Genomic DNA, 1027815 nt, shown 5'->3' on the forward strand with positions numbered 1-1027815 from the left:
ATATTCTAAAGTTCCAGGGGGAAGCATAACCCAAATTGACACCTTCTTGAATTCTCTAGAGTTACCCACTTTAAGCGAAGAACAAAATAGAAGGACGACTGCTGACATAACTGAAGTTGAATTAACAGCTGCAATTAGCAGGCTTAAATTAAGCAAGTCACCAGGATCAGATGGGTATACGGCAGAGTGGTACAAAGAACTTAAAAAATAAGTTAATTTCTGTTTTACTCCCCACACTGAACTGGGCTCTAAAAAAGACACAAAGGCCACCCAGTTGGAAGGAAGCGATAATCTCAGCTATACCGAAAGAAGGCAAGGATAAAATGGAATGCGGGTCATTTAGACCAACATCTGTTCTTAATGTAGATTGTAGGTTATTTACCTCCATCATGGCCAAACGATTAGAGGAGTTTCTACCCATACTGATACGTAATAATCAGACAGGTTTTATACGACAGTGCCAGACTCAAGACAATATACGAAGGATACTTCACATTATGGATCATATACAAAAAAATAAAATCGAAGCAATAGTGATAAGCACAGATGCTGAAAAAGCATTTGATTCGGTTAATTGGAATTTTCTTTACAGAGTTTTACATAGATTTGGTTTCCAAGACACAATTATTAAAACTATACACACACTATATGACAATCCTACTGCTAGGATTAAAATCAATGGATATTTATCAAATAGTCACCCTAGAAAGGGGCACAAGACAGGGTTGTGCATGGTCACCACTACTCTTCGGACTATATTTGGAACCATTAGCTCAATACATCAGACAAAATGAAGATATCAGGGGAATTACTATTAAAGGGACAGAACATAAATTGGCTTGTTATGCGGATGACATTTTGATCTATCTAGGGCAACCAACATACTCTTTACCTAGTTTGATGCAATCCTTTGAACAATATGGTCAATTATCAGGATACAAGATCAACATAGGTAAAACCCAATTACTTTCATATTACTATAGCCCACCAAGAGAAATTGAAAGTCAATACCCCTGGGCATGGCACACAGAGTCTTTCAAATATTTGGGCATCATTATGCCAAAAGATTTGGCAAAATTATCAGAATGTAATTATCAGCCTCTATATAAAAAAATTAAGGAAGATGTGGCAAGATGGAACCTGATTCCTTTTCTCAGTCTCAGTTCAAGGATTGAGTCTATTAAAATGGAATACTGCCCAGACTGTTATATCTCTTTCAGACCCTACCAATAGAGATCAAAATCAATTCAATGAATTGTTACGAACCCCGTAACCGGGTTACTTACCAGCAAAGATAGAGACGTCTGTTGAAGTCTGTTGGTACTATTTTTAACAGTATTTATTAGCAAAATTTCACAAAAATAATATCAATGCAAATATACAGATACTATATGTCGTCAATACTAAACCTAAAAGTGCGGGTATAATAATAATCAATAAGAAATAAGCTCTATCATTGTCTAGGGGATAATGAATTGTCCGATGGAAATATAAAGTTCACTCAGTTCACACAAGCTGCCATCGTTTGGTTGCCGCTGTGTTGCAATTGTTGGAGAGAGAGAGAGAGAGAGAAAGAGAAAGAGAATGGGAACATTTACTGCTACGGGTTTTGCCAACCTTCCTTTATGATTTTGGACCGTCGGTGTCTCGTTGTCGTGGCTGTTCAAGTATGACCTCTCCTTTAGCTAAACCGTTCTTCCGTGGTGAACCCGCCACCCAGGCAAGGGAAGACACACACGAGCCCCCACCGGCTGTCGCTATAAAACGCTGTCACGGGATTTCTAGCATTTCTCCTGGTGCATCTAAAGGGGTTGTTCCCCAGACCCCTCTTTTATCCTTACTCACGGGGTCTCAGATGTCAATCAGGTTGGGATGATGCAATCCCTCAACCAGACCACTCTGGTTGCCCCGAGGGGTTTCAATGAATAGTATGTAAAGAGGGTTTCTTCTTTTGTTAACTAGCAGGAATGCTAATTTACTGATAACGAGAATGGTATTCCTTTGTAAACCAAATGGGGATTAATGTTCTTTCTTCTGAGTCTGTAAGCTTTTGTTGACGGGCTTTTGGGAGATCGGCGTGAGGGGGTCGAGAGAGAGGACGCAATGCTGTAAGCTGGGCGAGGATCGGACCCCAAAGGGGGGTCCGAGGCCGGGAGATTCCCCGAGGAGGGGGGGGATGAAGCTAGATGTGCTTGGTTGACCACTCGGAGGGTCCTGAGCTGTTTGGAGAGTCGAGGAGTTCGGAGGGTCCTGAGCTGTGAGTCGAGGAGTTCGGAGGGGATCGAATGGTGGCCAGAAGACTTCAGTAATTGAGCTCCAACGGTTGTGCACTAAGTGGTTTGGACTTTGATAAGTTTGGCGCCTTTTCTTTAATTTTCTCTTCATATATACTGTATCGTTATTAATCACTTAGTTATAGTAACCTTTATAAATTGTACTCATTTAATTGCATATGGTGTACTGTCTGTTTTTGGGCGAGGCGGGGACATCACACAGCATCCACACCAGCTGATTACCCAGTTTGGCGGGGCCGAAGGCTGCTCCCCCTAGACGAAACGAGCTGAGCGAGCCTGAGGCGACCCAGGGGGTTATATTATGGGGGCTCGTCCGGGATTGATTTCTGTGGAAGCTGTGTGATCACCCTCTTTAAATTGTGTCTGCGGCGAAGAGCTGGTGTGCCTTTGTGGGTGTGCGATTGCTGGTTATCGCTGTGTGTGTGTTGGGTGGGGTGGTTGCTGTTGGCTGACGAAATGGTGATGGGACCATGGGTTGTCTGTACTGTTTGGAGATTGAGGAGTGACAGGTTGGGATGTTTCAGCAGTGGTGAGCTCCGCCCGGTTATTGGAATAATGTCCAGCCCTAAAGGGGTGGAGGCATGGGCGGAGCGGACCTCTCAGTTGTTGGGTGAGTGGCAGTGCTTGGCTGAGGAAAAGCGACAGGGACGGGTTGAAAGTTTGAGTAGGCGGGCTGGTGACTTTGTTAGAACTGTCAGGCGCAATTACCTCGAAGTGACCGCTGCCAGTTCTGGGAAAGTGTGGGAAAATGCGTGTGGTTCGACTGGAAGTCAAATGCCGCAGCTGGGGGGCTTATCATATCCGTGGCAGGAGATTGGTGGAAAGTTTTTAGGGTATCCCTTTTTGCCTAGGGGGGCAGATAAATTGCTTGTGGTGCCAAGGGGATCTGTCAAGGGGATCAGTTGTTCCGTTGATTCGAGAGGTGTCGGGAAACTTAGAGGAGGCCCAGTGGGGGAACGGCTTGGGGTCTCTGGGGGAGCACGTTCCCAGCAATGTACCAAGGAACTCCCGAAAGGAGCAGACCCTATTCCTGAAGGCTTAGAGGGGCCATGCGCACAGGTGTTGTTACGGATGGCTGGAAGTCAAGTTAAAGCCATCCTCGGCACCGGGGCGCCGGTGAAGTTGTTGTACAGTTTGTTTCATAACCGTTATTGGAAGCATTTACCCTTGACAACATTGAGGACACTGGAGATTCGGGGTACCAGTGTCGGTGATTATCCAGACAACGGTTGTTGGTCAGTGAAAATGGAGTTCTTAGAGGCAAATGTGGAGGAGACTGAGGTTCATGAATCGTTAATGCTGATGTGTCCGGACCCTGTTGAGACGGGCAGCGTTTCTGTTCTAGAGAGAACCAATATCCTGCTGGTGCGCTTGGGGGCCTGCCCGGAGGAGGTGGGTGAGCGCTGTTTGGAGACATTGTCGATGCACCCAGGGTTTCGAGCTGCTTGTGCGGACGTGTGTAGCAGCATTGGGCTGATAACGAATTCAAACAAGAGCCAGTGGTGGTACGGCCTGGGGGAAGTATCTGATGGTGAGACCCTCTTCGTGGACGCTGCGAAATACCACAAGGGAGGGGAGTTGACTGCTGAAGACACCTCGGAGAGAGAGAGGTTGCGGCGACTGGCCCCTACAGCCGTGGAAGATGTAGGCAGCGTGTGTATGGATTATATTGTGTTGAAGAGGCGCACTGTCAGTGACCAGAATATGGCCCTGAGGGCCAGAGAGGCGATGGCCTGTCTGAGTGGTGTGAAGTGGTTTAAGGTGCTGGATCTGAGGAGTGGATGTTGCCAGATCCCGATGATTGGGGCCAACAAGGAGAAGACGGCCGTTATAAATTCCCTAGGAGACTTCGGGTCCGAAAAGATGCCACAGGGCATATCTGGAGCCCTTGCAACCTTCCTGCGGGGCAGGTGGAAGACCATAGGGGATGTGGAGGCGTTTGGAGTTTTGGTGTATGTGGATGATCTATTGGTATTTGGATTTGCCTCAGGAGAATATGAAGTGAGGTCGTTGCAGGAGCAGCTGAGAACTACCGAGTTAAAGTGTTTTCGGGACACGTGCCAGGGCTGGCGAAGGTCGCAGCTCGTGAGTGACTGTCTCTACGGAATCAAGTTTGAAATGAAGACGGAGAGACTGGAGAAAGTGATCTGGAACCATTCGGAAGACTTACAAGTTGGAGAGAATGAAGAAAGTTGTCTGACTGAGGGTAATAGCAAACTGAGAACCCGGAGAGGGGAGTTTGCGGAGGTGAAGAAATTACAGACGAATCTCAGAAGAGAGAAGCGGAAGCTTGAAGGGAACCTGAAGATGACCATCGACAGTTCAAATGAAGTGCAAAACCTGAAAGTTGATCTGGAAGAAGTCATGAGGAAGAAAAAGCTGGAGAGAAGTGCAGTGAATACTGAACAGGAGGCTGAAGAGACTGCGGGAGCAGTGCAGGCCACGTGTTTCCATTTGGAGAAGATCAAACAGCAGCTACCGATCACAGGAATGAGGAAGAATACAGATTCGATGGATGATGTGCTGGATGTGTGGTACATGCTGCCTTTTGCTGACTTTCCCTCGATTGAGGAAGAGACCTTTGGCCCTTCTCCCATTGAGTCAGGTGTAGCGGGGAGGGTTAGCTGTGTGCAGTGTGGGGCATGAGTGAGAGGTTGAGAGAGGAATTGGTAGTGGGCCCAAGGTATCCCCAGTTGTGTCCGAGCCTGAAGGGTTTAGGTGAGGGGCTACGGAGGTCTCAGAAGGGGTAGGGAATTCCCCGATAGTTGGCCTAAGTAGCGCCTGAAAAACAGGGCGTGAGGGTTACTGTGTGGGGAGAAGATGTCACTGTTTGTGCTTGGGTTACAGTGTGTTGGCAGGAAAGGTGGCGAGTTATTTAGTTGTCATGAGGACATGACTTTTATTTGGTGGAGGGAGAGTGTAAAGAGGGTTTCTTCTTTTTGTTAACTAGCAGGAATGCTAATTTACTGATAACGAGAATGGTATTCCTTTGTAAACCAAATGGGGATTAATGTTCTTTCTTCTGAGTCTGTAAGCTTTTGTTGACGGGCTTTTGGGAGATCGGCGCGAGGGGGTCGAGAGAGAGGACGCAATGCTGTAAGCTGGGCGAGGATCGGACCCCAAAGGGGGGTCCGAGGCCGGGAGATTCCCCGAGGAGGGGGGGGATGAAGCTAGATGTGCTTGGTTGACCACTCGGAGGGTCCTGAGCTGTTTGGAGAGTCGAGGAGTTCGGAGGGTCCTGAGCTGTGAGTCGAGGAGTTCGGAGGGGATCGAATGGTGGCCAGAAGACTTCAGTAATTGAGCTCCAACGGTTGTGCACTAAGTGGTTTGGACTTTGATAAGTTTGGCGCCTTTTCTTTAATTTTCTCTTCATATATACTGTATCGTTATTAATCACTTAGTTATAGTAACCTTTATAAATTGTACTCATTTAATCGCATATGGTGTACTGTCTGTTTTTGGGCGAGGCGGGGACATCACACAGCATCCACACCAGCTGATTACCCAGTTTGGCGGGGCCGAAGGCTGCTTCCCCTAGACGAAACGAGCTGAGCGAGCCTGAGGCGACCCAGGGGGTTACAAGTACATTACTCAATACACAATTCCTTCTCCAAGAGACAATAGCAGTGATCAGTGGTTCCATTTCGCTTATGTCAGGAGACATTCCAAACCTTATGTATTCTGTGTCTCTCTCTCTCATTATTGACATGATGTGTATCTCTCTCATTTCCTGGGTCTCAGACCCGAAATAATAGCGATCTTGCGATTCTCAAAAAGGAGGGGGGGTGGGCATTGGCGATTCGGGACCCTACTGCCCATCAGATTTGCTCCACATTCGTAACAGAATGGAACAAGATGCTTTCAAGGTATATTTGGCAGGGTAAAAGGCCTAGAGTTCGTCTCAAAACTTTGCAATTAGCAAAGGAAAAGGGGGGATGGGGTCTACCTTCTCTTAGAGATTATTATTTTGCAGCACAGTTGAGAGCTGTGATATGTTGGTGCAACCCATCATATGACGCTCAATGGAAAAACATTGAGGAGCGGGTACTTCCCATCCCCATACAAGCAATTTTGGCTGATAACAACCTGCAAAGGTACATAAATACTATTGATAACCCTTGGATGAAATTCTTAAAATATGGAAAAGCACTATAAAAGAATATAATCTAGAGGGACATATTGCAATTCTTAAATGGTGTGCATATGACTCTGATTTTACACCAAATAAATTGGATGCTAGATTTAATGACTGGACAGCTAAAGGAATAACAGTTCTTTGCAACATAATAAAAGAAGGAACACTGTTCAGTTTTGAAATGCTTAAAGAGAAACACATTAGAAAAACAAGATTTTTATCGGTATTTACAGATGCGACAATATGTCAATAAGATGCTTAAAAATGTAACCAAGGCAAATACATGCTTGATAGAGCTCTTTAGAAAAGCATATAATTCAGATAATGGTAGTAGAATCATTTCAAGCATGTATAAGGGGTTGTCAAATCTTAAAACACATTTGACTTCATACATTAAAACAAAATGGGAGAAGGAAGGAGGGATAATTATATCTGAGGAAGAATGGATAACAATATGGAAATATCAATGGAAGTGTACCAGTTCACAGAAATGGAGGGAGTTTGGATGGAAATACTTGATAAGATTTTATTACACCCTCTCAGAAATCCCATTATGATAGCAACCTCCCTGTTTGCTGGAGAAATTGTGGAAATCAAAATGCAAATCATTATCGTATTTTTTGGGACTGCCCTGTTATCAAAGACTATTGGAGGGGGATACACAATGCCCTACAAGACATCTTTAAATGTGAAATACCATTGGAGAGTAAGACCATATATTTTGGATATGTACCTCAAGAATGGTTGAAAAGAGATAAATATTTAATGAATATACGGTTGGTGGGTGGTAAAAAGACTCTTACTAGGAAATGGTTATCACAGGAGAGCCCAACTTTAAATGCATGGATGGAAATTACAAAGGACATTTACAAAATGGAGAAGATAACAGCATCTGTTAATCATAAGCTGGAACAATTTGATTCCTACTGGGAAAAATGGTTTAACTACATAATGCCTCATAGGCCTGATTTTATTCTCACAAATCAATGAATCTGTTGTAAAATTTAAAAAAGATCACTCCCTACTTGTACATAGTTCTTTCCTTTTGCTTGTTTTTTTCTTTCCACTCTTTTCTATGAGTGTATACCTCAGATAAATACTTTGTGGAGATGTTGTGATATATATGATTATATGATATATATGTACAATGTCTGAAATACATCTTATGGAAATGTTTATTTGATGAACTTCAATAAAAAAAATAAGTTACAAATCTACATTCCAGAATGTTGCTCATGATCCTCATTTCCCAGGTCTAGAATCTGTCTCAGCCTTCAATTTACAATCATTCCACACCCAGCACTCTGGGAAGAATATTAGTCATTACTGAAGAAATCCCTCATCATTTTTTCCACAACCATCTGAGACCACGTACATTGGTTTAGGCTCCTCCATCAGTGGAAACACCCTCTCAGCATCTGTTCTGCAACCTCCATAGACTCTGTATAGGTAAAGCAGCCTACATGATCAAAGATCTCACCACATCAAAGATTCTCCCTTCTAGCCCCTCCCAAGTGTGTGCTGGCATTGGAGTCCAGAGGAGGTTAATGAGAATGATCCGAGGAATGAAAGTGTTAACATACCATGAAGGGTCTGTACTGATTGGAGTTTAGAAGGATTAAAGGTGGGGGGGGGGAAAGGGGGATCTCATTAAATGCCCAGATAGAGGGGATGTTTCTAATAGTGGGAGAGTCTTGGACCAGAAACCAGAGCAACTCCTAGTAGCAAATTCCAGATACCCACCACTCTATTAAAAGCTTGGCCTGCTCACCTTCTTTGAACCTTAGAACTTTCCCCCTTTTACCTTAAAAAGCATGGCCTCTAGTATTAGGCATTTCTACCATGGGAAAAATATACTGGCTGTCTACTCAAGGCCTGTCGTAGAAGAATGAACTTCTGTCAAGTCTCCACCACACCAAAGAATGCAACCAAGGTTAATCCATGTCTCCTCACAGCATAAGTGACCCAGGTACAACCCTGACCTCTGATTCTGCTTGTGTGAATACTTGTACAAGTCCATGGATTTCCACAGGAAAGCCCAAAAAGGTGTATAATTTGGTAGGTTAATGTAGCACTCCAAGTTTGTAGGAAAGTGGTAAACATAAAATTATGAACAGTATGGACAAAGTACTACTCTCTACTGGGGCATTGGCCACTGACAGCAGCTCACCAGCGTCTTCTGTGCTGGACTAGTCTTTCCAGTTAACCCAGGTGTAGTCATCTTCTTCCTCTCCCAGGGATATGGTCTTGGAGCTTCTGATGGCATTTCTGTAGCTCTGTTTTACAGGATGGGATTGCTAGCCACATGCCCAACCCTCCTCCTTTTGCAACCAGGCTTGGGACCGTCCATGGCAGAGTTATGTCAGGGTATACAGCATGCAAGTTTTCCCAGTGTCAGACATAGGTCTAAATTTAAAGGGGATTATTCCCCTCCATAGTTGCTATCCAGCCTGCTTAGTTCCTCCAACATGTTGTGTGCATTGCTCAAGATTTCCAGCACCTGCAGAAGACCCAACACAGATTGGGGGCTACTTTGTCCAAGCTCTGTCTGCAGAAAAGGCAGGGTCTCCTAGTGGATGCCCTTTTCGATTCAAATTCCCATTTATATTCTGATATATCTCTACTGCCACAATGATGCCAAACTCAGGATGAAGGTCCTCATATTGCATTTGGATAACCTCCAACCTGATAGCATGAACATCGATTTCTCCAACTTGGTAATTTCTTAACCTCCCTTCTCTCTCTCTCTTTTGCCATTCCCCATTCTGGGTCCCCTCTCACCCCTTCTTTTCCCTCACCTGCCCATCACCTCCCTCTGGTCCCGCTCATCCTCCATTTTCTCCCATGGTCCAGTCTCCTCTCCAGATTCCTCCTCCTCCACCCATCACTCACTCACTCACCTACCTACCTACCTACCCACCCCCTCACCTTGTACACCTCCTGCTCCCCACACCATTCTTTCCCGTCTCGGCCCGAAACGCCGACCGTTCATACCCATCCACAGTTGCTCCCTGACCTGTTTAAGTTCCTCCAGCGTTTTGTATCTGCAGAATCTCGTGCCGTTGTCACGGCAACTGCTCCGCCCGTAATTACAAGAAACCGCAGCGTCAACAGGTTTTGTTAATTTGTTTTGGATTGCAGCCACTGTGGTTTATTGCGGAAATAATCAAGGTCTTCGCAGGTGCGGTACGTACCGTAGTGACGCCATCCCGTTACGTGACGTCCGACGCCCGTTTCCCCGCCCCCTCGTCGATTGGCGAAAGCTCCCAAAATGCAGCATGGTCCAGGCGGAGTGTATTCTTCAGCGCCATGAATTGTGGGAGAGCTCTGCCGCCATGGTTTTGGAGGCAGAAACACGTCACACACCCGGTAAAAACGGGCAGCGAAGATAACTGAATGGGTTTCAGCATCGGACACAGACCCGAGAACGACCGCTCCTGCCTCAAGTTCCGAAGTCGGTTGATCTGGATTGCAGCAGTATCCAGGCTTCACCGCAAGGGCAGATGTAGTCAGCTAGCTGGTCGCAGGCATCACCACACTGACTTTTTGCATAGAAGAAAGCAGGTTCCACCATCAATGTCTTCAGCCTGAGCCTGAGTCTTCAGAGGGTTCCTGTGCTGTGGAAGACGTCCTGCCTCGTCCCTGAACCGAAGACGCCGCGCTCCAGTGACTCCAATGACTACAGACCTCCACATGAAGACCCTGGAGAGACTTGTTTTAGGGCAGCTCTGGCCTATGGTTAGGCCACACTTAGACCCCCTCCAGTTTGCCTACCAGCCCTGACTGGGAGTTGAGGATGCCATCGTCTACCTGCTGATAACACACACAAAATGCTGGTGGGACACAGCAGGCCAGGCAGCTTCTATAAGGAGAAGCACTGGCGACATTTCGAGCCGAGACCCTTCATCTACCTGCTGAACCGTGTCTACTGCCACCTGGACAAGCCGGCGAGCACTGTGAGGGTCATGTTTTTTGACTTCTCCAGTGTGTTCAACACCATCCGCCCTGCTTTGCTGGGTGAGAATCTGACAGTGATGCAAGTGGATGCTTCCCTGGTGTTATGGATTATTGATTACCTGACTGGCAGACCTCAGTACGTGTGCTTGCAACACTGTGTGTCAGACAGAGTGATCAGCAGCACTGGGGCTCCACAGGGGACTGTCCTGTCTCCCTTTCTCTTCACCATCTACATCTACACCATCAACTACAACACAGAGTCTTGCCATCTTCAGAAGTTTTCTGATGACTCGGCCATAGTTGGATGCATCAGCAAGGGAGATGAGGCTGAGTACAGGGCTACGGTGGGAAACTTTGTCACATGGTGTGAGCAGAATCATCTTCAGTTTAATGTGAAAAAGACTAAGGAGCTGGTGGTGGACCTGAGGAGGGCTAAGGCACCGGTGACCCCTGTTTCCATCCAAGGGGTCAGTGTGGATATGGTGGAGGATTACAAATACCTGGGGATACAAATTGACAATAAACTGGACTGGTCAAAGAACACTGAGGCTGTCTATAAGAAGGGTCAGAGCCGTCTCTATTTCCTGAGGAGACTGAGGTCCATTAATGTCTGCCGGACGATGCTGAGGATGTTCTATGAGGCTGTGGTGGCCAGTGCTATCATGTTTGCTGTTGTGTGCTGGGGCAGCAGGCTGAGGGTAGCAGACACCAACAGAATCAACAAACTCATTCATAAGGTCAGTGATGTTGTGGGGGTGGAACTGGACTCTCCTACAGTGGTATCTGAAAAGAGGATGCTGTCCAAGTTGCATGCCATCTTGGACAATGACTCCCATCCACTCCATAATGTGCTGGTTAGGCACAGGTCAGCCAGAGACTCATTCCACCGAGATGTAACACTGAGCATCATAGGAAGTCATTCCTGCCTGTGGCCATCAAACTTTACAACTCCTCCCTCGGAGTGTCAGACACCCTGAGCCAATAGGCTGGTCCTGGACTAATTTCCACTTAGCATTATTTACTTATTATTATTTAATTATTTATGGTTTTATATTGCTATAGTTCTTCACTATTCTTGGTTGGTGCGACGATAACGAAACCCAATTTCCCTCGGGATCAATAAAGTATGTCTGTCTGTCTGTCTGTCAAGGACCTACGCTGTTCTCCCTTCTCACTACTACTATTGGGTAGAAAGCACAGCAACATTATGTCCCATTCTGATATGTCTGTCCATCATGTCCCATTCCTATTCTGATATGTCTCTCCATGGCCTCCTCTACTGTCAAGATGAAGCCACACTCAGGTTGGAGGAACAACACCTTATATTCCATCTGGGTAGCCTCCAACCTGATGGCATGAACATTGACTTCTCTAACTTCCGTTAATGCCCCTCCTCCCCTTCTTACCCCATTCATTATTTATTTGTTTGTTATTTATTTATTAATTATCCCCCTCCGCCTTTTTTTCCTCTCTTTTTTCTCTCTCTGTCCCTCTCACAATCACTCCTTGCCTGCTCTCCTCCCCCTTTCTTTCTCTCTAGGCCTCCCGTGCCATGATCCTTTCCCTTCTTCAGCTCTGTATCTCTTTTGCCAATCACCTTTCCAGCTCTTGGCTTCATCGCTCCCCCTCCGTCTTCTTCTCTCATTTTGGATCTCCCCCTCCCCCCCACTTTCAAATCTCTTCGTATCTCTCCTTTCAGTTAGTCCTGATGAAGGATCTCGGCCTGAAACGTTGACAGTGCTTCTCCTTATAGATGCTGCCTGGCCTGCTGTGTTCCACCAGCATTTTGTGTTGCTTGAATTTCCAGCATCTGCAGATTTCCTCGTGTTGAGGTCCTATACCAGCAGGTTCAGGGACGGTTATTAACCTACAACGAACAGGCTGCTGAACTAGTGTAGATAACTTCACTCATCACAACTCTGAACTGATTCGACAACCGACAGACTCACTTTCAACGACTTTGTACAACTGATGTTCTGAATACTGTGTAATTATATTTTGCAAAATTAGTCTTTTGCACATTGATTTTTTCTTATAAATTCAATTGTATTTCTTTATTTTCCTGTAAATGCCTGCAATAAAATTAATCTTATGATAGTACAGTACTGTTTAGTAACATGCATACTTTGATAATATATTTTACTTTGACTTGCTCTAGACATCCTGCCAGTTTCGTCTTGCCCACAAAACAGAAGGAACAGTGGACAAGACTGGAGATTGATGTGAAGGAGCTGGCAGGCTCTTGATCAATGTGTCCTCTACTCTTGGCCACTGACTGTGTTTATTGTGAGAGTTGCACTGTTAACAGAGAGAGATGTGACTCTCTAGTTAAACTGTGATTGACCTGCACGCAGTGACTCTCCACTGCTGTTGAGGTGTCCATAAATACACGAGATTCTGCAGACGCTGGAAACCCAGACCAACACACACAAAATGCTGGAGAAACTCAGCAGGTCAGGCAGCGTCTAAGGAGGGGTACCCATATGAAATGTGAACTGTTACTTGTCCATCCTGACTTTGACATTATCACGGCAGTAGAGGAAGCCATGGACAGACATGTTGGAATGGGAATGGAAGTTGAATTGAAATGGGTGACCATCAGAAGACCTTGTCTTTTGTGGATGACAGAGTGATGAGTTGGTCCCCAAGTCTGTGTCGGATCTCCCCAATGTAGAGGAGGCCAGCTCACCGAGATCGCTGGATAGAGAAGCTGACTCCGTCTGATTGGCAAGTGAAATGCCACCTCACCTGGAAGGACTGTTAGCGGTTCTGAGTGATGGTGAGGGAGGAGGCGAAGGGGCAGGTGCAGCACATGGAAACATACTGTGAAATGCGTCATTTGCGTTAACAACAAACACACTTAAGCATGTGGTGAGTGTGGCAGTAATTGATGTCACACATTCTGATGTCACCCAGGGATGCCCACAATGCTCAGCAGCACAATGCAGGCAATGCCAACAACACAGAACACGAAAGAACAGAATGCATCGAACAACAACAAAGAAACAGCAAAAAAAGCCTTTTTCTTCCTTTCCACCTGCCCACACGGACAGAACGGCAATCCCAGAACAGGACACGGAGTGTCCACTCCAGGCTTCAGCCATTGGGCTTTGACTTCCGGAGTTCCAATCTTTAAGCCTTCATGAGGGGGATAAATGGAGAGGGACAGGTGGACAGGGGAATCGCAGAGAGAGTGATCCCTGTGAAGAGCAAAGTTCAAAGTACACATTATCAAAGTATGTATACATTGTACAGCATTGAAATTCACTTTCTTACAGGCAGCCACAAAACAAAACAGAGATTGTGTCGATAGGGATAGGGTTCCTCTTGTCCCAACCAGCAATATTCGAGTCTCTGTATTCAGTGCATCATTCTCCATAACTTCTGCCGTCTACTACGTGATCCTACCACTAAGCCCATCTTGCCCTCTCCTTGCCTCTCGATTTATCTGCCCTACCTGTGCTCACCATCACCTTTCTCCAGCTCTCCTGTTGGTGTCTTTCGCTGACTTGCTCCATTAGTATCCCTATCGTTCGTTGTAATCTCACAACCCACTGCTTTTCTCAAAGTCCAGTCAGCTGCACCTTCTCTGTCTCCCTCTACTGGTGTCTCAGTTGCAACATCAAATGCAGCGGTGAACACTGGCTCAGTTTCCTGAGACTCTTACTAAAGACATCACTGCCTTCTCCATTTCTCTACCCGACTCATGACTTTTCTCACAGTCCAAAGGTCTTCCTCTGTCAGTTTTGACCGACTGAATCGCCACACTGCTAGAGGCAGCGAATTCCAAAGATTCATAAAGTTCTGAATAAGCTGCCACCCAGCTTAGAAGTCTATCTCCATAGGTGTCCCCTGACTTCTGTGCTCGGCAGGTGTAAGGAACAAACTCTCCCTGTGCACCCTTGCCTGCCCTCCTGGAACCTAATGCCTGGAGACTGATGTCAAAACCGTCCTGTTAAAGTTTTGACCATGCTGACAGCAACTTCTAAATGCAGAAAGTTACTGAGAGTAGTATGCAGACTGTCAGTGCGGAAACTCAAGAGGGGTGCTGATGGAGTGAATGCACTCACTTTTTTCACACAGTTGGGGAATCAAGAACTAGAGTTATTGAGTATCCCTGCAAGAAATTGAATTTCGGGGTTGTATGTGGTAACATGTGTACTTTGATAAATTTACTTCGAACTTTGAGTTTTGAGTGCATAGTTTAAGGTAAGGGGGAGAGATTTAATAGGAAACCGAGGCACAAGTTTTTTTGTAAAGAATGGCATGATTTATCAGAATGCTGCCTGGATTAGACAGCATGCCTTTTGAGGATAGGTTGAACTAGGGCCTTTCTCTTTCGGGAGAAGGAAGCTGAGAGATGACTTGATAGAGGAGCACAAGATGATAAAAGGCATAGATTGTGTGGAGACCCAGAGACTTCACCCGGGGTGGAAATGCTAATACCAGGTGGTGTAACTTTAATATGATTGGAGAGAAGTATAGGGGGATGTCAGAGATAACTTCTTTATACAGAGAATGGTGGGTGTGTGGGATGCTCTGCCAGGGGCAGTGGTAGCGGCAGATACATTAGGACATTTAAGAAACTCTTAGATAGGCACATGGATGATAGAGAAATGAAGGGCTATGTGGGAGGGAAGGGTTAGATTGATCTGAGAGTAGGTTAGGTCACCACAACATTGTGGACTGAAGGGCCTGTACTGAGCTGTAATGTTCATTCTTGTATAATGAATGAGTTGCCAGAGTAATGGAATAGGACACTTTCTATGGTGCATTAGTTTTGGTCCATATTCCCCGAAAATGTTCTCGTCCAGATACCTGTCCAAGTTTTTCAATATTGTTATTGTAACCGCCTTGAGCAGTTCTTCCAGCCATTGGTTTCACATACCCACCGTCCTCTGTGTACAAACAGTTAACTGACAGGACCTTCTAAAATCTTTCTCCTCTCACTAGAAACCTACGCCCTCTACTTCAGAATCAGGTTTAATATCACTGGCATATATCGCGAAATTTGTTTTGTAGCAGCAGTGCACCATAGTACATGATAATTTTTAAAAGACTATAAAATATGAAATGCCTGTATACATAAACAATATATATTTGTTAAGATGATGAGAGGCATTGATCGTGTGGATAGTCAGAGGCTTTTTCCCAGGGCGGAAACGGCTAACACGAGAGGGCACAGTTTTAAGGTGCTTGGAAGGAGGTACAGAGGAGATGTCAGGGTTAAGTTTTTTTACGCAGAGAGTGGTAAGTGTGTGGAATGGGCTGCAGGCAACGGTGGAAGTGGATACTGTAGGGTCTTTTAAGAGACTCCTGGACAGGTACGTGGAGCTCAGAAAAATAGAGGGCTATGGGTAACCCCAGGTAATTTCTAAGGTAAGGACATGTGTGGCACAGCTTTGTGGGCCGAAGGGCCTGTATTATGCCGTCGGTTTTTTATGTTTCTAGTTAATAAGTAGTGCAAAAAGAGCACAAAAGTAGTGTGGTAGCAGTCCTGCCAAAGGGTTTCAGCCTGGACTTTTCTCCATTGATGCTGCCCGGCCTGCTGAGTTCCTCCAGCATTTTGTGTGTGTTGCTCAGATTTCCAGCACCTGTAGATTTTCTCTTGAGTGCGGTAGTGTTCATGGGTTCATTGTCCATTCAGAAATCTGATGTTGGTGGAGATCTGAAACATTGAGCTGGTGTCTTTAGGCTCCTGTACCACCTCCCTGATGGTGGCATTGAGAAGGGGACGTGTCTTGGGTGATTGGGTCCTTAATGACGGATGCCGCCTTCTCGAGGCATTGCCTTTGGATGATGTCCTCGATGGTGGGGAGCCTGGTGTCCATGACAGAGCTGGCTGAGTTCTGCACCTGATTCTGAGCCACAGAACCTCCATACCAGAAGGTAATACAACCATTTAGAATGCTTAACCTGTAGAAATAACCCATACCCTGGGTAAAGAATATAGCTATTCACCATATCTGTGATTTCATAAACTTCTTTAATTGCACCAAACCTGTCCAATCTGCCTTTGACTCAATCCCTCCAGTCCCTGTAACATCCTTATAAATACTTCCCATTCTATTTCGGGTTTAATGGCATCCTTCCTGTAACAGGACATCCATAACCTAACGCAATACTCTACCTGTGACCTCACCAACATCTTGCACAGCTATAACTTAACTTACTAACTCTTGTACTCGGCACCCTGCTTGCCAAACGTCTTCTCCACCACCCTGTCTACCTCTGTCGCCATTTTCACGAAGGTATGGCAGTGTAGTGGCAAGCATAATGGCTTATGGTGCCAGTGATCGGGATTCAATTCCCACCTCTCTGTAAGGAGTCTGTACATCCTCCGGGCGACAGTGTGGGTTTTCTCTGGGTGCTCTGGTTTCCTCGCAGATTACAAAGTCGTACTGGTTAGTAAATTGTGTGGACGCTATGTTAGTGTCGAAAGCGTGGTGACATTTGCAGGAGGCCCCCAGTACAAAATTCAACCAGATTTGACATAATATCTCCTGCGATGGAGTTAGACTGTATTAGTCATTGAGACAAGTGAAACATTTCACTGTAAATTTCAATGTTTTGAATACATATAACAAATGAAACTAATCTTTTAAAAAGGAACTTTTAAAAGGAACTACACTCCATACCATCTATACCTAATAAAGTAGCTACTGATTTTAAGTTTGTGGTCTTCTGCTGCTGCAGTCCATCTACTTCAAGGTTTGACACGTTGTGCATACAGAGGTGCTCTTCTGCACACCACTGTTGTAACGTGTGGTTGTATGAGTTGCCTTCCTGTCAGTTTGAACCAGTCTGGCCATTCTCCTCTCATTAACAAGGTGTTTTACAGTACTGCTGCTCTCTGGATGTTTTTTTTTGTTTCTCTGTAAACTCTACAGACTGTTGTGAGTGAATATCCCAAAAGATCAGTTTTTCTGAGATACTCAAACCACCCCATCTGGCACCAACTATCATTCCATGGTCAAAGATACAGAGATCACATTCCTTTTCCATTCTGATGTTTGGTTTGAACAACAACTGAATCTCTTGACTGTGTCTCCATGTTTTTATGCACTGTTGCTGTCACATGATTGATTGATTAGATATCTGCATTAATGAGCAGTTGTACAGATGTACCTAATAAAGTGGCCACTAAGTGTCTGTACTTGAGATTCATTTTCTTGAAGGCATTCACAGGAAAATAATAACTCTACAGCCTAATCCAACCTCACTGGACTGGATAGGCCTCCAAACAATGGCAGGCATTGTGGGCGATTCCTTACATTAGATACTTGTATTAAAGAGCAGGTGTACCTAATAAAGTGGCTACTCTGTGTACATGCCTGCACCCTTGGGTCTCTCTCCATTGTTTAAATAATGAGAAAAACAATGATATCGCATTGTGAGCTTGTAGACTGACAGAGACTGCTGCAAGGTATAGTGTTTCAGCTCCAGGTCGTTTCTTGTATCCTGGAACTGTTCTTCCTGTGAGGATGCCACGTTAGTGTAGCAGTATAGTGCGATGAGCATTTGATCACGGAGTTCAATTCCAGCTCCGGTTTCCTTTCACACTCCAAAGATGTACCAGGTTGTAGGTTAATTGGTCATTGTAAATTGTCCCATGATTAGGCCAAGATTAAATCAGTGGGTTGCTGGTTAGCACAGCTCGTTGGGCTAGAAGGGCCTGTTCCATGTTGTATCCCTAAATAAATAGGTAGAAATAAACTGAGATGTAGTAACGTGGATCACAAATGGAAACACCCGCTCACAAGAGGGTTAATTTCGTCCAGAAATAGCTGTTAGTGTAAATCAACTTTGGATCGCATAGTTCTTTAAGAAAAAGTGATGTGATCCTAAACACAAGGGATTCTACAGATGCTGGAAATCCAGAGGAACACACACAAAAGGCTCGAGGAACTCAGCAGGTCAGACATGAAGATGAACAAACAGTCGACATTTTGGGCCGAGTCTCTTCAGCAGGACTGGAAGGGAAGGGGCAAGATGCCAGAATGAAAAGGTGGTGGGAGGGGAAGGAGGACAAGCTGGAGAATGATAGGTGAAGCCAGGTGGGTGGAAAGGTCAAGGGCTGTAGAGGAAGGAATCTGATGGAGAAGAGAGTGGACCATAGCAGAAAGGGAAGGGGGGGGGCAGTAGGGGGAGATGATGGGCAGCTGAGAAGAGTCAAAAGTCTAGACAAGGGAAGAGGGGGAATACATTTCAACCAGAAGGAGAAATCAGTATTCAGGTTGGAGGCTACCCAGATGAAATATAAGTTGTTGCCCCTCCGCTCTGAGGGTAGCCTCGTTGTGGCACAAGAGGAGGCTATGGACCGCATGTCAGAATGGGAATTGGAATTAAAACGTTTGGCCACTGAGAAGTTCGTTTTGGCAGATGGAGTGTAGGTGCTCAGTGGGTCCATGAAGAGAAACCCACAGGTTGGACCAGTGCAGCCCAATAGGTCTGCTTGACCTGTAGTCACCAAAAACAATGAACACATTGATCTGCAATATATTAGTAGGTCAGATGTTAATTGATGGATGGACAAGCCCACAAAATCGACCAATCCAGTGATGTCACATAACAGACCTATAACCAGTCACCTGGTGGAGAGGATATGTAAATGTTTAGGCGAAACCAGTTTGATAATATTCCACCAGTTTTCTGGTCCATTCGGACTGACACAATCTGGAAACTCCAGGATTGAGTGTTGGTCCGGATTCTCTATTTTCAATTGAGGAGTATGCTTTGATAAGTTGTGGTGCTAACCTGTCTTGTTCACCAGCTTGTTCTGCTCCAGATGTCAGCTTCATACATTATCACCCTCAATTGCTAAACTAACTTGCTGGCCCTCTTTCATCAAAACTACTTTCATCCACCTTCAGCTCTCAGGGTTCAGGGTGAACAAAAACTGATCTCCCACCTCAACATTCTGATGTTCCGTGTTTGAATTGTACTGCACCGTCATTGTCTGTCATCAGTCTCTTACTTGGCTTTCTGGCTCTGGGCACAATAAATTGAATTGGGGATGCAACCTGAGGCCTATCAATAGCTCAGATGGACAGAAACCATCTTTGTTCTTTGTGTGATTATCTGGATCTTGACCAAACATTGGTTGATCTGTTAAGTATGTCACCATGCAACTTCTGTATCCCCTGCTTGATGGCCTGAACAGCTCTTTCAGCCATACCTTTTGCTGATGCATGATAAGGCGACGTATGGTGCAATTGAACTTCATTGTCTTGCAAAAATAGTTTGAATTTTTCACTTGTAAATGCACTCCATTATCACAGACCACAGGATCAAGGAATCCATGTGTACAAAGTAGTGTTCGTAAAATGTTTATCGTCATCTGGCTGGTCGAAGTCTTCACCACTTTGGCCTCAATCCATTTAGAATGCACATCAATGACTAGCAATAGCTTATGACCATATAATGGACCTTCATAGTGTGCGTAAATGTCTCCATGGTTTGGTGGGCCAATTCCATGGAACCGTAAGTGTGGGAGCATTTAAAGGTTGAGTGGCATGGTTCTCCCCATTATAGATGCTAAGCTCGTTTTGATGCATGGCATAGGGTGGCACAGTTTAGCGCACACTAGTTGGCCATTCATCTTTCATATACCTTTTTAATTGTGCCAATTTTACATCACACTCAGTTTCTTTTTAACCTGAGAAGCGGTGATCAGAAATCTGTTGACCCAGCCTAACAGTAGTACCAGTTTGCTTGGAAGTTCTGAGTCGCGAGGATATTCATGTAATGGAAGATGTCTTATGGCATCTGCAGTGTTATTGTTTCACGTACTGACGAGTGGATGGGTGCAGGACCTGCTATTGCATCATTGGTGACGCCATCTGCGGTATGGTCTTGATCCCACCAAGCAATCCCACTGATGGCTTGTGTTCCACGTGAATTTTCAAACATCAGCCGTACAGGTAACGCTGAAAACATATCAGCCCCAAAACAACTGCCGATGCTACCTTGTCCAACTATTCTTTCGTTCGGCTGGGCTAAGAGTGCATCATGCAAAAATGACAGGCTTTTCATCGCTGTCCCTATCCTTCAGAGTTAGCACTGCACCAACACCATACAGGGAGGCATTGCAGTACAAAGCTAATGGCCTCCCAGGTCTGATGTGCAGTTTGATTGGCGTGATTGGCATCCCAGGGCTGGTACTCAGGATGAGCGCAGCACAACTGGCAGGTATGTTTACAGACATTTTTAATCTCTCCCTCTCCCAGTGTAGAGTGCCCTCCTGCTTCAAAATATCCACCATTGTCCTGTTCCTAAAAAGACCAAGGTTACGTGTCAGAATGGCTGGCATCCTGTCACACTCACCTCAATAATAAGCAAATGCTTTGAGAGGCTGGTCAAGAATTACATCTGCCACCCAAACTGGACCCCCTACAATTCACCTACCGACACAACTGATCAACAGATGACAGAATAACCACAGCTCTATGCATTGTCCTTGCACACTTGGAGAAGAGGGATGCTTATGTGAGAATGCTGTTCTTGGACCACAGTTCAGCATTCAACACCATAATTCCATCCAGGCTTGACAAGAAGCTCAGGGACCTCGGCCTTCACCCTGCCTTGTGCAGCTGGATCCTGGACTTCCTGTCAGATCACCAGCAGGTGGTAAGAGTGGGCTCCCTCACCTCCAACCTTCTGACTCTCAACACAGGATCCCCTCAGGGCTGTGTCCTAAATCGCTTCCTTTACTTCCTGTATACCATGACTCTGTCACCACCCACAGCTCTAATCCGCTAATTACATTTGCCGATGACACTACATTGATTGGTCTTGTCTCAAATAATAACGAGGAGGCCTACAGGGAAGGAGTCATCTCTCTGACGTAGTGGTGTCAAGAAAACAACTTCTCTCTCAATGTCACAAAAACAGAGGAGCTGGTTGTGGATTACAGGAGGAGTGGAGACGGGCTGACCCCTATTGACATCAGTGGATCTGGGGTTGAGAACTTTCAGTTCCTTGGCACTCACATTGCCAAGGATCTCACGTCTATACACACCGGCTGTGTGGTGAAAAAAAGCATAACAGCGTCTCTTTCACCTCAGATGGTTGAAAAGGTTTGTTATGGGCCCCCAAATCCTAAGAAATTTCTACAGGGGTACAATTGAGAGCATCCTGACTGGCTGTATCACTGCCTGGTCTGGGAACGGTACCTCCCTTAATCACAGGACTCTGCAGAGAGTGGTGCGGACAGCCCAGCGCGTCTGTAGTTGTGAACTTCCCATGATTCAGGACATTTATAGTGACAGGTGTGTAAAAAGGGCCTGAAGGATCATTGGGGACCCGAGTCACTCCAACCACAAACTGTTCCAGCTGCTACCATCCGGTAAACGGTACCGCAGCATAAAAGCCAGGATCAACTGGCTCTGAGACAGCTTCTTCCACAGGCCATCAGACTGACTAATTCATGCTGATACAATTGTATTTCTATATTATATAGTACATACTATTTATTATAAATTACTATAAATTGCACATTTAGACAGAGATGTAATGTTAAGATTTTTTTTCCTCATGTATATGAAGGATGTAAGTAATAAAGTCAACTCATAATTCATATTGAATTCATTTGGTACGCTGTCTGAAAAGCAGATTCCTTTGCCTGTTCCAACGCCACCTCATAACTTTCTGCAATAGATTGTTAAGTGAAGCAAGAAGCATGGTTGTGTGAGGCAAAAATATGGCATAATGAGTGAACATGCCCCAAAAGGAGCAAAGTTCATGTATATACCCTGGCGCTGGGGCTTCAAGAATGGGACAAAGCTTTTCTTTGATAGGATGTATAAACTTGGATTCAAAGCAAAAACCCAGGTTTTCTACATAATTTGCCAGATGGATGCATTTCTTGTGCTTTAATGTAGACCAAGTTTTATCAGTTGGAGAAGTTTTATCAAGATTATTCAGGTACTCTCCTAGGGTCTTCACAGTAGCCAGAATATCATCTAAGTCAGCGATTGTATTGGGCAGGTCTTTAACTCAGGATTTGATCATAGATTGGAATATAAATGGGAGCCTTGTTGGAACAAACCTTTGTGCGTTGCAATAGGAGAAAGGCTCTTGGGATGTTCTTCCAGCCCAAGCTGTTGGTCTACATGTTCAAGGTCAAGTTTACTGAATAATTTTCTGCCTTTTAGTGTTGCCTTCTATCTTTGGAGTCGGGTATCTTGTGGGTAGGCTTGAATTCACCGTGACCTTGTGAGCTCCACATATTCTTACGCTCTTGACTACTGGCACGATTGGGGTTGCCCAATGTGAAAATCCCACAGGTTCATTGATCCTGTTTTCCTGTAATCGCGAAAGCTCTGCCTCAACTTTGGGGTGAAGCATATATGGCAGGGAATGTGACCGGAAGAGCTTTGGTTTGGCTGTGCCTGACTCTGGAAGATGTGGTTTGGTACCCTTAAGCTTAACTTTATCGGGATAGGTGAAAAGTTAATATCGCTTGAGTAAGCTCTTGACTGATATGTCTGTCTTCATCACCTTGGACAGGCACTTTCTGTAGCCAGTTGTGCTCGAACAAGTTCCTTCTCCCTTAGTAATATGCACAGCTAATTGATGCAATTGATTTTTATGCTCAGGAAGATCCCTGGCCCAAGCAAGCAGCTGTACCTGCTCCCCTGTGTAAGTCTTCAGTCTGTAATGCAGTGGCATAAGTGTCTTCAAAGAGTCAGAACCAAACATATCTACCCACATTCCTTCACTGCATTTCATAATGGCACAACCAGTGTTGAGTTCAAACAGAATGGGTCTGCCATTAATCTTTAAAAACCATCCATAGTAGGGGGAACTGGCCAAGTGCCCTTCCTTTATAACAGGTGGAATTTCTGTGTTGACAGTCGGTAAGTTTCCAGTGAAATTCACCACAATGGTAACATCGGAAACCCAAAGTATAATTCCCTTTTTTCTTAGCTGGGATCACTTTGTTAATCTCTGGCACTTTTAGGTGATAGGGACATCACCCCTCCTTGTACTTTGCACTGTTGCAACAAAATTGTATTCTTATCAGTCTGGGTCCTGCTGAAGGATCTTGTCCCGAAACGTTGACTATATGATGCACCATCAATAACTCACACTGAGACGTAAGGCGAGATATCGGCTTTTATTGACTGGAAGAAGGAACCAGGAGTGAGTGTCCATCATACTATGTCTTGGAGACTGAGGCCGAGCGTCAGGCCGCAGATCTCCTTTATACAGGGGCCTGTGGGAGGAGCCACAGGAGCAGTCAGCAGGGGCGTGTCCCGACAGGCACATAGTTCACCACACTATACAATTTGCCATTGATGCTGCCTGGACTGCTGAGTTCCTCCAGCATTTTGTGTGTGTTGCTCGGATTCCCAGCATCTGCAGATTTTCTCGTGTTTGCGTTCTTTTCTGCTGTTTCCGTGGTGTTTGTAAGATTAAAGGCTGACTTAAGTGTTAGCTCTGACTCTGGCGATAGGCAATGTTGAATGCGGACTTCACGCATACTGATGACCAAGCAGTCACATATCATATCTTCTTGAACAGCATCAAAATCACAAAATTCAGTCAGTTTTCTTAATTCAGCAACAATCATTGCTACTGATTCATTTTCTAATTGAATACAAGTACAGGATCGAAAGTGTTGCACAGTAACTGATGCTTTGGGATTGTAATGAGAACTAATTAACCTCACAAGTTCCTCATAAGATTTGGAAGAGGGCAAATAGAGACTGAGCAAACCTCGGACAATGTTGTATGTTCTTTGGATTGCACACATTGAGCAGGATGCTGGCTGTTTTATTGCGCTCAGTGATGTCGTTTGCCATGTCGTTGTCCAAATGTTTGACGTAAATATTCCAGGGCGTTGTGAATTGCCGCATTGCTCAACTTTTCAACTTGTGCTCATTGTTCAAATGTGAACATGTACAGTATTCCAAGAGAGTGTCACAGATCCCATCCTTGCCATCACTGTTACAATGAAGGAAAAACCCAGCAGCTAGAACAGAACATTTATTGTGTCCAGTGCAGTCGAATAGGTCGCACAGAAACAATGAACACACTCACACGCACAGAATTAGTAGGTCAAATGTTAGGTGATAGATGGACAAGCCTGCATGATGTCACAGGATAATGGAGGCTCATGCAGTGGTACGTAAGGATGCACTGGTGGGAAGGTGGGGTGAGCGTGGATGTTTGGGAAATGGAGGAGATACTGGTGAAGGCAGCATCAATAGTGGAGGAAGAGAAACCCCATTCTTTGAAAATGGAAGACAACCCTGATCTCTAAGTGATCCCGTTTCTTGGCTGGTATTGTATGTCAATAGTCTTTTTTGTGGATTTGATGCAGCCTTGCAGTTTTAACTTAGCATTCAGTACTAAACTGTTTGCATCTGCTCTGCAAGTTTTGACATGATGTATGATTTTGTAGATCATCGCGTTACTGCCACATGTCTGAACACAAACACAGTGGATAGATAGCCTATGACTGTACAGTGAACCTACTACAACTATTACTTGTTTATTGTGTGATGGTCTCTTAAGGTTGCCATAGTGGGGACAAGCTCCCACTATCTATTAAATGCTCCCAGTGATGTGCATCTCAAATACCCTCTGATATCCAAGACCAGCTCCTGGCCTTCATGTGTGATTCAGCTACTAAGCCTGGCAGAACTGTTTCCATTGATACAAGGAGGATCAAAGACAGGTTACTGGTGCCTTAAAACCAGTCGCTCTGGGTTGATGAGGCTTGTCAGCTGTGTTAAGCAGCTCCTACACAGAAACATAGAAACCCTACAGCACAATACAGGCCCTTTGGCCCACAATGCTGTGCCGAACATGTCCTTACCTAAGAACTACCTAGGCTTACCCATAGCCCTCTATTTTTCTAAGCTCCATCTACCTATTCAGTAATCTCCTAAACGGCCTTATCATCTCTGCCTCCACCACCGCCGCTGGCAGCCCATTCCACGCACTCACCACACTCTGCGCAAAAAACTTACCCCTGACTTCTCCTCTGTACCTACTCTCAAGCACCTTAAAACTATGCCCTCTCGTGCTAGCCATTTCAACCCTGGGAAAAAGCCTCTGACTATCCACACGATCAATGTCTCTCATCATCTTATACACCTCTATCAGGTCATCTCTCATCCTCTGTCGCTCCAAGGAGAAAAGGCTGAGTTCACTCAATCTATTCTCATAAGGCACGCTCCCCAATCCAGGCAACATCCTTGTAAATCTCCTCTGCACCCTTTCTATGGTTTTCATATCCTTCCTGTAGTGAGGTGACTGGAATTGAACACAGTACTCCAAGTGGGGTCTGACCAAGGTCCTATATAGCTGCAACATTACCTCTTGGCTCCTAAACTCAATCCCACGGTTGATGAAGGCCAATGCGCCATATGTGAAGGAATATGGTGCTCCTCTAGAAGGAGAAAATCTCAAAGCTCTGCTGCCTTGCAGCCTTACCCACTCAAGGGGAGGGCTTTAGCAGTAAACCCCCAGGAAAAACCCAGAGCTGGAGTCTCTAAGGCAGTTCAATGCTGACTGGCAACTCCTGTGACGCCACAGGCACTAAACTGTATCAGTCTCTGCCGTTCCCTTGGATTCATCAGCTACACGCAGAGGGAGTATGCACTCATGGGCAACAGCTTGCTCTCCATATCATAATGTCCTTGTCTTAGACAGTGGCCAGAGACAGCTAGGAAGCAGCATCCATGCTCGACCGTGACCAGTGGAAGGCCCATCGTGTATCTGAGTAGCCGTCACTTGGCTTACTCTTGTCGGCTAGTTGGTGACTCAGCGTAAACAGCAACCCCTTTAAACATCACCCACATTTGCTTTTAGAAATGGGGACCAGATGTTAAGACATCTGATTCCACTACTCATTCATAAAACATGTTATTCTCCATGAGAAAGCTGTCTTCACTACATCTGGGCAGCACAAAGTGCTTTATAGCTAATTAAATTCTTTTGAAGTATACTCAGAGAAATGCCACAAATAGCAATGTTGTAATGAACAGAAAATCTGCTTTTGGTGTTGTTGATTGAGGACTAAACTTTGGCTTCAGGACCCTGGTGAGAAAGAAACATATACAGTCAGAAAAAGCCACTCATTCCAGCAGATCCACGCTGATCATTGGCCACTCATTTACCCCATCACAGTCATCCAGTGCTTCTGCCCACTGAATACATGCAACGGCCCAGTCTGTCACGGGTAAAGCTTCCACTCCGCTGAGCACATCTACATGGAGCGCTGTCGCAGGAAGGCAGCACCCATCCTCAGGGACCCCACCAGCCAGGCCGCGCCTGTCATCAGGAGGGACGTTCAGGAGCCTTAGGACTCACACCACCAGGTACAGAAGCAGATATTACCCCTTAACCATCAGGTTCCTGAACCAGTGGGGATAACTTCATTCAACTTCTCTTGCCCCATCACTGAACAGTTCCCAGAAAAGATCCCCTTTATTCTCAGTCTGCTTCCTGCCAGTCAGCTGATATATCAACATAGACACAAGCTTTCCTGTAATTCCATCGGTCTTATCTTGTTATGCAACCTCATGTGCACGCCTTGTCAAAATTCAACATCCACTAATGCGCTTTTGTCTATCCTGCCTGTTATTTCTTCGAAGAATTCCAACAGAGTTGTCAGGCAAGATTTCCCCCTTAATAAAACCATGGTGACCCATCCCACACAGTCACAGAGAGGAGGGAGAAGCTCCTTCACACAGAGCCCAGCCTCTGATCACTGCACCGTAAAGTGTTATGCAAACTGCTACACTACCACGCCATGGGCCAAAGGGCCTGTTACTGTGCAACACACAAGATGCTGGTGGAACACAGCAGGCCAGGCAGCATCTATAGGAAGAAGCACTGTCCATGTTTCGGGCTGAGACCTTTCGTCAGGACTAACCGAAAGGAAAGATAGTAAGAGATTTGAAAGTAGGAGGGGGGAGGGGGAAATGCAAAATGATAGGAGAAGACCGGAGGGGGTGGGGTGAAGCTAAGAGCTGGAAAGTTGATTGGCAAAAGGGATACAGAGCTGGAGAAGGGAAAGGATCATGGGACGGGAGGCCTCAGGAGAAAAAAAGGGGGAGGGGAGCACCAGAGGGAGATGGAGAACGGGCAGAGTGATGGGCAGAGAGAGAAAGAAAAACAAAGGGGGGGGAAACTAAATATATCAGGGATTGGGTAAGAAGGGGAGGAGGAAGTTAATGAAATCAATGTTCATGCCATCAGGTTGGAGGCTACCCAGCCGGTATACAAGGTGTTGTTCCTCCAACCTGAGTTTGGATTCATTTTGACAGTAGAGGAGGTCATGGATAGACATATCAGAATGGGAAGGGGACGTGGAATTAAAATGTGTGGCCACTGGGAGATCCTGCTTTCTCTGGTGGACAGAACGTAGGTGTTCAGCGAAACGGTCTCCCAGTCTGCCATGGGTCTCACCAATATATAAAAGGCCACACTGGGAGCACCAGACACAGTATACCACACCAGCCGACTCACAGGTGAAGTGTCGCCTCACCTGGAAGGACTGTCTGGGGCCCTGAATGGTGGTGAGGGAGGAAGTGTAAGGGCAGGTGTAGCACTTGTTCCGTTTACAAGGATAAGTGCCAGGAGGGAGATTGGTGGGAAGGGATGGGGGAGACGAATAGACAAATGAGTCGAGTAGGGAGCGATCCCTACGGAAAGCAGAAAGATGTGCTTGGTAGTGGGATCCCGTTGGAGGTGGCGGAAGTTACGGGGAATTATACGTTGGACCCGGAGGCTGGTGGGGTGGTAGGTGAGGACAAGGGGAACCTTATCCTGAGTGGGGTGGCGGGCAGATGGGGTGAGGGCGGATGTGCGGGAAATGGGAGAGATGCGTTTGAGAGCAGAGTTGATGGTGGAAGAAGGGAAGCCCCTTTGTTTAAAAAAGGAAGACATCTCCTTCGTCCTGGAATGAAAAGCCTCATCCTGAGAGCAGATGCGGCGGAGACGGAGGAATTGTGAGAAGGGGATAGCCTTTTTGCAAGAGACAGGGTGGGAAGAGGAATAGTCCAGATAGCTGTGAGAGTCTGTAGGCTTATAGTAGATATCAGTAGATAAGCCGTCTCCAGAGATGGAGACAGAAAGATCAAGAAAGGGGAGGGAGGTGTTGGAAATAGACCAGGTAAATTTGAGGGCAGGGTGGAAGTTAGAGGCAAAGTTAATGAAGTCAACGAGCTCAGCATGCGTGTAGGAGGCAGCGCCAATGCAGTCGTCGATATAGTGAAGGAAAAGAGGGGGACGGATACCTGTATAGACTTGGAACATGGACTGTTCCACAAAGCCAACAAAAAGGCAGGCATAACTGGGACCCATATGGGTGCCCATGGCTATACCCTTGGTTTGGAGGAAGTGGGAGGAGCCAAAGGAGAAGTTATTGAGAGTAAGAATTAATTCCTCTAGATGGAGGAGAGTGGTGGTAGAGGGGAACTGGTTAGGTCTGGAATCCAAAAAGAAGCAAAGAGCTTTGAGACCGTCCTGGTGGGAGATGGAGATATATAGGGACTGGACGTCCATGGTGAAAATAAGGCAGTGGGGGCCAGGGAACTTAAAATCATTGGAAAAATTCAAAGCATGAAAAGCGTCACGAACATAGGTGGGAAGGGATTGAACAAGGGGGGATAAAACAGTGTCAAGGTATGGAGAAATGAGTTCAGTGGGGCAGGAGCAAGCTGAGATAATGGGTCTACCTGGACAGGCAGGTTTGTGGATCTTGGGTAGGAGGTAGAAACGGGAAGTGTGGGGTGTGGGAACTATGAGGTTGGTGGCAGTGGATGGGAGATCCCCAGAGCTGATAAGGTTGGTGATGGTATAGGAGACAATGGCCTGGTGCTTCTTAGTGGGGTCATGATCAAGGGGTAAATAAGAGGAGGTATCAGAGAGTTGTCGCTGTGCCTCGGCCAGGTAGAGGTCAGTACGCCAGACAACAACAGCTCCCCCCTTATCAGCAGGTTTTATAGTGGGGTTGGGATTGGTGTGGAGGGAGTGGAGAGCAGAGCGTTCGGAAGGAGTGAGGTTGGAATTGGAACAGGGTGTGGTGAAGTCAAGACGGTTGATGTCCTGTTGGCAATTAGCAATAAAGAGATCCAGAGCAGGCAGAAGACCAGAGCGGGGTGTCCATGAAGAGGAGGAGGGTTGAAGATGGGAGAAGGGGTCGTCGCTGGGGGTAGGAGAGTCCTTGTCAAAGAAGTAAGCTCGGAGACAGAGCCAGCGGAAGAAGAGTTCAGCGTCATGGTGTACGTGGAACTCACTGAGGTGTAGGCGAAGGGGGACAAAGCTGAGGCCCTTACTGAGGACAGAGCGCTCTGCCTCAGAGAGTTGAAGTTTGGAGGGAATGGTAAAGACCTGGCACGGATGAGAGATGGGATTAGAGGGGGGAGGGAGGCTGGTGGTGTCGGTGGAGAGGGAAGGGTTGGGTGAGAGGAAGATGGAGCCTCTGAGGGCCCAGGAGCTGACGATGGGATCTGAGGGAGAGGGGATGGCAGAGTGGTGGTGGGGGAAGGGGAGACGGGAGTCACAATTTCCAGCATCTGCAGATTTCCTCGTGTTACTCTGCTGTACTGTTTTTGTCCCCTTGTTCGGCATATTCCATTAGTAGAAATATCTCACCATTGACCCCACCAAGTCCCCTCAGCAGCTTCTGTTTCAGTAAGATTACTCATTGGTCTACAGAACTCAGAAGAGTGTCGATCCAAATCCAGAGGGTCCAGAGGAGGCTTAGAAGAATGATCCTGTGAATGAAAAGGTTAACATATGAGGCATGTTTGATGGCTTAGGGCGTGTTTTCACTGGAGCTTAGAAGAATGAGGAGGTTGGATCTCACTGAAACCTATCAAATATTAAAAGACCTAAATAGAGTGGACGGGGAGAGGATGTTTCCTCTGGTGGGAAGTCCAGGAACAGAGGGCAGAGCCTCAGAATAGAGGGATGTCTGTTCAGAACAGGCATGAGGAGGAATTTCTTTAGCCAGAGAGTGGTGAATCTGTGGAATTTGTTGCCAGATAGATGTGGAGGCCAATTCATTAGGTACAATATATTTAAAGCAGAAGTTGATAGGTTCTTGGTTAGTCAGGGTGTCAAAGGTTACCGGGAGAAGACAGGAGAATGGAGTTGAGAGGGATAATAAATCAGCCATGATGGAGTGGAAAAGCAGTGTCGATTGGCCAAATGGCCTAATTCTGATCCTATGACTTATAGTCTTATTACATTTTTGAAGCTATGAGTTGGATAGTACAGGCCATTTGGCCCATCATATTCTTGATGACCTTCAAGCAATCACTGATTGCCATCCTATTTACCAATTTCTTGCTCTTTAGGCCCCTGCGCCTTGTCAATTCCCAAACCTGTCCAGTTGCTTTCTAGATGAGAGAGTCTTGCACCAACTTTTTCCAGACAATATATTCCAGATTGCAAACGTCCTTTGGGTGAGAATGTTGGTCTTCTGACCCCCTCCAATCAACTCCAATCAAGTTCAAGTTTATCGTCATTTGACAGTACATATATACAACCAAACAAAACAACTTTCCTCCAGACCACGGTACAGCCTCAAAACTTGTATCACTTGCATCACTTAAACCAAAATATTCCCACAAGTGAGTTGACAAAATACAATTCAAAATGCACATAGTGTGAAGCACGAGTAGCCAGTAAGCAGCTCACTATTCTAGTGACGTGACCTTGGTGGTGGTCTCACTATTGATTTGTCTCACAGCCAGGGCGAAGAATCTGTTTCCCGACCTGGCAGTCCTAGTTCTGATGCTCCTGTACCTCCTTCCTGGATCAAAAAGATTGAGGGATGGATGGTCGGGATCCTCAACAGTGTCTCGGACCCTTGGTATATAACATCCCAGTAAATGTCAGGACCGGGGGAGAGGGAGGCCCTCTGATCCTCTGGACAGTCATGAGGTCAGATGTTTTGCCACATGATGATGCAGCCAGACAGCAGGGGTAAAGAGCAAACAGTACAGTGATACTTCACCTGCAGTCTCTCTCCTTTGTTCCACGTACCTCCGCTAAGGGGATTTAACTCATTGTTTGGAAGAAATGGCAGATGTTCCATTTCACTCTTTAATGCCAGTTTTTTTGTATGAAGTCTGGACATTATTTTGCCTTGTACTTGTTTTAAAGTCTGAGACTGGGTTTCTGAGAACTGGGATGAACTTCCATTAGCTTCTTGGCTTTAAGTTTTGTGGTGGGAAATTACGTGGATTCATTGTACTGCTGCTCCCACTGCCAACGTTGAATAACTTTTGATTCAATGTCGCAGTAACCCCTGAATAATCGGTCGCACTTGGGCGGAGTAAGTCATCTTTCGATGAAGCAAGGTCCCTGATGCCCTCTTGCTCTGAGGTCTTCAGTTTCATTTTTCAGAAACTGTACGTTTGCCAGCAGAATAGTTGGGAGTGGGAGCAGCAGTAAAATGCGATACATGATACAGAAAAAGAACTGAATTACAGTAAGTATATTAAATAATTAATTTAAGATAAGCAGAGCAAAAACAGAAATTTTAAAAAAGTAGTAAGGTAGCATTCATGGATTCAATGTCCATTTAGGAATCGGATGGTGGAGGGGAAGAAGCTGTTCCTGAATTGCTGAGTGTGTGTGCCTTCAGGCTTCTGCACCTCCTTCCTGATTGTAACAATGAGAATGTAGAATGTAGAAGTGGGCGTGGTCGGGGTCCTTGATGATGGAAGCTGCTTTTCTGAGGCACTACTCCTTGAAGATGTCTTGGATTATACAGAGGCAAAGACCTGTGATAGAGCTGACTGGTCGTATAACTTCTATCCAGTGCAGTAGCCCCCACCACACATATGCAGCCAGTCAGAATGCTGTCAATGGTACATCTGTAGAAGTTTTCTATTGTTTTAGATGACAAACCAAAATTTCTCAAACTCCTAATGAAATATAGCCAGTATTTTGCCTTCTTTATAATTGCATCAGTATGTTGGGACCAGGTTAGATCCTCAGATATTGACACACAGGAACTTGAAATTTCTCACTCTTTCCACTTCTGATCCCTCTATAAAGTTTGGTTTGTGTTCCATTTTCTTAAGCTCTCTGTCTTATTGATGCTAAGTACGTTGTCGTTGTGACACAACATATCTCGCTCCTTTACAGCCTTTCATCACCATCTGAGATTCTGTCAACGATGATTGTATCATCAGTACATTTTATGGTGGTATTTGAGCTGTGCCTAGACACACAGTCATGGGTATAAGAGGGTAGAGCAGTGGACTAAGCACACACCCCTGAGGTGTGCTAGTGTTGATCGTCAGCGAGGAGGATATGTTATTACCAACCCGCACAGATTGTGGTCTTCCGGTTAGGAAATTGAGGATCAGTTGCAGAGGAATGATGGTGTTTAACGCTAAGCTAAGGTCAACGAACAACATCCTACATACTGTAGGTATATGTATTGTCCAGGTGATCCAAGGTCGCACAAAGAGCCATTGAGATCGTGTCCACTGTAGACCTATTGTGGCGATAGGCAAACTCAGCAGATCCAGGCCCCTGCTGAGGCAGGAGTTGCTTCTAGCCATGATCAATTTCTCAAAGCATTTCATTACCACAGATGTGAGTGCTACTGGTCTACAGCCATTAAGGTAGCTCACACTACTGCACCATTTTGTGCGTGTTCCTTGGATTTCCAGCATCTGCAGATTACGTCTTGTTTGTGATCACACTGCTGTTCTTGGGCACTGGTATAATTGTTGTCCATTTGAAGCAGCTGGGTACCAAATGAGAAGTTGAAAATGTCTTTGAATACCCCACCAGTTGGTTGGCATGTTTTCAGACCCTTACCAGGTAGTCTATCAGGGTCTGCTGCCTTGTGAGAATTCATCCTCCTTAAGCTCTGCTCCACCATTCCATCATGGCTGATCCTGGATCCCACTCAACCCCATTCACCTGTCTTCTTGCCATATCCTTCAAGGCCCTGACAATCAGGAAACTATCAAATTCCGCTTTAAATATACCCACAGGTATGGCCTCCACCACAGACTGTGGCAGAGCATTCCACAGATTCACTACTCTCGAGCTAAAAAAATTCCTCCTTACCTCTGTTCTGAAAGGAAACCAGTAAATTTTGAGCCTGTGCTGGATACCCCCACCACAGGAAACATCCTCTCCACATCCACCCTGTCTAGTCCATAGAACATCACAGCACAGAAACAGGCCTTTTGGCCCTTCTTGGCTGTGCCGAACCATTTTCCTGCCTAGTCCCACTGACCTGCACCTGGACCATATCCCTCCATACACCTCTCATCCATGTACCTGTCCACGTTTTTCTTAAATGTCAAAAGTGAGCCTGCATTTACCACTTCATCTGGCAGCTCATTCTACACTCCCACCACTCTGTGTGTGAAGCAGCCCCCACTAATGTTTTACATGAATAGTATAAATCTTTACGTTACATCTCCGTCTAAATGAGCAAAGTGCAATTTATAATAATTTGTAATAAATAGTATGTATAACAGGATAGTCAATATAGCATAGAAATACAATTTTATCAGTGTGAATTAATCAGTCTGATGGCCTGGTGGAAGAAGTTGTCCCAGAGCCTGTTGGTCCTGGCTTTAATCCTGCAGTCCCATTTCCCAGATGATAGCAGCTGGAACAGTTCGTGGTTGGGGTGACTCAGCCCCCCAATGATCCTTTGGGGCCTTTTTATGCACCCACCTCTGTAAATGTCCTGAATAGTGGGAAGTTCCCACCTACAGATGCGCTGGGCTGTCCACACCACTCTCTGCAGAGTCCTGTGGTTGAGGGAATTGCTGTTCCCAGACCAGGCAGTGATGCAGCCAGTCAGGTTGCTCTCAATTGTGTCCCTTTGCAAAGTTGTTAGGATTTAGGGATTCATGCCAAACTTCTTCAACTGTCTGAGGTGAAAGAGGTGCCGTTGTGCTTTTGTCACCACCACAGTCGGTGTGTACAGACCACGTGAGGTCCTCAGTGATGTGGATGCTGAGGAACTTTAAGCTGTTTACCCTCTCAACCCCAGATCCATTGATGTCAATAGGGGTTAGCCCATCTCCAGTCCTCCTGTAATCCACACCCAGCTCCTTTGTTTTTACGACGTTGAGGGAGAGGTTGTTTTCCTTTGAACATTTGGTAAGTTTCAATGAAATCCCCCTGCATTCTTTTAAATTCCAGTGAGTATAGGCGCAAAGCTGTCAGACACTCCTCATAGGTTAATCCCTTTTTTCCTGGAATCATCCTCATGACCCTCCTCTGGACTCTCTACTGACAACACATCTTTTCTGAGATATGGGGCCCAAATTTGTTTATATTCCAAGTACAGACTGACTAGTGTCTTATAATGCTTCAGCATAATCCCATTGATTTTATATTCTATTCCACTTGAAATAAAAGCCAATATCACATTTAAGAACATAAGAACACAAGAAATAGGAGCAGGAGTCGGCCATCTGGCCCTTCGAGCCTGCTCCACCATTCCATTTGATTTGTTCATGGACTCATTCCACCTATCGTAATGGAATAAAAGGGATTACAGTGGCATGAGAGAGGAGTTTGCCCAGGTGGATTGGAGGATGTTACTGGTGGGGGTGAGGACAGAACAGAGATGGCTGAAGTTTCTGGGAATAGTTCACAAAGTGCAGGATAGACATGTCCCACAGAGGAAGAAGTTCTCAAATGACAGGGGTAGGCAACTGTGGCTGACAAGGGAAGATAAGGGCTGCATAAAGCCAAGGAAAGGGCATATAAGGTAGCAAAAGTGAGTGGGAAGTTGGGTGATTGGAAAGTTTTTACAATCCAACAAAAGGCAACTAAAAAAGCTATAAGAAGGGAAAAGATGAAATATAATGGCACACTAGCCAAAAATATAAAGCAGTTTTTTTCAGTTATAGAGATAGTTATAGAGTTAGTATTAATAATTATCTGGATAGACAGGATCTGATTAGGAGTAGCCAGCATGGATTTGTGCGTGGAAGGTCATGTTTGACAAACCTTATTGAACTTTTTGAAGAAGTTACGAGGAATGTTGACGAGGGTAAGGCAGTGGATGTAGTCTATATGGACTTCAGCAAAGCCTTTGACAAAGTTCCACATGGAAGGTTAGTTAAGAAGGTTCAGTCGTTAGGTATTAATGCTGGAGTAATAAAATGGATTCAACAGTGGCTAGATGGGAGATGCCAGAGAGTAGTGGTGGATAATTGTTTATCGGGATGGAGGCTGGTGACTAGTGGGGTGCCTCAGGGATCTGTTTTGGGCCCAATGTTGTTTGTAATATACATAAATGATCTGGATGATGGGGTGGTAAATTGGATTAGTAAGTATGCCGATGATACTAAGGTAGGAGGTGTTGTGGATAATGAGGTGGGTTTTCAAAGCTTGCAGGGAGATTTATGCTGGTTAGAAGAATGGGCTGAACGTTGGCAGATGGAGTTTAATGCTGAGAATTGTGAGGTTCTACATTTTGGCAGGAATAATCCAAATAGAACATACAGGGTAAATGGTAGGGCATTGAGGAATGCAGAGGAACAGAGAGATCTAGGAATAACAGTGCATAGTTCCCTGAAGGTGGAGTCTCATGTAGATAGGGAGGTGAAGAAGGCTTTTGGAACGCTGGCCTTTATAAATCAAAGCATTGAGTACAGAAGTTGGGATGCAATGTTAAAATTGTACAAGGCACTGGTAAGGCCAAATTTAGAATATTGTGTGCAGTTCTGGTCAGCGAATTATAGGAAAGATATCAATAAATTAGAGAGAGTGCAGAGACGATTTACTAGGATGTTACCTGGGTTTCAGCACTTAAGTTACAGAGAAAGGTTGAACAAGTTAGGTCTCTATTCATTGGAGCATAGAAGGTTGAGGGGGGATTTGATCGAGGTATTTAAAATTTTGAGAGGGATAGATAGAGTTGACGTGAATAGGCTGTTTCCATTGAGAGTAGGGGAGATTCAAACTAGAGGACATGATTTGAGAGTTAGGGGGCAGAAGTTTAAGGGAAACACGAGGGGGTATTTCTTTACTCAGAGAGTGATAGCTGTGTGGAATGAGCTTCCTGTAGAAGTAGTAGAAGCCAGTTCAGTTGTGTCATTTAAGGTAAAATTGGATAGGTATATGGACAGGAAAGGAGTGGAGGGTTATGGGCTGAGTGCGGGTAGGTGGGACTAGGTGAGATTAAGAGTTTGGCACGGACTAGGAGGGCCGAGATGGCCTGTTTCCGTGCTGTGATTGTTATATGGTTATATAAAGAGTAAAAGGGAGGTAAGAGTGGATATTGGGCCACTGGAAAATGATGCTGGTGAGGTAGTAATAGGAAACGAAAAAATGGCAGATGAAGTTAATGGGTACTTTGCATCTGTTTTCACTGTGGAAGATACTAGCTGTGTGTGAGAGGTCCATGAGAGTCATTCCTATTACTAAGGAAAAAGTGCTAGGCAGACTCAATGATCTGAATGTAGGTAAGTCACCTGGACCAGATTGACTACATCCCAGAGTCCTGAGAGAGGTTGCTGAAGAGAGGATGGATGCATTGACCTGGCCTGGTCCCAGAGGACTGGAAAACTGCGAATGTCACTCCACTCTTTAAGAAGGGAGGAAGGCAAACAAAAGGAAATTATACAAAGGAAATGAAGTTAGCCTAACCTCAATGGTTGGGAAAGTGTTGAAGTCCATTATTAAGGACAAGGTTTCAGGGTACTTGGAAACTAATGATAAAAATTCAAGTCAGCATGGTTTTTGCAAAGGGAAATCTTGCCTGACAAATCTGTTAGAATTCTTCTGGGAAATAACAAGCAGGATGGACAAAGGAAAGGCAGTGGGTGCCATTTACTTAGATTTTCAGAACGTATTTGATAAGCTGCCTCACATGAGGCTGCTTAACAGGAAGAAATCCTATGGCATTACAGGAAAGATTCTGGCATGGCTGGTGGAATGGCTGACAGGCAGGAGGCAGTGGGTGGGAATAAAGAGGGACCTTTTCTGGTTGGCTGTCAGTGACTCGTGGTGTTCCTCAGGGATCAGTATTGGGACCACTACTTCTCTCATTCTTTGTCAATGATTTCGATAGTGGAATTGATGACTTTCTGACAGGTGGAGGGGTAGGCAGTGCTGAGGAAGCAATGCAATTGCAGCTGGACTTAGAGAAATAGGAAGAATGGGCAAAAAAGTGGCAGATGGAATAGTGTTGGGAAATGTATGATAATGCATTTTGGTAAAAGGAATGATAGCGCAGACTATTATCTACATGGGGAGAAGGTTCAACTATCAGAGGTGCAAACGGACTTGGGAATCCTCATGCTAGACTCGCAGAAGGTTAATTTACAGTTTGAGTCTGTGCTAAAGAAGGTAAATGCAATGCTGGCATTTATTTCAGAGGGAATAGAATATAAAAACAAGGAGATAATGCTGAAGCTTTATAAGACAAAGTCAGGCCACACTTGGAGTATTGTCAACAGTTATGGGCCCCTTATCTTCGAAAGGATGTGTTGTCATTGGAGAGAGTCCAGAGGAGTTTCACGAGGATGATTCCAGGAATGAAGGGGTTAACATATGAGGAGTGTTTGGTGATTCATCACCACTTTTGACTTGGCCAAATACAGTGGGGTCATGAGTAAATGTCAATATGGTGTAGTAGCTGTACGTAGCTACATGGTAGAGCAGGGGACTGAGCACTGGTGCACCGTGGAGGAGATGTTGCCAATCCTTACCGACTGTGGCCTACAAGGGATGAGATTGAGGATCTACTTGCATTGGGAGGTACTGAGGCAAAAGTCTTGGAGCTGGGTCTTGCCTTCATTACCAGGAGCTTCGACCATAAGAGCAGGAAGTCAGAATTCAGCATCTTTGGAAATGAATAAACAAGTGATGTTTCAGTTTGAGACCCTTCATCAGGACTCATCATCATGAAAAGTACTTCTTTTCAATGCTGTGAATGCCATTGTTGTTTTACGATCAAAATCTGAGTTTTTAAATCAAATGTTCAATTATAAAGAGTGTTATACTTTTGAATATGAAGTGTTTGAATGAAGTATTCAAACTCTTTATAAATGAACAACATTTGATTTAAAAGCTGAGATTTTGATCACACATTTACAAAACCAGAGTGTCATTTGCATTTTCATATTTGCACATATGCCGATAAAAAGCTGGAAACCAGCTGGATGCTGCCCTTTCCATGAGCTGATGATCACCAGCACATTTATGGAAATCAGGAGAAAGATCATGCTGAACAAATAATGGTCATGATAATTGGCCATAAAACACACACACACGCACAAGCATACACAAACACATGCGCACACAGACAAGCATACACAAACACACGTGCACAAACACACATGCACACACATACACATATACACACAGGCACATACACATACACAATCTCTCTCTCTCTCCCCCGCTCTCACTCCTTCTCCCTGTCCCTCTCTCATTCAGTTGTTACTGTCAGCAGAGAGTTGGTGCTTCATACACTAGATGGCACCCTGAGCTGAGATCTTCACTGACTTACCATATCCTTGAGCTTCCCTTCCCATGTTCAGAGTTTTCACTGCTTTTTCCTAATGCTGGGATGATCTTACAGCAGCTTCATTGGACAGGTGCCAGAAGATGGGGTTAGTCCTTGATGATTAGCCTCCTGCAGGGAGTTGGGCCATTGTGCAGGTCAGGCTTGTCCCCCTGAGTGCAATTCTTCTGGTCCCAAACCTCTAAACTCCCATCACCCCTGAGCAGGATATCCTGGGTGTTTCCCCTTCAGTCTGATGCACCATCAATAACTCACTCTGAGACGTAGGCGAGATATCGGCTTTTATTGACTGGAAGAAGGAACAAGCAGTGAGTGACCACCATACTACATCCTGGAGACTGAGAGGCCGGGCTCAGGCCTTGATCACCTTTATACAGGGGTCTGTGGGAGGAGCCACAGGAGCAGTCAGCAGGGGGCGTGTCCAGACAGGTATATGTAGTTCACCACACGGGGTCTGTGGGAGGAGCCACAGGAGCAGTCAGCAGGGGGCCTGTCCACACAGGTATATGTAGTTCACCACACAGTCTCTGCTGAATGGCTCTCTAACACTTTGCACTTTGATAGTGGAAATAAATGTGTGGACTATTTTCTAACCAGGGAGAAAATCCAGAATCTGTGATGCAGAGGGTGTTGGGAGTCCTTGTACAGAACACCCTGAAGGCTAACTTGCAGGTGTAGTCAGTGGTGAGGAAGGCAAGTGCAATGTTAGCATTCATTACAAGAGGTCTAGAATACAAGAGCAAGGATGTGTTGCTGAAGCTTTATAAGGCCTCACCTTGAGTATTGTGAATGATTTTGGGCCCCTCATCTTAGAAAAGATGTGCTGGCATTGGAGAGGGTCCAGAGGAGGTTCACAGTGATGATTCCAGGAATGAGAGGGGCTGTCTTACAAGGAACATTTGATGGCTCTGTGTCTGTATTTGCTGGAATTCAGAAAGATGAGGGGGAATCTCACTGAAACCTGTTGAATGTCCTAGACAGAGTGGATGTGGAAAGGATGTTTCCCATGGTGGGAGAGTCGAGGACAAGACAACACAGCCTCAGGATAGAGGGGCGCCCTTTCAAAACAGAGATGTGGAGAAATTTCTTCAACCAAAGGCTGGTGAATTTGTGGAATTTGTTCCCACATGCAGCTGTGGAGGCCAGGTTGCTGGGTGTATTTAAGGCAGAGATTGATAGGTTCTTGATTGGACACAGCAGCAAAGGTTACGGGGAGAAGGTTAGGATACGGTTGAGGAGGAGGTAGGTAAATGGATCAGCCATGATTGAATGTTGGAGCAGACTCGATGGGCCAAATGGCCTAATTCTGCTCCTATGTCTTATGGTCTAACAATAAATTGTTCTCGCTGGTTATCACGGGAACTGCAGCAGTTTTAGAGTCATAGAGCACTGCAGCACAGAAACAGACCCTTCAGCCCATCTAGAACTACTATTCTGTCTAGTCCCATCAACCTGAACTCAGACCATAGGTGTTCATATTCCTTCCATCCATGTACCTGTCCAAACTTCTGTTAAACATTGAATTATAACCCATATCCACCACTTCATCTGGCAACTCGTTCCACATTCTCACCACCCTGTGAGTGAAAAAATTCTCCCTCATTTTCCCCTTAAACATTTCACCTTTCACCCTTGACCCATGACTCTGTTTCCACTCTCACCCAACCTCGGTGGGAAATGCCTGCTTAAATTTAGCCTCCTATACCCCTTTGAAGACAGTTTACATATAGCAATGTTTCAAATGTTGCCCTGGGATCTTTATCGTTATTTCTTGGTGGGGAGGGGGTGGGACACGGTGAATGAATGAATTCTGTACTAGGTATAGTGTGTTATACTCCACTGCAGCATTCCCTCATTCTGGTCACCTGACAGTGCAGCACTCGCTCAGTTAGCCCCTCCCACAGTCTGACCCTCCCTCAGTACTGCCCCTCCCACAGTGTGACCCTCCCTCAGTACCACCCCTCCCACAGTGTGACCCTCCCTCAGTACCGCCCCTCCCACAGTGTGACCCTCCCTCAGTACCACCCCTCCCACAGTGTGACCCTCCCTCAGTACCGCCCCTCCCACAGTCTGACCCTCCCTCAGTACCGCCCCTCCCACAGTGTGACCCTCCCTCAGTACCGCCCCTCCCACAGTGTGACCCTCCCTCAGTACCACCCCTCCCACAGTGTGACCCTCCCTCAGTACATCCCCTCCCACAGTGTGACCCTCCCTCACTACCGCCCCTCCCACAGTGTGACCCTCCCTCAGTACCACCCCTCCCACAGTGTGACCCTCCCTCGGTACCCCTCCCTCAGTGTGACCCTCCCTCAGTACCACCCCTCCCACAGTGTGACCCTCCCTCGGTACCCCTCCCTCAGTGTGACCCTCCCTCAGTACCACCCCTCCCACAGTGTGACCCTCCCTCAGTACCGCCCCTCCCACAGTGTGACCCTCCCTCAGTACCACCCCTCCCACAGTGTGACCCTCCCTCAGTACCGCCCCTCCCACAGTGTGACCCTCCCAGTACCACCCCTCCCACAATGTGACCCTCCCAGTACCACCCCTCCCACAGTGTGACTTTTCCTCAGTACCGCCCCTCCCACAGTGTGACCCTCTCTCAATACCACCCCTCCCACAGTGTGACCCTCTCTCAGTACCACCCCTCCCACAGTGTGACCCTCCCTCAGTACCACCCCTCCTACAGTGTGACCCTCCCTCAGTACCACCCCTCCCACAGTCTGACCCTCCCTCAGTACCACCCCTCCTACAGTGTAACCCTCTCTCAATACCACCCCTCCCACAGTGTGACTCTCTCAGTCCCACCCCTCCCACAGTGTGACTCTCCCTCAGTACCACCCCTCCCACAGTCTGACCCTCCCTCAGTACCACCCCTTCCACAGTGTGACCCTCTCTCAATACCACCCCTCCCACAGTGTGACCTTCCCTCAGTACCACCCCTCCCACGGTGTGACCCTCCCTCAGTACCGCCCCTCCCACAGTGTGACCTTCCCTCAGTACCGCCCCTCCCACAGTGTGACCCTCTCTCAATACCACCCCTCCCACAGTGTGACTCTCTCTCAGAACCACTCCTCCCACAGACTGACCCTTCCCCAGTACCACCCCTCCTACAGTGTGACCCTCCCTCAGTACCACCCCTCCCACAGTCTGACCCTCCCTCAGTACCACCCCTCCTACAGTGTGACCCTCCCTCAGTACCACCCCTCCCACAGTCTGACCCTCCCTCAGTACCACCCCTCCTACAGTGTAACCCTCTCTCAATACCACCCCTCCCACAGTGTGACTCTCTCAGTCCCACCCCTCCCACAGTGTGACTCTCCCTCAGTACCACCGCTCCCACAGTCTGACCCTCCCTCAGTACCACCCCTTCCACAGTCTGACCCTCCCTCAGTACCACCCCTCCTACAGTGTAACCCTCTCTCAATACCACCCCTCCCACAGTGTGACTCTCTCAGTTCCACCCCTCCCACAGTGTGACTCTCCCTCAGTACCACCCCTCCCACAGTCTGACCCTCCCTCAGTACCACCCCTCCCACAGTGTGACTTTCCCTCAGTACCACCCCTCCCACAGTGTGACCCTCTCTCAGTACCACCCCTCCCACAGTGTGACTTTCCCTCAGTACCACCCCTCCCACAGTGTGACTCTCACTCAGTACCACCCCTCCCACAGTGTGACCCTCCCTCAGTACCACCCCTCCCACAATGTGACCCTCTCTCAGTACCACCCCTCCCACAGTGTGACTTTCCCTCAGTACCACCCCTCCCACAGTGTGACCCTCTCTCAGTACCACCCCTCCCACAGTGTGACCCTCCCACAGTGTGACTCTCTCAGTACCACCCCTCCCACAGTGTGACTCTCCCTCAGTACCACCCCTCCCACAGTCTGACCCTCCCTCAGTACCACCCCTTCCACAGTCTGACCCTCCCTCAGTACCACCCCTCCCACAGTGTGATCCTTCCTCAGTACCACCCCTCCCACAATGTGACCCTCCCTCAGTACCACCCCTCCCACAGTGTGACCCCCCCCTCAGTACCACCCCTCCCACAGTGTAACCCTCTCTCAGTATCGCCCCTCCCACAATGTGACCCTCCCTCAGTACCACCCCTCCCACAGTGTGACCCTCCCTCAGTACCACCCCTCCCACAGTGTGACCCTCTCTCAGTACCACCCCTCCCACAGTGTGTCCCTCCCTCAGTACCACCCCTCCCACAGTCTGACCCTCTCTCAGTACCACCCCTCCCACAGGGTGATCATCAGTACCACCCCTTTCACAGTGTGATCCTCCCTCAGTACCACCCCTCCCACAGTGTGACCCTCCCTCAGTACCTCCCATCCCACAGTGTGACCCTCCTCAGTACCACCCCTCCCTCAGTACCACCCCTCCCACAGTGTGATCCTTCCTCAGTACCACCCCTCCCACAGTGTGACCCTCCCTCAGTACCGCCCCTCCCACAATGTGACCCTCCCTCAGTACCACCCCTCCCACAGTGTGACCCTCTCTCAGTACCACCCCTCCCACAGGGTGATCATCAGTACCACCCCTCCCACAGTGTGATCCTCCCTCAGTACTGCTTCCTTCATTGCTTGGTAAGTTTTGGCCTGGCCTCTGATGTGTGCCTTGTAACTCAAAATGTCTGAATTAAGTCTGCATTGTACTCTGCTAGAGTTGATAAGCTTTAACATATATAAAACAATATGAGTTCTCTCATTCATCTCTAAGGAAAAGTTTCCTCTCTGTTTCCGTTTGCCTGTCTTGTGCCCCATAAATAATTATTTTGAAAAGCAGGGATGGATGGTATCACTGACGAGGATCAAGTTTGCATTCCGTTTGTTACAGGGATGATAACAATTATAAAGCAGTGGGTTTGAAGGTGAAGATCGGATTACAGACAGACATATTGTAGCCAGAGACAGTTACTGAATCAGAGTAGCACATATGGACCTGGGTTTGGTGGGGCACAACCAAGCTGTAATCACCTCAATCTGTCATACCAACCAGCAGAATTCTATTAAAAGTTAGCCGCACGATATTTTTACAAGCATTGTTTTGAAAGTGCTCAGAGAAAGAATATTTGAAACGTTAGTCTGTACAGATGTATTAGCATTATGGAATTTCAGAATGCTCGATGTTCCACTGATTATGGGCAATTGGCCTTTGAAACACAATCTGTTAGCATCATGGAGTTATAATGATGAGGCAGGTATCCCTGAAGGCTTTTGTTGGAGGAAGCACGACGACTATCTGTGAGGGTATGAATGGGCTTCACTGACACAACTGAATAGAGACCACAGAACAGTTCATCACCGTACAGGCCCCTCAGCCCCTGATGCACTCTAATATCAGTCAAGCCCTCAACTCACGCATAGCCCTCCATTTTTGTGTCATCAGTGTGTCTTTCTAAGAGTTTCTTAAATGTCCCTAATGTATCTGTCTCTACCCCTCCACCAGCACGGCATTCCACACACCCACCACTCTCTGTGTAAACAAAACATCCCCCCTATACTTTCCTCCAATCACCTTAAAATTAGGCCTCCTCATGTTAGCCATTGTGCCCTGAGAAAGTGTCTCTGGCTATCCACTTGATCTATGCTTCTTATTAAGATTTTTTATAAAGATCAGCTTTATTTGTCACATGTACATCAAAGCCTACAGTGAAATGTGTGGTTTTGCAACAACTACCACTGTGCAAGATGTCCTGTGGGCATCTGCAGGTGTCACTACACTTCCAGCATCAACATAGCATGCCCACAGCTTAGGAACCCTAACCCAAATGTCTTTGGACTATGGGAGGAAACCTGGGTGCCCGGAGGAAACCCACACGGTCACGGGGAGAACATACAAACTCCTTACAGACAGTGGTGGGAGTTGAATCTGGATCACTGGCACTGTAGAGCACTTCGCTAAGCAAATGCTGCCATGTTGCCCTTATTCCAATCATGTATGTGAAATGTGAAGTTGTCCCTCAGGTTCGTATCAGATCTCTCTTCTCTCACCTTCACCCTATGCCTTCTAGTTGGTGTTCATTGGCTACAGAGGATCTCGAGTTAGTATTCATTAAGTCTGTCACAGAAGCATAGAGTGATACATTGGGAAGCAGGCCCTTCGGCCCCCTTATTCATGATGGCTTTGCTGGTCAGCGAGCCAATCCCATCTGTCTGTACCTAATAAAGTGGCCACTGAGTGTATGTTCCTGGTCTTCTGTTGCTGCTGTAGCCCATCCACTTCAAGGTTCAACGTGTTGTGTGTTCAGAGATGCTCTTCTGCACACCACTGTTGTAACATGTGTTATCTGAGTTACTGTCGCTTGAACCAGTCTGGCCGTTCTCCTCTCACCTCTCTCGTTAATAAATAAGGAGCTTGCACCCACAGAACTGCTGCTCACCGGATATTTCTTTTTGATTTTTGTACCATTCTCTGTAAACTCTAGAGGCCATTGTGTGTGAAAATCCCAGGAGATTCAGCAGTTTCTGAGATGGTCATAGCCTGTCTGGCACCAGCATTCATTCCACGGTCAATATCACGTGGATCACGTTATTTCTTCATTCTCATGTTTGGTCTGAACAACAACGGAACCTCTTGTCCATGTCTGCATACTTTTATGCATCAAAGTTGCTGCCACGTGATTGGCTAATTAGATATTTGCTGTAGTGTACAGGAGTACCTATTAAAATGGCCACTGATTGTAGGTCGTGAAATCAGTTGTTTTGTGGCAGCAGAAGGTTGAAATGTGTCGATACTCACACATTAGGGATCTGCAGGTAGGTGGGAAGACCAAAGACTCACCTTGGCTATTAAAGAAGTACAGAGTTATGTCCATAACCAAAGCGCTGGAAACTGCCAAGTAACGTTTAACAGCGCTGGCTACCAGGCTGCAGAGGCACACTAAGGATGCAGAGGTCAAACAAATAAATGCTCTCTTCTCCAGGGAAGCAGGAAAAGTATTCACACAATTCTAGAGCAACAACATGCCAGTACCGGAACCAACCAAAGCAGCAACTGAGGAGTACTGGAAGAAAGAAGCATCACATAACACCAGAGCCCAGTGGCTGAAAAACCCAAAAGCAAGCGTCTGTAATCTCCTGGAGGAAGAACCAGTTACCAGCACAGCAACGGGTAGCAAGTGTGAAGAACTAGCCACCAGGGCCTGGCGTGATCCACGCCTATTGGCTGCAGAAACTAACAGCATGGCTGGATGTGTTCAGTCAGTGGAAGGCCTTCAAAGGCGAAATCTTGAGAGTGCAGAGTTTGCATGTTCCTGCCAGGGTTAAAGGCAAAGTTAACAGGCATAGGGAACCTTGGTTTTCAAGAGATATTGGTAATCTGGTTAAGAAAAAGAGAGAGAGATGTATAGTAAGCATGTGCAACAAGGAACAAATGAGGTACCTGAAGAGTATAGAAAATGTAAGAAAATACTAAAGAAGGAAATCAGGAAGGCAAAAAGAAGACATGAGGTTGCTCTGTCAGATAATGTGAAGGTAAACCCAAAGGGTTTCTACAAGTATATTAAGAGTAAAAGGATAGTAAGGGACAAAATTAGTCCTCTAGAAGATCAGAGTGGTTGTCTATGTGTGGAGCCTCACGAGACGGGGCAGATCTTAAACAGGTCTCTTTTGCATCAGTATTTACTCAGGAAACTGGCATAACATATATGGAAGGAAGGGAAACAAGCAGTATTGTCATGGAACATGTAGAGATCAAAGAGGAGGAGGTGCTTGCTGCCTTACAGTGAATAAAGGTAGATAAAGCCCTCCAGGCCTGACATGATATTTCCTCGTACCTTGAGAGGGACTAATGTAGAAATTGCAGGGGCCCTGGCAGAAATATTTAAAATGTCCCTGGCCACGGGTGCGGTGCCAAAGGATTGGAGGGTAGCTCATGTTGTTCCGTTGTTTAAAAAAGGCTTCAATAGTAAACCAGGTAATTACAGGCCAGTGAGCCTGACATCAGTAGTAGGTAAATTATTGGAAGATGTTCTGAGAGATTGGATATACAAGTATTTGGACGGCCAAGGGCTGATTAAGGATAGTCAGCATGGCTTTGTGCGTCGAAGATCGTGTTTAACGAATCTTGTAGAGTTTTTCGAGGAGGTTACCAAGGAAGCAGATGAAGGAAAGGCTGTGGATGTTGTCTACATGGACTTTAGTAAGGCCTTTGACAAGATCCCACATGGGAGGTTAGTTCAGAAGGTTCAGACACTAGGTATCCATGGAGAGGTTGTAAAATGGATTTGAAATTGGCTGTGTGGGAGAAGACAGAGAGTGGTAGTGGATGATTGCTTCTCAGACTGGAGGCCTGTGACTAGTGGTGTGCCTCAGGGATCTGTGCTGGGACCATTGTTGTTTGTTCTCTATATCAATGATATAGATGATAATGTGGTAAATTGGATCAGCAAGTTTGCTGATGACGCTAAGATTGGAGGTGTTGTGGACAGCGAGGAAGGCTTTCAAAGCTTGCAGAGGGATATGGACCAACTGGAAAAATGGGTCAGAAAATGGCAGATGGAATTTAATGCAGACAAGTGTGAGGTGTTGCATTTTGTAAGGACAAATCAAGGTAGAACATATTCAGTAAATGGTAGGGCACTGAGGAGTGTGGAGGAACAAAGGGATCTGGGAGTTCAGATACATAATTCCCTGAAAGTGGTGTCACAGGTAGACAGGGTTGTAAAGAAGGCTTTTGGCATCCTGGCATTCATAAATCAGAGTATTGAGTATAGGAGTTGGGATGTTATGGTGAGGTTGTATGACATTGGTGAGGCCAAATTTGGAGTATTGTTTGCAGTTCTGGTCACCTAACTACAGGAAGGATATCAGTAAGATTGAAAGAGTGCAGAGAAGATTTACTAGGATGTTGCCGGGTCTTCAGGAGTTGAGTTACAGGGAAAGATTGAACAGGTTAGGACTTTATTCCTTGGAGCGTTGAAGAATGAGGGGGGATTTGATAGAGGTTTACAAAATTATGAGGGGTATAGACAGAGTAAATGCGAGTAGGCTCTTTCCACTTAGATTAGGAGAGATAAATAGGAGAGGACATGGCTTTCGAGTGAAAGGGGAAAGGTTTAGGGGGAACATTAGGGGGAACTTCTTCACTCAGAGTGGTGGGAGTGTGGAACGAGCTGCCATCTGACATGGAGCAAATATGGTCTGACTCTTGAGTTTTAAGAACAAATTGGATAGTACATGGATGGGAGAGGTCTGGAGGGTTATGGACTGGGTGCAGGTCAATGGGACTAGCGAAATAAAGTTTTGGCACAGACTAGAAGGCCCGAATGGCCTGTTTTCTGTGCTGTATGGTTCTAGCTGGTAGCTCAAATGAACGAGCTGCTTGAAGCAGGCTTGCACCCTGACTAGCTAATGCAAGCAAGGACAGTACTCAACCTGAAGGAGCAACACCGTCAAACTACCGGCCTATACCTGCTGTCAACAACATGGAAGCTCCTATCAGGCATCATAGCCACCAAGCTGAAGGAACATGTGTGTAAATTCCTGAACCACACTCAGAGGGGCATTGGTAATGGAACCAGAGGCTCCAAGCACCAAGTACTGGTAAACCAAGTATTCATGTGAGGCTCCAAGACCAGGCAAACCAACCTAAGCACAGCCTGGATCGACAACCAGAAAGCTCACCACTCAATGCCCCACACAAGACAAGTCAAGTCGAGTTGCTTTTACTGTCATTTCAACCATAACTGCTGGTACAATACACAGTAAAAAGGAAACAACGTTCCTCCAGGACCCTGGTGCTACATGAAACAACACAAAACTACACTAGACTATGTCAGACAGCACAAAACTACATTAGACCTCAGACCTACACAGGACTACATAAAGTGCACAAAACAGTGCAAGACAGTTCAATAATTAATAAACAAGACAATAGGCACAGTAAAGGGCAAATTACAATATAATAGATATAATTGTAAACAATGTTTTAGCAGGAATTGAGAAAAATTAGCAAAAATTGAAAAGGGAGTGGAGTGGAGTGTGTGTGTGTGTGTATTGAGGAGTCTGATAGCTTGGGGGAAGAAACTGTTACATAGTCTGGTCATGAGAGCCCGAATGCTTCAGTGCCTTTTCCCAGATGGCAGGAGGGAGAGGAGTTTGTATGAGGGGTGCGTGGGGTCCTTCACGATGCTGTTTGCTTTGTGGATGCAGCATGGATCTACACATGGATTCTGGAATGCCTGCCTCTGTACAACATGACACTAAAGACCTTCGTCAAGAACTCAGTGGGCCATTGAGAACAATGCTAGAAGTGAACTCAAAACCAACAGCACAAGTGACTATCGATGTGGAATATACCAGGGTGGTGCACTCTCCCCACTGCTGTTCTGCATGGACCTGACCCCCCTCAGCCACACAAACTGAGACCCTCAGTGTGGACATGGGTACAGGTTCTAGAGCGGAGAGACCACCAGCCTCCTCCTGCACATGGATGACATCAAGCTGTGTGCCAGAAATGAAAGAGACTTTGACTCACTAATCCACCTGATACAGCAGAGACATTGGGATGTCACTTGGACTGGAAAAGTGCAGCCAAATGGTAGTGAAAAGAGGCAAACTCATCAAGACTGGAAGAGTCCAGTTATCCGAAGGCCACATATCAGATGTACTGGACAGCTACAAATACCTGGGGATCCTGCAGGTGCATGGAAGGCACAATGAGGACACAAGGAAGGCTGCAACATTCAAATACCTCCAAAGAGTGAGACGGGTCCTGAAAGCTGCTGAGTGGGAAGAACAAGGTGAGAGTCATCAACACATTCACTCTACCAGTCATCAAATACCCAGGCACAAAAGCATGCTGGCTAAGGAATGAACTGGAAGCCATTGACATCAAGATCTAGAAACTACTAACAATACATAGAAGATTCTATCCAATGACAAACGTCGAGCGACTGTAAACCCACCAGAATAAAGGAGGATGGTGACTTGGAAGTGTCAAGGTCACTGTCCTGAAGGAAGTGTAAAACGTCCATGAGTATGCCAGGAAGATGGCTCTTAAGGGTGATCTGCTAGGAGAATACCTCAGACAGCAGGCTGGGGATGTGGAAATGGAAGTGGGTAAGCAGAGCCAGAGGGCCAAAGGCTATGGCAGGACAAGCCATTGCATGGGATGTACCTTCACCAGATATCAGAGGTGGCTGACATAAGAAAGTCTTACTGATGGCTGGAAATGGCAGGGCTGAAGGACTGCACAAGATCAGGCACTGAGCATGAGCAATAGAAGCAGGGGTCTATCACCCCAGCCAAGACTCAAGGAGCAGACTGTGCAAGGAACCCACTGGAACCATCCAGCACAAAGTAGCAGGGTGCAAGATGCAGGCAGGGGCAGCGTACACTGAACGGCAGGACCAAGTCACAGGAATTGTGTACAAGAACATTTGTGACACTCCGAAGTCCAAATGGGAAACACCCAAGAAAGTAGTGGAGAATGATGGAACTAAGATCCCATGGAACTTCCAAATACAGACTGATAAGCAGGTATCAGTCTGGTTATAGTCAGCATTACTCAAAATGCTGGAGGGACTCAGTAGACCAGGCAGTCAACTATATATCGACTATATGCTATTCCACAGGTGCTGCCTGGCCTGCTGAGCTCCTCCAGCATTCTATCTGTGCTGCTTGGATTTCCAGCATCTGCAGATTTTCTTTTTCTTTGGATAAGCAGGTACTGGCCAAGCAACCAGACCTGGTAATACTGGACGAGGAGCAGAAGGAAGCAGTGGGGATAGACGTCGCAATCCAAAATGACAGTAAGAAAGAGTCTGAGAAACTGGAGAAATACCGGGGCTTGAAAGAGCAGATAGCAAGGATGTGGAAGGTTAAAGCAAGAGTAATCCTGGTGGTGATAGGAGCATTTGGAGCTGTGACGTCCAGACTGGGAGAGTACCTCCAGCAAATCCCGGGAACAACATTGGAGATTTTAGCCCAGAAGAGTGCATTATTAGGATCAGCAAGGATACTGCATTGAACCCTCAATCTCACAGACCTCTGATAAAGGACATGAGACTGAAGGAAAAATACACATACACACCACCCATAAGGGGTGAGAAAAAAAGAAAGAAATATACATTAAATGTGTGTTTTTCCTTCAGTCACATGTCTTTTACCAGAGGCCTGAGAGCTTGAGGATTCATGGGTTCATTGTCCATTCAGAAATCTGATGGTGGATGCGAAGAAGCTGTTCCTGAATTGTTGAATGTGTGTCTCTGTTCCAATCAACAAAGTTCAAGCTGGCTCAATTTCTGCTTATCATTCAGGCAACAGCCTGGTATCTCTTCTCTGCGCTCTTTCGAGTTTAATGACAGCATTGGGAGTTAGTGTGCGATCAGGCCATTCACCCTTTCCCCTTTCATAGGGTCTGAATCTCAAGTTCTGTGTCAGTCAGACCCACCATAGATTAGAGGTCTGCTTCAGCGAGCATCTTCTGTCCATCCACCAGAAGAAGCAAGTTTGTCCCATTTTGATTCTACTTCCCATTCCCATTCCGACAAATGGCCTCCTTTACTGCCACGACGAGGCCATGCTCAGGTTGGAGGAGGAGTACTTCGTATTCTGTCTGGGTAGCCTCCAGACTGATGGCGTGTGCATCAATTTCTCTTCTGGTAATTGTTCATCCTTCGGCTTTCTTTTTCCATTCCCTCTCACCCCTTACCTGCTCATCACCTCTCTTTGGTTCCCTCCTCCTCCCCTTTCTCCCATGGCCCACTCTCCTCTCCTATCATGTTCCTTCTTCAGCCTTTCACTTCTTCCACCTATACACCATCCCAGATTCTTACTTCTTGCACCGTCCCCTGCCTACCCACCTCCCCTCCACCTGGTCTCATCCATCATCTGCCAGCTTCTACTCCTTCCCCATACCCATCCCCACCTTCTGTCCCTTCCATTCCAGTCCTGATGAAGGGTCTCGGCCTGAAATGTCAACTGTTTATTCCTCTCTATAGGTGTGACCTGACCTGCTGAGTTCACTTAGCTGCCAGCATTTTGTTTGTGTTGCTCTGGATTTCCAGCATCTGCAGAATCTCCCGTGTTTAACAGTTTCCAGCTTTGAATGTTTCATTGCACCTCATCCTGTGCAACTTTTCTTTGGAGGAGAGAGTTGAAGATCCCAAATGCCCCATCTCCTTCTGACTTCACTCCTCTAACCTGCTCTCATTCCAACATCATGTTCCCCTCTAATATATCTCCTACACATCAACCCTTCTGATTGTCTTAAACACCCCTTTATTAGTTCAACCCTTAATCTTCTCAACTTGAGAATACAAACCTCACCTGTTCTTTTAATCTAACGCTGTCAGTGCCTGGCACTTTGGCATTAGCCCCTGCCTCTGTGGGCAGGCTACGTTTGTGTTAGGAGCCCCAGCACATCTTCAGACTGTGTTGTCTTTGATGCAAATGATGCATTTCACAGTATGTTTTGATGCTTCAATGTACATGTGACAAATCAGGAACAGAATCACCTGCATATGCTGAAAATTTGTTGTCTTTGCGGCAGCAGTACATTGCAATACATAATAATAGAATAAAAGAAACAAACAGACTGTGATACAGTAAGTATATATATATAGATAGATAGATATAAAATAGTTAAATTAAATAAGTAGTGCGAATATAAAAATTAAGAAATAGTGAGGTAACTCGTCTTTATAAAAGCCTTTATAAGAGGCATAGATCAATTAGGTGTGTGCATATGAGAAAGATTGCTAATCCTATTTACTGTGATAAACTGAAAGGGGAAAGGTTTTTCAGGGGGGTGGAGTACAGAACCTTGCAGTGTATAATAGTTGTACATGATCTGGTGTTGGGAAATGAACCTGGTCAGGTGTCAGGTCTGTCAGTGGGAAAGCATTTCGGAGATAGTGATCATAATTTTATCTCCTTTACAATGGCATTAGAGAGAGATAGGAACAGACAAGTTAGAAAAGCATTTATTTGGAGTAAGAGGAATTATGAGGCTATCAGGCAGGAAATTGGAGGCTTAAATTGGAAACAGATGTTCTCGGAAAAGTATGGAAGAAATGTGGGCAAATGTTCAGGGGATATTTGTGTGGAGTTCTGCATTGGTACATTCCAATCAGACAGGGAAGTTATAGCAGGGGACAGGAACCATGGTGTACAAAGGCTGTAATAAATCTAGTCAAGAAGAAAAGCAAAGCTTACAAAAAGTTCAAAGAGCTAGGTAATGTTGGAGATCTAGAAGACTATAAGGCTAACAGGAAGGAGCTTAAGGAGGAAATTAGGAGAGCCAGAAGGGGCCATGAGAAGGCCTTGGCAAGCAGGATTAAGGAAAACCCCAAGGCATTCTACAAGTATTGAAGAGAAGGAGGATAAGATGTGAAAGAATAGGACCTATCAAGTGTGACAGTGGGAAAGTGTGTATGGAACTGGAGGTAGCAGAGGTACTTAATAAATACTTTATTTCAGTATTCACTATGGAAAAGGATCTTGGTGATTGTAGTGATGACTTGCAGACTGAAAAGCTTGAGTATGTAGATATTAAGAAAGAGGATATGCTGGAGGTTTTGGAAAGCATCAAGTTGGATAAGTCGCCGGACCGGACAAAATGTACCCCAGGCTACTGTGGAAGGCGAGGGAGGAGATTGCTGAGCCTCTGGCGATGATCTTTGCGTCATCAAAGGGGACGGGAGAGGTTCCGGAGGATTGGAGGGTTGTGGATGTTGTTCTTTTATTCAAGAAAGGGAGTAAAGATAGCCCAGGAAATTATAGACCAGTGAGTCTTACTTCAGTGGTTGGTAAGTTGATGGAGAAGATCCTGAGAGGCAGGATTTATGAACATTTGGAGAAGTATAATACGATTAGGTACAGTCAGTATGGCTTTGTCAAGGGCATGTTGTGCCTTATGAGCCTGATTGAATTTCTTGAGGATGTGACTAAACATATTGATGAATGAAGAGCAGTAGATGTAGTGTATATGGATTTCAGCAAGGCATTTGATAAGGTACCCCATGTGAGGCTTATTGAGAAAGTAAGGAGGCATGGGATCCAAGGGGACATTGCTTTGTGGATACAGAATCAGCTTGCCCACAGAAGGCAAAGAGTGGTTGTAGATGGATCATATTCTGCATGGAGGTCGGTGACCAGTGGTGTGCCTCAGGGATCTGTTCTGGGACCCCTACTCTTTGTGATTTTTATAAATGACCTGGATGAAGAAGTGGAGGGATGGGTTAGTAAGTTTGCTGATGACACAAAGGTTGGAGGTATTGTGGATAGTGTGGAGGGCTGTCAGATGTTACAACAGGACATTGATAGGATGCAAAACTGGGCTGAGAAGTGGCAGTTGGAGTTCAACACAGACAAATGTGAGGTGGTTCATTTTGGTAGGTCAAGTATGATGGCAGAATATAATATTAATGGTAAGACTCTTGGCAGTGTGGAGGATCAGAAGGATCTTGGGGTCCGAGGCCATAGGACACTCAAAGCAGCTGTGTAGGTTGACTCTGTGGTTAAGAAGGCATATGGTGTATTGGCCTTCATCAATCATGGAATTGAGTTTAGGAGCCGAGAGATTATGTTGCAGCTAAACGGACCCTGGTCAGACCCCACTTGGAGTACTATGCTCAGTTCTGGTCGCCTCACTACGGGAAGGATGTGGAAGTCACAGAAAGGGTGCAGAGGAGATTTACAAGGATGTTGCCTGGATTGGGGAGCATGCCTTATGAGAATGAGTTGAGTGAACTCTACCTTTTCTCCTTGGAGCAACAGAGGATGAGAGTTGACCTGATAGAGGTTTATAAGATGATGAGAGGCATTGATTCCGTGGATAGCCAGCAGCTTTTTCCCAGGGCTGAAATGGTTGTTACAAGAGGACACAGGTTTAAGGTGCTGGGGAGTAGATATAGAGGAGATGTCAGGGGTAAGTTTTTTACTCAGAGTGGTGAATGTGTGGAATGGGCTGCTGGTGGTGGTGACGAAGGCGGATACAATAGGTTCTTTTAAGAGACTTTTAGATAGGCACATGGAGCTTAGGAAAATAGAGGGCTATAGGTAAGCCTAGTCATTTCTAAGATAGGGACATGTTCGGCACAACTTTGTAGAGTGATAGGCCTGTATTGTGCTGTAGGTTTTCTATGTTTCTGTGTTTCTATATTGGTAAATTGGTTCATTATTGTTACATGTGCCAAGGTACAGTGAAAATCTTTGTTGCATGCCATCCATACAGATCAAATCATTACACAAGGCATTGATGCAAAGATATAGATTAGCTTTATTAGTCACATGTACATTGAAATACACAGTGAAATGTGGTGTAGGTGTCAAATCAAACCAAGGGGATTGTGCTGGACCATGTTGCTACACTTCCAGTGCCACCATAACTTGTTCCAAAGGTTTCAAAGGTACATTTAATATCAGAGAAATGTATACAATATACATCCTGAAATTCTTTTTCTTCACAAACTGCCACGAGAAGAGAGGAGTGCCCCAAAGAATGAATACCCCACAAGGAGACCATACAGAGATTCCTTGCAGAATGACCCTGGAATTGATCTCCGAACTCCGTAACACCCCAAGCTGTAATATTGCCATGCTAATACACCTCTTCCCACCCTGTTACTTGTAAGAATGCTATCCCCTTCTCTCAATTCCTCCATCTCTGCCACATCTGCTCTCAGGATGAGACCCCTCCCCGTTCAAGATCTCTCTGTCTCTGTCTCTAGAGACAGCTTATCTACTGATGTCTATGCTAAACCCACAGACTTTTACAGCTACCTGGACAATACCTCTTCCCACCTTGTTACTTGTCAAAACGCCATCCCCTTCTCTCAATTCCTTAGTCTCCACAGCAACTGAATGAATGAATTGAATGATCTTTATTGCCATTATACATAGACACAATGAAAATCTGTTTGGCTTCCTCTCAGGCAATTAAACAAAGCGGTAGATAAAAACAAGACAGTAGTAGAAAAACAGTATTAAATAGATAAGTAGCAGAAAATAAGCTACAGCAGCACCAGAATGTCACAGTAATGCACAAAGTGCCGTTAGTGCAAGTATTTGAGTCCTTGTGTGTGCTCACAGTTTCAGTCATTTTTCTGTGGGAGTGGTGTGATGGAGGCCACAGCTCTGGGGTAGAAACTGTTCCTCAGTCTGTTTGTTCTGGGTTTTAGTGTCCTGAACGTTTTGCTGGACGGCAGCGGGTCAGACAGGGAGTGGCCGGGGTGTGTGGTGTCTCTGGTTATGCTGATTGCTTTCCTCCTGAGTCTGCTGGAGTAGATGGTGTCCAGTACTGGGAGCTCCATCCTGACAATTCACTGGGCCGCCTTCACCACACGATGCAGGTCTTGTTGCTCAGCGGCTGTGCAGCTGGCACACCACACTGTGTCACTGTTGGTCAGGGTGGTTTCAATTCTGCTTCTGTAGAAGTTAAGCATTACTGCTATTTTCGGTATACCAAATGAAGATGGCAATCAGCTTTCCCCTTCAATCAGACGAATGATTGCCTTTGTAACATTAATTGCCAGAAGGTCTATATTACAAAACTGGAAAGAAGTAAATCCTCCTACTACATTTCAGTGGTTCTCCCAAACCATTTCTTATTTGAGTTTGGAAAAAATCAGAAGCACTATCTTTGATTCTTCAATTAAATTTGAAGAAACCTGGGGACCATTTATTCGACACTTTCATATGAATTAATTTGGCCTATTTCAGATCCTTTTCTCTACTTATCCTTGTTCAGGTATGGAGTTCCGGAGTTCTTTTCTTGACACCTTTATATATTTATAAAGTGCTATTATTGCCCATGTTAGTTTAGTTTAGTATTTTTTTTCAATATATATTTTTTCTCATATATAATTTCAATTTTTTTTTTCTTTTTTCGATGATTATTTTTGTTTTTTTTTCATATATATTTATATAGACTTGATTGATTTATGTACCTTTTGTCGATTGATGTTTAATAGGATATTATTATCCTATTACTAATGTAATTTCAAGTTTATTGAATTTGTAATCTGTTCATTATTATGTGTTGTTTTTTTTATATATGAAATTTAATAAAAAGATTGAAAAAGAAGAAGAAAAAAGAAGTTAAGCAACAGCTTTCAACGGATGCTGCCCAACCTGCTGAGTTCATCCAGCTTGTTTGTACGTCTTGATTTGACCACAGCATCTGCAGTGTACTTTGTGTTTAGCTTTTGTGGGAGTTTGGCCCGTTTCAGCTTCCTGAGGAAGAGGAGTCTTTGTTCTGCCTTTTACACAAGCGAGGTGTTGGTGGTCCATGTCAGCGAGGTGTTGGTGGTCCATGTCAGCGAGATGTTGGTGGTCCATGTCAGCAAGGTGGTGGTGGTCCATGTCAGCGAGGTGGTGGTGGTCCACGTCAGCAAGGTGTTGGTGGTCCACGTCAGCGAGGTGTTGGTGGTCCACGTCAGCGAGGTGTTGGTGGTCCACGTCAGAGAGGTGAGGTGTTGGTGGTCCATGTCAGCGAGGTGTTGGTGGTCCACGTCAGCGAGGTGTTGGTGGTCCATGTCAGCGAGGTGTTGGTGGTCCATGTCAGAGAGGTGAGGTGTTGGTGGTCCATGTCAGCGAGGTGTTGGTGGTCCACGTCAGCGAGGTGTTGGTGGTCCACGTCAGCGAGGTGTTGGTGGTCCATGTCAGAGAGGTGTTGGTGGTCCATGTCAGCTGTTTTGACAACATAACTCCAAGGAACTTTAGGTTTTCCACACTTTCCACTACCTCTCCATGTACATGGGGGTGGGGGGTGTACTCTGTCTTATGATCTCGTGAAGTCAATGAAATGATCATCCCTTTTGTTTTAGAAGTGTTAAGAACCAGGTCATTGTCTTTACACCACTCCGTCAGATGATCCACCTCCAGCCTGTAGGCTGTTTCATCTTCGTCCGAGATCAGGCCAACCACTGTGGTATCGTCTGCAAATTTAATTATGGAGTTGGAGGTGTAGATGGGGGTGCAGTCATGTGTGAAGAGTGTGTGGAGCATAGGGCTCAGCACACAGCCCTGTGGGGTGCCTGTTTTTAAGATGTGGGTGGTGGAGGTGTGCTTACCAACTCTGACTTGCTGTGGTCGGTCTGTGAGAAAGTCCATGACCCATGAGCACAGGGAGGAACCAAGGCCAAGAGAGTTCAGTTTGCTGACCTGTTAATGGGGGATAACTGTTCTCAGGGTGAGGCTTTTCATTCCAAACTGAAGCGGATGTCCTTTTCTTCAAAGAGGGGCTTCCCTTCCTCCACCATCAATGCTGTCCTCAACCACATCTCTTGTATTTCGCACACGTCAGCCCTCACACCATCCTCCTGCCACCCCTCCAGTGATAGGGTTCCTCTTGTCCTCACCTGCCACCCAGCAGCGTCCAGCACATAATTATCTGCAACTTCCACCATCTCCAATGGGATCCCACCGCCAAGGACATCTTTTCCTTTTCCCTCTTTCACCGTACCTCCTAATCTGCCCATCACCTCCCTCAGGTACTCCTCTCCCTTTTCTTTCTTCTATGACCTTCTGTCCTCTCTTATTAGAGGGAGCCCTTCTCCAGCCCTGTATCTCTTTCACCAGTCGATTTCCCAGTTCTTTACCTCACCTCTCCCCCTCCCACTTTCACCCATCACTTTGTGTTTCTTCCTCCCCTCCCCCCACCTTCTAACTCTAATTCCTCATCCTTTTTTCTCCAGTCCTGATGAAGAGTCTCGACACAAAATGTCAACCATATACTTTTCCATAGATGCTGCCTGGCCTGCTGAGTTCCTCCAGCACTTTGTGCATGTTGCTTGGATTTCCAACATCTGCAAATTTTCTTTCCCTTGCTAAGGTAATTCACAGTTTTTATTATTATGCATTGTAATGTACTGCTGCTGCATAACGACAAATTTCATGACATATACCAGTGACATTTAACCTGATTCTGACGTTGAGGCTTTATAAGGCATTGGTCAGACCACATGGAGTATTGTGAGCAGTTTTGGGCCCCTTATCTGTGGAAAGATGTGCTGGCATTGGAGAGGGTCCAGAGGAGGTTCACACGAATGAATCCTGGAATGGTATGAGAAGTGTTTGATGGCTTTGGGCCTGTACTTGCTGGAGTTTAGAAGAATGAGGGGAGGATCTCATTGAAACCTATTGAATATTGAAAAGGATGGACATAAAGGATGTGGAGAGGATGGTTCCTATAATGGGTGAGTCTAGGACCAGAGGGCACAGCCTCAGAACTGAGGGACATCCATTTAGAATAGAGATGAGGAAATATTTCTTAAGCAGAGGGTGGTGAATCTGTGGAACTTGTTGCTACAGTTGGCTGTGGAGGCCATTATTGGGTATATTTAAAGTGGAGGTTGATAATTTCTTGTTTAGTCGGGGTACTAAAGGCAGGATAAATGATAATAATAAATAAATAAGCAATAAGTATAGAGAACATGAGATGAAGAGTTCTTGAAAGCGAGTCTATAGGTTGCAGAATCAGTTCAATGTTGAGGTGAGTGAAGTTATCCCCTCTAGTTCAGGAACCTGATGATTGAGGGGTAATAACTGTTTCTGAACCTGGTGGTGTGAGTCCTGAGGCTCCTGTACCTCCTTCCTGACAGCAGCAATGGGAAAAGAGCGTGGTCTGGATTGTGGGGTTCCTGATGATGGATGCTGTTTTCCTGTGACAGTGCTCAATGTAGATGTGCTCAAAAGGACCATTTCTGAGCTGCATTTCTCTCTGAATATTTGCGCAGTATCTTCAACAGTTTAACATGGAACCTTAAAGGCTGTAGCACTTTGTCAAGTCTCTGTCAAAGTCTGTGGTCATTAATGCAGTCTGCAAGCTCAATTCACGATCCAATCCTAAAATCCCACTTGAAAGCCTTTCTGAAACAGCATCTAATTGAAAGGGGGCTTGATTGGAATCATTGGGAGATAATTACTGGTTTCCATCACTTTAAAAGCTAGGGTGTTACAAAATCCAGCTTCAAAGATAGCACAACCTTTCTCCTTTATTTTTAAAAGTGTTCCTTCAAATAAAGTGAAAAAGACAGCTGACAGTTCCAAAAAAGAATTATGTTAAAATTAGCATGCAGGTTTCACAGTCTTAAATAAAACAGTGAGGCAACTCATAAGCAGTTTCTTCACTTAATTACTGGAAAGGACAGAATCTTTTCCCCTTATTTAGCATTTAATTTGTGGTTCTGTCTAGCACAGAAAAACACAACACAGTGGTTCACAGAGGTAACACTGAACACATGAGAAACACATAAACAGAGCTGCAGGAGGAACTCAGCAGGTCAGGCAGCATCTATGGAGAGAAATGAACAGTCCGTGTTTCAGGCTCAGTCCCTTCATCAGGACTGGAAAGGAAGGGGGAAGATGCCAGAATAAGGTCAGGTGTGTGGGGGAAGGGGGGATGAAGTAAGAAACCGGGAGGTGATAGGTGGAAAAGGTAAACAGCAGGAGAAGGGGGAAACTGATAGGAGAGCAGAGTGGACCATGGGAGAAAGGGAAGAAGGAGGGCACTACAGGAAGGTGAAGGGTAGGTAAGGAGGTGAGGTAAGAGGCCAGAGCGGGGAATAGGAGGGGACAGAAGAAAGTTACTGGAAGTTGGAGAAATCGATGTTTATTCCATCAGATTGGCATTAGATGGAGTATGAGGTGCCGCTCCTCCAACCTGAGAGTGGCCTCGTCATGGCAAAAGAGGAGGCCTTCGACAGACATGTCGGAATGGGGATAGGAATTAAAATGATTGGCCGCCAGGAAATTTCACTTTTTATGGATGAAGTGGAGGTTCTCGACAAGATGATCCCCCAATCTACAATCGGTCTCACCAATGCAGAAGGGACCGCACTGGGAGCACTAGATACAATAGAGGACCCCAGGAGTTTTGCAGGTGAAGCGCCACCTCACCTGGAAGGACTGTTTAGGGCCCTGAATGGAGGTGAGGGAGGAGGTGACTGGGCAGACGTAGCACTTATACTGCTTGCAGGGATAAGAGTCAGGAAGGTGATTAGCACGTTTGGACAAACGGACAAGGAAATCACGATCCCTGCAGAAAGCAGAGAGTGGGATGTATGTTCAGTAGTATGATTGTCACGGTCCGGTCCGTTGAAATGTAGAAACATAGAAAACCTACAGCACAATACAGGCCCTTCGGCCCACAAAGTTGTGCTGAACATGTTCCTACCTCAGAAATTACTAGGCTTACCCATAGCCCTCTATTTTACTAAGCTCCATGTGCCTATCTAAAACTCTCTTAAAAGACCCTATTGTATCCGCCTCCACCACCATTGCCGGCAACCCATTCCACACACTCACCACTCTCTGTGTAAAAAAACTTACCCCTGACATCTCCTCTGTACCTACTCCCCAGCACCTTAAACCTGTCTCCTCTTGTGCCAACCATTTCAGTTAATTTCCTTTTCCGCGTGTTCCACCGGGCTCCTTGATTGGGGCATCTGATCCTCATTTGAACTGGCAGCATAAAAACTCCAGCTTTCATCTACTCACTGCTGGTTCGTCACTGTAGCCAGTACGGCTCTGCTCGTCCAAGAGCCACCGAGAATCGTGGGCTCTAAGTTGCTTTGGTGCCTGTTGCTGCTTAGTGACTTCAATCATTTTCGTTTGCAGCTGAGCAGGTCCGGCCATTTGCCGCTACTCCAAGTTGGGAATTCTGTCTCTTTGTGTCCAGCTAAGTGATTGATGGCCGTTTGCCACTTCATGAGCTACTCCGTGTCAAGATGTCGATTGTCTGTTGTTGTTGGTTTGGTCGCCTTATTTCCAGCTGAGTAGGTCTGGCTGTTGGCCACTACTCTGAGTTGGGTATTCTGTCTCGCCGTGTCCAAGTCAAGTCCAGGTCAAATTCCAGTCCAGGCTTCATGTCCAAGTCAAGTCCAAACCCAGGCTCCACGTCCGAGTCCAGGTCCAGGCTCCACTTCCGAGTCCAGGTCCAGGTTCCAAGTCCGAGTCCAGGCGCTGTGTCCGAGCTCCTCCTGTTTGTTGTTCCACATCCTCGTCCACGTAAGCATTTAATCCTCACTCCCCGGCTTTTCTGGCAACTATTAATAAACACACTTCTGTTAATGTTACCTCTGTGTTTGTGTCCTGCTCTTGGCTCCGCTTCCTAGTCGCCCATTGCAACTATAATCCTGTTGAAGATGCCAAAAATTGCAGAGAATGATGAGTGGATGAGGCGGCCAATGGGCTGGATGTTAGGGGAGCTCAGTGAGAAGGGAGAGGGTCCATAGCTCAGCAAGAGACCCTTTGGCCCATCTCATCTGTGCTAACTGTTATTCTATCTAGTCCCATTGAGCTGCACCTGGACCATTGTCTTCCATATCCCTCCCAACCATTTACTTCCCTGTTGAAAGTGAACTTGTATCCAACAAATGAGGAGATATGTTAGAGGTATATGAAGGGTATAACCAGGGTAGGTGCCCTGAGGTTTGGGTAGAGAATGAGGTGTCATGGGTTAAGGAGAACCTGAGAGGGAACTTCTTCACTCAGAGGGTGGTGAGAGTGTGGAACGAGCTGCCAATGGAAGAGCTGGATGTGGGTTTGATTGTAACATTTAAGCGAAGTTTAGATAGCTACATGGTTGGGAGCCATTCCTTGGTGCATGTGACAGTATGAAACCTATTTATCAGTTTACACTGGGGCAGCTTACAGTGGCCACACAACCCACCAGCTTAGCAGAATCTCCCTCATCACATCACTTTTGACTCCTTTGCCAATGCCCTCACTCTCTGAGCTGGGCAGTGTCCCTCCACCAGTGGGAAAGTTCTACCTGTTCTGTCAGGATCCTTCATTTGTTTAAATGTGTATATTTAAATCCCCTGAACTATACACAGGAGAACATAGAGGAGGATGAATCCACCATGTATGAACTAACCCTGACATCATAAGGACTATGAGCAACACACAGAAAATGCTGGAGGAACTCAGCAGGTCAGGCCGGATCTACGGAGTAAATTTTGGGCCTAGACCCTTCCTCAAGACGAGGAGCAGAAGTCGGCCATTGGACCCATGGAGCCTGCTCCACCATTCAATAAGATCATGGCTGATCTGGCCGTGGACTCATCTCCACCTGCCTGCCTTTTCATCATAACCTTTAATTCCCCTGCTATGCAAAGCCTATCTTACTGCTTTTTAAATCTGTTTAATAAGGCTGCCTCAACTGCCTCACTGGGCAGAGAATTCTTCAGATTTACCACTCTATGGGAAAAGCAATTTTTTCCCATCACTGTCTAAATCTCACTCATCGTTTTAGGAAGAGCTTCTTCCCTGATGAGCCGAGCTACGATCACTGCCTCACTATTAGTGCTATCCTTTTGAGCTACTTATTGAACTGTTATACAGTGATGCTAGTAAGTTTGTGAACCCTGTAGAATTTCTCCATTTCTGCATAAATATGACCTAAAATATGATCAGATCTTCACAAGTCCTAAAACTAGATAGAGAGCCAATAATAAATAACACAAAACATTATACTTGTTCATTTATTTATTGAGAAAAATGATCCAATATTACATGTATTTGTTGGAAAAGGTATGTGAACCTTTGCTTTCAGTAACTGTACAACAATAACTTCAACCAAACGTTTCTGGTAATTGGTGATCAGTCCTGCACATTGGCTTGGAGGAATTTTAGGCCATTCCTCCTTTCAAAATTGCTTCAACTCTACAATGTTGGTGGGCTTCCTTGCATGAACTGCTTGCTTCAGGTCCTTCCACAACATTTCTATAGGATTAAGTTCAGGAGTTTGATTCAGCCATTCCAAAACACTAATATTCTTCTTTTTAAACCATTCTATTGTTGATTTACTCTTGTCTTTTGGATCATTGTCTTGTTCCGTTATCTAACTTCTTTTAAGCTTCAGGTGACAGACAGCTATCCTGACGTTCTGCTGCGAAATGTCACGATACAATTTTGAACTCATTGTTCCCTCAATGATTGCATGCTGACCAGGCCCTGAGGCAGCAAAGCAGTTTGATGCTCCTTCCATCGTGCTTCACAGTTGGGATGAGGTTTTGGTGTTGGTGTGCAGTGCCCTTCTTCCTCCAAACGTAGCAATGTGCTTTTCTGCCAAAAAGTTCAACTTTTGACTCATCTGTCCATAGAACTTTATCCCAGAAGCATTGGGTTCTTTTGCACCTCCTTCAGCATTGCACATTGTGCTCTTGGTGTGATCTTTGCATGACGTCCACTCCTAGGGAGAGTAGCAACAGTTCTGAATTTCCTCCATTTGTAGATAATTTTCTTACTCTGGACTGATGAACACTCAGGTCTTTAGAAATGCTTTTGAAAAACTATTGGAGGGGGAATACGCAATGCCCTACAAGTCATCTTTAAATGTGAAATACCCTTAGAGAGTAAGACCATATATTTTGGATATATACGTTAAGAATGGTTGAAAAGAGATAAATATTTAATGAATATACTGTTAGTGGCTGGTAAAAAGACTCTTACTAGGAAATGGTTATCACAGGAGAGCCCAACTTTAAATACATGGATGGAAATTACAATGGACATTTACAAAATGGAGAAGATAACAGCATCTGTTAATCATAAGCTGGAACAATTTGATTCATACTGGGAAAAATGGTTTAACTACATAATGCCTCATAGGCCTGATTTTATTCTCACAAATCAATGAATCTGTTGTAAAAAAAAGATCACTCCCTACTTGTACATAGTTCTTTCCTTTTGCTTGTTGTTTCTTTCCACTCTTTTCTATAAGTGTATACCTCAGGTAAATACTTTGTGGAGATTTGTGATATATATGATTATATGATATATATGTACAATGTCTGAAATACATCTTATGGAAATGTTTGTTTGATGATGAACTTCAATTAAAAAAATAAATTACAAAAAAAAATGCTTTTGTAGCCTTTTCCAACTTTATGTACCTCTACAATTCTTCCTTTGAGGTGCTCTGAAAGTTGTTTTGATTGCGGCATGGTGCACATAAACAGATCTTTCTTGAAAAGTCAGTAACCTGACTTTGTGTGTGTCTTCTTTTATAGGGCAGGGCACTTCTACAATCCAATCTTATCTCATTGATTGGAACACCTGACTTCAAATAGATTTTGTAGAAGGCATTATCTCAGAGGTTCCCATACTGTTCTCAATAAATAAATGAACCACTATAATGTTTTTTGTGTTATTTATTTAATTGGGTTCTCTTTAACTAGTTTTAGGACTTGTGAAGACCTGATAACATGTTAGGTCATATTTATTCAGAAATAGAGAAAATTTTACAGAGGTCGCAAACTTTCTAGCACCATTGTATACATACTTATAGTAACTTATAGTATATTTTATGTACTGCACTGTACTGCTGCCACAAAACAACAAATTTCACGACAAACAGTATGTCGATTGTAATAAACCTGAAAACGAGAGAAAGTCTGCAGATGCTGGAGATCCAGAGCAACACACACAAATGCTGGAGGAACTCAGCAGGCCAGGAAAAAAGTAGAGTCGACGTTTTGGGCCAAAACCCTTCGGCAAGACTGGAGAGAAAAAGCTGAGGAGTAGATTTGAAAGGTGGGGGCAGGAGAGAGAGGAATACCAGGTGATAGATGAAACTTGGAGGGGGAGGGATGAAGCAAAGAGCTAGGAAGTTGATTGGTGCAAGAAACAGAAGGCCGTGGAAGAAAGAAGAAAGGGGAATGGGGAAGCACCAGAGGGAAGCGATGGACGGGCAAGGAGATAACATGAGAGATGGACAAGGGGAAGGGAAATGGTGGGGGGGGGGAGTGGTGGAAGTATTACTGGAAGTTCGAGAAATCGATGTTCATGCCATCAGGTTGGAGGCTACCCAAATGGAATATAAGGTGTTGTTCCTCTAACCTAAGTGTGGCCTTATCCCGACAGTGGAGGACACCATGGATGGACATCTCGGAATGGGAATGGGAAGTGGAATTAAAATGGGTGGCCACTGGGAATCCTGCTTGTCCTGGCAGGTGGAGCATAGATACTCGGTGAAGTGGTCTCCCAATCTATGTAGGGTCTCATTGATATACCAGGGGCCACACCAGGAGCACCGAACATCGAGTATATGACACCAACAGACTCACAGGTGAAGTGTTGCCTCAGCTGGAAGGACTGCTTAGGGCCCTGAATGGTGGTAAGGGGAGAGGTGTAGGGGCATGTGAAGCATTTGCAAGGATAAGTGCCAGGAAGGAGATGAGTGGGGAGGGACGAATAGACAAGGAAGTCGCATAGGGAGAAAGCGGATGTGGTGTGGGGGGTGGAAGGAAAGATGTGTTTGGTGGTAAGGATACCATTGGAGATAGTGGAAGTTTTGGAGAATTATGTGCTGGGCGCAGAGGCTGGTGGGGTGATAGGTGAGGACAAGAGGAACCCTATCCCTGGTAGGGTGCTGGGAGGATGGGGTGGCAGAAGACGTGCATGAAATGGAAGAGATGCAGTTGAGGGCAGCATTGATGGTGGAGGAAGGGAAGCCCCTTTCTTTGAAAAAGGTGGACACCTCCTTCATTCCAGAATGAAAAGCCTCATCCTGAGCGCAGATGTGGTGGAGGCAGAGGAATTGAGAGAAGGGGGTTGGTGTTTTTACAATTGGCAGGGTGGGATGAGGTGTAGTTCAGGTAGCTGCAAGAGTTTGTTGGTTTGTAATAGACATTGGTGGAAAAGCTGTCTCCAGAGATAGAGACAGTGAGATCGAGAAAGGGATGGGAGGTGTCGGAAACGGACCAGGTAAATTTGAGGGCTGGGTGAAAGTTGGAGGCAAAATGGATGAATTTGATGAGTTCAGCATGGATGCAGGAAGCGGCATCAATGTAGTCGTCAATGTAGCATAGGAAAAGTGCGGGATGGTCACCGGTGTAGGCCTGGAACATAGACTGCTCCACATAGCCACAAAACAGGCAAGCATAACTGGGACCCATGCATGTGCCCATGGCTACACCTTTTATTTGAAGGAAGTGGGAGGACCCAAAGGATAAATTATTTAGACTGAGGACAAGTTCCAGCTAGGCAGAGGAGAGTGGTAACCTGATTCTGATTCTGCTTCTGATAATAAACCTGATTCTGATTCTGAAATCTACTCTTCTCATCTTGTGGCTGAATCCCCAGTTCTACCACCAATCAAGAGTAATCCTGTCAGTTCCACACATGATCAGCCAATATCCTGGTTTAATTTCAGATTTCTAGCATTGCTGTATTTTGTTATAGTTTTACAAACAGATCACCAAGTTTGGTGACAGTCTATGTATATTTAATGTGTTATTGGAATCCCATAGCTATTTCCCCTCCCATCCCTCTCTCTATGGGAAATTCTAACATTAGCCTGGTTATACTTACTGTGACAAGTTGTACTAAAATATCAAGTTGACAGTTGAGACATCACAACTATGTACTCAGTTTAAGCAACCACTCATGGCACTAACAGTAGATATGGAATAATCCCTCTCCCCCTCCCCCTCCCCCTCCCTCTTCCCACTCCCTCTCCCCTTCCCTCTGCCTCCTCTCTCTCCTTCTCCTCTGCCCTATCTCCACTTTTTCTCCCACCTCTCTCGACCCTCTCGGCTCCCTTTCCCCCTCCCCCTCCCCCTCCCTCTTCCCACTCCCTCTCCCCTTCCCTCTGCCTCCTCTCTCTCCTTCTCCTCTGCCCTATCTCCACTTTTTCTCCCACCTCTCTCGACCCTCTCGGCTCCCTTTCCCCCTGCCCCTCCAGTAAAGGCCTGAAAGCACATACCACTTGCCCTTCTTCTTTGTGGTTCTAGGTCGAGCTCCCAGCTCGAGTTTGCAGGACATGGGGCTGGTATCTCCCTTGAGCCTCGGCACACACTCAACAATAAAACTAGGGTGCCTCTTTGACATAGGTTGAGACTGTTTCCCTTGGAATGCAGGAAGCTGAGGGATGAGCTCACAGAGGAGAATAGGTAGGGTAATAGTCACAGTCTGCTTTTCCAGTTTAGGGGAGTCTAAGGTTTAAAGTGAGAGGTGTTCGTTACCTGTCGTATCCAATGATGACAAGAGACCTGTGTGGGAGAGTTTTAAAGTGGGAAACCCATCGCACTGGGTCAGATCCACTCTCTCAACCTCGCAAATCCGGATCCTGTGGTAGGAGGAGTACAAATGGAGTCTTCCCTGGTTGCAGTGGATAGCTATGACTTTTTCACAGTAGATCTCTGGATCCATGGCAGTTTACATATCACCACAATTGGTCTATGGCAGACGCAATCTCAGTGACTCTTCACTCAACCTTAGATCACCTGGACAATACAAACAGGATGCTGTTCATCGACTATAGCTCAGCATTTAACACCATCATTCCACAGTCCTGGTTGATAAGCTACCAAACCTGGGCCTCTGTACCTCCCTCTGCAATTGGATCCTCGACTTCCTAACCGGAAGACCGCAATCTGTGCAGATTGGTAATAATATTTCCTCCTCACCGATTATCAACTTTGGTGCCCCTTGGGAGTGTGCTTAGCCCACTATTCTACTCTCTCTATACCCATGACTGTGTGGCTAGGCAGAGCTCAAATACCATCTATAAATTTACAACCATTGATGCTAGAATGTCAGATGGAGACGAGAGGGCTTACAGGAGGGAGATATACCAGCTAGTTGAGTGGTGTCTTAGCAACAACTCAACGTCAGTAAGACAAAAGAAGGGTAAAACGAGGGAACACAAAACAATCCTCATAGAGGGGTCAGAAGTGGAGAGTGAACAATTTCAAGTTCCTTAGTGTCAAGATCTCCAAGGATCTAACCTGGTCCCAGCATTCTGATGTAGTTGTAAAGAAGGCATGACAGCAGCTATATTTCAATATGAGTTTGAAGAGATTTGGTTTGTCACCTAAAACACTCAAAATCTTTTATAGATGTACCATAAAGAGTATTCGAACAGGCTGCATCACTATCTGATATGGTGGAGTGGGGAAGGGGGACTACTGCACAGGACCAAAAGAAGCTATAGAAAGTTGTAAAATTAATCAGCTCCATACTTATTCTTATATTATTTCTGTTTTGCATTATTCTAACTATTTTATATATCTATATATACACATACACTCACTGTAATTGATTCACTTCATTTTTTTCTGTATCTATATTATTTATTGCTTTGAACTGCTGCTACTAAGTTAACAAATTTCACGACACACGCTGTTGATAATAAGCCTGATTCTGGTTCTGATTCTCATCCACCCAGTTTGCCAAAGCTGACTTTGCATGGTAGGACAGGCCTGTGTCTGTCTCACTGGGGTATGAGGCTCGCCAGCTGCCCTCACCTGCTTTAGCCCGCATGTCGAAGCGGTGTACCGGGGTGTGACACTGTCCGTGTAATCAGCTACTTGGCTCCACAGGCGAGAGCTGAGTGTCCAGTGGGGCCCACAGGCGAGAGCTGAGTGTCCAGTGGGGCCCACAGCTGAGAGCTAAGTGTCCAGTGGGGCCCAGAGCTGAGAGCTGAGTGTCCAGTGGGGCCCACAGCTGAGAGCTGAGTGTCCAGTGGGGCCCACAGCTGAGAGCTGAGTGTCCAGTGGGACCCACAGCTGAGAGCTGAGTGTCCAGTGGGGCCCACAGCTGAGAGCTGAGTGTCCAGTGGGGCCCACAGCTGAGAGCTGAGTGTCCAGTGGGGCCCACAGCTGAGAGCTGAGTGTCCAGTGGGGCCCACAGGTGAGAGCTGAGTGTCCAGTGGGGCCCACAGGTGAGAGCTGAGTGTCCAGTGGGGCCCACAGGTGAGAGCTGAGTGTCCAGTGGGGCCCACAGGTGAATGAGCTGCCCCAGAATGGACACAAGCCCCTTCATCAGAGGTGCTGCCTCTCCCTGGACACCCCAAGGTGAGAGGAGAAAGATTTAATAGGGATGAGGGACGAGGCGTAACTTTTCAGCAGAGGATAGTGAATGTATGGAATGAGCTGCCAGAAGCAGGTGTGGTAGTAAAATTTAAGAAGAACTTGGACAGGTACGTGGAGGGGTGGGACCCATGGAGAGATATGGGCTAAACACTGGAAATTGGGACTAGCTGAATGGGCACCATTGAGTCTGGTTAGTTTGCAATTGAAAGGTTCTTTGAAGTCAAGAATGAGGCATGAGGTTTGTTGTTTACCAACAACGAAGCAAGAAAGAGAAGCCAAGAGCAAAGAAAGTACAAAGGGAAAGGCAGCATGGTCATCTCCTACTCTGACATGAAAGAACAGCATTACAGTGATAACTGACACTAGAAAATAAACAGAAAAGTACATGAACACTGATTTCTCAAACTTCTAGTAATTACCTGCCTTCTGTCTTTTTCCATTCCTCATTCTGGATCTCCTCTTACACCTTCTTTACTCTTCACCTGCCCAGGACCTTCCTCTTGTGCCCCTCCTACCAGATTCCTTCTTCCGCTTTTTACCTGTTCTGCCTATCACTTCACAGTTCATTCCCCCTGCCCTACCCACCCACCTTCACCTGTCACCTGCCGAATTGTCCTCCTTCCCTGCCCCCCACCTTGTTCTGGTTTCTGTCCTGTTCCTTTCCAGTTCTGATGAAGGGTCTCGGCCCGAAGTGTTGGCTGTTTATTCCTTTCCATAGATGCTGCCTGACCTGCTGAGGTCCTCCAGCATTTTGTGTGTTGCTCTGGACTTACAGCATCCGCAGAATCTCTTGTGATTAATCTTTTCCCTTATTCTTTCCTACCAAGGTTCTTCAACCATCTCTTTGTAAACAAAACTGACTTCCATTATGTCTTTAGTTATTGTCGCAAGCTTGTTTATCTTCATTTATGCCTCGTCAGCCTCCAGAAGACATTATTTTCCATTCATGACACACCATCAGTACACAGATAGTTTTGTTTTATCTTGGCATTACGGAATTAAGCACGGAACACACTGTTTCCCCTGTAGTTTTACATGTTCCTACTGGACAGCAGATATGTAGTGTTCCTGCTTCTTATATAACAGTTTCATAGACATTCAGTCTGCCAGCAAGTTTTAAACTCACAGTATATCAATAATCAGAGCTGTTTATTATAAACACTGTAAATCCCTCTCACTTTAGAATATGTGTTAAAACCCATACATGGTTAGCTCTGATGTTCGTTGGTTGCTGGGTTGACTCAGTCATAGAACACGACAAAACAGAAATGTGCTCTTTGGCCCATCTGGTCTATGTCGATTTGTTATTCTGCCTCATCCCATTGACCTGTACCTGGACCAGAGCCCTCCACAGCCTCCCATCCATGTACTTATCCAAACTTCTCTAAAATGTTGCAGTCAAACCCACAGTCTCCAATACTGCTGGCAGCACATTACATAAACTTAGTCAGTGTGTTGGCCTCCATTAGTCTCGATAGACCATGGATTTGCGCCTTGGAAAGTTTCCAGGGCACAAGCCTGGGCAGGGATTTTTTTATGGAAGACCGGCAGTTGCCCAAGCTGCAAGTCTCCCCTTTCCACACCACCAATGTTGTCCAAGGGAAGGGCATTAGGACCCATACAGCTTGGAACCAGTGTCGTCGCTATGTGTGGTTAAGTGCCTTGCTCAAGGACACACACGCAGCCTCAGCCAAGGCTCGAATTTAACCACTTGGCCATGCGCCAACACAAACCTGTCAGTGCCTCCAGTTGAACTGTCTTTCTGTGTTTCCCCCTCGCTGTCAGTCTGTGGTTTTGTGTTGACATGTGCTCCTGTCCCCGCTCCTGCTTTACTCCAGCTCCTGTATTACTGAGTACTCTGTCTCTCACCTGCTTCTCATTATTACCTGTATTGCTGCCACCTCTGTCTCATTGTGCTCCACCTATCATCTGCCTCTCTGTTTATTGCTCAGTGTATTTCAGTCCTGTGTTTTCAACTGTTTTTTTGTCAGATTGGGTCAGTGAGTTTTCCTGAGCCTGTCTAGGATTTGTATCTGAAATCTGTCTGTCTGAATATAGACTCTGCCTGTTTCCTGATTCTGGTTTTTGGATTTCTCTGGAATTTTTGATCTCTGCCTGAACTTTGATGCTGACTTTGGTGCCCCTCTGGACTTGCTACTCAGTAAATATCACTGTGTGAACAGTACATGGTCTGCAATTGAGTCCCTGCTCCAGTGCCCTGACACCACCTTCTGAGTGAAGAAGTTCCCCCTCACTTTCCCCTTAAATATTTCACCTTTCACCCTTAACCTATGACCTCTAGTTTTAGTCTCACCCAACCTCAGTGGAAAAAGCCTGCTTGCATTTACTCTATCTTTACCCCTCATAATTTTGTATAGCTTGATCAAATCTCCCCTCGGTCTCCTACACTCCAGGGAATAAACTCCAAACATATTCAACCTTTCCCTATAATCAGGTCCTCAAAGTCCTAGCAACATCCTTATAAATATTCCCTGTATTATTTCTGTCTTATTGATATATGTCCTGTAGGTAGAATTGCACACAATAGTCCAAATTAGGCATCACCAGTGTCTTAAACAACTTCAAAGTAACATCCTAGCTCCTGTACTCAATACTTTCATCTTTGGAGTGTTACGTACTCGTGACACATGACAGTGGAGCCCTTGTCATGTGACTGGGGTTGAAGCTGTACTGGACTTGAGGTGATGGTCTTGTGATGGTGGAATGACGTCATTTTCCCGCCAGTAGAGATCATGTGATGGGTTTTTTACAGGTTATAAAAGGTAGACCCCACCCTGTGAGGAGGGGCAGTTCGTGGCTGGATTTGCCAAGTTGACTTCATGCCACTGCGTGTTTGAAGTGATGACGCAGTTTAGTTGAAGGATGAAGTTTTTATTTAATGCCTAAAGTTTAAAAGGTTAATGCCAACAGGTTCTTTATGATTCTGTTAGTTTGAGAATTAAAGGAGAGTGAAGATTCAAGGTTGGAAGTTAAAGATCGAGGAGAATCGCTTTCTACGGTGAAACGGGGGCGACCTTTGTTTGATCCTTATTTGGAAGGATTTCGTTGACTATCTTCGTGCTAATCCCTAGGTTTACCTAGAAAGGATTGAAGGTAGTGGAGAAGGAAAGGTCAGTGCCTTTAAGCCGTTCTGTTTCGTAAATTCTTCGTGGGAATTTCGACGTCGGGAATCGAAGCAAACGACGTGAAAGAGAACTTAAATCGTCCTGTAAAGTCTCTCCTTTTAAATGGACTGTGAGCATATCGAACTTTTGGAATATCACTTTAAGAACTGTTTTGGAATATCACTTTACGAACTGTTTGAACAGCCGCCCAGCAGCTGTTTCCGGTTACGGTAGTGTTTGTTTACTTTTGGGGGGTTTGTTTTCTGTGTTTAATAAACGTGTTGTTTGTTATAAGAAACCCTTGCCGAACTCATATATTTATTGTTGCCTGAATACGTAACAGGAGGTCAACATGCCAAAAGCTTGCTTTACAATCCAATGGATTTGATATAGTCTGCATGGATTTGAAGGGCTTCATTGCTGATTATCCCTCAATACGTTTTAGGTGAGTTTGTTGTACAGAAACGGATTATCTTCTGCAGCGTCTTCTCTCTGACAGAGTGCATGAGATCTCATCTGGATACCTCTCTGAATCAGAATCAGGTCTACTGTCACTGATATATGTTGTGAAATTTATTGTTTTACATGTTAAAGTACAGTAAAATATAAATAGGTAGTCCAAAAAGAGAGCAGAATGATGAGGAGGTGTTTGTGGATCCATGGACCATTTAGAAATCTGATGGCAGAGGGGAAGAAGCTGTTCCTGAAATATTAACTATAATTATTTATTTGTTTGAAGATACTGCCAGGATCAGGCCCTTCTGGCCCTTTGTATTCCGCCACCCAGCAACCCACCTAACCACAGGACAATTCACAATGACCAATTAACCTGCTAACCGGTACGTCTTTGGACTGTGAAGGAAGCCACAGCACCCAGAGAAAACGTACACATTCCACAGGGAGGACTTACAGACTTCTTAAAGCTTTTGGCATACTGACCTTCAAAAATTAAAGTATTGAACTCCAAGCTCCAATCCCCCGAGTCGTAATAACATTGCGCTAGACGTTATGCTACAGTGACGAAGGGGAAGCAACTGTTCTTCATCTCCCAAAAAGATAGAACAGCAGAGAGATCCATAACGTTCTCTCACACCCTGTGATGTTGAGTAGAAATGAAGCCGGCTGTATGCCGGAGCAAGAAGCAAACGGCAGGAAGAACTCAGCCGATCGAGATTGGGAGGCCCCATGTTGTATGCTGTGCTGGATCCTAACTATCCACGACACAGCCTCTTCTCATTGCTACCATCTGGGAAGAGGCACAGGAGCCTGGACCTTACATTCAATGCTTTAGGAACAGCTTCTTACCGTCCATCATTAGATTTCTGAACGGTCCATGAACCCTACCGCACTCTAGCCTGAGGTATTCCCCAAATGAAGAAATATGCAAATGGAAAATAGTACAACCGTGGCTGATAAGGGAAGTTAAAGCCAATGTAGAGGCAAAAGAAAGGGCACACAACAAAGCAGGAATTAGTGGAAAAATAGAGGATTTGGAAGTTTTTGAAAATCTACAGAGAGCAACTAAAAGAAAATTAGGAGGAAAAAGATGAAATATGAAAGCCAGCTGGCAAACAATATCAAAGCAGATAGTGAAAGCATTTTCTTGTATGTAAAATGAGAGATGAGTATGGATACAGGACCGCTAGAAAATGAGGCTGGAGAAATAATAATGTGGGGCCAAGGAGATGGCAAATGAACTAAATGAGTATTTTGTGTCAGTCTTCACTGTGGGAGACACTAGCAATGTCCCAGATGTTGAAGGGTGTGAGGGAAGAGAAGTGAGTGCAGTTACTATTACAAGGGAGAAGGTGCTCAAAAAGTTGAAAGACCTAAGGGTGGATAAGACACCCAGACCAGAGGAACTGCACCCTAGGGTTCTGAAAGAGGTAGTGGTAGAGATTATGGAGGCATTAGAAATGATCTTTCAAAAATCATTGGACTCTGCCCTGGTGCCAGAGGACTGGAAAATTGCAAATGTCACTCCACTCTTTAAGGAAGGAGGAAGGCAGCAGAAAGGAAATTATAGACCAGTTAGCCTGACATCAGTGATTGGGAAGATGTAGGAGTTAATTATTAAAGATGAGGTTATGGAGTATTTGATGACACAAGACAAGATCGAACAAAAGGGAAAATCCTGCCTGACGAACCTGTTGGAATTCTTTGAGATTACAAGTAGGTTTGATAAAGGAGATGCAGTGGATATGTCATATATTTGGATTTTCAGAAGGCCTTTTGACAAGGTGCTTAACAAGTTAAGAGCCCATGGTATTACAGGGAAGTTACTGGCATGGTTAGAGCATTGGCTGATTGGTAGGAGGCAGCAAGTGGGAATAAAAGGATCTTTTTCTGGTTGGCTGCCAGTGAGTGGTGGTGTTCCGCAGGGATTGGTGTTGGGACCACTTCTTTTTATTCATTTAGATGATGGAATAGATGGCTTTGTTGCCAAGTTTGCAGATGATACGAAAGTTTGTGGAGGGGCAGGTAATGTTGAGGAAACAGGTAGGGATGCAGAAGGATTTAGACAGATTAGGAAAATAGGCAAGAAAGTGTCAAATGAAATATTATGTTGGAAAATTCACAATCCAAGAATCTAATATGCAAAGGGACTTGGGAGTCCTTGTGCAGAACAACCTAAAGGTTAACTTGCAGGTTGAGTTGGTGGTAAAGAAGGAAAGTGCAATGTTAGCATTCATTTCAAGAGGTCAAGAGCAGGGATGTGATGCTGAAGACACTGGTGAAGCCTCACCTTGCATATTGAGAACAGTTTTGGTCTCCTCATCTAAGATGTGCTGGCATTGGAGAGAGTTCAGAGGAGGTTCACAAGGATGATTCTGGGAATGTAAGGGTTATATGAGGAATAGTTGATAGCTTTGGGTCTGAACTCACTGGAATTTAGAAGGGTGAAGGGGGTTCTCATTGAAACCCTTCAAATGTTGAAAGGCCTGGTCGGAGTAAATGTGGAAAGAATGTTTCCCATGGTGGGAGAGTCTAGGACAAGAGGGTACAGCCTCAGGATAGAAGGGTATCCAGTTAATTTCTTTAGTCAGATGGTGGTGAATTTATTACCACAAGCAGCTGTGGAGGCCAGATCATTGGTTGTATTTAAGGGAGAGCTTGATTGGTCCTTGATTAGACATGGCATCGAAGGTTACAGGAAAAAGGCTGGAGAGTGGGGCTGAGGAGAAAAAAATGGATCAGCCATGATTGAATGGTGGAGAAGATTTGTTGGGCCAAATGGCCTAATTCTGCTCCTATGTCTTATGGTTTTTAGAAACATAGACTTTGGAGATGTTAGGCAGGATAGTGAAATGCTCATCTGTAGGACAAGAGAAGGCAGAGACCTCCAATATCCCTGACCACTACAACTGCGAGAAGGACATCCAGCTGTAGCTCCACTTTAAGGAGTTGGATCTGGAACTGGATGAACTCTGGATCATTCGGGAGGCTGAAGGGGTGATACATCAGACATATAGAGGGGTAGTTACACCCAAGGAAGAGGACACAGGAAACTGGGTGACAGTCAGGAAGGGGAAAGGAGTTGATGAGCCAGTGGAGAGTACCCCTCTGGCCATCCCCTCAACAAAAGCTATATCACTTTGGATACTGTCGGGGAGGGCGGAAATGAGGAAAGGCACAGTGGTTGGATCTCTGGCACTGAGTCTAGATAGGGGAATGGACAGGAGGTTCTGCGAGTGAGAATGAGATCCCCGTCTGGTATGTTGCCTCCTAGGTGCCGGGGTCTGAGACAGCTGACCCAGTTAAGGAATTGGTGTAGGAGGGGGAAAGGCATAAGATCTTCCAGGTTCTCTTCCAGGGAAGGTGGGTCCTGTTTAGAAGGGACAGTTTGCACCTTTACTGGAGGGGGACTAATCTTTATAGGAAGATTTGTTAATGGTGCACAGTGGGGTTTAAACTAGAGTTGCAGGGGAATGGGAACCAGAGTGCCAGAACGGTTAGTGGAGAGGTTGTGGAGGCAGATGTTGGTAAGACCTCAAAGTTAGGAAACAAAAGGTTGAGCGTGGTGCGCTGAGCTGCCTGTATCCCAATGCAACAGGTATCGTAAGAAAGGTGAATAATAGTGCTGTGGATGAGGGAGCTGGTTTACAGAGGAAATGTGTAGCGGGGAGAGGCTGTTGATCAGGCAAAATTGCAGTCAACAGGATGAGTTGCAATGTAAAAGTTGTACAAAATCAAAAAGCATGAATACAGGTCTGAAGTGTTGTATTTGAATGCACGCAGTATACAGAATAAGGTAGATGAACTTGCAGCACAGTTACAGATTGGCAGGTATGATGCAGGCATCACTGAATCATGGCCGAAAGAAGGTTACAGCTCGGAGCTTAATATCCAAAGACACACATTTTATCGAAAGGACAGGCAGGAAGGCAGAGGGGGCAGCATTGCTCTGTTAGTAAATAATGAAATCAGACCATTAGAAAGAGGTGACATAGCGTCGGAAGGCATTGAAACAATATGGATAGTACTAAGGAAATGCAAGGGTAAAAAGTCCCTGATGGAAGTTGTATAGAGACCCCTAAACAGTAGTAAGGATGTGGCCAGCAAATTACAAACAGAGCTGGAAAATGCCAAAAGGGCAACGTTACAATAGTCATGGAGGACTTGAATATTCAGGTAGACTGAGAAAACCAGGTTGGTGCTGGATTTCAGGAGGGGGAGTTTCTAGAGTGCCTGCGAGATGGCTTTTTAGAGCAGCTCGTGATTGAGCCGACTAGGTGATCAGCTATTTTGGATTGAGTGTTGTGTAATGAACCAGAATTGGTTAGAGAGCTTAAGGTAAAAGAACCTTTAGGGGGTTTTACCATGATATGATCAAATTCACCCTGAAATTTGAGAAAGAGAAGGTAAAGTAAGACTTATCAGTACTATGTGGAGTAAAGGGAACTACAGAGTTATGAGAGAGGTGTTGGCCAGAACTGATTGGAAGAGACCACTGGCAGGGATGACAGAAACAGTGGTAGAGGATTGAGAAACTTTTAGAAACCAACAGAAAGTAAATGAAAAAGTCATTAAGAAGGTAAAGATGGAATACAAAAGAAAGCTGGACAAAAATATTAAAGAGGATACCAAAAGTTTCTTCAGATGCATAAAGTGTAAAAGAAAAGCAAGAGTGGATATTGGATGGGTGGAAAATGATGCTGGAGAGGTGGTAATGGGGGACAAAGAAATGGCAGAAGAACTAGATGAGTATTTTGCATCAGTCTACACTGGAAGACACCAGCTGTATGGGGGAAGTTCCAGGTGTCAGGGGTCTTGAAGTGTGTGAAGAGATCATGGAGGCATCAGTAACGATCTTTCAATAATCATGAGAATTTAGAACGGCTTTGGAAGAATGGAAAATTGCAAATGTCACTCCACTCTTCAAGAAGGGAGAGAGGCAGATGAAAGGAAGCTATAGGCCAGTTACTCTGACCTCAGTGGTTGGGTAGATGTTGGAGTCGGATATTAAGGATGAGCTGCCTTCTTGAACCACTACAGTCCCTGAGGTGTAGGTACACCCACAGTGCTGTTAGGGAGGGAGTTCTATGATTTTGACCCAGTGACAATGAAGGAACAGCAATATGGTTTCCAAGTCAGGGTGGTGTGTGACTTGGAGGGGGATTTCCAAGTGGTGGTGTTCCCAGGTACCTGCTATTCTCATCCTTCTAGATGGTAGTGGTCGTGGGTCTGGAAGGTTCTGCCTTAGGAGCTTTGGTGTGTTGTTGCAGTGCATCGTGTAGATAGTACACACACTGCAACTGTTCATCGAATGGATGCTTGTGGAAGTGGTACCAAACAAGTGGGCTGCCTTGTACTGATGGTGTCGAGCTTCTCGAGTGTTGATGGAGCTGCTGTCATCCGGGTGAGCGGTGAGTATTCCATTACACTCCTGACCTGAGCCTTGTAGATGGTGGACTGGCTTTGGGGAGTCAGGAGGTGAGTGTCACAAGGCGCAGGATTCTTAGCCATTGACCTGCTCTGGTAGCCATGGTGTTTATATGACTAGACCAGTTCAGTTTCCTGTCAATGGTGACCCCCCAGGATGTTGATAATAGGGGATTCAGTGAGGATGATGGTTAGAGCCTGTCTTGTTGGAGATGGTCATTGTCTGGCACCTGAGTGCTTGAAATGTTACTTGCCTAATAAAGTGGCCACTAAGTATATTTGACATTTTTACTTTGGGAAGAAGATTCTGACTTTTACCCTCTCTTTCCCTCACATATCAACTTCTATCAGATCTTCTGGTCTTCCCTCATCACAGAGGTCAATCCAATTGAAATATCTCCGATATGGATTTGCCTTTGTTAAGATTTTCTCTCTCCAACCTGTCTAACAAACCATTTCAAAAATTGGCTGTTGACCATCGATCAGTTCAGCACAGTAGAGGCCCTTCAGCCCATGATCGTGTAGTGCGGAAAGTGCTATGTATAACTGCAAAAGAGGGAGATTCAAATTGAATCAGAGAATTACATTGGATAATATACAGGTCTGTGGGGACAGGGCAGGGATGTGGGACTACTTACAGACTTTTAAAGAGGCATCATAGACAGGGTGGACTAAATGACCATTTTGCAAAGATTTTATGTTGTGTTTGCTGTCTTGCTTTTGTTTAATTCTTCTGCCAAGGTGCATAAGCTAAATGTTGGAGCCTTTCTGTTCATGTCCAAACTTAATGGAGGCTACATTTAACCTTCAGAAGGCTTCCTCTCAGGTGACTAGAGAATGTGACTGGCGGTGAGGTATCATTTGAAGTGCCAATCATTTGAAATATAAAGGAGTATTTTGGATATTGAGATTTTATGCTGTATTAGCTTGGTATAGTAACTAAAAAGCTCCACTCCATACATGGGAAGATGTAATTAAGCTGCATCGAGAGTGTCCTGACCAGCTGCATCACCATCTGGTACGGGAATTGCGTGGCAACCGACCCCAAATCCCTATAGAGGATTGTGAGGGCTGCTGAGAGGATCTTTGGGAACTCTCTTCCACCAATGAGAGATATTTATTAGGAGCACTGTATATACAGGGCCTTTAGCATCGTCAATAATCCCTTTCAATCATCCAACAATCTCTTTGCTCCCCCCTCCCAGACAGGAGGTACCACAGCATTAGGACAAGAGCTGTTAGCATGGGAAACAGCCACGTCCCCCTGGCTGTGAGAAACTCCCTGTCACTACCGATGTCTCATCACGGATGAAGCACCAGTCGTGTCACACTGTTTACATGCATCTTATTATTTGTGGTAATATCACTTTGTGTTATGTGTTTGAGTTATATGTACTGTGTTGTGCACCTTGGTCCGGAGGAATATTGTTTTTGTCTGTGGTATGCATGTGTTTGGTTGAATGACAAAAAAATGAATTTGAACAGGAAAGAAGTCTTTAACCATGCAACGTAACAAAATTGTCGCTTAAAGGTTTGAACAAAGTGCCCGATGTTTTCAAGAGATGCTGTTATCCTTCTGCTTTCCCTCCTTTACCTCTTTCTGTTCTTTCTTCTTCCCTTCTTTCTCTCCCTTTATCTGTTCATCCATTTTTACTTCTTTATTGCTAAAATGGTTTATTATTGTCACACGTAGAGATAAAGTGAAAACTTAGTTTTACATGCCATCCTTACAGATTATTTCATTTTAAGCAGATTGAGGTAGAACAAGGTTAAACAATAACAGAATGCAGAATGAAGTGTCACAGTTATAGAGAAAGTGCAGTGCAGGTAGACAATAAGGTTCAAGGTCATAACGAGGTAGATTGTGAGGTCAAGAGTCCATTCAGTCGTCTGATAGCAGCGGGGTAGAAGCTGTCCTTGAGCCTGGTGGTACGTGCTTTCAGGCTTTTGTATCTTCTGTCTGATGGGAGAGGGGAGATGAGGGAATGTCCAATGTGGGAGGGTCTTTGATTATACTGGCTGCTTTTCCAAGGTCTCCTCCACTGCCAGGCTAAGGCCAAACACCAACCAAGAGGAACAACACCTCAGGTTCTCCCTGAGTAAGCTACAACTCAATGAACACAATTCTCAAATTCCTCCCCTTCTGACATGCCCATTTTCTCCTCCCTACACCCACACCCCATCTCTCAGGTCTTTACACTGCCTCCACCCACTCCATCTAGCCATCACCTACACACCCCTCCCAAAAGGTGCCTTGCCCTTTCGCACTCACCAATTTATACTGATGCACCATAGAAAGCATCCTGTCTGGATGCATCACGGTTGGCACGGCAACTGCTCTGCCCATGACCATGTGGAACTTCGGTGAGCTGTGAACATAGCACAGGACAACACAGAAACCAGCCTCCTCTCTATGGAGACCGAGCTCTGACAGGGTAGTCTGGGAACGGGGTTGTGTTTGGTGTTAGCCTGGGAGTGGAGGAGGCCGAGCACTGACAGGGTAGTCTGGGAACGGGGTTGTGTTTGGTGTTAGCCTGGCAGTGGAGGAGGCCGAGCACTGACAGGGTAGTCTGGGAACGGGGTTGTGTTTGGTGTTAGCCTGGGAGTGGAGGAGGCCGAGCACTGACAGGGTAGTCTGGGAACGGGGTTGTGTTTGGTGTTAGCCTGGGAGTGGAGGAGGCCGAGCACTGACAGGGTAGTCTGGGAACGGGGTTGTGTTTGGTGTTAGCCTGGCAGTGGAGGAGGCCGAGCACTGACAGGGTAGTCTGGGAACGGGGTTGTGTTTGGTGTTAGCCTGGGAGTGGAGGAGGCCGAGCACTGACAGGGTAGTCTGGGAACGGGGTTGTGTTTGGTGTTAGCCTGGGAGTGGAGGAGGCCGAGCACTGACAGGGTAGTCTGGGAATGGGGTTGTGTTTGGTGTTAGCCTGGGAGTGGAGGAGACCGAGCACTGACTGGGTAGTCTGGGAACGGGGTTGTGTTTGGTGTTAGCCTGGGAGTGGAGGAGGCCGAGCACTGACTGGGTAGTCTGGAAACGGGGTTGTGTTTGGTGTTAGCCTGGGAGTGGAGGAGGCCGAGCACTGACAGGGTAGTCTGGAAACGGGGTTGTGTTTGGTGTTAGCCTGGGAGTGGAGGAGGCCGAGCACTGACAGGGTAGTCTGGGAACGGGGTTGTGTTTGGTGTTAGCCTGGGAGTGGAGGAGGCCGAGCACTGACAGGGTAGTCTGGGAACGGGGTTGTGTTTGGTGTTAGCCTGGGAGTGGAGGAGGCCGAGCACTGACAGGGTAGTCTGGGAACGGGGTTGTGTTTGGTGTTAGCCTGGGAGTGGAGGAGACCGAGCACTGACAGGGTAGTCTGGGAACGGGGTTGTGTTTGGTGTTAGCCTGGGAGTGGAGGAGGCCGAGCACTGACAGGGTAGTCTGGGAACGGGGTTGTGTTTGGTGTTAGCCTGGGAGTGGAGGAGGCCGAGCACTGACAGGGTAGTCTGGGAACGGGGTTGTGTTTGGTGTTAGCCTGGGAGTGGAGGAGACCGAGCACTGACAGGGTAGTCTGGGAACAGTGGCTTAAGGTTCATCTGTATCCGAATTACATTTACAGATATTAGGAATTTGCTGTGGCTGTGATATGCAACAAAAACAATATTCAACAATTGTAATGAGTGTAGTATGATATACAAAATAAAGTTAGATGTTAAAGAGTGGATAAGGAATAAAATGTGTGTAAATATATAAATACCAGTTGGCATTTACAGTGTGAATAGCATGATAAAAAGTGTTGGTAGCGTGGTGACATGACTCTTGGCCTTCTCTGCAGACAGAAAGGTCGGGATCAAGCGGGGGTCACTGGAACAACACCAACAGCATCACCACTTTGTACTTCACTGAACTGTTCTTTACACAAACCACTGAAAGTTAATGTGCAGGTACAGTGAACATTCGGGAAGGCAAATAGTATGTTGGTCTTATTGTCAGACAACTGGAGTAAGAGAGTTTAGCCACCATGCTGAAATTATACAAGGCCCAGCTGAACAGGCCGGATCTCGCAACCTATAATTGTATCCGGAGGTTCACCAGGCTGGTTGAAGCACTGCTGAGGCGTGCCCTTAGTGTAGGCACGACAGCCTCTTGAGGCAACACATTCCGTAGATGCTCCCAATGGTGGGGAGGGACTTGTGTGACTACAGTGCAATGAGCTGAGTCTACTACTCTCTGCAGCCTCTTATGTTCCAGCGCATTCGAATTCCCTGCTGGAACGTGATGCAACCAGTCAGGATACATTTAACAGTGTATCTGTAGAAGTTTGTTGAAGTGTTCAGTGACAAGTTGAACCTCCTTAACTCCCCAAGAAAGTAGGAATCATAACCCACAGGAGCAGAATTAGGCAACTCGGCCCATCGAGTCTGCTCTACCACTCCATCATGGCTGATTTATTATCCCTCTCAACCTCATTCTCCTGCCCTCTCCCCATAACCTTTGATGCCCTGACTAATCAACAACTTGTCAGACTCTGCTTTAAATATACTCGGTGGCCTGGCCTCTACAGCTGTCTGTGGCGATGAAGTTCACAGATTCATCACTCTCTGGCTAAAGAAGTTCCTCCTTATTTCTGTTGTAAAGGGATGTCCTTGTATTCTGAAGCTGTACCCTCTGTTCCTACACCCTCCCACTAGAGCAAACATCCTCTCCCCATCCGCCCTATCTAGGCCTTTCAATATCTAATACAAGTCAGTGAGACCCCCCAACATTTGTCTAACTCCAACGAGTACAGTCTCAGAGTGCGAGTGCTGACCTACCTTCCTTGTGATTAGATTAGACCATCAGAGATGATCTCATTGAACAAAATTCTAATACTTCCTCTAAATTATGACCTCTGATTCTAGTCTCACCCTGCCTCAGTGGAAAAAAAATCTGCTTGCATTTACCCTATTGATACCCCTCCTAATTTTGTTTACCTCTATTAAATCTCCCATCCTTCTCCTCAGAGTCATAGAGGTGAAGGAGTGGTCCCTGAATTATTGAGTGTATGCTTTTAGGCTCTTGTACCTCCTTTAACGAGAGGAGGGCAAGTCCCAGACCCGAGGGTCCCAGGTGGTGGCAGACCAGCTGATTTTCCACACTATTCCTCTTATTACCCGAAGATGCTTTCACCTTCAGTTCTCAAAGTTCAAAGTAAACAACCTGAGAGCCATTTACATGTGGGCATTCACAGTAAAACAAAGAAACACGCACAACAGATACAGACAGACAATGTACAAAAGACAACAAAATGAAATACAAAAAATAGAAAAAAAGTTAATAATAGTAAAAAGTCAATAAGCAATAAGTATTGAGAACATGAGTTGTAGAGTCCTTATAAGTGAGTCTACTGTACAGGTTGTGAAATCAGTTCAGTGTTGAGCTGAGTGAAGTTATCCCCTCCAGTTCAGGAGCCTGATGGTTGAGGGGTGATAACTGTTCCTGAACCTGGTGGTGTGGGTCCTGAGGCTCCTGATGGCAGCAGTGAGAAGAGAGCCTGGTCTGGATGGGGGTCTCTGATGATGGGATGCTGCTTTCCTATGTCAGTGCTCCTTGCTCCTTCTGGTCCCGAACCTCCTCGTATACCTGATGCTTCCAACTTCTACCCCAGCCCCCACACTCTGGGGCTCCAGCCAGCACTTCGTACTAGCCAGTGAACCAAATGTCAAATCATCAGGAATGCCAAACAATCAGATTCCAAATTTTACTCTGCTAAAACTTTAAATATTTTCCTCTTTACACACGCGTCACAAAACCTTTATTTTAAATTTAGTTTTAAAGGCTCCACCACAAAACCCTCAAATAATTGACAACGTTCAGGGTTTCATGTTGCTGCGCTGTTCACCGGCTGCTCCAAAGGAAGGCAGTAATTAAGAAATTAAGGAATCTCTAAAATTAGAACTATAATGTTGACAGATAGGGTGAGTGACCCACCCTCGACTGCGGCAAAAATGTTTCAGGCCAAAAATAAAATCGCCGAGAAAGTTACAACATGAAAGGGATTGGCTTCATCTGAAGCAGGGTATATGTAAGGTCGTTTAGTCCAAATTATCAATTCAGGATCACAATTAGAATCAGGTTTATCATCACTGACTTGTGTCATGAAATTTGTTGTTTTGAGTCAGCAGCAGTACAATACATAAAATATACTATAAATTATACTATACTAATTTACTTTTGTAGATATACTATAAATATATATCAAAATTAAGTCAGTATTGCAAAAGAGTGCAAAAATAGTGAAGCAAATAGTCAATCGATACTCATTCTAAGATTCTATCGCCATTCCTGGTGACCTGATATAGCCACGAGAGGTATGTATAATGTGGGCTTGTGTCAGGGTTGGAGAGTCCAAACTACAGGTACAGATACAAGATAAGAGGGGAGAATTAAAAGAAACCTGATGGGGAACTTTTCCACAGACAATAGTGAGTATCTGGAAGAGCTGCCAGAGGAAGTGATTAAGGTAAATACAATTGCAACGTTTATGAGTTATTTGGATAGGTACAAGGAGGAGAGGGGCTTGGAGGGATATGGGGTGAATGCGGACAAACTGGGATAAGCAGCAGATTTGCAGTGGTTAGCATGGGCCGATAGGGCCAAAGGGCCTGTTTCCCTGCTGCACTACTCTAAGTCTATGACTTTCATAGTATTCAGGAGGTAACTCGACAGGCTCTCAGCCAGAGAAGTGTGTGGGCCAAGCCTGTTCCCTGACTATCTTTTACCATCACTGACCTCATCCACTCTGGAGTGCTCCCAGCCACTGATACCAAACTCATAATTCCCTTGTGCTCCACTGTTTGCTTCTACCTCCTACTCAAGTACCACAAACCAGACTGTCCAGGTAGGCCCATTGTCCCGGCCTACTCCTGTCCCCACGAACTCGCGTCCTCATACCTCAACTTCATTCTATCCCCTTGGTTCAGTCACTTCCCACCTACATCTGTGGCACTTCTCATACCCTCGATCTTCTTAGTAACTTTCAATTCCCTAGCCCTGACAGTCTCACCTTCACCATGGATGTTCAGTCCCTATACACTTCAATCACTCATCAGGAAGGCCTTAACTCTCTCTGCTTCTTTCTCAATAAAAGAACTAACCAGTTCCCCTCCACCACCACCACCACCTCCGTCTGTCAGAACTGGTCCTCACCCTCCTCAATTTTTCCTTTGGATCCCAGACTCGAGGGGTTCCCATGGGCCCCAGTTAAGCCTACTATTTCATTGGCCACATAGAACAGTCCATGTTCCAAACCTTCCTCAAAAGTGCTCCCCAATTCTTCCTCCGCTACATCGATGACTGCATTGGTGCTTTTTCATGCTCATCAATTTCATCAACTTTGCCTCCACTTTTCCTGCCCTTGAATTCACTTGATCCAGTTCTGACACCTCTCTTCACCACAGACTCTGTCTCCATATCTGCAAACAAACTGTCAACCAACATCTTGCATCAACCTACTGATTCCCACCATCATCTTGACTATTCTTCTTTTCATCCTATCTCCTGTAAAATCATATTCCCTTTTCTCAGTTTCTTTGCCTCTGCCGCAGTTGTTCCCAAAGCGGCTTTCCTGTTCACAACATCAGAGATGTCCTTCTTCAAAGAACAGGGTTTCCCTCCCTCCACTGTCGGATTCTTCCCCCACCTGCATCTTCTCCATTTCACAAATGTCCGTGCTCACCCTATCTTCCGCTGCCTTACCTACCACTATATCAGTCTCAGCATCCAACACAGTCTCCACCATCTCCAAAGGGACCCCACCTCTAAACGTATCGTTACCTCTACGCAGACACTGCACTCTCTGCAAGAGTCGCACTTCCTGTCATTCCCTGTCCTGCAAGCAGCGAAAATGCTACATGACTGAAAGTAGTTGTGAGCTTAAGATCAAAGGATATACTTTGTGTTGAATTGACAGGTGGGAAGGCATAGGAGGTGGTGTGATAAGAGATGGGAACGACATCTCTAGGTGAAAGATGGAATTACATCCTTAGGAAAGGTGATAGAGGGTAAGAGAAGGTTGAATCTTTGTGGGTGGGGTTAAGAAACTGCAAGGGTAAGAAAACCATTATGGGAATCATATATGGGCCTCCAAATAGTGGCCAAGATGTGGGTTTGAGATTGCAAAGGGAGCTAGAAAAGGCATGTAATAAGGGTAATGACACAATTGTAATGGGGGGGCGGACTTCATATGCAATGGGATTGGGAAAATCGGGTTGGTGTCGAATTGCAAGAGAGGGAATTTGTTAAATGCCTACACCAGGGGTCGGCAACGTTTACCACTAAAAGAGCCAATATGGACCCATTTCCCACAGAAAAGAAAACACTGGGAGCCACAAAATGAAATAACACTACGTACAACGGGTTTTTTTTTGCCTTTATGCTATGTATAAACAAACTATAATGTGTTGCATTTTTGAAATTGATGAACTCCTGCAGAGAAAACGAAATTACATTTCTGCATGCAACAAAAACATTTTGAACTCCGAAAAAAAGACATTGGGTTGAAGGTTACTCCATAGTTAGCCTACCTTGGATCGAAGAATTAAAAGAAAGCGCGCACTGGCGGGTGTCAGGCATTGGCAGTGGTGATGTATATTAATAGCGATAAAAAACACGTTGTAGCGGTGTGCTACACGCAGCGCTAAAATAAAGACTGCAGTCAAAGGTAACTTTATTCGAACTAAACAGCCTTGATTTAAAGCCTCCCTCAACCCGCCCCCCCTCCCGTGGGCGCGAATGCTCCAAAAGGCACGTACTCACAAACCCCCGTAGGCTATCTCCCTTAGCCGGAACGGTGGCTAATTGTGAGCCGGTTCGGATGTGCCAGGAAACGGTGTCTCCGCAAAGTTTTCATATTGTACAAGATCACCATAATCTTCAAATTTCGAATTACATTTCAAAAGCTAACAAACCACGGGGAGCCGCATCACAGAGATCAAAGAGCCGCATGTGGCTCCGGAGCCGCAGGTTGCCGACCTCTGGCCTACACGATGACTTTTTAGAGCAGTTTGTGCTTGAGCCTCCTTGGAGAAAGGCCATCTTAGATTTATTGTTCTGTAGTAACCCAGATTTTATTAGGGAGCTTAAGGTAAAGGAACCTTTTGGAGGCAGTGATCATAATATGATTGAATTCCAACTGTAATTTGAGAGGGAGAAGCACAAGTCACATGTGTCAGTATCACAATGGAATAAAGGGAATTACAGAGGCATGAGAGAGGAGCTTGCCCAGGTGGATTGGAGGAGGATTCTGGGGGAATGACGGTGGAACAAAGATGGCTGAAGTTTCTGGGAATAGTTCACTAGGCGTAGGATAGATGTCTCACAGAAGAAGTTGTTCCCAAATGGCAGGGGTAGGCAACCTTGGCTGACGAGGAAAGTTAGGGACTGCATAAAGCCAAGGAAAGGGCATATAAGGTAGCAAAAGTGAGTGGGAAGTTGGATGATTGGGAAGCTTTTAAAATCCAAAAAAAGGCAACTAACAAAGCTATAAGAAGGGAAAACATGAAGTATGAGGGCAAACAAGCCAATAATATAAAGCATAGAAACATAGAAATATTCGGCCTGCAATGTTCTGCTGACCATGTGACCTACTCTAGAAACTGCTTAGAATTTTCCTAGTGTATAGCCCTCTATATTTCTAAGCTCCGTGTATCTACCTAAGAGCCTCTTAAAAGACCCTATTGTATCCACCTCCACCACCGCCGCCAGCAGTGCGTTCCACGCACCCACCGCTCTCTGTGTGAAAAACGTGTTCCTGACATCCCCTCAGTAACTTCTTCCAAGCACCTTAAAACTATGCCCCCTCATGTTAGACATTTCAGCCCTGGGGAAAAGCCTCTGACTATCCACATGATCAATGCCTCTCATCATCTTATACTATCTATCAGGTCACCTCTCATCCTCCGTCGCTCCAACAAGAAAAGGCCAAGTTCATTCAAGCCATTCTCATAAGGCACACTCTCCAATCCAGGCATCATCCTTGTAAATCTCCTCTGCACTCTCTCTTTAGTATCCACATCTTTCCTGTAGTGAGGTGACCAGAGCTGAACACAGTACTCCAAGTGCAGTCTAACTAAGGTCTTATATAGCTGTAACAGGATACTAAAAGTTTTTCAGTTATATAAGGAGTAAGAGGGAGGTGAGAGTTGATATTGGACCACTGGAAAATGATGCTGGTGAGGTAGTGAAGGGAGATGAAGAAATGACAGATGAAATTAATGTATATTTTGCATCTGTCTTCACTGTAGAAGACACTAGCAATGTGCCAGAGGTCTGTGAGTGTCAGGGAGCAGGAGTGAGTGACATTGCTATTACAAAGGAAAGAGTGCCAGGCAAACTCAAAGGTCTTAAGGTGGACAAGTCACCTGGACCAGATGGACTACAGCCAAGAATCTAGAGAGAGGTTCCTGAAGAGATACTGGATGCATTGGTCATGATCTTTCAAGAATCACTTGATTCTGGCATGGTCCCAGAGGACTGGAAGATTGCTAATGTCATTTCACTCTTTAAGAAGGGAGGATGACAAAAAGAAAGGAAATTATAGGCCAGTTAGTTGGGGAAGTGTGGAGTCCACTATTAAGGATGAGGTTTCAGGGCACTTGGAGACTAATGACAAAATAAGTCAAAATCAGCATGGTTTTCATAAATGTTTATCTTGCCTGACAAATCTGTTAGATTTCTTCAAGAAAGCATCCAGCAGGTGGACAAAGGGGAGGGTAGATGTCATTTACTTGGATTTTCAGAAGGCATTTGGTAAGATGCCACAGATGAGGCTGCTTAACTAGATAAACTCTTGTGGCATGACAGGAAAGATACTGACATGGATAGAGGAATGGCTGACAGGCAGGAGGCAGTGAGTGGGAATAAAGAGGACCTTTTCTGGTTGGTTGCTGGTGACTACTGGTGTTCCTCAGAGGTCAGTATTGGGACCACTACTTTTCACATTGTTTGTCAATGATTCAGAAAATGGAATGATGGCTTTGTAGTGAAGTTTGTGGATGATATGAGGATAGATAGAAGAGTAGGTAGTGCTGAGAAAGCAATGTGATTGCAGCAGGCCTTAGACAAACTGGAGGAATGGGTAAAAAAGTGGCAGATGGAATACAGTGTTGGGAAATGTACAATGATGCATTTTGGTAAAAGGAACAATAGTGTGGAGTGTTATCTAAATGGGGAGAAGCTTCAAACATCAGAGCCTCAGAAGGACTTAGGAGTCCTCATTCAAGACTCCCAGGAGGTTAATTGACAGGTTGAGTCTGTGGTAAAGAAGGCAAATGCAATGTTGGCATTTATTTCAAGGGGACCAGAATATAAAAGCAAGGAGATAATGCTGAAGCTTTATAAGACACCAGTCAGGCCATACTTGGAGTATTGTCAACAGTTTTGAGCCCCATATCTCAGAAAGGATGTGTTGTCATTGGAGAGAGTCCAGAGGAGGTTCACGAGGACGATTCTGGGAATGGAGTTAACATATAAGGAGTGTTTGGCAGCTTTGGGACTGTACTACTGGAATTTAGAGAATGTGCTGGGGGGGGATCTCATTGAAACCTACTGAATGTTGAAAGGATTAGATAGGGTGGATCTGGAGAGCATGTTTCCTGTGGTGGGGGGTATCCAGAAATAGAGGGTACAGCCTGAAATTTGAGGAGTGACCTTTTAGAACTGAGGGAAGGAGGGTTTATTTTTTTAGCCAGAGTAGTGAATCTGTGGAATGATCTGCCATAGGCCGTGGTGGAGGCCAAATCCACGGGTATATTTAAAGTGGAAGTTAATAGTTTCCTCATTGGTCGGGGCATCAAAGGATATGGTGAGAAGGCAGGTGTATGGTGTTGAGTGGGATACAGGATCAGCTGTAATGGAATGACGGAGCAGACTGGTCCTATGTCTTATGATCAGATTCCTTCCTCTCCACTTAGTTTGACCTATCGCCTTCTAGCTTGTCCTCCTTCTCCTCACTCACCTTTTTATTCTGGCATCTTCTCCCTTCCTTTCCAGTCCTAGTGTCGGGTCATGGCCAAAAACGGCAGCAGTTGCTGCCAGACCTGCTGAGTTCCTCCAGTATTCAGTGTGTTGCTCTGAATTTCCAGCATAGGCAGAATCTCTCATGTTTACATTTTACTGCCTCAGCTGGTCAAGGTTTCAGTTATGTCAATCACTGTCTCTGGCTGAGAGAACGAGAGAAGTCCACACATTGAGAGAGTCAAAGAATCACCCAGAACAGAAACAGAGCTCGTAGCCCTTCACACTCTGCCTACTGTACTGTACACTAATCCCATTCACACCCTGCCTACTGTACTGTACACTAATCCCATTCACACCCTGCCTACTGTACTGTACACTAATCCCATTCACACCCTGCCTACTGTACTGTACACTAATCCCATTCACACCCTGCCTACTGTACTGTACACTAATCTCATTCACACCCCTGCCTACTGTACACTAATCTCATTCACTAATCCCATTCACACCCTGCCTACTGTACACTAATCCCATTCACACCCCTGCCTACTGTACACTAATCCCATTCACACCCCTGCCTACTGTACACTAATCCCATTCACACCCCTGCCTACTGTACACTAATCTCATTCACTAATCCCATTCACACCCTGCCTACTGTACACTAATCCCATTCACACCCCTGCCTACTGTACACTAATCCCATTCACACCCCTGCCTACTGTACACTAATCTCATTCACTAATCCCATTCACACCCTGCCTACTGTACACTAATCCCATTCACACCCCTGCCTACTGTACACTAATCCCATTCACACCCCTGCCTACTGTACACTAATCTCATTCACTAATCCCATTCACACCCTGCCTACTGTACACTAATCCCATTAACACCCTGCCTACTGTACACTAATCCCCTTCACACCACTGCCTACTGTACACTAATCCCCTTCACACCCCTGCCTTCTGTACACTAATCTCATTCACTAATCCCATTAACACCCTGCCTACTGTACACTAATCTCATTCACACCCCTGCCTACTGTACACTAATCCCCTTCACTAATCCCATTCACACCACTGCCTACTGTACACTAATCTCATTCACTAATCCCATTAACACCCTGCCTACTGTACACTAATCTCATTCACACCCCTGCCTACTGTACACTAATCCCCTTCACACCCCTGCCTTCTGTACACTAATCTCATTCACTAATCCCATTAACACCCTGCCTACTGTACACTAATCTCATTCACACCCCTGCCTACTGTACACTAATCTCATTCACTAATCCCATTAACACCCTGCCTACTGTACACTAATCCCATTCACACCCCTGCCTACTGTACACTAATCTCATTCACTAATCCCATTAACACCCTGCCTACTGTACACTAATCCCATTCACACCCCTGCCTACTGTACACTAATCTCATTCACTAATCCCATTAACACCCTGCCTACTGTACACTAATCTCATTCACACCCCTGCCTACTGTACACTAATCCCCTTCACACCCCTGCCTTCTGTACACTAATCCCCTTCACAGTCCTGCCTACTGTTCACTAATCCCATTCACACCCCTGCCTACTGTACACTAATCCCATTCACACCCCTGCCTACTGTTCACTAATCCCATTCACACCCCTGCCTACTGTACATAAATCCCATTCACTAATCCCATTCACACCCTGCCTACTGTACACTAATCCCATTCACACCCCTGCCTACTGTACACTAATCCCATTCACACCCCTGCCTACTGTACACTAATCTCATTCACTAATCCCATTCACACCCTGCCTACTGTACACTAATCCCATTAACACCCTGCCTACTGTACACTAATCCCCTTCACACCCCTGCCTACTGTACACTAATCCCCTTCACACCCCTGCCTTCTGTACACTAATCTCATTCACTAATCCCATTAACACCCTGCCTACTGTACACTAATCTCATTCACACCCCTGCCTACTGTACACTAATCCCCTTCACACCCCTGCCTTCTGTACACTAATCTCATTCACTAATCCCATTAACACCCTGCCTACTGTACACTAATCTCATTCACACCCCTGCCTACTGTACACTAATCTCATTCACTAATCCCATTAACACCCTGCCTACTGTACACTAATCCCATTCACACCCCTGCCTACTGTACACTAATCTCATTCACTAATCCCATTAACACCCTGCCTACTGTACACTAATCCCATTCACACCCCTGCCTACTGTACACTAATCTCATTCACTAATCCCATTAACACCCTGCCTACTGTACACTAATCTCATTCACACCCCTGCCTACTGTACACTAATCCCCTTCACACCCCTGCCTTCTGTACACTAATCCCCTTCACAGTCCTGCCTACTGTTCACTAATCCCATTCACACCCCTGCCTACTGTACACTAATCCCATTCACACCCTGCCTACTGTACACTAATCCCATTCACACCCCTGCCTACTGTACATAAATCCCATTCACACCTCTGCCTACTGTACACTAATCCCCTTCACTAATCCCATTCACACCCCTGCCTACTGTACACTAATCCCATTCACACCCCTGCCTACTGTACACTAATCCTATTCACTAATCCCATTCACACCCTTTCCTTCTGTACACTAATCCCCTTCACTAATCCCATTCACACCCCTGCCTACTGTACACTAATCCCCTTCACTAATCCCATTCACACCCCTGCCTACTGTACACTAATCCCATTCTCACCCCTGCCTACTGTACACTAATCCCATTCACACCCTTTCCTTCTGTACACTAATCCCCTTCACTAATCCCATTCACACCCCTGCCTACTGTACACTAATCCCCTTCACACCCTTGCCTACTGTACACTAATCCCCTTCACACCCTTGCCTACTGTACACTAATCCCATTCACACCCTTTCCTTCTGTACACTAATCCCTTTCACTAATCCCATTCACACCCCTGCCTACTGTACACTAATCCCATTCACTAATCCCATTCTCACCCCTGCCTACTGTACACTAATCCCATTCACACCCCTGCCTACTGTACACTAATCCCATTCACACCCTTGCCTACTGTACACTAATCCCCTTCACTAATCCCATTCACACCCCTGCCTACTGTACACTAATCCCATTCACACCCTGTCTACTGTACACTAATCCCTTTCACACCTCTGCCTACTATTCTCTAATCCTATTCACACCCCTGCCTACTGTACACTAATCCCATTCACACCTCTGCCTACTATTCACTAATCCCATTCACACCTCTGCCTACTATTCATTAATCCCATTCACACCCCTGCCTACTATTCACTAATCCCATTCACACCCCTGCCTACTGTACACTAATCCCATTCACACCTCTGCCTACTATTCACTAATCCCATTCACACCCCTGCCTACTATTCACTAATCCCATTCACACCCCTGCCTACTATTCACTAATCCCATTCACACCTCTGCCTACTATTCACTAATCCCATTCACACCTCTGCCTACTATTCATTAATCCCATTCACACCCCTGCCTACTATTCACTAATCCCATTCACACCCCTGCCTACTGTACACTAATCCCATTCACACCTCTGCCTACTATTCATTAATCCCATTCATACCCCTGCCTACTATTCACTAATCCCATTCACACCCCTGCCTACTATTCACTAATCCCATTCACACCCCTGCCTACTATTCATTAATCCCATTCATACCCCTGCCTACTATTCACTAATCCCATTCACACCCCTGCCTACTATTCACTAATCCCATTCACACCCCTGCCTACTATTCACTAATCCCATTCACACCTCTGCCTACTATTCACTAATCCCATTCACACCCCTGCCTACTATTCACTGATCCCATTCCCACCCCTGCCTACTGTTCACTAATCCCATTGCCCACATTGGGTTCACACCCATAGGCCCCTTAGTTAATGTTAGGTGTCCATGGCATAAAAAAGTTTGGGAACCCCTGCTCTAACTCTTTATTATTCATGTACCTGTTCAAACGACTAAAATGTTGTAACTATACCTGCCTCTACCACATCCTCCAGCTGCCCGTTCCATTGTCTCACATTCCAACTCTATAGTGTGCCCTTCAACAAGGTACCTCTTGCTTGCTTGATTGAATCCTGATTCGAAAGCACCTGTGGGTAAGGCCTTTACCGGGTTTATTGTGGACACCCATTCCACTGGAATCCAAGTCAGAAGAAAGGTATTTGTTATTATTGCTCTGGGCCTGTACTTGCTGGAGTTCAGAAGAATTGGTGGGGGTGGGGGCGTGGGATCTTATTGAAGCCTACCAAATAATGAAAGGCCCAGGCAGGGTGGATATGGAGAGGATGTTTCTTTGGTGGGTGAGTCTGGGACCTGAAGGCAGAGCCTCAGAATAGAGAGGCATCCCTTTAGAACAGAGATGAAGAAGAACGTTAGCCAGAGGGTAATGAATTTGTTGCCACAGACAATCGTGTAGGCCAAGTCATTGGGTATATTTAAAGCACAGGTTGATAGGTTCTTGATTTGTCAGGGCATCAAAGGTTAAGAGGAGGTACAGGAGAAAGGGGTTGAGAAGGATAATAAATCAGCCTTGATTGAGTGGTGGAGTTGATTTGATGTGCTTAATGGCCTAATTCTGCTCCTGTGTCTTAATCTCTGCCGTCTAATGGATTTGAGTCCCAAATCCCAAAACCAGATTTAGAGGCAGACACTGTGGGCAATGGCCTGCAATCCACTGGGTTTAAATACAGGCTGATTGGAGCCAGATTGGTTTGCTGCGTGTATCATTTTGCCTCTGTGGCAGATAATAGTGTGTTTATTTTATTTTATTTTATTTTATTTTTTGTTACGCCTAAAACTTGGACCATTCCCAACCACAGAGCAGAAAATTAGCTCTCAAATTCCGATTACATTTTGGCAATTTTTAACAGATAAGGAAGTGTCCAATCACTTCCACAGGGAACACGCACTCAGTCACAGCACTGCGAACTTGGTCACACCTCAATGTTCTCCTTCTGTGATACACATTCACTTGAGGTTTCATTCAACAGCTAACCTCCATTAGCAATTTGAGGCGATTTGTTAGGTCACCAGACTGCAGCAAATGTCTGCAGGTGTACAGTGGAGAGCATTCTAACTGGTTGCATCACCGTCTGGTATGGAGAGGCCAAAGCACAGGATGGAAAGAGGCTACAGAGGGTTGTAGGTTCAACCGGATTCATCATGGACGTAACTATCACTACCGTTTTGAAGAGGTGGAGTCCCAAAGAGGCAACGTCCACCATGAAGGGCACTTCCTATCCAGATCTGTCCTCCTCTTCTTGTTACCATCAGGGAAAAGGTATAGGAGCCTCAAAATACACACTTAGTGTTTTAGGAACAGCCTCATACCCTCCGCCATCAGAAACCATGGTGGCATAGCGGTTAGCACGATGCTGTTACTGCCTGGGATGTCGGAGTCCAGAGTTCAATTAGGCTGCTGTCTATAAGGAGTTTGCACGTTCTCCCAGTGACTGTGTGAGTTTCCTCCCACAGTCCAAAGGTCCAAAGGCCTACTGGTTAGATGGTGAATTGGTGATTGTGAATTGTCCTGGATTAGGCTTGGGTTAAATCGATGGCTTGTTGGGTGGTGTGGCTCGTTTGGCCAGAAGGGTCTGTTCCATATGCTATCTCTAAATAAAAACATAACTAAAAAAATCCTGAACAGCACATGAACCTATTAGACGCTCAGTTTTCGTTTTCTTTTGACTATTTGTTATTTTGTAGTTTTAAGTAATTTTATTTCTAGCTGCTGCACAACAAACTTCATGGCATGTCAGATAAACCTCCTAATCCTGTGGTTTGAAGTGGATGCCGTTCAGGAGAAATACTCGACAGTTGTGGAGCAGTCAATGTTTCAGGTCAGTGAACTTGCATCAAAATCATTCTTGGTGCTAAACAGTGGGGCTGTGTGGGAATGAGACCCAGGGCAAGGGCTTGACCATTCAGGACCGAGAGGAGGAGAATTTTCTTCACCCGAAGCATTGCAAATCTTTATTTACTTTCAAGATACAGTTTGGTAACAGGCTCTTCTAGCACAATGAGCCACACTGCTTAATTATACCCATGAGACCAATTGATTAATAATTATTAAGGCTGTTGATATATTGTAAATTAATTAGTCAAGGTATCAAAGGTTATGGGGAGAAGGCAGGAGAATGGGGTTGAGAGGAACAATAAATCAGCCACAGTGGAGCAGTCTAGATGGGCTGAATGGCCTAATTTGCTTCTATGTCTTATGATCTTATAGTTTTAACATACTAACCCTAACCTGTACATCTTTGGAATGTGGGAGGAAACCGCAGCACTTGGAAGAAATCCATACTGTCATGGAGAGAACATACAAACTCCTTCCAGACAACGATGGAAATTGATGGCACTGGAATAGCACTACACGAATCACTACACTACCACGCTCCACAATCATTTGGAATTACTTACCAATGGGAGTAGTGGAATCTCAGTCGCTCAAGATATTGGACATACCTGAGAAGAGTTCTGAATCAAAGTTCAAAGTTTGAAGTACATTTATACACCCTGTGATGCACCATCAATAACTCTGAGACGTGGGTTAAGGTAGGCTTTTATTGGCTGGAAGAAAGCACCGTCAGCAGCAAGTGACCATCACACGACATCCTGGAGACTGAGGGAGGAGCAATGCCTCCAACTACCTTTATACAGGGGTCTGTGGGAGGAGCCACAGGAGCAGTCAGCGGGGGGAGGGGGGGGCATGTCCAGACAGGTATATGTAGTTCACCACACCCTGAGATTCATTTTCTTGTGGGCATTCACAGTAAATACAAAGAAACACAATAGAATCAATAAAACATGACGGATAAACAACCAGCGTGCAGGAGACTTCAAACTGCAAAAGAAAAAGGGAAAAGATAATAACAAATATTGAGAACATGAGGTGAAAAGTCCTTGAAACTGAATCCATAGGTCATAGGGAAATTTCAGTGTTGGGATGAATGAAGTTATTCCCTCTGGTTAATGAGCCTGATGGACGAGGGGTAATCACTGTTCCTGAACCTGATGCTGTGGGTCCTGAGGTTTCTGTACTGTCTCCCTGATGTCAGAATGAAAAGATAGTATGGTTTAGGTGATGGCTGCTGTTTTCCTGTGACAGTGCTCAGTAGTGGGGAGGGCCTTACCCGTGGTAGACTAGGGCGTATCCATTACTTTTTGTAGGGTTTTCCGTTCAAGGGCATTGGTGTTTTGGTGCTCTTGAACAGAAAAGCCTACAAAAAGTAGTGTCTCTAAGGTTTGGGAGCTGGTGTAAGATTAGGATAAGGTAAAGGATTGTGTGGCAGATCAGGCATGGTATATTATTGTCATATATACCAAGATACAGTGAAAACATAAACCATGGAACATTACAGCTCAGTAAAGCCCTTCAGCCCTGATGCTATGACGACACAAACTTGCTCCCAAGACCAGTCTAGTCCTTCCCTCCAACATAATCCTCCATTTCTCTATCATCCATGTGGCCATCTAAGCATCTATTAAATGGCCCTAATTTATTTACCTCTGCCACCACCCCAGCAGCATATTCCATGCAATCACCTCTTTTTGTGTAAAATGTCTCCTCTGACATCCCTCGAAACCTTTGTCCTCACCTTAAAATTATACCCCCTTATATTAGCCATACCCACTCTGGAAAAAGTCTCTGGCTGTTCCTTTTCTCAAGGTGATTTATAAATACTCACTCAAACCCAAGCAGTAATTAAAGAGGATCATCTCCTTACCATGTAACATTATTAGGTTATTGATTCTGAGATGTAATTGGAGCATGTTTGCCTGATATCACCAGCAGAATGTGTTTCTGGTGTCACGTTGAGAAAATTGGAAGGGATCACACTCCTACAATAATTTTTATTTGGAAGAAGCTTATTCAGAACACATGCTTAACAAATGGGGAATTTGGACATGGTGTTGTTTTAAGGCTTGGTCACTTAAAATACTATTTTGAAAAGATTGATAGAATTTTTGCTGAGTATGGACACAACAGTTTTCAGACTGCACAAAGTGCTGAAAGAACTCAGCAAGTCGGGTTGCATCTCTGGAAAAGGGTCATGGGAGAAAGCGGAGGAGGAGGAGAACCAGAGGGATGAGGAGAAAAGAAGAGGTGAGATTGTAGCCAGAATGGGGAATGGAATAAAGGAAGGAGGGGGAGTGATTACCGGAAGTTGGAGGATGTTCATTCCGTCAGATTGGAGACTACCTAGATGTAATATGAGGTGTTGCTCCCTACAACTTTAGAGTGGCCCTGTTGTGGCAGTAGAGGCCATAGGCTCTCATGTCAGAATGGGAATGGAGATTCGAATTAAAATGATTGGCCACCATGAAGATTTGCTTGTCATGGGCAGAATCCTTGCCAGTCCTGATAAAAGATCCTGGCCCGAAATGTCGACTGTTTACTCCCCTCTTTAGATGCTGCCTGACCTGCTGAGTTCCTCCAGCAATTTGCTCTGTGTGTTACTCTGGATTTCCAGCATCTGCAGAATCTCTTGTGTTTATGGTTCTCAGACTTTGCCTTGATATTGAGTATGAGTTTAGAAAATATTCCCTCATTTTTTTTAGGTATCTCCAAATTGGACACTTTATTGTTCCTTTAATTCCTAACTTCCCTGAAATGCCTGAGAAAAATGTTATGGACTTTTTTCTTTCCTTCCTCCTAACTAAGGTTTATTTTTCGGTCCCTTGCTTTCAGCTCCTTTTTCTTTTTGGTAGTAGGCATTGATATCTTCTGTTGCTAAGTGTATTCACAATTTGGGGGTTTGATTGTCCTGATTTATATTCTCTGTATTGTGTTGTGGTTGGTCTGGAGCTTCCTTTTTTTGTTTTGTGTTGTGGGGCTTGGGGAGGACACTAATTTTACTTGTCTTCAATTTGGGTGCTTTTTCAATTATCTTTCTCTGTATCGGATTGTTATTGTAAGCTTATTTTTGCACTGTATCAATGTCCTTCATTCTGATCTGGGTTTTTTTTAACCTGTAGTTATGTAGAAAATGTATAAAAAAACTAATTAAAAAAAAAAGAAAAGAAAATATTCCAAGAGGTAAATTTGCTTTGTCACATGTATGTGGAAACATTGGAACATGTAGTGAAATGTGCTGTTTGCATTGATAACCAACACAGTCCAAGTATGCGCTGGGGGTAGCCTGCGAGTGTCTCCACTCTTCCAGCGGCAATATAGCATGCCCACAACTTACTAACCCTTACCTGCACACCTTTGGAACGAAGGAGGAACCAGAGCACCCGGGGGATACCCGCAGAGTCATGGGGAGAAAGTACAAACTCCTTACAGAACACTGATTGCAATTGATGTTGTCAGAGCAGAATCAGAATCAGGTTTAATGTCACCGGCATGCGATGAGAAATTTGTTAACTTAGCAGCAGCAGTTCAATGCAATACATAATCTAGCTCAGAGATAGAAAAAAATAATTATATAAAATAAAATAAATAATAATAATAATAAATCAATCAACTATGTATATTGAATAGATTTTAAAAAGTGCAAAAACAGAAAGACTGTATATTAAAAAAAGTGAGGTAATGTCCAAAGATTCAATGTCCATTTAGGAATCGGATGGCAGAGGGGAAGAAGCTGTTCCTGAATCGCTGAGTGTGTGCCTTCAGGCTCCTGTACCTCCTACCTGATGGTAACAGTGAGAAAAGGGCATGCCCTGGGTGCTGGAGTTCCTTAATAATGGAAACTGCCTCTCTGAGACACCGCTCCCTGAAGATGTCCTGAGTACTTTGTAGGTTAGTGCCCAAGATGGAGCTGACTAGATTTACAACCTTCTGTAACTTCTTTCGGTCCTGTGCAGTAGCCCCTCCATACCAGACAGTGATGCAGCCTGTCAGAATGTTCTCCATGGTACAACTATAGAAGATTTTGAGTGTATTTGTTGACATACCAAATCTCTTCAACCTCCTAATAAAGTACAGCCACTGTCTTGGCTTCTTTATAGCTGTATCGATATGTTGGGACAAGGTTAGATCCTCAGAGATCATGACACCCAGGAACTTGAAACTTCTCACTTTCTTCACTTCTGATCCCTCTATGAGGATTGGTGTGTGTTCATTCATCTTACCCTTCCTGAAGTCCACAATCAGCTCTTTCATCTTACTAACATTGAGTGCCAGGTTGTTGCTGTGGTACCATTCCACTAGTTGGCATGTTTCACTCCTGTACGTCCTCTCGTCACCACCTGAGATTCTACCAACAATGGTTGTAACCTGCAGATTTATAGATGGTATTTGAGCTCTGCCTAGCTACACAGTCATGTGTATATAGAGAGTAGAGCAGTGGGCTAAGCACACACCCCCGAGGTGCACCAGTGTTAATCGTCAGTGAGGAGGTTATCACCAATCTGCACAGATTGTGGTCTTCTGGTTAGGAAATCGAGGATCCAATTGCAAAGTGAGGTACAGAGGCCCAGGTTCTACAACTTCTCAGTCAGGATTGCGGGAATGGTGGTATTAAATGCTGAGCTATAGTTGATGAACAGCATCCTGACGTAGGTGTTGGTGTTGTCCCGGTGGTCTAAAGCTGTGTGGAGAGCCATTGAGATTGCATCTGCTGTTGAGCTATTGTGGTGAAAGGTAAATTGCAATGGGTCCATGTCCTTGCTGAGGCAGGAGTTCAGTCCAGTCATGACCAACCTCTCAAAGCATTTCATCACTGTCGATGTGAGTGCTACCAGGTGATAGTCATTAAGGCAGCTGACATTATTCTTCTTAGGCACTGGTATAATTGTTACCTTTTTGAAGCAAGTGGGAACTTCCACCCATAGCAGTGAGAGGTTGAAAATGTCCTTGAATACTCCCACCAGTTGGTTGGCACAGGTTTTCAGATCCTTACTGTGGTGAACTACATATACCTGTCTGGACACGCCACTGGGACTTTCCGCCTTGTGAGGGTTCACTCTCTTTAAAGCATTACACTAACTGCTACACTACTGTGCCGCCTAGGGTGTGTAGGAATTTCTTCTCACAGAGGGAGGGGAATCTCTGGAAATCTTGAGGAATGTTTGACAGATCAAGAGACTGAGGGCAGTAGGGAACTTGCACAGAAGAGGAGATGAGACCTGGGGCAGATCAAAGGAGTTTATTATCAAATATGTACACAATATACAGCTTCTTGCAGCAGCCACAAAAGAAAGAAACACAATAGAATCCACGAAAACTCCCTCACACAACAAAGACCATAAAATATCCGGTATGGGGAGAAAAGGAACCAATTGTGCAAACAATGAAAAGTAAATAAATAAGACACACAACGAACTGCAGACTGACCGGAAATGAGTCGACAGTTATGGAGCTTCCATACTGAGGTGAGGGCCCATGTCTGCAAATCCGCTGACGACTGCTGAGTCAGTTCACCGCTGAGGCAAGTAAACACTCGCAGTCTAGTGAACTGAGCAGCAGTTTGCCCTCTGCCCTCGGCCACCATGCCTTAATCGGGCAAATATCAGCTCATTATCTGCTGTCAGCCATGAGCACGTTGATTGGTGGGATAGGAGCGAGGGTCCGTGCAGCTTATTCCTGTTTCCTGATGCTATGTGTGCAAACAGTAATACAGACTTCCCTTTTCTACTTTCCGAGGCATACTTGTGATAACTGATGGTTAAATGATTATTGTCCTGCTGTGGATGTGAGAATTCCAGAAGCGGGAGCTGGTGACTGCAGAGCAGAGCAGGCTGTGCTGCCGTCTGCTGAAGTACTTAACCTGCTGAGACCACGTTCCTCACTGCAGCATCAGGTTACTTACTTCCATCTCTCGACCGCTGATTCCTTCGGGAAGTATTTATTGTTCCATTAGACTAGAAGAATGCAAGTTCTGTTAGTTCTGCCAGTATAAGTTTAGTTAGCTTACAGCACTTGTCGTCAGCTGGATCATTGAGTCATAGAGAACCACACAAAGAAACAGGCCCTTTGGCACATCTAATCCATGCCTCGTCCCCTTGACCAGCACCCAGACCAGAGCCCTCCATACCCTTCCCAAAGTAATAATAAGCAAATGCTCTGACAGGCTGGTCAAAGATTACATCTGCAGCCTGCTACACCCACACTGGACTCCCTACAATTTGCCTTCTGACACAACCGATCGACAGATGACACAATAGTGCAGCTCTACACACCGTCCTTGCACACTTGGAGAAGAAGGATGTTTATGTGAGAATGCTGATCATGGACTACAGTTCAGCATTCAACACCACAGTTCCATCCAGGCTCGACAAGAAGCTCAGAGACCTCGGCCTTCACCCTGTCTTGTGCAGCTGGATCCTGAACTTCCTGTCAGATCTCCGGCTGGTGGTAAGAGTGGGCTCCCTCACCTCCACCCCTCTGACTCTCAATACAGGAGCCCCTCAGGGCTATGTACTGAGTACCCTCCTTTACTCCCTGTATTGCCACCCACAGCTCCATTCTGCTAATTAAATTTGCTGACAACACTACAGTGATTGGCCTTATCTGAAACAATAATGAGGCAGTCTACAGAGAAGAAGTCATCACCCTGACACAGTGGCGTCAAGAAAACAACCTCTCCCTCAGTGTCGCAGAAACAAAGGAGCTGGTTGTGGATTACAGGAGGACTGGAGATGGGCTAACCCCTATTGACATCAGTGGATCTGGGGTTGAGAGGGTGAACAGCTTTAAGTTCCTTGGCATCCACATCACCGAGGATCTCACGTGGTCTGTACACACCGACTGTGTGGTGAAAAAGGCACAACAGCACCTCTTTCACCTCAGACAGCTGAGGAGGTTTGGTATGAGCCCTTAAATCCTAAAAACTTTCTATAGAAGCACAATTGAGAGCATCCTGACTGGCTGCATCACTGCCTGGTATGGGAACTGTACCTCCCTCAATCACAGGACTCTGCAGAAAGTGGTGCGGACAGCCCAGCGCATCTGTAGTTGTGAACTTCCCATGATACAGGACATTTACAAGGACAGGTATATAAAAAAGGGTCTGTAGGATCATTGGGGACCAGAGTCACCCAACCACAATCTATTCCAGCTGCTACCATCTGGGAAATGGTACTGCAGCATAAAAGCCAGGACCAACAGGCTCCGGGACAGCTTCTTCCACCAGGCTGATGAACTCACACTGATTTGAGTGTACTCAGTGTTACATTGACTGTTCTATTTATTATATGATGAAGATGATGATATTGACACAGGCCTGAGAGGCCAGCGTCGAGCATTTTCATGCTTTACAAGGCGCAGAATGAAAGGCTGTGTGGCACGCCACTCCCCACACAGAAATTTTGCAGTATTTTGCTTTATTTTATGAGGTCAACGCTCAACCTGGCACGGATGGAGAGCGTACTCGGGAACGGCCCAACTGGATTCGAACCCAGGAACCTCCGTTCCGGAGTCCGGTGCTGATGTCACTGCGCCATCAGCCGACCTAAATTACTATGTTTACACATTATGTGTTCAGATGGAGATGTAATATAAAGATTTTTACTCCTCATATATGTGAAGGATGTAACAAATAAAGTCAATTCAAGTTCAATGTAAATTTATTATCGGTGCATATATGTCACCATATACAACCCTGAGATTCATTTTCCTGCAGCCCACAGAAAGTCATCGATGATCGCTGGCAGCATTTTACATCCCATCCATGTACCTTTTCAAATATGTTCAAATCAAACCCTCATCCATCACTTACATTGGCAGTTCATTCCACAGTCACACCACCTTCTGAGTGAAAAAAATCCCCTCTCATGTCCCCTCACCTTTCACCCTTATCAAACGACCTCTAGTCCTAGTCTCGCCCAACCTCAGTGAAAAATGCCTGTTTGCATTTACCCTACCTAGAGCCCTCATAATTTAGTATATCTCTATCAAATCTCCCCTCATTCTCCTATACTCCAGGGTAAAAAGTCCTAACACCGAAACTCTCTGTTGGTTGAGGTCAACCATGTATATTGTATCCTAGCTGCCAGCCAGTACACAAGCCAGGGCGTACAATATGAAGAACGAACTCTTACCCATAGAGCAGGTCCTCCCGCCCCACACACCTGATGAATCCAAGGGAACAGCAGAGTTTGTCTCCAGTGGTGTCACAGGAGTGGTCAGTCAGCGTTGAACTCAACAGGGGATTGCCTTAAGGACAGTAGCTCTGGATTTTGCCTTGGGGTTTACTCCTGCACCCTTCCCTGTGAGTGGGTACAGCCACAAGGCAGTGGGTTGGAGTTTTCTTCTCCTGCATGAGCTGCCATCTGGCTGCTGAACTCAGTCTGTCCAGAGCGACTGGTTTTAGGGCACCAGTAATCCTCCTTTGCCCCTTCTGTCAGTCAAAATGGTTCCGCTGGGCTTAGTAGCCAAGCCACAGGTGAAGGCCGGGAGCTGGACTCGGTTGTCAGAAGCTATCTGATGCATGCCATTCAATAGGTAGTGGGGGCTTGTCCCCAGTTCCTCTCCTGGTCACGACAACCTCGTCAGGCAAGTCTTGTTGGGAGTGAGTTGCTATTTGAAGTAGCAAGTGAGGCTTTTGACAAGGTCCCGCATGGGAGGTTAGTTATGAAGATTCAGTCGCTAGGTATGCATGGTGAGGTAGTAAATCGGATTGGACATTGGCTCAGTGGGAGAAGTCAGAGAGTGGTAGTGGAGGATTGCTTCTCTGAGTGGAGGCCTGTGACTAGTGGTGTGCCACAGGGATCAGTGCTGGGTCCATTGTTATTTGTCATCTATATCAATGATCTGGATGATAATGTGGTAAATTGGATCAGCAAATTTGCTGATGATATGGTGGTAAACTATGTGTATACCTGTCTGGACACGCCCCTCTGCTGACTGCTCCTGTGGCTCCTCCCACAGACCCCTGTATAAAGGTGATTGGAGGCACTGCTCCTCCCTCAGTCTCCAGGATGTTGTGGTCACTTTTGCTGCTAATAAAATCCTATTGTTCGCCTCCCGTCTCCGAGAGTTATTAATGGTGCATCAGATACAAAGATTGGAGGTGTCGTGGACAGTGAAGAAGGTTTTCAAAGCTTGCAGAGGGATCTGGACTAGCTGGAAAAATGGGCTGAAAAATGGCAGATGGATTTTAATACAGACAAGTGCAAGGTATTGCACTTTGGAAGGAAAAACCAAGGTAGAACATACAAGGTAAATGGTAGGGCACTGAGGAGTGCAGTGTAACAGAGGGATCTAGGAATACAGATACAAAATTCCCTAGAAGTGGTGTCACAGGTAGATAAGGTTGTAAAGAGAACTTTTGGTACATTGGCCTTTATAAATCAAAGTATTGAGTATAAGAGTTGGATTGTTATGGTGAGATTGTATAAGGCATTGGTGAGTGTGAATTTGGAGTATTGTGTGCAGATTTGGTCACCAAATTACAGGAAGGATATTAATAAGGTTGAAAGAGTGCAGAGAAGGTTTACAAGGATGTTGCCGGGACTTGAGAAACTGAGTTACAGAGAAAGGTTGAATAGATTAGGACTTCATTCCCTGGAGCGTAGAAGAATGAGGGGAGATTTGATAGAGGTGTATAAAATTATGATGGGTATAGATAGAGTGAATGCAAGCAGGCTTTTTCCACTGAGGCTAAGGGAGGAAAAAACCAGAGGACATGGATTCAGGGTGAAGGGGGAAAAGTTTAAAGGGAACATTAGGGGGTCTTCTTCACACGCAGAGTGGTGGGAGTGTGGAATGAGCTACCAGATGAAGTGCTAAATGTGGGCTCACTTTTAACATTTAAGAAAAACTTGGAAAGGTACATGGATGAGAGGTATATGGAGGGATTTGGTTCAGGTGCAGGTCAGTGGGACGAGGCAGAAAAATGGTTCGGCACAGCCAAGAAGGGCCAAAAGGTCTGTTTCTGTGCTGTAATGTTCTATGGTTCTATGGTGAGAGAGTGACATGTTACAGGGTGAGGTATGGAGGGTTAGTGGGTTGGAGGTGTTCATCAGCCTCACTGCTTGGGGAAATTACTGTTTTTGAGTCTGGTGGTCCTGGCGTGGATGCTGAATAGCAGGCAAAATGGAGAGGGATGAGAAGCTGTTGCCATTCCGAGGCACCTGGGTATTCTTCTTTATGAATCTCTGAAAGTCAATGGCACGATCAACAAGCAATCAGGAAAGCAAATAGTATGTTGGTCTTCAGTGCAGAAGGAATTAGTTACAAGATGAAGGACACCTTTCTCCAATTATATTGAATGTTGGTGACACTGCACTTGGAATCCTTAAGAAACTGCTTGGGTGAAAAGACCGTGATGGCAGGAATAGAAAGGTCAACATATGAGGAGCATTTGACACCTCTGGGCCTGTATTTGCTGGAGTTTTAGAAGGATGTTGGGTGATCTTACTGAAGCCTGTCAAATATTGTAGGGCCTAGACAGAGTGGATGTGGGGAGGATGTATTAAGTAGTGGGGGAATCTACAATCAGAATGCACAACGTCAGAAAATAAGTACATCTTCTATTTATTGGAAGAATAGGCAAAAAAGTGGCAGATGGAATACAATGTTGGGAAATATATAATAATGCATTTTGGTAAAAGGAACAGCAGTGGGGACTATTGTCTAAATGGGGAGAAGCTTCAAGCGTCAGAGGTGCAGAGGGACTTAGGAGTCCTCGTGCAAGACTCCCAGACGGTTAATTTACAGGTTGAGTCTGTGGTAAAGAAGGCAAATGCAATGTTGGCATTTATTTCAAGGGGAATAGAATTTAAAAGCAAGGAGATGATGCTGAGCCTTTATAAGGCACTAGTCAGGCCACACTTTTGTCAACAGTTTTATGCCTATTATCTTAGAAAGTTTGTGTTATCATTGGAGAGAGTCCAGAGGAGGTTGATGAGGATGTTTCTGGGAATGAAGGGGTTAACATATGAGGAGTGTTTGGCAGATTTGGGCCTGTACTCACTGGAACTTAGAAGAATGCAGAAGAAACTCATTGAAACCTACCGAATGTTTAAAGGATTAGATAGAGTGGATGTGAAGAGAATGTTTCCTAAGGTGGGGGTATCCAGTACCAGAGAGCACAGCCTCAAAACTGAGGGGTAACCTTTCAGAAAAAAGGTAAGGAGGAATTGTTTTAGCCAGAGAGTAGTGAATCTGTGGAATGCTCTGCCACAGACTGCAGTGGAGGCCAAGTCTGTGGGTATATTTAAGACGGAAGTTGATCGTTTCCTTATTGGTCAGGGCATCGAAGGATATGGCAAGAGGCAGGTGAATGAAATCGAATGATCTGTGATTGGCCATGATGAAATGGTGGAGTGGCTTGATGGGCTGAATGGCCAAATTCTACTCCTTTGTCTTACGGCCTTATGCTCTAAGGGGTCCCCACAGACCCTAAGGGAGGCAAGTGCAGAAATTGCCGGGCCATAGCAAAGATATTTAACTCATCCTTAGTGACATGAGAGGTACTGGAGGATTGGAGCAAATGTTGTTCTGCAGTTTAAAGAGGGCTCTAAACATAAGACAGTAAATTACAGGCTGGTGAGTGGTGGGAAAGTTTTTGGATGGTATTCTAAGGGACTGGATATGTAAGTGTTTGGGTAGACATGGACTGATCAAGTATAGACAGTATGGCTTCATGCATGGTAGGTCATGTCTGACTAATCCTATAAAGTACTTTGAGGGAGTTGCCAGGAAACTGGATGAAGGCAAAGCAGTAGACGTTAACAACATGGACTTTAGCAAGGCATTTGACAAGGCCCTACATGGGAGGTTGGTCAAGAAGGTTCAGTCACTTGGCATTCAAGATGAGGTAGTCATAGTAACATAGAAAACCTACAGCACAATACAGGCCCTTTGGCCCACAATGCTGTGCCGAATATGTACTTACTTTAGAAATTACCTCGGGTTTCCCATAGCCCTCTATTTTTCTAAGCTCCATGTACCTATCCAAAAGTCTCTTAAAAGACCCTATTGTATCTGCCTCCACCACCATTGCTGACAGTCTATTCCACACACTCACCACTCTCTGCATAAAAAAACTTACCCCTGACATCTCCTCTGTACCTACTTCCAATCGCCTTAAAACTGTGCCCTCTTGTGCTAGCCATTTCAGTCCTGTGAAAATGCCTCTCACTATCCACATGATCAATGCTTCTCATCATCTTATACACTTATATCAGGTCACCTCTCATCCTCCGCTGCTCCAAGGAGAAAAGGTAGAGTTCACTCAACCTATTCTCATAAGGCATGCTCCCCAATCCAGGCAACATCCTTGTAGATCTCCTCTGCAACCTTTCTATGGTTTCCACATCCTTCCTTTAGTGAGGCAACCAGAACTGAGCACAGTACTCCAAGTGGGGTCTGACCAGGGTCCTATATAGCTGCAACGTTACCTCTCGGCTCTTAAACTCAATTCCATGGTTGATGAAGGCCAATGCACCGTGTGCCTTCTTAATCACAGAGTTAACCTGCACAAGAGCTTTAAGTGTCCAATGGACTAGGACCCCAGGATCCCTCTGATCCTCCACACTGCCAAGAGTCTTACCATTAATACTATATTCTGCCATCATACTTGACCTACCAAAATGAACCACCTCACATTTGTCTGTGTTGAACTCCAACTGCCACTTCTCAGCCCAGTTTTGTATCCTATCAATGTCCCGCTGTAACCTCTGACAGCCCTCCACACTATCCACAACACCTCCAACCTTTGTGTCATCAGCAAATTTACTAACCCATCCCTCCACTTCCTCATCCAGGTCATTTATAAAAATCACAAAGAGAAGAGCTCATAAGGCACAATCTGCCTTTGACAAAGCCATGCTGACTATTCATAATCATATTATGTTCATAAATCTTGCCTCTCAGGATCTTCTCCATCAACTTACCAACCACTGAAGTAAGACTCACTGGTCTATAATTTCCTGGGCTGTCTACTCCCTTTCTTGAATAAGGGCACAACATCTGAAACTCTCCAATCCTCCGGAACCTCTCCCGTCCTCATTGATGATGCAAAGATCATTGCCAGAAGCTCAGCAATCTCCTCCCTCACCCTCCACAGTAGCCTGGGGTACACCTCATCCGGTCCCGGGGACTTATCCAACTTGATGCTTTCCAAAAGCTCCAGCACATCCTCTTTCTTAATGTCTGTATGCTCCAGCTGTACAATCCGCTGTAAGTCATCCCTACAATCACCAAGATCCTTTCCCATAGTGAATACTGAAGGAAAGTATTCATTAAGTATCTCTGCTATCTCCTCCGGTTCCGTACACACTTTTCCACTACCATACTCCTATTCTCTCATGTCTTATCCTCTTGCTCTTCACATACTTGTAGAATGCCTTGGGGTTTTCCTTAATCCTGCTCACCCAGACCTTCTCCTGGCCCCTTCTGGCTCTCCTAATTTCATTCTTAAGCTCCTTCCTGCTAAATGTATAATCTTCTAAATCTCTATTATTACCTAGTTTTTAGAACCTTAGGAAGATTTTCTTTTCTTCTTGACTCGATTTTCAACTGCCTTTGTACATCACGGTTCCTGTACCCTACCATCCACGAGGTTAATTCCTGGGATGTCCGCTGTCTTACGCAGAGAGGTTAGAGAGACTGGGCATGTACACGCTGGAATTGAGAGGGGATCTGATTGCAACATATAAGATTATTAAGGGATTGGACAAGATAGAGGCAGGAAATATGTTCCAGATGCTGGGGGAGTCCAGTACCAGAGGGCATGGTTTGAGAATAAGGGGCATGTCATTTAGGACAAGAGTTAAGGAAAAACTTCTTCTCCCAGAGAGTTGTGGGGGTCTGGAATGCACTGCCTTGGAAGGCAGTGGAGGCCAATTCTCTGGATGCTTTCAAGAAGGAGCTAGATAGGTATCTTCTGGATAGGGGAATCAAGGGATATGGGGACAAGGCAGGAACCGGGTATTGATAGTAGATGATCAGCCATGATCTCAGAATGGCGGTGCAGGCTCGAAGGGCCGAATGGTCTACTTCTGCACCTATTGTCTATCCTTTCCCTGTCTCATTAGAACGTACCTATGCAGAGTGCACCCTGAACATTTGCCACATTTCTGCCTTACATTTCCCCGAGAACATCTGTTCCCAATTTATGCTTCAAAGTTCCTGCCTGATAGCTTCATATTTCCCCTTACTCCAATTAAATGCTTTCCTAACCTGACTGTTCCTATCCCTCTCCAATGCAATGATAAGGGAGATAGAATTATTATCACTATTTCCAAAATGCTCTCCCACTGAGAGATCTGACATCTGACCAGGTTAATTTCCGAATACCAGATCAAGTACAGCCTCTCCTCTTGTAGACTTATCTACAGATTGTGTCAGGAAACCTTCCTGAACACACCTAACGAACTCCACCCCATCTAAACCCCTTGCTCTAGGGTAGTGGTCACCAACCTTTTTAAGCCCAAGATCCCCTACCTCGGCCTTAGTGAAAGGCAAGATCGACCCCAGATCGATTAGCTACACGCGTCCGCACTGGGTCAGAAAAGACTGGAAGTAAAACCCCACAACCCGGAAGTAGAAATAATGTATAAACGCCAGGGGTACCCACCCTTTTCTTGCACTGTGGACTGGTTTAATATCGACAATATTCTTGAGGACCAGCCGACTGGGGGCGGGGGGGGGGGGGTGTTAAACACGACGGGAATACAGCGATACTCGAAGCAGGTTCCTTATATCCAGTCTATTCTGCAATTTAGTTTTCATGGCTCTTGACACTTGGCCGCTGTCCCTCGCTGCTCACGTATTTTCTGTTGAAAAAGCTCAGTGGGTTCGTCTTTAAGTGCGGGGTGCTTGGACTTAAGGTGCTGAAGCAGTTTTGAGGGCTTCATTGCCTCATTAGACAGCCTCCCGGCCTGAACTCCAGCCTCTGCCCGCCCGCCGCCAGATGCCCTGGCCAGGTGCAGCTGGTTGTTGGTGGGGTGAGAGGACAAGGTCAGGGCCAGAGGTCCCCGTACAGGGAATGAGGAAAGGTACAGCTAACTCATATCGTTTCCTCGCAGCCCGGTGGTGGGGAATCACTGAATTACACTGTGTAGTGTGGGGCGGGGGAGGTACAGGCATGCGCACTAGGCAGAAAGAATGGAATTAAAACCCTGCAACCCGGAAACAATCTCTCAACAGTATTTGTGTATTTATTTTTCTTTTTTTTTTCAGGATCTACTGGAAACTCTCAAAGATCCACCAGTCGATTGCGATTGACAGGTTGGCGACCACTACTCTAGGGAGATGCCAATCAATATTTGGGAAATTAAAATCTCCCACCACGCCAACCCTGTTGTTATTATTGCACCTTTCCAGAATCTGTCTCCCTATCTGCTCCTCAGTGTCCCTGTTGCTAATGGGTGGCCTATAAAAAATATCTAGTACAGTTATTGACCCCTTCCTGTTTCTCACTTCCACCCACAGAGACTCCGTAGACAATCCCTCCATGACTTCCTCCTTTTCTGCACCCGTGACACTATCTCTGATCAACAGTGCCACTCCCCCACCTCTTTTGCCTCCCTCCCTGTCCTTTCTGAAACATCTAAAGCCTGGCACTCAAAGTAACCATTCCTGCCCCTGAGCCATCCAAGACTCTGTAATGGCCACAACATCATAGCTCCAAGCGCTGATCCACGCTCTAAGCTCATCTGCTTCTTGCATTAAAATAGACACATCTCAAACCATCAGTCTGAGCACATCCCTTCTTTATCACCTGCCTGTCCTCCCTCTCGCACTGTCTCCAAGCTTTCTCTATTTGTGAACCAACCGCCCCTTCCTCCATCCCTTAAGTTTGGTTCCCAACCCCCTAGCAATTCTAGTTTAAACTCTCCCCAGTAGCCCTAGCAAACCTCCCTGCCAGCATATTGATCCCCCTTAGATTCAAGTGCAACCTGTACTTTTTGTAAAGGTCACGCCTGCCCCAAAAGGGGTCCCAATGGTCCAGAAATCTGAATCCTTGCTCCTGCTCCAATCCCTCAGCCACACATTTATCCTCCACCTCCCTCTAATCCTAGACTCACTGTCGTGTGGCACAGTGGATTAGGCATTGGTTTTGTTGAGGAGCAAGGGAGTGGTGGTAGATGGTTGCCTCTCTGACTGGAGTCCTGTGGGACAAGTCATAAACAAGAGAAAATCCAAGGAACACACACACAATGCTGGAGGAATTCAGCAGGCCAGGCAGCATCTATAGAAAAAAAGTACAGTCGACGTTTCAGGCGGAAACCTTGCCAAAGGGCTCTGCCTGAAATGTTGACTACTGTTTTCCACAGATGCTGCCTGGCCTGCTGAGTTCCCCCAGCACTGTGTGTGTGTTCCTGTTACAAGTGTTGTGCTGCAGAAATCAGTGTTGGGTCCATTGATGTTTCTCATCTGTATCAGTTTTCTGGATGATAATGTTAACTGGAGCAGCAAATTTGCAGACGACACTAAGATCTGGAGTGTAGTGGACAGCGAGAAAGCCTATCGTGGCTTGGAGAGGGATCTGCATCGGTTGGGAAAGAGGGCTGACAAATGGCAGATGGAACTTATTGCAGACAAGTGCAAGGTTGTGGTGAACTACATATACCTGTCTGGACACGCCCCCCCTGCTGACTGCTCCTGTGGCTCCTCCCACAGACCCCGTGTGGTGAACTACATATACCTGTCTGGACACCCCCCCCCCCCCCCCCCCCGCTGACTGCTCCTGTGGCTCCTCCCACAGACCCCGTGTGGTGAACTACATATACCTGTGTGGACAGGCCCCCTGCTGACTGCTCCTGTGGCTCCTCCCACATACCCCGTGTGGTGAACTACATATACCTGTCTGGACACCCCCCCCCCCCCCGCTGACTGCTCCTGTGGCTCCTCCCACAGACCCCGTGTGGTGAACTACATATACCTGTGTGGACAGGCCCCCTGCTGACTGCTCCTGTGGCTCCTCCCACAGACCCCGTGTGGTGAACTACATATACCTGTCTGGACACGCCCCCCCGCTGACTGCTCCTGTGGCTCCTCCCACATACCCCGTGTGGTGAACTACATATACCTGTCTGGACACGCCCCCCCTGCTGACTGCTCCTGTGGCTCCTCCCACAGACCCCTGTATAAATGCGATTGGAGGCACTGCTCCTCCCTCAGTCTCCAGGATGTTGTGTGGTGGTCACTCGCTGCTGACTGCTCTCTTCCAGCTAATAAAAGCCTATCTCGCCTCTCGTCTCCGAGAGTTATTGATGGTGCATCAAAGGTATTGCACTTTGGTAGGATCAATCAGGGTAGGTCTTACACTGTGAATGAAAGGGCACTGAGGAGTGTGGGAGAACAATAATTTGTTGAATGTGGTGCCTCAGGTAGACAGGGTCATAATGAAAGCTTTTGGCATATTTGTCTTCATAAATCAAAGTACTGAGTATAAGAAATGGGATGCTATGTTTAATTTGGTGAGGCCTAATTTGGAGTATTGTTTTGGTCACCAACCTACAGGAAAGATGTAAATAAAATGGAAGGAGTGCAGAGAAAATTTACAAGGATGTTGAAGGACCTCAGTTATAAGAAGAGACTGGATTGGTTCGAACTTTATTTCTTAGAATGTAGAAGATGGAGGAGAGATTTGATAGAGGTAAACAACATTATGAGGGGTAAAGACAGGGTAAATGCATGCAGGCTTTTTCCACTGAGGTTGGGTGTGACTACAACTAGAGGTCATGGGTTAAGGGTGAAAGGTGAAAAGTTTAAAAGAAGCATGAGCGGAAACTTCTTCATTCAGAGGGTTGTGAGAGTGTGGAATGAGTTGCCAGCACAAGTGATACATGTGAGCTCAATTTCATCATTTAAGAGAAGTTTGGATAGGTACATAGATTGTAGGGGTATGGAGGGCTGTGGTCCTGGTGCAGGTTGATGGGAGTTGGCAGTTTAAATGGTTTTGGCATGGACTAGATGGGCTGAAGGGCCTGTTTCTGTTCTGTATTTCTCTATGAATCTATGATTTCACGTCTCAATGTTCTGATCTCTAGCGAGTACAAACCCTGTCTGTCTAATCAACTCCTTAGGGTAACTCCCTGATCCTACTAATCAACCTGCTGAACACTCCCTGTTTGATGAGAACATCCTCCCTCAGGATTGGGTGTCCAGCTCTGGATTTCCAGCATCTCCCGTGTTTACAGTATTCCAGATGAGGTCTCCAGCGAGCTCCACCGGACATCTTTCTTCTTGTACTCAAACCTTCTTGCAACTGAACGTCTAATATCCAATCCCAGAGAGCCAGTTTTTAATGTGAGAGGGGGTAAGTTCAAGGGGCAAGTTTGTTACACAGAGAGTGATGGGTGCCTGAATCCACTGCCTGGGGTGGTGGTGGAGGTGGATGTGCTGGGGTATTTTAAGCGATGTTCAGATAGGCACATAAACATGAGGAGCATGGAAAGATTTGGACGTTGTGTAGGCAGAAAAGATTCGCTGGCCATTTGATTTCTATTTATTTGGTTAGGCATAACATTGTAGGCCGAAAGGCCTGTTCCCCCTTTGCAGTACTGTCCTGTTCTAAAAATCCAGTTTATTATTTGCCTTCCTAATTGCCTGCTGTATCTGCATATTAACCACACTAATTAATGAAGAAATGCACCCAAGTTCTTTAGAATACCAACAGAAACAGAAATCTGGGAAGAACTCAGCCTGGCAGGAGAAACCAGTCAACATTTCATGACATCTTGCTGTCACCAAAGATTCTTACTACTTTCTATAGATATACAGTGGAGAGCATTCTAAAGGTAAGGATTAAGATGATCTTTATTTGTCACATGTACATTGAAACATCAAAACATACTGTGAAATGCGTCAACACAGTCTGAAGATGTGCTGGGGACAGCCCACGAGTGCCATTGTGACTGATGCAATCTACCTTCTTAGTGTGATTGAAGATCCAAGCTTCAAGGTAAAAGATTCAAGATTTAAGATTGTTTATTGGCATTCTTCAATATGTGAGTGTAAAGGAGAGCAAAATAATTGTTACTCCAGATGCAATGCAGCTTAAAAAAACATGTATGTTTATGCATTATGTGCTGTGTCGTATGACGTGGGTGATCAAGGTCTTTCCACGACCATGATTGTTCTTGGCAAATTTTTCTACAAAAGTGACTTGCCATTTCTTTCTTCTGGACAGTGTCTTTACAAGACGGGTGACCCCAGCCATTATCAATACTCTTCAGATGGCTGTTGTCAGTGGTTGCATAACTGGGACTTGTGATGTGCACCAGCTGCTCGTATGACCACCCACCAGCTACCCCCATGGCTTCATGTGACCCTGATTGGGGGAGGGGTGGCTAATCAAGTTCTACACCTTGTCCAAGGGTGACCTGCTGGCTAGCGGAGCGAAGGAGAGCCTTACACCTCCTTTGGTAAAGACGTAATGTATCTCCACTCTGCTACCCTTAAAAAAACAGTAAGATAAACACGAGGAAATCTGCAGATGCTGGAAATTCAAGCAACACACACAAAATGCTGGTGGAACACAGCAGGCCAGGCAGCATCTATAGGGAGAAGTACTGTCGACGTTTCAGGCCAAGACCCAAAATGTCGACAGCACTTCTCCCTATAGATGTTGCCTGGCCTGCTGCGTTCCACCAGCATGTTGTGTGTATTACAGTAAGATAAAGAACAGAATAAAGAATAAATATAAAAGACACTATGTACAAGTGACTTTTACTGTTATATCTGATTTTGATGGATTGATGGATGAATTACAGGGACTGTCAGTTGACCGACCGTTGTGTAATATTTCATGTGGCATTGACATCAAAACTGTCATCAGAACTGAACTATTAATCATTTCTTCACCTCCAAGCCCAGCATGGAATATTGCCAGCAGGGAGAAAGAGCATTTATCAAAGTGAGGTATGCATAGTTACCTCCGACTCCCTTTGTCACCCTTCCCTTTCTACTTTCAACTCGGGTGAAGGTGCCGTTGGCAAGGGAGTTGCAGGATTCAGTTGTGGTGAAGCAACGTTGAAAATTTTCCAGGTCCGGTTGGTGTGTGACTTAGAGGAGAACCCGTGTTTCTCTCTACCTGCATTCTGAGAGGGAGGGGGTGTTTCAGAATCAGAGTCAGGTTTATTATCACAGTCTGTTATGATGTGAAACTTGTTGTATGGTGGCGGTACAATGCAAAGGCATAAAATTACAATAAAGTATTAAATACTTAGTGTAAAAAAAGGGAATAATGAATGGATAGCTGATAAGCTTTTCCCAGGGCAGAAGGGAGCATAATTTAAAGGTGATTGGAGGAATGTGTAGAATAGGGTGGGTGCGTGGAATGTGCTGCTGAGGGTGGTTGAAGCAGATGTATCTGGAACATTTAAAAGATGCTAGATAGGCATATGGATGATGGAAAATTGGGGTCTATGTAGCAGGGAAGGTTACAGTAGGTTAAAAGGTAGGCCTGTACTGTGTTTTAATATTCTATGTTCCAAAGAGGTTCATAGAATATTCAGATATGTAAGTTTTTCCTGAATTGTTGAGTAGGGTATCTCCTCCCTGATGGTAGTAATGAGAAGAGGGCATGTCGTTAGTCATGGATACTACCTTCCTGAGGCATTGCCTTTTGAAGAGGGCCTCAGTGGTGGGGAGAGTTGTACCTCTGATGGAGCTGACTAAGTCCACAAAACGTTGTGCTTCTTCTGCTCCTGTTCATTGGACCATTCTGATTCTGATCACCGCAGCTGCTGACTGACCTGCTCAGTGTTTCCGCCTTGGACTGTTTTCACTTACAGATTTCCAGCATCTGTGGTTTTTTTCAATGATGATGCTCTTTATTCTTTAGACTTAGAGACCAGGCTGAATCCCAACCTCTGGCACTGCCTTTGTGGAGTCTCCCTGTGACCGGATGCTCCAGTTCCCTCCCACATCCCAAAGTTGTGCGGGATGGTGGGTTAATTGGCAGCTGTATATTGTCCCCGGAATCTGGGGAGAGTTGATGGGAATGAGGGGGTAAGGGGGATGAAATGGGATCAGTGTAGGATTGGTGTCAAAGGATGGTTGATGGTCAAAATGGACTCGATGGGCTGAAGGGCAGCATGGTAGTGTAGCAGTTAACATAACACTTATACAGCATCAGCTATAAGATCAGGATATGATTCCCACTGCTGCCTATACGGAGTTTTACGTGACCCTGCTGTTTTCATCCACGAGCTCCAGCCTCCTCTCACATTCCCAAGACATACGGGTTAGGGTTAGTGAATTGTGGGCAGGTTATGTTGGTACCAGAAACACGGTGACACTTGCAGGCTGTCCCCAGCACATCCTTGGACTATCGACACAAATGACGCCCTTCACTGTGTGTTTCAATGTACATGTGACAAAGTGAATCTTTATAATCCTGTGCTGAGTGTCTCTATGACTACTAAACAGTTACTGCCCTTTCACTAAACATCGTGCTACTTGATATTCTGCGGTCGTGTTTCTTCAGATGCTCCTTTCCGTGATGTCTTCAGACAGAACCTGAAATTTGAGCGAGACTGTCTGAGAAGTAATCCCCACAAAATGACTAGGAACAGACAGATACCCTTTGCTGTCTGCAGGACACAGACGGATAGGATTGAGCTAATCCACAAGGTGTCTGCATCTGACAGGAATAACTTTTCCCCTTCTGGAAGCACTTGCAAAGATGAAAAACGCTACCTGTTTCAAAGATGTATGAATTAAACCAGGACCTGTTTCTTTCTTTCCTGTTTATAAGCTCTTGTGCACCATAAATGTGCCCCCTTTGTCAAAACGCCTTCAGAAAATTCAGTAACCATGTGCGGATGTTTGGCAGGGTATGCAATCTTGCAAAGTCCCCGTCTGTTTCCTCTCCATTATGTATAAAAATCCCAAATGTCCTGGCTCACTGCCGTCTCTTACCCTGAGAAAGTTTAGTCTCTACCTTGTTGAAGAATATTAGTACATGACCGAGGGAGGAAGCTATGGGTTTATAGCTATTTATTTATTTAGATGTACAGTGTGGAACAGGTCCTTCTGCACCAACGAGCAGCATCGTCCAGCAACCCACTTACTTCACCCGCGCCCAATCAGCGGACAACTTACAATGATCAATGAGCCTACTAACCAGTACAGCTTTGGATTTTGGGAGGAAACCGGAGCAGCAGGAAGAAATCCACACATTCATGGGCAAAGAACATACAAACTCTTTACAGATGGCACTGGAATTGGAGTACAAACTCTAACGTCCCGACTGTAATGGTGTTGTGCTGACCACTATGCTACTGTAGCTCCCTTGCTCGATGTTGTTGTGAGTTTCTGACTGTCGGGAGCACGTAACCAGAACAGCTCACGAGGCAGAGAACTGCAAACGCAAATGTGCACGTCATCTCCTCCAACAAGAGTCGAGAGGTAATGTTGCAGCTCTATAAAACCCTGGCCGGACCACACTTGGAGTATTGTGTTTAGTTCTGGTCACCTCATTAGAGGAAGGATGTAGAAGCTCTAGAGAGGGTGCAGAGGAGACTTAACAGGGTGCTGTCTGGATTAGAGAGGGTGCAGAGGAGACTTACCAGGGTGCTGTCTGGATTAGAGAGGGTGCAGAGGAGACTCACCAGGGTGCTGTCTGGATTAGAGAGGGTGCAGAGGAGACTCACCAGGGTGCTGTCTGGATTAGAGAGGGTGCAGAGGAGACTCACCAGGGTGCTGTCTGGATTAGAGAGGGTGTAGAGGAGACTCACCAGGGTGCTGTCTGGATTAGAGAGGGTGCAGAGGAGACTCACCAGGGTGCTGTCTGGATTAGAGAGTGTGCAGAGGAGATTCACCAGGGTGCTGTCTGGATTGGAGAGGGTGCAGAGGAGACTCACCAGGGTGCTGTCTGGATTAGAGAGGGTGCAGAGGAGACTCACCAGGATGCTGCCTGGATTAGAGAGGGTGCAGAGGAGATTCACCAGGGTGCTGTCTGGATTAGAGAGGGTGCAGAGGAGACTCACCAGGGTGCTGTCTGGATTAGAGAGGGTACAGAGGAGATTTACCAGGATGCTGTCTGGATTAGAGAGGGTGCAGAGGAGACTTACCAGGGTGCTGTCTGGATTAGAGAGGGTGCAGAGGAGATTCACCAGGGTGCTGCCTGGATTAGAGAGGGTGCAGAGGAGACTCACCAGGGTGCTGTCTGGATTAGAGAGGGTGCAGAGGAGACTCACCAGGGTGCTGTCTGGATTAGAGAGGGTGCAGAGGAGACTCACCAGGGTGCTGTCTGGATTAGAGAGGGTGCAGAGGAGATTCACCAGGGTGCTGTCTGGATTAGAGAGGGTGCAGAGGAGGTTTACCAGGGTGCTGTCTGGATTAGAGAGGGTGCAGAGGAGATTCACCAGGGTGCTGTCTGTATTAGAGAGGGTGCAGAGGAGATTCACCAGGGTGCTGTCTGGATTAGAGAGGGTGCAGAGGAGATTCACCAGGGTGCTGTCTGGATTAGAGAGGGTGCAGAGGAGACTCACCAGGGTGCTGTCTGGATTAGAGAGGGTGCAGAGGAGACTCACCAGGGTGCTGTCTGGATTAGAGAGGGTGCAGAGGAGACTCACCAGGGTGCTGTCTGGATTAGAGAGGGTGCAGAGGAGATTCACCAGGATGCTGTCTGGATTAGAGAGGGTGCAGAGGAGACTCACCAGGGTGCTGTCTGGATTAGAGAGGGTGCAGAGGAGACTCACCAGGGTGCTGTCTGGATTAGAGAGGGTGCAGAGGAGATTCACCAGGGTGCTGCCTGGATTAGAGAGGGTGCAGAGGAGATTCACCAGGGTGCTGCCTGGATTAGAGAGGGTGCAGAGGAGATTTACCAGGATGCTGTCTGGATTAGAGAGGGTGCAGAGGAGATTTACCAGGATGCTGTCTGGATTAGAGAGGGTGCAGAGGAGATTCACCAGGATGCTGCCTGGATTAGAGAGGGTGCAGAGGAGACTCACCAGGGTGCTGTCTGGATTAGAGAGGGTGCAGAGGAGACTCACCAGGGTGCTGTCTGGATTAGAGAGGGTGCAGAGGAGACTCACCAGGGTGCTGTCTGGATTAGAGAGGGTGCAGAGGAGATTCACCAGGATGCTGTCTGGATTAGAGAGGGTGCAGAGGAAACTCACCAGGGTGCTGTCTGGATTAGAGAGGGTGCAGAGGAGACTCACCAGGGTGCTGTCTGGATTAGAGAGGGTGCAGAGGAGATTCACCAGGGTGCTGCCTGGATTAGAGAGGGTGCAGAGGAGATTCACCAGGGTGCTGCCTGGATTAGAGAGGGTGCAGAGGAGATTTACCAGGATGCTGTCTGGATTAGAGAGGGTGCAGAGGAGATTCACCAGGATGCTGTCTGGATTAGAGAGGGTGCAGAGGAGATTCACCAGGGCGCTGTCTGGGTTAGAGAGGGTGCAGAGGAGATTTTCCAGGATGCTGCCTGGATTAGAGAGGATGCAGAGGAGATTGACCAGGGTGCTGCCTGGATTAGAGAGGGTGCAGAGGAGACTTACCAGGGTGCTGTCTGGATTAGAGAGGGTGCAGAGGAGACTCACCAGGGTGCTGTCTGGATTAGAGAGGGTGTAGAGGAGACTCACCAGGGTGCTGCCTGGATTAGAGAGGGTGCAGAGGAGACTCACCAGGGTGCTGTCTGGATTAGAGAGGGTGCAGAGGAGATTCACCAGGGTGCTGCCTGGATTAGAGAGGGTGCAGAGGAGACTCACCAGGGTGCTGTCTGGATTAGAGAGGGTGCGGAGGAGACTCACCAGGGTGCTGCCTGGATTAGAGAGGGTGCAGAGGAGACTCACCAGGGTGCTGTCTGGATTAGAGAGGGTGCAGAGGAGATTCACCAGGGTGCTGCCTGGATTAGAGAGGGTGCAGAGGAGACTCACCAGGGTGCTGTCTGGATTAGAGAGGGTGCGGAGGAGACTCACCAGGGTGCTGCCTGGATTAGAGAGGGTGCAGAGGAGACTCACCAGGGTGCTGTCTGGATTAGAGAGGGTGCAGAGGAGACTCACCAGGGTGCTGTCTGGATTAGAGAGGGTGCAGAGGAGACTCACCAGGGTGCTGCCTGGATTAGAGAGGGTGCAGAGGAGACTCACCAGGGTGCTGTCTGGATTAGAGAGGGTGCAGAGGAGACTCACCAGGATGCTGTCTGGATTAGAGAGGGTGCAGAGGAGACTCACCAGGGTGCTGTCTGGATTAGAGAGGGTGCAGAGGAGACTCACCAGGATGCTGTCTGGATTAGAGAGGGTGCAGAGGAGACTCACCAGGGTGCTGTCTGGATTAGAGAGGGTGCAGAGGAGACTCACCAGGGTGCTGTCTGGATTAGAGAGGGTGCAGAGGAGACTCACCAGGGTGCTGTCTGGATTAGAGAGGGTGCAGAGGAGACTCACCAGGGTGCTGCCTGGATTAGAGAGGGTGCAGAGGAGACTCACCAGGATGCTGCCTGGATTAGAGAGGGTGCAGAGGAGACTCACCAGGATGCTGCCTGGATTAGAGAGGGTGCAGAGGAGGTTTACCAGGATGCTGCCTGGATTAGAGAGGGTGCAGAGGAGGTTTACCAGGATGCTGCCTGGATTAGAGAGGGTGTATTATGAGGATAAGCTGGGCAAGCGGGGCTTTTCTCTTTGGAGTGAAGGAGATTGAGAGGTGACTTGATAGAAGTGTACAAGATGATGAGGTATAGATTGAGTGGAGAATCAGAGATGTTTTCCCAGGGCAGAAATGGATAATAGAAGACAATAGACAATAGACAATAGGTGCAGAAGTAGACCATTCGGCCCCTCGAGTCTGCACCGCCATTCTGAGATCATGGCTGATCATTCACTATCAATACCCAGTCCCTGCCTTGTCCCCATATCCCTTGATTCCCCTATCCATCAGATATCTATCTAGCTCCTTCTTGAAAGCATCCAGAGAATTGGCCTCCACCGTCTTCCGAGGCAGTGCATTCCACACCTCCACAACTCTCTGGGAGAAGAAGCTCTTCCTCAACTCTGTTTTAAATAACTGACCTCTTATTCTCAATCTATGCCCTCTGGTACTGGACTGTCCCAACATCTGGAACATATTTCCTGCCTCAATCCTATCAAATCCTTTAATTATCTTAAACGTTTCAATCAGATCCCCTCTCAATCTCCTCAATTCCAGCGTGTACAAGCCCAATCTCTCCAATCTCTCTGCATAAGACAGCCCTGCCATCCCAGGAATCAACCTAGTGAATCTACGCTGCACTTCCTCAATTGCCAGAATGTCCTTCCTTAAACCTGGAGACCAAAATTGTACACAATATTCCAGGTATGGTCGCACCAGGGCCCTGTACAAATGCAAAAGAACATCCTTGCTCTTGTATTCAATTCCCCTTGTAACAAAGGCCAACATTCCATTTGCCCTCTTCACTGCCTGTTGCACTTGCTCATTCACCTTCATTGACTGGTGAACTAGGACTCCTAGGTCTCTTTGCATTTCTCCCTTACCTAACTCTACACCGTTCAGACAATACTCTGCCCTCTTGTTCCAGCTTCCAAAGTGGATAACTTCACATTTATTCACATTGAATGACATCTGCCAAGTGTCTGCCCACTCACTCAGCCTATCCAAGTCTCCCTGTATTCTCCTAACGTCCTCTTCGCATGTCACACTGCCACCCAGTTTAGTATCGTCAGCAAACTTGCTGATATAGTTTTCAATGCCCTCATCTAAATCATTGACATAAATCGTAAAGAGCTGTGGTCCCAATACAGAGCCCTGTGGTACCCCACTAGTCACCTCCAGCCAGTCTGAGAAACATCCATTCACTGCTACCCTTTGCTTTCTATCTGCCAACCAGTTTTCTATCCATGTTGAAACCCTGCCCCCAATGCCAAGAGCTCTGATTTTACTCACCAATCTCTTATGTGGCACCTTATCGAATGCCTTCTGAAAATCTAGGTACACAACGTCTACTGGCTTACCCTCATCTAACATCCTTGTTACACCCTCAAAAAACTCCAACAGATTAGTCAAGCATGATTTGCCCTTGGTAAATCCATGCTGGCTCGGCCTAATCCTATTTCTGCCATCTAGATGTGCCACTATTTCGTCCTTAATAATGGACTCAAGCATCTTCCCCACGACTGACGTTAGGCTAACAGGGCAATAGTTCTCCGTTTTCTCCTTCCCTCCCTTCTTGAAAAGTGGGACAACATTAGCCACTCTCCAATCTTCAGGAACTGATCCTGAATCTAAGGAACATTGGAAAATGATTACCAATGCATCCGCAATTTCCTGAGCCACCTCTTTTAGAACCCTCGGATACAGACCATCTGGACCCGGGGATTTATTAGCCTTCAGTCCTACCAGTCTACTCATCACAGTTTCTTTCCTAATGTCAATCTGTCTCAATTCCTCTGATATCTTATGACCCTGGCCCATCCATACATCTGGGAGATTGCTTGTGTCCTCCCTGGTGAAGACAGATCTAAAGTATGCATTAAATTCTGTTGCCATTTCCCTGTTTCCCATAACAATTTCTCCCAATTCATTCTTCAAGGGGCCAACATTGTTCTTAACTATCTTCTTTCTCTTCACATAGCTAAAAAAGCTTTTGCTATCCCCTTTTATATTCCTGGCTAGACTGAGCTCATACCTGATTTTTTCTCTCCATATTGCTTTTTTAGTTAAGATCTGCTGTTCCTTAAAACTTTCCCAATCATCTGTATTCCCACTCATCTTAGCCCTGTCATACTTCTTTTTCTTTAATACTATACAATCTCTGACTTCCTTTGTCAACCACTGTGGCCCCTTCTCCCTCTTTGAATCCTTCCTTCTCATTGGAATGAACTGCATTTGCATCTTTTGTATTATGCCCAAGAATATCTGCCACTGCTGATCCACTGTCTTTCCTGCCAGGGCATCCGTCCATTTAACTTTGGCCAGCTCTTCCCTCATGGCTCCGTAGTCTCCTTTATTTAATTGCAACACTGACACCTCTGATCTGCCCCTATCCCTCTCAAATTGTAGATAAAAACTTATCATGTTATGATCACTACTTCCTAATGGCTCCTTTACTTCAAGATCACTTATCAATTCCTGTTCATTACACATCACCAGGTCCAAAATAGCCTCGTTCCTGGTTGGCTCAAGCACAAGCTGTTCCAAAAATACATTCCTTAGACACTCCACAAACTCCCTATCCTGGGGTCCAGCACCTACCTGATTCTCCCAGTCCACCTGCATGTTGAAATCTCCCATAACGACTGCATTACCTTTAGCACATGTCAATGTTAACTCCCTAATCAACTTGTACCCAATATCCACGCTACTGTTTGGGGGCCTGTACACAACACCCATTAGGGTCTTTTTACCCTTACTGTTCCTCAGCTCAATCCACACAGACTCTACTTCCCCTGTTCCCAAGTCACCTCTTGCTAAGGACTGAATCTCATTCCTCACCAACAGGGCCACCCCACCCCCTCTTCCCATATTTCTGTCTCTACGATAGCACGTATACCCTGGTACACTCAATTCCCAGGCCTGATCCCCTTGCAGCCATGTCTCCGTTATCCCAAGGGGGAATAATTTTATGGTGACTGGTGGATGGTATAGGGGGGGTGTCAGAGATAGGTTTTTACACAGAGAGTGGTGGGTGCATGGAACGCCCTGCCAGGAATGGTGATTGAGGCAGAAACATTAGGGACATTGAAGTACATGGATGATAGAAAAATGGAGGGTTGATTAAGAGGGAAGGGTTAAATTGACCTTAGAGTAGGTTAAAAATAAGTGGAAGCAATGTTGTGGGTGGAAGGAACTGCACTGTGTTGTACTGTTCCGTGTTATATGTTCTGTTTCTCTCCTGAAAGGAGAGAGACAATGATTATTCCATCTCACTACCTCTCCAGCCCACTTCTGCATTGAAGTGTTAATAACATTTATGCACTTGATGAGTTTCCCAGCTCCTTATCTCTGGGAAAACAATAAAATCCAGCTCTTTAAATGGGGAGCCAGGTCGTTTTACAACAGTTGTTACTCTTCCATCACTGAACTAAAAAACCAGCCCAACCACCAAAAACCAGGGGGAGCTCAAAGTTTTCAAACTCGGCTGCTAAATTCTTAGGGCTTCCCAGGCACCCACTGTTCTGGGTGTAAAAAAATACTTCCCTGCTCCTCCCACCTTAAGCCTGTGCCCACTGGAAAACTGATTCAGTCTACCCTAAGTACGCCTCTCTAATTGTGTTTACTTCTGTCACGTCACCCCCTCATTCTCTGACACTCCAGAGAAAACCTGCCAAGTTTGTCCAAACTCTCCTTACAGCTAAAAACAGTCCAATGGGACAAATGTTTAAGGGGGCGGAAGATGGATTGTAATATTTAGATTTAGATTTATTTATCACATATACATCAAAACATATAGTGAAATGTGACCAAGAGATTCTGCAGATGCTGGAGCCCCAAAGCAACATGTATGAAACGCTGGAGGGACTCAGCGTCTGTGGAGATGAACAAACAGCTGATCTTTCAGGCTGAGACCCTTCTTTCTTTTTAGACCTGCTGAAGGATCTCAGCCCAAAACATTGACTGCTTATTTCTCTCCGTAGATGATGCCTGACCTGCTGAGTTCCTCCAGCATTTTGATCATTCAGTACAGTGAAATGTGCTATTTGCATTAACAGCCTAAGCAAGTGCCTCTTTCAGAAACTTGGGGTGTAGTTCACCTGGTCCAGGTGATTTCCCTACCTTCACACCTTCCAGCTCCTCCTGAGTAAAAGATTAGATTACATTAGATTAGATTTAACTTTAGTGTCATTGTGCCGGGTACGGATACAAAGCCAATGAAATGGAGTTAGCATCTAGCCAGAAATGCAAAAGAATAGTGTTATTTACAAAATAACTGTGAATAAAAAGTAAGTGCTACAGCAGACAAATACTGAGACAATACAATATGGGTGCAATACTGCTCAGCGCTGTGATGTGAGGCTCAGCAGGGTCACAGCCAGGGAAGAAGCTCTTCCTGTGCCTGCTGGTGCGGGAGCGGAGGCTCCTGTAGCGCCTACTGGATGGGAGGAGAGTAAAAAGTCCATGGTTAGGGTGAGATGCATCCTTGATAATGCTTTTCACCCTGCCCAGGCAGTGTTTATGGTAGATATTCTCAATGGTGGGCAATTGCGTGCCGATAATCCGCTGGGCAGTTTTCACCACCTGCTGGAGTGCTTTGCGGTCTGATACGGGACAATTGCCATACCGCACTGAGATGCAGTTGGTGAGTATGCTCTCAATGGTACAGCGGTAAAAGTCCATCAATACCTGGGACAGAGCTGAGCTTACTTGATGTTCCCCAGGAAATAAAGGCGCTGTTGCACCTTTGTGAGCAAGATGGAGGAGTTCAGGGACCAGGTGAGATCATCAGAAATGTGGACACGCACAAATTTCTGGCATAGTGCTGGTGTGGCAAGTGTTGACATACATTGCAGTGCCAACATAGCATGCCCATGATGTTCAGGAGAACACAGGCAGCAAGGACAAAAGCAAAAGCAACCCTTTACCCACCCACACACTCACTCACACACAGACAGGCCTCCAACTCCAGGATAGGGTCTCCGATCGCCAGTCCTGGGCCCTGAACTCATGCTGACCCTGTTGCTTCAACGTTTGAGGGATGTGAGGTATGTAATTTGGGGTGGAAAATAGAAAAGACACTATGACTGGGGCAGAAGGAAGGCTATCCAAGCTTGCGGCAGGATCTGCACCAGCTGGAAAAATGGGCTAAAAAGTGGCAGATGGAATTTAATGCAGACAAGTGTTGCACTTTAGGAGGACAAAGCAGGGTAGGATTTAATTAGTGAACAGTAGGGCCCTGAGGAGTGTGGTAGAACAGAGGGATCTGGATTTACAGATCCATAAGTTCTTGAAAGTGGCATTACAGATAGATAGGGTGGTAAAGAGAGAACATGGCACACTTTGGCCTTCATAAATCAAAGTATTGAGTACAGGAGATGAGATGCTATGTTGAAGTTGTAATGGACTTTGATGAGGCCTAATTTGGAGTATTGTGTGCAGATGGAGGAGAATTTCTGGAATTACTGGATCACTGGGGGGGGAGGTTTAAAGAAGAGGAGGAGAAGTGTTTGACAGATCAGGGGACTGAGGGCGATGGGAAACTGACACAGAGGGTGAGATGAGACCCAGGGCAGATCAGCTATGGTCACACTGAATGGTGGGCTAGGACTTAGGAGTGGAGTAGTCTACTCCCATTCTGGTTTCCTTGTGTTCCTGTGTTTATGGCTGTATGGATCAATGTTTCAGGATTTCCCTGGTAATGAGTTTGAACGAGCTTGGAGTGAAGAGATCACTTGGTGTACAAGATGAAGAGAGACATAGATCAAGAGGACTTTTCTGCTTTGAAATTGGAATTAGTTTATCATTGTCACATTTATTGAGATGCCATGAAAAGCCTTTGTTGTCATGGCATCCAGACAGGTCTTCAGTACGTCAATGCGTTAGGGTTGCCGGCAGACAATGAGGTGAAAGGCCGTAATGAGTTAGATTGTGAGGTCCGGAGTCCACTCTTGGCAGCGAGAGGTCACAACAGCAGGGTAGAAGCTATCCTAGATGCCAATACAAATAGTCAAGGTACATTTATATAGTACGTGTTCTCAATGCATTTTACTGTCTGCCCAACAGGAGGGGGGAGAAAAGGGCATGGCCATTTCTTCCTGCAGTCTAAAGACATATGAGCGAAGGAGGATAAGAGGAGACTTGATAGATGTGTACGAGGTGATGAGACATAGATCGAGTGGACAGTCAGAGACCTTACCCAGGACAGAAATGGCTGATGCTGGGGGTATCATTTTAAGGTAATTGGTGGAAAGTATAGTGGGGATGTCAAAGGCAGATATTTTTTACACAGAGAATAGTGGGTGTGCAGGGGTGGTGGTAGAGGCAGATACATTAGGGGCATAGATGATAGAAAAATGAAGGGCTATGTAGGAGTAAAGGGTTAGTCTGATCTTAGAGCAGGTTAGAAGGTCAGCACTGCATTGTGGGCTGAAGGGTCTGTTTCTTGGCTGTACCTGTCTGTGAGTGTATCTGGGACTCGGCTCCAAACATTGCTTCAGTAAAGGCAGTGGAAGGCATCACACTGTGTCTGTGTATTGCCAGAAATCCTGGAATTTGGTGGTAAACTTATCTATCGTTACTGTAGACAAAAACAATCACATATGGGAATGTAGACACGCTCATTAAAATAATTCAAAGATGAGTCTGTTCAGTGTTGCGTCGTTTTGCATGTCTCAGCTTCATGTTCGGGGAATTGCCTTCTCCGTCTCGGCACTGAGGCAGCACCATTAACAATATCCACACCATTCACGATAATCGCTTGTCCACAAGCTGAACAAAAGTGGTCAGTGACTTACTGAGAAAACAATTATACTCTTTGACCCCTGCAGTGTACTTTGTGTTAATTATACACAATGTTTATGCTACAGTTTGGTTGAACTTTCAGAATCAGGAACAGTTTCTTCCCCTCTGCCATCAGATTTCTGCATGGGTATTGAACCCGTGAACATGACATTACTACTTTTGTCCTCTCTTTTTGCACTGCTTATTTAATTTAATTTTGATAGACACTTCTGATTGTAATTTACAGTTTCTATTATTGTGTATTGCACTGTACTGCTGCTGCAAAACAACAATTAAACCTGATTGTGTTTGGGTTTAATATCAACGGCATATATCATGATATACTATATGCTGTTTTGTTGCAGCACTACATTGCAATACATAATAAATAATTGTAAATTGCAATAATATATATAAATTAAATTAATGCTGCAAAAAATAGAGCAAAGAAAAGAAAAATAGTGAGGTGGTGTACATGGGTTCATTGTTCATTCAGTGGAGTGGAAAAAGCTGTGTATTTTGTGTTGAGTGTCTTCAGCCTCCAGTACCTTTGGAACACACTTTGGAGTGTGTTGGCTCACTTCAGAGACAATGGGAAACACTTTTAGCTTAGGGGAAAATCAGTCAGTTGAGCAATTATTTAATCTTCAGCCATGCTCATAAAACCATGGATTAAGTTCAGATCAGACTAACTCCTGGACTTGTTATTACACCTGATTTTCCTTTAAAATATAAAGGTTCTAAAAGGGTTTGCTTGTAATGTGACATGGTGCTTGGACTAGATTGAAGACAAGGTCCTAGTCTTCAAATAATGTGACCCAGTATTCCGTGTTTCTGTGTGGGCTCCCTGGCTGCAAACTCTCCCTGATGTCAGAAGGTTAGTGTTCTTGGAAAGGTGGCCCAATACTGAAGGAATGCTGACCTTCTGGGAGGTGTGGGAGTTAGGCCTTAGGATGGATTGTATGGGCCTTTTGGCCCATCAAGTCTGAGCTGACCATCACCCACCCATAGACACCATCCTACACAGATCCCATTTCATTCCCCCACATTCTCATCAGCACCCCCAAATTCCACCCATCACTCAAGCACTGGGGATAATTTATAGCCATTGATTAAACCACACTTTTGGGTTACTGGGGGGGAGAACATACAGACTCAGTGCCAGAGGCTGGGATTTAGCTCGGGTATTTGGACAACCCTATCAAGTAACCTCACATTTTCCTTCATTCCAGAGAGAAAAGCCCTACCTCACTCAACCTATCCTCATAAGGCAGGCAGCTCTCTAATCCCGGCAGCATCCTGGTAGATCTCCTCTGCACCCTCTCTATGATCCTCGACTGATGAACACAGGTACGTCAGAAGTTTTTTATACCACCCTGTCTCCTTGTGTCTTCACTTTCAGGGAATAGCCAGTGAGGTCGCGGAGCGCTCCGGATCCAACCAAAGGTGTAATTGTTCATCCTTTGTGTCTCTTTTCACAATCGCAAGACACTGCTGCATATTAAGGACATCACGTCCACCCCGCTAGCGAGCTGCTGAATATTTGTGGAGCTGGATTTGCTGCGCGCCATGTTGCAGGCTGCTTCACCCACCCAGGGACAGAAGCATCAGAGCAGGTACGTGATCCAATAATCACTCGTGTTTGAGTGATTGTCTTGGATCTTTTTCTTGTGATTGCTGTTGGACATTGGTAATGTGGAGTACTACACGTTTAGCTCACTGGTCCATTGGTGAAACCAACGGCAGGGGAGTTGCGTGGCCTCGGTCGTAGCATGGATCAGGCCTCATGCCGTGGAGTCGCCTGTGCAGCTGCCCAGGGGAGGAGATGCTGCTGGGGTCTGGCCCCTCCCTTTGGTGCTGTCCTCTAGTGTTCGTGTGGTGGAAGACAAGCTGGACTGTGTTTCTCTGTGGCTGCAAGTTTTTTCAGCGTGTGATGATCGGATTGATGCGGGCTTGTCCTTGCCAACAATATTCATGCACCGTCGATCTGCAGGACCTGACTCTCAGGCACTTGTGCTGTGGTATTTTTTTGTGTGACAGTATATTTACTGGTATCATAACTATATGTGCCTCGCACTGTGTGTGACTGTTGGTTCTGTGTTTTGCACCTCGGCACCGGAGTAACGCTGCTTTGTGTGGCTGTATTCGTGGGCTTTCAAGTATGCTTGAGTAACAAATGAACTTGACCTTGAACATGAACTCTTCCAGAGTTTGGGGCCTGGACTTCAGGGTCCTCATCCAGGGTACTTTCTCATCATCATTGCTGAGTCTTGGGGTCCAAGCCCAAAGGTTGATCGGAAGTGTGGAATTCAAGATTTGAGAGCCAGAGCCTCAAGGGGAAATTGAAGGCCAAAGGCCTGCAAATCCATGAGTCTAGTGGAGACTGGAGCGACACATTTCACATGTGATAAACACGTCTGATTCTGAACCGGAGTCTCGAAAGAGAATACAAAAACCTTTGTTGAAACCCAATAATCCTTTCTTCTCTCCAAAATAAAAATAATAAGCGTTGGAAAATCTCGGCAGGTCAGGCAGTAGCCATGGAGAGAGGAAACTTGTTTAGATTCCATTACCGTAGGAACACAGGTGAGAACACTCACCCCTTGGTGACATTACACCATTTGTGAAAGACTCATCAATTTCGATGCCTTACTGGCATGGAAAAGGGCTGAACCAGCCTGTCTGCACAGCAGACCAGCAGGGCACCGAGTGCAACTGCTTTTCTATTTCATTAAAAATTCAAAAATTCAAGAGTGTTCAATGTCATTTCCTGTGAAATGTGAAGGAGAACAAAATCATTGTTACTCTGGATCTGGCGCAGCACAAAAAACACAGCAAGTTAAAGAACACAATAATAAAAACACAATAAATATAAGCACATAAACTAGCTTATATACATTGGTTATATGTCAATAAAGTGACGCTGGGCACAGGAGTGTCTCAGGTTTCAGGAAACTGGAGCAACCACTGAGTTTATTGGCTGCGGAAATATGATAGTAAACAAAACTAAAATTCCATGTTTACTATTGACTTTGTTAGGAACGTTTTAATTTGCTCTCCTTTGCGGCGTTTATTGTGACCATGAATTAAAATAGATGAGAATTTGCTAATTACATGTTTTGTGTTCGTTCGCAGTATATTTTGAACTGTTTGACACACTTTAAGCTAACAGCTGGAGTACTCTGTTGTATACCCCATTTCCTATTTATACCAGATTCTCTTTCATGTGAAGCATGTTGAATCTTTAAAATGTGTCTGAACCTGCATACAAGCACACCTCCATTATGAATCTCCCATCATCCCTAGTACTTTGATTCTAAAATTTGCTTGTCTACATTAAAATGAGGACACCAGTCCATATCAAAGGATCAGCAATGGAAAGGGTGAGCAGTTCCAAGTTTCTGACTGTCAACATCATGCAAGATCTATCCTGGGCCCAACACATTGATGTAATCATGAAGAAGGCATGCCAGAGGCTCTATTTCATTAGGAGTTTAAGGAGATTTGGTGTGTTGCTGGAGACTCCTGCATATTTCTGCAGATGATCAATGGAAAGCATTCTGACTGCTGCATCACAGTTTAGTATGCGGGGGGGGGGGGCACTGCGCAGGATCAGGTAAAGCTTCAGAGGGTTGTAAACTCAGCCAGCTCCATCATGGGTACAGGCCTCCCTGACCCTCACCATTCAGGGCATACCCTCTTCTCATTACTACCATCAGGAGATTCAGGAGCCTGAAGTCAAATACTAATTTGTTTTAGAAACAGCTTTTTCCCCTCTGCCATCCGATTTCAGAACATTCTCTTTGAGCATTCTCTCATTATTAGTTATGGTCTCATTAGAGGTGTAGCCATGGGTACTCACATGGGTCCTAGCTGTGCCTGCCTTTTTGTTGGCTGAATGGAACAGTCTATGGTCCAAGCCTACACTGGTGTCACTCTCCAACTTTTCCTACGCTACATTGATGACTACATCAGTGCTGCTTCCTGCACCCATGAGGAGCTTGTTGACTTCATCAACTTTGCCTCCAACTTCCACTCTGCCCTCAAATTTACCTGCTCCATTTCTGACAGCTCCCTCCCCATCCTCGATCTCTCTGTCTCTGTCGCTAGAGACAGCTTATCCACTGCTGTCTATTATAAACCTGCTGACTCTCACAGCTACCTGGACTATACTCTTCCTACCCTGTCACTTATAAAAACGCCATCCCCTTCTCTCAATTCCTCCTTCTCCACTGCATCTGCTCTCAGGATGAGGCTTTTCATTCCAGAACAAAGGAGGTGTTTTCCTTCTTCAAAGAAAGGGGCTTCCCTTCCTCCACCATCAATGCTCCCCTCAACTATATCTCTTCCATTTCAGCATTTCTGTCCTCAACCCATCCACCGGCCACCCTACCAGGGATAGGGTTCCTCTTGTCCTCACCTACTTCTGCATTCAGCACGTAATTCTTCATAATTTCTGCCACCTCCAGCAGGGTCTCATCCCCAAGCACGTCTTTTCCTCCCACTCACTCTCTGCATTCCACAGGATCACTCCCAGTGTGACTCCCTTATCCATTCGTCCCTCCCCACTGATCTCTCTCCTGGCACTTGCAAGTGGAACAAGTGCTACACCTGCCCCTACACCTCCTCCCTCACCACCATTCAGGGCCCCAGACAGTCCTTCCAGGTGAGGTGACACTTCACCTGTGAGTCGGCTGGTGTGGTATACTGCGTCTGGTGCTCCTGGTGTAGCCCCCTGTATATCGGTGAGACCCGACATAGATTGGGAGAGCACTTTGCTGAGCATCTGGCAGAACAAGCAGGATCTCCCAGTGGCCACCCATTTTAATTCCACTTCCCAATCCCATTCCGAAATGTCCATCCATGGCTTCCTCCACTGTCGGGATGAGGCCACACTCAGGTTGGAGGAACAACAGCTTCTGTCTAGGTAGCCTCCAACCTGATGGCATGAACATTGATTCTCTAACTTCTGGTAATGCCCTCCCCCCCCTCACTCTCCTTCATCATTCCCCATTCCCTTTTCCCTCTCTCACCTTATCTCCTTACCTGCCCGTCACCACCCTCTGGTGCTCCTCCCCCTTTTCTTCCTTCCACGGCCTTCTGTCCTCTCCTATCAGACTGTCCCTTCTCCAGCCCTGTATCCCTTTCACCAATCAACATCCCAGCTCTTTACTTCGCCCCTCCCCTTCCCAGTTTCACCCATCACTTTGTGTTTCTTCCTCCCCTCTTCCACCTTCTAACTCTGACTCCTCATCCTTTTTTTTCTCCAGTCCTGCCGAAGGGTCTCGGCCTGAAATGTCGACTGTACTCTTTTCCATGATGCTGCCTGGCCTGCTGGGTTCTCCCAGCACTTTGTGTGCATTGCTTGGATCTCCAGCGTCTGCAAATGTTCCCTTGTTTGTGATTTTCTCATTATTATTTTTGCACTACTTATTAATTTTGTAATTTACAGTAATTTTATGTATTTGCAAAGCAAGTAATTTCATGACATATTGAACAGTGTGAGTAACTCTAATCATGATTCAAGTTCAAACCAGGCCCCAGCCTCACCCCTCTGTAATCCCCTCTACCCCGTCACCCACCAGGCTCTGATCTTTCCACATCATTGCCTTTCTCTTACAAACATCTCCATCTTAAATGCCATGGTGGTGTGGCGGGTGGAGCCTCTGCCTCACAGCTCCACAGGCCCAGATTTTATCCCTTCCTCTGGGGTTGTCTGTGTGGAGTTTGCATGTTCTCCCTGTGACCGTGTGGGCTTTCCCCGGATGCTCCCCACATCCCCAAGATGTCCGGGCCATTGGATTAGTTGGCAGCCATTGATTATCCCCAATGTGTGGGTGAGGGTTCTGAGTTGAGAAGCCCAGTTGTTGGGTTCAAGGTTCATGTTGTTTGCCATCCATATCAACGATCTGGATGATAATGGAGCAAACTGGATTAGTAAATTTACAGACGATTAGGGGTGTAGTAACAGCAAGGAACACTATCAAAGCTTGCAGTGGGATCTAAACCAGATGGAAAAATGAGCCGATAAATGGAAGGTGGAATTTAATGCAGACAAGTTTGAGATGTTGCACTTCAGTAGGACCAGTCAGGGTAGATCTTACACAATGCGTGGTAGGGCACTGAGGAATGCAGGTCCATAATTCCTTGCAAGTGACATCACAGGTAGATAGGGTTGTAAAGAAAGCTTTTGTAAGTCAAAGTATTAAGTACAAGAGTTGCAATGTTAAGTAGACATTATTTAAGATGTTGGTAGGTTGCCACAATCTTTTTATGAAGCATCTATTTCACTTATTCTTAAAAAGAATAAGGATCCAACTGAATGTTCTTCTTATAGACAAATTTCCTTACTTAATGTTGATACTAAAATTTTATCTAAAATTTTGGCTTGTAGGATTGAAAATATTTTGCCGTCTATTATTTCTGATGATCAGACTGGATTTATCAAAAATTGATACCTCCACTTTAATATTCATCGTTTATTGAATGTTATTTATTCTCCTTCTAAAGAGATATTGGAATGTGTGATATCCTTAGATGCTGAGAAAGCCTTTGATTGGGTTGAGTGGAATTATTTATTTAAAACTTTAAAAAAGTTTAACTTTGGGCCCGATTTTATTCAATGGATTAAATTATTTTATCTATCTCCCTCCACTCAGGTTCTTAATAACTCTCAAAATCCTAAACCATTTAAACTTCAACGTGGAACTAGACAAGGTTGTCCTTTGAGTCCTTTGCTTTTTGATGTGTTCTTAGAACCTTTAACTATTGCTTTCCAGGAACCTAATGATATCACTGGTATTTTAAGGAGGGGTATTACACACAAGGTTTCGCTTTATACCGAAGACCTTTTGCTCTACATTTCTAATGTGGAGTCTTCTTTACCTTCCGTACTTTCTTTACTCTCCTGCTTTAGTCAGTTTTCTGGATATAAACTTAACTTTCATAAGAGTAAACTTTTTCCTTTGAGTAATGGAATTAATCTTCCTTTTAAAATTGTAAGGAAATCAATTTAATTATATGGGTGTAGCAATTACTAGGAATTATAAATTCCTTTTTAAAGGAAATTTTTTTACACTTCTGAATTATGTAAAGAAGGCACTATCAAATTGGTTACCCCTCTCTTCATCATTGATTGGCCGAATTAATTCTATTAAAATGAATATTTTGCCTAAATTTTGATATTTATTTCAGGCTGTACCTGTTTTTATTCCTAAATCCTTTTTTGATTCTCTGGATTCTATTATATTTTCTTATATATGGAAAAATAAAATTTCTTGATTAAATAAAGTTCATCTTCAAAAAGCTAAATAGAGTGGAGGTTTAGCCTTACCCAATTTTAGGTTTTATTACTGGGCAGTCAATATATGGGATCTTACATTTTGGTTACATTATATTAATTGAGAGGTCTGTCCAGTCTGGGTTTCTTTAGAAGCTAGTTCTTTTAATACATTTTCTATCATTTCTCTTCTCAGATCCTCAGTTCCTTTATCTTTAAGTAATTTAACTGATAATTTTGTCATTAAAAACACCGAGGATTTGGGTACAATTTAGAAAATATTTTGGTTTAATAAGTTTTTCACTTTCAAGTCCCATTTTTTTCTAACTGTTTTTAAACCTTCTATGACTGATGTAGTTTTTAAAGAGATGGAATAGATTGGGTATGAAATGTTTTCAGGATTTGTTTGTTAGAGATAGTCTCTCTTCATTTGAACAACTGCCAGCTAAATATAGCCGACACAAAACCCACTTTTATCAATATTTACAAATTAAATACTTTTTGTTTTCTCAAGTACATACATTTCCTCAAAGTCCAGATAAAAATTTACTTGATACAATTTTTAATTTGAAACCCTTCCATAATGGATTTGTATCTACGTTTGTAATATTTATGGTATGTTGTTGGGAGTGAGAAATATTCCTTTAGACAAAATTAAAAATCTTTGGGAACAAGATACTTGAAATGAAATTTTTAAATTGGTTAATACCTCATCAATATGTGCCCGTCATTCCCTTCTACAACTTAAAGTGGTTCATAGGGCTCACACCACTAAAGATAAGCTGTCTCATTTTTATTCTGATATATCTCCCTATTGTGATAGATGTAACAATGGAGAAGCTTCACTAATTCATGTGTTTTGGACTTGTCTGAGTTTTTAAGAATACTGGAAAGAAGTATTCCAAACTTTTTCAGTGCTTTTTTAATGTAAATTTTAAACCTAATTCTTTGACTGCCTCATTTGGTATTGTTGGAGGAAATTATATTATTTTGGAGACACATGATTTACACATTTTGGCCTTTATTTTTCTTATGGCCAGAAGGGCATTGTTGCTCAAGTGGAAGGATGCCACTCTGCCTAATCATACTCATTGGTTACATGATGTTATGTCTTGCTTACATTCAGAGAAGATTTGTTATTCAATTTCTGAGCCTAGACAAGATTTTTTAACATTGTGGTGACCTTTGTTGAATTATTTTCAAAATCTTTGATTTGCTATTAAGCACAGATGTCGGCTAATAATATGTTTTACTAAATGTTAAGGATTTTTTCCTTTTCTTTTTTTTAACCAAACAGCTGTTTTTTTCTGGTAGTGGGTTTAGATTTTTTTGTATAATAAAATTATCTCTTTTCAATATTATGATTAAATTTAATTTTTATGAATATGAGGTAATGAGACTATATTTGTGATTCCAATATATTGTAATCTGTATATTATATATCCTACTGTACTCTGTATTCTTTTATGTAAGAAATCAATAAAAATATTGAAAGAGAAAAGAAAGATGTTGGTGAGGCTTAATTTGGAGTATTGTGTGCGGTTTTAGTCACCTATCTAACAGAAAGGTATCAATAGAATTGAAGGAGTGCAGCGAAAATTTACAAGGATGTTGCCAGAACTTGAGGACCACAGTTATTGGGAAAGGTTGAAAAGGTTAGGTCAAAATTATGAAGGTTATAGATAGAGAGCAGGTGGCAGGGTGGAGATATGTCTCTACCGAAGAAGGTGTGAGATATTCATCCTCTCCAGTAGTCTGCAGGTCACCCTTGAGCAAGGTGTAGCACCTGCTTAGCCCCCTAAAGGGGGTCTGGTGAAGCCAATGGAGCTGGTGGTGGATGGTCGCAGGAGCAGTTTGTACATATCACGGTCCTGGTTATGTGACCACTGACACCAGGCAGACAATCTCTGAAGAGTATTGACAATGGCTGGGGTCACCCGTCTTGTAAAGACACTGCCCAAAAGAAGGAAATGGCAAACCACTTCTGCAGAAAAATTTGCCAAGAACAATCATGGTCATGGGCCATAATCAGCCATGTCTTACGACACGGTACATAATGAGGGTGATAGTAAAAGTAAGCAGGCATTTTCCACTGAGGATGGCAGAGACAAGAGCTAGAAGTTCGAGGTTAAGTGAGATATTTAATTTAGTCATACAGCACCATAACTGCCCCTTCTGGCCCAATGAACCTGCAATGCCAAATTTCAACTTACTCCTATGTAAACAGTTAACCTACTACCTGTACATTTTTGGAATGTGGAAGGAATGTTTTCCGCTGAACATCGACGGCTCCTCCGTAGAGATCATTAAGAGCACAAAATTTCTTGGTGTTCATCTGACAGAGAATCTCACCTGGTTCCTCAATACCAGCCCCATAGCAAAGAAGGCCCAGCAGTATCTCTACTTTCTACAAAGGCTGAGGAAAGTCCATCTCCCACCCCCCATCCTCATCACATTCTACAGAGGTTGTATTGAGAGTATCCTGAGCAGCTGCATCACTGCCTGGTTCTGAAATTGCACCATCTCGGATCGCAAGACCCTGCAGTGGATAGTGAGGTCAGCTGAGAAGATCATTGGGGTCTCTCTTCCCGCCATTACAGACATTTACACTACACGCTGCATCCGCAAAGCAAATGGCATTATGAAGGACCTCACGCACCCCTCATACAAACTCTTCTCCCTCCAGCCATCTGGGAAAAGGCTCCGAAGCATTCGGGCTCTCACGACCAGACTGTGTAACAGTTTCTTCCCCCAAGCTATCAGACTCCTCAATACCCTGAGCCTAGACTGACACCAACCTTCTGCCCTCGACGGTGCCTATTGTCTTTATTGTACTGCCTATTATTTATTGTACTGCTGCACTGTTTTGTGCACTTTATGCAGTCCTGTGTAGGTCTGTAGTCTAATGTAGTTTTTCTATTGTTTCATGTAGCATCATGGTCTTGTTTTTACTGTGTACTGTACACAGTACTCACAGGGGTCTGTGTTGGGACTGATTCTTTTTACGTTATATGTCAATGATTTGGATGATGGAATTGATGGCTTTGTTGCAAAGTTTGCAGACAATATGAAGATATGTGGAGGGGCAGGTAGTTTTGAGAAAGTAGAGAGGCTACAGAAGGACTTAGATTACGAGAATGGGTAAAGAAATGGTAGATGGAATACAGTGTTGGGAAGCATAAGGTCCTGCATTTTGGTAGAGAAAATGCAAAAAACGGAGGTGCAACGGAACTTGGAAGTTCTTGTGCAGGATTCCCTAAAGGTTAATTTGCAGGTTGAGTCTGTTTTCAGGAAGACAAATGTAATGTTAGCATTCATTTCAAGAGGACTAGAATATATAAGCAAGGAAATACAGGTGACACTTTTTAAAGCACTGGTGAGGCCTCATTTGGAGTATTGTGAACAGGTTTGGGCTGAAACTGGAGAGGGTTCAAAGGACGTTCATGAAAATGATTCCAGGATTGAATGGCTCATCACGTGAAGAGCATTTGATGTCTCTGGGCCTGTATTCACTAGAATTCAGAAGAATGAAGAGTTACCGCATTGAAACCTATCAAATAATGAAAAGTCTTGATAGAGTGGAAGTGGAGAGGCTGTTTCCTGTGTTGGGAGAGTCTGAGACCAGAGGACACAGCCTCAGAATAGAGGGGTGTCCTTTTAGAACAGAGATGAGGAGGAATTTCTTTAGCCAGAGAGTGATGAATCTGTGGAAGGCTTTGCCACAGGCAGCTGGTTATTTTGTATATTTGAGGCAGAGACTGATAGATTCTTGATTGGTCAGGGTGTGAAGGGATACTGGGAGAAGGCAGGAGATTGGGGCTGAGAGGGAAATTGGATAAACTGTGATGAAATTGTGGAGCAGACTTGATGGGCCAAATGGCCCAATTCTGCTCCTATATCTTATGGTACAAACTTTTTACAAACAGTGGTGGAATTGAACCCGGGTTGCCAGCACTGTGATAGTGTTTCACTAACCCCTCTATGCTGCCATGCTGTTCCAGAGGGATCTTCCTTATTCAGAGGGTGGTGAGATTGTGGATTGGGCTGTCAGATAAGTGGTTGGTGAGGGTTCAATTTCAACATTTCAGAGAAGTTTGGATAAGTATTGCACATGGATGGGAGGGGTTTGGAGGACTATGGTCTGGGTGCAGGTTGATGGGACTAGGCAGAATAGAAATTCACCAAGTACTAGATGGGCTGAAGGGCCTATTTCTGAGCTATAGTGTTGTTTGATATGCATGCACACACACACCATGCAGATAACTGGAGCAAACGACAGCATTTTAAACCAGATTGAGTCCTTAGGTCTCGAAACAGCCAGCGTAACCCAAGCCTCTGTCTAGTCCATCATATTAGCGTGGCAATAGTACCCTGAAACTCACATTGCTAATAGCAGCTGGAGTTTGCAGCCTTGGCGCCACGGAGAGAGGATGAATCTTGTGGGAGAGTGAGTGAAATCAGTCCGATCTTGCCACGGTTACTGACACTTGGGCTTTCCGGTCTACCTGGGCCAGCATTTAAATTGTCCACGCATCAGCTGGAGCTTCGCTCTGGGACCCGATCCCAGCACAGTAACATGCTTGGTCCACACAGCCTGAAGCCATTACTGACCTCATCAGATCAGCTCACACTTGGAGTGATCCAACCTCACACCTGGGTTAGGTCGACAGGCATAGAAATCCTTCTGTGTTGACTCCTCTCCGAATCATTCACTCCAGCAGTGGCAGTGATGCCAACTCTGTCTGCGACCATGTCTTGAACACGCTGCCTTTCGGCTTTGCATGGTTGATGCTTCAAAACAACTTCACCCCACTTGCTTCTTCATTGTTTGCAGTGATAGTTGACCACAATTCACTTCAGAAAAGCTGATATCAGTAATAGTTTTAGTCATATTTCTTGCCTTCTGATCTACCAGCAAGCTGCCACACAAGTTCAGTAAGGCCATCTTAAACCGGAACTTCTTAGGAGTCCGCAGAGATTCGGCATGACATCTAAAACTTTGACAAACTTTTATAGATGTGTGGTGGAGAGTGTATTGGCTGGCTGCATCACAGCCTGGTATGAAAGCACCAATGCCTTTGAGCAGAAAATCCTACACAGGGTAGTGGATTTGGCCCAGTAAATTGCGGGTAAAGCCCTCACAACCATTAAGCACATGTACTTCAAATGCTGTAGTGGGAAAGCAGCATCCATCATCAGAGATCCCCTCCACCCAGGCCACGCTCTTTTCTCACTGCTGCCATTAGGTAGAAGGTACAGGAGCCTCAGGATTTGCACCACTAGGCTCAGGAACAGTTACTACCTGACAACCATCAGGCTCTTGGACTAAAGAGGATAACGACACTCACTTGTCCCACAACAAGTGAGTTCACTTCGAGGACTCGTTATCTAATTATCTCATGTTCTTGTACTTTATTGCTATTTATTTATATTTGTATTTGCACAGTTTGTTGTCTTCTGGTTGATCTTTCATTGATCCTGTTATGGTTACGATTCTATAGATTGGCTGAGTATGCCCGCAGGAAAATGGATCTCCGGTTTGGGTATGGTGACTTGGATAATAGATTTACTTGGACTTTGAGAATGTATAAAAAATAACTTGTGTAAAAAGAGAGGAAAGTAGTGAGGTAGTGTTCATGGGTTCATTGTCCATTCAGAAATCTGATGGTGGTGGAGAAGAAGCTGTTCCTGAAATTTAATTCTGCATCTTCAGCCTTCTGTATCTGCTCTGTGATGGTAGCAATGAGAAGAGGGCATTTCTGGATGGTGGGTGTCTTTAATGATGGACATCTTTTGAAAGTGTCCTCGTTGCTGGAGAGGTTTGTACCCGTGATGAAGTTTACAACTTTCTGCAGCTTTTTCCGATCCTGTGCAGTGGCCCCTCCCTACCAGATGGTGATGTCACCAGCTAGAGCGCTCTCCACGGAACATCTGTAGAAATTTGCTGGAGTCTTTGGTGATAATAAGGATGGTTCTGACTCAATGAATGCCGAGCCCTGGAGCCGTGAATGATTTGTATGTGTAAATCCAGGCCGCTTGACATGTATCTGCTGCTCCATAGTTTCTCAATTCATCAAAGGATTGGGGTTTACAACTCGTTGCCAGACCCTTGATGTCAGCCCCTGCCTTTCAGGATGTCTCGTCACGGGTTAATCTACATTTTTCACGCATTGCTGCATTAATCGCAGTTTACATCACCTATAAATAAACCTGACTAGCGATTATTTCCTGTGGTGACCTCTGATCTGCCAACCTCTTGTTCAATCTCCATTTTCAGTGTTTTGCTTTTGGACTTATTCCCCAGCCTAATCACAGGACAATTTACAATGACCAATTTAACCTACTAACCCGCATGTCTTTGAAGTGTGGGGGAACTCCCAAACCCCGAGGCCCTGACCGCTAACCGTTACTCTTTTGCAGTTCTCGTTCCTCTTTGTCAACGCAGTCCAAATGATTAACTGGTCCAAGTAATGGGTTTGATGCCTGGACACAAAGAATAACTATGTTCACCTAAACTTCAGAAAAAGCAGAGCAACATTACAGAAACACTGTTTACTTAAATGGGTGTTTACCTGCTTCCTGTTCAGGCCTCCCCAACCCCACCCCTCCCTGACTCCCTGGGGGAATACATTTAACTATTCCCATTGCACTTTTTTAAAATCAGTGTCACAGAGAGTTATAGAGCACAGGCCATTTGGCCTATCAAGTGCATGTTGACCATCAACCACCTGAGGACACCAGTCCTACACTGATCCTATTTCGTTTTCCCCACATTCCCATCAGCTCTCCTTACCCTGACGCTGGGGACAATTTACAGTGACCATGTGGGATGTAGGAGGAAACCGGAGCAGCTGCACAAAACTCGCACGTCCTCAGAAAGAACTTGTATCTCCACATGGAAAGCACTGGAGGTGAGGTTCAGACTTGGGTCTGCTGAACTGTGAGGCAGTTGCTTGTATCCGCTGTGCCACCCTGGACCATCCATAAGGCTGAAGTTAGAGAGGTATCAGAGCATCTGCTAGTTACCTATCGAGTTTGTGGTGCAGAGTATGAACCCATTTGAGTCTGGTGATATGTGGAGCATAGATCACTACAGGACAGTGCAGGTGTTGTGGCCTGCGATGTTGTGCTGACCTTTTAACCTACTCTAAGATCAATCTAACCTCTCCCTCCCACATTGCTATCATCCATATGCCTTTCCAAGTCTCTTCAATGTTCCTAACGTAACTGACAGGGCATTCCACACACCCAACACCCTATGTAAATTGAACTTAATTCTGACATTCCTCCCCACCCCCCATACTTTCCTCCTTTCAAAGTAATGTTCTCTTATATTAACTGTTTCCATCCTGGGGGGTCTCTGGCTGTCCGCTGTGTTCCATCTCCAGGCAGGAGATACAACAGCTTGAACGCCCGTGCTGCCAGGCTCAAGGACAGTGTCCACCCCGCTGTTATCAGACTCTGATACTGACCTTTTGTACAGTAACATGGAGTGTTCAATCCCCAATCTTTATGATCTTGCACTTTATTGTTCACCTGCACTGCACCTTCTTGGTAACTTTGTTCTGCATTCTGCTTTATTCTGCAACACTTTACTCTGCATCATTATTGTTCTTCCTCAATGCACTGTGTAATGAACTGTACGCAAGACAAGCTTTTCGCTCTATCTCAGTACATGTGACAATATTAAATCAATTCAATACCAACACAGGGAGAGGTGAGAGGTAAGTTCTTACACAGAGAGCGGTGGGTAATTGGAGCCTAATTTTAAGATGATTGGAGGAAAGTGTAGGGGGTTGCGTGGAACGTGGTGGTAGAGGCAGAAACATTAGGGACGTTTAAGAAACTCTTAGAAAGGCACATGGATGATAGAAAAATGCAGGGCTATATGGGAGGGAAGAGTTAGATTGATCTTGGAGTAGGTTAAAAGTAGGTTAATATAACACTGTGGGCCGACGTACCAGTACTGTGCTCCAATGTTCTATGTTTAAAATGTCCAATTTGGGGCTAAGTCACCACTTCTAGAGCAAACGACAGGTGATTTGCACTTTCTATGGTAAAGCCACAAAGTAGTAAGTTGCAAAGACCACACACAAAATGCTGGAGGAATGCAGCAGGCCAGGCAGCATCTGTGGAAAAGAGTACAGTGAACATTTTGGGCTGAGACCCTTCATCAGAACTTGCTTCAAAGGACTTTTTATGATGTAGAACACAAGACATAAGAAACAGGAGCAGAAAAGGGCCATTTGGCCCATCGAGTCTGCCTCATCATTCTATCATGGCTGGTTTACTGTAACAAATCAAAATCAAAATTAAATCAGGTTTAATTATTATTAAACCATAATAGATAGTGAACAAACATGAGGAAATCTGCAGATGCTGGAAATTCAAACAACAACACACACAAAATGCTGGTGGAACACAGCAGGCTAGGTAGCATCTATAGGGAGAAGCGCTGTCAATGTTTCGGGCCGAGACCCTTCGTCAGGACTAACTGAAAGGAAAGATAGTAAGAGATTTGAAAGTAGTGGGGGGAGAGGAAAATGCAAAATGATAGGAGAAGACCGGAGGGGGTGGGGTGAAGCTAAGAGCTGGAAAGGTGATTGGCGAAAGTGATACAGAGCTGGAGAAGGGAAAGGATCATGGGACAGGAGGCCTCAGGAGAAAGAAAGGAGGAGGGGAGCACCAGAGTGAGATGGAGAACAGGCAAACAACTAAATATGTCAGGGATGGGGTAAGAAGGGGAGGAGGGGCATTTATGGAAGTTAGAGAAGTCAATGTTGATGCCATCAGGTCCCAGACGGTATTTAAGGTGTTCCTCCAACCTGAGTTTGGATTCATTTTGACAGTAGAGGAGGCCGTGGATAGACATATCAGAATGGGAAGGGGACGTGGAATTAAAATGTGTGGCCACTGGGAGATCCTGCTTTCTCTGGCAGACCGAGCGTAGGTGTTCAGCGAAACGGTCTCCCAGTCTGCCACGGGTCTCACCAATATATAAAAGGCCACACCGGGAGCACCGGACACAGTATACCACACCAGCCGACTCACAGGTGAAGTGCCGTCTCACCTGGAAGGACTGTCCGGGACCCTGAATGGTGGTGAGGGAGGAAGTGTAAGGGCAGGTGTAGCACTTGTTCCATTTATAGTGAACAAAACAGTTTTCCTCTGGGGCCAAGGTGCAAAACAAACAAAATAGCTCATTCAAAATAGCGAGTAAAGAAGCATATTCACTTGGAAGCATATCCTCAGCAACACGTCCCACAATTTTGATGCAGATGCACGTATACTGCCTGTCATAATCCAGGCTGTTACTCCACTGCCAGACACAGGGGGCAGCACTGAGGGGAGAGGCCATAACCCTGCTGAGCATGGCGTCACACTCCACTGCCTCTAAAGTTTCTTTTCCTGATCTGCAGCAGTCGGCAAGCCTGTGGCTGGAGGTCTAATCCTTGCTACAGTCGAGATTACACAGCTTCCATAAGACATAGGTGCAGAATTAGGCGATTCAGCCCATTGAGTCTGCTCTGCTAGTCCATCATAGCCGATCCCAGATCCTACTCAAACCCATACACCTGCCTTCTCTCCATATCCTTTGATGCCCTGACCAGACAGAAAACATTAGCTTCCGCCTTCAGTATACGCACAGGTTTGGCCTCCACCACAGTCTGTGGCAGAGCATTCCACAGATTCACTACTCTCTGGCTAAAAAAAAATCCCTCCTTACTTCTGTTCTAAAAGGTCACCCCTCAATTTTGAGGCTGTGCCCCCTAGTTCTGGATACCCCCACCATAGGAAACATCCTCTCCTCATCCACCCTGTCTAGTCCTTTCAGCAATCGGTAGGTTTCAATGAGATCCCCCCCGCACTCTTCTAAATTCCAGTAAGTACAGGCCCAAAGCTGCCAAACGCTCCTCATATGTTAACCCCTTCATTCCCGGAATCATCCTCATGAACCTCCTCTGGACTCTCTCCAATGACAACACATCCTTTCTGAGATATGGGGCCAAAACTGTTCACAATACTCCTACAGCCTGACTAGTGCCTTATAAAGGATCAGCATTCTCTCCTTGCTTTTATATTATATTCCTCTTGAAATAAATGCCAACGTTGCATTTGGCCTCTTCACCCCAGACTCAACCTGTAAATTAATCTTCTGGGAGTCTTGCACGAGGACTCCCAAGTCCCTCTGTGGCTCTGATGTTTGAATCTTCTTCCCATTCAGATAATATTCCCCACTGTTGTTTCTTTTACCAAACTGCATTGTCATACATTTCCTAACACTGTATTCCATCTACCACTTTGTTGCCCATTCTTCCAATTTGTCTAAGTCCTGCTGCAATCACATTGGTTCCTATTTGGATATTTGGAGGTGGATGTGGTAGGAAAGGTTTCGAGGAATATTTAGAGGTGGATGTGATAGGAAAGACTTAGAGGAATATTTAGAGGTGACATTATAGAAAAGGTTTAGAGGGATATTAGGAAGTGGACATAGGAAAGGTTTCAAGGGATATTTAGATGTAGATATTATAGGAAAGGTCCCATCAGCCATTACCTTCTACCTTCTACGGGTAATCCAATTCACTGTTTATCCCATGTATCAATCTTCTGGATGAGCCTCCCATAAGGGATCTTTCAAATGTCTTGCTGAAATGCATGTAGACAACATCCACAACTCTACTTTCATTGACCACTAGTTTTGTGAAGGATCATAGATGGGCCACACACTGTGGTTACTAGTATTTCAACCCTGTTTTTAAAGAGTTAAAATATTAGCTTTATTCATCACATCTACATCGAAACCTCAGTGGCGTGTGTCATTTGCATCAGTGACCATCACAGTCTGAGGGCAGCCAGCAAGTGTCACCGTGCTTTTGGCACCAACATAGCATACGCAAAATTTACTAACCCTAACCTGTACGTGAGGTGGGATGAAACCGGAGCATCCGGAGGAAACCCATGTGGTTATGGGGAGATTGTACAAATTCCGTAAAGTGATTAGAAGATTATATAAAGGCAATGTCAGAAGCAGGATTTTTACACAGGGTGGTGGGTGTATAAAATGTTCTGCCAGATACATTTAAGAAACCCTTAGATAGGCACGTGGATGGTAGAAAAATTGACAGAATATTTAGAAGGGAAGGGTTAGATTGATCTTAGAATAGGTTAAAAGATCGGCATAACATTGTGCACCAAGTCCCTGTACTGTGCTGTAGCGTTCTGTGTTCCATATTCCTTAGAAAATGGTATGTAATGAACCCCATTCTCTGATCATTGATGCTGTAAAGTATTAGCTAAGTACTACGTCACTGTGTCGTCCTACACTATGGAGGCTGTGAAATATTGTTGAAATGTCCTTCTCTCCTGTTAGTGACTTAATTATCCATCTCCATTACTGATTGGCTGTGGGAGGAGAGCCGAGCTGTGTTCCGACCCATTGGTTGTGAGGTTGTCTTGCTCTGTCTGTTACACGCTGTTTCACTAGGTCATAATTAAAATCAGTTATAAAAGTCTAATGTTTAAAAGGCAAGCATTTAAAATCCATGATTAGCACTCAAACAACAAAGTAGTTTGAAATGCCACAGTTTATTCTCGAAGGTGAAAGGATAATCTTTCAAATGTCAGATCAAGAAACACAGGTTACATCAGGAGTGTCAACAACGAAGGCAATAGGTAGTGAACTAGTTAGCATGACACTTTCCAGCACCAGTGACACAGTCCCACCACAGTCTGGAAGCAGTATGTATGTTCTCCCCGTAACCGCATGTGTTTCAGTTTCCTCACACAGGACGAGCGGGTAAGTAGGTTACACGGTCACCAGGGTGGAATTGGGCAGCCTGGCCTCATTGGGACAGAAGGGCTGTTACCCTGCTGTATCTGGAGATAAATAAAATGAAGAAGGGATGATGCTGTGATTTAAAAATGTGCAATGGAGTTTCCAAGACATTTAATTTAGAAAATGTGTTGCAAGGACTGGGATGGACTCTGTACCACTGAACTTCTCGTACCCACTATGAGAATTGACGTTACCTGTCATCAGGAAGCAGTGCTGATCAGACAGAACTCTCAGAAATGAACTGGGATGACAGCCATGGCTACTGTGTGACACGCAGCCAGAAATAACAAACTTGAAGTTGAATTAATGGCTGAAATCCATCCCAACTGGACTTTTGTCTTGATAGAAGTGTAAGAGATGATAACAGGCGTAGATAAAGTGGACAGCCAGAGACTTTTCCTCAGGGCAGAAAGACAGAGAGTGGTAGATGCGTGGAACAGCCTGGGGTGGTGGTGCAGAACCATCAGGGACATTTGAAAAGCTCTTAGATCAGCACACAGATGATAGAAAAAGGGATGCTATTTGGAGACTAAGATTGATCTTGGAGAATGTTAGAAGATGGGCTCCACATCATGGGCCAAATGACCTGTACAGTGCTCTCGTGTTCTATATTCTATGTTCTGATAAGGTTCGTGATAGAGTCAGAAGTCTGATAGGGGGAGGAAGAGGTAGGTTTTTAATGGAGGCTAGTGCGTGTGTGGAATGCTCTGCCAGGGTGGAGGTAGACACAGATACAGTATATTAGGGACATTTAAGAAACTCTTAGATAGGTACATGGGTGTTAGAAAAATGGAAACTATGTGGGAAGGAAGGATTAATTTGATCTTAGAGTAGGTTAAATGGTCAGTATAACATTGAGCTGAAGGGCCCATACTGTGCTGAAATGTTCTATGTTTTTGACATGCATATGTGGTCAGCAACAAACAAATAGATGAAAGAATTTGATGGTTAGGAAGCATTTGTGGGGAGAAATTAACCCTCATCACCCAGGATGTGCCCTCTTCTCATTGCTACCATTAAGGAGGACGCACAGGAGTCTGAAGACACACTCAATGTTTCAGAAAGAGCTTCTTCCCCTCCACCATCAAACTTCTCAATGCACAATGAACACTCCCTGGTTATTTCCTTTTTTGGACTACTTATGCTGTCTATTTTGTAATTTATAGCATATTTTATCTCTTTGCACTGTACTGTGGCTGCAGAACAACCAATTTCGGATTGTATCAGACAGTGGTAATGAACCAGATTCTGTACCTAGCAATTGCCAAGAGACTTGACCCCAAATATCAGCTGTCCACAGATGCTGCTCAACCCACTGAGCTCCCCCACCAGTCTGGCTGTTGGTTCAGATTCCAGTATCTGCTGAGTGGTGCCACAATAACAACCTCTGTTTCTGATTGTTGTGGATGCTCATTCGAAGTGGCTGGAGGTTACACCAATGAAGTCAACTACCTCAGCAAAGATGGTCTCTACCCTGAGGACTATCTTTGCCAGAAATGGCTTACCAGCACAAATTATGAGTGACTATGGACCACAATACGCATCAGAAGAATTCTAACTGTTCATGAAGAAAACTGTCATCAGACATTTCAAGTCAGCTCCTCATCACCCAGCAAAGAATGGGTATTTGCTGGAAGGTTTATCCAAACATTCAAGAAGTCCATTGATGCTATGAACTAGGAGGACATTTCTCTGCAGCATAAGGTGGACAATGTCCTTTTTGTATATTGGAACTCTGTTCATTGATGACAAATCGAACACCTGCAATGCTGTTCATGAACAGGAATCTGAGATCTCACATAGACCTCCTGAAACCAGATCTACAGAGGGAAGTACAGAAAAAAACAATTCAACCAGTTCATCTGCAAGGAGCTTTGAGGTTGGACAGAAAGTCCTAGCGAACGGTTAGCACTTCCTGGGGGCAGAGCATTGGGATCTCTTCTGAGGGAGGTATGACATGTACAAAAGTGACAGGTTGCACCTGAACCTCAGAGGAACCAATATTCTTGTGGACAGATTTGTTAGAGCTGCTGGGGAGGGCTTAAAATAACTTGGCAAGAAGATAGGAACTGGAGTTGGACAGATTGGACTCAGGATTGGACAGATGGTAAAAAAGCAAAGATAGCATGCAGTCAGAATGTCAGGAAGGACAGGCAGATGATAAGACAAAATTGCAGCCTGCAGGGTGAGTATCAATGAATTAGGGTAGCAAATACAGTACTCAGTGGTGTATCTCAATGCACAGAGTATAAGAAATAAGATGGATGATCTCCTTTGCATTATTAGAGATTATCAGGTATGATGTTGTGGCCATCACTGAAGGATAGTTGTATTTGGGAGCTGAATGTTCAAGGCTACAGGTTATATTGGAGGGATAGGAAAGTAGGCAGAGGGGGTGGTGTAGCTCTACTGGTAAAGAATGGCATCAAATCGGTAGAAAGATGTGACATAGGATTGGAAGATGTTGAATCCTTGTGGGTTGAGTTAAGAAACTGCAAAGGTAAAAGGACCCTGATGGCAGTTATATACAGGCCTCCCAACAGCAGCTGGGATGTGGATCACAGATTACAATGGGAAATAGAAAAGGCATGTAAAAAGGGCGATGTTATGATAGTCATGGGAGATTTTAACATTTACGTCGACTGGGAAAATCAGACTGGTAATGGATCTCAAGAGAATGAATTTGTTGAATGCCTCTAAGATGGCCTTTTAGAGCAGTTTGTCATTGAGCCTGCTAGGGGATCAGCTACACTGGATTGGGTGTTATGTAATGAACCAGATGTGATTATGGAGCTCAAGGTAAAAGAACCCTTAGGAACCAGTGATCACAATATGATTGTGTTCAACTTGAAATTTGATAGGGAAAAAGTAAAGTCTAACATAAAAGTATTTCAGTGGAGTAAGGGAAATTACAGTGGTATGAGAGAGGAGCTGGCCAAAGTAAATTGGAAGGAGTTACTGGCAGGGATGACGGCAGAGCAGCAATGGTGTGAGTTTCTAGGAAAAATGAGGAAGGTGCAGGTAGATGTACAAAGACAAAGAAATACTCAAACGGCAAAATATTAGACTTGTGATTGACAAGGGAAGTCAAAGCTAATATAAAAACAAGAGAGAGCAAACAACAAAGCAAAAATTAGTGGGAAGATAAAGGATTGGGAAGCTTTTAAAAACCTCTAAGGAGCAACTAAAAGGATCATTAGGAGGGAAAAGGTGAAATATGAAAGCTAATGCAATCAGATGTTCAGATCCATCTTTTGTTATGACTTATGAAAGCCATGTTTGTCAATGACATGTCCACAATATGAGATCTCATTCTTGAAAAACACATTTGCCTCCCTTTGGGCACAGACCATACTCACTCAGCATGGTAAGCACTTTTCCAAGGCTCTGGATGTGCTCTTCATCATTCTTGCCAGTCTCAATATTGTGATCAAGTGTTGTGATCTCAATATTGTGATCTTGTGTTCCTGGGATATCTTCGAGCACTTGGTCCATTGCTCTTTGCCAAATAGCTGGAGCTGATGCCACGCCAGAGACAAGACGATTAATCTGGATTAATCCAGTCCCTTGTGAGTGTTGATAGTGAGGAACTTCCTGCTTGACTCCTCACTCTACATTTGCAACAAGTCAATTGGTAAGCCTGTGTGATTGCTCGCTGAGGGGAAGAAAGTAAGGTCGCTCGGTGCTTTTTAGACTTATTCTATTAATCCAGTTCAGGTATGCGGGAGACAGTCAGAGCAGTGGTGTGCTCCGTATGCAGTATGTGGGAGGTCAGGGTCAACACAGTTGTCCCTGATGACCACACCTGCAAAAGGTACGTCCAGCTGCAGCTCCTATCAGACCGAGTTAGGGAGTTGGAGCAGGAGCTGGATGAACTACGGATCATTCGGGAGGTGGAGGCAGAGATAGATAGGAGTTATCAGGAGGTAGTCACACCAAAAATCCAAGAAGTAGGCAGATGGGTGACGGTCCAGAGAGGCAGGGGGAGCAGGCAGAGAGAGCAGAGCACCCCTGCGGCCATTCCCATTAACAATAAGTATACCGTACTGGATACTGTTGATGGGGGTGACCTACCAGGAATGAGTTGTAGTGGTCCTGCCTCTGGCACAGAGGTTGAACCCTCAACTAGAAAGGGGAGGAGGGAAGAGAAGAGAGCGATAGTTTTAGGGGATTCTATAGTTGGGGGGGGGGCAGATAGGAGATTTTGTGGGGCAGATCGGGAGTCTCGGATGGTATGTTGCCTCCCTGGTGCCAGGGTCCGGGACATCTCAGATCGGGTGCAGGCTATTCTTGAGAACGAGGGCATGAACCCAGATGTAGTGGTCCATGTAGGGACCAACAATGTAGGTAAGGTGAGTGAGGGGGTCCTGCTTAGAGAGTTTAGGGAGTTAGGAGTGAAGCTGAAAGGCAGGACCTCCAGGGTGACAATCTCGGGATTGCTACCTGTGCCATGTGCGAGTGAGGCGAAGAATAGAATGATTATGCACATTAATACGAGGCTGAGAGCATGGTGCAGGAAGGAAGGGTTCAGGTTTTTGGATAATTGGTCTTTGTTCCAGGGACATTGGGATCTGTTTCGAAGGGATGGTCAACATCTGAACCGGAGGGGTACTAACATTCTTGCAGGAGTGTTTGCCAGTGCTGCTCGGGGGGGTTTAAACTAGATGTGCAGGGGGCAGGGATCCAGATCCAGAGGGTTGGTCAGAAGGAGCATGGGGTTAAATGTGTAGAAGGTTTGGGTGATCTTGAGAAGGTCATCAAAATTCAGGGTGCAATTAGCCCGATGGAAGTTCAAGGAGCTGGGTTAGGTGCAGTAGACAGTGTTTTAAGCAAAGAGAGGAGGAATGGGCTAAGAATTCTATACTTGAATGCGTGTAGTGTCAGAAATAAGACAGATGAGCTTGAAGCTCAGATGAAAATGGGGAACTACGATATTGTTGGGATAACGGAGACATGGCTGCAAGGGGATCAGGCCTGGGAATTGAGTGTACCAGGGTATACGTGCTATCGTAGAGACAGAAATATGGGAAGAGGGGGTGGGGTGGCCCTGTTGGTGAGGAATGAGATTCAGTCCTTAGCAAGAGGTGACTTGGGAACAGGGGAAGTAGAGTCTGTGTGGATTGAGCTGAGGAACAGTAAGGGTAAAAAGACCCTAATGGGTGTTGTGTACAGGCCCCCAAACAGTAGCGTGGATATTGGGTACAAGTTGATTAGGGAGTTAACATTGGCATGTGCTAAAGGTAATGCAGTCGTTATGGGAGATTTCAACATGCAGGTGAACTGGGAGAATCAGGTAGGTGCTGGACCCCAGGATAGGGAGTTTGTGGGGTGTCTAAGGGATGTATTTTTGGAACAGCTTGTGCTTGAGCCAACAAGGAACGAGGCTATTTTGGAATTGGTGATGTGTAATGAACAGGAATTGATAAGTGATCTTGAAGTAAAGGAGCCATTAGGAAGTAGTGATCATAACATGATAAGTTTTTATCTACAATTTGAGAGGGATAGGGGCAGATCAGAGGTGTCAGTGTTGCAATTAAATAAAGGAGACTACGGAGCCATGAGGGAAGAGCTGGCCAAAGTTAAATGGGCGGATGCCCTGGCAGGAAAGACAGTGGATCAGCAGTGGCAGATATTCTTGGGGATAACACAAAAGATGCAAAAGCAGTTCATTCCAATGAGAAGGAAGGATTCAAAGAGGGAGAAGGGGCCACAGTGGTTGACAAAGGAAGTCAGAGATTGTATAGCATTGAAGAAAAAGAAGTATGACAGGGCTAAGATGAATGGGAATACAGATGATTGGGAAAGTTTTAAGGAACAGTAGATCTTAACTAAAAAAGCAATACAGAGAGAAAAAATCAGGTATGAGCTCAGTCTAGCCAGGAATATAAAAGGGGATAGCAAAAGCTTTTTTAGCTATGTGAAGAGAAAGAAGATAGTTAAGAACAATGTTGGCCCCTTGAAGAATGAATTGGGAGAAATTGTTATGGGAAACAGGGAAATGGCAACAGAATTTAATGCGTACTTTAGATCTGTCTTCACCAGGGAGGACACAAGCAATCTCCCAGATGTATGGATGGGCCAGGGTCATCAGGGTCATAAGATATCAGACGAATTGAGACAGATTGACATTAGGAAAGAAACTGTGATGAGTAGACTGGTAGGACTGAAGGCTAATAAATCCCCGGGTCCAGATGGTCTGCATCCAAGGGTTCTAAAAGAGGTGGCTCAGGAAATTGCGGATGCATTGGTAATCATTTTCCAATGTTCCTTAGATTCAGGATCAGTTCCCGAAGATTGGAGAGTGGCTAATGTTATCCCACTTTTCAAGAAGGGAGGGAAGGAGAAAACGGAGAACTATCGCCCTGTTAGCCTAACGTCTGTCGTGGGGAAGATGCTTGAGTCCATTATTAAGGACGAAATAGTGGCACATCTTGATGGCAGTAATAGGATTAGGCCGAGCCAGCATGGATTTACCAAGGGCAAATCATGCTTGACTAATCTGTTGGAGTTTTTTGAGGGTGTAACAAGGATGTTAGACGAGGGTAAGCCAGTGGATGTAGTGTACCTAGATTTTCAGAAGGCATTCCATAAGGTGCCACATAGGAGATTGGTGAGTAAAATCAGAGCTCATGGCATTGGGGGCAGGGTTTCAACATGGATAGAAAACTGGTTGGCAGATAGAAAGCAAAGGGTAGCAGTGAATGGGTGTTTCTTGGACTGGCTGGAGGTGACTAGTGGGGCACCACAGGGCTCTGTATTGGGACCACAGCTCTTTACGATTTATGTCAACGATTTAGATGAGGGCATTGAAAACTATATCAGCAAGTTTGCTGACGATACTTAACTGGATGGCAGTGTGACATGCGAAGAGGACGTTAGGAGAATACAGGGAGACTTGGATAGGCTGGGTGAGTGGGCAGATATGTGGCAGATGTCATTCAATGTGAATAAATGTGAAGTTATCCACTTTGGAAGCAGGAACAAGAGGGCAGAGTATTGTCTGAACGGTGTCGAGTTAGGTAAGGGAGAAATGCAGAGACCTAGGAGTCCTAGTTCGCCAGTCAATGAAGGTGAATGAGCAAGTGCAACAGGCAGTGAAGAGGGCAAATGGAATGTTGGCCTTTGTTACAAGGGGAATTGAGTACAAGAGCAAGGATGTTCTTTTGCATTTGTACAGGGCCCTGGTGAGACCACACCTGGAATATTGTGTACAGTTTTGGTCTCCAGGTTTAAGGAAGGACATTCTGGCAATTGAGGAAGTGCAGCGTAGATTCACTAGGTTGATTCCTGGGATGGCAGGGCTGTCTTACGCAGAGAGATTGGAGAGATTGGGCTTGTACACGCTGGAATTGAGGAGATTGAGAGGGGATCTGATTGAAACGTTTAAGATAATTAAAGGATTTGATAGGATTGAGGCAGGAAATATGTTCCAGATGTTGGGAGAGTCCAGTACCAGAGGGCATGGATTGAGAATAAGAGGTCAGTTATTTAAAACAGAGTTGAGGAAGAGCTTCTTCTCCCAGAGAGTTGTGGAGGTGTGGAATGCACTGCCTTGGAAGATGGTGGAGGCCAATTCTCTGGATGCTTTCAAGAAGATATCTGATGGATAGGGGAATCAAGGGATATGGGGACAAGGCAGGGACTGGGTATTGATAGTGAATGATCAGCCATGATCTCAGAATGGCGGTGCAGACTCGAGGGGCCGAATGGTCTACTTCTGCACCTATTGTCTATTGTCTAATCTTTGAAAACCTCTCCCTGCCTGCCAAAGATGCAAAAATTTATGACAATGGATTCTGCACCATACACAGCACTGGGTTCATGTTCTTTTGAAATCCCCGGTGAATGGCTCCATCCTTCTCTTTCTTGGTTATGGGCATGGCCCAGTCACTCCATTCAGTCTTGGAAAGAATTCCAGACACCTCCAGGTTCTGAAGTTCAGCATTCACTTTAGGATGTAGTGCATAAGGCACTGGACGCGTTTTACGGAATCTTGGTGTTGCTGCTTCATCCAGTTCAATTATAACTGTCATGCCTTTGAGTTTACCAATCTGCTTCTCAAACACCTTCTCATTAGCATCAAGCAACTGTGCCAGTTAGTGTTACCATTTGTTCTGCCATTGCCTATTGATGCCACACTGCCAGCTTTGACTGAGTGCTGGTGTAGTTGGATTTTTCTCAACCATTCACGCTGGCCTTCCACTTTCCAATACATAAAGCTGCTGTGTTTGGCTTCCACACGTCACATTCAGTTTCAGTCTGCCTTTGGGAGACATTTTCTCACCTGTGTGGGTCTTTAGCAGCACCAAGGTCCATTCCAATTGGTGGCTTAGAAAACAACCTGTCGTAGTCGGCCTCTGAAACTATAGACAATGTTGACCTTGTATCCAGCTCCATTTTCATCTGTTGTGATCCAGATGAATTTGTGATCTGCTTCTGTAATACCATGCGGTTCTAAGCATAACAGTTCACCCTGTCAGACTCTGTTGTCTGTCTCACATTTGGTCACTATGCATTTGCCTGGTGTGAAACTTTTCACCGGGTGTGGTTGAGCTTTTTGTCCAGCTTGTCCACTCTCCTGACATGATCTTGTCTGTGAGACTTTCTGTAAACGTTTTCTTTGAATCAACAGTCATTTGCATCATGGGAGGATTTGCTAAATCGATAACATCTTCGACTTTTTGCACCATTTTGTGCATTTCACAATCTAACCTCTTTTTCTGTAACAATACTGCAATGGTCAATGCCCGTTCTAAGGTTCTGACAGTAGACTTTTAGAATTGAATTGAATTGACTTTATTTCTTACATCTTTCATATACATGAGGAGTAAAAATCTTTATGTTACGTCTCCATCAAAAGGGGTAAAAAACTGACTAGTATGTCCCTCAAGTTTTTACCCCTTTTGAGTGTATTGACTATGCATGCCACAGACAAGCATGTCCCTTAATGCATCAGAAAGTCCATCTTTAAGGTCACCGTACTGGGAAAGTTTGTGCAGTTCTGCAATGTATTCAGAAAGGCTTTCATTCCTTGGTTTCTTTTGTAAAATCTAAATCTTTCACCTATCACCAGCAGTTTTGGGCTCAAGTGATTTTGTAAGACTGTAACAGTTTCATCAACCGTTGTTTGCTGGCTTTGCAGGGGTTACTAAGTTGCGTAAGAGGATGCACATTAAACTAAGACGTGTAGGGGCTTTCTTTTGCTCCTCCACATTGTCCACCCTCTCGATATACGACTCCAAACCTTCATTATTGCTATCAAATTTGTCAACTTCCCCGACTGAAGTCATTGCTATTTTCACTTTAACTTTGTTAGCTGCATATCTTTCACTGCGCATTATACAGTGTATCTCACATGTCCCTGCATTTACGTTCGTATTCGTCACCAATCTGTTGTGCCTGTGCACAACTACATATTGATTAAGTAAAAGGACGAACGTGGGAGATGGCTTTATACAGGTGTATTCACATTGCGGTGACAGAGAAACTAATGTATGTGACAACAGATCAATACGCAGTGCCTAAGGTGGGGGTCATGGCTCTAAAAGAAATAGATCTTCAGCAACCTCTTTCAGAATTCTGGGGTGTACACCACCTGGTCCAGGTGACTTATCTACCCTCAATTTCCCAAGAACCTTCTCTCTAGTAATGGTAACTTCACACACTTCATGACCCTTGACACCTGGAATTTCTACTGTTAGTGTCTTCCATTGTGAAGATGGATGCAAAATATTTACTCAATTTGTCCTCCATTTCCTTGTCTCCCATCACAACCTCTCCAGCAGAGTTTTCCAATAGTTTGATAGCCACTCTCACCTCTCTTTTACACTTTGAAGAAACTTTTGGTATCCTCTTTATTATTATTGGCTAGCATACTTTCGTATTGTACCTTTACCATCTTAATGACATTTTTAGTTGATTGGTTTTTAAAAGCTTCCCAATACTCTAACCTCCCACTAATTTTTGCTCTATTATATGCCCTCTCTTTGGCTTCATGTTGGTTTAGCTTCTCTTGTTAGCCACGGTTGTGTCATCTTTCCTTTAGAATACTTCTTCCTCTTTGTGCTTGTGTATCTCCTATCCATGTAATTGTCCCATCCACTTCCTCTGGCAGCTCGAAATCGTGGGCTGAGTGTCTGCACTACTTTGCAGTGTTCTATGTGTTATACTGCATATGATGAGTGGGATGTATGGAGTGTCCAGGGAGGGGTAGTACCTCTAGTGAAGGGGCTTTTTGTGTTCATTCTGGGACAGCTCACTCACCTTTGGTCCCCACTCAGCTCTCACCTGTCGCTCCAGGAACCTGATGGCATGTGACAATGGCCACGCCCCGGTACTCCACTTTGATAGGCAGGCTATATCGGGTCAGGGCACGCTTCTTACCCCAGTGAGGTAGTCTTTGCATGTGAAGTCAGCCCTGGCAAACTGAGCAGAGGAGATCTACTGTGAGATCCAACAGCCGGGAGGGCAGAACTGCAAAGAGGAAAGTGCACGACAAGGCCATCCACTGCGACAAAGGAAGTCCCCAGTTGTGATGCTTGTTCATTCCACTGGACTCGGACTTCCGAGGCCGAACGAGTGGAGCTGCCTCTGTGCAATGGCTCCTGACATTGTTATATGAAGGATGACGTAGAGAGGCTACAGGAGGACTGAGACAGATTAGGAGAATGGACAAAGAAATGGCAGATGGAATACAGTGTTTAGAAGAATATGATCATGCACTTTGGAAAACAAAATGAAAGAGTTGACTATTTTCTAAATTTGCAAGTTGAGACTGTGGTGAGGATGTGTGTGATGTTACCGTTCATTTCAAGTGGACTAGAATATAAAAGCAAGGATGTAATATTGAAACATTTTAAAGCACTGGTGGATCCTCACTTGGAGTATTGTAAACAGGTTTGGGTCCCTTTTCTTAGAAAAGATGTGCTGAAACCGGAGAGGGTGCAAAGGAGATTCATGGAAACGATTCCAGGATTGAATGGCTTGTCACATGAGGAGTGTCTGATGGATCTGGGCCTTCATTCACTAGAATTCAGAAGAATGAGGGGTGACGTAATTGAAGCCTATCAAATGGTGAATGGACTTGATAGAGTGGATGTGGAGATAATATTTCCTCTGCTGGGAAGTCCAAGACCAGAGGATGGAATAGAAGATCATCCTTTTAGAATGGAGATGAAGAGGGATTTCTTTAGCCAGAGGGTGGTGAATCTGAGGAATTCTTTGCCACAGGTCCATATCACCTAATACTGCTCCTATGTCTTATGGTCTGTTGGTTTTTAAATGCTTCCCAATCTTCTTACTTCTGCTAATTTTTTTGCTCTACTATATGTACTTTCTTTTGCTTTTATATTGTTTTTAACTTCCCTTTTCAGCCACAATTGCATCACCCTCTCTTTAGAATACTTCATTTTTTGCCTTCTGAATTGCTCCCAGAATCTCCAGCCATTGCTGGTAGTGTCCCCTTCCAGTCAGCTTTGGCCATCTCCCTCTCAAGCCTCTGTAATTCCCTTTGCTCCACTGTAATAGTGATACATCTGACTTCTCTCTCTCTCTCAAACTGCAGTGTGTAGTCTATCATATTATGATCACTGCCTCCCAAGAGTTCCTTTATCATAAGACCATAAGACATAGGAGCAGAATTAGGATATTTGGCCCATCAAGTCTGCTCCGCCATTCAATCATGGCTGATCCTTTTCTCCCCTCCTCAGCTGAATTCGCCGGACTTCTCCCTGTAACCTTTGCTGCCATGGCCAATCAAGAACCGATCAATCTCTGCCTTATATACACCCAACGACCTGGCCTCCAAAGCCACCTGCTGAAAGAAATTCCACAAATTCACCACCCTCTGTCTAAAGAAGCTTCTTCGCATCTCTCTTTTGAATGGATGCCCCTCTATTCTGAGGCTGTTCCCCCTTGTCCTAGACTCCCCCACCATGGGAAACATCCTTTCCACATCTACTCTGTCGAGGCCTTTCAACATTTGAAATGATTCCAATACAATTCCCCCTCAGCCATCTAAATTCCAGTGAGGACAGACCCACAGTCATCAAACATTCCTCATATGATAACCTTTTCATTCCCAGAATCCCAAGTCCCTCTGCTTCTCAGATTTTTGGATTTTCTGCCTATTTAGAAAATAGTCTGCACTTTTATTTCTACTACCAAAATGCATGATCGTGCATTTTCCAACATTGTATTTCATTTGCCACTTTCTTGCCCATTCTCCTAATCTGTCTAAGTCCTCCTGCAGCCTACCTGTTTCCTCAACACTACCTGTCCCTCCACCAATCTTTGTATCATCTGCAAACTTGGCAACAAAGTCATCTATTCCAGCATCTAAATCATTGATATACAGCATAAAAAGAAGAGGTCCCAACACTTCACTGCCTCCAACCTATCAGCCAATGCTCTAACCCAGGCATGGGCAAACTACAGCCCGCGGGCCATATGCGGCCCGTTAAGCTTTTTAATCCGGCCCGCAGAACTTGATGAAATTATATTAATAAACCTTGTTAACGTTTTCTCCCCACAATTCTGGCATTTTCCCAATAGATGACGCACTCTATATACATTGACCTTTGTTGAGGTGCAGTGTATTACTCCACATTTGCGCTTTACTTTGTGACCTTGTGGCGACCCATTTCCTGGCACATCTGAATTAGCCAGCGTTCCGGCTAAGAGAGATAGCCTGCGGGGATTTGCGAGCACAGAGCTCCGCATACCGGCACGCTCTCCCTGCTTTGTCATTGTGTGGGTCGTTGTTGAGTTTTGGCACAGGGGACAATTGAATAAGAAGGAGCAGGACAAGTAGACCTGCATCTCCTACCGATTTTGAAATAAAGACAGTCAGGAGGAGAGTGATGATGATAATATCTTGAAGGATAACAGAATTTTCAGTGCTTTAAAATAATAACTGTTACTATTAAAAAAGCTGTATGTTATTCATTTAATTTTCAGTGTTTTAAAAGTCATTTCAATAAATAGCTAAATACCATGGGACTTCAAAGACAGATATTTTGTTATAATGCATTTGTTCATTTTCAATTGAAATTAAAGCACATGTTTTCTACATATCCCATGATATTTTATTTTCTCTTATGAGGTGTATTACCAAAACACTCCGTCCATCTGCTCCTGGTCCGGCCCCCCTGTCAAATTTTAGAACACTTTGTGGCCCTCAAGTCAAAAAGTTTGCCCACCCCTGCTCTAACCACACCAGTAACTTTCCTGTAATACCATTGGCTCTTAATTTAGTAAGCAGCCTCATGTGTGGGATCTTGTCAAAGGTCTTCTGAAATACAAACATACAATTTCCACTGAATCCTCTTTATCTACTCTATTTGTCATCTCTTCAAAGAATTCCAACAGATTAATCAGGCAAGATCTTCCCTTAAAAAAACCATGCTGACTTTGTCCTATCTTGCCCTGTGTCACCAAGTACTCTATAACCTCACCCTTAACAATTGACTCACCCTTAACATCTTCCCAACCACTGAGATCAGGCTAACTGGTCTATAATTTCCTCTCTGTTGTCTTCCTCCTTTCTTAAAGAATGTAGCAAAATTTGCAAATTTCCAGTCCTCTGGCACCATGCCACTGTGGTCCAATAATTTTTGAGAGATCATTACTATTGCCTCCACAATCTCTACCTCTTTCGGAACCCAAGGATGCAGTTCATCTGGCCCGGGTGACTTATGTACCCTTAGGTCTTTCAGCTTTTTGAGCACCTTCTTCCTTGTAATAGTAACTGCACTCACTTCTCTTCCCTCACACCCTTCAACATCTGACACACTGCTAGAGTCTTCCACGGTGAAGACTGACACAAAATACTCATTTCGTTCATCTGCCATCTCGTTGCTTCCTAAACCTTAAATAAGTTTCCTTCCTCCTCTTGACAAGATGTGCCACATCTCTAGTTACCCCATAGTTCCTTTACCCATCTGTCCTCTCCCTGCCTCAGTTGGACAATCCAGAGCCCCTAGTAAGTGTTATCTAAACAACACCCATATTTCTGTGTTCATTTCCCTGAGTACATAGAATATAGAACATAGAAAACCTACAGCACATTACAGGCCCTTCGGCCCACAAAGCTGTGCTGAACATGTCCTTACCTTAGAAATTACCTAGGGTTACCCATAGCCCTCTATTTTTCTGAGCTCCATGTACCTATCCAGCAGTCTCTTAAAAGAGCCTATCGTATCTGCCTCCACCACCGTCACTGGCAGCCCATTCCACACACTCACCACTCCCTGTGTAAAAAAAAAACTTATCTCTGACATCTCCTCTGTACCTACTTCCAAGCACCTTAAAACTATGCCCTCTTGTGCTAGCCATTTCAACCCTGGGAAAAAGCCTCTGACTATCCACACAATCAATGCCTCTCACCATCTTATACACCTCTATCAGGTCACCTCTCATCCTCTGTCGCTCCAAGGAGAAAAGGCCGAGTTCACTCAACCTATTCTCATAAGACATGCTCCCAATTCCAGGCAACATCCTTGTAAATCTTCTCTGCACCCTTTCTATGGCTTCCACATCCTTCCTGTAGTGAGACGACCAGTAATGAGCACAGTACTCCAAGTGGGGCCTGACCAGGGTCCTATATAGCTGCAACATTACATATTGGCTCCTAAACTCAATTCCACGATTGATGAAGGCCAATGCACCGTATGCCTTCTTAACCAGAGTCAACCTGTGCAGCTGCTTTGAGTGTCCTTTGGACTTGGACCCCTACATTGTTCCTAATTTATGCTCCAATGCTTCTGCCTTATAACATCATAAGTCTCCTTCTTTCAAGTAAGTACTTTCCCATTCCATCTCCAGGCTATGGTAAAGGACAAGGAGGTGTGGTCACTGTCTGAAAGCTGATCTGGTTCATTGCCTACCACCAGGTACAATATGGCCTCTCCTCTCATTGGCCTGAAGCAGAATCAGAATCTGAGTTAAGTTTAGTATCAATGACATAACTTTGTTCCATGAAATTTGTACAATACATACAAAATAACAAGAAGAAAAAAATGTTATAAAATATTAAATCAAATAAGTAGTGCAAAAATAGTGAGATAGTATTCACACAGAAGCATCACACAATACTCCCAGCATACGGGGCCCAAGTGGCACATGGACAGGAAAAGCATTTGGACAAGTACACTGATAGGAAAGAATTAAAGGGATGTGGACACAGTGTGGAACATAATTACCCTACAACCATCGGACTACTGAACCAGTGTAATAACTTCACTCACCTCAATTCTGAACAGATCCCACAACCTATAGGTTTACTTTCAAGGACTCTACAGCTTGTGTTCTCAGTAACCCTTTGGGTTCTGAAGGAAGTAGTTGGAGAGTTTGTGGAGGCATTAACAATGATCTTTCAAGAATCGATAGACTCTGGCATTGTACCGGATGACTGGAAAATTGCAGATGTTGCTCTGCTTTTTCACAAGGGTGGGAGGCAGCAGAAAGGTAACTATAGACCTGTTAGCCTGACATCAGTGGTTGGAAAGGTGTTGGAATCCATTATTAGGGATGAGATTATGTAGTACTTGGAGGCAAGTGACAAGATAGGCCAAATCCAGCATGGTTTCCTGAAAAGAAAATTCTGCCTGACTAACCTACTGCAATTTTTTGAGGAAATTACAAGCAGGGTAGACAAAGGAGATGCAGTAGATGTGGTGTACTTGGATTTTCAGAAGACCTTTGACAAGGTGCCGCACATGAGGCTGCTTAGCAAGATAAGAGCCCATGGAATTACAGAGAAATTACTAGCATGGGTAGAGCATTGGCTGATTGGCAGAAAGGGATCCTATTCTGCTTGGCTGCCCATTACCAGTGGAGTTCCACAGGGGTCAGTGTTGGGACCGCTGCTTTTTATGATGTATGTCAATGATTTGGACTATGGGATGAATGGATTTGTGGCTAAGTTTACCAATGGTACAAAGATAGGTGGAGGAGCAGGTAGTGTTGAGGAAACAGAGAGCCTGCAGAGAGACTTAGATAGTTTAGGGAAAGGGGCAAAGAAGTGGCAAATGAAGTACAATGTTGGAAAGTGTATGGTCATGCATTTTGGTGGAAGAAATAAACAGGCAGACTATTATTTAGATGGAGAGAGAATTCAAAATGGAGAGATGCAAAGAGACTTGTGCAGTAGGTTAAAGGTTAACCTCCAGGTTGAGCTGGTGGTGAAGAGGGCAAATGTAATGTTGGCATTCATTTCTAGAGGCTCCTTATTTTGGAAAGGATATACTGACAGTGGAGAGGGTTCAGAAAAGATTCACAAGAATGATTCCAGGAATGAAAGGGTTACCGTATGAGGAACGTCTGGCTGTTCTTGGGCTGTATTCCCTGGAGTTCAGGAGATTGAGGGGGGGATCTCATAGAAACATTCTGAACGTTAAAAGGCCTGAACAGGTTAGATATGGCAAAGTTATTTCCCATAGTAGGGGATTCTAGGACTAGAGGGCATGACTTCAGGATTGAAGGATGTCCATTTAGAACAGATGCAGATAAATTACTTTAGTCAGAGGGTGGTAAATCTGTGGAATTTGTTGCCACAAGTGGCTGTGGAGGTCAAGTCATTGGGTGCATTTAAGGCAGAGTTAGATAGGTTCTTGATTATCCAGGGCATCAAAGGGTCTGGGGAGAAGGCAGGGGAGTGGGGATGACTGGAAGAATTGGATTAGCCCATGATCAAATGGTGGAGCAGACTCAATGGGTCAAATGGCCTGCTTCTGCTCCAATATCTTATGGTCTTATATTTATTTTTTATTTGCACCATTTTTCTTATTTCACACATTAGTTGTTTGTCAGTCTTGGTTTATGTCTATTTTTCCATAAATTCTATTGTACTTTCCTGTGTATGTCATCATATACAATCTCAGGGTTATACATGGTGACATATATGTACTTTGATAATAAATTTACTTGGACGTCGGACTTTGAAGGGAGGCAAAGCTTTGAAGTGAGCTTGCTCAGATGGCCATCTTGCTGGCATGGATGAGCTGGGCTGAAGGGCCTTTTCCATGCTGTATTACTCTGTGACTGATTGCCCTATGATGGGATTTTTTTCTGAACTCCAGCTTCGTTACCACACCACTCCACCTCTCATCCACCCTCCTTTTGTGCGTTTATCCAAATTTAACCCAAAACTCATCTGTGATCTTCATGCACTCCCCTCCCCCTGCCCGTGTGAGAGATCCCAACATTCCCACCATCAAGGACATCTTCAAAACATGGTGCCTCAAGAAGGTGGTATCCATCATGAAGGGCCTTCACCATCCTTTTAATATTTATTGAGAGACAGCATGGAATAGGCCATGCTATTGGAACCATGCCTGCCAGCAACCCCCAAATTAACCATGATCTATTTACACAACAGTTAACAATGACCAATTAACCTACTAAATGGTACGTCTTTAGAATATGGGAGGAAAGTGGAGGAAGTCCATGCAGTCATGGGGAGAACGTACAAACTCCTTACAGACAGTTGTGGGAATTGAACCTGGATTTCTGGTACTGTAAAGGGTTGTGCTAACCATGATTCAACTGTGCCAGTCTGTCTTGCAATGCTGCCTTCAAGGAGGAGGTACACACACACTCAACATTTCAGGAACAGCTTCTTCCTCTCCACCATCAAATTTCAGAATGGACAATGAACCCATGAACACTGCCTCACTGCTTTGCTCTCTGTTTGCAATGCTTACTTTTGTAACTTTATATTTATATTGTAACTTACAGTAATTTTATTGCACTGTATTGCTCTGTACTGCTGTTGCAAAACAACGAATATATCAGTGATAATAAACTGGATTTTGATTCCCATCACCCTGGCTTCTCCAAGTCCCCAGCTTCTTTGATCGAGTCACCTCCTGAACAACTATGGAGAGATCTGTATCCCTCTGCATTCACCCAGTTCTCTGTCTCTTACCAATGCAGCATAGGAGGTTATTCAGCTCATTCGTCCTGTGCTGGTTCTTTGGAGGAGATCTCAATGTTCAAAGTTCAAAGTACATTGATTATCAAAGTATGTCTATATCAATATATACTGCACAGTCTGATTCATTTTCGTGCAGTGCAAAAATATAAAAAGAATCAGGGTTGTATATGGTGACATATATGTACCTTGACAATAAATTTACTTCGAACTTTAAAAACACAAAAGAATTTATGAAAAGCTATAAATGAAAAGTCTGACAAACAACTAATGTACAGAAGAAAATAAATTGTGCATCTAAAAAATAATACTGAGAACATGAGTTGCAGCATTATTGAAAGTCAGTCCACAGGTTGTGGAATTAGTTCAGAGTTGAGGTGGGTGAGGTTATCCATGCCAGTTCATGGGCCTGATGTTTGAGGGGTAATAACTGTTCCTGAACCTGGTGGTGTGGGGCCTAAGGTTCATGTAGCAAGAGCATGACCTGGATGGTGGGGTCCTTGATGATCAATGCTGCTTTCTTGTGGCAGTGCTCGGTGTGAATATGCTCGTGGGGAGGGTTTTTCCTCTGATGGATGGGGTTTATCTACCACTTTATGTAAACTTTTCCATTCCTGGGCATCCCCAGTCTCCTGCCATTTCCTCTTTCCAAGTACCTGCTCACTCCACTCTGCAGGGAACGATCTCCTACTCGATCCAGCCTTAACATGTTGACTGTTCCTTTCTGCAGCGAAAGAGAGGTGGAGGGAGGAAGCAAGCATCTGTGTGTGTTTGTAAAATTTTGGTGGGGAGTGAGAGTGCATTTGTGGGGAGCACAGGTGTGAATGAGAGAGAGGAGAGTAAGACATTGAGTGAGTGGGAGTGAGACAGGAAGAGACAAAGGAGCATGAGGGAGAGAGAATGAGGGGGCAGTGAGAGAGGGAATGGAAGACCATAAGGCAGGAGCAGAATTAGGCTATTCAGCCCATCGAGTGTGATCCGTCATTCCATCATGGCTGATCCCAGATCCCACTCAATCCCATACACCTGCCTTCTTGCCATATCTTTTGATGCCCTGACCGATCAGGAAACTATCAACTTCCTCCTCAAAGGTACTCACGGATTTGGCTTCCACCGCAGTCTGTGGCAGAGCATTCCACAGATTCACTCTCTGGCAAAAAAGACAATTCCCCCTTACCTTTGTTCTAAATGGTTGCCCCTCAATTTTGACACTGTGCCCTCTAGTTCTGGATACCCCCACCACAGGAAACATCTTCTCCACATCCATGTTATCTAGTTCTTTCAACATTCGGTAGGTTTCAATGAGATCCCCCATGCATTCTTCTAAATTCTAGTGAGTACAGGCCCAAAGCTGCCAAACGCTCCTCATATGTTAACCCCTTCATTCCCAGAATCATCCTCATGAACCTCCTCTGGACTCTCTCCAATGACAACACATCCTTTCTGAGATATGGGGCCCAAAACTGTTGACAATACTCCAAGTGCAGCCTGACTAGTGTCTTATAAAGGCTCAGCATATCTCCTTGTTTTATATTCTATTCCCCTTGAAATAAATGTCAACATTGCAATCTTCTTCTTTATCACAGACTCAACCTGTAAATTAACCTTCTGGGAGTCTTGCACAAGGACTCCTAAGTCCCTCTGCACCTCTGATCTTTCCCCATTCAGATAATAGTCTGCAAGATTGTTCCTTTTATCAAAATGCATTGTCATACATTTCCCAACACTGTGTTCCATCTGCCACTTTTTTGCCCATTCTTCCAATTTGTCTAACTCCTGCCTCAATTACATTGCTTTCTCAGCACTACCTCCCCCTCCATCTATCTTCGTATCATCCACAAACTTTGCCACAAAGCCATCAATACCATTATCTAAATCATTAACAAACAATGTGAAAAGCAGTGGTCCCAATCCTGTCCCCTGAGAAACATCACTAGACACTGGCCGCCAACCAGAAAAAGTCCCTTTTATTCCTACGCGCTGCCTCCTGCCTGTCACCCATTCCTCTATCCATGCCGGTATCTTTCCTGTAACACCACAGGATTTTATCTTGTTAAGCAGTCTCATATGTGGCACCTTATCAAATGCCTTCTGAAAATCTATCTACTGCCTCTCCTTTGTCCACCCTGCTTGTTACTTCCTTGAAGAATTCTAACAGATTTGTCAGGCAAATTTTTAAAGAAACCACGCTGACTTTGACTTATTTTACCATTAGTCTCCAAGTACCTTGAAACTTCATCCTTAATGAGGTGAAATATGATGGCAGAATATAGCATCAATGGTAAGGCTCTTGGCAGTGTGGAGGATTAGAAGGATCTTGGGGTCTGAGTCCATAGGACACTCAGAGCTGCTAGAAAGGTTGACTCTGTGGTTAAGAAGGTATACAGTGCATTGGCCTTTATCAACCGTGGGATTGAGTTTAAGAGCCGAGAGGTAATGTTGCAGCTATATAGGACCCTGGTCAGACCCCACTTGGAGTACTGTGCTCAGGTCTGATTGCCTCACTACAGGAAGGATGTGGAAGCCATAGAAAGGGTGCAGAGAAGATTTACAAGAATGTTGCCTGGATCGGGAAGCATGCTTATGAGAATAGGGTGAGTGAACTCGGCCTTTATTCCTTGGAGCAACAGAGGATGAGAGGTGACCTGATAGAGGTGTACAAGATAATAAGGGGCATTATGTGATCATGTGATTAGTCAGTGGCTTTTTCCCAGGGCTAAAATGGCTAGCACGTGAGGGCACAGTTTTAAGGTGCTTGGAAGTAGGTACAGAGGAGATGTCAGAGGTAAGTTTTTAATGCAGAGAGTGGTGAGTGTGTGGAATGGGCTGCCAACTGTGGTGGTGGAGGCAGAAACGATAGGGTCTTTTAAGAGACTCCAGGATAGGTACATGGACATTAGAAAAATAGAGGGCTATAGGTAAGCTGAAGTATTTCTAAGGTAAGGACATGTTTGGTACAGCTTTGTGGGCCAAAGGGCCTGTATTGTGCTGTAGGTTTTCTATATTTCTGTGTTAATAACAGACTCCAACACTTTCCCAACCACTGAGGTTAGGCTAACTGGTCTATAATTTCCTTTCTTGCCTTCCTTCCATCTTAAAGAGTGGAGTGACATTTCCAAACTTCCAGTCCTCTGGGACCATGCCAGAATCAAGTGATTCTTGAAAGATCATGACCAATGCATCCATTATCTCATCAGCAACCTCTCTCAGGACTCTGGGATGTAGTCCATCTGGTTCAAGTGACTTGTCCACCTTAAGATCTTAGAGTTTGCCTTACAAATTTCCCTTTGTAACAGCAATGTCACTCACTCCTGCTCCCTGACACTCACAGACCTCTGGCACACTGCTAGTGTCTTCCACAGCGAAGGCAGATGTAAAGTACCCATTAAGTTGATCTGCCATTTCTTTGTCCTCCATTTCTACCCCACCAGCATCATTTCCCACTGGTCCAATATCTTCTCTCATCTCCTTTTTACTCTTTATATAACTGAAAAAACTTCTGGTATCCTGCTTTATATTATTGGCTCGTCTGCCCTCATATTTCATCTTCTCCCTCCTTGTAGTTTTTTTAGTTGCCCTTTGGTTGGATTTTAAAAGCTTCCCAATCATCCAACTTCCCACTCACTTTTGCTACCTTATCAGCCCTTTCCTTGGCTTTTATGCAGTCCTTAACTTCTCTTGTCAGCCACGGTTGCCTACCGCTGTGATCTGAGAACTTCTTCTGTGGGACATAGAATAGTATAGCACAGTACAGGCCCTTCAGCCCACAATGTTGTGCTGACCCTTAAACCCTGCCTATAGAATCTAGAATAGTACAGCACAGTACGTATCTACACTGCACCTTGTGAACTACTCCCAGAAACTTCAGCCATCTCTGTTCTCATCATTCCCACCAGTATCCTCCTCCAAACCACCTGGACAAGCTCCTCTCTCATGCCTCTGTAATTCCCTCTATTCCATTGTGATACTGAAACATGTGAGTTATGCTTCTCCCTCTCAAATTGCAGTACAAATTCAATCATATTATGATCACTGTCTCCTAAGGGTTGGTACTGAAGAGAGAGTAAGATGGGGGAGTGAGGTAGTGAGGTAAAGGAGTGAAAGGGAGAGAGGGAGTGAAAGAGAGATAATAAAATGGGGGAGTGAGAGAGAGGGTGGGAGAGGGGGAGATGGGGAAAAGAGAGAGAGAGATGAGATGGAGTGAGGGGTGTGAGAGAGTGGAGTGAATGGGGAGTGAGCGGGGAGAGACTGAGAAATTAGTCCTTTAGAGAGCCCGGGACCCTGGGAGCAGAGTGTCAGAGAGGCAATGAGGAGGTGGGTGGGTGGACAGAGACAATGTGCTTAGTTTTGAGAGTATGTCGCAGGGAGACGAACGCTGTCTGTGTGAGTGTTTGAGTGTGTCAGAGGGATTGTGTCCACAGAGCGACGTAAGAGACTGAAAGTGTGTTACAGAGAGACACTCTGGCGTGTATGTGTACGAGAGAGAATCAAAGAGACGGGCGAGACTGGATTATCACAGAGAGCCGGTGTGTGGTGTTCAGGGGGAGGCAGGGTGAGAGAGGGAGGAGGGCAGGGGAGTGTGGGAGACTGGGTCAGTGATGCCGGCCGACACGTGAGTGCGGACAGCCCCCCACACACATACAGACACACACAGAGACAGAAACACGGGCGAGCTGCGGACCTGCCCTCTGCCTCGCCCGGGACGGTCTTCGAAGAATCAGCATCGCTGGCGATTTCTGATTTCGCTTCGGAGTTTCGCTGGCTGGACAGATGCAGACAAATGCATTTAGGAACCCAAAGGCCGGGGGTTAGATCCGTCTCTCCGCCCGCGAGAAGGTGAGTTCAGTCACGGCGCTTAAGCGCCGCCGAACCACTGCCGGACTCATTTCCCTAGGCTTTCCAAGTCGCCTGTTTTGTGTTTGGTTTTTAAGTAAGTTTAACCCTTACGGCGGCGGGTAGGTGCTTGACCCAGGCTCTGCCTAACGTGCCGGGATTCCCCTACACTTTCTGCCTGTGGTTGGGATTCCGTCTCGGACACAGAGCTCGCTCTCCCCGGAGAGAGTCGCAGCCGACAGGGAAATGCTCTGCTCCGGGACTGGCCCGATTCCAACCGACTGCGCTGTAACTTTGAGCGTGTGTGAAAGTGGCAAAGCCGGCTTGTCTGTATGACACTGTGTGTGAAAGAGAGTCTGTGCCTATGTCTTTGTTTATGAAAAAACATTGTGCATGAAGCTGTGTGTGTGTGTGAGAGAGGGTCAGTGTGTCTATATGTGTGTATGAAAAGCATTGTGTCTGAAACCGTCTATGTATGTGCACGCGAATGTGGACTGTGTGTGAGGGAGAGAAAGAGAGTGTAAGAATCTGTGAGAGAGAGAGAGACTGTGTGTGTGAGGGAGAGAGAGAGTGTAAGAGTGTCTGTGAGAGAGAGAGAGAGACTAAAAAACTGTGTGAGGGAGAGAGAGAGTGTAAGAGACTGTGAGAGAAAGAGAGAGAGAGAGACTAAGAGACTGTGTGAGGGAGAGAGAGTGTAAGAGACTGTGTGTGAGAGAGAGAGTGAGAGAGAGACTAAGAGACTGTGTGAGGGAGAGAGAGAGTGTGTAAGAGACTGTCTGTGAGAGAGAGAGAGAGAGAGACTAAGAGACTGTGAGAGAGACTAAGAGACTGTGTGAGGGGGAGAGAGAGACTGTAAGAGACTGTGAGGGGGAGAGAGAGAGACTGAGAGACTGTGTGTGAGGGAGAGAGAGAGTGTGTAAGAGACTGTGAGAGAAAGAGAGAGAGAGAGACTAAGAGACTGTGTGAGGGGGAGAGAGAGACTAAGAGACTGTGTGAGGGGGAGAGAGAGAGACTGTGTGTGAGGGAGAGAGAGAGTGTGTAAGAGACTGTGAGAGAAAGAGAGAGAGAGACTAAGAGACTGTGTGAGGGGGAGAGAGAGACTAAGAGACTGTGTGAGGGGGAGAGAGAGAGACTGAGAGACTGTGTGTGAGGGAGAGGGAGAGTGTAAGAATCTGTGAGAGAGAGAGACTGTGTGTGTGAGGGAGAGAGAGAGTGTAAGAGTGTCTGTGAGAGAGAGAGAGACTAAAAAACTGTGTGAGGGAGAGAGAGAGTGTAAGAGACTGTGTGTGAGGGAGAGAGAGAGTGTGTAAGAGACTGTCTGTAAGAGAAAGAAAGAGAGAGAGACTAAGAGTGTGTGAGGGAGAGAGAGTGTAAGAGACTGTGTGTGAGAGAGAGAGTGAGAGAGAGACTAAGAGACTGCGTGAGGGAGAGAGAGAGTGTGTAAGAGACTGTCTGTGAGAGAGAGAGAGAGAGAGAGACTAAGAGACTGTGTGAGGGGGAGAGAGAGACTGTAAGAGACTGTGTGTGTGAGGGGGAGAGAGAGACTAAGAGACTGTGTGTGAGGGAGAGACTGAGACTGTGTATGAGGGAGAGAGAGAGAGTATAAGAGACTGTCTGTGAGAGAGAGACTAAGAGTGTGTGTGAGGGAGAGAGAGACTGTAAGAGACTGTGTGTGTGTGAGGGGGAGAGAGAGAGACTGAGAGACTGTGTGTGAGGGAGAGAGAGAGTGTAAGAGACTGTGAGAGAGAGAGAGACTCAGAGACTGTATGTGAGGGGGAGAGAGAAAAGAGACTGTGAGAGAGATTGACTGCATGTTGTAGAGAAAATGTGTGTGTGTGAGAGAGGCTATGTGTGTGAGTGAGAGGGAGACTGTGTATGTGGTAGAGAGGGGGAGACTGTGAGAGACAGAGAGAGAAGAGGAAGATTGTGTGTATGTGTGTGAGAGAGACTGTGTATATGTGTGTTTGTGTGTGTGTGAGAGAGAGAGGAGGGGAGACTGTGTGTGTGTGACAGGGAGACTGTGTGTGTGAGACAGAAACTGTGTGTGTGACAGAGACTGTGTGTGTGAAGGAGCAACTGTGTGTGTGACAGGGAGACTGTGTGAGACAGAAACTGTGTGTGTGACAGAGAGACTGTGTGTGACAGAGACTGTGTGTGTGACAGGGAGACTGTGTGTGAGACAGAAACTGTGTGTTACAGAGACTGTGTGTGACAGAGACTGTGTGTGACAGGGAGACTGTGAGACAGAAACTGTGTGTGTGACAGAGAGACTGTGTGTGACAGAGACTGTGTGTGTGACAGAGAGACTGTGTGTGACAGAGACTGTGTGTGACAGGGAGACTGTGTGAGACAGAAACTGTGTGTGTGACAGAGACTGTGTGTGTGATAGAGCGACTGTGTGTGTGACAGGGAGACTGTGTGTGACAGAGACTGTGTGTGTGACAGGGAGACTGTGTGAGACAGAAACTGTGTGTGTGACAGACTGTGTGTGTGACAGGGAGACTGTGTGTGAGACAGAAACTGTGTGTGTGACAGGGAGACTGTGTGTGACAGAGACTGTGTGTGTGACAGGGAGACTGTGTGTGTGATAGAGCGACTGTGTATGTGACAGGGAGACTGTGTGTGAGACAGAAACTGTGTGTGTGACAGAGACTGTGTGTGTGACAGGGAGACTGTGTGTGAGACAGAAACTGTGTGTGTGACAGAGACTGTGTGTGTGACAGGGAGACTGTGTGTGACAGAGACTGTGTGTGTGACAGGGAGACTGTGTGAGACAGAAACTGTGTGTGTGACAGAGACTGTGTGTGTGACAAAGACTGTGTGTGTGACAGGGAGACTGCATGTGAGACAGAAACTGTGTGTGTGACAGAGACTGTGTGTGTGAAGGAGCAACTGTGTGTGTGACAGGGAGACTGTGTGTGACAGAGACTGTGTGTGTGACAGGGAGACTGTGTGTGAGACAGAAACTGTGTGTGTGACAGAGAGACTGTGTGTGACAGAGACTGCATGTGAGACAGAAACTGTGTGTGTGACAGAGACTGTGTGTGTGACAAAGACTGTGTGTGTGACAGGGAGACTGTGTGTGAGACAGAAACTGTGTGTGTGACAGGGAGACTGTGTGTGAGACAGAAACTGTGTGTGTGACAGAGACTGTGTGTGTGACAAAGACTGTGTTTGTGACAGGGAGACTGCGCGTGAGACAGAGAGACTGTGTGTTTGTGTAGAGGAGCGAGTCAGTGTAATCAACAGCAGCGGGTAGAGGGAGAGAATCTTAAATGTGAGATTCTACAGATGCTGGAAATCCAGAGCAACACCCCACACACAAATTGTTGGAGGAACTCAGCAGGCAGCATCTATGGAAAAAAGTCCAGTCCTGACGAAAGGTTTCCGCCCAACGCATTGACTGTTTACTCTTTTCCATAGATGTTGCCTGGCCTGCTGAGTTCCTCCAACATTTTGTGTCTGTTGCAGAAGGAAAGAATGTTTTGCAGGTAGGCTCACAAACAGGAACTGGATGAAGGGCTGAGTGGTCACCAACCAACAGTTGACCAGGCAATGGGTCTCAGAGGGGAATAAGAGATTTTAGAAATCTGGAAACAAGCAGCGGGTCGTGCAGCGTCTGCAGAGAGAGAAGGGCACGGCTGAAGTTCCAGGTCTGGCACACCTTGCTGTTGGCCTCTCCCTTCACTCTCCGAACACCGTGTGCTCTTGCTCCGAAGACGCGGGTTCGCTCGTCACGTCCGCTGCTGTCTGTGCCGTGTTGGATGTTCCTCTGTGACCACGTGTGTCTCCCACATCCTGATGAAGGGTCTCTGCCTGAAACGTCCAATGTTTATTCATTTCCATAGCTGCTGCGTTCCTCCAGCATTTTGTGTGAGTTAATCTAGATTTCCGGCACCCCTTGTGATTTTTATTAGACTCTAGGTGAAACCGGTCCTTGAGCTGACAAATCACATCCCTGCTGGTAACTAGGTGGCAGTTTGTTCCACACTGGCCCTGGATTGACCGGGTCAGCTCGGATCCTCGGGAAATGTAACTGCCAGGGGCGGAGGGATTCAACCCAGAGTGCAGGGTGAGCAGCTAGCAGATGGGGGAGAGGTATGACCTGTAGGGGCTTGGCGAAGGTTAGAGTGAGAGGGAGAGGTGTAGCAGCCGTAGTGGGCTGCTGGAGAGGCAGTGGATTACAGAGACGGGGGGGGGGGGGCTGGAGGGGTTTGCAGAGGCTGGGAGGGATGTAAGGCCCAAAGGAGTTTACTGATCAGTGTGTGTGTGCGCGGACCGCGCTTGTGAGAGCGAGAGAGGGAGAGCGGTTTACTCTAAATAAATGCATTTTAACAGAGGTAAGGAGAGACGTCGGAGAACGGGGGGGTTACAGAAACAGGTAGGGGCAGGAGAGAGTTATAGACATGTGTGCGTGCGCGCGCACGCGTGTGTGTGTGAGAGAGTTATTGTAAAAAGTGGATGTTTATTGTGTAAACAGGAACCCTGTGAAAGATACACTTCCCATTCCACATGGCCAGTGTCACCTCTCAGTCATCTTTAATACTTTCAATCCCAACGCCTTCACTTTCGAATCCTTTATAAAATCCACTCTGAAATGTGGTTATTGAAAGGAATCCCCAGTCCTCGCGTGCAAGTATATAAATACCCCGCAATGCTGGTGTTGACCCGATGGCTCCTGAAGGGTTAACGAGTGAGTTGGATTTGGGATATCAGGACTGAGTTATCTCCAGGAGATGCGGATTCCTTTGGGAAATGGGAATTAATTGTCACCGGCTCGTTTATTGTGTTTGTGGGTGGCGGTCTGGAAGGAGGGAGATCTCACCGACAGCGGTGGCGATCGGGAGGGAGATCTCACCGACAGCTTACACCGGAGGATCCCGCTGAGAGAGGGTGGTGCTGGGGTTATTGCTATCATCAGCCTCCGGAATTCAGAAGTGTATATAAATAACAGCGTTGCCTTTGTTTGTACATCTGTTGAGCGCCGGCTCTCGCTGTCATTCAGTAAACTTAAATAGTCCGCGCTCATAAACAGATTTATTTACCCTGTTCCATTCCCCACGTTTAATTGCCCGCGAACTCGTCCCTCTGGTTCCACGGGATGTTGGTGGTGGAGACAGAAACGTTAGCGACATTTAAGAGATTAAGATAAGTGGAGGGAGGGAAGGGTTATAAGGTCAGCACAACATCGTTGGCCGAAGGGCTGTAATGCTCTGTGCTCAGCCGCCGGCTGTGCCCTCTCCAGCTACTGAACATGTGTGGAAATGGGCGAAGAGCTTCGGACATGCCCGAGGCGACTTTTTCCCTCGCACGTAATTGACCGCAGATGCAGCCGGCAGTTACCTCTCCCGCTGCCCCCGACCGCTGGCCAGCCAGGCCATTCCGCCCCTCCCGCCCGCTCCTCGTCTGATTTGTCGAGCGATGCTCTGCCGCGCTTTGTTGGCGCGATGTACACGTGATAAATAAATGCGAGGCCGGTGCCTCGGACCGAGCGAGGTTAGTGAACGCTCCAACCGGCTAGTGGTACTCGGCCAGGTACCCCGTCTGGGTTGGGTGTTTTCCGTGGGTTCGCCCCCCTGAAGGACGGTCCCACATCGGCCTCACAGACTGAAATCATAGGGTTCCTCCTTGTTTTGGTGCTCGAAGCGGACAATGAAAGACATTGTAGCAGCACGGTCGCACAACGCTTTACAGCGCTAATGACAGGAGTTCGATTCCTGCCGCCGTCTATATGGAGTTTGTATATTTTCTCCGTGAGAGCGAGAGCTTCCTCCCACAGCCCGAAGACCTACAGGTTAGGGTTAGTAATCTGTGGGTATGCTGCACTGGCCCCAGAACACTTGCTGGCTGCCCAGTACAATCCTAGCTGATTTGATTTGAGGGGACAATGCATTTCTCCCTATGTTTCAATGTACATATGACAAAGTTAATCTTTATTTTTATAAACTTTAACTGCTTTTAAATATGCACAATATATACAGAAAGGTGCAGGAAAAGGGCCAGTAACATTATGAAGGATCCCACCCACCCTGCTCATGAGGTTATCCACTTTGGTGGCAAGAACAGAAAGGCAGATTACTAACTAAATGGAGTCAAGTTAGGAAAAGGGGAAGTACAACGAGATCTAGGTGTCCCTGTTCATCAGTCACTGAAAGTAAGCATGTAGGTATAGCAGGCAGTGAAGAAAGCTAATGGCATGCTGGCCTTTATAACAAGAGGAATTGAGTATAGGAGTAAAGAGGTCCTTCTGTAGCTGTACAGGGCCCTGGTGAGACCCCACCTGGAGTATTGTGTTCAGTTTTGGTCTCCAAATTTGAGGAAGGACATTCTTGCTATGGAGGGAGTGCAGCGTAGGTTCACAAGGTTAATTCCCAGAATGGCGGGACTGTCATATGTTGAAAGATTGGATCGACTGGGCTTGTATACACTGGAATTTAGAAGGATGAGAGGGGATCTGATTGAAACATATAAGATTATTAAGGGATTGGACATGCTAGAGGCAGGAAGCATGTTCCCGCTGATGGGTGAGTCCAGAACTAGAGGCCACAATTTAAGAATAAGCAGTAGGCCATTTAGAACAGAGATGAGGAAAAACTTTTTCACCCAGAGAGTAGTGGATATGTGGAATGCTCTGCCCCAGAAGGCAGTGGAGACCAAGTCTCTGGATGCATTCAAGGGAGAGTTAGATAGAGCTCCTATAGATAGCGGGGTCAAGGGATATGGGGAGAGGGCAGGAACGGGGTACTGATTGTGTATGATCAGCCATGATCACAGTGAATGGTGGTGCTGGCTAGAACCATATAAACCATGTACCATATAACAATCACAGCACGGAAACAGGCCATCTCGGCCCTCCTAGTCCGTGCTAAACTCTTAATCTCACCTAGTCCCACCTACCCGCACTCAGCCCATAACCCTCCACTCCTTTCCTGTCCATATACCTATCCAATTTTACCTTAAATGACACAACTGAACTGGCCTCTACTACTTCTACAGGAAGCTCATTCCACACAGCTATCACTCTCTGAGTAAAGAAATACCCCCTCGTGTTTCCCTTAAACTTTTGCCCCCTAACTCTCAAATCATGTCCTCTCATTTGAATCTCCCCTACTCTCAATGGAAACAGCCTATTCACGTCAACTCTATCTATCCCTCTCAAAATTTTAAATACCTCGATCAAATCCCCCCTCAACCTTCTATGCTCCAATGAATAGAGACCTAACTTGTTCAACCTTTCTCTGTAACTTAAGTGCTGAAACCCAGGTAACATCCTAGTAAATCGTCTCTGCACTCTCTCTAATTTATTGATATCATTCCTATATTTTGGTGACCAGAAGGGCCGAATGGCCTACTCCTGCACCTACTGTCTATTGTCATGGACTGTTTGCCCCACTCCCATCAGGGAGGAGGCTACATAGGACCATCAGGCTCAAAAACAGTTACTTTCCCCAAGCAGTGAGGCTGATCACCACCTCCACCCACTTACCCACCCCTCCACACCCCAACCACCACTACTTTATATTTCCTGTCAGTCACCGTATGTACAGACACTCCTGTGCCGAGTTTCACTTTATGGACATACAATCAATCTATAGAGATAAGCTATTTTATGTATTTCACACAAAATGCTGGTGGAACGCAGCAGGCCAGGCAGCATCTATGGGGAGAAGCGCTGTTGATGTTTCGGGCCAAGGAAGGCCTTTTGTCAGGACTAACTGAAAGGAAAGATCCAGTTAGTCCTGACGAAGGGTCTCAGCCCGAAATATCGCCAGTGCTTCTCCCCATAGATGCTGCCTGGCCTGCTGTGTTCCACCGGCATTTTGTGTGTGTTGCTTGAATTTCCAGCATCTGCAGATTTCCTAGTATTTTATGTATTTATAGTTATTTTGGTTTTTATTATTGTAATCCTTATCAGATCGGGAGTAACAGTTGTTTTGTTCTCCTTTACGCTTTGTATACTGGAAACACATTAAATAATCTAGGAGGAATCTTGAATCTTGCTCTCTGCATCTCAATGCTAATGAAATCACTTTGCACTTCAAAAGCTGTGCTGGGAATACATTTGAGGTGTTTGGTTCAATGCAAATATTTGCGTCATTTTTCACTCCAAGTCATCACATTTGACGGCTTAAGCCAAGTCTGTAACAAATTGAGAGTTCACTGTAAATATGTCCCAGAGTGTTGGTATCCAAATGGTCAAATGCAGTTTTGGCCCCTTATCTAAGGAAAGATATGCTGGCATTGGAGAGGATCCACAGGTGGTTCACAAGAATGATTCCGGGAATGAAAAGGGTTAATACTGGAGGAGCATTTTTTTTCTCTGGGCCTGTACTTGCTTGAGTTTAGAAGAATGGGCTGGGGGGGGGGGGGGGTCTCATTGAAATCTATCAAACCTTGAAAGGCTTGGTTAGAGTGGCTGTGGAGAGAATGTTTCCTATAATGGGGGAATCTTGGACCAGAGGGCAGAATCTCAGAATAGAGGGATGCCCATTTAGAACAGAGATGTGTAGAAAATCCTTTAGCAAGTGGATGGCGAATTTGTGGAATTTTTTGCCATGGATGGCTGTGGAGGCCAAGTCATTGGGTATATTTAAAGCAGAGTCTGATACCCCCTTGATTAGTCAGGGCATCAAAGGTTACAGGAAAAAGGCAGGAGAATGGGGTTGAGAGGGATAATAAATCACCCATGATGGAATGGTGGCAGCAGACTAGATGGCCCAATGGCCTAATTCTGCTACTAGTCATATAGTCCTATGTCAGCCTCCAAATGGCCACATTGTTTGGAGAAGCTAAAGGCAGTTTCCTTAAGTTTATTAAGAAGTTTATTTGAAAGTATCTAAAGATTTGCCGAATCCACTCAATTCCATCTGGAATATGGTTCCAACTTCTGATGAAAGTTTGCTTCTTTTCAGCAAACCAGGTGTAGTGAGTCACCTGAAGGTGTTCTGAACAATGTCACAGCTCCGGAGCCACGGGTGTGATCCCAACCACCAACACTGTCTGTGAGGAGTTTGCATGTTCCCCATGTGACTGCATGGGTTTGTCCTCCTACTCTCTCCTGGATGTCCCGTAGATGTGAGGGTCAGTGGGTTAATTGACCACTGTAAATTGTTCCCAGTGAGTGTGTGAGGGGTGGAATCTGGGTGGAGCTGATGGGAATAGGGGGAATGAAATGGGATCATTGTAGGACAGTGTGGTTGATGACAGTATGAATTCAAAGGGCCGAAGGGCATGCTTTTGCACTGCAAATAACATAGAAACTTAGAAAATAGGTGCAGGAGTAGGCCATTTGGCCCTTCGAGCCTGCACCGCCATTCAGTATGATCATGGCTGATCATCCAACTCAGAACCCTGTACCTGCTTTCTCTCCATACCCCCGATCCCTTTAGCCACAAGGGCCATATCTAACTTCCTCTTAAATATAGCCAATGAACCGGACTCAACTGTTTCCTGTGGCACTCTCTGTGTGAAGAAGTTTTTCCTCATCGCGGTCCTAAAAGGCTTCCCCTTTATCCTTAAACTGTGACCCCTCATTCTGGACTTCCCCAACATCAGGAACAATCTTCCTGCATCTAGCCTGTCCAATTCCTTTAGAATTTTGTATGTTTCAATAAGATCCCCCCTCAATCTTCTAAATTCCAGTGAGTATAAGCCTAGTCGATCCAGTCTTTCTTCATATGAAAGTTCTGCCATCCCAGGAATCAATCTGGTGAACCTTCTTTGTACTTCCTCTATGGCAAGAATGTCTCTCCTCAGATTAGGGGACCAAAACCGCACACAATACTCCAGGTGTGGTCTCACCAAGGCCTTGTACAACTGCAGTAGAACCTCCCTGCTCCTGTACTCAAATCCTCTTGCTATGAATGCCAACATACCATTCGCCTTTTTCACCTCCTGCTGTACCTGCATACCCACTTTCAATGACTGGTGTACAATGACACCCAGGTCTCGTTGCACCTCCCCTTTTCCTAATCGGACATTCCTAATTCTTCATGACTTTCTGTGACCCATAGAAACAGGCCATTTGGCCCACAAAATTTGTGATGACCATCAAGCACCCATTTAATCCCAAACCTCAGTGTGTTCTAAGAACTAACCAGCAATGGAATTCTGGGAAATTGTCACTTTTTTGCTCTTGCTATGCACCATACTTGGGTATTGAGTTTTCTAGTGCAATTCTTGGTGACATCCTGAAGTCAGCAATGTTTCAGTGGAGATCTCTGAGGATCTAACCTGGTCCCAACATATCGATGCAGTTATAAAGAAGGCAAGACAGTGGCTGTACTTTTTTAGAAGTTTGTTGAGATTTGGTATGTCAGCAAATACACTCAAAAACTTCTATAGATGTACCGTGGAGAGCATTCTGACAGGCTGCATCACTGTCTGGTATGGGGGCTATTGCACTAGACTGAAAGAAGCTGCAGAGGGCCATAAATTTAGATGCCTTCATCTTGGGTACTAGCCTACAAAGTACCCAGGACATCTTCAAGGAGCGGTGTCTCAGAAAGGCAGCATCCATTATCGAGGACCTCCAGCACCCAGGGCATGTCCTTTTCTCACTGTTACCATCTGGTAGGAGGTACAGAAGCCTGAAGGCACACACTCAGCGATTCAGGAACAGCTTCTTCTCCTCTGCCATCCGATTCCTAAATGGACATTGAATCCTTGAAAACTACTTCACTTTTTAAATATATATTATTTCTGTTTTTTGCATGATTTTTAATCTATTCAATATACATATACTGTAGTTGATTTATTTATTTTTATTATTATTATTATTATTATTTTATTTTGCTTTTTTTTCCTTCTATATTACGTATTGCATTGAACTGCTGCTGCTAAGTTAACAAATTTCACAACACATGCCAGTGATAATAAACCTGATTCTGATTCAGAGACATGGTCACCTACCTACAGGAAAGGTGTCAATAAGATTTAAAAGAGTACAGAGAAAATTGACAAGGATATTGCCAGCATTTGAGGACCTGAGTTGTATGGAAAGGTTGAATAGGTCAGGACTTTATTCCCTGGGACATAGGAGAATGAGGGGAGTTTTGATAATGGTACACAAAATGATGTAGGATATATATAGCGTAAATGCAAGCAGGCTTTTTCCACTAAGGTTGACTAGAGGGCATGGTGTAAGTGTGAAAGGTGAAATATTTAAGGGGAACATGAGGGGGGACTTCACTCAGTAGGTGGTGAGAGTGTGGAACAAGCTGCTAACGGAACTGGTGGACGTGGGTTTGATTGCAACTTTTGAGAAGTTTGGATAAATACATGGCTGTTGTCCAGGTGTGGGTCGATGGGGCTAGGCAGAACAACAGATAGCAAGGAATAGATGGGTCGATGGGTCTGCTGCTGTGCTGTAGCGATCTATGACTCCATTGAGTAGAGGAGTTGGAATGTTACGTTGAAGTTGTATAAGATGCTTGTATGGCCTGATTTGGAGTATTGTGTGCAATTAGGGTCACCTACCTACAGGAAAGGTATCAGTAAGATTGAAGAGTGCAGAGAAAATTTACAAGGATGTGGCCAGGACTTTAATGTGCAGGGTGATTTGGGTGAGGATGATCATTCTGGCATGTGAATCTCCACAAGGATTTCTTGATGTAACCCTGTCAGCAGTGTGAAGTGGAGATCCTGACAGATGAGATATCTATTCTTAGTGAGCCAGTGGAGCATGAAGTCCTTTGCCAAAGGGAACGTCAATATGTAGGAAGAACTCTGGGTGAACATTGACAATGTTTTGCAGATTATTCACAGTTCAGAAACAGTTCCTCTGCTCCCTGGTCCAAACCTGACCTCCCCTTCCCACCCCTCCTCAACCAATCAGTACAACATCCGCCTACATCTCCCCCTCAGCTCTTAAACCCACTGGTTCACTATAGTACTTCCCTGTTAGGGGTAATTCTACAATTCCACAACTCTCTGCACATCAGGTTGGTCCTGAACACCTGATCAATCATAGAGCACAAAACACAGAATGGAACAATCCTGGACCAGGCCATTCGGCCCACAATCACTCTGCTGACTATGAGAGAAGATTAAAGTAAACCTATCTTTAAGATGTTATTTCCTGGAACGAAGAAGATTGATAAAGGTATACAAAATTAGGAGGGGTACAGATAGGGTAAATACAAGCAGGCTTTTCCCACTGGGGTTGGGTGGCACTAGAACTAGAGATCATGGGTTAAAGGTGAAAGGTGACATGTTGAAGGAGAGCCTGAGGGGAAACGTCATTCAATGGAAGATGTGAGTGTGGAACGAGGTCCCTGCTTAGATGTTGGCTCAATTACAATATTTAAGAGAATTTTTGATACAGTACTGTGTAAAAATCTTAGGCACACACACACACACACACATATATAGCTAGGGTGCCTAAGACTTTTACACAGTGCTGAATTTGTCAATGTGAAGTGGAGAGCGAGTCCGTAAATCAGCCAGGAGCAAAGGATGTTGGGAATGGTGATGGTGAGGTACCATGGGGTGGGGGGGGGGTGAGACAGGTGGCAGAGGAGGAGAGCCAGGGGTGGGGATGGCATGGGTACAGACATACCCAACCCTGAACCACCAGGTAAGGTCATTTGATTCCAAACAATTGGTTTATGGATCATTACAGACTGTCTCTCAGGTGCTTCCTGCTCCCTCCCCCCTCCCTTCCCCTTTTCCAAATCATGATTCCCCTCTCCCTGCCCCCTTCCCACTTTCATTCCACAATAGAGACCCGTATCAGAATCAGGTTTATCATCACTCACATATGTCCTGAAATTTGTTTCTTGTTTTGTGACAGCAGTACAGTGCAAAACATAAAGTTACTGCAGTACTGTGCAAAAATCTTAAGCACCCTAGCTATATATATGCGTCCAAAAGTTTTGCACAATACTGTAGGTACATGAGAGGGATATGGAGGGCTATGGTCCAGGTGTGGGCTGATGGGACTAGGCAGATTAGTGGTTCGCCATACACTAGATGGGCTGAAGTGTAGTGTATTTTTTGTGCTGTAGTGTATTAGGTGCCTGCAGATGGTCTAAATCCTTCTACTCCACTGATCTGTGCAAAAGTTTCTTAAACACCACTTTCATAATTACCTCTACCACCAACCCCAAGCAACACATTTTAGGCACCCACGATTTTATGTACAAAAACTTTGCCTACACATCTCCTTTAAAATTTCCCCCTCTCACCTTAAACCCACACCCTTTAGTGTTTGGGGAAAGAATACTATCTGCCCTATCTGCATCATGATGTTGTACTTCTATCAGCTCTCTTCTCAGTCTCTGACCCTCCAGAGGAAACATGAACCATAGAAGAGAATCAGGTTTAATGTCACTAGTGTACGTCATGATGGGTGGCGGGTAGAGACGTGTCTACCGAAGGAAGTGTGAGATATTCCTTCCCTCCAGTAGTCTGCAGGTCACCCTTGGGCAAGGTGTAGCATCTGCTTAACCCCCCCACCCCCCGACCCCCGGATCAGGGTCAGCTGAAGCCATGGGAGCAGGTGGTGGATGGTCACGTTGAGCAGCCAGTGCAGATCACAAGTCCTGGTTATGTGACCACTGACACCAGGCAGACAATCTCTGAAGAGTGTTGAATATGGCTGGGGTTACCTGTCTTGTAAAGACACTGCCCAGAAGAAGGCAATGGCAAACTTCTTCTGTAGAAAAATCTGCCAAGAACATTCATGGTCATGGAGACCATGATGGCCCACGTCACACGGCATGGCACATGACGATGATATGTCATGAGATTTGTTGCAATTTGTACATTGCAATAAATAATAATTTAAAGAAACAATTTTAAATACAATAAGAAATATATAAAAATTAAATTAAGAAGAGCAAAAAGAGAGCAATAAAAGTAGAAAGGTAATGTTCATGGGTTCACTGTCCATTTAGGAATCTGTTGGTGGAGGGGAAGAAGCTGTTCCTGAAAAGTTGAGTGTGTGCTGTCAGGCTCTTGTACCTCCTCCCTGGTGGTGGCAATAAGAAGGAGGCATGTCCTGGGTGATGGGGTTCCTGAATGATGGATGCTGCCTTCTTGAGGAATTGCTTTTTGAAAACGTCCTCAATGCTGGGGAAGCTAGTGCCCAGCACAGCACAGTATCACTTTTGGCACACGATGTTGTGCTAACTTATATAAACCTTCTCCTGCAACAATCTAACCAACTGCGCCTCGCCCCTCCTACACAGCTTGTAACTCTCCATTTCTTTCATCAATGTACCTAAGAGTCTCTTATAAGTGGCCCTAATGACTCTATCACTGCCCCTAGTTGGACGTTCACACATACCCACCACTCCCTGTGTAAAAATTCTACCTCTGGCATCCCTCCTATACTTTCCTCCAATCACCTTGCAATTATATTGTCTCTTATTGGCCGTTGCCACTCTGTGAAAAGTCTCTGGCTGTCCTTAATCTATACCTCTTATCATCTTGTATATCTCTGTTGTCACCTCTCATCCTCCTTTACCCTAGAGAGCACTTTCTGTAAAGAGTTTTTATGTTCTACCTGTAAGTGTGAGTGTTTCCTCCGACAATCTAAAGATGCAAGTTGTTGTAAGTTGTCCTGTGACTAGGATGGGGTTAAATCGGGGTTTGCTGGGCAATGTGGCATGAAGGCCTATTCCGCACTGTCTCTCAGTTATTACCAATAACTAGATCACTCAACCTATCATCATAAGTCACAGCCCCTAGTCCAGGCAGCATCCTGGTAAATCTCCGTTCAAGTTCAACTTTAATTGTCATTCAACCTTCGGTATGAATTTAGCCAGACAAAATTGTGTTCCTCCAGAGGCAAGGTGCCAAACACAGTACCAACAGTTACACACGGCACAAGACACAGGTAGCACACATAACTACAATAGCAGAAAAACATACAGTCACATAAAACAAAGTACAATGACCCAAGTGTCTGAGTGTCATGTCCTGTCAATTGATGGTGCATGGATGTTATTGGTGAGAACAAGCCCACAGCAATCCGATCATCACGGGCCAGTGCAGCCTCACAAGCAACTCACCAGTCGAGTAGACCTGAAGTACTTGATGTTCTTAATATTCAGGAGTGTCTTGTGATCATAACAAAGGTGTAAAAGACAACCAGTTACACCTTTGTTTGGACCCAGGGAGGCTGCTGCGAACACAATTGTCAAGTGTAGTCACTGTGGTTCCAAAGAGTGGACAGGCAACTGTAAGGGCTATGACTGAGGAGGAGTCACACGGGACTACAATGGTCAGATAATTCCACGGCAGGTTAAAGGAACAAGCCTCCATTGACTTGAAGTGGAAAATTGGACGAGACATTTGAACACATGTAGTGATGAGCAAACGGTCTTCTAGCTTTAACCTTACCTCCTTTTCTCTCTCCTTGGTGCTGCCTGACCTGCTGGGTGATTGGAGTATTTTCTGTTCCAGGGCTAACAGTATACATCAGCTTATTCATTCCAGGGCTGAAAAGTCTAATACCAGAGATTATGCATCTAAGGTGAGAGGGCGTAAATTCAAAGGACATGTAAAGGGCTAGTTTTTTACACAGAGTGGTGGATGCCTGAATATGCTGCTTAGGGTGGTGGTAGAGGCAGAAACTAGAGGGACATTCAAGAGATGTTTAGCTAGGCACATGAATTTGAGGAAAATGGAATTTGTGGAATTCATTGCCACAGATGGCTGTGGAGGCCAAGTCATTGGGTATATTTAAAGCAGAGGTTGATAGATTCTTGATTAGTCAGGGCATCAAAGGTTAGCAAGTCAGAGCAGCAAGGCACTTGCTAAGGTAGCTTATGCAAGGCTTATTGAGAAAGTAAGGAGGCATGGGATCCAAGGGGACATTGCTTAGTGGATCCTGAACTGGCTTGCCCACAGAAGGCAAAGAGTGGTTGTAGACGGGTCATATTCTGCATGGAGGTCGGTGACCAGTGGAGTGCCTCAGGGATCTGTTCTAGGATCCCTTCTCTTTGTCATTTTTATAAATGGCCTGGATGAGGAAGTGGAGGGATGGATTAGTAAATTTGATGATGGCACAAAGGTTGGGGGTTTTGTGGATAGTGTGGAGGGCTGTCAGAGGTTACAGTGGGACATTGATAGGATGCAAAACTGGGCTGAGAAGTGGCAGATGGAGTTCAACCCAGATAAGTGTGAGGCGGTTCATTTTGGTAGGTCAAATATGATGGCAGAATATAATATTAATGGTAAGACTCTTGGCAGCGTGGAGGATCAGAGGAATCTTGGGGTTTGAGTCCATAGGACGCTCAAAGCTGCTGTGCAGGTTGACTGTGTGATTAAGAAGGCATACGGTGTATTGGCCTTCATCAACCATGGGATTGAGTTTAATAGCTGAATGTTGCAGCTACATAGGACCCTGGTCAGACCCCGCTTGGAGTACTGTGCTCAGTTCTGGTCACCTCACTGCAGGAAGGATGTGGAAACTATAGAAAGGGTGCAGAGGAGATTTACAAGGATGTTGCCTCGTCTGTGGAGCATGCCTTATGAAAATAGAGTGAGTGAACTTTGCCCTTTCTCCTTGGAGCGACGGAGGATGAGGGGTGACCTGATAGAGTTGTAAAAGATGATGAGAGGCATTGATCATGTGGATAGTCAGAGGCCTTTTCCCAGGGCTGAAATGACTAACTCGAGATGGCATTGTTTGAAGGTGCTGGGGAGTAGGTACAGAGGAGATGTCAGGGTTAAGTTTTTTACACAGGGAGTGGTGAGTGTGTGGAATGGGCTGCTGGTGATGGTGGTGGAGGCAGATACGATAGGGTCTTTTAAGAGACTCCTGGACGGGTACATGGAGCTTAGAAAAATAGAGGGCTATGGGTAAACCTAGGTAATTTCTAAAGTAAGGACGTGTTCAGCACAGCGTCCTGGGCCAAAGGGACCGTATTGTACTGTAGGTTTTCTATGTTGCTAGGTTATGGGGAGAATACTTGGGATTTCAGGATGATAAATCAGCCATGATGGAATGGTGGAGCAGACTCGATGGGCTGAATGGCCTAACTTTGCTCCCATGTCTTATGATCTTATAGTTCGTGATATCGGCATCTAGGTAGGATGGTCAAGAAGTCTGTGTTTGTGTGTGTTGTGGGGTGGGGTGGATGTTACTGGGTGGGTTAGGAAGGAAATATGTTTGTTTTGTTGTTGTTTTGTTGCTTTTTGTGATCTGGGTTGCTCTGCTGAGCATTGTGGGTACTCTACATTGGCCCCTGAATGTGTGGTGATAAATGTGGGTTACCCCCAGCACATTGCTGGTTGTTGACATAACACACACTTCACTGTGTGTTTCAATGTAAATGAGTGTGAATTTGGCATGTTGGCCTTCATCAGTCAGGGCACTGAATATTGGAGTTTGTGAAGTTATGTTACAGTTATATAAGACCTTTGTGAGGCCAGCTTGGAGCATTGTGTACAGTTTTTCATTCACGAAGATGTCATTAAACTAGAAAGAGTTCCAAGGAGGGATTTGTACACTCGGGCTTTATGTCTGGAATGTAGGATGATCTGGCTAAAGGAATTTTTCCTCATCTCTGTTCTAACTGGACGTCCCTCTATTCCGAGCTGTGCACTCTGGTCCTAGACTCCCCAAATCCATTCTATCTAGGCCTTTCAAAATTCGATAGAGTCCCCTCATTCTTCTAAAATCCAGCGTGTATAGGCCCAGAGGCATCAAACGCTCCTCATATGTTAACCATTTCATTCCTGGGATCACTCTCTGGACTCTCTCCGAGGCCAGCGCATTATTTCTTAGATAGGGGTCCCAAAACGGCTCACAATGCTCCATATGGTCAGACCAATGTCTCATGAATCCTCAGCATAACATCTTTACTTTTATATTCTAGTCCTCTTGAAAGGAATACTAAGATTACATTTGCTTCCCTCCCACTGACTCAATCTGTAAGTTACTTTCAGGGAATTCTGCACAAAGACTCCCAAAACCCTTAGCAACTCTGATAGGTAAAATGTCTCCCTGTTTAGAAAATAACCTACACCTTTATTCCTTCTGCCAAAGTGTATGCCAATACACTTCCCTACTCTATTTTTCATCTGCCACTTCTCACAATCTGTCCAAGTCCTTCAGCAGATTCCTTGCTTGCTCGGTACTACCTGGCCCTCCACCTACCTTCATATCATTCCACAAACTTGGCCACAAAGTCATCAATTCCATCATCCACATCATTGACATTTAGCATAAAATGAAGTGGTCCCAACATGGACCCCTGCTAAACACCACCAGTCACACAAGCCAATCAGAAAAGACTTCCTTTATTCCCACTCTTTGCCTCCTGCCAATCAGCCAATGCTCTATCCATTTTAGTATCTTTCCTGTGATACCATGGGCTCTTAACTTGTCTCATGCGCGGCACCCTGTTAAAGGCCTTCTGAAAATCCAAGTTCCACTTGCACCCTCAGTCCCTAAACTAGATCATTGCTGGGATTCTCCAGTTGAGGGAATGTGAAGATCTGGTGGGTAGGGGTTGTGGAGTTGGAGGAAGAACAGTGAAGGGGGTGGGTGGAGAGACCTCGGAGAGGTTTAATATTGCCAGTGCAGGATGTAAAGTCAGGCCCAAGTGTCAGTTGCCCCATCTGGCTGTTGCTCTAATTCATGACCTGTAACCGCTAATTACCGCACTTCCCGATGGCAAACCAGGCCTCAGAACTGGAAGCCCACTGACCTGTAAAATGGCAGGGTGATTCTTTGCAATCATCGACAGTTACAGATCAGAGAGAAAAGAAATGGTGTGACCAGACTCAGGAGTTCCGGAAACATCTACAGGGCACAACAGTTAATTAGAGTAGCTTTTGAAAAACCCCTTTGAAGGTAATGGGACTGCCCACGGAGCCTTCTCAGCTAATGGGTGCAGCCAGCAATCTAACAGGAACACATCATATGGGTGTAGGTCATTTGGTGTTTCTTCTCCTGTAACCCTTTCATAGCTGAAGGAAAAATTCTCAGACAGCCCGATAACGTAGCAGTTAGTGTGACGCTCTTCTGTGCCAGTGACCGGGGTTCACTTCTCACCATTGTCTGCTCTCCCGTGACCACGTGGGTTTACTCTGGTTTCCCCCCACATTCCAAAAGCTTACAGATTAGGGCTAGTAAGTTGTGGGAATGCTGTGTTGTGAATCAGAATTCAAATCTGGCTTAATATTACTGGCATATATCGCGAAATTTGTTGTTCTGCTGCAGCAGTGCGTAATATTAAAAAACTACAACTTACTATAAGAAATATCTATCGATATATAAATGAATAAATTACAATGCATAATAAAAAAACTATAAATTACACTAAGTATATATATATAAAACAAGTAAGTTGTGCAAAAAGAGAAGAAAAGTAGAGAGGTGGTGTTCATGGTGACAGTAGCAATGAGAAGAGGGCATGCTGTGGGTGATGGGGGTCTTTAATGGTGAAGCATTTGTACACTCTCCCTGTGGAAGTGTGGGTTTCCTCCGGGTGCTCCGGTTTCCTACCACATTCCAAAGACATACAGGTTACTAGGTTAATTAGTCACATGGGTGTAATTGGGTGGTGGGGGCTCATCAGGTTAGAAGGGCTGTATCTCTAAAAAATTTATGTAAGTTTTTGAGTGTGTGAAACGTGGAATGTGCAGCCGCAGAAACCAAGGCTTGAAGCCAACCCTTGTGCTGTCTGTGCGGAGCTTGCACGTTCTTCCTGAGACTGCGTGAGTTTTGCTGCGGTGCTCTGAACCCCTCTCACATCCCAAAGATGTGTGAGTTGTTAAGTTAATTGCCCCCAGTGTGTGGGTGAGGGGCAGAGTCGGGGGGGAGAATGGGTTACAGAGATAGAATGGACCAATGAGATTCTTTGAGAATGAACATAGGACCTGTGACTAAATTGTGTCTCATGTTGTGTGAGAGATCAGAATCAGGTTTATTATCACTGATATATGAGATGAAATTCATTGTTTAGCATCAGCAGTACTGTACAAAAACATCACATTACTGTAAATTACAAGATAAATAAATAGCACAAAAATAGGCATAATGTGGTAGTGTTCATGGGTTCATTGTCCATTCAGAAATCTGATGGCAGAAGGGAAGATGCTGTTCCTAAAATGTTGAGAGTGTGTCTTCAGGCTCTTGTACCTCCTCCCTGATGGTAGTAATGAGAAGTGGGCATGTCCTGAGAGATTGGGTCCTGAATGATGGATGCTACCTTTTTGAGGCATTGCCTTTTGAAGAGTTCCTAGGTGATGGGGAGGGGTGTGTCCATGGTGGAGCTGGCCGAGTCTCTCCCTGCAGCCTTTTATGACCCTGTGTTTGGAGCCTCCATACCAGACGGTGATGCAACCAGTCTCAGTGCTCTCCACACTACACCTGTGAAATATATCTGTAAGGGTCTTTGGTGATATTCCAAATTCCTTATGAAGAAGTGTCACCAGTGTACCTTCTTCATGACTCCATCAATATACTAGGCTCAGGATAGATGCTCTGAGATGTTGACCCCAGGAACTTGAAGCTTCACCCTTTGAACTGATGTGAGTGGAGTAACTACCAGATGGTACATGGGGCAGCAGACATCTGGAACCCTTTTCCACACTTCTATCCTGGGAAATAGATTCTGATCATCTTACAATATCAATTCTTCTCATAATAGAAACGTAAAACCCTTCTGCACCCTCTCCAAGGCCTCCATATCCTTCCTGTGATCAGAACTGCACATGATACCCCAAATGTTGCTGAAGCCAAGTTTTATACAACTTTAGTGATAGAGTGTGGAGTAAACCCTTCAGCCCTTCGAACCATGCCACCTCCAGGACCCCAATTTAGCCCTAACCGAATCACAGGACAATTTACATTGACCAGTTCACCTACCTGGTACGTCTTTGGACCATGGGAGGAAACCGGAGCACCCGGAGGAAACCCACACATTCCATGGGGAGGATGTACAGACTCCTTACTGAATGGTACAAAGATTGAACTCTGAACCCTGGAATGCCTCAATCTGAAATGATGGCTGGTTCTTTCGTGTAAAGATCAGGTAAAACTCCACTGCTGTAGGACTTTTCTTCCTGCCTGCGCTGTGTAGGGCTGTAGTGAGGATCGGTGCGCGTGAACTTTAAGCTGGGAGACGTTCCATGATGGTACAGTGAGCTGCAGGTTGAGTATCGGAGTTGTCCTTCTCCTAGACAGACTGCCTGGCAAGGGTAATGAGCCCAGCCTGCCCGCGCAGTTATACCGCTGGACACTCGGTCGCGCCATGACGTAGCAAACTCAGTAAAACCAGGGATGCCATGTGAAGGTGTTGCGATGGGCACAGGAGTGTCGGAGAGGCCATATGCGAGTGCCCTCTGGCATGGCGAGCCAAACAGTGGTCCTGCGGGGATCACTACACATGGAAAAGCGAGGCTGTGGAAGACACTTCACCTTCTTTAAGTGAGCAGAACGTCCAGCCCTGGACTCACCCGGCCACCAAGCTGTAATAGAATGGGTTAATTACTAAGCTAATCATAGCACCCAATTGTAACACGGCTTCCTGACTTTTATACTCGGTGTTCTGACCAATGATGGCAAGCGTGCCTGACACCTTCCTCGAAGGAACAGCCTCAACATTGAGGGGCGACCCTTTAGGATAGAGGCAAGAGGAATTTTTTTTAGCCAAAGAGTAGTGAATCTGTGGAATGCTCTGCCATAGACTGCGGTGGAGGCCAAGTCCAAGGGTATATTTAAGGAGGAAATTGATATGGCTTCCTGATTGGTCAGGGTGTTGAAAGATATGGCAAGAAGGCAGGACTATGGGGTTGGGTGGAATCCGGGATCAGCCATGATGGAATGACAGACAGACTCAATGGGCCGAATGGCCTAATTCTGCTTCTATGTCTTATGATCTTATGGCCTTACCATCTACGAGCTTCTGTTGTCACTTTCAGGGAGCTGTGGACTTGCACTCCAAAAACTTAACTGTAAAATATCTCTACCTCAGTTATCTGTGTAAAGATCTGATCTGGATGAGCAAAATGGATGACAGGCTTTTCACTGTATCTCAGTGCATGCGACAACAAAATACCAATTCCAACACCGATACCTGTGGAAATAAATAAACAGTCAACACTTCAGGCTGAGAACATTCATCAGGACTGGAAATGAAGGGGGCCGGGGGATAAAGAAAGAAACCTAGAGGTGATAGGTGGAAAAAGTAAAGGGCTGAAGAAGAAGGAATCTGATAGGAGAGGAGGTGGACCGTGGGAGAAAGGGAAGGAGGAGGGACACCAGGAGGAGGTGGTAGGCAGGTGAGGATAAGAGGTAAGAATCCTATGGGGAATAGAAGAGGGAAGTGGGAGGAAAAAAATCACCAGAAAGGAAAATTGATGTTGATGCCGTTAGGTTAGAGGCAACCCGGATGGAATATGAGGTGTTCCTCCTTCAACCTGAGCTTTTGCAGATGCTGGGAATCCAGAGCAACACCCACACAGAACACTGGGTGAACTCTGCAGATCGGCCAGCCTCCATGCAAGGGCATGGCCCTTTATCAGGATGAGTGATGAAAAGTCTAACCTGGAAGTGTTGATTGTTTATTCCTCTCCACAGATGCTGAGTTCCTCCAGCATTTTGTATGTGTTACTTTTAATTGTGGTGAGGGTTTCAGCCCACAGCAGCCTCTGGGACAACGAATCCCCAATTTCTTTGCCAGATCACCATAGTAGAATTTTCATAGAAACAATAGACAATAGACAATAGGTGCAGAAGTAGACCATTCGGCCCCTCGAGTCTGCACCACCGTTCTGAGATCATGGCTGATCATTCACTATCAATACCCAGTCCCTTCCTTGTCCCCATATCCCTTGATTCCCCTATCCATCAGATATCTATCTAGCTCCTTCTTGAAAGCATCCAGAGAATTGGCCTCCACCATCTTCCGAGGCAGTGCATTCCACACCTCCACAACTCTCTGGGAGAAGAAGTTTTTCCTCAACTCTAAACATAGAAACCTACAGCACATCACAGGCCCTTCGGCCCACAATGTAGGGCCGACCATGTAACCTACTCTAGAAACTGCTGAGAATTTCCCTACCACATAGCCCTCTATTTTTCTAAGCTCCATTTACCTATCTAAGAGTCTCTTAAAAGACCCTGTTGTATCCACCTCTACCACCGTCGCTGGCAGTGCATTCCACTCTCTGTGTGGAAATCTTAGTATGTCCCTAACTGGGGTATCAGAGTTCAGAGTTCAATTCTGGCATGTTCTGTAAGAAAGTTTGTATGTCCTTCCCATGAGTACGTGAGTTTCCTCTGGGTCCACCAACTTTCTCCAAAGACGTACCACTAGTAGGTTAATTGGTCATTGTAAATTGTCATGTTATTAGGCTCGGGTTAAATCAGTGGCTTGTTGAATCTCTAAACAAATAACTAAAATGAAAATGGGATGGAATTAGAATCAGGCTTATTGTCACTGACATTGTGAAATTTATTGCGTCATGACAATAGTACAGTGAATATATAAGATATTAACTTGTAAAAGTTAAAAGTTAATTTTCCCCTAGGCAGAAATGGCTAATACAAAGCAACTTAATTTTAAGGTGTTTTGAGAAAGTACCAGGGGGTGTGTCAGAGGTGAGACTGGGGGATGTGTGGGGAGGGTATATCCCTGCAGGGGCGGTGGCAGAGGCAGATACATTAGGGCCATTTAAGAGACTCTTAGATAGGCACATGGATGATAGGGAAATGGAGGACTATGAGTGAAGGAGGAGTTAGATTGATCTGAGAGACAGTTAAAAGGTCAGCACAGCATTGAGGGCCGAGGTGACTCTACCGTGTTATACTGTCTGTGTTTGAAAAACAAATAAGGGATAGTGACTTAGTGTTTGTGGGTTGGTGGACTGTTCAGAAATCTGATGCTGGAGGGGAAGAAGCTGTTCCTACAACGTTGAGTGTGGGTCTTCAGATTCCTCTACCTCCTCCCTGATGTAGCAATGAGAAGAGGGTATGTCCCAAACAGTGAGGGTATATCCCGAACAGAGAGGGTATATCCCGGACGGAGAGGGTATATCCCGGATGGAGAGGGTATATCCTGGACAGTAAGGGTATGTCCCGGACAGTGAGGGTATATCCCAGATGATGAGGACGTATCTTGGACGATGAAAGTGTATCTTGGATGCTGAGGGTATGTCCCAGACAGTGTGGGGTATGTCCCGGACTATGAGGGTATATCCCTGATGGGGAGGGTATATCCCAGATGGAGAGGGAATATCCCAGATGGAGAAGGTATGTAACAGACAGTGTGGGTATGTCCTGGCCTATGAGGGTATATCCCTGATGGTGAGGGTATATCCTAGACAGTGAGGGTATATCCCAGACAGAGAGGGTATGTCCTGGATGGAGAGGGTATATCCCTGATGGTGAGGGTATGTCCTGGATGGAGAGGGTATATCCTGGACAGTGAGGGTATATCCCAGACAATGAAGGTGTATCTTGGATGCTGAGGGTATATATCCCAGACAGTGTGAGTATGTCCCAGACTATGAGGGTATATCCCGAACAGTGAGGGTCATTAGTGATGGATGATAATAATCTTTCCCCTCCAAGGTACTTGTACCAATTAACTAAACCAGCACTGGAAACAACAAAGAAAACTCTAATTAACTAAGCAATCCCCACAGAACTGGTTATCTGGTTTCTAAGATCTACAGTAAATGTGCTGATTTAAGTGATAGTGTTGAAATTTCTGGGAGTTCACAGAGTACAAATTGCAAACTGCAGTTTGGACTTCTATGAAAAAGTTTTCTGGGTCAAGAAGTGTAAAGGAATTTCTGTTGAAGTTTGAATTCCAGGAATTGGGATGTGATGCTCATGAGGCCAAAGATGGATAATTGTGCGCAGTTCTGGTCATCTACCTACAGGAAAGATTTCAACAAGATTGAACGAGTGCAGAGAAAATTTACACGGATGTTGCTCGGACTTGAGGGCCGGAGTTATAGGGAAAGATTGAATACATTAGAACTTTATTCCCTGAAGTATAGGAGGCAGAGGGGAGAACTATGAATGGTATTGATAGGGTAAATGTAAGCAGGCTTTTTCCACTGAGGTTGGGTGGGACTAGAACTAATGGTCGTCGATTAAGAGTGAAAATGAAATATTTAAAGGGAGCCTGAGGGTGGAACGTGGTGGGCAGTGAAAGTGGCAGATGCTGATTCCATTTTAGTGAAGTTTGGATAGGTTCATGGATGAAAAGGGTATGGAGAGCTCTGGTCTGGATACCAGTCAATGGGACTAGACAAAAAAGCAGTCTGGCTTGGGTTAGATGGGTGGGATGAGCAAGAGTGCTGTAGTGTCTACGATTATAAAATCCTTTTGTGCACTATCACATCCCTCGCCAGAGCGAGCATTCCAGGATGTGATTGACCACACGGGCCACTGACTGAGGAAAGCAGAGTTTGAAGGACTGTTGTTGATTGCTGGCGCTGTCTCATGGCTCAGATGACCTAGGTTCAAAAACAAACTCCGGCACTGTCCGTGTGGAGACTGCACGTCCTCCCTGTGACCATGTGCATTTCCCCTGAGTACTCCATCTCTCTCCCACATTCGTAATACATGCAGGTCAGTGGGTAAATTGCCAGTAGGTGATTCATAAAGTTTTCAGTAGTTATAATGACATTGTTTACTCCAATACGTTGGGTTGACAATGCTTCTTTTGAATTGCGTATTGATAGTGGGAGGCTCCTCTGAATGTTCAAATTGCTTTGTGGGGACCAATTAATTTCAACCGTCCAAAACGTATTTACATTTTCACTAGCACAAATTCCTTAAACCTTTAGTTGATGCAAGACAATTAACACAACAGTTTGAAGCATATTCAATCTCTTAGTGTGTGAGGCAGCTTGTGTTACACCAACAATGCAAGAGCATGCTTTTAACTGTCCTCTTGCAATTTACAATCCGCATTAACACCTGAAGACTGGTTCTTGTTTAAGTTAATATCTGCTACATTCGCTTCACTCCAGAATGCCTCTCAACAAAATGGTCTGCCAGCGACGGTGATAGGGTCTTTCAAGAGACTCCTGGATGGGTACATGGAGCTTAGAAAAATAGAGGGCTATGGGTAAAGCCTAGGTATTTCCAAGGTAGGGACATTTTGTCATAGCTTGTGGACCGAAGGGCCTGCATTGTACTGTATGTTTTCTATGTTTCTATGTCTATGTTTCTAAAATAATGAGGAGAGGAGATAGGATAAATGCAAGCAGCTGAGGTCGGGTGAGACCAAAGCTGGAGGTCATGAGTTAAGGGTAAAAGGTGAAAAGTTTAAGGGAAACACGAGGGAAAACTTCTTTATTTAGAGGGTCGAAAGAGATACAAAAGTGATAAATGGTTAGAGACAGACTGTTATCAGGCCATAGTCAGACTGGGAGCCAGTATAGACCATTAGGCAGAAGCTGCACACGTTTAGTAGAAATTTAGATCAATTCAGATTTATGGAGGGTAGTATGTGATAGGTGTAATAGAAAAGCATTGGGTTAGTCACACTTTGTGCTAGCAAAACCATCTTTGATGATGCTTTCAATAAAATATTTTTGAAACATTTAAGTAATACTTAATATGACAATCACAAACGAGCTTATTTTAATTACCAAATAATCTGACTGAAGATATAGTCTGATCCTGTCAGTTTCATTATCTAATTTTCCTGATGTTCATCTGAATATATCCAGGATCTTTAAAATTAAATATACGAGTGGGTTTCCATGCAATCGGAAGGCATGAGTATCTATTTTACCAACCTCTGGTAATTCCTCACTGCCCTCTCCCACTTCTCTCTTTTTCCTATTCCCATTCTGGATCCCCTCTTACCCGTTCTCTTCACCTGCCTATCACCTCACTCTTGTGCCTCTCCTTCTTCCCTATCTCCCATGGTCCACTCTCCTCTCCCATCGGATTCCTTCTCCAGCCCTTTACCTCTTCCACCTACCACCTCCCAGTTTCTCACTTCACCCACCCTCCCCAACCCACACTACCCTTCCCTCTCACCTGGCCTCACCTATCACCTGCCAGCTAGTTCCCCAGCTCTCTCCCCCACTTCTTATTCTGGATTCCTCCTCCTTCCTTTCCAGTCCTGATGAGGGCCTTGGTCCAAACGTTGACTGTTTATTCCTCTACATAGATGCTGCCTGATCTGCTGAGTTCCTCCAGCATTTTGTGTGTTGCTTTGGATTTCCAGCATCTGCACAGGATCTCCTGTGTTTGATTTCTGTGACTGCAGATTCTAGTTTCAGTCTCCTGTGTCTCCCTCACTCTTCTCTTGGGCAACACCCGTATATTGGAGGCGGTAATGACCTCCACAATGAATAATTTGAGGCTGCAGGAGGCAGGGAGCCTTGGAATTATCTCTTCACACAGGTGTGGGATGGCATGTTGGGTGCAATTAAATTCCAGGATTTATTGGGAAAGGTTATGGCCAGTGATCCTTAAAGCTGGTGCTGGTGCTGAGAATGTAGTCACGCCCCCCCCAGGCCACGTCTGGTCTAGCCGCCCAGAGTGAGCAGCATTCTCAAGTATAAAATCACTTGCAATTTTCATCCGTCGATTGCAAGGTGATTACAAAGGTCATAGTGATGGCTAAGCTGTAAAACTATGACACATAGGAGCTGAATCAGGCCATTCAGCCCATCAAAACAGCTCTGCCATTCCATCATGGCTGATTTACCATCTCTCTTAACTGCATTCTCCTGCCTTCTCCCTGTGACCTACTGATTAGTGTTTTGTTGGTTGGTTCGAGAGGTAAGGATGTGATTTCACACGACTTGTTAAAGGTGTCTTAAAGACAGATGCTCTGGGCAGACAGGGCTCGCCGTAGCTGGCAGCTCATCACTGAGAAAGAAAACTCTGATCCTAAACCTCTGCTGCCTTGTGGCTAGACTCAGTCACGGGGAACACTTCGGGAGTAAACTCCAAGGGGAAGTCTCGAGCTGGAGACCCTGAGGCAGTGTTATGTTGAGTTCAGTGCTAACTGGCAACTCCTGCGATGCCGTTGGTGTCAAACTGTTAGTCTCTGATGTTCCTTTGAGTTGCCTGGAGAAGGAGGAGCCTGTTGCATGGGTAACAGCTTCCTCTCCAATCGTATTGTCCCGGGTTGTGTATCATTTAGACAATTAGGACACGATGTCCATGGTCAACCCCAACCGACTGAGGGCCTTACGAAAGGTGTCAGCACTGTTGAGTCCAAATCCAGAACAAGGCTAATGATGTGCTGTGTGGAAGGAAATTTTCAAAGTGCTAAATTACAGGAAAAATTCGGAATTATTTACAACAGAACATGACTGTTGTCAGGATTTGATGGAATGATTGTGGCAGAAGATGATGAGGAACTGCTGTGGATTTGTTCTTGCAGAACTGCGGCTGGCTCCCGGACAACATCCATCTGCCATCAGTCTACAGGGCATGACATTCAGGAACTTGGGCTATGTTATTTATGTTCTTGTGTGACTGTATGTTTACCGGTATTGTAGTTTGTAATTATATGTGCTATTGGGTGGGAGGCTGGAGATATGTCTCCACCCAAGGAGATCTCCACTGGTCTACAGGTTAGCCCCCTGATCAGGGTCATGTGAAGCCATGGGAGCAGCCGGTGCATATTACAAGTCCTGGTTATGCAACCGCTGAGGCCAAGCAGACAGTCTCTGAAGAGTATTGATAAAGGCTGGGGTCACCCGTCCTGTAAAGACAGGCGCACAAGAGGGCAATGGGAAGCCATTTCTGTAGAACAATGATGGTCCTGGAAAGACTGTGATCACCCACGTCGTACGGCACGACACATAACGAACAAAAGAACACCACGTGCTGTATGTTGTGCGTGACTGTTCGTACTGTGCTTTGCATCTTGGCCCTGCAGGATCACTGTTTCATTTGTCTGTATTCTTGTGTATGGTTGAATGACAATTAAACTTGAACTTCTAGGGAAAGGTAAGACAGACTGGGCCTTGGAAAGGAGAAAAGAAAAACATTAGCTTTATTTTTCGCATGTACAGTGAAATGTAGCATTGGTGTCGATGATCAACACAATAGCAATGTGAGAATGTGCTGGAGGAACCCACAAGTGCTGCCACACTTCCAGTGCCACGGCATGCACACAGCTTTCCAACCACAACCCTTATGTCTTCAAAATGTGTGAGGAAGCCCAAGGAAACAGTCACAGAGATCGAGGAGTGATCTTGTTCTTGGCATTTAAATGAGAATGGGGTGGATACCTTCAGGATTAGGGGAGAGTAAACTGTAAGTGATAGTTTTAGGCTTAGAGCAAAAGGCATAGGAGCAGAATTAGGCCACTCAGCCCATCGAGTCTGCTCCACCATTCCCTCATGGCTGATTTATCATCTCTCTCAACTCCATTCTCCTGCTTCTCCCCGAAACCTTCGACATCCTGACTAATCAAGAACTTATCAACCTCCACTTTAAATATACCCAATGGCTTGATGTCCACATCCATCAGTGGCAATGAATTCCACAGATTCACCACCCTCTGGCTAAAGAAATTCCTCCTTATCTCTGTTCTAAAGGGATATCACTCTATTCTGTGGCTGTACCCTCTGGTCCTAGACTCCCCCAATATAGGAAACATCCTCTTCACATCCATTCTATCTAGGCCTTTCAGTATTCGATAGGTTTCCATGAGTACAGGTCCAGAGCCATCAAACGCTCCCCATGTATTAACCCTTTCATTCCTGGGCTCATTCTCATGATCCTCCTTTGGCCCCTCTCCAATGCAAGCACATCTTTTCTTAGATATAGGCCCAAAACTGCTCACAGTACTCCAAATGTGAGACCATTAGACATAGGAGCAGAACTAGGCCATCTGGCCCATCGAGTTTGTTCTGCCATTCAATCATGGCTGGTCCTTTTTTCATCTCCTCATCAGCCCCAGTTCCTAGCCTTCTCCCCGTAACCTTTGATGCCATTATAAAACTTCAGCATCACATCTTTGCTTTTATATTCTAATCCTCTCAAAATAAATGCTAAAGTCACATTTGCTTTCCTCATCACTGACTCAACCTGCAAGTTAACCTTTAGGAAATCCTGCAAGAGGACTCCCAAGTCCCTTTGCGCCTTGGATTTTTAAATTTTCTCCCTGCTTAGAAAATAGTCTCTGCCTTTATTCCTTCTAGCGCACAGTGCATGACTGTACACTTCCCTACATTGCATTCCATCTGCCACTTCTTTACCCATCCTCCTCATCTTCTGCAGACTCCTTCCTTCATCAACACTAACTGCCCCGCTAGCTACCTTTGTATTTTCTGCAAACTTGGCCACAAAGCTATCAGTTCTGTCATTGACACATAATGTGAAAAGAAGCTGTCCTAATACCAACCCCTGTGGATTACCACTAGTCACCAGCAGCCAAGCAGAAAAGGTCCCCTTTGTTCCCTCTCTTTGCTTCCTGTCAGTCAGCCAATCTTCCATCCATGCTTGTATCTTTCCTATAATGCCATGGGCTCTTAGTTCATGAGTGGCACCTTGTCAAAAGCTTTCGGAAAAACCAAGTAAACAACATTCATTGACTCTCCTTTGTCTATCCTGCTTGTTATTTCCTCAAAGAATTCTAACAGATTTGTCAGGCAAGATTTTGCCTTAAGGAAACCATGCTGAATTTGGCTTATTTTTTCATGTGCCTCCAAGTACCCCAAAACTTCATCCTTAATAATGGACTCCAAATTCTTCTCAACCACTAAAGTCAGGCTAACTGGCCTATAATTTCCTTTCTGATGCCTCATTCCCTTCCATTAGAGGTGAAAGCTCACTAAGATCCCCGAGGAAAACCTTTTTACACAATAAGTGATGGACATATGGGCCAGCCCCCAGAGGAACTATCTGAGGTAGGTCCATTGGCAACATTGAAGTAGTGATGATGATTAGTGTGTTTGATAAGAGTTCAGAGAAATATGGGCCAAGCACCAGAAGAGGTATGGGCCAAGCACCGTGAGAGATATGGGCCAAATGCCGGGAGAAACATGGGCCAAGCTCCGGGAGAAATATGGGCCAAATACCAAGAGAGATATGGGCCAAGCACTGTGAGAGATATGGGCCAAATGCCGATAGAGATATGGGCCAAGTGCCGAGAGAGATATGGGCCAAATGCCGGGAGAGACATGGGCCAAGCACCGGGAGAGGTATGGGCCAAATGCCAGGAGAGTCATGGGCCAAGCACTGGGAGAGATATGGGCCAAATGCCGGGAGAGACATGGGCCAAATGCCGGGAGAGACATGGGCCAAGCACCGGGAGAGGTATGGGCCAAATGCCGGGAGAGACATGGGCCAAGCACCGGGAGAGATATGGGCCAAATGCCGGGAGAGACATGGGCCAAATGCCGGGAGAGACATGGGCCAAATGCCGGGAGAGATATGGGCCAAGTGCCGGGATATAAGGTTAGCTTGAATATACAGTGCATCTTGCATGGTCATGTTTGGGCTGAACTTCTGTTCATGTCTGTATGACTCTAAAATGTTTATAAAAAATATACAGAGGGGTCGGAATGGGTAGGTTTACTGCATTCACACCCGGGTTCAATCCTGACCTCTGCTGCTGTCTGTGTGGAGTTATCACGCTCTCCTTGTGACTGCATGGGTGCTCCAGTTCCTTCCCACTTCCCAAAGACATGCGGGTTGGTGGGTTAATAAGCCACTATAAATTGTCCGCTGTGTGTGAGTGAGAGGTGGAATTTGGGGGCAGGGGTGAGGATGGGAATGTAGGGATTAATTAAATATTCATGATCTGAAGGAGGGAACAAAATGCAAAGTTCCTAAGTTTGACAGTGATATGAAAATAGGTGAGGAGCATGTTGTAGGGAGAATGTTGTGATTCTGCATCAGGATATAGGCATTTGGTGAAGTCTAATTTGGAGTATTATGTGCTGTTTTGGTCACCTACCTACAGAAAAGATTCAATAAGATTGAAAGAGTGCAGGGAAAATTCACAAGGATGCTGCTGGGATTATAGGGAAAGGTTGAATAGGTTAGGACTTTATTCCCAGGAATGTCAGAGAATGAGGGGAGATTTGAGAGAGCTGTACAGAATTATGAGAGTATAGACAGGGTAAATGCAAGCAGGCTTTTTCTACTGAGGCTGGGTGAGATTAGAACTAGAAGGCATAGGTTAAGTTTGAAAGGTGGAAAATTTAAGGAGAACTTGATGGGGAAGGTATTCACTCAGAAGGAGGTGAGAGTGTGGAACGAGCTGCCAGTGGAAGTGGGGATGTGTGTTCAATTGCTACATTTAAGAGAAGGTTGGATGGGAGCATGGATGGGTGGGCTATGGTCCAGTTGAGGAATGATGGGATAAGACTGAATAACAGTTTGGCATTGTTAAAGAGCCTGTTTTTGTGTTGTAGTCTTTCCTGTAATAGGCCGACCAGACCTACACACAATACTCCAAATGTGGCCTGATGCAAGCTGTATACAGCCGCAAATGTTTTGCTGGAGTTCATAGATAGTTTCAGCACTTTCACTCCTCATGGTGAGGTTGTAAAAGAGGTGGAGTGCTGGATTTTATGAGAGCAACTTTGGGAAGGAGCTACTTGCCCTTATTGTGGTTCAGGTGGTAGTAAATGTGTGGCTGCCGTGCTGAGTGTGGCTCTGCTGGTGAAGCAGCTGTTCTGACGTGTGTTCAGCTCATCCTGTAATCAACGTGACTCGTGTGTCCAACCTTGATAGATTACAGAACAACTGGAACGTTTACAGGAACATCTGAATTGGGCACCTGCCCCCAGGGGCACAGACAGGGATGGGAGTGTTGATTATTTACACAGATAAACCAGCTGTGACCTGTCTGAAACTTCTTGCTCCTCACCATCAAGTCAATATGATCTTCACACTGCTTAAAGATTGAAGGAGATTAGCTTTATTTCTGACACGTATACTAAAGACCTCAGGCCCCACACCACCAGGTTCAGGAACAGCTGTTATCGCTCTTCCATCGGGAAAGAGATGCAGGAGCCTTAGAACCCACACAACCAAGTTCAGGAACAGATATTACCCCTTTATCATTTGGAAGGAGGTTGAGGAGCTTCAAGACCCACACCATTAGGTTCTGGAACAGACATTACCCCTCTTCCATCAGGAAGAAGGTTCAGGAGCCTCAGGACATACACCATCAAGTTCAGAAACAGTTATTACCCATCATCGATCAGGCTCCTGAACCGGCAAGGATAACTTCACTCACCTCAACTCTGATCTGATTGCACTACCTACAGACTCACTTTCAAGGACTCTACAACTCATATTCTCAGTGTTATTAGTATTTATTATACTCTATTGTCAGTATTTATTAAACTATTTATCTATTTGCAATTTGTCTTCTTTTGCACATTGGTTGTTTGTCTGTCTTTGTGGATAGGTTTTCATTGATTCCATTGTATTTCTTTGTATCTACTGTGAGTTGGATCTCAAGGTAGGACATGATGGCATATACATACTTTGAGAATGAATTTAGCTTGAACTTCTAAATGCATCATTTGTGTTAATGACCAACAGAATCTGAGGATGTTCCTGGGGTAGCCGGCAAATATTGTCACAACTTACTAACCATAACTGGTACGTCTTTGGACGATGGAAGGAAACCCACATACTCATGGAGAGAATGTAGAAACTCCTTACTAACAGCAGCGGGAATCAAACCACAATCTTAGAGCTGACGCTGGAAAGTGTTATGCTAACTGTTGCATTACCTTGCTGCCCTAACATGTACAGCTGTAGTTCTCAGAATGGAAGTAGATTCAAATGACTTCTTTAAAGAGGACAGAGAGTTGTAGAGTTGCACAGTATGGAAGCAGGCCCTTTGGTCCAAATAATATAAGCTGACCATAACTCCATCCCATTTGCCCACATTTGGCCCATATCCCTCTTATTCAGGGATTCCCTGGGTTAATGATTGGGGTCTATGGCATAAAATAGATCGGGAAACCCTGATCTAAACCTTTCCAATTCACACAATTGTTCATATGAATATTAAACACCGTTACTACAACCCCTCAGGGCTGTGTACTAAGCCTCCTTCTTTACTCTCTGTATACCCATTACTGCGTCGCCACCCACAGCTCCAATCCTTGAATTGTTTGCTGACAACACTAAACTGATTGGCTTAATCTCAACTAGTAACGAGGTGGCCTATAGGGAAGAAGTCATCACCCTGACACAGTGGTGTCAAGAAAACAACCTCTTCCTCAATGTCGCAAAAACAAAGGAGCTGGGTGTGGATTACAGGAGGAATGGAGATGGGCTAACCCCTATTCACATCAATGGATCTGGGGCTGTAAGGGTGAATAGCTTTAGGTTCCTTGACACTAACATCACAGAGGATCTCACGTGGTCTGTACACACCGGCTGCGTGGTGAAAAGGCACAACAGCGCCTTTTTCACCTCAGACGGTTGCAGAAATTTGGTATGGGCCCCCATATTCTAAGAATTTTCTACAGGGGCACAACTGAGAGCATCCTGACTGGCTGCATCACTGTTTGGTATGGGAACTGTACTCCACTTAATCGCAGAGTGTGGTGCGGACAGCCCAGCACATCTGTAGATGTGAACTTCCTACTATTCAGGATATTTACAAAGACAGGTGTGTAAAAAGGACCGGAAGCGCCATTGATGACCCGAGTCACCCCAACCACAAACTGTTCCATCCGGGAAACAGTGCCTCAGCATAAAAGACAGGACCAACTGGCTCTGGGACAGCTTCTTAACCAGGCCATCAGACTGGTGAAACAACTGTATTTCTGTTATATTGACTGTCCTGTTGTACATGCTATTTATTATAAATTACTATAAATTGCACATTGCACATTTAGACAGAGATGTAACGTAAAGATTTTTATTTCTCATATATATGAAAGATGTAAGAAATAAAGTCAATTCAATTCAATTCAAGAGAAAATCTGCAGATGCTGGAAATCCAAGCAACACACACACACACACACAATGCTGGAGGAACTCAGCAGACCGGGCAGCATTTATGGAAAAGAGTACAGTCGATGTTTCAGGCTGATACTTTTCATCAGGACTGGAGAAAAAAAGATGAGAAGTGGAGGGGGGTAGGGGAGGGAGAAACACAAGGTGATAGGTGAACTGGGGGGGGGGATGATGAAGTAAAGAGCTGGGAAGCCGATTGGTGAAAGAGATGCAGGGCTAGAGAAGGGGGAATCTATTAGGAGAGGAGAGAAGACCATGGAAGAATGAAAATGTAGGAGGAGCACCAGAGGGAGGTGATGGGCTGGCAAGGAGACAGATATGGTGAGAGAGGGAAATGGGAATGGGGAATGGTGAATGGGTGGAGGACAAGTACCAGCTTCAAGAAGTTGATGTTCCTGCCATCAGGTGGGAAGCTACCCAATGGAAGATAAGGCATTGTTCCTCCAACCTTAGTGTGGCTTCATCATGACAGTGGAGGAGACCACGGACTGACATGTCGGAATGGGAATGGGAAGTGGAATTAAAATGAGATCCCACTTTTTGGCAGACAGGTGCTCGGTGAAGCAGTCTCCCAATCTATGTTGAGTCTCACTGACATACAGGAGGCCACATCTGAGCACGGGATACAGTAGATCATAAGATATTGGAGCAGAAGTAAGCCATATGGCCCATCGAGCCTGCTCCGCCGTTCAATCATGGGCTGATCCACTTCATCCAGTCATCCCCACTCCCCCACTTTCACCCCATACCCTTTGATGCCCTGGCTAATCAAGAAGCTAGATGACCCAAATAGACTCACAGGTCTCCTCACCTGGAAGGACTGTCTGGGGCCCTGAATGGTGGTGAGGAAGGAGGTGTAGGGGCAGGTGTAGCACTTGTTCCACTTGCAAGGATAAGTGCCTGGATGGAGATCAGTGGGGAGGGATGAATGGACAAGGGATCCCTGTGGAAAACAGATGGGGGGAGGGGAAGATGTGCTTGGTGGTTGGATCCCTTTCGAGCTGGCGGATGTTACGGAGAATTATGTGGCTGGTGGGGTGGTAGGTGAGGACAAGAGGAACCCTATCCCTGGTAGCGTGGCAGGAAGATGGGGTGAGGGCAGACACAAGTGAAATGGAAGAGATGTGCTCAAGGGCAGCATTGATGGTGGAGGAAAGGGAGCGCCTGTCTTTGAAGGAAGAGGACATCGCCTTAGTTCCGGAATGACAAGCCTCATCCTAAACACTATTATTACTCCAGCTTCAACCACATCCTCTGGCAACTCCTACCCACCACTCTATATGAAGAGTGGTGCCACTCAGGTAGCCTCCTGCATCTCCCTACTCCCACCCTGGACCAATGCCCTTACATTTTTTATTCCCTTTCCCTGAGGAAAGCTGGCTTGCTCATAGAGCTCAGAGGGTAATGGTTAATGGGACGTAGCTGGAGGTCTGTGCTTTGTGGTCTTCCACAGGGTCTGTGCTGGGACCACTGTTTGTGATGGATATAGCTGACCTGGATGAAAATGCAGCTGGGTGGGTTAGTACGTTTGCAAATGATAAGAAGATTGGTGGAGTTGTAGATGGTGCAAAGACCGGCAAAGAACACGGTGCGATATAGATTGGCTGCAAATATGAATAGAGAAGCAGTTTGACCCAGACAAGTGAGAAGTGTTGCACCTTGGCAGGAATAAAGAGACAATATACCATTATTAAAAGTGTTGATAAGCACTGGGGTCCTGGGGTCCAAGGTCATTGCTTGCAAAAGTGGCTATACAAGTTGATAGTGTGGGTAAGAAGGCAGATGACATGTTTGCTTTTATTAGTCAAAGCACTGTGGTCAAAAGTAAGGAAGTTATGCTGCAACTTTATAAAGATCTAGCTAGGCTGCATCAGGAGTGGTGCAGACAGTTCTGGTTGCACTATTAGAGTGTCAGGGTCCGGTCCGGTCTGATCCGTAATCCGCGTACCGGGTCCCGATCTGGTCCTGCAGCTGTCCCTCCCGGCCCCGTTGAGCCTGTTACACACCTGTGGCCAATTCGGCTGCAGGTGTTTATGAGGGGCCGTGGGACGGAGACCCGGCGGGTGGTTGTTCTGCATCCTGTTAGCTCTGAAGCTGGTTTACCCAGCTCTACACCTGGTTCGTTTGCTCCAAATGCTGCTCTTTTGCCTGTTCTGCAACCCACTCTGTACCTGTTTTACCCAGTTCGTAATGCTTTTCCTGCCCCTCTTGGGTGCACTGGCCCCGCCATCCCATCTTATTTGTCTGCCTGCGCTTTTGGTTGCCTTTACCAATGTACCCGGTGGGTCACTGTAGTTCTGCTGCTCACCCTGGACCCAGCTTCCTACCCGTTGCCTCCGGTGGGCGGATCCGCCATGAGGAATCTGCCTGCCCCGAACAGTGGGATCTGCCTGCCAGCCTCGTCTGAACTCTTGGATCCAGCCCAGCCTGCATTAACCCTTAAATGCCATGGCATCCCCATCCTGTCCTCCCCCTAGTACTTCAGTGTCTGCGTCCTGCATTTGGGTCCACCCCCGCCCCCCCGACCCCCCCCACGACCCCCCGTTCCTGACATAGAGAAAGGATGTTGAGGCTTTGGAGAGGGTGCAGAAGAGGTTCACCAGGATGCTGCCTGGATTAGAGTGTACTATAACAAGAGGATGGACAAAGTTCCTGTATTGTACTGTTTTTTTGTCCCCGTCCCTGGAAACGCAGCCGGATGCACCCAAACGCAGGACGCAGACACTGACGTACTGGGGGGGGAGGGCAGAATGGGGATGCCATGGCATTTAAGGGTAGAGCTGGAGTTCAGGTAGATAGAGTGTCAGGCAGGCAGAGTGGAGCGGGCTCCTGGAGTTTGGGTTCAGGCCGAGCGGAGCAGGCTCCTGGAGTTTGGGTTCAGGCCGAGCGGAGCAGGCTCCTGGAGTTTGGGTTCAGGCAAGCAGGTCCCTGGGGTTCAGGCAGGCTGGCAGACACATCTAGGTGGCTAGATAGGCTGGCGGAGAGCCCTCCCTGGGTGGGCCGCATATGTCCCGGGTAGGGCCGCTGTCGTGGTTACTTGAAATGACCTGGAGACACAGACAATTCTTCAAGAAAATTAAACCTTTATTTGCAAACAAAGGCTGAGGCAATCAATGAACTTGTCACTGAAAGCCCTCTGAGCTCCGGTGTACAGCATTCTTTATAGTAATTTCTTATCTCAGTTACATTTCAGTTTCATTAGCATACCCAATCAAGTTTTAATTGCAAATCATCTCTTTATTAACTAATCAATCGCTCTTGCCTAGCTCTCGGTGCGCCACCATTATGTTTCACCCGTTCACATTGGGATCTTATTCGTGGCCAAGATTATGTTTTCCAGACAACCTCCCTCACATTACAATCCTGCTCGCAGCATCCTGTCCGCCACCGTTATCTCGTACTAAACAAAGGCTGAATGTAATACTTGGGATACATCTCAGCTAATAGTGCTGCAAAACAAACAGGTGTTCTGCAAGTGTCATAATATGCAGCTAAGAGAGTACAAAGTATCTAGTGAAAACAACACATAACAAAATGTGTCAAGTAAAATAATACATATTAATATTCAGTACCTAGAAGTGATTACATAGTATAGTAAATAGCTAATACATAGTGATTATATTTCAGGTATATATAGTGGTTATGTCAGGTATATATTGTGGTTATGTCAGGTATATATAGTGATTATATTTCAGGTATATATAGTGGTTATGTCAGGTATATATTGTGGTTATGTCAGGTATATATAGTGATTATATTTCAGGTATATATAGTGGTTATGTCAGGTATATATAGTGGTTATGTCAGGTATATTTCTCAATACCACCTCCCAGGCGGAAACACGATGCCAGGGCATGACACGGAACCCTAGGCGGGTGCGGGGCACAATCCCAGGGTTCGGGTGGAAGAGGAGGACGGGGCAGAACCCCCGCCGGGCAGCGGCAGACCGGCTGGACCTGCCCGACGGAGGCAAGGGGTAGGAACGGGCAGAACCCCCGCCGGGCAGCGGCAGACCGGCTGGACCTGCCCGACGGAGGCAAGGGGTAGGAACGGGCAGAACCCCCACCGGGCAGTGGCAGACCGGCTGGGCCTGCCCGACGGAGGCAAGGGGTAGGAACGGGCAGAACCACTGCTGGGCCAAGGCAGGTCGGCCAAACCTGCCCGACGGAGGCAAGGGGTAGGAACGAGCAGAACCCCCGCCAGGCAGCGGCAGACCGGCTGGGCCTGCCCGACAGAGGCAAGGGGTAGGAACGGGCAGAACCACTGCTGGGCCAAGGCAGGTCGGCCAGACCTGCCCGACGGAGGCAAGGGGTAAGAACGGGCATAGCTCCAGGGTGACCAACACAACAGCCATGATAGCAGGAAAATCGGGAAAGGTCGGCAGACAGCGCGACCGCGTGAACAAAACAAACGAGCGGAGAAGCGGGACCAGCGCATGGGAAGAAAGGTGGGGGAGAGGGCCAGCCTGGCAGTACTGGCACGGGGCAGGGAAGCATGATGAGGAGTAGATCTGAGCCCGGGCGGGATAACAGAATGCAGAGAAGAGTTCGGAGCCGGTGGAGAAACAGAACAAAATGACCACCCCCCTGGTCCCAGTCCCAAGGCCCCTTATAAACACCTGCAGCTCAATGAGTTACAGGTGTGTCTCCTTGAACCAGGAGGGTCCTAACTAGATCATGGATGACGGGAGGGACAACTGCAGGACCCAGAGTCCGGAGGTCCGAAGGTCTCGGACTGGATTGAGACCCGGAATGCGGATTCCGGACCGGACCCTGACATCCTGTTCTGTACTGTTCTATGTTCCTATACTGTTCTGTGTTGCTGCTCCGTACTATTAAAGATGAAAGATCTTTAAAGATTAAAAATGAAATAGTGGCATATCTAGATAACAGTGACAGGATTGGGCCGAGCCTGCATGGATTTACCAAGGGCAAATCATGCTTGACTAATCTATTGGAGTTTTTCAAGGATGTAACCAGCAAGTTGGACAAGAGAGATCCAGTGGCTGTAGTGTACCTCGGTTTTCAGAAGGCATTTGGTAAGATCCCACATAGGAGATTGGTGGTAAAATCACAGCTCATGGCATTGGGGTGAAGATATTGACATGGATAGAAAACTGGTTGGCAGATAGAAAGCAAAGGGTAACGGTGAATGGGTGTTTCTCGGAATGGCAGGTGGTGACTAGTGGGGTGCCACAGGGCTCGGTATTGGGACCACAGCTGTTTAGGATTTACATCAACGATTTAGATGAAGGCATTGAGAATAACATCAGCAAGTTTGATGATGCCAAACTGGGTGGCAGTGTGACATGTGATGAGGATGTTAGGAGAATTCAGGGTGACTTGGATAGGCTGGGTGAGTGGGCAGATACTTGGCAGATGACGTTTAATGTGAATAAGTGTGAGGTTATCCACTTTGGGAGTAAGAACAGGAAGGCGGATTATTATCTGAAAGGTGTAGAGTTAGGTAAGGGAGAAATACAAAGAGATCTAGGAGTCCTTGTTCATCAGTCAATGAAGGTGAATGAGCAAGTGCAGCAGGCAGTGAAGAAGGCTAATGGAATGTTGGCCTTTATTACAAAGGGAATTGAGTACAAGAACAAGGAAATCCTCTTGCATTTGTACAGGGCCCTGGTGAGACCACACCTGGAGTATTGTGTACAGTTTTGGTCTCCAAGGTTAAGGAAGGACATCTTGGCTGTAGAGGAAATGCAGCGTAGATTCACAAGATTAATTCCTGGGATGTCCGGGCTGTCTTACACAGAGAGGTTAGAGAGACTGGGCTTGTACACGCTGGAATTAAGAAGATTGAGAGGGGATCTGATTGCAACATATAAGATTATTAAGGGATTGGACAAGATAGAGGCAGGAAATATGTTCCAGATGCTGGGAGAGTCCAGTACCAGAGGGCATGGTTTGAGAATAAGGAGTAGATCATTTAGGACAGAGTTAAGGAAAAACTTCTCCCAGAGAGTTGAGGGGGTCTGGAATGCACTGCCTCGGAAGGCAGTGGAGGCCAATTCTCTGGGTGCTTTCAAGAAGGAGCTAGATAGGTATCTTTTGGATAGGGGAATCAAGGGATATGGAGACAAGGCAGGAACTGGGTATTGATAGTAGATGATCAGCCATGATCTCAGAATGGCGGTGCAGGCTTGAAGGGCCGAATGGTCTACTTCTGCACCTATTGTCTATTGTTCTATGTTCCAGTCCCATGCTGTTCTGTGTTCCTGTTCTGTATACTCTATGTTTATGTTCCGTGTTCCTGTCCCGTACTGTTCTGTGTTCCTGTCCGGTCCTATGTTCCATGTTCCTGTCCTGTATTCTCTCTGTCCCTGATCTGTACTCTCTCTGTTCCAGTTCCGTGTTCCTGTCCCGTGTTGTTCTGTGTTCATCTTCTATGTTCCGGTTACATGCTGTACTGTGTTCCTGTTCCATACCGTTCCGTGTCCCTGTCTCGTACCGTTCCGTGTCCCTGTCCCGTACTGTGCCGTGTCCCTGTCCCGTACTGTGCCGTGTCCCTGTCCTGTACTGTCTATGTTCCTGTTCCGTACTGTGCCGTGTCCCTGTCCTGTACTGTGCCGTGTCCCTGTTCTGTACTGTTCTGTGTCCCTGTTCCGTACTGTGCCGTGTCCCTGTCCCATACTCTCTATGTTCCTGTTCTGTGTCCCTGTTCCGTACTGTGCTGTGTCCCTGTCCCATACTGTCTATGTTCCTGTTCTGTGTCCCTGTTCCGTACTGTGCTGTGTCCCTGTCCCATACTGTCTATGTTCCTGTTCTGTGTCCCTGTTCCGTACTCTCTATGTTCCTGTTCTGTGTCCCTGTTCCGTACTGTGCCGTGTCCCTGTCCCATACTCTCTATGTTCCTGTTCTGTGTCTGTTCCTGTTCCTGTTCGGCGTAAGAGGACTTCGGTAAGCCTGTGTGATTGCTCGCTGAGGGGAAGAAGGTAAGGTCACTAGGTGCTTTTTAGACTTATTCTATTAATCCAGTTCAGGTATGGGGGAGACAGTCAGAGCAGTGGTGTGCTCCGTATGCAGTATGTGGGAGGTCAGGGTCAACACAGTTGTCCCTGATGACCACACCTGCAAAAGGTGCGTCCAGCTGCAGCAATCTCCCAGATGTATGGATGGGCCAGGGTCATCAGGGTCATAAGATATCAGACGAATTGAGACAGATTGACATTAGGAAAGAAACTGTGATGAGTAGACTGGTAGGACTGAAGGCTAATAAATCCCCGGGTCCAGATGGTCTGCATCCGAGGGTTCTAAAAGAGGTGGCTCAGGAAATTGCGGATGCATTGGTAATCATTTTCCAATGTTCCTTAGATTCAGGATCAGTTCCTGAAGATTGGAGAGTGGCTAATGTTGTCCCACTTTTCAAGAAGAGAGGGAAGGAGAAAACGGAGAACTATTGCCCTGTTAGCCTAACGTCAGTCGTGGGGAAGATGCTTGAGTCCATTATTAAGGACGAAATAGTGGCACATCTAGATGGCAGAAATAGGATTAGGCCGAGCCAGCGTGAATTTACCAAGGGCAAATCATGCTTGACTAATCTGTTGGAGTTTTTTGAGGGTGTAACAAGGATGTTAGACGAGGGTAAGCCAGTAGATGTTGTGTACCTAGATTTTCAGAAGGCATTCGATAAGGTGCCACATAGGAGATTGGTGAGTAAAATCAGAGCTCATGGCATTGGGGGCAGGGTTTCAACATGGATAGAAAACTGGTTGGCAGATAGAAAGCAAAGGGTAGCAGTGAATGGGTGTTTCTCGGACTGGCTGGAGGTGACTAGTGGGGTACCACAGGGCTCTGTATTGGGACCACAGCTCTTTACGATTTATGTCAATGATTTAGATGAGGGCATTGAAAACTATATCAGCAAGTTTGCTGACGATACTAAACTGGGTGGCAGTGTGACATGCGAAGAGGATGTTAGGAGAATACAGGGAGACTTGGATAGGCTGAGTGAGTGGGCAGATACTTGGCAGATGTCATTCAATGTGAATAAATGTGAAGTTATCCACTTTGGAAGCTGGAACAAGAGGGCAGAGTATTGTCTGAACGGTGTCGAGTTAGGTAAGGGAGAAATGCAAAGAGACCTAGGAGTCCTAGTTCACCAGTCAATGAAGGTGAATGAGCAAGTGCAACAGGCAGTGAAGAGGGCAAATAGAATGTTGGCCTTTGTTACAAGGGGAATTGAATACAAGAGCAAGGATGTCCTTTTGCATTTGTACAGGGCCCTAGTGAGACCACACCTGGAATATTCTGTACAGTTTTGGTCTCCAGGTTTAAGGAAGGACATTCTGGCAATTGAGGAAGTGCAGCGTAGATTCACTAGGTTGATTCCTGGGATGGCAGGGCTGTCTTACGCAGAGAGATTGGAGAGATTGGGCTTGTACACGCTGGAATTGAGGAGATTGAGAGGGGATCTGATTGAAACGTTTAAGATAATTAAAGGATTTGATAGGATTGAGGCAGGAAATATGTTCCAGATGTTGGGAGAGTCCAGTACCAGAGGGCATGGATTGAGAATAAGAGGTCAGTTATTTAAAACAGAGTTGAGGAAGAGCTTCTTCTCCCAGAGAGTTGTGGAGGTGTGGAATGCACTGCCTCGGAAGACGGTGGAGGCCAATTCTCTGGATGCTTTCAAGAAGGAGCTGGATAGATATCTGATGGATAGGGGAATCAAGGGATATGGGGACAAGGCAGGGACTGGGTATTGATAGTGAATGATCAGCCATGATCTCAGAATGGTGGTGCAGACTCGAGGGGCCGAACGGTCTACTTCTGCACCTATTGTCTATTGTCTATTGTGTCCCTGTTCCATACTGTGCTGTGCCCCTGTCACAGACTCTCTATGTTCCTGTTCTGTGTCCCTGTTCCGTACTCTCTATGTTCCTGTTCCATGTCCCTGTTCTGTACTATGTTCCTTTTCTGTGTCCCTGTCCCATACTGTGCCGTGTCCCTGTCCCGTACTGTGCCGTGTCCCTGTCCCGTACTGTGCCATGTCCCTGTTCCGTACTGTCTATGTTCCTGTGCCGTGTCCCTGTTCCATACTGTGCTGTGTCCCTGTCCCATACCGTTCTGTGTCCCTGTCCTTTGTTACTGTCCCATACACTCTCTGTCCCTGTCCTGTACCGTTCTGTGTTCCTGTCCCTTGTTCGGTGTTCCTGATCCGTACTCTCTATGTTCCTGTTCTGTACTGTTCCGTGTTCCTGTCCCACACTATCTCTGTGTTCCTGTTCTGTACTCACTATAACCATCTTCTATGTTCCTGTTCTGTGCTGTACTATTTTGCTTTTTGTACTGTTCTGTTCCTGATCCGTACTGTACTGTGTTCCTGATCCGTACAGTACTGTGTTCCTGTTCTGTACAGTACTGTGTTCCTGTTCCATACTGCACTGTATTCCTGTTCCGTACAGTACTGTGTTCCTGTTCCGTACTGAACTGTGTTCCTGTTCCGTACCGCACGTGTTCCTGTCCCATACCGCACTGTGTTCCTGTCCCATACCGCTCCGTGTTCCTGTCCCGTACTGCACATGTTCCTGTCCCGTACCGCACGTGTTCCTGTCCCGTACCGCTCCCTGTCCCTGTCCCGTACCGTACCGTTCCATGTCCATGTCCCGTACTCTCTCTCTGTTCATGTTGTATGTTCCTGTTCTGTACCATTCCGTGTTCCTGTTCTCAGTTACTGTTCCGTACTCCCTCTGTTCCTGTTCCGTACTCCCGCAGTTCCTGTTCCGTACTGTTCGGAGTTCCTGTTCTTTCCTGTTCTATGTTCCTGTCCTGTGTTCCTGTTCTGTACTCTCTCTCTGTTCCTATTCTGTACTCTCCCTCTGTTCCTGTCCCATACTGTTCTGTATTCCTGTTCTTTGTCCCTGTCCCGTACCGTGCCGTGTCGCTGTCCCATACCATTCGGTGTCCTTCTTCTAGGTCCCTGTCCCTTACCGTTCAGTGTCCATCTTCTATATCCCTGTCCCATACCGTTCTGTGTTCCTGTCCTTTGTTACTGTTCCGTACTCTCTCTGTCCCTGTGCCGTGTCCCTGTTCCGTACTCACTCTCTGTCCCTGTTCCGTACTCACTCTCTGTCCCTGTTCCGTACTCACTCTCTGTCCCTGTTCTGTACTGTTCCCTGTTCCTGTCTTTTGTTCCTGTTCCTGTTCTGTACTCTCTCTCTGTTCCTGTTCCGTATTGTTCTGTGTTCCTGTCCCGTACCGTTCCGTGTTCCTGTCCCTTGTTACTGTTCCATACTGTTCGGTGTTCCTGTTCCATACTGTTCTGTGTTCCAGTCCCGTACCATTCTGTGTTCCTGTCCCTTGATACTGTTCCGTACTGTTCGGTGTTCCTGATCCGTACTGTTCAGTGTTCCTGTTCCGTACTCTCTATGCTCCTGCTCTGTACTGTTCCGTGTTCCTGTCCCGCACTATCTCTGTGTTACTGTTCTGTACTCTCTATGTTCATCTTCTATGTTCCAGTTCTGTACTGTTCTATGTTCCTGTTCTGTGCTGTACTATTTTGCTTTCTGTACTGTTCTATGTTCCTGTCCCTTGTTCCTGTTCCGTACTCTCTCTCTGTTCCTGTTCCGTACTCTCTCTCTGTTCCTGTTCTTTCCTGTTCTATGTTCCTGTCCTGTGTTCCTGTTCCGTACTGTGCTGTGTTCCTGTTCCGTGTTCCTGTTCTGTACTCTCTCTCTGTTCCTGTTCTGTGTTCTTGTCCCGTACCATTCTGTGTCCCTGTCCCTTGTTACTGTTCCGTACTCTCTCCGTCCCTGTTCTGTGCCGTATCCCCCGTCCATGTCCCTGTCCCGTACCGTTCAGTGTTCCTGTCCCATACCGTTCTGTGTTCCTGTCCCGTACCGTTCTGTGTTCCCGTCCCGTACCGTTCTGTGTTCCCATCCCGTGTTCCTGTCCCGTACCATTCTGTGTTCCCGTCCCGTGTTCCTGTCCCATACAGTTCTGTGTTCCCGTCCCGTGTTCCTGTCCCATACCGTTCTGCGTTCCTGTCCCGTACTCTCTCTGATCCTGTCCCGTACTCTCTCTGTGTTCCTGTCCCGGACCGTTCCGTGTTCCTGTACCGTACTGTTCCGAGTTCCTGTCCCGGTTACGTGCTGTACAGTGTTCCTGTCCCATACCGTTCCGTGTTCCTGTCCCGTACCATTCGGTACTCTCTCTGTCCCTGTTCCGTACCGTTCCGTGTTCATCTTCTATGTTCCTGTCCCGTACCGTTCATTGTTCCTGTCCCGTATCGTTCAGTGTTCCATACTCTCTGTTTCTGTCCCATACCGTTCTGTGTCCCTGTCCCGTACCGTTCTGTGTCCCTGTCCTTTGTTACTGTCCCGTACTCTCTCTGTCCCTGTTCCGTACTGTGCCGTGTCCCTGTCCCGTACTCTCTATGTTCGTGTTCTGTGTCCCTGTTCCGTACTGTGCCGTGTCCCTGTCCCATACCATGCCGTGTCCCTGTCCCGTACTGTGCCTTGTCCCTGTCCCGTACTCTCTCTGTGTTCCTGTCCCATACCGTTCCGTGTTCCTGTACCGTACTGTTCCGAGTTCCTGTCCCGGTTACGTGCTGTACAGTGTTCCTGTCCCATACCGTTCCGTGTTCCTGTCCCGTACCATTCGGTACTCTCTCTGTCCCTGTTCCGTACCGTTCCGTGTTCATCTTCTATGTTCCTGTCCTGTACCGTTCATTGTTCCTGTCCCGTATCGTTCAGTGTTCCATACTCTCTTTGTTTCTGTCCCATACCGTTCTGTGTCCCTGTCCCATACCGTTCTGTGTCCCTGTCCTTTGTTACTGTCCCGTATTCTCTCTGTCCCTGTTCCATACTGTGCCGTGTCCCTGTCCCGTACTCTCTATGTTCGTGTTCTGTGTCCCTGTTCCGTACTGTGCTGTGTCCCTGTCCCGTACTGTTCTGTGTCCCTGTTCCGTACTGCACTGTGTCCCTGTTCCGTACCGCACTGTGTCCCTGTTCCGTACCGCACTGTGTCCCTGTTCCGTACCGCTCTGTGTTCCCGTACCGTTCTGTTCTGTGTTCTCATACCGTTCTGTTCTCTGTATCCGTCCTGTACCGTTCTCTGTACCCATCCCGTACCGTTCTGTGTTCCTGTTCTGTGTCCCTATCCCGTACTGTGCTGTGTCCCTGTCCCATACTGTTCTGTGTCCCTGTTCTGTACTCGCTCTCTGCTCCTGTTCCGTACTGCTCTGTGTCCCTGTTCCGTATTGCTCTGTGTCCCTGTCCCTGGGTTCCTGTTCTGTGTCCCTGTTCCGTACTGTCTATGTTCGTTTTCTGTGTCCCTGTTCCGTACTGTGCCGTGTCCCTGTCCCGTACCGTGCTGTGTCCCTGTCTCATACTCTCTATGTTCCTGTTCTGTGTCCCTGTTCCGTACCGTTCTGTGTTCCTGTCCCTTGTTCGGTGTTCCTGATCCGTACTCTCTATGGTCCTGTTCCGTGTTCCTGTCCCACACTATCTCTGTGTTCCTGTTCTGTACTCACTATAACCATCTTCTATGTTCTGGTTCTGTACTGTTCTATGTTCCTGTTCTGTGCTGTACTATTTTGCTTTTTGTACTGTTCTGTTCCTGATCCGTACTGTACTGTGTTTCTGATCCGTACAGTACTGTGTTCCTGTCCCGTACCACACATGTTCCTGTCCCGTACCACTCCGTGTTCCTGTCCCGTACCGCACATGTTCCTGTCCCATACCGTTCTGTGTTCCTGTCCTGTACCGCACGTGTTCCTGTCCTGTACCGTTCTGTGTTCCTGTCCCATACCGCACGTGTTCCTGTCCCGTACCGCTCCGTGTTCCTGTCCCGTACCGTTCAGTGTTCCTGTCCCGTACCGTTCAGTGTTCCTGTCCCATACCGCACGTGTTCCAGTCCCGTACCTCTCCGTGTTCCTGTCCTGTACCGTTCCGTGTACCTGTCTCGTACTCGCTCTGTCCCTGTCCCGGACTGTGCTGTGTCCCTGTCCCGTACTGTTCTGTGTCCCTGTTCTGTACTCTCTCTCTGTTCCTGTTCCGTACTCTCTCTCTGTTCTTGTTCTGTACTCGCCCTCTGCTCCTGTTCCGTACTGCTCTAAGTCCCTGTCCCGTACTGCGCTGTGTCCCTGTCCCGTAATGTTCTGTACTCTCTCTCTCTTCCTGTTCTGTACTCTCTCTCTGTTCCTGTTCCGTACTGTTCTGTATTTCTGTTCGGTGTTCCTGTTCTGTACTGTTCGGTGTTCCTGATCCGTACTGTTCGGTGTTCCTGATCCCTACTGTGTTCCTCTTCCATACTCCTCTTCCATACTCTCTATGTTCCTTTTCTGTACTGTTCCGTGTTCCTGTCCCGCACTATCTCTGTGTTCCTGTTCCGTACTGCTCTGTGTTCCTGTTCCGTACTGTTCGGTGTTCCTGTTCTTTCCTGTTCTATGTTCATGTTTTGTATTATTCTCTGTTCATGTTCCGTACTGTGCTGTGTTCCTGCCCGTACTGTGCGGTGTCCCTGTCCCGTACTGTTCTGTGTCCCTGTCCTGTACTCACTCTCTGTTCCTATCCCGTACTGTTCTGTGTCCCTGTTCCGTACTGCTCTGTGTCCTCGTTCCGTACCGCTCTGTGTCCCTGTTCCGTACCACTCTGTGTTCCCGTACCGTTCCATTCAATGTTCCAGTCCAGTTCTGTTCTCTGTACCTGTCATTGTTCTGTTCTCTGTACCCGTCCCGTACCGTTCTCTGTAACTGTCCCGTACCGTTCTGTATTCCTGTTCTGTGTCCCTGTCCCGTACTATTCTGTGTCCCTATTCTGTACTGCTCTGTGTCCCTGTCCCGTACTGTGCTGTGTCCCTGTCCCGTACTGCGCTGTGTCCCTGTCCCGTACTGCGCTGTGTCCCTGTCCTGTACTGTTCTGTGTCCCTGTTCTGTACTCACTCTCTGTTCATGTTGTATGTTCCTGTTCTGTACCATTGTATGTCCCTGTTCTGTACTCTCTCTCTGTTCCTGTTCCATACTCTCTCTCTGTTCCTGTTCTTTCCTGTTCTATGTTCATGTTGTATGTTCCTGTTCTGTACTCTCTCTCTGTTCCTGTTCCGTACTCTCTCTCTGTTCCTGTTCTGTACTCTCTCTCTGTTCCTGTTCTGTACTCACTCTCTCTCTCTGTTCCTGTTCTGTACTCTCTATCTCCGTTCCTGTTCTGTACTCTCTCTCTGTTCCTGTTCAGTACTCTCTCTCTGTTCCTGTTCCGTACTCTCTCTCTGTTCCTGTTCTGTACTCACTCTCTGTTCCGGTTCTGTAGTCACTCTCTGTACCGTTATATGTTCCTGTTCTGTACTGGTGTATGTTCCTGTTCCGTACAGTTCCGTGTTCCTGTTCTCTGTTCCTGTTCCGTACTGTGCTGTGTTCATGTTCCGTACTGTTCTGTGTTTCTGCCCGTACTGTGCTGTGTCCCTGTCCTGTACTGTTCTGTGTCCCTGTTCTGTACTCACTCTCTGTTCCTGTCCCGTACTGTTCTGTGTTCCTGCCCGTACTGTGCTGTGTCCCTGTCCCGTGCTGTTATGTGTCCCTGTTCTGTACTCACTCTCTGTTCCTGTCCCGTACTGTTCTGTGTTCCTGATCCGTACAGTGCTATGTTCCTTTTTTTTACTGTTCTGTGTTCCTATCCCGTACTGTTCTGTGTTCCTGTTCTGTACCCTCTCTCAGTTCCTGTTCCGAACTGTTCTGTGTTCCTGTCCCATACTGTTCTGTGTTCCTGTTCTGTACTCTCTCTCTGTTCCTGTTCCGTACTGGTCGGTGTTCCTGTCCCTTGTTACTGTTCCGTACTGTTCGGTGTTCCTGTTCCATACTGTTCTTTGTTCCTATCCCGTACCGGTCTGTGTTCCTGTTCTGACCTCTCTCTCTGTTCCTGTTCTGTACTCTCTCTCTGTTCCTGTTCTGTACTCACTCTCTGTTCCTGTCCCGTACTGTTCTGTGTTCCTGATCCGTACGGTGCTATCTTCCTTTTTTTTACTGTTCTGTGTTCCTATCCCGTACCGGTCTGTGTTCCTGTTCTGTCCTCTCTCTCTGTTCCTGTCCCGTACTGTTCCGTGTTCCTGTCCCTTGTTACTGTTCCATACTGTTCGGTGTTCCTGTTTCGTACTGTTCTGTGTTCCAGTCTCGTACTGTTCCGAGTTCCTGTCCCTTGTTCCTGATCCGTACTGTTCGGTGTTCCTGTTCCGTACTGTTCCGAGTTCCTGTCCCTTGTTCCTGATCCGTACTGTTCGGTGTTACTGTTCCATACTGTTCGGTGTTCCTGTTCCATACTATTCTGTGTTCCAGTCCCGTACCGTTCCGTGTTCCTGTCCCTTGTTACTGTTCCATACTGTTCAGTGTTCCTGTTCCGTACTGTTCGGTGTTCCTGTTCCATATTGTTCTGTGTTCCTGTCCCGTACCGTTCCATACTCTCTCTGTTCTGTGTTCCTGTTCCGTACTGTATTGTGTTCCTGTTCCGTGTTCCTGTTCTGTACTCTCTCTCTGTTCCTGTTCTATACTCATTCTCTGTTCCTGTTCTGCTCTCTCTCTCACTCTCTCTCTGTTCCTGTTCAGTACTCTTTCTCTGTTCCTGTTCTTTCCCGTTCTATGTTCCTGTCCTGTGTTCCTGTTCTGTACTGTGCTGTGTTCCTGTTCCGTGTTCCTGTTCTGTACTCTCTCTCTGTTCCTATTCTGTACTCTCTCTCTGTTCCTGTTCTGTACTCACTCACTGTTCTGGTTCTGTAGTCACTCTCCGTACCGTTCCGTGTTCCTGTTCTCTGTTCCTGTTCTGTACTGTGCTGTGTTCCTGTTCCGTGTTCCTGTTCTGTACACTCTCTCTGTTCCTGTTCTGTACTCACTCACTGTTCCGGTTCTGTAGTCACTCTCCGTACCATTCCGTGTTCCTGTTCTCTGTTCCTGTTCTGTACTGTGCTGTGTTCCTTTTCTCTGTTCCTGTCCCGTACCGTTCTGTGTTCCAGTCCCGTACCGTTCCGTGTTCCTGTCCCTTGTTACTGTTCCATACTGTTCGGTGTTCCTGTTCCGTACTGTTCGATGTTCCTGATCCGTACTGTTCGGTGTTCCTGTCCCTTGTTACTGTTCCGTACTGTTCGGTGTTCCTGTTCCATATTGTTCTGTGTTCCTGTCCCGTACCGTTCCGTACTCTCTCTGTTCTGTGTTCCTGTTCCGTACTGTGTTGTGTTCCTGTTCCGTGTTCCTGTTCTGTACTCTCTCTCTGTTCCTGTTCTATACTCATTCTCTGTTCCTGTTCTGCTCTCTCTCACTCTCTCTCTGTTCCTGTTCAGTACTCTTTCTCTGTTCCTGTTCTTTCCCGTTCTATGTTCCTGTGTTCCTGTTCTGTACTGTGCTGTGTTCCTGTTCCGTGTTCCTGTTCTGTACTCTCTCTCTGTTCCTGTTCTGTACACTCTCTCTGTTCCTGTTCTGTACTCACTCACTGTTCCGGTTCTGTAGTCACTCTCCGTACCGTTCCTGTTCCTGTTCTCTCCGTATTCTCCGTGTTCCTGTTCTCTGATCCTGTTCTGTACTGCGCTGTGTTCCTGTTCTCTGTTCCTGATCCGTACTGTGCTGTGTCCCTGCCTGTACTGTTCTGTGTTCCTGATCCGTACAGTGCTATGTTCCTTTTTTTTACTGTTCCGTGTTCCTATCCCGTACCGTTCTGTGTTCCTGTTCTGTACTCTGTCTCTGTTCCTGTTCCGTACTGTTCTGTGTTCCTGTCCCGTACCGTTCTGTGTTCCTGTCCTGTACTCTCTCTCTGTTCCTGTTCTGTACTCTCTCTCTGTTCCTGTTCCGTACTGTTCAGTATTCCTGTTCTGTTTTCCTGTTCCATACTGTTCTGTGTTCCAGTCCCGTACCGTTCCGTGTTCCTGTCCCTTGTTACTGTTCCGTACTGTTCGGTGTTCCTGTTCCGTACTGTTCGGTGTTCCTGATCCGTACTGTTCGGTGTTCCTATCCCTTGTTACTGTTCCGTACTGTTCGGTGTTCCTGTTCCATATTGTTCTGTGTTACTGTTCCGTACTGTTCGGTGTTCCTGTTCCATATTGTTCTGTGTTCCTGTTCCGTACTGTGTTGTGTTCCTGTTCCGTGTTCCTGTTCTGTACTCTCTCTCTGTTCCTGTTCTATACTCATTCTCTGTTCCTGTTCTGCTCTCTCTCTCACTCTCTCTCTGTTCCTGTTCAGTACTCTTTCTCTGTTCCTGTTCTTTCCCGTTCTATGTTCCTGTCCTGTGTTCCTGTTCTGTACTGTACTGTGTTCCTGTTCCGTGTTCCTGTTCTGTACTCTCTCTCTGTTCCTATTCTGTACTCTCTCTCTGTTCCTGTTCTGTACTCACTCACTGTTCCGGTTCTGTAGTCACTCTCCGTACCATTCCGTGTTCCTGTTCTCTGTTCCTGTTCTGTACTGTGCTGTGTTCCTGTTCTCTGTTCCTGATCCGTACTGTGCTGTGTCCCTGCCTGTACTGTTCAGTGTTCCTGATCCGTACAGTGCTATGTTCCTTTTTTTTACTGTTCCGTGTTCCTATCCCGTACCGTTCTGTGTTCCTGTTCTGTACTCTCTCTCTGTTCCCGTTCTGTACTCTGTCTCTGTTCCTGTTCCGTACTGTTCTGTGTTCGTGTCCCGTACCGTTCTGTGTTCCTGTCCTGTACTCTCTCTCTGTTCCTGTTCTGTACCCTCTCTGTTTCTGTTCCGTACTGTTCCGTATTCCTGTCCCGTACCGTTCTGTGTTGCTGTCCTGTACCGTTCTGTGTTCCTGTCCCGTACCGTTCTGTGTTGCTGTCCTGTACCGTTCTGTGTTCCTGTCCCGTACCGTTCTGTGTTGCTGTCCTGTACCGTTCTGTGTTCCTGTCCCGTACCGTTCCGTGTTCCTGTCCCGTACCGTTCCGTGTTCCTGTTCCGTACTGTTCAGTGTTCCTGATCCGTACTGTTCGGTTTTCCTGTCCCGCACTATCTCTGTGTTCCTGTTCTGTGCTCTCTATGTCCATCTTCTATGTTCCGGTTCTGTACTGTTCTATGTTCCTGTTCTGTGCTGTACTATTTTGCTTTTTGTACAGTTCTATGTTCCTGTCCCTTGTTCCTGTTCCGTACTCTCTCTCTGTTCCTGTTCCGTACTCTCTCTCTGTTCCTGTTCTGTACTCTCTCTCTGTTCCTGTTCTGTACTCACTCTCTGTTCCGGTTCTGTAGTCACTCTCTGTACCGTTGTATGTTCCTGTTCTGTACCGTTGTATGTTCCTCTTCTGTACCGTTGTATGTTCCTGTTCCATACCGTTCTGTGTTCCTGTTCTCTTTTCCTGTTCCGTACTGTGCTGCGTTCATGTTCCGTACTGTGCTGTGTTCCTGCCCGTACTGTGCGGTGTCCCTGTCCCGTACTGTTCTGTGTCCCTGTTCTGTACTCACTCTCTGTTCATGTCCCGTACTGTTCTGTGTTCCTGATCCGTACAGTGCTACGTTCCTTTTTTTTACTGTTCTGTGTTCCTCTCTGGACCGTTCTGTGTTCCTGTTCTGTACTCTCTCTCTGTTCCTGTTCCGTACTCTCTCTCTGTTCCTGTTCCGTACTCTCTCTCTGTTCCTGTTCCGTACTGTTTTGTATTCCTGTTCTGTGTTCCTGTCTTGTACCGTTCTGTGTTCCTGTCCCGTACCGTTCTGTGTTGCTGTCCTGTACCGTTCTGTGTTCCTGTCCCGTACTGTTATGTGTTACTGTCCCGTACCGTTCCGTGTTCCTGTCCCTTGTTCCTGTTCCGTACTCTCTCTTTTCTGTGTTCCTGTTCAGTACTGTGCTGTGTCCCTGTTCTGTAGTCACTCTCTGTTCCTGTTCCGTACTGTGCTGTGTTCCTGTTCCGTGTTCCTGTTCTGTACTCTCTCTCTGTTCTGGTTCTGTAGTCACTCTCTGTACCATTGTATGTTCCTGTCCCGTACCGTTCTGTGTTCCTGTCCTGTACCGTTCTGTGTTCCTGTCCCGTACCATTCTGTGTTGCTGTCCTGTACCGTTCTGTGTTCCTGTCCCGTACTGTTCCGTGTTCCTGTCCCGTACCGTTCTGTGTTCCTGTCCCGTACCGTTCTGTGTTGCTGTCCTGTACCGTTCTGTGTTCCTGTCCCGTACTGTTCCGTGTTCCTGTCCCGTACCGTTCTGTGTTCCTGTCCTGTACCGTTCTGTGTTCTTGTCCCGTACCGTTCTGTGTTCCTGTCCTATACCGTTCTGTGTTCCTGTCCCGTACCGTTCTGTGTTGCTGTCCTGTACCGTTCTGTGTTCCTGTCCCGTACTGTTCCGTATTCCTGTCCCGTACCGTTCTGTGTTGCTGTCCTGTACCGTTCTGTGTTCCTGTCCCGTACCGTTCTGTGTTGCTGTCCTGTACCGTTCTGTGTTCCTGTCCCGTACCGTTCCGTGTTCCTGTCCCGTACCGTTCTGTGTTCCTGTCCCTTGTTACTGTTCTGTACAGTTCGGTGTTCCTGTTCCGTACTGTTCAGTGTTCCTGATCCGTACTGTTCGGTTTTCCTGTCCCGCACTATCTCTGAGTTCCTGTTCTGTGCTCTCTATGTCCATCTTCTATGTTCCGGTTCTGTATGTTCTATGTTCCTGTTCTGTGCTGTACTATTTTGCTTTTTGTACTGTTCTATGTTCCTGTCCCTTGTTCCTGTTCTGTACTCTCTCTCTGTTCCTGTTCTGTACTCACTCTCTGTTCCGGTTCTGTAGTCACTCTCTGTACCGTTGTATGTTCCTGTTCTGTACCGTTGTATGTTCCTCTTCTGTACCGTTGTATGTTCCTGTTCTGTACCGTTGTATGTTCCTCTTCTGTACCGTTGTATGTTCCTGTTCCGTACCGTTCCGTGTTCCTGTTCTCTTTTCCTGTTCCGTACTGTGCTGCGTTCATGTTCTGTACTGTGCTGTGTTCATGTTCCGTACTGTGCTGTGTTCCTGCCCGTACTGTGCGGTGTCCCTGTCCCGTACTATTCTGTGTCCCTGTTCTGTACTCACTCTCTGTTCCTGTTCTGTACTCTCTCTCTGTTCCTGTTCCGTACTGTTTTGTATTCCTGTTCTGTGTTCCTGTCTTGTACCGTTCTGCGTTCCTGTCCCGTACCCTTCTGTGTTACTGTCCCGTACCGTTCCGTGTTCCTGTCCCTTGTTACTGTTCCGTACTGTTCGGTGTTCCTGTTCCATACTGTTCGGTGTCCCTGATCCGTACTGTTCGGTGTTCCTGTTCCGTACTGTTCTGTGTTCCTGTTCCGTACTGTGTTGTGTTCCTGTTCAGTGTTCCTGTTCCGTACTCTGTCTCTGTTCCTGTTCTATACTCACTCTCTGTTCCTGTTCTGCTCTCTCTCTCTCTGTTCCTGTTCTTTCCTGTTCTATGTTCCTGTCCTGTGTTCCTGTTCTGTACTGTGCTGTGTTCCTGTTCTGTACTCTCTCTCTTTTCCTGTTCTGTACTCTCTCACTGTTCCGGCTCTGTATTCACTCTCCGTTCCGTTCCGTGTTCCTGTTCTCTGTTACTGTTCTGTACTGTGCAGTGTCCCTGCCTGTACTGTTCTGTGTTCCTGATCTGTACAGTGCTATGTTCCTTTTTTTCACTGTTCTGTGTTCCTGTTCTGTATTCTCTCTCTGTTCCTGTTCCGTACTATACTGTATTCCTGTCCCATACTGTTCTGTGTTCCTGTCCCGTACCGTTCTGTGTTGCTGTCCTCTACCGTTCTGTGTTCCTGTCCTGTACTGTTCCGTGTTCCTGTCCCGTACCGTTCTGTGTTGCTGTCCTGTACCATTCTGTGTTCCTGTCCCGTACCGTTCTGTGTTCCTGTCCCGTACCGTTCCGTGTTCCTGTTCTCTTTTCCTGTCCTGTACTATTCTGTGTCCCTGTTCTGTACTCACTCTCTGTTCTTGTCCCGTACTGTTCTGTGTTCCTGATCCGTACAGTGCTACGTTCCTTTTTTTTACCGTTCTGTGTTCCTGTTCTGTACTCTCTCTCTGTTCCTGTTCTGTACTCTCTCTCTGTTCCTGTTCCGTACTGTTTTGTATTCCTGTTCTGTGTTCCTGTCTTGTACCGTTCTGTGTTCCTGTCCCGTACCGTTCTCTGTTGCTGTCCTGTACCGTTCTGTGTTCCTGTCCCGTACTGTTACGTGTTACTGTCCCGTACCGTTCCGTGTTCCTGTCCCTTGTTCCTGTTCCGTACTCTCTCTTTTCTGTGTTCCTGTTCAGTACTGTGCTGTGTCCCTGTTCTGTAGTCACTCTCTGTTCCTGTTCCGTACTGTGCTGTGTTCCTGTTCCGTGTTCCTGTTCTGTACTCTCTCTCTGTTCTGGTTCTGTAGTCACTCTCTGTACCATTGTATGTTCCTGTCCCGTACTGTTCTGTGTTCCTGTCCTGTACCGTTCTGTGTTCCTGTCCCGTACCGTTCTGTGTTGCTGTCCTGTACCGTTCTGTGTTCCTGTCCCGTACTGTTCCGTGTTCCTGTCCCGTACCGTTCTGTGTTCCTGTCCCGTACCATTCTGTGTTGCTGTCCTGTACCGTTCTGTGTTCCTGTCCCGTACTGTTCCGTGTTCCTGTCCCGTACCGTTCTGTGTTCCTGTCCTGTACCGTTCTGTGTTCTTGTCCCGTACCGTTCTGTGTTCCTGTCCTATACCGTTCTGTGTTCCTGTCCCGTACCGTTCTGTGTTGCTGTCCTGTACCGTTCTGTGTTCCTGTCCCGTACTGTTCCGTATTCCTGTCCCGTACCATTCTGTGTTGCTGTCCTGTACCGTTCTGTGTTCCTGTCCCGTACCGTTCTGTGTTGCTGTCCTGTACCGTTCTGTGTTCCTGTCCCGTACCGTTCCGTGTTCCTGTCCCGTACCGTTCTGTGTTCCTGTCCCTTGTTACTGTTCTGTACAGTTCGGTGTTCCTGGTCCGTACTGTTCAGTGTTCCTGATCTGTACTGTTCGGTTTTTCTGTCCCGCACTATCTCTGTGTTCCTGTTCTGTGCTCTCTATGTCCATCTTCTATGTTCCGGTTCTGTACTGTTCTATGTTCCTGTTCTGTGCTGTACTATTTTGCTTTTTGTACTGTTCTATGTTCCTGTCCCTTGTTCCTGTTCTGTACTCTCTCTCTGTTCCTGTTCTGTACTCACTCTCTGTTCCGGTTCTGTAGTCACTCTCTGTACCATTGTATGTTCCTGTTCTGTACCGTTGTATGTTCCTCTTCTGTACCGTTGTATGTTCCTGTTCCGTACCGTTCCGTGTTCCTGTTCTCTTTTCCTGTTCCGTACTGTGCTGCGTTCATGTTCTGTACTGTGCTGTGTTCATGTTCCGTACTGTGCTGTGTTCCTGCCCGTACTGTGCGGTGTCCCTGTCCCGTACTGTTCTGTGTCCCTGTTCTGTACTCACTCTCTGTTCAAGTCCCGTACTGTTCTGTGTTCCTGATCCGTACAGTGCTACGTTCCTTTTTTTTACCGTTCTGTGTTCCTGTTCTGTACTCTCTCTCTGTTCCTGTTCTGTACTCTCTCTCTCTGTTCCTGTTCTGTACTCTCTCTCTGTTCCTGTTCCGTACTGTTTTGTATTCCTGTTCTGTGTTCCTGTCTTGTACCGTTCTGTGTTCCTGTTCTGTACTCTCTCTCTGCTCCTGTTCTGTACTCTCTCTGTTCCTGTTCGGTACTGTTTTGTATTCCTGTTCTGTGTTCCTGTCCGGTACCGTTCTGTGTTCCTGTTCTGTACCGTTCTGTGTTCCTGTCCTGTACCGTTCTGTGTTCCTGTCCCGTACCGTTCTGTGTTGCTGTCCTGTACCGTTCTGTGTTCCTGTCCCGTACTGTTCTGTGTTCCTGTCCTGTACCGTTCTGTGTTCCTGTCCCGTACCGTTCTGTGTTCCTGTCCCTTGTTACTGTTCTGTACAGTTCGGTGTTCCTGTTCCGTACTGTTCTGTGTTCCTGTTCCGTACTGTGTTGTGTTCCTGTTCCGTGTTCCTGTTCTGTACTCTGTCTCTGTTCCTGTTCTATACGCACTCTCTGTTCCTGTTCTGCTCTCTCTCTCTCTCTCTCTCTGTTCCTGTTCTTTCCTGTTCTATGTTCCTGTCCTGTGTTCCTGTTCTGTACTGTGCTGTGTTCCTGTTTCGTGTTCCTGTTCTGTACTCTCTCTCTTTTCCTGTTCTGTACTCTCTCACTGTTCCGGCACTGTATTCACTCTCCGTACCGTTCCGTGTTCCTGTTCTCTGTTCCTGTTCTGTACTGTGCTGTGTTCCTGTTCTCTGTTCCTGACCATACTGTGCAGTGTCCCTGCCTGTACTGTTCTGTGTTCCTGATCTGTACAGTGCTATGTTCCTTTTTTTCACTGTTCTGTGTTCCTATCCCGTAATGTTCTGTGTTCCTGTTCTGTATTCTCTCTCTGTTCCTGTTCCGTACTGTACTGTATTCCTGTCCCATACTGTTCTGTGTTCCTGTCCCGTACCGTTCTGTGTTGCTGTCCTGTACCGTTCTGTGTTCCTGTCCTGTACTGTTCCGTGTTCCTGTCCCGTACCGTTCTGTGTTGCTGTCCTGTACCATTCTGTGTTCCTGTCCCGTACCGTTCTGTGTTCCTGTCCCGTACCGTTCCGTGTTCCTGTTCTCTTTTCCTGTCCCGTACTGTTCTGTGTCCCTGTTCTGTACTCACTCTCTGTTCTTGTCCCGTACTGTTCTGTGTTCCTGATCCGTACAGTGCTACGTTCCTTTTTTTTACCGTTCTGTGTTCCTGTTCTGTACTCTCTCTCTGTTCCTGTTCTGTACTCTCTCTCTGTTCCTGTTCCGTACTGTTTTGTATTCCTGTTCTGTGTTCCTGTCTTGTACCGTTCTGTGTTCCTGTCCCGTACCGTTCTCTGTTGCTGTCCTGTACCGTTCTGTGTTCCTGTCCCGTACTGTTACGTGTTACTGTCCCGTACCGTTCCGTGTTCCTGTCCCTTGTTCCTGTTCCGTACTCTCTCTTTTCTGTGTTCCTGTTCAGTACTGTGCTGTGTCCCTGTTCTGTAGTCACTCTCTGTTCCTGTTCCGTACTGTGCTGTGTTCCTGTTCCGTGTTCCTGTTCTGTACTCTCTCTCTGTTCTGGTTCTGTAGTCACTCTCTGTACCATTGTATGTTCCTGTCCCGTACCGTTCTGTGTTCCTGTCCTGTACCGTTCTGTGTTCCTGTCCCGTACCGTTCTGTGTTGCTGTCCTGTACCGTTCTGTGTTCCTGTCCCGTACTGTTCCGTGTTCCTGTCCCGTACCGTTCTGTGTTCCTGTCCCGTACCATTCTGTGTTGCTGTCCTGTACCGTTCTGTGTTCCTGTCCCGTACTGTTCCGTGTTCCTGTCCCGTACCGTTCTGTGTTCCTGTCCTGTACCGTTCTGTGTTCTTGTCCCGTACCGTTCTGTGTTCCTGTCCTATACCGTTCTGTGTTCCTGTCCCGTACCGTTCTGTGTTGCTGTCCTGTACCGTTCTGTGTTCCTGTCCCGTACTGTTCCGTATTCCTGTCCCGTACCATTCTGTGTTGCTGTCCTGTACCGTTCTGTGTTCCTGTCCCGTACCGTTCTGTGTTGCTGTCCTGTACCGTTCTGTGTTCCTGTCCCGTACCGTTCCGTGTTCCTGTCCCGTACCGTTCTGTGTTCCTGTCCCTTGTTACTGTTCTGTACAGTTCGGTGTTCCTGGTCCGTACTGTTCAGTGTTCCTGATCTGTACTGTTCGGTTTTTCTGTCCCGCACTATCTCTGTGTTCCTGTTCTGTGCTCTCTATGTCCATCTTCTATGTTCCGGTTCTGTACTGTTCTATGTTCCTGTTCTGTGCTGTACTATTTTGCTTTTTGTACTGTTCTATGTTCCTGTCCCTTGTTCCTGTTCTGTACTCTCTCTCTGTTCCTGTTCTGTACTCACTCTCTGTTCCGGTTCTGTAGTCACTCTCTGTACCATTGTATGTTCCTGTTCTGTACCGTTGTATGTTCCTGTTCCGTACCGTTCCGTGTTCCTGTTCTCTTTTCCTGTTCCGTACTGTGCTGCGTTCATGTTCTGTACTGTGCTGTGTTCATGTTCCGTACTGTGCTGTGTTCCTGCCCGTACTGTGCGGTGTCCCTGTCCCGTACTGTTCTGTGTCCCTGTTCTGTACTCACTCTCTGTTCAAGTCTCGTACTGTTCTGTGTTCCTGATCCGTACAGTGCTACGTTCCTTTTTTTTACCGTTCTGTGTTCCTGTTCTGTACTCTCTCTCTGTTCCTGTTCTGTACTCTCTCTCTCTGTTCCTGTTCTGTACTCTCTCTCTGTTCCTGTTCCGTACTGTTTTGTATTCCTGTTCTGTGTTCCTGTCTTGTACCGTTCTGTGTTCCTGTTCTGTACTCTCTCTCTGCTCCTGTTCCGTACTGCTCTATGTCCCTGTCCCATGCTGCACTGTGTCCCTGTCCCGTACTGCGCTGTGTCCCTGTCCCGTACTGTTCTGTGTCCCTGTTCTGTACTCTCTCTCTGTTCCTGTTCCGTACTGTTCTGTATTCCTGTTCTGTGTTCCTGTCCCGAACCGTTCCGTGTTCCTGTCCCGTACCGTTCCCTGTTCCTGTCCTGTACTGTTCTGTGTTCCCGTCCCTTGTTACTGTTCCATACTGTTCTGTGTTCCAGTCCCGTACCGTTCCGTGTTCCTGTCCCTTGTTACTGTTCCGTACTGTTCGGTTTTCCTGTTCCGTACTGTTCGGTGTTCCTGTTCCGTACTGTTTGGTGTTCCTGATCCGTACTGTTCGGTGTCCCTGTCCCTTGTTACTGTTCCATACGGTTCGGCGTTCCTGTTCCATACTGTTCTGTGTTCCTGTCCCTTGTTCCTGTTCCGTACTCTCACTGTTCTGTGTTCCTGTTCCGTACTGTTCGGTGTTCCTGTTCTGTACTCACTCTCTGTTCCTGTCCCATACTGTTCTGTGTTCCTCTCCCTTGTTCCTGTTCCGTACTCTCTCTGTTCTGTGTTCCTGTTCCGTACTGTTCGGTGTTCCTGTACTGTACTCTCTCTCTGTTCCTGTTCTGTACACTCTCTCTCCGTTTCTGTTCTGTGCTCTCTCTCTCTCTCCGTTCCTGTTCTGTGCTCTCTCTCTCTCTGTTCCTGTTCTGTACTGCTCCCTATTCCTGTCCCACACTATCTCTGTGTTCCTCTTCTGTACTCTCTCTGTTCTGTGTTCCTGTTCCGTACTGTGCTGTGTTCCTGTTCTGTACAGTTCTGTGCTTTTTGTACTGTTCTGTGTTCCTGTCCCTTGTTCCTGTTCCGTACTCTCTCTGTTCTGTGTTCCTGTTCCGTACTCTCTCTGTTCTGTGTTCCTGTTCCGTACTGTGCTGTGTTCCTGTTCTGTACTCCCTCTCTGTTCCTCTTCTGTACTCTCTATGTTCATGTTGTATGTTACTGTCCCGTACTGTTCTCTGTTTCTGTTCTGTACTGCTCTGTGTTCCTGATCCGTACCGTTCTGTGTTCCTGTTCTGCATTGTTCTGTGTTCCTGTTCCATACTGCACTGTGTTCCTGTTCCATACTGCTCTGTGTTCCTGTTCTGTACTGTGTTGTGTTCCTGTTCCGTGTTCCTGTTCTGTACTCTCTCTCTGTTCCTGTTCTGTACTCTCTCTCTGTTCCTGTTCAGTACTCTCTCTCTGTTCCTGTTCTGTACTGCTCCCTGTTCCTGTCCCACACTATCTCTGTGTTCCTGTTCTGCACTCTCTATGTCCATCTTCTATGTCCCTGTTCTGTGCTGTACTATTTTGCTTTTCGTACTGCTCTGTGTTCCTGTTCTGTACTGCTCTGTGTTCCCGTTCCCTACTGCTCTGTGTTCCTGTTCCGTACTGCTCTGTGTTCCCGTCCTGTACCGTTCTGTGTTCCCGTCCTGTACCGTTCTGTGTACCCGACCCGTACCGTTCCGTGTTCCTGTCCCTTGTTCCTATTCCGTACTCTCTCTGTTCTGTGTTCCTGTTCTGTACTGTGTTGTGTTCCTGTTCCGTGTTCCTGTTCTGTACTCTCTCTCTGTTCCTGTTCTGTACTCTCTCTCTGTTCCTGTTCAGTACTCTCTCTCTGTTCCTGTTCTGTACTCTCTCTCTCTCTGTTCCTGTTCTGTACTCTCTCTCTCTCTGTTCCTGTTCTGTACTCTCTCTGTTCCTGTTCAGTACTCTCTCTCTGTTCCTGTTCTGTACTGCTCCCTGTTCCTGTCCCGCACTATCTCTGTGTTCCTGTTCTGCACTCTCTATGTCCATCTTCTATGTTCCTGTTCTGTGCTGTACTATTTTGCTTTTCGTACTGCTCTGTGTTCCTGTTCTGTACTGCTCTGTGTTCCCGTTCCCTACTGCTCTGTGTTCCCGTCCCGTACCATTCTGTGTACCCGACCCATACCGTTCTGTGTACCCGTCCCATACCGTTCTGTGTACTTGTCCCGTACCGTTCTGTGTACCCATCCCGTACCGTTCTGTGTACCCGTCCCGTACCGTTCTGTGTTCCTGTTCTTTGTCCCTGTCCCTTGTCCCTGTCCCGTACTGTGCTGTGTCCCTGTTCTGTACTCACTCTGTTCCTGTTGTAAGTTCCAGTTCCGTAGCGCTCTGTGTTCCCCTACCGTTCCATTCTGTGTTCCCGTCCCATTCCGTTCTCTGTACCCGTCCAGTTCTGTTCTCTGTACCCGTCCCGTTCCGTTCTTTGTACCCGTCCCATACCATTCTCTGTACCTGTCCCATACGGTTCTCTGTTCCTGTTCTGTGTTCTTGTCCCCTACTGTGCTGTGTCCCTGTCCCGTACTGTGCGGTGTCCCTGTCCCGTACTGTGCTGTGTCCCTGTTCAGTACTCGCTCTGTGTCCCTGTTCCGTACTGTTCTATGTCCCTGTTCCATACTCTCTCTCTGTTCCTGTTCCATACTCGCCCTCTGCTCCTGTTCTGTACTGCTCTATGTCCCTGTCCCATACTGCACTGTGTCCCTGTCCCGTACTGCGCTGTGTCCCTGTCCCGAACTGTTCTGTGTCCCTGTTCTGTACTCTCTCTCTGTTCCTGTACCGTACTGTTCTGTATTCCTGTTCTGTGTTCCTGTCCCGAACCGTTCCGTGTCCCTGTCCCGTACCGTTCCATGTTCCTGTCCCGTACCGTTCTGTGTTCCTGTCCCTTGTTACTGTTTCGTACTGTTCGGTGTTCCTGCACTGTACTCTCTCTCTGTTCCTGTTCTGTACACTCTCTCTCCGTTTCTGTTCTGTGCTCTCTCTCTCTCCGTTCCTGTTCTGTGCTCTCTCTCTCTCTGTTCCTGTTCTGTACTGCTCCCTATTCCTGTCCCACACTATCTCTGTGTTCCTGTTCTGTACTCTCTATGTCCATCTTCTATGTTCCGGTTCTGTACAGTTCTGTGCTTTTTGTACTGTTCTGTGTTCCTGTCCCTTGTTCCTGTTCCGTACTCTCTCTGTTCTGTGTTCCTGTTCCGTACTCTCTCTGTTCTGTGTTCCTGTTCCGTACTGTGCTGTGTTCCTGTTCTGTACTCTCTCTCTGTTCCTGTTCTGTACACTCTCTCTCCGTTTCTGTTCTGTGCTCTCTCTCTCTCCGTTCCTGTTCTGTGCTCTCTCTCTCTCTGTTCCTGTTCTGTACTGCTCCCTATTCCTGTCCCACACTATCTCTGTGTTCCTGTTCTGTACTCTCTATGTCCATCTTCTATGTTCCGGTTCTGTACAGTTCTGTGCTTTTTGTACTGTTCTGTGTTCCTGTCCCTTGTTCCTGTTCCGTACTCTCTCTGTTCTGTGTTCCTGTTCCGTACTCTCTCTGTTCTGTGTTCCTGTTCCGTACTGTGCTGTGTTCCTGTTCTGTACTCTCTCTCTGTTCCTGTTCTGTACTCTCTATGTTCATGTTCTATGTTACTGTCCCGTACTGTTCTCTGTTTCTGTTCTGTACTGCTCTGTGTTCCTGATCCGCACCGTTCTGTGTTCCTGTTCCATACTGTTCTGTGTTCCTGTTCTGCATTGTTCTGTGTTCCTGTTCCATACTGCACTGTGTTCCTGTTCCATACTGCTCTGTGTTCCTGTTCCGTACTATTCGGTGTTCCTGTTCTTTCCTGTTCTGTGTTCGTGTTTTGTATTATTCTCTGTTCCTGTTCCGTACTGTTCTAGGTATTATTCTGTGTCCTTGTTCTGTACTCTCTCTCTGTTCCTGTCCCATACTCTCTCTCTGTTCCTGTACTGTACTCTCTCTCTGTTCCTATTCTGTACTCACTCTCTGTTCTGGTTCTGTAGTCACTCTCTGTACCGTTGTATGTTCTTGTTCCGTACCGTTCCGTGTTCCTGTTCTCTGTACCTGTTCCGTACTGTGCTGTGTTCCTGTTCTCTGTTCCTGTTCCGTACTGTGCTGTGTTCCTGTTCCGTACTGTTCGGTATTCCTGTTCCGTACTGTGCTGTGTTCCTGTTCCGTACTGTGCTGTGTCCCTGTGCCGTACTGTTCTGTTTCCCTGTTCTGTACTCACTCTCTGTTCCTGTCCCGTACTGTTCTGTGTTCCTGTTCTGTACTCTCTCTCTGTTCCTGTTCCGTACTGCTCTGTGTTCCTGTTCTGTACTCTCTCTCTGTTCCTGTTCTGTACTGTTCTGTATTCCTGTTCTGTGTTCCTGTCCCGTACCGTTCTGTGTTCCTGTCCCATACCATTCTGTGTTCCTGTCACTTGTTACTGTTCAGTACTGTTCGGTGTTCCTGTCCCTTGTTACTGTTCCATACTGTTCGGTGTTCCTGTTCCGTACTGTTCTGTGTTCCTGTTCTGTACTCTCTCTCTGTTCCTGCTCCGTACTGTTCTGTATTCCTGTTCTGTGTTCCTGTCCCGTACCGTTCTGTGTTCCTGTTCTGTACTCTCTCTCTGTTCCTGTTCCGTACTGTTCGGTGTTCCTGTTCTGTGTTCCTGTCCCGTACCGTTCTGTGTTCCTGTCCTGTACCATTCTGTGTTCCTGTCCCGTACCGTTCCGTGTTCCTGTCCCTTGTTCCTATTCCGTACTCTCTCTGTTCTGTGTTCCTGTTCCGTACTGTGTTGTGTTGCTGTTCCGTGTTCCTGTACTGTACTCTCTCTCTGTTCCTGTTCTGTACACTCTCTCTCAGTTCTTGTTCTGTGCTCTCTCTCTCTCTCTCTCTGTTCCTGTACTGTACTCTCTCTCTGTTCCTATTCTGTACTCACTCTCTGTTCTGGTTCTGTAGTCACTCTCTGTACCGTTGTATGTTCCTGTTCCGTACTGTTCCGTGTTCCTGTTCTCTGTTCCTGTTCCGTACTGTGCTGTGTTCCTGTTCTCTGTTCCTGTTCCGTACAGTGCTGTGTTCCTGTTCCGTACTGTTCGGTATTCCTGTTCCGTACTGTGCTGTGTTCCTGTTCCGTACTGTGCTGTGTCCCTGTGCCGTACTGTTCTGTTTCCCTGTTCTGTACTCACTCTCTGTTCCTGTCCCGTACTGTTCTGTGTTCCTGTTCTGTACTCTCTCTCTGTTCCTGTTCCGTACTGCTCAGTGTTCCTGTTCTGTACTCTCTCTCTGTTCCTGTTCTGTACTGTTCTGTATTCCTGTTCTGTGTTCCTGTCCTGTACCGTTCTGTGTTCCTGTCCCATACCATTCTGTGTTCCTGTCACTTGTTACTGTTCAGTACTGTTCGGTGTTCCTGTCCCTTGTTACTGTTCCATACTGTTCTGTGTTCCTGTCCCGTACCGTTCTGTGTTCCTGTTCTGTACTCTCTCTCTGTTCCTGTTCCGTACTGTTCGGTGTTCCTGTTCTGTGTTCCTGTCCCGTACCGTTCTGTGTTCCTGTCCTGTACCATTCTGTGTTCCTGTCCCGTACCGTTCCGTGTTCCTGTCCCTTGTTCCTATTCCGTACTCTCTCTGTTCTGTGTTCCTGTTCCGTACTGTGTTGTGTTCCTGTTCTGCATTGTTCTGTGTTCCTGTTCCATACTGCTCTGTGTTCCTGTTCCGTACTGCTCTGTGTTCCTGTTCCGTACTGTTCGGTGTTCCTGTTCTTTCCTGTTCTATGTTAATGTTTTGTATTATTCTCTGTTCCTGTTCCGTACTGTTCTAGGTCCCTGTCCCGTATTATTCTGTGTCCTTGTTCTGTACTCTCTCTCTGTTCCTGTCCCGTACTCTCTCTCTGTTCCTGTACTGTACTCTCTCTCTGTTCCTATTCTGTACTCACTCTCTGTTCTGGTTCTGTAGTCACTCTCTGTACCGTTGTATGTTCCTGTTCCGTACTGTTCCGTGTTCCTGTTCTCTGTTCCTGTTCCGTACTGTGCTGTGTTCCTGTTCTCTGTTCCTGTTCCGTACAGTGCTGTGTTCCTGTTCCGTACTGTTCGGTATTCCTGTTCCGTACTGTGCTGTGTTCCTGTTCCGTACTGTGCTGTGTCCCTGTGCCGTACTGTTCTGTTTCCCTGTTCTGTACTCACTCTCTGTTCCTGTCCCGTACTGTTCTGTGTTCCTGTTCTGTACTCTCTCTCTGTTCCTGTTCCGTACTGCTCTGTGTTCCTGTTCTGTACTCTCTCTCTGTTCCTGTTCTGTACTGTTCTGTATTCCTGTTCTGTGTTCCTGTCCTGTACCGTTCTGTGTTCCTGTCCCATACCATTCTGTGTTCCTGTCACTTGTTACTGTTCAGTACTGTTCGGTGTTCCTGTCCCTTGTTACTGTTCCATACTGTTCTGTGTTCCTGTCCCGTACCGTTCTGTGTTCCTGTTCTGTACTCTCTCTCTGTTCCTGTTCCGTACTGTTCGGTGTTCCTGTTCTGTGTTCCTGTCCCGTACCGTTCTGTGTTCCTGTCCTGTACCATTCTGTGTTCCTGTCCCATACCGTTCCGTGTTCCTGTCCCTTGTTCCTATTCCGTACTCTCTCTGTTCTGTGTTCCTGTTCCGTACTGTGTTGTGTTCCTGTTCTGCATTGTTCTGTGTTCCTGTTCCGTACTGCTCTGTGTTCCTGTTCCGTACTGTTCGGTGTTCCTGTTCTTTCCTGTTCTATGTTCATGTTTTGTATTATTCTCTGTTCCTGTTCCGTACTGTTCTAGGTCCCTGTCCCGTATTATTCTGTGTCCTTGTTCTGTACTCTCTCTCTGTTCCTGTCCCGTACTCTCTCTCTGTTCCTGTACTGTACTCTCTCTCTGTTCCTATTCTGTACTCACTCTCTGTTCTGGTTCTGTAGTCACTCTCTGTACCGTTGTATGTTCCTGTTCCGTACTGTTCCGTGTTCCTGTTCTCTGTTCCTGTTCCGTACTGTGCTGTGTTCCTGTTCTCTGTTCCTGTTCCGTACAGTGCTGTGTTCCTGTTCCGTACTGTTCGGTATTCCTGTTCCGTACTGTGCTGTGTTCCTGTTCCGTACTGTGCTGTGTCCCTGTGCCGTACTGTTCTGTTTCCCTGTTCTGTACTCACTCTCTGTTCCTGTCCCGTACTGTTCTGTGTTCCTGTTCTGTACTCTCTCTCTGTTCCTGTTCCGTACTGCTCTGTGTTCCTGTTCTGTACTCTCTCTCTGTTCCTGTTCTGTACTGTTCTGTATTCCTGTTCTGTGTTCCTGTCCTGTACCGTTCTGTGTTCCTGTCCCATACCATTCTGTGTTCCTGTCCCTTGTTACTGTTCCATACTGTTCTGTGTTCCTGTCCCGTACCGTTCTGTGTTCCTGTTCTGTACTCTCTCTCTGTTCCTGTTCCGTACTGTTCGGTGTTCCTGTTCTGTGTTCCTGTCCCGTACCGTTCTGTGTTCCTGTCCTGTACCATTCTGTGTTCCTGTCCCGTACCGTTCCGTGTTCCTGTCCCTTGTTCCTATTCCGTACTCTCTCTGTTCTGTGTTCCTGTTCCGTACTGTGTTGTGTTCCTGTTCTGCATTGTTCTGTGTTCCTGTTCCATACTGCTCTGTGTTCCTGTTCCGTACTGCTCTGTGTTCCTGTTCCGTACTGTTCGGTGTTCCTGTTCTTTCCTGTTCTATGTTCGTGTTTTGTATTATTCTCTGTTCCTGTTCCGTACTGTTCTAGGTCCCTGTCCCGTATTATTCTGTGTCCTTGTTCTGTACTCTCTCTCTGTTCCTGTCCCGTACTCTCTCTCTGTTCCTGTACTGTACTCTCTCTCTGTTCCTATTCTGTACTCACTCTCTGTTCTGGTTCTGTAGTCACTCTCTGTACCGTTGTATGTTCCTGTTCCGTACTGTTCCGTGTTCCTGTTCTCTGTTCCTGTTCCGTACTGTGCTGTGTTCCTGTTCTCTGTTCCTGTTCCGTACAGTGCTGTGTTCCTGTTCCGTACTGTTCGGTATTCCTGTTCCGTACTGTGCTGTGTTCCTGTTCCGTACTGTGCTGTGTCCCTGTGCCGTACTGTTCTGTTTCCCTGTTCTGTACTCACTCTCTGTTCCTGTCCCGTACTGTTCTGTGTTCCTGTTCTGTACTCTCTCTCTGTTCCTGTTCCGTACTGCTCTGTGTTCCTGTTCTGTACTCTCTCTCTGTTCCTGTTCTGTACTGTTCTGTATTCCTGTTCTGTGTTCCTGTCCTGTACCGTTCTGTGTTCCTGTCCCATACCATTCTGTGTTCCTGTCACTTGTTACTGTTCAGTACTGTTCGGTGTTCCTGTCCCTTGTTACTGTTCCATACTGTTCTGTGTTCCTGTCCCGTACCGTTCTGTGTTCCTGTTCTGTACTCTCTCTCTGTTCCTGTTCCGTACTGTTCGGTGTTCCTGTTCTGTGTTCCTGTCCCGTACCGTTCTGTGTTCCTGTCCTGTACCATTCTGTGTTCCTGTCCCGTACCGTTCCGTGTTCCTGTCCCTTGTTCCTATTCCGTACTCTCTCTGTTCTGTGTTCCTGTTCCGTACTGTGTTGTGTTCCTGTTCCGTGTTCCTGTTCTGTACTCTCTCTCTGTTCCTGTTCTATACTCACTATCTGTTCCTGTTCCGTACTCTCTCTCTCTCTCTGTTCCTGTTCTGTACTCTCTCTCTGTTCCTGTTCTATACTCACTCTCTGTTCCTGTTCTGTACTCTCTCTCTCTCTGTTCCTGTTCTGTACTGATCGGTGTTCCTGTTCTGTGTTCCTGTCCCGTACTGTTCTGTGTTCCTCTCCCGTACCGTTCTGTGTTCCTGTTCTGTACTCTCTCTCTTTTGCTGTTCCGTACTTTTCTGTATTCCTGTTCTGTGTTTCTGTTCTGTGTTCCTGTCCCGTACCGTTCTGTGTTCCTGTCCTGTACCATTCTGTGTTACTGTTCCGTACTGTTCGGTGTTCCTGTTCCGTACTGTTCAGTGTTCCTGTCCCTTGTTCCTGTTCCGTACTGTTTGGTGTTCCTGTGACTTGTTACTGTTCCATAATGTTCGGTGTTCCTGTTCCATAATGTTCGGTGTTCCTGTTCCATACTGTTCTGTGTTCCTGTTCCGTACCGTTCCGTGTTCCTGTCCCTTGTTACTGTTCCGTACTGTTTGGTGTTCCTGTGCCTTGTTACTGTTCCATAATGTTCGGTGTTCCTGTTCCATACTGTTCTGTGTTCCTGTCCCGTACCGTTCCGTGTTCCTGTCCCGTACTGTTCCGTGTTCCTGTCCCTTGTTCCTGTTCCGTACTGTTCGGTGTTCCTGATCCGTACTGTTCGGTGTTCCTGTCCCTTGTTACTGTTCCGTACTGTTCAGTGTTCCTGTTCCGTACTGTTCTGTGTTCCTGTCCCTTGTTCCTATTCCGTACTATCTCTGTTCTATGTTCCTGTTCCGTACAGTGCTGTGTTCCTGTTCCGTGTTCCTGTTCTGTACTCTCTCTCTGTTCCTGTTCCATACTCTCTCTCTGTTCCAGTTCTGTACTCTCTCTCTTTTCCTGTTCTTTCCTGTTCTGTGTTCCTGTTCTGTACTGTGCCTTGTTCCTGTTCCGTATTCCTGTTCTGTACTCTCTCTCTGTTCCTGTTCTGTACTCTCTCTCTTTTCCTGTTCTTTCCTGTTCTGTACTGTGCTGTGTTCCTGTTCCGTGTTCCTGTTCTGTATTCTCTCTCTGTTCCTGTTCTGTACTCTCTCTCTGTTCCTGTTCTGTACTCTCTCTCTGTTCCTGTTCTGTACTCTCTTTTTTCCGGTTCTGTAGTCACTCTCTGTACCGTTGTATGTTCCTTTTTTGTACCGTTGTATGTTCCTGTTCCGTACCATTCTGTGTTCCTGTTCCGTACCATTCTGTGTTCATGTTCCGTACTGTGCTGTGTCCCTGCCCGTACTGTGCTGGGTCCCTGTCCCGTACTGTTCTGTGTCCCTGTTCTGTACTCACTCTCTGTTCCCGTCCCGTACTGTTCTGTATTCCTGATCCGTACAATGCTATGTTTCTTTTTTTTACTGTTCTGTGTTCCTGTCCCGTACCGTTCTGTGTTCCTGTCCCTTGTTACTGTTCCATACTGTTCAGTGTGCCTGTTCCATACTGTTCTGTGTTCCAGTCCCATACCGTTCCGTGTTCCTGTCCCTTGTTACTGTTCCATACTGTTCGGTGTGCCTGTTCCATACTGTTCTGTGTTCCAGTCCCGTACCGTTCCGTGTTCCTGTCCCTTGTTCCTATTCCGTACTCTCTCTGTTCTGTGTTCCTGTTCCGTACTGTGTTGTGTTCCTGTTCCGTGTTCCTGTTCTGTACTCTCTCTCTGTTCCTGTTCTATACTCACTCTCTGTTCCTGTTCTGTACTCTCTCTCTCTCTGTTCCTGTTCTGTACTCTCTCTCTGTTCCTGTTCAGTACTCTCTCTCTGTTCCTGTTCTGTACTGCTCCCTGTTCCTGTCCCACACTATCTCTGTGTTCCTGTTCTGCACTCTCTATGTCCATCTTCTATGTCCCTGTTCTGTGCTGTACTATTTTGCTTTTCGTACTGCTCTGTGTTCCCGTTCCCTACTGCTCTGTGTTCCTGTTCCGTACTGCTCTGTGTTCCCGTCCTGTACCGTTCTGTGTTCCTGTCCCGTACCGTTCTGTGTACCCGTCCCGTACCGTTCCGTGTTCCTGTCCCTTGTTCCTATTCCGTACTCTCTCTGTTCTGTGTTCCTGTTCTGTACTGTGCTGTGTTCCTGTTCCGTGTTCCTGTTCTGTACTCTCTCTCTGTTCCTGTTCCGTACTCTCTCTCTGTTCCTGTTCTGTACTCTCTCTCTTTTCCTGTTCTTTCCTGTTCTGTGTTCCTGTTCTGTACTGTGCCTTGTTCCTGTTCCGTATTCCTGTTCTGTACTCTCTCTCTGTTCCTGTTCTGTACTCTCTCTCTTTTCCTGTTCTTTCCTGTTCTGTACTGTGCTGTGTTCCTGTTCCGTGTTCCTGTTCTGTATTCTCTCTCTGTTCCTGTTCTGTACTCTCTCTTTTTTCCGGTTCTATAGTCACTCTCTGTACCGTTGTATGTTCCAGTTTTGTACCGTTGTATGTTCCTGTTCCGTACCATTCTGTGTTCCTGTTCTCTGTTCCTGTTCCGTACCATTCTGTGTACATGTTCCGTACTGTGCTGTGTCCCTGCCCGTACTGTGCTGGGTCCCTGTCCCGTACTGTTCTGTGTCCCTGTTCTGTACTCACTCTCTGTTCCCGTCCCGTACTGTTCTGTATTCCTGATCCGTACAATGCTATGTTTCATTTTTTTACTGTTCTGTGTTCCTGTCCCGTACCGTTCTGTGTTCCTGTCCCTTGTTACTGTTCCATACTGTTCAGTGTGCCTGTTCCATACTGTTCTGTGTTCCAGTCCCATACCGTTCCGTGTTCCTGTCCCTTGTTACTGTTCCATACTGTTCAGTGTGCCTGTTCCATACTGTTCTGTGTTCCAGTCCCGTACCGATCCGTGTTCCTGTCCCTTGTTACTATTCCATACTGTTCGGTGTGCCTGTTCCATACTGTTCTGTGTTCCAGTCCCGTACCGTTCCGTGTTCCTGTCCCTTGTTCCTATTCCGTACTCTCTCTGTTCTGTGTTCCTGTTCCGTGTTCCTGTTCTGTACTCTCTCTCTGTTCCTGTTCTATACTCACTCTCTGTTCCTGTTCTGTACTCTCTCTCTCTCTCTGTTCCTGTTCAGTACTCTCTCTCTGTTCCTGTTCTGTACTGCTCCCTGTTCCTGTCCCACACTATCTCTCTGTTCCTGTTCTGCACTCTCTATGTCCATCTTCTATGTCCCTGTTCTGTGCTGTACTATTTTGCTTTTTGTACTGTTATGTGTTCCTGTCCTTTGTTCCTGTTCTGTGCTGTACTATTTTGCTTTTCGTACTGCTCTGTGTTCCCGTTCCCTACTGCTCTGTGTTCCTGTTCCGTACTGCTCGGTGTTCCCGTCCTGTACCATTCTGTGTTCCCGTCCCGTACCGTTCTGTGTACCCGTCCCGTACCGTTCCGTGTTCCTGTCCCTTGTTCCTATTCCGTACTCTCTCTGTTCTGTGTTCCTGTTCCGTACTGTGTTGTGTTCCTGTTCCGTGTTCCTGTTCTGTACTCTCTCTCTGTTCCTGTTCTGTACTGCCCCCTGTTCCTGTCCCACACTATCTCTGTGTTCCTGTTCTGCACTCTCTATGTCCATCTTCTATGTTCCTGTTCTGTGCTGTACTATTTTGCTTTTTGTACTGTTCTGTGTTCCTGATGAGTACTGTTATGTGTTCCTGTCCTTTGTTCCTGTTCTGTGCTGTACTATTTTGCTTTTCGTACTGCTCTGTGTTCCTGTTCTGTACTGCTCTGTGTTCCCGTTCCCTACTGCTCTGTGTTCCTGTTCCATACTGCTCTGTGTTCCCGTCCCGTACCGTTCTGTGTACCCGTCCCATACCGTTCTGTGTACCCGTCCCGTACCGTTCTGTGTACCCGTCCCATACCGTTCTGTGTACCCGTCCCGTACCGTTCTGTGTACCCGTCCCATACCGTTCTGTGTACTTGTCCCGTACCGTTCTGTGTACCCATCCCGTACCGTTCTGTGTACCCGTCCCGTACCGTTCTGTGTTCCTGTTCTTTGTCCCTGTCCCTTGTCCCTGTCCCGTACTGTGCTGTGTCCCTGTTCTGTACTCACTCTGTTCCTGTTGTAAGTTCCAGTTCCGTAGCGCTCTGTGTTCCCCTACCGTTCCGTTCTGTGTTCCCGTCCCGTTCCTTTCTCTGTACCCGTCCAGTTCCGTTCTCTGTACCCGTCCCGTTCCGTTCTTTGTACCCGTCCCATACCGTTCTCTGTACCTGTCCCATACCGTTCTCTGTTCCTGTTCTGTGTCCTTGTCCCCTATTGTGCTGTGTCCCTGTCCCGTACTGTGCGGTGTCCCTGTCCCATACTGTGCTGTGTCCCTGTTCAGTACTCGCTCTGTGTCCCTGTTCCGTACTGTTCTATGTCCCTGTTCCATACTCTCTCTCTGTTCCTGTTCCATACTCGCCCTCTGCTCCTGTTCCGTACTGCTCTATGTCCCTGTCCCATACTGCACTGTGTCCCTGTCCCGTACTGCGCTGTGTCCCTGTCCCGAACTGTTCTGTGTCCCTGTTCTGTACTCTCTCTCTGTTCCTGTTCCGTACTGTTCTGTATTCCTGTTCTGTGTTCCTGTCCCGAACCGTTCCGTGTTCCTGTCCCGTACCGTTCCATGTTCCTGTCCCGTACCGTTCTGTGTTCCTGTCCCTTGTTACTGTTTCGTACTGTTCGGTGTTCCTGTACTGTACTCTCCCTCTCTGTTCCTGTTCTGTACACTCTCTCTCCGTTTCTGTTCTGTGCTCTCTCTCTCTCCGTTCCTGTTCTGTGCTCTCTCTCTCTCTGTTCCTGTTCTGTACTGCTCCCTATTCCTGTCCCACACTATCTCTGTGTTCCTGTTCTGTACTCTCTATGTCCATCTTCTATGTTCCGGTTCTGTACAGTTCTGTGCTTTTTGTACTGTTCTGTGTTCCTGTCCCTTGTTCCTGTTCCGTACTCTCTCTGTTCTGTGTTCCTGTTCCGTACTCTCTCTGTTCTGTGTTCCTGTTCCGTACTGTGCGTTGTTCCTGTTCTGTACTCTCTCTCTGTTCCTGTTCTGTACTCTCTATGTTCATGTTCTATGTTACTGTCCCGTACTGTTCTCTGTTTCTGTTCTGTACTGCTCTGTGTTCCTGATCCGTACCGTTCTGTGTTCCTGTTCTGCATTGTTCTGTGTACCTGTTCCATACTGCTCTGTGTTCCTGTTCCGTACTGCTCTGTGTTCCTGTTCCGTACTGTTCGGTGTTCCTGTTCTTTCCTGTTCTATGTTCGTGTTTTGTATTATTCTCTGTTCCTGTTCCGTACTGTTCTAGGTCCCTGTCCCGTATTATTCTGTGTCCTTGTTCTGTACTCTCTCTCTGTTCCTGTCCCGTACTCTCTCTCTGTTCCTGTACTGTACTCTCTCTCTGTTCCTATTCTGTACTCACTCTCTGTTCCGGTTCTGTAGTCACTCTCTGTACCGTTGTATGTTCCTGTTCCGTACTGTTCCGTGTTCCTGTTCTCTGTTCCTGTTCCGTACTGTGCTGTGTTCCTGTTCTCTGTTCCTGTTCCGTACAGTGCTGTGTTCCTGTTCCGTACTGTTCGGTATTCCTGTTCCGTACTGTGCTGTGTTCCTGTTCCGTACTGTGCTGTGTCCCTGTGCCGTACTGTTCTGTTTCCCTGTTCTGTACTCACTCTCTGTTCCTGTCCCGTACTGTTCTGTGTTCCTGTTCTGTACTCTCTCTCTGTTCCTGTTCCGTACTGCTCTGTGTTCCTGTTCTGTACTCTCTCTCTGTTCCTGTTCTGTACTGTTCTATATTCCTGTTCTGTGTTCCTGTCCTGTACCGTTCTGTGTTCCTGTCCCATACCATTCTGTGTTCCTGTCACTTGTTACTGTTCAGTACTGTTCGGTGTTCCTGTCCCTTGTTACTGTTCCATACTGTTCTGTGTTCCTGTCCCGTACCGTTCTGTGTTCCTGTTCTGTACTCTCTCTCTGTTCCTGTTCCGTACTGTTCGGTGTTCCTGTTCTGTGTTCCTGTCCCGTACCGTTCTGTGTTCCTGTGGTGTTCCTGTTCTGTGTTCCTGTCCCGTACCGTTCTGTGTTCCTGTCCTGTACCATTCTGTGTTCCTGTCCCGTACCGTTCCGTGTTCCTGTCCCTTGTTCCTATTCCGTACTCTCTCTGTTCTGTGTTCCTGTTCCGTACTGTGTTGTGTTCCTGTTCTGCATTGTTCTGTGTTCCTGTTCCATACTGCTCTGTGTTCCTGTTCCGTACTGCTCTGTGTTCCTGTTCCGTACTGTTCGGTGTTCCTGTTCTTTCCTGTTCTATGTTCGTGTTTTGTATTATTCTCTGTTCCTGTTCCGTACTGTTCTAGGTCCCTGTCCCGTATTATTCTGTGTCCTTGTTCTGTACTCTCTCTCTGTTCCTGTCCCGTACTCTCTCTCTGTTCCTGTACTGTACTCTCTCTCTGTTCCTATTCTGTACTCACTCTCTGTTCTGGTTCTGTAGTCACTCTCTGTACCGTTGTATGTTCCTGTTCCGTACTGTTCCGTGTTCCTGTTCTCTGTTCCTGTTCCGTACTGTGCTGTGTTCCTGTTCTCTGTTCCTGTTCCGTACAGTGCTGTGTTCCTGTTCCGTACTGTTCGGTATTCCTGTTCCGTACTGTGCTGTGTTCCTGTTCCGTACTGTGCTGTGTCCCTGTGCCGTACTGTTCTGTTTCCCTGTTCTGTACTCTCTCTCTGTTCCTGTTCCGTACTGCTCTGTGTTCCTGTTCTGTACTCTCTCTCTGTTCCTGTTCTGTACTGTTCTGTATTCCTGTTCTGTGTTCCTGTCCTGTACCGTTCTGTGTTCCTGTCCCATACCATTCTGTGTTCCTGTCACTTGTTACTGTTCAGTACTGTTCGGTGTTCCTGTCCCTTGTTACTGTTCCATACTGTTCTGTGTTCCTGTCCCGTACCGTTCTGTGTTCCTGTTCTGTACTCTCTCTCTGTTCCTGTTCCGTACTGTTCGGTGTTCCTGTTCTGTGTTCCTGTCCCGTACCGTTCTGTGTTCCTGTCCTGTACCATTCTGTGTTCCTGTCCCGTACCGTTCCGTGTTCCTGTCCCTTGTTCCTATTCCGTACTCTCTCTGTTCTGTGTTCCTGTTCCGTACTGTGTTGTGTTCCTGTTCTGCATTGTTCTGTGTTCCTGTTCCATACTGCTCTGTGTTCCTGTTCCGTACTGCTCTGTGTTCCTGTTCCGTACTGTTCGGTGTTCCTGTTCTTTCCTGTTCTATGTTCGTGTTTTGTATTATTCTCTGTTCCTGTTCCGTACTGTTCTAGGTCCCTGTCCCGTATTATTCTGTGTCCTTGTTCTGTACTCTCTCTCTGTTCCTGTCCCGTACTCTCTCTCTGTTCCTGTACTGTACTCTCTCTCTGTTCCTATTCTGTACTCACTCTCTGTTCTGGTTCTGTAGTCACTCTCTGTACCGTTGTATGTTCCTGTTCCGTACTGTTCCGTGTTCCTGTTCTCTGTTCCTGTTCCGTACTGTGCTGTGTTCCTGTTCTCTGTTCCTGTTCCGTACAGTGCTGTGTTCCTGTTCCGTACTGTTCAGTATTCCTGTTCCGTACTGTGCTGTGTTCCTGTTCCGTACTGTGCTGTGTCCCTGTGCCATACTGTTCTGTTTCCCTGTTCTGTACTCACTCTCTGTTCCTGTCCCGTACTGTTCTGTGTTCCTGTTCTGTACTCTCTCTCTGTTCCTGTTCCGTACTGCTCTGTGTTCCTGTTCCGTACTCTCTCTCTGTTCCTGTTCTGTACTGTTCTGTATTCCTGTTCTGTGTTCCTGTCCTGTACCGTTCTGTGTTCCTGTCCCATACCATTCTGTGTTCCTGTCACTTGTTACTGTTCAGTACTGTTCGGTGTTCCTGTCCCTTGTTACTGTTCCATACTGTTCGGTGTTCCTGTTCCGTACTGTTCTGTATTCCTGTTCTGTGTTCCTGTCCCGTACCGTTCTGTGTTCCTGTTCTGTACTCTCTCTCTGTTTCTGTTCCGTACTGTTCGGTGTTCCTGTTCTGTGTTCCTGTCCCGTACCGTTCTGTGTTCCTGTCCTGTACCATTCTGTGTTCCTGTCCCGTACCGTTCCGTGTTCCTGTCCCTTGTTCCTATTCCGTACTCTCTCTGTTCTGTGTTCCTGTTCCGTACTGTGTTGTGTTCCTGTTCCGTGTTCCTGTTCTGTACTCTCTCTCTGTTCCTGTTCTATACTCACTATCTGTTCCTGTTCCGTACTCTCTCTCTCTCTCTGTTCCTGTTCTGTACTCTCTCTCTGTTCCTGTTCTATACTCACTCTCTGTTCCTGTTCTGTACTCTCTCTCTCTCTGTTCCTGTTCCGTACTGATCGGTGTTCCTGTTCTGTGTTCCTGTCCCGTACTGTTCTGTGTTCCTCTCCCGTACCGTTCTGTGTTCCTGTTCTGTACTCTCTCTCTTTTGCTGTTCCGTACTTTTCTGTATTCCTGTTCTGTGTTTCTGTTCTGTGTTCCTGTCCCGTACCGTTCTGTGTTCCTGTCCTGTACCATTCTGTGTTACTGTTCCGTACTGTTCGGTGTTCCTGTTCCGTACTGTTCAGTGTTCCTGTCCCTTGTTCCTGTTCCGTACTGTTTGGTGTTCCTGTGACTTGTTACTGTTCCATAATGTTCGGTGTTCCTGTTCCATAATGTTCGGTGTTCCTGTTCCATACTGTTCTGTGTTCCTGTTCCGTACCGTTCCGTGTTCCTGTCCCTTGTTACTGTTCCGTACTGTTTGGTGTTCCTGTGCCTTGTTACTGTTCCATAATGTTCGGTGTTCCTGTTCCATACTGTTCTGTGTTCCTGTCCCGTACCGTTCCGTGTTCCTGTCCCGTACTGTTCCGTGTTCCTGTCCCTTGTTACTGTTCCGTACTGTTCAGTGTTCCTGTTCCGTACTGTTCTGTGTTCCTGTCCCTTGTTCCTATTCCGTACTATCTCTGTTCTATGTTCCTGTTCCGTACAGTGCTGTGTTCCTGTTCCGTGTTCCTGTTCTGTACTCTCTCTCTGTTCCTGTTCCGTACTCTCTCTCTGTTCCTGTTCTGTACTCTCTCTCTTTTCCTGTTCTTTCCTGTTCTGTGTTCCTGTTCTGTACTGTGCCTTGTTCCTGTTCCGTATTCCTGTTCTGTACTCTCTCTCTGTTCCTGTTCTGTACTCTCTCTCTTTTCCTGTTCTTTCCTGTTCTGTACTGTGCTGTGTTCCTGTTCCGTGTTCCTGTTCTGTATTCTCTCTCTGTTCCTGTTCTGTACTCTCTCTCTGTTCCTGTTCTGTACTCTCTTTTTTCCGGTTCTGTAGTCACTCTCTGTACCGTTGTATGTTCCTTTTTTGTACCGTTGTATGTTCCTGTTCCGTACCATTCTGTGTTCCTGTTCCGTACCATTCTGTGTTCATGTTCCGTACTGTGCTGTGTCCCTGCCCGTACTGTGCTGGGTCCCTGTCCCGTACTGTGCTGGGTCCCTGTCCCGTACTGTTCTGTGTCCCTGTTCTGTACTCACTCTCTGTTCCCGTCCCGTACTGTTCTGTATTCCTGATCCGTACAATGCTATGTTTCTTTTTTTTACTGTTCTGTGTTCCTGTCCCGTACCGTTCTGTGTTCCTGTCCCTTGTTACTGTTCCATACTGTTCAGTGTGCCTGTTCCATACCGTTCCGTGTTCCTGTCCCTTGTTACTGTTCCATACTGTTCGGTGTGCCTGTTCCATACTGTTCTGTGTTCCAGTCCCGTACCGTTCCGTGTTCCTGTCCCTTGTTCCTATTCCGTACTCTCTCTGTTCTGTGTTCCTGTTCCGTACTGTGTTGTGTTCCTGTTCCGTGTTCCTGTTCTGTACTCTCTCTCTGTTCCTTTCTATACTCACTCTCTGTTCCTGTTCTGTACTCTCTCTCTCTCTGTTCCTGTTCTGTACTCTCTCTCTGTTCCTGTTCAGTACTCTCTCTCTGTTCCTGTTCTGTACTGCTCCCTGTTCCTGTCCCACACTATCTCTGTGTTCCTGTTCTGCACTCTCTATGTCCATCTTCTATGTCCCTGTTCTGTGCTGTACTATTTTGCTTTTCGTACTGCTCTGTGTTCCCGTTCCCTACTGCTCTGTGTTCCTGTTCCGTACTGCTCTGTGTTCCCGTCCTGTACCGTTCTGTGTTCCCGTCCCGTACCGTTCTGTGTACCCGTCCCGTACCGTTCCGTGTTCCTGTCCCTTGTTCCTATTCCGTACTCTCTCTGTTCTGTGTTCCTGTTCTGTACTGTGCTGTGTTCCTGTTCCGTGTTCCTGTTCTGTACTCTCTCTCTGTTCCTGTTCCGTACTCTCTCTCTGTTCCTGTTCTGTACTCTCTCTCTTTTCCTGTTCTTTCCTGTTCTGTGTTCCTGTTCTGTACTGTGCCTTGTTCCTGTTCCGTATTCCTGTTCTGTACTCTCTCTCTGTTCCTGTTCTGTACTCTCTCTCTTTTCCTGTTCTTTCCTGTTCTGTACTGTGCTGTGTTCCTGTTCCGTGTTCCTGTTCTGTATTCTCTCTCTGTTCCTGTTCTGTACTCTCTCTTTTTTCCGGTTCTGTAGTCACTCTCTGTACCGTTGTATGTTCCTTTTTTGTACCGTTGTATGTTCCTGTTCCGTACCATTCTGTGTTCCTGTTCTCTGTTCCTGTTCCGTACCATTCTGTGTTCATGTTCCGTACTGTGCTGTGTCCCTGCCCGTACTGTGCTGTGTCCCTGTCCCGTACTGTTCTGTGTCCCTGTTCTGTACTCACTCTCTATTCCCGTCCCGTACTGTTCTGTATTCCTGATCCGTACAATGCTATGTTTCTTTTTTTTACTGTTCTGTGTTCCTGTCCCGTACCGTTCTGTGTTCCTGTCCCTTGTTACTGTTCCATACTGTTCAGTGTGCCTGTTCCATACTGTTCTGTGTTCCAGTCCCATACCGTTCCGTGTTCCTGTCCCTTGTTACTGTTCCATACTGTTCAGTGTGCCTGTTCCATACTGTTCTGTGTTCCAGTCCCGTACCGATCCGTGTTCCTGTCCCTTGTTACTATTCCATACTGTTCGGTGTGCCTGTTCCATACTGTTCTGTGTTCCAGTCCCGTACCGTTCCGTGTTCCTGTCCCTTGTTCCTATTCCGTACTCTCTCTGTTCTGTGTTCCTGTTCCGTGTTCCTGTTCTGTACTCTCTCTCTGTTCCTGTTCTATACTCACTCTCTGTTCCTGTTCTGTACTCTCTCTCTCTCTCTGTTCCTGTTCAGTACTCTCTCTCTGTTCCTGTTCTGTACTGCTCCCTGTTCCTGTCCCACACTATCTCTGTGTTCCTGTTCTGCACTCTTTATGTCCATCTTCTATGTCCCTGTTCTGTGCTGTACTATTTTGCTTTTTGTACTGTTATGTGTTCCTGTCCTTTGTTCCTGTTCTGTGCTGTACTATTTTGCTTTTCGTACTGCTCTGTGTTCCCGTTCCCTACTGCTCTGTGTTCCTGTTCCGTACTGCTCTGTGTTCCCGTCCTGTACCGTTCTGTGTTCCCGTCCCGTACCGTTCTGTGTACCCGTCCCGTACCGTTCCGTGTTCCTGTCCCTTGTTCCTATTCCGTACTCTCTCTGTTCTGTGTTCCTGTTCTGTACTGTGTTGTGTTCCTGTTCCGTGTTCCTGTTCTGTACTCTCTCTCTGTTCCTGTTCTGTACTGCTCCCTGTTCCTGTCCCACACTATCTCTGTGTTCCTGTTCTGCACTCTCTATGTCCATCTTCTATGTTCCTGTTCTGTGCTGTACTATTTTGCTTTTTGTACTGTTCTGTGTTCCTGATGCGTACTGTTATGTGTTCCTGTCCTTTGTTCCTGTTCTGTGCTGTACTATTTTGCTTTTCGTACTGCTCTGTGTTCCTGTTCTGTACTGCTCTGTGTTCCCGTTCCCTACTGCTCTGTGTTCCTGTTCCATACTGCTCTGTGTTCCCGTCCCGTACCGTTCTGTGTACCCGTCCCATACCGTTCTGTGTACCCGTCCCGTACCGTTCTGTGTACCCGTCCCATACCGTTCTGTGTACTTGTCCCGTACCGTTCTGTGTACCCATCCCGTACCGTTCTGTGTACCCGTCCCGTACCGTTCTGTGTTCCTGTTCTTTGTCCCTGTCCCTTGTCCCTGTCCCGTACTGTGCTGTGTCCCTGTTCTGTACTCACTCTGTTCCTGTTGTAAGTTCCAGTTCCGTAGCGCTCTGTGTTCCCCTACCGTTCCGTTCTGTGTTCCCGTCCCGTTCCTTTCTCTGTACCCGTCCAGTTCCGTTCTCTGTACCCGTCCCGTTCCGTTCTTTGTACCCGTCCCATACCGTTCTCTGTACCTGTCCCATACCGTTCTCTGTTCCTGTTCTGTGTCCTTGTCCCCTATTGTGCTGTGTCCCTGTCCCGTACTGTGCGGTGTCCCTGTCCCGTACTGTGCTGTGTCCCTGTTCAGTACTCGCTCTGTGTCCCTGTTCCGTACTCTCTCTCTGTTCCTGTTCCATACTCGCCCTCTGCTCCTGTTCCGTACTGCTCTATGTCCCTGTCCCATACTGCACTGTGTCCCTGTCCCGTACTGCGCTGTGTCCCTGTCCCGAACTGTTCTGTGTCCCTGTTCTGTACTCTCTCTCTGTTCCTGTTCCGTACTGTTCTGTATTCCTGTTCTGTGTTCCTGTCCCGAACCGTTCCGTGTCCCTGTCCCGTACCGTTCCATGTTCCTGTCCCGTACCGTTCTGTGTTCCTGTCCCTTGTTACTGTTTCGTACTGTTCGGTGTTCCTGTACTGTACTCTCTCTCTCTGTTCCTGTTCTGTACACTCTCTCTCCGTTTCTGTTCTGTGCTCTCTCTCTCTCCGTTCCTGTTCTGTGCTCTCTCTCTCTCTGTTCCTGTTCTGTACTGCTCCCTATTCCTGTCCCACACTATCTCTGTGTTCCTGTTCTGTACTCTCTATGTCCATCTTCTATGTTCCGGTTCTGTACAGTTCTGTGCTTTTTGTACTGTTCTGTGTTCCTGTCCCTTGTTCCTGTTCCGTACTCTCTCTGTTCTGTGTTCCTGTTCCGTACTCTCTCTGTTCTGTGTTCCTGTTCCGTACTGTGCGGTGTTCCTGTTCTGTACTCTCTCTCTGTTCCTGTTCTGTACTCTCTATGTTCATGTTCTATGTTACTGTCCCGTACTGTTCTCTGTTTCTGTTCTGTACTGCTCTGTGTTCCTGATCCGTACCGTTCTGTGTTCCTGTTCTGCATTGTTCTGTGTTCCTGTTCCATACTGCACTGTGTTCCTGTTCCATACTGCTCTGTGTTCCTGTTCCGTACTGCTCTGTGTTCCTGTTCTTTCCTGTTCTATGTTCGTGTTTTGTATTATTCTCTGTTCCTGTTCCGTACTGTTCGGTGTTCCTGTTCCGTACTGCTCTGTGTTCCTGTTCCGTACTGTTCGGTGTTCCTGTTCTTTCCTGTTCTATGTTCGTGTTTTGTATTATTCTCTGTTCCTGTTCCGTACTGTTCTAGGTCCCTGTCCCGTATTATTCTGTGTCCTTGTTCTGTACTCTCTCTCTGTTCCTGTCCCGTACTCTCTCTCTGTTCCTGTACTGTACTCTCTCTCTGTTCCTATTCTGTACTCACTCTCTGTTCCGGTTCTGTAGTCACTCTCTGTACCGTTGTATGTTCCTGTTCCGTACTGTTCCGTGTTCCTGTTCTCTGTTCCTGTTCCGTACTGTGCTGTGTTCCTGTTCCGTACAGTGCTGTGTTCCTGTTCCGTACTGTTCGGTATTCCTGTTCCGTACTGTGCTGTGTTCCTGTTCCGTACTGTGCTGTGTCCCTGTGCCGTACTGTTCTGTTTCCCTGTTCTGTACTCACTCTCTGTTCCTGTCCCGTACTGTTCTGTGTTCCTGTTCTGTACTCTCTCTCTGTTCCTGTTCCGTACTGCTCTGTGTTCCTGTTCTGTACTCTCTCTCTGTTCCTGTTCTGTACTGTTCTGTATTCCTGTTCTGTGTTCCTGTCCCGTACCGTTCTGTGTTCCTGTCCCATACCAATCTGTGTTCCTGTCACTTGTTACTGTTCAGTACTGTTCGGTGTTCCTGTCCCTTGTTACTGTTCCATACTGTTCGGTGTTCCTGTTCCGTACTGTTCTGTGTTCCTGTTCTGTACTCTCTCTCTGTTCCTGCTCCGTACTGCTCTGTGTTCCTGTTCTGTACTCTCTCTCTGTTCCTGTTCTGTACTGTTCTGTATTCCTGTTCTGTGTTCCTGTCCTGTACCGTTCTGTGTTCCTGTCCCGTACCGTTCTGTGTACCCGTCCCGTACCGTTCCGTGTTCCTGTCCCTTGTTCCTATTCCGTACTCTCTCTGTTCAGTGTTCCTGTTCTGTACTGTGTTGTGTTCCTGTTCCGTGTTCCTGTTCTGTACTCTCTCTCTGTTCCTGTTCCGTACTCTCTCTCTGTTCCTGTTCTGTACTCTCTCTCTTTTCCTGTTCTTTCCTGTTCTGTGTTCCTGTTCTGTACTGTGCCTTGTTCCTGTTCCGTATTCCTGTTCTGTACTCTCTCTCTGTTCCTGTTCTGTACTCTCTCTCTTTTCCTGTTCTTTCCTGTTCTGTACTGTGCTGTGTTCCTGTTCCGTGTTCCTGTTCTGTATTCTCTCTCTTTTCCTGTTCTGTACTCTCTCTTTTTTCCGGTTCTGTAGTCACTCTCTGTACCGTTGTATGTTCCTTTTTTGTACCGTTGTATGTTCCTGTTCCGTACCATTCTGTGTTCCTGTTCCGTACCATTCTGTGTTCATGTTCCGTACTGTGCTGTGTCCCTGCCCGTACTGTGCTGTGTCCCTGTCCCGTACTGTTCTGTGTCCCTGTTCTGTACTCACTCTCTGTTCCCGTCCCGTACTGTTCTGTTTTCCTGATCCGTACAATGCTATGTTTCTTTTTTTTACTGTTCTGTGTTCCTGTCCCGTACCGTTCTGTATTCCTGTCCCGTACTGTTCCGTGTTCCTGTCCCTTGTTCCTGTTCCGTACTGTTCGGTGTTCCTGATCCGTACTGTTCGGTGTTCCTGTCCCTTGTTACTGTTCCGTACTGTTCAGTGTTCCTGTTCCGTACTGTTCTGTGTTCCTGTCCCTTGTTCCTATTCCGTACTATCTCTGTTCTATGTTCCTGTTCCGTACAGTGCTGTGTTCCTGTTCCGTGTTCCTGTTCTGTACTCTCTCTCTGTTCCTGTTCCGTACTCTCTCTCTGTTCCTGTTCTGTACTCTCTCTCTTTTCCTGTTCTTTCCTGTTCTGTGTTCCTGTTCTGTACTGTGCCTTGTTCCTGTTCCGTATTCCTGTTCTGTACTCTCTCTCTGTTCCTGTTCTGTACTCTCTCACTTTTCCTGTTCTTTCCTGTTCTGTACTGTGCTGTGTTCCTGTTCCGTGTTCCTGTTCTGTACTCTCTCTCTGTTCCTGTTCTGTACTCTCTCTTTTTTCCGGTTCTGTAGTCACTCTCTGTACCGTTGTATGTTCCTTTTTTGTACCGTTGTATGTTCCTGTTCCGTACCATTCTGTGTTCCTGTTCCGTACCATTCTGTGTTCATGTTCCGTACTGTGCTGTGTCCCTGCCTGTACTGTGCTGTGTCCCTGTCCCGTACTGTTCTGTGTCCCTGTTCTGTACTCACTCTCTGTTCCCGTCCCGTACTGTTCTGTATTCCTGATCCGTACAATGCTACGTTTCTTTTTTTTACTGTTCTGTGTTCCTGTCCCGTACCGTTCTGTGTTCCTGTCCCTTGTTACTGTTCCATACTGTTCAGTGTGCCTGTTCCATACTGTTCTGTGTTCCAGTCCCATACCGTTCCGTGTTCCTGTCCCTTGTTACTGTTCCATACTGTTCGGTGTGCCTGTTCCATACTGTTCTGTGTTCCAGTCCCGTACCGATCCGTGTTCCTGTCCCTTGTTACTGTTCCATACTGTTCGGTGTGCCTGTTCCATACTGTTCTGTGTTCCAGTCCCGTACCGTTCCGTGTTCCTGTCCCTTGTTCCTATTCCGTACTCTCTCTGTTCTGTGTTCCTGTTCCGTACTGTGTTGTGTTCCTGTTCCGTATTCCTGTTCTGTACTCTCTCTCTGTTCCTGTTCTATACTCACTCTCTGTTCCTGTTCTGTACTCTCTCTCTCTCTGTTCCTGTTCTGTACTCTCTCTCTGTTCCTGTTCAGTACTCTCTCTCTGTTCCTGTTCTGTACTGCTCCCTGTTCCTGTCCCACACTATCTCTGTGTTCCTGTTCTGCACTCTCTATGTCCATCTTCTATGTCCCTGTTCTGTGCTGTACTATTTTGCTTTTTGTACTGTTATGTGTTCCCGTTCCCTACTGCTCTGTGTTCCTGTTCCGTACTGCTCTGTGTTCCCGTCCTGTACCGTTCTGTGTTCCCGTCCCGTACCGTTCTGTGTACCCGTCCCGTACCGTTCTGTGTACCCGTCCCGTACCGTTCCGTGTTCCTGTCCCTTGTTCCTATTCCGTACTCTCTCTGTTCTGTGTTCCTGTTCTGTACTGTGTTGTGTTCCTGTTCCGTGTTCCTGTTCTGTACTCTCTCTCTGTTCCTGTTCCGTACTGTTCTGTATTCCTGTTCTGTGTTCCTGTCCCGAACCGTTCCGTGTCCCTGTCCCGTACCGTTCCATGTTCCTGTCCTGTACCGTTCTGTGTTCCTGTCCCTTGTTACTGTTTCGTACTGTTCGGTGTTCCTGTACTGTACTCTCTCTCTCTGTTCCTGTTCTGTACACTCTCTCTCCGTTTCTGTTCTGTGCTCTCTCTCTCTCCGTTCCTGTTCTGTGCTCTCTCTCTCTCTGTTCCTGTTCTGTACTGCTCCCTATTCCTGTCCCACACTATCTCTGTGTTCCTGTTCTGTACTCTCTATGTCCATCTTCTATGTTCCGGTTCTGTACAGTTCTGTGCTTTTTGTACTGTTCTGTGTTCCTGTCCCTTGTTCCTGTTCCGTACTCTCTCTGTTCTGTGTTCCTGTTCCGTACTCTCTCTGCTCTGTGTTCCTGTTCCGTACTGTGCGTTGTTCCTGTTCCGTACTGCTCTGTGTTCCTGTTCCGTACTGTTCGGTGTTCCTGTTCTTTCCTGTTCTATGTTCGTGTTTTGTATTATTCTCTGTTCCTGTTCCGTACTGTTCTAGGTCCCTGTCCCGTATTATTCTGTGTCCTTGTTCTGTACTCTCTCTCTGTTCCTGTCCCGTACTCTCTCTCTGTTCCTGTACTGTACTCTCTCTCTGTTCCTATTCTGTACTCACTCTCTGTTCCGGTTCTGTAGTCACTCTCTGTACCGTTGTATGTTCCTGTTCCGTACTGTTCCGTGTTCCTGTTCTCTGTTCCTGTTCCGTACTGTGCTGTGTTCCTGTTCTCTGTTCCTGTTCCGTACAGTGCTGTGTTCCTGTTCCGTACTGTTCGGTATTCCTGTTCCGTACTGTGCTGTGTTCCTGTTCCGTACTGTGCTGTGTCCCTGTGCCGTACTGTTCTGTTTCCCTGTTCTGTACTCACTCTCTGTTCCTGTCCCGTACTGTTCTGTGTTCCTGTTCTGTACTCTCTCTCTGTTCCTGTTCCGTACTGCTCTGTGTTCCTGTTCTGTTCTCTCTCTCTGTTCCTGTTCTGTACTGTTCTGTATTCCTGTTCTGTGTTCCTGTCCTGTACCGTTCTGTGTTCCTGTCCCATACCATTCTGTGTTCCTGTCCCTTGTTACTGTTCCATACTGTTCGGTGTTCCTGTTCCGTACTGTTCTGTGTTCCTGTTCTGTACTCTCTCCCTGTTCCTGCTCCGTACTGTTCTGTATTCCTGTTCTGTGTTCCTGTCCCGTACCGTTCTGTGTTCCTGTTCTGTACTCTCTCTCTGTTCCTGTTCCGTACTGTGCTGTGTTCCTGTTCTCTGTTCCTGTTCCGTACTGTGCTGTGTTCCTGTTCCGTACTGTTCGGTATTCCTGTTCCGTACTGTGCTGTGTTCCTGTTCCGTACTGTGCTGTGTCCCTGTGCCGTACTGTTCTGTTTCCCTGTTCTGTACTCTCTCTCTGTTCCTGTTCCGTACTGCTCTGTGTTCCTGTTCTGTACTCTCTCTCTGTTCCTGTTCTGTACTGTTCTGTATTCCTGTTCTGTGTTCCTGTCCCATACCGTTCTGTGTTCCTGTCCCATACCATTCTGTGTTCCTGTCACTTGTTACTGTTCAGTACTGTTCGGTGTTCCTGTCCCTTGTTACTGTTCCATACTGTTCGGTGTTCCTGTTCCGTACTGTTCTGTGTTCCTGTTCTGTACTCTCTCTCTGTTCCTGTTCCGTACTGTTCGGTGTTCCTGTTCTGTGTTCCTGTCCCGTACCGTTCTGTGTTCCTGTCCTGTACCATTCTGTGTTCCTGTCCCGTACTGTTCCGTGTTCCTGTCCCTTGTTCCTGTTCCGTACTGTTCGGTGTTCCTGATCCGTACTGTTCGGTGTTCCTGTCCCTTGTTACTGTTCCATACTGTTCGGTGTTCCTGTTCCGTACTGTTCGGTGTTCCTGTTCTTTCCTGTTCTATGTTCATGTTTTGTATTATTCTCTGTTCCTGTTCCGTACTGTTCTAGGTCCCTGTCCCGTATTATTCTGTGTCCTTGTTCTGTACTCTCTCTCTGTTCCTGTCCCGTACTCTCTCTCTGTTCCTGTTCTGTACTCTCTCTCTTTTCCTGTTCTTTCCTGTTCTGTGTTCCTGTTCTGTACTGTGCCTTGTTCCTGTTCCGTATTCCTGTTCTGTACTCTCTCTCTGTTCCTGTTCTGTACTCTCTCTCTTTTCCTGTTCTTTCCTGTTCTGTACTGTGCTGTGTTCCTGTTCCGTGTTCCTGTTCTGTATTCTCTCTCTGTTCCTGTTCTGTACTCTCTCTTTTTTCCGGTTCTGTAGTCACTCTCTGTACTGTTGTATGTTCCTTTTTTGTACCGTTGTATGTTCCTGTTCCGTACCATTCTGTGTTCCTGTTCTCTGTTCCTGTTCCGTACCATTCTGTGTTCATGTTCCGTACTGTGCTGTGTCCCTGCCCGTACTGTGCTGTGTCCCTGTCCCGTACTGTTCTGTGTCCCTGTTCTGTACTCACTCTCTGTTCCCGTCCCGTACTGTTCTGTATTCCTGATCCGTACAATGCAATGTTTCTTTTTTTTACTGTTCTGTGTTCCTGTCCCGTACCGTTCTGTGTTCCTGTCCCTTGTTACTGTTCCATACTGTTCGGTGTGCCTGTTCCATACTGTTCTGTGTTCCAGTCCCGTACCGTTCCGTGTTCCTGTCCCTTGTTCCTATTCCGTACTCTCTCTGTTCTGTGTTCCTGTTCCGTGTTCCTGTTCTGTACTCTCTCTCTGTTCCTGTTCTATACTCACTCTCTGTTCCTGTTCTGTACTCTCTCTCTCTCTGTTCCTGTTCTGTACTCTCTCTCTGTTCCTGTTCAGTACTCTCTCTCTGTTCCTGTTCTGTACTGCTCCCTGTTCCTGTCCCACACTATCTCTGTGTTCCTGTTCTGCACTCTCTATGTCCATCTTCTATGTCCCTGTTCTGTGCTGTACTATTTTGCTTTTTGTACTGTTATGTGTTCCTGTCCTTTGTTCCTGTTCTGTGCTGTACTATTTTGCTTTTCGTACTGCTCTGTGTTCCCGTTCCCTACTGCTCTGTGTTCCTGTTCCGTACTGCTCTGTGTTCCCGTCCTGTACCGTTCTGTGTTCCCGTCCCGTACCGTTCTGTGTACCCGTCCCGTACCGTTCAGTGTTCCTGTCCCTTGTTCCTATTCCGTACTCTCTCTGTTCTGTGTTCCTGTTCTGTACTGTGTTGTGTTCCTGTTCCGTGTTCCTGTTCTGTACTCTCTCTCTGTTCCTGTTCCGTACACTCTCTCTGTTCCTGTTCTGTACTCTCTCTCTTTTCCTGTTCTTTCCTGTTCTGTACTGTGCCTTGTTCCTGTTCCGTATTCCTGTTCTGTACTCTCTCTCTGTTCCTGTTCTGTACTCTCTCTCTTTTCCTGTTCTTTCCTGTTCTGTACTGTGCCTTGTTCCTGTTCCGTATTCCTGTTCTGTACTCTCTCTCTGTTCCTGTTCTGTACTCACTCTCTGTTCCCGTCCCGTACTGTTCTGTATTCCTGATCCGTACAATGCTATGTTTCTTTTTTTTACTGTTCTGTGTTCCTGTCCCGTACCGTTCTGTGTTCCTGTCCCGTACTGTTCCGTGTTCCTGTTCCGTCCCGTTCTGTGTTCCTGTTCTGTACTGTCCTGTGTTCCTGTTCTGTACTGTCCTGTGTTCCTGTTCTGTACTGTCCTGTGTTCCTGTTCTGTACTGTGTTGTGTTCCTGTTCTGTGTTCCTGTTCTGTACTCTCTCTCTGTTCCTGTTCCGTACTCTCTCTCTGTTCCTGTTCTGTACTCTCTCTCTGTTCCTGTTCTGTACTCTCTCTCTTTTCCTGTTCTTTCCTGTTCTGTGTTCCTGTTCTGTACTGTGCCTTGTTCCTGTTCCGTATTCCTGTTCTGTACTCTCTCTGTTCCTGTTCTGTACTCTCTCTTTTTTCCGGTTCTGTAGTCACTCTCTGTACCGTTGTATGTTCCTTTTTTGTACCGTTGTATGTTCCTGTTCCGTACCATTCTGTGTTCCTGTTCTCTGTTCCTGTTCCGTACCATTCTGTGTTCATGTTCCGTACTGTGCTGTGTCCCTGCCCGTACTGTGCTGTGTCCCTGTCCCGTACTGTTCTGTGTCCCTGTTCTGTACTCACTCTCTGTTCCCGTCCCGTACTGTTCTGTATTCCTGATCCGTACAATGCTATGTTTCTTTTTTTTACTTTTCTGTGTTCCTGTCCCGTACCGTTCCGTGTTCCTGTCCCTTGTTACTGTTCCATACTGTTCGGTGTGCCTGTTCCATACTGTTCTGTGTTCCAGTCCCGTACCGTTCCGTGTTCCTGTCCCTTGTTCCTATTCCGTACTCTCTCTTTTCCTGTTCTTTCCTGTTCTGTACTGTGCTGTGTTCCTGTTCCGTGTTCCTGTTCTGTATTCTCTCTCTGTTCCTGTTCTGTACTCTCTCTCTGTTCCTGTTCTGTACTCTCTCTTTTTTCCGGTTCTGTAGTCACTCTCTGTACCGTTGTATGTTCCTTTTTTGTACCGTTGTATGTTCCTGTTCCGTACCATTCTGTGTTCCTGTTCCGTACCATTCTGTGTTCATGTTCCGTACTGTGCTGTGTCCCTGCCCGTACTGTGCTGTGTCCCTGTCCCGTACTGTTCTGTGTCCCTGTTCTGTACTCACTCTCTGTTCCCGTCCCGTACTGTTCTGTATTCCTGATCCGTACAATGCTATGTTTCTTTTTTTTACTGTTCTGTGTTCCTGTCCCGTACCGTTCCGTGTTCCTGTCCCTTGTTACTGTTCCATACTGTTCGGTGTGCCTGTTCCATACTGTTCTGTGTTCCAGTCCCGTACCGTTCCGTGTTCCTGTCCCTTGTTCCTATTCCGTACTCTCTCTGTTCTGTGTTCCTGTTCCGTGTTCCTGTTCTGTACTCTCTCTCTGTTCCTGTTCTATACTCACTCTCTGTTCCTGTTCTGTACTCTCTCTCTCTCTGTTCCTGTTCTGTACTCTCTCTCTGTTCCTGTTCAGTACTCTCTCTCTGTTCCTGTTCTGTACTGCTCCCTGTTCCTGTCCCACACTATCTCTGTGTTCCTGTTCTGCACTCTCTATGTCCATCTTCTATGTCCCTGTTCTGTGCTGTACTATTTTGCTTTTTGTACTGTTATGTGTTCCTGTCCTTTGTTCCTGTTCTGTGCTGTACTATTTTGCTTTTCGTACTGCTCTGTGTTCCCGTTCCCTACTGCTCTGTGTTCCTGTTCCGTACTGCTCTGTGTTCCCGTCCTGTACCGTTCTGTGTTCCCGTCCCGTACCGTTCTGTGTACCCGTCCCGTACCGTTCAGTGTTCCTGTCCCTTGTTCCTATTCCGTACTCTCTCTGTTCTGTGTTCCTGTTCTGTACTGTGTTGTGTTCCTGTTCCGTGTTCCTGTTCTGTACTCTCTCTCTGTTCCTGTTCCGTACACTCTCTCTGTTCCTGTTCTGTACTCTCTCTCTTTTCCTGTTCTTTCCTGTTCTGTACTGTGCCTTGTTCCTGTTCCGTATTCCTGTTCTGTACTCTCTCTCTGTTCCTGTTCTGTACTCTCTCTCTTTTCCTGTTCTTTCCTGTTCTGTACTGTGCCTTGTTCCTGTTCCGTATTCCTGTTCTGTACTCTCTCTCTGTTCCTGTTCTGTACTCACTCTCTGTTCCCGTCCCGTACTGTTCTGTATTCCTGATCCGTACAATGCTATGTTTCTTTTTTTTACTGTTCTGTGTTCCTGTCCCGTACCGTTCTGTGTTCCTGTCCCGTACTGTTCCGTGTTCCTGTTCCGTCCCGTTCTGTGTTCCTGTTCTGTACTGTCCTGTGTTCCTGTTCTGTACTGTCCTGTGTTCCTGTTCTGTACTGTCCTGTGTTCCTGTTCTGTACTGTGTTGTGTTCCTGTTCTGTGTTCCTGTTCTGTACTCTCTCTCTGTTCCTGTTCCGTACTCTCTCTCTGTTCCTGTTCTGTACTCTCTCTCTGTTCCTGTTCTGTACTCTCTCTCTTTTCCTGTTCTTTCCTGTTCTGTGTTCCTGTTCTGTACTGTGCCTTGTTCCTGTTCCGTATTCCTGTTCTGTACTCTCTCTGTTCCTGTTCTGTACTCTCTCTTTTTTCCGGTTCTGTAGTCACTCTCTGTACCGTTGTATGTTCCTTTTTTGTACCGTTGTATGTTCCTGTTCCGTACCATTCTGTGTTCCTGTTCTCTGTTCCTGTTCCGTACCATTCTGTGTTCATGTTCCGTACTGTGCTGTGTCCCTGCCCGTACTGTGCTGTGTCCCTGTCCCGTACTGTTCTGTGTCCCTGTTCTGTACTCACTCTCTGTTCCCGTCCCGTACTGTTCTGTATTCCTGATCCGTACAATGCTATGTTTCTTTTTTTTACTGTTCTGTGTTCCTGTCCCGTACCGTTCCGTGTTCCTGTCCCTTGTTACTGTTCCATACTGTTCGGTGTGCCTGTTCCATACTGTTCTGTGTTCCAGTCCCGTACCGTTCCGTGTTCCTGTCCCTTGTTCCTATTCCGTACTCTCTCTTTTCCTGTTCTTTCCTGTTCTGTACTGTGCTGTGTTCCTGTTCCGTGTTCCTGTTCTGTATTCTCTCTCTGTTCCTGTTCTGTACTCTCTCTCTGTTCCTGTTCTGTACTCTCTCTTTTTTCCGGTTCTGTAGTCACTCTCTGTACCGTTGTATGTTCCTTTTTTGTACCGTTGTATGTTCCTGTTCCGTACCATTCTGTGTTCCTGTTCCGTACCATTCTGTGTTCATGTTCCGTACTGTGCTGTGTCCCTGCCCGTACTGTGCTGTGTCCCTGTCCCGTACTGTTCTGTGTCCCTGTTCTGTACTCACTCTCTGTTCCCGTCCCGTACTGTTCTGTATTCCTGATCCGTACAATGCTATGTTTCTTTTTTTTACTGTTCTGTGTTCCTGTCCCGTACCGTTCCGTGTTCCTGTCCCTTGTTACTGTTCCATACTGTTCGGTGTGCCTGTTCCATACTGTTCTGTGTTCCAGTCCCGTACCGTTCCGTGTTCCTGTCCCTTGTTCCTATTCCGTACTCTCTCTGTTCTGTGTTCCTGTTCCGTACTGTGTTGTGTTCCTGTTCCGTGTTCCTGTTCTGTACTCTCTCTCTGTTCCTGTTCTATACTCACTCTCTGTTCCTGTTCTGTAATCTCTCTCTCTCTGTTCCTGTTCTGTACTCTCTCTCTGTTCCTGTTCAGTACTCTCTCTCTGTTCCTGTTCTGTACTGCTCCCTGTTCCTGTCCCGCACTATCTCTGTGTTCCTGTTCTGCACTCTCTATGTTCATCTTCTATGTCCCTGTTCTGTGCTGTACTATTTTGCTTTTTGTACTGTTATATGTTCCTGTCCTTTGTTCCTGTTCTGTGCTGTACTATTTTGCTTTTCGTACTGCTCTGTGTTCCCGTTCCCTACTGCTCTGTGTTCCTGTTCCGTACTGCTCTGTGTTCCCGTCCTGTACCGTTCTGTGTTCCCGTCCCGTACCGTTCTGTGTACCCGTCCCGTACCGTTCCGTGTTCCTGTCCCTTGTTCCTATTCCGTACTCTCTCTGTTCTGTGTTGCTGTTCTGTACTGTGTTGTGTTCCTGTTCCGTGTTCCTGTTCTGTACTCTCTCTCTGTTCCTGTTCTGTACTCTCTCTCTGTTCCTGTTCAGTACTCTCTCTCTGTTCCTGTTCTGTACTGCTCCCTGTTCCTGTCCCACACTATCTCTGTGTTCCTGTTCTGCACTCTCTATGTCCATCTTCTATGTTCCTGTTCTGTGCTGTACTATTTTGCTTTTTGTACTGTTCTGTGTTCCTGATGCGTACTGTTATGTGTTCCTGTCCTTTGTTCCTGTTCTGTGCTGTACTATTTTGCTTTTCGTACTGCTCTGTGTTCCTGTTCTGTACTGCTCTGTGTTCCCATTCCCTACTGCTCTGTGTTCCTGTTCCGTACTGCTCTGTGTTCCCGTCCCGTACCGTTCCGTGTTCCTGTCCCTTGTTACTGTTCCATACTGTTCTGTGTTCCTGTGCCGTACCGTTCCGTGTTCCTGTCCCTTGTTACTGTTCCGTACTGTTCGGTGTTCCTGTTCCGTACTGTTCGGTATTCCTGATCCGTACTGTTTGGTGTTCCTGATCCGTACTATTCTGTGTTTCTGTCCCGCACTATCTCTGTGTTCCTGCTCTGTACTCTCTATGTCCATCTTCTATGTTCCGGTTCTGTACTGTTCTATGTTCCTGTTCTGTGCTGTACTATTTTGCTTTTTCTACTTTTCTATGTTCCTGTCCCTTGTTCCTGTTCCGTACTCTCTCTGTTCTGTGTTCCTGTTCCGTACTGTGCTGTGTTCCTGTTCCGTGTTCCTGTACTGTACTCTCTCTCTGTTCCTGTTCTGTACACTCTCTCTCAGTTCTTGTTCTGTGCTCTCTCTCTCTCTGTTCCTGTTCTGTACTCTCTATCTCTGTTCCTGTTCTGTGCTCTCTCCCTGTTCCTGCTCCGTACTGTTCTGTATTCCTGTTCTGTGTTCCCGTCCCGTACCGTTCTGTGTACCCGTCCCGTACCGTTCCGTGTTCCTGTCCCTTGTTCCTATTCCGTACTCTCTCTGTTCTGTGTTCCTGTTCTGTACTGTGTTGTGTTCCTGTTCCGTGTTCCTGTTCTGTACTCTCTCTCTGTTCCTGTTCTGTACTGCTCCCTGTTCCTGTCCCACACTATCTCTCTGTTCCTGTTCTGTACTCTCTATGTCCATCTTCTATGTTCCGGTTCTGTACTGTTCTGTGCTTTTTGTACTGTTCTGTGTTCCTGTCCCTTGTTCCTGTTCCGTACTCTCTCTGTTCTGTGTTCCTGTTCCGTACTGTGCTGTGTTCCTGTTCCATGTTCCTGTTCTGTATTCTCTCTCAGTTCCTGTTCTGTACTCTCTATGTTCATGTTCTATGTTACTGTCCCGTACTGCTCTCTGTTTCTGTTCTGTACTGCACTGTGTTCCTGTTCTGAACTGTTCCGTGTTCCTGATCTGTACTGTTCTATGTTCCTATTCTGTTCCGTGTTTCCTGATCCGTACCGTTCTGTGTTCCTGTTCCGTCCCGTTCTGTGTTCCTGTTCTGTACTGTCCTGTGTTCCTGTTCTGTACTGTCCTGTGTTCCTGTTCTGTACTGCTCTATGTTCCTGTCTGTAGTGTTCTATGTTCCTATTCTGTTCTATGTTTGAGTTCTGTACTCTCTCTGTTCCTGTCGTGTACTCTCTATGTTCATGTTCTATGTTACTGTCTCATACTGTTCTGTACTGTTCTGTTTTCTTGTTCTGTACTGTTCTATGTTCCTGTTCTGTACTGTTCTGTTTTCTTGTTCTGTACTCTCGCTCTGTTCCTGTTCTGTACCGTTTATGTTCCTGTTCTGTACGCTCTCTCTGTCCTGTTCTGTACCGTTGTATGTTCCTGTTCTGTACGCTCTCTCTGTCCTGTTCTGTACTCTCTCTCTGTTCCTGTTCTGTACCGTTGTATGTTCCTGTTCTGTACTCTCTCTCTGTTCCTGTTCTGTACCGTTGTATGTTCCTGTTCTGTACTCTCTCTCTGTTCCTGTTCTGTACTCCCTCTCTGTTCCTGTTCTGTACTCTCTCTCTGTTCCTGTTCTGTACTCTCTATGTTCATATTCTATGTTCCTGTTCTGTACTATTCTATCTTGCTGTTCTGAACTGTTCCCTGTTCCAGTTCTGTACTGTTCCGTGTTCCTTATCTGTACTCTTCTGTGTTCCTGTCCCGTACTGTTCTGTGTTCCTGTCCCGTTCTGCACTGTTCTCTGTTCCCGTTCTGCACTGTTCTGTGTTCCTCATCTGTTCTGTACTCTCTATGTTCCTGTTCTGTACTGTTCTCTGTTCTTGTTCTGTACTCTCTATGTTCCTGTTCTGTACTGTTCTGTGTTCCTGTTCTGTACTGTTGTATGTTCCTGTTCTGTACTATTCTGTGTTTCTCTTCTGTTGTATTCTACGTTCTGTAGGAATTTAAAATGAAATGATTACACGAAGATTGTTACATATATGAAGTCTTTCAATGGCCTGGCCAGGATGAAATCATGTTATTTACTACGAACAGAAATATTTGGGTTTGCTGTCGGCAATGGAAGTTTCTGGAGATGAAGGATTTATTGATTTCCAACTGCTGCGTTTTTGTTGGTAAATTGACCACTGTAAATTGTTCCTAGCATGTGCGAGTGGGGAGCCGATGGGAACGTGTGGAGAATGTAATGGAATCAGTTTAAATGAATGCTGGACAGTGCAGACTTGACTGGACAAAAAGTCACTGTGAGGCATCTTTAGATCACAAATTATTTCCTGAATTGCTCAGTACAGTAAATCAATGTCAAAGTTACAGGAAAATGTATTATAATGTATAGACAATAGGTGCAGAAGTAGACCATTCAGCCCTTCGAGCCTGCACCGACAGTCTGAGATCATGGCTGATCATCTACTATCAATACCCGGTTCCTGCCTTGTCCCCATATCCCTTGATTCCCCTATCCATAAGATACCTATCCAGCTCCTTCTTGAAAGCATCCAGAGAATTGGCCTCCACTACCTTCTGAGGCAGTGCATTCCACAGCCCCAGAACTCTCTGGGAGAAGAAGTTTTTCCTTAACTCTGTCCTAAATGATCTACCCCTTATTCTTAAACCATGCCCTCTGGTACTGGACTCTCCCAGCATCTGGAACATATTTCCTGCCTCTATCTTGTCCAATCCCTTAATAATCTTATATGTTGCAATCAGATCCCCTCTCAATCTCCTTAATTCCAGCGTGTACAAGCCCAGTCTCTCTAACCTCTCTGCGTAAGACAGCCCGGACATCCCAGGAATTAACCTTGTGAATCTACGCTGCACTTCCTCTACAGCCAGGATGTCCTTCCTTAACCCTGGAGACCAAAACTGTACACGATACTCCAGGTGTGGTCTCACCAGGGCCCTGTACAAATGCAAAAGGATTTCCTTGCTCTTGTACTCAATTCCCTTTGTAATAAAGGCCAACATTCCATTAGCCTTCTTCACTGCCTGCTGCACTTGCTCATTCACCTTCAGTGACTGATGAACAAGGACTCCTAGATCTCTTTGTATTTCTCCCTTACCTAACTCTGCACCATTCAGATAATAATCTGCCTTCCTGTTCTTACTCCCAAAGTGGATAACCTCACACTTATTCACATTAAACGTCATCTGCTAAGTATCTGCCCACTCACTCAGCCTATCCAAGTCACCCTGAATTCTCCTAACATCCTCATCACATGTCACACTGCCACCCAGTTTAGTATCATCAGCAAATTTGCTGATGTTATTCTCAATGCCTTCATCTAAATCGTTGATGTAAATCGTAAACAGCTGTGGTCCCAATACCGAGCCCTGTGGCACCCCACTAGTCACCACCTGCCATTCCGAGAAACACCCATTCACTGCTACCCTTTGCTTTCTATCTGCCAACCAGTTTTCTATCCATGTCAATATTTTACCCCCAATGCCATGAGCTCTGATTTTACCCACCAATCTCCTATGTGGGACCTTATCAAATGCCTTCTGAAAATCAATGTACACTAATCAATCTCCCTTGTCCAACTTCCTGGTTACATCCTCGAAAAACTCCGATAGATTAGTCAAGCATGATTTGCCCTTGGTAAATCCATGCTGGCTTGGCCCAATCCTATCACTGCTATCTAGATATGCCACTTTAAGAGTCCATCTTTAATAATGGACTCTAGCATCTTCCCCACTACTGATGTTAGGCTGACAGGACGATAGTTCTCTGTTTTCCCCCTCCCTCCTTTCTTAAAAAGTGGGATAACATTAGCCATTCTCCAATCCTCAGGAACTGATCCTGAATCTGAGGAACATTGGAAAATGATTATCAATGCATCCACAATTTCCAGAGCCACCTCCTTTAGTACCTAGGATGCAGACCATCTGGATCTGGGGATTTATCAGCCTTCAGTCCCATCAGTCTACTCATCACCATTTCCTTCCTAATGTCAATCTGTTTCATTTCATCTGTTACCCTATGTCCTTGGCCCATCCATACATCTGGGAGATTGCTTGTGTCTTCCCTAGTGAAGACAGATCTAAAGTACTTATCAAATTCTTCTGCCATTTCTCTGTTTCCCATAACAATTTCACCCAATTCATTCTTTAAGGGACCAACATTGTTCTTAACTATCTTCTTTCTCTTCACATACCTAAAAAAGCTTTTGCTATCCTCCTTTATATTCCTGGCTAGCTTGCGTTCGTACCTCATTTTTTCTCCCCCTATTGCCTTTTTAGTTAAGTTCTGTTGTTTCTTAAAAATTTCCCAATCATCTGTCCTCCCACTCACCTTAGCTCTGTCATACTTCCTTTTTTTTAATGCTATGCAATCTCTGACTTCCTTTGTCAACCACTGTGGCCCCTTTCCCCCCCCTTTGAATCCTTCCTTCTCTGGGGGATGAACTGATTTTGCACGTTGTGCATTATTCCCAAGAATACCTGCCATTGCTGTTCCACTGTCTTTTCTGCTAGGATATCCGTCCAGTTAACTTCGACCAGCTCCTCCCTCGTGGTTCCATAGTCTCCTTTGTTCAACTGCAATACTGACACCTCCGAGCTGCCCTTATCCTTCTCAAATTGCAGATAAAAATTTATCATATTATGGTCACTACCTCCTCATGGCTCCTTTACTTCAAAATCGCTTATCAAATCCTGTTCAGGATAGAACCAGACTACAGCGCACAGTGAGAACTGCCGAGCGCATCATTGGAGCCTCCCTGCCCTCTATTGTGGACCTGGACTCTTCCAGGTTGAAGAAGAGGGCGGGGAACATCACAAAGGACTCCTTCCATCCTGCGCACGGACTGTTTGAACTGCTCCCGTCTGGTAGGCGCTGCAGATCCCTTCAGACTGAGACTAATAGGCACTGGAGAAGTTTTTTCCCTAACTGCCGGTTAACTGTCGGCTAACTATTACTTGGATTGCATTACTTGTATGTATAATCTATATTTTCATTTATATTTATCATTATTATTGTTATGAGCAGAGAGACAACATCTGCCGGAAGTAAATTCCTTGTATGTGCACAGGTACTGGGCGATTAAAGTCTGATTCTGATTCTGATTACACAAGACTAAATCCAGAATAACCTTGTCCCTGGTCGGCTCTCGTACAAGCTGTTCCAAGAATGCATCCTGTAGGCACTCTACAAACTCCCTACCCTGGGGTCCAGCACCAACCTGATTCTCCCAGTTCACCTGCATGTTGAAATCCCCCATAACTACTGCGACATTACCTTTGCCACATGCCAATGTTAACTCCCTATTCAACTTGCACCCAATATCCATGCTACTGTTTGGTGGCCTGTAGACAACACCCATTAGGGTCTTTTTGCCCTTATTGTTTATTTATTATCATACAATATATGATAATAATTTATTATTATTTATTTTCATAGTACATATTGTATACTACCTTGAGATTAATTTTTTGTGGGCATTTACAGGAAAGTGAAGCAATTGAACTATATAATTTACGAAAGACGTTAAAGAAAGACTGATAAATGAGCTACATGCAAAAGAAGACAGACATTGCAAATAAATAAATAATACTGAGAAGATGAGTTGCTGTCTGTAGGTTGTGGAAGCAGTTTGGTGTTGTGGTGAGTGAGGTTTTCCACACACCTTCAGGAGTCTGCTGGTTGCAGGGTAATTGTTGTTCCTGAAGCTGGTGGTGCAGGATTTAAGGCTCCAGTCTCCCGCGGCTGATGGTGGTAGTGATATGTGGCCTGGCACAGTATGTAATGGTTAATGTAATCCAGCTTTGAGATCTGTGTTCAATTCCTGACGTCTGGAAGGAGTTTGTATGTTCTCCGCATGACCATTTGGGTTTCCTCTGTGTGCTCCAGATTCCTACCACGTTCCCGAAAAGTTCCCGTTTGAGTTAGAGTTACAGATATGGCTATTTTGGTGCTGGAAGTGTGGTGACACTCATGGCTCCCTGATGCACCATCAATAACTCTTGGAGACGTGAGACAAGATATAGACTTTTATTGGCTGGAAGAAAGAACAAGCAGCAATTGACCACTACACTACATCCTGGAGACTGAGGCCAGGGTGGTGCCCCCAATCACCTTTATACCGGAGTCTGTGGGAGGAGTCACAGGAGCAATCAGCAAGGGAGGGCATGTCCAGACAGGTGTATGTAGTTCTCCACACTCCCCCAGCACAGTCTTCACTGGTTTGGCTTGATTTGATGTAAGTGACTGTATTCCGCTGTGTGTATCAAAGTAAAGCTAATATGCTGCATCTCTCTCTCTCCTATGAGAGCGTAGCCTGGATGGTGGGGTCCTTGAAGATGGATGCTGCTTTCGTGTGGCACTGCTTCTTGTAAATGTGCTCCATTTTGTGAAGGCTTTGGCTGTGATGGACTGGGTGTATCCATCACTTGCTGCAGACTTTTCTGTTCCTGGTCATTGGTGTTTTCATCCCATTCTGTGATGCAGCGAGTCAGGCTATCACTGCTGTAACTCCTCACTATTGGCATCAATGAGAAGAGAACACAGCCTCAATCCTTAACGATGGAGGCTGCTGTCTTGTGTCAGTGCTTCTTGTAGATGCTCTGGAATATTATCAAAATCTTGACTGAAAAGCGTTGAATTTATTGCTGATTGAAATTCATTTACTGATCATGGAGTTGCAGCCGATATCCTTGCCAGTCCGGATGAAGGGTGTCGTCTGAAATATCAACCTTAATTCCCCTCCATAGATGCTGCCTAACCAGCTGAGTCCAGCTTGCATTATGTGTGTTTCTCTGAATTTGTACCATTCTCCCTGCAGAGCAGGCACATTTTCTTTCTGCAAAAGTACACGGAAAAGTGCTGTGTCAATGTAAAATGTAACAGATTGTTCTTAAGAGCACAATGTTTATATTGAGTTCATGTTGTGAATACAGGTAGAGAGAGGTGCAGGTATGAAGAGGCACATATACGGAGAGTCACAGATAGACAGAGGTAAAAGTACGGTGAGGTACAGGTAGAGAGAGGTACAGGTAGAGATGGGTACAGATAGAGAGGGACACAAGCAGAGTGGGGCACAGGTAGAGAGAGGTACAGGGACAGTGAGGCATAGTTACAGTGAGATACAGGTATGGAGAGTTAGATTTATGGTGAGGTACAGATATAGAGAGGCACAGGTAGAGTGGGGTAAAGGTAGGGTGAGATGCTGATGGAGAGAGGCACAGGTAGAGTGGGGTAAAGGTAGGGTGAGGTGCTGGTGGAGAGAGGCACAGGCATGGTGAAGTACGTGTAAAGGTAAAGATATGGTAAGATACAGGTACAGTGTGGCACAGGTAGAGTGGGGTAAAGGTAGGGTGAGGTACTCATATGGTGAAGTACATGTACTGTGAAATAAAGCTACAGTGAGATGCAGGTAGTGTGAGTACAGGTACAGTGAGGTACAGGTAGGCTGAGGTACAAGTACAGTGAGGTACAGGTACGGTATGATACAAGTACAGTGAGGTACAGGTACAGTATGATACAAGTACAGTGAGGTACAGGTACAGTATGATACAAGTACAGTGAGGTACAGGTACGGTATGATACAAGTACAGTGAGGTACAGGTATGGTATGATACAAGTACAGTGAGGTACAGGTACAGTATGATACAAGTACAGTGAGGTACAGGTACAGTATGATACAAGTACAGTGAGGTACAGGTACGGTATGATACAGGTAGAGTGAGGTACAGGTTCCATGAAGTAAAAGTACGGTGAGGTACAGGTACGCCGAAGGGACTGTAATGTGCGTAGATTTTTCTGTTCCATGTCCTATTAAAAATATATATAATTGATGTTTTTCTTGCACCTGTGCACAGGTGGACTTGAGCAGATGAAAATAAACTCCATTTTGTTAAAGTGTGATAGTACAGTAGGGTTGTGATGGGTTCAAGGGCCTGGTTTTTTACTCTATGATTCTGATGCAGTAACTGTTACGATTGACTAACCTTGTCTGTTTTCGGTCCAGGAAAACCCCACTCTTCCTGGTCGCAATATGTATGGCTGTTGGAATTATACCAGTCCACTCGCAAGGTAAGATATTATGCACACTTTTTGCATCTCAGTATTGTGAACAAAAAATGTCAGTGAGAAACATAGTAAAGACTAGATAATTGCTCAATTGACTCATTTTTCTCAAAGTTAAAAGTGTTTCCCATTGTCTCTGAAGTGAGCCAACACACTCCAAAGTGTGTTCCAAAGGTACTGGAGGCTGAAGCACACAGCACAATGTTTCCAGTTTCTTCCCCTCTGCCATCAGATTTCTCTGTGGACAATGAACCCACATACATTACATCATTATTTTTCTTTTTTTAACTTTTTGCACTATTTATTTAATTTTTTAAAATTATATACAGTACTGTGCAAATATTCAGAGCTATGGTGCCTAAGACTTTAGCACAGTCCTGCATTTTTCAATGTGGAGCTGAGAGCGAGTTTGTAAATCTGGTGGGAGCCAAAGACGTTGGGAATGGTGAGGGCGGAATGTCAGGGGTGGGGGGTGTCACATGGGTGTATACACACTCAGCCCTGAGACACCAGGCAAGGTCATTTGATTCCAAGTGATTGGTTTATTGATCATTACAGAATGTCTCTCTGGAACTTCCCACTCCCTCCCCTCTCTCTTCCCCTTTTCCCAACTGTGATTCCCATCTCCCTGTCCTCGTTCCTCTCTATAATAGAGACCCATATTAGAATGACAAGCATTATTGACAAAGGCGAATCGGTTGATGTTGTGTACTTGGATTTTCCAAAGTCCTTTGAAAAGGAGCCATATATGAGGCTGCTTGACCAGTTTTGAGGCCATGGTATTACAGGAAAGATACGAGCATGGATGGAGCATTGGCTGCCTGGCAGGAGGCAATGAGTGGGAATAAAGGGAGCCTGTTTTTAGTTGTCTGCCAATGACCTGTGGTGTTCCACAGGAGTCTGTGTTGGGACCGCTTCTTTTTATGTTATATGACTATGGGTAATCTTAGGTAATTTCTAAGTAAGTACATGTTTGGCACAGCATTGTGGGCTGAAGGGTCTGTATTGTGCTGTAGGTTTTCTGTGTTCTATGTTTCTTCTTTATCAATCTTTTTATTAGTTAAAAAAAGTACACACTCACATACACACACACACACACACACACACACACACACACACACACACACATATATATATAAGAGAATTATGAACAAATATCTATCAATAACAGTCTGAATAAAAGGAAAAATAAACATTATCAAGATCAAACACTGTATTAATCTAATTGTATACAATAAAGAGAAAGGTAATTGATTCTCCTCATACCCATAAAAAGAGAAAAAAGATAAAGAAACTTTTATAATTGAAATGTACAGAAAAAAACTCCAAAACACCAAAAAAAAACAAAAACAAAAGAAAAAGGAACTGGGCAGCTCAAACTGAGAGTGACAAAAAAAAACAAACAAGGAAAAACTTCCTGATCAAATCCAAATCTTCAGAAGGGTAACTGGAAGGGCCATAAGTCAGGGCCTATGAAAATACTGAGTGAAAGGTTGCCAAGTTTCCTCAAGTTTAGAGGATGTATCAAATGTCCAACTTCTGATTTTCTCTAAACTTAAACATGACATAATGAATAACAATAGGTGGATTAGAGTCTTTCCATTTCAGCAAAACGGCTCTCCTAGCCAGTAAAGCTGTAAAAGCTATCATCCGTTGAGCAGAAACAGGAATATCTCCTGCTTCCGATGGAATGATCCCAAAAATTGCTGTAAGTAAAATTGGTTGTAGATCCAAATTCAGATTAAGTTTTAAAGACTTCTCTCCAAAAATTATCTAACTTGATACAAGACCAGAACATGTGTGTTAAAGAGGCCACCTCAATATTACATCTAACACAAATAGGATTAATATTGGGGAAAAATACGGGCTAATTTTTCCTTTGACATATGCATTACCTCTATGTTCTATGTTTCTATAGGTCAATGACTTGGATGACAGAATTGATCATGTTGGAGCCAAGTCTGCAGGCAGTATGAAGATAGGTAGAGGGTAGGTAGTTTTGAGGAAGTAGAGAGGCTACAGAAGGGCTTAGACAGATTAGGAGAATAGGCAAAGAAGTGGCAGATGGAATACAGTGTCAGGAAGTGTATGGTCATGCTTTTCGGTAGAAGAAATAAAATAGTAGACTATTTGCTAAATGCAGAGAAAATTCAAATATCTGAGGTGCCTAGGGACTTGAGAATCATTGTTGAGGACTCCCATAAGGTTAATTTGCAGGTTGAGGCTGTGGTGAGGAAGGCAAGTGCAATGTTAGCATTCATTTCAAGAGGAGTAGAATATAAAAGCAAAGATGTAACATTGAGGCTTTATAAAGCACTGGTGAGACCTCTCTCGGAGTATTGTGAGCAGTTTTGAGCCCCTTATCCTAGAAGGGATGTGCTGACATTGGAAAGGGCTCAAAGGAGGTTTGCGAAAATGATTCCAGGATTGAAAGTCATATGAAGGACGTTTGATGGCTCTAGGCCTGTATTCATTGGAATTTCGAAGAATGAGGGGTGATCGCATTGAAACCTATTGAATGTTGAAAGGCCTTGATAGAGTGGATGTGAAGAAGATGTTTCCTATGGTGGGAGAGTCAAGACCAGAGGGCACAGCCTCAGAACAGAGGGATGACCTATTAGAATGGAGACTAGGGCAAATTTCTTTACCCAGTGGAATCTGTGGAATTTGTTACCACAGGAGGCTGTGGAGGCAAAGTTACTGGGTATTTTTAAGGCAGAGGTTGATATCTTCTTGATTAATCAGGGCATGAAGGGAGATAAGGGTTGGGGGGAAGGCCGGAGATTGGGGCTGAGAAGGAAAATGGATCAGCCATGATGAAATTGTGGAGTAGACTTTGTGGGCCAAATGGCCTGATTCTGCTCCTATACCTTATGGCCTTCTGTCTTCTTAAGTCCATCACTCCTACTGGGGGATTGGCCTTTGACGGCAGCTTGCCAGAGTCCTCGGTCCTGGGCTAGTAGAAGGTTGGTCAGCCCGTGACTTCCACTTTCAGCACACAGCCTCATATATCTTCTAGGTGGAGATCCTTCCTCTGCCAGGGATGAGGTGTTTGGAGCTACTATAACTCTGGGATTTTACGGGATGGGCTTGCTAGCCACATGCCCACCCTCAGTTGGGGATGGGACTATCCATAGCACAGCTTTTATTTATGTATCATTTTTCAAAAATTCTATTACATTTCTTTATTTTCCTGTGATTGCCAACATGAAAATGAATCTCAGGGCTGCATATGGTGACATATATGTACTTAGACAATAAATTTACTTTGAAGAGGGGTGCTTATGCAAAAGACTGGAGTGGGGGTGGGATGGGATTGACTGGCTCTGTAGCGTAGCAGTTAGCACAGTGCATTACAGCCAGCTGTAAGATTCAGCTTCAATTCCTGTCACTGCCTGTAAGAAGCTCGCATGTTCTTCCTATGGCTGTGTAGGCCTCCTCGGGGTGTCCAGTTTCCTCCTACAGTCCAAAGGTGTATAGGTTAGGGGTTAGTAAATTGTGGGCATGCTGTGTAGGCTGGTCAGCACAATGCTTTGCTGATTTGGTTTGATGCAAACGACACACTTCACTGAATGTGATAAAGCTAATCTCTTTCTATGAGACTGAGAGAGATGTGACAGTTTTCCTGCCTAGAATGTTTGTCAGGGTTGCTGGGGCATTGTGGCACTCCACGCTGTATCTCTAAATAAAATAAATAAATAACGGTTCCTGAACCTGGTGATGTGCAGCCTGAGGCTCCTGTACCTTCTTTCCAGTGGTAGTAGTGTGGAGATGGTGGGATGCTGCGTTCTTGCGTTAGACGGCTCTATCCACCACTGTACGTAGACCTTTCCATTGCTGGGCATTGGAGTTTCCAAACTAGACCATTGTACAGAGTCATAAAATATAAAAACTAACAGCTTGTACTTCATTCAGAATCAGATCAGATTTCATATCATGAATTGAATTGACTTTATTTCTTCTATCCTTCACATACATGGAGTAAAAATCTTTACATTACGTCTCTGTCTAAATGTGAAATGTGCAATGATAGTAATTTATAATAAATAGAACAGTCAGTGTAATACAGAGGACACACAAGTCAGCGTGAGTTCATCAGTCTGACGGCCTGGTGGAAGAAGCTGTCCCGGAGCCTGTTAGTCCTGGCTTTTACGCTGTGGTAGCGGTTCACAGATGGTAGCAGCTGGAACAGTTTGTGGTTGGAATGGCTTGGGTCCCCAATGATCCTACGGGTCCTTGTAAATGTCCTGAAACTGTCATTGTTCCGGTTTGCCGTCCCCTTTAACACTTCTTTCTCCCTGATCATGCCCCAATTTCAGTCAATTGCTGCTAGTTACCCAATTACCGTACATCTGGCTTTCATCAGAGACTGGGAAATAAATACGATGGCGACTCTATCCCAGGTTGCCAGTTCGTTGGTCAATTCTTGTGCGGTACTTCGTTCCCTGTTCTGATTAGAACCGTTAGTTCTAAGTTCTGCTCTAGCTTCTAGAGAGTCCCTGTGAATCACGTCTCCTTGTCAAGATTTCTCTGGTTTCCTGCTCGACATTCAGGTCTACGCTAGCCTCCCCAACTGAGTCGACATGGCAGTGTCCTGCACTTGGGTTCTCCTCCGTCGTCCCCGTGTAACAGAATCATGGGAAGTTCACATCTACTGGGCTGTCCGCACCACTCTCTGCAGAATCCTGTAATTAAGGGAGGTACAGTTCCCACACCAGGCAATGATGCAGCCAGTCAGGATGCTCTCAATTGTGCCCCTGTAGAAAGTTCTTAGGATTTGGGGGTCCATACCAAACTTCCTCAACTGTCTGAGGTGAAAGAGGCACAGCTGGTGCTTACAGACCACGTGAGGTCCTCGGTGATGTGGATGCCAAGAAATTTGAAGCTGTTTACCCTCTCAACCCCAGATCTATTGATGTCAATAGGGGTTAGCCATCTCCATTCCTCCTGTAATCCACAATCAGCTCCTTTGTTTTGTGACATCAAGGGCATATCATTCACATATGTCATGAAATATGTTGTTTTGTGATAGCAATATTGCAATACATAATAATTTTAACAATTATAAATTACAATCTGAAATATATATGTTAACAATTGAACTAAGTAGTAAAAAAGGAGCGCAAAAAAACTGATCAGGGAGGTAGTGTTCATTGTCCATCCAGAAATCTGACGGCAGAGGTGGAGAAACTTTTCCTGAAGGGTTGAGATGGATGGATAGACAGATAGATGTGTGCTTTATTGATCCCAAAGGAAATTACAGTGTTACTGGGCATTACAAGTGCACAGATATACAAATATTAGAAGACAAGTAAGAAAAATAAAAAAAACAAGTTACTATAAAAAGTTACCTGGAAAATAAGATATGCAAGATTTACAAGCTTTCCGGGTCCACACTGATAGATGGTAATGCAGGAATTACTGTAATATTATACAGTAATGAGTGCGCATTTTCACCATCCAGTTAAGAAGTGATGGTAGTATTGCACAAAGTGTCCATGATAACAGGGTATGGTAAACAGAGGCTAATAACAGTGTAACAGGAGGGGGTCATCACTTCCCTGGCTATAGGCTGATTCATTATAGAGCCTAATGGTCGCGGGTAAGAATGACCTCGTAGAGCGCAGTTATCTCAGTCTATTAATGAAAGTGCTCCTCTGTTCAGCCAAGGTGCCATGCAGAGGGTGAGAAACTTTGTCCAGAATTGCCAGAATTTTCTGTAGGGTCCTTTGTTCTACCACAGACTCCAGTGTGTCCAGTTTGTCTCCTATAACAGGGCCAGTCTTTCTAATCAGTTTATTGAGCCTGTTGGCATCACCTGAGTTAATGCCATTGCCCCAGCACACCACCACATAGAAGATTGTACTGGTGACAACAGACTGGTAGAACATGTGAAGGAGAGGCCTGCACACTCCAAAGGACCTCAGTCTCCTCTGGCCCTTCTTGTACACAGCCTCTGCGTTGGAGCTCCACTCAAGTCTGTCATCCAGATGCATCCCCAGGTACTTATAAATCCTCACCATATCCACGTCCTCACCATCAATAGAAACATGGAGTAGTGCAGCCTTCGTCATCCTAAAGTCCATCACCATCTCCTTTGTCTTACTGATGTTGAGCTGCAGATGATTCAGCTTGCACCATTCGACAACGTCCTCCACCAGGGCCCTGTGTTCATCCTCCCATCCTCCCTCTATACACCCAACTATTGCTGAGTGTCTACAGAATTTCTGCAGATGACATGATACTATGTTGTAACTAATGTCCGATGTATACAGGGTAAACACAGTCCCCTGTGGGGCCCCAGTGCCGCTTATAGCCAGTCAGGTAGTCCATTATCCAGGACCCAATGGAACAGTCAACCTGCATTGAATGGAGCTTATCCCCACAATGAGTGTGTGTCTTCAGACTCCTGTACCACCTCCTTGATGGTAGCATGTCCTGGGTGATGGGGGTCCTTAAAGAGGGATGCTGCCTTTTTAAGGCATCACCTTTTGAAGATGTCCTCGATTGTGTAGAACCTAGAGTCCACGATGGAGCTGGCTGAGTTTACAACTTTCTGCGGCTAATTCCGATCCTGTGCAGTGGCCCCTCCGTACCAGGAATGCTCTCCTTGGTACACCTGTAGAAAGTTGCTCATTTTGACCTTCAGGCCTATAATTTAGATGCAGTGTGAGCTGTCGTTGCTGCAGAACAAAGGAACATCATTTCCTTGGCCTAAGTGTCAATTGAAATGTTGAAATGCTCATCTATTAACTTTAACCAACACCAGATCCAGTTCCGCCAAATTGTTTCGCTCCCAGCTGTGATCTGGCGAGGCAGCCAACATCTGGAGATACTCCAGGCTCAGATTATGTTTGGTTGTCTCAGAGTCGTCATCTTCATCTTCTCTTGTTGAAACCGACAAGACTGAAGTGGTGTTGCTTACGGGATGGCATGGTTAGTGTAATGATGTTACGGTGCCAGTGACCCAGGTACAAGCCCCCTGCTGTCTGAACCAGAGTCAGGTTTAATACCATTGACATAGGTCACGAAATATGTTGTTTTGCAGCAGCAGTACATTGTAATACATAATAATTTTAAAAATAAATTGCAATATGAAGTATATATAAAATTAAATTGAATTAGCGCAAACAAACGAGGAAAAAGTAGTGAGGTTGTGTTAATGGTTTCACTGTCCATTCAGTAAGCTGATGGCAGAGGGGAAGAAACTGTTCCTGCGAGGCTGAGTGTGGGTTTCATGCTCCTGAACCTCCCCTGGAATGGTTCTGAAAGGAGTCTGTGGGTTTCCTCCGGGTGCTCCGGTTTCCTCCCACATCCCAAAGACATACCAGTTAGTTGTTCATAGGGTATGACCTGGAACATCTGGACAGCAAAGATGCATACATCAGGATGCTCTTTATTGATTACAGCTCGGCTTTTAACACCATCATCCCCTCAAAATAATCAGTAAAATCCAAGACCTGGGTCTCAATACCCCCTTGTGCAACTGGATCCTGGATCTCTTCACCTGTAGACCCCAGTCAGTCTGGATTGGCATAAACATCTCCCCCACAATTTCCATCAGCACAGAAGCACTGCAGGGATGTGTACTTAGCCCCATGCTCTACTCGTTTTACGACTATGACTGCGTGGCTAAGTACCGTTCCAACACCATATACAATGCTGATGACACCACTGTTGTGGGCCGTATCAAAGGTGGGGATGAATCAGCATACAGGAGGGAGATTGAAAATTTGGCTGAGAGGTGTAATAGCAACAACCTCTCACTCAATGTCAATAAGACCAAGGAACTGATTGTAGACTTCAGGAGAGGGAAACCAGAGGTCCATCAGCCAGTAATCATTGGAGGATCAGAGGTGGAGAGGGTCAGTGTATTTAAATTCATGAATGTTTCCATCTCAGAAACCTGCCCTGGACCCGTCATATAAATATTATTGCCAAGAAAGCACGACAGCACCTCTACTTCCTCAGGAGGCTGGAGATTTGACATGTCATCAAAAACCCTGGCAAATGTCTACAGATGTGTGGTGGGAGGTGTGCTGACTGGCTGCATTACGGCCCGGTATGGAAACAACAATGTCTTTGAGCGGAAAATCCTAGAAAAGGTAGTGGATTCAGTCCAGTACATCATGGGTAAAGCCCTCCCAACCATTGAGCACGTCTACATGACACATTGCCGTAGAAAAGCAGGATCCATCATCAAAGATCCTCACCACCCAGGCCGTGCTCTTTTCTCACTGCTGCCATCAGGTGGGAGGTACAGGAGCCTCAGGACTTGCACCACCAAGTTCAAGAACAGTTAGTACCCCACAACCATCAGGTTCTTGAACAAGAGGGGATAGCTACACTTACTTAAGGACTCTGTTATGTTGTTATTCCATGCTTGTTATTTATTGCTGTTTATTTATATCTGCATTTGCACAGTTTGTTTACAGTTAACAGTTTCTGATGTTTACAGCTTACAATTGCTGTTCCATAGATTTGCTCGTAGGAAAAGAATCTCAGGATTGTATGTGGTGACATGTGTACTCTGATAATAAACTTTACTTTGAACTTTGGACTTCAATTGGGCAGTATGGGCTCATTGTCCAAGAAGTGCCTGTTACCGTGGTGTAACTCTAAATAAAATAAAATAATCAATCAATATAGATGGCAACCCTTCCTTTGATATTTTTAGTAAATTGGTTTATTATTGTTACATGTACCGAGGTACAGTGAAATAATGCCCTCACAAATCAGATCTTTGCACAGTGCATTGAGGTAGAACAAGGTAAAATACGAGCAGAATGAAGAATAAGTTGTTATAGTTACAGAGAATGTGAAGTGCAGCTGGACAATAATGTGCAAGGTCATAATGATGTAGATTGTGAGGGCAAGGGTCCGTGTTTATTGTACCAAAAGGTCCGTTCAAGTTTCTGATAACAACAGGGTAGAAGCTGTCCACTAGTCTGGGTATAATCTGCCCTTCCGTCTGAGAAGAAGCTGTCCTTGAGCCTGCTTTCAGGCTTTTGTATCTTCTACTCAATCTGAGAGGGAAGAAGAGAGAACATTCAGGATGGGTGGTGACTCTAATTAAATAAATAAGCAATAAATATTGAAAACATGAGATGAAGAGTCTTTGAAAGTGAGTCTATAGGTTTAGGGAACAGTTCAGTGAGGGGGTGAGTGAAGTTCAGTAGTTATCCCCTCTGGTTCAGGAGTCTAATGGTTGTGGGGCGATAACCTTTCCTGAACCTGGTGCTGAGAGTCCTAAGGCTCCTGTTCCTCCTTCCCAATGGCAGCAGTGAGAAGAGATGGTTTAAGCCAAAGGGCCTCCCTTTGTGCCTTGTCTCTCTCTGACTTTGCGTGTCCGTGCCAACCGTCAACCACCTACTTGCACTGATCTCAGTTTACCCACCCAAAATTCCCATCGGCTCTCCCCAGACCCCCTCACGCACCCACTGGGGACGATTAACCTACCGACCTGCACGTCTAGAGGATGTGGAATGTGCGAGGAAAACCGGAGCTTCCCGGGAAAACCCGAGTGGTCACAGAGAGAAGGTGCAAACTTACAGCACCGGAGGTCGGGATCAAGCCCAGGTCTCTGGACCCATGAGGCAGACCCCTTAGGGAAAAAGTTCAAAGTAAATTTATTATCAAAGTACATGTTTGTCACCATGTATAACCCAGAGATTCAATCTCCGGAGGGCATACTCAATAAATTCAAGAAACACAATGGAATCAATGAAAGACTGCACCCTACAGGACGGACAAACAGCCAATGTGGTACAAATACAAACAGAAAAAATAAATAGATCTGTACTGGTATTGATTATTATTGTCACATGTACTGAGCTAGAGTGAAAAGCTTGTCTTGCGTACTGTTCGTACAGATCAGATCATTACACAGTGCATTGAGGTAGACCAAGGGAAATACAGGAAACATTCAACATGTTAGATAGCATCAGTAGGGAGAGAGAGTGGGACAGAGAGAGAGCCAGAGACAGAAAGAGAGAGAGAGGGAAAGAGACAGAGACAGAAAGAAACAGAAACAGAGAGAGAGAGGCTGAGAGAGAGAAAGATAGAAATATAAAAACATAGAAAGCCCACAAAGCTGTGCCAAAAATGTCCCTAACTTAGAACTACCTAGGCTTACCCATAGCCCTCTATTTTTCTAAGGTCCATGTATCCATCCAGGAGTCTCTTAAAGGACCCTATCGTATCTGCCTCCACAACCACTGCTGGCAGCCCATTCCACGCACTCACCACTCCCTGAGTAACCATATAACAATTACAGCAGAGAAACAGGCCATCTCGGCCCTTCTAGTCCGTGCCGAACGCTTACACTCACCTAGTCCCACTGGCCCGCACTCAGCCCATAACCCTCCATTCCTGTCTTGTCCATATACCTATTCAATTTTACTTTAAATGACAATACCGAACCTGCCTCTACCACTTCTACTGGAAGCTCATTCCACAAAGAAAAAACTTATCCCTGACATCTCCTCTGTACCTACTTCCAAGCACCTTAAACTGTGCCCTCTTGCACTAGCCACTTCAGCCCTGGGAAAAAGCCTCTGACTATCCACACAATCAATGCCTCTCATTATCCTATACACCTCTATCAGGTCACCTCTCATCCTCCGTCACTCCAAGGAGAAAAGGTCAAGTTCACTTAACCTATTCTCATAAGGCATGCTCCCCAATCCAGGCAACATCCTTGTAAATCTTCTCTGCACCCTTTCTATTGTTTCCAATCACTGAAGTAAGACTCACTGGTCTATAATTTCTTGCGCTATCCCTATTCCCTTTCTTGAATAAGGGAACAACATCCATAACCCTCCAATCCTGAACCTCTCTTGTCCTCATTGATGATGCAAAGATCATCACCAGAGGCTCAGCAATCTCCTCCCTCGCCTCCCACATTAGCCTGGGGTACATCCCATCCAGTCCCAGTGACTTATCCAACTTGATGCTTTCCAGAAGTTCCAGCACATTCTCTTTCTTAATATCTACACGCTCAAGCTTTTCAGTCCACTGCAAGTCATCACTACAATCACCAAGATCCTTTTCTGTAGTGAATACTGAAGCAAAGTATTCATTAAGTACCTCTGCTATCTCCTTTGTTTCTATACACACTTTTCCACTGTCACACTTGATTGGTCCTATTCTGTCACATCTTATCCTCTTGCTCATCACATACTTGTAGAATGTCTTGGGGTTTTCCTTAATCCTGTCCACCAAGCCCTTCTCATGGCCCTGTCTGGCTCTCCTAATTTAATTCTTAAGCTCCTTCCTGCTAGCCTTATAATCTCTAGATCTCTATCATTACCTAGTTTTTTGAACCTTTTGTAAGCTCTTCTTTTCTTCTTGACTAGATTTACAACAGCCTTTGTGCACCACAGTTCCTGTACCCCACCATCCTTTCCCTGTCTCATTAGAACGTATCTATGCAGAACTCCATGCAAATATCCCCTGAACATCTGACACATTTCTTCCGTATGTTTCCCTGAGAACTTCTGTTTCCAATTTATGCTTCCAAATTCCTGCCTGATAGCTTCATATTTCCCCTTACTTCAATTAAATGTTTCCCTAACTTGTTTGTTCCTATCCCTCTCCAATGATCACTATCTCCAAAATGCTCTCCCACTGAGAGACCTGACACCTGACCAGGTTCATTTCCCAATACCAGATCAAGTTCAGCCTCTCCTCTTATAGGCTTATCTACATATTGTGTCAAGATCCTTCCTGAACACACCTAACAAACTCCACCCCTTCTAAACCCCTCCCTCTAGGGAGGTGTCAATTGATATTTGGGAAATTAAGATCTCCCACCACAACAACCCTGTTATTATTACTCCTTTCCAGAATCTGCCTCTCTATTTGCTCCTCAATGTCCCTGTTACTATTGGGTGGTCTATAAAAACCACCCAGTAGAGTTATTGACCCCTTCCTGTTCCTAACTTCCACCCACAGAGACTCCGTAGACAACCCCTCCATGACTTCCCCCTTTTCTGCAGCCATGACACTATCTTTGATCAACAGTGCCACTCCCCCACCTCTTTTGCCTCCGTCCCTGTCCTTTCTTAAACATCTAAAACCTGGCACTCGAAGTAACCATTCCTGCCCCTGAGCCATCCAAGTCTCTGTAATGGCCATAACATCATAGCTCCAAGTACTGATGAAGAGAGAGATAGAGAGGGGAACAGGGAGAGGGCAGCGAGTGTTGTGTATTTAATATTTTAGTGATATTTGAGTAACATTGTAAATATACAGTATTGTTTGATTACAGATTCTTTGTTGTTTACATAATGCATTGTGGGTTGTACATAAAATGCCATATGTCATCTGCAACCAAGTGATATATGCATGCCTCACTAAGTCAAACCTGAGTTAGACTTGCATTTCGGACTCTCCATCTTGTCCTTTAAGTTAGAGAGGCAGAGACGGGGGAGAGGGGGAGCAAAGAAAGAGAGAGGCAGAGAGATGGAGGTAGAAAGAGAAAAATAGAGAGACAAAGTTATAGAGAGAGGGAGAGAGAGAGAGAGAGAGAGAGAGAGAGAGGGGGAGGCAGAAAGAGAGAGAGATGGGGTTGCAGAGGTAGAAAGAGGCAGAGAGAGGAGGAGAGAGTGAGGGTCATATTTACAGAGCACAACAGCGCATTTAGTTCATGCTGAACTATTATTCTGCCTGTTACTATCGACCTGCACCATAGCCAGAGAGAGAGGGTCAGAAAGAGTTAACATTTCAGATGAGGGACCCATTCATTAGCACTGAGAAACCCAGCAGCCTTCTGAATCTCTGACTTAGCCTTGCAATCTGCAGTCTAATAACAATGAGAGGAGTCACACTGTGTTTGCCCAGTCAGTTCTGGGCTCTTGAAGATTTGGATCATATTAACAGGAAAGAAAAAAAAGGCTTGAACTTTCAACAGCTTCTTAAAGACACGAGGGTGACAACAGTATTTAATTAACTCTCAGTGTTTCTATAATCACCCTTTACTGCCAGTCCTCTGATCACAACATGGGATGATGAACACCTGGGCTGGAGATGTTTCCGGAATGTCCGCCAGCGGTGCAGGTGCTTCTGGTGTACAATGCAGACCTGCCCGTGCTTTTGACTTCATCTGCAACATCTGCTTCTCCCTGCTCTGGTTTCAATTACCTTGACAGCCGTCAGAATGACACTCTTGGCAGGGCTGTCTAATTGTTCGAAAATGGTCAGGTCAGAAATGACCAAAGGAATAAAAGCAATAATTAAACAGGTGTAGCCATTGTCCTGGAGTGGAGTGGGACGTAGTGCAGATAGAGAGGAGGATGATAGAGGGAATGATGGAATTATAGAGATATTAGGGACCAATAGAGGGGGATGTGATAATGATGATGATGACGATGCTGAGACCTCTCTTGGTTGAGGTTGACCATGGATGTTGTGTCCTTTCTATCTACGTGATATGCAAGCCAGGCAGTGCGATATGCTGAGCAAGCTGTTGCCCATCTCCACGCTACTGATGAACCCAAAGGAACGGCGGAGACCGATACAGTTTGGCACCAGCAGCGTCGCAGGAGTTGCCGGTCAGTGTTGAACTCAACGTAGGACTGCCTCAGGGACTCCAGCTCTGGACATTTCCCTCAGTGCTTATTCACAAAACCTTCCCCCTGAGAGGGTATAAGAGGTTTCGTTCCTCTAGATGAGCTGCTAACCTCAGCTGTCGAGCCTCACCTGCCTAAAGAGACTGGTTTTGAGGCAGCAGTAACCCGCCTTTATCCTTTGTCCCGTCAGTTGATGTGCCCCGGTTTCCTCCCGCGTTTCAAAGACGTGTGGGTTAGGGTTGGTGAGTAGTGGGCATGCTCTGTTGGTGCTGGAAGTAAGGCAGCACTTGCAGGCTGCCCCCAGCACACCCTCGTTGATTTGATTTGACACAAAGCAATGCTTTTCACTGTATTTTTTCATGTACAGTGACAAATACAGCTTATCTTTAATCTTCAATGAAACACAGAACAGTAAGAGGCCATTCAGCCCACAATGCTGTTCCCAACTAATTGTGCTAATGACACCTAATCCTTTTTCATTATACTACGTCCCACATCACTCCATGCACTGCACATACACGTGTCTTTCAAAGACCTCTTAGGCATCTGTGACGTCCTCCACCACTCCACCAGGAAGCACATTCCAGACACCCACAAATCTCTGCCATTCCCATCTCCTTTGAACCCTCACTCTCTCATCTCAAATATTCACCCTCTGGTTTTGGATGTTTCAGTCCTGGGGAAAGAATCTGGACTGTACTGCACTGCAATGCTGCCACAAAACAGTATATTTCACTACAATATGTCAGTGATAACGTAGGGTCACTATGGTAACGTAACAGTTAGTGTGACAGGATTACAGCTAGGAGCATTGCAATTTGGAGCTCAACTCTGATGTTGTCTTTAAGGAGTTTGTACGTCTTCCTTGTAGAGTTCTCAGATTCCTCCCACAGTCCAAAGACGTACCACTTAGTGGTTAATTGGTCATTGTAAACTGTCCTGTGATTAGATGGTTTTTTTGTTACGTGCCCTGTTGTACGATGTGGGCAATTGTGGTCTTTCTATGACCATGATTGTTCTTGGCACTTTTTTCTGCAGAAGTGGTTTGCCATTGCCTTCTTCTGGGCAGTGTCTTTACAAGACGGGTGACCCCAGCCATTATCAGTACTCTTCAGAGATTGTCTAACTGGTGTCAGTGGTCACATAATCAGGACTTGCGATATGCACCAGCTGCTTGTACGACCATCCACCCCCTCCTCCCATGGCTTCACCTGACCCTGATCTGTGGACCAAGCAGACGCTACACCTTGCCCAAGGGAGCCTTTCACTTCCTTTGGTGGAGACGTAATGTATCTACACTCCTGTGATTAGGCTGGGTTAGATCTGGGGTTGGTGAGTGCACGTGCTTTCCTGTGCAGTATCTCTGAATAACAATATAAAGTAAGAAACCCGATTCTGAATCTCTGTACCTCTCATAATGTAAGCTCTGTCGGGCCTCCCCTCGGCTTCAGCTGCTGCGGGGAACACGACAGATATTAAGCTGACTGATGATGTTTGCCATGTTGCTGACTGCAAGATGATACAGATGCGCTCACTGCCCTCGTCCTTGCTGTGGGATTGGACGGTGCAGTTGGAGTAGATGGATGTTCCCACCGCGGACTCAGCACCCCTACTCCCCCCTCTGATCTCTGCTGCTCCCCGATTCTTCAATCACCTGCCAGTATGAACTCTCCCTCCCCCACCTTCTTATTCTGGCATCTTATTCTTGTATACAAGGTAATGAAAGGCATTGGTCGTGTGGATAGTCAGAGACTTTTCCACAGGGCTGAAATGGCTACCACAAGAGGGCAGAGTTTTAAGGTGCTTGGAAGGAGGTGCAGAGGAGATGTCAGGGGTAAGATTTTTATGCAGAGAGTGGTGAGTGCGTGGAATGGGCTGCTGGTGACAGTGGTGGAGGTGGATACGATGAGGTCTTTTAACAGACTCCTGGATGGCTACATGGAGCTTAGAAAAATAGAGGGCTATGGGTAACCCCAGGTAATTTCTAAGGTTCTGCACAGCATTGTGGGCCGAAGGGCCTGTATTGTGCTGTAGGTTTTCTGTGTTTCTATGTTTCTGTCTTCCCCCCTTCCTCTCCAGTCCCGAATGTTACTTCATCTCGAAAGATGCTGCCCAACCTGCTGAGTTCATCCAGCATTTTGTGTGAAGTCAGTTCTGTGTGTGTGTGTGTGTGTAAACCAGGTTAAGGCAAATCCAAACATTCCAAGACCAGTCTAGTTGCTTGTTTGAATTTTACAGGGACCGTGATTTAAACATTAGTGAGGTTGTGGAAACAATGACATCATCCTAATTAGCTTCCAGATTCCCTTTGTTGATTCTTTTCTAACATGTTTGCAACAGACTGCACACAACCGAACCAACCTCTGTCCCAAGTGTAATTGCTTCAATACGGATTCTCCTTCTTCTTAAGCCTTTACCGACAGAGGCTTCCAAAGGCCCTCTGTCCAGGGCCAGTTCTTCAGTCTTTCAAGGTGTAGCCCATCTTCTCCTTCCTGCCCCAGGGATGGGGTCTTTGGAGTTTCTGTTGCCATTTCTGTAGCTCTGGGTTTTTACGGGATGGGATTGCTAGCTCCATCTCCAGCTCCCCTCCTTTCGCAGCCGGGCTTGGGGCTGCCTGTGGCCAAGTTGCGATACAGATTGGATCAGGTTAAAACAAGGATCGGGTTTCAGCATCAGGAATCAACTTTATCCACCATATGTGTTTACATATATCAGGAAGTTGCTGTGGTAAATTGGTCAGTTCCAATGAGATAGGGAAGGGTTGGAGGGTACAGGAACTGTGGTGTACAAAGGCTGTTGAATTACCAAAGATTCAAAAAACTAGGTAGTGGTGGAGAGCTAGAAGATTGTAAGACTAGCAGGATGGATCTTAAGAATGAAATTAGGAGAGCCAGAAGGGGCCATGAGAAGGCCTTGGTGGACAGGATTAAGGAAAACCCCAAGGCATTCTACATGTATGTGAAGAGCAAGAGGATAAGATGTGAGAGAATAGGACCAATCAAGTGTGACAGTGGAAAAGTGTGTACGGAACCGGAGGAGATAGCAGAGGTACTTAATGAGTACTTTGCTTCAGTATTCGCTATGGAAAAGGATCTTAGCGATTATAGGGATGACTTGCAGCGGACTGAAAAGCTTGAGCATGTTGGTGTTAAGAAAGAGGATGTGCTGGAACTTTTGGAAAACCAAGTTGAATAAGTCACTGGGACCGGACGAAATGTACCTCAGGCTACTATGGGAGGTGAGGGAGGAGATTGCTGAGCCTCTGGCGATGATCTTTGCATCATCAATGGGGACGGGAGAGGTTCCGGAGGATTGGAGGGTTGTGGATGTTGTTCCTTTATTCAAGAAGGAGAGTAGAGATAGTGCTAGTTCAAACTAACATTGTTAATGAGCTAGAAGGTAGAACCTCCCTAATTTGTGTTTGATCATGAAATAATTCAAGATAGTTTAAGATCATTTCCTGTACAAAAGTGTAAAGGAGAACGAAATAATTATTACTCTGGATCTGCTGCAGCACAAAATAAAACACAATAAGATAAAGAACACAATAATTATTAAAAAACCACAATAAATAAAATTACATTAGATAGCTTCTATATATAGATTGATTGTCTGTCCATAAAGTGACGCTAGGCACAGGTGTGTCTGTACATAAGGTGACTGACAGGAAATGATAAAGTAGTGGTGGTTGGGGTGTGGAGGGGTGGGTCAGTGGGTGGAGGTGTTGATCAGCCTTACTGCTTGAGGAAAGTAACTGTTTTTGAGTCTGGTGGTCCTGGCATAGACAATAGGTGCAGAAGTAGACCATTCGGCCCCTCCAGTCTGCACGGATGGATGCTATGTAGTCTCCTCCCTGACGGGAGTGGGACAAACAGTCCACGAGCAGCAATAATCTCACATATGTCAGGGTTACGTCTATTATCTGGGGCATTTTGCCCACTGCCTCTGATATTCTGTTTGTGGTTACATGGTTAAGTACCTCTGACACAGGATTAATAAAGGAAGTGTTTCATAAAGATCATGTAAAATGTTCCTTTGAAAAATAGAAGAAAACCTCTTTTATTGATTTGAAAGGGGTCCTAAAACAAGGTTTGCCAAGGAATTTGTAGGCTCTGCCAGGATTGTGTAGGGTTCCTTTGGATAGTCCGGTTTCCTCCCACATCCCAAACATTTACCGATGCGGGGTAGTGACTCGTGGGCCTGTGATGTTGGTGCAAGAAACAGGGTGACACTTACATTATCCCCAGCACACAATCAGACTGTGTTGACTGTTGATGCAAATGGTGAATTTCACCGTGTGTCTCAATGTTTTGATGTACGTGTGACAAATGAAGCTAATCTTTAGTCTGTATCTCTGTGAATCTGGACTCTCTCCCTGCTCGTGACCTTCTAGATCAGGCATGGGCAAACTACGGCCCGGGGGCCATATGCGGCCCGTTAAGCTTTTTAATCCGGCCCGCAGAACTTGATGAAGTTATATTAATAAACCTTGTTAACGTTTTCTCCCCGCAATTCTGGCATTTTCCCAATAGATGATGCACTCTATATACATTGACCTTTGTTGAGGTGCAGCGTATTACTCCACATTTGCGCTTTACTCTTTGTTCGGCTCGACCTATTTGTGCGAACAGGCGTTCAGCGTCATGAACATCAACAAAGCCAGCCACAGATCCAAGTTAACTGACCAACACCTCAGATCCATCCTGAGAATCTCCACAACAAAACTAAATCCAGACTTTGATGCGCTGGCTAAAAAGGGAGACCAACAACACTGTTCCCACTGAAATTAAAAATAAGTTTCTTTGTTGTGTTATGTAAAAAATGCATTTGAAAATATTTTTTTCAATAAGCCTTACATGTTACATGTCATTTCTGTTAAGTGATGGACATGAGTAGTGCGCAGGTGCACGTACGTTCTCAAAATAAAAAATGCGCTCCAGATCAAATAACGCGCTCCGCATACTGGCGCGCTGTCACTGTTCTGTCCTTGTGCTGGTCGTTGTTGAGTTTTGGCACAGGGGACAATTGAATAAGAAGGAGCAGGACAAGTAGACCTGCATCTCCTACCGTTTTTGAAATAAAGACAGTCAGGAGGAGAGTGAGGATGATAATATCTTGAAGGATAACAGAATTTTCAGTGCTTTTAAATAATAACTGTTACTATTTAAAAAAGCTGTATTTTATTCATTTAATTTTCAGTGTTTTAAAAGTCATTTCAATAAATAGCTAAATACCATGGGACTTCAAAGACAGATATTTTATTGTAATGCATTTGTTCATTTTCAATTGAAATTAAAGCACATGTTTTCTACATATCCCATGATATTTTATTTTCTCTTATGAGGTGTATGACCAAAACACTCCGTCCATCTGCTCCTGGTCCGGCCCCCCTGTCAAATTTTAGAACCCTTTGTGGCCCACAAGTCAAAAAGTTTGCCCACCCCTGTTCTAGATGCTCCTGTACTCGGGGCAGATTTCACCCACACAATCCCAGCAAGCCACACGTCTCTGGGACGTGGGAGAGGACCAGAGCACCCGGGGGATATCCTGTGCTGTCACAGGGAGGACATGCAAACTCCACACAGACAGTGCTGGAGGTTTACTCACTCCGCACTGTACCACACTTGTGTGTGATTTAAATCTCTTTCAACCTCAGTGTAGCAGAGTGCAACATCTTGAAATTGCACTGTGCTAAGCACCCAGCAGCCCTTGATCCAGGCCATACACTACAGGAGGTACAGGAGCCTCAGGTCCCACAGCACTCAGTTCAGGAACAGTTATTACCCTTCAACCATTGCGCTCCCAAGGCCATGTGGATGACTTCACTCACCTCAACACTAAACCGATTCTACAACCTTTGGACTCACTTTCAAACACTCTGCAATGTTCTCAGCACTTATTATTATTCTCTCAGCTCTGGCTGATAAAACCTGGGACACGGGCATTGCCAAGCACGCATATTTGTCAATTGCTAGGAACTTTCAGGCTAGTCTAGTGGTGTTTAGTATTGTGGCTTTCTGAAGAGTTACATAGATATTCTATAAACTGCTGATGAAGTTTGGTGTCCGTCTCAAGTTCCGTTACTCGGTAGTATACACGCGTTATGAACGTGTTTACTTCTAATGACCATTTCATGCGCGCCTTCCTTCTACCTGAGTGAGTCCTGAGCAGCACTTGTAGCAGTCACAGCCTGTGGTGTTGAGGGGCTACTCCGAATGCTGGCAGTACCTCTCTTGGGTTGCCCGGTGCCCGGTGCCCACCCGCCTATTCAGCAGTGCACCGCTAGCGGTTTGCTTACCGTCCTGCACAGCGCTCGCTCCAGGCATGTCCTGGCGATCTCCGGGGAGCGGCTGTATCACTCTGTTCCGTAGGCCTCTCTCCATTTCTAAAGTGAAAAGGCATTGCTTTTCATTCATACAGCCAGGTTTTAGTTTTAACCGCCCCTAACAGGGAGTTATTATTATGATTATTGTATTGCACAGTTTGTCTTCTGGACATTTTCCTGTCTTTATGTGTAGTTTTTCATTGATTGTGTTGTATTTCATACAAGAATGTGAATCATAGTGTACTGTATATGGTGTCATTTATAGGTACTATGATCAGTTACTTTGAACACACTTAAGGATTGGCTGGTGGCAGCCCACAAATGGTGTACATACCATGCTATACGACAGCATGGTATGTCCACCATTTTGGATCCATATTTGTGAGATCTTGCTGTGCACGAACAGCCTGTCATGATTCTCTCGTTGCCACCTTGGCTGTAAAACACTCCTTTCCTCGACCACTCTCTGTGGGAGCATTTATCCTTCTGCATTGCATATGGCAACTGCAAGGATGAAAAAGGAACTGAGAGGATGTTTTCTCCAATTTTCAGCTTTCCCCCCCCTTCCCCTTCCCTCTTCTTCAGTTCTTCACTTTGACCACTTACCTCTTCAGCTCACCCACCCGTCAGCTTCCCTCCCTCTTCCCTTTCTCCAACGGCCCACACTCCCCTCCTGTCAGATTCCTTCTTCTCCAGCCCTTTACCTTTCCAGCTGTCAGCTTACAGCTTCTTTCTTCATATCCTTCCCCCATCTACCTAACTTCACTTATTACTTTTTAGCTTATCCTCCTTCCAAAGCAACTCACGCAAAACGCTGGAGGAACTCAGCAGGTCAGGGAGCATATATGAAGATGAATATACAGTCGACATTTTGGACCAAGACCCTTCTTCGGGTCTGGAATGGAAGGGGGAAGATGCCAGAATAAAATGGTGGGGGGAGGGGAAAGTGGGCAAGCTAGATGGTGAAGCCAGGTGAAGGGTTGGAGAAGAGGATTCTGATAGGAGGGGAGTGTGGGCCATAGGAGAAAGAGGAGGAGGGGCACCAGTGTGAGGTGATCGGCAGCTGAGGAGAAAAGGTAAGGGGGTGAGTGGGGAAGAGCAGAAGAGGGAAGGGGGAAGGAAAGATTTACTGGAAGGAGAACTCGATGTTCATGCTGTCAGGTTGGCGTCTGCCAAGATGGAGCATGAGCTGTTGCACCTTGAGAGTGGCCTCAACGTAGCAAAAGAGGAGTCCGTGGACTGGCATGTCGGAACGGGAAAGGGGATAGGAATTAAAATGGTTAGCCAGTGGGAAGTTCCGCTTTTTGCAGCTGGAGAGCAGAGGTGCTCGACAGATCAGTCCCTCAATTTACGTTGGGTTTCACCAATACAGAGGAGGCCACTTTGGGAGCACAGTGTACAATAGATGACCCCAACAGGTTCACAAGTGAAGTGTTGTCTCATCTGGAAGGACTGTTTGGGGCCCTGAATGGAGGTGAGGGAGAAGGTAAATGGGCTGGTGTAGCATTTTGGTTGCTTGTAGGGGTATGTGCCAGGAGGGAGATTACTTGCAGGGGGATTATGTCCTCCTTCCCCTCCCCTACCTCATTTCCCTTCCTTTCCAGGGCTGAAACGTCAACTGTTTATACATTTCCATTAATGCTGCAGAGTTGTTCCAGCATGTTGTGTACGTTGCTCTGTATTTCCAGTATCTGCAGAATCCCGTGTTTATGAGAAAGTATTTGTTTTGATGGATCTTTCATTCCGATCAGTTGCGTTAGACATGGTGTTGGTGTGCTTTGGAAGCTGTGCCAAACAGCAGCATGCAGGCCTGTTGAAGAGTGAAAGGTGGCCAAACCAGTTCTGTGGGGGTAGCAGAGCGTCTAGTGCTGTCATGTCAGTGCCTGTGTCATGAATCATTCAGGCAGCTGTAATCTTGCCGTCATTTTTTGGTGAGTCACACAGGAGACAGGGCCATCAATCACTAATTGTAATTTAACGCAAAGAAAGGGACCAGTACTCTATACTTTGATCAAACAACCAGCCCCCATGCTCACTGACCTCACATTGACACCTGGCCCACACTAATCCGATTCCAGCATTCTCACCTGCTTTTCAAATCACTCACCGAACTGTTGAGAAAACTACCTCTCTTATTTACACTTATTTACTTATGCGTTTGTTTACTTGGCGGTTCAGCGCAGAACAGGCCCTTCTGGCCCAAGAATCCTCACTGTCCAGCAATACTTTTATTTTATTTGATCACAAGACAACTTATGATGGGCAATTAATGTGGACTGCGGGAGGGAACCCACACGGTTCACAGGGAGAACATACAAACTCCTTACAGAAGGCACTGGCACTGAACTCCAAACCCTGAATCGCCTCGGGCTGTACCAGTGTCTTGCTATGCTACCATGGCGCCACCTACCCGCCCTTTCCAAAGACTTGGAACACAAAACAGTACAGCACATTACAGGCCCTTCAGCCCTCAATGTTGTACCAAACTAAAATCAATCTAAATCTTCCCACATAACTCTCCATTTTTCTATCATCCATGTACCTATCTAAGAGTCTCTTAAATATCCGGAATGTATCTACCTCTACCACTACACCTGGCGAGGCATCCCACACACTTACCATTTTGTGTGTATAAAAACTCCTACCTCTGACATTTCTTTGTACTTCCCTCCAATCACATTAAAATTATGCTTCCCCCCCCCCCTTTTATTAGCCATTGCTGTCCTGGAAAAAAATCTCTGTCTGTCCAAACTACCAGTGCCTCTTATCATCTCTATCAAGTCACCTCTCATCCTCCTTCACTCCAGAGAGAAAAGCCCGAGCTCACTCAGCCCATCCTCATAAGACATTCTCTCTAATCTAGACAGCATCCTGGTAACTCTCCTTTGCCCCTCTCCACATCCCTCCTATAACAAGGTGACCAGAATTGAACACAATACTCCAAGTGTGGTATAACCAGGGTTTTGGAGAGCTGCAATATTACCTCAAGTCAATCCCCTGATTTGTTTTTAATTTTCCCCCATTATTAGCTGTGTGGCACAGGATCCGGTGGGTAGATTCAAAGAGCCACACAGCATAGAAACAGGCCCTTCTGCCCAACCAGTCCATGCCAGCCAAGACTCCCATTTAAACAAGTCACACTTGCCCACTTCTGGCATATATAATCTAGCAGGTTGGTTGGAGTCAACCATGACTGTTGCATCCCAGCTGTCTATGTCAAAGTTGATATACAAGTCAGGTCAGCACAATATGGAGCAGGCTCCCCTCTCCATGCAGTGACGAATCCAAAGGAATGGCAGAGACTGATAAGCTGGCAACCACAGCTGGCGAGCTCTATCTGCCTGCAGCAGCTGCTTTTAAGGCACCAGTAACCCGCCTTTGCCCCTTCTTCTGTCAGTAAAATGGTTGTGTTGGGCTTAGTAGCTAAGCCACACATGAAGGCCGGGAGGAGGACTTGGTTGTCGGAGGCTATTTCAGATGCACACCATTGGGAGCATTTAATAGGTAATGGGAGCTTGTCTCCTTCTTACCCCCAGCTATAATAACCTTAAGGAACCTCCATATCCTTCCCTATCCATGTCCAAGTGCCTTTTAAATTTGTTATTGTATCTGCCTCAACAACCTCTGGCAGTTCATCCACAAGACGTCTGCTGTAAATTGTCCCCAGTGTGTAGGTGGAGGGTGGAACCTAGGGTGAGCCGATGGGAATGTGCAGAGAACGAAATGGGATCAGTGTAGGATTTGTGTCAATAGGTGGTTGGTTGTCAACATGGACTTGATGGGCCAAAGGGCCTGTTTTGTTGCTGTATCTTCCAATGACCCAACCTATAATAGAATTGGCACAGGTTTGAGCGTTGAGTTCCCTTCTTTCAAAAATCCATTTAAGAGCTCCTCCTTCTCTTTTGGCTCCACACATAGATTACCACTCCAGAGGGCAAATTTTATCCCTTGCTATTCTGATGTTCTCACTATATCTGTCTGTAGAAGTCCTTAGGATTCTTCTGCACCTTGTCTACCAGAGCAACCTCATGCCTTCTTTTAACTCTCCTAATTTCCTACTTAAGTGTTAACTTGCATTTCTTCCTACCTCATTTGAACCTACCTGCCTATACATGCTCGCACCTCCATCTCGTTCTTAATCAATGCTTCAACATCTCTTGAAAACCAAGATTCCATAAACATGTTATCCTTGTCTTTTATTCTGGCAATAATATACAAACTATTTCATCCTTGAAGGCCTCCCACTTACCAACACAAGAAGAGTTGGAGAGATTGGAAATCCAAAGCAACGCACACAAAATGCTGGAGGAACTCAACTGGTCAGGCAGCATCAATGGAAAAGAGTGATCTATGGTCAATGTTTTGGTCTGAGACCTTTCATCAGGACTCAAGATCCTGACTGTTTTCCCTTTTCCACAGAAGCTGCCTGGCCAGCTGAATTCCTCCAGCATTTAATGTGAGTTGCTCCCACTTTCCAAGTATACCTTTGTCAGAAAACAACCTGTCCTAATCCACACTTGCCAGATCATTTCTGATGCCATCAAAATTTCTCTAATTTAGAATCTCAACGTGTGGTCCAAACTATTTTTCTATAAATATCTTGAACTAACAGCATTATGATCACTAGATGCCAAGTGTTCCCCTACACCAACTTCTGTCATCAGCCCTGCCTCGTTCCCAAATAAAAGATCTAGTATTATTTTCTCTGTAGTTGAGACTTCTATGTACTGATTAAGGAAACTTTCCTGAACACATTTGACAAACTCTATCCCATCTAAATCTTTTACAGTATGGGAGCCCTGATCAATACGTGGAAAGTTAAAATCGCCTGCTGTCACAACCTTATTTCTTGCAACACTTTGTGATCTCTCTGCAAGTTTGCTCCTTTAAACCCTGTTGACTGTTGGGTAGTCCATAATATAATCCAATTAATGTGCTCATACCTTTCTTATTCCTTATTTCTATCCATAAAGCCTCAGTAGACGTGTTCTCCAGTCTGTCCTGAGTGAGCACAGCCATGAAATTTTCCCTGACTAGTAACACCACCCCTCCTCTTTTAATCCTTCCTGCTCTGTCATGTCTAATGCAACGGAAACCCGGAACATTGAGCTGCCAGTCCTGCCTCTCCTGCAACCAAGTCTCACTAATGGCTACAACATTATTATTCCATGTGCTGATTCATACCCTGAGCTCTTCCGCCTTTCCTATAATACTTGCATTGAAATATACGCAACTCCAAACATTAGTCCCACCATGCCCAACCTTTTGATTCCTGACTTTATATGTAGGCATAACATCATCTTTCTCCACAGCCATTCCACTATCTGCTCTGGTGCTCTGGTTCCCATCCCCCTGCAAATCTAGTTTAACTCTCCACCTAGCAAACCTCCCACTAGTCCTCTTTCAGTTCTGGTGTAAATCGTCTCTTCTGTACAAGTCCCACCTTCTGTAGAAGAGAGCCCAATGTTCAAAAAATCTGAATCCCTCCCTCCTGTACCAACTCCTTAGCCATGTGTTAAACTGTATGATCTTCCTATTTCTGGCCTCATGGTGCAGGTAGCAATAATAAGATCAGAACGCTGGAGATCCCACCCTTTAACTTAGTACCTAACTCCCTGAACTCACTTTGCTGGACCTTGTCTCCACCCACCGCTCACCCACTGGTACCAACATGAATCGCGATTTCCGGCTGCTCACTCCCCTGCATAAGAATGCTGTGGACTTGATCCAAGATGTCCCTAACCCTGGCAGTTGGGAAGCAACAAACTGTCTGGGAATCTTGTTCTCATCCACAGAACCTCCTGTCTGTTCCTCTAACCAACAAATCCCCTATCACCACAGCTCACCTGTAGAGGGAGGAGGGCTGTAAATATTAGCGGAGACTGGTCAGGGATAGCAATAGGCTATCCCATCATCCATGTAACCATGGCCTATCTACCCCAGCTCTCATCTCCCCTTCAGTGCCAGTTTCCCATTACCCTCGGGTCCCTGATTTGTCAAACATACAATTCCCTCTTCTTTAAATCCTCCCCGTCCACGGACTCTGTCTACACTTCTACCTGCCTCAGTAAAGCAGCTGGCAAAATCAAAGACCCCACCCACCCCAGACAGTCTATCATCGGATAGGAAAAGGACAGCTTCTACCCCACTGTTATCAAATGAGACCTCTTGTATGATGAGATGGACTCTTGACCAACATTCCCTCTAATATTTTACAGCAGCGCAGACCAACCATTGCTCTGAGCAGGAAATTGTTACTTGATACATGATCTGAAAACAGCAAGGCTCTTAAATGCTTTTTTTTGTAATATGCTTACTATAAATATTTAGAAAGAAAAATTAAAACTCAGATCCTTTTGATTTTATTTATTAATTGAAAGGTAGAATGAAATACAGTACAACAAAGAAAATCTTCCATGTTTCATAATCTTTTTCTGGCTGTGTCCAATCCCAGCCGCACGGCCACAAAGGCTACGTGCGTGGGAGCATTTCAGTTACAGTGCGGCCGTGCACCAGCACAGCTTCGAAGGAACAGTGTCCTTGACCTCACAATCTACCTCGTTACGGTGTTACACTTTATTGTTTACCTACTCTTCACCTTTCCGTTTCCTCTTACACTTTATTCTGTATTAATTTTTATCTCATTCTACCTGCAATGATTTGATCTGCAGGTGCAGTAGTGTTTATACAGATCAAAGGGGCGGCATAATAGCATAGTGATTAGCGCAATCGCTAAGTAGCTTCAGCAATCCCTGATTGGGGTTCGATTCCTGCCGCTGTCTGTAAGGGGTATGCAAGTTCTCGCAATGTCTGTCTGGATTTCCTCTGGGCGCTCCTGTTTCCTCCCTCATTTCAAAGATGTACAGGCCAGGGTTAGTGATTGTGGGCTTGCTATTTTGGCACCGAAAGTGTGGCCACGTTTACGAGTTGCCCCAACATACCCACAGACTGTGCTGGTTGTCGACATAAATGATGCATTTCTCTGTATGTTTGATGCATATTCACAAGTTCAAAGTAAATCTTTATCAATGTACATAATTGTCACAATATCCAAGTCTGAGATTCATTTTCCTGTGGGTATCCTCAGCAAATCTATAGAATTGTAACTATAACAGGATCAGTGAAAGATCAACCAGAGTGCAGAAGACAACAAACTGTGCAAATGGATATATAAATAAATAGCAATAAATAACGAGAACATGAGATAACGAGGCAGAGTCCTTAAAGTGAGATTATTGGTTGTGGGAGCATCTCAATGGATGGGCAAGTGAGTGTAACTATCCACTTTATTCAAGAGTTTGACGGTTGAGGGGCAGTAGCTGTTCTTGACCCTGGTGGTGAGGGTCCTGAGGTTCTTGTACCTACTACCTGATGGCAGCAGCAGGAAAAGGGCATGCCTGGGTGGTGGGGATGCTGATGATGGATGCTCCTTTCCGATGACAGCATTTCATGTAGATGTGCTCATTGGTGGAGAGGGTTTTACCTGTGATGTACCAGGTCAAATCCATTACCTTTTGTAGATTTTCCATTCCAGGGCATTGGCGTTTCCATACCAGACTGTGATGTAGCCAGTCAATATACTCTCCACTACACATCTGTGGAAGTTTGTCAAAGTTTAGTGACAAATAAAGCTAATCTTTAACAATATGTAAGACAAACTTTTCACCGCATTTGGTACATGTGACAATAGTATACCAATACCTTCCTCTGCGAGAAGTTCCTCAATTTTAAATGCTTCAGGCAACCTGTTTTGTGTTACAAGCCCACAAAATGAATTGATACACCACTTCTTTTGTTTCATCTCTAGGTATAGACATTCTTCAGAATCTTGGCCTCAGACATATCAAAGCCTTGCCAACAGCACCTCAACAACCATGGGCGCCTGTGTCGTTACCACCAGGGGTCACAGTCACTGGGATGGGCATCATCCTGTCAGGAGCTGCGCACATTGAGGCTCCTACGTCTAGCGTCATGCCCCAGGACATTGGAGATGAATTCACCATCATTGTGGGTCTTCGCTCCCACAGAGTCAATAATGCCTTTCTCTTTAGCATTAAAAATAAAAATAGACTCCAATTTGGAGTGCAAATTTTACCCAGGAAATTAGTTGTGTATATTGCTGAGAAGCCATCTGTATATTTTGAATATGGTGCCCATGATGGACAGTGGCACACGTTCGCTATTGAAATCAATGGGAAATACGCATCCTTTTATTCTGACTGTGGTGCTGGATCAGTCCGCAAGGAATTACCCATCAGGCTCCCGGAATTTTCTCCCAACAGCCAGCTGATGTTGGGAAGGATGAGCCCGAGGTCGGTGCCTTTTGAAGGCGTCATATGCCAGCTTGATGTTTATCCGAGCGCGCAAGCCTCCGTGAACTACTGCAACTACGTAAAGAGGCAGTGTCGGCAGGCGGATACCTACCGATCTCCGGCTCCCACAATCGCTGCTACACTGGTTGGAGGGGCCACTGCCAGCTCCCAGTTCACAACCTCTGTGCCAAGGGAAAAAACACCCACAACTCCATGCCTGACGTTGGCCGTGGCGAGTACCCAAGAGGTTCAGTACAGGAATACGTCTCTACAAAGTGCAGAAGCCAGTCTGTTGCCACCGTTGGCCTTCTCTAGTCTACCTCCCACTGCCGCGTCACCAGCCCTGCATTTCAATGGAACCTCAAGACCGCATCCACCTCTGGGCACCTACATTGACTCTGCCGCTGTTCTGGCCACCACCAACTCGAACTTTGAGTCCGTCAGCAGTAAATCCAAATTGGCACCCGGCAGGAAGGGAACTGGTGCTGGAGACCAAGTCACAGGGGACGAGACCCTGCCTGATGTTGAAGAGTTGTTCCTCTCAATCCCAGAGGCTGGTGAGATGGCAGAGAGGCATGCAGAGGAGGCAACACACACTACAGGGGAAATCCAGATGATCAACTCAACCTTGTATAGGGCGACCAAGGAGCCATCCTCACAAGACCAGGGCAATTTCTGGAATGACAATGTTCTCTCTACATTGTCTATGGCGGCTGTTGGCAGTCTGGAAGACATCGAGATTGAAAACTACGACTATGATTATGAAGAGTTCCTGGACTATCTGAATTCTGAAGGCTTGCCAGGCCCTAAGGGGGACCCAGGACCTCCTGTAAGTATTCTGTTTGATTCCATAAGCCCAAAAGACATAGGAGCAGAATTATGCCATTCAGCCCATTGAGGCTGCTTCACCATTCGATCATGGTAGTCTATTTTCCCTTTCAACCCCATTCTCCTGCCTTCTCCATGTAACCTTGGATGCCCTTACTGATCTACCTTCACATTAAATATACTCAATGCCTCCGCAGCCCTCTGTGGAAATGGATCCCACAGATTCACTACCCTCTGGCGAAAGAAAAACCTCCTCAAAGTAAAACTTATCACATGGAGGATGTAAAACTGAGGAAAATTGTAAATGTTACTCCGCTATTTAAGAAGGGTGGGAGGCAGCAGAAAGGAAACTTTAGACCTGTTAGCCTGACATCAGTGGTTGGGAAGTTGTTGGAATCAATTGTAGGGATGAGATTATGGTGTACCTGGAGGCACATGACAAGATAGGCCAAAGCCAACATGGTTTCATAAAGGAAAGTCCTGCCTGACAAACCTACTGCAATTTTTTGAGGAAATTATATGGAGGGCAGACAAAGGAGATGTAGTTGATGTGGGATACTTAGATTTTCAGAAGGCCTTTGACAAGGTGCCACACAGGAGGCTGCTTAGCCAGATAAGAGCCCATAGAATTACAGGGGAGTTGCCAGCATGGGTGGATCATTGGCTGGTTGACAGAAAACAGAGAGTGGGAATAAAGGGATCCTATTCTGGCTGGCTGCCGGTTACCAGTGGAGTTCCACAGGGGTTGGTGTTGGGACTGCTGTTTTTTATGATGTATGTTAATGATTCAGACTAAGGTATTAATGGATTTGTGGCTAAATATGCTGATGATACAAAGATAGGTGGAGGAGCAGGTAGTGTTGAGGAAACAGGGAGCCTGCAGAGAGACTTAGACAGTTTAGAGGAATGGGCAAAGAAGTGGCAAATGAAGTACAATGTAGGAAAGTGTATGGTCATGCTCTTTGGTGGAAGAAATAAATGGGCAGACTATTATTTAGATGGGGAGAGAATTCAAAATGCAGAGATGCAAAGGGACTTGGCAGTCCTTGTGCAGGATACCCTAAAGGTTAACCTCCAGGTTGAGTCAGTGGTGAAGAAGGCGACTGCAATGTTGACATTCATTTCTCGAGGTATAGAATATAAGAGGAGGGATGTGATGTTGAGGCTCCATAAGGCACTCGTGAGACCACACTTGGAGTATTGTGTGTAGTTTTGGGCTCCTTATTTTAGAAAGGATATACTGGCATTGGAGAGGGTTCAGAGAAGATTCATGAGAATGGTTCCAGGAATGAAAGGGTTACTGTATAAGGAATGTTTGGCAGCTCTTGGACTGTATTCCCTGGAGTTCAGGAGAATGAGGGGGGGATCTCATAGAAACATTCCAAATGTTAAAAGGCCTGAACAAATTAGATATGGTAAAGTTATTTCCCATGGTAAGGGAGTCTAGGACAAGAGGGCACAACTTCAGGATTGAAGGAATCCATGTAGAAGAGAGATACGGAGAAATTACTTTAGTCAGAGGGTGGTAAATCTGTGGAATTTGTTGCCACGAGCAGCTGTGGAGGCCAAGTCATTTAGTTATTTAAGGCGGAGATAGATAGGTTCTTGATTAGCCAGGGCATCAAAGGGTATGGGGAGAAGGCAGGGGAGTGGGGAGGACTGGGAGAATTGGATCAGCCTATGATTGAATGGCAGAGCAGGCTTGATGGGCCAAATGGCCTACTTCTGCTCCTATATCTTATAGTCTTACGGCTATGTGAGAGGAAAAGGTTAGATTAATCTTGGAGTAGCTTAAAATGTCGGCACAACATCATGGGCCAAAGGGCCTGTACTGTGCTGCAGTGTTCAATGTTTCTAATTTGTTTATCATTGAACTGTATATGCAGTATGTTACAATATAGTACCTCTCATTTCTGCTCCTAGACTCCCCCACTACTGGAAACATCCTCTCCATATCCACTTAATATTTGATAGGTTTCAATGAAACACCACCCCCCTCCATTCTTCTAAGCTCCAGGTTACACTTCCACCTACACAATGTCCATATCCCACTCTACAGAAGCTGCCTGACCTGCTGAGTTCCTCCAACAATTTGTGTGTGTTGCTCTGGATTTCCAGCATCTGCAGAATTGTATATTCCATCTGGATACTTCTCCTTCCAGTAAACAAATCTCCCCCTTCCTCCGTTCCCCACTGTAGCCTTTTACCTCTTCTTGCCTGTCTATCACCTACCCCCGGATCTGCTCCTTCTTCCCCTTCTCCTAAGGTCCAATCCCCTCTCCTAGCAGATTCTTTCTTCTCCAGCCCTTGACCTTTCCCACCTACTTGACTTCACCTATCATCTTCCAGCTAGTCTCTTTCCCCTTCCTCCACCTTTTTATTCTGGCATTTTCCCCCTTCCTCCTCAGCCCTGAAGAAGTGTCCCAGCTGAACCGTCCACAATTTATTTTTTCCACAGATGCTGTCTGACCTGCTGAGCTCCTCCAGCACTGATTTGCAGAATCACTTGTGAGTGCGGGCAGACGTCAAACGCAGGTCTTTTACACAGGGAGTGGTGCGTGACGGGAACATGTTGCCAGAGTGATAGATAGGCAGAGGGATGCAAAGCCTGTACTGTGCTTTACTGGTCCTGACGAAGGGTCTCGGCCCGAAACGTCCACAGTGCTTCTCCCTATAGATGTTGCCTGGCCTGCTGTGTTCCATCAGCATTTTGTGTGTGTTGCTTGAATTTCCAGAATCTGCAGATTTCCTCGTGTTTGCTTTTGAAGTTCACTATTGTGAAGCCTCTGCCAGTGATGCCTACACTGAAGAAGTTTAAATCTTCTCTTCGACGGGAGTTCAGTGAAACCCTCTCTCACTGCTCGTCATCTATAATTCTTTCGGCCCTTCAAGTTTTCGATCATATTTTGATCCAGACCCGCTATTTCAGCCATATATCCTTCCTTGGAACGTGTCTCAGCTGCCAATGACTCCAGTTGGCTTCAGGATCCGTTTTCGAGCTTCTCAGTTTGGACCTTCTGAGGATCCCAAGTACTCACATTTAATTGACTCTGCCTCCCGTTGTTTCTCCCGTCGAGCTCTGAGGGCGACACTCTCCGCCATGAGAAGGTACCTGGTGTCCCCATCACAATCCCTTCCACGTCTCCGGGACACCTTTTTCTCCATTTGCAATGGACCTGTCCATTATTTCATCCTCCGTCAGATCCATGCGTGCAATCGCTGTTTCTTTACTTTATCATGTCCTGCAAGGATCGCAAGATCTTCCATCTGCAGACCCCAGAGCCTGCTGGCTCCACCACTAGCAGGCATGGACTTCTTACCGCGGCCCCGGACCCGGCCGTCAATCTCGGCTGCCCCAACGACCCAGGGGATTTTGAAAACCTGGACTCCAGCACCATCAACGTGAGTTCCCACGACCATGGACAGCTTCAAAGCGATTGCACAACCACTGACTGCAACTCCAGCCTTGAACTCCAGGCAGGGTCTTCACATGTTGCGATTGTGTCTCCCGTCTCCCCTTCCCCCACCACCACTCTGCAATCCCCTCTCCCTCAGATCCCATCGTCAGCTCCTGGGCCCTCAGAGGCTACGTCTTCCTCTCACCCCAACCCTCCCCTCTCCACTGACACCACCAGCCTCCCACCCCCCTCTAATCCCATCTCTCATCCGTGCCAGGTCTTTACCATTCCCTCCAACCTTCAACTCTCTGAGGCAGAGCGCTCTGTCCTCAGTAAGGGCCTCAGCTTTGTCCCCCTTCACCCACAACTCAGCGAGTTCCGTGTACACCATGACGCTGAACTCTTCTTCCGCTGGCTCTGTCTCCGAGCTTATTTCTTTGACGAGGACTCTCTTACCCCCACCGATGACCCCTTCTCCCATCTTTAACCCTCCATGGACACCCCGATCTGGTCTTCTGCCTGCTCTGGATCTCTTTATTGCTAATTGCCGATGGGACATCAACCGTCTCGGCTTCACCACACTGTGTTCCAATTCCAACCTCACTCCTAGTCCTGACAAAGGGTCTTGACCTGAAACGTCAACAGTGCTTCTCCATATAGATGCTGCCTGGCCTGGTGTGTTTCACCAGCATTTTGTGTGTGTTGCTTGAATTTCCAGCATCTGCAGATTTCCTCGTGTCGACGTGCTTTACTGTTCTATTTGTAGATTGTTTCACAGGAGAGAAATCGATGCTTAAACCAGCAAACTCCATACTGGAACAAATGTTCAAAGATACTCTGACATTTGGGCTAATCTTAATAGAAACAGCCAAATGGTTGCGAGTATATTATATCGTATTGGTTCTGTACATCTATGTAGACTTCTGGTCATTTCTTTGATGAATTGCTCTCAATGGTTGAACTGCCTTAACTTACAGTATGTAATCAACTCACGGTCTCCAGAGAGTGGTGTCCCTGTGGAATTCACTGCCACAGATGGTTGTGTAGGCCAAGTCATTGAGTATATTTAAAGTGGAGGTTGATAGATTTTTGATTAGTCAGAGTGGCAAAGTTTACGGGGACAAGGCAGGAGAATGGGGTTGAGAGGGTTAATAGATCAGCCATGATTAATGGTGGAGCAGGATTGTTTGACTGAATGGCCTAATTCAGCTCCTATGTCTTATAATTACAGAGACTCCTCCTGTTAAAGGCAGAGGTTGGTAACTGAAGGATTGTGCCAAAGAGGAGACTGTTCAGTGGCTCATTGTGGGAGCTGACTTGATTGAGAAGTACAAGATGATGAGGAATAGATCGATAGGACAGACAAGAAACTTTTACCCAGGGCAGAAATAGCTAATGCAAGGGGAGGAGGGCATGATTTAAAGGTAATTGGAGGAAAGTCAGAGGTAGTTCAACACAGAGAGTTATGGGTGCATGGAAGCTCTGCCAGGGGTAGTAGTAGAGGCAGATACATGAGGGGCATTTAAGAGACTCATTACTGCCCTATTTGTCACAGAAGTGAGAAAACAGGCCCTTCGGCCAAACGGGTCTGTGCTGACCATCAACCTCCCGATGGCAGCAATCCTACACTGATCGCATTCCTTTCTCCCCACATTAATAACAACTCCCCCCAGGTTCCGCCTCTCACCCCCACTGTGGACAACAGTGGACAACTGACCCACTGGCCCGCACGCCTTTGGGATGGGGGAGGAAAGCAGGAGCATCTGGGGAAACCCAGATGGTTACAGGGAGAACGTGCAAATTCTGCACAGGCAGCACCGGAAGTCAGGAGTGAACTTGATCTTCTGGAACCATGAGGCAGTAGCTTGACCCACTGCCCACTGGAGACACTGGAGTGGCTCCAGAGGTGACTCACAAGAATGATTCCAGGAATGAAAGTGTTAACGTATGAGGAGTATCTGATGGCTTTGGGCCTGTACTTGCTGGAGTTCACAAAAATGAGGTGGGATCTCATTGAAACATATCAAATATTAAAAGGGCAAAATAAGATCATAAGACCATCAGCAATAGGAACAAAAATAGGCCATTTGGCCCATCAAGTCTGCTGGGCTGTAAATGATGGCTGATTCATTTTTCCTCTCAGCCCCAGTTTCTTGCCTTCACCCTTCATAACGTAACCAATCAAAAATCTATCAACCTCTGCCTTAAATTTACATAAAGATTTGGCCTCCACATTTGCATGTGGGCAACAAATTCCACAGATTCACCACTCTCTAGCTAAAGAAATTTCTCCGCATCTCCATTCTAAAAGGATATCCCTCTATTCTGAAGCTGTCCCCTCTGGTCTTAGACTCTCTCTCATAGGAAACATCCTCTCCACATCCACTCTATCAACACCTTTCACCATTCGATAGGTTTCAATGAGATCACCACTCATTCTTCTAAATTCCAGTGAATAAAGGCCTAGAGCCATCAAACGCTCTTCATATGACAAGCCATTCAAGCCTGGAATAATTTTCGTGAACCTCCTTTGAACCCTCTCCAGTTTCAGAATGTCCTTCTTAAGATAAGGGGCCCAGAACTGTTCACAAGGCCTCAGCAGTGATTTATAAAGTCTCACCACTACAACCTTGCTGTTCCAGTCCACTTGGAATGAATGCCAACATTGCATTTGCCTTCCTCACCACCGACTCAACCTGCAAATTAAGGCTTCTGCGAAGAGAGGCTTTACTCAGAGAAAGCATCTAGTCTTTTTCCTTCTCTTCTTTATATCTGCTCAGTTAGGTCGAGGTACAGGCAGATAGTGCAATGCTCCTGTGGGATGTGGGAAGGCAAGGAGACCTTCTGTGTCCCTGACCACTACAAATGCGAGAAGTGCATCCAACTGCAGCTTCTAACAAACCGCGTTAAGGAGTTGGGGCTGGAAATGAATGAACTCCGGATCATCCGGGAAGCTGAAGGGGTGAAGCAAACATGTAGAGAGGTAGTTATACCCAAGGTGCAGGACACAGGAAACTGGGTGACAGTCCGGAAGGGCAAAGGGGTCAGTGAAGAGTACCCCTGTGGCCATCCCCCTCAACGACAGGTCTATCACTTTGGATACTGTCAGGGGGGATGACCTAACAGAGGAAAGTCACGGTGGTGACTGTGGTCACTGGCACTGAGTCAGCGTCTGTGACTCAGATAGGAAGGGGGAGGAAGAGGCATGCTGTGGTGGTAGGGATTCATTAATTAGGGGAAAGACAGGAGGTTCTGTGGGCGAGAATGAGATTTCCGGATGACATTTTGCCTCCAAGAAGAGCATACTGACCCTTTACATTTGATCTCCCAAAGGACAATGCTTCACATATTTACAGAACACAGAATATTACAGCACAGTACAAGACCTTTGACCCCCCAATGCTGTGCTGATCTTTCAACCTACTCTAAGATCAATTTAATCCTTCCCTCCTACATAACCCTCCATTTTTCTATCATCCATGTGCCAGCCCAAGAACTTTTAAATGTCCCTAATGAACCTGCCTCTACCACAGCCACTAGTGATCTGTTTCATGCACTCACCGCTCAGTGTAGAAAAACCTTACCTCAGTCACCCCCCCCCCCCCCATACCCTCCAATAGTCACTTTAAATTATGCCCCTCGTATTAGCCATTTCCACCCTGAGGAAAATGCCTCTGGCTGCCCTTCCTAAAATGTCCTGAGGAACAACTAAGGTGCGTCATCCTCAGAGTGTGTGTGGCTGTGAACAGGTAAAATTTTGAGAAAAGTTTAAGGAAATGTCTTAAAGCAGAAATGTAGAGTTGAAGAGGGGGAAGAGATAGAACACAGAACAAGCACACACTCAGTGGCCACTTCACTGAGTACAGAAGTGGAATCTGCTGCTGTAGCCCATCCATTTCAAAATGCAACATGTTGTGCATCCAGAGATGTTCTTTCACACACTCTGTTGTAACTCATGGTTATTTGAGTTACTGTCGCCTTCCTGTCAGTTTGAACCAGTCTGGCCATTCTCCTCTGACCTCTCTCAGTAACAAGGCATTTTCACCCACAGAACTGCTACTCACTGATGTTGTTTGTGTCTCACCCCAGTGTCCATAAACTCTAGAGAATATTGTGTGTGAATATCCCAAGATATCAGCAGTTTTTGAGATCCTCTAACCTCCCTGTCAGGCACCAACAAACACAAAGTGACTTAGTTCACATCTGTTCCCCACCCTGACATTTGGTCTAAACAACAACTGAAATTCTTGACCGTGTCTGTGTGCTCTTATGCATTGAGTTGCTGCCGCATGTTTGGCTAATTACATATTTGCATTAACAAGCAAGTGTACCTAATAAAGTGGACACTGACAGTGTAGACGTCGAACAAACAGAGCACAGCATCTAGAACGTTACAATATGGTAGAGGTCTTTCAGCAAACAATAAACTTTTGATCTTCTCTAAGATCAACCAAACCCTTTCTTTCCACATAGCTGTCCATTTTTCTGTCATCTGTATTCCTATCTAAGAGACTCTAATGTATCTGCCAGATCTCTGGTGAGTTTTACAGGGAGAGTTCTGGAGTTCTGGGCAGATCCTGGTGAGTGTTACAGGGAGTGTACTGGAGTTCTGGGCAGATCTCTGGTGAGTGTTACAGGGAGTGTTCTGGAGTTCTGGGGAGATCTCTGGTGAGTGTTACAGGGAGTGTTCTGGAGTTCTGGGCAGATCCTGGTGAGTGTTACAGGGAGTGTTCTGGAGTTCTGGGCAGATCTCTGGTGAGGTTACAGGGAGTGTTCTGGAGTTCTGGGGAGATCTCTGGTGAGTGTTACAGGGAGTGTTCTGGAGTTCTGGGGAGATCTCTGGTGAGTGTTACAGGGAGAGTTCTGGAGTTCTGGAGTTCTGGGCAGATCTCTGGTGAGTGTTACAGGGAGAGTTCTGGAGTTCTGGGCAGATCTCTGGTGAGTTTTACAGGGAGAGTTCTGGAGTTCTGGGCAGATCTCTGGTGAGTGTTACAGGGAGAGTTCTGGAGTCCTGGGCAGATCTCTGGTGAGTGTTACAGGGAGTGTTCTGGAGTTCTGGGCAGATCCTGGTGAGTGTTACAGGGAGTGTTCTGGAGTTCTGGGCAGATCTCTGGTGAGGTTACAGGGAGTATTCTGGAGTTCTGGGGAGATCTCTGGTGAGTGTTACAGGGAGAGTTCTGGAGTTCTGGAGTTCTGGGCAGATCTCTGGTGAGTGTTACAGGGAGAGTTCTGGAGTTCTGGGCAGATATCTGGTGAGTGTTACAGGGAGAGTTCTGGAGTACTGGGGAGATCTCGGGTGAGTTTTGCAGGGAGTGTTCTGGAGTTCTGGGCAGATCTCTGGTGAGTGTTACAGGGAGAGTTCTGGAGTTCTGGGCAGATCTCTGGTGAGTTTTACAGGGAGTGTTCTGGAGTTCTGGGCAAATCTCTGGTGAGTTTTACAGGGAGTGTTCTGGAGTTCTGGGCAGATCTCTGGTGAGTGTTACAGGGAGAGTTCTGGAGTTCTGGAGTTCTGGGCAGATCTCTGGTGAGTGTTACAGGGAGAGTTCTGGAGTTCTGGGCAGATCTCTGGTGAGTGTTACAGGGAGAGTTCTGGAGTTCTGGAGTTCTGGGCAGATCTCTGGTGAGTTTTACAGGGAGTGTTCTGGAGTTCTGGGCAGATCTTTGGTGAGTGTTACAGGGAGTGTTCTGGAGTTCTGGGGAGATCTCTGGTGAGTGTTACAGGGCGAGTTCTGGAGTTCTGGGGAGATCTCTGGTGAGTTTTACAGGGAGTGTTCTGGAGTTCTGGGCAGATCTCTGGTGAGTGTTACAGGGAGAGTTCTGGAGTTCTGGGCAGATCTCTGGTGAGTGTTACAGGGAGTGTTCTGGAGTTCTGGGGAGATCTCTGGTGAGTGTTACAGGGAGAGTTCTGGAGTTCTGGGCAGATCTCTGGTGAGTGTTACAGGGAGAGTTCTGGAGTTCTGGGCAGATCTCTGGTGAGTGTTACAGGGAGTGTTCTGGAGTTCTGGGGAGATCTCTGGTGAGTGTTACAGGGAGAGTTCTGGAGTTCTGGGGAGATCTCTGGTGAGTTTTACAGGGAGTGTTCTGGAGTTCTGGGCAGATCTCTGGTGAGTGTTACAGGGAGAGTTCTGGAGTTCTGGGCAGATCTCTGGTGAGTTTTACAGGGAGTGTTCTGGAGTTCTGGGCAGATCTCTGGTGAGTTTTACAGGGAGTGTTCTGGAGTTCTGGGCAGATCTCTGGTGAGTGTTACAGGGAGAGTTCTGGAGTTCTGGGAGGATCTCTGGTGAGTGTTACAGGGAGAGTTCTGGAGTTCTGGGGAGATCTCTGGTGAGTGTTACAGGGAGAGTTCTGGAGTTCTGGGCAGATCTCTGGTGAGTGTTACAGGGAGAGTTCTGGAGTTCTGGTCAGATCTCTGGTGAGTGTTACAGGGAGAGTTCTGGAGTTCTGGGCAGATCTCTGGTGAGTTTTATAGGGAGTGTTCTGGAGTTCTGGGGAGATCTCTGGTGAGTGTTACAGGGAGAGTTCTGGAGTTCTGGAGTTCTGGGCAGATCTCTGGTGAGTGTTACAGGGAGAGTTCTGGAGTTCTGGAGTTCTGGGCAGATCTCTGGTGAGTTTTACAGGGAGAGTTCTGGAGTTCTGGGCAGATCTCTGGTGAGTGTTACAGGGAGAGTTCTGGAGTTCTGGGCAGATCTCTGGTGAGTGTTACAGGGAGAGTTCTGGAGTTCTGGGCAGATCTCTGGTGAGTGTTACAGGGAGAGTTCTGGAGTTCTGGGGAGATCTCTGGTGAGTTTTACAGGGAGTGTTCTGGAGTTCTGGGCAGATCTCTGGTGAGTGTTACAGGGAGAGTTCTGGAGTTCTGGGCAGATCTCTGGTGAGTTTTACAGGGAGTGTTCTGGAGTTCTGGGCAGATCTCTGGTGAGTTTTACAGGGAGTGTTCTGGAGTTCTGGGCAGATCTCTGGTGAGTTTTACAGGGAGTGTTCTGGAGTTCTGGGCAGATCTCTGGTGAGTGTTACAGGGAGAGTTCTGGAGTTCTGGGTAGATCTCTGGTGAGTGTTACTGGGAGAGTTCTGGAGTTCTGGTCAGATCTCTGGTGAGTGTTACAGGGAGAGTTCTGGAGTTCTGGGCAGATCTCTGGTGAGTTTTATAGGGAGTGTTCTGGAGTTCTGGGCAGATCTCTGGTGAGTTTTACAGGGAGTGTTCTGGAGTTCTGGGCAGATCTCTGGTGAGTGTTACAGGGAGAGTTCTGGAGTTCTGGAGTTCTGGGCAGATCTCTGGTGAGTGTTACAGGGAGAGTTCTGGAGTTCTGGGCAGATCTCTGGTGAGTGTTACAGGGAGAGTTCTGGAGTTCTGGGCAGATCTCTGGTGAGTGTTACAGGGAGTGTTCTGGAGTTCTGGGGAGATCTCTGGTGAGTGTTACAGGGAGAGTTCTGGAGTTCTGGGGAGATCTCTGGTGAGTTTTACAGGGAGTGTTCTGGAGTTCTGGGCAGATCTCTGGTGAGTGTTACAGGGAGAGTTCTGGAGTTCTGGGCAGATCTCTGGTGAGTTTTACAGGGAGTGTTCTGGAGTTCTGGGCAGATCTCTGGTGAGTTTTACAGGGAGTGTTCTGAAGTTCTGGGCAGATCTCTGGTGAGTGTTACAGGGAGAGTTCTGGAGTTCTGGGAGGATCTCTGGTGAGTGTTACAGGGAGAGTTCTGGAGTTCTGGGGAGATCTCTGGTGAGTTTTACAGGGAGTGTTCTGGAGTTCTGGGCAGATCTCTGGTGAGTGTTACAGGGAGAGTTCTGGAGTTCTGGGCAGATCTCTGGTGAGTTTTACAGGGAGTGTTCTGGAGTTCTGGGCAGATCTCTGGTGAGTTTTACAGGGAGTGTTCTGGAGTTCTGGAGTTCTGGGCAGATCTCTGGTGAGTGTTACAGGGAGAGTTCTGGAGTTCTGGGCAGATCTCTGGTGAGTGTTACAGGGAGAGTTCTGGAGTTCTGGGCAGATCTCTGGTGAGTTTTACAGGGAGTGTTCTGGAGTTCTGGGCAGATCTCTGGTGAGTTTTACAGGGAGTGTTCTGGAGTTCTGGGCAGATCTCTGGTGAGTTTTACAGGGAGTGTTCTGGAGTTCTGGGCAGATCTCTGGTGAGTGTAACAGGGAGAGTTCTGGAGTTCTGGGAAGATCTCTGGTGGGTGTTACAAGGAGATTAGCGGAATGAATAGCCTGACTGTGACACCTATGTTATCCTTTGTCTTCGCCTTCCCCACACTGTCACCCTTGCACCCATTTGTTACCCAGTCAACGGCGTTGCAAGTTCAGCTAATTGCCTTGAGGAATCTCTGTTGCCTTCTAAATTGCACAGTCATAGAAAAGCACAGAACAGAAACAGGCCGTTCGGCCCATCTTGTCCATGCTGAACCATTTAAACTGGCTAGTCCCATCGACCTGTACCCAGACCATTGCCCTCCATACCCCTACTATCCATGCCCCTAACTAAACTTCTCTTAAACATTCAAATTGAGCTCGCATGCAACACTTGTGCTGGCAACCTGTTCCCCACTCTCTCGGCCCTCTGAGTGAAGAAGTTTTCCCTCATGTTCTCCTTAAGCTTTTCATCTTTCATCCTTAACCCGTGACTTTGAGTTGTAATCCCCCCCCAAAGACTGGAAAAAGCCTGTTTGCATTTGCCCTCTTTATAGTTCTCAAATCTCCTCTTAATCTTTTACATTCCAAGGAATGAAGTTCTAACCTATTCAATCTTTTTGTATAAATCAGGTCCTCCAGTTCTAGAATCAGGTTTAATGTCACCGGCATGTGACGTGAAATTTGTTAATTTAGCAGCAGCAGTTCAAAGCAATATACAATGTGCAAGGAAAAAAATAAGTAAATCTTATTCAGTATACTTTATACAGCATAAGTATATTGAATAGATTAAAAATCATGCAAAAACTGGAAATACTATATATTAACAAAAAGAGGTAGTGTCAAAGACTTCGATGTCCATTCAGGAATTGGATGGCAGAGGGGAAGAAGCTGTTCCTGAATCGCTGAGTGTGTGCCTTCAGGCTTCTGTATCTCCTACCTGATGGTAACAGTGAGAAAAGGGCATGCCCTGGGTGCTGGAGGTCCTTAATAATGGACACTGCCTTTCTGAGACACCGCTCCCTGAAGATGTCCTGGGTACTTTGTAGGCTAGTGCCCAAGGTGGAGCTGACTAGATTTACAACCTTCTGCAGCTTCTTTCGCTCCTATGTGGTAGCCCCCCCCCCCCCCACATACTAGACAGTGATGCACCCTGTCAGAATGATCTCCACAGTACATTTATAGAAGTTTTTGAGTGTATTTGTTGACATGCCAAATCTCTTCAAACTCCTAATAAAGTATAGCCACTGTCTTGCCTTCTTTATAAGTACATCGATATGTTGGGACCAGGTTAGATCCTTAGAGATCTTGACGCCCTGGAAGTTTAAACTGCTCACTCTCTCCTCCACTAGTTGGCATATCTCACTCCTGTATGCCCTCTTGTCACCACCTGAGATTCTACCAACAATGGTTGTATCATCAGCAAATTTATAGATGGTATTTGAGCTATGTCAAGCCTCATAGTCATGTGTATATAGAGAGTAGAGCAGTGGGCTAAGCACACACCCCCGAGGTGCACCAGTGTTGATCGTCAGCGAGGAGGATATGTTATCACCGATCCATGCAGATTGTGGTCTTCCAGTTAGGAAGTCGAGGATCCAATTACAGAGGGAGGTACAGAGGCCCAGGTTCTGCAACTTGTAAAATCAGGATTGAGAGAATGATGGTATTAAATGCTGAGCTATAGACAATGAACAGCATCTTGACATAGGTGTTTGTGTTGTCTAGGTGGTCTAAAGCCGTGTGGAGAGCCATTGAGATTGTGTCTGCCATTGGCCTATAGTGGCAATAGACAAATTGCAGTGGGTCCAGGTCCTTGCTGAGGCAGGAGTTCCATCTAGTCATGACCAACCTCTCAAAGCATCTCATCACTGTAGATGTGAATGCTACTGGGCCATTGACATTAAGGCAGCTCACTTTATTATTCTTAGGCACTGGTATAATTGTCGCCTTGTTGAAGCAAGTGGGAGCTTCCACCCATAGTAGTGAGAGCTTGAATATGTCCTTGAATACTCCCGCCAGTTGGTTGGCACAGGTTTTCAGAGCCTTACCAGGTACTCCATCGGGACCTTCTGCCTTGCGAGGGTTCACTCTCTGTAAAGACAGCCTAACATCGGCCTCTGAGACAGAGATCACAGGGTCATCAGGTGCAGCAGGGATCTTCACAGCTGTAGTTGTGTTCTCCCTTTCCAAGTGGGCATAGAAGGTGCTGTGTTCATCTGGCAGTGAAGCAACGCTGCCATTCATGCTATTGGGTTTCACTTTGTTGGAAGTAATGTCTTGCAAACCCTGCCAGAGTTGTCGTGCATTTGATGTCGCCTCCAACCTCATTTGAAATCATCCCTTCACTCTCAAAGTTGCCCTTCGCAAATCAAACCTGGCTTTCTGGTATAGGCCTGGGTCCCCAGACTTGAACGTCAGCAGATGACGTACCTCCTGGTTCATACACAGCTTTTGGTTTGGGAATGTGCAGTAAGACTTTGTGGGCACACACTCATTCACACAGGTTTTAATGAAGTCCGTAACAACTGCAGCATACTCATCCAGGTTTGAAGATGAATCCCAGAATGCAGTCCAGTCCACTGGTTCAAATCAGTCCTGTAGGCGCTCCTGTGCTTCCCTTGTCCAAACCTTCTTGGCCCTCACTACTGGTGCTGCAGTCTTCAGTCTCTGCCTGTACTCAGGAGTAGAAGTACAGCCAGGTGATCAGACTTCCCGAAGTGAGGGCGTGGAATAGCATGGTAGGCATTCTTGATGGTGATGTAACAATGGTCCAGTGTGTTGTTTCCTCTGGTATTGCAAGTGATCTGTTGATGGTAGTTGCTTAGTGATTTTTTCAGACTGGCCTGGTTAAAATCTTCCTAAACCACAGTGAAGGCATTAGGACGTGCTGTTTCATGTATGTCGATCCCATTGCTCAGATCATCTAAAACCTGATTGACATTGGCCTGAGGTGCTACCAAAATGACCCTGGAGAACTCCTGTGGTGGGTAAAAAGGACAGCACTTTACTGCTAGATGTTCCAGGTCTAGTGAGCAGAATTGGGACAGCACTGATAGATTTGTGCACCAAGAAGAGTTGATGATGAGGCATACTCCTCCACCTCTGCTTTTGAAAGACTCTATAGATCTATCCTATAGTAAACCTGTCGATCTGGATTGCTGCATCCAGTACAGAAGGGGTTCATGAAACAAAGGACACACGTGGTCCTGATGTCCCTCTGACTCAGCACCCTGGCTATGAGATCATCGATTTTATTCATGACAGACTGCACATTTGCCAGCAACCTCCCTATAAACTTTCTGTGTTGCCTTTCAACCTTACTTACATCTTTCCTGCAGGGGTGACCAAAACTGTACACAATACCCTAAATTAGGTTTCACTCATGTCTTATACAATGAATCTGTACAATCTCTCCTTGTAATCTAACCCTCATAATCCAAGTTTCCTTTTGGTGGGTCTACACAAGGTTATAGAGTCATAGAGTCATAGATCATTAGTGCACATAAACACTTCAGCCCATCTCGTCCATGTCAAACAAGTTTCCTTTTTAAGCAGCTCCCATTTGCCTATGCTTGGTCCATATATCTGTAATCCTTTCCTGTCTGTGTACCTTTGAACCTTCATATACCCCTGATCCTTTCCTATCCGTGAACATTTTCAAATGAATTTTAAATGGTATGATCATGCCTGCCTCTGTCATCCCCTTTGGCTCCTCATTCCATAAATCCACCACTTTCTGTGTGAATCAGTGTCAGGTTTATTATCACTGACGCATGCCATGAAATTTGTTGTTTTGTGACAGTGGTACACTGCTATACATAAAATGTACTACAAACTACTTGAAGATATATATATATAAAAATAAGTAGTGCAAAAAAAAAGCAAAAGTAGTGAGATAGTGTTCATGGGACCTAATAAAGTATAGCTGCTGGCATGCCTTCTTCGTAATTGTATCTATACGTTTCGCCGAGGATAGATCCTCAGAGATATTGAAAATGTTTCCTCTCAGATCATTTTTAAATCCCTCCCCTTACTCTTTGAAACTATGCCCTCTAATTTCAGGCTCCTCATCTCTCAGAAGTCTGAAACCCTTATCTATGTCCCCCATGGTCCTATAAATCTCTGAGATCATGTCTTAGCCTCCTACCCTCCAGAGGCAAAAGGTCAAAATCAGGTTTATTATTGCTGACGTAGGTTGTGAAATTTGTTTTGCAGCAGCGGTACAATTTAATGCATCAAAAATCACTAAAAGTTACAATACGAAATATAAGAAACTAATAAGTAGCTCAAGAGGAGAGCAAAGAAGTAGTGAGGTGGTGTTCATTCAGAAGTTGGACGGCAGAGGGGAAGAAGCTGATCCTGAATCACCGAGTGTGTGTCTTCTCCCTGACAGTAGCAATGAGATGAGGGCATGTCCTGGGATGTGGGAGTCATTCATGATGGATGCTGCTTCTTGAAACAACACATTTTGAAGATGTCCTCGACGTTGAGGAGGCGAGTGGCCATGATGGAGCTGGCTGAGTTTGCAACTCTCTGCAGTTTTTCCTGATCCTGTGCTTTGGTGCTTCCATACCAGGCGGTGATGCAACCAGTCAGGCACCTTCTTTGTAATTGCATCGGTGTGCTGGGCCCAGGATAGATCCTCAGAGGTGTGGCCGCCCAGCCCCTCCAGTCCTGTACTTATGCACTTACTGCCCGTTTCAGCTTCTCCATCTCTTCCTGTGCTTGGCAACCATGCAAGTCTGGATGGAGACTCAGGAATACTGTCACACACAGATGTAGGTTCCGTAACAGAATTCGTTGCTGTATGTGGAGTACTTCACCATGTCTTCAACCTGAGTCTGAGTCTCCAGAGGGTTCCTGTGCTGTGGAAGATGTCCTGCCTCGTCCCTGTACAGAAGACACCGCGCCCCAGTGGCTCCAATGACTACAGACTGGTGGCATTGCCTCCCACATCATGAAGACCCTGGAGAGACTTGTTCTAGAGCAGCTCCGGCCTATGGTTAGGCCACACTTAGACCCCCTCCAGTTCGCCTATCAGCCTCGACTAGGAGTTGAGGATGCCATCGTCTACCTGCTGAACCGTGTCTACGCCCACCTGGACAAGCCGGCGAGCGCTGTGAGGGTCATGTTTTTAGACTTCTCCAGTGCGTTCAACACCATCCACCCTGCTCTGCTGGGTGAGAAGCTGACAGTGATGCAGGTGGATGCTTCCCTGGTGTCATGGATTATTGATTACCTGACTGGCAGACCACAGCACGTGCACTTGCAACACTGTGTGTCAGACAGAGTGGTCAGCAGCACTGGGGCTCCACAGGGGACTGTCCTGTCTGCCTTTCTCTTCACCATCTACACCTCGGAATTCAACTACAACACAGAGTCTTGCCATCTTCAGAAGTTTTCTGATGACTCTGCCATAGTTGGATGCATCAGCAAGGGAGATGAGGCTGAGTACAGGGCTACGGTGAGAAACTTTGTCACATGGTGCGAGCAGAATCATCTGCAGCTTAATGTGAAAAAGACTAAGGAGCTGGTGGTGGACCTGAGGAGGGCTAAGGCACCGGTGACCCCTGTTTCCATCCAAGGGGTCAGTGTGGACATAGTGGAGGATTACAAATACCTGGGGATACGAATGGACAATAAACTGGACTGGTCAAAGAACACTGAGGCTGTCTACAAGAAGGGTCAGAGCTGTCTCTATTTCCTGAGGAGACTGAGGTCCTTTAACCTCTGCCGGACGATGCTGAGGATGTTCTACGAGACTGTGGTGGCCAGTGCTATCATGTTTGCTGTTGTGTGCTGGGGCAGCAGGCTGAGGGTAGCAGACACCAACAGAATCAACAAACTCATTTGTAAGGCCGGTGATGTTGTGGGTGTGGAACTGGACTCTCTGACGGTGGTGTCTGAAAAGAGGATGCTGTCCAAGTTGCATGCCATCTTGGGCAATGTCTCCCATCCACTCCATAATGTGCTGGTTAGGCACAGGAGTACATTCAGCCAGAGACTCATTCCACCGAGATGTAACACTGAGCGTCATAGGAAGTCATTCCTACCTGTGGCCGTCAAACTTTACAACTCCTCCCTTGGAGTGTCAGACACCCTGAGCCAATAGGCTGGTCCTGGACTAATTTCCACTTGGCATGATTAACATTATTTAATTATTTATGGTTTTATTTTGCTATATTTCTACACTATTCTTGGTTGGTGCGACTGTAATGAAACCCAATTTCCCTCCGGATCAATAAGGTATGTCTGTCTGTCTGTTTCTGTAACAGTTTTGTTTGACTAGTCAGGGTTGTTAGCCCTGAGCTGAAGCCCCGAACCTGGAGGACCAGTGGACCACGCTTAGTCTGGTCTCTACCCTTTGACCTGTTTGGCATGGGTGATCCTACAAATAGCCAAAGGATAAAGCCCTGACTGCAGTCAGCATAGCTCTCCGGGTCATTGAGGCACGCAGGCTTCCAAACCATGACAAGGTTGTGATGCTCTTGGAGATGCAGTCCCATAGCATCCTCTCCCCGGTTTAATGACATCCTAGTCCTTGTAAAGTGTGATGCCCTGCTCATCTGTGCCCAGTCAGCTAGTCCCATCTGCCCACGTTTGCCCAACAGCCCTCTACTTATTTGGATGGCTTTTAATTCTTGCTAAGGTGCCCGTCTCAACCACTATTTCTGGCAGTTCATTCCAAATACACACTGCTCTTTGAAGATAAAGAAACACTTGTTTTATTTGTCGCATGTGCATCGAAACAGTGAAATGTGTTGTTTGTGTCTATGGCCAATACAGTCCGAGGATTGGGCTGGAGGCAGGCAAGTGGCCCCGCACCTTCAGAGTCAACATAGCAAGTCCACAACTTCCTAACCCGTCCCGTCCCGTCTGCCTTTGGAATGTTGGGGGAAATCTGAGCACACAGTCATGGGCAGAACGTACAAACTCCTTACAACAGTGGTGTGAATTGAACTCTGATCGATGATCACTGGCACGGTAAATCACCGCACTAGCTGCTGCACTAACCGCATCACACATGCATGAAGAAGTTGCCCTGGTGTCCCTTTTAAATCTCTCATTTCTGATCTTAAACCTATGCTTTCTTGTTTTAAACACACTCTCTCCCTGGGAAAAAGACTGTGCTTTCTCCCTGTCTGTGCCCTCAATTTCCTACAATCCAGGGAATAAGTTCCTAGTCTACACAATGTCTCCTTGTAACTCACATAACTCATCCTGGGATATCTTTTCTGTACTCTTTCTAGTTTAATAATATTTTTCCTACAACAGGACGATCAAAGCTATACACAATACTCCGAGTGTGGCTCAGAAATGTCTTGTATTGTGAATGAGAAGGTGGCTAGGATGGAGGGGTAAGGCGCTCCTTCCCTCCGCTAGCCTGTAGGTCACCCACGGGCAAGGGGTGGCAGCTGCTCAGCCCCTCGATCAGGGTCATGTGAAGCTGTGGGAGCAGGTTGTGGATGGTCGTATGAGCAGCCGGTCCTGCTTAAGTGACCACTGATGATTGAAAATGAAGTCGTTGCAGTAAGATCATTTAAAAGGCTCTTGGATAGGAAAGGTTTAGAGCAATATTGCCAAATGGGACTGGCTGATATGGGCACCTTGGTTGGCATGAGTGCGATGGGCCCGTTTCCCTGTGGTATGTCTCTATGAGTCTATAAGATGGAGGTGATACAAAAGACAAGAAGCTGGAAGGAACTTGGTGGTTCTTAGAGGGACACGGGCAGACAATATTTCGGATCAAAATCCTTCCTTTAGACTGAAAGGGTTGAAGAGGATTTAGGGGAGGTTCACGAGAATGATTCCAGGAATTTAAGTGTTAATGTATAAAGAGTGTTTGATGTCTTTGGGCCTGTACTCACTGTAGTTTAGAAGAATGAGGGGGGATCTTATTGAAACCTATTGAATATTGAAAGGCCTGGTAGAGTGGATGTGGAGAGGATGTTTCCTATAGTAGGTGAGTCTTGGACCAGAGGGCACAGCCTCAGGCCCTTTAGAACAGAGATGAGGAGGAATGAGGGTGGTGAATCTGCCACAGGCAGCTGTGGAGGCCAAGTCATTAGGTATATTTAAAGCAGAGATTGATAGGTTCTTGATTAGTCAGGGCATCAAAAATTACAGGGAGAAGGCAGGAAAATGGGGATGAGAGGGTTAATAAATCAGCCATAATGGAATGGGGGAGCAGGCTTGATGAACTAATTCTGTTCCTATGTCTTATGGTCTTATAGTCTGTGGGTTGATCAGTACAAACCAGGAGCTGTTGATGAGGGGGTGGGAAGATGGTGGGGAATAGCTGCCAGAAGTCTCCTGTAAAATTGATTGTATTCCCGTTGTTGGTGTAATGTATCATGTACTTGAGGAGAATCCTAATTGACTGCTCTTCTGTTTTGGAAGGGTCCTCCAGGAATGCCTGGTGCGCCGGGACCCCCAGGGAGGCGAGGACCACGGGTGAGTATTGTTACACTTCCACAGAGCAAGGACGACAAATGGAGTAGTATGATTAAACATTTTCACTGATTCCTGTCAGTAACGGTACACACTGGGTAGCTTTCAGTGCAGGATCTGTGAACCAAACATGCCGAGGTAAAGAACATGCACATTTGAGAGCCCACCCAAAGAGAGAGTGTTTCCTGCACTTGGGAGGCCCCGTTGATTGAACACATGCCACATTCTCGCAATCGATCATCCTGTAGACGAGGAAGGGAATAAGTGAGGTAATTTAAGGAAAATGATACAATATCTATCGCGCTTGGTAGCACACAATTGGCCGACTCACCCTCATGGACCACTGGGAGGGTTGCTTCTCCCTCTGTGCCTTTCTGGTCAGTTGATGCCAAGGGCAGTGCGCTATGAATCACCTCTTCTGTTGATGAAGTGCCCATTGCTCCTTCTTCTGGGATGCTGGCTTCATCAGCAGAGGACATTTCTGCAGCTTCTCAATCAGTTTGCTGATGTACAAGATCCAAATGTTGCTTGACAATTAATCTGGTTCGCTCCTTTACCGTGAGAATGCTGGTCGAGGGACGGCAGCCAGTTGTCTCCCTGTGAGATGCATGCGTCTCTGGAACCAACCATTCAATGCCTGGTGTGCGTTACATATTTTTGTTCAATGCCTCTAGCTTGCCACTAGTTTTCTCCTAGTCAGCTGTACCATGGAAATTCACATCCAAATAACTTCACTGTCTTCAACACCAGGATGCATTGGAACTCCTGGCTCGAGGCTCAGTTTACAGTATTATTAAAGTCCATACACCGTATACTGCCCTGAGATTCATTTTCTTGCAGGAATTCGTGGGAAAATAAAGAAATACAATAGAATTTATGAAAAACTATCTATAAGTAAAGACTGACAGATAAACAATATTCAAAAGAAGACTCATACGCCAATAAGTTGATTCACTGAATTTTATTGTCATCTGCACAGGTGCAATGTAAAACTTAATTGCAACAGCTTCACAGGGATGGAGCATCAGAAAGCAGCATTCGCTAGAGAAATAAATTAAACAGGAATTATTCACAATTTTTACAAGAAAATGCAATTAGAATTTTTTTTTAAAATCCACTTTGGTGCAAAGTGATGAAGGTTGATCAGTGTTGCTAAATTGTAGTGATTAGGGTTGTGACGGTGGTTCAAGAACCGAGTGGTTGAAGGGAAGTACCTTCTTGAACTTGCTGGAGTGGGGCTTCAGACTTCTGTACTTCCTGCCTGATGGGAGCTGTGAGATGGGGCCTGGCACAGTTTGTGGGGGTCTTTGATGATGGGTGTTGCTTACTCGAGGTTCATTTGTCATTCAGACCCAAGTGAATTTGACCATGGAACGACTAACAAATACAAGAAAATCTGCAGATGCTGGAAATCCAAAGCAAAACAAATAAAATGCTGGAGGAACTCAGCAGACCAGGCAGCATTTATGGAAAAGAGAAACAGTTGATGTTTCGGGCCATGACCCTTCTTCAGGACTGTAAAGGAAGGGGACAAGTCAGAGCAGGAGGGTGGAGTAAGAGGGGAGGAAGAAGTACAACGTAGTGGGTGGTAGGTGAAACTGGGAGATGGGGAAGGGGTGAAGTATAGAGCTGGGAAGTTGATTGTTGATAGAGATACAGGGCTGGAGGAGAGGGAATCTGATAGGAGAGGTTGGAAGACCACGGAAGAAAGGGAAGGGATGGAGCACTAGGAGGAGGTGATGGACAGGTAAGGAGGTAAGGTGAGAGAGGAAAACAGGAATGGGGAATGGTGGAGGAGAGGAGGCGGGCAATTACCTGAAGTTTGAGAAATCAGTGTTCGTGCCATCAGGCTGGAGGCCACCCAGATGGAATATAAGGTGTTGCTCCTCCAACATGAGTGTGACCTCATCCTGGCAGTAGAGGAGGCCATGGACAGACCATGTCAGAATGAGACCTCCTCACTCCAACTTCTTCCCTTCCTTCCCAGTCCTGGAGAAAGGTTTCAGCCTGAAACGTCGACTGTTTACTCTTTTCCATCGATACTGCCTGGCCTGCTGAGTTCCTCCAGCATCTGTGGAATGATTGTTGGAGCCAGCCAGAATGGTTTGAATATCTCAGAAACTGCTGATCTCCTGGGATTTTCACGCACACCAGTCTCGAGAGTTTTCAGAGGATGGTGTGACAAACAAAAAACATCCAGTGAGTCGCAGGTCTGTGGGTGAAAGCACCTTGTTATTGAGAGAGTTCAGAGGAGAATGGCCAGACTGGTTCAAATTGACAGTAACTCAAATAACTATGCATCACAACAGTGGTGTGCAGAAAAGCATCTCTGAATGCACAACATGTCAAACCTTGAAGTGGATGGACTACAGTAGTAGAAAATTACAAATATACACGCAGTGGCCACTCCAGTAGTAGGTACATAATAAAGTAACCACTGACTGTAATCTACAGGCTCTGAGACCGGGAGGAGAATTGAGTGAAGTGGAGGAACCAGGAGATACAATCCCTTCCCTTTTCCTTGTATAGTCAGCTGCGGTGGATTTGCATTCCAACCTGCAAAACATGACCAGCAGTCAAAGAGTTAAGACACTATGGTTCAAAACTGAGTCTTTATCCAAGAACACAAAGTTAGTCTCAAATGTCAGGAGGACAATGATTCTGATTGTTTTAAGAGCAAAAGAGCAAACGTACTTTTCAAAACGTTTAACATATTGAAAGGTCACAGTGGGGTTGACTTTCCAGTGTACCCCGAGAGCTCAGAGATCACTGAGGCTGTACTCAACAAGGGACAGGGACACCTTACAGAAAGCATGTGAATATTTTTTTCCTTCCAGCCAACAGGAGTTAGTTTGTGAAGTGGTCGCGTATAACCCACTGGCCTCTGATGTTGTACAATGTCAGCTTTCATCAGTGAGTCATCTGTGACATTCACTTGCATGGCTAAATTGAAAATTCAAGATTGTTTAATGTCATTTCCAATACACAAGTGTAAAGGAGAACAAAATAGTTGTTACTCCAGATCTCACGCAGGACAAAAAAACACAATAAGTTAAAGGACACAATAATTTAAAAAAAACACAAATATACTTATATAAATCTTTAAACATAGATTGATTGAATGTCCATAAAATGACCCTAGTCACAGGAGTGTCTGCACATAAGGTGACTCTAACAGGAAATGCTAAAATATTGGTGGTCGGGGGTGTGGAGGGGTGGGTCAGTGTGTGGAGGTGTTGATCAGCCTCACTGCTTGGGGAAGGTAACTGTTTTTGAGTCTGGTGGTCCTGGTGTGGATATTACGAAGCCTCCTCTCTGATGGGAGTGGGACAAACAGTCCATGAGCAGGGTGAGTGGGATCCTTCACGATGTTACTGGCTCTCAGCAGCAGAGCTCATTAGTGTCTTGAAACTTCATTGCACTCACAGCAGGTCATGTCCAGAGCTAGGGAAATTCTAAGCAGTCTCAAGAGTAGGTTACATGGTTGGCACAACATTGTGGGACTTAGGGCCTGTAATATGCTGTAAATTTCTATGTTCTATGTTCTAAGTCTGCTCCACCATTCAATCATGGCTGATCTTTTTCTCCCCTCCACAGCCCCACTCCCCGTAACCTTTGATTGATCAAGAAATGATCAATCTCCACCTTAAATACACCGAACGACCTAGCCTCCACGGCTGCCTGTGGTAACAAATTCCACAAATTCACCATCTCTGGCTAAGGAAATTTCTCCGCATCTCTGTTTTAGATGGATATCCCTCTATCCTGAAGATGTGCCCTCCTGTCCTAGACTCCCCCACCATGGGAAACATCCTTTCCACATCTACTCTGTTGAGGCCTTTCAACATTTGAAAGGATTCAATGAGATCCCCCTCAGCCTTCTAAATTCCAGCAAGAGGGGAGACATGACAAACAACTCTCTGATTTATGATGTTAAAAGTCCGTTGCGTTGCTTTTTCCGAGTTCTGTGCCCAAAGAGCTCAGGTCTCTGGGCACACAGCCAGCAGCCATCTTCTGCTTTCAATTGTCCATCTCCTTCGGCCCACCAATTTCCTGCAGAGGCACTAACTTTGAGTCCGCCTGCCTCCAGAGCCACGAAATCCTGGAATCCTGAAGGCGCACTAGTCTTCTAGGCTGTGCCCTTGGTACATCAGACAGCAGCCAGTCAGGAAACCCCGAAAGCAGGTCCCATTTGCTCAAAGAACTGAAGTCAGCAAGTAACTCCAGGTCAGGGTCTTCAAAAGGACCCTGAAAGGGAAAAATAGAGATAGTAAAGATAGAAATTGAGCTGTTTCCAAAGATGCAAGCAAAGGAGTCGCCATTATCTGCCAGGGTCCTCCTTTAAGGTGTTCTGCACTTGGACTCCCAAGTTCATTTGCATCTCAAGTTTTTGAATTTTCTCCTCATTTAGAAAATAGTCTGCATGTTTATTTCTTCTACCAAGGTGCATTACCATACATTTTCCAACATTGTATTTCATTTGCTACTTTCTTGCCTATTCTCCTAATCTGTCTCCTTCTGCACCCTACCTGTTTCCTCAATACTACCTGCCCCTCCCCAATCTTCATATCATCTGCAAACTTGGGAACAAAGTCATCATCAAAATCATTGACATACACCGACCCCTGTAGAACACCACTAGTCTCTGGCAGCAACCAGAAAAGGATTGTTTTATTCCCACTTGCTGCCTCCTACCAGTCAGCCAATGCTCTACCCATACTAGTAACTTTCCTGCAATACCACGGGCTCTTAACTTGGTAAGCAGCCTCAAGTGTGGCACCTTGTCAAAGGCCTTCTGAAAGCCCAAATATACAATATCCACTTTATCTATCCTACTTGTAATCTCCTCCATTCCAACAGGTTTGTCAGGCAAGATTTTCCCTTAAGGAAACCATGCTGACTTTGTACTATCTTGTCCCATGTCACCAAGTACTCCATAACCTCGTCCTTAACAATTGACTCCAACATCTTCCCAACCACTGAGGTCAGGCTAACTGGTCTATAATTTCCTTTCTGTTGCCTTCCTCCTTTTTAAAGAGTGGAGTGACATTTGCAATTTTCCAATCATCCAGCACCAGGCCAGAGTCCAATGATATTTGAAAGATCATTACTAATGCCACCACAATCTCTAATACTACCTCTTTCAGATCCCTAGGGTGCAGTTCCTCTGGTCTGGGTGACTTGTGTACTTTTAGGTCTTTCAGCTTTTTGAGCCCTTGTAATAGTAACTGCACCCACTTCTTTTCTCTCACACCTTCAACATCTGGCACACTGCTAGTGTCTTCCACAGTGAAGACTGATGCAAAACACTCATTTCATTCATCTGCCATCTCCTTGTCTCCTGTTATTTCTCCAGCCTCATTTTCTAGGGGCCCTCTATCCACTCTCATCTCTCTATTTTTACACACGTGAAAAAGCTTTTTTCTATCCAGTTTGATATTGTTTGCTAGCTTGCTTTCATATTTCATCTTTTCTCTCCTAATGATTCTTTCAGTTGTGCTCTGTAAGGTTTTAAAAGCTTCACAATCCTCTGTCTTCCCACTAATGTTTGCTTTGTTGTATGCCCTCTCTTTTGCTTTTACACTAGTTTTGATTTCCCTTGTCAGCCTCAGTTGTACTATTTTACCATTTGAGGATTTATTTGTTATTGGAATACATCAATCCTGCATCTTCTTTATTTCTCCTTGAAACTCATGCCATTGCTGCTCTGCTGTCATCCCTGTCAGCATCTCCTTCCAATTTACTTTGGTTAACTCCTCTCTCATACCACTGTAACTTTCTTTACTCCTCTGAAATACTGCTATGTTAGACTTACTTTGTCCCTATCAGATTTCAAGTTGAACTCAATCATATTGTGATCACTGTCTCCTAAGAGTTCCTTTGACTTAAGCTCCCTAATCGCCTCCAGTTCATTAAACAACTCCCAATCCAGTTTAGCTGATCCCCTAGTAGGCTCTAAAAAACCATCTTGTAGGTATTTAATAAACTCAATATCTTGGGGTTCATTACCATCCTGATTTTCCCAATCGATCTGCATATTAAACTCTCCAATGACTATCATAACATTGTCCTCTTGAGAAGCCTTTCTATTTCCCATTGTAATCTACAGTACACATCCCAACTACTGTTTGGAGGCCTGTATATAACTGCCATCAGGGACCTTTTATCATTGCAGTTTCTTAACTCATCCCATAAGAATTCATCATCTTCCATTCTTTTGTCACATCTTCCTACTGATTTGATGCCATTCTTTACCAACAAAGCCATGCCTCCCCCTCTGCCTACCTTCCTATCCCTCTGATACAATGTGTAACCTTGGACATTCAGCTCCCAACTACAACCATCCTTCAGCCGCGATTCAGTGATGGCCACAACATCATACCTGACGATCTATGATAGTGCAACAAGATTATCCACCTCATTTCTTATACTGTATTTCTGTATTTGCTCCCCTTTTTTATTCTGCATCCTTAATGCTCTGATACTCACCATACTGGCTGCAATTATGTCCTATCATCTGCCTGCCCTTCCTGACAATCTGACTGCATGCTATCTTTGTTTTTTTTTACTATCCGTCTTGTCCTGAGTCCTATCACTCTGGTTCCCACCCCCAATGCCAAATTAGTTTAAACCCTCCCCAGCAGCTCTAACAAACCTGCCCACAAGAATATTGGGCCCCCTCGTGTTCAGGTGCAACCCATCCCTTTTGTACAGGTTTTACCCAGAAGAGATCCCAATGATCCAAGAATCGGAAGCCCTGCCCCTGCACCAGCCTCTCGGCTATGTATTTATCTGCCAAATCATCCTGTTTCTACCCTCACTGGCGCATGGCACAGGCAGCAATCCAGAAATTACTACCCTGGAGGTCCTGTTTCTCAGCCTTCCACCTAGGTCTCTGAATTCTCTCTTCAGGACCTCATTGCTTTTCCTTCCAATGTCTTTGGCTGCTCCCCCTCCCCCTCCAAAATGCGGCAGAGGCAATCCAAGACATCCCTGACCCTGGCACCTGGGAGGTGGCATATCATTTAGGTGTTCCGTTCATGCCCACAGAATCTCCTGTGTGTTCCCCTCAGTGCTGAGTCTCCTCTCACTACCACTCCTCTTTCCCTTCTGCACCATGAACCCACGATCAGTGCCAGTAACCTGGTCTCTGATGCATTCCTGGGAGGTCAACGCCACAGCAATATCCAAAACAGGTTACTTATTATTGAGGGGAATGGCCACAGGGGTGCTCTGTGCTAACTGCCTATTCGCCTTCCCATTTCTTTTCTTGACAGTCACCTAGCTACCTATCTCTTGCACCTTAGGGGTGACTACTTCCCTGTAACTCTGATCAATTATCTCCTCACTCTTCCATACAAGCCAAAGGTCATCCAGCTGCTGCTCCAGATCCCTAACACGGTCTTCAAGGAGCTGCAGCTGGAATCACTTCACCCAGATGTAGTTCCCTCAGCGATTCTGGGTCTCCCAGGACTCCAACATTCAGCATGAAGAACACACAATGGCCATATAAGCCACACTAAGTACCCCTGACACAGGAAGAAAAAAGGGAAACTTACCCTGACAACTTCCCCAGACCCAATGCTTCGTCTGAGCCTTTAATTGGGCAGCCGGAATGAGTTGTAAAGTCATAGTACAAAGTTCAAAGTAAGTTTATTATCAAAGTACATATAGGTCACCATATACAACTCTGAGAGTCATCTTCCTACAGACATGTGGACAATCACAGTAATTACAAGAAATACAGTAGAATCTGTGAAAGACAGCACCCAAAAGGATGGACAAACAACCAATGTGCAAAAGAGAACAAAATTTGAAAATGCAGAAAGAAAGGACAATGGGAAATAATAATTAATTAATTAATAAATAATGTGGAGGAAATGAGATGAAGAGTCCATAGGTTGTGGGAACATTTCGCTGTTGGAGTGAGTGAAGTTATCCCCTGTGGTTCTGGAACCTGATGGTTGATGAATGTTTGCTGAAGCATTCCCCATGAGTGGGTACAGCCACAAGTCAGTGGAGGTTTGAGATCAGAGTTTTCCTTCTCCCAGATGAGATGCCAATCATGGCTGACGAGCTGCATCTGCCCCGAGGTGGGAACAATAAATTACAGAGAATTCTATCAGTTCCAAATGTTTTGTTTAAAACTGAGTTAATGTAATCACTTTAGCGAGATGTTAGCAAGGTTCTGAAAAGTCTGGTCTTCTTGTATGTGCAGGGGTTACCTGGACCACATGGGAATCCAGGATTACCTGGCCTACCGGGCCCCAAGGTACGTGCAATTCTTCAGCCATTAATCTGTGTCTGTAACCTGCCGTTTTCCATATGCAGTCAGACTTCCAAGCCTCCTGCAGTCCCAAACCATTAAATCATTATCTGCAGTGATGGGCTGAGGCCAAATGTAAATTGTACCTAGGCCTTGGGCAGTTAACCCTAGCTGCTTCCTCCGCAGGACTGGCAATCATGGACTGAGGGGAAATGGGAGAGCTGGCGGCAGAATCCTGGAATTTTGAGTTCCCCTGCCAGAATCTGGTTCTGCTGGAGGGAGTGATATCTTAAAGTTCAAAGTGAATGTATTATTAAACTACATATATGTCACCATATAATGTATGGAGATTCATCTTCCTGTGGGCATTCACAGTAAATACAATGAAACACAGTAGAATCAATGAAAGACCATACACAATAAAGACAAGCAACCAATGTGCAAAAGACAACGAACTGGATAAATCAAAAAGAAAAAACATTCAAAACAATAATAATAAATAAATAAGCAATAAACATCAAGAACATAAGATGGAGAGTCATTGAAAGGGAGTCCATAGTTTGTGGGAGTGAAGTTGAGTGAAGTTATCCCTTCTCGGTCAAGAAGGGTATTCAGCAAATGAAGTTAAACCTGGGATCAAGAAGGATAAGCATTCTCAGTACTCCATTAGAGACCACTAATGTCCTTTGGGAAGATGAATCTGCTCAATCAGCTACCTGATTTATCCTCGATGTCACAGTGGTCCAGGAGTTAGTGCCCCAGAGACCCGGGTTTGATTCCGATCTCCGATTATATCTGTGTGAAGTTTGTACACCCTCCCTATGACCCCATGGATTTTCCCTGGGTGCTCCAGTTCCCTCCCACACCCCAAAGATGTGTGGATCAGTAGGTTAATTGGTTGCTGTAGATCACCCCCCGTGTGTGGGTGGGGAGTGGAATCTGGGGTGAATTGATGGGATTGTGGGGAGAATGGAATGGGATCAGTGTGAGATTAGCGTCAATGGCTGGTTAGTGGCCAGCACAGACTCAATGGGTTTAAGGGCCTGTCTCTGCTGTCTGTCTCCCCATGACTCTACGTCTGTAAAATATTTGTTTGATCTCTGACCAGACATGTAGAGACTTGACCCCCGATTCAAGACCCGACTGAAATATTTTTTATCTAACATGAGGATGTGTCAAAACAGCCCACAGAGAGAATCAGAATCAGGTTTAATATCCCTCGAGTGTGTCGTGAGATTTGTTGTTTTATGGCAGCAGTACAGTGTAATAAAAACTATAAATTACAGTAATATATAAGTAGATATCTACACACTTATTTGATTTATAGACATTAAATTAAATAGGTAGTGCAAAAAGAGATGAAAACTGCTGAGGTAGTGTTCATGGGTTCATTGTCCAGTCAGAAATCTGACGGTGGAGGGGAAGAAGCTGTTCCTGAAATGTTGAGTGTGACTTCAGGCTCTTGTACCTCCTCCTCGATGGTAGCAATGAGAAGAGGGCATGTCCTGGGTTCCTTAATGATAGCTGGTGCCTTTGTGAGGCATCACCTTTTGAAGGTGTTCTGGATGCTGGGGAGGCGAGTGTCCATGATGGAGCTGGCTGAGTTTACAACTTTCTGCAGCTTTTTCTGATCCTGTGCAGTTGCCACTTCACACCAGATGGTGCCCCTCAGTCATGAATTAATGTCATAATTCTGTACTTGGACGCTAGGCTGGGGTTTGAGGCCGCAACATCCTGATTTGTGCCCACAGACATTGACAACGGTCAAATGGGTTGATGGAAAATTGCTTTCAAACTTCAAGATTGTTTTTGTTAAATGATGGTTTAAATTCCAGGACACATGTAAAGGAGAACAAAGGAATTGTTACTTCAGGTCCAGTACAGCACACAAAAAATAAGATAAAGAACACAATAAAAAACAGAATAAATATACTATACATACATTAGATAGCTTACCTCCATAGATTGATTATATGTTCATAGAGTGACGCTAGGCACAGGAGTGTCTGTACATAAGATGACTGACAGGAAATGATAAAGTAGTGGTGGTTGGGGGGTGTGGAGGGGTGGGTTAGTGGGTGGAGGTGTTGATCAGCCTCACTGCTTGGGGAAAGTAACTGTTTTTGAGTCTGGTGGACCTGGCGTGGATGCCACATAGCCTCCTCCCTAATAGGAGTGGGGCAAACAGTCCATCAGCAGGGTGGGTGGAATCCTTCAAGTTACTGGCTCTTTTCCAACACCTTTCTGTATATATGTCCTTGATGGCTAATGGGCTGGTGTCAGTGATGCATTGGAAAATCAGAAAATAGTCTGCACATTTACTTATTCTACCAAAGTGCATGACCATGCATTTTCCAACGTTAGATTTCATTTGCCAGTTTCTTGCCCATTCTCCAAACCTATCTTAATCTTTCTGCAGCCTACCTGTTTCCTCAACACTACCTGACCCTCCCCAATCTTTGTATCATCTGCAAACTTGGGAACAAAGTCATCTATTCCATCATCTAAATTATTTATATACAGCATAAAAAGAAGTGACCCTACACCGACCCCTGTGGAACACCACTAATCACTGGTAGCCAACCAAAAAATGATCCTTTTATTCCCACTCGCTGCCTCCTACCAATCAGCCAATGCTCTAACCATGTTAGTAACTTCCCTGTAATACCATGGGCTCTTAACTTGGTAAGCAGCCTCATGTGTGGCACCTTGTCAAAGACCTTCTGAAAGTCCAAATATACAACATCCACTACATCCCCTTCATCTATCCTACTTGTAATCTCCTCAAAGAATTCCAACAGGTTCGTCAGGCAGGATTTTCCCTTAAGAAAATCATGCTGACTTTGTTCTATCTTGTCCTGTGTCACCAAGTACTCCGTAATCTCATCCTTAACAATTGACTCCAACATCTTCCCAACCACTGAGGTCAGGCTAACTGGTCTATAATTTCCTTTCTGCTGCCTTCCTCCTTTCTTAAAGAGTGGAGTGACATTTGTGATTTAGCAGTCCTCCAGCATCATGCCAGAGTCCAATGACTTTTGAAAGATCACTACTAATGATTCCACAATCTCTTCTGCTGTCTCTTTCAGAACTCCAGGGTGCAGTTCATCTGGTCCGGGTGACTTATGTACCCTTAGGTCTTTCAGCTTTTTGAACACCTTCTCCCTTGTAATAGTAACTGCACTCACTTCTCTTCCCTCACACCCTTCAACATCTGGCACACAGCTAGTGTCTTCCACAGTGAAAACCGATACAAAATACTCATTTAGTTCATCTGCCGTCTCCTTGTCCCCCGTTTTTATTTCTCTGGCCTCATTTTCTAGTGGTCCGACATCCACTCTCATCTTTCTTTTATTTTTCACTGACTTCAAAAAGCTTTTTCTATCCACTTTGATATTGTTTGCCAGCTTGCTTTCATATTTCATCTTTTTCCTTGTTATGAGATCTTTCAGTTGCTCTCTGCAGGGTTTTAAAAGCTTTCCAACCCTCTGTCTTCCCACTAACTTTTGCTTTGTTGTATACCCTCTGCTTTGCTTTTACACCAGCTTTGCTTCCCTTGTTGGCCACTGTTGTACCATTTTTTCATCTGAGTATTTCTTTGTTTTTGGGATACATCTATCCTGCACCTTCCTCATTTTCCCTAGCAACTCTCACCATTGCTGCTCTGCCGTCATCCCTCCCAGCATTTCCTTCCAAATTAACCTGGCCACTGTAATTTCCTTTACTCCACTAAAATACTGCCAAGTCAGACTTTACTTTCTCCCTATCAAATTACCAACCTGATTTTCCCAATTGTCTTGCATGTTAGAATTTCCCATGAATATTATAACATTGTTGTTTTGACATGCCTTTTTTTATTTCCTGCTGTAATCTCTGGTCCACATCCCAGTTTGTGTTGGGAGACCTGTATATAACTGCCATCAAGGTCCTTTTACCCTTGCAGTTTCTTAACTCAACCCACAAGGATTCAACATCTTTCCACTGATTTGTCGCCACTCTTTTCTAGCAAAGCCACACCACCCAGAAATTACCCTGGGTCCAGTCCTATCCTTCTCCATAATTATATTGAAACTAATGGTACTGTGATCACTGGACCTGAAGTGCTCCCCAACACATACCTCCGTCACCTAACCTATCTCATTCCCTAACAGGAGATCCAACACTGCCCCTTCTCTAGTCGGTACCTCTATGTATTGCTGCAAAAAACTATCCTGCACACATTTTACAAACTCCAAACCACCCAGCCCTTTCACAGAATGGGCTTCCCAGTCTATGTGTGGAAAATTAAAATCTCCCACAATCACAACCTTGTGCTTACTACAAATATCTGCTATCTCCTTACAAATTTGCTCCTCCAATTCTTGTTCTCCATTAGGTGGTCTATAATACATCCCTATAAGTGTTACTACACCTTTCCCATTCCTCAATTCCACCCAAATAGTCTCCCTAGACAAGCCCTCTAATCTATCCTGCCAAAGCACCGCTGTAATATTTTCTCAGACAAGCAATGCAACACCTCCCCCTTTTGCCCCTCTGATTCTATCATACCTAAAGCAATGAAATCCAGGAATATTTAGTTGCCAATCACACCCTTCCTGTCATCCACCTTTCTTACAATGCTCCTAGCATTAAAGTAGATGCATTTAAGAAACTTTCCACCTCTTCCTCTCTGTTTATCCCTAACAATGCAATCAACTTTATTATCTTTTTCTTCCTTCTCCCCTACAACTTCGGTCTGAGCGCTCCCCTTCTCTGTCACCTGCTTATCCTCCCTCACACACTGTCTACTAGCTTTCTCTATTTGTGAACTAACCTCCTCTCTGCTAGTCTCTTCAAATTGATTCCCACCCTCCAACCATTCTAGCTTAAAGTCTCCCCAGTAGCTTTAGCAAATCTCCCGCCAGGATATTGGTCCCCCTAGGATTCAAGTGTAACCCATCTTTTTTGTACAGGTCACACCTGCCCCAAAAGAGGTTCCAGTGATCCAGAAACTTGAATCCCTGTCCCCTGCTCCAATCCCTCAGCCACGCATTTATCCTCCACCTCATTCCATTCCTACTCTTACTGTCGCTTGGCACAGGCAGTAATCTCGAGATTACTACCTTTGTGGTCCTTCTTCTCAACTGCTTTCCTAACTCCCTATATTCTCCTTTCAGGACCGCTTCCCTTTTCCTACTTACGTCATTGGTACCTATATGTACCATGACCTCTGGCTCCTCACCCTCCCACTTTTTCATTTCACATTCACAAAATTCACATTTTCATTTTTACTGACAGTCACCCAGCTACTCGCCTGCTACAACTTTGGGGTGACTGCTTCCCTGTAACTCTGATCGATCATCTCCTCACTCTCCCGTACAAGCTGAAGGTCATCCAGATGCCACTCCAGGTCCCTAACACAGTCTTCAAGGAGTTGCAGCCATAACATGTAGCACGTAACATATAATGTAGTGTGTATACATTATATACATGCTATTTTGTTAACTGACAGTAAGCTTGACTCAACTTGATGACCCGTATTGACTTGAGAGTTCTTTCAGCAGATGATAACAACCATGCTGTTCCTGTCTGGTTTGGAAACAAAAACTCATTTTCATTTAATTCAATTATCTTAATAGCCATGTTGACACTATATAACGATAATAAATAAATAAAATACATGTTTTGCATGGCATTTTTTCACTGCTAACATGCCAAATCTTTCAATAAGTTGAGAAGCATAAATAGAATGAGGGGCAGATATCCTTTATCATTTCCTGTCAGAGTCACCTGTATACAGACAATCCTGTGACTCACTTACCGGACATACAGCAGTGAGTGTGTGTGTGTGTGTGCTATCTTATATATTTTTATTTATTGTGTTTTTTAGTTATATTGATCCATATCTTATCGTCTTTGTTTTTGTGCTGCATCAAATCTGGAGTAACAGTAATTGATCTTGAATCTTGAAATCTTGTTGGAAACTTCCTGAGAACAGCTCTGTCTGAAGCTGGAGGCGATATGTTTAGGGTGAGGAATGAAGAGGCTTAGTGAGGATCTGAGGAAGGTTTTATTCCCCAGAAGGACTTTGGAATCTGGAGTGCACTGCCTGAGGGGATGGTGGAGACAGAGACTTTCACAACATGTCACAAGTATCTTTATGAGCACTTTGAATCACCAAGGCAAAGAAGAGTGCAGGCCAAGTGGGATGAATTGGTATTTGGTTGATTGTTGTCACATGTGCAGTTTGTTTGTGTGTCATCCAGACAGATCATTGCATACACAAGTACATTGGGGAAAACAAAACAGAATTGGATACACAAACACAAGAATTTCTGCAAATGCTGGGAATCTTGAGGAACACACACAAAATGCTGGAGGAACAGCAGGTCGGACAGTATCTATGGAGAGACCATAAGACATAGGAGAAGAATAAGGCTATCAAGTATGCTCTGTCATTCCATTATGACTGATCTATTATCCCTCTCAACCACAGTCCCCTGCCTTCCTCACATAACCTATGATGCCATGACTAATCAAGAACCTATCAATCTCTACTCTATCTACGCCTTTCAATATTTTATAGGTTTCAGTGAGATCCCCCCCTCATTCTTCTAGACCCCAGTAAATACAGGCCCAGAGCCATCAAACATTCCTCATACGTTAGCTCATTCATTCTCAGAATCATTCTTGTTAACCTCCACCTTAAATATACCCAGTGAGTTGGTCACCACAGCTGTCCGTGACAATGAATTCCACAAATTCAACCCCCTCTGGCTTAAGAATTGTTTTCTCATCTCTGTTCTGAATAGATATCCCTCATTTCAGAGGCTGTGCCCTCTGGTCCGAGACTCACCCACTTTAGGCAATATCCTCTCCACAGCCACTTTATTTAGTTCTTTCAATATTCAAAAGACTTCAGCAAGATCCCCCTCGTTCTTCTAAGCTCCATTGAGTACAGGCCCAGAGCCATCAAACACTCTTATATGTTAACTCTTTCATTCCTGGAATCATTCTTGTGAACCTCCTGTGGACCCTCTCCAATGCTGGCTCATCTTTTCTTAGATATGGGGCTCAAAAATGCTCACAATATTCCAAGTGTGTTCTGACTAATGCCTTATAAAGTCTCAGCATTACATCCTTACTTCCTTTGGAGCTTGTGAAGATTTGGCATGACATCTAAAACTTTGAGAGACTTCTATAGATATATGGGGGAGAATATATTGACTGGCTGCATCACAGCTTGGTATGGAAACACCAATACCCTTGAACTTAAGTTCATACAAAAAGTAGTGGACATGGCCCAGTCCACCATGGGTAAAGCCCTCCCCACCATTGAGTACATCTATATGAAGCGCTGTCGCAGGAAAGCAGCATTCATTGGGGAATCCCACCACCCAAGTCATGCTCTTCTCATTGCTGCCATCAGGAAGAAGGTACAGGAGCCTCAGGGTCTACACCACCAGGTTCAGGAACAGTTATCACTCCTCTCCCAGCAGGAAGGAGGTACAGGAGCCTCAGGGCCCACACCACCAGGTTCAGGAACAGTTATTACCCCTCAAACATCAGGAAGGAGGTACAGGAGCCTCAGGGCCCACACCACCAGGTTCAGGAACAGTTATTACCCCTCAAACATCAGGAAGGAGGTACGGGAGCCTCAGGACACACACCACCAGGTTCAGGAACAGTTATCACTCCTCTCCCAGCAGGAAGGAGGTACAGGAGCCTCAGGACCCACACCACCAGGTTCAGGAACAGTTATCACTCCCCTCCCAGCAGGAAGGAAGTACAGGAGCCTCATGACCCACACCACCAGGTTCAGGAACAGTTATCACTCCTCTCCCAGCAGGAAGCAGGTACAGGAGCCTCAGGGCCCACACCACCAGGTTCAGGAACAGTTATTACTCCTCATCCATCAGGAAGGAGGTACAGGAGCCTCATGACCCACACCACCAGGTTCAGGAACAGTTATTACCCCTCAACCATCAGGAAGGAGGTACAGGAGCCTTAGGACCCACACCACCAGGTTCAGGAACAGTTATTACTCTTCAATCATCAGTAAGGAGGTACAGGAGCCTCAGGACCCACACCACCAGGTTCAGGAACAGTTATCACTCCTCTCCCAGCAGGAAGGAGGTACAGGAGCCTCAGGATCCACACCACCAGGTTCAGGAACAGTTACTACCCCTCAACCATCAGGAACCAAAGGGGTTAACTACAATCAATTTCACTTCACTTTTTCCATCACTGAACTGTTCCCACAACCTATGTCACAACCACTGTCATCTCATATTCTTAATATTTATTGCTTGTTTATTTATTTTTTCTTTCTTTTTATTTGCACTGGTTGTTGTCTTTTGCACACTGGTTTATGCCCAGTTGGAGCAGTTTTTCAAAGTTCAATGTAAATTGTATTATCAAAGTACATATATGTCACTATATAGAACCCTGAGATTCATTTTCTTATGGGCATACTGAATAAATCTATAGAATAATAACCATAACAGGATCAGTGAAAAACTGCCCAACTGGGCATTCAACCAGTATGCAAAGACATCAAACTGTGCAAATATAAAAAGAAGAAATAGCAATAATAAATAAATAAGCCATATATACCGAGAACATGAGATAAAGAGTCCTTGAAAGTGATTCCATAGGTTGTGGGAACATTTCAATGATGGGCCAGTGAAGTTATCCCCATTGGTTCAAGAGCCTGATGACTGAGGGTTAATAACTGTTCTTGAATCTGATGGTGTGGGTCCTGAGGTTCCTGTACCTTCTTCCTGATGGCAGCAGTGAGAAAAGAGTGTGGCCTGGGGGTGGGAGATCCTTGATTCTATTATGATTATTGGATTTATTGACTATTCCCACAAGAAATTGTATCTGAGGGTTGTATTTGGTGACATAGTTGTACTTTGATGATGAATTTACATTGAACTTTGATGTTTGAACTTTGAACTTTAATGTTTCTGTTTGTTTTACTGCAGTTAATGAGTATTTAATGCAAGTGTGGTCATTATTGGAGTGTAAAAGCATTGTTTAGGACCATAGTAAGTTCTGGGGAGGGCTGTTCTCAGTCTTTCTGTGTTGATTGTATTGTGAATCCGTAATTCCTACATCAGGGTCCAAAAGGAGAACCGGGCTTGTTCCCCATTAAAGCACCAAGTGGAGAACAGGTAAACAAGAACAGGTTGCTGTCAGTGTTCCATGTCTCTGGAATTCCCGTGCCTCCTTCACAACCATCTCCCTCCCTCACTCTCTCTGTTGTCTGCATGTTTCACTGGCCCATGAGTTCTTCCAGAACAACCATTTGCATCGGGAAGGGGAGCAGTCTAACCGTGTATGGGGCAGTGTTTGTACGCTGGTCATATCCTTGGCCTCATGTCGTGCATGTCGTGTTGGTTTGATTCATTCCCCTGTTCACACTCCATCTCCACCTCCAGCCGGCATCAATGTTTCTCAGTTGTGGTGGCTGTCTTCCATTATCTCTCAGTCTGCCTGTTGCATGAGAAGCTGGGTGGTAATTGTTCTGTCTTAGGGGGGTTTGTGTGGAAGCTGTACTCTACGTGCACCGGTAGTGGAGGGAGGGAAATCCAATGAATTTCCTTTGAAGTGGATCATTGAAAAGCAGGTAAGGTCACCCCCATTCAGCTCCTCCTCCTACACGGACTGCTGATAGGATCACGTCCCAGCCTGTGGTGCTGTCAATGTGGAGTTTGCATGTTCTCCCTTTGATGGTGTGGGTTTCTCCCAGGCTCTTCTGTTTCCCAAAGACATGTGGGTCAGTGGGTTAATGAGCCTCCAAAAATTATCCCCAGTGTGTGGGTGAGGGGTGGAATCTGGGTGGTGTTGTTGGGAATGTGGGGAGGATGAGTGTTGGAGAATTGGTGTCAATGGGTGGGTAATTGTTAGCATGGACTCAATAGGCTGAAGGCCAGTTTCCAGGCAGTATCTCTGTATCTTAGTTCCAAAGAACTACAGTACTTCTATCCTTGGACCCATAGTACCACACTTAACTAATTTAGAGACCACAGCTTTAAAAGTTTCCCTACAGGAGGAAGTTCCTCACTCTCTGAATTAATACTATTTAAATCGAATAATGTGAATGAATGGCCTTCTAACTCCATGAATTGTGTCTCCCATCAACAGGGCACACGTCAGAAGCATGATGGACTCTCTCCACTTAAACCATAAGAGCATAAGACATAGGAGCAGAATAAAGCCATTCGGTCCATTGAGTCTGCTCTGCCATTCCATCATGGCTGATTTATTATCCCGCTCAACCCCTTTCTCCTGCCTTCTCCCTGTAACTTTTGACACCCTGACTAATCAAGAAATGATCAACTTCCACTGTAAATATACTCAATGACTTGGTCTCCACTGCTGTCAGTGGCAATGAATTCCACACATTCACCAGCCTCTGGCTAAAGACATTTTTCCTCATCTCTGTTCTAAATGGACATCCCTCTATTCTGAGTCCTCTTACCAGGGTGAGTGCAAATCTAGAATTTGATACCAACCAAGGCAAAACTGCCCTTTGATCGGCGCCCCATGTACCCCTTAAACATCCCCTCCCCCCAGCATCAGCCCACAGTGGCTGCAGAGTGCACCACCTACACAAAGCACCATGGTTTCTCACCCTAGCTGCTTCAACACACGATATGCTCTGATGTGTATGTAACAAATAACCTTAATCTCTCTATCAAAGTGACTTGATAGAGGGGTATTAAGGTGATGAGGCATGGATTGAGTAGACAACTTTTTGGAGGAAAGTATAGGTGGTGGGTGTGTGGAACACACTGCCGGGAGTGGAAAGTTCACACTGCAGAGAACAGTAACTGAATATCCTTTTTGGTAAATGTGGAAAGTTCTGTTGTTGTTGTCTCAATTATCTCTCTAAAGTGCTTTTGCTCTCTCACTTAGGGTGACCCAGGACCTGCTGGGCCAATTGGGCCATCCGGCCCTACAGGGAAAAAGGTAAAAGTCTCCTTATTATAATTTGAAGAAATTCAGACCATAAGACATATGAGCAGAATGAGGCCATTTGGCCCGTCAAACCTGCTCCACCATCTCATCATGGCTGAATTATTATCTCTCTCAATCCCATTCTCTTGTCTTCTCTCCCATAACCTTTGACACCCTGACATCAAGAATCTATCAACCTCCACTTTAACTATACTCAGTGACCTGGCCTCCACAGCCGTCTACCGCAATGAATTTCACATATTCATCACCCTCTGGCTAAAGAAATTGCTCCTCATCTCTGTTCTAAATGTTCGTCCCTCCACTCTATCTGTGTCCTCTGGTCCTAGATTCCCCCGCTAGAGGAAACATCCTCTCCACATCCACTCTTTCTAGGCCTTTCAATGTTCGGTAGGTTCCATGAGATGCTGTCTGCTTTCCCAAGGACGTGGCTTAGGCTGAAGTGCCTGTTCAGAGCTGTCTGACTCCGTAATTTAACACTTGACACAACTGTGATGCAGGTTCACATCAGAGCCAATTGCCCACCCTGCTTTACATTCAGTCAGCCCTGTAGTGGATGTGGAAGAGAGTCCCTTTAGAACAAAGATGTGGAGGAATCTCTTTAGCCAGAGGGTGGTGAATCTGTGGCATTCATTGCCACTGTCGGCTGTGGAGGCCAAATCATTGGGTATATTTAAAGCGGAGTTTGATAGTTTCTTGATTAGTCAGGGTGTGAGAGACTACAGGGAGAAGACAGAAGAATGGGGTTGATAGGGATAATAAATCAGACATGATAGAATGGTGGAGCAGACTCGATGGGCAGAATGGCCTAATTCTGATCTTGTGTCTAATGGTCTGTACAGAGTAAAATGAAGGAATTTAATTTAGTTCTGTTTGTAATTTTGATATAGGCAAAAGTGCTTTTTATATTTAAACAAAATTGTGCTTCATGGTGGGAAATGATTAGGTTTACTCAACTGAAAGCCCAGTAAGTTATCTCTGCACCTTCATAGCTGATACTCTGGTAATTTTTCCTCTCCACATGCCGTCTTTCTCAATTTCCCATTCTGGCCTCTCACCTGCCTGTCACCCCCGCCCCCCCCCCCCACCCCGGTGCCACTCCTCCTTCCCTTTCTCTGACAGTCCACTCTCCTCTCCTATCAGATTCCTTCTTCTCCAGCCCTTTACCTTTTCTACCTGTCACCTTCCACCTTCTTATTTCATCATACCCACCCAGCTGGTCTCACCTATCACCTGGCTGCTTGTAGTTCTTCCCATCCATCCACCTTCTATCCTGCCATCTTCCCCCTTCCTCTCCAGTCCTGATGAAGGGTCTCGGTTTGAAACCTCCATTGGTGTTGTGTGACTTGATTAGTTCCTCCACCATATTGTGTGTGTTCCTCTGGAGCTGATTCTGCTGTGTTGCCTCTCTGGGTGTGTTAAGACTTACAATCCCAGTCAGCAAGCTGAACTCTTTGTATTTTTCTCTCAGGGTTCCAAAGGATTCCAAGGTCTACCAGGTCCACTGGGGAAGCAGGTACACATTGTCCTACATTGTGAGCTAGCATGGCCATTGTAATGTGATTCTGCTGTGGGGTGGTTGCTGCTTCCCAGTGTGTGCAGTTATTCAATAATACAGCCCCTGTGGTTCACCGCCAGGGACTCGTGCTCCCAGCGTTCTTTCTTTGTTTACCTATGTTTTTTTTTTGCATTTACACGGTTTGTCTTTTGGATATTAGTGGCTTGTCAGTCTCTGTGTGTAATTTTTCATTGATTCTATTGTATTCCTTTGTTCTACTGTGAATGCCCGCAAGAAAATGAACTTTGGGGTCTATATGGCGACATATGTTCATAATAAATTTACTTTCAACTTTGAACTTTTGAACTCTCAACCGTACTCCTCTCTGTTCCTATTTGGCCTGCCCTGTGTTTCGATCCCATCTGTCTCTGAAACCTCTACTGGACTACCATTCACCCATCTCCAGGTTTCACACAAGAGATTCTACAGATGCTGGAAATCCAGAGAAACGCAGACAACGTGCTGGAGGAACTCAGGAAGTCAGCTCGCATCTATGGAGGGGAATAAACAGTTGATGTTTTAGGCTGATACCCTTCACTGGGACTGAAAAGGAAGAGGGTGAGGGGGAAGAGTACAAAATAGAGGGTGATAGGTGAGACCAGCTGAGGGGGAAGGTGGGTAGGGATGTGGGATGAAGTAAGAAATTAGGAGACATAAGTGGAAGAGGTAGAGGGCTGAAGAAAAATAATCTAATAGGGGAGGGGAATACTCCATGGAGGAAAGGGAAGGAGGAGGGGCACCAGAAGGAGGTGATAGGCAAGCAAAGAGGAGAAGATGTTAGGGAGGAACCAGAATAGACAATGGTAAAAGGGAGAAGGGAGAGGGAAGGGGAAATTATCAGAAGTTAGTGAAATCGATGATCACCCCACCACCATCCCTATATCCCCATCTCTCCCCCCTCTGCCCTCCTCTCCCCTCCCCCTCTCTCCCCCCTCACTCTTTGCCTCCTGCCCATCAGCCTCTGCTTTATCCATGCTCGTGTTGTTCTTGTAATACCATTATGTTAACAACTTAGCCCGTTGTAATGGCTGATGTGGAGAAAAAAGAACAAATCGTGCAATCAGTGAGAAAAATAAGCAATTAATACACAGAACATGAACTGCAGAGTCCTCGAATGTGAGCCAGTTCAGGAGGTCGATGACTGAGGGCCAAGCCCTGGAGCCATTTCAGCACTGAGGAGCTGTCGACGGCTCCGTGCTCAGCGGCTGCTGTCTGGGGGTTTTTGTGGATTCCATTGTTGTGTTTCTTTGTTTTGTGGCTGCCTGAAAGAAGGTGAATGTACTTTGAAATCTGAGCATGAGTTTGAAGTTTGGTGTCTTCACTCTACAGGGTCTGGCTGGCTTGGACGGGAATCCCGGAGCTCGGGGCTATCCTGGAAGGCAGGTGCAGTAACTGTACATTGATTGGATTTTCCAGTGGGATTAATGTCTAACCTCCAATCCGTTCACACTGAGTTAATCAGCTGCCAACAGCGGGTGGGATATGTTAATGTTCCAGTTGCCAGAAGTTCTGACCAAAGTTTTCCAAGAGGAAACCTTAATGTGCTTCTTATGCTACAGATGTTGTCTGACCACTTGGGAGAATTGATCTCATATGGATCTTCCTCTCGGTCCTCTTCACAACCATTCCAAGCACACATCACTGCGGGTGGTGTCAGGTTACCAGCAGGTTCAAACTCAAACCCTATGTAAAATAGAACATCGAACAGTACATCACATTACAAGCCCTTTGACCCACAATGTTATGCTGAACTTCTAATCTACTCTAAGATCAATCTAACCCTTCACTCCTACTATTCTTCTATCGTCCATGTGCCGACCTAACAGTCTTTTAAACATCCTTAATCTATCTACCTTTATTGTCACCTGGCGTCCATGCACGCACCACTCTCTGTGTTTAAAACAAAATGCCTCTGATGTCCCTCACCCCATACTTTAGTTCAAACACCTTAAAACTATGTCCCCTTCTATTAGTCTGAGAAAAAGTCTCTGGATGTCCACTCTATCTATGCCTCTTATCATCTTGTACATCTGTCAAGTCACCTCCCATCCTCCTTCACTCTAGAGAGAAAAGCCCTAGCTCACTCAACCCATCGTCGTAAGACATTCTCTCTAATCCTGCTGAATCTCCTCTGCACCCTCTCTAAAGCTTCCACATCCTTCCTGTAGTGAGGTGACCAGAACCAAACACAATACTCCAAATGTGGTCTATTGTGAATGTGCTTCCCATCCTTCCTGTAATATATTCAAAATTCATCATTTCTTCTGATAATACCATTAGTTTCTCTAAAAAGACTGTTGGGTTGGAACACCCATAACATTTGTGAGGCCTCTGTTGGTCGAGGTCGACCATGGATGTTTGCAATGGGAGAGGGCATATAATAGAGCTAAAATGTGGGAAGTTAGAGGATTGGGAAGCTTTGAAAAACCAACAAAAAGGTAATTAAGAAGGAAAGATGGAAAATGAAGGTAATCTAGCCAATAATATTAAAGAGGATGCCAAAAGTTTCTTCAGACACATATAAAGTGAGAGGCAAGAGTGGATATTGACACGTACAAACAAGCTGGAGGAACTCAGCAGGTCGGGCAGCATCCGTGGAAACAAGCAGACAATGTTTCGGGCTGAGACCCTTCGTCGAGACTGAAGAGGGAGGGGGCAGAGGCCCTATAACGAAGGTGGGGGGGAGGGTGGGAAGAAGGCTGGTGGGTGCCAGGTGAAAAACCAGTAAGGGGAAAGATCAAGGGATGGGGGAGGGGAAGCAAGGAGGGGATAGGCAGGAAAGGTGAAGAAGAAATGTAAGGGGAAAGCACTATGGATGGTAGAAGGAGCCAAATCATGAGAGAGATGATAGGCAGCTGGAGGAGGAGACAGAGTGAAACTGGGATGGGGGAAGGGAGGGGGAGGGAATTACCAGAAAATTTAAAGTTCATGCCAAGGGGCTGCTTCCCTCCCCCCACCCCTTGATCTTTCCTCTGATTGGTTTTTCATCTGCACCTTCCCCCTCCCCCCACCTTCGTTACAGGGCCCCTGCCCCCTCCTTCTTCAGTCCTGACGAAGGGTCTCGGCCCGAAACGTTGACTGCTCGTTTCAACGGATGCTGCCCGACCTGCTGAGTTCATCCAGTCTGTTTGAATGTGTTGACTTGACCACAGCATCTGCAGAGTACTTTGTGTTTACTAAGAGTGGAGATTGGAGTGCTGGACAATGATGCTGGTGAGGTAGTAATGGAGGACAAGGAAATGGCTGACAAACTGAACAAGTGTTTAGCAAACACGAGGGAATCTGCAGATACTGGAAAGTCAAACAACACACACAAAATGCTGGTGGAACACAGCAGGCCAGGCAGCATCTATAAGGAGAAGCGTTGTCGACGTTTCAGCAATGAAACATCCGAAGTTTGTTTGGAGAAACATCGACAGTGCTTCTCCTTATAGATGCTGCCTGGCCTGCTATGTTCCACCAGCATTTTGTGCGAAGTGTTTAGCATCAGTCTTCACGGTGGAAGACACTAGCAGTTTACCAGAATTACAAGAGTATCAGGGGTCAGATCTGTGTGACTTTGCCATTACCAGTGAGAAGGTTCTTGGAAACTGAAAGGTCTGAAGAGAGGTAAGACACCTGGAACAGATGGATTACACCCCAGAGTTCTGAAAGAGTTGGCTGAAGAGATTGTGGAGGCATTAGTAATGATCTTTCAAGAATCAATGGATTCTGACATGATTCTGGAGCACTCAAAAATCACAAATGTCACTCCACACTTCAAGAATGGAGAGAGGCAGAAGAAAGGAGATTTTATACAGCAGTTAATCTGACCTCAATTGTTGGGAAGATGTTGGAGTCAGTTGTTAAGGATGTGGTTTCGAAGCACTTGGTGACACATAATAAATTAGGCCGTAGTCAGCATGGTTTCCTCAAGGGAAAATCTTGCCTGACAAATCTGTTGAAATTATTTGAAGTAGGCTAGACAAAGGAGAATCTTTAGATGTTGTGTTCTCAGAAGGTCTTTGACAAGGTCCCTCACATGAAGCTGCTGACTAGCATGGACAGAGTATTGGCTGATTGACAAGTGGGAATAAAGGAAGCCTTTTCTGGTTGGCCACCAGTGACTAGCGGTGCTCCACAGGGATCTGTGTTGGGACTGATTCTTTTTATGTTATAGATCAATGATTTGGCTGATGGAATTGATAGTATTGTTGCAAAGTGTGCAGACCAAATGAAGATAGCTGGAAGGGCAGGTAGTTTTGAGGAAGTAGAGAGGCTACAGAAGGACTTAGGCAGATTTTGAGAATGCGCAAAGAAATGCCAGATGAAATACAGTATCAAGAAGCCTATGGTCATGCACTTTAGTAGAAGAAATGAAAGGGTTGACTATTTTCTAAATGGAGAGAAAATTCACAAAACTGATGTACGAAGACACTCGAGAGTCTTTGTACAGGATTCCCTAAAGGCTAATTTGCAGCTTGGGGCTGTGGTGAGGAAGGCAAAAGCAATGTTAGCATTCATTTCATTCGTATTGCTAACAATATGAAAACGAGGTTGTAATGTTAAGAATTTGTAAAGCACAGGTGAGGCCTCACTTGGAGTCTTGTGAGCAGTTTTGGGCCCCTTATCAAGGAAGGGATGTGCTGACATTGGAGAGGGTTCACAGGAGGTTCACAAAAATTATTCCAGGATTGAAAGGGCTTTGTTGTATGAAAAGTATTTGATGGCTCTGGGCCTGTACTCACTGGAGTTCAGAAGAATGAGGGATGACTTTATTAGAACCTATCGAATGTTCTACATTGACTACATGTAGAACATTGACTGCTCTTCCTTCATCAATATGTTTAGACACATCCTCAAAAAATTCACTCAGGCTCATAAAGCACGACCTGCCCTTGATAAAACCATGCTGACTACTCCTAATCATATTATACCTCTCCAAATGTCCATAAATTCTGCCTCTCAGGATCTTCTCCATCAACTTACCAACCACTGAAGTAAGACTCACTGGTCTATAATTTCCTGGGCTATCTCTACTCCCTTTCATAAATAAAGGAACAACATCCACAACCCTCCAATCCTCCAGAACCTCCCCCATCCCCATTGATGATGCAAAAATCGTCACCAGAGGCTCAGCAATCTCCTCCCTCACCTCCCACAGTAGCTTGGGGTACATTTCGTCCATTCCCAGCAACTTAACCAACTTGATGCTTTCCAAAAGCTCCAGCACATCCTCTTTCTTTATATCTGCATGCTCAAGCTTTTCAGGCTGCTGCAAGTCATCACTACAATCACCAAGATCCTTTTCCATAGTGAATACTGAAGTAAAGAATTCATTAAGTACCTCTGCTATTTCCTCCGGTTCCATACACATTTTAACATTGTCACACTTGATAGGTCCTATTCTTTCATGTCTTATCCTCTTGCTCTTCACATACTTGTAGAATGCCTTGGGGTTTTCCTTAATTCTGCCTGCCAAGGCCTTCTCATGGCCCCTTCTGGCTCTCCTAATTTCCTTCTTAAGCTCCTTCTTAGTAGCCTTATAATCTTTTAGATCTCTAACATTACCTAGCTCTCTGAACCTTTTGTAAGCTTTTCTTTTCTGCTTGACTAAATTTACTACAGCCTTTGTACACCACAGTTCCTGTACCCTAACATAACTTCCCTGTCTCATTGGAACATACCTACACAGAAATCTACACAAATATCCCCTGAGTATTTGCCACATTTCTTCTGTACTTTTCCCTGAGAACATCTCTTTCCAATTTAAGCCTCCAATTTCCTGCCTGATAGCCTCATAATTCCCCTTACTCCAATTAAACGCTTTTCTAACTGTTCCTATCTCTCTCCAATGCTATTGTAAAGGAGACAGAATTATGATCACTATCTCCAAAATGCTCTCCCACTGAGAGATCTGACTCCTGACCAGGTTCACAAAGCTGAGGAATCCCAAGGGATGGCAGGGACCAACACAGTTTGGCATCGGAGACGTGGCAGGAGTTGCAGTTGGTGTCGATCTTGATGTAGGACTGTCTTAGGGACTCCAACTCTGGATTTTTCCTCAGGGTTTTCTTCTGAAGCATTCCCCATGAGTGGGTATCGCCGCAAGGCAGCGGAGGTTTCAGATCAGAGTTTTCCTTCTCATAGATGAGCTGCCAATCACGGCTGGTGTGCCCCATCGGCCTGAAGTGATTGGTCTTAGGGCACCAGTAGCCCACCTTTGCCCCCTCTCCTGTCAGTGGAAACAGTTCTGCTATGCTGCCTGTGAAGGCCAGGAGCCGGACTTGATTGTCTGAGTCTATTTGAGATGCATGTCACTAAGAGCGTTTAATAGGTAGCGGGAGCTTATCCCCACTACCCTGGCCATGACAACCCCATGCCGTTTAAACTGTTGGATACTCTGCCTGTTGGGTACAGCCTATTCCCACCAGAATGTTCCAATCAGCCACACTCCTCCACTCTTCCCCACCAGATCTGCAAGCAGCTCTCCTCATTCGACACGGAAGTACACACACTCCTCCACTCTTCCCCACCTCTAATACTGGCTTCTTCCCCCTTCCTTTCCAGTCCTGATGAGGGTCTCGGCCCGAAACGTTGACTGTTTATTCCCCACCATAGATGCTGCCTGACCTGCTGAGTTCCTCCACAAATTTGTGCGTGTTTTGTTTCAAAGAGAAGACCAATTTTGAAAACCAATCCGGCAGATTAAGGTGGTTTGAAAACCATTGTATATTTGTCACATCTAGGATGGATATGCAATTTTGATGATCACATCACTTGTACATCCTCATAACAAGTATCATGAATGTAGTAAAACGCTCCCTGACGGGATAACAGGTATCATGAATGCAGTAAAACGCTCCGTGACGGGATAACAAGTATCATGAATGCAGTAAAACGCTCCCTGACGGGATAACAGGTATCATGAATGCAGTAAAACGCTCCCGGACGGGATAACAGGTATCATGAATGCAGTAAAACGCTCCCCGACGGGATAACAGGCATCATGAATGCAGTAAAACGCTCCCTGGCGGGATAACAGGCATCATGAATGCAGTAAAACGCTCCCTGATGGGATAACAAGTATTATGAATGCAGTAAAACGCTCCCTGGCGGGATAACAGGCATCATGAATGCAGTAAAACGCTCCCTGATGGGATAACAAGTATCATGAATGCAGTAAAACGCTCCCTGATGGGATAACAAGTATCATGAATGCAGTAAAACGCTCCCTGACGGGATAACAGGTATCATGAATGCAGTAAAACGCTCCCTGACGGGATAACAGGCATCATGAATGCAGTAAAACGCTCCCCGACGGGATAACAGGTATCATGAATGCAGTAAAACGTTCCCTGATGGGATAACAGGTATCATGAATGCAGTAAAACGCTCCCTGAGGGGATAACAAGTATCATGAATGCAGTAAAACGCTCCCTGACGGGATAACAAGTATCATGAATGCAGTAAAACGCTCCCCGGCGGGATAACAAGTATCATGAATGCAGTAAAACGCTCCCCGGCGGGATAACAAGTATCATGAATGCAGTAAAACGCTCCCCGATGGGATAACAAGTATCATGAATGCAGTAAAACGCTCCCTGACGGGATAACAAGTATCATGAATGCAGTAAAACGCTCATCGACGGGATAACAAGTATCATGAATGCAGTAAAACGCTCCTTGACGGGATAACAGGCATCATGAATGCAGTAAAACGCTCCCGACGGGATAACAGGTATCATGAATGCAGTAAAATGCTCATCGACGGGATAACAAGTATCATGAATGCAGTAAAACGCTCATCGACGGGATAACAAGTATCATGAATGCAGTAAAACGCTCATCGACGGGATAACAAGTATCATGAATGCAGTAAAACGCTCCCTGACGGGATAACAGGCATCATGAATGCAGTAAAACGCTCCCCGACGGGATAACAGGTATCATGAATGCAGTAAAACGCTCATCGACGGGATAACAAGTATCATGAATGCAGTAAAACGCTCCCTGACGGGGTAACAAGCCACTGAAGAGCACCAACGTTGTACAATTTTAAACACGGACTTTTCCCCAGGCTGGGAGTAGCAAATGGAGGGGCAGAATATTTAGGTATAGTGCATTCCACTGATCTTACATCCAACACTATTCACTGACAGATTGTAACCACTCCAGTCTTGAGATATTGATCACCACAAGCAAGTTAATACATCAACAGGAAAGAAGGGAACTCAACCTTCAAACCTGTGCCTATTCTGTTATAGATAGTGTCATTGGAAGATACAGCACAGATACAGGCCCTTCAGTCCACATAATCTGTGCTGACAATCACCACCCATTGATGCCAATCCTACACTGATCCCATTTCATTCTCCCCACATTCTATACCTCACCCACACTCTGGGGACAATTTACAGTGGACAGTTAACCCACCGACCTGCAAGAGTTTTTGAACCGGAGCACCCAGGGAAAACCCACACAGTCACAGGGAGAACGTGCAAATTCTGCGCCGACAGGGCCTGAGGTCGGGATAGAGCCCATGTGACTGGAGTTGTATGGCAAAGGGTCTACGCACCATGCCACTGTTTAATGACGGCATAATGGAACTGGGGTAATATAATGTAGTTTTAAGGATGTTTCGTTAACTGTACTGGCTAATGGTTCCAATCTGTCTTTATTTGCAGGGTTTGGCAGGACCGCAGGGGAAGCCTGGTCCGAAAGGTATTCGGGTGAGTGATGGCTTGAATCTGTTCAATGATACCGCTGAGTGAGTAAACAATGAAGAACAAAGCTGGGTGGCCTTGAGAGGACAAGTAAACCAACGTCCCTCCCAGATGGCAATAAAGACTCCAAGCTGCCCTCTTACAGAGTTGTATAGCATGGAAACCCCGCTTCAATTACTATATAAGACATTTGTGAGGCCACACGTGGAGTATTCTGCACAGTTCAGGTTACCCTGTTAAAGAAAAGATGTTCTTAAACTAAAAAGAGTGCAGAAGATATTTACTAGGATATTGCCTGGACTTGGTGGCCTGTTACCAGGAGAGGTTGCATTGCCCATGATTTTATTTGCTGGAATGCACAAGATTGGTTGATCAATGAAAGATTATTGGTGGCATAAGCACATAGTCATTTTACCAGGCTGTTCATGTACCTGCCTCAACCACTTCCCTTGCCATTTTGTTCCATATCCAGACCACCTGCTGGGTGATAAAGTTGTTTTGTAGGTTTCTATTTGATCTCTTTCCTCTCACCTTAAACCGAGACCCTCAAGCTCTTCATTCCCCAACCTTGGGAAGAAGACTGTTCATTCAGCTGAAACGTCAACTGTACTCCTTTCCTAGATACTGCCTAGCCTGCTGAGTTCCTCAAGCATTTTATGTGTGTTGCTTTGATTTATAGCAGCTGCAGATTTTCTCTTGTTTGTGATTGGCCTCCACAGTTGCCTGTGGTAATAAATTCCACAAATTCACCATCCTCTGGCTAAAGAAATTTCTCTGCATCTCTGTTTTGAAGGGGCACCCCTCTGTCCTGAGGCTGTGCACTCTTGTCCTAGATTCCTCCACTAAGGGAAACATCCTTTCCACATCCATCCCTGTCCAGATCTTTCACCATTCAAGAGGTTCCAATGAGATTCCCCCCCTCATCCTTCTAAATTCCAGTGAGTACGGACCCAGAGCCATCAAACGTTCCTCATATGATAACCCTTTCATTCCCAGAATCATCCTTGTGAACCTCCTCTGAACCCTCTCCAATGCCAGCACATCTTTTCTAAGATGAGGGGCCCAAAACTGTTCACAACACTCAAGGTGAGGCCTCACCAGTGCTTTACAAAGCCTCAACATCATATCCCTGTTCTTGTATTCCAGACCTCTTGAAATGAATGCTAACATTGCACCACTGATTCTACCTGAAAGTTAACCTTCAGGGTGTTCTGCACAAGGACTCCCAAGTCCCTTAGCATCTCAGATTTTTGGATTTTATCCCCGTTTAGAAAATAGTCTGCACATTTACACATGACCTTGTATTTTCCAACATTGTAATTGCATTTGCCACATTCTCCTAATGTCTAATTCCTTCTGCAGCCTATCTGTTTCCTCAACACTACCTGCCCCTCCACCAATCTTCATATCATCTGCAAACTTTGCAACAAAGCCATCTATTCCATCATCTAAATCATTGATATACAGCATAAAAAGAAGTGGTCCCTGCAGAACACCACTCGTTGCTGGCAGCCAACCAGAAAATGATCCTTTTATTCCCACTCACTGCCTCCTACCAATCTTCCAATGCTCTAACCATGCCAGTAACTTTCCTGTAATACTATGGGCTCTTAACTTGGTAAACACCCTCGTGTGGCACCTTGTCAAAGCTCTTCTGAAAATCCAAATATACAACATCCTCTCCATCTCCTTTATCTATCCTATTTGTAATCTCCTCCATTCCAACAGGTCTGTCAGGAAGATTTTCCTTTAAGGAAACCATGCTGACTTTGTCCTATCCTGTACTGTGTCACCAAGTACTGCATCACCTCATCCTTAACAGTTGACTCCAACATCTTCCCAACCACTGAGGTTAGACTAACTGGTCTATAATTTCCTTTCTGCTACCTTCCTGCTTTCTTAAAGAGTGGAGTGACATCTCATCTGACACCATGCCAGAGTCCAATGGTTTTTGAAAGATTATTACTCATGCCTCCACAATCTCTCTCATTACCTCTTTCAGAACCCTAGGGTACAGTTCATCTGGTCCAGGTGACTTGTGTACCATTAGGTCTTTCAGCTTTAATTTTTGTTTTTGAGTTTTCAATGATTACAGAAGAAAAGAAAAAAAATTATCAACCCTTCCCCCCTCCCCTTAACCCCTCCCCCTAACATATCCCTATAGAAAGAAAGAGAAAAAAAAGAAAGAAAGAAAGAATGCCAGGATATTGGAAGATCCCCACATGCTCCATGGAGTTCATAATAGTTTTAGTATATATATTTATTTCTTTCCCCAAATAACCAGTAATTTTATCTTCGGAGCACCTATATATTTAGTCCTATCTTTTGTAAATAAGGGCGCCAAATTTTCAGAAATGTTTCATATTTATCTCTTAAATTATAAGTAATTTTTTCAAGTGGAATACAGCTAAAGATTTCGTTCTTCCAACGATCTATACTTAAGTATGAATCCGATTTCCAAGTAACTGCAATAGCCTTTTTGGCTACTGCCAATGCAATTTTTATGAATTCTTTCTGATATTTATTCAATTTGGGTTTCGGGTTTTATCCCTTCGATAAAAATAATATTGGGTTATGTGGAAGTTGTGTTCCAATAACTTGTTCCAGTAAATCTCTTAAATTTGTCCAAAAAGGTTGAATTTTAAAACAAGACCAAGTAGAACCCGGTTACTTAGCATAATTCATTTGGCACAAAAGAGGGAGGAAATAAGTGTTGCAGTTGCTTTAGATGCAGAAAAAGCATTTGATAGATTGGAATGGGATTTCTTATTTAAGGTATTGGAAAAATATGGATTAGGAGTATCCTTTATAAAATGGATTAAAACCTTAAATACTAATCACAAAGCTAAAGTAGCGACAAATGGTCAAATTTCAACATCATTTCAGTTAAAAAGGTCAACTAGACAAGGTTGTCCGTTATCACCTGCTTTATTTGTGTTGGCAATAGAACCATTAGCTGAATTAATTAGAACGGACCCAGATATTAAGGGTTTCAGAGTTAACCAGGAGGAATACAAGATTAACTTATTTGCTGACGATGTTCTGCTTTATTTAACAAACCCATTGTATTCGCTATGTAAATTATCTTCTAGATTGGAAGAATATGGGAAAATATCAGGCTACAAAATAAATTGGGATAAAAGTGAAATTCTACCTCTTACTAAAGGAGATTATAGTCAATGTCGATTAATAACTCAATTTAGATGGCTGATAAATGGTATAAAATATTAAGATATGAGTTGATAATGATATAAAGAATTTATATAAATTAAATTATTTACCATTATTGAAAAAAATTCAAGAAGATCTTGATAAATGGATGATGTTACCAATAACATTAGTAGGCAGAGTAAATGCTGTAAAAATGAATGTATTCCCTAGATTACAATATTTATTCCAAACACTACTAATACAACTACCCCAGAAGTTTTCTCAAGAGTTAAATAAATGTGTGAGGAAGTTCCTTTGGAAAGGTAAGATGTCAAGAATATCGTTGGAAAGATTGACATGGAAATTTGATCTAGGAAGGTTACAATTTCCAAACTTTAAGAATTACTATAAAGCAAATCAACTTAGGTCTTTCAGCTTTTTGAGCACCTTCTCTCTTGTAATAGTAACTGCACTCACTTCTCTTTCCTCATCCTTCAACATCTGGCACACTGCTAGAGTCTTCCACAGTGAAGACTGATGCAAAATACTCATTTAGTTCATCTTCCATCTCCTTGTCCATCATTATTATTTCTCCAGCCTCATTTTCTAGCGATCCTATATCCACCCTCATTTCTCTTTTAGTTTTTTACTTACTTGAAAAAGGTTTACCATCCACTTTGATAGTTTGTTAGCTTGCTTTCGTATTTCATCTTTTCCCTCCTAATGATTCTTGTAATTGCTCTCTGTAGGTTTTTAAAAGCTTCTCAATCCTCTATCTTCCCACTAATTTTTGGTCTGTTGTTTATGCTGTCTTTTGCTTTTACATTAGTTTGGACTTCCCTTGTGCTATTTTGCCATTTGAGTACTTCTTCATTCTTGGAATACATATGTCTTGCACCTTCCTCAGTTTTCCAGAAACATGCCATTGCTGCTCTGCTGTCACATCTTTCTACTGATTTGATGCCATTCTTTACCAGTAGAGTCACACCACCCCCTCTGCCTACCTTCCTATCCCTCCGATACAATATGTAACATTGGACATTTAGCTCTCAACTACAACCCTCCTGCAGCCAGTACTCTTCAGAGATTGTCTGCCTGGTGTAAGTGGTTGCATAACCAGGATTTGTGTTGTGCATCAGCTGCTCATACGACCATCCAACACCTACTCCCATGGCTTCACATGACCCTGTTTGCGGGTGACCTGAGCAGATGCTATACCTTTCCCAAGGGTGATTGGCAGGCTAGCGGAGGGAAGGAGCACCTTGTAGAGACGTATCTCTGCCCCACCACTAAAGTGCGTGCATGTAAAAATAAATGAATGAATGAATAAATAAATAGGAGATACACCCTATCCTTGATATATGTGGGGAATACATTCCTCACAGACGACGCATAGTATGGAAATGCATAATGTGAATAATAAGCAGGAGGGAGGGCTTCATGTTTCTGGACAATTGTGCTTTGTTCCAGGGAAGGTGGGACCTGTTCTGACGGGATAGTTTGCACCTGAACTGGAAGGGGACTAACATCCTTGTTGGTAGGTTAACTAGTGCTGCTCCGGGGGGGTTTAAAATAGATTTACAGGGGGAGGGGAACCAGAGTGTTAGAGCAGGTGGTGAAGTGGAGGAGGATAAAGGTCATGCGAGGACTGCTTGTGTGGACAGAAATCAAAGGTTTGTATGTGATAGAAATGTTCTCAGGTGCCAAACTGAAGAGACTGGGGAAGAGGCTCTCAAATAGAGGAAGATAGGAGACAGCGTGTGAGGGAGGATAGACAGGTGATAGAGAAAGGAAGCGCTCAGACCAAAGGTTTGTGATGCGTCTATTTTAACACAAGGAGTGTTGTGAACAAAGCGGATGAGCTTAGACTGTGGATCAGTACTTGGAGATATGCTATGGTGGCCATTACAGAGACTTGGATGTCTCAGGGACAGGAATGGTTACTTCAAGTGCCGGGTTTTAGATGTTTCAGAAAGGACAGGGAGGGAGGCAAAAGAGGTGGGGGAGTGGCACTGTTGATCAGAGATAGTATCACGGCTGCAGAAAAGGTGGACGCCATGGAGGGATTGTCTACAGAGTCTCTGTGGGTGGAGGTTAGGAACAGGAAGGGGTCAATAACTTTACTGGGTGTTTTTTATAGGCCGCCCAATAGTAACAGGGACATCGAGGAGCAGATAGGGAAACAGATCCTGGTAAGGTGTAATAATAACAGAATTGGCGTGATGGGAGATTTTAATTTTCCAAATATAGATTGGCATCTCTCTAGAGCAAGGGGTTCAGATGGGGTAGAGTTTGTTAGGTGTGTTCAGGAAGGTATCTTGACACAATATCTAGATAGGCCTATAAGAAGAGAGGCTGTACTTGATTTGGTATTGGGAAATGAACCTGGTCAGGTGTCAGATCTCTCAGTGGGAGAGCATTTTGGAGATGGTGATCATAATACTATCTCCTTTACAATAGCATTGGAGAGATAGGAACAGACAAGTTAGAAAAGCGTTTAGTTGGACTAAGGGGAATTATGAGGCTTAATTGGAAGCTTAATGAGGCTTAATTGGAAGCTTAAGTTGGAAACAGATGCTCTCAAGGAAAAGTATGGAAGAAATGTGGCAAATGTTCAGGGAATATTTGTGTGAAGTTCTGCATAGGTACCTTCTAATGAGACAGGGAAGTTATGGTAGGGTGCAGGAACCGTGGTGTACAAAGGCTGTAATAAATCTGGTCGAGAAGAAAAGAAAAGCTTACAAAAGGTTCAGAGAGCTAGGTAATGTTAGCGATCTAGACGATTATAAGGCTAACCAGAAGGAGCTTAAAAAGGACATTAGGAGAGCCAGAAGGGGCCATGAGAAGGCCTTGGCAGGCAGGATTAAGGAAAACCCCAAGGCATTCTACAAGTATTGAAGAGAAGGAGGATAAGATGTGAAAGAATAGGACCTATCAAGTGTGACAGTGGGAAAGTGTGTATGGAACCGGAGGAAATAGCAGAGGAACTTAATGAATACTTTACTTCAGTATTCAGTGTGGAAAAGGATCGTAATGATAATAGAGACAACTTGCGGCAGATTGAAAAGCTTGAGCATGCAGATATTAAGAAAGAGGATGTGCTGGAGCTTTTGGAAGGTATCAAGTTGGATAAGTCGCCGGGCCTGGATGAGATGTACCCCAGGCTACTGTGGGAGGCAAGGGAGGAGATTGCTGAGCCTCTGGCGATGATCTTTACATCATCAATAGGGACAGGCAAGATTCCGGAGGATTGGAGGGTTGCGAATGTTGTTCCTTTATTTAAGAAAGGGAGTAGAGATAGACCAGGAAATTGTAGACCAGTGAGTCTTACTTCAGTGGTTGGTAAGCTATTGGAGAAGATCCTGAGAGGCAGGATTTATGAACATTTGGAGAGGTGTAATATGATTAGGAATAGTCAGCATGGCTTTGTGAAAGGCAGGTCGTGCCTTATGAGCCTGATTGAATTTTTTGAGGATGTGACTAAACACATTGATGAAGGAAGAGCAGTAGATGTAGTGTATATGGATTTCAGCAAGGCATTTGATAAGGTACCCCATGCAAGGCTTATTGAGAAAGTGAGGAGGCATGGGATCCAAGAGGACATTGCTTTGTGGATCCAGAACTGGCTTGCCCACAGAAGGCAAAGAGTGGTTGTAGACAGGTCATATTCTGCATGGAGGTCGGTGACCAGTGGAGTGCCTCAAGGATCTGTTCTGGGACCCTTACTCTTCGTGATTTTTATAAATGACCTGGATGAGGAAGTGGAGGGATGGGTTAGTAAGTTTGCTGATGACACAAAGGTTGGGGGTGTTGTGGATAGTGTGGAGGGCCGTCAGAGGTTACAGCGGGACATTGATAGAATGCAAAACTGGGCTGAGAAGTGGCAGATGGAGTTCAACCCAGATAAGTGTGAAGTGGTTCATTTTAGTAGGTCAAATATGATAGCAGAATATAATATGAATGGTAAGACTCTTGGCAGTGTGGAGGATCAGAGGGATCTTGGAGTCCGAGTCAATAGGACACTCAATGCAGCTGTGCAGATTGACTCAGTAGTTAAGAAGGCATATAGTGTATTGGCCTTCATCAATCGTGGAATTGAATTTAGGAGCCAAGAGGTAATATTGCAGCTATATAGGACCCTGGTCAGACCCCACTTGGAGTACTGTGCTCAGTTCTGGTCACCTCACTACAGGAAGGATGTGGAAGCCATAGAAAGGGTGCAGAGGAGATTTACAAGGATGTTGCCTGGATTGGGGAGCATGCCTTATGAAAACAGGCTGAGTGAACTCGGCCTTTTCTCCTTGGAGCAAAGGAGAATGAGAGGTGATTTGCATTTTGTGTGTGTTGCTTGGATTTCCAGCATCTGCAGATTTTCTCTTGTTTGTGATTAGATTAAGGCTGTTTTGTCTCCCTGGAAGAATGGGGTGACCAGATAGAGGTAGATAAAATTACAGGAGGCATTATTAGATTAGATTTTCAACATATTTCTCCCGTTGTAGAGGGTCAAAAACAAAGTATTTTCTTCCCTGGATAAAAAGTGTTGAGTACCAGAGGGCATTTAAGATGGGAGGGGAAAAGTTTAAAAGCGATGTGTGGGGCAAGATTTTTATACAGACTGGTGGGGCTTGTAATTAGGGTTGAGAGGGCGAATAAATCAACTGTGATCGAATGTCAGAGCAGACTGAATGGGCTGAATGACATACTTCTGCTCCTGTGTCTTATGATATTATGGAAAGTGCTGTCAATGGTGTGGTGAAGGCAGATACAATACAGGTGTTTAAGAGACTGCTGGATAGGCACATGGGAATGGAGGGATGTGGCACAAGTTCTAATAGAGGGAAACAGCATTGTGCTTAGCACTGGGCTGATTGGCCTGTTCCTGTGCTGTACTGAGAGGCTGTAACTGAGAAGATAGTGTAATAGTTAGCATGATGCTATTACAGCTTTGGCTGTTGGATTTCGGACTTCAATCCTGGTGTCCTCTGGAAGCAAGTTTGTACGTTCCTTCCCGTGTGCTCGGGTTTCCTCCCGCAGTCCACAGGCCTGCCAGTCAGTAGGCTAATTGGTCATCGTAAATTGTTCTGCAGTTAGGCTCGGGTTAAATCGCTTGGTTGCTGGCTGGCGTGGCTCAGAGAGCTGGAAACGCCCGTACTGTATCTCTAAGTAAATAAATAATTTTTAAAGGAGGTGTGAGATGAAATGTTGTTACAGGGAGAGTGGCTGATAGCTGTATCTTGCTGCCAGGGGAGATGGCAGAATCAGAAGAAGGCATTACACTTACGCAGCATTTAGACAGAATTTGAGTGGGCAAGGATATCGTCCGGATGTAGACCAATGGGATTAGTGCAGATGGGCAAAAATATTGGTATGAGCATGGTGGGCCAAAGGGCCTGTTCATCTGCTGTTCACTCAGTCAGTGACCTATCCTGTCGGCACTGCCTCTCACAGTATACCCCTGGTGTAACACCCCAGTTTAATGAAGGTTTACCAAAGTGTGCTGGTAGTTAAAACATACTGGCCCTTTGGCCCTTGTGTTGACTTTTTAACCTACTCCACAATCAATCTACCCCTTTTCCTCCTACATAGCCTCCAGCTTTCTTTCATCCATGAGCCTATCTAAGAGTTTCTTAAATGTTCCTAATGTATCCGCTGCTGCCACTGCTTCTGGCAGTTCCTTCCACACACCCAGCACTCTCACCTCTCACATCCCCCTATACTTTACTCTCAAAGTCTCTTAAATGTTCTGAATGTATTTGCCTCTACCACCAGCCTGGAACCATGTTCCATGCACTACCAAAGTTCAATGTAAATTTATTATCGAAGTACGGTGGATTCCAGTTAACTTGGACACAGCAAGTCCAGTACACTTTGGCGTAATTAAGCAGCTGCTCCAATTAGCTGAGGATTCACAGAAATATTTGAAAAGGTATAAAAAACACATGCTACTGTTTAACTGAGTAACAAATTAGAATGCTACCAGTACGACCACAGCACTATAAAAGCGTGTATTGGTTATCATAAAACCAGAAGACACAGGAGCAGAATTAGGCCATTCAGCCCATCAAGTCTGCTCCACCATTCCATCATGGCTGATTCCAGATCCCACTTAACCCCATACACCTCCTTTACACCATATCCTTTAATGCCCAGACCGATCAGGAAACCACCAGCTTCCACTTTAAGTATACCTACGGACTTGGCCTCCACACTCTGTGGCAGGGCATTCCACAGATTCCCTACTCTTGCTAAAAAAATCCTTCCTTACCTCTGTTCTGAAAGATAGTCCCTCAATTTTGAGGCTGTGTCCTCTAGTTCTGGATACCACACCACTGGACACATCTTTCTCCACATTCACACTACCTAGTTCTTTCAACATTCGGTAGGTTTCAATGAGATCCCCTGCATTCTTCTAAGTTCCAGTGAGTACAGGCCCAAAGCTGCCAAACGTTCCTCATATGTTAACCCTTCATTCCTGGAATCATCCTTGTGAACCTCCTCTGGACTCTCTCCAATGACGACACATCCTTTCTGAGATATGGGGCCAAGACTGTTGACAATACTCCAAGAGTGGCCTGATTATATATTAGAAAGCCTCAGCATCATCTCATTGTTTTCATATTCTATTCCCCTTTGAATAAATGCCAACATTGCATTTTCCTTCTTTAGCACAGATTCAACCTGTAAATTAACCTGGGAACCCTGCATGAGGACTCCCAAGTCCCTCTGCACCTCTGATGTTTGAATTTTCTCCCCATTTAGATAAAAGCCCACACTATTGTTTCTTTTACCAAAATGGATTATGGTACATTTCACAACACTGTATTCCATTTGCCATGTTTTCGCCCATTCTTCCAATTTGTCTGAGTCCTGCTGCAATCACATTGCTTCTTTACTACCTACTCCTCCACCTATCTTCGTATCATCAGCAAAGTTTGTCACAAACCCACCAATTCCACTATCCAAATCATTGACAAACAATGTGAAAAGTAGTGGTCCCAATACTGACCCCTGAGGAACACCACTAGTCACCAGCAGCCAACCAGAACCCCCGCCTCTTTATTCCTACAGCCAATCCTCTATCCATGTCAGTATCTTTCCTGTAACACCATAGGATTTTATCTTGTTAAGCAGCCTCATGTGAGACACCTTATCAATCGCCTTCTGAAAATCCAAGTAAATGACATCCACTGCCTCTACTTTGTTCACCCTGCTTGTTACTTCCTCAAATAACTCTAACAGATTTGTCAGACAAAACTTCCCTTTACCGAAACCATGCTGACTTTGAGTTATTTTATCATTAGCCTCCAAGAACCTCGAAACCTCATCCATAACAATAGACTCCAACACTCTCCCAACCATGAGTTCAGGCTAACTGGACTATGACTTCCTTTTTTTTTGGCTTCCTCACTTCTTAAAAAGTGGAGTGACATTTGCAATCTTCCATTCCTCTGGGACAGTGCCACAAACAAATGATTCTTGAAAGATCATGACCGATGCATCAATTATCACTTCAGCAACCTCTCTCAGGACTCTGGGATGTAGTCCATCTGGTCCAGGTGACTTATCCACCTTAAGACCTTTGAGTTTGCCTAGCACTTTTTCCCTTTGTAACAGCAATGTCACTCACTCCTGCTCCCTGACACTCACGGACCTCTGGCACACTGCTAGTGTCTTCCACAGTGAAGACAGATGCAAAATGCCCATTAAGTTCATTTGCCATTTCTTTGTCCCCCATTACTACCTCACCACCAGCATCATTTTCCAGTTGTCGAATTTCAACTCTGACCTCCCTTTTTCTCTTTATATAACTGAAAATAATGTTGGTATCCTTCTTTATATTATTTGCTAGTTTGCCCTCATATTTCATCTTTTCCCTTCTTATAGGTTTTTTAGTTGCCTTTTGTTGGATTTTAAAAGCTTCCCAATCATCCAACTTCCCACTCACTTTTGCTACATTGTACAGGTTTCCCCCGCAATCTAAAGGTAGAGCATTCCTATGAAACCGTTTGTAATCCGAAATGGCGTAAAGCGAAGAAGCAATTACCATTAATTTATATGGGAAATTTTTTTCAGTGCTCCCAGACCCAAAAAAATAACCTACCAAATCAAAGTAAATAACACATAAAACCTAAAATAACAGTAGCATATAGTAAAAGCAGGAATGATATGATAAATTTACACCCTATATAAAGTAGAAATATTGTAGGTATGGTGTAGTTTCACTTATCAAACTCGGAAGGCTGCGAGCCAAAATTGATTTGGAGAAAAAAAATCGGCACGTACACGCATGTACAAACAACTGCCCACAGAAGGCTTCACGGTCATTGTAGGCTTTCTCAGGGTAAACACACATATAAAGCAGGCGTCTTTTTTTTTGTAAAAGCGAAAATCCTCTTTGGTTAGTGAAAACTGGTACTAATGTTAATCTTTCGTAACAGCGAGTTGTCATAAAGTGAACGTTTGAAAAGCGGGGGCCACCTATATACCCTTTCCTTGGCTATTATGTAGTCCTTAACTTCCACAGTTGTCCACCCCTGCTATTTGAGAACTTCTTCCTCTGTGGAACATATTTATTCTGCGCCTTGTGAACTATTCCCAGGAACTTCAGCCATCTTTGCTCTGCCGTTATCCCCCCAGTATCCTCCTCCAATCCACCTGGGCAAGCTCCTCTCTCATGTCTCTGTAATTCTCTTTATTCCATTGTGATACTGATACATGTGAATTATGCTTCTCCCTCTCAAATTACAGTATGAATTCAATCATATTATGATCACTGTCTCCTAAGGGTTCCTTTACATCAAGCTCCCTAATATTATCTGGGTTATTACAAACGCCCAGTCTAAGGTGGCCTTTCCCTGACTAGGCTCAAGCACAAGATGCTCTAAAAAACCATCCTATAGGCATTCAACAAATTCCCTCTCTTGCAATCTGATATCATCCTGATTTTCCCAATCCCCTTGCCTATTGAATTTCCCTATTACAGATGTGACATTACGCTTATTACATGCCTTTCCAGCTCCCTTTGCAATCTCATCCCCACAGCTTGGCTGCTATTTAGAAGCTTTTATATGATTCTAATATTGGCTTTCTTACCCTTGCAATTTCTTAACTCCACCCACAAAGCTTCAACATTCTCTGACCCGATGTCACCGCTTTCTAAAGATGTAATTCCATCTCTTACCAACAGAGGAACCTCTTAGCGACAGAGGATTTCATACATTGTACACTACCGTGTTCTTTTGATTGACTGTAAAAAGTCAGCAGAGACACCCAGTACCAGTAATGGACTACCTTCGTTGCCTTCCTGCATGAAGCAGTGTCAAAAATCTCTGCTTTTTAATTTGGCATCATTCAGCCTAAGTGATTAACAAAACACAACCAACATTATTAAAAAGTGTTCTCTCTAAGCACAGCATAGTGTCAAATGTCCACACAAATGCATATGACTGATGCCAATTGGTAACGTTCTCCTGTACCAATTAAACAGCAGAGTGTTCCAAATAAATGGAGGAAATCCTGGATATTTTCTCAACTAATTTTCTTTTTAAGAGTTAGAACCATAGAACATTACAACACAGAAACAGGCCTTTTGGCCCTTCTTGGCTGTGCTGAACCATTTTTCTGCCGAGTCCCACTGACCTGCACCTGAACCATATCCCTCCATACACCTCTCATCCAAGTACCTGTCCAAGTTTTTCTTAAATGTTAAAAGTGAGCCCACGTTTACCACTTCATCTGGCTGTTCATTCCACACTCCCACTACTCTCTGTGTGAAGAAGCCCCCCCCAATGTTCCCTTTAAACTTTCCCCCTTCACCCTTAACCCATGTCCTCTGGTTTTTTTCTCCCCTGGCCTCAGTGGAAAAAGCCTGCTTGCATTCAGTCTATCTATACCTTCCATCATTTTATACACCTCCATCAATCTCCCTTCATTCTTCTACGCTCCAGGGAATAAGGTCCTAAACACTTTACACATATCCTTGCACACTTGGAGAAGAGGGATGTTTATGTGAGAATGCTGTTCTTGGACCACAGTTCAGCATTCAACACCATAATTCCCTCCAGGCTCGACAGGAAGCTCAGAGACCTCGGCCTTCACCCTGCCTTGTGCAGCTGGATCCTGGACTTCCTGTCAGATTGCCGGCTGGTTGTAAGAGTGGGCTCCTTCACCTCTACCCCTCTGACCCTGAACACAGGAGCCCCTCAGGGCTGTGTCCTAAGCCCCCTCCTTTACTCCCTGTATACCAATGACAGTATCACCACCCACAGCTCTAATCTGCTAATTAAATTTGCTGACGACACTACATTGATTGGCCTCGTCTCAAACAATAATGAGGTGGCCGACAGGGACACAGTGGTGTCAAGAAAAGAACCTCTCCCTCAATGTCACAAAAACAAAGGAGTTGCTTGTGGATTACAGGAGGAATGGAGATGGGCTAACCCCTATTGACATCAATGGATTTGACAGGGTAAACAGCTTAAAGTTCCTCCATATCCACATCACCGAGGACCTCACGTGGTCCGTACACGCCAGCTGTGTGGTGAAAAAGGCACAACAGCACCTCTTTCACCTCAGACAGTTGAGGAAGTTTGGTATGGGCCTCCAAATTCTAAGAACTTTCTACAGGGGCACAATTGAGAGCATCCTGACTGGCTGCATCACTGCCTGGTCTGGGAACGGTACCTCCCTCAATCACAGGACTCTGCAGAGAGTGGTGTGGACAGCCCAGCGCATCTATGGATGTGAATCCCACGATTCAGGACATTTACAAAGACAGGTGTGTAAAAAGGGCCCGAAGTATCATTGGGGGCCCGAGTCACCCCAACCACAATCTAGTTCAGCTGCTACCGTCCGAGAATGAGTACTGCAGCATAAAAGTCAGGACCAACAAGCTCCGGGACAGCTTCTTCCACCAGGCCTTCATCAATCGTGGAATTGATTTTAAGAGCCGAGAGGTAATGTTGCAGCTGTATAGGACCCTGGTCAGACCTCACTTGGGAATACTGTGCTCAGTTCTGGTCACCTCACTACAGGAAGGATGTGGAAGCCATAGAAAGGGTGCAGAGGAGATTTACAAGGATGTTCCCGGGATTGAGGAGCATGACTTATGAGAATAGGTTGAGTGAACTTGGCCTTTTCTCCTTGGAGCGAAAGAGAATGAGAGGTGACCTGATGGAGGTGTACAAGATGATGAGAGGCATTGATCATGTGGATAGTCAGAGGCTTTTTCCCAGGGCTGAAATGGCTGCCAGAAGAGGACACAGGTTTAAGGTGCTGGGGAGTAGGTACAGAGGAGATATCAGGGGTAAGAGTCATGAATGTGTGGAACAGGCTGCTGGCAATGGTGATGGAGGCGGATACGATAGGGTCTTTTAAGAGACTTTTAGATAGGTACATGGAGCTTAGAAAAATAGAGGGCTATAAGTAAGCCTAGTAATTTCTAAGGTAAGGACATGTTTGGCACAACTTTGTGGGCCGAATGGCCTGTATTGTGCTGTAGTTTTTCTATGTTTCTATCATGAGATGAAGGGTCTTTGAAAGTGAGTCCATAGGTTGTAAGAACTGTTCGGAGATGTGTTAATTGAACTTGAGTGAAGTTATCTCCTTTGTTTCAAGAGCCTGCTGGTTGAGGGGTAATAACAGTTCCTGTACTGCCCTACTGATGGCTCAGTGAGTGTGGTAAACTATGTAAGAAAGCATGGCCTGGAAAGTGGAGGTCTCTGATAACCACTTTCTACAATTCTCTTTAAAAATAAAGTTTATTTTTCAGTGCTTTGAAGTTCAGCTAGTTCAGAGGTTGTGTGCACAAACAGCCTCAGGGTCCCCTCTTGCATTCCCCTAAAAGGAATGACATGGCATGTCGTTCAGCTAATGTTCAATCAGGCTGGGTATAAGCTGTTTCAAAGGGTTAAGCCCTCAGGCAATACTGGACATACAGACTATTTTCTCATTACTACTGTCAAAAGTTAGATCAGCAGTGAGAATGTGTAGGCCCCACCCAGCCCCCAGACCCCAGCTATTCACCCTTCCCTTGCCTCCGATCACCTAGTTGAGTTGCAGCTCAGGGTTCTGGAGGTGTGAAGCAACAACTTCACCCTCTGTGTTGTCTTGAGTGTATTGGATTCTGATGTTTTTAATCCAAATCTCTTTCCGAAGTCAGGAAACAGGTATCAAACTGTTCCTTCTCAATCATTTTATCAAGTGCTTATAGAACAAAGGGAAATGGAAGCAGTAACAGGAGCAGAGATGTCATAGTGGAAGAGAGAGATGAAGCAAAAAGATGGTTCTGCCCCATGGGCAGCTCTTTTTATACCCCAAAGATAAGAAACATTCTACTTTAATATTCAGATAAGGGTCAACCAATCAGATCACCCCTATTCAAATAATGCAATACCAAGAGAAGCTTTCAGAATTTTCCAAGATGTTACAAAGAACTGTATCCACTGGGGAACACACTGGACAACTGCATTTACACTGTGAGCACTAGGGAACACACTGGACAACTGCATTTACACACTGTGACCACTAGGGGGCACACTGAACAACTGCATTTACACACTGTGACCACGAGGGGACACACTGAACAGCTGCATTTACACACTGTGACCACTAGGGAACACACTGAACAACTGCATTTACACACTGTGACCACGAGGGGACACACTGAACAACTGCATTTACACACTGTGACCACTGGGGGACACACTGAACAACTGCATTTACACACTGTGACCACTAGGGGACACACTGAACAGCTGCATTTACACACTGTGACCACTAGGGAACACACTGAACAACTGCATTTACACACTGTGACCACTAGGGGACATACTGAACAACTGCATTTACACACTGTGACCACTGGGGGACACACTGAACAACTGCATTTACACACTGTGACCACTAGGGGAGACACTGAACAACTGCATTTACATATTGTGACCACTAGGGGACACACTGAACAACTGCATTTACACACTGTGACCAGTAGGGGAGACACTGAACAACTGCATTTACATATTGTGACCACTTGGAAACATACTAAAGAGATACATGTAATTGAATAAAATACAAGCAGGTAGTTAATTGTTAAGCTGCAAATAAACTAACATTTAAACAGTCCAGTCCACCAGGTGTGAAGAGCTTTTTGTTCTGGCATCTTCCCCACTCCCACCTTCCTTTCCAGTCCTGATGAAGGGTCTTGACCAGAAATATTGACTCTTAATACTTTCCACAGATGCTGCCTGATTTGCTGAGTTCCTCCGGCATTTTGTGTATGTTACAGGTGATTTTGACACCCTCTTTCACCTCCAGTCACTGAGCAGTGAGAGTCACCAATACTGCCAGCTGTTCCTGACTGTTGTCTCTCTCTCTCTCTCCAGGGCTTTATTGGGCCGCCGGGTGTCATTGGACCTCCTGGGCCGGAAGGTAAAAAGGTAAAGTGTTTTCTGAGAACTGGCTTGGATTAAGGGGTGCAAATGGGCACATTTGTAGATTGATACAGATACAACAAAACAAATGAAATGTGACTGGATGAAATAGGAACAGGAGAGGGCCATTCAACCCACACTCACAGTCTACCTCGTTGTGATCTTGCACTTCACTACAACAGTCTTTTGAGGCAGGACGGGACAGTGTCGCGCTCTGCAGGCAGCTTCGCGCTGATCATGTTGCCAATTGATACTAAACATGCTCCTCCTGTCCATCATCCTTATTTCTCCATTTCTTTTATGTTCATGTGTCTATCTAAACACCTCTTAAACTACGTGCGCCGCTAGCCCCGGTAACGCATTCCAGGCAACTACCATTCCCTGCATAAAATAAACTTGCCTCCCCACGTCCCCAACCTTAGAATTACGTCTCTGCTGTTTGACATTTCTACCCTGGGGAAAAGATTCTGACTGTAATTAGAACATAGAACATTATTGTGCACTTCAGCCTACAATGTTGCACGGACCTTTAACTCGCTGTAAGATCAATCTAACCCTTCCCTCCCGCTTGGCCTCCATTTTTCCATCATCCACGTGCCTCTCTAATAGCTTCTTAAATGCACTTAATGTATCTGCCTTGACCACCACCGCTGGCAGGACATTCCACGTACCCATCACTCTGTGTGGAAAAAACACACCTCTGACATTCCCCCCCCCCCCCGTACATTCCTACAATCACCATAGAATGATACCTTCTGGTATGAGTCACCTCCAGTCCACTCGATCTACGCCTCTTATCATCTTGTACAGTTCTATCAAGTCACCTCTCATCCTCCATTGGTCCAAAAAGAAAACCCCCAGCTCACTCAACTTAACCTCATGCTCTCTCCCCATGTTCCCAACAACTCCCCCCAGATTCCACCCCTCACCCACACACTGGGGACAATTTACATTGACTAATTAACTGACTTTGGGGTATGGGAGTGAAGTGGAGATGCACACAGTCACAGGCTGAATGTGTTAAATCCACACGGACAGTGCCGGAGGTCAGGATCGAACCAGTGTCTCTGTGGCCATGAAGCAGCGCTCTGTTCTACCCATTGTCACACTGTGCTGCTCACATCTGTTACCAGGCCGGCAACCACCATTTCACACAATCAGAGAAATTTAAACAAAATACCAAAGGCTGAAGTCAGTCAACTGCTATTCAGGTGATTCCCATCTCCCATCCCTCAGTCCAAAGACTTACAGATGGCAGCTCTTGACAACTTGCTGAGGGGTTTCTGCCTGCAATCGCATGCCAAGCCATCTGGAATGCAGAGGCCACAGCACAGGATTTTAAAAAGCTGCAGAAAGCTGTAAACCCAGCCAACTCCATCACAGGCACTAGTCTCCCCAGCATCGAGGACGCCTTCAAAAGGCGATGCCTCAGGAAGTACCCATATCGCCCAGGACATGCCCTTTCCTCATTGCTACCATCAGGGACAAGGTATGGGAGCCTGAAGATACACACTCAACTGGTTCAGGAACAGCTTCTTCTCCCTCAGTATTCAGATTTCTGAATTCTCCATGAACACTGCTTCACTATTTTTGCAATCTTATTAATTATAATATATAAACTGTATAGAATATATATATTTATTGTAACTTTACTTTTTTATGTATTGCACTGTCTTGCTGCAGCAAAACAGATTTCATGACATAGGCCAGTGATAATAAATCTAATTCCGATTCTGACAACACTGTGGAAAGTTGCATACACCATCTCATGGGTTAAACACTTCTTCCTCAACCCCAGACTCCTTGTTCCTCCAATCTTGGACTCCTCGGTCCGCAGAAACATTCAACCCCCAGGTTAAAACACCCACATGCTCCCTTGTCAGTCGGTGTTTATAGAACGGTAATTTGCATTTTTGCAGACAAAGCCGGCGTTGTGCAAAATCTGATGGAAACTGTAATGTGGGAGAAATGTGATTCATATTGTCCACAGCTGGCTCATGTGAAGGCTTTGTTGTAATCGCTTCTGTTTGAAACCTGTTGTGTTTGATGAGGCAACTTTCTCTCCTTAGGGCATTGCTGGGCCCAGAGGAACGAAAGGACCCAAGGGGGGAGTGGTAAGTTCCAAATGGTATTGTTTAAACTTAGAAACCTTGCCCCCACAGAAAGCCTTTGTGAAAGACATTGATGCTTGGAAATTAGTTTAACTTTCAAAGCTCTGCTTCAGTGCATACAGTGATACTGTTTGTATGAAAGGCACTGGTGGGTCTGTTGAAAATTCTCATTTTGAACTTTTAGACACAGGAAACACAAAAGATCAAGAGCAGGAGGAGACCATTCAGCCCCTCAGTCCTACCCCACCATTCAATGTGACCATAACTGATCTGCCCCAAGCCTCATCTCTCCTTCTAGAAACATAGAAACATAGCAAACCTACAGCACAATACAGGCCCTTCGGCCCACAAAGCTGTGCTGAACATTTCCCTACCTTAGAACTGTCTAGGCTTTACCCATAGCCCTCTATTTTTCTAAGCTCCATGTATCCATCCAGGAGTCTGTTAAAAGACCCTATCGTTTCCGCTTCCACCGCTGCCGCCAGCAGCCCATTCCACACTCTCACCACTCTCTGCGCAAAATAAGTAACCCTGACATCTCCTCTGTACCTACTTCCAAACACATTAAAACTATGCCCTCGTCTGCTAGCTATTTCAGCCCTGGGAAAAAGCTTCTGACTATCTACATGTTCAATGCCTCTCATCATCTTATAGACCTCTATCGGGTCACCTCTCATCCTCCATCACTCCAAGGAGAAAAGGCCAAGTTCACTCAACCTATTCTCATAAGGCATGCTCCCCGATCGAGGCAACATCCTTGTAATCTCCTCTGCACCTTTTCTATGGCTTCCACATCCTTCCTGTAGTGAGGCGACCAGAACTGAGCACAGTACTCCAAGTGGGGTCTGACCAGGGTCCTATATAACTGCAACATTACCTCTCGGCTCCTGAACTCAATCCCAAGGTTGATGAAGGCCACTGTACGCCTTCTTAATCACAGAGTCAACCTGTGCAGCAGCTTTGAGCGTCCTATGGACTTGGACCCCAAGATCCCTCTGATCCTCCACCCTGTCAAGAGTCTTACCATTAACACTATATTCTGCCATCACATTTGACCTACCAAAATGAACCACCTCATACTTATCTGGGTTGAATTCCATCTGCCACTTCTCAGACCAGTTTTGCATCCTATCAATGTCCCACTGTAACCTCTGACAGCCCTCCACACTATCCACAAAACCCCCAACCTTTGTGTCATCAGCAAATTTATTAACCCATCCCTCCACTTCCTCATCCAGGTCATTTATAAAAATCACAAAGAGTAAAGGTCCCAGAACAGATCCCTGAAGCACTCCACTGGTGACCGACCTCCATGCAGAATATGACCCATCTAGAACCACTCTTTGCCTTCTGTGGGCAAGCCAGTTCTGGATCCACAAAGCAATGTCCCCTTGGATCAATGCCTCCTTACTTTCTCAATAAGCCTTGCATGGGGTACCTTATCAAATGCCTTGCTGAAATCCATATACACTACATCTACTGCTCTACCTTCATCAATGTGTTTAGTCACATCCTCAAAAAATTCAATCAGGCTCATAAAGCACGACCTGTCATTGATAAAACCATGCTGACTATTCCTGATCATATTATACCTCTCCAAATGTTAATAAATTCTGCCTCTCAGGATCTTCTTCATCAACTTACCAACTACTGAGGTAAGACTGACTGGATTATAATTTCCTGGGCAATCCCTAATCCCTTTCTTGAAAAAGGGAATAACATCCACAACTCTTCAATCCTCTGGAACTTCTCCCATCCTCATTGATGATGCAAAGATCATTGCCAGACGCTCAGCAATCTCTTCCCTCGCCTCCCACAGTAGCCTGGGGTATATCTCGTCTGGTCCCAGTGACTTATCCAACTTGATGCTTTCCAAAAGCTCCAGCACATCCTTTTCCTTAATATCTACATGCTCAAGCTTTTCAGTCCACTGCAAGTCATCCCTGCGTTTGCTAAGATCCTTTCCGGAGTGAATACTGAAGCAAAGTTTTCAGTAAGTACCTCTGCCGTCTCTTCCTGTGCCAAATAGACTTTCCCACTATCACACTTGATTGGTTCTATTCTCCCACATCTGTGCCTGTTCCCCATTTCCCTCAGTCTCCTGATGTGTCAAATATCTCCATCCCTTCTCATTAAACCACCCTCCCCACCGTGATCCAGTCTCCACAGCCTTTAGAGTGGAGAACTTCAGAGATTCCCTTCCCTCTTTGAGAAATCCTGTTAAATATCTGCCCCTAATCCTGTGACTGTGTCCGCTCTCCCACTCTGTCATTCTCTCACCTCATGTCCGTCCAGGGTCTGAGATGTTTCAGTAAGATCTTGCCTCATTCTTTTTTGAAACTCCAGAGAACACAGAGACAATATTGCTACCTCCTCTCATTAGAACAATCCTCCCATCCTGCTGAACTTCGTGAGGTCGTACAACATGGGAACATGCCCTTCGGCCCAACTCATCTCTGCCGACCATGATGCCCATCTAAGCTCGTCCCATGAGCCTGCATTTGGCCCATATCCCTCTAATCCATATACTCACCCAAAAGTCTTTTGAATAATGTTAATACACCTGCCTCATCCAGTTCCTCTGGCAGCTCTTTCTCAAATCACAGCAACTTCTGTGTGAAGAAGTTACCCCTCAGGAACATTTAAATATCGCCGGCCTCACCTTAAACCTTTGCTCTCTACTTTCTGGTTGTCTATCCCTGGAAAGCATTGCAGTAAGTGTGATGGTCTGCAGTGCCTATGATTGGGGTTCGATTCCCACTGCTGTCCCTGAGGAGTTGTACTGGGTCTTCCTCCAGGTGTTCTGGTTTCTTCCACATTTCAGACACGTGCAGCTTAGGAATGGTTAGTGGGTGGTGTGTGTGCCATGTTGGTGCTGGAAGCAGGCTCCACTTACACACCACATCCTCTGACTGTGTTGATCATTGACGCGTTTCAAAGTTTCGACAAAGAAAGCTAATGTTTTTTCTTTCTTTCTTTTGTTCTCTCAATAAGACTGCACGCCATTCACCCTATCTATGCCACTCATGGCTTTATTCACCTCTATAAAGTCACCCCTTAATCTCCTACATTCCAAGGAATAATGTCCACCCCACCCCTGCCCTACTCCAGGCAACGTCCTCATAGACCTCCTACCACTCTGTCCAGTTTACTAAAGACTGGAATTGCATCTAATACTATACACTGTGTTTCACAGGGCCAAAGAACACTATAGATCACAAACAGGCCCTTTGGCCCATCTAGCCCATGCCATAGTCCTCCATACCCCTCCCATCCATGTACCTATCCAAATTTCTCTAAAATGTTGAAATCGAATTTGCAACCATTGCTTTCACTGGCAACTCACACCATGCTCTGAGTGAAGTTCCCCCTCAGGTTCCTGTTAAACATTTCACCTTTCACCCTTAACCCAAGACCTCTAGTTCTTGTCCTACTCAATGAGCTGAGTGTTCTAAAAAGGCTGTGCAGATTTTGAGGGAATTCCTTGCATCATGCTGGGAGAAACCCATCTCACTGTAATGATGGAGACAAACATTCCATACAAACAGAACAAATACTCGCACCCACTCCAATCCATCAAAGCGTCGCCTCTCACTCTGAATATTCCTCTCATGATTCACTCAGGAGACGTGGGTGTTCAAAGTTCAAAGTAAATTTGTGGGCGTTCACAGTAAATACAAGAAACACAACAGAATTGATCAAAGGCCACAACCAACAGGACGGACAAACAACCAGAGTGCAAAAGACAACAAACCGTGCAAATACAAAAAGAATAAAAGATAAATACAATAATATAATAAATAAATAAGCAATAAATATTGAAAGTATGAGATAAAGATGTAGGGGCCAGAGGGGGTTACAGAGACAGGGAGGGGTGTAGGGGCCAGAGGGGGTTACAGAGACAGGGAGGGGTGCAGGGGCCAGAGGGGGTTACAGAGATAGGGAGGGGTGTAGGGACCTGAGGGGGTTACAGAGACAGGGAGGGGTGTAGGGGCCAGAGGGGGTTACAGAGACAGGGAGGGGTGTAGGGGCCAGAGGGAGTTACAGAGACAGGGAGGGGTGTAGGGGCCAGAGGGGGTTACAGAGATAGGGAGGGGTGTAGGGACCAGAGGGGGTTACAGAGACAGGGAGGGGTGTAGGGGCCAGAGGGGGTTACAGAGACAGGGAGGGGTGTAGAGGCTGGGAATGTTTACAGAGACGGTGTAGGGGCTGGAGTGGTCACAGAGACAGGGAGGGGTGTAGGGACCAGAGGGGGTCACAGAGACAGGGAGGGGTGTAGAGGGGGTTACAGACAGGGAGGGGAGTAGGGGCCAGAGGGGTTACAGAGACAGGGAGGGGTGTAGAGGGGGTTACAGAGAGGGAGGGGTGTAGGGGCTGGAGTGGTTACAGAGAGGTGTAGAGGGGGTTACAGACAGGGAGGGGTGTAGGGGCCAGAGGGGTTACAGAGACAGGGAGGGGTGCAGGGACTGGAGGGGGTTACAGTGATAGGGAGGGGTGTAGGGGCTGGGGAGGGTTACACAGGGAGGGGTGTAGGGGCTGGGGAGGGTTACAGAGACAGGGAGTGGTGTAGGGGACAGAGAGATTACATAGAACATAGAACAATACTGCATAGTCCAGGCCCACAATGTTGTGCCAACCCTTAAACCCTGCCTCCCGTATAACCCCCTACCTTAAATTCCACCATATACCTGCCTAGTAGTCTCTTACAGAGACAGGGAGGGGTGTACAGGCTGGGGGGGAGGGGTTATAGAGACAGGGAGGGGTTTATGAGCTGGAGAGTGTTACTGAGTCCGAGATGGGTGTAGATGGGGAGAGGTATATAGAAATGGGGAAAGGTGTAGGGGCTGCAGGTGGTTACATCATTAGGGTGGGGTTTAGGAACCACGGTGGGTTACTGACTTGGGGTGGGTTGTCAGGGCTAGAGGGTTTTACAGAGACGGGGAGCAGTGTAGGTCTGGAGGGGATATGCCGGTGATATCAAACCTGATTCTGATTTAAGAGGATCTTAGATAGGCTGATGGATGACAGAGACAACTTCAGCACAGAAACCTTGAACCGAACCGGAGAGCCATGTAGGAGGGAGGGGTAAGATCAATCTTAGAGCAGGCTAAAAGGTCGGCATCACACCCGGGAGAGGCTTGTGAAATCCTGACATTCCCAAGAGGAATTTGGCTCCTGGTAGGGTCTCCCAAGGCAGTGAGATGAAGGTGGAGATTCCAGAGAAAGAGCGATCCAACCAAGACCTCCAATGAGGAGCTGGTGGGAGATGGTCACAGCGGCAGTGAAGACGGAGGAAGGCTGCAGCAGTCGGTTTGTATTCCATGCCACTGGACCCTGACACCGATCGGCCGAGGCCTGTGTCACACACAGACCTTCTCCACCCTTCAGGAGAACAGCGTACTCGACTCAGGTGATGTGTTCCATGACTTATGACAAGAGCACCTGGGAGCTAATGAATTTACAGAGTAGCCTTCGGGGATAATGGCTTCTTCAGTTAACTTGTTCATATAGTTATTCTGGAACATTCCCAAAATTGCAGCATGCAATTAATACAGTACATGTCATATGTACATGCAGTCTGGATTCCACAATTTAGCAAACGGACAAGCAAAGACACGGTGAATTACAGCAGTAGTGTTAGCACAATGCTTTGCGATTCCAGTTGTTCCCAGGTTCAATTCCCACTGCTGCCTGTAAGGGATTTGTATGTTCTCCCTGTGAGCATGTAGGTTTCCTCCCAGTGCTCCAGTTTCCTTCCGCAGTCCAAAGACATATCGGTTAGTAGATGAATTGGTCATTGTTTTGTGATTAGGCTAGGATTAAATCAGGGATTGCTAAGCAGCACCACTTGGTAGGCTGGAGGGGGCCTGTTCCTTGCTGTGTCTCCACAAATAAAATAAAGCACCAGTTCAGGTTTATTGTCATTTAACCATATACACGTTTACTGCCAAACAAAACACGTTTACACATTTACCACTAAACAAAACACATATGTTGCTAAACAAAGCACATATACACATTTACTGCTAAACAAAACACGTATACATGTTTACCGCCAAACAAAACACGTTTACACATTTACCACTAAACAAAACACATATGTTGCTAAACAAAGCACATATACACATTTACTGCTAAACAAAACACGTATACATGTTTACCGCCAAACAAAACACGTTTACACATTTACCACTAAACAAAACACATATGTTGCTAAACAAAGCACGTATACACATTTACTGCTAAACAAAACACGTATACATGTTTACCGCCAAACAAAACACGTTTACACATTTACCACTAAACAAAACACATATGTTGCTAAACAAAGCACGTATACACATTTACTGCTAAACAAAACACGTATACATGTTTACCGCCAAACAAAACACGTTTACACATTTACCACTAAACAAAACACATATGTTGCTAAACAAAGCACATATACACATTTACTGCTAAACAAAACACGTATACATGTTTACCGCCAAACAAAACACGTTTACACATTTACCACTAAACAAAACACATATGTTGCTAAACAAAGCACGTATACACATTTACTGCTAAACAAAACACGTATACATGTTTACCGCCAAACAAAACACGTTTACACATTTACCACTAAACAAAACACATATGTTGCTAAACAAAGCACGTATACACATTTACTGCTAAACAAAACACATCAGAATCAGAATCAGACTTTAATCAACAAGTACCTGTTACAGGCCACCAAACAGTAGCATGGATATTGGGTGCAAGTTGAATAGGGAGTTAACATTGGCATGTGGCAAAGGTAATGTCGCAGTAGTTATGGGGGATTTCAACATGCAGGTGAACTGGGAGAATCAGGTTGGTGCTGGACCCCAGGGTAGGGAGTTTGTAGAGTGCCTACAGGATGCATTCTTGGAACAGCTTGTACGAGAGCCGACCAGGGACAAGGTTATTCTGGATTTAGTCTTGTGTAATCAGAATCAGAATCAGACTTTAATCGCCCAGTACCTGTGCACATACAAGGAATTTACTTCCGGCAGATGTTGTCTCTCTGCTCATAACAATAATAATGATAAATATAAATGAAAATATAGATTATACATACAAGTAGTGCAATCCAAGTAATAGTTAGCCGATAGTTAACCGGCAGTTAACTGTTCAGCAAAGTGACCACAGTAGGGAAAAAACTTCTCCAGTGCCTATTAGGGATCTGAAGCACCTACCAGACGGAAGCAGTTCAAACAGTCTGTGCGCAGGATGGAAGGAGTCCTTTGTGATGTTCCCTGCCTTCTTCTTCAACCTGGAAGAGTACAGGTCCACAATAGAGGGCAGGGAGGCTCCAATGATGCGCTCAGCAGTCCTCACTGTGCGCTGTAGTCTGGTTCTATCCTGCTTGGTGGCGGCTCCAAACCACACAGTGATGGAGGTGCACAGGACAGACTCAATGACTGCAGTATAGAACTGCAGCAGCAATTCCTGAGGCAGACCATATTTCCTCAAGAGCCGCAGGAAGTACATCTGCTGCTGGGCCTTCTTCAGGATGTTGCTAAACAAAGCACGTATACACATTTACTGCTAAACAAAACACATTTACACATTTACTGCTAAACAAAACAAGTATACCACTGAACAAAACAACAATCCTCAGAAAACACAGTAAATTTATCGTCGTCGTCGTGGCGATCCCTCGAGGTCGAGGATGATGGTCTTTGTTCCGTTGATCTATCACAGAGCGAAGATGCCTGTGCGTGTATTTGTTTAACGTGTACTTGACGTTGCACTCCAAGAAGCACACGATACTTTGCAAATCAACCAACTGATTCCAACGGCATGGAAACCATGACGATTGGAGCTGATGGATTTATTGCAGCCTCCATCCGCCTGCACAGCCGTCGAGTTCGAAGTAACTTCGCCGCCTGTTCCACCGTTGAGGTCTTGGTTGGATTGATCTTCGTTAGGGTCCTCACCCTCGACCTTACCGCCATGGGTGACCCTACCAGGAGCATAGCTCCAGACGGCATCACTCTCGCGATCTCAGGACCACACATACAGCGCAAAAGCTCATTGATGCTGCTGGATTACCTGAGCACCCGGAATGTGTCCAGGAAGCCAATGTCCTTACGCAATTCCTAAAATTACTATAAATTACAATAAGAATGAATAACAGATAAATAAGTGGTGCAGCAAGATAACAAGATGGTGACCTGCTGAAGGGTCACGGCCAAAACCATCGACTGTTTATTCCTTTCCATAGATGCTGCCTGGCCTGCTGAGTTCCTCCAGCATTTTGCGTGTGTTACAAGACAGTGAGGTAGTGTTCAGGAAATCTGACGGCGGAGGGAAAGAAGCTATTCTTGTGTAATCGATTGTGTGTCTTCAGGTCCCTGTACCTCCAGCCCGATGGTAGCAATGAGAAGAAGCCATGTCCGGAATGGCAAGGGTCTTTAGTGATGGATGCTGCATCACGTTTTGAGGTGTTCTGGTCGCTGGGGATGCTGGTGCCCATGATGGAGCTGGCTGAGTTTACAACTTTCTGCAGCTGTTTCCAATCTTGTGTCCTGGAGCTTCCTTATCAGATGGTGATACAACCAATCAGAATGCTCTTCACAGTACACCTGTAAAATTCAGTGGAATTCCCTTTAGCAAAAACAAACAAAATTATTAAATCATTTACAGTTCCCATTTTAAACACACACGATTCTGCAAATGGTCAGGAATTCACAAACTGCTGGAGGAGCTCAGCAGGTCAGGCAGCAACTATGCAGGGGAATAAACCGTTGATGTTTTGGACCAAGACCCTTCATCAGGACTGAAAAGGAAGGGGGAAGATGCCAGAATAAGAAGGTGGGGAGAGGGGAAGGTGTACAAGTTGGCAGGTGATAAGTGAGCTGCAATGTTCCTTTTAAGGCGTGCAATCACATCTTTTGCTACGAGCACATGAAGGCATTTAAACTGCACGCAATGTTGTCACCCTCTACCTCGTTGGCCCGTTACGTATATTTCATGATCGTACACAATCACATTCCCTTTTTCGGTTTCTGATGCTGATGGTGTCGACAATGTGGAGTTTGTGATGATTTGTCTGCAGATTTTAGAACTGGTTTATTTATACTGTTTTTTTGAAGAAATTATTGATTCACAATGTCAAATTCCAAAGAAGCAAAGGGTATGAAACATAAAGGAACAGCGAGTTCATTTAAAACAGAATGGCTTAATGAAACTGCTACACTGAAATCTCATGAGGTCAAGAATGTGCCAGAGAGACTTGTGTACAATACTGAAACACACAAAATGCTGGTGTGTGTGTTGTTGTTTGAATTTCCAGCATCTGCAGATTTCCTCATGTTTGTACAATACTGAAACTGGTATTACCCACGTGTATTGTCGCCACGCAGAAGTTGCTGGAGAACTTAACAAGTGAGAAGAAGTAGAGTAGTATTTGGAAACTTCACTTTTTAAAGCATCATTTAGCAGGAAATCACATATGGATGGTGTGCGAAAGCTCTGGTGAAAAATCCTTCATTACTCGCCTCAGGACTGCTACATATGTTTTGTGAGAGTGCGTATGAACGAAAGCAAAAATGATCAACCCAGGGGAAATCAAAGTTCTTATTGACAGTTACCTCATTTCTTTTAAACAATGAACAACAAACTTGGCAGTTTATTATTCTTAAAAAAGCTTCAGGTTTACTTCCACTTGAAAATCCAGTGTGTATATGTTGTTGTCACTGGGGAAAAAAAAATTGCACAGCCCAAGATTTTGCGCACACTGGTCATTACAAATTAGAGGGAACATTGGTGAGAAGGATGGTGTTGGGGTAGGGGAGAGAGATGAAGTAAGAAGCTGGGAAGTGATAGGTGGAGAGGAAAAGTGCTAAAGAAGAAGGAACCTGATAGGAGAAGAGAGTGAACCATGGAAGCTGCTGGGTGGGGAGAGGGATGTGATAGGTGGATGAGGTGATTGGTGGAATAGGCTGAAGAGGTAATGGGCAAATTAGGAACCTGATGTGTGTGTGTGTAGCTCCCATTTTGTTTGGAAGCTTTCATGCAGGCCAAATACAGTTTGTAGATTTTTAATGTGGTTATTCAGATAACAAAGGCTTACATTCCTGTAATACCGTACCCAGATTTAAATCGTTACAGTGTGATTTGTAAACATTGAAGTCCTTACAAATGAAGGTCACAGTTGGATTGAAGGGACTGCAGCTGATCCGCACACTGCAGGCTCCCACAGGCTCTCTCTGATGTGCCTCGAGGGATAAATACCAGGACGACAGGGAGGAAACCTTTAATAAGGAGATGATAGGGGATGCTTCAAAAGGCGGCATCCATCATTAAGAACCCCAGTCACCCAGGACATGCTACTAACAAGGAGGTGGTACAGGAGCCTGAAAATGCATACTCAATGCTTCAGGGACAGACTGCTCCCCTCTGCCATCAGCTTTCTAGTTGGACGATGAACCATTCTAAACTACCTCACTATTACTTCTTCTTTTGCTCTCTTTTTGCACTACACCACCTACTTAGTTTATTTTTTCAAATATATTTCTTATTTTTTATTATTATGTATTGCAATGTACCGCTGCTGCAAAACAGCATGTTTCATGAATACGCCGGTGGTATTAAACCTGATTCTGAGACTGTTCCAAGTTAAGCGCCAGTGAATGAACTCAGCGAGTGCTGTAAGGTGAGAGGGGAGAGATTTAATAGGATCCTGCGGGGCAGGGTTTTTCATGGAGTCCAGGCTATATGGAATGAGCTGCCAGACAAGGTAGTGGGGTAGTGGAAGACAAGGACAATGGTTAGAATTGGTTTAATATTATCACATTTACTGAGATACAGAGAAAGCCTTGTCTTGCATATTGTTCATACAGATCGGATCGTGACACAGTGTGTTGAGGTAGAACAGAACCAATACAGAATAAGGTGTGACAGTTAGGAAATGTGGTGTGGGCAAGTGATAAAATGCAAGATCAGATCAAGGTAGATTGTGAGGTGAAGAGTCCATCTCATTGTACGAGAGATCAAGCTCAATTGTCTGATAACAGTAGGCCAGGATCTGTCTCTGAGCATGGCGAAGTGTGCTTTCAGACTCTTTTGCCTGATGGGAGAGGGGAGAAGGGCGAGTGTCCAGAGTGAGCAGAGTCTTCGATCATGCTGGCTGCCTTATTCGTGCAGTGGGAAGTATAGACAGAGTTCATGGAGGGGAGGCTGGTTTCTGCGATGTGCTGAGACCACATTGTTGTGTCTGTGCACAGCTGCATTTCAGTTAAACGAAAGCACACATGTGGGAGGTGGCTTTGGCTGGTTTATTCACATCAGAGCGAGGGACAAAGAACAATGCGTAGACAACAGATCGATGCGTAGTGCTAAGGGTTCATTGCTCTAAAAGAAATAGATCCGTTCATTATACTTTACCCTTTAGATTAATAGACAATAGACAATAGGTGCAGAAGTAGACCATTCGGCCCCTCGAGCCTGCACCACCATTTTGAGATCATGGCTGATCAAGTACTATCAATACCTGGTTCCTGCCTTGTCCCCATATCCCTTGATTCCCCTATCCATAAGATACCTATCTAGCTCCTTCTTGAAAACATCCAGAGAATTGGCCTCCAATTGTACAAATTGTACAAATGCAAGAGGATTTCCATAATACAGCATAAATCTATGTTCTTGATTAACCAGGGCATCAAAGTGCGTGGGGAGAAGGCAGGGGAGCGGAGATGACTGGATCAGCCCATGATTGACTTGATGGGCCGAATGGCCCGCTTCTGCTCCTATACCTTATGGTCTCATGGAGAGTGGTGAATCTCTTGGACTGTCTGCCCTGGGGGGGGGGGGGGATGGGGTTGTGAACTACAAAGCAAAAGGCAAACAGGCGGAGGAGCTCAGCAGGTCAGTCAGCATCTGTGGGGGCAGATTTCTGGGTGGAGTACTCGCATCAGGACTGGCTTGAAAAGAAGGATTTAAAGAGGAGGAAGAGATCTGGTGAGTAAGGGCAACGGGGAACTGACACAGAAGTGGAGATGAGGCCTGGGGGCAGATCAGTCATAGTGGGGCCAGACTGGAATTCAAGTTGGTTTATTGTTGTCACATGTACCAAGGTACCTTGCTTTGCAAACCGTTCATGCAGAACAAGTTTTAGAACATAGAACATTACAGCACATTGAAGGCCCTTCGGCCCACAAGGTTGTGCTATCCTTTTAACCTGCAAAATCAATCTAACCTTTCCTTACCACATCACCCTCCAAGTTTCTATGAACAATGCGCCTCTCTAAGAGTCTCTTAAATGTCCCTAAGTATGCCTCTGCCACCACCCCTAGCAGAGTTTTCCAAGTGCCCACCACACTCTGTGTAAGAAACGTACCTCTAACGTCCCCACTATACCTTCTTCAATCAGCTTAAAATTATGAACCCCTGTATTTGCCATTTCCATATTGGGAAAAAGTCTCTGGCCGTCCATGCAATCTTTGCTTCTTACCATCATGTACACCTCTATCAAGTCACTTCTCATCCTCCCTCTAAAGAGAAAAGCCCTCCTCACTCAATCTATCCTCGTAAAACATGCACTCTAATCCCAGCAGCATCTGGTACATCTCCTCTGCACCGTCTCTATAGCTTTTGCATCCTTCTTATAATGAGGCGACCAGAACTGAACACAATGCTCACATCAGCAAACAGAACAGGGAGCAGAATAAAGTGTAAGAGCTACAGAGAAAGTACTGGCAGACAAGGTGCAAGGTCATAACAAGGTAGATTTAATTTTCAAGCTGCTAGCCCTTGTTAATTAGGCCACTCAGCCCATCGAGTCTGGTCCACCATTCCATCATGACCGTTTATTACCCTCCTCAACTCCATTCTCCTGCCAGCTCCCTGTAATCTTTGAAACCCTGACTAATCAAGAAACCAATCTCTGCTTTAAATATACCCAATGACTTGGCCTTCACCGCAGTCTGTGGCAGAGCATTCCACAGATTCACTCTCTGGCTAAATAAATTTCTCCTTACCTCTGTTCTAAAAGATCGCCCCTCAATTTTGAGGGTGTGTACTCTAGTTCTGGATACCCCCACCGTAGGAAACATCCTCTTCACATCCACCCTATCTAGTCCTTTCAACATTCGGTAGGTTTCAATAAGATCCCCCCCCCCCCCCGCCCCCACATTCTTCTAAATTCCCAAAGATGCCAAACGCTCCTCACATGTTAACCCCATTCATTCCTGGAATCGTCCTTCTTCCTTTTAGCAAAATGCATTATCATACATTTCCCAACACTCTATCCCATCTGACCAATGCCATATACATTCTCTGGATTATGTCCTTGCTTTTATATTCTAGTCCTCTCAAAATGAATGCTAACACTGCATTTTCCTTTCTCACCACGACTCAGCAATCCATGTGCTCTCAACATATCTGTAGGATTCCCATTCACCTTGTCGACTAGGGCAACTTCATGCCTTCTTTTAAACCCCCCACCCCTCCCGATTCCTTTCCTAAGTGTTCTCTGGTATATTTTATACTCAATGAGCACCTCATTTGTTCCTACCTGCTCTGCACCTCCTCAACCAGGGCTTCAATATCTCTTGAAGAGCAATGTTCCCTATAAATATTATCTTTTATTCTGACAGGCACATGCAAGCTTTATACTCTCAAAGTTTCATTTTTGAAGGCCTCCCACTTACCAAGTACACCTTTGCCAGTAAACAGCCTGTCCCAATCCACACCTGCCAGATAGTTTCTGATTGACCTTTCTCCAATGTAGAATTTTAACCTGCAGACCAGACCTATCTTTTTGAAAACTTACTTTGAAGCTAATGGCATTGTGGTGACTGGATGCAAAGTGTTCCCCTGTCAGCTGCCCTGTCTCATTCCCCAACAGAAGATCAAGCATCACATACTCTCTCACTGTATTCACTATATTCACATACTCTCTCACTGTATTCACTGTATTCACATACTCTCTCACAGTATTCACATACTCTCTCACTGTAGTCACATACTCACCGTATTCACTGTATCCACATACTCTCTCACTGTATCCACATACTCTCTCACTGTATTCACATACTCTCACTGTATTCACTGTATTCACATACTCTCTCACTGTATTCACTGTACTCACATACTCTCTCACTGTATTCACTGTATTCACATACTCTCACTGTATTCCATTTTCCACTTCTTTGCCCATTCTCTCAATCTGTCAAACTCCTTCTGCAAACTCACTGCTTCTTCAACACTACCGTCCCCTCCGCCTATTTCCACGTATCTCTGAAAACTTGGCCACAAAACCATCAATTCCATCATCCGAAACGCTGACATTGATGTGAAAAGAAGCAATTTCCTGCTTACTCTAATGGCCAGCTGCTGAACAGACCATTTAATAATGGACCATTGTCTTATCTGTCTAACACTCTCTGCTCCATGTCACTGTACTGTCCCTGTCTTGATAGAGGTGTGTGAGGTTATGAGAGGCACACATAATACAGATAGATAAAAACAAGAGGGTGTAAGCAATAGGTGAGAGGATGGAGTTGTTTGACTGATGTTTTTTTATCCAAGATTCTTAAAGAAGTCAGGAGAGAGGCACAAAACTTATTCCTTCATAATCATTTTATTGAGTATTAATAGAACAAAGAAAACCAAAAACTGACAGCAACAGGAGAAGCAAAAAAGAGTAAAAGGTGGTGTTGCTGTGTGGTCAGCTCTTTTTATACTCCATTGTTGAGGAACATTCCATTCAAATTTGCAGAAAAGAGTCAACCAATCAGATATCCCCTATTCAAATAACGCAATACCAAGAGAAACTTCCAGAATGATACAAACGTAACTACTAGGGGGCACACAGAATAACTGCACATATATAGCAACACACACAAAATGCTGGAGGAACTCAACAGTGAACATGTATGTAAATGAATAAACGGTTAACATTTCAGATCAAAATCCTTCATCAGGACTAGAAAGGAATGGAAGATGACCAAATTAAAAGGTGGACTGAGGGGACGGAGGACAGCTAGAATGTGATTGGTGAAGCGAGGAGGGTAGGATAGGTAGGATAGGCTGGCGAAGAAGGAATCTGATAGGAGAGGAGAGTGGACCATAGGAGAAAGGGAAGGAGGAGGGGACTCAAGGAGAGGTGATAGGCAGCTGAGAAGAGGTAAGAGGCCAAAGTGAGGAATAGAGGGGGGAAGGCGATGGACTTTTTATACCTGAAGGAGTATTCAAGTCTTCAGGTTGAAGGCTACATACTATGACCACTAGGAAACACACTAAACAGTTACATATATATATAGGTAGTTTAAAAAGTACAGGCTGGTAAAGCTACAAAGAAAATATCTATTAAACAGTCTAGTCCATGAATCAAATGTGCATTAGGGATGTGGAATCAAAAAGGGTAGCATATACAGTAATCAAAGTGTTATATCTCAATGCACAGAGTATAAGAAATAAGGTGAATGACCTTGATCCACTAATACAGATCATCAGGTATGATGTTATGACCTTCACTTAATCATGGCTGAAGTTTTCTTATAATTTGGAGCTGAATTTCCAAGGTTACAGTTCTGGTCACCTCATTACAGGAAGGATGTGGAAACCATCAAAAGGATGCAGAGGAGATTTACAAGGATGTTGCCTGGATTGGGGAGCATGCCTTATGAGAATAGGTTGAGTGAACTTAGCCTTTTCTCCTTGGAGCGACGGAGGATGAGAGGTGACCTGATAGAGGTGTACAAGATAATGAGAGACATTAATCATGTGGATAGTCAGAGGCTTTTCCCCAGAATGTCTAACATGAGGGGACACAGTTTTAAGGTGCTTGCAAGTAGGTACGGAGGGATGTCAGAGGTAAGTTTTTCACACAGAGTGGTGGGTGTGTGGAATGCACTACCAGCGACAGTGGTAGAGGTGGTTATAATAGGGTCCTCTAAGAGATATGACATAGATTCAGAAGATGTTGAATCCTTGTGGGTTGAGTTAAGAAACTGCAAGGGTAAAAGGACCCTGATGGCAGTTATATACAGGCCCCCCAACACCAGCTGGGATGTGGACCACAGGTTACAACGGGAAATAGAAAAGGTGGGTAAAAGGGGCAAGCTATGAGTCATGGGAGATTTTAACAAGCAGATCGATTGGGAAAATTAAGTTGGTAGTGGATGAAGAGAGTGAGTTTGTTTAATGCCGATGAGATGGTTTTTTAGAGCAGTTTGTCGTTGACCCTAAAGGGAACTGAAATACTGGTTTGGGTGTTAGGTTATGAATTGGAGATGATTAGGGAGCATAAGGTAAAAAAAGACCCTTAGGAGCCAGTGATCACAATATGACTGAGCTCAACTTGATAGGGATATAGTAAGGTCTGATGTAGCAGTATTTCAGTGGAATAAAGGAAATTACACTGGTAAGAGAAAGGCGATGGTCAAAGTAAATTGGAAGGAGCTGCTGGCAGGGCCAACAGCAGAGCAGCAATGGCGTGTGTTTCTGGGAAAAATGAGAAAGGTGCAGGATAGATGTATTCCAAAAACAAGGAAATACTCAGATGGCAAAATAGTACAACCGTAGCTGACAAGGGAAGTCAAAGCTGATGTAAAAGCAAAACAGAGGGCATACAACAAAGCAAAAGTTGGTGGGAAGACAGAGGATTGGAAAGCATTAAGAAACCTGCAGAGAGCAACTAGAAGAATCATAAAGAGGGAAAAGATGAAATATGAAAGCAAGCTGGCAAACAATATCAAAGTGGATAGTAAAAGCTTTTTCAAGTAAGTAAAAAATTTAAAAAAAGATTAAAGTGGATATAGAACCACTAGAAATGAGGCCTGAGAAATAATAATGGTGGACAAGGAGATGATAGATGAACTAAATGAGTATTTTGCATCAGTCTTCACTGTGAAGACATTAACAGTGTGCTAGATGTTGAAGGGTGTTAGAGAAGAGAAGTGAGTTCAGTTATTATTACAAGGGAGAAGATGCTCAAAAAGCTAAAAGACCTAAGGGTATATCAATCACCCAGGCCAGATGAACTGCAACCTAGGGTTCTGAAAGAGGTAATGGTAGAGGTTGTGGAAGCATTAGAAATGATCTTTCAAAGATCATTGGACTCTGGCATGATGCCAGAGGATTGGAAAATTGCAAATGTCACTCCACTCTTTAAGAAAGGAGGAAGGCAGCAGAAAGGAAATTATAGACCAGTTAGCCTGACCTTAGTGGTTGGGAAGATGTAGGAATCAATTTTTAAGGATGAGGTTATGAAGTAGTTGGTGACGTAGGACAAGATAGGACAAAGTCAGCACGATTTCCTCAGGGGTTTGCCTGACTAACCAACTGGAATTCTTTGAGGAGATTACACCTTGGATAGATAAAGGGGAAGTAGTAGATGTTGTATATTTGGACCTTCAGAACTCAAAAACCTGAAAGAACTAAATCACCCAGACCAGATGAGCCACACCTTAGGGTTCTGAAAGTATATATATCTCAATGCACGGAGTATAAGAAATAAGATGGATGATCTTATTGCACTATTACAGATGGTCAGGTATGATGTTTTGGCCATCACTGAATCATAGCTGAAGGCTGGTTGTAGTTGGGAGCTGAATGTCCAAGGTTACACATTGTATTAGAGGGGTAGGATGGTCGGCAGAGGGGGTGATGTGGCTCTATTGGTAAAGAATGATATCAAATCAGTAGAAAGATGTGACATAGGATTGGAAGGTGTTGAATGCTTATGGGTTGAATTAAGAAACTCCAAGGGTAAAAGTGATGACAGTTATACACAGGCCTCCCAACAGTAGCTGGGATGTTGAACACAGATTACAACAGGAAATAGAAAAGGTGTGTCAAAAGGGCAATGTTATAATAGTTGTGGAAGATTTCAACTTGGAGGTTGATTGGTAAGCTTAAGTTGGCAATGGATCTCAAGAGAGTGAGTTTGTGGAATACCTATGAGATGGCTTTTTAGAGCAGTTTGTTGTTGAGCCTACCAGGGGATCAGCTATACTGGATTGGGTGTTATGGGAGGTGATTAGGGAGCTTAAGGTAAAAGAACCCCTAAGGCAGTGATCACAGTATGATTGTGTTCAACTTGATATTTGATAGGGAGAGAATAAAGTCTGATGTAGCAGTATTTCAGTGGAGTAAGGGAAATTACAGTGGTATGAGAGAGGAGTTGGCCAAAGTTCATTGGAAGGAGATGCTTGCAGGGATGATGGTAGAGCAGCAATGGTGTGAGTTTCTGGGAAAAAAATGAGGAAAGTGCAGGATTCCAAAACTGAAGAAATACTTAAAGACTCAATGGTTGACAAGGGAAGTCAAAGCAAAAGTGAGAGCATACAACAAAGCAAAAATTAGTGTGAAGACAGAGGTTTGAGAAGCCTTTAAAATACTACAAGGAGCAACTAGTAGAATCATTAGAAGTGGAAAGATGAAATATGAAAGCAAGGTAGCAAACAATATCAAGGTGGATAGAAAAAGCTTTTCAAGTATATAAAAAACAAAAGAGAGATGAGAGTGGATCTCGGACCACTAGAAATGAGGCCGGAGAAATAATAATGGCGGCAAAGAGATGGCAGATGAACTAAATGAGTATTTTGCATCAGTCTTCACTGTGGAAGACACTAGCAGTGTGCCAGGTATTGAAGGGTGTGAGGGAAGAGAAGTGGGTGCAGGTACTATTACAAGGGAGAAGGTGTTCAAAAAGCTGAAAGGCCTAAAGGTAGATGAGTCCTTAGGAGGGGTAAAAAAGGATCAGCCATGATGGAATAGTGGAGCAGATTTAACAGGCCAAAAAGCCTAATTCTTCTCCTGTGCCTTAAGGTCTTATGGTTTATGGTCTAATCCAACAGAGCTTAAAAGCATTCTGAGGGGTCTTAATCTTGACAATGAGTGGTTAATACCTGGAGCCCACTGCAAGAGGGGTGGTGAGGTCTGATACTGTCACCATTACTGAGAAATATTTAGATGGGCAGGGCATAGAAGGTCAGTGATTTAATTTCCCACTGTATATTATCCCCAGTGTGTGTGTGAGGGTGTAATCTGGGGGAAGTTGATGAGAATGTGGGGAGAATGAAATGGGATCAGTGTCGTATTGGTGTCAATGGGTGAGAGTAGGTCAGTCCTGGTTCAATGGGCTGAAGGGCAAGAGCAGGGAGGGCTGGTTGCAAGGGAAGCCATTTAAGTCCAGGTAAAGTATTGCGTACAGACCAGAAACCCAGATCTGGCATCACTCACAGCCCGATTCCACCTCCGTCACCCGCGTTCCCTCGGCACGGATACCAGCAGAACGCACAGGTTCTAATCAGTCTGATTCCTAGGAGTGGTCGACTGTACCCTGCCTGCCTGGGTGGACACAAGGATATATTAGATACCATGTTGTCTACTTTTAACAGAGGCCAGTAATGGATTGCATCAGCTGCTGTGTTACTCAAAGACTCGGGTACCAAGACAGCGTAGTGCTTAACGCAACACTGTAATGTCCAATTCAGTGTCCTGTGTTCATCCTTCCCATGTATGAGTGTCTTTCCCCTCACAGTCCAGCAATGGGCCGCTCGGTGGGTTAATTGGTCATGGTAAATTGTCCTGTAATTGTGGTGGCTGACATCTGTCGTGAAGGCCAATGGGTGATGACCATCATCACAAGCCTGCGAGGAAGATATGGAGATCCTGAGATGCCCAGGCATCAAGATCTTTCTCTCGGCCTCACCAATATAGACCAAAGGAAAGCCGACGAAGCAAATTGTTTGGCACCAGCTTGGCTGCAGGAGCTGCCGGAAGGATGTTCAATAACATTCCGGTGCCTTAGGGGCTCCACTCCGGATTTGCTGTCCGGGTTTACTCCTGTAGCCTTCACCTCTCCTGAGGCTGCTCACAAGGCAGTGGGGCAATTTACCCATAGCTGGGGATCTGGTTCACGAGCACAAGGGCATGTCCACACGCTGTTGGGCCTGCGTGCTACCTGTGCAGGGCCCAGACTTCCTCCTCGTCCTCTGTAGTTCAGCCTGAGTCCGAAAGGAGTTCAGTTTCCGTGTGTCGCCTGCAAGGAGGCACTACATGAGGCTCGCTGTCGGAGAGGTTACATACTGGCAAAGAGATACTTACACACTCAGCTCTCCCTTTTGCCATACTGCTAGCCAGTGGTGGAAGCTGAAATTGAGAGCGGCAAGCACTACTCACTACTTTACCGCATTAGACGCATCACAACAACCATTTTGTCCTGTGATTAGGCTGGGGTTAAATAGATGGATTGCTGGAAAGGCCTGTTTTGCAGTGTTGCTCAAAATAAAATCCAGGTCAAAATTAGTTTTATTTGTCACATTTACATTGAAACATTACAACATACAGTGAAATACATAATATGCATCAACAGCCAACACAATCCAAGGATGTGCTGGGGGCAGCCCACAAGTTTCACCATACATGTCCACAACTCACTAACTCTAACCATACCTCTTTGGAATGTGGGAGGAAATCGAAGCAGATTGTGTAAACCCATGTAGTCAGAGAACATACAGACTCCTCACAGGGAGCGTAATACAAAGACCGGAACTGTGCACGGTGTTCCCAGTGTGATACAGAGACCGGAACTGTGCACGGTGTTCCCAGTGTGATATGGAGACTGGAACTGTGCATGGTGTTCCCAGTGTGTTATGGAGACTGATAGTTTAAGTATTGCTTAATGCAGGTTTTATTTAATGGTCAAACACAAGGAAATCTGCAGATGCTGGAAATTCAAACAACACACACAAAATGCTGGTGGAACACAGCAGGCCAGGCAGCATCTATAAGGAGAAGCACTGTCGACGTTTCGGGCCAAGACCCTTCGTCAGGTCTAACTGAAAGGAGAGATACTAAGAGATTTGAAAGTAGTTGGGGGAGGGGGAAATGCGAAATGATAGGAGAAGACCAGAGGGGGTGGGATGAAGCTAAGAGCTGGAAAGGTGATTGACAAAAGTGATACAGGGCTGGAGAAGGGAAAGGATCAAGGGACGGGAGGCTTCGGGAGAAAGAAAGGGGGAGGGGGGAGCACCAGAGGGAGATGGAGAACAGGCAGACTGATGGGCAGAGAGAGAGAGAAAAAAAACTAAATATGTCAGGGATGGGGTAAGAAGGGGAGAAGGGGCATTAACGGGAGTTAGAGAAGTCAGTGTTCATGCCATCCAGTCCCAGACGGTATATAAGGTGTTGTTCCTCCAACCTGAGTTTGGATTCATTTTGACAGTAGAGGAGGCCATGGATAGACATATCAGAATGGGAAGGGGACGTGGAATTAAAATGTGTGGCCACTGGGAGATCCTGCTTTTTCTGGCAGACCGAGCATAGGTGTTCAGCAAAACGGTCTCCCAGTCTGCGTCGGGTCTCACCAATATATAAAAGGCCACACCGGGAGCACCGGACGCAGTATACCACACCAGCCGACTCACAGGTGAAGTGTCGCCTCACCTGGAAGGACTGTCCGGGACCCTGAATGGTGGTGAGGGAGGAAGTGTAAGGGCAGGTGTAGCACTTGTTCCGTTTACAAGGATAAGTGCCAGGAGGGAGATCGGTGGGAAGGGATGGGGGGGACAAGTAGACAAGGGAGTCACATAGGGAGCGATCCCTGCGGAAAGCAGAAAGGAGGGGGGAGGGAAAGATGTGCTAGGTAGTGGGATCCCGTTGGAGGTGGAAGTTACGGAGAATTATACGTTGGACCTGGAGGCTGGTGGGGTGGTTTATTTAATGGTGTTCCTTTTCAATTTTCTTTGTCTCGAAGTGATCCTAGAGAATATTTCACAAAATATCCTTGTTCATTTTTTTCAGGGATATCCAGGTCCATCCGGCCCAAGGGGATCTCCCGGATCCGATGGCAATACAGTAAGTTTTATCTACTCTCTATCTTGCTCTCTGTGCTGTCTATCAGAGCTCACTGTCTTTCAGGAGAGCCTTTCAAAAGATCTGCTCGAGGTTAGGAACCTGACGTTCGGGTGGGTCTTGCAATGAACATCCCCTGAGGCACAACAAAACCCAGAGAAAAGAAGGAGCTGGTGTTAAAGATGGGCGAGCCACAGTCACGCCCTGTACAAATCTCTGCCTCTGTTCAACCCAGCTCGCCCTCCCAAGCCCAGAGCAAGCCTCTGCTCATTCACATACCTCTCTCACTGAATATCCTGTGATTATGCTGCTTGTAATTTGAACAGATTATCGTGGGTGGCACAGTAGTGTAGCCTTCAGCACAATGGCTTTACAGCATCAGCCGTGTTCCTCGTGCTGGAGAGGGCAGGAACACGGAGATAATGGATCTGAATGTGTGGCTGAGGAATTGGTGCAGGAAGCAAAGATTTACATTCTTGGACCACTGGGATCTGTTTTGGGGTAGGGATGAATTGTACAAAAGGGAAGGGTTTCACCTTAATAGGCGGGGGACCAGCACTCTGGCAGACAGGTTTGCCACTGCAACACGGATGTGTTTAAACTAAGTAGTGGGGGGGGGGGGGGATGAACTGGAAATATAAAGATGGAGTTAAAGGGAAAGTGAAAATAAGAAAAGTTAAAAAGGATAACAGAATCAATGGAGTAGAATGGCCAAGTGAAATAGGAATTGATATGAAAGGAGAGGGGAGTACCGAATTAAAAGTATTATATATGAATGCACGAAGTATAAGATAGAGTAGATGAGCTTGAGGCTCAGTTAGAAATTGGCAAGTACGATGTTGTGGGAATAACAGAGACATGGCTTCAAGCGGACAGGCCTGGGAAATAAATATTCAAGGATATACATCTTATCGAAAGGACAGACTGACTGGCTCCGTTGGTGAGGAATGAGATTCAGTCCCTTGCGAGGGGGGACATAGAAATTGGATGTAGAGTCAGTATGGATAGAACTGAGAAATTCTAAGGGTAGAAAGACCCTAATGGGAGTTATCTACAGGCCACCAAACAGCAGTCTGGATGTAGGGTGTAAGTTGAATGAAGAGTTAAAATTGGCATGTCGCAAAGGTAATGATACAGTTGTCATGGGGGATTTCAACATGCAGGTAGACTGGGAGAATCAGAATGGTACTGGACCCCAAGAAAGGGAGTTTGTGGAGTGCCCCCGAGATGGATTCTTAGAACAGCTGGTACTGGAGCCTACCAGGGAGAAGGCAATTTTAGATTTAGTGTTGCGCAATGAACTGGATTTGATCAGGGACCTCGAGGTAAAGGAACCATTAGGAGATAGTGACCATAATATGATATGTTTTAACCTACAATTTGAGAAGGAGAAGGGAAAATCGGATGTGTCAGTATTACAGTTAAACGAAGGGAACTATGGAGCTATGAGGGAGGAGCTGGCCAAAGTTCAATGGAACAGTGGAACACTGTCAGGGAAGACAGTGGAACAAAAATGGCAGGTATTTCTGGGAATAATGCAAAAGGTGCAGGATTGGTTCATTCCAAAGAGGAAGAAAGATCCTAAGGGGTGTAAGGGGCAGCCGTGGCTGACGAGGGAAGTAAAGGGCAGTATAAAAATAAAAGAGAAGAAGTATAACATAGCAAAGATAAGCAGGAAACAGGAGGACTGGGAAGCTTTTAAAGAGCAACAGAAGATAACAAAAAAGGCAATACGCCAAGAAAAAATGAGGTATGAAGGTAAACTAGCCAAGAATATAAAGGAGGATAGTAAAAGTTTCTTTAGGTATGTGAATAGCAAAAAAATAGTTAAGACCAAAATTGGGCCATTGAAAACAGAAATGGGTGAATTTATTATGGGGAACAAGGAAATGGCAGATGATTTAAACAAGTACTTCGGATCTGTCTTCACTACGGAAGACACAAACAATCTCCCAGATGAAATAGTGGCCAAAGGAACTAGGGCAAAGGATGAAATGAAGGAAATTTATATTAGGCAAGAAACTGTGTTGGATAGACTGTTGAGTCTGAAGGCTGATAAGTCCCCGGGACCCGATGGTCTGCATCCCAGGGTACTTAAAGAGGTGGCTCTAGAAATCGTGGACGCATTGGTAATCATTTTCCAATGTTCTATAGATTCAGGAACAGTTCCTGCTGATTGGAGGGTGGCTAATGTTGTCCCACTTTTCAAGAAAGTAGGGAGAGAGAAAACAGGGAATTATAGACCGGTTAGCCTGACGTCAGTAGTGGGAAAGATGCTGGAGTCAATTATAAAAGAGGAAATTACGACACATTTGGATAGCAGTAGAAGGATTAGTCCAAGTCAGCAAGGATTTATGAATGGAAAATCATGCTTGACTAATCTTCTGGAGTTTTTTGAGGATGTAACTATGAAAATGGACAAGGGAGAGCCAGTGGATGTAGTGTACCTGGACTTCCAGAAAGCTTTTGATAAAGTCCCACATAGGAGATTAGTGGACAAAATTAGGGCACATGGTATTGGGGGCAGAGTACTGACATGGATTGAAAATTGGCTGGCTGACAGGAAACAAAGAGTAGTGATTAACGGGTCCCTTTCAGAATGGCAGGCTGTGACCAGTGGGGTACCGCAAGGTTCGGTGCTGGGACCGCAGCTGTTTACAATATACATTAATGATTTGGATGAAGGGATTAAAAGTAACATTAGCAAATTTGCTGATGACACAAAGCTGGGTGCCAGTGTGAAATGTCAGGAGGATGTTATGAGAATGCAGGGTGACTTGGGCAAATGTATGGCAGATGCAGTTTAATGTGGATCAATGTGAGGTTATCCACTTGGTGGCAAGAACAGAAAGGCAGATTACTATCTAAATGGAGTCAAGTTAGGAAAAGGGGAAGTACAACAAGATCTAGGTGTTCTTGTACATCAGTCAATGAAAGCAAGCATGCAGGTACAGCAGGCAGTGAAGAAAGCTAATGGCATGCTGGCTTTTATAACAAGAGGAATTGAGTATAGGAGTAAAGATTGAAAACATTGGTTCTTAACGATTCCAGCGTTTGGAGTTGGTTTATTGTTATCTCATAAGCTTGTCTTGAAAACTTTTTGTACTGATCAATTCATTACTTAAATTTAGGTTTATTTGTCACATGTACTGTACATCAAAACATCCATTAAAATGCATCATTTATGTCAAATCAAATCAGCAAGGATTGTGTGGGGCAAGAGTCGTCAGGCTTCCAGTGCCTGACCTCAACTTACTAATCCTAACTGATACATCTTTGAATTAGACAATAGACAATAGGTGCAGAAGTAGACCATTCGGCCCCTCGAGTCTGCACCGTGTGAATTGTGGGAGGAAACCAGAGCACCTGGAGGAAACCCACACGGTTACAGGGAGAACATGCAAAACCCTTCCAGACACCTTCGATCGATGATCGCTGGTGCTGTAACCGCATTACGCTAACCGCTATGTTATCATGGTGCTCAGTGCATTGAGGCAGTACAAGGTAAAACAATAACAGAATGTAAAATAAAGTGCAAGACCACAACGAGGTAGATTGTGAGGTCAAAAGCTCATTTTATTTTACCAGTGAACGATTCAATAGGCTTATAATGAGGTAAAAGCTGTCATAAAACCCAGAGTAAGGAGCTTTCGGACATTTGTATTTATTATGTGCATGGTAACAGGCTTTCCTGTCCAGCGAGCCTATGCTGCCCAGTTACAGCTACGTGACAATTAACCTAATAACCCAGAAGTCTGGTTTGTGAAAGAAACGGGAGCACCCGGATGAAATCTACGTGCCCACGGGGAGACCATGCAAATTCCTTACAGACGCCGGTAGGATTGAAGCCGGATTGCAGGCTCTGTAATGGGATCACACTAACCACACTGCATCAGTTCCATCCCAAGTCTACTTCTCACTGGGAGGGTGCGGGGAAGAAGGAACAATTTCTGTGTATATTATCCTCACAGAAAGCTGTGGTAGTTGTGTCAGAGAATCACAGAGTCACACAACTTGTACACAGGCCCTCCTGCCTCCACGTTTGTACTTCAGGACCCACCTGCACTCGTCCCATTTACCAGAACTTACCTCATTAACTTCTCTGCACTGAATTCTGGATTTTAAAAAATCTCATACATGCCAATTTTCTGAACCATTAAATCTTATCCCAAAAAGGGCTGGTATGATCAGTGTTGAAAGTTGGTGTTAAAAGTGCTTTCATTCACATTGTCTTTCATGTGGTTTGCCTGGACTTGCTCAGATAGTTTTCAGTGTTATTATTTCTTAAAGAAGGAAAATGCACTCTCACTCTCGAAGTTTCTCATTGCTGACACTGAGTGATACTTAATTTCGTATCTCCATTCAGCGCATCGAGTCTTTGCCATCTAATCCAGTTCCTGTAACCTTTCTGTAACCTGTTCTCCCCATCGGTGCCACACACACACACACAGGAACGTTTGATGGCTCTGAACCTATACTCACTGGAGTTGAGAAGAATGAGGCAGAATCTCATTGAATGTTGAAAGGCCTAGATAGAGTGCATGTGGAGAGGATGTTTCCTATAGTAGCAGAGTCAAGGACCAGAGGGCACAGCCTCAGAATACAAGGACACCTATTTAGAATTGCACTAGCCAGATTGTAGTGAATCTGTGGAATTCATTACCACAGGTGCCTGTGGAGGCCAAGTCAATGGGTATATTTAGAGCAAAGATGAACAGGTTCTTAATTAGTCAGGATGTCAAATGACGCAGGGAGAAGGCAGGAGAATGGGGTTGAAAGGGATAATAAATCAGCTGATTGAATGGCAGGGCAGACTGGATGGGCTGAATGGCCTAATTATAAGCCTACATCTTATGGTATTTCTCCTCGCAGATTCCATCCCTCAGGCACACTCTGGGGAAAATTGACCCACTGACCCACTCATTTTCGGGATGTGGGAGAGGAGATGGAACACCCAGGGGAAACCCATGTGTTCATGGGGAGGTGCAAACTCCACACGGACAGAACCAGAGGTCAGGATCAAACCAGGGCCTTGGGAACCATGAGGCTGCAGCTCTGCTCACTGTAGTGATCCTATTTACATTTTCAGATGTGCTCGTCAGTAAGCTCCACCTTCTTGTTCTTGTGATATACTGCTATACATTGAGACAATATTACAGAAACAGGCATTGAGCAATTTAGGCCCTTCGGCCCATTCAGTCCATACTTGCTTCCTACTGGTAGGTCTGCTTCACCATAGCTCCTCATCCCCCTCCAGCACTGTCATTTTGTTCCCACCCACAGAGAATCTTTGGGGCATAGAGCACTGCAGCATAGAAAAACACCCTTCAGCCCATGTAGTCTATCCCAAACTATTCATCTGCCTAGTCCCATTGACCTGCACCTACAACATAGCCCTCCACACCCCTCCATTCTATGTACTTATCTAAACTTCTCTTATACGTTGAAATGGAACCCACATCCAACACTTTGCTGGCAGCTTATTCCACTCTCGTACTACCCTCTGAGTGAAGAAGTTTCCCCTCATATTCCCCTTAAATATTACACCTTCCACCCTGAACCCACGACCTCTAGTTCTATTCTCATCCAATCTCAGTGGAAAACGTCTGCTTGTATTTACCCTATCTACACCACTCATAATTTTGTATACCTCTCATTCTCCTACACTCTAGGGAATAAAGTCCTAACCTATTCAACCTTTCCCTATAACTCAGATCCTCAAATCCCAGCAACATCCTTGTAAATTTTTTCTGCACTCTTTCAATCTTATTGATAGATGACCAGAATTGCACACAATGCTACAGCCAGGCTTCTGAAAGAGGTGGCTGAAGGGATTGTAGATGCAGCTGGTAATGATCTTTCTGGAGTCACTAGATACTGAAATGTTTCTCGGGACTGGAAAATTCCAAATGGAGGAGCGAAGTAGAAGTGAAGAAATCATATGCTGGCCAGTTAGCCTGCTTTCTGCGGTGGGAAACATTTTGGAGTCCATTATTAAAGATGAGGTTCTGTGGCACTTGAAGGCTCTTAGCAAAATAGTCCAAAGTTAGCAAGGTTTCCTTAGGGCAAATTCTGCCTGAGAAATCTGTTGGATTTCTTTGAGGAAATAGCAGGCAAGATAGACAAATTAGAGGATGTTGTTTACTTAGATCTTCAGAAGGCCTTTGGCCAGGTGCTGCACATAAAGATGTTTAGCAAGATGGGAGCCCGTGGTATTACAGGAAATGTACCAGCATGGACAGAAGGTGGCCTGATTGGCAGGAGACAGAGAATGGGAATAAAGGGAGCTTTTTCTGGTTGGCTGCCAGTGATTAGTGGTGTTCTGCAGGGGTCTGTGTTGTGGAATTGATGACTTTGTGACTAAGTAGATGGAGAGGCAGGTAGTGTGGAGGAAACAGGGTGTCTGCAGATTAGAAGAATGGGCAAAGAATTGGCTTATGGAATATAGTGTAGGAAAGTGTATGGTCATACTCGTTGGTAAGAGGAATAGAGGCATAGACTATTATCTAAACTGGGAGAAAATTCAAAAATCAAAGGTGCAAAGGGACTTGGGAGTCCTTGTGCAGGATTCCTTCAATGTTAACTTGCAGTTTGAATCAGTGGTAAGGAAAACAAATGCAATGTTAGTTTTCATTTCAAAAGGGCTAGAATACAAAAGCAAGGATGTAATGCTGAGGCTTGATAAGGCAGTGGTCAGTCCATACTTGGAGAATTGTGAATGGTTCTGGGACCCTTATCTAAGAAAAATGTGCTGGCTTCAGAGATGGTCCAGAAGGGGTTTATGAGAATAATGGCAGGAATGAAAGGGTTAACATATGACGGTTGATGGCTCTGGGCCTGTACAATACTTGCTTGAGTTTAGAAGAGTAAAGTGGGATCTCATTGAAACCTAATTGAATATTGAAAGGTCTAGATAGAGTGGATGTTTAAAGGAAGTTTCCAAAAGTGGGTGAGTCTAGCACCAGAGGACAGAGCCTCAGAATAGAGGGACATCCCTTTAGAAAAGAACTTGCGAAAATTTCTTTAGGCAGAAGGTGGTGAATCTGTGGTGAAGAGTCTTGGCCCAAAATGTTGGCTATACTCTTTTCCATAGATGCTGCCTGACCTGTTGAGTTTCACCAGCATTTTGTTTTGGTTGGATTTCCAGCATCTGAAGATTTTCTCTTTATTGAGTACGGAAGATGGAACGTTATGTTGAAGTTGTATAAGACATTGGTGAGTCCTAATTTGGAGTATTGTGTTCAGTTTCGGCCACTTACCTACAGGAAAGATATAAACAAGATTGAAAGAGTGCAGAATTTCCGAGGATGTTGTCAGGCAGACCTTGAGAGCCTGAGTTATAAGGAATGATTGAACAGGTTTGGACTTTATTCCTTGGAACATAGAAGATTGAGAGATTTGATAGAGGAAAACAAAATTATGAAGAGTATAGATAGGGTAAATGTAAGCAGGCTTTTTCCGTTGAGGTTGGATGGGACTACAGCTAGAGCTACAACTAGAGCTCTTGGCTTAAGACTTAAAGGAGAAAAGTTTAAGGAGAACATGAAGAGAAACTTCTTCACTCAGAGGGTCATGAATGAGCTGCCAGCGTTAAGTGGTGAATGGGAGCTTGATTTGAACATTCAGAAAAGGAATATGGATAGTAGGGATATGGAGGACTATGGTCCTGGTGCAGGTTGATGGGAGTAGGCAGTTTAAATGGTTTCAGCAAGGACTGGATGGGTCGAAGGGCCTGTTCATGTGCTGCACTTCTCTGTGACTCTACCTGTGAGGCTATATTCAAGGAATTATGGTTCTGTATTCTGAGAAACCCTGTTCTATTGCATCCCCTCAATTCCCTTATTTCTACTCTCTCCCCCCACCATTCCTCGTGCTCTTCATTATGCCATCCCCTGGGGGGAGGGAGGCATGCATTTTATATTCTCACTGTTCCCTTTCCGAAGTTTTTCCTGAACTCATTGTCTTTTTGTTATACCTTCTATTTTGTTTTGAAGACCTCCTCATTGTCATGACTTTCACGGTGGGATTTGCAGACATCAGTTTATTCAGGCTGATGACATGTGCTTTGTGAAAGTTGACTAATCCAGCACTTGGAGCTAAATTTAGAGAACATGTGCCAATAGTACAGTGCAAGACATAAAATAGACTATAAGTTACAATAACAAATATAAAATATACTGTAAGAAGACATAGGAGCAGAATTAGGCCATTCAGCCCATCGTCTGCTCCGCCATTCCATCATGGCTGATTCCAGATCCCATTCAACCTCATACACCTGCCTTCTCGCCATATCCTTTAATACCCTGACCAATCAGGAAACAATCAATTTCCGCCTTATATATTCCCACGGACTTGGCCTTCACTGCAGTCAGTGGCAGAGCATTCCACAGATTCACCACTCTGTCTGAAAAACTTCCTCCTTACTTCTGTTTTAAAGGGTCGCCCCTCAATTTTGAGGCTGTGTCCTCTAGTCCTGGATACCCCCACCATAGGATACATCCTCCCCACATCCACCCTATCTAGTCCTTTCAACATTCGGTAGGTTTCAATGAGATCCCCCCGCACTCTTCTAAATTCCAGTGAGTACAGGCCCAAAGCTGCCAAACATTCCTCATATGCTAACCCCTTCATTCTGGAATCATCCTCATGAACCTCCTCTGGACAATGACAACACATGACAATGACAATGACCTCTCCAATGACAACACATCCTTTTTGAGATATGGGGCCCAAAACTGTTGACAATACTCCAACAAGAGAAAATCTGCAGATGCTGAAAATCTGAGCAACAGACACAAAAAGCTGGAGGAACTCAGCAGACCAGGCAGTATCAAAGGAGAAAAGTACATTCGACGTTTTGGGCAAGACAATTGAAACCCTTTGGCAAGACAATTCTCCAAGTGTGGCTTGACTAGTGTCTTATAAAGACTCAGCATTATCCTCTTGGTTTTATATTCTATTGCCCTGGAAATAAATGCCAACATTACATTTGCCTTCTTTACCACAGACTCAACCTGTAAATTAACCTTCTGGGAGTCTTGCACGAGTACTTGTGAGTTCCTCTGCACCTCTGATGTTTGAACCTTCTCCCCATTTAGATGATAGTCTGCACTATTGTTCCTTTTACCAAAATGCATTATCATACATTTCCCAACACTGTATTCCATCTGCCACTTTTTTGCCCATTTTTCCAATTTGTCAAAGCTGCATTGCTTCCTCAGCACTACCTACCCCTCCACCTACCTTTGTATCATCCACAAACTTTGCCACAAAGCCATCTATCCAATTATTGAAATCATTGACAAACAATGTGAAAAGTAATGGTCCTAATACTGACCCCTGAGGAACACCATTGGTCACTGACAGCCAACTGGAAAAGGCCCTCTTTATTCCCACTCGCTGCCTCCTGCCTGTCACCCATTCCTCTATCCATGCCAGTATCTTTCCTGTAACACCACAGGATTTTATCTTGTTAAGCAGTATCATGTGTGGCATCTTATCAAATGCCTTCTGAAAATCCAAGTAACTGCCATCCACTGCCTCTCCTTTGTCCACCCTGCTTGTTACTTCCTGGAAGAACTCTATCAGATCTGTCAGGCAAGCTTTCCCTTTACTGAAACCATGCTGACTTTGACTTATTTTATCATTAGTCTCCAAGTACATCAAAACCTCATCCATAATAATGGACTCCAACACTTTCCCAACCACTGAGTTTGGGCTGCAAAGGGTGATTGATAAGTTTGTGGCCTAAGGTAGAAGGAGTCAATTTTATAAAACCTGGCACATTTATTTTTCAACATAGTCCTCTCCTACATGTACACACTTAGACCAGTGGTCGTGGAGCATATGGATCCCTTCTTTGTAGAAGTGGTCCACAGCAGGGCTGATTGATAAGTTTCTGGCCTGAGGTAGAGGAATTGAGTTATTAACTTCACACTTTCTGCATTATCACTCAAAGAGTTGACCTTCACGTGCATGTAACAAGAGCGTCTTGGACCTCCAGGTGGTCCACAGCAGGGATGATTGATAAGTTTGTGGCCTAAGGTAGAAGGAGATGAGTTATACAGCTCCCGTTACGTGCACGTGCAGTTCAACTCTTCGAGTGAGTCTGCAGAAAGTTTGAAGTTAATAACTCATCTACTTCTACCTGAGGCCACAAATTTATCAATCATCGCATGCTGTGGACCACTTTCTGGAGGACCAAGACGCCAACTTTTACAAAGAAGGGATCCATATGCTCCACAACTGCTGGACTACGTGTAAACGTAGGAAAAATAAATGTACTAGGTTTTTATAAAATTAACTCCTTCTACCTTAGCCACGAACTTATCAATCATGCCTCAAACTGGCCTATAATTTCCTTTCTTTTGCTTTCTCCCCTTCTTAAAGAGTGAAATGACATTAGCAATCTTCCAGTCCTCTGGGACCATGCCAGAATCAAATGATTCTTGAAAGATCATGACCACTGCATCGATTATTTCTTCAGCAACCTATCTTAGGACTCTGGGATGGAGTCCATTTGGCCCAGGTGAATTATCCACCTTAAGACCTGTAAGTTTGCCTAACACTTCTTCCTTTGTAATAGCAATGTCACTCACTCCTGCTCCCTGACACTCACAGACCTCTGGCACACTGCTAGTGTCTTCCACAGTGAAGACAGATGCAAAGCACCCATTAAGTTCATCTAGCATTACTACCTCACCAGTATCATTTTCCGGTGCTCCAATATCTAATCTCACCTTTTACTTTCATATGACTGAAAAAGCTTTTGGTATCTTGCTTTATATTATTGGCTATTCTGCTGTCATAGTTCATCTTTTCCCTTCTTATAGCTTTTTTAGTTTCCTTTTGTTTGATTTTAAAAGTTTCCCGATCACCTAACTTCCCACTCCCTTTTGCTACCTTATATGCCTGTTTCTTGGCTTTTATGCAGTCCTTAACTTTCTCTGTCAGCCTGGTTGCCTCCCCCGTCATAGAATGTAGAAATCAACAGCACATTTCAGACCCTTTGGCCCACAGTGTTGTGCTGACCATATAACCAACTCCAGAAACTGCCTAGAATTATCCTATTGCATAGCCCTCTATTTTTCTAAGAGTCTCTTAAAAGACCCTATTGATCCACCTCTACCACCTTCACTGGCAATGCATTCCACACACCCACCACTCTGTGTGAAAAACTTACCCCTGACATCCTATCAGTGAGAATAGGAATAGGATGAGGTGGAGGGAAAATGGCTGAGGGATTGGAGCAGGGCGGAGAGATTCAGATTTCTGCATCACTGGGACCTCTTTTGGGGGCAGATGTGACCTGTACAAAAAGGACAGGTTGCACTTGAATCCCAGGGGGACCAATATCCTGGCGGGGAGGTTTGCTAAGGCTACTGGGGAGAGTTTAAACTAGAATTGTTGGGGGGTGGGAACCGAACTGAAGAGACTGGGGAAGAGGAGGTTAGCTCACAAATAGAGAAAGCTTGTAGAAAGGCGACAGGGAGGATAGGCAGGTGATAGAGAAGGGACGCACTCAGACCGAAGGCTTGAGATGTGTCTATTTTAACGCAAGGGGTATTGTGAACAAAGCAGAAGCGCTTAGACCATGGATCAGTACTTGGAGATATGATGTGGTGGCAATTACAGAGACTTGGATGGCTCAGGGAAAGGAATGGTTACTTCAAGTGCCGGATTTTAGATGTTTCAGAAAGGACAGGGAGGGAGACAAAAGAGGTGGGGGAGTAGCACTGTTGATCAAAGATAGTGTCATGGCTGCAGAAAAGGTGGACGCCATGGAGGGATTGTCTACGGAGTCTCTGTGGGTGGAGGTTAGGAACAGGAAAGAGTCAATAACTTTACTGGGTGTTTTTTATAGGCCGCCCAATAGTAACAGGGATATCGTAGAGCAGATAGGGAAACAGATCCTGGAAAGGTGTAATAATAACAGAATTGTCATGATAGGAAATTTTAATTTCCCAAATATCGATTAGCATCTCCCTAGAGCAAGGGGTATAGATGGGATGGAGTTTGTTAGGTGTGTTCAGGAAGGTTTCTTGACACAATATGTAGATAAGCCTACAAGAGGAGAGACGGTACTTGATCTGGTATTGGGAAATGAACCTGGTCAGGTGTCAGATCTCTCAGTGGGAGAGCATTTTGGAGATAGTGATCATAATTCTGTCTCCTTTACAATAGCATTGGAGAGAAATAGGAACAGACAAGTTAGAAACGCGTTTAATTGGAGTAAGGGGAACTATAAGGCTATCAGGCAGGAAATTGGAAGCTTAAATTGGAAACAGATGTTCTCAGGGAAAAGTACAGAAGAAATGTGTCAAACGTTCAGGGGATATTTGTGTGGAGTTCTGCATTGGTACATTCCAATGAGACAGGGAAGTTATGGTAGGGTACAGGAACCGTGGTGTACAAAGGCTGTAATAAATCTAGTCAAGAAGAAAAGAAAAGCTTACAAAAGGTTCAGAGAGCTAGGTAATGTTAGGGATCTAGAAGATCATAAGGCTAACAGGAAGGAACTTAAGAAGGAAATTAGGAGAGACAGAAGGGGCCATGAGAAGGCCTTGGCAAGCAGGATTAAGGAAAACCCCAAGGCATTCTACAAGTATTGAAGAGAAGGAGGATAAGATGTGAAAGAATAGGACCTATCAAGTGTGACAGTGGGAAAGTGTGTATGGAACCAGAGAAAATAGCAGAGGTACTTATTGAATACTTCAGTATTCACTATGGAAAAGGATCTTGGTGACTGTAGTGATGACTTGCAGCAGACTGAAAAGCTTGAGCATGTAGATGTTAATAAAGAGGACGTACTGGAGCTTTTGGAAAGCATCAAGTTGGATAAGTCGCCGGGACCGGATAAGATGTACCCCAGGCTACTGTGGGAGGTGAGGGAGGAGATTGCTGAGCCTCTGGCGATGATCTTTGTATCATCAGTGGGGACGGGAGAGGTTCCCAAGGATTGGAGGGTTGTGGATGGTGTTCCTTTACTCAAGGAAGGGAGTAGGGATAGCCCAGGAAATTATAGACAAGTGAGTTTTACCTCAGTGGTTGGTAAGTTGATGGAGAAGATCCTGAGAGGCAGGATTTATGAACATTTGGAGAGGTATAATATGATTAGGAATAGTCAGCATGGCTTTATCAAGGGCAGGTCGTGCCTTATGAGCCTGATTGAATTTTTTGATGATGTGACTAAACTCATTGATGAAGGAAGAGCAGTGGATGTAGTGTATATGGATTTCAGCAAGGCATTTGATAAGGTACCCCATGCAAGGCTTATTGAGAAAGTAAGGAATTCTGCATGGAGATCGGACACCAGTGGTGTTCTGGAACCCTTACTCTTTGTGATTTTTATAAATGACCTGGATGAAGAAGTGGAGGGATGGGTTAGTAAGTTTGCTGATGACACAAAAGTTGAGGGTGTTGTGGATAGTGTGGAGGGCTGTCAGAGGTTGCAACAGGACATTGATAGGATTTAAAACTGGGCTGAGAAGTGGCAGATGGAGTTCAACCCAGATAAGTGTGAAGTGGTTCATTTTGGTAGGTCAAATATGATGGCAGAATATAGTATTAATGGTAAGACTCTTGACAGTGTGGAGGATCAGAGGGATCTTGGGGTCCAAGTCCATAGGACGCTCGAAGCAGCTGCGCAGGTTGACTCTGTGGTTAAGAAGGCATGTGGTGTATTGGCCTTCATTAGTCATGGAATTGAATTTAGGAGGTAATGTTGCAGCTATATAGGACCCTGGTCAGACCCCACGGAGTACTGTCCTCAGTTCTGGTCACCTCACTACAGGAAGGATGTGGAAGCCGTAGAAAGGGTGCAGAGGAGATTTGCAAGGATGTTGCCTGGATTGGGGAGCATGGCCTATGAGAATAGGTTGAGTGAACTCGGCCTTTTCTCCTTGGGAGGCTTGTGGCTGTGATGGAGCTGGCTGTGTTTACCATTTCTGCAGTTTTTTCTGATCATGTGCATTGGCCGCTCCATACCAGACAGTGATGCAGCCAGATAGAATACTCTCCACGGTACACCGGTAGAAATTTGCGAGTGTCTTTGGTGACAGACCAAATCTCCTCAAGCTCCTTATGAAATATAGCTCACATTGTTACTGAAACAGGAAGCATTTGTAACACACACAAAATGCTGAAGGAACTCAGCGTTCGGCAGCATCGACGGAAAAAAGTACAGTCAACGTTTCGAACCAAGACCTTCAGCAGGACTGGAGAAAACAAGATGAGTAGATTTAAAAGGTGGGTGGAGGGGAGAGAGAAACACAAGGTGATAGGTGAAACCTGGAGGGGGAAGATGAAGTAAGGAGCTGGGAAGTTGATTGGTGAAAGAGATACAGGGCTGGAGAAGTGGGAATGTGATAACAGAGGACAGAAGACCATGGAAGCAAGAAAAGGGGGAGGAGCACCAGAGAGAAGCAATGGGCAGGTAAGGAGATAAGGTGAGAGAATGGTGAAGGGCTGGGGGTGGGGGGGGAGTTGCCATTGCCAGCAGTTTGGAAATCAATGTTCATGCCATCAGGTTGGAGGCTACCCAAACAGAATATAAGGTGTTGCTCCTCCAACATGAGTGTGACCTCACCACATTAGTAAAGGAGGCCATGGATTGACATATCAGAAAGGGAATGAGAGGTGAAATTTAAATGTGTGGACACCGGGAGATCCTGCTTTTTCTGGCAGATGGAGTGTAAGTGCTCGATGAAACGATCTCCCAGTCTACATCTGATCTCACCGATTTACAGGAGGCCACACTGGGAGCACAGGATATTGGTGAGACCCAATGTAGATTGTGAGACCGCCTCAGCAAGCATCTACACTCCGTCTGCCAGTGAAAGCATGATTTCCCAGTGGCTGTCCATTTTAATTCCACTTCCCACTCCCATTCTGAAATGCCAGTCCATGGCCTCCTCTACTGTTGCACTGAGGCCACACTCATGTTGGAGTAACAACACCTTATATTCTGCTTGGGTAGCCTCCAACCTGATGGCATGAACATCGATTTCTCAAACTTCCGGTAATGCGCCCTCCCTTACACCATTCTCTCACCTTATCTCCTAACCTACCCATGCCTCCCTCTGGTGCTCCTCCCCCTTTCCTTTCTTCCATGGCCTTCTGTCCTCTCCTATCAAACCCTCCCTTCTCCAGCCCTGTATCTCTTTCGCTAATGAACTTCCCAGCTCTTTACTTCATCTTCCCCCCCACCCCCCAGTTTCACCTGTCACCTGGTGTTTCTCTCTCCCCTCCCCCCACCTTTTAAATCTACTCCTCATCTTTTCTCTAGTCCTGCTGAAGGGACTCGGCCCAAAATGTCAACTGTACTTTTTTCCATAGATGCCTCCTGGGCTGCTAAGTTCCTCCAACATTTTGTTACTTGGACTTCCAGAATTTGCAGATTTTCTCTTGTTTATGAAGCATTTGTAATAATTAGCTATCAAGCCAGTTAACAACAATGACAACTTTTAAATGTGCACTGGTGAAGATCATGTGTATCTATGCAACAAAAGGATAGTGTACTGGCACAGCTTGTAAAACCATTAGACCATAAGACATGCAGTAAGACCAAATTAGGCCATTCAGTCCATCGAATCTGCTCCGCTATTCTATCCCATTTTCCCGCCTTCTCCCCGTAACCTTTGATATCTGATTAATCAAGAACCTATCAACTTGTGTTTTAAATCTACTCAATGACTTGGCCTCCAGAGCTGTTTGTGGCAATGAATTCCACAGATTCACCACCTTCTGGCTAAAGAAATTCCTCCTCAGGGACATCCTTCTATCCTGAGTTTGTGTCCTCTTGTCATTGAGATCTTCACATCGGAAAATTCCTCTCCACATCCACTGTATCTAGGCCTTTCAATATACGAAAGGTTTCAACTGAGATTGCATCTCATTCTTCTAAACTCCAGCAGGTACAGGCCCAGAGCCATCAAACACTCCTCTTACTTCAACCCTTCCATTCTCTGAACTATTTTCATGAATGTCCTCTGGACTGTCTCCAATGCCAACATATCATTTTTCTCTTAGATAAGAGGCCCAGAACTGCTCACTATAATCCAACTGCAGTGTCTCCTGGTTTTCAAGGTTCGATACTGCCCTTGGGCCTGTTTGTGTGGAGTTTGCATGTTCTCCTTGTGATTTAATGAGTCTCCTTTGGGTCAGTGGGTTAATTGGCATTACCCTCAGTGTGTGGGTGAGGGGTGTGTTCAGGGAGGGGGTAGTTGATGGGAATGAAATGGGATCAGTATAGGAGTGGTGTCAATGGTCAGAACAGACTCAGAGTTTTGATACTGTTTGGCTCCATAATATAGATTGGCAGAGAAGTGCAGGTGGAATTTATTCCAGACATGTGTGAGGTGCTGGCCTTTGTGAGATCCAACATAAAGGACAAGTACATAGTTAGTACAGTTCGGGTTTGGAATTCATTTCTGGTGCCCTCTATAAGGAAGTTTGTACATTCTTCCCAAATGCGTGTGGATTTCTTGTGGGTCTTCCAGCTTCCTCCCAAACTCCAAAGTCGTACCAGTTAATAGGTCCCGGGCAGTGCAGCTCAGTGGACTGGAAAGGCCTATTCCAAGTTGTACCTCTAAATAAACAAATAAAAATTTAACAGCATTGATGAACGAAGTGATCTGGGGGTCCAGTCAAAGTCGTGTAGCAGTTATTACAGCACAGGGCATTAGAGTTTGGAATTCAATTCTGACATCGTCTATAAGCAATTTGTCCACCCTGCCCATGGAACGCGTGGGTTTTCTCCCACAGTCCAACGTTGTATCGGTTAGTAGGTTAATTGTCCCATGATTAGGCGAGGGTTAAACTGGGTGTTGCACGAAGAGCCAGGAAGGCCGGTTCCGTGTTATTTCTCAAGCAATAGATAACTACATGGCTCCCTAAGTGTGGCCGATGTTGATAGGCTGGTATGCTTGCCATTATGAGTCGAGGCATTGAATACAAGAGCCAGGAAGTTACAGCTCTATAAAAACCTGGTCCAGACTCACCGAGATTGTTATGTTCATTCCAGGAAGGATGCGAGGCCTTGGAGAGAGTGCAGAGGAGGTTCACTGGGATGCTGCCTGGTTGCTCTGAGGAGAGAAAACTGGGCTTGATTTTTCCAGGATAGTGGAGGCTGAGGGCAGATTTGATAGAAGTTTATACAATGATTTTATTTTATTTAGAGATACAGGACAGAACAGGCCTAACAAGCCACACCACCCAGTAACCCACTGATTTAACCCTAGCCTAATCACAGATCAATTTATAATAACTAATTAACCTGTACACCTTTGGACTCTGGGTGGAAACTGGAGCACCTGGAGGTAACCCACTTGGTCACGTAAAGAAACTCCTTAAAGACAGCGCTGAAATCTCTGGAACACCTCGAGCTGCAGTCACGCTAACTGCTCTGTTTCCATGGAGCCCTGGGAGCTTTAATAGGAGTTTATAAAATTATGAGAGGTACAGAGTGAGTAAACAGCCAGTATCTTTTCCCCAGGATTGAAGGAGAGTGCAGGAAAGGTACAAAGGAGATGGTACAAAGTCTTTGATGAGCAAGACAGAAGAGCGGTGGGTTTGTGGAACATGTTTCCGGGGACGATGTGAGAGTCAGACAGCACAGGAGCATTAAACAGATTCTTCGATAAGCACGTGGGTATGCAGGGAAGGGAGGAATAGGGTTAATATGCAGTAAACAGGGATTGGATTAGGATGGGGAGGGGGGCATGGTAGCATATCAGTTTACTCCGCCAGCGCCCAGGGTTCGATTCCTGCCGCAGTCTGTAAGATGTTACCCCGTGACCACATAGTGTTTCCTCTTTGTGCTCTGGTTTTCTCCCACATTCCCAAGATGTACGGATTAGGGTTAGAAAACCATGGGTATACTATGTTGTCACCGGAAGCATGCTGACATTTGCGGACTGCCCCCAGCACATTCTCGGACTGTGTTGGTTGTTGACACAGCAACACTTTTCTTGTATGATTTGATGTTTTAAAGTGTATGGGACAAAGCTCTATTGTAACTGTTACTGCAGACACAATGCAGCACTAAAACACAAGAAGATAAAAAGCGCAGTAATAAAAACAGCACAATAAATATAAATACATAAGATAGCTTATTACACAGATTAGTTATATATCACTAAAGTTAATTAGTTGAACTGAAGAGCCCGCCCTGTGCTCTACTGTTCTATGTTCAATGACTACGGAACAGCTTCTGTTCCGTCATTATGATGATGGGTAAATGCAAGCAGACTTTTTCCACTGATGTGGAGTGAGGGGTCATGGATTAAGGGTGAAAGGTGCAATATTGAAGGGGAACTTCTTCACTCAGAGGGTGGTGAGAGTGTGGAACAAACTGCCAACAAAAGTGGTGGATGGGGGTTTGATTTCAACATTTAAGAGAAATTTAGATAAAGACATGGATGGGAGAGTTATGGTCCAGGTGCAGGTTGATAGGACTAGGCAGAATAATAACTCAGCATGGACTAGGTGGGCTGAAGGGCTAGATGGATGATGAGAGGCATTGATCATGTGGATAGTCCAAGGCTTTTTCCTAGGGCTGAAGTAGCTAACATGAGAGGGCACAGTTATAAGGTGCTTGGAAATAGGTACAGAGGAGATGTCAGCAATATTCCCTCTAATCGTTGCGTGCAAAGATCTTATGTTGTGCAAATTTTTTTCCTGTGACAAAAGCTGACGACAGTGGTGGAGGCAGATACGATAGGGTCTTTTAAAAGACTCCTGGACAGGTATATGGAGCTCAGAAAGATAGAAGGCTATGGGTAACCCTGGGTAATTTCTAAGGTAAGGACATGTGTGGCACAGCATCGTGGGCCGAGGGGCCTGTATTGCACTGCAGGTTTTCTGTATATTTCTGTTTCTGCACTGTAGTGCTCAATGACTATATTTTATGTATAGGTACGTCACGGGGTAAGAGCTTGTTATGATTCACTGAGAACCGCACAATGTGCAGAGAGCTGAGAAATGAAAGATCTAAACTGAAATTCCTCTTTTATTTCTAGGGCACAGTTGGAGGAGTTGGTCAGCCAGGATTTCCTGGTCTTCGGGTACGTAAAACTCAGATATACAACTTCAACTCAAATTTGATGTAAAGTTAATTATGGGGGTAACGTGACACCAGCATTTATCTCTCATCCTGAGCTGACCACTGAGAAGGTGGCTATGAGCTCCCTCCAGGAACCACTGCAGTCTGTCAGAGTAATGTGCTGGTGGGTAGGGAGTCTCAGGGTTTGGACCCAGTGCCTGAGAAGGTGGCTATGAGCTCCCTCCAGGAACCACTGCAGTCTGTCAGAGTAATGTGCTGGTGGGTAGGGAGTCTCAGGGTTTGGACCCAGTGCCTGAGAAGGTGGCTATGAGCTCCCTCCAGGAACCACTGCAGTCTGTCAGAGTAATGTGCTGGTGGGTAGGGAGTCTCAGGGTTTGGACCCAGTGCCTGAGAAGGTGGCTATGAGCTCCCTCCAGGAACCACTGCAGTCTGTCAGAGTAATGTGCTGGTGGGTAGGGAGTCTCAGGGTTTGGACCCAGTGCCTGAGAAGGTGGCTATGAGCTCCCTCCAGGAACCACTGCAGTCTGTCAGAGTAATGTGCTGGTGGGTAGGGAGTCTCAGGGTTTGGACCCAGTGCCTGAGAAGGAATGATGATAGATTTCCCTGTCAGGGTGTTGTGTGACTGGGAAGGGAACCTGTGGGTAGTGGTATTCCCCTGCACCTGCTGCCTATGTTCTTCTGGCCGGGAGAATGGGTGGGTTTGGATATAAGACCATTTGACCAGAAGATCATATGTTCAAGTTAAATTATCATTCAACTATACACATGAATATAGCCAAATTAAACAGCATTCCTGCAAGGCCAAGGTGCAAAAGACATTACCAACAGCACACAGCACATATAGCACATATGGTTACAATAGCATATTGCCCTGGTTCGTATTTTAACTGTTCTGCTGTAGGGATTTCATTTTGGCAGTTCTGTAAGAGCAGTCTGTTCTGCTTTCAGCCAGTTTGGATTATTGTTGAAGATAAGGGATGATGAGGAATGTGTGCCATCCATTTAGGGGGAGGTTTTCTTGGTGAGGCGTAGTAAGGTTGGTCTTGGGATCTTGTTCAGTGGGGGTTGCAGAGAGAGGACACTGAGGAGAACCGGTTGTAGCGTACGATCCGGTGGGAGACCCGTTTGTTCGAGATGGATTGCGACATTCAGAATGTGGTGTGGGCGTACACGCTGACCGAGGGCCTAGTGTGCGAGTGACAGAGAAATTTAAGGTGAGCTCCAACTTGTGCACATTTGACTGTTTAATTAGAATGAGCCCTTTTCTCTTTGTTGTGTTATTTTTTACTAACCTTTTAGTTAAGAGTCATAAATATAATTCCTTTAATCAGCATAAATTCCTTTAATTTATGCAGTGTACTGTCTGTTATTTTTTTGGCACTAATTTGAAAGAGGGTAACAAGTTACACAGCATCACACAAGCCAGGGTTTAGGATGGGCCTGGACCTCAATCTCCCGAGTTTGGCGGGACTGGAGCGTATCTTCCCTAGACTTACACGGACAAGGAAACCAGGATGTTTCACATACAGTCATACAAAATAATAATATAGACAAAGTACCTGAGTGGCAAGGCCTGTAGAATGATGGTGCACGGGACATAGGAGCAGAATTAGGCCATTCAGCCCATTGAGTCTATTCCACAGTCCATCATGGCTGATTTATTATCCCTTTTAACCTCATTCTCCTGCCTTCTCTTCAAGAACATATCAACCTTTGCTTTAAATACACTCAATGACTTGGCCTCCACAGCCACCCATGGAAATGAGTTCCACAGATTCACTATTCTCTGGCCAAAGAAATACCTCCTCTTGTCTGTTCTCAGTGGATCTCCCTCTATTCTGAGACTGTGTTCTCTGGTCCCAGACTCACTCACAGTAGGAAACATCCTCTCCACGTCCGCTCTATATAGAGACACCAGAGGAGCTTCCTCCCTCAAATGATGGAGCGTATTTGTATCTGCACTGCCATTCCATTGTGGCTGATGCATTCTCTCTCTCAACACATTCTCCTGCCTTCTAATCATGAGCATATCAACCTTCTCATTAAATACACCGGTAATGCCACAGCCATCTGTGGCAATGTGACATGGTGGATTTTGGAGGGTCTGTCAGAGTAACCGTGATGTGTTTTGTAAATGGTGCACACTGTAGCCACTTTGTGCCAGTGACGGAGGGGTGAATGATCAGCCCAGTGGGTGTAGCCATGATCAAGGAGTCCTACCCATTCAGATCTGTGTTCCTTCTCACTCATAATGGACTATCTAACCTGGACCCACAACACCTCCTCACTACTCAGGAAGACACAGCAGCGTCCACACTTTCTGAGGAGACTGAGGTGTGCAGGGCTCCTCACCTCCATTCGACAGGAGCACCATGGAGACTGTCTGTCTGTCTGCATCATTGTGTGGTACGGAAGCTGCAAGGCATCAGACTGCAAGACCCTGCAGAGGACAGTAAAGAACGCCGAGAGGCTCATCAAGTCTTCTTTCCCCCATTTACCAGGATCATTGCAGACAGAGGGCCTGAAGCATTGCTGAGAATTCTTAACACTTGTCCCACAATCTCTTTGACTCACTACTGTTGGGAAGGAGGTACGGGAGCATCAAGACTAGGACTGTCAGACTGGATAACAGCTTCTTTCCTCAGGCTGGGAGACTAATGAGTACCTTGCCACCACCGAGGTCTCGTCATTAGGACAGCGAGCTGTTTCCCTGTTTACCTGTGTTGCACTTTGCAACATAGTGGGACATGAGCTCCCACTATTGATTAAATGTTCCCAATGAGGTGCATCTCAAATAGCCTCTGACAACCAAATTCACATTCTGGCCTTCATTTTTATTTTTAGAATCTTTTTATTGGTACATAATCTTCTGCAGCTATAAAATGATACAAAACTTCAACAGATTAATATGTATACAATTAATAAAGCTGAAGAAAAAAAAGCTGATCATAAAATATAAAAATGGGAAAAAAATGTTATATATATAGAAAAAAGAAGGAAAAAAAAAGAACCCCATCTAACTAGGAAAAAAACCCACTAACTACAAAAAAAAAGGACAAAAACCATTAGGAATCAACCCCCTGGAGCAATACGTCTTACCACCAACTAAATATAAAAAAAGAGTCATCTACCGCCATTTCATATTTATATAAAAACAAATAAAATTGGAAGGAAACCATATAGCTTAATTCAAATTAAATGATAACATTTGGCAAAAGAACCCAATCTTCTCTCAAAATCGAATCGAGGATCAAAAGTTCTACTTCTAATTTTTTCCAAACTAAGACATAACATTACTTGAGAAAACCATTCAATTAATGTAGGGGAAGAAATATCTTTCCATTTTAATAAAATAGCCCTTCTTGCCAGTACTGTAACAAATGTAATTACATGTTGATCTGAAGATGAAATACCCTGAATATGATGCGGAACTATTCCAAATAGAAGTCAGTCTATTAGGTTGTAAATTAATTTTCAGAGCTTTAGAAATCGTAGAAAATAAAGATTTCCAAAATGACTTTAATGAAGAACATGACCAGAGCATATGTGACAAAGTAGCTACTTCAGTTTTACATCTATCGCAGCAGTTGTCTATACTAGGAAATATTTTAGATAGTCTCTCCTTTGTTAAATAATAACGGTGAACAATTTTAAATTGAATTAAACAATGATTGGCACAGACAGAAGAAGAATTTACGTTTTTCAAAACTTGAACCCAATCTTCATTAACAAAGGTCATATTAAGTTCTCTCTCCCAATCTTGTTTAATCTTTAGTGATAGGTTCTCTTTTTGTAACAAAAATAAATTATAAATTCTGCTAATGGAACCTCTCACTAAAGGATTCAATTTCAAAATGGTATCCAACAAATCAGATTCTTGCAAATATGGAAACTTAGGTAAATATTGTAGAAAATGTCTAACCTGAAAATATTGCAAAAAATGTGTATGAGCGAGAGAAAATTTATTAATGAATTCCTCAAAAGTTATCAATCGACCATCACAAAATAAATCTGTAAAAGAATGGATTCCTTTATTTTTCCATAGAAGAAAAATGGGGTCAGTTGTTGAGGGTCTAAATGAAAAGTTTTGATACAAAAATCCAGACAACTTACATTGTTTAAAATTTTAAAAATTACAAAACTGGACCCAAATCCGTAGGGATTGTTTAATAACTAGATAAAGATTTAAATTTGGAATTTTAGAGAGCTGTAAAGGTAATGAAGCTCCTAAAATTGGAGTTAAATGAAATTGTTTAACCACTTTTAATTCCAAATCAACCCATAATGGTTTTTGGTTCTTATCAAGCCAATATAACGAAAAACATAACTATCTAATATTCACAGCTCAATAATACAGTCTTAAATTAGGAAGTGCAAGTCCACCATCTTTTTTAGATTTTTGTAAATGATAGTTATTAATTCTTGGTCTTTTATTGTTCCAAATAAAGGAAGAAATAAGAGAGTCAATTTGATCGAAAAATTTTTTAGTTAAAAAGATAGGTATATTTTGGAAAATATATAAAAATCTAAGTAAAATCATCATTTTCACAGCATGAATACGACCTATTAAACAAAAAGTAAGTGGATTCCATCTAGAAAATAGTCGTTTCATGAAGTCCATTGAAGGAACTACATTCGCTTTATAGAGATTTTTATATTTTTTAGTAATTATAATACCTAAATATCTACAAACGTTTGTAAATGTATTAACAATTTTAAAAGGAATATCATTATATATACTAACAGGGACACTTAATGGAAACTTTTATTCAAGTTAAGTTCATATCCTGAAAATTTACCAAAATCTTTAAGTGTTTCCAAAAGATTAGGAATTGATTCCTCAAGATTTGAAATAAAATCCAAGAGATCATCTGCATAAAGAGAAATCTTATGTATGGTTCCATTCATAGAGATATGAATATTTTTAACTTCACGTGGTGTTATAGCTAAAGGCTCCAATACAAGATTAAATAATAAAGGACTTGATGGACATCCTTGTCTAGTGCCATGAGTAAAAGTGAGTAAAAAGATCGACAGTTATTAGTAATGACTGTGGTAACAGGATTCTAATAAATCATTTGAATCCATCTATTGAAATTATTACCAAAACCGAATTTTTCTAATACTTTAAACAAATACGGCCACTCAACTCTATCAAATGCCTTTTTTTTTAAATCTTGAATCTTGAAATATCTTTTCTGCATTGAGAGAGATAACACATTGAGGTTGTTTAGATAATGATGAATATATTATGTTCATCAATCTCCGAACGTTAGATAAAGAATAACGGCCTTTAATAAAGCCTGTTTGATCCATAGAAATGATTTTAGTTAAAATATTTTCCAAGCGATTAGCCATTACTTTAGAGAGAATTTCTGCATCCACATTTAATAACGAAATAGGCCTATATGATGAACATTCAACAGGACCTTTATCTTTTTTAAGAATTAAGGAAATAGATGCTTCATAAAAAGAAGGTAAATTACCCTTCTTAAAGGATTCATGAAATATTTCCAAAAGATACGGAGAAAGCAATCTTTCAAATATTTTGTAAAATCCCACTGAATAACCACCAAGTCCAGGAGCTTTACCTGATTGCATTGATAAAATAGCTTTCTGAATTTCATGCTCGGTAATTGGAGCATCAAGCAACTGTTGATCTTCAACAGAAATTTGTGGAAATTTTATCTTATGTAAAAAAGCCTTCATTTTGGAGGAATCTGCAGGAAATTGAGATCTATAAGATCAGAGTAAAAATCTTGAAAGGTATTATTAATGTCCTCATGGTTACTTGCTATATCTCCATTATTTTTATGAATCTTTAAGATTTGTCTTTTAGCTCTAACTGCTCTTAATTGGGAAGCTAAGAGTTTATTATTTTTATCCCCAAAAATATAAAATTGACTTTTCAATTTAAGCAAATATCCTTCAATAGGATATGTTAGTAATAAATTATACTGTGATTGTAATTCTACTCTTCTTTTAAATGAAACATTTGGAGAGATTGCATTGATATTATCTAATTCTTTAATTTGTTTAGAGATTTTATCTAATTCTATTCTTGTTTGTTTCTTCAGTTTAGCTACATATGAAATAATTTGACCACATAAATAAGCTTTTAATGTATCCCAAATTACTAACTTAGAGACGTTTCCTATATCATTAAAGAGAAAAAACTCTTTTATCTGAGCTTCGATAAACCCAACAAATTCTGAACTTCATAATAAATGTTCTGGAAAAGGCCAAAATGGTCTGGCAGGAACAACATCTTTCAGTTCAAATACTAAGTTTAAAGGAGCATGATCAGAAATAGCATTCACATCATACTCACATTTCTGAACATTGAATAAAAGTCGAGGGCCAACTATAAAATAGTCGATTCTCGAATATTTATTATGAACATGTGAGAAAAAAGAGTATTCTCTATCACTAGGATGCATATGCCTCCAGATCTCAATTAAACCAGAATCAATTAAAAAGGAATTAATAAGTGATGCAGAACGATTAGGGAGTTGATATTTGGATGATGACTTATCCATTAAAGGATTTAGACAAGTATTAAAATCACTACCCATTAATAACATATATTCATTTAAATCAGGTAATAAAACAGTTTTAAAAATGAGGGATCATCAACATTTGGTCCATAAATATTAACTAAAACAATTTTCCTGTTACAAATTATTCCTTTAACAAACAAAAATCTACCATTAATATCAGCTATAATATCCTCCTGATTAAAAAGAATATTGGAATCAATAAAAATAGAGACACCTCTAGTTTTACTCTGTGAGTTTGCATGAAACTGAGGACCCTTCCAAAATTTAAAAAATCGATTTTTATCCCATAACCTGATATGCATCTCTTCAGCAAAGATTATATCAGGCTGGAATCGGTTAATAACTTTAAATGTTTTCTTATGCTTAATAGGATGATTCCAACCGCGAACATTCCAAGCTAAAACATTTAACTGTTTAGACATCATCATGGAACTTTGTATCTAAAAACAATAGTTAGACGCATGTCAGGATAGGGTAGTCGAAAATGGCGGAGATGAACAACAATAAAAATAATTGGTGTATGCTCTGGGATTCCATAATGGGGAAAAAAAAGAAAAAAAAACACCCAAACTACAAAGCCCAGAAACAAGTCGATATCAATCGACGCAAGCCCCAAGAAAGGCATAGATGCAGATACAAACTCTGCCTACCTGAGTAAGAAAAGAGAAAGAAAAAAATCTCTGTCTCCCTCTACCAAACATAAAACTCATTACAGTCGACATATATCTCAATATAATTAACTTGGAAGGAAAGTGTTTTTCCTGTAAAAACTAAACGACCTTCAATTGAAAGTAATCTTTATAACATTAGATAAGGGAAGAAAAACACATCCAAAACAATTCTTGAAATATTTACACAGAAGTAAAACAATCGCCATCTTTAAATTGTCTGGTCTATCTTTAAAACATAAAGAAATCCAAATAATTACTTAAAAAAATCTTTACAAAAGCATACAAAACAAAAAAAAATTAATTCATTTAAATGCTGCAGAAAAAAAAATCTAAATGGTTCAAGCTTATTACAGTCTATCAACAGTTCTCCCTCTGTGTCTGCTGAAAGTGAAGCTGTCCAAGCCAGTCTTCTTCAGAGATAATTATGTATCTTAAGGTAAAGACTTCTGTAACCATCAGATCTTCCAATCTCATCACTCCTTACACCGCGAGACAATCAAGCCATTATAAATCATTCAAGCTTCAGGCTTCAGACTCGTCATTGGATGCGTTGGATAACGAATTAATAAAACTCAGTGCTTCAACTGGATCATCAAAAATATGAAAGCCAGACTTTTTGACAAAAAGCCTTAATTTCGCTGGATACTGAAGCAGTGGAAAGAGCTTTTTCTCATATGCTGATTTCATAACCGATGCAAATCCATCATGCTTCTTAACAATTTTGCATGGAAAATCTTCAAAAAAGCGAATGTCTGAATTCTGATACTGAAAAAGTCTTTTTTTCCTCGCAAGCTTAATAATACCGTCTTTGTCTCTGAAACGGAGAAAACGCACAACAATATGTCTGTTTTTACCTTGATGCAAAAATTTTAAAGTGCCGATTCTGTGAGCCATTTCAATATCTGAAAGGCTGTAAACAAACCTCCGGAAGTAAAGACTGAAACATTTTTGCGAAATAATCCAGTGTGTCGGCCGATTCTGATTTCTCTTTTAGTCCAACAATTCGAATATTATTCCGACGTGATCGAGCTTCGAGATCAACGATCTGTTGTTGGGCTTTTTCCAAATGAGAAGAAAGATCAGCAGCATTTTGACTAACTTCTTTAAGATCAAGGCTCAAAGAGTCAACTTTTCCTTCGAATTTCTCTTTTAGTTGAGTTATCTCAATGCTGATATTGCTGATGTGAGATTCTAGTCTCTTTACCCGGTGGCGGGGTGGGGGGGGGGGGGGGTCCTCCGAGAACTCATCAGCTTTTTTGGGCTTTCCATTACCCAGGTCTAGATTTCTTTTGGTGCTTCTGAGAGTAGCCATAATTATAACTGTTATTCTACAGATCCGACTGAATGAAGTTGAAATTTCAAAGTTTAAGTCGGAAAAGGGAGAGATTAAAGGCGGACAAGAAGTGACTGTGTCTTACATGTCCATAACCGGGAGGCAGAGACATCCTGCCCTTCCTATGTGGCTTAGCTACTAAGCCGGGCAGAAATCTAACCAAATCAAGTTTAATTATCATTCAAACCGTACATAGATACGGCTGAACGAGACAGCGACTCTCTAGGGCCAAGGAGCAAAACATACAAAATAGCAAGCAAATTTAAAAATAGTGAGTAACATTCAAAAAGAAAGTAGCATAATTCAAAACAGTGAGCAAAGAAGCATATTCATTCAAAAAAAAATCTATATAGTCCTAGATCCTGAGCGCCAATGTCTGGCAATCAATGTACAGACACATGCAATCCAGCCTGTCATTCCACCGCACAGACAGCGGAGGGCAGCACTGACGGGTGGGACCAGGCCACAGGCGAGCTCATCAGGCTGGCACTTCCGTGTCTTTCACCTGGTCTACTGCAGTGGGCAAGCTTGAGGCTTGAGGCCCTGTTGTTGTGACAACTGAGGGAGCACAGCTTCCATGTTGACTGTCCATCCACCAGGCAAGGGTAACGGGCTCGTGGCAACTTGCATTATCTCTGACCAACGGAGTGTAGCGATTGGAAGTGAAATGGCAGAGACAATCCCCCATGCTAACGCTACACCAAATCCAATGTTTCTGAGTAGCGGGCAGCAACATGGTCTGCAGCCAGGTCAGGTCTGCTCCTCCGAACTCAAACCGGCTCCTCCAAACCCAAACCGGCTCCTCGGAACCCAAACCAGCTCCTCCAAACCCAAACCGGCTCCTCACAACCCAAACCGTCTCCTCCCAAACCCAAACCGGCTCCTCCGAACCCAAACCGGCTCCTCCGAACCCAAACCGGCTCCTCGGAACCCCAAACCGGCTCCTCCCAACCCAAACCGGCTCCTCCCAACCCAAACCGGCTCCTCCGAACCCAAACCAGCTCCTCCGAACCCAAACCGGCTCCTCCCAACCCAAACCGGCTCCTCCCAACCCAAACCGGCTCCTCCCAACCCGAACCGGCTCGTCCGAACCCCAAACCGGCTCCTCCCAACCCGAACCGGATCCTCCGAACCCAAACCGGCTCCTCCCAACCCAAACCGGCTCCTCCCAACCCGAACCAGCTCCTCCCAAACCCAAACCGGCTCCTCCCAAACCCAAACCGGCTCCTCCCAACCCAAACCGGCTCCTCCAAACCCAAACCGGCTCCTCCCAAACCCAAACCGGCTCCTCCCAACCCAAACCGGCTCCTCCCAACCCAAACCGGCTCCTCCCAACCCAAACCGGCTCCTCCCAACCCAAACCGGCTCCTCCAAACCCAAACCGGCTCCTCCCAAACCCAAACCGGCTCCTCCCAACCCGAACCGGCTCCTCCCAACCCGAACCGGCTCCTCCCAACCCGAACCGGCTCCTCTGATCCCGAACCAGCTCCTCCGAACCCGAACCGGCTCCTCCCAACCCGAACCGGCTCCTCCCAACCCGAACCAGCTCCTCCCAACCCAAACCGGCTCCTCTCAACCCGAACCGGCTCCTCCCAACCCGAACCGGCTCCTCCCAACCCGAACCGGCTCCTCTGAACCCAAACCGGCTCCTCTGAACCCCAACTGGCTCCTCCCAAACCCAAACCGGCTCCTCCCAACCCAAACCGGCTCCTCTGAACCCCAACTGGCTCCTCCCAAACCCAAACCGGCTCCTCCCAAACCCAAACCAGCTCCTCCCAACCCAAACCGGCTCCTCTGAACCCCAACTGGCTCCTCCCAAACCCAAACCGGCTCCTCCCAACCCAAACCGGATCCTCCCAACCCAAACCGGCTCCTCTGAACCCCAACTGGCTCCTCCCAACCCAAACCGGCTCCTCCCAACCCGAACCGGCTCCTCCCAACCCGAACCGGCTCCTCCGACACACTGGCAGGCTCCTCTGACATCCTGACTAGCTCCTCTGACATTCCAGCCAGCTCCTTCAACACCTCGGCCAGCTTCACCGATATCCCGACTGGCTTCTGTGATATCCTAGTGGGCTCCTCCGATATTGTGACTGGGTCCTCGGACATCCTGACTGGCTCCTTGGATATCCCAACAGGCTCTTCCGATATCCCGACCGGCTCTTCAGATACTCCAACCAGCTCCTGCAATGACCCGACAAGCTCCTTCAATATCCTGGCCGGCTCCTTCAACATCCCAAGCAGCCCCCTTGACATCTCTGGCGTCTCTTTCACCAACACCACCAGGAACCGTTTCTACTGACAGGGGAAGGAGCAAAGACAGGTTATCAGTTGCTTTTGGCAGATGGGGCTTGTCTGCTGTGGTTGACATCTCATCTCAGAGATTGAAAATTCTGATCTCAAACCTCCACTGCCTTGTTGCTAAACCCACTCAAAGGGAAGGCTTCAGGAATAAACCCTGAGGAGAGGTCCGGAGCTGGAGTCCTACATTGAGTTCAACGCTGACTGGCAACTCCTGCGATGCCGCTGGTGCCAAACGGTATCAGTCTCTGACGTTCCTTTGGGTTCATCAGCTGCGTGGAGAGGTTGAGCCTGCTGCGTCTGCCACAGCTTGCTCCCCATATCTTACTGCCCTGGCTTGTGTATCACATAGACAGCTAGGATACAGCATCCATGGTCAACCCTGACCAATGGAGGACCTGCTTCTGTAGCCACAGGTCTCAGTCCAGCTGAACAAGCTGGCCAGACCATCAACCAACATGGTGCCACCCGCTCAGTACCTCCCTAGCAAGGTGAATTTCTAGCAAGTGTTCTTTTGTCTGAATCCCAGATAGTTTAGGATTAAATTGGTAAATTATTTTATTATTGTCACACGCACTGAGGTAGAGTGAAAAGTTGCCTTACATACTGTTTATACAGATCACGTAAAGGGTGCCACAATAGTGTAGCGGTTACCATGATGTTATTACAGCTCAGGGCGTTGGAATTCGGAGTTCAGCTCCAGCGTCTCATGTAAGGAGTTTGCACGTTCTGTGTGGGTTTCTCCAGGAATTCGGAGTTCAGCTCCAGCGTCGCCTGTAAGGAGTTTGCACGTTCTGTGTGGGTTTCTCCAGGAATTCGGAGTTCAGCTCCAGCGTCGCCTGTAAGGAGTTTGCACGTTCTGTGTGGGTTTCTCCAGGAATTCCGGTTTCTTCCCACTGCCCAAAGATGTACCGGTTAGGAGGTTAATTAGTTATTGTAAATTGTCCTGTGATTAGCATACGGTTATATCATGGGTTGCTGGCGGCACAGCTTGAAAGGCTGGCAGGGCTTGTTCCGGGCTGTATCTCTAAATAATTACTACTTTGCATTGAGGGAAAACAGTAACAGAATGCAGAATAAAATGTTACGTTGCAGAGAAAATGTTCCTGAAACATTGAATGTGTCTTCAAGCTCCCATACCTCCTCCCTGATGGTAGCAATGAGAAGGGGGTATGTTCTGCGTGATGGGTTTGTCCTCCTTACTGAAGGAAGTCACCATTTTAGGGCATTATTTTTTGGTCTATCCTTGATGCTGCAGAGGCTTCTGCCTGTGATAGAACTAACCAAGTTTGCAACTCTCTGGAGCCTTTTCTGATCCTGTGTATTGGCCCTCCCATACCAGATGGTGATGTAACCAATTGGAATGCTCTCCATGATGCATCTACAGACATTTGGTGACATTCCAAATCTCCTCAAACTCCTAATGAAATATAGCTGTTGGCATGCCTTCTTTGGAAATGCATCAATATGCTAGGACCAGGGTACAGTAGATCTTCAGAAATGTTGACACCCAGGAATATGAAACTGCTCACCCTTTCCTCTGCTGATCGCTCGATGAGGACAGGTGAGTGTTCCCTCGACTTCCCCCTCCTGAAGTGCACAATCAATTTCCTGGTCTTACTGACGTTGAGTGCAAGGTTGTTGTTGTGACACCAGTCAACCAACTGATCTACCTCACCCCAGTACACCTCCTTGTCACCATCTGAAATTCTGCCAACGATGGCTTTGTCACCGGCAAGTTTATAGATGGTGTTTGAGCTGTGCTTAGCCATGCAGTCATGGGTACAGGGAGAGTAGAGCAGTGGACTAAGCACACATCACTGAAATGTGCCTCTGTCGACTGTCAGTGAGGAGGAGGTGTTACTTTTGATCCGCACTGTCTGTGGCCTCCCGATGAGGAAGTCAAGGATCCAATTTTAGACGGAGGTACAGAGGTTAAGGTTTTGAAGCTTGTTAATTGAAAATCCGGATTTCAAAGTCACATTCGAGTTGTTACCTCCATCCCATTCATCCTGCATTGAGTGATGGTATCCATTGAATAGACACTTCCTGCCAGGATATCACGATGCAACTCCAGTTTCCTTTTATGTTTTTAAACATTAAAAGCCTTTTAAAATGAATTTGTCAAGATTGGCTTGTAAAGCCTTGGCCTCCAGTCAACCGTGGGTTGTCTGCAGATGTTACGTCCTCATAGCTGTTCTGGAGACGAGCTCAGAACTGTGAATTGCCAGAGGGAATCTTGCCAGCAGCCAAATGCCTTGCAAAGTGCCGCTGTTAAGGCAGGAACTTCAAACACAGTTACTGGAGGAGTGGATTTGAACTGTGAAATGATTTTGCACAGAAGGAGGCTGCTTGTCTCAATGTGTTCTCACCCTTGGCTGTCCATCTGGAGATGCGCTCTGTTCCTTGGAGCAACTGACCGCCAGAACTGATGCTTGGAGTAGCCTGTTCTTTTCCCTCGCATCGACAGCCGAGCAACATGACAGAGGATTTGGATCTCTGCTGGATTGGAAGGGCTGATAACTCTTGGGAAGGAGCAAAATCTCGAATTCAGGACTGAGCGCAGTTTTCAGGGAAAGATTCAGGGATTAGATTTCTGCAAATTCAATCAAGATGAAAGAGCAGGGTCACTGAACTCAAGTCACACAGCACAAGAACAGGCCTTTCTACCCACTGAGCATGACTGACAATAAACCACCCATTCACACTGATCCCATGCTGATGTCCTGATGAAGAGTCTCAGTCCAAAATGTCGATTGATCTCCTGATGAAGGGTCTTGGCCCGAAATGGTGACTGCATTTCCATAGATACTGCCTGACCTGCGGAGTTCCTCCAGCATTTTGTCTGTGTTGCTCTGGATTTCCAGCGTCTGCAGAATCTCTTTTGGCAATACTTGAGGACCTGAGTTGTCAGGAAAGGTAGAATAGGGTAGGACTTTATTTTCTGGAGTGTAGGAGAATGAGGGGAGATTTGTTAAGAGATATACAAAATTATGAGGTATTTAGATAGAGTTAATCCTTTCTTTTTATATCTTTTTTATTAATTTTCAAACAAAACATAGAAGAAAAACAACAAATAGAGAGAGCTTGAGAGTACATAATTAATAAGGCCAAAATACAAATGCAAACAGTTGATAACACGGATATAGTAATCTCCCAAACTCATACTGTATTTACATATTAAAAAAACTAACAAACAAAAATTAACCTAACCAACCGGGGCTGTTGTATCATATCAGGTATACACTGTAGCTTCAATAACTCCACACCTCTTTCCAAATCACTGAGAGTGATAGAAGAACAGTTCGGGAAAGGTCAGTTTAACTCATATGAAAATGTTGAATAAATGGTCTCTAGGTTTCTTCAAACTTGACCAAAGGGTCAAAAATGATGCTCAGACAAGATATAATTTGTGAAAACCATTGAAATGTAGTTGGGGGATTAATTTCTTTCCAGTTCAGTAGAATGGATCTTCTGGCCATTAATGTAACAAATACAATCATCCACCGAGTTGAAGGGGAGATAGAGTTAATTCAAGCTGGCTTTTTCCACTGAGGTTGGGTGAGGCTGCAACTACAGGTCATTGGTTAAGGGTGAAAGGTGAAAAGTTTAAGGGGAACATGAGGGGAAACTTCTTCACTCAGAGGGACATGAAAGTGCAGAATGAGCTGCCAGCACAAGTGGTGCTTGTGAACTTGATTTCAACATTTAAGAGACGTTTGGATAGGTACATGGATCGTAGAGGTATGGAGGTTTATGGTCTGGGTGCAGGTCAATGGGAATAGGCAGTTTAAATAATTTGGCACAGACTAGATGGGCCCAAGGGCCTATTTCTGTGCTGTACTTTTCTATGACTCTATGACGCTGAAGGTTTAGTGGGATATGGGCACAAGCACAGATAAATGGGGTTAAATCAGTCAGACTACTCACTCAGCATTGATAAGATTGGCCAAGGGGCCTGCTTCCATCCTCAGTGACACCGTTGTCCATGTTGTCAGTAACCACAGTTCACATCTCTTCCCATGCAGGGTGATGTGGGTCCTCAAGGGTCAGCTGGTCTCCCCGGAATCCCAGGACCTCAGGTACCATTTCTAAACCACAATTCTATATGATCTTTGAAGAATTGTTCTTCCAACAGGTGGCTGATACTTTTCAGACACTGAGATGCCCTCTGTTCCAATTCTTGTTGCAGGGTCTGGTGGGAAACGTTGGCCAACCTGGACTGAAAGGTGATAAGGTGATCTAAATGTTTCTACCTTTAAATATTTTAATTTGTAAGGGATCTTTTCTTCTAAGGATATGCATTGTTCTGAACAGTGATAATTATATAATGAACACAGAAGGAGGCTGTTTATCCCCTCAGATTAATGCTACAAGGAGGCTTTTGCCATTGAGTCTGGGTGAACCTAGAACTAGAGATCAGAACTGGGTTAATATCACTGGCCCTCATACAGTATGTCGTGAAATTTGTTGTTATGCAGTAGCAGCACGTTGCAAAACATAATAAAAACTGTAAATTACAGTAAGGAAGTATATAGATTAAAAATAGTTAAATTATTGCAAAAAGAGAGAGAGAAAATAGTGAGGTAGTATTCATGGATTTATTGTCCATTGAGAAATCTGATGGCAGAGGGGATGAAGCTATTCCTGAAACACTGAGTGTGTGTCTTTAGGCTGCTGTACCTCATCCTTGATAGTTCATGGGTTAAAGGTGAAAAGTGAAATATTTAAGGGGAATATTAGGATGAACTCCTTAATTCGGAGCTTGGAGCAAGTGTGAAATAAGTTGCCAGTGAAAGTTGTGGATGTGGTTTTGATCGCAACACTTTAAGAGAAGTTTGGGTAAGTCCATGGATGGGAAGGGTGTGGATGCTATGGGTCAGGTGTGGTTCAATGGGACTAGGCAGAATAATAGTTTGGCACAAACCAGATGGGAAGAAGGGCTTGACTCCATGACTCCATCTCCCAGGGCAACAATTCCATCAGTCCTATTCCTTAACTCCCCATGTATCTGCAACTTATTCACTCCCTCACTTGCCCGTCAGCTCTCCATTGGTGCATTTTGGATGAGGAAATGGAAGGGTGGGTTAGTAAGTTTGCAGATGAAACAAAGGTTGGTGGTGTAGAAGAGTGTCGTAGATTACAACAGGACATTGATGGGATGCAGAGCTGGGCTAGGGAGTGGCAGAGGGAGTTCAGTCTGGAAAAGTGCAGAGTGATTCACTCTGGAAGGTTGAACTTGAGGGCAGAGTACGAGGTTAATCAGATGTTTCCCGACAGCGTGGAGCAGCACTGACCAGCTCAGAACAGTAGCCGAGAATTTTGTCCAACTTGTGTCGTGGCACAGTATAGGAAGGACTTAGATGGTGAGGTGGTAGGGCACTGAAGAGTGCAGAACAGAGGGATCTGTGAATACAGATCCATAATTCCTTAAAAGTGACATCACACATAGATAGGGTCGTAAAAAAAGCTTCTGGCCTTCATAAATCAATGTATTGAGTACAAGAGTTGAGATGTTATATTAAAGTTGTCATAGACCATAAAACACAGGAGCAGAATTAGGCCATTCCACCCATCGAGTCTGCTTTGCCATTCCATCATGGCTGATTTATTGTCCCTCTCAATCCCGTTCTGCCTTCTCCCCATAACCTTTGTAGAAAACATTGGAGAGGCTTACTTTGGAGTATTGTGTGCAGTTCTGGTCACATCCCTATAGGGAAGATACAAATAAGATTGAAAGAGTACTGAGAAAATTTACAAGCATGTTGCTGGGAGTACAGAACTTGAGTTATATATAAGTTTGCTGATGACACCACAATTGTAGGCTGTATCATGGGTAATAATGAGTTTGAGTACAGAGAGGAAATTAAGAACCTGGTGGCATGGTGCGAAGACAATAACCTATCCCTCAACTTCAGCAAGACAAAGAAATTGGTTGTTGTCTTCAGAAGGAGTAGCGGACCGCACGACCCCATCTACATCGTTGGTGCGCAGGTGGAACAGGTCAAGAGCTTTAAGTTCCTCGGGGTGAATATCACAAATGACCTGACTTGGTCTAACCAAGCAGAGTCCAGTGCCAAGAAGGCCCACCAGCACCTTTACTTCCTGAGAAGGCTGAAGAAATTTGGCCTGTCCCCTAAAACCCTCACTAATTTTTATAGGTGCACCGTAGAAAACATTCTTCTAGGGTGCATCACAACCTGGTATGGAAGTTGTCCTGTCCAAGACCGGAAGAAGCTGCAGAAGATCGTGAACACAGCCCAGCACATCACACAAACCAATCTTCCATCCTTGGACTCACTTTATACCACACGCTGTCGGAGCAGTTCTGCCAGGATAATCAAGGACACGACCCACCCAGCCAACACACTTTTAGTCCCTCTTCAGGAAGGTTCAGGAGCTTGAAGACTCGTACGGCCAGATTTGGGAACAGCTTTTTTCCAACTGTGATAAGACTGCTGAACGGATCCTGACCCGGATCTGGGCCGTACCTTCCAAATATCCGGACCTGACTTGCACTACCTTACTTTTGCTTTTCTATTTTCTAATTATGATTTATAATTTAAATTTTTATTATATTTACTTTGATTTGTACTTCAGGGAGTGCAAAGTGCAGAATCAAATATCACTGTGATGAATGTACGCTCTAGTATCAATTGTTTGGTGACAATAAAGTGAAGTATAAGGAAAGATTGAATAGGTTAAAATGTGTTTCCCTGGAGCATAGGGGAATGATGGGATATTTGATAAGAGTATACAAAATTATGAGAGGCATAGACAGGGTAAATGCAAGCAGGCTTTTTCCACTGAGGTTGGGTGAGACTAGAACTAGAGATCATGGGTTGAGGGTGAAAGGTGAAATATTTAAAGGGAACCTGAGGGGAAACTTCTTCACTCAGAGGGTTGTGAACAACAAGGATGGGAGGCATATGGAGGGCAGTGCTCCTAGGTGCAGATCAATAGGATTAGGCAGAATAACAGTTCAGCATGGATTGGATGGGCCGAAGGGCCTGTTTCTGTACTGCAGTGTTCTATAATAGTCAGTGATCACCTCAGCCTTATCCCCATCCCTGAACATGTGCCAGCCTCGTCTGAAGCTTATAAAAATGACAGGAGACGGAAGCGACTGCATGTGGAACTTGTTTTTCCGAAATGAGTTCAGTGCTTATAACATGACATCTTTGTTGATTCATGAGTCCCATCTCCGCTTGTGAACGTGCCTTCCACCGTACAATAACATCTCCAGAGAATCCAGCATCAATTGAATCCATACCGCAGTGGGGGCAGACAGGGAGAAACATGGGCTCAATATGCTTTGATTCCTGCCCAGTGCTCTGAAGAAACACTTTAACAGATTACTTCCAAATTTCCAAGGTATTTGTTCTGTAAAAATTAACAACATCAGCCTCAAAGTGAGCAATACCACATCTCTGCAGCCACCACTCAGCACCGGATTCCAGATGATTGAGGGGTGCTGCCCAGTCAGTTTTTGTGTTGTTGATCTGGACTAAGGAATGCAACCGACAAACCATCAGACCAAAAAGACCATGAAACCGCAAGGCTTTACTAGACCATGAAGCCTCAGCATTACATCCTTGCTTTTATATCTGAACGGCCCTCTCAATCGTGGATGATGCGTGCTAGCTGTTTATAAGTCAGTACGCAAGCCTGGGCACGACGATATGGAAAGTGCATTGTTGTCCGTGCAGTAAGCTCCCCTTCTCCACACATCCGATGAATCCATAGGAACAGCAGAGAACAATACTGTTTGGTACCAGCAGCGTTGCAGGAGTTGCCAGTTAATGTTGAGCTCAGTATAGGCCTGCCATAGGGACCCCAGCTCTGTATTTTAACTCTGGGTTTACTCTCCCCATGAGTGGGTATAGCTAAAAGGCAGCGAAGGTTTGAGATCAGAGTTTTCCTTCTCCCAGATAAGCTGCCAACCACGGCTGACAAGCCCCATCTGCCTAAAGCATTTGTTTTTAAAGGGCCAGCAGCTTGCCCTGCCCCTTACGCTGTCAGTAGAAATGGCTCTGCTGGGTTTGGTAGCTAAGCCACACATGAAGACCAAGAGCTAGACTTGGTTGTCAGAGCCTATTTGATAGGTGGGGCTACCTATTGTTACACTACTTGTTAAATGCCCCCAATTGTGTGCATCATCTATTAAGTTAATTTTATATTTGATCCTTGAAATGAACTCATTTGTCTTCCTTACCACTGACTCAGCCTGCTGGATCTAGTCAAAGTAAATTTATTATCAAAGTACATAACTGTCACCATCTACAACCTTAAGAGCAGGCACAGAGGACTACTGTCCCTACCTGACTCCATTTCCCAACATCCTCCTCTGCTCCCCAGTCCACCAATCACCAACCAGGCCCTAGTCTCATCTCTCTTCTTCCCCACTTCACCAGGTTCAGATTTAGTAAACGTGTACATGGAACCATGCAGTGAAATGCTTCATTAGGTACTGGTCAGTCGCACTTTGATTATTGTCAACATGTCTGGGTCCTTTATCTAAGAAAAGATGTGCTGGCATTGGAGAGAGTCCAAAAGAAGTTCACACCAATGATTCTGGAAATGAAACGGCTAATGTATGAGGAGCATTTGATGACTCTGAGCCTGTCCTCAAACAAGAGAAAATCTGCAGATGCTGGAAATTCAAGCAACACACACACAAAGTGCTGGTGGATCTCAGTAGGCAGCATCTATGTAAAAAAGTACAGTTGATGTTTCGAGCCTAGTCCCTTTGACAGGATTGGAGAAAAAAAGATGAGGAGTAGATTTAGAAGGTGGGGGAGAGGAGAGGGAAGCCCAAGGTGATAGATGAAACCAGGAGGGGAGGGATGAAGTAAAAAGCTGGGAAGTTGATTGGTGAAAGAGATACAGGGCTGGAAAGGGGGAAGTCTGATAGGAGAGAACAGAAGACCATGAAGAAAGTGAAGGGGGGGGGGGGTGAGCACCAGAGAGAGGTGATGGACAGGCAAGGTGAGGGAGGGAAAAGGGAACGGGGAATGGTGAAGGGGGGAAGCATTACTGGAAGTTCGAGAAATCAATGTTCATGGCATCAGGTTGGAGGCTACCCAGACAGAATATAAGGTGTTGTTACGCCAACCTGAGTGTGCCTTCAAGTGGGTGGCCAGTGGGAGATCCCGTTTCTTCTGGCAGATGGAGCGTAGGTGCTTGGCAAAGTGCTCTCCCAATCTCACCGATATACAGGAGGCCACATTGGGAGCACCAGATACAGTATATTACCCCAACAGACTCACAGGTGAAGTGTTGTCTCACCTGGAAGGACTGTCTGGGGCCCTGAATGGTGGTGAGGAAGGAGGTGTAGGGGTAGGTGTAGCACTTGTTCCAATTCCAAGGATAAGTGCCAGGAGGGAGATCGATGGGGAGGGTGAGTGGACGAAGGAGTCACATAGGGAGGGGTCCCTGTGGAAAGCAGAGAGTGGGGGGGCGGGGGGTGAAGGGAAAGATGTGCTTGGAGGTGCGATCCCATTGGAGATGGCAGAAATTGTGAAGAATTATGTACTGGACCCAGAGGCTGGTGGGCTGGTGGGTGAGGACAAGAGGAACCCTATCCCTGGTAGGGTGGCAGGATGTAGGGAGGATGTTTCCCTTCCGGCCTTTTGAACCATGCCACCCCAGCAACTCCATGACCCCTATTAATCTGAACCTAATCACAGGACAATATACAATGACCAATTAGCATACATAGTATGTCTTTGGACTGCAGAAGGAATCTATTTGAAATAAAAAATAGAAATGCTGGAAGGATACAGCAGGTCAGGCAGCAACTGTGGAGAAAAAATGGTTAAATGTTTCATCAGAATAATGTTTGTTTTTAATGAAGATTGGGAAGGCATTGGAAGACTAATGGATTTTGATTGGTTGAGAAGATTGGGAAGGCATTGGAAGACATAAACACAAGAGATTCTGCAGATGCTGGAAATCCAGGGCAACACACACAACATGCTGGAGGGACTCAATAGGTCAGGCAGCATCTATAGAAATGAATAAACAGTCAACACTTTCAGGCTGAGACCCTTCACCAGGACTGGAAAGGAAGGGGGCAGAATCCAGGAGAAGAAGATGGGGGAAAGGTGGAGCACAAGCCGGCAGGTGAAGCCATGTGGTTGGGTGAGGTGTGGATAAAATGATAAGCTGGGAGGTGATGGGTTGGAAAGGTAAAAAGTTGGAGAAGAAGAAATCAGATAGGAGAAGAGAGTGGACCATGGGAAGAAGGGGGAGGCGGTTGGCAGGTGAGTAGAAGAAAAGGATTAAGAAGGGAGTCAGAAGAGGGAATGGAAAATAAGAGATGGGGGAGGGGGAAATCATCAAAATGTAGAGACATTGATGTTCATGCCATCAGGTTGGAGACTACTCAAACAGGATTTGAAGTTGCTTCTCAACCTGAGAGAGACTTCATCATGACAGTAGAGCAGGCCATGGACCAACATGTCGGAATGGGTATGGGTGTTGGAATTAAAATAGTTAGCCACTAGGTAAACTTGCTTGTTGCAGATTGAGCAAAGTTCCTTGTCAACATGGCCCTCCAATCTATATTGGGTCTCACCTGGAAGGTCTATTTCGTGCACTGAATGAAGGTGAGGGAGGAGGTGAATGGGCAGGTGCTGTATTTGTCCTGCTTACAGGGTCAAGTTCCAGAAGAGGGATTAGTGAGGTGGAACTAGCAGACAAGGGAGTCACAAGAAGAGTGATCCCTCACAGGGAGTGAGGGAAGGAGGTGAAGATGTGAAGACATGTTTGGAGGTGGGATTCCTTTGGAGATGGTAGAAGTTCCGAAGAATGATGTGCTGGATGCAGAGGTTCATGAGGTGGTAGGTGAGGACAATTGGAACTCTATCCTGTTAAGACAGCAGGAAGATGGAGTGTTGTAGCATAGCGGTTAGTGTAACATTTTACAATCCCAAGTGATCAGGGTTCAATTCCCATTGCTGTTTGTATGTTCTCCCTGTGACTGCAGGGATTTCCTGCCACGACCCAAAGCTATACAGGGTTAGATTTAATGAGTTGAGACCACGCCATGTTGGTGCCAGTACTATGGAGACACTTGTGCACCCTGCACATTCTCAAAACTTGTTAGTTCTTATATTCTGGCTTCTACTCCCTTCCTTTCCCATCCTGATGAAGGGTCTTAGCCCAAAACACCGACTATTTATTCCCTTCCATAGATGCTGCCAGGCCTGTTGAGTCCCTCCAGCATTTTGTGTGTGTTGTTCCAGGTTTCCAGCATCTGCAGAATCTCTTGTGGTTATGATTTGCTGCAGGAACGCAGTGGGTCGAGCAGCATCTGTGCAGGGAGAAAGCAATGGTCGACAAAACTCTGTACCAGACCGGCAATGAAGAGGAGTACATTTTAAGTTGGGTGACACAGTAGCATAGTGGTTAGTGTGACTCTATTACAGCTTGGGGTGTTAGAGTTTAGAGTTCAATCCTAGCGTCCCCTGTCAGGAGTTTGTATATCCTCCCGTGGAATGCATGAGTTCCTCCCACAGTCCAAAGATGTACCAGATAGTAGGTTCATTGGTCAGTGTAAATTGTCCTGTGATTAAGCTAAATCAGACATTGCTGGAAGGGCGGATAACATGTGTATCTCAAGATAATTAAGGAGACTGTTTAAAAAAGAGACAGGCAGAGAGATTAGGGAGGAAGTTCCATATCTGGAGGCACAGGTAACAGAGGACATGCCACCTGTGGTGAAGCAATAAGAGTTGAGATGGCTAAGAGACAGGAATTGGAATTGGAATTGGCTTATTATTGTCACGTACATTCTTGTCCTTAATACAGATCAGATCCTTACACACTGTATTGAGGCAGTAGACGGTAAATGAATAATAGAGTTCAAGCAGGGCGGTGTGGTATCTGGTACAAAGCTTTACAGTACAGGCTGTAAGATCAGGGTTCGATTACTTCTTACAGACAGACTCTCCCCGTGACCATGTAGTTTTCTGCGGGTGCTCCAGTTTCCTCACACATTCCAAAGACATACTGGTTAAGGTTAGTGTGCTCTGGGCAACAAAGTTGAAAAGTTCAAAGTCCAAAGGACATTTTATTATCATAGTACAAATATGTCACCATTTACAACCCTGAGATTCATTTTCCTGTGGGCATACTCAGCAAATACAGTCTATGGATTAGTGACTATAACGAGATCAATGAAAGATCAACTAGAGTGCAGAAGACTCTGCAAATGAAAATATAAATAAATTGCAATAACTAATGAGAATATGAAATAACAAGATAGAGTCCTTAGAGGGAGATCATTGGTTGTGGGAAAATCTCAATGGATGGTCAAGTGAGTGTAGTTAATCCCTTTGTTCAAGACCCTGATGGTTCTAGTCTTGAATCTGGTGGTAGAGTCCTGAGGCACCTGTACCTTCCACTTGACGGCAGCAGCGAGAAAAGAGCACGGCCTGGATGGTGAGGATCTCTGATGATGGATGCTGCTTTCCTACAACAGCGTTTCATGCCGCCCAGCACAATCTTGGCTGATTTAACTTGATGCAAACGATGCATGCTTCGATGGACAGTACACGGGACAGATGACGCTAGCCTGACCTGACCTGATCTGAGAATGAAGTGCTTGAGTTACAGGGAGAGTGCAGTGTAGGCAGATCATACTGAGGTAGATTGTGAGGTGGAGAGTCCATATCATACTGGAGAACCATTCAATAGTTTTCTAACAGAGGGTAGAAGCTGTCCTTGAGCCTGGTGGTATCAACTGGTACAGTTTATGTATCTTCTGCATGATGGGAGAGGGGAGGAGAGAGAACATCCAGGATGGGAGGGGTCTTTGATTATGCTGGCAGAGGTGGTGCGGCACGGCGTCTATGCTGGAGTCAGTGCTGCCCCCATGTTCTCTTGGTTGAAGACAAGCTGTATTGTGTTGAGCTGCAGACTGCTGCAACATTCATGAACTCAAGGACTTGGACTGTTTTGTTTTTGTGTGATTATATTTTACTGCTATCTTAATGTGGTATGTATGCCTCGCACCGTGTGTGACTATTGGTACTGTGTTATGCACTTTGGCCCAGATTAAACCATTGGGCTTTATTCATGGGTATCCATGTATGATTGAAGGACAATTAAACTTGACCTTGAACTTAACTTGAGGTACATTAGGAACATTTAAGAGAATGTTAGGTCGACACATGGATAATAGAAAAATGGAGGGCTATGCAGAAGGGAGGGGTTAGATTGATCTTGGAGTAGGTTTAAAGCTTGGCACAAGATTGTGGGCTAAAGGGCCTGTACTGTTCTATGATTCTATGATCTATGATTTATAAATGAGTCCATGAACCATGAATACTACCTCAGTGCTTATTTTGTCTGCTGTATTTATTTATTTATGTAATTGGCAGTAATTTTACTGTACTGCTGACACAAAACAAGGGATTTCATATAACTTAAGTCAGTGATAATCAGAATCAGGTTTAGTATCGCTGGCATATATTGTATTTAAGATGGTGCTGGTAAAACACAGCGCTGACTTGCTGGTAGAAAACTAAACTATAAATTCACGAACATGAAAAATCTGCAGATGCTGGGAATCCAAGCAACAAAGAAATTCAGCAGGCCGCCAGCCTCTATGGAAAAGAGTACATAGTCGATGTTTCAAGCCGAGAATCTTCATCAGGACCTGATGAAAGCTATAACTAGCTGCATTAATTACACTTTTTCTTGGATGCAATCTCCGCAATCAATACCCTGTAAATTCCCTTTTGGAGTTAAGCTGTTGAACCACCTGGCATTTTTGTGGTGTGAACTGAAGTATCAAAGGTGCAGGACGTTTGTGGCAAGGTGGGTGCAGGGCAAATCGAGGTCTGAGAACGGTGAATGAGCCATTGTTGGAGTGGATTTGCAAGTGATTTGATGCAGCAGAACCAGGGTGAGGCAAGTGGAGGTGATGCAGAGTCGAGGGAGCAGGACCCACATGCAGGAAATGACGTGAGGTTTGACCAATTCAAGTACAATGCCAAATTGAAGCGGCCAGGCCCAGGCCCAAATGTGAGGAAAGACCCAAAGTTTCAATGATTTGAGCGCTGGACCAGGTTGAAGAGATCAAGGTGTCAGGGACAGAGGGCTGGGTGGAGTGAGGTTTACTTGTCTCTGTACTGAGCCGAGGCTGTGGCCTGCAACTAATGGGCTCCTGAATTGGCCGTAGTGATGACTGTCACTGTATTGCAGACTCATTTTGGGAACATCAGTTCTGAATGTTATTTGCTTACCTGTATCATTTGCACAAAGTGTTTTTCATCTGGTCTTTTTAAATGGGTTCCATTGGGTTTCTTTGTTTTGTGGATGCCTGTAAGGAGACGAATCTTAAAGTTGTATGAAGTATACATGTTTTGATAATAAATGTTCTTTGAACTTTGAAATATGTTGAGATATATATATTAAATTTAATAAGTAATGCCTTAAAACGAGTCATTTGGGGTTCATCAGCCATTGTTGGCAACTTACCTAGGAGGAGGAAAACTGATCTCAAATCTGCACTGCCTTGCGGCTGTACCAGCTCATGGGGAAGGCTTCGGAGTAAACCCTGAGGGAAAAATCTGGAGCTGGAGTCCCTAAGGCAGTCCTACATTGAGTTCAACACTGACCGGTAATTCCTGCCTTGCTGCTGGTACCAAACTGTATCGGTCTCTGCCATTCCTTTGCATCAGATGTGTGGAGAGGGGGAGCTTGCTCTCCATATTGTACTGCCCTGGCTTGTGTATCTAGACAGGTAGGACGCATTATCCATGGTCAACCATGATGAATGGAGGCCTTGCTCAGGTAGTGCAAAAAGAGAGCAAAAAAATGAAAACAGATAGGTAAGTAGTGTTCATGGGCTCATTGCCCATTCAGAAATCTGACAATGGAGGGAAAGAAGCTGTTCCTGAAGCATTGAGTGTGTGTTCAGGCTCCCATACCTCCCTGTTGGTAGCATTGTGCAGACAGCATGTCCTGGTTGATGGAGTTCCTGCCGCCTTTTTGAGGCATTACTTTTTGTAGGTGTCCTCTGTATTGGGGAGGTTAGTGCCCATGATGGAGCTGAGTTTACGACTTTAGAAACATAATTTCCTCCCAGAGACTCAGTAGCCAATCCCTCCATGACTTCCTCCTTTTCTGCGGCTGTGACACTATCTCTGATCAGCAGTGCCATGCCACCACCCCCATTTGCCTCCGTCCCTGTCCTTTCTGAAACATCTAAAGCCTGGCACTCTAAGTAGTCATTCCTGCCCTTGAGCCATCCAAGTCTCTTTCTGCAGCTTTTTCCAATCCTGTGCGGTGGCCCCTACGTGCCAGACACTGATACAACCGATTAAAATGCTCTCCGAAGTACATCTGTAGAAATTTAGAATCTGTAGAATATAGTCATTTCCCCAGGGAAGAAATGTCAAATAATAGAAGGCATAAGTTTAAGGTGAGAGTTGAACATATTAAAGGAGATTTTTGAAGTAAGTTTTTTAAACACAGAGAGTGGGGGCAGTGTGCCTGGTACACAATGCTGTAGAGTGGTGGGGTTGCTGGAAGCTGACACAATATTGACATTTAAGAGGCATTTAGACAAACTTGTGTGGCAGGGTGGAGATATATCTCTACCAGAGGAGGTGTAAGGCACTCCTTCCCTCCATTAGTCTGCAAGTCACCCTTGGGCAAGGTATAGCATTTGCTTCACCCCCTGATCAGGGTCACATGAAGCCATGGTCGTATAAGCAGCTGGTGCATATCACAATTCCTGGTAATGCAACTACTGATGCCAGGCAAACAATCTTTGTAGAGTATTGATAATTCCTAGGGGGTCACCTGTTTTGTAATGATTCTGCCCAGAAAAAGGCAATGGCAAACCACTTCTGTAGAAAAATTTGTCAAGAACAATCATGATCATAGACCATGATCGCCTACCGGCACATAATGATGATGGTGGTGATGATGATGATGATGATGGTGATGATGATGATGATGATGATGATGATGATAATGGTGGTGATGATGATGGTGGTGATGAGGTTGGTGGTGATGAGGTTGGTGATGATGATGATGGTGGTGATGAGGTTGGTGATGATGATGATAATGGTGGTGATGATGATGGTGATGAGGTTGGTGATGATGATGATAATGGTGGTGATGATGATGATGATGATGATAATGGTGGTGATGATGATGGTGGTGATGAGGTTGGTGATGATGATGATAATGGTGGTGATGATGATGGTGATGAGGTTGGTGATGATGATGATGGTGGTGATGAGGTTGGTGATGATGATGATAATGGTGGTGATGATGATGGTGATGAGGTTGGTGATGATGATGATAATGGTGGTGATGATGATGATGATGATGATAATGGTGGTGATGATGATGGTGGTGATGAGGTTGGTGATGATGATGATAATGGTGGTGATGATGATGGTGATGAGGTTGGTGATGATGATGGCGCTGATGCTGATAATGATAATTAGACAGACTGATGAACAGATTGGGAGAGGGGGAATGCGAGCCACATGTTAGTTTAAATTGACTTCACAATCAACCCAGACATTGAGTCAAGTCGAGTTTATTGTCATTTGTACAAGCACAGTGAGGTATGGGCACAATGGACAAACTGTTTTCAGCAGTATCACAGGCATACAGAATATAAAGTTATTTATTTACTTGTTTTTATTTAGAGATGCAGTGAGGAACAGGCCCTTCTAACCCTCTGAGCCGACCACCCAGCAACCCACTGATATAACCCTCAGCTAACCACAGGACAATTTACAAGACCAATTAACTTACTAACTGGTACATCGTTGGACTATGGGTGGAATGAAGCCCAGGAAGCTCACGTGCACACAGGAAGGACTGTACAAACTTGATTACAAAGGACGCTGGTATTGAACTCTGAACTCTGATGGCCTGAGCTGTAATAGCACCACGCTAACTGCTATACGACCATGGCACCCAATTGTACAAGACAGTGAAGAAAATGGCCGTGGAACAAGATAGTTGAGACAACTTCTAGAAATTAAATTATACAGAAATAATACCGAAGTTATACAGAACAGTGAAGAACACGGAGACAGTGCAAATCCAGGCATTAGCACAAAACCAAAGCAGAGAGAAAAGTCCACGAGAGTGCAAAAGGTGGTTGGCAGTACACTTGCACGCCTGTTCTCATTTCTCTCTATAGATACTCGCTAAACAAATTCCTAACAAACCGCATCACAGCACGGTATAGAAACTGCACCATGGCAGATAGCAAGGCTCTACAATAGGTAAATCAAAACTGCTCAATGCGTCACCAACAGCAGCCGGCCCACCATCAAGGACATATATACAGAACGGTGCTGGAAAAGGGCCAGTAATATCATAAAGGATCCCACCCTCCCTGCTCATGGACTGTTTGTCCCACTCCCATCAGGGAGGAGGCTATGTAGCATTCACATCAGGACCACCTGACTCAAGAACAGTTACTTTCCCCAAGCTGATCGTCAGTAAGTGGCTGATCAACACTTCGACCCACTAACCCACCCCTCCACACCCCCAATCACCACTACTTTATCATTTCCTATCACTCACTCCTGTGCCTAGCGTCACTTTATGGACATACAATCAACCTATGTAAATAAGCTATCTTATGTATTTGTATTTATTGTGTTTTATTATTATCAGGTTCCTTATTTTTTTTGTACTGCTTTTGATTTGAAGTAATAATTATTTCATTTTCCCTTACACTTGTGTACTGCAAATGACATTAAATAGCCTTGAATGGTGGCACAAGAGATGGTCTGTTGCTGAGGTAGGTCTATAGTTGTGCTGCTTGGTTCAAGAACCTGATATTTGTGGTGGATATATGGAATGCTCTTCCTCAGAAGACAGTGGAGGCCAAGTCTCTGGATGCATTCAAGAGAGAGTTAGATAGAGCTCTTATAGATAGCGGGGTCAAGGGACAGGAACGGGGTACTGATTGTGTATGATCAGCCATGATCACAGTGAATGGCGGTGCTGGCTAGAAGGGCAGAATGGCCTACTCCTGCACCTACTGTCTATTATCTATTTGTAGGAAAGTATCTTTTCCTGAGCCTGGTGATCTGGGACTTCAGGGCTCTGTATCTTCTTACCTAATATTAACCTTTAATTTCCAGCCTGAAGTTGCTCATCTGGCTGTTTTCTGCCCTGACGGTCTTTGATGTGGTTTCTCACTGAGACACACTGAGGGAGGTTGCCATCGGTGTTAAAGTCTGTCTGGACCTTGGTTTTATCACCTTGACCTGGAATTAACAAGCAAAAACCCACAAAAGCACAAGAGGTTCTGCAGCCGCTGGAAATCCAGAGCAACCGCCGCAGAAGAGTAGCAGTTACCATGACGCTATTTCAGTTCAGAGTTCAGAGTTCAGTTCCAGCATCCTCTGTAAGGAGTTTGTACGTCCTTTCTGTGGAAAGTGTAGATTTCTTCTGGGTGCCTGGGTTTCCTCCCACAGTGCACAGGTATATTTGTTATTTAGTTAATTGTCCCCTGATTATGCTAGTGTTAAATTGGGGGAGCTCAAAGGGCCTGTTCTGTGCTGTATCTCCATATAAAATAAATACATAAACTCACTCAAAATGTTGGAGGAACTCAGCAGGTTTCGCAACATCTATGGAGAGGAGTGAACAGTCAATGTTTCAGGCCGAGACCCTTGCTCAGGATAAGTGAGCAGTAACAAGGATTAAAGAGCTGAAAGCTAACAAGCAGTTTGGGTGTGTTTGGTAGAGCTGTGTGCTTGGGGAAGGTGTGCAGAGTTTCTGCAGCTTAAGTGTAAGCACTCACTGTGAATCCTCGTTTTAATCTGAGTGTGATGATATTTTACCCAGGGTGATCACGGTTTGAGGGGAGCTCCCGGAGAAAGAGGATACCCTGGCGATCAGGTACGTACACATCTACATTGGTCTCTTGGTGGCTTACAAACTTTAACAACAATCACTCTTAAATGTAGCATTGGTACTGTGGGAGGGTCACACTGATGGAGGGGTGGTATTGAGGGAGGGTCACACTGTGGGAGGGGTGGTACTGAGGGAGTGTCACACTGTGGGAGGGGTGGTACTGAGGGGGGTCACACTGTGGGAGGGGTGATACTGAGGGAGGGGTGGTACTGAGGGAGTGTCACACTGTGGGAGGGGTGATACTGAGGGAGGGGTGGTACTGAGGGAGGGTCACACTGTGGGAGGGGTGGGACTGTGGGAGGGGTGGTACTGATGGAGGGGTGGTACTGAGGGAGAGTCACACTGTGGGAGGGGTGGTACTGATGGAGGGGTGGTACTGAGGGAGAGTCACACTGTGGGAGGGGTGGTACTGATGGAGGGGTGGTACTGAGGGAGTGTCACACTGTGGGAGGGGTGGTACTGATGGAGGGGTGGTACTGAGGGAGAGTCACACTGTGGGAGGGGTGGTACTGATGGAGGGGTGGTACTGAGGGAGGGGTGGTACTGAGGGAGGGTCACACTGTGGGTGGGGTGGTACTGGGGTAAGATGGTACTCACACTGTAGGCAGGGATGGGTTATTGCTGAGCCATTATAATTTCAGATATATATTTTGTTGTTTCTTTTAAAAGGGCACTATTGGCCTGCCTGGACTACCTGGACTGAGGGGGACACTGGGCCCCCAGGTAGGTTACATCCATCCACCTGAATGAATCTGCCACATCAAAACTCAGTGGTGTTTGTGGGACGAGCGAGCTATTTGGCTTGGAAACAGGGCTTTTGGCCCAACTCATCCATCCGTGCTGACCAAGAAGCCAGTCCCCTTTAAAGATTTAAAGATTATCTTTGCCACATGTACATTGAACAATCAAAACATACAGTGAAATGCATCATTTGTGTCAACAGCCAGAACGGTCTGAGAATGTGGTGGGCAGCTTCCCACAAGTGTCACCGTGCCAACACAGCATGCCCACAAATTATTAACCCTGGAGGAAACTGGAGACCCAGAGGAAACCCACGCAGTCACAGGGAGAACGTACAAACTCCGTACAGACTGCAGTAGGAATGGAACCCCTATTGCTGGCGCTGTGTAGCATTGTGCTAACTGCTACAAGGCTACAATACTATCTGAATTTAGTCCATATCCCTCTTGCTCATTCGTTATGTGCTGTGTTGTATGGCATCATCATTATGTGCCATGTTGTATGACATCATCATTATGTGCCGTATTGTATGCGATTATCATTATGTGTCTTTCCACGACCATGATTGTTCTTGGCAAATATTTCTACAGGAGTGGTTTGCCATTGACTTCTTCTGGGCAGTGTCTTTACAAGACGGGTAACTCCAGTCACTATCAATACTCTTCAGAGATTGTCTGGCTGGCTTCAGTGGTCACATAACCAGGCCTTGTGGTGTGCCTCAGGGATCTCTTCTGGTACCCCTACTCTTAGTGATTTTTATAAATGACCTGGATGAAGAAGTGAAGTGGGTTAGCAAGTTTGCTGATGACACAAAGGTTGGGGTTGTTGTGGATAGTGTGGAGGGCTGTCAGAGGTTACAGGGGGACATTGATAGGATGCAAAACTGGGCTGAGAAGTGGCAGATGGAGTTCAACCCAGATAAGTGTGAAGTGGTTCATTTTGGTGGGTCAAATATGATGGCAGAATATAGCATTAATGATAAGACTCTTGGCACTTTGGAGGATCAGAGGAATCTTGGGGTCCGAGTCCATAAGATGCTCAAAGATTCTGTACAGGTTGACTCTGTGGTTAAGAGAACGTACAGTGTATTGGTCTTCATCAATCATGGAATTGAATTTAGGAGCCGAGAGGTAATGTTGCAGCTGTATAGGACCCTGGTCAGACCCCACTTGGAGTACTGTGCTCAGTTCTGGTTGCTTCACTACAGGAAGGATGTGGAAACCATGGAAAGGATACAGAGGAGATTTACAAGGATGTTGTCTGGATTGGGGAGCATGCCTTATGAGAATAGGTTGCGTGAACTCGGCCTTTTCTCCTTGGAGCGACGGAGGATGAGAGGTGACTTGATAGAGGTGTATAAGATGATGAGAGGCATTGATCGTGTGGATAGTCAGAGGCTTTTTCCCAGGACTGAAATGGTTGCCACAAGAGGGCACAGTTTTAAGGTGCTGGGGAGTAGGTACAGAGGAGATGTCAGGGGTAAGTTTTTTACTCAGAGAGTGGTGAGTGTGTGGAATAGGCTGCTGGCAACGGTGGATACAATAAGGTCTTTTAAGAAACTCCTGGACAGGTATATGGAGCTCAGAAAAATAGAGGTCTATGGGTAACCCGAGGTAATTTCTAAGGTAAGGACATGTTTGGCACAGCTTTGTGGGCTGAAGGGCCTGTATTGTGCTGTTGGTTTTCTATGTTTCTATGTTACTCGAAGGGCGGAAGAGCCTATTCTGCACTGTATTTCAATAAATAAATAATTTTTTAAAAAGTTGCTGTCTGACCTACTGAGTTCCTCCAGCATTTTGTGTGTTTCAGTGAAGCTTAATTCTGTTTTTATTTCATATCTGCAGGGTATTATTTGGAAATGTTTTTTAATTATGCTTTGACGCAGTGTTTGCTGTTTGTCCTAGGGTAAACCGGGTGATGCTGGACCACTTGGTTTGCAAGGACTTCCAGGACCAGAGGTAACTGGATAAATTTGTTTAGATTAATAATTGCTGTTTGTAAGTCCGGGTTCATCTCTACGCCTTTATTACGATAACACGTCACTGCAGGACTTTCCCGTCGGCAAGTTGCTTCTGCAGCTGGGCTTATTGCATACCGTTGCTGTGTTGTTGCCTGGACAGGGATACTGTTAGATGGTGCACAGTGTGCGGGGTTGTCTTGGCCGTTTCTGTTGTGATCACAAGACCCTGTTGGACATTGGTGATGTAGAATACTGTCAGAATGGTTCACTGGTACATTGGCATGACGGACAGTGGGGAAGCTACATTGCTTCGGCTGTGCTGAGGTCAAGAAGAAGGCTCCTTTTTCACCTGTTACAGCTGGGCAGGAGGTGAGCCGCTAAGGGGGGGAGGCCGGGCACGCTGGAAATTGTCTCGAGTTAGGGACTGACCCCTTCCATTGGGGCTGCTGCCCAGTGTTCACGCAGCGGAAGGACAACCTTGACCAGGACAACTTACCATTAATTCTCAGTCATGCCACTCAGGGACTTGGGCTATATAAAGATCCTTTAGTTCTTTGTGACTATGTTTTTCTGAAATTTTAACCATATTTGTTTACAGTTGTGCTGGTGAAGCACAGTGACGATTTGCAGGTAGCAAACAAAACAAAAACTATAAATCACTGTATTAAACACACTTTTTCTCGGATACGCTCACTGCGATCAGTAGCCTGTAATTTCTTTTTCGGAGTTGAGCTTTTGATCTGCCTGTAGGACCTGGCATTTGTGCGGTGTGAACTGCAGTCCTGAGGGTGCAGGTCAGTTGCAGCGTGGTGGGTACAGGCCGAATCGAGGCTGAGGGCCCAGGCCTGAGATTTGGGAATGAACCAATGTTTGACCATTACTGGAGTGGAGCTGCAGGCAATTCAATGAGGCAGAACTGAGGCAAGGTGACCAGAGGCAAGACAGAGTCAAGGGGCCAGGACCTGGGTCTAAGAGTGAGGAACAGCCCAAGGTTTGTGAGTTTAAGTGCTGGGCCGGATCAAGAAGGTCAGGGTGTCGGGGCCAGAGGTGAGGGACCGGCCAGTATTCAGCTTGCTGCTCCGCGAGGTTTACTCTTCACTGCACTGAACTGAGGCTGTGGCCTGGATCAGCTGTGACTGGCTTCGGGGCTGTGGACTCACTTTTATGAGTTTCAGGTCTGAATGTTATTTGTCTGTTTTTAATGCTCGCACTATTTTCTACATATTAGGTGCTTGGCAGTCTTTTTTTAATGGGTTCTATTAGGTTTCTTTGTTTTGTGGCTGCCTATATGGAGACTAATCTCGAGGTTATAAATAGTATGCATACTTTGATAATAAATGTACTTTCAATAAGCCCCTTCACAATGCACAAAGCACTTAATAAAATACCCCAGTCACTTCCCAGGCATGAAGACAAAGCTGAGGTGTTCATCAGGCTGCGTTTGCAGTATTGTGAGCAGTTATGGGCACGATGTAATGTTGCAGCTCTATAAATTTCTGCTCAGACCCCACTTGAAACATTGTGTTCAGTTCTGGTCTCCTCACTATAGGAAGGATGTGGAAGCTTTAGAGAGGGTGCGGAGGAGATTTGCCTACCTCCAACAGAGGGCGTTTCATATAAGGATAGGCTGAGTGAGCTAGAGCTTTTTCTTTAGAGTGAAAGAGGATGAGAAGTGACTTGATAGAGGCATACAAGAGGCATCAATAGGGTGAATAGCCAGAGACTTTTTCCCAGGGCTAATATGAGAGGGCATAATTTTAAGGTGATTAGAGAAAAGTATAGAGGGGATATCAGAGGTTTGTTTTTTTACACAGAGAGAGGTGGATGTATTGAATATCCTGCCAGAGGTGATGGTTGAGGCAGAAACATTTAAGTGGTTCTTGGATAGGACACAGATAGAAAAGTAGAGGGTTATATAGGAAGGAGGGGTTGGATTGATCTTGGAGCAGGTTAAAGTGTTAACACAACATCATGGGCTATGCTGTACCGTTCTAAGTTTCTTATCTAAAAAAGGGCATTGGAAAGGGTACAGAGGAGGTTTGTAAGAAAGAGCTAATGAATAAAAGGGCTCGTCTATGTTTGGGAAGCTGTTGATGGCTCTGGGCCTGTACCCACTGGAGTTTAGGGGAATGAGGAGGATTTCACTGAATCAGAATCAGGTGCAATATGTATGTCACGAAATTTGTCGTTTTGCGGCAGCCGTACATTGCAAGGTGTAGTAATAAAATCTATAAATTACAATATGAAGTTTTTGTTGTTGTTCGTCCTTCGGAGTCGAAGACGACCACGACTTCTGTCAGGTGGAGGGTTTGAAACTGTGGGTCCGGAGGTGACTGGTGAGGCCAATCCGGGCCCTGAAAGCTCGCCCACATGTGGGACACATGGGGGTAGGTGCTGCAGTGGAAGTGGAGGTAGCTTGAGCCTTGTGCACGGCGTGTTTCCTCTGAGCCTCTGCGGTGCGTCTGATTTCTGCTGCATACGCTCCTTTAGTGGTCCTGCTCCACCAGGTTGGGCGGGCCAGAGAAAGCGATTCCCAGTTACTGGGATTGATGTTGAGGTCTTTAAGGGACACTTTGAGGCAGTCTTTGAAACGTTTCTTCTGCCCTCCAACTGAGTGCTTGCCCTGGCTCAGCTCTCCATACAGCAGCTGTTTTGGTAGTCGACTGTCAGACATCCTGACGACATGGCCAGCCCATCTGGCTTGGGCTTTCTGTAGGAGGGTGTAGACGCTGTGGGTGCTAGCCCACTCCAGGACCTCCATGTCTGGGACTTTGTCCTGCCATCGTACGTGGAGAAGTCTGCAGAGGCAGCTCAAGTGGAAGTGGTTGAGCTGTTTAGCGTGTCTGCTGTAGACAGTCCAGGTCTCGCTGGCATAGAGGAGGGTGGTGAGAACCACTGCTCGGTAGACCTTCAGCTTGGTGGTAAGGCTGAGTCCTCTCCGCTCCCATACATTCTCACGGAGTCTCCCAAAGGCAGCACTGGCTTTGGCAATTCTGTTGCTGATCTCTGCATCTATGTTCACCGCTCGTGATAGAGTACTGCCCAGATAAGTAAAGCTGTCGACTGCCAGTAGCTTCTGCCCCTTTACTGTGATGTGTGGTTCCTGGTAGGGCTTTCCGGGTGTGGGCTGGTACATAACTTCGGTCTTTTTGGTGCTGACTGTAAGTCCAAAGTTGTCACAGGCTCGTGAGAAGCAGTCCATTTCTCGCTGCATCTTCTGCTCTGTGCTGGCGTTGAGGGCGCAATCATCAGTGAATAAGGGGTCTCTGACGACGGTGTCCTTTACCTTTGTAACAGCCTGTAGACGCTGGAGGTTGAATAGCCCACCGCCAGTCCTGTATTTGACGTGTATACCATCCTGACAATCGCAGAAGGCATCAGTCAGCATAGCAGAGAAGACCATGCTAAAGAGTGTAGGGGTGAGAACGCATCCTTGCTTCACACTGTTCGTCACTGGGAAGGCTTCTGACTCGTCACCATCATCCAAAACTTTCACCATCATGCCATCGTGGAACTACCGAACAATCGTGATGAACCTGCTAGGGCAGCCAAACTTCTCCATTATCTTCCATAAGCCATCTCTGCTGACCGTATCAAATGCCTTGGTCAGATCGACAAAGGTCATAAAGACGTCGCTGTGCTGCTCTTGACATTTTTCCTGGAGTTGGCGTGCAGCAAATATCATGTCGACAGTTCCATGCTCTGCACAGAAGCCAAACTGGCTTTCTGGGAGACCTTGCTCAAGGTGTTGGAGAAGGCCATTAAGCAGGACGCGAGCCAAGATCTTCCTGGTTATGGACAGGAGGGTGATGCCTCGGTGATTGTCACAAGACTGGTGGTCGTGTTTCCTCTCGTAGATGTGGACTATGCTGGAATCTTTCAACTGTTGCGGGACCTTTCCTTCATTCCACATAGACTGGAAGAGCTCAGACAGCTTCTGCATCATGAATGGGCCTCCTGCTTTGTAGACTTCAGCAGGGATTGCATCTGATCCTGGTGCTTTGCTACAAGAAAGTTGCCTGATGGCTTTTCTGACTTCTTCTTCTGTGGGGTTGTCAAGGTCCAGGTTGATCTCCACCTGAGGTAAGCGAGCAATGGCCTCATCATTGATTTTGGCAGGGCGGTTGAGGACCTGGTTGAAGTGTTCAGCCCATCTCTCCAAAATCTGCTTTTTCTCTGTCAGCAGCCGAGTCCCATCTGCACTGAGGAGGGGGGAGTAGCCAGAGGACTGAGGTCCATACATAGCCTTCAGAGCGTCGTAGAAATGCTTGGTGTCGTGACTGTCTGCGTAGCCCTGGATCTCATCGGCCTTATTGCTGAACCAGACATCCTGCATCTCACAGAGTTTCTTCTGCACTTTCCGTCTTGCACTGGTGAAGGCATCTGTCTTTGCTTGTGATGTGGGATCGTTCTGGTGCGCTCTGAACAGTTGGTGTTTCTCTGACAACAGTGCCTGTATCTCCTTGTCGTTCTCATCGAACCAGTCTTGATGTCTACGTATTGCTGGTCCGAGGTGTTCGAGAGCGGTAGAGTAGACAGCATCTCTGAAAGCCGTCCACTGCTCTTCAATGCTGGTGTGGTCATCCTGGGGTGTGTCAAGCAGCCTGCTATCTAGGTCTTCATGAAATTCTCCTGCAACTACGCTGCTCTTCAGCTTGAAGACATTGAGCCGCTTTGCAGTCTTCTGACCTTGGGGTCTTCTCACAGGCAGGATGCAAAGTTTAAACTTGGACACTTTGAGTCGATGATCCGTCCAGCAGTCGGCACCACACATGGCCTTTGTACCTCTCACGTCTTGCCAGTCCCTCTTTCTGGTGATGACAAAGTCGATCAGATGCCAGTGCCTAGAGCGTGGATGCATCCAAGATGTCTTGTTATGGGTAGGGAGGCGGAATAGTGTGTTGGTGATGACAAGGTCATGCGTAGCGCATGTCTTGAGGAGCAGCAGCCCATTGCTGTTACACTTGTCAATACCATGTCTTCCAAGAATCCATTCCCAGGTCTGGAAATCTGTCCCCACTCTGGCATTAAAGTCCCCGAGGACAATAAGCTTCTCTGACTGTGGGACTGCTGCTATGAGGGCGTCAAGTTCTTCATAGAACTTACCTTTGATGTCATCTGGGTTGGTCATTGTTGGGGCATATGCGCTGATCAGCGTTGCACTCCTCTTATTGCCAAGTGGGAGCCGAAGCATCATCAGGCTTCTGGAAGCCTGATGATGCCCTCTGGAAGTTTGGCAAGTTTACGAGCGAGGTGGGATCGGATGGCAAATCCAACAACAGCCTCTCGTCGATCAGTGCTGCAGCGACCACTCCAGAAGAAGGTGTACCCACCACCACGTTCTGTAAGCTGGCCCTTGTCTGCTAGGCGTGTTTCGCTGAGTGCTGCAATGTCCACGTTATAGTGGGCTAGTTCTTTGGCAACCAGTGCTGTTTTTCTTTCTGGTCTGACAGCCTTGGTGATGTCAAGCAGAGTTCGCACATTCCACGTGCCAAGGTGCAGCACCTTCACTTTCGTCTTCTTTGTAGTTCGACCGCTGAGTGGGATCCCCGCCAGCCGTGGTGTGCTGGCCAGGGTAAGATGAAGCAGGCTGTGTTTGAGGCACCTTTTCTAGCCTGTTCCTCCATGGAGGTGAGCAGAGCGATTCCTAAAGAGGACTGCTCAGACACCCAGGGGGCTGCCGAGCTCCACTGCTGCCTCATTCCAGCGGAGAATGACCCAGTGCCCTGGGCCGCCTGTGTGCAGGTTTGTGACTACAGCTTCAAGTGTATCCACACCTGCTGCTTCGCCACTCACCCATCGCCACAGGACTTGAAGTTTTTTAGCGGAATGGGTTTGGAGTCGTGACTTACGCTTAACTTGGATTAAAGGGAGGGAGAGTTGCACAAATCGTCAGCCTCGCTCTCTCGTCCCGACCTATCTGTATCCAGTTGCAAGACGGAGTCGAGACAGCTGGAGATAAGTCAGGATGCAGTGGGTGGCCAGCAGTGTCCTACATGTCTCACTGTGCCCTGATTGCTCTCCACAACGCTCTGCTGGGTCCGCCTTTCTACTCGTTGGACCGCCAAGTGGTGGTCTCCTCCACGAAGTCCACCGAATTCAGTCTTCACGTGCGTAGGTAGACAAGCCCTAACTCATCGAGGGTTTGAGGCCCATCGGCTACCCTCACCAGGTTTTGCCGGCCAGTCGAAGCCATTGCCCGGGGTGTGGCCGCTGTTGCATACAAACAGCTACAAGGACCCACTGAGTGTCAGGTGAGGACCAATGCGGACGAATTACTCAGAAGAATACGACGTGTTCCCCGTCAGAGGTATGACACCCCATACACAATATGAAGTATATACTGTACAAAAGAGAAAGTAAAATTAAATAAGTAGAACAAAAACAGAGTAAAAAGATAGTGCAGTGTTCATGGGTTCATTGTCCATTCTAAAATCTGATGGTGGAGGGGAAGAAGCTGTTCCTGAAATGTTGAGTGTGTGTCTTCAGGCTTCTGTATTTCTCCTTGATGGTAGCAATGAGAAGAGGGCATGTCCTGGTGATGGGGGTTGTTCATGACAGATACCCCTTTATTGAGGTAGCACCTATTGAAGGCATCCTCTATTCTGGGGAGGCTCGTGCCTATGGTGGAGCTGGACGAATTTACAAGCTTCTGCAGCTTTTCCTGATCCTGTGCAGTGGCCCCTCCATACCAGACGGTGATGTAACCAGTTAAATGTTCTCCACGGTACATCTATGGAAATTTATGAGCATCTTTAGTGATTTACCAAGTCTCCTCAAACTCCTAATGAAATATAACCCCTGTCATGCTTTCTTTGTAATTGCATCAATATGTTGGGCCCAGAATAAATCCTCAGAGACGTTGACACACAGGAATTTAAAACTGCTCTCTCTTTCCACTTCTGATCCCTCGATGATAACTAGTGTGTGTTCCCTCAACTTCCCCCTCTTGAAGTCCACAATCAATTCTCTGGTCTTACTGACAATGAATGCAAGGTTGTTGTTGCAATACCACTGATCTACCTCTCTCCTGTATGTCTCCTCATCACCATCTGAGGTTCTGCTTGTTGTATCATCAGCAAACTTATAGATGCTGTTTTAGCTATGCCTAGCCACATAACATGGATGCAGAGAGAGTAGAACAGAGCGATAAGCACACATCCCTGAGGTGCGCTAGTGTTGATTGTCAGCAAGGTGGAGATGTTTTTTCCAATCTGTACAGACTGTGGTCTCCTGGTGAAGAAGCTGAGGATTCAGTTACAGAGCTTTTTGATTAGAACTGAGAGTAAGATGATATTGAATTATACTGAGCTGTGGTCAACCTACCTAATATTGAAAGGCCTAGGTAGATTGTGTTGGCGTGTGGCCTAGTGGGCAAGGCATCAGACTAGTAGCCTGAAGGTCACTGGTTCGAGCCTCAGCTGAGGCAGCATGTTTGTGTCCTTGAGCAAGGCACTTAACAACACATTGCTCTGCGACGTCACCAGTGCCAAGCTGCATGGGTCCCAGTGCCATGATCAGCCATGATCTCAGAATGGCAGTGCAGCCTCAAAGGGCTGAATGGTCTACTTCTGCACCTATTGTCTATTGTCTATAGTGCCCTTCCTTTGGACAACACCGGCGGCATGGAGAGGGGAAGGCCTGCAGCTTGGGCAACTACCGGTCTCCCATACAACCCTGCCCAGGCCTGTGCCCTGGAAACTCCAGGCGCAGATCCATGGTCTCTCGAGACCGACGGATGCCAACACCACAACCAAGATAGATTGGAATCTAGGACCAGAGAGCACAGCCTCAGAATAGATGAAAATCCATTTAGAACAGAGAAGAGGAGGATTTTTTTTAGCCAGGGGAGGGAATCTGTGGAATTCATTGCCACAGGTGCTATGGAAGCCAAGTCACTGGGTATATTTAAAGCAGAGGTTGATAGGTTTTTGATTAGTAAGGTTACAGGGAGAAGGCAGGAGAATGGGGTTGGAGAAGGAAAATAAATCTGCCATGATTAAAGACTGGAGAAAACTCAATTGGCCAAATGGCCTAATTCCGCTTCTATGTCTTATGACCTTACTTTGAGAACTGCTGACAAATGTTCACCATCTGCCACCCTGTGGCTGTTAGCAACCTCTGTGTGTAAAGTGACACAATGGGTAGAGTCGCAGCTCCAGAGACTTGGGTTCTGTTTGAAAGGAGGTTGTAAAGAGTATGTGGTTGAGGAGTGGAATCTGGGGAGAGCTGATGGGAATAAATGGGATTGTGTTGGTTGCCGTGGTTAGGCTGGGAGGTCTACATGCTTGTTATTATCTCCCAAATTAATGGAGGACAATCAAGTCAAGTCAAGTTGCTTTTTATTGTTGCTTCGACCATAACTGCTGGTACATTAGATAGTAAAAAATGAGACAGTTTTTCAGGACCATGGTGCTACATGAACAATACAAAAACGACACTGAACTATGTAAACCAACACAAAAACTACGCTAGACTACAGACCTACCCAGGACTGCATAAAGTACACAGAACAGTGCAGGTGTTACAATCAATAATAAACAAGACAATAGGCACAGCAGAGGTCAGTAGGTTGGTAGTCCGATGGCTTGGGGGGGGGGGGGGGGGGGGAATCTGTTACATAAATAATCAGCTGAATGGCAGCATCCGGGATTCCCACAAAGTATTTTGTTGCCACAGATGTAGTCAATTTAATGTCCATTTGAGAGCAGAATGGATGGGAGAGCTGGTCAGCTAGGACTTGCTTTCTTCCTGCCATGGACTCCTGCCCGCTCGCCTCACTTCCACTTCCACACACACCGCCTACGACGTCCCCAACTCCAGCTACCGGCACCAAGCGACTCTAAGGACTACAGACCCTCACAAGTGACCAAATTTCCCAAAATGTGGTCTAGGCATAGAATGGTAGTCATTGGGTGTATTTAAGGCAGAGATAGATAGGTTCTTGAGTAGCCAGGGCATCAAAGGGTATGGGGAGAAGACAGGTGAGTGGAGATGACTGGATCAGCCCATGATTGAATGGTGGAACAGACACGATGGGCTGAATGGCCTACTTCTTCTCCTATGCCTTTTGCCTTATGGTAGGCATTACTTCTCATAGTACAGCAGTGACTGAGTTCTCTGCTTGCTTTGCACTTATGATTGTGAGGCTAAACACAGCTCTAATGACATATTTAAATTTGCTGATGACACCATTGCTGTTGGACAAATCAATGGTGGTGACAAATCAGCAAATAGAAGGGAGATTGAAGATCTGACTGAGTAGTGCCACAACAACAACCTCTCACTCTACGTCAGTAAGACCATGGACCAAGGAATTCAGTAGGAGGAAACTGAAGTTCATGATCCAATCCTCACTGGAGGAGCAGAGGACGAGAGGGTCAGCAACTTTAATTTCCTTGGTACTATTATCTCAGAGTACCTGTCCTGAGCCTGGTGCATAAGTCCGTGCTGTCTTCTCACTGCTGACATCAGGAAGAAGGTACAGGGGCCTCAGGACCCACACCACCAGATTCAAGAACAGTTATTGCCCCTCTATTATAGGAAATTATAGGCCAGTTAGCCACACCTCAGAGGTCGAGAGAATGTTGGAGTCTGTTATCAAGGATGAGGTTTTGATGTACTTGGAATCTAATGATCAAATAAGTCAAAGTCAGCATGGCTTCGATAAAGGGAAATCTGTTAGAGTTCTTTGAGGAAGTAACAAGCAGAGTGGACAAAGGAGAGGCAGTGGGTGTCATTTACTTGGATTTTCTGAAGGCCTTTGATAAGGTGCCACACATGAGGCTGCTTAACAAGATTAAAATTCTATGGCATTACAGGAAAGATACCGGCATCAATAGCAGAGTGGCAGACAGGCAGACTGGGAATAAAGGGGGCCTTTTCTGGTTGGCTGCCAGTGACTAGTGGAGTCAGTATTGGGACCACTACTTTTCACATTGTTTGTCAATGATTTAGATAATGGAATTGATGTCTTTGTGGAAAAGTTTGTGAATGATACAAAGATAGGTGGAGGGGTAAGTAGTGCTGAGGAAGCAATGCGATTACAGCAGGACAGACAAATTGGAAGAATGGGCAAAAATGTGGCAGATGGAATACAGTGTTACGAAATGTATGATAATGCATTTTGGTAAAAGGAACAACAATGCAGACGATTAACTAAATGGAGAGAAGATTCAAACATCAGAGGTGCAGAGGGACTTAGAAGTTCTCAAGCAAGACTCCCAGAAGGTTAATCTTACAGGTTGAGTCTGCGGTAAAGAAGGCAAGTGCAAAGTTGGCATTTATTTCAAGGGGAATAGAATGTAAAAGCAAGGAGATCATGCTGAGCCTTTATAAGTCATTAGTCAGGCTGCATGTGGAGTATTGTCAACAGTTTTGGGCCCCATGTCTCAGCAAGAATGTACTGTCATTAGAGAGAGAGAATCCAGAGGAGGTTCATGAGGATGACTCCAGGAATGAAGGGGTCAACATATGAGGAGCATTGTACTCACTGGAATTTAGAAGAATGCATGGGGATCTCATTGAAATCTATGGACTGTTGAAAGGACTGAACAGGGTGGATGTGGAGAGGATGTTTCCCTTGCTGGGGTGTACCTAGAACTAGAGGAAAAAACCTTAAAACTGAGAGGCGACCTTTTAGAACAGAGGTAAGAAGGAGTTTTTCAAGCCAAGTAGTGAATCTGTGGAATGCTCTGCCACAGACTGTGGCAGAGGCCAAATCCATGTGTTAACTTAAGGCAGAATTTGATAGTTTCTTGATTGGTCAAGACATCAAAGGATATCAAAGGATATGGCAAGAAGGCAGGTGTGGGAAGGAGTGGGATCCAGGATCAGCCATGATAGAATGGTGAAGCAAACTCAATGGGCTCAACGGCCTAATTCTACTCATATGTCTTATAGTCAAATGCCTGATCAAGTTCACATAGCCCTCGCTAATACGCCCATGAAGGACTATAGGGAGCTAGCTAAAATGGCTGACACTCAGCTAGGCAGTACTGCGTCATTCCTCTTCTTTTCTTTATCTCAATAAGCCTGGTCAGCAAGGCCCTCAACATAAGGATGCCCATGGCTCGGCTATAAAACAGAAAATGCCAGACCTCTGTATATACCGCACTCACTTTGGCATGAATGCGAGGAAATGCTGACTACCCTGAAGCTTTGACATCAGAGATCTGTGAACGCAGTGGGTTTCAGCTGCCAGGGTTGTCTACTATTCATTACGGACACCCTTCTAGGGTGACGTTTCCTATGTGGCGCAGGTGTTCAAGTGAGTGTACTATTGGCATCGCCTATTGATGAGAAGGCAAAGAGTGATAAACCCTCACGGGAGGCTGTCAACAGGAGCAGGATCCAGACTTACAGGACACGACAGGGGACGTTCTGCTTCAGTGGGCGACGTTACACATGGGACTTTGTCCTGACTGAAGTGGCTAGACCTCTGCTCGGTGCAGATTCCCTGCATGCCCAAAGATTATTAGTCAATCTTAAGAATTGCTGGCTTGTGGATGTCAAAGATTTTTGGTCATAATCCTGCTCCCCTAGTAACTTTCCCACAATGACTCTGTCAAGCACATGCCTCACTCACTGCACGTGAGCTTACTTGACTGCTCAACAAATTCCAAAACCTCACCAAGTCCACATTCTCCACTACAGTCATAATACATGGGGTTAAGCATCACATTTCTACAACTGGCCTGCCAGTCCATGCCTGCACATGTTGACTGGACCCAGAAAAGCTGGCAACTATGAAGGCCGTGTATGTCAGTTGAATAGCCCCTGGGCTTCGCCCCTCCATTTGGTCCTTGAGTCTGATGATGATTACAGCCCAAGTTTCAACTACCAACTCCAAAGCAAGGTCACCACCCCCGATAGTCACCCATTCCCATGTATCCAAGACTTTTCACTTGTTTCCCCAGGAAGTTGATTTTTTCTTAATTTGATCTATTTAGGGGCTACTAGCAGGTATCTGTGTGCTTGGAAGACATTCCCAAAATGGCTGTGACAACCCTGTTTAGTCTCTTTGAGTTTCTGCGCATGCTACTCGGGCTGAAAAATGCAGCACAGAATGTGGGCTCTATATCAAAAGATTTGGATTTTTTTTTGTTTACCTAGATGACATGCTTGTCACCAGTGTGTCCAAGTCTGAACACGTATCTCATCTCCACACACTTTTCCAGCACTTATGCCAACAGGGGTTGATTATTAACCCTGCTAAATACCAGTCTGGGCTGTCAAGCATTGATTTTGTTGGTCATTGAATATCCCCAGAAGGTACGAAACCCCTTCCATCAAAGTTATCCACTGGCCCGCACTACTAAAATCTACCTGAGTTTTTAGTTATGATGAATTTCTTTCTTCCCTTCATTCCACGAGCTGCTGAACTTATGCTTCCCCTGTAAAATGCCCCTAATCATGTGTTGACTGGTCAGCATACATGACCAGGGCATTTGATGATACCAAATGAGCTCTTTCTAAAGTGATCCTACTAGTGGACCCGCTCCCTAATGCACCCATAGCCATTACTACTGACACTTCAGACTATACAATGGGTGCAGTGCACGAACAGCTGGTCAGATGTCTGTTGCGGCCTCTCACCTTATTTAGCCAACAGCTCCGCTCCCCCCCCCCACCACCCCAAAGGAAGTACAGCACGTTTGACCGTGAGCTTCTGAGTCTCTGTCTGGCTCTCTGCCATTTTCTTTTTTCTACTAGAGGGTCACCATTTCACAGTGTTTGTTGACCTTGTGTATGTGATGGCCAAAATATCAGATCCTTGGTCTGCATGACAGCAACACCACCTGGCCCACGTATCAGAGTTCACAACCGATATACAACAAATCAAGGGGAAAAATAATGCCATGGCTGATTGCCTCTCATGGCCAGCAGTGAGACCGTGCACATAGGGGTTGACTATGCCGGCACAGCAGCTGACCAAGTTACTAACCCAGGCTTACTGAACAGCACTCACTAGCTTGTGGTTGGCTGGCATTAAGTTCGGGGAAGTTGGGGTTTCTCTCCTGTGTGATGTCTCAACAGGTTGCCCTCGTCCCATAGTGCCCGCAAACTGGAGACAGGCTGTTTACTACTCCATACGTGGCCTGTTGCATCCGGGTTGGAAGGCATCCCAGAAACTGGCTGCACTAATGTTTGCTTGGCATGGCTTTAGTAAGGACCTGCGTGATTGGACTGCAGCCTGGGTGGAGTGCCAGTGGGCAAAACTTAGCTGTCATGTTCAGGCACCATTGGCACCTTTTGAAATCCCTGAGCAACGGTTTGACCACGTCAATGTAGACATTGTTGGTCTTCCCCCCCCCGCGGTTTGACACACCTCCTCACCACAGTGGACCGTACCTCCAGGTGGCCAGAGGTCGTCCCTCCGGCATCGACGATGGCTACAGACATGGCTTGGGCATTCAGCAGTAAATGGGTTGTTCGATTTGGCACCCTATCTGATATTTCTACTGACCGCAGTGGCCATTTCATATCAGACATCTGGGCTGTGATGGCCCATAACCTCAGCGTTAGGCTACATCACACCATGGCATATCACTCGCAGTCCAATGGCCTACGTGAGTGGTTTTCCCTGCTCCTTAAAGGCTGTCTTTAGCATGATTGTCTCACATAGGTACTGCCGGGCTCAGAACAGCTCAAAAAGAGAACTAGCAGTCTCTGCCCCTGAATTGGTATACAGGGCAGCCATTACTGTAAAATCAGGTGATTTTAAACCTGACACCACAACTGCCTGGTTGGCCTCCCAACAGCATTCCACCCCCCTCAGTAAATTCAATTCCTTTGTACCTCTTCCTACCTCCTATCATGGAGTATAGCATCCTTGGGTTCCTGTTGACCTACATTCCACCTCACTTGTTTTCATCCGCCATGATGCACTCCAACATCCCCTTCCTTAACGATGGCCCATTCCATGCTTTGGAAAGGGAAAAAAAGACTTTTATCATAGATAAGAGGGGTAAATGTGAATGTGTTTCAGTAGAATGCTTTAAAATGATACACAAAGACTGGGAGAATTCCACTATCATGTCCCTGGTGTCACAACATGACCATGTGCATCTCAACATATCTATTGATGAGCCAGGGGCCTCTATTGTTCCTCAACCCAAGGGAGATAGGACCCAAGCTGGGCGGCTCATCCCAGCTCTGGTCCTGCTCACGCTGCTGATTTTAGTGCATTCTAGGGGCTTCTGTGTAGAGTAACATAATTGGTGGAAACGTATATAATACACAACCACCAACTTAGAGTTGGGGTTCACTTTAAGACACAGTTCTGATGTGATGATGTAATTACATAAAGGATTGTTACTGCTCTTTATGTTCAGTGTTTGAAATATAATAAATGAGTTGTTATGGTTTTTCTTAAATATAAAACACTTCCCCTGTTTTTATTTGTGAAAACGTACAAGATTTAAGGGGAACCTGAGGAAATCATCCTCGCTCAGAGAGTGTTGCAGGTGTGGAACAAGCTACCAGCACCAGTGTAGGATGTAAGTTCCATTTCAGCGTTTGAGAGAAGTTTGGACAAGTACATGGATGGGAGGAGTATGGAGGGCTATTGTCCAGGTGGGCATCAATGGAACTAGGCAGTATAATACGTAAGCATGGACCAGTTGGGCCGCAAGGCCTCTTTCTGTGCTGTAGTGCTCTATGTCTCTATAGTAGCTTGTTCAACCCCATTCCAAAACATGCTCTCAAATCAATTATAGATCACAATTGAAATACGGAGCCCAGTAGAGATTGTGGTGGGAATGCTAATCACTTTGCAATTCTGAAGGGCAACGACAGCTGTAACCAATCTGACAGGAAGATGGCTGAACTGATTACTAATTACAGACATAAAGCAGGCTTGGACTACACTGTCACGGAACCTCTGAGAACACTTTCTGCTGGGTTTGATAAGGAAATTCCATGGTTAACTCTGGCATCTACCTCGTCATGGCATGGACTGATTATCCCAGATAGCAGATAAACAGTGAGTTCTGATGCTTTTCCACAGCAGTGTAGGTACGACAGCAGATGCTCCAAGGATCTAAATGGATGACAATTTGCTGCTTTCCATGGGAACAGGGATTCAGTTGCCCTGAAAGCAGATTCCTGAATTCAGTGAATGAACCAAAAGTACTGAAAGGTCAAGTCAAGTTTAATGCCTTGTGTAATGAAAAACCTACTTGCAGCAGCATCACGAGCACAGAGCATCAGATAAGCAGTGTTCACAAGAAAAACATAAGTTATATATTTAGTTGGAGTGGAGGGATGTGGCCCTGATGTGTCAGGCAGAGACCACTGCTCTCAGCAGTTTCTGAATTCCCATTATGCAATCAGTCAGAATACAGGCAGTCCCCGAGTTATGAACGTCCGACTTACGGACAACTCGTACTTATTAACCGAGGAAGGAGAACATCGTCCGCCATTTTAAGTTGCTGCCGTTGACACTGTGTTGGGTATTTAACTTTGTATTTGGTTTAAACTTTTCTTAGTAAGATTCACCCTGACCCACCCCCCCACCCCCCCGCCCCCGTTCCAGTCGGCTGGTGGCACCGTGAGATCAGCACCAGGCTCAAGAACAGAGGTTTCTGAGTTCGATTTAGTGACAGACTGCTCCTGTGCTGGGTTGATGTCGATCCAGTGACTCCCATACCATCCGTGCCGGGTTGATGTCGAGCTCGCAACTCTACCTTGTAAAAAAAACACTGCCACCTCCAGTTTAAATTCCCACACGGAATATTGTGGAGGATCAATACCCAAACCCAGCACAGCCCCCCACTTGTCCCATTTAACCGGTGGAGTTTCGGACCCGGGGAATTCAGTGCGGTGGTCCTTAGGACCCAGCAGATCTCAGGAGCTGGCGCAGCTCGGGACCCACCACCCGCAGTGTTTCTGTTCCATTGACGGGAAGTGATCGTAATTGAAGATAAGGGGAAATAATAAAGTGTTTGGAAAGAAGTGAAATGCCATCAGTCATTGGAAAAGCGTTAGGTTACAGTCGGTCAATGATGGGAACAATTTTAAAGGATAGCTGATAAAGTGAGAATAATGGAGCATGTGAAAGGCCCTGCCCTGATGAAAGCTATAATTATTACTAAGCAACGCAGTGGTTTAATTATTGGAATACATACGTTTCTTAAGTGTTTTATATAGAAAGGTAAAATATATACTATATACTAAGACAAACGTTTTACCAACTGATGCTAAATAATACCGGATGTACTTGTTCCGACATCAAATCTGACTTAAAGACGGACTCAGGAACAGAACTCGTACATAACCCGGGGACTACCTGTACTGTCAGCAGTACATCTGTAAAAGTTTGCTAGAGTGTTTGGTAACAAACCAAACCTTCTTCATCCCCAAAGTCAGGGGTTTCCCACACTTTTTATGCCATGAACCCCAGTCATTAACTGAAGGGCCCAAAGCCCTCAGGTTGGAAACCCCTGCTAGTGTGCCTTCATTGTGACTGTGTATCCATCAGAATTAGAAGAATCAGGTTTATTATCATGACGTACTGTCATAGTGAGCAGCCAGGTGGAGATACGTCTCTACCAAAGGAGGTGTAGGTCACTCCTTCCCTCTGCTAGCCTGCAGATCACCCTTGGGGAAGGTGTAGCACCTGCTTAGCCCCCCGATCGTGGTCATGTGAAGCTAATGGAGCTGGTGGTGGATGGTTGTATGAGCAGCTGGTGCAGATCACAAGTCCTGGTGATGCAACCGCTGACACCAGGCAGACAATCTCTGAGGAGTATTGATAATGGCTAGGGTCACCCATCATGTGATGACACTGCCCAGAAGGAGGCAATGGCAAACCACTTTGTAAAAAATTTGCCAAGAACAATCATGGTCATGGAGAGACAATGATCGTCCGTGTCATACAACACGGCTCATAACGATGACGATCTTTGTCATTCAAAATTAGTTGTTATACAGCAGCAGTACAGTGAAAAACACATCAGTCACAGTAAGAAATATGTAAAAATATAAATAAATAGTGCAAAAAGAGAGCAAAGTAGTGAGGTACTATCCATGGGTTCATTGTCCATTTAGAAATCTGATGGCAGAGGGGACGAGGCTGTTCCTGAAACATTGAGCGTGTGTCTTCAGGCTCCTGTAGCTCCTCCCTGATGGTGGCAATGTGAAGAGGGCATGACGGTGGCAATGTGAAGAGGGCATGATGGAGGCAATGTGAAGAGGGCATGACGGAGGCAATGTGAAGGGGGCATGATGGAGGCAATGTGAAGGCATGATAGAGGCAATGTGAAGGGGACATGATAGAGGCAATGTGAAGGGGGCATGATGGAGGCAATGTGAACGGGGCATGATGGAGGCAATGTGAAGGGGGCATGATGGAGGCAATGTGAACGGAGTATGATGGAGGCAATGTGAAGAGGGCATGACGGAGGCAATGTGAAGAGGGCATGACAGAGGCAATGTGAAGAGGGCATGACGGAGGCAATGTGAGGAGGGCATGATGGAGGCGATGTGAAGGGGGCATGATGGAGGCAATGTGAAGGTATGATAGAGGCAATGTGAAGGGGGCATGATAGAGGCAATGTGAAGGGGGCATGATGGAGGCAATGTGAGGAGGGCATGATGGAGGCGATGTGAAGGGGGCATGATGGAGGCAATGTGAAGGTATGATAGAGGCAATGTGAAGGGGGCATGATAGAGGCAATGTGAAGGGGCATGATAGTGGCAATGTGAAGGGGGCATGATGGAGGCAATGTGAAGGGGGCATGATGGAGGCAATGTGAAGGGGGCATGATGGAGGCAATGTGAAGGCATGATAGAGGCAATGTGAAGGGGGCATGATGGAGGCAATGTGAAGGCATGATAGAGGCAATGTGAAGGGGGCATGATAGAGGCAATGTGAAGGGGGCATGATGGAGGCAATGTGAACGGGGTATGATGGAGGCAATGTGAAGAGGGCATGATGGATGCTGCCTTCTTGAGGGAATCACATTTTGAAGATGTGCTCGTTGGTGGGTAGGTTAGTGCCTATAATGAAGCTGGTTAAGTTTACACCCCTCTGCAGCCTTTTCTCTTCCATACAGACAGTAATGCAACCAGTTAGAATACTCTCTATAGTGCTCTGTTGAAAGTTCCTGGTGTCTTTGATGACATACCAAATCTCCTCATCATCATAATGAAGTATAGCCTCTATCATACCTTTTTCATGATTGAATCAATGAGAATCAATAGATCCTCTGAGATGTTAACACCCAGAAGTTTGAAACTGCTCATTCTCTCTACTGCTGACCCCTTGATGAGAAATGATGTGTGTTCCCTTGACTTCCCCTTCCTGATGTCCATTTCGTTGGTTAATGACATTGAGTGCAAAGTTATTACTATGACACCACTCACACAGCCAATCCAACTCACTCTTGTACACTTCTTCATAACCATCTGAGATTCTGAAGATGACACTTGTGTCACTGGTGAATTTATAGAGGAAGTGACTGACTGTGGTGTCCCCGTGATTAATTGTAGGGAATGGGTGCTCCGGTGTGGGTTGTCTCAGCAAGAGTTTGTGAGTGTGGGTGGGCCAGTGTTAGGTTTAAAGTTGGGATGCAGCAGGAAAATTGTCACTCTTGTATTTCTTGATCTCATTACAGAAATTTCAGAGTCACTTGACCCTACCAGTTTAACTTGGCCCACTCCTTTCATTACCCTGCCCAACACTACTTGGCTTTATTAACCTGGTGTGCGTAAATAGTTCCAGATCATCAGCAATGTAATCTGGGGTCCTCAGGTGTTTCGAGTCTTTATACATTGGACACCCTCACTAGGTGACCTAAAATTGCCATTTATTAGATTTTTTTTTGTTTTTCGCATCATTCTCTGTAAACTCTAAAGACTGTTGTGCATGAAAATTTCCAGATCAGTAGTTTATCAAATACTCAAACCACCCTGCGTGGCACCAACAATTATTCCACAGTCAAAGTCGCTTAGATCACATTTCTTCCCCATTCTGACATGTGGTCTCTGAGCGAAAAGTGATTCTTGACCATGTCTGCATTCTCTTATGCATTGAGGTGCTGCCACATGATTGGCTGATAAGATATTTGATTAATGAGCAGGTGCACAGGTGTACCTAATAAAGTGGCCACTGAGCGTATAAAACGGACATGAGTTTAGAGACAACAATCAATCATTGGCTAAATGGATCGAAGCCTCCAGCAGTAATTCTATCAGACCATTTACATTGAGCTAATTGAGAGTCTTGTCTGTAAGGTTTTTAGCTTAGAAGATCAGTTGTGAAATGGTTTATGAAATGGTTTGTTTTGCATATTCAGTGCATGTCTGCCATTGCAAATGAAATCTGCTTTAAAAACCTGAACACTGAAATCATAAATAGTTCCAGATCAGCCGCAACTGTTTCCAGAAACTTGAAGTATTGACACAGTATTTCCTGAAACTCTGTGAGACATTTCAGTCAGACCGATGTTAGGTGTAACTTTAGATTGGGACCTGGCAGCACAGTGGTGAGCATAATGCTTCTTCACAGCACCAGCGAGCTGGGTTCAATTCTGCTGCTGCCTATAAGGAATTTATACATATTCTCTGAGACTGAATGGGTTTCCTCCAGATGCTCCAGTTCCCCCCCCACAATCCAAAGACATAAGGGTTAGGGTTAGTAAGTTGAGGGCATGCTAATTTAGTGCCAGAAGCATGTCGACATTTGCAACCTATCCCCAGCACATTCCTGGACTGTGTTGGTTGTTGATGCAAATGATGCTTTTCACTGTCTGTTTAGTGTTTTCAACCATAAGATATAGGAGCAGAATTAGGCCGTTTGACCCACTGAGTCTGCTCGGCCATTTCATCATGGCTGATCCATTTCCCTCTCAGACCCGATCTCCTGCCTTCTCCCTGTATCCCTTCATGCTCTGACTAATCAAGAATCTATCAACCTCTGCCTTAAATATACCCAATGACTCGGCCTCCGCAGTGACCGACCAGAGACTGCAAGTGTCATACCTGAAAGCGCTCAGTATACGGAATAAGATAAATAAACTCATAGCACATTTACAGATCGGCAAGTATGAAGTTATAGGCATCACTGAACCTTGGCTGAAAGAAGATTATAGCTGAGAGCTCAATGTCCAAGGATACACATTGTATCAAAAGGATAGGCTGGTAGGCAGAGGGGGTGGCATGGCTCTGTTGGTAAAAAAAATGAAATCAAATCTTTAGAAAGAGGTGACATAGGGTCGGAAGGTGTTAAATCATTGTACATGGATCTTAGAAATTTAGAGGGTTATGGGGAAATTTAGTAATTTCTAAGGTAGGGACATATTCGGCACAACTTTGTGGGCTGAAGTGCCTGTTTTATGCTGTAGGTTTTCTATATGTCTCTGTTTCTATAGAGCTAAGGAACTGCAAAGGTAAAAAGTCCCATCTGGGAGTTGTATACAGACCCCAAAGCAGTAGTAAGGATGTGGCCTACAATTACAATGGGAGATAGAAACTGCAGCCAAAAGGGTACTGCTACAATTGTCATGGGGGATTCAATGTGCAGGTAGATTGGGGAAATCAGGGTGATTCTGGATCTCAAGAGGGAGAGTTTTTAGAATGCCTGTAAGATGGTTTTTTAGAGCAGCTTGGCGTTGAACCCACCAGGGGATCAGCTATTCTGGATTGGGAGTTATGTAATGAACAGAATTGATCAGAGAGCTCAAGGTAAAAGAACCCTGAGAGGAAAGTGATCATAATATGATTGAATTCACCCTGAAATTTGAGAAGGAGAAGATAAAGTCAGATGTATCAGCATTACAGTGGAGTAAAGGGAACTACAAAGGCCAGAGAGAGGAGCTGGCCAGAATTGATTGGAAAAGGACAGATGATGGCAGAGCAGCAATGGCTGGAATTTCTGGAAGCAAATCGGAAGGTGCAGGATACATACATCCCAAAGAGAAAGAAGCATTCTAAAGGCAAGATGACACATCTGTGGCTAGAAAGAGAAGTCAAAGCCAACATAAAATCCAAATAGAGGGCAGATAATAGTTCAAAAATTAATGGGAAGTTACAGGATTGGGAAGCTTGTAAAAACCAAGAGAAGGCAACTAAAAATGTCATTAAGAAAGAAAAGGTGGAATACAAAAGTAAGCAACATGAATTCCTCTGTCTCTGTTGCAGCTGTTCTCAGGATGAAGCTTTTCAGTCTAGAACAAAGGGGATATCCTCCTTTCTCAAAGAGAGGGGCTTCCCTCCACCATCTTTAATTTCATGCACAGGGATAGGGTTCCTCTTGTTCTCACCCACCAACCCATCAGCCTGCTCGTCCAGCACATAATTAATGGTACTTAATGAATACTTTGCTTCAGAAATCACTACGGAAAAGGATCTTGGAAATTGTAGGGACGACTTGCAGTGTACTGAAAAGTTTGAACATGTAGATATTAAGGAAGAGGATGTGCTGGAGCTTTTGTAAAGCATCAAGTTGGATAAGTCCCCGGGACCGGACAGTATGCACCCCAGGCTACTGCGGGAAGCGAGGGAGGAGATCGCTGAGCCTTTGGCAATAACCTTTGCATCATCAGTGAGGATGGGAGAGGCTCCAGAGGATTAGAGGGTTCCGGATGTTGTTCCCTTTTTCAAGAAAGGGAGTAGGGATAGCCCAGGAAATTATAGGCCAGTGAGTCTTACTTCAGTGGTTGGTAAGTTGATGGAGAAGATCCTGAGAGGCAGGATTTATGAACATTTGGAGAGGCATAATATGATTTGGAACAGTCAGCATGGCTTTGTCAAAGGCAGGTTGTGCCTTACGAAACTGATTGAATTTTTTGAGGATGTGACTAAACACATTGATGAAGATAGAGCAGTAGATGTAGTGTATATGGATTTCAGCAAGGCATTTGATAAGGTACCCTATGCAAGGCTTATTGAGAAAGTAAGGAGGCATGGGATTCAAGGGGACATTGCTTTGTGGATCCAGAACTGGCTTGCCCACAGAAGGCAAAGAGTGGTTGTAGACGGGTCATATTCTGCATGGAGGCCGGTAACCAATGGTGTGCCTCAGGGATCTGTTCTGGGACCCCTACTCTTTGTGATTTTTATAAATGACCTGAATTAGAAAGTGGAGGGATGTTAGTAAGTATGTTGATGACATAAAGGTTGGGGTGTTGTGGATAGTGTGGAGGGCAGTCAGAGGTTACAGTGGGATATTGATAGGATGCAAAACTGGGCTGAGAAGTGGCAGATGGAGTTCAACCCAGATAAGTGTGAAGTGGTTCATTTTGATATGTCAAATATGATGGCAGATTATAGTATTAATGGTAAGACTTGGCAGTGTGGAGGATCAGAGGGATCTTGGGGTCCGAATCCATAAGACACTCAAAGCAGCTGTGCAGGTTGACTCTGTGGTTAAGAAGGCATACGGTGCATTGGTCTTCATCAACCGTGGAATTGAATTTAGGAGCCGAGAGGTAATGTTGCAGTTATATAGGACCCTGGTCAGACCCCACTTGGAGTACTGTGCTCAGTTCTGATCGCCTCACTACAGGAAGGATGTGGAAACCCTAGAAAGGGTGCAGAGGAGATTTACAAGAATGTTGCCTGGATTGGGGAGCATGTCTTATGAGAACAGGTTGAGTGAATGATGCACCATCAATAACTCTCGGAGACGTGAGTCGAGATAGGCTTTTATTGGCTGGAAGAAAGCACCGTCAGCAGCGAGTGACCACCACACAACATCCTGGAGACTGAGGGAGGAGCAGTGCGTCCAATCGCCTTTATACAGGGGTCTGTGGGAGGAGCCACAGGAGCAGTCAGCAGGGGGGGGGGCGTGTCCATATAGGTATATGTAGTTCACCACAGTGAACTTGGCCTTTTCTCCTTGGAGCGACAGAGGATGAGAGGTGACCTGATGGAGATGTACAAGATAATGCTACGCATTGATCGTGTGGATAGTCAGAGGCTTTTCCCCAAAGCTGAAATAGCTAGCACAAGAGGGCAGAGTTTTAATGTGTTTGGAAGTAGGTACAGAGGAGATGTCAGGGTTACGTATTTTGCGCAGAGAGTGGTGAGAGTGTGGAATGGGCTGCTGGCGGCAGCGGTGGAAGCGGAAACGATAGAGTCTTTTAACAGACTCCTGGATGGATACATGGAGCTTAGAAAAATAGAGGGCTATGGGTAAGCCTAGGTAGTCCTAAGGTAGGGATATCTTTGACACAGCTTTGTGGGCCAAATGGCCTGTATTGTCCTGTTGTTTTCTATGTTTCTACTTGGATGCACATGATAAAATAGGCTGTAGGCAACATGATTTCTTCAAGGGAATCTGTCAGAATTCTTCGAAGAAATAACAAGCAGGAGAGATAAAGGAGAATTGGTGGATGTTGTGTATTTGGATTTTCAGAAGTTCCTTACAAGAAGACACATGAGGCTGCTTAACCATTTAAGAGCCCATGGGAGCATTGCAGGCTTAGTCTTCCTAAAGTCCATCACCATATCCTTTGTCTGACTGATGTTGAGCAGCAGATGATTCAGCTTGCACCATTTGACAATGTCCTCCAACAGGGCCCTGTGTTTATCCTCCTGTCCTCCCTATATACACCCAACTATTGCTGAGTCATCAGGGTATTTCTGTGGATGACGTGACCCAGTGTTGTATCTAAAGTCCGAGGTATACAGGGTAAACAGGAAGGGAGCCGACACGGTCCCCTGTGGGGCCCCAGTGCTGCTTACAGCCATGTCTGACACACAGCTCTGAAGCTGCACAAACTATGGTCTGCCAGTCAGGTAGTCCATTATCCAGGACACTACAAAATTGAACTTTTCCTTCAGTAATGAGGCCTGTATGGTATTGAAGGCACTTGAGAAATTAAAAAAACATGATGTTCACAGTGCTGCCTTGCTTATCCAAATGGGAGGAGACACCGTTCAGTAGGTAGATAACAGCATTGTCAAGGTGCTCCTAGTAGGCAAACTGCAGGGACTAAGGGCTGATCTGACCAGGGTCGGAGGTGAGCCAGGACCAGCCTCTCTAGCTCCTTCATGACATGTGAGGTCAGGGCCACTGGACAGTAGTTATTCAAGACTTTTGGTTGGCCCTTCTTGGATACTGGAACCACACTTGATGTTTTCCACACAGTCGGGACCTTTCCAGGCTGAGACTCAGATTGAAAATGCGCTGGAGAACTCCACACAGCTGCTCAGCACACTCCTTCAGGACCTCGTGGTTCACACTGTCTGGTTGCAATGCTTTGCCATGTCCGAGTTTCCCCAGAGCCCTTCCCAGCTGCTCAGTGGTGAAGACGAGTCGATGATGACTGGGGAGTTGGTGGAAGGGGGAAGGTGGGGGCTGGGAGGGGGTGAAGATTGGGACCATGGCAGTTGGTATGTGGAGATATATATGACAGGTGCAGGGTAAGGAGGGGATGTAGATAGTGGTAGCCTGTGTTGCTCATCCACGTGTTGTACTGGATGGGGAAGTGGGAGGAGGGGAGGTGTTGGTGCTGAGGGAGCTTTGGGTGCCTCGGCACCTAGACTATTTTGCTGAGGGGTGTGAACAGGAGGGCAATTGTCAAACCTATTAAAGAATTGGTGTAACTCATTAACCCATTCACAGCCGCATGCCAAGGCTTTACAGCCAATGATGTTCTTCACGCCTCTGCACACCTCCTGTGTGCTACTCTGCCCCAGCTTGTTCTCCAGTTCTCTCCTGTATTCCCCTTTTGCCAACTTGATCTTCTCCTTTAGCTCCCTCTGCACGTTTCAATTCCTCTAAAGGCTGTCTTTCTGTGGTGGAGAACAGCCTTTAGACCACTGGTGATCCATGACTTGCTCTTAGGGAAGTAGCCAACAGTCCTTGATGGTACAAGTGATGCAATCAGTAAGCCAGTTAGGAGGATGGGCAAAGAAGTGGCAGATGGAATAGTGCTGGGAAGTGTATGATCATGCACTTTGGTTGAAGTAAAAGGGTAGACTATTTTCTAAATAGAGAAAATACAAAAGTCTGAGATGCAAAGGTACTTGGGAGTCCTTGTGCAGGATTCCCTAAAGGTTAATTTGCAGCTTGAGTAGGTGGTGATGAAGGCAGATATGGTGTTCGTATTCATTTCAAGAGGATTAGGATTTAAAAGCGAGTATATTGTATTGAGGCTTTATAAAGCACTGGTGGGACTTCACCAGTATAGATACGTCACCGTATACAACCCTGAGATTCATTTTCTTGCAGGCATTCACAGTAAATACAAATACCATAATAGAGTCAATGAAAGACTACATGAAACAACAGCCAATGTTTAAAACAATCAACAAGCTGTGCCAATACAAAAAGACAGTGAATAAAAGGAAATAATAATAATAAATAATAAACAATAAATATAGACGCGTGAGATGAAGTTCCTTGAAAGTGAAGCCATTGGTTGTGGAAGCGAGTGAAGTTAAGTAAATTTATCTCCTCTGGTTCAAGAGCCCAGTGGTTGAGGAGTGACAACTGTTGCTGAACCTTGTGATGAGGGTCCTGAGGCTCCTGTACCTCCTTCCTGATGACAGCAGCAAGAAGAGAAGATGCCCTGGATGGTGGGGGTCCCTGATGATGGATGCTGCTTTCCTGTAACATGTGTAGTTGTGCTCAATGTTGGTGAGGGCTTTTCTTATGATGCACTGGGCTGTATCCCCTACTTTTTGTAGGATTTTCTGTTTAAGGGCATTGGTGTTTCCATACCAGGCTGTGATGCAACCAGTAAATATACTCTGCACCATACATCTGTAGAAATTTGTCAAAGTTTTTGATCACATGTAGAACCTTCACAAAATTTTAAGAAAGTAGAGACACTGCTGCGCTTTCTTCGTAATGACCACTATGTGCTGAGCTTAGGACAAATCCTCTGAAATGACAACACTGAGGAATTTAAAGCTGTTGACCCTCTCCAGCTTTGATCCCCCATTGAGGACTGGCCCATGGACCTCTGATTTCCTACTCCTGAAATCAATAATCATCTCTTTTTTTTTGACACTGAGTGAGAGGTTTCTGCTGTGGCACGACTCAGTCAGACTTTCAGTCTCCCTCCTATGTGCTGATTCCTCACCACCTTTGGTCTGACCAAATATGGAACTGGAGCTGTGCTTGGCCACACAGTCATAAGTGTAAGGTGAGAAGAGCAGGGGACTAATCACACAGTCTTGTGGTGCTCATGCTGATGGAGATCATGGAAGAGATGTTACTACCAATCCAAACTGACTGGGGTCCACAAGTGAGGAATTTGAGGATCCAGTTGCACAAGAAGATATTGAGGCCAAGGTTTTGAAGCTTATTGATTAGTTTTGAGGAGATGATAGTACTGAGTGCTGAGCTGTGGTAATGAGGAGCATGCAGATGTGTGTATCTTCACTGTCCAGATGTTCCAGGGTTTAGTGAAGAGCCAATGAAATGGCATCTGTTGGTTCATCTGTTGTAGTGGTACACAAATTGGAACAGATCCAAGTCACTTCTCAGGCAGGAGTTGATGTGTTTCATCACTAGCCTCTCAAAAAACTTCATCACAGTGGATGTAAGTGCTTGTGGACAATAGTCACTGAGGTAAGTTACAGTGTTTTTCTGAGGCACTGGTACAATTGAATCCTGCTTGAAGCACGTGGGTACCTTAGACTGCCAAAGTGAGAGGTACTGGTGATCAGCACACGTTTTTAGTCATTGGCCATGGATTCACCTTCCTGAACAATGCTCTCTCATTGGCCTTGGAAATTGAAATCACAGTGTCATCAGGGGCTGTGGGAGTTTGTGAAGGTGCCTACCTGTTTTGATGGTCAAAGTGAGCATGAAAGGTATTGAGCTCACCTGGAAGCAAAGCCTCGTTGTCACCTATGTTGCCTGATTTAACTTTGTAGGAGGTGATACCACTTAAGCCATATAACCATATAACAATCACAGCACGGAAACAGGCCATCTAGGCCCTCCTAGTCTGTGCCGAACTCTTAATCTCACCTAGTCCCACCTATAATTCGGTGACCAGAACTGTACACTACTGAAGCCCTGCCACAGCTGCCGCGCATCCTTCAGATTCAATCACAAACAAGAGAAAGTCTGCAGGTGCTGGAAACACACAAAATACAGGATGAACTCAGCAGGCCAGGCAGCATCTATGGAAAAGACTATAGTTGACGTTTCACAATCAGTTTTAATTTCACTGGCATACAGTATATTGTGAAATGTGTTGTTATATGGCAGCAGAACATTGCAATACATAATTCATTGTCCATTCAGAAATCTGATGGTGGAGGAGAAGGAGCTGTTCCTGTATTGTTGAGTGTGCTTTCAGGCTCCTGTACCTCCTCCCTGATGGTAGCAATGAGAAGAGGGCATGTCCTGGGTAATGAAGATTTTTAATGATGCATGCTGTCTTTCTGAGGCATTGCTTGTTGAAGATGTCCTGGATGGACAGACCATTTAATGGAAAGATTATTTAACAGATGTTGAGCAGGGTCAGTAAGGGAGTTGCACCTGAGTGAGTTTTGTTGAGAAGCTGGAAATGAAATGATCTGTGTAGATGGCATGTAAAACAATTTTGTCTATTGTACATCAATCCAACTTATAGTAATAAACCAATTGATCAATCTGACATCTGTTTTTCAGGGTTTTCCTGGGGATATTGGGCTGCCGGGCTCTAATGGAGTTGAAGGTCCAAAGGTAGGTGGATAAAAAATCCATTTATTTTAGGTCGTGCTGCAACAGTGACTTCACAAGTTAAAGTTAAAGATTAGATTAACAGCTTGTCGCATGTATGTCGAAAGATATGGTGAAATGCGTTGTTTGCGTCAAATCAAATCAGCGAGGATTGTGCGGGGCAGCCTGCAAGTGTCCTGGATCATTCACAGGAGCCAACACAACATGCCCACAGCTGACTAACCCTAACCCATAGGTGTTTTCAACGTGGGAGGAAACCCAAGCAGTCACCAGGAGAACGTACAAACTCCATACCGTTGGCCATCCTGCAAACATCACCATGCTTCCAGAGCCAACACAACATGCCCACAGCTGACTAACCCTAACCCGTAGGTGTTTTCAACGTGAGAAGAAACCCGAGTGGTCACTGGGAGAATGTACAAACTCCAAACGAACAGCAGTGGGAATTGAAACCCAATCTTACAGTTGGCATTCTGAGAACATGATGCTAACTACAAAGAAACTGTGCATCTGATCACACTAAATTAGTACACCAGGTAGACAAACAGAATGATGAAAACATAATTTATTTTGCAAATATTATAAACCGTTTGAAGTTTTTTCTAAAGATTAGAACAAGTTATGACGATTGAAGAAAAGCAATATGCTAATTGTAGTTCCATTGTTGTACCACCCACCACGTCCATGTTGACGACTCTGCCCATCTGCACTAATCCAACATGTCTACATAGTCTACGTCTTTTTATGCTTTGCCATGTAAGTGTCTGTCTTAATGTCTCTCAAACATAGTAACTGTATCTGATCCCGCCAGCAAGTTCCAGATACCACCCACAGTTTAAACAAGAGCCTGTGGTATTGCAGGAAAGATAGATAGAGCATTGGCTGACAGGCAGGAGGCAAAGGATGGGAATAAAGGGAGTCTTTTCTCTTGGCTGCTGATGGCTAGTGGTGTCCCATAGGGGTTGGTGCTGGGATCAATTCTTTTCACATTATACTTCAATGATTTCAATGATGGAAGTGACAGCTTTGTGGCCAGATTTGCAGATAATATGAAGATAGGTGGTGTCAAGGAAGCAGGGTGTCTGCAGGAAGTCAGATTAGGAGAATGGTCAAATTAGTGGCAGATGGAATATAATGTAGGGAAGTGTATGGTCGTGCACTTTGGCAGAAGCAGTGTTTCGGAGTGTGGACTATTCTCTAAATGTGGAGAAAATTCAAAACTCAGAGGTGCAAAGGGACTTGGGAGTCCTCATGCAGGATTCCCTAAAGGTTAACTTTCAGGTTGAGTCTGTGGGAGGAAGGCAAATGAAATGTTAGCATTCATTTCAAGAGGACTAGAACATAAAAGCAGGTTTGTAATGCTGAGGCTTTATATTCCATTGGCCAGACTGCACTTGGAGTATTCTGAGTAGTTTTGGGCACTTATCGATGGAAAGATGTGCTGACATTGGAGAGAGTCCAGAGGAGGTTCACACGAATGATCTCAGGAGTGGAACGGTTTACATATGAGGAGCCTTCGGCTCTAGACCTGTACTCACTGGAGTTTCGAAGAATGAAGGAGGATCTCACTGAAATTTAACGGATATTGAAAGGCCTAGTTAGAGTGGACATGGAGAGGATGTTTCTACCAATGATTAAAATCCTCCATCCTGGTGAATCTCCTCTGTGCTCTCTCCAGCACAGTCCTGTGTGTGATGACCAGAACAGCACACTGTACTCCAAAGTATTCTACTGTAAAGTAACAACATAATACCTCAAATTTTATATTCTATGCCCTGACCTTTGAAAGCAAGCGTATCATTTGGCTTCTTTACCACCCTCTCCCACAGTCACTCGATTCAATAAAATTCCTTAAATGCCCTGCCATTTATTGTATGCATCCTACCCTACCTACAGGAAAAATATCAATAAGATTGAAAGAGAGAAAGTTTACAAAATCATGAGGAGCATAGACAGGGTAAATGCAAGCAGGCTTTTTCTACTGAGGATGGGTGACACTAGAACTAAAGGTCATGGGTTAAGACTAAGGTTAAGGCGTAACTTGTTAGACCATAAGACCATAAGACATAGGAGCAGAATTAGGCCATTTGGCACATCAAGTCTGCTCCACCATTCAATCATGGCTGATCTTTTTATCCCCTCCTCAATGCAACTCCCAGGCCTTCTCCCCATAACCTTTGATGCTGTGGTCAGTCAAGAACCTATCAATCTCTGCCTTAAATAAACCCAACGACTTGACCTCCACAGCTGCCTTGGTTGGGCTGTGATGGATGGTATGGTACTTACTGAGGAGAGATGAAGGGGAAGAGAATGGGTGCGACAGTAGTGTGGATGTTAGCGTGATGCTATTACATCTCAGGGCATTGGAGCTTAGAGTTCAATCCCGGTGTCCTCTGTAAGGAGTTTGTTTTTTCCTCCCACAATCCAAATGCACACCGGTTATGTTAATTGGTCATTGTAAATTGTTCTGTGATTTGGTTAGGGCTAACTGGGATTGTGGAGTTATTGGGGTGGTGCCGATCAGACAAAACAAGATTAAAGCAAAAACTTTACACCTCCTTATAAGTTTGTCCCCTCAGGCAGTTAACCTGATCCACCATTCTAGTTAGCTCCCCCTTCCCATACCCCTCTATCTATTACCTCAGTCAGCACACTGCACTGTAAGCACTTGAAACTACTTTTTACAATGCTGTTTACATTGTAAATATGTACATGCTGGTATTTATGCACATTTTATTCCCATTCCGTTCGTTAGCCTCTAACTATTTTTATATAATCTTTGTTCTTTATAATTGTTGAATGTTGTTTTTTGTTGCATGTCTCACCCTGACCAACTCACTACACCAATTCCTAATCCATGTAAATGTATATGGTGGATAAAGTTGATCCTTAATCCTTGATTTTGCATGGATCTTGTGTGTATGTAGCATATTTTTCATGTCTTTATAAGCCTTTAATTACATTCCTCCTGTTTGGCTGTCTAGGGTGAACCTGGTGATAGAGGACTGCCAGGCCCTCGTGGACCCAAGGGCCAAGAGGTAAGATTAGTTTCATTTGTCACATGAGCATTGAGATATCCAAGCACACAGTGAAATGCATCAACTCTGTTCACAAGCCGCACAGTCCGAGGATGTGCTGAGGATGACCAGCAAATGTCCATACTTCCACTGCCAACACATCAGGCCCACAACTCACTAAACCGTACTTACACATCTTTGGAATTTGGGAGGAAACTGAGGAAACTCACGCAGTCACTTCATCGCACAACCTCCTTACAGGAATTGAATCCATGTCACTGGTGCTGTAAAGCATTATGCTAATTGCTACACCACTGTACTGCCCAGAAAGAAATCAGTGCCTCATGAATTTGTCTAAGAGGGAACTGTCAAGGGTATTTGTCCAAGTGTTTTTTAAATGTTATTAATGTACCTTATACATAGAACATAGAACGTCACAGCACAGTACAGGCCCTTCAGCCCATGATGTTGTGCTGACCTTTTAACCCACTCCAAGATCAGTCTAACCCTTCCCTCCACCATAGCCCATTGTTCTTTCATCCATGTTCCTATCTAAGGGTCTCTTAAATGTCCCTAAATGTCTCTTAAGTGTTCTTAAATGTCCCTGGGTGAAAACTTTGTCCCTCAGGTTCCCACTAGATCTCACCTTAAACCTGTGCCCTCTGGTTCTTCACTCTCCACCTTAAACCTCTCCCTGTAATCCGGGCCCCTGATTCTCATCAACCTCCTTTGCTTTCTTTCCAGACTTTGTGGAGCTGTAGACAGAGCAGGAAAACAGGCCCTCTGTGCTGACCATTGACACCAATCCTACACTGATCCCATTTCAATCTCCCCACATTCCTATCAACTACCCCCAGGTTCCACCCCTCACCCACACACTGGGGATAATTTACAGCAGCCAATTAACACTTATCTCAGATGTGGGAGAGAACCGGAGCACCTGTGGAACACATGTGAACTCCACACAGACAGCGCCAGTGGGGTTCGAACCGAGGTCCCTGGAGCTAGGGGGCAGTGGCTCTTCCTGCTGTGCCACCATGTGGCTCGTTTCTAGGTGCCTGTCATGACGGACACAACAACATTTAACCCATTTGTCCTTCTTCAACAGGGAGATGAAGGACCACAGGGGCCACCAGGAAGCCAAGGGTCACTTGTAAGTCTTCAACCTGACAGTTACACTTTTTTTTCAGAATTGTGTGTAGATACCAAATGATGTAACGGTGCTTGTCTTTGTCACAAAATCAGACTAGGGTTAAATCAGGGGTTGCTGGGTTGGCCGGAAGTTCCTATTCTATGCTGTATCAGTAAATAAATAAATAATGACATAGGGGTTGGGGTGTCCTAGGTCCATTTCTTTGGTGACTCAGTCGGATCTATGTTACAGCTCAGATCATCAATGGATTAGACCATAAGAGCATGCAATATAGGAGCAGAATTAGGCCATTTGGCCCATTGAGTCTGCTCCACCATTTCATAATGGCCCTCCCAGCCCCAATCTCCTGCCTTCTTCCCGTATCCCTTCATGCTCTGACTAACCAAGAATCCATCAATCTCTGCTTTAAATATACTCAATGACTTGGCCTCCATGGCTGACAGTGGCAATGAATTCCATAGATTCACCACCCTCTGTTTGGTTCAGGATATGGAGAGGAACTGCTGTTTGATCTACTGAGCTCCTCCGACTGGTCAAGTGTTGCTCTAGAACCCAGCGTCTCTATTCTCTTCTCTCAGTTCCTCTCACTCTGCTGCATCTGTTTGCAGATGAGGCATTCCATTCCAGATCATCTGAGATGTTGTTCTCCTTCAAAGAAAGGGGTTCCCCTTCTGTTGTTGATACTGCCCTCACCTGCGTCACCTCCACTTCCCTCACCCAACCCTCTTACCGCCATACCAGGGATAGGGTTCTCCTTGACCTTATCTACCATTCCATGAGCCTCTCATTGATCATATCACTTCCCACAACTTCTGCCATCTCCAACAGGATGTCAATACCACGTCTTTCACTCCCTTCTCACTCTCTGCTTTCCAGCAGGATCACTTTCTGCATGACTCCCCTATCCACTGATCTCCCTCCTGTTACTTAATCCTTAACCTGCAAATGGTCTAAGTGCAAAACCTGCCCATTCACCTGCTCCCTCAGCTCTATTCAAGGACCCAACCCATCTTTCCAGGTGAGGTGACACTTCACCTTTGAGTCTGTCAGGCTCATTTATTGAATGTGGTTCTCCCAGTCTGGCCTAAATCAGTGAGACTTGATGTAGACTGGGGAAATGGTTCTGCTGGGCACCTTTGTTCTGTCTGCTGCAAAAGGCAGCCTCTCCCAATGGCCACCCATTTCCACTTGTCTTCCCATTCCCATTCCCATTCTGATATGTTGGTCCATGGGCTCTTCTGCCATGATGAGGCCACTCTCAGGTTGGAAGAGCAACATCTTATATTCCATCTGGGTGGCCTCCAACATGATGCAGGAACATCGATTTCTTCAAATTCCGGTAATTTTCCGTCTCTCCCTTCTCTCTTTTTCCACACCCCATTCTGGTTCCTCTCTCACCCCCTCTATTCTCTTCACCTGCTCATCAGCTCCCCCTGGTCCTCATCCTCTCTCCTCTCCTATCAGATTCCTTCTTCTATAGCCCTTTATCTCTTCCACCTATCAGCTCCCAGCTTCTCACTTCATCCCCTTCACCCACCCGTGATCTTCCCCCTCACCTGGTCTCACCAATCACCTGCTAGCTTTTACTCCTTCCCACCGCACCAACTTCTCTTTCAATATTTTTATTAGTTTCTGCATAAAGAATATAGAGTACAAGAAGATATATTAGTCAAAAAAGTACCAAATTCATTGATTTAAAAATAGTTACAATCACAAAACTCTGTATTCATAAAAATTAAATTAAATCGTAATATTGAAATACAATAATTTTGTTTTACAGAAAAAAAATCTAAACCCACTACCAAAGTCAGAGCTGTTAGAAAAAGCAAGAAAAAGGGGGAAAAGCCCTTATCATATAATAAAATATATTATTAGCCACCATCTGTTCTTTTACAACAAGTCAAAGATATTGAAAATAACTCAAAAATGGTCCCTACAATGTATAAAAGTCTCGGCTAGATTCAAAAACTGAACATCAGATCTTCTCTAAATTTAAGCATGACATAGCATCCCGTAACCATTGAGCATGAGTAGGCGGAACAGCATCCTTCCATTTAAGCAAGAGCGCCCTCCTAGATATAAGAGAAGTAAAAGCCAAAATATGCAAATCAGGGGTCTCCAAAATAAAGTCTTTTCCTCCAACGATACCAACTAATGTGGTCAAGGGGTTAGGCTTAAAATTAGCCTTGAAAAGTACCGAGAAAGTTTGGAATACTTCCTTCCAGTAACTTTCAAGGCTTGGATATGTCCAAAACATGTGAAGTAATGAGGCTTCTCCATTATTACATCTATCACAGAAAGGGGATATATCCGAATAAAAACGAGATAGCTTATCTTTAGACATGTGAGCCCTATGAGCCACTTTCAATCGTAAAAGGGAATGACAGGCGCAGAACAATGAAGTGTTCACCAATTTAAAAATTTCATTCCAAGTTTCCTCAGAAATTGAAGTCTGTAAATCTTGTTCCCAAAGAATTTTAATTTTGTCTATAGGAACATTTCTCATTCCTAACAACATACCATATTGAACCATTATAAAAAGGTTTCCAATTAAAAAATTACATCTTATAGGCATCCATTAGTCTCATGAGACCATGGATTTGCACCTTGGAAGGTTTCCAGGGCTCAGGCCTGGGCAGGGTTGTATGGGAGACCAGCAGTTGCCCAAGCTGCAAGTCTCCCCTCTCCATGCCACCGATGTTGTCCAAGGGATGGGCACTAGGACCCATACAGCTTGGCACCGGTGTTGTCGCAGAGCAATGTGTTGATCAGTGCCTTGCTCAAGGACACAAACATGCTGCCTCAGCTGAGGCTCGAACCAGCGACCTTCAGATCGCTAGACCGATGCCTTATCCACTAGGCCACACGCCAACACAAATTACATCTAATAAGTCCTTATCGGAACTTATAGGAAATATATATAGTTGAGAATGCAGAAAGAGTCTAATTTGTAAATAACAAAAAAATTGAGTTTTGGATGAACTATATTTAGCTGACATTTGCTCAAACGAAAGAAGACTTCCTCCAACAAACAAATCCTGGAAGCATTTAATATCCAATCTATCCCATTCTTTTTGAGTCGGTCACTGAAGGTTTAAAAATATAGTTAAAACAAATGGGACTAGACAAGAAAGTCTCAATAGACCAAAGAATTCCCTAGATTGTACGCAGATCCTCAAAGTATGTTTAACTACCAAATGTTCAGTTAGTTTACTAAAAGATAAAGGGAGTGAGGATCTGAGAAGAGAAATAATAGAAAATTTATTAACAGAGTTAGCTTCTAAAGAGACCCATATCTGACAGTCCTCCCGGTTAATATAAAATGTCCAAAACGTAAGATTTCGTAGTTTCCAACTTCTGATTCTGCTTCTTCCCCTTTCCTCTCCAGTCCTGTTGAAGGATCCAAAATGTCAATTGCTTATTCCTCTTCCCTGTTTGACCTGCTGAGTTCTTCCAGCATTCTGTGAGTGTTGGATTTAAATTTAATTCCCTGTGAGCCCAGTACTGATTGTCAGACCTAGTATTCAAGTCGAGTGAATCTTAAATGATTGTGTGGAACAATCATGGTAACTTCACTAACCACTGAACTCTGTTTTAGGGGAGACCAGGCCGGAAAGGATATCCTGGAGAGATCGGATTGGAAGGCATGAAGGTAACCTTCAATGGCAATAAAAAAGAAAATAGAAAAACAGAAGTAAGCCACAATGCGGCCATGGCTGATCTGTTTTGGCCTCATCGCCCTTTCTGTGTCATTTCCCCATCCATCAGCGCATAAGATGTAGGAGCAGAATTAGGCCATTCGGCCCATCAAGTCTGCTCTCCCATTCTATCATGGCTGATTTATTTTCCCTCACAGTCCCATTCTCCTGCCTTCTTATAACTTTTGACTATATGTTGGTCTATCTCCACTTAAAATATACCCAATAACTTGGCCACCACAACTGTCCGTGGCAATGAATTCCACAGATTCACCATCTTTTGGATAAAGAAATTTCCACTCATCTCTGTTCCAAATGGATGTCCCTGTATTCTGAGGTGCCCCCCACCAACCTTTCAGCAGACTGTCTTTAACCTGTCTCTCCTTGTAAAAACGATGGTGCTAATGGTAAAAGTGTTTTGTGTCATTGTTCTTTCCCAAAGGGGGAGCAAGGAGATCTGGGAAACAGTGGGAAGATTGGAGAGCTGGTATGTTTAGACTTTTTTCCTGCTCAGTGTCTGTTTGTGACATTTCGGTGGGGCGAGTGCATTTAGATTTTGACTTAAATTTAAGCTTTGAACTTCGTAAACTGAACCGTTGCTGGGATAAAGAATGGGGGGGGCGGTGGCAGGCAATCTTGTCAAAGAGTTTCATTAAAACTCTAGTAAGGCCGCATCTGGACTATTGCATTCAGTTCTGATCTCCCTGCTACAGGAAGGACGTTGAGGCTTTGGAGAGGGTGTAGAAGAGGCTCACCAGGATGCTGCCTGGATTAAAGGGCATGAGCTATAATGAGAGGTTGGACAAACTTGGGTTGTTTTCTCTGGAGTGGCAGAGGGTAAGGGGAGGTTTTTAAGATTATGAGAGACATAGATAAAGTGGATTGACAATATCTTTTTCCCAGGGTTGAAATGTCTCATTCCAGAGGAGATGCATTTAAGGTGAGAGGGGGGTAATTTCAAAGGAGATTGATGCACCATTAATAACTCTCCGAGACGTGAGGCGAGATATAGGCTTTTATTGACTGGAAGTAAGAACAAGCAGCAATTGACCACCACACTACATCCTGGAGACTGAGGGCAGGGCCCAGGCTCCAATCGCCTTTATACCGGGGTCAGTGGGAGGAGCCACAGGAAAAGTCAGCGGGGGGGGGGGGGGGGGGGCGTGTCCAGACAGGTGTATGTAGTTCACCACAGAGATGCAATGGGTAAGTTTTTTCTTACATGGAGAGTGGTGGGTGCCTGGAATATACTGCCCTGGGTGGTGATTAGAAACATTTACAAATGATATATATGTACAATGTCTGAAATACATCTTATGGAAATGTTTGTTTGATGAACTTTAATAAAAGAAATTACAAAGAAAAGAATGTGAGGAAATGGAGGGATATGGACAGTGTGTAGGCACAAGGGATTAGTTTAGTTGGCCATTTGATTACTAATTTAATTGGTTTGGCACAACATTGTGGGCCAAAGGGCCTGTACCTGTGCTCTACTGCTCTATGTCCTAAAACCTTATGGAAAAGCAAACTGTCAAGAACATATCAAATTCCACTTTAAATGTACCCCATAATTTAGTCTCCACAGCCAACTGTGGCAATGAATTCCACAGATTCACCACTCTCTGGCAAAATAAATTCCTCTTCATCTCTGTTCTGAAGGAGCATCCCTCTATTATGAGGATGTGTCCTCTGGTCCTGGACTCCCTCACTGTAGGAAACAGCCTCTCCTCCTCCATTCTTTCTTGGACTTACAATATTCAACAGGTTTCAATGTGATTTCTCCCCCACTGCCAACAAGTGCAGTCCTAGAGCTATCAAACACTCCTTATACATTAGCCCTTTCATTCCTGTTATCATTCTCATGGATCTCCTCTGGACCCTCTCTAATTCCCAGCGCATTCTCTTACAGATATGGAACCCAAACTGCTCACAATACTCTAAATTTAGTCTGACCAATGCCTTATAAAGCCTTAGCATTACATCCTTGCTGTTGTATTCTAGTCCTCTCAAAACGAATGCTAACATTGCATTTGCCTTCCTCGCCACTGACTCAACCTTCAGGGAATTCTGCATGAGGATTTCCAAGTCCCTTTGCATCTCCGTTTTCTGAATTTGCTCCCCGTTTAGGTCACCAATCTGTAGTTGATGCCTATCTTTGGTGCTTTATAGTGATTGCATCAATATGTTTGGCCCAGAATAGATCTTCAGAGATGTTGACACCCAGGAATTTAAAACTGCTCACCCTTTCCACTGCTGATCCCTTATGAGGACAGGTGTGTGTTCCCTCGACTTCCCCTTCCTGAAGTCCACAATGAATTTCTTGATCTTACTGACATTGGGTGCAAGGTTGCTGTTGCAACACCACTCAACCTGCTGATCTATCTCACCCCAGCACACTTCCTCGATGTCTCATCAGCCAATTTATAGATGATGTTTGAGCTGCGTCTAGGCACACAGTCATGGGTGCAGTGAAGTAGAGTGGTAGGCTAAGCACACGCCCTGGAGGCGCAGTAGTGTTGACTGTCAGTGAGGAGGAGATGCTGTTACTGATCCACACTGACTCTGGTCTCCTGATGAGGAAGTCACGTGGGCCAAAGCCCTCCGCACCCCTTGAGACTAGGCTTGAGACCTAGTTCTTGCTATTACCGAGGACAGGCAACTCCCCTGCCATCTGCCAATAAATCAGTGAATTGAACCTGCAGCATTCCACATTAACAATGTCTAAAAGGGTCTTACAGTCTCAAGAAAAGTAACTAAGATGGCCAGTCACTATTAGAAAGCTTGTCTCTTTCGTGCACTGGCGTCTCCAAAGCCTCTCCAGCACAATCTGCAACAAACTCAGCTCCTTCAGGTCCTTGATACCTTTCCTGTGGGTAGGTGACCAAAACTGTACACAATACCCCAAATTAGGCCTCATCAGCATCTTACACAACTTCAACATAACATCTCATCTCTTGTACTCAATACCTTAATTTACAAAGTCACCTGATACTCTCACTGTAGCCACTACCAGACCAGTCAGAGAATTCCAGTAGGGTTTTGCATTTGGAATAAATATAATACAGGAGAAAAATTGGCAGGTGTAGGTTTAGCACTAGGAGAAAGTGTTGGCATTTGGAATTAGATAGCTGACTGAGAACTGAAACAGATGCAATGGGCTGAATGGCCTCCTCCTGCCTTACAACCATTCTGTGGTTGGAAAAAAATCCAGTCACTGCTTCCCAGCTTCTGATAATTTTGTGAGTTTGATCCTGACCTTTGGCACTGTTTGTGTGGAATTTGCACACTCTCTCTATGGCCACATGGATTTCCTCCCACGTCTGCAGGTCAGTGAGTTAATAGACCACCTTAAATTGTTAGTTTTGTAGGTAGGAGAATGAGTAGGAATTGTCAAGGAGTTGAGAGGAAAGAGGTCCTGTGAGCTGGTAGGGACTTGATGGGCCGAACAGCCGCCTCCTGTGTCATGACAGCTTTGGGAAAGAGAAACAGTTAACATTCAGATCAACAACCCTTCATCAGAACTGGGACAGGAGGAAGACACGAGGGTGGTGAGTTGCAGAGAAGGTGGGAGAGTGTGGAGGGACCATGCCTGGCTGGGTGGTAGTGCCAGGGTTACCCAGGTGGAGGGGCAGTACTGCAACACTGAGGCACAGCTGATGTTCCTGGACACCTCCACCTCCATCTGCACAGAGCACAGGAGATCCACACTTGATTTAACGGAGGCCGCGGTAAATGGGTCATGTTAAGGTGAAGTCCAGCACCATCTGAATCAGAATCGAAACAAACTCCTCCTGTCAGTTCTGGCCACCTCACTGCAGGAAGGATGTGGAAGCTTTAGAGAGGGTGCAGAGGAGATCTACCAGGATGCTGCCTTGGTTAGAGAGCATGTCTTATGTGAAAAGGCTGAGTGAGGCAAGGCTTTTCTATGTGGAGTGACAGAGGATGAGAAGTGATTGATGAAGGTGTACAAGATGAAATACTAGATAGAGTAGACAACCAGAGAACTTTTCCCTGGGTGGAAATGGTTATTACAAGGGATCATAATTTTAAAGTGATCAAATGTAAGTATGGGGGGTGTCAGAGGTCGGTTTTTACAGAGAGTTGTGGTTACATGGAATGAGTTGCCAGGGGTGATGGTAGAGGCAGATATGTTAGGGGTATTGAAGAGACTCTTAGAAAGGCACAAGGGTGATAGAACAATGGAGAACTATGTTGGAAGGAAGGGTTAGATTGACCTTAGAGTAGGTTAAAGGGTCAGCACAACATTGCAGGCTGAAGGGCTGTACAGTTTGATGTTCCATGTTTAGTTTCTCTCCATAAACACTGTAATATTAACTTACTGGGTTTTTTTGTCTGTTCACAGGGTCCTGCTGGTTTGCCTGGACCGCGGGGACCCCGTGGGATTCTCGGCGAAAAGGTAAACTTTTCATATTATCACTAAGACTGCCAGAACCACTGACGTATGTCATGAAATCTGTGGTTTTGTGGCAGCAGTACAGTGCAACACTTAAAAAATTACTGTAAGTTGCAGAAAGAAATATATTTTAAAAATTAAGTGATGCAAAAGGAGAGCAAAATAGCAAGATACTGTACATCAGTTCGTTGTCCATTCAGAAATCTGATGTCGGAGGGGAAGAAGCTGTTCCTGAAATGTTGTGTGTGTGCCTTCAAGCTCCTGTACTTCCTCCTTGATGTAGCACTGAAAAGAGGGTACACCCTGGGTGAAGAGCACCACATGCCACTGATGAAGAAATAACCCCAGAATTCATGGTGAAATACCAAAGGTCCAGCAAATTTCTACAGAAATCATTCTGACTGGTTGCATCACCATCTGGTGTGGAAGTTCCAATGCACAGAATCAGGAAAAGCTACTGACTCAGCTAGTTCAAACCTCCCCACCTTCAAGGATATCCTAAAAAGAGCTACCCCCCCAAGCAGATGGCATCCAGCACTGAGGACCCTACGTATCCAGGACATGCCCCCTCCTCACTGCTACCGTCAAGGAGGAGGTAGAGAAGTCTGAAGACACACACTCAATGTTTCAGTAACAGCTTTCCCCCTCTGCCTTTAGATTTCTGAATGGACAATGAACCCATGAACACAACCTCGCTATTTTGCACCAGAGATTCTGCAGATGATGGAAATCCAGAGCAATACACACAAAATGCTGAAGGAACTCAGCAGGTCAGGCAGCATCTATGGAGAAGAACAAGCATTCGATGTTCTTCAGGATTGGAAAAGAAGGGGGAAGATGCCAGATTTCCATAGATGCTGCCTGACCTGCTGAGTTCCTCTAGCATTTTGTGTGTTGCTCACTATTTTGCACTATTTATTTAGTACTTCGTTTCTACCTAGCACTGTTACTGCGAAACGACAAATGTCCTGACATATGGTGCGCCAGTGATAATAAACCTGATTCTGATGGTGATTTGTGATGATAGCTATTATCAGAATGTCCTTTAGACTCATAATGAAGACATTTCACCCACTGAATCTATGCTAGCTGACTTTGGTGTACTGACACAGTGAAAAGTTTTTCTAGCATACTCTAGACCAAGGGTTTCCCAAACTTTGTTATAATTTGGATCCCTACCATTAAATGATGGCCCCAGCTGGAATCTCCTGCTTTAACTGATCAAATCATTACACAGTGCATTGAAAATAAAACAATAACAGAATGTAGAATGAAGTGTAGAATGCAGATATAGAGAAAGTGCAGTGCAGACAGACAATAAGGCACAAAGTCATAATCTCACAGCCAATCCCATTCCCACACACCATTTCCCAGTGTTACAGACTAGCTATTCCATCTGATTCCCATTACCTCAACTACCTCTCCTCCTACCCTTCATGGATACGCAGCGCAGACACAGGCCCTTTGGCCCATTGGTCCATGCTGACTGTCAACCACCCATTGGCCCCAATCCTACACTGATCCCATTTAATTCTCCCCACATTCCCATCGACTCCCCCAGCTTCCACCCCTCACCCACACACTGGAGACAATCTACAGCAGACAATTAGCCCACTGACATGGGATGCAGGAAAGAACCCATGTGGTCACAGTGAGAACGTCCACACTCCACAAGGCCGGCGCCGGAGGTTGGGATTGAACCCGGGTGTCTGGAGTGGCTCTACCCACCGTGCCACCCTACAGATGAAGTGTATTGGTGTAGGAATCCAGCAGCTAAAGGTGCACAGCTAACCCTTTTTGCAGGGCAGACTCGATGGGCTATCGGCCTAAGTCTGTTCCTACGTCTTATGGTCTAAATCGTACACGTTTAAATGCTTTTGGGAGAATAACAGAGGGATTTTGAGTCATTTTATTTTTATAATTTTAATTTAGAGATACAACACAGTAACAAGCCCCTCTGGCCCAACGAGCCTGTGCTGCCAACTCACACCCATGCGACCAGTTAACTTACTAACTCATATGTTTTAGTAATGTGGGACAAGTACGAGGGGCAAAAGCGAGTTACTGACACCATAAAACCAGTCGCTCTGGGCCGATGGGGCTCATCAGCCGTGGTTGGCAGCTCATCTCGGAGAAGGAAAACTCTGATCTCTGTCTTGCAGCTGTACTGAACCATGGGGAAGGCTTCGGGAGTAAACCCCGAGGAAATATCTGGAGCTGGAATCCCTAAGGCAGTTCTACATTAAGTTCAACACTGTCCGGCAACTTTTGTGACGCCACTGGTCCCGCACTATATTGGTCTCTGCTGTTCCTGTCACTTCATTAGCTGCATGGCGAGGGGGGCCTGCGACATTGGCAACAGCTTGCTCCATATTGTACTGGCCTGCCTTGCATGTTAAACAGTTACAACGCAACACCTATGGTGGACCCTGACAGATAGAGGGCCAATAAGTATGATTTGGTGCCACCCTTCACACCTGGTCAGCTAGTGTTTAACTTGTCTCTTCCTTCCACGGCAGGGTGATCGTGGTGATCCAGGTCCTCTGGGCCCGGCCGGGGAGAAGGGTGCTATGGTAAGCTGTACATCAGACACATGCAACTGTGCAGGTTTGACAAGGTCACCTCTTGGTGTTTCTCCTTATCTTCTGTGGTCACTGTGCCTCAGAGGGCTCCATGCAGCCCATGGTCTCTCTGCTGACTCTGCAGTTCCATTCCTCACCCCACTCCCTGGAGCTCAGTAGGGTTACTTCCTAAAACAGGCTCTTGATTTTAAACATCCATAGTTCGTTCACCTCTGCAAATGCTGACTGACCCATTGAGCCAGCAACTGTCTGATTTAGCAACTTTGCACAATCTGGACAAATTACCTGCAAAGTTTTTCACTGTGACACACACAAAAATGTGTGAGTGGACGTGAAGAGGATGTTTGCTATAGTAGGAAGGTCTAGGACCATGGGGCACAGCTTCGGAATAGAAGGAGAACAGAGATGAGGAGGAATTTCTTTCGCCGGGGGTGGTGAATCTGTGGAGTTCAATGACATGTGGTAACTAGAATGGGGAATGTAAAGAAAGAGTTGCAGAGGGTTAGGAGGCGAAATTACTGGAAACTGGAAGAATCAAAGTTGATACCATCATGTTGGAGGCCAGATCAGATATCCTCCCAGGAGGGGAATCAGAGGACCAGAAGCATTCAGCTTTCTGGCAGAGCAGTGGGTGATCAGAGCCTGTCTTCAACAGTTCAGCCTCTACACAGGCTGCGCAAACACATTCCTTAGCTGCAGGGGAGATTGCCAGGGGTGATGGCCAGCTGTTTAACCGCTCTCTTTGTATTGTTTGTCTTGGTAGGGTTACATGGGACCTCCCGGGACACCCGGACCTGTGGGTCCAGAAGGAAAACCAGTGAGTACCTCGTCTGAAAACAGTGCAACTCATCTTCTGACCTGATGCCCTGTACCCATAGAGTCATAGAGTACTGTGACAGGAACAGACCCTTTGGCCCAGCTAGTCCATGCTGAACTGTTATTTCCCCTCGTCCCATCGACCTGCACCAGGACCACAGCCCTCAAATCTTCCCATCCACGTACCTGTGCAAACTTCTCTTAAATGTTGCAATCAAACCTGTATCCACCACTTCCTCTGGCAGCTCATTCCACACTCTCACCACCCTCTGAGTGAAGAAATTCCCCTTCAGGTTCCCTTACATATTTCACCTTTCACCCTTAACCTCTGACCTACAGTTCTTTTCTCATCCAACCTGAGTAGAAAAACCTGCTTGCATTTGCCTGCTTGCATTTACCCAATCTATAATCCTCATAACTTTGTATACCTCTATTAAATCTCCCCTCTTTCTCCTGGGCTCCAGGGAATAAATTTATAACCTATTCAGCCTTTTCCTATGACTCAGGTCCTCAAGTCCCACAACACTCTTGTAAATTTTCTCCATACTCTCTCAACTTCATTGATATCTTTCCTGTAGGCAGGTGACCAGAACTGCACCCAATACCCCGAATTAGGCCTCACCAATGTCTGATACAACCTCATCATAACCTCTCAACTCCTGTACTCAATACTTTGCTTTATGAAAGCCAATGTACCAAAAGTTCTAGTTATGATCCTATCTGCTTGTGACACCACTTTCAAAGAATTATGGACCTGTATCCCCAGATCCCTTTGTTTCACCACACTTGTCTGTGCCCGACCGTTCACTGTGTAAGTAAAATCCTACACAGTGCCATTATATAAGTTGGCCAAAGTTCTTGGCCTCTATGCTGAACTATCGTGTTCTCCTCTGATAAGAATCCTACCATTAACCTTGTACTCTGTCTTCACGTTCAGCCTTCCAAAGTGAACCACGTGTAAGTCCTATCTTGGTTTCTCCTCTGAAAGTGCAACAACTCACAGTTGTTTGCATTAAATTCTATCTATCTATGCCTCTCATTATTTTGTCCATATCCCTCAAGCTTACATGAAGACAGGAACTGAAGTATGATATTCAGCCCTTCTAGCCTGTCCCACTATTCAATGTACCCATGGCTTATCTGCACCAGGGTCTCATTTCCTTCTCTGTGCCAAAGTTCCCCAAAGACCTCCCACTCAGGCCTGACTGCTCTTGCCCCATGTTGGTCAGGGTCTCGGTTCCCAGTCTGACATGGGTACAGATTGGCTTCAATTATTTCATCCCTAGAGACACTGACTTCTTTGGGCTAGTTGGAACACGTGGCTGTGACCATAGCGTGATTTTGGTAGTAATGTAGAGCTGAGCATTCTGCTGTGTACCTACGGTTGACAGCTCATTCCAGACTGGGTAAAGGATTTTGCAGCAATCCACTGTTGATGGTCACATTCTCCAAAATTACACCACACTTTGGTAGGTTGAATTTCAAGGCAGAATACAGAGTTAATAGCCAGATTTGTAGCAGTGTGCAGGAACAGAGGGATCTAGGGGTCCATGTCCACAGATCTGTCAGAGTTGCCACACAAGTTGATAGGGTGGTTAAGAAGGTGTACAGAGCATTGGTCTTCATTAGTCAGGGCATGAAGTTCAAGAGCCAGAAGGTAATGTTGCAGCTCTATAAAACTCTGGTTAGACCAACTTTGGCATATTATTTTCAGTTCTAGTCATTATAGAAAGGATGGGAAGCTTCAGGGAGGGTGGAGAGGAGATTTAACAGGATGCTGCCTGGATTAGCGAGCATGTTTTATGATGATAGGTTGAGTGAGCTTGTGCTTTTCTTTTTGGAGCGAAGAAGGATGAGAGGTAATTTGATACAGGTGTACAAGATGATAAGAGGTGTATATAGAGTGGACAGCTAGACACTTATTTCCAGGAAGAAAATGACTAATACCAGGGGGTATAATTTAAAACTGATTGGAAGAAAGTATTAGGCAGATGTCCCAGGCATGTTTTTTTACACAGAGAGTGATGGGTGTGTAGAAGATACTGCCAGCATATGGTGGTAGAGGCAGATACATCAGTGATGTTTAAGTGACTCTTAGGCAGGCACATGGATGATAGAAAAGTGAAAAGTTACTTTGATCAGGTTGAAAGGCCGGCACAACATGGTGGGACGAAGAGCCTGTATTTTGCTGTTGTGTTCTACATTCTATATTCCTCCATTTTCTGCATATTCATGTGTCTGCCTAAATGCCTCTTAAATGTCTCTATCTTGTCTGCTTCCACTGCCACCACCTTTGGAGAATGTTCTTTGAAGGAAGAAGCTGTTCCTGAACTATTGAGTGTGCATCTTTAGGCTCCTGTACTCCCTCCCTGATGGTATTAAACTTGAAGTTGGTACATTTACCTCATGCTGATACCAGCTCTTCCATCTACCTTCTAGGGACTCCCTGGACGACGAGGACCACCAGGGTTACAAGGTGTGAGAGGGAGAAGGGTAAGCGGTATTTATCAGTCTATGATGTTCCCTGTCATTTCACCGGTCCACCCCATCTATTCCCAGATCTCGAGAATTCCCAAGTGCACTTGTTTTCTGTTTGATCTGTACGGAATTCAAGTTGCTTGGATACCCTCTCATACTTCCCTTTCATAGGAAGGGTGTGGAGATTGTCAAACTATGAACCACACTCGAATAACTTACATCTCCTCCCAGTCTCACTTTATTTACTTATTTACTTGTGCACAAGGAGAACAGTTCAGCCCCGTCACCAAACTTTACTGAAACTTCAGCTCAGAATTGTCCATTTTTATACAGGTATTGATCCAATCAAAAACTTGAGCACTTGCTAATTGCATTATTTTCATATGTAGCTACCAATCACAATACATTTTTCAGAAGTTAATAACCAATAAAAATCTATGTGTTAATGACCAGTAATTCCTTAGATTGAGTAAAAATAATCAGAATCTGGTTTATTTGCACTGGCATACTGTATGCTGTGAAATTTGTTCTGTTCAAGAGATTCTAGATTATTTAATGTCATTTCCAGTACTCAAGTATAAAGAAGAATGAAATAATTGTTACTCTGAATATGATGCAGCACAGAAAAACAAAATTAGATAAAGTGCAATAATAATAAATATATAAATATGTAAAATAGATTTTGTGGCAGCAGTACAGTGCAATATATAAAATTACTATAAATTACAATAAGAATATAAAAAGATAATTAAGTAGATAAGTGAATGAATGAATAAATAGATAAATGGATAGATAACTAAATAGTGCAAAAAAGAGCAAAATACTGCAGTACTGTTCATGGGTTCATGGAATATTCAGAAATATGATGGTGGATGGGAAGCTGTTCCTAAGTCATTGAGTGTGTGCCTTCAGGCTCCTGTACCTCCTTCCTGATGGAAGTAATGAGAAGAGGGCTTAGCTCAGATGGTGGGGGTCCTCAGTGATAAATGCTGCTGTTTTGAGGCGTCGCCTTTTGAAGATGTCCTTAGTACTCGGGAGACTGGTGTCCATGGTAGACCTGGCTGGGTTTACAGCTTTCTGCATCTTTTTCCGATCTTGTGCGGTGGCCCCTCTGTGCCAGATGGTGACGTAACCAGTTAGAATGCTCTCCACGGTACATCTGTAGAAACCTGCTAGAGTCTTTGGTGACATACCAAATCTCCTCAAACTCCTAATGAAGTACAACTGTTGGCAATAACTGTTCAATTGCTGGTGAGTGCCTAAAATCCTCCATTTGCATCCTTGTCTTTGTCTGCCTGCTGAGCTTGGATCGCAGTCTGGGACAAAAAGGAGCTGCAGAGAGGAGCGGAGTTCTCAAGGGTGTGTACAGCTTGGGTGACTATATAACATGCTGTAGGGAGCACCTAAACTGCATCACTGTGTGGTACGGGAACTGCACTGAGACGGACAGGAAGGGTAGTCAGCACATCAACAGCACCACCCTACCAAGATCGACACGTCAACAGCACCACCCTACCAAGATCAACAACACATCAACAGCACCACCGTACCAAGATCAACAACACATCAACAGCACCACCCTACCAAGATCGACAGGTCAACAGCACCACCCTACCAAGATCAACAACACATCAACAGCACCACCCTACCAAGATCAACAACACATCAACAGCACCACCCTACCAAGATCGACAGGTCAACAGCACCACCCTACCAAGATCAACAACACATCAACAGCACCACCCTACCAAGATCAACAACACATCAACAGCACCACCGTACCAAGATCAACAACACATCAACAGCACCACCCTACCAAGATTGACAGGTCAACAGCACCTCCCTACCAAGATCAACAACACATCAACAGCACCACCCTACCAAGATCAACATGTCAATAGCACCTCCCTACCAAGATCAACAACACATCAACAGCACCACCCTATCAAGATCAACTCGTCAACAGCACCACCCTACCAAGATCAACAACACATCAACAGCACCACCCTACCAAGATCAACTCATCAACAGCACCACCCTACCAAGATCAACTCGTCAACAGCACCACCCTACCAAGATCAACTCGTCAATAGCACCTCCCTACCAAGATCAACAACACATCAACAGCACCACCCTACCAAGATCAACAACACATCAACAGCACCACCCTATCAAGATCAACTCGTTAACAGCACCACCCTACCAAGATCAACAACACATCAACAGCACCACCCTACCAAGATCAACTCATCAACAGCACCACCCTACCAAGATCAACTCGTCAACAGCACTACCCTACCAAGATCAACAACACATCAACAGCACCACCCTACCAAGATCAACTCGTCAACAGCACTACCCTACCAAGATCAACAACACATCAACAGCACCACCCTACCAAGATCAACTCGTCAACAGCACTACCCTACCAAGATCAACAACACATCAACAGCACCACCCTACCAAGATCAACTCGTCAACAGCACCACCCTACCAAGATCAACACGTCAACAGCACTACCCTACCAAGATCAACAACACATCAACAGCACCACCCTACCAAGATCAACAACACATCAACAGCACCACCCTACCAAGATCGACAGGTCAACAGCACCACCCTACCAAGATCAACAACACATCAACAGCACCACCGTACCAAGATCAACAACACATCAACAGCACCACCCTACCAAGATCAACAACACATCAACAGCACCACCCTACCAAGATCAACAACACATCAACAGCACCACCGTACCAAGATCAGCTCATCAACAGCACCACCCTACCAAGATCAACAACACATCAACAGCACCACCCTACCAAGATCGACAGGTCAACAGCACCACCCTACTAAGATCAACAAAACATCAACAGCACCACCCTACCAAGATCAACAACACATCAACAGCACCACCCTACCAAGATCAACTTGTCAACAGCACTACCCTACCAAGATCAACAACACGTCAACAGCACCACCCTACCAAGATCAACTCATCAACAGCACCACCCTACCAAGATCAACTCGTCAACAGCACCACCCTACCAAGATCAACAACACATCAACAGCACCACCCTACCAAGATCAACACGTCAACAGCACTACCCTACCAAGATCAACAACACGTCAACAGCACCACCCTACCAAGATCAACAACACATCAACAGCACCACCCTACCAAGATCAACAACACATCAACAGCACCACCGTACCAAGATCAACAACACATCAACAGCACCACCCTACCAAGATCAACTCATCAACAGCACCACCCTACCAAGATCAACTCGTCAACAGCACCACCCTACCAAGATCAACAACACATCAACAGCACCACCCTACCAAGATCAACTCGTCAACAGCACCACCCTACCAAGATCAACAACACGTCAACAGCACCACCCTACCAAGATCAACTCGTCAACAGCACCACCCTACCAAGATCAACAACACATCAACAGCAACACCCTACCAAGATCAACAACACATCAACAGCACCACCGTACCAAGATCAACACGTCAACAGCACCACCCTACCAAGATCAACAACACGTCAACAGCACCACCCTACCAAGATCAACAGCACCACCCTACCAAGATCAACAACACATCAACAGCACCACCCTACCAAGATCAACAACACATCAACAGCACCACCCTACCAAGATCAACTCGTCAACAGCACCACCCTACCAAGATCAACAACACATCAACAGCACCACCCTATCAAGATCAACTCGTCAACAGCACCACCCTACCAAGATCAACAACACATCAACAGCACCACCGTACCAAGATCAACTCGTCAACAGCACCACCCTACCAAGATCAACACGTCAACAGCACTACCCTACCAAGATCAACTCGTCAACAGCACCACCCTACCAAGATCAACAACACGTCAACAGCACCACCCTACCAAGATCAACAACACATCAACAGCACCACCCTACCAAGATCAACACGTCAACAGCACCACCCTACCAAGATCAACTACACATCAACAGCACCACCCTACCAAGATCAACTCGTCAACAGCACCACCCTACCAAGATCAACAACACATCAACAGCACCACCCTATCAAGATCAACTCGTCAACAGCACCACCCTACCAAGATCAACAACACATCAACAGCACCACCCTATCAAGATCAACTCGTCAACAGCACTACCCTACCAAGATCAACAACACATCAACAGCACCACCCTACCAAGATCAACTCGTCAACAGCACCACCCTACCAAGATCAACAACATATCAACAGCACCACCCTACCAAGATCAACAACACATCAACAGCACCACCCTACCATGATCAACAACACAGTTACTGAAAGATGTGAAACAGGACCAGTAACATCATGTGGGTTCCCACACACTGCTCATGGACTGGTTGTCCCACTCCTGTCGTAGAGGAGGCTACATAGGACCACCAGACTCAAACACAGTTACTTTCTCCAAGCAGTAAGCTGATCAAAACCTCCACTCTGTAACCCACCCCTCCACACCCCCAACCACCACTACTTTATCGTTCCCTGTCAGTCACCTTACGTACCGACACTCCTGTGCCTAGTGTCACTTTATGGACATACAATCAATCTACATGTATATCTTATGTATTTATATTTATGGTGTTTTTATTATTACTGTGTTCTTTGTCTTATTAAATGATTATTACCGACAAATCACTTGTAGTGCACAAGGAAACAATACACTGGACCAGCAAGAGAGCTTACGGTGCTGTCCCACACCCACACTTTGGAAAGCCTGATCACCTGCTGTACTTCTACTCCCTGAAGACCACAGCAGCAGAAGTGAGGATCAAGAAAGAATAGACGAGGCACGGGAGGGCTTACAGGACTGCTTTGAATTGGTGGTCTGGACCGTATTCAAGGATTCGGCTGCGTGTCTGAATGAGTATGCCACAGGTGTCACTGATTTCATTAAAACCTGCATGGATGAGTGTGTGCCTACAAAAACCTGCTGTACATTCCCAAATCAAAAGCTGTCAATGAATCAGGAGGTCTGTAGTCTGCTGAGGGCTAGAGCTATGACATTCAAGTCTGGTGACCCAGGTCTGTATAAGAAAACCAGCTACATCTTGCAGAGAGGTATTTCAAGAGTGAAGAAACAATTCTGAGCGAGGTTGGAGGTGACATCGGATGCATGTCAACTCTGGCAGGGTTTGCAGGACATTACTTCCTACAAAGCAAAACCCATTAGCAAGAATGGCGGCAATGCTTCACTACCAGATGAACTCAACACCTTCTGGCATAGGAAGGGAGAATAAAACTACAGGTATGAGGATCCCTGCTGCACCTGGTGACCCTGTGATCTCCATCTCAGAGGCTGACATTAGGCCCTCGAAAGGTGACAAGCCCCGATGGAGTACCTGCTAAGGCCCTGAAAACCTGTGGAAACCAACTAGCGGAAGGGATATGAGGCATTTTTATCTCTCATTGCTACAGTCGGAAGTTCCCACCTGCTTCAAAATGGCAGCAATTATAACAAAACCCAAGAAGAGCAGGGTGAGCTGCTTTAACGAGAATCATCTAGTAGAACTCACATTGATGGTAATGAAGTGTTATGAGAAGTTGATTATGGCTAGAATAAGCACCTGCCTCAGCAAGGACCTAGACCCACTGTAATTTGCCTATTGCCACCACAGGTCTACAGCAAACGCGATCTCATTGTCTCTCTATGAGACCTTGGATTATCCGAACAATACAAATACCTATGTCAGGATGATTATGCTCAGTGTTGAAAACCATCATTCCTACAGTTCTGATCAAAACGCTACAAAACCTGGGCCTCTGTACCTCCCTCTGCAACTGGATCCTCAACTTCCTAGCTGGAAACACTTTATGTGTGGATTGGAAATAGAATCTCCTCCTTGCTGACGATCAACACTTGTGCACCTCAGGGATGTGTGCTTAGCCCGCTGCTCAACTCTCTCTACACCCATGACCATGTGGCCAGGCACAGCTCAAATACCATCTATAAAGTTGCTGATGATACAATCACTATTGGCAGAATCTCAGAAGGTGACGAGAGGGCGTACAGGAGTGTATTATGGTGCGGTCCGGAGCCTGCATTCCGGTTCTTGATTCGGTCCGCAGACTCCGGACTCCGGGTCTTGTAGCCATCCCTCCTTTCACCCTTGAGCCCAATTAGTCACACCTGTGGATCATCGTGGCTTGTTGGGACTCAAGGAGGCGCACCTGATGCCTATTGGCTGGCAGTGTAAATAGGGGGCTCTGGGACTTGGAGTGGAGTTGGGGGGTTGCCTTGGTGTTCCCCTGGTTAAAGATGAGTTCTTCCAGTAAGTCTGGCAGTCACCCTGGACCTAGTTCCCTTCCTGTCCCTTGCCTCTGTTGGGCAAGCCTGGCCAGACTACCATTGCCTGGTGGGGGACTCTGCCCCTTTCCATCCCTTGCTGCTGATGGGTTGTGCCCCACAACCTACCCAGGTGCCCCATGACCTGCTCAGGCCCCTGTGTTCCTGCCTGGGAGGTCCGGGCCCTGCCCAGGAGTTATGTGGCCTGCCCAGAGGTTTCTGCCCCTTTCCATCCCTTGCTGCTGAAGGGTTGTGCCCTGCAACCTACCCAGGTGCCCCATTACCTGCTCAGTCCCCTGTGTTCCTGCCTGGGAGGTCCAGGCCCTGCCTAGGAGTTATGTAGCCCACCCAGAGGTCTCTGCCCCTACCTATCTCTCGTTGTTGATGGGTTGTGCCCTGCTACCTACCCAGGTGTCCTGTGACCTGCCCAGGCCCCTGTGTTCCTGCCTGGGAGATCTGGGCTCTGCCCAGGAGTTATGTGGCCCACCCAGAGATCTCCTAGACCTTGCCTGAACTCTGGGATCCTCCTGGCCTGAACTCTGAGACTCTCCCGGAACCCCAGAATCACCTTGAATGCTATGTCCCTCACGCACACCATGGTCTCCACATTTTGTCTATTGTTTAGTTGTTCCCGTCCTGCCCCTAGTACTTCAGTGCCTGCATCCTGCACTTGGGGTCCAGCCTCCTGTCCCCTTATGACAGTGAAATATACCAGCTAGTTGAGTGGTGTTGCTGCAGCAACCTGGCACTCAACATCAGTAAGACCAAAGAACTGATTGTGGACTTTAGAAAGGATAAGATGAGGGAACACACACCATTCCTCATTGAGGGATCAGAAGTGGAGAGAATGAGCAATTTCAAATTCCTGGGTGTCAATATCTCTGAGGATCTGACCTGGATCCAACATTTTGATGCAGTTACAAAGAAGACAAGACAGCAGCTGTATTTCATTTAGAGTTTGAGGAGATTTATGTCACCAAAAACACTTCAAACACTTGCAAGTTTCTGCTTATGTAGCATAGAGAGGCTGCCTCACCAGCTGGTAATGGGGGAATGTTGGGAAGGTGGGGAACGCTACAGCACAGGATTGAAATATGCTGCAGAAAGTTGTAAACTCAGCCAGCTCCATCATCAGCCTGCTCCCTCATCAGCCTCCAGGACATCTTCAGAGAGTTATCCCTCAAAAAGGCTGCATCCATTATTAAGGACTCCCATCACCTAGGATACGCCCTCTTCTCATTGCTACCATCAGGGAGGAGGTACAGGAGCCTGAAGACACACTCTCAAACATTCAGGAACAGCTTCTACCCCTCTGCCATCAGATTTCTGAATGGACATTGAACCCATGAACACTACCTCAATACTCTTTAATTTCTTTTTTTGCACTACTTTAATTTAACCTAACTACTTAATATACATATTTATACTGTAGGTCACAATTACTTTTCTCTATTATTATGTACTCCATTGTACTGCTGTTGTGAAGTTAAGAAATTTCACGACATATGCCGGTGATATTAAATGTGATTCTGGTTCCTTTTTGTTCTGCATCAGATTCAGAATGACAATTATTTAATTCTCCTTTACACTTGTGTGCTGGAAATGACAGGAGTCAATCCTGAATCTCACTCTCTCTATCAGCTCCTTATCTTCACCGTTGCCTTGCTGCTACTTCCACACGTGTTCGGCTTGGGTTACTATTGCTGGATTTTAATGTTTTAATCCAAGGTTCTTTCAGAAGCCAGGAAAGAGGCACAAAGCTTGCTGCTTCACAATCATTCTATTACACGCTAACAGGACAGAGAGAGTTGAAAACAGATAGTTTTAAAGGTCTACTGATTGAAGAGGGAGAGATAAAGAAAGATAGCAATCAGCATGGAGCAGCTCTTTTTATGCTATAGATAGAAAAAAATCCATTCCAAGTCATAGATAAGAGTCAACCAATGAGAAAGCTCTTATTCAAATAAAGCAGCACCAAGAGAAGCTTCCAGACTGTCTAGCATAACCATTAGGGGACACACGGAACAACTGACCACTAGGAAGTACATTAAACTGTTATATGTATATAAGGATTACTTAAAATACTAGCAGACAGTTAATTGTTAAACTGAAAATTCAAATTTCAAAGTAAGTTAATTATCAAGGTACATTTATATCGTCGTCGTAATTAGCTCGCATCTAGAAATTCCAGGTGGCAGATGATTTCCTTCCACGCCGCTCTGTTGTTTTGGTCCTTTATTGAAACTGACATATTGGGAAATCATGTTCTCAGCAGATCACAGCAGTGGCTTGCCTTTGTCTTCTGCCGGGTGAGTTTAAAGAGATCACCACCTCTCTTCTTGGTACATCATCTGCTTGCAAAGCAACCATTGTCTTCCAAGGTCGCAGCTCTTCGCCTCCCCCATCAGTCTCCTGCTGGTCCGCCGTTGGCCATCGCTAGTAACCCTGAGCAAGGGACCCTTACCAGGTGCTACCAGCCGGGTCAGCTGGACTTGGGACGTGCTGAGCTCCAGGCCAGATGTTGGGGTGGCTGGCGGCTGTGGTGGGTCCACCAGGGATGGAGCAGCAGGGCCTGGGCCTGGTGGCGAAGGGCTGTGAGCAGACGTCGGAGATGGAGGCGGTCTCCCGGAAAAAAAATAACAGGAAACACATTTTGATCCTTAAGATCTTGTCCAACCCTCCTTTGGAAGAGATGAGCTCTCACAGTTCCCATTGTGTTTCTCCCACCTCAGCCTCCGTCCGCTGCCACTGCTGCTGCAGGCTATCCTGCTGCCATCTTATTCCAGTACATATACATATAATGTGTGTGTGTGTCAGCATGAGACATATTTTCTTGTGGGTATTCACAGTAAATACAAGAATCACAATAGAAGCAAAGTAAGACCACACCCAATAGGACAAGCAAACAACCAATGTGCAAAATTCAGCAAACTGTGAAAATACAAAACTAAACAAAAAATAAATAATGATTAATAAATAAGCAATAAATATCGAAAACATGAGAAGAAGAGTGTTTGAAAGTGAGTTCATAGATTGTGGGAACAGTTCTGTGATGGGCCAAGTGAAGTTGAGTAAAGTTGTCCTCTCTGCTCCGAGCCTGATGAGGAATAATAATTGTTCCTGAATCTGGTAGTGTAGGTTCCTAAGGCTCCAGTACTTCTTTCCTGCTGGCAGCAGTGAGAAGAGAGCATGGTCTGGATGGCGGGGTCCCTGATGATGGATGCTGCTTTCCTGCGACAGTGCTCAATGGAGGGGAGGACTTTACCTGTGATGGTCTGGCCCATATCCACTAGTTTTTGTAGGATTTTCCTTTTAAGGGTATTGGTGTTTCTATACCAGGCAGTGATGCAACCAGTCAGTATACTCTCCACCACACATCCACAGACTGGAAAGAAAATAACAATTAAACTGTCTAATCTAAGAATGAAACAGTCAGCTCCAACACTATACAACATCCACTCACTGTCTCTGTCAGAACATCATCTTAACCCTTGTCTTGCTGTAATTTCCACACAGTGAGGTGCCAGGGTTAACGATTCAGGACATTGCAAATCCAAATCCCACTGTGCCTTACTTTGGACATGAGAGGTAGTGTGGAGGAGATGACATTCAGAAGCCATGGTGTGCGGAGTGCAACAATTCACATGGTTTCCTTTGACTTTACAGGGACCAAGAGGTCTGGATGGACTGCCAGGGGAACAAGGACCTCCAGGTAAAAAGGTAATTATTTACTTTGTGACATGACCAAGGAGGAGTTCGGGAATCCATTCCTAGCGATTTGAAGCTCACTGAATCAGTATTTGGATTGAGTGCCCTTAGAGTCGGAAAATTTGAGCCCACAACTCTGATTCTATACAAAAGATAAACACAAGAGATTCTACCACTTGCTGGAAATCCAGAGCAACACGCACAAAATGCTGGAGGAACTTAGCAGGTCAGGCAGCATCTATGGAAGAGAATAAACAGTCAACATTTCCGGCCATGACTCTTCATCAGGACTGAAAGGAGGGAGAAGATGCCAGAATAAGTAGTTGGGTGGAAGGGAAGAATGACGAGCTAGAAGGTGGTCGCCTCACTATAGAAAGGATGTGGAAAGGGTACAGAGGAGATTTACCAGGATGCTGCCTGGTTTAGAGAGTATGCATTACGATCAGAGATTAAGGGAGCTAGGGCTTTACTCTTTGGAGAGAAGGAGGATGAGAGGAGACATGATAGAGGTATACAAGATATTAAGAGGAATACAGAGTGGACAGCCAGCGCCTCTTCCCCAGGGCACCACTGCTCAGTACAAGAGAACATGGCTTTGAGGTAAGGGGTGGGAAGTTCAAGGGGGATATTAGAGGAAGGTTTTTTACTCAGAGAGTGGTTGGTGCGTGGAATGCACTTCCTGAGTCAGTGGTGGAGGCAGATACACTAGTGAAATTTAAGAGACTACCAGACAGGTATATGGAGGAATTTAAGGTGGGGGGTTATATGGGAGGCAGGGTTTAAGGGTCGGCACAACATTGTGGGCCAAAGGGCCTGTACTGTGCTGTTCCATTCTATGTTCTATGTTCTATAGGTGAAGCCAGGTGGGTGAGGGAGGAGGGATGAAGTAAGAAGCTTGGAGGTGATAGGTGAAGCCAGGTGAGTTGGGGAGGGGGTTGAACTGAATCTGAATCTGAAGTAAGAAGCTTGGAGGTGATAGGTGGGAAAGGTAAAGGGCTGGAGAGGAAGGAATCTGATTGAACCATGAGAGAAGGGGAAGGAGGAGGGACACCAGGGTCTGGTGATAGGCAGGTGAGGAGAAGAGGCGAGAGACCAGAGTAGGGCATTGAAGAAGAGGGAAGGGGTAGGTGAAAGAAATAGCAGAAGTTGGAGAAATCGGTGTTCATGCTGTCAGGCTAGAGGCTACCCAAGTGGAATATGAGGTGTTGCTCTCCACCTTGAGAGCAGTCACATTGTGGTAGATGAAAGTTGTTGAAGATGCCTTGTTTTGTCCAGAAATTCCTGCGAGAGAGAAGGAAGGGATGAAATGTATCTGGACAGCAATGGTTTCATGTCTAACTATGATGACCACCAAGTTCTGATCTACACCAATCCCACTCCCCAGCATTCAGTCTGTACCCTCCTATGCCGTGGTGATTCAAGTGAACGTCAAGATACTAGGTCAGTGTTGTGAGGGTCTCTGCCCTCACCACCCCCTCAGGTAGTGAGATCCAGATCCCAGACCCCTCTTGGAAAAGTATTCAGAATCAGAATCAGATTTATCATCACTGACATTCAGGATGTCATCAAATCTGTTGTTTTGCAGCAGCAAGCAGTGTAATACATAAAACATACTAAATCCGGTCAGATTGCACTTGGAGTATTGTGAACAGTTTTGGGCCCCTATCTAAAAAAAAGTGTGCTGGCTTTGGGGATGGTCCATAGGAGGTTCACAAGAATGAAAGGGTTAATGTACGAGGAGCATTTGATGGCTCTTTATATTTGATGACTCACCAGAGTTTAGAAGAATGGAGAGGGGATCTTATTGAATATTAAAAGGCCTAGATAGAGTGGACGTGCACGGGTTAATTCTTAATTTTATTATAGTTGGAGAGGCTAGGACAAGAAAGCACAACCTTACAATACAAAGATATCCATTTAGAACAGAGATGAGGAGGAATTTCTTTAGCCAGAGGGTAGTGAATCTCTGGAATTCATTGCCACAGATGGCTGTGAAGCCAAGTCATTCAGTATATTTGAAGTGAAGGTTGACAGGTTCTTGATTAGTCAGGGGTCACAGATTATGGGGAGAGGGCAGGAGAATGGGGTTGAAAGGGATGATAAATCACCCATCATGGAATGGAAGACCAGACTTAATGAGACGAATGAACTTATTCTGCTCCTTTGTCTTATGGAATGTTGTTCAATACTTCCAAGTTTTGTTGTCCAGATCAGATTCAGGATTATTGTCACTGACGAACACATTGATAACGTTTGACAAAGGCATAAGAATATCAGTTATGAGGAGAAGGTGTAGGACGCTCATCCCTTCACCATGTAACCATGGCCGATCTGCCCTAGGCCTCTGAATCGCAAGAGTTTCTGCAGCTGCTGGAAATAGGAGCTGCCTGAAATGCCGAGTTCCTCCAGTATTTCATGTGTGTTCCGCAAGCCTCATCTCTCCTGCGGAATTAACCCCACCGCCCTCAATTCACCATCTGTCAAACGTTTCTCTCCCTCCTCATTCTTGGCGCCACAGTTGCAGAGGGGTACTGCTTCCTTCTCAGTGCATTTCGGAATTCGACATTCAATGTCGGCGCCGATCTGTATGTCTTCCCTGTGGGAGGCATAGGCTCCAGCTCCCTCCCACAGTGCAAAGACGTACCAGGTATTGTCCCGTGACTAGGTCAGGGTTAATAGGGATTGTGGGGCTGTTCGGGCAGACTAGCTCAAAGGGTTGGAGGGGCCTACTTCGTGCTGTATCACTAAATAAATAAATTAACCCCTCCCCCCCACCCCGTGATCCATTCTCCACACCCCCTGGGGTGGAGAATTCCAGAAATCCCTATCCTTCTGTGAGAGGTTCCTACAAACCTCCGTTTTAAATGTCAACCCCAATCCTGTAACTGTGCCCATCTTGTTCCAGACTCTCCCACTGGTGAAAACATCTCCACATAAAGTCAAAGAACTCAGCACAGAAACAGGCCCTTCTGCCCATCTAGTCTCTCCTGTCCACTCAGGATCAGAGATGATTCAGTAAGATCTCCCCTGTTCCTTTAAACCATATGGAATTGGGGTCCAGCTTCTTTAGCTGCTCGTGAGAGGAGAATTTTTTCATTCTGGGAGTTAGTCAAGTGAACGATTGTCGACCTGTCTCCAGAGCCCTTGTGCCACACTGTGGGGCATGGTTCATCAGCACAGAGGCTCGTCCTGATTATGCTGAGTTACATGGAGTTCCAAGTAAATTTATTTTCTAAGTATCGATATCAACATATACAACCCTGAGATTCATTTTTTGTGGGAATTCACAATAGAACAAAGAAATGAAATAGCATTAATAAAAAACTGCACGCAAGCAAACAACCAACGTGCAGAAGGAGACAAACTGTGAAAATAAAAAAAACAATAATAATAAGTCAGTAATACATAATATTGATAATATTGAGCACATGAGATGAAGAGTCCTTGAAAGTGAGTCCAAGGTTGTGGAATGAGTTCATTGTTGGGGTGAATGAAGTTACCCACGCTGGTTCAAGAGCCTGATGGTTGAGGGGTAATAAATGTTCCTGAACCTGGTGGAGTGAGTCCTGTGGCTCCTGTACCTCCTTCCCAGTAGCAGCAGCAAAAAGAGAGCATGACCTGGATGGTGGGGGCCCTGCTTTCCTGCAATAGCTCTCCTTGTAAATGTGCTCATTGGTGGGGAGGGCTTTACCTGTGGGCTGCATCCACTACTTTTTGTAGGATTTTTCATTCCTGGACAATGGTGTTTCCATACCAGGTTGTGATGCAGCCTGTCAGGATTCTCTCCGGAGACCTTTGCAATATCATTACGCACTGGACACAGGGCAGATCCTTTGAATTGTTGTTTGCCTTACAGGGGGAGAGAGGTGACCCAGGACCACAAGGTGACACAGGACTCATTGTAAGTGTGCACCTTTGCTAAGATTTGTGACTATCTCAGAGAGGGGAGGGTCTCCACAGTCCAACCAGAGTTTATTCTGCAAATTCTTTACATTGCATCATCTTCTGAATTGCAGGGAAAAGCCGGGAATCCTGGAGAACAGGGAATGCCGGGAGCTCCGGTAAGTCTCTTTGGGCTCTTCAAAGTTCAAGGTAAATTTATTATCAAAGTACTTATATGTCGCCGTATACAACCCTGAGATTCATTTTCTTGTGGGCATCTTTCTCCCCTTTTTATAGGAAGGATGTGGAAGCTTTAGAGAGGGTGCAGAGAAGATTTACCAGGATGCTGCCTGGATTAGAGAGCATGTCTTGTCAGGATAAATTGAGTGATTTAGGGGTTTTCTCTTTGGAGCAAAGGAGGATGGGAGGTGATTTGATAGAGGTGTACAAGATTATAAAAGGCATCGATAGAGTGGACAGTCAGAGACTTTTTCTCAGGGCAGAAATGGTTCATAGAAGGGGTCATAATTTTAAAGAGATTGGAGGAAAATACAGAAGGGTTATCAGAGGTAAGTTTTTACACAGAGGGTGGCGGCAGTGGCAGGTACTTTCGCAGTGTTTAAGAGACTCTCAGGCACAAGAATGATAGAAAAATGGAGAGCTTTGTACGAGGGAAGGGTTAGATTGATCTTAGTATCACTTCAAAGGTTGGAATAATGCCATGGGCTAAAGGGCTTGCACTGTACAAAGTTCAAAGTACACCTATGTCACTATCTACAACCCTGAGATTTTTGTGGGCATTCACAATAAATACAAGAAACACAATAGAATCAATGAAAAACCAAACCCAACAAGACAGACAAACAACCAGAGTGCAAAAGACAGTGCAAACACAAAAATAAACAATAACAACAACTAAATAAGCAATAAATATCGAGAACATGAAATGAAGAGTGCTTGAAAGTGAGTTCGTAGATTGTGGGAACATTTCAGTGTTGGAGTGAGTAAAGTTTTCCCCTCTGGTTCAGGAGCCTGATGGTTGAGGGGTAATGACTGTTCCTGAACCTGGTGGTGTGGGTCCTGAGGCACCTGCTCCTCCTCCCTGATGGCAGCAGTGAGAAGAGAGCTGAAATGGTCTAAGTACAATGTGCCCAGTATAAACCCACAGAGGTTTGTGAGTAGATGGAATGAGCTGTCAGAGGAAGTGGTAAAAGTGGGTACAAATACAATGCCCAAGGGACATTTGGACAGGTGTAGTACTGTGCAAAAGCCCTATGCACCCTAGCAATATACGTATATGTGCCAAAGGATTAGCACAGTACTGTATCTGGATGGAAAGAGTTGAGAGGGATATGGGTCAAATGCAGACAGTTGAGGTAGGTGACATGGTCAGTACAGTTTAATTGGGCCGATGGGCCTGTATGATTTCCTGTGCTTTGTTTCACTGGGGAGATACCGGAAACCTGACCACACTGTTCATCAGATTTCAGACTCACAGCCAGATCTATCGGCCAGCCTGTAAGACCATAAGACACAGGAGCAGGATTAGGCCATTAGGCCCATTGACTCTGCCCTTCCATTCCATCACAGCTGATCAATTTAGAGAAATGGCGCGGAACGTGCCTTTCCGGCCCTCTGAGTTATGTGGCCAGCTACCCACCAATTTAACCCGAGCCTCATCATAGGATGGTTTACAAAGGCCAATTAATGTGCTAATAGGTATGTTTTTGGACCATGGGGAATCCAGAGCACCCAGAGGAAACCTACGCACACAAGGGAAAGAACATACGAACTTGCTTAAAGAGGATGCTGGAATCGAACTCCTACGCCCTGAACTGCAGTAGTGTTGTGCAACTCGCGATGGTCCTATTATTTATTATCAATCCCATTCTCCAGCCTTCTCTCCATAACCTTTAATGCCCTGATTACACAAGAACCTCTCAACCTCCACTTTAAATATACCCAATGACTTGGCCTCCACAGCCATTCGTGCAATGAATTCCACAGATTCACCACCCTCTGGCTCAAAAAAAATTCCTCCTCATCTCTGTTCTTAATGAAAGTCCTTCTATTCTGAGGCTGTGCCCTCTGGTCCTAGACTCCCCCAGCTATAGAAACATCCTCCACACATCCACTCTATCTAGGCATTTCAATATTCAACAGGTTTCAATGAGATCCCTGCTCCATTTTTCTAAACTGCAGCGAGAACAGTCCCAGAGCTATCAAACGCTCCTCATTTGTTAACCCTCTCATTCCTGGGATAATTCTCGTGAAACTCCTTTGGACCTTTTCCCTAGGAGATCTGTCGATTTGTTGTAATATACAGGCTCGGATTTAGACTTACATATCACATATACATCGAAAGATGGAATGAGATGCATCATTTGCATTGACAATCGACACACCCCGAGGGCAGCACACAAGTGTCAGCACACATTCCGTTGCCAGCAGAGCTTGCCCACTGGATCAATACAAGCAGTGCCACCCACAGAACGACAGTAAAATGAGCCCTCCCCACCCACACCCACACTTACTCACTCACATAGACAGGTCACTCCAACCCCAAAACAGGTCCCCTACAAGTCTTAGCGTTTAAATAGGAGAGAGAGCCGATCTCAGTTGGAGACAGGTAACGTGCTTTGTGTTTGAGAGAGGGAGCGGGGAGCCTCTGAGATTGAGAGAGGGTGTTGGATACATCTCTAATAGAAGGAGGGTCCATGAGACATTCAGCCCATCGAGTCAACTCCTTATTCCATCATGTCTGATTTGTTATCCCTCTCAACCCCAATTTTTCCTGCCTTCTCCCAGCAACCTTTGATGCCCTGATAAATCAGGAAGCTATCAAGCTCCACCTCAGATATATCCAATGACTTGGCCTCCATAGACGTTCATGCATGAATTCCACAGAGACACCACCTTCTGGATAAATAAATTCCTCCTTATCTCTGTTCTAAACGGACATCCCTCTTTTATGAGGCTGTGCCCTCTGACTCTCCTCTATCAGAAATATCCTCTCTGCCTCCACTCTATCTAGGCCCTTCAATATTCAATAAGTTTCAATGAGAACCCCCTCATTCTTCTAAACTCCAGAGAGTACAGGCCCAGAGCCATCCAATGCTCCTCATATATTAACCCTTTCATTCCAGGAATCATCTTGTGATGGCGGGGAGGGGTGGTGTCAGGGAGCATTGCTGTTGTCAGTGAGGATAAGGGAAAGGGTGAGTCTGAAAGGAGGAGGTAGAGGAGAACATTTTTTCAGTGGATGGGAAAAGGTGTCTCTTTGAGGTAGGAAGATAATAGAGAGTATCAGAAATCTAACCAAAATCTTGGGGATGAGGAGATCTCTCTACTAAGGATTCATCCACATTCTTCTTTGTTTCAGGGGCTGCCTGGACCTTCGGGAAGCTCTGGGGATATGGGACCTCTTGGACAACCAGTTGAGTTGATCTTCAGTCTACTGTGACTCTGTGCAGTGATGGGATGTTTAAGGGGAGAGAGGGAGGGAGGAGGCCGATCTTTCCTTCTTGCTTGTGCTAGCCCTATCGGTGCCCATTGCCTCACTGAATCTGTGTACATCTATCTCCCTCCATAGGAACAATGAATCTTCTCCACCAGTGCACAAGACAACTGGAGCAGAAGGCCACTTGGCACATTAGTCCTGTCCTACCATTCAATGTGACCAATGCAAATCTGCCCCAGGCCTCATTTTCTCTTCTGTGCCATAAGACCATAAGATATTATGGTGCCAGTTCCCCAACACCCTCAGTCCCCTGATCTGTCAAACATTTCTCTCCCTCCTCTTTAAACTTCCCTCCCCACCCTCACTGATCCTGGCTCCACGCCCACTGGGACAGAGAGTCCCAGAAGTTCCCCTGCCTCTCCGAGAAGAAATGGTCACACAACACAATCAAAATGTTAATTCATGCCAAAGAGAGAGATGTTAAAATTTTAAAGTTTAGCTCTATTTGTCACATGCACATAGAAACATTGAAATAGTCAGTGAAAAATGTTGTTTGCACTAATGACCAACACAATCTGAGGGCAGCCCACAAGTATTGCCACACCTCTGACACCAAAACAGCACGCCCACAACTCACGAATCCTAACCCGTGCATCTTTGGAATCTGGGAGGAAACCAGAGCACCAGGAAGAAACCCACGTGGTCGTGGGGAGAACAGACTGCAGGGGGAATTGCACCCAGCTCTGTGGTACTGCAAGGTGATACGCTCACCGCTACACTTACCGTTCCACCCTCCTACCATGCCGGTGAATAAAGGAAAATATGAGGCCACCGGAGTGTGTTGAGACACTCTCCAACTGTCTGGATGAGCGTGGTTCCAACAACATCGAAGAAATTTAACAGCATTCAGGATAACGACACCAAAAGGCATACGAGCAGAGTAAGGCCATTCAGCCCATCATGGCTGAGTTATTTTCCCTCTCAACCCCATTCCCCTGCCTTCTCCCCCTAAACTTTGACACCCTGACTAATCAAGAACCTATCAACCTCCATCTTAAATATCCCAGTGGCTTGGCCTCCATTAAATTCCACAGATTCACCACTCTCTAGCTAAAGGAATTCCTCCTCATCTCTGTTCTAAAAGGATGTCCTTCTGAGATTGTGTGGTCTGGTCCTAGACTCCCCCACTACAGTCTGTATGTCTACTCTATTTAGGCCTTTCATTATTTAGGTTATTTAGGTTTCAATGTGATAAAACAACCCATTTTCAGCATGTCATCCACCTCCAACCTCCCCCTCAACACCTCTCCCTCCACCACCAGCATGCAGTGGCTGCAGAGTGTACCATGGCTACTCACACAGACTGCTCCCACAAACACTTCCAAACCCACCCATCCTATAATCAGAGACATAGTCAGAGGGTGCAGGGGAACACCGGCACCCATGGGTTCCTTCCCAGTCTCACATCATCCTAACTTAAAAATATATCATCATTAACTGTAACACTTTATTCTGCTTTCTATTATTGTTTTATCTGGTTCTACTTCAATGCATTGTGTAATGATCTGATCTTTTATGGAAGACAATTATTTCACAATATGATATGTGACAATAATTAACTAGTCTTCCAAGGACCCTCACTCCATCTGAAAAATGCAAGATTTCCCAGTGGCTAATCATTTAAATTTTTATTTCCATTCCCATTCCAACATGTTGGTTCATGGCCTCCTCTACTGCAACGACGAGGCCACTCTCAACTTGAAGGAGCAACACCTCACATTACAACTGGATAGCCTCCAACCTGATGGCATGAACATCCATTTCTCAAACTTACAGTTATTTTCCCTCCCCCATCTCCCACCCTGGCTCCCCTCTTACCTCTCCTCATCTCCTTACCTGCGTATCACTTCCTCCTGATGCCCTTCTCCTTCCCTTTCTCCCATGGTCCACTCTCCTCTCCTATCAGATACTCCTTTTCGAGCCATTGACCTTGTCAACCTATCACCTCCCAGCTTGTTACTTCCTTCCCCCACCTCCCACAGCCACCTGACTTTACCTATTACCTTCCAGCTTGTCCTCCCTCCCCTCTCCAGACATTCCAGCTTCTTCCCCCTTCCCTTCCAGTCCTGATCAAGGGTCACAGCCGAAACGTCCACTGTTTGTTTATTTCCTTAGATGCTGCCTGGCCTGCTAAGTTCTTCCAGCATCTTGTGTGTGTTGCTCTGGATTTCTAGCATCTGCAGATTCTCTTGGGCTTACCAATTTACTTGTCAGTAAAGGATTAGATTTTGCTCCTTTTAACAAAACTGATTACTCACATTTTCAAATACATCTCTTTGACCAATGATTCTCTGTGCAGGGGCCTCGAGGACAGAATGGTGAAGTTGGGCCTGTTGGAGAAATTGGTCCCGAGGTAAACCTTTATGTATTTTGGTGTTTCCGTCAGCTGTTATTATACTTTAACTTGATAGAGATGACCAGAGTACAGAGTACAGAGATCCAGTGCACAGCCAGAAACTTCTTTCCAAAACAAGCAGGCATAATTTTAAGGTGATTGGAGGATGGGGGGGGCATTGCCAGAGGTCGGTTTATCTTTAAACACAAAGTATTATTAAAAGGCTGGCACAACATCATGGCTAAAGAGCCTGTACTTATGCTCTTTGAGGTGTACAAGATAACGAGAGGCATTGATCATGTGGGTAGTCAGAGGCTTTTCCCCAGGGTTAAAAAGACGAGAGGGCACAGTTCTAAGGTGCTTGGAAGTAGGTACAGAGGAGATATCGGAGGTAAGTTTTTTTACACTGAGAGTGGTGAGTGCGTGGAATGGGCTACTGATGGTGGTGGTGGAGGTGGAAACGATAGGGTCTTTTAAGAGACTCCCGGATGGATACATGGAGCTTAGAAAAATAGAGAGCTATGGGTAAGCCTAGATAGTTCTAAGGTAAGGACACATTCGGCACAGCTTTGTGGGCTGAAGGGCCTGTATTATGCTGTTGGTTTTCTATGTTTCTATGCTATAATGTTCAATGTTCTGTGTTATACCTTATATGCTCTGTATTCTGTTTTCTGGATTCTTTGTCTGTCTTCTGTGTTCTATGTTCTATATTTTGTGTTTGGCATTCTATGTTCTATGTCCCTTGTCTATGTTCTGCATTCTATGTTCTATGTCTATGTCCTCTTTGTTCTAAGTTCTGTCTTCTGTGTTCTGTGTCCAATGTTCTATGTCTCTATTCTATGTTCTGTTTTATATTCTATGTTCCATTTCTCAGTTTTGGTTTTATGTTCTGTTTCCTGCGTTCTGTTCTGTGTTGTGTGTTCTGTTTCCTGTTTATATTATATGCTCTATATCACGTTTTAAGTTCTGTGCTCCCCGGTAGAGCTGGTGGGTTTTGAAGGAGCTGTCGAAGAAGTCTTGACAAGTTGCTGCATTGTGTCCTGTGGTTGGATTCGGATGTTTTTAATCCAACTTTCTTTCAGAAGTCAGGAAAGAGGCACAAAACCTGCTTCTTCACAATTGTTTTATTAAGAATTAACAGAAAAAAGAGAAATTGAAACGATCTGTAATAGAAGTCTACTCAGTAAATGGAGAGACAAAACACTAAGATACTTCAGGTGCAGCTCTTTTATAATCGTTGATAAGGAAAATTCCATTCAAATTTGTAGATAGGAGTCAACCAGTGAGATAGATCTTATTCAGATAATGCAGTACCAAGAGAAGCTTCCAGAATCTTACTTTGTATTACCACACAATGAACTTGCATAAAATGCCACTAAGGAAGCTTACTAAGGAGTTAGATGCACGCAAGAACTACTTCAACTATAAGTGGCTAATTAATTGTTAACCTGCCTAAGAAAATAACAAGTAAACATCTAATCTAAAACTAAGCAGTCTGTCCAGCAGTGTAGATGGTACAAGCCACTGCTATTGTGCATTGGTGGGAGGAACGAGTGAGTCGTGGTGAATGGGGAGCAGGCTACCAAGTCCCATGACACCGCACTCGTCCAGAATCTCTGTGAGACTGGGGAGGTCGAAGCCCACTGTCTGCAGCCTGGGTCCTTCCCTGCTGGAGGCCCGTCCTGGGGTTGAGGAACTGTGTAAGTGGGTGGGTGGAAGGAAGGCATGGAGCTTGGTCTTGCTCGGTTTTGTTGTTTGTTGTGTTCTGTGTTGTTCTGCTGAACTTGTGGGGATTCTATGTCGGCGCGAGAAAGTGTGATGACACTTGCAGACTGCCGCCAGCACATCCTCAGCTGTGTTGGTTGTTAATGCAAATAAGGCGTTTCACTGTATGTTCCATGTACACGTGATCAATAAACTTGAATCTTGAGTCATCCAAGCAAGTGGCAAGTCCCATCATCCTCCTGGCTTGCACTGTGTAGATGGGGCACTGACACTGGGGGAGTTAGGAGACGGGTTCTATGACTTTACTATAAGAAAATGCTTTCTAGTGTAATGTGATGGGTGTGTTCATTACACAGGGACTCCCGGGACCGGAAGGAGAAGCTGGTCACCAAGGAGAACGTGGAGCCAAGGTAGGAACAGATTGTCAGCTCTCTGAGTGAGGTCAGAAAATGGTATAGTTCCTACTCACATGTATTAATTGCCAACAATGTAATCCCACTCTCTTTGTACTATTATGACCACTATGTATTTGTCTAGAAAAATTCAATAAAAAGATTGAAAAAGAAAGAAAATGGAAAGCAATTTCCTGGTGATATTAAGAGTGTGCTGTATTCATCCAGGAAGACTGTTCATTCAGTAATACCCTGCGGCTCTCCACTTTCGTAGCCAGTCCCTGGATGCCTGGATTTCATTACACTTCCACAATCTACCCAGCCCAAAGTCAAATTCAAAGTAAATTTATTTTCAAAGTACATATGTGTCAACGTATCCTGAATTGAGATTCATTTTCTTGCAGGTGTTCATGGGAAAATAAGGAAATACAATGGAATTTGTGAAAATATGCAGAAATGAAAACTGCCAAACAATGTGCAAATATAATTTAAAATATATATACATAAATAATACTGAGAACATGAGTTGTAGATTTCTTCAAAATGAGTCTGTAAGTTGTAAAATAAGTTCAATGTTGTGATGAGTGAAGTTATCCTCTTTGGTTCAGGAGCCTGATGGTTGAGGGGTAATAACTGTTCCTGAACCTGGTGGTGTGGGTCCTGAGGCTCCTGCACCTCTTTCCTGGTGGTTGAGGGGTAATAACTGTTCCTGAACCTGGTAGTGTACCTAAGGACTGATAGAGTCAGGCTTGAGATATAGAATAGCATAACTTCATGCCTATACTAGCTTACAAATGCCCAACTTATGGGCACCTCTATATATAAAAACCTGTCATAATGTTATTAGATCATAGAACATTACAGCACAATACAGGCCCTTCAGCTCATGATGTTGTGCTGGCCTTTTAACCTACTCTAAGGTCAATCTAATCCTTCACTCCTACAAAGCCCTCCACTTTTCTACCATTCATGTGCCTCTCTAAGAGTTTTTAAACACCCCTCATGTATCTGCCTCTAGCAGAATCAGAATCAGGTTTATTATCATCAGCATGTGTCATGAAATTTGTTAACTTCGCAGCAGCAGTTCAATGCGATACATAATATAGAAGAAAAAAATAAAATAATAAAAATAAAAATAAATAAGTAAATCAATTGCAGTGTACATATATTGAATAGATTAAAAATCGTGCAAATAAACAAATAATATATATCAAAACGTGAGGTGACAAGGTGTTCCATACACTCATCACTCTCTGTAAAAAGAAAACCTACCTCTGACATTCCCATGTACTTTCCTTCAATCACCTTAAAATTTTACCCCTTAAATTCAAAATTCCAATATACATATAAATGTTTGTTCCTCCGAGTGACAAAACTAGGTTCCTGAGATACACAAGATGGCAGATGCTGGAATCTGGAGCAGCAAGCAATCACTAGAGGAGTTCTGCGTGCCGAGCAGCATCTGCGGGGGAGAGGAACTGTCACTGAAACGCAACAATTCCTTTCTCCGCTGAGATGCTGCTTGACCCGCTGCTCCACTAGCAAATTGTTTAAAACCAATAACTTGTCTCTCACTCTCTCTCTCCCATCATTAATCAGTCTTAAGTGTACTTAATGCCTTTTATTACAAACATCTAGAGGTATGGCTCTGATATTGAGCAAATTTTGAGTGTATTCTCTCTGATGGAAACATGAGAGATTCTGCAGATGCTGGAAATCCTGAGTAACGCACACAAAATGCTGGAGGAACACAGTAGGCCAGGCAGCATCTATAGAAATGAATAAACAGTTGACGTTTCAGGTCGAGATCCTTCCTCAAGACCAGAAAGGAAGGGGGAGGAATCCACAATAAGATGACGGGGATGGGGAGGAGGACAAGCTGGCAGGTGAGGTCAGGTAACGGGGAAGTTGGGTGGGTGGGAGAGAAGGATGAAGTAAGAAGCTGAAAGGTGATTGGTGGAAAAAATAAAGGACTGAAGAAGAAGGAATCTGATAGGAGAAGAGCAAGGACAATGGGAGAAAGGGCAGGAGAGGGGCATCAAGGGGAGGTGATAGGCAGGTGAGGAGAAGGAGTAAGAGGCCAGAGTTGGGAATTGAAGAAGAGGAAAGGAGGAGGGGATAAATTACCAGAAGTTGGGAAATCAATGTTCATGACATCATGTTGGAGGCTACCCAGATGGAACATGAGGTGTTGCTGCTGCAACCTGGCAGTAGCCTCATCGCGGCAGAAGAGGAGGTCATGGACCAACATATCAGTGTGTGAATGGGGATAGGAATTTAAATTCCTAAGCCAGAGAGTGGTGAATCTGTGGAAGTCTACGCCACAGGCAGCTGTGGAGGACAAGTCTTTATGGATATTAAAGTCTTGATGAATATTGATAGATTCTTGACTGGTCAGGGCATGAAAGGATTTGGCGAGAAGGCAGAAGGTTGGAGTTGAGAGGAAAATTGGATCAGCCATGATGAAATGGTGGAGCAGACTCGATGGGCCAAATGACCTAATTCTGCTCCTATATCTTATGGTCTAAAATGGTTGGCCGCAGGGAAAGTCTGCTTTTATGCAGATGACTTGTAAATCACTTACAGATTTAAAATCAGAATCTGGTTTATTATTGCTGACTTGCATCTGTGAAATTTGTTGTTCTGTGTTTGCAGTACATGCAAAGACATAAAATTACTGTAAGTTACAAAATACAAATAGAGTGCTGAAAGAAAAGGAATAGTGAAGTTGTGCTCACGGGTTTATGGACAGTTCCAAGCTCTGATAGAGGAGGACGAAAGGCTGTTTCTAAATCTTTGAGCGTGGCACTCTCAAAATGCCGGAGGAACTCTGCAGTTCAGTCCTGAGGGAGGGTTTTCGCATCCTCGCCATGGTGGTGACAAGAAGAGGATGTGTCCCGGACGGCGAGAGCGATGAGTGAACCTGTTTATTTCCCAGGGATGGTCTGTATTCAGATTAAAGTGAAGAGCTCACACACTCTCTACGTATATCTCATCAATAACAACAACACGGATGAATTCTATACATCTCAGTGACACCAGCACTCTTTATCTGCTCGGTGTTCAAAGGCCAGTGATTCAGGTTTATTAATCACCTGTACATACAGTGAAACGCCTCATTTACGTTAAAAGCCAACACAACCTAAGGGTGCGTTGGGGGCAGCCCGCAAATGTCGCCAAGCAGAAGTGCCAACATAGTTTGCCTACCGTGTTCAGCAGAACGACACAGAGCACAGCAAGCAACAGCAAAACAAGCCCCTTTCCACCCAGTCCAACACCAGGACAGGGCTCCGGGCCTCCAGTCTCCAAGCTTCAGCCATCAGGCACCAACTTCAAGACGACCGATCAACCTTCGTGCTCTGATCTTTGATATTAATTCCCAGACTAATGGACAACGAAGGACCCCAAACTCCAGGCATGCCGATTCACCAGCATTCGTGCCTCCTGAGTGCATGCATTCTGGGACAAATCCGACAACCACAGATGTTCTTCCTCACCTGAGAACAGAGAAAAGGCCTGCACTTTGGATATCCTTCCATGCTCGCCCATGTCACTGACCTTTGAACACCGAGCACAGGCCTGGACTCTAGATCCCCTTCAACACCTGTTCATGTCACTGGCTTTCAAACATGGAGCACAGGCTGCACTCTGGATATCCTTCCACACTCGCCCACGTCACTGACCTTTGAACACCGAGTACAGGCCTGGACCCTGGATCCCCTTCAGCACCCGTCCATGTCGCTGGTCGAGTAACAATTTGAGTGCAATTCCTTGTCTCAACGTTCCTGCCACTGTCTGTTAGCGGTTTGTGCAACACTATTCCAGCTCGGGACACTGGAGTTCAGAGTTCAATCCCAGCATCTCTGTAAGGAGTTTATATGTCCTCCCGATGGAACATGATTTCCTCTGGATATTTCGGTTTCTTCCCACAGTCCACAGGGGTACCGGTTAGTGTTTAATTGGTCATTGTGATCAGGTTAGAAGGTTTCTGCGTGGGGTGGCTCATTGGGCCGGGATGGCCTGTTGTACACTGTATCGCTAAATAAATAAGTAACCAGAAGATATTCTGACTGTCAGAAATCTAATGATTTTGTTGGTAGAAGCAAATTCTGATGGCGGACATTGCAAATGGCTTGAAATGACAAAAATCCAGTTGTAGAAATACATTTTCTTTTGGTCATTTTGTGAATCTGTCCTGGCCTGGGGTGGGGTGGGGTGGGTGTGTGTGTGTGTGTGTGTGTGTGTGTGTGTGTGTGTGTGTGTGTGTGTGTGTGTGTGTGTGTGTGTGTGTGTGATTTGCTGTTGTTTCTTGTTGTTTGCTGAACATGCTGATCACGTGCTGTTGGCACTGGAATGAGTGGCGACATTTGCAGGCTGCCCCAGCACATCATCGGATAGTGTTGGATGTTAAGGCAAACAATGCATTTCACTGCATGTTTTGATTTATCTGATTAAATAAGTAAATCTAAATGTAAATCATGAGAATCCATGTTAAACCATGATGCTTTTCTTTGTTAACATCTACTCAATTGTTCATAATACTACCCCACACAATTCCCTCAGTGGATCTGACTGTAATTAGCTGAACACATCAGTGTTAGAGAGAATGGTATCCATCGAACATGGAGTCAAAGAAGCACAGTCAAACAGGCCATTTGGGCCATCTAGTTTGTGCTAAACCATTAACCTGCCTACTCCCAACAACGCACACCCAGCCGAGCCCTCCATACCTCTCCTATCCAGGTACCTATCCAAACTTCTCTTATATGTTGCAATAGAGTTTACATGCACCACTTGTACTGGCAGCTTGTTCCACACTATCACCACCCTCTGAGTGAAGAAGTTTCCCCTCATGTTCCTCTGAAACATCTCACCTTTCATCCTTAACCCATGACCTCTAGTTCTCGTCTCACTCAACCTCAGCAGGAAAACCCCGGCTATACCCCTCATAGTTTTGTAGACCCCTGTCAAATCATCCCTCATTCTCTGACGTTCAATGGACTGAAGTCCCAACCTATCCAAATCGTCTTGTCTAAGATAGGTTTTTATCACATTGCGTTCAAAAAACTACCATGTGCCTAAACTTGCAATAAGTTCTGAAAAGAGTACATTTGCCAACTTTATCAGAAAAACTTGCGTAAATTATTTCAAAGTAATGTGAAGGGAGAAATTTTAATCTAAACTGTCTTTGGGTTGACACAGGGTGAAATCGGACCGATTGGCCAAGAGGGAGAAACTGGCCAGGCGGGAATGAGGGTGAGTTCTGCCAAAGACTCCTCAATATTCAAATCAACATTTTCCAGATGACTCTGTAAAATTACAAATAGGCTCATTTTCTGAGACAGGATGAAACATATCACCAGTACGTCATATTATCAGTCAAGGTGACAGGTGTGACAAAACCCAGGTAAAATACCACATAGTCAGCAATGGCTACATTCAGCAACAGGTCAGGACAGCAGTGGGAGAGGTCTGGGAAGAATGCCAGATCCACCCTGACAACTTCACAACTGAACAAACAAACATAAGCGAAGAGACAGGAAAGTCTTCCATTCTGGATTTGTACAGAAAGAAGACATACATGTTGAAACTCACAAGTGGGGCTGATAGCTTCTTGATTAGTCAGATAATCAAAGGTTAAGGGGAGAAGGCTGGAGAATGAGATTGTGACAGATAACCATAAGACCATAAGACATGTGAACTGTATGAAGCCATTTGGTCCATCATTCCATCATGGCTAATTTATAATCCCTCTTGATCCCATTCACCTGCCTTCTTCCAATAACCTTTAGCACCCTGACTAATCAGAAACCTATCAATCTCCACTTTAAAAATATACTCAATGACTTGGCCTCCACAGCCGTCTGTGACAGGGAACTCCACAGATTCACCACATTCTGGCTAAAAAGATCCCTCTTCATCTCTGTTCTAAATGGACAGCTCCAGTCTCCATATCACACTGGGAACACCGTGCGCAGTTCCGGTCTCCATATCACACTGGGAACACCATGCGCAGTTCTGGTCTCCATATCACACTGGGAACACCGTGCACAGTTCCGGTCTCCATATCGCACTGGGAACACCGTGCACAGTTCCGGTCTCCATATCGCACTGGGAACACCATGCACAGTTCCGGTCTCCATATCACACTGGGAACACCGTGTGCAGTTCCAGTCTCCATATCACACTGGGAACACCGTGCGCAGTTCCAGTCTCCATATCACACTGGGAACACCGTGCGTAGTTCCGGTCTCCATATCACACTGGGAACACCGTGCGCAGTTCCGGTCTCCATATCACACTGGGAACACTGTGCACCGTGCACAGTTCCGGTCTCCATATCACACTGGGAACACTGTGCACAGTTCCGGTCTCCATATCACACTGGGAACACCGTGCACAGTTCCAGTCTCCATATCACACTGGGAACACCGTGCGCAGTTCCGGTCTCCATATCACACTGGGAACACCGTGCACAGTTCCGGTCTCCATATCACACTGGAAACACCGTGCGCAGTTCCGGTCTCCATATCACACTGGGAACACTGTGCACCGTGCACAGTTCCGGTCTCCATATCACACTGGGAATACCGTGCACAGTTCCGGTCTCCATATCACACTGGGAACACCGTGCACAGTTCCGGTCTCCATATCACACTGGGAACACCGTGCACAGTTCCAGTCTCCATATCACACTGGGAACACCATACACAGTTCCAGTCTCCATATAACGATGGGAAAACTGTGCAGAGCAGGAGCAAAGGATGTTGGGAATGGTGAGGATAGAGTTCCATGGGAGGGGCGTGGGACAGGATGCAGAGAAGGAGTGACAGGGGCAGGTTGTAGCGCAGTTGCAAACACACTCAGCCCTAGGATACCAGGTCCTTCCCACTCCCTCCCCTCTCCCTTTCCCTTTTCCCAAACATGATTTCCCTCTCTCTGTCCCCTCCACTCTCAGTCCAGAATAGAGAATCAGGTTTACCAATGTTCACATATGTCATGAAATATGTTTTGTTTTTATGGCAGCAGTACAGTGTAATACATAAAATTACTACAGTACTGTGCAAAAGTCTTAGATACCCTGGCTTTGTATATGTGCCTGAGACTTTTACACAATACTGTATATCATTGATGGTGGGTAGGCTGGTGCCAGAAGTGTTGAGTGTATCACTAAATCCTCCACTGTGATTCAAAGAACCATCTTTCTTTCTACTTTAGGGTGAGCCAGGTCCCCCTGGAGAAGATGGACGTCAAGGAAAAGACGGACAGAAGGTAGAGCTTACCTAACCAAGGCTCAGGTTGGGGAACCAGTGTCGGGAAGGCGTGCAGTCCAGATAAGGACAGAGGTTTGGTCTCCTCCTCACGCCTGTCCTCTGGCTGAACCTCTGTATTTCCATGTATGTAGGGTTCCGTTAGTCTCGACAGACCATGGATTTGCACCTTGGAAAGTTTCCAGGGCGCAAGCCTGGGCAAGGGGTTTTTTATGGAAGACCAGCAGTTGCAAGTCTCCCCTCTCCACACCACCGATGTTGTCCAAGAGAAGGGCATTAGCTCTGTATTGACGTAGTACAGATAAAATAGAGATTGGCTTTATTTTGTCACGGGTATATGGAAACATTGCATGGCCAAGTGGAGATACACCAAAGGAGGTGTAGAACACTCCTTCCCTCCGCTAGCCTGCTGGTCACCCTCAGGCAAGGTGTAGCACCTGCTTAGCTCCCCACCCCCATCAGTGTCACATGGAGCTATGGGAGCCAGTGGTAGATGGTCATATGAGCAGCTGGTGCATATCACAAGTCCTGGTTACAGAAGAACATAAGATATAGGAGCAGGAGTCGGCCATCTGGCCCGTCAAGCCTGCTCCACCAGTCAATAAGATTGTGGCTGATCAGGCCATGGACTCATCTCCACCTACCTGCCTTCTTCCCAAAACCCTTAATTCCCCTACTATGCAAAAACCTGGAGAGGGATGGGCCCTGCCAGGTTTCAAATGCCCAAGATGAGTAATCATCAAAATGATCGGTGTAAATAGCTTGTCATGATGGCGCCCCAACTACTCTACCAGGAGATAAGGGCCCACACACAGACGCACGCACTCACACACACACACGGATGCACGCACTCACACACACACATGGACGCACGCACTCACACACGCACGCACGCAGGCACTCACACACGCACACACACTCACACACGCACACACACACACACACACGCACGCACGCACGCACGCATGCACGCACACACACACACACACACACACACACACACACACACACACACACACACACACACACACACACACACACACACACACAATACAAAAATCTAACGAACCTTGTGTTAACTATATTTACTGAGGCAGCCTCCACTGCTTCACTGGGCAGAGAATTCCACGGATTCACCACTCTCTGGAAAAAACAGTTCCTCCTCATTCCCATCCTAAATCTACTCCTTTGAGTCTTGAGGCTATGTTCCATGGTTCTAGTCAGTGGTGATGCAACCACTGACACCAGGAAGACAATCTCTAAAGAGTATTGATAACGGCCGGGCTCACCTGTCCTGGAAGAGTATTGATAATGGCCGGGCTCACCTGTCCTGGAAGAGTATTGATAATGGCCGGGCTCACCTGTCCTGGAAGAGTATTGATAACGGCCGGGCTCACCTGTCCTGGAAGAGTATTGATAATGGCCGGGCTCACCTGTCCTGGAAGAGTATTGATAACGGCCGGGCTCACCTGTCCTGGAAGAGTATTGATAATGGCCGGGCTCACCTGTCCTGGAAGAGTATTGATAATGGCCGGGCTCACCTGTCCTGGAAGAGTATTGATAATGGCCGGGCTCACCTGTCCTGGAAGAGTATTGATAACGGCCGGGCTCACCTGTCCTGGAAGAGTATTGATAACGGCCGGGCTCACCTGTCCTGGAAGAAGACAATGGCCGGGCTCACCTGTCCTGGAAGAAGACAATGGCCGGGCTCACCTGTCCTGGAAGAAGACAATGGCCGGGCTCACCTGTCCTGGAAGAGTATTGATAATGGCTGGGCTCACCTGTCCTGGAAGAAGACAATGGCCGGGCTCACCTGTCCTGGAAGAGTATTGATAATGGCCGGGCTCACCTGTCCTGGAAGAGTATTGATAACGGCCGGGCTCACCTGTCCTGGAAGAGTATTGATAACGGCCGGGCTCACCTGTCCTGGAAGAGTATTGATAACGGCCGGGCTCACCTGTCCTGGAAGAAGACAATGGCCGGGCTCACCTGTCCTGGAAGAAGACAACGGCCGGGCTCACCTGTCCTGGAAGAAGACAATGGCAAACCACTTCTGTAGACAAACGTGCCAAGATCAATGGTGGTCATGGGATCGTGAATGCCCACAGCACATAACAAATGAATGAACTTTGAAACATGGAGTGAAATGCATCGCTTGCATCAAATTGAATCAGTAAGATTATGCAGGGCAGCCGGCAAGTGTCGCCACACTTCCAGTGCCAACATAGCATGCCCACAACTTATTGCCCTAGCCCGTACGTCTTTGGGATGTGGGAGGAGACCAGAGTACACAGAAGAAACCTATGCAGTTACCAACTCGTTACAGAGAGCATCAGGAATCGAACACTGATCTTACAGCTAGCTCTGTAATAGTGTTACACTACCGAGCTGCCGTGTTCCACATTGTAAGAGAGACACTTCCACACATACTGACATATCGGGACCTTGGAGCATTGCCAAGGTGGAGAGAGACGGGAAGAATGTTCTCCAGAACTCAGAGCCCAGCCCAGGCAGAGCCAACACTGGTAGCAAACTGGGGACAATCAAGAGACAGGAGGGTGTAGATTTTGGTTCGTGGTGAGGGGATGGCTCCAGAGACAGGGTAGGGTGTAGGGGTCAGAGGGGGTTACAGAAACAGGGGGTGGTTATGGACACGAGTAGGTATAAGGGCTGAAAGAATTACAAAGACTGGGAAGGGTGTAGGGGTAAGAGGGGGTTACAGAGACAAGGAGGGTTATAGGGGTAAGAGGGGGTTACAGAGACAGGAAGGGATGTAGGGGCCAGATGGATTACAGAGACTGAGGGGGGGCTTAGTGTCCAGAAGCTGTTATGAGGAGGGTTTTAGGGGTTTGGAGGGAGTTACAGATGAGGAGAGTTGCGAGGCAGGGTGGTAGGTTGACCCTTGGGTCAGAGCTGTAGATAGGGTACTGGGGTAGGACGGATCGAGTGCCAGAGGGGCAAGCAGCTGCACCCCGTGAGCGATGCCTCTGCAGGAATGAAAGCAAATCTCTGAAGGTTGTGTCGGCAGGTTGAGGCAGCTCCCACAGTGTTTGCTTAGGCCGATGCTGTGGACGGTGCCAATGCAGACGTACCGTGAATGAGCTGCCCTGTATATCAGCACACACAGCTACACCTTATCAGGTGACTGACCCAATCCGATTAACCTGTTCCATTCGGGAAGGGCGGGAATTCCAATAGCGCCTTCAGTGTCAGGATTGATATCACCGGCACGTGTCAGGAAATACATCGTGTTGCAGACGCATTGTTGTACACAATCGTTTTAAAAAGCTATAAATTACAATAAGAGGTAGTGTTCATAGGTTCATTGTCCTTTCAGAAAACTGATGGTGGAGCAGAAGAAGATGTTCCTGAGTATGTGTCGTCAGGTTCCTGTACTGCTTTCCTGATGGTAGCAATGAAAAGAGGACATTACTTCACTTCCTGGCAGTGGAGGAGACTGAGGGTAGCATGGTAGTGTACTGGTCAAGGTGGTGTTGTACAACACCTGTAAGCCAGTTTCAATTCCTATCATTGTCTGTACATCCTCCTTGTGATCACATGTATTTCCTCTGGGCGTTCCGGTCTCCTCCTGCACTCCACAGACGCACGGGTTAGGATTAGTTTGTGTCGAAGTGTGACTTGTGGTATGACCACAGCATTTCTATGAACTGTGATGCAAACAACTCACTTCACTGAGTGTTTTGATGTACCTGTGACAAATAAAGCTGGTCTTTATAAAGCAACAAGGTGAATGCGCTCAGTCTTTCTCCCAGGGTTGTTGGATCAGTATCTAGAGGGCATAGGTCAAAGGTGAGAGAGGAAAGATTTAAAAGGGAGCTGAGAAGCAGCTCCTTCACCCAGAGGGTGACAAGTGTGTGGAACGAGCTGCCAGAGGAAGTAGATGAAGCAGGTGCAATTACAACATTCAAGTGACCCCTGGTAGGTACACAGGTAAGATAGAATAGATGAGAGCTTATTGCCATTGCTCAAGTCCATGCAAAATAGATACTTACAATACATGCAGTACAGTCTAATTTTTAAAAATTCCTGTATTTATATGCAACAAGTGACTTTGATAGTCTATAACAGTCAAAGGCCATTGCAAACCGGGGTGTAGTGTTATTCCCTTGAAAAGAAGCTGTTGTTCACATTGGCTGTCTTGGCTAAGATTCTGGACGGCAGGAGATTGAACAGATAATGTCCAGGAGGGGATGGGTCTTTGACAATGTTACGAGTGTGTCGTCAGCATCAGGAGTTGTAGATTGTCTTCAGGTCCAGTGGTTGAGTCTCAGTGATGCACTGAGATGTCCTAATCACCCGATGGAGTGCTTGCTGCAGCGAGAGTCCCACACTGCTGTTCCATCTATCAGTATGCTCTGTATCGCATGTCAATAAGAGTTGGCCAGCAGATTAGCTCTTGGGTAGTGTAGTCACTGTTGTGCCTTCCCTACTATCGAGGTTGTACTGCCGGACCAAGAGAACACCTCGGTGATGTTCAGCCCCAGAAAACTGAAACTGGAGACCCTTTTCACGACCTCACCGTTTGTGAACAGTGGCGAGAAGGATATGGGCCCAACACAGGCAAACAGGACTAGCACCGGTAGGCACCTTGGTCAGCATGGATGACTCGGGCCAAAGGGCCTCTTTCCACACTGTATAACTCCATGACTTTGTGGAAATTGAAAATGGAACTGGTGGAACAGTGAACAGTTCGTCTTGCAAACTGTCCAAACAGATCAATTCATTACTGGGTGTGTCGAGGTTCAAGTTTATTGTCATCTGACTGTACACACATATGACCAAATGAAGCAGTGTTTCTCCAGATCATGGTGCACCAACAAAACATACATCACACGTAAACCAAAATATTACCATAAATCAGTTAATAAAATTTAATAAAATGTCACTGAAAGCGCATGTAGTGCCCAGCGCAAGTAAACAGTAAAGAGCTCGCTGTCCTAGTGACGAGACCTCGGTGACAGCAGGGTTTTCCTCAGTTTCCCAGTCTGATAGTCCGAGGCCTGGTGGTCATGGGTCAAAGAGATTGTGGGGTCCTCAACAATGCTCCAGGTTCTTTGTCTATAATGTTCCCAGTGAACGAGCGTGTAGGAAACCCTGGTGATCGCCTGTCCTCTGTAGGATCTTGCGTTCCAGTGCCTTGTTTCTATACCAAACAATGATGCAGCCAGTCAGGATATTCTTGATGGTGCTCTGAAGAAAGTTGTTAGAGTGGGGGTGGGGAGCCTTGCTCACCCAAGTCTCATCAGAAAGTGGGGACACTGCTGTGACTTCTTGACCAGAGAAGTAGAACAAGGTAAAGCTCCTTACAGACAGTGGTGGGAATTGAGCCCGGCTCGTGCTGAACCACTGTGGCTTCCCCACTTATTCTGCATTCTGTATTCTGTTGTAGCTTTTGTAATGCACTGTGTAATGATCTGATCTGTATGAACAGATTTACTGTATCTCTCCACTGTGTCTCAGTACACATGACAACAATAAACCAATTTGTATTTTTACCAGTCCTCGCAGTTCAGAAACAGGTCATTGAGAGCTGGTGTGAGATGTTAACATATCCTGAAGTAGGATGTTTTCTCTGGAGCGGTGGAGGCTGAGGGCAGATCTGACAGAGAGCAGACAGACAGTATGTTTATCCCAGGGTTGAACTGTCTAATACCAGAGTGTATGAGGTGAGGTGGGGTAATTTCAAAGCAGATGTGAGCGCAGTGTTTTTACACAGAGAGTGGTGGGTGCCTGATGTGTGGGTAGAGGCAGATACATTAGGAACTTTTAAGATAGGCACACGAATGTGAGGTGAATGGAGAGATATGGACATTGTGTAGGCAGATGGTATTCATTTAGTTGGCCATTTGATTACTAATCTATATGGTTCAGCACAATGTTGTGGGCTGAATGGCCAGTTCCTGTGCTGTACTCATCTCTGTTCTGAGGAGACTCTGATGAACATTTCCACTGTTTTCACAGGGTGAACCTGGCGATGAAGGTCCCAGAGGTGAGGTGGGAGAACGCGGTGACTCTGGAGTTCGAGGAGCAGCAGGTGAAGCCGGAGGGCTTGGGATTAACGGGTTACCGGTGAGTAGAGTGAGGTGTTTGGCATGTACTCTCAAAACCAAAACTCTCTACCTGAAATGATTTGATCTGTATGAACAGTTTGCAAAACAAGCTTTTCATTGTATCTTGGTCCATGTGTCAGTAATAATCAAGTCATGGTGTGCAGAGGTGCAATGAAAAACTCTCGTAGCAGCATCACAGGTGTGGAGCATCAGAAAAGCAGCATTGCCAAGAAAGCACGTTGTACAATATTGTATAATTTAAATAAAAACACTAATTAAAACAAATAAGACACAAAGTTCATTTTATTACAAAGTGATCTGTGTTGCTAACCTGTAGTGATTAGAGTTTGCCAGTAGGTTCAAGAACTGAATTCAAATCAAATTCAAAATTCAAGTTCGTTTAATTATCATTCAACCATACATGAATATAGCTGAATGAAACAGCGTTCCTCTGGGGCCAAGGTGCAAAACATACACAGCACATTCAAACTAGCGAGAAAAAAATAGTCACGTAAAAAAAAAAAGAAAAAAAAAATATATATATATATAGCCCAAGTCCCTGAGCAGCATGTCCAGCAAATTGATGGTATAGTTCCCAGCAGTGCGCATACGTACACAATTGAGCATGTCATTCCACTGATCAAACACTGGAGGGCAGCACCAGTAGGAGAGACCAGCCCACAACCAAGCACGGACACCACACTACCCCACCTCTGGCATCTCCTCTCCTGGACTGCAACAGCAGGCAAACTCTAGTCCTTGCTACATCCGAGACCATGGAGCTCCCCTGCCATCTGTCTCTCCACTAAACAAAGGAAACGGGCCTGTGGCATTTTACATTATAAATCTCCAACAAGGTCTTGCGATCACAGGGGAAATGTCCAAGTCAATCACCCACAGTTACACTGCCCTAACTCCGATGCCTTTGATGCCTTCCTGTAGCAGGCATCAACACGGTCTGCACCCAGTCCAGCACCTTCGCCAGCGAGCAGCTCCACAGATGGACGAGACCTGCAGTATCTGAAGTTCTTAGAGTCAAGCATTTTCTTGCAATCATAAAAAAAAGTCATTTCATAAAGAAAAGAAACACTTTTGGTTGGCGGCTGAGAGGCCACAGCATGCAAACACTCCATCGTCATGCTGGAAGGGGTTGCTCTTGAACCTGCTGGTGTGGTGTCTGCTTTTCGATGGTAGCAGTGAGAAATGCCATGACCCAGAGGGTGGGGACCTTTGATGATGGGTGTTACTTTTTTGAAGCAGTGCCTCCTCTAGATACTGCTGATGGTGGGGAGGGATGTGCCCGTGATATATTGGGCTAAGTCCAATACACGCTACAGCTTTTTACATTCCTGTGGACTGGTCGATCTCTGGATGTGAAGGAAATAGAATGTGGGAATATCGCAGGCATTCCCTCTTCTCCCCTCTCCCATCAGGCTGCGGATCCAACAGCTTGAACGCCCGTGCCACCAGGCTCAAGGACAGCGTCCACCCCGCTGTTATCAGACTTCGGAACAGACCTTTTGTGTGATACATCACTGTGCGTTTGTACCTTTACCTGCACTGCACTTTCTCCAGCTCTTACACTTTATTCTGCATTGTTATTCTACTTTATTCTAGTTGCATGTACTCTGCAATGATCTGATCTGTATGAGCAGTATGCAAGACAAGCTTTTTAATGTCTCTCAGTACATTTCACAATTGGCACAGGCCCTTCAGCCCACTGAGTCCACAACACCACAGAACAGTAATCAAGACCCCTCCCACCCCGGACATCCTCTCTCCCCTCGGAGAGAAGATACAAAAGCCTGAAAGCACATACCGCCAGATTCAAGGACAGCTTCTATCCCAAGCAACACACACAAAATGCTGGAGTAACTCAGCTGGTCAGGCGGCATCTATGGAAATGGTTAAACAGCTGATGTTTCAGGCTGAGACCCTTCGATCCCACTGATGTAAGAGTATTGAATGGTTCCCTAGTACGATGCTTATAGGACTTATGCTTTCCCAATAGAACTTTTGACCTTACAATCTGTTTCATTAAGGACTTGAACCTGACTGTATGCCCGCACTGAACCTGCCCTGTAACTGTTACACTTATTCTGCATTCTTTTATTGTACAAGCTCAGTGCATTGTCATCATGAAATGACCTTTCTGGATGACATTCAATTAGATTCCATCCATCCATCCAGCAATCTCAGAACCCTTACTATCAGGCAGGAGACACCGTAGCATTAGGACAAAGGCTGTTAGAATGTGAATCAGCTCCTTCCCCCAGGCCGCGAGATTACTGAACTCCTTGTCACCATCCAGGGCTCATCACACATGAAGCACCAGTGACATTATACGGTTTACTTTTTAATGTAAAGTGAAAAGGAACGTTGTTTCGTTTGGTGGTATACATGTGTACAGTTGAATGACGATAAACTGAACTTGAAAACAAAGTTTTTCACTACACCTCGATACATAGAACGTAGAACATACAGTACATTACAGGCCCTTCGGCCCACAATGTTGTGCTGACCTTCAAACCCTGTCTCCCATATAACCCCCCACCTTAAATTTCCCCATATACCTGTCTAGTAGTCTCTTAAACTTCACTAGTGTATCTGCCTCCACCACTGACTCAGGCAGTGAATTCCTCGCACCAACCACTCTCTGAGTGAAAAACCTTCCTCTAATATCCCCCTTGAACTTCCCACCCCTCACCTTAAAGCCACGTCCTCTTGTACTGAGCAGTGGTGCCCTGGAGAAGAGGTGCTGGCTGTCCACTCTATCTGTTCCTCTTAATATTTTGTATACCTCTATCATGTCTCCTCTCATCCTCCTTCTCTCCAAAGAGTTCGTAAGTTAGATATGGCCCTTGTGGCTAAAGGGATTGAGGTATGGAGAGAAAGCAGGTACAGGGTTCTGAGTTGGATGATCAGCCATGATCATACTGAATGGTGGAGCAGGCTCAAAGGGCCGAATGGCCTACTCCTGCACCTATTTTCTATGTTTCTATGTTTCAAAGAGTAAAGCCCTAGCTCCCTTAATCTCTGATCATAATCCATACTCTCTAAACCAGGCAGCATCCTGGTAAATCTCCTCTGTACCCTTTCCAATGCTTCCACATCCTTCCTATAGTGAGGCGACCAGAACTGGACACAGTAGTGTGGCCTAACTAGAGGTTTATAGAGCTGCATCATTACATTGCGTCTCTTAAACTCTATCCCTCGACTTATGAAAGCTAACACCCCATAAGCTTTCTTAACTACCCTATCTACCTGTGAGGCAACTTTCAGGGATCTGTGGACATGTACCCCCAGATCCCTCTGCTCCTCCACACTACCAAGTATCCTGCCATTTACTTTGTACTCTGCCTTGGAGTTTGTCCTTCCAAAGTATACCATCTCACACTTCTTTGGGTTGAACTCCATCTGCCACTTCTGCATCCTATCAATGTCTCTCTGCAATCTTCAACAATCCTCTACACTATCTACAACACCACCAACCTTTGTGTCATCTGCAAACTTGCCTACCCACCCTTCTACCCCCACATCCAGGTCGTTAATAAAAATCACAAAAAGCAGAGGTCCCAGAACAGATCCTTGTGGGACACCACTAGTCACAACCCTCCAATCTGAATGTACTCCCTCCACCATGACCCTCTGTTTTCTGCAGGCAAGCCAATTCTTTCCACATGTAATAATAATAAACCAGTTTACCGCAGTAAATTGAGGTACAGTGTGGTAGAGTGGCAGTTAACATAATATTTCACAGTGCCAGCGGGAAGATTTGAATTCAATTCCCACTGCTGTTAGTGTATACGCTCTCCCTAACACCACATGGGTCCCTCCCACATTTCAAAGACGTACAGGTTAGGGTTAGTATGTTGTGAGCATGTTGCGTTGGCACCAGAAGCACGATTACAGTTGCGGGCTGCCCCCAGCACATCCTCAAACTCTGTTGGTCATTGACGCAATCGACGCAATTCACGGTGTATTTCAATGCACAGGTGATAAATAAAGACAACCAACTGATACTGAGGTCAAACAGCCTGATCTCCATGAATGGTGGGACTGGAAGAACGACTGATGCTCCCAATTTAGATGTTCCTATTTGTGAAGCTGCTTCCCGATGCACTAACAAAACCATCGTTTCTGCCCACAGGGACCTGATGGGGCACGAGGCAAACGAGGACAGTACGGACGCACAGGACGAAAGGTGCACTCAGTTCCTTCAAAGCTGAAAGGAAATTTATGATCACAGTGTACAACCCCGAGATTCATTTTCTTGCGGGCATTCGCAGTAGGGGGGATGATAGTATTGAATGCTGAGCTGTCGTCAATGAAGAGCATCCTGATGTGTGCACCTTCACTGTCCCGGTGTTGCAGGGTTGAGTGAAGAACCAATGACTGTTAAGGACCCGTTGTGCCAAGAGGCAAATTTCACTGCTCAGGCAGGAGTTGATGTGTTTCATCATCAACCTCTCGAAACATTTGATCACAGTGGATGTAAGTGCTACTGGATGATAGCCACTGCGGCAGCTTGCCATGTTCTCTTGGGCACCAGAATAATAGCTGCCTGCTTGAAGCAGTGGGTACCTCGGACTGCCGAAGTGAGAGCTTAAAGATATCAGTGAACGCTCCAGCCAGTTGATCAGCACAGGTCTTTCATACCTCAGAGAGCGAATGGTCTTGATTGGTGGATAGGGCGGGGGAGAGAAGGATTACACATCTGATTCCAGAGAATACATTGTGAAACTGAGAATGTGCTGTTTCTCTCCCTTCAGGGAAAGAGAGGGCAGCAAGGTCCTATGGGAGAACAGGGAGACCCTGGGGAACGAGGGGTACAAGGAGAAACAGGGCCAAAGGGCGTGAGAGGATCACGGGGAGTGATGGTAAGTCACAGCATTTCTGCCGTTCTTCTTGTGTCCTGCTGGATGTTCTAACGGTGTCCAGAAAGAATGCGATTGCTTTGAAATGTGGTCCACATTTCAATATTGAGATAACATGTTGAAGTTGTATAAGACATTGGTGAGGTCTAATTTGGAATATTGTGTACAGTTCTAGTCACCTACCTACAGGAAAAATGTAAATAAGATTGAAAGAGTACAGAGAAACTTTACAAGGATGTTGCATAGACTAGAGGACCTTATTAGGACTTTATTCCCTGGAGCATAGGAGAATGAGGGGAGATTTGATAGAGGTATTCAAATTTATGAGGGGTGTATATATAGGGTAAATGCAAGCAGGCTTTTTCCACTGAGGTTGGGTGAGACTAGAACTAGAGGTCATGGGTTACAGGTGAAAAGTGAAATACTTAAGGGGAACCCGAATGGGGATTTCTTCACTCAGAAGGTGGTGAGAGTGTGGAACGAGTTGCCGGTGGAAGTGATAGATGCAGTTTGATTTTGGATGTACATGGACTGGATGGGTATGGAGGGTCATGTTCAGATATGGGTCCATTGGACTAGGCAACTGGTCGAAGAGTCCAGTTCTGTGCTCTGTGACAGTATTGGAAAAATGGACAGCAAGCGTTGTCCCCGGTGTGACCCACCTACAGCCACGGTTTTCTTTGCAATGGATTATTTGCAGGTATTACTGGCTGCCATAAACCACTTAGAATTTACCTATCCCACTAACAACCTTGGCCTCACTGCATCAGAGACATCCTGCCCAATTCCTCTGAACCCAAAACTACCTTCGTATCTCTCCATCCAGTTTCTGCTCAGTGGACCTGGACCTGACCATTCACTGTTTCACCCTCTACAGATCTGGTAGACCCTTAGCTTTGGCCATCAGATCTTGACTTCTGAATTTCTGACTGATCATCGGGGTTTCTTGCCAACTCCTATATAGCGTGCCATGACAGAGGGAGGCCAGTGTTCAAACAGCAGCCAGTTAAACTACCCCACCCTACACATCCTTGGGATGTGAGAGGGTACTGGAGCAACTGAAGGCTCCATGGGGCCATGGGGAGAACATGCAAATTCCACACAGTCAGCGCTGGAGGTCAGAATCGATCCCAGGTCTCTATGGCTGTGTGCGTTGGCTGGGCCCTTACTCCAAGCGAGGGAGGCACAGTAGTGTAGTGGTTAGCACAACACTTTACAGCACAGCACTCTCTCAGGAGTTTGTACATGCACTCTCCCCAAATCCATGAGGGTTTCCTCTGGGTGCTTTGGTTTCCACCCACATTCCCAACGATGTACAGGTTAGGGTTGGTAAGTTGCGGCATGCTGTGTTGGGGTTAGAAGCTCGGTGAAAGTTCTAGAACAATACAGCACAGAAACAGCCCCTTTGGTCCATCTAGTTCGTGCCAAACTTGTAAGCTGCCTTCAACATGTCTCAGATTGTGTTGGCAATCGATGCAAACAACACATTTGACTATACACTTCGACATTTCAATGCTAATGTCACAAATGAACCTAATCTGTATCTTTAGAGTTGGCAAGCGATGGCGCTGATTCAGTAATTTCAGTGAACTATGAAGGTGTGGGTTGTTACCTGAGCCCGGGCCTGGCTCTCACATTTACCTTTTCAAAGACTCAGGAATTACGAGCGGCATTTATTGCCAACTATTGTACAACTCCAAATGCAAATCTACAACCTGAGGTCAAGAGCAGATGCTGAGAAGTCAGCCAGAAACAATTTGACACACGCACTCCACACTGACACAATCTCTGCTTTCAGCTGAGTTGCTCTTGCCAAGGATCAGATTGTCATTTCCTGTCTCCTGTTCCAATAATCCTGCACCTGGGGTCACTTTGTGTACCTACAATCTGTCTGTGTACAGTGCACAAGCCAATTGTATGTATTTTGTTTGTTTCTTGAGATAACGAGTGGAACAGGACTTTCCTGGCCTTCGAGCCATTCTGCCCAGACAATTTACAATGACCAATTAACCTATCAACTGGTATGTCTGTAGGTCTTAGCAAATAAAATGATGTCAGCAGTTTTATGTTTAATGGAACCCATGACCCATTTTATTGAACTGCAAAACCTACACACAAAATCGTATTCACAATCCTATCATAACTATGTCATCATGTCAGACCGGCCTCTTAAAGCAAAACCCCAACTCAATGTCAGTGGTTGTGAATTATGTACATTTCTACCAATGACGTTACCTCCACAGGCCCCCCCACTATTCACTGAAACCAGTGATAAGAGCCTGTCTGGAGCTCGGACAAGCCGCCCAGCCATGGCATTGCAGCAGAGTACTCCAAATCTCAGTGGTCTGGTTTGAGGAGATCTATCGAAACACATTCAGGTTTACCCTACGTATCTATGATAAAAGTCTTTTCTCCCCCGATCCAAACCACAGAATGGGCCATTGTAAGGGCACCTAAGGGGATGTTGGCGTGGGTCATTGCGGACAAAACAAACAAGGCAGAATGTAGGTCAACAGGAACCCCAGAGTGCTGTACGCCATGATGGGAGGCAGGGATAGGTGAAAAGGAATTGAATTTACTGAGGAGGGTGGAATACTGTGTGATGTCGTGTGCCAGGATATTATGGCATCAGAAGTGAGATCACCTGGCACTTATATCAACTCAGCCACAGACGACTGCACATTCTTGTTTGGAGCTTGTTTGGAGCGGGCCCCACAGGGAATCATCATGCCAACACTCATCGGTCAGAGAAACCCTCAGAGCAGCCTTTAAGGAGCAGGGAAACCACTAGCATTGGGCCATTGGGCTGCGGGTGATGTGCTGTGGTGTGATGTAGCCGAACACCGAGGTTCTTGGCTGTTGCATCCCAGAGGTCTGAAATGAATTGAAGACTGCGGTCGGAGGAAATATCAGGTGGGGTACCAGGCCAAGCAACCCAGGTGATGAACACCCGGGCCATGTCTGTGATCGGCATTCTAGGTGCGGTCTCACCAAGGCCTTGTACAACTGCAGTAGAACCTCCCTGCTCCTGTACTCAAATCCTTTTGCTATGAATGCCAACATACCACTTGCCTTTTTCACCGCCTGCTGTACCTGCATGCCCACCTTCAATGACTGGTGTACAGTGACACCCAGGTCTCGTTGCACCTCCCCTTTTCCTAATCGGCCACCATTCAGATAATAATCTGTTTTCCTGTTCTTGCAACCAAAGTGGATAACCTCACATTTATCCACATTAAATTGCATCTGCCATGAATTTGCCCACTCACCTAACCTATCCAAGTCACCCTGCATCCTCTTAGCATCCTCCTCACAGCTAACACTGCCACCCAGCTTCGTGTTATCCACAAACTTGGAGATGTTGCATTTAATTCCCTCGTCTAAATCATTAATATATATTGTAAGCAACTGGGGTCCCAGCACTGAGCCTTACGGTACCCCACTAGTCACTGCCTGCCATTCTGAAAAGATCCTGTTTACTCCCACTCTTTGCTTCCTGTCTGCCAACCAATTCTCTATCCACATCAATACCATACCCTCAATACCGTGAGCTTTAAGTTTGCACACTAATCTCCTGTGTGGGACCTTGTCAAAAGCCTTTTGAAAATCTAAATATACCACATCCACTAGCTCTCCCCTATCCACTCTACTAGTTACATCTTCAAAAAATTCTATAAGATTCATCAGACATGATTTTCCTTTCACAAATCCATGCTGACTTTGTCCGATGATTTCACCTCTTTCCAAATCACATCTTTGATAACCGACTCTAGCATTTTCCCCACCACCGATGTCAGACTAACTGGTCTATAATTCCCCGGTTTCTCTCTCCCTCCTTTTTTAAAAAGTGGGGTTACATTAGCCACCCTCCAATCCTCAGGAACTAATCCAGAATCTCAGGAGTTTTGAAAAATTATCACTAATGCATCCACTATTTCTTGGGCTACTTCTGGGATGCAGACCATCTGGCCCTGGGGATTTATCTGCCTTTAATCCCTTCAATTTATCTAACACCACTTTCCTACTAACATGTATTTCCCTCAGTTCCTCCATCTCACTAGACCCTTGGTCCCTTACTATTTCCAGATGATTATTTATGTCCTCCTTAGTGAAGACAGAACCAAAGTAGTTATTCAATTGGTCTGCCATGTCTTTGTTCCCTGTGATCAATACACCTGTTTCTGACTGTAAAGGACCTACATTTGTCTTGACCAATCTTTTTCTTTTCACATATCTATAAAAGCTTTTACAGTCAGTTTTTATGTTCCCTGCCAGCTTTCTCTCATGATCTTTTTTCCCTTTCTTAATTATGCCCTTTGTCCTCCTCTGCTGGTCTCTGAATTTCTCCCAGTCCTCAGGTGTGATGCTTTTTTTTTTACTAATTTATATGTTTCTTCTTTGGATTTGATACTATCCCTAATTTCCCTTGTCAGCCACGGGTGCACTACCTTCCCTGGTTTATTCTTTTACCAAACTGGGATGAACAATTGTTGTAGTTCATCCATGCGATCTTTAAATGCTTGCCATTACATATCCACTGTCAACCCTTTCAGTACCATTTGCCAGTCTATCTTAGCTAATTCACGTCTCATACCTTCAAAGTTACCCTTCTTTAAGTTCGGAACCTTTGTTTCTGAATTAACTGTCACTCTCCATCTTAATGAACAATTCCACCATATTATGGTCACTCTTACCCAAGGGGCCTCGCACGACAAGATTGCTAACTAACCCTTTCTCATTGCTCAATACCCAATCTAGAATGGCCTGCTCTCTAGTTGGTTCCTCGACATGTTGGTTCAGAAAACCATCCCGCATACATTCCAAGAAATCCTCTTCCTCAGCACCCTTACCAATTTGGTTCACCCAATCTATATGTAGATTGAAGTCACCCATTATAACTACTGTTCCTTTATTGCACGCATTTCTAATTTCCTGTTTAATGCCATCCCCAACCTCACTACTACTGTTAGGTGGCCTGTACACAACTCCCACCAGCGTTTTCTGCCCCTTAGTGTTATGCAGCTCTACCCATATCGATTCCACATCCTCCAGGCTAATGTCCTTCCTTCCTATTGCGTTAATCTCCTCTCTAACCAGCAATGCTACCTCACCTCCTTTTCTTTCCTGTCTATCCCTCCTGAATATTGAATATCCCTGGATGTTGAGCTCCCATCCTTGGTCACCCTGGAGCCATGTCTCTGTGATCCCAACTATATCATATTCATTAATAACTACCTGCACATTCAATTCATCCACCTTCTTACGAATGCTCCTCACATTGACACACAAAGCCTTCAGGCTTGTTTTGACAACACTCTTAGCCCTTATACAATTATGTTGAAAAGTGGCTCTTTTTGCTTTTTGCCCTGGATTTGCCTGCCTGCCACTTTTACTTTTCACCTTACTACTTTTTGCTTCTACCCTCATTTTACACCCCTCTGTCTCTCTGCACTTGTTCCCATCCCCCTGCCACATTAGTTTAAAGCCTCCTGAACAGCAGTGGCAAACGCTCCCCCTAGGACATTGGTTCCAGTCCAGCCCAGGTGCAGACCGTCCTGTTTATACCGGTCCCACCTCCCCCAGAACTGGTTCCAATGCCCCAGAAATTTGAATCCCTCCCCCTTGCACCATTTTTCAAGCCACGTATTCATCTGAAATATCTTTCTATTTCTACTCTGACTAGCACGTGGCACTGATAGTAATCCAGAGATTATTACCTTTGTGGTCCTACTTTTTAGTTTATCGCCTAACTCCCTAAATTCACCTTGTAGGACCTCATCCCATTTTTTACCTATATCGTTGGTACCTATGTGCACCACGACCACTGGCTGTTCACCCTCTCATTCCAGAATGTCCTGCAGCCGCTCAGAGACATCCTTGACCCTTGCACCAGGGAAGCAACATACCATCCTGGAGTCTCGTTTGCGGCCGCAGAAACGCCTATCTATTCCCCTTACAATCGAATCCCCTATCACTATAGCTCTCCCACTCCTTTTCCTTCCCTCCTGTGCCGCGGAGCCACCCATGGTGCAATGAACTCGGCTGCTGCTGCCTTCCCCTGATGAGACATCTCCCCCAACAGTATCTAAAACAGTATATCTGTTTAGGAGGGAGATGACCTCAGGGGACTCCTGCACTACCTGCCTACTGCTACGCTGTCTAGTGGCCACCACTTCCCTTTCTGCCTGAGAGCTTAGAGACATACATGGAATTATGATGTAGTGACCATTACGGAGACTTGGCTGGCACCAGGGCAGGAATGGATTCTCAATATTCCTGGATTTCAGTGCTTTAAAAGGGATAGAGAGGGGGAAAAAGGGGAGGAGGGGTGGCATTACTGGTCAGGGATACTATTACAGCTGCAGAAAGGGTGGGTAATGTAGCAGGATCCTCTTTTGAGTCAGTATGGGTGGAAGTCAGGAACAGGAAGGGAGCAGTTACTCTACTGGGGGTATTCTATAGGCCCCCTGGTAGCAGCAGAGATACCGAGGAGCAGATTGGGAGGCAGATTTTGGAAAGGTGCAAAAATAACAGGGTTGTTATCATGGGCGACTTTAACTTCCCTAATATTGATTGGCACTTGATTAGTTCCAAGGGTTTAGATGGGGCAGAGTTTGTTAAGTGTGTCCAGGATGGATTCCTGTCACAGTATGTTGGCAGGCTGACTAGGGGGAATGCCATACTAGATCTAGTATTAGGTAACAAACCGGGTCAGGTCACAGATCTGTCAGTGGGTGAGCATCTGGGGGACAGTGATCACCGCTCCTTGACCTTTAGCATTATCATGGATAAAGATAGAATCAGAGAGGACAGGAAAATTTTTAATTGGGGAAGGGCAAGTTATGAGGCTATAAGGCTAGAACTTGAGGGTGTGAATTGGGATGATGTTTTTTCAGGGAAATGTACTATGGACCTGTGGTCAATGTTTAAGAATCTCTTGCAGGATGTTAGGGATAAATTTGTCCCGGTGAGGAAGATAAAGAATGGTAGGGTGAAGGAACCATGGGTAACAAGTGAAGTGGAAAATCTAGTCAGGTGGAAGAAGGCAGCATACATGAGGTTTAGGAAGCAAGGATCAGATGGGTCTATTGAGGAATATAGGGTAGCAAGAAAGGAGCTTAAGAAGGGGCTGAGAAGAGCAAGAAGGGGCCATGAGAAGGCCTTGGCGAGTAGGGTAAAGGAAAACCCCAAGGCATTCTTCAATTATGTGAAGAACAAAAGGATGACAGGAGTGAAGGTAGGACCGATTAGAGATAAAAGTGGGAAGATGTGCCTGGAGGATGTGGAAGTGAGTGAGGTCCTCAATGAATACTTCTCTTCGGTATTCACCACTGAGAGGGAACTTGATGATGGTGAGGACAATATGAGTGAGGTTGATGTTCTGGAGCATGTTGATATTAAGGGAGAAGAGGTGTTGGAGTTGTTAAAATACATTAGGATGGATCAGTCCCCGGGCCCTGACGGAATATTCCCCAGGCTGCTCCACGAGGCAAGGGAAGAGATTGCTGAACCTCTGGCTAGAATCTTTATGTCCTCGTTGTCCACGGGAATGGTACTGGAGGATTGGAGGGAGGCGAATGTGGTCCTCTTGTTCAAAAAAGGTAGTAGGGATAGTCCAGGTAATTGCAGACCAGTGAGCCTTACGTTTGTGGTGGGAAAGCTGTTGGAAAAGATTCTTAGAGAGGATCTATGGGCATTTAGAGAATCATGGTCTGATCAGGGACAGTCAGCGTGGCTTTGTGAAGGGCAGATCGTGCCTAACAAGTCTGATAGAGTTCTTTGAGGAGGTGACCAGGCATATAGATGAAGGTAGTGCAGTGGATGTGATCTACATGGATTTTAGTAAGGCATTTGATAAGGTTCCACACAGTAGGCTTATTCAGAAAGTCAGAAGGCATGGGATCCAGCGAAGTTTGGCCAGGTGGATTCAGAATTGGCTTGCCTGCAGAAGGCAGAGGGTTGTGGTGGAGGGAGTACATTCAGATTGGAGGGTTGTGACTAGTGGTGTCCCACAGGATCTGTTCTGGGACCTCTGCTATTTGTGATTTTTATTAACCACCTGGATATGGGGGTAGAAGAGTGGGTTGGCAAGTTTGCAGATAACACAAAGGTTGGTGGTGTTGTAGATAGTGTAGAGGATTGTCGAAGATTGCAGAGAGACATTGATAGGATGCAGAAGTAGGCTGAGAAGTGGCAGATGGAGTTCAACCCGGAGAAGTGTGAGGTGGTACACTTCGGAAGGACAAACTCCAAGGCAGAGTACAAAGTAAATGGAAGGATACTTGGTAGTGTGAAGGAGCAGAGGGATCTGGGGGTACATGTCCACAGATCCCTGAAAGTTGCCTCACAGGTAGATAGGGTAGTTAAGAAAGCTTATGGGGTGTTAGCTTTCATAAGTCGAGGGATAGAGTTTAAGAGACGCGATGTAATGATGCAGCTCTATAAACCTCTAGTTAGGCCACACTTGGAGTACTGTGTCCAGTTCTGGTCACCTCACTATAGGAAGGATGTGGAAGCATTGGTAAGGGTACAGAGGAAATTTACCAGGATGCTGCCTGATTTAGAGAGTATGGATTATGATCAGAGATTAAGGGAGCTAGGGCTTTACTCTTTAGAGAGAAAGAGGATGAGAGGAGACATGATAGACGTGTACAAGATATTAAGAGGAATAGACAGAGTGGACAGCCATTGTCTCTTCCCCAGGGCACCACTGCTCAGTACATGGCTTTAAGGTAAGGGAAGAGAAGTTCAAGGGGGATATTAGAGGAAGGCTTTTCACTCAGGGAGTGGTTGGTACGTGGAATGCACTGCCTGAGTCAGTGGTGGAGGCAGATACACTAGTGAAATTTAAGAGACTACTAGATCGGTGTATGGAGGAATTTAAGGTGGGGGGTTATATGGGAGGCAGGGTTTGAAGGTCGGCACAAAATTGTGGGCCGAAGGGCCTGTAATGTGCTGTACTATTCTATGTTCTATGAGATTCTGCACATGAGTTGCTGGAAATCACACAAAATGGTGGAGGAACTCTACAGGTCAGGCAGCACCTATGGAAGTGAATAAACAGACAATGTTTCAGGCTAGGACCCTTCATCAAGTCTGGATCATTGAGTCCCGATGAAGGGTCTTGGCCCGAAATGTCATCATCTATTTATTTCTCTCCACAGATGCTGCCTGACCTGTTAAGTTCCTCAGGCACTTTGTGCGAGTTACTTCTACATTGTGTTTTGTAAGTAATTCAGAAAATTTATTTTGGTAGTGTTTGACACCTGAACTTGTTGGAAATCAGTCAGAAAACCTGAGCTACATATTTCTCAAATTATTTCCAGCAACTTTGGGAGTCAAACACTCAAATGTGCTCGCTGTCGGGAAAACTTTGCCTGCAGGAAAGCCTCCGAATGGGAGCAACTTTTCCCCGAGCTTACACGTTGTATTTTATTGGACAGCTTTTTTATTTATATTTATTGTATTTTTCTAATATGTTGTGTTTTCTATGCTGCATCAGGTCCAGAGTAGCAATCATTTACAAGGATGTTGCCTGGATTGGGGAGCAAGTCTTATGAGAATAGGTTGAGTGAACTCGGCCTTTTCTCCTTGGAGTGACGGAGGATGAGAGGTGACCTGATAGAGGTGTACAAGATGATGAGAGGCATAGATCATGTGGATAGTCAGAGGCTTTTCCCCAGGGCAGAAATGGCTAGCACGAGAGGGCATAGTTTTAAGGTGCTTGGACGTAGGTACTGAGGAGATGTCGGGGTAAGTTTTTTGCGCAGAGAGTGGTGAGAGTGTGGAATGGGCTACCGCCGGTGGCGGTGGAGGCGGAAACGATAGGGTCTTTTAAGGGACTCCTGGATGGATACGTGGAGCTTAGAAAAATAGAGGGCTATGGGTAAAGCCTAGGGCGTTCTAAGGTAGGGACACGTTCGGCCCAGCTTTGTGGGCCGAAGAGCCTGTATTGTGCTGTAGATTTTCTATGTTTTTTCTATTTCATTCTCCTGTACATTCCTACTGAAGAATGGTAATAAACGGTCTTGAATCTTGAATCCCAAACAACCAACGCGACTGAAGGAGCCCGCAAGTGCCACCACACATTCCAGCACCAAAATAGCATGTCCACAACGTTCAGCAGCAACGCAACAAAAACAACTGAACGAGCCCCATTGTTCTGACCCACCCAGGCAGTCCTCCACCTTCAGGACACTACACAAAACTCACACGGGAACACCATGGAACAATGTTCCCGGTTTTTCTATTACAACGCCATAGTAGCTTACCGGTTAGTACAACGCTGTAACAGCTTGGTGTATCAGAGTTTGATGTTTGATCCTGGCATCCTCTATCAGGGGTTTGTACGTTCCTTTCCATGGAATGCATGGGTTCTCCCTGGTGCTCCAGTTTCCTCTCTCAGTCTAAATATGTACTGGTTAGAATATTAATTGTTCATTATAAATTTGCCATCATGAGGTTAGGATTAAAATGGTGGATTGTCGGATGGTGCATCTCAAAAGACTGGAGGGGCCTGTTTCGTGCTGTATCTCTAAATAAAATAAATAAATAAATGTTCTCTACACTAATGATCTGTGTCTGTGCAGGGATCTCCTGGTCTGATGGGCCCAGTGGGAGAACCGGGGATTCCGGGATACCAGGTGAGCGGATGAACATAACAACCTACGTTTACGTATTGACCTTAATCTGGGAAAATTACTCACAGTTCTATGCAGGAGGGTTGTCAAACAAAACCTGAGACTGGAGAATGCGGGAAAGAGAGAGGGTCTGGGAGAGGGTGGTCCCCTCTTCCTCACCTTCTTATTCTGGCATCTTCCCTTTTCCTTTCTAATCAGCCTGAATCATTGTCTGTTTATTCCCCTCCATTGCCACTGCCTGACCTGCTGACAACATTGTGTGTGTAGATCTGGAATTCCAGCATCAGCAGAATCTCTTGTGTTTACGGTTTTGGGAGACAGTCCGAGAGAGGAAGAGGGAGAGTCAAGGAGGGAAAGCGAGACAAAGAGTGGAAGAGGAAACATCAGGGAGAGGGAAGAGGGAGGCTCTGGGCAGTCAGAGAGGGAAAGAGGGAGGATTCAGGGAGAGAGTCTGAGAGGAAGGGAAGAGAGACGGTTCTGGGAGAGAGTCCGGGAAGGGAAGATGGGAGGTTCAGGGACAGTCTGAAAGGGGAGGAGGGAGATTTCTGGGAGAGAGTCTGAGAAGTGGGGAGACAGCTAGGAAGATGTTCAGGCACATCTACAAGGTCAGAAGTGTTGGTGCACAGAGATCACTGCAGCAGGAAGTTTTGGACCACGTTACAGAGACAGGGATCAAAACGCACAAAATTCTGCAGGAACTCAGCAGGTCAGAAAGCAGCCACGGAGCAAAGTGTACAGTCGACGTTTTCCTTCACATTGAAATATCAGTGTGGAGACTATCCAGCCAGTAAACTGCCTTTTCCAAAAGCTCCCTTCTGCAACACACTGTAGGGCTATTAAAACAAAATCTTTATGCCACCTTAAACTTTTCAAGCCCCACCAGACCAATAATCTGATTAACTATTCTAGTTAGACTCCTCCCCATCCTGCTCTATTACCTCAGTCATTGCACTGTAGACACTTCAAAGCACCTTTTACAATGCTGTTACATTGTCAGTACAGACTGATATTTATGTATTTATGTACATTTTATTCCATATCAGTATTTTAACCTCTGACTTTATTTTTTATACAATTCCTTATACTTTATAATTGTTGAATATTGTTTTTTGTTGCATGTCTCACCCCAACCAGCTCACCACAGCAAATTCCTAAAACCTGTAGATATACATGGTGAAAAAAGATGAACCTTGATCCTTGACATTTCAGACCAAGACCCTGCAGAATTACAACATCTGTAGTCACCAACCCCTTGGTTAGTGTTAGGATTCCATGCCATAAAAATGTGGGGAAGCCACTACTTTTGTGTCTTCAGCTAGAGGGAAGGGTTGGTAGGAGGTTACAGATCGTGTTAAATGATAAAAGTTACTAATGTCTTAAAATGGCACAATAGTGTCACAGTCAACATAACACAATTTCAGCTCCAGCAAACCAGGTTCCGTTCCTGCTGCTGCCTGTAAGGAGTTTGTACATTCTCCCCATGACTGTGTGGGTTTCCTCCGGGTTCTCCTGGTTCCTCCCACATTCCAAAGAAGTATGGGTTAGGGATAGAGAGCTGTGGGTCATTATGTTAGCGCAGGAAGCACAGTGACATCTGTGACCTGCCCCCAGCACATCCTCGGACTGTAATGATCATTGATGCAAATGGCATCTACAGTGTACTGTACATTTCAATATTTGTTTGTTATGTGCAGAAGATCATAGTCTTTCCATGACCATCATTGTTCTTGGCAAATTTTTCTACAGAAGTGGTTTGCCATTGCCTCCATCTGGGTCGCGTCTTTACAAGACGGGTGACCCCAGCCATTCTTCAGAGATTGTCATGTAACCAGGACTTGTGATATGCACTGGCTGCTCATACAACCATCCACCACCATCTCCCATGGGTTCATGTGACCCTGATCGGGGGCTAAGCAGGTGCTACACCTTGACCAAAGGTGATCTGCAGGCTAGCAGAGAGAAGGACTGAATTACACCTACTATGTAGAGATATATCCCCACCCCGCTACCCAATGTTCCAATGTTTCAGTGTACCTGTGACAATTAAAGCTAATTTATCTAATCTTCTCTGACATTACACATAAAGACAACTCAGGAGGTAGAACATGAAACATAGAACAGTATAGAACAGTACAGACACCTGGCCCACAATGTTGTGCTGACCTTTTCAACCTGCTCCACCTCCTCCCATTCACCCTTTGTTTTTCTTGCATCCATATGTCTGTCTGTGAATCTTTTAAATGTACCCACCTTCATCACATTCCACGCAGCCCCCACTGCTAGTGTAGAAAACTCACTTCTGACATTCCCACTATGTTTCCCTCCAATCACCTTACCCTTGTATTAAGCTCCATGCACTAGAACAAGCGGGATCTCCCATTTTAATTCCACTTCCCATTCCCTTTCCAACATGTCAGTCCATGTCCTCCCTCAGGTTGGAGGAGCAACAACTTCCCAGTCACAGGAAGAACATACAAACTCCACACAGACAGTGGTGAGGATTGAGCCGGGGTCACTGGCTCTGGAACAGCATTACGCTACCGTGCCGCCCCTTGGTGATGTGTTGGCTGTTAATGCAAATGACATATTTCATCGTATGTTTCAATGCACACGTGTTAAATAAATCTCAGTCAGACTTAAGATTTACTGCAGGTCAGTAAACAATTCTTTTCTCTAGGCTACAAAACACCTTTCAAAACTTCTACAACAATTTGTAAATGATCTGTGCTTCTGTCTCAGGGCCACCGAGGACCAACGGGACCTTCCGGGCCACCAGGACCCAAGGGTGAGAAGGTAAATGAGGTCTGCGTTCTCTGTGTCACCAACCCTGGCTGGACTGGTGGGCAGATCTAAGGAGGGAGAGAAACATTTTACTGATCAGGAGACTGAGGGTGATGGGGGAACTGTACAGAAGGGGAGTTGAGGCCTGAGGGTAGATCATCCATGGTTATATTGAATGGAGGGACTGGACTGAGGGGCTATCATTGTTTTCGTGTCCACTCTTATGCATTGTTACAAGAAAGGAGGGTGGTTCCAGAAAGCTGAAATTTGTAGGAGAGTTCTCTCACAAAAGGAGGTGAATCTCGAATTCTCCACCCCAGAAGGTATGGAGACTGGATCACTGGTGGAGGGGAGGAGGGAGAGAACATTTAAGAGATGAGGAATTGGGTGATGGGGAACTGGAGAAGGGGAGATGAGGCCTGGAGCAGATCAGCCATGGTCATATTGACAAGACTGAAGGGCCTGATATTTCTGATGTTCTGATGAAGAATGTGACATTGGATTTGGTTCCAAATGCTGATTGTACCTACTGCAAAATACTTCAAATCACAGTCAGAGATTACGGGGGGTAATTGATGAGTTCATGGCCTACAGTAGAAGGAGTCAATTTTAGAAAACCTAGCACAACATTGTCCCCTCCTACATTAACATACCTAGTCCAACGGTCGTGGCGCATACGGATCTTGGACCTCCGGAAAGTGTCCACAGCAGGGGTGATTGATAAGTTTGTGGCCTAGGGTAGAAGGAGATGAGTTATTAACTTCAAACTTTCTGCATAATCACTCGAAGAGTTGACCTGCATGTGTATGTAACGAGAGCTGTATAACTCATCTCCTTCTACCGTTCAGGAGGGGACTATGTTGAAAATAAATGTGCCAGGTTTTCTAAAATTAACTTCTTCTACCTTAGGCCATGAACTAATCAATCACCCCTCGTGGAACTTCAAACTTTAAAAGGGGGAATAAATTTAGTCATTATCTTCTCACTTTGAAGGAGAAGATATTGTATTTCTTTCGTGCACTTAAAATAGCTAAACTTTAGAAGTTCAATTTCAACATTTCAAATTTCCAGATTGTGTAATGTCATTTCCAGTACACAGTGTAATGGAGGTCTAGATAATTGTTACTCCGGATCCAATGCAGCACAAAAAAAACACAACAGATAATAATAAAAACATAATAAATATCAGTTCAATAGAAACAGATATGAGCTTTGAGAGCGGGTGGGAAGAGTGGTGCTGAATGCCAAGATTAGATAAGCCATCATGGTACTGAAAGGCCGAGAGGATTCAGTTGGCCTACTACCAAGTCTGGAAGTTACAAGGAGACTGATGTAGATCAGAGATTTAAAGCTGCTTTCAATTTCTGTTGCACTGATGACACTGTACTGCTGTGAAGTGTTGTAGGTTGAAGAGGTAATCCTTGTTCCTTTCCTTCCACTATTAGGGCTTTCCAGGTGAAGACAGCAGCACTCTTGGACTGCCTGGGCCTCTAGGTGAACCAGTAGGTCACGCTTTTAGTGGCAAATATTGTTAATCTCTGTAAACAATCTTTAACATTGTGTTTCACTGCATATCCTCTGCATACCAGGAAGGCATTTCAGAGAGTATCTAACTTCTTTTTCTTCTGTCCAATGCTCTCGTGGAAAAGTGGGAAGGCTGAGATGTTAATTAGAAATGCCTAAATGGGTGAGTTAGTAAGCGTGCGGATGACGTGAAGATTGGTGGTGTTGTGGAGTGCGTAGAAGACTGATAAAGGGTACAGTGGGATATGGATCAGATATGGGCGGAGAAATGGCAGAAGGAGCTTAACCTGGCCAAATGTGAAATGTCACACCTTGGATTCTGAACAATGTTGATGAACAGAGGGAGCGTGAGGTCCAAGTTCATTGCTCCCTGAAAGAGGCTACACAAGTTGATAGTGTGGTTAAGAAGGCATATGACACGCTTGCCTGTTTTAGTGAAGCCACTGAGTTCAAAGGTCAGGAAGTTATGTTGCAGCTTTACAAACTCTAGTTAAGCCACATCTAGAGTATTGAATAAAGTTCTGGTTGTCCCATTGTAGGAAGGATTTAGAGGCTTTGGAAAGGGTGTGGAAGAGGTACACCAGGATCTTGCCTAGATTAGAGGGAGTGGGCTACAATGAGAGAGTGGAAACTTTGGGCTGTTTTCTCAGGACCACCAGAGGCTGAGCGGAAACCTGATTGACATTTATAAGATTATGAGTGTCACAGATAGAGAGGACAACCAGTATCTTTTTGCCATGGTTGAAATGGCTTCTTCACCTTTCCTTTCCAGTCCTAATGAAAGTTCTCACCCCAAAATGTTATTCCCCTCTGTAGATGCTGCCTGGCCTGCTGAATTCTTCTAGCATTTTGTATGTATTGCTGAATACTACGGGGCATATATTTAAAGTGAGAGGGGGTAAATTCAAAGGAGTTCTTGATTGGACACGGCATTAAAGGTAATGGAGAGAAGGCCGGGGAGTGGGGCAGAGGAGGGGAGAAAAAGGATCAGCCATGACTGAATAGCAGAATAGACTCGATGGGCCAAATGGCCTAATTCTACTCCTGAATCTAAGAGACGTTGACTGTGAAATGATGATGGGTGGCAGTTGTGGTGCTTTGATTATCTCAGAAGCTGCTGATTTCCTGGGATTTTCACGCACTAAATTTCTAGAATTTACAGAGAATGCTGAAAAAAATACAAGAATATATCCAGTAAATGTGGGCCAAAATGCCTTGTTGATGAGAGGAGTCAGAGAATGACCAGACTGGTTCAATCTGACAGGAAGGCGACAGTAACTCAAACAAGCACATTACAACAGCAATGTGCAGAACAGCGTCTCTAAACACGCAACACATCAAACCTTGAAGTGGATGGGCTACAGCAGCCAAAGACCATAAACATACACCTCAAATGTTAAAGCGGTGCCTCTATCTGGCTCTGAAACCTGGGGAACAACAAAGAAGACATGACAGAAACTACAGGCTTTCGTTCACCGCTGCCCGAGACGGATCATAAATATCAGGCAGGTTGAGAAAGCAAGCAACCAGATGCTGTGGGAAACCTCCAACCTGGAATCCAAATGGAAACGCAGGTGGATTGGCCAGACCAACAACATCATCAGGCAGGCATTAAAATGGAATCCCCAAGGAAAGGGGGAAAAGTTCATGTCAGAGAACTGAATACAATCTACATCCTGAAGTTATTTTTCTTCACAAACATCCACAAAAACTGAGTGCCTCAAAGACTGAATGACAATTAAACATCAGAACCCCAAAGCCCCTCCCCCAGCTCTCCCCTCCCACACACAAGAAGCAACCAGGCAACGACCCCCCCCCCTTTTCCACCAGCAAAAAAGCATTGGTACCCTCTACCGAGCACTCACGCATGCAGCAAAGCATCAATAAAGACACAGACTTGCAGTATCCCAAAGACTACTCGTTCAGTAGGTAATTCGACATACCTCCAGCTCTCTCTCTCCCGAATGAGGGAAAAAGAGGTATCCCCATTTCACAGCGAGAGGGGAGACATAAAGCAACTCGCTGATTTATGATGTTAAAGTCTGTTGCATTGCTTTTTCTGAGCTCTGTGCTCAGCAATCTCAGGTCTCTGGACCCACACCCCATGGCAGCAAACCTACCGCTCCCGATGTTCCAGACGGGGGCACCGGCCTTGAATCAGACCAGAAGCAGAGCCGCAAATTCTAACACCCTAAAGGCACATTAGTCTTCCAGGCCGCATCCTTGTGAGATCAAAAAGCAGCTAGTCATCAGACAGACAGACAGACATACTTTATTGATCCCGAAGGAAATTGGGTTTCGTTATTGTCACGCCAACCAAGAGTAGTGTAGAACTATAGCAATATAAAACCATAAATAAATAATAATAAGTAAATTATGCCAAGTGGAATAAGTCCAGGACCAGCCTATTGGCTCAGGGTGTCTGACACTCCGAGGGAGGAGTTGTAAAGTTTGATGGCCACAGGTAGGAATGACTTCCTATGATGCTCAGTGTTGCATCTTGGTGGAATGAGTCTCTGGCTGAATGTACTCCTGTGCCTAACCAGTACATTATGGAGTGGATGGGAGTCATTGTCCAAGATGGCATGCAACTTGGACAGCATCCTCTTTTCAGACACCACCGTCAGAGAGTCCAGTTCCACCCCCACAACATCACTGACCTTACGAATGAGTTTGTTGATTCTGTTGGTGTCTGCTACCCTCAGCCTGCTGCCCCAGCACACAACAGCAAACATGATAGCACTGGCCACCACAGTCTCGTAGAACATCCTCAGCATCATCCGGCAGATGTTAAAGGATCTCAGTCTCCTCAGGAAATAGAGCAGGTCCCATTTGTGCAAAGAACCAAAGTCAGAGTGTAACTCCAGGTCAGGGTCTTCAAAAGAACCTTGAAAGGGAAAAAAAGAGATATCAAAGATAAAAATAGAGTTGTTTCCAAAGATACAAGCAAAGGAGTCGTTGTTTTGCGCCATCATCCCTGTTATGCTTGATGCCACTCTCTGAACTAAGGTTCCTAACAAAAATCAGGACATACTGGCCATGGAACCTTGCTGACAAGTTGCAATGGCATCTAAATTCAAGTCAAGTCAAGTCAAGTCAAGTTGCTTTTTATTGTCATTTCGACCATAAACTGCTGGTACAGTACACAGTAAAAATGAAACAATGTTCCTCTAGGACCCTGGTGCTACATGAAACAACACAAGACTACACTAGACTATGTGAGACAACTCAAGGCTACACTAGACTACGTAAAACAACACAAAAACTACACTAGACTACAGACCTACACAGGACTACATAAAGTGCACAAAACAGTGCAGGGGCAGTACAATAATTAATTAAATAATTAATAAACGAGACAATAGGCACAGTAGAGGACAAATTACAATATAATAATAAATGATGTAGATGTCAGTCTAGACTCTGGGTATTGAGGAGTCTAAGTGAGGTACTGGAGAAGCTCAATGAGTCAGGCAGCATCTGTGGAGGGAAACAGAAAGTCAACATTTCGGGTCGGGACCCTTCATCTGTACAGATTTTAACGTTTAGAATCTAAATCTTTGTTCTCTTTATTTGTGGCATTTTCATTGGAGAAATTGTCCTCTTTTTGGAAGGAAGATTTTGCCACTCAAGGGGCTTTTCTTTAAGTAGACTCTGTAGACTGTCAGGCCCCCTGTTAGTTGGGGTCAACCTTGAATACTGTGTCCCAGCTGTTTCCATGATACACAAGGCAGGATAGAACGAGATGGAGAGCACGCTTTGTCTATGCAGGAGGATCCCCCTCTCCATGCAACAGATGAATCCAAAGGAACAGCAGTGACCAATACAGTTTGCCACCAGCAGCATCACAGGAGATGCCGGTTAGTGTTGAACTCAATGTAAGACTGCATTAGGGACTCAAGGTCCAGATTTTCCTCGGGGTTTATTCCTGAACCTTCCTCACAAGTGCATATAGCTGCAAAAAAGCAGAGGTTTGAGCTCAGAATTTTCCCTCTCCTAGATGATCACAAGACAAAGGAGCCATTTGGACCATTGAGTCTTCTCTGCCACTCCACCATGAGCTATTTTCCCATCTAGTTCCAAATTCCAGCTTTTTCCCCATATCCCTTGATACCCTGACTAATTAGATACCTATCAATCTCCTCCTTAAACACCCTCAATGATTGGGCCTCCACAGCTGTATGTGGCAACGAATTCCATAAATCCACGACCCTCTGGCTAAAAACATTTCTCCTCATCTCTGTTCTAAATGAGCACCCTCTAATTCTAAGTGTGGCCTCTTGTTCTGGACTCACCCACCAAGGGAAACAACCTTTCCACATGTACTCTGTCCAACCCTTTCAACATTCAAAATATTTCTATGAGATCCCCTCTCATACTTCTATACTCTAATGAATACAATCCAAGTGCCGACAAACGCTCCTCATATGTTAGCCCCTGCATTCCGAGAATCATCCTCGTAAAACTTCTCTGAACTCTCTCCAACATCAATACATCCCTTCTAAGATGGGGGCCCAAAACTGCACACAGTTTTCCAAATGAGGTCTCACTGGTGCCCCATAGAGCCTCATCAACACCTCCTTACTCTTATACACTATTCCTTTTGAAATGAATGCCAACATAGCATTCGCTTTCCTTACTGCAGATCCAACCTGGTGGTTAACCTTTAGGGTATCCTGCACGAGGACCCCCAAGTCCCTTTGCACTTCAGATTTTTGAATTTTCTCCCCATCTAAATAATAATATGCCTGATTATTTCTTCTTCCAAAATGTACAACCGTACATTTCTCAACATTGTATCTCATCTGCCATTTCTTTGCCCACTCTCCTAAACTGACCAAGTCTCTCTGCAACCTTTCCGTTTCTTCAACACTTCCTGCTCCCCCACCTATCTTAGTGTCATCCACAAACTTAGCCACAAAACCCTTTAATCCATAATCTAAATCATCGATATACAGTGTAAAAAGAAGCAGCCCCAACACTGACCCCTGCGGAATACCACTAGTAACCGGCAACCAACCGGAATAGGATCCCTTTATTCCCACCCTTTGCTTTCTGCCTATCAGCCAGTGCTCCACACATTCCAATATCTTTCCAGTAATTCCATGGGCTCACATCTTATTAAGCAGCCTCTTATGCGGCACCTTATCGAAGGCCTTTTGAAAATCCAAATACACAACATCTACACCCTCTCCCTTGTGAATCTTATTTGAGACCTCAAAAAATTCCAATAGGTTGGTGAGGCAGGATCTTCCCTTCATGAAACAATGCTGGCTTGGGCCTATCTTGTCATGCACCTCAAGGTATTTCATAAGCTCATCCTTGAGGATTGACTCCAATAACTTTCCAACCACCAATGTCAGACTAATAGGTCTGTAATTTTCTTTTTGCTGACTTCCCCCTTTCTTAAACAGCGGAACTACACTTGCGACTTTCCAATCCTCCGGAACCATCCCAGGGTCCATTGATTCCTAGAAGATTATTTCCAATGCCTCCACAATCTCCAAAGCCACCTCCTTCAGAACCCATGGGTGCACCTCATCCAGTCTGGGAGACTTTTCTATCCTTAGTCCATCTAGCTTCCCAAGCACTTCCTTTCTAGTAAACTTGACTGTACCTAATTCTATTCCCTGTGACCTCTGGCTATCAGGTATGTTGCTAATGTTTTCCACTCTGAAGACTGATGTAAAATACTCATTTAGTTTCTCTGCCAACTCTTTGTTACCCATTATAATTTCTCCAGCATCATTTTCAATCGGTCCCGAGTTACTCTTTTACTCTTCATATATTTAAAAAAACTCTTAGTATCCTTTTTTATGTTAATTGCCAACTTTCTTTCATAATTCATCTTTTCTTTCCTAATGACTTTCTTAGTTTCCTTCTGTAAGTTTTTAAAACTCGTCCAGAGTCAGTTTTCCCACTGATTTTTGCTTCCTTGTACACCATCTCTTTTGTTTTTATTTTAGCCTTAACCTCTCTTGTTAGCCACATTTGTGCCATTTTTCCATTCAAGATTTTCTTTTTTCTTGGAATATATTTTTCCTGCACTTTCCTTATTTCTTGTAGGAATTTCATCCAATTTTGCTGTACTGTCCCTCCATCTAGCTTACTTTTCTAATCAACTTGGGCCAGTTCCTCTCTCATACCACTGTAATTTCCTTTGTTCCACTGTTACATTGATACACCCGATACCAGCTTCTTCTTTTCAAATTTGAAAATGAACTCAATCATATTATGATCACTACTTCCAAGGGGTTCCATTACCTCTAGCTCCCTAATCACCTCAGGATCATTACACAGCACCCAATCCAAAACAGCCGATCCACTGGTGGGCTAATGGACAAGCTGCTCCAAAAAGCCATCCCGTAGGCATTCTACAAACTCCCTCTCCTGAGATCCAGTACCTTCCTGACTTTCCCAGTCCACTTTCATATTAAAATCCCCCATAATTATCTTGACATTTTCCTTCTGACGCACTTTTCCTATTTCCAGCTGTAACTTGTAGTCCACATCCCGGCTGCTGTTTGGAGGCCTGTAAATAACTGCTATTAGTGTCTTTTTACCCTTACCATTTCTTAACTCGACCCATAAGGATTCTACCTCTTCTGATCCTGTGTCCCTTCTTTCTAGTGATTTGATATCATTGCTTACGATCAGGGCCTCGCCACCCCCTTTACCCACCCTCCTATCTTTCCTATACACTGTGTATCCTTTGACATTCAGCTCCCAAACACATCCATCATTTAGCCTTGACTCAGTCCACAATGGCCACGATGTCATATCTTTTAACCTGTAGCTGTACAAAAAGGTCATCCACATTATTTCTAATGCTGTGTGCATTTAAGTACAGTACATTTAGATCAGTATCTGTTACTGACTTTGCTATATTTCTATTGCACAGCAAATTATCCTGTCTATTCACCTGCCTGTCCTTCTTGCCATCTTTGCTGCACAGTATCTTTGACATATTTCTATCTTCCTCTTCCTCGACACTAACACCCTGGTTTCCTTCACCCTGCCGACTTAGTTTAAACTCTCTCTAACAGCTATATTAAACAATCCCGCCAGGATACTAGTACCCTTTGAGTTCAGGTGTAACCCATCGTTGTCGTATAAGTCATACCTCTCCCAAAATAGATCCCAATGATCCTAGAATTTGAAGCCCTGCCCCCTGCACTAGTTACTTAGCCACACATTCATCTGCTTAATTCTGCTATTCTTACCTTTATTAGCGCATGTCTCAGGTAGTAATCCTGAGATTATTCCTCTGGAGGTCTGGCTTTTCAATTTTCTTCCTAGCTCCCAGTAATCTTCCTCCAGGATCCCCTCTCTTTTTCTGTCTATGTCATTGGTACCAACATGTACCAAGACTTCTGGCTGCTCGCCCTCTCTTAGAATACTCTGGACCTGATCTGAGACACCCTGTACCCTGGCACCAGGGAGGCAACACACCATCTGGGTATCTTGTCCAGCTCGCAGAATCTCTTGTCTGTTCCCCTCACTATGGAATCCCCCAAAACTACTGCATTTCTGCTTGCTCTCTTGATCACGGCATTGGGCAGAGTGCCAGTCCTGTTTGTTGTGGTCTTCCTCTGTCAGGTCAATCTCTCCAATGGTATCTAAAACAATATATTGATTTCTGAGGGGGACTGTCACAGAGGTGCTGTCCACTATCTCTCTATAGATATTATCAATCACCTCCTCACTTTCCCTAATTAGCTGAAGGTCATCAAGTTGCAGCTCCAGATCCCAAACACGGTCCTTAAGGAGCCTCATCTCAATGCACCTGGTGCAGATGTAATCCTTGGGAAGGCTGGGAGTCTCCCAGGGTCCCCACATCTGGCACTCCAAGCACAACGCTAATCCTAGATACATACCCCTAATGCTACTGTTATTACTAAATAAATAAGCCTGTAACTTACCCCTTTACTGTAAGACTCAATGGTCGCAGGAAGCCTCTTCCCATTTCTGCCTAAGCCCATTGAGCCAAAGCCCTATCACTCTGCACCCTCTCACTCCCCTGCCTGCTCTGACGCTGCCCGCTGGATAGTCATGCCTCTTTTGTCCCAAGTAGTTAAAAAAAATCTAAAATCTAAATCTATCTGAATTCTCTCCCGAAAAACGGTGACTTACTCCGCTGCCTGCTTGCTGTGAATCGAAAAAACCATTGAAGGTTGCTTCCCTTTTTAAACCTTTTGTGCTCTGAGGTCACACGCCTGCACAGTTGTGCCTCTTTTATCCCAAGTAGTTATAACAATCTGAATTTTCTCCTGAAAAATGGTGACTTACTCTGCTGCCTGCTTGCTGTGAATCGAAAAAGCTGCCAGCCATGGCTGGCGAGCCCTATCTGCCCAAAATAACTGGTTTTAAAGCTCCAGTAACCCGCTTTTGCCCCTTCTCCTGTCAGTAGAAATGGTTCCTCTGGGCTTAGTTGCTAAGCCACTCGTGAAGGCCAGGAGATGGACCCAGTTGTTAGAGGCTGTTTGAGATGCACTTCATTGGGGGTGTTTAACCAGTAGTGGAAGCTGGTCCCCATTAACACCCCACTCACTGGCTATGACAACCTTAAGGGGCCAATCAGATATATTTTGCAATAACTTAAACTCTTTTTTCTGAAGCAAAAACAGAAAATGCTGGAAACACTGTGTGGGCCAGGCAATGTCTTTAGTTTGAAACTTTGACCACGTTTTTATAACCACATAACCATATAACAATCACAGCACGGAAACAGGCCATCTTGGCCCTCCTAGTCCGTGCTGAACTCTTAATCTCACCTAGTCCCACCTACCCGCACTCAGCCCATAACCCTCCACTCCTTTCCTGTCCATATACCTATCCAATTTTACCTTAAATGACACAACTGAACTGGCCTCTACTACTTCTACAGGAAGCTCATTCCACACAGCTATCACTCTCTGAGTAAAGAAATACCCCCTCATGTTTCCCTTAAACTTTTGCCCCCTAATTCTCAAATCATGTCCTCTCGTTTGAGTCTCCCCTACTCTCAATGGAAACAGCCTATTCACGTCAACTCTATCTATCCCTCTCAAATTTTTAAATACCTCGATCAAATCCCCCCTCAACCTTCTATGCTCCAATGAATAGAGACCTAACTTGTTCAACCTTTCTCTGTAACTTAAGTGCTGAAACCCAGGTAACATCCTAGTAAATCGTCTCTGCACTCTCTCTAATTTATTGATATCTTTCCTATAATTCGGTGACCAGAACTGTACACAATATTCCAAATTTGGCCTTACCAATGCCTTGTACAATTTTAACATTACATCCCAACTTCTGTACTCAATGCTCTGATTTATAAAGGCCAGCGTTCCAAAAGCCTTCTTCACCACCCTATCTACATGAGACTCCACCTTCAGCGAACTATGCACTGTTATTCCTAGATCTCTCTGTTCCACTGCATTCCTCAATGCCCTACCAGTTACCCTGTATGTTCTATTTGGATTATTCCTGCCAAAATGTAGAACCTCACACTTCTCAGCATTAAACTCCATCTGCCAACGTTCAGCCCATTCTTCTAACCGGCATAAATCTCCCTGCAAGCTTTGAAAACCCACCTCATTATCCACAACACCTCCTACCTTAGTATCATCAGCATACTTACTAATCCAATTTACCACCCCATCATCCAGATCATTTATGTGTATTACAAACAACATTGGGCCCAAAACAGATCCCTGAGGCACCCCGCTAGTCAGCGGCCTCCATCCCGATAAACAATTATCCACCACTATTCTCTGGCATCTCCCATCTAGCCACTGTTGAATCCACTTTATTACTCCAGCATTAATACCTAACGACTGAACCTTCTTAACTAACCTTCCATGTGGAACTTTGTCAAAGGCTTTGCTGAAGTCCATATAGACTACATCCACTGCCTTACCCTCGTCAACATTCCTCGTAACTTCTACAAAAAATTCAATAAATTCAATTTTCTCACCACAGACGCTGCCTGGCCTGCAAACGTTTCCAAAGTCTTCTAATTTTATTTCAGATCTTCAGCTCCTGCAGCTTTCTTTGATTTCATCTTGTCTTTGCCTCCTGTTTGGCTGACATAGGTGATGCTTCGAAGGCTGTGCCTCACCTAATATACTGGGGATGTTTGGCCCGTGTTTCAGAGTTTGTCTAGTAGCTGGGCTCCGAGGAAATCAGCTTTATTAACACTGATACATATTGTGAAATTTGTTGTTTTGTGGTAGCAATGCAGTGCAATAATCAATAATAAAAATAAATGTAAATATAAATTACAATAAGAAATATACATTTTTAAAAAAGTAGTGCAAAAAGAGTGAGGTAGTGTACAAGGATTCATTGTCCAATTGGAAATCTGATGGTAGAGGGGAAGGAGCTGTTCCAGGAATATTGTATGTGTGCTTTCAGACTCCTGTACCTCCTCCTTGATGTTAGCAATGAGAAGAGGGCATGCCCAGCATGATAGGGGTCCTGAATGTCAGATGCCCCCTTTCTGAGGCATCACTTATTGAAGGTGTCCTGGATGCTGGGGAGGCTAGTGTCCACGATGGAGCTGGCTGAATTTACAACTTTCTGCAGGCTTTTCCAATCATGTGTGGTGGCCCCTCCATACCAGATGGTGATGCCACCAGTTAGAATGCTCTCCACAGTACATCTGTAGAAATTTGGTGATATATCAAGTTTCCTCAAACTCCTAATGAAATATAGCTATTGTTGTGCCTTCTTTGTAATTGCATCAATGTTTTGGGCCCAGGATAGACCCTCAGGGATGTCAACACCCTAGAAGATAAAAATGCTCACCTTTTCCACTGATGATCCCTCGATGAGGGATCTGTGTTCCCTTGACTTCCCCTTCCTGAAGTCAACAATAAATTGCTTGGTCTTACTGATGCTGAGCTTGTTACAGGAATGTAGTCAAAGAATATTTCCATCTGGAAGTCAGCTTGCCATTACAATGAGTTCTTGTGGTTTGATAACAAGGACATGCCCTGCATCATCGATTGCACTTCTTCTTGAGGCAAAGAAGACCAAGTAAGAGACACACAGATGATGAGGGAACTTCACAGTGTTTTATTTGGTGGGCAACACAAGAGACATGTGTTACCAAGCTGCAGCTCTCACACTGTCGTCTCTCTGTCTCAGGGTCCTGTAGGTCCCCGTGGAGATCGCGGTGAACCAGGAGATGAAGGCTATAAGGTAATTCTGGGGCGTCCTGTTGAGAGAATTGAACAACAACAGATTCAAGATTCAAGATTGTTTAATGTCATTTCCTGTACACAAGTGTAACAAAAATGAAAAAAGTATTACACTGGATCCAATACAACATTAGAAAAAAACACAAATGATAAAGAACACAGTAATAATTTGGAAAACACACAATAAATATAAATACATTAGATATCTTATATTTATAGTATATAGTTTGATTATATGTCCATAAAGTTATGCTAGGTGTAAATAAGGTGACTGATAGGAAATAATAAATGATTGGTGGGTTAGTGGGTGGAGGTGTTGATTAGCCTCGCTGATTGGGCAAAGTAACTGGATTTGAGTCTGGTGGTCCTAATAGTCATGCTACACAGCCTCTTACTTGGTGAAAGTGGGACGAAGAGACCATGAACAGGGTGGTGGGATCCTTCATGATATTATTAGCCCTTTACCTTGCACCTTTCTGTACATATGTCCTTGATGGCGGGTAAGCTGGTTTTCACTACCCGCTGTAGAGCCTTCCTGTCTGCCGCAGTGCAGTTTCCGTACTGTGCAATGATGCAGCATGTTAGGATGCTCTCTGCTGCACATCTGCAGAAAGAGGTAGGGGTGTAACACTTCAGAGAGACTGTGGAACTGTACGGGACAGTAATAATGAAAAGACTGTAGAACTGTACAGGACAGTAATAATGAGAAGACTGTGGAACTGTATGGGACAGTAATAAAGAGAAAACTGTGGAACTGTACGGGACAGTAATAATGAGAACACTGTGGAACTGTATGGGACAGTAACAACGAGAAGACTGGAACTGTATGGGACAGTAATAATGAGAAGACTGTGGAACTGTACGGGACAGTAATAATGAGAACACTGTGGAACTGTACGGGACAGTAATAATGAGAAGACTGTGGAACTGTACAGGACAGTAATAATGAGAACACTGTGGAACTGTATGGGACAGTAATAATGAGAAGACTGTGGAACTGTACGGGACAGTAATAATGAGATCACTGTGGAACTGTACAGGACAGTAACAATGAGAAGACTGTGGAACTGTACGGGACAGTAATAATGAGAAGACTGTGGAACTGTACGCGCCAGTAATAATGAGAAGACTGTGGAACTGTACAGGATAGTAATAATGAGAACACTGTGGAACTGTATGGGACAGTAATAATGAGAACACTGTGGAACTGTACAGGACAGTAACAACGAGAAGACTGTGGAACTGTACGGGACAGTAATAATGAGAAGACTGTGGAACTGTACGTGCCAGTAATAATGAGAAGACTGTGGAACTGTACAGGACAGTAATAATGAGAACACTGTGGAACTGTACAGGACAGTAACAACGAGAAGACTGTGGAACTGTACGGGACAGTAATAATGAGAAGACTGTGGAACTGTACCGGACAGTAACAACGAGAAGACTGTGGAACTGTACGGGACAGTAACAACGAGAAGACTGTGGAACTGTACAGGACAGTAACAACGAGAAGACTGTGGAACTGTACAGGACAGTAATAATGAGAACACTGTGGAACTGTACGCGCCAGTAATAATGAGAAGACTGTGGAACTGTACAGGACAGTAATAATGAGAAGACTGGAACTGTACGGGACAGTAATAATGTGAACACTGTGGAACTGTACCGGACAGTAACAACGAGAAGACTGTGGAACTGTACGGGACAGTAATAATGAGAAGACTGTGGAACTGTACGGGACAGTAATAATGAGAAGACTGTGGAACTGTACGCGCCAGTAATAATGAGAAGACTGTGGAACTGTACAGGACAGTAATAATGAGAAGACTGGAACTGTACGGGACAGTAATAATGTGAACACTGTGGAACTGTACCGGACAGTAACAACGAGAAGACTGTGGAACTGTACGGGACAGTAATAATGAGAAGACTGTGGAACTGTACGCACCAGTAATAATGAGAAGACTGTGGAACTGTACAGGACAGTAATAATGAGAAGACTGGAACTGTACGGGACAGTAATAATGTGAACACTGTGGAACTGTACCGGACAGTAACAACGAGAAGACTGTGGAACTGTACGGGACAGTAATAATGAGAAGACTGTGGAACTGTACCGGACAGTAACAACGAGAAGACTGTGGATCTGTACGGGACAGTAATAATGAGAAGACTGTGGAACTGTACGGGACAGTAATAATGAGAACACTGTGGAACTGTACCGGACAGTAACAACGAGAAGACTGTGGAACTGTACGGGACAGTAATAATGAGAACACTGTGGAACTGTATGGGACAGTAATAATGAGAAGACTGTGGAACTGTACGGGACAGTAATAATGAGAACACTGTGGAACTGTATGGGACAGTAATAATGAGAAGACTGTGGAACTGTACCGGACAGTAACAACGAGAAGACTGTGGAACTGTACGGGACAGTAATAATGAGAACACTGTGGAACTGTATGGGACAGTAATAATGAGAAGACTGTGGAACTGTACGGGACAGTAATAATGAGAACACTGTGGAACTGTACGGGACAGTAACAACGAGAAGACTGTGGAACTGTACGGGACAGTAATAATGAGAACACTGTGGAACTGTACGGGACAGTAACAACGAGAAGACTGTGGAACTGTACGGGACAGTAATAATGAGAACACTGTGGAACTGTATGGGACAGTAACTCTTCATTTGGTACATGAATCTCAGTGCTGACAGAAATTTTCAGCGATGCCTTTTGATTGGAATGGTAAGGAGGTGGCTTAGTTTTTGGAAACTGGAATGTAATTGGAACTGAGTTACCTTCAGGTTCAAGTTCAGTTTATTGTCATACAACTGTAACCATGTATATTGCCAAACAAAACAACGTTCTTCCGGATCAAGGGGCACAACACAGTACATATAACTCACATAGACTGCACATATTACCACAAAAAATTAACAAATAATAAGGTGCATTTATGATACAAGTTAAAGAGTGAACAGTATAATACTAATGGCACTTTATACGTGAGGAGACCTGGATAGTGACAAGGAATTCAGTAGTCTTACAGCCTAGGGGAAGAAGCTATTTCCCATCCCAATGGACCTTGTCCTAATGCAATGGCACCTCCCACCGGATGGTGGGGATAGTGAGGGGTGGGGTGATCAAAGATATTGTTGGACGATGGGATGGATCATTGACAATCCCAAGGGCTCTGTGTCTGCAGCATCCCTGATAAATATCTCCGATGGGTAGCAAATACCACAAACACCACTGTTATGAAGTCACACAGTACAGAAACAGGTCCTTTGGCCCTTCTAGTCCTTGCCAGCCTGGTTTTCTGCCCAGTTCCTTCTACCTGGACCCAGGCTGTTTTCCTCCATATCTTTCTCTTCCATGTTACAATCCTGACTTCTCTTCAATGATACAATTGGACTCGCATAGAGTCATAGAGCACTACCACAAAGAACCAAGCCCTTTGGCCCATCTCATCTGTGCCAAACTGTTTCCTCCCACATTCCAATGACATACGGGTAGCATTCGCAAGTAGACGTGCTTTGTTAGCACGAGAAGCGTGGTGCACTCACAGGCTGCCCCCAGCACAATATTCATGTTGAATCGTTTGCTGGTGATAACGCTGCACTTCACTGCTTGTTTCAATGTTTTAATGTGCATGTGAGAAAGCTAATCTTTATCTTTAATCTACTCTGTGATAACTAGCCTTCAATTCATTTACCCTCGATTGGTATTGGTTGGAAGGACATGAAGAAGATGCTTCTATTTTTAGGAGAATTGGGAGGGACATGGTATAAACCACATCTACACCCATTGGAAATTCAGGGGCAGCATCGTGACCAAGCATTGGACAAAGATTTGTTTTTATTTTAGCAAATCAGCTCAGAATAGGTCCTTCGACAGAGAAGAGCCATGCCACCCCTCAAACCCGATTAAACCTAGTTCCATGTGTCCTCCTGCCCCTTCGAACCACACCACCCCTCAGACCCCATTAACCCTAGTTCCATGTGTCCTCCTGCCCCTTCGAACCACACCACCCCTCAGACCCATTAACCCTAGTTCCATGTGTCTTCCTGCCCCTTCGAACCACACCACCCCTCAGACCCATTAACCCTAGATCCATGTGTCCTTCTGCCCCTTGGAGCCACACCACCCGTCAAACCTGACTAACCTTAGCCTAATGGTGGGACAATTTACAATGACCAATTTCTTCGGACTGTGGGAGGAAACCAGAGCTACAGGGGAAAACCTTTGCGTTCCACAGGGAGAGACTTGGCAAGCTGACACTTGCTGGCTTCCCCTCGCACATCCTTGGACTGTTGGTTGTTGATGCAAAGTGACCTATTTCACTATTTCGATGTGCAGGTGACAGATAAAGCTAATCTTTTCTACACCTAAACCATTTCTTCCTCCCCACATTCCCATCAGCTCCCCCCCCACCCACAAATCCAACCATTCACCCACATAGTGTGGGCAATTTACAGTGGCTAATTAACCTGCAAGTTGGTCGGATGTGGGAGGAAATCAGGGGGTGACCCACATGGCCACAGGGACAACGTACAAACTCTACACAGACAACACCTGCAGTTCTGGATTGAATCCGGATGCTGGTGCTGAAACCTTGGTGCCATTATGGAAAGTATTAGAGACTGGAAAAATTAATTGGGATTTCATGGTCTTTTCACAGGGTCATCTCTACAAAGGTAAAACTTCGATAGAACACAGCAGAGTAAAGGCTCTTCGTCCCACAACCTTATAGCTTACTTTAAGATCACTCTAACCCTTCCCTCCTACATAACCCTCCATTTTTCTATCATCCATGTGCCTCTCTATGAGTTTCTTAAATGTCCCTGATGTATTTTCCTTTAGCTCCACCCCCCGGCAGGGTGTTCCACACACCCACCATTCTCTGTGTAAAAAAAACCTACCTCTGACTTCCCCCCATACTTCTTCCAAATGCCCCTCATATTAACCACTTATGTTCTGAGAAAAAGGCACTGACTGTCCACTTTATTTTTGGCTCTTATCATTTTGTATACCTCTGTCAAGTCACTTCTCATCCTCCTTTGCTCCAAAGAGCAAAGCCCCAGCTGGCTCAACCTGTCTTCATGAGACGAGCTCTCTAATCCAGGCAGCATCCTGGTAAATCTCCACTGCACCCTCTCTAATCCAGGCAGCATCCTGGTAAATCTCCACTGTACCCTCTCTAATCCAGGCAGCATCCTGGTAAATCTCCACTGTACCCTCTCTAATCCAGGCAGCATCCTGGTCAATCTCCTCTGCACCCTCTCTAATCCAGGCAGCATCCTGGTAAATCTCCACTGTACCCTCTCTAATCCAGGCAGCATCCTGGTAAACCTCCTCTGCACCCTCTCTAAACCAGGCAGCATCCTGGTGAATCTCCACTGTACCCTCTCTAATCCAGGCAGCATCCTGGTAAATCTCCTCTGCACCCTCTCTAAACCAGGCAGCATCCTGGTAAACCTCCTCTGCACCCTCTCTAACCCAGGCAGCATCCTGGTAAACCTCCTCTGCACCCTCTCTAAACCAGGCAGCATCCTGGTAAACCTCCTCTGCACCCTCTCTAACCCAGGCAGCATCCTGGTAAATCTCCTCTGCACCCTCTCTAACCCAGGCAGCATCCTGGTAAATTTCCTCTGCACCCTCTCTAACCCAGGCAGCATCCTGGTAAACCTCCTCTGCACCCTCTCTAACCCAGGCAGCATCCTGGTAAACCTCCTCTGCACCCTTTCTACAGCTTCCACATCCGATAAAGAGCCAGCCAGAACTGTGGGGGATCGGAGGTGAAGTGCCGTCCTGGGAGAAGTTTATAAAATTACAAGCGGTATAGATAGGGTAGACAGTCAGAGTACAAGGCAAAAATGTCAACCACTGGAGGACACCTCTCAGGAACGTAAAACCAAATCTTTGCAGCAACCTATCAACTCCTACGGCAACTTTGAGAGTCCTAGGGCTGCTTGCTCAACCTGTTCTTGAGTAATGTTGTAGTGTTGATTAACTTCTCAAGAACTGACTGTACAATTGACTGGTCTCACTTTGTAACCAAAACCGGCAGGGTTACCCTGGGGTTCCTGGACCAAGAGGAAACGTGGGACAGCAAGGAAGACCGGTAGGGCATATTGATAAAAAAAATTTGAATGAGTAATCAAACTGTGACCATTAAACTTCAAAAATCTCGCCTGACTTACCAGGAACAAGTTTCAAAATCTATACTGATGACTGGAGCAGATTCCCATGGCATTAAACAGGGAATGCTGCTCTGTGTGAGGGGCAGGCCTAAGGGAGGGTCACACTGTGGGAGGGGCAGGCCTAAGGGAGGGTCACATTGTGGGAGGGGCGGTACTGAGGGAGAGTCACACTGTGGGAGGGGCAGGCCTAAGGGAGGGTCACACAGTGGGAGGGGCGGTACTGAGGGAGAGTCACACTGTGGGAGGGGCAGGCCTCAGGGAGGGTCACACTGTGGGAGGGGTGGTACTGAGGGAGGGTCGTACTGAGGGAGGGTCACACTGTGGGAGGGGCAGGCATAAGGGAGGGTCACACTGTGGGAGAGATAGTAGTAAGTGAGGGTCACACTGTGGGAGGGGTGGTAGTAAGGGAGGGTCACACTGTGGGAGGGGCGGTACTGAGGGAGGGTCACACTGTGGGAGGGGTGGTACTGAGGGAGGGTCACTGTGGGAGAGGTGGTAGTAAGGGAGGGTCAAACTGCGGGTGGGATAGTAGTAAAGGAGGGTCACACTGGGAGGGGCGGTACTGAGGGAGGGTCACATTGTGGGAGGGGTGGTACTGAGGGAGGGTCACTGGGAGAGGTGGTAGTAAGGGAGGGTCAAACTGCGGGTGGGATAGTAGTAAAGGAGGGTCACACTGTGGGAGGGGCGGTACTGAGGGAGGGTCACACTGTGGGAGGGGTGGTACTGAGGGAGGGTCATTGTGGGAGAGGTGGTAGTAAGGGAGGGTCAAACTGCGGGAGGGATAGTAGTAAAGGAGGGTAACACTGTGGGAGGGATAGTAGTAAGGGAGGGTCACACTGTGGAACGAGTGGGGGGGAGCCTTGTCGAAGGTTAGGATCGAACCTTGGTCACCAGAACACTGAGGCCAATACTGTGCCAACTGCCTCTCTGTGACACACCTTAGTAATTATCATGTTGGTGTCCATGGGATAGACATATATATATCTCGTACACAACAGTCTTCATTTTATAGCAGTTGTCTGTTGTCAACAAGTTTGGGAGAGGTAACATGGGAAAGTTCCTGAAGTTTACGCTAATGATCAGCCTTGGACATTCTGTTTGTTTTTGCCCCATTGCAGGGAAATCCAGGGAGACCAGGCATGCCAGGGCTCAAAGGGGAGAAGGGTCTGGAGGTACGTGCACCACTTCTCCATAGAAGTGGTCCGAGCCATTGAAAGCAACACACACAAAATTCTGGAGGAACCCAGCAAGTCAGGCAGCATCTATGGAGGGGAATCAACAGTCGATGTTTTGGGCCAAGACCCTTCATCAGGACTGGAAAGGAAGGGGGCAAAAGCCAGGAAGAGAAGGTGAGGGAGGGTGGGAATGGGAGGAGTACAAGCTGGGAGGTGACAGGTGTGACCAGGTGAGGGGGAAGGTGGGTGTGCGGGAGGCGGGGGGGATGAAGTAAGAAGCTGGGAGGTGACAGGTGTGACCAGGTGAGGGGGAAGGTGGGTATGTGGGAGGCAAGGGGGGATGAAGTAAGAAGCTGGGAGGTGACAGGTGTGACCAGGTGAGGGGGAAGGTGGGTATGTGGGAGGCAGGGGGGGATGAAGTAAGAAGCTGGGAGGTGACAGGTGTGACCAGGTGAGGGGGAAGGTGGGTGTGCGGGAGGCGGGGGGGATGAAGTAATAAGCTGGGAGGTGACAGGTGTGACCAGGTGAGGGGGAAGGTGGGTGTGTGGGAGGCGGGGTGGGGATGAAGTAAGAAGCTGGGAGGTGATAGGTAGAAAAGGTGAAGGGCTGAAGAAGGAGGAATCTGATAGGAAAGGAGAGCGACCCTGGAAGAAAGGGAAGGAGGACAGGAACCAGAGAAAGGTAATGGCCAGGTGGGAAAAAGAAAACGGGTGAGAGAGGAATCAGAATGGGGAAAGGAGAAAGAGAGATGTGGGGGAGAGAGAGAAATTACCAGAATTTGGAGAGATTAATATTCCAGTTCAGATTGGAGGCTACCTAGACATAATATGAGATGTTGCTCTCCGACCTGAGAGTGGCCTCATTGTGGAGGCCACAGGCTCACATATCGGAATGGGAATGGGGAATGTTTGGCCTTTGGGAAGTCCTGCTGTTTTATGGAGATGAAAGCCATTTGCCCAATGAACATCAAGCCATGGAGAGCTGCAGTCTCCATCACCCACTGGTGCTGTTCCACGGGGGTCTGTGTTGAAACCACTTCTTTTCATGTCACATGTCAATGATCTGAATGAGAGAACTGATGGCTTTGTGCCCGATTTTGGACAATACAAAGATAAATGGAGGAGCGGGTAGTTTTGAGGAAGCAGGAAGGCTGCAACAGGCAAAGAAGTGACAGACGATATAGAGTGTAGAGAAATGTATAGCCATGCAGTTTGGTTGAGGGAATAAAGGTATTGACTATTTTCAAAGTGGGCAGGTAATTTAGAAACCAGAAGTGCAAAGGGACTTAGGAGTCCTGGTATAGGATTCTCTGAAAAGTTATCTTACAAGTTGAGTTGAAATGTTAGCATTCATTTTGAGAGGATTAGAATTTAAGAGCAATTATGTAATACTGAGGCTTTATATGGCATTGGGCAGACCACACTTAGAATGGTGTGGGCAGTATTGGGCCCCTTATCAAAGAAAAGATGTGCTGAAATTGGAGAGAGTCCAGGGCAGGTAATTGAGAATGATCCCAGGAATGAAAGGGGTTAACATTTGAGGAGTGTTTGGTGGCTCTGGGCCACCACTCACAGGGTTTAGAAGAAGCAAAATTCTAAAGCAATCAATAATTGAAAGGTCTATACAGCATAGAGTGGATACGGAGAGGATGTTTCCAATGGTGGCAGAGTGCAGGACCAGAGAGCACAGAATACAAGGACATTCCTTTAGAACAGAGATGAGGAGGAATTTCTTTAGCCAGAGGATGGTGAATCTGTGGAACTCATTGCAACCTCCGGCTGTGGTGGCCAAGTCATTGGGCATATTTAAAGTGGACATTGATAGGTTCTTGATTAGTCAGGGTGTCAAAGGTCACAGGGAGAAGGCAGAAGACTGAGGTTGAGAGGGATAATAAATCAGCCATGATGGAAGGGCAAAGCAGATTCAGTTGGTCAATGACTATTTCTGGCAGCTCATTCCAAACATGGACCCCAATTTGTGTGAAGAACTATACACATAAAATGCTAGAGGAACTCAATAAGTCAGGCAGCATTTATAGAAATGAGTAAACAATTGATATTTCATCAGGACAGATGAGCAGTCTTGGCCTGACACAATGACTCTTTATTCCTTTCCATAGATGCTGCCTGACCTGCAGAGTTCCTCCAGAATTTTGTGTGTGTTATACTGATGTCCTGTTCATTCACCGTCACCAGATCTAAATCAGGAGCTTAAGGTAAAGGAACTCTTAGGAGACAGTGATCATAATATGATAGAATTCACCCTGCAATTTGAGAGGGAGAAGCGAAAGTCAGATATATCAGTATTACAGTGGAGTAAAAGAAATTACAGAGGAGCATAAGAAAGTTGATTGGAAGAGGACACGAGCAGGGATGACGGCAGATCAGTAATGGCTAGAGCTTCTGGGAGCACTGCAAGGCACTGGATAGATGCATCCCAAAGAAAAATACGTTTTTTAAAGGCAGGATGATGCAACCATAGCTGACAAGTGAAGTTAAAGCCAACATAAAAGCCAAAGAGAGGGCAGATAATAAAGCAAAAAATTAGTGGGAAGTTAGAGGATTGGGAAGCTTTTAAAAATGAACAGAAAGCAATTAAATCATACTGGAAAACAGAATGATGGAGTGCAGGATGAGCCAGCAGGATTACAGTAGATGATAGGTGTAACATGAATGTAAGGAAGGACAAGACGACGACTGGGTACAAGTGCAGACAGAACAAAGGGTGAAATTGCACCACAGAGGCAAAATTCAAAAGGGCGAAGAATTCAGGACAGAAGGAGCTGTATTTAAATGCACATAGCATTCGGAATTTGGTGGACTAACTCGTGGCACGATGAGAGATTGGTCAGTATGACGTTGTGGGGATTACTGAGTCGTGGCTGAAAGAAGGCCACAGTTGGGAGCTTAACATCAAAGGATGTACTCGGTATCAAAAGGACAAGCAGGAAGGTGGTGGTGTGACTCTTTTGGTAAGAGATGGAATTACATCTTTAGAAAGAATTGCCATAGGGTCAGAGAATGTTGAATCTTTGTGGTTGGAGTTAGGAAACTACAAGGGTAACGGGAACCATATATAGGCCTCCAAATAATAGCCATCCCAGAGTCCTAAGAGAGGTTACTGAAGAGATGACAGATGCATTGGTCATGGTCTTTCAAGAATCACTGGATTCTGGCGTGATATCAGAGGACTGGCAAAAGAAAGAAAAGTGTTGGCAAGTTAGCTACAGCTGAGTGGTTCGGAAAGTGCTGGAATCCATTATTAAGGATGAGGTTTTGGGGCACCTGCAGACTAATGATAAAATAAGTCAAAGTCATCATGGTTTCTGTAAAGGGAAATCTTGCCTGACAAATTTGTTAGAGTTCTTCAAAGAAATAACAAGCAGGGTGAACAAAGGAGAGGCAGTGGATGTCATTTACTTGGATTTTCAGAAGGCATTTGATAAGATGCCACACATGAGACTGCTTAACAAGATAAAATCCTATGGTGTTACAGGAAAGATACTGGCATGGATAGAGGAATGGCTGACAGGCAGGAGGCAGCAAGTGGGAATAAAAGGGGCCTTTTCTGGTTGGCTGTCAGTGACTCGTGGTGTTCCTCGGGGGTCAGTATTGGGACCACTACTTTTCACATTGTTTGTTAATGACTTGGATAGTGGAATTGATGATTGTGTGACAGAATTTGTGGATGATACAAAGATAGGTGGAAGGATAGTGAGTGCTGAGGAAGCAATGTGATCGCAGCAGGACTTAGACAAATTGAAACAATAGACAAAAAAGCGGCAGATGGAGTGCAGTGTTGGGAAATGTACTAGAAACATAGAACATAGAAAACATAGACAGTAGGTGCAGGAATAGGCCATTCGGCCCTTCCAGCCTGCACCGCCATTCAGTATGATCATGACTGATCCTCCAACTCAGAACCCTGTACCTGCTATAGAAACATATTAGAAACTATTATGCATTTTGGTAAAAAAGTACAACAGTGCAGACTATTATCTAAATAGGGAGAAATTTCAAACATCAGAGGTCAGAGTAACTTAGGAGTCCTTGTGCAAGACTCCCAGAAGGTTAATTTACAGGTTGAGTCTGGGGTGAAGAAGGCAAATTCAACGTTGAAAGTACTAGATAGGATGGATGTGGAGAGGATGTTTCCTTTGGTGGGGGTATCCAGAACTAGAGGGCACGGCCTCAGAATTGAGGGATGACCTTTTAGAACAGGAGAACTTTTTTTAGCCAGAGAGTAGTGGAATGCTCTGCCACAGACTGTGGTGGAGGCTAAGTCTGTGCATATATTTAAGGCAGAAGTTAATAGTTTCCTGTTTGGTCAGGGCATCAAAGGATATGGCGAGAAGGCAGGTATTTGGGGTTAAGTGGGATCCAAGATCAGCCATGATAGAATGGTGGAGCAGACTCGATGGGCTGAATGGCGTAATTCTTTTCCTATGTCTTATGGTCTTATGGTCTAAATAATCCATAGGGAGGGAAAAGGTGAAATATGAAGATAAGCTTGCCGATATTGTCAAGAAATACCAAAAATTATTTCAGATATATAAAGAGTAAAAGAGAGGCAAGAATAGATATTGAACACTGAAGAGGTAGTAATAGGAGACAAGGAAATGGTGGGAGAACTTAGTAAGTATTTTGCATCAGTCTTCACTGTGGAAGACACTAACAGAATGCCAGAAATGTGGGAGTGTCGGGGGGCAGATGTGAGTGCTGTTTCTATTACTAAGGAGAAGATACTTGGGAAATTGAAAGTTCTGAAGGTAGATAACCCAGCTGGAGCAGATGGACTACACCTGTGTTCTGAAAGAGGTAGCTGAAGAAATTTTGGAAGCATTAGTAATACTCTTTCATTAGATTCTGGTGTGGTGCCGGGGGACTGGGAAATTGCATATGTCAAGAAGAGAGGGAAGCAGAAGAAAATAAATTATTGGCCAGTTAGCCTGACCCCAGTGGTTGCAAAGATTTTGGAGTCGATTTTTAAAGATGAGGTTTTGAGGTACTTGGAGGTATATGATAAAGTAGGCCATAGTCAGCATGGTTTCCTCAAGGGGAAATCCTTTCTGACAAATCTGTTGGAATTCTTTGAGGATAGACAACGGAGAATCAGTGGATGGTGTGTACTTGGATTTTCAGAAGGCCTTTGACAATGTGCCACGCATAAGGCTGCTTAACAAGATAAGAGTCCATGGTATTACAGGAAAGATACAAGCATGGATAGAGCATTGGCTGATTGACAGAAGGCAATGAGTGGGAATAAAGGAAGCCTTTTCTGGCTGGCTGCCGGTGAGTTGTGTTATTCCACAGGGGTCTGTGTTGGGACCAATTCTTTTTCCATTGTATGTCAATAATTTGGATGACGGAATTGATGGGGTAGGTAGTGTTGAGGAAGCAGGGAGACTGCAGAAGGACCTAGACGGATTGGGAAAATGGGCAAAGAAGTGGCAGATGGAACACAATGTTGGGATGTGTATGGTCATACACTTTGGTTGAAGGAATAAAAGGGTGGACTATTTTATAAATGGGGAACAGGTTTAGAAACCCAATTCACAAAGGGACTTGGGAGTCCTTGTGTATGATTCCCTAAAGGATAATTTGCAGGTTGGGTCTGGTGAGGAAGGCAAATAAAATGTTAGCATCCATTTTGAAAGGATTAGAATATAAAATCAAGAATGTTGAGGAAACTGGCTGACATTGGAGAGGGTTCAGAAGATGTTCACAAAAATGATTCTGGGAATGAAATGGTTATTGTATGAGGAGTGATTGGTGGCTCTGGGACCTGTACCCACTGGAATTTAGAAGAATGAAGGGGTATCTCATTGAAACCTATTGAATATTGCAAGGCCAAGATAGAATGAACATGGAGAGGATGCTTCCTGTGGTGGGGGAGTCCTGACCAATGGGCGCAGTCTCAGGATAGAGGGACGTCCATTTAGAACAGAGTGGAAGAGCAATTTCTTTATCCAGAGGGTGGTGAATCTGCGGAATTTGTTGCTAGAGTCAGCTGTGGAGGCCAGGTCACTGGGTATATTTCGGGCAGAGCTGATATACTTTCGATTAGTAAACAGTTACGGGAAAAGGTAGGAGAATGGGGTTGAGAGGGAAATGGATCAGCCATGATGAAATGACAGAGAAGACTCAAATAGCCTAATTCTGCTCCTATGTCTTATGGTCTAAACCATAGGTGTCAAACTCAAGGCCCGCGGGCCATATCCGGCCTGGCTTACAATTATATCCGGCCCGCGAGATCATTTTAGATAGATCTATTATTTTAATTATTAATGGCCCGGCGATATGAAGCCTGTGATTGTAAGTTAATACCAATCATAAAAATAATGTCTTCTCAGCAGTCTTCTTCATAAGAAATGGAATTTGTGAAGTGAAACACTTTGTAGTTATAGCAGAGAACAGGCTGAAAAAACGGAGGCAAAGAAAGCTGTGTTCGCACGCGCCTGACTGATCCGGCCCGCATGAAGCTGCATTTTGCCCAATCCGGCCCGTGACCTAAAATGAGTTTGACACCCCTGGTCTAAACCCTGGAACTCTTCCCAACCAGCACCTGCAAGATAGAGTTCATTTTAGAGAAGTGTGAAGTGATTCACTTTGGAAGATCACATCTGAAGGCAGGGTACAGGGTTAATGGTAGGATACATAATGTTGTTATGGACTCTGTTCAATGTACAGAGGGCTGGATTGAGCGCAGTGCCCTACATGTCAGTAAATCTGAGTTCAGAACTTTCATGTTGACAGGGATTAAAAGGAGCAAAAGGCAATCATGGCGAGGCGGGAGCACCCGGTTTACCGGTGAGTAACCCTCACTTCATCTGTGTGTACTTGAGAGCATTTGATGGCAGCCCGGTAGCATAACGGTTAGCACAATGCTTTACAGTGCCTCTGACCTGGGTTCAATTCTGCCACTGTTTGTAAGAGGTGAGTGGGTTCTTCCCGTGACCGTCTGGTTTTCTCCGAGTGCTTCGGTTTCATTCCACATCTCGGCAGTGTAGAAGTTAGGGTTAGTAAGTTGTGGGCATGCTACACTGGCGTTGGAAGAGTAGCAACACTTGTAAGATGCCCCCAGCACATCCTCAGAGTGTGTTAGTTGTTGATGCAAGTGACACATTTCACTGTGTTACTTAGAACACAGAACATTACAGCACAGTATAGGCACTTCAGCCCACAAGGATGGGCTGACCTTTTAGCCTGCTCTAAAATCAATCTAACTCTTCCTTCCCTCATAATCCTCCATTATTCTATCATCCGTTGCCTATCTAAAGAGTTTCTTAAATGTCCCTCATGTATCTGCCTCTACCACCCCTGGTAGGGTGTTCCACACACCACCCCTAGTCTCTGTGTTTTAAAATAATCATCCCTCGACATCCCCCTTGTACTTTCCTCCAATCATCTTAAAATTATGCCCCTTGCATTAGCCATTTATGCCTTGGGAAAAACGTTCTAGCCCTCCACTCAATCTATGCCTCCTATCAACTCTCTCCGACTGGCCCCCAGTCACTGTCCTCGGGAGGAACAGGTTAGTAAGAAACCACGAGGAGGGAGATTGTCATCATTATTATTATTATTAGTGTACTGTTGTCACTTGTAACAAGGTACAGTACAGCATAGCATTCCTACAAATCAATTCATTACACAGTGCATTGAAGTAGAACAAGGGAAAACAATAACAGAATGCAGAATAAAGTGTTACAGCTACAGAGAAAGTTTGGTACAGGTAGACAAGGTGCAAGATCATAACAAGGTAGGCTCTGAGGTGAAGAGTCTATTTCATTGAGTTGCCATTGAGCCTGGGGACAAGTGCTTTCAGTCTTTTGTATCTTCTGCCTGATGGGGGCGGGGGGTGATACATATGAGAATCAGCCATGGATCATCAATTTCAAAACTAGCAGACACAATGAGAAAGACAACTATAGGAACAGATGCTGAAGGAGGAGAACTGAATCCTACTCGCATTGTGAGCTCCTTCAGTGAGCTGCTTTGGAAACAGACCATGGGTCAATCTCATGTACACAGAGAATGAGGCTGTGTTAATTGTCCTATATCAAAACCCCCGGGGTGAGACCGATGTGGACCGCAGATGGTTCAGCTTGACATTCGGGTCAGGAACAGCCCCTTTGGTCCACAATGTCTGATGCCGATCTAACGGCCAACACCTGATCCCTATCCTTCCATCCCTTGTCTGTTCATTTGCCTGTCTAAAAGACTCTTCAATGTTGCAGATGTATTTTCTTCAACCACCATCCCGGCAACCTGTTCCAGACACCCACCATTCTGTAAAATAATGTGCCCTCTCATCTCCTTTAAACTTTCCCCAACTCACCTTAAACCTGTAGTATGCCCTCCAGTATTTGTCATTTCCACCTATAATCTGACTGTCTATCCTATCGATATCACTCATTATTTTATGAGTTTCTACCAGGTCGCTCCTCAGCGTTCAATGCTGCACAGAAAACTATTCTGGTCGCCTCATTATAGAAAGGATGCGGAAGCTTTAGGAATGGTACTTCCTGGATTAGTGAACATGTCTTACAAAGATAGGTTGAGTGAGCTAGAGCTTTACTCTTTGGAGTGATAGAGGATGAGAGGAGAGATGTACAAGATGATAAGACGCATCTGTAGAGTGGACAGTCAGAGACTTTTTTTCCCAGGGTGAAAGTAGCTCATACAAAGGTGCATAATTTTAAAGGTGTTTGGAGGAAAGCATTTGGTGATGGCAGGGGTAGGTTTTTTACACAGAATGGTGGGCGCATGAGACACCCTGCCAGGGGTGGTGGTAGAGGCAGATACATTTAGGGACATTTAAGAAGCTCTTAGATAGGCACAAGAATGATAGAAAAATGAAGGGTTATGCTGGAGGGCAGGGTTAGATTGATCTTAGAGTAGGTTAAAAGGTCGGCACAGAATTGTGGGCCGAAGGGCCTGTACTTTTCTATGTTCTTAAAACAATCAAAAACAAGTAAGTACATCAAACATGATCAGAGTCAAAATTGTTCAGGGTTTCTCTCCTAAATCTTTGAAATCCTTCGTATGAATTACTTCCTCTCAACTATGGCCTTCGATGGTTTTCCACAGTTAAGATGTCCTCCATCTGTAATTCGATGGAACTACTGAATATATTGAAGTAAACTGCAATTTTACTCACTCAAATTGTATTCAATCATCCACTGTGCTATATTTGTTCCTATGAATATGAAAGGAAGGGGGTTTGTTTTGATGTTGTTGCTTTGTCGCTTGTTCTGTTCTGTTTTGTGTGTCCTGTGCTGTTCTGTTGAATGTTGTGAGCATGCCGTGTTGGTGACGGAAAGTGTGGTAACACTTGCGGGCTGCCCCCAACACATCCTTCCGTGAATTGATCGTTCACACGAATAACACGTTTCACCATATGTTTTGATGTACATGTGATAAAGAAATCTGAAAAGCTTGATGTTTTCAAAGCTGATGTGTCCACAGTACCATCACTCTGTGGCTCGTTCAAAGTCACAACCTTCCACATCTTCTCTATCAGAAGCTTCAGCTCTCTTAATCCACAGCTCCTTTCTCCCTCTTGGTTCAAAGTTCGAAGTACATGTACATCACTATGTACAACCTTGAGGTCCATGTTCTTGCGGGCACTGACAGGAAAATAAAGAAATACAATAGAACTTTGAAAAACCACATGTAAACAAAAATTGACAAACAATTGTTGTGCAAAAGAAGAAAAATTGTACAAATAATAAAAAAGTAGGTAAATAATACCGAGAATATTAGTTGTAGAGTCCTTGAAAGTGAACCCATAGATGGAGGAATCAGTTCAGAGTTGAGTTGACTGAAGTTATCTCTGTTGGTTCAAGAGGCTACTGGTTGTGGGTAACTGCTGTTCCTGAACCTGGTGATGTGGGAGCTAAGGCTCTTGTATCTCTTTCCTGATGTCAGTAGCAAGAAGAGGGCATAGCCTCTTCTGTATTTGATTTCACTCCTGTTTCACTCAGTTTCCACCAACCTTAGCTATCTCTGTCTCTCCTACCATTCAGGGAAGTAGACACTGGGTCCTATCTTACACAATAAATTAGGACAATAACTTTCCTTATGCTGTAAAGTTTGGACAAAAGGTGAACAACTTGGGATCTTCATCATTCATCAACTTTGCCTCCAGCTTCCACCCTGCACTTAAATTTTCCCCCAGCCCCACCTTCTTATTCTGGCTTCTACATCCTTCCTTCCCAATCCTCAGGAAAGGTTCCAGCCCAAAACATCAACTGTTTATTCCCCTCCATAGATGCTGCCTGACCTGCTGAGTTCGTCCAGCAATTTGTGTGAGATTTTTTCTGGATTTCCAGCAACTGAAGAATCTCCCGTGTTTACAACTAAGAATCAACCCATCCAGAAAACCCTGAACGTATATTTCACAAGCTATGAGGTAGCTCAAGTCCATAAAACCAGGGAGAAATTAGAAGTTTGCATAGATTCATCATGTCACCAAAGACTTGATTGTTTGTATCATAGCCTGGTATGGAAACAGCACTGTTCAGAAATGGAACTGAAAGTGGTGGATACAGCCTAGTCCATCACAGGCAAAACCCTCTCTTTACTGAGTGCATCTGTATGGATGCAGCAACAAGATAGCAGTGTCAAAGACCACAAACATCCAAGCCATGTCCTGTTCTCACTGCCAGCTTTGGGAAGTACAGAAGCCAGGTTCAGGAACAGATATTACCCCTCGACCATCAGGCTCCTGAACTAGCATGGATAACTCCACTCACCACGACTCTGAACTGATTCCACAACCTACACACTCACTTTTAAGGACTCTTTACAACTCATTCTCAGTATCAGTTATTTTTTACTTGCAAAGTTGTTTTGTTTTTGCACATTGGTTTTTTGGTCAGTCTTTGTTTATGTGTAGGCTTTTGCAAATTCTATTGTATTTCTTATTTTCCTATAAATGCCAGCGAGAAATCAAGATTCAAGCTTCAATAATGTTTAATGTCATTTCCAGTACACGATATAAAGGAAAACTAAATATTTGTTATTCTGGATCCAATGCAGCACAAAAAACACAATAAGATAAAGAGCACAATAATAATAATAATAATAAAGATAAATACATAAAATAACTTATTTCCATAGATTGATTGTCTGTTCATGAAGAAACAATCAACCTCTAGACACAGACGCGGGAGTGTCTGTACAAAAGGTGACTGACAGGAAATGATGAAGTAGTGGTGGTTGGGTGTGTGGAGGGGTGGGTTAGTGGGTGGAGGTGTTGATCAGCCTCTCTGCTTGGGGAAAGTAACTGTTTTTGGGTCTGGTGGTCCTGCATAGCCTCCTCCCTGATGGGACTGAGACAAACAGTCCACGAGCAGGGTGGGTGCACCTTTCTGTATATATCTCCTTGATGCTTTGATGGTTGGTAGGCTGGCGCATTGGGCCATTAGATTGCCCACTGTCGAGCCTTCTGTCCACCACAGCACAGTTTCTGTACCACGCAATGACCCAGCTTGTTAGGACACTCTCTACTGCACAGCTGTAGAATGACGTGAGTATGGATGTACAAAGTCCAGTTCTCTTCAGCCTCCTCAGAAAATAAAAGCATTGGTGAGCTTTCCAGATTGTGTAGAATGTCAAAGTAGTTTATGGTAACATATAGTACGTACTTTGAGAATAGCTTTTACTTCGAACTTTGAATTAAACCCACCCCTTCTCAGTGAAATGAATGACAGATCTGCCACCAATCCCATGCTCCACACGTTGCTATGTATTGACTTGTCGTACAGGGCATCACTGGACCACCTGGTACTAAAGGGGCGGCCGGATACCCTGGGCCAAGAGGAAATCCAGGGAATGCTGGAAAACCAGGACTGGCTGGAAGCCGTGGACCACCTGTAAGTAAATTCCATGCTTTATACGATAAGGTCTTTTAAGAGAGTTTTGGATTGGTACATGGAGCTTAGAAAAATAGAGGGCTATGGGTAAGCCTAGTCATTACTAAGGTAGGGACATGTTCGGCACAACGAAGGGCCTGTATTGTGCTGTAGGTTTTCTATGTTTCTATATCTCCATTCTGACTTTCCAGTAGAGCAGCCAAGCTATCTTCCTGATAATTAAAGGTGATAAACTATGTCCAGAGGGCATCAGAATCAGGTTTATTATCAATGACGTGAAATTGTCCTATTGCGGCAGCAGTACAGGGCAGGCAAATGGATCAGCCATGAAGAAATGGCGGAGCAGACTCGATGGGCCGAGTGGCCTAATTCTGCTCCTGTGACACCTATCAAAAACTACCAGAAATTACAAAATAAATAAATTGTGCAAATACAGGAATAGTGAGATAGTGTTCATGGGTTCTTTGTCCATTCAGCATTCAGATATCAGAGGGGAAGGAATTGTACCTGAAGTGTTGAGTGTGGGTATTCAGGCTCCTGTGCCTCCTGCTTGATGGTGGTAATAAGAAGAGAGCGTGTCCTGGGGAGGTTTCTTAATGATGGATGAAGCCTTCCTCGGACTCAACCTTTTGAAGATGTCCTCGAATGTGAGGAGGGTTCTCTCTGAGTTGGAGCTGGCTTACTCCACAACCGTCTGCTGGCTCTTTTGTTCCTAGTCTCTGGAGCCTCCATACCAGGCTGAGAGACAACCAGTCAGAATGCTCTCCACGGGATATCTGTTGACATTTGCTTTAATGTCACACCAAACTTCTCAAACTCCCAATGAAGTACACCACTGGCATGTCTTCGTCCTGATTGCATCAATATGGTGGGCACTGGACAGAACCTCTGAGATGCTGACACACACAAATCTGAAGCTTCTCACTCTTTCCACTGCTGAACCCTCAGTGAGACGCTCAACAGCAGGAAGCTATTTTGCAGCCTCATGAAACACTAGTTATGCACAGCTGCAGAGACGCATACAGTTCTGGTCGCCCAATCAGACCTGCTGAAGAGGTTAGCCAGGCTGCTCCCTTGATTAAAGAGCATGAGCTATAATGAAAGGTTGGACAAAAATGGGACATTTTTTCTGGAGCAATGAAAGCTGAGGGGATATACGTTAGGGAATCAAGGCCGAGACTGTTCTGGTGATGAATGAGGTGGGACTGTTCTGGAGATGAATGAGGTTGGGACTGTTCTGGAGATGGATGAGGTTGGGACTGTTCTGGAGATGGATGAGGTTGGGACTGTTCTGGAGATGGATGAGGTTGGGACTGTTCTGGAGATGGATGAGGTTGGGACTGTTCTGGAGATGGATGAGGTTGGGACTGTTCTGGTGATGAATGAGGTGGGACTGTTCTGGAGATGGATGAGGTTGGGACTGTTCTGGAGATGAATGAGGTGGGACTGTTCTGGAGATGAATGAGGTTGGGACTGTTCTGGAGATGAATGAGGTTGGAACTGTTCTGGAGATGAATGAGGTTGGGACTTTTCTGGAGATGAATGATGCTGGAACTGTTCCTGTGATAAATATAGACTGGACTGATTTGGTGATGAATGATGCTGGGACTGTTCAGGTGACAAACATGATCGGGATTATTCTGGTGGTGACAGAGATCGGACAGTTTTAGTGATGAACGATGTTGGGACTGTTCCTGTGATGAACAATGCAGGGACTGTTCCTGCGATGAACAATATTTGCACTGTTCCTGTGATGAACGATGTTCGGACTGTTCCTGTGATGAACAATATTTGCACTGTTCCTGTGATGCATGATGTTCGGACTTTTCCTGTGATAAACGATGTTTAGACTGTTCCCGTGTTGAACGATCTTTGGACTGTTCCTGTGATGAACGATATTGGGACTGGCTCTGAGATGAACGATGTTCGGACTGTTCCTGTGGTGAATGATGTTCAGACTGTTCCTGTGATGAACGATGTTCGGACTGTTCCTGTGATGAACGATGTTCGGACTGTTCCTGTGATGCATGGTGCTGGGAGTGTTCCTGTAATGAACATTGTCAGGACTGTTCCTGTGTTGAACGATGCTGGGACTGTTCCTGTGATGAACGATGTCGGGACTGTTCCTGAGATGAACAATATTTGGACTGTTCCTGTGATGAACAATGCAGGGACTGTTCCTGCGATGAACAATATTTGCACTGTTCCTGGAATGAATGAATTTCGGACATTTCCTGTGATGAACAATGTCTGGACTGTTCCTGTGATGAACGATGTTAGAACATTTCCGGTCATGAATGAAGTCGGGACTGTTCCTGTGCTGAACGATGTTGGGACTGAACCTGAGATGACTGATGTTCTGACTGTTCCTGTCATGAACGATGTTTGGACTTTTCCTGTGATGAACGATGTCGGGACTGATCCTGTGATAAACGATGTTTAGACTGTTCCTGTGTTGAACGATGTTTGGACTTTTCCTGTGATGAACGATATTGGGGCTGTTCCTGTGATGAACGATGTTTGGACTGTTCCCGTTATGAACGAAGTTGGGACTGTTTCTGTGTTGAACTATATTGGGGCTGTTCCTGTGATGAACGATGTTTAGACTGATCCTGAGATGAACGATGTACGGACTGTTCCTGTGATAAAAGATGTTGGGACTGTTCCTGTAATGAACAATATCAGGAGTGTTCCTGTGATGAACGATGTTTAGACTGATCCTGAGATGAACGATGTACGGACTGTTCCTGTGATAAAAGATGTTGGGACTGTTCCTGTAATGAACAATATCAGGAGTGTTCCTGTGATGATCGATGTTTGGACTTTTCCTGTGATGAACGATGTTGTGACTGATCCCGAGATGAATTATATTCTGACTGTTCCTGTGATTAATGAATTTCGGACTTTTCCTGAGATGAACGATGTTCGGACTGTTCCTGTGATGAACGATGTCGGAGCTGTTCCTGTGATGAACGATGTTGGGACTGTTCCTGTGATGAACGATGTCGGGACTGTTCCTGAGATGAACGATGTTTGGACTTTTCCTGTGATGAACGATGTCGGGACTGATCCTGTGATAAACGATGTTTAGACTGTTCCTGTGTTGAACAATGTTTGGACTTTTCCTGTGATGAACGATATTGGGGTTGTTCCTGTGATGAACGATGTTTGGACTGTTCCCGTTATGAACGAAGTTGGGACTGTTTCTGTGTTGAACTATATTGGGGCTGTTCCTGAGATGAACGATGTTCGGACTGTTCCTGTGATGAACGATGTCGGAGCTGTTCCTGTGATGAACAATATTTGCACTGTTCCTGTGATGAATGATTTTCAGTCTTTTCCTGTGATGAATAATATTTGGACTGTTCCTGCGATGAACGATGTCGAGACTGTTCCTGTGATGAATGATATTGGGGCAGTTCCTGTGATGAACGATGTTCGGACTGTTCCTGTGATGAACAATATTCGGACTGTTCCTGTGATGAAAGATGTTCGGACTGTTCCTGTGATGCATGATGTTCGGACTGGTCCTGTGATGAACGATGTTCGGACTGTTCCTGTGATGAATGATGTTCAGACTGTTACTGTCATGAACGATGTCGGGACTGTTCCTGTGATGAACGATGTTTGGACTGTTCCCGTTATGAACGATGTTGGGATTGTTCCTGTGATGAACGATATTGGGGCTGTTCCTGTTATGAACGATGTTCGGACTGTTCTTGTGATGAACGATTTACAGACTGTTCCTATGATGAGCGATGTTCGAACAGTTCCTGTGATAAAAGATGTCAGGACTGTTCCTGTCATGAACAATGTCGGGACTGTTCCTGTGATGAACGATGCAGGGACTGTTCCTGTGATGAATGATTTTCAGTCTTTTCCTGTGATGAACAATGTTGGGACAGTTCCTGTGATCAACTATATTGGGATGTTCCTGTGCTGAACGATGTTACGAATGTTCCTGTGATGAATAATATTTGGACTGTTCCCGTTATGAACGATGTTGGGACTGTTCCTGTGATGAACGATATTTGGACTGTTCCTGTGATGAACGATATTTGCACTGTTCCTGTGATCAACAATATTTGGACTGTTCCTGTGATCAACAATATTTGGACTGTTCCTGTGATCAACAATATTTGCACTGTTCCTGTGATCAACAATATTTGCACTGTTCCTGAGATGAATGATTTTCAGTCTTTTCCTGTGATGAATAATATTTGGACTGTTCCTGCGATGAACGATGTCGAGACTGTTCCTGTGATGAATGATATTGGGGCTGTTCCTGTGATGAACGATGTTCGGACTGTTCCTGTGATGAACAATATTCGGACTGTTCCTGTGATGAAAGATGTTGGGACTGTTCCTGTGATGAATGATGTTTGGACTGTTCCTGTGATGAAAGATGTTGGGACTGTTCCTGTGATGAACGATGTTTGGACTGTTCCTGTGATAAACGATGTTCGGACTGTTCCTGTGATGAACAATATTCGGACTGTTCCTGTGATGAACGATGCTTGGACTGTTCCTGTGATAAACGATGTTCGGACTGTTCCTGTGATGAATGATGTTCAGACTGTTACTGTCATGAACGATGTCGGGACTGTTCCTGTGATGAACAATGTTCGGACTGTTCCTGTCATGAACGATGTCAGGACTGTTCCTGTGATGAACGATGTTTGGACTGTTCCTGTGATAAACGATGTTCGGACTGTTCCTGCGATGAACGATGTCGAGACTGTTCCTGTGATGAATGATATTGGGGCTGTTCCTGTGATGAACGATGTTCGGACTGTTCCTGTGATGAACAATATTCGGACTGTTCCTGTGATGAAAGATGTTGGGACTGTTCCTGTGATGAATGATGTTTGGACTGTTCCTGTGATGAAAGATGTTGGGACTGTTCCTGTGATGAACGATGTTTGGACTGTTCCTGTGATAAACGATGTTCGGACTGTTCCTGTGATGAACAATATTCGGACTGTTCCTGTGATGAACGATGCTTGGACTGTTCCTGTGATAAACGATGTTCGGACTGTTCCTGTGATGAATGATGTTCAGACTGTTACTGTCATGAACGATGTCGGGACTGTTCCTGTGATGAACAATGTTCGGACTGTTCCTGTCATGAACGATGTCAGGACTGTTCCTGTGATGAACGATGTTTGGACTGTTCCTGTGATAAACGATGTTCGGACTGTTCCTGTGATGAATGATGTTCAGACTGTTACTGTCATGAACGATGTCTGGACTGTTCCTGTGATGAACAATGTTCGGACTGTTCCTGTCATGAACGATGTCGGGACTGTTCCTGTGATGAAAGATGTTTGGACTATTCCTGTGATGAACTATATTGGAGTTGTTCCTCTGATGAACGATGCACGGACTGTTCCTGTCATGAACGATGACGGGACTGTTCCTGTGAAGAACAATGTGTGGATTGTTCCTGTGATGAATGATATTTGGAATGTTCCTGTGATGAACGATGTTTGGACTGTTCCTGTGATAAACGATGTTCGGACTGTTCCTGTGATGAACAATATTTGGACTGTTCCTGTGATGAACGATGCTTGGACTGTTCCTGTGATAAACGATGTTCGGACTGTTCCTGTGATGAATGATGTTCAGACTGTTACTGTCATGAACGATGTCGGGACTGTTCCTGTGATGAACAATGTTCGGACTGTTCCTGTCATGAACGATGTCAGGACTGTTCCTGTGATGAACGATGTTTGGACTGTTCCTGTGATAAACGATGTTCGGACTGTTCCTGCGATGAACGATGTCGAGACTGTTCCTGTGATGAATGATATTGGGGCTGTTCCTGTGATGAACGATGTTCGGACTGTTCCTGTGATGAACAATATTCGGACTGTTCCTGTGATGAAAGATGTTGGGACTGTTCCTGTGATGAATGATGTTTGGACTGTTCCTGTGATGAAAGATGTTGGGACTGTTCCTGTGATGAACGATGTTTGGACTGTTCCTGTGATAAACGATGTTCGGACTGTTCCTGTGATGAACAATATTCGGACTGTTCCTGTGATGAACGATGCTTGGACTGTTCCTGTGATAAACGATGTTCGGACTGTTCCTGTGATGAATGATGTTCAGACTGTTACTGTCATGAACGATGTCGGGACTGTTCCTGTGATGAACAATGTTCGGACTGTTCCTGTCATGAACGATGTCAGGACTGTTCCTGTGATGAACGATGTTTGGACTGTTCCTGTGATAAACGATGTTCGGACTGTTCCTGTGATGAATGATGTTCAGACTGTTACTGTCATGAACGATGTCTGGACTGTTCCTGTGATGAACAATGTTCGGACTGTTCCTGTCATGAACGATGTCGGGACTGTTCCTGTGATGAAAGATGTTTGGACTATTCCTGTGATGAACTATATTGGAGTTGTTCCTCTGATGAACGATGCACGGACTGTTCCTGTCATGAACGATGACGGGACTGTTCCTGTGAAGAACAATGTGTGGATTGTTCCTGTGATGAATGATATTTGGAATGTTCCTGTTATGAACGATGTTCGGACTGTTCTTGTGATGAAAGATGTACAGACTGTTCCTATGATGAGTGATGTTCGAACAGTTCCTGTGAAAAAAGATGTTGGGACTGTTCCTGTAATGAATGATGTTGGGACTGTTCCTGTGATGAACGATATCGGGACTGTTGCTGTGATGAACGATATCGGGACTGTTGCTGTGATGAACGATATTTGCGCTGTTCCTGTGTTGAACGATATCAGGACTGTTCCTGTGATGAATGATGTTTGGACTGTTCCTGTGATGAACGATATTGGGACTGTTCCCGTTATGAACGATGTTCGGACTGTTCCCGTGATGAACGATGTTTGGACTGTTCCTGTGATGAACGATATTGGGACTGTTCCTGTGATGAACGATGTTTAGACTGTTCCCGTTATGAACGATGTTGGGACTGTTCCTGTGATGAACGATGTTTGGACTGTTCCCGTTATGAACGATGTTTGAACTGTTCCTGTTATGAACGATGTTCGGACTGTTCTTGTGATGAACGATGTACGGACTGTTCCCGTTATGAACGATGTTTGAACTGTTCCTGTTATGAACGATGTTCGGACTGTTCTTGTGATGAACGATGTACGGACTGTTCCTATGATGAGCGATGTTCGAACAGTTCCTGTGATAAAAGATGTCGGGACTGTTCCTGTAATGAACAATGTCGGGACTGTTCCTGTGATGAACGATGCAGGGACTGTTCCTGTGATTAATGATTTTTAGTCTTTTCCTGTGATGAACGATGTTGGGACAGTTCCTGTGATCAACTATATTGGGATGTTCCTGTGCTGAACGATGTTACGAATGTTCCTGTGATGAATAATATTTGGACTTTTCCCGTTATGAACGATATTGGTGCTGTTCCTGTGCTGAACGATGTCGGGACTGTTCCCGTTATGAACTATGTCAGGACTGTTCCCGTTATGAACGATGTTGGGACTGTTCCCGTGATGAACGATGTTGGGACTGTTCCTCTTATGAACGATGTTGAGACTGTTCCCGTGATGAACGATGTTGGGAATGTTCCTGTGATGAACGATGTTTGGACTTTTCCTGTGATGAACGATATTGGGGCTGTTCCTGTGATGAACGATGTTTGGACTGTTCCCGTTATGAACGATGTTTGAACTGTTCCTGTTATGAACGATGTTCGGACTGTTCTTGTGATGAACGATGTACGGACTGTTCCCGTTATGAACGATGTTTGAACTGTTCCTGTTATGAACGATGTTCGGACTGTTCTTGTGATGAACGATGTACGGACTGTTCCTATGATGAGCGATGTTCGAACAGTTCCTGTGATAAAAGATGTCAGGACTGTTCCTGTAATGAACAATGTCGGGACTGTTCCTGTGATGAACGATGCAGGGACTGTTCCTGTGATTAATGATTTTTAGTCTTTTCCTGTGATGAACGATGTTGGGACAGTTCCTGTGATCAACTATATTGGGATGTTCCTGTGCTGAACGATGTTACGAATGTTCCTGTGATGAATAATATTTGGACTTTTCCCGTTATGAACGATATTGGTGCTGTTCCTGTGCTGAACGATGTCGGGACTGTTCCCGTTATGAACTATGTCAGGACTGTTCCCGTTATGAACGATGTTGGGACTGTTCCCGTGATGAACGATGTTGGGACTGTTCCTCTTATGAACGATGTTGGGACTGTTCCCGTGATGAACGATGTTGGGAATGTTCCTGTGATGAACGATGTTTGGACTTTTCCTGTGATGAACGATATTGGGGCTGTTCCTGTGATGAACGATGTTTGGACTGTTCCCGTTATGAACGAAGTTGGGACTGTTTCTGTGTTGAACTATATTGGGGCTGTTCCTGCGAAGAACGATGTTTAGACTGATCCTGAGATGAACGATGTACGGACTGTTCCTGTGATAAAAGATGTTGGGACTGTTCCTGTAATGAACAATATCAGGAGTGTTCCTGTGATGAACGATGTTTAGACTGATCCTGAGATGAACGATGTACGGACTGTTCCTGTGATAAAAGATGTTGGGACTGTTCCTGTAATGAACAATATCAGGAGTGTTCCTGTGATGATCGATGTTTGGACTTTTCCTGTGATGAACGATGTTGTGACTGATCCCGAGATGAATTATATTCTGACTGTTCCTGTGATTAATGAATTTCGGACTTTTCCTGAGATGAACGATGTTGGGACTTTTCCTCTTATGAACAATGTCGGGACTGTTCCTGTGGTGAACGATGTTGGGAATGTTCCTGTGATGAACGATGTTTAGACTGTTCCTGTGATGAACGATGTTGGGACTGTTTCTGTGATGAACGATGTTTAGACTGTTCCCGTTATGAACGATGTTTGGACTGTTCCTGAGATGAAGGATATCGGGACTCTTCCTGTGATTAACGAATTTTGGACTGTCCCTGTGATGAACGTTGTTTGGACTATTCCTGTGATGATCGATGTTCGGACTGTTCCTGTATGAACGATGTTGGGACTGTTCCTGTGATGAACAATATTTGTGCTGTTCCTCTGATGAATGATTTTCAGTCTTTTCCTGTGATGAACGATGTTGGGACAGTTCCTGTGATTAAGTATATTGGGATGTTCCTGTGCTGAACGATGTTATGACTGTTCCTATGATGAACGATGTTTGGACTGTTCCCGTTATGAACCATGTTGGGACTGTTCCTGTGTTGAACGATGTTGGGACTGTTCCAGTGATGAACGATGTTTGGACTGTTCCTCTTATGAATGATGTCGGGACTGTTCCTGTGATGAACGATGTTGGGAATGTTCTTGTAATGAATGATGTTCGGTCTGTTCCTGTGATGAACGATGTTGGTTGTGTTCCTTTAATGAACAATGTCAGGACTGTTCCTCTGATGAACAAGATATGGACTGTGCCTGTGATGAACGATGTTGGGACTGTTCCTGTGATGAATGATGTTGGGACTGTTCCTGTGATGAACGATGTTGGGACTGTTCCTGTGATGAATGATGTTGGGACTGTTCTGTGATGAACAATGTCAGGACTGTTCCTGTGATGAACAATATTTGGACTTGTCCTGTGATTAGCGATGCTCGGACATTTCTGTGATTAATGATTTTTGCACTGTCCCTGTGATGAACGATGTTGGGACTGTTCCTGTGATGAATGATGTTCAGACTCTTCCTGTCATGAATGATGTCGGGACTGTTCCTGTAATGAACAATGTCGGGTCTGTCCCTGTAATGAACAATGTCGGGTCTGTTCCTGTGATGAACAATATTTGGACTGGTCCTGTGATGAACGATGTCGAGACTGTTCCTGTGATGAATGATATTGGGGCTGTTCCTGTGATGAACGATGTTCGGACTGTTCCTGTGATGAACAATATTCGGACTGTTCCTGTGATGAAAGATGTTGGGACTGTTCCTGTGATGAACGATGTTCAGACTGTTCCTGTGATGAATGATATTTGGAATGTTCCTGTTATGAACGATGTTCGGACTGTTCTTGTGATGAAAGATGTACAGACTGTTCCTATGATGAGTGATGTTCGAACAGTTCCTGTGAAAAAAGATGTTGGGACTGTTCCTGTAATGAATGATGTTGGGACTGTTCCTGTGATGAACAATATTCGGACTGTTCCTGTGATGAACGATGTTCGGACTGTTCCTGTCATGAACGATGTCAGGACTGTTCCTGTGATGAACGATGTTCGGACTGTTCCTGTGATGAACAATATTCGGACTGTTCCTGTGATGAACGATGTTCGGACTGTTCTTGTGATGAAAGATGTACAGACTGTTCCTATGATGAGTGATGTTCGAACAGTTCCTGTGAAAAAAGATGTTGGGACTGTTCCTGTAATGAATGATGTTGGGACTGTTCCTGTGATGAACAATGTTCGGACTGTTCCTGTCATGAACGATGTCAGGACTGTTTCTGTGATGAACGATGTTTGGACTGTTCCTGTGATAAACGATGTTCGGACTGTTCCTGTGATGAATGATGTTCAGACTGTTACTGTCATGAACGATGTCTGGACTGTTCCTGTGATGAACAATGTCGGGACTGTTCCTGTGATGAAAGATGTTTGGACTATTCCTGTGATGAACTATATTGGAGTTGTTCCTCTGATGAACGATGCACGGACTGTTCCTGTCATGAACGATGACGGGACTGTTCCTGTGAAGAACAATGTGTGGATTGTTCCTGTGATGAATGATATTTGGAATGTTCCTGTGCTGAACGATGTTACGAATGTTCCTGTGATGAATAATATTTGGACTTTTCCCGTTATGAACGATATTGGTGCTGTTCCTGTGCTGAACGATGTCGGGACTGTTCCCGTTATGAACTATGTCAGGACTGTTCCCGTTATGAACGATGTTGGGACTGTTCCCGTGATGAACGATGTTGGGACTGTTCCTGTGATGAACGATGTTCGGACTGTTCCTCTTATGAACGATGTTCGGACTGTTCCTGTGATGAACAATATTCGGACTGTTCCCGTGATGAACGATGTTGGGAATGTTCCTGTGATGAACGATGTTGGGACTGTTCCTGTGATGAACGATGTTTGGACTGTTCCCGTGATGAACGATGTTGGGAATGTTCCTGTGATGAACGATGTTCAGTCTGTTCCTGTGATGAACGATGTTGGTTGTGTTCCTTTAATGAACAATGTCAGGACTGTTTCTCTGATGAACAAGATATGGACTGTGCCTGTGATGAACGATGCTGGGACTGTTCTGTGATGAAGGATATCGGGATTCTTCCTGTGATTAATGAATTTTGGACTGTCCCTGTGATGAACGATGTTGGGACTTTTCCTCTTATGAACAATGTCGGGACTGTTCCTGTGGTGAACGATGTTCGGACTGTTCCTGTGATGAACGATGTTTAGACTGTTCCCGTTATGAACGATGTTGGGACTGTTCCTGTGATGAACGATGTTTAGACTGTTCCCGTTATGAACGATGTTTGGACTGTTCCTGAGATGAAGGATATCGGGACTCTTCCTGTGATTAATTAATTTTGGACTGTCCCTGTGATGAACGTTGTTTGGACTATTCCTGTGATGATCGATGTTCGGACTGTTCCTGTATGAACGATGTTGGGACTGTTCCTGTGATGAACAATATTTGTGCTGTTCCTCTGATGAATGATTTTCAGTCTTTTCCTGTGATGAACGATGTTGGGACAGTTCCTGTGATCAACTATATTGGGATGTTCCTGTGCTGAACGATGTTATGACTGTTCCTGTGATGATCGATGTTTGGACTGTTCCCGTTATGAACCATGTTGGGACTGTTCCTGTGTTGAACGATGTTGGGACTGTTCCAGTGATGAACGATGTTTGGACTGTTCCTCTTATGAATGATGTCGGGACTGTTCCTGTGATGAACGATGTTCGGTCTGTTCCTGTGATGAACGATGTTGGTTGTGTTCCTTTAATGAACAATGTCAGGACTGTTCCTCTGATGAACAAGATATGGACTGTGCCTGTGATGAACGATGTTGGGACTGTTCTGTGATGAAGGATATCGGGACTCTTCTTGTGATGAATGAATTTTGGACTGTTCCTGTGATGAACGATGTCGGGACTTTTCCTCTTATGAACGATGTTGGGACTCTTCCTGTGATGATCGATGTTCGGACTGTTCCTGTGATAAACGATATTTGGACTGTTCCTGTGATGAACGATATTTGGACTGTTCCTGTGATGAACGATGTTGGGACTGTTCCTGTGATAAACGATGTTGGGACTGTTCCCGTGATGAACGATGTTGGGAATGTTCTTGTGATGAATGATGTTCGGTCTGTTCCTGTGATGAACGATGTTGGTTGTGTTCCTTTAATGAACAATGTCAGGACTGTTTCTCTGATGAACAAGATATGGACTGTGCCTGTGATGAACGATGCTGGGACTGTTCCTGTGATGAACGACGTCGGGACTGTTCCCGTGCTGAACGATATTCAGACTGTTCCTGTGATGAACAATACTGGGACTGTTCCCGTGCTGAACGATATTCAGACTGTTCCTGTGATGAACAATACTGGGACTGTTCCTGTGATGAACAATATTCAGACTGTTCCTGTGATGATCCAAGTTGGGTTGCTCCTGTGATGAACGATGTTGGGACTGTTCTGTGATGAACGATGTCTGGACTGTTCTGTGATGAACGATGTCTGGACTGTTCTGTGATGAACGATGTCTGGACTGTTCCTGTGATGAACGATGTCTGGACTGTTCCTGTGATGAACGATGTCTGGACTGTTCCTGTGATGAACGATGTTGGGACTGTTCCTGTGATGAATGATGTTGGGACTGTTCCTGTGATGAACGATGTTGGGACTGTTCCTGTGATGAATGATGTTGGGACTGTTCCTGTGATGAACGATGTTGGGACTGTTCCTGTGATGAATGATGTTGGGACTGTTCCTGTGATGAACGATGTCTGGACTGTTCCTGTGATGAACGATGTCTGGACTGTTCCTGTGATGAACGATGTTGGGACTGTTCCTGTGATGAATGATGTTGGGACTGTTCCTGTGATGAACGATGTTGGGACTGTTCCTGTGATGAACGATGTTTAGACTGTTCCCGTTATGAACGATGTTGGGACTGTTCCTGTGATGAACGATGTTTAGACTGTTCCCGTTATGAACGATGTTTGGACTGTTCCTGAGATGAAGGATATCGGGACTCTTCCTGTGATTAATTAATTTTGGACTGTCCCTGTGATGAACGTTGTTTGGACTATTCCTGTGATGATCGATGTTCGGACTGTTCCTGTATGAACGATGTTGGGACTGTTCCTGTGATGAACAATATTTGTGCTGTTCCTCTGATGAATGATTTTCAGTCTTTTCCTGTGATGAACGATGTTGGGACAGTTCCTGTGATCAACTATATTGGGATGTTCCTGTGCTGAACGATGTTATGACTGTTCCTGTGATGATCGATGTTTGGACTGTTCCCGTTATGAACCATGTTGGGACTGTTCCTGTGTTGAACGATGTTGGGACTGTTCCAGTGATGAACGATGTTTGGACTGTTCCTCTTATGAATGATGTCGGGACCGTTCCTGTGATGAACGATGTTCGGTCTGTTCCTGTGATGAACGATGTTGGTTGTGTTCCTTTAATGAACAATGTCAGGACTGTTCCTCTGATGAACAAGATATGGACTGTGCCTGTGATGAACGATGTTGGGACTGTTCTGTGATGAAGGATATCGGGACTCTTCTTGTGATGAATGAATTTTGGACTGTTCCTGTGATGAACGATGTCGGGACTTTTCCTCTTATGAACGATGTTGGGACTCTTCCTGTGATGATCGATGTTCGGACTGTTCCTGTGATGAACGATATTTGGACTGTTCCTGTGATGAACGATATTTGGACTGTTCCTGTGATGAACGATGTTGGGACTGTTCCTGTGATAAACGATGTTGGGACTGTTCCCGTGATGAACGATGTTGGGAATGTTCTTGTGATGAATGATGTTCGGTCTGTTCCTGTGATGAACGATGTTGGTTGTGTTCCTTTAATGAACAATGTCAGGACTGTTTCTCTGATGAACAAGATATGGACTGTGCCTGTGATGAACGATGCTGGGACTGTTCCTGTGATGAACGACGTCGGGACTGTTCCCGTGCTGAACGATATTCAGACTGTTCCTGTGATGAACAATACTGGGACTGTTCCCGTGCTGAACGATATTCAGACTGTTCCTGTGATGAACAATACTGGGACTGTTCCTGTGATGAACAATATTCAGACTGTTCCTGTGATGATCCAAGTTGGGTTGCTCCTGTGATGAACGATGTTGGGACTGTTCTGTGATGAACGATGTCTGGACTGTTCTGTGATGAACGATGTCTGGACTGTTCTGTGATGAACGATGTCTGGACTGTTCCTGTGATGAACGATGTCTGGACTGTTCCTGTGATGAACGATGTCTGGACTGTTCCTGTGATGAACGATGTTGGGACTGTTCCTGTGATGAATGATGTTGGGACTGTTCCTGTGATGAACGATGTTGGGACTGTTCCTGTGATGAATGATGTTGGGACTGTTCCTGTGATGAACGATGTTGGGACTGTTCCTGTGATGAATGATGTTGGGACTGTTCTGTGATGAACAATGTCAGGACTGTTCCTGTGATGAACAATATTTGGACTTGTCCTGTGATTAGCGATGCTCGGACATTTCTGTGATTAATGATTTTTGCACTGTCCCTGTGATGAACGATGTTGGGACTGTTCCTGTGATGAATGATGTTCAGACTCTTCCTGTCATGAATGATGTCGGGACTGTTCCTGTAATGAACAATGTCGGGTCTGTCCCTGTAATGAACAATGTCGGGTCTGTTCCTGTGATGAACAATATTTGGACTGGTCCTGTGATGAACGATGTCGAGACTGTTCCTGTGATGAATGATATTGGGGCTGTTCCTGTGATGAACGATGTTCGGACTGTTCCTGTGATGAACAATATTCGGACTGTTCCTGTGATGAAAGATGTTGGGACTGTTCCTGTGATGAACGATGTTCAGACTGTTCCTGTGATGAATGATATTTGGAATGTTCCTGTTATGAACGATGTTCGGACTGTTCTTGTGATGAAAGATGTACAGACTGTTCCTATGATGAGTGATGTTCGAACAGTTCCTGTGAAAAAAGATGTTGGGACTGTTCCTGTAATGAATGATGTTGGGACTGTTCCTGTGATGAACAATATTCGGACTGTTCCTGTGATGAACGATGTTCGGACTGTTCCTGTCATGAACGATGTCAGGACTGTTCCTGTGATGAACGATGTTCGGACTGTTCCTGTGATGAACAATATTCGGACTGTTCCTGTGATGAACGATGTTCGGACTGTTCTTGTGATGAAAGATGTACAGACTGTTCCTATGATGAGTGATGTTCGAACAGTTCCTGTGAAAAAAGATGTTGGGACTGTTCCTGTAATGAATGATGTTGGGACTGTTCCTGTGATGAACAATGTTCGGACTGTTCCTGTCATGAACGATGTCAGGACTGTTTCTGTGATGAACGATGTTTGGACTGTTCCTGTGATAAACGATGTTCGGACTGTTCCTGTGATGAATGATGTTCAGACTGTTACTGTCATGAACGATGTCTGGACTGTTCCTGTGATGAACAATGTCGGGACTGTTCCTGTGATGAAAGATGTTTGGACTATTCCTGTGATGAACTATATTGGAGTTGTTCCTCTGATGAACGATGCACGGACTGTTCCTGTCATGAACGATGACGGGACTGTTCCTGTGAAGAACAATGTGTGGATTGTTCCTGTGATGAATGATATTTGGAATGTTCCTGTGCTGAACGATGTTACGAATGTTCCTGTGATGAATAATATTTGGACTTTTCCCGTTATGAACGATATTGGTGCTGTTCCTGTGCTGAACGATGTCGGGACTGTTCCCGTTATGAACTATGTCAGGACTGTTCCCGTTATGAACGATGTTGGGACTGTTCCCGTGATGAACGATGTTGGGACTGTTCCTGTGATGAACGATGTTCGGACTGTTCCTCTTATGAACGATGTTCGGACTGTTCCTGTGATGAACAATATTCGGACTGTTCCCGTGATGAACGATGTTGGGAATGTTCCTGTGATGAACGATGTTGGGACTGTTCCTGTGATGAACGATGTTTGGACTGTTCCCGTGATGAACGATGTTGGGAATGTTCCTGTGATGAACGATGTTCAGTCTGTTCCTGTGATGAACGATGTTGGTTGTGTTCCTTTAATGAACAATGTCAGGACTGTTTCTCTGATGAACAAGATATGGACTGTGCCTGTGATGAACGATGCTGGGACTGTTCTGTGATGAAGGATATCGGGATTCTTCCTGTGATTAATGAATTTTGGACTGTCCCTGTGATGAACGATGTTGGGACTTTTCCTCTTATGAACAATGTCGGGACTGTTCCTGTGGTGAACGATGTTCGGACTGTTCCTGTGATGAACGATGTTTAGACTGTTCCCGTTATGAACGATGTTGGGACTGTTCCTGTGATGAACGATGTTTAGACTGTTCCCGTTATGAACGATGTTTGGACTGTTCCTGAGATGAAGGATATCGGGACTCTTCCTGTGATTAATTAATTTTGGACTGTCCCTGTGATGAACGTTGTTTGGACTATTCCTGTGATGATCGATGTTCGGACTGTTCCTGTATGAACGATGTTGGGACTGTTCCTGTGATGAACAATATTTGTGCTGTTCCTCTGATGAATGATTTTCAGTCTTTTCCTGTGATGAACGATGTTGGGACAGTTCCTGTGATCAACTATATTGGGATGTTCCTGTGCTGAACGATGTTATGACTGTTCCTGTGATGATCGATGTTTGGACTGTTCCCGTTATGAACCATGTTGGGACTGTTCCTGTGTTGAACGATGTTGGGACTGTTCCAGTGATGAACGATGTTTGGACTGTTCCTCTTATGAATGATGTCGGGACTGTTCCTGTGATGAACGATGTTCGGTCTGTTCCTGTGATGAACGATGTTGGTTGTGTTCCTTTAATGAACAATGTCAGGACTGTTCCTCTGATGAACAAGATATGGACTGTGCCTGTGATGAACGATGTTGGGACTGTTCTGTGATGAAGGATATCGGGACTCTTCTTGTGATGAATGAATTTTGGACTGTTCCTGTGATGAACGATGTCGGGACTTTTCCTCTTATGAACGATGTTGGGACTCTTCCTGTGATGATCGATGTTCGGACTGTTCCTGTGATGAACGATATTTGGACTGTTCCCGTGATGAACGATATTTGGACTGTTCCTGTGATGAACGATGTTGGGACTGTTCCTGTGATAAACGATGTTGGGACTGTTCCCGTGATGAACGATGTTCAGACTGTTCCTGTGATGAATGATATTTGGAATGTTCCTGTTATGAACGATGTTCGGACTGTTCTTGTGATGAAAGATGTACAGACTGTTCCTATGATGAGTGATGTTCGAACAGTTCCTGTGAAAAAAGATGTTGGGACTGTTCCTGTAATGAATGATGTTGGGACTGTTCCTGTGATGAACAATATTCGGACTGTTCCTGTGATGAACGATGTTCGGACTGTTCCTGTCATGAACGATGTCAGGACTGTTCCTGTGATGAACGATGTTCGGACTGTTCCTGTGATGAACAATATTCGGACTGTTCCTGTGATGAACGATGTTCGGACTGTTCTTGTGATGAAAGATGTACAGACTGTTCCTATGATGAGTGATGTTCGAACAGTTCCTGTGAAAAAAGATGTTGGGACTGTTCCTGTAATGAATGATGTTGGGACTGTTCCTGTGATGAACAATGTTCGGACTGTTCCTGTCATGAACGATGTCAGGACTGTTTCTGTGATGAACGATGTTTGGACTGTTCCTGTGATAAACGATGTTCGGACTGTTCCTGTGATGAATGATGTTCAGACTGTTACTGTCATGAACGATGTCTGGACTGTTCCTGTGATGAACAATGTCGGGACTGTTCCTGTGATGAAAGATGTTTGGACTATTCCTGTGATGAACTATATTGGAGTTGTTCCTCTGATGAACGATGCACGGACTGTTCCTGTCATGAACGATGACGGGACTGTTCCTGTGAAGAACAATGTGTGGATTGTTCCTGTGATGAATGATATTTGGAATGTTCCTGTGCTGAACGATGTTACGAATGTTCCTGTGATGAATAATATTTGGACTTTTCCCGTTATGAACGATATTGGTGCTGTTCCTGTGCTGAACGATGTCGGGACTGTTCCCGTTATGAACTATGTCAGGACTGTTCCCGTTATGAACGATGTTGGGACTGTTCCCGTGATGAACGATGTTGGGACTGTTCCTGTGATGAACGATGTTCGGACTGTTCCTCTTATGAACGATGTTCGGACTGTTCCTGTGATGAACAATATTCGGACTGTTCCCGTGATGAACGATGTTGGGAATGTTCCTGTGATGAACGATGTTGGGACTGTTCCTGTGATGAACGATGTTTGGACTGTTCCCGTGATGAACGATGTTGGGAATGTTCCTGTGATGAACGATGTTCAGTCTGTTCCTGTGATGAACGATGTTGGTTGTGTTCCTTTAATGAACAATGTCAGGACTGTTTCTCTGATGAACAAGATATGGACTGTGCCTGTGATGAACGATGCTGGGACTGTTCTGTGATGAAGGATATCGGGATTCTTCCTGTGATTAATGAATTTTGGACTGTCCCTGTGATGAACGATGTTGGGACTTTTCCTCTTATGAACAATGTCGGGACTGTTCCTGTGGTGAACGATGTTCGGACTGTTCCTGTGATGAACGATGTTTAGACTGTTCCCGTTATGAACGATGTTGGGACTGTTCCTGTGATGAACGATGTTTAGACTGTTCCCGTTATGAACGATGTTTGGACTGTTCCTGAGATGAAGGATATCGGGACTCTTCCTGTGATTAATTAATTTTGGACTGTCCCTGTGATGAACGTTGTTTGGACTATTCCTGTGATGATCGATGTTCGGACTGTTCCTGTATGAACGATGTTGGGACTGTTCCTGTGATGAACAATATTTGTGCTGTTCCTCTGATGAATGATTTTCAGTCTTTTCCTGTGATGAACGATGTTGGGACAGTTCCTGTGATCAACTATATTGGGATGTTCCTGTGCTGAACGATGTTATGACTGTTCCTGTGATGATCGATGTTTGGACTGTTCCCGTTATGAACCATGTTGGGACTGTTCCTGTGTTGAACGATGTTGGGACTGTTCCAGTGATGAACGATGTTTGGACTGTTCCTCTTATGAATGATGTCGGGACTGTTCCTGTGATGAACGATGTTCGGTCTGTTCCTGTGATGAACGATGTTGGTTGTGTTCCTTTAATGAACAATGTCAGGACTGTTCCTCTGATGAACAAGATATGGACTGTGCCTGTGATGAACGATGTTGGGACTGTTCTGTGATGAAGGATATCGGGACTCTTCTTGTGATGAATGAATTTTGGACTGTTCCTGTGATGAACGATGTCGGGACTTTTCCTCTTATGAACGATGTTGGGACTCTTCCTGTGATGATCGATGTTCGGACTGTTCCTGTGATGAACGATATTTGGACTGTTCCCGTGATGAACGATATTTGGACTGTTCCTGTGATGAACGATGTTGGGACTGTTCCTGTGATAAACGATGTTGGGACTGTTCCCGTGATGAACGATGTTGGGAATGTTCTTGTGATGAATGATGTTCGGTCTGTTCCTGTGATGAACGATGTTGGTTGTGTTCCTTTAATGAACAATGTCAGGACTGTTTCTCTGATGAACAAGATATGGACTGTGCCTGTGATGAACGATGCTGGGACTGTTCCTGTGATGAACGACGTCGGGACTGTTCCCGTGCTGAACGATATTCAGACTGTTCCTGTGATGAACAATACTGGGACTGTTCCCGTGCTGAACGATATTCAGACTGTTCCTGTGATGAACAATACTGGGACTGTTCCTGTGATGAACAATATTCAGACTGTTCCTGTGATGATCCAAGTTGGGTTGCTCCTGTGATGAACGATGTTGGGACTGTTCTGTGATGAACGATGTCTGGACTGTTCTGTGATGAACGATGTCTGGACTGTTCTGTGATGAACGATGTCTGGACTGTTCCTGTGATGAACGATGTCTGGACTGTTCCTGTGATGAACGATGTCTGGACTGTTCCTGTGATGAACGATGTTGGGACTGTTCCTGTGATGAATGATGTTGGGACTGTTCCTGTGATGAACGATGTTGGGACTGTTCCTGTGATGAATGATGTTGGGACTGTTCCTGTGATGAACGATGTTGGGACTGTTCCTGTGATGAATGATGTTGGGACTGTTCTGTGATGAACAATGTCAGGACTGTTCCTGTGATGAACAATATTTGGACTTGTCCTGTGATTAGCGATGCTCGGACATTTCTGTGATTAATGATTTTTGCACTGTCCCTGTGATGAACGATGTTGGGACTGTTCCTGTGATGAATGATGTTCAGACTCTTCCTGTCATGAATGATGTCGGGACTGTTCCTGTAATGAACAATGTCGGGTCTGTCCCTGTAATGAACAATGTCGGGTCTGTTCCTGTGATGAACAATATTTGGACTGGTCCTGTGATTAACAATGCTCAGACATTTCTGTGATTAATGATTTTTGGACTGTTCCTGTGATGAACGATATTGGGACTATTTCTGTGATGAACAATGTTCGGACTGTTCCTTTCATGAACAATGTCGGGACTATTCCCGTGCTGAATGATGTCAGGAGTGTTCCTGTGATGAATGATTTCGGAACTGTTCCTATAATGAACGATGTTGGGACTGTTCCTGTGATGAACGATATTGGGGGTTTTCCTGTGATGAACGATGTTTGGACTTTTCGGTGATGAACGACGTCGGGACTGTTCCTGTGATGAACGATTTTGGGACCTTTCCTGTGATGCATGATGTTGGGACTGTTCCTATAATGAACGATGTTGGGACTGTTCCTGTGATGAACGATATTGGGGGTTTTCCTGTGATGAACGATGTTTGGACTTTTCGGTGATGAACGACGTCGGGACTGTTCCTGTGATGAACAATTTTGGGACTTTTCCTGTGATGCATGATGTTGGGACTGTTCCTATAATGAACGATGTTGGGACTGTCCTGTGAGGAACGATGTCTGGACTGTTCTTGTGATGATTGATTTTCAGACTGTCCCTGTGATGAACGATGTCCAGACTGTTCCTGTAATGAACAATCTTTGGAATGTTCCTGTGAACGATGTTTCGACTGTTCCTGTGATGATGTTAGGATTGTTTGTGATGAACGATATTGGGACTGTTCTGCTGATGGATGAGATCGGGCCTATTCTGTTGATTAACATGGTTATATTGTTCTGGAGATTAACGAGTTTGCATCTCTTCTGGTGATTATCAGTGTTTCGGTGATGGGTGAGATCTGGTCTTTTCTGCTGATGAATGAGATTGGGCCTGTTCTGGTGATGAACAAGATCTGGATTATTCTGCTGATGAATGAGATCAGGATTGTTCGGGTCATGAACAAAATCTGGCCTGTTCTGGTGACGAAAAGATTTGGTCTGTTCTGGTGGTGAACCAGACCCAGTCTGTCCTGGTCATGAATGAGATTGGGGCAGTTCTGGTGCTGAATGGGATTGGGTATGCTCTGGAGGTGAAAGAGATCAGGACTATTCTGGTGATGAACGACGTTGTGAATGTACCTGAGATGAATGAGGGTGGGCCTGTTCTGTGATGAACAAGTTTGGGATTGTTCTGGTGCTGAGATCATAAGATAGCGGAACAGAATTAGGCCATTCAGCCCTTTGAATTCTCCTATTTTGTCTAAGTCCTTCTGTAGGCTCTCTACTTCCTCAAAACTACCTGCCCCTCCATCTGTCTTCATATTGTCAGCAAACTTTGCAACAAAGCCATCAATTCCATCACCCAAATCATTGACATATACCGTAACATAAAAAGAATTGGTCCCAACACAGGCCCCTGAAGAACATCACTAGTCACCAGCAACCAGCCAGAAAAGGTTCCCTTTATTCCCACCCTTTGCTTCCTGCAAACCAGCCACTGCTGTATCCATGCTAGAAACTTTCCTGTAATACCATGGGCTCGTAGCATATCAAGCAGCCTCATGTGTGATACCTTGTCAAAGACCTTCTGAAAATCCAAGTACTCAACATCCCTTGATTCTCCTTTGTCATTTCTTCAAAGAACTCCAAAAGATTTGTTAGAGAACTATGTTAACTCTGGCTTATTTTATCATGTGCCTCCAAATACCCTGAGACCTCATCATTAATAATCAACTCCAACATCTTCCCAAACTCAGGTCAGACTAATTGGCCTATAGTTTCCTTTCTTCTGCCTCTCTCCATTTTGAAGACTGGAGTGACATTTGCAATTTTCCATCTTCCAGAACCATTCTAGAATCTAGTGATTCTTATAAGATCATTACTAATGCCTCCACAATCTCTTCAGCCACCTCTTTCAGAACTCTGGGGTGTACAACATCTGGTCCAGGGGACCTATCTACCTTCAAACCTTTTAGTTTCCCAAGAACCTTCTGTTTAGTTATCATAACTTCACACAATGCATGACCACAACACCTGAAACTTCCACCGTACTGCTTGTGTCTTCCACTATATAGACTGATGCAAAATACTTATTCAGTTCATCTGCCATTTCATTGTCCCTCATTTCCTGTTCTCCAGCATAATTTTGCAGTGGTCCCATATCCACTCTTGCGTCTTTTACATTTTATGTATCTGAAGAAACTTTTGGTATCTTCTTTAATATTATTTGCTAACTTACTTTCATATTCCATCTTTACCATAATAGTTTTTTGCTGCCTTCTTTTGGTTTTTAAAAGCTTCCTGATCCTCTAACTTCCCACTAATGTCGCTATATTATATCCTCTTTGGCTTTTATGTTGGCTTTGACTTCTCTTGTTAGCCACGGTTATGTCATTTTTCCTTTCAAATATTTCTTTCTCTTTGGGATGTACATATCCTGTGCTTTCCAAATCACTTTCAGAAATTTCAGCCATTGGTGCTCTACTGTTATCCCTGCCCCAGTATTTGTTTCCGATCAATCTGGTCAGCTCCTCTCTCATGCCTCTGTAATTCCCTTTACTCCACCGTAATACTGATAGAACTGTCTTTATCTTCTCAAATTTCAGTGTAAATTCGATCATATTATGATCACTTTCCCATAAGGGTTCTTTACCTTATGGTCTCTAATCAATTCTGGTTCATTGCATAACACCCAATCCAGAATAGCTGATCCTCAGGTGCACTCAACCACCTCTAAAAAGCCATCTCGAGCTGCTCTAGAAATTCCCCCTCCTGGAATCCAGCACCAACCTGATTTTCCCAATCTACCTGCATAGTGAAATCCCCCATGACTATTGTAACATTGGCATTTGGCTGCATTTTCTATCTCCCTTTGTAGTTGTAGGCCACGTCCTTACTATTATTTGGGGGTCTGTCTACATCTCCCGTCAGGGTGTTTTATCCTTGCAGTTCCTTTGATCCATCCACAATGATTCATCACCATCTGACCTCTTGTCACCTCTTTCTAATGATGTGATTTCAACTTTTACCAACAGAGCAACACCACCTCTCTGCCTTCCTGCCTGTTCTTCTGATACAATGTGTGTCTTTGGATATTAAGCTCCGAACTGTAACCTTCTTTCGGCCATGATTCAGTGATGCCTGCATCATACCTGCCAATCTGTAACTGTGCTGCAAGCTCATCTACCTTATTCTGTATACTGCGTGCATTCAAATACAACACTTCAGTCCTGTATTCATGCTTTTTGATTTTGTACAACTTTTACATTGCAACTAATCCTGTTGACTGCAATTGATATCAGACCCCATCAGTTCACGTGCAAACTGTCCCTTCTGTACAGGTCCCACCTTTGGAAAGAGAGACTAATAATCCAACACCAACTCTTTAGCCACGTATTAACTGTTTAACTTTCCTCACTAGCTCATGGCACAGGGAGCAATCCTGAGCTCACAATCCTGGAAGCCTGCCCTTTAACTTAGCACTTAACTCCCTGAACTCCCTCTGCAGAACCTCATCACCTGTCCTACCCATAACACCATAAGACAAAAGAGCAGAATTAGACCATTAAGCCCATCGAGTCTACTCTGCCATTGCATTATGGCTGCTCCTGGGTCCCAATCAACCCCTTACAGCAGCCTGCTCGCCATATTCTTTGATGCACTGACTGATCAGGAAATGGTGGGATGTGGGAGGGCACTGGAGCAGCCAGGGAAACTCGGGTGGTCACAGGGAGAATGTGCAAACTCCACACAGAGTTTGGCTCTCTTGAGCCATGAGGTAGCAGCTCTCCCTTCTGCACTACTGTCTAACCTTGTTAACAACAAGAGATCATCAATTTAAGATCATTAAAGGGGAGTTATTTTTCATGCAATCAGTGGTGAAGTTCTGATGAACGTTTCTGCACCTGAAACATTAACTGTTTCTTTCTCCACAGATGCTACCTGACCTGTTGAGTATGCATGCCCAGCACTGTCATTTTATTTCAGATTTTCAGTGATGGGGTTCTGGTCTGCCTCAGGACATTATAACTGATACGGTTCTGTTAAACCTGTTTGTTGGGTCCTAATGTAACTGCATTCTTCTTGAACTGATATCATTTCCACAGGGAGACCTTGGTGATGTTGGGCTAACCGGGATCGCTGGGAAACCTGGACCTCGAGGAGCTCCTGGTGAACCTGGCCCAGTGGGTGACAGAGGTCAACGAGGTCCTAAGGTAATTAAACCTAACTGCATTACTGTGATAGTACTGGGATCCGCTGCATAAGACAATCCCTGCTCAAGTGCAGACCATCCGGTTATGCAAACGGTGTTCAATTTTGACAAATGTGAAGTGTTACACTTTGGAAAGGAAAAATTTGTTCGGACTTTCACTGTGAGGGGCAGAGCACTGGGCAGCATTGTAGAGCATTGGCTGAAAGTGGAGTCACAGGTAGACAGGGTGGTGAAGAGGGCTTTAGTCAGGGTATGGAGTATTGGAGTTTGTCAGTCGGGGTAAGGAGAGGAGTTCGGTCGGTATGTTAGAAAACATTAGCGAGGTCACAAGTGGAATATTGTGTTCAGCTTTGGACGCCCTCCTGTAGGAAAAATGTCTTTAAGCTGGAAAGAACCCAGAGGAGATTTACAAAAATGGTGTGAGACTTAAGACACTGAGTTATGGAGAGAGGATGAGTAGGTTCAAGTTCAAATTTAATTATCATTCAAGCACACACAGGAGAACAGCCAAACGAAACAACGTTTCTCTGGGACCAAGGTGCAAAGCAGAACCTGCAGTCACACACAGTGCACGGTGCATATAGCACATATATTTATGATAGCAGAAAAACACATTGTAACAATAATCCAGTCCAAGTCACTGAGTGTCGTGGACTGTAGATTAATGGTGCATGGATGTTGTCCTGGAGCCATGTTTCTGCAAGATCAAGAATGCAGCAGTTCCTCATCTCACATCCGTACAGCCACAGACAAGTGCAATCCAGCTTGGCTTTCACTAGCATACAGCACGATCCAGCGTCTCGTTCATTCTTGTTCACTTTCAAGAGAGAGGGAGACTGGAACTGTGCACGGTGTTCCCAGTGTGATATGGAGACCGGAACTGTGCACAGTGTTCCCAGTGTGATATGGAGACTGGAACTGTGCACAGTGTTCCCAGTGTGATATGGAGACCGGAACTGTGCACAGTGTTCCCAGTGTGATATGGAGACTGGAACTGTGCACGGTGTTCCCAGTGTGATATGGAGACTGGAACTGTGCACAGTGTTCCCAGTGTGATATGGAGACTGGAACTGTGCACAGTGTTCCCAGTGTGATATGGAGACTGGAACTGTGCACGGTGTTCCCTGTGTGATATGGAGACTGGAACTGTGAACGGTGTTCCCTGTGTGATATGGAGACTGGAACTGTGAACGGTGTTCCCTGTGTGATATGGAAATTGGAACAGTTCTCAATACTTCAAGCTTCTCTATTTTTTGAACCATGCCAAAGAGTGGCTTTTGTATCTTTGCAGGGGGAGCCAGGTATGCCAGGACAGCAAGGTTTCCAAAATACTCACCGGGGTCGACCAGGAGTTCAGGGAGACCAAGGATCCATGGGGGAGCCTGGTGCTAAAGGTCAGCAGGTACGTTTTACCACAGTACCTCCCTCACTACTGTCCCTTTCTTTAAAAAATATACAAAACTTTATTTAAATAGAAGACATACAAAGGTTAGGGGTTGCAATAAAGAATGAGAGACAGGTTTATCACTGGTGTATGTCGTGAAATTTGTTAACGTAGCGGCAGCAGAATAATGCAATACATAATAATTGAAAAATCCATGTGAATGACAGTAAATATATATTAAATATTAAAGTTAAGTAAGCAATGCAAACATTAGAAATGAAGAAGTAGTGAGGTAGTGTTCATGGGTTCAAAGTGAGGCAGAGGGGAAGAAGCTGTTCCTGAATCATTACGTGTGTGCCTTCAGGCTTCTGTACCTCCTCCCTGATGGCAGCTCTGAGAAGGAGCCATGTCCTGGGTAGTGGGAGTGCTGACTGATGGAACAGACATTGCCTTTTCAGTCACCATTCCTTGAAGATCTCCTGGATACGACTGATGATGGAGCACACTAAGTTTACAACTTCAGTTACTGAATTCAAGTTAAAATACAGTAATTAATATGTATAATGCACTGAATTCCCTGGGAGGGCACCGTTCCCAGAAACCCAGACTGAACCCATAATGATGGCATGGCCTCCGTCTGAGGACACCCTGTAAGAGTGCAGCACCGGAAGATGGGCAGGCAGTTGCCTCGCACTGGACCCTAAACACCAGACTGCTGCTGTGACCATCTTGCCAACGCCTGGCTAGCAGGAGCAGGCCTCCTTGCCCTGAGCTGAAACACCCCTAACAAGGCTTTCAGGAACTCCCTGAAACAGTTGCTCCATTCCGAATCTCTGCCCTTCCTTCTAATGATGGCGAGGATTGATCGCATGACCACAGGAAGGTCCGTCCATTGATCAGTGGCTAGTCAGACCCCACCCCCACTGTCCCGTTCCCACACACTCACCCCAGTCCTCTCCCCCACTGTCCCATTCCCACACACTCACCCCAGTCCTCACCCTCACTGTCCCGTTCCCACACACTGATCCCAGTCCTCACCCTCACTGTCCCAATCCCACACACTCACCCCAGTCCTCACCCCCACTGTCCCGTTCCCACACACTCACCCCAGTCCTCACCCTCACTGTCCTGTTCCCACACACTCACCCCAGTCCTCTCCCCCACTGTCCCGTTCCCACACATTCACCCCAGTCCTCTCCCCCACTGTCCCGTTCCCACACTCACCCCAGTCCTCACCCTCACTGTCCCGTTCCCACACTCACCCCAGTCCTCACACTCACTGTCCCGTTCACACACTCACCCCAGTCCTCACCCTCACTGTCCCGTTCCCACACTCACCCCAGTCCTCACACTCACTGTCCCGTTCCCACACTCACCCTCACTGTCCCGTTCCCACACTCACCCCAGTCCTCACCCTCACTGTCCTATTCCGACATTCACCCCAGTCCTCACCCTCACTGTCCCGTTCCCACACTGACCCCAGTCCTCACCCTCACTGTCCCGTTCCCACACTGACCCCAGTCCTCACCCTCACTGTCCCGTTCCCACACACTCACCCCAGTCCTCACCCTCACTGTCCCGTTCCCACACTGACCCCAGTCCTCACCCTCACTGTCCGTTCCCACACACTCACCCCAGTCCTCACCCTCACTGTCCCGTTCCCACACACTCACCCAAATCCTCACCCTTACTGTCCCGTTCCCACACACTCACCCCAGTCCTCACCCTCACTGTCCCGTTCCCACACACTCACCCCAGTCCTCACCCTCACTGTCCCGTTCCCACACTCACCCCAGTCCTCACATTCACTGTCCCCTTCCCACTCTCACCCCAGTCCTCACACTCACTGTCCTGTTCCCACACACTCACCCCAGTCCTCACCCTCACTGTCCCGTTCCCACACACTCACCCCAGTCCTCACCCTCACTGTCCCGTTCCCACACACTCACCCCAATCCTTACCCTCACTGTCCCGTTCCCACACACTCACCCCAGTCCTCACCCTCACTGTCCCGTTCCCACACTCACCCCAGTCCTCACCCTCACTGTCCCATTCCCACACTCACCCCAGTCCTCACCCTCACTGTCCCCTTATTACACACTCACCCCAGTCCTCACCCTCAGTCCTGTTCCCACACACTCACCCCAGTCCTCACCCTCACTGTCCTGTTCCCACACACTCACCCCAGTCCTCACCCTCACTGTCCCATTCCCACACTCACCCCAGTCCTCACCCTCACTGTCCCCTTATTACACACTCACCCCAGTCCTCACCCTCAGTCCTGTTCCCACACACTCACCCCAGTCCTCACCCTCACTGTCCTGTTCCCACACACTCACCCCAGTCCTCACCCTCACTGTCCCGATCCCACACACACCCCAGTCCTCACCCTCACTGTCCCGTTCCACTTTGACCCCAGTCCTCACCCTCACTGTCCCATTCCCACACTCACCCCAGTCCTCACCCTCACTGTCCCGTTCCCACACTCACCCCAGTCCTCACCCTCACTGTCCCGTTCCACATTGACCCCAGTCCTCACCCTCACTGTCCCGTTCCCACACACTCACCCCAGTCCTCACCCTCACTGTCCTGTTCCCACACACTCACCCCAGTGCTCACCCTCACTGTCCCGTTCCCACACTCATCCCAGTCCTCACCCTCACTGTCCCGTTCCCACACACTCAACCCAGTCCTCACCCTCACTGTCCCGTTCCCACACTCACCCCAGTCCTCACCCTCACTGTCCAGTTCCCACACTCACCCCAGTCCTCACCCTCACTGTCCTGTTCCCACAGTCACTCCAGTCCTCAGCCTCGCTGTCCTGTTCCCACGGTCACCCCAGTCCTCACCCTCACTGTCCTGTTCCCACACACTCACCCCAGTCCTCACCCTCACTGTCCTGTTCCCACACACTCACCCCAGTCCTCACCCTCACTGTCCCGTTCCCACACTCACCCCAGTCCTCACCCTCACTGTCCTGTTCCCACACACTCACCCCAGTCCTCACCCTTACTGTCCTGTTCCCACAGTCACCCCAGTCCTCACCCTCACTGTCCCGTTCCCACACTCACCCCTGTCCTCACCCTCACTGTCCCATTCCCACACTCACCCCAGTCCTCACCCTCACTGTCCCGTTCCACACTCACCCCAGTCCTCACTCTCACTGTCCTGTTCCCACACTCACCCCAGTCCTCACCCTCACTGTCCCGTTCCCACACACTCACCCCAGTCCTCACCCTCACTGTCCTGTTCCCACACACTCACCCCAGTCCTCACCCTCACTGTCCTGTTCCCACACACTCACCCCAGTCCTCACCCTCACTGTCCCGTTCCCACATTCACCCCAGTCCTCACCCTCACTGTCCCGTTCCCACACACTCACCCCAATCCTTACCCTCACTGTCCCGTTCCCACACACTCACCCCAGTCCTCACCCTCACTGTCCCGTTCCCACACTCACCCCAGTCCTCACCCTCACTGTCCCATTCCCACACTCACCCCAGTCCTCACCCTCACTGTCCCCTTATTACACACTCACCCCAGTCCTCACACTCACTGTCCCGTTCACACACTCACCCCAGTCCTCACCCTCACTGTCCCGTTCCCACACTCACCCCAGTCCTCACACTCACTGTCCCGTTCCCACACTCACCCTCACTGTCCCGTTCCCACACTCACCCCAGTCCTCACCCTCACTGTCCCGTTCCACATTCACCCCAGTCCTCACACTCACTGTCCTGTTCCCACACTCACCCCAGTCCTCACCCTCACTGTCCCGTTCCCACACACTCACCCCAGTCCTCACCCTCACTGTCCCGTTCCCACATTCACCCCAGTCCTCACCCTCACTGCCCCGTTCCCACATTCACCCCAGTCCTCACCCTCACTGTCCCATTCCCACACTCACCCCAGTCCTCACCCTCACTGTCCTATTCCGACATTCACCCCAGTCCTCACCCTCACTGTCCCATTCCCACACTCACCCCAGTCCTCACCCTCACTGTCCTATTCCGACATTCACCCCAGTCCTCACCCTCACTGTCCTGTTCCCACACTGACCCCAGTCCTCACCCTCACTGTCCCGTTCCCACACTGACCCCAGTCCTCACCCTCACTGTCCCGTTCCCACACACTCACCCCAGTCCTCACCCTCACTGTCCCGTTCCCACACTGACCCCAGTCCTCACCCTCACTGTCCGTTCCCACACACTCACCCCAGTCCTCACCCTCACTGTCCCAATCCCACACACTCACCCCAGTCCTCACCCCCACTGTCCCGTTCCCACACACTCACCCCAGTCCTCACCCTCACTGTCCTGTTCCCACACACTCACCCCAGTCCTCTCCCCCACTGTCCCGTTCCCACACATTCACCCCAGTCCTCTCCCCCACTGTCCCGTTCCCACACTCACCCCAGTCCTCACCCTCACTGTCCCGTTCCCACACTCACCCCAGTCCTCACACTCACTGTCCCGTTCACACACTCACCCCAGTCCTCACCCTCACTGTCCCGTTCCCACACTCACCCCAGTCCTCACACTCACTGTCCCGTTCCCACACTCACCCTCACTGTCCCGTTCCCACACTCACCCCAGTCCTCACCCTCACTGTCCTATTCCGACATTCACCCCAGTCCTCACCCTCACTGTCCCGTTCCCACACTGACCCCAGTCCTCACCCTCACTGTCCCGTTCCCACACTGACCCCAGTCCTCACCCTCACTGTCCCGTTCCCACACACTCACCCCAGTCCTCACCCTCACTGTCCCGTTCCCACACTGACCCCAGTCCTCACCCTCACTGTCCGTTCCCACACACTCACCCCAGTCCTCACCCTCACTGTCCCGTTCCCACACACTCACCCCAATCCTCACCCTTACTGTCCCGTTCCCACACACTCACCCCAGTCCTCACCCTCACTGTCCCGTTCCCACACACTCACCCCAGTCCTCACCCTCACTGTCCCGTTCCCACACTCACCCCAGTCCTCACATTCACTGTCCCCTTCCCACTCTCACCCCAGTCCTCACACTCACTGTCCTGTTCCCACACACTCACCCCAGTCCTCACCCTCACTGTCCCGTTCCCACACACTCACCCCAGTCCTCACCCTCACTGTCCCGTTCACACACACTCACCCCAATCCTTACCCTCACTGTCCCGTTCCCACACACTCACCCCAGTCCTCACCCTCACTGTCCCGTTCCCACACTCACCCCAGTCCTCACCCTCACTGTCCCATTCCCACACTCACCCCAGTCCTCACCCTCACTGTCCCCTTATTACACACTCACCCCAGTCCTCACCCTCAGTCCTGTTCCCACACACTCACCCCAGTCCTCACCCTCACTGTCCTGTTCCCACACACTCACCCCAGTCCTCACCCTCACTGTCCCATTCCCACACTCACCCCAGTCCTCACCCTCACTGTCCCCTTATTACACACTCACCCCAGTCCTCACCCTCAGTCCTGTTCCCACACACTCACCCCAGTCCTCACCCTCACTGTCCTGTTCCCACACACTCACCCCAGTCCTCACCCTCACTGTCCCGATCCCACACTCACCCCAGTCCTCACCCTCACTGTCCCGTTCCACTTTGACCCCAGTCCTCACCCTCACTGTCCCATTCCCACACTCACCCCAGTCCTCACCCTCACTGTCCCGTTCCCACACTCACCCCAGTCCTCACCCTCACTGTCCCGTTCCACATTGACCCCAGTCCTCACCCTCACTGTCCCGTTCCCACACACTCACCCCAGTCCTCACCCTCACTGTCCTGTTCCCACACACTCACCCCAGTGCTCACCCTCACTGTCCCGTTCCCACACTCATCCCAGTCCTCACCCTCACTGTCCCGTTCCCACACACTCAACCCAGTCCTCACCCTCACTGTCCCGTTCCCACACTCACCCCAGTCCTCACCCTCACTGTCCAGTTCCCACACTCACCCCAGTCCTCACCCTCACTGTCCTGTTCCCACAGTCACTCCAGTCCTCAGCCTCGCTGTCCTGTTCCCACGGTCACACCAGTCCTCACCCTCACTGTCCTGTTCCCACACACTCACCCCAGTCCTCACCCTCACTGTCCTGTTCCCACACACTCACCCCAGTCCTCACCCTCACTGTCCCGTTCCCACACTCACCCCAGTCCTCACCCTCACTGTCCTGTTCCCACACACTCACCCCAGTCCTCACCCTTACTGTCCTGTTCCCACAGTCACCCCAGTCCTCACCCTCACTGTCCCGTTCACACATTCACCCCAGTCCTCACCCTCACTGTCCCGTTCCCACACACTCACCCCAATCCTTACCCTCACTGTCCCGTTCCCACACACTCACCCCAGTCCTCACCCTCACTGTCCCGTTCCCACACTCACCCCAGTCCTCACCCTCACTGTCCTGTTCCCACACACTCACCCCAGTCCTCACCCTTACTGTCCTGTTCCCACAGTCACCCCAGTCCTCACCCTCACTGTCCCGTTCCCACATTCACCCCAGTCCTCACCCTCACTGTCCCGTTCCCACACACTCACCCCAATCCTTACCCTCACTGTCCCGTTCCCACACACTCACCCCAGTCCTCACCCTCACTGTCCCGTTCCCACACTCACCCCAGTCCTCACCCTCACTGTCCCATTCCCACACTCACCCCAGTCCTCACCCTCACTGTCCCCTTATTACACACTCACCCCAGTCCTCACACTCACTGTCCCGTTCACACACTCACCCCAGTCCTCACCCTCACTGTCCCGTTCCCACACTCACCCCAGTCCTCACACTCACTGTCCCGTTCCCACACTCACCCTCACTGTCCCGTTCCCACACTCACCCCAGTCCTCACCCTCACTGTCCCGTTCCACATTCACCCCAGTCCTCACACTCACTGTCCTGTTCCCACACTCACCCCAGTCCTCACCCTCACTGTCCCGTTCCCACACACTCACCCCAGTCCTCACCCTCACTGTCCCGTTCCCACATTCACCCCAGTCCTCACCCTCACTGCCCCGTTCCCACATTCACCCCAGTCCTCACCCTCACTGTCCCATTCCCACACTCACCCCAGTCCTCACCCTCACTGTCCTATTCCGACATTCACCCCAGTCCTCACCCTCACTGTCCCATTCCCACACTCACCCCAGTCCTCACCCTCACTGTCCTATTCCGACATTCACCCCAGTCCTCACCCTCACTGTCCTGTTCCCACACTGACCCCAGTCCTCACCCTCACTGTCCCGTTCCCACACTGACCCCAGTCCTCACCCTCACTGTCCCGTTCCCACACACTCACCCCAGTCCTCACCCTCACTGTCCCGTTCCCACACTGACCCCAGTCCTCACCCTCACTGTCCGTTCCCACACACTCACCCCAGTCCTCACCCTCACTGTCCCGTTCCCACACACTCACCCCAATCCTCACCCTTACTGTCCCGTTCCCACACACTCACCCCAGTCCTCACCCTCACTGTCCCGTTCCCACACTCACCCCAGTCCTCACATTCACTGTCCCGTTCCCACTCTCACCCCAGTCCTCACACTCACTGTCCTGTTCCCACACACTCACCCCAGTCCTCACCCTCTCTGTCCCGTTCCCACACACTCACCCCAGTCCTCACCCTCACTGTCCCGTTCCCACACACTCACCCCAATCCTTACCCTCACTGTCCCGTTCCCACACACTCACCCCAGTCCTCACCCTCACTGTCCCGTTCCCACACTCACCCCAGTCCTCACCCTCACTGTCCCATTCCCACACTCACCCCAGTCCTCACCCTCACTGTCCCCTTATTACACACTCACCCCAGTCCTCACCCTCAGTCCTGTTCCCACACACTCACCCCAGTCCTCACCCTCACTGTCCTGTTCCCACACACTCACCCCAGTCCTCACCCTCACTGTCCCATTCCCACACTCACCCCAGTCCTCACCCTCACTGTCCCCTTATTACACACTCACCCCAGTCCTCACCCTCAGTCCTGTTCCCACACACTCACCCCAGTCCTCACCCTCACTGTCCTGTTCCCACACACTCACCCCAGTCCTCACCCTCACTGTCCCGATCCCACACTCACCCCAGTCCTCACCCTCACTGTCCCGTTCCACTTTGACCCCAGTCCTCACCCTCACTGTCCCATTCCCACACTCACCCCAGTCCTCACCCTCACTGTCCCGTTCCCACACACTCACCCCAGTCCTCACCCTCACTGTCCCGTTCCCACACTCACCCCAGTCCTCACCCTCACTGTCCCGTTCCACATTGACCCCAGTCCTCACCCTCACTGTCCCGTTCCCACACACTCACCCCAGTCCTCACCCTCACTGTCCTGTTCCCACACACTCACCCCAGTGCTCACCCTCACTGTCCCGTTCCCACACTCATCCCAGTCCTCACCCTCACTGTCCCGTTCCCACACACTCAACCCAGTCCTCACCCTCACTGTCCCGTTCCCACACTCACCCCAGTCCTCACCCTCACTGTCCAGTTCCCACACTCACCCCAGTCCTCACCCTCACTGTCCTGTTCCCACAGTCACTCCAGTCCTCAGCCTCGCTGTCCTGTTCCCACGGTCACCCCAGTCCTCACCCTCACTGTCCTGTTCCCACACTGACCCCAGTCCTCACCCTCACTGTCCCGTTCCCACACTGACCCCAGTCCTCACCCTCACTGTCCCGTTCCCACACACTCACCCCAGTCCTCACCCTCACTGTCCCGTTCCCACACTGACCCCAGTCCTCACCCTCACTGTCCGTTCCCACACACTCACCCCAGTCCTCACCCTCACTGTCCCGTTCCCACACACTCACCCCAATCCTCACCCTTACTGTCCCGTTCCCACACACTCACCCCAGTCCTCACCCTCACTGTCCCGTTCCCACACTCACCCCAGTCCTCACATTCACTGTCCCGTTCCCACTCTCACCCCAGTCCTCACACTCACTGTCCTGTTCCCACACACTCACCCCAGTCCTCACCCTCTCTGTCCCGTTCCCACACACTCACCCCAGTCCTCACCCTCACTGTCCCGTTCCCACACACTCACCCCAATCCTTACCCTCACTGTCCCGTTCCCACACACTCACCCCAGTCCTCACCCTCACTGTCCCGTTCCCACACTCACCCCAGTCCTCACCCTCACTGTCCCATTCCCACACTCACCCCAGTCCTCACCCTCACTGTCCCCTTATTACACACTCACCCCAGTCCTCACCCTCAGTCCTGTTCCCACACACTCACCCCAGTCCTCACCCTCACTGTCCTGTTCCCACACACTCACCCCAGTCCTCACCCTCACTGTCCCATTCCCACACTCACCCCAGTCCTCACCCTCACTGTCCCCTTATTACACACTCACCCCAGTCCTCACCCTCAGTCCTGTTCCCACACACTCACCCCAGTCCTCACCCTCACTGTCCTGTTCCCACACACTCACCCCAGTCCTCACCCTCACTGTCCCGATCCCACACTCACCCCAGTCCTCACCCTCACTGTCCCGTTCCACTTTGACCCCAGTCCTCACCCTCACTGTCCCATTCCCACACTCACCCCAGTCCTCACCCTCACTGTCCCGTTCCCACACACTCACCCCAGTCCTCACCCTCACTGTCCCGTTCCCACACTCACCCCAGTCCTCACCCTCACTGTCCCGTTCCACATTGACCCCAGTCCTCACCCTCACTGTCCCGTTCCCACACACTCACCCCAGTCCTCACCCTCACTGTCCTGTTCCCACACACTCACCCCAGTGCTCACCCTCACTGTCCCGTTCCCACACTCATCCCAGTCCTCACCCTCACTGTCCCGTTCCCACACACTCAACCCAGTCCTCACCCTCACTGTCCCGTTCCCACACTCACCCCAGTCCTCACCCTCACTGTCCAGTTCCCACACTCACCCCAGTCCTCACCCTCACTGTCCTGTTCCCACAGTCACTCCAGTCCTCAGCCTCGCTGTCCTGTTCCCACGGTCACCCCAGTCCTCACCCTCACTGTCCTGTTCCCACACACTCACCCCAGTCCTCACCCTCACTGTCCTGTTCCCACACACTCACCCCAGTCCTCACCCTCACTGTCCCGTTCCCACACTCACCCCAGTCCTCACCCTCACTGTCCTGTTCCCACACACTCACCCCAGTCCTCACCCTTACTGTCCTGTTCCCACAGTCACCCCAGTCCTCACCCTCACTGTCCCGTTCCCACACTCACCCCTGTCCTCACCCTCACTGTCCCATTCCCACACTCACCCCAGTCCTCACCCTCACTGTCCCGTTCCACACTCACCCCAGTCCTCACTCTCACTGTCCTGTTCCCACACTCACCCCAGTCCTCACCCTCACTGTCCCGTTCCCACACACTCACCCCAGTCCTCACCCTCACTGTCCTGTTCCCACACACTCACCCCAGTCCTCACCCTCACTGTCCTGTTCCCACACACTCACCCCAGTCCTCACCCTCACTGTCCCGTTCCCACATTCACCCCAGTCCTCACCCTCACTGTCCTGTTCCCACACACTCACCCCAGTCCTCTCCCTTACTGTCCTGTTCCCACAGTCACCCCAGTCCTCACCCTCACTGTCCCGTTCCCACACTCACCCCTGTCCTCACCCTCACTGTCCCATTCCCACACTCACCCCAGTCCTCACCCTCACTGTCCCGTTCCACACTCACCCCAGTCCTCACTCTCACTGTCCTGTTCCCACACTCACCCCAGTCCTCACCCTCACTGTCCCGTTCCACACTCACCCCAGTCCTCACTCTCACTGTCCTGTTCCCACACTCACCCCAGTCCTCACCCTCACTGTCCCGTTCCACACTCACCCCAGTCCTCACACTCACTGTCCTGTTCCCACACTCACCCCAGTCCTCACCCTCACTGTCCCGTTCCCACACACTCACCCCAGTCCTCACCCTCACTGTCCCGTTCCCACATTCACCCCAGTCCTCACCCTCACTGCCCCGTTCCCACATTCACCCCAGTCCTCACCCTCACTGTCCCATTCCCACACTCACCCCAGTCCTCACCCTCACTGTCCTATTCCGACATTCACCCCAGTCCTCACCCTCACTGTCCCATTCCCACACTCACCCCAGTCCTCACCCTCACTGTCCTATTCCGACATTCACCCCAGTCCTCACCCTCACTGTCCTGTTCCCACACTGACCCCAGTCCTCACCCTCACTGTCCCGTTCCCACACTGACCCCAGTCCTCACCCTCACTGTCCCGTTCCCACACACTCACCCCAGTCCTCACCCTCACTGTCCCGTTCCCACACTGACCCCAGTCCTCACCCTCACTGTCCGTTCCCACACACTCACCCCAGTCCTCACCCTCACTGTCCCGTTCCCACACACTCACCCCAATCCTCACCCTTACTGTCCCGTTCCCACACACTCACCCCAGTCCTCACCCTCACTGTCCCGTTCCCACACACTCACCCCAGTCCTCACCCTCACTGTCCCGTTCCCACACTCACCCCAGTCCTCACATTCACTGTCCCGTTCCCACTCTCACCCCAGTCCTCACACTCACTGTCCCATTCCCACACTCACCCCAGTCCTCACCCTCACTGTCCTATTCCGACATTCACCCCAGTCCTCACCCTCACTGTCCCGTTCCACACTCACCCCAGTCCTCACTCTCACTGTCCTGTTCCCACACTCACCCCAGTCCTCACCCTCACTGTCCCGTTCCCACACTCACTCCTGTCCTCACCCTCACTGTCCCATTCCCACACTCACCCCAGTCCTCACCCTCACTGTCCCGTTCCACACTCACCCCAGTCCTCACTCTCACTGTCCTGTTCCCACACTCACCCCAGTCCTCACCCTCACTGTCCCGTTCCCACACACTCACCCCAGTCCTCACCCTCACTGTCCCGTTCCCACACACTCACCCCAGTCCTCACCCTCACTGTCCTGTTCCCACACACTCACCCCAGTCCTCACCCTCACTGTCCTGTTCCCACACACTCACCCCAGTCCTCACCCTCACTGTCCCGTTCCCACATTCACCCCAGTCCTCACCCTCACTGTCCCGTTCCCACACACTCACCCCAATCCTCACCCTCACTGTCCCGTTCCCACACACTCACCCCAGTCCTCACCCTCACTGTCCCGTTCCCACACTCACCCCAGTCCTCACCCTCACTGTCCCATTCCCACACTCACCCCAGTCCTCACCCTCACTGTCCCCTTATTACACACTCACCCCAGTCCTCACACTCACTGTCCCGTTCACACACTCACCCCAGTCCTCACCCTCACTGTCCCGTTCCCACACTCACCCCAGTCCTCACACTCACTGTCCCGTTCCCACACTCACCCTCACTGTCCCGTTCCCACACTCACCCCAGTCCTCACCCTCACTGTCCCGTTCCACATTCACCCCAGTCCTCACACTCACTGTCCTGTTCCCACACTCACCCCAGTCCTCACCCTCACTGTCCCGTTCCCACACACTCACCCCAGTCCTCACCCTCACTGTCCCGTTCCCACATTCACCCCAGTCCTCACCCTCACTGCCCCGTTCCCACATTCACCCCAGTCCTCACCCTCACTGTCCCATTCCCACACTCACCCCAGTCCTCACCCTCACTGTCCTATTCCGACATTCACCCCAGTCCTCACCCTCACTGTCCCATTCCCACACTCACCCCAGTCCTCACCCTCACTGTCCTATTCCGACATTCACCCCAGTCCTCACCCTCACTGTCCTGTTCCCACACTGACCCCAGTCCTCACCCTCACTGTCCCGTTCCCACACTGACCCCAGTCCTCACCCTCACTGTCCCGTTCCCACACACTCACCCCAGTCCTCACCCTCACTGTCCCGTTCCCACACTGACCCCAGTCCTCACCCTCACTGTCCGTTCCCACACACTCACCCCAGTCCTCACCCTCACTGTCCCAATCCCACACACTCACCCCAGTCCTCACCCCCACTGTCCCGTTCCCACACACTCACCCCAGTCCTCACCCTCACTGTCCTGTTCCCACACACTCACCCCAGTCCTCTCCCCCACTGTCCCGTTCCCACACATTCACCCCAGTCCTCTCCCCCACTGTCCCGTTCCCACACTCACCCCAGTCCTCACCCTCACTGTCCCGTTCCCACACTCACCCCAGTCCTCACACTCACTGTCCCGTTCACACACTCACCCCAGTCCTCACCCTCACTGTCCCGTTCCCACACTCACCCCAGTCCTCACACTCACTGTCCCGTTCCCACACTCACCCTCACTGTCCCGTTCCCACACTCACCCCAGTCCTCACCCTCACTGTCCTATTCCGACATTCACCCCAGTCCTCACCCTCACTGTCCCGTTCCCACACTGACCCCAGTCCTCACCCTCACTGTCCCGTTCCCACACTGACCCCAGTCCTCACCCTCACTGTCCCGTTCCCACACACTCACCCCAGTCCTCACCCTCACTGTCCCGTTCCCACACTGACCCCAGTCCTCACCCTCACTGTCCGTTCCCACACACTCACCCCAGTCCTCACCCTCACTGTCCCGTTCCCACACACTCACCCCAATCCTCACCCTTACTGTCCCGTTCCCACACACTCACCCCAGTCCTCACCCTCACTGTCCCGTTCCCACACACTCACCCCAGTCCTCACCCTCACTGTCCCGTTCCCACACTCACCCCAGTCCTCACATTCACTGTCCCCTTCCCACTCTCACCCCAGTCCTCACACTCACTGTCCTGTTCCCACACACTCACCCCAGTCCTCACCCTCACTGTCCCGTTCCCACACACTCACCCCAGTCCTCACCCTCACTGTCCCGTTCACACACACTCACCCCAATCCTTACCCTCACTGTCCCGTTCCCACACACTCACCCCAGTCCTCACCCTCACTGTCCCGTTCCCACACTCACCCCAGTCCTCACCCTCACTGTCCCATTCCCACACTCACCCCAGTCCTCACCCTCACTGTCCCCTTATTACACACTCACCCCAGTCCTCACCCTCAGTCCTGTTCCCACACACTCACCCCAGTCCTCACCCTCACTGTCCTGTTCCCACACACTCACCCCAGTCCTCACCCTCACTGTCCCATTCCCACACTCACCCCAGTCCTCACCCTCACTGTCCCCTTATTACACACTCACCCCAGTCCTCACCCTCAGTCCTGTTCCCACACACTCACCCCAGTCCTCACCCTCACTGTCCTGTTCCCACACACTCACCCCAGTCCTCACCCTCACTGTCCCGATCCCACACTCACCCCAGTCCTCACCCTCACTGTCCCGTTCCACTTTGACCCCAGTCCTCACCCTCACTGTCCCATTCCCACACTCACCCCAGTCCTCACCCTCACTGTCCCGTTCCCACACTCACCCCAGTCCTCACCCTCACTGTCCCGTTCCACATTGACCCCAGTCCTCACCCTCACTGTCCCGTTCCCACACACTCACCCCAGTCCTCACCCTCACTGTCCTGTTCCCACACACTCACCCCAGTGCTCACCCTCACTGTCCCGTTCCCACACTCATCCCAGTCCTCACCCTCACTGTCCCGTTCCCACACACTCAACCCAGTCCTCACCCTCACTGTCCCGTTCCCACACTCACCCCAGTCCTCACCCTCACTGTCCAGTTCCCACACTCACCCCAGTCCTCACCCTCACTGTCCTGTTCCCACAGTCACTCCAGTCCTCAGCCTCGCTGTCCTGTTCCCACGGTCACACCAGTCCTCACCCTCACTGTCCTGTTCCCACACACTCACCCCAGTCCTCACCCTCACTGTCCTGTTCCCACACACTCACCCCAGTCCTCACCCTCACTGTCCCGTTCCCACACTCACCCCAGTCCTCACCCTCACTGTCCTGTTCCCACACACTCACCCCAGTCCTCACCCTTACTGTCCTGTTCCCACAGTCACCCCAGTCCTCACCCTCACTGTCCCGTTCACACATTCACCCCAGTCCTCACCCTCACTGTCCCGTTCCCACACACTCACCCCAATCCTTACCCTCACTGTCCCGTTCCCACACACTCACCCCAGTCCTCACCCTCACTGTCCCGTTCCCACACTCACCCCAGTCCTCACCCTCACTGTCCTGTTCCCACACACTCACCCCAGTCCTCACCCTTACTGTCCTGTTCCCACAGTCACCCCAGTCCTCACCCTCACTGTCCCGTTCCCACATTCACCCCAGTCCTCACCCTCACTGTCCCGTTCCCACACACTCACCCCAATCCTTACCCTCACTGTCCCGTTCCCACACACTCACCCCAGTCCTCACCCTCACTGTCCCGTTCCCACACTCACCCCAGTCCTCACCCTCACTGTCCCATTCCCACACTCACCCCAGTCCTCACCCTCACTGTCCCCTTATTACACACTCACCCCAGTCCTCACACTCACTGTCCCGTTCACACACTCACCCCAGTCCTCACCCTCACTGTCCCGTTCCCACACTCACCCCAGTCCTCACACTCACTGTCCCGTTCCCACACTCACCCTCACTGTCCCGTTCCCACACTCACCCCAGTCCTCACCCTCACTGTCCCGTTCCACATTCACCCCAGTCCTCACACTCACTGTCCTGTTCCCACACTCACCCCAGTCCTCACCCTCACTGTCCCGTTCCCACACACTCACCCCAGTCCTCACCCTCACTGTCCCGTTCCCACATTCACCCCAGTCCTCACCCTCACTGCCCCGTTCCCACATTCACCCCAGTCCTCACCCTCACTGTCCCATTCCCACACTCACCCCAGTCCTCACCCTCACTGTCCTATTCCGACATTCACCCCAGTCCTCACCCTCACTGTCCCATTCCCACACTCACCCCAGTCCTCACCCTCACTGTCCTATTCCGACATTCACCCCAGTCCTCACCCTCACTGTCCTGTTCCCACACTGACCCCAGTCCTCACCCTCACTGTCCCGTTCCCACACTGACCCCAGTCCTCACCCTCACTGTCCCGTTCCCACACACTCACCCCAGTCCTCACCCTCACTGTCCCGTTCCCACACTGACCCCAGTCCTCACCCTCACTGTCCGTTCCCACACACTCACCCCAGTCCTCACCCTCACTGTCCCGTTCCCACACACTCACCCCAATCCTCACCCTTACTGTCCCGTTCCCACACACTCACCCCAGTCCTCACCCTCACTGTCCCGTTCCCACACTCACCCCAGTCCTCACATTCACTGTCCCGTTCCCACTCTCACCCCAGTCCTCACACTCACTGTCCTGTTCCCACACACTCACCCCAGTCCTCACCCTCTCTGTCCCGTTCCCACACACTCACCCCAGTCCTCACCCTCACTGTCCCGTTCCCACACACTCACCCCAATCCTTACCCTCACTGTCCCGTTCCCACACACTCACCCCAGTCCTCACCCTCACTGTCCCGTTCCCACACTCACCCCAGTCCTCACCCTCACTGTCCCATTCCCACACTCACCCCAGTCCTCACCCTCACTGTCCCCTTATTACACACTCACCCCAGTCCTCACCCTCAGTCCTGTTCCCACACACTCACCCCAGTCCTCACCCTCACTGTCCTGTTCCCACACACTCACCCCAGTCCTCACCCTCACTGTCCCATTCCCACACTCACCCCAGTCCTCACCCTCACTGTCCCCTTATTACACACTCACCCCAGTCCTCACCCTCAGTCCTGTTCCCACACACTCACCCCAGTCCTCACCCTCACTGTCCTGTTCCCACACACTCACCCCAGTCCTCACCCTCACTGTCCCGATCCCACACTCACCCCAGTCCTCACCCTCACTGTCCCGTTCCACTTTGACCCCAGTCCTCACCCTCACTGTCCCATTCCCACACTCACCCCAGTCCTCACCCTCACTGTCCCGTTCCCACACACTCACCCCAGTCCTCACCCTCACTGTCCCGTTCCCACACTCACCCCAGTCCTCACCCTCACTGTCCCGTTCCACATTGACCCCAGTCCTCACCCTCACTGTCCCGTTCCCACACACTCACCCCAGTCCTCACCCTCACTGTCCTGTTCCCACACACTCACCCCAGTGCTCACCCTCACTGTCCCGTTCCCACACTCATCCCAGTCCTCACCCTCACTGTCCCGTTCCCACACACTCAACCCAGTCCTCACCCTCACTGTCCCGTTCCCACACTCACCCCAGTCCTCACCCTCACTGTCCAGTTCCCACACTCACCCCAGTCCTCACCCTCACTGTCCTGTTCCCACAGTCACTCCAGTCCTCAGCCTCGCTGTCCTGTTCCCACGGTCACCCCAGTCCTCACCCTCACTGTCCTGTTCCCACACACTCACCCCAGTCCTCACCCTCACTGTCCTGTTCCCACACACTCACCCCAGTCCTCACCCTCACTGTCCCGTTCCCACACTCACCCCAGTCCTCACCCTCACTGTCCTGTTCCCACACACTCACCCCAGTCCTCACCCTTACTGTCCTGTTCCCACAGTCACCCCAGTCCTCACCCTCACTGTCCCGTTCCCACACTCACCCCTGTCCTCACCCTCACTGTCCCATTCCCACACTCACCCCAGTCCTCACCCTCACTGTCCCGTTCCACACTCACCCCAGTCCTCACTCTCACTGTCCTGTTCCCACACTCACCCCAGTCCTCACCCTCACTGTCCCGTTCCCACACACTCACCCCAGTCCTCACCCTCACTGTCCTGTTCCCACACACTCACCCCAGTCCTCACCCTCACTGTCCTGTTCCCACACACTCACCCCAGTCCTCACCCTCACTGTCCCGTTCCCACATTCACCCCAGTCCTCACCCTCACTGTCCTGTTCCCACACACTCACCCCAGTCCTCTCCCTTACTGTCCTGTTCCCACAGTCACCCCAGTCCTCACCCTCACTGTCCCGTTCCCACACTCACCCCTGTCCTCACCCTCACTGTCCCATTCCCACACTCACCCCAGTCCTCACCCTCACTGTCCCGTTCCACACTCACCCCAGTCCTCACTCTCACTGTCCTGTTCCCACACTCACCCCAGTCCTCACCCTCACTGTCCCGTTCCACACTCACCCCAGTCCTCACTCTCACTGTCCTGTTCCCACACTCACCCCAGTCCTCACCCTCACTGTCCCGTTCCACACTCACCCCAGTCCTCACACTCACTGTCCTGTTCCCACACTCACCCCAGTCCTCACCCTCACTGTCCCGTTCCCACACACTCACCCCAGTCCTCACCCTCACTGTCCCGTTCCCACATTCACCCCAGTCCTCACCCTCACTGCCCCGTTCCCACATTCACCCCAGTCCTCACCCTCACTGTCCCATTCCCACACTCACCCCAGTCCTCACCCTCACTGTCCTATTCCGACATTCACCCCAGTCCTCACCCTCACTGTCCCATTCCCACACTCACCCCAGTCCTCACCCTCACTGTCCTATTCCGACATTCACCCCAGTCCTCACCCTCACTGTCCTGTTCCCACACTGACCCCAGTCCTCACCCTCACTGTCCCGTTCCCACACTGACCCCAGTCCTCACCCTCACTGTCCCGTTCCCACACACTCACCCCAGTCCTCACCCTCACTGTCCCGTTCCCACACTGACCCCAGTCCTCACCCTCACTGTCCGTTCCCACACACTCACCCCAGTCCTCACCCTCACTGTCCCGTTCCCACACACTCACCCCAATCCTTACCCTCACTGTCCCGTTCCCACACACTCACCCCAGTCCTCACCCTCACTGTCCCGTTCCCACACTCACCCCAGTCCTCACCCTCACTGTCCCATTCCCACACTCACCCCAGTCCTCACCCTCACTGTCCCCTTATTACACACTCACCCCAGTCCTCACCCTCAGTCCTGTTCCCACACACTCACCCCAGTCCTCACCCTCACTGTCCTGTTCCCACACACTCACCCCAGTCCTCACCCTCACTGTCCCATTCCCACACTCACCCCAGTCCTCACCCTCACTGTCCCCTTATTACACACTCACCCCAGTCCTCACCCTCAGTCCTGTTCCCACACACTCACCCCAGTCCTCACCCTCACTGTCCTGTTCCCACACACTCACCCCAGTCCTCACCCTCACTGTCCCGATCCCACACTCACCCCAGTCCTCACCCTCACTGTCCCGTTCCACTTTGACCCCAGTCCTCACCCTCACTGTCCCATTCCCACACTCACCCCAGTCCTCACCCTCACTGTCCCGTTCCCACACACTCACCCCAGTCCTCACCCTCACTGTCCCGTTCCCACACTCACCCCAGTCCTCACCCTCACTGTCCCGTTCCACATTGACCCCAGTCCTCACCCTCACTGTCCCGTTCCCACACACTCACCCCAGTCCTCACCCTCACTGTCCTGTTCCCACACACTCACCCCAGTGCTCACCCTCACTGTCCCGTTCCCACACTCATCCCAGTCCTCACCCTCACTGTCCCGTTCCCACACACTCAACCCAGTCCTCACCCTCACTGTCCCGTTCCCACACTCACCCCAGTCCTCACCCTCACTGTCCAGTTCCCACACTCACCCCAGTCCTCACCCTCACTGTCCTGTTCCCACAGTCACTCCAGTCCTCAGCCTCGCTGTCCTGTTCCCACGGTCACCCCAGTCCTCACCCTCACTGTCCTGTTCCCACACACTCACCCCAGTCCTCACCCTCACTGTCCTGTTCCCACACACTCACCCCAGTCCTCACCCTCACTGTCCCGTTCCCACACTCACCCCAGTCCTCACCCTCACTGTCCTGTTCCCACACACTCACCCCAGTCCTCACCCTTACTGTCCTGTTCCCACAGTCACCCCAGTCCTCACCCTCACTGTCCCGTTCCCACACTCACCCCTGTCCTCACCCTCACTGTCCCATTCCCACACTCACCCCAGTCCTCACCCTCACTGTCCCGTTCCACACTCACCCCAGTCCTCACTCTCACTGTCCTGTTCCCACACTCACCCCAGTCCTCACCCTCACTGTCCCGTTCCCACACACTCACCCCAGTCCTCACCCTCACTGTCCTGTTCCCACACACTCACCCCAGTCCTCACCCTCACTGTCCTGTTCCCACACACTCACCCCAGTCCTCACCCTCACTGTCCCGTTCCCACATTCACCCCAGTCCTCACCCTCACTGTCCTGTTCCCACACACTCACCCCAGTCCTCTCCCTTACTGTCCTGTTCCCACAGTCACCCCAGTCCTCACCCTCACTGTCCCGTTCCCACACTCACCCCTGTCCTCACCCTCACTGTCCCATTCCCACACTCACCCCAGTCCTCACCCTCACTGTCCCGTTCCACACTCACCCCAGTCCTCACTCTCACTGTCCTGTTCCCACACTCACCCCAGTCCTCACCCTCACTGTCCCGTTCCACACTCACCCCAGTCCTCACTCTCACTGTCCTGTTCCCACACTCACCCCAGTCCTCACCCTCACTGTCCTGTTCCCACACACTCACCCCAGTCCTCACCCTTACTGTCCTGTTCCCACAGTCACCCCAGTCCTCACCCTCACTGTCCCGTTCCCACACTCACCCCTGTCCTCACCCTCACTGTCCCATTCCCACACTCACCCCAGTCCTCACCCTCACTGTCCCGTTCCACACTCACCCCAGTCCTCACTCTCACTGTCCTGTTCCACACTCACCCCAGTCCTCACCCTCACTGTCCCGTTCCACACTCACCCCAGTCCTCACTCTCACTGTCCTGTTCCACACTCACCCCAGTCCTCACTCTCACTGCCCTGTTCCACACTCACCCCAGTCCTCACTCTCACTGCCCTGTTCCCACTCTCACCCCAGTCCTCACCCTCAATGTCCTGTTCCCACAGTCACCCCAGTCCTCACCCTCACTGTCCCATTCCCACACTCACCCCAGTCCTCACCCTCACTGTCCTATTCCGACATTCACCCCAGTCCTCACCCTCACTGTCCCATTCCCACACTCACCCCAGTCCTCACCCTCACTGTCCTATTCCGACATTCACCCCAGTCCTCACCCTCACTGTCCTGTTCCCACACTGACCCCAGTCCTCACCCTCACTGTCCCGTTCCCACACTGACCCCAGTCCTCACCCTCACTGTCCCGTTCCCACACACTCACCCCAGTCCTCACCCTCACTGTCCCGTTCCCACACTGACCCCAGTCCTCACCCTCACTGTCCGTTCCCACACACTCACCCCAGTCCTCACCCTCACTGTCCCGTTCCCACACACTCACCCCAATCCTTACCCTCACTGTCCCGTTCCCACACACTCACCCCAGTCCTCACCCTCACTGTCCCGTTCCCACACTCACCCCAGTCCTCACCCTCACTGTCCCATTCCCACACTCACCCCAGTCCTCACCCTCACTGTCCCCTTATTACACACTCACCCCAGTCCTCACCCTCAGTCCTGTTCCCACACACTCACCCCAGTCCTCACCCTCACTGTCCTGTTCCCACACACTCACCCCAGTCCTCACCCTCACTGTCCCATTCCCACACTCACCCCAGTCCTCACCCTCACTGTCCCCTTATTACACACTCACCCCAGTCCTCACCCTCAGTCCTGTTCCCACACACTCACCCCAGTCCTCACCCTCACTGTCCTGTTCCCACACACTCACCCCAGTCCTCACCCTCACTGTCCCGATCCCACACTCACCCCAGTCCTCACCCTCACTGTCCCGTTCCACTTTGACCCCAGTCCTCACCCTCACTGTCCCATTCCCACACTCACCCCAGTCCTCACCCTCACTGTCCCGTTCCCACACACTCACCCCAGTCCTCACCCTCACTGTCCCGTTCCCACACTCACCCCAGTCCTCACCCTCACTGTCCCGTTCCACATTGACCCCAGTCCTCACCCTCACTGTCCCGTTCCCACACACTCACCCCAGTCCTCACCCTCACTGTCCTGTTCCCACACACTCACCCCAGTGCTCACCCTCACTGTCCCGTTCCCACACTCATCCCAGTCCTCACCCTCACTGTCCCGTTCCCACACACTCAACCCAGTCCTCACCCTCACTGTCCCGTTCCCACACTCACCCCAGTCCTCACCCTCACTGTCCAGTTCCCACACTCACCCCAGTCCTCACCCTCACTGTCCTGTTCCCACAGTCACTCCAGTCCTCAGCCTCGCTGTCCTGTTCCCACGGTCACCCCAGTCCTCACCCTCACTGTCCTGTTCCCACACACTCACCCCAGTCCTCACCCTCACTGTCCTGTTCCCACACACTCACCCCAGTCCTCACCCTCACTGTCCCGTTCCCACACTCACCCCAGTCCTCACCCTCACTGTCCTGTTCCCACACACTCACCCCAGTCCTCACCCTTACTGTCCTGTTCCCACAGTCACCCCAGTCCTCACCCTCACTGTCCCGTTCCCACACTCACCCCTGTCCTCACCCTCACTGTCCCATTCCCACACTCACCCCAGTCCTCACCCTCACTGTCCCGTTCCACACTCACCCCAGTCCTCACTCTCACTGTCCTGTTCCCACACTCACCCCAGTCCTCACCCTCACTGTCCCGTTCCCACACACTCACCCCAGTCCTCACCCTCACTGTCCTGTTCCCACACACTCACCCCAGTCCTCACCCTCACTGTCCTGTTCCCACACACTCACCCCAGTCCTCACCCTCACTGTCCCGTTCCCACATTCACCCCAGTCCTCACCCTCACTGTCCTGTTCCCACACACTCACCCCAGTCCTCTCCCTTACTGTCCTGTTCCCACAGTCACCCCAGTCCTCACCCTCACTGTCCCGTTCCCACACTCACCCCTGTCCTCACCCTCACTGTCCCATTCCCACACTCACCCCAGTCCTCACCCTCACTGTCCCGTTCCACACTCACCCCAGTCCTCACTCTCACTGTCCTGTTCCCACACTCACCCCAGTCCTCACCCTCACTGTCCCGTTCCACACTCACCCCAGTCCTCACTCTCACTGTCCTGTTCCCACACTCACCCCAGTCCTCACCCTCACTGTCCTGTTCCCACACACTCACCCCAGTCCTCACCCTTACTGTCCTGTTCCCACAGTCACCCCAGTCCTCACCCTCACTGTCCCGTTCCCACACTCACCCCTGTCCTCACCCTCACTGTCCCATTCCCACACTCACCCCAGTCCTCACCCTCACTGTCCCGTTCCACACTCACCCCAGTCCTCACTCTCACTGTCCTGTTCCACACTCACCCCAGTCCTCACCCTCACTGTCCCGTTCCACACTCACCCCAGTCCTCACTCTCACTGTCCTGTTCCACACTCACCCCAGTCCTCACTCTCACTGCCCTGTTCCACACTCACCCCAGTCCTCACTCTCACTGCCCTGTTCCCACTCTCACCCCAGTCCTCACCCTCAATGTCCTGTTCCCACAGTCACCCCAGTCCTCACCCTCACTGTCCCGTTCCCACACTCACCCCAGTCCTCACCCCCACTGTCCTGTTCCCACGGTCACCCCATTCCTCACCCTCACTGTCCCGTTCCCACACTCACCCCAGTCCTCACCCTCACTGTCCTGTTCCCACGGTCACCCCAGTCCTCACCCTCACTGCCTCGTTCCCACACTGTCGCTCCAGTACACTGTCGTAGATGAGTTGTGGGCCGTATCAAAAATCACCATCCAGGGTTATGAATCACCATCCAGGGTCGAGATTGAGGATTTTCCTGAGTGCTGTGATAACAACAACCTCTGGCTCAATGTCAGTATGACCAAGGAACTGATTGTAGACTTGATGAGAGGGAAACCAGAGGTCCTCATTGGAGGGTCGGTGATGGAGAGGATCGGCAACTTTCAGCTCCTGCCTGTTACTGTCTCAGAGGAGCTGTCCTGGACCTAGCTTGAAAAATGCAATTGCCAGGGATTCATGGCAGCACCTCTAATTCCTCCGGACATTTGGCACCTCACTTCAACCTTTGATAAACTTCCTAGTGTATCGACTGGTCTGGTATGGAAACACCAATATCCTTGAATTAAAAATCCTAAAAAAAAATAATGGATTCCGCCTAGTACATCACAGGTAAAGTCCTCCCAAACACTGAGCACATCTACATGAAATAGGAAAGCAGCATCCATCATCAGGGATTCCCATCACCCAGGCCATGAACGTTTCTTGCTGCTGCCATCAGGTCGAAAGTACAAGTGCCTCAGGTCTCGCACCACCAGGTTCAAGAACAGTTACTACCCCTCAAACATCTGGCTCTTGTACAAAGGGGATAACTACACTCAAATGTGCACCCTTTGAGATGTTCCCACAACCAATGATCTCACTTTTAAGACTCTCTCTCATTAACTCATGTTCTCATTATTTATTGCTATGTATTTATTTGCCTACAAGATGGCTTTTTGGTATAGTTTGTCATTAATCCTACTAGGGGATCAGCTATACTGAATTGGGTGTTATATAATGAACCAGAGGTGATTTGAGAGCTTAAGGTAAAAGAACCCTTAGGAGACAGCAATCACAATGTGATTGAGTTCAACTTGAAAGTAAAGTCTGATGTAGCAGTATTTTGGTGGAGTAAAGGAAGTTACAGTGGTATAAGAGAGGAGTTGACCAAAGTAAATTGGATGGAGATGCTGGCGGGGATGATAGCTGAGCAACAATGCCTTCAGTTTTGGGAGAAAATGAGGAAAGTGAAGGTTAGATGCTTTTGAAAAACAAAGAAATACTCAAATGACAAAATTGTACAACTGTGACTGACAAGAGATATCAAAGCTAATGAAAAAGCAAAATAGAGGGCACACAACAAAGCAAAAATTAGTGAGAAGACAGGATTAGAAATGTTTTAAAATCTAACAGAGAGCAACTAAAAGAATCATTAGGAGGGAAAAGATGAAATATGAAAGCAAGCTAGCAAACAATATCAAAGTGGATAGTAAAATCTTATTCAAATATTAAAAAATAAAAGAGAAATAAGAGTGGATATAGGACAATGAGAAAATGAAGCCAGAGAAATAATAGCAGGACAAGGAGAAGACAGAAGAACTACGTGAATATTTTGCAGCAGTCTTCACTGTGGAAGACACTAGCAGAGTGCCAGGTATTGAAGGGTGTGAGGCAAGAGAAGTGGGTGCAGGTACTATTATAAGGGGGAAGGTGCTCAAAAAGCTGTAAGTCACCCGGGCCAGATGAAGTGCATCCCAGGGTTCTGAAAGAGGTAGCAGTAGAGATTGCAAATGTCACTCCATTCTTTAAGAAAGGAGGGAGACAGCAGAAAGGAAATTATAGACCAGTTAGCCTGACCTCAGTGGTTGGGAAGATGTTAGGATTAAGGATGAGGTACTTGGTGACACAGGGCAAGATAGTAGAAAGTCAGCATGGTTTCCTTAAGGGAAAATTTTGCCTGACAAATCTGTTGTAATTCTTTGAGGAGATTACATGTAGGATAGATAAAAGGGATGTAGCAGATGTTGTATATTTGGACTTTCAGTGGGCCTTTGTAAAGATGCGACACATGATGCTGCTTACGAAGTTAAGAGCCCACGGCATTACAAGAAAGTTACTGATATTGTTAAAGCATTGGTTGATAGGCAGGAGGCAGCAAATGGGAATAAAAGGATCCTTTTTTGGTTGGCTGCCAGTGACTAATGGTGTTCCACAGGGGTCGGTTGTTAGTACTGCTTCTTTTTATGCTGTATATCAATGATTTAGATGCTGGAATAGATGGTTTTGTTGCCAAGTTTTCAGATGATATGAAGATTGGTGGAGGGGCAGTAGTGTTGAGGAAACAGGTAAGATGCAGAAGGACTGATAGATTAGGGGAATGGGCAGGAAAGCAGCAAATGAGATAATGATGCAAAATGCATGATCATGCACTTTGGTAGTAGAAATAAATGTGCAGACTCTTTTCTAAATAGGGAGAAAATCCAAAAATCTGAGATGCAAAGGGACTTTGGAGTCCTTGTGCAGAACACCCTAAAGATCAACTTGCAGGTAGAGTCGGTGGTGAGGAAGGCAAATGTCACGTTGGCATTCATTTCAAGAGGTCTAGAATACAAGAGCAGGGATGTGATGCTGATGCTTTATAAGGCACTGGTGAGGCCTCACCTTGAGTATTGTGAACAGTTTTGAGCTCCTCATCTTAGAAAAGTTGTGCTGGCATTGGAGAGAGTTCAGAGGAGGTTCACAAGGATGATTCCAGGAATGAAAGGGTTATTATAAGAGGAACATTTGATAACTCTGGGTCTGTACTCACTCGAATTTAGAAGGATGGGGAGGAGGGATCTTATTGAAACCTTTTGAATATGGAAAGGCCTAGACAGAGTGGATGTGGAAAGAATGTTCCCATGGTGGGAGAGTCTAGGACAAGGGGGCGCAGCCTCAGGATAGAGGGGTGTCCATTTAAAACAGAGATGTGGAGAAATTTCTTTAGCTAGAGTGTAGTGAATTTGTGGGGAATTTATTATCACATGCAGCTGTGGGGGCTGGGTCATTGGGTGTATTTAAGGCAGAGATTGATCAGTTCTTGATTGGACATGGCATCAAAGGTTACGTGGAGAAGGGGTTTGGGATGGGGAAAGAAGGATCAGCCATGATTGAATAGAGGAGCAGACTCAATGGTCCAAATGGCCTAATCCTTCTATGTCTTATGGTCTTACTTATATTTGCATTTGCACAGTTTGATGTCTTCTGCACTCTGGTTGATCTTTCATTGATCCTGTTATAGTTACTATTCTATAGATTCATTGAGCACAGCCACATGAAAATGAATAGCAGGTTGTGTATGGTGACATACGTGTACTTTGATAATAGATTTACTTTGAACTTTATTAATTCCCTTAATGAGCACATGCTCCCATTGACCATATAGATTTCCCCCCAGGTGCTCCAATTCCTTCCTACATCGGAAAAGTGCGTGGGTTGGTGAGTTAATTGACTGCTGTGTGAGGGTGAGGGGTGGAATCTGGGGGAGGTTGAAGAAATGGGGGGAGAATAGAATAGGATCAGTGCTGGAATGGTGTCAATAGGTGGTTGATTGTCAGTATGTACGTCATAAGCCTAAGGCTGTCCCTGCACACCCTTGGGCAAGTTGGTTGTTAACACAAGTGACACATTACAAAATTTGAAGTTCAATGTTAATTAATTATCACAGTATGTATATGTCACCAGATACTACTCTGAGATTAATTTTCTTAGGGGACTTCACAGTAGCACAAAGAAATACAATAGGTACAAATAAAGACAGACAATGAACCAATGTTTAAAAGAAGACAAACTGTGCAAATACAAAAAAAAAGAGCACAAAAATAAATAAATAATATTGAGAGCATGAGTTGCAGAGTCTTTGAAGGTGAGTCCATAGATTGCGGAATGACTTCAGAGCTGAGGTGAGTGAAGTCATCCATGCTGGTTCAAGACCCTGATGGCAGGGGCATTAACTGTTCCTGAACCTGGTGGTGTAGATTCTGAGGTTCCTATGCCTTCAGCCTAATAGTAGAGGGGTACTGAAGTCCAAGGTAAATTTATTAATAAAATACATTTTTGTCACTAAATACTACTGTGAGATTCATTTTCTCTAGAATCAATGAAAAACTGCATACGAACAAGACGTAGCAGCAGAATTAGACCATTTGGCCTATCGAGTCTTGCTCCGCCATTTCATCATGGCTGATCCATTTTCCTTCTCAGTCCCAATCTCCTGCCTTCTCCCTATATCCTTTCATCTCCTGACCAATTAAGAATCTATCAACATCTGCCATAAATTTACGCAATGACTTGGCCTTGGTCTCCAAAGTCACCTGTGGCAACAAATTCCACGGATTCACCATTCTCTAGCTGAAGAAATTCCTCCTATTGTCTGTTCTAAATGGACATGTCTGTATCCTGAGGCTGTGTTCTCTGGGCGTTAAACTCTCCCACTAAAGGCAACATCCTCTCCATATCCATTCTATTGAGGTCTTCCAACATTTGTTAGGTTCTAATGAGGTCATCCCTCATTCTTCTGAATTCCAGTAAATACAGGCCCAGAGCCATCAAATACATTTTATACGACAAGCCATTCAATCCTGGAATCATTTTCTTGAACCTACTTTGAAACCTCTCCAGTTTCAGCACATCCTTTCGAAGATAAGGAGCCCAAAGCTGCTCACAATACTCCAAGCGAGGCCTCATCGGTGCTTTGTAAACTCTCAACATTACATCCTTGGTTTCATATTTTTGTCCTCTTGAAATGAGTGCTAATATCATATTGAAAGAGTTGATTAATCTTTTTTATCAAAGTACCACAATTAACATGTAAATATTGCATGAGTCAAAGACAGACAAACAACCAGTGTGCATAAGACAAAACTGTGGAAATACAAACAAAATATAATAATAATAATAATAATAATAATAATAATAATAATAATAATAATAATAATAATAATAATAATAATAATAACAACAACAACAACAACAACAATAATAATAATAAATAATGAGAGTTGGCGCATGGCCAAGTGGTTAAGGAGTTGGTCTAGTAATCTGAAGGTTGCTAGTTCGAGCCTCAGCTAAGGTAGCGAGATGTGTCCTTGAGCAAGGCACCTTACCACACATTGCTCTGTGATGACACCAGTGCAAAGCTGTATCGGCCCTTGGACAACATCAGTGGCATGGAGAGGGGAGACTTGCAGCATGGGCAACTGCCGGTCTCCCGTACAACCCTGCCCACTTTCCTGGAAACTTTCCAAGGCGCAAATCCATGGTCTCTTGAGACTAACAGAGGCCTATATATAAAAATAACTGAGCAAATGAATAATACTGTGAACATGTTGTAGAGTCTCTGAAAGTGAGATCATAAATTATGGAAGCAGTTCAGTGTTCAGCTAAATGAATGAAGTTATCCCCTCTGATCCAAGAGCCTGGTGGTTGAGGTGTGATCACAGTCCCTGAACCTAGTGGTGTGGGAACTAGGGCTACTGTACCTCCTTCCCAATGGCAGCAGTGAGAAGAGAGCATGTTCCCTGCATGTTTTGATATTGATGTAATAAATAAACTTGAATCTTGAATCTTGAAGGTGGTAACTTGCTCAGAATTGAAGTCTACACCTGCTGTTTCAGGGTGATATTGGCGACCAAGGTTTGAGAGGCTTCCCGGGTTTCATTGGCCCAAAGGTACGTTAATTTTATCATCATCATTTAATCTCTCATCACTCCTGAAGATCGTTACAGCTCTGTTCAATACACCACTGCATACAAAGCCCTCTCATGTGACTGATATTCACCAAAGGGAGGGGCATTCAGAATAATACACACACAAAGCCCAACAGGTCAGACAACGTCTATGAGGGGAATAAACAGTTGATGATTGGACTGATAGTCTTTATCAGAATTGGAAAGGAAGAGCAAAGAAGACAAGCTAGAAGGTGATAAGTAAAGCCGGACGTGTGGGGGATGGGGTGATGGGGTAAGAAGCTGGGAGGTGATAAGGCTGAAGCAGAATGAATTGATAGGAGAGGAGAGTGGACCATGGGAGAAAGGGAAGGAGGAGGGACACCAGGGGGAGGTGATGGCAGATGAAGAGAAGAGGTAAGAGGACAGAGTAAGAGGAATTAAAGGAGAATAGGGAGGGGAAAAAATTACCAGAGGTTAGCAAAATCAATGTTCTTTCCATTGGGTTGGAAGTTACTGAGAAGGAATATGTCTTATTCACTTACTGCCCATTACGCTGTTGGATATTTTGAGTAGCAAAGAGCAATGAAGGTCCCCCATCTCTGTCTGTCTTTCACCCTTTTCCCTACTTTGCCCAGGTGTAGTTCAGGATTCTCATTTCTGCCTCTATGGTATGACATCAGCTTGTATCTGGTCTCCCACATTTCCTCCTCCCTTCCAATGAAGTGCTGCCTTGATGAGGGAGTTGCCTCTTTTCTGGACAGAATATGAGTTCTTGGGATATTTAGAGAACTGTTTCTTTTGTGCAGGGTTAGGAGTGAGGGGCAGAGGCCATGCAGGTGCTGCTGTGGTCTCCAAATGTGGCCCTGGGCAAGTAGCTGAGAGTGTAGACAAAGGACTTCTGCATCATCTTCCCTCCCTGCACCCTGTGTATTACAGCAAAGGGGGCTGTAAGCCCTAGAAAAGCTCTGTGTACAGTTGATGCCTAGAGAGATGGAGTGGAACCGTTTGCCCCCAGAAGTGCTAGGAACTCTCACTACATTTCAGATGAAACCTCCCTGCTTTAGTCTGAGAACCTGGAGCACAAGGTGAAGATGTGGGATTGGAACCTCCCCTCCCCTCCCCTCCAATCCCATCCAGAATCACTACTGCTGACATACAGAACGTAGAACATTACAGCATAGTACAGGCCCTTTGTCCCTGTCTCAGGGTGAAGGTGCAAGCTTCATGCCAATAGTCCCTGAGGTCAGAATTGATCCTGATCTCTAGACCAGATCAAGGCAGCACAGTACAGGCCCTTTTTCCCATAATGTTGTGTCAACCTTTTAACCTTCTCTGAGATCAATCTAACCCTTCACTCCTACATAGCCCTCACTTTTTCTATCTTCCATGTGACTATCTAAAAGTTTCTTAAATGCCCCTGATAAATCTGCCTCTACCACCACCTCGACAGGGCACTCCACTCACTCGCCTCTCTCTCTTTGTAAGCAAAAACACTTACTTCTGACATCCCCTCTTATACTTTCTTCCAATCACCTTAAAATTGTACCCCTTGTATTAGCTATTTCTGACCTGGGAAAAAGTCTCTGACTGTCCATACAATCTATACCTCTTATCATCTTCAAATTTGTCATGGCATTTATCATTTTGCAGCAGCAGTATAGTGCAATACATAAAAATTACTATCATTTACAGGAAGAAATACGTTTTTAAAAAGTAATGCAAAAAAAAACTGAGATTGTGTTCATGGGCCATTCATAAATCTGATAGCAGAGGGAAGAAGCTGTTCCTGAAACTTTGAGTGTGTGTCTTCAAAGGTTTCAAAGGTACATTTAATGTCAGAGAAATGTATACAATATACATCCTGAAATGCTTTTTCTTCACAACTATCCACGAAAACAGAGGAGTGCCCCGAAGAATGAGTGACAGTTAAATATTAGAACCCCAAAGTCTCCCCAGCTTCCCTCCCTCCCTCCCGTGCATAAGCGGCAGCAAGCAACAATCCCCCCTCCCCCCACCGGCAAAAAACGCATCGGCAGCCACCACCGAGCACTCAAGCGTGAGCAAAGCAACAGCAAAGACACAGACTTGCAGTTACCCCCAAAGACTACATTATTCACCCAGTATTTGACATACCACAGAGAGCCTGGTTCCTGTATCTCCTCCTTGATGGTAGAACTGAGAAGAGGACATGTCCTGGGTGGTGAGGGTCCTTCATTGGGGTCTCAACTAGACCATCATAACATTGATGGTGCGATGGTCAGTGAAAAAAATTATCTATGGATACGACAGGATCCAGTCAACTAAAACAATACTTTACCTCTTGTACAGGGTTCTGTACCTCCTTCCTGATGGTAGTATTGTCATCCATGTCACAAATTCCCACGATTTGGTGTTGGGTGTGGATTGTCACTGAAGTGTGGAAAGTTGTGATATGGACAACCATCACTAACCAATCCAGTTCTTTGCCTCCTGACCTTCTAATCCACATCAGGTCCCAAGCCCAACTCTACAATGTGAGCCAATTCTGCCTGGGATATATACTTGGAGGATATATACTTTGTCCCTTTACCACCCATTGCCCTGCCTCCATATGGGCCAGACACCATAAGACCATAAAATATAGGAGCAAGATTACACCACTGGACCCATTGAATCTGCTCTGCCAGTTCCAATTTTCCTAAGTGCCCCAATTTCCTGCCTTCTCCCCATATTACTTCGTGCCCTGCCCAACCAAGAATCTATCAACCTCTGCCTTAAATATACATAAGACTTGGCCTCCACAACTGCCTGTGGGAAAGAATTTCACAAATTCACCACTCTCTGGCAAAAAAAATTCCTCCTCATCTCCATTCTAAAAGGATGCCTCTCTACTCTGAGGTTGTGTCCTCTGTGCATCCCCCATCATAGGAGACATCCTCTCCACATCCAGTCGATCAAGGCTATTCACAGTTCAATAGGTTTCAATGAGGCCACCCATCATTCTTCTGAATATTAGTGAATAAAGGCCCAGAGCTCTTCATATGATAAGCCATTCAATCCTGGAATTTTTTTCGGTAAACTCCTTTGAACCCTCTCCAGTTTCAACACATCTTTTCTAAGATAAGGGGCCCAAAACTGCTCACAATATTCCAAGTGAGACTTCACTAGCGCTTTACAAAATCTCAACATAATCTAGTCCTCTTGGAATGAATGCTAGCATTGTGTTTGCTTTCCTCACCACAGGCTCAACCTGCAAGTTAATCTTCAAGGAATCCTGCACAAGGACACCCAAGTCCCTTTGCCTCACATTTTTTTGTATATTTTCTCTCCATTTAGAAAATAATTGACCCTTTCATTTCTTCTACGAAAGTGTGTGACCATACACTTCCCAACACAGTATTCCATCTGCCATTTCTGTCCCCATTCTCCTAATCTAAATCCTTCTGTAACCTCTCTACTTCCTCAAAATTACCTGCCCCTCCATCTATCTTCATATCATCTGCAAAACCATCAATCCAATCATTGAAATCATTGACATTTAATATAAAAAGAATCAGTCCCAACACAGATCCCTGTGGAACACCACTAGCCACCAGCAGCCAACCAGAAAAGGCTCTCTTTATTCCCAGTCTTTGCCTCCTGCCAATCAGCCACTGCTTTAACCATGCTAGAATCTTCCCTCTAATAGCATGGAATGTATTACAGCTTGTAATCGATTGTATTGTAGCTTGTTAAGCAGCTTCATGTGTGGCATCTTGTCCAAGTACACAAAATCCTTGATTCTCCTTTGTCTATTCTGCTTGCTATTTCTTCAAAGAATTCCAATTGATTTGTCAGGTAAGATTTTCCCCTGAGGACACCATGCATATTTTATCATGTGCCTCCAAATACCCTGAGACCTTATCGTTAAAAAGCGACTCCAACATCTTCCCAACCGCTGAGGTCAGACTAACAGACAGACAGACAGACAGACATACTTTATTGATCCTGAGGGAAATTGGGTTTCATTACAGCTGCACCAAGAATAGTGAAGAAATACAGCAATAATAAAGCCATAAATAATTAAATAATAATAAATTAATCATGCCAAGTGGAAATTAGTCCAGGACCAGCCTATTGGCTCAGGGTGTCTGACACTCCGAGGAAGGAGTTGTAAAGTTTGATGGCCACAGGCAGGAATGACTTCCTATGATGCTCAGTGTTGCATCTTGGTGGAATGAGTCTCTGGCTGACCTGTGCCTAACCAGTACATTATGGAGTGGATGGGAGTCATTGTCCAAGATGGCATGCAACTTGGACAGCATCCTCTTTTCAGACACCACCGTCAGAGAGTCCAGTTCCACCCCCACAACATCACTGGCCTTACGAATGAGTTTGTTGATTCTGTTGGTGTCTGCTACCCTCAGCCTGCTGCCCCAGCACACAACAGCAAACATGATAGCACTGGCCACCACAGACTATAGTTTCCTTTCTTCTGCCTCTCTACATTTGCAATTTTTCACTTTTCCAGAACCATTCCAGAATATAATGATTTTTGAAAAATCATACCTTCACAATCTCTTCAGCCACTTCTATCAGAACTCTGGGATGGTCCAGGTAACTTATCTAGCTTCAGACTTTTCAATTTTCCAAGAACTTTCTCTCTAGTAATGGTAACTTTGCTCATTTCATGACCCCTGACACCTGAAATCTCCACCATACTGCTAGTGTCTTCTACAAAGAAGATTGATGCAAAATACTTATTCAGTTTGTTCGACATTTCCTTGTCCCCTCTTGCTATATCTCCAGCATCATTTTCTAGTGGTCCAATATCCACTCTCACCCATCTTACACTTCATGTATCTGGAGAAACTTTTGGTGTCCTCTTTAATATTATTAGGTAACTTACTTTTGTAACCCTCTTTATCTTCTTAATGAATTTTTTAATTGCCTTCTGTTGGCTTTTAAAAACTTACAAATCTTCCAACTTCCCACTATTTTTTGCTCCATTATATGTCCTCTCTTTGGCTTTTATGTTAGCTTTGACTTCTCTTGTTGGCCACGGTTGTGTCATCTTTCTTTTAGAATGTATATATCCTGTGCCTCCAGAAATTACAGCCATTATTGCTCTGCCATCATCTCTGCCAGTGTTCCTTTCCAATCAATTCTGTCCGACTCCTCTGTAATTCCCTTTACTCTACTGTAATACTGATACATCTGACTTTATCTTCTCTTACTCAAATTTCAAGGTGAATGTGACCATATTATGATCAGTTTCCCCTAATGGTTTTTTTACCTTAAGCTTTCTAATCAATCCTGGTTCATTGCACAACAACCAATCCAAATATCTGACCCCCTAATGGACTCAACCACGAGCTGCTCTAAAAAGCCCTCTCATAGGCACTTTAGAAATGCCTCCTCCTGGAATCCAGCACCAACCTTATTTTCCCAACCTACCTGCATATTGAAGTCCCTCATAACTATTCTATCTTTGCCCTTTTAGCATACATTTTTTATTATGCGTTGTGATTTGTAGACCACATCCTTACTACTGTTTATGGTCTGTATACAACTCCCATCAAGGTCTTTTTACCCTTGCAGTTCCTTAGTTTTATCCAGAATGATTCAACACCTTCCGATCCTATGTCACTTCTTTCTGATAATTTTATTTCAGTTTTTACCGACAGAGCAACGCCACCCTCTCTGCCTTCCTGCCTCTTTTTTCAATACAATGTATATCCTTGGACATTAAACTCCCAGTTATAATCTTCTTTCAATCATGATTCAGTGATGCATACTATATCATACCTGCCAGTCTGCAATTGTGCTACAAGTTAGAAACATAGAAAACCTACAGCACAATACAGGCCATCTACCTTATTCTGTATTCTGCCTGCATTCAGATACAACACCTTCAGTCCTGTATTCACACTTTTCGAGTTTATCCGCCTTCTACATTGCATCTCCTGTTGATTGCGATTTTGCCGTATCAACAGCCTCTTCTCACAAGACGCTGCCTCTGTTTGTAAACCAGCTACCTCATCTTCAGCTCTATCATCCACCTTTCCTATGATACTTCTTGCATTGAAATATATGCATTGAGGCCACTAATCACACCATGCTCAACCTTTTAATTTCTAACTTTGCCTAAGGTTGTACCAACCTCTGCCTCTACAACCTCTCCACTAACTGTGCTGGCACTCTGGTTCCCATCCCCCTGCAAATCTAGTTTAAACCCCACCATGCAGCATTAACAAACCCTCCTGCTATGATATTAGTCCCCCTCCAGTTCAGGTGCAAATTGTCCCTTCTGTACGGGTTCCAATTTCCCTGGAAGAGAGCCCAATGATCCAAAAATTATATGCCCTCCCTCCTATACCAACTCCTTAGCCACATAGTAAACTGTATAATCTTCCTAGTTCTGCCCTCACTAGCACATGACACGAGTAGCAATCCTGAGATCACAACCTCAGAGGTCCTGCCCTTTAACTTAGCACCCTACTGCCTGAACTCCCTATGCGGAACCTTGTCACTCATCCTACCCGTGCCATCGATACCTGCATGGACTACGACTCCTGGCTGTTTACCCTCCCACTTAAGAATGCTAAGAATTTGACCTGAGATATCCCGGACCCTGGCACCCAACTGGGAATCTTGTTCTCACCCACAGAACCTCCTGTCTGTTCCCCTAATTAACGAATCCCTATCACCACAGCGTGTCTCTTTTCCCGCTTCCCTTCTGAGTCACAGACACAGACTCAGTGACAGATACCCCACTACTGTGACTTTTCTCTGTTAGGTCAACCTCCCTGTCAGTATCCAAAGTGGTTTACCTGTTGTTGAGGGGGATGGCCAGAGGGGTACTCTCCACTGGCTCCTTTACCCCTTTCCCCTCCTGACTGTCACCCAGTTTTCTGTGTCCTGCACCTTGGGTGTAACTACCCCTCTATATGTCTGATGTATCACCCCTTCAGCCTCCCGAATGATCCAGAGTTCATCCAGTTCCAGCTCCAACTCCTCAACGTGGTTTGTTGAAAGCTGCAGCTGGATATACCTCACAGTGGAAGTTGTCAGGGACACTGGAGATCTCCCTGCCCTCCCACATCCCACAAGAGGAGCAGGCAACTATCCTGCCTGGCATCTCTACTGTCCTAGCTGAGCAGATATAAAGAAGGGAAGGAGAAAAAAAAACTTCACCTGGAGCTTTTCTTTCCTTTGCTTTCTCTGACTGAAGCCTCGAGATCACCACTCTGACTCTGTCCACTCGGTCGACAACCACTGTGACTACCCCTGCCTTCCATTAGCCTGCTTTGGTAATCAGTCCCAAATACCGATTGGTTGTTTCACTGTAGCACTTCTTGTTGCTTTGTGGTCAGTGGATCTGAGTGAAATCCCCTCCTCTCAAAACTTCTGGTGTTCAGATTGGTCACTGAGCCTTAGACACCCTAAAGCCTTGGGTCAAGCTCACCTTTAGGAGACTCACCATATAGCCCAGATCCCTACGGTCACTCCCAGAGTGACCTGAACACATCACACCGCATGGGGGTCAATTCCTCGTCCCCCTCGACTATCACTAGAAGCTAGAAGGTGATGGGGTGGAAAAGTTAAAGGGCTCGAGAAGGGGGAGTCTGATAGGAGCGGAGAGTGGAGCATGGAGAAAGAGAAGGAGGAAGGAGTCTAAGGGGAGGTGATGGGCAAGTGAAGAGAAAGGTAAGAGGTCAGTGTGGGGGGTAGAAGAAAAGGAAGGGGAAGGGAATTCAATGTTCATGCCAGTTGGAGGCTTCCCAGACAGAATATGAGGTTTTGCTCCTACAACCTGGGAGCAGCCCCATTAGACTTGCCCAGAATGCAGATCCCGCTGTCTCTGTCTGCTCCCCTTTGGCTCAGAATCAGGTTCCCATGAGTCCTGAGAAAAATATTCTCCTCATCTCCATTGTGAGAGATCCCTTGGAGTCAGACAGAACAGAACAGGCCTTTTGGCATGTGGGGAGAATGAATGAAATGGGATTAGTGTAGGATTGGTGTCAATGGGTGGCTGAGGGTCATTCTCCCCACGTTCCCATTCGCTTCCCCCAGATTCCACCCCTCACCCGCACACTGGCACAATCTACAGTGCCGTTGGGATATTGGAGGAACCGGAGTACCTGGGGGAAACCTACACTGACACAGAGAAAACGGGCAAACTCCACACAGACAGCGCCAGAGGTCAAGATCAAACTCGAGTTTCTGGAGCCCACAAGGCAGCAGCTCTACCCAGTGTATCACTGTGCTGGTGTCCTAATCACCCTGGTTTATTATTGTTACATGTACCAAGATATGGTAAAAAGCATGTCTTGTATACTGTTCATACAGGTGAATTCATTTCCTACTACAATAACATAGCAGTTATCATGATTTTATTACAGCTTGGAATGTCCAAGTTCAATTACAGCACCGACTATACATTCTTCTTGTCACCACGCGGGTTTCCACTGAGTGCTCCAGTTTCCTCCCACAGTCCAAAGACGTACCAGTTATATTGTCATGCTGGGAGATTTTAATTTCCCAAATATTGATTGGCATCTCCCTAGAGCAAGGGGTTTAGATGGGGTAGAGTTTGTTAGGTGTGTTCAGGAAGATTTCTTGACACAATTTGTAGATAAGCCTACAAGGGGAGAGGCTATACTTGATCTGGTTTTGGAAAATGAACCTGATCTGCTGTCAGATCTCTCAGTGGGAGAGCATTTTGGAGATAGTGATCACAATCTATCTCCTTTAACATAGCATTGGAGAAGAATAGGAACAGACAAGTTAGGACAGCATATAATTGGAGTAAGGGGAAATACTAGGCTATCAGGCAGGAACTTGCAAGCATAAATTGGGAACAGATATTCTCAGAGAAATGTATGGAAGAAATGTGGCAAATGGTCAGGGGATATTTGTGTGGAGTTCTGCATTGGTATATTCCAATGAGACAGGGAAAGAATGGTAGGGTACAGGAACCATGGTGTACAAAGGCTGTTGTAAATCTAGTCAAAAGAAAAGAAGAGTTTATGAAAGGTTCAAAAAACTCGGTAATGATCGAGATCTAGAATGTCATAAAGCTAGCAGGATGGAGCTGAAGAATGACATTAGGAGAGCCAGAAGGGGCCATGAGAAGGCCTTGGTAGACAGAATTAAGGAAAACCCCAAGGCATTCTACAAGTATTTGAAGAGCAAGAGGATAAGACGTGAGAGAATAGGACCAATCAAGTGAGACAGAGGAAAAGTGTGTATGGAACTGGAGTTGCTAGCAGAGGTACTTAATGAGTACTTTACTTCAGTATTCAGTACGGAAAAGGATCTTGGCGAATGTAGGGATGACTTAAGCGGACTGTAAAGCTTGAGCATATATATATATATTAAAAAAGAGGATGTGCTGGAGCTTTTGGAAAGCATCAAGTTGGATAAGTCACCAGGACTGGATGAGATGTACCCCAGGCTACTGAGGGAGATGCTGAGCTTCTGGCGATGATCTTTGCATCATCAATGAGGACGGGAGAGGTTCCAGAGGATTGGATGGTCGGAGATGTTGTTCCCTTATTCAAGAAAGAGAGTAGAGATACCCCAAGAAATTATAGACCAGTGAGTCTTTCTTCAGTGGTTGGTAAGTTGATGGAAAAGATCCTGAGAGGCAGGATTTATGAACATTTGGAGAGGTATAATATGATTAGGAATAGTCAGCATGGCTTTGTCAAAGGCAAGTCGTGCCTTTTAAGCCTGATTGAATTTTTTGAGGATGTAACTAAACACATTAATGAAGGTAGAGCAGTAGATGTAGTGTATATGGATTTCAGCAAGGCATTTGATAAGGTACCCCATGCAAGGATTATTGAGAAAGTAAGGAGGCATGGGATCCAAGGGGACATTGCTTTGTGGATACAGAATTGGCTTGCCAACAGAAGGTAAAGTGTGGTTGTAGACGGATCATATTCTACATGGAGGGTGGTGACTAGTGGTGTGCCTCAGGGATCTGTTCTGGGACCCCTTCTCTTTGTTATTTTTATAAATGGCCTGAATGAGGAAGTGGAGGGATGGGTTAGTAAATTTGTTGATGACACAAAGGTTGGGGGTGTTGTGGATAGTGTGGAGGGCTGTCAGAGGTTACAGTGGGACATTGATAGGATGCAAAACTGGGCTGAGAAGTGGCAGATGGAGTTCAACCCAGATAAATGTGAGGTGGTTCATTTTGGAAGGTCAAATATGATGACAGAATATATGTGTTAATGGTAAGACTCTCAGCAGTGTGGAGGTTCAGAGGGACCCTAGGGTCCGAGTCCATAGGACACTCACACAGGTTGACTCTGTGGTTAAGAAGGCATATGGTGCATTGGTCTTCATCAAACGTGGGATTAAGTTTAGGAACTGAGAGGTAATGTTGTATCTATATAGGACCCTGATCAGACTCACTTGGAGTACTGTGCTCAGTTCTGGTCACCTCACTACAGGAAGGATGTGGAAACCATCGAAAGGGTGCAGAGGAGATTTACAAGGATGTTGCCTGGATTGGGTAGCAAGCCTTATGAGAATAGGTTTAGTGAACTCAGCCTTTTTTCCTTTTGGAGCGACAGAGGATGAGAGATGACCTGATAGAGGTGTATAAGATGATGAGAGACATTGATCGTGTGGATAGTCAGAGGCTTTTTCCCAGGGCTGAAATGGCAACACGAGAGGGCACAGTTTTAAGGTGCTTGGAAGCAGGTATAGAGGCGATATCAGGGGTAAGTTTTTTACGCTGAGAGTGGCGAGTGTGTGGAATGGGCTGCCGGCGATGGTGGTGGAGGCAGATACGATAGGGTCTTTTAAGAGACTCCTGGACCGATATGTGGAACTCAGAAAAATAAAATAGAGGGCTACGGGTAAGCCTAGGTAATTTCTAAGGTAAGGGCATGTTCGGCACAGCATTGTGGGCCAAAGGGCCTGTACTGTGCTGTAGGTTTTCGATGATTTCTATGTCAGTAGGTTAATTGGTCATTGTAAATTGCCCTGTGAATAGGTGAGATTTAAATAGGTGGGTTGCTGGAGGGTGCATCTCATTGGGCTGGGAGGGTCTGTTCCTTGCTGTATCTCAAAATCAATTACACAATGCATTGAGGTAGAACAAGGTAAAATAATAACAGAATGAAGAATTAAGTACTGCAGTTAAAAAGAAAGTATAGTTCAGCTAGACAATAAGGTGTAACCCCATAACAAGGTCAATTGTGAAGCCAGGAGTCCATTTTATCATAATCGGGGACTATTCAGGAGTCTGATAACAGCGGGGTAGAAGCTGTCCTTGAGCCTGGTGGTATGTGCTTTCAGATTTTTGTATCTTCTGCCTGATGGGAGAGAGAATCCCAATAAGCACAGCCTCTGCCTCACACGATCAAAGAGCTGACAGCCTTACGGAAGCCACATGACGTGGACAGCTGTGGGCTTGTGGCTGCGTAACAGAGCGAGAGCTGACCGTGTGGACAGTCACAACAGTGTGTATCAGATGGGAACCCACACTGTGTGTTGCTTTTGACAGGGTCCAGTTGGAGAGGTCGGTGTTAAAGGAATTTGTGGTCCCAAGGGCCCGACGGGAATGTTTGTAAGTAAACTTCTTGGCATGTTTGAAGCTTCTGTTGTGTCAGGTCACCTGTCACCCACCCAGCTGAGTTGTTTTACAGTGAATGTAGCTCTGTGCCCACCGTCAGTAGCACCAAGCACAATATACTGTAACAGAATACGGAAACAGCCCCTTCCGGCCACCAAGTCCATGCTAACCATCAACTGCCCATTTATACACTGCCTGTTATTCCCTCCAATTCCCGTCAGTTCACCTGGAGTGAGATACTGGGAATGTGAGCAGAGCAGCTGTGAAGTCATAAACCTGGCACAGACAGGATGTCCCGAGTGGCCAGTTCTTGCTCCCACTTTGTACCTGTGTCCATGTGTTTGTGTTGTGAGCCTGTGCATTCGGTTTATGTTCTTATGTTAATGCTGATTTATTTTCTGTTGTGAACAGGGAAATCCTGGACTGATAGGACCAACTGGAATCACTGGTCCGGCTGGGAAACCCGTAAGTATCCATGAAAACAACTTTGGCACCACCTCCCACATCGACCTTACTACACGTCAGCCAGACATGGCATTGGCATCACCTCCCACACCAATCTTACTAAACGTCAGCTAAATGTGGCTCACCAGGATGTTCTCTGGAATGGAGAGCACGTGACCTCGTACTGGGGAGTAAGCTGGTCAGGTGATCAAAGTTTCAGGAGGGAGCGGTGATCACAGTTTCCTCGTGATGGGGATTTGCAGATTGGGCAGCAGGGTAGGTCAGTGAATAGTGCAACACTGCTAGTGCTCAGGTCCGCTGTAAGGAGTCTGTATGTCCTTCACACCGACTGTGTGGGTTTTCCCCGGTGCTCTGGTTTCCTCCCACAGTCCAAAGACATAATCAGGTTAATTGGTCTTTGCAAGTTGCAGGTTATGGCTAATCGGGGTTGTGGGGTTTCTGGTTCGAAAGGTCAGAAGGGCGCACTCCACGCCATATCGCTAAATAAATAAATTGGCGTTGTTTTCTCTGGAGCACTGGAGGCTTGGGGGGAGGGTGACCTAATAGAAGTTTCTAGAATTATGAGAGGCATATAAAGGGTAGATAATCAGAGTCTTTTTCCTAGGGTAGAAACATCAAATACCAGAAGCATAACTTTAAGGTGAGGGGGGTGGAAAGTTTAAAGGAGATGTGTAGGGTAAGTTTTTTGACATGAAGTGGGGTGGGGTGGTGCAGGCAGATACAACAGTGGTGTTTTAGAGGCGTATGGACAGGCACATGACCACGATCATGTGCAGGCAGATAAGTTTAATTTAAGCAAGCATTCCTCATATTCAGTCTGGATAGCCTCCAACCTGATGGCATGAATATTAATTTCTCAAATGTCCCCACTCCCCCTTCTCTCTTCTTCTTTTCCTCATCTGGTTCCCCTCTCACCCCTTCTCTTCTCCTTACCCCCCTCTGGTTCCCCTTCTCCTTCTCTTTCTCTCATGGTCCACTGTCATCTTCTGCCAGATTCTTTTTTCAGCCCTTCACCTCTTCCACCCATCCACCTCCCAGTCTCTATTACACTCTTCCACCCATCCACCTCCCAGTCTCTATTACACTCTTCCACCCATCCACTTCCCAGTCTCTATTACACTCTTCCACACATCCACCTCCCAGTCTCTATTACACTCTTCCACACATCCACCTCCCAGTCTCTATTACACTCTTCCACCCATCCACCTCCCAGTCTCTATTACACTCATCCACCTCCCAGTCTCTATTACACTCGTCCACCCATCCACCTCCCAGTCTCTATTTCATTCCCCCTTAAGGATCTGCAATTTTGTACTGTCCTCCTCCATCTCCTCCCACTTCCTTATTCTGGCATCTTCCCCCTTCCTTTCAAGTCCTGATGAAGTATCTTGGCCAAAAAATAAACTCTTTATTCCACCACCTAGCTGCATTCTGCCTGCCCTGCTGAGTTCCTCCAGCATTTTGTGTGTGTTGCTCTGGATTCCCAGCATCTGCAGAATCTTGTAGGTTGATAAATTTAATTTAATTTAGCATCATAGTGATGGGCTGAATAGTCTATTCCACTGTCGTACTGGTCTATGTTCTCAGTTCTATGTGACTCATGTTCCAGTTAAATGATTTTCAATTTAGCTCTTATTTTTTATATTTTTCCCCACAGGGTCCCAAAGGCGTAAAGGGAAGCAGAGGCGGACTGGTAAAGACCTTATTAACAATTGCACACTGACTCACACCAGTACAGATTTCTGGAAACAAATGAATATTATGATAGACTGAGGTGCTGAAAGGCTGACATATTTTGAACACATTGGCTATCTGACGGTCTTTGGTGTGTGTGATTTTTTAATAGGATTTATTATTTGATCTTGTTGTGTTTGCTGAGCTAGGTAATTAGCTTGCAGACGCTATCACCAATTGAGGTGACATCCTCAGTGCACAGTTGTTGGTGTTTCTCTCTGGAAATGCTTGCATTTATAAAGCCCCCTCTCCACTGCCTAGTTCATTTTCCTTGGTCCTGATTGGCTACCCCTTTACATGACCTTTGAATTCTATTGGCTCGTGTTTCTTTGGCTCTTAGTGGTTCTTGGTTTTGTGGCTGCCTGCAAGAAGACAAATGTCAAGGTTGTATGTAGTACACATACTTTGGTAATAAATGTACTTCAAACTTTGACCTGACAATAAATGCATTGTAGTCTCTGCAGGGAATTGCCTGCGGACAAGGGAGCTATGGAAAACAGCTGTAGCTGATAAAACTTCTGTCCCGTGGCTCTGGAGGACCTGGGTCAATCCTGACCACTGGTGTCACCCCAGACCCTAGATTGTTACAGAGGCATTGAACAATGTAGCACAGATACAGGCTCTTCGGCCCTACCTGTTCCTGCCGACCATGGTGTCTACTCAGCTGGTCCCAATTTCCTGCATTTGACCCTTATCAGAATCAGGTTTAATATCACTGGTGTATGTCGTGAAATTGGTCATTATGCAGCAGCAGCCCTTTGCAATACGTATAATAAAAACTGTAAATTACAGTGTGTATATATATATATGTATTTTTAAGTTAAATTAAATAAGTAGTGTAAAAAGAGAAAAAACAGTGCAGTAGTTCATTCAGTGCAGTGTCCATTCAGAAATCAGATGGTGATGGGGACGGATTGTTGCGTGTGTGCCTTCAGGCTCCTGTAGCTCCTTTCTGATGGTAACAATGAGAACAAGGCGTGACCTGGCTGATAGGGGTCTTTAATGATCGACGCTGCCCTTTTGAGGCCTCGCTCCATGAAGCTGTCCTGGGTGCTGGGGAAGCTGGTTCCCATGATGGAGCTGACTGAGTTCAGAACTCTCTGCAGCTTATTTCAATCCTGTGCAGTGCCCCCACCCCTCCATACCAGATGCTGGTGCAGCCTGTTAGAATGCTCTCCACGGTACATCTGTAGAAATTTGTGGATGTCTTTGGTGACGTACCAACTCTCTTCAAACTCCTGATGAAATATAGCCACTGTTGTGCCTTTTTGTAACTGCATCAATATGTTGGGCCCAGGACACGGCCTCATATACTTCCAAGCTCTGTCCTTCCACGTACCTGTCAAAGTGCTTCTTAAATTTTACTATTGTATCTACTTCAATCACTTTCTTTGGCAGTTTGTTCCATATACTCATTTCCCTCTGTGTGAAAAAGTTGCCCCTCAGTTCTCTTTTAAATCTTGCCCCTCTCATCCGAAAACCACACCCATGAGTTTTGGACTCCCCTACCCTGGGGAAAAGTCTACCATTCGCCACACCTATGCCCCTTTTTGGCACCCTCTCCAGCTGAAGCACAGCTCTCTGAGTGACCAAAACTGTAGGTAGATTATCCGCACCTCTTCATAGCGTGGTCCTTGACTAAAGTTCGAAGATACAGGGTTCAATAGAAGTTAAAATAATAGCCTTTCCTGTTGAACTTTCTGCTGGGGTTTTGATAGAGTGACATTCTAGGGATTCATTGTCGATCGCTCTAGACCTTACATCTGGGAACTGCTCCATGTTGACAGGCATCAGTCAGCTCTGCACTTCCCTAGACCCCAGCCTGTCACCCATCTGGTCCTAGGAAGCAATTGTTAGTCAAAGTAACCTCAGCAAGTATCTTTAATTAATGCCCTGAACACTCTGTGAAGACATCGGGAAGTTATCTTTCTACAGTCATAGAAACTTTGAGTTATAGAGCACCACAGCTCTGAAATAGGCCCTTCAACCCATCTAGTCCATGTTGATCTGATCTTAAGTCTAGTCCCATGTACCTTTTCTCCAGACCATATTCCCCCAATCCTCTTCCAGCCATGTACTTATCCAAACTCCTCTTAAGTGTTACATTTCAACCTATGTCTATCACTTCAACTAGCAGTTCAGTTCCCCATGCGAGGCTCATTCAGAAAGTAATGAGGCGTGAGATCCAAGGAAACCAGGGAAACCCCTCAGGTCCCCTTTAACCTTTCACCCTTAACCTATGACCTCTATTTATAGTCTCACCCAACCTCAGTGGAAAAAGCCTGCTGGAATTTGCCCTATCTATACCCCTCATAATCTTGTCTATGAAGGTTCTCAGTCATTGTATATCAAACAGTAATAAATCAAGGCAACTGGACTTGCTGTGCTATCTAGAAGTTTCGCCACTCATCCAAAAGGCTTCTTCAGTTCTAATCCATGCTGGGTAGTTTTCCGGTTTATAAACTCTGTGAGTTGTTCAAAGGTATGGCAATCACCTGGGGGTTGTTAGGAGTCAGAGTTAATGAGAGCGTCATTGGCCTTAACTTTGCATGAATGGGGGTGTGAACTGTTGTGGAGATGCCGGGGAGAAATGTTTTGTAAGTAGCTGATAGGTGGTGTTGTACCCCACCCCCTCTGTTCAGGGATGGGTTTTCCACTTTAACAAAGAGCAAAGCAGATGGAAAAACATAGTCATCCCATATGTAGCTGGAGTTTCAGAGAAGCCGAGAAAGATTTTCAGCAAACACCAAATCCCCGCGTTTTTCAAAGCTAGAAGCACACTCAGAAGCTCACCCACTCCAAGGCTCCTACATTATAGGCAGCTGTTGATTCAGGGGATCGCGGGTTTGTGCCTCTGGTGGACTAGGTTAAGCAGTATCTGCTGGGACTGTGGAGTGACAGTCCTTGCTACACTGTACAGCAGAATGCTGAGGCAGCTCTTATGTCTTGGGCATAGATCTCTTATCTCTTATCTCATATCTTATCTGTTATCGTTTATCCTATCTCTTCTCTTATCTCTTTTATCTCTTCTCTTATCTCTTATCTCTCATCTCTCACAGGCTCTCTTACCCTTTGCTTGCTGCATCAGAGTAGTCCTGTATCTCAAGAGACCCTTTTTCACCTCCTGATTCCAGGCGCGCCTGTCTGAGGCGAGTGACTGCCACGTGTTGGTGCCAATACCTCGGGCCTTGAGGTCGCACTTGCAGGTGACCTTGTAGGGCAGCTGGGGTCTTCCTGTTGGCCTCCTTCCAAACTCCAGCTCCCCAAAGAGAAGGTCTTTTGATATGCGCCCACCTGCCATGCGCAGGTTGTGGCCGAGCCTGCGAATACTGATTGAGGAAGGTGAACATGGAGGTGGTGCCCGCTCTTGTTGGTAACCTTGTCTTCCCAGGTGATACAATGTATGTGGACAGTTGAGGAAGTTTAGTATGGGTCCCAAAATCCTAAGAAATTTCTACAGAGGCACAATTGAGAGCATCTTGACTGGCTGCATCACTGCCTGGTATGGGAACTGTACCTCCGTTAATCGTAGGATTCTGCAGAGAGTTGTGCGGACAGCCCAGTGCATCTGTAGTTCTGAACTTCCCATGATTCAGGACACTTACAAAGACAGGTGTGTAAAACGGGCCTGTAGGATCATTGGGGACCAACGACACCCCAAACCACGATCTATTCCAGCTGCTACCATCCGGGAAACGGTACCGCAGCATAAAAGCCAGGACAGCTTCTTCCACCAGGCCATCAGGCTGATTAACTCACACTGATTTGAGTGTATTCTGTGTTACATTGGCAGTTCTATTTATTTTAAATTATTATAAATTACTATGATTGCACATTGCACATTTAGACGGAGATGTAACGTAAAGATTTTTACTCCTCATTTATGTGAAGGATGTAAGAAGTAAAGTCAATTCAGTTCAATTCAAGAGTCACTCCTCTGATGATAACAATGAATATTTTGGACAGGGAGGACAGGTGATTTCAAAGAGGGGTTAAAAAGGCCATCTTTGTCAAACTGGAAAACCCATCCCTGAACAGAGGGGGAGGGCTACGACACCATCTATCAGCTACTTACAATACAATCCTAACATCCCTTCCCCCCCCCCCCACCGCATCTCCACAACAGTTCACATCCCCATTCATGCAAAGGTTAGACTAATGACCCTCTCATTACCTCTATGATTGGTAATGGCCCTCATGTGATTGCTATACCTTTGAACTGAGTTTACAAACCGGAAAACTACCCACCATGGATCAGAACTGAATAAGCCTTTTGGATGAGTAGCAGAACATCTTCTAGATAGCACAGCAAGCCCAGTTGCCTTGATTTACTACTGCTTGACAGCCTCATAATCTTGTATCATTCGTTTATTATGTGCCATGTTGTATGATGTAGACGATCATGGTTTTTCTGTGACCATGATTGTCCTTGGCAAATGTCTCTACAGAAGTGGTTTGCCATTGACTTCTTCTTTACAAGAACAGTCATGGTGAAGACCACCACGTCATACGACATGGCACATAATGATGATGATGACTGAAATGATCTGTATGAACGATATGCGAGACAAGATTTTCACTGTCCCTCTGTACATGTGACAATAATTAACCATTTCCAGTTCCTATTCCAGATCCACACACTGGGGACAATTTACAGCAGCCAATTAACCCACCGATCCTCATGCCTTTAGGATGTGGGAGGAAACCGGAGCCCTTGGGGGAGACCCATGTGGTCACAGGGAGAACGTACAAACTCCTTACAGAATGCAGCTGGAATTGAACCCATGCTGCTGGCACTACAACCGTGTTTTACTCACCTTTACACTAACTTCCTGCTCCTGTATGCCTGCTGTGAGCCAGGCTGATGAGACTAAATCAGGAGCAGGTTTTTTACCACTGACATAGGTCATGAAATTTGTTGTTTTGCAGCAGCAGTACACTGCAAAATAATAATTTACAATAAGAAATATAAATAAAATAAATAGTGCAAAAATAGTGAGGTAGAATTTCTGGGTTCATTGTCCATTCAGAAATCTATGGCAGAGGGGAAGGAGCTGTTCCTGAAGTGTGTGCCTTCAGGCTCCTGTACCCTCTCCTTGATGGTAGCAATGAGAAGTGGGCATGTCCTGGGAGATGAGGTTCCTTAGTGATGGATGCTGCCTTCTGAAAGTGTCCTCTCTGCTGGAGAGGCTTGTGCCCATGATGGAGCTGACCGAGTTCACAACATGCCGCAGCTTTTTCCGATCCTGTGCAGTGGCCCCTCTATACCAGACAGTGATGCAACCCGTCAGAATGCTCTCCATGGTACATCTGTAGAAATTTGCTGGAGTCCTTGGTGAGGTCACAAATGGTAAGGACGAGCAGGGCCAAAAGGCCTGCTTCTGTGCTCGATGTCTCTATGACTCTAAACGTAAAAAGTCAATGAATTATGAAGTGAATTGACAGTCCAGTGAATTAATTTACACCTCTACATGAATTTCCACTGCGGTCCGGTAGCACTGCAACTAGAGGTCATAGGTTAAGGGTGAAAAGTGAAAAGTTTGCAGAAACTTCTTCACTCAGAGGGTGGTGAGAGTGTGGAACGAGCTGCCTGCACAACATTTAAGAGAAGTTTGGATGGTAGGGGTATGGAGGGCAATTGGCTGGGTGCAGGTCGACGGGAGTAGGCAGTGAAATGGATTGACACACACTAGATGGGTCAAAGGGCCTGTTTCTGTGCAGTACTTTTCTATGACTCTACGACAAATGTCTCCTGCTGACCCTGTATAATGAGACACTGCATAATAAAATCTCTAAATTAAGCTAAACTTATAATCGGGTTCCCAGAACACTTTGCACAAACTCTAGACATCCAACAGCATGTTCCAGCCAATAATGTTCATTCTGAAGGCAGCCACACATGTGCAGAAGGAAATGTGGTCCCTTCTTGGGGCACCACGGTAGTGTAACGGTTAATACGATGCTATTACAGCTCAGGGCATCAGAGTTTGGAGTTCAAATCCGGCACTGTCTGTAACGGGTTTGTAAGTCCTCCCAGCGAACTTGTTGGTTTCCTCTTGGAGCTCTCGTTTCCTCTCACAGTCCAAGATGTACCAGTTAGCAGGTTAATTGATCATTGTAAACTGTCCTGTGATTAGGCTGGGGTTAAATTGGTGGTTGGTGGGTGGAACAGCTCAAAGAGCTGGAAGAGCCTGGTCCACTCTGTATCTCTAAATTAATAAACCTGAGAGTCTGTTTGGAAATGCCTGTGACATTGAGGGAAGGATGCGTGTTGGACAAAATTCTCCATGCAAAGAGGCCAGGACTGTGTCCCAACACCCAATCCACAGCCTTTCAGTCAGGAGCTCCTCCTGTGCTCACCTCGGTACCTGGTAAACAAGGCAGGGGATTCTACACCCTTTGGGTGAAATAGTTTTCACAAGCTTCCCTTTAAAATCTCTGCCAATTAAATCTGCTCAGTGGCCACACAGTCACTCCTGTACCTAACATAAAGGCCACTGAGTGGATGCCCGAAGACATCTGCAACTGTAGCCCATCCACGTCCGGGTTCAGTGTGTTCTCTGTTCAGAGATGCTCTTCTGCACAGCCCTGTTGTAAACACGTGTTTATCTGAGATACTGCCTTCCTGTCAGTCTGAAACAGTCTGGCCATTCTCCTCTCACCTCTCTCATTATCAAGGCACTTTCACCCACAGAACTGTCACTCACTGGATATTTTTTGTTTTCACACCATTCTCTGTAAACTTGAGAGACGGTTGTGCATGAAAATCCCAGGAGATCAGTAATTTCCGAGATACTCAAACCACCCCATCTGGTACCAACAAGAGTTATTTAGATCACATTTCTTTCCTAATCTAATTTTTAGTCTGAACAACAACTGAACCTCTTGTCCATGTCTGCATGCTTCTATGCACTGAGTTGTTGCCACCCTTTATATTTAGTTTTATCTCAAGTACATAAAAACATACAGTGAAAAGCATTGTTTGCGTTCATAACCAACGCACCCAAGGATGTGCTGGGGGTGGCCCACAAGTGTCACCAAACATTCTGGTGCCAACATAACATGCCCACAATGTACAGAATAATGACACGAGCACCAACAACAAACCCTGTTCCTCCCTTCGGTCCACCCACTCACCCAAACACATACACAGTCCTCTAGCCCCAGGACAGGCCATTTTTAGCCTCCAACCTCAAATGGACTCCTGTATTCACAGACACCGAGTCTTTGACTCAGGCAGTGAGTTCCGCATTCCAACGTCCCTCTGACAGAACAATATTTCTCTTCTGACTTCCTCTAAGTCTCCTACTCTCTCCCTAAATCTCTGCTGTTTAGTTTCTGACATGGTCTGCATTTCTGCTGTACATTCCCAATCCTCTTCATCTCCTGCATCACCATGTGCTTCCCTCTCCCTTGTGTCTCTACCTTCCCCTAGAGACCCCCATGTTATTGTGCACTCAGTCCAAGCAGCAGAGTTCAATTAGCAAAGATTGTCCCAAGTCACAATGTTCCCGAGGCTGGTTTACATGCTGGGGGTGTTAGTAACCGCATTGAGAAACATGTGGGAAAGCAGAGAGACTATTTGAATCCTTCAAAAGAAGCGCAGTTATCACATGAGGAATCTTTGCTCGGGGAAGGAACTCACTAAATGCCAAATATACAGGGATTACAACAATATGTCCTGAAAAGATTAAAACTTAAATGAAATAGGTAGTTAAAATCTATCAGGAGAATCAAGTGTGGCACTACGCAAGGTAAAATGATAAGTCAGTCCCAGGCTGATTCAAGGCAAGAGGATTGAGGAGGGAGTGCATCAATTTATTTAGAGTAAACCTAAATAATCCTCTATTCCAAGTTGCAGAAATTGTGTGGAGCCTTTGGTGCATTGGCCTTCATAAATCAAAGTTCAATAAGTTCAAAATTCAAAACTGTGCTAATACAAAATAGATAAATAATGCAGAGAACGTGAATTGTGGAGTCCCTATTCAATGCTTCGGTCATGATTGGCTACCCCTTCTGTTGGCAGGGTGAGAATTTTTGAAAGCGTAGTTCTCTTCTGATAATTTTGTAAACAAATATATCAAAATAGACACCATCTGCAAACCCCTAAGAGCAGAAGAACTATGAGCCAATGGAACTCAAAGCTCAACTAAAGGGGGAGCCACTCAGGACCGAGGCAAGCAAACAGGGCCATATGTAAGCATGAGCACTCTCAGAGATTCAGTATTATTTTTATTTATTAATTCAGGGTATTGAGTTATGGAGTTGTGATGCTACGTTGAAGTTGTATAAGACGTTGATGAAGTGGAATTTGAAGGATTGTGCACAGCTGGTCACCTATAGGGCAAAGATATCACTAAGACTGAGAGGCGAGTTGCTTGCCACGGTTCAGCGGAGGCTTCACAAGTTGCGGAGTTGCCATTTACACAACTGCAGAAACCAACCAACACTGACAAGCACAAAGCTGTTGTTTTAGGCCCATTCTCTGAGATCAACTGTTGCACAATATCCCTTCTCAAATATCATTTCCAACTCATCTCTGTGTGTAAAGAGATTGCCCTTTAACTTTATTCATTGTTATTTTTATTTAGTGAAACAGCATGGAACAGCCTTCGAGCCACACTGGCCAATTTAACCCTCACTTAACGACAGGACAACTTACAATGAACAATTAACCTTCTAACCAGTATGTCTTTGGATTGTGGGAGGAAACTGGGGCACCTGGAAAAAACCCCACATTCCACAGGGAGGACGTACAAATTCGTGACAGAGGATGCCAGGATTAAACTCCAAACTCCAACGCCACAAGCTGTAATACCATCACTCTAACCATTTAAAAGTACTTCCACTGAACATAAACTTCTGTACTTTTGTTTTTGATACCCTTACCCTGGCAAGATAACTATCTATACCCCTGATATTCTTACACACATCTGTGGAATTCATTGCCACAACCAGTTGTGGACGTCAAGTCATTGGGTATAGTTATGGCGGAGGCTGATAGGTTCTTGATTAGTCAGGGTGACAAAGGTTATGGGGAGAAGGCAGGAGAATGGGGTTAAGAAAGAAAATATATCAACCAAGGTGGTATGATAGAGCAGACTCAATGGGCCAAATGGCCTAACCTTTCTACCATGTCCCATGGTTTTATCTGGTCACCTATCAGTTTCCTTTGGTCGAGGGAGAAGACCCAGCCTCTCCAATCACTCCTCATAACTAAAGTCCTACGATCCAGGCATCATAGAGTCACAGAATCATACAACACCTCATCACAGAAATAGGCTCTTCAGCCCACTTAGTCTATGCCAGACGGTTATTCTGCCCAGTCCCATCGACCCTGAGATTCACTTTCTTGCAGGTATACTCTATGTCCAATAACCAGAACAGAATTAATGAAAGACCCACACCAACTGGGAATACAGCCTGAATGCAAAAAACAACAAACTCTGCAAATGCAAAAAGAAAGAAGAAATAATAAATAAATAGACAGATAGATAGATAGATACTTTGTATCAAGAACATAAGATGAAGAGTCCTTCAAAGTGAGTCCACAGAGTGTGCAACCTTTCAATGATGGGACCAGTGAAGTTATCCCCTCTGGTTCAGGGACCTGATGGTTGAAGGATAGTAATTGTTTCTGAACCTGGTGGTGTGAGCCATGAGACTTTTGTACCTTCTGCCTGATGGTAGCAGTGAGAAGAGAGCATGACCTGGTGGAGGGATCCCTGATGATAGATGTTGCTTGCCTTGACAATGCTCCATGTGGATGTATTCAATAGTAGGGAGAGCTTTACTAGTGATGGACTGGGCCATTTCTACTACTACTTTTTGTATGATATTCGTACAATACAGGGCATTGGTGGTTCCATACCAGGCTGTGATGCAGCCAGTCAATATAGTCTTCACCACACATCTACAATCTGTCAGAGCTTTAGATGGCATGCCAGATATTCACAAACTCCTAAGGAAGTAAAGGTGTTGTCATGCTTTCTTTACAATTGCACTTACATGCTGGACCCAGGACAGGTCCTCTGAAATGATAACACTGAGGTATTTAAAGTTGCTGACCTTCTCCACCTCTGATCCTCCATTGAGAACTGGCTCATGGACCTCCAGTTTCCTTTTCTTGAAGTCAATAATGACCTAATTGGTCTTGCTGACATTGAGTAAGAGATTGTTGCTGTGGCACCACTCAGACAGATTTTCAATCTCCCTCCGGTATGCTGATTCCTCACCACCTTTGATTTGGCCTATGACAGTGGTGTTGTCAGCAAACTTTAAAATGGTATTGGAGCTGTGCTTAGCTACACAGCCATAGGTGTAAAGTGAGTAGAGCAGGGGAATAGGCACACAGACAACCCTGTGGTGCACCTGTGCTGATGGAGATCGTGGAGGAGATGTTGTTGCCAATCCAAACTGACTGGGGTCGGCAAGTGAGGAAATCGAGGATCCAATTGCAAAAGGAGATATCGAGGCCATGGTCTTGAAACTTATTGATGAGTTTTGAGGGAATTTTAGTATTGAACGCCGAGCTGTGGTTGATAAAGAGCATCTTTGCTGTCCAGACATTCAGAGCTTCTGCTGTGGACCTGTTGTGCTAGGAGGCAATTTGGAGTGGATCTAAACCATTTCGTCAACAGCCTCTCGAAACACTTCACTGCTGTGGATGTAAGTGCCACTGATGACAATAATTGAGGCAGGTTACTACATTTTCTGAAGCACTGGTATAAATGAAGCCTTTTTGAAGCAGTGGGTACCTCAGACTGCCGACACAAGAGGTTAAGGATCTCGGTGAACACTCCAGCCAGTTGACCAGCACATGTCCTTATTGCTCAGCCAGGCACCCCATCTGGGCCGGATGCTTCCTGAAGAACTCATCTGTGGATCTGAATGAATACACCACACTTGCCAATCTGTAACCGTGTTACAAGTTCATCAACCTTATTCCATATTCTGCGTGCATTCAAATACAACACGTTCAGTCCTGTTTTTCAGTTTTGTCTGCCTTTCACACTGTAACTCATCCTGTTGACAGCAATGTTGCTCAGTCATCAGCCTCTCCTTGCTATGAGTCTCACTACATATTACCTCCGTTTGTAAACCAACTACCTCACCCTCAACACTTATCACTCCAGTTTCCATTGCATGCCAAATTAGTGGCCGCTCCACTTCCACTTGAGTTATTTTTATTGGACCTTTCTAATTAATCCCTTTTGCTGATTGGTTACTCCTCAACTCAGAGAAACTGCCGCAAAACTCTGCCTTTAAAATTTCAATCGCCACCCTGATTGCTCTTTTTACACACCCTGATGTGAATTGTCCAACTCCAACACAGAGAAAACAGGTTCAAAGCCCTGCTTTTAAGATCTTGAACAAGGACCTGACTGAAAGGTAGCTCTTTTCATACACTGCATCTTGCTGATTGGCTGCCCCACAGATAAACTGTGGCAAAACTCTGCCTTTAAAATTGCAGTCACCTCCCTGATTAAAAAGTAGCTCTTTTTACGTACCCTGGTATGGATTGTCCGACTCTAATCACTTTAAAATTAAGCCCTCTCAGTATTAGTCATATCTGCCCTGGGAAAAAGTCTCTGTCTATCCACTCAGTTTATACCTCTAATAATCTTCTACACCCCTATCAAGTCACCTCTCTTCCTCTTTTGCTCCAGGGAGAAAAGCCCTAGCATGCTCAACCTATCCTCATAAGACGGGCTCTCTAATCCAGGCAGCATCCTGGTAAATCTCCTCTGCACCCTCTCTGAATCTTCCATATCTTTCCTATAATGAGACGACCAGAGCTGAACACAATACTCCCAGTGTTTTATGGAGCTGCAGCATATTGTGCACCTTCTTAACCACCCTATTATCAGATACTTTTATAAATCCCACTAAGGCTACATACATAAATTCACAGGAGAAAAAATCTGGACCAGCTGGAAAAATGGGCTGAAAAATTACAGATGGAATTTAATGCAATAAGTGTGAGGTGTTGCACTTTGGGAGGACAAACCGCGGTGAGTGGTAAGGCCCTGGGGAGTGTGGAAGATCAGAGGAATCAGGGAATACAGCCTCACAATTCCTTGAAAGTGGCATAACATCTGGATAGGGTCATGAAGAAAGCTTTTTGGACATCAAAGTACTTAGAACAGGAGTTGTGATGTAATGATGAAGTTGTATAAAGTGCTGGTGAGGCCTAATTTGGAGTGTTGCATGCAGTTCTGGTCAGATACCTACAGGAAATATATCAAAAAGATTGAAAGAGTACAGAGAAAATTTCTCCATACAAAGAAAATCTGCACATTGTTTTGAAATCATTCGTGTACAGTTTTCTGAAAGAATTGGCAAATGTTCTCTTTTCAGAGTTTATCACAAGTTTAGGCACATGGTAGTTATTTGAATGCGATGTGTTAAAAACCTGTCTTTGACAAGACGCGTTGTAAAGGTTAGGATGTCAGTCCCTGGAGCATAGGAGAATAAGGGGAGATTTTATAGAGAGATACAAAACTGTGAGGGGTAATGTTAGGGTAAATACAGGCAGGCTTTTCCACTGAGGTTGGGTGGGACTAGACTAGAACTCGTGGGTTAAGGGTGAATGGTGAAATATTTGAGAAGAACGAGGAGATCTTCTTCACTTGGAATAGGGTCGATTACAACATTTTAAAAAAAGTTTGGAGTGGCATGTGGATGGGAGGGGAATGGAGGGCTATGGTCTGGGTGCAGGTCAGTGGGACCAGGCTGAATTACAGTTCAGCGTGACCATGTGGTTCTGTGCTGTATGACTCTGAAAGAATACAAGTTTTGGAGGGGGGTGGGATGGCAGAGGAAGACCAGTCCAAGGGAAAGCATGCAGAATGCAAACCAAATAGACTGTATTTAGCTTGTGGTTCCATACTATAATCAACATTAAGGGTGCCACGATAGCATAGTGGTTAGTGTAACATATCACAGCTCAGGGCATTGGGATTTGTAGTTCAATTCCAGTATCATCTGTAAGAAAGTTTGTATTTTCTGCCCCTGTGTACTTGGGTTTCATCTGGGTGCTCCGGTTTCCTCCCACAGTCCAAAGACGTACAGGTTAGTCGGTGAATTGGTGATTGTAAATGGTCCTGTGATTAGTCTAGGGTTAAATCAGGGGGTTGCTGGGTGGCTCGGTTCAGTGGGTGGGGAGGGCCTGTTCCACACTGTATCTCCATGAAATAAAGAAGGGGAAGTGAAATGAGGAAGTAAGTGGAAATGTTTTCATTCATTCCCAGGGACCTGAAGGACCTCGAGGGCATCCTGGGCCTCCCGTGAGTACAGATTCCTTTTACTTGGTGAAAGCATTATGTGGATTCTACTTTCCTTTCCATCTGTTTAAAGAGGTTGCAATAAATCTGTCTATTTCATTCCAGGGCCCCCCTGGTGCGCCAGGACCTCTGGTAAGCAAGACCCACCCTCCTACTTGTTATATCTGCATGGGGCTGCTTTGGTTCCAAACAAAGTCTTGTGTTGAAAAGGGAAACCGGTGACACCCTGAAGTTGAAGGCTATACGAGGTGCCCCTCAGAAATATTATTTATTTACTTATTTTAATTTAGAGATTCGTCTCAGTAACAGACCCTTCCTGCCCAACAAACCTGGCTGCCCAATTCAAAGTTCCAAGTTCAAAGGCATACTATGTCACCATATACCACCTTCCGATTCATTTTCTTGCGGGCATTCACAGTAGAACTGAAAAATACAATGGAATCGATGAAAAACGATACACAAAGACTGGCAAGCATGATCAAATGACCAACTAACCCGTACGTGTCCGAAATGTAGGAGGAGAGGGAAGCGCTCAGAGGAAGCCCACACGGTCACGGGTGGAAGGTACAGACTCCTTACTGACAGCAGTGGGATTTGAACCTGGGTTGCTGATGATGTAATAGCTTTGCTCTAACCACTATACAACCCTGCTGCCCCAACAGCATTATTAACACCAGCTACCTCCAGTTTACAAATTAGTGGTGGCAACCCATCAGGGAAAAAGACAATGAATTTTCCTGAGCAACACACATAAAATGTTGGAGGAACTCAGCAGGTCAGACAGCATCTATGAAAAAGAGTAAACAGTCGACATTTCAGGCCGAGACCCTTCATCAGTACTGGAAAGGAAGGGGGAAGATGCCAGAATAAGGTGGTGGTGGGAGGGGAAGGAGGACAAGGAGTGATGGGCAAAGCGAGGAGAGTGGGGGTGTGGGGAGGAGAGGGTTGAAGAAAGAAGCTGGAAGGTGAAAGGTGGTAAAGGAAAAGGGTTGGAGAAGAAGGAATCAGATAGGAGAGGAGAATGAACCATGGGAGAAAGGGAAGGAAAAGGCGTTGTCTCCTTCATTTTGGAATGTGCTGAAATGTGCAGGAATTAATATTTCTGCACATTCCAGAATGACAGAGAGAGCCCCAGAGGAATAATATCTTTGAGCTTGGTGCCATCAGCATGATGTGACTTGTGCACTTAGTTCCTTTCAAGGCATGCTTCACATATAAATCTCGTCATTGATGGTTCCGAGTAAAAGCTCGCTGTTTAGATGAATAGTTTGAATTCTTGGGATGTTCTGGTTCTGTCCAAACAAGGGCATGTCGTACCCGGTGGCCGGGAGTTTGTATTCAGTGGAGAAGCAGCAGACATCAACATCCATCTCACTGACAGCTACCACAGGGGGTTTGCAGAGTTTCTGCTTAACAGCAGCAAGGTGGCACAGTGCCATCACGGTTAGCACAGGGCTCTACAGTGCCAACGACCAGGGTTCAGTTCTCTCTGCTGTCTGTAAGGAGTTTGTACATTCTCCCCATGACTGTGTGGGTTTCTTCCCAGTTGTCTGATTTCCTCCCGCATTCAGAAGACGTAGGGGTGAGTTGTGGGCATGCTATGTTGGCACCAGAAGCATGACGGCACTTGTGAGCTGACCCAGCACATCCTTGCTGATTTGATTTGATGCAAACGATGCCTTTCACAGTATGTTTCGACGTTTCAATGTAAGGTCACAAATAGAGCTCATCTAATCTTCTGTGATGACGCGTTGCTCTTCATGTCAGTCAGCTGCACTCGGAATTGCCAAAGCAACAGTGAGGCTCTTCATTCAGAATCACTGGCATAGGTTGTGAGATTTGTCATTTTGCAGCAGCACTCTATTCCAATATATTTTTTAAAAAGTGTTGTTATGTTTTGTAGCTTTAGAATATTAAATTAATTTGAAGGAAAAGACAGGACTGAGCGATGTGAGTATGTTACTCTTAGCCAGATACACACGTCATATGGTAGCATGATGACATAAGCAATTCACGTATTTTTTACATACAACCCGTACTGAATTATTTAAACAATAAGAATGCTCTATCAAGCAACATGTTTACAATATTGTGCAAATACTACTAAAATATTAAATGCACAACACTCCTCCCTGCTTAGCTATAAACTCCAACTCAATATAGAATGAATTTCAACTATATACACAGGATATTATATAATACAGCTACTATACAGACATCCACAGCACAGTAAATTTTAAATTGTCCCATTCAAGCCTAATGATTTAATCACCATGGAGACTTGCTTACTCTTATGGAATAACGTCTTTCCTGATAGGGAGGTCACTCTGCTTGGCAGGTGAGATTTGTGGCTATGAAACAAACTGGGTGATTGTAGATGATGACTCTGAGACTGCAGGAAATGATCCTGATAACTCTGGACACCTTCCTTCTTCCTTTTTCATTTTCTACATTGTGCATGTTGATCTTGGGAAGGTGCATTTAGTTCACTGGAGTATTCTCTTCTTAATCCTTCTCTTGCTTCCTTCACAATCTGATCTCTCCTCTTGGTTTCCTCATGCACAACCCTGTTTTCATATCTCCTTTCTTTTTCAAATCTTTTTATTATTATTATCCAAAATTAACAAGAGTACATCGAAGCAGCTAACACAGTGTCTCAAGGGGAAAAAAAACATTGTTTTAAAGATTGAAAAATTTTGTTGGCAAAAAGGAAAAAACTCCTACTAAAGCAAAGAAAAGTGAGGGAAAGAACCCATTAGGTGTTCAACCCCAGAGCCATGCGTCATACAAAAAGCTTCTAAAGATAAACATCAAACCGCCAGCAAGAAAAAAAAGTACCAAAATTTACAATTAGATCGTGGTGGAAATCTATCAATGAACTCAAATGATAGTAACGAGCAAATGAACCCCATCTTTTCTCAAAATCAAACATAGGTTCGAAGGTTCGGCTTCTAAATTTTTCCAAACTAAGATATAACATCACTTGAGAGAACCATTGTGACAGAGTGGGAGCCGACGTATCCTTCCACTTCGACAGAATGGCCCTCCTAGCTATCAATGTAACAAATGCAATAACATGTTGGTCAAGACAAAGAAATACCACGGATATTTTGAGGAATTATTCCAAAAGGCACAGTTAATTTGTTAGGTTGTAAATTAATTTTAAGTGCTTTAGAAATTGTAGAAAAAAACTGACTTCCAGAACTGTTCCAGTATAGAACAAGACCAAAACATGTGTGTCAGTGTAGCTGTCTCAGTTTTACATCTATCACAATAACTACCAACATCAGGAAACATTTTAGACAATCTCTCCGTCAAATAGTAACGATGTATAATTTTAAATTGAATCAGTGAATGACTAGCACAGATTGAAGAAGAGTTAACCAACTTCAGAATCAGTGTCCAGACCTCCATCATAAAAGTAAAATTAAGTACCTTTTCCCAATCTTGTTTAATCTTAAATAAAGGACGCTTATCTCATTGTAATAATTATAGATTCGTCCAATGGAACCCTTCATCAAAGGGTTCATACTTGTAATAGTATCTAACAGGTTGGCATCCAATATGTAAGGAAAATTACTTAAATATTTTTGTAACAATTGGCTAACTTGAAGGTATTGTAAAAAGTGTGAGTATGAAAGAGAGTATTTATTAACTAATTGTTCAAAAGACTTTGGTCTATCTTCTTTAAATAGATCCAAAAAAGAATTAATACCTTTATTTTTCCAAAGTAAAAACATTGGATCACTCAAAGAAGACTTAAAAAAGTAATTTTGATAAATTAAACTTAAAGGTTTAAATTTTTTAAGGTTAAAAAATTTACAGAACTGGAGCCAAATTAGTAAAGAATGCTTAATCACAAGATATAAATTTAAATTAGCAGCTTTAGCTAATTGTATAGGTAAAGCAGCTCCCAATAACGAGGTTGAATAAAACTGTTTCACAGCTTTCAATTCCAAGTCTACCCAAATTGGCCGCTTGTTCTTATCAACCCAGTGTAACCAAAAGTACATATATCTCACATTAACAGCCCAGTAATGCATTCTTAAGTTAGGAAAAGCAAGACCTCCATCCTTTTTCAATTTTTGTATTTACTAATTTACTAATTCTTGGTCTTTTATCATTCCAAATAAAAAATGAAATAATAGGATCAACCTGACCAAAACACTTCTTAGTCAAAAAAACAGGGATATTCTGAAATAAATATAAAAATTTTGGTAAAATCATTTTGACTGTATGGATGCGACCAGCAAGTAAAAGTGTAAGTGGGTTCCATCTACTAAATAAATACTTCATAGAATCTACCAAGGGAACAAAATTAGCTTTATAAAGATCCTTATTTTTTTTTAGTGATTATAACACCTAAGTATCTAAAGGAATCCGTGACTTTGAAAGGAATATTAGCATATAGAGAAACAGATTGATTTAAAGAAATCAGTTCACTTTTATTAAAATTTATTTTATATCCTGAAAATCTCCAAGTTTATTAAATAATTTTAGCAAGGCAGGGATAGATTCCTCGGGATTAAATATATAAACCATATAAATCGTCAGCGTAAAGAGAAATGTTATGAATGGTCTCATTCATAAGAATCCCATGAATACCTTTAGCTTCACAAAGAGCGATAGCAAGAGGTTCTAATATTACAAAGGACTTAATGGACAACTTTGTCTTGTCCCCTGTGAAAGCTGAAAAAAGGGGATCTACAGTTATTAGTAATAACAGTAGCAATAGGAGTTTTATATATCATTCTAATCCAATTATTAAAATTAACACCAAAACCAAATTTCTCTAAAACATTAAATAAATATTTCCATTCAACTTGATCGAACGCTTTTTCAGCATCCAAAGAGATGACACATGGTGGAGTTTTAAAAGAAGATGAGTATATAATGTTAAATAATCTCCAAACATTTGAAAAGAAATAATGACCCTTTATAGAGCCTGTTTGATCTTTAAAAATAATTTTACCCAAAAAAATTTCCAACTGATTGGCCATTATCTTTGACAGGATCTTAACATCGACATTCAATAATGAAATCGGTCTATATGAGGCACAATCGGTAGGATCTTTATCCTTTTTAATAATTAAAGAAATAGAAGCCTCATAAAAGGTAGAGGGTAAATCACCTTTCACAAAAGAATCCTTAAACATTTCCAACATATACGGAGAGAGCAATTTTCAAATTTTTTATAAAATTCTACAGGGTAGTCCATCAAGATGCTAAACTTATGCTCCCCTTGCACAGTGCCCTTAAAGGCAGTGCCCCTAATCATATGCTTGAGTGGTCAGCGGACATGACCACAGCAATTGATAACACTGAACAAGCTCTTTTGAACATCACCCTACTGCACACCCACTCCTCAATGCACAGATAGCCATCACTATTGATGCCTCAGTCGATGCTATTGGTGCTGTACATGAACAGCTGGTCAGACATATGTGGCAACCGCTTGCTTTCTTCAGCTAGAAGTTCTACCCTCATCCCCAAGAGGAGGTGCAGTACATTTGACTGTGAGTTTCTCGGAGCCTGTCTGGCTGTCTGCCATTTTGATTTTCTACTGGACAGTCGGCATTTCAGAGCTCTCGTTGATCACAAATCCCTTGTGCACGCAGTAGCCAGGGTCAGACCTTTGGTCTGCATGACATCAACGCCACCTGGCCCACATTTCAGAACTCACGACCGGCATACAGCACTTACAGCTAGAATTAGCTGTAGCTAATTGCCCCTCATGGCCCTCTGACCATGTCATACACATCAGGGTTGACTATGCCGGCAGGAGAGCTGACCAAGGTACTGACCCAGAGGTCCAGGCTTACAGGATAGCATCACAGGCCTGCGGTTGGCTGACATCTTTCGGGGAACACAAGAGTTACTCTCCCGTGCGATGTGTCACCTGATCACCCTCATCCCATGGTGCCTGCAAACTGGACGTGTACTGTTCCTAACTCTGTTCACGGCCTCTCGTATCCAGACAGGAAGGCTTTACAGAAACTGATTGCTTTAAAGTCTGTGTGGCCCAGCTTTAGGAAGGACATGCAAGACTGGAGTGTAGCCTGTGTCATGTTCCTGTCACTTTTGGGAATCATTGGCACCTTTCGAGGTCCCTGTCAATGTGGACCTCGTTGGTCCTCTTCCCCCGCAGTTTCATGCATCTCCTGACCATGGTGGACTGGACCACCAGGTGGCCAGAAGTTGCTCCTCTAGCATTGACAACAGCTGTGCACATGACTTGGCTCGGCAACTTTCTGATATTTCTTTTGACCACAGGCCCCAGGACACCACAGACCTCTGGGCTGCACTGGCCCAGAACCTTGGCATTAAATTACATCACATTATGGCATATCACCCGCAGTCCAATGGCCTGTGCAAGCTGTTTTACTGTTCCTGATGGTCCCCCAAGGGATGAGTGTTGTCACATTAATCTCACTTGGGGCCTGCTGGGACTCAAAACACCTCTAAAAGAGGACCAGCAGCCTTCGAGTTGGTGTACGGGCAGCCACTACGAGTGGCAGGTGATTTTATTCCTGACATCATGACCATCTGGTTGGCATCTCAGCAGCGTTCCACCTCCTCAGTAAACTCAGTTCTTGTACACCTGTTCCTATGCCTCATCGTGGCATGCAGCACTCTTGGGTTCCAGTTAACCTACTTCTACCTTGTTTGCTTCTGTCCACCATAAAGCACATCAACACCCCTTTGTTTTGAAATGGGGTGAAAAGACTTTTATTGTAGTATGTGTGCAGTGTGTGGCCTCCATCAGTCGTGGTCAACCATGGGTACTGTGCCTCTGGTAGTCACCGGCAGTGGTCGCTCCAGGACGCAAGCCAGGGCAGAGTTGATATGGAGATCCGTCAGTGGGACCCCCCCCCCCCCCCCATGCTGATAACAGGTCTAAAGGAACGACGGAGGTCGATACAGTTTGGTGCCAGCAGCATCGCAGGAGTTGCCGTGCCGATGCTGGGTACAGCAGTCAGCCGCCTTCGGGACTCCGACTCCGGATTTTTCCTCGGGGTTTACTCCCAAAGCCTTTCCTGTGAGCGAGTATAGACGCAAGGCAGTGGGGGTTTGTAATTGGAGTTTTCCCTGTCCTAGTTGAGCTACCATCTGTGGTTAACGAGCCCCATCTGCTCAGAGCGACTGGTTTTAACGCGCCACTGGCCTGCCTTTGCCCCTTCTCCTGTCAGTGAGAACAGCTCCACTGGGCATAAGAACTATGCCACACGTGAAGGCCAGGAGTTGGACTTGGCTGTCAGAGGCTGTTTGAGACACACACCATGAAGAGCATTTGTTTAGTGGTGGGAGCTCGTCCCCACTACCACCCTTCAGCTATGACTACCCTTGGAGCCTTTTGTAGACTTATTGTGGATAGGAAGGGTAAACCTGTAGTTCATATTAAACTGTTCCACCAAGACCTGGATGGTTGCACTACCATTCCCCCTGCGTCATGACGTGATGTTATGAATGCCAGCACACCCCTGGACAGCCAAAGGCATCGGTTGGTACTCCAACCAAGGCACATAGGACCCAAGCCGGGCGGCTCATACCAGCTCCAGACAGGCTCACAATGCCAGTTTTGGTGAATTGTGGTGGGACCCATGCAGGACTATTAATGAGTGACAGATGACACATATTGCTCACTTTAGAAACTGTTCTACATAACTCACAAACACCACCATTGAGTTAACACAAGGAAATCTGCAGATGCTGGAAATTCAAACAGCAACACACACAAAATGCTGGTAGAACACAGCAAGCTAGGCAGCATCTATAGGGAGAAGCGATGTCGATGTTTCGGGTGGAGACTCTTTGCCAGGACAGGACGAAGGGTCTCGGCCCGAAACGTCGACATCGCTTCTCCCTATAGATGCTGCCTAGCCTGCTGTGTTCTACCAGCATTTTGTGTGTGTTACTATCATTGAGTTGTTGTGGTCACTTTGAGAGACAGTGTCTGACGTAATGACATCAATGTAAAGTGATGGATACACGAGTGAATCTGCAGATGCTGGAAATAAATAAATAACACAAAATGCTGGCAGAACTCAGCAGGCCAGACAGCATCTATGGGAAGAGGTAGTGACGATGTTTCAGGCCGAAACCCTTCATCAGGAGTTGAAAGTGATGGCTTGTGGTTTGTTCACGATGGAAGTAAAGGACTGCAGCTTTTGTTAAGAATGTAAAACAACTCTCACATGTATTTTCCACAAAATCCGACACAACCAGTCAGAATGGTCTCCATGTTACATCTGTAGAAATTTGCTACAGTCTTTGGTGATGTACCAAATCTCCTCAAACTCCTTATGAAATGTAATTGCAGTTGTGCCTTCTTTGTAATTGGGCAAGGAGTTTTATTGTACCCTGGTGTATATGATCATAAACGCATCCCAATCAGAATCAGGTTTATAATCATCAGTATATGTTGTGAAATTTACTGTTATGTGGCAGCTGTACAATGCAATACAGAATAATAAAACTGTAAATTACAGTAAGATGTCTGTGTGTGTGAGTGTGTGTGTGTGTGTGCGCGTGCGTGCATGCGTGCGTGCGTGCATGCGTGTGTGTGAGTGTGTGTAAAATTAAAAATGTATAAAAGGAAAAAAAAATAAAAAGTAGTGAGGTAATGTTCATGGGTTCACTGTCCATTCAGAAATCCAACGGCAGAGGGGAAGAAGCTGTTCCTGAAACGTTGGCGATTCAACTGTTCGTCCAGATGACTTGTTCAATGCTGTGAGCGTCTCTGTCCCCACCTCCCCCTCTGGCAGTGAGATCCAGAATTCAACCACATCTTGGGGAAATTCAGAATTAGAATCACGGTTAATATCACTAACATACAGAATGTCAGCAGCAGTACTGTGAAATCCATAAAATTACCATAAATCATGATAAGAAGTATACATTTAATAAAAATAACTAAGTTGTTCAAAAAGAGAGCAAAAGTAGTGAGATAGTGTTTGTAGATATACTGTCAGAAATCAGATGGCGGAGGGGAAGAAGCCATTCCTGAAAAGCTGAGTGAGTGTCTTTGGGCTCCTGCACCTCCTCTTTGATGGTAGCGATGAGAAGGTGGCATGTCCTGGGTCGTGAGATGCTTAATGATCGATGCCATCTTTCTGAGGCATCACCTTTCGAAGGTGTCCTCATCACTGGGGAGGCTTGTGTCCATGATGGAACTGGATGAATTTACAACTTTCTGCAGCTTTTCACAAAACTGTGCAGTGGCCCCTCCGTACCAGACAGTTACAACGCTCTCCATGGTACATCAGTAGAAATTTACAACTGTCTTTGGTGACAGACCTCTCCTTGAAGTCGTAATAAAATATAGCTGCTATCATCCCTTCATTGTAACTGCATGGATATGTTGGGCCCAGGATAGATCCTCAGCATGGCACGGTAGCATAGTGGTTAGCACAACGCTCTGCAGTACAGGTGACCCAGGTTCAAATCCTGCCACTGTCTGTGAAGAGTTTGTATGCTCTCCCCTTGACCACATGGGTGCTCCAGTTCCCTCCCACAGTCCAAAGACATAACGGTTGGTAGGTTAATTGGTTGTTGTAAATTGTCATGTGATAAGGCTAGGATTAAATTGGGGGTTACTGGGTGGCATTGTTTGAAGGGCCTATTCTCAATAAAATTTTTAAAATGAAAATAAATATGTTGATGATAAAGAACTTAAAATCTGGGAATATGCTCCACATTTGGAATCTGCAGGAGTAGCTCTACCTCCCCGTGCTGAGAGAGATGGGGAATGTACTACTCGACAATACCACACTCTTGTCGATGAGAAAAGATACTCTTCACTGATATTTGTTCTTCATTCTGTAGAGGCATGTGGATATTAACGCAGCAATTCAAGCCCTGATTGCAAACAACGAAGCCCTCCAGTTTGAGGTATTGCTAATTGGTTTATAATTGTCTATTTAGTTGAGATACAGTGAAATGCTTTTGTCTGTATGTCATCCATAAAGATCGTACACTGGGGCAGTAAGAAGAACACAGAATACAGAATAGAGTGCTGCAGTTACAGAGGAAGTGGAGGCAGGCAAATAAAGTTCAAGAGTCATAACAAGGTAGACTAGGAGAATAAAAGTTCATCTTTCAGTAAATGAGAGATTATTTCAACAGTATCTTAACAGCCGGATAGATTTCCATTACGTAGACACAGAGAGTGGTGGGTGAAGGCAATGTGCTGCCAAGGGGTGCTGGTAGAAACATGTAGATACATTAGGGTCGTTTAAGAGATGCTTGGATAGGCACATGAATGATAGAAAAATGGGGGGTTATGTAGAAGGGAAGGGTTAGATTGATCTTACAGTAGGTCAAAAGATTGTCACAATGGTGAATCCAAATCTTGTTTCCAGTATATTAAGTTTCGAATATTATTCGCCCAATAGTAAAATCTAAAGTTAGGTAAAGCTAAACCACCATCTTTTTTAGGTTTCTGTAACTGTTTTTTACTTAACCTGGGGTTTTTATTTTGCCACACAAATGAGGAAATTTTTGAATCTATGTTGTCAAAAAAAGATTTAGGAATAAAAATTGGTAAAGCTTGAAATAAATATAAAAATTTCAGTAAAACCATCATTTTAATAGCATTAATCCGACCAACCAATGATAAGGATAAGGGAGACCATCTAGTAGTAAGTTGTTGAATTTGATGAAGCAAAGGTAAAAAATTCAATCTGAATAAATCTTTATGTTTCTTAGTAATTTTTATACCTAGATAAGTAAAGTTATCAGTAACAACTTTAAATGGTACCCTATCATTCAATAAAGTTTGCGCATTTAAAGAGAACAATTCACTCTTATCCAAATTTAATTTATAACCAGAAAAACTACCAAATTGAACAAACAAGGATAAAATAGCGGGAATGGACCTATCAGAATCAGAAGTATATAACAACAAGTCATCAGCATATAGTGATAACTTATATAACTTCTCATTACGGGTAATACCAAAAATATTAGGTGATTCACGAATAGCAATGGCTAAAGGTTCTAATGCAATATTAAAAGACTTAAAGGACAACCTTGTCTCGTACCATGGTGCCCACAGTGGGTAAATTTGGAATGTAACGAAGTACAAGGATATTCTTTATTCTCCGTTCTTGGTTCTTCTCTTCCCGTTGATCTGGTCAAATTCAATAAACAGATATCTAACCCTACTGTCAAACACACATTACGAATTTGGTTTCAATTTCGTAAGTTCTTTACCTTGAGAAATTTTGTTCTTGATAGCCCTATCTTGTTTAACTTTTTTTTTTAAACCCTCTTTAATAGAGCAAGCCTTTAGCGTATGAAAAAGGAAAGGTATAATATGTTTTCGTGATCTTTTTTTTGAAGGTAGTTTGATGTCTTTTGACCAACTTTCTAACAAATTTAAGTTACCTAAATCTTATTTTTTTAGATATTTACAAATCAGAAACTTCTTATATAAAGTTTTACCATCCTTTCGCAATTCAACCCCGATAGATTTTTTAGATATGATTTTTACCTTGAATCTTTGTCAGAAGAGATTAGTGGCTCTTATTTATAATATGATTATGAAGAAACAACCAGAAATATCAGGTAGAATTAAACAAGACTGGGAAAAAGAGCTTCAATATACTATATCAACAGAAAAATGGGAAAAAATTATACAAATGGTTAATTCTTCTTCTATATGTGCTAAACATGTTTTAATACAATTTAAGGTGGTACATAGAGCCCACATGTCTAAAGATAAGCTTGCTCGATTCTACTCCCATATTAACCCTCAATGTGACAGATGTCATTCAGATGTGGCTTCATTGACCCACATGTTTTGGTCATGTCCCACCTTATATAACTATTGGAAGGACATATTTGCTATCATTTCCTCAGTTTGGAATATTGATTTACAACCCCATTTTATTACTGCAATTTTTGGTATACCAAATGATGATAGTAGTCGACTTTCCCCTTCAATTAGACGAATGATTGCTTTTACAACCCTAATGGCTAGAAGGTCTATATTACAAAATTGGAAAGAAGTAAACCCTCCTACCACATTTCAGTGGTTCTCTCAAACTACCTCTTGTCTGAGCTTAGAAAAAATTAGAAGTACTATTTTTGATCCATCAATTAAATTTGAAGAAACTTGGGGACCGTTTATTCGACATTTTCATATGAGTTAATTTGACCTCTTCCGGACCTTTTCTCTTTTTATCCTTGTTCTGGTATGGAGTTCCGGAGTTCTTGACACTATCATCTACATATAAACTTTTATTATTGCCCATGTTAGTCTAGGTTTATTTTTTTTCAATATATATTTTTTCTTGTATTTTTTATATATTTTTTTCTTTTCTCTCTTTTAGTGATTATCCTTTCTCATGTATAATCAATATAGGTTTGACTGATTATTATATGATGTTTTTTTACTGATATTTTAATAAGATATTGATATCTTATCACTAATTCAATTTCAAGCCTAATGTATTTATAATCTATTCAATATTATGTTATGCTATTTTTTATATATGAAAATCAATAAAAAGATTGAAAAAGAAAGAAAAGATTGTCAGAACATCATGGGCCGAGGGGCCTGGACTGATATTGTAATTACTATATGTGTTATCTGTGCCTTATTCTCTGTGTGACTGGTGGTAATGTGTTTTGCACCTTAGCCCCAGATGAACACTGTTTCATTTGGCTGTGGATCCACATCGTTTGATCCACAGCATCTGCAGGTGTATTTTTGTGTTTCATTTGGCTGTATTCATGGGTGTTTATGTACGTTTGAATGACAGTTGAACTTGAATTGGTTGGCTGAAGGACCAGCCACTGTACTGAATGACTCTCTAACAGGTTTTTGTCTGCCTCTTTTAACACTTCGATTCACATTTTCTGCAGAACTATCTGAATACTGAAACTGACTTCCTAGAGCATGGCATAGAGATATCCAAAACACTTCACGATCTCAACAGTCTGATGCACAGTCTCAAGAACCCCTTGGGAAGCAGGGAACACCCAGCTCGAATGTGCCGAGATTTGCTCCATTGCGACCATAAGTTACTCAATGGTAGGTACATCCTCCTCTTGCCAGATGCCTTTCCAGCCATCAGTAACCTATGCAGAATGTTGTCTGGTTGCCACCGTTATGGGAACAATGTGGTTGCATTTGACAGAGTGCGCAGGAGACTCATCAGGATGTTGTCTGAATGGCAAGTGTTTTAAACAGAGAGTGGTGAGTGCCTAGAATTCTCTGCCAGGGGTGATGCTGGAGGCAGATATGATGGTGGTGTTTTGGAGCCAAACTGGTGAATTGGTTTATAAAAGTCACATGAACTAAGATGTAATGAGAAGGTATAGTTCCAGCCCAAAACATGGACTGTTTATTCCCGTCTGAAGATCATGTATGACCTGCTAAGTTCCTCCAGCATTTTGTGTATGTTACTCTGGATTTCCAGCGTCTGCAGAATCCCTTGTTTATAGTGAAAAGCCCATGTTTTACATGCCATTCATACTGATTATTTCATCCATCAATGCATTGAAGTCATACGTTAGGAAAAGCTACAACAGAATGCAGAAAAAGTTGTTGCAGTCACAGAAAAAGTACAGTGTGGGTAGCCAGTAAGGTGCAAGGTCATAATGGGGTAGGTTGTGTCCCTCCAGCTGTCTGCAAATAGCCACAAATACATCAACTAAATCATTGACATGCAACATACAAAGAAGCACTCCCAACATCCACTCCTGCAGAATACCATCAGTCATCAGCAGCCAATCAGAAAAGCTTCCCTTTATTCCTACTGTTTGCCTCCTGTCAACCAGCCAATGTTCTATCCATGCTAGTATCTTTCCTGTAATACCATGGCTCCTAGTTTGGTAAGCAGCCTCATGCGTGGTACCTTGTCACAAGGCCTTCCGAAAATCCAAGTACACAGGTTCTCCTTTGTCTATCCTGCTTGTTATTTCTTCAAAGAATCCCAGTAGATTTGTCAGGCAAGATTTTCCTTTGAGGAAACCACGCTGGCTATGGCCTATTTAATCATGTTCCTCTTGAGATCTCATCCTTAACAATTGACTCCAATATTCTCCCCAACTACTAAAGTCAGGCTAACTGGCCTATAGTTCCCTTCTTGAAGGGTGGAGTGACACTTGCAATTTTCCATTTTGCCAGAAGCATGCCAGAATTCAGTGATTCTTTAAAGATCATTATTAGTGTCTTCATAATCTCATCAGCTACCTCCTTCAGAATTCTGGGGTGTAGTCCATCTGGTCCAAGGGACTTATCTACCTTCAGATCTTTCAGTTTCCCAAGCACCTTCTCCCTAGTAACAGCAATTGCCCCCAACACTCGTTTGAACTGCTGGCATACTACTAGTGTCTTCCACAGTGAAGTCATGCAAAATACTTATTCTGTTCATCTGCTTTTTCCTTGTCCTCCATTGCTACCTATCCAGCATTATTTTCCAGTGGTCCAGTATCTACACTTATTTCTCTTCTCCTTATCTATCTGAAAGAAACTATTGGTATCCTGTTTGATATTACTGGGTCGCTTACCTTCATATTTTATTTGTCTTCTGTTGGTTTTTAAAAGCTTCCCAATTTAAATTCCCACTAGTTTTTGCTCTATTATATGGCCTCTCTGTTGTTTTTATGTTGGCTTTGATTTCCTTGTTAGCCACGGTTGTGTCATCCTCTCTTTAGAATACTTCCTTGGGATGTATCTATCCTGTGTCTTCCAAATTGCTCCCAGAAACTCCAGCTATTGCTGCTCTGCCGTCTTCCCTTCAAGTGACCTCTTCCAATTAACTTTGGCCAGCTCCTCTCTCCTGCCTCTGTAATTCCCTTTATTCCAGTATAATACTGATACATTTCACTTTAGCTTCTCTCTCAAATTGCAGGGTGAATTCTATCAAATTATGATCAATGGTTCCTAACGGTTCCTTTACCTTAAGCTCCCTAATCTAATCTGGTTCATTATACAATCTTAAATAGCTGATTCCCTAGCAGGCTCAATCACAAGCTGTCCTAAAAAACATTTCATTGGCATTCTACAAATTCTCTCTGCTGGGATCCTGCACCACCTTGATTTTCCCAAACTACCTGCATATTGAAATACAATATCCGACCCCCCCCCCCCCCTATTTACCTTTTGACGTGCATTTTCTATCTCCCAATGTAAATTGTAGCTTAGATCCTTGCTACTGTTCAGATGTATATAACTCCCATCAGGGTCATCTTACCCTTGCAGTTTCTGAACTCTACCTACAAGGATTCTGCATCTTCTGATTGTATGTCACCTCTTTTTAAGGATTTGATTTCATTTTTTACCGAGTCACCCCACCTACTCTTCCTACCTGCCTGTCTTTTTGATTCAATGTGTTTCCTTGAATTTTGAGCTCCCAACTATAATCTTCTTTCAGCCATGATTCACCGATGCCCACATATCATACCTGTCAATTCCTAACTGCGCTAAAAGACCATTTTATTCCATATACTGCGGCATTCAAGTAAAACACATTCAGTTCTGTATTCATTATCCTTTTCAATTTTGTTCCCATGTTACACTGCATCTCATCCCACTGACTCCAACTTTGTCCTATCATCTGCCTGTCCTTCCTGACAGTCTCACTACACACTGCCTTTGCTTGTTACTGATCCATCCTCAGCCTAATCACTTTAGTTCCCATTCTCCTGCCAAATTAATTTAAACCCTCCCCAACTGTTCTAGCAAACCTGCCTGCAAGGATATTGATTCCCTCAGGTCCCTTTTGTACAGTTCATACCTTTCCCGGAAGAGATCCCAGTGATCCAGAAGTCTGAAGATTTGCCCCTGCACCAATTCCTTAGCCATGCATTCATCTGCCAAATCATTCTATTCTTACCCTCAGTGTCTCATGGCACGGGCAGTAATCCAGAGTTTACAATCTTGGAAGTCCTGCTTTTCAGCTTTCTACCATACTCCCCATCTCCAAGAAGACCATAACCTTGTCAGAGGGTTTGGCGGCTTGCATGCCTCAATGACCTAGGGAGCTATGTTGGCTGGAGTCAGGGTCTTGTGCTTTGACTCTTTGTAGGGTCACCCATTTCAAACATGTCAAAGGGTAGAGGCCAGGCTTGGTCCTCCAGGTTTGAGGGTTCAGCTCAAGGCTAATAACCCTGAATGGTCAAAAAATTGTTACAGAAACAGCAATGAAGAATCTTAAATCTGTGTGTGATGGTATTCCTGAGTATCCACCCGGGATTTACATGGCTGACAGTTGTGAAAACCGAGAGGAAGCTACCGGCATGATGAAGGAAGCCCTGAGCACTGCCAGGATCAAGATCAAAATAGCTTTTTGGATTGTATGAACCATGCAGGCAAAAATATTAAGCAGCTTCGTCTGTGGCACCTTATCAAAGGCCTTCTGAAAATTCAAGTACACAACATCCCCCAATTCTCCTTTGTCTATCCTGCTTGTTATTTCTTCAAAGAATTCCAACAGATTAACCACGCAAGATTTTCCCTTGAGGAAACCATGCTATGGCCTATTTTATCATGTGCCTCCAAGTACCATGAAACCAAATCCTTAACAATCGACTTCAACATCTTCCCAACCACTGAGATCAGACTAACTGGCCTATAATTTCCTTTCTTCTGCCTCTCTCCCTTCTTAAAGAGTGGAGTGACATTTACAATTTTTTTACTCTTCCAGAACCTAGTGAAAGATCCATTACTAATGCCTCCAGAATCTCTTCAGCCTCCTTTTTCAGAACTCTGGGGTGTACATCATCTGGTCCAGGTGACTTATCTACCTTCAGACCTTCCAGTTTCCGAAGAACCTTCTCCCTGGTAATGGCAATTTCACTCACTTCTGACCCCTGACACTCTCGAACTTCCAGCATACTGCTGGTGTCTTCCACAGAGAAGACCAATGCAAAATACTTACTCAGTTCATTTGTCGTTTCCTTGTCCCCCATTACTACCTCTCCAACATTGTTTTCCAGCGGTCTGATATCCACTCTCACTTCTCTTTTATACTTCACGTATCTGAAGAAACTTCTGGTATCCTCTTTAGTATTATTGGCTAACTGACTTCCATATTCCATCATTACCTTCTTAATATCTTTTACAGATACCTTCTGTTGGTTTTCAAAAACTTCCCAATCCTCTAACTTCCCACTTATTTTTACTATATTATATGCCCTTGCTTTGGCTTTTACATTGGCTATGACTTGTCTTGTTAGCCATGGTTGTGACGCCCTGCCTAAAGAATACCTCTTCCTCTTTGGGTTGTATGTATCCTATGCCTTCCAAATTGCTTCCAGAAATTCCAACCATTGCTGCTCTGCCGTCTGCCCTGCCTGTGTTCTTTTCCAATCAATTTTGGCCAGCTCCTCTGTCGTGCTTCTGTAATTCTCTTTACTTCACTGTTAATAGTCATACATCTGACTTTAGCTTCTCCTTTTCAAACTTCAGGTTGAATTCGATCACATTATGATCATTAGCCCCTAGGGTTCTTTTACCTTAAGCTCTCTAATCACATCTGCTTCATTGTACAACAAGAATAGTTGATCCCCTGGTGAGCTCAACCATGAGCTGCTCTAAAAAGTTATCTCATAGGCATTCTAGAAACTCCCCCTCTCGGGATACAGCACCAACCTGATTTTTCCAAAATCCCCCATGTCTGTTGTAACATTGCCTATTTGGCATGCATTTTCTGTCTCCCATTGTAATTTGTAGACCACATCCTTACTACTGTTTGAGGTCCTGCATGTAACTCGCATCAGGGTATTTTTACCCATGGAGTTCCTTAGCTCTATCAACTACAATTCAACACCTCCCGACCCTATGTCACCTCTTTCTAATGATTTGATTGTATTTCTTACCAACAGAGCAAAGCCACCCCTTCTGCTTTGGTGCTCATCCTTTCGATACAATGTGGATCTTTGGACATTATGCTCCCGGCTATAACCTCCGTTCAGCCATGATTCAGTGCTGCCCATAACAAAATTGGATAGGTATATGGCCAGGAAAGAAATGGAGGGTTATGGGGTTATGGGCTGAGTGCAGGTCGGTGGGATTAGGTGAGAGTAAGCGTTTGGCACGGACTTGAAGGGCCGAGATGGCCTGTTTCCGTGCTGTAATTGTTATATGGTTTATATGGTTATATCTTCAAAATCTCTCGCATTTGTGATTTGCTGACATAGATTCTTTTCAATCCCGGCAGACAAGTATTGGATCGATCCCAACCTGGGCTGCCCGTCAGATTCCATCGAAGTGTTCTGCAATTTCAGCGCAGGCGGACAAACCTGTTTACAGCCAGTCAGTAAATCGGAGGTAACAAAGAGACTTCAGGTTTGAGGGGAGGCTGCTGGGGACATTCTTCTCCCAGCGAACTTTCCAGTCTTCCGGAACCATTCCACAATCAAGTGATTTTTGAAAGATCATTACTAGTGCCTCCACAATCTCTTCAGCCACTTCTTTCAGAACCCTAGGGTATACACCATCTGGTCCAGGTGACTTATCTACCCCCAGACTTTTCAGTTTTCCAGGAACCTTCTCTCTGGTTATGGTAACTTCAGCCACTTCATGACCCCTGACTCCTGGAACTTCCACCAATCTGCTAGTGCCTTCCACTGTGAGACTGAGGCAAAATACTTATTGAGTTCATCCACCATTTCCTTGCCCCCCCCCCCATTACTACCTCTCCAGCATCATTTTCCAGCAGTCCAATATCCACTCAAGCTCTCTTTTACATTTTATGTAACTGAAGAAACTTTCTTTAATATTGTCAGCTAGCTTACTTTCATATTCCACTGTTGTGTCATCTTTCCTTTAGAATACCTCTTCCTCTTTGGGAAAGTGCAGTGCAGGTAGACAATAAGGTACAAGATCACAACAGGGTAAACTGTGAGATCCAAACTCCATTTTATCATGCTAGGGGACCAATCAACAAGTTTGTAATTGCAGGATAGAAGCTGTGCTTGAACCTGGTAGTATACGCTTTCAGGGCCATAATGAGACAGATTGTGAGGTCAATTCTGTGTTGTTCTGTTATACTGGTGTCAGAATGTGTGGTGACACTTGTGGGCTGCCCCCAGCACATCTTTGGGTGTGTTGATTGTTAATGCAAACCACGCTTTTCACTGTATGTTTCAATATACATGTGATGAGTGTGGTTTTCTTTGTGTGACATACTGCTGTTTTATATGTGCTATATGTGCCTTGCACTATCTCTCCATGGCTTCTCCCACAAAGCCAATGTCTAATCCAATTTTTCTACCTCATCCTGAATGCCAAGAGGCTGAACCTTCTTGACGGAACTCCCATGCTGGTCCTTGTCAAATGCCTTGTAGTCCATGTGGACGATATACACTGCCTTGCCTTAATCAACTTCCTGCTAACTTCCTCGAAAAACTCTAGAAGATTAATTAGACATGACCTACCACGCAGTGAAGCCACGCTGAGTCTCCTTGGTCAGTCCATGCCTATCCAAATACTTATATATCTAGTCCCTTAGAATACCTTCTAATAACTTTCCCACAACTGAGGTCAGACTCACCCGCCTATAATTTATGTTTAAATCCTTTTTTAAATAGCGTAACAACATTGGCTAATCTCCATTCTTCTTGTACCTCTCCTGTTGTTAAGGGTGATTTAAATATCTCTGTTAGGGCCCTGGCAATCTCTGCACTTGCCTCCTGTAGGTCCAAGGGAACATCTTTGTCAGACCCTGGGGATTTATCCACGCTGACTTGCCTCAGGATAGCAAACACCTCCTCCTCTGTAAACTGCACAGGGTCTATAAAATTGATTCTGCTTTGTCTCACTTCTATAGACTCTGTGTCCATCTCCTGAGTAAATATGCAAAGAATATATTTAAGATCTCCCGCGTCTGTTTGGCTCCACACATGGATTACCATTCTGGTCTTCTAGAGGACCAGTTTTGCTCCTTGCAATCATTTTGATCCTAACGTATTGGTAGAATCCCTTGTTCCTACCTGCCTATACCTGCTATGCACCTCCTTTTCTTCTCTTAACCAGAACCTCAATATCTCCTGAAAACCAAGGTTCCCTACGCTTATTACCTTTATTTACTTTACTTTGCTTATTATCTTTACTGATACTTTACTTATTATCTTACAGGCACATACAAGCTTTGTACTCTCAAAGGTTCATTTTTGAAGGCCTCCCACTTACCAAGTACACAATGCCAGAAAACAGCCTGTCCCAATCCACACTTGCCAGATCAATTCTGATACCATCAAAACCGGCCTTTCTCCAATTTAGAATCTTAACTCACAGACTAGACCTATCTTTTTGCATGTTTACTTTGAAGTGAATAGCATTGTGATCACTGGATGCAAAGTTTCCCCTACACAAACTTTTGTCACCTGCCCTGTCTCATTCCCAAATAGCAGATCCGGTATTGCATGCTCTGTCAATGGGACTTCTACATTCTGATGAAGGAAACCTTCCTCAACACGTTTGACAAACTCTGTCCCATCTAGTCCTTTTACAGTGCGGGATTCCTAGTCAAATTGAGGAAAGTTAAAATCACCTACTATCACAACCTTATGTTTCTTGCAACAGTCTGTGATCTCTCTCCAAATTTGTTTCACTAAATCCCTTGGGCTGCTGGGTGGTCTGTAATACAGCCCCATTAGGGTGGTGGTATGTGCAGGAGAGGGGAGAAGTCAGAATGGTTTTTGATTATGCTGGCTGCTTTGCTGAGGCAGACAGAGTCCCTGGAGAGGAGGCTGGCTTCTGTGACGTGCTGAGCTCTACCACAACTCTCTGCAGTTTCTTGTGGTCACGAGTTTCATATCCAGCCACGATGGGAGAGGGGAGAAAAGAGAGAATGTCTGGGGCGGGTGGAGAAAATATCCGGAGTGGGTGGGCTCTGGCTTTATGAATATAATCTCCATTATATTAGCCCTCACCGTCAATCGACCCATCTGCTCTCAGGAAAATTTCTGGTGAGCCATTCTCAACCAGCACTTCTGTTAAGAAGTACTGCAGCATCCCTATTCTTCTGGGGTGCCATAGTAGTGTAGCGGTTATGGCAACACTATTACAGCTCAAGGCATCAGAGTTCGGAGTTCAATTCCAGGTCCTCTGTAAGCAAGTTTGTATGTTCCTACCTGTGCGCATGTCGGTTTCCAGTTTCCTCCCACAGTGCAAAGGTGGACCAGTTCATAGGTTAATTGATCATTGTAAATTGTCCTGTGATTAGACTAGTGTTAAATAGGTGGTTACTGAGCCAGAAAGGTCTATTCCGTCCCATATCTCTAAATAAGCTAATTAATTGATTAATTAAACCAGCTTTGAATTTCATTCACTGTACTCTGGCATTTCATGGTGTTTTGCAGTTGGATTTTGGGGTTGGGATGGTGCAAATGAATTTTCTGCACTTGCTGAGCTCAGAAGCTGTACAGACCATCACGATCCATTGCCTCAACCACCCGGTCTGGAAGAACATCTCCAGCAAGGATCCCTACGCCAGTTCCATGCAGTTCAGGGGATGGAACGGACAGATGTTTAAAGCAGGGGCACCGTTTCAGCCCAAGGTTACAAGGGACGGATGTAAGGTAAATTCCAAAATTTCTGTAATTAACAACCAGCTCAGGCAACATGATTGAGTTCTCTAAATAATAGAACACTACAGCACAGGAACAAGTCCTTCAGCCCACACACACACTCACTCATGCATACAAACCCACACACCTGCACTCACATGCACATATATAATCACACTTTGCAATTCCATCCCCAAGGTTGGAGCCGTTAACAAAGCTGATTGAAGCAACATTTGCCATAATAACACATAGAACATTACAGCTCAGTATAGACCCTTCGGCCCTTTAGCCTACTCCAAGATCAATCCAACCCTTCCCTCCCACATAGCCTCCATTGTTCTACCATCCATTTGCCTATCTAAGAGTCTATTAAATGCCCCTAATGTATCTACCTTTACCACCACCACTGGCAGGGTGTTTCGCAAAACCATCCCTCTCTGTGTAAAAATCCTGCCTCTGATATCTCCCCTATATTTTTCTCTAATCACCTTAAAATTATGCCCCCTTGTATTAGCCACTTCCACCCTGGGAAGAAGCTGCTGGCTGTCCACTACCTATTGTCCACAGGATGTATCTAATGATGTGGTCAGTGGGAGTATGTTCATGATATTCTGCCACTGTAGCCCATCTGCTTCAAGCTTCATGATGTGTTCAGAATGCTGTGCTGCACATCATTGTTGTAACACATGGTTATTTAAGCCTTACGGTCAGCTTGAACCAGTCTGACTATTCTCCTCTGACCTCTCTCGTTAACAAGGCACTTTCACCTCACAGAACAGCCGCACACTGAATTTTTTTTTTGTTTTTTGCACCATTCTCTATAAACTCTAGAGACTGTTGTGTGTGAAAACCCCAGGAGATCAGCAGTTTCTGAGATACTCAAACCACCCCATCTGACACCAACTATCATTCCACGGTCAAAGTCACTTAGATCACATTTCTTCCCCATTCTGATGTTTGGTCTGAACAACAAATGAACCTTTTGACCATGTCTGCATGCTTTTATACATTAAGTTGCTGCCACATGATTGGCTGATTAGATAGTTGCATTAATGAACAGTGTACCTATAGTGGCCTCTGAGTGCATGTAGGAGCAAGGGACTGGGCAATAAAGTGATTGTTTTTCTTTGACGGCAGATTCAGGATGGAAAATGGCAGCGGACACAGTTTGTATTCCACAGTCAAGCTGTGAGCCAGCTCCCCATCGTTGAAATTCAGCATCTCCCTGTCCTGAAGATGAAAAAGCAGTACCGTGTAGAAATTGGCCCTGTCTGCTTTCTGTAAGAGGCCAATAGCTGAGGGCCCTCACAAAGAACTCTGCAAGAAAATTAGCAAAAAGTTTTGAAGGAATTACCTCTGATGACTGTGAAAAATGCCAGAACACTTTCCTTCTTTAAGAAAAGTCACGGTCCTTTTACTAAAATCTCAGGAATACTGCATCGATGGCCCAGGAAGCCCGTCGTTGCTAGCAACTTTAAATGCAAGCCAGGAAACAGTGTGTTTGTGCTCCTTGCCAATTCTTCCCCCAGACTAAAGGCAGTGGGGACTCCTAGGAATACCTGGATCGTGATGTTGCATCTGTATGCTCACTGCAAACAAACAGAAGGGCGTTGGTCCATAAATGCTCACAACAATGGTTTCACAATGACAACTGTGACCACCACTGGTGGGTGGGGGGGTGGGAGCCATCCTAGAACCTCTTCTCTTCACATAACACTTCTGCAAGAGCCCACCACCTCCAGAGCGCTGCCACTTCTGTGAGTCACAGACTGAAATGGCACAGGTCGCTGAGTTTCTGTTTGCCTTACGTTGAGTGCGTCTCACCCCCTGCCCCTTTCCCATTGACTTTTGGCAGGAACCAGGGTGCAGGAACACCATGTAGATTCATTACTTCTTGAACAGTCCAACCCAAGCAGTTTCCGTCTGGTATTCCGATGGGTGACTGTCCTGGAATGTCTCCTGCCCACCACCTGGGGGAATGCTGTAGCATCCATTTCCTAATCAACCAATGGGCAAGTGTCCCTCACTAGGATCTTTCTCTCAGTTGGTGATCAGTGTACATCCCAGGGCACAGCCCATCGATCTGGGTGTCCTGCATTACATGACTGTTTGGTGTGAAGATGGAAAAGCCAGAGGGTAAAATTCATCGCTGCAGGCAGCAGTGGAGACCAAGTCATTGGTTACATCTAGAATAGAGATTGCTTGGTTCTTGGAACATTGAATGGTGCAGATCAGTGGGAAATGTGGCAGCAAGCATTTCCTAACCACATGAAAGGGAACCACTTGGCTCATCAAGTCTGTCCAATCCCATCCCTCCCACTAATACTTTCTGTAAAATATTCTCATCAATTCCATTATCCATCTCTGATCTTCAATGGTCCATTAACCTATCATATGCACAGGAAGAGCCCAGAACATTCAAAGTTCAAAGTATATGTGTTATCAAAATATGTACATGTACAGAACAGTACAGCGCAGGAACAGGCCCTTCAGCCCACAATGCTGTGCTGAAGCAATTAAATTAGTAATTAAATGGCCAGCTAAACTATTCTCTTCTGCCTACACAATGTTCATATCCCTCCATTTTCTTCACACTCAGTAAGGAGGTTAAGGGTGAAAGGGAATTGGCAGGGAAATGGAGCTGCGTCTGTGTGGCAGAGCAGACTCGATGGGCTGAATGGCTTAATTCTGTTCCTATATATTTGATGGGATCCATTGGTGTCAAAAGGCAAGAGAACAACATATGAACTGCATTTCAGATCTCAAAGTCTCCTGTGGAGGACGTACTGGTCTTCACCCCTTATTGGATTCTCCATTCCACCAAGCTCAGAATCAGAATCAGGTTTATTGTCACTGACACAAAATTTGCTGCTTTGCGGCAGTGGCACAGAGTAATAAATAAAAATCAATATGAATTACAATACTAATGTAAGAATAAACAGTGCAAAAGAGCAAAATAGTGAGGTAGTGTTCATCAGTTCATGAGAGGAAGAAGCAGTTTCTGAAACGTTGAGTGTGGATCTTCAGGCTCCTGTACCTCCTCCTTGAAACTAACAATGAGAAGAGGGCATGCCCTGGGTGATGGGGGTCCTTAAAAATGCATGCCAACTTCTTGAGACATTGTTGTTTGAGGCCAGCCTTGATTGTGGGGAGGGTTGTGCCTGTGATGGAATTGGCTGAGATTTCAATCCTCTGCTTACAAACTCCATACCAGACGTTGATACAACCAGTCATCCGTAGAAATTTGCTAGAGTCTTGGGTGGCATCCAAATGTCCTCAAACTGTTAATAGCCAATTAGATGCCTTCTCCTTGATTTCATCAATATGGTGGGCCACAGATAGATCGTCAGAGAGGTTGACCCCAAGGACTTGAAGCTGCTCACCCTTTCCACCACTGATCCTCATTCTACTCAGCTCCTGCTCCTCCTTGCCCCAGCCAGCGAGAACATCATTAGACAGGTGGACAGCAGGCACCAGGAACTCCTGGGTTGAAGACAACTGGGGGCGCACTAGGGCCACTCTCTTCCAACTGTTACACTGAGCCTCCACTAGCAGGGGCCCCACTCGTTGGGCAAGTGAACTGCGGCTGAAATTCGGCATCAAGACCTAGGTGGTGATCGCACAGTGAAAATCCCAAAGTGTTCCCCTTTCCCCCCACTCAAACCTCCCCAGCCACATAGGTGATTGTGTGGAGCAGAAGGAATTAGACAGGTTCATTCCTGTCTCACTGCTTCTGGAAGCCCGACGTGCATGGATCCCAAGCCTGGCTACAAAAGGAGGAGGGTTGGGCGTGGTGTTGGAAACCCCTTAACATAAAAGCCCAGAGCTACAGAATTCCAAAGGCCTCATCCCCGGGAGAGGAAGGATCTTCACTTCAAAGGTGGTCTGTACCTGGGAATGAATTGAAAGACTGACCTAGGACAGAGGACTCTGGCAAGCTGCTCTCGGTGGCCAATGCCCCAGTGGGGGTGATAGGCTTAAGAAGAAGAAACGTGCTTTTGTTAATAAGGTGCTAATCATTTCACGACGACTTTGATATTGTTTTTATTTTGAAATATATGTACTGGCTACATTCAGTAATGTCTGTGTTAAATATAGTTATTTGGTTATTAAGGCTCATGGAGTCAGGGGCTTACAGCACAGGAAGAGGCCTTTCGGGCCACAATGTCCATAATGACCCTTTTTATATCATCTACACTAATCCCGTTTGTCTGCATTACATCCATTTTCCTTCCATTGCAAACATTATTTATATAAATGTGTAATTATGGTGGGCAGATTGGTACAATACACATAGTGACTGTAGAGAGACTGCGATGCTTGGCTAATGGAAGGAATCAAATCAAACCGATTGCTTGCTATTGGTTGCAGCTTATTATTATGTATTAAATATTGATGATCAACACCCACGAATGTTACTGTGCATGTTTTGTACAGCTGGTGGTGGGGCTGGAACCAGGCAGTCCACAAACAATTTATCAGTCAACACGCTCAAGATGATTGCGTGGGTACCACAGTAGCATAGTGGTTAGCACAACGCTATTACAGTTCAGGATGCTGGAGTTCAGAGTTCAATCCTAGCGCCCTCTGGAAGGAGTTTATGCATCATCCCTGTGGAATGTGTGGGTTTTCCTCGGATGCTCCAGTTTCCTCCCATGGCCCAAAGACCTACCAGGTAGATGAATTGGTCATTGTAAATTGTCCTGTGATTAGGTTACGGTTAAATTGGGAGTTGCTGGCTGGCATAGCTCGAAGGGCCTGTCCCACGCGGTATTGCTAAGTAAATAATAAAAAATATATAAAATGCTGGAGGAAATCAGCAATTATGGAGAGGAATAAAAAGTCAACGTTTCTGCCCGAGACCCTTCGTCAGGACTGGATGAAGAACTTAGTTGCAGCAGCATCACAGGCACAGAGAATCACGCATTACATAAATTGTACACAGTTCTTAAAGTAATATAATCAGACTTTTTTTAAATATTCATTTGAATAGAGTGATCAAAGTGCTCATAGTGTTACTATGCTGAGGTAATGAATAGAGTTTTGCCAGCTGGTCCAAGAACTGAAGAGTTGAAGAAGCTGTTATTGAACCTGATGTCCCATCTTGAACCTGGTCTCTGTCCTGCTGAAGGGTCTTGGCCTGAAACACCGACTATATATTCCTTTCTGTAGGTGCTGCCTGACCTGTTGTGTTTATTTACAAATGTTTGTATGTATTTAGAGAACAGGCCCTCCTAGTCCAATGAGTCCTCTCTGCGCAATTGCACCCATTAACCTGTTAATCCATATGTCTTTGGAATGCGGGTGGAAACCCACAGGGTCACTGGGAGAACATACAAACTCCTTACAGACAATGGTGGGATTTGAACCCCAGTCACTGTCTACGTAAAACATTACACTAACCACTACAGTAGTTTGGTAAAACACCCAGCAGTTTGGGTGTTTTATTCTGGACTTCTAGTGTCTGCAGAGTCTTTTGAGTTTTCAATGTCTGTATTTAAAAGAAATTTGTTTAGACTCATGAGTGTCATCACAGCACCATGGAGACCCATTTACTGAGCTCTGCACTGGAAGTTGTGTAGAGCAGAAACCAGGAAATGAGAGCTCAAGATTGTTCAGTCATTTCCAGTACACAAGAGCTAAGGAGAACAAAATAGTTGTTAACTCCAGGTCTACTGTACAACAAAAAAATTCACAATAAGATAAAAGAAGGGAAGGCTAGTGCCAGTGATGCATTGGTTTTTTGACAACCCGCTTCCTTCTGCACTCTGCAGTGCTGTTTCTGTACCAGCTTGTTTGGATCTCACGGAATCCTAGCAAATATTGAAAGACCAAGATAGAGTCTGGCGGGGATGACAGCAGAGATGAGATGGCTGAAGTTCCTGGGAATAGGTCACAAAGCGTAGGATAGATATGTCCCACAGAAGAAGTTCTCATGTGGCAGGCATAGCCAACTGTGGCTGACAAAGGAAGTTAAGGACTACATAAAAGCCAAGGAAAGGGCACTTACAGACAGCAAAAGTGAGTGGAAAGTTGGATGAGTGGGAAGCTTTTAAAATCCAACAAAAGGCAACTAAAAAAGCTAAAAGGGAAAAGATGAAATATGAGGGCAGATTAACCATTAATATAAAGCAAGATACCAAAAAGTTTTTTTCAGATACAGTATATAAAGAGTAAAAAGGAGGTGAGAGTTGATATTGGACCACTGGAAAATGACACTGGTCAGTAGTAATGGGGGACAAAAAAATGGCAGATGAATTTAATGGTTACTTGTCATGTGTCTTCACTGTGGAAGACACTAGCAGTGTGCCAGAGGTCCATGACTATCAGGGAGCCGGGGTGAGGAAAAAGTGTTCAGTAAACTGAAAGGTCCTAAGATGGGTAAGTCACCTGGACCAGATGGACAACATCCCTGATTTCTTAGAGAGTTTGTTGAAGAAATAACGGATGCATTATTCGTGATCTTTCAAGAATTACTTGATCCTGGCATGGTTTCAGAGGACTGGAAAATTGCAAATGTCACCCCACTCTTTAAGAAGGGAGGAGGCAAAAGAACAGAAATGATAGTCCAGTTAGCCTGACCTCAGTGGTTGGGAAAGTGTTGGAGTCTATTATTCAGGATGAGGTTTCAGCATACTTGGAGACTAATGATAAAATAAGTCAAAGTCAGCATGGTTTGTGTAAAGGGAAATCTTGTCTGACAAATCTGTTAGAGTTCTTTGAGGAGGTAACAAGCAGAGTGAGACAAAGGAAAGGCAGTGGATGTCATTTACTTGGATTTTCAGAAGATGCTTGAAAAGGCTGCTTAACAGGATACAATACTATGGCATTACAGGAAAGATACTGGCATAGAGAGAGGAATGGCTTACAGGCAGGGGGCAGCGAGTGGGAATAAAGGGGGCCTTTTCCAGTTGGCTAGTGGTGTTCCTCAGGGGTCAGTATTGGGACCACTATTTTTCACATTGTTTGTCAGTGATTTAGATTAATGGAATTCATGGCTTTGTGGCAAAGTTTGCGAAGATACAAAAATAGGTGGAGGGGTAGGTAGTGCTGAGGAAGCAATGGGATTGCAGCAGGACTGAGACAAATTGGAAGAATGGGAAAAATGTGGCAGATAGAATACAGTGTTGGGAAATGTATGACAGTGCATTTTGGTAAAAGGAACAGTGTGGACTACTATCTAAATGGAGAAAAGGTTCAAATATCAGAGGTACAGAGGGACTTAGGATTCCTCGTGCAAGACCCCCAGAAGATTAATTTACAGGGTGAGTCTGTGGTAAGAAAAGGCAAGAGCAATGTTGCCATTTATTTCAAGGGGAATAGAACATAAAAGCAAGGAGATAATGCTGAGCCTTTATAAGACACTAGTCAGGCCACACTGGAGTATTATCAACAGTTTCAGACCCCAGATCTCAGAAAGGGTGTGTTGTCATTGGAGAGAGTCCAGAGGTGGTTCACAAGGATGATTCCAGGAATGAAGGGGTTAACACATGAGGCACATTTGGCAATTTTGGGCCTGTACTCACTGAAATTTAGAAGAACGTGCGGGGATCTCATTGAAACCTACCGAATGTTGAAAGGACTAGATAGGGTTGATGTGGAGAGGATGTTTCCTATGGTGGGAGTATCCGGAACTAGAGGCACATCCTCAGAATTGAGGAGTGACTCTTTAGAACAGTGGTAAGAAGGGATTTCTTTTTAGCCAGGGAGTAATGAATCTGTGGAATGCTCTGCCACAGACTGCAGTGGAAGCCAAGTCCATGGGTATATTTAAGGCAGAAGTTGAACATTTCCTGATCGGTCAGGGCATCAAAGGATATGGTGTATGGGATTGAGTGGGAATCGGGATCAGCCATGATGGAATGACAGAGCAGGCTGAATGGCCTAATTTTGCTCCGATGTCATATGGCCTTATGGAGTGATCATGGAGACAATGTTTCCCATAGTGGAGGAGTCTAGGACCAAAGGGTACAGCCTCAAAATTGAAGTATTTTGCTTTAGAAGAGAAATGAGGAATTTTTAAGCCAGGGGGTTGTGAATCTGTGCAATTCATTGCTGCAGATGGCTAATTAGGCCCAGTTGTTAGGTTTATTTAAACTGGAGGTTGATAGATTCCTGATGAGTCAGGGTTACGTGAAAGGAGAATGGGGTTGAGAGGAATAACAAATCAGCCCTGTGGCATAGCAGGGCTGCATAATAAATGCAGCATAAAAACAATAATAATAAAATGTAATAAATATAAATACATAAGATAGCATATATACTGTACATCAATTGATTGTATGTCCATAAAGTGATGGCAGGCACAGGAGTGTCTGTACATAAGGCGACTGACAGGAAATGATGAAGTAGTGGTGGTTGGGGGTTTGGCAGGTTGGGTCAGTGGTGGAGGTGTTGATCAGCCTTGTGCTTGGGGAAAGTCACTGTTTTTGAGTCTGGTGGTCCTGGTGTGGATGCTCTGTCGCCTCCTCCCTGCCAAACAGACCATGAGCAGGGTGGGTAGGGTCCTTCATGGTGTTACCGGACTTTTTCCAGCACCTTTCTGTATAAATGGCCTTGATGACTGCCTTCATTTAGAACTTTTGTTCATATTTCAGATTATTTTGAGACATACATGGAAATGTATCGTTTGTGTTAACAACCAACAAAATCTAAGTATGTGCTGGGGGCAGATGGCAAGTGTCATCACACATTCTGGTGTCAAGATGTCCTGCCTACAATGTTCAGCAACCATCTCCCAATCACTTCTTAACTAACAATATTCTCACAAACATAACACAAAGTCAAGTACTAATGAGATGGTGTTTGGAATAAGTTTATCTTTATATGTCACATGTAACTCAAAACATTGAAGTGAAATGCATCGCATTATGTCAAATTAAATCAGTTAAGATTATACTGGGCAGCCCACAGGCTTCACTACACTTCCAGTGCCAACACAGTGTTACGTACCCCGTAACTGGGTTAACAGACCAGCAGAAATGGAATGATGTGTTGAAGTCTGGTGGTACTGAAACTTAAGGTGTTTATTAGTAAACTAAACAATACAGTATCAAAAATGCAAATATACATATAAAACAGGTTAGCAATAATAAAAACAGAAGATTAGGAATAATAATCAACAGTAGAAAACAAGCTCTATCAAAGTCTAGGGGTAAATGGATTGTCGTAAGAGAATATAGAGTTCAGTTCAGTTCGTGCTGAGGTAGTTGTTGTGGCATTGCATGTTGGACAGAGAGAATGAACAGCTGCAGCAGGAAAACCTACCATCATCTTCTTGTTCCGTTGTATCGTTGGAGTCACCGATTATGACCTCGCTCTCATTAGCAGCATAGTTCCCGGGGGGGGGGGGGGTAGCTCTGGACCCCATTTCCATCTGGTTTGTACAGCATACATAACAATAGCATGACCACGACGTAGTAACCCTAACCTGTATGTCGTTGGAATGTGGATGGAAACCGGAGCACCCAGAGGAAGCCCATGCTATCATGGGGAAAATATACAAGGGTTTTACAGAGAGTAGCAGGACTTGAACGCCAAAGGGTGATTGCTGGTGCTGTAGCATATCACACCAAATGCTCACACCATCGAGTCAGTGCTGACACAGCCCAACAAATCTGTGCCAACCATTGCACTAATCCCTCCAAGCCTACACTTCGTTCTCTGCACTTTCTCATTAACTGTCCCCAAGGTTCTACACCTCAGCCACATCATCAGGAATGGATGAAGAGTGTTGGCCTGAAACATCAACTGCATCTGCAGAACCGCTTGTGTTTAATGTTTCATTGTGTCAACAATGGACCAATTTCAACTCCAACCCAGATGAACTTCAGAACTGCAGAGACAAGATTTGGTCCTAGAAGTCATCCTTGATCCGTAGGGAATTACTGAAAGTGTGTTGCGAAATATTGGGCTGATATTCAGAAGATGGGATCCCAGGGCCAAGGGTCAGAATCAAAGTCACGTTTATTGTCAGTAGGGTGGTGCTCAGACACAGTGGCTTCTAAGGTGTCGTTAGCCTGTAGTGATTAGGGTTGTGCTGGTTGCTTCAAGAACCAAAAGGTTGAAGGGAATAGCTGTTGTTGAACCTGGTGTTGTGGGACTTCAGACTTCTGTACCTCCTGCCTGATGGGAGCTGTGAGAATTTGGCACAGCCCAGATGGTGGGCATCGTTGATGGTGGACGTTGCCTTCTTAAGGCAGTACCTCCTGTCGATACGACTGATGAGGAGGAGGGATGTGCCCTTGATGTATCGAGCAATGTCCACTACTCTCTGTAGTTTCTTGTGTTCCTGTACATTTGAATTGCCATACCAGAGTGTGATGCAACCAGTCAGAACCCTGGCAATAGTACATCTCAAGTCATAGAGCACTACAGCACAGAAACCTGCCCTTTGGTCCAAATAGTCTCTGCTGTACTCTTATACTACCTAATCCCATCAACTCACACCTAGACCATAGTCCTCCATTCCCCTTCCATCCATCCACTTATCCAAACACTTCTACATCTGCAGACGTTGGTTAGAGTTTGGTGACAACTTAACTGTAACCTTCTAAGAAAGTAAAGATGCTGGTGCGCCTTCCTTGTGATTGTAGGCAAGTAGGCTTCAGGACAGGTCACCCAACGTGTGATCACATGGATTTGGAGAGAATGTTTCCGATAGTGAGGGAGTCTAGGACCAGATGGCACAGCAGCAGAAAGCAAGGATGACCCCTTAGAATAGAGATGAGGAGGAATTTCTTTTCCCAGCCGGTAGTGAATCTGTGGAATTAATTGCCACAGATGTCTGTGGAGGCCAAGTTATTGGGCATATTTATAGCAGAGGCTGATAGGTTCATCATTAGTCAGGGTGTCAAAGGTTACAGGGAAAAGGCAGAAGAATGGGGTTGAGAGGGATAATAATCAGCCATGATGGAATGGTGGAGCAGACTCGATGGGCCAAATGGCCTAATTCTGTTCTTGTGTCTATTGTCTTATGAACAAATTGACCTTAAAGAAAGTAAAGACACTGGTGTGCTTTTCTCGTGATTGTATCATGTCCCAGGAATTTAAAGCTGCTGTCTCCCTCCACTGCCAATCCCCGAAAGCACATTCACCCACCTCACCACCTGTAGTGGTGTAGTGGACAGTGGGGAAGGCTACCAGGGCTTGCAGGGGGATCTCCATCAGCTGGAAAAATGGGCTGAAAATGGCAGATTGAATTGAATGCAGACAAGTGTGAGGTTTTGCACTTTGGTAGGAACAACCAGGGTAGGTCTTACACAGTGAGCAGTAGGGCACTGAGGAGTGTGGGAGAACAAAGGGATCTGGGAATACAAGTCCATAATTCACAGAAAGTGGCATCACAGGTAGACAGGGTCGTAAAGAAAGCTTTTGGCACATTGGTCTTCATAAATCAATGTATTGAATACAGAAGATGGGATAGAACATAGAATTGTACAGCACATTACAGGCCCTTCGGCCCACAATGTTGTGCCGACCCTCAAACCCTGTCTCCCATCTAACACCCCCACCTTAAATTCCTCCATGTTCCTGTCTAGTAGTCTCTTAAACTTCACTAGTGTATCTGCCTCTACCAGTGACTCAGGCAGTACATTCCACTCACCAACCACTCTCTGAGTGAAAACCTTCCTCTAATATCCCCCTTGAACTTCCCTTCCCTTTCCTTAAAGCCATGTCCTCTTGTACTGAGCACTCGTGCCCTGGGGAAGAGACGATGGCTGTCCACTCTGTCTATTCCTCTTAATATCTTGTAAACCTCTATCATGTCTCCTCTCATCCTCCTCCTCTCCAAAGAGTAAAGCCCTAGCTCCCTTAATCTCTGATCATAATCCATACTCTCTAAACCAGGCAGCATCCTGGTAAATCTCCTCTGTACCCTTTCCAATGCTTCCACATCCTTCCTATAGTGAGGCGACCAGAACTGGACACAGTACTCCATGTGGCCTAACTAGAGGTTTATAGAGCTGCATCATTACATCGCGTCTCTTAAACGCTATCCCTCGACTTATGAAAGCTAACACCCCATAACCTTTCTTAACTACCCTATCTACCTGTGAGGCAACTTTCAGGGATCTGTGGACATGTACCCCCAGATCCCTCTGCTCCTCCACACTACCAAGTATCCTGCCATTTACTTTGTACTCTGCCTTGGAGTTTGTCCTTCCAAAGTGTACCATCTCACACTTCTCTGGGTTGAACTCCATCTGCCACTTCTCAGCCCACTTCTGCATCCTATCAATGTCCCTCTGCAATCTTCGACAATCCTCTACACTATTCACAACACCACCAACCTTTGTGCCTTCTGCAACTTGCCAACCCACCCTCCTACCCCGCCACATCCAGGTCGTTAATAAAAATCACAAAAAGCAGAGGTCCCAGAACAGATCCTTGTGGGACACCACTAGTCACAACCCTCCAATCTGAATGTACTCCCTCCACCACAACCCTCTGCCTTCTGCAGGCAAGCCAATTCTGAATCCACCTGGCCAAACTTCCCTGGATCCCATGCCTTCTGACGTTCTGAATAAGCCTACTGTGTGGAAACTTGTCAAATGCCTTACTAAAATCCATGTAGATCACATCCACTGCACTACCTTCATCTATATGCCTGGTCACCTCCTCAAAGAACTCTATCAGGCTTGTTAGGCACGATCTTCCCTTCACAAAGCCATGCTGACTGTCCCTGATCAAACCATGATTCTCTAAATGCCCATAGATCCTGTCTCTAAGAATCTTTTCCAACAGCTTTCCCACCACAGACGTAAGGCTCACTGGTCTATAATTAGCTGGACTATCCCTATTACCTTTTTTGAACAAGGGGACAACATTTGCCTCCCTCCAATCCTCCGGTACCATTCCCATGGACAACAAAGACATGAAGATCTTCGCCAGAGGTTCAGCAATCTCTTCCCTTGCCTCGTGGAGCAGCCTGGGGAATATTCCGTCAGGCCCCGGGGACTGATCCATCCTAATGTATATTAACATCTCCAACATCTCCTCTCCCTTAATATCAACATGCTCCAGAACACCAACCTCACTCATATTGTCCTCACCATCATCAAGTTCCCTCTCAGTGGTGAATACCGAAGAGAAGTATTCATTGAGGACCTCGCTCACTTCCACAGCCTCCAGGCACATCTTCCCACTTTTATCTCTAATCAGTCCTACCTTCACTCCTGTCATCCTTTTGTTCTTCACATAATTGAAGAATGCCTTGGGGTTTTCCTTTACCCTACTCGCCAAGGCCTTCTCATGGCCCCTTCTTGCTCTTCTCAGCCCCTTCTTAAGCTCCTTTCTTGCTACCCTATATTCCTCAATAGACCCATCTGATCCTTGCTTCCTAAACCTCATGTATGCTGCCTTCTTCCACCTGACTAGATTTTCCACTTCACTTGTCACCCATGGTTCCTTCACCCGACCATTCTTTATCTTTCTCACCGGGACAAATTTATCCCTAACATCCTGCAGGAGATCCTTAAACATCGACCACATGCCCATAGTACATTTCCTTGCAAAAACATCATCCCAATTCACACCCTCAAGTTCTAGCCTTATAGCCTCATAACTTGCCCTTCCCCAATTAAAAATTTTCCTGTCCTCTCTGATTCTATCTTTATCCATGATAATGCTAAAGGTCAAGGAGCGGTGATCACTGTCCCCCAGATGCTCACCCACTGACAGATCTGTGACCTGACCCGGTTTGTTACCTAATACTAGATCTAGTATGGCATTCCCCCTAGTCGGCCTGTCAACATACTGTGACAGGAATCCATCCTGGACACACTTAACAAACTCTGCCTCATCTAAATCATTGGAACTAATCAGGTGCCAATCAATATTAGGAAGTTAAAGTCACCCATGATAACAACCCTGTTATTTTTGTACTTTTCCAAAATGTTTCCTAATCTGCTCCTCGGTATCTCTGCTGCTACCAGGGGGCCTATAGAATACCCCCAGTAGAGTAACTGCTCCCTTCCTGTTCCTGACTTCCACCCATACTGACTCAAAAGAGGATCCTGCTACATTACCCATCCTTTCTGCAGCTGAAATAGTATCCCTGACCAGTAATGCCACCCCTCCTCCCCTTTCCCCCCCTCTCTATTCCTTTTAAAGCACTGAAATCCAGGAATATTGAGAATCCATTCCTGCCCTGGTGCCAGCCAAGTCTCCGTAATGGCCACTACATCATAATTCCATGTATGTATCCAAGCTCTCAGTTCATCACCTTTGTTCCTGATGCTTCTTGCATTGAAGTACACACACTTTAGATGTAATGGTAAAGTTGTACCAGACATCAGTGAAGCCAAATTTGGAGTATTGTGTGCAGTTTTGCTCACCTACCTACAGGAAAGATGTAAACAAGGTTGAAAGGATGCAGAGAAAGTTTACCAGGATGTTGCTGGGTCTGGAGAACCTGAGTTATAAGGAAAGATTGAACAGGTGAGTACTGTATTCCTTAAAACATAGAAGATTGATGGGAGATTTGATGGAGGTATACAAAATTATGAGGGGTATAGATGGGGTTAATGCAAGCAGCCTTTTTCCACTGAGGTTGTGTGGGATGAAAACCAGAGGTCTTGAGTTACGGGTGAAAAGTTTAAAGGGAAACTTTAACACTCAGAGGGCCGGGAGAGTGTGGAACAAGCTGCCAGCGCAAGTGGTGCATGCGAGCTCGATTTCAACGTTAGAGTGAAGTTTGGATGGGTTTGGATGGTTGGTGTATGGAGGTTTTGCTGCAGGTTGATGGGAGTAGGCAGGTTAGATGGTTTTGGTATGGACTAGATGGGCTGAAGGGCCTGTTTATGTGCTGTACTTCTCTATGATTCTATGACCTTTCTCTTCCTGATCTTTAATTCAGCAATTGTGAATTGAGATGAGGAGAAATTTCTTCACCATGGGTGGGGGACTTTCAGTATTATTTTATTTTCAGATAGAGCATGGTAACAGGTCTTTCCAACCCAAAAAGCCCATGCGGTCCAATTACACCACTAACCCACACATCTTTGGAATGTGGAAACAGGAGCACCCAGAGGAAACACATGCATCAATGGGGAGAACAAGCAAACTCCTTACAGACAGTAGCAGGAATTTGACCCCAGGCCTCCAGCAATGTAATAGTTTTACGCTAACCTCTACACTACCAGCCCTTCCAGCACGTTACACCCTGGATACCTGGGGAGGTAAGTCACTGCGTTCAAGGCTTGGGCACCAAAAGGATCAGGGTCACACCATTATGGAGCATGGGAACAAGCCCTTCAGCCCAGCGTCGCCATGCTGACAACAGGGAACTCATTCTTATATGGATCTGGGTTGGGACCAGCTGGAGATTCTGAAAAAGAGCAGCAGGAATTTCTTTCGCTTGAGGGTGCTGAATCTGTGGAATTTAAGACTCTGGAGGCCAAGTTATTGGATGTGTTTAAAATGGAGGTTGATAGTTTCTTTAGTCAGGGTGTCAAAGGCAGGAGAATGGGGTTGAGAGGGATAATAAACCAGCCGTGATGGAATGGTGGAGCAGACTCGATGGGCTGAATGGCCCAATTCTACTTTTACTGCAGTCTAATGGTTTTAAATGACTTGGCCTCCACAGCCATCTGTGACAGTAAATTCCACGGATTCTCCACCCTCTGGCTAAAGAAATTCCCCATCTCCAAGCTATTCTGCCCTCTGGTCCTAGGCTTGTCTAGAACAGGCTCAATGGGCCAAATGGCCTAATTTAATCGTCTTATCGTAATTTTGGGGGTAATTATGTTTTTGATTATCTGAGCTGTGCAGCTCTTTTTCCTGTGTGGTTTCTCAGTGTGTGTTTCTCCCTCTCTCTCTTTCTGTCCTCCTTTACAAATGATATTCCAATTCCTATTTATTGACAACGGAGCGTAAATGAAGGGGCCTCACTCCCGAGGTCCGGAAGCTTTGGTGATAGAGAACTGCAGAGAAACAGGTTGTTCGGCCTCACTGCTCCCTGTGGCTCTGTGTGCTTCCCCCATTTCACCTCCATCACTCAGAACAATTAACCTACTAACTCTTATGTCTTTGCACTGTGGGAGCAAGTTGGAACAGCCAGAAGAAACCCACACACAACCGGAGGACATACTGAGACTCCTTCAAAGTTCAAAACAAATTTTGTTATTAAAGTTCATAGTGTGTATGTCACCATATACAACCCTGAGATTGATTTTCCTGCAGGCATATTCAGAAAATCAAAAGAATAGTAACTATAACTGGATCAATGTAAGATCAACCAGAGAGCAAAGAAAATAAACTGTGCAAATGCAAATATAAATAAATAGCAATAAATAACAAGAGCATGAGATAATGAGATAGAGTCCTTAAAGTGAAATCATTGGTTGTGGGAACCGCTCAGTTTCAACGATGGGCTAGTAAGCGCAGTTATCCCTTTTGTTCAAGGGCCTGATGGTTGTGTTGTAGTAACTGTTCTTGAAACTGGTGGAGTGAGTCCTGCAGCTCTTGTATCTTCTACCTGATGGCAGCATCAAGAAGAGAGCATGGCCTGGGTGGTGGGGATCCCTAGTGATGGACGCTGCTTTCCCATGACAGTGTTCCATGTAGATGTGCTCATCGGTTGGGAAGGCTTTATCCATGATGTATTGGGCTGAGTTTTGTCTGAGTTCAAATCCAAGTCGGGTTGAGCGTTGAGTTCGCAACTCAGCCTCGTAAAAACAAGAATAACTTGCTACGGAAACACCGTCATGACGGTGCCCCGATAACTCCATTGCCGAGTTAAGGGTTATTCTTCTTCTCTTCTTCATTATCTTTTATTGGATTTTCCATTCAAAGACATTGGTGTATCCACATCCAGTCAATATACTCTCCACTACACGTCTCTAGAAATTTATCAAAATTTTAGATGTCAAGGCAAATCCTCTCAGACTTCTGAGGAAGTAGAGGTACTGCTGTGATTTCTTCACAATTGCACTTATGTGCTGGGTCCAGGACAGAACTTCTGAACTCCACACAGAAAGCACCATAAATCAGGTCTCTGAAACTGTGAAAGAGTGGCTCTGCCCTCTGCACCATTGTGTCAGCCTAATGGATTTGCAGATTTAAGGAACAAGAAAGATCTCCAAAGTAAACTGAAGAAAACCATTTGGTTTTGGCCATGAAACATGACCAGCATGCATTGGGTGCCACTGAAGTGTGGCAGTTAGTGCAACCCTATTACAGCTTGGGGCGTCAGAGTTCAATTCCAGCATCCTCTGTAAGACGGTTGTATGTTTCTTTCCATGTAAGTGCGGTTTCATCCCACAGTTCAAAGATGTAATGGTCAATAGGTTAATAGGTCATTGTAAACTGTCCTGTGATTAGGCTAAGGTTAAATCGATGGGCTGTTAGGCAGCGTGGCTCATTGGGCCGGGAGGGCCTGTTACCTGCTGTATCTCTAAATAAATTGTATATCCACCATGATAAATTGTGTAAAAAGTGAAGGCATTTTGAAGAGTTGCTAAAAGAACATTACCAAGGCTTTTTTTTTTAACCAGTATTTCTATGTTACAAACAAATAAAGTTTAGTAATATTCTGCATTTACAGTCACAGAGCAATAGAGAACAATACAGGCCATTTGGCCCAACCTCTCTATGCTGACCATGGTGCCCACCCAGCCAATCCCAATGCCTGCATTTGGTCCATATCCCTCCAAACTTTGCCCTTCCATGGACCTATCCAAATGCTTCTTACTTGATACTATTGTGCCTGCCCTCAACCACTTTCTCTGGCAGCCTGTTTCATATCCTCATCACTCTCTGGGTGGAAAAATGTTGTCCCCTCTGCTCCCTTTTAAATCTTTTCCCCCTCACCCTACACCTATGCCCCCTAGTTTTGGTCTCCATCACATCCACCTTATCTATGCCTCCCATGATTTTAAACACTTCTGGAAGGAATTCTCCAAGGAATAAAGTCCTAGTCTGGACAACCTCTCTCTATAACTCAGGTCCTCTAGACCTGGCAATGTCCTCGTAAATCCTATCTGCACTTTTTCACTCTTCAGTGTGTATCTTTATACCTCTTTCCTGTTCTTGATTTATCTTCCATTTCCTTCACTGATTAGCTGACATCTGTTTGAAGGATAGAGTCATAGAACGATGCAGCACAGAAACAGGCCCTTTGGCCCATCTAATCTTTGCCTACGTCTATTCATCTGGCACATAGACCATAGCTTTCTAGTTCTGGTCTCAATCAACTTCAGCAGAAAAAGCTTGCTTGAATTTACCTTACCTACATCCTTCATCATTTTGTACACCAAGGTCTGCAGAATGAAAATGGAATATTTTGCAAGGCTGTTCACATTCTCTGATCCCTCTCCACTGCAATCACATCCTTCCTATAGCATAGCAACCTGTGACCAGAGATTCAGACGTCGCTGACAAGGCTTCTCTCCTGCCCTCCTGTGATAGATTTCACCAGGTCTGGGGACTTCTCAAACTCAAGTTGAAATTTAATTATCATTCAATCATGCATGAATATATCCAAATAAAACTGAGTTCCTCCGGGGCTAAGGTGCAAAACGTTTCACACACAGCACAAATAGCACATATGATTATGATTTCTGGAAAACATTCAGTCACAAAGAAAATAATAATATAGCTGAAATCCCTGAGTGGCATGACTGCAGATTGTTCTGGTCCAGCTTGTTGTTCCATGGAGTGAACACCGGAGGGCAGCAGAGAAGAGCCGAAGGGGTTTGGAAGCGCCTCGAATGGGTGCGCTCAAACCCGTAACGGGTTGCAGACTTGCGCCTCCTGATGGTGCTGCCCTCTGGTGTTCATTCGGTGCTCCACAAGACAAAGGAGCAGAATTAGGCCATTCGGCCCACCGCGTCTGCTCAGTGCAGAAACATGGGACACGGAATGGGAAGGAAGGCAAGGAGCGATGTTAAGGTGAGAGAGGGGATTTTAAGTGAGATGTGTTTTATACAGAGAGTGGTGGGTGCCTGAATGAGCTACATGATGTGATATTCAATGGAAACGTTCACCACCATCCAGCTAAAGAAATTCCTTCTTATCTCTTTCCTAAAAGGATGTCCTTCTATTCTGAGGCTGTGTGCTCTGGTCCTACACTCTCCCACGATAGGAAACATCCTTTTCACATCCACTCTATCTAGGCCTTTCAATATTCAATAGCTTTCTATAATATCTACTCTCATTCTTCTGAACTCCAGTGAGTACAGGCCCAGAGCTATCAAACACTCCCCACATGTTAAATACTCAATTCCCAGAATCATTCTCCTGAACCTCCTCTGGACGCTCTCCAATGCCAGCACGTCCTTTCTTAGATAAAACTGCTCACACTATTCCGTGTGGTCTAGCTGATGCCTTATAAAGCCTCAGCAATACATCCATTATCCAGCTTTCTGTCCACTAATATCTCCTCCTTTACAAAAGCAATTTGTTCTAGTACCATCTGCTGACTATGTCCAAAGTAAAATTTATTATCAAAGTACACATACACCCAGTGGCCACTCTGTTAGGTACAGGACCCAGAGTGGTCTACTGTTGCTGTAGCCCGTCCACATCAAGGTTCAACATGTTGTGCATTCACAGATGCCCTTCTACACGCCACTGTTGTAATGGATGGTTATAGAAACATAGAAAACCTACAACTTAATACAGGCCCTTTGGCCCACAAAGCTGCGCCGAACATGTCCCTACCTGAGAAATTACCCATAGCCCTCTATTTTTCTGAGCTCCGTGTACCTGTCCAGGAATCTCCTATAAGACCCTATCGCATCCACCTCCACCACTGTCGCTGGCAAGCCATTCCACGCACTCACCGCTCTCTACGTAAAAAACTTACCCCTGATATCTCCTCTGTACCTACTTCCAAGCACTTTAAAACTGTGCCCTCTTGTGCTGGCCAATTCATCCCTGGGGAAGAGCCTCATTCTATACACCTCTATCAGATCAACTCTCATCCTCATTCGCTCCAGGGAAAAAAGGCCGAGTTCACCCAACCTGTTCTCATAAGACTTGCTCCCCAATCCAGGCAACATGCTTGTAAATCTCCTCTGCTCCCTTTCAATGGTTTCCACATTCTCCCTTTAGTGAGGTGACAAGAACTGAGCACAATTCTCCAAATGTGACCAGGGTCCTATATAGCTGCAGCATTACTTCTCGGCTCCTAAACTCAATCCCACAATTGATGAAGGCCAATGCACTGTACGCCTTCTTAACCACACAATCAACCTGTGCAGCAGCTTTGAGCGTCCTATGGACTTGGACCCCAAGATCCCTCTGATCCTCCACACTGCCAAGAGTCTTACCATTAATACAATATTCTTCCATCATATTTGACCTACCAAAATAAACCACCTCACACTTATCTGGGTTGAACCCCACCTGCCACTTCTCAGCCCAGTTTTGCATTCTATCAATGTCCTGTTGTAACCTCTGACAGCCCTCCACACTATCCATAACACTCCCAACCTTTGTGTCATCAGCAAGTTTACTAACCCATCCCTGCACTTCTTCATCCAGGTCATTTATAAAAATCACGAACAGTAAGGGTCCCAGAACAGATCCCTGAGGCACTCCACTGGTGACCGACCTCCATGCAGAATATGACCTGTCTACAACCACTCTTTGCCTTCTGTAGACAAGCCAGTTCTGGATCCACAAAACAATGTCCCCTTGGATCCCATGCCTCCTTACTTTCTCAATAAGCCTTGCATGGGGTACCTTGTCAAATGCCTTGTTGAAATCCATATACACTACATCTACTGCACTACAATCATCAATGTATTTAGTCACATCCTCAAAAAATTCAATCAGGCTCGTAAGGCACAACCTGCCTTTGACAAAGTCATGCTGACCATTCCTAATCATATTATGCCCCTGCAAATGTTCATAAATCCTGCTTCTCAGGTTCTTCTCCATCAACTTACCAACCACTGAAGTAAGACCCACTGGTCTATAATTTCCTAGGCTATCTCAACTCCATTTATTGAATAAGGGAACAACATCCGCAACCCTCCAACCCTCCAGAACCTCTCCCATCCCCATTGATGATGCAAAGATCATCTCCAGAGGCTCAGAAATCTCCTCCCTCACCTCTCACAGTAGTCTGGGGTATATCTTGTCTGGTCCCGGTGACTTATCCAACTTGATGCTTTCCAAAAGCTCCAGCACATCCTCTTTCTTAATATCTACATGCTCAATCATTTTAGTTCACTGTAAGTCATTCCTACAATTGCCAAGATCCTTTTCCATAGTGAGTACTGAAGCAAAGTACTAATTAAGTACCTCTGCTATCTCCTCCGGTTCCATACACACTTTTCCACCGTCACACTTGATTGGTCCTATTCTGTCACATCTTATCCTCTGGCTCTTCACATACTTGTAGAATGCCTTGGGGTTTTCCTTAATCCTGTCCACCAAATCCTTCTCATGGTTCCTTCTGGCTCTCCTAAATTCTTTCTTGATCTCCTTCCTGCTAGCCTTATAATCTTCTAGATCTCTATCATTACCTAGCTTTTTGAACCCTTCATATGCTCTTTTTTACTTCTTGACTGGATTTACAACAGCTTTTGTACACCACAGTTCCTGTACCCTACCATCCTTTCCCTGTCTCATTGGAACATATCTATGCAGAACTCCATGCAAATATCCCCTGAACATTTGCCACATTTCTTCCATACATTTCTCTGAGAACATTTGTTCCCAATTTATGCTTGCAAGTTCCTGCCTGATAGCCTCATATTTCCCCTTACTCCAATTAAACACTTTCCTAATTTGTCTGTTCCTATCCCTCTCCAATGCTATGGTAAAGGAGATAGAGTTGTGATCACTATCTCCAAAATGCTCTCCTACTGAGAGATCTGACACCTGACCAGGTTCATTTCCCAATACCAGATCAAGTGCAGCCTCTCCTTTTGTAGGCTTATCTACATATTGTGTCAAGAAACCTTCTTGAAAACACCTAACAAACTCCACCCCATCTAAACCCCTCACTCTAGGGAGATGCCAATCAATATTTGGGAAATTAGAATCTCCCACCACAATAACCCTGTTATTATTACTCCTTTCCAGAATCTGTCTCCCTATCCGCTCCTCGATGCCCCTGTTACTATTGGGTGGTCTATAACAAACACCCAGTAAAGTTATTTAACCTTTCCTGTTTGCAACTTCCACCCACAGAAACTCCGTAGGCAATCCCTCCGTGACTTCCTCCTTTTCTATGGCCGTGACACTATCTCTGATCAACAGTGCCACGCCCCCACCTCTTTTGCCTCCCTCCCTGTCCTTTCTGAAACATCTAAAGCCTTAAACTCGAAGTAACCATTCCAGCCCCTGAGCCAACCGAGACACTGTAATAGCCACATCATAGCTCCAAGTACTGATCCGCACTCTAAGCTCATCTGCTTTGTTCTTAATACTCCTTGCATTAAAATAGACATATCCCAAGCCATCGGTCTGAGCGCGTCTCTCTATCACCTGCCTATCCTCCCTCTTGCACTGTCTCTAGTTATCTGAGTTACTGTCGTCTTCATGTCAGCTTGAACCAGTCTGGCCATTCTCCTCTGACCTCTCTCATTAACAAGGTGTTTTCACCCACAGAACTGCCACTCATTGGATTTGAAGCTATACTGGACTTGAGGTAATGGTCTTGTGATGGTGGAGTGGTCATTTTCCTGCCAGTAGAGGTCATCTGACAGGTTTTTTTTTACAGGGTATAAAAGGAGGACCCCTCCCTGTGAGGAGGGGCAGTTCGTGGCTGGATTTGCCATGTTGACTTCATGTCAAGGCGTGATTTAATGTGATGACGCAGTTTAGTTGAAAGATGAAGTTTTATCTAATGCCTAAAGTTTAAAAGGTCATTGCCAGCAGTTTCTTTACAATACTGCTAGTTGAGAATCAGTGGAGAGTGAAGATCGGAGTTCGGGAGATAAAAGATCGAGGAGAATCGATTTCGATGGTGAAACAGGTTCGACCTTGTTTGATCCTTATTCGGAAGGAATTCGTTGACTGTACTCGTGTTAATCCATGTGAATAGCAGAAAGGATTGAGTACTGTGTTGTAAAGGAAAGGTCAGTGCCTTTAAGCCGTTTCGTTTCGTAAATTCTTCGTGGGAAAAAGTTCGATCTTGGGAACCGAAACAACACGATGTGAAAGAGAATTTAAATTGTCTTAAAAAGTCTCTCCCTTAAATGGACTGTGAGCATTTTGAACTTTTGACAATACTGCATTAAAGAACTGTTTTTGCAACATCGCTTTAAGAACTGTTTAAGCTTCATTGCTTTAAGAATTGTTTAAGCTGCCGCACAGCAGCTGATTTCCGGCTACGTTAGTGATTTGTTTACTTTTGGGGAGTTTGTTTTCAGTGCTTAATAAATGTGTTATAAAAACTCCTGCCTGACCCATTATATTTATTGCTGCCTGAATCTGTAACACTGTAAACTCCAGAGACTGTCCTGTGTGAAAATCACAGGAGATCAGTAGTTTCTGGGATATACAAACCACCCCATCTGGCACCACCATTCATTCCACGGTCAAAATCACTTAGATCACATTTCTTCCCCATTCTGATATTTGGTCTGAACAACAAATGAACCTCTTGACCATAGAGTCATAGTCATAGAAAACTACAGCACGGAAACAGGCTTTTCTGCCCATCTACTCCGTGCCAAACCATTTAAACTGCCTAACCCCATCGACTGGCACCCGCACCATAGCCCTCAATACCATTCCCATTCATGTACCTGTCCAAGCTTCTCTTAAATATTGAAAACAAAACCACATCCACCACTTTGCTGGCAGCTCATTTGCACTCCCACCACCATCTGATCAAGAAGTTCCCCCTCGTGTTCCCCTTAAACTTTTTTTTTGTAATTTATTTTTTATTGAAGTTCATCAAGCAAACATTTCCACAAGATGTATTTCAGATATTGTACATTTATGCCACAAATCTCCACGTATTTATCTGAGGTATACACTCATGGAAAAGAAAGGAAAGAAAGAACAAGTGAAAGGAGAATACTATGTACAAGTAGGGAGTGATCTTTTTTTACAACATATTCATTGATTTGTGAGAATAAAATCAGGCCTATGAGGCATTATGTAGTTAAACCATTTTTCCCAGTATGAATCAAATTGTTCCAACTTATGATTAACAGATGCTGTTATCTTCTCCATTTTGTAAATGTCCATTCCATGCATTTAAGGTTGGGCTCTCCTGTGATAACCATTTCCTAGTAAGAGTCATTTTACCACCCACCAACAGTATATTCATTGAATATTTATCTCTTTTCAACCATTCTTGAGGTATATACCCAAAATATATGGTCTTACTTTCTAAGGGTATTTCACATTTAAAGATGTCTTGTAGGGCGTTGTGTATCCCAATCCAATAGTCTTTGATAACGGGGCATTCTCAGAAAATATGATAATGGTTTGTATTTCGATTTCCACAATTTCTCCAGCAAACAGGGAGGTTTTAATGGAATTTTAATGGAGGTTTTAATGGAATTTCTAAGAGGGTGTAATAAAATAACTTATCAAGTTTTTCCATCCAAACTCCCTCCATTTTTGTGAACTGGTACACTTCCATTGATACCTCCATATTATTGTCCATTCTTCCTCAGATATAATTATCCCTCCTTCCTTTTACCATTTTGTTTTACTGTATGGAATGTGTTTTTAAGATTTGACAAACCCTTATACACGCTTGAAATGATTCTACTACTGTTTTCTGAATTATATGCTTTTCTAAAGAGCTCTATCAAACTTGGTTACATTTTTAACTGTCCTATTAACATATTGTTGCATCTGTAAATATCGATAAAAGTCTTGTTTTTCTAATAAGTGTTTCTCTTTAAGCATTTCAAAACTGAACAGTGTTCCTTCTTTCATTATGTTGCAAAGAACTGTTATTCCTTTAGCTGTCCAGTCCTTAAATCTAGCATCCAGTTTATTCGGTGTAAAATCTGAGTCATATGCACACCATTTAAGAATTGCAATATCTCCCTCTAGTTTATATTCTTTTATAATAATTTTCCATATTTTAAGAGTCTATTTCACCCATGGGTTACCAATAGTATTTATGTACCTTTGTAGGTTGTTATCAGCCAAAATTGCTTGTATGGGGATGGGAAGTACCTGCTCCTCAATGTTTTTCCATTGAGCGTCATATGATGAGTTGCACCAACATATCACAGCTCTCAACTGTGCTGCAAAATAATAATCTCTAAGAGAAGGTAGACCCCATCCCCCCTTTTCCTTGGCTAATTGCAAAGTTTTGAGACAAACTCTAGACCTTTTACCCTGCCAAATATATATTGATAACATTTTTTTCCATTCATTGAATTGATGTTGATTAATCTTCCCCTTAAACTTTTCAACTGTAACCCTTAACCCATGACCTCTATGCAAGAAACACAAGGTTGTTATAGTGGGATATTTTAACTTTCCACATATTGACTGGAAATCCCATATTGTAAAAGAACTAGATGGGACAATTTGTCAAGTGCATTGAGAAAAGTTTCATTCATCAGTATGTAGAAGTCCCAGTGAGAGAGCCTGCAACACTGGGTCTGCTATTGAGGAATGAGACGGGGCAGGTGACAGAAGTTTGTGTAGGGGAACACTTTGCATCCAGTGACCACAATGACATTAGTTTCAGAGGTAGAACTGATCCACAGGTTGACATTCTAAATTGGAGAAAGGTCAATTTTGATACAGTCAGAAAGGATTTGGCAAGCGTGGATTGGGAAAGGCTATTTTCTGGCAAAGGTGCACTTGAAAAATGGGAGGTCTTATAAAAAAAATTTTGAGAGTACACAGCTTGTAGGTGCCTGTAGAATAAAAGGTAAAGATAACACATGTAGGGAACCTTGGTTTTCAAGTGATATTGGGGCACAGGTTAAGAGAAAAAAGGTGTATAGCAGGTATAAGCAGGTAGGAACAAATGAAGTACTTATGGAGTACAAGAAACACAAGAGAACACTCAAATACATTAGGAGGGCTAAAAGAAGACATGAAGTTGTTCTAGCAGACGGTGAAGGAGAATCCTAATGAATTCTACAGATATTTTAAGAGCAAAAAGATTGCAAGGGACAAAATTGATCCTCTGGAAGATCAGAATGAGAATCCATGTGTGGAGCCAAAAGAGAGGGGGAGATCAGAAATGTATTTTTTGCATCTGTATTTACTCGCGAATCTACAGAAGTGAGGCAACGCAACATCAACTTCATGGACCCTGTACAGATTATAGAGAAGGGGGTGCTTGTCACTCTGAGGCAAATCATGGAGGATAAAACCCAGGGCCTGACAAGGTGTTCCCCCCAGATATTAGGAGCGGTACCAGAGGATCAGACGATAGCCAGTGTTGTTTGTGCTGTTCAAAAAAAGGCTCTAAACGTAAACCAGGAAATTATAATCCACTGAGTCTGACACCAGTTGTGGGAAAGTTACTGGAAGGTATTCTAAAGAACTGGATAGACATTTGGTAGACAAATGTCTATTTGGATAGACATGGACTGATTAAGGATAGTCAGCATGACTTTATGCGTGTCAGTTCATTTATAGTTTTTCAAGGTAGTCACCAGGAAGGTGGGTGAAGGCTAGGCAGTGGATGTTGTACACATGGACCTTAGTAAGGCATTTGATGAGGACCCGCATGGGAGGCTGGTCAAGACAGTTCACTCATTCGGCATTCAGAATGAGGTAGTAAATTGGATAGGACATTGGCTTTGTGGGAGAAGCCAGAGAGTGGTAGTACTGTAGATGGTTGCCTCTCTGACTGGAGGCCTGTGGCAAGGATTAGTGCTGGGTCCTTTGTTGTTTGTCTTCTGTGTCAATGATCTGGATGACCATGTGGTTAACTAGATCAGCAAATTTGAGGATGGCATCAAGATTGGGGGTGTAGCGGACAGTGAGGAAGGCTATCATGGATTAGACAATAGACAATAGGTGCAGAAGTAGACCATTCGGCCCTTCGAGCCTGTACCGCCATTTTGAGATCACGGCTGATCTTCTACTATCAATACCCGGTTCCTGCCTTGTCCCTATATCCCTTGATTCCCCTATCCATAAGATACCTATCTAGCTCCTTCTTGAAAGCATCCAGAGAATTGGCCTCCACTGCCTTCCAAGGCAGTGCATTGCAGACCCCCACAACTCTCTGGGAGAAGAAGTTTTTCCTTAACTCTGTCCTAAATGACCTACCCCTTATTCTCAAACCATGCCCTCTGGTACTGGACTCTCCCAGCATCTGGAACATATTTCCTGCCTCTATCTTGTCTAATCCCTTAATAATCTTATATGTTGCAATCAGATCCCCTCTCAATCTCCTTAATTCCAGCATGTACAAGCCCATTCTCTCTAACCTCTCTGTGTAAGACGGTCCGGACATCCCAGGAATTAACCTTGGATTGCAGAGGGATCTGCATCAGTTAGAAAAATGGGCTGAAAAATGGAAGATGGAATTTAATGCAGACAAGTGTGAGGGTTTGAACCTCAATAGGAACAATCAGGGTAGATCTTACATAGTGTATGGTCGGGCACTTAGTGTCGTAGAAAATAGAGATCTGGGAAAATAGGCCCAAAATTCATTGAAAGTGACATCACAGGCAGATAGGTTCATAGAGAAAGCTTTTGGCACATTGGTCTTCATAAATCAATGTATTGAGTACAGCAGATGGGATGTTATGTTGAAGTTGTATAAGGCATTGGTGAAACCAAGTTTGGAGTATTGTGTGCAGCTTTAGTCACCTACCTACAAGAAAGATGTAAACAAAGTTGAAAGAATACAGAGAAAATTTACAAGGGTGTTGCTGGGTCTGGAGTTGTAAGATTGAACAGGTTAGGAATGTTTTGCTTGTAACATAGAATACAACATTATGAGGGGTATAGATAGGGTAAATGCCAACAGCCCTTTCCACCGAGTTTGGGTAGGACTACAACTAGAGGTCATGGCTTAAGGGTGAAAAGTGAAAAATTTAAGGGGAATATGAGGGGAAACCTCTTCACTCAGAAGGTCATGAGAGTGTGGAATGAGCTGCCAGCACCAGTGGTACATGCACGCTTGATTTTAATGTTTAAGAGAAGTTTAGATAGATATATGGATGGAGGGGGTGGTCCCAGTGCAGGTCAATGAGAGTAGGTAGTTTAACTGGTTCAGCACAGACTAGATGGGCCGAAGGGCCTGTTTCTGTGCTGTTCTTCTCTGACTCTAGACGTCTGAAAGCACTTATGCATTGAGTTGCTGCTACATGAATTGTCTACATTTCTTAAATCCTTCATATACATGAGTAAAAATCTTCACATCTCCATTTAAAAGTGCAATGTGAAATTTATAATTGATTAGCTGATTAGATATTTGCATTCATGAGCAAGTGTGCAGCTGTACCCAATAAAGTGGCCACGAATGCACATATTCATTGAGATTAATTTACTTGCAGGCATTTACAGAAAAATAAAGGAAGACAATAGAATTTACAAATAAAACTATGCATAAATAAAAGATTGACAAACAAGTGACATGCAAAAGAAGCCAAAAAGTAAATCCTACAAAAATTAGTGGATATGGCCCAGTCCATCACGGGTAAAACCTGCCCCACCATTGAGTACATCTACATGGGAGTGTTGTCGCAACCATTGTCAGGGACATCCACCTGCCAAACCACGCTCTCTTCTCACTGCTGCCACCAGGAAGGTGGTACAGGAGCCTCAGGACCCACACCTCAGGTTCAGGAACAGTTACTCTCCTTCAACCATCAGGCTGCTGAACCAAACGGAACAACTCACCAGATGTTCCCACAAACTATGGACTCACTTTCAAGGGCTCTTCAACTCATGTTCTTGATATTTGTTTATTTATTTACTACTGCTATTCCCTTTCTTTTTGTATTTGCAGATGCTGGAAATCCAAGCAACAGACACAAAATGCAGGAGGAACTCAGCAGGGCAGGCAGCATCAATGGAAAAGGACAAACATTCGGCGTTTCGGGCTGAGAACCGGCCCCTGATCTCCCTCCCAGCACTTAGCAAGTGTAACAAATTCCACACCTGCCTCTACACCTCTTCACTCACTACCATTCAGAGCCCTCAACAGTCCTTACAGGTGAGGCAACACTTCACCTGCAAGCCTGCTGAGGTACCCACTATATTTGGAGCAATAGCTTATATTCCATTGGGTAGCCTCCAACTGACGCATGAACATCAATTTCTCGAACGCAGTAATTCATCCCCCCCACCTCCTCTCCCTCTCCTTCACCATTCCTCATTCCTGTTTCCCCTCTCTCACTTTATCTCCTTACCTGCCCATCACCTCCCTCTGGTGCTCCTCCCTCCTCTTTCTTCCATGGCCTTCTATCCTCTCCTTCAGATTCCCCCTTCTCCAACCCTTTATCTCTCACCAATCGGCTTCCCAGCTCCTCCCCATCCCAGCTTCACCTATCACCTTGTACTTCTGATATCTTCTACAAACCCACTGACTCCCATAACTATCTTGACTATACCTCTTCCCACCCTGCCCAATGCAAAAATGCCATTCCCTATTCCCAGTTCCTCCGTCTCCACCGCATCTGCTCCCAGGATGAGGCCTTCCATTCCAGGATTTCTCAAATGTCCTCTTTCTTTCAGGATTGTGGTTTCCCTTCTGGCGTCATCAAAGATGCCCTCACCCGCATCTCCTCCACCTCCCGCACTTCAGCCCTTAACCCATCCTCCTGTCTCCACAACAGGGACAGGGTTCCCCTTGTCCTCACCTACCACCCCACCAGCCTCTGGATCCAACACATTATCCTCCGCAACTTCTGCCACCTTCAACAGGACCCCACCACCCAGCACATCTTTCCCTCCCTACCCCTCAGCTTTTCGCAGGGATCGTTCCCTCCGTGACTACCTGGTCCACACGTCCCTCCCCACAGAACTCCCACCCGGCACTTATCCCTGCAAGCCCAAATGCTACACCTGTCCACACACCTTCCCCCTTACCATCATTCCGGGCCCCAGACAGTCCTTCCAGGTGAGGCAACACTTCACCTGCGAGTCTGCTGGAGTCGTCTATTGCGTCTGGTGCTCCCGGTGTGGCCTCCTCTACATCGGTGAGACCCGACACAGATTGCGGGACCGCTTCGTCAAGCACCTCTGCTCCATCCGTCACAATAGACAGGATCTCCCGGTTGCCACTCACTTCAACTCTGCCTCTCACTTCCATCTAGATATGTCCATACATGGCCTCCTCTACAGCCATGATGAGGCCAAACTCAGGTTGGAGGAGCAACACCCCATATACAGTCTGGGTAGCCTCCAGCCTGGTGGTATGAACATTGAATTCTCCAATTTCCGGTAATTCCCTCCCCCTCCCCTATCCCAGGTCCCCCTCTGCCTCTCTCCACTTTCAACTTCTTTATCTCTACAGTTCTCTCATGCTTATCCCCTCCCCCCTTCATCCTTCCTCTGATCCACCTGGTGCCACTAGGCCCTACCCCCTCCCCTATCTCCATACTGGGCTTCGGCCCTCTCTTCCCCCCCATTCCTGATGAAGGGTCTCGGCCCGAAACGTTGGCTACTCTTTTCTCACGGATGCTGCCTGACCTGCTGAGTTCGTGTACGTGTACCTTGTACTTCTCCTTGCCTGCCCCATCTTTTGGCTCTGATCTTTCCCCTTTCTGTTCCGTTCGTGAGGAAGGTCTCGACCCGGCACGTTGACCGTTAACTCTTTCCCATTGATGACCAGCTAAGTGTTCATTTAAAGTCCCTCTCATCGCTCCTCGCTTCTTACCATTCCGTGCCCCCCGCCCCGGGGCCACAGGCTTCAGGAAGCGGAAGGGCTGCGGGAGGCGGGGCGCGGAGGTGCCGAGGCCGAGGCCCAGCCGGCGGCTCCACGCGGTCCCAGGCATGGAGGGCGGAGAGCCGGCGGAGCTGGGAGGGCCGACCCGAAGCGCTGGAGGATCAATCACGGCCCCGATCCCGAGCGCGGAGCCCGGCGCCACGCCAGCGGGACGGCGCAGCAGCCCGGAGCCGCGCACACGGCTGGACGGGGCCGCGGCGCGCGCGCTCCCGCTCCCGGGGCCGCGCACGGGCTCAGCCGCTGCAGAAATGAGCGCGAGCGCGGAGGAGCAGCAGAGCAGGCCCGGGAAAAACAAGCTCTCCCTGGCCGGGTAGGTAGTCCTCGGCAGGGGATCTGGAAATACAAAGCCACAGTTCCTGAAGAGTGGCGTCACAGCCAGAGAGAGCACATTGGCCTTAGTTACAGGACGCGTGGCTGTTCCCACCCTCTCAGTTCCTTCGTCTCTGCTGCATCTGTTCCCAGGATGAGGCTCTCCTTTCCAGAACATCAGAATTGCCCTCCTGTAAAGGAAGGTATTCATTCCCCTTCCTGCACCATAGATGCTGCCCTCACCCACATCTCCATTTCCTCAGCTTCCACACTCATCTCACTGCCTTAACAGGGACAGGGTTCCTCTTGTCCTCGCCTACCATCTCTGCATCCAACACATCATTCTCTGTAACCTCTGCTACCAGCAAAAGGATCCTGCCACCAACTATATCGTTACCTCATCTCCGCTTTCCACAAGGATCATTCCCTCTGTGATTCCCTTGTCCATTTGTCCCTCCCAGCACTTATCCCAGCAATTGGCCTAATTGCTACACCTAACTACCTCCATTCAGGGCCCCAAACAGTCCTTCCAGGTGAGGTGACACTGTGAATCTGCTGACCTCGCCTGTTAGGGCTGGTGCTCCTGATGCAGCCTGCTCTACGTTGGTGAGACCCACTGTAAATTGTGGGGCCGCTTTGTCGAGCACCTCTGCTCCGTCTACCGAAAGTGTAACTCAGCAGGCCAGGCAGCGTCTAAAAAGAGGAATAAGCAGTTGATGTTTTGGTCCATGACCCTTCATCAGGACTGATGAAAGGTCTCATCCTGAAATATTGGCTGTTTGTTCCTTTCCAACATTATGTATAAATTGTACACAAGTTTTACAAGAAATGATTAGAACAAAAATACAAAGTCCATTTTAGTTTTCAATGCTCATATGACCACTGAAGCTAAACTGTGGTGATTAGGGTACTTGCGTGTTCCAGTCTCTGTCTCATTCTTACTCACTGTTCCTGGAAGAAGCTGCCTGTGTTTGACTGGTCTCCCTCTCCCTCGATGCTGTTGGAGGATGGTGCCGGGGTCTTGGGCAAGGTTTAATCAATGTGGTTTGTGGACTGGACTCTGCAGTTGATGTTATGTGCTTCTGGTTTCCGATTACATTTTTTTTAATTGCTGTTTTGTGTGATTTTGATTGTGGTGGACTGGCATCCGTGGCCTACAGTCAACGAATCACACAGCACAGAGCTAAACTGAATTGAACTGAAATGAACGTCCCCAGCCTGTGTCAATGACTCTGCGGTTTGAGGTTTAGATTCTGTGTTTTTTGTTAGTTTTTGTCGTTTGCTGGGATAATAAATCAGCCATAATGGGATTTCAGAGCAGGTTTGATGGGCTAAATAGCCTAATTCTGCTCCTATCTCTTATAGTCTCCAGAGTAGGTTTAGATGTGATGGTTTTTCTTTGTGTCCAACAGGTGTGAAATATGTGGGACTGCGGAAGCGAAATACAAGTGCCCTCGATGCATGACTTTCTCCTGCAGGTATGTCACACTTTCACCGTTCGGCCCTTGCGTGGAATTGAAAGGCCCCCTGCTCCTGCCTGGAGTGTTCGCCCCACATCAGCCTCCCCCTTTCCACCTACAGTAACCAAACTTTGCTCATGCCATTGTCCATCTCCCTGCTCCTAAGCCCATCTCTGGTACTGACACCTCCTTAGGGCAAGGGTTTTAATGTGTCCTGGAATGATCCTTAAGTCAATATGTAGCTGGTCCAAAGAGAAGATGGTTTATACTGGACCTGGTGTTGGGTAATGAGCCTGGCCAGGTGACTGACCTTTGGGTGAACAGTGACCACACCTCCTTATCTTTCAGGATAGGTATGGTCCTTGTGGGAGAGTTTTAAATTGGAGTAGGGCAAATTACAAGAGCGTTGGGCAGGAACTAAGAAAGGTTAACTGGGAACATCTTTTCGCTGACAAATCCACTTTAGATATGTGAGGGTGTTTAAAGGTCAATTGCACAGAGTACAGGCAAAGTATGTTCATGTTAGAAGGAAGGATGTGAATGGAAAGATAAGAGAATCTTGGATGTCCAGAGAGGTGATGAATTTAGTTAAGAAGAAAGGAAAAGTGTGGAATGAACTGCCACCACAAGTGGTTCATGCGAGCTCATTTTCAACATTCCAGAGATGTTTGGAAAGGTTCGTGGATTGTCGGGATATGGAGGGTTATGGTCCCACTGCAGGTCGTTGGGAGTAAGCAGTGTAAATAGTTTCTGGCATGGACTAGATGGGGCGAAGGGCCTGTTTCGGTGCTGTACTTCCCTATGACTCTATATAAAACTTCAGAAATCAGGGTCAAACAAAGCACGTGATGAGTATAAAATAGCCAGAAAAGAACTAAAGAAGGGAATTAAAATGCCAGGAGGGCCCATGAAAAGTCTGGCAAGTAGGATCAGGGTGACTCCCAAGTCGTGCATGCATACATCAAGGTTCAAGGGATAACTCGGGGGAAGGTGGGACCACTGAAGGATAAAGGCAGTAACATTTTCTCAGATGCAGAGAATGTGAGTGAGGTACTTAATGAATATTTGACTTCAGTAGTCACCAAGGAAAAGAATGTGGAGGACCAGGAGATCAGTGATGAGTGTATAAATACATTCGGACATTTAGGGGTCAAGGAGGAGGAAGTGTTGGGCCTCCTAATGGTTAATAAGGAGGATAAGTCCCCACCTGATAGGATTTACCCCAGGTTATTGAAGGAGGCGAGATTGCTGGGCTCTTGGCCAGTGTGTTTGTGTTCCCTCTAGCCACACGGGAGGTCCCAGAGGGTGAGTGGCTAATGTATCTGTATTTAATAAGGGAACAAGGGTAAATCCTGGAAACGATAGACCAGCAAATCGCATGTCAGTCTTAGGGAAATTGCTGGAGAAAATTCTCAGGGTTAGGACATCTGAGCATTTGGAATCCCATGGCCTAATTGTGGAGAGCTAGCATGGATTTTTGCGTGGCAGGTCTTGTCTTCACAATTTGATTTGAGTTTTTTGACAAAGTGATAAGGGTAGGGTGGTGAATGTAAGGCGTTTGACAAAGCCCCTCCAAGGAGACTAATCCAGAAGATTCATGGGGGCTGTGGCGAATTGGCTGCTGTTTCAGAACTGGTTTGTATGTAGAAGTCAGGGGGTAGTGTTTAAAGGAGCTTCTTTAAGCTGGAGGTCTGTAATTAGTGGTTTTCGGCAGGGATCTGTGCTGAGAACTCTGCTGTTTGTAATGCATAAAATGACCTGGATGGATATGTAGATGGGTGGGTTAGTAAATTTGCAGATGGTACCAAGATTGGTGGAGTTGCAGACAGTGTAGAAGACTGGCAATGAATACAACACGATAGAGACTAGTTGTAGATATGGGCAGGGAAATGACAGATGAAGTTTTAACCCAGATAAATGTGGTGGTGCACCTTCAGGTAAGTACAAGGAGACAAGTACACTTTTAAGGGCAAGGCGTTAGCAGTGTTGCTTAGCAAAGAGATCTTGGGATCCAAGTTCGTAGCTCATTGAAAATGGCTACAGAGGGCTTTAAGTTGATTAAGAAGGCTATGGAATTCTTACTTTTATTAGTCGAGGCTTTGAGTTCAAAGGGGGAGATCTGATAAAGGTTTACAAGATTATGAGAGACATAGAGTGGACAGAGAGTATCTGTTTCCCAGGGTTGAAATGTCTAATACCAGAGGGCTTGCATTGAAGGTGAGAGGAGGGTAGGTTCAAGGGGGATGGGGGGTAAGTTTTTACTCAGAGAGTCATGGATGCCTGGAATGCGCTGCTTGGTGTGGAGGTAGAGGCAAATACACTGGAGGCATTAAGAGACGTTTGGATAGACACATGGATGTACGGAAGATGGAGGGATGGGGACATGGCGATTGTAGGAGGGATCAGTGTTTGGGGGTTGATTTGCTTTTTAATGGTTTGGTTTGGCACAACTTTGTGGGCCGAGTGGCCTGTTTCTGTGCTCTGCTCTTCTACGTGCTCCAGTTTCCTCTCACCGCCCAAAGACATACGAGGGCCATTGGACAGCGCAGGGTCGTTGGACCAAAAGAGCCTGTTGCTGTGTGGTATCTCCAAATTAAATTTATACATTCAACATTGTACAAAGAAATCAGAATAAATATAACATTACAGTTACAGAGAAAGTGCAGAGCAGGTAGACGAGGTGCAAAGGTCACGGGGCAGATCGGGAAATGAAGCGTGTATAAGAGGCCTGAATAGGAGTCTGATAACAGTGGGGTGGAAGCTGTCCTTGAGGCTGGTGGTATGTGCTTTCAGACTTTTGTATCTTCTGCTCTGTGGGAGTGGGGAGAAGACAGAATGTCCGGGGTTGGGGGGAGTCTTTGTTGATGCTGGCTGCTTTACCAAGGAAGTGAGAAGTGGAGAGGAGACTGGTTTCTGTGACATGATTTCTTGCAGCTTCAGGAATAATCAGTTTGCCTGTCCCCTGCCGTCTCTTAAACCGCTGCAATCTGAAGAAAGTGCTCCCCTTGTGCTGTTGGGGAGGGGTGTATGGAGGGAAGGAGGTGTATGGAATGGAAGAGGTACAGGTGTTTACTATGGTAGTGTGATCACTCGAATCAACTATAACGTTCTCCTCAAGGGGTTGTCTATTGGTGGGTCTCCAAGTGGCTGTAGAGGCTGATGCGGGATCCATGTATTCTGGATAAGTAAGTGGCTGGGGATGCTGACGTGTTGGCCTCCTCCAGTACACTAGTGTTAGGGCATCTGTCCTTCCAGATGATACTCAAAATCGGACTTAAGGCTCTTTGGTGGGATTGTTCCAGGGCTTTCGGTTGTCTACATACAGAAGGTGATCCATGATTCATCTTCATAACCAAGCTGTGTCCTGGGGGTAACTGCATGTCGGAATCAGGAACGGGTTTAATATCACTGGCATATGTCATGAAATGTGTTGTTTTGTAGTAGCAATACATAATAAAAACTATATGTTTTATTATTATTTAATATATGTTAAATAAGTCATGCAAAAAGAGAGCTAAAAAAGTGATGTAGTGTAGTGTCCGTGGGTTCATTGTCAGTTCAGAAATTTGATGGCAGAGGGGAAGAAGCTGTTCCTGAATTATTGAGTGTGTGTCTTCAGGCTCCTGTACCTCCTCCTCCATCACCTCCTCCTGGGTGATGGATGCTGCCTTTTTGAGGCATCACCTTTTGCATATGTCCTCAATGCTGAGGAGGCTAGTGCCCATGATGGAGCTGGCTGAGTTTACAACTTTCTGCAGCTTTTTCTGATCCTATGCGGTGGTCCCTCCATAGCAACCAGTTAGAATGCTCTCCACAACACATCTGCAGAAATTTGTGAGAGTCTTTGGTGACAAACCAAATGTCAAACTCCTAATGAAATATAACCACTGGCATGCCTTCTAAACTGCATAAAAATGTTGGGCCCAGGATACACCCTCAGAGGTGTTGCTACCCAGGAATTTGAAACTGCTCACTCTTTCCACAGTTGATTCCTTGATGAGGACAGATGTGTGTTCCCTCAACTTCCCCTTCCTGAAGTACACAATCAATTCCCTGGTTTTACTGATGTTGAGTCGCTGTTACAGCACCACTCAACTAGCTGATCGATCTCACTCCTGGATGCCTCATCACCAGCTGTAATTCTGCCAACAATAGTTGTGTCATCAGCAAATTTATAGATGGTGATAGAGCTGTGTCTAGCCATAGAATTAACTCAAATCTGATCTTTCTGTCACCTAGTTTACTCTGTGTGAAGAAGCACAAGACAGAGAGCGGATGCAGTGGTGTTCGAGATAAAACAGCGTTCCAGTCCATTGCTGATTTCACAGAAACGCAGCTCCTCAGTGGTAAGGTTGATCTCGTCCAGTCTGATTGAGATTAAAAGTGATGTTATGTTGAAGTTGTATAAAACATTGGTGAGGCCTACATTGGAATATAGTGTGCAGTTTTGGTCACCTACCTACAGGACTGATGTTAATAAGATTGAAGGAATTCAGAGAAAATTTACAAGGATGTGGTTGGGACTTGAGGTCCTCAGTTATAAGGAAACATGGAATAGGTTAGGACTGTATAATTTGGTTAAGTATATGGATGGGAAGGTTATGGAGGGCTATGGTCTTCATGGGACAAGGCAGAATAACAGGTTGACACAGACTTGGTTGAATAGGTTAGAACTTCATTCCGTGGAGCATCGGAGAATGAGGGGAGATTTGATAGAGGAGTTACAAAATTATGAGAGATATAGACAAAGTAAATGCAAGCAGGCATTTGAATTGAATTAACTTTATTACATCCTTCATGTACATGACGAGTAAAAGTCTTTGTATTACGTCTCTGTCTAAATGTAGTATATGCAATTTATAATAACTTTTAATAAATACCATGTACAACAGGATAGTCAATATAACATAGAAATACAATTGTGTCAGCATGAATTAATCAGTCTGATGGCCTGGTGGAAGAAGCTGTTTTGGAGCCTGTTGGTCCTGGCTTTTACGCTGCGGTACCATTTCCTGGAAGGTAGCAGCTGGAATAAACCATAGTTGGGATGACTCGGGTCCCCAATGATTCAGCCAGTCAGAATGTTCTCAATTGTGCTCCTGTAGAAAGTTCTTAGGATTTGGGAGCCTATACCAAACTTCCTCAACCATCTGAGGTGAAAGAGGCGCTGTTGTGCCTTTTTCACCACACAGCTGATATGTACAGACCACATGAGATCCTCAGAGAATGTTTATGAAGAGGAATTTAAAGCTGTTCACCCTCTCAACCCCAGATCCATTAGTGTCAATAAGGGTTAGCCCTTCTCCAGTCCTCCTGTAATCCACAACCAGCTCCTTTGTTTTTGCAACATTGAGGGAGAGGTTGTTTTCTTGACACCACTGTGTCAGGGTGATGACTTCTCTATATGCTGCCTCATTATTATTTGAGATTGGGTTTCCACTAAGGTCAGGTGAGGCAAGAGGTCATGGGTTAAGGGTGAAAGGTGAAATGTTTAAGAAGAACGTGAGGAGGAACTTCTTCACTCAGAGGTGGTGAGAGTGTGGGTCGAGCTGCCAGTGGAAGCGGTGGATGTCGGCTTGCTTTCAATATTTAAGGGAAGTTTGGATAGGTACATGGAGAGCTGTGGTCCAGACGGGACAAGGCAGAATAACAGTTCAAAGCTTCATTTATTATCAAAGCATGTATCCATATAGAACTCTGAAATTTGTCCATGTGGAGGGTGATGGGACTAGGCAGAATAATAGTTCTGCACAGACTAGAAGGTGCTGTGGTGTTCTATGATTCATGTTCTATGGAAAGTCTTGAGAACCCTCGCTCGACCCCTGAGTAATGTTGGTGACTTTAGATTACAGGTTTCTGGAAGATGCTGGGAGACTGGCAGACAGCGCACATCGAGACACCTTCGTTAACCGACCAACGTCCACTAGAGCCGTAAGCTGTTAGCTGTGGCGTCACACGGCATGGAGACTGTGCCATGTGATGCCACTCCTCAACCCCTCGCTCTCGCACGGAGGCTGTGTACCGCTGACCCGCATGTCTTTGGGATATGGGGCCAGAGCACCTGGGGGAGATCCCACACGGTTACGGGGGGACATACAAGCTCTACACAGATAGCGTGGAGGTCAAGATCGAACCTGGGCCTCTGGAGCTCAGAGTCATGGAGAAGTACAGCACAGAAACAGGCCCTTCTGCCCATCTAGTCCATGCTGAACCATTTAAACTGCCTACTTGCACCCAAACCAGAGCCTTGCATACCACCACCGTCCATGTACCTGTCCACACTTCTTAAACGTCGACATTGAGTTTGCATGCACTGTGTGTGCTGGCAGCTTGTTCCACAATCCGCTGAGTGAAGAAGTTTCCCATCATGTTGTCCTTAAATATTTCACCTTTTACCTTTAACCTATGACTTGTAGTTGGAGTCTCACCCAAACTCAGTGGGAAAAAGCCTGCTTGCATTTACTCTACCTATAACACTCATAATTTTATATACCTCTATCAAATCTCCCTCATTCCTCAATGCTGCAGGGAACAAAGTCCTAACCTATTCAACCCTTTCCTATGACATGTGGTCTCAAGTCCTATCAACGTTCTTGTAAATTTTCCCTGTATTCTTTCAATCCTGTTAATATTTTTCCTGTAGGTAGGTAACCAGAACTGCACAAAGTACTCCAACTCAGTCCTCACTAGCGTCTTAAAACATAGAACACTGAACGTTCTAGTACATTACAGGCCCTTTTCCCCATCACGTTGTCCAAACCTTCTAAGCTGCTCGAAGATCAATCTAAACCTTCCCTCCCATTTTTTAATCATCCATGTGCCTTTCTAAGAGTCTCTCAAATGCCCCTATAACTGCCTTGCCACCACCCCGGCAGGGAGCTCGACGCACCCACCACTCTGTGTTTCTGTTTAAAAGAACCCTGCCTCTGACATCCTCACAATACCTGCCTCCAGTCATCTTAAAATTGTGCCTCCTCATATTGGCTATTTTTGCTCTGGGGAAAAGTCTCTGGCTGTCCACTCAATCTATGCATCTTATAATCTTGTACACCCCTATCAAGCCGCCTCGCATCCTCCTTCACTCCAAAGACGAGCCCTGTATCGCAAGTCTTCCACAGAAAATCCCAACTCCACTACTCAGATTCAGATTCAGTTTATTTCACAGTAGTGCAGTTTATGAATTCCAATATGCCAAAATCTCTCACTACGGCCCTTTTCTCAGTGGTCTACTTGTGTGGCCTTTCCAAAATCAACAGGCGCCTAGTGCTAATAAAGGGCTGCCTTCATACAAGGCTTTCAACAATGCATCACCTAAATCTTTATTTTCAAGATAGTTGTCAATACCTTCACATTTTTCGTAGTTCTTAACTCGTTGAGGTAGTGAAAACATTTCAGCTTCTGCTGGTTTCTGAATTCCAAGCGTTCAGGCTTGGAGCCGCAGTGAGCTTAACGGTTTAGAATTGTCTTGCTGCATATTTCTCACCTACTATCAGTGGCAAAAATCATTGCTTTTCGAACACAGTCACATGCAACTGGCACTATTTTAAAAACTGTTCGCTCTAAGCACATTGTAGTGTCCACCGGCCACACAAGTTCGCTTAACTGACACTAGTTAGAAACTGTTCGGTAACAGTCTCCTGTCCTAGTTAAGCAGCACAGTGTCCTTAACAAACAAAGGGAATCATGACTAGTTTCTCCACTAGTTTTTGTTCTTTAAGTGGCCGATGTAACCAGAATCCACTCTACAAAAGAAATTAAACAACAAGTGCAAAAAAGAGCAAAATAAATATCCATTAGAGAAGCTGACGTTCATATAGCGTGCAAATAATTTCTCAGCAGTCTTGCATGAGGACTTCCAGGTTCTTTTGCATGCCCGTTTCCTCCAGAAATAAGCTGATTTTGCCAAATCCAGCAAACAAGTACAAGCTTAAGTTTATAGTCATCTGACTGAACATGTATGCAAGCAAACGAAATAACATTCCTCCCGACCACAGTACATCCACAAAGCACACAGAACACCAAGCAAAAATTACCATAAATAACTTCAGATAAAACTGCACAGCACAGGTAAACAGTGAACAGCTCACTGTCCTCGTGCTGAGACCTCAGTGGTGGCAGGGTATTCATCAGTCTCACAGTCTGAGGGACGAACCTGTTACCCAGTCGGACAGTCCCAGTCCCGATGCTGCTATACCTATATAAAATAAATATTTCATTTGAAAGTATAATCCTTTAGTGAAGCTGCTTTGGTGAATGAATACTGTGTCTCTTTTTGTTACTTGCAGCTAAACTTCATGAAAAACCGTGCTCGAAAGTGCGGCGTAAACCTGAGGCTTCTGCCCATTGGCTTCACCAAACGAAGGGAGAATTCAACATTTTACCACAAGAAGTGAGTAGATAGAATGCACATACAATGGTTACAGTTGGGAGCCTGATGTGGAGGGCGTGCACCAGTACAGGACATAGGGGCCAAATGGCCTGCAAATAGTGTTGAGCAATTAGCATCACACTCAGCTCTTTAAGGGAAATCAGAACGCCTGTCACTGTGCTCATGTGCAGGACGCTGCTGGACAGCTGGTCTGATTTATCAAGGCTGGTCAATGACTTAAATGTCACACCAGCAATGTGGATCAACACATCAGTTCCTCAACCCCAGAGTCCAAAAAAATTACTGTTCACGTCCTATTCAAGAAACGTAGGATGACACAGCAGTGCAATACTGAGAGAGGCTCGCTCTGTCAGAGTGCTCTCTCCTAGAGTTGAAAATTTGCTGCAAAGTCACCAAAGAACAGTTGTGGAGACCGCCGGAAGGCTGTGCGAGTGTGTGGCGTTGTCTGGGCAGTTTCCTTGCCTGGAAGGATTCTGTTTGGTGAAGCTTTTTGGTCTGTCTCTCACAACACTGAGCAGTGGGTGTGGCTGGTGGATTGCCAACGTTTGAGTCTGACTTTGCCAGAGCAGGGACGGATTTATTCCGGTTGTTAGGGTGGAAAACCCCTCCCGTTCAGAGCGCCTAGCCCAGGGCGACTGGGTGAAAAGGACTTTGGACTTCAGACCACCTGGAAAAGCTTTCATTGTTCGATGCTGCACAGAGACGGCGCTGAGGTTTTTAACACTGCGCGGTCTTCCCTGCCTATCCACCCTTTTTTCCCAACCTTGTATCTGGGATGTGGGAGGAATTCTGCATCCAAAGGTGGCAGGGCCTCCCCTGTCACTGGTCCTGGGGATGTGGTAGAGCTCGTGTTCGGATCTCCCATTAGGGCCACAGTGAGGAGTGTGGTGGTCATTTCAGGTGCAGACAATGACTGCTCAGAGGGTGATGAAATCATCGAACCCAGTGAGGGGAGGAGGGAGACTCTTCTGAAGCAGAGATGGTGACTTCCTCGGCCCCAGCTGCGAGTTACAGCCCATCTCTCTGGAGGGGATGTGGCAGTTCCTGAGGGACTACTGGAGGAAACCTTTCAAGGCCCAATTGGCCACTGATCACTGGTCACTGGTCAGGTCATTCAGTTTATCTGCACAATCCTCCAAAAGAAGGGGAGGGGAGCTGAGGTGACCCGTGAGGAGAGGTGGCAGATTAAGAGACTCCTGGAGCCTCTGGAGAAGGGTTGTTAGGTGAAGACGGGAGAGGGCTCGAAGGAGAGCTCTGCTCCTTTTCTTAGGGGCTGTGGTGAGGGGTCTCAATAAGCTGAGTGTTGTGACCCCTAACGTAAATGGCAGTAGGGGGCTCCACAGATTCCATCATCTCTCTGTCCTCTGGGACAGGGGATAAGCAGTGAGCTTCCTGCAGAAAACCCACACTGTTGTAGGAGATGATCCTGCGAGTCACCTCTGCTCTACTTCCAGTGGGGGCTGGGGGGCATTTTGTTGGCCCCTTTTTCTAAGCAGAGATATTGCAGGTTCAGGAACACATGCCAGGACATCTTCCTCACCTTGCTGTGAGACAAGATGGCTTACCAATGCATTTTGTTAAAGCGTACGCCTCTGAGCCCGGCTCAGTGAAGGAGAGCGCCTATTCCGAGACATGTCTGCATTGCTGGGCTTCGTAGATCGTAGCAAGTGCTTTATCCTGGGGGTGTTTTCAGTTGCACCCTCAAGGAGCGGGATCGCACTGGTCCTCAGAGTATTCGAGCATCGGTGAGGAAGTTCCGGGGGTTGGTCGTGTCCTCGGTCGATATCTGGTGGAGCCTTCACCCTGACCTCTGTGCTTTCTCCAGGAGATACAGAGGGGGTGGGGGCTTGCGGGTCGACTAGCTCTACATCTCTATGGTGTCGGCCGCCTCCATTCGGCCGGCTGCCTGCTCGAACCACCGGGTGTGGGTGGGGTCACCGCACGGGTGGGGTCCGCGTACTGGCATTTCAATGACCGGCTGCTGGAGGACGGCCGGTTCCGGGATTCGTTCCGGCTGTTCTGAGGCTCCTGGCGGCAGGAACGGGGGCATCTGAGGCTGTGGTGGGATGTGGGCATCTGATTGTTTTGCCAGGAATATGCTCGCGGGTCGACTGAGAGGATGTCCAGAATCAATTAGCTCAAGAAGGAGCTGATAGTCTTGGAGTCCTGGCTAGGTCTGACCAATGGGGACCAGCCCCTCCGGGATGAGTACCGGAGGTAGGAGGAGGCGCTGAGGTACCTGCACCCCAAGAGGTCCCGAGGTGCTTCCGTGAGGTCGTGGGTCCAGGTGCTGCAGGATCTGGACCTCGCCTCGCCCCTCTTCTACTCTCACTCGAAAGGCAGGGGTGTCCACAGGCAGAGAATTTCTCCTCCATCACTGATCTGGGAGGAATTGTTGTGGAAGAGGTCCCGAGGTGCTTATGTGAGGTCGCGGGTCCAGGTGCTGCAGGATCTGGACCTTGCTTCGCCCCTCTTCTACTCTCTCTCGAGAGGGAGGGGTGTCAGCTGGTGGAGCTACTGGGAGAGCACAGTTCCACCGTCACAATCCGCGGGAATTGTTGCGGAAATGCATTCCTTCTGTGAGGCTCTCTTCTCACCGGACCCGTGCAGTGAGGATGAACGGAGGATCTGTAGGAGGACTTGCCGAGGGTCAGCCCTGGGGGTGCTGAGCGTCTAGGTGCCCTGCTGTCTTTGGTGGAGCTGACCAGTGTCCTCAGGCAGCTGCAGAGAAGCAAGTCCCCAGGACGAGAAGGGTTGACTGATGAATTTCTCTGGGCCTTCTGGGACATTCTAGGGGCTGATTATGCAGAGGTGTATCATCCGTCATGTCTCGGTCCTCAAGGAACAGAGATATGTGCTGGGCTTTCAGTAGGAATCGCACACCTTTCTGGGAGACGAACCCATCTGGCTCCTGGATTGGTGTGGGAGGGTCCACGTGTGCCACCCCAGCTCCAGTTCCCGAGCAGAGTGGTGATATTGTTGGCCCCAAACCACCAGCCAGAGATATTGAATGTAAACAAGTTGGAGCCAGGCCGCCTGCTACATCTCACTGTGCGCTGGGATGGTGTACGTTACACTTGGTTACCGTGTGCGCCCCTGAGCCCGGCCCGATGCAGGCGCACTTGTTTTGTGAGATAGCTCTGCTGTTGGCTCCATTGACAGAGGTGAGTGCATTGGCCTCGGGAGGGATTTTAACTGTACCCTTGAGGAGAGAGATCGCTCTGGTCCTCAGCAGTCAGAGCAGCTGTTGAGCGAGCTAGTTGGATCTTTTGATTTGATTTCGAGGAGGTGAGTGACTCAACTGGCTGAACGTTTCCACAGCGCAGGTCTCCATGTGGCCTGTGCCCATGGTTCTGGTGGGACGTGGGCAAAGCTCAGATCCAACTTTTTTTTGTAAGGAATACGCCAAAGATCGATCAAGAAGCGGGTTGAGAAAGAGCTGCTTGATCTGGAGTCTCAATCGACCCCATTCACGGGGCCCCGCTCCTTTGGCAGAGGTACCGGGGAAGAAGGAAACACTGAGGGATCTGTGGCTTGAGGGGTTGCGAGATCTGGACCGTGCCTCACCTTTCTTTTACTCTTTGGATGTGTGGAGGGTTTGTGGAGCTGTTGGTCGGAGATGGCTCCTCCCTCACTGATCCGGTGAGAATTGTAAAAGAAATTCGCTTATTTCATGAAACTGTTCTCATTGGACCCAGCAAGTGAGTAGGAGCACCGTGGAAGGACCTGCCAAAGGTCAACCCAGAGTCTGTCCAGCAACTGGACTCTTCCCTGTCGTTGGAGGAACTGATCACTCTTGGCATAAGGCGGTCGTGGTCCTGCTGCTGAAGAAGGGAGATCTTCGCCACCTGAGGAATTAGCACCCAGTGTCTCCCCTAAGCACTGGATATAAGATCTGTGCCTGGGTAATGGCCAATCACCTGAGTTCTGTACCATCCCTAATGATCCAGCCAGACCAGTTCTACATGGTCCCAGTCCAGTCCATTGAGGACAATATCCACCTGATCCATCTATCCCATGAGTCTGGCCCGTCAGTCACCATTCTCTCTCTCTCGATCAGGAGAAGACATCTGACACGGTGGATCATGACTACCTCCTTGGGACTCTGCATGCGTTTAGACTCTGACCGCATTTTATTGCCCGTGTCTGTTTGCTGTACGCTGCCGTGGAGTGCCTGATAAAGGTCAATGGATCATTGATAGCACCCTTTTGCTTTGGGGGGGGGAGTTGCATCAGGGCTCCCAATGTTGGAGAATGTGTACTCTGTCTGGTTAGAGCCTTTTCTGTGCTTTCTTCGGGAGCGGTTGGCAGTTCGGCTCTGTGCAAGCCAGAGATGAAGATAGTCCTTTTGGCTTATGCCAATGATGTCCTCCTTGATCACCGACCCTGTTGGCCTACAGAGGGTGCAAGACTGCCAGTGGGTCTTCTCAGTCGCATCCTCTGCCAGGGTCAACTGTAGAAAGTGCTCCTGTCTTTTAGTGGGTCAATGGGAGATGGACTTTCTGCCAGAGGAGCTAAGACCATGCACCTCTTCTACCTGGGGGTCTAACTAAGCTTCACTGCGGAGACTTGGCCGGGAACTGCTGGGACACTGGTCTGGTCATTGTAGGTCATCAACCTGCTGGTAACCCCATGCTTTGGCACTGGCTGGTCACTCTAGTCCCGCCCACTGTATGCGGGCAGAGAGGACGCAGAAAAAGTCAGTGGAATTCTGGGATTACAGGAGGCAATAGGTCTCTGCTCTGGTCCAGAGACTTCCTATTGGGGAGGGGGGGGGTCAGTCACTGGTATGTACCCAGATGGCAGCTCTCTGTCTCAGGACTTTACAGAGACGCATGTTCTCCAAGCACCCTCCGCGGAGGCATGTACGGACGAAGCATTACTTCACCAGGGGCTTTGCCTTCAGGAGGGTACACTGATTCCAGCGGCAAGCATCAGGTGCTCCGCTGTGTGAGAGCTGCCAGGTTTTTGCCGGGGTAGGGTCTCCTCTGGTCAGAGTTTCCCTGAACCTGCGGGGAGAGGCACTTGGGCCGCTGGAGAGATCGTTCCCCATCCCGTGAGGGTGGCTGGCGAAGTGGAGTGGCTATGGCTGCTGGAGAGATCGTTCCCCATCCCGTGAGGGTGGCTGGCGAAGTGGAGTGGGACACTAACCCCGAGATCTCCTTTGGAAACCTCGTGGAGATGTCCACCGTGTCTTTCCTCGACGTGCTGAGACAGGCTGCTCCTGCACACTTTTCACTTCATTGCCCTCTCCTACCGCCTGGTCGCGCCATGGCAGCCTGTCAGGCAGTGAAGGGGGTCCCTAGTGGACGTCTCTCCATGCAGGCATGTTTCCCCTGTGTACTGGGGACCTGGGGTGGAGGGTGTTGCACAGGGCAGTACCGTGGAATAGATTCCTGTGCAGGTTCACTGATGCCCCATCCACCTGTCCTTCCTGTGGATGGGAGGAGTCAGGTACCATGTCTGTATGGGGCTGCTGCTCTCGTTCTGGCCGCACTTCAGCCCCACGCTCCCGGTTTATGGGGGGCTGGGGGGGGTGTCACTCATTGGATGTTCTGGTAGGCTTGCTTCTGGGCCTGTCAAAGCTGGCCATTCATGGGTCCAGGCTGTGGGCCAGTGAGGGCTCTTCCCAAGCTAACTGCCTGCCCCTTTTCTGGGGCTACGTCTGTGTCAGGGCCTCCTCGGAGAGGGAACACGTGACCATTCCAGGTTCCGTGGATGTTTCCAGGAACAGAATCAAGTGTATTATAGGTGGTAATAGTTGCATTTTAATTTTAATTTAGTAACTTTATTGTAATCCCTAACCTTTGTATGTCTTTTGTATTTGAATGAAGTTGTGTACGTTTGTAAGATGAAGGGGCAGTACAGAAGAAAGTCATCCCATCAGAGAGGCAGTGTGGTTTGACCCATCAGTGACTGGTTAAACTCTGATGAGGAGTCTCAGGAACTACCAGCTTTTGAGGTTGAATGATAAATGTGATGTCCTTTTCGTGCATTGCTTCATCAACAATGTCTGGGTGGAAAATTGTTTTCCTTTATTCTGATTGGTTGGGTAGAAGGTGACCAAGGTCAGTAGAATCTGTACATTAGTGCCTTTCCAGTAATGAGGATCACATCTGGGCAATTAATCATCCTCTTTCTATTGGGCCTGTTATTACAGTTTTCTATAAATAGCTTCCTTCCTGGAAAAGGCCTTCATTGCCAGAGGAATGGGAGTACATCTGGGCTCCTGTGTAAAGCGTTGAGCTCACTCCCTGCCCCACACGTGCTGCAGTGATGGGGGTAGCAGCTGTGGGCTCCATGTTCTGAGGACAGCCACAGGGATAGGGGTTGGGCCTGGTGAATCATCCATCCCGTGTTCCCTGGCCTCATTCCTCCTCCGCCCCATCACCTCCAAACACTCTAACACTGTCCAAAATCTCAGTTCCTCTACCAGCCCCACCCCCAGCCAAAAACACCCCTCCCCATCTCCATAACCCCCACCTACCCCTACATGTTTTTGTAACCCCTTCCAGCTGTAACCCTCCTCTGGCCCCTACACCCTTCCCCCTCTCTGTAATTCCCTGCAGCCCCTACGCCCCTCCCTGTCTCTGTGACCCTCCTCTGGCCCCCTACACCCTTCCCTGTCTCTGTAATTCCCTCTGGCCCCTACACCCTTCCCCCTCTCTAATTCCCTGCAGCCCCTATGCCCTTCCCTGTCTCTGTAACCCCCTCCAGACCCTACACCCCTCCCTGTCTCTGTGACCCCTTCTGAACCTTTGCTCTCCATGAAGAGTGGCAGTACTGTAGATCTCATTTGTCCAATCTGCTGGAGATGTCTTTGCGTGCTAGGACAGGTATGGGGTAAGAGGCAGATACCATTACAACTGAAAGACGTCTGTGTCTGAACTTGGATCGATCAAGTGCAAAGGGATACAGACCTAATTCAGGGAAATGGGATAATGGAGCCACATACGGTTAGTATGGATGAATTTGGTTGTATGGTCTTGGACAGTTCTATAATCTGAAGTATTTTGATCAATTTTCAAGCACTGTTTGGAATTTTAAAAATAAATTTTACGAAGTTCTTGGAAATATAAATCAGTAAATTGCATAAATACAAAAAAAATGTTGGAGGAACTCAGCAGGTCAGGCAGCATCTCTAGAAATGAATAAACCGTTGCATTTTGGGTGAGACCCTGCAATGTGAAATATCTATTCCCCTCCATAGATGCTGCCTGACCTGCTGAATTCCTCCAGCATTTTATTTAGAGATGCCATAAGATATAGGAGCAGTATTAGGCCATTTGGCCCATCGAGACTGCTCTGCTGTCCTTTCCATACCCACACACAGTTAGCTCTTACGGCCCAACGATCCTGCTCTGCCAAATTACAGCAGAGACCAATTGACTTACTAACCGGAATATCTTTGGGATGTCGAAGGAAACCTACACAGACACAGGAAACATGTACAAACTCCTGACAGGCAGGGACAGGAATTGAACCCCATTCGAAGCTGGAACCAGATTTGTACAAACTCCCTACATAGGGTGCGGAATTGAACTCCAAACTTCAACACGCCTGAGCTGTAATAGTGTTGCACTGACCAACTTTGTTTGGGAACATACTGTGCATTTCAAAACAGTATTATTTTATGTCTTACAAAATGATTATAAATTCTGATTTGTAATTGATTTGAATAAGACTGAAAGAATCTCATATTTTAAGGTTTGTTAACAAGTTCTGGTAAGAGGCAATCATTTAGATTTAAACAATTTCTATTCCAGTATGGTCTGTTGAAAGAATCTTTGAGTCATATAAATACAACATAACTGTGGTTTGCCCCAGTTGTAATATTAAAAGAACTAGCTGTGCATTAACAAAACTGCTGGGGAAGCTCAGCAGGCCAGGCAGCAGCTATGGAGGAGAATAACCAATCGGTGTTTGGGGTCGAGACCCTTCAGCAGGACTGGAGAGTTAGAAGGTGGGGGGAGGGGAGAGAGAAACGCAGGGTAAGAGGTGAAACTGGGAGGGGAAGGGGTGAAACTGGGAGGGTAAGAGGTGAAACTGGGAGGGGTAAGAGGTGAAACTGGGAGGGTAAGAGGTGAAACTGGGAGGGTAAGAGGTGAAACTGGGAGGGGAAGGGGTGAAACTGGGAGGGTAAGAGGTGAAACTGGGAGGGGAAGGGGTGAAGTAAAGAGCTGGGAAGCTGATTGGTGAAAGAGATACAGGGCTGGAGAGAAAGGGGATCTAAGAGAGGACAGAAAGCCGTGGAAGAAAGAAGAGGGGGGAGGAGCACCAGAGGGAGGCGATGAACAGGCAAGGAGGTAAGGTGAGAGAGGGAGTGATTGGGGTGGGGGGCATTATGGAAGTTTGAGAAGTTGATGTTTATGCCATCAGGTTGGAGGCTACCCAGATGCGACATAAGATGTTGCTCATTGACACAGAAACTGGAGGGCAAGTGACTGGGTATATTGAAAGCGGTAGTTGATAGGTTCTTGATTAATCAGGTGTCAAAGGTTACAGGGAGAACTCGGGAATGGGATTGAGGGGGTAATAAATCTGCCATCACGGAATGGTGGAGCAGACTCGGGCCGAATGGCCTAATTCTCTCCTATATTTTGTGGTTATGAAGATTTCAATATCTCCTTTAAACTCCCCCCACTCTTTGCCTTAAGGCTGTGCTTTCCAGTGTCGAGTTTATTGCTGTGTGCACAGGTACAGCGAGGATGAAAACCCGACTTGCACAAGTGTCACAGACACATAGGTACAACAAATGTAACTTGTAGATTTGTGTTTATTGACACGGAGTAGGTGCATCGCCCAGCAATGCGCCAGTTCACCTAACAACCAATGTGTCTTTGGACTGGGAGGAAACCAGAGCACCCGGAGGAAACCCACATGGTCATGGGGAGAACGTACAAATTCCTTAAGGCAGCGGTGGGAATTGAACCCAGGTCACTGGTACTGTAAAACGTTGTGCTGACCACTACTGTGCGCCCAGGACCATGCAGAGAAATTATACAGGATAGTGTAGAGCAAGGTGGGGACAAGGACATTATTGCAAAGAAGACATTTTTTAAAAAATTGACACTTCCCACATGTTGAGTTCCTCCAGAATTTTGTGTGTGTTGCTCAGGTAAACACTACTGGTGGATTGACTTGCGTTTACTGCTTTTTGCAGAGACCAGATGTTCTATTGGCACGTGAAGCTGGTCTTCCCTCAGAGCTGTGCTACCTACACGGAGAAGAGGTAAGTGGAGGCCGCCTTGGGGTGATGGGTTGGGAAGCTGCACAGATGCTGCCTGGACCCACCCAGATTTCCAGCATCTAGAGCTTCTTGTTTTATTAATTTCATCTACAGTTCTTCAAGGAATCTGCACTCCATGGTGTCATAGAACACTACAACACAGAAACAGGTGCTCCGGCCCATCTAGTCTATGCCAAAATGTTCTGCCTAGTCCCAGCTTCACCATAGGCCTCCATAACCTTCCCGTAACTTCCCTTGGGTGTTGAAATCAAACGCATGCCCACCACTTCCATTGTAAATCGTTGCACCTTCTCACCATTCCCCTCGGCCAATCTGGACATCAGAAGTTCGGAGAGGAGGGGTCTTCAATCAGGTCCTCTGCCCGATGATAAAAGGCAGCAGTGGGTCACGGTAGCGTAATGGATCTTTGACTAGTGGCCAGTCAGCATTTGGGATTGATTCCTGCCTATGTCAAGTCCTAGTGAGGCTAGAGTTAGGAAGATTATACCGTTTAACATGTGGTTAACGAGTTGGTGGGAGGGAGGGCATACTTTTTGGATCGTTGGGCTCTCTTCCTGGGAAGGTGGGACCTGTACAAAAAGGATGGTTTGCTCCTGAACTGGAGGGGGACTAATATCCTTGAGGGAAGGTTTGTTAATACTGCATGGTGAGGTTTAAACTGAGTTGCAGGAGGATGGGAACCGGAGTGCCAGAACATTTAGTGGAGAGGTTATAGAGGCAGATGTTGGTAAGTCTTTAGACAAAGTTAGGAATCAAAAGGTTGAGCATGGTGTGACGAATGTCCTGAGCTACTGATGTTTCAATATAGGAAGTATTGTAGAAAAGGCAATGATATTGCTGAAGATGAGGTAACTGGTTTACAAGCACAAGCAATGTGCATTGAGGAGACGCTGTTGATGGGGCAAAATTGCAGTCAACTAGATAAGTTGCAATGTAAAAGGCAGACAAAAACAAACAGGAGAATACAGCAAACACGAGGAAATCTGCAGATGCTGGAAATTCAAACAACACACACAAAATGCTGGTGGAACACAGCAGGCCAGTCAGCATCTATAAGGAGAAGCACTGACGACGTTTCGGGCCTAGACCCTTCGTACAGGATTGAAGGTGTCGAATTTTAATGCATGCAGTGTATGGAATAAGGTAGATGAATTTGCACAGTTGCATATTGGCAGGTTTGATGTTGTAGGCATCACTGAATCATAGCTGAAAGAAGATTATAGTTAGGAGCTTAATGTCCAAGGATCGAGAGGAAATTAGGGGGGCAGTGTTGCTCTATGCACAACACGCTGGAGGAACTCAGCAGGTCAGGCAGCATCCGTGGAAACGAGCAGTCAACATTTTGGGCTGAGACCCTTAGTTAGTGTTGCTCTTTTGGTAAACAAATTAAATCAATTCATTAGCAAGAGATGACATAGGGTCAGGAAGTGTTAAATCATTGTGGATAGAGCTAAGGAACTGCAAGGGTAAAAAGACCCCGATTGGAGTTATATACAAACCCCCAAATGTAATAAGGATGTGGCCTACAAATTACAATGGGAGATAGAAAATGCAGCCAAATGCCAATGTTACAATAATCATGGGGGATTTCAGTATGAAGGTAGATTGGGAAAATCAGGTTGGTACTGGATTCCAGGAGGGGAATTTCTAGAGTCCCTAAGAGATGACTTTTTAGAGCAGCTGGTGGTTGAGCTGACTACAGGATCTGCTACTCTGGATTGGATATTGTGCAGTGAACCAGAACTGAAGGTGAAAGAACCCTTTGGGGAAAGTGATCATAATATGATCAAATTCACTCTGAAATTTGAGAAGGAGAAGCTGAAGTCAGATGTATCAGTATTACAGTGGAGTGAAGGGAATTAGAGCCATGAGAGAGGAGTTGGCCAAAACTGATCGGAAAAGAACACTGGCAGGGATGACGGCAGAGCAGCGATGGCTGGAATTTCTGGAAGTAATTCAGAAGGCACCGGATACGTACATTACAAAGAAGAAGAAGTATTCTAAAGGAAAGATGACACAACCATGGCTAACAAGAGAACACAAAGACAACATAAAAGCCAAAGGGAGGGCATATAATAGAGCAAATATTAGTGGGAAGTTACAGGATTGGGAAGCTTTTAAAAGCCAACAGAAGGCAACAAAAAAGACATTAAGAGGGTAAAGATGGAATACAAAAGTAAGCTAGCCAATAATATTAAGGAGGATACCAAAAATTTCTTCAGGTACATAGTGTAAAAGAGAGGCGAGAGTGGATATCAGACCACTGGAAAACGATGCTGGAGAGGTAGTGATGGGGGGACAATGAAATGGTGAAGTGAATAAATATTTTGCAGTAGTCTCTGCTGTGGAAGATACTTGCAGTGTGGTGGAAGTTCCAGGTGTCGGTGGCATGAAGTGAGAGAAGGTTTGTGGGAATCTGGAAGGTCTGAAGGTACACCCCAGGGTTCTGAAAGGGGTAGCTGAAGAGATTGTGGAGGCATTAGAAATGATCTTTCAAGGATCACTAGATTTTGGAATGGTTCTGGAAGACTGGAGAATTGCAAATGTCACTCCACTCTTCAAGAAGTGAGAGAGGCAGAAGAAAGGAAACTATAAGCCAGTTAGTCTGACCTCAGTGGTTGGGAAGATGTTGGAGTTGATTATTAATGGTGAGGTCTCGGGGTAGTTGGAGGCATGTGATAAAATATGCCATAGTCAGCATGGTTTCCTCAAGGGAAAATCTCGTCTGACAAATCTCTTGGAATTCTTTGAAGAAGTAACAAGCAGTATAAACAAAGGGGAATCAGTCATGTACTTGGATTTTTGGAAGGCTTTGTGACAAGGTGCCATACATGAGGCTGCTTAATAAGCTAGGAGCCCTTGGTGTTACAGGAAAGATTCTAGTGTAGATAAAGCAGTGGCTGATTGGCAGGAGGCAACGAGTGAGGATAAAGGGAGCCTTTTCTGGCTGGCTGCCGGTGACTTGTGGTGTTCCACAGGGTTTGTTTTGGGACTGATTATTTTTACATTCTATGTCAATGATTTGGATGATAGAATTAATGGCTCTGTTACTAAGTTTGCAGATGATATGAAGATAGGTTGAGGAGCAGGTAGTTTTGAGAAAGTTGAGAAGCTACAGGACTTAGACAGATTAGAGAATGGGCAAAGAAATGGCTGATGGAATATAGTGTTGGGAAGTGTTTGGTCATGTGCTTTAGTAGAAGAAATTAAAGGGTTGACTATTTTCTGAATGGATGGAAAATACAAAAGACTGAGGTGCAAAGGGACTTGGGAATCCCTGTGAAGGATTCCCTAAAAGTTAATTTGCAGGTTGACTTCACGGTGAGGAAAGCAAATGCAGTGTTAGCATTCATTCCAAAAGGACTGGAATAGAAAAGCAAGGACGTAATGCTGAGACTTTATACAGCACTGGGAGGCCTCACTTGGAGTATTAGGTTTTGGCCCCTTACCTTAGAAAGGATGTGCTAAAACTGGAGAGGGTCCAAAGAAGGTTCATGAAAATTATTCCAGGAATGAACGGATTGTCATATGAAAAGCATTTGATGGCTCTGGGCCTGTATTCACTAAAATTCAAAAGCACCTTATTGAAACCTATCGAATGGTGAAAGGCCTTGATAGAGTGGATGTGGAGAGGATGTTTCCCGTGGTGGGAGAGTCTAAGACCAGAGGACACAGCCTCAGAATAGAGGAGTGTCCTTTCAGATCAGAGGTGCGGAGGAATTTTTAGGCAGAGGCTGGTGAATCTGGAATTCTTCGTCACTGACAGCTGTGGAGGCCAAGACTTTGTGTATACTTAAGGCAGGGGCTGATAGATTCTTGATTAGTCAGAGTATGAAGGATACAAGGAGAAGGTAGGAGATTGGGGGTGAGAGGAAAAATGGATCAGCCATGATGAAATGGCAGAGTGGATTCAATGGGCCAAATTGCAATTCTGCTCCTATATCTTATGGTCTCATGTTCCCCTTAAACATTTCACCTTTCACCCTTAACCCATGTTCTAGTTTGCTGTCTCTTGGTGGAAAAAGCCTGTATACATTTACCCTATCTATACCCCTCATAATTTTGTATACCTCTATCAAATCTCCCCTCGCCCTCCTACACTCCAGGGAATAAAGTCATAACCTATTCAAACGTTCCCTAAAACTCAGGTCCTCAAGCCCTGGCAGCATCGTTGTAAGTCTTCTCTACATTCGTTTACAACTTTCCTATGACCAGGACTGCACAGAACATGCCAATTTGTCCTCACCAACGTCTCATGCAATTTCAACATAGCATCCCATCTCCTGTACTAAGTATATTGTTTTATGGCCAATATGCTAAAAGTTCTCTTTATCTACCTGTGACCCTTCTTCAAAGGAAATGAATATACATTTGACATTTCAGGCCGAAGCCCTTCACAGGTCTGTAAAGGAAAGAGGAAGAAGCCAGAATGAGAAGTTAGGGGAGGGGAGGAACTACATTACAGTACAGACCCTTCTAACCTACCTTAAGATCAATCTAACCCTATCCTCCCACTTAGTCCTCCATTTTTTTCTATCATCCGTGTGCTTATCTAAGATTTTTGAAATATCCCTAATGTATCTGCCTCTGCTGCTGTGCTCCACACACCCACCACTCTCTGTGTAAAAGCAAAACTACTTTTGACATTCCCCCTTAACTATCCTTGAATATGGAGGAGATGTTTCTTATCATGGGGTAGTCAAAGATGAGAAGGCACAAACTCAGAATAGAGGGATGTCCATTCAGAACAAGATGAGGAGGAATTTCTTTAGCCGGGGGTGGTGAACCTGTGGAATTTGTGCCACAGATTGTGAAGGCCAAGTCATTGGGAATATTTAAAGCAGAGGTTGAGAGGTTCTTGATTAGTCAGGGCATCAAAGGAGGGCAAGGCAGAGGAATGGCGTTGAGATGATCAATCAGCTAAGATGGCACAGCAGATATTGTGGTCCAAATAACCTAATTTTATCTTATGATACTCCAGTCATCTTAAAATTATGCATCCTGATATTATCCATTTCCGCCCGGGTAAAAGTTGAGCTGTGCACACGATCTATGCCTCTTATCATCTTGTACACCTCTATTTGGTCAACAATGGGATCTATGTGGAATTGCTGTCAATGGGGTGGCTAATGGTCGGTCCAGACCCGTGAGCCAAAGAGTGTGTCCATGCTCTGTGACTCCAAGTCAGTAGCTGCCGTGGGACAGAGGGAGTGAATGGCCTCTTCTTGTGTATTAACTATTGGTTTTTGCTTTCCAGGGTTGCTGATAGCAAGACATTGGAAGAGCTTCTGAGCAGGTTCATTGACCCATTGGAATCTGACCCGGTCATTCGACAGAAGTACGTGTGAAACCTTCCATTCCACATACCAGAATCCCTGAGTACAACACTAGATTTGTACAGGTTTACCAGTTGCTGTCAAATACTAGGCCTAAAAAAGGCCTAGCTAGTGGACATGGAGAAGATTAGTGGGTGAGTCTAGGACTGGGGGCACAGCCTGAAGATAACAAGATGTCCCTTAGCCGGAGGGTGGTGAATCTGAGAAACTCATTGTCACAGGCAGCTCTGGGTACTGAGTCATTCAAAACCAAAAGACATGAGAACAGAGTTGGGCCATTTGGCCCATCAAGACTTCTTCACCATTCCATCATGGCTGATTTACTATCCCTCTCAACCCCATTCTCCTGCCTTCTCCCCAGAACTTTTGATGCTCTCACTCATCAAGCACCTATCAACTCCGCTTTAAATGTACTCTGTGACTTGGCTTCCACAGCTGAATACCTCTATCAAATCTCCCTTCATTCTCCTATGCTTCAGGGAATTAAGTCCTAACCTATTCAACTTTTCCCGATAACGTGGGTCCTCAAGTCCCAGCACCATCCTTATCAATTTTCTTTGCACCTTTTCAACCTTATTGATATCCAATGTAGGTGATAAGAACTGTACATTATACTTATTACAAGTTAGGCCTCACCAACATCTTATACAACTTCAACTTAACATCCCTGTCCTGTTTCGGTACTGTAGTGCTTCCTGGTTTTGTGTGTGCTGTTCACCGCTGAGCCTGTGTGAAGCCTGTGGCTTAATGTCCCTCCCTCACCGCTCATTAACTCAGTGTCTCTCTGCAGGTTGAAAACTTACGTCCTGGCATCTCCTGACCAAGTTTGCATCTTTCTGAAGGTGGAGGGCCGGAAGTGCAGCTCTGTCAGGTAACACAGGAATCCACTCTCCCTCACTCTGGGGTTTTACTTCTGCTGAAATCTTCTGTCACTGTTCGTAGTTAGAGCAGCATGTGTGTTTTTATATTGTTTATTGTATTTCACCACAGTCAGGTACAAGCCAAGCTGCCAAGTGACCCACCTATCCGACCCTCACCTAATTACAGAACGATTTACAATGACCAACTAATTAATACATCTGTTGATGGTACAGTTGTCCCGGGCCCTGGTGAGACCACACCTGGAGTATTGTGTTCAGTTTTAGTCTCCAAATTTGAGGAAGGACATTCTTGCTATAGAGGGAGTGCAGCGTAGGTTCACAAGGTTAATTCCCGGAATGGCGGGACTGTCATATGTTGAAAGATTGGAGCACTGGGCTAGTATACACTGGAATTTAGAAGGATGAGAGGGGATCTGATTGAAACATGTAAGATTATTAAGGGATTGGACACGCTGGAGGCAGGAAACAGGTTCCCGATGTTGGGGGAGTCCAGAACCAGAGGCCACAGTTTAAGAATAAGGGGTAGGCCATTTAGAACAGATTTGAGGAAAAACTTCTTCACCCAGAGAGTTGTGGATCTATGGAATGCTCTGCCTCAGTAGGCAGTGGAGGCCAATTCTCTGGATGTTTTCAAGAAAGAGTTAGATAAAGATAGTGAAGTCAAGGGATATGGGGAGAAGGCAGGAATGGGGTACTGATTGTGGATGATCAGCCATGATCACAGTGAATGGCGGTGCCGGCTCAAAGGGCCGAATGGCCTACTTCTGCACCTATTGTCTATTATCTTTGGAATATGGGAGGAAACCTGCACAGTCATGCAGAGAATACACAAACTCTTCACAGCAGCAGAATGTGAAACCCGGCTCACTGGTGCTGTAGTAGCATTATGCTAACTGCCATGCCACCAAGCGGCCCTCTTTGTGAATTATATTAAATGGAGAGCTGTGTGGTATCTATGGAAACAGAGACATTGTTTGCATCTTGTGGTCAGGGCTTCCTTTGTCGTGGTCACTCACCGTCTTGGAGCTGATTCTGGCTGCAATTACAACCCTGCAAACAGGAGAGGGCACTAGCGAGCCACACAATCAGCCTCTGCTCTTCTATCCCAGAATCGGAATCAGAATCAGGTTTATTACTAATACGTCATAAAATTTGGGGGTTTTTTTTGGTGTGGCAATAGTACATTGCAGTATATTTTTTAAAATTTGTATATTTTGAAAAATGCACAAAAATACATAAATAGTGCAAAAAAACTAATTAGTAATGCTTTGTTCATGGACCATTCAGAAATCTGATGACAGAGAGGAACATTGAGTGCATGTCTGCAGGCTCCTGTACTTCTTCCCTGATGGTAGCATCGGGCTTTTGAACCAGAGGGGATAACTTCATTTACTTCACTCACCCCAACACTGAACTGTGTTGAACGTAGCATGCCCATAACTTACTGACCTTAACCTGTGCACCTTTGAAATGTGCGACAAGAGGTGTGGGTCAATGGGAACGGGCAGAGTAACAATTCAGCACAGACTAGATGGGCTGAAGGGCCTGTTTCTGTACTACTCTATAGGCACATGAATGTGCAGGAATTCAGGTCAATGAGACTAAGCAGAATAATAGTTCAGTACAGGCTAGATGGGCCAAAGGGCTGTTTTTGTGCTGAAGTGGTCTCTAACTATGAAATGAGGGGATGTAGACATTTTGTAGGCAGAGGGGATTTGTTTTAAAACTAGTTTAATTAGTTGGACACAGCTCTGTGGGCTGAAGGGCCTATTGTTCTAAATCTCCTGTAAACTCTCAGCTGAAAGTTCTGCACTCTTGTATTTGACATTTCTGCTCCATGTGTACTCACCATTACTCTGACTGTAACTGGCTGGGCCTTCATATTCCAGGGGGATGTTGTTCATCTGGACGTTCTTGTTCCATGAGAGAAGTGTCTCACTGTTTGTGACTGTGATCTCATGCTGTATATTAGTCATTGGCACTTGGGTCCAGGGTTCGTCTCAATCGCAGCTCACACTGATCCAAATGTCAGTAGCAGATGTGAAGCAAGGAATGGCCCCGCATTCTCCTGAGCGCAAGGCAGCTGACAGTCGTTTCCTGGGTGTAGCATTGTGTTGGTGATCTGTGAGCCAGGAATATCTGTCAGCTGTGAGCCAGAGTTCCAGAGCACACAAAGAGGTCCTTCAGCCCACTGCTCAGTGCTGAATATGATTCCTGTCTAGGCTGGTCTCATTTGCCCATATCCCCCTAAACCAGGGCTTCACAACTCCTTTTATGCTGTGGACCCACGCTGGCAACACACTCTAAACTTTTCCTCTTCTAAGGCACCGTTGTAGCATAGCATTCAACTCAACACTTTACAATGCTAGCTGTAAGATCGGGGTCAGTTCCTACCATTAACTGTAAGGACTTTGTATTTTCTTCCCGTGACCACATTAGGATTCCTCCGGGTGCTCCGGACTCATCCCAAATTTCAGAGGCATACGGGTTAGCAGGTAATAAACGCAAGAGATTCTGCAGATGCTGGAAATCCAGAGCAACACGCACAAAATGCTAGAGGAACTCAGCAGGTCAGGCAGCATCTGTGAGGGGGGATAGCGTTTCAGGCAGAGTCCCTCATCAGGACTGGAAGGAAAGGTGGAAGATGCCAGAATAAAAAGGAGGGCAAGCTGGGCGGTGATTGGTGAAGCCAGGTGGGTGGGGGAGGGGAACGAAGTAAGAAGCTGGGAGGTGATAGGTGAAAAAGATTGGAGAAGAAGGAATCTGATTGGAGAGGAGAGTAGACCATCAGAGAAAGGGAAGGAGGAGAGGACCCAAGAGGAGCTGATAGCCAGGTGAGGAGTTGGTATGTGAATTGGTCACGTGGGTGTAACTGGGTGGCGTGGCCCTGTGGGGCCAAGAGGGTCTGTTACTGTGCTGCATCTCCAAGTAAAAAGTTCGGCTGACTGGGCAGGCTTTTCTGCAGGCAGGGGAGTCGAAAACCGGAGGCAGATTTGAAGGGGACCTGGACAAGATGGTGGCTGTCAGAGTAAGTGGTTCAATCAATACATTTAATAGATACTTGCGGTTTCTGAAGGTTGTCGTACCTGGGGGAGATGGTGGGGATCAGCTCCCACTACCTATTAAATGCTTCCAATGGTGTGTGTCGCAAACAACCTCTGACAAACAAGTCCAGCTCCTGGTCTTCGTGTTGTGGCTAAGCCTGGTAGAACCATTTCTACTGGCAGGACAAGAGGGAAAAGGTGGGTTAGTGGTGCCTTAAAACCAGTCGTTTTGGGCGGATGGGGCTTGTCAGCTGTGGTTGGAAGCTCATCTAGGAGAAGGAAAGCTCTGAACTCAAACCTCCGCTGCCTTGCAGCTATTCCCACCCATGGGGAAGGCTTCAGGAGTAAGTTCAGAGGGAAAATTCCTGAGCTCGAGCCCCTATGTTGAGTTCAACTTTGACTGGCAACTTCTGTGATGCTGCTGGTGCCAAACTGTACCGGTCTCTGCCAAACCTTTGGATTTATCAGCTGTGTGGAGAGGGGAGCCTGTTACATGGGGAACAGCTTGTTCTCCATATCGTACTGCCCTGGCCTGTGTACACAATGTAGGTAGTTAGGGCACAACATCCACTGTCGATCCCGACCAATGGAAGGCCTTGGGAGACACTTGGATAGGAAGGCTTCAGCAGGAAATGGCCAAACGTGAGCAAGTGGGATGGGCACAGCAAGGCACCTCGGTCAGCATGGGCGAGTTGGGCTGAAGGGTCTGTTTTCGTGCTGTATAGATCTGTAATTTGTGGATGTTGAAACTGATAAATCGGTTTATTATCATCACATGTATCGCGATACAAAGAAAAGCTTGTCTTGTGTCCTGTTCATAATGATCGGATGAATTCAAGGTATATTGAGGCAGAACAAGGAAAATATATAACAATGCAGAATAAAGTGTAACAGTTACAGAGAAAGTTTAGAATGAAATGGACCAAACACGGGCAAACAGGTCTAGCATCTAATAAGCATCTATTAATTTTACTCAGAGATTCAGACAGTGCCAGGAGTTGAACCTGGGTCACTAGGTGCTGTGATAGTGTTACCCTAACCTCTATACTACTGCACTGCCCGTCTCAGTGTGGACAACATACACACAAAATAGTTAAATTAAAAAAGTAATGAGGTTGTATTCATGAGTTCAATGTTAGTTTAGAAATCTGATGACGGAGGGGAAGAACACAGACCATAGAATAGTACAGCACATTACAAGCCCTTCGGCCCACAATGTTGTGCCGACCCTCAAACCCTGCTGCCTCCCATATAACCCCCCCACCTTAAATTCTTCCATATACCTGTCTAGTAGTCTCTTGAACTTCACCAGTGTGTCTGCCTCCACCACTGACTCAGACAGTGCATTCCATGCACCAACTGAGAAATTCTAAGGGTAGAAAGACCCTAATGGGAGTTATCTACAGGCTCCCAAACAGCAGTCTGGATGAAGAGTTAAGTTGAATGAAGAGTTAAAATTGGCATGTCGCAAAGGTAATGATACAGTTGTTATGGGGGATTTCAACATGCAGGTAGACTGGGAGAATCAGAATGGTACTGGACCCCAAGAAAGGGAGTTTGTGGAGTGCCTCCGAGATGGATTCTTAGAGCAGCTTGTACTGGAGCCTACCAGGGAGAAGGCAATTCTAGACTTAGTGTTGTGCAATGAACCGGATTTGATCAGGGACCGCGAGGTAAAGGAACCATTAGGAGGTAGTGACCATAATATGATATGTTTTAACCTACAATTTGAGAAGAAGGGAAAATCGGATGTGTCAGTATTACAGTTGAACAAAGGGAACTATGGAGCTATGAGGGAGTAGCTGGCCAAAGTTCAATGGAACAATACCCTAGCAGGGAAGACAGTGGAACAACAATGGCAGGTATTTCTGGGAATAATGCAGAAGGTGTAGGATCGGTTCATTCCAAAGAGGAAGAAAGATCCTAAGGGGAGTAAGGGGCGGCTGTGGCTGATGAGGGAAGTAAAGGACAGTATAAAAATAAAAGAGAAGAAGTATAACATAGCAAAGATGAGCGGGAAACCGGAGGACTGGGAAGCTTTTAAAGAGCAACAGAAGATAACAAAAAAGGCAATACGCCAAGAAAAAATGAGGTATGAAGGTAAACTAGCCAAGAATATAAAGGAGGATAGTAAAAGCTTCTTTAGGTATGTGAATAGCAAAAAAATAGTTAAGACCAAAATTGGGCCATTGAAGACAGAAACGGGTGAATTTATTACGGGGAACAAGGAAATGGCAGACGAGTTGAATGGGTACCTTGGATCTGTCTTCACTAGGGAAGACACAAACAATCTCCCAGATGTAATAGTGGCCAAAGGAACTAGGGTAAAGGATGAACTGAAGGAAATTTATATTAGGCAAGAAACGGTGTTGGATAGACTGTTGAGTCTGAAGGCTGATAAGTCCCTGGGACCTGATGGTCTGCATCCCAGGGTACTTAAAGAGGTGGCTCTAGAAATTGTGGATGTGTTGGTAATCATTTTCCAATGTTCTATAGATTCAGGAACAGTTCCTGCTGATTGGAGGGTGGCTAATGTTGTCCAACTTTTCAAGAAAGGAGGGAGAGAGAAAACAGGGAATTATAGACCGGTTAGCCTGACGTCAGTGGTGGGAAAGATGCTGGAGTCAATTATAAAAGAGGAAATTACGACATATTTGGATAGCAGTAGAAGGATCAGTCCGAGTCAGCATGGATTTATGAAGGGAAAATCATGCTTGATTAATCTTCTGGAGTTTTTTGAGGATGTAACTATGAAAATGGACAAGGGACAGCCAGTGGATGTAGTGTACCTGGACTTCCAGAAAGCTTTTGATGAAGTTCCACATAGGAGATTAGTGGGCAAAATTAGGGCACATGATATTGGGGGCAGAGTACTGACATGGATTGAAAATTGGCTGGCTGACAGGAAACAAAGAGTAGTGATTAACGGGTCCCTTTCGGAATAGTAGGCTGTGACCAATGGGGTACCGCAAGGTTCGTTGCTGGGACCGTAGCTGTTTACAATATACATTAATGATTTAGATGAAGGGATTAAAAGTAACATTAGCAAATTTGCCGATGACACAAAGCTGGGTGGCAGTGTGAAATGTCAGGAGGATGTTATGAGAATGCAGGATGACTTGGACAGGTTGGGTGAGTGGGCAAATATATGGCAGATGCAGTTTAATGTGGATAAATGTGAGGTTATCCACTTTGGTGGCAAGAACAGGAAGGCAGATTACTATCTAAATGGAGTCAAGTTAGGAAAAGGGGAAGTACAATGAGATCTAAATGTTCTTGTACATTAGTCAATTGAAATTGACTGAAATTGACAGTCAATGAAACTGCATGCAGGTACAGCAGGCAGTGAAGAAAGCTAATGGCATGCTGGCCTTTATAACAAGAGGAATTGAGTATAGGAGTAAAGAGGTCCTTCTGCAGCTGTACAGGGCCCTGGTGAGACCCCACCTGGAGTATTGTGTGCAGTTTTGGTCTCCAAATTTGAGGAAGAACATTCTTGCTATTGAGGGAGTACAGCGTAGATTCACAAGGTTAATTCCCGGAATGGCGGGACTGTCATACATTGAAAGATTGGAGTGACTGGGCTTGTATACACTGGAATTTAGAAGGATGAGAGGGGATCTGATTGAAACATATAAGATTATTAAGAGATTGGACACGCTGGAGGCAGGAAGCATGTTCCCGCTGATGGGTGAGTCCAGAACTAGAGGCCACAGTTTAAGAATAAGGGGTAGGCCATTTAGAACAGAGATGCGGAAAAACTTTTTCACCCAGAGAGTGGTGGATATGTGGAATGCTCTGCCCACGAAGGCAGTGGAGGTCAAGTCTCTAGATGCATTCAAGAGAGAGTTAGATAGAGCTCTTATAGATAGTGGGGTCAAGGGATATGGGGAGAGGGCAGGAACGGGGTACTGATTGTGTATGATCAGCCATGATCACAGTGAATGGCGGTGCTGGCTAGAAGGGCCAAATGGCCTACTCCTGCACCTATTGTCTATTGTCAGCAACCACTCTCTGAGTGAAAAACCTTCCTCTAATATCCCCCTTGAGCTTCCCACCCCTTACCTTAAAGCCATGTCCTCTTGTACTGAGCACGGACAAGAGCCCTGGGGAAGAGGGACTGGCTGTCCACTCTGTCTATTCCACTTAATATCTTGTACACCTCTGTCATGTCTCCTGTCATCTTCCTTCTCTCCAAAGAGTAAAGCCCTAGCTCCTTTAATCTCTGATCATAATGCATACTCTCTAAACCAGGCAGCGTCCTGGTAAATCTCCTCTGTACCCTTTCCAATGCTTCCTCATCCTTCCTATACTGAGGTGACCAGAACTGGATACAGTACTCCAAGTGTGGCCTAACTAGAGGTTAACAGAGCTGTATCATTACATTGCGTCTCTTAAACTCTATCCCTCAACTTATGAATGCTAACACCCCATATGCTTTCTTAACTACCCTATCTACCTGTGAGGCAACTTTCAGGAATCTGTGGACATGTACCCCCAGATCCCTGAAATGTTAATGTGTCTTCAAGCTCCTGTACCACCTCCTTGATGGTAACAATGAGAAGAGGGCATGGCCAGGCAGCATCCATGGATCGTAGTAAACAACGACTGTTCATTCCCCTCCATAGATGCTGCCTGACCTGCTGAGTTCCTCCGGTATTTTGTGTGTGTTGCTTGGATTTCCTGCATCCACAGACTTCCTGGTGTTTTAGAAGAGGAGAAGTCCTGGGTGATGGGGGTCTCTCTATAACTCAATGGGACTCAACAGAGAGTAGCCACAGTGGGATGTGGTGGGTTGAGTTGTGTAGCCAGTGTTCACCCAGTGTCAGATAGCTGGATTGCATGTATAAACAACAACACACACAAAAGGCTGGTGGAATGCAGCAGGCCAGGCAGCATCTATAGGGAGAAGCGCTGTCGACGTTTCGGGCCGAGACCCTTCGTCAGGACTTGGATTGCGTGGTATTGGTGGTTTCACTTATATGAGATGAGGAACTGGTGTGGGCTTGTTCTTGCAGGAGCGTGCCTCCCACACACCTTCAATCTACAGGCCATGATAGTCGGGGACTTGGACGAGATTATTTTTTATATAGGTTGTGTTGTAACAGTGTTTTTCTGTGATCATTATATGTGATGAGTGTGACCGTATATGTTGTACTTTGGTTGTTTGGCTGTATACATGCATACAGTTGAATGACAATTAAACCAAGTTCAGGTTCAGTTTATTCTCGTTCACCCCTATGCATGTACAATACACCCCCAAACGAAGCAATGTTCCTCTGGAACAAGGACAGTATGTATAGCTCACACGGCTGGGCAAGGGTCTGGCAGATGGAGTACAATGTGAGGTCATCCACTTTGGAAGGAAAAAAGGAGGATCAGGTTATTTAAATGGTAAAGAACTGCAGCACGCTGCTGTGCAGAGGGACTTGGGACTGTTTGTGCATGAATCACAAAAGGTCTGTTTTCAGGTACAGCAGGCGATCAAGAAGGCAAATGGAATGTTGGTCTTCATTGCTAGAGGGATTGAATTTAAGAGCAGGGAGGTTATGATGCAACTGTACAGGGTGCTGGTGAGGCTGCACCTGGAGTACTGTGTGCAGTTCTGGTCTCCTTACTTGAGGAGGGATATACCGGCTTCGGAGGCGATTCAGAGGAAGTTCACCAGATTGATTCTAGAGATGAGGGGGTTACACTATGAGGAGAAATTGAGTAGCCTAGGGCTATACTCGCTGAAATTCAGAAGGATCAGAGGAGATCTTCAGAATTGGGTTTATTATCACCGGCATGTATCATGAAATTTATTAACTTAGTAGCAGCAGTTCATAACATAGAAGAAAGAAAGAAAAGAATAAGATAGTAATGATAATAATAAATAAGAGTAAATCTATTATAGTATAGGTGTATTGAATAGATTAAAAATTGTGCAAGATACAGAAATAATATATTTAAAAAGTGAGGTAGTGTTCAAGAGTTCAAAATCCATTTAGGAATCAGATGGCAGAGGGGAAGAAGCTGTTCCTGAATCGCTGAGTGTGTGCCTTCAGGCTTCTGTACCTCCTCCCTGATGGTAACAGTGAGAAAAGGGCATGCCCTGGGTGCTGGACGTCCTTAATAATAGACGCTGCCTTTCTGAGACACTGCTCCTTGAAGATGACCTGGATACTTTGTAGGCTAGTACCCAAGATGGAGCTGACTAGATTTATAACCCTCTTCAGCTTCTTTTGGTCCTGTGCAGTAGCCCCCACCCCCACCCCCCCATACTAGACAGTGCTGCAGCCTGTCAGAATGCTCTCCACTGTACATCTATAGAAGTTTTTGAGTGTATTTGTTGACATACCAAATCTCTTCAAACTCCTAATGAAGTATAGTCGCTGTCTTGCCTTCTTTATAACTGCATCATTAGCGCGTGTTAAGTGGTTAAGGCGTTTATCTAGTTATCTGAAGGTCACTAGTTTGCGCCTTGGCTGAGGCTATGTGGGTGTCCTTGAGCAAGGCACTTAACCACACATTGCTCTGCAACAACACCGGTGCCAAGCTGCATGGGTCCTAATGCCCTTCCCTTGGACAATATTGGTGGCGTGGAGAGGGGAGACTTGCAGCTTGGGCAACTGTCAGTCTTCAATTAAAAAAAAACCTTGCCCGGGCTTGCGCCCTGGAAACTTTCCAAGGTGCAAATCCGTGGTCTATCGAGACTAATGGAGGCCTACCTACCTACCTATAACTGCATCAATATGTTGGGACCAGTTTAGATCCTCAGAGATCTTGACACCTAGGAACTTGAAACTGCTCATTCTCTCCACTTCTGATCCCTCTATGAGGATTGGTATGTGTTCCTTTGTCTTATCCTTCCTGAAGTCCACAATCAGCTCTTTTGTCTTACTGACATTGAGTGCCAGGTTGTTGCTGCAACACCACTCCACTAGTTGGCATATCTCACTCCTGTACGTCCACTTGTCACCATCTGAGATTCTACCAACAATGGTTGTATCATTAGTGAATTTATAGATGGTATTTGAGCTATGCCTAGCCACACAGTCATGAGTATAGAGAGAGTAGAGCAGTGGGCTAAGCACTAAGCACCCTGAGGTGTGCCAGTGTTGACCATGTTGATCTTATAGAAACATATAAATTCTGAAAGGGGTAGTTAAGATAAAGGCAGGAATGTTGTTTCCACTGATAGGTGAGACTAGAACTAGGGGACACAGCCTCAAGATTCAAAGGAGTAGATTTAGGACAGGGATGAGGAGGAACTGCTTTTCCAAGAGAGTGGTGAACCTGTGGAATTCTCTGCCCAATGAAGCAGTGGAGGCTACCTCAGTAAATATATTTAAGACAAAGTTACATAGATTTTTTGCATTGTAGGGGAATTAAGGGTTTTAGGAAAAAGGCAGGTGGGGATGAGTGCATGGCCAGATCAGCCATGATCTTATTGAATGGCGGAGCAGGCTTGACGGGCTAGATGGCCGACTCCTACTCATATTTCTTGTGTTCTTATACCCCCAAACGAAACAAAACAACGTTCCACTAGACCAAGGTACACAGCACAGTACATATAACTCACTCACAGCACAAAGTAATATTACCACTAATAACTAACAAATAAAACTAACATTTACAACACAAGTTTAAAGCACTTTGAAAGTGATGAGACCTGGGTGGTGATGGAGTTCAGTCGTCTTATGGCCTGGGGGAAGAAGCTGTTTCCTACCCTAACGATATATGAATTGCTGCACTGCCTCCTGCCTGATGGTGGGGGGTTGTCAAAGAGATTGCTGGATGGATGGGAAGGATGATTGATGAACTTGATTGAAAGTGTATGTTACTTCTTTTGAAGGTATCACAGGCTGGAGTCAAGTCAAACACTTGCAGAGAACTTGAGACAGAAGACAGTCATTGAATACCCCACATTATATGTGGTGTTGAAGGCGAATTCTTCCAACTACCGGTTACTCAATGACGGTAAGTAATGTCAGACTTATTAATATCGACCAGAGGCTTTATTAAAACCAGAACTGTGTGTGTGGATCAGTGTTTTAAATATGTGAATCTTTGAGAGCTGTGCAAAGACCATAATGGGTTTGTAGATCATATGACATAAAGGCAGAATTAGGCCATTCAGCATATCAAGTCTGCACCACCATTCCATCATGGCTGATGTATTATCCCTCTCAACCCCATTCTCCTGCCTTCTCCCCAGAATTTTTGATGTTTTGACTTATCATGAATCTATCAGCCTCTAAATAATGATCTGGCCTGCACAGCCATCTGTGAAAATGAATTCCACAGATTCACCACTCCCTGGCCAAAGAAATTCCTCCTCATCTCCTTTCTAAATGGGCTTCCCTCTGTTCTGAGGCTGTGTCCTCTAGTCCTAGACTCCCCCACCACAGGAAACATACTCTCCACATCCACTCTAGGCCTTTCAATAATCGATAGGTTTTAATGAGATTCTCCCTCATTCTCCAGAATCAGAATTAGGCTTATTATCACCGACGTGTGTCGTAAAGTCTGTTGACAGAGCAGCAGCAGTTCAATGCAATACATGATAATATAGAAAGAAAAATAATTAAGTAAATCAATTACAGCAAGTATATATGTATGTTGATCAGATTAAAAAATAGTGCAAAGCAGAAATAATATTTAAAAAGTAGTGAGGTCGTGTTCATGGGTTTATTGTCCATTCAGAAATTGGATGGCAGAGGGGAAGAAGCAGTCCCTGTATCACTGAGTGTGTGTCTTCAGGCTCCTGTACTTCCTCCGTGAGAAGAGGGTATGTCCTGGGTGATGAGGGGTCCTTAATAATGGATGCCACCTTTCTGAGGTGCCGCTCTTTGAAGATGTGTTGGATACCACACAGGCTAGTACCCAAGATGGAGCAGTGCTCCCTGTGTTGGCACAGATTGCTGGACATTTTTATTGAGCACATTAGTTTCATTCACTATATCAGACAGGATTTCCCGGTGGCCACCCATTTCAATTCCTCTTCCCATTCCCACGCCGACATGTCTCCACAGGCTCTTCTGCTGCCATCACAAGGCCACGCACAAACTATTCTGCTTGATGGCGCCAACATCTACTTCTCTAACTTTCCAGTAAGCACTCCCTTTTTTTCTCTTATCCCACCTCCCCTCTCACATTCTCTCTTTCTCCTCCCCCACCCTCTCAATCTGTCCGTTGTTCTCCTTACTCCGGTTCCACTCCCCACTTCCCCTATTCCATGGTCAATGTCCTATCAGATTCCATCTTCAGCCCTTGACTTCCACCTGTCACCTCCCAGCTTCTGGCACCATTCCCACTCTTCCTCCTCCCCCCCCAGCTGGATCCACTGACCACCCACCAGCTCTTGCTCCCCCCTCACCTTTCCATACCATCTTGGCTCAAAATGTCAACAGTTTATTCATTTCCATAGCTGCTGCCTGGCCTGCTGAGTTCCTCCAGCATTTTGTGTGAGCTGGTTTGTAAATCATCAGCTGGTGGACTGGAAATTTGCAAGAGTTCAAAGTAAATTTATAATCAACTTCTCACCTTATACATACCATGTATGTACATAGCTAGGGTGCCTAACACTTTTGCACAGTACTGTAGTAATTTTATGTATTGCATTTTATTGCTGTTGCAAAAAAAACAAATTTCATGACCTACGTGAGTGATGATAAACCTGACTCTGATATCGTGGACTGAGTGGGAAGGGGGCAGCGAGAGGGGAGTCATGGTTGGGAGAAGCGGAACAGAGGGAAGCACCAGAGAGGTATTCTGTAATGATCAATAAACCAATTGTTTGGAATCAAATGACCTTGCCTGGTGTCTCAGGGACAGATGCGACTGAACCCATGCCACACCTCTCCCCCACTGCCCCTGCCACTCCTTCTCTGCCACCTGTACCACACCCCTCCTTGGGCACTCCACCCTGCCATTCCCAACAAACTCAATCTCCACTCCAGAAAGAAATGAAAAATAATAAATAAATGTCAAAAAACTGAGATGAAGAGTCGTTGAACAGTTCAGTGTTGGGGTGGGTGAAATTATCCCCTCTGGTTCGAGAGCTCGGTGGTAGAGGGGAGAAACTGGTCCTGAACGTGGTGCTCTGGGTGCTGAGGAGAGAGCATGACCTGCAAGATGGGGCCATTGGTGACCAACCCAATCCTATCAAACTCCTATTGCTGTGATAGCTGTCCAGGGCTCCGCCCGAGCTGATTGCCTGCACCTTCACAGGGTTACATCCAGAGAACGGGCGCACAGTGGGGAGGGACGGGGGTCTCCAGGACAGGTGGGCTCCCCGGAGGTATGGGTGTGTTGTAGATAGCGCTGACTGTATTTTAATTTGAAATTGCAAATAGTTTATGAAGCCCTGATTTAGTGTATCATATTTTGTTGGTAAATAAAGGTTTGTTTAAAAAAAAAGGGGGATTACTGAGGAAAGGGTGGTACTGTGGGAGGGTCAGACTGTGGGAGGGGTGGTACCGAGAGAGGGTCAGACTGTGGGAGGGGTGGTACTGAGGGAGGGTCACACTGTGGGAGGGGTGGTACTGAGGGAGAGTCACACTGGGAGGGGTGGTACTGAGGGAGAGTCACACTGTGGGAGGGGAGGTACTGAGGGAGGGTCACACTGTGGGAGGGTGGTACTGAGGGAGGGTCACTGTGGGAGGGGTGATACTGAGGAAGGGTCATGCTGTGGGAGGGGAGGTACTGAGGGAGGGTCACACTGTGGGAGGGGTGGTAGTGAGGGAGGGTCACACTGTGGGAGGGGCGGTAGTGAGGGAGGGTCACGCTGTGGGAGGGGTGGTACTGAGGGAGGGTCAGACTGTGGGAGGGGTGGTACTGAGAGAGGGTCACACTGTGGGAGGGGTGGTACAAGGAGAGTCACACTGTGGGAGGGGTGGTACTGAGGGAGGGTCACACTGTGGGAGGTGGTACTGAGGGAAGGTCACACAGTGGGAGGGGCGGTAGTGAGGGAGGGTCACGCTGTGGGAGGGGCGGTAGTGAGTGTGGGTCACACAGTGGGAGGGGCGGTAGTGAGTGTGGGTCACACTGTGGGAGGGGTGGTACTGAGGGATGGTCACTGTGGGAGGGGTGGTACTGAGGGAGGGTCACTGTGGGAGGGGTGGTACTGAGGAAGGGTCACGCTGTGGGAGGGGTGGTACTGATGGAGGGTCACACTGTGGGAGGGGTGGTACTGAGGGAAGGTCACACAGTGGGAGGGGCGGTAGTGTGGGAGAGTCACACTGTGGGAGGGGCAGTAGTGAGGAAGGGTCATACTGTGGGAGGGGTTGTAGTGAGGGAGAGTCACACTGTGGGAGGGGGAGGTACTGAGGGAGGGTCACACAGTGGGAGGGGTGGTAGTGAGGGAGGGTCACATGGTGGGAGGGGTGGTAGTGAGGGAGGGTCACACTGGGAGGGGTGGTAGTGAGGGAGGGTCATGCTGTGGGAGGGGCAGTAGTGAGGGAGGGTCTCACTGTGGGAGGGGTGGTACTGTGGGAGAGGTAGTTCTGAGGGGTGTCAGATTTCAGTTTGACAGTAACTGCTTCTTTCCTTGTCAGGTAACTCAGATGAAGGTTCTCAGAACAGCACGGACTCCTCGTCAGAGGATGAAATGGAAGACGGGGAGGTCAGATAGGTTCCAGAGTAAATCTGTTTTGGACCCAACGCTCTGGCCTTTCTCAATGCAGAGTTGGGTGGGACCAGCTTCAATTCGTTGTGTACTGGGACTTTGTTCACGACACATTTGGAAGCATTATGTTTTGTATACGATCAGAATAAATTTGCTAAAGAATCTCATCAGCCCATTGAATCACTGTCCAACTTGTAGGATTGTTACTGATAGGATTGCTTCACTGTGGCTTTGAGCTGATAAAACAGGTAGGATGGATCTGTGGACAAAATAATATTCATAATATTGAAAACTGAAAAACTTGGCAAATGTTTTAAATCTGACACAGAAAAATAAATTACTGGTACGTCTGTAGAGAGAGAGAGAAAAACAAAGGCGGCAGGATAGCAGGTGGCTAGCACGTACATTACCGCTCTAGCGATCGAGGTTCAATTCCCGTTGCTGTCAGTAAGGAATTTGTACTTTCTGTGACTGCTGGGTTTTCTCCAGTTTCTCTCATTTTCTCCTGCATTCCAAAGACGTACAGGTTCGGGGTAGTGACGTGCAGACGTGCCATGTTGGCACAGGAGGCATTGTGACACTCGTGGGCTGCCCCAGCATAATCTTCGAGCTGTGTTGGTCGTTGATGCAGAACGACACATTTCACTGTATGTTTGAATTTACAAATGAAGTGAATCTTGTTATGTTAAAGTTCCCTCCCCACAGATGCTGCCTGGCCTGCGTAGGTTTCCAGCACTTTTCCAAGACTGCTTGCGAGATGTGGGACAGACAAGTTGCAGAACAGGGAGGGATGGGTGGAATTTAACAAACTATTAGCATTTCTCTCCCTTCTCTTTAAACCCCAACTGTCCACCCGTCCACCCCCCCCCCACCACCGGTGACCCAGTCGTCACATCCTCTGGGGTGGAGAATTCCAGAGATTCCTCCGAGGGATGTTCCCACACAAAACTCAGTTGTAAATGACCGCTCCCTAATCTGGTAGCCATGTCATGGACCACATGACAGAGTCTCAGTAGTGGAGAGGGAGAAAGAAAATTTGGTCACATGTACATCGAACATTCTGTGAAATGCAGTGTTTGGGTCAAATCAAATCAGCAAGGAGAACCCATAAGTGTCACCACACTTCCAGCGCCAAAGTAGCATGCCCTCAACTTACTAACCCTCACCAAACCCTGGAATGTGGGAGGAAACACACACAGACGTGGAGAGACCGTGCAAACTCCTTAAAGACAAAGGTGGCCTGTGCTGGAAAGTTTTACGGTAACCATGGCGCTACTGTGTGGTGCTTTGAACTGGATTAAGGATGACAAGTGAAAGTCACTGTTGCCGATACGTGGTACAAAGTGTAGGGTGGCACTGGAGCAGAGCAGTTGCTGTGACGCTATTCAACTCGGGGTGTCGGAGTTTGCAGCTCAGTTCCCTGTGAAGAAGTGTGCATATTCTTCCCATGTGTGCGCAGGTTTCCTGCAGGTGCTCCACAGTCCAAGTTCCTAACAACTATAGGATGGGTGGTCAATTTAAATTGTCCTGTGATTAGGCTGGGTCAAATCGGTGTTTACTGGGCAGTGTGGCTCACAGGACTGGAAAGGCATGTTCCATACTGAATCTCTAAATTAATAAAATAAACATTGGAAATAAGTCAATCAATTTATCTGCAGAGATTTCCCCAAAGCAATTAGTGATGGTAAGTACTGGGCATCGGTCTTCAAAGTCGTGACTGTGACCTTCCCCCTCCCGGGCGGACTTTATTCAGCTCCTTCACCCAGAGAACGGTGAGGATGGAGTGAGCTGCAGTTCAAGTGCTGGATGCAGGTTTAGTTTTAACTTTTAAGTAAGTTTGGATAAGTGTATGTATGGGGTGGTATAGAGGGCTATGGTCCTGCTTCAGGTCCTGGTGCAGGTCAATAAGCACAATAATAGACCATAAGACAAAGGAGCAGAAGTCGGCCATTTGGCCCATCGAGTCTGCTCCGCCATTTTATCATGTGCTGATCCATTCCCCCATTTAGTCCCACTCTCCCGCCTTCTCACTGTAACCTTTGATGCCCTGGCTACTCAGATACCTATCAATCTCTGCCTTAAATACACTTGGCCTCCACTGCCGCCCGTGGCAACAAGTCAAGTCATTTTTATTGTCATTTTGACCATAACTGCTGGTACAGTACATAGTAAAAGTGAGATGTTTTTCAGGACCGTGGTGTTACATGACACGGTACAAAAACTAGACTGAACTATGTAAAAAAAAATAATAAACAACAACACAGAGAAAGCTACACTAGACTACAGACCTACACAGGACTGCATAAAGTGCTCAAAAACAGTGCAGGCATTACAATAAATAAACAGGACAGTAGGGCAAGGTGTCAGTCCAGGTTTCGGATATTGAGGAGTCTGATAGCTTGGGGGAAGAAACTGTTACATAGTCCGACCATGAGAGCCCACATTCCACAGATTCACCACCCTCTGGCTAAAAAATTTCTTCGCATCTCTGTTCTAAATGGGCGCCCTTCAATCCTCAAGTCATGCCCTCTCGTACTAGACTTCCCCACCATGGGAAACAACTTTGCCACATCCACTCTGTCCATGCCTTTCAACATTCAAAGTGTTTCTTTGAGGTCCTCCCTCATTCTTCTAAACTCCAAGGAGTACAGTCCAAGAGCGGTCAAACGTTCCTCATATGTTAACCCTGTCATTCCCGGAATCTTCTCTGAACCCTCTCCAATGTCGGCACATCCGTTCTTAAATAAGGAGCCCAAAACTGCACACAGTACTCCAAGTGAGGTCTTACCAGTGCCTTATACAGCCTCAACATCACATGCCCGCTTCTATACTCTATTCCTCTAGAAATGAATGCCAACATTGCATTCGCCTTCTTCACCACCGACTCAAATTGGAGGTAAACCTTAAGGATATCCTGCACGAGGACTCCCAAGTCCCGTTGCATCTGAGAATTCTCTCCAATTTAAATAATAGTCTGCCAGTTTATTTTTTTGACCAAAGTGCATGACCATACACTTTCCAACATTGTATTTCATTTGCCGCTTCTTTGCCCATTCTCCCAATCTATCCAAGTCTCTCTGCAGACTCTGTTTCCTCAGCACTACCGGCGCCTCCACCTATCTTTGTATCATCAACAAACTTAGCCACAAAACCATCTATTCCATAATCCAAATCGTTGATATACAACATAAAAAGAAGTGGCCCTGACACGGACCCCTGTGGAACACCACTGGTAACCGGCAGCCAACCAGAATGGGATCCCTTTATTCCCACTCTCTCTCCCAATTGTTTAGCATAGACCCAATGGATGATGGGCTTATTTCTGTAATGTGTGACGATGACTAAAAGTCATGTTTACCCACAAGTCCATGAGAAACTGACTTGTAGCAGCATTGCAGGCACAGAGCATCTGATGAGCAACATTCAGAAGAAAAACAATCTAATGAGGCACGAACAAAGAAATTGAAGGGAATACTTACTTCAGGAGGCCTAAAAGAAGGCATGAGGCTGCCCTGGCAGACAAGATGAAAGAGAATCCCATCAGTTTCTGTAGTTATTTAAGAGCTGAAGGTCAGCGAGAGACAAAATTTGTCCTCTTGAAGATCAGCAGGGTCATCTATGCAATGGGGCTAAAAGGGATGGGGGAAGATTGTAAACGGAATTTTTTGCATCTATATTTACTCACAAGATGGACACAGACCATAGAAGTGAGGCAATGGAAGGAAGGCGGAGCACCAACAGATGCAGTGTTCTTTCTCCTTGCTCAGGGGTTTTTCTGAAAACAGTAGCCAGCGCGCAGGCGCAGGAGACATCGGGCAGCAGAAGGCAGATGGAACACCACCAGATGTGGTGAGTGCTTTCTCCTTGCATAGGGTTTTCCCTTCATTCTGAAACCATAAAAGTGATGGGGCTGGACTCAGAATGGGAGCTTTGAGTAAAATGGCTGAGGCCAAAGAAATAGGGTAGGATTTTCCTTTCGTTATTACGGATTTGGTCTTGGTTGCCCATTGTACAGTGCAGGCAGGATGGCAGATTTGGCAGTGGAATGCCCCTCCTGTAGGATGTGGGAGCTCGTGAAACCTGATAGTCTCCCTGATGACTACACCTGTGGGAAGTGCAGACAACTCCAACCCATGGAAAGACTGCATTAAAGAGCTGGAGCTGGATGAACTAAGGATCATCTAGGAGGCAGAGCAATTGATGATATGACCTTTGAGCAGGTGGTTTCACCCAGGAAGTAGAATTCAGAGAGTAGATGGGTGTAGACTGAGAGAGGTAGAGGGAGAAAGAAGTCAGTGCAGGGTTCCCCTGTGACCACTTCCCTCTGCTGTGGGGATGACCTATCTGGGCAAGGCAGCAGCAGTCAGACCAATAGCACTGCGATCAGCTCTGAGCCTCAGAAGGGAAGGGTGGTCAGGCAAAGCAATAGTCACAAGGGACAGATAGGAGTAATAATAGGGTTGTTGTGATGAGTAGTTTTAACTTTCCCAATATATAACCATATAACAATTACAGCATGGAAACAAGCCATCTCAGCCCTTCCTGTCTGTGCTAAACGCTTACTCTCACCTAGTCCCACCAACCTGCACTCAGCCCATAACCCTCCATTCCTCTCCTGTCCATATACCTATCCAATTTTTTTTAAATGACAAAGTCGAACCTGCCTCTACCACTTCTACTGGAAGCTCGTTCCACACAGCTACCACTCTCTGAGTAAAGAAGTTCCCCCTCGTGTTACCCCTAAACTTTTGCCCCTTAACTCTCAGCTCATGTCCTCTTGATTGAATCTCCCCTACTCTCAATGGAAAAAGCCTATCCACTACTTCAATATTAATATAGATTGGCATCCCCTTAATGTAAGGGGTTTGGATGGGGTGGAGTTTGTTAGGTGTGTTCAGGAAGGTTTCCTGATGCAATATGTAGGTAAGCTTACAAAAGGTTCATGAAACTAGGTACTGTTAGAGCTCTAGAAAATGATAGGAGCTGCGAGAAGGTGGCATGGACTGGAAGGTGGGGATCTTGGATGATGGGTGTTGCCTTATTAAGTCAGCACCTGCTGTAGATACTACCGACGAGCCTGTGATGGATTGGGCAGACCTTAGACTATTGGAAACACCAACCTGATATTTTGTTTTTGTCATTGTCAAGCACATTCACTCCATCTGCAAAAAGCCGGAATTCACAGAGATCAACCATTTCAATTCCAGTCCCCATTCCCATTCCGACATGTTGGTGCATGTCCTCATCTTCTGCCACAATGAGGCTCCACTCAGGTTGGAGGAGCAACACCTTATATTCCGTCTGGGTAGCCTCCAACCTGATGGCATAAACATTGATTTCTCCAACTTCTGGTAATGCATCCCTCCCCTGCTTCCGTCTTCTTCATTTCCCCACTCTGTACTCCCTCTTACCTCTCTTCTTCACCTGCCTATCACCTCCCCCAGGTGCCCCTCCAATCTTCCCTTTCTCCCACGGTCCACTCTCATAAGAACATTAGGAATTGGAGCCACAATAGGCCATCTGGCCCAATGAAACTGCCATCCATTCAATAGGAACATGGCTGATCTGACCATGGACTTATCTCCACCTACCTGCCTTTTCCCCATAACCCTTAATACCCCTACTATGCAAAAATCTATCCAACCTTGTCCTAACTATATTTACTGAGGTAGCCTCCACTGCTTCATTGGGCAGAGAATTCCACAGTTTCATCACTCTTTGGGAGAAGCAGTTCCTCCTCATCTCTATCCTAAATTTACTCCCCTGAATCTTGAGGCTATGTCCCCTGTTCTAGTCTCACCTACCAGTGGAAACAACTTTCCTGCATCTATCTTATCTATCCCTTAAATAATTTTATGTTTCTATAAGCTCTCCTCTCATCCTTCTGAATTCCAGTGAGTACAGTCCCAGGTGACTCAATCTCTCCTCATAGTCTAACCCTCCTCATCTCTGGAATCAACCTGGTGAACCTCCTCTGCACTGCCTCCAAAGCCGGTATATCCTTCCTCAAGTAAGGAGACCAGAACTGCACACAGTACTCCAGGTGTAGCCTCACCAGCACCCTGTACAGTTGCAGCATAGCCTCTCTGCTCTTAAATTCAATCCCTCTAGCAATGAAGGCCAACATTCCATTTGCCTTCTTGATCGCCTGCTGCACCTGCAAACCAACCTTTTGTGATTCATGCACAAGCACTCCCAAGTCCCTCTGCCCAGCAGCATGCTGCAATCTTTTACCATTTAAATAATAATCTGCTCTTTCACTTTTCCTTCCAAAGTGGATGACCTCACATTTACCAACATTGTACTCCATCTGCCAGACCCTTGCCCACTCACTTAACCTATCTATATCTCTGTAGACTCTCCGTATCTTTTGCACAATTTGCTTTTCCACTCAATTTAGTATCATCAGCAAACTTATTAGATGTACTAAGTTTGTATTTAGATACACGTGTTTGTGATTAGATACACTACATCAGTCCCCTCTTCCAGATCGTTGATGTAATTGGTGAACAGAGGCCGGTCTAGCACCCATGGCCTATTACTCAACAACCAGAGTAACACCCATGTCTCCAGCTCCCTGCTTTCTATGAGTTAACCAGTCCTCTGTCCATCTCCCCCGCCCCCAACTCTCTGCATTCTCTCCTTTCAGATTTTTTCTTCCTTACATTTTCCATCTGTCACCTCCCAGCTTCTTACTTCATCCAGCCTACCCCACACACCCGGCTTCACCTCTCACCTTTGAGCTCATACTCCATCGCCTCCCCCCTCTTATTCTGGCTTCTTCCCCTGTCCTTTCCAGTCCTGGTGAACGGCCTTGGCCTGAAATATCACCTGTTTGTTCAGCTCCACAGACGCTGCCTAACCTGGCGAGTTCCTCCAGCATTATGTGTGTGTTGCTCAGGGTAGCCAGCATCTTGTGTTTTGTTTGCTCGTGCTTCTGGAGTAATCGACAGCCTTGTGTATCACAAGCAGGAATATAGGCGTAGCTGACTCCTTTTACCCAGTATTTATAAATGGCCAGTTTTATTTAGTTTATGTGTATTAATGACTGAAATATGATCAGTCAACTTGCATCTTTAACATTTCCCCTTCTACAGTAACTTCCCACATATCTGGAACTGTGTGGATGAAATGATTATTTATCTTTTGTCTGCCAGCCACCGGGTTATTTTTAATCTGGCATCGGATTGAATTCTGTAATGTCAACCATATCCTCTGAATGTAATCTCAGTGGTCTGGATATAAAATAATCCTCTTGTAAAGGGAGAGATTATGGAAGGTCTTCTTAAAGACACCACAAGACATGGAGCAAAATGAGGCCATTTGGCCCATAGAGTCTGTGCTGCCATTTCATTATGCCTGACTTGGAATCCTTCTCAACTCCCATTCTCCTGTAACCTTCAACACCATAACTAATCAAGAGCCTATCAACCTCCACTCTAAACATACCCAATGACTTGGCCTACAAAGCCGTCTGGGGCAAAGAATTCCACAGATTCACCACCCTCTGGCAAAAGGATTTTTTCCTCGTCTCTGTTCCTTAAGTATATCACCCCTCCTGGGTCATAGGCCACTGACAGTAGCTCACCAGAGTCCTCTGTCCTTCAGGTTTTCAAGGTGTAACCCATAGAGGATCCTTCCTCTCTCAGGGATGAGGTCTTTGGAGTTTCTGTCAGTGTTTATTTAGCTCTGTGTTTTTTATGTGATGGGGTTGCTAGCCCCATGCCCAACCCTCCTCCTTTCACAGCCGGAATTGGGACAGTCCATGGGGAGTCCATTCCGAACCCTCTCCTTTTGCTGCCGGGCTTGGGACCACCCATGGTGGAGGTGGAGACTTGTGTAAAGACTATGCAGGATTAAATGCAAAGAATGTGAATTTCACAGTAACTTGTGATTGGTAACAATTGTTTTTAGAATTTGAAGCACCACTCTGAGGGCTTTTCTTAGAAAGCTAAACTTAGAATTACTCTGTCATCCAATATTTGATTTCCTGTGTCAGAAACACTCGCTAGTCTGTTCTCAATAGAGTCACGTATCCCTGTGACCCATAACCAATGTCAAGGATCAAATTATTCACTTACTGCCCATTACACTGCTGGCATTAATGGCAGCAATGAAGGTCCTCCATCTCCGGGCTTTCTTCCTCATGTCAGCAGCTTCCTCAGTCTCACTACTGTCAGCCATGCAAGTCCCAGTGGAGGCTCAGGAATACCGTTGCACTCGGATGTAGAAGGATTCTTCATTACTGTTTCTGTAACAGTTTTGTTTTACCAGTTAGGGTTGTTAGCCCTGAGCTGAACCCCCTATCCTGGAGGACCAGAGGACCAGTCTGGCCTCTACCTTTTGACATCTTTGGTATGGGTGACCCTACCAGGAACCAAAGCACAAAGCCCTGACCCCAGCCAGCACAGCTCTCTGGGTCATTGAAGCACACAAGCCTCCAACCCACGACCCACAACCCTCTTGGAGGATCAAGGACCAACTCTATTCGCTATATAAATTAGGTTAGGAATTTGCTGTGGTGTGTTGGTTAGGGCACAACATGCAACGAAAAAATAACAACTTGATGATGTGGTGTCATAACCACAACCTTTCACAGTGTCAGCAAGACCGAGGAATTGATTGTAGGATTCAGGAGAGGGAGGCCAGTAATCATCAGAGGAACAGTGACTTATCTCAGTGCTGTTATCTCAGGGGACCTGTCGTATAAATGTAATCGCAAAGAAAACACAACAGCACCTCTACTTCCTTAGAGGGTTCTGGAGACCCGGCACAACAGCAAAAACCTTTACCAACTTCTATAGCTGTGTGGTGGGAAGTGTGCTGGCTGCATTACAGCAATGCCTTTGAAAGGAAAATCCTACAAAGTTAGTGGATTCAGCCTAGTGTGTCAGGGGTAAAACTCTCCCAACCATTGGGCGCATCTACATGAAATATTGCCATAACAAGCAGCATCCATCATCAAAGATCCTCACCGCCCAGGCCGTGCTCTTTTCTCACTGCTGCCATCAAGTGGAAGGTACAGGAGCCTCAGGACTCGCACAACCAGATTCAAGAACAGTTACTACCCCTCAAACATCTGGCTCTTGAACAAAAGGGGATAATTTCACTCATCTGTTAAGGTGTTCCCACAACCAATGATCTCATGATAAGGACTCTTAATAACTTCTTATTCCATGCTCTTGTTATTATTGCTATTTATTTATTTATTTGTTCGTGCTCTTCATTGAGCCAGTTTTCAGTTACTGTTCTGTAACAGGAAGAGGAATCTCAGGGTTGTGTGCAGTGAGCTGAATGGACTCTGATCATACATTTTACTTTGAACTTTTAACTTCGCCCTTGGCTTCGTTTAGGGGAGTAATAGAGGAGACTGTTCTATCAGAATTGCATGAGATTAGAAGAATGAGGGGGGATTTCATTGAAGCCTATCAAATATTGAAAGGCATAGATTAAGTGGATATGGAGGGGGTATTTCCTGTAGTGGGGCAGTCTAGTACCAGAGGGCACAGCCTCAGAATAGAAGGACGTCCATTTTAGAACAGAGCTGATGAGGGATTTCTTTAGCCAGAGAGTGGTGATCCGTGAAATTCAATGCCACAGGCAGCTGTGGAAGCAGTCAATGGGTATAACAGAAGTTGATAGGTTCTTGTTTAGTGAGGGTGTCAAAGATTATGGGGAGAAGGAAGGAGAAAGGGGTTGAGAGGGGTAATAAGTCAGCCATGGTGGAGCAGACTCAATGGAGCAAATGGCCTAATTCTGTTACTATGACTTGTGAAGACCTTAAGTCATTGAAACAGAATTGGGCTAATGAGAATCAAGTCTATTATCAGTCAGTGGCCACTTCAGCTACACCTGTACACTATACAAGATGGGGGTGTACTGGACAGGGAGGAAGACTATCAAAGCTTGCAGTGGCATTTGGACCAGCTGGGAAAATGGGCTGAAAAATGGTGGATGGAATTCAATGCAGACAAGTGCTTCACTTCAGTAGGACCAATCAGGGTAGGTCTTACACACTGAATGATAGGACACAGAGGAGTGTGGTAGAACAAAGGGATCTGGGAATACCGGTCCATTATTCATTGAAAGTGGTGTCACAGGTTGATAGGGTCGTAAATAAAGCTTTTGACACATTGGTCTTCATAAATCAAAGTATTGAGTACAGCAGTTGTGATGTTATGGTGAAGCTGTTTAAGGCATTGGTGAGGTCTAATTTGGAGTATTGTGTGCAGTTTTGGTCACCTGCCTCCAGAAAAAATGTAAATAAGGTTGAAAGAGTACAGAGAAAATTTACAACGCTGTTGTTGGGTCTGAGTGAACTCGGCCTTTTCTCCTTGGAGCGATGGAGGATGAGAGGTGACCTGATAGAGGTGTATAAGATGATGAGAGGCACTGATCGTGTGGATAGTCAGAGGCTTTGTCCCAGGGCTGAAATAGTGAACACGAGAGGACACAGTTTTAAGGTGATTGGAAGTAGGTACAGAGGAGATGTTAGGGGTAAGTTTTTTAAGCAAAGAGTGGTGAGTGTGTGGAATGGGCTGCCAGCAATGGTGGAGGAGGCAGATCTGATAGGATCTCTTAGAGACTCTTGGACAGGTACATGGAGCTCAGAAAAGTAGAGGGCTATAGGTAGCCCTGGGTAATTTCTAAAGTAAGTACATGTTCGGCACAGCATTGTGGGCTGAAGGGCCTGTATTGTGCTGTAGGTTTTCTATGTTTCTATGAATACCTGAGTGAGTAGGAAAGATTGAATAGGTTGGGACTTTATTCCTTGGAGTGTAGAAGAATGAGAGGAGATTTGATAGAGGTATACAAAATTATGAGGGGTATTGATAGGATAAATGCAAGCAGGCTTTTTCCACCGAGATTGGGTGAGACTAAACCAGAAGTCATGGGTTAAGGGTGAAAGGTGAAAACTTTAAGGGGAACATGTGGAGAAACTCCTTCACTCAGAGGGTCATGAGAATGTGGAGCTGCCAGCAGAAGTGATGCCTGTGAACCGGATTTCATTATTTAAGAGAAGTTCGGATAGGTACATGGACGGTAGGCGTATGGAGGGCTATGGTCCCGGTGTAGGTCGATGGGAGTAGGCAGAATGGCACAGACTGGATGGGCCAAAGGGTCTGTTTCTGTGTTGTACTTTTCTATGGCTCAGTGACTCTATCACCTGCTAGTTAATGCAAATATCTAATCAGTCAATCGTGTGGCAGGCACGGTCAAGAGATTTAGCTGCACTCAGTCAGTTCAGCACTCTGAGAGAAGGAGTTACCCCTCATGTTCCCCTTAAATGATTCACCTTCCACACTTAACCCATCACCTCCAGTTGTAGTCTCACGCAAACTCAGTGGAAAAAGTCCGTTTGCATTTACCCTATCTATACCCTCATAATTATGTGTACCTCTGTCAAATCTGCCCTCATTCCCCAGTGCTCCAGGGAATGAAGTCCTAACCAATTCAACTTTCTCTGGAACTCTGGTCCTCAAGTCCTGGAAACACACTTGTAAATTTTCTCTGCACTCTATCAATTGTATTGCTATCTTTCCTGTGGATAGGTGACTGGAAATGAACAGACTGCAAAGCATTTATAGAAACCCAGCTCTGTCTGCCAGTAGAAGTAAAGTGATTTCATACTCTATATATTTGAAAAGAAGCAGCGTTTTATTTCAGTGGACTGATGTTTCTAGTGAATGCCTCGTAATATCTGCATTCCTCCGCTGGCATTGAACTTCAGACATCTGTTTGAAGAAGGTTCTGAGTCTGGGGAAAGAATCCTCTCTATTGCATTGGATTACCGGCCGGCAGGTATGAAACCACAAAAGAATGCAGCAACATGATGGGCTACAGATGTTCTCTGTGCAAAAATTAAAACCCTGTGAAAACAGCAAGGAGACAAAGACAAAAGCCAAAGTCAATTTATTATCAAAAGCTTCTATTCTGTCTGGCCCACTGTAGGAAACGTTCTCTCCACGTCCACCTTATCTTGGTGCTCCTGGTCTGTACTCACTAGAGCTTAGAAGAATGAGGGGGAAATCACTGAAACATATCAAATGTTGAAATGCCTAAATAGAGTGGATGTGGAGAGTCTAGGACTAGTGGGGACCCTCGGAATAGAGGGACAGAGATGAGGAGGAATTGCTTTATCCAGAGAGTGGTGAATCTGTGGAATTCATTGCCACAGACTTGGAGGCCAAGTCATTGGGTATATTTAAAGCAGGGTTTCATGGGTTCAAAGATTATGGGAGAAAGCAGGTGAATGGGGTTAACAGACAGACAGACATACTTTATTGATCCTGAGGGAAATTGGGTTTCGTTACAGTCGCACCAACCAAGAATAGTGAAGAAATATAGCAATATAAAACCATAAGTAATTAAATAATAATAAGTAAATTATGCCAAGTGGAAATTAGTCCAGGACCAGCCTATTGGCTCAGGGTGTCTGACACTCCGAGGGAGGAGTTGTAAAGTTTGATGGCCACAGGTAGGAATGACTTCCTATGACGCTCAGTGTTGCATCTTGGTGGAATGAGTCTCTGGCTGAATGTACTCCTGTGCCTAACCAATACATTATGGAGTGGATGGGAGACATTGTCCAAGATGGCATGCAACTTGGACAGCATCCTCTTTTCAGACACCACCATCAGAGAGTCCAGTTCCACCCCCACAACATCAGTTGCCTTACGAATGAGTTTGTTGATTCTGTTGGTGTCTGCTACCCTCAGCCTGCTGCCCCAGCACACAACAGCAAACATGATAGCACTGTCCACCACAGTCTCGTAGAACATCCTCAGCCTCGTCCGGCAGATGTTAAAGGACCTCAGTCTCCTCAGGAAATAGAGATGGCTCTGACCCTTCTTGTAGACAGCCTCAGTGTTCTTTGACCAGTCCAGTTTATTATCAATTCGTACCCCCAGGTATTTGTAATCCTCCACCATGTCCACACTGACGCTTTGGATGGAAACAGGGGTCATCGGTGCCTTAGCCCTCCTCAGGTCCACCACCATCTCCTTAGTCTTTTTCACATTAAACTGAAGATGATTCTGCTTAGTATGGTGGAGCAGACTCGATGGGCTAAATGGCCTAATTCTGCTTCTATGTCTAGTATATGTATATGTGACTATATACTACTTTGAGATTCATTTACTTGCAGGCATTTACAGGAAAATAAATGCAATAGAACTGATGAAACACTAAATATAAACAAACAACCAATGCGCAAAGGGAAGACAAATCGAACAATAATAATCACAGAGCACTACAGCACAGAAACAAGACCTTCAGCCCATTTAGTCCATGCTGATCTATTAATCTGCCGAGACACAATGACCTACTCTCAACCACAGCCCTTCATACCCCTCTCATCCATGTACCTATCCAATTACCCTTAAATGTTGCAATCAAGCCCACATCCACCACTTCCACTGGCAGCTCATTCCACACTCACGCCACTGTCTGAGTGAAGATGTTCCCTTAAATGTTTCACTTTTCACCCTTAACCCATGACCTCTAGTTCTATTCTCACTCAAAAAAAAAGTAAATAAATAACATTAAGAACACGAGTTGTAAAAGGTCCTTGAAAGTGAATCCATGGGCTGTGGCAATACACACACAACGTTGGAGGAACTCATCGATGGAGAAGAACAAACAGTTGATGTTTCAGACTGAGACCCTTCACCCACCCTGGGAAAGGTTTCACTGCTAATGTAATGGCTTTTCTGTAGCAGCAGTGTTGGGGTTATGACTAGAGATAACGGGGCTTTGGAATGTGCGCCGTCCAACGAAGGGAGTTTTCTTTTCTCATGGGTTAAGGGTTAAGGGTGAAAGGTGAAACATTTAAGGGAACATCTTCACTCAGACAGTGGCGTGAGTGTGGAATGAGCTGCCAGTGGAAGTGGTGGATGTGGGCTTGATTGCAACATTTAAGGGTAATTGGATAGGTACATGGATGGGAGGGATATGAAGGGCTGTGGTTGAGAGTAGGTCATTGTGTCTCGGCAGATTAATAGATCAGCATGGACTAAATGGGCTGAAGGTCTTGTTTCTGTGCTGTAGTGCTCTGTGATTATTATTGTTCGATTTGTCTTCCCTTTGCGCATTGCCTGAGACCGAGGTGATCTGGGTGTTTTGTCCGGCGAGAGATGGAGAGAGAAGGTGCTAGGAAGGAGAGGTCGTAGACACCAGACTGGAGTGGATTTGGAGTGGGGCCGGGAGTCAACGAAGCCCGGGGAAATCGATGGAGGACCAGCGGAAGGGAAACTGTGAGCTCCAACTTGTGCACGTTGACTGTTCCATTAAAATGGGCCCTTTTGTTTTACTTTACTAACCCTTTAGTCAAATTAAGCATCATAAAGCGAAATCATTTAATTGCATACGGTGTGCTGTCTGTTATTTCGTGGTACTGATTTGTAACGGGGAAACAGATCACATAGCATCCACACAAAAAAGAGGGTTTGCAGCTCAGATTTCACACGTTTGGCGGGGCCAGAGACTGTCTTCCCTCGACTAACGCCGCCGGCCAACCCTGAGGGTTATAGTACCGTGACTGGCTAATTGTACATTCGGTCATAAGGCAGTTCGTGCAGTGTAGCATTCATTTCGTGACACTAGACTGTCTTCCCTCGACTAACGCCGCTGGCCAACCCTGGGGGTCACACACAAGTTTTGGAATCAGTTCAGAGTCAAGGTGAGTGGAGTTATCTACGCTGGCTAGGAGCTTGATTGTTGTAGGATAATAGCTGTTCCTGACCTGCTGGTGTGGGTCCTAAGGCTCCAGTGCCTCCTTCCTGATGGCATGAGTGAGAAGAGAGCACGGCCTGGATGGTGGGGGTCCTGGATGGATGCTGCTTTCTAGGGACAGCACTCCATGTAGATGTGCTCACTGATGGGGAGGGCCTTACCCTTGATGGTCTGGGCTGTCTCCACTTGTTTCTGTAGACATTGGTGTGTCCGTACCAGGCCTTGATACAACCAGTCAGGATACGCTCCACTGTGCGTCTATAGAAGTTTTAGATGACGTGCTCACTCTACAAAAACCAGCTATCTCAGTTCAGTAAGTAATGCTTCCTTTTGAATAATTACATCCAACAAAATGTTTCAATCCCGTCACACAGCTCTCTCTGAGTTCACACTGTGAAGTATAGAGACAGCAAGAAAACAGGCCCTTCAGCCCATTGAGTCTATGCTTACCATCAATCACCCCTTGACACCAATCCCGTGCTGATCCTGTGATATTCCCCAGGTCACAGCAGGAAATGCAAGCTCCACACGGACAGTGCCGGAGGTCGCTGGTGTTATGAGGCAGCGGCTCTGCTCACTGTATCCCTGTGCAGTGGCTAAGGATCAATGAACACATCGGCTTCCACAATCTCCAAAGGGATCCTCCCCACAACCACCTCCACTTTCCACACAGATCGCTCCCTATGTGATTCCCTTGTCCATTCATCCCTCCCCACTCAGCTCCTTCCGGACACTGATCCCTGCAAACAGGCTAACCTGTCCACTCACCTCCTTCCGGACACTGATCCCTGCAAACAGGCTAACCTGTCCACTCACCTCCTTTCTCCCGTCCATTCAGGGACCCTAACAGTCCTTCCAGGTGAGTCAGTGCTTCCCCTGTGAATCCGCTGGAGCTGTCTATTGTGTCCAGAGCTCCTGATGCAGCCTCTGCAATGGTGAGCAGTGACCGCTTTGTCATGCATCTCTGCTCCATCTGCCACAAGCAGGACTTCCTGGTGTCCCAACATTTTAATTCCCATTCCCATTCCATGGCCTCGTCTTGTCCCACCCTCAGGATGGAGGAGCAATGCCTTATATTCTGTCCGGCTAGTCTCTAACCTGATGGCATGAACATTGATTTCTCCTTCTGGTAAACAGATTTCCCCCTTCCTCTCTCTTCCTCTATTGCCCACTCTGATTTTCACTTCTTCTCACCTGCCTATCACCTCTCGTTTTGCTTCCCCCCTCATTCCCTTTCTCCTGTGGTCCACTCTCCTCTCCTATCAGATTCCTTCTTCACCTGCCCTTTACTTTTCCCACCCACCTGGCTTCACCTATCACCTTCTAGCTCTCCTCTTTCCCCTCCCTCCTGGCATCTTCCCCATTGCTTCTCAGCCCGAGACGTCAACTGTCTGTTCATCTCCGTGGTTGCTGCCTGGCCTGCTGAGTTTCTCCAGCATTTTGTGTGTGCTGCTCTACATTTCCAGCATCTGCAGACTTTTCTAGTCTGTGACTTTTCTAGACTATTTATCATTTTCATAGATGCTGCCTGACCTTCCGAGTTCCTCCAGCATTTTGTGTGGCGCAAGAGGAGGTCATACACCGACATGTCGGAATGTGAGTGGGAATCGGAATTAAAATGTTTGGCCACGGAGAGGTCCTGCCTGTGGCGGATGGAATGGAGCTGCTCTACGAAATGATCCCCCAGTTTACGTCGGGTCTCACCAATGTACAGGAGGCCGCATCAGGAGCACCGGACACTATAGACAACCCCAGCAGATTCGCAGGAGAACTGTTTGGGACCCTGAAGGGAGATGAATGGGCAGGTTCAGCACTTTGGCCACTTACAGGTGTAAGTGCTGGGAGGGTGATTATTGGGGAGGGACAAAAGGACAAGGAAATCACGGGAGGTGGGGGAGGTAAAGAGATGTTTAGTGGTAGGAGATGGTGGAAGTTGCAGAGGATGATAAGGTGCTGGGTAAGGACAAAAGGAACTCTATTGCTGTTAAGGTGGCCGGAAGAGGAGAAGAGCATGGATGTTCGGGGAATGAATAAAGCATCAATTTTTCACACTGAGACACTTCAGCAGGACAGGTCAGCTTGAAACGCAGACTGTTGACTCCCCTCCACAGATGTTTCCTCAATAGAATTCATCCAGCAGAGTTCCTCCTCTGTTCGTTTGTTTTCTCTCTCTCTCTCTCCCCTCCCTCTCCGTCCTCCCCTCTCTCTCTCTCCTTCCTCTCCCCCTCCCCCTCTCTGTTCTCCCCCCTTTCTTCCCCCTTCCCTCTACCCACCTGCTCAGTTCCTGACATACCAAACATTCCTCAGTATTTGTCATCACCAGTTTCAATTCATGCCTGCTGGGCAAAGAGCAAAAAAAACTCTGGTAATGCAAACCTCTTCCGCCCTTCTGAAACCACGCTGGAGGTGTGCTTTGTAAATCAAACGTGTTGGCTTGATACCGCAGGGAATATATTGATTTGACGTCTGAGAACATGTACTGCTTCTCTGTATTTTCATGAATAACACAGAACTCTGACCAGCCACGGGCTGCCACCGTACCATGGCAGTGAGATGACGCTGTCACAGCTCGGGGCGTCAGAGATCGGGGTTCAGATCCGGCGCCATCTGAACAACCTCCACCTGGGTGCTCCAGTTTTCTCTCACAGCCCAAAGACTGGCTCAAGGGTCTGGTTGGTCCCGTTCCGCGCTGTATCTCTAAATTCAGAAGGAAATAAATAAAAAACCGGATATTGATTCTCTATCAATATCACCATCCTAGTTCCTCCATATCCTGTTCTTTGTGTCTGGCTGGATGCAAGAATTTCTCAAATTGCCAAGAGAGTCATGAGACCTACTGTTAAATACCTGGCTTGTCCTACTTTGGACAGCAGTTTGGATTTCCTTCCTGACTCAAGTGCCAATAAGCGATAATTCTGAGTTAAGTATTTTCTGCTCAAGGATCTCCCTCCCAGTGTAAACAACTAAAAATGTATTTACCCCTTGGAGTGGTTCATTGAAAGGTGACTCTTTAGTCATTGCATTCCTTGACACAACTGGGGGAGAACTTCCTTCCTATATGTCAATGGAGTTCAGAACAGTGTTGGGGGTGGGGGGGAAGAGATTTCATTGCAACCTATTGAATATTGAAAGGCCTCGATAGAGTGGATGTGGAGAGGATGTAGTGGGTGAGGCCACAGCCTCAGAATAAAGGCATGTCCCTTTAGAACAGAAATGAGAAGGAATTCCTTTAGCCAGAGGGTGGTGAATGTGTGGAATTCATTGTCACGATCAACTATGGAGGCCAAGTCATTCAGTACATTTAAAGCGGAGGTTGACAGGTTCTTGATTAGGAAGGGTGTCCAAGTTACTGGGAGAAGGGAGGAGAATGAGGTTGAGAGGGATAATAAATCAGCCATGATGGATTGGTGGAGAAGATCCAAATGCAACGTATAAAAAAATAAGATAAAGAACATAATAAAGAACAATACAAATGCAAAATATAGCTTATGTACACAGATTGATTGTATGTCAATAAAGTGATGCTGACGGGCAATGATAAAGTCATGGTTTATGACGGTGAGTGTGCTGCATTGACTTCCCGTTGTAGGGCCCTCCCGTCCAGCACAGTGCGGTTTCCCGGCCATGCACTAATGCTCTCCTATTTGATGTTGGACTCATTAATTTTAAACTGAGGTTGTTAGTTTTTTTTAGTTGACTAATGATTGAGGAATGTGAATGGAATTAAGTCACTGATCAACCAGGATTTCAGTGAAGGCCATACTTGTTTTAAAGCTTTGGTGAAAAAGGTTGCATTCATATTTTGGGAATATGGTTGTCACTGGTAGTTAGATGTTCTCTGTCCAAACCTGATCAGAATGAACCACCAGGGTTCACTATCAGCCACACACACACACCAGATCCAGTCTCTCTCTGTGCTGAAGGATACTCCTAAACCAGGTGGAGGTTAACATGCCCGCTGTTTATTTTGCAAATTCCACATTTATTTAATTACTGGGATCTGAATTCCCCGAGCAGGATTCGAACTCTTGTCACTGGACCCAGGCCTCTGGCTACTAATCCAGTAAATTAACCACTAAACTATCACATGGTCTGTGTGAGTGATTGAGCAAGTGCATGTATGTATATATGTCTGTTATGCGTTACACCACAATCCTGGGTAGTTCCCATTCCAACGATACCTGACATTGGAACCATTAAGACCCCAGCCAAATAAAACAGCTCATTTCATTTTCCTTTTACTAAGTTCTCTCACCTTAATGACTTACAACTGGGTTCAACTTCACAAAAGAAACTCACCTTGCAACAAAATTCAGTTCCATAAATAAATCGTTTAATTTCCTTAAAAAATTAAATCTATATACATTTAATTCCAGTACGACTTTTTTTTAACCCGATAGTATCTGCTACATGTGCGATAAATAATGCAACATTCAATGAATATATTGCAGGATTTAACATCACCGGTTTCTTCCTCTGTGCGACACCAGAACTGCAAACAGCTTTGGCTTCTCGCTGCCACGTAACGTGAGCTGTTGGACTCACACGAGGGAATAATGTGAGCTGTTGGACTCACACGAGGGAATAACGTGAGCAGTTGGACTCACACGAGGGAATAACGTGAGCTGTTGGACTCACACGAGGGAAGAACGTGAGCTGTTCGCTCCCTGCCTGGCAACTCACAACTTTGTTCCACCTTCTAGTCGAAATCATTGGGTTCTTTTTTTGAACACAACACAATGAACTTCAGTCACAAGTCCGGCTGTGAAAGGAGGAGGGCTGGGCATGGAGCTAGCAACCCCGTCCCGTTAAAAACCCCGATCTAAAGAAATGCCAGCAGAAGCTCCAAAGACCTCATCCCTGGGAGTGGACAGATCTTCGCCTGAAGAATAGGCTACACCTGGAGACAGTGTGAAAGACTGGCCCAGGACAGAGGACCTGGGCGAGCTGCTGTCGGCAGCCTACAGTCCAGGGGTGATGGGCTTCAGTAAGTAAGAGGACACAACGGGTTGCTAAGAGTACACAGTAAGACATTATATAATAATACAAATATACATCATCTTGTTACAATGAGAACAATAAAAGTAAGTAAGCTATGCTCCAATATGAAGCTTCTTCTCTGCTCCAATTAATTGAAGCTTCAACTTAACACTCGAGGGTTCACCCACCCCTCAGTCTCAGTTGCCCCCGAGGGCATTGATGCACAGTGCACATAGGAGTAAGTAACATTTCCCTCACCTTTGTTCCTGGTCCCTTTTGTAATACCAAGCCAAAGTGACCCCCACCCAGGGAGGCTGGTGAATCTGTGGAATTCACTGCCACAGATAGCTTTGGAGGCTGAGTCATTAGGTATAATTAGGGTTACAGGGGGAATGGAGCTGAGAGGGATAATAAATTAGCCACGATCGAATAGCAGAGCAGATTTGATGGGCCGAATGGCTTAATCCTACTCTTAAGTCTCTTGGCCTTACACTCTAAGAGGCTTAAACATCCCAACTGTCTGCACTCACTGACAGGGAGACAGGAGTGTGCAGTTGGAGGCAACTACCCTGTCTTAGTGACATGGGAGAGGATGAACTCCTGCTGGTGGTGTCCCTCCCACTGAACGGCGGACGCCTCTGCTGCCTGCCTCGCGCCCACCGGAGACGGCGGTAGGGTGGGGGGGGGGCTTCAATCGATGAACTTGTGGATGTCGTTGTGCAGCATGAGGTACGGACTGGCGGCCTCGTTGTGGTGGGGGCAGTCGTGGTGGCAGCGACAGGACTGGATCATCATCGTGTCCTTGCTGAAGGTCTCGCCATCGGGGCAGCGGAAGCGCACTCGGACCGTGCGGGTCTGCTGGGGCGTACAGCAACGGCCATCTACACACGAGCCGCAGTACTTGGAGCGGTATCTCTTCACGCTGCTGCAGCCGACGTAGCTGAAGTGTGTTGCTGTGGTTGACTTCTTCGTTCTAAAACATTTCTTCCCTCTCTGTGTTGGGGTAAAGAAAGCAAAGTACATGAACTGGCTGTTTGGCAATTCAAACTGCATCAAACATCAAAGTATAGGCCCTTCAGCCCATCATGTTGTACCAACCCTTGAACTTACTTTAAGATAAATCTAACCCTTCCCTCCCACATAACCCTCCACTTTACTGCCATCCATGTGCCTTTCTAAGAGTCTTTTCAATGTCCCTATGTATCTGCTTCTACCAGCACCTCTGGCAGTGCGTTCCACGTATCCAACACTCTGCCTGTGAAATCTCCCCTATACTTTCCTCCAATCACCTTAAAATTATGCCCTCTCACATTAGCCATTTCCACCCTTCCTCTGGCTGTCCACTCAATCTATGCCCCTTATCATCTTGTACACCTCATCCTCCTTCCCTCCAAAGAGAAAAGCCCTAGCTCAATCAACCTTTCCTCATGGGGGGACTTGCTCTCCAATCCAGGCAGCATCCTGGTGAATCACCCTCTCGAAAGCCTCCACACCCTTCCTGTAATGAGGCAACCAGAACTGAACACAATATTCCGAGTGTGGTCTTACCAGGCTTTGAATAAAAATGCCTACAATTCCCATTGCCAGCATGATCAAAGACCCCCCACCCACCCCAGAAATTCTCTCTTCTCCCATTGGGCAGAAGATACAAAAACCTGAAAGCACGTCCCACCAGGGGCTCAAGGGCAGCTTCCAGCCCGCTGTTATCAGACTATTGAAGGGTCCCCTAGTACAATAAGATTGCCTCTAGTCCTCACAATCTATGTTGCACCTTGGCTGTCTGCACTGCACTCCCTCTGTAAGTGTATTCTGCATTCTGTTATTGCTTTCTCTCAATGCACCGTGTAATGATCTGATATGCATGAACAGTACAAGACAAACTTTTCACTGTCCTGAGACCCAAAAAAACTAAACAACATAAAATTCCATTGTTATAAAACCCAGAGAGAAATTACAGCATGGATACAGGCCGCTTGGCCCAATGACCAGCAAACTCATACCAGTCTCCTGCGTTTGGCCCATATCTCTTTAATTCTCGCTCCTACAGTCATGGGGAGTGAGACATCATGAAACCCGGCCGTTCGGACCATTGAGTCTGTACTGACCAGCACCCTCCGATTGACACCGATCCTACACTGATCCCATTTCACTCTCCCCAGATTCCATCCCTCACCCACACATTGGGAGTGAAACCCACCGTCCCACATACCTGTGGGACATGAGGGGTAACAGGAGCACCCGGGGGAAACCCAAATGGTCACAGAGAGAACGTGCAAACTCCACAGAGACAACGGCGGAGGTTGGGATTGAACCCGGGACCCTGTCGCCACAGGTGTACCCACTGCACGAGTATACCTGCACAGAGGGAGGAGGGGAGCCAGGGACTCACCTTGAGGTCAGGAAGAGCGACCTGGTCGCAGGGCCGGAGGTTACAGAGCCTGGTCTCTTTCCGAAGCTTGCATTCGGAGTTGTCATTGGTGACCCTGGTGGACACACCCACCCCACAGGTTCTGGAACACTGCGACCACTCAGTTGTCTGAACAAAGCACTTGGGTCTCCAGGCTAGAAACAAAGAAGGCAGGTGAATTAGACACTTGGGGAATGAAAATTTTTTTGTCATATGTGCATTGAACATAAAATTAAATTTTTTGCTTTGTGAAATGACCCGCGCGGGGTGCCACGGTAGTGTAGCGGTCGGCGTGACGCTATTACAACTTGAGGCATCTGTGTTCAGAGTTCAATTCTGTAAGCAAGTTTGTACGTTCATTCCCATGTGCGTGAGGGTTTCCTCCGGGTGCTCCGGTTTCCTCCCACATTCCAAAGATGCACTGGTTAGTAGGCTGATTGGTCATTGTAAATTGTCCTGTGATTAGGCAGCTTGCTGGGCTGTGTGGTTGGAAGGGCCTGACCCACACTGTATCTCTAAATACACTCTGTCCGCAGATGTGCAGGTGTTGACATGATTCCACCACCAACACAGACATACCCACAACACTAATCCTTACTACTCTGTACAGCTTTAATGATTGATTTATTTATTTTTGGAGATTCAGCACGGTAACAAGCCCACACTGCCATGTGACCAATTAAACTACTAACCACTACATCATTGGAAGGTGGGAGGAGACCAGAGCACATGGAGCAAACAGGGAGAACGTGGAAACTCCAAATAGACAGCGTCAGCGACAGGGTGACTAGCATTATGCTAGCCATCACATGGAGGAGGACCACGTTAGATCTAACCTGCTGTAATCCTTTCTAATTCACCCCATGGAGATGTTTTGGTCTTTTGAGCAGTTTAGTGGCCAGTTTGGAAGCAGGATTGAAAGAATTTTCCCTTCCAGGATCTGACAAGAGTGCAAGGATTGGGGGTGGGGGGCAGCACCTTCACTGGAGTGTGGGTGAGGGGAAAGATCACAGGGTGACCAAAGGAGAGAAGAATAACTGGACACTCCATGGACAGGCAGACTGACCACCTGGGCCACGCTCTCTTCTCACTGCTGCCATCAGGAAGCAGGTACAGGAGCCTCAGGACCCACACCACCAGGTTCTGGAACAGTTATTACCCCCAAACCATCAGGCTCTTGAACCAGAAGGGATAACTAAACTCGCCCCATCACTGAAGTAATACCAGAAACTATGGGCTCACTTTCAAAGACTTCATCTCATGTTCTCGAGATCTATTGCTTATTTATGTATCATTGTTAATTTGCTTAACTCTGCCATCGGCAGTCCCAAGCCCACTACGAAAGGAGTGATGGACATGGGGCTAGCAGACCTATCCTGTGAAAACCAGAGCTCCAGGAAGGCCAAGTCCTCAGTCCCGGGAGAAGATGAACATCAGGGCTGGATACATGTCCTTTGATAATAAATTTACTTTGAACTTTGACCTGACACTTGAGCTTACCTGCTTGCCCCTTCATCGCCTTCTTGAGCAGAGAGAGGAGCTGGTTGTTGTAGTACGGCTGGTCATGCCACACTTCCACCGCCGTCTCCTGGCTGAGGACGCCCCGCTGGGCCTTGCCTGTGTCACAGGCCCACTCCTCGCAGCAGCGGCCGGGAACCTTGACCAGACGGGGGCTGGGGCAGGCTGTGTCGGGCAGCGACAGCTCCTGGGGGCAGAGGGGCAGGCAGCCGACTGCCCCGTCCATGCAGGTACACTGGTGCTTGCAGTTGGGCTGGAAGATCTCGCCATTCTGGTAGATCCGGCTGCCATACTCACAGGGGCGACCCTCCAACTTCGCTGTGGAGACAAGGGGAGGCACAGAGATATATAAGTGAGGGGGAAAGCAGCAGAGAAAGATCCCCTCCCCACAACCACCCGGAGACTCTCCCAGGCCCCTCCCCTCATGCTCAGCCTCCAAAAGACCTTTAGGCACAGGAGCAGAAAGGCCTTTTGGCCCATCAAGTCTGCTCTCCCATTCCATCGTTCCCATTTATTAACCCTCTCAGCCCCATTCTCCTGCCTTCTCCCTTTGACTAATCCACCTCCACTTTAAATACAGCCAATGACGTTGTTTCCACAACCGGCGGCGATAATGAATTCTACAGGTTCACACCCCCCCCATCTAAAGAAATTCCTCCTCACCTCCGTTCTAAATGGACATCCCTCTAATCTGAGGTTGTGCCCTCTGTTCCTGGACTCCCCCACTACTGGAAACATCATCTCCACATCCACTCTAACCAGATCTTTCAATATTCATCAGGTCTCAATGAGATTCTCCCCCCTCCCCATTCTTCTAAACTCCAGCGAGTAGACTCAGAGACACCAAATAAGTTAACCCTTTCATTCTGGGGATCACTCTCATGAATGTCCTCAGGACCCTCTGCAATGCCAGCATATCTTTTCTTAGACTGGGGGCCCAAACCTGCTCACAATTCTCCAGTCCGACCAAAGCCTCAGCATTACATCTGTGCTTTTATATATTAGTCCTCTTGAAATGAAGATTTGCCTTCCTCGCCACCACTCAACCTGCAAGTTAACATTGAGGGAATCCTACACAAGGATTTCCAAGCCCCCCCCCCCCCTTGGCACTTCAGATTTTTGAACTTTCTCCCAGTTTAGAAAGTAGTCTCTGCCTTTATTCCTTGGTGCCTGACTGTACACTTCCCTTCCCCGTATTCCATCTGCCCGAAGTTCTCCACCACTAACCGGACTGATAGTTCCCCTTTCAAACGTGGGCTGTGCTCCCCCTCCTCTCAAGAGAAGCCGTCTGCCCCCCCCCCCAAACAGTTTTGTTTTCTTAGCCCCGAGTTCCAGCTTCTGCCGTCTCCTGTGTCTTCGGTTGGAAAAGAGCGGAATTGCATTCCACATGAGTGAAGTCAGGATTGTTCACTGCCAGTCCGTGACCAAAGCAGAACCATACATGGTTTTAAGTGTTGGCGGGGGAGAGAAAGCACATCGTTGTGGGGCCGGTTCCCCCTCTCTTACCTCTGCAGATGCCTCGCTGGGCGCTGGGGCTGGCGCCGAAGTTGCACTCGAGGCCTCTGGAGTGGTCGCAGGGCAGCGCCTTGCTACAGTCCTCATTCAGCTGCCGGGCGCAGACTCGGCAGCAGCCGCAGCCGTCCAGAAGCAGGCTGACTCCGGGGGCGCAGCGCGGCGGCTCCGAGGGGCACCGGCATTCGGGTCCGCAGCTCAGCTCGGCCTGTGGAAACAGCGCGGATCAGTCAGGCTCAACGTGGCGACAGGATTTACCACCTCCCCCCTCCCCACACTCAGACACACCAAAGCGGCTCGACTCGTAAACGGTAACCCGCATTTGAGGGCGGCCGTTCGGCCCCTCCTTCCCGCCCCGTGCTAGACGCGTGGTGCCGGAATCAGGAGCAGCAAACCAGCCGGTGGAGAGATTTATCGGCTCGGGCAGCATCCGTGGGGAGATGTTCCTGCCTCTGGGTAGGAGTTGGAAGTCCGACCCCATCGACCACGGAAGGGACATTACCTCAGGGCTTGCAAAATAAAATGATACATAGAGAGACATTAAAAGTCTGCAAACCGGGCGACTTACTTTAGCGAGGGAGAGGGCGAGGAGGACGGCGACAGCTACACAATGGATCATTCTGGAGAAAGAAAGGAGCGAAGCCTTTAATTCCTCAGTGAGTCCTTGGCTGGTGACGGTCGTGGAGTCAGTGTGTGAGTGAGTGAGTGAGTGAGTGAGAATGTCAGCGAGTGACTCCGGCTCCTTCCCGTCCCCGGGATGCGGCTTCTCTGCTAGTCTGAAGTCTCTCGCTGCGCGTTTTGCCTTATATAAGCCTCCCTGGCGTCCTCTAGGCTGACGTTCCCCTTCCCCACACCCTCCCCCTTTCAAAAACCTCTGTCTCAGGGCACCTCACCAACAATTTCAGGAATGTCTCCGGCGGGTTTTCCACAGACACCGCCCCGGTTACAGCGGCAGGGAAAATAATCCGACTTGCTCCGCTCTTCCTTCTCCCTCCCCAATGAAAACACCACACATCACTTTTGGACACATCCAACGCGAGTCTGCAAGCAGGGAGGGAGGGACGGGGCACAGAGCATGCTTTGAAGATTGCATAATAGAATATATACAAACCATTTCGTATTCACTACTGAGAGAATTAGATCCTCTTCCCGCCCCGTACACTTTGCCCGCATCCGTTTTAACACATTCCAGATGAATTATCCTCTACGAGGTAACATTATTCCCATATTTGGTAACGCAAAATTCTCCTCTTTTCCACATATTTCGACTGCCATCTCGACCACTAAATATTGTTGACATCTCAAAACTTTTTTGAGGGAACGTGTGTGTGTGTTTTGTTTTGATTTTTTTAAAAAAGGGTTTGATTCATGTTTGAGCAGTGGTCTCGGTGTGGGGTTTCCAGACTTTATCCCGTCTTTTTTGGGAACTTTCTTGACGGGGAGACAGAGCTGGGGGGGGGGGGGGTCTCAATATTTCTGAAAGCTACACTGTTTGTGTTTTCACTCCCAGTTAGGGAACGTGGCTTAACCCATGTCAGATCTGGAAAAGTCTGAGAGGACTGGTGAAGGGTCTCGGCCCGAAACGTCGACTGGTTATTCATTTCCATAGATGCTGCCTAACCTGCTGAGTTACTCCAACATTGTGTGTGTGTGTGTGTGTGTGTGTGTGTGTGTGTGTGTGTGTTTATCTAGATTTCCAGCACCTCTTGTGTTTATAAAGTCTGAGACGATTCCGTTTTTTCCAAGGAGAGCTGTATGAGAACATAAACCCGCTTCTGAAGTGACTCCCCTTTTAATAGTGTGGGTCGGATCTCTGCAATTGGGACTACACGCTGATTCTCTTATGTGTAAAGTCACAGCTTTGCTTAAGATTCTGAGAAGATTCTGCACAGCAGACCGAACAGGAATTGTACGCACGCTCTTTCCCGCTGTCCTACATCAGACTGATCCGCCGAGTTAAAGATCTGAGCACATTCATCTGGTCCAACAACCCCGTGGATTTGTGAGACGCCCGTGAAATTTGAGGTAATTTTGGGTTTTTTTTAGTTCTAACTCTGATGAAGCAGCAGACTTTCAACAACTGTACTGAAGATGTTTTCAGAAACCCGTTGCACGATGGCGGGATGATGTCCCGTGGCCGAACAGCAGCCAGCGGGAGATGTGTCAGCTGTACCTGACGGTTACATCCTGTTCTTGGTTTTGTAGGATGGGGACCTCTGTCAGTGTGTGTGTATGTGTGTGTGTGTGAGAGAGATTTATAAAATAGTCAAAGAGAAAGATTATCGTTTCCATGGGGTCGAGATTCCCCATCAGAGTAATTAGTTACACCGCACACACACAGCTACATACACCCACGTAAAATGTGCGGCTGAAGACGCGAGATTCGGCAGTCAGTCGAGTCCCGCTTTCATTTAAGAATCTGATGTTGCATTGTAAAATAACTCCCAGAAACAGGCGAGCAGGAATTTCCAAATAAGCACATCCTTGTTCCGGCTGTCAGACGTTAGTAGATGCTTCGCAGTTCGCTCTATATTTAGACATTGTCCGCGTCTTCTTGAAAAAATGTTTACAGATGTGAAGATATTTAGTTGTGAAGTGACTGGAATGGGGAACTGGCTCGTAAGTGAAGTTATCCCTTTTGGTTCGAGAGCCTGACGATTGAGAGGTAATAACTTCCTCAACCTGATGGTGCTGGACCTGAGGTTCCTGTATCTCCTTCCTGACGGCAGGTGTGACTGAACAGGAACTTTCTTGTTCTTGAATCTGGTAGTGTGGGACTTTGGGCTTCTGTACCTCCTGCCCGGTGCTACCTGTGAGAAGGTGCAATGGGCCGGATAGTGGGGATCTCTGATGAAAGATGTTGCTTTCTTCAGGCAGCGCCTCCTGTAGATGTCACGATGTTGGGGAGGGTGCCGGTGATGCACTGGGCTACTCTCTGTAGCTCTTACTTTATTGCAGACTCGCCCACAATTGACTGATCTTTCAGAATCAGATCAGGTTTAATATCACTGGAATATGTCATGAAATCTGTTGTCTTGTGGCAGCGATACCTTGCAATATATTTTTTTTAGAAAGCTATAAATTACAATAAATTTCGAGAACATGAGGTGAAGAGTCGTTGAAAGTGAGTCCATAGATTGTGGGAACAGTTCAGTGATGGGGATAGTGAAGTTCCCTCTGGTTCAAGAGCTTGAGGGGTAATACCTGTTCCTGAGCCTGGATGTGTGCCTCACAAACAACACCGGGTCGGGATCGAACCCGGGACTCTGGTGTCGCTAGGCAGCGCTTCTACTCGCGGCGTCACTGACAGGTTGAAAGCCAAAGGACGCGATTAATGTTTGAGGGTTTTGTTTTGTCAGTAGAGACAGAATCCAAAGGCGGGAAGGTCGGACAGCAGGGACGGAACAGATCGATGAATAACTGTGAGCATTTCGGGACCCCACGCTGGGGAAGGCGAGGGCGCACTGGAGATTAGTGAGGTTGTTGTCATGGCTGAAGCCCTCGAGCGACGGGGAGAACCTGTCAGTGCCGGGCCTGAGAGGAGACTGAGTCATGAACTGGCGGTTTGGTTTCCCTTGGAGAGAGGTCAAAAACATGGGCGGGAGATCAAACGGGGGTTGTGGGGAATTCTTGGGAGTTGAATCGCTGGAATTCTCCACCCCGCAGGGTGTGGAGATTGGATCACCAGGGAGATGGATGGAAGAAGCTGCAGAAAGTTATAAACTTAGCCGGCTCCGTCATGGACACTAGCTACCACAACCCGATGGACATCTGCAAAAGGTGAAACCTCAGAAAGGTGCCGTGCATCATTCAGGACCCTCGCCATCCAGGACATGCCCCTTTCTCACTGCTGTCTTCAAGAAGGAGGTAGTCAGGCTGAAGGCTGAATCCACAGTGATTCAGGAACAGCTTCTTCCCCTCTGCCATCCCATTCCTAAATGGACAATGAACTCATTAGCTCACTACTTTTGCTCTCTTTTTGCACTAATTGTACATTGCAATTTATAGCTTTTAAAAATTATGTACCTTGTATTGCAATATATCGCTGCCACAAATCAACAAGTTTCATGACATATTCCAGTGATATTAAACCTGATCTGATTCTGAAAGATCAGTCAATTGTGGGTGAATCTGCAGGAAGATAAGGGAGCTGTATAGAGTAGTGAGCTCTGCCCAGCACATCACAGTTACGTCCCTCCCCACCATTGGGGGCATGTACAGGAGGCAATATCTTTCATCAGAAATGCCCACTATCCGGTCCATGCCACCTTCTTACCACTGCCATCAGGCAAAAGGTGCAGAAGCCTGAGGACGCACCCCACCAGACTGAAAAACATGCTCTTTTCTCTCATCAGGAAGGAGATACAGGAGCCTCAGGACCCTCACCACCAAAGTTCAGGAACAATAATTACCTCTCAGTCAGCAGGCTCCTGAACCAGAGGGGATAACTTCACTCACCCCATCACTGAATCTTTACACAATCTAGGACTCACTTTCAAGGATTCTTCATCTCATGCTCACTAAATTTATTATTTATTTATTTATTATTATTATTATTATTCATTTTCTTCTGTATTAGCACAATTTGTTGTTTTTTTTGTACCTTGTTTGTTTGTCCATCCTGTTGGCTGCAGTCTTGGATTTACTGTCAACGAATCTCAGGTCTGTATACAGTGACATGCATGCACCTTGCTCAGAAATTTACTCTGAACTTTGAGCTACTTCCCTTCAGCCGTTCGGTTCATGAATCTACTGGCAAATTAGAGCTTAGAACACTATGACCGCTTTGCACTACAATAGACTTTTTATTGTAATTCAGTTCCTTCTTGTAAAAATTGTGTATGATTTCTGTTTAATTTTTGTTCTTCTCGTGACTGCTGCTGACCTGATGCTCTCGGTAACCCTGTGATGTTACTGTTTCTCACTGCACCTGTGGATACACGGACAACGTTATTTATTTACGTAGATACAGTGAGGAGCAGGCTCTTCAAGCCTTTCCACCCAGCAGCCTACCAATTTAACCCCAGCCCAATCACAGGACATTTTATAATGACCAATTAACCTACCAACTGGTACGTCTTTGGACTGTGGGAGGAATCCCACTCAGCCACAGAGAGAATGATGGCACTGGAATTGAACTCCGAACTCTGACACGCTGAGCTGCTAAACTACCATGGTGCCCTTGACTTTGACTTTTGTGGGGAACTGTTTAGGGAGATGACCTGGGGCAGGGTCTAATTGAATGGTGAGACAGAACTGAGGAGCTGAGTAGCCCCCTCCTGCTTCTGTTTGCTTGTTTGTGGATCTCCCTGCCTGAAGGGGTGGCAGAAGTAGGAAATGTTTCAAGAGGGATGGTACAACATAATCTGTTGTACTTCTCTGAAGATCATCACCTTGTCATGGTGGAGAGGCTTGGGAGTTCCTCAGGTCCCCAGAGCAATGCCATCTGGAGTTTAGCTCCTGGTAAGATCACCCTTGGCAGTAAGGTAAGGGGGAGGTTCTAGATTCAACCAAGTGCTGGTGGAAGATGATGACACATGGTCAGGTGTCAAATCTCTCAGTGGGAGAGCATTTTGGAGATAGTGATCACAATTCTGTCTCTTTTACAATAGCATTGCAAAGGGATAGGAACAGACAAGTTAGGAAAGTGTTTAATTGGAGTAACCAGGCAGGATCTTGGAAGAATAAATTGGAACAGATGTTCTCAGGGAAATGTATGGAAGAAATGTGGCAAATGTTCAGGGGATATTTGCGTGAGTTCTGCATAGATATGTTCCATTGAGAAAGGATGGTAGGCACAGGAACCATGGTGTACAAAGGCTGTTGTAAATCTAGTCATGAAGAAAAGAAGAGCTTACGAAAGGTTCAAAAAGCTAGGTAATGATAGAGTGCTAGAAGATTATAAGGCTAGCAGGAGGTAGCTCAAGAAAGAAATTAGGAGAGCCAGAAGGGGCCACGAGAAGGCCTTGATGGACAGGATTAAGGAGAACCCCAAGGCATTCTACATGTATGTTTAGAGCAAGAGGATAAGATGTGAGAGAATAGGACCAATCAGGTGTGACAGTGGAAAAGTGTGTATGGAACTGGAGGAGATAGCAGAGGGACCTAATGAGTACTTTGCTTCAGTATTCAGTACAGAAAAGGATTTTGGTGATTGTAGGGACAACTTACAGTGGCCTGAAATGCTCAAGCATGTAGATATTATGAAAGAGGATGTGCTGGAGCCTTTGGAAAGCATCAAGTTGGATAAGTCACCGGGACCGGATGAGATGTACCCCAGGCTAATGTGGGAGGTGAGGGAGGAGATTGCTGAACCTCAGACAATGATTTTTGCATCATCTATGGGGACGGGAGAGGTTCTGGAGGATTGGAGGGTTGCGGATGTTGTTCCATTATTCAAGAAAGGGAGTAGAGATAGCCCAGGAAATTATAGACCAGTGAGTCTTACTTCAGTGGTTATTAAGTTGATGGAGAAGATCCTGAGAGGCAGGATTTATGAACATTTGGAAAGGTATAATATGATTAGGAATAGTCAGCATGGTTTTGTCAAGGGCAGGTCGTGCCTTATGAGCCTGATTGAATTTTTTGAGGATGTGACTAAACACATTGATGAAGGTAGAGCAGTAGATGTAGTGTGTATGGATTTCAGCAAGGTAGTTGACAAGGTACCCCATGCAAGGCTTATTGAGAAAGTAAGGAGGCATGGGATCCAAGGGGAAATTGTTATGTGGATCTAGAATTGACTTGCTCACAGAAGGCAAAGAGTGGTTGTAGATGGATCATATTCTGCATGGAGGTCGGTCACCTCAGGGATCTATTCTAGGACCCCTACTCTTTGTGATTTTTATAAATGATCTGCGTATATTAATACGCAGCTCCCTCTCCGGGCTCTGGATTGAGGATTGCCAAACGTTATGTGGATTTTCTAGTGTAGTCTGTTTTGTCATATGCTTTTGTGATATTGTTCTAGAGGAACGTTGTCTCATTTTTTAACTGCATTGCATTTGTGGTTTCTAAATGACAAAAAAACTGAAACTGAACTGAACTGAACTGGGATGAGGAGGTGGAGGGATGGGTTAGTAAGTTTGCTGATGGCACAAAGGTTGGAGGTGTTGTGGATAGTGTGGAGGGCTGTCAGAGGTTACAGCAGGACATTGATAGAGTGCAAAACTGGGCTAAGAAGTGGCAGATGGAGTTCAACCCAGATAAATGTGAGGTGGTTCATTTTGGTAGGTCAAATATGATGACAGAATATAGTATTAATGGTAAGACTCTTGGCAGCGTGGAGGATCAGAGGGATCTTGGGGTCTGAGTCCAACAGGACACTCAAGGCTGTTACATAGGTTGACTCTGTGGTTAAGGCATACAGTGCATTGGGCTTCATCAACCGTGGGATTGAGTTTAGGAGCCGAGAGGTAATGTTGCAGCTATATAGGACCCTGGTCAGACCCCTCTTGGATACTGTGCTCAGTTCTGGTCACCTCACTACAGGAAGGATGTGGAAACCATAGAAAGGGTGCAGAGGAGATTTACAAGGATGCCACCTGGGTTAGAGAGGGTGCAGAGGAGATCCACCAGGGTGCCGCCTGGGTTAGAGAGGGTGCAGAGGAGATCCACCAGGGTGCTGTCTGGGTTAGAGAGGGTGCAGAGGAGATCCACCAGGGTGCTGTCTGGGTTAGAGAGGGTGCAGAGGAGATCCACCAAGGTGCTGCCTGGGTTAGAGAGCGTCTCTTGTGAGGATAAGCTGAGTGAGCTCGGTTTTTCTGTCCGGAGAGAAGAAGGATGAGTGGTGACTTGATAGAGATGTACAGGATAAGAAGCACAGATAGAGTGGACTGCTAGAGACTTTTCCCCAGGGTAGAAGTGGCTAATACAAGGAGCATAATTTTAAGGTGATTGGAGGAAAGTACAGGGGATGTCAAGGATAAATTTTTACACGGAGAGTGATGGGTGTGTGGAAGGCCCTGCCAGGTGTGGTGGTAGAGACTGACACTTTAAGGACATTTAAGAGACTCAGATAGGCAAACGGATGAAAGAAAAATGGAGGGCTATATGGGAGTGAAGGATTACATTGATCGTAGAGCATGTTAGAAGATCGGCAAAACATTTAGGGCTGAAGGGTTGTATTGTTTATGTTCTATTGTGTACAGACATTGTTAGCTGGAGTGCCTGTTCCTGTACTGAACTGTTCTATGCTCTGTTTTCTGTTTTCGATGTATTGGATATATCCTCTGCTCTACACCTTTTAAAGAAATGTGCCATTTCTGGCTCCTGGCCTTTACATGGCCTTTACCTGGCCTTTACCTGGCGGAACCCTTTCTACTGACAGGAGAAGGGGCAAAGGTGGGTTACTGGCATCTTAAGACCAGTCGCTTCAGGCGGGTGAGGCTCATCAGCTGTGGTTGGCAGCTCATCTAGGAGAAGGAAAACTCTGATCTCAAACCTCCGCTGCTTTGCGGCTACACCCACTCATGAGGAAGTCTTCGGGAGTAAACCCAGATCTGGAGTCCCAAAGGCAGTCATACGTTGAGTTCAACACTGACTGGCAACTCCTGCGACACTGCTGGTGCCGAACTATATCGGTCTCCGCCATTGCTTTGGATTCATCTGCTGCGTGGAGAAGTGAGGCCTGCTACATGGACAACAGCCTGTTCTCCATGACATTCAGCCCTGGCCTGTGTATTAATTGGACTTAGACAACTAGGACACAATGTCCATGGTTGACCTGACAAACGGATTTCAAAGTTCAAATTAAATTTTACTATCAAAGTACTTATACGTCACTATATACAACCCTGAGATTTGTTTTCTTCTGGGCATTCTCAATAAATCTATAGTCCACATTATTGTGACACATACACCCTGTGCCAAATGTATCACTTTATTCTGGAAGTAATTTCCACTGGAACCATTCCAGTGAAGTATTATCGTTGCTGTATATTCATACCAGGTGATCCACTGAACTCAGATGGGACTTTTAGTCCCTCTGCAGGAACGTAGTGATAATTTCTGAAACATACTGAACACCTTGGTCAAAACATTCCCTGTGACACCTCAAGGACTGCAGTGGTTCAAGGTCAAGTTCAACTTTAATGGCCATTCAACCATGCTCATGAAGACAGGCAAATTAAACAGTGTTTTTCCAGGGCCAAGGTGCAAAATTCGGGGCCAATAGTCAGACGTAGCACAAGACACATATAGTTACAGTAGAAGAAAAACATCCAGTCACAAAAAAAACCAGCCCAAGTCCCAGAGTATCTTGGCCTGTAGATCGATGCTCCATGGGATGTCGTCCTGGAACCACGTCTCTGCAAAAACAAGAACGCAGCAGTTCCTCATCTCGCACTAGTGCAGCCACATACGAACATAATCTGGCTTGCCTTCCACCCGGTATTCTTGAACCAAGCGTTTATAAGGCAGCTCAGTGACCACTTCTCAATGGCAACGAGGGACAGACAATAAATGCTGGCCCAGCCTGTGAAGCTCACACTCCCTGAATGAATGTAAAGAAAAGATCCATCCCTGTCTCTGGGCTCTGTTGATGTCTCAGAGGTTTTGTGGTTGTGCCTGAGGTGTCACTGAGCCAAAATGTTGCCAGTTCAAATCCTGCTCTGGACTCTCAACCATAAGACTGTAGGACATAGGAGCAGAATTGTGCCATTCAGCCCATCGAGTCTGCTCCAACATGGCTTACTATCAGTCTCAACTCCATTCTCCTTGAAGATTGGGCCATTGTAAATTGCCCCAGTGTGTGGGTGAGGGGGAGTTGACAGTTGTGTCAGGCGTATAAGATGATAGGAGATGATAAAAGGCATAGATGGAATGAATAGCCAGAGACAAGGTATAATGTAAATTTGATTGGAGGAGAGTATGGGGGGTAGTTGCAGGGGTAAGTTTCTTACATAGAGTGGTGGGTACGTGGAACACCCTGCCAGGGGTGGTGGTAGAGGCAGATACATTAGGGACATTTAACAGATTCTTCAGCTGATGGATGATAGAAAACAAGAGGGCTATGTAGGAGGGAAGGGTTAGATTGATGCCCGCTTGTATTAGCCATTCTCTGGTTGTCCACTTGATCCATGCCTCTTATCATCTTATACACATCCATCAAGTTACCTCTCATCCTTCACTCCCAAGCTCACTCAAACTTTCCTCATAAGACATGCTCTCTAATCCAGGTAGCATCCTGGTTAGTCTCCTCTGCACCCTCTCTACAGTTCCCGCGTCCTTCCCATAATGAGGTGACCAGGACTAAACACAGAACTCTAAGTGTTGTGTGAAGGAGGACCAAGAGAGAAGGGAAGTTTTGCTTTCTGCTTCTCTTTCCTGATGTTGATGAAGTTCTTGGAAATGAAATATTGACCCTGTTTCTCTCTTCACAGATGCTGACTGACCTGCTGAGTGTTTCCAGCATGTTATTTTGGATTTATAACATCTATCTTTTGTTTCTTTTCCTTATCTGGTCTAAGCCTCCACAACTGTCCTGACGGCCTCGTCAGGGAGATGTGTAGCACCTTGCAAATTAGAAAATTGGTTGATAATTTTATTCACAAACAAGAGAAAATCTACAGATGCTGGAAATCCAAGCAACACACACATCTTGTTATTTTATCTATCTATCTATCTATCTATCTATCTATCTATCTATCTATCTATCTATCTATCTATCTATCTATCTATCTATCTATCTATCCATCTATCTATTTAGAGTATCAGGCCCTTCCTGGTTCAGAAACAATTATTATCCCTCTACAATCAGGAAGGAGGTACAGGAGCCTCAGGACTCATACCACCAGGTTCAGGAACAGGCTCTTGAACTATGGGGATAACTTCACTCACCCCATCACTGAACTGTTCCCACAACCTACAGACTCACTTTCAAGGACTCTTCATCTCATGTTCTCAATATTTATTGCCTACTTATTATTATTTATATTTTTTTTCTCAGCTGAAGCTGGTAAAACCTAGGGTACGGGCTTAGCCAAGCACACTCCTCTGTAAATTACTAGGAACTTTCAGACTATTCTAGTGGTGTTTAATATTGTGGCTTTTTGAAGAGTTGTGAAGCTCTAATTGTTACTGTGTAGCCCTAATTGTTTATTGCTATTGTGTAGTGACTTTGGGATGATACCAGTTATAGATATTACTATTGGGACAATTTATACTGTATTCATGTTCCATAGTCTTTTAATTTCCTCTTTTAATTCAATGTATTTCTGGTGTTTTTCATTTATTGATTTATGTAAGTTCTGTGTGTTTGACTTGACTATATCTATTAAATAGGTTGTTCTTGCTTGTTTATCCTGTATTATTATATCCAGATTGTCCAATCTGTAATAACCGATCAGTCATAATATAATTTGTGGTATTCTGACTCTAAAACTGGATCAAGCTTGTATTTATTGTAATTATTATTGTTTCTTTTTTCTTTCTTTTTGCATTTGCGCAGTTTGTTTTTTGTACATTGGTAATTTGTCAGCCCTGTTGTGTGTGGTCTTTAATTGATTCTATAGTGTTTCTTGTATTTACTATGAATGCTCACAAGAAAATGAATCTTGGAGTTGTGTATAGTGATATATATGTACTTTGATAATAAATTTACTTTGAACTTTGAACTTCCAGCCCAACAAGCCTGCACAACCCAATACCACCCATGTAACCAATTAACCCACTAACCAGTACATCTTTGGACTGTGGGAGGAAACTGGTGCACCAGGAGGAAATCCACACAGTTACGGGGAGAACATACAAACTCCTTACAGGCAGCGATGGGAACTGAACCCTGAACACTGGCGCTGTAATAACACTGCCCTAACTGTCAAGCTACTGTGCCACACAATTCTCACATACACTGAGGTACAATGAAAATCCTCATTTTGCACCCATGCTTGAGGTAGAACAAGGGAAAAGTGAATATAGAATGCAGAATAAAGTGTTACAGTTACAGAGAAATTGCAGTGCAGGTAGGCAATAAGGTGCAAGATCAGAGCGAGTTAGACTGTGAGGTCAATAGTCCATCTTACCATGCTAAGGACTGTTCACTAGTTTCATCACAGTGGGCAGTGTGAGAAGGAGCAGGAGCTTTGTCTTCAGTGCCCAGGCTAATAGTTACCCCTCCATCAACATTGTAAAGAGCATTAATTGTTCACTAACACACTTGTAATATTAATTGTTCACTTACACACTTGTTGTAGAGTATTAATTGTTCAGTGGCATACGTGTTGTAAAGAGTACTAATTGTTCAGTGCCACACATAGAATCATAGAAAATAGGTGCAGGAGTAGGCCATTCAGCCCTTTGAGCCTGCACCACCATTCAGTATGATCATGGCTGATCATCCAACTTAAAACCCTATACCTGCTTTCTCTCCATACCCCCGATCCCTTTAGCCACAAGGGCCATATCTAACTTCCTCTTAAATATAGCCAATGAACCGGCCTCAACTGTTTCCTGTGGCAGAGAATTCCACAGATTCATCACTCTCTGTGTGAAGAAGTTTTTCCTCATCTCAGTCCTAAAAGGCTTCCCCTTTATCCTTAAACTGTGACCCCTTGTTCTGGACTTCCCCAACATTGGAAACAACCTTCCTGCATCTAGCCTGTCCAATCCCTTTAGAATTTTATACGTTTCAATAAGATCCCCCCTCAATCTTCTAAATTCCAGTGAGTATAAGCCTAGTCAATCCCATCTTTCTTCATATGAAAGTCCTGCCATCCCAGGAATCAATCTGGTGAACCTTCTCTGTACTCCCTCTATGGCAAGAATGTCTTTCCTCAGATTAGGGGACCAAAACTGCACACAATACTCTAAGTGCGGTCTCACCAAGGCCTTGTACAACTGCAGTAGAACCTCCCTGCTCCTGTACTCAAATCCTTTTGCTATGAATGCCAACATACCATTTGCCTTTTTCACCGCCTGCTGTACCTGCATACCCACCTTCAATGACTGGGGTATAATGACACCCAGGTCTCGTGGCATCTCCCCTTTTCCTAATCAGCCACCGTTCAGATAATAATCTGTTTTCCTGTTCTTGCAACCAACTCGTTGTATGTTTTGATGTACATTTGAGAAATGAAGCTAGTATTTAATCCACAGTCTCCAGACTTCCTGCAGACTGATCATGAACAGTCCAGTCCAGACATTCTGAAGACATTCTGCAGATAGTCCACTGAAAATCCAAAGGAGCCCATAGACAGGTCACAGACAGGTCACAGACAGGCCCCAGGCCAATCGCAGGCAATCCATAGACAGCCCACAGACAGATGACAGACAAGCCACAAACAGACCCAAGACTGTCTGCCACTTGTTCTGCAGCCCCTGAATAAACCTGTCCACAACCTATTTCCACACAGCCACTAGAGGGCAATCAGCCACCACCATCATTCAGATGCCTGCAATGTCAGGCAACCCGACTGGTATCTCTATAGCACCTCCGCAAGTCGCAAGCATTCCACAATCACAGACTCTCAGAGCTTGAAAACAGGCCATGATATAACAGGTTCCTATCTAAGCTGGTCCCATTTGGCCACATGTGGCCCATATCCCTCAAATGGAGCGGCTTTGTTGAAGACAGCCAGTGTTGGAGTGGTCCAGCTTCAGGTCAACAGGCTTGGAAAAGCACAGGTGCAGGCTCTAAGTAAGTTTTTTTCTGTCAAGACATAGCTGAGAATGGGTTAGTGATATAATCCTTGTGTGAGATGTGGGAACTTCGGGAGACCTCCACTCTCCCTGATAAATTACACTGAGTTGCAGCACCTCAGAGAGTGTGTTAAGGAGCTGGAGCTGTAACTGGATGACCTTTGGCTCATATGGGAGAATAAGGGGGTGATAGACAGGAACTACAGGGAGGGAGTCACCCCGAGGTTGCAGGAGGAAGGTAGCTGGGTGACTGTCAGCCGAAGGAAAGGGAATATGCAGCCAGTGCAGAATACCCCTGAGGCCATTCCACTCAATAATAAGTATTCTGCTTTGGTTGCAGTCGGTGGGGGGTTGAGGAATGACCTACAAGGGGGAAGCTGCATCGACCAGGTCTCTGGCTCTGTGGCTCAGAAGGAAAGAGAGGGGAGAAGAGAGCTACAGTACTGAGAGGGGCTCCATAGACAGGGAGTGGACAGGAGATTCTGTGGATGTGAGAGAGATGCCCAGATGGAATGTTGCCTCCCAAGTGCCAGTGTCAAGGATGCCTTGGACAGGGTCCACAGCACTCTAAAGGGAGGGTGAACAGCCAGAAGTCATGGTACATATTTGTATCAATGACATAGGCAGGAAAAGGGGGGTCCCAAAGAGACAATATAGGGAGTATGGCAGGAACGTGAAAAGCAGGACTTCTCGGGTAGTAATCTCTGGATTGCTGATTGTGGCATGCACCAGTGAGGTTAAAAATAGGATGATTTGGCAGATAAATGTGTGGCTGAAGAACTAGTGCAGGGGCATAGATTCGGATTTCTGTATCATTGGGATCTCTTCTGGGGAAGGTATGACCTGTACAAAAATGATAAGTTAGATCCTGATGTACAGGATAGTTCTTGCAGTGATACATAGAGGTACCAAGTAGAGAAGGGGCAGTGTTGGATCTCCAGTTAGGGAATGAGATAGGTCAGGTGATGGAGGTATGTGTTAGGGAGCACTTTGGGTCCAGTGATCACAATGCCATTAGTTTCATTATAATTATGGAGAAGGATAGGACTGGACCGAGGGTTGAGATTTTTGATTGGAGAAAGGCTATCTTTGAGGAGATGCGAAAGGATTTAGAAGGAGTGGATTGGGACAATTTGTTTTATGGGAAGGACGTAATAGAGAAATGGAGGTCATTTAAAGGTGAAATTTTGAGGGTACGGAATCTTTATGTTCCTGTTAGGTTGAAAGGAAAGGTTAAAAGTTTGAGAGAGCCATGGTTTTCAAGGGATATTGGAAACTTGGTTCGGAAAAAGAGAGATGTCTACAATAAGTATAGGCAGCATGGAGTAAATGAGGTGCTCGAAGAATATAAAAAATGTAAAAAGAATCTTAAGAAAGAAATTAGAAAAGCTAAAAGAAGATACAAGGTTGCTTTGGCAAGTAAGGTGAAAATAAATCCAAAGGGTTTCTACAGTTATATTAATAGCAAAAGGATAATGAGGCATAAAATTGGTCCCTTAGAGAATCAGAGTGGACAGCTATGTATGGAGTCAAAAGAGATGGAGAGATTTTGAACAATTTCTTCAGTATTCACTAAGGAGCAGGATATTAAATTGTATAAGGTAAGGGAAACAAGTAGGGAAGTTATGGAAACTATGACAATTAAAGAGGAGGAAGTACTAGCGCTTTTAAAGAATATGAAAGTGGATAAAGTCTCCAGATCCTGACAGGATTTTCCCTAGGACCTTGAGGGAAGTTAATGTAGAAATAGCAGGGCCTCTGACAAAAATATTTCAAGTGTCATTAGAAATGGGGATGGTGCTGGAGGATTGGCGTATTGCTCATGTGGTTCCATTGTTTAAAAAGGGTTATAAGAGTAAACCTAGCAATTATAGGCTTGAGGTGGGTAAATTAATGGAAAGTATTCTTAGAGATGGTATATATAATTATCTGGATAGACAGGGTCTGATTAGGAACAGTCAACATGGATTTGTGCGTGGAAGGTCATGTTTGACAAATCTTATTGAATTTTTTGAAGAGGTTACAAGGAAAGTTGATGAGGGTAAAGCAGTGGATGTTGTCTATGTGGACTTCAGTAAGGCCTTTGACAAGGTTCCGCATGGAAAGTTAGTTAGGAAGGTTCAATCGTAAGGTATTAATATTGAAGTAGTAAAATGGATTCAACAGTGGCTAGCTGGCAGATGCCAGAGAGTAGTGGTGAATAACTGTTTGTCAGGTTGGAGACCGGTGACTAGTGGTGTGCCTCAGGGATCTGTACTGGGTCCAATGTTGTTTGTCATATACATTAATGATCTGAATGATGGAGTGGTAAATTGGATTAGTAAGTATGCAGATGATACTAAGGTAGGTGGAATTGTGGATAACGAAGTAGGTTTTCAAAGCTTGCGGAGAGATTTAGGCCAGCTAGAAGAGTGGGTTAAAAGATGGCAGATGGAGTTTAATGCTGATAAGTCTGAGGTGCTACATTTTGGTAAGAATTATCCAAATAGGACATACATGGTAAATGGTAGGGCATTGAAGAATGTAGTAGAACAGAGTGATCTAGGAATAATGGTGCATAGTTCCCTGAAGGTGGAATCTCATGTGGATAGGGTGGTGAAGAAAGCTTTTGGTATGCTGGCCTTTATAAATCAGAGCATTGAGTATAGGAGTTGAGATGTAATGTTAAAATTATACAAGGCATTGGTAAGGTCAAATTGGAGTATTGTGTAGTTCTGGTCACCGAATTGTAGGGAAGATGTCAACAAAATAGAGAGAGTACAGAGAAGATTTACTAGAATGTTACCTGGGTTTCAGCACCTAAGTTACAGAGAAAGGTTGAACAAGTTAGGTTTTTATTCTTTGGAGTATTTAAAATTATGAGGGGGATAGATAGAGTTGACATTGATAGGCTTTTTCCATTGAGAGTAGGGAAGATTTAAAATAAGAGGACATGAATTGAGAGTTAAGGGGCAAAAGTTTAGGGGTAACACGAGGGGGTATTTCTTTACTCAGAGAGTGGTAGCTGTATGGAACGAGCTTCCAGTAGAAATGGTAGAAGCAGGTTCAATATTGTCATTTAAAGTAAAATTGGATAGGTATATGGTCAGGAAAGGAATGGAGGATTATGGGCTGAGTGCAGGTCGGTGGGACTAGGTGAGAGTAAGCGTTCGGCACGGACTAGAAGGGCCGAGATGGCCTGTTTCCGTGCTGTAATTGTTATATGGTTATATAGATCTGACCCGAGGGGGAGTAATGTCCATGCAGGCAGGTTTGTTAGAGCTGTTGGGGAGGGTTTAAACTAATTTGACAGGGGATGGGAACCAGAGTGATAGGGCTGAGGATGGGGCAGTTGGTGTACAACTAGATGTAGGGTGTAGTGAGACTGTGAGGAAGGACAGGCAGATGATTGGAAAAAATTATGATCGGTGCGATGAGTTGAAGTGTAACATTGGGGCAAAATTAAAACTGGTGATGAATGCTGGACTGAAGGTTTTATACCGAATATACAGAGTGTATGGAATAAGGCAGATGATCTTGTAGAGATTGGCAGGTATGAGGAGGGCATCACTGAATCATGGCTGAAAAAAGATCAAAGTTGGGAGCTTAACATCAAGGGTACACATTATATCGAAAGGACAGGCAGGTCGGTGGAGTGTCTCTGTTGCTGCAGAAGAGGTTTACCAGGATGCTGCCTGGTTTAGAGGGCATGAGCTGTCATGAGAGGCTGGAGAAACTTGGGTTGTTTTCTCTGGAGGCTGAGGGAAGATCTGATGGAGGTTTTTAAGATTATGAGAGGCATAGATAGAATAGACAGGGAGTATCTGTTTCTCAGGGTAGAAATGTCTAATATATGAAGGCTTGTATTGAGGGTTAGAAGGGGGTAGGTTCAAAGGGGATGTGAGGGGTAAGTTTTTCACTCAGAGAGTGGTAGGTGCCTGGAATGTGCTGCCTGGTACAGTGGTAGAGGCAAATACATTAGAGGCTTTTAAGAAATGCTTGGATAAACACATGGATGTAAGGGAATATGGAGGAATTAGGAGTGTGCGGATGGCTGTGACTTGCTTTTTAGTGGGCTGAGCTCAACATCATGAGCTGAATAGCCTGATCCTGTGCTGTACTGTTCTTTATAGATCCTTAGGAAGAGGTGACAAGATGTAGGATCCTTGTGGACACTGCAAGGGTAAAAAGACCCTGATGGGAGTTATACTGTATAAAGATCTCTGAACGGTAGCCAGAATGAAGGCGACAAATTACAGAGGGAGGTTGAAAACCCGTGTCAAAGGGGCAACGTTACAGTAGTCATGGGGGATTTCAAAATGCTGGTACGTTGGGAAAATCAGGTTGCTGCTGGATCCCAAGAGAGGGAAATTGTAGAGTGCCTATGAGACGGCTTTTTAGAGCAGCTCGTGGTTGAGCCCACTTCAGAAAGGCCATTCTGAATTGGGTGTTGTGTAATGAACCACATTTGATTATGGAGCTTAAGGTGAATGAGGCAGAGACAGAATTCACCCTGCAGTTTGAGAGGGAGAAGATGAAGTCAAGTCAAGTCACTTTTATTGTCATTTTGACCATAACTGCTGGTACAGTATATAGTAAAAATGAGACAACATTTTTCAGGACCATGGTGTTACATGACACGGTACAAAAACTAGACTGAATACATAAAAAAAACAACACAGAGAAAGCTACACTAGACTACAGACCTACACAGGACTGCATAAAGTACACAAAAACAGTGCAGGCATTACAATAAATAATAAACAGGACGATAGGACAAGGTGTCAGTCCAGGCTTTGGGTATTGAGGAGTCTGATAGCTTGGGGGAAGGAACTGTTACACAGTCTGGCCGTGAAAACCCGAATGCTTCAGAGCCTTTTCCCAGATGGCAGGAGGGAGAAGAGATTGTATGAGGGGTGCATGGGGTCCTTCATTATGTTGTTTCCTTTGCGGATGCAGCGTGTAGTGAAAATGTTCATGATGGTGGGAAGAGAGACCCCGATGATCTTCTCAGCTGACCTCACTATCCACTGCAGGGTCTTGTGATCCGAGATGGTGCAATTTCTGAACCAGGCAGTATTAAAGCCAGATATATCAGTATTACAATGGAGTAAAGAGAAATACAGAGGCACGAGACGGAGCTGGCCAAAATTAATCGGAAGGGAATACTAACAAGGATAATGGCAAAGTGTTTTTGGAGGCAATTCAGAAGGCGCAGGATAGATCCCAGTGATGAAGGAGTATTCGTTACTGTCACACCATTGTTCAAAAAAGGATGTAGGCAAAAGGCAGGTAGCTAGTTTAACATCTGTAGTTGAGGAAAATGCTTGAATCTATCATTAAAGAAGAAATAGCGAGGCATCTGGAAAGAAATGGATCCATCAGGCAGATGCAGCTTGGATTCAGCAAAGGCAGGTCCTGTTTGTCAAACTTACTGGAGTTCTTTGTGGATATAACGAGTGCAGTGGATAGAGGGGAACAGGTGGACATTATTTACTTGGATTTCCAGAAGGCACTCGATAAGGAGCCACATAAAAGACATCCATAAGATAAGGATGCATAGAGTTGGGGTGATGTATTAGCATGGTTAGAGGATTGGTTAACTAATAGAAAGCAGAGAGTTGGGATAAATGGGCGTTACTCTGGTTGGCAATCAGTGGTGAGTGGTGTGTCGCAGGGGTCGATGCCGGGCCTGCAGCTATTCATGACATACATTGACGATTTGGAAGGGGGGACCGAGTGTAGTGTATCTAAGTTTGCTGATGATACTGAATTGAGTGGGAAAGCAAATTGTGCAGAAGATATGGAGAGTCTGCAGAGAGATACAGGTAGGTTAAGTGAGTGGGCAAGGGTCTGGCAGATGGAGTACAATGTTGGTAAATGCGAGGTCATCCACTTTGGGAGGAAAATTGAAAGAGCAGCAGATTATGATTTAAATGTTAGAAAACTGCTGCATGCTGCTGTGCAGAGGGACTTGGGAGTGTTTGTGCATGAATCACAAATGTTAGTTTGCAGGTGAAGCAGGCGATCAAGAAAGCAAATTGGCCTTCATTGCTAGAGGGATTGAATTTATGAGCAGGGAGGTTACACTGCAACTGTTCAGGGTACTAGTGAGGCTGCACCTAGAGTACTGTGTGCAGTTCTGACCTCCTTACTTGAGGAAGATTTACTAGCTTTGGAGGCAATGCAGAGGAGGTTCACCAGGTTGATTCCAAAGATGGGGTGAGGGAGGGGTTAGACTATCAGGAAAGATTGAGTTGACTGTACTTGCTGGAATTCAGAAAAATGAGAGGATATCTTATAGAAACATAAAATTATGAAAGGGATAGATAAGATAGAGGCAGGAAAGCTGTTTCCACAGGTAGGTGAAACTAGAACTAAGGTATAAAGCCTCAGGATGGGGGGGAGTAGATTTAGGACGGAGATGAGGAGGAACTGCTTTTCCCAGAAAGTGGTGAATCAGTGGAACTCTTTGTCCAAAAAAGCAGTAGAGGCTACCTCAGTAAAACATATTTAAGACAAGGTTGGATAGATTTTTGCATAGTAGGGGAATTAAGGGTTATGGGGGAAAAGGCAGATGGGTGTAGATAAGTCCGTGGCCAGATCTTATTGAATGGCAGAGCAGGCTCGACGGGCCAGATGGCCGACTCCTGCTCCTGTGTCTTATGTTAAAGGCAGGATGCTGCAACCATAACTGACAAGGAAAGTTAATAATGACATAAAAACAAAATAGGTGAGGTTGGAGGATTGAGAAGCCTTTAAAAACCACAGAAGACACCTAAAAAAGCTATAAGGAGAGAAAAGATGAAATACGAAGGAAAGCTGGTCAATACTATAAAAGAGGCCAAAAGGTTTTTCAGATATATAAAGAGTAAAGAGAGGCAAGAGTGGATATTGGACTGCTGGAAAATGACACTGGAGTGGTAATCATGGGGAACAAAGAAATGGTGGATGCATTGAATAAGTATTTTACATAAGTCTTCACTACAGAAGATGCTAGCAGTATGCCAGAAATTCGAGAGTATCGAGGGGCAGAAATGTGTGTTGCTGCTATTAATGAGGAGAAGGTGCTTGGGAAGATGAAAGGTGAAGGTAGATAAATCACCTGGACCAGACGGACTGCACCCCAGGGTTCTGAAAGAGGCAACTGAAGAGATTGTGGAGGCATTAGTAATGATCTTTCAAGGATCACTAGGTTCTGGAATGGTCCTGGAGGACTGGAAAATCTCAATGGCTGGGAAGATGTTGGAGTTGTGCGTTGACGATGAGGTGTCAGTGTACTTGGAGGGACTTGATAAAGTAGACAAAAGTCAGCATGGTTTCCATAAAGAGAAATGTTGCCAAAAAAACTCTTTTGCAATTCTTTGAGGAAATAAAAAGCAGGTTAGACAGTCAGTGGATGTTGTGTACTTGGATTTTCAGAAGGCTTTTGACAAGGTGCCTCACATGAGGCTGCTTAACGAGATAAGGGCCATAGTATTACAGGAAAGATACTAACATGTATAAAGCATTGGCTGATTGGCTGAAGGCAAAGAGTGGGAATAAAGCCTTTTTTGTTCCATAGAGGTGGGTGTTGGGACCACTTCTTTTCACATTATATGTCAATGATTTGGATGATGAGAATTGATGGCTTTGTTGATGATACAAAGATAGGTTGAGGGGCAAGTGGTGTTGAGGAAACAGGAAGTCTGCAGAAGGACTGAGACAGATTGGGTGAATGGGCAAAGAAGTGGCAGATGGAACACAGTTTCAGAAAGTGTACTGTCATGCACTTTTGTAGAAGAAATAAAGGTGTAGATTATTTTCTAAACGGGGAGAAAATTCAGAAATCAGAGGTGCAAAGAGACTTGGGAGTCCTCATGCAGGATTCCCTAAAGGTTAACTTGCAGGTTGAGTCGGTGATGAGGAAGGCAAATGCAATGTTAGCATTCATTTCAAGAGGTCTAGAAAACAAAAGCAAAGATGTAAAGCTGAGGCTTTACAAGGCATTGGTCTGACAGTACTTGGGGTATTGTGAACAGTTTTGTGCCCCTTATCCAAGAAAAGATGTGCTGGCATTGGAGGGAGTCCAGAGGAGATTCGTGAGAATTTCGGGAATGAAAGGGTTAACATAGGAGGAGTGTTTGATGTCTGTGGGCCTGTACTCATTGGTGTTTAGAAGAATGGGGGGTGGGGATCTCATTGAAACCTATTGAATATTCAAAGATTTGGATAGAGCTGATGGGGGGAGGAAATTTCATAGAGTGGGTGTAGGGAGGATATTTCGTATAGTGGGTGAATCTTGGACCAGAAGACACAGCCTCAGACTGGAGGGACATCCATTTGGAAAGAAGATGAGGAGGAATTTCTTTAGCCAGAGGGTGGTGAATCTGTGGAATGTGTTGCCATAGCTGGCTGTGGGGGCCACATCATTGAGTATATTTAAAGTAGAGATTGATAAGTTTTTGATTAATCAGGGCATCAAAAGTTACAGGGAGAAGAAGAATGGGGTTGAAAGGGATAATAAATTAGCCATGATTTAACAATGGAGCTGACTTGATGGGCCAAATGGCCTAATTCTTCACCTACGTCTTATGCTCTGAAACATTCTTCACTATGCACATACCCCCAAAGTATCCCTGCACACGAAGTCATGCAAAACCTGCAAACTGGTCCTCTCCATGTTTTTATCCACGCCTTTTAAATGTTGTCCTGCACTCCCACTCACTACTTCTTCCAGAAGCTTGTTCCATCTACAGCCCACCCTCTGCATGAAGAAGCTACCCCTCAGATTCCTCGTATATCTCTCATCCTTCAACCCATCAACACTACAACCACCAGGTTCCTAAACCAGTGTGGATAACTTCACTCACCTGAACACTGAACTCATTCCACAACCTGCAGTCTCACTTTCAAGAACTCTACAACTCACCTTCTCAGTATTATTTATCTCTATTATTTATGTATCTATTTATTGCATTTGTACAGTTTGTCTTTTGCACATTGGTTGTTTGTCAGTCTGTGATTGTGTGCAGTTTCTCAGAATCAGAATTGGGTTTAATATCACCATATAAATCGTGAAATTTGTTAACCTTGCGACAGCAGTACAATGAAATACATGATAACAATAGGAAAAAACTGAATTACAGCAAGTAAACAGTAAACAGTCGATGTTTTGGGCTGAGAAACTTCCCCAGTCCTGATGGAGGGTCTGGTCCCAAAACGTCAACTGTGTGCTCTTTTCCATAGAAGCTGCCTGACCTGCTGAATTCCTCTGGCATTTTGTGTGTGTTGCTTTGGATTTACAATATCTACAGATTTTCTTGTGATTGATAGACTAGTCTGGTTTTCCCTGGGTGAAGGACGGTGGGAAGTGACCCGAAAGAGGTATACAAGAGAGTAAATTGTGAGCGTCTTTTTCAAGTTCGAGTTTAATTGTTGTTCAACCATACATGAATATCCTTGAATACAGACATACGTAATAGCGTTCCTCTGGGGCCAAGGTGCAAAACACAGAACCAGCAGTCACACAGCACAAGGCACATAGAGTAACAATAGCAGAAAAAGCTAGTCACACAAAAAAAATAGCCCTAGTCCCCAAGTGTAGATTGATGGTACATGGGATGTTGTCCTGGACCCAAGTTTCTGCAGGAACAACTGTAGTATTTGCTAGTGCAGCCACAGATGAAAGCAATCCAGATTAACTTTCACCAAAGTAACACTGGATGGCAACATACTTGGGAGGGACCAGGCCCAAGCAAGCATGGATTCCAGAGTGTGTGCCGTCCCTCTGCTCTCTCGCACACCATCTCCAGCGTCTCCTCCCCAACAGGATGCTGCAGTAGGGGGGTCTGATCCGTGCAATAACCACGCACGTCATTGCAGGTCCCCCGCTGCCGGTCTCACCAATGAACCAGTGAACCAGACTTGCAGTATTCTACATTACTAATGTCCAACAGGGTTTTGCGATCCCAATGAAAACCTCAAGGCAATCATTTCCACCGTTTGTAAGACCGCGCACCGCATCTGACGCCTTCTTCCCAAGGTGGCTGAAACAGGCTGCAACAGCTGCAGCTCCTTCGCTGTCCAGCAACTCGCTGATGGGGTCGACCCACAGCACTCGGTCTTCTTGGTATCCAGCAGCATCTTGCAACCATAAAAAGGAAATAAAAGACGTGCTTGATTCCCCATGTAGGGGTTTCACACACAAGAAGGTACGGGTTTAAGAAGAGAGGAAAGAGATTTAAAAGGGATCTGAGGGGTAAGCTGAGAATTTGAAACAGGTTTAATATCGCTGGTATGTGTCAGGAAGATTGTTGTTTTGCAGCAGCTGTACAGTGCATCACATAACAATAAACTATAAGTTACAATAAGTGTATACACTAAAGAAAATTAAATTAAATTAATAATGCAAGAAGAGAGGGGAAAAGACTGGGGGCACGTTCATGGGTTTGTTGTCCATTCAGAAATCTGATGAGAGAAGGGGAGAAGCTATTCCTGAAACTTCAAACTCCTGTACCACCTCCTTGCTGGTAGCAATGAGAAGGGGGCATGTCCTGGATGATGGGGGTCCTTACTAATGGAGGCCGCCTTTTTGAGGCATCTCCTTTTGAAGGTGTCCTGGATGCTGGGGAGGCTGGTGCTCATGATGGAGCTGACTGAGTTTACAACTCTCTGTAAGCTTTTTCTGATCCTGAGCAGTAGCCCCCCCCCCCCCCAATACTAGAAGGCAATGCAGACAGTTAGAATACTCTCCATGATACATCTGTAGAAGTCTGTGCCAGTCTTTGGTGACATACCAATTCTCCTTGAAGTTTGAATGCAATGCGCCTTCTTTGTAATTTGATCTCTATGCTTGACCCACTGACCTCTGTTGTGCCTATTATCTTGTTTATTATTGATTGTAATGCCTGCTCTGTTCTGTGTACTTTATGCAGTCCTGGGTAGGTCTGTAGTCTAGTGTAGTTTTTGTGTTGGTTTATGTAGTTCAGTGTAGTTTTTGTATTGTTCATGTAGCACCATGGTCCTGAAAAACGTTGTCTCATTTTTACTATGTACTGTATCAGCAGTTATGGTCAAAATAACAGTAAAAAGTGACTTGACTTGACTTGATCTGCAAATTGATAGATGGCATTTTAGCTATGCCTAGCTAAACTATGCATAAACTATGCTATACTTAGCTATGCCTAGCTTTATTTTATAATTCAATGTCATTCCCACCTCATCCTTCAAAATTCCAGCAAATACAGGTCCAAAACATCAAACATTCCTCGTACAATAACCCTTTCATTCCCTGAATCCTCCTTGTGAACCTCCTCTGAACTGTCTTCAATGCCAGCACATCTTTTACAATAGACAATAGGTGCAGAAATAGACCATTCGGCCCTTCGAGCCTGCACCGCTATTCTGAGATCATGGCTGATTATCTACTATCAATACCTGGTTCCTGCTTTGTCCCCATATCCCTTGATTCCCCTATCCATAAGATACCTATCTAGCTCCTTCTTGAAAGCATCCAGAGAATTGGCCTCCACTGCCTTATGAGGCAGTGCATTCCAGACCCCCACAACTCTCTGGGGGAAGAAGTTTTTCATTAACTCTGTCCTAAATGACCTTCCCCTTATTCTTAAACCATGCCCTCTGGTACTGGACTCTCCCAGCATCTGGAACATATTTCCTGCCTCTATCTTGTTCAATCCTTTAATAATCTTATATGTTGCAATCAGATCCCCTCTCAATCTCCTTAATTCCAGCGTGTACAAGCCCAGTCTCTCTAACCTCTCTGCGTAAGATAGTCTGGACATCCCAGGAATTAATCTTGTGAATCTACGCTGCACTTCCTCTACAGCCAGGATGTCCTTCTTTAACCCTGGAGACCAAAACTGTACACAATACTCCAGGTATGGTCTCACCAGGGCCCTGTACAAATGCAAAAGAATTTCCTTGCTCTTGTACTCAATTCCCTTTGTAATAAAGGCCAACATTCCATTAGCCTTCTTCATTGCCTGCTGCACTTGCTCATTCACCTTCAGTGACTGATGAACAAGGACTCCGAGATCTCTTTGTATTTCTCCCTTACCTAACTCTACACAGTTCAGATAATAATCTGCCTTCCTGTTCTTTCTCCCAAAGTGGATAACCTCACACTTATTCGCATTAAACGTCATCTGCCAAGTATCTGCCCACTCACCCAGCCTATCCAAGACACCCTGAATTCTCCTAACATTCTCATCACATGTCACACTGCCACCCAGCTTAGTATCATCAGCAAACTTGCTGATGTTATTCTCAATGCCTTCATCTAAATTGTTGATGTAAATCCTAAACAGCTGTGGTCCCAATACCGAGCCCTGTGGCACCCCACTAGTCACCACCTGCCATTCCGAGAAACACCCATTCACTGCTACCCTTTGCTTTCTGTCTGCCAACCAGTTTTCTATCCATGTCAATATCTTCCCCCCAATGCCATGAGCTCTGATTTTACCCACCAATCTCCTATGTGGGACCTTATCAAATGCCTTCTGAAAATTGAGGTACACTACATCCACTGGATCTCCCTTGTCTAACTTCCTGGTTACATCCTCGAAAAACTCCAATAGATTAGTCAAGCATGATTTGCTCTTGGTAAATCCATGCTGGCTCGGCCCAATCCTATCACTGCTATCTAGATATGCCACTATTTCATCTTTAATAATGGACTCTAGCATCTTCCCCATTACTGATGTTAGGCTGACAGGACGATAGTTCTCTGTTTTCTCCCTCCCTCCTTTCTTAAAAAGTGGGATAACATTAGCCATTCTCCAATCCTCAGGAACTGATCCTAAATTTAAGGAACATTGGAAAATGATTACCAATGCATCCACAATTTCCAGAGCCACCTCCTTTAGTACCCTAGGATGCAGACCATCTGGACCTGGGGATTTGTCAGCCTTCAGTCCCATCAGTCTACTCATCACTGTTTCCTTCCTAATGTCAATCTGTTTCATTTCCTCTGTTACCCTATGTCCTTGGCCCATCCAAACATCTGGGAGATTGCTTGTGTCTTCCCTACTGAAGACAGATCTAAAGTACTTATTAAGTTCTTCTGCCATTTCTCTGTTTCCCATTTCTCTGTTTTCTAAGATGAGGAGTCCAGAACTGTTCACAATACTCAAGGTGAGGCCTCAGCAGTGCCTTATAAAGCCTCAGCATCACATCCCTGCTCTTGCATCCTAAACCTCCTGAAATGAATGCTAACATTGCATTTGCCTTCCGCACCACCAACTTTACATGCAAGTTAACCTTTAGGGTATTCTGCACAAGTACTGCCAAGTCCCTTTGCATCTCAGATTTTTGGATTTTCTCCCTATTTAGAAAATAGTCTACACATTTATTTCTTCTACTGAAGTGCATGGCCATGTGGTTTCCAACATTATATTTTATTTGCTTCTTTCTAGCCCATTCTCCTAATCTGACTAAGTCCTTCTGTAGCCTAGCTTTTTCCTCAACCCTACCTGCCCCTCCACCAATCTTCATATCAATCATCTGCAAACTTAGAAAGACTGAGTGTAGTGTATCTAAGTTTGCTGATAATACAAAATTGAGTGGAAAAGCAAATCGTGCAGAAGATACAGAGAGTCTGTAGAGAGATATAGATAGGTTAAGTGAGTGGGCAGAGCTGTGGCAGGTGGAATACAATGTTGGTAGCCAATGACAGCCGATGATAGGCTGTCTTTAAAGACAGCTCTCGAAGGCAGTAGGTCCCAATGGAGTACTGGAAAGGCTCTAAAAACTGGTGCCAACCAACCAGCAGGAAAATTCAAGGACATTTTCAACCTCTCACTGCTACGAGCGGAAGTTCCCACTTGCTTCAAATAGGCAACAATTATACCAGTGCCCAAGAAGAATAATGTGGGCTGCCTTAATGACTGTCGCCTGGTAGCACTCACATCAACAGTGATGAGATGCTTTGAGAGGTTGGTCATGGCTAGACTGAACTCCTGCCGCAGCAAGGACCTGGACTCATTGCAATTTGCCTATTGCCACAATAGGTCAATAGGTAACATATCCTCCTTGCTGATGGTCAACACCGGCACACCTCCAGATTCTGTGCTTAGCCCACTGCTCTACTCTCTGTATACACATGACTGTGTAGTTAGGTATAGCTCAAACACCATCTACAAATTTGCTGATAATACAACCATTGCTGGTAGAGGCTCAGGTGGTGACGAGAGGGCGTACAGGAGTGAGATATGACAACTAGTGGAATGGTGCCACAGCAACAACCTGGCACTCAATGTCAGTAAGATAAAAGAGCTGATTGTGGACTTCAGGAAGGGTTGGGTGAAGGAACACATACCAATCCTCATAGAGGGATCGGAAGTGGAGAGAGTGAGCAGCTTCAAGTTCCTGGGTGTCAAGATCTCTGAGGATCTAACTTGGTCCCAACATATTGGTGGCATCCATTAGTCTCGTGAGACCATGGATCTACGCCTGGAATGGTTTTCACGGTGTAGGCCTGGACAAGTTTGTACAGAAGACCGGCAGTTGCCCATGCAGCAAGTCTCCCCTCTCCACAACACCGATGTTGTCCAAGGGAAGGGCAAGGGCCAAATTAGCTTGGCACCAGTGTCATCGCAGGATTTGCCAGAACGAGGTTGAAGGCAATGTAGGACTGTCTTAGGGACTCCAGCTCAGGATTTGTCCTCAGGGTTTACTCCCGAAGCCTTTCCCATGAGTGGATATGGCCGCAAGGCAGCGGAGGTTTGAAATCAGAGTTTTCCCTCTATTCCCAACATATTGATGTAATTATAAAGAAGGCAAGACAGCTGCTATACTTCAAGTCAAACCAAATTGCTTTTTATTGTCATTTCGATGATAAAGTGCTGGTACAGTACACAGTAAAAATGAAACAACGCTCCTCCAGGACCATGGTGTTACATGAAACAACACAAGAGTACACTAGATTATGTAAAATAACACAAAAGCTACACTAGACTACAGACCTACACAGGACTGCATAAAGTGCACAAAACAGTGCAGGGCAGTACAATAATTAATTAATAAATAAATAATAAACAAGACAATAGGCACAGTAGAGGATAAATTTCAATATAATAATAAATGATGTAGATGTCAGTCTAGACTCTGGGCATTGAGGAGTCTGATGGCTTGAAGGAAGAAAATGTTGCACAGTCTGATCGTGAGAGCCTGATTGCTTCAGTACCTTTTGCCAGATGGCAGGAGGGAGAAGAGTTTGTATGAGGGATGCTGTGGTCCTTCACAATGCTGTTTTCTTTGAGGGTGCAGCATGTGGTGTAAATGTCTCTAATGGTGGGAAGAGAGACCCTAATGATCTTCTCTGCTGACTTCACTATCCGGTGCAGAACCTTGTGATCTAAGACAGTGCAAATCCCGAACCAGGCAGTGATGCAGCTGCTCAGGATGCTCTCAATACAACCCCTGTCGAATATGGTGAGGATGGGTGGGGTGGTGGGAGATGGACTTTTCTCAGTCTTCGCAGAAAGTAGAGATGCTTCTGGGCTTTCTTTGCTATGGAGCTGGTGTTGAGGGACCAGGAGAGATCTCCGCCAGGTGAACACCAAGAAATTTGGTGCTCTTAACGATCTCTACCGAGGAGCCGTCAATGTTCAGTGGGGAGTGGTCACACGCCTGCTCTCCTGAAGTCAACAACCATCTCTTTTGTTCACATTAAGAGACAGGTTGTTGGCTCTGCACCAGTCTGTTAGCTGCTGCATCTCTCTGTAAGCTGACTCATCGTTCTTGCTGATGAGACCCACCACGGTCGTGTCATCGGTGAACTTGATGATATGGTTCATGCTGTGTGTTGCAGCACAGTCATGGTCAGCAGAGTGAACAGCAGTGGACTGAGCACACAGCCCCGGGGAGCCCCCGTGCTCAGTGTGATGGTGTTGGAGATGCTGCTCCCGATCCAGACTGACTGAGGTCTTCCAGTCAGGAAGTCTAGGATCCAGTTGCAGAGGGAGGTGTTCAGGCCCAGTTGGTTCAGTTTTCCAATCAGATGCTGAAGAACGATTGTGTTGAATGCTGAACTGAAGTCTATGAACAGCATTCGAACGTACGTGTCTTTTTTGTCCAGGAGGGTTAGGGCCAGGTGGAGGGTGATGGCAATGAATCGTTTGTTGAACAGTTAGGATGGTACGCAAACTGCAGGAGGTCCTGGAAGTGGCTGTGGATTCGCTGGGCGTGTGCACACTTTGCCTCTCTGATGGCCTCATTAGGAGTTTGAAGATATTTGGCATGTCAACAAATACACTCAAAAACTTCAATATTTGTACCATGGAGAGCATTCTGACAGGCTGTATCACTGTCTGATATGGAGGGGCTACTGCACAGGACCGAAAGAAGTTGCAAAAGGTTGTAAATCTAGTCATCTCCATCTTGGGTACTAGCCTACAAAGGACATCTTTAGGGAGCGGTGTCTCAGAAAGGCAGTGTCCATTATTAAGGACCACCAGCACCCAGGGCATGTCCTTTTTTCACTGTGACCATCAGGTAGGAGATACAGAAGCCTGAAGGCACACACTCAGCGATTCAGGAACAGCTTCTTCCCCTCTGCCATCCAATTCCTAAATGGACATTGAACCCTTGGACACCTCCTCACTTTATACATATACAGAATTTCTGTTCTTGCACGTTTGAGTTACAGTATGTTTATTTATTATTATTTTTAGTTTTTCTTTTTCTCTTCTAGAGTATGTATCACATTGAACTGCTGCTGCTAAGTTAACAAATTTTACATCACATGCCAGTGATAATAAACCTGATTCTGATTGGTAAATGTGAGGTCATCCACTTAGATTATTATTTAAATGGTAAAAAACTGCAGCACGCTGCTGTGCAGAGGGACTTGGGAGTGCTTGTGCATGAATCACAAAAGGTTGGTTTTGCAGGTACAGCAGGCGATCAAGAAGGCACATGGAATGTTGGCCTTCATTGCTAGAGGGATTGAATTTAAAATCAAGGAGGTTATGCTACAACTGTACAGGGTACTGGTGAGGCCACACTTGGAGTACTGCTTGAAGTTCTGGTCTCCTTATTTGAGAAAGGACATTCTGGCTTTGCAGTCAGTGCAGAGGAGGTTCACCAGGTTTATTCCAGAAATGAGATGGATAGACTAATTTGGCAGGGGATGGGAACCAGAGTGACAGGGCTGAGGAAGGGGAAAACAGAAATAAATCAAAGATAGCGTGCAACGGAGGTGATAGGAAGGATAGGCAGGAAATGAGGCATAATCACAGCCAGTGAGATGATTTACACCAGAAAGAAACAAATACTGGACTGAAAGTGTTATATCTGAATGCACGCAGCATTAGAAATAAAATGGACTATCTTGAAATTCAGCTACAGATTGGTAAATTTGACGTTGTGGCCATCTCTGAAACTTGGCTGAAGGACAGCTAAAGAAAGAGATGACATAGGATTGGAAGGTGTAGAGTCTCTATGAGTTGTGTTAAGAAATGGCCAGGGTAAAAGGACCCGAATAGCAGTTGTATACAGGCCTCCAAACAGCAGCCGGGATGTAGATTACAAATTACAACAAGATATAGAAAAGGCAATTGAATAAATGGGACATAGGTGAAAGAAAGTAAAATATGTGAGTTCTGGGCATGTGGCTAGTGTGTAACCAGTTCTGTTATTCAGAAATCCAAAGTTAATTGTGATGATGGAGAGGTGAAGTCTATAAACCTATCTGGATTTTGCCTACTATCAAACAAAAAAAAGATTTACAGGTGTCTCGCCCATTACAAAGGTAGAGCGTTTCTATGAAACCTTTCTTAAGCCGAAATGGCATAAAGAACCATTAATTTATATGGGTAAAATGTTCGTAAAAGCGAAAATCCTCTTTGTAATGTGAAAACAGGTCACTAATGTAAATGCAAAGCGGTGTAAAGCGAACATTCGTAAAGTGGGGGACACCTGTATTCAAATGTCTCACATGCTTCTCTGTTAACATTGGCTAACACTGGTTCATCTCCTCTGTCAACACGGTCCATTAATGGAGAAGGACTGTGGCCCTTTGTGGAAGGATGTGGAACTTGGAGATCACTGTTTAAAAATAATGGGAAGTCCATACAATGCAGATGAGGTGACATTTTTCTCTCAGAGGAACTCTTAGGCAAAGGGCAGGGGAAGCAGAGTTCTTGAGTATTCTTAAGGCAGAAAAAGGTTGATTAACAAAAAGTAAGAGAGTGAAATATTATCATCAGTAAATGGAATATAGAGCTTATGTCACGGTTCTGAGGAACAGCAGACTCCGTCATGGTGAGCACTGGCAAACACTCAGCCCTGGTGAAGAGGAACAGCAGACTCCATGAGGAGATGGAAACGGGGTTCTTCATAGGAATACCAACTGCACTTTGGTGGCACGACCAAGCAACACCGTGAGACAAATCATTCAAACACGACCCCACGTTGTGTGCTAACAGGGAGTCTGCATTATATAATCAGAGAAGGTAGAAAACCCGTGCCAGTCACAGTTACCTTGACGAGATTAACCAAAAAGCATAACAGTTAGACAACGGTTAGTAAATACAGGTGCTCAAGATACCCAGAAGCCCAACAGTCCATGGCAAGCCGCAGGGCTCACGACAGCTTAAGTTACAGTCAGATCAACCACGATGTCATCAAATGATGGAGCAGGCTTGAGGGGCTTGCTTGCGTTACCTTTGCTGCTAATATCTTTGTTTGTCAGAACTCAGACAATCATGTTAGAGGTCATCTCATCGACCTATCATCAGGATTCCATTATATGTAGACAGTAACTAGGATGGTCATTTGAATGTGTCCTCCATTTTCAATCACTAGGAATTATGTAGAGGTCTGTGCATATCAGTGTAAGTTGCCTTGTGAGTCGTTTTATACACCTCTCTGCAAATGCCTCCAATTCTGGTCAGTGGTAACGACATGGATTGAGGATAAATGGTCATTTCTGATCTAATGCTAATTGAATTGGCTGTCACACTGTTCTGTGTTATGGTTTCAGCTAAAGACAAGATATTAATAACTTGGATGAGGACACTGAGTGCAATGTCATCTGACACAAAGCTAGGTAGATTAGCAAGCTATGACAAGCTTTGGGCCCCATATCTCAAAAAGGATGCACTGGAATTGGAGAAGAGGAGGTTTATGAGAATGATCCTGGAATGAAAAGTTTAATATGAAGTGCATTTGATAGCACTGGGGCTGTACTCACTGCAATTTGGAAAAATGAGGGTCTGTCTCATTGAAATCTACCACATATCTACAACAAGGACTGAATGGACATGGACAGGATGTTTCCAAGAGTGCGAGAGTCTAGGGCCAGAGGATGCAGTCTCAAAATAGAAGGATATCCCTTTAGAACAGAGATGAGAAGGAATTTCTTTAGCCAGAGGGTGATGAATCTGTGGAATTCATTGCCACAGACAGGGTGTCATTGGATATATTTAAAGTGAAGGTTAATAGGTTCTTGATCAGTAAGGGCATCAAAGGTGATGGGGAAAACACAGGAAAATGGGGTTGAGAGGGAAAATAAATCAGCGTGGATGAATGGTGGAGCAGGCTCAATGGGCTGATATGTCTCATATATCTTGTGGTATAATGCAGAGAAGGTTTCCTAGGATGAAGGTTTACAAATGAAGCAAGGTTAATTTGCTTGGATCTATACCCATTGGAATTCAGAGAAATAAGAGGTTATTCTTATTGAAGCATATTAGATTTTGAAGGGAAGTTGGCAGGGTGGATGTGGAGAGGATCAGTTTTTTGGCATGTGAGAGAGAATAGCTGTTGGGACTACAGGGAAATCAGATGAGAGGGAATAAGACTGCTGAGATTTCTGGTTTGGAGCCAGTATGGACTCAGTGAACCAAGTTAGTTTGTAATATGTTGTGATTAAGTATCTTACATGTTTCCCCAGCTGGGACAATCCAGAAATAGTGGGCATCATTTCAGAATAAGGTGTCACCCACATAGTATGGCGATGAGGAGGGATTTCTGCTCAGAGAGTTGTGACTCTTTGAATTCACTCTCTTGGAGAGAGCTATTGTCAGATTGTGGAGCTCGAGCAAGGGAATGCGACGAATTCGAAGTGCCAGTGCATAGTGGCTTCCGCCTATCCTTGCATTTGGTAGAAAGACCATCCGTCCATGAGACAGAAGAGCAGAATCAGGCCATTCAAAGGCTTCAAAGTTTCAATAGGTACATTTAGTGTCAGAGGAATGTATACAATACACATCCTGAAATTCTTTTCCTTCACAACCATCCTCGAAAACAGAGGAGTGCCCCGAAGAATGAGTGACAGTTAAATGTTAGAACCTCCAAAGCCCCCCCAACTCCACCCCCCACATATAAGCATCAGCAAAGTAACGACGCCCCCTCCCCAACCAGCAACAGCATCAGCACCCCCCACCGAGCACGCAAGCGTGAAGCAAGCTTCAATAAAGACGCAGTACAACAAGGACTACTCGTTCACCTGGTAATTTGACAAACCACAGGCTCTCTCTTTCCCTAATAAGGGGAAAAAGAGGTGCCCCTGTTTCACCCTTCGAGTCTGCTCCGCCATTCCATCATGGCTAATTTATTTATTTATTGAGATCCAGTACAGAAGAGGCCCTCGCGGCCCTCTCGAGCCGGGCCTCCCAGTAACCCACTTATTAAACCCTAGCCTAATCACAGGACAACTAATCTACTAACCCATACGTCTTTGGACTGTGGTCGGAAACCGGAGCACATGGGGAGAATGTACAAACTCCTTACTGAGGATGTCCAAATTGAACTCTGAACTCTGACTCCCCAAGCTGTAATGGTGCTGTTCTAACTACTACGTTACCATGGTGCCCATCTGTATTATCCCTTTCTACCCCAGTCTCCTGCCTTCTACCAGTAACCTTTGAAACCCAGAATAATCAAGACCCCATCAAGTATACTTAATGACTTGGCCTCCACAGCCTCCTGTGGCAATGAATTCCTCGGATTATTTCCACCCCCCCGCCAGCTAAAGAAATTTCTCCTCATATGAGACAAAAGACATCGGACTGGACTGGGAGGAGGAACTTAGTGGAAAAGGAAGGTTTGGAAATGAATTATAGATGCTAGGAATTCCCCTGATGCAGTGTTCCTTTTCACTTGATTGTGAGAAATTACAAGGTTTCGCAAGATTGTTCTGTTAATTATCCACTGTCTCAGGTTTGCTTAACTTGCAAATAGAGCTTGTGTTAGTATGAATCATTTTCCAAAGACAGGCAGGTAGTGGGGGGAGGGAGGGAGGGAGAGAGGGAGAGAGAGAGAGAGAGAGAGAGAGAGAGAGAGAGAGAGAGAGAGATGAACAGGGTGAAAGGGGAGAGAGGGGTAGAGAGAGGGTGTGGGGGAAAGTGGAAAGGGAGATTGAGTTGAGGAGTGGAAAGAGAAAGGGTAGGAGGAGAAGGGTTAGGGGGAGGAAAGAAGGAAAGTGGGATGGAAGATAGGGGTTGAGAGGGCTAGGGAAAGAGGAGGGGTGAGAGAGAGGCAGAGAGGGGGAGGGGGAAAGGGAATGGGGGAACAGAATGCTGAGAGAGAGAGGGAGAGGGACAGGGGGTTGAGGGAGAGAGAGTCAGCCAGAACTGCATATAGTACCTCAGATGTGGCTGAATCGAAGTTTTATACAGCTGTAACATAACTTGTAAGAGTATAACTTTCACACTCAGTCACCAGGCCCACAAAGGCCATTCTACTTGTTTGCAAAGCTGCTTTCAAGTTCAAGTTTGTTGTCATTCAATCATACCCATGTTTACAGCTAAATGAAACATCGCTCCTCTGGGGCCAAGGTGTGCGTACACTTTCACACAACACATATAGTAACGATCCAGCACATAGAGTCACAAAGTACCACGAACACACAAGTCCCTGAGTGGCTGGGCCTGACATCAAGTACGAGCTGCATGTCTATATAACATTCCTGCTACTATTGTAATTTAAGTATTTATTGAGATACGGCATTTACGGCCTTTCGAACCGTGTCACGCAGGATCTCCAATTTAATCACAGGCCAATTTACAGTGACCTACCAGTGTGTCTTTGGACTGCAGGAGGAAACCCCCATGGAGTCACAGGGAGATAAAACAAGCAGTCGTATAAATATTTGAAGCAGCAGTGAAAACTGACCAGTGCACAGGGGAACAGCATGGCTCCTGTCACCCACACCGTTCTGAAGCCAGGTCAGAAAATTGCTACTTTTATATAGAATTGGCCATTTGGTAAATTAAGTTTGAATTCCTTACTTGTAAGATTTTTAAAATTTATTCATTTACGGGATGTGGGCGTCACCAGCTAAGCCAGCATTTATTGCCCATCCCTAGTAAAATCATCGCCATTCACAATGGAGGTGTTAAAAGTCAATGGAAACGACAAACAGAGAGCCAATGATATTTTGAAGTTAGTAAAGAAATTATCCCTCAGTTGTTGGGCGTGTTTCACATCCTTCCTTTATTCCTATTTTGTCTGTCTCCAGCACCCCCTATTGTGTAAAGGAACACTTTGATTTAGGAAGACCTAGGTTTGAGTAAATACTGCCGCAGTCACCCCAGCGTATCTGATCTCCAGTGGTCTCATTTGATTACAACTGCCCCAGGCTATCCTTCCCTGGACATTGCCTTTAACCCTTGCCTTACCACAACTTCCACAAGGTGGCCACTCATTTGTACCTGATCTCACACCAGCTATAGGAGGAAACAGCAATCTTGAACAATGCACTGCAGTCAGAGGAAGAATAATCTCATTGAGATTCAAGAATTGGAATTGCTTAATGCCACTCCCAGTACATCAGTGTAAAGGATAATTGTTACTCCAGATCTGATGCAGCAAAAAAAAACAATGAGGTGAAGAACACAATAAAAAGCTCAATACATATAAATACATAAGATAGTTTATATACACAGATTGCATGTAGTTTATGTACATAGATTGTGGGTTGCCGGGTGGAGATATGTCTCTATCAAAGGAGGTGGAGGGCATCCCTTCCCTTCACAAGCCTGCAGGTCAAGGTTTAGCACCTGCTCAGCCCCCAGTCAGGGTCATGTGAATCCATGACAGCCGGTGGTGGTTGGGAGTGTGGAGGGGTGGGTTAGAAACACAGAAATCTACAGCACGTTACAGGCTCTTCTGCACACAGTGTCGTGCTGACCATGTAACCATGTGGGTGGAGGTGTTGATTGGCCTCACTGCTTGGGGAAAGTAACTGTTTTTGAGTCTGGTGGCCTAGTGTGGATGCTACGTTGCCTCCTCCCTGAGAGGAGTGGGACTAACGGTCCATAAGCAGTCAGCAAGGAAGTACATTCAATTCTGAAGATTCCAGCAGCCGACATTTGTGAGGGGAATTGGGTAGAATGGTGGAAGGAAATGAAGGTTATTTGGTGAAGGAGACCTGGTTAACTGGATCAGTGAAATTGCAGATGATTGGGAGTGTAGTGGACCGCGAGGAAGACTATCAAGGCTTGCAGCAGGATCTGGAACAGCTGGAAAATAGGCTGAAAAATAGCAGATGAGATTTAATGTGGACAAGAGCAAGGAATTGCACTTTGGGAAGATTAACCAGAATGGTCATGTTTGCTGTTGTGTGCTGGGGCAGCAGACACCAACAGAATCAACAAACTCATTCGTAAGGTCAGTGATGTTGTGGGGGTGGAACTGGACTCTCTGACGGTGGTGTCTGAAAAGAGGATGCTGTCCAAGTTGCATGCCATCTTGGACAACGACTCCCATCCACTCTATGATGTACTGGTTAGGCACAGGAGTACATTCAGCCAGAGTCTCATTCCACCAAGATGCAACACTGAGCGTCATAGGAAGTCATTCCTACCTGTGGCCATCAAACTTTACAACTCCTCCCTCGGAGTGTCAGACACCCTGAGCCAATAGGCTGGTCCTGGACTTATTTCCACTTGGCATAATTAACTTATTATTATTTAATTATTTATGGTTTAATGTTGCTATATTTCTGCACTACTCTTGGTTGGTGTGACTGTAACGAAACCCAATTTCCCTCAGGATCAATAAAGTATGTCTGTCTGTCTGTAGTCTTAAACATTGAGTGGTAGGGCACTGAGGAGTGTGGTGGAACAAAGGCATCTGGGAATACAGGTCCATAATGCATTGAAAGTGGCGCCACAGGCACACAGGGTCGTAAAGAAAGCTTTTGGCACATTGGCTTTCATTGATCAAAGTAATGAGTACAGGAGATGGGACGGTGTGTTGAAGTTGTATAAGATATTGGTGAGATCTAATTTGGAATATCGTGTGCAACTATGGTCACCTACCTACAGGAAAGATGCAAATAAGGTTGAAAGAGTTCAGAGAAGATTTACAAGGATGTTACTGGGAGTGGAGGACCTGAGTTATGAGGAAAGATTAAACAGGTTAGAACTTTATTCCTTGGAACATAGAACATTGAGGGGAGATTTGGCAGAGGTATACACAATTATGAGGGGTATAGACAGGATAAGTGCAAGCAGGTTTTTTTCCTTTGAGGTTGGGTGAGACTTCAATCAGAGGTCATAGTTTAAATGTGGAAGGTAAAATGTTTATGGGGAACACCAGGGGAAACTTCTTCACTCAGTGGGAGGTGAGAGTGTAAGGAGCTGCCAATGCAATTACTATTTCAACGTTTAAGAGAAGTTTGGATAGGTACACAGATGGGAGGGGTATGGGGGACTCTTGTCCGGGTGCAGGTGTGTAACTGGTTTGGCATGAACTAGATAGGTTTCTGTGCCGTTCATGACTCTGTGACTTCATCTATTAAATGCTCCCAATGGCGTTCCCAATTAGCCACTGACAACCAAGTCCTGCTCCTGACCTTCGTGACTTAGCTACCAAGCCCAGCGGAACCGTTTCTCCTGACAGGAGAAGGGGCAAAGACGGATTCCTGGCGCCTTAAAACCAGTTGCGACGGGCAGATGGGGCTCGTCAGCCGTGGCTGGCAGCTCATCACTGAGAAAGAAAACTCTGATCCTAAACCTCCGCTGCCTTGCTGCCATACCCATTCTTGAGGAGGGCTTTGGGAGTAAACTCCAGGGAACAATACGTAAGTTGAGTCTCTGAGGCAGTCCTGTGTTGAGTTCAACACTGACTGGCGACTCCTGCAACGCTGCTGGTGCCAAACTGTGTCGGTCTCTGCCTTTCCTTTGTATTCATCAGCTGAGTGGAGAGGGGAGCCCGTATCGCACTGCCCCGACTTGCGTATCACTAGACTGCTGTGACGCAACATCAGTGGCCAAACCTGACCAATGGAGGTCTCAGAAGGGGAGGTGGGAAGAGAGAATATGAGGAGGGAAGGTAGGATGAGGGGGAAAATGAATATACAGCACGGAAGAGCCCTTCGTCTTTTCGAGCCCAACAATCTCCCTACAGTGCGCTGGGAGGGCGTGAGAAAAGGGTTTGGTTTGGCCTATAGCATTCTTTTGTTCTGCTTTAAATCTTGGACGCAGCTGCTTATTTATGTTTGGTCGCCTTACAGGGGCCGCAAAAGACTTTTCCCCCCAGCCTATACCTTGTTTTCGCTTTTGCTTAAGCGGTTCGCTAGAGCTAGCTGTTATAGAGGCGATTAGCGCGTTTCCGACGATAAAGCGAGCCGATAATTCGATAGTGGTGAAGTTGTTGGCTGAACAAGGCGGGACCAAGAGTTGCTTCACAGTATAGTTTACTGGCGGGGAAAGCAAATCGATCAGGGAACAAAAATCCGGGGAAGGTCCAAGCACTCGGTAGGCGCCATCTGGTACCATCGGGCGCAAATTAGGAATAGTAAGTTTATAAATGTAAATAGTACTTTACTTTTAAGAATTTAATAAGTACAATCACTTAATCTTAAGTAGTTTTTTTTCCACCTAAAAGTGTAAGAATGTAGCCTCTGTCAGTCTTGCGTTCTAATCCTAGTGTATTCATGGGGCAAATGATAATGACAAATTAACTTACCAACTTAACCTGTAGGATTTTGGACTGTAGATGGAAACCGGAGCACCCGGAGGAAACCCCCTGCATCCGTGGGGAGAACGTCCAAACTCCATACAGGCAGTGATGGGAATTGAACCCGTCGCGCTGGAATTGCAAAGCGTTGTGCTACCAATTACACTACCGTGTTGCCCCATTTACTGGCTCAGGGCCTGTACCTAATGACAGGGGATTTTATTAAAAACCTATCGAATATGGAAGGTCCAAGATAGAGTGGATGTGGAGAGAATGTTTCCTATGGTGGAGGAGTCTGGGGCCAGCGGGCACAGCCTCCGATTACAAGGCCTTCCCTTTAGAACAGAACTGAGGAGCAATTTATTTAGCCAGTGGGTGCATCGGTGCAACTGACAGCTGCGGAGGCCAAGTCATTGAGTTTATAGACTCTTGATTATTCAGGGTGTCAAAGGTTACCAGGAGAAAGGGATTTGGAAGGATAATAGGGGAAGTGGGAGGGCAGGATCAGACCAGGCTGCTGATGGAAAGTAAAGGAGGCTGGCAGGAAGGGATGGCAAATGCAAAAGGAAGAGAATGTGACAGGTGGGGAAGCATAGACAGACATGAGACTCAAGATTCAAGATTGTTTAATGTCATTTCCGGTGTAAAGGAGAATGAAATAATTGCTACTCCGGACCCAAAGCAGCACTAAGAAAGGATAAAAAAAGCAACACAATAAATATAAATACATAAGATAGCTTATAGATTGATTGCATGCCCATAAAGATGTACAGAAAGTATCCGACAGGAAATAATAAAGTAGGGGTAGGGTCAGTGGGTGGAGGTGTTGATCGGCCTCACTACTTGGGATAAATAACTGTTTTTGAGTCTGGTGGTCCTGGTGTGGCAGCTACATAGCCTTCCCCTGTTTGTAGAATGATGTGAGTACGGATGTTCATTGTCTAACTCTCTTCAACCTCCTCAGAAAGTAGAGGTGTTGGTGAGCTTTCCTGACTGTGTGGGATGTGTTCTGGGACCGTGAGAGGTTGTGAGTGATGTGCACTCCCAGGGGTTTGAAACTGCTCACTGTGGTGCCGCTGATGTAAAAAGGGACGTAACCATCTCCTTTGTCTTGTTATTTGCCTGGCGCCAGGATCAGAGCTCTCCCTCCTCCTCTCTGTGGGCCGTCGATGAACTTGACAATGTGATTACTGGGCTGTTTGGCCGTGCAGTCATGGGTGAGCAGAGTGTGAGAGTGAGTGTGAGCAAACTCATTTGTCAGGCCAGTGATGTTGTGGGGGTGGAACTGGACTCTCTGACCGTGGTGTCTGAAAAGAGGATGCTGTCCAAGTTGCATGCCATCTTGGACAATGACTCCCCTCCACTCCATAATGTACTGGTTAGGCACAGGAGTACATTCAGCCAGAGACTCATTCCACAGAGATGCAACACTGAGCATCATAGGAAGTCATTCCTACCTGTGGCCATCAAACTTTACAACTCCTCCCTCGGAGTGTCAGACACCCTGAGCCAATAGGCTGGTCCTGGACTTATTTCCACTTGACATGATTAACTTACTTTTATTTAATTATTTATGGTTTTATATTGCTATATTTCTTCACTATTCTTGGTTGGTGCGACGATAACGAAACCCAATTTCCCTCCGGATCAATACAGTCTGTCTGTCTGTCTGTCCAGCAGTTGGCTCAGCTCCCAGCCCCGGTGACAGTGGGGGAGGGGGGCACCCATGTTGAGGATGACGGGGAAGGAGAAGCAGATGTGCATCCGGACTTTCTGAGGTCTGTTAGTTTGGAAGTCTTAGGAAGTTTGGAGTTTGTTCACCGAGGTCTGTGGGACCATAGTGTTGAATACAGAACTGAAGTCCGAAAACAGCATTCTGTCAGGGACTTTCTGCGCGTTATGTTACTGGTTGCAGCTGCTCCGTTTGTCTATATAGAAGATTTCTTAATTGCTGTTTCCGTAACAGTTTTTGACCAGTCAGGGTTGTTAGCCCTGAGCTGAACCCCCTGACTCTGGCAGGGACAGCTCTCCACTCAACCCTCCAAAGCCTACGGCAAGGTCCTTTTGGAGGATTCCGACACGAGTGTCCTTGTTTTCTGGGTGTGTCAGGGCAAGGTACGTGGCAGATGATTTATGCATTTGTCGGTGAGTGCCCAGTGTGGCAGGAATGGAGTTTGTTGTGTGCCGTTCAAGGCAGTTCACCACGATTGGCGGCTGAGCGCGGAGAGTCCTTTGGTACAGGGATGCTGGCGCCTGGATAAGCGAAGTGTTGAAGATGAGGAGGAGATGGTGTGTGGGAATACGAGGAATGGACAGGGACTGTGATGGGAAAGGTAGGGAGGGTGAGGGATGGAACAGGAGGCGGGCGAAGCTGCGCTCGGGGCGGCCGTGACCGCGCCCACACCCAGGACCGCGCCCACTTCTCAAGACTTTAGGTGGCCGGGCTGCTGCGCTCAGACACTGGGGATGATGTCGGGCTTCGGGCGCTACAGTCATGCGGTGGTGCGCGGGATTCCGGACTCGCTTGCGGGCGGCGCGCTGCGGAGGAGCGCCGAGAGCGAGCCGGTGGACACGGCGCGGGCCCGGCGGCAGCACGAACACTACGTGCACACGCTGGGCTCCCAGCTCGGCCTCGAAGTGCTGGAGCTGCCGGCTGACGAGCAGCTGCCCGACTGCGTGTTCGTGGAGGACACGGCGGTAGTCTGCGGGGACACGGCGCTAATGAGCCGGCCCGGGGCGCTCAGCCGGCGTGGAGAGGTACGGACGCGCCCTCGGACCCTGTCCACGCTCCCGTTTCACTAGCGGGTCCTTCCCGTCCCTTTCCGCGCCCCGGCCATCCGTCCTGTCGTTCCCGAGGTCCTCCATTACTGCTGACCCTCCGACCACTCTCCATCCTCTCTGTCCCTCACTTCCCCTGCCGTTGGTTCCTCATCCGTCAGCTTCAACCCTCACTCCCTCTGCTCCCCTGCCCATCCGCTCCGCTCCTCACACAGCCCTCACCTGTCCCTCCACCTCACCCCTCTGCCTTCTCACTCCCTGTCCCGTCCATCCTCTCTGTCCCTATCTTCCCCTGCCTCCAGCCTCCTCTGCTCCCCTGCCCATCCGCTCCGCTCCTCACACAGCCCTCACCTGTCCCTCCACCTCACCTCTCTGCCTTCTCACTCCCTGTCCCGTCCATCCTCTCTGTCCCTATCTTCCCCTCCCTCCAGCCTCCTCTGCTTCCCTGCCCATCCGCTCCGTCTCTCCTCCTCCTGCCTCCTCTCCACTCTGCCCCATCCACACTCCCCTCAGTTCCCCTAATAGCGCCTTACACTCCCCTCCGCAGCCCGGCACCCTGCCCTCCATCCGCCTCTGCTCCATCGCCATATCCTATCCCCCTTTCTCTATTATCTCCGTCGCTTTCTCTGTTCCAGTCTCCTGAGCGAGCCCTCGTCACCACATGTGATGTTGTTTGCGAATATTTTCTCACAAGATCTTCGAGAACATTTCCAATTTCCCTTTCCATTACCCTATTCCTGCTGGTAAATTTACCCCTCTGTCTCTCTCTATGTCAAACACAGTGAGTACGTGAAGGATTGAGGCTCCTTCAAGCAGAAGTTTGTTAAGATTACACTCGTGTTTTGCAGTATTTCTGCCATTTGGATGTGATATTTACATCTTTGTCCTGATAGGGTGACTTTGGTTAATAATTTCCTTTGTAATCGGTGACTTTAGCGATTAACGCGGAGTTTCTGATCCCTGTTCCAACCGACGTGATTGAATCCGAATCGGGTTTATTTTCACTGATTTGTGTATTATCACCTGAAATGTGTTTTGTGGCAGCAGTACAGTGCGATACGTTTTAAAAAGACAAAGTTGTCCGTTGTGTCCGACGATGACAGGAGACCTGTGCAGGAGTTTTTTAAATGGAAAAGCCTGACGCTGGGGCAGTTCAAGCGTCACAACTGAGGTCTTTCTTGTTTGCAGTGGATGTCGGTGACTTACTGTGCTCCCCACCCAGTGTTGTAGAACTGCCTTCCTGGTCTTTGGGTCTCACCTGCCTGTCTGCTGGAGCCGACTTTGCATGCTAGGGCCCACCTGGACTAGGTATGAAGCCTGCCTGTTGCCCTCACCTGGTTTAGCACTCCTGTCAAAGTGGTACAGCACATTGTGGCCACTGTCGCATGCAAGCAGCTACTTGGAGCCACAGATGTGTCCAGTGAGTGAGCTGTCCCAGAATGGACACAACATGCCCCTTCACTAGTGGTGTTACCCCTCCCTGGGCACTCCATGCACTCCACTCTTCTGTTCGTTGTGTGCTGTGTCATATCAGGAGGGTGATCATAGTCTTTCCAGGACTCTGATTGTTCTTGGCAAACTTTTCTACAGAAGTGGTTTGCCATTGCTTTCTTCTGGGCGGTGACTTTACAAGATGGGTGACCCCAGCCAACATCAATTCTGTTCAGAGATTGTCTGCCTGGTGTCAGTGGTTGCATAACCAGGACCAGCTGCTCAGATGCTCATCCACCACTGGCCCCCATGGTTTCACGTGACCCTGATCAGGGGGCTGAACAGATGCTACACCTTGCCCAAGGGTGACCTGTAGGCTAACAGAGGGGAGGAGTGCCTTACACCTCCTTTGGTAGAGATGTCTCTCCACCCTGTCACCCAACTAAGCTACTTAGAATATGATTCAAAATGTGAAGTGTGAATCAACTGTTCAATTTACACCTCTTATTTCAGACTTTGCAGGGTAACTTTGCAATGGGGAATTATGTGAGGAAAATGTAATTTCAGTAAGAAAGTGATAGTGCTAAGTTTCAAGCCTTGTGTCTTTTCTTGCTAAACTGTTTGAATCCATCTCCATTCACTTCTGTTGATGATATCAAGACTTTAGTTCTAGTTCGAATGCCCATTCTCATGTTTTGAATTAGGTTTAGTATCACTGGCATATTTTGTGAAACTTGTTGTTTTGTGGCAGCAATACTTTGCAATACATTAATAAAAATATAAATTATAATAAATACATATAAAAAAGAAATTTAAATATTTTTAGCAGTACAGAAAGAGAGGGAACGTAGTGAGGTAGTGTACATGGGTTCATTTTGCTTTCAGATATCTGAGGGGAAGAAACGATTCCTAAAGTCGTGAATGTGTGTCTTCAGGCTCCTTCTCCTCGATGTAGATGTGATCTGCCCAGTCCATCAGTGAAAAGTAGGTCATGTCCTGGGGGGGTGGGGGGTGGCACTTTTTAATGGTGGATGCTGCCTTTTTGAGGCATTGTATTTTGAGAATTCAAAGTATATTTATTATCAAAGTACCATGCAGTATACAGCCCTGAGATTCGTCTTCCCACCAACTGCCACAAAAGAAAGAAACTGAAACCCATTTGAAGAAAACATGTAACACCCACCGTGCAAACAAATCATACAGTCAAAAAGTGTTTGAAAGACCATAAAACAATTACAGCACAGAAACAGGCCATCTCGGTCCTTCTAGTCCGTGCAGAACGCTTACTCTCACCTAGTCCCACTGACCTGCACTCAGCCCATAACCCTCCATTCTTTCCTGTCCATATACCTATCCAATTTTACTTTAAATGACAATATCGAACCTGCCTCTACCACTTCTACTGGAAGCTCATTCCACACAGCTACCACTCTCTGAGTAAAGAAATTCCCCCTGGTGTTACCTCTAAACTTTTGCCCCCTAACTCTGAAATCATGTCCTCTTGTTTGAATCTCCCCTACTCTCAATGGAAAAAGCCTATCCATGTCAACTCGATCTATCCCCCTCATTATTTTAAATACCTCTATCAAGTCCCCCCCCCTCAACCTTCTACACTCCAAAGAATAAAAACCTAACTTGTTCAGCCTTTCCCTTTAACTTAGGTGCTGAAACCCAGGTAACATTCTAGTAAATCTTCTCTGTACTCTCTCTATTTTGATGACATCTTTCCTATAATTTGGTGACCAGAACTGTACACAATAAAAAATATAGACAGAATATAAAACATCAAAACACAGTTTAGGAATGTTCAATTCGGTCCACACCAATCAAAATTGCACAAAATAGCAATAAACAAAGCGTAATCAGAAACAAATCATAATATGAACTATAGAGTCCAATCTACAAACCGCATCAATTGAACTGGCCCACGATTGAGACGGTGGCAGCGTCGAGAGAGAGGGAGACCGGTCGAACGCAGGCACCTTACTCCAGCAAGAGCTGTCCAAAGGATGTTGCTTTTGGTCGATTTGTTTGCTGGCACCATCATCTTCCTCCAGAAGATGTCCTGGATGCTGGGGAAACTAATGCCCACGATGGATCTGGCTGAGCTGACAACTTCCTGCAGCTTTTCCTGATCCTGTGCAGTGGCCCCCCCTCCCCCTCCATACCAGACGGTGATGCTACCAGTTAGAGTGCTCTCCACAGTACATCTGTAGAAACTTGGTGACATACCAGATCTCCTCAAGCTCCTCTTTGTAATTCCATCGACATGTTGGAGCCAGGATGGATCCTCAGAGATGTTGACATCCAGGAACAGGAGTCCTGAAATAGAAACATAGAAAATAGGTGCAGGAGTAGGCCATTCGGCCCTTCGAGCCTGCACCACCATTCAGTATGATCATGGCTGATCATCCAACTCAGAACCCTGTACCTGCTTTCTCTCCACACCCCCTGATCCCTTTAGCCACAAGGGCCATATCTAATTTCCTCTTAAATGTAGCCAATGAATCGGCCTCAACTGGCAGAGAATTCCACATATTCACCATTCTCTGTATGAAGAAGTTTTTTCTCATCTCGGTCCTAAAAGGCTTCCCCTTTATCCTTAAACTGTGATCCCTCATTCTGGAATTCCCTAACATCAGAAACAATCTTCCTGTATCTAGCTTGTCCAATCCCTTTAGAATTTTATATGCTTCAATAAGATACCCCCTCAATCTTCCAAATTCCAGTGAGTATAAACCCAGTCGATCCATTGTGTTGGGACAGCAATGCAGTATGATACATTTAGAAAAACAAAGTTATTTAAAATATGAAATATGGTCAGCCTTTCAATTTACACCTTGTATTTCAGGTTTAACAGGGTAAATTTAGATTTTAAAATTGTGTGAGGAAGATGTAATTTCAGTAGGAAAGTGCAAAGTTTCAAGCCTTGTCTTTTGTTGCAAAACTGCTCAAATTTGGGTCCGTACAGTTCTCAGTTCATGTCGTCAAGTATTTAGTCCAACCTTCTGGTTTGTGTGCCCACCCTCATATTCCGTGTTCCAGTGTACAGGACGGTGTATTGATCAACAGTTTTTGCAGAAACACATATGTAAACACTTTTTCAACTTTCAAACTTTTCCTCTGCCCAGTGTTCAAATGCTTCCAACTGAATCAGCCCAAACAATATCTCAATTTCAAGCTTAATTGTTATTTAACCTTGTACATGAATATAGCTGAATGAATCAGTGGTCCTCCAAGGCAGGTTCCCTATCTTTGTTATGCCACAGATCCCGACTATTAACTGATGGCAAAAGAAGTACCAACAACACACAGTGTATATCATAATGATAGCAGAATAACAGTAAATAACATGACCCAATCACAAACAAAAGAAAATCTACAGATGCTCAAAATCTGAGCAACACACACAAAATGCTGGAGGAACCCAGCAGGCCAGGCAGCATCTAGGAAAAGAGTACAGTCGACATTTTGGACCAAAACCTTTCGGCGGGATTCAGCCTGAAATATCAACTGTACTTTTCTCCTCGATACTGCCTGGCCTGCTGAGTTCCTCCAACATTTTGTGTGTGTTGCAATAATATAACCCAAGCTCCTGGGTTTCATGGACTGTAGGTTGATGGCGCACCACGTTTCTGCAAGAAAAAGCACATAGCTGTTCCTCTTTTAGAATGGAGATGAGGAATTTCTTCAGCCAGAGAGAGGTGAATTTCTGGAATTCATTGCCACAGGCAGCTGTGGAGGGCAGGTCATTGGGTGCATTTAAGGCAGAGCTTGATAGATTTTTCATTGTTCAGGGCAGAAAGATATATGGGGGGAGGCAGGAGATTGGGGCAGAGGAAAAATTGGATCAGCTAAGATGAAATGGCAGAACAGTCTCAATGGGCCAAATGGCCTAATTCTGCTCCTGTAGCCTATGGTGTTACAGGCAGCAATGGCATTTTGAGCCCAAGCTTACAGCTGGTGCTGTGAAGTGCTACACTTTTGTGCTGCTCATAAGTCACCAGGCCCACTGATATTAAACCTTAAACCATCTTCACAGCAATGTCATACAAACCATTGTTCATGAGAAACACTTGGTGAAGCCTCCTTTGGTCAAGGTCATGGATGTTGCAGAGCAAGCTGTTGTCCATATAGCAGGCTCCCCTTCTCCATGCAGCTGATGAATGGCAGAGACTGATACAGTTCGGCACCAGTGGCATTGCAGGAGGTGCCAGTCAGCACTGTACTAACGTACGACTGCCTTAGGGACTCCAGCTCCAGATTTTATTTCAGGGTTTACCCCCGAAGCCTTCCCCATGAGTGGGTATGGCCGCAAGGCAGCGGAGGTTTGAGATCAGAGTTTTCCTTCTTCTGGATGAGCTGCCAACCACGGCTGATGAGTCCCATCCACGTGGGGCGATTGGTTTTATGGCACCAGTAACCCGCGCACTAACCCTTCTCCTGTCAGTAGAAATGGTTCTGCTGGGCTTAGTAACTAAGCCACACGTGAAGGCCGGGAGCTGGAGTTGGCTGCCAGAGGCTATTTGAGATTTGTGCCACTGGGAGCATTTAATAGATAGTGGGAGTGTATCCCTGCTACCCTCCTCCCCCCGCCCCCCCCCCCAGCTGTGACAATCTCAAGGAACCCTCTAAATTTCATGTGTATCAATATTCATTAGTTAGCACAGGCGCTGTGTGTTTAGCTCCCTGCTCTACTCGCTTTACACTTACGACTTATTTTTCTCTTAGTTTCTCTTTTGTGTTTGCACATTTTGTCATCTTTTGTAGGGTGGTTGTCTGCCCGTCCTACTGGGTGTGACCTTCCATTAATTCTATTGTGTTCCTTGTATTTTCTGTGAATGTCGACAAGAAAATGAATCTCAGGGTGATATCGCGGGACCATGTACTTGGATCAATAATTTGAACTTTGAATACTAAAGCAACACACACAACATGCTGGAGGGACTCAGCAGCCAGCAGCATCTGTGGAGAGGAATAGAGTAGATGTTTTGGGCGGAGTCCCTTCATCAGGACTGGAAAGAAAAAGGATAAGAGTGAATACTAAGTAGATTTCAGTAAATGCTGAATAATGTTCCTTTTGGATTTGTAGAATTCAGTGTGTTGATTCAATCCCTTTGCAGTTTCATGATTCCAATTTGAGGTTGAACAAGCTCTTCAACACTTTTGGCAGTGTTAGATTAGGTGTTGTGTATCACACACAGCCCATTGTTTAATGATTATAGGTTTACAGCAGTGGGTGTGCTTCATGTCTTGTGGTTTTATTTCATAGAACAAGATGCCTTTTTGGCAAAATGACAAAAAGATTGTAACATTTGGTTCTGGATGTGATTTGCTTTTACCTACTCTCTAAGGAAAAATCCCAAAGAAAATCTGGAGCTAGAGTCCTTAAGGCTGAGCTATGTTGAGTTCACTGCAGACAGGCTGGAGGCATAGTGGCATCAGCACTGGACTTGAGTTCGAATCCAGCCAGTCTCAATCTGGGCAGCAGAAGTATCTGTGGCCTGGAAATCTAGCCCTGTATCTTAACACGAAAACCCTGTGGACAACTACCCTACCCATAGGGTCACCATGTGTCGATGACACTCAACAACAACATGACCCCAGCGCAGTAGTGAAGGCGATGCACTATTTCATTAGTGTGAAAGAAAAGATCCATTTATCAGAGACACTGAAAATAGAATTAAGCTCCACGGCTGGCTTTAGGCATCATGGTGGGGTTGAACTGCCAAGGCATGATGGAATGAAAACATCCTTTAACTCAAACATGACTGGTCTCAGATATTTTATATAGCTGGGGAAATTGTTTTAATGTCATGAAATTAAAGATTCTCAAGAATATTAATCAGTCAGATTGATTACCAGACTTATGGTGTGAAATTTGTTTTGTGGCCAAAAATCCAAATTAGATTTATCTTCACTGATATATGTCATGAAAATTGTTTAGTGGCAGCAGTACAATGCAATACACAAAATAAACTATACAATAAGAAATATATATGTAGTGCAGAAGCAGTGTGCTAGTGTTCATGGGATCTTTGTCTGTGAAGGGGAAGATGATGTCCTAAAACATCAAGTACCACCACCTTGAAGGTAGCAATGAGAAGAGGGCATGACCTGAGCATTTGGGGTCTGTCATGGTGGAGATTGCCCTTTTTTATTTGAGGCTTTGCCTAATGAAGGTGTCCTTGATGGTGGGTAGGCTAGTGCCCATGAGAGTTTACAACTCTCTGCAGCTTTTGCCGATCCTGTGCAATCGCTCGTCCATACCAGACGGTGATGCGGCCAGTTAGAATCCTCTTCACAGTCCATCTGTAGAAATTTGTGAGCCTTTGTCGACATACCAAGTCTCCTCATGGTATATAGCCGCTTCCTGCCTTCTTTCTAATTGCATTAATATATTGGGCCCAGGATAGATATTTGGAGATGTTGACACCCAGGAACTTGGACCTTGAATAATAAGAACTACTGAATTGGTAAATCAGGCTCTTCCTCTGGGGCAATGCTACATTTCATCACAGTGAATGTTGCAACAAGAAGTTAATGGCTTTGAGAGGCAATAGTGATAGAAGCTGCTTTGTTACTTAGAAAGTTGAAGAAATGATTGAGGAAAAGGAGGTAAGCTGTAAAAATTAAATTGTGAAATCAATAGCTAATCTTAAAATCTTTTGTTTTGCAAGATAGGGCTGTGGCTGTAGATGAACACAGGTGTCCCAATCTCAAGACAAAGAGAGAGTGTTTGGAGTGGTGACCTAACACTGCCTCTGACTTGGAAAGGTTTTGCAAGGTTTACTTAATACATCTCGGGATGTTATGAAAGTTAGAGTCATCATTAAGTTTCAAGTTCAAATTTGATTGTCATTCAACCATGAGTGAATACAGTCAAACGACAGTGTTTCTCTGGGGTCAAGGTGCAAAACACAGTACCAGCAGTCACACACAGCACAAGCATGTATAATTTATCACTAAAATGCAGTCACAAGAAAGTCACCAAGTCCCTGCAGCAGTCTGCAGTTGAATGTCTTCTGCTGAGTGAATATTGAATATTGAATATTCCAGTTTGGACAGCGTGTCACAACCCTCTGGAACACCGGAGTGCATGACTCTGCCCCTCTCCCGGGCAGCTGTACACAGGCAATACTGTGGCTTCAGGCCTTGTCCTTGCTACAGATGTCATGCAGCTTCCTATTGTCTGCCTCTGGCATCCATCAATAAATCAGTGACTCGGTCTTGCAGTGTTCCACATTAACAATATCCGTCAGGGCCTTGAGATCACAGGGAAAGTGACTAAGATGAGTACTCGCTGTTAGACTGCCCGCTGTCTTCAACGTACCAACTCCTCTGACACGTCCCTAACGCAGGCAGCAGCATGATCCACAGCAAGTCCAGCTCCTTCAGCTTCTCTGCCAACGAAGAACATGCTGATGGAGCAGAGCTGTAGCTCTTAATGTCCAGCAGGATCTTGTGATCGTAAAAAGAAAATATGTTTGCAAAAACCAATAACACCTTTGGTTTGCCCTGTAGAAGTTGCTGCGTTTGAGCGCGCCACCATCTTACCGGAAGTCAAAGTTAAGTTTATTATTAATGAACAACCTACTTGAGGCAGCATCACAAGCACAGAGGATCAGGTAAGCAGAGGCTGCATAAACTTGGGTGGTTGAGGGGAGATCTGCTGGAGGTTTACAATCTGCCTCTCATCAGCGATAGTGGACAGAGAGTATCTGTTTCCCAGAGTTGCGGTGTCTAATACCAGAGGGCATGAATTGAAGGTGAAATGGGGGATGTGAGGGGTATGTTTTTTTACTCAAAGTGGTGGGTGCCTGGAATGCACTGGCTGGTATGGTAGGGGCAAATAGATTAGAGGCTTTTAAGTGATGTTTGGATAGGCGCATGGATGTGAGGAAGATGGAGAGATATGGATGTTGTGTAGGTAGGAGGGATTCATATTTATATGTTTTAGATTTGGCACAGGATTGTGTGTCAAGGGCTTGCTCCTGAACTGTACGGCTCTATATTCTTAAACGTTAATTATATACGTTTCACAACTAGAACAAAATAGACAATGTCCATTTTAGTACAAGTTGATCGGAGTGGTTGCAGTGATTAGGCTGGTGGCTGTTACATCAGGATCAAAAGCGGGGTTATTGTCACCGGCATGTGTTGTGAAATTTAACTTGGCAGCAGCGGTTCAATGCAATAAATACTATAGAAGAAAAAAATACATAAATAAATTAGGAAATCAATTACAGTATATGCAAACTGAATAGATTAAAAATCGTGCAGAAACAGAAATATATTTAAAAAATGAGCTAGTGTTCAGGGGTTCGATGTCCATTTAGGAATGGGGTGGCAGAGGGGAAGAAGCTGTTCCTGAATCACTGAGTGTGTGCCTTCAGGCTTCTGTATCTCCTCCCTGATGGTAACAAGTGAGAAAAGGACATGCCCAGGGTGCTGGAGGTCCTTAATAATGGACACTGCCTTTCTGAAACACTGCTCCCTGAAGATGTCCTGGGTATTTTGTAGGCTGGTGCCCAAGATGGAGCCAACTAAATTTATGACCCTCTGCAGCTTCTTTCGGTCCTGTGCAGTAGCACCCCACCCCCCATACCAGACAGTGATGCAGCCTGTCAGAATGTTGTAACACTCTTTTAATCTACTCCTAGATCAATCTGACCCTTTCCTCCTACATAGCTTTCCATTTTTCTACCATCATATGCCTGTCTAAGGTGTCCCTAATGTACTGTATCTGCCCCTACCACCGAAGTGTGAATTTGACCTTCCAAGTTCCACACTTTTTTACAAGCTGAACTCCATCTGCCATTTCACACCCCAGCTCTGCATCCTCACTATGTAGCCTAAATTATCCATAGCTCCACCAATCTTCGTATCATCTGCAAACTTACTAACCCACCTTTCCAATTCCTCATCCAAGTCTTTTATATTAAAAAAATCACAGAGCTGGGGTCCCAGAACAGGTCCCTGGGGCAAATTTTGTTCTTTAATGCAGTGGTGTTGGACTTCAGGTTTCTGTACCTCCTGCTTGATGGTAGATGTGAAAATATGGCATGGTCAGATGGTGGGGATCTTGAGGTCATATAGCACTGAAGTGGACCCTTCCCATTTGCCCTCATTAGGACCACTTTTTCTATGTATTGCCAATTTAATGCCTCTTTAATTTAATTGTGCCTGCTTTCATCACCTATGGTAGCACATTCCAAAAACAGTTCAAAACTTCAAAGCTAGTTTATTATCAAAGTACGTGTACCAAATCCAACTTTGAGATTCAGCTTCTTGCAGTCAATCACAAAGAAAGAAACACCATAGATTCACTTAAAAAAACCACATACCATAAAGAGCGGCAAATCTACTGTGAGAGGGGAGAAAAGAACAAATTATGCAAACGATATAAAAAATTAAATAAATAACACACAGAACGTGAACAGTAGAGTCCCCGAAGGAGAGTTCAGAGCAACAAAGCCATTTCAGTGCTGAGGCGAGAGAAGCCAGCACACTGCCAGGTTGAAGGACAGGGATCTGTTCCGGGACCCTCCTCTTTGTGATTTTTTTTAAATATAAAGGATTTGAATGAGTTAGTTCAATGCTGAGGTGAGGGCTATGTAGGAAGGAAAGATTAGATTGGTTTTGGAACAGTTTAAAAGATTCTGGAGATTTTATCCCTGTGTCTTTTTTGCTCATTTGCAAAATGTGCTTCAATTTGAGAAAAAGTACATTTTTTCTCTCTTTCTGAGGGACATTGTAATGTGCCAGGTAAAAGGGTTTCATTGTCTCTTAACTACTTGTGTGTGGGAGGAGAGTTCTGTAGAGAATGCAAAGATGGGAGAAAAATATACTACCCCTAAAAAAAAAACACACACACCTGCGAATTTAACTCGTTCAATCATGCTGTTCAATTGGTGAAAGATTTTGCCACTATGGAGTTGAGGAGGAAAAGGCCCAGTGTCATAGAATGCTACAGCACAGAAACAGACTGTTCAGCCCATCTAATCATGCTGAAATATTACTTAGCTGGTCCCATTGACCTCACTCAGACCATAGCCCTCCATACCCGTCCCATTCTTGTACCTATCCAAACTTCTTTGGAGATGTCAGGGGTAAGTTCTTTTATGCAGAGAATGGTGAGTGTGTGGAATGGGCTGCCGGCGATGGTGGTGGTGGATACAATAGGGTCTTTTAAGACTCCTGGCTAGGTACATGGAGCTTAGGAAAATAGAGGGCTACGGGTAACCCTACCTAGGCAATTTCTGAAGTAGGTACATATTCGGCACAGCATTGTGGGCCAAAGGGCCTGTATGGTGCTGTAGGTTTTCAATGATTCTGTGAACTCGTCCACATTTCCAATCACAAACAAGAGAAAATCTGCAGATGCAACACACAACAGGCTGAGCAACACGCACAAAATGCTGGAGGAACTCAGCAGGCCAGGCAGCTTCTATGGAAAAGAAAACAGTCGACGTTTCAGGCCAAAGCTCTTTGGCAGGGCCTGAGTTCCTCCAGCATCCTGTGTGTGTTGTGCACGTTTCCACTGGCAGTTCATTGCACACTCGCTCCACACTCTGAATGAGGACATTCCCTCCCCGCCCCATGTTCCCTTTAAATATTTCACCATGACAAAATTTCCAGAATGATAAGATATTGATAGTGCTAAAAGACTTTTAAAGAAAATGTTAGCTTTATTAGTCAAATGTACATTGAAACATTGGAACATAGAATGAAATTATTCGTTTGCATTAACGTTCAACACAGTCCGAAAGTGGGCTGGGGGTAGTCCACAGGTATCACTGTGCTTCCAGTTCCAACCTACTAAACCCAAGCTTTGCATCCTTGGTGATAGATTCGGAGATCTAGCACGGTACAGGCCCTTTCAGCCCATGTGACCAATTCACCTAGCAACCAGTACATCTTTGGGATGTGAGAGGAAATCAGAGCAGTCTCAGGGAGAGCGTACAAACTCCTTACGGACAGTAGTGAGAATTGAACCCCAATAACTGGCACTGCAAATCGTTATGCAAACCACTATTCTACCTAGTTTACCATAACTAGGTAAATCGTTAAGTTGGGGGAACAAGTCAGACTAACACAGCACAGAAAACAGGTCTTTCGGTTGTGGTGTGCACCCCGAGCCTGTGTTTGGATCATAACCTTCTAAACCTTTCTTGCCGTGTAGCTATCCATATTCCTTTTTAATGATCTGCTCTCAGGGTTGTTCAAAGCCACATTTAGTATCTGTGTGTGTGTGTGTGTGTATATATATCATACAACCGGAAATTCATCCTCTTCAGATTGTTTAAGGTCATTTCCAGTCTGCAGGTGTAAAGGTTGAAGTAATTGTTACTCCAGACTGATACAGTACTGAAACCTCAATAAGGATGACAATAATTTTTAAAAAACACAAATCAGTATAAACAAATAAGGTAGCTTATATGCATTAATTGTATAAGGAGACACTGGACATAAGGTGACTGACAGGAAATGATAATGTAGTGGGGTGGTTGGGGTGTGGAGGGGTGGGTTAACAAGTGAAGGTGTTAATCAGCCTTTACTACTTGGGGAAAGTAACTGTTATTGAATTTGGTGGTCCTGATGTGGGTGCTACGGAGCCTCCTCCCTGATGGGAGTGGGACGAACAGCCCATGAGCAGGGTGGGTTGGATCCTTCATGATGTTACTGGCCCTTTTCTGGTACCTTTCTGTATAGACTGTATGTCCCTGATGCTGGGTGGGCTGGTGCCAGTGATGTGTTAGGCAGATTTGACTACCCACTGTGGAGTCTTCCTCTCCATCTCTGTGAAGATTCTGTACAATGCAGTGTACCTGGCTCGATTATTTTCTCTGTTACGTGTACCCACCTCCCTCTGTGTAAAATTCTCTCTCAGTTCACTTCTAAATCTCTCCCCCTCTCACCATAAACCCATGTCTTGTAGTTCTTCCTTCCCCAACTACAGCAAAGGAGGCTAACTCGTTTGGAGACTCCAATGCACAGGATTACTAGAGGCTGCAGAGGGTTGTAGACTCTGCCAGTTTCATCATGGGCACAGCCCTGCCCACCATTAAGGGCATCTTATACACCTCAGTCGTCACCTCTCAACCTCCTTCGCTCCACAGAGAAATGGTAAATCTCTTCCACATCCTTCCTGGCAGGCGATGTGAAGAGGGAGGGTCTGAGGAGGAAAAGTCCAGGCAGAATGGGATGGTTATTGCATTACATTGAGTGGATTTTAAGATGTGACTCAACAGAAATATTGAAGAGTTACTCAAGAAGAGGAAATAACTGATGTGAAAAAAAAAGTCCATTGTGAAATCCAAAGAATCAGCTTATGTTCTAGTAAAAGAGGTTGCGTCAATGACTGCCATTGTGCAGATTCCCAGTATAGGACTGGGAAGGAAGTAGAGAGTTGCCTTATGTCTGACTCAGAAAGGTGGAAGTTTAACATTGTTACACATTACAAAATTGAAAACAGGAACCTCAGCCTATTTTGTCCATGCTGAACAATTAACCTGCTAAATCCCATCGACCTGCACCCGACATAACCCTCCATACCCTTTCCCTCCATGTACCATCCAAACTTCTCTGAAACATTGAAAGCAATCTCGCATGAACCACTTGTGCTGACAGCTTGTTCCACACTCTCTCAGTCCTGTAAGTGAAGAAATTTACCCTCATGTTCCTCTAAACTTTTCACCTTTCACCCTTAACCCATGACCTCTGGTTCTAGTCTCACCGGACCTCACTGGTAAAAGCCTGCTTGCTTTTACCCTGTTTATACCACTCTTAATTTTGATTACCACTATCAGTCTCCTCTCATTCTCCTGAACTCCAGGGAATGAAGTCCTGACCTGTTCAACCTTTCCCTATAACTCAGATCCTCAAATCCTGACAACATCCTTGTAAATTTTCTGTGTACTCTGTCAATATTACTGATATATTTCCTGTAGATTGGTGAACAGATTGATCCAGCATTTGGTTTCACTGTGATGCAAACTCCCCGCATGGGGTTCTTCTGGGTACCCCAGTTTCCTCCCACATTCCAAGGATGTAAAGGTCAGGGTTAGTAAGCTGTGGGCAAGCTCTGTTGGTCCTGGAAACATGGCAGCACTTGCAGGCTATCCCAGCACAATCCTCAGGCTCTGTTGGATGTTGATGAAAATGACACATTTCGCTATATATATTGATGTACATCTGACAAACAATGCTACTCTTTAACTATCTTTAAGCAAAACTGTGCATCAAGTCAAAATTTGGGTCTCAAATTCCCCTTCTGACGTGTCAGCCCACACCCTCCTCTTGTAGCGTAATGGGGCCACTCTCAGGGTGGAGGAGTAACACATCTGGGTAGCCTGCAACCTGAGGGCATGAATATTGATTTCTTCTTCCTGTTTAAAAAATTTCCTTCTCCTCCCCTCTTCTTGTATCCCCCACTCTGGCCTCTTGCCTTTTCTCTCCTGCTTAACACTTCTCCCTGAATCCCTTCCTCTTTCTCCAATGGTGCAGTTTTCCCTCCTTTCAGATTTCTTCTTCTCCAACCCTTTACCTTTCCAACCCACCTGGTTTCACCTGTCACCTAGCTATCCTCCTTCCCCTGCCCCCACTTTTTTATTCTGGCATCTTCCCCCTTTCTTTCCAGTCCTAAAAAAATGGCTCTCTGCCCAAAATGTCAACTGTTTATATATCTCCATAGATGCTGCTTGACTTGGTGAGTTCCTCCAGAGTTTTGTGTGTGTTGATCTGGATATCCAGCATCTGCAGAATCTCTCACGTTTATCAAATTCTTCATTAACTTCTTTTCCAGCTGTTAATGTTACTAGCACAGCCCACCTACAATAAGGCATTGGTGAGACCACATCTGGAATGTTGTGAGCAGTTTTGAGCCCTATATCTAAGAAAGGGTGTGCTGGCATTGAGGAGATTCATGAGAATGATCCCGGCACTGAAAGGGTTAATGTATATGAGGAACATTTATTGAGATAAAGTGAAGAATAGGCCTTTTGAGCATACTACTCAGTAATGTCTCGATTTAACCCTAACCAAATCATGGGACAATATACAATGATCAATTAACTTACCAACCAGTATAAGACATAGGAGCAGAATTAGACCATCTGGCCCATCGAGTCTGCTCCACCATTTGATCATGGATGATCCTTTTTATCTCCTCCTCAACACCAGTATCTGATCACCTCCCTTTGATGCTATGTCCAATCAAGAACCAATCAAGGTATGTCTTTGGACTGTGGGAGAAAACTCGAGCACAGGAGGAAACCCACATGGTCTTGAGGAGACCTTACAAACTATACTGGCAGCAGTGGGGATCGAAACCATGCCTGTACTGAGAGGTGTTGTGCTAACCATTACACTACCATTTCATTACACTACCATTTCTTGATGGCTCTGGGATGCACTCACTGCAGTTCAGAAGAATGAGGGAATTTTATTGAAACCTGTTTGAATGTCCTAGGTAAAGTGGATGTGGAGAGAATGTTTCCTATAGTAGGGAAGTCTAGGACCAGAGGGCACAGCTTCCAAATACAAGAACTACCCTTTAGAACAAAATGGGAGATTGTTTTCAGCCAGTGGAGGAATCTGTGGAGGCCATGTTATTGGGTGTATTTAATGCAGAGGTTGATATGATTAGACAGGGCATTACGGGGAGAGGGCAGGAGAATGGGGTTGAAAGGGATAATAAAATTGCAATGATGGAATGGCAGAACAGACTCAATGGGCTGAATGTCCAAATTTTGCTCCTGTGTCTTTTGGTTTTATAATGATTTGATCTGTATGAACATTATGCAAGTCAGACTTTTTACTGTATCTTGGTAGATGTGATGACTATTGACTCCATCACACCTGAGCAAATTCTGACTTGGTATCCCGAGCCCCACTTCTGGAGTGCATTCGGATCAATTAATTACAAGAACTAGTAGCTGGGGTTGGTGGTGGGCATTGCCAAGGTGAGCTGAAGAGCTTGCAACTGTGCACTCTGACACTTTATGACAAAAAAAAGCTGGAAAGACGTGGCAGGTCAGGCAGCATCTATGTAGGGAATTAAGTTATGTTTGTTCAAACACGACATGGGTTTACATCAGAACTTTTTATTAATTAAACTGCTGTTCAACAATATGCATGTGCAACTGCCAGTCACCATTGTAGTTTCCAATTCCAGGTGAACCCCTCATATTGACCACTCGCAACTGAAGCTCTATGCACACAGAGTAACACATCTTCCCCATTGAAAGAAAAATAAAGACAACACTATGTCCACATAAACCTGTAAGTGACAGCAATCCTGTCCAACAAAGATAGTTGTGTTCCATAGCCATTCTCTCCTTTTTAAAAAAAATTTTCAACTGTTCAAATTTCCTCTTCAATTATAATGAGTAACTGCATTCTCTTATCCAATCGATATCTTTCAATCAGTCTCTGAGGTGGTTTAATGGTCAAGATTCAAGATTGTTTTATGTCATTTCCGGTACACAAGTGTAAAGGAGAAAGAAGGAATTGTAACCCTAGATCTGATGCAGCACAAAAGCACAACAAGATATAATAATAATAAAAAGCACAATAAATATTAACATATAAGGTAGCTTATATGCGTTGATTGTCTGGCCATAAAGTGATGCTAGACACAGGATTCTCAGGAGACTGACAGGAAATGATGTAGTAGTGGTGGTCGGAGGTGTGAAGGGGTGGGTTAATGGCTGGAAGTGTTGATCGGCCTTGCTGCTTGGGGGCAAGTAACTGTTTTTGAGTCTGGTGATCCAGGTATGGAAGCTATGTAGCCTCCTCCCTGTTAGGAGTGGGGCAAACAGCCCATGAGCAGGGTGGGTGGGATCGTTCTTCATGTTACTGGGCCTTTACCAATACCGTTCTGTATATATGTCCTTAATGGCGGGTGGGCCGGTGATGCATTGGACAGTTTTAACTACCCACTGTGGAGCCTTCCTGCCACAGTGCAGTTTCTGCACCAAACAGGGATACAGCTTGTTACGTTAGTATACAGCTGGCAAGTAAAGGAGGGCTTTCTCTCCGGTGCGTGGCAGGACACGGAATGCTTTCAGAGGCCGTTGAGGTCATTTTAGAGAGAATGCAAGGAGCATTGAGTAAAAGAAACAAAATAAAGCACCATTGTAAAACAGCACGTCTTTGATTTCACACAAGAATTTATCCATGTTGGGTAAATGAGGTTGTGTCAATAACTATAATTATTAAATCAACTTCCAGGTATATCTTGGACCGAAGGTGAAGCTATTGGCAAAGCTCTGACTGGAGGCTTCATTGCCCCATACCAGAAGGGTTTAATGAAATCAAATATCATTCTCTGTTGGATTTCACAACCATTTTATGAGAAACTGTTTCAGATCTCTTTCCTTTTGGCTTATGTTCTCGGTCGTGTGGAATTCCCAATAAGTTACTTTCTGACACTGTGTTCCAGCAGAGAGGGCAGCTAGTACATTGAGCAAGACCAGCAGTCGGAGAGAAATGACACAGCCTTAACTTTTTCAAAGTAGCTTGAGCAAATCTTGCTTCTCCCCTCCATGTGTGATAAAACCAAGGACATATCAAACTCTTGAGGCACTGCTGCTAATTTTAATCTGTTGCACTGCATCAGAATACTGATTTTCCTTCACCATAATGTGGTGTCTTTTGAGTTCCTGAAAGGGAGGATTTGATGGCGTCACGTAGCCCAATGGATAATGCAAAGCTTTTACAACCCAGGTGCCCCGGAGTTCGGGGTTCAATTCCAGTGCTGACTGTAAGGAATTTGTGTGTTCTTCCCGTTCATCATATGGATTTCCTCCGGGCGCTCCAGTTTCCTCTCTCAGTACAAAGACGCGTGGGCTAGTAGAATGAAATTGCCCATTGATTAGGCTAGGGTTAAGTTGTCAGGTTAAGTAGACGCCCCACTTATACATTCCTCTCTCCTCAAGTAAAACCGGTCTTTAAACACGGGGAGCTTCCCACCAGCTGATGAATGTGTGGAATTCTTCACCTCGGGGTGTGAAGATTGAATCGATTAAAAGTGCAGGGAGAGAATACCCTAGCTGAATGTCCTGCTGCCCCTCTTCCACTCCCCGACTCGCAGACACTCTCATCCTGCACTGGGCACTCTTCACCTTTTAGACAATAGACAATAGGTGCAGAAGTAGACCATTCGGCCCCTCGAGTCTGCACCGCCATTCTGAGATCATGGCTGATCATTCACTATCAATACCCAGTCCCTGCCTTGTCCCCATATCCCTTGATTCCCCTATCCATCAGATATCTATCTAGCTCCTTCTTGAAAGCATCCAGAGAATTGGCCTCCACCGTCTTCCGAGGTAGTACATTCCACACCTGCACAACTCTCTGGGAGAAGAAGCTCTTCTTCAACTCTGTTTTAAATAACTGACCTCTTATTCTCAATCCATGCCCTCTGGTACTGGACTCTCCCAACATCTGGAACATATTTCCTGCCTCAATCCTATCAAATCCTTTAATTATCTTAAACGTTTCAATCAGATCCCCTCTCAATCTCCTCAATTCCAGTGTGTACAAGCCCAATCTCTCCAATCTCTCTGCGTAAGACAGCCCTGCCATCCCAGGAATCAACCTAGTGAATCTACGCTGCACTTCCTCAACTGCCAGAATGTCCTTCCTTAAACCTGGAGACCAAAACTGTACACAATATTCCAGGTGTGGTCTCACCAGGGCTCTGTACAAATGCAAAAGTGCATCCTTGCTCTTGTATTCAATTCCCCTTGTAACAAAGGCCAACATTCCATTTGCCCTCTTCACTGCCTGTTGCACTTGCTCATTCACCTTCATTGACTGGTGAACTAGGACTCCTAGGTCTCTTTGCATTTCTCCGTTACCTAACTCTACACCGTTCAGACAATACTCTGCCCTCTTGTTCCTGCTTCCAAAGTGGATAACTTCACATTTATTCACATTGAATGACATCTGCCAAGTATCTGCCCACTCACCCAGCCTATCCAAGTCTCCCTGTATTCTCCTAACGTCCTCTTCGCATGTCACACTGCCACCCAGTTTAGTATCGTCAGCAAACTTGCTGATATAGTTTTCAATGCCCTCATCTAAATCATTGACATAAATCGTAAAGAGCTGTGGTCCCAATACAGAGCCCTGTGGTACCCCACTAGTCACCTCCAGCCAGTCCGAGAAACACCCATTCACTGCTACCCTTTGCTTTCTATCTGCCAACCAGTTTTCTATCTATGTTGAAACCCTGCCCCCAATGCCATGAGCTCTGATTTTACTCACCAATCTCCTATGTGGCACCTTATCGAATGCCTTCTGAAAATCTAGGTATACAACATCCACTGGCTTACCCTCGTCTAACATCCTTGTTACACCCTCAAAAAACTCCAACAGATTAGTCAAGCATGATTTGCCCTTGGTAAATCCATGCTGGCTCGGCCTAATCCTATTTCTGCCATCTGGATGAGCCACTATTTCGTCCTTAATAATGGACTCAAGCATCTTCCCCACGACTGACGTTAGGCTAACAGGGCGATAGTTCTCCGTTTTCTCCTTCCCTCCCTTCTTGAAAAGTGGGATAACATTAGCCACTCTCCAACCTTCAGGAACTGATCCTGAATCTAAGGAACATTGGAAAATGATTACCAATGCATCCGCAATTTCCTGAGCCACCTCTTTTAGAACCCTCGGATGCAGACCATCTGGACCCGGGGATTTATTAGCCTTCAGTCCAACCAGTCTACTCATCACAGTTTCTTTCCTAATGTCAATCTGTCTCAATTCCTCTGATATCTTATGACCCTGGCCCATCCATACATCTGGGAGATTGCTTGTGTCCTCCCTGGTGAAGACAGATCTAAAGTACGCATTAAATTCTGTTGCCATTTCCCTGTTTCCCATAACAATTTCTCCCAATTCATTCTTCAAGGGGCCAACATTGTTCTTAACTATCTTCTTTCTCTTCACATAGCTAAAAAACCAGTCAGCGTTGAACTCAACATCGGACTGCCTTACGGACTCCAGCTCCGGATTTTTCTGCAGGTTTACCCCCGAAGCCATTCCCCATGATTGGGTAAAGCCACAAGGCAGTGGAGCTTTTATTGCTGCTGTTTGATATATTTATTGGAGACCTCCATTGGTCTGTGTTGACTATGGTTGTTGCGTTCCAGCTGTCTAGATATGTAAGCCAGGGCAGGATGATAGGGAGAGCAAGCCCACACACATGCAGCAAACTCTCTCTCTCCACGTATCTACTGAGCCCAAAGGAACAGCAGAGACCGATACAGTTTGGCACCAGCAGCATCACCGGAGTTGCCAGCCAGCGTTGAACTCAACGTAGGACTGCCTTACGGACTCCAGCTCCAGAATTTTCTGCAGGTTTACCCCCGAAGCCATTCCCCATGATTGGGTAAAGCCACAAGGCAGTGGAGGTTTAAGATCAGAGTTTTTCCTCTCCTAGATGAGCTGTCAATCACAGCTGATGAGGCTCGTCTTCTCGAAGGGACTGGTTTTAAGTGATAGTCTCCCGCTTCTGCTACTTCTGTCAGTAGAAACGGTTTCACCGGGCTTGGTAGCTAAGTCAGACCTGAAGGCCAGGAACTAGACTTTGTTGCCAGAGACGCAAACCATAGGGAGTGGGAGTTTATCCCCTATCCCACCCCTCGTCTATGACAACCTTAAGGAAACATTTATATGACTTTGTCTTATTATAATAATGTCAGTGACATTATAATGTCTTACATAAAATACATCTTGCATTTTACGTCAATCCATCAATCTTCACTCAGGGATGTGCTAATGTTATTTTGTGACTGTGTGGGATCATAGCTATATGTTGTACATGTGACTCTATGTATGGTATTTTCCATCTTGGCCCCGGAGAAACAATGTTTGTTTGGCTGTATACGTGAGTGTGGTTAACTTGAGCTTGAACTTGCAATGCTTGACAGATCAGGGGGCTGAAAGCGATTGCGAACTGGAACAGAAAGGGAGACGAGGCCTGTGGCAAATCAGCCATGGTCACATAGGATGGTGGGCTGAATGGCCCCACTTCATATGCAGGAGTGTTAGTGGCAGAGAGTTCTAGTGAGCATAATTGGTGGGGGTGGGGGGTACAGTAGCACTGTAGCGCCAGTGACTTGGGTTCAATTCCCTCCAGTGTCTGTAAAGAGTTTGTATATTCTCCCCGTGACCACGTGACTTTTTGCCCACAGCCTTGAGGCATACTGCTTAGTAGCTAATTTGTCATTTTAAATAGTCTACACTTAGGGGTAAGTAGGTGGGTTGCTGGGGAGTGCAGCTTGTTGGACCAGAAGGGACCCTTTCAAGCTGTATCTCTAAATAAATAAAATCTCTAAATAAAATAATCATTGCCTTTTCCTGAAAGCACTGCAGTGAAAAGACATTAGCTGATTGATGCTGGATCCTTCAGTTCAGATTTATGATTATTTAAAAGCTCAGCCAATTTATCTGAAGCCTTGGCATGGTCTGAAACTGCCAAAGACCTTGAATGGAAAAGCCTGCAGGAAGTGGATACAGTCCAGTCCGTGCAGGGAAGCCCTCCCACTGCTGAGCACGTTTAGAGGGGTGCTGTCTTGGGAAAGCAGCACCCACCAGCCAGGACACGCTCTCTTCTCGCTGCTGCCTTCAGGAAGGAGGTACGGCAGCCTTTGAACTCTCAGCTCTGGGTTCAGACACAGTTATTACCCCTCAACCAGCAGACCCTTGAACTAAAGGGGATAACTTTACTCAACTTCACACAGCCCATGGACTCGCTTTCAAGGACCCTCTGTCTCATATTTTGATATTTATTGTTTATTTATTTATTATTATTATTTTCTTTTTTTGTGTTTGCACAGCTTGTTATCTTTTGCATCTTGATTGCCTGTCTTGTTTGGTGTGGTCTTTTGTTAATTCTATTGTGTTTCTTTGTATTTACAGTGAATGCCCGTGTAAAAATGAATCTCGCAGTTTAATATGGTGACATACATGTACTTTGATATTAAATTTACTTTGAACCTTGAACTTCGTAGGGAATAAATCAAATGATCTGGTCTCCGTTACCCAAGAATTTCAGAGATTCACCTCCATCTGGGGGAGGCAATTCCCAAGTGCCTTGCATTAGGTGTCTAGCCCCTTATTTTATAACCTTGGAGGTCAGAGGTGAAGGGTGAAAAGTGAAATGTATGAGGGAAACTTCTTCACTCATAGGGTGATGAGAGTGTGTAACGAGCTGCCAGCTCGAGTGGTGAATGTGGGTTCAATTTCAACACTTCAGAGAAGTTTGGATGGGAGGGGGTGAGGGCTTTAACCCAGATTTGGGTTGATGGGACAGGTTAGGATAATAGTCAGGAATCGATTAGATGTCACTGTGTCCACACCGCCACCCCCCCCCCCCCCCCAAACTCTCCGCTTTCTGTTGGGATTGCTCTCTCCGTGATTCCCTTCTCCATTGAGAGGCTGCCCGTTGTAAATCGGGAGACCGATTGTCAAAGCACCTTTGCTTCTTCTGCAAAGGGCAAAATTTCCCGGTGGGCAACCATTTAAATTCCCATTCTCTTCACTCTTGGGTTGAAGGAACAACATGTTATATTCTATTTGGGTGCCCTCCATCCTGATAAAAATCTGACCATCGCTCCGGCAAGCTACTAACCACCAGCCCATAACTTGTGCAACACGTAGAATGCTGGAGGAACTCAGCAGGTCAGGCAGCCTCTGTGGAAGAGAGTAAACTGTTCATGTTTCAGGCCAAGACCCTTCTTCAGGACTGGAAAGGAGGAGGGAAGATGCCAGAATAAAAAGGTGGGAGGAGGGGAATCGGCCAGCTTGAAGGTGATAGGTTAAGCCAGGTGGGTGGGACATGTCAAAGGCTGGAGAAGAAAGAATGTGATGGGAGAGGAGAGTGGACCATAGAAGATAGGGAAGGAGGAGGGGACCCAGGGTAAGTAATAGGTGGGTGCCCAGTTCATGCAGGTCACAAGCACAGATCACTGTCTGGTATGTGCTAAAGAACTTGATAATGTTTTTGAATGATGTTAAGTGTAATGCTGGCTTTGTTTCAAGCTTTCCAATCTATTAGAGCCATTGTTTCCTTGACAATAAAGCTGTGTAATATATCCAGGTTATACTTGTGCAACAGTTGCAAAATAATACTACATGTCTTGCTGTACTCTGTAAATTTTATTTTACAGTATCAGGTTTAATATCACTGGTATATGTCGTGAAATGAGTTGTTTTGTGACAGCAGTAATTACAATACACAAAAAGCTATAAATTACAAGTAATATGTATAAAAATGAAAAATGAGAGCAAAGAAAAAAATAGTTGTGTGGTGTACATGGGTACACTGTCCACTCAGAAATTTGATGGCAATGGGGAAGAAGCTATCTCTGAAGTGTTGAGTGTGTGTCTTCAGGCTCCTGTACCACCTCCTTGAGAGAAGGGCATGTCCTGGGCGATTTGGATTTTTATAATGACGGATGCTGCCTTTACGAGGCATCACCTATTGAAGCTGTATTTGACGCTGGGGAGACTGGCTGAGTTTACAACATTCTTATGCTTTTCCCGATCCTGGTCAGTGTCCCTCCGTACCAGACGGTGATGTACCCAGTCAGAATGCTCTCCACGGTACATCTGTAGAAATTTGCGAGAGACTTTCCTTTTCAAAGTTCATAGCAAATGTATTATCCAAATACAATTATATCAAAATATACTATCCTCAGATTCATTTTCTTGCAGGCATTCACAGTAGAACACCAAAATACACAACAGCTGACAAGCAATCGATGTGCAAAAAAAGACAAACTGTGCAAATACAAAAAAACTAAATAATTAATACTGAAAACATAAGGCATAGGGGCAGGATTGTGCCACTGGGCCCATCAAGTTTGCTCCACCATTCCATCATAACCATTTATTATCCCTCTCAACTCCGTTCTCCTGTCTTCTCCCCATAACCTTTGACATCCTGACTAATTAATAAACTGTCAACCTTTGCTTTAAGTATGACTTGGCCTCCACAACCACCTGTGTTAATGAATTCCACAGATTTACTAAAATCCCTCCACAGCTCTGTTCTTGAAAGTGAGTCCAGAAGTTGTGTTGAGTGATCGGGTCAGTGTCGAGGTGAGTGAAGTTCTCCATGTAACCCTGAAATGATGGTGGAACACAACCTGTGTTCAGCTCAGCGAAGCAAAGAATGGTAAGTTTCAGCTGTTTGTTCACCACCACTTGATCTATTAGCTGATTTTATTGAACCACTACCAACTAGCATGCTGTAATCATTATTCTGACTTTCAGTGAAACTCACTTCTCTCAAAAACCTCCTCACCCACTCTGCACAGGAACCCTGGAATCAGTCTATTACAGTAAAAAAAAATGCTTAAAGTAAAGCTCATGGTTTGATTAAATAATTATGGGTTGGATTTATGAGGGATATTATGCAATCTTGCGATGTCAAATCCTTTCAAAGCACTTTACGAGTTATCTCGAGAGGATTTGATTTTATTGGTAAATGTTGATAATTGCAGAGTTATCCTTACTCTATGAGATTAAAAAGTTATTGCCAACATTCTTCAGAATTCATTGTGCTCTTTCAGATTCAGATTTATATATCCAAAGCAATACACACAACATGCTGGAGGAACTCAGCAGATCAGGCAGCATACATGGAAATGAATAAACAGTTGATGTTTCGGGCCAAGACCCTTCTTCAGGACTGGAAAGAAAGGGGGAAGATGCCAGAGTAAAAAAATGGAAGCAGGGGGTGACAGAGTAGTTGGAAGGTGATGGGTGAAGGCAGGTGGTTGGAAAAGGTAAAGAGCTGGAGAAGAAGGAATTTGATAGGAGAGGAGAGTGGGCCAGGGGAGAAAGGGAAGGAAGAGGGACATCGGGGGCAGTGATAGGCAAGTGAGAAGAGGTAAGAGAATAGAGTGGAGTGGAGAATAGCAGAGGGGAAGAGGAAGAAAACATTTTTTTAAACCAGAAGGAGTAATCTATATTAATGCTGTCAGGTTGGAGGCTACGCAGATGGAATATAAGATGTGACCTCATCATGCAACAAGAGGAGACCATGGACTAACATGTCGGAATGGGAATGGACACTTAAAATATCGGGCCACTGGGAAATTCCTTTTTTTTTTTTGGTGGATGGAGTGGAGGTGCTCAACAAAGTGGTCCTCCAATGTATTAATCACCTGTCCATCAGAACGTAGAGTGAAATGTATCATTTGCATGAACAACCTGAGGGTGGGCTGGGGGCAGCCCGCAAGTGTTGCCGCACATCGGGATGGCTTCGTTACCGCCGCGTGTTGTGAAATCAGTTGTTTTGTGGCTGCAGTACATTGCAATACATGATAGATCTGTAATGGTGTGGGGTGGGATATAAACCATTGGGGTGGAGAATTGGCAGATGGACTGTAATCCTGGTAAGTGTGAGGTGGTGCACTTGGGTTGGTCAAATGTAAGGAGAGGGTAAACCCGTAATAACAGGAGATGTTCAGAGTGATCTTGAGAAGCAGGTTCATAGCGGCCTGAAAGTGGTTACACAGGGTGATAGGGTGGTTAAGAGGGCAGAGAGCTGAGTTCAAGAGTCAGGAAGTTATATTGCAGCTTTATAAAGCTCTAGTTAGGCCACATCTGGAGTATTGCATACAGTTTCACTTTCAAATCTCTTACTGTCTTTCCTTTTGGTTAGTCCTGATGAAGGGTCTCGGCCCGAAACGTCGACAGCGCTTCTCCCTATAGATGCTGCCTGGCCTGCTGTGTTCCACCAGCATTTTGTGTGTGTTGTTGTTTATTGCATACAGTTCTGGTCGCCCCGTTATAGCGAGGATGTCAAGATTCTGGAGGAGTTGGAAGAGGTTCACCAGGATGCTGCCTGGCTTAGAGAGTATGTCCTATAACGAGAGTTCTGACAAACTTGGGTTGTTTTCTCTGGAGTGGCAGAGGCCGAGGGGAGTTCTGATAGAGGTTTAGACTGAGAGGCATAGATGGAGTAGACAGACAGTATCATTTTGCCTGGGTTGAAGTGTCCAATACCAGAGGGTGTGTACTTTGGTTGAGTTCAGGGTGCTTGTGGAGCAAGTTTTATTGGGCAGGGTGAGGTGGATGCCTGGAGTGCTCTGCCAGGGGAGGCGGTGAGGGCAAATACAGTAGGTTGTGTGGTACAAGAAGCTGTCAGGTAGGCACATTTGGGTGATATGGACATGGCGTCAGCAGGCGATTTGCTTCATTGAGCATTTAATCACCATCTCGGCATACCATCGTGGCTGGAGGACTCGCTCCTGTGCAGCTCTGTCCTGCATTCTCAGTTATTACTTGAGGAGAGAAAGATATTCATCTTCAACCACCTTGTTTGTGCTCCTTCCCCTCCCCCCACCTTCTGAATCTGGCTTCTTCCCTCTTGCTTTCCAGTCCTGACGAAGGGTCCCGGCCCTAAACATCGACTGTTTATTCCTCTCCATAGATGCTGCCTGGCCAGCTGAGTTCCTCCAGCATTGTGCGTGTGTTGTTCTGAGCTTCCAGCATCTGCAGAATCTTTTGTGTGTAAATTAGATGTTACTGTGGCCTTTTCCTTCTGTCTTCTGTCCCAGCAGAGGATCTCAAGAAATTGGAATCAGTTTATTCTCGTCACTGAGATCCAGTGAAAAGCTTGTCTCACACACTGTTCATACAGATCAGATCATTACCCAGTGCACTGAAGTAGAACAAGGGAAAACACTAACAGTGCAGGATAAAGTGTAACGGCTACAGAGAAAGTGCAGTGCAGATAAACTTTAAAGAGCGAGATCACAACGAGGAGTATTTTGAGGTCAAGAGGACATTTTATCGTACAACAGGTCACTGTTCAAGAGTCTGATAACAGTGAGGTAGAACCTGGTGGGACATACTTTCAGGATTTTGTATCTTCTGCCTGGAGGAGGGAAAAGAGAGACTGTCCGGGGGTAGGTGGAGTCCTTGATTTTGTCAGCTGCTTCACTGATGCAGTAGGAGTGTAGACCGTTCATGGAGGGGAGGTCGAGACCGAGGCAATGGGTGTGTAGACCGTTCGTGGAGGGGAGGTCGAGACCGAGGCAATGGGAGTGGAGACCGTTCGTGGAGGGGAGGTCGAGACCGAGGCAATGGGAGTGTAGACCATTCATGGAGGGGAGATCGAGACCGAGGCAATGGGAGTGGAGACCGTTCGTGGAGGGGAGGTCGAGACCGAGGCAATGGGTGTGTAGACCATTCATGGAGGGGAGATCGAGACCGAGGCAATGGAAGTGGAGACCGTTCATGGAGGGGAGATCGAGACCGAGGCAATGGGAGTGGAGACTGTTCGTGGAGGGGAGGTCGAGTCCGAGGCAATGGGTGTGTAGACCATTCATGGAGGGGAGGTCGAGACCGAGGCAATGGGGGTGTAGACCGTTCGTGGAGGGGAGATCGAGACCGAGGCAATGGGAGTGGAGACTGTTCGTGGAGGGGAGGTCGAGACCGTGGCAAAGGGAGTGTGGACCGTTCGTGGAGGGGAGGTCGAGACCGAGGCAATGGGTGTGTAGACCGTTCGTGGAGGGGAGGTCGAGACCGAGGCAATGGGAGTGGAGACCGTTCGTGGAGGGGAGGTCGAGACCGAGGCAATGGGAGTGGAGACCGTTCATGGAGGGGAGGTCGAGACCGAGGCAATGGGAGTGTAGACCATTCATGGAGGGGAGATCGAGACCGAGGCAATGGGAGTGGAGACCGAGGCAATGGGAGTGGAGACTGTTCGTGGAGGGGAGGTCGAGTCCGAGGCAATGGGTGTGTAGACCATTCATGGAGGGGAGATCGAGACCGAGGCAATGGGAGTGGAGACCGTTCATGGAGGGGAGATCGAGACCGAGGCAATGGGAGTGGAGACTGTTCGTGGAGGGGAGGTCGAGTCCGAGGCAATGGGTGTGTAGACCATTCATGGAGGGGAGGTCGAGACCGAGGCAATGGGGGTGTAGACCGTTCGTGGAGGGGAGATCGAGACCGAGGCAATGGGAGTGGAGACTGTTCGTGGAGGGGAGGTCGAGACCGTGGCAAAGGGAGTGTGGACCGTTCGTGGAGGGGAGATCGAGACCGAGGCAATGGGAGTGGAGACTGTTCGTGGAGGGGAGGTCGAGACCGTGGCAATGGGAGTGTAGACTGTTCATGGAGGGGAGGTCGAGACCGAGGCAATGGGTGTGTAGACCGTTCGTGGAGGGGAGGTCGAGACCGAGGCAATGGGTGTGTAGACCGTTCGTGGAGGGGAGGTCGAGACCGAGGCAATGGGAGTGGAGACTGTTCGTGGAGGGGAGGTCGAGACCGTGGCAAAGGGAGTGTGGACCGTTCATGGAGGGGAGGTCGAGACCGAGGCAATGGGAGTGGAGACTGTTCGTGGAGGGGAGGTCGAGACCGAGGCAATGGGTGTGTAGACCGTTCGTGGAGGGGAGGTCGAGACCGAGGCAATGGGTGTGTAGACCGTTCGTGGAGGGGAGGTCGAGACCGAGGCAATGGGTGTGTAGACCGTTCGTGGAGGGGAGGTCGAGACCGAGGCAATGGGTGTGTAGACCGTTCGTGGAGGGGAGGTCGAGACCGAAGCAATGGGGGTGTAGACCGTTCGTGGAGGGGAGATCGAGACCGAGGCAATGGGAGTGGAGACTGTTCGTGGAGGGGAGGTCGAGACCGTGGCAAAGGGAGTGTGGACCGTTCGTGGAGGGGAGATCGAGACCGAGGCAATGGGAGTGGAGACTGTTCGTGGAGGGGAGGTCGAGACCGTGGCAATGGGAGTGTAGACTGTTCATGGAGGGGAGGTCGAGACCGAGGCAATGGGTGTGTAGACCGTTCGTGGAGGGGAGGTCGAGACCGAGGCAATGGGTGTGTAGACCGTTTGTGGAGGGGAGGTCGAGACCGAGGCAATGGGTGTGTAGACCGTTCGTGGAGGGGAGGTCGAGACCGTGGCAAAGGGAGTGTGGACACTCCGTGGAGGGGAAGCTGCTACCTCTTCCTTATCCATGATCGTACTTACTGTCACCGTTACAACCACGCTGAGGCATCACTCGAACGTTGTGCACGTGACCTGGTCTGATGGCTGAAGACGGCATCCTGCAGCAGTGTCACCGTCCTGCAGCAGTGTCACCGTCCTGCAGCAGTGTGCCGCATTACAATGAGTTTGCTGTTGTGTGCAGAAGAACAATGAGTGCGGTGCTGGTATGCTCTCTGACAAAGGCCAAGTCAAATTTACCATCAAATTATAAATTACTTTGATAAAATTTTACAAATGCCTTATAATGAATTTGATAATAAATTTTCTATGACATGAACAGGAACATAAGGAAATACAATGGAATTTATGAAAAGCTGCCCCTAAATGAAGACTGACAACAAACGATGTGCAAACGAAGGCAGATTGTGCGAATAAAATAATACTGAGGATGAGAGTTGTGGAGTCCCTGAGAGTGAGTGTGTAGGTTGTGGAATCGGTTCAGTGTTGTGGTGAGTGACATTATTCACTCCAGTACGAGAGCCTGATGGCTGAGGGGTAATAACTGTCACGGGGAGAACATACAAACTGCTCACAGGCGGCAGCAGCAATTGAAACCGGGTTGCCCATACTGTAAAGAATTTTGCTAACCACTACGCTACTGTGCACCCCCCCATCATTCCACCATTCCAGCAGCTGATAAAAGGGCTCTATTCGGAAACATTAAAACATGCAGTGAAACGCATCATTTGGGTCAATGACCAACACAGTTCCAGGACGTGCTGGTGCAGCCTGCAAGTGTTGCCATGGTTCCAGTCACACCGTAACGTGGTCAAAGCTACCTACTCCTTCGTCTTTGGAATGTGGGAGGAAAGCAGAGCATCCAGAGGAAACCCACGTGGTCATGGAGAGAACGTACCAACTCCTTACAGACAGCAGCGGGAATTGAACCCCGACCTTACAGCTGGCTACTGTGAAGCCTTGTGTGAACTGCTATGCTACCGGGTCGCCCACCAGTATGGCCAGAAGGTGGTGAATCTGTGCAGTCCATTGTCACACTCGGTGATGGGGGCAAGTCTTTGGGTGCATTTAAAATGGAGATTGATAGGTTGTTGATTAGTCAGGGCATCAAAGGTTACAGGGAGAAGGTAAGAGAATGTACTCAGTGGGTACTTTATTAGGTACTGGTGTAGTCTTATGCTGCTGTAGCCCATCCACTTCAAGGCTCAACGTGTTGTGTGTTCAGAGATGCTCTTCTGCACACCACTGTTGTAATGTGTGGGCATTTGAGTTACTGTCCTCTTCCTGTCAGCTTCAACCAGTCTGGCCGTTCTCCTCTCTCATTAACAAGGCGTTTTTGTCCACAGAACTGCCGTTCACTGGATCATTTTTGTTTCTCACACCATTCTCTGTAAACTCCAGAGACTGTTGCATGAGATCAGCAGTTTCTGAGATACTCAAACCACCCCATCTGACACCAACAATTACTCCACAGTCAGTCACTTAGATCTTCCCAATCTGATGTTTGGTCTGAACAACAACTGAACCTCTTAACCATGTCTGCATGCTCTTATGCATTGAGTTGCTGCCAGGTTAAATATTGGCATTAACGAGCAGGAGTCCAGAGTCAAGTACCTATTAAAGTGGCCACTGAGTGTATGTTTGATGATATTCACCATTATTCTACTCTCTACAGTGAGTTTTTCTTCATTTGTTTAGTGGTACAGAGCACAGTAGGCCCTTCTGGCCATTCAAGCCATGTTGCCCTAGCAACTGCAACCAAATCAGATTAACCCTAACCTAATCATAGAACAATTTACAATACCCGTAAGCCTTTGGGCTCTGGGAGGAAACCGGAGCATCTGGGGAAAATCTATGCATTCTGTGAGGAAACCCCTTACAGATGGTTCCAGGATTGAACTTTGGAACAGCAGAAGAGCTGGATCTGTAATAGTGTCACAGTAACCACTGCCCTACCATGGCGCCCATTTTTGTCCGATTGCAGATCCGACGCTGGTTTTCACCGTGCTCCTGTTTTAATGAAGAAGGGATTGATCGATAAGATGCTAAAGCAGAGGGAATTAGCAGGAGTTAGTCACCGGCTCTCTCTAACCTACTTGGATGCTCAGATTCACTGTGACTGATCTGTACTGGCTGCAATTCCCCTTCACAAACAGGCTTTCTCTGTTCAAGAACAGAGCAAAATAGAATTCTTTCTGATACTGCCCAGTAACAGAGGTTAGTGATGCCAACCAGATGTTCGAGCAGAGGTTTTCAAGGCATTTCAATGTTTTTTTCACTGCTAAAATAGCCCATAAGCCTTGTGCTCATTTCTGGGAGCACCTTTCAATAATGTTGCATTGAAATGTTATTGCTGGTGTATTCTAATCACTGCTGGAGTTTTGGCTCAGATCAGAAAACTATAAGGTACAGGAGCAGAATTAGGCCATTCAGCCCATCGAGTCTGCTCTGCCATTCCATCATAGCGGATTTATTATCCCTCACAATCCCATTCTCCTGCCTCCTCCCTGTAACCTTGGATATCCTGACTAATCAAGAACCTATCAACCTCCACAAGCAGGAAAAAATCTGCAGATGCTGGAAATCCAAGCAACACACACTAAATGCTGGAGGAATTCAGCGGGCCAGGCAGTATCCAGGAAAAGAATATAATCGATGTTTCGGGCCGAAACCCTTCGGCAAGACCTTATCAACCTCCAATTTAAGTATATCCAATGACTTGGTCTTCACAGCCATCTGTGGCAATGCATTCCACAGCTTCTCTAATCTCTGGCTATAAGAATTTCCCCCTCATCTCTGTTCTAAATGGACATCCCTCTATTCTGAGTCTGTGTGCTCTGCTCCTAGACTCCCCTACTATAGGAAACATCCTCTCCACGTCCACTCTACCTAGACCTTTCAGTATTCAATAGGTTTTAATAAGATTCCTTCGACTTCAGTTCCAATGAGTACAGGCACAGAGCCATCAAATGTTCCTCATGCACTCAATCCAGGGATCATTCTCATGATCCTCCTCTGGACTGTCTCCAATCCCAGCACATTCTTTCCCAGATAGAAGGCCCAGACCTGCTCACTGTACTCCAAGTGCGGTCTAACCGATGCCTTACAAAGCCTCAGTTTCATATCCACCCATTGTGATTCATGTTGGGATGGGATTGGGGGTGGGAGAGGGAGCAATGAATAATTAACTAAGAAAGCATATGGTGCATTGGCCTTCATCAATCATAGGATTGAGTTTAGGAGCTGAGAGGTAATGTTGCAGCTATATAGGACCTTGAACAGACCCCACTTGGAGTATTGTGCTCAGTTCTGTTCGCCTCACTACACGAAGGATGTGGAAACCCTAGAAAGAGTGCAGAGCAGGTTTGCGAGGACATTGCCTGGATTGGGGACCTGATAGAGGTGTACAAGTTGATGAAAGCCTTAATGAAGGCTTTCAAAATTACATGGATTACTTGTGGAAGATTTAAAAACACAAAATATGTTCCTCGATTGAGTTATTGATCGTTTGGATAGTCAGAGTCTTTTTCCCAGGGCTGAAGTGGCTAGCGCAAGAGGGCACAGTTTTAAGGTGCTTGGAAGGAGGTACAGAGGAGATGGTCAGGGGTACGTTTTTTACACAGAGAGTGGTGAGTGTGTGGAATGGGCTGCCGGCGATGGTGGTGGAGGCGGATACGATAGGGTCTTTTAAGAGACTGCTGGATAGGTACATGGAGCTTAGAAAAATAGAGGGCTATGGGTAACCCTAGGTAATTTCTAAGGTAAGGACATGTTTGGCACAGCTTTGTGGGCTGAAGAGCCTGTATTGTGCTGTCGGTTTTTTTATGTTCTATGTAAATGTGAACTCTAGTTACTCATGCAACATGGACATAACATGCAAGGAAGACTTGTATCGTATTCGAACTTTCTCTTGCTAGTTATCTCAGAGGACCCATGAGGCCAATTTGTACTTGGATTTGAGTGACCCTTCCTCAGTAGTGCCCCTCCCACAGTGCAGCTCTCCCTCAGTACCACACCTTTCAGAGTATGCCTCCTTCAACACCACCTCTCCCATAGTGTGATTCTCCCAATGGATCACCCTCCAACGGTGTGACCCTCCCTCATTCTCCCAATGGATCACCCTCCAACGGTGTGACCCTCCCTCAGTCTCCAAATGGATCACCCCTCCAATGGTGTGACCCTCCCTCACTCTCCGAATGGATCACCCCTCCAATGGTGTGACAACTCCCCCAATGGATCACCCTCCAACGGTGTGACCCTCCCTCAGTCTCCCAATGGATCACCCTCCAATGGTGTGACCCTCACTCACTCTCCGAATGGATCACCCCTCCAATGGTGTGACAACTCTCCCAATGGATCACCCTCCAACAGTGTGACCCTCACTCACTCTCCGAATGGATCACCCTCCAATGGTGTGACCCTCCCTCACTCTCCCAATGGATCACCCCTCCAACGGTGTGACCCTCCCTCAGTCTCCAAATGGATCACCCCTCCAATGGTGTGACCCTCCCTCACTCTCCGAATGGATCACCCCTCCAATGGTGTGACCCTCCCTCACTCTCCCAATGGATCACCCCTCCAATGGTGTGACAACTCCCCCAATGGATCACCCTCCAACGGTGTGACCCTCCCTCAGTCTCCGAATGGATCACCCTCCAATGGTGTGACAACTCTCCCAATGGCTCACCCTCCAATGGTGTGACCCTCCCTCACTCTCCCAATGGATCACCCTCCAACGGTGTGACAACTCCCCCAATGGATCACCCTCCAATGGCGTGACCCTCCCTCATTCTCCAAATGGATCACCCTCCAATGGTGTGACCCTCCCTCACTCTCCCAATGGATCACCCTCCAATGGTGTGACAACTCCCACAATGGATCACCCTCCAATGGTGTGACCCTCCCTCACTCTCCCAATGGCTCACCCTCCAATGGTGTGACCCTCCCTCACTCTCCGAATGGATCACCCTCCAACGGTGTGACAACTCCCCCAATGGATCACCCTCCAACGGCGTGACCCTCCCTCACTCTCCCAATGGATCACCCTCCAATGGTGTGACAACTCCCACAATGGATCACCCTCCAATGGTGTGACAACTCCCCCAATGGATCACCCTCCAACGGCGTGACCCTCCCTCACTCTCCCAATGGATCACCCTCCAACGGCGTGACCCTCCCTCACTCTCCCAATGGATCACCCTCCAATGGTGTGACCCTTCCTCACTGTCCGAATGGATCATCCCTCCAACGGTGTGACCCTCCCTCACTCTCCCAATGGATCATCCCTCCAACGGTGTAACCCTTCCTCACTGTCCGAATGGATCACCCTCCAATGGTGTGACCCTCCCTCACTCTCCCAATGGATCACCCTCCAACGGTGTGACCCTCCCTCACTCTCCCAATGGATCATCCCTCCAATGGTGTGACCCTCCCTCACTCTCCCAATGGATCACCCTCCAACGGTGTGACCCTCCCTCACTCTCCCAATGGATCATCCCTCCAACGGTGTGACCCTCCCTCACTCTTCCAATGGATCATCCCTCCAACGGTGTGACCCTTCCTCACTGTCCGAATGGATCACCCTCCAACGGTGACCCTCCCTCACTCTCCCAATGGATCACCCTCCAACGGTGTGACAACTCCCCCAATGGATCACCCTCCAATGGTGTGACCCTTCCTCACTGTCCCAACAGATCACCCCTCCAATGGTGTGACCCTCCCTCATTCTCCCAATGGATATCCCTCCATTTACAAAACTCATGGTTGATATTAATGAGCGTGAAGATCAGAAGAGATTTTGTGCTGTGATGCACCAGGATGCATATCAGATGGGTGCTGTTGCTTAATCATATCTGTAGAATCTAGATTATAAACCCCAAAGATTCTGCAGATGCTGGAAATCCAGTCATTGAAGGTAGGCATGCAGGTACAGCAGGCGGTGAAAAAGGCAAATGGTATGTTGGCATTCATAGCAAAAGGATTTGAGTACAGGAACAGGGAGGTTCTACTACAGTTGTACAAGGCCTTGGTGAGACCGCACCTATATTATGTGCAGTTTTGGTCCCCTAATCTGAGGAAAGACATTCTTGCCATAGTGGGAGTACAAAGAAGGTTCACCAGCTTGATTCCTGGGATGGCAGGACTTTCATATGAAGAAAGACTGGATCGACTAGGCTTATACTCACTAGAATTTAGAAGATTGAGGGGAGATCTTATTGAAACGTATAAAATTCTAAAGGGATTGGACAGGCTAGATGCAGGAAGATTGTTTCCGATGCTGGGGAAGTCCAGAACGAGGGGTCATAGTTTAAGGATAAAGGCGAAGCCTTTTGGGACTGAGATGAGGAAAGACTTCTTCACACAGAGAGTGGTGAATCTGTGGAATTCTCTGCCACAGGAAACAGTTGAGGCCGGTTCATTGGCTATATTTAAGAGGAAGTTAGATATGGCCCTTGTGGCTAAAGGGATCGGGGGTATGGAGAGAAAGCAGGTACAGGGTTCTGAGTTGGATGATCAGCCATGATCATACTGAATGGTGGTGCAGGCTCAAAGGGCCGAATGGCCTAATCCTGCACCTATTTTCTATGTTTCTTTGATTCAGCAGGTCCAGCAGCATCGATGGAAAAGTAAACTGTCAATGTTTCGCGCCACGACCCTTTACCAGCACGGGAAAGGAAGGGCGAAGATGCCGGAGTAAAAATGCGGGGGAAGGGGAAGTAGAATAACCTGGCAGGAGAGGGTGGGGAGGAATATAGTGGGAAGTTGGGAGGTGAATCATGGAAAAGGTAAAGGGCTGATGAAGGGGGAATCTGATGAGAGGAGCATGGACCATGGAAGGAGGAGGGGCACCAGAGGGAGGTGATGTACAGTTGAGAAGAGACGTGGTGAGGGGGGAGCCAGAATGGGGACTGGTAAAAAGGGAGAAGGTGAGCGGGGGAAGATTACGCGAAGTTGGAGAAGTCTGTTTGTGCGGTCAGTTTAGAGGCTACCCAGACAGAATCTGAAGTGCAGCTCCTCCAGCCTGAGGGTGGCCTCATTGTGGCAGTAAAGGAGACCATGGACTGACATGTCGGAATGGGAGATAGAATTAAAATGGCCTCATTGTGGCAGGAGCTGACATGTGGAAATGGGTGGTCACCGGGAAGCCCTGCCTGTTGTGGTGGAAGGAGCAATGGTGCTGAGCGAAGAATAGTATCTGCATGTCTGTGTAGAATGCTGAGTGTACAAGAAAGGATGTGTCACACTGGTGGGGGAAGTGTGTGGAAAAACTGAGACATGGTCATTGTAATCCCTGCAAGATTGATTGGGGAACAGGGGCATTTCACAAGCTACCTGCACTGGAAACCATTGTTATACAGTGACAGAATCAGGTTTATTGTCACTGAGAAATGTTATGAAATACGTTCCTCGCAGTGGTGTACAGTAAAAAGACATTAAAATTAGCATGTGGGGTGGTGTGCTGCTGAGGAGCAGGGTCTAGGGGAGATGCTCACTTCTCGTTGCTGCCATCAGGGAGGAGGTACAGGAGCTTCAGGACTCGCACCATCAGATTGAGGAATAGTTATTACCCCTTAACCACCAGGCTCCTGAACCAGACGGGAGAACCTCACCCCTCACCTCAATACTAGTATCGGTTTCCAAGGACTCTTCATCCCATCTTCTAATATTTGTTGTTATGGTCTTGTTCATTTCTTTGTAGTTGGTATTTGCACACTGGTTGTTTGGTCATCCTGTTGGTCACAGTCTCTCAATTACTCTATTGTGTTGTGTGTGTTTTATTGAGAAAGCCCTCAAGAAGGTGAGTGTCGGGAGTGACGTGTATGCGCTTTGAGGACAAATGTTAGAACTTTGAGAAGGTGAGATGACTCTAGGCATTTGTGGTTTATCTAACGTACAAGTCAGTTTAAGGATAAAGGAATTTTGTATATGGGTTGCCATGGCAATGTTGCAAATCGTTACTGTGAGCATCTGATGTAACAGCAAACCTCCCCCATGCCAGCTATGGTGAACAGAGTAATTTTAAACCTGTCAGTCAGCAGCAGGGATCAGAGTCAGGTTTAATATCACTGGAATTTAACATGAATTCTGTTGCTTTACAGCAGTAGTACAGTGCAATACATAATTGCAGAAACTATAGATTACAATAAGAAATATATATGTTGTTGAAAAAGCCAGAAAAAATTAGTGAAGTAGGGTTCGTGAGTTCATTATCCATTCAGAAAGCTGATGGTGTAGGGGAAGGAGCTGTTCCTGAAACAAAAAGAGTGGGTCTTCAAGCTGCTGTGCCTCCTCCCTGATGGTAATAATGAGAAGAGGGCATGTCCTGGGTGATGAGGGTCCTTCACAATGGATTCTGCTTCTCGAGGCATCACCTTTTGAAGATGTCCTGGATGCTGGGGAGTCTAGAGCCCTTGATGGAGCTGGCTGAGTTTACAACTTCCTGCAGCTTTTTCCAATCCTGTGCAGTGGCCAGACAGTGATGCAAACTGTTAGAATGCTCTCCATGGTCCACAGGAGAGACAGCACAAAGAGCCCTCTTGATGTGCCGTGACTCTGCAGAAAAGCACAGGCTGAATAGATTAATTGATTCTGACATTCCTGCCTCGGTTTGGACCCTGCTGAAATATAGATGCACCTCTTGACAATATAGCGCATCCTTTACCTGCTCAACTGCTGAATTGTGCTATCACCACACAGACTGAGGCCTTTCAGCCCATCCATACTGGGCCAGCTTTATTTATTACTTTTTATTTTATTTAGAGATGCAACACGGAAGAGGTCTTTCTGGCCTATTGAGCCGTGGGTGCACAGGAGACTGAGCAGGGTGCTGTCTGGGTTTGAGAGCATGTCTTAGGAGAATGGATTGAGTGAGCTAGAGCTTTGCTCTTTGTAATGAGGAAGGATAGGAGGTGACTTGATAGAAGTGTACGAGATGCTAAGAGGCATAGATCGAGTGGATAGCCCTCTTTCCAATATAATTGGGCATAATGTAAAGGTGATTGGAAGAAATTTTAGGAGGCTTTTGGAATGCTGGCCTTTATAAATCAAAGCATTGAGTACAGAAATTGGGATGTAATGTTAAAATTGTACAAGGCATTGGTAAGGCCAAATTTGGAATATTGCGTGCAGTTCTGGTCACCGAATTATAGGAAAGATATCAATAAATTAGAGAGAGTGCAGAGACGATTTACTAGGATGTTACCTGGGTTTCAGCACTTAAGTTACAGAGAAAGGTTGAACAAGTTAGGTCTCTATTCATTGGAGCGTAGAAGGTTGAGGGCGGATTTTGAGAGGGATAGATAGAGTTGACGTGAATAGGCTGTTTCCATTGAGAGTAGGGGAGATTCAAACGAGAGGACATGATTTGAGAGTTAGGGGGCAGAAGTTTAAGAGAAACACGAGGGGGTATTTCTTTACTCTGAGAGTGATAGCTGTGTGGAATGAGCTTCCTGTAGAAGTAGTAGAGGCCAGTTCAGTTGTGTCATTTAAGGTAAAATTGGATAGGTATATGGACAGGAAAGGAGTGGAGGGTTATGGGCTGAGTGCGGGTAGGTGGGACTAGGTGAGATTAAGAGTTTGGCACGGACTAGGAGGGACGAGATGGCCTGTTTCCGTGCTGTGATTGTTATATGGTTATATAGATGTCAGAGGTAATTTTTTTACACGGAGAGCATTAAGTGTGTGGAAAGCCCTGCCAGGAGTGGTGGTTGAGGCAGATAAATTAGGGACATTTAAGAGGCTCTTGAATTGCCACATGAATTATAGACAGATTGAGGGTTACGTAGGATGGAGGGGTTAGATTGACCTTGGAATAGGCTAAAATCTCGATACAACATTGGGGCTGAAGAACTTGTGCTGTGCTGTAATGTTCTATGTTCTACTCTCTCGCTTAGCACTGGGAAACAAATCTCGACCCTGGTATGTAATAAATTTCATTTGTACAATGCAATTGCCAGTTGTCATAAATGTTAGTGCAATTTAACTTTTATTCATTGATAGAGTGGACAGCCAGTTCCTTTTTCCCAGAGTGGGAATAGATAATGTGACATGGCATTTGAAGGTGATTGGAGTAAAGTATAGGGGCGATATCAGAGGTACGATTTTTGCACAGAGCGGTAATTAAAAGACTCTTAGACAGATGCATGGGTGGTAGAGAAATGGAGGGGTATGTGGGGGAAATAGTTAGATTGATCTTAAAATTGGTTAAAACCTCAGCACAACATTGTGGGCTGAAGGGTCTGTACTGTGCTGTAATGTTCTATGATCTGCAACTTTACCCAAGGTTACAGGAGCCTCAGGACCCACACCACCAGGTTCAGGAATAATTATTACTCCTCAACCATCAGGCTTTTGAGTCAAAGAGGATAAGATCACTCAACTTCACCTGCCTCATCATTGAAATGTTCCCACAACCTGTGGACTTTATTTCAAGGACTTGTCATCTTGTGTTAATAGCCATATAATAATAACCGTATAACAATTACAGCTTGGAAACAGGCCATCTTGGCCCTTCTAGTCCGCTCCATGCCGAATACTTACTCCCATCTAGTCCCACCTACCCGCACTCAGCCCATAACCCTTCATTCCTTTCCTGTCTATATACCTATCCAATTTTTTAATGACAAAATCGAACCTGCCTCTACCACTTCTACTGGAAGCTCATTCCACACGGCTACCACTCTGAGTAAAGAAGTTCCCCCTCATGTTACCCCTAAACATTTGCCCCTTAACTCTCAACTCATGTCCTCTTGTTTGAATCTCCCCTACTCTCAATGGAAAAAGCCTATCAACGTCAACTCTATCTATCCCCCTCACAATTTTAAATACCTCTATCAAGTCCCCCCTTAACCTTCTATGCTCCAAAGAATAAAGACCTAACTTGTTCAACCTTTCTCTGTAATTTAGGTGCTGAAACCCAGGTAGCATTCTAGTAAATCTCCTCTGTACTTTCTCTATTTTGTTGACATCTTTCCTATAATTCGGTGACCAGAACTATACAAAAAACTCCAATTTGACCTTACCAATGCCTTGTACAATTTTAACATTACATCTCAACTCCTATACTCAATGCTCTGATTTATAAAGGCCAACATACCAAAAGCTTTCTTCACCACCCTATCCACACGAGATTCCTCCTTCAGGGGACTATGCACCATTATTCCGAGATCACTCTGTTCTACTGCATTCCTCAATGCACTACCGTTTACCGTGTATAATTTACATTGAACCATTTACATTGGAGCTCAGTAAAAGAGGGCTATGGGTAACCCTAGGTAATTTCTAAGGTAAGGACATGTTTGGCACAGCTTTGTGGGTCGAAGGGCTGTAGGTTTTCTATGTTTCTATTACCACTGACAAACATTATAATATTTCTGATTTTGCAGCAGCAGAACAATATAATACATAAAATATTACTATTAGCAACTTAAATAGAATTACTATAATTCTTGATATTTATTGTTTATTTACTTATTATTTTGATTTTTGATTTGCCCAGTTAGTTGTCTTTTGTTCACTAGTTGGTGTGATCTTCTGTTGATCCTATGATAGATCTATTGAATATACCAGCAAGGCAATGAATCTTGGGGCTGTACGTGCTGACGTATGTTCTTTGATAATGAACTTACTTTGAGTAGTGTAGACAGGGTCCATGGAGAGTTCCTGTGATGTGCTGAGCTGCGCCCACGACTCTCTGCAGTGTCTTGCTGTCATGGGTAAGGCGCTTGCTGTACTATGATTTTCATGAACCATTCTTATGTGCATGAATGTCCTTGAACTTAGGCCTGGTGGGTAGTTGAAACCATTGTTGACTAGAACAGATGCAGTGGGCCAAATAGCCTCTGTCTCAGAGGGAAAAAATGTGCATTGTTCCTATGTGATTGTCATGGATTAATTCCATTTGTGGTGAGATCAAGATTCCTAAAAATGCCTCCAACCTGATGGCATGAACATCAATTTCTCTGGCTTCTGGGAATTTTTTCACTCTCTTTCTCCCCCCTTCCCTTTTCTTCAATTCCCCATTCTGCCCTCTTGCCTCTTCTGTCTGCTTTCAGATTCCTTTTTCTCCAGCCCTTTTCCACCTATCACCTCCCAGCTTCTTACTTCGTTTCCCCTCCTCTGCCCACCTGATTCACCCATCACCTTCAAGCTAATACTCTGTCACCTCCCCCCACCTTTTTCTGGCATCTTCCCACTTCCTTTCCAGTCCTGATGAAGGGTCTCAGCCCGAAATGTCGACTGGTCATTCATTTCCATCGATGCTACCTCACCTGCTGAGTTCCTCCAGCATTTTGTGTGAGTGTGGTTCTGGATTTCCAACATCTGCAGAATCTCTTGTGTCACTAGAAATGTTTCCAATATTTCCCTGCTGATCAATGTATTTTCAGTTAATACATATCGCAGGGAGCTCGACCAAGCCATAGTAATTTGTTTAAATATTCGTCGGAAGAATGTTCTTGGCCTCGTACAGGACTTGGAAATTGAGAGTCTCGTTGGTTTCCTGACTGTGCCTGTGAGTTTTGGTGCTCATATGGTTGCATTTCTCCCATTCCAAGGTTATAATAAATTACAGATGTACATTCTCCGAGTGTTCCACATCAGAAAAAGTACTCAATTATGACCGTTTTCCATCCTGGGGGGTGGGAGGGAGATGTAATGGAAGTACCTGTGGATACGGTGACTGGAGAGTGTCTGCTGAACACTCAGAAACATGGGCTTGTGTCCTGATTGAACAGAACAGCTTGGGAATTTCAACTTCAAGTAAATGACACTGCTGAAAAACATTTCCATCTCCACAACCCCTTCACTGCCTCTATATTATCTTGCCAATTGTCTGCCATCTGGTGCATCGCCTGACCCCTCACTGTAATACTGGCATAGATCCCTCAGCCCTCAAGGCACGCCTCTCACTGCCATGCCAATGCACCGCTCATCCATAACTGTGACACAATAAATCCCTTTCCCCTCTGCCCCTTCAGATGGAGGTTGTTAACACCTCTGCCGCCCCACCCAGGACTGATTTCTAAATTGGACAGATCTCCCTTCCCTACGCCTCCTCTCACCCATCGCTTTCTGCACTGGAACTCACTGGGGCTCACTGGGGAATTCAGTACAAATGGACAGATCTCTCCTCCCCCATCACTTTCTGCACTGGAATCACTGGAACTCAGTACAAATGGACAGATTTCACCCCCCCCCCCATCACATTCTGCACTGGAACTCAGTACAAATGGACAGATTTCACCCCCCCCATCACATTCTGCACTGGAATCACTGTAACTCAGTACAAATGGACAGATTGCAACCCCCCCCCCATCACATTCTGCACTGGAATCACTGTAACTCAGTACAAATGGACAGATTGCACCCCTCCAATCACTTTCTGCACTGGAACCCACTGGGGAACTCGTACAAATGGACAGATCTCTCTCCCCCATCACTTTCTGTTCTATAACTCAATAACAAGCCAATTTACATTTTTTCTTTGGGGATGCCGCAGTGGCGTAGCGATTAGCACGACACTATTACAGCTCTGGGCATCAGAGTTCAATTCCAGTGCAGTCTGTAAGGAGTTTGTACATCCTTTTTTGTGACTGTGTGGTTCTCCTCCAGGTGCTGCAGTTTCTTCCCATAGTCTAAAGACTTGCGAGTTAGTAGGGTAATTGGTCATTGTAAATAGTTCTGTGATGAGGCGAGGGTTCAGTGGGTGGGTCGCTGGGCAGTGCAGCATGTTGGGCCAGAAGGTCGTGCTCGGCGCTGATCCGAAGTAAATCAATCAAGAATCCATTGTCCTAACTGGCTAACACATTAGGTAAGGGGGGAAAGTTCCTGCCTTTTTAATGGAGGTAAAGGAAGAATTACTAAACTTTTGAATGTGTTTTTCATGGCCAATGGGGTTGGTCAGAAGTAGCTACCACCCAGAACAGACAGGAAGCAGGAAATGGGATGAAGTGGGCTTTCTTTGTGGTGACAGGTACTGACGAGCAGGATATGCAGGGGATCAGTGTTTGCATCTCAGCTGATCACTTCAAGGATTTGGATATGACTTTTCTAAGTTTGCCAAGCTGGGCAAAATTCTGAGTTGTGGGAAGGACACACAGAGGTGACTTTTGACAAGTTGACTGGGGAAAATACAGGATAAATGCAGTATAATAGAGATTAACGTGAAGGCACCACTTAGCAAAAAAATGCAAGGCAAGGTATAATTTAAATAATGGCAGATTGGGAAGCATCGATGTAGAAAGGGTCTTAGAGAAACAGAGTTCAAATTTCAGAGTAAATTTATTATCAAAGTACATACTGAATATGCCACCATTTAGAATCAGGTTTAATATCACTGGCATATGTCATGGAATTTGACTTTGTTGCAGCACTACAATGTAATCAACATAGAGAAGAATAACTGTGAATAACACTGTGTGTGTGAGGTGGTGTTCATGGGTTCAATGCCCATTCGGAGATCAGATGGCAGAGGAGAAGAAGCTGTTCCTGAATCGTTCAGGCTTCTGAACCTCCTTCCTGATGGAGCTTACTTCAATCCTGAGCAGACTTACTGATGTTGAGTGCAGGGTTGTTGCTGTGACACCACTCACTCCTGTATGCCCTCTCATCTGAAATCCTGCCCACAATACCTACCAACAGTTACAACCCTGAGCTTTACTTTCTTGCGGGCATTCATAGTAAATATAAAGAAACACAATAGAATCAATGAAAAACCACATATGACAGAAATTGACAAACGGAAAATGTACAAAACCAAAAAGAAAATAAATAAGTTCAGTGAGGGGGTGAATGAAGCTGAGTGAGGTTATCCCATTTGGTTCAAGATCCTGATGGTTGAGGGGTAATAACTGTTTTTGAACCTTGTTGAAGGGCTTGTTTTTGGGCTGTTTTACTCTATGCTAGTTATCCAGGTCTCACACCACCAGGCTCAGGAATAGTTATTACCCCTCAACCACCAGGCTACTGAAGCAGAGGGGAAAACTTCATTCACCTTCACTCTCCCCACCACTGAACTGTTTCCACAACCTATTGTTACGTACCCCGTAACAAGGTTTACAGACCATCAGAAAATAGAAGAATCCGCTGGAGTCTGGTGGTACCGAAAACTAAAGGTGTTTATTAGTAAACTAAGCAACACAATATCAAAAATGCAAATATACATATAAAACAGGTTAGCAATAATAAACATAGAAGTGTAGGAATAATAATCAATAATAATAAACAAGCTCTATCAATGTCTAGGGGTAAATGAATTGTCATAAGAGAATATAGAGTTCAGTTCATGTGTGCTGAGGTAGTTGCGGTTGTTGTATTGTAAGTTGTTGGAGAGAGAGAGAGAGAGAGCGAACAAGAGATTGAACAGCTGCAGCTAGCAAACCTTCTGTTGTGTTCTGATTCCGTTGTACCGTTGTGGTCATTCGGTTATGACCCCTCCGTCCTCAGCCAGACCATTCTTCTGTGGTGGACTCGTCACTCTGGCATGAGTGGACACACACAAGCCCCCACCGGTCCTGCCATCACACTGTGAGCTTTGTGACCGATCTCCTGATTCAGTCCTCGAAGCCCCCACCTTCCTGTGGGTGCACAACACTCAGTCAGAGTCCTCTGGTGTGTCTGAGGGGTGTCTCCCCACACCTGTTTTTTATCCCCACTGACGGGGTATCAGTCATCCATCAACTCAAAATGACAATGTCCATCAAACTAGGCCACTCCTGCTGTCTCCTCAGAAATGTTAACAAGCAAGGTAACGTCCTTGCAGCGAAAGGTAAACAATCCAGGAAGAAGCCATAATACATAAATCAATTGTGTGTCTCTCTCTCTTATCTGTAGCAGATATACCTACCTCTGTGCTTCATCTCTCTCTCTCATTAGCAGCATAGCAACAGCAATAGTTCATAGTTCTCGGGGGGAGGGGGAATGGTTAACTCTGCACCTCATTTCCATCAGGTCTGTTCAGCACTCAGAACACTTTGGACTCTATCTCATGTTCTTGATATATTTTGTTTCTTTTTATTTGCACAGTTTGTTTTCTGTTGCACATTGGTTGTCCATCTTGTGTGTGGTTTTTCAGTAAATCTTTTGTGTTTCTATGTATCTACTGTGAAGGCCCGTAAGAAAATGAATCTCAGAGTTGTATATGGTGACGTATATGTACTCTGATAATAAATTGTCTTTGAACTTTTAACATTAGCTCTCCAGCGCAACACACAAGATGCAGGAGGAAATCAGCAGATCATTCAGCATCTATGGTGGGGAATAAACAGTCATAGTTTTGGGCTGAGACCCTTCATCTGTGCTCTCCAAACCTGGCAACAGAGCTATGAATTTTTTCTGCTTTCTCTCCAGCTCATTCCTGCAGTGTGGTGACTAGAACTGTGCACCAGTATGACCCAACTGATCATTAAACTGCGAGGACTGAAAGCCAGCAAGTGGGTGCGCAGGAAATTAGGGAGGCAGATAGTGTTTGGCCAGAATTCCAGAGGTTTTGAGTGGAGAAGCAAGGATGGTTTATTAGTTTACTGGAACTGGTATGGCCACACCTGAAGTATGCTGAGAATGCAGTAGCAGAGAGGGAGTTTTTAGCCGGGCTGTTCCTTGGGTGGGGCACTGCCATGGGAGGAGAGGATTCTTTGGACTTTAGAAGGTAGAGAGGGATCCCACTGAAAATGCAAAATGCTGTCCAGATTTAAACTGCAAAACTTAGGTCAACACGAGAGATTCTGCAGATGCTGGAAATCTGGAGGAACACACACAAAAAATGTTGGAGGAACATTGTCGGAGGGTCAGGTAGCATCAATGGAGGGGAGTAAACACTCGAGGTTTTGGGTCGAGATGCTTCATCGGGACCTCATGATCATTAAGCCACGATTCTAACCCAAGGAATGGACTGGTTGTGATCTGGAACCCCCCGCCTGAAAGGGTGGTGGAAGCTGATGCACTTGTGGTTTTGGTAGTTAAAAAAACACAGGGTTATGGGAAAATAATTGCTGGCAAAGGGTCAAACAGCTTCCTTCCCTCTTATAAACACAAGATTCTTCAGATGCTGGAAATGCTGGAGGATCTCAGCAGGCCAGGCAGTGTCTCTGAGTTCAGGTTCAGATTCAGAACCTGAACGTTTCAGCTGTTTATTCAACCTGCCTGAGTGGCTGAGTTTCTCCAGCAGTGTGTGTAGAAACGATCGTACTGCAAAGTGGTTTATCGTTGTCACAGTGAAAATCTTTATTTTGCATGCCATCCATGGGGATTATTTCATCAGCTCAGTGCAGTGATACAATTCAGGATTGTCTAATGCCATTTCCAGTATGCACGAGTAGAGGAGAATGAAATAATGGTTACTCTGGATCCGATACAGCACAAGAAACACAATGAGATACAGATCACAATAATAAAAACCATCAGGTATCAAGGTAAAACACTAACAGGATGCAGAATAACATGCTGAAACTACAGAGAAAGGGCAGAGCAGGCAGACGTTAAGGACCAAAGTGACAGTGAGGTAACATCCGAGGGCAGAAGTCCATCTTGTCATACAGGCCGTGCTGTTTGGTTAGTTTGATTGTTTGCATGTTTTTTACTCTTTCTCTCTCTGCACATCGGGTGATGGATGTTTTTTTAATGGGTTCTTTTCAGTTGCTTGTTTTGTGGCTGCCTGTAAGGAGACGAATATGAAGGTTGTACGATGTATACATACTTCGATAATAAATGTACTTTGAAATTAGGAAACCGTTCAGATGTCCTATAATAGCGGGGTAGAAGCTGTTCCTGAACATGGTGGTACAAGCTTTCAGGCTTTTGTATATTCTGCGTGATGGGAGAGGCGAGAAGAGAGAATGTTCGGGGCGTGTGGGGTCTTCGATAATGCTGGTTGTTTAAACAAGGTGGTGTCAAGAACTAACGCGACTAATGGTGACATCCTGCAGGCAATTCACAAAACTACTACTGCTTCTAAACATACTTATACTATTAATCTATGTGCGATTGGAGTCTGTAATTTACATTTTGATAATGTGTATTTGGGCCGACTGAGCGATCTGGTGCTTTTGCTGTCTCAGAGGGAATTCGGCGTGATTGAGAGCAGAGTGTGCAGCCTAGTGTGGAGCACAAGCCCGAGACGGCTCTGTTACTCATCTCTCACTTGCTGCTGCCGGGGGAAGATGCAAAAATCTTTAGACTTGGGCAGGATTTGCTCGGCTTAGCTTGTGGATTGGACTCGTTTTTAGAGGACTCTGCAGTTCATGTTATGTGTGTTTGTGCTTTCTGGTTACTCCTTTTCTATTTTGCATGGTTTTGATCGGGGCACTTCCCAGTCTGGTTTTGCGGTCTGCAGTCAATGAATGACACAATGCTAAACTGAACTGAACTGAACAATTGAATATCCCTAGACTGTTTCAAGGACTCTGTGGTTTGATGTTTAATATTCTGTGTGTTACTCACTCATTACTTTGCTGTTGGCGCGATTTGTTCTTTTTTTTTTGCGTTAGGTGATATTTTCTTGGTGTTCCATGGTGTCTCGTGGTTTTATGGCTGTCTGTGGAAAGACGAATCTCGAGGTTGTACTGAATACTGCATATGTATGTTGATAATGTACCTTGAATCTTTGTATCGTTGCAGTGAGAAGTGTAGACAGTCTGTGGAGGGAAGGTCAGTCTCCATGATGTGCTGAACTGTGTCCACAGCTCTGCAGTTTCTTGTGGTCACGGGCAGAGCAGTTGCCGTACCAAGGTGTGATGCACCTTGAGAAGACATAGTGCATCTATAAAAGCTGGTGAGGGTCAAAAGGGAAGATGCCAAATATCTCAGAGAGTGTCTGTTCATAGAGCGAGCCGTCCCTCTCCTCAGGAAGAGGGGAGTGATCAGGGATGAGGTGCCACAGGACCTGGACATTCTCCCGTCTCTCCCTTCCCATCCAACTGGAGATAGAAAAGCACGAGGGAGGATCTCATTGAAATTTATCGAATATTGAAAGACCTAGTTGGTGAAAAGTTTGATAAGCTCTCGATTAGTCGGGGAGAAGGCAGGAGAATAAGACTGAAAGGGATAATAAATCACCCGTGATGAAATAGCAGAGCAAACTCAGTTGGTCAAATGGTCTAATTTGCTCAAGTCTTCTGGTCTAAATACAAAGTACAATGGAATGAATGGAAGACTGCACCTAACAGGACAGACAAACAAGCAGAGTACAAAAGACAACAAACTGTGCAATTACAAAAGGAAAGCAAAAGGAGTACTAATAAATAAGCAATAAACATCAAGAATATGAGATGAAGAGTCCTTGAAAATGAGTCCATAGGTTGTTGGAATAATCGATGAAGGTATGCTTAATTTTTGGGGAGGACTTTACCCGTGATGGGCTGATCCATATCCACTACTTTTTATAGGATTTTCTGCTCAAGGGCATTGGTGTTTCCATACCAGGCTGTGTCATACCAGCACATACGTATAGAAGTTTGTCGAAGTTTTAGATGTCATGCCAAATTGTTGCAAACTCCTGAGGAAGTAGAGGCACTGCCATACTGCTTTATAATTGCTCTTAGGACAGGTCCTCTGAAATGAGGAACTTGAAGTTGCTGACCCTCTCCACCTCTGACCCATCCAGTTTCCTCAATCATCAGCTTCTTGGTCTTGCTGGCATCGAGTGAGCGATCGCTATTGTGGCTCCACTCAGCCAGATTTTCAGTCTCCCTCCTATATGCTGATTCTGGGTCCTGAGGCTGTTGTACCTCCTGTCCGATGATAGCGGTGAAAAGAGAGCACAGTTAACTGGTGCAGATCAGCGCTGCAGATTCAAAATATTCCGGTCCACAGTGTTGTTGAACCAGCGAATTTCAACTGTAGAACCACAAATCCCAGTCTGTGGTGAAGCAATGGGGCATGGTTTCCATGCTTATGTTAGAGTCCATGGGAAATATGGGTTTATCACGCCGTGTCTGGAATTGACGGGATTTAATTCTTTGGATGGCTGCCACTACTAACTCTGGAGTTTACTCGCATACAGACAGTAAATAAATTTTCTTTGACATGTCCTCGAATAATATCTGAAGTATGTAGTTTTACCTCACGAACTTCCCTGGAAACAGTAGGCATGCTTATTAGGTTAAACATTTAAAACACTCTGATGGGGGAAGAGCCAATTTGCAATTAGGTTGCAAGGTAACAAAGCAGAGTGTTGTTACTGTGATCTCATGCTGTAGTACTAGTTATTGGCACTTGGCTCCAGGGTTGGTCTCAGTCACAGCTCACACTGATCCAAATGTCGGTAGCAGTTCCGAGCCAGGATTCTGCCTCCCAGATGGCCATTCAAACTCCACTCCTCGCGCATGGCAGCTAACGATCATTTCCTGGGTGTGATCAAAGGTTCATTTATTATCGAAGTACACAACTCCGAAACTCTTCTTCTCCAGATAGCCATGAAACTAAGAAAAGAATGGTAATCCCCAGATTCTCCTCCCCCGCACAGAAAATGAGAACTATCAGGCGAAAAACAGAAAATATAAAAGCTGTAAGACAGGGAAAAAAAATTACAGTTCATAGTCCAAGTCCATATCCATGTCTAAAACTGAGAAAACCTGGGAGACATCTGCCACACACAGCGGCCAGCCAGGCAGTCTCCCCTTTCCGACAGCACAGCGATCCCACAGCAATCAAAAGGCAGAAAGCTGGTGCTCACCTTCCGCATTCACCTGGATGTTTCAATCTCCCTCGTGGTAATTGGCAAAGTGCAGTCAAACGTTGGCTCCTGCCCCACCCCACCCCGCAGCCATCTTGCGTTTGCTGCCTCCCAGAATCCCCTCAGAGACGCCAAAGCAGTGGATCACCCAAACGATCTCCAAATTGCAGGCTCCAAGAGTTCCTGAAATTCATTCAAGAAGGAAAACAGATGTGAAAGAAGTGAAATGAATAGTTCCGTGAGCTGTCCAGAAGACACTGAGAGTGTTGCACGCAGGCGCCATCTTGACCCGCAGTCACCCACCATCTGAATGTGGGTTGGAGCCAGGAATGCTGGTCTCTCAGCCCCTGTTTGAGTTGGTGATCAGAATCAGGTTTAATATCGCAGGCACGTGTCATGAAATTTGTGGTTTTGTGGCAGCAGTACAATACAATACATAAGCATAAAATCTATAAATTAAATTTTATTTATATACTTATTATATAAATTTAAATTAAGTTCGTTCGTTATGTGGTGTATGGTATGACATGAGCAATCACGGTGTTTCCATGGCCACAAATGTTCTTGGCAAATTTTTCTGCAGAAGTGGTTTGGCATTTCCTCCTCCTGGACAGTGTCTTTACAAGACGGGTGACCCCAGCCATTATCAATACTCTATAGAGACTGTCTGCCTGGTGTCAGTGGTTGTATAGCCAGTGGAGTATTGTGTGCAGTTTTTGTCTCCAAATTTGAGGAAGGACATTCTTGCTATTGAGGGAGTGCAGCGTAGGTTCATGAGGTTAATTCCTGGGATGGCGGGACTGTCATATGTTGAAAGATTGGATTGACTGGGCTTGTATACACTGGAATTTAGAAGGATGAGAGGGGATCTGATTGAAACATAAAAGATTATTAATGGATTGGACATGCTAGAGGCAGGAAACATGTTCCCAATGTTGGGGGAGTCCAGAACCAGAGGCCACAGTTTAAGAATAAGGGGTAGGCTATTTAGAACGAAGTTGAGGAAAAATTTTTTCACCCAGAGAGTTGTGGATCTGTGGAATGTTCTGTCTCAGAAGGCAGTGGAGGCCAATTCTCTGGATGCTTTCAATAAAGAGTTAGATAGAGCTCTTAAAGATAGCGGAGTCGAGGGATATGGGGATTGAGAGAGGTTGCTGAAGAGATAACGGATGCATTGGTCATGAACTTTCAAGAATCACTTGATTCTGGCATGGTCCTGGAGGACTGTAAGATTGCAAGTGTCACTCCACTCTTTAAGAAGGGAGGAAGACAAAAGAAAGGGAATTATAAGTCAGTTAGCTTAACCTCAATGGTTGAGAAAGTGTTGGAGTCTATTATTAAGGATGAGGTTTTGAGGTACTTGGAGACTAATGATAAAATAAGTCCAAGTCAGCATGGTTTCTGCAAAGGGAAATCTTACCTGACAGATCTGAAGTAACAATCAGGATGGACAAAGGAGAGGCAGTGGGTGTCATTTACTTGGATTTTCAGAAGGCATTTGCCACACAGGAGGCTACTTAACAAGATAAAATCATATGGCGTTACAGGAAAGATACTAGTATGGACAGAGGAATGGCTGACAGGCAGGAGGCAGCGAGTGGGAATAAGAGAGGCCTTTTCTGATTAGCTGTCAGTGACTTGTGGTGTTCTTCAGGGGTCAGTATTGGGACAGTTACTTTTCACATTGTCAATGATTTGGATAATGGAATTGATGGCTTTGTGGTAAAGTTTTTGAAAGATACAAAGATAGGTGGAAGGGTAGGTTGTGCTGAGGAAGCAATGTGATTGCAACAGGACTTCGACGAATTGGAAGAATGGGCAAAAAAGTGGGAGATGGAGTACAGTGTTGGGGAATGTATGATGACACATTTTGGTGAAAAGAACAATAGTGAGAACTATTATTTAAATGGAGAGAAGGTTCAAACATCAGAGGTGCAGAGGGACTTGGGAGTCCTCGTGCAAGACTCCCAGAAGGTTAGTTTACAGGTTGACTCTGGTAGAGAAGGCAAATGCAATGTTGGCATTTATTTCAAGGAGAATAGAATATAAAAGCAAGGACAATAGACAATAGGTGCAGGAGTAGGCTATTCAGCCCTTCGAGCCAGCACCGCCATTCACTGTGATCATGGTTGATCATCCACAGTCAGTACCCTGTTCCTGCCTTCTCCCCATATCCCTTGACTCCGCTGTACAACTGCAGAAGAACCTCTTTGCTCCTATACTCAACTCCCCTTGTTATGAAGGCCAACATGCCATTAGCTTTCTTCACTGCCTGCTGTACCTGCATGCTTACTTTCAGTGACTGATGAACACCCAGATCTTGTTGTACTTCCCCTTTTCCTAACTTGACACCATTTAGATAGTAATCTGCCTTCCTGTTCTTGCCACCAAAGTGGATAACCTCACATTTATCCACATTAAACTGCATCTGCCATGCATCTGCCCACTCACCCAACCTGTTCAAGTCACCGTGCATTCTCATAACATCCTCCTCACATTTCACACTGCCACCCAGCTTTGGGCCATCTGCAAATTTGCTAATGTTACTTTTAATCCCTTCATCTAAATCATTAATGTATGTTGTAAATAGCTGTGGTCCCGGCACCGGGCCTTGTGGTACCCCACTAGTTACTGCCTGCCATTCTGAAAGGGACCTGTTAATCCCTACTCTTTGCTTCCTGTCTGTCAACCAATTTTCAATCCATGTCAGTACCCTACCCCCAATACCACATGCTCTAATTTTGCCCACTAATCTCCTATGTGGGACCTTATCAAAGGCTTTCTGAAAGTCCAGGTACACTACATCTACTCACTGTCCCTTGTCCATTTTCATAGTTACATCATCAAAAAAATTCCAGAAGATTAGTCAAGCATGATTTCCCCTTCATAAATCCATGCTGACTCAGATTGATCCTGTTACTGCTATCCATGCTCCTTTACCTCAAGTTCTCTTATCAAATCCAGTTCATTACACAACACTAAACCCAGAATTGCCTTCTCCCTGGTAGGCTCCAGTACAAGCTGTTCTAAGAATCCATCTCGGAGGCACTCCACAAACTCCCTTTCTTAGGGTCCAGTGCCATTCTGATTCTCCCAGTCTACCTGCATGTTGAAATCCCCCATTGCAAAATGCCAATTTTAACTCTTGATTCAGCTTGCACCCTATATCCAGGCTACTGTTTGGGGGCCTGTAGATAACTCCCATTAGGGTCTTTTTGCCCTTACGATTTCTCAGTTCTATCCATACTGACTCTACATCTTCTGATTCTATGTCACCCCTCGCAAGGGACTGAATTTCATTCCTCACCAGCAGAGCCACCCCACCCCCTCTGCCCACCTGTCTGTCCTTTCAATAGGATGTATACCCTTGAATATTTATTTCCCAGCCCTGGTCCTCTTGCAGCCATGTCTCTTATTCCTACAAAATCTTACTTGCCAATTTCCAACTGAGCCTCAAGCTCATCCACTTTATTTCTTATACTTAGTGCATTCATATATAATGCTTTTAATCCATTTCTCCCCTCACCTTTCACACCGATTCCTATTGCACTTCACCATACTCTCCGATCCCTTCCTGAGCTTTCTGCCCTGTCAATTCTGTGGTCTTTCTTAACTTATTCTCTCTTTCCCTTTAACTCCATCCTTATATTTCCAGTTCATCTCCTCCCCCCCCCTCCCCCCGCTTCTTATCTCAGGAGATAATGCTGGCCCTTTATAAGTCATTAGTCAGGCTGCACTTGGAGTATTGTCAACAGTTCTGGACCCCATATCTCAGAAAGGATGTGTTGTCATTGGAGAGAGTCCAGAGGAGGTTCACAAGGATGATTCCAGGAATGAAGGGGTTAACATATGAGGAGTGTTTGGCAGCTTTGGGACAGTATTCACTGGAATTTAGAAGAATGTGGGGAGATCTCATTGAAACCTACCGAGTGCTGAAAGGACTAGATAGGGTGGATGTGGAGAGGACATTTCCTCTGGTGGGGGTATCCAGAACAAGAGGGCACGGCCTCAAAATTGAGGGGCAACCTTTTGGAACAGAGGTAAGGAGGATTATTTTTATTCAGACGGTAGTGAATCTGTGGAATGCTCTGCCACAGACTGTGGTGGAGGCCAGGTCTGTGGGTATATTTAAGGTGGAAATTGATTGTTTCCTGATCAGTCAGGATATCGAGGGATATGGGGAGAAGACAGGTGTATGGGGTTGGCTGGGATCTGAGATTAACCATGGCGGAGCAAACCCAATGGGCTGAATGGCCTATTTCTCCTATCTCTTATTGTCTTGTGTTGCAACATTATAAAACTGGTTAGGCCACATCTGGAGTATTGCATACAGTTTTAGTCACCCCACTATAGAAAGGACATTGTGGCTTTAAAGGGGTACAGACATGATTTATCATGAGAGGCTGGACAAACCTGGGTTCTTGTCTTTGGAGCTGTGAAGGCCTAGGCGAGATTTGTTAGAGGTTTATAAGGGAGGCATAGATGCGGTAGGCAGAGAGAATCTGTTTCCCAGGGTTGAAATGTCTAATATATAACCATATAACAATTACAGCACAGAAATAGGTCATCTTTGCCCTTTTAGTCCGTGCCGAACACTTACACTCACCTAGTCCCACTGGCCCGCACTCAGCCCATAACACTCCATTCCTTTCCTGTCCATATACCTATCCAATTTTACTTTAAATGACAATATCGAACCTGCCTCTACCACTTCTACTGGAAGCTCATTCCACACAGCTACCACTCTCTGAGTAAAGAAATACCCCCTTGTGTAAACTTTTGCCCCCTAACTCTCAAATCATGTCCTCTTATTTGAATCTCCCCTACTCTCAATGGAAAAAGCCTATCCACGTCAACTCGATCTATCCCCCTCATTATTTTAAATACCTCTATCAAGTCTCCCCTCAACCTTCTATGCTCCAAAGAATAAAGACCTAACTTGTTAAGCCTTTCCTTGTAACCTAGGTGCTGAAACCCAGGTAACATTCTAGTAAATTCGAGTGAGGCAAGGAACAGAAGGATTATACAGATTAATACGTGGCTGAGAGGATGGTGCAAGAGGGAGGGCTTCAGGTTTTTAGATAATTGGGCTTTGTTCCAGGGAAGGTGGGATCTGTTCCGACGGGATGGTTTACATCTGAACTGGAGCAGTACTAACATTCTTGCAGGAAAGTTTGCTAGTGCTGCACGGGGGTGGGGGGGGGGGTTTAAACTAAATTTGCAGGGGGCAGGGATCCAGAATGTGAGAGAGGATAGCAAGATGAAGAATAAAGGACAGGTGGGGACTACACGGTTCCGGAATATTAAGTGTGTAGTAGAGAAAGGTGAGGCGGAACAAGTGATAAAGAGGACACATGTACGGAGGGATGGTCTGACGGAACATGGAGTTAAATGTGCAGAAAAAATAAGTAAATTTAGGAAGGACAACAAAATTCAAGGGGCATACAGCCCGATGGGAGTTCGGGGAGCTGGGTTAAGCACAATAGGCAGCGAGTTAAACAGAGAGAGGAAAAATGGGCTAAAAATTCTATATCTGAATGCACGAAGTGTCAGAAATAAGCTCAGATGCGAATGGGTAACTATGATGTTGTTGGGATAATAGAGACATGGCTGCAGGGAGATCAGACCTGGGAAATGAATGTAGAAGGGTATACGTGCTATCGTAGGGACAGAAATGTGGGCAGAGGGGGTGGGGTGGTCCTGTTGGTGAGGAATGAGATTCAGTCCTTTGCAAGGGGTCAAAGGATCAGGAGAAGTCCTGTGTGGATAGAACTGCGGAACAGTAAGGGCAAAAAGACCCTAATGGGTGTTGTCTAAAGGCCCCCAAACAGTAGCATGGATATTGGGTGCAAGTTGAATAGGGAGTTAACGTTGGCATGTGGCAAAGGTAATGTCGCAGTAGTTATGGGGGATTTCAACATGCAGGTGAACTGGGAGAATCAGGTTGGTGCTGGACCCCAGGGTAGGGTGTTTGTAGAGTGCCTATGGGATGCATTCTTGGAACAGCTTGTACGAGAGCCGACCAGGGACAAGGTTATTCTGGATTTAGTGTTGTGTAATGAACAGGATTTGATAAGCGATCTTGAAGTAAAGGAGCCATTAGGAGGTAGTGACCATAATATGATAAATTTTTATCTGCAATTTGAGAAGGATAAGGGCAGATCAGAGGTGTCAGTGTTGCAGTTGAACAAAGGAGACTATGGAACCATGAGGGAGGAGCTGGCCAAAGTTAAATGGACGGATATCCTAGCAGAAAAGACAGTGGAACAGCAATGGCAGGTATTCTTGGGAATAATGCACAAGGTGCAAAATCAGTTCATCCCCCGGAGAAGGAAGGATTCAAAGGGGGGGGGGAAAGGGGCCACAGTGGTTGACAAAGGAAGTCAGAGATTGCATAGCATTAAAGAAAAAAGTATGACAGAGCTAAGGTGAGTGGGAGGACAGATGATTGGGAAATTTTTAAGGAACAACAGAACTTAACTAAAAAAGGCAATACAGGGAGAAAAAAATTAGGTACGAACGCAAGCTAGCCAGGAATATAAAGGAGGATAGCAAAAGCTTTTTTAGGTATGTGAAGAGAAAGAAGATAGTTAAGAACCCTTGGGCCCTTGAAGAATGAATTGGGTGAAATTGTTATGGGAAGCAGAGAAATGGCAGAAGAATTTGATAAGTACTTTAGATCTGTCTTCACTAGGGAAGACACAAGCAATCTCCCAGATGTATGGATGGGCCAAGGACATAGGGTAACAGATTAAATGAAACAGATTGACATTAGGAAGGAAATGGTGATGAGTAGACTGATGGGACCGAAGGCTAACAAATCCCCAGGTCCAGATGGTCTGCATCCTAGGGTACAAAAGGAGGTGGCTCTGGAAATTGCGGATGCATTGGTAATCATTTTCCAATGTTCCTTAGATTCAGGATCAGTTCCTGAGGATTGGAGAATGGCTAATGTTATCCCACTTTTTAAGAAAGAAGGGAGGGAGAAAACAGAGAACTATCATCCTGTCAGCCTAACATCGGTGGTGGGGAAGATGCTAGAGTCCATTACTAAAGATGAAATAGTGGCACATTGAGATAGCAGTGATAGGATTGGGCCGAGCCAGCATGGATTTACCAAGGGCAAATCATGCTTGACTAATCTATTGGAGTTTTCCGAGGATGTAACCAGGAAGTTAGACAAGGGAGATCCAGTGGATGTAGTGTACCTCGATTTTCAGAAGGCATTTGATAAGGTCCCACATAGGAGATTGGTGGGTAAAATCAGAGCTCATGGCATTGGGGGGAAGATATTGACATGGATAGAAAACTGGTTGGCAGATAGAAAGCAAAGGGTAGCGGTGAATGGGTGTTTCTCGGAATGGCAGGTGGTGACTAGTGGGGTGCCACAGGGCTCGGTATTGGGACCACAGCTGTTTATGATTTACATCAACGATTTAGATTGAGAATAACATCAGCAAGTTTGCTGATGATACTAAGCTGGGTGGCAGTGTGACATGTGATGAGAATGTTAGGAGAATTCAGGGTGACTTGGATAGGCTGGGTGAGTGGGCAGATACTTGGCAGATGACGTTTAATGTTAATAAGTGTGAGGTTATCCACTTTGGGAATAAGAACAAGAAGGCAGATTATTATCTGAACGGTGTAGAGTTAGGTAAGGGAGAAATACAAAGAGATCTAGGAGTCCTTGTTCATCAGTCACTGAAGGTGAATGAGCAAGTGGAGCAGGCAGTGAAGAAGGCTAATGGAATGTTGGCCTTTATTACAAAGGGAATTGAGTACAAAAGCAAGGAAATTCTTTTGCATTTGTACAGGGCCCTGGTGAGACCACACCTGGAGTATTGTGTACAGGTTTGGTCTCCAGGGTTAAGGAAGGACATCTTGGCTGTAGAGGAAATGCAGTGTAGATTCACAAGATTAATTCCTGGGATGTCCGGACTGTCTTACGCAAAGAGGTTAGAGAGACTGGGCTTGTACACGCTGGAATTAAGGAGATTGAGAGGGGATCTGATTGCAACATATAAGATTATTAAGGGATTGGACAAGATAGAGGCAGGAAATATGTTCCAGATGCTGGGAGAGTCCAGTACCAGAGGGCATGGTTTAAGAATAAGGGGTAGATCATTTAGGACAGAGTTAAGGAAAAACTTCTTCCCCCAGAGAGTTGTGGAGGTGTGGAATGCACTGCCTCAGAAGGCAGTGGAGGCCAATTCTCTGGATGCTTTCAAGGAGCTAGATAGGTATCTTCTGGATAGGGGAATCAAGGGATATGGGGACAAGGCAGGAACCAGGTATTGATAGTAGATGATCAGCCATGATCTCAGAATGGCGGTGTAGGCTCGAAGGGCCGAATGGTCTACTTCTGCACCTATTGTCTATTGTCTAAATCTGCTCTGTACTCTCTCTATTTTGTTGATATCTTTCCTATAATTCTGTGACCAGAACTGTACACAGTACCAGAGGGCATGTATTGAAGGTGAGAGGGGTAGGTTGTTTTACTAAGAGTGGCAGATGCCTGGGATGCCCTGCCTGGTGTGGGGGTAGAGGCAAATACATCAGAGGCATTAAGAGACGTTTACTGGTAGATCGGTGATGAGTGTGAGGAAGGTGGAGGGATATGGCATTGCGTAGGAAGTAGTGTCTTCAGGTTTTATGATTTACTTTTTAACTAGTTTGCCACAGCAGTGTGGGCTGAACAATCTGTTCCTGTCTTGTACTGCTCTATGTAATTCTTCAGGCCCTTTGTCTCCAGTGCTGCTGGTAAATGTCACCAGTATGGGGGAGGGAAGCCCCAGTGACTTCCCCCTGCTGGTTTTCATTAACCTCTCCACCTGCGCACCACAATTTCTCTGTAACTTGTGTCTTACATTTTGTTTTTCCTCCTATTTTTGCTACCTCAAGCCTCTTGTGTTTGGAATGATTTCTGTTCTTGGTAGGGGAACAGAGCTTTTCGCTGTACTTAGAAACTGTGACAATAATAAACCAATTACAAATTATCTGTAAATTCAGGTTTTGTTAACTAGAGGAGATTGAGATCACCAGTAAGAAATATTATTTAGGGCACGGATTGACCTGAGAGGAGAGATAATGGAAGCTGAATCTATAATAGCTGCTTTTAACAGGAAATCAATATCTGAAAAAATATCTGGAAAAGGTCAGTGGTCAGGGACTAAGTGGATTGTTCTTTCCGTGAAGGGATAGGCAGGGTAAGTAGCATATTGTCTCAGAAAAGCAGCAACCATCATCGGATTCCCGCCTTCCAGAGCTCTCTTTGCTCTGCCTTCTGGCAGGAGGTACAGGAGCTGCAGGACTCACACCACCAAGTTCAGGAACAGTTATTACCCCTCAACCATCAGGCTCCTGAACCAGAGGGGTTAACTTCACCCCCTCCCAACCCAACACTGAACTGTTCCCACAACCAATGGACAACACACACAAAATGCTGGTGGAACGCAGCAGGCCAGGCAGCATCTATAGGAAGAAGTATAGTCGACGTTTCGGGCCGAGACCCTTCGTCAGGACTAACGGAAAGAAAAGATATTAAGAGATTTTCTTTTCTTTCTTTTTTCTTTTCTTTCAGTCAGCCCCGACAAAGGGTCTCAGCCCAAAATGTGGACTGTACTTCTTCCTATAGATGCTGCCTGGCCTGCTGTATTCCACCAGCATTTTGCCTGCGTTGCTTGAATTTCCAGCATCTGCAGATTTCCGCATGTCCACAACCAATGGACTTACATTCAAAGACCCTTCATCTCATGTTCTTGATATTTATTGTCTATGTATTTACCTTTTTTCATTTTCTTATTGCATTGCATTGCACAATCTTCAATATTTATTTTTTTCTTGTATTTGCACAGTTTGTTGTCTTTGGTGCACTGGTTGTTTGTCCATCCTGCTGAGTGCGGTCTTACATTGATTCTATTGTTTCTTGTATTGGCTGCAAATCACCACAACAAAATGAATCTCAGGATTGTATATGGTGACATATACGTACTTTGATAATAAATTGACTTTAAACTTTGAACTGGTGGTCTTGGCCTGTAAAGTTCAAAGTCAATTTATTACCAAAGCACATACAGTATATGTCAGCCTTTACAACCCTGACATGCATTTGCCTGCGGGCATTGACCGTAAATACAAAAAGCATAAAAAGATCATTGAAAGTACGTACCTAAAAAGATGGACAAACAACCAATGTCCAAAAGACAACAAACTATGCAAATACAAAAAGAGAGAAAAAACAAAATAATAATAATAAAAAGCAACAAATATTGAGATCATGAGACAAAGAGTCCTTTAAGGTGAGTCCATAGGTTTGGGACCAGTTCAATGTTGGAGCAATATAATTGAAGACCCCACCCACCCTGGCCATTCTCCCTTCTCCCTTCGGGCAGAAGATACAACAGCCTGAAAGCATGGTACACCAGGCTCGAGGACAGCTTCTATCCCACTGTTATCAGACTCTTGAACAGTCCCCTAGGACAATAGGGTAGACACTTGATAACATAATCTACCTCATTATGATCTTGCACCTTACTGTTTACCAGTGTTTGCACTCTCTGTAACTGTAACAATCCTGCATTCTGATATTGTTTTCCCGGGTTCTACCCCAGTGTACAGATGTGGTGAAACAATCTGCATGGATGGCGTGCAGAACAAAGTTTATCACTGTACCTTGGTGCCTGTGACAATAATATAGCATCTTCCTCTTAAAGAATGTGGGAAGTCTAGGACCAGAGGGCACAGCCTCAGAATAGTGGGGCGTCCATTTAGAACAGAGAAGAGGGGAATTTCTTTAGCCAGAGGGTGGTGAATCTGTGGAATTCATTGCCACAGATGGCTGTGGAGGCCAAGTCATTGAATATGGTGGTTTCTTGGTTAGTCAGAGTGTCAAAGGTTCAAAGGTCAAAGGGAGAAGGCAGGAGAATGGTGTTGAGAGGGAAAATAAATCAGCCATGATGGAATGATAGAGCAGGCTTGATGGGCTGAATGGCATTTCCCTTCTTATGGTCTTATCTCCATCTGCATCAGAGGTGGATCTACTATGAAGTGGCCTTATTGACACAGTTCACTGTGTGAAGATGAGAGATTTTGCAAATGCTGGAAATCCAGAGCAACACACACAAAATGATGTAGAAGCTCAGCAGGTCAGAGACATCTTTGGAAATAAATAATCAGTTGACATTTTGGGTGAATCCCTCCCTCAGGATGGGGAAGGAAGGGGAAAGATGCCAGAAAAAGATGGGTGGGGAGAGGGGAATGAGTATCAGCTCAAAGGTGAGGGGTGAAACCAGGTGGGTGGGGAAGGGGGGATGAAGTAAGAAGCTGGGAGGTGATAGGTGGAAAAGCTAAAGGGCTGAAGAAGGGGGAATCTCATTGGAGAGGAGAGTGGACCATGGGAGAATGGGAAGAAGAGGGCCACCAGGAGGAGGTGATAGGCAGGTGAAGAGAAGGGGTAAGAGGCCAGAGTGAGAAATTGAAGGAGGAAGGGGAAAATTTCCCAGAAGTTGGCAAAATCAAAGTTCATGCCATCAGTTTGGAAGCTCCTGCAGCTTGCAGTGTGAAGACTGACATTTATCAGGACAGCTCATGCATCGCTGGAGCCATGCTGTGAAGATTGCAGGTTGAAGTATGTGAATGTGACAGGCACTACTTAGCAGGCAACCAGTAGGAGGTTCCTTGCACGCACTTCAACGACAGTACATAATAATAAGCATAATAAGTTTGTTCTTCTGAAATTGGGTCAGTGCTGGCATCTGTTATTATAACTGCAGAAGAATTGAGCAGTGTAGTCCATTTTCCCTTGTACTCGAAGTCTCTAGCAGTGGGGTTACTGACATGCAGTGACCACTTTGTTTGGAACCTCCTGGACCTAATAAAGTGGCCACAGAGTATCTGAATAGTCTTCTGTTGCTGTAGATCATCTACTTCAAGGCTCAATGAGTTGTACTCTTCTCTGCATTACCCTTGTAATGTGTGGTTATCGAGTTACTGGCAGCTTGACCCAGTCTGGCCATTCTCCTTTGACCTCTCTCATTAACGAGGTACTTTTGCTCGTACTCCGAAAGCGTACAGATCAGGGCAGGGGAGTTGTGGACATGCTACGTTGGCACTGGAATATGAGGCAACACTTGCAGGCTGCCCCCAGCACACCCTCGGACTGTGTTGGCTGTAGACGCGAGCAATGCCTTTCACTGCATGCTTCAATGTACCCGTGACAAATAAAGCTACTCCGACGTCTCTTATTCAAAGTTAAGATCAAGTTGTATGTTTGGCCCACCTGGTCCATGCTGGCCTTTAGTTGCCCGCTCTCTGCTTCTGCATCTCATAGCATCAGTAACTCCTATTGCCTCCCCCTCCCCTTAAACTTCTGGTTTTCAGCCTAAGCCCTGTGTGCTCCACCGCCCCCACCTCTCCAGGCAAACAAGAACTGTACAGTCATTCGGCACAGAAACAGGCCTTGCTGCCTGTCGTGTCTGTGACCGCCACCGCGGGAGAGCCTGCAGACTCCACACAGGCTGAATGCCCATCCGACGGACCATCAGCTGGACTCCTGACCTCATTGCCTACCTGCACTGCACTCTCTCTGTAACTGTGACACTCTGTTCCACCTCGATGCACTGAAGTGTTGAAATGATTCGTATGGACACAAGTAAAAAATTATTTAATAACAATCTTAAGTACTCGAGCGAAAGGAGGACAAAATGATTGTGACTGCAGATCCAATGTGGCATAAACAACACAATAAACGTCAGTAGAAAAGCAGTCCAATAAACCACAATGAGCAAGTAACTGAGTGTGGCTGTATGTACACAAGATTATCTTGTATGCAGTACCTAGACTGTGTGTGGACAGCACATAAAGTATACGTGTATACATCCATGAAGTTACAGTAGGTGTCTGAACACAAGCTGACTGACAGAAAATGTTTAAAATGACAAAATGATTCTTGGCTTTTCGGTCGCAGCAGGGCAGATGAAATCAGAGTAGAACAGAGACTGGCAGAGTGGGTAACAGGTGTGGAGTGTCAGTGTGAAGTGACAGTGAATGGGGGGATGGAGGGGGTGGTGAGGGACTGTGGAGAGGAGTGGATGAAGGGGTGGTGAGGGACTGTGGAGAGGAGAGGATGAAGGGGTGGTGAGGGACTGTGGAGAGGAGAGGATGAAGGGGTGGTGAGGGACTGTGGAGAGGAGAGGATGAAGGGGTGGTGAGGGACTGTGGAGAGGAGAGGATGAAGGGGTGGTGAGGGACTGTGGAGAGGAGAGGATGAAGGGGTGGTGAGGGACTGTGGAGAGGAGTGGATGAAGGGGTGGTGAGGGACTGTGGAGAGGAGTGGATGAAGGGGTGGTGAGGGACTGTGGAGAGGAGAGGATGAAGGGGTGGTGAGGGACTGTGGAGAGGAGAGGATGAAGGGGTGGTGAGGGACTGTGGAGAGGAGTGGATGAAGGGGTGGTGAGGGACTGTGGAGAGGAGAGGATGAAGGGGTGGTGAGGGACTGTGGAGAGGAGAGGATGAAGGGGTGGTGAGGGACTGTGGAGAGGAGTGGATGTAGCGGTGGTGAGGGACTGTGGGGAGGAGTGGATGTAGCGGTGGTGAGGGACTGTGGAGAGGAGTGGATGTAGCGGTGGTGAGGGACTGTGGGGAGGAGTGGATGTAGCGGTGGTGAGGGACTGTGGAGAGGAGTGGATGAAGGGGTGGTGAGGGACTGTGGAGAGGAGAGGATGAAGGGGTGGTGAGGGACTGTGGAGAGGAGAGGATGAAGGGGTGGTGAGGGACTGTGGAGAGGAGTGGATGTAGCGGTCCTTGGGGCTGGAGATGTTGATCAGCCTGACAGCTTGTTTGATGGTTCAGGGTACCTCAGTAGAGTGAGAATAATTAACCCGTTTTCTAGCTTGGGATGGAGCCTCGGTCAGTCTGCTTCAGGTATACTGAAAAATGCCGTTCACTTTAACAAGAACAGAGCCCGTTGATGTGCTGGGGGTAGCCTGCAAGTGTTCCCACACAGTTTAATGTACAGGTACAGGTTACTACAACATTGTAGTAACAATGTTGCTTGTTACTACATTTTTAAATAATATTTTATTAACTAATAGTGTCATATTGTTTTCGGTGCTGTGTGGGGTACATGTTGTGTGGCTGCATTGTGCTCCGCAGGACTATTGTCTGGTTTGGTTGTATGTGTCTAGTCAGATGACAATGAACTTGAACTTGATTCTGGCACCAGCAGAGTATGCCATCATGCTTGCAGAACAACAAGACAACAACAAACAACAAAATAACCCCATTCCAGCCTCCCAGCCAGGCACCCACGTACTTACACAGGCAGTCCCCTAATCCAGTCTCTGAAGCTGCAGGTGTCCTGGCCTGTGCTAGTCCATGAATTGCTAACAGAGTCTAGACAGTCAATTACTAACAGTCTAGACGGCACTGACAGCTTCCAGCAGTTACTTGTGTCTTCCACCCACATTGGACCCAACGGGTTCTGGAATTCCTGGGAACGCTGACGCTCCGGGCTGCACTGAAGCTCGGTGCAAACAGAGCAAGGACTCGGTGTGGGGAGGACTTTCCTCTACTGGAGAGGGAAGGGCTGGGTTGGGTGGGGAAGCCCCTCAATTTTTGTAGCAATGTACCACCCCCCCGTGGCCTTTTGGGTGACAGCTGTCAGGATCAGAATCAGGTCTAATAACACTGGCATATGTTGTGAAATTTGTTGTTTTGGGGCAGCACTACATTGCAATAATCTAATAGAAAATCTCTAAATTATGGTAAGAAATGTATATAAAAAATTAAATAAGTAGTAGAAAAAGAGAAAAAAAGTGATGATGGGCTCATTGTCCTTTCAGAAATAGTCATAGAGTACAGCACTGAAACAGGCCATTTGTTCCATCTAGTCCATGCCAAACTATTTAAACTGGCAGCTCCTATCAACCTGGCCCCAAGCCAAAGCCCCCCACTCCACTCCCATCCATGTACCACCCAAACTTCTTTTAAATGTTGAAACCAAGCCCACATCCACCATTTCCACTGGCAGCTCGTTCCACTCTCTCACCACCCTGAGTGAAGAAGTCTTCCGTCATGTTTCCCTTAAACATTTCACCTTTCACCCTTAACCCATCACCTCTGGTTGTAGTCCCAACCAACCTCAGTGGAAAATGCCTGCTTGTATTTGCCCTATCTATACTTATAATCTGATAGTGGTGGGAAGCAGTTGTTCGTGAAGTGCTGAGTGAGTGTCTTCAGGCTCCTGTACCACCTCCCTACTGGAAGCCATGAGAAGAAGGTTTGTCCTTTTTGAGGCATTGCCTTTTGAAGGTGTCCTTGAAGCTAGGGATGTTGGATTTAAGGAATATATCAGAACATGAGGTAATATATTAACAATGAAAGTAGAAACAGAAAAATATTGAATGATTTAGAGCATACAATATAGGAGCAGAATTAGGCCATTTGGCCCATTGAGTCTGCTGCGCCATTTCATCATGGCTGATCCATTTCCCTCTCAACCCCAATCATCTGCCTTCTCTACGTATTCCTTCATGGCCTGACCAATCAAGAATCGATCAATCTCTCCCTTAAATATACCCAATGACTTGGTCTCCACAGCTGCCTGTGGCAATGAATTCCACAGTTCATTACTCTCTGGCTAAAGAAATTCCTCCTCATCTTCATTCTAAATGGACATCCCTCTGTTCTGAAACTGTGCTCTGTGGCCTTAGACATTCCCACCATATCCTTTCCAAATCTACTCTATCAAGTCCTTTCAACGTTCGATAGGTTTCAATTAGATCACCCCTCATTCTTTTGAAGCCCAGTGAGTACAGGCCCACTCTTCATGTGACAAGCCTTTTAATCCTGGAATTGTTTTTGTGAACCTCCTTTGAACCCTCTCCAGTTTCAGCACATCCTTTCTCAGATGAGGGGTGTAAACCTGCTCGCAGTACTCCAAGTGAGGCCTCATCAGTGCTTTAAGGCCTCAACATTACATTTTTGCTTTTATATTCTAGTCCTCTCGAAATTAATGCAAGCATTGTATTTGCCTTCCTTACCACTGACTCAACCTGCAAATTAATCTTTAGGGAATCCTGCACCAGGACCTGCAGGCCCCTTTATACCACAGATTTAAAATTTTTCTCTCTAGTTAGAAAATAATCTACTCCTTTATTTCTTCTACCAAAGTGCACGACCATGCACTTCCTGAAACTGTATTCCATCTGCCACTTTTTTGCCCATTCTTCTAATTTAAGTCTTTCTGTAGCCTTTGTGCTTCCTCAACACTATCTGCCCCTTCATGTGTCTTTGTGTCTTCTGCAAACTTGGCCACAAAGACATCAATTCCATCTTCCAGATCATTGACATATAACATAAAAAGAATCGGTCCCAACAAAGACCCTTGTGGAACATCAATAGTCACTGGCAGCCAACCAAAAAAAGTCTCCTGTTATTCCTACTTTTTGCTTCCTGCCAATCAGCCACTGCTTTATCCACGCTAGAATCTTCCCTGTAATACCATGGATTTGTAGCTTGTTAAGCAGCCTCATGTGTGGCACCTTGTCAAAGGCCTTCTGAAAATCCAAATATACAACATTCACCAATTCTCCTTTGTCTACCCTGCTTGTTATTTCTTCAAAGAATTCCAACATTTATTATTGTAAATAATTATTTTTCTGCCCACACATTTTCTACCCAACTCATTGCTTGTGTAAGTTGGAGTAGAGAGGGTGTTTTGGCACTGTTAAAGCCCTTTGGCAGGGCTGTACACAGGCTGTAAACGCAGCTTAAATCCTTGTATCCTCTGAGCATTATTGTGACATTACGTTACTCCTTGGAACTCTGGCACAGCTCCTGATGCCTCTTCTGGCACTTTCTCAGACAGCCTCCTGTCGTCCTCACAAGCAGGAAATCTTGACGTTGTTTTACAGGGCAGAGTAAATCAGAGAACTCTCCTAATTGCTGCAGCAGTAGGTCGATCACTTGAATTAAGTAGGAGTTGTCTATTGGTGGGTCTTTGGGTGTGTGTAGAGGCCGATCCAGGATCCACGGTAGTGCAATCACTTGGATTGAGTTGGAGCTCTCTAGCGGGTTGTCTATAGGTGGGACATCAGGTGTCTGCAGAGGCCGATTCAGGATCTGCATTTTCTGGTGCATTTTCTCATGTAGCACAGCTCCCTCTTGAACAGATTCCTCCAGGTCTAGCTGTTGAGTGCAGTGTCATCCCAGTTTTTAGATGTCATGTTGAGTTCCTGCAAACTGACTTTGATCTTATCTTTGAAGTGTTTCCTTTGCCCACCAGGGGCTCGCTTGGCTGGCCTTCAACTGGGAGTAAGGATTCTGCTTGGGGAGACGTGAGTTAGGCATCCAGACGATATACATCCATCGGAGTTGGTGCTGCTTTATCAAGGTGGAGATGCTGTTCGTGTGGCCTCTTCCAGTTAGTGTGTCTGGCCTGCTAGATGATCCTTAAAAGCTTTATAAGGCTCTTTGGTGGAAATTTTCCTGGGAAATTGTTATATCCTCCAATAGGCAGAGAGATTACCTAGTGCAGCATTAACTTTGAACTGAGTGAAGTTTCCCATCGTGTTCTACTTAAACACTTTGCCTTTCACCCTTGACTTATGGCCCCTGGTTGTAGTCCCACCCAACTTCAGTGGAGAAAGCCTGCTTGCATTTACCCTATCAACACCCCCTCATAATTTTGTGTACCTCTATCAAATCTCCTCTCAATCTTCTATGTTCTAAAGAATACAGTCCTAACCTACTCAGTCTTTCTTGTAACTCATGACCTCCATGTGCTTGTATTTTTTCTTAGTACTCTTTCAACCTTGTTCCTGTGATGGATGGCGCTGTAACCACCAGTTCTGAGGGAAAGTGACCGACAGGTGTTCTCTCTCAACGCCATTTAGTTTGCAAGAGTTTATTGTCGAAGATATATTCAAAGATGAGATAGTCACATCTTTCTGGACAAAAATCACCACATAAGGCAGGAAGATGAGATGTTTAAGGGCAGCCTGAGGGGAAACGTCTTCACTCGGAGGGTGGTGAGAGTGGGGAACAAGCTGCCAGTGCAGGTGGTGGATGTGGGACCCATTTCAACATTGAAGAGAAGTTTGGGTGGGTACATGGATGGAGGGCTCTGGCCCGAGTACACATCAGTGGGATTGGGCAGCCCAGTGGTTTGGCACAGACTAGATGGGCTGAAGGCCAGTTTCTGTGCTGCAGTGTTCTATAACTCCGTGTTTTAAACTTGAACAGTTGGTTTATCCTTTTCACATGTACGGAGCGGTTAGGATTAGTCGGATGTGGGCAGGTAATGCTGCCCTCAAAAGCACGATGGCCCTTGCGGGCTGCCACCACACTTCTGTGTTCTTTCTCCTTAGGCTGCCCTGAAGCAGTTCATCCTTCTGCCTGTTGTGGTGATTCTGTGAAACCTTCGATCCGTCAGAGAAAGCATTCTCTCATACAGCCGTAGGACATAGGCCATTTGGCCCATCAAGTCTGCTCTGTCATTTCATCATGGCTGATTCAACCCCACTCTCATGCCTTCTCCCTGTAACTGTGGGGGACAGAAGATCTCTGGCTGTGCACCCAGAAACCCGAGATCTTTGGGCACCGAGCTCGGAAAAAGCGAAGCAACGGACTTCTAACATCGTAAATCAGCGAGTTGTTTGTTCTGTCTCTCCTCTCGCTGTGAAGCGGAGACACCACTTTTTCCCTCATTAGGGAGAGAGAGCCAGTGGTATGTCGAACACCGGGTGAATGAGTAGCCTTTGGGGTACTGCAAGTCTCCGTCTTTACTGACGCTTTGCCGCGTGCTGGAGTGCCCGGTGGAGGGCGCCGATGCTTTTTTGCTGGTGGGGGAGGGGAGGTTGTTACGTTGTTGCTGTTTATGTATGGGAGGCGGAGCTGGGGGGAGGCTTTGGGATTCTAACGTTTAACTGTCGTTCATTCTTTGAGGCACTTCTCTGTTTCCGTGGATGCTTGCAACAATAAAGCATTTCAGGATGTATATTGTTTACATTTCTCTGACATTAAATGTAGCTTTGAAACCTTTGACACACTTTACTAACCAAGGAGCCATCAATCCCCTCTTTAAATATACCCAATGACTTGGCCTGCACAGCTGTCTGGATGCATCACAGCTTGATATAGCAACTGCTCTGCCCGTGACCACTAGAAACTGCGGAGAGTTGTGGACACAGCTTTGTGCATCACAGAAAACAGCCTCCCCTCCACGGACTCTGTCTACACTTCTCATTGCGTCAGTAAAGCAGCCAGTTTCATCACCACCCTGGACATTCTCTCTTTTAACCACCTCCCCAATCAGGCAGAAGATACAAAACCCTGAAAGCACACACCACCAGGCTCAAGGAAACCCTCTGTTCCGCTGTATAAGACTCTTGAACAGTTCCTTAGTACAATTAGTTGGACTGTTTACCTTGCAATTACCTCATTATGATCTTGCACCTCATTATCTGTCTGCACTACACTTTCTCGGTAACTGTAGCGCTTTTTTTTGCATTCTGATTTTAAGATTAATAGTTTAGCATGGACTAGATGGGCCAAAGTGCCTGTTTCAGTGCAGTAGTGTTCTATAACTCCCTCCCCTTCTGCCCCTCACCCCTGTCCTTCCCCCTCCTGTATTCTCTCTTCCCTCTGACCCCTGACTCTTAACCCCATGCTGGCCAGCACAGTGCTTTGAGAGTGCTGCTGTTATGAAGGTCTGAGTGATGCAGGAAAGGGTTGTTATTGACCATGAGCTCCCCCTGGTGGCTGCCATCAGTTTTACAGCCTTCGCCTTTCCCCTTGGAGGGCGTCCAGTGAAGTTACAGAAATAGAAGAGAGATTAAATTAAACGTGCAAGATCACTGGGGCTAAATTCCAGGAACATGCAGCTGCCACAAAGCTTCAGGCCAGGAACGAGAATCTAGGCAAATGTCAGCTGCAGACACGGACAGAAGGGTTAGAAGATTATCTTTGTCACGTATACATCGAAACATAGTGAGATGCATCATTTATGTCATCGTCTGAGGATGTGCTGGGGGTAGCCCACAAGGGTCACCCTGCTTTTGGCACCAAAATAGCACAGCCACAACTCACCAGCCCTAATCGTACATCTTTGGAATGTGGGAGGAAGCCAGGGCACCTGGAGGAAACCCACATGGTCACGGGGTGAATTCTAACCCCTTACAGACAGCGGTGGGACTATAATAGCGTTATGCTAACCACTGCACTGCTGTGCCACCTAAAACCTTGCCCACATTTGGCACATATTCATCTGAACCTTTCCTACCCCTGAACCTGTTTAACCGCCTTTTAAATATTGTTAATGTTCCTGTCTCAACCGTTTCCTCTGACAGCTCGTTCCATATACGGACCACCCTCTGGGTGAAAGAGGGTCTCTCTGGTTCCTTTTATGTGGGCGTCACGGTAACAAAGTGGTTAGTGCGTTGCTTTGGGAGTTCAGAGTTCAATTCCAGTGCCATCGATAAAGGAATCTATACATTCTCCCTGTGTGCGTGTGGGTTTACTCCGGATACTGGGGTTTCCTCTCTGTCCAAAGCCATACTGGTTTAGTAGGTTAACTGGTTATTGAAAGTTGTCCCATGATTAAGCCAAGGTTAATCAGACAGTTGCTAGGTAGTGTGGTTCTGTTCCACACTTGCCTCTAAATGAATTTCTCCCCTCTCTCCCGGTCACTGTGGACAAGTTTTCCACAGCATCTTGCTACATGTGACAATAACAAACCAATTCCATTTCCAAAGTCTTGAAGCAGAAAATAGAAGACATAACAGCCTGCCTCCTATGGAGGTAACTATCGTTCCCTCTCATTTTTGTTAAATGAGACCAACCATTGTTCTGAGCAGAAAATTTTTACAAGGCCTGAAATTTGTGTGGAACTTTAAGTGTTTTTTTTTGTAGACTGTGTCAGCATTCAGTGAACCAACAGTTTATTAATGATGAGCAACTGACTTCCATTCTGTGTTTATTGTTGCAATTTGTAACTTGAAACACTGACAATGTAAACACATTGAAGCTCTAAAATGTTTCAAAATAAAGGTGGTGGTACATTTATTATTTAGAAAAATTATGGAATATGTACATGAACACAACTGATTGCATGGTATTTCACAGTTGTATTGACATAGATTTAAAAATTATATTAACGTTACCGGAAAGCAAATCCCAGCTGTGTAGCAACAAAGGGTACGTGCACGGGAGCATTTCAGTTACTGTGTGGCTGTGCAGCTGTATAGCTTAGAGGGAACAGTAAATAGAACATAGATCAACACGAATGCTGGAGAATCTCATCAGGTCAGGTAGCACCTATGGAAAGAAATAAACAGTTGACATTTCGGGCCAAGACCCTTCATTGGGATCTGAAACATTGTCCGTTTTTTCCTCTCCAGAGACGCTGCCTGACCTGCTGAGTTCCTCCAGCATTTTGCGTGGGTTGCTCAAGAATTTCAGCATCTGCAGAATCTCCCGGTGTTTCTTAATAAAGAAAAGGGTGAAGACGCTGTGAGGGCCAGGTGTAGAATTCTGAAGCTCAGAGGCCAGGTGGCTGAAAACAGCCATCTGGTGAGGGAGTGTCTTCAAACTAGTGGGAAGCGGTTAGAAATATGTTTATTACTGTCACACGGGCAAAGATAGACTCAGCGGCCTTTGTTTGTGTTATTCGTATGGATCCGTTCATTACACGTTGTGCTAACGTAGTATGAAGGGGGTGGGTAGCACAACACTTCACAGCACCACGATCAATGGTCAGGGTTTCATTCCCACCACAGTCTGTAAGGAGTTTGTACGTTCTCCCCGGGACCATGTGGGTTCCCTCCGGGTGCTCTGGTTTCCTCCCACGTTTCAAAGGCAGAGATGTTAGAATTAGTAAGTCGTGGGCTTGCTATGACGGCACCTGAAGCATGCCAGCGCTCGTGGGCTGCCACCCAGCACATCCTCGGACTGTGTTGGTTGTTGATGCAAATGACACATTTCACTGTTTCAACCTACAAGTGACAAATAGAACTGATCTTTATCTTTACAAGGTAAAACAAAAACAGAATAAAGTGTTACAGTTACAGAGAAAGTGCAGTGTAGGCAGAAAGCCGCAATGACGTAGGTTGTGAGGTCAAGGGTCCATCTTAATTGTTCAAGAGGTCTGTTCAACGGTCTTGTAACAATGGGGTCGAAGCTGTCCTTGAACCTGCTGGTTCGTGCTGTCAAGCCGTCGTAGCGTTGAGAGCCACACTGAGCTTTTGAGCCAGACGCGTTCACAGAAGTGGAGGGATAAAGGTGAGGGCATTAAAATGGAGACTGCACAATGGGTGGTATCCAAACAGAACCGATGGAACTCTGATCTGTCACCCATTTAAAGATCAAGGATTAACTTTATTCACCATACACATTTACACAGATTAGCAATTTGCTGTGGTGTGTTGGTCAGGGCATGACATGCAACAAAAAACAATATTCAACAATTATAAGGGATTATATAAAATATAAAGTTAGATGTTAAAGTACATCGTCATCATTGTTATAATCTGTCGTAGTGACATGGGTGATCGTGGTCTTCAACCTGTCTCTAATCTGAGAAGTTCTAATAAACTCTTCAGAACTTTTGCCTGTTCATCCCTTCATGAATGTCACGTGTGACTTTTTCTTTCATCAATTTTTCCCGTCACTGCAAGACGTCCGTTAAAATACGGATATAGAATAGTGTGTATAACTATATCCAGTATGTATTTACAACTGGTTTATTCAGCACAGTGACGGGGCAGTATAGGGGGTGGGGGAGGGGCTAACTAGAATGGTTTATCAGATTAGCTGCCTTTGAGATAGCAAATCTGCAGATGTTGAAAACACACAAAACGCTGGAACTCAGCAGGCCAGGCAGCAGTTATGGAAAAGAGTAAACAGTCAGCGTTCCCAGCTGAGACCCTTCAGCAGGACTGGAGTCATCAAGGAGTGATTCCTGCATAAAGCAGAAAGTGGTGGTGGTGGTGGGATCGCGTTGGAGATGGCAGAAGTTGTGGAGAATTATGTGCTGGGTGTGAAGGCTGGTGGGGTGGTAGGTGAGGTCAAGAGGAACCCTATTCCTGTTGGGGTGGTGTGAAGATGGAGTAAGGGCAAGACACGTGAGAAATGGAAGAGTTGCAGTTGAGGGCAGCATTGATAGTGGAGGAAGCCCATTTCTTTGAAAAAGGAGGACATCTCATTCATTCTGGAATGAAAAGCCTCATCCTGAGAGCAGATGTGGCAGAGGCGGAGGGATTGAGAGAAGGGGATGGTGTTTTTACAAGTAACAGGGTGGGAAGAGTTATAATCCGGGTAACTGTGAGTGTCCATGGGTTTAGCTTAGATGTCAGTGGCATGAAGGTTTTGTTTTAATAAACCTATAGTGCCTCCCAGAAGGGAGCTTTTGGGAAAGGCAGTTTGCATGATGGATAGTGTCTGCAATGATTTTTCTGCCAATTCTTTGTCCTGGACACATACTAGTCCTGCAGTGGTGGTAGACTGCAGACAATGACCTTTGCAGCGAAACTGTCATGTTGGCAGAAGTTGTATATTGTGAGAGGATGCTGCACCAGACCAGACAACCATGGCTGATGTGAGGATGCTGTCTATGATGGCAGTGTAGAATTGCACCAGTATGTTCTGGGGAAGATGGGATTTTACTAACAGTCACAGGAAATACGTCTCCTGCCGACTTACTTTGATGATGCAGATCTCTAGAAGTTACACAGCTTCCTATTATCAATGTGGTCCAAAGCACTTTATTAAACTGAGTTCTACAAGGCATTGGTCAGACCACACTTGGTGAGCAGCATTGGGCTCCTTATCTCAGAAAGGATGCGTTGGCCTTGGGAAGGGTCCAGAGGAGGTTCACAGGGATGATCCTAAGAATAAAAGAGTTAATAAATGAGAAATATTTGACTGTTCTGGGTCTGTCCTCACTGGAGTTCTGAAGAATGAGGAGGGTTCTCATGAAACCTATCAAAGGTCAGGATAGAGTGGATGTGGAGAGGATATTTCCTATGGTGGGGGTATCTAGGACCAGATGGTACAGCCTCAGAATAGAGGGACATCCATTTAGAAGAGAGAGGAGGAATTTCTTTAGCCAGAGAGTGGTGAATCTGTGGAACATATTGTAACAGACTACTATGGCAGCCAAGTTATTGGGTATATTTAAAACAGGGTTTAAAACCTATTTAAAATAGGATCCTGATTTGTCCGGACATTGGAGGTTATGGGGAGAAGAATGGGGTTGAGAGGGATGATAAATCAGCCATGATGGAATGGTGGAGCAGGCATGATGGGCTGAATGGCCTAATTCTGTCCTATGTCTTATTGTCTTGTGGTCTATGGCTTTAAATCACTCGCAAATTGACAACTTGTTCCATTTCCCCATTGAAATTTATTTAATGTTTTCCATGCTTGGAATACCTTACGATCCAATAGCTGTGCCTAGTGTCACCTTGTGTCCAAACATTGAAACTGCAGGTGTAAAACTGAATTCTTTTTCAAAAACCTTGAAAGTTGGCGGGAGGGAATGGGGACATAGATAGGTAGGTGGAGAGAAACATTTTCCTACAGCAAAGATCTATAACCTGATATAGAGGTTTATGCTGAGGCTTTGATGGGATCTGGGTACATTTTGATAAATTGACAAGGATGTCATTGTGGAACTCGGGAAGGTGCAGATGGCTTCTCTGTAGAGAGAGTTAAGTGTACCAAGTTCTCGGGAGTTCATGTCAGAGATAACCTCACCAGGTCCCTTTATATCACACCCCTGAACAAGAAGGCACAGCAACGCCTCCAAAGGAGATTGAGGCAAAAAAGGCTCGCCACCCCTACTAACTGTCTTACTGTGTTTTACAGGAGCTCCATTGAGAGCACCCTGACAAGTTACATCTCCATCTGGTATGGGAGGAGTCGGGCATCAGACCAGAACTCCCTACAAAGGACTGTGAGAACAGCTGAGAGGATTATAGGGGTCCATCAGGGGTATTTATCAGGAGCACTGCGTACACAGAGCCCTTAGTATTATTAAGGATCCCATCCACCTATCCAGCATCCTCTTTGACTTTCTACCGTCAGGCAGGAGGCTGTATGTTTCATGGTACAAGTGAGAAATAAAGCTAATCTTTATCAAATCTTTAAAAGTACACGTGTGCACAGGTGTAATGAGAAACTCGCAGCAGTTTCACAGGCACTGAGTATCAGATGAGCAGCATTCACAAGGAAAACATCAATTATACATAAATTATACACAGCTTTTACAAGAAAACAACAATTAGAACAAAAAGAAACAAGGTTGGTTTTAGTGCAGCGTGGTCACAGTGTAGTGATTAGGGTTTTGCTGGTTGGTTCAGGTAGCTTTTCCTGAACCTGGTGGTGTGGGACTTCGGGTTTCTGTACCTCCTGCCCGATGGGAGCTGCGAGGCGATGGAACGGCCTGAAGGGTGGGGATCTTTGATGCATGCTTCCTCCTTGAAGCAGTGCGTGGTGGGCTGGGATGTGCTCGTGTAATACCCAGTGTTGGTGAACATCATGTAACACTTCCCATTTGAGACTCAGATTCAGTGAAACACAGTGAAATGCGTCATTTGTGTTAACAACCAGCACACCCAGCGATATGGTGGGGGCAGCCCGCAATGTCACCACACATTCCAGCACCAACATAGCATACCAGCAGAACAACACAAACACAACACACGGCTCAAGGTTCACGATTGTTTAATGTCATTTCCAGTGCACAAGTGTAAAGGAGAATGAAATAATTGTTACTCTGGATCTGATACAGCATAAAAAATACAGTAAGATAAAGAACACAAAAATAAAAGCACAATAAATATAAATAAATAAGATAGTTTGTATACATTGATTGGCACAGGTGTGTCTGTACATAAGGAAATATAAAGTAGTGGTGGTTGGGGTGTGGAGGGGTGGGTCAGTGGGTGGAGGTGGTGATCAGCCTCACTGCTTGGGGAACGTAACTGTTTTTGAGCCTGATGGTCCTTTGTAGCCTCCTCTCTGATGGGAGTGGGGCAAACAGTCCATGAGCAGGGTGGGTGGGATGATGTTACTGGCCCATTTCCAGTGCCTTATTGAATATACATCCCTGATGGCAGGTAGGCTCCAACCTGGCTTCACTGAGATCTAAACAAGCCCCTTTCCTACCCTCCCAGTCCTCACACACACAGACAGACCTCCAACCCCATCTCTTGGCCCTGCACTCTCAAACTTGCAGACATCGGGCGTCCAACCTCCAGAAGTTGTCTGAACTATGTTTGAACTTTATGCTGCTTGGGTTAGCCTTCGGCTTCTTGTTAGATTTATTTACATAACTTTCAATCTCACATCTCCATGAGCTGAGCCCAAGGGCTGATGGCCTTGCTCTGGGAACAGCCAGAAGGAATAACATTGTTAGACTGTCAGGCCAAAGTTTAGTCTGTCGGTTGAAAGCACAGAACGTGGCTCATATTTAGTTGTGTTTTTCTTAAACTCATATGGGGATAGAGGGTAGGGTTAAAAGTCAGGTTAGGGTTTATGGACAGGGATGCGGGGAGTTAGAGGTCAGATTTGGGTTTAGGGACAGGGATGCGGGGAGTTAGAGGTCAGATTTGGGTTTGGGGACAGGAATGTGGGGAGTTAGAGGTCAGATTAGGGTTTAGGGACAGGGTTGTGGGGAGTTAGAGGTCAGATTTGGGTTTGGGGACAGGGATGTGGGGAGTTAGAGGTCAGATTTGGGTTTGGGGACAGGAATGTGGGGAGTTAGAGGTCAGATTAGGGTTTAGGGACAGGGATGCAGGGAGTTAGAGGTCAGATTTGGGTTTGGGGACAGGGATGTGGGGAGTTAGAGGTCAGATTAGGGTTTAGGGACAGGGATGTGGGGAGTTAGAGGTCAGATTTGGGTTTGGGGACAGGGATGTGGGGAGTTAGAGGTCAGATTAGGGTTTAGGGACAGGGATGTGGGGAGTTAGAGGTCAGATTAGGGTTTAGGGATGGGGATGTGTGGAGTTAGAGGTCAGATTAGGGTTTAGGGACAGGGATGTGGGGAGTTTGAGATCAGGTTAGGGTATTGTGACAGGGATGTGGGGAGTTAGAGGTCAGATTAGGGTTTAGGGACAGGGATGTGGGGAGTTTGAGGTCGGATTTGGGTTTAGGGACGGGGATGTGGGGAGTTTGAGGTCGGATTTGGGTTTAGGGACGGGGATGTGGGGAGTTAGAGGTCAGATTTGGGTTTGGGGACAGGGATGTGGGGAGTTTGAGGTCAGATTAGGGTTTAGGGACAGGGATATGGGGAGTTTGAGGTCAGATTTGGGTTTGGGGACAGGGATGTGGGGAGTTAGAGCTCAGATTTGGGTTTAAGGACAGGGATGTGGGGAGTTAGAGCTCAGATTTGGGTTTATGGACAGGGATGCGGGGAGTTAGAGATCAGATTAGGGTTTAGGGACGGATGTGGGGAGTTAGAGGTCAGATTTGGGTTTGGGGACAGGGATGTGGGGAGTTAGAGGTCAGATTTGGGTTTGGGGACAGGGATGTGGGGAGTTAGAGGTCAGATTAGGGTTTAGGGACAGGGATGTGGGGAGTTAGAGGTCAGATTAGGGTTTACGGACAGGGATGTGGGGAGTTAGAGGTCAGATTAGGGTTTAGGGATGGGGATGTGGGGAGTTAGGTCAGATTTGGGTTTAAGGACAGGGATGGGGGGGAGTTAGAGGTCAGATTAGGGTTTAGGGATGGGGATGTGGGGAGTTAGAGGTCAGATTAGGGTTTAGGGACGGGGATGTGGGGAGTTTGAGGTCAGATTAGGGTTTAGGGACGGGTGTGGGGAGTTAGAGCTCAGATTTGGGTTTAGGGACAGGGATGGGGAGAGTTAGAGGTCAGATTAAGGTTTAGGGACAGGGATGGGTTGGGGGGGGGGAGTTAGAGGTCTGCTCCATGCTTCAGGGCCAGTGTTTTACTATCACTGGCATACAGTATGTCGTGAAATTTGCTGCTTTGCGGCAGCAGTGATAGCGGTGGGAAGCAGCTGTTCCTAAAATGTTGAGTGCACATACCTCCTCCTTGATGGTGGTAATGTCCTGGGTGATGTGGGTTCTTAAGGATGGATGCCACCTTTTTGAGTGATAGTGTTTTGAGTATGTCCTCAATACTAGGGAGCGTAGAGCCCACGATGGAGCTGACTGAGTTTACAACTTTCTGCAGCTTTTTGCAGTCCTGTGCAGTGGCCCCTCCCTACCAGACGTTGATGCAGCCAGTTAAAATGCTCTCCATTGTACATCTGTAGAAATTTGCAAGAGGCTTTGGTGACAAATCGAATCCCCTCAAACTCAGAATGAAACCCAGCCGCTGCTTCGCCTTCCCGGTTACAGCATCGATATGTTGGGCCCGGGATGGATCTTCAGACGACTGTGCATGTCAGACAGTCATAGGACAGTGTGTCCGGGGGTTGGAAGTCAATGTAAGGCACAAAGGCCGGAATTCCAGGTCCCCCCATTGACTAGTCCAGGTGTTTTACCGAAGATCACAGTCCAAAGCTTGAGCTGTGGTCCAGAAGTTGAAACCCGGAGGCTGGGGACCAGAGGCCTGTCCTGATATCCTGACTGGTTGCAACGTGGCCTGGTATATAAACACCACTGCTGTGAGTATAAAAGCCTACAAACAGTAGTGGATATGGCCCAGTCTATTACCGGTAAAGAAAACCCTCCCTCCAGGTCATGCCCTTTTCTCACTGTTGCTATAAGGAAGGTACAGGAGCCTCAGGACCCACTCAACCAGGTTCAGGAACAGTTATTACCCCTCAACCATCAGGCTCTCGAATCAGAGGGGATAACATCATTCACTCCATCACTGAACTGTTCCCACACCCTATGGGCTCACATTCAAGGACTCTTCATCTCTTGTCCTTGATAGTTATTGCTTATTTATTTATTGATGAGAAAGAGATGACGTGAATAAATGTGGGGTGGTCCTGGTGAGTGATGAAACAGGCAAGGTGAGCTACGCTAGCTTCTGAGGATTATGAGGGTGTTTCTGGACGACCTTTACGAGAGCAAGTTCATGAAATGCCTCTACATGGAGTTGTTCCAACTCAGCATGAAAGCCAGGAAGAATTTGCAACCTCGGGATGACTTCTGGTCATTTTATTCCCTGGAAAAAGCTTTTGTTTTTGTCCCAGCTTTGATTCGGGAAGAAGGTACAGAAGCATCAGGACTAGGATTGTCTGACTGGGTAATGGACTGTGAGACCAATGAATACCCTGTCACCACCGAGGTCTCATCACTAGGATAGCGAGCTGTTTCCGTTTACCTGTGCTATACACTTCACATGTATTTTTGAATTATATTTTACTAACTTGTTCATGGTAATGTTTTGGCGTGTGTTGCAGCATGCTTCGGAGGAAAGGTTTTGTTTCGTTATATATAGGTAAATTCAACTTTAAATAATCAACTAATTGGCACCTCAGCTGATGCTCCAAGCATTCCCGGAGACTGAGCCATATTGAAGCAGTTTGGGATAAAGATCCAGTAGGAGTGATAGATTAGGGGAATCAGTGGTGGAGCATAGATGTCAAAATGGGGAACGCATTCAGAGTTTGGAGGTGTGTGATGTCTCTGGACCTGTACTTGCAAGTTTAGAAAAATGAGGGGGATCTTATTGAAACTTATGAATGAGATTACCTAGTGCAGTAGTTAGCTTAACGTGACTGCAATGCCAGAGACCCGGGTTCCATTCCTGCCACTCACTGTAAGGAGTTTGTGCGTTATTCCAGTGACCGTGTGGGTTTCCTTCAGTTTCATCCCACATCCCAAAGATGTATGGGTTAATTAGTCGCATGAGAGCCTGCTGCTGTGCTGCATCTCCGAATAAATTTTTAAAAAGTAACACTGAAAAGCTGAAATATAGTGGGTGTGGAGAGAACGCTTCCTACAGTGGGGAAGTCTAGGACCAGGGCATAGTTTTAGAATAGAAGAATGTCCCTTTATAACAGAGATGAGGAAGATTTCTTTAGCCACAGGGTAGTGAATCTGTGAAATTCATTCCCATGGATAATTGTGGAGAGAAGGCAGAAGAATGGGGTTGAGAGGGATAATAAATCAGCCATGATGGAATGGTGGAGCAGACTCGGTGGGCTGAATGGCCTAATTCTGCTTTTATATTTTGTGACCTGATAATGGTTTTTAGGCTGGATAGGGCTAAAGTCTTGCCTCTGGGCTCTTTATCTAATGTTCTCCTTTGTAAATGAGGTGTCACTGATTTGAAGATGAGCAGCGAAGCTTCCCCTTGTCCAGCCTGGTGACAGTCCCTCAGGCAACATCACTAAACGAAATGCTTGCTCGGTTATCGGGAAGTGTCATAGCTGGGACTTGTGTGGCCATGCTTGAGTACAAGATACAATTTTGAACTGCTTAACTAAGAAAGGATTCACTGGACAGCATGGCAGTGCAGCAATTAGAATAACGTTTTACAGTCGGGGTTCAATACCCACCACTGTCCACGAGGAGCCTGTAAGCGTCCGGCTTTCCTCGTACATTCCAAAGATGTGCAGATTAGGGTCAGTGAGTTGTGGGCACCCTATGCTGGTGTCAGAAACATGGTGATACTTGTGGGCTGCCTAGTACATCCTAGAACTGTGTATGTCCTCCTTCTCCCCTTCCCTGTCTCTCCCTCCCCATTTCTCTCCCCCCCCCCATCTTGTCTGCCTCCTCTTTCTCCTCCTCTCTCCCTCTCCTTCTCCATAAGACATCAGAGAGGAATTTGGCTCATCGAATCAGCTCCACCATTCTAACATGGCTGATTTATTGCCCCTTTCGACCCCACTCTCCAGACTTCTCCCCATAATCTTTGACATCCTTGTGTACTTTGATGGAAGGAGAGCTCTCCCTCTCCCTCTCTCTCGTGCACCCCTTTCGCTCTCTCTCCGATCCGCACTCATGATTCACATTTTCCTTCGCACACTCTGGTCCCCGTCACACGCTCAGACACCTGTCAGCGGAGGGGACGTCTCTGTCCCCCGTGTGCAATGAACCTGCTCGGACGCCTCCTGATTAACGTGACACTAAGGAATTGTACTCGGCACGGAATGTCAGTGCGTTGCCTCAGTATCAAATAGTGTGTCTGGTCTTCACTGCTTCCAAGACTAACAAGAGGTTTTTCCATCTTCTCTGCATTTCTCAGTCTCACGTCTTTGCCATTTTATTCCACAATAACTGTTTTAGAAGCGTTTAGAGGATTGCATTCCAGTCTGCTGTTCCTGCTGATCTCATGTCTGGCAGTGATTGTAAATTGTCCCTCAGCACTGGTTACTGGATGAATTAACGATCGAATAATCCTTCCACCCCTCGGAAAAAAAAATAATATAAACACTGGCTCTCAGCAGGACACTGGGCAGGGAGCGGTGGAAACTTTCAAAGACAGGATGTTCGTGTTCGGGTAACATTTTCTCAGCCTCGAACCGAACCATTCTCAGAGAATCAGGTTTAATTTCACCAGCATATGTCGTGAAATATGTTGTATTGCAGCACTACGCTGCAATACAAAAAAACTATAAATTACAAGGAGGAATATACATTTAAAAATTAAATTAAGTAAGTAATGAAAAAAGCAAGTTTTAAAAAAAGGAATGGGAGTGATACTGAGAATCTGCAGTTGTTGGAAATCCAGAGATAGAAAGATGCGCGCACCCCCCCCCCCCCCCCCATCAGAGGGACTCAGCAGGTCGGGCAGCATCTATGGAGAGGAATGACCAAGTGATGTTTTGGGCTGAGACTCTTAATCAAAACTGGAAAGGGAATGGTCCTGATGGAGGGTCCCGTTCTTTTCCCGATGGAGGGTCCTGTTCCTTTCCCGATGGAGGGTCCTGTTCCTTTCCCGATGGAGTGTCCCATTCCTTTCCCGATGGAGGGTCCAGTTCCTTTCCCAATGGAGGGTTCCATTCCTTTCCAGTCCCAATGGAGGGTCCTGGACCTTTACAATCCCGTTAGAGGGTCCAGTTCCTTTCCAGTCCCAATGGAGGGTCCAGTTCCTTTCCCGATGGAGAGTTCCATTCCTTTCCAGCCCCGATGGAGGGTCCCGGACCTTTGCACTCCCGATGGAGGGTCCCGCACCTTACTGGCACTGAGCGTGGATCCGTGGTGTAGAAGGGAAACCGGGAGAAGAGGGGAATGCTATTGATTGGGGACTCAATAGTTGGAGGAACAGACATAAGATTCTGTAGACATGAATGGGACACTCAGGTGCCAGGGTCTTGAATTGTATCCACAACACTTTGCAGAGGGAGGGAGAGCAGCCTGGTGTCTTGGTACATATTAGTACAATGACATAGAAAGGAAAAGCAAGGAGGTCCTGAAAGGAAAATTTAGAGAGCTAGGCAGAAAGCTGAGAAAAAGGACCTCCAGAGTAGTAATTTCTGGACTGCTGCCTGTGTCAAACGCCAATGAAGGTGGAAACAGGATGATTTAGCAGATAGATGTGTGGCTGAGAAGCTGGTGCATGGGGCAGGGCTTCAGTTTCTTGGATCATCAGGATCTCCTCTGGGGGAGGTACTACCTGTACAAAAGGGAAAGCCTACACCTGAACCCGGGGGGGGGGGGGGCGGGGGAGCAATATTCTCATGGGCAAGTTTGTTAGAGCTGTTGGAAAGGACTTAAACTAATTTGGCAGGGGATGGGAACTAAAGCAAAGGAACTCAGGATAGGATGCTTAGACTGTCAGTAAGAGCAAGCAGATTTAGAACAAAATTGCAGCCAGCAGAGTGAGTATCAGTGCACTAGTGATGCAAAATCAAAACAGGTAGCAAATAGTGTATTCAGAGCATTATATCTCAAGCATGGTGCATAAGAAACAAGGTGGGTGATCTTGTTGCACTATTACAGATTGTCAAGTATGATGTTGTGGTCATCACGGAATCGTGGCTGAAGGATGGTTGTATTGGGAACTGAATGTTCAAGGTTATCAGAGGGATAGGAAGGTAGGCAGAGGGGGTGGCAATGTCATCAAGTCAGTAGAAAGATGTGACATGGGATTGGAAGATGTTGAATCCTTGTGGGTTAAGTTAAGAAACTGCAAGGGTGAAAGGACCCTGATGGCAGTTATGTACAGGCCTCCCAACAGCAGCTGGGATGTGGACCAGAGATTACAACGGGAAATAGAAAAGGCATGTAAAAGGGTAAAGCTGTGATGGTCATGGGAGATTTTAACATGCAGGTCACTTGGGAAAGTCAGGTTGGTAATGGATCTCAAGAGAGTGAGTTTGTTGAATGCCTAAGAGATGGCTTTTTAGAGCAGTTTGTCGTTGAGCCTACTGGGGGATCAGCTACACTGGATTGGGTGTTATGTAACGAACCAGAGGTGATTATGGAGCTTAAGGTAAAGGAACCCTTAGGAGCCAGTGATCATAATATGATTAAGTGCAACTTGAGAAAGTAAAGTCTGATGTAGCATATTTCAGTGAACTAAAGGAAATGACAGTGGTATGAGAGAGGAGTTGGCTGAAGTAACTGGGAAGGAGCTGCTGGCAGGGATGACAGCAGAGCAGCAATGGTGTGAGTTTCTGGGGAAAACGAGGAAGGTGCAGGATAGATTATTCCAAAAAGGAAGAAATACTCAAATGGCAAAATTGTACAAACGTGGCTAACAAGGGAAGTCAAAGCTAATATAAAAGCAAAGGAAAGGGCATACGACAAAGCAAAAATTAGCGGGAAGACAGAGGATGGGATTAACTTTAAAAAACCTACAAAGAGTAACTAAAAGAATTATTAGGAGTGAAAAGACTAAATATGAAAGCAAGCTAGCAAACAATATCAAGGTGGATAGAAAAAGTTTTTTCAAGTATGTAAAAAATAAATGAGAGATGAGAGTGGGTAGAGAACTGCTAGAAAATGAGGCTGGAAAAATAATAACGGGGCCAAGGAGACAGCAGATGAACTAAATGAGTATTTTACATCAGTCTTCACTGTGGAGACACTAGCAGTGTGCCAGATGTTGAAGGTTGTGAGGGAAGAGAAGTGAGTGCAGTTACAATTACAAGGGAGAAGGTGTTCAAAAAGCTGAAAAACCTAAGGGTACGCAAGCACGAGGAAATCTGCAGATGCTGGAAATTCAAGCAACGCACACAAAATGCTGGTGGAATGCAGCAGGCCAGGCAGCATCTATAGGGAGAAGCGCTGTCGACGTTTCAGGCCGAGACCCTTCATCAGGACTCAGGGTACATAAGTCACCCAGACCAGATGAACTGCACCCTAAGGTTCTGAAAAGGTGGCAATTAGAAATGATCTTTCAAAAATCATTGGACTCTGGCATAGTGCCACAGGACTGGAAAATTGCAAATGTCACTCCACTCTTTAAGAATGGAGGGAAACAGCGGAAAGGAAATTATAGACCAGTTAGCTTGACCTGAGTGGTTGGGAAGATGTTGGAATCAATTGTGAAGGATGAGATTATAGGCAGGATGGGACAAGGTCAGCATGGTTTCCTTCAGGGAAAATCTTGCCTGCCTACCAAGCCTGTTGGAATTGTTTGAGAAAATTATGCGATAAAGGGGATTGAGTGGATGATGTATATTTGGTCTTTCAGAAGCTCTTTGACAAGGTGCCAAGCATAAAGGCTACTTACCAGGCTGAAAGCCAATGGTATTACAAGAAAGTTACTAACATGGTTAGAGCATTGGCTGATTGGTAGGAGGCAGTGAGTGGTAAGAAAAGGATCCTTTTCTGGTTGGCTACCAGACTAGTGGTGTTCTGCAGGGCTCGGTGTTGGGACCACTTATTTTTATGTTGTATATCAATGATTTAGATGATGGAATAGATGGCTTTGTTGCCAAGTTTGCAGATGATATGAAGATTGGTGGAGGGACAGGTAGTGTTGAGGAAACAGGATGCAGAAGGACTTAGACAGATTAGGAGAATGGGCAAGAAAGTGACAAATGAAATACAATGTTGGAAAATGAATGGTCATGCTCTTTGGTGGTAGAAATAATTGTGCAGACTATTTTCTATCGAGAGAAAAATCCAAAAATCTGAGATGCAAAAGAGACTTGGGAGTCCTTGTGCAGGCAACCTAAAGGTTAACTTGCAGGTAGAGTTGGTGGTGAGGAAGGCAAATGCAGTTTTAGAACTCATGTCAAGATGTCTGGAATACAAGAGCAGGAATGTAATGCTGAGGCTTTACAAGGCCCTGGTGAGGTTTCACTTTGAGTACCATGAATAATTTTGGGCCCCTCATCAAAGAAAAGATGTGCTGGCATTGGAGAGGGTCCAGAGGAGGTTTACAAGGATTATTCTGGGAATGAAAGTGCTATCATATGAGGAACATTTGATGGCTCTGGGTCAGTACTCACTGGAATTTAGTAGGTTGGGGGGTGGGGATCTCATTGAAACCTCCGTTGAAAGGCCTAGACAGAGAAGATGTGGAAAGGATGTTTTCCACAGTGGGAGAGTTTATGAGAAGAGGGCACAGCCTCAGGATAGAGAGCTGCCCTTTCAAAGTAGAGATGCAGAGAAATTTCTTTAGCTAGATGGTGGTGAACTTGTGGAATTTATTACCACAGGCAGCTGTGGGCCAGGTTGTTGGGTGTATTTAAATTGGAGATTAATTGGTTCTTGATTGGCCACAGCAACAAAGGTTACAAGGAGTTGGCTGAGGAGGCAAAAAAAAGATCAGCCATGATTAAATGGTGGAACGAACTTGATGGGCTAAATTGCCTAATTCTGCTCCCATGTCTTATAGATCTGGCAGAATCAGTTCAACACACACAAAATACTGGAACAGCTCAGCAGGTCAATCAACACTCTGGCTTCTGCCCCTTCTTTGCCAACCCTGATGAAGGGCATCAGCCTGAAATGTCGACTGTTTATTCCTCTCCATAGATATTGCCTGACCTGCTGAGTTCCTCAGATTTTGTGCCTGCGTTGCTCTGGATTAGACAATAGACAATAGACAATAGGTGCAGAAGTAGACCATTCGGCCCCTCGAGTCTGCACCGCCATTCTGAGATCATGGCTGATCATTCACTATCAATACCCAGTCCCTGTCTTGTCCCCATATCCCTTGATTCCCCTATCCATCAGATATCTATCCAGCTCCTTCTTGAAAGCATCCAGAGAATTGGCCTCCACCGTCTTCCGAGGCAGTGCATTCCACACCTCCACAACTCTCTGGGAGAAGAAGCTCTTCTTCAACTCTGTTTTAAATAACTGACCTCTTATTCTTAATCCATGCCCTCTGGTACTGGACTCTCCCAACATCTGGAACATATTTCCTGCCTCAATCCTATCAAATCCTTTAATTATCTTAAACGTTTCAATCAGATACCAGCATCTGTGGAATCTCTGTTAAAGGTTAGTTTTATTTGTCACATAGAGTGGGCGTCTTGTGTGAAATCAAATCAACGTGGATTGTGCCACACTTCCAGTGCCAACACAGCATGCCCACAACTCACTACTCAATCCTGTACATCTTCGGAAACTGGAGAAGCTGGGCAAAGCCCGCTTGGTCACAGGGAGAATGTACAAACTAGTCAGCAGCGGGAACTAAACCCCGACCTTACAGCCAGAGGGTGGTGAATCCGTGGAATTCACTGCCAACTCATTGAGTATATTTAAAGCACAGGTTGATGGGTTCTTGATGAATCAGAGTGCCGAAGGTTACGGGAAGAAGGCAGGAGAACTGGGTTGAGAGGGGATGGTGAATGAGCCGGAGCAGACTGGCTGCACCGAGTGTCCTTATTCTGCTCCCACTTCTAGTCTTCTAGTCTTGCGGTTACGCTAACTGATCCGGCACTGTGCCATCCTGTGGGCTGGGACTTGGAGAGCCTCCAAGGCAGTTGAGGAATTGGAAGCTGTTTGTCTAATTGGATTGAAAAGCACTGAGGACGGGGTTGACAACGGTGGGGTTGTCGAGACATCCAGTCTGGCTTGTTCCACTCTGAATGAAAATTTCTTTTGAAAGACTGTGTTTAGGTATCAGCTGCCCCTTGGAAAGGTCCTGATTAGTTTCAGTAGCTTTAGTTGTCAGAGGGGCCTGTCGTACCCAGGGAGGGGTGGCACCTCTGGTGAAGGGTCTTGATGAGCCCATTCTGGGATCCACCGGACTCTCAGCTCTCACCTCTGCACGCGACAGCAGCCACAACACGAGTTCAGCACTTCGGCAGGGTGAGGGTAATCGGTGGGCCTCATATCCCGGTGAGGTAGGGTCGCGACTGCCAGTGGATGAGATCGACAGTCGGATCCAAAGGCCAGGAAGGCCTTTCTGTGGAGAACAAAGGCCGCAGCAAGGCACAGAAGAAGTCACGGTCATCCACTGCGATCACGTTTGTGACGCTTGTTCGTACCACTGGACCCGGATCTGAGGTCAGAGAGTGGAACTGACCCAGTGCAACAGCTTTCCACTTTGAAAACTCTCCGCGCCGGTCTCCTGTCAGCGTTGGATGCAACAGACAGCCAGCAGTTGTCAAATGTACTGTATAGTGAGACGGTGAATGTGCTGGGGTCAGCACCAACACAGCTCACTGAGCCCAAACTGCAAGTCTTTAGAACGTGGGAGGGGACTGAGGTAACCCACACAATCGCAAACTCCCCACAGGCCACAGTGGGAATCGAACCCGGGTTGCTGCCACGGGAGAGTATTGGGCTAGCCGCTACACCATCTGCAGGCTACCCACATGAAGGGGGCATGGGACGGGCAATAAATTCAGCCTTGCTGGCAACACTCCGTCGTGATAGTAGGGTTAGACTGGACCATGAAGACCTCAGGACCTCAGCTGGTCACGAGGAGGATTGAGTGTAAGTGAGTGTGTCTGTGTGGTTGGGGGGGGGGGGATATAAACTGTGAAACTATAATGCTAAGTTGATTTATTATTGTCACCGTGGTGGAATCCACATCCCTCACCCCCCTGGCCACCATTCAGGCCGTGCTCTCTTCTCAGTGTTACCATTAAGAAGAAAGTACAGGGGCCTCAGGACCCACACCACCAGGTTCAGGAACAGTTATTACCCCTCACCCAAACCAGAGGGGATAACGTCACCCAACTTCACTCACCCCATCATTGAACTGTTCTCAGAATCCATGGACTCACTTTCAAGGACTCCATCTCATGTTCTCTATCTTTATTGTTTCTTTGTATTTGAGAAAACAAATCTTAGGGTGGTAACTGGCGACATATGTACTTTGACAATCAATTTTCTTTGAACTTGAACGTACTGCAGAACGCTTGTATACCATCCGTTAGATTAGATCATGTTTGTCAAATGTACATTGAAACATATGGGGAAATGTGTCATTTGCCACAACCAAATGATGTGCTGGGGGCAGCCCGCTAGTGTTACCACATTCCTCTGCCAACATAGCATTTTCTCAGTGTTCATCAGAACAACAGAGCAACAGTAAAACAAGCCCCTTTCCCACTCACTCACACACAGGACCTCAATCCCAGGACAGGCCCCTTCCCCACCCCCTCACTCACACACAGAGTCCAACCCCAGGACGGGCATCCGGTCTTTGGCCCTGGACTCGCTGACATTGGGCTTCTGACCACTGCACACGATGACCCATTCAGATAATTTCAACGCGTCAGTGCATCGTGGTAGTACAGAGTAAATCAATAACGGAATACAGAATAAAGTGTTACAGAGAGAGTAGAAAACAATTTGACAACAAGGAGCAAGGTTGTACAATATAGATTATAAGGTGAAGAGTCATCTCATTGTACTAGGGAGGAAACCCACATGGTCACGGGAGAACTCCTTACGGTAAGGACAGTGGTGGGAATTGAACTGGGGTCACCTGTACTATAAAGCTTCATGCCAACCACTATGCCACAGTGACACCCCAGTACATTAACAGCATTTAAAAGGAGCTTGGACAATTGCATGAAAAGGAAAGGTTCGGAGGGATATGGGGCAAACACAGGCAAGTGGAACCAGCTTAGATTGGAATCTTGGTTGCTATGGGCCAGGTGGGCTGAAGGGCCTGTTTCTATCCTGAATGAAACCATGATTGTAAATTAGTAAATTGTCTCTTGTTTTGCACATACACATCAGATCAGTACAAAAGGGCCTTGAGATCAAACAGTAACAATGCAGAAGTGTTACAGATACAGGGAGACAATAAGTGGAATTCATTGCCACAGGCAGCTGTGGAGACCAAGTTATTGGGTATATTTAAGACAGAGGTTGATAGATTCTTGATTGGTCAGGGCACGAAGGGATATGGAGAGAAGACAGGAGTTTGGGGCTGAGAGAGAAGATGGATCGATCGGCCATAATGAAATGGTGGAACACTCAATGGGCCAAATGACCAATTCATCATAGTAGAGAAGCATTCAGTTGTCTTACAACAGTGGGGCAGAATTTGTCCTGGAGCCTGGTGGTGCGTTCTTTCTGCCAATCTCCTGCCCGATGGGAGAGGGGAGAAGAGAGGATGTCTGGAGTATGTGGGGTCTCTGATTATGCTGGCTGCTTTACTGAGGCAATGAGAAGTGTAGACAGGGTCCATGGAGGGGAGGCTGGTGCTGCTGGTGGCTGCTGTGTCCAGGAATTCCAGGGAAGTGAAGAGGGCTGAGAGTATTCATAAGCAAATGAAAAACTGCATATTTCCCTGATGCGTACTAAATGGAATGAATCCAGAGTTTAAACAGTAGGAAAAATTTATCCCATCTGCTCTCAACAATGAGAGCATCACATCGTTCTGGAATGTAGTGAAGTCAGAGATCTCTTTCTCCTTCTCTCTCTCTTTCTTTCACTCTCTCACATTCTCTCTCCCCTCCCCCACTCTCTCTTTCTCCTCCCTCCCCTCTCTCCCTCTCCCCTCCCCCTTTCTCGATCTCTCTCTTGCTCTTTCTCTCTCCCCCCCTCTGCTCTCTCTCCCTCTCCCCCTCTCCCCCCTCTCTCTTCCTCCCCCCCTCCCTCCCCCCCTTTATTCCATTCAAAAGGCATCATCATCTTGACTTATGAAGCTGACTTTTTTCACCACGCTTGACTCATGAGGTCGTTTATGATGTCAATCACAAAGGAAGGTGAGACAAGTTAAACTCTCTGGCTCATGGAAAATTGTGAGTAGTTTTGGGCCCCTTATCTAAGAAAGGATGTGCTAGTGGAGGAGGGGGTCCAGAGGAGGCTCACGAGAATGATTCAGCAATGAAAGGTTTAACATATGAGGAGCATTTGATGGCTCTGGGCTTGTACTCACTGCACTTTAGAAGAATGGGGGGAATCTCATTGAAACCTATCAAATATTGAAAGGGCTAGATAGAGTGGATGTGGAGAGCATGTTTCCAAAAGTAGGGTAGTCTAGGACCAGAGAACACGACCTCAAATAGAAGGTTGTCCATTTAAAACAGAGATGAGGAGGAATTTCTTTAGCTTGAAGGTGGTGAAAGTGTGGAATTCATTGCCACAGATGACTGTGGAGGTCAAGTCACTGGGTATACTGAATTAAAGTGAAGGTCGATTAGGTTCTTGATTGGTAAAGGTCAGAGGTTATGGGGAAAAGGCGGGAGAACCAAAACTATACATAAACAGATGAAGTCATTTGAACATCCAGTATACAAAAAAAAAACAAACTCTGCAAATCAAGGGGTAATACTGAGAACCCAAGCTGCAAAAAGTCATTGAAAGTGGGTGGACAGGTTGTGGAATCAGTTGTGGAACCTTTGTTGAGGTGAGTGAAGGTATTCACACCCATTCAAGAGCCTGGTGGCTGAGGGGTAATAATGGGTCCTGAGGCTCCTGCCCGATGGTAGTAGTGAGAGGGGCTGTTAAAGGTGACGAGATGTTCTTACAGGGGTGGTGTTAGGTACCTGAAATGGGTTACTGGACAGTAGTGGAAGCTTCAGTTTGGGGAGTAGGCAGATACGTGAGTATGAAGGGAAAGGAGTGACATGGAGGCAACTCAGGAGTAGGTATTTACCATCAAGGTGGCTTGAGATTGGGGCCGAATGGTCTGCACTATTCTGTGTCCCATCGGAACCGATGGTACTGAGGATGTCGAGTCAGTGTGGTTACAAGGTTACACCCTTGGCAGGGAGTCCCGCTGATTCAAGACAGAGATCCGTGACCCTGTGAGACTGTGCGTGGATTGACGTTCACCGGACTGAAGTATCCACAGGGGAGACCGGGAATGTTGGATCAGTCAGAGAAATTCCGAGATGGCACGTCAGCTGTTCATCGACTCCCAAACCCATCAACGTCCAGAATCAGAATCTGGACTTTGTTGTGAAATTTGTTCTCCGGCAGCAGAACAGTGCAATCGTTAAAGATAACTGTAAATTATGATAAGAATATATTTTTAAAAAATTAAATAGTGCAAAAAGAGAGCAATAAGTGAGGCAGTGTTCATGGTCCATTCAGAAATCTGATGGCGGAAGGGAAGAAGTGGTTCCTGAAACATTGAGTGTGGGTCCTCAGGCTCCTGTACCTCTTCCTTAATCGTAGCAATGAGAAGAGGGTATGTCCTGATTGATGGGGGTTTGTTAATGATGGGTGCTGCCTTTTTGAGGCATTGTCTTTTGATTGTGTCTTCGTGGCTGGGGAGGCTGGTGCCCATGATGGAGCTGGCTGAGTTTACAACTTTCCGAAGCTTTTCCCAATCCTGTGCAGTTGCCCCTCCATACCAGACGGTGATGCAACCATCTAGAATGCTCTGTAGGAATTTGCTAGGTTCTCTGGTGACACACCAAATCTCTTCAAACTCCTAATGAAGTTGAGATGCTGGCTTGCTTTCTTTGTAATTGCATCAATATGAGATGGTTCCTCAGAGATTCATACTCCCAGGAACTTGAGGCTCTCACCTTTTCCATTGCTGATCTCTCTCAGGCAGTCACACAGACACAGTACTTTCGGTCCATCGAGTCTGCACCGATCATTTGTCCGCTATTTACTCTAATCCTCGATTAGAACCATTTTGATTCTGCTCATACTTGAGCAATTACATTCCACCTATTTAGCCATTCTCTCCCCAAATCCCCCCAGGCCCACCACCAAGGCTATGCTGTCTTCTCACTGCTGCCATCAGGAAGAAGGTACAGGAATGCTAGAGCCTTCACCATCTGGTTCAGGAACAGTCATTACCCCTGTACCATCAAACACTTGAACAAAATAGGATACCATCACTCAACTTCATGCACCCCATCACTGAACTGTTCTGGAGAAAGCGGCTCAGCTGTCCACTCTTTCAGGGACTAAACAGTTGACATTTGGTGCAGGGATCTTTCATCAGGACCACAGAGGAAAGTGGCAGAATAAGAAGGTGGGTGAGAGGAAGGAGTACAAGCTGGCAGGTGAGACCAGGTGAGGGGGGGTGAAGTAAGAAGCTGAGAGGTGATGGGTGGAAGAGGCAAAGTGCTGGAGAAGAAGGAATCTGATGGGAGAGGATAATGGACCATGTAGAAAGGGAGGGAGGAGGGGATCCAGGGACAATCGTCTACTGTTTATTAATTTCCATAGATGCTGCCTGACCAGCATTTTGTGTGTGTTGCTCTGGATTTCCAGCATCTGCAGAATCTCTTGTGTTCCTGATGAGCTATGTTTTTATCAAAAGGTGGAGCACCTGCGAGAGACAAACGCTTCTCCAGTTTCTTGTATTCTTAAATGAATAACAAATGTACTTATGAAAGCCAGGATATTTACTGGCTAGTTGCGAGAGAGCTGGCTTTGGTTTCTCTCTGGCCTTTTACCTTTCCCACCCGTCTGGCTTCACCCACCACCTTTTACTTTGTACTCTTCCCCCCCCCCCCCATGTTCTGGCGTCTTCCCCCTTCCTTTCCTGTCCTGAAGAAGGGTCTCGACTGTTTATTCAATTTCATAAATGCCTGACCTGCTGAGTTCCTCCAGCATTTTGTGTGTGTTGCTTTTGATTAGTTTCTGCTGTTTGTGTACAAGATCTGCACCTTGAGCCATATTTCGGATGGCAGACCCCACCCTGTCTCTGAGGTCTCGCCAGGCCTCTGATGAGGTGGTGGCGTTGTTTTGAGAAATAACATTTGGAATGGCGAGGGAAACTGAAGCAGTCTTTGTCCGATGCCCAACTCAAAATCCTCAGCCCACCAAGAAAGTGAAATATGTCAGGCCAAATATCCGATAAGCTGGTGCAAAATAAAATACCATGGATTCCAGTTAATTGGGGCACATCCGGACCAGTACATTCTGGCCCAATTAGCTGAACTTTCATGGAAATAGTTAAAAAGGTATAAAAAGACAAACTGAGTAACAACTTACGTATTTAAGTGAAATACAGAACAAATTAAAACATTATCAATACTGTTACAGTACTATAAAACTATATTAGTTCCTAATAGTGATCAATGGAGGAATTCATCCAGTATACGCTGCCATTTTCTTTTGATTGACTGTAAATGAACAAAATCAGGGCAGAACCTAGTGCAGATAATGGACTACTTTCACACAATGCTTTTGATGATTGCATGCTCCAAATCATCATTTCCATTGTAACATTCAAGACGATTGTAGATACCTTCAGATTCTTCGTAGTTGCTAACTATGGCCACTGCTGGCATCTCTAAGCCTGAACGCCTGAAACCGCAGCTGGCATAACAGTTCTGAATTGTCCACTGCTCATTTCACACCAAGTCGGTGGCAAAAATCACTGCTTTTTGAGCACAAACACACAGAACTGATGCTCTTTAAAAACTGTTCACTCAGAGCACAGTGTAGTGTCTTAACGGCTACATGGCGTGTACACGACTGATGCTAATTAGAAATTGTTTGGGAAGGAGGTACGGGAGCCTCAGGATCCACACTACCAGGTTCCAGAACAGTTATTACCCCTCAACCATCAGGCTCTTGAACCAGAGGGGATAATGTCACTCACCCCATCAGTGAATTGTTCCCACAACTTATGGACTCACTTTCAATGACTCTTCATCTCGGGTTCTCAGTATTTATTGTTATTATTTATTTTTGTAATTGCCCGACTTGTCTTTGCGTACTGTTTGAACGCCCAGGCTGGCGCGATCTTTCATCGATTCTATTACTGGCATTATTCCGTTACGGATTTATAGAGTATGCCCGCAAAAAAATGAATCTCAGGGTTGTATATGGTGGCATATCTGTTCTTTGATCATAAATTTACTCTGAACTTTTTTTGAACTTTGAACAGTCTTTTGCCCCAATTATGCAGCATAATATCCCAAATAAGCAAAGAGAATCCCAACTATTTTCTCAATTGCTTTTGTTCTTTAAGAGTTGTCCCAAATAAGCAGCTCCCTTAGGGTTAGGGTTAGTAGCCCTATTAACTGGAAGCAGCTGTATATTATAAATATTGAGACTTAGTCCATAGCTGAGATAATTAATGGATAATGTTTCTCAGATGCCGATTTCTGTTCAAGACAAAAAGAATGGAATAATAATAACACCATCAGACCATAGGATATAGGGGCAGAATTAGGCCATTTGGCCATCACATCTGATTCACCATTCCATCATGGCTGATCCAGTTTTCCTCTCCTGCCTTCTCCCTTTCTCCCTTATCCATTCATGACCTGACAAAACAAGAATCTATCATTTTCTGCCCTATATATATATATTTAAAGATGGCCTCCGCAGATGCCTGTGGCAAAGAATTCCACAGATTCACCACTTTCTGGTTAAAGAAATTGCTCCTCATCTCTGTTCTATGACTGGCACAGTGGCATACCTCACAGCTGTGGGCAAGGTGTTTGTATGTTCTCCTCATGACCATATGGGTTAGGGTTAGTTATTAGTGGGCATGTCGTGTTGGCATTGGAAGCCCATCCTCTGACTTTTCATCGTTGATTTTACTCTATGTTTCAATGGTTCGAGTACGTGTGACAGATAAAGCTAAACTTAAACTTACCTTGAAAAAATTCTTGTGACTTTAAGGTTGTGTATGGTAAACGTACATACTCTGATAAATGCACTTTGAACTTTGGAGGGGAGGCTGGTAACTGCGACAATTCTTTAGTTTCTGAATTAACCGCCGATGATGCAAACCTCTTGGAGTGTCAATAATTGGAATGTATCTTTACTGAGATTTTTGAAATGTCTGCCACTGATGTATCCGTGAATTTATTTTCCAGGTCCTCATGAGCCAACTCTGACCTCATACCATTGTAATCACGTTTATTTAGATTTAGATCACTAGTTTCAGTCCCACATTTTTCATCCTCAATCTGACTTTGAAATATTATCACACTGTGATCATGGTTTTCCAAATTGAGGTCATTAATTCATTTTGTCTTATTACATAATACCGACTTAACCCTTCCCTGCCAAGCCTCAGAGCTGGCCACAGTATCACCGGCTTGGCTGCTGCTGCTGTGCCCTGATAGGTCACTCCCCCCCAGATGGGGCATTCTTGTGGCTGAGGGGATTGGCCACTGGGGAACCCAGCACGACATGCCTACTGTCCTGCAGGTCACTCATCTACTATGGGTAGATAGTAGATCTATCTACCCATAGATCTGGTTGTTGCCACCTCAGTGAAAGTCTCAGCTGTGAGGTTTTCAGCCTCCACGATGGTCCTGAGAGCATCCAGCTCCAGTTCCTTGACCTTGTCAGTCAGGAGCTGAAGTTGGGTGGACTTCCTGCAGATGTAGTCATCAGGGAGGCTGTGAGGTGCCTTGCAATCCCATATCTCACAGGCCGAGCACTCCACTCCCGTAACTACCATCCAGCCTATATCTAAACAATGGTTAAAATGTCCTATAGTTATTGCAATGAATGGTGGTTGCCTGTTGTATCAGGTGATGACAGGGAACCTGTGCGGGAGAGGTTTAAAGTGGAAAAGCCATTGCACCGGGGCAGTTCCGCTCGCTCGACCTCGGAAGTCTAGGTCCAGTGGTACGAGTGGTCTAGGATCTTGCTTGATTGCAGCGGATGACCAGGACTACTTCCGTGCCTTGTTGTGGCCTTTACTGTCCATGGAGTGATGCAGAACCACCCTCCTGGCCATTGGATCTCACTGTAGATATTATCCGCCCCGTGCTGAAGCTGATTGCGCGTGCTTGGCTCGGCATCTCCCTATCTCACCTGTTGAAGCGGTGTACCAGGGTGTGGCCACTGTTCTTGAAAACAGACACAGGTGAGAGCTGAGTCTCCATTGCGGACCAAAGGTGAATGAGTTCCCCAGGATGGTCACAGTGAGCCCCTTCACCAGAGGTACTGCCCCTCCCTGGACACTCCATACACCCCAGTTGTCTAAACCCTCTATTCAGTGATGTGTACCCTCACCTGCAGTAAAGCTGTTGATGGGTGGGGGCGGGGGTGGGCAGTATAACCTTCTCACCAGTGACATATTTCTCATCCTCATTCAAACCAATTTACCTTTTGAAGCTATACGTCATTCCTTGCCCTTCAACCCAGAAAAGAGTGAAGTGATTCAATTTGGAGGGTCGGACCTGAAGGCAGAGTATCGCAGTCAGGAAGTTGGAAGACCCTAAGACATAAGAGCAGAATTAGGCCCTTCAGTCCATCAAATCTGCTCCGCCATTCCATCATGGCTGATCCTGGATCCCACTCAATCCCAAACACTTAACTTCTCACCAAATCCTTTGATGCCCTGACCGATCAGGCAATGGTCAACTTCCACTTTAAATATACCCCCGGACTTGGCCTCCACCACAGTCTGTGAAAGAGCGTTCTACAGATTTACTACTCTCTGGCTAAAAAAAAGGGTCACCCATCAATTTTGAGGCTGTGCCCTCTAGTTCTGGATACCCGCACTATGGGAAACATCCTCTCCACATCCACCCTATCTAGTCTTTTCAATATTCAGTAGGTTTCAATGAGTTCCCCCCCCCCCATCACATTCTTCTAAATTCCAGTGAGTACAGGCCCAAAGCAGCTAAAGTCTCCTCAGATGTTAACCCCTTCATTCCCAGAATCATCCTGCTCTGGACTCACAAAGACAACACTTTCTGAGATATGGGGCCCAAAACTGTTGATGTACTCCAAGTGCGGCCTGACTTTTGTCTTAACAAGGCTCAGCACGATCTCCTTGCTTTTATAATCCATTCCCCTTGAAATAAAAGCCAACATTGCATTTTCCCTATTCGTCACAGGCTCAGCGTGTAAATTAACCTTCTGGGAGTCTTGCACGAGGACTCCTAAGTCCCTCTGTACCTCTGATGTTTGAACCTTCTCCCCATTTAGATAACAGTCCACACTATTGCTTCTTTTACCAAAATGCATTATCAACATTTCCCAACACTGTATTCCATCTGCCACTTTTTTGCCCATTCTTCCAGTTTGTCTAAGTCTTGCTGCAATCACAGTGCTTCCTCAGCACCAGCTACCCATCCACTTATCTTCATATCATCTCTGCAAACTTTACCAGAAAGTTATGTACCAGGGGTCCCAAAACAGATCTCTGCAGAACACCAAAGGTCACTGACCTCTGGGCAAAATACTCTCCATCTACTGCCACCCTCTGCCATCCATGGGCGAGTCACACAGCTGTATTTGCCTGGATCCCATGCCACCTGCCTCTCTGAGTCTGTCATGGAAAACCTTTCAAACATCTTACTATAATCCACTGCTGTACCTTCATCAATACGCTCTGTCATGTCCACAATGAATTCAATCAAGCTTGCGAGGCATGAAGGCAAATCTACGCTAACTATCAATAATCAGATTCTGCTTCTCCAAATGCTTGTAAATCCTATCTCTAAAAACTTTCTCCAATAATTTGCCCACCACTTAAATAAGACTCACTGGTCTATAATTCCCAGGATCATCCCTCTTCCCTTTTTTGAACAAAAGAATAACATTTGTCACCCTCCAATCATCAGGACCTACTCCTACAGCTAGTGAGATGGCGCAGTAATCTCTTCCCTCGTTTCGCACAGTAACCTGGGGTATATCCTGTCGGGCCCTCAGTGCCTTATCGATCAGGATCAGAATCAGGTTTAATATCGCCAGCGTTTGTCGTAAAATTTGTTGCGATGTGATTGCAGCTCATTGCAATGCCTAATAATAAAAATGTAATTACAGTAAACACTGTATATTGTGTGTGTGTGTGTGTGTGTGTGTGTGTGTGTGTGTGTGTGTGTGTGTGTGTGTGTGTGTTAAAGAAGTGGTGCAAAAAAAGTAGAGAGGTGGTGTTCATGGGTTCAATGTCCATTCAGAAATCTGATGCGAAGGGGGAGAAGCTGCTCTTGAATCATTAAGTCTGGGTCTTCAGGTTCCTGTACCACCACCCTGTTGGTGGCAATGAGAAGAGGTCATGACCTGGGTGATGGGATCCTTCCTGATGGATTCTGCCTTTTTGAGGCATCGCTCCTTGAAGCTGTCCTGGATGAAAATATTTTTCAGAAGTTTTAGCATGTTGTGTTCCATCATACATTCCAGCATATCGGGCTGCCTTACACCTTCCTCACAGATGTCAATGTCCCTCTTGCTGGTGGACACTGAACAAGGTATTCAGTAAGGACCTCCCCTACCTCCTCAACTGTGCTCAATCAATCCTACCTTACTCTGGCCTGTTCTTCATATACTGTATGTGTAGAACACATTGGGATTTTCCTTAATCCAATTCACCAAGGTTTTCTCATACCCACTTCTAACTCTCCTAGGTCCAATTTTCAGCTCCTTTTTGACTTCCTTGTAGCTCTCTAGAGCCATGTCTAATCCTTGCTTCCTAAATGATTTTCATATATGTCTCATTTGAGGTAGTTTTCACTAGAAGATGATCACTATTTTTTGTTCTTTTTCTCTGTGGTTCTTTCTTGCTGACAGTAGAATGACTTAGTCACTATCATTATTTGTTATGAAGTGGTTGTAACCATGTGATTTTTGCCAAGTGTTTGACTTCTGAAGAACCTTTTGGACAATATCATTTCCAGATCCCGTATTGGCGACCAGAACTGCACACAGTTGTTTTTGACATGATTCTGTGTAAGGCAGTCTACACAGTTTGAAAACCTGTGCTTGTTTTTGTTTAATATAGGTGGAAACTACAAAGAAAGTTCTGACTCAGCTTGGTCTTAACATCGTGGAGATGGTTGACGAGACAGCAACTCTCGATGGCGGTGATATCCTGTTCACAGGTAGGGGAGCCTCATGCATTAAGTCACGGCTGACTCTCCACGTCTGTGTGATCCCAAATGCTGCACCCCTCGTCTAAAATGTAAGCAACCCCAGTAACATCAATGAGCTAGAATGAGGGATCCCATTCAGCCCTTTTAAACCAGTCCTGCCTTTCCTGCTCCTCCTCCTCCTTGTTCAGACCCTGGGGATTGAGAGTGACTGGTTTGTGTGGGTCTGGAGAAGACCGACAGAGTCAGTCTCTACCACAAATATAACAAGAGGCAGTTGCCAAGACAACTGGAATTTGCAAAGTGGTTGGATCCTTCAGTGTTTCAGCAGAGATGGTGCCAGCTCTTGACGTCTGTCTACACTTCTCACTACCTCAGTAAAGTAGCTAGCACAGTCAAATACCCCGTGTACTCTGGACATTCTCTCTTCTCCATCTCCCCTTGGCAGAAGGTAAAAACTCTGAAATCATGTCTCACCAGGCTCAAGGATAGCGTTTACCCCGCTGTTATAAAACTATTGAGTGGCCCTCCAGTACATTTAGATGGGCACTTAACCTCACAACCTACCTCGCTGATTCTTGCACTTTGTTGTCTTCCTGCACTGCACTTTCTCCGTAACAACTTATTCTGCATTCTCCGTAACAATTCATTCAGCATTCTCCGTAACAACTTATTCTGCATTCTCCGTAACAATTTATTCCGCATTCTCCGTAACAATTTATTCCGCATTCTCCGTAACAATTCATTCCGCCTTCTCCGTAACAACTTATTCCGCATTCTCCGTCACAATTTATTCTGCATTCTCTAGCAATTTATTCTGCATTCTCTGTAACAATTCATTCTGCATTCTCTGTAACAATTCATTCTGCATTCTCCGTAACAATTCATTCTGCATTCTCCGTAACAATTCATTCTGCATTCTCCGTAACAATTCATTCTGCATTCTCCGTAACAATTCATTCTGCATTCTCCGTAACAACTTATTCTACATTCTCCGTAACAACTTATTCTGCATTCTCCGTAACAATTCATTCTGCATTCTCCGTAACAACTTATTCTGCATTCTCCGTAACAATTCATTCTGCATTCTCCGTAACAATTCATTCTGCATTCTCCGTAACAATTCATTCTGCATTCTCCGTAACAATTCATTCTGCATTCTCCGTAACAACTTATTCTACATTCTCCGTAACAACTTATTCTGCATTCTCCGTAACAACTTATTCTGCATTCTCCGTAACAATTCATTCTGCATTCTCCGTAACAACTTATTCTGCATTCTCCGTAACAATTCATTCTGCATTCTCCGTAACAATTCATTCTGCATTCTCCGTAACAATTCATTCTGCATTCTCCGTAACAATTCATTCAGCATTCTCCGTAACAACTTATTCTGCATTCTTCGTAACAATTCATTCTGCATTCTCCGTAACAATTCATTCTGCATTCTCCGTAACAACTTATTCTGCATTCTCCGTAACAACTTATTCTGCATTCTCCGTAACAACTTATTCTGCATTCTCCGTAACAATTCATTCAGCATTCTCCGTAACAACTTATTCTGCATTCTCCGTAACAATTTATTCTGCATTCTCCGTAACAACTTATTCTGCATTCTCCGTAACAATTTATTCTGCATTCTCCGTAACAATTTATTCTGCATTCTCCGTAACAATTTATTCTGCATTCTCCGTAACAATTTATTCTGCATTCTCCGTAACAACTTATTCTGCATTCTCCGTAACAATTTATTCTGCATTCTCCGTAACAATTCATTCTGCATTCTCCGTAACAACTTATTCTGCATTCTCCGTAACAATTCATTCTGCATTCTCCGTAACAACTTATTCTGCATTCTCCGTAACAACTTATTCTGCATTCTCCGTAACAACTTATTCTGCATTCTCTGTAACAATTTATTCTGCATTCTCTTACTGTTTTCATTACTAACCCCACCCATCCCCTGTGCCCCGAAACACAGGCAGTTGTGCAGATCTCTAAGGGGACCCTACTCTCTCCCCAACTACCCTTTGACTCTTAGTTTAGCTATAGAACATTGTGGGATTTTCCTTAACCTTACTTGCCAGATACATGACCTACCCTCTTTGCCCTTCTGATTTCCTTCCTAAGAGATTTTTTATCTTGTTATAGTTATCAAGGGATTCACTCAATTCAGGTCTAAACCCATTAATTCCTCCTTCTGCTTGATCAGAGGCTTGCTATCTCTCATCAGCCAAGTTTCCCCCCACTTACCGGGTTTACCCCTCATGCTGACAGGAATGTGGACCCTTGATGTTGCTCTCCTACAAGCTTCCCACTTCCCATTTGCTCCTCTCCCTTCAAACAAGCTCAATCGATCAATCTCTGCTAGATCCACAAACACGGAAAAATACTGGAAATCCAGAGCAACCCTCCGTGCACAAAATGCCGGAGGAACTCAGCAGGCCAGGCAGCATCTAGGAAAAGAGTAAACAGTCGACGTCTCGTGCCTGAGACCCTTCGTTAGAACCTCGCTAGGTCCTGCCTAATTCCCTCAAAATTAGCTCTGTTCTGGTTTAGGGACCTAACCTGTAGACTTGATCCATCTTAAACACAGATTCCGTAGATGCTGGAAACCTTGAGCAACACACATAAACTCAGCTGGTCAGGCTGCCACTATGGATTTCACCCTGTCCTGATGAAGGGTCTTGGCCCAAAATGTCGACAGTTTACGCATTTTCATAGATGCAGTCTGGCCTGCTGAGTTCCTCCAGCATTTTGTCTGGTTTCCCCTTAAACATTTTGCCTTTCACCTTTAACCCATGACCTCTAGTTGCAGCCTCACCCAACTGGAAAAAGCCTGTTTGCATTTACCCTATATATACCCTTCAGTATTTTGAGTACCTCTATCAAATCTCCCCTCATTGCCCTACACTCCAGGGAATAAACTCCTAACCTTTTTAACCTTTCCTGATAACTCAAGTCCTGGCAACATCCTTGTAAATTTTCTCTGTCCTCTTTGAACCATCTTTACATCTTTCCTTTGGGGAGATGACCAAAACCGCACACAATACTACTTCTTAATGCATCCTATCAGTGAGCAGCTGACACAATGTTAGTCACATCTGTGGGAAAGAATGGTAAGCCTCTCCCAGATTATATCCAGAAGGATTTCCTAACTTCAGTCTGTTTCTAATTTATACAGGGCTGTTAACTGCGTAAAGGGACTTTGCAATTCCAGTCAGCAGAAATACTTCAGCCCGTTTAAGTTCAAATTCAGTTTATTGTCATTCATCCGTAAGCATGTATACTGCCAAAAGAAATAGTGTTCCTCTAGACCAGTGGTTCCCAACCTTTTTTTGGCCATGCCCCACCTAATCACCTCTAAAATCCTGATGCCCCCTGTGGTGATATATAATTCTTATTATTCAAAAAGTGAACTCCTATTCACCTGGAGGAAGCCTAAAAGACCATTAACTTGGTTTAAGCAAGCTTCCAAAGAACATGGCATTCATGAAAGAGAAAAATAAAAGAACCAAAGGACTGTTAAAGTTCTGAGGAAGAAATTATTAAGAAATTGTGAAAAAAAAGAACATTAAGTGATATTAAAATAATAATAATAAATAAATAAAACAATGCCGATTCGTTTCTACAGCATACAAAGACAGATACACCATTTAAAAGAGATGACGCAATCTACACACCTTCACACCACCAAGAACCGAAAGCTACTGCAAAAAGCAGCATTGGCGCGACCTCGTACGAGTTTCTTACAAGTTTGGACTTGTTCATTCGTTCCTTCCTACATCAGTCAATTCATTAATTTAATTATGAAAGCCATTTGATGGTTGTAATGATGGTGATACACTATATATACAGTACATACGCAATTACACATGTACATACACACAGCTATTTTTATGTATGCATACTGTATATACACATATGTACTAACTCGCACACACACTCATACTCACACAGACTTACTAGAAAAAAGTCACTGTTAATAACTCATTCACGAATTGTCCCCCCCTTAAAAATCAAATTACCCCCCTGTGGGGCATATGCCCCACGTTGGGAACCACTGCTGTAGACCAAGTATTGATGATACCTTCAAAAAGCAATAATTTTAGTCCTTGGCAATGCCTCAAATAGACAGCCCCCATCATTAAGGACCCCCATCATCCAGGCCATGCTCTCTTCTCATTGCTACCATCAGGAAGGAGATGCAGGAGTACGAAGACTCACATTCAGCATTTCAGGAACAGCTTCTTCCCCTCCACCATCAGATTTGTGAATGGACAGTGAACCATGAACACTGCATCACCATTCCTTTTTGCTCTCTCTTTGCACTTATAACCATATAACATGTAACAATCACAGCATGGAAACAGGCCATCTCGGCCCTCCTAGTCCGTGCCGAGCTCTTAATCTCACCTAGTCCCACCTACCCGCACTCAGCCCATAACCCTCCACTCCTTTCCTGTCCATATACCTATCCAATTTTACCTTAAATGACACAACTGAACGGGCCTCTACTACTTCTACAGGAAGCTCATTCCACACAGCTATCACTCTCTGAGTAAAGAAATACCCCCTCGTGTTTCTCTTAAACTTCTGCCCCCTAACTCTCAAATCATGTCCTCTCGTTTGAAACTCCCCTACTCTCAATGGAAACAGCCTATTCACGTCAACTCTATCTATCCATCTCAAAATTTTAAATACCTCAATCAAATCCGCCCTCAACCTTCTACGCTCCAATGAATAGTTGTTCACTTGTTCAACCTTTCTCTGTAACTTAAGTGCTGAAACCCAGGTAACATCCTAGTAAATCGTCTCTGCACTCTCTCTAATTTATTGATATCTTTCCTATAATTCGGTGACCAGAACTGCACACAATATTCCAAATTTGGCCTTACCAATGCCTTGTACAATTTTAACATTACATCCCAACTTCTGTACTCAATGCTTTGATTTATAAAGGCCAGCGTTCCAAAAGCCTTCTTCACCACCCTATCTACATGAGACTCCACCTTCAGGGAACTATGCACTGTTATTCCTAGATCTCTCTGTTCCTCTGCATTCCTCAATGCCCTACCATTTACCCTGTATGTTCTATTTGGATTATTCCTGCCAAAATGTAGAACCTCACACTTCTCAGCATTAAACTCCATCTGCCAATGTTCAGCCCATTCTTCTAACCAGCATAAATCTCCCTGCAAGCTTTGAAAACCCACCTCATTATCCACAACACCTCCTACCTTAGTATCATCGGCATACTTACTAATCCAATTTACCATCCCATCATCCAGATCATTTATGTATATTACAAAGAACATTGGGCCCAAAGCAGATCCCTGAGGCACCCCGCTAGTCACCGGCCTCCATCCCGATAAACAATTATCCACCACTACTCTCTGGCATCTCCCATCTAGCCACTGTTGAATCCATTTTATTACTCCAGCATTAATACCTAACGACTGAACCTTCTTAACTAACCTTCCGTGTGGAACTTTGTCAAAGGCTTTGCTGAAGTCCATATAGACTACATCCACTGCCTTACCCTCATCAACATTCCTCGTAACTTCTTCAAAAAATTCAATAAGGTTTGTCAAACATGACCTTCCACGCACAAATCCATGCTGGCTACTCCTAATCAGATCCTGTCTATCCAGATAATTATTAATACTATCTCTAAGAATACTTTCCATTAATTTACCCACCACCGATGTCAAACTGTCAGGTCTATAATTGCTAGGCTTACTTCTAGAACCCTTTTTAAACAATGGAACCACATGAGCAATACGCCAATCCTCCGGCACAATCCCCGTTTCTAATGACATCTCAAAGATCTCCGTCAGAGCTCCTGCTATTTCTACACAAACTTCCCTCAAGGTCCTGGGGAATATCCTGTCAGGACCTGGAGATTTATCCACTTTTAAATTTCTTAAAAGCGCCAGTACTTCCACCTCTTTAATTGTCATAGATTCCATAACTTCCTTACTTGTTTCCCACACCTTACACAATTCAATATCCTTCTCCTTAGTGAATACCGAAGAGAAAAAATCATTCAAAATCTCTCCCATCTCCCTCGGCTCCACACATAGCTGACCACTCTGATTCTCTAAGGGGCCAATTTTATCCCTCACTATCCTCTTGCTTTTAATATAACTGTAGAAACCTTTCAGATTTACTTTCACCTTATTTGCCAAACCAACCTCGTATCTTCTTTTAGCTTTTCTAATCTCTTTCTTAAGATTCCTTTTACATTCTTTATATTCCTTGAGCAATTCCTTTACTCCATGCTGCTTATATCTATTGTAGACATCCCTCTTTTCCCGAACCAAATTTCTAATATCCCTATTAAATTTAATATCCCTATTAATTTAATTTTTCATTTTTATACATTCTTACTGTAATTTTCAGTTTTTATTATATATTTCAATGTGCTGTGTGGCAAAACAACAGATTTTGTGAATGTGCCAATGATATTGAGCCTGATTCTGATTGTGATAGGGAAAGAGTTCTTCGTGGGCCTTTCAAATCGAACCAACCAGCGTGGTGCCGAGATTCTGGCCGATGTTTTTAAGGTAAGTGATGTTTTGTTTGGATTTCTCTCTGGAACAGAGATGAGGCCTGGTGGAGGACTTAATCAAACAAACGTTGGTTGTGTTGATGACGAGGAGGTGTTTACAGTTACAGGAAGCTGCAAATACCAGAGCTATTCAGGAATTTGTGCAAATCCGTGTTTCTCAGGTTGGGGAGGGAGGAGCAGGTGTAGGACAGAGGGGACGGTTGTCTGCCTTGTGTCCTGGAATGGGCGTCTACACATTCTCTCTCTCTCACTCCCTTTCACTCCCGCGTCGCCCACTCTCATACTCTCTTAGATACACACATTCGCACTTGCACGTTCTCACACTGGCACACTCTCCCACACCTGCACAGTCTCTCACACAAGCACATATACACACTAATACTATCAGTCACACACACACACACACACACATGTTCCCTCTTACACTCACAGTCACTCACACACACATATAAATGCTCACTCACACTTACACATACACTTACTCTCACACTGCCACATCTCTTACACACTCACATGCACTGTCACACACCTCTCCATGTACATACTCACATGCACAATTACACACACCTTCCCCCTTTTCCCCTTCCACTTCCCCCTTCCCCCTCTCTTTCACCCGCTCTCCCACCCTCTCTCACGCCCACACACAGCTGAGATCACAGTGAATGTTCGGACAGAACACCGTGGCAGGAGAGACTGTTTACCAGAGACAGAACAACAAACCCATTGATACTGAGCAGTGACAGGAGAACCATGGAAGTGAGAAAGAGCCAGAACTCCGCCTCTGCTTGGAGACTGTTGCCCTCGGGTGTCGATACTAAGGTTGATTTCTGCTCCTTCCTGTAGGACTACGCTGTCTCCAAAGTCTCTGTCAAAGGGGCGCTACACCTGAAAAGTTTCTGCACGATGGCCGGTCCAGGACTCATCGCCATTGGTTCCAGCGATCAGGCTCAGAAAGTGCTCACGGTAGGTGTAACAGGACCCTCACCGAACTCGGTCTGTAATATCAGTGTGACACCCTGCCTGTCTTGGAGTAGGCCGACCGGTTTTGGGCCCCTGACCTAAGAAAGGATGTGCTGGCATTGAAGAACATGCAGAAGAGGTTCATGAGAGTCTAGGACCGGAGGACACAGCCTCAGAATAGAGGGACATTCCTTAGAGCAGAGATGAGGAGGAATCTCTTTATCCAGAGGGTTCTGGAGTTCATTGCCACTGATGGCTGTGGAGCCCATAGAATATAAAAGCAAGTATGTCATGCTGAGACTTGATAATGCATCGGTCAGACTGCAGAGCATTGCGGGCAGCTTTGGGCCACTTACCTAAGAAAGGATATGCTGGCATTGGGGGGTGGTCCAGAAGAGGTTCACAAGAATGATTCTGGTAATGTAAGGGTTAATGTATGAGGAGCATTTGATGGTTCTGGGCCTGTATTCACTAGAGTTTAGAAGAATGAGAGGGGATCTCATTGAAACCTATCGACTTTTGAAAGGCCTTGATAGAATGGACATGGAGAGGATGTTTCCTATAGAGGAGAGAGTCTAGGACCAGAGAGCTCAGCCTCAGAACAGAAGGACGTCCCCTTAGAACAGAGATGAGCAGGTAGAGGGTGCTGAATCTGTGAAATTCATTGCTATAGTGACCGTGGAGGCCTGGTCATTGAGTATAATAAAAGCTGAGGTTGATAGTTTCTTAATTAGTCAGGGCATCGAAGGTAACGGGGAGAAGACAGGAGCATGGGGTTGAGAGGGGTAATAAATCAGCCATGGTGAAATGGCAGAGCAAACTCGCTGGGCTGAATGGCCTAATTCTGCTCTTTTGGCTTGTTGTTTTGCCCAATTCCAAATCATTTTGAGCCCTTGATAACAATCACAGGTTAACTGAGGGAATATTGACTGCTGAAGAGGAGATGGCAAATGCTGGAATCTGGCGTGATATGATGTAACGATCCCCTTTGTTTGTTACATGTACAGTGAAATGTACTGTTTTCATCAAATCAAATCAGCCCACAGGTACCTTCATGCTTCTGGCTCCAACATTGCAAGCTACAGCTTACTAACCCCAACCGGAACATCTCTGGAATGTGGGCGGGGGGGGGGGCGTAATCCGGAGTACCCAGAGGAATCCCATGCGGTCACGGGGAGAACAGTCCTGATCAGTGAATGCTGGCACTGTGAAGCGAAGCACCAACTGCGACACTACCGTACTGTACCGTTCTGCCCCAAGCTATGTCTGGCTTGTTTTAAACCCACATCACAGACCTACTGAAGGCAACTGAATTTAAAAATACGTTGGGATAAGATATGATAAGACTCCCAAAGTTTTTCTGGTGGCCATGTGCCAAGAGAGAGACTGGTGTCCATCTGCCCCGATCACTCCATCTTATCCCTGGTTTCAAATGTTGTTTGTTATCATTCCAATGTAGTAAAGGTTTACAACTTTAAAGATAAACTATAAATGTAACTCAATATTGAGCAGGAATATAAGAATATTTTTTAGAGATGTAGAGAGCACTACAGGCCCCTCAGCCCATCTAGTCCATGCCAAAATGTTATGCTGCCTGGTCCCATTGGCCTGCACCTGGATGCCCCCACCCCATTCAAGTGCTTACCCAAACCTTCTCTAGTGTTGACATCGAACCCACACCCACCACTTCCACTGGAGCTCATTCCACACTCTCATCACCCTTTGAGTGAAAACGTTTCCCCGCATGTTCCCCTTAAACATATCACCTTTCACCCTTAACCCCTGACCTCTGGTTGTGGTCCCATCCAACTTCAGTGGAAAAAGCCTGCTTGTATTTACCCTATTGAGCTACATTTGTACTTTGACAAACCTCGATAGATGTGTGGTGGAGAGTATATTGACTGGTTGCATCACGACCTGGTCTGGAAACGCCAGTGTCTTTGAGTATAAAGTCCTGCAATACGTATTGGCCCAATACATCATGGTTAAAGCCCTCCCAACCATTGAGCATGTCTACATGAAACATTGTTGTAGGAAAGCAGTATCCATCACCAGGGATCCCCACCACCCATGACGTGCTCTCTCCTTGCTGCTGCCATCAGGTCAAACGTACGAGAGCCTCCAAACTTGCACCCCTCAACTATCAGGCTTTTGAACAAAGGGGATGACTACACTCCGTCTATCCATTGAGATGTTCCCACAACCAATGATTTCACTTTAAGGACTCTTTGCCTCATTATCTCATGTTCTCGTTATTTATTGCTATTTATTTATATTTGCATTTACACAGTTTGTTGTCTTCTGCACTCTGGTTGATCTTTCACTGATCCTGTTATAGTTACGGTTCTATAGATTTGCTGAGGATACCCACAGGAAAATGAATTGTATTTGGTGACCTTTGTTCAACACTGAACTGACCCCACAACCTATAAACTCACTTTCAGCAGCTCTACAACTCATTCTCAGTGTTGTTTATTTACTTATTTTATTATTTTCACTATTTGTCTTCTTTTGAACTTGGTTGTTTGTCAGTCTTTGTTTATGTATAGTTTTCCCATAAATTTTATTCCATAATAGAAACACTGTTGTTCCTAAAGTGGCCAGGAAGTGTATGTTTGTGACCTCCTGCTGTTGTAGCCCACCCACTTCAAGGTTCAACATGTTGTGTATTCAGAGATGCTCCTCTGCACACCACCGTTGTAACGTGTGGTTATTTGAGTTACTGTCACCTTCCAGTCAGCTTGAACCAGTCTGGCCGTTCTCCTCTGACCTCCCTCATTAACAAGGCATTTTCATCCACAAAACTGCTGCTCACTGGATTTTTGTTTTGTTTCTCACACCATTCTCTGTAAACTCTGGAGACTGTTACAAGATGGGTGACCCGATTTATTACCAATACTTTTCAAAGATGGTCTGCCTGCCGTCAGTGGTTGCATAACCAGCACTTGCAATGTGCACCGGCTGCTCACACAATTGTCCACCACCGGCTTCATGTGACCCTGATTGGGTGGGGGGGGGGGTGGAGTGGGGGTAACCAGATACTGTTCCTTGCCTGAGGTGAACTACAAGCTAGCGGAGGGAAGAAGCACTTTACGCCTCCTTTGGTAGAGATGCATCTCCACCCCAAACTGCAAAAAGAGTGGTAGTGTTAATGTATTCATAGTTTGTTCAGAAATTTGATGGTGGAGGGAAAGAAGCTGTTCCTGAAGTACTGAGTGCGTGTCTTCAGGTTACTCTGCCTCTGCCCTGATGGCAGCAATGAGAAGGGGGCATGTCCTGGATGACGGGGGTCTTTAATGATGGCCGCATTCTTGAGTCAACACCTTTTGACGATGTCCTCGATGGTGGGGAGACACTACTGACTGAGTTTACAACATTCTGCAGCTTTTTCTACACAGACTGGTGGGTGAGTGGAACACCGTGCGTTGGTGCTAGTAGAGGCAGATGTACTGAGGACGTTCAAGGGACTTGTCGATAGGCAAATGGATGATAGAAAAATGGAGGGTTATGTAGAAGGAGAGGGTTAGATTGAATTTAGAGTAGATTAGAATAAGTGCGGCAAGGAGTCGCAGCAGGGTGATTAAGATCAGTAGCCTAGAGGTCGGATTAGTAACCCAGAGAGAGATTTTCAAGTCAACCACATAATCTAGGGCCAAAGGGTCTGCTCCTGCTCAGACTGTGCTGACTTGCTCAGAACTGAACTTTCTGTCCCAGTCAACAGGGAAGGCAGGAATGAATACGCAGGTATTGCAGTCAAGTGGGATAGTACATAGATGGGCAAACAACTCAGCATGGACGTGATGGGCCGAAGCATTTGTTTCTGTGCTGCGTCATTGTAGGACTCCTTAGCAGTCTGGTGAATCTCCTCTTCACCCTCTCCAATGCAGTCCTGTCCTTACTCACAGAGTAACAACCACCACTGTGCACAGTATTCCAGCTGTGGCTAACGCTGTTCCGTTATACAGTTGTACCATAATCTCCCAACCATTATATTCCATTCTCCATCCAATGAAGGTACATAGGCCAGAATCACCGATCTGTCCACGAGATAATGTTGTAGCTCTATAAAACCCTGTTTAGACCACAGTGTGTTCAGTTCTGGTCACCTCATTATAGTGGAAGCTTTAGAATAAGGGTTCCCAACCTGGGGGCCATAGATGCCTTGGCTAATGGTTGGGATCCATGGCATATAAAAGGTTAGGAACCCCTGCTTTAGAGAGGGTGCAGAGGAGATTTACCAGGATGGTGCCTAGAGAGCATGTCTTATGAGGATAGGCTGAGCTAGCTAGAGCTTTTCTCTCTGGAGTGAAGGAGGATGAGAGGTGATTTAGTAAATCACAAACATGAGAAAATCTGCAGTTGCTGGAAATCCAAAGCAGACCAGGCAAAATGCTGGAGAAACAAAACAGGTCAGGCAGTATCTCTGGAGAAGAGTCCTGATGAAGGGTGTCAGCCCATAATGTTGACTGCTTACTCTTGCCCATAGACGCTGCCTGACCTGCTGAGTTCCTCCAGCATTTTGTGTGTGTTGCGTGGGAGGTGAAATGATAGAGGTGTACAAGATGATATTCTGTACCTCTGTCATCATGTATACCTCTCTTGGCTGGTGCGGTGGAAATATGTCTCTCCACAGAAGGTGTAAGGCACTCCTTCCCTCCGCTAGCCTGCAGGTCACCCTTAGGCATCTGCTTAGCCCCCCAATCAGGATCATGTGAAGCCACGGGAGTGGGAGGTGGATGGCCGTATGAGCAGCTGATGTATATCACAAGTCCTGGCTATGTGACCACTGTCACCCTAGACAGTCTCTGAAGAGTATTGATAATGGCTAGGATCACCCATCTTGTAAAATCACTGCCCAGAAGAAGTCAATGGCAAGCTACTTCTGTAGAAAAATTTACCAAGAAAGATCACGGGCACGATTGCCACATCATACGACATTTCAATGATGATGGAAAAACTATGATATCAGGCAGAGATAGAGTGGACAGTCGAGGTAATTTTCCCAGCCAGGATGTAGCTAATTTGTGGGTTGTAGCGGTGTGCTACACGCAGCGCTAAAATTACGACACGGAGTCGGTAACTGCAGTCGAAGGAAAAACTTTATTCGAAATCCTCAGCCTCACTTTTAAGCCTCCCTCAACCTGCCCCCCATGGCGCAGAGGCTCCAAAGCTCTGTGCTCGCAAACCCCCGTAGGCTATCTAATTGTGAGCCGGTTCGGATGTGCCAGGAAATGGGTCGCCACATAACCCCCCCCAGAACCGGCGATACACCCCCCAATGTCCACAGTCTGGGCCAGAACCTGCTTGGGAGGTCGGCCTCTGCGCCGAGGTGCCGGAAACTCGGCCGGTTGCGCCAGGTCCACATGGGCCGGTTTGAGGCGGTCCACCGTGAAAACCTCCTCTTTCCCCCCAACGTCCAGCACGAACGTGGACCCGTTGTTCCGGAGCACCATAAACGGCCCCTCTTATGGCCGCTGCAGCGGTGGCCGATGCCCGCCCCTTCGTACAAACACAAACTTGCAATTCTGTAGGTCTTTGGGTACGCAGGTCAGGTGCCGCCCATGCTGTGAAGTGGGTATGGGGGCCAGGTTACCGAGCTTCTCGCGTAGTCTGCCCAGGACTGCTGCGGGATCTTCCTCTTGCCCCCGTGGGGCTGGTAGGAACTCCCTGGGGACGACCAGGGGCGCGCCGTATACCAACTCGGCCGACGAGGCGTGCAGGTCGTCCTTGGGCGCTGTGCGGATGCCGAGTAGGACCCAGGGAAGCTCGTCTGCCCAGTTGGCTCCTCGCAGGCGGGCCATGAGGGCCGACTTCAGGTGACGGTGGAAACGCTCCACTAGCCCGTTCGACTGTGGGTGGTAGGCAGTGGTGTGGTGCAGCTGAGTCCCCAAAAGGCTGGCCATAGCTGACCACAGGCTGGAGGTGAACTGGGCGCCTCTGTCGGAGGTAATGTGGGCCGGTACACCAAAGCGAGATACCCAGGTGGCGATCAGGGCTCGGGCGCAAGATTCGGAGGTGGTGTCGGTGAGCGGGACCGCCTCTGGCCATCTTGTGAACCGGTCCACGATAGTCAGGAGGTGCCGCGCTCCTCGCGACACTGGCAGGGGGCCCACGATATCCACATGAACGTGGTCGAAACGCCGGTGGGCGGGATGGAACTGCTGCGGTGGGGCTTTGGTGTGCCGCTGCACCTTGGCCGTCTGGCAGTGCATGCACGTTTTGGCCCATTCACTGACCTGTTTGCGGAGTCCATGCCAAACGAACCTGCTGGAAACCATCCGGACAGTTGTCCGGATGGAGGGATGCGCCAAGTTATGAATGGAGTCGAAAACACAGCGCCGCCATGCTGTCGGGACGACGGGACGGGGCTGGCCGGTGGCGACGTCACAGAGTAGGGTCCTCTCACCCGGGCCCACGGGAGGTCCTGGAGCTGCAAACCAGAGACTGCGGTTCTGTAACTCGGAATCTCCTCGTCCGCCTGCTGTGCCTCTGCCAGTGCCTCAAAGTCTACCCCTTGGGAAAGGGCATGAACGGTAGGGCGAGAGAGCGCATCCGCCACGACATTGTCCTTACCCGAGACGTGCCGGACATCCGTCGTGTATTCAGAGATGTAGGACAGGTGGCGTTGCTGGCGGGACGACCAGGGGTCGGACGCTTTCGTAAACGCAAAGGTAAGCGGTTTGTGGTCCGTGAACGCGGTGAAGGGCCGACCTTCTAGGAAGTACCTGAAATGCCGGATTGCCAGGTAGAGCGCCAACAGTTCCCGGTCAAAAGCACTGTACTTAAGCTCAGGTGGCCGCAGGTGTTTGCTGAAAAACGCCAGGGGTTGCCAGCGACCTGCGATGAGCTGCTCCAGCACCCCACCGACTGCCGTGTTAGATGCGTCCACTGTGAGGGCGGTAGGGGCGTCCATTCTGGGATGTACTAGCATTGCGGTGTTCGCCAAAGCTTCCTTCGTTTGAACGAAAGTGGCGGCGGACTCCTCGTCCCAGGTAATGTCCTTGCTCGGACCCGACATCAGGGCGAACAGGGGGCGCATGATCCGGGCAGCTGAAGGGAGGAAGCGGCGGTAGAAATTGACCATACCTACGAATTCCTGAAGGCCTTTGATCATGGTGGGTTGGGGAAAGTGGCGGACCGCATCTACCTTAGCGGGCAGAGGGGTTGCCCCGTCTTTAGTAATCCTGTGGCCCAGGAAGTCAATGGTATCGAGTCCGAACTGGCATTTGGCAGGGTTGATTGTAAGACCGTACTCACTCAGTTGGGCGCAGAGTTGACGGAGGTGGGACAGATGCTCCTGACTGCTGCTGGCTATGAGGATGTCATCCAAATAGATGAACGCGAAGTCCAGGTCCCGTCCCACCGCGTCCATTAACCGCTGGAACGTCTGTGCGGCATTCTTCAGGCCGAACGGCATGTGGAGGAACTCGAAAAGGCCAAACGGGGTGATGAGAGCCGTTTTGGGGACGTCGTCAGGATGCATCGGGATTTGATGGTACCCTCGGACGAGGTCTACCTTGGAGAAGATCCGTGCACCGTGCAGGTTTGCTGCAAAGTCCTGAATGTGCGGCACAGGGTAGCGGTCCGGTGTGGTAGCCTCGTTCAGCCTGTGGTAGTCGCCGCACGGTCTCCAGCCTCCCGTCGCTTTGGGCACCATGTGCAAGGGGGGAGGCCCATGGGGTGTCGGACCGCCGGATGATCCCCAATTCCTCCATCCTCTGGAACTCCTCCTTCGCCAGTCGAGCTTGTCCGGGGGAAGCCGCCGAGCGCGGGCGTGGAGGGGTGTTCCCTGTGTCGGGATGTGGTGCTGTACGCCGTGTCGGGGCATGGCTGCCGTGAACTGCGGTGCCAGAACCGATGGGAAATCCGCCAGGACCCTGGTGAAGTCATTGTCGGACAGCGTGATGGAGCCGAGGTGAGGGGCTGGCAACTGGGCTGCACCCAGGGAGAACGTCTGAAAGGTCTCGGCGTGTACCAGTCTCTTCCTGGGCAGGTCGACCAGTAGGCTGTGAGCCCGCAAAAAATCCGCACCCAGAAGCGGTTGGGCTACGGCGGCCAGTGTGAAGTCCCACGTGAACTGGCTGGAGCCGAACTGTAGCTGCACCTGACGGGTGCCATAGGTCCTTACTGTGCTGCCTTTCACGGCCCTCAGGGGGGTACCCGGTGCCCTGCTGCGGGTGTCGTAACTCGTCGGAGGTAAAACACTGATCTCAGCCCCAGTATCGACCAAAAACCAGCGTCCCGACCTTCTATCCCACACATACAGGAGGCTATCCCGATGGCCAGCCGCCGTAGCCATCAGCGGCGGCTGGCCCTGGCGTTTCCCAGGAACTTGCAGGGCGGGCGACAACGGCAGGCTTCTGCGCCCCACCGCTGGTGGTAGAAGCACCAGTGTTCATTGGGCCGGGGGTTGGCGGGCTCTGCGGCCGGGCCTGGACTGGTTTGCTGCTGGGAGCGTGGCTGGGAGATCTGTGCGATGGACGCCCTGCTCACCTTTTTGGCGTTCCACAGCAAGTCCGCCCGGGCTGCCACCTTCCGGGGGTCACTGAAATCCGCGTCGGACAGCAGCAGGCGTATGTCCTCGGGCAGCTGCTCCAGGAATGCCTGCTCAAACATGAGGCAGGGTGTGTGTCCGTCGGCCAGAGACAACATCTTATTCATTAAAGCCGAAGGAGATCTGTCGCCCAAGCCATCCAGGTGCAGTAAACGGGCAGCCCGCTCGCGCCGTGAGAGTCCAAAAGTCCTGAGGAGCAGGGCTTTGAATTCCGTGTACTTGCCGTCTGCTGGGGGCGACTGTACGAACTCCGCGACCTGGGCCGCTGTGTCCTGGTTGAGGGAGCTCACCACGTAGTAGTAGCGGGTGTCTTCTGAGGTGATCTGGCGAACGTGGAATTGGGCTTCAGCTTGCTGGAACCATAGGTTCGGTCGCTGTGTCCAGAAACCCGGCAGTTTCAATGAAACCGCATGAACAGAGGCGGCGTCGGTCATTTCTGGTCCAAAAATCGTTTGGACCGTCGGGGTCACCAATTGTAGCGGTGTGCTACACGCAGCGCTAAAATTACGACACGGAGTCGGTAACTGCAGTCGAAGGAAAAACTTTATTCGAAATCCTCAGCCTCACTTTTAAGCCTCCCTCAACCTGCCCCCCGTGGTGCAGAGGCTCCAAAACCCTGTGCTCGCAAACCCCCATAGGCTATCTAATTGTGAGCCGGTTCGGATGTGCCAGGAAATGGGTCGCCACAGGGTCATAATTTTAAGGAGATTGGAGAAAATTATAGGGAGAATGTCAGAGGTAGATATTTTAGAGAGAGAGTTATGGGTGTGTGGAATGCACTGCCAGGGCTGGTGGAGATACTTTAGGGACATGTAAAACACTCTTACATTGGCACATGGATGATAGAAAAACTGCAGAGCTATGTAAGAGGGGAAGGTTAGATTAATCTTGGTGTAGGTTAAAAGGTCAGCACAACATCATAGAACATAAAGCAATACAGCACAGTACAGGGGCTTCGACCCGCAAAGAAAAAAGGAAACTTAACATAGGCTTTGCCCCTTCTCGCAGAAGTCTCAAACCCTCCACTCTGACCCTGTCCACTCCAACAATGGCCATTCTGCTTAAACCTTGCTTCATTTTATGGGTCTTTTTCCAGTGCCCTATAAATTGTAAAATCTCAAACCCAACAAAAACCTCAGAAACGTGCCCCCACTTTATAAATCTCACACTCGCTCCCTCAAAAAGCAACTGCTTGTGATATCTTAAGCCCGAGTGGGCCAAAGGGCCTGTAGTGTCTTCTACTGTTCCGTGTTTGTTTACTTATTTATTTTTATTTACTTATTTAGGGTTAGAGATGCTGTGCAGAATCAGCCTTTCCAGTTGCATCACCCAGCAACCCCGACAACCCTGATTTAACCCTAACCTCATCACGGGACAACTTACAATGACCTAGTAACCAGTCTGATTGAACTATGGGAGGAAACCAGAACACCAGGAGGAAACCCACGCACTCTATGGGGTGAACATATAGAAACCCTTGCAGATGATGTCAGAATTCTGATGCCAGAGCTGCTTATAGTGTCGCGCCAACCGCTACTCCAGCATGGCAAATAAATGTATTTATTTAAAGATGCAATCTGAAACAGGCCCTTCCTGCCCAACAAGCCACACCACCTGCAACCCAGAGGTTTAACCCTAGCTTCATCACAGGACCATTTACAATCTATGTTCATAGCATTATTACCCAGTTTTCTGCATCAGCAAATGGAGCCTATTGCATCTTTGGTAGCTGTATTGATTGGTCATCTATGATCTGCCTGAATTATTTAAATGGTTGAGTGACTGTGCCTTGGTCTGAGAACAAGTTGTAGAGTCTTGAAAGTGAGTCCATAGGTTGTGGAGTCGGTTCAGAGTGAAGGTGAATGAAGTTATCCACACTGGTCCAGGAGCCTGATGGTGCCTTGATCAGACCCCGACAGGGAGCAGTTTGCATCTGTGAGATGAAGCAGATTGATAGAACTTGCTTTTCTCCACAGAACATGCAAGAGATGAGTGAACATCGCTACGACAAGCTCACTCTGCCTGACGATGAAGCTGCAAACTGTGTCTATCTCAACACCCCGCAGCACGGCCACGTCCTTCTGCACCGCAGTGCCGAGGAACACCCCGAGAGTGCAAAGGTAAGATTATAAGCAGAATTAGGCCATTCGGTCCATCGAATCTGCTCCGCAATGCAATCACGGCTGATTCATTATACCTCTCAACCCCATTCTCCAGTCTTCTCCCCATAACATTTGATGTCCTAACTAATCAAGAACCTATCAACCTCCACTTTATATCTACCCAATGACTTGGCCTCCACAACTGTCCTTGGCAATGAATTCCACAGATTCAGTACCCTCCGGCTAAAGAAATTCCTCCTCATCTCCATTCAAGTGGACGTCCCCTTAGTATAGGAAACATCCTCTCCACAGCCACTCTGTCTCAGCCTTTCAATATTTGATAGGTTTCAAGGAGATTCCCCTCATTCTTCTAAACTCTGGCGAGTACATAGTTTATCCTTTCCTTCTCATGAACATTCTCTAGACCCTCTCCAATGCCAACACACCTTTTCTTAGATAAGGAGCCCAAAACTGCTCCTAACAGTCCGCGTGCAGCTGACCAAATGCCAAAGGCTAACAAAGCTTCCTGACTGTACGAGCAAACGTAACATTTCCTCCAGACCACGGTGCACTCACAAAACATTTATCATGAAACAAAATATTACCACAAGTAAGTTTATAGAATATAACTCAAATTGCATGCGTTGTACATCACAGGTAAACAGTAAACCACTGCCCTAGTGACGAGACCTCAGTGGTGACAGGGCATTCATCAGTCTCACGGCCTGAGGGAAGAAGCTGTTACCCAGTCTGACAGTCCTAGTCCTGATGCTCCAGTATCTCCTTCCTGACGGGAGTGAGTCAGAGAGATTGTGGGATGGGTGGTAGATCCCCGACAATCTCTTTAGGCCCTTTGTATACAATGCTCCCTGTAAGTGTTCCAAAAAGGGGGGGGGGGGAGGGAGACCCCAGTGCTCCTCTCAGTGGTTTTCACTATCTTCTGTAGGTTCTTGTGGTCTTATGCAATGGAATTTAGTGCTGAGACACCAGCATCAAGGGACAATGCAACAGAGTAGGAAACAAGACTGAAGTTTATAGAGCACAGAGGCCGCATGTAGAGGTTCAAGAAGATGGTTCACCACCTCCTTAAATACACTAGTTTTAAAGATTAGCTTTATTTGTCACAGGTCCATCAGAACATGCAGTGAAATGCATCGCTTGCGTCAATGACCAACAGTCAATGTGCTGGGGCAGTCTGCAAGTGCTGCTGGTGCACACAGAATGCCCCCCACTCACTAACCCTAACCCGAGAGTCTTTCTGGAGGAAACTCCAAACACCTTACAGACGGTGGCGGGGACTGAAATTTGATTGGTGACCATATGCTCCTTTCAAGGGCGTTAAAGCCTAGAAATTCAACATCTTATAAAGTTAAACAGTAATCACAGAGAAATTATCAAAGTCCAAAAGTTCAAAGTGAATTTATTATCAAAGTACATGTATGTCATCGTACACAACCTGTGATTTGTTTTATAAAGTTAATCAGTAACCACAGAGAAATTATCAAAGTTCAAAAGAACAAAGCGAATTTATTATTAAAGTACGTGTATGTCATTGTATACAACCCTGAGATTCATTTTCTTCTGGGCAAACTCGATAAATCTATAGAATAATAACCATAACAGAATGAATGAACAATCGCCCAGCTAGGGTGTTCAAGAGTGCAGAAGACAACAAACTGTGCAAATACAAAAAGAAGAAAAAATAATATAAATAGATATTAAGAATTAATAAGCAGAAAAAGTTTACAAGGATCTTGCTGGAACTTGAGGATCTGAGTTAGAGGGAAAGATGAATTAGGACTTTATCACCTGGAATGTAGATGATTGAGGGGAGATTTAATAGACATATTCAAAATAATGAGGGGTATAGACAGGGTAAATGCAAGCCGGCTTTTTCCACTAATATTGGGTGAGACTGGAACTAGAAGTCATAGGTTAAGAGTGAAAGGTGAAATATTTAAAGGGAACATGAAGGGAAACTTTTTCACTGAGAGGGTGGTGAGAGTGTGGAATGAGCTGCCAGTGGAAGTGGTGGATGTGGGTTTGATTTCAACATTTAAGGGATGTTTGGATAGGTACAGGGATGGGAGGGGAGTGGAGGGGAGGTAGATGTGTTTTCAATCGGAGTGTTTAAGGGAAGTTTGGATAGGCACAGGGGGTTCCATCAGCAAGGTGGGTGTTGCTCCAGCGTACAGCTTCTGCTATTTCCTGTGTCCCCACCGCACATAAAAACAGTTCTTTAAATCATATCCTCTCTCTCCTGCAGGTGTTCGAGAAACTGAAGGATTATCTGCTGATTCCAGTCAGCAACTCTGAACTGGCCAAAGTTGATGGGGGGCTCACCTGCTGTTCCATTCTCCTCAGTAAAGGGGCTTGATAAGCACAATGAAGCAATTTTACAAGAAAAAAGGGGGCATTACTTTTAGTTTGGCAATAATGTGATGATAGATTAACAGAGCCCATCTGGATCACACTGCCCTTTCCTCTCGTCTCCCGCTTTCTACTGCAATCAAGTGGCTCTTTACCGCCACCTTGTGATTGAAACCACTTAGAACCTTTCTCTGAATGAACAATGGTTAAAGTATATACTATACAATATATATAACAAGGTGAATTAAATTATATACAAAATAATTAATATAGATTTAGTTTAAATACTGCAGTTGATTATTTTGTGTTTTGATTTCATACAGTAAGTTCTAGAACAGAAAACATGTAAAATTATGAGGGTATAGATAGTTAAGGCAAGCAAGCATTTTCCTCTGAGCTTGAGTAAGACTAGAACTAGAGGTCATGGGTTAAGGGTGAAAGGTGAAAAGTTGAAGAGGAACATGAGGGGGAGCTTCTTCACCCAGAGGGTAGTGAGAGTGTGGAATGAGCTGCCAGTAGAAGTGACGGATTAATTTCAAAATTTAAGGGTACGTTGATGGGAGGGGTATGGAAGGCTATGGTCCATGAGTGGGTCGATGGGACTAGGCAGAATAACAGTTCGGCGTGGTCTAGCTGGGTTGAAGGGCTTGTTTCTGTGCTGTACTCCTCTATGACTCTATAGAACATAGAGTTACAGCACAGTACAGGCCCTTTGGCCCATAATGTTATGCCAGCCTTTTAACCTGCTCTAACATCAGTCTAACCCGTCCCTCCGACATAGCCCTCCATTTTTCTGTCATCCATGTGCCTATCTAAGAGTCTGTTAAGAGTCCATAATCCATCTGCCTCTACCACCACCCCTGGCAGGGTGTTCCACACACCCACCATTCTCTGTGTGGAAAAAACCTACCTCTGACATCCACCTTAAAATGATGCCCGTTGTATTAGCCACGGACAACTGTGGGCATCTCCCTTGGCTTTGTACCACTTCCACATTAATAAGGCACATGACAAGATTTCGCCACACTTGACCATTCCATTAGAGGCACACACTGTGAAATTATGGAGCTGAGTTGTGAAGTGTTCCCAGTTCCTTCTGCTATCAAGTTTGTCTGCACTCCAGTGTACTTGTATTATGTTAGTGTAGCCCTTTGCACGGTGTCTGTGCCAACGATGTCATTGCTTTCAGCTTGGTTACAGGATGCCTCCTTGTTCCCTTTTTTGCCAAAAGATTTCTTGACGCAGTTTTCACTGATCACCCCTGCTTCATGCTGAATAAATAAAAATCAATATCAGAACTGCATTAAATTGTGTTTTTCTTTGTACTAACCATGACTTATACTATGTATGACACCCAAAAACTCTGAGGAATTTCTAGGGGTATACCGCGGAGAACATTCTACCTGGTTTCCTCACCACCTGGTGTGGGGGTGGGGGGGAGGCTACTGCGCAGGACTGGAAAAAGATGCAAAGAGTCGTAACCTCAGCCAGCTCTCCAAAATCTTTATAAGGCAATGAGGCGGCATATGTCAGTAAGGACCCGCATTACCCAGGATCAGGAAGGACGTGAAGACCCACACTCAATGTTTCAGGAACAGCTTCTTCCCCTCTGCCACTGGATTTCTGAGTGAACATTGAGCACATGAACACCACCTCACCACTTTTTTGCTCTCTTTTTGCACTACTTAGTCAATTTAACTTGTCTATTTGGGACAGCACGGTGGCTAGCACAGTACACTTGATCCGGGTTCAATTCCTGCCTCTGCCTGTAAGGGGTTTGCAGGTTCTCCCTATGCCTGCGTGGGTTTCTTCCAGGTGCTCTGGTTCCCTCCCACAGTCCAAAGTTATATCAGTTGGTAGGATAACTGGTCATTGTAAATTATCCTGTGATTAGGCTCAGATTAAATCGGTGGATTGATGGAAGGCGTGGCTCAAAGGGCCCATTCCGTGCTGTATGTCAGTAAATAAATACTCCTTGTTGTAATTTATAGTTTTGTTTGCTATTTTTCTATCTGCCCGCCACCCATACACTCTTACCCTGGTTCCATTCCCCCCTTCCTCCTGTTATTCCATGGTCCATTCTCCCAGAACAAATTTCGGAATCTGAATCGGGTTTAATATCACGGGCATACAGTATGTTGTGAAATGTGTTGTTTTGTGGCAGCAGGACAGAGCCATACATTATAGAAATTACAAATTACAGTAAGACATAGAGTGGCATGGAAAAGTTTGGGCACACCCTGGTCAAAATTTCTGATACTGTGAATAGCTAAGCGAGTAAAAGATGACCTGATTTAAAAAGGCATAAAGTTAAGATTACACATTTCTTTAATATTTTAAGCAAGATTACTTTTTTATTTCCATCTTTTACAGTTTCAAAATAACAAAAAAGGAAAAAGGCCCGAAGCAAAAGTTTGGGCACCCTGCATGGTCAGTACTTAGTAACACCCACTTTGACAAGTATCACAGCTTGTAAACACTTTCTGTAGCCAGCTAAGAGTCTTTCAATTGTTGTTTGGGGGATTTTCACCCATTCTTCCTTACAAAAGGCTTCTAGTTCTGTCAGATTCTTGGGCTGTCTTGCATGCACTGCTCTTTTGAGCTCTATCCACAGATTTTTGAAGATGTTTGGTGGGGGGGGGGGACTGTGACGGCCATGGCAAAACCTTCAGCTTGCGCCTCTTGAGGTAGTCCATTGTGGATTTTGAGGTGTGTTAAGAATCATTATCCTTTTGTCGAAGCCATCCTCTTTTCATCTTCAGCTCTTTTTTTACAGACGGTATAATGTTTGCTTCCAGAATTTGCTGGTATTTAGTTGAATTCATTCTTCCCTCTAGCAGTGAAATGTTCCCTGTGCAGTGGCTGCAACACAAGCCCAAAGCATGATCGATCCACCGCTGTGCTGAACAGTTGGAGAGGTGCTCTTCTCATGAAATTCTGCACCTTTTTTTCTCCAAAACAATCCTTTGCTCATTGTGGCCAAAAAGTTCTATTTTAACTTCATCAGTCCACAGCACTTGTTTCCAAAATGCATCAGGCCTGTTTAGATATTTCTTTGCAAATTTCTGATGCTGAATTTTGGCCACAATGAGCAAAAATTAAATAAGTAGTGCAAAAAGGAACAAAGGGACCTAGTAGTACAAGTGTTTGTTGAATGGGTCCAGGATCAACCATGATGGAATGTTGGAGCAGACGATGGGCTGAATGGCCTAATTCTGCTCCTCTGTCTTATGGTCTTGTATGCCTTGTCATGCCCTTGGCTCTCCACAGAGTGTTGTGGAACCACATTCCTGGCTGTTTGATCGCAATGTAGATATCACCGGCCCAGTCTGCTGGAGATGAGTTTGCAACTTAGACCAGGCATGTCCCTATCTCATGAGGGTATGAGACACGCCAGCTACCCTCACCTGGTTTAGCCCAGCTGTCGAAGCAGTGTACCAGAGTGTGGCCACTGTCACAAGCAAACATGGAGCCACAGACGAGAGCTGAGTGCCCGGTGGGAACCAAAAGTGACTGAGCTGTCCCAGAATGGACCAGAGGTGCTAACCCTCCATGTACACCTCATTCACCCCTCATCTAAGCCCCTTTATCAGGTCCCCTCAGTCTCCTACGCTGCAGGGAAAGCAAGCCCAGTCTCTCCAATCTCTTCCTGTAACTAAGGTCCTCCAACTTCCTGGTGAGACTCCTCCGCACTCTCTCCTGCACAATCACACCTTTCCCAGAATGAGACAACCAGAACTAGTTCAAGATTCATGATTGTTTAATGTACACGAGTGTAAATGAGAAGGAAATAATTGTTATTCCTGATCCAATGCAGCATCAAAAAACACAAAAAGATAAAGAACACAATTAAATACATAAGATAGTTTATATACAGAGTTTGATTGTATGTCCACAAAGTGATGCTAGGCGCAGGAGTGTCTGTATACAAGGTGACTCTGACTGGAAATGATAAAAGTAGTTGTGGTCGGGGTTAGGGGTGGAGATGTTGATCAGCCTCATTGTCTGGTGGTCCTGATGTGAATGCTACATAGGACACTACATAAGTCTCCTGATGGGAGAGGGACGAAGTCCATGAGCAGGGTGGGTGGACAGGATCCTTCACAATGTTACTGGCCCTTTTCCAGCACCTTTCTGTGTATACGTACTTAGATGGTGGGTAGGCTGGTGCCCGTGATGTGTTGGGTAGTGTTGATTACCCACTGTCTGTCACTGTCATCATCATTGAATAAATCAAGTAACTAGATTTCTGTTCCTTGTTCTGAACTTCCTCAAATAATGACCCTCTTTTTTCACTATTGGCACATACAACATTTAATTCTGTGGCACTTTTAATAACGTCCCAAGTTCAGAGCTGGCCTATGGAAAGGGAAATAGAACAATAGAAAATGTTCTTCAATGTTCAAAGTTCAAAGTAAATTCATTATCAAAGTACAAATCTGTCAGTAGAATCAATGAAAGACCGCACCCAACTGGACGGACAACAACCAGTGTGCAAAAGACAACAAGCTGCAAATACAAAATAAAATAACAATGATACAATAAATTTGCAGCAGCTGATTATCATTAGAACATGAGATGATGATCTTGAAGCTGCCAACAGGCGGGAGTCCAACATCACTAGATTCAAGAACAGTTACTTGACCCTTGTCTGAGGATCGTCACCTTGTCGTGGTGGAGAGGCTTGCGAGTTCTTAAGATCCCAGGAGCAATACAGGTGGTGGGGTCACCCATGGTGGTAAGGTCAAAGGGGAGATTCCAGATGAAGAGCGATCCAACCCAGGCCTCAGTGGTGGAACTGGGGGAAGATGATGACACATCAGAACAGCAGGGGAGGGTCCTCGGTCATCTTGCATTCCATTCTGCTGGACCCTGAGCCCGGTCTGTCAAAGACCATGTGGTGGCTGCCCATGCATCAGTCCCCCCACAAAGGCATTCTCCGTTAGCCCCTTAGGAGAATGTCATTCTTGACTCCAGTGATTACACCATTACTTCCCTTCAACCTACCTGCACAACAAGGTGGTTAAGAGGATGTATGGTGTGTTGGTCTTCATTAGTCAAGGGAAAATGTTGCAACTCTACAAAAGCCTAGTTTGACCACACCAAGTATTGTGTTCAGTTCTGATTGCCAAAGATCCCCACCATGTGGACCATGCTATCTTAAACAATAACAGAATGGCAAATAAAATATTACAGTTACAGAGAAAGTGCAGTGCAGGCTGACCATAAAGTCTGATCATAATGATGAGCCCAACAGTCCACTTTATCATCCTCGGAACCATTCAATAGTCTGATAACAGTGGGTAGAAGCTGGCCTTGAGGCTGGTGGTACATGGTTTTGGGCTTTTGTATCTTCTGGGGAAGAAGAGAGAATGTCTGGTGTGGGTGGAGTCACTGATTATGCTGGCCGCTTTACTGAGGTAGCAAGAAGTGTAGACAGAGCCCACGGAGGGGAGGCTGGTTCCTGTGACGTGCTGAGCTGTGTCCACGACTCTCTGCGGTTTCCCATGGTCACGTGCAGAGTAGTTGCCAAACCAAGCTGTGACAATTCCTATTGGACATTGATATAAACTGGTGAGGGTCTGAGGGGATATGCCAAATGAAGAAGTAGAGATGCTTCCTTGACTGTGTTGTTGGACCAGGACAGGCTTTTGGTGATGTTCACTCCTAAGAAATTGAAGTTCTCAACCTTCTTGACCTCAGCACCTATAACTGGACGACATGTTTGAGAAAGGAATGGAAGGCAGACACAATGGGTGAGATATAGACAGGAGTGGTTTGGGAATACAAGTATGGGATATCGGGGCTCCACGATAGTGTAGCGGTTAGCGCAACACTATTACAGCTTGGGGTGTTCCAGAGTTCAGAGTCCAACTCTGACACCTCTGTAAGCTTTTACGTTCCTTCCCATGTGTGCGTGAGTTTCCGCCGGGTACTCTGGTTTCCTTGCACAGTCCAAAGACTTACCAGTTATAGGTTAGCTGGTTGTTGTAAATTACCCTGTGATTATACCAGGATTAAACAGGCGGGTTGCTGGGCGGTGCAGTTCCGCACTGTATCTTTAAATAAATAAATAAATAAATAAATAAATAGATGGATAGATATTTGGGCTGAAGGACAGACAGGACCACTCAAACTTGCAGAGAGGCTACTGCTTTTCCAAAATGTGATGCAGATCTTCAACTGGAAATCTTGATGGTTCTGTCACAATGCGAGGGTTCCAGATAGGGTAAGTGCACATTGACATCTTCGTCTTTTTCCACAGGGGAAAGTTCTAGTTCAAGTTTAGTTATCATTCAACCACACATGGATACCCATGAATACAATCAAACAAAACAGTTTTCTTCCGGGGTCAAAGTGTGAATGACAGTGCCAACAGTCACACACAGTGCGAGGCACATTTCACACGTATAATTACGACAGCGGTAAACATACAGTCACATAAAAGAATAATAATCTAGCCCAAATGCCTGAGTGTCATGTCCTGTCGATTGATGGTGCATGGACGTTGTCAGCAAGGACAAGACCATGGCAGTCCAGTCATCATGGGCCAGAGCAGCCACAGACAAACACAATCTGGCTGCTCTTCCACTGAGCGAACACTGGAGGGCAGCACTGATGGGAGGGATCCATGCCCCATTCCAGCAAGGGCGACCACCAGGCAACACCGCCTCTGGCGCCTCCTCTCCTCAGACCTAAAGGGAACCAGAAACAAGCAGGCACAGGTTTAGGTCAAAGGGGGAAAAGTTTAAAAGGGACTTGCATCACAGTCATAGAGCATCACAGTACAGAAATAGTACCTTCAGCCCATCTAGTCCATGCTAACTGTTATTCTGCCTAATCCCTGGCCTGTTGAGTTCCTCCAGCAGTGCGTGTGTGTTGCTCGGATTTCTAGCATCCACAGATTTTCTCTGGTTTGTTGTTAAAGACAGAATCAGGATCTGGTTTAATATCACTGACATATGTTTTAAAATTTGTTGTTTTGTAGCAGTCATACATAATAAAAAATCTATAAAATACTCTGTATACAGATGTATATATTCAAATTAAGTAATGGTAATAGGCATCCGTTAGTCTCGTGAGACTATGGATTTGCACCTTGGAAAGTTTCCAGGGCGCATGCCTGGGCAGGGTTGTATGGGAGACCGGCAGTCCCAAGCTGCAGGCCTTCCCCTCTCCATGCCACCGATGTTGTCCAAGGGAAGGGCACTAGGACCCAAGCAGCTTGGCACCGGTGTCATCGCAGAGCAATGTGTGGTTAAGTGCCTTGCTCAAGGACACAACACACTGCCTCAGCTGAGGCTTGAACCAGTGACCTTCAGGTTACTAGACCGATGCCACGCGCCAACACTTAAGAGTACAAAAAGAGAGCAAAAGGGTAGTGAGCAGTGTTTATGGCTTCACTGTCCATTCAGAAATCTGCTAGTGGTGGGGAAGAAGCTGTTCCTGAATGCTGATTATGTGTCTTCAGACTCCTGTACCTGCACCTTGATGGTAGCAATGAGAAAAGGGCATGTCCTGAATGACGAGGTCCTTAATGATGGATCCTACCTTTTTGAGGCACCTCCTTTTGAAGGTGTCCTTGATGCTGGGGAGATTAGTGCCCATGATGGAGCTGGCTGGGTTTGCAACCCTCTGCGGTTTTTTCCAGTCCTGTGCTGTGGTCTCACCGTACCAGATAGTGATATACCCAGTTAGAATGCTCTCCATGGTACATCTGCAGAAATTTGTGAGAGTCTTTGGTGACAAAGTCTCCTCAAACTCGTAATAAACAATATTCAAAAGGTACTTGGACGGGTACATAGACAAGAAAACCTGCCGGTGCTGGAAATCCAAGCAACACACACACAATGCTGGAGGAACTCAGCAGACAGGCAGCAGCTGTGGAAAAGAGTAAGCAGTCAACATTTCAGGATCTTGTTTCTATAGATGCTGAGCTCCTCCAGCACTTTGTGAGTTTTGCTCAGACAGGTACGTGGATAGGAGTTTAGAGCAGGGATTTCCATCCTGGGGTCAATAGACCCCCTAGGACCCCTAGGTCTTACCCCTAGGTAAGACTTCATGGCATAAAAAGGTTGGGACACCCTGGTTTAAGGGGATATGGGCCAAATATGGCAAATGAGACTAGCTTCCTGACTGGTATGGACACTCCAATGCACAGGATGACGAGGCTGTGGAGGGATGTAAACTCAGCCTCATCCATCATGGGCACTTGCCTCCCCACCATCGAGGACATCTTCAACGGCAACACCTCAAGAAGGCGGCATCCATCGTTAAGGACCCTCCAGGACATGCTCTCTTCTCATTACAACCAGTAGGGAGGAGGTAGCAGACACACATTCAGGATTTCAGGAATAGCAGCTTCTCCCCTGCCATCAGATTTCTGAATGGTTCATGGAGACATTTTAGTTACTTAGAGTACAGCACGGTAAAGGCCCTTCGGCCCAATATGTTGTGCCGACCCTCTAGCCTTCTCAAAATCAATCTAACCCTTCCCTTCTGCATAGCCCCCCACTTCTCTATCGTCCATGTGTCCTCTTTTACACTATTTATTTATGAATTGAATTGAATTTATTTCTTACATCCTTCACATGAAATGAGGAGTAAAAATATTTTCATTACCTCTCCATCTAAACGTGCAATGCACAATCATAGTAATTTATGATAAATAGAGCAGTCAATGAAACATAGGAATTCATTCAAATCAGCGTGAGTTCATCAGTCTGATGGCCTGATGCTGCGGTACTGATGGTGGCAACCAGGATAGATTGTGATTGGAGTGACTCGGGTCTCTAATGATCCTTCGGGCCCTTTTTACACTCCTGTCTTTGTAAACGTCCTGAATAGTGGGAAGTTCACATCTACAGATGCATTGGGCTGTCCACTCCACTCTCTGCAGAGTCCTGCGATTGGGGAGGTACCGTTCCCAGACCAGGCAGTGATGCAGCCAGTCAGGATCAGAATCAGAATCAGGTTTATTATCACCGGCATGGTGACTTACCAACAGAAGTTCAATGCAAAACATAATCTAGCAGAGACAGAAAAAATAATAATAAATAAAATAAAACATAATAAATAAATAAGCAAATCAATTATGTATATTAAATAGATTTTTTTTAAATGTGCAAAAATAGAAAGACTGTATATTAAAAAAAGTGAGGTAGTGTCCAACGGTTCAATGTCCATTTAGGAATCGGATGCAGAGGGGAAGAAGCTGTTCCTGAATCGCTGAGTGTGTGCCTTCAGGCTTCTGTATCTCCTATCTGATGGTCTCAGTGAGTAAAGGGCATGCCCTGGGTGCTGGAGGTCCTTAATAATGGACACTGCCTTTCTGAGACACCGCTCCCTAAAGATGTCCTGGGTACTTTGTAGGCTAGTGCCCAAGATGGAGCTGACTAGAATTACAACTTTCTGCAGCTTCTTTTGGTCCAGTGCAGTAGCCCCTCCATACCAGACAATTATGCAGCCTGTCAGAATGCTCTCCACGGTACAACTGAAGAAGTTTTTGAGTGTATTTATTGACATGCCAAATCTCTTCAAACTCCTAATAAAGTATAGCCACTTTCTTGCCTTCTTTATGACTACATTGATATGTTGGCACCAGGTTAGATCCTCAGAGATCTTGATGCCCTGGAAGTTTAAACTGCTCACTCTCTCCACTTCTGATCCCTCTATGAGGATTGGTGTGTGTTCCTTCATCTTACCCTTCCTGAAGCCCACAATCAGCTCTTTTATCTTACTAACACTGAGTGCCAGGTTGTTGCTATCGCACCACTCCACTAGCTGGCATATCTCACTCCTGTACGCCCTCTCATCACCACCTGAGATTCTACCAACAATGGTTGTATTGTCAGCAATTCTGTAGATGGTGTTTGAGCTATGCCTAGCCACTCAGTCATGTGTATACAGTATAGAGAGTAGATCAGTGGGCTAAGCACACACCCCTGAGGTGCACCAGTGTTCATCGTCAGCGAGGAGGATATTTTATCACCAATCTGCACAGATTGTGATCTTCCAGTTAGGAAGTCGAGGATCCAATTGCAGAGGGCGGTACAGAGGCCCATGTTCTGCAACTTCTCAATCAGGATTGTGGGAATGATGGTATTAAATGCTGAGCTATAGTCGATGAACAGCATCCTGACATAGGTGTTTGTGTTGTCTAGGTGGTCTAAAGCTGTGTGGAGAGCCATTGAGATTGCATCTGCCATTGACCTACTGTGGCAACAGGCAAATTGGAATGGGTCCAGGTCCTTGCTGAGGCAAGAGTTCAGTCTAGTCATAACCAACCACTCAAAGCATTTCATCACTGTCGATGTGAGTGGTATAGGGTGATAGTTGTTAAGGCAGCCCACATTATTCTTCTTTGGTACTGGTATAAATGTTGCTTTTTTGAAGCAAGTGGGAACTTCTGCCCATAGCAGTGAGAGGTTGAATATGTCCTTGAATACTCCTGCTAGTTGGTTGGAACAGATTTTCAGAGCCTTACCAGGTACTCCATCGGGACCTTCCGCCTAACATCGGCGTCTGAGACAGAGATCACAGGGTCATCGGGTGCAGCAGGGATCTTCACAGCTGTAGTTGTGTTCTCCCTTTCGAAGCGTGCATAGAAGGTGTTGTGTTCATCTGGCAGTGAAGCATCGTTGCCATTCATGCTATTGGGTTTCGCTTTGTAGGAAGGAATGTCTTTGCAGGAGAATGCTCTTTATTATGCCCCTGTAGAAAGTTCTTAGGATTTGGAGGCCCATACCAAACTTTCTCAACTGTCTGAGGTGAAAGAGGCGCTGTTGTGCCTTTTTCACCACACAGCTGGTGTGTATAGACCACGTGAGATCCTCTGTGATGTGGATACAGAGGAACTTAAAGCTGTTCACCCTCTCAACCCCAGATCCATTAATGTCAATAGGGGTTAGCCTGTCTCCATTCCTCCTGTAATCCACAACCAGCTCCTTTGTTTTTGCGACATTGAGGGAGAGATTGTTTTCTTGACACCACTGAGTCAGGGATATGACTTCTTCCTTATTGTTTGAGATTAGGCCAATCAATGTAGTGTCGTTGGCAAATTTAATTAGCAGATTGGAGCTGAGGGTGGTGATACAGTCATGGTATATAGAGAGTAAAGGAAGCGATTTAGTACACAGCCCTGAGGGGCTCCTGTATTGAGAGTCAGAGGGGTGGAGGCGAGGGAGCCCACTCTTACCACCTGCTGGCAATCTGACAGGAAGTCCAGGATCCAGCTGCACAAGGCAGGGTGAAGGCAGAGGTCTCTGAGCTTCTTGTCGAGCCTGGATGGAATTATGGTGTTGAATGCTGAACTGTGGTCCAAGAACAGCATTCTCACATAAGCATCCCTCTTCTCCAGATGTGTAAGGATGGTGTGTAGAGCTGTTGTGTCATCTGTTGATCGGTTGTGTCGGTAGGTGAATTGTAGGGGGTCCAGTGTGGGTGGTAGCGAGCTGCAGGTGTAGTCCTTGACCAGCCTCTCAAAGCATTTGCTTATTATTGAGGTGAGTGCGACAGGACGCCAGTTGTTCAGGCTTGTTACCTTGGTCTTTCTGTGTGCAGGGACAATGGTGGATAATTTGGAGCAGGAGGGCACTCTACACTGGGAGAGGGAGAGATTAAAACTGTCTGTAAACACACCTGCCAGTGGTGCTGCGCACATCCTGAGTACCAGCCCTGGGAAGCCGTCTGGTCCTGCAGCCTTGCTTTGTGACTCCTAATAATTTTTATGCCTTGCACTGCACTGCTGCCACAGAACAACAAACTTCACCATGTGTCCCGTACGCCAGTGATAACAAACCTAATTCTGAAGTCATAAACACAAGAGATTCTGCAGAGTAGCACACACAAAATGCTGGAGGAACTCTGTAGGTCTCGGGAGGGGTATAGACGGCCAGGTGAGACTAAATAGTCAACATTTTGGGCTGAGACCCTTCATCGGGACTGGAAAGGAAGAGGAAAGAGCAGGGGGTGGGGGGGGGGGGCTGGGTTACTGGTAGGTTCCCTTTCCAGACCCGTTGAAGGGTCTTGGCCCTATACGTTGACTATTTCCCTCCATAGGGGAACTGCCTGACCTGCTGAGTTCCTCCTGATTCTGAAGGACAAAGTCTTCAAAAGGTGAAGGTGGTATCCATCAGTAAGGACCCCCATCACTCAGGACATGCCCTCTTCTCATTGCTACCATCCAGGAAGGAGGTACAGGAGCCTGAAGACCCACACTCAATGATTCAGGAACAGCTTCTTCCCTTCCACCATCAGATTTCTGAGCGGGCAATGAACCTGTCACGACTTTGCTCTCTCTTTTTGCATTACTTTTTAAAAAATATATTCATATTGTAATTTATAGTTTATAGTTTTTTGTGTATTGCACTGTACTGCAGCCGCAAAACAACAAATTTCACAACATATGTCAGGGATTTTAAACCTGATTCTGATTCCGGTTTGGAACCACCACTACTTCAGCATTTCCTGTCAGAGTCACCTTATATACTAGCGTCACTTTATGGACATATAATCAATCTATGTATATAAGCTAACTTGTGCATTTATATTTATGTATTTTTAAAATTATTATTGCGTTATTTATCTGATTGTGTTTTTGTGCTGCATCGGATCCAGAGGAACAATAATTTCGATCTCCTTTACGCGTGTGTACTGGAAATTAAACTAACTCGGGGTAGGCCGAAGGAACAACTTCCGTGTTGTAAAGATCTCTCAGAAACTTTGAAGCCAATCAGGCGTCAGGGGGACCGCTGAAGGTGGTTGTGTGTGCTCGTCGCGCCTCGGCTCCCGAGCCTGAGCGCCGGGGTTCCCAGCCGGAGGTGGGCGTGTGATTGAGGGAGGTTCACCCCGCGTCAGTGCCGGGGACAGCCCTAAATCAGAGCGCAGGGAGGAAGCGGCTGGGACCGGCCGGAGCACGGCGGCTCGCCGCGGGCACCAGGGCGATCCCGGAGCGGCGGAGCGGGGGCCGGCTTCGGACCCCGTCCCAAACGGGTGGACCGGCCCGATGGATCCGGCCTCGCTCAGCGAGGACGAGATGGCCGAGATTAAGAAGGAAGTAAGTGGTGGCCTCGCCGTGTGTTGGTGGGGAGGGCTGGGTTGGAGATCGTCCCGTATCCGGAGCTGGGAAAGCCGGGCTCGGACCCACCCGGGACAGGGAAAGCCCGCAAAGATGACCGGAGCCAAATTAACCGGGGCAGAACCCCACAACCTGGGCCAGCCCAGAAATCAGAATCAGGTTTAGGATCACTGGCATATGTGGTGAAATTTGTTGTTTGAGGCGCGCAGGAGCCGAGGTAACTCAGCCCTCGACGTGGACCCAGGGAGACTGTGATGTGTTGGGCGTATGCTAGATAGAGTGGATGTGTCCTATGGAGGGGGGAGTCTAGGACCAGGGGGTACTGCCTCAGAGTAGAGGGACATCCATTTAGAACAGAGATGAGGAGGAATTGCTTTAGCCAGAGGGTGGTGAATCTGTGGAATTTATTGCCAAGCCATTGAGTATATACTAAGGGGAGGTTGATAGTTTATTGATTAATCGGGTGTCAAAAGTTACGGAGAGAGATATTAAATCAGCCGTGACGAAATGGCCTAATTCTGCTTATGGTCTCATGGTGTAAGGTAGATTGTGAGGTCAAGAACCTATCTTACTGTAATAAGGAATCGTTCAATAGAAGCTGTCTTTGAGCTGCCTGGTGGCTTTTGCATCTGCTGATCAATGGGAAGGGAAGAAGAGAGAATGTCGGGTGGGTGCGGCTTCTGACTATGCCAGCGCTTTGGGAAGTGTAGACCGAGTGGAGGGGAGGCTGGTTTTTGTGATGTGCAACTGCAGCACAACTTCCCAGCTGAGCGTGCCCACAACTCTGCAGTTTCTTGCAGTCGCGGGAAGAGCGTTACCAAGCTGTGATGCAGCCGGATAGCAGTCTGTCTGTGGTGCATCAGTAACAATTCATTAGGGTTGACGGTGACATGTGGTGTTAATTAAAACACAACTGTTCAAATGTATTATTTAAATATGTCACATGCATTGGAGAGGGCATTTGAATTTTAAGAATAGCCTGTGGAAGTGTGGTTGTTGGGGGCGGTATCTAACAAAGATAGAGTTATACAGTACGATTTCTGCCTCCTAAATATTATCTCAAGTTGGACAACAGCTTTAAACTTTTGTGTTCAAGTTGTGTAAGGGGTATCAGTGAATAGTTTGCTGAAAGGAAAATCTCATGTCAACAGGGTGCTGAAGGGGGCATTTACAACACTGGCCTTCGTCGGGGGTCTGCGTATAGGGTTGGGAAGTTACGTTACAGTTGTACAAGGTGTTGGAGAGGCTGGTTTTGGAGTACGGTTTGCAGTTTTGGTCACCCTGCTATAGGAAGATGTTTTTTAGACTAGAACGACTGCAGAAAAGATTTATCAGGATGTTCAAAGTAAATTTATACAACACTGACATTCATTTTCTTGTGGGCATTCACAGTAAATGCAAGGAAACAAAATAAATCAAACAAAATAATATAAATAAGTTAAGCAATAAATATTGAGAACATGAGATGTGAGTCCATAGATTTTGGGAACAGTTCATTGTTGGGGTGAGTGAGGTTATGAAGTGAAGAGCCTGATGTTTGAGGGGTAAGAACTGTTCATGAACCTGGTGGTGTGGGCCCTGAGGCTCCTGTACCTCCTTCCTGATGGTTGAAGGGTAAGAACTGTTCATGAACCTGGTGGTGTGGGCCCTGAGGCTCCTGTATCTCCTTCCTGATGGTCGAGGGGGTAAGAACTGTTCATGAACCTGGTGGTGTGGGCCCTGAGGCTCCTGTACCTCCTTCCTGATGGTTGAGGGGTAAGAACTGTTCCTGAACCTGGTGGTGTGGGCCCTGAGGCTCCTGTACCTCCTTCCTGATGGTTGAGGGGTAAGAACTGTTCCTGAACCTGGTGGTGTGGGCCCTGAGGCTCCTGTACCTCCTTCCTGATGGTCGAGGGGGTAAGAACTGTTCATGAACCTGGTGGTGTGGGCCCTGAGGCTCCTGTACCTCCTTCCTGATGGTTGAGGGGTAAGAACTGTTCCTGAACCTGGTGGTGTGGGCCCTGAGGCTCCTGTACCTCCTTCCTGATGGTTGAGGGGGTAAGAACTGTTCCTGAACATGGTGGTGTGGGCCCTGAGGCTCCTGTACCTCCTTCCTGATGGTTGAGGGGGTAAGAACTGTTCCTGAACCTGGTGGTGTGAGCCCTGAGGCTCCTGTACCTCCTTCCTGATGGTTGAGGGGTAAGAACTGTTCCTGAACCTGGTGGTGTGGGCCCTGAGGCTCCTGTACCTCCTTCCTGATGGTTGAGGGGGTAAGAACTGTTCCTGAACATGGTGGTGTGGGCCCTGAGGCTCCTGTACCTCCTTCCTGATGGTTGAGGGGGTAAGAACTGTTCCTGAACCTGGTGGTGTGAGCCCTGAGGCTCCTGTACCTCCTTCCTGATGGTTGAGGGGTAAGAACTGTTCCTGAACCTGGTTGTGTGGGCCCTGAGGCTCCTGTACCTCCTTCCTGATGGTTAAGAACTGTTCCTGAACCTGGTGGTGTGGGCCCTGAGGCTCCTGTACCTCCTTCCTGATGGTTGAGGGGGTAAGAACTGTTCCTGAACCTGGTGGTGTGGGCCCTGAGGCTCCTGGTGCCAGCAGTGAGAAGAGAGCCTGGCCTGGATGCTGGGGGTCCGCGATGATGTTTGCTGGGGGTCTGCGATGATGAACGCTGCTTTCCGTGTGGATATAGTCAATAGTGGGGATGTTAGTGAGAAGAGAGCCTGGCCTGGATGCTGGGGGTCCGCGATGATGTTTGCTGGGGGTCTGCGATGATGGACGCTGCTTTCCATGTGGAGATACTCAATAGTGGGGATGTTAGTGAGAAGGGAGCCTGGCCTGGACGCTGGGGGTCCGCGATGATGGACGCTGGGGGTCCGCGGTGATGGACGCTGGGGGTCCGCGGTGATGGACGCTGGGGGTCCGCGGTGATGGACGCTGGGGGTCTGCGATGATGGACGCTGCTTTCCGTGTGGAGATACTCTAAGGTACCCGTGATGGGTGATGTTGCCTGAACAAGGAGAGGTTGCGCAGGGTTTTATTCCCTGGAATGTAAGGGATTGAGAGGTGACTTGACAGAGGTATAAAAAATCATGAAAGGTGCAGCCATGGTGAAAGCAGATAGTCTCTTTCCCCAGGGAGGAGATGCTAAAAAAACAAGAGGGCAGAGGTCTAAGGTCAGAGACGAGGGGTTTAAAAAGGACATCAGGGGCAGCTTCTTCACACAAAGTGTGGAGCGTATTTGGATTGAGAGGCTAGAAATGGTGGTTAAGGAGGTCTACTAGCTACATTTAAACCCCATCCAGATCAGTACATGGACAGGAGAGGATAAGCGGGCAAGTGGGACTAGCTCTCTAGGTAACACAGTTAGCATGGATGAGATGGACCGAAAGGCCTGTTTCTGTGCTCTGGACTCTAAAGCAGGCATTCCCAACCTTGGGGTCTATGGAGTCCTTGATTAATGGTAAGGCTTATTAGCATAAAAAGGCTGGGAACCTCTGCTCTAAAGGAATATTTTAACATTTTAACAACTGTAGAGTCACAGAAAAGTACAGCATAGAAACAGACCCTTCAGCCCATCTAGACAACACCAAAGCTATCCCTACCTACTGCCTACTCCCACTAGGACCATAGCCCTCCATACACCTACATCCATGTACCTATCCAGACTTCTCTTAAACATTGCTGGCAGCTCATTCCACACTCTCACGACCCTCTAAGTAAAGAAGTTTCCCGTCATATTGCCCTTAAGCATTTCACCTTTCACCCTTAACCCATGACCTCTGGATGTTATCCCACCCAGCCTGCTTGCATTTACCCTATTTGTACCCTCATACCCCCATCAAATCTCTCAGTCTTCTACGATCTGAAGAATACAGTTCTAACCTGTTCAATCTTTCCTTATAACTCAGGTCCTCCAGACCTGGCAACATCCTCGTAAGTTTTCTCTGTAGCCTTTCAACCTTGTTTATATCTTTCCTTGAATGAAAAAGAAAGATGTGTGGACATGTAAGGTGAACTAATTCATTAGATTTTGGATTAGTAAAGGTCAGGTTTTGTTATCAGAAGGCAGGGAGTTAAAATTTATTTAGTTAACTGAGTGATCATGGAATGAGCAGCTGGTGTCTTTATTGAAGACTGTGCGTGGGAACAGAGTGGCGCAGTCACTGCCTCACAGCACCAGAGAATCAGGTTCGATGCCCAGCCTGTGGAAAGTTTCCCATGATACAAAGACGTACGAGTAATTAGTAATTAAGTTGGAGTAAGGGGGAGGGGGAAGAGGCCAGGAGTAAGGGGGGGGGGGGGGTAAGTAGAATCATAGAGTTAAAAAGTTCAAAGTACATATATGTCACCATATACAAACCTGAGGTTCATTTTCTTGTGGGCATACTAAATAAATCCATAATGGGATAATAACCATAATAGAATCGATGAGCATAATCACCAACTTAAGTATTCAACCAGAGTGCAACTACAAAAAGAAAGAAATAATAATATTAAATATCAAGAACGTGAGATGAAGAGTCCTTGAAAGTGAGTCTGCTGCTTGTTGGAACATTTCAATGATGGGGCGAGTGAAGTTATACAGCATGGAAACAGGCCCTTTGGCCCAACTCAGCCATGCTGCCCATGGCATCCTCCACTCTCTGACATCTCCCCTATACTCTCCTCCATTCACCTTAAACTGATGTCCTCTGGTATTGGTCATTGAGGCCCTGTAAAAAGACACTGGTTATCCTCTTGATCTATGCCTGTTATACACCTCTATCAAGTCGCCCTCATCCTCCTTCACTCCAAAGAGAAAAACCCTAGCTCACTTAACCTATCCTCATAAGACATACCCTCTAATCCAGGCAGTATCCCAGCAAATCTCCTCTGCCACCTCTCTACAACCTTCCTATAATGTGACCAGAACTTCAAGAGTGGTCTAACCAGGGTGTTGTAGAGCTGCAATGTGACCTCGCAGCTCTTGAATTCATTTCCTTGATTATTGAAGCAACACACCACGTGCCTTAACAACCCTATCAACTTGTGCTGCAACTTTGAGGGATCTGTAGAGTTGAACCCTAAGGTTTCTCTGTTCCCCCACACTCTGCCTTCAAGTTTCAACTTCTAAAAGTGAATCATTTCACACTTCTCTGGGCTGAACTGCATCTGTTAATTCTCATTTTAGCTCTGCATCCTATCAATGTCATGTTGTAATCTATGACAGCCTTCCACATTGTCCACAACATCTCCAACTTTTACGTTAACTCACCCAGTTGTGTTTTAAATACAAGCCTGACGCCTCTGGATTCTGATTATGAACCTGCCCTGAACGTCTTTGATCTTCTTTCCTCTCACCTTAAACGCCTGTCCTGTAACATTTGATATTTTCACTCTGGGTAACAGGTGGCATGAAATTTGTTGTTTTGTGGCTGCAATACAATGCAATACATAAAATATGCTATAAATTACAGCAAGATATGTATTTGTATATTATATATCATCCCTACCGTAAGTAATGTGGAAGGAACTGTCCCAGGGAGAGCCTGCAAACTCCACACAGATAGTGGTGGAGTTTGGACTGAACCTGGGTCTCTACCCGCTGTGCCATTTTTCTCCCACACACAGTCTTCAGTAGCGATACCAGTGGTTTGTTCCACACTCAGTCAATAAGATAAATTTTAATTCCATGCCTACTGTGACAGGATATGAATCCTTATTAATCCTGATCTCTGCAGTCAGGTTGTGTTCACAGGTTCAGACTTTTCCTGTGCCGACAAGCTCCTATACCTCCTCCATGATGGTAGCAATGAGAAGAGGGCATGTCCTGGGTGGTGACATCTCCTTTTGAAGATGTCCTTAGTACTCGGGAGACTGGTGTCCATGGTAGAGCTGGCTGGGTTTACAGCTTTCTGCATCTTTTTCCAATCCTGTGCAGTGGCCCCTCTGTGCCAGATGGTGATGTAACCAGTTAGAATGCTCTCCACGGTGCATCTGTAGAAATCTGCTAGAGTCTTTGGTGACATACCAAATCTCCTCAAACTCAAATTATAGCCACTGTCATGCCTTCTTTGAAATTGCATCAATATGTTGGACCCAGGATAGATCTTCAGAGATGTTGACACCCAGGAACTTGAAGCTGCTGATCCCTCAATGTAGTCCGGTGTGTGTTCCCTCGACTTCCTCTTCCTGAAGTCCACAATCAATTCCTAGGTCTTATTGAAATTGAGTGCAAGGTGGTTGTGACACCACTCGACCAGCACTTTGGTCGTTTACACAAGGTTTCATTGCTGTACCCCTCTGTCACCATTTGAGATTCTGCTGACAACAGTTGTGTCATTGGTGAATTTATAGATAAGAAAACCACACAGCCACGAGTGCAGAGAGAATAGAGCAGTGGGCTAAGCTGGTATCCTTGGGGTGCACAAGTGCTGATTGTAGACAAGAAGGAGATTCTGACTGTCTACCCAAAATATGCCTCATGATCTGAGAAACCTCTATCAGATGCTGCCTCAGCCTCTGGCACTCTAAGCTTCTTTAACCTTTCCCTTGTATTTCATGCCTTCTAATGCAGTAACATTCCGGTGAACCACGGAATCTTCTGCAATGTCTCCACATTCTTCTAGAGCAACCAGAACTGCATGCAATTCTCTAACCAAAGTTTTATACAACTGCAGCATGACATCCCTCAATATCCCAACCAATGAAGTCAAGTCTGCCACTTTTACCACCCTATCTTCTTGCACAGGTGACAGAGTGAAGGTACATCTCTACTAAAGGAGGTGTAAGGTGCTTCTTCCCTGCACTGGCCTGCAGGTTACCCCTGGGCAAAGTGTAGCACCTGCTTAGCCCCCGATCATGTTCACTTGAAGCTGTGGGAACTGGTGGTGGATGGTTGTATGAGCTGCTGATGCAGATCACAAGTACTGGTTATGTGACCACAGATGCCATGCAAACAATCTCTGAAGAGTATTGGTACTGGATGAGTTCACCCATCTTGTAAAGACACGGCCCAAAAGAAAGCAATGGCAAACCACTTCTGTAGATAAAGTTGCCAAGGACAGTCGTGGTCATGGAAAGACCAAGATTGCTCACGTCAAACGACATGGCATATAAGTTGATGATATCTACTTGAATGGCCACTTCTAGTGAACTGTGAACTATGACTTAAAGATTCCTCTGTAGATTACTGACGTAGTAGGGAGAATGAAAATCCAGCTGAGTGTTCTGACGCCAACCACCTCTCAGTCAACGTCAGCAAAACCGAGGAGCTGATTATCGAGTTCAGGAGGGGGAAACTGGTGGTCCATAAGCCAGTCGTCATCAGGGAATGATTGAAGCACTGGGCTGAATCAAAAAGGTCGGCTACAGGCTGAATCAGGGCAGTGGGGTCCCAGAGCATGTCGAAGAGACCAAACCCAATATGTGGACAATGGTTTAGGCGCCCAGCCAGACTGGGAAGGTCAGGGTGTCGGTGCCCGAGGCGAGGGTTGGGCCGGCTCTGCTGGCCGAAGGGTCAGGGGACAAACTTTCTTTCGTAGACTTCAGTTCAGAAAGCTATCTGCTTGCGTTTACTGTTTGCATAATTTGTTTTAATTTTCTCTCTGTGCATTGGGTGTCTGATAGCTTTCTCTACTTCTGTTTTTTTTGGTTTTCAGTGTTTTGTGGCTGCCTGATGGGAGATGAATCTCAAGGTTCTATAATGTATACATACTTTGATAATAAATGTACTTTGAATGTTAATACCAGACAATCTGTCCTAGGACCAGCCAGTAGGCGCCATGAAAAAAATGTCAAGACAGCTCCCCTATTTCCTTAGAAGTGTGCGGTAGTCAGCTTGTCATGTAAAACTTTGATGAACTTCTATAGATGCACTGTGGAGAGTATGCTGACTGGTTGTATCAAGGCTTGGAATGGACACGCCAATATCCAAGAACAGGAAAGCCTACAAAAAGTAGTGGATGCAGCCCAGTCCATCAGAGGCAAAGTCCTCCCCACCACTGAGCACATCTACAAGGGGCACTGATTCAGGAAAGCAGCAACCATGGAGCCCAGCAGGTTTATTACCCCTCAACCATCAGGTTCCTGAACCAGCATGGATAACTCCACTCATCACAACTTGAACTGACTCCACAACCTACAGACTCGCTTTTGAGGACTCTACAACTCGTGTTCTCAGTATTTTCTGTCTATCTATTAATTATTTAAGCAGTTTGTCTTCGTTTGCACACTGGTTGCTTGTCAGTCTTTGTGTATAGTTTTTCATTGATTATGTTGTATTTCTGTGTTCTATCAGATTCATGTTTAATATTGGAAGTATACAAGACATAGGAGCAGAATGAGGCCATTCAGCCCATCGAGTCTGCTCTGCCATTCAATCACAACTGATTCTTTTTCCCTCTCCTCAACTCCAGTTCCCAGCCTTCTCCCTGTAACCTTTGATGCCATGTCTGATCAAGAAACTATCAATCCCTGCCTTAAACACACCCAAAGATCTGATATACCCAACGACCTGACTTTCACAGCTGCATGTGGCAACAAATTCCACAAATTCACCACCCTTTGGCTAAAGAAATTTCTCCACATCTCTGTTTGGAAAGGGCGCCCCTCTATCCTGAGGCTGTGCCCTCTTGTCCTAGACTCTCCCACCCTGGGAAACATCCTTTCCACATCTACTCTGTCTAGACCTTTCAATATTCAAAAGGTTTCAATGAGATTCCCCCTCATTCTTCTGAATTCCAGTGGATACAGACTCATATGCCGTTAAATCTGTTGTTTTGTATCAGCAGTACATTGCAATACATCATGAAAACACAGTAAATTACAATAAAAACAACAGTAAATAACCACAAGAAAAAGAAACTCAGGGTAGTATATTGTGGCATCAATATATGTAATAAGTCTGTTACTAAATGCACTTTGAACTTTGAGCTAGCTACTGTTAAATCCATTGACAACTTCTCCATAACTCCACTAAACCCTATTCTCTGCAAACATATGATAAGAAGTTGTATGAAAAGGCCAGCTAGGTTAGGGCTTAATTTCCTGGAGCATAGGAGAATAGTCATAGAATGCTACAACACAGGAACAGGCCCTTCAGCCCATTTAGTCCATGCCGGACTGTCATTCTGCCTAGTCCCAATGACCTGCACCAGGATCATAGCCCTCCATACTCCTCCCATCCTTGCAGTTAGCTAAACTTCTCTTAAATGCTGAAATTGAACCCACAACCACCACTTCCTTTGGCAGCTTGTTCCACACTCACCCCACCCTTTGAGTGAAGAAGTTCCCCATCATTATTCCCCTTATAAAGATTTCACCTTTCACACTTAACCCATAACCTCTTGCCTCACCCAACCTCAGTGGAAAAAGTTTGCTTACATTTATCCTGTCTGTGCCCCTGATAATCTTATATACTTCTATCAAATCTCCTACGTCCCAGGGAATAAAGTCTGAATATCGACACACTCAAACTCACCTCCTTAAGCTCTCTGGATTCACTGAATGATTTAATCTGCTACTTGGCAACGTCTGAAAAGAAATGGGGGGAAAAAAGAAGTCCCTGGATGCTGAAAAATAGCCAGTAAAATCCACCCCCCACCCTGCTCATGGACAGCTTGTCCCACTCCCATGAGGGAGAAAGCTCCGTAGCACCCACGTCGGGACCAGCAGACTCAAAACCGTTACTTTCCCCAAGCAGTGAGGCTGATCAACACCTCCACCCAGTTCCACACCCCCAACCACCACTACTTTATCATTTCCTGCCAGTCACCTTATGTACAGACACTCCTGTGCCTAGCGTCACTTTATGGGCATACAATCAATCTATGGAGATAAGCTATCTTAAGTAGTTATGTTTATTGTGTTTTTTATATTATTATTATTATTGTGTTATTTCTCTTTTGTGTGTTTCTTTTGTGCTGCATCAAATCTGGAGTAACAATTCTTCTTTACACGTGTACTGGAAATGACATTAAATTATCTTGAATCTGCTCAATCTCCATCAGTACAGGTGTACCACAAGGCTGCATGCTTATCCCTCGCTCTACTCGCTTTGCACTTATGACTGTGGCCAAGCACAGCTCCATTGCCATTTTTAAGTCTGCTGATGACTCACTGTTGTAGGCTGAATCAAAAGTGGTGATGCATCAGCATATGGGAGGGAAATTGAAAATCTGGCTGAGTGGTGCCACGACAATAACAGCTTACTCAATGTCAGCAGGACCAAGCAGCTCATTATTGACTTCAGGAGAAGGAAACCAGAGGTCCATGAGCCAGTCCTCTTCAGAGATAGGGAGGGTCAACAATTTTAAATTCCTCGATCCATTTTGGAGGATCTGTCCTGGGCTCAGCATGAAAGTGCAAACAGGACAAAAGCATGGCAGCACTTCTACTTCCTTTGGAGTTTGTGAACATTCGGCATGACATCTAAAACTTTGACAATCTTCTATTGATGTGTGGTGGAGAGTATCGACTGGTTGCATCACAACCTAGTATGGAAACACCAAAGCCCTTGAATGGAAAATCCTTCAAAAAGTACTGGATGCAATCCATTACAGCAGGGTAAAGCCTTCCTGTGTGAGCACATCTACACGGAGTGTTGTCACTGGAAAGCAGCATCCTTTATCAGGGGCCTCACTAACCAGGCCATTCTCTCTTCCCACTGCTGCCATCAGGAAGGAGGTACAGGAGCCTCAGGACCCACACCACCAGGTTCAGGAACAGTTATCACCCCTCAACCATCAGGCTCCTGAACCGGTGTGGATACAAGTTTACTCAACATCACTTGCCACACCATTGAAATGTTTCATCAACCAACGGATTCACTTTCAAGGACTCTTCATCTCATGTTCTCAATATATATTGATTGATTATTTATTTATTTATTTATTTATTTATTATTGTTATTTCTTATTTTAATATTTGCAGTTTATTATCTTCTGCATGCTGGTTGGATGCCCAGGTTGGAGCAGTCCTTCATTGATTCTGTTAGGTTATTATTCTATTATAAATTATTAAGTAGTAGGCCTCCGTCAGTCTCATGAGACCATGGATTTGCACCTTGGAAGGTTTCCAGGGCTCAGGCCTGGGCAGGGTTGTATGGGAGACCAGCAGTTGCCCAAGCTGCAAGTCTCCCCTCTCCACGCCACCGATGTTGTCCATTAGGACCTATCCAGCTTGGCACCGGTGTTGTCGTAGAGCAATGTGTGGTTATTTATTGTGAGCAATTTATTGAGTATGCCCACAAGAAAATGAATCTCTGTGTTGTATCTGGTGGCATAAATGTACTTTAAAGACTCACAGTGAATGGCAGGGCCATGGGTAGTGTTGTAGAACAGAGGGGCCTTGGAGAACAGGTCAAGTTAAGTCGAGTTTATTGTTATTTAACTATGTGTATGTATATAACATACACATATTATATGTGTATGTATGTAATGCTTATAGAAATGAGACAAGGTTTCTCCGAACCAGGTGTAAAGCTCAGTAACTCATAACATGCAGTAACTTTTGAAGCTAAGGATAAAATCTACAGATGAAACACACATAAATAACAAACTAAAGTGCATTAATATTAAATATTATAAGGTACGGAATGGATTAACCAGTGACATTTTGAATATGTTGTAGCAGGGAGTTCAGAAGCCTAATGGCCTGAGGGAAGAAACTATTTCCCATCCTGACTGTCCCTGTCTTTAATCATTGAAGTCTCCCACCTTGATGGTAGAAATTCAGAGGATGCTGGATGGATGGGTGGGATCCTTAATAATACTAAGGGCTCTGCATTCACAGTGCTCCTGATAAATGCCCCCGCTGGATAGTAGGGAGACCCCTATGATCCTCTCAGCTGTTCTCACAGTCCTTTGTAGGGAGTTCCAGTCCGATGCTCGACTGCTCCCAGACCAGATGGAGATGTAACTTGTCAATGATGCCCCTGTAAAACACAGTAAGATGGGTGTAGGGGCAGGGTGGAGCTTTGCTAGCCTCAGTCTTCTCAGGAAGACTGTGCCTTCTTGTTCTGGAGGTATAAAAGTAAATGTCACCGTGAAAGTGGGGCCATTGATAAAGAAAGCTTTTGGCTTTTTGCGAACATTCTGTGATTCATGCACGACAAAGGCTTAATAAAACTCCGGTTAGGCCACACCTGGAGCATTGCATACGGTTCTGGTCACCCAATATAGGAAAGATGTCAAGGCTTTGGGGAGGGAGCAGAAGAGGTTTACCAGGATGCTGCCTGAATTAGAGGACGTGCCGTAATGAGAGGCTGGATAGACTTGAGTTGTTTTCTCTGGAGTGGCAGGGGCTGAGGGGAGATCTGAAGGAGGTTTATAAGACTGTGAGAGGCAGGGATAGAGTAGACAGGCAGTATCTTTTTCCCATGGTTAAAATATCAAATACCATAGGGCTTGCATTTAAGGTGAGAGGGGATAATTTCAAAGGCAATGTGAGGGGCTAGTTTTTTCACACAGAGAGTGCTGGGTGCCTGGAATGTGCTGTCTGGGGTGGTGGTAGAGGCAGTGGCGTTAGGGGCTTAAAGAGCCATTTAAACGGCCACATGGATGTGAGGAAAATGGAAGGGTATGGGTATTGTGTAGGCAGAAGAGATTGGTTTAGATGGCTGTTTGATTGGATCGTCATAACATTGTGGGCTGAAGGGCCAGTTCCTGAGCTGCATTGTTCTCTGTTCTGATACTGACATCACTTGCAGCCTTTTTCCATTGTGATAATAATCTTTGTTTGAGTTCCTCCCAGCGAGGTGCCAGACCTAACACTTCCCACGTTTGCCAGGTTTTCCTGCAGTCACGTCACAGGGTCGTTATCACACCATGACTCCCACCTGTGGTCAGGATCTCGCATCGCTCCCCAACTCCTCCTCCTTCACCATCACTAATAAATGAACCCAAGTGCGCAGGTGCCCACGAGTGCGTACGTATGAGCATACTTGCGGGTGCAGGAATGCACGCAAAGATTCATTTAATATCAGAGTACGTATACATTATGCACCCTGAAATTAGTACTCTTCACAGACATCCACAAAACAAGAAACCCCGTAGAATGAATGTTAGAAATATCGAAGCCCCACAGCTCCCCTCCCTTCTCACAAGCAGCAGCCCCTCACTTGTGGCCGACCCCCACCATGCAAGTAGAAGCCCCAAAGAGTCCATCAAAACTGCAGTCCACTTCCATACCTCAGTCAGGCTGTCTCTCCCAGCGAGGGAGGTTGCTTTCCTGCAACATTCAGAGTGCAGACCAGCAGCTCACTGCTCTCATGTTACAATCTTCTGCTTCGCTACTCCAAGCACATCCCCTTCCCTGTCTCGAGGACCAGCAGGCTCTCACTCTCCGTTGAGAGAAAGTGCGTACGTGTGGGTAGTGTTGTGTGCACCTTCACGTGTGTGTGAGTTCATTCTTGTATGTATGTACTTGTGCTTCTGTGTGAAGTTCGGGGTCAGAGTCACAGAGCCCTTCGGCCCTACACTTCCTGCTGATCAAGATGCCCATCAAAGTTAGTCCTCTTTGTCAGCATTTAGCCCTTACACACTAAACCTTTTGAAACAAAGTTCAAAGTAAATTTATTAGCAAAGTACGTATATGTCATCATCTTCTACCCTGAGATTGATTTTCTTGTGGGCAAGAACAACACAATAGAATCAATGTAAAACTGTGACAGAGATGGACAAGCAACCAGTGTGCAAAAGGCATGTGTGGATACAGAAAGAAAAAAATGATAATAATAAATGAGCAATAGATACTAAGAAGACGAGGTTTAGAGTCCTTAAAATTAGTCCATAAATTGTGGACTGATTTCATTGTTGGGGTGAGTGAAGTAATCCTCACTGGTTTAGAAACCTGATGATTGTACCTGAGGCTCTTTTCCAATGGCAGCAGCGGGAAGAGAGCATGGCTTGGTTGGCAGGGGTCCCTGACGATGGATGTTGCTTCCCTGCGATAACTTCTCTGTGTAGATGTGCTCAACGGTGGGGCGGGCTTTTCCCACGATGGGCTGGGCCGTACCCACTACCTTTGTAAGCACTTGTGTTCAGGCCTGTGATGCACCGCGCATCCATAGAAGTTAGTCAGAGTTTTAGATAACCTCCTGAATCTTCACAGACTCCTGAGGGAGCAGAGGTCCTGCTGAGCTTGCTTTGTCATGGCACTTACTTGCTGGGCCCAGGACAGATCCCTCTGAAATGATAGCACTGAGGAATTGGAGTAAGTTCCTTTTAATTTTTTTCCCTCTCACTCTTAACCCCAGGCACTTTATCTTTGCCTGTCATAACTTTAAACATTTTTATAAGATCGCCCCTCATTCCACATTCCAAGGAAGAAAGACCCATCCTGGCCAACCTCTCCCTGTAATTCAGGCCCTCCAGTCCCAGCAACGTCCTCGCAAATCGTGTCTGCACCCTCCCCAGTTGAATCATATCTTTCCTATTCCAGGGTGACCAACACTGTACAGTACTCCAAGTGCAGCCTCACCAACGACTTGGTACAACTGCAACATCATGTCCCCACTTCTACACTCGGTGTCCTGACTCCCTGTCTACCCATCACACAGGCTGAATCCATCTAAGTTCAGATTCAGACCAGTCCAGATTCACATTTCTTTATCCCGTGTACATGGAAACATGCGGTGAAATGCATCGTTTGTGTTAACAACCAGCGTAACCTCAGGGTGTGCCGGGGACAGCCCGCGAGTGTTGCATGCCCACAATGCATGGCTGAACAGCCGAAGTGAAAACAACAGCAGAACGACCCCCGTCTCTCCCTCCCAGCCACACTGACAAGCCTCCCGCATCAGTCCTCAGCAATATCATTCATGCTGACGTTACTTTATGTGTTGTGTGTGTGAGTTATATGAACTGTGTAGTGCACCTCGATCCATTTGGTGATAAATGATATGTGCATATGGATGAGAAGCGATAAACCTTGGTCCAGAGGAACATTGTTTTCATTTAGTGGTGTGCATGTGTACGGTTGAATGACAATAAACTGAACTTGAAGTAGTTTAAGGAGGAACGCAGTAGCTTACTCATGCCTAGACTCTCAGCTGAGATCACAGGGAGTCTGAATAAGTGATGATGCTGTTCTTTGTCCAGGTGTAAAGGATATCATACACTCATTGGAGGCTTTATTGTGCACCTCCTGTACCTCATAAAATGGCCACGGAGTGTATGTTCGCGGTCTTCTGTTGTAGCCCATCCACTTCAAGAGGAAGTTAGATATGGCCCTTGTGGCTAAAGGGATCGGGGGTATGGAGCGAAAGCAGGTACAGGGTTCTGAGTTGGATGATCAGCCATGATCATACTGAATGGCGGTGCAGGCTGGAAGGGCCGAATGGCCTACTCCTGCACTTATTTTCTTTGTTTCTAAGGTTCGATGTGTTGTGCATTCAGAGATGTTACTCTGCACACCACCGTTGTAACTTGTGGTTATTTGAGTTACTGTCAGCTTGAACCAGTCTGGCCATTCTCTTCTGACCTCTCTCATTAACGAGTTACTTTTGTCCACATAACTGCTGCTCACTGGATGCTTTTTTGTTTTTTCACACTGTTCTCTGTAATCTCTAGAGACTGTTGTATGTAAAAACCCAAGAATATCAGCAGTTTCTGACTCTGTCTCCACATTCTGATGTTTGGTCTGAACAACAGCTGAACCTCTTATGTATGAAGTTGCTGCCACATGATTGGCTGATTAGATATTTGCCTTTACAAGCAGCTATACCTAGTAAAGTGGCCACTGAGTGTAGGTGTACTTATCGGGCAGCTGGTGTAACACTTTGCAACACCAGTGATCGGGGTCCAATTCCTATAGTTGCTTGCAAGGAGTCTGTTGGTTCTCCCCGTGACTCCAGTTTCCTCCCATTTTCCAAAGATGGGTGGGTTAGGATTGCAAGTTATGGGTGTGCTGTGTTGCTGCCGGAAGCATGGTGAAACCTGCGGGCTGCCCCAGCACACCCTCAGACTGAGGAAATGAAACGTTTCACTGTGTGTTTCAATGGACACGTGACAGATAAAGCTGACCTCTCTACCATCCCGGCTGTGTGTGTAGGGGTGTCCACACCACCAAAGTGTTTTATTGTAAGGAAAGGTTGTAAACCCACAGCAGGTGGAGAGAGAATTAACATTTCAGTGGTGCAGTGAGTAGAAACAATCCCAAACTCCAGCACTCTCTGTGTGGAGTTTGCACAATTCCCCTATGACCATGTGGGCTCCCCCCCCCCCCCCACACTGGGTGCTCCCATAAATAGTCAGCATGGACTCAGTGGCCCAGAATGGCCTCTTTCCATGTCCCTGTGACACTTTAACCAAGAAAGAAATATGACCATCAGACATAGGAGCAGAATTAGACCATTCAGCCTGCTAGGTCTGCTCCACCATTCCATCATATTTCCCCCCTCAACCCCTTTCTCCTGTCTTCTCCCCATAATATTTGATGCCCTGACAAATCAAAACTTTATACCTCTCCGCTTTAAATATACTCAATGACTTGGCCTCCAGAGACATCAGTGGCAATGAATTCCACAGATTCACCACCTCTGGATAAAGAAATCCCTCCTCATCTCTGTTCCCTCTATTCTGAGTCTGTGCCCTCTTGTCTTAGACAGCCCGAAGTAAAGGACGCATCATCTCCACATCCTCTCTATCCAGGCCTTTCAATATTTGACAGGTTTCAATAAGATCCCCTCTTCTTTTTTTGAAATCCGGCGAGTACTGGCTCAGAGCCATCAAACACTCCTTGTATGTTAAACCTTTTATTGAGTTTTCCTTGGGTACAGGGCCCCAGGAGCCTCACATTCACTCTGCTGCACTGTCACCGGCGAAGCAGAACACCCTTCTGTGAGTCAGAAGAGAGTTAGTTGAGTCAGCCAGGGCACAGATGGGGAGGAAGTGGAGGTGAAGGTGATACAATAGAAAGGGTGGGTGGAATCCATTTCTGGTGGTTAAAAATTAGTGAAGGAACTGAATAAAAGATCCACAAAAGCAGCTTGTTATGCTGAGGATTTACGAAGTCAGGTTGGCATGGAGAACTTACCCAGCCAAGAGAACGGAAGAAAAATATCAAAATTCAAAACAAGTTTATTGTCAAAGTATGTGTATGTCACCATATCCAGCCCTTAAAATAATTTTCTTACAAGTGGAACAAAGAAGTCCAATAGAATCAATGAAAAACTACAGACAGGTATTCACTGGATATATTTAAAGTGGATCTTGGTTAGTCAGAGTGTCAAAGGTTAAGGGGAGGAGGCAGAAAAATGGATCAGCCATGCAAATTTCACTCCACTCTTTAAGAAGGGAGGAAGGTAAAAGAGAGGGAATGATAGGCCAGGTAGCCTGACCTCAGTGGTTGGGAAAGTGTTGGAGTCTATTATTAAGGGTGAGGTTTCGGGGTACTTGGAGACTAATGATGAAATAAGTCTAAGTCAGCATGGTTTCTGTCAAGGGAAATCTTGCCTGACAGATCTGTTAGAGTTCTTTGAGGAAGTAACGAGCAGGATGGACAAAGGAGAGGCAGTGGATGTCATTTACTTGGATTTTCAGAAGGTGCCACACATGAGGCTGCTCAACAAGATAAAATCCTATGGAGTTACAGGAAAGATAGAGGAATGGCTGACAGGCAGGAGGCAGTGACTGGGAATAAAGGGGGGCCTTTTCTGGTTGGCTGCCAGAGACTAGTGGTGTTCCTCAGGGGTCAGTATTGGGACTGCTACTTTTCACGTTGTTTGTCAATGATTTGGATAATGGAATTGATGGCTTTGTGGGAAAGTTTGCAGATGATACAAAGATAGGTGGGGGGGTAGATAGTGCTGAGGAAGCAATGCGATTGCAGAAGGACTGAGACAAATTGGAAAAATGGGCAAAAAAGTGGCAGATGGAATAAAATGTTAGAAAATGTATGATAATGCATTTTGGTAAAAGGAACAATAGTGCAGACTATTTCTAAGTAGGGAGAAAATTCAAACATCAGAGGTGCAGAGGGACTTGGGAGTCCTTGTGCAAGACTCGCAGAAGGTTAATTTACAAGTTGAGTCTGTGGTAATGAAGGCAAATGCAATGTCGCCATTTATTTCAAGGGGAAAAGAATATAAAAGCAAGGCGATAATGCTGAGACTTTATAAGACACCAGTCAGGCTGCACTTGGAGTATCGTCAACAGTTTTGGGCCCCATATCTCCGAAAACACATGTCATTGGAGAGAGTCCAGAGGAGGGTCAGGTGGATTATTCCAGGAATGAAGGGGTTAACATAGAGGAACTTTGGTCCTGTACTCACTGGAATTTAGAGGAATGTGGGGGGATCTCATTGAAATCTACCGAATGTTGAAAGGACTTGATAAGATGGATGTGGACAGTAAGTTTCATATTGCTGGGTGGGGGCTGGGGGGGGGAGGAGGGTATCTAGGGCTAGAGGGCACAGCTTCAAAATTGAGGGGAGACAATTTAGTACACTAAATTGAAGATACTAAAAGCTTTTTTCAGTATATAAAGGAGAAAAGAGAGTTGAGGTAGATATAGGTCCAAAACACCTGGGCCTGACCACCTCCCTCTGCAACTAGATCCTAGACTTATTGACTGGGAGACCTCAGTCAGTCCGGATCAGGAGCAGCATCTCCAACACCATCACACTGAGCATGGGGGGCCCCCAGGGTTGTGTGCTCAGTCCACTGCTGTTCACTCTGCTGACCCACGACTGTACTGCCACACACAGCTCGAACCACATCATCAAGTTCGCCGATGACACGACCATGGTGGATCTCATCAGCTAGAACGACGAGTCAGCTTACAGAGAGGAGTTGCAGCGGCTAACGGACTGGTGCAGAGCCAACAACCTGTCTCTTAATGTGAACAAAACAGAAGAGATGGTTGTTGACTTCAGGAGGGCACGGAACAACCACTCTCCGCTGAACATTGACGGTTCCTCCATTGAGAGCACCAAATTTCTTGGTGTTCAGCTGACGGAGAATCTCACCTGGTCCCTCAACACCAGCTCCATTGCAAAGAAAGCCCAGCAGCGTCTCTACTTTCTGCAACAGCATATCCAACAGTAAATTACAGGTGTATTCTCCCCAAATATCAAAAATAAATAAGAGTGGATTGATCCGTATATCGAACTCTAAATGACAGTGTTGTACAATCCCATATCGAACAATAAATATCACTGTTGTATACTCCCTGTAAATTGGAGAGCATTCAGAAGAGGTTCACAAGCATGCTACCACAATGAAAGGGTTATCATACAAGAACGTTTGATGGCTCTGGGCTTGTACTCACTGGAATTCAGAAGGATCAGGGGGGATTCTCATTGAAACCTTTTGAATGTTGAAAGGCCTAGACAGAGTAGATGTGGAAAGAATGTTTCCCTTTGTGGGGGAGTCTAGGACAGGAGGGCACAGTCTCAGGATAGAGGGGTGTCCATTTAAAACAGAGATGCGGAGAAATTTCTTTAGTCAGAGGGTGATGAAATTGTGAAATTTGTTACCACATGCAGGTCGTTAGGTGTATTTAAGGCAAAGATTGAAAGGTTTTGGGGAGAAGGCTGGGGAGTGGGGCTGAGGAGGGGAGAAAAGGATCAGCCACGATTGAATGGCAGATCAGTCTCGATGGGCCAAATGGCCTAATTCTGCTCCCATGTCTTATGGTCCTGTGATGAGAAGGTAGCAGAGCCAGTGAGTAGTGAATCTGGAATGCTCTGCCACAGACTGCGGTGGAGGCCAGGTCTGTGGGTATTTTTAAGGCAGAAGTTGATAGTTTTTTGATTGGTCAGAACATCAAAGGATTTGGCAAGAAGGTTTCAGCTGAGATCAGCCATGATTGGATGGCAGAACAGACACGATGGGGCTGAATGGCCTACTTCTGCTCCTATGTCTTAAGGTCAAACTAAAACTGACAAACAACCAATGTGCAAAAGAAGTTAAACTGCAGATATATATTAAAAAAACAAACAATAAATAAAAAATACTGAGAACACGAGTAAGGAGCAAGTGAAGGACATAGATTCATAGTCATTCTGTGGACCTTTATTGTCATCTGCACAAGAACATGCAGGCGCAATGGAAAACTCACATCACAGACACAGATTGTCAGATAGACAACATTCATATGGAAAACATCTAAGAAATACAATTTTACAACAAAGACGCAATTCATCCTCATCATTACGTGCTGAGTTGTACGATGTGGGCAATCTTGGTCTTTGCATGACCATGATTGTTCTTTGCAAATTTTTCTGCAGAATTGTTTTTCCATTGCCGCCTCTGGGCAGTGACTTGGGTGACCCCAGCCATTATCAATACTCGTCAGAGATGGTCTGTCTGGTGTGAGTGGTTGCATAACCAGGACTTGTGATACACACCAGCTGCTCATACGACCATCCACCACCTGCCCCCATGGTTTCACATGACCCTGATTGGTGCGGGGGGGGGGGGTCTAAGCAGATGCTACACCTTGTCCAGGGTGTAGTGCAGGCTAGCAGAGGGAAGGAGGTATATCTCCAGCCCGCCATAGCAGAAGAACGCAATTAGAATTTTTAAAAAACATCTATTTCAGTGCAAAGTGCACTAAAATTTTTGGCAACATAGCAGTAAGCGTAATGCTATGACAGTGGCAGTGACCCGCTTCAATTCTGCTGCTGTCCATAAGGAGTTTGCAGGTTCTCCCTGTAACTGCACGTGTTTGCTCCAGGTGCTCCGGTTTCCTCCCACAGTCCGAAGGTGTACGGGTTAGGCACCAGAGGCATGACGACGCTTGCTCCCAGCTCACCCTGAGGTGGTCTTTTTCGTTAACGCCAACAGTCCATTTTACTGTACATACGACAGAACAAGCTAATCTTTAAAACTATATCATCTAAGTGATCGGAACTGGATGGCGAAGGGATGTAGCTGTTCCTGAATCTGGTGATGTGGAATTTCAGTTCCAATTAGTTGGAAAGGCCATAATGGTTTCAGTGTCAGCAAGGTGCTGCAGCAACTCAGCAGGACTAATTGACTCCATGGAGGGAGATAGGAGCCAAATCAGGCCATTCAGTCCATCGGGTCTGTTCCACCATTCCACCATGTCTGATTTATTATCTGTCTCAACCACATTCTCCTGCCTTCTGCCCGTAACTATTGATGCCCTTAATAGTTTAGAACCTCAACTGCTACACTGTTATGGGTTAGTGTAATGTTATTACAGCCTGGGGCACTGGGGTTCGGGGTTCAATTCTGATGTCATCTGTAAGAAATCTGTACGTTCTCCCTGTGGAATGTGTGGGTTTCCCCCGGTTGCTCTGGTTTCTGCCCACAGACCATAGACAGACCGGTCCGTAGATTAATTGGTCATTGGAAATTGTCCTGTGGTTAGGCTTGGGTTAAATCAAGGGTAACTGGGTGTTGAGGGGGATGGACAGTTGACATTTCTGGTCGAAATCTTTCATCAGGACTAAAAGATGAGAATCTGGTTAATTATCACATGTTTATGTTATAAAATTTGTTGTTTTGTGGCAGCAGTGCAATGGGATATATAAAATATCACTGGAGGTTACATAAAGGAATAGATAACAGTGCACAACAAGAATATCGTGGCAGCGTTCATGGGCTGTTTGCTTAGAGAGGCATGAGCATAATGCTTTACAGAGCCAATGGCATGGGTTCAACTCCTGCCATTGTCTGGAATGAGTTGTTCTCTCTTCCTGTGACTGTGTGGGTTTCCTCCTGGTGCTGTGGTTTCCTCCCACATTCCAAAGGTGTACAGGTCAGGCGTCCTGTGGGCATGCAGTGTTGATGCTGGGAAATGGCCACTTTTGTGGGCTACCCTCACCACATTCTCAGTCTCTGTCAGTTGTTCACGTTAGCGATGCTTTTCACTGTTTGTCTTGATGTTTCAATGTACCTGTGGCAAATGAAGATCATCTTTCATCTTCGGAGGCAAGGGAGCCAGGAGAGTTATCTGTTTTTAAATCCTTGGGAGTTGGCTCAGCCTTCCCAATGGTTGTGCTGTGTGAGAGATAAAGGAACCTCTCTTAGTGATGGAACCAAAACTGAAAGTAAATTTATTATCAAGGTACATACACATCACCACGAGATTCATTTTCTTGCAGGCATTCACAGTAAATACAAGAACCTCAATAGAATCAATGAAAGACCATGCCCAACAGGACGGACAAACAACCAGCGCGCAAAAGAATAGCAAACTGTGCAAATACAAAAGAAAAAAAAAGCAATAAATATCAAGAACATGAGATGAAGATTCATTGAAAGTGAATAGGTTGTGGCAACAGTTCAGTGTTAGTGAAGTTGAGTGAAGTTATCCCCTCTGGTTCAAGATGGTGTCAGTGAACCATGGCGACGTTCTGTGGGCTGCTTACAAAAAACCATGGAGCCATACAATACAGAACAGGCCTTTTGGCCCATCACATCTATGCTGGCATCACTTTCCCACCCACACTAATCCCATGTAAAATAACTTGGTCTGTAGTCTTCTATCTTGTGGCATTACTAATCCTAGGATTATAGGAGGAACCTTTCACATAGTATATGGATACACAGTTCTCGCAGGGCATGCCCTTTTCTCACTGTGACCATCAGGTAGGGGGTACAGGAGCCTGAGGGCACACACTCAGCGATTCAGGAACAGCTTCTTCCCCTCTGCCATCCGATTCCTAAATGGACTTTGAACCCATGAACCCTACCTCACTTTTTTAATATATTATTTCTGTTTTTGTATGATTTTTAATATATTTAATATACATGTACTGTAATTGTTTTACTTATTTATTTTTCTTCTAGATTATGTATTGCATTGAACTGCTGCTGCTAAGTTAACAAATTTCATGTCACATGCTGGTGATAATAAACCCTGCATCTTGGGCCCAGGAAAGGAAAACCCTCCAGGAAGTGGTGGATGGGGCCCAGTCCATCACGGGCAAGGCTGTCCCCACCACTCAGCACATCTACATGGAGCGCTTCCACAGGAAAGCAGCATCCAGGCCACGGCCTCTTCTCACTGCTTCCTCAGGAAGGAGGTACAGGAGCCTTTAGTCAGCCTCACACCACCAGGTTCACGAACGGTTATTACCCTACAGCCATCCGGCTCCTGAACCAGTGGGAATGACTTCACTCACCTTGGCTTTGGACCGACTCTATAACCGACACTCACTCTCGAGGACTCTTTATAACTCATGTTCTCAGTATTATTTACTCCTGATTTGCGCACTTTGTCTTCTTTTGCATATTGGTTGTTTGTCAGTCTTTATAGATTTTTTCATAAACTCTGTTGTATTTCTTTATTTTCCTGTAAATGCCTGCAAGAAAATGAATTTCAGGGTAGTTGGTATATGGTGAAATATGTTACCATAGACTACACAGTTTGATAAAAAATTCACTTTGAACTTTCTTTAGAGTTGTATCGCACAGAAACACGCCCTTTGGCCTAACTCGTCCACACTGACTATGATGTCTATTCGAGGTAGTCCTGTTTCTCTGCACGTGTCCCATGAACCTGTCCAAACCTCCCCCAGACACTGTAGCTGTACCGATCTCCTCATCTCCCTCTAGCAGCTCACTGTATAAACCCACTCCCCTCTGTGTGAAAACCTTGTCCCTCAGGTCTCCTTCTCAAGCTCACCTCAAACCTGCAGTACTGTGCAGAAGTCTTAGCTACATAAATACAGCCAGTGTGCCTAAGGCTTTTGCACAGTACTGTATTTGTCAACGTGGAGCAGAGAGCAAGTCTGTAAATCTGGCATGAGCAAAGGATGTTGGGAATGGCCGGGGTGGAGCACCATGGGAGGGGTGTGGGACAGGTGGCAGAGAAGGAGTGCTCGGGGCAGGGGGTGGAGCGGGTGCAGACACACCCAGCTCCGAGACACCAGGTAAGGTCATTTGACTCCAAACAACTGGGTTATTGATCATTACAGGATGTCTCTCTGGTGCTTCCCACTCGCTTCCTTCTCCCTTCCCCTTTTCCCCAACCATGATTCCCCTATTCTTTGGCCAGAGAGCAGTGAATCTGTGGAAGCTGCATATATTATGTTGAGTACAAGACAAAATTACTGAGCAGATGTTACCTGAGAGAGGAACTGGGTGAATGTTTCAGGTCAGTAACCTTTTGTCAGGCTTCATTTCACCAGAGTTCTCATTGAACGGATTTGTCCACAGGCGTCATTAAAACCTATCGAATGTTGAAATATCTTCATAGAGGATGTATCCATGTGGAGGAGTCTGGAGCAGAGGACACAGCCTCAGAATAGAGGGACGTCCCTGTAGAATAGAGATGAGGAGGAGTTTCTTTAGCCGAGGGTAGTGAATCTGTGGAATTCACTGTCACAGGCAGCTGTGGAGGCCAAGTCATTGGGTGTATTTAAAGCCAAAGCTGATAGGTTCTTGAGCAGTTAGGGTGTCAAAGATTAGAGGGAGAAAGCAGACTTGATGGGCCAAATGGTCTCTGGTCTCAAAGTTGAGACTGAAACATGGTTTGAAATTTGTAACATCGTGTCCTTCACAGAACTGAATTGTAGAGTAATGCATCTTTAATAGGATTAGTAATTGATCAGTGGTGGGGTGGAGATAGGACTCTACCAAAGGAGATGTCAGGTGCTCCTTCCCTCTGCAAGTCTGAAGGTCACCCTTGGGAAAGGTGTGGCATCTGCTCAGTGCCCAGTCAGGGTCACGTGAAGTCATGGGAGCTGGTGCATATCATAAGGCCTGGTTATGTGACCACTGATGCCAGGCAGACAATCTCTGACGAGAAAATCTGCAGATACTGGAAATCAAAGAAATAGACACAAAATCCTGGAAAGTACAGCTGGCCAGGCAGCATCTGTGGAAAAGAGTAAACAGTCGACGTTAAGGGACGAGACCCTTCATCAGGACAATCTCATTGATACTGGCTGGGGTTACCCGTCTTGTAAAGGCACTGGCCAAGAGGAGGCAATGGTAAACCACCTCTATAGAAAAATTTGCCAAGGACAGTCATGGTCATGACACAGCACTTAACAAACGAGCAATAGATGCTGCCTTACCTGCTGAATTTTGTATGAGTGTGAGTGTGTGTGAGGTGTGAGCTTGTGTATCTGTGTCTGTGAGGTGTGAGGGTGTGTGAGTGTGTGTGGGTGTGTGAGTGTGTGAGGGTGTGTGAGTGTGTGTGGGTGTGGGTGTGTGGGTGTGAGTGTGTGGGTGTGAGTGTGTGCGCGTGCAGCACATGAAGATAAGATCAGTTTCTTTAACTGAATCGTAATTGCTTAAAGCCCTGGTCACCCCACACAGGAAGGATGTTGAAGTTTGAAGAGGTTCACCAGGATGCTGCCTAGATTAGAGGGTTTGTGCTATCATGAGAGTTTGGACAAACTTGGGCTGTTTTCTCTGGAGTGGCAGAGGCTGAGGGGAGACCTAATAGAGGTTTATTAGATTATGAGAGGCACACGTGGAGTTGACAGTATCTTTTAATGTCTAATACCAGAAGCCATGCATCTAAGGTGAGATGGGGTAATTGCAGAGGAGATATGAGGGGTAAGTTTCTTTATGCAGAGACTGGAGAGTGCTGGAATGCACTGTTTGGGGCGGTGGTAGAGGTGGTAACATTAGAGACATTTAGATTGTGAGGGAAATGGACTTTGTATAGGCACAAGGGATTAATTGAGCTGGTCGTTTGATTATAATTGAATTGGTTCAGCACAATGTTGTGGTCAAAGGACCTGTTCCTGTTCTGTTCTATCTTTGACAGCGATTCCTCCCCGAAACCACAACTTTAGCAGTGGGTCTTACAGGAAAAAAGTCAAAAGGATGAGGAGGAAGTGATGTTGCTGAGAATGGTCAGGGCTGTGAAAGGCAACTGATAAAGCCAGGTCTTTGTTCTGCTTTCTACATTTAGTTTTGCATGAATGATAGTTCTGCAGAGGTGCGGACCGCTGCTGGCCTGCGGTGGTTGAGGCTGATGTGTGCAGCTGGGTATCACAGCGAGGCCCTGAAAAGGAACATTTCACAACAGGCTTGAAATGACTCCTGTTTGCAGAACAGAATTGGCAAATATGAGGGGAATTAACTTTAAGGTGGTTGGAGGAAATGTTTCCTTTTTGCAGAACAGAAATGGGAAATATGAGGAGAGTGAACTTTAAGGTGATTGGAGGAAAGTCTCGGAGTGATGTCAGAGGTGGGATTTTTTACACAGAGAGTGCTGGGTGTGTAGAACCCCCTGCTGGTGCAGACATACATTGGAAGCATTTGGAAAGCCACAGGAATGATAGAAAAATGGAGAGCTATATGCGAGGGAAGGGTTAGATTGATCTTGGTGTATGTTTCAAGGTCAGCACAAGGTGGGCCTGTTTATTTGTTTAGTGGTACAATGCAGAATAGGCCCATCCAGCAGCCCACTGATTTAACCCTAGGGCACCTTACAGTGACCAATTTACCTACTAACTGGTACGTCTATGGAGTGAGCGAGGAGACCCGTGTGATCACAGGAAGGAACATACAAACTTGCTTATAGAGGACACTGGAATTGAACTCTGCACTTGGACACCCTGAGCTGTAATAGCATCACTCTAAACACTATGCTGCCATGGCACCCACATATGTTCAATGGTCAGTGAACTCATCAGGTTGAGCATTGGGGGGGTGGGGGGTTCCTGATTCAGTGTTCCGACCCAAAATCGTCACCAGCCCTCTCTTCCCACAGAGGCTGCAGGACCCCCTGACTGTTCCGACCCTGGAACCTCTGTCCAGTGCTGAGTCCCTGAACTGTCATAGTTTCTGCAACTATCTCCCGCCCAGCTGCCTGTTAACTCAGCCACTCTTTCCAGCTCTCAACTTCTGTGTCAGCATCTGAGAAACATGAGAGGGACTTGTGCTGAACATGCCAGTTGTGATTAAATAACACATCAAGTTCAAGCCCAAGTTCAATTTATTGTCATTCGAGCATACACCACCGGGTGAAACAACGTTCCTCCGGACCAAGGTGCACAAGACAGTACGTATAACTCCCACACAATTGTACACACGTACAGTACACCCCCAGACAAAACAACGTTCCTCCAGACCAAGGTGCACAAGACAGTACGTATAACTCCCACACAATTGTACACACGTACAGTATACCCCCAGGAAAATCAACGTTCCTCCGGACCAAGGTGCACAAGACAGTACGTATAACTCCCACACAATTGTACACACGTACAGTATACCCCCAGGAAAATCAACGTTCCTCCGGACCAAGGTGCACAAGACAGTACGTATAACTCCCACACAATTGTACACACGTACAGTATACCCCCAGGAAAATCAACGTTCCTCCGGACCAAGGTGCACAAGACAGTACGTATAACTCCCACACAATTGTACACACGTACAGTATACCCCCAGGAAAAACAACGTTCCTCCGGACCAAGGTGCACAAGACAGTACGTATAACTCCCACACAGCTGTACACACGTACAGTATACCCCCAGGAGAAACAACGTTCCTCCGGACCAAGGTGCAGAAGACAGTACATTATAACTCACACACAACACATAAAATAATATTCCCACAAATTAATTAATTAATGAAAAATAACGGGTATTTATGAAAGAAGTACCGAGCGTAACTCTACTGGCACTTCATACGTGATGAGAGCAGGGCGCTGGCAGGGAGTTCAGTGGTCTCATGGCTTGGAGGAAGGAGCTGTTTCCCACCCTAATGCTACGGTACCTCCTGCCTGATGGTGCTGGGGGTGGGGGGGGGGTCAAACAGACTGTGGGACGGACGGGAGGGATCATTGACAATGCTAAGGGCCCTGAGTACGCAGTGCTCCTGGTAAATACCTCGAATGGGTGGAAGTGAAACCCTGATGATGCTCTCCGCAGTCTTTGCAATCCTTTGTAGGGGCTTGCAGTCGGATCCCTTGTAATTCCTGTATCAGGCGGTGATGTAGCTGTTCAGGACATTCTCAATGATGTTCTGGTAAAAACTGGTTAGAATGGGGGAGGGAGGGGAGTCTTCCAAACAGCTGCACACTCGTTGCTCAGTCGCCCTGTCCGGTTCACTTTTTCTGTTTCATTTTGATGTGGCTTCATCTGAGAAATGTGAGAGGGACCCGTGCTGAACATGCCAGCCAAGATTACATAATGCATGCGTCATCCTGGAGCAGCAGTCCATCCGGCCCACACTGACCAATGGCTATCACACCACCCAGCACATGGCCCAAACACAACAAGGTGACAATTCCTGGAGAAGTTCTTCTGAAGCACAGTCGGCCCTCCTTATCCGCGGATTCTGCATGCGCAGATTCAACCGACCGCAGATCGGGAAAACCCGGAAGTTCTCTCTCCAGCACTCGTTGTTTGAGCATGTATAGACTGTTTTTTCGTCATTATTCCCTAAACAATACAGTATAACAACTATATACATAGCATTTACATTGTATTAGGTACTATAAGTAATTTAGTGATGATTTAGAAGTACAGGCAGTCCCTGGGTCATGAACGAGTTCCGTTCCTGAGTCCGTCTTTAAGTCAGATTTGCTGTCGGAACTAGTACATCCGGTATTATTTAGCGTCAGTTAGTCAAACGTTTGTCTTTGTATATAGTATATATTTTACCTTTCTATGCAAATAAAACACTTAAGAAACGTATGTATTTCAATAATTAAACCACTGCGTTGCTTAGTAATAATTGTAGCTTTCATCGGGGCAGGGCCTTTCACATGCTCCATTAAAATTGTTCCGATCGTTGACCAACTGTAACCTAACGCTTTTCTAAGGACCGATAGCATTTCACTTCTTTCCAATCACTTTATTACTTGCACTTTATTTTCAATCGTGATCGTGATTATTTTTGTGAACAGAAACGCTGCGGATTCAGAGCTGCGCCAGGTCCTAATGTCCACCGGACTGAGACAGGTTAAGTAAGAGACTTGAGCATCCGCAGTCTTTGGTATCTGCGGGGGGTCCCGGAACCAATCGCCCGCAGATAAGGAGGCTGTACCTCCTCCTGAGCTGATTGCCATAACTCCTGAAGGCCGGTATCTCATGGGTCCATGATGGTAGGCTGCAGCCAGTGATCTTCTCTGCTGACCTGACAGCTCGCTGGAGTTGTATATTGTGAGAGGATGCTGCTGCAGACCAGAAGGCCATGGCTGATGTGAGGATGCTCTCTATGATGGCAGTGTAGAATTACACCAGGATGCTCTGGGGAAGATGCAGTTTTACCAGATGCCGCAAAAGTCCATCGTCTGCGGAGCCTTTATTTTAATGCAGGAGATGTGGTTCTCCCACACCAGGCCCTGGCAAATGTCCAGGAATCTGAATGTAGAGTCGATAATGATGTGATTGATGTCCAACATCAAAGTTCAAAGTTAATTTATCATCTTTGTACATATATGTCACCCTGAGAACACTGAGATTCATTTTCTTGCGGGCATACTCAATAAATCATTAAAAGAATAATAACAATAGTAGAATCAATGGAAGACTGCACCAACTTGGATGTTCAACCAAGGTGCAAAAGATTCAGATTCAGTTTATTGTCATTTAGAAACCACAAACGCAATGCAGTTAAAAATTGAGACAACGTTCCTTCAGAATGATATCACAAAAACACATGACAAAACAGACTACACCAGAAAATCCACATAACATTTGGCAATCCCCAATCCAGAGAACGGAGAGGCTGCTGCGTATTAATATTGCGCTACAGTCTTAGCGCGTTCCCCGGAAAGGAACTCCAAGTCCACCGGACAAACAAGACCAAAAACTAAAGCTACAAGACCTGCACAAAACCATATAGTTACAACAGTACAATACAATAGCATAATTGATAAAAAACAGACCATGGGCACAGTAAAAATAGTCCAAAGATGTTAAAGGACTATAAGTTCAAAAGGAATCACCACACAGTTTCCACAAGTCCCCAGGGTCCCGACAGACTCACCATCCCACGCCGCCGGCAGAAGGGAATACCCCCGCTATGGACTTCCAAGGCGCCGCCCGACTCAGCCTCACAGACGCAGCACACAGTGAAAGTGACCTGACTGCAGTGGACTCTGAGTCCGTCGAACCTCCGAGCCGATGACCATCCCCTCCAGTACAGCTTCTCCGAGCACCATTCTCTGCCAAGCGTATTAAGACGGCCCTGCCAACGGCCACTGGCAATGCGACCCCGAGGACTGGGGGCCTGTTCTTCCCAGCAGAGTCCCAGACCTCACAGCAGCAGCAGCAATGAGGAAGGTCTTCCTGGAGATTTCCCGATGTTCCTCCGTGCTCCCATGTCCGTTTTCAATTGATTATGATTGCGCACGGCACTTCACAAATAACAGATAATCAGTTCCGGAGTGGCCGCTGCAAGCTGTGTTGCGCCACCATCTTGGAATCTTGAAAAAAGACAACAAACTGTGCAAATATGAAAAGAAAATCAAAATAGTAAATAAATAAGCAACAAATATCAAGAACATGAGATGAAGAGAGTGAGTCTACAGGTTGTGGGAACAGTTTAGTGATGGGTTATCCCTTCTGGTTCAGGAACCTGGTGGTTGAGGGGTAATAACTGTTTCTGAACCTGGTTGTGTGGGTCCTAAGGCTCCCACACCTCCTCCCTTAATCACTTATTATCTACAAGTCTATGTTAGCATGGTGGCTAGCAGGACACTATTACAGCTCGGAGCTTTGGAATTCTGAGTTCAATCCCGGCATCCTCTGTAAGGAGTTGTACGTTCTCCCCATGACCATGTAGGTTTCCTCCAGGTGCTCCCACAGTTTAAAAATGTACTGGTTAGTCAGTTAAGCTTTTTATTTTTATTGAGATTCAATGTGGAGTAGACCCTTCCGGCTCTTTGAGCCACGCCACCCAGAAAGCCAATGATTTAACCCTAGCCACAGACACAGAGCCAGTTTGGGAGCCCAATGTCTGTAGGCCACAGTCACAGAGCCATTTCAGTGCTGAGGCGAGTGCCAATGACTGGAGGTGCCCAATTGTTCAATTTCTGCTGGAATTTGATCTTTAGGGAAATGTCTGAGTTTGATTTTTATGCAAATATGCTGTGAGTGTTTTAAGGCTGGTTATTATTAGAATGCTAAAAAGTTTTTGACAAGAACAGGCCATTCAACAAAGCATGCCACATTCCTATTCAGATTTTGTGTTTTGAAGGTGACTTCCTTAATGTCACGAGAGAGTTAATTTACTGTTGGCTTAGAAAATGGATTTAAACTGTCTTGGGAAATGTATAAAAAGGAAGCTGCATATATTATGTTGAGTATAAAAAGAAATTATCGAGCAGATGTTACACGAGAGAGGAACTAGGTGAATGTTTCAGGTCAGTAACTTGTCAGACTTCATCTCCCTCCTGAGTTCTCATCGGAAAGGCTGTCCACAGGAGTCATCGAAACTTATCGAATGTTGAATGGCCTCAATCAGCCTTTCTCAACCATTTTGCCTTGGAGGAACCCATGAAATAATTTTCAGGTCTCAAGGAACCCCTCCATAAAAATTATTAGATCTACAGCTCATTGTGCATTAGCGTGATCAGTGATTTGTAGAAATAATGATCCAAAAATAATTGTCAATGCTCTTTTGAGTAGAGAATGAATTTTTTAGCCAACCTTTCTTGAAAAAACAGGTAGTTAAGCTTACCTTACCTATCTTGAAATTAATTTTTCTTTCCCTTTCATAAATTTTTAAAAATCACAAGGATATCATAATAAGTTCTGCCAAATAACTGGTTTAAGCCTAAATGGGATTAAATTTTTCTAAAGGTAGGCTTTGTAGGTTTAATTTAAATCATTGTAAATTGACTTTTTGACAGTGTTGAATAGTAAAGTTACTAAAAAGCAAAAGCAATATGAATAAAAATATCACCTAAGGCACAATTTTATACAAAACTTTGAAAAAACATTTTCTTACCAAGTGACATGATCAGACTTAAATATAGGCCTAGCTTCTGAAATCTGTGCTTGTTGTTTGCCACAGACTAGGCCCAGTGGAATAGGACAACTCAGATCACTGGTCCATGGAAAACCCATTGACAAGCAACTTCCATTGTAAAGACGGACTTTTGGTGTCTGTTGTTGCACTAGAACAGTGAAATGACTCAGAAGATTGTAATTCTTCATCACTAACCTTATCAGAATTGTCCATAGGCCCAGGCCTAGAATCCTCCTCTTCACAAATCGCCACACTGGACCAGCTTGAGAATGAAACTTTCCCTCTGATTTTCTACTACGCCAGTAGAGTTTGTTTGCTCCTGTAAGTCAGTCAGTTGCACATAAGGGGAAGTTGGGGGAAGTAATTCAGTAGGGGAAGGCTCACGTCACAGCCCAAATCATGCCATTCCATTCAATGCTCGGAAAATGCACTTCACGCTCCTCGTCACCCTACCGTCCTTCCCTCCGTGCAATACAGTGCTCACCAATTATCAGCAGCCTCCCCTACCTTGTGTCAGTAACTGAGGAGGGTCTCAACCAAGTAAGCAGGATTCTGCTGCGCACTGCCATACTGGGCTGAGAGACCTCTAACGAGGTTGCTAACAGTGCTCCTCGGTCACTGCTCAGCACTGCGAGCACTAGCATCGCACCAAGTTCAAAAAACAATCTTTATTCTTTTAAATCACCATCTCTTGCAAGACCCCTAGTTGAAAACCCTGGCCATGGTAGGACAAACTTGGAGAGAATATATCCATTAGAGGAACAGGGAACAAAGATGAGGAGGAATTTCTTTAGCCAGAGGGTGGTGAATCTGTGGAATTCATTACCACAGACAGCTGTGAAGGCCAAATGAATGGGTGTATTTAAAGTGGAGCTTGATTGGTTCGTGATTAATCAGGGCGTCAAAGGTTGTGGGGAGAAGGCAGAGGAATGGGGTTCAGAGGGAAAATAAATCGGCCATAATGGAATGGTGGAGCAGACACCATGTGCTAAATGGCCTCATTGTGCTCCAATAGCTTATGGCCGTATGGGACCCTTGTAATTTACACCAGTGCTATGGATGCAGTCATCATAATGCCTTACGAAGGACTGTGTGGTGCGCCACTCCTCACACAGACAGTAAATGGCCGTTGACTCACAAGGAGTTGGTCCGCCCTCTGACAGGTTTTGTTTTTAGTCCTGCTGGGTGCCTGTACACCCTCCTCCCTGGTTAACCGAAGCGCACCAGGGGGTGTGTCAGTTGAGTCGCTGGCCCAACCCAAGACAGGTAGTACTGGGCTACGTGGTACCAGTGGCAAGGCAGGGCCTTGACCTGACTCCACCCTGAGCAACCTGCCAGCCTAGTCACCACATGGGAGGATGAACCCTGGGCGCCCTCCCAAGACTGTGGTCAACACGCTCCCAAAAGAAAGTGGCACGGCTAATGTAGATGAACCGAAGACACTGATGAGGGAGAGGGAGGAGTGGAGAGTCCGTCATTGTGCCCGATACCGGCCCCCTAGGCCTGAGTTGATGTAGTAATAGTGTGTATTCACGAGTGTAAATGTGTGTAAGTGTGTATGTATAAAAATGGGTCACTGTTCAGGAGTGGGAACTGTGTATTCACGAGTGTAAATGTGTGTAAATGTGAATGTATAAAAATGGGTCATCGTTCAGGAGTGGGAACTGTGTGTATTCACGAATGAACCTTGTGTTTATAGACCCTCGAGAAACTCCGCCCGTATCTGTGTGATAAGCTCATCGCCGAACGGCACTTCGATTACTTGCGAGCAAAGAAGATCCTGTGCAAGGACGACACAGAGGAGATCTCTTACCAGGTATCAAGCAGGCGAAAGGCAGGAAAGCTTCTGGACCACCTCACAGAGAACCCCAAGGGCCTGGACTCTCTCATCTGCTCCATCCGAAGGGAAGGGACGCAGAACTTCCTGGTGCAGAAGATAACGGATGAAGTTCAGAAAATCAAAAACGAGAAACTATTCCAGAAAGGTAAATCACTCGACCTCGTTCTCTCTGGTATTGGTCAGAATCTAGTCTGTTATCACCATGAAATTTGACGTTTTACAGCAGCAGAACAAAGACATGAAAATTACAAAAGTGCAAAAGGCTCAGGTGACCAAACTACTATAGATAACCACTACGTGTCTAAAACATTTCCACAGTGCTGTAGTAATTTTATGTATTGCACTGTACTGCTGCAGCTAAAAAAAAAACAAATTTCATGATGTATGTGAGTGATGATAAACCTGATTCTGATGTGGGTCTCTACTGTGGACTGAGAGTGGGAAGGGGGCAGGGAGAGGGGAATCATGGTTGGGGAAAGGGGAAAGGAGAGGGGAATCATGGTTGGGGAAAGGGGCAGGGAGAGGGGAATCATGGTTGGGGGAAGGGGAAAGGAGAGGGGAATCATGGTTGGGGGAAGGGGAAAGGAGAGGGGAATCATGGTTGGGGAAAGGGGAAGGGAGAGGGGAATCATGGTTGGGGAAAGGGGAAGGGAGAGGGGAATCATGGTTGGGGAAAGGGGAAGGGAGAGGGGAATCATGGTTGGGGAAAGGGGAAGGGAGAGGGGAATCATGGTTGGGGAAAGGGGAAGGGAGAGGGGAATCATGGTTGGGGAAAGGGGAAGGGAGAGGGGAATCATGGTTGGGGAAAGGGGAAGGGAGAGGTGAGGGAGCAGGAAGCATCCGAGAGACATTCTGTAATGAACAATAAACCAAATGAGCCCTGGCGTCTCAGGGCTGGGTGTTGCGACTGTGCTATCCCCTGCTCCTGCCACTCCTTCTCTGCTACCTGTTCCCCCGTCCCCCCGTGGCACTCCACCCTCACCATTCCCAACATCCTTTGCTCCTGCCAGATTTACAAGCTCACTCTCCAGTCCACAATGACAAATAGTATTGTGCAGAAGTATTAGGCACCCTGATTTATATGTCACGAGGGGGCATGCTTGCTTGATTTCAGAGTTTGGATAGGTACATGGATAGGGGTATGCAGGGCTCTGATCCCAGTGCAGGTTGATGGGAGAAGGCAGTTTAAAAGGCTTGGCATGGACTGGATGGGCCCAAGGGCCTGTTTCTGTGCTGTACTTTGACTCTATCTATGTGCCTAAGAATTTTGCACAGTACTGTATGTAAATAAATACTGTAAAAGAGGGTTACAAAGGTCATGTTCATGGGCTTATAAACCATTCAAAAAAGTGATGACTGGGGGAGAAGCTGTTCCTGAATCTTCGGGCTCCTTGTACCTCCTGCACCAGTGCCACAGCGGGTTAATAAAATAAAATAAAAAAGAGAACAGGAATAGATGAGATTCAGATTGTTCGCTTATCACACACTCACGGGAACACACAGTGAAATGTGTCACTTGTGTTAACAACCAGCACACCCAGGAATGTGCAGGGGCTGCCAGAAACTGTCACACACATTTCAGCACCAACATTGCATATTCACAATGCTCAGTAGAACTACACAAGCAACAGCAAAACAGCCCTTTTTTCAACCTCCCCAACACACACACACACACAGACCACGGTGCTAAGCTAACGAATCCCACTGGCTTGAACATGATGTGTATCCCCTCCATTTCCTGCCTGTCATGTGTCTGCCGAAAAGACTCTTAAATGCCTCTGTGGTATCTAGTTGCAGCAGCACCCTAGTTGCAGGTATCCACCCGTGTTAAAATAGCTTGCCCTGCACATCTGATCACATTTCCTGCACTTGCTTTAAATGCAAACTCTCTTGCACTTAGGTGGCGCAGTGCAGTGTTCAGTACAGTGCTTCACAGTACCAGTGAGTTTTAATTCCTGCCATGGTCTGCAAGGAGTTTGAGTGTCATTTATTTATTTATTTTTAAATTTACTGCTAAGGCACAGAATAGACCCTACCAGCCCTTTGAACCGTCACCCGATTAGCCCCTGCATAACCACAGGACACTTTGCAATGACCAATTCACCTACCTGCTGTGCATTTGGACTGTGACAGGAAATTGGAAAACCCACACATTCCGCAGGAAGGACATAAAATCACTCCTTACAGAGGAAGCTGGGATTGAACTCCAAACTCCGACACCCCGACCTGTAACAGAGTCACGCTAACCACTACACTGCATGGCGCCTGTGTTCTCTCCATCACTGCGTGGGTTTCCTCCGGGTGCTCTGGTTTCCGCCCACAGTCCAGGGGTGTTCACATTGGGCTTAGTAATTTGTGGGCATGCTGCATTGGTGTTGGAAGTGTGATGTCATTTGCAGGCTGCCCCCCCCCCCCCCAGCACATGTACAGACTGTGTTGGTCGTTGATGCAAATGACACATTTTACATTACCTCGCATAACATTACAAACCTCTATCAGATCTCCCCTCAGCTTCCGCTGCTCCACAGAAAACAACCCAACTTTGTCCAAACTCTCCTGATATTATATATTCCATAAGACTATAAGATATAGGAGCAGAAGTAGGCCATTTGGCCCATCAAGTCTGCTCTGCCACTCAATCATGGGCTGATCCAATTCTTCCAGTCATCCCCACTCCCCGGCCTTCTCCCCATACCCTTTGATGCCCTGGCTAATCAAGAACCTATCTATCTCTGCCTTAAATCCGCCCAGTGACTTGTCCTCCTCAGCCACTCATGGCAACAAATTCCAGATAATCCTGGCAGCCCATTCTGGTCCATAACACCATAAGGCAGTGGAGCAGAATAAGGCCATTTGGCCCATCGAGTCTGCTTCACCATCCATTTTGGCTGATTTATTATCCTCTCAACTCCTTTCTCCTGTCTTCCCTCCATAATCTTAGCCCTGACTAATTGAGAACCTATCAACCTCTGCTTTAAATATACCCAGTGACTCGGCCTGCACTGCCATCTGTGTCGATGAATTTCAGATTCACTACCCTTTGGCTAAAGAAATTCCTCTTCACCTCTGTTCTAAGTGGACAGCCCTCTAATCTGAGGGTGTGCTCTTTGATCCGAGACTTCCCCACTATAGGAAACATCCTCTCCATATCAAATCCATCTAGGCCTTTCAATATTCGGAATTTTTCAGTGAGGTCCTACCCATTCTTCTGAACTCCAGCTAGTACAGGCCCCAACCATTCTCTGTCTATAAGCCCGGCACAACTCTTTAAACTCTCCCCATCTCTGCCCTTTGGTATTTGGCATTTCAACCCTGGGTAAATGATTCTGACTACTGTAACTATGCCTCTCAGGTTTTACAAGCAAAGAACATCTCTCTGCATTTCCTGGAAATTTGAGCTACTTCTGCCCCCGCCCACTACATTAGATGGGTTTCAGCCAGTCAGTCAGATGAGTAAAGTCTACTGATACTGATCATCTGCAACTGAGCTCCTGAGAGATCTGCATTGTTTGATGTTCAGTTCCACATTCTTGACTTGGGATTGTTGTGTCTCCTGGGAGTGTAACACACACAGAAAATGCTGGAGGAACCCAGCGGGTCAGGCAGCATCTATGGAAATGATTTCAGGCTGAGACCCTTTGTCAAGACTAGGAAGGAAGAGGGAAGAAGGCAGGGCAGGGGAAGGAGGACAAGCCAGAAATTGATAATGTGACACCTGGGCACAGGTAGATAGGGTAGTTAAGAAAGCGTATGGGGTGTTAGGTTTCATAAGTCGAGGGATAGATTTTAAGAGTCGCGATGTAATGATGCAGCTCTATAAAACTCTGGTTAGGCTACACTTGGAGTACTGTGTCCAGTTCTGGTCGCCTCACTATAGGAAGGATGTGGAAGCATTGGAAAGGGTACAGAGGAGATTTACCAGGATGCTGCCTGGTTTAGAGAGTGTGGATTATGATCAGAGATTAAGGGAGCTCAGTAAGAAACTGAGAGGTGATAGGTGGAAAAGGTAAAGGGCTGAAGGAGGAGGAATCTGATAGGAGAGGAGAGTGGACCATGGGAGAAAGGGAAAGAGGAGGGGCACCAGGGAGAGATGATAGGCAGGTGAGGAGAAGAGGTAAAAGACCAAAGTTGGGAATAGAAGAGAGAAGGGGGAGGGGATAAAATTACCAGAAGCTGGGAAATCGATCTTCGTGACATCATGTTGGAGGCTACCCAGAAGGAATATAAGATGTTGCTCCTGCAGCCTGAGAGTGGCCTCATTGTGGCAGAAGAGCCCACGGATCAACTTGTTGGAACAGGAACAGGGATAGGAAGTGAAATGGTTGGCCACCGGGAAATCCCCACCTTACCCTTGCACCTTTTTGTTGATGATGCAACCAAATCCTTTGGTGGTGTGAGAGCTTTCTTAACCCCATTCAAAAAAAAAAGTCATACAGCATGTGTGGGACAGAGCAGTAGAAGACTGCTTTAGTGCGCCGGAGACCCTGGTTCAATTTCTGCTGCTCTCTGTCCATTCTCCTGGGGGCCCCGGTTTCCTCCCACATTCCGACATTGTACAGGCTAGGGCTGGTAGGTTATGGGCTAGCTCTGTTGGTGTGCTGACACTTGCTGGCTGCCCCCAGCACAACCTTAGATTGTCAAGACGTACAAAAAGCTGGATAAACTCAGCAGGTCGGGCAGCATCCGTTGAAAGGAGCAGTCGTCAGGAGACCTGACGAAGGGTCTCAACCCGAAACATTTTTGTACGTCTTGATTTGACCACAGCATCTGCAGTGTACTTTGTGTTTACAACCTTGGATTGTGTTGGTTGTTCATACAAACAATGCATTTCACTGTATCTTGTGATGTTTCAACATACATGTGACAAATAAAGCTAATCTAATCTAAAGCAGTCCCTTCAGCCCAACTTCTCCATGCTGTCCCATCTACACTATTTCTCATTGACCTGCACCTGACCCATACCCTTGGTAATTCAGATACTGGTCCAGGTACTTATTCAATGCTGTGAGGGTCTCTGCCTCCACCTCCACCTCAGGCAATGAGTTTCAGATTTCAACTACCTTCTGGCAAAAAAAATTTCTCCTCACATCCCCTTTAAACCTCTTGGTATAATTAGTAGGTCTGGCTGGTGGCGCAGTGACATCAGCGCCAGACTCCAGAGCAAAGGTTCCAGGGTTCAAATCCAGTCAGGCCCCTCCTGGTCACGGGTTGAGTTTCGAGCTCACAACTCGGCCTCGTAAAAAAGAACACTGTGCTGTGAGAAGGACGTGGGGGACCATCACAGAATCTTTCCTCCAAGACCACTTGGAAAAAAAAGTGGTCGCCAAGTCTCTGACACACAAAATAAAAAATTAGTGGACGGTGAAGGTCAGTACAAGATCTAGTCAGCTGGTACGGTGGACAAAAGGTCTTTAACTTGGGGAGTGCTCCTCGTAGGCATGAGTCTCCCCACCATCAAGGCCATCTTCAGAAGCTGATGCCTCAAGAGTGGCGCATCAATCATTAAGGACCATCACTATTCGAATCGTGCCCTCTTCTCATTGCTACTAGGGAAAAGGTACAGGAGCCTGAAGATACTTACTCAGTGTTTTAGGAACAGCTTCTTCCCCGATCTCTGACTTACTGTCTGTTATGCCGCTGGTATTTAGGGCAGCAGTGAAGGTCCTCCATCACTGGTGGTGTTCAGGGCTTCCTCTGTCAGTAGCTCGGTTTTCACTGCTGTCAGCCGTGCAAGTCCCGGGTAGAGACCCAGGAATACCGTCACACTCAGATGTAGAAGGACTCCTCATTGCTGTTTCTGTAACAACTTTATTTTACCAGTTGGGGTTGTCAGCCCTGAGCTGAACCCCCAAACCTGGAGGACCAGGGGACCACTCTTAGTCTGGCCTCTACCCTTTGGCCTGTCTGGCATGGGTGGCCCTACCAAGAACCAAAGCGTAAAGCCCTGACTCCAGCCAGGATAGCTGTCCAGGTCATTGAGGCACGCGACCTGCAAACCACGGCAAGGCTGTGGTCCTCTTGGTCCATCTGATTCTGAACGGACAATGAACCCATGAACACTGCCTTGCAGCTTTACTCTCTTTTAGCATCATATTTTTTAATATTTCATCTTGTCATTCATAGTAATTTTTATGGATTGTACAGTACTGTGGCTGCAAAACAACAAATTTTCATGACGTATGTCATTCTGATTCTAAATCAAGTGTGCAGTGAGAAGTTAAACCAGGCCAGGACTTACACAATGAGTACAAGTCACTACAGACATCAAGACCTTAGGTATGAGGACACAGTTCCCTGAAAGTGGCCACACAGGTAGACACGGTAGTGAAGAAAGGTGCCTTCATTGCTGAGGACATTGAGTACAGGAGCTGGGATGTCAAATTGTAGTTTAGGCTATATTTGGGATACTGTGGACAGTTCTGGTTGGCACACTATAGAAAGCATGTCCAAGAGGCGTAGGAGATATTCTTGGGAATGTTGCTTGGATTGTTAAGCTTGATGATAAGGAGAGACTGGACAGGCTGTGACTGCTTTTCCTGCAATGAAAGATGCCGAGGGTAACCTGAAGAAGGTTTATAAAATTTTCTAGAGTGTACGGCCATAAGAGATAGAAGCAGAGTTCAGCCCATCAAGTCTGGTCCACCATTCCAATATGGCTGATTTATTATCCCTCTTAATTCCATTCTCCTGTCTTCCCCCCAAAAACCTTTGACACCCTAACAAATTCTGGGCAGTCTCTAGAGTAGGTTACATGGTCAGCACAACATTGTGGGCCGAAGGGCCTGTAATGTGCTGCAAATTTCTGTTCTGTGAATCAAGAACCCTTCAATATATCTATGAAGGTTCTCAGTCATCCAGGTCAATGTGTATCAGGCGGTAGTGAATCAAGGCAAATGGACTTGCTACGTTGACAAGACATTTCGCCATCATCAGAGAGGCTTCTTCAGTTCTGATCCACGGTGGGTAGTTTTCCGTTTATAAACTCTGTGAGTTGTTCAAAGGTATATTAATGACCTGGGGGTCATTAAGAGTCATAGAGGTAATGAGAGCATCATTAGTCTTATCTTCCAACCTCCACAACGGCCAGTGGCAATGAATTCCAGATTCAACACCCTCTAGCTAAAGAAATGCCTCCTTTAAGATTGGGTGACATAGGGTAGGAAAGTCAAAAATAGGGGGCATAGTGGGTGAGAGGGGTTTAAAGGGGCAACTTTTCCTACAGAGGGCGGCGGGTATAAGGATGATGCCAGAGGAAGTGGGAGAGGTGGGTACAATCCATTCATTCATCATGTGCCGTGTCGTATGATGTGGGTGATCATGATCGTTCCGTGACCACGATTGTTCTTGCAAAGCTTTCTACAGAAGTGGTTTGCCATTGCCTTCTCATGGGCAGTGCTACAAGATGGGTGACCCCAACCATAATCAACACTCTTTGTCTGCCTGGTGTCAGTGGTCACATAACCAGGACTTGCGAAGAGCACCAGTGGCTCATACGACCATCCACCACCGGCTCCCGTGGCTTCACGTGGCCCTGATCGAGGGGCTGAGCAGGTGCCACACTTTGTCCAAGGGTGACCTGCAGGCTAGCGGAGGGGAGAAGCACCTTACACCTCCTTTGGTAAAGATGTATCTCCACTCTGCTACTCACAGGTGGCAGGGCACAATTGCAATGTTTAAAAGACTTGAACTGGTACACAGATAAAAAGGATTTATCAGAACAGAATCAGGTTTATTATTACTAAAGCAGAGCCATGAAATGTGTTGTTTTGCAGCAGCAGTAAAGAGTAAGACATGAAAAATTAGTGCAAGTTACAAAGTTATATAACTGGGGCAAATTAAAAGGAATAATGAGATGGTGTTCATGGACCATTCAGAAATCTGATGGTGGAGGGGAAGAAGCTGTCCCTGAAATGTTGAGTGTGTGATTTGAGGCTGTTGTACCTCCTCCCTGCTGGAAGAGGGCATGTCCTGGGTGCTGAGGGTCCTCAATGCCTCTTAAAGATGTCCTCGATGGTGGGGAGGCTTGTGCCCATGATGGAGCTGGCTGTGTACAAGGCCCGCTGCAGTCTGTTGAGATTCTGTGCATGGGAGCCTCCATACCAGGGGCTGATGCAGCCATTCAGAATGCTCACCACGGTATTCTTTGGTGACATACCAAATCTCCTCAAACTCCTAATGAAATCTAGTTGCTGGCGTGCCTTCTTCATGATTGTATCAGTAAGTTGCACCCAGAATAGATCTTCAAAGATGCTGACACCCAGGAACTTGAAGTTCATCACTCTTTCCACTGCTGACCCTGTAAAAGGACAGCCCTTTAAACAGCACTGTCGTATCTGTGTACCACCCTCTGTGTAAAAGCCCTTGCCCCACACATCTGATTTAACCCCCCTTACCTTAAAGCTAATGTATTTGATAATTCAACCCTGGGGGTGGGGGGAGGGAAAGAAAGGTTATTTCTGTCTTCTTGCCTCTCATAATCCTATAAATCGCCATCAGATCTCCCCTCAGCTTCCGGCACTCCAGAGAAAACAACCCAAGTTTGTCCAGCCTCTCGTTACGACCTCTCTCTGATCCAGGCAGCGTCCTGCTGAACCTCTTCTGCACACTCCCCAAAGCCTCGACATCCTTCCTGTAATGTAGTGACTAGAACTACACCCAGTTCTCCAAGTGTGGCCTGACCAGTGTGTGATTTGGCTGCAGCGGGACTTCCTGACTGATGAAGGCAGGCAAGTGGTAAACTTTCTTTACCACCATGTTGACTTGTGTAGGTACTTTCAGGGAGCTGTGGATTTGCACCCCAAGATCCCTCTGTACATTAGTGCTCCTTAAGGTCCTGCAATTTAGAACACAGGAGGTTACAGGCTCTTTATCCCACAGCATTGTGCGGCCCCTTTAAACTACTCTAATCTTAATCTAACCCTCCCCCCCCGCATAACCATTTTTTCGATTATCTATGTGCTTCTCTAACAGATGTCAAATGTCCCTAATGTATCTACCTCTACCTCTGACATCCCCCCCTATACTTTCTTCCAATCACCTTCAAATGATGCCCTCCGGTACTAGCAATACGAGGCAACCCTTTGTGTACTGTTCCCCTTCCTCTTCCATTGGTCTTCCCAGAGTGCGGCACCTCACATGAGAACGCATTAAAGGCCGCCTGCCATTTCTCTGCCCAGATCTCCAGCTGATCTACATATTGATGTGTCCGTTGACTATCTCGTCCTCACTGTCCACAACTCCAACAGTTTGAGAATGTCTGCAAGCGTTCTAACCCTGTGGCAAGTGATTGCTAACACTGGTTTTATCCCCTTTCGTTGCAGGAGTCTTCTCGAGCAGCTATGATCCGGCGGAAGACATGTCCAAAAGGAACAACCTCTCCAGGTTCTGCTCGACTGACTCCAATAGTTTGAAGGGGATGGAGGTGAACATTCTGTGTCACCCGGAGGGGGAGTTCAGTCCTGAGCCGTCTGCCTCGCCCCTCCTCTCCCCTTTGGATCTGCAGTCCACCTCGTCGTTGGAGAACACTGCAATGATGAGCAACTTGGAGACCATGGCCACGACATTGACTCTGCCCAGACCAGGGGAGCCCGGAGCTCCGCCTCTCCCCCCCAAACTCCAGACGGAATCCACGGGAGCCTCCAGCAGCCCTAGTGACTCCGAATTCTTGCCCCTGAGGTCTCGCTCCCCATGACCCGTCACGGCCCTGACAAGAGCAGAGGTTTTTCGAAGGTCTGCCGTGGATTGTGGGGGAATGGAGGAGTGAGATTACGTGGTTTGAATTCTCGTGGTATTCTCTGTATCTTCATTATATTTTGGTTCAGAACCACACAATTTCTTTCTTTCTTCTTTGGGATTTTGGTTGTACTGAGGGCCAACAACTGCAGTTTGGGCTGCCTATCTACACCGTCCTGGCAAGGACGGCTTGACGTTGCTTGGAAGCACCTGGGTCTTTGGGGGCAGATGAGTGCCTGCAGTCAGCGTTTCCTCATCCACAAGTCTCTGGGGTGTGGGGAACTGTTTGCCATGTCACTTGATCATCTCAGCATCAACTATACTCAAGAAACTGATCCTGTCCAGGACAAAGAGACCAGAAGACATAGGAGCAGAATTAGGCCATTCAGCCCATTGAGTCTGCTCCACCATTCCATCATGGCTGATTTATTCAACCCCATTCTCCTGACATCTTCCCGTAACCTTTGGCATCCTGATTAATCAAGAACCTATCAACCTCCGCTTTAAATGTACCCAGTCACTTGGCCTCGACAGCCACCTGTAGCAAAGAATTCCACAGATTTACCACCCTCTGGCTAAAGAAATTCCTCCTCAGCTCTGTTCTAAATGGATGTCCTCAGGTCCTAGACTACCCCACTATAGGAAACACCCTGTCCGCATCCACTCTATCTGTGCCCTCGGGTCCTAGACTCCCCCACTACAGGAAACATCCTCTCCACATCCACTCTATCTGTGTCCTCTGGTCCTAGTCTCCCCCACTAAAGGAAACATCCTCTCCACATCCACTCTATCTGTGTCCTCGGGTCCTAGACTCCCCCACTGTAGGAAACATCCTCTCCACATCCACTCTATCTGTGCCCTCGGGTCCTAGACTCCCCCATAGGAAACACCCTGTCCACATCCACTCTATCTGTGCCCTCGGGTCCTAGACTACCCCACTATAGGAAACACCCTGTCCACATCCACTCTATCTAGGCCTTTCAATATTCGATAGGTTTCAATGAGATCTGACCCCCCCCCCCCCCCAACATTCTTCTAAACTCCAGAGCCATCAAAATGCGAGCACAAGAGTTAAGCCTGCTTGATTGTTCACAAGCCCAGAATCTCATTCCTCGCCACCGGTGCACCATGGCTGCAGAATGCGTCACCTACAAGATGCACTGAGGTCACTGTCCCGGGTTACCACAGTCGGCCATGTGTACTGGCAGCAGGCGTGTGTGGGGAGGGAGGTGGGGCTGAGACACCTTCAGAAGCTGCTGCAGCCTTTGGGGTGCAACTTCCAGCGTTTAGACCCAGTGAAGGTGAGAAAAACAGTGACACTTTCCCCTGCCAGCGGGGGAACGTGTGGGTGGTGGGGTCCCTCTTTGAAAGAGGCCCCGGCCCTCCCCACGGGGCTGAACTGCAAGTGGTTCAGGTGGTTCCATTTATGATCAGTGAATGTAACTGGAAATCCTCACTCTTCGCAGACATCTGCAAAAAACAGAACCCTTAGTGTCTGTCTCTCTCTCACAGAGACATCACCCATTTCACAGCAAATGGGGGGGTGGGGGGGAGACCAACGATAGTCAATGTTATGATATTCGTCTGCTGGGTCGCATTTTATTCCAACTCCAGAATTGGCAGCAAACTCCCCCCCCCCCCCCCCCCCCCATTGAGGGAACAGGATCACTCAACTACGGAGACTTCTGTCTGTCACAAAATCCTGATGTTCCTCAGTCGGCAGCACCACCATGGAATCTGTCGTCCACAGGGGCGTACCGGGAGAATGAAGGAAAACAGCTGTTTGGTTGGTGAGCTCCAAGAATTCATCTCCGTGAAAAACTGTAGTTTGAGCATCATTACAGATCAGGGACCTCTGACTCAACCCCAGCCACCTTGAAAAGGAAAGAAGGGACATTTAAAGAGAGGAATTTAAGCTGCTTCACAGATGAGCTCGAAGAGGCAGCCATTTGGTGTCATCTTAGCTCTGCCCACCTCGTGCTTATCAAACGGGAATTGCGAACAGTATGTGGGAGAACCTTAGAGACCCAGGCAGAACGAAGTTTCAGTGCAGAACCCTATACCTGGGGTCTTGTGTAGGAGATAGGTGGCGTTTCGGAGGGGAGGTTCGCCCGACGTGTTAAGATCTGTGTTGGTGCAAGAGATGACAGCCTGATGTGTCTTGTGGGGTCAGAGTTTCAACCCAAAACATTAGCAACTCCTCCCCGCACTCAGGTGCTGTTTGAATTGCTGATTGTGTGTTGCTCTACATTTGCGGTCCCTTGTTTCTCCAGGAATTCCAAATTAGAGCATAGAACACAGGACATTAGAGCACAGTACAAGCCCTTTGGCGCACAGTGCTGTGCTGATTTTTAACCTTCTCCAAGATCAATTTAACCTTTCCCTCCTACGTTGCTCTCCCGTCTTTCTATCATCTACTTGCCTCTCTAAGTTTCTTCAATGTCCCTAATGAATCTGCTTCTACCACCCCTGGTAAACCGTTCCATACACCACCCAGTCTCTGTCTCTAGCATGTTTCCTGTACTTTCCTCCAAACAATTTAAAATTATGCCCCCTTGTATTAGCCACTTCCATCTTCTGGTAACCAGTTGATCAATGCCTCATCATCTTGTACAGCTCTATCAAGTCACCTCTCATGCTCCTTTGATCCAAAGAGAAAAGCTCGAGCTCACTCAACATATTCTCATAAAACATGCTCTCTAATCCAGACAGCATCCTGGTAAATCTCCTCTGCATCCTCTCTAAAGTTTCCACATCCTTCCTATAATGAGAGGGCCAGAACTGACACAATACTCCAGTGTGCTCTCACCAGGGTTTCATAGAGCTGCAACATTACCTCACAGCTCTTGAACTCAGTCTGCCAACTAATAAAGGACAGAACCCCGTACACCTTCTTAAACACCTATCAACTTGTGCAGCAACTTTGAGTATCACACTCAAAATGCTGGGAGGAACTCAGCAGGTCAGGCAGCATCTATAGAGGGGAACAAACAGTCGATGTTACAGGCCGAGACCCTTCATCAGGACTGGAGAGGAAAGAGGAAGGCAGCACAGTAAAAAAGGGAGAGGCAGACAAGCTAGAGGGTGATAGGTGATGCCTGGGGGGGTAGGGAGGAGATGGTGTGAGAAGCTGGGAGGTAGAAAAGGTGATTACTGCTGCATTTTTCATCCTGTATATTCACAGTTGAAAGAATGAGCAAACTTCCAGGCATGTACTGATGGTGTAACCTGTCTGGACCTGTTTGAGGTTGGGCCAGTGTTTCATGATTCATTCACAGAAGATCACAGCAATGAGATTTCTGCCACCAGCACATAGTTTCATAGAAAAGTACAGCACAGAAAACATTCCATTCAGCCCATCTAGTCTGTGTGTGCCTACTCCCATGGAACTGCACTGGGACAGTAGCCCTCCATGTATCTATCCATTACCTCTCTTAAGTATCTGGCAGCACCAATGGAAATGACTAACCAGCCGACATTTTGGGCCAAGAGCCTTCTTCAGGACTAGAAAGAAAGGGGGAAGATGTCAGGATAAGGAGGTGGGCTGAGGGGAAGGAGCATAGCTGGAAGGTGATTGGTGAAGCCAGGAGGGTAGGATAGGTAGAGGACTGTAGAGGAAGGACTCTGATCAGAGAGGAACGTGGACCACAGGAGAAAGGGAAGGAGGATGGGCACCGGGGGGAGGTGACAGGCAGCTGAGAAGATGCTGAGCAACACAAATGCTGGAGAAACTCAGCAGGTCAGGCAGCATCTATGGAGAGGAATAAACAGTCGATGTTTTAGGCCGAAACCCTTCAGCAGGACTGGAAAGCAAGGGTTCTCCTTCCTTTGTCATTTCTGTAATGTCTCTCGTGGGCTCTAGATAACCCAAAGTGTTTTGCCACGTTCTCCCTGTAACCTTTGACGCCCTGACTAATCAAGAACCTATCAACTTCTGCTTTAAATATACCCAATAACTTGGCCTCCACAGTTGTCTGCAGCGATGATTTCTACAGATTCACCACTCTCTGGCTAGAGAAATTCCTCATCTCTGTTATAAATGGATGTCCCTCTATTCTGAGGCTGTGCCCTCTGGTCCTAGACTCTCCCTTCTATAGCAAACATCCTTTCCATATCCATTCTATCTAGCATGTGCCCAACACACCACAGTCTCCCTGGGTCCATGTCCAAGTACATTGGTGAGAGAGGGTTGGAGAGCAATGGGCCAAACATGGGGAGATGGGACTAGCATACTGGGCATGGTTAGCATAGGCAAGAAGGGCCAAAGGGCCTGTTTCTGTGTCGAGACTCTAGAGCAGGAACAATGCTTTTCTCTAATGGAAAAAAAATGTGTGGATTGTAAAGATGATATCAATGAACTAGTGAGTTAGAGGAACTCAGAAGGTCAGGCAGCTCTATAGAAAGGGATAAAATGTCACCATTTTGAGCCAAGATCCTTCCTCAGATGTGTATTAATTTTCACAGATGCTGCCTGACCTGCTGAGTTCCTCCTGCATTTTGTGTGTGTGTGTGTGTGTGTGTGTGTGTGTGTGTGTGTGTGTGTGTGTGTGTGTGTGTATACTCTGGATTTCCAGCACCACTTCTGTAGATCAGATTTTGATGTCCTCAGTGCTCGAACTGCAGTTTTTCTGTCATTAACTCCCCACCAGGGTGGATGTGAACGAGGATATAATTTTCCCACAGCAGGGACAATTAATTGAGTCTTTATTTGGATAACTAGAATTCCCTTAATGTTTAATCACTGTGGCATGCTCCGAACCAATCAGTCTCTGGCTGAATTTATAGTTGTGTCACTAAATACTTGAATTCAGGAAGCAGCCTTTCTTGTCCAATATTTGTGAAACAGCGGCTTCTGGTATAGTCAGCTCTCCCCAGCATGCTGCTGTGAATTAAATGGGCCCTTGTAAGATATTGCATTACCCCTGGTTCTAACCACCCGCAGTCTAATTATCGTTGGAACCTGATCTGAAGGAAAGGAGCTTTTCTTTTAAAGGTAGAGACACGAGACACAATGCTATTCTGGTTCAATGAGCCACACCACCCATCTTAACCTGGGCCTAATCACGGGACAATTTACATTTAACCTTCTGACCCAAACGTCTGGACAGTGGGAGGAATCCAGAGCACCCAGAGAAAACGCACGCACGCAGGAATTGAACTCTGAGTTCCACGGCGCTGAGCTGTTGGGAGTGTTGCACCAACTGCTACGCTACTGTTCTGAGGCATCGTTTTGCAAACAGTTGGTTCGTTAATGAAGACGCAGTTTTCAGCCCGAAACATCGACTGTTTATTCCCCTCCATAGATGCTGCTTGATCTGCTGGCCAGCACTTGTGTGTGTGTTACTTTGGATTTCCAGCATCTGCAGAATCTCACAGGACAGTATAGAACAGGAACAGGCCCTTCAGCCCACAACATTGTGCTGAACCAATTCAATTCATCTCATCTATCTACACAATGTTCATATCCTTCCATTTTCCTCACACTCATGTAGCTATCTAAACACCACTTAAAAGTCCCTAATGTATCTGTCTCTACCACCACTCTCTGTGTAAAAACACTTGCCCCTTCCATCCCCTTTGAAATTACCCCCTCTCACCTCAAACGTATGTCCTCTAGTATTTCACATTTCAACCCTGGGAAAAAGATCCTGTCTGTCTCCAGTAACTATGCCTCTCATAATCTTATAAACCTCCATCAGATCTCCCCTCAGCCCCTGCCACTCCAGAGAAAACAACCCAAGTCTGTCCAACTTCTCATTGTAGCACACTCCCTCTGATCCAGGCAGGGTCCTGGTGAACCTCTTCTGCGCCGTCTCCAAAGCCTCGACATCCTTCCTATAATGCAGTGACCAGAACTGTATGCAGTACTCCAGATGCAGTCTAACTAGAGTTTTATAAAGCTGCAACATGACTTCCTGACTTCTGCACTCAGTGCCTCGACTAGAAACAGGTTACCAGAACTGTCGCATATTGTGTTTATTTGTGTATGTGTATGTTTAAAGTTAATGAAACCACTAAGGGTTGCTCTAACTTAGTCTTAAGAATTTCCCGTTGACCTGTAGCATAAGTGGCTAATGATGTGGTTGAGAGTTAACAATGACAGTGGAAATTTTCTCACTGCTATCAATCACTACTTGTATGAGTTCTGTGTCATGTATCAATTAACAATCATCTGCATTCTACACAATGTGTCTAGTCAAAGGGTGATGGGATTTAATTTGTTAAAATAAACGTCTCTTTTTACCAACTCTTAATTTCCATATTTCCTTGTTCATTTTCCTCTGGGAGTTTTCTACAGTCATCAACTACCGCTCTCGATGGGGGCTCGACCATGGATGTTGGGTCCACACTGTCTATATGATACACAAGCCTGGCCAGTACGATATGGAGAGCAAGCTGTTGCCCGTGTAGCGAGCTCCCCCTCTCCACTCGGCTGATCATTTCAAAGGAACGGCAGAGACCGATACAGTCCAGCACCAGCGGTGTCACAGGAGTTGCCAGTCAGTGTTGAATTTGATGTAGACTGTGTTAGGGGCTCCCGCTTCAGGGTTTACTCCCGAAGCCTTCCCATGTGTGGTATAGGCTCACTAAATTTCCCCAACAAGTTTCTAAAGTTTAAAGAAGAACAGTCTTTTGTGATTACAGTATGCCTCTGTCTTCTGACTCAGATGTTAAATATTTTGTCCTTGTTTTGATTTTGTGACTGTTATCATTGTCTCACAACACCCTGAGATCCCAGCCACTTGAGCACTTCAGACTGACAATTGTACAGCAGTCCTGTACAGTCACAGAGTCATACAGCACAGACACCAACCCTTTGGCCCAACTCGGCCTTGCTGAACGAGATTGCTTTCTATTCTAATACTGACGAAAGGCCTCGGCCCAAAACAGCAAGAGTTTATTTATCTCCACAGGTGCTGCCTGACCTGCTGAGTTCTTCCAGCACCTTGTATTGCTCTGGATTTCCAGCATCTGCAGAATCTCGTGTCTATCCATGTACCTGTCCAGGTGTCGTGCAAATATTGTGAATGCACCTGCCTCCAACACTTCCCCTAGTAACTCGTTGCACACACATACCACCATCTTGGTGTAAATGTTGCCCCTCAGGTTCCTATTAAATCTCTTCTCTCTCATCTCTGCCCTTGAGTTCTTGATTCCCAAACCCCAAGAAAAAGACAGTGTATTCCCCTTGTGATTTTATACACTTCTATAAGATCAGTCCTCAGTCTGTTGCACCCCAATGAAATCTGCTTATCCCCTCTCCAAAACCCAATCCCTCAAGTCCATAAGACAAAGGAGCAGAAGTCGGCCATTCGGCCCATCAAGTCTGCTCCACCATTTCATCATGAGCTGATCCAATCTCCCCATAGTCCCATTCCCCATCCTTCTCACTATAACCTTTGATGCCCTGACTACTCAGATACCTATCAATCTCTGCCTTAAATACACCCAATGACTTGACCTCCACTACCGCCCATGGCAACAAATTCCGTAAATTCACCAGCTCCTGGCTAAAAAATTTTTTTTCGCATCTCTGTTCTGAGTGGGTGCCCTGCAATCCTCAAGTCATGTCCTCTCATACTAGACTCCCCCACCATGGGAAACAACTTTGCCACATTCACTCTGTCCATACCTTTCAACATTCAAAATGTTTCTGAGATCCCCCCATCATTCTTCTAAACTCCAAGGAGTACAGTCCGAGAGCGGTCAAACGTTCTTCATATGTTAACCCTCTCATTCCCGGAATCATTCTAGTGAATCTTCTCTGAACCCTCTCCAATGTCAGCACATCCTTTCTTAAATAAGGAGCCCAAAACTGTACACAGTATTCCAAGTGAGGTCTTACCAGTGCCTTATACAGCCTCAACATCACATGCCCGCTCTTATACTCTATTCCTCTAGAAATGAATGCCAACATTGCATTCGCCTTCTTCACCACCAACTCAACCTGGAGGTTAACCTTAAGGGTATCCTGCACGAGGACTCCTAAGTCCCGTTGCATCTCAGAACTTTGAATTCTCTCCCAATTTAAATAATAGTCTGCCCGTTTATTTCTTCTACCAAAGTGCATGACCGTACACTTTCTGACACTGTAATTCATTTGCCACTTCTTTGCCCATTCCCCCAATCTATCTGTCTCTCTGCAGGCTCTCTGTTTCCTCAGCACTACCGGCCCCTCCACCTATCTTTGTATCATCAGCAACTTAGCCACAAAGCCATCTATTCCATATTCCAAATCGTTGATATACAACGTAAAAAGAAGCGGCCCCAACACGGACCCCTGTGGAACACCACTGGTAACTGGCAGCCAACCAGAATGGGATCCCTTTATTCCCACTCTCTGTTTCCTGCCAATCAACCAGCGCTCTATCCACGTATGTAACTTTCCCGTAATTCCATGGGCTCTTATCTTGTTTAGCAGCCTCATGTGCGGCACCTTGTCAAAGGCCTTCTGAAAATCCAAATACACAACATCCACTGCATCTCCCTTGTCTAACCTACTTGTAATTTCCTCAAAAAATTGCACTAGGTTTGTTAGGCAGGATTTTCCTTTAAGGAAACCATGCTGAGTTCTGCCTATCTTGTCATATGCCTTCAGGTACTCCGTAACCTCATCCTTAACAATCAACTCCCAACAACTTCCCAACCATCGATGTCAAGCTAACAGGTCTATCATTTCCTTTTTGCTTCCTTGCCCCCTTCTTAAATAGCGGAGTGACATTTGCAATCTTCCAGTCCTCCGGAACCAGGCCAGAATCTATTGACTTTTGAAAGATCATTGCTAAAGCCTCCACAATCTCCATAGCTACTTCCTTCAGAACACGAGGGTGCATTCCATCTGGTCCAGGAGATTTATCTATCCTTAGACTATTCAGCTTCCTGAGTACTTTCTCTGTCATAATTGTGACTGCGCATATTTCTCTTCCCTGACACCCTTGAATGTCCGGTATATTGCTGATGTCTTCCTCAGTGAAGACTGATGCTCATTCAGTTCCTCCACCATCTCCATATCTCCCATTACAATTTCTCCAGCATTATTTTCTATCAGTCCTTTATCTACTCTCACCTGTCTTTTACTCTTTATATACTTGAAAAAGCTTTTAGTATCCTCTTTGATATTATTTGCTAGCTTCCTTTCATAGTTCATCTTTTCCCTTTTAATGATCTTCTTAGTTTCCTTTTGTAAGCTTTTAAAAACTTCCCAATTTTCTGTCTTTCCACTAAATTTTGCTTCCTTGTATGCCCTCTGCTTTGCTTTTACTTTGGCTTTGACTTCTCGTCAGCCATGATTGCATCCTTTTTCCATTCGAAAATTTCTTCTTCTTTGGAATATATCTGTCTTGCATCTTCCTCACTTCTCGCATAAACTCCAGCCACTGCTGCTCTACTGTCCTTCCCGCTAGTGTCCCTTTCCAGTCAACCTTGGCCAGTTCCTCTCTCAGGCCACTGTCATTTCCTTTACTCCGCCGAAATACCGACACATTGGATTTCGACTTCTCTTTCTCAAATTTCACAGTGAACTCAATCATGTTGTGATCACTGCCTCCTAAGGGTTCCTTCACTTCCATCTCTCTAATCACCTCTGGTTCATTACACAATACCCAATCCAGTACAGCTGATCCCCTAGTGGGCTCAACAACAAGCTGTTCTAAAAAGCCATCTCGCAGACATTCTACAAATTCTCTCTCTTGAGATCCAGTGCTGACCTGATTTTCCCAATCCACTCACATGTTAAAATCCCCCACAATTATCATAACACTGCCCTTCTGGCAAGCCTTTTCTATTTCCTGTTGTAATTTGTAGTCCACATCACTGCAGCTGTTTGGAGGCCTGTATATAACTGCCATCAGGGTCCTTTTATCCCTGCAATTTCTTAGCTCACCCCATGAAGATTCTGTACCTTCCATCCTATGTCAACTCTTTCTAAGAGTTGGTGGTCACCATCACCGAGGAGATGGAGGTGGACTTTAGGAGATCTAGGCCTCATATGGAGCCAGTGATCATTAATGGAGAATGTGTGGAGCAGGTTAAGACCTACAAGTATCTGGGAGTGCAGTTAGACGAGAAGCTAGACTGGACTGCCAACACAGATGCCCTGTGCAGGAAAGCACAGAGTCGACTGTACTTCCTCAGAAGGCTGGCGTCATTCAATGTTTGTAGTGAGATGCTGAAGATGTTCTATCGGTCAGTTGTGGAGAGCGCCCTCTTCTTTGTGGTGGCATGCTGGGGAGGCAGCATTAAGAAGAGGGACGCCTCACGTCTTAATAAGCTGGTAAGGAAGGCGGGCTCTGTCGTGGGCACAGAACTGGAGAGTATGACATCGGTGGCAGAGCAGAGGGCGCTGAGTAGGCTACGGTCAATCATGGAAAACCCTGAACATCCTCTGCACAGCACCATCCAGAGACAGAGAAGCAGCTTCAGCGGCAGGTTGCTGTCAATGCAATGCTCCTCAGACAGGATGAAGAGATCATTACTCCCCAACGCCATTCGGCTCTACAATTCAACCACCAGGGGCAAGACATGTTAAATGCACTTTAGTAAACTATTTAAGAACTTTTTAAAAGCTATTTATTAATGCTTTTTGGGAGGGTGATTTTAGATGCATATCATATTTATACTGAGTTAAATACTGTATGTAATTAGTTTTGCTACAATAAGTGTATGGGACACTGGAAAAATGTTGAATTTCCCCTTGGGGATGAATAAAGTATCTATCTATCTAATGATGTAATAACATTTCTTACCATTAAAGCCACGCCACCCCCTCTACCTACCTACCTATACTTCTGATACACTGTGTATCCTTGGACGTTCAGCTCCCAGAGACATGCATCCTTTAGCCACGTCTCAGTGATGGCCACAATATCATACCTGCCAATCTGTAACTGTACAACAAGATCATCCACCTTATTCCTTATGCTGCATGCATTTAAGTATAACACATTCAGTCCAGTAATTTGGTACTTTTTGCATTGATTGCACCGCAACTCATCCCAATGGCCGCAAACTTGCCCCATCACCTGCCTGTCCTTCCTGACTTCCTTACTGCTCACCACCTTAGATCTATTTCTGTTTTCCCTCTCCTCCACTCCATCATTCCAGTTCCCATCCCCCTGCCAAATTAGTATAAACCCTCCCTAACAGCTCTATTAAACCTTACCGCCAGGGAAGGTCCCCCTAGGGTTCAAGTGTAATCCATCCTTTTTGTACAGGTCACACCTGCCCCAAAAGAGGTCCCAATGATCCAGAAATCTGAATCCCTGCCCCCTGCTCCATTCCCTCAGCCACGCATTTATCCTCCACCTCATTCTATTCCTATTCTCACTGTCGCGTGGCACGGGCAGTAATCCCGAGATTACTACCTTTGTGGTCCTGCTTTTCAACTTCCTTCCTAACTCCCTATATTCTCCGTTCAGGACCTGTATAAGGCTGTGTCCTTTTTAAATCTTTCCCCCTTCACTGCCCGCCGTCACACGCCTGCGCAGTGCCGCCTCTCTTAACTCTGATGAGAATAAGAGTAAGTCGAAATGGCTCCCGCCACTCTCCTGTTCTGATCCTCCGACTTCCTTCTCCAAAAAGGTCCTGGTAACATCCTCATGAATCTTTTCTGTCCACTTTCCAGTTTAATAGCATTTTGTTCCCAAATTCTGGAACTTCCTCTCTGCTTTTCTCTCTTTCTAATATATTCTACAAAGTTGCCTCTCTAACTAAATGGTGGCCCACTCACTCAGAGGAGGCAGGCCAGGCAGCATCTATTTAAAAGAGTATAGTCGACGTTTTGGGCCAGGACCCTTCATCAGGTCTGAGCAGCAACAGGCACCAACACAATGTTATCAAGAAAACAACCTCTCCCTCAATGTTGCAAAAACAAAGGAGCTGGGTGTGGATTACAGGAGGAATGGAGATGGGCTAACCCCTATTGTCATCAATGGATCTGGGGTTGAGAGGGTGAACAGCTTTAAGTTCCTTGGCATCCACATCACCGAGGATCCCACGTGGTCTGTACACACCAGCTGTGTGGTGAAAAAGGCACAACAGCACCTCTTTCACCTCAGACGGTTGAGGAGGTTTGGTATGAGCCCTTAAATCCTAAAAACTTTCTATAGAAGCACAATTGAGAGCATCCTGACTGGCTGCATCACTGCCTGGTATGGGAACTGTATCTCCCTCAATCACAGGACTCTGCAGAGAGTGGTGTGGACAGCCCAGTAGATGTGAACTTCCCACTATTCAGGACATTTACAAAGACAGGTGTGTAAAAAGGGCCCGAGTCACCCCAACCACAAACTGTTCCAGCAGCTATCATCCGGGAGGCGGTATGGCACTATAAAAGCCAGGACCAACAGGCTCCGGGATAGCTCTTCCACCAGGCCATCAGACTGATTCACACTGATACAATTGTATTTCTATGCTATATTGACTATCCTGTTGTACATAGAATTTATTGAAAATTACTATAAATTGCACATTTAGATGGAGATGTAATGTTTACTCTTCACATATATGAAGAATGCAAGTAATAAATTGAATTCAATTCAGAGGAGGGCCGTACCAGGAGGTCTGTATAAGTACAGGCGCCAACCGGCAGAGGCGCGGTACCAGGAGGAATATGCAGCAACTACGGGCACCAACCGGCAGAGGGCGCAGTACCAGGAGGAATATGCAGCAACTACGGGCACCAACCGGCAGAGGGCGCAGTACCAGGAGGAATATGCAGCAGCTACGGGCACCAACCGGCAGAGGCGCGGTACTAGGAGGAATATGCAGCAGCTACGGGCACCAACCGGCAGAGGCGCGGTACTAGGAGGAATATGCAGCAGCTACGGGCACCAACCGGCAGAGGCGCGGTACTAGGAGGAATATGCAGCAGCTACGGGCACCACCCGGCAGAGGCGCGGTACTAGGAGGAATATGCAGCAGCTACGGGCACCAACCGGCAGAGGCGCGGTACTAGGAGGAATATGCAGCAGCTACGGGCACCAACCGGCAGAGGGCGCAGTACCAGGAGGAATATGCAGCAGCTACGGGCACCAACCGGCAGAGGGCGCAGTACCAGGAGGAATATGCAGCAGCTACGGGCACCAACCGGCAGAGGGCGCAGTACCAGGAGGAATATGCAGCAGCTACGGGCACCAACCGGCAGGGGGGGACGTAGTGGGATCTCTACACCCAACAGTCCGCCTCGGGCTGCTACTTGCCTCTCTGAACGGCGCTGAGGGTCATCATGGCGGACGGGCCGAGTGACCCCCTGTCGTACTTCGCCGCCTACGGGAGCTCGGACTCGGAGTCAGACACGGAGCCGGAGGCGGTGTCGCCGGAAACCCAGGCTGCCGAGAGCAACGCGCTCCCGGGCCCACGCCTCGCTCTCCCCGCCCCCGAAGAGCTGTTCGGCCACGTGTCCCGGCCCAGCTTCTTGAGCGACCCACGGAAAGGTCGCATCGACTGGGAGCGCCGGCTGGTGCGAGCCCCGGAGGAGGTGAGGGGGCCATAGAGGAGGGGTCATAGGTCCGTGGGCGGAGCAACTGGCGTGGGCGTGGCCACGTCAAAGGGCGGGGCCAGAGGCTCTGGGCGGAGCAAGGGTCCGGATCCACGTCCGGATCTGTGGGCAGCATGAGGAGTCTGGGATGTGGAGACTGGGTATATCGTGGAATCAGTCCGACCCACAAAGCGGTCCCTTACCATAGTTCTCTGTATTTCTAAGCTCCATGTACCCATCAAGGAGCCTCTTAAAACAGTGGTCCCCAACCACAGGGCTACAAAGCATGTGCTACTGGGCCACGAGGAAACGATATGAGTTAGCTGCACCTTTCCTCATTCCCTGTCACACCCACTGTTGAATTTGAACCCACTCAAGGTCATCAGTCACCTAAACGCAGTGACACCCTTGCGCCAGGAATCACTGGTTGGTCTCGGGTAAGCGGCAGCCATGTTCGGCCGGCAAGAAGTGCCGTTGCTACTGGCCTGGAGCATGGACAGATGGGCGCTACCCCGAAACCTGTATAGCACAACGACTGTTTGTGGGGAACCCGATGCTAAATTATTTGCAGATGACCTAATTCGGGCTCAGGGTTTCGTAAGTAGCGGAGCAACTACCTCGCTGCGATCTACTGAAAGTCATCCCTCGAGTTTAACCTTTGTCGGCCAATAGATCCTACCTATCTACAAGGGGGGTGGGCGCACACCCTGTCGCACTCCTCGCTCGGTCGGTCGCTCTGTCCAGACTGCAACCGCCATGGCCTCGGTACAGGGACCTCTGGCCCTTACCTTGTCCTCTCACTGGTGTGTTGCAATGATTTTATGTGTTCATACGAGGAAAATATGTGCTGTGTGTTTAATATCCAAACGTTACTTAAAATGTTATGATGCTATTGACTTATAAGTGAGTTATAAATGATTTATCACTATATTCATGCGCAGTGTTTAATATTAAATTAATTAGATAAACCCTTTTAGAAACAAAATTGAATGTATTAGCCACTTATAAGTGACTTATAATTGACTTATTACCTATATTCCGGTCGTGATTAACACCCGCAACCCCCCTCCGCAGTGCAAAAAAGGTTGGTGACCCCTGTCTTTAAAGACCCTATCATTTCCGCCTCCATCACTGTCACCAGCAGCCCATTCCACGCACTGACCACTCTGTGTTTTTTTAAAAAAAATTACCCCTGACATCTCCCCTGTACCTACTTCCAGGCACCTTAAAACCGTGCCCTCTCAGTGCTAGCCATTTTAGCCCTGGGAAAAAGCCTCTGACTATCCACACAATCAATGCCTCTCATCATCTTGTACAGCTATCCCATCCTCTGTTGCTCCAAGGAGAAAAGACTGAGTTCACTCAACCTCTTCTCATAAGACATGCTCCCCAATCCAGGGATCATCCTTGTAAATCTCCTCTACACCCTCTCTATGGTTTCCACGTCCTTCCTGTAGTGAGGCGACCAGAACTGAGCACAGTACTCCAAATGGGATCTGGCCAGGGTCCTATACAGCTGCAACATTACCTCTCGGCTCTCACGATTGATGAAGGCCAATGCACCATATGCCTTCTTAACCACAGAGTCAACGTGTGTAGTAGCTTTTTGAGTGTCCTGTGGACTCGGACCCCAGAATTCCTCTGATCCTCCACACTGCCAAGAGTCTTAGCATTAACGTTATGTTCTGCCATCATATTTGACCTACCAGAATGAACCAGCTCTCTGTACTTTCTCCTTGTGGAATGCCCCAGGTTCTTCCTACAGTCCAGTGGTGTAACAGCTAGGTTTATTAGTTGTTAATAATTGTCCTGTGATTAGGTTCGGGTTAAATTGGGGTTGTCAGGGGTTGCTGGCGGCCCAGCTCGAAGGGCAGAAGGGCCTACTTCACGTGGTATCTCGAAATAAAGAAATAAACACTAACCGGTACTGTGAGAGGAAACCAGAGTGCCTGGAGAAATCCCACACAGTCCACTGGGATCATTAGCATATGTTGTCACAGCAGTGCAATAAAAACTAAAAATTACAAGATATATATGTTAAATAAATAAGGAAAGGCTAGAATGCTGTAGGTGGGTGACTGTCAGGAGGAGGAGGGGACGTGCACGGCCAGTGCAGAATACCCGTGACCGTTCACCTCAATAGTAAGTATACAACTTTAGATACCAGAGGGGCACGACCTACCGGGTGAAGCCACAATGACCGGGTCTCTGGCACTGAGTCAGAAGAGCAGAGAGGTGAAGAGGACAACAGTGTTGATAGGAGATTCCCTAGTCAGAGGAACAGAGCTGAGGTTCTATGGGTGTGATAGAGACATCGGATGGTACATTGACTCCCTGGTGCCAGGATCCGGGATATCTCAGATCATGTCCATGGCATTCTCAAGGGTGAGTGTGATCAGCCAGAAGTCCAGGTACATATTGGCACCAGTGCCATTGCTAAACAAGGTGAGGAGGTCCTGAAGAGCCATCTTAGCGAGTTAGGAAGAAAGCTGAGAAATGGGACCTCCAGGGTAGTGATCTCTGGATTGCTGCCTGTGCCACATGCCACTGAGGGCAGGAATAAGATGAGTGTGTGGCTGGGTTCAGATTTATGGATCATTGGAGTCTTTTCTGGACACGATCATGGCTAACAGGCTAAGTCAAAGCCAAAGTGAGGGCATATAATACAGGCAAAAATTAGTGAGAAGTAGAGAATTGGAAAGCTTTTAAAAACCAACAGAAGGCAACTAAGAAAATAAGTAAGAAGGTAAAGGTGGAATCTAAAAGTAAGCTGGCCAATAATATTGAGGGGGGTAGCAAATATTTCTTCAGATACATAAAGTGTAAAAGAGAGGCGAGAGTGGATATCGGACCACTGGAAAATGGTGCCAGAGAAGTAGTAATGGGGAACAAGGAAATGGCGGATGAACTGCATCAGGCTTCACTATGCAAGACACTAGCAGTTTGGTGGAAGTTCCAGGTGTCAGGGGTCATGAGGTATGTGGAGTTACCATAACTAGGGAGAAGATTCTTGGGAAGCTGAAAGGTCTGAAGGTAGATAAGTCTCCTGGACCAGATGGTGTACACCCCAGAGTTCTAAAAGGTGGCTGAAGAGATTGTGGAGATTCTGGAATGGTTCTGGAAGACTGGAAAATTGCAAATGTTATTCCATTCTTCAAGAAAAGAGAAAGACAGAAGAAAGAAAATTATAGGCTAGTTAGTCTGACCTCAGAGGTTGGGAAGATGTTGGAGTAATTATTAATGATGAGGTACTTGGAGGCACATGATAAAATAGGCCAAGGTCAGCATGGTTTCCTGATGGGGAAATCTTGCCTGACAAATCTGTTGGAATTCTTTGGAGAAATAACAAGCAGGATAGACAAAAGAGAATCGTTGATGTTGTGTACTTGGAATTTCAGAAGCCCTTTGACAAGGTGCCACACACAAGGCTGCTTAACAAGCTAGGAGCCCATGGTATTACGGGAAAGATTCTAGCATGGAGAAATCAGTGGCTGATTGGCAGCAGGCAAAGAATGGGAATAAAGGAGCCTTTTCTGGCTGGCTGTCGTTGACTAGTGGTGTTCCACTGCAGTCTGTGATGGGACCGATTCTACGTTATATGTCAATGATTTGACATGTGGCCATATTTGCAGACGATATGAAAATATCGTGGTGGGGCAGGTAGGTTTGAGGAAGTGGAGAGGCTACAGAAGGACTTGGGTTAGGAGAACGGGCAAAGAAATGGCAGATGGAATACAGTTTCAGGAAGCATATGTTCATGCATTTTGGTAGGTGAAATGAAAGGGATGACTATTTTCTAAATGTAGTAAAACTACAAAAAAATGAGGTGCAAATGGATTTAGGAGTCCCTCTGGAATTAGGTAGTCTCTAACGGTTAATTTGCAGGTTGAGTCTGTGGTGATGAAGGCAAATACAATACTAGCATTCATTTCAAGAGGACTAGAATATAAAAGCAAGGATGTTATGTTGAGACTTTATAAACTACTGAGAGGGATCAAAGGAGGTTCACGAAAATGAGTCCAGGATTGAAAGGCTTGTCATATGAAGAGTGATGGCTCTGGGCCTGTATTCACCAGAATTCAGAAGACTTAGGGGTGACCTAATTGAAATCTATCGAATGGTGAAAGGCCTTGATAGAGTGGTGTGGAGAGGATGTTTCCTGTGGTGAAAGGCCTTGATAGAGTGGTGTGGAGAGGATGTTTCCTGTGGTGAAAGGCCTTGATAGAGTGGTGTGGAGAGGATGTTTCCTGTGGTGAAAGGCCTCGATAGAGTGATGTGGAGAGGATGTTTCCTATGGTGGGAGAGTCCAAGACCAGAGAACACAGTCTCAGAGTAGAGGGGTGTTCGTTTAGAATGAAGATGATGGTGAATTTCTGTAGCCAGAGAGTGGTGAATCTGATGAGGGAGAGGTTGTTTTCTTGACACCAAAGAGATGACTTCTTCCCTGTCGGCCACCTCATTATTGTTTGAGACGAGGCCAATCAATGTAGTGTCGTCGGCAAATTTAATTAGCAGATTGGAGCTGTGGGTGGTGACACGGTCATTGGCATACAGGGAAGGGACTTAGTACACAGGCCTAAGGGGCTCCTGTATTGAGCCTCAGAGGGGTGGGAGTGAGGGAACTCACTCTTATCACCTGCGGGTGATCTGACAGGAAGTCCAGGATCCAGCTACACAAGGCAGGGTGAAGGCTGAGGTCTCTGAGCTTCTTGTCGAGCCTGGATGGAACTGTGTTGAATGCTGAACTATAGTCCAAGAACAGCATGCTCACATAATCATCTTTCTTCTCCAGATGTGTAAGGATGGTGTGTAGAGCTGTGGCTATTGTGTTGTTTGTCGATCGGTTGTGTCGGAAGGTGAATTGTAGGGCATCCAGTGTAGGTGGTAGCAAGCTGCAGATGTAATCCTTGACCAGCCTCTCAAAACATTTGCTTAATATCGAGGTAAGTGTGCCAGGATGCCAGTCGTTCAGGCATGTTACCTTGGTGTTTTTTTTTAGGTACGGGGACAATGGTGGATGATTTGAAGCAGGAGGGCATTCTACACTGGAGAGGGAGAAATTAAAAATGTCTGTAAACACACCTACCAGTTGTGCTGCGCTCATCCTGAGTACTCACCCTGGGAAGCCGTCTGGTCCTGCAGCCTTGCAGCTGTCCACTTGTTGGAAACATCTACGTACCTTGGTTTCAGAGATGACCAGGTTGTGGGTTGTAGCGGAGGCCTTCCTCGGAGGCTCAGAGTTAGCGTCTCAAAAGAGAACAATAAAGTAGAAAATTTAGAGTGGTAATGTACATTGTCCATTCACAAGTCTGCTGGAGAAGGGAAAGAAGCTGGCTCTTCAGGCTCCTGTACCTCCTCCATGATGGTAGCAATGAGAAGAGGGCTTGTCCTGGGTGATGGTGGTGCTTAATGATGGATGCTGACTTTTGAGGCATGGGCTTTTGAAGGTGTCCTCAATGCTGGGGAGGCCAGCGCCCCGACGGAGCTGGCCGAAACTGCAACTTTCGGCATCTTTTTCCAATTCTGTGCAGTGGCCCCTCCATACCAGAGGGTGATGTAACCAGTTAGAATGCTCTCTACAGTACATCTCTAGAAATTGTAAGATTCTTTGATGACATACCATATCTTAAACTGCTAATGAAGTATAGCTGCTGTTGTACCTCCTTTGTAATTGCATCAATATGTTTAGCCAGGATAGACTTTCAGAGATGTTGTCACCTCGGGAATTTGAACCTGTTCACCCTTTCCACTTCTGGTCCCTCAACGAGGACTGGTGTGTATTCTCACAACTTCCCCTTTCTGAAGTCCACAATCAATTCCTTGTACTTACTTTGGGTGCAAGGTTATTACTGTGGTACACTCAACCAGCTGAGGTGATCTATCTCACTTCTGCACCCCCTCTTGTCACCATCTGAAGTTCTGCTAACAATAGTGGTGTCATCGACAAACTTATAGATGGTGTTTGAGCTGACAATTGTGGGTGTAGAGAGAGCAGGGCAGTGGGATAAGCGTGCTTTCCTGAGGTGCAGCAGTGTTGATCGTCAGCTGTTGTTTCTGATCCTCACTGACTGTGGTCTCCTCTCGTGGAAGTGAAGGATCCGTTCGCAGGGCGAGGTCCAGGTTCAGGGGTCAGTAGTCTCCGGGTAGGGTCAGGTGGTATTGAGTGGGGCAACAAGACATCAAAACAAAGCCCTATGCTGGGTAGTTAGAAATGTTGATGATACCCAAAAGTCCTGGCCAACATTTAAAGATGATCTTTATTTGTCACATGTACATAGAAACATCAAAGTGTACATTGAACTGTGGCAATTGCGACACTGACTAACAGTCCGGTGATGTGCGGGCTCACCATGTTTCTAGCACCAGCATAATATCTTCAAAACTCACTTTGGACTGTGGGAGGAGACCGGAGTAACTGGAACACCCAGAGCAAACCCAGGGAGTTCACGGGGAGGGCATGCAAACTCCTTACAGAGAGTGCCAGAGTTGAACGCCCTGAGCTGTAATAGCAGCGTGCTAACTTGTCTCTTCCTATTTCTCTCCGATGCAATGGTAAAGGAGATAGAATTCTGACCACTGAGAGAGCATGGCACCTTCCGGGAGGTTGCTGTAAAGTAAGCAGCTGCTGCTTCACTAAACCAACCTTGTGATAGACAAGTGCTTAACTGGTACTTTGTGATTAGTGAAAACTCAGGAGAAAGCCTCGCATTTCTGTGGCTGCTCAGTTCATTTCTCATCAGCATTTCAGTATTGAATGCCTTGTCTCATGAAGAGTGTTTGATGGCTCTGGGCCTGTATTCACTAGAAACCTAACTGAGATCTAATGAATGGTGAAAGCCCTTGATGGAGTGGATGTGGGGAGGATGTTTCCTGTGGTGGGAGAGTCTAAGATCAGAGGACACAGCCTCAGAATAGAAGGACATCCTTTTAGAATGGAGATGAGGAGGAATTTCTTTTGCCAGAGAGTGGTGAATCTGTGAAATTCTTTGCCACAGGCAGCTATGGCGGCCAAGTCTTTATGCATGTTTAAGGCAGAGGTTGATATTCATTGGTCAGGGCATGACGGGATACGGAGAGAAGACTGGAGATTGGGGCTGAGGGGAAAATTGGATCAGCTGTGATGAAATGGCAGAGCAGACTCGATGGGCCAAATGAGCTAATTCTGCTCCTATATTTTATGTTCTTATATTCTGCTCCTATATTTTATGTTCTTATATTCTGCAAATTGCTAGCCACCAAGGGAGTTCAAAGTGTGGAAGAACAATGCCGTACCGCCACCAGAAACCTACGCAGTGGAGGAGAGGAAGGCGCCATCAGGTGCGGACATGGCGGTGAGGTGGTCCAGCATGTACCAGGACAACGGGGAGGACGCTCCTCAGCGCACATCCGGCCTACCTGCCGAGGCAGCGGAGGTCGTTGGGTCAGGTGGGTGTGGTTTATAAACAGCAGCCCCAATCAAAGTTCAAAGTAATTTTATTATCAAAGTACATATATGTCACCATATACAATCCCAAGGTTCATTTTCTTGCGGGCATTTACAGTAACTACAAAGAAACACAATAGAATCAATAAAAGACTGCACTCACAACCAATGTGCAAAAATCAACATTGAGCACTGAGCGGTTCAAAGTTCATGATATCAAAGCACGTATGTCACCATGTCCAGCCCTGAGATTCATTTTCTTGTGGGCATACTCGATAAATCCAGTAACCATAATAGGACCAACAGGGCGGACAATCAGTGCGCAAATGACAACAAACTGCAAATACAGAGAGAGAAAAAAATAATGATGCAAGCACAATCAAGTGGCCTGCATCATTCACCAAAATCTTGCTTTAAATTACAAACTCAAAAAAGACAAAATACCTTACTATAAATACAAGCCTTGATCCAGTTTTAGAGTACAGCACAATACAGGCCCTTCGGCCGTCAAAGTTGAGCTGAACATGTCCCTACCTTAGAAATTACTAGGCTTACCTATAGCCCTCTATTTTTCTAAGCTCCATGTACTGTTCCAAAAGTCACTTAAAAGACATTTTCGTATCCGCCTCCACCACTGTTGCCGGCACCCATTCCACGCACTCACCACTCTCTGTATAACAATCTTACCCCTGACATCTCCTCTGTATCTACTCCCCAGCACCTTAAACCTGTGGCAATCTTTTCAGCCCTGGGAAAAAGCCTCTGACTATATACATGATCAATGCCTCTCATCATCTTATACACCTCTATCAGGTCACCTCTTATCCTCTGTTGCTCCAAGGAGAAAAGGCCGAGTTCACTCAACCTGTTTTCATATGTTATGCTCCCCAGTCCAGGTAACAGCCTTGTAAATCTCCTCTGCACCCTTTCTATAGTTTCCACATCCTTCTTGTAGTGAGGAGACCAGAACTGAGCACAGTACTCCAAGTGGGGTCTGACCAGGGTCCTATATAGCTGCAACATTACCTCTTGGCTCCTAAACTCAATCCCACGATTGATGAAGGCCAATACACCGTACGCCTTCTTTTCCACAGAGTCAACCAGAGCCTCTCCCATCCCCATTGATGATGATGATGATTGATCATCGCCAGAGGCTCAGCAATCTCCTTCCTCGCCTCCCACAATAGCCTGGGGTACATCTCATCCGGTCCCGGCAACTTATTCAACTTGATACTTTCCAAAAGCTCCAGCACATCCTCTTTCTTAATATCTACATGCTCAAGCTTTTCAGTCTGCTGCAAGTCATCACTTCTATCACCAAGATCCTTTTCCACAGTGAATACTGAAGTGAAGCATTCATTAAGTACCTCTGCTATTTCCTCCGGTTCCATACACACCTACCCACTGTCACACTTGATAGGTTCTGTTCTCTCATGTCTTATCCTCTTGCTCTTCACATGCTTGTAGAATGTCTTGGGGGTTTTCCTATAAATTATATTATGACTGATCCGTCATTACAGATCGGACAATCCATAATAATCGGCTGGATATACAATCAAGAACAACTTTAGATGTCGCCATTCCAAACACACATACCGTACAGAAATGAGTAAGTGAAAAACAGCAGAAATATCGGAATTAGAAGAGCAATTGAAAACTTTGGACCATGAACAGAGCATACACTGTCCCGATAGTAATATCTACAACTGGTATCATCCCAAAGTCACTTTAAAGCAGCATTAAACAATTGGCCTACACAACAATATTTACGCAAATCTCTGGAAAGCCACAGTACTGAATTCCACTAGAATAGTCTGAAAGTTCCTATCAATTGACAAATGAGTGTGCTTGGCTAATCCCATTCCTCAGTTTTTACCACCTTGAGCTGGGAACAGTTCAGTGTTGGGGTGAGTGAAGTTGACTGAAGTTACCCCTCTGTTCCTGAACCTGGTGGTGATGGTCCTAAGGCAGCTGTACCTTCTTTCTGATGGCAGCAGTGAGAAGAGAGTGTGACCCGGGTGGTGGGCCCCTGACGACGGATGCTGCTTTCTTGTGACAGCACTCCATATAGATGTGCAGAATCTCAGATGGAAACGAGAGGGTGTACAGGAGCGAGATATACTAGTTAGTTGTCGCAGCAACAAACTTGCGCTCAATGTCATCCTATCTCCCCATCTTCCTTCCCAATCTCCCCAACACCATCACCCCCCACCCATCTCACTTTCCCTGTTTTCAACACCGTATCTCCACATCTCCATCATCACATCTACCCATTTTCATCAGTAACTTGGTAAATTGGTAAATTTTTGTTACGTGTACTGATGTTCAGTGAAAAAGCTTGTCCATGCAGATCAATTCATTACAACAGTGTGTTGAGGTGCAATCATTAAATGCCAAATCATTATTTACTTAGAGTATTGTGAGCAGTTTTGGGCCCCGTATCTAAGAAAGGATGTGCTGGCATTGGAGAGGGTCCAGAGCAGGTTCATGAGAATGATTCCAATAATGAAAGGGTTTATGTATGAGGTACATTTGTTGGCTCTGGGCCTGTACTTGCTGGAGCTTAGAAGAATGAGGGAGATCTTATGGAAATCTATCGAATATTGAAAGGCCTCGATAGAGTGGATGTGGAGAAGATGTTTCCTATAGTGGGGGAGTCTTGGGCCAGAGGGCACAGCCTCAGAACAAAGGGACATCTTTTTATAAAAGAGATGAGGAGAAATTTCTTTAACCAGCGGGTAGTGAATCAGTGCCACAGATGGCTGTGGAGGCCAGTCATCGGGTACATTTAAAGCAGAGGTTGATAGATTATTGATTAGTCAGGGTATCAAAGGTTACGGGGAGAAAGCAGGAGAATGGTGTTGAGAGGGATAATAAATCAGCCTTGATGGAATGGTGGAACAGACTCGAAGGGCCAGAAGCCTAATTTTGCTTCTATATCTTACGGTGTTACTGACAGGTATTTTCTCTGCCTTTCAGATGAGGAGAATAGCGAGGAACCTTCTGGCAAGAAACGTAAAGTGGAGACGTTCCAGCAGAAGGAGAAGAGGAAACGGAATGAGGGGCAGGCCAACAGGGAGAAGAGTTTCGTTGAGGAAGAAAAGCGAATCCTCAGGCAGGAATTCTGCTTCAAGGAGTGAAGTGATCTGTGGCTGAATGTAGCATACACTGAATTCCTTCTGCTTGTCCACAATCATAGTGGCTGCTGTCCTCGCAAACCAGAGGCTCCATTATCGTCACAAAGCCAGAGCCAGACTGTCAGTTGTGTGTGGAAGACACAGCCATAGGGACATAAGACATGGAGCAATATTAGACCATCTGGGCCATCAGTTCTGCTCCGCATTTCCACCATGGCTGACTTATTATCTCTGTCAACCTCATTCTCCTACTTTCTCCCCGTAACCTCTATTCTGAGGCTGTGCCCTCTGGTCCTAGACTCCCCCACTACAAGAAACATCCTACCACTTCCATAATGCGATAATTTTCAATGAGATCCCCCCTCATTTTTCTAAACTCCATTGAGTACAGGCCCAGAGCCACCAAACGCTTCTCATACAACTCTGTGTGGAACATTAAATATCCGGTGAAGTGTGTGTGTATTGATTACTGGATTCCTTCAGATGTATAGGGAAGAAATCCCCTTAAGCTGTGCCAATAGTAGGCAAACTATCAAACGTTGTGACACAGACTTGATACCGCATTGTTAATTTAACAAGCATCATGTGATGTTTTTCGGGCACGGTGCAGTGAAGAGAGTACTGCTCAAACAGAAGGCTGACTGGTCACATTTTCTGTCGTGTAGCTGGTGAACTGGCACCTTAACAACATGATCCACTTTCTTCATGTATTTACTATTAAAGGTATTTTTTCCAGCATTCCTAGTCTGCTGAATGTTGAATATGTAACGAGTTCAAGTTCAGCCATACACATGAACACAGCTAAACCTCTGGGGCCAAGGTGCAAAACTTCTGTACCAACAGTCACACATAGCATAGATAACATGTAAACATCATTAACAAAAACTATGTTACCATCATGGCTACCGGAATTTGTCCGTAATGTAAGTGAGTGAAGTCGTAAGGAAGGCATTTGACATGCTTGCCTTCATTGGCAGGGGCGTTGAATAGACAATAAGACACAGGAGCAGAGTTAGGCTACTGGGCCCATTAAGTCTGCTCCACCATTCGATCATGGCTGATTTATACTCAGCGGCCACTTTATTAGGTTCCTCCTGTTCCTGTAGACCTTACACTTTAACGTTTGACGTGTGTTTAGAGATTACTGTGTAACGTCAGTTTGAACTACTGTCGCCTTCCTGCCAGTTTAAACCAATCTGGCTATTTTTCTCTGACATCCCTCATGAACAAGGTGTATTTGCCCACAATTTTGCGCATGAGAACACCAGGAGATCAGCAGATGTTGAGACAGTCGAACCACCCTGTCTGGCACCAACAGCCAAAGTCACTGAGTTGGCTCTTTGCCCCATTCTGATGTTTGGTCTGAACAGCAATTGAACCTCTTGACCATGTCTGCATGCTCTTGTGCATCGAGTTGCTGATACATGATTGGCTGATTAGATATTTGCATTAATGAGCAGCAGTGCCTAATAGACTGGCCACAGAGTGTATTTTCCCTCTCAATACCATTCTCCTGCCTTCTTTCTGTAACATTTGACACACTTGCAAGTATCTATCAACTTATAACATAGAGCATTACAGGCCCTTCAGTCCATGATGTTTTGCTGAACTTGTAGCTGAGAAAAGGTTAATGTGGGAATGAGGCATGGACTGTTCCTCTCTGACCTGCTGAGTGTTTCTATATGTATTAAATTCAGTGTTAAAAGTACAATTATTATTAAAGTATGTATACTATATACAACATTGAGATTCATTTTCATGCAGGCAATCACAAAACAAAGAAGCCCAATAGAATCCATGAAAAACCTCACAGCATAAAGACCATCAAACATTCAATGTGTGAAAAAGAAAGAACAAATTGTGCAAACAATTTTAAAAAAAAGCAAACAAGTAATTCACAGAACATGAACTAGGGTCCCCGAAAGTAAGTTCAGTACCATAGAGCCAGTTCAACACTGCAACTGGTCCAGGAACTCAACGGCTGGGGGCCCCAGCCACGGAGCCAGGTTCAGCACTAAGACGAGTGCTGATGGCTGCGGGCCCCAGCCACGGAGCCAGGTTTAGCACTAAGACGGGTGCCAATGGCTGGGGGCCCCAGCCACGGAGCCAGGTTCAGCACTAAGACGGGTGCCAATGGCTGGGGGCCCCAGCCACGGAGCCAGGTTCAGCACTAAGATGATGGCTGAGGGCCCCAGCTGCAGAGTCAGTTCAGTGCTGAGGTGAGTCAAACCTCACAAAGCAGTGAGCTGAACACCAGTTTGTCCTCCACTGTTGGCCTCAATACCTTTATCTTTTTAATGTAGCTTGGAGGCTATTTCATTCAAATCCGTTCATTGTCCATTCTTGAGCCTCGGCCCTGCTGCTGCAGCCATACCTGCATTCTTGAGAGTCCCGTTGCTAAATATTTCAGGGAAGCACAAAAATACGAGTTCATACAGATAGTTCAAAATAACCCCTCACAGCAGGAAATCACAGGCTGCTGCTTACAGTGATTGTCGTTCTGAAAATGTATATTGAGTGGAATTATTGGTAGTTTTGTTAGCTGCCTGCAGTGTCGCCATTTAACCCTTCCCTCCCACATAACACCATTTTTCTATCGTCTATGTGATTATCAGAGTTTTTAAAATGTCCTTAATATATCTGCCTCTACCAACACCCTTGCTAGGGCATTCTACACACCCACCAGTCTCTATAAACAAAACCCTACCTCTCACACCCTTATACTCTCCTCCAATCACTGTAAAATAGTGCCCCTTGTGTTAGCCATTCTCTGAACATCCTTGTGCCCGTCTTAAGAACCTGTTAAATGCCTTGATTGTAGTTGACTTCACCACCAACCTAGGCAACGCATTGCAGGCACCCTCCACCCTCTGTGTAAAGTAACTTGCCTATCACATCTCTGGAACAGAAACAGACCCTTTTGCCCATCTAGTCCATGTTGAACTATTATTCTGTTGAGTCCCACTGGCACCAGGACCATAGCCCTCTACGACTCCCATCCACCTACCTATCCAAACCTCTCAATCAAACCAGCATCTCTTTTGAACTTATCCCCTCTCATCTTATATGCTTGCACTCTGGTATTAAACATCAGAAAGTAGCATGGTAGCGCAGTGGTTAGTGCATCGCTTTACAGTGCCAGCGAGCTGGGTTCAATTCCAGCTGCTCTCCGTAAGGAGTTTGTACATTCTCTCTGACTGTGTGGGTTTCCTCCGGGTGCTCCGGTTTCCTCCCACAGTCCAAAGATGTAGGAGTCAGTAGGTTATTTGGTCAGATGGGTGTAACAGGGCGGCATGGGTTCATTGGACCAGAAGGGACCTGTCACTGTACTGGATCTTTAAATTTAAAAAAAAAAGAGATTCTACTCCTCCACCTGGATTGAGATTCACATCACCTGTGATCTGTTTTCTCTGTTTCTAGATTTTGATCAAAGATACTCTGACAACCGAAGCAAATCTTTCATCTTTCTATCTGTATGGCAGAGAAACTCCAGCATCCCTTCAGCTGCCCAGGTTCCCCTGTACCCAGAGTCACTCAGGGAGGGCAATGTGTACGTTGCCAGCCCCAGCACATGGAAAGGTTTCGCCTGAGGAGAGATCGTTCTTATCTGCCCTCAACAGTAAGAGGCACTGTCCCAGGGAGCCTCCATGTTGAAACATGTTCCAAACCCTCTCCCCCCCCTCGGGCTGGATAGCGTGAGAACTGTATGTGTTCTCCAGCTATCAGGCCCCCAGATCGTTCCCTCGACTGAGATGTTTGGCTTTTAATGAGTACTGAGCAAGTCTTCAAAACACACACATGCAGATGTATATTACACACTCTCTCACACACACACACACACCACATTGAAAACATATGCGCATGCTCATACCACATACACAGCCACACCACACATACACATGCAGATCTATATTACACACTCACACCACATGCACACAAACACACCACATACCCACCCACACCACACACACACATGCAGCTATTACTCATACTCAGACATCACACACACAGATATATACTACTCACTCAGACAAACCACGAACATCACACGCATAGATATATATTACACGCTCACACTCAGACACACCACATGCACACATACATATCACACACACAGATATATATTACACACTCACACTCAGACACACCACATGCACACATACATATCACACACAGATATATATTATACACTCACACTCAGACACACCACATGCACACATACATATCACACACACAGATATATATTACTCACTCATATACACCACATATACACCCACACTGCACACACAGATGTATATTACACACTCACTCACCATGCACACCACGTAAACACACATACACCACACACACACATACAAACACATACAGAGATACACACCACATACATACACACACACACACACACACACACACACACACACACACAAATAGAGAGGTGCAGATACACAGGCACGGACACTCTCACATAGATACACGCAGAGTCACACATACAGCATTATATACACGGTGTTACACACATGGTGTTAAACAATGAATTGAATTGACTTTATTACTTACATCTTTCATATACATGAGGAATAAAAATCTTTATGTTATGTCTCCATCTAAATATGCAATGTGCAATTTATAATAAAAGCATGTACAACAGGATAGTCAATATAACAGAAATACAATTGTATCAGCATGAATTAATCAGTCTGATGGCCTGGTGGAAGAAGCTGTCCTGGAGCCTGTTGGTCCTGACTTTTATGCTGTGATACCGTTTCCCGGATGGTAGCAGCTGGAATAGATAGTGATTGGGGTGACTTGGGTCCCCAATGACCCTTTGGGCCCTTTTAACACACCTGTCTTTGTAAATGTCCTGAATCATGGGAAGTTCACGTCTACAGATGTGCTGGGCTGTCCGCACCACTCTCTGCAGAGTCCTGTGATTAAAGGAGGTACAGTTCCCATACCAGGCAGTGATGCAGCCAGTCAGGATGCTCTCAATTGTGCTCCTGTAGAAAGTTCTTAGGATTTGGGAGCCTATACCAAACTTCCTTAACCATCTGAGGTGAAAGAGGTGCTGTTGTGCCTTTTTCACCACACAGCTGATATGTACAGATCACGTGAGGTCCTCGGTGATGGGGATGCTGAGGAACTTAAAGCTGTTCACCCTCTCAACCCCAAATCCATTAATGTCAATAGGGGTTAGCCCGTCTCCATTCCTCCTGTAATCCACAACCAGCTCCTTTGTTTCTGTGACACTGGGGGAGAGATTGTTTTCTTGACACCACTGAGTCAGGGTGATGACTTCTTCTCTGTAGGCTGCCTCATTATTAGAGATTAGGCCAATCAGTGTAGCGTTGTCAGCAAATTTAATTACCAGATTGGAGCTGTGGGTGGCGACACAGTAATGGGTACCCAGGGAGTATAGGAGGGGACTTAGTTCACAGCCCTGAGGGTCACCTGTGTTGAAGGTCAGAGGGCAGAGGTGAGGGAGCCCACTCTTACTACCTGCTGGTGATCTGACAGCAAGTCCAGGATCCAGCTGCACAAGGCAGGGTGAAGGCCGAGGTCTCTGGGCTTCTTGTCAATCCTGGAGACAATTATGGTGTTGAATGCTGAACTGTATTCTTACACAAGCATCCTTCCTCTCCAGTTGTGTACGGACGGTGTGTAGAGCTGTGGCTGTTGGGTCATCTGTCGATTGGTTGTCAGTGTTCCAGTGTTCGAATTGTAGGGGGTTACAAGTGTACAAGAGTTATACACACACACACACAAACATGCAAACCGACGTTAATAAGGAGCTATGGATGCATACACACACAGTTACAAACAGATAGACATATTGATAAACATACACATACATACACAGATAGAAACACATACACCCACATGCAGACAAAGTTTGGGCTGCAGACACTGGGTTTCAGAAGGAAGACTCACTGACACACTAGATGGCAGTGTAACGTCAGCACATGAAGAAGTCCATTTTGCTACCACCAAAAGCAGAGCTTTGAACAAGCTCAGTACATCTCACATCGGTATTTGTTAACTCTGGTGATAAGTACATGATAAGCTCACAGCTCTGAGACGAGTCAGAGGGACTACGTCAGCAAACGAGATGCGGTAGCTGAATATTCTGTATTGATTAACTGCACAGGGTGGTTATAACATTGGACAGAGAGCTGGCGTTAGCTGGTGGGTCTGCCCTGTCACCAGTCAACTCGACACGAGAGATTTAAAAGTGGTAGGTAAAACATTTACGAAATGAAATAGGAACAAGGGAACCCTAGCTGAATATGTCTAGCTGTGAGTATTTGGGAAAGAGGAGTCATGTGACAGTGAACATCAAGCATTGAACACTACAGCACAGTACAGGCCCTTCGGCCCACAATGTTGTGCCGCCCAATTACACCATCTGGCAAATTAACCTAACTGGTAAGACTTTGGACTGGGAGGAAACCAGAGCACCTGGAGGAAACCCATGTGGTCACAGGGAGAATGTACAAGTTCCTTACAGAGAGCAAAGGGATTTGAACCCCGATCACTAGCGCAGTAACAGTATTACTCTAACTCCAGTAAATACAAACTGAACAGACTGAGTCTCTCATCCTACATCGTAAGAGGCATGCATAGTTTGAGTGGACATCCAGGGACATTTTCTCAGAGCAGGAATGGCTAAGACGAGAGGGCATAATTTTAAAGTGATTGGAGGGAATATAGGGGGAGAAGTGAGAAGTTCTGTTTTTACCCTGAGTGGTAGGTGCTTGGTGGTGGTAGAGGCAGATAGACTAGGGACATTTAGGAACTCCTAGATAGGCACATGGATAATAGCAAAAATGGAAACTATGTGGGAGGGAAGTGTTAGATTGCTATTGAAGTAGGTTAAAGGGTTAGCACAGTAACATGGGCTGAAGGGCCTGTCCTGATCTTTAATATTTGCACTAATGAGCAGCTATACAGGTGTACGCAATAAAGTGGCCAGAGAAAGCATTTCCTGTCACTTCAAACTACGTGCTCTAGTACTAGACATACCCACACTGGCAAAAATTCTCTGACTCTCTACCCTCTCCACGCCTCTCATAACATTATAAACTTCAGCCCTGTTTTGCCATGGCCTCCAATGCTCCAAAGAAAACAACTCCCGTTGTTTTATGACCTCGCCGGAATATGTACTTGTCGAAACTGGGTGTGTCCTGTTAATGTGGTTATTGTTGCTGCTGCCATCGCCAGAATCAGGTTTAAAATTAGTGGTATATGTGGTGGTGAAAAGTATTGGTTTGTGACAGCCATATATTGCAATGCAATGGGGCGGCATGTTAGCATAGCGCAGTACCAGTGACCCTGGTTCAATTCCCACCACTGTCTGTATGGAGTTTGTACGTTCTCCCCGTGACTGTGTGGGTTTCCTCTGGGTGCTCCAGTTTCCTCCCACTGTCCAAAGATGTATGGGTTGGTAGGTTCATTAGTCATTGTAAATGGCCCTGTGATTAGGTGGGGGTTAAATCGAGGGATGCTGGGAGAGTGTCTCAAAGGCCTGGAAGGGCCTTTCTGTGCTGCATCTCAATAAACAAACAAAACCAATCAATAACTATTGATATAATATAAAAATTCAATAAAGTACATCGTACAAAAAGAGAGAAAAAGTAGTGAGGTGGTGTTCATGGGTTCATTGTCCCTTTTGGAAGTCTGATAATAGATGGGAAGAAGCTGTTCCTCAAACGTTGATGTTATGTTTTGTAACTTTGAAATGTTAAACTAATTCGCAGAAATATACAGGAGTCCAAAATTCAGGTCTAACTTCATGTTTACTTTAAGCGAGGCTTGCACGCATCACACGGTAGCGTGATGATGTATACTATTCCCGTCTTTATACATATAACCCACCATGAATTATTTAGACAAACAAGAATGCAAAATCACACAATATGCATACAAGACCACTTAGATATTCCTGAAATACTGAATAGACAACAGTTAAGTGTGTGTCTTTAGTTTCTTGTCCCTCCTCCTTAATGTAGCAATGAGAAGAGGATATTATCACATTAATCCAGTTATTGCTATGGGCCCAGAATAGGTTTAAGAAATGCCTCCACTTCCTGCCCTCCCTCTCCCTCCCACTCAGCTATGTATTAGCCAGGTGACAGCCTATTGAGTCCCTGCCAATTGGCTGGTTTTCCCACACGCTCGGCACAGTGAGTGGCAGGTGGTCTCCTAGAACCCGTTCTGGGAGTCTGCAATAGTTAGCGGAGTGGAATGTGTTGTGTGTGTTGATAATGCCAAACAGATGTTGTAAATCACAGAGGTCCCTTTGTCTTCAGTGAGAGGTTTCCAAAGAAAGTTTTCAGTCTACTGTATGTTTTCTCGAGCCTGGCAGAAGTCAATGCCTTAAGAAGGTGCATCTATCATTAAGGACCCCACCAACAAGGACATGCTCCCTTCTTCATCAAGGACAAGATATAGGAGCTTGAAGACACACTCAAAGCTTCTTCCCCTCCACAATCAGTTTTCTGAATGGACAATGAACAAATGAACACTATCTTGATCTTTTCAATGATTTCAAATTCCCTGGCCCCGATCATCTTATTTTCACTATGGATGTCCAGTCCCTATACACTTCCATCCCATATCAGGAAAGTCTCAAAGCTTTCCGTTTCTTTCTGGATACCAGATGAACCCAGTTCCTTTCCACCACCACTCTCCTCCATCCAGCTGAACTTCTCACTCTCAGTAATTTCTCCTTTGGCTCCCACTTCCTACAAAGAAAAGGTGTAGCCATAGGCATTCATATGGGTCCCAGCTTTGCCTGCCTGCTTGTCAGTTACCTGGAACTGTCTATATTCCAGGCCTACACTGGTGTCTGTCCCCAGCTTTCCTACACTACATCAATGACTGCATTGGTGCTGCTTCCTGCACCCATGCAGAGCTCATCGACCTCATCAACTTTGCCCCTAAACCTTCACCCTGCCCTCAAATTTACCTGGTCCATTTCCAACACCTCCCTCCCCTTTCTCAATCTCACTATCTCTATCTCAAAAGACAGCTTATCTACTGATGTATTTTATAAACCCACGGATTCTCACAGCTATCTGGACTATGTCTCTTCCCACCCTGTTGCTTGTAAAAACACCATCCTCTTCTCTCAATTCCCTCATCTCCACCACATCTGCTCCCAGGATGAGGCTTTTCATTCCAGAACAAAAGAGATGTGTTCCTTCTTCAAAGAAAGGGGTTTCCCTTCCTCCACCATCAACACTGCCCTCAATCGCATCTCTTCAATTTTGCGCAGGTCTGCCCTCACCCTATCCTCACGCTTCCCTACCAGGGATAGGCTTCCTCTTGTCCTCACCTACCACCCCACCAGCCTCCACACCCAGCTCATAATTCTCCAAAACTTCTGCCATCTCCAATGGATCTCACCATCATGCACTTGCTATTTTCCACAGGGATCACTCTTTACGCAACTCTCTTGTCCATTCATCTCTCCCCATGATCTCCCTCCTGGTACTATCCTTGCAAGCAGGACAAGTGCTATGCCTCCTCCCTCACTACCATTCAGGGACCCAAACAGTCCTTCCAGGTGAGGCTACACGTCACCTGTGAGTCTGCTAGGGTCGTCTGAAAAGCTTGAGTCTGTAGGTATTAAGAAAGAGGATGTGCTGGAGCTTTTAGAAAGCATCAAGTTAGATAAGTCACCGGGACTGGAAGAGATGTAACCCAGGCTACTGTGGGAAGTGAGGGAGGAGATTGCTGAGCCTCTGACGATGATCTTTGCATCATCAATGGGGATTAGAGAGGTTCTGGGGGATTGGAGGGTTATGGATGTTGTTCCCTTATTCAAGAAAGGGAGTAGAGATAGCCCAGGAAATTATAGACCAGTGAGTCTTACTTCAGTGGTTAGTAATTTGATGGAGAAGATCCTGAGAGGCAGGATTTATGAACATTTGGAGAGGTATAATATGATTAGGAATAGTCAGCATGGCTTTGTCAAAGGCAGGTCGTGCCTTACGAGCCTGATTAAATTTTTTGAGGATGTGACTAAACACATTGATGAAGGTAGAGGAGTAGATGTTGTGTTTATGGATTAAAGCAAGGCATTTGATAAGGTACCACATGAAAGGCTTACTGAGAAAGTAAGGAGGCATGGGATTGAAGGGGACATTGCTTTGTGGACCCAGAATTGGCTTACCCACATAAAGCAAAGAGTGGTTGTAGATGGGTCATATTCTGCATGGAGGTTGGTGAGCAGTGGAGTGCTTCAGGGATCTGTACTGGGACCCCTACTGTGATTTTTATAAATGACCTGGATGAGAAAGTGGAGGGATGGGTTAGCAAGTTTGCTGATGACACAAAGGTTGGAGGTGTTGTGGATAGTGTGGAGGACTGTCAGAGGTTACAGCGGGACATTGATAGGATGCAAAACTGGGCTGAGAAGTGGCAGATGGAGTTCAACCCAGATAAGTATGAGGTAGTTCATTTTTTTAGGTCAAATATGATGACAGAATATAGTATTAATGGTAAGACTCTTGGCAGGGTGGAGGATCAGAGGGATCTTGGGGTCTGAGTCCATAGGACACTCAAAGCTGCTATGCAGGTTGACTGTGTGGTTAAGAAGGTATATGGTGCATTGGCCTTCATCAATCGTGGGACTGAGTTTAAGAACCGAGAGGTAATGTTGCAGCTATATAGGACCCCGTTCAGACCCCACTTGGAGTGCAGTGCTCAGTTCTGGTCGCCTCACTACAGGAAGGATGAGGAAACCATAGAGAGGGTGCAGAGGAGATTTACAAGGATGTTGCCTGGATTGAGGAGCATGCCTTATGAGAATAGGTTGAGTGAACTCAGCCTTTTTCTCCTTGGAGTGATGTAGGATGAGATGTGACCTGATAGAGTTGTACAAGATGATGAGAAGCATTGATCATGTGGATAGTCAGAGGCTTTTTCCCAGGGCTGAAATGGCGAGCATGAGAGGGCATAGTTTTAAGGTGCTTGGAAGTAAGGACAGAGGAGATGTCAGGGGTAAGTTGTTTGTTTGTTTGTTTTTTAAAACACAGAGCATGGTGAGTGCCTGGAATGGGCTGCCGGCAGCGGTGGTGGTGGCGGAAATGATAGGGTCTTTTAAGAGACTCCTGGATAGGTACATGGAGCTTAGAAAAATAGAGGGCTATGGGTGAGCTTAGGTAGTTCCAAGGTAAGGACATGTTCGGCACAGATTTGTGGGCTGAAGGGCCTGTATTGTGCTGTAGGTTTTCCATGTTTCTATCTATTGTATTTGGTTCTCCCGGTGTGGCCTCCCAGACGTCGGTTGGGAGACCGTTAAGCCGAGCACCTACGCTCCATCTGCCAGAAGAAGTGGGATCTCCCAGTGGCCACCCATTTTAATTCCACTTCTTATTCCCATTCCGTCATGTCCATCCATGGCCTCCTCTACTGTCG

General features: G+C 45.7%; 6 protein-coding genes and 3 long non-coding RNA genes across 20 annotated transcripts; 7 read left to right on the plus strand and 2 right to left on the minus strand.

Moving 5' to 3' along the window:
- The first annotated feature begins 170610 nt into the window (after positions 1–170610).
- Positions 170611–682114, plus strand: LOC132401662 (collagen alpha-1(XXIV) chain). Its single transcript, XM_059983704.1, has 60 exons — positions 170611–170812; positions 271924–271988; positions 299686–301019; positions 320934–320987; positions 329203–329256; positions 338352–338405; positions 340153–340206; positions 341684–341728; positions 343100–343153; positions 350437–350481; positions 367008–367061; positions 369125–369169; positions 390950–391003; positions 410020–410064; positions 424957–425010; positions 425121–425165; positions 439778–439831; positions 440516–440569; positions 442492–442545; positions 470131–470184; positions 473166–473219; positions 474307–474351; positions 477950–478003; positions 478492–478536; positions 482413–482466; positions 484983–485036; positions 485809–485862; positions 488301–488354; positions 498350–498403; positions 502248–502292; positions 502408–502452; positions 505656–505709; positions 508093–508146; positions 510210–510263; positions 515448–515501; positions 517464–517517; positions 523499–523606; positions 527738–527791; positions 528360–528467; positions 539054–539107; positions 541844–541897; positions 543331–543387; positions 554543–554596; positions 560674–560727; positions 561925–561978; positions 568737–568790; positions 573752–573859; positions 598627–598734; positions 600025–600135; positions 629088–629141; positions 640627–640689; positions 641107–641160; positions 642818–642853; positions 656148–656183; positions 656286–656312; positions 666006–666071; positions 669051–669219; positions 674354–674463; positions 677499–677717; positions 678843–682114. Exons 1-60 carry the CDS (start codon positions 170757–170759, stop codon positions 678987–678989), a joined length of 5115 nt encoding a protein of 1704 aa, XP_059839687.1. The 5' UTR covers positions 170611–170756; the 3' UTR covers positions 678990–682114.
- Positions 682115–708425: 26311 nt separating this feature from the next.
- znhit6 (zinc finger HIT-type containing 6) lies at positions 708426–748957 on the plus strand. 2 transcript variants are annotated; one of them, XM_059983706.1, is made up of 11 exons: positions 708426–708820; positions 710232–710297; positions 714519–714625; positions 716125–716210; positions 718565–718668; positions 727832–727900; positions 733176–733256; positions 734045–734125; positions 737101–737163; positions 745017–745141; positions 748720–748957. In XM_059983706.1, exons 1-11 carry the CDS (start codon positions 708558–708560, stop codon positions 748794–748796), a joined length of 1122 nt encoding a protein of 373 aa, XP_059839689.1. In that variant the 5' UTR covers positions 708426–708557; the 3' UTR covers positions 748797–748957. The 2 variants fall into 2 exon arrangements, with proteins under 2 accessions (XP_059839689.1, XP_059839690.1); XM_059983707.1 differs by lacking the exon at positions 737101–737163.
- An 18877-nt stretch (positions 748958–767834) lies between these two features.
- Positions 767835–774775, minus strand: ccn1 (cellular communication network factor 1). The gene is made up of 5 exons (XM_059983708.1): positions 774509–774775; positions 773935–774148; positions 772411–772746; positions 770893–771065; positions 767835–769496 (listed from the first exon to the last, which is right to left on the minus strand). The coding sequence occupies exons 1-5, from the start codon at positions 774557–774559 to the stop codon at positions 769194–769196; spliced, it is 1077 nt and encodes a 358-aa protein (XP_059839691.1). The 5' UTR covers positions 774560–774775; the 3' UTR covers positions 767835–769193.
- Positions 774157–785555, plus strand: LOC132401667 (uncharacterized). The gene is made up of 3 exons (XR_009514653.1): positions 774157–774596; positions 775687–775965; positions 784323–785555. It is a non-coding gene; the product is annotated as an uncharacterized LOC132401667 (long non-coding RNA).
- Positions 785556–815596: 30041 nt separating this feature from the next.
- ddah1 (dimethylarginine dimethylaminohydrolase 1) lies at positions 815597–937176 on the plus strand. Of its 4 annotated transcripts, none has more exons than XM_059983711.1 (6): positions 815597–815757; positions 915231–915330; positions 921814–921887; positions 922736–922855; positions 933383–933526; positions 935775–937176. In XM_059983711.1, exons 1-6 carry the CDS (start codon positions 815602–815604, stop codon positions 935883–935885), a joined length of 705 nt encoding a protein of 234 aa, XP_059839694.1. In that variant the 5' UTR covers positions 815597–815601; the 3' UTR covers positions 935886–937176. The 4 variants fall into 4 exon arrangements, with proteins under 4 accessions (XP_059839694.1, XP_059839696.1, XP_059839692.1 ...); XM_059983713.1 differs by lacking the exon at positions 815597–815757 and adding an exon at positions 815778–815801; XM_059983709.1 differs by lacking the exon at positions 815597–815757 and adding an exon at positions 815810–816225.
- Positions 816232–843632, plus strand: LOC132401668 (uncharacterized). The gene is made up of 3 exons (XR_009514654.1): positions 816232–817554; positions 818563–818661; positions 840718–843632. It is a non-coding gene; the product is annotated as an uncharacterized LOC132401668 (long non-coding RNA).
- An 11410-nt stretch (positions 937177–948586) lies between the features above and the next one.
- On the plus strand, positions 948587–993384 carry bcl10 (BCL10 immune signaling adaptor). 3 transcript variants are annotated; one of them, XM_059983716.1, is made up of 4 exons: positions 948587–948935; positions 971684–971919; positions 982485–982770; positions 991122–991933. In XM_059983716.1, exons 2-4 carry the CDS (start codon positions 971728–971730, stop codon positions 991214–991216), a joined length of 573 nt encoding a protein of 190 aa, XP_059839699.1. In that variant the 5' UTR covers positions 948587–948935; positions 971684–971727; the 3' UTR covers positions 991217–991933. The 3 variants fall into 3 exon arrangements, with proteins under 3 accessions (XP_059839699.1, XP_059839697.1, XP_059839698.1); XM_059983714.1 differs by lacking the exon at positions 991122–991933 and adding an exon at positions 991946–993384 and having other exon boundaries at positions 948600–948935; XM_059983715.1 differs by lacking the exons at positions 971684–971919; positions 991122–991933 and adding an exon at positions 991946–993384 and having other exon boundaries at positions 948604–948935.
- LOC132401671 (uncharacterized) lies at positions 967633–990900 on the minus strand. Of its 5 annotated transcripts, none has more exons than XR_009514659.1 (6): positions 990781–990900; positions 982599–982709; positions 980981–981104; positions 978800–979238; positions 972054–973156; positions 967633–970891 (listed from the first exon to the last, which is right to left on the minus strand). It is a non-coding gene; the product is annotated as an uncharacterized LOC132401671 (long non-coding RNA). The 5 variants fall into 5 exon arrangements; XR_009514656.1 differs by having other exon boundaries at positions 972964–973156; positions 990781–990887; XR_009514658.1 differs by lacking the exon at positions 967633–970891 and having other exon boundaries at positions 971777–973156; positions 978800–979257; positions 990781–990888.
- An 11899-nt stretch (positions 993385–1005283) lies between the features above and the next one.
- On the plus strand, positions 1005284–1018137 carry c11h1orf52 (chromosome 11 C1orf52 homolog). 2 transcript variants are annotated; one of them, XM_059983720.1, is made up of 4 exons: positions 1005284–1005834; positions 1013067–1013259; positions 1014778–1014866; positions 1016237–1016374. In XM_059983720.1, exons 1-3 carry the CDS (start codon positions 1005583–1005585, stop codon positions 1014864–1014866), a joined length of 534 nt encoding a protein of 177 aa, XP_059839703.1. In that variant the 5' UTR covers positions 1005284–1005582; the 3' UTR covers positions 1016237–1016374. The 2 variants fall into 2 exon arrangements, with proteins under 2 accessions (XP_059839703.1, XP_059839700.1); XM_059983717.1 differs by lacking the exon at positions 1014778–1014866 and having other exon boundaries at positions 1005403–1005834; positions 1016237–1018137.
- The last annotated feature ends 9678 nt before the right edge of the window (positions 1018138–1027815 follow it).

Source organism: Hypanus sabinus, chromosome 11 (assembly GCF_030144855.1).
Source record: "Hypanus sabinus isolate sHypSab1 chromosome 11, sHypSab1.hap1, whole genome shotgun sequence".
Lineage (NCBI taxonomy): Eukaryota > Metazoa > Chordata > Chondrichthyes > Myliobatiformes > Dasyatidae > Hypanus > Hypanus sabinus.

Bases quoted from the DNA above. Each gene is read 5' to 3' on its own strand.
- bcl10 (XM_059983714.1), top strand. From the start codon at position 971,728: ATGTCACATGCTGGTGATAATAAACCCTGCATCTTGGGCCCAGGAAAG. The intron at 971,920-982,484 runs GTACAGGAGCCT...TTGTGTTTATAG, and splicing joins ACTGCTTCCTCAGGAAGGAG to ACCCTCGAGAAACTCCGCCC. The intron at 982,771-991,945 runs GTAAATCACTCG...CTTTCGTTGCAG, and splicing joins CGAGAAACTATTCCAGAAAG to GAGTCTTCTCGAGCAGCTAT.
- znhit6 (XM_059983706.1), top strand. From the start codon at position 708,558: ATGGAGGGCGGAGAGCCGGCGGAGCTGGGAGGGCCGACCCGAAGCGCT. The intron at 708,821-710,231 runs GTAGGTAGTCCT...TGTGTCCAACAG, and splicing joins AACAAGCTCTCCCTGGCCGG to GTGTGAAATATGTGGGACTG. The intron at 734,126-737,100 runs GTAACACAGGAA...GCTTTTCTGCAG, and splicing joins CGGAAGTGCAGCTCTGTCAG to GCAGGGGAGTCGAAAACCGG.
- LOC132401662 (XM_059983704.1), top strand. From the start codon at position 170,757: ATGCATTTAGGAACCCAAAGGCCGGGGGTTAGATCCGTCTCTCCGCCC. The intron at 367,062-369,124 runs GTAAAGTGTTTT...TTCTCTCCTTAG, and splicing joins CTGGGCCGGAAGGTAAAAAG to GGCATTGCTGGGCCCAGAGG. The intron at 528,468-539,053 runs GTAAGTCACAGC...GTGTCTGTGCAG, and splicing joins GAGGATCACGGGGAGTGATG to GGATCTCCTGGTCTGATGGG.
- ddah1 (XM_059983709.1), top strand. From the start codon at position 815,818: ATGGAACAGGAGGCGGGCGAAGCTGCGCTCGGGGCGGCCGTGACCGCG. The intron at 816,226-915,230 runs GTACGGACGCGC...TGTTTAATATAG, and splicing joins CGCTCAGCCGGCGTGGAGAG to GTGGAAACTACAAAGAAAGT. The intron at 915,331-921,813 runs GTAGGGGAGCCT...TGATTGTGATAG, and splicing joins CGGTGATATCCTGTTCACAG to GGAAAGAGTTCTTCGTGGGC.
- ccn1 (XM_059983708.1), bottom strand. From the start codon at position 774,559: ATGATCCATTGTGTAGCTGTCGCCGTCCTCCTCGCCCTCTCCCTCGCT. The intron at 772,747-773,934 runs GTAAGAGAGGGG...TTGTCTCCACAG, and splicing joins CCAGCGAGGCATCTGCAGAG to CGAAGTTGGAGGGTCGCCCC. The intron at 771,066-772,410 runs GTAAGCTCAAGT...CTTTGTTTCTAG, and splicing joins GGCGATGAAGGGGCAAGCAG to CCTGGAGACCCAAGTGCTTT.
- c11h1orf52 (XM_059983717.1), top strand. From the start codon at position 1,005,583: ATGGCGGACGGGCCGAGTGACCCCCTGTCGTACTTCGCCGCCTACGGG. The intron at 1,005,835-1,013,066 runs GTGAGGGGGCCA...GCAAATTGCTAG, and splicing joins TGGTGCGAGCCCCGGAGGAG to CCACCAAGGGAGTTCAAAGT. The intron at 1,013,260-1,016,236 runs GTGGGTGTGGTT...TCTGCCTTTCAG, and splicing joins AGCGGAGGTCGTTGGGTCAG to ATGAGGAGAATAGCGAGGAA.